Consider the following 1,066,810-nt stretch of genomic DNA (forward strand, 5'->3'; position numbering starts at 1 on the left):
AATAAGTCTCGCAGAGCAGCGCATGCGCACTGCTAGGTGAGACCTAAAATAATGTCTTAGAGGAAGGGACCCCATCTATACTCATCACAGACAATGGTACTCAATTGGTTTCTCAGGACATGGAGTTTTTTCTTAATTCGAATTGTATTACCCATCATTACACTGCATTTTACAATCCACAAGGCAATGGCATTGTGGCAAGGGCTAACAGAATTGTGAAGGGTGTGAATCAAATGGCTGATGTGGCAGGTCAGGATATCAAACGAGCAGTGCAAGATTTAGCTTGTGCCTACCACACTACGGAACAAGAAGCAACATCTAAATCGCATTTTGAGTTAATGAGAGGAAGGGTTCCAGGAACCAAAATGGAACCTTCTTGGATGAAAGAATGGGGAGCTAGAGGTGGTGCGCAGGAAATTGACTTTAGGAAAGCAGATTTGGATTTCAAAGGTGCAGTAATTGGGTGAATATTCCTACTGGACGTGTGATGTCTGTTAAAATTTAAAGGACCATATAAGGTGGTGCGCGCATATACGTTTTATGGGGTCTGAGAGAATGGTGAATGGTGGGATCGCCGTAGCATTGCTTTGTATCAGAGCGATGGAGAGTATGTAGTGAAAAGAGTGAAGTGCAGTGGTTACATGTTGATAAAAGATGATGAGTTTGAGTCTTGTTCATCAGAAGATAAGGTTAAAGAAGTTTAAACATCCTCGGTTCTCACGGAATAGACCACTGTTGGAGAGGAGTGCAGGTCGAGAGGTCCGAGGAGTGTAAGAGATTGCAGGTCGCCTATATACTTTAAAGATTTTGTAGGTTAATGATCTTTTCAGCATCTTGGTGTGAATAGAATTCATATTAAAGTTTTTGTTTAATTCTTCCAGCATTGTATATTGCTAGATATGTCTATCACCTGTTTGTTATTAGGTACCTTGTCGTATAATTATTCTTTTCTTTGCTGGTTTTATTCTTTCTTTCATTTCCTTACTTTCGAGTAGTTTCCCCTTCCTTTAGAGTCATAAAGCATTTTCTAGTTTTTGTTGAAAGTTTGTGTTTTTGCAGAACAGAAGGAGGTGTGTTATGTAGAGCTTGCACTCTTTGTGCCTCGTACATAACTGGTTTATTGCCATGGTATAAGAAGCACCCTGTGACTGCGGGGTTCTAGAGTGGTTTTAACGGGGGGAACGTCAGAAGTGGGCAGTTGGTGACTGTCCGGCCTGGGGAAGTCCGCTCTTACCTGTGTCTCGGATTAAAGCCACTTCATTGTTTCATTCACTGCGTCCGTGTCATCATTTCACAAGTCTGTAAGGGGTGTAGGCTGAATCCGCAGACCCCTTTACCCTTCCCAGACAGACATTGAAGTGGAGCTGGTGAGAGAGTCGCGAGGAGCAGGTCACACAGACTCAAAAGCAGCTATAGATAAAAATAAAATAAAAAATCACAAGGAATAATCATATCAGCATTCCGATGAGGTCAAATTCTACTTCTGGGCAAAAAAAAAATCAAAAATCAAAGGGACGATCATTGATTCACGTTTGTAGCACCATGAAGTTGCTAACATGGTTGCTGATAGAGCACGTGGACTACAGCTCTACTGTATGTGACTGATCATGAAAACAAATGATTGTTTATTTGGGGCTTGAAAAGATTGTGTGACTTCTGGGTGAAGTAGTCAGTCTCCTTATACCCTGCTTTGTTAGCGTATGAAATAAAAACAAATACTAAATGTATTGTAAGGGGAGAGAATAGGGTGAACAACAAAGACTACCTTAGGAGCAGGCCTGAATTAGAATCCCATGATTGGCACCTAGAAGCGATCATTTAATTCTGAAGAAATCACTCCATCTGTTAACCATATTCTGAATATATAGAAATTGTCCCTTTAAAGAGACAGTAGAGGAAACAGGGTGCCTGACATGGTGGTATCTTGATGTAACTGATGTGTGTAATGGCCTAAAATCAGCACCTTGTCAAATCCCTCCCCAAAAGGAGCATCACCTCTGCCTGTACGTGTCAGAGTCCTAAAAAGAGAGGAAGGTCTACAATGGCAAGAAGTTTTGCATAATTCTTTTTTGCTCTACAGCCACTGAAATTCCAAGATGATAAAGCCATTTGTATAAAGCACATCAATAGCCACCTTTCAGTGTGGGTCTAAGACTGCAGCAAACAGGAGCAGGCTGCAGACCACACACACAAAGGCAGGATTCAGTAAACTGCACCAGTACAGACCAGACAAGCGGCCGTTCGGCCGCGAAAGTGAAAGTAATCGCGGTAAAGCGCGGCGCGCGCGCCTGCGAACATGCACTGTAGCTCTAGGCTGGTCTGGTAGCACTTTTTGGAGCCCTCTCAATAAGTCTCGCCAGACCAGCGCATGCGCTGGGTCAGGCGAGACCTAAAAGGAACCCACCTCGCCTAGAAATAATGAAAGACATATTATCTAGTCACTTTATACTAGAACCTGGTTATTACCATAGACATGTTTAATTTGGAGTAAACTGACATTGTCAAAATATATTTATTAAGACACAATACCATTTTTTTCATATTAAACATTTGACTTATACATTGTTAAGTCATAACATGCACAATTTATTTTTCACAGCTGATTAAATCTACAACAACAAAATCACTTAAGTCCAATCACATCATATACAATCACTCCCTCATAAACATCATAACAAGATTCAGTTTTTTATACAGGCTACCAACACTATAATTGTCATGTTTCTGTTCAGGCTTACAGATTAACATCACCTCACCAAGTCCGATCCATTTCCTGTTAAAATGTTTTGGTGTAACGCGGCAGGCACCGTACACCTTCTTTAGGGCATCAACAACCACCTCACTAAAACCAAGTGATGGTAACTGGGAGGTGACCCAGTTACCTACAATAATTATAAATTCAGAATAAACAAAAGCAGAAGACTCCAAAATACCTCCACAAAACCAGGAATAATAACCTCTACCTACACCAATTGCGTATTTATCCCGTTCACCATATCACCTCAACCATGATTATACAAACATGAACTAAGTGTACACCATTATGTGCGCAATTACCAGAGTTTATGTGCAGATATGTATAAAACCCCCCTAATACCAAACACCAAGAGTGCACCAATATCTCACCTAATCATAAAACAGTCTCACTTCATCAAAAACTTTCTACACCTCTCATTACTTCCTCAAACACCAGGACTGATATGTATATATCTTCCCTCCTTCTCTGGAGGTCTACAGCAAAAGGGAACACGATCCAATTTAACTTATATCCATCTGAACCCAATAGAGGTAGACCTTATGGCATAAACTAATTACCTCCAGTATTTATTCTTCGTAATTTGGCATATAACACAAGCGCTTTTACACCCCAATCCGGTTGTTCTCAGTGAAATACACAACTGCATATAGGCAAGCTACTATTCCTACAAAAGAAAAGGCACAGACATAAGTACAACATTCTTCATTCACCTAACAAGTGGGGAGGACCTCGGAGAAACTTTAACCGTGCTGAGTACATCTAACTCAAACTGATCACCTGAACTTAAAAATGGTAAAACCTATCCAACCATGATACATCTACTTGACAGTCCCAGTAATACTAACCTGTATAAGATTCAGCACAGGGCCATGTAACAAGGATTAACCTCAGTGGTAAACAGAGGAATTGACTTTCCCTAATGTTGCAGTTAAATATCCATCAGAACTCTGACATCACTAAGGATGAGCCCTTAAGCCATTGCTGATTCTAACGTCACTCTGGCGGCCATCTTAACGTTAGTGCACTGAGTCCAAAGAACTGGGATTTTCTTCCTGCTCCCATTGTAGGCACTGTCCATCGTGCAACACCTTATGCCATCTAGTCCTGGTATCAGTCAAAAATGTAAATGCATCAATTATAGATATTTCATAACATTAGAGAGTCAACATGAGTAAAGAGTATATAAAAAGCAGGTCAATCAAATAACAAAGCCAAAAAAGTAATTCCTTTGTCTTTATATATCTTTTTATTCTTGATCTTCGTCAGTGTATGCGAAAGCATAGACAATGCATTTCGCCCTACTACGGGCTTCCTCAAGCATGTTCCAATAGAAATGACATGAAAAAACGACTAAATTCATAAGTTTCCACAAAACCACCAAGCATCCAGGGTACACTTATTCAAGGTATAAGGTCTTGAATAAGAATAGGAGTATTGTCAAAGTGCGCAAGATTAGTGGCACAAACGTAGGGACAGTAGTTCAATCGTCCAAGCCATTTAAAAAGTAGGACATGAGTTTTTAAGTTTTATATGTGCTGGTAGTGAAACGCTCCTTAATTTTTTATAACTGTTGTAAGGTCTACCTATCCCATAGGATATTATTAGGTTACCTTATTACATTTAAAAAGTGCTAATCTTTGATTGGGAGCTGGTGGAGCTGTCACGTTTGGATTAAAATGAATTGTAATTTAAAATCCTCTTTAATGATAATGTTGGATTTTAGATTACAATTCTGAAAATGCCACTTTTACAAAGTTGGTATTTTCCTGCCTTAAACCTTCTGAGACCTTCTGGGAGTTCCCAGTTGCCTGGGCCTGTCAATTACTTCCACTTGAGCAATGCATACTGGGACCAGACAGTGAACAATAGGACCTGGTTGCCGCTGGGAGACGACCATCCTGCCAGGATGGGAGTAGAGGAGCTGTACTTGTCCCACTTTATTTCAAAGGGTTGCCTCCAGAAAACACACAAAGGAACTTAACACCAGCCTATTGTCACCTTAGACCACTTGGAGCCTGGACAGGGGAAGAAAGGGGAAGGAAGGAACTTTCCAAAACTAGATGTGGAATGGACTAGAAGTTTCCACACTTAAAAGAATGGCAGCAGTCATAAATACTGGACCTCCTGAGCCACTCATCAGTACACTCCTGGACCTGTAGACATTACGGAAGAAGGGCTACTTTGTTCCCCAGCGGACTGCCCTGCTGCTTTAGGCCTGCCTTGTTCCCCAGAGAACTGTGCTGCTGCTTGAGGCCTACCTTGTTATTCAGAGGACTGCCCTACTGCTACCAGAGGACTGCCCTGCTGTTTTAGGCCTGCCTTGCTCCCCAGAGGACTGCCCTGCTGCATGAGGTCTGCCTTGTTCTTCAGATGCTGCCCTGATGCTTGAGGCCTGCCCTGCTCTCTGAGTAGGAACATTGGACCTTCTCCCTTCATTCCAGGCTAACCTGAGGGACTCCAAGGGTCAATTGCTGAACTCCTGTTTTGAGAGACGGGGAGACAACAAGCTCCAGAGGTCTCCCTTCAACTGGCCAGATGACCTTCGACAACTGGTTCTGCCTGGACCTGCAACTAGACCTCTCTAGGTCCTGGACCCTTGGCTGGCATCAGTTGAGCTCCTCCTGCCAAATCCTGACTTTTAGAACTCAGCACACCGGACTCTGAGAAGGTAACTTTTTCAGCAGGACTAACGTGGTCCCTATATCTGGCCTACACACCGTCACGGTCGGCCTGAACTTGTGACTTTGTCCCGGTCTAGTGCGACCAGATATCCACAGGTAGCGCTTTCTGCATCTTGACACTATTTTTACTTGTACCTAGAATATTGCCCATCTCGGGTTCTCCTGATTGGATTTTTGTTGATTTGGTCTACTTTTATTTATTAAATTTGACTCTATTTTTCTAAGTTGGCGTGGAATATCTCGTATGTTTTGTTTTTCATTTATTACTGTTTAGGTTTTACATAAATAATTAATACAGTGTCTCTAAGTTAAGCCTGACTGCTATTGTGCTAAGCTATCAAATGGTAAAGTACATCTTAATTTAGTGACTTTTTTTCTGGTTCATCCTGACACGGATTGTGGTTGTTGCTTGAGAAGAGTTTTCGACCCTCAATAACAATTTCTTACATTAAGGCCTACCCTCATATTCTTATATGGTGGAAGTTCACCAAAGGGTCCTCCTAGTGCCAAAATGAGTTTTCTGCAAAAGTGTAACGTATGATGTAGAAGAAATAAAATCTTAAGAGGATACTATGAGAGAAATGATTCCACCGCTGTTCTTCCTTAAAATAATTATTTGATGAATTAATCAATCGTTGTACAAAGCATGGTGACAGTCCCGTCAGGTCTACAGCAATCTTTCATCATTGTTTGGTGCCCAGCACATCTCACAAGATTGCATAAACTGAATGCCAATCTTGTTACCCCAGCTCCTTATGCTTAAAAAGGGTACACCTATTTTGTTGTTCTAACCTTTCTTTAACCCAAGTCATGTCCTGTGTCCTTCAAAGGATTAGGAAATGTTTTAAAATAAAAGCTGGCGTCAGTGAATGACATCAGGGGAGCATACTTTGGTTGTCTGGAACACTGCTACCCTGGATGCCAGCAGCTTGTATTCACAAAGAGGAAGCAGTCTGTCACGGCCAGCTTCACTCTGACTCCGCTTTGAAAGGCTGGTCATTCAGTAATGATGTGTGATCACAACTGCATTCACAAACCATTGATAGATACCTGCTCTTTTCATGACCCCCTCCGCCTTTCGGTTTGCAATCAATCATAAATGACATTTTCCAAGTTTTTAATCAATTTCTATTCAGAAATGTTCCCTTTTAATCTGCATATTATTTTTGGTCGTTGCAAAAACTGTGATTGTGCAAGTTGCTTGCTTTGTGACCTCCAGGAAAAGGCCTGGTACATAGACCCATCGCTGAAATCTAACTCTTATCATTCACAAAATGCTCCTTGATGGATAAAGATGAATGGCTTAGAATTTCCCACGCAATATTTCAAACTGAAAAAACTGAAGCAGAGCCCTCCAGTTCACTCCTTCGTATGCCTCCCCCCAACACCCCACCTTAAAACCTGTGAAAAGATAGCTGTTTCATGTCCCTGTTTTCACGACTAATGGATGTGGGTCAAAGGTTATCTCATGCACTCTCTGTGTCAAGTCTCTACGCTGCATATTCATAGAAGCATGCCAAATACCTTGTATAATTTATCTATATTCTTAACACCGGGTATGAAAAGCAGGTGTATTTATCTTCTCACATATTCTTTAGATTTCATAGTTCTGGAATCATTTTGAAACTGGATCTGAAAGATAAGTCAAAATGACTGGGAGCTGGGTGAGAAATGAAGTGCTATCGGACATTCAAGTTAGCTACAACCACCTCAAATAGCCAAGAGGTCATGTCACACTTGGAAGGGCGCCATAGGTTTTACTGTAATATGTTTTGTCACCTGCGCGCGTGCGGGTACGCATACAGCACAGCATTCCACTGCTACCGATTAAACTCCGTGCATGGAAAATATTGCACCTATTTACTAGACCGTTGCTCAATGCCGTGATTTACAGCACGCACACACCCCGGGAGAATTAGAGTTCACATATTTATGGTATAGTGTTCCTTAGGTCTGCTAGTGTTTGTAGATTACAGCATTAACGAATGCAGTTAATGCCACTTCTCTGCATGTGAAAACCAAGCCCGAAAAAAAAAACAAAGACGAAAATGTCCCCTCTATGCAAGCGGGAAATTATGAGCAAACTCTAATTCTCCCTTTATATCTAAATGTACGGTAATTTCACAATTGCGGGTTGTTTCATCACAAATATTGGGCTCTGGAAATTACCACACTCTGTCCAACGCACTATAAATGAGAATGTAGGTGTTGAATATTTTTTCCACAAGAATGAATTCAAGAGCAAATATCTGATGAGAACAACTGTTCAAGGCACTGATGGATTCCAAGATAGCATGGAGCATAGGAACCCTCATGATGTCATAATGCTGCCTATGCCCCACGATCCAGATGCCACGCTCACCCTCCCTGCGGGGCCAGTGGCAGACGGTGTGATGATCTCATAGGATGGCTTTACCTCCTTCCCAGATGTTTGAAGAAGGTCAAGTTCACAGTAGTGCATTTATTGGGGAGTTTCTTCAAACTTTATTCATTATAGCGGAATACTCATGGCACCACTGAGCCAAATAAAAAAAATTAAACTATAAAAATATCAATTTAAAATATTTGCCAGTCAATTGCTGCGAGCGAATGGCCTGGGCTCATTTACCCACCGAACAGTAATATCCAATCAGGTTTTCACCATGACCTTATGTGTAAAATGTCCTCATGCATATTGATAGTTGAAATCCTTGCACTAGAATTTATTATTCTGTAGCTGACAAGTTCCTCTGTACATTGAAGAAGGCAGGCGTGTGTACCAAATGAATAACTGAATGAATAATGGTACTTGTAGTCCTGCTTTAGGATAACCCGTATCTAGACGGGGGGACTACTGCTTGCAGTCCTAAAATAAAATGACACAAATAATTTACTTTGAGGTAAATAAAAACACACATTTTAAACATTTAAGCATATTTTTGGTGATATGGTTCCCAGTAGAGAGCAACAAACATTGATTACTATTATTGTGCCCCAGGGAAACGACTTTACCCCTCACAATGAAGAAATCCTGATGGGACTGGGATGAACCTGGGACATTAATACCCAGAGGGAAGTCAGGATTTTTTTTATTGCAGAAGTAACCAGTCCAATATTAATGAGATAGACTATGCTAGCTGTTTCTGGCTTCAGTGGTAAGTTCCCCTTTATGGAAACCGCATGTCAGATGGGCTTTCTGTGTCACTATCAGTGTGTGAATATGCTAATTCACCATACCTACTGTAAGAAATGTGGTTGTTGGTTGACTGGAGTGTGAGCTCTGATCAAGCAGCAACCACAGTCCTTGTCAGGTTGAGGCACAAGACAACCCTAAATTAACCTGTGCTCAACACTCTGGTACCTTGGCACAGAGCAGTCAGGCTTAACTAAGAGGCAAGGATAAAGTATTTGTGCAACACTTCAAACAGTAATAAAGTGAAAACCATCACTCAAAAAAGATCCACATTAAATTATATAGTTATTTTTAATAAATAAAACGCAACCAAAACAACAAAAATCCAATTAATAGAAATGGAGATATTCAACAAATGCCAACTGTGGATATATGGTCCCACTGGACTGGCACAAAGTCACAAGTTCATACCAACTGCGATGGAGAGCACCAGGCTAGTGGGACCTACTTAGGCCCGCGAACAAAGAACCTTCAATCCTGCTTTGCAGAGCGCTGTGTGGATTTGTGTTGAATATGAGTTACGCAGCCAAAGCAAAGCATCGGCTCTGGGGTGTGGTGAGTCTGTAATGCGAGGTCCTGCAACGTCATCGAGGATCCTGTTGACAAGGGCTTGCAATGCAAAGTCCAGCATTGAGGATGCGTAGCGTAGCTGGGGTGATGCGTCAGTTCTAAGGAGCTGCGTTACTGAGTCCGGCATAATTGAAGAGACTGCCGTCGATGAGGGAGGTGAGGGCCTGTGCGGAAGATGTGTCACGCAGCGGCAGTTCCAAAGAGGATGCAGGGTGATGTGGGTCTTTGCAGTGGGTTCAATCCACACAGCAACAGCGATGTGTAGGTTCTGCTCAGGGTTGCGCTGCACAGCAGAGGAGATGCATTGGTTTGGCTGGACCCACAGAGGCTGGCAGAACACCTTAGGCCTACTTCCAAGAGTCCAGGCCAAGGGTGGCATCACTTGGCATGGAAGACTCAAAGATGGCAGAATCCAGGTGCTGGGGTCAAAGTTGTTGGAGTCTTCTCTACCTGAAGTTCAAGTCATAAGGCCAGCAGACCAGTCCTTGGAGTCAATCTGGTGTTCCTGAGTTCAATATATGCAGGTCCATTCCTTCTCACCCAGGCAAGAGGGCAGCTCGCAGTAGGTCAGCACAACAGGGCACCAGTCCTTTGGAGAAAAGGTTTAGCAGAGTGGCAGTCCTTTCAGCAGCAAAGCTGTCCTTCTTCCTGGCAGAGTATCCACAGGTCCAGAATATACTGAAGAGTTGGTGTATGAGGTCCAATGTTTAAATCCAGTTGTGCCTGTTTAGTTAGTGGGGAGAAGCTTCTAGCGGCATGCCTGTGAAGTGCACAGATGCCCTGACTTTTTTGCCCTGACTCCAGACTAACTATTGGCGTATGCAGCCTTTTTGTGTGGAGGCAGGAAACATCCTATTTAAGTGTAAGTGGGGCTGTGCCCAGCTCCTCCCTCCCATCCTGTTAGTGATGGCCTATCCAGGCACACCTAAGCTCGCCATTGTGTGTGGCTGTCTAGGAGGGATACACAAAGCCCAACCGTCAACTACAGCCAGTCATGTAACCCTGAGACAGACTGTAGGCACCAAATGGCTAAGGCAAGAAAATGGCTACTTTCTACAAGTGAAGTATAAAAAAAAAAGCGATGGATGGAATGCTTGAATTAATCTCAACTACTGGTAATTACTCAAGGTTGTATCCCAATCCATAATTATTTTGCACACCATGTCACCTTTGTTTACACGTAACTATATCCAAATGAGTCTTGACCCTGCTCCAATCAGATCAGTCCAACCCAAACTACCAAGCCAGGTCCTACCTGAACCAGAACACAAGCAACTCAAGACTGGTATCGCCCTAGTTATGAGCTCATCAGCCGGGTACAGCTTGGTTCCAGTGACACAGTGTGCATGGGGCCCACATTTTGGCATACTCTTGCCTCTTAGGCCGACACACTAAGGTATACAAAAAAGTGATGGAAGGAATGCTTGAATTAATCTCAACCACAGGCAATAGCTCGGGCCGCATCCCAGTCCATCGCTATTTTGCACAGCATGTCACCTCAATTTGGACCCAGCTAGATGCAAATCATTCTTGCGGAACAATCTAGCTGAACTGCTAAGCAAGGATGCAGCCTATAATAGTGAAACTGTGCCTGGACAGTATGATTGTCATGCTGCACGCTTACCTGCTCCCAACTACGGAGCACTCATACACCATGCTAGATGAGTAACCTCACTCTTTGCCATCTCATGATACTCCATTCGGGCCCTGATGTCACCTAACAGACTCTGCTCAGCCATCTCTTTATGGGCCCATCCTAGAAACCTATTCCACAGTCCCTATATTAGATGTGGAATATTCATAAATAGCCTACACCGTCTCTTCAGGGAACACAGTATCCAGAAGGGAGCACTGTGGAAAACACTAGGAAAATGCAGGAGGCCGTGGACTGTCCAGCTGCAGCACTAGGAGCACTGGGGAGTGATTGGAATACTTGGGTAGTAAATGCTCACATCTCCAAACACAAGACACCAGGCTATGGGACATTAAACACTAGTCAATGCACGAGTGGATATCATGTACTGTGAAGTAATGAGTGTAACCTGCACCCATGGGAGACTTATACCCCAAAACATCCGGCAGACCACACTGTTCCGCTACATCATTGAGGGCTGTGGCTGATGGCCACTGCGGTGGTCCTCAGAGTGAGAAGGGCACACGACACAATTAAAAGCACCTCCCCATATCAGGGGTAGATCACTACATTGCATGCAGCACACAATAGAACTGCGGGTCGTCTTAGTTGGGATCATATACCCCATCATAAGAGAAGCCAAACTATCCTTATGACAGCACACCACTATGTATCAGCCACCCTGGTCTGCACATAGTTTCTGTATCCTCATACCAGGGTTTCACCAAACCCAAATCAGTATGCCCCTGGCCTGCGCTGTGAAACCCACTGCATGGCAGGTGCCTCTCTCGTGTCGCTGCATGAGGAGTCCCTTTCTAGGTAACAACTGCATCTCCTGCAGTATAGCAATATCAATATCATGTCGCTGTAAGTATGCCACCACCTTGCACATTTTTCTACAGTCATTCAGACCCCTTACATTCCAAGTAAAGAATCTTAACAGCAATGGACTGCTAGTGTTCACCTCATCTACAGCCACGCCATCAGTCCTCGCCATGCCTCACAAACATCTTCTACCAAACTGAGTGTGGACTCCAAAGCAGTCAGTACACACCAGGGGCTGTATTTCAATAAGAGCCCGAGGGCACAACGGGCGTTTGCACCCGCTTTGCTCGCCCCCGGGGCACTATAGAAGGGACTGCAGATGCTTGTATGTCCCCTTCTATAATACAGCTGGCGCACTTAAAGCGCCAGCGCTATCAACAGAGGGTGTTCCCTCATTTGCATATGGTGTGCCCTATGCAAATGAGGGGATTCCTTTGACTCTGTGCCCGCGCCATATTACAGACGTGGGTGCAGAGGCAAAGAAGCCCGCAGGAGGTGCACAGAGCAGCCCTCTGCAGGGGGTAAAAGGGGTCCCAAGGACCCCCCAGACATCCTCTTGCACAGTCACTGACTGCACCCTCCTGCAAGAGAATCTCTAATCCCCTTTGAAAGTACAAGCGGGTGCTCCGTGTTTTCACATGAATGCGCTGCCCTAGGAGCAGCACGAGTTCACGGCTGCCCTGGGGACAGCACATACAACATAATAGGGCGCATTGTGATTGTATGCGCCCGGTGCACCTTTTAAAAGGTGCACTGGGCTCAAACAATCACAATGCATAATACAGCCCCAGAGCGCAGTAAATAGTTGCATTGAACATGACCCACCCACATTGTGGTCCCCAGCAAACACAGTGATACATATACCACCCCAGATCCACCCTGTACTTAACCAACATAACCCCAATCAAAGCATGTGGAGCACACAAGGGGACAGATGTCACCCTGCTAGTCTCTGCCGCTACATAAAGGCACAGGGGGCCGCGTCAATGCATAGTGTGTGCTGAATCACATATAACAAATACAAAACACTGGGAACCCCAGCCACCGCCACATGTTGATCTGGCAGTCGGAACCCACTCAGCGTCAGTGAAAGTATGTGTCCCACAACCAGACTACTGAAAAATACAACCTTTCAGGCATAGGTGCTATCATAGTAGAACCTTTGCAAACAAACCCCAGAGCTAACATTACTGATGCTGAATGTTGACTATAAGATATTATCCTAGATGCGGGTGACTAGGCTCTTTCCTAGGATAAGTCGCTTGATTCATCAGGATCGGACTGGATTTATCCCCATGCAAAGTGCAATGCCCAGGAGTGCTCGCTGATGATATTGAAAAGGTCTTTGATGCTCTCAAGTGGGAGAACCACTATGCTGTAATGATAGAAATGAGTCTAGGTTACAGATTCCTCAGATGATCCAGACTGTTGTACACTACTCCACTAGCCAGAATCAGACCATTGTGAATGGCACGAGGCAATGGTGCCTCCATTCCCCTGTCCTGTTTGCCATTGCATTGGAGCCCCTGACTCCCACTATTTGAAAAGGCAGGTGTTATCAGTGCGTCTGTGCCAAGAAGGACATGCTATACATGTCGCTAAATGCCGCCGATATGCTCCTGTACACACAGGGTGTGGAGAGGGATGTACAGGGAGCATCACCCCCCCTAGACTCCTTTGGGAAATTGTTGGGGCTGAGTAAATTGGAACAAATGAAGTGGGTATCTGGTGCATGAACCCCTTGTGGATCATAGATCTCAGGAATTGGGAGACAGACTACAGTAGAAATCTACCACCTATAAATACTTGGGGATTCAAAATTATCGTACTGAGGAGTGCCACCCAGAGGGCAAAATATGGACCCCGCTGGCTTCCCTTAAATAGGATCACTAGGTTCTGGTTAGCTCTCCCCCTCTTGGTTATAGGGTGCATACCACTTTCCAAAATGGTTATACCCCCTGAAAGCTGTAATTCTTTTCAGTACTTCCCATACGATTATCCCAGATGATGTGCTGGGAGTTGGATGGGATGCTGACAGGGTTGATATTGGTGGCAAAAGGTGCAGTATATCACTTACTAAATTGAGACTCCCAACAGATGGAGTGGGCTTTGCTGTTCCCGATTTCGAGTTATACAGCCTGGCCGCAGAACTGCCGTGGGTGGCCAGATGGAGGATAGAAGTCCTGGGCGCTGCCAGTACTAGAGGCCCGCAGCAGCCCCAGTGGGAGGTGCTTACTAGCTTGCTGTTGAATACTGTCCTGCAGCAGCTAACATTTTCTGAAGCTATACTAATCGGCACAGCACACTATGAGTGGGAAAGTGCTCTACAAAGAACTCGGAGCAGACTCCCCATACAACATATGATTCTGCACCATGGTAATTGGGCTGGCCTGCAGGAGTGAGAGGAGATGATGCTTGCCTTAGTCGGAAGCCTATATACGTGTGCACTCTAGCTGACGACGCAAGAATTAGGAATCAGGAAGGAGGAGACCTGCCGGAGCCGCCGGAGGAGTTGGAGTGGGAGTGGGGAAGCTGGGGAAACAGCGGAACCGCAGAAGCCGTGCCTCTCCCGAGGCTTTGCTAAACCTCGGCTGTGCTGCCCCCCGCCGGAGCCGCCGGAGGAGTTGGCGTGGGAGTGGGGAAGCTGAGGAACAGCGAAACCGTGGAATCACGGAGCCGCGGAAGCCGTGCCTTTCCTGAGGCTTCGCTAAACCTCGGCTGTGCTGCCCCCGCAAGGTACTGTTATTTCCTCCCCGCAGTCTCCCGTCAAGTACTGCTGCCAGCTGAGGGACTCAGCACCAACTTTACCGTGGGAAATCCACCACGAGGACCAACAGCTTGGGCCATCTTTGATCTATGACGGAGAGTGCCTGGGCGCTTGGATTGCAACGTGAGTGTGAGTGCGGCTGCCGTTAGACAGCGGCTGCAGAGAGCGTGCCCCAGCAGTCGCGGAGGTGGCCCGGTTAGTTCCTGTAGTGTCCGTGCATGGACACGTTCTAGTGTTCTAACTCCTAGTGATACACTATACACCCACCCACCACAGAACTCACTGTGTCAGGTGACGCGGTTAATAAAAAGGCCGAGCGCACGTGCTCGTGGCCATTCTCACTACCCCTAACTGTGTGTCCTGTGTCAGTCATTGCGCACAGCATGCGGGCCTGGTGCCCATCATTACACTGGCGACGAGGTGGCTGTGCCCTGGCATGCAGCAGCCCAGCTATAAGAAAAGGGGGAGAGAGCTGCCTGCGTGAAGGCCCCCCAGCAGGCGAGAAGCGCCTAATTGCCTGCGGGCATGCGAAGAGCCTCAGGCACAAAAACAAATGGTGACTGGGAGCCCACCCCGCACCACGGCGACGGCCTGCGGGCGAGCAACGCGCCCCAGGGGGGCGACAGCGAGGGAGTCGGGTGCCCACCCCGACCCTGTCGCGCTGGCCACCGTGACCCCGGCAGGGACTCGCCCGAAACGAAGAGCGGACCGATCGGAGCCCACCCGCATCGGCTGCGACCCGGCAAGTGGCAGTGAGCCACGCGGAGCCCACACCGGCCGGCCGGAGGTGGGGAGCCGCGCGAGGGAAGCCAGCGGGAGCCCACACCGCGCCTTCATTCCCTGCAACTAAGCGCGGCCTGCCCGGAGCGCGTCAAGGTCTGCGGGAGCCCACCCCGCGTCCGAAGGTGAATGGGGTGCCCCTGAGAGATAGGCGGAGCGGGTGCCCACCCCGCATCGACGGAGCCCACCTGGAGGGGAACACCTGCAGCGAGAAGAATAAAGGAAGCACCCGGAGGAGAGCAGCCAGGCGGTATGGTGACCCACATGTGAAGAGACTGAGCAGGCCGACCGGCCGACGTGCGAGAGGAGGCCCACAGCATGTGTAGAGCTGCCGAGGCCTGGCGGACCAATGTCGAGAGCAGGGCAGCGCAGGCGGCCCTCAATGACATGGACTGCCAGTGATGAATAAATAAAGCGGAGCCCACCCGCAGTGACAAGAGTCCCCCACACCGCCTGGAAAGAAAGAGGGTCTGCTGCCAGGAGCCGTGTACACGAAAGGACTGTGTGCGGCCGAGAGGTGAGCTGCGCTGGCGGGAGGGGGACGAGGTTTCCCTCTCCACGCACTAAACGTGCATTGTGCCCCACTGCACGGCCTCAAATAAAGTAAAGGCACTCACCGTGGTGAAGCGGAGTACCCCGGTGGTGTCAGACTACCGGCGTGGGCCCTAAGAAGCGTGTGTGCGGCCGTTGAGAGAGCCGCCGGCTGTATGTGCACAGGAAATGAGCCGGCGGTGTCTGAGCCCAGCCGGTGGAAGAATAAGGCACAAAACCGACGGTGGTTGGAAATATGTGCTACCCTGCCATCTAGTGGCCGCTTCGTGCTACTGCCGGTAGCTAAAGGGATAGCATAAAAGGAAAGCACACGTCTAGAATAAGAATCCCAGAGTTGCAGAAAACTGTTTGTGGCTACTGTGACCGCAGGGGGGTTGACTGAAGGAGAGCCACCCTGCTGGACAAGGAGGAAGTAAAAGGGGTCAAGCCACATCCACCCCAGCGAGGATCTCGCTGTCGCCGCATCAAGTGGAGTGAACCCTCGAGAGAGCTAAAGGACTCAGCGCAGATGTACCCTGGACGCGGAAGGTACACAACAGCGCCTACAAGAGAGGAACTCACTGAAGAAGATGTGCGCAGCAAGTATCCAACGACACTGAAGGGTAAGGAGACAGAGGGCACACCCAGGGGCGCCAAGAAGCCACCACAACCAGAGATCACACGGTGCAAGGAGCAACGCTACACTGAAGATGTACCACGAAAGCGCCAAGAAGCCACCACAACCAGAGATCACACGGTGCAAGGAGCAACGCTACACTGAAGATGTACCACGAAGGTACGAAGAGAAGCACGCACCAGCGCCCACAAGGCAGAAGACACAGGTAGTCACACCACGTGACGCACCTCGTGAAGCCGACCAGCCAAATGGTCAACACACAGAAGCCAACCCACCAGGGGTTGCGAAAGGAGGTGACTGACGCAAGGGTCAGAGTGAACATCACACCAACAAGTGACCAGACAGGTGGTCAACACACACAAGCCAACCCACCAAGGGTTGCAAAAGGAGGTGACCAACGCAAGGGTCAGTGAAACTACGGAACAAGAGGTCTGACTAAAAGGCCGAAGGTATCCTGCCAGAGATCGGCAGAGTGGACCGTCAAGTGGTCCAAGAAGATCAAGAACGAAGAGGACCAAGAGGATGGCCCCACGAACTTCGACAAAGTAGCCGGTGAAAGGAGAAGACGAAGAGAAGGTCACGACCCTAACTCGGGATGCTGAGGAAGATGGAGAGAGTGTCCTCGGACGAGGACAAGACCAGGGGGAACACGTGCAGAGTGCGCGCGCTGCATGGAGAAGCCTGGCCAGACAAAGGAGAACTGAAACGTTCCAGATTACGGCGTGAAGCGAAGGGATGAAGATATCGGAGTGGCACGTTTGCCACTACAAGAAAAAGAAGATGAAGATATCGGAGTGGCACGTTTGCCACTACAAGAAAAAGAAGAAAGAAGATATCAGAGTGGCACGTTTGCCAATACAAGAAAAAGAAGAAAGAAGATATCGGAGTGGCACGTTTGCCACTACAAGAAAAAGAAGAAAGAAGATATCGGAGTGGCACGTTTGCCACTACAAGAAAAAGAAGATGAAGATATCGGAGTGGCACGTTTGCCACTACAAGAAAAAGAAGAAAGAAGATATCGGATTGGCACGTTTGCCACTACAAGAAAAAGAAGAAAGAAGAGATCGGAATGGCACGATTGCCACTACAAGAAAAGAAGAAAGAAGAGATCTGAGTGGCACGGTTGCCACTGCAAGAAGAGGAGAAGAAGTCAGAGTGACACGACATCCTCACGGAGAAAAGAACCGAGGAAAAGAGAGAAGAGTGCGGCAAGACTACTCACACCCCGAAGAGAAGGAAGGCGACAAGTGTCCGAACACGTAGCGCAAGTCCTGAAAACACCCGTGGCACGGAGAGAAGACTATCTGCTTTACGATGCTTTCAGCACACCTGGGATCTGCAGAGGTGAGCAGGCTGGACCATTCGGAACATCCACCTTTGGGGTCACACGGACACTGGACAACGCCAGCCGTGGTGACTCAGGGGCAGAGGCCTCAGGGATGCCAGTGAGAGAGCATCCCCGCGACGAGAGATGGTCATCAGCCGCCCTTCAGCAAAGGTCCCGGGAGGATGAAGACATCGCGCGCAAAGACAGGAGCCAACAGCTACCCTCCAGGTGCGACTGTGGAATCTGAGGTGAGACTTGTCATCTCCTCCGCACCCACACTGATCGGCGTGGGAGTAACACAATACAGTACACTCAGCCCAGGACAAATCTGATGAAGAGGGCCTCAGGGATATCCCGTGGCAGGGGAACACCCGCGAGAGGGGCATCATGGTGAGAGGGGTGTCTTGCAAACAATCCGTCTTTTGCTAAGCAAAACACACGCTACCGATGAAGAAAAGGACAGGACTGAAAGATGAACGGCAACATCTAGTGGTGAACCACAAGAACTCCAACTGCGTTTGTCGCCACTGAAGTAAGGTGAAGAAAAGACTGTGAGGATAACTTCAAGGCAGAGTCATCAACAGACTGGATCCATCGAGCACCCATGGCTGGTGCCACAGTAAACTGGTGGTTTCCGCGACAGGAAGAACATCGTCTGTGACCCCAAGCAGTGGAGGTGTAAGAGACTCTACAGAAGTTTTGGTCACTGTATTACATATGTATAGTTCTTTCTTTCTCCCACAGGTTGAACTTTGACTTTGGGTTTTGTCATAAAAAATTGGGAGGGATGTAGTGTCCATGCATGGACACGTTCTAGTGTTCTAACTCCTAGTGATACACTATACACCCACCCACCACAGACGTCACTGTGTCAGGTGACGCGGTTAATAAAAAGGCTGAGCGTACGTGCTCGTGGCCATTCTCACTACCCCTAACTGTGTGTCCTGTGTCAGTCATTGCGCACAGCATGCGGGCCTAGTGCCCATCATTACAGTTCCGGGTGCAGCCTGAGCCTGCCTGTTGATCCCCACTCGCCCCGGCAGCATTTTACCCACTGTTGTAACTTGAAGAGAGTCGCCAGTGGCAGAGTTAACAGTGGCAGAATTAACATCGGCTGTATCACACAGACGGAAGCAGAGGTAAGCCGGCACCGGCCCCTTGGACCCCTTCCCCTCCCTGATCCTTGTCCCCACGGTATTCCCAGTGGTTGGAGCTAAGGCAGGAGAGGGATAGGGGAGAGGAGGGGTGGGATCGGGCTGGAGAGTGCGAGTAAAAGGAAGGGAAGGGGAGACAGCAACAACCGTTGGAGACAAGTAGCCTTCTCCATCCACGCCGGATTCTTGCTCGGCACTCTTTTATCAAAGAGGCCAAATCCTTCTGTAAACCTAACACAGCCAACGAAAGAACGGCATACTTTAGGCATAAAATTGGTAAATCGTCGTAACATCAAAGTCCAAGTAAAAGACATTAAGACGTCCAACAGTACTCCTCGATACCTTTTCCTCATAATGGCCTATAAAAAAATAAGATCACGTACGATTCATATGAAAAGACTGGGTACACAACAATCAATACGAATGAGCTTTGTTAAGGCGGCACCAATAGGACTCTTTCCCGGGAATGCTGAAATAACCACATTTTTTTAAAAAATCACCTAAAATAGACCAAGCGAAATCACAAATCGAACAATAAAAAGTGCAGAACACAGGAGAAGACAAAGTAGTGGATGTCAGCACTTCTACACAAAATAATAAAGGACGTTCCGACCCATCCCCCTATCAAGTCGATCATAAGATCCAACAAATCTCCAAAACAGATTTCACTTTACCAGACATAAATATAAACAACACTCTCTTTCGCCAGGTACCCAAAGTAACAATGGAGTGACCGATATTATATAACAGTACTCCACAAAAAACACCTGTCTCAGTAGGGAACCTTTCTCACTCACCGGAATTTCCATCTCTAAATAATATGCAATCTCTCAATGGACACACTTCGGTGTCCAACTCTTTATTCACTCTTCAAAGAACCTTGGCTTCAGTATTATCTCTTTTAGGGAATACAATGGAAAACTCCCACCAGATGTTGGATACCCAAATAGACATGCTGCAATATTTAGTTGACAAGAAAAGGAAACAACAACTCAAACATCAATTATTACTATCAAAAGGAGAAGAAAATGTTGGAAAACTTCATACACCAATAGACACCTCATTAATTGATGATTTACTTCCATTAAAGTAACAAATGGCAACCCAAACAGGTCGGATTATACAAAAAGGAAAAAAGACAAAGTTTGAGAACGAAAAAATAAATTCCCTTCAAACTTTATTTAAAGAACAAAACAATGATAAAGACCAACATAATGTCATTCCTTACTATCCAATATTTAACCAGCATAGGCCTATTGCATCACTTGAATCACTTAATAATCATCTGACAAGCAAAAAATAAATAATAAAAATCGAAACCTCAGTCTCAGACCTGCCTGATCCAGCCTCACCAAAAAAGGAAAAGAGAGATAACAAGAACAAGCAGACAAAGATTAAGAAAAGAGCAATAAGAAGATTTGCAAAATGGAAGGCCCAGAAGTTAAATTTCCGAATCTCCCGAACATAAAACCCCAGAAAAAAGAGCAAACTTCAAAATCTGTAACAAACTCACATGATAATGGTCATCGTCACTTAACATCTAAAGCAAGAGTGAATACTAAACAACTAAATCCCCTGGCTCAAAGTTTTTCCATGGCTGCCAACGGCATTGAGCTGCCTGTACTATCTTTAGTACAACCGATGGAGCAGATCTCTGGGGTCACAAGTCTCCAGGAACAGCAGGCCCAAACATGTTCCTTAGAAATTACCGACTTATTCCCCTCGGGTAACGATCCATTAAACCGAGGGAGAATAACGAACCTGATCCGAAAGATCCATCCGTTACAGTCACAAACAAGCTCGGAAATAAAATTAGTGGCTTTCCCGATCAGGTCTGAAACCACGGTGGCCACTGTCGAATTTTGGTCTAATGTGATACCGGCAATAATTTTAAAAGAAAATTAGATCCTCCATAAAAACGGATAATAACAAAAATAAAAATCTGCATTTTGAACAAACATTCAGCGGCATTAAAAATCCTATCTGCACTCCCAATGAAAATATAACCATCTTGATTAAGAATGGAGAGAGAAGGATCTGGAATAAAAATGCAGCCAAAAGGGAGATTACTATACCCAAATAAAATCACTGATCCTGGAACGCTGAGAACAGCCACAAAAAGGGAAGGGGAAACAAACTCCCTTTTTAACAGAAGCTTGAGTATTGCATCCTGGAATATAGCAGGGAAAAATCTGGAGAAACTTGCACTGATTCTGGAAGATAATCCGGCGATGGTGGCTTTACAAGAAACCTAGATAACAAAATACTTGATCAAAATGAGTACTTTATTTTTCTTAAAATCTTTATTTTCCAATTTTCTCTCACAGCAATAACGTACAATGAGTGGTACACCGTCTTAGAACACATCATACAATAATGACCAGTTACACAATAGAGCATGTGGAACTTAGCATAACAATTGGCATGAAAATATTGCCCTCAGATTGTCTCTGTCTGTTCTTCAAACTGCAACAGTCAATCGCCTCTTCATCCGATCCTGCGCTTTCCAACACATAAAAACAATCAATTTAATTTTGGGGCATTACCATGGATGTATGTTCAATAAGAAGGTAGTTTCTAACCCGAGGGATATGCCCCGTCACCCCACACATTCCGGGACTATACCGCTTTCTAGTTGTGAGTTCGAGGACTGTCGCATGGTTGTAAAATGCGCCCTATATGAGCCCCATATGTCCTTAGGGCGCGATGAACTAGGCATGAGGTTAGCATAGACCTCGCTGTTGATATTGCAGTATGCCAAACTACGTAGCCATCCCTGTAGGGTAGGGGCAGCCCGTCGGCCCCACATTAGAGCTATCTCCCGGCAGCAATAATCCAAGGGCTGCAAATCTCCTGAATTTTTTAGGGAAATTAACCGTGTACCCTCATAGTGCCACTTCTGGTGAGAACAAGCGTCAGGTCAGTCATGACAGCCAGTGCGCTATGTATTTCCTCTCAATAATTCTGTAACTTGGGGCAGGTCCATGTGAGGTGCGCAAAGGCATAGGGCGCGGAGCATTTCTGGCAGTTGTGAGGTCTGGATGGGTCTATTTTGTGTGCTTTGTCGGGGTTGTAGTAAATTTGGCGTAGGAATTTGAAATGTATGAGCTTATGCCTACTAATAAGGGAGACTTCCTTCGTCACCGCGCAGCACTTTGCCCATTGTTCATCCATGATTGGTCGACCGAGGTCACGCTCCCATGCATTGAGAACCTCGTCGTCTTTCACCGGTCTCATACTAGCGCATGATTTGTATAACTTGGAAATGAGATGAGTACCCGCCTCACTTTCAATGATCAATGTGAGTGGAGCAAAAGATTCGGGTTCAACTGGGTAAGTAGTCAGTGTGGCGCGTAGAGCAGAAAGGATCCGCCCCAGTACGAAATTATCCATAAAGGAGATGTTTTGGAACCGGGTGACTTTAGACACCGAGAAGATATGCTCCTCTGGATACAGATCCCCTATTTTTGTAATGTTGAATTTGGCTAATGTGCGGTGCACCAGCCTTTCCCCTGTAATTGGCAGCCAGGTGGGGTTGGGGAGGGGTAGGGCTGAAGAATATAATGTGGTGATGCCGACTAGTCTCCGCAGTTTATCCCATGCCCAACTGATAGTGGGAACAGTCTGTATGTCGTGTGGGTCTCTAGGAACACCTTTCGGTAGTACAGTGGACAATTGTTAGGGTGATATGAAATCTGCTTCCGGTCACAGGAATGGAATTCTTGCGTCTGGGTGAAACCAAGCATACGCATAGCAACTTTGGGCCACTAGATAATATAACTGGGGATCAGGAACTCCATAACCCCCCCTGTCGCAAGGAAGAGTAAGCACTTGCCAGTGGACGCGCACCTTCTACCCCCCCATACCAATCTGATGAGGTGCGTACGTAGTGTTAAAAAGAAACCATTGGTGAGGGGTATGAGGATATTATTAAAAAGATACAAAAATGTGGGGAGCACTACCATTTTAAGTATCGCGACTCTACCCGCTATAGATAACGGCAGACGTAGCCAGCGTTCCACTTGGGCTTCTAAGGCGCTAACTTCTCGTCCATAATTCATTCTGATGATGTGTGCAGTGTCTAGGTGGATATGTATGCCTAAATATTTCACCGACTCGTGGCACCATTCGAGGGGGGTCCGCAATCCCAAGGAGCCGTGCTCGTTGTCAACGGAAAGATCACTGACTTGTGCCAATTAATGTTCAATCCAGAAAAACGGCCAAACCTGAGTATTTCTCTGATAATTGGTTCTAAGTTTCCCTGAGGGCGCCGTACATGGAGAACAGTGTCATCAGCATATAACGAGACCAATAAGGGGCCAGTGTTAAATTGTAAGCCTCTATCTAAATGTCGTTCCTGAAAATGACGGATCAGAGGGTCCATAGCCAATATAAATAGAAGGGGCGACAGCGGGCAGCCCTGCCGCGTGCCATTCGTCAACGAAAAGGGTTGGGATAGCGTGCCGTTCAGTCGGAGTCTCGCCATGGGTCGACTGTATAATAGTGCTGTAGCGTCAATAAAGCCCACTGGCATTCCCATACGGCGCATAACCGAGAGAAAGAAAGGCCATTCCAATGAATCGAAAGCTTTTTCCGCATCCAGCAGAATAGCTGCAGCCGGCACTATCGGGTCTATTCTATGTATTACAGCGTATAGTGTTCTAAGATTTGGCGAAGTGGAGCGATGCGGAACGAAGCCAGACTGTCCTGGGGAGATGATAAATTCCATTAATTGAGATAGACGGTTAGCAATAATCTTAGTTAGTATTTTATAGTCTATGTTTAATAGCGAAAGGGGAGCTGCAAAGGGACAGGTCTTTGCCTGGTTTGGGGAGGAGAAGAATGACTGCTTCTCAGAGTGTGGGGGGCAATATCTGTCTCTCAAGTGCTTCAATTGCGGCGCCAGGATATCTTTGTAAGCCTTATAGAAGTCCCCGGTAAAGCCATCTAGTCCAGGGGCCGAGGAGCCTCGGCATCAATCGTGCCAAGGATATCAGCTTCGGATATGGGTTCAGCTAAAAAATCCTGCATGCCTTTTTCCAAGTATACCAGTGCGATCTCTGACAAATAGTCTTCCTGGGCTGTAAGGTCGCTGCCTATTTTAGAACTGTACAAGGCCTTGCAGTAATCTAAGCATGTATCACGAATTTCTGGGGTAGAAGAGAACAGCTGATTAGTGGGTGAGCGCAGCTCGGTGATGTATAACCTGCTATATGGGGGACAAAGCATCTGTGCCAGCACCCTACCAGGTCGCTCACCTTCTCCATACCGTCTGGCAGACTGGTACTTGCACAAATACAGTAGCTCTCCGTCTGAAGTCTCGCAAAATTCGACAAGTAGGGTCAACCGTCGTCCCTCAGAATCCGGGTCAAGGGTGTGGAGCATTTCAGCCTCTAAAGCCATTAGGTCACGTTCGATACGTGCAAGTGTGTTACGCAGGTCTTTCAGCACTCCGGAGTGTTTGGCAATGCAAACGCCCTGTATGTATGCCTTAAATCCCTCCCATAGGACTGCCCATGTGTCTACCGATCCGGTGTTAATGGAGAAATAGTCTTCAATGGCCTCGCGCACCTCTGCATTAAAAAGCTCATCACGAACCGTAACCGATAACCGATAACATAGCGGTGTTACAAACAGTAATAGACAAATATGTGGTGTCAAAATCGCAGGTCGTCTACTCTGTTTTTGTTGATTTTACAACAGCATTCAACAGAGTGGGCAAACCTACACTCTGGAAGAAGCTAAGAAAACTGGGAATTCCTAACAATCTTCTTCATATCATTACATCATTATATTCGGAAACATGGATTCAAGTACAAATGGGGAAAGAGAAGGGACTCACTCACCCAATACTCACGCCAAACGGTCTTAGGCAAGGTTGCCTTTTAGCTCCCCTCCTTTTCTCTCTATACCTCAGTGATCTTCTGGATTGTTTTACACAGAGCACCAACTTACCCCCAAAAATATCATTCTGTAAAATTTTAATTATGATGTACGCCGACAATGCGGTTATTGAAATCCTTACCCCATTCGTCCTACAAAGGAATCTACAAGTACTTACCAAATACACAAAAGAACAATTTTTTGTTCCATATGTAACTAAAACAAAAATTGGTCCGTTCAGAGGAAGAAAACAATACATAAAATTCAACTGGACTTTAGGGGGAAAACCGCTAGAAGTGGTTAAGGAATACACCTATTTAGGGCGCATATTTACGCAAACATTACAAAATTCCCCGCATTTGGGCCATAAAGCAGACGTACATGTCGGAGCTCTCCAATGTTTATATTCCTCCTCCGGGCACAGGCACTTTCTTCCTCTTTTACAGGTTTTTAGCTCCAAAATTCCTCCCATTTAATTGTACGCTTTGGAATACATTCCAACAAGACAGTGGCAACAGATATAAACTAAAGAAGGGAAAATACTTTGTAATTTGACTAAAGTTCACCAAGATGTTCCTGCACAAGCTCTGCGCCTTGAGCTTACTTTAGTCAGCTCATATGCCAGAGCCATTACCAACATCTTAAGATGGGCTTATAACCTCATACATGCAGAACAAGGCACCTTAAGATTTTAATTCAAAATGGAGACTTTTGAACTCGAATTATCGAAGTATAATTTTAGTCAAAATGAAATTACAGCTTGAAAATTATCGAACTGTACAACTTCACCTTGAAATCTTGGACCCCTGCGCACTTGAAGCTCTTCTTAAAACATTTAGGGCCTCATGTAGGTGGCATACACTTTACCGATTCTAAAATACCGAATCATACCGATTCGGTATTTAAGAATCGGTAAAGTGTATGTAGGTAAAAATTCAGTAAATGTTACCGAATCGGAGTGAGTCGGTAATTACCGAATCGGTATTTACTGATTCGGTAATGAGGCATACCTTCCCATTGATGGGAAGGTATGCCTCATTACCGAATCGGTAAATACCGATTCGGTAATGGGGGAGCACATGCAAGGGTGGCAGGGTGTCACATTGACACCCTGTTGCACCCCTGATTCGGCCATGTGTGCACATGTGGCACACATACATGCCCTAAGGGCATGTATGTCTGCCACATTGCACACTTCTAAGCGCTATAAAATGCTTTTACACATCCATACTTTATTTACCACCAACTATTAGTTGGTGGTAAATACCGACTCCAAACAACACCCACACACTCCCCCTACATCTCATTTCTGTATTCGGAATTTACCGAATCAGTAAAATTACCGATTCGGTAATTTTACCGATTCGGTAAATTACCGAATACAGAAATGAGCCCCCTACATGTCACAAGCCTAAATACCGGTCGGTAATGGCCGATTTTCGGTAATTTACCGAAAATCGGCCGATACCGACCGGTATTCGGCTACGTACATGAGGCCCTTAATGCAGAGGATAAGCTATGATCTTGATATTAAACATTGTTCCAATTTGTATCATTATGAACTTTATGCAGAGTCAATAGATTATAAACATCTGCAACAGTACATTTGTTTCACCTTAAGGCATGGAGTCCTACGATGCATTATGTTAATACGGCTTGGGATTCTCCCCTTGAAATCTTTTACTTCTAAGTGGAACCATAACGAAAATGCCACTAGCATATGTGATCTCTGCAATGGAGGAGTGCAAGACTTGAAGCATGTTCTGTTTGTATGCCCTAATCCGACATTAGTTGAGACCAGAAAGCAGTACTTAAAATTAATTAAAACTAGATGCAATAGTACATCAGTACAGAGTTTGATTTCGCTTCTTAAATCACCGCCTGATGAATTTGTGTGTTATAATCTGTTCAAATTTTTTAAAAAACGTTTTTAAAATTGTACTGAAATTATGATTTTATTAATATTTAATAGCAAATGTATTTTTAAATATTTGTTGTTCTCAGCAGAGTACTAAACCAAATAAATTTAAACTTAAAACCTATATATGGGGGTAGCATCACAAATTCTTCGGAGCTGAGGGATGCCTACAAGATTTCGGATTACCACTTTTTTCTCCATGGAGCAGTGGCTGCCACTATATGTAAATAGTAGTGCACTTAAACATTGAAACCCATGCAACATGATTGTCTAGGCAGATTATACTCCATTGATGGCAGACATAGGATCATAACATCAGTGTACCAATCCCTCATATTAGAATCTAAAACAGCCCTGGATTCACTGCATAAAAAAAGGGAGGATGACATTTGCTCCCCGCTAAGCGATGAGGGCTGGTTTAAGGCATTACGATTAGTCCCCAAAATATCCTAAACCCCATGGTCCAAACTCATACAGTATTCTCACCTTCATAGCTTTTATATAACTCCCAAAAGGATTAATTGTATGAACCCTGAGGCACAGGCAAAATATGTTAGATGCCACTCACTTGGGGCTGACTTCTTTCATATTGTGTGGAGTTTTCAAGCGCTTACCACTCACTGGAGAGTTGTGTTGCATTTCATTATGGAAGCTACTCATAGGCTTATCCAGAATATCCCAACGGCATATCTGCTGGGCCTCTACCCGAAGATCAATGTTAGCAAAGTAACAAGTAGATTTGTTGATCTATCGCTCATCCTTGCCAAATGACATATCTATGAGCTGGAAGAGCATGAACAGCCCTAGAATCTTTAAATGGCGTAATGAAGTAAAAAAAAAGGGCAGAAAGTGAGGAAAGTGTATAAGCTTTGGTTTCTGCTTGCAGAGTTTAGTCCAGGTAAAATCTAATCTCCTGTAGTCAGGGTTCCTACTTTATACCCAAGGAACAGGTCCAGGTCCTTTGTCCAGTTTCACGCCAGAGCAGGAGCAAATGGCTCCTGCAACCGGTTTGAGCTGGACTATGCACAGGGACACCAAATGTGCCCCCAGTGCAGACTTTCAGGCACTCTCAGAGTGCACCTACCCAGCCCCAATACACTAAATGCTGTTTGGAAGGTGGTCACACCTCCCTGTGACAGGAAACCTATAGCCAGGCCTTCCCCTGCTCGAGCTCAGCCCAGCAGCAGGAGGTCAGACTCGTGTCTGTGGTTGGCAGCATCCATTTTGTGATGCCTAGGTCGAGAAAGCTGGTACCTGGTGTACCAGTGTTTCACATGAATCCCTCTAGACGGGTGGAATCATACCGCCCCCACCAGTTACTGGCGGGGAGGTATGATTCCAAGGTGCTTGACACCAAACACGACATGTTTCTAAGCAGTCGTTTTAAACTTAGCATTTACCACAAGGTTATAATGCACTTAAATATATATGGTTGGCTGCATCACAAACAACCCCAGGAAATAGGTTCCAAAGGCTACAGAGGGGCTCTGCTCATGCAGGGGCACCCTCTCACATAAAACCCAGCACCCTGCCTTCAGGATTGATAAGGCCTGCCATAGGGGTGACTGATAGGTCGATATGTGCAGTGATTTAGAATAGATATAGGGAACCTATATCTAAGTAAGGGGTGCATTCACCACCTTACACAGGCTGCAGTAGCAGACCTGTGGTGCCATTTTGAATGGTCTCTCAGGGGTGGCATAATACATGCTGCAGCCCCTGGGAGGCCTCTGGGGTACCTATGCCCTGGGTACATTACAATATTACCATATACTAGGGACTGATAAGGGTACCCCAGTATCCAATCTGGAGTACACCTAAAGTACGTGCAATCCAATTTAGAGGAGAAAGCAGATAGACTGGGGTCCTCAATAGCAGGATCCCAGTCAGTCTAAGTCGAAAACAGGGATACATCAGCAAAAAGTGGGGGTAACCATAAGAAGCAAATTCTACTCTCCTACATTTTCTCTCCCTCTTGGTGACATTTTCTTTGTTAGCTTTGTAACCTGTATGCAATGAGCATTAATTTTACACATTATTTTGAGATAAACGTTATTAATCTTATCGAGAGTCTGTGAGTATTTAGCTAACTAAGTAGATAGTTAGATAGTTCTATTTTACCATCAACTTCTCAACTAATGGTCCATCAACCAGAGGAAAGAGAGTTGATATGAAGGTTCAAGTTATGTACTTAGAAGTGTCAGATATGAGCCTGTATAAAGAAAACAGCTGAACATCGTCATTAAAACTCGGCCCCCCGGGCATCAGGGATGTGGCTGAATGTGTATGGGCCAATTGTATGTGTTGTTATTGAGTATTGATCCCTGATTAGGTGTCGCGCTGGAATAGTTTTCTTGTAGCAGAGGACGGTTTAATTATTGATTAGTTTGGTAATAATTATTGATTATATGTTCTTAACACGAAAGTAAGTGTCCTGTTCTATGTTGTCAAGAAGTACAGGTACGGAGTTACCTGAGAAATCCCAGGATGGAAATTTAGCCTGAAGTAAGCAGAGGAAGAGTGTGGATAAAGAATCACACTGCAGAAGTACCTTTGTTTGTTATTATACTGTACGGCGGAAGGCTGTAGGTGTTATATTTAGGGACTATTTTGTATATTAGTAGAGTGTTTTGTAATACTGAAAGGTCCACTTCCGAAACTCTGGCCTTATCCCCAGAGGAGTACCAAGACCTCTTTTACACCAAAAAGTACTCTTGTGAAACTTTGGCCTTATCCCTAGAGGAGTACTAAGTCCACCTGTAACTTGTTTGAAAGGTAAAATAGCGCTGGTCGTTATTCTGACTTGAAGTGAAAGAATTCTTTTTGAAAAGGTGAATACTATCTCTTTATTTAGTGGAGCAGACAAGGTAGCATTGTTTTATGTTGTTTCTAACAAGAATTTTGATTAAGAGAACTTAGAAATACATTGCTGTATTATTTTTAAAGGGAGGGTCAGTAGCAGGAGTAATACTGACGTCACAAAATGGCCGCGCTGGCATTCATCAGGCAGTGGAAATAAAGTAAGTTTGGATTGGCTGGTTAGTGTGAGCTGCGCTAGTATTGGTCAAGATAGCAGATACGTAGAAAACCATGATTGGACGGTTGGTGCGAGCTGCGCTGCTATAGGACAAACACTGACATGTAGAATTACGGAAGGGTTTCCTTGTTTGTTTTGCTGAGATACCTTTGCGTAAAAGATTCGGAAAAATTAAGCTGCTTAAGAGAAGATAAGATGAAAAGATGGAGTAGAGCTGTGGTAACTGAGGGTTTGTACCCAGCTTTAATTGCTGAAGAACAGACAGGAGCCAAATGTAAGGAGAAAAAAAAAATATAGAGACTTTGAATTTAAGATGTGATCCGAAAGATTCTGATGATGAGTTGTTAGAGGACATTATGACCGAAAGACCTCCACCATATGAAGAAAATTCAGGGAATGTGACTCCAAGTGCACCACAAATGGGAACCCCATTAACTGCACAAGTTATGGAAATAGCTAGAGTAGTACGAGAAAATGAAATGAACTTGTTGAATAAGGCAAGAATAGAGCAGGTCCAGAAAATAAATCAGTTAATCTGAATGTGGAAGCATTGACGGTACCGCTAACAATTGGTCCCGTAGTTCCATTGTATGGAGATAAATAGAATATATCAAAAGTCCATACGTTGGCAGTTCCGAGAAGTAGTGTCAGGAGTGGAATGGTGACGGTAGGGAATGAGGATGGACAGGCTGCCAATAATACTAAATTGTTAGATCTTCCGGTTTGTGAAATGATAAAAGAACCCCCTAAAAGAAGTATACAAATAGACCCAAGGAGAATAGAGCCAGCATTACTCCAATGACAGGGAATTCAGCAGGTCCTTCACCAGAGGAATTAAATGATTGGATAAAGGAAATCGTAAAGCAAAAACCTCAACCAGAGAGTATAAATGTGAGCCAATTGAAAGTAGGTTTGGAAGAGATGATTATTGGTACAATAAGTCCAGACAGATTAGGGACTTACCGAGATGAAGAGCATGCAGTTTTTTTTGTAAAAATATTACTTGGAGAGTGAGAAAACTTCATGAGAAAATAGCAGAGGCTGCTAGTGAGTATGGAATAGACATAGAGAAGTCGAAGGTGCTACAGAAATCATACAGATTGGCTTTTACTGAAAAGAATTTAGAGAGTTTTAACGCATCTGGAAAAAGGTTGCAGATAAAGGAGTTGATCAATATTTTGAAGAAATGGGGATATGTAGAACGGTGGAAAGGTAGATGGACGAAAAAGAAAGAAGAGGCAGCTGTTAAAGGAGCGTCTATGTTTCAGTTGAGAGCGACAGAACAAGTTGAAAGGGCGTGTCCGATGAGAGAAGTTCCAGTTGGTGGATATGTTCATGTCCCTTGGACACGACAGGATATATTATCTTTTACGAACGATTTTCCCAGGTTAAGGGAGAAACCTGTTGAGTGGTACAAACAGGTAGAGAGGTTTGTGAAAGTTTCAAAGGTTTTGTGAAAGGATTTAGATGGTTTGTTTGAGATTGTCGTTCCAGCTGATTTATGGACAGAGTGTAAGATTACTGTTGATTGTCCAAAAGAAGAATATCCCAGAGACCCAAAAACAGTTGCACCATCAGATGAGGTACTGAAAAAGTATAATCAGGTAATCACTTATTTGAAAGGGAAAATTTCCCCTAAGGGAACCGATTGGGTTAAAATAGACCGAACAACCAAGAACCAAAGGAGTCAGTACATGCCTACTATGAATGGTTGTTGCAGGTGTTCAAACAGTACAGTGGATTTGAGAATATTGGAGACAAAGATATGGGACATTTTATGTATTATTTTGTGTTTGGAGTGAAACCAGAGATTAGTAACATGATTTAGCAGTATTTGATCTGCTGGCGGAGCAAAACAATTGATGAAATTTTAAGGTATGCGAAGTATTGTGGTGACGATATTGAATCAAGACATAAAAAGTTAAAAGAGAAAATGATGTGGGTGCAAGTGAAGGTAGCAGAGCAGCAAGAAGAGAACAGTGGTTCTAAAGCAGCTTATCAGATGAATGGTCAAAATCAAAATGGTCAACTACCCAGTGGAGGTAGAAGTAGAGGTAAAATGAGTAGAATGAGAAGAGAGGTGGCTAAGAAGAAATTTCCTTGTCATGCGTGCAGAAAGTATGGACATTGGAAGAACGAGTGTAGAACTGTTCAAAAGAATAATGGGGTAAATCAAAATTTAAATCTACAGATACAGAATGAGGTGGTTGTAAATCAACAGCAGCAGCGGGTAGTTACTCCACAGTTACAGGTGCCACAAGCTCCCATGCCAAAAGATGTGAATGCTTAAGTGCAGAGGTACAGTGCGAACACTGGATTTCACGGAGGTGATCGAGTTGGTAAGAATCAAAATGTGCAAATAGTTCCACAATACTGGTTGCAGTGCAATGAGAGTGATTCAGGCTCATCTCAATGACGGTGCCTGAGTGGGAGGAAAAGTGTTTGCTTGGCGCATCTTTAGCAGTAGATCAGTCAGGTCCATTTGTTGATGGAAAAGTGGAAGGTAATGATATTACATTCCTAGTAGATACTGGTGCTACCCGTTCTTCTGTGAGAGCAGCCGAAATTCCAAACCTACCCCTCTCAGGAGAAACTATCCAAGTTGTAGGAGTCTCGAATTAGCATATTAAAATGCCAGTTACCAATCCAATAGAAGGTCATATTGGCAGTTTCAGAGACATGCATCATTTCATGGTATGTGACTCGAGTCCAGTGAATCTCTTGGGAAGAGATTTATTATGTAAAATGAATTGTACCATCTATTGCACGCCAGATGGTATTGCATTTCAGACACCTGATGAGGCTGTCGCATTTAAGATGATGTTAGCGAAGCAAGGGATAGAAGTGGATGAGTTGTTTTCACTTCTCACAGAAGAAATTGCCCGTAAAGTTGAAAAGTGCAGTAAGATCGGATGTATGGGATTTTACAGGAAAAGAGATTGGTCTAATGACAAATGTAGATCGTATTCAGATTACAATGAAAGAGGGTGTCATATATCCAAACACCCCTCAGTACAAAATGAGTTCGGAAGAAATTGCAGGAGTCACTCCTGTGATTGACCAAATGATTGAGCAGGGAATCCTGAAAGAAATATTAGCCAGTCCTTGCAATTCACCTATCAGGGGAATTAAAAAGCCCAGTGGAAAATACAGAATATTTAGAGACTTGAGGAAGATAAATAAGATTGTAGTGCCCTGTTGTCCAGTAGTGCCAATTCCTGCAGTAATCCTGTATCAGATTCCCTGTAATGCCGAATGGTACACAGTGATTGATTTGTGCCAAGCACTTTTCTCGATTCCTTTACATCCAGAAGGCCCGTATTTATTCACATTTCAGTTCAGAGACCGTGTTTCGGCATGGTGCCGAGTTCCTCAAGAGTACACAGAGAGTCCTTAAATTTTTAGTCAGATCCACAAAAAGTGTTTGGAGACTCTGATTATGCCAGGAAATTCAGTTTTGGTTCACTACATTGATGACCTATTAGTGGCATCAAAGGCATGAGAGGCATGTGTGACAGATACCATTGCCTTACTGAACCATTTGGCAGAAGGTGGACACAAAGTGTATCCAGCAAAATTACAATTTTGTAAACAAGAAGTCCAGTACCAAAAATAATTAGTGTGATTAAGCAAATGACCCCACCCAAAACTCAGAAAGAAGTACAAATGTTTGGATACTGCAGAAATTGGATCAGTGGCTTTTTACTGATTGCAAAACCTCTACAGAGGTTAACACGAATGGATGTGAAAGATACGATTGTTTTGGATGATGAAAGTATGGAAACCTTTACTAAATTGCCAAACAGTTTTTGTCAAGCACCTGCGTTGGGAATGCCAGATTATGCAAAGGATTTTGCGTTGTACTGCTGTGAAAGAGATGGGTGTGCACTTTCAGTCTTAACTCAGAAACATGGAATGGAACGACGTCCAGTAGCATATTTTTCTGCCACTTTAGATTCAGTGGCTGCAGCATTGCCAGGCTGTTTGAAAGCAGTAGCTGCTACTTGAATGAGTCTGAAACAGAGTGAAGCGATTGTGATGGGACATCCAGTCAAGGTATATGTGCCAAATTCAGTTGAGATCCTTTTGACACGAACAAGGACGCAGTATATGACTTATAGTCAGCTGATTAGGTACGAAAGAGTGATTTTGGGTGCTGAAAATGTGACCGTGGTGAGGTGCACAACTGTAAATCCGGCAACCCTGTTGCCGAATTCATATTGTGAGTAAGAGACGAAGCAGATCACGATTGTTTGGATGTGACAGAATTGTGTACGAAACCGAGGCCTGACATTGAGGACACCCCACTAGAAGAATCCGACTGTGTTATGTTTGTTGATGGATCGTGTTTAAGGAATGAGAAAGGTGAATTGTGTTCTGCCTATGCTGTATGCACCATAGTGGGAGTCTTAGAAGCATCCTGTCTAAAAGGGGTAAACTCTGCACAAATTGCTAAATGTATCGCTCTGATTAGAGCATGCAAAATTTTCAAAAGCCTGAGGGTAACCATATTTACTGACAGCCAATATAGGTTCGGGGTTGTCCACGATATTGGGCAGCTGTGGATGCATAGGGGATTTCTGACTTCTTCAGGTTCCCTAATCAGAAACAGCAAAACTGTAAAAGATTTATTGGATGCTTTGCAATTACCAAAAAGGATTGCAGTGGTCAAATGTTCTGCACATAAGTCAGGAGATGATTATGTGACGAAAGGCAACAGATATGCGGATCAGGTAGCATGTTTCTGTGCACGAAATCTAATTGCCTTAAACAGAGGGATGGAAAAAGAAAATTCCAATTGCCATCTAATGTTCTCTTCTTCATTTGAAACTTGGGACAAGATTAGACAGTTGCAGGAAGAGGCAAGTGACGAGGAAAAGGAAATTTGGAGAAATTCGGGATGCAAGAAGAGAGCAGAGGATGAAGTGTGGGTTTATCTAGACAAAAGACCAGTCATGCCAGATTATTTACTTTCCCAGATGGCAAGGGTGTACCATGGAATTGTGCATGTTGGAAGAGAAGCAATGATTAGACTCTTCAAGCAGTCATGGTATAACCCACAGTTCAGGGTCATTGAAGAGAGTCTATGCCAGATGAAAAGATGATGAAAGGAGAAGAGAATACTGAACTTTAACTAAAATTAAGATGACACTTGGTATGATGGGTATTTTGTGATGGCTCAAAAATGCCATCAAAGGGGGATTGATGGAGCAGGCTTTTGCGAAAAATAAAAACCTGCAAGAATTAACACCCCACTAATATTTACTAACAGTGTGCAGTGGTAATTGACATACAAAAACACATATGTAAGTGGGAAAACGCATTGCGCATGCGTACACTAATGTGAAGTAATGCATGAAAGAACTAGGCCGCATTTCACATCTTGCATCGTGCTTTAAAAATAACAAATAATGCTGCTTTTGCTTAAAGCTTTGCTAAGAAAAATATATTAACATGGGATAGTGCAAAGGTAGGTGGTAAACAGTGAAAATTGCATTTCATGTAATTAATAAATGCCTGTGTTTTGTTCGTCATAGTGAAAAGGACGGGCCTGAAATGCCTAAAGTTGACATGATAGTTGAGCTGGAGAGGAAAACATGAAATAATAGAGAAAATAGACAGAAAAGACTGAACATGGCAGAAGAGATGCAAAGGTCCAAGGTCGCTCAGCTGAGAAAGTCATTGTTTGCCTGCCAAGAAACAAGACTGGCCGTGGGACCGAAAGTCAGCGTATGTACTTCTTCCACGGACACAACGGAAAGGGGACTCATGAGAATTATGTAAATGTTACATATAATATGAACAAAATGTATTTGCATTCACTAGTCATGAATTACGTGATGGGAACGTTGGAATGAATAAGAGGTTATAGAATCATGAAGGTGGTCATGGTGGTGTGATGAGCCACCCCTCGGACCATCCAATGAAAAATCGAGTTCTATAAACTGTTTCAAATATTGTGGGTTGGACATGTAGGTTTTAGGGTATAACTGGGGTGCCTTTAGGGGTGTGGCCAGAGCAGGAGGAGAGAGAGAAGTAGAAAGAGATAGATAGATGGGAGATCGTCGCTGTCCATCGGTTTGCAGCGAGGCCTAGTTGCTCCTGTCCCTGTCATGTTCCTGTTTTCTGAAACCTTTGTTCCCTGACTCTGTTCCAGGGGACCCCAACTACCTCCTTGGCCAGGGGGTGGCATTCTTCTGATTCTTTGGGGTAGTATATCTTCATGATTTGTACTTTGCATAATCATTTTGCAAATGTATTTTTGTCTCTGAAACTTGTCTCTCCATCAATCCACTCCTTATGCATTTCGTTCATTGATGAGTGTGACGCTGTTTGTATTTTGTTGATGTTTTTCTCTCCCTCTTGGTGACATTTTCTTTGTTGGCTTTGTAACCTGTATGCAATGATTATTAATTTTACACATTATTTTGAGATACACTTACTTAATCTCATCAAGAGTCTGTGATTATTTAGTTAACTGTATAGATAGTTAGAAAGTTCTATTATTACCATCAACTTCTCAACTAAAGGTCCATCGACCAGAGAAAAGAAAGTTGATAAGCAGGTTCAAGTTATGTATTTAGAAGTGTCAGATATGAGCCTGTATAAAGAAAACAACTGAAACTCGTCATTAAATCTTGACCCCCAGTGCATCAGGGATTTGGGTGAATGTGTATGGGCCAATTGTATGTGATGTTATCAAGTACTGACTTCTGATTAGGTGTCGCGCTGAATCAGTTATTCTTGTGTTCTCGAAAATCTAAAGCATTTAGACAGGTTTTGTGATAGAAGTAGATTACTAGACATTAGGGTGCCGATTCCGATCCGTTAAAAATATTCCCCGTACGAATCGTATCCGGATTTTTTTACGTACGAATCGTACAAGTCCCGTACAAACTGGCAAGTACGATTCGTATGTTAAAAAATCCATACGAATCGCATTGGGAAAATTCCCCGACACGTCCTCGGGTCGGAAAAAGTGTCCGACACGTCCCCGGACATTTTTACGTACGAATCGGGAACATGAAGTCCGAGAGCGCAAGTACGATCCGTCCCGTCCGTCCGAATGCACAACCGTATGGAAAAAACACCGTACGGAGCGAACTCCCATAGCAACCATGGAGACATCCAAACATGTGCCCGCATACGGGCCGAACACCCCCTCAGCCCACCACCCCCGTATGTACAGCACGTACCCCACCCCCGTATGTACGGCACATACCCCCATCCCCACCCCCGTATGTACGGCGCGTACCCCACCCCCGTAAGTATGGCGCATACCCCACCCCGTATGTACGGCACGTACCCCCATCCCCAACCCCGTATGTACGGCACATACCCCACCCCCGTATGTAGGTATGGAGCGTACCCCCACCCCACGTAGGTACGGAGCGTACCCCCACCCCGTGTAGGTACGGAGCGTACCCCCACCCCGTGTAGGTTCGGAGTGTACCCCCACCCCGTGTAGGTACGGAGCGTACCCCCACCCCGTGTAGGTACGGAGCGTACCCCCACCCCGTGTAGGTACGGTGCGTACCCCTCATATGTACGGTGCGTACCCCCACCCCCCATATGTACGGTGCATACCCCCAGCCGTACCTACATGGGGTGGGGTGGGGGTACGCTCCGTACCTACATGGGGTGGGGGTACGCTCCGTACCTACACGGGGTGGGGTGGGGGTATGCTCCGTACCTACATGCGGGGTGGGGTACGCACCATACATACGGGGTGGGGATGAGGGTACGTGCCGTACATACGGGGGTGGGCGACGCGCCGTACATATGGGGGTGGGGATGGGGGTACGGTGCGGACGTGTAGGGATGTGGGTACGGTGCGTACCGGGCCCCCTTTTCGCCGTGCATCATGGCGTACTTAGCTTTTCCGGCACTTTTTGGGTCCCGTAAAAATACTGCCGTGCGAAGTGCTGTGGGTACGAATCGTACTTGCTGGTCCGTAAAACGCTGCCTGACTCCGTGCGAATGTCGCGTACGCGGTGTCCCGGATCGGAATTGCGGGTATATTTTAGCCGGTCGGTGTTTTTTACGATTCGTACGGAAATGGTGTTTCCGTACGAATCGTACTTGCATGTTTGTAAGGTATTTTTCCTGGGTACGAGTCGGACAGAGAAAACGCTCCGTCCGACGATTCGTACCCGGTTTTTCCAGGATCGGAATCGGCCCCTTGATCTGAGATATTAACTGGTAATGAAGAACTTGTGCCAATGTTAGTTGGATGATTAGACAGATTCAGGATAGCTTGAAATGGTGTTATGAAAGTCCTTGGAAGCCTGAAAGGATTATGATGAGTAAGTGAACGGATCGGATAAGTGAACGGATAGTTTGGACCAAGAAACGGGAGTGCATGCAGAAGGGCGAGTGGCAATAAGAATGGGTGATTGTGGAAAGCATTTTGATATGTTATTTACATATTTGCATACACATACATATGCCTTATACCCATAAAAATATATATACATACATATATATTCATACACCCACACATACATATATACATAAACATTTACACAAATGTATTTCTATAGAGGAGACTGTGTACTCTTTCACAAAGCTAAGTCCAGGGTTGTTTGCGGGTGTTAGGGTGGGTGTGCACCTTCTGAGTTTTTGGGGGCCTTTGATGACTAGAGTGCCGCTTCTGGGGTGTGTAGTTTGATAACGGTTCAGCACCTGAAAATAAGACGTTCTGTTTTTGTATTATGTTCTTCCTTTTACTGCAAGTTGTTTTGGCCATTGTATGTGCAGTTGTACTTGGGAGCCTTGTGATCATGTAGGAAAAAAACAGCACTTAGCCACTCTTCTGAGTAATATTATTCTTTGTAACCCTGATCTTTGTTGGTAAAGAGTTTCACAATTTGGCTGCTAGTACAGAGAAAGATGTGCAGCTAATGTGTTTTTTTCTTGTACGCGTGCAGTATTAAATGAGGTGCTAGCCTAAAGCACAGATGCCAGGGTTTAATCTATTTAGTGATTTTCGTCCTTAGAAATAAAGTCCCATTACTATTTTAATGCTTGTGGGTGATACAGAGCAGCTTGATGGTGGATCCTCTAGCAACCGGTAAGCAGTGGCGGGCCTTCAAAGCAGTGGTGATATGGAATCACGCCTTTACCTGTAGGAGTAGTCAGGCAACAGAGTTCTGAATTTTCTGTAATCCTCTCATGGTTGATATAGTTGAGCCATAGTATAGGCCATTAACGTAGTCCAAATTTTGTAGGAGAAACTGCTGCCTGAACCTTATGAGGGACTCCTAGGTGTGGGAAGATGTGTTGCAGTATTTTCATGGTAGGAAAGACTGAATTACATAGGTTATTGACGTGCATCTTCATGTACAATCTGGAGTCCAAGGCAATTCCAAGGTTTTGAAACTCCTCAGATATTTCTGATGGTGGTTCTAGTTGTCTGGCCATACTAACAGAGGTAAAAGACCACGACGTACCACCAAGTACAGGGCACCAGCATGGGGAGCACTTTTGCGCCCAGTCTGGCGGGTCTATATATGTCCCATTTTGAAGCTATCCACAGCTTCACTGACATGAACCCCTTCCACAGGAACCTTGTAACCTGGAAAAGGTACATTGACGACATCTTGATCCTGTGGAGGGGATCAGAGATGGCGGTCAATACATTCCATGAGTGGATCAACAACCAGGATACCCATCCACGGTTTACCATGACAGCCAGTAAGAAGGAGATTCTGTTCCTGGACCTATTGATAAGCCTTGAGGACGGCCTCCTACACACCACAACTTACAGAAAGAGCACGGACTGCAACAGCCTCCTCAGTTTCAAGAGCTATCACCCCAAAGCACTCAGAGGGAATCTACCTTACGGTCAGTTTCTGAGGCTCCGACGCAACTGCAGCAGGCTACATGAATTTGAAGCCCAAGCCAACATACTGGTAAACAACCTCACGGAGAGGCATTACCCTAGAGAGGTGATCTCAAAAGCGAGAAAGCGTGCAAGAAACAACACTCGCCAAGGGCTCCTGGTAACCAGGGAACCAAAAACCAATAAACTGATCACTTGTGTCACCACTTTTACTCCATTATCTAATTGATTAAAAAGGATCATCAACCAAAATGGGAGGATCCTAAACAGCGACTCTCTAGATCTGCTACCACCCTGTTTCGCGTTCAAAAGAACGACGAACCTTATAGATCAACTGATGAACTCACGTCCACGAGGACAGAAAACATCAAAGGAAACCACACTGTGGAACCTCCCTGCGATCACAGGACATAACCCCAACTGCACGTGTGGGGCCTGCTCCTCCACGAGACATACGAAAACACTTGAACTGGGGAACTTTGTGTGGGACCAGCGTAAACACACAAATTGCAACACATCCAACTGTGTGTACCTCATTGCATGCCCATGCTCTCTCAGGTATGTCGGGATGACAACCCGTGCTACCAAGGTTAGGATCAGTGAGCACAAAAGTACCGTGAGACGAGGACGCACAGCCACCAAGCTCACTAACCATTTCATTGAGAAAGGACACCCATGCGAAGCCATACATTGGACCATCCTAGAGGTGAACCCAGGATGGAGCAGCTCCTCACTACTATGACGAAAGCAACGGTGGGTTCATCGCCTTAGCACCCACACACAAGGACTTAATGATGAAATCACCTGGTCAGACCTATGACCCCCTTCCCCCTTCCTGCCAGGGATCTGCCATCTGGCTTCTGTATGTGAAAATGACCCGCCTTCTATTTTATGCAGCTCCATGCATCAACACTCCCCCCACACCCACGAGACTGGCCACCTGGCTCCAGGGTGCAGAAATGAATCCCCTTTTGCAGTGAGGTACATCCATGTACCCACACCCCGTGGGGATATATCTTGGGACATGGACCACGAACCTGGCCGTGGATTAAGAGTGTGGTCAAAAACAATGTCATTTTATATAGATCTTGTTCGTGTAGAAACATCTCACGTTTACACCCCTTTGGCAAGGGCCCGCACACCTGCTCATGCACATTATTTTTTCAGGGGGTAATAGTCAGTAGGGCACTTATTCTGTGCCGCCCGCACTGTACCTGTACACTGCCACCATCTCGCTTTAAAATTAGTCACACGGCTCCCCTCCGCACATGCGCAGCCGACCACAAGCTGCTCTCTGTAGGCATGCATGCGACTGAGACAGCGCACTTTACACACACGCAGACGCGCTGGAATTAGGCATGACGGGGCATACCGGAAATAGGAACCTCCCTCATCGCTGATTGATGTGAGTACATAATCACGGCCAGAAGCCACAGTCCTTCACCTACAGGCTGGCGTCAGGACGGGGCAGGTTTATTGGAGCCGACACCCGAGCATAGACGTGAGTACATCAACGGTCATGATGGAGAATCTACTCTTGAAGTAAGTCAATGTAACTAACTGTCCTCGTGATACACGAGACTTACCTGTGTTCCCCCACGCCTTCACATTACATGTCTCCTCAGCTCAGTAAGATGCTGGCACCCTACGCCTCTAGCCTATGGAGCACTGCTAGCTCCACTTTGGGTAAGCATGGCAGTAATCATTGAAGGCGCACACCTTATTCAGCTTACTAGCTCTGCAGGGGCATACATGAGGCGCAATGGTTGGACCCTCGACTTGGCTGCCTATTGTACAGTGGATCAGAGGTACAGTGGGGTCCAGTATGAGCATGTGAGCCAGCTCTTCTTTTTAACCTGTTTTTAACTGTATATAGCACCCTACACCCTGCATGCACCTGTGACACCCCGGTGGCATCATGGGGGACCCTGGACGGGGAGCCGTCTGGTTCACCCGCATGCCCCTTGCTGTGGGCCTGTGGCTCTCCTCCTTCCCCTCTTTGGTGCTACCACACAGGGCTCACTGCAGATGAAGGGTTTTTTATCTCTCCAATCATGTCTCGCGCTGCACTCTCTTCTGCAAGGGATGCCTCCAGGATACACACCGATTGGAGACATCTTGCAAGCTTCATAAAAGTAATTGAGACTTGCGTTCCTTTTCTTTTTGTGATTGTCTCTCCTTTTATCACATTCTAGGTCACGATCAAGAGGGCATACCGGACTATTCAGCCTCTGCCGTTACCTATAGTACTTAGGGGAATGGCCCCCTCTGATCATTTTGAGAGCTAATGTTACCCCTCTACTTTTTCACTTTCGTGCACAACATCACCGACATAGTCCTTTCTGGTCCTGATGAAAAGCCAGGGATCTTTCTGCCCAAAGAGGCGTGAAACATGTCGACCTTAAAGTTACCCAGGCACATTATGCTTTTGTTGGTAACCCTTAATCTACGGGTTTTTTACTCTGCCAAGGGTAACTCTCCATTAAAATTTATCTTGGTAACTCTTAGACAGTTTTAAATCATTGCAGGCACGATATCACCCTTCACTTAGGACTCAATCCACACGCCCACATGCACCAAACGGCAGTTCTCTTAAAAGATCTCCCCTAAAGTGACCCTTCGGGGGACCCGTAGGGCATTGCACCACTGGCCCGACGAGGAGCAACTGCCCAATGATGAAGCATGACATCCTTCGGGGTGTGTGAGGGCAACAAGAGACAAGATTTGTATTTCCACTGAGTCCCAGACCTAGCACCTTATCCTTTCCCTTCCTCTCTCTCTTTTCTTTCCCCTTCAGTGAGTGCTTGACGTCTGGCATCACTCACTCTGGAACACTGCCCCCCCTTGTGTTGACTTCATACTAATAGACCATCATAGGTTTTCCAATCACCACATGTAAGTTTCGCGATTTTCAAGATGTTTAATTTGAAGTGACTCCATGTCATACACTGGCCTATGTCAATGAGGCAACCAAAAATGTCTGAGATTCCAATATGTCACTCGTGCTTCTTTATACTTTTCACCCTCCCCACATGTGGTGTGCAGCGAATGTACATAGTAGGGTTGTTGCAAACCTGAGTCATAATATTAGTTGTGAGTTAAGGGTCTGAAAATGTTTGTGTATGTGTACGCCTAAGGGATCCCTCAGAGGAAACCCCAGTATTTGTACTATCAAATAGCAGGCAGCACATATTTGTTGTGTACTCACCCCTGTGTAGGAATATTGCTTGCATCAATTAATTGGCCGGTGTTTTGGGCTAATCTCCCATCTCACAAGGCTATCAGGTTATAACAGATTAAAAAACTGCATATATTATCACCGTGAAACTAAAAACGAAGAAGGCATTGGGTGCCTCAGGAAGTGAGTTTTCATCCAGTGCTACTGAACCAGAAAGAAGCAGCAGAAAAGAAGATTGTGCATCTTTTTAACACAGTAAGGTAAATGGCCAATAAGTGGATCATTTACAAACAAGTGAGTGACTGAATAACAATATTTTTATGTCTAAGCTTATTCTGCTTAAGGTTTGTTGAAAAGGGATGTCACTAAAATAGTTTTGTTCTTCATTTTGTTTCCTCCAGTTTTGTGTGCTTGGATCAAAGATGCAGGATTTAGAAGCATGTTTTACTTCTGATTTACTTATTTTATACACTTTAGAAATCACTTTTTTGGAAATGATCACCTTGTTGGCCATTTACTTTATTGTTTTAGATACCTAAGCTCACAAGTTCTCAATGGGTAGCCCATTCTGCTTTTTGTAAATATTTTTAAGGCAATGCTAAATAGTACACAATCAGGATCCTTACAACACCCTTACAACTGAAATGCCAGAACGGGCATAGTGCAGGATATAAACTATACCCAAGGTGAAGTGACCAGTAGCTCTCCAGGAAGCAGCTAGAAATTGCTCTGCTGACAGTGAACAATGTCACCACCAATAACCTGATAGTAAACATATCAAATCAAGCCATAACTTAGCATAAGATCAAATTACTAAACACAGGTTTTAACATTATCTTCCTGGAAAAAAATGTAATAATACTCAAAATAAAATGTTATGTTTCAGTTTGGGCAAACACCTATGACTTAGACATTTTCTCCACCATCAAGTCTCACTTCTTTTAGAGAAATCAATTATTTTATGGTGCAAGAGATGACTAAGAGCTTTATTCATCTGTTTCTCACATAAAAAGGTAACTCAGACAGTACCTATTTCAAGTTCTGCAGACAATAAATGCACAAATGTAACTATAGATTGCAGTTTAAAACCTAAATCAATATTTCTCTCGTGATTAACAAATGCAACAGTATAGATTTGGTAGTATTTAAAGTGACCTAGACTTAGTTGCAAACTATTAATGCCTTACCACATCACATCTTAGTCTCACGATAATGGCACTTAAAGCTTTTAAAAAGAAAAAAAATAAGACGTAAGAGAATCATGTAACTCAGTTTCCTTGTTTTATCATGTTTATGAGGATGATGTATGCTTAGGTTTTGCTATATAATCATGTACTGATTCTGTTATTTGATTTTGTTTATCACATTTCTTTTTGTAGAAACATTATCCCCTAATGAAGAGCATGGAGTTCGAAATGCGTTGGTATTTGGTTAATCATGGATGGTTTAACCACAATGTGGAAAAGAAATTAAGAAACGTTGAATAAAAGATACCAATAAGTCGAACAGTGGTCTAAGAGCTTCATTGACATTTAGTTGAGCATTTGCTAAACGGGAATTAGAGCAACAGAATTGGTGAACGAGTTGAATGAGCATTGGCGGAATTTTACATTAATCTCATCAGGATAAAAAGTAGTGCGAAAAGGGGACGTTGTATGGCCAGATGTCGGTCTGTTATCACTGGTACAGAGGACTCAATATGTGTCTCCCTGATGGAGCCCAATTAGACCAAAAGAAATCTGGGGTTGCTTGTGTTCCTGTTAAGAGAGGACCTGTTGTGGGATTTTGACTGGACTGTTCCTATTGAAGCAGGATCAAGTTACAATTGTTTATGGCTGGTCCATGTCTGGAGTAGCATATTGGGCAAAAACAATGAACTGAAATGTGGCCTGAGTAGTGATTCAGTGCAGAGATTAATTGAGGAATGTAATCAATCACGTTTTTGTTTTTCTAAGTGAGATGCCCTCAGTGCAACAAGTATGTCCACAAATGGATCTTAAGATCACATTGCTATATGATTTAAACTCCACTTCACTAATGAGGCCAAACAAAGCAAAAACTAGTCTGTGTTGCTTTTGTTCCATTCTAGTGGGGACAGGTACTGAGAAGTTAGGTTGGTCCATTCCTATTGGACTAAGTTTTTTTTTTCTCAATATTACTGGCTCTTTTTTGAAGTGGCATTGCAGTCAAAAGACGATGGGCTCGAATATGGCCCAAAGCAATATCACATGGCTGAAATTAATGTAAGCAATCAACCCATCACTTTTGTTTTTCTCAGTGTATGATAGGATTATAAGGTTTCAGATGAACTGTGTTTGATCATTATTCATAGGTGTAGGCAGAACAGATAGAAATAGACTCCAGTAGTTATTAAAGTAGCATGGGCATGTGTGGTTGCTGTGCTTTAAATGGAAATCACTGGGGAAGCATGATGTAATTATTGGTGGTGCTGGTCGCCCAGTTAACTGGGGGCTGTTATCTGGTCCACTGTGGTAACTTGTTATCAGCTTGTCTATTTGTCAGGGCTGGCTTTAGCACTGGTGGCACCCGGTGCAACAATCTTTTTGGCCCCTCCCCAATGACCTCCTGGTCCATGAATTCCCCTTACTGCCACTCTACAGTGCCCCTCAATTCTCCATTGCCCATCTTTGACACACATTTCATTTTTGTTAACGTGCTACACATAGTTTACTAACACTCTGTTCTGTGATCTGCATGGTACACATTTGTTGCAGCAGGCACATTAACACTCTGCGCTACTTTAATATGAGTCAAAATTTTCACTAGACAAAACTCCGATCTCTCTCCAGCAGGCATATTAATCACCAGAGTTATCTTGACGTTTTATTGTTGCTTGAAAACTGTTGGATGCACAATGAACTCTGCAGCACCGGCTTTTAAACCCATAAGTCATTTTTAAACCCAGTGCCCACTGAGGTCAGCGCCAGGCGCGGTTGCACCAGTCACACCATCATAAAGCTGGTTCTTGTAATGGTGCCCTAGATGATATTTGGGTACCAACCGTTTCCAGCATCATTGTAAAGTGAAGCTTCATCCTCAGAGAACTGGTAGCTGACAAGTTCAAGCAGCCTGTAGAGCATAGAAAGTGGGGAGTTAAAAAGCATCAAATTGAAGCTAACAATTCTCTCACTGCCCTGGAGTGAGGATGGCAACATCCTCTTAGCATTTATTATCCAGGTACCACTGTCACACAACCATGCACCTCCCTGTCTATCTTTTAAATAATTGAGCTGCTTTGGTATAATTCTTCTGGAAATAGTAAACGATTCTATTAAAACCTAGCCGCTGTCGCTTCAGGGTATGGTAGGCAGCTCTGCAGAGGCAGGCCTGCAGCACGCAAATCCACCCCATTCCCTCACAATGCCCCCAGGCATGACCAATAACCCAGGGGGGTCGTTTGTAGGTGGATAGAAGATATGCCATTGGGGCCATCCTTCACCACCTAGCTGCCAACTCTAACATAGTGGCTGACATCAGTGCACCACTATAAGGTATCGATGTGCTGGCACTGTGAATGTCATCTGTCATTCATCAGTGTCCCAGGAAGCCATCTTCACTCAGTATATCTCTGTGGGTACACTGCCAACCTACCCCAAAACCAGTCCAAGGATGCTTGTTTCCGGTCAATGGGAAGACCTGGCTTGGCAGTTCAACTGGACTGTTCCCATGAGGAACAGGGTCAAGACTGATTTGCAAATAGCTGGGTCTGAACTGCGGTGGCTAGGTGAGCTAAAGAACGATGATGGATCCAACACAGATCTGTGACTGGGGGGTGAGTGTCTGAAAGGTTTCGGCGCTTTGTCCATCATCTCTTTGTGTTTACACTGCCAGCCTAGTCTTGCCTGTGGCACAGATGAGAAGGAAAATCCACCTCCCAGTTTTAGAATTGTATAAGAGTTTCTGGTACTATACTTTCACACAACCAGGAGTACTAGGCCTTATCAGAGTGTCACCTAGTGGCACCAAGTAATAAGTGTGGACTGCTGCAGTCACTAGAATCACCTTCACAAGGAGGTTACTCTTCAGACTAAGATGAGGAGGAACAGCTGGCAAAATATATGGAAAACCTATTCAGCATGGAGGTACGGCAAAGCAGTACATCATAGCATTATCAGAGTACACCTCCTGCCGTATAATAATTACCGTTAAATAATTGAGCTGTTTTGTATCACTCATCTTTAAATGCTATAATATTACATGAATGTTAAGAGTAGCAGTTCTCGCCGTATACATTTGTCATGCCTTTAATATGCGAAGATATGTGATAATATGTGAAATGAACAGTATGTCAAATTGAGGGACAGCCCGTTTCTCCAGGTTCTGGTGGGTGGCTCTGCCTAGGGAGACCCCGGGCGCCTTACTGCGCCATGTCCCATCAAACCATATGGCTCACTGCACACATTCATTAGGAGAAAAGTAAACGGTGAGTGAATTTGCAGAAAAGTGGTGACGTAGGTGAGATCACTCAGCAAACATGGGAAAGAGAAGTTTGCGGGGAATTTTTTTCCACACCCTTGAAGCGATCATCTTCCTAAATTCTGTGAAAATGAAGGCTTGCTTGCGCTCGGCTTACCTGCCTAAAATGGATACGAGAATGTATTATCCAGGTTGTTTAAACTAACGCACAATGAGTAACCTGTGTGCGGCGTTTGTTATGGCAACCATGCTGTGAAGATTAGGTCTCATTCTTCATGTCAAGCAGGGCTGATGCCATCATAATGAAAAATGTAAGCAAAGTGGAAGGAAACGGGTTTACATATCCTTTGATATACTATTTTAGGAGTTATGGGAGGTCACACTTCTTTCAAAAGGAGAAGAGTTCTACTGAAAACAAGACTTTTTCAAAAACTGAGCTGTGACAATGTACATGCTCACTCAAGTAGAAAAGTGTGGCATTGGCCTAGAATAATTTATGCTGCACACGCGTAACTAAATATGGACACAACCACATAATTGCAAATATTTTGAATAAAAAAGCCAAGGTAATACATGACAGTCACACATATAATGAGGTTGTTTGCCTCAATAGGAAAACGTGACAGAGCTGTATTCTCTATATTTTTGTCTTCGGAGGGTTAATATGCCATTGAAATAACACCTCAAAAAAGGTGGCCTTGTGTCCACTGCCAGCCAGTGTACTAATGTAAAGGCAGCTTTCATGCTGAATATTTTTTGCTCAATGTTCTGTGTGTATACAGTGGGCTTGATTCATGAAGGTCTCTCAAAATGTTTGGGTAAAGTTATTAATTTTGGCTATCCACAAAACCCAAATGGAAGGTGCTCTTAAAAATAAAAAATAAAATACTACTTTTTTTAGGTTTTTCAGATTTAACAACATTATAACAGTGAAGCAGTGACTGCATTATCAAAATCCGAGTAGAAGTACCCACTACAAAAAAAAGAAAAATAGTAGTAAGTCCAACACCAAACATGGCCAACACTGATACTACATCACCAATCCATAGAAAATAATGGAGAAAGGGAAATAAAATAAAATACCATAGGAAATAATGCTCAAAGATTACATTATTTCAATTAATTAAAAATATAAATAAATATAATGTAATGTCAAAAGTACATACAAATAGTACATATTTATTATATAATTAGAACACACTTTAATGCCATAATTTAAATTAAAGAAATCATGTATCTATTGTATTTTCTTTCTTTAAGTGGGAATTTATTTGTTAATTTAGACTTCAGAAAACAAATTGTAATTTACCCTATTTCCATTAATGATGTTTTTCTCAATGAAGTTAATGGAGCTGTAGCACCTTTTTACTTTGATCGAAATTTAAAATGAATATATAAAATGAGTTTACATTAATATTTAATCAACAAATAATGTTTAAATTAATTTTCAGTGTTACATTTTTTTTCCTTATACTTTTCCATAGGGAGACTCCGAATATCCACTAAAAGACACCCTACAGTAGTTGATTTGGCTGAGGTACAAAGTATAGCACTCCCCTGAGAAAAGAGAGAGGAGGGAGGAAATATCCCATTCCTCATTGCCTGAGTCTGGGACAAGTTACTACAATTAATATAAATAAAGATATTTTTACTCTGGTGCACATGGGTCGTTTCTTCTTCTTCTTGATTACTTTCTGCGGTCTGTTAACACGGTGGGTCTGGCACCTGGAGCCCGCATTATGACCATTCGACTGTTGAGCTTACTCCATGGTGGGGACCAAGATGGAAAGCAAGGAATTGGCGATTTAGTGCAAGGAGGTTGCAAGATGACCGATGCAGAGATCATATAAGTTCAGCCATTGGGTCATGCTTTTCTAATAAACAAGCATCTGTGTTCTCACTGAGTACTCTATTGGGAGCCTTCCAAACCCACCTCAGGGGCTACATTATATGCTTTCATTCACAAAAAAGCACCAACACCAACAAAAGGTTGCCCAGTTGGAGATACATGTCCTTGAGCTGGAGAGGGTAAAAATAGGTACTCCATCATGCGCGATCAGACACATACCATAACATTAATTCAACAAATATTAATGGATGAGGCCCATCTAGTTTGGCTAATGGCACAAAGCTGTATTTATCAATGGGGCGATAAAGCTAGTAAAACTTTACATAGCCTGTGTCAAAACGTCACCAAACTTGACCCCATCTCATACATATTTACTGAAGAGGGATGCATAGTTACTGACACCTCTGATCTACACATTTGAAACCTACTACTCCAGGCTATATGCAAGAGGATTCATACCCAATTCTAACACTTTGCTGATTTTGTGGCCGACCTGCCCACGAGACACCTGCTGGGCGCCAAAAGCAATCTAGGGAGCAATTACCACTGAGAAGTTATCTGCAGCTTTTTGCCATCAGAAGTCAGGTAAAACTCCGGAACCCGATGGACTATCAGCATAATTCAATAAAACCTTTGCTGCTAAAACTCTCAACTCTTTAGTGGTGGAACTAATGGAGTCCCTTGAGAAGGGAAATTTACCAAAGAATCTTTGTACAGAAGACATAATACTTATACACACGTGGACAGACCACCTGACCAGTGCCCCTTATAACACCCAATGTCACTCTTTAACATGGGGTCAAAATTCTTGCTAAAGCACTAGCGAACGGGTTATTCACTGTGACCCACTTCCGAATCCAGAGACCACCAATCCAGATCTATGCCTAGGCTGATAGCCCGATACCTTTGGAGTGAGTGCTTTGTAGAGTATTGGTGAAGAACTTAGGCCCTATTTCCGATGAGGATAGGTGGAAAGTGCTGGCATCCCTTAGAGAGTCAACTATCGCTTCTCAATACCGACTCGTCCAATTTAAATACCGACACAGAGTATACTTTGCTAGATATAGGCTGTGGAGAAGAGAAATTATTTGACTGTCTGACATGTTTAAGATGTTAAGGGTATGACGAGGACTTTTTGCACACAATCTGGGGATGTAACAGATGTATTCATTTCTGGAAAGGGGTTTTCGACCCTCTGGGGGCAGTACTGGGTTGGTCAATACATCTGATCATAAACTGGCCATACTTCATATTCATATTGACCTAAACTACAACATATATAAACTAGTGTTACTATGGCTCATCCTCCTAGTTGCAAAAAGGGACATAGCTGAGCATTGGAAAGATCCAGAATCCCATACGCTTGGGGAGTGGAGAAGTGGCTTGGATAGCTGTGTGAACTTGGAGAGGCCGGTATATTAGACTAGAAGTTGCTCCCAGAAATATTACAAAATATGGACTGGCTGAAGCCCCTACATGACACATAAACATGGACAAGGTTGAGGGATGTGGGTGCAGGAGGTGCATAGGAATGGGTCCATTAAGCGACAATATGACATGTGAAATTCCAAATGTGTAGCCCCTGATGGTGTATCTCCACTTATTCTTGGTTATTGACGATATTATGTATGCTAAATTGATGATGTGGTTTGAATCATGCCTCAAACGTCTCATTTCATTGTATAAACTCAAAAAAAGTTTTTATTACAAAAAAGATAAATAAAGATGACAATACCTTGAAAGATACACATAACAAAAATAAAGATGACAAAGCCCACAAGACTTCAACGATTTGCTAACAATGTTTGCCATGTCCCATATGCATTTAACACAGTTACACTAGCCTATGAGCTTCAAGGTCTTATGGGCTCTGCACAATATACCCCACCTGACAGAATAGCATCTGAATGGTTACTCTCACTCCAACCTAGACACAATGGCCCTGATTTAGGTCTTTGTGGGACTACCGTTGTATTTAGATGTTGCAGCAATAGACAGGAGACAGCCACAGCAGCAGTCTTCTCTGCTGGCTAACAGTAATCTGTCGCCGTCAGACCGGCAGGGTTGCGCCGAGCTGATTTAGATGTTCCCCTTTGTGCTGGTGGTGAACTGGTGGCGGTCTGCTGATGGAGTGAGTTCCTGGTGGAGTGGAGCCTGTTAAGTAATTCTTATTATTGTGTCAATTCAAGTGTGATGTTTGCATGAAAAACGTATGTAGGCAATGTGTTATGTCCATTTGTGTCACATATTGCATGCCACTCACACAACAAACACACTACTGAATGTCCACCCACAGGCACCACTAGCACTACACCCACAAAGACCACAAAAACAAATATTTTTTTAAATGTCAATAAAGATGTGTTCAATTTACGTCGATAAGTAGTAAAATGAACAGTACTTTATCACACCTAGGAAAAATATTGCACGTGAGAGCAATCTAGAAATACACAAGGCTAAGGCACTGATCTGGCAGTTTGAAGACTGGCAGACTCGCAGGGCGCAGCGGTGGCAGTCCAACTGCCCTATTAGCCGACCGCCATTGCACCGCCGCAACCGCTAAGAAACCGTATGTTCCTGCTGATTCCGCGGCAGTCTGAGGGCTGCAATATGCTTTGTGGTGCCCTGAGGTACCGGAAAGCATATTACAACTTTCCTCACCACCAGCGGTGTCATGGAGGTTATTCCTAGTAATCTTATGGTGGGCAGGTGGCAGTAAGTTTCTGTGGCCTTGGAGAGGGGCAGGGCATGCCGCCCACTCTGACGCCCACTCCAGGACAGTCGAAACTCGAAATCAGGCCCTTAGGCAATTGTCAACACACGATACATAGTAGTACAATTGTACAAGCAGTTTACCTTAATTTTTGGTAACAACGGAGTTGTTTGCCGTCGTGGTGGAGTTGAAGCAGCAAAGGAGGGACCTGGACGAGAGAGTACAAGATGGAAACGGAAGCAGGAAAAAAGATATGTTTACCAGATTTCCTCTGATTCTGCCAACTCAAAGTTGGAGGGATTCCAGCCACAGTTGCCTCAGCAGAAAGGCACATCGTAATCAGCTCGGTGCGACGCTATCCTGGTGTCCCACTGCCAACCGCTTCTGCATATGGTGCCGTCTCACAGATGAAGATTCATGGTGGCGTCAGCGGGACTGCGACAGTGTACCGCCCATGGACTCGCCTACATCTAGATAGGGTATACTCTAGTGCAACAACTCTTGGGAGTGTCAAGGTGTATAAATTGTTTTTCCGCTTTCAATTTTGTGTATCAAAAATGATTATTAATATGTATTTGTATGCATGATTTAACATCTATAGATTGAATGAACAGAATTACAATTGAAACAAGTTTCATATGATATATAGAAATGAGTTTTGTAATGTCTTTCAGTTATGCCACATTTCCTGTTCAAACACCATTTTAGACAAGATCAATGCTATGCCACACATACCTGTTTCCCTCCTGCACAACCTTTTTTTTTGCAGAGTTGTATATAGCGCGAACTTGACTCGAATCCAATCAGGTATCAGAGCGCTTTACATAGCACCAGTTACGTTACATTAGGACACACATTCATTCTTTGTTAGGCACGGGGAGATTAAGTGATTTGCCCAGCGTCATTATCGAGACTCGAACCCAGTTCCCCAGGTCCGAAGTCGAGCGCCCTAGCCGTTAGGCCAACTCCTCTAACCACTCCCCACAGTCCTTATAGAGCACACAGTCAATAAAATAATTGTATGGTGTTTGGACAAAATGTTGAATACAAAATATCTTTTAACATAAATCGTGTGTCCAGAATATCGTGTTGTCTAAAATATCATCAAAAGAAATATCAAAACTAGCAATATAATTTCAAGTGTTTTTGTGTAATTTAATTGCTATCGTAATTTTTTTTAAAGAGTGAAAATATTTTGTGTAAGTTTGAGTTTGATTTTCGATTATTTTATAAATATTTAAGTTATAGGAGTTTTTAAGGGAAAAGAGTGCGGAGATTATTAAAAGTTCTTCAGAATAATGTATATGTTTATTACATTTTATTTAAATTATAAATTATATTTTGAGTTGTTTAAATCTTTATAAAATATGGCATTAAAAATATTGTAATATGATTAATATGATTTATAAATGTATTTGAATGTTATGTAGTTTATTTTCTTCCTAGATTGTATATTTTTATGTTTCTAATAGAATATTCATTTATTTTTTAGGTATATATTTAGAATTGTAATAAAAAAGTATTTGTAGTCACTGTTACAAATAATTGTTGTTAATTTTTATATAAGATTTTAATTTAAAATGATAAATTGAAATAAAAATTGTTCATCTTTATATATCTTTCCAATTATTTAATGAATAATATTTCATTAAATTGAGCATATTGTTTTAACAAATGTAGAAAATATTAATATATCTGTGTAGAAAGTATTTATTTTTACAATTCTTTTATGATGTATTTTTGCATATGTGTTTTTATATGCTATATTGTTAATTTGCAAATATAATTAATACGTTTTCCAATCATTTCATTTTCAACAACATAATAACACTGAATTTGTTATGTAAAAATTTGCATATGTAATAAAGTATATTCTTATTATCTTTTTCATAATTATTAGTAATATTTGTATATTGTTGTTTGGGTACATACACTTTAAATTGTAATTTTATTAAAATAATTTATAGATGTATATTTTATTTTGCAAGAGGTACATTTTATGATATATTAAATATTTACTAGGTCAGATTTATTTATACTACAATTGAACTTATTTTACTTATACATTATGGGGTCGATTCCGATACTGGATTTTTTTATCCCGTACGACTCGTATCCGTATTTTTTTACGTACGAATCGTACAAGTCCCGTACAAACGGCGAAGTACGATTTGTACGTGAAAAATACATACGAATCGCCTCGGGAAAAATCTACGAGACGTCCCGGGACAGTTTTACATACAAATCGTAAAACTGAAGTCCGAGCACGCAAGTACGATCCGTACCGCCCATCCGAAAACACAAGCGCATGGAAAAGGCCCCGTACGGAGCGAACTTGTATGACCCCTACCCCGAGTACACTTGTGCCTGGGGTACGAGTCACACGGCCCCCCCAGCCTTCCACCCTTCGTGCGTACGTCCCCACCATACCCCCCCACCCCCCATATGTACGCACCATACCCCCCGGTATGTATGACCTGTACCCCCCACCCCCCGTATGTACGCACTGTACCCCCCACCCCCCAATATGTACGGACTGTACCCCCACCCCCAGTACGTCCGCACCGTACCCCCACCCCCCGTATGTACGGACTGTACCCCAGGCGTACCCCGGTCCGAACATACGCGAGGATTGGGGTACACCTGGGGTACGGTGCGGACATACACGGGTGGGGGTATGCCTGGGGTACGGTGCGGACATACGCGTGTGGGGGGATACGCCTGGGGTACGGTCCGTACATTCGGGGAAGGGGGGCACGGTGCAGACATACGGGGGTGGGGGGTACGGTGCGGACATACGGGGGTGGGGGGTACGGTGCAGACATACGGGGGTGGGGGGTACAGTCCGTACATATGGGGGTGGGGGGTACGGTCCGTACATACAGGGGGTGGGGGGTACGGTCCGTACAAACGGGGGGTGGGGGGTACGGTCCATACATATGCAATGTTGAGGTACGCACCGTACGTGATGACACGTACGATGTGGGTGATGGCGTGTACGTCACGTAGCGGGCCCCCTTTTCATCGTGCATCGCAGCGTTTTTAGCTTTTCCGGCACTTTTTGGCTCCCGTAAAAATATAGCCATGCGGAGTGCTGTAGGTACGAATCGTACCTCCTGGTCCATAAAACGCTGCCTGTCCAGGATCAGAATTGTATGTATTTTTTAGCCATACGGTGTTTTTTACGATTCGTACGGAAATGGTATTTCTGTACGAATCGTACTTGCTGGTTTGTAAGGTGGAATTCCCGGGTACGAGTCGTATGGAGAAAACGCTCCGTACGACCAATCGTACCCGGGTTTTACAGGATCGGAATCGGCACCTCAGTGTTTTAAGAATAATAATTTTCACCCTTTTACTGATCAACACCTTGTATAAGATGGAATAGATTGGAGTGGGAATAGTATATGTAACGATTTTATTGTCTAATACCTTACCCAAAGATGGTATAGATTGGAGTGGAAATAGAAAATGTAACCCCATTATTTTTCAACAGCTTCCCCAAATTGATTTAGATTGGAGTAGGAATAGTAAATGTAAACCCTTTAGTGTCCACCACTTTCCCTGAAGTGGTTTTGATTGGAGAGGGAATAGTAATGCCCATTGCCTTCCCCAAAATGGTATTAGCTGGAAGGAAAATACTAAATCGAACCCTTTTTGGTATGTTGTTATATTATGTGCATTGTAAAATATTGTTATGTTACTCTTATGTTTGAGTGCATTGGTTTTTGTAGGTGGGTATTATCTCTTTTTTCCAGGCTTATGGATTTGAAGGTGTCATATGGACCTTTGGATTTTCCGTTACTTTTTCGTTTTTTTAAAGGAAATTATTTTGGTTTCAAGCAAACCAATATTTTTTCTTTTTCATAATTTTCAGGTTTTTATGGTTCTTTATGTTTTTAGATTGCTTTTAATGGATTTAGAGTGGACATTTGTTGTTTTTGCATATTTTTGGCATTCCTTTGCATTTATATTTCCCTTTTTGATGGATTATATTTTAACTACAGTTCTACAGAGGAAGATCTGCAGGGACTAAGGCATTGTCCGATAACCTGTCAAGGAAAGCAGTCAGAGACTCCTGTGGGCCATTTTACATCACAAAGATGTCATCTAAGTAATGGGTCCAAAGCACCAGGCATTTAGTCCTCTCCTCATTAGCCTCTGACCAAACATGCTCTGACTCCCACCATCCCATGAACATACAAACGTAGCTTGGAGGAAAGTAACTTCCCATAGCAGTTCCGGTTAACTGTCTGTACCACTCTTCTTCATTCAGGCAGATGTGCTCCAAGCAAAAACGTAACATTTCAAGTAGTAGCAAGGTATGGTCATACATGGCTCAGGATCTTATTGTATAAACCCTTAGACGTGTATGACCATATCTTGCGGTTTTTACAAAGATGCTACCCACCATCTATTTTAGAAGCAGCCTCAAGAAAAGCAAGCGGGCAAAATAGGCAGAGTGCTCTATTTAACCCTTTGGAAGCTGTTAGGAAAAGGAAGCATTTGAGGAAAGGCAGAACACATAACACACACAGATTCATAACTACATATTGTGGGAAACATATGAAAATTCACCAGATTCTATACAAGCACTGGCATGTATTTAAGGAGGTCCCTATTACAAGTCAGGTAACAACAAAGCAACCTCAGATTACAAACAGAAAATCTAAATTGTTAAAAGTTTATCTGGTGTGAAGTGAATTATCAGCAGATACGCGTCAATCAACCTGGCTTAGGCAAAAGGAAAGCTTTAGGAAATGCCTAAAGTGTAAGACCTGCCAGCATGGGGAGAACATCTTGACATTTACAACAGCTTTTAATAAAACCATTAAAATAAAGGGAATTCTACCATGTAGAACAAGCTTTCTAGTATACATACTCAAATGCCTTTGTGAGAAGTCATGCGTAGGAAGTAGCATGTTACTAGCACACAAAAATGTTACAGTATAGGAGGGCTATTGTGAATAAGGATCGAAGTTATCCAGTGCCAAGGCATTTCGAGAAGGACCATCAGAGCAACCTGGCATTACTGAGATATAGCTGCATTGCACAGGTACCGAAGAGACAATGAGGTGGGGATAGAGAAAAGGAATTGAGGAAATTAGAAACGTCCTTCATCTTAGAGTTAGATAGAAAGGAACAAAATGGTTTTAGTATCGATGAAGAACTGTATACCTGATTATATTGAAAAATCCATCCCATGAAACACACTCCCCAGAGAGAGCAACATTTAATTATTTGGAAAGGGAAAGGAAATTTGGAGGGGAAAGTTTTTTTTAGCACAATGCACTTTATAGAGTATATGCACTTTATGTATGAAGCACTTTACAATGGTTTTGGTTAATTTCAATGAGAACATCATGAAATATATTACATAAGGAACCACGTAAGAGATTAAAATTATATGCTTACATTGTTCTTTTAATATTGAGGATAGCTTTTTTAAGGGAACTTTCCCGATTCAGTACATTTTATTATAAAGGATATAATTATAATGAATATGTTTTTATCTAACATGAAACGTTCATGGAGTTGAAAAAATGGATTATTCATGAAGTTTTATTATTGGGTAGGATTGAAAACTTGAAGGAAAGGGCGAGTTAATATGTAGAAAAGTGCAACTATGCACAGTACAAAATGAAGCTGGTTTCAATCAGCCATGTTGTATGGAGATGTTTATTAGCACTTTGCACTATATAGAGTATATGTACTTTATGTATGAAGCACTTCACAATGGTTTTGGTTAATTGTATTGAGAACTGCCAACAGAAAAGTATTACATATTGAGGATAGCTTTTTTAAGGGAACTTTCCCGGTTGAGTACATTTATTACAAAGGTTATAATTGTAATGATTTGTTTTTTATCCAACATGAAACATTCATGGAGTTTAAATAGATGCATTATTACTAGTTAGAATTGCAAACTTGGATGAAAAAGCCACCTAACATTTAGAAAAGAGCAACCATGCATGCTACAAAATGGCGCTGATTTTGATCTTCTAAAGTGTATGGAGATGTTCCACATTTGTCCTTTCTCTATGTTTAGTGTAAATAAGCTAAAACATGTAAAATGTTATAAAAAAATGTTGCTCTTCGTCCTGAACAAGGCTGCGTCCATAAGACGAAACGTGTAGATGAATATCTCACTTGCGGAATAAACTAGAGTGAAACCCACAGGAGTGCTATCTTAAATTGTATGTAAACGGAAGGTGTTTTTCGATATGTATACGTGAATATAATAAACAAGTTTTATTTATGAGATATATGTTTTTCTAAACATCTGTTGATTTAGGGATGGCCTTGGATTAAATACCAAATGTATTTTTATTGTATTTTACGTTTTTCTGCAAAGTGTTAAAGTATATTGGAGAGGTAATTTTGATGCCTTTTTGAGATGTTTGTGGTTGGTGAATTTTTAAAGTTGGCAGATGATTTATTTAAATTTTTGGCATTGCTAAATTAATTTAAGAATTCTTCTACCGTGCCTCTTTTCTTTGCTGGCCAAGTGGCCATTTTTTTGTGTGGCCAGAATGCATGTGTGTTTGCCGTAGGCCAACATTTTGTCTTTGTGCCATGTGGCAGGGTGATCTTTTCGTTTTATGTAGTCAGTGTGCTTTGCTTTCACCATAGTCCTGCATGTGTTCTTTGTTGTCCATGCTCTTGCCCTTGGTGGCCATGTGGCCGGCGGACATCTTGTACTCATTGTACTTTCATCTTGCCATAGGCCTACTTGTGTTGTTTGTTGCCCATGCTTTTGCTCTTTGGGGCCTTGTGGCCGGCTGCCATTTTGCAGTCAGTGTAGTTAGTGTTTTGCTTTTACCATAGGCCTGCATGTATTCTTTGTTGTCCATGCCTTTGCACTTGGTGGCCATGTGACTGATGGTCATTTTGTAGTCCATGTGCTTTGTTATTGCCATAGGCCTGAATGTGTTCTTTGCTGTCCACGTTTTGTCCTTGGTGGTCAGGTGCACTGGAGCCATTTTGTGCAGACAATGTGTTCCTTTCTTCCACTTCTCAAAGCCATTTTTAGAGATATTAGTTAAAGAGACCTATGCCTTTTTGTTTTTTTGCCAGTGAGTGTAATGTTCTTGAAGATGATTGCTGTATGTATATACAGTGTTGTATATTTTTTTAAGAATGTTTCCATTTTCCACTGTGCATACTTGCCTACTATAGGATTTCTCATAATCCCTACGGAGACACTGGCAATATCATTTTTCTAAATTATTTGATTTTTGCCTGCAACCCCCGCCTGCCATAGGCACACACCAGCAATAAAGTTCTTAAGGATCTTACCATTTTACCCTGGCTTGCCCTGCACCGGCCACCTGCCATATGCCATAGGCGCACACCAGCATTAATTTTTTTAAGGATAATTCAATTTTCCCTCTGTCTGCCACAGGTGTCTCTTAGGCCTTAGAGGCACATGAAGTAAACTTTTCAATCTGTATGTTATTGAAATATTGTGTTATGATTGTTTGTAATAGATACACTATTGTTAAATGTTTGTGATGTGAACTCACTAAATTTGATTTAAACTACAAATGTCACCTTTTAATGAATTTTACTTGTTTGTTTGTTTTTAGGTGCACAAGAGACATCATCATTAGGGCCCAATCATCACACAAAGTAAAGTCAGAAAGAAGCCCTTAGCGACACACACCAGCTTAGTCTTCCTCTGCTTCCACTTGTGCAGCTAAGTGGTAACTTAGAGAGCTAGGAAAGGACTTGAAGATGGCCCCAAAGAAAGGTTTTCCTGCAATAAAATGGCCAGGGAGGAGAAGGAAAAGAATGATATTGGCACCACTGGTGTGCCAGCTCCATATTTTTCAGGAAACATAGGATACCTGCTGCAGGCTCGTCTGGGCAGCAAAAGGCTAAGTGCAACATGCCCTTTTCATCAACAGCACCACCCTAACTTAAGGATAAGCCCAAGCCATTGTCTCTCAGCGATGCAGCCACTGCAGTCTGAAGTGGATTTGTCTCAGCCACAAACTAGGAGCCAATTATCTCAGAAAAGATGACAACAGGTGCCGCAGCCAGCTACAGTTGTTCCTGAAGTAGGAGCAGAGCAGAAGGGTAAGCTTCCTGCTGAGCAAGATGCTGCTCATTGGCTTCACAAACTCCAGCAAAAAAAGAAAGGGTACACCATCATCTTCTCCAAGCCCTCCTTCTGATGATTTGGACATGGATTGGACCTAAGCCGAGTCCAAGACCTGCCCCGAGAGACAAGGGAAATGGAAAGTTCCTGAAAGCCTTAGAATTTTGGAATTTGACAGTGACGAGGGCGAACAAGTAATTGTCAGTATGGATGGCGGCTCAGAGGACATGAGATGACCCTTCATATTGAACCTGCTCAGAGGGATGTGGTTCCACGAGCATCACCACTGGCTTCTACATTTGTCAGACCCCCATTGTAATCTGCATTCACCATTACCACAGTCGAAGTATGCCCTACAGAGAGGCAAAAGACACAGCCACCTACTTCTAGTTCTTCAGGCATTGGCAGTGGCACAGTGGAAAAAGTTCTCTTTCCCAGTTTGGGACTTCTTTACAATTAGCAAGCAGAAGGATAACATTGCAATATGCTACATTTGCCACATGAGTATTCATCACGGTAAGTCAGGCTTGCATTATAGTACTGTAGACCAAGCTTCTTATCTGAGAAAACATCACACAATCTGGTGGGAGGAGCACCTTAAAAAGATAGCTGGTGATGGTGGTAGTGATGAGAGAGGGAAAGCAGGTGAGCGCAGTTATAGAAGAAGAATGTGGTAATGAGAAAGAAGAGGATGACTATATTACACAAAGCAGCCCTGACCCCTGTAGTGTGCCAGCATCACCTGCATCAGCAGCCTCCAATGGAACAAGATTCAGATGCAGACACATTCGCCACATACAGTCATTCCCCCAAAACTCACATTGAGTCTACCACAACCTTCTTCTTTCCAGAAGTCACCTGTGTCAGTGACACCATGAAAGAAAAAAATCCAAGCTATTATTACGGACATGTTTAGGCTATGAACGCAACTACCCAACTGCACATTTGTACAAAAGGAAGCTATCTAAAATGTTAGCACTGGACCTCCTCCTTTTGTGCTGTTCCAGTGCTCCATTATGATGCTGCAATTGGTTGGGCAAGATGTGCAGCAGAGTGCTATTCACACTATCCAACTGACGACAGATATTTGGACCAGCTGTCTAGCTACTGATTACATGTGTATCACTACACACTAGATTTCTTTTGTGATGGGTTAGGCAACATCTATATGCAGGTCTCAGTGCTGAAGAAAGGGTGTTCTGTGGCATGCAACAGTAGCGATGTTTGCCATGGAGAAATCCTATACAGCTACAAACATTTAAGAAGAGTTTAATAGCAAGGTGTTTAAATGGCTTTGAGAATTGGATTTGTTGCCTTGGACAATCGTAATAATATATTAAAGGCCATGGCAGATGGTGGATATTTCAGGGTCCTGTGTTTGGGGCACTGTGCCAACCTGATTGTGCGAGAATTTCTCAAAAAAGAAGACATAGTCAGCAACATACTAGCCACCTGCTGATGAATCTGCACTCATTTCAGTCATTCTTCTAAAGCCTAGAAGCAGTTGAGGATCATTCAGCGTGCTAAGAGAGTAACAGTTAAAGGCCTAATACAGGAGATGACAACACGTTGGAACTCGACATACTACATGTAGCAATGCTTGTTTGAGCAGTACAGACAGATCACCGACTATGTCCTTCAAAGCAGAGGGGATGCAACGGGAAAAGCATGACCAAGGAGATGGACAAATGGGGGTTGGTCAAATACCTGGCACAGATGCTAATTCCTTTTCAGGATTTTGCATGGCAAGTCAGCAAGGAGGGAAGTACGATAAGCCAAGGAAGCCCATTGTTGCATCTGCTACAGGACCAATTACAAAAGTTGTTGCAAATATTTGCTGGTGTGAACGAAGAAGCATATGAGTAGGTTCAAAGCTTAATCCTTCGCTTGGCTGTTAACACAAGGCTGTAAAGAGAGATCCGGTCCTCCATAAGGTACATATGCGCCATAGTACTTGATCCACAGTACAAAAAATACTGGCCACTTTCATTCCATTTTCTGAAGGGGATGTTTCACAATATAGAACTAGTATTGCTGACCAAGCAAGAGGCAAGGAAGAAAAAAGGCTGGAAGTTAGAGGCCTGGGCTGAAGTTCTGCTTCTGGTGTGCAGACGTCAACCGCTAGAGAGGCCAGTGCGGTTGTCTTACAGCCATCACCATCATCACCTGCAACACCGGCAACAGAATAATCTGGCCAGACTTCTGCAAGGGCTTGGTTTCAAGTTGGGGGTTTTAAGCCAAGGGCAGAGGTGATGGCAACAGGTGTCAAGCAAGTGGCAGCACCACTGACCTTTAGAGAATAGTTTAAGACTATCTAGATGACCCAAAAGAGATCTACCTGGATCAAAACCCATTGGTCTATTGATAGGGTAAGATGCGACAATAGCTAGAGCTCAGCAGGCTGGCAATAAAGTATCTGGCTTGTCCAGTAGCCAGTGTTTCTTCGGAGCATGTGTTCAGTGCAGCTGGCACAGTTGTCACTGTCGGAAGGACCAGTCTCTCACCTCAAAATGAGAGACTGACCATGATAAAACTGAACCAACACTTCATTCTTATTCTATTCATGAAACACCACAGGAGGAGGAGGAGGGCAATTGGTCAGACAGGTGTGTTTGCTGATCAAGTCCAGGGCAAACCCCCTGAGTTTGAGATCAAACTCTACTTCAATGACTAAACATGCCACAACAGAACTTTCATATTATCGTCGAACTGCTGTAGAAAACAAAAACAGGGATATTGAAGAACAGATATATTGTCATTCCCTAGCTGAGCTGCCTGCCACAAGCAAAAATCATTATCAATACAAAACTGTTATTGTTTGTCACTTCCATGGGAAAAGAGAAGATACAACAGACAATTGTGCAGTGCACCACATTTGGAACAGGTGACTATGCACCAATGAATGATGTATTTGAGCGACTGATGATTCATGTTATAGCTTGGAGAGTGTTGTAACTAATTTGTAAACTTTATTTGTAATGTTAGGGGCCTGATGGATGATTCTGCCTGAATGATTGCCTTGCTTTCATATTTCACTATAATTATTTGCATGTTCCACTCCCGTCCTTTCCTGTACTTCTCTTCATCAGGATCTTCAGAGACCAGTCTGTTCACAAAACTACACAAAATGCTCGAATTCTTTAGATCTTCTTGTTCATCAAAACAACAGGCAGGTCTATCTCATTTGGGTCGGGTGGGTACTTTGAGTTGGAATGGTCACGGGACTGCACCAAAAGCCAGAAGGAAGCTACAAACAATGTCTATGAGTAACAAGCAAACATGACTTTAAGAGGTCAGCCCCTGTAGACTGGAAAGAGGTGAGTTGATTTGGAAAATGCTGAATAGTGTGCTGGCTCAAATTTCAATCAAACTCTAATTAAGTGGTTGTGGTGGGCTAAAGGACTGTCACTGGACACACGTCACATGATGGACATAAACAATTGACATTTGTAAGATTGATCAGCAAGGTACATGCAGTTACTTGTCTGGAATTGGTGATAAAAGATTGTTCTCACTTAGAGTTAATCGCATATGACTGCACCAGCCTATACTCTGCCCTCTTGATACTCATCCACTATGAAGCTTACCTTCTCCTTGACTCTACAATATTGACACATACTTTTTTGCATATCACAGGCCTTATTATTTTTTCCATGAAAGCTACATAACACTCCTGCCTACCGGGCCGGTTCAGCTCTGCAGTCAAGATGGACATTCCAAGAAGAAGAATGCAGATACACCCTCCATTTTGGCATTTAGAAACACTATAATTTTTCTTTTCTTAACAATAACAATTTGTAGAACTGTGTGGGTCCTCCATATTTTGTATTTTATTAATCCAAGATAATACAACAATAGATAACTTGGGACTCCGGGGCTGAAGGACTGTTTGCAATATATTTGGTAACTGAACTGTGTCATATTCACAAAAGATGTGATGATGTGCCGCTCCTTGACTTGATGAATGTTGTGTTTATCTTTCTCTCACCTTCCCCAACTCCCCCTTCCCATCCATTCAATAAACCCCTAACCTCTCTTCCCCCAGGTTGTGTGATTTATTGAGGTGTAACTTATTAATTTACACCATAAATGGATCACATGCTTGGCAGGAAAGATTTGGTGAATGCAACACAACCTCACTTTTAGGGGATCTCCTTAACTAAACAATAGTCCATGCCAGCCCTACTACCCTACCCACGCATAAAAGTGATATCATCAATCAGCAGAGTGCTGGGTATCAGTTATAACACTTTCTATCCCATTTCTGGGATAGAAAGTTTGAACACTTTCTATCCCAGGTGGTACTAGTGTGCACTATGGCCTGATTCAAGATAGCTAGGTTACACTTTTGGTGTAAGTTTACTCTTGCAGTGAAACTGTACTACCAATACTTTTATGAGTACTAACTTATAGTAATAGAAACTGCTTTTAATATAACAGGAGAGAGGATGTTGCCTTACGGCTAGAGCTGCCGACTTTAGAGCTGGGGAACCAGGTTTGAGCCTCAGCGTCGGCTCGACATCCTGTGATTCTGGGCAATTCACTTAATCTCCCCGTGCCTACCAAAATGAATGTGTCCTTGTGTAACGTAACTGGTGCTCATGTAAAGCACTCCAATACCTTAGGGTTGAGTTTGCGCTTTATAAATCTGCAAAACAAAATAAGCTAGGAGTTACTTACTACTCGCAAAGTTACTACTTGTAAAATTACTGATGGAAAAGTTACTAGTCGTAAAGTTACACTGCAATAGTAAAGTGCCACCAAAAGTGTAACTTACTTTACCTTTCTAAATTATTAGGCCTTGTGTTGCTTACAAAATCTATGCAACATGGAGTAATATTCTCCTGAGTCCTGACTTAGGTTTTTATAATTTGAGTTTATTTTATTTTTAATGACTTGAACAGTTACTAGCTCCCCAGAATGCTTACAAGTTACTACTGAATGAAGAAATGGGTTAGGAGTAGGACGAATCGTTGAATGCTGTCTATGCAGGATGAAAGTGGGAAATAGAAGGCCTACAAGGATCGTTATACTGACGACAAAGCTATGATTGGATAGACTGTTTCTATTTCTTTTTTCCCAGTTGTTCATGGGAAATGTAGTAATATCTATCTAGCTCCCCAGAATGCTTACAAGTTACTACTGAATGAACAAATGGGTTATTTGTAGAGAACAACAGCTACTCAGAAGAGAGCATCCTGGCGCTGTGATTAGAGTACTATGGGTTCCCGACAGAACAGGGAAAAGTTATATTAGATTAATGTGATACAGAAGGATTTGGGGGCCTGAAATAGGCAGGTTTTAAGTTCTTTTTGCTAGTTGTTGTTTGTAATTTGTTCGACTTTTTTGTCATGGTGGTCTCAGTCTTGGCTTACACACTTACTTTGTGTTTTCTTTTCTTTCAGTCTAGTTGCCTGTGATGGATACTCCTTCTGAATAATCCTACAGCTGGAGTTCACCTTGCAAGCATAATTGGAAATAGGTGGGAGTGGGGCCTCAATGTGTGATGTCTTCGCAGTTAGCACTTGCCCATTACTACCACCAGCATTGAAAAGTAGGCCCTTTGGGAAGCCCTGCAATAAGGTTTGGGGAAAATTGAGAAAGTTAGACAATATTGCTTAATCTATTCAGGTAAGAAGTGAACTACTTAAGAACGTAGTACTGAAGCTGTTTTTGGGAAGAAGAGATGGATAAGATTCAAATGTTCTGTATGTTGTTGGCAGACCCCATTACTGATCAATAGTTAGAGAGGGTCTTCGCCTCCTACATTGGGGGAGTGGAAACGGGATCTTGACTGGTGTCAGCGGGCTGAAAAAACTGTGTATAAGAGTAGGGGATGTGCTAAAGAATGGGAGAAGGTATGGGCACCCTGGTGGAGATATAGAGTGACGCAGGTGGGAGAGTGAGATGCAGTAACTTCCACGGGTGGAGTGGTGGTTGGAAGGGAGGACCCGGGCCAAGACACTTGTTGAACGGATATATCATGGTATGAAAGTATACCCAGAGAAGCCTTTAACGATCTATAGTCTCCTGTTTTCTCGTAACTATTATTGCTGTACTGTCTAAACCTCATCATGTACCAACACAAGTGATTCATGTAAAGAATGGTCTTTTGAGCAATGTTAATAAAAAGAGTTTTAAAAAAAAGAAAATAGTTACAGAGGGTAGGAAAAGGGCAGGAACTAACTAGTATGCATATGCATTATCAATGGTAGGTGCCTGGGTGCTGCAAAATCTCATCATGTAAGAAAGTCAAACAGAACTAGTTTTCTCTTCCTACGCGTAGTATACTAGACAGCAGGAAGAGGTAAGTAATCTACTGAAGAATATATATATGTCAAGGAAGGGAAAAAGTAGATGCTCAGTATAATGTGTGACAATTTCAGAGAACAGATCCTTGTCTCCCTCTCGTCAGTAAACCACAATGCTACACTAACTTGCAATGCAAAGACAGATAGTGAGTGCCAGAAAATAAAAACCCATTCATTTTTTTCGATACAATAACAAAACCCACTCACTCCAACCACAACAGGCCCACCTACCTCCTCAAGCAAAAACCTCAAATGTCCCTTGATTCTTCCACAAATTACCTTGCCATCCTCTTCAACAACAGGCCCTCCCACCAAAAAAGTTCCAATAATAAAGGGATTTGGGGCACCCAGTTAATTTCTGATCTAAGCTACCTCCTGGGCCAGGTTCTGCCACCCATGCCTTAGCAGCACCAGCTCATGTAGGGTGCAGTGGAGGAGGCAGCGGACTGATGATGATGCTGACAATGAGGGGTGCCGGTGGTGTTGTGGGCGGCAGTGCCCCCCAGTTGCAGGCAGTGGCAGCGCTGGTATGGCTGGGTTGGATACAAGCCTGGCTGGCAGCCCAAGGAACTGGAGGTCCGTGGCTCCTCCTCTGCTTGCTCCAGATATATATATTTAAAAAGCGATTTTACTTACCTGCAATATACTTACATTTTCTTTATAAAGGTATGCATGGTAAAGGCATATTCGTGGAAAAGACTTGCATGTTAAAAGGCAATGCACATAAAGGCATTGCGTGTTAAAGGTAATGCATGGCAATGACTGCATGGTGAAGGTTGTTTTCCAACCATAGTAGTATATATATTTGTACAAAGGAATGCACATTTCTAAACACACACATATAATCAAATTATACATGTTTACATCCACAGGCAAACGCTGTACATTTGTGTTTGAATATGGTGATCATGTAAAAAACTATTGAGTAGTCTTCTGAAGACAAGATAGTTATCCGTGGCCCTAATGCTTATGCCATAGTTTGGCTGCTTCAACAGCGAAAGATGCGCCACCCATTGTTTTTTTTTGTTGTAAGCTGGGGTTTTGAGGCGAGGTGCTAATCTGGAGTAGAGGTTCCTTTGTTTTATGTATTTGGTGATTTTATTAATGATGAAAAGTATTGCTTGAAGGTGGATCTTCTGGCAAACAGTAGCCAATGTAGGGCACTCAAGGTAGGGGAACTGTGGACTTGTGGCTTTACATGTAGGAGTAGATTGAAAGCAGAGTTCTGAATTTGCTGTAGTCTTTTCATTGTTGATAAAGATGATCCGTGGTAAGAGCCCATTGGCATAATCAAGTTTAGACGGTACAAGAGAGATAGTATTTTGGCCCTTGTGTAGAAATCCTAGGTAGATGCATTGCAGAGTTTTCATAGGAATGAAGCTTGATCTTGCTAACTGGTCCACTTGGGCTTTCATTGATAATTTGGAGTTCATGGTAATTCCAAGGTTTATTACTTTCTTAAATACTTTAGGAGGTGGTCCCAGGCGTGGAGTGAGTCATAATTGCCACATGTGAGTATTTCAGTTTTGGAAATGTTCAATTTGAGATGGCTCCATGTCGTCCACTGATCAATGGCTCTGAGGCAACTGAAGATTTTTGGGTTTCCATTGTCTTTGAGGCTTTCCAGTTTAAGAAGTATTAGTATGTCATCTGCATAGTTATAGCATGTGAGCTGAAAATCCATTGATCGTTGCTGGTAGTGTCTTCATGTAGATGTTGAAAAGAATGGGTGAGATGATGGAGCCTTAAGGGACCTCTGCTTTTGTGAAGTATGGTTTGGATGATAAAGGGGGAGTATTGATGACATTTGTTCTGTTTTGAAGGTAGGATGTGATCCACATGAGAGCAGTCCCCTCTATGCCGGCCTCATAGAGTCTTTAGAATACAGTGTCAAGGTCAACTGTGTCAAAAGCAGTAGAAAGGTCCAAGAGAAGTAGTGCAGTGACTCCATTCCAGTCTAGTGTGTTTCTAAGGTCATTCCAGATTGTAATGAGGGTAGGATCTGTGCCTCTTCCTGAACAGAATCCTGTTAGGAAGTCGGAAAGTATGGCAATATTGTCAATGAATTGTGACACCTGGGTGAAGGCTGCTCTTTCTATCAGTTTGCGGAGGAAAGGTCTGTTTGTAATCGGTTTGTTGTTGTGTGGGTCATGCAGGTCCAGGTTTGTTTTCTTCAATAATGGGCATATGTTTGACCTTTTTAAGTCTTCTGGAAAGATTCCTGTAGTTAAAGAATTACTGATGATTCATCTTACTAGTGTGGCAGCAGAGGTAGATAAAATAATATTCTTGAAGATTTGTGGTGGACAACGGTCACAAGGGCAATTGGCTGGCCTGTCTGCTTTGACAAGATTGATAAATACACTTTGGGATATTTGTTGAAGGAATGCAGAGGCTGGGTGAGCCTACCCTTGGAGTGGATGGTTGGGAATGGGTTGCGCTGGTGGTTTTCCCTTGTTTTAAATAGGAGTCCAACATGTCCGCTTTAGTTGTGTAATGGTTTGACAGTTTGTCAATAATGGGAGGAGTTCGTTCTGTGCATTTAGATTTATAAAATTCAGTAAGAACTTCATAAAATTCTTTATTTGCACATGTAGCATTTTGACTTCTGTCTGAATAGTACAACTGTTGACCTTTATATTTTAAGTTTTTTTAGGTGAAGCTTGTCTTGATTGCTATTTGTTTTGATGTCTATTATCCTATCAACTATGTCAACAGGAAGCCTCACGTGTGTTCCTTGACATAAAAAATGCCCCTGCCAAGACACTAACACATTCCGCAGATATCGTTCAGGCCTGCCGGTCATTTTTACAAAACACGCTACCGGCAGTGTAGGAAAGTGCCCCATTTTTGCATGGTTGCCCTCCACTTTCTGCCTGATGTTGATGTTATGTTACAAGATTTTATTAAGCTCTCATTTCACCCAAGGGTCTCACAGTGCTAGCCAAAACTATAGAAGGGAGGTGGAAAACAACAGCGGGGAAGGAAAAGTGATCAGAATAAGCAGGTTTTTAGCATTTTTTTAAACTGGCAATGGTCAGTGACCATGCGTAAATGCAAGGGGAGAGCGTTCCACAGAATTGGTGCAAGATGTGAGAAAGATTTCCCACAATACCTGGCAGTGCGTATCCTAAGTGGAGTTAGGAGATACTTGGTTCTTGAGCTAAGAGTTCTACTGGGCTGGTAATAGTTGAGTTCTTTTGATAAATAACTAGGCCCATTCCCAAAGATGGTTTTATGTACCAGGGTGATGATCTTAAAACAAATCAGTTTCCTGATGGGAAGCCAGTGGAGGGCTCTCAGACTTGGGTCCGACGGAGATCGAGACGGTAGATTTAGAACAAGTCTGGCAGCTGTGTTTTGTAGCACCTGAAGTTTGGTGAGGAGCTCTTCATTAATGGAAGCCATAAGAGCATTCCCGTAATCAAGCACACTGATTAGTAGGCCCTGAACAAGCGTTTTTCTTGATTCAGGTGCAATCCATTGGAAAACCTTGCATAGGCTCTGCATTAATCCATAGCAGGTGCCTGCTACCTAATTAACATGGTCTCTCATGGACAATTTGTTGTCAATTATCATTCCCGATTGTGAACTACATGTTTGGGGGATGGACGCTGTTTGACTAAGTGTGCCCTGGGTTCATGCTAAACAGGCACCCAGGGCCTGTGTTCTTTGCCTAGAAACTGTACCTTTGTACCCCCAATTGGCACCTCTCTGGCCACATGTAAGTCCCTCGTAAAAGTTACCATGGGCACTAAGGGCACTGTGACAAGGGAAGACCTCTAAGGACTGCAGTACATATTGTGCCACTCTTAGAGGCCCTATCCCTTTACACACACAAACACTGCCCTTGCAGGCTGCGTGTTTTGGCACAGAGAAAAGTGAAGACTCGACATGGCACACATACCTGTGTGCCATGCCTACCACCCACTGCCAGTTGTATAGGTAAAACACCCCTCTAGCTGGTTGCACTATTTCACTGGTGAGGGTACAGGCGCATGAGCCCTGTACTCGTACAGTGTCTAAGTCCATTCTTAGACATTGTAAGTGCAGTAAAGCCATAAAGAGTATATGGTCTGGGAGTTTATCATTGAGAACTCCACAGCACCATAATGGATTTACTAAATTCTGGTATGTTTGGTATCAATCTTCTCAGCCCATTAAACCCACACTGATGCCCGTGTAAGATTTATTGAAAATGCATTCCGACATAACTCTAGTGCCCTGGCTGAGTGGCTGCTCACCAGCTGCCACCGCAGACATGTTTCTGGACCCCTGGGTCGAGAGCCTATCGCTCTCAGAGTCCTGAAACAAAGCACATCCTGGGCTGAGGTGCCAAGCCTCCTCCCCAGGATGGGCAGGGTCATGAAGGGTAAGCTTCAAAGGCTTGCCGTCTTTGTGAGCTGACCCAGTCATTTGCTGCTCCCAGCAACTGGCCCCCACGCGTTCTAACCCCCACTTTGGGAGGGAGAATCGGCAGGAAAACCAAGATAGGTGTAGAGGCGTGCCCACCTTTGCCAACTCCACCACTCAGGTGTAGGAGGTGAGGCGCCAATCTCAATCCCTGCCATCTTGAAGATGGGGGTAACCAGCCAACCAGAGAGAGGCTTATGCCCCCCTCCCACTGGAGGGTGAAATAATAGGGGGTGTACCCACCCCAAGGAAGGGACCCATTGGTCCCAACCTGTACCTACATGAAACGCCCCTAAATTTTATATTTAGGGGCAACCCGGAACCTTGCCTCCACAGACAAGCAAGAAGAAGAAGGACCGAAGAGCTGTGCTGAAGAAAGAAGAGGAGGACAACAACTGCCTTGGCCCCAGCCCTACCGGCCTTCCCCAACCATTACTTGCTCCAGCTGAATCCTGGTGTGTTCTGCAGCCAGCGGCCCTCCAGAACCCATAGGACCTGCCTTCCCTACAAATACTTTGTCTCCTGTAAGCATCGGACTTGCTTAGGAACGAGACTCTCAGCCGAATCCGTGAGTCTGTACCACTCTGAACCCCACGCCCGTGGCCTGAGTTCGAGTGGCCCAACACCACAAGGAGGTACCCCCAGCGATCCTGACCTGGGCCGTGGTGATTCCTGACCTACCTAAAAGCCTCCCGATGACACCTGCAGCCTCTATCTGGATGGCCTACCTGACCGCAACCGGAGCTGGTAAGGCAACCGAAAGCCTACCTGGCCTGGGTGGCCCAACCAACAGTGTGCAGGCAACCCCCTGCATCCCAACTAACCTCTCCAACCAGTGGTTGCCTCCAGGAAGCCTCCCTAGTCCCTACCCGTACCTGCAGTGCTTATTCCGACCGGAGATCTGCCATTGAGACCAGCAGGGTACCCAACGTCAAACCAGCACCCTGCATCCGGCTGCCCCTGTGCCGCTCTGGGTGCACCTTGTGTGCTAACTCAGAACCCCGTTTGCCCTGAGCTAAACCCTAGGAGCTTTGCCCCCTCAACCCTGAGGCTTGCCTGAGAGAAGCCACCAACTGACGGCCCTCTAGCTCCATCGGCAAACATTGGGCCTCAGCCCGGCTACCCTAGTGCCACTGAGGGTGCTTTTTGAGTACATCCTTGACCCTGGGGGAACCCTTGTTCTAACCCCAGAAGCTCAACCCCAAAGACCGATTGCTTACCTGCAAACCGATAACCTAATTTTACTCCATAGGATTGTATTGACTGTTTTCCTCTGAAAAAGTTCTGTGTTGAGTTGAGGTTGTATGGAAACCTAAGCAACTGTGTTTTAATGAAAATACTTTGTCTGGGAAATGCCCCATTGTGATATCTAGGCATATCACACTGAGTAGAAAAAGTACTCTAAAGAATAATCTGAAAAGTAATCACAAAGTAATTACAAATACCTATTGTCTTTAAATATTTTTCAAAGCTGTAACAAAGTCAATTTCATCCAGCTTGCTTGCTTTGATCAATCTGTCGTGAAAAGTACAATTCTAATTACCTGTACCAATTCCGGCTTGGTTCTAAAAATAAAACACAACTAAAGAAATATTTTTGATACAAACAAATGGACTGAGTTCAGTCTTTGAGTGTGTGACATCATTTCTAGCCTGATTGTGTAAAATAAATGCTTAAAACTACACTCCGATAAAGCGTTACTGCTCGCCCACACTACCACAAATAGAGAGTAAGGTATTATCTACTTTTACCTCTGTTAGCCTTTGGAGATCCTCTGGACTCTGTGCACACTATACCTTACTTTGGTATAGTATATACAGAGCCAGATTCCTACAGGAAGATGGTGCCAATATGTGGTGTGACGAGGAGCACTTACTCTCCGATATCTCTCTGCCTAAATTAGCATTAGTGGGGTCAAGCACACATGCAGAGGATATCATGGGGGATGAGGTAAGGCAGGTTATTGATAGCCTCCCCATCTCTATGTCCCTGGGGATAGATGGTTATCCTACAGAATTATCAACATAAGCAAACACAATGCTACCACCCTCTTCTGTGCCAGATGTTTAATTCTATACATGACGGATCTTCACCACTTACTGAGGCTAATAAGACTAGAATTGTTATGTTGTTGAAAACAGGCAAAGTGCAGCTTTGATTGTGCCTGCTCCTGGCTAATTATGCTGATTAATACTGTTCTTATGTTTGAAGTAAAAGTGCTAGCAAATCGATTGCAGGGCTCCTACCATCACTAATACACTCCAACCAGATGGGCTTCATTCCGCATGGGTCTTCGGCTGTACACTTTGAACACTGATGCATGACCACTGGCAGGAATAGAATGATAAGAAAGAGAAATTGATTGTATCACTGGATGCCAAAAAGGCATTTGATAGGGAGGAGGGGACAACTGTTCTGGCTCTTGGAGTCCATGGGTTTTGGCCCAGGGTTCCTAACCAAGATCAAATGGTTATACATAAACCCCACTGCAGTGGTCTCCTGTAATGGGCACATCTCCTGACCCTTTCTGATCTTAAGGGGAAAGTTAGGGATGCCCACTTTCACCATTGTTATTCGTGCTGGCACTAGAGCCACTGGTGATAGCAGTATGTCAGCATCCAATGTATTTGAGGCATACCTACCTCTGCTTGGAAACTTAAGGTGTTATTATACACCAATAACATCTGGTTGACATTGTCAGTTTCCTCTACCTTCCTATCACACCCTACTTCATTGATCTCTGTCTTTGCAGCCGTCTCACCCTAATGGCATTAACTGTGGAAATGTAAGGCAAAGCCTTTGACTGGCACCACCTGATAGCTGTGCTAGGGCTGCACCCTTTTTATTGGCAACAATGGAAACTCAAATAATTAAGCATATTCTTTAATTCTGGATTATCTAACGTAGTAGAGAATAAAATGAGTACTTTGTTAACTAGGATCCGTCTGGATCTGAAAAGATGGACAGCCTTAAATCTCGCCCGATTGGAAAAGATTCAAGTGATTAAATGAATGTGACACCACGGACCCACTGTATATTCACTATGCTCTCATATTGTTGCCCAAATCATTCCTCACAAATCTTTCCTGTTTAATGAAACTGTTTCCTTGGAGGGGTGGAAGAATGACTTGAGAAACTCTACGCTAGTATGAAATGCAGAGGCATCGGGTTACACAACAATAAAATGTATTGGCTGTTGTTTCAACTTCCACATCTTAAACACTTCTTTCATGCCACCCGTGGAACACCAAGATTGGACTCCATTGAAATATCCTTGATGGGCAAAACAGGATGCTTAGGGGTGCTTCACTCTAAGGAGAAAGATCAGATGATCAAAGCCCACCCTGTCCTCAGGGCCACCTCATATACGTAGCATAAAGCCCACATCTTAATGAGAGTAGGTGGGGGACTATATACAGTGGGGCCTTTGTGGGGCAACTGCAGATGTAAGATAGGCTACTGGGACCCAATGTACACGGTCTTTATTAATAGAGGGATACTCCTCATTGACCATTTACTAAAGGATAGTACTGTCGTTTGAGGGCATCCAGACTACTAACCAACTTTCACTACGAGAGTCATGGAGATACCATTGGTTGTCACACTGCTTACTTTGCCCCACTAACTATTCCCCTACAATCCTACCTTTAACAATGGGGAACTTACAAGGGAGTTGTCTCCAGAGCATATGGACTTCTGATAAACTAAACCTCCTATGTCCCAGTACAAAACATTCTCAAGGATTGTTGGTTGACACGTCTTTCCATGGATTACACAGAAAAAGTCTAGTCCACCCTCCTCATGCATTACAAAATATATTTCTGTGGGACCAAATTAAAATTAGCATACTTCAAGATCTTTCAAAAGTGGCCCTGGCCCCCACATATAGTACACATATGGCAAGAATCTTCGGTGATTTCTCTTGCTGCAGATGCAAGGCAACAGACGGTGACACTGTGAACATAATCTGGGAGTGTCTGTCACTGGGGACCTACTGGGAGAAGGTTTTTAAAGGAGATGTGTGCACACAAGGATTACAAGGGGCCCAGACAGATGCAACTGTGATGCTTCATAATTTCTCCCCTTACTGAGAACTCTTCTGCAATTTGGCTGATGGTCCCTCCAGCACTGGCGATCAACAAACAATGCCCTCTCTGACACTGGAAGACAACCACACTCCCTATAATTGAATCTTGGCTAGGGCAAATGTTCCTTATTGTCTCCTATGACCATATGATATATGAATTAGAGGACGCCTCCTTCTGGGATAGGATCTGGGGTAATTGCCTATGACCTCGACGCTGAATGCCTGTAGTTTTACTATGGTGTTCTATGCCAGGTTCCGGGGTGTGGTACAGCTTAGTAGGTGGGGGGTAGGAATGGACTGCCCCTAAGAGGACCAACCACGGCTCACACTGAGATGGGTCCATGGAAAATAGGATTTGATGAATGCTTGGGCTTGCGATCCTCTTTATGCTTCCAAAAAACTGTTCTCTTAAAAGTACTGCAATAACACGTAAAAGGGGACCAAGGGGAAAGCTTACTTAAAAAGGGAGCAGAAGAAATATACAGAGAGGAGAAAGTCATTGAGTAAATGGGAAATATAGAAAGCATAGGGAAATGCACAGATAACAAATATTAGATAGGGGAGTGGAAGCAGTTGCTTTCCAAGGGTGTTGTCTTGTCATAGGGGGCATTCGAAAGGAATAAAGATTCAAAATACATTGATTAATGGTCCTCTCCACAAAAAAAAGCTTTTAACAGGCAGAACATTGTAATTTTTAAATTAGATAGCCTATTCCTAGTTTCCTAACTAAAATTAGGAATGGTCTTTGCTTATCTGCCCTCTTTTGATGGCTCAAGTTGGTCTGCCTTTGCATACTGAACATCAGGGAGATTGGGACTGTCTGAGCAACATAAATCCACAGAGAGAAAAACGCTAACACCTATGATATACTGTCTGAATAGTACCGCCCCTTACATCAGCCAATCAAGCAAGCACCTGGCTGTCTCACACTGGAACAGATTCCTGGAAGTAGCATTCACATTCACTTGATGTCCACTCCACTCCCATGATCCTACTCCCTCCCTGTCAGGCTGGCACTATGAACCACTACTCTGGGACCAGGGCCCACGTTTATCAAGGGTTTTTGTTGCTCTTGCACCATACAAGGCAGTGCAGGGGCAACTCAAACCCTTAAGTGATACTTATTTACCAAATCACGCAAAGCCATCTTGCGTTGCCCTGCTTGGCTTGGTTAAACTGGAGTAGCATAACAATGCAGACCAAGTTGCTGCCTTATGTTACTCTGTGCCGGGAAGGCGTTCTGCGTTATATGGGTGGAGGCTGAGAGTTCCTGTGCCCCTGTTTCCATGCATCCACCCCTGACTACAATTTTGGCGCATTCACAGAATTTACATCACGGGTAAACCTGAGAATGTGTCAAAGTTCTATGCCTACCTAGTAGAAGTGCTTGCAACAAGGGGAAATATGTTAATTTCTTATTTTTCCTCGTGTTTTCCTCTAAGTGTGCTGCATTCTTCTGCAGCACACTTAGAAAGAGGAAAAGCCTCTAAAGATTGTTTTTCTGCTGGGAGGTGTCCCTTCCTGCACAAAAACAATCCGTGGTACTGTGTCACTAACGTGGCACCTTTGCACCATGGGTCTGGGTGATCGCATTGGTGCAACACTCAGTGCACCAGTACAGGTAGTGAGCAAGAATGTGACACATCTTGATAAATATCTTGGACTACTGTCCTCTCCCTTTGAAGCAGCACAGGAAAGTCTGTAATTGCTGCCCTGCATTAAATTTGTATAACTCTGACCCACTATGTACTCTGCAAAGTGCTGATAAACCCAGGTATATTAATTTACATGCCCACTCCTTCTGATCCAAAGACAGTGTACTGTACACAAGCACTCTCTGATACAAAAAGTTTATTTATCTATATGAGTGGCACACACCAAAATTAACAATCCTCTTTAATGAACAAGGATGTTATACTTAGGAAATAGAATTTAAAAAAAACGTATACATTCATTGACCAAAACAAAGGCTACAGAGATGTTATAGTTAGATTCACATTTTGCACACTCAAACCGATTGAAATACAGCTGTTATAGTTACCCCAGCTAGCTGTAACTTATGCCTCCCGCAATGCATTGCTTGTGAACTCACATATTACATCACTCATTACATGGTCAGTGACATCACTGATGACATCGGAAATGACATCACTAATGGCATCATCCAGTGAGTGTGATTATATACTGAGCTAGTACACCAGTTAAATGACTATTCTTTCTGTACTACTAATGAGTGTTAGTATTTCTAACATATATCACCTGAACTATAATTTGTTTTTTGAGTCGGTTTACTATTTATAACTTAACTAGCCTCTACCCTGATACATCTCCTCTACCGATGTATGTGTATAGGTATTGCTTTGTGACAGTCTAAGCTGTTCATCTTTAAAATCACTCCACAGTAATGGCTTAGTATAGTTGTGTTTTACGACATACTATCACTTTGCTTAGACCTCTCTCATTTGTGATGAATGAGTGTAGTATTAGTTTGCAATACATTCATCTGTTCACTAAGACCTCTCTTTAGGGTGATGGCTCAGTGTGGCAGTGGTTTGCAACAGACTGACCTCTCTGCTGACATTTTTCCCCAGGTTGAAGAATAATTTTACTAGTAGTTTGTGACACAGTGGCCTGTCTGCTGAGACCTATCTACTGGGTTGTGATGTAGTGGTTTGTGTAAAACTGACGTCTGCACTAAAACTTCTTTCCAGGTTGACGAATGGTGTTTTTGTGGTTTGTGATAGACTAGCCTGTACAGTTATACATCTTACTTTAAGTCATTAGTGTTTAAAGTAGTGGTTTAGGAGCAACAGGACTATCCGCTGAGAACTTTCTCCTGTTTTATGAGTGTAGTAGTTGATAAGGTTACTGTGAGATACCTGCTGTATGTCTCACACCTGTCTCCTTTTCTTTAAAAAAGAAAATTCATTCAATTGTATTTTATGAAGTATATTGAAGTTTACCTAGTTGGATGATGTCATCAGTGATGTCCTCTGAGATGTCATCAGTGATATCACTGACAATGTCACGGGTGATGTAATATGAGAGGTCATAAGCAATTTAACTTATGCAGCACCTCAGTGTCTATCACACTCACTAGATGACGCCATCAATGATGTCATCAGTGATGTCACTGACTATGTCATGAGTGATGTAATATGTGAGGCCATAAGCAATGCTAGCGGGGGCATAAGATATAGTTAGCTCAGGTAAAAAAACCTGTAACCTTTGTTTTTTTCAGTGAATTTCTAAGTTTAAAAATATTCTATTTCCTAACTATAACGTCCCTGTAATCTTAGGATTTTTCAGTGAATTTACTAGAAGTGGTGCAGCATTTGCTATGGCTTGGCGGAAGCAGTGCTGTCGCCAAGCCACAGCAAACAGCAATGTCCCTGGGGTGGGCCCCCCAGCACATAAAGGACCTGGCCCTGCGGGGGTGGCAGTCCTCTGGGCCATCTAGTGCTCCATGAGGGGGCTGTGCAGCCCCCCTCTTATCTTCTAATTTGCCCCGGGGAGGTGGTGGTCCCCAGGGCTGCTGGGGGCAGAAGGCCCCCGCTTTTTTGTTGTTTTTTTTAAATAAAAGCCTCAGGGAGGTGGGGGGATCCATGCAGCCCCCATATCAAAATACAATAAAGTCCCAGTGAGGTGGTAGTCCCTAGGACTGGGAGGGAGTCGCAGGAGCCCCCGAATTTAAAATGAAATAAGCCCCGTGGAGGTGGTGGTCACCGGGGCAGCAGGGGAAGCCATATGGGCCTGCCCCCGCATTAATACTTTGAGAAGCCCCAGGGAGGTGGTTGTCCCCGAGGCAGAATAAGATCTAAAAGGTGGAGCCACTGCGCCCCCCTACCTTATTGAATCAATGCCCACCAGGACCTGGCCCACCCAGGGCCAATCATAAATGAAGCACGGGAGCCACGCTCTGTTTTTTTAAAACGTTTCGGCCGCATCTGGTGATCCTGCCAAAAAAGTTTTAAAAAAGAGGCCTAGGGGGCCAGGGTGCTTTTACCATGCCCCTTTTCCTTTACTTTACATTTGTTGAGGGACTCAGTTCAACGAAGTCCTAAGGTGACTGCCAACACTGCCTGGTTAAAGTGCTGGCAGTCAATTCAATTTCAGTAGGCAGATAGGATCCAAGCTATCTATTTTTTTAAACTTAAATATCTCTGAAACTACTGAATGGATTTACACCAAATAACACATCTAGCTTGTTGCGAAATTTGGTGTAATTCCGTTTAGAAGTTCACGCTGTAGTCATGCTCAAAAAATGAAAAATCCCCATAGAAATAACATAGGGGAAACGTGTTTCGAGACCCCCCTTTTTCTCGACCACCGCTTGACGGATCACCCTGAAACTTTCAACACAGCCGCTGCACCACCAAAAAGGGGACATTCTGTGAACATTTTGTGAAAATTAATCAAGCAGTGGAGTCAGCATAGTGCCCGCCCAAAGTATTTCACTGATGTGGGTGTCGCGGGTTGGAACTGGGACACCTATCAAAAACAAAAAGTAGCTGGATCCTGCCAACACCCACAATGGGTGCTGGTCAGGGAGGCTATCAGGGCTGCAATGGCCCTGGAGCTCCTCAGATGGCCCCAACATACTTTAATGATGTGGGTACCCACCAAAATCAAAAGGTTGACTGCTCCCACCAGCACTCACAATGTGTGCTGGCCACAGAGTTGGCAGGGAAACAGGAGCCCTGGAGCTCACTCTGAGTCCCCCAACAAAAAAAGATGCGGGTGTCTCAGGTGGGGCTGGGACACCCACAAATAAAAATTTAAACAAACTGGGGAAAGTACAATAAATGAGCAACTGGAGCTGATCGTTTATTATTCACTGCTCCCGGAAAGGAATGCCCCATAATGCCTTTCATGGGCTAATTTAAGTATATATTGGTGCACGGTGGTGCACCACCAGCATATATCTAAGTGTTGTGGGGGGCTGCAGGGAGTACATTGCCCACCCAGAAATACTTTGAAAAAATTAAGTTTATATTTCCTATAAAACATGACACCAGGAAAATGTTATACATTCTTAAGTTTTCACAGAATTTTAGCTTTGCTCTTCTGCCTGAAAATATGTGGTTCTGTTTTTGGCTGCATTATGTAGCTTGAGGAAAAAAAAAGAAATTCTCCAACACTTGTTTAATGTTGTTCTGATTTATTTAATTTTTTTTAATTTATGTTTATTTTTATTGTATATAGCCAACAACCAATTGTGCATACAATACAATATTTGACAAATACACTGCCCAAGAATGGCCGGATTGGTGGGATAAGCAGTAGTTGCGTACCAATAACAAAACATAAACAACATAGGAGCTTAGCTGACTAATCATTCAGTAAATATCACAGTACAGGTATGATCAAATAGCGTGTGAAGTGAAGGCAATAGGGCCGTAAATACACATTGCATAGTGCACATCATCCGGGAGCTGTTTAATAATAGCATGTGGCCAAGACAGAAAGCACAGCGGGCATGGTATCTCCAATAGTTTGCATGGAGTTCAGTCCAGCGTCTCAACAAATTGATGAAGCTGTAGGTAATCTTTAAGCGGCTGCCATATGACCCAAGGCCTAGAGGTCAGAGGCAGCAGTGTGGCATAATCATCGCTCGTTGTGTTACAATAGATGAGATCTCGATGCCATGCTTTTATTGTCAGAGAGTGTGCTCTATCCCAGTGCAAGGAAACTTGATGCTTAGCTAAGAGCAGGGCTATGGCAGTGAACCGTCTGATGCTCCTATTAATAGATTTGACATATCCCAACAATGCCAGAAGCGGTGAGGGGGACAGTGCTTGCTCGACCATGAGTGACAGGTGGTGAAATACCTCACCCCAATATGCCTGAATGTTTATACAATTCCATGCTAGATGTCCAAAGTCAGCATCCAGCATCGCGCATTTGGCACATGCACTAGAAGTATCGGGGTGCATCCTGGATACTAACCTAGGGGTGATGTATATTCTATGGAGGTATTTATAATGTAGTAGTTTGTGCCTATAGTTGGATGATATATATCGCGTCTGTGTGCAGCAATATGTCTAGACTACGTCCATCAGCGGAACCCCCAGATCCTGTTCCCAAGCTGCTCTGGCCTCAAGGCCCAATTCAGGCCTCAATGTCTGCAATAAGTGGTATAGTCGTGAAACTAGGTGAGTGCAGTCCGGGGAGTTAATGACCAAAGTGAGTGGAGGAAATTCCTCCGGTTCAGTAGCCGTTTCCGGCAAAGTGCTCAATAGTGCACCTCGTACTCTATGGAGGAAGAAACTATCCATATATGTCGTGCCCACCCCCGATGTCAATTCAGCAATCGTGCGCGGGCAAGAGCCACAGAACAAAACCCCAACAGTGGCAGTCTGTGTCTGTCTAACTTTTTTTGGTGAGTGCCTCAGTGGTGGGAGGTAGCGATAAATTGTCAACTAAAGGTATGTGGGGGAGTATAGGATGTTGCGGCGCAACTAACGTCGCAATTTAGTCCAGGCCCAGCATGTCGTTGCCATTGTTTCTATCTCACCAGGGTGGCAAGGGAGGCCCAGTGGCAGGACCGTCTGGGAGCGCTCGGGCCAAAGGTATTGTATACGGGCATCTGGGTGGTACCAAAAGTATGTGAAATGTGTCTGCGTCACAAGATAGTATAAATAAAAGTCGGGGACATCAAAACCCTCCCCGCTCAAATGGTAATGTCAGAGTAGCGAGAACTATACGTGGTTGTTTACCCCACCCAAATCAGTCGAGTCAGAAGGGAGCAAAGGGTAGCAAAAAAAGACGTGGTCAAGGCAATTGGAATGTTTAGAAATAAATATAACAACCGTAGTAAAATTACCATTTTAATGATAGCGATCCTCCCAGCTATTGAGAGAGGGAGTTTGATCCATCTATCAATTTGTTCCGTTAACCGGTCCATTACAGGCCCGTAGTTGAGGCGAATAACCTCTGCAGGGCTGCAACGTAGATAGATGCCCAAATATTTTAGAGGGTCTGAGCACCATTTCAGTGGGAATTCTATATCCGCGTGGGTAGTGGCAGAGGTAAGCGGAAATATTTCCGACTTCGCCCAGTTTATGACCAATCCTGAGTGTACCCCAAAGCGGACCACCTCCCTCAAAAGCCAGGGTAAATTCTCAGCCGGGTGTCGAACAAACAGCATGATATCGTCTGCATAGAAGGACGCAGCAAGCGGTCCAGTGTGGAGTTGCAACCCCCTATGGAGATGACGCTCCTGAACATGGAGGGCGAGGGGATCAATTGCGACAATAAACAATAGGGGTACAGTGTGTCGTGACTGTCCCGTTTACTCGGAGTCGGGCAATGGGTTGAGAATAGAAGCAGTTGGATCCACGATTAATATCCGATGGGTAGCCCCAGTTTGTGCATCACTGCGTTCAAGAAAAACCACTCCAATTAATCGAATGCCTTCTTGGCATCTAGCAAAACAGCCGCCGCTGGTAGTGACGGTTCCATCTGATTCAACACTGAAAACACCGCACGCAAATAGAGTGCAGTCGATCGGCCGGGTATGAACTCCGCCTGAAAAGCATAGTGTCGACAAGCAGAGCTAAACGCGTGGCCAGTATTTTGGCTAAGATTTTATAGTAATGGTTAAGGAGTGACAACGGTCGATATGACTGGCACTGAGTGGGGGGCTTACCTGGTTTAAGTAACAATGTTATGATGGCCTCTCGCATGGTCGGTGACAAGGAGCCGCTCTCTATAGCCTCAGCATATACCTCAAGCAGGCGTGGGGCAAGCATATCTTGGTATGCTTTATAAAAATCCCTGGTAAGGCCGTCGGATCCTGGGGCGCAACTACTCACCAAAGCCATTATGGCCTGCTTGACTGCCTCAGCATCTATTGGTGACGCTAGAATTTCGCGCTGCCCATCCTCAAACCACACCATGGCTATTTCTTGCAGATATTCCCTCAAGGCCTGCCCTCCCGGGGGTTCCTGGGTTTCATAGAGACGTGTGTAATAGGCTAACAGAGCAGCAGTTACATCTGCATTAGAGGTCAATGTCACTCCCGTATCTGACTCTAATCGAGTTATATATGTCGATTGATATTGTGGTCGAAGGAGCCTGGCTAGCGTCCTCCCGGATCTGTCTCCCTCCCCATACACACGAGCTTTGGCATATTTACCCAGGTAGTTGATCTCCCTGGCAGCAGCATCGTTAAATTCCACCATCAGGGAGGCCCGAGCACGGAAGGCTGCCGACGATGGGTCCGTGAGCGTTTTAGCGTCTGATTCTTTAAGTTTCTGTTCAAGATTACTGAGTTCAATACGAATAGAACGAAGCACACCAGCATGCTTGAAGATGCATACCCTGCGTATACCCGCCTTGAATGCATCCCAGAACATCAACTGTGACCCAACCGTGCCCTCATTCAAATCAAAATGGTCCCTTATTGCATCTCCCACCTCGCTCCGGAACACCGGATCCAGTAGGGCAGAGGCAGGGAATCTCCATAAGGGCCTCTGTTTAGGAAGTAAGGTATAGTCCAGTTCCAGTAAGACCGGGGAATGGTCCGATAGCATGCCGGGAAAATGCTTGTATTACTTACAGCCAGCAGGAGTTGCGGCGTGAGATATCACTGATCTATACAGGACCACGAATTGTGCAGAGCGGAGTAGAAGGAATACCTAACGACCCCTGGGTGGTGCGAGTGCCAGGGATCAGTTAGCAATGAGTGTTGTAAAAGATTTAACAGGCCTTGGGTTGCATGAGGTTTTGTAACTCGTCTTGGACCGGTAGTGTCTGCGGCAGGGTCAAGTGTGAGGTTGAAGTCCCCCCCATAACTATACTGTCCACGTTCATTCTGTCAATCACAGCGTGCAGCCCGGCAAAAAATGTGGCAAAGTCAATTTTCTGGGCATACACATTTACGAGAAGTATGCTGTCTGTTCCTAGGAGTCTCTGTACCAAGACATATCGTCCTTCGGGGTCCTCTACAACCTCAACCGCCCTGAAGAGGAGCGAGTGATGCACCAAAATGCAGACACCCCGTGAGTATGAGCTGTAACAAGAAAAGAACCGGTTCCCACCCCAGGTGGATGCAAACTTATGCATAGGAAGAGGCAAATAATGTGTTTCCTGCAGAAAAACAATTTGTGTATTATGCCTGGACAATTATGCTAATACCTGCCTACTCTTCTTTGGATTTCCTTGTCCTCGTACATTCCACGAGAGACATCTAAGATGCATCCCGGAGCTATTGTCCCTATTATTCGTCTCAATACTTTCCGTGGGTATAGTGTCGATAACCAGAGGTTAATACTGCAAACATCTTGCACTGTGAATATCAATGATGCTCCAAACCAACATAAAATAACATTTAGAACTATTAAAACCCAAAGTTTTACATTTGATTAATTGGTTTTATCTATTTGCAAGTCTAATTTTGCGGCTATTGATTCCAATTTCTTCACCAAATATTAGGTTTAAATACCCATTGACCCATCACTGTAGTGTGCTGCTACATTGCAATTCGATTTAGGAAAAACTGATGTCAAGCACTAAATATCAAAAATTAAACATTGAATATTAATTATTAAATATTAAATATTAAACAATAAAGGCATGTATACAGATCTTATGATGTGTTAAGTCCCCCTGGGTGTTTGGAATCCATCTCTAAGATATATCTTGTCTCTAGCCTTCTTATTTTAATATCTCTGTTACCCCCTCTTCTACTAGGGGGTACTGCATCAATAAGGCAATACCTGAGATCATGACTGTTGGAATTGTGGTGCTCTTTGAAACTGTGTGCCACTGGATATGTGTTATCTTGATTTACTATCGCTCGCATGTGTTGGAGTACCCCTTTATATGCGTGAAGTTTGGTACTCCCTATATATTGTAGACCACATGGGCAATGTAACACATATATCATGTGGTCAGTTTTGCAGGTTAAAAGTTTTGTTATTTTATGTTCTCTTGTACTGAATGTGGTCTGGTACACCATTTTGTTGACACCCTGTTGGAAGGCCTTACAGGTTTTACATTTATTAAAGGCTTTGTGTGACATCAGCCAGCCAGTTCCATTGATCACTTCAGGGCTTGTTTTCACTAGTTTGTCTCTCATGCAGGGTCCCTACTATGAATAATTGACACTTTTCGCGGTAACAGGGGTCCTATCACTGGGTCACTGAGTACTAAAGGCCAATTACGTTTGATTATTGACCTCAAGCTCCTTTCTTGTTTACTGATTATTATCCAGAATTCCTTAACCTCTTGTTTCTTTTTGCTTTCAATTGAATCCGGGTAACTTGTGTGGTTACTGCTTTTGTCCCTTAGTAAATCCGCTCTCTCATGTGTCATAGATTTAGAGACTGCCCTGTTTATTATTTTGTGGGAGTAGCCTCGTTCTAGAAATCTAGCTTTACTAGCTACTTGGGCAGACTTGAGGTCCTCCATGTTACTGCTGACTCTTCTCAGTCTCAACATTTCCCAATAGGGGATGCTGTTAACCAAATGCCTAGGAAGGGAGCTGCTGGCATGCAAAATTGAATTGCCAGCCGTCTCTTTGCGATAAACCCTTGTCTCAATTCTGTCATTTAATATGTACACTTGAGTATCTAAAAAATCACAGAAGTGTCACAGATGGTAGCAGTGGAATGCAAATTGATATCATTATTGTTAATCATTGTCACAAATTCAGTTGCTTGTTGTTGTGTGCCCGTCTAAATTATAAACAAATCATCAATAAAACTGAGCCAAAGCCTGATGTTGTTACATAAATATTGGCTATGTGTGGTACCTAGAACCAGCTCCTCCCACCAGCCCATGTGAAGACACGCATAGCTGGGGGAGAAGCTGGCTCCAATGGCTACCCCTCTTGTTTGTTGATAAGGGACATTATTAAACATAAAAACATTATTATTAAGACAAACTTCAACCGTCTCCACCAGCAGTTTTACTGTGCTTCAGTAATTGTCCCTGTCTTTTGTTCAAATAATGCTCTAATGCACTCACCCCGTCTGTATGATTTATACTCGTGTACAAGGATGTTACATCGAGTGTTATGAGAAGGTGATCGCTTTTCCATTCAAAATCATTCAGTTTACTTAAAAAATCACTTGTATCTCTTATGTATGATGGAAGAGATTGTACAATTTCTTGCAAAAAGTAGTCAACATACTGCGAGGTATCTTTCCAATAAACTGTCTCTGGCCGAAATAATCGGTCTCCCCGGTGGCTTTACCTGATCTTTATGCACCTTAGGGATGAAATAAATAGAGGGTATAGTGGGGCTTCCCTTTTTAGGAATTTGTACTCCTGCATGCTGATTAAGCCCTTGGTTTTTCATGTCAGTCATTTAGTGTAAAAGTCATTGTATACGGTTTTTAAATTTGATACATTGCTCTTTGTGTAGCATGTTCTGTCTCTTAGTTGAGATAACGCTTCATTAGTATAATCTTCCTTGGCCCAAATCACAATATTTCCTCTTTTATCGGAGTTTCGAATTACAATCTGATTATCGTTCTGTAGTTTTTTCATTAATTCATGATATTAGTGGTTGCACCTGTTGTATTTAGTCTTAGTGTTCTCTACTTTTCTATTAAGTTGATTAATTTGAGATGTTACTTGTTCATTGAAGATATCAATAGAGTCTCTTGGAGTAATGGGGTTAAATGTTGATTTCAATTTGAATGGCGGTGGTTGAGTCATGTTCATATTTATCACCGATGCAGGCATGGCATTTGGATTCCAGTCAACAACTTCGTTCAGTTCCATATTTTGTGAACACGAAATGCCCCCTTCTCTATATAGTTCTTGCATGTCCCTAAGGAGAGGCATGTCTGACATAGATAGATTCATTGTTAATTGTTGCACATTGTATTCCTCTGCTTTTGATGTCATTTGATCTTTATTTAACAATGTGTGGTATTTTTTTAATTTTCTGACACACCAATAGATATCCATCCTTGTCGTCGCATAGTCAAAATTGCTCTCCGGGCAATACGATAGACCCAGACTGAGAAGTTATTCCTCAGCTTTGGAAAGATCAATGTTGGCTAAATTGATGATGGTTTTGTTTGTCCATGCGGTGTTTCTTAGTTCCGTTTCCATCTCCCCATTGTCTGTTTTTTTTGGGTTGGTTGCATTTCCTACTGGCCTTTCTCCTCTGCCTGTTGATTATGTTGGCTGTAATAATGTTATTTTTGGGACAAGAGTTTTGGAGCTAGGCTGGATTGTATGCTGGTACGGGTCGCCTCAAATTCAAATTTCTGTTTTTACCCTGAGCTTCTTAGATGACCTAACTTGAGTCTCATACAGATTTTGTCCTGGAACATTAATGGCCTGCGAACCAGACCGAGAAAGGATAGGATAATACAGTATCTCTAAGATTCACTGGCTCAGGTTCTGATCCTTCAGGAAACACATCTCCTCAAAGAAGAGATATTTTCTCTTCTTAAAAATAAAAGATGGGTGGGCTCATATGTATGCACGACTCAGACAGCTAACATCAGATGAGTTCTTATAATTTTTAAGAAATCAGCCAAAGGGTATGTTATACAACAATTGGTGGACCCAGGTGGCAGATGGGTGATTGTCAAAGTCAAGATAAAGGAGACTCTGTATACTTTGGTCGGTTAATATGGACCGAATCTTGATGACCCCTCTAGTCTTAAGACCATTTTTTCTTATCTATTAGATTTTCCTGAGCCAATAATTCTAGCTGGAGATTTTAATATAGTTTTGAACCCTGTGCTGGACAAAACTCCAAATAATAGAGCCGTGGCCCCATTAAAATCCCGGGACTTCCTCCTGGAGGCAATGGAACAATTCGTGTTCCTAGATATATGGAGGAAAAGATCGGGCTTGCAGCCATTTAGAAATTATAAATATCTGCACCAATCTAGAATAGATTATGTGCTGATAAATTACTCATTGAGAGATAGACTTAACGATATTTCATACCTGGCCAATCATTTCCCAGATCATTCAGGGGTCTTGCTACGTTTGGATGTTCCAGCAGTAGGGCCCGCTCGTACATGGTCGCTTGACCGCTCTTTACTCCTGATGGAGGAAGAAAAGGCTTTTTTATTACAAGAAACTGAATGGTTTCTTGAAATAAATCTGGGGTCAACATCAATAACTAATGTTTGGGACTCTTTTAAGGCCTTCTTGCATGGCCAAATTACCAGCAGGGCGAGCTTAAGAAATAAAAGATATAAGGAGGAGATATCTTCCATTGAGGGAAAGTTGAAAGATGTAGAGGCTGAATTATCCTTTCTAGCCTCCCCTGAAATCCAGCAAGAACGGAAAGCCAAATGGGATAGTTTAAAAGGGCAGTTGGAGAATATTCTCCACTCCAGGCTTATCTGTAGATGGGAGGCTAGTAAAATCGCCCATTTTGAATATGGGGAGGGCGCAGGCAAGCTTCTTGCCTGGAAAGCAAAATCTGATCGGATAAGAAATCATATTAATGAGATCATCAGCGGAAATGAAACCTTCTGTTCAGATGTGGAAATCAGTCAGGCCTTTCAGACCTACTTTCAGGAGATCTATTGTGAGGACAAAAGGCTAGGTATTGCTAGTGTTCAGAATTGGTTGGGGGATATTCCCCTTCCCTCCTTTGGGCCGGACCAACAACAATATTTGGACCAAGCTTTTACCCAAGCTGAGGTAAGAGAAGCCATTCAACGCTGCAAGACCGGGAAAGCGGCAGGCCCCAACGGCCTCCCAGCGGAGATCTATAAGATGCTGGGAGAGAAGATCATCCCCACTCTAACGCAGTTGTTTAACTATGTGTTGGAGACTAGTTTAGGGCTCCCAGCTTCATGGAAAGACACTTTAATAATTCTGATATTGAAACCCGGGAAACCTCCATCAAGCTGTGGGTCATATAGACACATCTCGCTTTTAAATGTAGATTATAAAAGTTTGACCTCCATGTTGGCAGTGAAATTGGGTCTTATGGTGGAAGATGTTTTCCACTTAGATCAGAAAGGCTTTGTTAGGAACCGGCAGCTTTCAGATCTCACCTATGATCTCATTGCCGCCATTGATGATGCCTCTACATATTCCCTCCCATTGGCAGCCATGACATTGAACGCTACCAAGGCCTTCGACAGAGTAAATTGGATTTAACTGTCGAAGGCCTTGAGGAAGTTCAACTTGGTGGAAAGATTCTGTCATATGGTCTAGTTGATTTATCAGAACCCCCCGGCTAGGCTATTGGTTAATGGGAATATCACAGATTCGTTCAGAATTACAAGAGGGACTAGACAGGTCTGCCCACTCTCCCTGCTTCTTTTCGATCTTTACATCGAGCCATTTGCTCAATTGCTTAGGGCAGATTACAACATACAGCCATTTAAGTATGGGGAGTGGGAGAGGAAGGTAGCTCTGTATGCCAACGATATCCTGGTCTTTTCCACTGATTTACAGTCAGTTCTCCCAGTAGTCATCAGCTCAGTCCAGGAGTTTGGCTCCGTCTCTGGATGTGAGATTAATGCCGCATAAACAGAAATTATGACCTGGAATCTGACAGAGACACAGCAGTGTCACCAGCCTAGCTCCAGAATGAGATGTTTGGAAGTTCATGTGGTTCAGGATATCACAAAAATTGCCGAGATCAACTTAGATATAGTGGTAAAGGAATGTAAAAGGCTGATGAAAGCTTGGGCCATACTTCCTTTGTCAATCTTGGGAAGAATTAATCTGATCAAGATGACGATACTCCCAAAGATTGCATTCCTTTTTAATTGTATCCCCCTTTATTTTGAAAAATCCACGATTGATAAGCTTCAGAGTGAAATTAATTCATTTGTCTGGGCATCTAAATCATCTAGGATTGCATGGAAAAAGCTGAGGTGGAGAAGAGAAAATTGGGGCCTGGCTCTACCGGACCTTCAGTTGTATGCCTGGGCCTTCCAACTCTCACACTCACGTATGTTACTGAGAATGCCCGTGAATACTGGTGCTGGAGGGATGTTCTTGGCCATGCTTAGAGGTGCTGAATAGTCAGAGGAGGGCTTTTTGTTTAAATTCGGGGATCCGAAGTTTTTTTAGAAAGTCAATCTGAAGGTTCCCCAGGGGGTAGCCAAAACTTGGGCCAAAGTGAGAGGGGCAGTGGGGCTCGATTATTTTTCCAGCTTGGCTCCTCTTTGGGATTCCTCTGGTACTCCAGAGTGCCTAAAGGATAGACTGGCAAAGCCTTTGAGGGACGTGGGGTTGGCGGTTTGGGGAAACCTCCTCCTTGGAGGCACCCTTATTCCCTGGGAACATCTCCAGGATAGGGTTGGGGAGGATACTCCCGGTTTAAACATTATCAACTGGCAAGTTGGGTTCAATCGCACCCACAAAAAAATTCTGTGGGCAGTGGTAGCGTTTTAGAACACCAGCTTGTGATCAAGCCCCCAGGGAGGAAAGAAGTTTCCTTTCGGTATCAAACCCTGTTGGAAGAAGTAGATGGCGAATTCAAGCTAGCCGAAGAACTGTGGGGGGGGGCCCTTTACCTACACAGGACAGTGCCAAATTATGGCAGAAATCATGTAAGATTTTACATGAAGTTGTGAAACCAGCAGTGCTTAATTTGTGCCGGTGCTTGCCGGTGCTTAGCACCGGCACCTTTTTATCAGGGCCGGGTCTACACTGCCACTGCCAACTTACTTCACCGACACGACTTCACTGCACTGCACTGCAGTCTGCACATCATGGTCGAAGTAAATTAAATATTATTGCCTTACTGCAGTGCTGTTCACTTCACAGACAGTCTCCAGAGTCCTCTCCTTGATGAAGAAGAGACTGTTTCTCTGCCGTGCTGCTGCGAGAGCGAGCCCGATAACTTCATTTCCATAATGCAAATGAATGTGCTTTCAGTTTCAGTGTTGCTGGAGGTGGGCGGGCCACTGATTGGGCTACATTTGGTACTATAGGGCAGGGGGCTGCGGCAACGTGCCGTGCGTAACTTTTCTTAATTCCAGAGACGTGGACAACACCCCAGCACACACGTACTGGACGAGTCACCAGCACCCGTTAACACGACGTCGAGGCGGGAACTTTGAAGCAGCAGCAGCAGGCAGCCTCTTAGTAAGTCAGTGCCACCAGCAGTAACCGAAGTAAGTAAAAAAAACAATGCTGCTCCTTTTACTGGTGCGTGGGGACGGTCACCTGAACCGAGTCAGAGGCCCCAGCAATCATGCCATGAGTACAGTGGTCGAAGTGTGCGGGATCGGCAGGGCGCGGCATGCCGCCACTTTGATTCCAGGGATTCCATTCCTCTACCTATTTATTTTGAAAATGCATCCCAGGACGCAAGCCTATAAGTAAAGCTTGGAGTTCCTTGCGTTCGTGACGCGGCAGAGAACAGTAACAGGACTCTTCCCTCTCTTTCAGTGTAGCAGTTCTGGTCTTACTGAAAACCGTGACTCCAAAACGGGGTTCTCACTCTCTTTCCTCTCCTTTCTTTTATTTGCTCCACTGTGAAATGGATCCAAAAAAGAAAAACACTTTTGCAGGAAATGTCGTATTTTTCTGACATTTTAATTTCAAAGTGCAGCATTGGTAATAAAAGGTTAAACGTATGAAAAATAAGTAAATAAAGTAAGACAGTAGCAAACTAGTGGTAGCAAACTGGCCAGATTGATTTTATTCACATCCAAACACATTAGCGCCACTTTTACAGAGTTTGCCAGTGAAGCGCTATTTTTGCTTTCTTGTCTTTGTTTTCCCTGGGCTTGCAACTAGTGCACCAATCCCGGAGGTACTACAATGTGTGGATTGGAAAACAAGATGTGTACTGCGGCTCTGCTTCCAGGGATGTGGTCTTTTAAGGATATAAGCAATGGATATTGAAATGGGTCCATTCAGACAAAAGAACTCACTGATTTCTGAATAGTGAGTGTAAAAGCGTTAAGGTAACCATGTTGTTCCTGCTTACATTTCACTTGGTTTGCTAAATTTTGCAGTCCTTATGAGTGAGGATGTTGTTACTTTTTCTTTGTAGGTCGCATATTGCTCTTGTCTAATGCGTAATTTAAATTGAGCCACATCCAGGTGTTTATATCTGGCAACAATTGGGTTGTAGTTAAAGGCAGTGTGAGTTTTTCTCAGTGGGGCAGTATGGTTCAGTAGGGGAGAGGATGTGGCACTATGGCCAGAGCTGCTTAATTTGGAACTGGGGAACCAGGTTCTGCCTTAATGACCAGTCCACCAGACCACTCTCCTGAGGGAGCACAATCCCATGCTAGACCTTAGAAGGCCTCGCAAGACCTTAGAAGCTCTCGCAAGTCCTTAGAAGCTCTGGTGTCTTAGCACCAGCAGGTGGAACCTAGCATGGCAAATGTAAGTTAACCTTCAAGGCTTGTCCACCACAAACCTTACAGAGAAGTTCACCTCCAGTCTTGCGGGCAGGCCTATGAAGCAGCACACCCTAGAACAACAGTGACTCTGTCACTAAGGTCACAGGACCCTTGAGAAGGGCCAGCTCTAGAGCAGTGCAACTGGTGTGACCACACCAGGTGCTGACTTTGGGTGGAGGCATTATGTTTGCAAGTATGTTATGGTTTTAAAAGCGTTCATTGCCTCCTTCCTGGCCTCCAGCAATTTTCAGCAACAATAAAAATGTCATGATGACTCTGGTGATTAATGTTCTTCCTAGAGAGAGATCGGAATGTTGTCTAGTGGAAGTTTTGACTCATGGAAAGGTAGCTCAGAGGGTTAATGTGCCTGATGCAAAGAACATGTACCATGCAGATCACACAGTGCACATCATGTGAATAGGTCAGTGGGCTACTGCTTTTGTCAGAGAGATCCTTTTGTGACTTGCAGTTTATAAGTTAAAATCCTAACATAGAACAGTTAGCTATTAACTGCCATCTAAGAGCTGCATGTATAAATTAGTGCAATATGTTTCCCCCCCCCCCCCAGTCTTTGATTATCCTAATGTTGCAAAAAGTGCTCTTTGGACAGATATCAATTCTGATTATTAAAGACAACTCCCAACCATGGTATTACGTTTTAAATTCTTAGTTTGTGTTTCTCCAGACCAATCACTATTAAACTATACGGCCTACTAGTATGGTTGTCATTTGACTCCTTTGCCTTGTAATCCTTAGTCTTATGTAACATTTCCTATACACTGATTTACACACGTATTGATTGTCTCTGTGTAATGTTTGTGATGTAAAGTGCTCTGACACCCTAAAATGGTATGAGTGGCGCTGTAAATCATCAAATTAAATGCATCTGAGATAGAATGTGGTTATGGAGACTTGAGAAGCACTGTTAAAGGGTGTTAGTGAGTGGATCCATGGCAGAGGTGGTCATTGGGGGGCACTAACAAACATTGTTGCACAGAGCGCCACGAGCGCTAAAGCCGTCCCTGCCTTGTTTCAGCAGTAGTAGCTGCAACTCACCAGGGATTGGCAATGCAGAATTTGCATGCACACCAAACTAAGTTCGCAAACTTCACAGTCTCTCTGCTTCATTCACTAGCACTTTTAACATGTGCTGCCTGCTGTGGGGCCACTGGAATTAATTATGCACCAAATAAGGACAAAGTTATGCTGCAGTGTTGACTAAATTATGCATAAAAAAAAAAAGGCTGCAGCGTAATGCAGTATATTTTCTGATATTTTATTATTTTGACATTTGTACACATGCTAACAGTCTCTGGAAAGATTTTGCCTCAATAGTACCAGTGTTACATACAAATGCAGCAGTGAGAAAGGTGATCAGTCAACCTTTGCAATAGGCTATCCACTCCGCAGCAACACAAATCAATTTTTTTTTTACTTTTGATACGTTTGAGTTATAAACAATTTATTAGTTTAAATGGTCAGATCATGCAGCAGATCTTGCATTAGGATGCAAATATGGCAGAGCCATGATTATATAGAAAACATTTGCAAACTAGGATATTTTGCCATTCATGTTTGAACTGCTGTTGTGGAAAAAGGGAGAAGTGCTGATGAAACTCCATGGCTCGGAGACAAATGGCTTGTGCTTCCACATTTTATTGTATTTAGGACATTCTGTGATTGGAAACGTATCCCACTTTGTGAATGTATTTTAATGTCAATAACTCATTATAACCTTAAATAATCATGTGTATCCATTGGTTGATTAAACTGGGCAGTGAAATGCCAAACAAATACAAAACATTGAGATGATTGCGCATTCTGGCCACACCTCTGGCTCCGTCCTCTGACTCTATCCTTGGGTTATTCCCGCCCTCTAATTCTCTGCCCACAGTTCCCCTACTTTTTTCCCCCCACTTCGACCACTGATAGTACTACTGTATATGTTGTTGTTGTGGATGTAGAGAGAGGAGTAGAGAGAAAGCCAAGGCCCTGTCCAGCTTGTACCACAGCCGCTTTGTTGTCCAAACTTGGTGTGCGCAGCAGCCACGGCCACACAGGAATTAGTTTCACAATCACAGCACTTTGTCTCGACTCTTCACTTCTTCTCGGGCCGTTCCCCCCGAAATGCAGTTTGGTTTGGTTTCACTTTCTGGTGGTCTCTCACTTGACTTAAGTCAACAACAAATGGCTGGGTCACCCACTAATACATTCTACAGCAACATTTTCTACATACAATTTCTGTAAAAGCCATTGGTTTCATTGACATGCAAAATAATCTACGTATAACATTTAAGATGTCTCTGCTCATTTTTAGAAAGTTCAAAACATATCCCGTTGTCTTTATTTCTGTTTTCATTCCCTTTGATTTTCCTTATGCACATTCCATGTAAAGTCGGCGTTTATATCAAATGCTTTTAGAACTATTTAGACAGGCAAAGATGTGAAAGCGAGAAGTTACGCCAGAGACATAGGTGGACGAGCTGTCTAAGTATGAACTGATTTTACAGGTTCAGCTAGGCAAGATGGCGGTCACTGACAGTAAAAAACAGCCATCCGACTGCCCACTTTATACAGGGCGGGCGAATGGCTTACCTCCGATGGTACTGAGAGCATAAGATTTACTCCGTCAGCTTTCACCTGATGGTCCGCCCACTTCTAAATCAAGTGGGCGGACTGAGAGTCTGGAGAAGAAGGTACTCTGTGGTCATTGCATGTGCACCATACTCTCATTACCACTCATTTCCAGCAATCCACTCCATCTGATATGAGGAGTAGCTGCAGAGAGAAATTTTAAAAATGCTAAGTGCAGGCATCAGATAACTTGGCCTCACCGAACACCATTGGACGCATTAAAAGCCTTGTGATTAATAATTAAAATAACTGTGACTCCCTAAAACTGTAACGGCAAATTCGAGAGTATTAAGCATGCCTTAAATGCATTGACCTAGCAAATTGTTATCTTTCGCCACACTCTCACGAGCTTTGCTGTAAAGAGACCAAGGCAAAACTTGTCTCTGACATTTCTGGTCTATGTAGTTAGAAAGGTTGAATCTCACCCCAAAGCCTTCAACAAAGCAAATGTTCATTTACTTCCTAAACGAACGGTTACGCGGGAATGTACTGCTAGAAAGCTGATGAAATAGTGCTTTAAACCTGTGCTTTCTACTCATGTTCCCTGGTGGTGCACATATTTTTGATCTAATTCACTAGTGGGTCACTTTATTTGCTACTCTTTCTTTGAAAGAGTACACTGAACGAGATGCGTCTTTCTGGAAGACCCCCCCCCAAAAAAAACATTTTGCCAGCTAAGAGATCAAACACTGAGCTCGATGCTGCATGAGTATCTTTCACCCCCAGTGCCATACACCATTCCAGAATGTCAAAACTCTAATCTTTCATTACTTTAATTTGGATAGTGCTTTTTAGGTGGGTATTTGTAGAAATGCTAAGTTGTTGACAGCAGAGAAAACGTGCTGCTCTCTAGCCCTGGTGTTGTGCAATGACAATACGAGGCAGCTGCTTATGGTACCCACAACAGACTGTAGGGGCAAGTTGCTGCTAGAAGTATCAGTCACCATGTCCCAATTGCCAGGCTAAAAATATGTCACATTCCTAAGTATGCCAAATATTCGTGCATAGTTAACAACAGGTGAGACTTTACATGACTGAGGTAGTCAGTGCAATTTAGGCTTTGTAGGATATGCGATAGCCTATGCCCATGCTGCGGCTCTTTGGCAACAGCCTGTCAGTAAGGCTTGGGAATTCTCTATAATCTGAGCCATTTCACAGTGCTGTGCAAAACAGCTGTAGAACATGGGCCGGGTAAGATGTGGGCAAACACTGTTTACAGATTAAATTAGATGGGGGAACTATAGCACAAGTGACCTGCACAAAACAACTTGAGAAACAAGTTTTCACACCTCAGATGCTAATGAGGAGGCCTAAGGACATAGTGTAGCAACACTCCTCAAGCAGCGATGGACCCAAAGACTTTAATGCAGCTTGGCCCATGGCATTTGCCTGTCAATGGCAGCGAGGTGTGGGACCCCTGCTTTCTTTCTCGTATCTTCATCATGTAGGACAGCCTAGATTCATCTGCACACTTTGTGCAACAGCATAATGTAATTCCCTGATCCTGGGGATCACCTGAAAGGTGGGATTAGCTAGCGGAGTAGGCATGCTGGAACTATATAGGTTTGTTGCACACAGTGTGCAGAAGGTGTGTCTGCAGGGTATGAGTGTCTTCACAGGCTCTGCAAAGAAAGAAATAGATATCTGAGATGAGAGCATGTAAAACATTAATGTTTCTGTGTCACCATATATAAATGATGTAAAGAGTGAGTGGGACAAGTGGAATTTTTAACAGGACATGTAGATTTCTGCACTATTTTGTCCGTTGGACTAGTAGATTATTAAACAAATTCCACACACCTGCAATTCCCATCCCATCCAGTTCACTCCCAGCGCGAAGTGTGTTGCAGGCGGTTGGGCGCTCCTCGCCTGTGAGCCTCAGCCTGACCTGCCCTGGCTGAACCAAGGGGATTCATGAACATGAATCTCTTCAAATGAAATCTCAATATATTCTTTCATTTAATTTTTCTGACTGATATGTTGATCATTGACTGGTGTGGTGTGACTGTACTATGAGGAAGGCAGGCTCCCTTGCTGAAATTCATCTGACTTTTCGCTGTGCCCGTTGAGGATGTGGGTGGAGCTAATAGCGGAAGTGGGTGGAGCCAGTGGAGGAAGTGGGTGGAGCCAACGAAAAAGTAGGCGTGGCCTCCAACAAAGATTTGAGCACCTGCACTTCAAATTTTACAAATTAAGCACTGGAAACCAGCATGGTTAAAAAGAAACCACCTGTTTACAATCCATAGGGCCTACTTCACTCCTCACAAATTGACAAAGATTTCCTATGGGCCACCGGTTAGTTGTAAAAAATGTGGCCAGGTTTCTGCCTTAGATATACATATGTTTATGGAATGTCCTTCTCTTGCCACCTTCTGGGGGGAGGTCGGTGATTTCCTGACAAGTGTTTTGGTCTGTACTATCAACATAGACCTACCCCTAATAATATTTGGCCTTGTAGAAAAAGTTACTGGCCTCGCTGGAATGCTGCTATTCTACTCTATTCTACTAGCTAGGAGACAAATTTGTATAAAATGGACGGAATCAAGCCCTCCCACCTTTGCAGATTGGCAGTCTTCAGCCTTGGCAGTCTCTAAATTGGATCTGGCCAGACAAGGAAGTGACAAGAAGATGGCATTTTGGAAGCCTTTGCAACTTAGATGGAGTGCTCAGATGATGAAGTAAAATCGTGGAGAGAAGGAAGGGAGAAGAAGGGAGAAGGAGCAGAGAAAAAAAGAGAAAAAATAATATATATATTTTTTCCTTGAGTCCCATGATTATGCAAATAAACTCTTTGGACTAAGTCGTGTATTGCCAGATATCAGGGTGGTTTATCGGCGAAAGTTATCTTGCTCTTAGACCTTGGCAGAAGAGGTATCTCAGTGGTTTTCTTCATTGATCCTCAAAGTGTTATGGTACCAGTAGGCGGGGCGCCACTTCTAACAGCCTACATTCCTCAGTTCTTGAGAGAAAGTACAGACACCTAGAGTGTGATTTGAAGAGAGATTGATGGTGAATGAGGACAAAAAAAAGAAAAAAAGAAAATCAACAAAACGGAGCCAAAGCCTGATGTTGTTACATAAATATTGGCTATGTGTGGTACCTAGAACCAGCTCCTCCCACCTGCCCATGTGAAGACATGCATAGCTGGGGGAGAAGCTGGCTCCTATGGCTACCCCTCTTGTTTGTTGATAAAGGACATTATTAAACATAAAAACATTATTATTAAGACAAACTTCAACCATCTCCACCAGCATTGTACTGTGCTGCAGTAATTGTCCCGGTCTTTTGTTCAAATAATGCTCTAATGCATTCACCCCGTCTTTATGATTTATACTCGTGAACAAGGATGTTACATCAAGTGTTATGAGAAGGTGATCGCTTTTCCATTCAAAATCATTCAGTTTACATAAAAATCACTTGATCTCTTATGTATGATGGAAGAGATTGTACAAATTCTTGCAAAAAGTAGTCCACATACTGCGAGGTATCTTTCCAATAAACTGTCTCTGGCCGAAATAATCGGTCTCCCCGGTGGCTTTGCCTGATCTTTATGCACCTTTGGGATGAAATAAATAGAGGGTATAGTGAGGCTTTCCTTTTTTAGGAATTTGTACTCCTGCATGCTGATTAAGCCCTTGGTTTTTCATGTCAGTCATTTAGTGTAAAAGTCATTGTATACGGTTTTTAAATTTGATACATTGCTCTTTGTGTAGCATGCTCTGTCTCTTAGTTGAGATAACGCTTCATTAGTATAATCTTCCTTGGCCCAAATCACAATATTTCCTCTTTTATCGGAGTTTCGAATTACAATCTGATTATCGTTCTGTAGTTTTTTCATTAATTCATGATACTTTTCTATTAAGTTGAATAATTTGAGATGTTACTTGTTCATTGAAGATATCAATAGAGTCTCTTGCAGTAATGGGGTTAACTGTTGATTACAATTTGAATGGCGGTAGTTAGATATTTATCGCCGATGCAGGCATGGCATTTGGATTCCTGTCAACAACTTCGTTCAGATCCATATTTTGTGAACACAAAATGCCCCCTTCTCTCCATAGTTCTTGCTTGTCCCTAAGGAGAGGCATGTCTGACATAGATAGATTCATTGTTAATTGTTGCACATTGTATTCCTCTGCTTTTGATGTCATTTGGTCTTTATTTAACAATGTGTGGTATTTTTTAAATTTTCGGACACACCGATAGATATCCATCCTTGTCGTCGCATAGTCAAAATTGCTCTCCGGGCAATACGATAGACCCAGACTGAGAAGTTGTTCCTCAGCTTTGGAAAGATCAATATTGGCTAAATTGATGATGGTTTTGTTTGTCCATGCGGTGTTTCTTACTTCCGTTTCCATCTCCCCGTTGTCTGTTTTTTTGGGTTGGTTGCATTTCCTACTGGCCTTTCTCCTCTGCCTGCGTTTGAAGTTCCTGCAGGATCTTCTTTCATTCTCTGCGTTCTTGGGTGGAGGGTTTGCCTCCGATCTTGGCATAAAAAAATCAATTATTCTGCAAGCGAGGGTTTCTGAGGTAGTGGACAATCCCTAGGATTTCTTAGGTCAGAATCAGATCCGCTTTCCACCTTTCCACCGTTGAGCTTAGATCTGAATTAGATGTGTTAGTTAAGCGTTCCCTGTTGATTGATGTGCTTGCGACCTGTTCGTCACTCAGTTTGAACTTAGATATTCTGAGTGAGTCATATTTCCTAGACAATGTAAATATTTGTCTAATTCATACTCAGTTTTGTCTCTTTGGAACTTGGAGGTCTTTCTTTCTTTTATTTTGTCTTCCTCTTTCTTCAATCTTGTTATTATCTCATTATGTAATTTGGTTATCTCATCTGATTGTCCCATGCCTTCTAGTTCCTCATTGATTTTATCAATTTGTTCCAATAACTCTGCTAGATCTTCCTACATCACTATACCGTTGCATTTAATTTGCAGAAAATGCATGTGCGTGGATTTTAATTGAAATATACAGTCTGTACATACTTAGTGTATATATATATATATATATATATATATATATATATATATATATATATATATAATCTACTGGCGGTCGCCAGTAGATAGTTATAGTTAGGACCGTGTTTCCATAGGAAATCTCACAATTCTATTTTGAATAACTTTGGCGCCGGTTGACGAATCCCCGCGAAATTTTCAAAACTAATGGGGCGCTCCGTTCAGCTCCTACCCTGAAAGTCTCGGGGTGATTCGTCAAGTGGGGGCCGAGAAAAAAGGGGGGTCCCAAAACGCGTTTTCCCCATGCATTTTTCCATAGGACCTTTAGACACAGCTACAGCCCGAACGGCTGAACAGAATTACTTGAAATTTGGCAGAGAGGTAGCCATAAGGTCAAGGAAGTGCCTCTTGCAGGTCTGGTGTAAATTTGTTCAGTATTTCCTGAGAAAATAGCATTTAAAAGCATATCAATATCTATACGCGCGCAGGGTGCGCGCACCATGCGAGCACCCTAACGTACGCGAGCGTAATTCTGATTGGTGATTACATGTTAGTTAACGTTCGAATCGGTCGAAATCAGGAAGTGTCGGCCGCCATTTTATTTGTTTTCAGTGCGAGAGTGAAAAAGGAAGGTGGCAAACGTGAAAAGGGGGCAGGGTAGAGAGTTCCTGACCCCCTAGCCTTTGTCAGGGGGTCCCTGAAGGACCCCGAAGGCAGAACATTTTTTTTTTTAAATCGCGGGGCGGTGAAACCCCCCCCACAAAAAAAAAAAAATTTAATACGTAGTTTATTGTAAAATAAATATATAAAAAAAATAATAATACATAAATAAATTAGCATTTAAAAAACCATACAAATTCACTGAAAAAAACCATAGGTTTCACACATGTTATAGTTACGAATTAGCATTTTAAAAACCTTGCAAATTCACTTAAAAAACCATAGGTTTCACACATGTTATAGTTAGGTGGATATTTCACTCGTAAAAAACCAATGAAATTCCCCCGTTATAGTTAGTTCAGATAACTATAACTCGCACGACCACCACTCTATCACAAGGATGATGCCATCAGTGATGTCATGAGTGATGCCACTGACCATGTCATGAGTGATGTAATATGTGACGTCATGAGCAGTGGATTGCGGGCGCGTGAGTTATAGTTATCTGAACTAACTATAACGGGGGAATTTCATTGGTTTTTTACGAGTGAAATATCCACCTAACTATAACATGTGTGAAACCTATGGTTTTTTAAGTGAATCTATATATATATATTGCTGCTTCGAAACACCAATCAGGTGCACTCGCAGGCGGGTGCTTCTTCGTGCGGGGGTGTACCCGCATTCAAATATTGCTGCAACTCTCCTTCTCACATTCACCATCCAAAGAGAAAGACAGCACTCGCGGGGGCCGTTTCCAAAGTTTATTCACTGGAAACTGTCACGTAAACAAACAGACGCGTTTCGGTAACAACCTTCATCTATGTTTACCGAAGCGCCCGCCCGCCATGATTTTAAATCGTCATGTAATTCATAAACATCGATGAGGGACCAACGTCAATCACGTAGTCTCCAACATTTCCTCCCCAATGTCAGCGCCATCTTAGAATGTCAGATTACCAACATGCCAGGGTATATACTCGCAAATGCGCGAAAATCTACTTAATACAGGGATTGAAAAATTAATCCATGCACGTTAATAAAGCCCTGAATGGGCATACACCTGGAGGAACTCTCCAACAAAAACCATGGCTAGGGCTGCCTACTACTAAATTCTCTATACATTCATTAATCAATAGGAAAAAATGCTGGCAAAAATGCAGAGTGGGTGAGCAACTACTAAGTCTATACATCTAGAGATACTATATACAATATACAATGTTTCTACTGTGGGGGAAGAAGAGCTTGGACCCAGTTTCAACTACCAACAGCAACCTACTATAGGTCTAATTAATATTGGGAGACACTGCTGCACTCCACTAAGGATTTTATAATTATAGAGACTACAAAGACCATAATGCTCTTAAGCCAAGCCCACCATGGCGAGATTTAAATGAAAGCGCTGCAAGTGTGGCGCGAGACTGTGTAGCCGTATCTCCTGCTGACATCAGTGAACAAGGGCGAAGGAAGCCCGAAACGCGTCTGGTCCATGAATTCAGCGGTTGTGGTGATTCTGCTGTCCTTGCTACCTACAGAATAAACGGGTGACATACGCTTGTGTGTGGCGCCTCAATCTCAGGGCAACTTCATTTGGATATGTTAGCGGCCTGCTCGGGTCACGAGGTGCCCCGCTGCGGACGAGCAGCTCCTGTACGCCGTGAAATGTGGTGGCGTCAATTGGAACAGCGTGACCAATTCTGTGGGGGAAGAAGAGCTTGGACCCAGTTTCAACTACCAATAGCAACCTACTATAGGTCTAATTAATATTGGGAGACACTGCTGCACTCCACTAAGGATTTTATAACTATAGAGACTACAAAGACCATAATGCTCTTAAGCCAAGCCCACCATGGCGAGATTTAAATGAAAGCGCTGCAAGTGTGGCGCGAGACTGTGTAGCCGTATCTCCTGCTGACATCAGTGAACAAGGGCGAAGGAAGCCCGAAATGCGTCTGGTCCATGAATTCAGCGGTTGTGGTGATTCTGCTGTCCTTGCTAACTACAGAATAAACGGGTGACAAACGCTTGTGTGTGGCGCCTCAATCTCAGGGCAACTTCATTTGGAGATATATATATATATATATATATATATATATATATATATATATATATATATCAGCAGAGCACTCTCCTCTCTCGTGTCTGACCAGCCGAGCAGAAGGGAGCACGGACCACGGATTCTTTTCAAATATCGGTTTATTTACAAAACCAAAACAAACCAGGCAGCCATAACGCGTTTCATCCCTCCTGGGGGACTTGATCACATGATAGATATATATATATAGATATATATATATAGATATATCATGTGATCAAGCTCCCTGCGTGGAGCGAAACGCGTCATGGAGGACACTGGTCCATTTATGTCTTCATTTTAAACTGGGTATTAAATTACTTGCTTCACCCGCCCTGGATTGTGGGATTGTTTGATTTCGTTTTGGAGGCGAGAGGTCCGTGCCTATATTTCCGCCGAGTGGAAAGGAGAGCGGAAAGGACTATTTCTATATATAGATATATATAGATAGATAGATATATATATAGATATATATAGATATATATATAGCTAGATAGATATATATAGTCACTGAAAAAAACAAAGGTTACGAGGATGTTATAGTTAGGCTGAGATTTCAGTCATAGAAAACCACTGAAATTCTGCAGTTATAGTTACCTGAGCTAACTATAGCTCATGCCCCAGAATGCACGGCTTATGACCTCACATACTACATCACTCATGGCATGGTCAGTGACATCACTGATGACATCATCCAGCAAGTGAAAGGGTGATAGTAGTTCTAATATATGTCATCTGAGTGGCTGTAATACTATGTGAATATGTTTGTGGGTGGCTGTATAGGTGTGTGCGTGGATGTCTTAGTGGCTGTATGGGTGTGTGAGTGGCTGTATTGAAGTGAGTGGGTGTATTTGGGAGTTAGTGGATATGTGAGTAGCTGTATGGGTGAGTGAGTGACTGCGTGAGTGGCTGTATTGAGAGTAAGCAGGTGAGTAGCTGTATAGGTGAGTAAGGGGCTTTGTGAATGCCTGCATAGGTGTGTGAGTGTATGTGTGATCAGCTGTATGGGTGACTTTGTGGCTATGTGAGTGGCTTTATGGATAAGGCACTGGGTGTGTGAGTGGCTGTATAGATTACTGAGTAGATGTTTGAGTGTGTGTATAGGTGAGTGAATGGATCTGGGCCTGTATTGTAGAGTGAATGTCTATGTGAGTGGATTTATGTGTGAGTGGTTGCATGAATGTGTGAATGGGTACGTAAGTGGTTGTGTGAGTGAGTGAGAAGCTGTATGAGTGTCCGTATCGGTGAGTGTGAGGGTACATGAGTAGCTGTATGGGTGTCTGAATAGGTGTGCAAGTAGGTATATGGGTGTTTAAGTTGGTGTGCAAGTTGCTGTATGGGCGAGTGAGTGGGTGGGTGTGTGACTGGCTGTTTGGGTGACTAAGTGAGTGTGAGAGAGGGTCTATGGGAGAGTATGTGGTTGTCTCAGTTATTTTTTAGGTGACTGAGCCTGTGTTAATATCGGTATGAGTAAACAAGTGGTTGTGGGAGCATCTGTATGGGTGGGTGACTGGTTTTGTGAGTGCCTGTATGAGTGAGTAAGTGGGTGTGTCAGTGGCTCTATAGATGAGTGAGTGGTTGTTTGAGTACGTGTATGGATCTGTGAGTGGATATGTGAGTTGTGTGGGTTTATGAGAGGTTGCATGGGGATGTGAGTGGGTGTGTGAGTTGTTCTGTACATAATGTCATCAGGGATGCCATAATGAGATATCAATGACCATGTCATGAGTGATGTAATATATGAGGTCATAAGCTGTGTATGCTGGGGCATAAGATGTAGTCAGCTCAGGTGACCAAAAATGCTGAATTTCAATGGTTTTGTATGTGTGAATTCTGATTCTAACTATAAAGTCGCTGTAACCTTTGGTTTTTCCAGTAAATTTCTAGATTTTTTAAATTCTATTTCCTAACCATAACATCCCTGTAACCTTTGTTTTTTTTTCGGTGAATTTCAACATTCTCATAAATATTATTTCCAAACTGTAACCTTTGAGAGTGAGTGAGTGAGTGGCTGTATAGGTAGCTGAGTGGGTGTGTGAGTGACTGTAAGGGTCTACGAGTGGGTGTGTAAGGGACTGTATGGATGTGTACACAGCTGTGTAAGTGGGTATAGGATTACTATGCGGATCTGAGTGGGTACGCGAGTGTCTGAGTGGGTCTGTGAGTGGGTGCATGAATGTCTGAGTGGGTCTGTGACTGGATGTGTGTCTGAGTGGGTCTGTGAGTCGCTGTGCGAGTGTCTGAGTGGGTCTGTGAATGGGTGCATGAGTCTGAGTGGGTGTGTAATTCAGTACGTGAGTCTCTGAGTGGGTCTGTGAGCAGGTGTATGAATGTCTGAGTTTGTCTGTGAGTAGGTGCATGAGTGTCTGACTGGGTTGGTGAGTGGGTGCAGGAATGTATGACTGGGTCTGTGAGCAAGGGCATGAGTCTCTGAGTGGGTCTGCAAGTGTCTGAATGCCTCTTCCTGCTCGTTTCTAATCTCTATTTTGCCTCTTTCTGCTTGTTTCTGAACTTTATTTTGCCTCTTTCTGCTTATTTCTGATCTACATTTTGTCTCTTTCTGCTCGTTGCTGACCTTTATTCTTCCGTTTCTGCTCCCTTCTGACCTTTATTTTGACTCTTTCTGATGACCTTTAATTTGCCTCTTTCTTCTTGTTTCTCATGTTTATCTTGCCTCTTTCTGCTCGTTCTGACCTTTATTTTACCTCTTTCTGCTTGTTTCTGACCTCTATTTTGCCTCTTTCTATTCATTTCTAACGTTTATTCAGCCTCTTTCTGCTTGTTTCTCACCTTTTTTGCCTCTTTCTGCTCGTTGCTGACCTTTAGATTGCCTCTTTCTGATCTCTATTTTACCTCTTTCTGCTCGTTTCTCACCTTTATTTTGTCTCTTTCTGCTCATATCTCACTCGTTTCTTACCTCTATTTTGCCTCTTGCTGCTTGTTGCTGACCTTTATTTTGCCTCTTTCTGCTCATTTCTGACCTTCATTCTGCCTCTTTCTGCTCTTTTCTCACCTTTATTTTCCCTCTTTCTGCTGGTTGCTGACCTTTATTCTGCCTCTTTCTGCTTGTTGCTGACCTTTATTCTACCTCTTTCTGCTTGTTGCTCACCTTTATTTTGCCTCTTTCTTCTCTTCTCCCCCGGGACCGCAGAGGGAGCCTCAAGGCCCCTGAGGTCCTTTTTAGCTCCCTGTCTCCTGCAGGAGCAGCCTTTGCTCTCAGACAGGAAGCTGCTAAACATGAGTCTCCCTGACTGTGAGAGTAATTGTTTTGTCTGTTTCCCTGCCCGTTGACAGAGGGCAGGTAAACAGGCGAAACCTCCGCTTCCACAAAGCTTGCTGGAAGCGGAGTGTTTGCTTTGAATTGACGGGAGCTGTCAAAGCTCCAGCTAAGTCACAGCAAACAACTATGTCCAGGCGGTGGACACCCCAAGACATAGCAGGACCATTGGGAACCCCTCCGTTCACTTTCACAGGCCAGCCCTGGAGAAGTGGTGTTACCCAGGGCCAGTGAGCTCCAATCCCCCTTCTTATTTTAAATAATATTTTGATTTTGAAAAGTTAGATTGTTAAATATTGATGTCAGATATTGGTATTCGCAATATTGTTCAAAATATTTTTGTGTGGAATTATATCAATGTCTTGTACTATAAAACTAAAAGCAGTGCTTTTTTTAAAACACGTGGAATGTCTTTTTAGATAGCAGTAAGAGAGGAATATTTTCATAGAGATTTACGTAAGGGTTCGTTTGCATAAGTACAAGTAGTTTCAAACAATCAACTGAATTTACATTTTTTACCATTGAATTGTCTGAGACAATATTACTTAACGGGGAGACATAAGCATATATGTTTTATATTTCTTAGTCGATACTAGAATGGGTTTTTCTTTGATCTAATACTAAAATATTGAATTGTGAGATGTAAATTCCATGGATGCAACTATCAATGTGTAATATCAGGTATGTCATAAAACTGTGATAAAATTTGTTGAAGGGGGAAAGTATTTTCCTTAAGGTTTGAAGTTACAAATATATCCTATTCGTAATATGGGATACAAATATGAAATATTTTGAAATATTCTAAGGATTGAGTTGAATGTCCCGAATGTGAATGTACAGTGTTGGATGATTTCTTAAGACGTATAACATTAATAGGATCAAGTACAACAATAAAATATTTTGAAAGATGTGTAGTTGGTGGTACTAGTGTGACAAGGAATGAAAGTATGAAGACTTATACAAACAAGGTGTTGCCATATCGCCTGTATATGTGTATAAAGATATATCAACTAGTTATCTTATATGTGAAAGGCGTGTGAAATTGGCGGTATTTAAGCTATTAGGGATCAAATAAGAAACAGTTATGTTTATTAGGTGTTGATATCTCTATTTGATTGTATTGATTTTGTTTTTATTTGTCATGAACAAGATAATTGCTTTGGAGCTAAACAAGAAACTCTTCTGAATAATTTTCATTTATGTCTGAATAACTTCTATCTTGCGTTAGACATTTGGAATCGATGTGTTACAAATTTCAATAAACTTTGTCAGGGAATTCGACATATGTATTGTGATTTAAATCTTATTGCATTTTGTGTACTATGTATTGAACTTTGTGTGTTTATGATTTTAACGTACTTATGTCTAATTAACAATTTTTACAGCCCTGAAGAGCGTTATCCCTCAAAACATGTGTTGGTTGGCTGTGCAATAATTTCAAAAGAAGATGAATTTTGTATAAAACCACACAGAAGTGATAATGAGGAGTACGTTTGAATCAAGCAATATCAAATGAAATTATAACAGCTAAGGTACGATTATTGTATACCTCCATAGGTTATACTTTATTTGGCCGTGGGGTTCGGGTCCCCTGGGTCTTGTAAGGTTAGGGGAGGGGGACCATGCGCCTCTCTCCTATACAAATTAAAGTATGGCCCCATGGGATAGGGTCCCTGGGAGGGGGGCAGCATGCTCCCTCCCTCAATAATATATTTTTTTGGCCCCAAGCGATGTAGTCCCTCATGCCAATAGTGGCTTGGGGTTTAGGGCCGTGCACCCCTCCTTTTTTTTTAAAAAAATGAAAAGACTCCAGAGGGTTGGGGACCCTTAGCCCAACAGTGGTTGGGGGACCGGGCCGGCTTTAGGGCAGTACGAAAGGTGCGGTTGCACTGGGCGCTGACCTGTGAAGTGGACGCTGACCTCAGGGGGAGGCGCTGCTTTTACCAATAACTTATTATGAAAGGGATGAGGGGCACTTTTTGAGAGAATCCGAGCAGGCGGTCATGAGGAGTGGGGGTGCCAAAAATAATTGTCGCACCAGGTGCCACCAGCTCTAAAGCCGGCCAAGGGGGGGACGTGCCCCTCTCCCCTTTATCAAAAAAGAAAGCCACAGGGGATGTGGTTCCTAGGGCCATTAGTGGCTACGGGCAGGGCCCCATGACATACTCCCACGGGCGTGGGGTAGACTTTGGCCAGACCCTGCTACCAACCCCACGCTATGCGCAAGTTCTAGCTATCTTAGGGTTTGAGTAGTAGTTACAAGAGATAACTATTATTATCTACTGGCGGTCGCCAGTAGATAGTTATAGTTAGGACCGAGTTCCCATAGGAAATCTGACAATTCTATTTTGAATAACTTTTTCGCCAGTTGACTTATCTTCGTGAAATTTTCAAAACTAATGGGGCGCTCCGCTCAGCTCCTACCCTGAAAGTCTCGGGGTGATTCGTCAAGCGGGGGCTGAGAAAAAAGGGGGTCCCAAAATGCGTTTTCCCCATGCATTTTCCCATAGGACCTTTAGTCGAAGGTACAGCCCGAACGGCTGAACAGAATTACTTGAAATTTGGCAAAAAGGTAGTCCTCAGGTCAGGCATGTGCCTTTTGCTTAAATGGTGTAAATCCGTTCAGTAGTTCCTGAGAAAATCAAAAGTAAAATCACATATATATCTGGGCAGAGCCTAACCACACTACTCATCGTGAGATCTGATTGGCTGTCAGCACTTCATCCAAGAAGTGTTGGCAGACATCTTGGGACAAATATACATGATAGCACCTCATTAAAAAGCATTGCAGTTAATAGAAGGTTTTAAGACTTTAGTTACATTATAAATCATTTGTTGATGTACCATACTCATTTTAGGAATTGTGGTGTGTACTAAGGTGATTTTACCATGTGAAAAAGCCTTCTGCTGTGATATCATGAATCATGTTTGAGAGAAAACTATTTTCTCATGCTTTTCCCACAGAGGTTTGGAAAGTGATCTATAAGCTAACTGCGAGCATATTTTCTGTAAATTCACATTATCTTTCTCAGTCATGTGAGAATGAAGTCTGACATTCTCAGTAAAACATGTACATCCAACAAGGGCAGAGACTGTCAGTTGATTCCTTTGTGTTCTACTGCAGCTTCCCAGAGTGTTCTAAAGAACAACTAGAGCACTAACAGTCCTACATGAGACAAACATATGGCACACCTGAAGCCATCTTGGTTGGAATAAAGTGGTAATTCTTAAAACATTTAATTTAAAAAGGAACAAAATGAGGGGGTTCATTTTGCCATAGAAAGTATGATTAGTGCTGCAGAAAGAAAAATTAGGGCACATTTTGAGTGACTTCTCAAATCCTCTTCTATTTCATTAAAAAATTCTGACATGCAGACTGAAACATGCACTTTCAATACCAGCAGCAGACTTCCCTGGTGAGCTGTAGCTTTACTACAGTGATCTAATAAGCAACTAGAGTGCTAACATTCTGAATTTATGGCAAATTTGTGACACATCTGAATGCCTTCTTGATGGAATCAAAGTAAAAAACTGAAAGTATTTCCTACTGAGGAGACTGTAGTAAATGAGGAAATTAGGAAACATCATAACAAATAAGTCTCCCAAAATGGCCACCAGAGACAAAAGAGCCCAAATGTAGCCCAAATATCACCCAGATGTAGCCCAAGTATAGCCCAATGACAGAATGTCCCAGAGTGTTCTAACGAACAACTAGAGCGCTAACAGTGTTACTTATGACAAAAGTATGGCACACCTGAAGCCATCTTGAATGGAATAAAGTGGTAACACTTAAAACATTTAATTTACAAAGGAACACAATGAGGGGATTCATTTTGCCATAGAAATTATGATTAGTGCTGCAGAAAGAAACATTAGGGCACCTTTTGACTTCTCAAATCCTCTTCTATGTCATAAAAAAATTCTGACATGCAGACTGAAACATGCACTTTGAATACCAGCAGCAGACTTCCATGGTGAGTAGTAGCTTTACTACAGTGATCTAATGAGCAACTAGAGTGCTAACATTCAGAATTTATGGCAAATGTGTGACACATCTGAATGCCTTCTTGATGGAACCAAGTAAAAAACTGAAAGTATTTCCTACTGAGGAGACTGCAGTAAATGAGGAAATTAGGAAACTTCATAACAAATAAATCTCCCAAGATGGCCACCAGAGACAAAAGAGCCCAAATGTAGCCCAAATATCACCCAGGTGTAGCCCAAGTATAGCCCAATGACAGAATGTCCCAGAGTGTTCTAACGAACAACTAGAGCGCTAACAGTCTCACTTATGACAAAAGTATGGCACACCTGAAGCCATCTTGATTGGAATAAAGTGGTAACACTTAAAACATATAATTTACAAAGGAACAAAATGAGGGGGTTCATTTTGCCATAGAAATTATGATTAGTTCTGCAGAAAGAAAAATTAGGGCACATTTTGACTTCTCAAATCCTCTTCTATTTCATAAACAAATTCTGACATGCAGACTGAAACATGCACTTTGAATACCAGCAGCAGACTTCCCTGGTGAGCAGTAGTTTTACTACAGTGATCTAATGAGCAACTAGAGTGCTAACATTCAGAATTTATGGCAAATGTGTGACACATCTGAATGCCTTCTTGATGGAACCAAAATAAAACACTGAAAGTATTCCCACTTAGGAGACTGCAGTAAATGAGGAAATTAGGAAACTTCATAACAAATAAATCTCCCAAGATGGCCACCAGAGACAAAAGAGCCCAAATGTAGCCCAAATATCACCCAGATGTAGCCCAAGTATAGCCTAATGACAGAATGTCCCAGAGTGTTCTTAAGAACAACTAGAGCGCTTACTGTCTTACTTATGACAAAAGTATGGCACACCTGAAGCCATCTTGATTGGAATAAACTGGTAACACTTAAAACATTTAATTTAAAAAGGAACACAATGAGGGGGTTCATTTTGCCATAGAAGTTATGATTAGTTCTGATGAAAGAAAAATTAGGGCACATTTTGAGTGACTTCTCTAATCCTCTTCTATTTCATTAAAAAATTCTGATATGCAGACTGAAACATGCACTTTTAATACCAGCAGCAGACTTCCGTGGTGAGCAGTAGCTTTACTACAGTGATCTAATGAGCAACTAGAGTGCTAACATTCAGAATTTATGGCAAATGTGTGACACATCTGAATACCTTCTTGATGGAATCAAAGTAAAAAACTGAAAGCATTTCCTACTGAGGAGACTGCAGTAAATGAGGAAATTAGGAAACTTCATAACAAATAAATCTCCCAAGATGGCCACCAGAGACAAAAGAGCCCAAATGTAGCCCAAATATCACCCAGATGTAGCCCAAGTATAGCCTAATGACAGAATGTCCCAGAGTGTTCTTAAGAACAACTAGAGCGCTTACTGTCTTACTTATGACAAAAGTATGGCACACCTGAAGCCATCTTGATTGGAATAAACTGGTAACACTTAAAACATTTAATTTAAAAAGGAACACAATGAGGGGGTTCATTTTGCCATAGAAGTTATGATTAGTTCTGATGAAAGAAAAATTAGGGCACATTTTGAGTGACTTCTCTAATCCTCTTCTATTTCATTAAAAAATTCTGATATGCAGACTGAAACATGCACTTTTAATACCAGCAGCAGACTTCCGTGGTGAGCAGTAGCTTTACTACAGTGATCTAATGAGCAACTAGAGTGCTAACATTCAGAATTTATGGCAAATGTGTGACACATCTGAATACCTTCTTGATGGAATCAAAGTAAAAAACTGAAAGCATTTCCTACTGAGGAGACTGCAGTAAATGAGGAAATTAGGAAACTTCATAACAAATAAATCTCCCAAGATGGCCACCAGACACAAAAGAGCCTAAATGCAGCACAAATATCACCCAGATGTAGCCCACATGTAGCCCAATGACAGAAGTGTGCAAAACACTTATTTTTTTGTGTATTTGCAGTTTTATATAGTGCAGACTTGTCAGGTATTGGAATGCTTTACATGAGCATTGGTTACATCACACAAGATCAAATTCATTTTGGTTGTAGACATGGGGAGATTAAGTGGTTTGACCACAATCACAGAATGTTGAGCTGAAGCAGAAACTCCAACCTGGTTCCCCAGTTGCAAAGTCTGCAGCTCTGGAAGTAACACCACATCCTCTCGCCAATGTGCAACATTTAATCAAGTGGTCAACTGGATAAAAAAACATAAAGATTACAAATAATTTAAAAGTTCTTTGTCGCTATTTGAAAACTCAGAAAATATGTCCTCATTTTAGTTTTTTAGAGCACTAACCATAATTTTGATGCAAATAAGACCCTCTCATATATGTAATTTCTAAAGGAAATACTCTAGGTATTACAGTTTTGATTACAGCAAGATGACGTCAGGCGTTCCACACTTTTGTAATAAATATAGAATGTTAGCAATCTAGTTGTTCATTGGGATACTGTTGAGAGGCAGAGGCCAGGGGCACGGACTCTGAAAATTGAAGGCAGGTAGGAGAGTGCAGAGGCAACAATTTGACCACAATGGGCAGGCAGGAAGGGCAGTGGCAGCACAACAGACTATGGAGGGCAGTGGAAAGGGGGGCAGGGGCAACAAACCAACAGTACAGGACTGGCAAGAGAGGCTGTGGCAATATAATAGACCTTTGTGGGCAGAAGGAAGAGGCAGTGGTAGTACAACCATACATGCCAACAGACCCGTTTCAGCCAGGAAACGTCCAATGTTTTTAAGCTCAAATGGGCTTTATTTGATCTGTCTCCTGTCTACAATCTCCTCTTTTTCAATGTAACTCAAAGGGGAAAATCAATACCCCAGTTTTTTTTCAAAATCTCCCTCTTACCAAGTTCAAAATGTTCGCAAGTATGGTACATTGAATCATGGTAGGCAGGAGGAATTGGGGTAGGGACATGGACTTGGATAACAGAGGACAGGAGGGACATGGAGAGACATGGAGAGGTGCACCAAACTGACCCTACAGGGCAGGCATCAGGGTTTGCAGCAGCACAATACACCACACAGCGCATGCGGGACGGGAGTGCAGCACAACATTCCATAGAAAGCAATAGGGAGGGGACAGGACCATGCACATGGACAACAGAGAACAGATGGGAAAGAGGCAATGATAACTAGCTGACCATAATGGACAGACAGGAGAGAAAGCTGCAGCATAACAGACCATAAAGGGCAGGAGAGGCGGATCAGGGGCATTACAATGGAACAGACAAGCCAGGAGGGAGGGAATAGGGGGTCTGCACATGGAAACAGAGGGCTGGGGGCAAGGTAGCAGGGCAGGAGCATCAAGATGACCATGGAGGTCAGGCAGGATGGGCACTAGAAACAAGACACACCATGGAGAGCAACAATGAGACTATGGTGGCATACACACAGACCATGGAGGGAAGGTGGGAGGGGGTCAGGGGCAGCTAGCTGACCACACAGGGAAGGTGGGAGGGGCCATGGCAGCACAGAAGACCATGCATGGCAAGCGGGAGGGTTAGTGGCAGCACAATGGCTATGATGGGCAAGAAGGGGGTGTAGGGGCATGCACAAAGGACCATGGAGGATAGAAGGGAGGGTCAGGACCTGGGCACAGACAAGAGAGTTCAGGGGAAGGGGCCTCACAACAGACCGCGCGGGCCAGGCAGGAGGAGCAGTTGCAGCCCAACAGATCGGGGAGGGCATAAGGGTGTGGCAGTAAAATGGACCATGGAGGACAGGAGGAAGGGGATAGGGGCATGGCATGTGGACAGGCAGGGTGGAGGTGGCAGGGACAGGTTACAGTCATCTGACAATGCTAGGCAGGTGGGAGGGGAGTGGCAGCTCAACAGAACACTCAGAGTAGATAGGAGTGGCAGGTCCATGGAACATAGTGGGCAAAAAGGATGGAGCAGGGGCATGCACAAAGACATCAGAGGGAAGGGGGAAGGAGAATAGGGGCAGCAAGCTAAGCACAAAGGCTAAGCAGGAGGTCAATGATGGGCCATAGAATTGGGCAATGGAGGGCAGGAGGAGTTTACTGGTACATCATGCTAAATGGAGGGCAGTGGCAGCACATCAGACCATGCATGGCAGGAGGGAGGAGGCTAGTCCATGGATTCAGACAACAGAGGATAGGGATGAGGTGGATGGGGCAGCAAGCTAACTGTTCAGAGAAGGTGGGTATTAGGAACTTTATTGTTTTTAAAATGTGTGTCTGTGCGTACTACTTAAAATATGAACAAGTATGCAGCATAATCTCACTTTTATTCAGGAAGAAGAGGACGTTTGTGACTGTGACTCCGGGCTCACTTGGCAGAAACACCCCCTGACCCTCCACCCCCATCGCAAAATGTAATGCCCGTGAAAAGGGTAGGTGGACGCAGTGTTATATAGAACATAGTCCTGAGAGCACGATTGAAAATGAAAACTAGATGTAGTATATGGTATAAACTATGCACCAAAAAGTGTGATATAAGATGAACCGTGGCGTGAAATATAATATGCAATACATTGTGCGCAATGACAGATTCATTGGAGAGCGCGAGATAGCACAGGCCTAGCGCGTGCTATGCGATATGCGCCTTGGAGTGTAATATGCACAGGGCAGTGTTGTGTAACATAACTAGTCTCTAAAGTTGTAATATAAAATATGTGCTGGGGAGTGTAACGTTGCATATGCACTGTGACAAAGATATGGATCCCAGATTGTAATATGTATGGCAGAGCGCTGTGCGTTATAACATACACATCGAGGAAGGCACGTTAGATGGGGCAATATAATTCGTGCGAAGGCAAGTGTGGCATGACATATTCACGGGGTGGTGTTACAGTGCACATGGGCTAGAGAGTGTCATAGCATACGCACTAGCTGGTGGAATACAACACAGAGGAGTGAGGCAATCGGCGGGCACTGGTGGGTGTAACACAGCATTGGGCTCAGCCAGGAGCACGCTGTGACTCTCAAGTGAGGTTTGTCTCCTTTCCAGAGAATAAAATAAAAAGTATTACACATCCGGCGGTAGATGTGTTTTTTATTAACCGTGAGGGGGGTTTCTTGCATAGTTTGGTCGAATTTTTGTCGAATCCCCTTTGAATGGCTTGGTGTGCGTGTATATTGAATGTGCCCGTCAATAGCTACCCATGTTTGTATAAATAAACGACAAGGGTGTCTACTTGGAGAGTACCCACCGGCGGGGGCGCCGGGATTAGGCACGGTAGGGCGTCAGACACGTCAGAGCTTCACTAGCGGTGTAAATACATTCCATGTGGATTAATTCTATGCATAGTCGCCTTTTAATGAATATCACGCAAATCATCATGGTGATAGGTACATGCGGTTTGTCCAGCATATCCTAGGTGTTTCTATAAATATATATATTTTTAAAATAATAAAAAACAAAGGCCGGCCCCGGGGGATGGGGTCCCCGGAGCCATAAGTGGCCTGAGGAGGGGGGCAACGCAGCCCCCTCCTAAACAATTTAAATTAAAAAAAGGCCATGCCCCGGGGGTTGGGGTCCCCGGGGCCGATTAAGGCCTTGAGAAGGCCAAATTTATTTTTTTCAACAAAAAAATGAGGGTGCAGGCCCTGGGGGATGGGGTCCCCAGGGCCAGTAAATTAGAAAAAGATGGGCGGGCCACACAGCCCTCCTTCTTAAAAAATAAAATAAATAAAAGACCAGCATCGCGCTGGAGGCCACGCCCCCTCCTTGCAGCACTCTGCAAACGCGCCCCCTGGCCAGTTGTAAGTTGGGGAATTAATTCCCCTTCAATACTGAGGGTCCCTGAGGGCCAACTGGCCCAACAGGTATCTCCAGTGTGCACCAGGGAGCTGCGTTGCAGACAGGTGTTCTGAGGCCACGCCCCTTTTTTCACCTCTATGCAACGCAGCTCTGTGGCGCTTACTGGAGGTACCTAGTGGGCTAGTTTGACCCTAGGGACCCTTAGGATTCAAGGGGACTTAATCTCTCAACTTAGAACGGCCACAGGGCGCGTTTACACAGTGGTGAAGGGAGGGGACGGGGCCTGAGGTGACGTGTGCAAACACGCCCTATGGCGCGTTTTAAGTTGGGGAAATAATTCCCCTTCAATCCTGAGGGCCCCTGGGGGCTAACTAGCCCACCAGGTGCTTCCAGTAAGCGCCACTGAGCTGCGTTGCAGAGAGGTGGTCCAGGCCGTGCCACTTTTTACACCTCTCTGCAACGCAGCTCTGTGGGGCATACTGGAGGTACCCAGTGGGCTAGTTGGACCCTAGGGACCCTCAGGATTCAAATTAACTTAATCTCCCAACTAAAAACGGCCACAGGGCGGGTTTACACAGTGATGAAGGGAGGGGACGGGGCCCGAGTTAACGTGTGCAAACAAGCCCTGTGGTGCGTTTTAAGTTGGGGAAATAATTCCCCTTCAATCCTGAGGGCCCCTGGGGGCTAACTAGCCCACCAGGTGCTTCCAGTAAGCGCCACTGAGCTGCGTTGCAGAGAGGTGGTCCAGGCCGTGCCACTTTTTACACCTCTCTGCAACGCAGCTCTGTAGCGCATACTGGAGATACCTAGTGGGCTAGTTGGACCCTAGGGACCCTCAGGATTCAAATGAACTTAATCTCCTAACTAAAAACGGCCACAGGGCGTGTTTACACAGTGGTGAAGGGATGGGACGGGGCCTGAGTTAACGTGTGCAAACAAGCCCTGTGGCGCGTTTCAAGTTGGGGAAATAATTCCCCTTCAATCCTGAGGGACCCTGGGGGCCAACTAGCCCACCAGGTGCTTCCAGTAAGCACCACTCCGCTGCGTTGTAGAGAGGTAGTCTAGGCCATGCCCCTTTTTACATCTCTCTACAACGCAGCTCTGTGGCGCTTACTGAAGGTACCTAGTGTTCTAGTTGGACCCTAGGGACCCTCAGGATTCAAGGGGACTTAATCTCCCAACTTAAACAGCCACAGGGCGTGTTTACACAGTGGGGAAGTGAGGGGACAAGGCCTGAGGTGACGTGTGCAAACACGCCCTGTGGCGCGTTTTAAGAGGTAGTTTTAATCCCCTGCTCTATTATATACTAGGGGCTTACAGAGGAGGTCATGCTGATCACAGGGGGACCCCAACGCATAGTGTTCCCTAGTGTATGTAGGTGTTTTCACTGTATTCTGAGTGTCTTTTAACGTAGCACTGGCTCTAGGACTGGTTAGTCAGACTCAGTTACCACCAGTATCCGTCTGAAAAAGTTGAGGGTACAGGATGATTTTGCAACAAGGCTTCTTTCTGCTCTTCTGTTTGTTCTTTCAGCACGTTATCCTTCTTCCTGCACTTTTCTTCGTCTTTGAGGACTTCTGTTGCTTCTTTCTGCATTTCTTTTTTTTCTTTCTGTGCGTTTTTTCTTCTTTCTTCACATGTCCTATCTCTGTAGGCATAGTTAGAAATTAGCATTTAAAAAACCTTTGATACACTTAATCAGTCAGTTATACAATCAATTTTTCAAAAACCAATCATCCATTTAGACACTTATATACCCATTTATTCTTCCATCGACCTTTGAGATATACATATATAAAACATATGTAATTTTCAGAAAAACACACATTCACTGGATGATGTCATTAGTGATGTCATTTGAGATGTCATCAGTGATGTCATGAGTGATGTCACTGACCATGTCATGAGTGATGTAATATGTGACGTCATCAGCAGTGCATTGCGGGCGCGCGAGTTATAGTTAGCTGAACTAACTATAACGGGGGAATTTCAACGGTTTTGTACGAGTGAAAAGTCCAGCTAACTATAACGCCCCTGAAACCTATGGTTTTTTCAGTGAATTTCTAAGGTTTTTTAAATGCTAATTCCTAACTATAACGTGCCTGAAACCTATGGTTTTTTCAGTGAATATATATATATATATATATATATATATATATATATATATATATATTATCTACTGGCGGTCGCCAGTAGATAGTTATAGTTACAACCTAGATTCCCTAGGAAATCTCAAAATTCTATTTTGAATAACTTTGGCGCCGGTTGACGAATCCTCGCGAAATTTTCAAAACTAATGGGGCGCTCCGTTCAGCTCCTACCCTGAAAGTCTCAGGGTGATTCGTCAAGCGGGGGCCGAGAAAAAGGGGGGGTCCCAAAACGCGTTTTCCCCATGCATTTTTCCATAGGACCTTTAGTCGCAGCTACAGCCCGAACGGCTGAACAGAATTACGTGAAATTTGGCAGAGAGGTAGCCATAAGGTCAAGGAAGTGCCTTTTGCAGGTCTGGTGTAAATCTGTTCAGTATTTCCTGAGAAAATAGCATTTAAAAGCATATCAATATCTATATGCGCGCACCGTGCGCGCACTGTGCGCGCACCGTGCGCGCACTGTGCGCGCACCCTACCGTGCGCGAGCGCAATTCTGATTGGTTGTTAGATGTCGGTAAACATTCGAATCGGTCGAAACCAGGAAGTGTCAGCTGCCATTTTGTCTCTCGCAGTCTGAGGAGGTGAAAAAAAAAGGTGGAGAACGTGAAAAGGGGGCAGAGTGGACAGTTCCTGACCCCCTAGCCTTGGTCAGGGGGTCACAGAAGGACCCCCAAGGGAAAAAAAACCAATTTTTGTTTTTTTCAAAAATCGCGAGGTGCGCGCACCGCGCGCGCACGGCACGCAGTGCGTACCGTGGGAGCTCGATGCGCGAAGCGCACCGAGCGCCCACAGCGCGCGCACGGTGAAAAAAACTGGAAAACAAAAAGATTTATAAATACATAACTTAGCATTTAAAAAAACGTACAAATTCACTGAAAAAACCATAGGTTTCACACACGTTATAGTTACGAATTAGCATTTAAAAAACCTTGCAAATTCACTTAAAAAACCATAGGTTTCACACATGTTATAGTTAGCTGGACATTTCACTCGTAAAAAACCAATGAAATTCCCCCGTTTTAATTAGTGCAGGCAACTATAACTCACGCGACCGCAATCCTCTGCTGATGACGTCAGGTATTACATCACTGATGACATATGTGTCTTTATGAAAAATAAATATTTGTAATATATGTATAGCTAAAGATTAATGGAAGAAGACATGGGTAAATAAGTGTCTAAATACAGTGATGTAATATCTGACGTCATCAGCATAGGATTGCGGTCGCGTGAGTTATAGTTGCCTGCACTAACAATAACGGGGGAATTTCATTGGTTTTTTACGAGTGAAATGTCCAGCTAACTATAACATGTGTGAAACCTATGTTTTTTTAAGTGAATTTATATATATATATATATATTACACATGGGCACACAATTCTCAGGAATACCCACTGTAAGTGGGCCCGCCAGTTTTATCTTTGCCCACCTAAAAATCACTTCTAGCGATGCCACTTTTAATTATTTGACAAAAAGAATGAGTGTTTGAGGTTTCAAGCAAACCCTGTATCCCACGCCTCCCCTTAGTTGGCTTACACAAGCGTTCTACTCTTTAAGAGTGAATGAAGCAGCGCGTCCTTTCCTGTAACTGCTGCTTTCCCTTGCACAAAGGGCAGGGAAAATCCATCAAAGTGAAATGTTTGCCGCAAATTGGCCCATCGGTTGTGTGTGCAAAACACACCTTTGTTTATGTCTTGTACGCGAGTGTACATAGACACCCGCCTAAGTACTCGACAAATGTAAGACTGGCGCCGCAGGTATCACTTTTGAAATGCATAAATTTCCACCGCCGCCGGCTACCTTTCCAACTCTTCTCAGGTTTCTTTTCGCTGCTATGCACGAGGAAAACACGCACTTCGGTGAACCCTCTCTGGCAGCCGAGTCCCACTTTTAGGAGCCTGGCTGCAAGAGAGAAATACATTATCGTGTCCGCAGAGTCACGCTCAGAAATGAATTCCTGTAACCATATTGCGAATCAAAGATCGGTTCTAGGCAGTCGCGTTTACAATTAACATTTTACACATTTCCCCAAGTCACAGCAAAAGAACCGAAACAAGGAGATATCGAAGCGAGGCTTGTAGGTACGTGAGCGCACAGTTGCAAATCGCTCAGATTGCGCAGGCTGAAAATGTAAGAGAGTTTGCGGCCCGCTCTTGCTGTCACTGCACGATGGGTCCGTATGTGCTCTGTGGGGATTTACCTGATATCAACAGCAGGTCCCCCTTGTCCCACAGTCACAGGCCCGCACGCGTCCACCTGCGCCCCTCCCACCAAGTTGTGAGTGCTTCCTCGCACCTTTTGAATCCCTGTCCGCGGCACGCAGAACCCACCCGTGGCAGCAGCCCCTGCACTCCGCTGTGGTCAGTAACCTTCACCCCCCACCACACTCCCCTTCTGACTGATCCAGCAGGCTTGTCCTTCCAGCAGCGCTCCCCTCCCCACCGAGCTGCGCACCAATCCCGAGGCACCGGGGCGGGCTTTGCCCGGCTCCTGACTGCCCCTGGGACTCCGGCACTTATAACCTGCTGGACAGGCGCTGGGTGCAGTGCTAGGGGGCTTGAAACGAGCATGGTCACCCGCAGCCAGGATTAGGAGGGGAACACCTCGGAGAGGCGGGGCGTGCTTCACCCGTGCACACAGGTGGAGTCAGCGCCGCTCGCAGGACTTTGGCAAGTTAGTTACTCAACTTCTTGAAGGGACGCGGCGAGCATGGGAAGAAGGACCGCTCAGGGCGCCCGGGCTGAGGCGCTGCTGTCATTGCTGCTTTTGTTGGCTGCAGTTGGCATTGCCCGAGGACAAGCCGTGGCGCAGCGGGACAGTACCCCCTTATCTTACGGAGCCCCGGATGAAGCGGAGGGGGCTAGCCTGATCACCAACAACGGCGTCCGAGTGCCATTCGGCAAGTCCGTCTACCTGGATCCCGTGCAGGACTTGTCTATTACCGTGCACCCGGGCGACCGGTGCCACCTGTCCGTGCTGAACAATGACCCCCTGTCCCAGAGGCCCGGCCGCCTGTCTCCGGCCAGGTTTCCCTGCGACTTCGGCCCCGGCGACGTGAAGTACACGCACCTGGGCTCCCGCAGCCCGTCCACAGACAGGGTGAAGCTGATGCTGCGTTATGACACGCAGACGCGCACAGTGGTGGTGCCCTTCATGCTGGAGGTAGAGGTACTGTTCACCCAGCTGGAGGTGGTGACCAGGAACATGCCTCTGACCGTGGAGAAGCTGCTGGGCACCAGTGGGCCCATCGACAGGAAGACTCTGGAGTTCACTTACGACCGGGCATCGGAGGTGTGTAGGATCAGCCCTGTGTTGGGCCTGGGAGGGCTGCCCAGGTATGGGAGACTAGTTAATTTCGAGCCCAAGAACCCTGGGCAGATGGTTGACTGTGAGGAGTTTCTGAAGGTGGATGTGCGCTACCAGCACACGGCTACCACCCGATCCCCCAACCGGGACTTTGTGCCCATGCTGGTAGAGTTGCAGGACCGCCAGGGCCAGGTGCTGAAGCAGGAGCGCTTCCAGATCCTTGTGCGCGTGCGGGAAGGCCTGGATAACACAGCACCCAGGCCCAGCTTTGTAGCCATGATGATGATGGAGGTGGACCAGTTTGTCATGACTGCCATCACCCCAGACATGCTTGCAGCTGAGGATGCAGAGTCTGACCCTGGGGAGCTCATCTTCAACATCACATCACCCTTTGGGCCTGGCCAGGGAAGCATTGTAAGCACAGACGACCGCAGCATGCCCATCACCTCTTTCCACCAGCGAGATCTGCAGGAGCTGAAGATTGCTTACCGGCCGCCAGCTTCTGACTCTGGCTATGAACGTATCTTCGAGATTGAACTGGAGGTGGTGGACACAGAGGGTGCCTCCTCAGAACCATTCTCCTTTATGATCCTGGTGAGGCCTATGAACACCCTGGCACCCGTGGTGACACACAACACAGGCCAGTTGTTGTATGAGGGTCAGTCTCGCCCCCTTTCCAGCGCCCATAACCTTGAGATCAGTGATGAAGACAACCTGGAGGAGGTGCGGGTGCAGGTGATAGACGGGCTACGACATGGCCAGCTCACTGTGTTGGGCGCCCCACCAGACAGAAAGTTCTTCACCCCTCACGACTTAGATTCTGGGCTTGTGATCTATCAGCATGATGGAAGCGACACTTACAGCGACAACATCATCTTCCGAATGACCGATGGGCAACATGAGGTGGAGTTCCTGTTCCCGATAACTGTTGTGCCCACCGATGATGAGCCTCCAATTGTAAATGCCAACACTGGGCTGGTGCTCTTTGAGAAGCAAGTGGTGCAAATCACACCCTTTGTGCTCAGTGCAACTGACATTGACTCTGAGGACCTGACCCTGGTGTTCACCCTGGAACTGCCATTTCCCAGCCTTGGAGAAGTGGTACTGCGGCAGCAGGAGGCACCTGACGATGACCTTGACTCATGGAGTCACCTGCAGAGTGAAGGCATTTACGAGAAGGAGGTGAAAACCTGGCTACAACAGGACATCCTCGATGGGAAACTCTTCTACAGGCACACTGGGCCCCACAGCACATCCACCGTCATGGACTACCTTGTGTTTAGGGTCCATGATGACAACGATCCTCCAAACCAGTCTGGAGAGAATACACTTATCATCAAGATCCATCCCATTGATGACATCCCCCCTGAATTATACCCAGGCACCTCGCTGCAAATGGTGGTACAGGAGTACCAGCTGACCTACTTCCGGAGAAAGTTTCTCCGTTACACTGACTTAGACTCTGATGACAGGGATCTAAAATACACCATTGTCAAAGCACCCACTGACACTGATGAGAATAACCCTGTGCAGATGGGCTCCATAGTGCTCACGGAAACTCCAGATGTTGTTGTGACTGAGTTCAATCAGGCTCAGATCAACCACCACAAGATCGCATACAAGCCCCCGGATCTGGAGCTGGGAATCACCCCCCATGTGGTGCAGTTTGACTACACAGTGGAGGACACGGCTGGGAATACAGTGAGGGGCGTTTTTACAATCTACCTACAGCCTGTGGACAATAAACCTCCGAACATCATCAACACTGGGTTCACTGTGCTTGAGAGCGGAACTCATGTTATCACAAAGTCAGAACTGGATGCTACTGACACGGACACACATGGGCACCGGATTTTGTTTACACTAACCCAGTCTCCCAGGCATGGGCAGGTGCTGTTGTCACTCAATGTCATGTTGGTGGGAGAGTCTTTTAGCTTAGAAGACATAGCCAAAGGCAGAATATCCTATTTTCACAATGGAGACGAGTCGAGCAGTGATTCGTGTACTTTGGATGTCAGCGATGGTGTGCATGTTGTAACTATTGTGATTAAAATCACAGTGCGACTGGTGGATGATGAAGTCCCTACACTAAAACTACCTCCTGGAACTATTGGTTCTTTTTTAGATGTTCTTGAAAACAGCGCTGCTGTGATCACCGCTAATGTCATCCAGGGCACAGATGAAGATACCGATGACCTAATGTTGACTTTCATTGTTGAGGATCCACCATTGTTGGGGGACATTTTGGTGAATGGGATTCCCGCTGAACGTTTTTCACAGCGAGATATCATTGATGGGGCTGTGGTGTATTCTCACGCCAGTGGTGAGATTGGGCCACTGAAAAAAGAGGACTCATTTAATTTAACTCTGTCTGACATGTCTGAAGAGTGGACAGTTGGGGGGAACACTGTCCAGGGAGTTAGAATCCAGGTGACTATCCTACCTGTTGACAGCCAACCACCAGAAGTTACAGTAGGAGAACAGTTTACTGTTGTCGAAGGGGACAAAGGAGTGATCACACCATTACATGTGAGTGCCAAAGACATAGACACCCCAAATGACGATATTCTTTGTACTATTGTTGTACAGCCCACTGCTGGATATTTGGAAAACATTTCTCCAGCCCCAGGTTCTGAAAAGTCAAGAGCTGGAACAGCTATAAGTGCGTTTACCTTGAAAGACCTTAGACTGGGACATATTTACTATGTTCAAAGTATCCATAAGCATGTAGAGCCTGTGGAAGACCGGTTCAATTTCCGTTGTTCTGATGGAACCAACTTTTCCCAGAGGCACTTCTTTCCCATTGTCATCATTCCAGCCAATGATGAAAAGCCTGAAATTTTTATGAGAGAATTTGTTGTCATGGAAGGCATGCGTTTGGTGATTGATACGCCCATCCTCAATGCAGCGGATGCTGATATCCCAGCTGACGAGCTGACTTTTATCATTACTAAACCACCCAAGCATGGGCATATTGTAAACCAGCTGGTGAATGGCACTGTTTTGGTGGAAAGCTTCAATTTAGAGCAGATTAAGGAGAGCTCTAGTATAATCTATGAACATGATGACTCTGAGACAACGGAGGACAGCTTTGAGGTGAAATTAACTGATGGCAAGTTCAATGTTGAGCAAACAGTGCTCATCATGGTGATACCGGTGGATGATGAGACCCCCAGAATGACTATCAATGATGGACTCGAAATTGAGATTGGAGAAACCAAAATAATCACAAACAGAATACTGAAGGCTACTGATTTAGATTCGGATGATAGCACGCTGACCTTTGTTGTGCGATATGGCCCAGGGCAGGGCCTTTTACAGAGAAGGAGGCCCGCAGGTGGAATTGAGAACATCACTGTGGGAATGAACTTTACTCAGGATGAGATCGACCGAGATCTCATCCTGTATGTGCACTTTGGACAAGAAGGGATTCGCGACCTTATAAAGTTTGATGTGACAGATGGCTTGAATCCCCTTATTGACCGCTACTTTTATGTGACCATTGGAAGCATTGACATGGTCTTCCCAGATGTCATCAATAAAGGAGTGGCATTGAAAGAAGGTGGGAGAGTAACACTCACAACAGACCTCCTGAGCACCAGTGACCTGAACAGCCCAGATGAGCATTTGGTTTTCAGCATCACCCGGGCACCTATCCGGGGCCACTTGGAGTGCACTGATCGCCCAGGAGTGCCAGTGACTTCCTTCACCCAACTCCAATTAGCAGGTAACAAAGTCTACTATATTCACACTTCAGATGATGAAGTGAAAATGGATAGCTTTGAATTTGAAGTCACTGATGGATACAACCCAGTGTTTCGCACCTTCCGGATTTCTATAAGTGATGTTGACAACAAAAAGCCAGTGGTGACAATTCATGGTATGGCAGTCAGTGAGAGTGAACACAAACTAATAACCCCCTTTGAGCTAACAGTGGAAGACAGAGACACCCCTGACCATCTTCTGAAGTTCATTGTGACCCAAGTACCTGTTCATGGCCAGCTCCTGTTCAACAACACAAAATCTGTGACAACCTTTACCAAGCAAGACCTTAATGACAATCTGATCAGTTACAAGCATGATGGAACCGAGTCCGCTGAAGACAGCTTCTCGTTCACAGTAACCGATGGCACTCATACTGACTTCTACGTTTTCCCCGACACTGTCTTCGAAACAAGGAGGCCACAGATGATGAAAATCCAAATCATAGCAGTCGACAATGGGATCCCCCAAATTGTGGTCAACAAAGGAGCCCCGACACTACGTATCTTGCCAACTGGTCACGTGGGATATCTCATAACCAACAAAGCCCTGAGAGCAGAGGACAGGGACAGTGTAACACTCCTTGTGCGCTTCCGGGTCATTGAGGGGCCCCACCATGGCTTCCTGATCAACCTGGATAAAGGCAACCACAGCATCATTCAGTTCACACAAGGTAAAGTGTATGGATCTTCCTGTTCTGTCCCTGTCTTTCCCCTTGCCTTCACCACTGTTTGCAAACCTATTACATGTGACAAGCTCAATCAAAATGAATGTCAACATGTTGTTTAACACTGTTTTCACTGAAATGACATGAGCAGCACGTCAATGTTAATAACACAAGAAAAGTACTGTAAAATGTATAGTGTACACAAGATCGGAAACGCCTGTGCCATTTCACAACATAAATAATGAATAGGCTTGTGTAGTCCTATATACTTCATTAGATATAGTTCAGAGTTCACCATTTTCAAATGTTGGCTTGTGTGGAAAATGCTGACTTGTTGGTGTTGTTCTAAAGAGGTGTTGTGTGCCTCAGAGAAATGACCTGCTCAGAAAACTCTTATACGGGGAAAATATGCTTTAGGCACAACAAAGGCCAGAGTAACTCAGCACTGTTTTCAACTGTATTCAACATACTGTAATCAATAGTGCTTTTAGGTCGAAGCCAAACAGACAGCCCAGCTGTCTGGTTCATTAACCACATCTTGGAGACATTCAGAAAGCTTCCACTCAACTCTGCAACATTCCACTTTACGCCACTCTACTCTGCAACACTGCACTCTCCCCACTGAACTCTCCACCACTCTACTCTGCGCTACGCCACTGCAGTCTGAGCTATGCCACTGCACTCTACGACACTCTACTCTGCAAGACTGCAGTATCCACCACTGAACTCAGCACCACTCTACTCTGCACCACTCCACTCTGTGCCACTTAACTCTGCGCCACTCTACTCTGCAACACTGCACTCTCTGCCACTGAACTCTCCACCGCTCTACTCTGAACCACTGCACTCTATGCCACTGCACTCTACTCTGCACCACTCTATTCTACTCCCCTCAACAGCACTCTACGCCAATTCACTGTATGCCACTACACTCTATGCCAATCCACTTTAGGCCACGCTAATCTACTGTGACACACTGCACTCTACGCTTTTCTACTCTACACCACTCTACTCTTTGCCAGTGCACTATACTCCACTCCACTCTACTATGCACAACTGCACTCTACACCACTCCGGTCTAGGCCACTCCACTCCGCTCTATGCCACTCTACTCTGCGACACTGCACTCTACGCCAATGCACTGTACGCCATTACTCTACTCTGAAACAACCTACTCTACACCACTGCAATCTATGCCACTCTATGCCCCTCTGTCCCACTCCATTCTATGCCTCTGTACTCTACGCTGCGCCCCTCCGCTCCACTCTGCACCACTCTACAGTATGCTACAGCACTCTATGCCAATGCACTCTAAGCCACTTTTACCCAAAACTTGTGCATTCCACACCACTGCACTCTACACCAACTACTCTGCACCACTGCATGTTACACCACTCTACACCGTTGTACTCTATGCCCCTCTAGTTTGCACCACTGCGCTTTATGCCACTGCAGTCTATGCCAATGCATTTACGCCACTACACTGCGCCACTGAACTCTACCCTGCACAGCTCTACCCTACGTCACTTCACGCTACTCTGAAACAATCCACTATACGACACTGCAATCTACACCACAGTAGTCTATGCCACTCCACTGTCCAACATTGCACTCTACGCTGCGCCAACCTGCACCACTCTACTCTACTGCACTCTGTGCCAGTGCACTCTACACCACTTTACTCAAAACTAGTGCACTGTACACCACTGCATTCTATGCCAACTACTCTTCACAACGGCACTCTATGCCGTTATACTGTACTCTGCAACACTCTAAACCACTAAACTCTACGCCACTGCACACTATGCCACTGTAAACCATTGAGTTCTACGCCACTCTACTCTGCACCACTGCTCTCTACCCCACTCTAATCTGCACCACTCTCCTATGCACCACTCCGCTCTGCACCACTGCACTCTGCGCTATGCCACTGCACTGTACGACACTCTACTCTGCAAGACTGCACTCTCCACCACTGAACACAGCGCCACTCTGCTCTGTGCCACTGCACTCTACGCAACTGCATTCTACACTACTGTGCTCTACTGCAGTCTGTGCCACTACCTTCTACATCACTCTACGCCACTCTAATCTATTCTGCACCACTGCACCCCACGTCACTGCACTCTATAGCACTCTACGCCACTGCACCCTATGCTACTGTACACCTCTGCACTCTACCCCACCCCACGCCACTTCACTCTACTCTGAAACATCTACTCTATGCCACTGCACTCGATATCACTGCACTCTGTGCCAGTCTGCTCCACTGTACGTGCCTCCACACTATGCCATTGAACTCTACGTTACTGCATTCTACTCTGCACCACTCTACTCTATGCTTCTCTACGTCACTACACTCTTCATCAATGTAGTCTACACCACTTTTTTCAAAACCAATCCACTCTTCGCCACTTCACTCTGCGCCAATCTGCTCTACACCACTGTACTTTAAGCCACTTCATTCTGAGCCACTCTACTGCTCTTTACAACACTTCACTTTACAACACTTCACTCTAGGACGCTCCACTCTGACACTCTACTTTATTAAACTTTACTCCACTCTATGGCACTCCACTCTATGCCACACTACGACACCACTCCACTCTATGATGCTCTAATCAACTCCCTCTATGCCACTCCATGCCACTATACTCCACTTTATTCTACAATACACTACTCTGCTCTGCTGCACTCCATTACTCCACCCTCTGCCCCTCCCATCTATGACACTCTATGCCACTCCACTTTACACCACTCATCTCTACAATACTCTACTCCACTCTATGCCATTCCACTCTCGTACACTTCTCCACTCTGTGCCAATTCACTCAACAACAATCTACTTTGCTCTACTCCACTTTACTCTACTACACTATACTCCACTTTGCACAACACCTCCTATGCCACTCCGCTCTATTCTACACCATTCCATGTACAGTGCTACTCCACTCTGCAACACTCTACTCCACTCTACGGCACTCAACTCTACTCTACACCCTTCCACTCTGACATTCTACTCCCTTCACGACACTCCACAACATTTTACATCCCTCCCCTCTACACCACTCCATGACACGCCACTTAACTCCACACCACTCAACTCTATTCTATGCCAGTCCATGACTCTCTATGTCACTCCGTAACACTCATCTCTACTCTGCTTTACGAAACCCCACTCCATGCCACTCTACTTTAACTCACTAACTTATGGCCATGCTGAACAGCAGCAATGCTGGTGTACAAAATGGGTAAAAAATATTAGCAAAGCCAATAGCTCTTGCACAGGCAAGTCTGATTTGCTTTGCCAATGCTTACTTACGAGCCAATAGACAGTATAGTGCATTGTATTTCAACAAAGCAATCACTTTCGTGTGTCTGTGTCAAGTAAGGCCCTGATGTATCACTTCTCCCATGGTGGACCTGATTCATAAACTTCACTTTGTAGTACGTTTTAAGGTATTACAGTAGTACTAAAAAACGTACTATAGTGCTATTCACAAGCTGCACATTTGTAGTTCCTTACACTTTTTAGTAAGTTTACTACTTTGCGGTATTCGCAAACTGCACTTTTGTGGTAATGAACACCTTTGTAGTAAATCCCTACCTCCATCTATTTTCTAGTTGAGGGTGTCGCATAACCAGTGGTTTGCCATGTGTTGTGCTGGACTTTCTACAAAAGTGTAAGTTACCTTTGTGAATCAGGTCTTATGTGTCTGTGGGAAAATACTTTGATACATGAGCCCAGGGTCCTCCACCTCTCCAAGTAACTTGTGTGAACTGAAAGTGCAGTGTGCATCTGCTACACATGCTACTGTTCACACGTGTCAGAGCACTGCTGGTAATATGGGTATCCTGGCACTTTACAAACATGGGTCGTTTTATAACGTTGTGCCAAAGCTAATCCTACACATACCATTCGAAAACAAGCGACGCCCCTCTTGGTTCAGGTTGTCTTCCTTCGTTATGAACTGTGCTCTGCTCCCCCCGCGTGCCAAACACTTGTTTTGCCCTCACATACAGTTGTAAACACAAGACCCCGAGTTCATTGGTGTAACCAGTGATTTTGAACAGTTTGAGCGGGAAGCTTTTCTTGTGGGTGAACTCTGCAGATTCAGTCAGTGGCAGGTGAGCGTTTCTGCAGGATTTAGTAGCAGCGTCGCTGAATTCCATGGCCCCGGGCGCCAGGGCGCACACACTCCATTCAGGGGTGTTATTGTGAACTTGCCGTAATGAACCGGGCTGGCCACATTTCTTACATTTTGGGCCTAACAAGCTCAAACTGTACGTGCTCGCATGTCCAGTGTAGTATGACGCAGCTTGCAATCGGCAGGTGAGGAGAGGAGATTCTTAATTCGGGCGACTGTACCTTTGTTATTGCCACTGAGATAAATACAGCGGCGAGCACACTGTTCATAACTCCTTCTTTGCTTTTTTTTTTTTTTAAGTTTAAAGCTCATTTATTTTTAAGGTAGACATAAGCAGAAATTCATGACTGATGTAAATTCAAACATGTTCGCATTCATTCTCAGTAACCTGATAACTGTTGATAAATGAATGTTCACTGGTTTTCAGTTTATCCATCCTTATGATGTTCCTAGGGGTTACAGAGCGGCATCGTATAAGTCTCTATTCTCTGCACGACGTATTAATACAGTTTACTATGGAAAATACCTGTGAAAAGTCTGCTGTAGACACGAAACACACGGAGAACCTTCATGTATGTGTGCTTTGTAGGTGTCCTGAAAAACATTGACCTTTATACGCTGTATCAGCCCTCAGTAATGTTATCATTTTCAACACTACAAGTATCTCTCTCTCTCTAACTCTCCAACTCCCTCCCTCTCTCCATCTCTCTCTCTCTCTATATATATATATATATATATATCTATACATATATATATCACTGAAAAAACCATAGGTTTCACACAAGTTATAGTTAGCTGCAGGCAGGCAACTAGAGCCAAATTTCGGGGGGGGCTGAAAAATATTTCGGGGGGGGCTAAGTCTTCCAGCCATAGGCAGAATGGCTGTAAGAAGGGGTGAAGACACAACAAAAGCCTCATTAACGAGTAAATGGTCTTTAAAGACCCGTGAAGTACTCTGGTGCGGCTGCAATTAGACGGACGCCAGCCCGCGAGGCTGTCTCGGCCGGGCTGTCACACACGACGGGGGGGGCTGAAGCCCGGTGAGCCCAATGGGTGTTGCGCGCCTGGTTAGCTGTACATTTCACTCGTAAAAAACCAATGAAATTCCCCCGTTATAGTTAGTGCAGGCAACTATAACTCACGCGACCGCAATCCTCTGCTGATGCTAATACTGTATTTAGACACTTATTTGCCCATGTCTTCTTCCATTAAATTTTAGCTATACATATATTACAAATATTTTTTTTTCATAAAGACACATATGTCATCAGCAGAGGATTGCGGTCGCGTGAGTTATAGTTGCCTGCACTAACTATAACGGGGGAATTTCATTGGTTTTTTACGAGTGAAATGTACAGCTAACTATAACTTGTGTGAAACCTATGGTTTTTTCAGTGAATTTGCAAGGTTTTTTAAATGCTAATTCCTAACTATATCGTGTGTGAAACCTATGGTTTTTTCAGTGAATTTGTACGGTTTTTTAAATGCTAAGTTACTTTACGCCATTGGTGGCGTGCGCGCCCAGTTAACGCAGTTCGTTCCGTGCGCGCACGGTGCGCTTCGCGCACCGTGCGCGCACAGTGAGCACGCTTTGCGCACCGCGCGCCCACTTTACGCAGTTAGTGCAGCGCACCGCGTGCCCACGTTATGCGGGATGGGCCATGTACGCACGATGCGCTTCGCGCACCGTGCGCACATGGGGGACATATTATGCGCTTCGTTGTGAAAAGGTATTCATTTGTACTATTTCGTGATGATATAAGCCGTGCACAAATTGTGCCCTTCGGGCACCATTTGCACACGGGGTGTGGAGAGTGTGGATAATTTTTTTTTTTTAAATAATTTTAACCGTACGCGTACGGTAAGCGTAATCGGCGATTTTTCGAAAAAAAATAAAATAGTTTTTTTGGCCTTGGGGGTTGTTTGGGGACACCTATATCGATGCTGGGTGGTTAAGAACTGAATATACTGCCCCTTTAGATGGTTTTTGTCTTTGTTTTTGCTGCCCCCCTCAGAGTGCGAGAGAGAAAATGGCGGCCGCCGTTTCCTGGTTTCGACCGATTCGAATGTTTACTTAGATCGAACAGCCAATCAGAATCGCGCTCGCGCACGTCACCGTACGCGTACGGTAAGCGCACCGTAAGCGCACCGTAAGCTGGCTCAGATATATATATTGATTTAAAGGCTATTTTCTCAGAATCTACTGAACAGATTTACACCAAACCTACAAAAGGCACTTCCTTGACCTGTAGACTACCTCTCTGCCAAATTTCAAGGAACTCTGTTCAGCCGTTCGGGCTGTAGCTGTGTCTAAAGGTCCTATGGAAAAATGCATGGGAAAAACGCGTTTTGGGACCCCCCTTTTATCTCAGCCCCCGCATGACGAATCCCCCCGAGACTTTCAGGGTAGGAGCGGAGCGCAGCGCCCCACCTATTTTGAAAATTTCACGAGGATTCGTCGACCGGCGCCAAAGTTATTCAAAATAGAATGTTGCGGTTTTCCTATGGAAACAGGGTCCTAACTATAACTACCTACTGGCGACCGCCAGTAGGTAATATATAGCATAGCGAGTTAACCATTCGCTGTTGATATATGTAGTGATCTTCAGGGCACAAAGTTGACACTCGGTAAGGGTAGCTTAGCCTTTCATTCTTCCGAGGTCCTTAAATGAAGTGCCAACAAATAGGGTTAATTGCACTTGTTATTTACAGCACTTAGAAACAATGGAAGTGTGCAGTATAAAGAGATATATATATTTTTAATATCTCGCTGATGATCTCTTTCCTCGTTCCAAGCGCCCTGAAGTCATTAGTTAGTGGTTTGCTGTGCTGTATAACAAGTCCCTAACATACCCACGCAGTGCAGAATAGATCGCTTAGCCCTTCAGGGCCATATGCTGGCCTTCTTCTAACAGTTTCTGGTCTCTACCTTTAATGCGCCAATCTATTTAAAGTTCATTGCCCATTAGTGGCACTTGCTCACCAACTGGGGATGCTAGATTTTACTTCTCCTAGGAGCCAGAGAATGAGTAATTACTAGAGCAGAAGAAATGAGCATGAGGGAACAGAACATGTAAAGAGCAACTTACAAACTTAATTTCCCAAGGCCATGCTCAGCATGGAACCTTAAAGCACAGTTTGCACTGTTATACTTAGGTGACGTTAATCTAAGAACCGACAAAATATATTATTATAAACAGTACTCTCCTGCTTAACTTGACCATTCTTTCTTGCCTCTGTGGTCCATTTACTGTATTGTGACAAGCCTGTCTACAGGGCTACCTCTCCCCTCTCAGATCTTAGTAAAACACTGAAAAACTAAGCAATTCGACATCTCTAGGAGCATGAGGAGCACGACATCCTACTTTACAGCTACCACCCAGGACTCCGCTCCATAACAGAATGCAAACTAGTGAACGTCAGAGAGGACATCCTTCTCGCTGTCTCTGGCTGAAGGCCTAAACTAGGCCTTGACAGTTCACGACCTTCCTGCAAGCTATGATGCAGTTGATCGTGTCATAGTACTAATAACTAAGGGTGTATAATGTAGATTGAAATCTCGGCGCAGAATGGATTTAATCATACCTTCAGGGCCACAGAAAACAAACCATGGGTGGTTCACTAAAATCCTCTACGCTACGTGGTTTCTGGAGGTGTATCTGAGGATTCCCGTGTTACCTTGCTCTTAATATTAATATGTACCGACCAACGCAGGTAATCAAACAGTACCATTTGCACTTGATGATGTACGTGATGAAACATCAAATCCACCTCTGTCTAAAAAATGAAACAGGTTGTCATGTCTACTTCAAACATTGCCTTGGCTGTGTTTACTACAGGATGAATGACAAACGCCACACTCTTGATAGCTTCAAAATGGACATTCTGGCACGCTGTGCTGTTGTGGTAGGCCATGCTATTTTTTTAGCCCTAAACTATGGCAGAACCCTTGGCCAGACCCTGGAATAATCTGAGCACAGTCCTGACATGGGACTTTCCTCATCTACCCAAATAGTCACACTAGTGACGACTAGTGACTCCCGGCTATCATGTTTCATGGCAAACTACCATTCTTACAAACGAACCATAACAAGGTTACCAACAGATCGTAGTGCTTCTTCCCAAAACATTTCATCAACACGCTTCGACAAGTACAAAATCAGAACATCAGAAAACCCAAATACACTACACATGCCTTAAAAGGTCTGTTAAGGCAGAGAGTGGAGTCCAGGAGTAACTTTGCAGTCTTATGCGACAAGCATAAGGTCTAGTGAAACAAATTCCCAGAGTTCCTGCAGCAACAAGCTCCCCATGATACCACGCGGGCTGGTCTGCTGGACCGCTGTCGATTCAGTCATAACATAGGGCATATCCCTTGGACTACAGAAACCCAGGCTGCCCAATACTTTTAGTCCATCCCACAGAAAACAGCCAATCACCTGTTCTTCAGGACTTCCATGAAGAGTGATCATTGCAGCAAGCCTTTGACAGATGAGATGATTGACATAACAACAGACTTATGTTTGACCAAGAGCCTACTTTGTTTTCTGGCTCAACCCGTATAGCCCTTAACTCTTATAAACAAAGACCCTCACTTCATTAAGTGCCACCTCCCCTTCATCCTGATTCACAATCCAAACTGAAATTTGCTATACAGCAGACACATATAGGGAACTTGTTTGCTCTTCAGTGCTGTGAAGCCACAGTGTCATGCACGGCTTGCGCCATTTCTTACCATTTCCCGGTGTGCACTTCGTCACCCACTAGTCTAACATTCACGCACAAGTGCAACAAAGTGATATGTTCGATGCACTGAAAAAACCCTGAAAAATCCTTGTAAATACTGTTGATCTCTGGTAAGGTATAAACAAGAAAACCTCACAGACGTATCGTCCTGCGAGACCTTCCTAACTTTAACGAAGACAAGTTAGAGGGTTCGTGCCTGAAAATTGAAGGAAATGTGTAATTGGAAGTGATTTAATACATCACCTGTCTAAATTGCAGGTGTGTCATTCAAAGTATAAATTACTTGTAATTTGGACCTCCTTGTTCAAAGAAATTCTAAGTCAAAACGTGCTTTAGCAGAACAGCACCTCACTTACTCTGTCAAGCCCAGACTGGAATCTGTTCTCGGAAATGATTCTTTATCAGAATGAACCCTCTCAACCCTTTGTTGAATGTGCCTGCTGAATGTGAGCTGAGCTGAACCCATTCACACACAGAGGGTAGACATTGGGGCTTTCATTTTAGTACTTCATGTATGTAGCCTTTCATTAAATTCAACATCACAGAGCGCAAAGGACACAGACAATGTGCTTAGGCATGCTAGATAGATGAGGCTTGTAAATTAAGTTGCAACATTGCTTGATTCCCATTAACTGTGACATTGCATTGTTTGGTAGACTTCTACAGTGCTTTGTACCCGTGACGAAGCCATAGAGTACTCCAGTTTGCATCAGGTTCCTCGCGTCCTTTCAGAGAGCACGGTTCATTGGAAGTTGCATGTAGTTTAGCCTAAATGGAAGGTGTTGGGTGAGGTGCATGAGGTTCAAAGACGGGTATCTTATATGCTGCAGCCATGGTGTTGCGGAGATTGTGAGAGTTGGTGCAGCTGTAATCCCTACCTTTTTAGGGATAGTCACTATCCAGCGGTTGAGAGGACAATAGCAGAATAACGTAGGGATAGGTGAAGCACACTAGGATGTCTCTAATATGGAGAACTTCCCAAAGCAGCAGAGATGCAGTCCCAGGAAGAACCACTAAACAACCATACATCATGCGTGGTCCACCAAGCATGAGAGAGAGGCACTGTTACATAATACGGCTATACCAGACTTCAGGAAATGGCACTATGTAAACACCCTTGATTATTACTCTTAAAAGAACTGTGGTCTTGGTGGCCCTTTGGAACTTTTTGGCAAAATTAAACTATCCCTATTACTTCAAGAGTTTTTGCATTGCCTATGGATATCCCCCCTGATGATGGGACACATGGTTAAATGTTCAAATCAAATCACCATACGATATAACAAAAAATGCATCCCACTTGATCTATTGGAGACTTGTCATAGATGAATATGAGAATGCAATTGGCTTTACCGAGGCCTCACCAGTCTCAGCGCTCACACTGGTTTGACTGCTCTGTACCTGCAAAGCTGAAGTGCAAACTGCTATTTAAAATGAGGACTTAGGAGGTGTTTTGCTAAAGTTGTGAAAGAAAATCAAAATCTATCTTTCAAAGCTGACATATAGGTAAAAGCTATAGCAGTTACGCGTTAGTCTTTGATTATTTCAGTTCATATCGTGCACTTGCAGCTGCTTGGTTTTTTTTAATTTTCAACCAGGGACAGCTTAAGGATTTTGGGGGCCCTGAGACGTACGTACTTTGGGGGCCCCTGTTCCCAACTGTTTTGAATTTATGATCCAATTTCAGCTCTTTGATGCTCTTTTCGGCCAGGTCACTGACGCCTTCAAATTCTAAATGTGTTTACATTTACAATTCAGGGCTAGGGGTGTATGCTTTCAACATTGTAACACAACAGAAGCTCACTAATATTACTGCAAATAAATAATTTCTGTGACACCCTTCCATTTTACTTAGTGAGGGCTCTTTTTAAATCTAATTAAACTTTTTATGGATGTTGCATGAAACGTAAATTGCATCGGACAGTAAAATATCTAAAATAGACTCTCACACATCGCCCATATTAAAAATAAATGAAAGGGAAATGGTAATTAAAACAATCTGTTTAAGAATTATTCAAGGACATCAGGACATGACTCTGCAGAACAGAGCTGGCTCCATCAGGGGACCGATTGAAAACCTAGGTCCCTGGGCTAGTGCCTACTTTGCCTTAAAAAAAAGTATCTGTTTAGAACCCTTACTTGATGTGGTTGCTCATTTTGGAAAATGGTGAACAATCGCAGTAGCAAAGCTGCTTTCTGATCTGCAAACAGATGTGAGCACTGCAATTTACTCTCAATCATCAATAAAGCGATCATCCTTATTTTAGATATCGTCTGAGCCTCCCGTACGTGAGGGACTTCTCTCTCCCCACTGAAAACAGGTCACATATAACCCCTGCACAAGAAACCTAACTGCAAACCCAAGGACCTCAGCAAACATCTCCCTTCATTCATCTACTCTCGAGTAATGTCCTGAGATGACATGCCACGCAACCAAACCCCCCCTGCTGCAGATAGAAGAACCTCACTTCCGATCCTGCTGCACCACAGAAACCGCGAGTATACAAGTGACTTCACAAACCTTAAAAGTAGAGTCATCCTCCAAGCAGTACTCCTAAAACCCACGCAAAAATTCACACTTCTAATGTCTAGTCTCTACTCAACATCATCAACTCTCACATGAACATGGAGAAGAAAGAGAATGGTTCACTTCCTCCTTGGCCAACTGACTTCAGAGTGTTCCTCTGCCTCTCGCCTTGTTTCCTCTCCCTCAATGCACACATCACATGTTGAGTCTCCAGTGTTCCATCCTCTCAACAATGGCGTTTGAATCTCTGCATGTAACTTTTGATGCGACTGGAAAGGCACGGTGACAATGCACAAGACGATTATGAAAAGACACTTGTATAGAATGCTGTTACCCCAAAGAGTGTCCTGGAGCTCTGCACACTGAACATCACTGCCAAGTATAGTCCAGTCAATTTATCCTAATTAAAGACATCAGAGCGTAGAGGTATTTTCCAGCAATATGTCTAGTCACATGTCACTCCTCACCCAGTTCAAATGTGGAAGATCAGCACGTACTCAAAATTACACCACATAAATATAGATAATATACCCTAATATCCAGTCTTGAATAACAACTGTTTTCCTTGAACACTACACTCTGATCATGACGTCCTGTGAAAATGCCCTGCCTTCCATATTGACTGCCACCTCTGCTTCAAGGCACGCATAGCACAGTAAACCCACACTGCTTGTCCTCAGCTATTGCTAATGCATGGCATCAAACTGTACCTCATTGAAACCAGCTTTAAAGCCCTCGCCCAAGCTATGATTTTATACCACCTACAGGAGAGCGATGCACTCTGTACTGGCATATTTGAGACATTTTCTTTACTTTGAAAGTCATTCTGCCTACATTTCCAAACCTCATAAACGGCCCGTTTGGGTTCAGCCACATTGCCCTATTTCTTGTCACCCTCCATGGGCATCTTGTGCAACTTGAAGGATTTTACTTCAGTTAATCTGTAAAAGGCAGTAATGACTACAAAATGGGCATGCTTTGCCAACGAAACAATCTGCAAATGGCCTATGATCCTTGTGTTTCCACGTAGGGGGTGCATGACCCGGGAGGTCAGGCTGGACTGTGCTCTTAGAGCAGTGACGAGGCTGATTTGCTTGAGGTTGTTTTGTGCCTGGAGTAGTAAACTGAGCAAAAATGCAACAGACTTGAATGTGGCCCAGAGTAATAACCACTAGCTAAGATTAACTCAAATATTCCAGCCATCACTTTTCCCCCTAAATGAGGTCTCATCAGGACAAGGGTGGTTTGGGACACTTGTACAAATAATTACAAATAGGCTGAGTACCGTATTGTTTATGTGAGAGCTAGAACCATGTTGAATATTGATAAATAGTTACTATTGCTTATAATGAAATGAATAGTGAGGGGAACCTGCCAGGATAACCAACAGATCAAAGTATCAATTGCCTTGATCTGCACAAAGAGGGATATGTGGAAATTGTTTAAAATTGAATGAGTATAGAAAAAGGTAAGCATCCACGTGGGTACCAATCCATGAATTACTTGCATGTTACTCAGGAAACGAGGGGCCATAAGCAGTGGGCAAATCACTTGTCTTGGTTGCAATAAAACAGATATAAATCTTTATTTATTGACGAGGATTTTTCAAAAAGTGATGCTCTTACATCTGCTCTATTAAAGGTGCATTGATGCCTGTGGGTCTCTTAGTAGGGATATGGAACATCTACCACTTTTTGGTTGATATCCTGCTCTGCAAAACTCTAATTAAGTTCCAGGGGCCTTATATCAGAGCCCCCAACAACACTGAGGTCTGGCCAGTGTGACCTCCCAGCCCTTACTTGATAAGAACAGCGAATGAGTTGAAGAAGTCGTGACATGCATAACCCTCAGCATGGCAGTGAGGCTTGTACTGTGGGCTACCAACTGCTTCTGAAAAGTCTGCCATTTGGTCTTTTCTAGGGAGCCAAAGATTGTCCTACACATTTGTGTGGCATGAAAGGTAATGGGCTCCCACCGTTCACCATGCACACTGAGAGCAAATGGCATGGATAACAGATGCACCCTTTGGCCTCGCACAGTACCCATACAAGGCAAACAGTGCTGCTCTCTTTACGCATATGAGAAGGAACATTAAGAATGTGAAAAAATCAAAATCTTTTACCCTAGCACTCAGTCAAAACACTATATTTGACTGGCACACATATTTCCTGTCAAGCCTGATCATACGATTGAATAGAGGGCAGCTCTCTTCTGCAGACTAAACAAATAAGCAGTTTCTAGACTCTTCTAACAATAATAAAACGTGTTGTGGACACTAGACCACACTAGAGTGTATGTCCATGTTTTGCTCCTCATTCAAAAGTCCAAGAAGTCCAGGTTGACACCGGCATGTGGATTACAGAACAGGAGATGCGCCCGGGTAGCAGCGTTGCAGTTCTCCACCTCTCTTCTGGCATGGGACCTTCTAACTGTGACGCTACCACTGCCTACATCTCACCTCTTTTCTGTGCTTGGCTGCAGATGACCTCTATCCAGCATGGTTGTTCACTTGTGTTCAGCCTCAGCCAGCGTTCTTTCTTTGTCTGCTGCAGATCGTATTTCAGGGGTGTCCAATGTCTCCAGGCAGAGTTGGCTCACACCATTTTCCAGTTTCTTGCTTGTTCCTTGTAGTACAGGTAGATGCATTCCACAGATCACCTCCAGTCTCTCATTTTTCCTCATCACCAGTGTAACATTAAAGCCAGGATCCTCAGAGTGGTGATGGAAGCCAGACAGATATCCTGAAGCGCAGTTGTCTCTAGTTACACACATGAAAAGCAGTAGATATCAAAGCATTAATGTAGTGCTTCCTACCCCGTTCGAGGCACTGAAGCACACTGACGAATAAGTGGCACACTGCACTGAGGAGGATTGCTTGATGTGTTGAACTGCAGCGTGTCTTATGTGTGAAATGTTTTGGTGTTGTGCATGATAATGGTGTTCTTACCTGAATTAGGTCACAGTGTCTAAACATGCAGGGGATGGAAGACAAACGAGGGAGGAAAGCAAGTGCTCCACATTGATTTAACGTAGAGAAAAGGGTTCTAGCCCTAAATGTACTGATTAAACTAGGACTGGTATTCACGCACACATCAAAAGGTCCTTTGTACAGCTATGAATTCATTATTTTTAGTATTTAGACAAAACATGGACTCCATTCTAATTCTGACATGACTCAATCCACGTTTATTAATCAAGTTCATAGTACAAATTGTCATTCCCAACAATTTGATATGTCAATTATTCACTATTACTTCTGTAAATTCTGTTAGTGACCAAGTGAAAAAACACAGAAATATGTTACACTCAACCAAATCGTCCCATCTGTTTAAATACATCAGTGTTAAGCATTCATTAACTAATAGTCATAAATGCTAGTTATAATCAGTGAATGCTGTCCCACTGAGGGGCACAGGACGAAATCTACTTCACGTAGAGTGTTTCACTCCAGTACTATATGTCCTTTCAGACTAATGGCAGCGCAAACATTATAGCTTGCTCCTCAGCATCAAACCAACATAGTGCGTTTAGACCTCTTGGCGGGGGCCGGTCACTATATATGATGATTTCTTTAACATGACTGTTCTTCTGTAATTGAAGGCCCAGTCATCACATGATATATAGCAACTTCTTGATGCTTCCTCATGGAACTTTAACTGGTGGCTGCAGCTCCTCTTCTATTGGCTCCACGGTTGGTTACAGCAGTATCTCAACTCGAGTTCCCTAGTTGAATCGGGCTTGCACAGATTTATTTTTATTTTTCATGCATTTTTACTCCCTCTATATGCTCCGAGCTGTGAAGCATCTTACGGGTTCACGCCTGTTTGGGAAGCCAGATTACATTAATTTAAAGCTGCATCTGGCTGAAAGGGTGTGAGATGAGTGTGGTCTGTGTGGGAGGTATTGTTCTGCCATGTGGAATGTACTATTCCTATCACTGCCATCATGTAGTCCTTCTTCCTAATGAAGCAGAATGGAGTTCTGTGAGAGACCGATGTGTACATGCCACCCATCCTAGGCCTTCCTAGACAGGACAAATGATGTTCTTGATTGGAATTAGGCTGCAGAGGCTCAACCAAGAGGAATACAGGCTAACAGTTAGAAAAAGTAAAAGCTCTTTGGAGTCTGCCAAGAATTGATGGAGTGTAATACCCAGGCATGCACTGGATGCAGAACCATGGCAATGATCTGGAGAGTCTGCCTAGGAGTGACAAAAGGGCAAGCCACGAGCATGCATTGGAAGCAAACAGCCATGACTTATTATATATTAAGTACTCCCAAGAGTGGAAGAGGAATGACCCACAGGCCTGCTGTTAGTACAGGTGACCATGGCCCGAAGTCACAATTAGCTGGGCAAGGCTTGGAACATGTGAGACTAGATAACATGTGAAAGAAGCATTACAAGTGCTAATTCGAGAAGGCTGTGGTCTAAAACCCAGGTCCTACAAGTCAGATGTATTCCTTTGCCATAGACTATTAACAGTGCCAGGCCAATTTCAGTATCTGCTTGCTGGAGTAAGTGCTCTCTAGAGTGCAGCCTAGGAAGAAATAAGGTCAACCTAAAGGAATGTTCCTACACTCAGCCAGGGTAAGCATGTTCTGTATGGGCACTGCTTGCAGTGGTTACATGTAGCCACAGCAGATGCTCTCTGCAGTCCACCAAGTAGCGAGAGGGGGCCTGCCATGGCTAGTTATACTAAGTGTTTTGAAAAGTCCGCCCATGAGTGGTAGATAAGCAACTCCCAGGCATGCACTGGATATAGGTAGTGGTGGCTGAAACTCCCAAGATTAATGCATGAATACACCCTTAACCTCTCCATCTTTTCCCCGGATGCTGGGGAAGGCGAAGTTAAGAAGTCATATCGACGGTCCTCAACGAGTGATGCGCCTGAGGTACAGTGTCCGAGAGCTTGGTGGGAAGAGAGGGGAAGGGCAAAACTTCTCTCCAGGAAGTGGGCCTGGCCCGCATTTGGTTGGCTCTGGGAGCCCAGAAAAAAATAATAACGAGCAATGTCAGGGTCAGCCTGGCTTGTAGGGCAATCAGGCAGTGCCCGCAGGGCTGGTTTGACATGGTCAGTTTGGGGGCCGTTTTTGGCTGTTTGTGGGCTGTTTTGTGGACTGGTGAGATGGCTTTTACTGGTAGTTTCTTTCATACTACCTCAAACATTTCCTTCAGCAAGCACAAATGCATATAGTCTCCCATACCCTGCAAAACGTCTATACAGCACGTCTTTACAAATTGAAAACCACCGCGGTTTCAAAATGTGGGCCTCTTTTTTAGCAATGTGATTCGCTGAAGGGATACACTTTTATTTTGGTCCCCGCACCTATTTCCTGTCCTTGTACGACCCTGTGCTATGTGTGGAAGAAGAAACCACACTGTAATATTTAGTAACAGTTGCTAGTCCATCAAACTTGTATCGATTCAATACAGAACTACCTGTTCAAGTGAGGCTGCTTGCCTGTGAGGTGGTGTAAGCATAGACTCCAAGCTAATCAAGGGCAGAAGGTCGGCAGGGTTGGATGCACCCAGATGTCCCCCCCCCCACCTCCATGCGACCTTCACAACAAAAGGAGTTATGATTATTTATATTTGTGTGTTTGCGAACATCACGATAATTATACCAGTTAAAGTGTGATAAAAGGCATCAAATGCAGCCGAGTGGTACATTCCGCTAAATGGAGTCACTTAAGTTCAGCTGACCTTACTGGTTACTTTTTGAATCCTTACTGTACCTTTTCACCCTTTACCATTCTGCATCAAAGTCGGCAAAAAAATGAAGTATAAATACTGCATTTTTGTTTTTGATAGTTTGGTGCAGATTGGTATGGATGTGGCTGTATGGTGGCGGGGTTATAAACTGAGCAAAACAAGCCTTTCCTGGGGAGCTTATATTCGAACAATAACTTCAGAGGCATGTGTACTGGCACTTTAGGGTCTAATTCCGACTGCCAGACTCTTGGTGGAGGTGCTGTGGCGGTCGGGAACCTCTGCACCAGTGGTCCGACCACCGTATTACGAGTACCGTGGTCAGACTGGGAGAGGACCGCCGCAGCTGCCAAAGATCCGCAATCCCTAGCTCTGGGGTGCCGGTCTTGAGGCCGCAATATGCTTGACGGTGCCGCTGTGGCACGGCCATGCATATTAAGAGTTTCCTCACTGCAACTCCTCACTGCAACTCTAACCACAGCAATGGGACTGCATTGGAAAGGGTGGTGGCGAGGAAGTGGCCCCCTCTTTCTTCAGGCTCATGGGATACATCCAGGAGTGCCCCCTTGTGTGCATGAACCCCATTCATGCATGGCATGAACTGAACAGTTCAAGCCATGCAGGAACGTGCTTTGACATTACCATTGCAGTGCCTTTTTGAAAGGTACCACCGTGGGAACACCAAAGGACCGCTCGTCAGACTACGAGGAAACTTGTAATCTGACAGGCATGCCGCGGCCCTTTTTGGTGGTGTGGGAGTGGGGCGGCGGCGTGGCAGCCCATTCCCACACCGCCAAACTTGTGAACGGGCCCTGAGTATTTGAGAATCAAAAACATATTTGTTGAATTTTGCAGGTATAGAACATGGAAACAAAGGGCCAGATGTACGACCAATTTTGCATGCGCAAACAGGTTTGCAAACCCATTTGCGCGTGAAAAATGGCATGGGGTATGTACAAACCCTATTTTGCGAGACACAATTTTTTGCGACTCACAAAATAGGGTTTTGTGACTCGCTATTAGGAAGGGGTGTTCCCTTTCTAATAGCGAGTGCAACCCTATGTACAAATGTTTTGTGACCGCAATTGCAAAACTATCGCAAATTACCACTCTCTTTAAGAGGGTCGTAATGGGGTCGCAAAGGGGAAGGGGTCCCCAGGGAACCCCTTCCCCTTTCCAAACGCAGGGGAAATATTTTTAAAGGGCAGGCAGTGGTCTCAGGGACCACTGCCTGCCCTTAAAAAATGAAACAAAAACGTTTCTTTTTATTTTTTTTAAAATGCAGCCTGCATTAAAAAAAAAAAACTGCTTTATTTAAAAGCAGTCCCAGACATGGTGGTCTTCTGAGCCCAGCAGGCCACCATACCTAGGAGGTCCTGCCATTCCCAATGGGGTTGCAACTTGCGAGAGGCTAATTAATATTCATGAGCCTCTCTATTTACGACCACATTGTGAATCGCTAACAGTGAGTAAAACACTGTTGTACATAGTAAATTGCGCCTTGCAAATTGCAACTCGCAAAAGAGTCGCAACTTGCGAGGCGCAATTTACTTGGTCGTACATCTGGCCCAAAGTCAGTACAGCCTAGCATATTTACCTTTCACAATGCACTTTTGAGCAGTATATTATATGGCTAGTATTTTGATAAATGCACATCAGTACTCCGTATGAGTCTCATTACCAGTTTCAGTGGGTCGTCCGTGAGCTTTTACAGTCCCCCCCTTTATTTCCGTGTTTGTGTTGTTTGTAGACGGATACTGGAAGGTGCACATGCACCTGTTCCTTTCTGGCTTGTATAGTGTTGTTACATTGTGCTTGCAGCTGTTACTTATTCCCCGTGCCTGCAATTGATTAAAAAGATCTTTCTTTCCCTTTTTTCAGCTGATATCGATGACATGAAGATCTGCTACGTGTTAAGGGATGGGGTGAATGCAACGAATGATCTCTTTCACTTCACAATCGAAGATAGCGGTAAGAACCTCCCTCGTTGAAGAAGTTGGCTGCAGGCAACACATTTCCTGCAGCTGTTCTCAGATAATTACAGGATGCTTCAAAACCCTATTTGTGTACAGTCATTACTCTGATTCAACACAAACATTAGATTCATGAATGTCAGGACTGATCTGCTAGCATTTGTTTAGTTTGGAACTCTAACAAGGAAACATAGCCATTATAATAATTAATGGAATACTTCTCACAGTGGGTTAGTCTTTTTTCTCTCCATTTATTTGTATCTTTGCTTTGTATATATTCCTGAAATCAAGTTGATGTTGTTTCCCTGCTGACAGTGTTACAAAGAGTGGAAAACCTAAGGATACAGGAATTTGCATGATTTAGGAGAGAGGTGTGTGGATCCATGAGGTGTGGAGCTATTCTGCTTCTTTTCAGTAGTGTACTAGGTCTTGTGGCTGTAGGTAGTAGCCGTTGGTAGGACGCTGAGAAGGAAAGATGTGCTTTCAGCTTGTTGCTGGACTGACAGACTTTGTGTTGTGCTTTTGATCCATGGGGTAGAGAGTTTGAGAGTCAGAGGATAACTATTATGAAAGAAAGCCTCATTGTTTGGGTAGCTCTACTTGAGTGCTTTCTACAGAATGTGGTCAATTTGTGCGCTCTATGTATAATGTGCTTGTGTTTCTCTGCAAAAGATGTACGTACAGGTTTTTCCTTAAGGATTGAACCATGATTTCTCTCTTGAAGCCAAGATCTTTTGATCTTCAGTGACACAAGAAAAATTGAAAGACTGACAAATTCCACTTGCTTCACTATTGTTGGATACTCTATGAGTCAAAGGTAGTTTACGGTGCTGGTAGTGGAGGAAACAGTAATGCATGAGCATCACATAAGAGATGAAAAGTCATGGTTACCAAAAGTTTCACGAATTTATTTGTATCAGTTGATAATGCAAGTTAAAGAGGGAATGTGACAATATAGAAGCGTGAATTTTGCTCTGTGGTGAAGGGACAGAATGGGAAGTAACTGTCCTCAGCAAGAGACTTTTGAGAAGTCTTCACACATGCACACAAACACACACACACACACATACACACGCACATGCACGCACACACACAGACACACACACACACTGTGTCTGGTGGGCACTAGAATTCATTCAAGACATATCAATGAAATAGTGATGTGCTTCTATTGGTAAAAACAACGAGTTCTCGTTTGGACCAGCTCACTGCAACAGATAGTCATGAAGTGGAAATAAAATTCTAAAATTTGAACAATTAGAAACATGACTATTGGAAAATGAGTAGCAGGTCTAAATGATCACCTGTGCAAACTGTCCTTACCAGTTTTGGAAAAGCACTTGGTCCTTCAGGACTCTGTATATGTGCAAAACAAATCATTAACTTTCTAATGTAGATATACATTGTCTCCCACCTTTTTAACAGTGAAGACATACATTAGTTTGACCAGATATTTCAATGGGGGTAATGATTCTGTCTCCCATTGCCAATTATTACTCCCTTGGAGTGTGTCTTTGTGCCAAAAGGTGAATGTCTTCATTAATTGCATCTAAGTTCTATTTGGATAAGCTTACCATGCTCCCCCCCCAAAAACATAACTCGCGTCAGAATTAGTGATTTCAGGTACAATTCCTACACAATGTCACCTTCATTTTTCATGATAATAATTACGCAGTTTTTTGCATTGAGTATATTTTCATCATGTTTTCACATTTGTCTTTTAAGAACACAGCCTCCTCTTCATTACGTTTGACAATATGCAAATGCAGCAGAAGAGCAGCTGTTCTTTTTAGGCATCAGTCTTTTTGTCATGAGTCCTTTTTATTCACAGACGCTAATTATTTTGATTAACTACAGGATTACAGTCTTTTTATTTACAAGTAAATGTCAATGACTATACAAAAGCATTCACATTTATCTTAACAATTCAACTTCTTAAGGCTACCATTTGATGTTCATTTTTACTTTGAGCTATAAAAAATACAGATATATTTCAGTCAAAGTATTACTTTTAACATTCGCCTTTTTCTTATTAGCAACACAATGGCAGCCTCCTTAATACTTTTGAAGGCTTATGCATACCTAGAGCTGTCATTTTGTTAGAGAGCGAATCATAGAAGAGAAAGGAGGAAATTGACTAGTCACAGTGTTCTTGGCATGCCAAGGGAGCTTGGGCAGTGGAGTAGCCAAAAATGTATAGCTAGTATCGCCAATCTGCTGTAAAAGGAAAGGTCAGGGTGTGTAGGTGTAGAATTTCCACAGTGTGTGAGCAGCTGGGGTGAGAGTTATCATCAATGTTTGGTTCGGAAATGTCCCCTGCATGGTTTTGCTGTCTGGGCACTGGAAATAAATAGCAGTGGTTCTATTAACAATGTAGAAGAGTTTTACAATGAAGTAAACAAAATTTGCTTCAAGTACTACGTACACATATCTATGCAGCTTAAAAGAAAAAAGTTAGAATTTTGTAGGTGAATCGATTTTTTTCTTTTTTTTTATAAATTGTGTCAGTTGGATTGACATTTAATATTCGAAGTTCCCGTCTCAGGATGCATAATTTAAGATTTTGTAAATATGAATAACAGTTATTATGAATATTAATAAATGTAAATGTATGAATATATACAATGTCTATTTTAAATGCATAAAACTCACCTCCAAAAGTAACTATAACATCCTCACATAGTAGTATATTCAACCGTCACACTAAGCTATGACACTGCTGCTTAAATCCTTAAATATTGTCTTACCCTTTGCCTATTGTTAGTCCAGAGCCCTTATAAGACAGAGAAACATGTATGTGAACCCTTCATCCAGCTTGGCAGGGATCTCAGGATACGTTTTCATTATCTTGGACAGCAACTTGAATCTGATTGGGGTTGGGGCGACTCCATCCCCTTAATTATTTATTGTTTTCCAATAACATTATGCACCAATTACAATCAATTGAGCAATGTCATCATATACAACGCATACAGTTTGCATCATCTTGACATTCAGACCGTTCTACCAGATCCCGCTCACTCCTTACATATTCTTCAGTATTATGGCAAAGGTAGTATAGACATCAACAAATGCACTGGTCCCACTATATCTAATAATAATGGTGCTAACGTTTCCTACACTCCTCATGAATTGGAACATCACCTCATCCGTATCCAGATAGTCCTGACTGTGCATTTAAAATTTCTGTGTCTTGGGTTTACTCTTGTCCCATAACTTCTCTTATCAATTCCGCCTATATATTCAAGCCTCGCACCTGACCATCCGCAATCTGAGTTCTTCCACCAGAGCCTATTCAGCAAGATCCTTTTCCCAATGGACTATGTCAGGGGCCCTCCAGTTTTGCCATTTAATTGCTATCTGTCGTCTGCACAAAACTAAGAGCAGAAAGCAAATTTGTGTTCGATTTTCCTATTAGTACATTTTGGAACAATCCACATGAGATAGCACTGCCTCATAGAGCAATCTGAGGTGACTCGTAACTTTGGTCAGCTTGGTTTTAATCCCACCTCAATAAGTTTGTAACTTTGTGCATGTCTGGGTCACATGAAGGAACGCTACGTCTCTTGACCTGCACCTTGGACAGGTACAAGACATATGCAGATATATCTTGTTTAGCTCCATCGGTGTTTAGTAGGTATGATGCAAGTAATTACAATTTATTAATTTAAAATGTGCATTATTGACATTTCCTGGGCCTGAGAACATGCTATCTTCCATTCGCTATCTGCCAAAGGGGTGCCTAAGTCTGGGTCCCAGCATAGCTTAGTCATCAACAGTTTGTCTCGTGTATCTTGTTTAAGGACTTTATAGGTATGAAACTAGAAGCCGATATTGACCCATTTCCAACAATCCTGTTAAGGTGGTAGATGCATCCAGCATTCTCAGGAACCCCAACCAAATTTCCATATCACTTCTAAGCGATTTCACATTTTGCAGAGTCGACCCCTGCCTAGCCCTGAATGCCTCCAGAGCCTCATCAAACATTATGAATTCCTCATTGGGGTACAAATCCCCAAGGGTGTGACATCCCCCTTCCTTTCAACTCACCACCGACATATCTTAGAACTTTCACCAAACGGCTGCAGCCATCAAATATTTAAGACCCTAGGAAAAGGAGAACATGTCAGGATACTTTTAACCACTGCTTCCCATTCAATCATTGTTTGGCATACTACATGTGGCACTCATCCTGTGCTTTGCATGAGTATGAGTTTCTCGGAATGATCAATCCCTCCGCACCATTTTGCAACGTGTTGCATCTGCGCTGCCATGTAGTACAGTTCGAGATCTGGTAATCCCAGGCCACATTGAGGTCCTTGTTTTTTAAGTATTTTCAGACTCCCGCTTCTTCCCTTTCCTGCCTATACAAGTGAGACCAGGAGACTGTCAAATTCTTTGAATGTAGAGCATGGTATGGTGCAAAGAGTATTCTGTAAGGTATATAGGCATCTAGGGAATAAAACTACTGCTACTTGGTCCACTATGGATAATGAAAGAGTATTCCACAATTGAGCCAGTTCATGAAGTCCTCACTTAACTCTGCTCATATACTGCCTTTTTTGAAGTGTGTGCTATATGGACCCCAGGTATCTGAATCTTTTTGTCTCCCACTGTATTCCCAGTTTTGGGAGCTCCTCCCATGCCACCCTGTATAGAGATCTCAGAAGAAACACGTCAACACTGTTTTATCCTTATTAACCTTTAGTCCTGATCACTCTGCAGAGCTGTCCAGCTCTCTTGTCAGTATCGGCAGCTGCCTATCTGGCTATTGGCGGTACACCAAAGTGTTGTCTGCGTATAATGACACCGTATGCATGACCTTACCTCTCATAAGACCCCATCCATGTAGCACCTTTCGCAGTCTGATCACTAATGGATCAATCGCCAGGGCAAACAGTATCGGAGAGATGGGACAGCTCTGCCTGGCTCACCTCTCTATATTCCATTGTGCAGACACATTACTGCTAGACCTCACCCTGGGCACTGGGTCAGTGTATAATAACCTAATCCATCTCCTAAAGACCGGGCCAATTCCCTTGTGTCAAAGAATTGCAAACATGTACTCCCAATGGAGCATATTGATTGCTTTCTCAATAGCGAGCATGCCCAGTGCCCCAACCACCCCTGACTCCATTGTGTCAATTAAGACAGGACTCCGTTGTCTTAGGTTAAGTAATGTGCGGTTACGTAGAATAAATCAGCACAGGTCCTCATGCACCAAGTCAGTCGTGATGCATGTTAATCTGTTTGCTAGGGATTTTGCTAGTTTTTTTGTGCCAGTATTTATCATGAAGAGCAGCCTGCATGCCTCTATTCTGAACAAATCCTTATCAGGTATAGGTACCATCACTGCGATGGCTTCTTTCATGGTTTGTAGAAACTTGCCCACCCCTCTACCTTCATTGTATACCTCGAGCAATTCCCTGCAGGTAAACCAGCATTCCTTTGTGGTCAAAAGGAACCTACCCAAATACTGAGTCAACTTTATTCTGATAACCGCATCGCCTGTGACCAGCACTCTGTCAAGCCTGTTATGTGTTGTGAGTAGCAGAATAGCAGGTGAATTTATGGGCAATCGGATGCATCTCTCTCCACACATCTATGCATTCTAACCTGCACATACCATTCTGAAGTGCTCATATCATTGTAGGTTGTGTGTGTTTCTTAGGAGGGTATTTATCCATTCTCCCATCAGTTGTGCAATTGAAGTCCCCAGCCCATATAAATGGGATGTCTAAGTATGGTGTACACAATTTAAACAATGTCCGAAAAAAGGTTTTATCACCAATATTTGGTACATAAGCATTAATAAGACATAATTTCCGTACCATCCAGTAGTCCGTAGACCACCCGAAATATACTCTTCACATCTGCACTAATAGCCCGATACAGAAATGGGACACCCAGGATCATTCAAATCGACACCACTCTTGGTATGTGGAAAAGTACAGTTGTCCTTGCCATTTCTTTCAGACCCTCCCCTTTACCTCATCAGCCAAGTGGGTCTTGTGAAGAAAATTGATTTTGATAGCCTGTTGTTCAAGATATGTATGCATCTTTGCACCGTTTCCCATAATCATTTAGGCACTAGACATTCCGAATGAGTATCTTAATTTCTCTACCTATCTCGCATCCGTCTGCTAAGCTTCAGGTGCGAGATCCTTTTCCTTCGGATCCTCATCAGTTATTATGCAGTATTCCATTGCAGTTATTATTTGTTCAGGGGATTCCGCCGTGTAGAGCCAGTCTTCTCAAATCAGTTAAACTAAGTCTTGTTGCACCGCGGTCCCTAGCCTCCACATGGGTGAGGCCTTTTGCTGAACTCTCTCACTTTACTCCTCTGGCTTTCACCACCATGATAGTTAAGACAGGAGGCTGTTACTTATCCCGTACGAGTCCACTCCAGGAGTGACGTACACCCATGATAATATAAGGCTATTGGAACAGTAAACAAACTGGTGGGCCTGCTTATTAAAATTTTGGAGGTCTCACCATCACACATTTAATTGTTGCAGTCAATTTCATTGTTACAGTCAGTGCAAGAAGCGCCAATCCAAACTTCACTCATGCAGTCTGGACAGAGCACCCGGGAGGCCAGACCACATGCCAAATCTGCTCCACCCTGAAGGTCAGCTCCTGCTGCCGCTGCAGTCGCAGGCTCAGGTCCTCTCCAAGAGGCACCACTCAGTGCTGGACCGTTGGCCGCACTCTCTTTCCTCTGGGTCCAGAAGTACTGCATCTATTCCAAGCGTCTCACAGTGTGAGTGCCAGAAAAGCCCAGTAAAGGCAACTCACACTTGGCCATTTCCTCTGCCCATAGGTAGAAGGCTTCCTTGTCACAGTGTCATGCCTGCACTCTCCCACAGGAGCTCCGCACAGCCACCGAACACAGACAACCATGCTCTCTGCCTCTGGGAGGCCCCTTGGTATGTCCGATCAACAGTGCCACTTAGGCCAAGCTGCCCCGTCCTCCTTTACACAATGTGTGCAGCAGGGCTGCAACTGCCATTTTTACAGAAGGCTGGGCCATGTCTCGCTTCTCGTTAAGAGTCTCCCTCTATGTCTCCTTTCACCACCAGGACAGTTTTAGGCATTTCTTCCATTTATTTACTGGTCAGGCGCTGAGAAGGCAGTCATTTTCACCTCAACCGGGGCCAGAATGTTGCAGGATACTGATGGAGTGCCAGTTGCACCGACTTGCAGTGTCTTGTCTGCCATTTTGTTCAGCCATGTCTGCCCACCTGTATCCCCTTCTCTAACCCACCTGGGGTATCTTAGGCCAGATCCTTCTCTATTCCTGTCGGTGATTGTGCTACTTCCACCTTTGCCTTGTGCAGTGCCCCATTATAGGACTAATACAAATTGTTTGTTCCTTGTCATGTGACCCAATTGCCATTACCCGCAAATCACCAAGAATTCAGTTTTGTACAATTTAGCATATAAACCAAGACCTTTATGAACTGTGCGGTTGGGTTTTTCAGTGCTATGTACTGTAACTGCAAGTCCAAGATTATTTCCCCATGCCGTGCTTCTATCGTCTTTCACCGTTGCCTTAGCAATATATCCTAGACTCAAAACGCTTGTGCTTTCATGAAGATATACTTAATTTGTTCAAGCCTTACTCCAGGTATTTCTTGTAATAGGATTTTTACCTTATGAATGAACATTTCTCTGGTATAAACAGTCATTTGGTGTTTTCACCAGCCACTTTACGTTTTTTACATCCTACCTTGTATATCACTTTCCCATGGTGGTTAAGTTTACCTCCACAATTGTATGTTTTGAACAGCTTCTTTTCATTTGACTGCAAATATACAGACCACAAAGCCTTCATGGTCCTCTTCTGTGATCTCCATGGAAGTGCCTACCGGTATATACATCAGTCTTATGTTCAACCAACTGTCCCCACTGCCCATGACTATTTTCCTACCTTGTACTTCTCACTCACGCACATCCTGCCCCACACAACACCAGTGCTTCTGTGCCTCTCCTGTGATGCACCTCAATCATAGCTCTCCTCAATGTGGCCATGACTCTCTCATTTGACTCTGCTGGCCCTCTGGCGCTTGATATCAATTGACTGACTACTTGCGCTTCCTTTCAATCACTGCAGTCACTTATGAGCCCATTTACTCTGACTTTGTGAAGTCCCTTGGATGTTTTCTCTGCTTTGCTGGCTTCAGGTCTTCCACATTATATTGGGATTGACTTCCCTAATGCTTACCCACTGCAGTGACACCTTTTGCCTGCCACGAACAGTTACTTTTCACGGTCTTGATCTGACACCTATATTCATCACAGGCGATAGCCAGAGTGTTTCCTTCGAAAATTCTGTCAGTGCTTATACCTTCATACATTAATTCCTCCTTCTTTACTTGAACCATCCTATACCTAGTGAACAGGGCATTTCAAATCTCTTCCATTTATCCATCTCCTTTGGGACCACCTTCCACTGAAGCTCTGAGTTACCCCATTCAGAGACTGGCAATGATCTGTAGTATCCTCTGACCATAAGCTGTCAGCTTGCCCTGTGACCTTTGTCCTCTGGCTAGTCCTCTTAACAGTGGCACCTTCTGATGATTCCGGCCCTTTCTGCAAATCTGAGGACCGGCTGAAAAAATTAATTTGATGAAGTTTCTACTCTTTAGATAAAAAGTTTGCACAGATTAGCCCACTTCCCGCATATAGTGAAAGGATTTTCACACTTATCCTGTGCTTTTCTTCAGTGAAGGGTGTCATTTGAGGTTATGGCATGCCTCATCAGTACAGAGATAGAGATGTCTATCTTTATGGTTATTCCAGGCATTCTAGTCTCCACCCTTTGTTTTTGCCTGAACAAGCTTGCTTCTTGGATGACTTCCAAGTGGTTGACGTACACCACTCTACTGGCGCTGACATTGTTGGCAAAAATTGAACACATGGATAAATCAATAAAAATTCTCCCCTTTGTCAGAAGTCATATATCAACGAGTTCAAATCACGCTATTTTTTAATTTCCAGGGTTTTTTTTATTAATGGCAATGATATTTAGATCGCTAACGAGAATGATTCTTGGTTCACTTACTTAGAGATTGTCAGATACTGACATTCTCTGTTTTACATTTTCTATATACACAGCGATTTTGATATTAACTTTTGTTGTCATAACACATAGTGATGTAAGCTAAGCAACTATTTGTTGATTTTAAGGAACACCAATTGCTCATTCTTATATTTAACGTATACACGCTGCTAAAATATATTATGGACTTTCTTGTTTTTTAAATCATAAGCTCCTCATAACATTCTTTAGAAATTAGTTGTCTTTTCCAAACAGTATTTATTTGGTGTAAGTCCATACCTCTCTCTTTTTCCTAATATTATATTTTTTAAATAAAATTGACATACCTGCCGGTTAAAACACCTGCTGTAGATTAACTTGAACGTACAGGTGCTAATCCTAGCAAGATTGTCTCCGTCCTGAATTGGTAATAAATCCTTAAAATCATTCATAACGTGTGGTGTGTAGGTATTAGATAAGAGTACTTGTTGTATTGCAATTTCTCTACGTTATAGGAGTATGTGACATACAACCCATTATGTTTTCCTGCGACACCCTTTACTCCATTTTGATTTATTTTTTCTCACTGCAGCTGTTCCTGCTTCATAAACTACCATAATTGTTTAATTCTTTGTCTTCTTCTTCAACAGCCGTTTAACTATTTGGGTAACGTTGGTCATCTCTTTTATCTACTTCAGAATTAAAATTCTTAATTTTCCAGTGAATTGGACTGCTAGAGTTAACACCGTAAAGGAGATATAGTATTGTGTTTAAAAAGTTTTATTTAGGATTCGGCAACCTGAAAAAAGTATTTTCCTTTGCTCAAAGATCAACTTAATATGCAATATTTAAAACATAACCTATAGAACCCAAGCAAAGTCAACCCAGACACTGTAGTGTGGAATGTGTTTATTCATTATTGTGTGTCATTTCGAGTTTGATTTAGTAGTAGCATGGTTTAAACCACATACCCTTTTATTTAGCATAACATGGTCAGGTTTTTAAACCTACTTCCTATTTTCCTGCGTTTAGCAAACCAAAGGGAAAATGTATATGTTACACCTGACACCTGCAGAAAATAGACTCCTGATAGCCACATCAATTGGAATCCCATTTGTTAGTGACAAGAAAAGATTTTAAATGATCATTCATTACATATGAGCACAAAAATGTTTATCCGTTTTTTCTGAAAACATGCCCCCGACCAGTCCATGTCTTTGGCAGAGAAAATAAATGTGGGATGGGGAGGATACTGGTCGATTTTTATTTTAAACCAGTTGGTTTGCCTTCAATAATAACTTAATCTTTGCTGGGTCTGGTGGTTTAGTGGACTAGTGCATCCTGTTTTCGACCTCATGGTCACAGGTTAAAATTCCTGCGGATCCACTCAGCCGTTCATCCTTCTGAGGTCTATCAAATGAGCACTATTGAGTTGGGTTATGATTAGGCCTGGGCGAAAATTTTGTTCCGTTCGCGGAAATTGCGATAATTTGACATTTTCGCGTTCCGCGGAGAGCGCGAAAATGTCAAAAATTCCGGTTTCCGCAGCTTGGCGATAATTTGTTTCTTGCTCGCGCTGTAAAATAATACATTCTCGCGCGCGCGCGATCGCCTTACTTGAATCCCTGCGTTCGCCAACAAGTTTTCTTGATCCGGTCGCGTTCTCCATGAGATGTTGTATTGTTTTTAGCCATTTGCGCTGTCTCGCGACCGTTCGCGCCCGCAGTGACGTCATGCGTCGCGCGATCACGTCTTTCTTCTCGCGATCATGCACCGCGAAACAACTCAAAACAAGATGGCCGCGCCCGCAAGCAACCACATGGGTAAGTTGGCGACTCGTAACCATGCAGAAAATCTCGCGAACATGCCGGAAAAAAACTTCCGCATCTTCGCGATATTTCCGCTTGTTTGCGATAATTTTAAACATTTTCGCGATAATTTGCGAAAGTTAATTTCGCAAATTCCACCCACCCCTAGTTATGATAAACATCTGTTATTCAGCACCAAGATACCCTTGGGTGAATGTGTGCTTTACAAATACAATAGTTATGTTGGGGGCAAGAGATGCTTGAATTAAGGGTGAACTCCAAATATGGAGCTAGGTAAACATAACTAGATCTCACGTCTTGCCAGTACATAACCAGTGCTTTTATCTTAAGGGTGCAGAAGGTGAGGAATGATAGTGAGTGAATGAGAATATGATAGATTAAGATAATTAATAGAGATTTTCATCATCAAGGTGGACTTTCTTATGGGCCATCCCAACAATCAAGATTCAGAGTCTCTGAAACATTTGCTTGCACATCTGACGGTTCTCTTAAGTGCAATGCCTCCTCACCAGTGTCTTACTGTGTCACATGAACTAGCCATTGCTCATAACGTGGACCTCGGGATACAAGAAATACCCAGACAACTGACCTATTATCACTAAGGAACGTTTGCTAGTGGTTTTCTTCCTAGGCTGCAAGAATCTACAAAATGCTCAAGAAGCTTTGAAAGAAGATGTGGTGGTGATGTAGCTTAGAGGCCAAGAGCTGACCAACTATTAAAACAACACATCCCTCAACTTTTTCTTTTCTGTTTTTCTTTGTTGTTGTTTCAAGCTACATAAATGAACTGAGGCGACTTAACTCAATATTAACAGAATACATTTTATCTTAAAATGTATATACAATATCATAAACTTAGGCCCTCATATAGAAAGCAATTTTATGTTCGCAAAGGGTCAGATTCGTAAAATTAGGCAATTTACGATTGCAAATGGCACGCTACCAAATTTCATTTTGGGTTTGAGAATACATACTGGATTGGTATTTAGAAGGGGCGTGTTAAGGTTTTCCCTTCCCGATACCAATTGTTCAAGGTATGTATTGATGTTTTGCGACTAAAATTTAGTCGCAAACATTCATATTTTACCACCTCCTCAATGGAGGTGATAAACTATTTGCAAACAGGAAGGGGTCCCCGGGCCCCATTCCTCTCTTTTTGAATCCTGACAGAAATTAGTTTTAGAAGTCGGCAATGGTCTGTGCGACCACTGGCTACTCCTACAAAAGGTTTGTGTAATTTTTCTTTTTCTTGTGCATCCCTTTTTCCTTTGAGCAAAACAGGCTACATTTGAAAAAAAATGGATTGCTTTATTTAAAAGCAATCACAGACATGATGTTATGCTGCTGACCCTGGCAGGCCTCTATGCCTGTGACTCTAGCCAATGGTAGTAGGTCACAATTTGCAACCTACCTCATGCATATTAGTGAGGTAGGTTGAACTGCAACCCTCTACGATTCGGTATGTTGTGACCTGTTAATACAAAGCTTGGTTCGCAACATACTAATGCATTCGGTAGAAATGTGAGTGCAAACTCCAACCACTTCTACTGAATCCATGTTAATACATTCCCCATAAAAAATCACAACTTGCAATTCGTGATTGGTCGCAATTTACAGTTTGTTATTTGGAAATTTACTACAAGAGGGCCTACATTCTTGAAACCACTCGCAAATTCTTTCTTTTCATTTCCTTGGTAACTTGATATTTGCGGTTTCGCCCCAACCTGCTTTAAATGTGATTAAATATTGTTTCTAATTGATTCTCCAGATGAAGGAATGATTTACCTCAAGAGGTGTTTTGAAGCAGGCCCTCTCAGTCAGACGCTCCATTATTTGCACATTCCTTTGCTGGGTGGTAAGGAACTGCCTGTGCGAATGTCTTAGTGTTTATTCAGACTCTGGAAGACATTGCATAGGATTGTGTTTCAAAATATTTTGTTGAAAATGCCTGGCACAAAGCAAAATATCTTTGTTTTCATTTGATGGAAATGTGTTTGTGGAATGGCGTTCTTTGTTTGAAGTAATAACTAAATTATATAGGCAGGCACTTTGTGATCTATAATTTCATGTGAGTAAAAAAATAAAGCCCACCTTTCTCTAATGATTCCCTTCCCCCAACGGATATCAAAGCTCTGTGCTCTGAGGCTCAGGTGCGTTCTGGCAGAATGTCAACAGCGCAGGGAGACATTTGTTTCCATGTTCCTGGTTCGAGGCCAATTTTTTTTTCTGGGCCAAAAAAATACTGCACTGATGGAATGAAAGATTCGGAGTGAAAAACCAATGTGGGGAGAGCTTAGCCTCTTGCTGCTTGCTGTTCTGTGTTCAATCATAAAAGCCTCGCATCAGGAAAAAGTCACGCCGAATTGTAGCAGGCGGTTTAATTAAAAGAATTGTGAGTAGTAATCAGCGTGAAATTGTGATGCGTGAAGGTGTTGCTGCTGGAACTGTATCTTGTCTTATACCTTTTTTGTTGGCCTTTATTTCATCTTCTATTTTTTTTTTTTATAGCACAATCACTTTTTGATTGTTCGCATAACAGTAAGAGTAGCAATCGTTATTAGCCCATTTATGGCAGGACTTATACACTCAGAGGGTCTGTTTCTCTTATTCTCGTCTATGGTCCCTCCATAGCTGTAAACCTATTGTCGCCGTTGTCATTTAGAACTTGTAAAGCACAACAAAAGCTCACATTTGAATGATACATTACCAAATGCAGTGAAGAATTAAATTATACAAAATGCATTGAGGTAATGACAAAACTAAGATGACGGGGAAAAAATAAATTTGCCAAAAGAGTGAAACAAAGAAGCAGCATAAAAAGCAAAACAATTGAGACATACAAAAAATGAGATATTGTAATTTAAAGAGTAATGTGAACCTTGGTTTGAGCTGCTTCAGTGTAGTAGGAAAATGCCTCTTTTTGGGTCAAACCTGATTTGGAATCAATCTCTCCGGGCTTTGTTTGATATAAACGTCTTTTCACAGAAGTGGCGCTTGCTCTTACAACTGTGTCGGACAACTCTGACCAGCAAAGACTTTGATCACAGACGGGTCACACTCAGGATTACAAGGTGACCTGCTAATAGTTCCACCTGCTCTCCTCTGAAGGTTCCATGCCAGCCAGGGTGCCCTAAAACCAGTCCCTTTGTTAATGAGCACCCACCCACCCACAACATGTTAATTACTGTGGATGATAACACTTAGACCTATTGAAAAGCACAGACTCCAACACATGATTGATTAATTCATTTAACACATTGGCAAATGTAAAACTAGGTTTTCGTGATAATGTAAGAATATAGACTAAAGTCCACTAGCCCACTGGGTAGCACTTCTTTGACGGGGGAAAGGGAAAAACGTAAGAGTACTTACTACGGCATAGTGAATGATTCTCTCCTACATGAACTCTCTAGCAGATCCTTTGCATATCTTTACTTCATCTAGCAAGCTGTGATACAAGCGAAGGTACCACGCTGCTATCTCTGTTCATCTGGTGCACATTTATATCAAGAAACATGAACATATTAATAACTCACCAAGTGGTAGAACTTCCATCATTCCAATCCAGTTGGTAACTGAATGTATGTGGCTTTTGTGCATCATTGCATCAGTAAACTACTGACTGCGATAAATGTCCACATTAAATTAATCCATAAATTAACAGAACACTCAACATAATCTACATTTGACCAATTTTGGCATGTTGTTCAACAAAGACAAAAAGAAAAGCCTTGAAGTAAACTGAATTCAGCACAATAAAGGGAAAAAATCTATTTTAATATCCAGTTGCAATCTTAATATGGAAACGCATTATCCATATTTATTGTAATAATAATGGTTAACTCCGCTTACAGTTGCATATTATTCAACCAGACTGCACTTCAACTCCGTTAATTCAATTAGTGCATTGCAAAGTATATTAGAGCTTTTTGACTTCTTTATGGCTGCTGACAGTGCTGAGAGTATAATCATTATAAGTAACTACAGGATTGGGCAATGAGTGTTTCAGATTAGAGTAGTCAATTCTTAATATTTGCTATTCTTAGACTCTTTCACAGGTTGGAGGATGACAAAGATGCACCTAAAGGGCCCTCCACTGTAAAGAAAAACATTTCACTTTGCCCAGTTTTGCATCTCATCTCTACCAATAAAAGTAATTAAAGTTTTTATTTGTTTGATGGTGTCTACAGGGGGTTACCGGATGGCTCTTTGAAAGTTAACAATGGCTACTCGAAGTGTAACTTTCATAGTGCTGGGTTATTTCGCATGCTTGATACCAGCCATGCTGCGTGTTTTCCGATGATGACATTAACCCCTTCTGTGCCCCGCCCTTTCCCCGCCCTGTGCCGGGCTTTTTATTAGCGGGCGGAGTTCATGACGAGATGGTCTCGTCATGGGCACAGCGCAACCGCGGCCCATGACGAGACCATCTCGTCATGGGCACTGAAGGGGTTAAAGCAATAACTGCCCTTCAAAGTTTTGGAAAATGTTAGCTCCATCTCTGATTGAGGGACTTCGCCATATTTGGAACACCTCCTTAGAGACAGGTATCTTTCCCGACTCCTGGAAACACGCAACTCTCCTCCCTCTGAGGAAGAAAGTTAATGGTGACCCGGGTGACCTTAGCAATCTGAGGCCCATTTCCCTGCTTCCTGCCCCGGGTAAGATGTTAGAGAAAATGGTTCAACGCCAACTGACCCCTTTCTTAGAGCAGAACCGAGCTCTTCATGACACTCAATCGGGTTTTCGGGCAGGTTTCAGTACCGAGACCGCTCTTCTTGAGGTCGCAGAATCGATAAAATGGACATTGGATTCAGGAGCATCGGCATTGCTGGTGCTCCTGGACATGTCCGCGGCCTTTGATACGGTAGACCATGGCATCCTGGTCCAGAGACTACAAGATGCGGGTCTTGGTGGGATGGTGCTAGCCTGGGTACAATCTTACCTAAGTGGGCGTTCCCAGAAAGTTGCTCAACAATCATTTGCTTCTAGACCTAAGCCAATTAAACGTGGTGTCCCCCAGGGCTCAGCCCTAAGCCCCCTGTTGTTTAATGTCTACCTAGCTCCGCTTTTTACTCTTATTGCCAACTGGGGTGTCAAGGCGATTTCGTACACTGATGACACCCAGTTGGTTTTTCCATTTAAGGAGCGGTCGGCAGATACTTTCAAGAATTTTAAGGGCTGCCTTCAAGATATAGCATGCTGGATGAATGCTAATAAATTAAAGCTGAATGCCGGAAAAACTGAAGTCTTGTTCTTTGGCAAGGGCTCAGCTCCAGATCCAGCACTGTGGTGGCCATCAGAGATGGGGATACCACCAATACCGGGTTCATGCACTAGGAATTTGGGCGTGAAATGGGAGGCAAATCTCTCCTTCTCTGCTCAAATTAAGCAGGTGTCTGCTAGATGTTTTAGCACCTTGAAAAATTTGCGGAAAATTCTGCACTTTTTACCGGAGGACTGCCGAAAATCTATAGTACACGCTACAGTCACGTCCAGGTTAGACTATGCCAATAGTCTTTATCTAGGCCTACCCAAATATGCCATAGGACGTCTCCAGATGATTCAGAATGCGGCTGCGAGACTGGTGTTACGAATACCTTTTAAACATCATGTCTCTCCGTATTTACAGAAGCTCCATTGGTTGAAAGTGGAGAAGCGAATCCAATTTAAGGCCATGATTCTGGCGTATCGGGCCCTAAAGGGAAACTGTCCTAAATATCTGAAGCAAAGATTGAGCATATATAAACAAAATCGGGTGTTACGTTCAAACTCTCAAACGCTGCTGCAAGCCCCTCGCTTTGCGAAGGCTCGTTTGGGAGGGAGGACTTTCACAGTGGGTGCTGCATCACTGTGGAACAACCCTCCAGAGCCCCTGCGGAAGGTAAACACTGAATCTAGCTTCAGAAAAATATTGAAAACATGGCTCTTTTAGGTCTTTGGGCTTTTTCTGGTCGCCACTCAGCTATCTCTAGCGCCGGGACACCCCTATTTGGGGTAGCCGCGCGCTTTATAAATTGCACTAATAATAATAATAATAATAATAATAACTGAGATATCTATAGTGACAGTTTATTCTTCCCATAGAATCGTACGGTTAGGGATCAAAGAAAGGGCTAGACAGACGATGAGCTTATTTGTCAGTTCAACCATAGTGCTGGTTAGGTTTGTGTGGCTTGGCTTGGACTTTGGAAACTGATCTCAGAGTCAATAAGTGGTTCAGAGAGTTGCTACAAGCCAATCAACATGAAATGATTGTTCTATCCATTGATGCTGAACCCACTTTAGGTATTTAAAACACATTTAATGGGGACAGATAAGTAAGAAAGTAAATGTATTCTAATCTGGAAAGGCTGCACATTCTTCCTATCATAACTTTATATTGCACTTGTTTGTATTTTACCATTCTGCACTGTATCCCTTGAATGAAATAAAGAAATTAAAAGTATTTAAATTGTGGAGGGCGCAAACAACTAAATGGAGTTTATGCATCTGAGGCCAAAGAAGATGATGGCTAACCTCCACCGATGATAAGTCTTAACATTAACTCTGTTCTAGTGAGGAAGTCGTGAACTATGTCGTTTTTGCAGGCAGGTGGTTTGTTTCACACAAAGAATTAGCAGTGGTAAAGCCAATAGGTTTGGCATTGTCTATCATACTTTTGATTTTGTCAGTGCTTGTTTTGTGATGGTTTTGTGGATCTTCATTATTAAGGGAGTAGCTAGGCCCTCAACAGTACCAAAAATATTGGTCAAAGCATAAATATTGTTTTCAGTCTCAAAAACCACACATTGCCGTAGAGGTCCCTGGCCCTGAAAGGTGTTGCTTTGTATGGATATGGTCCTTTTGTAAGAGGAGAATGCTGTCACTTGGAGTAAAGTAAGCCAGTGACTCAAGTGGGCTGGCCCACTGCCCTATGCTGTAGTGGGCAGAGAAATAATTCGAATGACACAATAGCAAACCAGTTGATAAAGAGGGCTGCCTGAAAGGCCTTATAAATAAGTATTTTATATACGTATAATTTTAGTAAAATCAAAGGGTCTTGGCTGAGGCCAAACCTAATAACTCTAGAATGAAGCAGAAATTGACTGCTTGCATGAGAACAATGTATTGAGTGATTTCAAGAGAGAGATAAATTGCATGCAAGATAATAATATATTGAGTGAATTCAAGAGATGGTTCAACTCTAGAATTAAGCAGAAATTGACTTTATGCATGATAACAATATATTGAGTGATTTCAAGAGAGGGTTCAAGTGCCAGTTGAATTTATGAACAAATGATTCCTGCTAACTGTCCATCAGTCACATTTTATTAAAAATAACATCTTTGAAGCCGTCCTTCACCAAAAGTAACATAAAATCTCTCCAGAACCATGAGAAAACAACCACATTTTAGAATATTTGAATGTTACACTCCTATGCATCTCAGCCTTGTGTTCCTGTATCTTCACTAATACCAAATGAAACAACATCCCGTCATTTGATTTCAGAAAATTAGATTTTTGACATGTGCTGATGGTATCTAAAGGACTTGTTATTTAAGCAATAAAATTAATTTTTGTTTTAAATGGTGAGTCCCTAAACATAGCAAGTGAAAAAAACATACTTTAAATATGCATGCTTTAGATATAAAAAATGAAACAGTTGAACAGAATCAAGTGAATTCCTGTTGGGTTGTTTAATATTCATTGTCATTTAGTGCACTGCATGAATCACCTGAACCCAAACAACTGCAAGGCTGCCTATTGTACAAGGTCCGGTTGAATATACCATAAAGTTGTGAAGTGCATACCTTCACTCCTGACATGATGCAGTTATTATGGAGATTAGAAAATGTGTGTGTTCTTATATTCTCATTCCAAGTTCCTTTCATAAATTGGCTACATTTGATCACATAAGGAAAAAACGTTTAAGAATGATATAGTCCATTTAAGTTAATGTGTCTTACACCAACTCCAAAACACAAAAATGTGCAATCCTGTTTCAGCTGATTGGTGTTCACATGAGCAGAAGCCATAACTTGAGCTTTACCTAGAAATTTAATAATTAAAAGGTAGAATGTTAAAACTTAATTTGGTCAGCAGGTTATAGACAGTAAGGCAAATAGTCATTTTAAGATACGACCCAAAGTTCAGGTTAAATGTAATTGTTAAATATTTTAGAATTGAACTTTTGAATTCATTAATCATTATTTCCAAAAGGTTTTCTGCCAGATATGACTTACAAACAACACCATATACATTTTAGTCAAAAACGCAAGAACATTACAATAGGTTCCCAAGTCCAAAGATGGTAATATAAACCACAGGAACTTAAGTGCAAGGTCGGACCATACCACGTGAGACATGCTTTACAGTATCAATTTTACAGAACAATTTCTTTACAGAAATCCGTAGCACAGCTTAGTGAGTTAGTGGTTCCAATATAAAGAACTTTGTGTAACCAAAAGGACAGGCATTGGTACCCTGGTGTCATTTGCCTCATTTTGTAACTCCCTAACAGTTCATAATATAATTCTCATTAAATTGAATGGTGATATGGAGATTAACATATGACCACATATACATAATAGTTTAACTCTAGAACTACTTATGTACTATGTTTATATTAGATTTTAACTATATATTGTTAGTGCCAATAGACAATTTATGAATAATCTGTAAATTCACTACCTAAAGAATTCATCCTTGAAGCTGTAATCTGTAATTAAGCTCCTGATTATTATTAGCAGGTATATAATCTGAACCATGGTCATTAGTTCTCTTAAGTGTTGCACCTAGCCATTAATTCAAAATTGAACTAGATATGTGCTTGTCTTTGCTAATCATTATCACCCAACTGGTACAATTAATCTGCACTTGAACTGTTATTTCTCCAAACTATGTTATCCTCCTCACTCTTCTTCTTCTTCTAATTATTGACTTTGCTGTTATATCACATCTTTGATTTAAATGTTTTTGTTGCTATATACATAAATCAAATGACCTTGACAATTGCTACATCTCAGAATAACTACGCTTATCCCAAGTAAATAGAGAAAAGCCACAGCATCTTCCTTTTCGCCTCTTAGTCAGTGTCTTCCTTTCACTCTTTATTACAACCAGAGGTGGATTTGTGTACATGAAGGTAATTCATAATTGTATTGTTGTTCACACATTAATTCATCATACATTTATAGGGGTCTAGTGTCTCAAAAGTCATAATGCACACTCATTGTACCTTTTTAGGTGTGCCTTGGCAGCACAGCTGTCTCTCAACCAAATACTGCTCGAATGTGAATATGCCTTGAAAAAAGCTAAGACAAGAGGTGTTAAGCAACACAGAAACAGTTGGTTTAATTAAACCCTACCGCCAGAAGCACAGGCACTGTAGTGGGTCTGAGGACTGTCTCAAAGTACAGATCCTTTTTATGGTGAGGAATGTGGACCTCGTCATGGCATTATAAATTACTCCCACCTGATAAATGCAGTTTGTTCTCGACCTTGCATGGACACTATGGGGCCCAGTGGGTAATGGGTCCAGATGACCGGCATGGGGACCACATGATCAGTGAATGTGCTGTGTGTGCTGTATCCTGATTGGCTGAGTGTTCCTAAGTTCATGTGGCATCTCACTTTTTGGTGTTTTGGGAATGCACACCCCTTCGGCTTAGTGCTTTTTTATTGGGGCCAATCTCCCCTGACCATTGTGGTGTTGTTGCCTATCTGTGTGATTAATGTGGGTTTTTCCTGTTCACGTGTTTGTTCTGCTGGTTACGTGCCACCCCATCTGTGATCTATCAATCAGTTGCCTCAAGCCTAGGTTGCAGGGCCTGTCTGACCATGTATTTCTGATATGGGGTTGAGGTCACATCCTGTGATTTCGTCAACAATGATTCCATTTCATTTTCATGCACACATGTATCATTGCAAACCTCAGTATCAAATATTAAAATTTCCCCCTGTAGTTGAATTTTCAACTTTATCATTCACCTCTTACTTCATGACAGTCACATTATTAGGGGCTTGTTGTGTTTCGGTTTTAACTATTACTACTTCCCTAGTTACTTGTATTCTACCCAATTTGAGGACTGCTTTTTTATAGCAGGAAACCCCCACTTGTAGGAAACCACACAAGAACAATATGAAGATGAGAACAGACAGCAATGATGTACACAATCCAGTCAACCACTGTGGGTGCCAGGAAAAACAATTGTTAAAGCATTCCTGCTCAGGGGCAGCTCCCTCCTCATGCATGTCTTTGTAAAGGGTGCAGATCTTGGATGGCAAGAGTCAAAGTCCTGTTGCCCATGTCTTTGTCTGGAATAAACATGCAATATTGGCACACACCCCTCCCTCAGCTGCAATCATTAAGTCCAACACATATCGATGTTTCATCACCTTGAGGTGGACGGCTCTTAGTTCTACCTTGATTGCATTAAGGTAGAGATGAGTACTGTTCATCATTTTCAACATTTCCCATCTGGTTATTTGCAGTCAGTGGGCATCTGCTTACTGTTGCACAGTGAAAAGGGTGTGGACCCTCCTGCATTTACTTGTGTGTCAGAAAAAAGTCTGAATTCTTCTGGAATGTCCTTGAACTGAGCCCAGCCAAAATAATCAGCAGTTCTTTTTACTCAAGCCTGATGCAAAAGTTTTCTTCTGTATTGGATGATGGTACAACTCTGATAGATCTTCTCCAGGAATGACCTGGATTGGGTGTGTATGGTGACGAGAGAGCACAGGTCCTGCCATCCAGGGACCAGCTAGATGTAGACAAATTCACTGCACTGCCAGTAGGTATCCATCAGCGTGGGAGTGCACCATTGATTGTCTGGTATGTGTAGTCCTGTAAAAAATCAAATGGGGGGAGGTAGAAGCATGTGGAAAGTTCACTCAGCTTCCACAGATGCAACATAACTTAATCAAAGGAGGGTGAACTAGGAGCTTTTCTGGCGTCTAGGTGTACCAATTGTTGACCCGAAACCCTCAAACAATATTTGCTACTGGTGGTGTAAGCAATCACCACCATGGTGTTATATCGGGCAGCGACATCATTGGGTTTTGCACCTGGGTATTCACTTCCCTAGGAGAGTACTGTCTCCTTACGAAGGAAAGTACTAGTGGGGTCCATGTAGTGGTGTGTAAAATGACCTCCTATATCTAAAAAGTTATGTTTAATATAGTTGAAATATATAATGATAAGGTTAAAAGGTGAAATGGTGATCTTGTTTGGACGTGTTAGTTGCCCTTAGCTTCACAGGAGTGGTCAATATACAGGTGCGGCTCCTCCACTGGAATGGAGGAGCATTGCCCCACTGCTTTCTCGCAGTGCGAGAAGCAGAAACATAAAATGTTAATAACTACCATTTTATGTTTCTTCTTCTCGCACTGCGAGAAAGCAGAAGGGTTTGGTTGGGTGGCTTCTGCTCTACAGCAGTGGAGGAGTGGTTTGCCCACTGCTGAGGGTGCTGACTGTTTGGTCGGCTCTCTGGGGCCGCTCAAACCAGTCATGCGCACTCTATAGTTCTCCATGCAGGCTGCAATGCAGCCTACATGGAGAACATGGCCTCCCCGTAAGCCTCTTCCTGGGCGGCGGCCCGACCAATCACAATGCTCCACTGGAACATTGTGATTGGTTTAGGGGAGGGGAGGGAGGCTGCCTGCTTCCTGAAGACGTGGGACCTGGCCAGCGAAAATTTAATTTTCAATATTTTTTTATTAATAATTAAATTAACACCCCCTGCGTGACATTGAAATCCTTCAGATTTTATTTTTGATAATCAATTTGTGAAAACATGGTACAAACGGTACAGCATGAATCTCAGCACCACAACGTGTGACATCCTGTAAGCAAACACATTTGTGACATTATACATTTTTACTTCTTTGGGGACACAAGGGCGATAATCAATTCAACATACCTAGCCATTAACCCCACACCCTGCGAGGCTTGGCTGGGCAGTCCCTGGCTTCATATATCCTTCCGATTTTTTTATCAACCTTGTGAGTGTATAAATGTCCCTTGGCCATAAAGAAGTGTTTATGCTGCAGGTAGCAAGATATATAATTTTTTACAGAGAGGGTAATACTTGTTTTATTATGTTCTCGTTTTCTTCAATCTGCCTCATAGGTGACGGGTGAGGGCTTTGTGACAATCTAGAATATGAGCATAACGATGGATGCCACGTTCTGGACAGTGTAATGGTAAAAAACAATTCACAAGTTTTAGGGTGCTGATCAGAGCAAAGGTCTTACTCTATACGTATTATCATACATTGGGTGTCTGATCTATTGCGCTCAATTCTGCTCTAATTTCAAAATTCCGAATTTTCCAACATTTTGTTAAAGAGGAGTGGTGTGTGTCTATCGATCACAAAGTGTTCCAGCTATTTGCGCCCCTAAAGAAAGTGGTGGAACTGAGTCATAGTCCTTCTATACTGGTTATCGCTCTTATCCTATAGAGCGGCGGCCGTTGTGTGTGTCAATAATGTGCATATTCCCCTTGCTATATTCGATCGCCTGATTCAAGCAGTGTATTACTAAAAATTCAGGGCAGTTTTTTTATGGTTATTGCTCTTACTAAATAGAAACGCAGCCATTTGTGTGCGTAAACAAAATCGTCAACAATGTGTAAATTCCCTTGTTCGATCTGAGCGCCTGATTCAAGCAGTGTGTTACTATTCAGTTTTTTTTTTAAAAAAAGGAACCTTATGCGTCTGTTATTCAGAGTGTGTTCCCATTATTCGTTCTAGGCAGCCCTAAAAAAGGTCGTGATACACTGTCACAGTCCCTCTATGTTGATTGTCGATCTGGATTTTTTGAGCGGTGGCTGTTGTGTGTGACAAAATAATATAAAATGCCTGTTATACTTAGGCGCCTGATTCAAGCAGTATATTGCTGTGGAGTATAGCGTTAAAAGTTGCAATAACTCGCTGGAACAGAGTCCCTTTTAGATTGTTATCTCTCATATTCAATGGAGCGGCGAACGTAGTGTGCCTCAAGATCGTGTAACAACACCACTCATCGCCTTAAGTGCATACATGGCAATACCATGTACAGGGGAATTGAATTGATGGCTTATTCTCTACCCATTAGCTGTAGGCATTCACCGCATGGCCAGTAGGTACTCATCAGCATGGAGGTGCCCCATTGCTTGTCTGGTATGTGTAGTATTGTTCTAACATTTCTCATTTGTACTGAGTGGAATCATTCCTTTACCTCCGAAACTCATGGAATACAGCGTAAGTTTCAGTACAATTAGAGATTGCCCCTCACCTTCCAACCATGTGCATTTTTCTATCTCAGTGTCCCATATTTCCTGATAGGGGTTATCTATGCTGGTGTTTAACCCTTCCCTACGAGACCAATTTACCTTTGCATCATCATGCCTTATGGGAACAGTCCAGCCCGAACTGCCAAGCCAGTTCCTCCCTGGACCGGAAACAAGCATCCTGCTAAGGGCCCACCCTGGGACCACAGACCGAAGCGGTAGTGGATGTGTTTGTGCACTGGTGCAGTGGCTTCCTACCTCCAAGAATCTCTTTTCTGGAAGTCTCAGGGCCAAATAGTATCCTCCCCTATGGTGCCCCGCCTGTGCATCCTATATAGCCCTGGTTGAATATCGTTAGGCTCGGTGAAAAGGTACAGTGCTGTGGGATTGGCCTCGTAGCAGGTCAGATTTACCACTACTTTATGGGGTGCTTCTCTGTTGGGTTGGTGGAGAAGGTATTTCACTTTTTGGGGGGGGTATCTCTTGGAACAAGTAAAGCCTGTCGGTGCCAACTCCATGTGGTATCAGTGAACAGACGTAACATGATCTGACTGATATTTGGGCGCCCACAGGGTTTATGTGCTGATACCATGTGTTGTGTAAGTGCGCTGTGTAATGCATGTGGGGTGCTAGTGTTGGGTTCAGTGTAAATATAAGTGACATGGCAGAGGTCCCTACGCATGTGCTGTGCAAATGTCTGGGTGGACGCTATTTGGCTAGGCAGATCTTTGTCAGAGTATGGATGAGGCCACACCCACAGTAAACAGAGGGTATACAATTGTACAACAATACATAACTTATTGAACATTTCAGGTCTTGGTGATGGATCCAGGGATGATGTCAGTAATCCTCTGGTGATCGGGGTTTCTTTACTTTTGGAAGAATTTTAAAGGGTTGTGGAGAAAGTTCGTGGAAAAAGCTTGTGATCTTTGACTTGTGCACTTGGGTCTTGTTAGGATTATGGAAGTGGTCGCCGAAGAGATGGTAGGCCGCTGTAAAATTGGTGCACTTTGGTGGCTTGATGGCAGACCTGTTGGATAAAAGCTGTTGTTCATTGGATAAGATTAGAAAACATATGCATCCTTACTTATATCATCAATCATTCTGAGGGATTTCTGTGCCTTTCTTTTTTATTTAGGTGTATGCTTTTACATTCATACACGCAGTTTTGGTGGGGCACCAGAAGGTGGCCCCAATCGGGGTGTTTACCTTTTTTGAGTGTTTATTCATGGGTCACATTAATTCCTACTTTTGGGTCATTGGTCCTCACCATGATAGAATAGAGTGTTCGTTAAGGAGTGGTCTTCATGCTGATGTGGATGATCTAGGCTTTTTAGCTAATATATTATGGGTGTCGCATGGAGCGATCTGTAAACAGGCGACGTGCTGCAATTAGGTGTTGTTGGCAATTGCAATGTGCTCTGGGGTCATGTGTATACCCCTCCAGTCCCAGAACGCGTCTTGCATTGGGACCCTCCCTAACGGCATCAGGTGTCTGGACTATGCCCTTTTTAAGTCTCGCCTGACCCGGCGCATGCGCTGGTCTGGCGAGACATTTAGTAGGTGGGTTTTGAAAGTGCTACCCACATTTTTGTGCTAGCGACAAGCTACAGTCCACGATGGCGTGGACGCACACAGCTGCTCCCCGCATTCCCCCCACCCTTCTCGGCCAGCCATCTGCCTTTCCTGCGCCAGCCTTCAGCACCATGCCCCTTCCCCCGCTGCTGCGCGCGCATCCCTACAACAGATGTCACGGCCGCGCTTGTTAAAAGTAAAGGTGTGTGCTTCTGCATCCAATGGGTGATCAGCACAGAGTAGAGTTGTATTTGTCAATACTTAAATGGCTCGAGGAGGCAGACGAAATCACCTAAGATGTGCTGCTAAAAGCACCTTTAGCGATGCGAACAAGGAAGAAATTAATAACGAAAGTGAAGCCGCCCTATGGTTACCGGTATCAACAACACCCAAAAAGTTGAGATAATGCATTTGCATTTAGCGCTAACGAAAATTCTTTCAACTTCCCTGTGAATAGGGGGTTGCGTGCCTTTGACTGGTTTTCAAAATTTCTCCCTACTTTATTTACAATGGCGCTGACGCTTTTAATTATAAGACATTCCTTAATTTTCCGTTTTTGTTTTTTTATTTGACATTTTCAAAAGAACTTGTTTCTGCTTCCTGCAAAACAGGTATATGTTATGATTGAGCTCCTGTGATAGTTAACTTGTTCTCATTAAAAGTTAATAAACTTAAACAACAACTTATAGGTGGCCATTTGGCAACCCTGATATATGTCAGCTCAATGAAGCTGCAGCAGGCACCAAGTCTCCATTTTCTACATGCAGATAAGGTCTCACTTTGTGCCCGCAGGTCTGGAGCAGTCAGGTTTGTTCCGCAAACCTTTGAAAATGCCTGTATAAGGCATTGCGCTTTTCTCAAAGAAACTGTGCTGGGAAATCCACCATTTACTCCATTTAAAACAAGCATTGGCATGGCCAATAGGTCTCGCTTTTGGGACCTTATAAGTGTTTAGCCATGCAACAGTTGCATAACTAAATACTTATAAGGTCCCAAAAGCGAGACCTATTGGCTATGCCAATGCTTGTTCTAGAGGGTTCTTTTTGGGCTAGTTTTGGGTTTGTTTTTTCTGGTACCTTTGGTGTTTTCCTAGGTTCTCATGTGTTTGGTTATTTCTATTGTCATGTACTGCAGGGGGTCAGAGAAGTCCCGTGGCCCTCATGTGTTTCTGATGTGGTGGCGTCTGAGATTGGGATATGTACTTCCCTAGAGTATGTGTGTGTCAGCTGACCTCTAGTCCAGATATGGTGGGGAGCATATTTCTGGGTATGTTGCATGGGGCTGTGATGGAATTTTGTGGATAATCTCCCTCTGTACACCTCCTCTCCCTTCAACTACGTCTTGTTCAGGATGTTTGGGATTGCTGTCCCCGGCTGTAGTCAGGGACTTTTAGCTGGCGACATGCTACTTTTGTTTGTTTTGGAGAGACATGACCCGAGGAGCAGGCTTTGGAGGCTTCAAAACTTTATGGGAAAGGAGGAGGTAGAATATTGCTGGATGGAAAGTCTGGTGTGAGGCCAGAATTTATTGAAATTTGCCCGACACTGGTACCGGACTGGGATGAACGATTGCCCTGCTGGACTGACTCTGAGCCATGCGGTACTTTGCAACCGGTTGGAGTTTGTGCGTGTGCTAAGAATGTCATGGGGTTTTCGGCATCCCAAGTATGCAGGAAACCTGTCTCCCCACACTGGAACATTGCTTCATTTTGGAACTGAAAAGTGGCCTCCATTGGCTTGGAGGTGGCTGGCTGTGCTGGGACCACACGCCATGAGGGAATTTTGGTCCCAGTCCGGGAGCCTGAGGATGGGGTCATTTCAACTTGGTCATTGGCACCCGTCCCAATTGAACTTGGGTGAGGGGACCTGGGTGCCTGCTTTTATGATGGGGAGCCACCCTTCCCCCCTCTTCAGACTGCCCTCACCCGGGGTGTGGCCAGCCAACCCCACCCTGGGGGATCAGTAGCAGAGTGGGGCCCAGGCCAGTGCTGGCACCTGAATAGCGGACTCTAGTGCCGACTTCCGATTGACAGACCGTACATCAGCCCTAAGTTTCCCAAATGCCAGTAAAGGCTTGAGTTCCTAATGTTGCCTTACTAGTCTTTTTTTTTTGTAACAAGTTTTGAAGTTTGCATGGAGTGGAGGTTTTGCATTGGTAGTTTGAACTTACTGCGTAGGTGGGTTTTGCGATTGTGTAAATTACTTGCCTCACCAGACAGTTACTCCTCCCTGCTGTGCTCCTTGTTGAGCTGAGGTCCCTGTCTGTTGCTGATGTGGCCACGTATTTGACCAACCACCTGATCCCTGCTACTGTGGCACAGAGGCTGTCTAACCTCCCTGCGGCTGAGCGTAAGGGGCATTCAGATTACCTTGGGCTACGTTTTGAGGGTGTGGATTTTGCACAAACTGGCCCAGATTTATCGATCTCTGTTTGTGATATGCTTTTGAGCGGTATCGGTCAGCCATGTGGCCCATTCAGTGGCAAAAATAGCATTCTCTGAGGTCCGGCTGCTGCCAACCTCCCTGACCTTTGCCATTAAAACTGGGTTGAAACCCTTTTGGGTTCTGCAGTGGAGCTCCCTTTAAGACTGGTGCCATTGGTGCATTTACGACCAATGGCGGTCTTTTTCAATTTGTGTTGGACCAACTTGGTGGTGTCTCTCTGGGCTTGCTCCGGTCTCTTCTCCGTGGCTGCTGTATGGGGGGCACACATGGCCACCTGCCGATCCCATGCTCAGGGTCTCTCCCCATGTGGTCGTGGGGACTCTTTCTTGGGTTGGTTTTCTATTTGCACTACATGCTGAATTTCCTAAGGTGGTTACGTGCTTGGGTACTGTATTCGGCAGAAGAAAGGGAGCTGCAGGCATGGGGAACATACCACATAGTGCCAGGCAACTACGTGCGGAGGTGCCAAGGTGGTGGTAGGGGCTGAGTTGAGTGACCGCAGGTGTATGTGTGCACTGGCTGCTTCCCCCATTGCCCCAACACATCTTGGCCCTGCTTCTCACCCAGTCTCAGATGTCCCAGTAGGCATGTGGGCTGAAGTCCCAATTCTCTTCCTCCTTGCATACCCTGCTAGCTATCAAGCTTCTCTTTCTTTTGGCTACTTCTACTAGGAGAAAATCCCCTGCATATTCCAGGACTGGCACAGTGAAGGGTGTCTGATTGGTTGGGACTGTCCTTGCCTGTGTAAATGCAATGCAGGAGGGCTGTCCTGGACCAGGTTGTAGGGAAGAAGCTCCAGGGGAAGAGCAGGCTACAGTTCCATTGTCTGCAAACTGGATTGACATTTTTAGCTTGGTCATTGAATTTCGCCTTTATATATTAGTCAGGGATGAGGGAAAATATAACTGTTACTTCATCCTATTCCCCCCTATCTTCAGCTCTAGGGGTTCTGTGTTGGGGATCCCGGCCACTGAACTCGAGACCACTTGTATAGTTGCAGTGTGTTTTGATGAGGAGACTGTCCCATCCCAGAGGCATGATATTGTCGCCCCAATGTCTACCAGAAAATTGTATGGTATCTTGTTCACCAGCACCGTGACCATAGACTCTTCCTCTGTTCGGCCTGGGGTGGACAGTAAGATATGTGTGTTTTGGGGTGTTTTGTCAGTTTTGGGCATAGGTTCCCTATTTTCCCCCTGGGTCTGCTAGGCCAACCTTGTAGCTTTGCTCTCTTGGTCGGATCTCAGGAGACTGGGGCCCTCCTCCTCACTTTCGCTAGTTATATCGCTGTCCAGACCCGCTATGAATTTCTCACTTACCGTAATGTGTTCACCCGGATGGATGGGAGTACATGTTCTCCGTGCTGCTGGTATTCGGTGGGTTGAACTCGATGGATGGGGGGTCAAGCTTCAGGGAGCTTCTAGCACTGGATTGGGGTGATACTGGGATTGCCTGGGCTTGCTGGCCTCCCATTGGCTAGATCTAGTGGTTCGTTGTTCAGTACGGGGCCCTTCGGCTCCTTTTACCGGTGGATTGGTATAACCTAGTCCGGGGACGGGAGGCAATGGACAGAGCACCTCCATACCTACATATGGTGGGGGAGGTGCATACCCCTTATTTTCTGGTTCTGGGATAGGAACAAAGATGGCCCACAGTTCTAACAGTGCCTCTCTTCTGACCTTCTTTTGCCCTATGTACTTGGTCCGAATGTGTGCTCTAGTGTGTTTGATTATGTTAGTGTTGAAGGACCCCTCTGGCCAAGGGAACTCTTGTATCTTAGTGCATGTGCGCTGTTCGGTTTTTGGACCAGGCGAGACCTTGATGAATGTGTGACAACAGGCTCACCTCATCTTGGGACCTATGCAGCATTATTAGTGTTTTTCTTACTGCAGAACAAAACACAAAGTATGTGTATTGTTTCTTTTTGTATGCAGAATGTGTGATGTAATAACAGTGTGCACTAATAAAATTAGGAGTGAGATTTATGGTTCTGATGAAAGCCACAGGGAAGGGTGGCAGAAACACGTAGATTGAGTTTAAAGAAAGTAGGGTCATTAAACCAGAGATTACTTTCTACTTTTTCTTCCCATATTTTAATCATACTGCCTGGAGGACAGAATAAAACACAGTTTTTTCTACCAGACAGGAATTTTTAACTTTACTTTACAAACCCCTCCTACTCCTGTCCTCCATCATTCGGGCGGATTAAATATGACACAGGTTGCAGCACGCCTCGTTCCGCAGTGGAACAGGAAGAACCTAATGATGAACTATGCCACCAAGGGGTAATCCTGGTGGGTGAGGGTTGCATTGTAAAAAGGTTTTTGCTTTTTGTCTCATGGGAGGATTAGCCCACATGTACGAGTAGGGCTTCTGGTTTTTGATGTTTGTTTGTCTCTGGCAGCAGCACAAATGGGAGGAGGACCATCATGAGAAATGTATTGCGGTTTTCCACTCCCAGCAGCCTCCCCTTCCTTTTCCTTTATTAGCTCTAGATTTCAGAGCGCAGTTGTGTGTTTGAAAGCAGTATGGGATGCCCAGGGCTGGACTAATCTACGTGCATTTTTAGGTCTCTCTTGACAGCACAACCATTTCCGTAAAATAAATCAACCAAAAAAAGGCTTCCAGAGTACTACTGAGAGAGGGACTAAAGCTCCACACATCTGTCAGGATTTGAGAGGAACAACCACGTGAGCTTCCACTGAAAAGAGTGCTTGTATTTCACTTTTTGACTTGTGGCAAAACTTAAACTCAGTACAGCAGAACTGAGTTGGATGTGGTGGCAAGCAAATGACCATGGCTAGCAGCATGATCAGCTTCTTATGAAATGTTATGATAAAGACAGTAGGCCTAGTGTATTTATTGTGAAAAGCATATGTTAATATCAATCCATTTGTGGGTTGATTGTTATTACTCTGTATGAAAGCCTGTAGAGAGGGATATTGTTGCATGGAATTGTTATAGTAGGTGTTGATTGCCCCCGTGGCAAACTGTGGATATAGAAGATTTGCTTTGTTAGAATCCTAGGGCCCGATTCACAGAACTAACTTAAGACAAAATTCTAAACTTACTACCATTTTGATATTCACAGAAGCCACTTACTCATTTTGGTATTCACAGAAGGCACTTACTCATTTCGGTATTCACAGAAGTTAGGAGTCCTAACTTTAGGACTCCTAAATGCCTTCTGTGAATACCGAAAGTCTTAAAATTAGGATTTTTCTCAGTTTAATAGTAGTATAGTTAGGACTCCTAACTTTAGGACTCCTAAATGCCTTCTGTGAATACCGAAAGTCTTAAAATTAGGATTTGTCTCAATTTAGTAGTAGTAAAGTTAGGACTCATAGCTTTAGGACACCTAAATGCCTTCTGTGAATACCGAAAGCCTTAAAATTAGGATTTTTCTCAGTTTTGTAGTAGTATAGTTAGGAGTCCTAACTTTAGGACTCCTAAATGCCTTCTGTGAATACCGAAAGCCTTAAAATTAGGATTTTTCTCAGTTTAGTAGTAGTAAAGTTAGGAGTCCTAACTTTAGGACTCCTAAACTGAGAAAAATCCTAATTTTAAGGCTTTCGGTATTCACAGAAGGCATTTAGGAGTCCTAAAGTTAGGACTCCTAACTTCTGTGAATACCAAAGTGAGTAAGTGTCTTCTGTGAATACCAAAATGAGTAAGTGCCTTCTGTGATTATGAAAATGGTAGTAAGTTTAGGATTTTGTCTTAAGTTAGTTCTGTGAATCGGGCCCCTAGTTAGGCCTTCTTAGGGGAGACAGTATTTTGCTTAGCGAGCTGTAATTGTGAATACCTTTGTCAATTTATGTCTGTTGATCTGACGTTTGCCATGTGGAAAACCTTATGTTCGAAACAGTAGGCTTGAGCTGGTTATGGCGACAAGGTATGAGCCTGATTAGTGCAGTGTGAAAAGGTATGTCCCATGTCTTAGGTCTGATCTGCTTATTATGAAAACTTATGACAAATGCAGCAAGTCTAGCTTAGTTACTGTGTAAAGAATTTGTTAAAGCCAGTAGGATTTTAACAGTCGGTTGTTATCACATTGTGTTACAGGCTATGGACAGTTATTTTATGACAAGTAAACTCACAGATTAAAGTAGTAGGCAAGAGGTTTGGTATTGGCTACCCATCCTCGGAAACCCTGGAGATTTTCAGTGTGATCATTCTCGTTAGGCCCTCTTGAGAGCGGTTGTATGTTGTTTTGCATACTGTATCTTCCTACATATTTGTAATTTTATAACTGTATGCATGATGGCTGCCAGTTAATGTTCACATGAATAAGCCTGTTTTTGGTTAAGGTGTTAAGCGAATGGCAAAGGCTATATGTCTCATTGGCACAAGTTATGCCGGATTTCATTGGTTTGATCTGAATATTATGAAACGTTATTACAAAGCCTCTTGGCCTGACTAATATATTGTGAAAAACATGTTTAAGTTAAAAGGCTTTTAAGGATGGATTGTTTTTACACTGTGCTAAAGACTCAGCCATGGAATCTCACAGTAGTTGGCAAGGTTTTTGGTGTTGGTGCCCTCCGTATAAACCCTCTTAGGAGGGATTTTTTATTGGTTTCAAAACTCTCATGTTGTACATTTTTGTATTTTTAATATGGTATTCCTAATGGTTGGGTTGTTGGAATGCCTATGGCTAACAGAGTTGGTCTGAGTTGGTTATGGCGACAAGCCATTGATAAAAGCTATAGTCATATGAAATGCTACGATAAAGGCAGTAGACCTGATTTTTTTGTGAAAAGCATATGTTAAAGTCACTAGGCATTTAAGAGTGAGTTAGTGCCCACTATCAAAACAAACCCACATAGGTATTTTCCTATATGGAATCACACAGATTAACAGGCAAGGTTGCTTTGGATAGCCTCCCTACAAACCATGGCTATAGAATACTTGCACTGTGAGAACCCTTGAAAGGCCCTCTTAAGAGAGTTAGTATTTGTTTTGCCAAGTATAATTTTGTATACATTTGTATTTTTATGACTGTATGCCTGATGGTAGCATTGTGGGAAAGCTTACGCTCAGTACAGTAGCCTGAGTAGGTTGTGGTGACAAGCCAGTACTGACAGCTATAGGCCTAATTAGTGCACTGCAAAGCAGTATGCCACATGCCATTGTTCTGGTCTGTTTATTATGAAATATAATAGGCCTGGATTCTTTATTGTGAAAATCATTTGTTAAAGCCAATAGGTCTCTAACAGTGGATTGTTATCACTATATGGTACAGGTTGTAGATTTGTATTTTGTTATATGTAAACTCACAGATTACCATAGCAGGCACGGATTTTGGTTTTGCTCACCTACTCTGAAAAAATTTGGGTATAGAAGACTTTCATTGTAAGAATCCTTGTTAGACCCTCTTTGGAGACATAGAATTTTACTTTTTCAAATGTAATTTTGCATGCTTTTGTGATTTGTATAACTGTATGCCTGATGGTTGTCTTGTGGGAAAGATTAGGCTCAATACATGAGGCATAAATTGTTTCACAAGGAAAAGGTATTTCAGATGCCATAGATTTGGTCTGTTTATTATGAAAAGTTACGACAAAGAGTTGATTTATTTACTATGTAACACATATGTTAAAGCCAATAGGCCTTTAAGGGAAAATAGTTTTTGCATGGTGTTAAAGCCTGTAGTTGGGTATTTTGTTACATGAAATCTCATAGATGGCCTCTGTGTGGAAGGATTTTGGTGTTGGTTCCCCCTTCAACAAACCACAGTGGGTGAGATTTACACTTTAATAAATCTTGCTAGAATCTCTTTGAAAGGTCTGAAAGGCTAAGCTGTTTGCCAGGACCTTTGATAAAAACTCATTGAATAATGCATATATCCATATTAGGAAATATATATTCATCTAGATGTATAGAGCTGCTTTGAGTCTCACCTCTGCTGCCATTGGTATGTCTGAGTGTCATTTAAACTCGGCTTACATCCATGCCAGCGTACTGCATGGGATAATGGTTCAGTCCACATCAGTCACTGGCTCTTTTGCCCTGTGAATGACAGCATTTTCTGATCACATGTGTACATCCACCTTAAAAGGAGCCCCCTTCGATGTCAGGGTTGGTTCGCCAGTCCTTTATTTTTCAATCTCCTTTTTTATAATTTTTCTTTCATTTCTGTGCTTCTCTTTTTATTTGAATTTTTCTTAAGCAGAAACTATAGCCTCTCAGGCAGTGCTAACTGGCTGCTGGCATGCTGCTTATTTCATAGTTAATGTGCAGCATTCTGCATGGCCATTTCCTCTAAACCAGGCAACCATTATTGAATGCTGTTGTCTATTGTGTATTGTTTCCATATTCTAAAATTATCAACACTTTGGTTCTAAACACAGCAGCAATACTGGAACTTTAAAACAACTATAGATATGTACAATGCCACTGGAAGATGGAAGATGGTGTGTAATTTGGGAACCCTGTTGCCTTGCCCATGAATGGAGAAATATTTGCCTCTCCCCTTTTCGCCTTGCCAGTGGAAATTACAAAAAGAAAAGAAAAAAAACAGCACAGGCAGCTAACATGCTCCTGTGCCTTTTTTCTAATTTGGGAAGAGGAGATAAAAAATAGAACCGCCCTCAACTTTGGCAAGGTGAGGGTAAGGGGAAATAAGAGCTCAAGAATCTTCCTGCTCATGCACAAGGAACAGAGCTGAATTAATATACCCCCACCCTACCGCAAGGCGGGGGTGAACATACACCACTATATTTCCTTAGAAATGTATGATGGGGAAACATATGTCCATCATTCTTGTGCAGAGTGGTGGTGTGTGTAAAAGGAAAGGTGGAAAATACAAAATGCCCACCCTTGGTCAAGGCGGGGGACGGGGGTTAAAGCCAGCAAATTGCCCAAATGCGTGGAAAAGGTTGCGGGGAATTAAAAAATAACATAACCATCCCTTTTTATATCCCATGTTATTCAGGAGCACTGAGAGAAATTCGGCCAGCTCTCACCATCCCTAGGGAAAGGTGAAGGTGGGACAGGTGTGGCCCGTGCAGGTAAGAGCGGTGGGGCGGAGTGGGGTCGAGGGGACTCGACAGATGACAACGAGGGAATTTTAAATACATACCTAATTTTCCCTTGAAGTCGTCTGTTGAGTCTCCCCCTCCCCCCCCACTCCACCGCTCTTACCTGCGCGGGCCGCCCCTGAGATGGGAAATTGTCCCCCCTCCTGTGGCAAATGTCGAGGTCCTTTTGTTTTAAATTCAATTGCAATTTTGAAACAAAATGGCAGGTTTTCTTGACAAAGTTGTACTTTTATTTTTTAAAAGCGTCTATAGCTTACCGCTTGCTATGTACTAGGATAGTTTTTGCTGAGCTGAAATTATCCCTTGTCGCCGCTTCCTGAAGTGCCACAATCCAGCATTGCAGAGTTGTACATTTTTAGACCAATTTTAAACCTCCCAGGAAGAAGTGAGAGCCCATTTTTATACAAAAATAAGTCTAATTTTATTTCAAATGAGCATCAAGCAGGTTAGGTTAGTGGATGAAAGCAGTGTTGGAGCTCTAATTTGATAGCTCAATCTTTGGCTTTGAGTGGACTCCGCCTTGCTATCATTCTCTGTGTGCTGGCTGACTGTGAGATCTGTTTACTGCCAGATAGCATCCATCCATAGCATCCATCCATAGCATCCATCCATAGCATCCATCCATAGCATCCATCCATAGCATCCATCCATAGCATCCATCCATAGCATCTGTCCATAGCATCCATCCATAGCATCCATCCATAGCATCTGTCCATAGCATCTGTCCATAGCATCCATCCATAGCATCCATCCATAGCATCCATCCATAGCATCCATCCATAGCATCCGTCCATAGCATCCGTCCATAGCATCCATCCATAGCATCCATCCATAGCATCCATCCATAGCATCCATCCATAGCATCCATCCATAGCATCTGTCCATAGCATCCATCCATAGCATCCGTCCATAGCATCCATCCATAGCATCCATCCATAGCATCCATCCATAGCATCCATCCATAGCATCCATCCATAGCATCCATCCATAGCATCCATCCATAGCATCCATCCATAGCATCCATCCTTGGCATCCATCCATAGCATCCGTCCATTGTTAATACATCTGAAAGCATAGCTTCCAAAGTGTAGAGTGCTCTATTGAAATGGATTTATTGCATTGTTCCTGCAAAAAGCAACATTTAATTTTCTATGTTTTGGACACATATCCTAAAGATATCTAACAGTTATCAAAACTTCTTAAGTACATATTCAATAGTGACACTAAGCAAATGTGATGAGAGTGGTTAACACTTTACCCCAACCCCGTAATCCTATTCCCAAAACCCTTAATCTGATATCCTTAACCATTTGACCTAAACTTTAAACCTATATCTAAATCCCTGTTCCCATAACCATATACAATAAACATATATCCTGTCCCTTACCAATAGCACCTGTACCCGAAGCCCCAACTCCTAGCCCCATAACCTAACCCATACTCTTGATCTATTACCCTTTACCCTGCAACATAAAACCTATATCTTTTTAGCCTTAAACCCAACCCTTAACCCATTATCAGAGAAAAATGCATACTGCGCTCTCAAGGCATTGGCATTCAGTTGACCAATACATTATTACAAAGCAACATTAGCAGCGGCACTCCTGCCTCATACCTATTAACCGAATGCCTACAACCCTATGCCCTTAATCTCTAACACCATTTTCTCAATCCCTATTCCCCTAAACCTTCGCCCTCTACCCAAAATCCTTAACGGCACAGTCACAGATCTTAGGCATATACATGGAACCTATATTGCTAGCCCCAAAACCTAACCTCATACCCATTATCCCTATAACATTAACTGTAAACTCCTTTATCGCGTTCGCACTGTCCTTTCTTCAATATATTTTGAGGGTAAATACTAGGGGAAGTATTCCTTTTTGTGATATTTATTTTTATAACTAATAATTGTGAAAAGTTAGTTTAAAAGTATTATTTTTGAAGTTTTGAGGCATTACCTGGAGTTTACTAGTCTGTAGCATCCCCCAAATAGTTACAGTGTCACTGCTCCTTTTTACATTTTGCCTAGAGAAAGTTTTGGTCAGCTCTTTCCAATTATTGATTGGCCTTACTGAAACTTGTCCTTTGCTGCTTCTCCCTCCCTGACCTTCTTGCCCCTTGCTACATTGAGCATTTCAAATATTATTTTTTACATTTCTTTCAGAAGAGCAGTTATAGACTTTTACCGGACCCTTAGTTTTGAGGCTCATCTGTTACTCAGTACATGCTTATTTATACATGCTCACACGTGGTGCCATGTGGTGGCCAACTTGGAATTAATTTTTCAAGTATGACAAAAATAATTCCAAGATGTCCGCTGGTGCATGAACAGTCATGCTCGCTCACTGGCTGCTCATTTGAATCGGTTTTTACCTTAACCCCTTCAGTGCCCGCCCCTTTCCCCGCCCTGTGCCGGCGCTTTCATTAGCGGGCGGGGTTTATGACGAGCTGGTCTCGTCATGGGCACAGCGCAACCGCGGCCCATGACGAGACCAGCTCGTCATAGGCATTGAAGAGGTTAAACAATGCCAAAATAAACAAGACTTGGCACAACCTGTAACTTTGCACCTACATTTAAAAGGCACAACCTATTGGCTTTGCCAATGCTTGCTGTTATTGTGTCTGAAAAATTAGACCATCTTTTACTATAATTATGCTAATGACTCTCAGTGTAGTATTAAAATGATCCCGTGTACATCAAAGAAAAGTTGACCTTTTAGAGCTCATGGTCCTGTTGTTGATAGCCAGATGTATAAAACATTATTAAAATGTACTCCAAGCAAAAAGGAGATCATGTTAGTGGGCGGTCCCCCCCCCCCCAATCTGGCCGCAGCAGTAGGCACTAGTCCAACACCCACTCCTAAAGTGAAGAGCCATGGAATTCTGATAGATAATGAGCTTTTCAAGAAACATCAAACCTCAGTTACAAATGTAAGCATAAGGAATTTATTAATGCACTTTGGCATTCCTAAAATGGTTCAGCAATCCAGGCTCTTGTTCACACATAGTTTGTACTAGCAGAAAGCATGGCAAAATATTGCCAAACGATTGCACACACCAATGCTATACTCCCCCAAAGATGGGAATACAACATCATCCAGGCCTCCCGGTTACACATGAGGCGAGCTGTCGACAAATGCTGTGAAAGACAGGGAAGCTAACATGGGGAGACCAATATGAAAACGGGACCTTCTGTACTCGGGAAGCTTTTTTTCGGAGCGCGCCAGCCCACCCCAATGGAACTGTTCCTATACGTCCGCCTACGCAAGGGTGTAAAAACTGCCACCCCTGACGTCCCTGGTGAACCTGCGACGTTGGCCCCACTACACGCATTGCTGCAAAGCTCTGCACCTACACATGTGGTATCTATGCTATACCGCGCCACCCAGGCAAACAGCCCCGACCCGGGAAATAATTCGAGGGCCCACTGAGTTGAGGACCTAGGGACCCCTCTTAGCGAAGACCAATGGACATATTGCTGTCAGCAAACTGGGAAAGTGTCAGAAAGTAGTAGGCTGCGAATCATACACTTAAAATTTTTAAATCGAATATGCTATACCCCGGCTAAACTCCATCAATTCCAGCTCCGAGATAATGATCGCTGTGACAGATGAAGCAGAGAAGGAGCAAGATTCTGGCATCTGGCATGGGAGTGCGAACCCATTCAGAGATACTGGCGAACGGTGTTGGAGGCCCTGGGACAGATGATAGGCTACCCAATCCCGGACACCCCACTGATAGCACTGCTCGGCTACACAGCGGATATAGAAGCCTCAGTTAGGAAATATGTGTCGCTGGGATTGCTGTTGGCCAAACGTAGAATAGCCTGCAAATGGGGAAGAGGGAGGCCACCGAAGATTAAGGAATGGATGCGCTGCATAACTAAATACTTAGAAGGTCCCAAAAGCGAGACCTATTGGCTATGCCAATGCTTGTTTAAGAGTGCTTGGTCTAGCACAAACTCAGGATTCAGAACATAACACAGGGGTTAGTCTTGACTTTAATAATAATGATTTATGTCTACCAAAACAAACCTTTGAAGCAGCATTGGAATAATGAAAGACTGGGAAAAAGCATAACTTACTAACTTGTACCATGCAGTTTGCATGCAGCTGTTTGATGGCAGTTCATAGCTCATTGTGCTAGATTACGATTGGATCTTGTGAACTGCACAATAACAAAATAATCTCTATGGCAAAAGTAGGAACCCACTGAGCTATGCACAAAACAAAATACTGCTTTAAAAAAAATGCATGGTAGACATTCTTCGCAGCAGGCATATTCACCATCTGTGCTTCCTTAGATGAGTCAAAGCTGCCACTGGACAAAACCCCTATCTCTTTCCAGCAGGTACATTAATCACCGGAGTTATCTTGACACTTTTATTGCTGCCCAAAAACTGATGATTATACAAGGAACTATGCAGTGCTTTTAAAACTCTTGCCTGCGGACCCCCTCGGAATGTGTCATGGACCCCTGGGGGTCCACGGACCCCAGTTTGGGAACCACTGCTCTAGGGTGTGTTGCTTCGTAGGCCTGTCCACAAGACATGAGATGAATTTCAGTATTGATTGTGGTGGACAAGCCTTCAAGGTTAACCCACACTTGCCACCACGAAGGTCCACTTGCTGGTGCTAAGACACCAGGGCTTCTAAGGTCTAGCATGGGAATGTGCTACTTCAGGACAGTGGTCTGGTGGACTGGTCATGAAGGGTGAGCCTGGGTCCCCAGTTCCAAATTCAGCAGCTCTGGCCATAGTGCCACATTCTCTCCCCCACTGAACACCGTACTGCCCCACTGAGAGAAACTCGCACTGCCTTCAGCTACAACCTAATTGTGCCCCGCTATAAACACCTGGATATGGCTCAATTCAAATTACGCACTAGACAAGAGTAATATGCTGCCTAAAAAAAAGAAAACATCCCGGAAAAAGCAAACATTCATAGGGAATGCAAGATTAAGTAAAGCATGTGAAATGTAAGCAGAAACAACATGGTTACCTTAACGATTTCTCACTCACTATTTAGAAATCTGTGAGTGCTTTTACCTGAAAAGATAAGGGCATGACTACAGGGCCCAGGAAGGACCTATTTCAATGTTCATTGCTTATATCCTACCAAACGTGAGCAGTCTGGGTTTAAAAGACCTCTTTTATAAACACAGAGCCATGGTACACATTTTGTTTTCCAATCCACCCATCAACCAGGTATTGCAGCACCTCCAGTAATGGTGCACTTCCCCACCCGGGGAAAACAATGTTTTTCAAAGAAAGACAAGAAAACAAAAGTAGGTCTTCACTGGCAAGCTCTTAAAAGTGTGGCTGATGTCTTTGGGTGTGAATAAAATTAATCTGGCCACTTTGCAACCACTCTGTCTTGATTTCTTTAGTTTTGTATTTATTTTCATATTTTAAACCTTTTATTTCTCTCCGTCCCAAGGCTGCACTTTGGAATAGTAAAATGTGAGAAAAAGAGGGCATTTCCATCAAACGTGTTTTTTTCTTTCTGGGATCCATTTCACAGGGAGGCAACTAAATGAAAGGAAAGAGAGGTTGTGAGCCGTTTCTTCAAGTCAAGGTTTTCAGTAAGTGAAGAGGGGCTGCTAGACAAAAAGAGAGGGATAAGAGGAAGAGAGATGGGGAGGAGGGCAGCTGCCAGCGCAGACCAGAAAGTGGATATTGTCAGTGTCTTCTCTGGGCAGGAAGGAGACAGAGTGCTTTTACTTCTCTGCCAGTCCTGCCCGTCCCCGAACGGCCACAAAAGCAGAGCCTTATCTGAAGGCCTTGTCTATTACTGCCGTCCTGGGACACGGTTTTGAAAAGAAAAAGTAGGGGAACAGAATCTTTTCAATATAAGTCGTAGGGGCACGCCATGGCCTGCCGATCCCGCCCACTTCGACCACTGCATACAGGTAGTGAGAGCCTGTGCATTACAGCTGGGTGGAGAACATGCTAAGTAGGTATGTCTGTTTGGCCGGCCCAAGACGGCTGGCCAAACACTTAGAAAGTGCCCACCACTCCCCCCCGTTCTGTGTTCAGCCGAGCCCCGCCCGTACTGAAAAAGAAAATGAGAATAACATGGTGTTGCTATCATTTTTATTTTTCCTGTGGGCGATGCTTCTCCTTAGTGGAGGAGCTGTTGCTGCAAAGATTACAGATCCCATAAAGTAATTATTTGTTCATTGATAATCTCCCAAGAATTCGAAAAATGGTGCCCCAGGTCACACTGAGCAGCACGGTCTTCCAATGGTTTTTATCACTTTTTAGGTTGAGATTTTATAATTGTCTTTTTTTTAACCTAAGGTCACTACCTTTCGAGGAAGGGTTCGTTTTAAATTGGGGTCTGACTATTGTTGCTGCCTCACTCTGCTACTTGCCAACTCGAGGTTAGAGCAGTGTGTCTCTGGAGAGACTGTGGTGGCACACCTGCTGACCACGTGATGATCGTGCACATTAACAGCCGCACAACGGTTCGGCTTTGCACGGTATAAATAAACCAAATAACGGTGATATTCAATCTCACTGCACTTGTGAAAGACCCTCCTTCATTGCACAATCTGTCTCATTTTAGGAAACGGATATTTCCTCTGTCGGAATCCGACAAGTACTCCATGCTTAGCCTGTTTGTGTTGACATGCAAGTATTTCTGGGCCCCCAATGAATCGTTTTCCCTGAACACACGTGACATGCTGTGTTTAGCTATCCCTGAGCTAAGTTTGCTTCTCTGCAAACTTGGCATATTTGTCTCAAAATAGATGGAGCGAAACCAAAATATGTTCCCTCCTGTGACGGGGTCATGAATGAGGCATGGCTGTCTCAGCCCGGCAGGCACTGAAGCGTCCTTCGGACACTCAGACACTGCTAAGAAAACAAAATAAAACATTCACTCGGAGGAGTGCACTGACTGGTGCGTGACTCACTCCCTTCACTGATTCTTTTATTTTTACAATAGAATAATCGACCTCCCCTTCTACATTATCATTTTCCTTCAACCAAATATGTATCTGCTTTTGTTCACATGACACAAATACTGTTTCTTTCTTTCTTTTCTTAACATGAAACATTTTTATGTGTAAATTTTAAAACTACACACGCATTAATTTATCACTTATGAACTTGAAAACCTTGGAGAGTGTGTCCATCATCATGAGTGGTGTGGGAACCCTGCATCGGTACTAGCCAGTGCAATGGGGTACCGTAAGAGCAGCATCATGAGTGGTGGGGGAACCCTGCATCGGTACTAGCCAGTGCAATGGGGTACCGTAAGAGCAGCATCATGAGTGGTGGGGGAACCCTGCATCGGTACTAGCCTGTGCAATGGGGTACCGTAAGAGCAGCATCATGAGTGGTGTGGGAACCCTGTATCGGTACTAGCCAGTGCAATGGGGTACCGTAAGAGCAGCTTCATGAGTGGTGGGGGAACCCTGCATCGGTACTAGCCAGTGCAATGGGGTACCATAAGAGCAGCATCATGAGTGGTGTGGGAACCCTGCATCGGTACTAGCCAGTGCAATGGGGTACCGTAAGAGCAGCATCATGAGTGGTGTGGGAACCGTGCATCGGTACTAGCCAGTGCAATGGGGTACCGTAAGAGCAGCATCATTAGTGGTGTGGGAACCCTGCATCGTTACTAGCCAGTGCAATGGGGTACCGTAAGAGCAGCATCATGAGTGGTGTGGGAACCCTGCATCGGTACTAGCCAGTGCAATGGGGTACCGTAAGAGCAGCATCATGAGTGGTGGGGGAACCCTGCATCGGTACTAGCCAGTGCAATGGGGTACCGTAAGAGCAGCATCATGAGTGGTGTGGGAACCCTGCATCGGTACTAGCCAGTGCAATGGGGTACCGTAAGAGCAGCATCATGAGTGGTGTGGGAACCCTGCATCGGTACTAGCCAGTGCAATGGGGTACCATAAGAGCAGCATCATGAGTGGTGTGGGAACCCTGCATCGGTACTAGCCAGTGCAATGGGGTACCATAAGAGCAGCATCATGAGTGGTGTGGGAACCGTGCATCGGTACTAGCCAGTGCAATGGGGTACCGTAAGAGCAGCATCATGAGTGGTGGGGGAACCCTGCATCGGTACTAGCCAGTGCAATGGGGTACCGTAAGAGCAGCATCATGAGTGGTGGGGGAACCCTGCATCGGTACTAGCCAGTGCAATGGGGTACCGTAAGAGCAGCATCATGAGTGGTGTGGGAACCCTGCATCGGTACTAGCCAGTGCAATGGGGTACCGTAAGAGCAGCATCATGAGTGGTGTGGGAACCCTGCATCGGTACTAGCCAGTGCAATGGGGTACCATAAGAGCAGCATCATGAGTGGTGTGGGAACCCTGCATCGGTACTAGCCAGTTCAATGGGGTACCGTAAGAGCAGCATTATGAGTGGTGTGGGAACCCTGCATCGGTACTAGCCAGTGCAATGGGGTACCGTAAGAGCAGCATCATGAGTGGTGTGGGAACCCTGTATCGGTACTAGCCAGTGCAATGGGGTACCGTAAGAGCAGCTTCATGAGTGGTGGGGGAACCCTGCATCGGTACTAGCCAGTGCAATGGGGTACCATAAGAGCAGCATCATGAGTGGGATTGGAACCCTGCATCGGTACTAGCCTGTGCAATGGGGTACCGTAAGAGCAGCATCATGAGTGGTGTGGGAACCCTGCATCGGTACTAGCCAGTTCAATGGGGTACCATAAGAGCAGCATCATGAGTGGGATTGGAACCCTGCATCGGTACTATCCAGTGCAATGGGGTACCGTAAGAGCAGCATCATGAGTGGTGTGGGAACCCTGCATCGGTACTAGCCAGTGCAATGGGGTACCGTAAGAGCAGCATCATGAGTGGTGTGGGAACCCTGCATCGGTACTAGCCAGTGCAATGGGGTACCGTAAGAGCAGCATCATGAGTGGTGTGGGAACCCTGCATCGGTACTAGCCAGTGCAATGGGGTACCATAGGAGCAGCATCATGAGTGGTGTGGGAACCCTGCATCGGTAATAGCCAGTGCAATGGGGTACCGTAAGAGCAGCATCATGAGTGGTGTGGGAACCCTGTATCGGTACTAGCCAGTGCAATGGGGTACCGTAAGAGCAGCTTCATGAGTGGTGGGGGAACCCTGCATCGGTACTAGCCAGTGCAATGGGGTACCGTAAGAGCAGCATCATGAGTGGTGTGGGAACCCTGCATCGGTACTAGCCAGTGCAATGGGGTACCGTAAGAGCAGCATCATGAGTGGTGTGGGAACCCTGCATCGGTACTAGCCAGTGCAATGGGGTACCGTAAGAGCAGCATCATGAGTGGTGTGGGAACCCTGCATCGGTAATAGCCAGTGCAATGGGGTACCATAAGAGCAGCATCATGAGTGGTGTGGGAACCCTGCATCGGTAATAGCCAGTGCAATGGGGTACCGTAAGAGCAGCATCATGAGTGGTGTGGGAACCCTGCATCGGTACTAGCCTGTGCAATGGGGTACCGTAAGAGCAGCATCATGAGTGGTGTGGGAACCCTGCATCGGTACTAGCCAGTGCAATGGGGTACCATAAGAGCAGCATCATGAGTGGGATTGGAACCCTGCATCGGTACTAGCCTGTGCAATGGGGTACCAAAATACAGGGCCGGCTTTAGCGCTGGTGGCCCCCGGTACGACAATCACTTTTGGCGCCCCCACTTCCCATGAACGCTTCCTCGGATTCTCTCCCTACCACCTGCAAAAGTGCCCCTCATCTCTCCTATCCTAAAGTATTGCTAAACACAGCGCCCCCCTGAGGTCACAGTGCCCCCTCCATAGGTCAGCGCTCAGTGCGGCCGCACCAGTCGCACTGCCCTAAAGCCGGCCCTGCCGTAATAGCAGGATGCGGGATTGCTAGGCAAATTTAGGAATGGGGAATTACAATGGGGATTGGAATATGCAACCAGTTAGCTTTTTTCTGCCTTCAGGACCCTTTTCCCCACAGACATTTCACTAGGTTTTCCCGGTGAAATGTGGGCAGGGGAAGGATGTCCTGTGTTCCCGCGCACCTCATAATCCCGGTTTCGTTGCAAACAAGAGTTTACCCACGAATCAATGTTACTGCACGTCTCCTCACACGTATTTCAGTCAAATGGGCTTCAAAGAGAACATGTAACGTTTAAAGGTTTTTACAGGCTTTATAAAGAATAATGTGCTTCCTGATTAAAGGGAGCGTTTGCAGCTCAAAGAATTACAGTCAGAAAGTTCACCATACATTTAATCACGGAGACGAACAGCCGTGCTTTTGTGTACACTTCGGACTTTTGTTGAATTCTTAGTTAAATCCAGACATACGACTCGAAATTTGTGATTGTCAAAAACTCCCAGGATTGCTCGCCTGCAGAAGCTTTTATGAAAATGAAACTGTACAGGCGCACATTTCAGCTTGTGTAAATTGGTGTAAAAGTAAATGTGAACGTTTTATTTCCACAAGGAGATATTTCTCTCAATGGAGAAACCTTTCCCTGTAACCCTATGCTTTTTTTGTGGTGTGCTCTGCGAACACCCACCGTTAAATCTGCCATCCTTTACAGAATTGATCGGCAAATGCCTTCTGTGTGAGAAGCTCTCTGCAAACATTTTGTGAACCCATCCTGGAGCACCCAGAATCCAGCCCACGTCACAGATCTGCTCACATGGAGATTCCCAAATAAAAACTATCTGTAAGCAACATCCCCTTTTAAAACTGCAAAATCCTACCCATTCTTGATTGTGTGAATCATGAGTTCACTTTTCGCCTGGTAAATTCCTGGGTCTGTGAACTTCATCTACATTTCACTTTGATGCCTGCACAAATACATTGAATCCGGCCTATTGAAGGGCATTCAAAGTTCTGAAATTTAACTCTACGTAAATAATTTGGGAAATGGTCGTCCTCAAAAAGATAACTGCTTCACAGTATAAAATCAAAACTGGCAATGTCCCGATGGGAAAGAGGATAGAACAGCTCTAATACTTTGCTGACATATTGGTCTATTGTGTCTCAAGGACTACACTTGCTACTACCACCTTATAATGAGGCCCTGCATGGAGTGCGGCTATACAACAATTTAACTGTAAGTAAGTGAAACATTGTGCCCTACTACATTCAAAAATAAAATATAAATGACAATTATGCACCAGAGAACATTTAAAGCCATCTACTTACCTGTACTGAACGATTCATCAGGGTTTTTTCTAACCAAAAAATGAACAGTAACCACTTGATTGTTCACCTCCAGTTGCATGTATGTATTGTCTTCTCATTGAAACCTGTTGTTAGCTATTTGCCAACTAATAGTTTGTATCTCAATGTTAGGGAGTGTCTTCCTGATACTCTGCGTTTTCCTTCTCTTAACAACTGGTTGCCCTACGAGAGAGGCCTCCTGCTTTGGGGACACAGCCTTGAAACTCATATTCTGTTTCCATTCACCAAATTTCCTGATGGTAGTCCTGCCACTTTTATTCCCATCCTTGCAGTGCTTTCACTCTCTTTCTAGCAGATGGAAGTCTCTTCTACAATTCGTATGTTGTCTGCTCTGTGCAACCCTTTACTTGTCTCAAGTCATTTATTACAACTTTCAAGCCCTCATCTTGCCACAGTGATGAAACCTCTGGGACTCTGGTGCAACCAGTAATTTCAAGTCATTCATCCTGCAGTCGTCATGATGGTGAAGGGCGCAGACTTTTGGATGTTAATATTTGGTCTTTCTGTAAACAAGTCACCTTTTCATCCAAATGGGCATGTGGTATCTTCCGTTTATTGTCTTGTCCTTTATTTTCACTTCCACCTTTTCTACTCTCTGATCTACTTTCTCCACTTTCTTATCTATTGTCGCCATGAGGATATTAACTCGTTTCACCATTTGTAAGTCCTGACATGGTTCATTACTCTGAGGGTTTCTTCTAGGATTTTGCTTCTGCTGCCTTAGGATGAAAATATATGTAGTTCTGTATATTTCTACCAGTGACCAAGTAGTTTTCTCCTTTCTTTAGACATGAGCATCCCATTTTTCGTAATACCCCATAACATTGACAATGACAATGACCTTTGCTCCCTGTATATTGCCTTCAGGGTTGGACTGAGACTGAAAATAGGCCTGGGCACCAGAATAAAAGTGGCCCTCATTAGTGAATTAAGCAGGTATAAAGTGATCCATCTTTTCAATTCGGGGCACTTTTAAACGTGTACAGATATGCTGTATGGAAGATTTAGGTTTCTGGACCAACATCCTTTATTTCTACTGAAGTGCCAAATTTGTCATCATAGTGCTTACACAGATCTTAAGAGACCAATTCATCTGAATCCTTCCCACACAGAATTTTCCACCGTATTCCTTTTTTGTTTCTTACTTTGCAGAGGAGATGTTCCTCATGTGACCCACCACAACTCTTTGGGCTTTCACAAAGTTCTGCCTTATTCTTTATTATTATTTTTTTTTTTTTTGCGGTGTACTCGATCAACATGCCACAGTATGTGCTTCTTGCTACCCCTGAGTTCAAGTTGCATCACCTCTGGCTGCATTACGTCACCTGCTTGTCTCCCTTTCTGCATGCACATCTTTGGTTTGTGATAGATAAGGCAACTTCTCCTGTGGATCCCTGCATCTCCCTGCTGCCATAACTAAAGTGCCCATGGTGCACCAAAAGCAGGGTATTCACGTGTGTGGAATTGTCTGTGGCACAACTGCTGCATGTGGGGTAAAATACATATTATTCAAGTATCTATAGGCCTTTCAGTTTGTAAGGCCCTCTATGCAATTAGCCATCTCTTTGGCTTTTCCTCTATCTCTGTCGGCGTCTACGTTCAACCTGAGAAATTGTCCAAAGGTCGACATGTGTATGCATAGCTTCTAGTAGCACTTAGCACCCACAATTCACCTCTACATTAAAGCATTAATGTACAGAGGTGGTTGTGTATTTGCTAAGCATAAAATGGATTAATAGCTCATGCATGAGATGCTTCCATGTATGAGGGGTCTGCAGCGGTAGCATCACATAGGTGCCAGGGTCATAGGTGCAAGCAAGGAAATGGACCATGTCCACTTCATGCATAGTAAAATGCAACGATAAGTGATGTTCAATGGACCCCCATGTCACACGTGCCCCGGTGCCACTGCACCTGCTGCATTGTTGATAGAAAATGAGGCTCTAAACGATAGACCACCATTCATATGAATGTAGGTCTTAGTAAGGGACGCAGATTTAGTGGTGCAAATGGGATTTAAATCTATTTGGAAAAATAAAACATCTTAAGGAGTAACACACCTATGTTGTGATACTCTTTTGTGTCATGTAATAGTACTCTACAATGTAAAGCAACCAATGCCACCCAAGATGCTGTAAATCACAAATTCTGAGGAGGCGGAGTGTTAGCATTTCAGCTATGCGACTTGGCAGTGGTCCGCTGGGAAGGAAAGTAAACACGTCAGTTAGCACCGGTGTCGAGACCTGGGTCTCTGCGAGGAAATGCGACAGAGTTCTGTAAAGCCCATTCCCAGGGACCTTTAAACTCAAAACTTGGAAAAGTGCCACAACAAAGTCACGGCTGAAAGGCAAGCCTTTGAACAAAAAGGCACTTGTATGTCAGCATGTCTTCTGCCTTGGGCTACTGTTGTAATTGCAGAGTGATTGTCTGCTGGTGGCTGCAGCAAATGGGCCTGTGTTTCCTTCTGTTTTAACAGCTAAGAAGTGGTTTATAACTTTGCCAAAGAACAGAAGGCCATTTTTATAATTAAAACGTGCAGAGATGACAGATTTGGCTTTGACGGTAAACCGTTCACAAGTAGGCAATGCACTTTCACCAGAGTATGGAGGGCGCCAAGCAATTTCAGACATTGCCATGCATTAGCATATTTATGTTCATGCCATCAATTTTGAGCTGATTCTTAAAAATAGTTTGAGATATACTCCTGTCGGACTCCTGCTAGGTTCGGATTGCATTTCTGTCTGCCATGAAATTCAGAAACGCACCCACTTTGGGAACTGCAGGTTCTACAAGTAGCTGAGGAGCTGTTTTGTAAGGTTAATGTTACTCAAATGAGCTACAATTCAATTCTATAAATGCACATTGTGTACATTTACAAATGTGTAAGTATAATGCCAAAGTGTAAATGCACTGCAAAGGTGCAGTTTCAATTTAAAACGAACTTTCTCCCCTTGGAGAATCTCTAACCCCCAACTAATTTTGGGGGCGTTTCCTTTTCTCGCTGAATACATATTTTTACTCCTGCCCTTGACGGGAGGAAATATCCGATGTGTCCACGGTGGCAATATACATTTCAAAAGTTTGTGAATACCCAGAGACGCACACACGTTTATGGGTATTCGCCAATTTTCCACAGCATCTTAGCCCTGGAACAGAAACTTCCCAGCACTGTGAGCAGATATGTTAATAATATATAACATAACCGTACCCCAATATTTTACTTCATACGAGTCTCCCATGGAAGAAAATTGCATAAAAAGGCACCCTACCCAACATCATGTTAACAGTGTATCAGAAATAAGTAACTGGGAACACTCAATGGCAGAGTTCAAGATCAAGGAAAAGTTGAAGGTTTTATTATAGAAATCTCAAATTTAAGTGGTACAGGATAAATGTCATGTAGGCTGAATGCAAAATTAATATAGAGAAGCCCAAAAAATCAGCAGCAAAATCAATAAAGAATCTGGTAGCATCCCTATTAGCATCTCTGAAAATCTAAAAATCTTCCAGCTAACCCCCCAAATCAAGGGGTTCTTATACACAATTATTCCATAGAAAATTAGCCAAATTCACATCTTCATCACGGCTTGAGCCTTTGTAACAATTCTTTGGCAAATCAGCATAATGCGTGTCAACAACATTACAGGTTAGCACTCTCCCATTTCTAAGATAGCATCCTACCTTTCCATGTCACTTTCATTCGGGGAGGATTTGAACAAAATATGGAACTCTTAACACAGGCGGTTCACATATGAGCAAGACTGAGCTGAGCTATGGAAACACAGCGAGAGGGACCTTGAACTTTGCAAACTTTAGTACACTAAACGTTTCATTAATATGTCTTCGGATTCATAACCGTTAGGAAAACTTTACATCAGCTGTCTTCGCTCTAGCAGAGCCTGAGAGGAGAAAAGATGCGCAGGGAGACCTGATGGGAGGGTGAATACAGGACTGGAAACAGAAACAGCAGCAGCCATTTTATCCAACATGGAGTGTTCACTAACTAAATAATGCTAATAAATACACTGCTTAATCCCATATTAAACTTGTTTCAACTGCATCCATCTTAATTAATTCTTTGCTTATAGGATCCAACATAAAAACATTAATACTCAACACTATTTGTGGCACCAACATATGAACTTTTAAAACGCGCTATGGTATTTCACCACTATTGTATATCAAATGAGTAAATCTCTGTAAGTATTTTTTGATGTTTTGTGAATACAAAACATGAATTTACACTCGTAACACGTCTTTTATCACCCAAGTCCAACTCATGTGTAAACATGGCTTTGTGAATTTAGCCCTTTCAGTGGAATGATGAGTGCAAAAAAGGAAAAATCATCTACCGAAATATACTTACATTAGAAAATAAAGACTTCTCGTGTCCATTAAAATGTTACACTGCACTTTCCATTTGTTTAGCTGTCATTCCCCCCATGGACCAGAGTAAAAGCAGTCGCTCATAGTTTCCTGTTGTTAAGGCAAGATTACTTTATTCATTTAATTATACGTAATTATGTAAACTGTGTCTAGGTTCAAAGCTTGCAACTTCTTTGGTCAGATATTATAGACACCGATCGTCCCCACATGTAGAATGAATGAACCAAATGTAATCTGCAAAAGAGACCTGTTTTTGCCAAAATGTAATCCTCATAACCATCTGTTGTATAATTTGATATTTAACTTTATACTACTATTTCTCTCTTAAACATGAGCTTGCCCCATGTGAAAGGAACATTGCTGGAGTTGCGTCACGCTTCCGACACAACTCCAACAATGATGCACTTTTGCGCCGACAGTAATACTGATGTATCTGACTTATCTGTCATTCCTTGCGACATGATGCGTCATACAGTAAATATGACGCATCATTCGTGTCGCAAGGAGGGCGCACTGAGAAGTGTTGCATTTCTGCTTTCACGCAGCGATGCGACTCTCATAAACGAGGCCCTTACTCTCTACGCCACGTGTCTTAGTCATGGATCCAGGCACTATGGATGCTTGCTTGCATAAACCAGAGGATGGAAAACCCCTGTAGATGCTCCGTCCTAATGTAGAGCATCTCCCTCTGAGCCCACACATGCTCTTTCGTGATGAGTCACAATGGATAAACCCCGCAGTGACGACACAGGTGCGCGCCATTCTTTGAACAATTATGCCCTTAATGTAGGTTAAAGCCAGGCAAACCCCTGTCTATTGAAATTGTATATTTACTAAACCACTTGTAAACCAAGCACAACACCTTCCCCGAGACTGCTTAATGCATCTGTCTCGCCCTTGGTGTAAATCCAATGAACAGGTAGGAACGTTTTGAAGAAGAGTCTTTCATTCTTCGCTTTGGGTTGGAATTCTGGGAACTAGTTTATGTGTAGGAATTATTTTTGATCATAGTGTTTGTTCTTCTGCTCTGTGTAATCCTGCACTTACTGCCGTCTGTGAATCACTTTTGCTTAGCTTTCACAAATCCTGTTAATTTGCTTTTCCAATATGGTATAGTCATTTAGTTAAATGTAGAATTTGTGTACACCTTGTAGTATATTTTAATTGTGGAAATAAGGTGTTTCTGTTCCCAAAAATATATGAATCTACACAAAAATAAATGCAACACCAAGGAACATGAATGTAAAACAGTAGCCAAATGTTCTTCTTATTCTTATGGAATAGTTTGAATAGGCACTCAGAGTATACATCTGCGATACATCCTACGGGGTGGAGTCTAAAACTTGGGGGTGAAGGGGAGTGGTTGGGGAACAGTGGCAGGTGGATCCGTGCGATGGAGGAGCATTAGGGTGCGTTCAGGAGAGTGGCTGCCAAGGAGGTAGAGGTGCCGTATGGAGGTGGGACACCAGATCCTCATGCCTCCATCGGTATGGGGGTGACAGGGAGACCGTGGGTGCAGAGGGGAAGGCGGAAGATTGGGAGAGGTGATGATGTAAAGCAGGGTGGAAATTCTCACAGAGAAGGCACTCTGGTTTTAGGGGGGCGTCAGTTAAAGCCAGTATAGTTCAGTCGGCATTCACTGTAAGATGTGAGGACTGGGTGAGAGGAGTATTCCACTTGGGAGAGATAGGCCACCTATGAAAGTGTCAGACTATCATGGAACCATAAAGCCTCCTCCTCCGCCCTCCCCCATTTTCGCATTGCTCTATGCCATGCACGATTGGAGGCGCCGACGTAGCCCTCCACTGGAGGGAAAGTTCCCTTTTGACCAGTAGAAGTGGCATGCCTGCAAAGCACGTCCATACCTTATGATGTTTCCTATGCTTAAAGATACCTAAAATGCATGCCTTCCATGTGTAAATGTCAAGGAGTTCTGTGACCTCTCATAATATGTCATATATAGACTGCCAGCAACCTTGAAGGGTCGGGCAGGACCACAGCATTTGGCAAAGGCCTTCAGCCGGCGAGCGGCAACGGAAGCAGCAGAGATGTGCTGTGGGAAAATAGCAATTGAGTAGTTCAGGGGTCAGATAGGCACAGTGGAGTATGAGAATTGTATGTTTTTAAAGCAGTAGTTCCTGGAATCAAGGTGTGGAAATGTTAAGGCCTGCTCCCATACTGCGTCATGAAGTGTCCTCCCACTTGCCTAGCAAAGCAATTAGGGAACTCCGGTGAGTTCCCTAATGTCTTTATATATCCAAACTAATCAGATGACCGTAGGTGAGGAATTGCCCCGGTGGGATACCATAATCTGTAATAAGTTCATCAAATGTAAGGAGTTGTCTATCGGAGAAGAGATCTATTGTGGCTAGAGACCGTTCCCTCCAGCTCCGTAGTTTCTGGGTCAAGTAGAAGCCAGGAAATCATTAGAAGCCTACCAAAGGGAGTGCTAGAGTATATCCAGGGGTTTGACGCACCAGGAAGTAAGTTTCAAAGGAGGGGACACTCAAGCCAACCTGACCAACCGGTAGCTGCAGTTTTTCAAGGGCAATTTAACAGCGTTTGTTTCCCCAGATGAGGTCGCTTAGCAATGTGTCAAGTTTGCCGATAAAATATTGAAGGCTGTAGAATGGGGAGTTTTGCAAAATAATAAAGAAGTCGGGGAAGGATTACTATCTTACTCACAGGGGCCAGGGATAAAGTCTTCCAGAATAGCACCTGTGATTTTATGGCAGTGAGAATAGTCCACAGGTTGCCCTTATGCAGATCATTGGAGGTGTGATAAAGTCGGACTCTAGGATAGCGGACTGAAGCCTCATGCCTTTAAGGGTGGGGGGGTATCTCTGAGACGTATCTCCCACAGTGTCAAGCCAGTGGATAGACGATGATTTTGCTCAGTTAACCCGGAGCCATGCTGCTTGGGCAAAATTGTGTAGTGGGGAGAGGTCAGCATCAACTTCCTGTAAATTCATCGGCGTAGAAGGAAACCGCATGCATCCTATTGGTAAAGGGGGCTCTCCAAGCCTGACCCTCCTTCTGCTGTCTGATAGCGAGGGGCTCCATGGCCATCGCGAAAAGCAGAGGGGACAATGGGCATCCCTGTCTGGTTCTGCCACCCACTGGAACGAGGGGTGAAATGAGATGGTCTAAGTAAATCCGGGAAGTGGGATTGGTGTTTAGCTGCTTTGTGTATGGTAGCAATCCCTTGCCTGTTTACATTCGGGCGAGGACGTAGAAGAGTTAATTCCATGTTAAAGAACCAAATGCCTTACCGAGATATAATATGAAACAGGCCGATGCAGGAAATTCGTCTGATCTTGTATATGAAATGGGCACTTGATGTTTTGAGAGGTGCTGCATCCTAGAAAGAAGCCATTCTGATCTGGATGAACGAGCTTGGAAAGAACCTGGGCATACCTACCGGAGAGAATCTTCCCTAAGATCTAGTATACCGCTCCCAGGATAGCAGTTGGTCTTTATGATGTCAGAGTCCCTATCAGGTTTGAGAATGGAGACCAAGATGGATTCCCGGCGTGACTGAAGTACTTCTCCAGTAAGTACTCAGTGTATCATTGAACATCTCTGACAGGTGAGGTGCCAGGCTGTCAGAAAAGATACTATAGTTTTCTATTCGCAGTCCATCAAGGCCTGAGGTTTTATGTCTAGCAATATCACGGATAGCCTGTTTAATATCAGCTGCGGAGATCATGGCATCTAAGGAGTCTCTGGGGATTTGTGGGAGGATGAGGCCCGATAGAAAGGTGCCCACCTCGCAGGCAGACGTGTTGGTGGTTGCCTCGTACATGATTGAGTAATATCTGAGAAATGTGAATGGAGGGTAGTTATGAGGGTTTGCCAATATCCAAGATAGTACTATTGGGGGTGTCTTGTTGTATCAGCCTAGCGAGAAAGCAACCCAATTTGTCACTCTCTCTCTGCTTTTTGGCAGCTTGCGTGGCAAAGTTTAAGCATCGTAAGCACTCCAAGGGGGCCGCATATTGTGTCTTGGCTTTTGAGAGCAGTGGCATCGTGGTCGGCGTCTTTTTCCAATTGAGACAGGAGCCGCTCCATCTCTGTACTCTCCCTGTCAAGTGTCCTGCAGACTTTCACTATCTCCTGCAGGCAAGCCCCCTTGTGACTACTTTAAAAGCCCCAATCATTTTCCTAGTGAATGCAGTGTTGTGATTTTCAGAGAAATATCACAGAATGTGGGTCTCCTGTGTTTTGCAAAAAACTAGATCTTCTAGACAGTCTTGTTTGAGCCACCATGTAGGTGTTGGGGGATGTTGGGCATTCCACTGCAAGTCTATATTATGTGTATTGTGGTCAGAGATGATACGACCGAGATAGTCGGTGTGACGGACTGAAGGAAGCAAGGGATCAGAGAAGAGAATGCAGTCAAAGTGCACATATAGGTTGTAGGGTGCGGAGTAGAAGGAGTAGAGTCTAGAGTGTGGGTGTACGGCCATCCACGCATTTGCCAGCATCCAGTGATGGACTCAACCCATGAAACGCTTCAATTGCATGTGGGTGAGAAGCTCAATAATGGAGGGTGGGACCTGTCCAAGGGAAGATTAGGTACGCAGTTGTAGTCTCTACTTAGCACCCATGGCATTCGAGTCTTATGAGCTAGAGCACTGGAGAGCGTGGGCCAGCAGGCTCTGTGATCAGTTTTCAAAGCATATATACTCTGTAAGAGAATGCGCAAGCCATCTAGCCAGCTCTGGAGTAGAACGTATCTTCACTCCCTGTCTATTACATTGTCAGGTGCCTAAAAAGGAACTCCCAGTCTGATCCAGACCATGTCCCCCGTGCATACGCTGGGGAGGCATTAGCATGTATCATAGCCCTCCACCATTTTCGAAGTCGTTCTAATTACCCTTGGTAGTTTGTGTTTCCTGGAAGAATATTATGTGCGCATGTTGGCAGTTAATATATGATTAGATGAAGTACCTCTTCCTCGCTGCATGCATGCCTCGTACATTTATGGTGAGGAATCTGGTGTTATTGGGTGGAGCCATATCGAATATGAGGCTGGGAGCATGGCTCGTGTGGGGGAGATGTTCCTGGGACTACCTCCACTTTCTGGGGCCAGGTCACCATAGCCGAGTGATGTGCGGGAGCGCCTGCCTGCCCAGGTGGGGAGTGTGTGACAACATACTGGGCCTATCGCAAACAACAGTATGCCCAAACAATTCAGAATTTGCAACCTTTTAGTAGTGTGGGGGTGATAGCTTAACAATTAGTAGCAAGGAGAGAGGAGTTGGCCTAACGGCTAGGGCGGTCGACCTCGAACCTGGGTAACTGGGTTCGAGTCTCGGCAATGACGCTGAACATCCTGTGATTGTAGGCAAATCACTTAATCTCCCCGTGCCTAACAAAAACTTAATATGTCCCAATGTAACGCAACTGATGCTATGCAAAGCGCTCTGATACCCGATTTGGGTCCAGTTCGTGCTTAATAAAACTCTATATAAAAAAAAAAGGTCTGGAGGCATAAGCGCCCTATTTGACTGTAACTGGGATGGGCCGTGCCGGTGATAGTTGCCTGAGGTGTAAGACAGCGGGATCTTCCTGGCAAAGCGTGGATCCATGGGCTCTACTGGGTGTGATAGTGGTGGACTGATTAGTGGCACAGGATGAACATAGGGCAGAAATAGGAACAAGCAACGTAACAGACCATGTCCAGACACGAAGGAGCAAGACTATATTATAGTGTCTGCTGTTTTAGGAGTCACCAGTGGCGGGGACTGTGAACCCCTGCAAGAGTCTCCGGATGAGTCGGATTCCTCATCTGAAGTGAAGATGCGTGGGCCCTCTCATTGTCCGAGATCCCAGCATCGGTCCCCAGAGACGCAGCTGCCCTGATGGCCCGATGGCGATCCGCTATGATTTGTTCCAGTGCTGGGGTATTTCGGCGAGTGGAAAGCCCTCAGGACGATCTGTTCCTCCACTTCTGCTGCAGCCTTTTTGGGGGGTTGGGGGGGTGACCCCGCGGCTTCCATTGTGGAGGCACGCAGTGATGTGGGTCTGTCCAGACCCAGGAGTCTTTGGGATTGGTATAGAAGAGGGATTTGCCATCTACAATGATCCTGTGGTGGGTTGAAACAACAAGGATTATTGAGCCCCCAGCTGTCAGAGCCATATTTTGACCTCTAGCAAAGAAGAGTGATGCCGTCATACTGCCTGGGTGTAGTCTGGGAATAGCATGATCATCTTGTCTTCAAGCATTAAGGGCCGGCCTACCTGGAAGCTCTCAAGATGGCATCACGGTCCTTGAAATGAAGAAGTTTAGCCAGCATGGGGCATGGTGGTGCCCCTATGGGAGAACGATGGGCTGACACTCGATGAGCCCTCTCCAAGGAGAAACAAGCGTTGGCATAGCCAATAGGTCTCGCCTTTGGGACCTTATAAGTGTTTAGTTTTCAAGCACAATATCCTTGGTGCAACAACATCAAGTGTTGCAAGCCTAAACACTTATAAGGTCCCAAAGGCGAGACCTATTGGCTATACCAATGCTTGTTTTAAAAGTCATGACTAATGCCAGATCTAAAAACAGAGGTGCTATAAGGAGAGACTCAGAAACAGAAATTAATATTAACTGTACACCACAAAACACAAGTATCCTTGGGGGTAAAATTGCACTTAGTACCAAGGTTAACAATTTGTGATGGTACGTGGCAGAACTGGGGGTAAAAATAGAAAATATTATTTAATATATAGAGTCTTGATTTCACTGAGCAACTAGAAGCATAAGAGGTCGAGTCTAAACTAAAAACTGGGGTGTCAAATGGTCATAGATTGGACATACCTGCACTAAATACATTTCGACTTTCCTGGAACAGTTAGAGTGGAATAATAAAAGTAACTGTATAGCTGTGGTAAAGTGGAGGCATGCAGTCTGAAAGTTACACTTACCAAGAAAATAGACCGACTGCTTGCCTTTACGTGGAGCTGACACTACTTCCGCGAGGAAGAGGCCTGCTGCCGAGTTTATGTTGCTACTCTGAGTGGTACTACCCTGTGGTATGGCTGGCATCAATCTAAGACGAGTGGGAATCAAGTTAACACTGTATCCCCACATACACACACAAAAGAAGCAAAAGGCGGCAGTCTGTTCAATTCTAAGCTAGGGAATGGAAGCCCCTTTGAATCCTGTGAACTCTAGACCCGATAGGCAGGTCTGTTTACAAAAAGTCCTGGGCCTGTTCTATCTGTCTCAGCAGCTCATATTTACTGCTTGGAAATACTGCGCAGAGGTATGAAACTTCCAGTGAGTGGGCTGTGGGTCGGCGGTATTCACAGAAGACTGAGGGCCGCTTGGAAAAACAATGCGCCAGTCAACGACAGGCCTCATCTATTAGTGCGCTGTGCCAAGACCTACGCTGTGCTGGGTGCCGAGATGAAGGATAGGGCATTGGGACGCTTGTTTCTCAGCTACACAAGTGGTGACCACGCTGACGTGGCGTGGCCTGCATCGGCATCTGGTGACCAGAGCAGTTGTCTATCAGGCCATACCCCGGGCAAAACAACAACAAGCAGGAAGTGGGATAAGGGAGGGGGTAGGGGAGAGAGGCACGCAGGCTGGCAAATGGTGAGCACTTTCGCGGCCGCTTAGATGTTCTCAGTGGCCGCGCGGCTCACTGAGAACATCAAAGCGCCCGTGAAATGATCACGCAGGCTGCCAAATGGTGCGCGTGCCCGGCGCACATGCACTGTATTTGGAGGCCTGAAAGCACTAGTTTGCACTTCCAAATCCCCCATTTACTAAAGCTCTCGCCAGAGCAGCGCTAAAGCGCTGGCTCAGGCGAGACCTAAAAAGGGGTAAAATCCGATGTAAAGACGAGGGACCTACACCAGGTCTCTAGCTATGTCAATGGATCACGTCCCCCAATTTTCTCCAGCAGGCCCAGGTTTTGTACATTGCTGCTACGTGAGTGTCCCTCAGCATCCTCCGCCTTTCCTTCGAGTAGGCACACCCGAACTTGGAAGTCTTGAATTGTACTGTGAATATCTGTGCTCAGTGCTTGCAATGAGGCCAATGTCTTTTCCCTTTCGGTGACTCTTATCAGCGAGTTTTCGATGGTCGTTGAGTAGGGAGCTTAGCTCTGTCAGCAGAGAGCCAAGTCTGGTTTCCATAGATATTTGGGATCTCTCTATTGGACTGAGCAACTTGTCAAGGTTGTCAGATGGCAGGGGTTGCGGTGTGTCTCCAGACATAGGGTTATCCGGAATGGTGGACGGAGCGTCGACTGTCATGTACATTTGTGTGTCTAGAGCTGACCTCGACCTGCCCATGCTGGCTTGTGCTGGGGCTCCGGGGACAGAAGCAAGGCAAGGCACGACAATGGTAACCGGGAGTGTGGTGTGAAGATTGTGCCCCCAATCAGTATAGGGTTTGCCCTCATGAACATCCAGTGGCCTGGGTAGGTAGCAGCGGTGAATCTCCTGGTGTCATCCAACAGGCGGGCCCCCATGGGGTTGGAACTCTTGCCTGTACTTAAGATGGTGTAGTCTATGCAAAGTTGCAGTTACTGGGTCCTCTGTGGGCCCCCTTTGGGGTATGTGATGGGGGCCAAGGTCAGCCATTGCTGGAGGGGCTAGTAGCAACAGGAGTTTGCTGTCGGGAATGCCAGCAGTAGTGCTGATTCCAGGAGGAGTGGGCACCCTAAACAGCTGCTGGCCTACATTGGCCCAGTCTGTGTTCTATTTCAGTTCCGAAGGGGCCCCATTTTGCAGTGCGGGCCCCTCTCTGCCCCACCAGTAGTCCCCAGCCACTAGCGTGCCCTTGGGCAAGGAGGGCTGCGATCAAAGGGAATCAGTGAATATAATTTCCTTGTAGGTCTTGTCGGCCATATTGGGAGATGCCTGGCTCCCACTAGTTTTTAAAGCGCCGCATTAGGCACACTGTGCCTTTTTATTCTGTTTATGCTTTTGTATGCTATTTATAAGTGTGACTGTAACAATACCTTCTCGTTTAATGGTCTCCTGATCTATCTGCCCTCAAGGCCCCAAGGAACAATTTATCCAATTGATGTTAGGCTTTATGGAAATATATATCCACTATCCAAATTTCATGTTTCTAGGTGATTTTAATTTTCACCTAGAATGCACCAGTGATAAACATTCAGAGCTACTAATCAATAATTTTTTGATCTTTGGCCTTATCCAACAAGTCAAAGCAGCCACGCACGAGGCAAACCATACTCTTGATGGGATTTTCTGAAATAACATAGAGCTTTCGGTGGTAATCAGTACACCGCTGGTTGGGACGGACCATAAGGCGATTATATTCAACCTGTCTGCACCATTCAACAGTTTCTCTCCGTCCACAGTTTCCTCTAAAGTAAAATACAGGGAAAACATTGATAACCTGGCTCTAGTCAACTTACTTTCTAGCTCAAAACCTATACTGAAAAATAAAATCGAACATTTGGTAGTTGAATACGAGGCCTTGGTATAGGCTGAGGTAACCCAGGTAGCACCACTTAAAAGCAAAATAATTCAGTGGTCCGCTCCCTTCGCCCTTGGTACTCGCAAGAACTTAGAGACTTCAAAAAGAAATGTAGATGCCAAAAACAGATCAGGAGAAAATCATATGACTCCAAAGAAAAAATAAAGGATAAAAATATGCAAAAAATCCACAAACTGTTGGGTCGGACGACCAAAGTTACTTTTTTTACTGAAAAAAATCAGAGCGGCCAAAAACTCCCTGAGAGGACTGTTTAAAACAGTGAGATCACTTTCTTCCTGGGGCAACACCAAGGCAGCAGCCCCTACTCAAAAGTTATGTAATGAACTAGCTGAATTATTTTTTTAAAACTAAATTCTATTTACAAGGATTTTTCGTCAGCCCCCAACAGTCCTCATCCTGCTTCAAGGGCTGCTGAAGAGGACGAGAACCAGGGTCCTTAAGTTGACCCTCCCTCTTCCACGCTTAGATCCTTTTCCACTCTCTCTCAGGAAAAGGTTTCCAACCTGATTATCGCCACCAAGTCAGGAGCCCCCGGAGACCCTTGTCCTCCGCAAGGGCTGCGTCCTTTTTCAGCTACCATCTCCACCGACCTCATGCCATTACTCAATATAGCACTGGAGTCAGGCACCTTTCCTGAGGTCTGGAAAAAGGCATCCATCTAGCCTCTACTAAAAACCATTCCTAAACCCAGCAGTTGTAAAAACACAAAAGATCTATTTCGCGCCTGCCACTCGCCACCACAATTTTAGAAACAAACATGAATCCCAACATCACCTCATTCCTTGAGAATTCTAACAGTCTGGATCCTGCTCAGTACAGCTTTAGGTTATATCATTGCATGAAATCTACCCTACTAGTTGCAACTGAAGCCATCAGAGACAAAGTTGAGAAAGAAGATAACGCGGCCCTGAACCTACTGGATCTCTCCACTGATTTTGATGCGGTTGAACACGCTTCTCTGGTACACCATTTAGAAAGCATTAATATCAGCTTAATGGCTCTTCTATTGTTAAAATAATTTCTGTTGCATCGACAACAAGTAGTGGAAGTGAACAGCTGTATATCAAACCCCTTTTCAGTACCATGTGGGGTCCCTCAGGAATCTTCGCTCTGTTCCACCTTGTTTAATGCTTACATCATCGCTTTGATCAGATTGGTGCGTTCTTTTGGGTTCTCGGTCGTATCCTACGCCAATGACACCCAAATAGTGGTATCCGTGTCCAACAGCCCTAGTAAGGCGGCTAATGATTTTAGATCCTGTATGTTGCTGATCATTTCCTGGATGTGAAAGATTTTCCTAAAAATCAATTCCGGCACGACGAAAGTCATATTTGGCAGAGACCACTCTTTTAGGAACTCTTCCTGGTGGCCGTCACATCTGGGATCCCTGCCTTGTCCAGTTTAAAAGGCCAAAAATCTGTGACCACTCCAAACAGGTTATCTCCTCATTCGTTTTGATGCTAAAAATGTTGAAGAAAATCCTACCTCACATTTCCACGGTTCTCAGGAAAACAGTGATCCTTGCTCCTGTCATGTCCAAATTGGACTGCTGTAACGCCCTGTATGTTGGTGCCCAAGCTTGCATTCTCAACAAACTGCAAATCATTCAGAATGTGGCAACCAGAGTCCTTAATAATCTCTCCAACTTTTAATCAGCATGCAAAACTATCAGAGACCTACACTGGATGCCCGTCAGGGCAAGAGTCAAGTTTAAAGCACTTTGCTGGGTCCACAAGGCACTGCACAACTCTGGTCTGGGTTTTCTACAGGCTACCCTCAACTGGTGCATGCCTTCATGCTCCCTTCGTTCTAGTACCGCCAGGCAGCTCTGTGTACCTAGAATTAAAAGATCACACTGGGGAGGTAGAAGTTTCTTTCACTACTCCGCTAATTGGTGGAATGCCCTCCCTGTACCTCTCAGGGAGCAACACAATCTTTTAAGATTTAGAAAAGACTTGAAAACATATCTTTCAGCCAAACTCTCTAATAGTCATCCGGATCAAACTTATTACGTGCTGACCTTCTTCGGAATGGCTCCAGATAGGGACAGTGACACTAGCATCAAGACGCCCCATGGTAATCATGCGCTTTAAAAAACACATTAACAAGCAAGGCACACAATTTCCCCCCAGTAGCCCAGGTCCTATCAGTCCGTATTGAGGTGTAGAGTAGGCCACCTCACCTCGTAGGCCTCTCTGCGTCACTGGTATTGGAGTTTGTGACTCTGGGGGCTGCTGGTTGTTGCTGTCACTGCGGCTGGCCGGCAAGGCTCCGGTGTCGTCTCCGCACTCCTACCTAAGTGCTGATATGGGCTGCAGAGGTATCAGAGTAAGCGGTGGCCCCAGTGTAATGAGGGACAGCAGCTTGTCACATCCCAGTGAGCCAGAGTCCAGGCGATCACAAGTCAGTCTCTGTGGGGTCGCAACCCTGCCCAAACCATCGTGTACTGGGGTCCAGAGACGTCACAGGCAGAATGTCTGCCCTATCTGGCTGCAGAGGGGGGGGGGGGCGTCAGGCGAGAAAGATCGTCGTTGGAGCAGGGCCTTGGGGTTGGATTATGGAGGATGGCAGGGCGGATGGCTCGGAGCTCTAGGGATGTGCATCCACCATCTTAGCAGGTCAAGCCACCTGAACATCTGCAATCATTTTAGTTTGTGGGTATTCAGTCTTGGCACTGTCCCACCCTCAATATGGTTGGATATTTACTACCATCAAGGGTAGAAGTGAAAATCCCTGTAAACCTTGTAAATTGCGATTTCTTCTGTTCTTTGCTTTAAATGCTTTTTTGCTGTATTTTAACGATAAATGTATCAAAAATATTGCATTCTTAAGAGGTCATAAACACTGCAGACAGTCGAAGCTATATATAAAACGAATGTGCAGTTTATGATGAAACCAAACCCATATTAACAATTTGCAGACATTTCACCATGTAACTAACACCGACTCGCTGTTATATGAATTTGTTTTGGTTGTTGTTTTGTAAGTATCTATGCAGTGTTTATTCATTCATTCAGGTACCCTGGATATGACCGAATAATTAATTATATATTAATTCTTTTATGGATCAGTCTGATTGTATTCTCCCCTGTGATGCAGCATCTCTGCTTTAATGTGCTCAGTCTAAATTCTCCTTGTCCTGATGATGGCCCTCCAATGAGATGTGATTTGAAATGCCTTTGACAACTACCTGACTGTGAGAGGGTTTAATTGAATGACTCCTGTGTACAGAAAACCTTTGTTTACTCTTAGACTTTATTTCCTTCAATCTTGCTGAATCCGCAGATGCAATTGAGTTCTTGCAGCCGGTTTGTGTGTTTATTGTGTTTCCCCTCTTTTTGCACCACCTGCACAATTATTGAGCACCGTGTTCACGTTGCACTGAGCACTCATTGCACTGGTTTTCATGTTGTGTACTCTGCATAAAAATACACATGGTCAAGAGAAATCTTGATGTATATATTTGATTATTTGGCTCTATCTTTTTTGTTGAAGTTTTTAAGCCGTACAGCACATTTTGTGGTATTGAATAAATGTTGAATTGTGACTTGTAATGATACCTGTCCTTTAGGGTCTATGGGTGGCAGTGATGTGTCCTTAATTATCCGATGGAAAGTCTTGTTTAACTTTCCTTAGGAGGTAAAATTAGTGCTTGACAGTTGCTTTCAGTTGTGTTTTTTTTAAAATCCCCATGGAGTTCTACATGGCTCTCATGAACATTAGTCAGAAAGAAATTAAGTCACTCTTGATCAGGGCCAAACTGGCCATCCTGCCCCTCTGGCATTTTGCTAGTGGGGTGAAGATAGGGGCAGTTTACAATGCTGGATGGGTTGCCATGAACCAGCCCTGGAAGCCCCCATGAACCCATTGAGCTTGTGGAAGCAGATGTCACAGCCCATAATTCCGTGCATTTTTAATCCACACTAGAGAGATGAAATGCAATGCTTATATTGTATTAAATATTGCGAAGTGCTTAAGTGGACTTGAGGTGTCCTGGCCACTCTTCAGTTTCCCATTCAAAATGTGTGGGAGGTGAAGTGCTCACTCATTCTCTGCCTCTGTGCCTAGGAGCCTCAAATGTGACATTCAGTTTTCCATTCAATATACAAAATGCAGTTATCTCTAAGGTCCTGCTTGCATTCTAACATTATAAAATGCATTATTTTCTGTTCATGTGGTTCCTGAAGGAAGAACAATGTCAATTGAAGGGCGTTTCCTTTGGCCAAGCCACAAGTGGTGTTCATATTTTTTAATAAGCTTTACTTTTCTGTTGGAGGGCATAACACAGGACTATTCAATAGAGGTAAAGCAACACTCATTTTACTATCTGATATGTTTCTTGATTTTATCACTGGATATCTCAATGTAACTTATACACCGTGCCACTGCCCCCACGATTTCTCTGTATAAAAATGTATAAAAAGTCTTCATTGGGGAGAGGATGTAGCCTTACGGCTAGAGCGGTCGACTTCGAAGCTGGGGAACCGGGTTCGAGTGGCAACAACCTCAACATCATGTGATTCGGGGCAAATCAATTAACCTCCCTGTGCCTAACAAAAAAAATTAATGTGTCCTTCTGTAACGAAACTGGTGCTCATGTAAAGCGCTCTGATACCCGATGTCTCGGGTCTAGTTCGCGCTATACAAAACTCTATAAAAAAAATAAGCCAGATTACTTCTTGGTCCTCTTAGAAAGCAGACTCCACGTTAGTCTGTTTACTGATTAGTACTTGGAATATTTTTCATGTTCCTTCTGTCCTATCAAACTGAGCAGTCTATGACAGAAAGCTCTTTGACTCATTATTTGCTTTGTGCTTGTATGTGGCTCTGGCTGTTGACGAGCATTTTTAATTGGTTTACTAGCCATTATGTAATGATTCTTAAAATGTAGGTAAACCTTCCTTGTTTATACTTTGAACTTTGTTTCATGTGGATTTCGTTATGTGAATTCTCCGGGTTTACATCAAATACTTGGGCTCTCATCGTTAAAGACTCACACGTAGCCTGATGCATCAATCAGTCCATTTAATGCTGGAAGCGCTGACAAGCATGATGCTTTTTTGAACATTTTTGCCGGGACTGGTTTTATTTTCTGATCTGGCCCCCTCTCACACAACAAGCTCCCACTCCTACAGCCCAGCAAAATGATGTTTTTTTGGGGAGCAGACTACCTGGAGCTCTTTCTTGGTGGAGTTGTGTGTGAGTACAAACAGTTTATGACTTTTGTTCTTTCATGCACCACACAAGATGCGTCAGTTACAACTATTGTTGGACCAATGTGCCTTGCTGTTTAAACCACCCCATGAAGAATAATCTAGGCCAGTATTGTTTATTGGTTTAGATTCATTCTAGGATTTCATGATAACCTGTGACTAATGGCCTGATTACAATGGCGGCAAGACTGCCACCGACAGGTTGTCGGTAGAGGTCTCACCGCCATCGGAACCATATTCACCACCCGCCACATAATGATGGCGGGTGGTGTGATGACAGTCAGAAACACCGACCGCCACACATTCGACGGGCTCCTTGAGCCCGCCTGTGCGGCGGAGGGCCTCACAGTCCCTTCAATGGTGGCGGTGCCTACCAGGCACCACCATAAGAATCACGATGTCCCTCCTCGTTAGCTGTTTCATGGCGCTTCACCCGCCATGGAATGGCTGGCAAAAAAGGACACGGGCCCGTAGCTGGCCCCCCTTCTCCCGGGCTCTTGATGGTGCCTGCCATGTTGTGCAGGGATATGTTCCCTGTCTATTTCTTGCACTGTGGCGTGTGCTGCAGCATGCAGCACCCGCCGCAATACAGGAGATAGGCAGTGTGACTGCCTTGGAGGTGGTCATAATGAGGTTGACAGGACCGCCGACAGCATGTCGGGCAGTCCCGTTGTCCGATAGGGTGCGCCATCCTAATCAGGCTCTAGGTTAACTCACATTTATTTGCAGGATACTTTGCCACACATCCTGCCCCCCATGTTTCAGCTTTCGTTGCCCGTAGTCGAAAGCCTTTCTCTGGCGCCTTTTGTAATTATAAGGCCACTTTCTTTCCTAAATGACAGCTTCTAAGATCCTTTTGGATACTTTTATGCTGCCATTAGACTGCTGGAAGACTTGGCGAGAAGCCTTTACATATCTCTGAAGTTAATACTGCACTTAGATTAATTAGCCTTAATCTGTTTCCTATGCATGTTCATTACTGTATGCAAACATAATCTAATGTGAGGACGGGCTAGCGAATTTGTTTTTTATTGTTTACTTTAGTGTTCTCAGTCACTTAGTATATTTAAAAAAGTGTTCTTCCTGCAGTGGCCTGCTTTTTTTAAACTTGGCTAAGCACCCCAATAAGGCAACCATCTGTAGTATCCAGCATCTAAAGATGAGCTGAGTGTGTAGTTAAGCTGCGCCCACATTCTGAGTAATAACAGGAATAATTGATGAAATGTGTGACTAATCTAGAATGGATAAAAGGAAATAAATTCAAAGATCTGCTTTCCCTCTTGCAGAAATGTTCCCACCTCCCCCACGCTCACTCCAGGTCTTCAGAAGCAGCCCACACATCAGCTGCTAAATGTTTTCCACTAATCCCATTTTCGAGGTAGCCTGCATTGTAGAGTTAAGTTTCAGTAGAAGAAAAAAAACACTCTATGCTATTTTTGCAGTTTTCCATCAGAAACAGGGAACGCGGACCTCTTTGCGCTTTATTGCTGGAGTTTTACATGTCATTGCACCTCAGCTTGTTTAAGTGAACTTTCACTATTCGGGTGGAATGCACTGTTCTAGAATAATGCTTGTATTTTTCCACATGCTTTGTGTGGGTGGTGCCATGGCCCCTCCATGCAGAGACGTTTTAAGGCATGGGCAAAGTGGGCTCTGACCCAGGGCCTCAGCATTTCAGGGGACCCCCTGGCAGACCCAGATCTGTTCTGCAGAGTCTTGCCCTGTTGACTTTAAATCATTCTTACTCAGATTTTTTTTAAATGCAGTTTCCTTTATTTTTAATGTGGGTGATTTGTGAGAGTCTACAACAGACATGTTGCAGAGAAATATGTTTGTTTCATGCAACATCCATAAAAAACAGGACCTCACATATGAGAAATGGAGAGTGTCACCGAGATAATATGCAGTAATATTAGTGAGCTGCTGCTGTATTATAATATTGAAAACATATGTCACTATCCATGAATATTAGATGTAAATACATTTAGAATTTGGACCAGTGTGCCTGTGCAGTGTCATGTGACCTGGCCAAAGGAAGCACGAAAGAGCTGAAACTGGATTATAAATTCAAAGCTGGTACGAACAAGGGCCCCCAAAACACGTTTGGTCCTGGGCCCCCAAAATCCTTAAGATGTCCCTGCCTCCATGTAGGTTCTGTATTTAAGATTATTCATTCTAAGTGGAAAGTGCTTTTTCATTGTAATTCCGAAGGCTAGTACTCATGACTTATAAGGCTGGCCAGTTTCACATAGCTACATGAGTACATTTATTTTAGACCAAGAACGAACGTCTTGCAATGTTACTGCTTCCTCATTTACCCCTCTCTATCACCACAAATAAAAAATTCATACATCTGTTGTGTGATTAAACACCCACCACCCAAACTCACAATGTGTATTTTTTCCATGTGTAAGTCAGGCATGCAAAGAGATGTTTCAAACTTTGCATGCAAATAAAACACTGCATTAATTCACAAATACATGCAGAGCTGTCCCTTAACAGTGTGGGCGTTCTTCAAGGTAAGCAGAAACTTCTGAGTTGGTAATGTGCTTAGATCCCCCCACTTTCCCAGCTTGTGCGAGGTTTAAGGACCTCTTAGCAAGGTAAGAGAGCCTCTAATGGCCTGTATAGCCCGAACAGAATGTCTGTAAAGTTAATAAAACATTTAACCGACTGAGCCTAGAATGTTGTAAGTTAAACGCGGAGAAACAATAGGCCAATTGTGATGATGGTACAAAAGTGTGTCGCAACCGTCATTGGCCGATGTCCCTCCACTGACTCCAGTGGATCTCTCAATATTTTAATCTGGCATGTTGCCCTGACCTGTGACTTTTAATTACCTGCCCCTGCAAATGTGGGCCTGAACCATAGGAGTGGGCTAATAATGAGGGTTGGGGCCAGTAAATACCAGCTGGTATCGACCTACGGGTGAGGCTATTAGCACCTCACACCTCCTTCCTCATCCCATGCCTGGGAGCCCCATCCCTTATGAAGACTGCCATGGTGATCTGGATTCAGCCCTCTAGCTGGCAGGCAACAAAGACCTGGCTTAGGAGTGGAAGGTGCAATAAATGAGTGCGGCCATAAAAAAGTAAAATGGCATGACATCCTGGAGGAACAGGGAGCTAGAAGCCACAGATTGCTTCCTGAGCTAGTCTTTAGCAGCAGCTGGACCCACAGATTTACCGTCCTGCTCCCATCATTCTATTTCTTTTGCTAGTGAAGGAAACAAAGCTGATTATCCTCAGTTTAAAAGATGTGTTGCATGGTACCAATGCCACTGTACTGTCTGGTGTCTTATTGCCAATACAACAGTACAGCATGAGGCTTGAGTGGAGAGTGTGACATTGCCCCTCTTCTCTAACCAGGTCTCATTTGGCAGTCATGCCTTGCACCATTCAGTATAGCTATCCACTGTAGACAATGTACACTTAATTTTCTGATTCTGCTCATCATGTTGTTTGAAGCCATTTTTTTAACCACAGCATTTTTAGCATTTTATTTAAGTATAACATCCGCACAACAGTGCGGGCAATCTGAAATGTTATTGTCCTTTCTTCAGCCAGTAGAATAGAAGCAAATGTGAAGCGAACTGCACTGATTTGTAGTCCTATAGTGCCATCCGTGTTCCCAATGATGATGTTAGGCTGCTGGAAATTTAGTCCTGCAGGTCAGCTCCCTTTTGGGGTACTTGATTGCTGCAACTTCAAGAAACCACAGACTTCGAAAGGGTATTTTCAAATTAAAAAAAGTTGCAGGAAGCGTGGCTTGATGCATAGACTAATCTACACGGAGACAGATCTGGAAAAGATGTTCACGTGAGATCTCAGTAATACTTCTCTAAAAGCAGGGTTGGTGAAGTCACTGGTTCTTTTGTGGTCTTTTTTCTTTGACAGCCTAGAGATCACAGATCAGATATTATTCTCATCTCTACCTACTTGCTGTCATGTATCTCACCACACCATCAGGAACTCCAGGATTTGCTTTACATTTTCCATTTTTTCAAGCCACAACGCCTGCTGAGACGAAACTTTATAGTTTACACAATGAGTCCCATAGCACTATAATACCCTTTGAGGACTCTTTGTCCTGAACGGACTCCATGCTGCCATTCAGCGCTACTAGTGAATCTCCATTTTTGGGCTGATTCGAACCCAGTGTAGGAATTTGGAACTCAACCTTGAGGTCCAGCTCACCATCGTGCTTCCCACGGGAGACTGATTGAAGCCCCATATGGGTATCCAGCATATTTCCAGCTCAGGGCATTTCCAGACACCCTGTTCCTTAGGCTTGTCACCAGGGACCCCCTCCTTTAGCAACTGCATTACCTTTCATAATCTCTCTCTCTGGCTCGCTGTAGCCCCCTGAGTCCTGATGATGATCCCACCATTTTTATTGGGATCGAAACGCCGTCGACTTTATAAACACAGACCCTATATGATTGTTGAGAATTTACTGTAAAGGGCCATGCTGTTTCTTTTGTTCGTTGATACAAGTTGATTTTTTTAATCACAATTCATCACATGAGTGTATCACCTCTAAAGAGAGCACAGAGCACGTTTATATTGCACCAATGTTCACTGCGCTATGTGTCTTGAAATTGTTTTTATAAACTTCTTTGAATACATTTTATTCACCATTTGCTTCTTTGTATCTAAAGTATTGTTACTATGGACCAGTGTGTTTTTTGTTATAGTTATCACTCGAGGTTCCCAGTGATTATTGGGTTTCTCTTGTTGAAATATTATCTCTCAGTAGGTGATAGATAGCCTGTTTCTCGTGCTTTCCATGCCAGATTTTCACTCGGCAGCTGGAGCTACCTGGAATCCCATCAGCCATACGGGCCACTTGGCCACACGCCCTGTCTAAAGCAGAATAAAGTACTTTCTTAATGGACCTTATCTTTAATGACTTTAAAGAAATACATATTCCTATCAGGGTGATGAGATAAACAGGTCTGTGAGCACGATCTGAACCACCACTCTGTGAGCCTGACCACCACTGTTCCCAGTCCCTCTCTGTAGCCTATCAATCTAGTCATTGCCTCTAGTAGTTATGGTAATATGATTGTTGTGATATGAACAGCAGCGGTCTGTGGAGGGAGTTCCGTGGGGCGGAAAGGCGGGGCGGGGGTACTAAACACCGGAAAATGGATAATTGGAGGTAAGTAAACAATTAAATAAATAAAACAAATTATGTAGCGCGCACTGCACCGCATTTTGTGATGCAGGGCGCGCTGCGAAATTCGTTTTATTTATTTAATTGTTTACTTACCTCCAATTATCCATGTTCCGGTGTTTAGTACCCCCCACCTTGCCCCTTCCCCGCCCCGCCTTTCAGCCCCACGGAACTCCCTCCACGGACCACTGCTGGATATGAATCAATATGATTTGCTACATAATCGTGCTATCTGGTAAGGCACTACGGATTATTTTCAATCCATCCCACTTAAGTTTGGATTTCCTCCCAGAGTGGGATGAATCCTTTATATGGGCAATAATACGCAAACAGTTTTGTCAGGGCAGTGTAGGAATTGGTGGCGGTACAGGTCGAACCCAGTAAACATATTTGCATCAGCAGTATTTGAATATGTTGCTAGTATTTGAATTTGCCAGCAGCAAATTGCAGAGAGCTTGGTGTTAGCAATCTATTGCATTATGTGCTGTGTTGTTCGTTATCGCCACAGGTTGCCAAATAAATATTGCTTTGCACAATAACTAAAAATAGCCCTCCACTCTACTGTTGACTTCCTCTCCAGAACAAGGACAATTGACCACATTCCTCCAGTACTGTCATCGCCAAATTGGCTACATCTAGAGGTGCTGCCAACAAAGTTAAGTGCCTCAGACATAAAACTGTTTTCAGGATATGTAGGGCAAAATATTATCAGAATGGTCTATATGTGCGAACTTTAAATAGACTCTTTTTCTTTAATCATATATATATATATTTTTTTCATTTCATTTTGTAGTAATATCTTTATGATTAATTGTTAGAATTAATTCATTACACAAAGAAAATGATAAACTACTACTTTTACCCCGATTACATTTACTACTGCCTTAGGCACATATTCAGCATTCACGCTAGTGAGAAACTCCTCTGTGGACTTCAAGCATTGGCCAGTGTACTTGACACCATGACATCTAGCAAAGTGCTGGTTGGTGGCTTCCACCCACCTTCCATCTGACCCGTACATGGTTTAGTTGTTCAGCGTGTGTTATGCGTCATTTCAACACATCATTTGGTGTGGTTTATAGGGTGTGCGTTTCATTACCCTGTCAGTAGGTCGTTTACTTTTAACTTGATGGCTTGGTTTGCATATAGATTGTCATGTCATAGTAAAAACATCTGTTAGAGATGGAAAGAATGCCTGCAGGACTGCCTTACAGAAGAAAGTGACATTTACCACAGCTCCACAGGCCAGCTACTGTGTTTGCCAAAACGTTTTATTGTTTTTGAATGAATCTCCAAGTGGTCTGCAGTTTCAACAGTATTTTAGTGGTTTGTGCTTTTTGGATCATGATTTGCATTAGTTATTTTATAGACTTTATACATACAGTTATTTACTGGGAAGTTTGCTGAAAGCCGTTATTGTGTTCTCAGTTCTAAGCACCAGAGGAACCATTTACTCAAGGTTTTTGTAAGCTGCCTGTGAGCGCCATGCAAGGGGTGCAGGAAACATATACAGACAAGGCGTGTTTACGTATAGGAACAGAGCATAGTGGGGAAACAGAAGTCTGTACATTTGTGTTTAAGGGTAAAATCTTAGTGGGAATGATTATGTAAACCTGAGGTCCTTTGGCATTCATCACTAGAAATGGACAAGAGGAATGCGTTTAGACAAAAGATTTCAACATTCAAAGAAAGGTAAGGCGAAGAAGCAACTGGGATGAAACACCACCAAACAAGATGGGACCAAATTCCTATTTAAAAACAAAATGAAAGAGTGGAAACTCAAACTCACATTGAAGTATTATCGATTTTGCCTTTAATATAACTTGATTTGGGAGGGCATTCAATTGTGGAGAACTGTATGTTTAGGGCAGTGCTTTCCAAATGTTTTAGAACCACAAACTATTTTTTAGATTGACAAACTTTTGCAACCAACCTACTTTAAAGGACATAAGGCAGGCACGTTTTAAATGTAACTAAAGCAATGAGTGGTAGCACATTGTCACATATAGACAGCAGTTTTTCATTGAGATGCCCACTAAATTTGTGAAGGCATACAGTTATACTGATAAAACTGTATTGCACACAAATGATAATGGGTTTCAGTGAATATTTATTTGTGCATCACCAAGTAAAGTGGCTTGATTTGTTCTGATCCTATTAAGATCTTTGTTTCAATCACACTTCCTTCAGAATGACAAAAAGTGCTTCATTTTTGCATTTTTAAGTGCTGAATCTGTACAGTTCATTTACAGGTATTAACATTTGTTGTGTTTTATGAAATATTACATCCTTCAGCCTTTCCTTTAACACTTGTGTACCCCATCAAGATTGTCACATAATTGACTTTTCTTCCTCAGACCACAAAGTGAAATGTGTTTGTAAACATCAGTCCACATTTAAAAAATATAAGCAGCAATTTGTCAGAAGACATAGCCTGACATTTGACCTCTGCCTTTGAAGCACAGCAAATGTGACACGATAAATGCAGGATTTAAAGGCATCCTTCTGTATTGCTTGCACTTATGTGATGCAATAAAATTTGGCTCATGACCCACCTGTGAGTGTGATCCACAGTTCGGGAAGCATTGTTTTGGAAACATTTCCCATTTGTCCCATGTATGTATTTGGGTGAGTAGCTGGGAAGGTTAAGGTGATTGATAAGATGTACCATGGTTGGAAGACTCTGCTCAGTGAACTAGGGTTCAAATAGTGTAATGACGTTTGAACAAGCCATGGAGTCATGAATTAAGCGTTCTCTTTAATTGGAAACCCAAGTAATACCTTCACATCAGTATCATAGAAATATGTTTGAATCCCGGAAGTCTGACTATTAGCCTGCTGGCTTACTTATTGGGTACTTTGATGTTATGATTTTTCTTTAACAGACAAGTGTACAGTACATTACAGTAACCTAACAAGAATAAGAGCAACACAGTCACTAATACTATCTTGTGGTGGACATACAAATTGCACTAGGCACTAAAAGTAGAGCACTTTCGTAAGGCCTCAATATGACTGTCCCGGTGATCTCAATGGGGCCAGAAAAAGGAACTACCAGCCGCTTGGGATATCAAGGTGTGCGCATTGGAAGTTGGTTTAGTAGTAGCTGCAGGTAGGTACCCACACATAGTAATAACACTATTAGAAATAGGGTTTCTGGTTGGCTAGGTTATGCACCTAAGCCAGGCAGAACCCACCACTCTAGTCAGGAAAAGGGAGTTACACACCCAAGATAACCCCTGCTCAACCTCTTGGTAGCTTGGCCCGAGCAGTCAGGCTTATCCCAGAGGCAACGTGTAAAGCTTTTGCGCAACACACACACACACCAGTGACACAATAAATACATCACAAAAGAGACACCACACAGTAGTATTTATAAAAATACGTATCTGTATTGCATATAAACATAGACCGAAACTACATAAAACAATGATCACTTTGGCGACTATGCTGTTGTCAAACCATCACAGTTTGTGCAATAAGATAAAGACTTATATGTTGCTCACGTCATAAAAACACCATCACTGTACATATTGTGCAGATCCTGAAATGATACTCATTATCCTGTCGTTGCAAGGCATAAAACATAACACTTACAGAGAGAAATACATTGGATCAGACTACTAGACACCCTAAGTCCAAACGGGCTGAATGATTGAATGAAATATAACTGCTTTCTTTAATCAGACACTTCACTATCTGTTGAAACCATTGTGAATTCACTACAATTGTCACAAGGATGTACATTTAACCAGGACATTGTCCATTCCCCATGGGCTTCCATGATACCTTTCTCCAATTTGTCAACCCTTGATGAATTGTTTGTATACTTCACATTTTTTATTTTTTTTATTTTTATAATTTATACACATTTAGCAAGGATATTGTTCATTTCCCATATGCTTCCATGATACCTTCATCCATTTGCCAACCCATGGCGAATTGTTTGCACATTTCACATTTTTTTTAACTCTTCACCTTTTTTGCAATGCCCTGCGAACTTTTCCTGAGCATGTTTTCATGGTCTTTACATATCACTTTTACATTGCCCCCAACATCACGCGATATCCTTTAGCCTTTTTACTTTCATCAGGCCACCGCAGGTTTCTCACCCTTTGAAAACACACATATTTACAGCCACTGTTCTAGATTTCTCGACGTTGCATATTAGCCTAGCCGTAAAAGATACACATCCACTGCAAGATGGCGGCTACGGTCACCCAACTTCAGTCACTTTTTTCACGTGAGTCCGTTTGTGATTTTTGGTCACTTTGTTTCCAAATACACACACCGGCTTGTTTTAAACTTCCTCAAACTCGACTCGGATGAACCGTTTGGTGTGGTCCAGTTTGTGAATTTCACGATCCGACCGATATCGGTAAGAAATGTTTTAGTGTTCCGTTCCACTGCGGTTCATAGTTTTACTGCCCTTCACTAGAGCACTGTTTGTTTGTTTCTTTTCCCCTTTGAGGGTCTTTTTCAAATTCTGCATGACCCAATGTTAATACGTTTTACACTTTATCACAGATCTAGTTCAATTCACATGGATATTCCCACATGTAACTGCTCACCTTTTCAAAACACGGCCGCACTTCCACGGTTCTTTCAACGCGTGTTTCAATTTGAACACACCGATTCCAGTAAGGAATTCAAGCACCGCGATTTGAGTTTGCGTCTTAACATGACTTAAGTCAGCATGTTTTCATTTGGTTACCTTTGTTTATCACTCTTTTACTCTTTTTATTTATCCGCTGCACCATGGTCCACGCTCATCACAAGGGTTGCTAACAGGTTCTTTTCATGGGAATTTTTCTGCAAACACCGATTCATACTTTTAAGTTCGGTGAAATTTTTTCATATCTTTACCATCAGTGCATTTGCACAATTGATGTTAAGGAAATCACCACAGCCACCCAGTGAGCCAGACCCTTTTTTGCTTCATTTGTTTAGGTGTTTAATATTCCCCTGATGAAGAACTCCCAAACGCCCGAAATGCATCGGGATCAATACGTTGGAGCATAACCTCTTGTTTCATCCGAAGATGTACATTTTTGACATTTTTGATACCATGTGAACAAAATACACATGAAGAGGAATTTATGGAAATTGAATAAATTCAATCATTGTATACAGATTAACCTGCCTCACGTTGGATTAAATGTGGATTGCTCCAGTCACTGGATACAACGCTGTGCACTGAGGGGACACCACCCCTGGGGTGGTGCTTACCACAAGGCATAAAACAACACATATCATAACATCAGGGATGGAAATGCAGCAGTTAGGTTAGAGGGAAGAACTACAAAAATCACCATATCTCACCAGTTCTACAGAAATCACAAAATATCACCAAAACACAGCCACAGCAATAAGTCCACGTAGGCAAATGAACTCTTGTGCTCCTATTACACATTATATGGTCATTCCAATATACTAAATGGGGCAAAGAAGCATCTGCTCCCCTACTATGGGGAATATGGTAATCCAGTGCCTCTAAATGTGGCTAGCTTCTAGTAGCGGTTCCACGCCACGGTGGGGGGGCCTCAGTCGAGGCCCCCTCAGAAGGTAGACAAAGAACAGTATTTCCACCAGGTGAGTCTGGAGCCCTTCATGACTTCCCAGACTCGTAACTATGCTCAAAAATAAGTTGCTTGGATGCACTCCCAATAGATCAAGTGCCCCCAAAAGCAGTAGGCTTCTTCAAGTAGGAGCCCTCTACTGGGACGGGGAGTAAATCTGCATCCCAGGAGGGGACCCCACTCAGGGCAGATGAAATGCCGACCGAGTCTCTAAGTGGCTGAGCAGAAGCGCGAAGGGCAGCTGCCTGCGAACACAAGGTGCAGCTGCGGCGAACACCAGGCGCCCCTAGTACCTTTCTCAGGGATGGTTCAGTGCCCACTAGTACTTTCTTCTGGTCTGGTCCAGATAGCCACTGCTGTTTCTCCCAAGCAAGGTGGTAGGAACTAGTGTAGCCCAGAGCGAAGTCTCTGGCGAACACAGTACTGCCACTCAGAGTTCCGTTTATCGGCTCGGCCTCGCCCACGACTCACATCAGCCTCGGCGTTGCTAGGCTTCCGAAGCTGAGGCTTCCCTCGGCGCAGACAGCTGGCTGGAGTGCAGACACACATGCTGACTCTCAGGCACAGACAGAGCGCTTCAACCCACGCCAACGGATAGAATCCATAAACAGTGCTTCACCATGCGCTGGGTTGGGCAAAGCAGGAGCGCTGCACATGCACAGAGCAGATGAGTAATCCCCCCACCACATACACTGGGGACAGAGGTCACTGAGCAATTAGCCTGCTATTGAAGTGAAAAAAAAGCGCTCGCCATGCGCTAACACTGGTGGGTGCACACAGGCAGGAAGGTAGGCAACAGGCCAGCACACAGGGTACTTGCAAGCAAAAAGGCAGTCCTTCCAGCAGGTCAGCACAACAAAGCCAAGTCCAAGGAGTGGTTTTCCTGATAGCGCAGCAATTCTCTGGTGCAGTATGTAGAGCCAGCAGCATCTGGTTACAAGACCCACGCAGAGTCTAAAATCATGGGGTCAGAGCCTCTGTGCTTATACTCAAAATGTCTTTGATGTGGAGGCAACTTCAAACAAACTTTAGAAGTCCACAACACCTCCATTCAATCACAGCCCTGGCTCCAAACACACTACAGGGGTGGGAAGACAGCATTGTGAGGTGACAGGCCCAGCCCAATTCAGGTGTCAGTGACAACTCTTCCCATCACTCTAGCTCAGGAAGACCCATCAGCCCGGTGATGGGTCATCAGGATTTGCGGGGTACACCTCAGATCCCTTTGTGTGACTGTCTCGAGTGAATCCACAAACAGCCCCTGTCAGTCTAAAGCATGTGTTGATTGGAGTCAGGCTGCAAAACACAGAGTCATAAGCACATAGAAATGCCCACTTTCTAAAAGTGGCATTTCTAAAATAGTAATGAAAACTCCACCTTCACCAATAAGCAGGATTCATCATCACTATTCAAAACATACCAAACTTGGCAACGCTACTCCTTTCAGATCAGAAATTACCATAGAACACCCATCAGGGAATTCCCAATGCAAACCTATGAGATGAGCTGCACTCACAGCAGTGAGAAACCGAATAGGCTGTTTGTCAATGCCAGGACACGTCACACAACAAAGGCAAAGCTCTCACCCCGGCGTTGACAGGCAATACAGAGACAGATTCACGTTTACTCCAGTCCTCGCTATCTAACGTTTGCAGGACTCTTTCTCCTTTGGAGAAGGGGAACAGGCCAAAAAAACTTAAGACCTTAAATACTCCTTGGTTCACGCCCCAACTGGCCCAAGCGCGTTTGCATTGCAAGCAACTTGAGCGACAGTGGAGAAAGGGATACAACGAAGAACAAAAAGCAGTGTTTAAAGAAGGTAGGAAAGTTTATTTTCTCCAGATTAAACTGGCAAAAAAAGAATTTTTTACTAATAAAATAAACACAGCTAAGGATGATCAGAAAACGATTTTTCTGATTGTGAAGTCGTTCACAAAACCCATGGCGGAACAGCGGGAACTTCCGCCTTCACAGACACTGTGTGATAACATCTCCCTGTATTATGAGGAGAAAATTCATAAAATTCAAAGAGATTTTCCAGTGTGTAATCTTGACTTTGTCTCCGATTCTCTCTTGGTGGAAAGCTTGGTCTCCATTTCCACTTTTGAACTTGTCCCATTAGATAGGACACTTATGGCTATTGAAAGGTGCAAATCAGGCTCGCCGCTGGATGCCTGCCCTCCGTCGATTCTTCATAAAATGCTTGAGGTAGTGAATCCCATTGTTAATCATATAGTCCATTCCTCCCTTAGGACTGGTAATGTTCCAGCTGAGTGGAAGCTTGCATTGGTTAAACCATTGAAAAATAAACAATATATTGACTCGGCCGTTCTTTAAAATCTCCGTCCAGTTTCGCTTCTCCCTCTGCTAGGCAAAATAACGGAGACTTTTGTCCATAAAGAGCTAACTAAATATCTGGAAGATCAACAAATCTTTCACCCGCTTCAATCCGGATTTCGGCCTAAACATTCTACGGAGTCAGCCCTCCTTGAAATTTCTGACTCCCTTAAAATGATTGCCGATAGGGGCAAGAAAGCGGTTTTGATTCTTTTAGACTTGTCGGCTGCATTCAACACTATTTCTCATGACATCCTTTTGAAACGTCTCGAGTGCAGCGGCATTACTGGTATGGTGCTAAAGTGGATCAAATCTTTCCTTGCCAATCGGAGACAGGCAGTCACTTTAGGTGCGTTCTTGTCCCCAGAACTCTCCATTACGGCAGGAGTCCCACAGGGATCTTCTTTAAGTCCGTTGTTGTTTGATGTATATATGGCCCCTCTTATCGCTTTGATTAGATCATTTGGGATAGAGGTTATGTCATATGCAGATGACACTCAAATGATGCTCTCTATAGAGAATGATTCCGGGGCGGCTGAAACAAACTTCAAACAATGTTTGACCGCGGTTCTTCAATGGATGATGAACAACCAGTTACAATGCAACACGGATAAAACAGAGATTCTCCCGATAGGGGCTGACGTCCTTTTCCAACCGTCCAAATGGTGGCCTGAAGGAGCTATTCCACCACCGGAGGTAGTGAAGGTTGCTAGAAATCTGGGAGTACAATTTGATAATTCCCTCCTTCCTACCGCACACTAAAGCGGTGGCGGGCATGTGTTTTAGCTTAATAAAAACTTTTAAAAAAATGTTAAAGTTTATCCCTCTGCCAGCAAGAAAATCTGTGGCGGTGGCTTTAATACTCTCACGCATTGATTATTGCAATGGCCTCCTGGCTGGAGTCAACAAGGCTGTTTTAAAGAAGCTGCAGGTGGTACAACATGCAGCAGCACGTTTGGTGCTCAAACTCCCGAGAAGATCCTCTGCCTCTGCAGCTCTGAACAGCCTTCATTGGCTCCCGGTTCACAAGAGAATTCTTTTTAAGATTCTCCTGATCACTTTTAGAGCAAAAATGAATATGGGTCCAAAATTCTTGTCGGTACGTTTTGCTCCATATACAACCACTAGACTGCTTAGGTCCTCTTCAGCGAATCTCCTTAAACTGCCTAATTTCAGATACAAACTAAAAGGTGCTAAAACTCTGGCTTATCTGGGTGCCAGAGCCTGGAACAAGCTCCCTGCACAGATGAAATCATGTAACACTGAACTTTTATTCAGGAAAGCCCTAAAAACATGGATTTACGGCATCACTGATGAATGTTATTTTGCTCTGATTTAATTTCCTGGTTTGGTTACCTTTTTTTCTCACCTCGTGACGCTAGCGCCAAGATACTCCTCACGGAGTGATAGCTGCGCTTTACAAATGAATTCTCAAATCAAAATCGAATCAAATGTCCTACCTTTTACCTACACATCACCCTGCCCAAAGAGCTACCTAGGGGTGACCAATATGTAGTAAAAGGGGAGTTCCCGACTTGGCAAGTAACTTTAAATGTCGCTGCAGACCCACAAGTACCATTTAATTTGCAGGTCCGGGGTATATAGGATACCACTACACAAGGGACTTACAGGTAAATTAAATATGCCAAACAGGTGTAGACCAATCATACCAAGTTTACAGGAGAGAGCACATGCACTTTAGCACTGATCAGCAGTGGTTAAGTGCCCAGAGTCCTATACCAAACACAACAGGTCAGAAAAAACACAGGAGGAAGGCAAAATGTGGGCTAACCCTGCAAAAAGAGCCAGGTCCAACAAACACTATAATCACAAATAAGGTCTGGTCAAGTCTCAATAAATTAATCCTTGCTCAACCCTTGGTAGCTTGGCAGACAAGCAGTCAGGCTTAATTTAGGAGACAGTTGTGTGAAGTATTTAATATCACCAAAAGATTAAATAAGTAAAAGACACAACACAAAAAAATCCAACTCCAATGTAGGGAACCGGAGATATGAATTTTAAAAGTTTAAATAAAAAAATTGCTTTCTAGTGCCCAAAAGTATAAAGTGTCAACCTCAGCTATCTGGTAGCACTGGACCGTGACAAAGTCAAAGTTTCAGGCCGACTGCGATGGAGCATGGGTTTGATACGATGAGCATGTTGAAACAGGTTCTGACTATCAGAAAGGAGAACAGCGAGGCTTGGCCATGAGGAACATTTTAAGTTTAATTATACAATAACGGCTGGGAATAGCAGCCAAATCTCTTACAGTTGCGTGTTGGAATTCAACTTGCATTAGGTACATGGCATGCTTTATACTGTACAGCGGGTGCAATAAAGAGAAGCTCATCCCCCTTCGGGCAGGATATACTGGTACAGTGGGCCATAAATTGCATGTTCGAGATGCATGATTCCACCCTGATAGAAGGGGCCATAACTACCAACTGGAGGTCACATTCTGAGGTTGTCCATGTTGTCAGGTGTGTCATGTGGGTAATCTAGGTGACACCTACTATTGGACATTGTTTGGGGCTTATTTGATGAATGCAACTGACTGGCTGTTCTGGTTTCACGTCCTTAGGCCGAATGCAGACCCTCTGCTGTGCATTTGTTTGTGTTTGAGTGTTCGCATCTGACTCATTTCTTTAGGTATTACATCCTGGGGCCATATGTGATTTATTGCTGCAGTCTTCCATGTGTGTTTAAGGCTTGTTCCATTTCTGTTTTTTCTATCACAGGAAGCGCTAGGGGTGCACAGAGGGCAGCTGGGTTATGTTGATCTGATAGAGGGTCACTCTGACACTGTAACAAGTGTTTTATTGTGAATTTGGGTAGCACAGGCAAAAGTTGCTCTGCAGTGTGCTGGACTCCTAAAAGTGGGACCTTTTTATAAATCGATCTGATGCTAACATTCCCCCTCTATGTGAGTTATCAACTGCTTCCCTGACTGTTTGTGTCCTGGTCTTATGTACGGAGGTTTCCTGTTTCCAGCTTGTGGTGTGCTTTTTTCCCTTGGCATTAGGTGTCTTAACCAGATGTATTCCCCCCTATTTTCAGAGTAGCCTTTTTCATGCAGGGCATATCAGTAGCAGGGGGCAGCACAGCAAGAGCAAGATTATAACACTGGTAACAAGGCCTTGCATTGGCCTGCGATCCACCCTGGTACTGAGGCAAACATACCTGTGAACCATTCTATGTTTGTGGCACCTCTTTATTTACTCATGACCTGCTGTAGGTTGTGCAGTGCTTGGATGGCGATTGACAGTGTGCCATTGTCCAGGTCGTTCATGGGGATGAAGGCATGCTGTATCTATCTTGGTGCATATGCCCCCTTCCTGTGTGGCCATTAATTCCAACACCTACCGATGCTGCATCACCATGAGGCGGATGGTGAGCATTTCTTCTTTGATTGTGGTGAGGCCATATTCGGTAGAGTTTCTCATTTTCGGCAGTTCCCACCTGGTAATCTGCAGCCACAAAGCGTTGCCTTGGTTTGCATGGTGAAGAAGGGGATTGAACCTCCTAGACCTATGTGCACATTGGTGAAGAGCTGGAACTCTTCATGAATGTCCTTGAATCTGTTCCAACCTAAGCACTCAGCTTATCTTCTTTTGCGTTTTTGGTGTAGAAGCGCAGTGCCTTTGCTCATGGGTGGTGATGAAGGGTGGAAAGATCTCTGGGTATGACCAAGGTGGGTGTGTAGAGGCTGACCAGTGAGCAAACCGCTCTCCAGTCAGGGATGAGCTGAGTGTAGGCGTGCTGGCCGCACTGACAGTAATAGTCCATCAAGGTGAAGGTGCTCCACTGCATAACATTATTACAGGTTATACTCTTGCAGTTGCTGTTTACCCCAACGGGTATTGCTCCCCTTCTGCCTAAAACACAAGGGATATATGGGTATCTTCCTGACTACTATGTGTTTCTCCTTATCCTCTATCCATGCGTTCTCTCCTGCCCTGAGTCTTTTGGCATTGTGTCAGTGGGGTATCATTCAACTTGCCCCATGTTGTTACTTTTGTTCCCCAAATTGATGGCTCTGCGTGTGAACTGAACGTTGGGGTTCCACTTGTTCATGAATTCGGCTCCAGTTACACTAAGGGCTTGCCTTGGTCCACAGGTTGGTACTTGTGTGGACATGTTCTTGCACTGGGCTGAGGCCTTGGTGAGCTCCAAGAAACCCTAATGGGGGCTGGTTTTATGCCGTGTGTTCCAATACCTTGTTTGCCCCATTTTCCTGAGTTTGTCTAGCTCGCATTAGATCTCATCCTGCTCTGTCAGGATGTAAAGGATTTTGGGTATGATGATGTATTTGGTTAGGATCACTATGATTTCCTGTGATGCATAGTGTTGGGCTGGAGGTTGTCTCTTATTTGGCATAGGTATGCGTTTATGAAGCACAAGATCATGTTGGGCAGTACCTCCTGGGACATGTATAGTCTACCTGAACCTACTGCATGGGGTATCAATGAGCAAACATAGCAAGAGTTGATAGATACTTGGCTCCTTACTGAGGTCATGTGCCGATACCAGGTGTTGGGTAATAGTGCACTGATTAATGCATGTGGGATGCCCGTCATTGTGTGTGGTGAAGTTGTATGTTAAATGTGTTAGATCCTGGGAATCACACCAGGCCACTTTACCTGGTGATTTCAGCTGAAACTTACCCTTTTCCTATATGGTGACACATAGCTGAAAAAACATCAAAGTACATAGGGCAAAAGACAATACGTACGTGAATGTTTTTAGTCGGGGTATGAGATAGTTGACGTAAAGTCCGAGGGAGCTATGTGGGCTCTCCCAGCTGCAAAGTGTTTGCAAAGTCCGGGAGAAGCCGTATGGGCGCTTCTGTTCCCAAAGTGCTCCTAATTCATGTTGGAAAAGTCTGTGATGGTGATTCCTTTGGTGGTGGTAGTAGTGATGGGTCCAAGCTAATGTCGGATAGGTGGTTTCATGACTCTTTCCCTTCGACGTGGACAGCTTTAGGAATTGCAAATATTACTTTGGAGGCCCCTTCAAGCTTGCTGTCTCTCCATTGGTGATGGAAGTTTCGTATCAGGACTTGGTTGCCGGGCTGCGGGATGATGTAGGGCAAGTTCACGGAGGTGCGCACCGCCTTCCTTTGAATAACCTTTTTAGAGAGGAATCGGCAAGCTTTGGTTAATTCAGATCTGAGGTGTTGGCATCTGAATTGACCTACCAGTGACTAGCTGATAGGGGAGTCAAGTGGTGGTCTCTGCTTGGAGTTTTCCTTAGAGCAAGCAGGGCTAGGGGCAAGCAATGCAGCAATTTCTTACCCATGGTGGAGCACAGTTTGCTGAGCTTGGCTTTTTAGCAGGCCATTGAGGCGTTCCACTATGCCATTGCTTTGGGAGCAGTATGCTGACATCAGTTTGTGTGTTATGCCCATCAGGGTACAGATGTTTTTGAACATTTTTTGTGTGAAATGTCACCCATTGTCTGATCGGATTACTTTTGGTAACCCCCACCTGCATATGACTTCTCGAACCAGAAAGGTAGATGCTGCTTTAGCGTCGCAGTGTGTGCTGGGTCCTGCTTCTATGGACCTAAGGAAGGGGCAGTCCACCACGATTAGATATTGGTAAGTGGAAATATCAATGAAATCTATGTTACTGCCTGGAATGGCCCAGAGGGTCTTGGGATCGATGAGGCTATGACTTTCAGTGTGGGTTTAGGTGAGTGCTGCTGCCATACTGTGCACTCTTTTAGGTACATAGAGATCATTTCTGCCACATAGGGAATAAACCAGTCTAGCTGTTGGTTGGTCAGCATGCTCTCTTTAGGGGTGTGTGCCGGGAGGTGGAGCTCGTTCAGGGCTGTATAGAGCGCTTTTGGGGCATGACAGGTCTCCCTGTAAACATGTCCCTGGACATAAGATCATGGGGGTCTGCATGCATTCCCTAGACTCCCAGAGTTCTTGCTCATGTGGGAGAGTCGCTTCCTGTATTTCCCTAATGTATAGCCTAGCTGTCTCAGTTTATGGTAGTTCGGACGATGGTGACTAGTCCTCTGATGGTTGCTTCTTAGCCTCCTGTATAGGGAACTTGTGGATTGCTTCCATGGTCCCGTAGGCCGCCTCCTTTGCGACCCAGTCCTGGCCTCCTGCATGTGCGGTGCACTTGATGACTATTACTCACTTTGGCAACATCATTACGTTGATGAGGAACTCTAACAGATCGCTGTGCGTTACTGGTGTGCTGTCAGATTTGAGGAAGTCTCTTCTCTATCATCTGCTAATACTGGAATGTACAGTAGTTGTAGCATAGACTGAGTTGGAATATATCGCAATGGTGTCCCCTGTGCCTTGTGTGAGGGCCTCAATGAGTGCCACCAACTTGGCTTCTTTTGCAGAGATGCGCAGGAACAATGTCAGCTGTGCTATGATTTGCAGGGAATCTGAGTACGTCTGACTATCTCCTGTGACCACTGCTGCCCCTGTGTGCCTAACACTGGTTCCTTGATGTATGACAGAGGAGCTATCTACAAACATGACTTTGCTGTTGGGGATCGGGTCTTCTGCTCTGGCAGATATGTCTAGTGCCAGCACTGGGCAGTTGTGGACTTCCTATCCTTCTTGTACTCCATTGGCAATAAAGGTGGCTGGGTTGACGATATGGCCCCCACTATAGTGAGCGCTGGTCTGGATAGCATAGGCTCATATCCTAAGACTCTTTGGGTGGCCAGGGTGCCTTTCCCTTTCTGTATGATTGCGAACACTGTGTGTTCGGTGTACAGTGTGAGTGGTGCCCCAATGACAATGGAGGTGCTTTTGTCCACTGCGAAGGCTGCGACGGCCAGGGCCTACTCGCAAAGGAAATGTCCCTGCATTTCAGAGCAGAGTTGACTACTGTAATGCGGATGAGCTCACCCTCTGTGAACATCTTTGAATGTATTTGTAGTGTTTTAACAAACACTTTTTAAAGATTGTTGATGCTTGGGCATCAGTCGCAACCATCTTTGAATTAAGTTTGTTTTATTTTAAAGATGGCCTCCATGAATGCACATGAATTGACAATGTGCCATCTTTCAATCCGATTTGTTTTAATAGAAGAAAAACATTCAAAGGTGCATGTCTTGCATGCACATGCATGCATGCAGACAGCAATGTTGGCGGGGTCCAAGATCATTTAAAGGTAACTTTTCTGCATTCAGAAAAAGTGTTAAAAAAACATGAGGGCAAGGGGGCAAGAGGATGCTGGGTGGAGGATATGGTTAAGAGATCTGATGGAGAGGTTGTGGAAGTGGGAGAGAAAATAGTCCCTCCAGAGCACTGCAGTGAAAGGTCTGTGAGACTGAAATTCTTGTAGGCATGACAAACACAAAAATAATGAGTAAAGCTAAAGAATCAGGATTGGGGACATGAGATAGGCCACAAACCCAGCCATTCATGAGTAAGGGACTAACCTAAGGCCCACTGTAAGTATACGCAGTGAGTTACAAACAATATATCTTGCCAGCAGACCGCTTTAGTAACAGATAGTACAGGCACTAGGTCTACTGGTGGAAAATGGGTCATAACATAACATTATGAAAACTAGGTTCATGGATCAGCCATTTCAGTGCCTCAGACCCACCAAGATAGAATATTGCTAAGAAGCTAAACTTCTTAGTGTTGTCTGCTTTAAGTATACCGAGCAGAGAGAGTTTCATGACTTCTTTTCTAGTGCACGTTTGAAGAAATTACACAATCAAGAAGTGCTCTCATCTGGCATGTAACTCTATTGAAAGTCACTGGATGAAAAATCTTTACCATCTCACCATCTGCAATTTTATCATGAATATGTTTGTACCAGCATTTTCCTGCACTGAGGATTACTTCATAAATTTTACAATGTCCCTGTCTGTTCTGGCTCTGCAGGAACCAAGTGGTCGACCACATTGTATAATAAAGGCCAGTGTGGTCCACTAGTACTTTTTCTGGGTCAGACAAAGGATCATACTTTGTAGCTGGACTTGGGACTTCCTCTATAAAAGCGACACATGTGTGCAATGCCAGTATATACAGTTCGGAGGCGAGGCCACACAGAGTTAACCTCAGAAGTGGAGGATCCTCTGTTATTGCAGTTTTCAGAGCAATAAGAAATGCGTAATGTTAACAGGTTAGGTGTCCCTGACCAGAGAAGCTTTTCACCTAAGACTACATCCCATCTATATCTCAAAAACACTCGTGCATTGTCAAAAATACAAAGATGTATGGCTGTTAAAGGGACCAATGTGTAAAACTACTAACAAAAAAATGGGCTATCTTACATAAGAAGCCAGCCAACTCAAATTGGATCTCAGGAATTTTGCCCAGAGGTATCAATGTGAGACCTTTCTTACTGCCGTCCTTCAAAAGAGCCATGAAGACAAGACCTTTTCAATGAGCTTCTCTCATCCAATCTAGACAGTGTTGGAATAACCTCATAACTGAAACAATGGAACTGTCCCCTTTTGCAAGTCTTGGAGGTTCAAAATGTACCTTTGTCAGTAGATTAGATATAACAGACTTGCTACATGACTAGTCTAACACCTTCAGATCAAACAGATCATCCATTTGCTGTCATTCAAGTTCTGCAAAGTCATCGAAACACATAATCTACGAAATAATTGTGAACGACTAAACTTTACTCTCTACTTTCCTCTTCTTTTTTCTGAAACAGCAGCACTTCTGTTCCAAGACTTTTAGTGTTTTCTGATGCTATCAGAACTGAAGGGTTTTGCCGAATTTCTACATAGCTGCCAAATGGCCTCCATTACATGGGTGACAACTTCAGCCAGTCCTTATATTTTTGTATACTTATTGTGACACCCTAAGTGGGATGGGTATGTGCACTGCAACAAAGCCCATATCTAGGGCAAAACCGGTCCTGGGTTTCTTGTTTTCTGATTCAGGGAGGTTCTGGCTTGGCAGTTTGGGCTGGACTTTTTCCTCTTGGAGCTGGGTCAAGACTGATTTGCATATAGCTGGGTCTGAACTAAGGTGGCATGGTTTGCAAAATAACGATGGATTAGGATGCTGCCCGGGTGATTACCAGTGGCTGAGATTCATACAAGCATTTCATTCATCACTGTTTTGCATACTTATTGTGTCACCCTAAGTGGGATGGGTATGTTGAGATGTGTGTCCCGTGCACACTGTGTCAATGGAACAAAGCTGTACCTGGCTGATGGGCCCATAAATAGTGCAGAACTGGCCTGCAGTTGCTTGTGTTCCGGTTCATGGAGATCCAGGCTTGGCAATTCGGTCTGGACTCCTATTGGAGCAGAGTCAAGCCTGATTTGTATATAGCTGGGTCCAACCTGAGGTGGCATGGTGTGCTAAAATACAATGGTTTGGGATGCGCCCCCCCAGTGATTAGCAGTGGCTGAGATTACTTCAAGCATTCCATCCATCACTGTTTTGTGTACCTATTTTGTCACCTTAAGTGGGACGGGTTTGCCCCGACGTGGATCCCGTGCACACTGTGCCATTGGAACCAAGCTGTACCTGTCAGATGAGCCCATAACTAGGGTGAAACCGGTCCTGGGTTGCTTGTGTTCTGTTTCAGGGAGGATCTGGCTTGGCAGTTCTGGCTGGACTGTTCCCATTGGAGCATTGCATACAGCTGGGTTCAAACTGAGGTGCTGTGGTGTGCAAAATAACGATGGATTGGGATGCGGCCCGAGTGCTTACCAGAGACTGACATTAATTAATTCAAGCTTTCCAACCATCACTGTTTTGAAGTCCTTGCCTTTTAGCCAACAGCACGAGCATACTGGGACTTTTGAACCCATACCTACAATGTTAACATCTTTTCGGGTTTTCTCAGTGCTATAAATAAGTGATAAATAAACATATAAATTAACTACAAGTCCCAGAATGCACAGTGATATTGAATACAAAGTCAGAAGTGGATGCAGGTGTCACACGTGACATGCAGCCATTTGGGAGCATGTTTCTAACTTGGAATTGTAGGTACCATAGTACTTTATGGCTTTATGGTTTCTGATACACATCTCAATGACGCCTTTCAGTAAAGTTTAGGGTATTATTTTTTTTTGTAAATGCTTTTGTGATAATGATTAAAATGGTTTACAGAATTCAAATGCAGGGTAAAGCATAGTCTTCTCATTTTGAAAGACATTGTTTAGTAAGGTTTGTAATGCTTTCAGCAAACCTGTCAACAGAACACCTTTGCTGATGATGTTGGAGTGAAGCGCTAGACACTTCCTTTTAGTGCATAGGTTTTGGAGCAGATGACGCCGCTGCTCCTGTAAGTTGTGGCTGTTTTAGTCGAAAGCAGGCGATGCTTTGATCTCTCGACCTTTGAACTCCTGACGTGCCAGCGCGGGTATTCTACCTGTTCAAATGCCAATCTCGTGCCTTCGGTTCCCAGGTTTGCATAATTAGCCCCCGTGCCTTGACCTTTGTTTACACACATCGTTTGCCAAAACAGCATCACAATCCACAGCTCGTTGTATTTCTTCGTGTGCTGCTCAGGTGAAGGCAACCCAGTTAATAAATAATGAAATAGATTTCACAAGATATTTTGGCGTGTTCGACCAGCTTCTATTTTCAAAGTCTTGCAGAAAAGGCCGTGAACAGTTTAGTTTCTCAAATTCAATATATTTCACGTCAAATAGTGGAATAGAATAACGTTGGTGTCTATTACATTTACGTTTAATGAAAATAAACTAACAAAAGGTATTTCATAAGTCTATGAATGTCTGAACTGTACTAAACTCGTTGGAGGTCTGATGCACGCTTTACGCTGCACTCTGGACTTTTCACCAGTGCTCACTTCTTGAAGCTGGGAGCTAAGTTGCCATTAGATGTCTCCTCTGCTGATTTTCTCTTTAAGTTGACTAAGGCAGAGGGGTTATTCTCACAAGCGTTCATATTCAGAAACTGCAACTGTGGGCCATAAAGTGTCTGGAGAGCAATGCACGTCATATTCTGAAATATCACACATTGCTGAAGATCCATCAGGTTGTTTCTGGACCTTAGCATTCTGCGAAAATGTGCCCTGTATTTAGTCTGCATTGTTGCCTCCTTCAGTCTAGACCATGGGTACTCACAAACATTTTGCCAAGTGCCTCAAAGCTTGGTCTGTTATGTGACGGAGTGCCGCATGGATCAACAGTAGGGTGGTGATCCGGTGGGAGGGGAGGGTTCAGGAGGGGGGGGGGGCAAGGAGGCTGGGTGAAGCACACTGTAAGGTAGGTATGGGGGAAGCGAATCGTATAAATCTAGTAGCTTAATTGCACAATGTGAAACCAGAAAACCTGAGATTAATCCCAGCTTCCCCACTTTACCAAACTGTGTGATCCTAGGCAAATGTTTCATTGCACTTTCCCTCCTTTCTGTTTTATTATCTCATATAAGAGGACCTCGAAAAACATGATTTCAGGATGTGCTTTGTACAAAACTATCTCCTGTGTTTGAGTTAATAAACTATAATGTTCATATATAGTAGGAGGCCACCCTAAGAGTGCACATAACTACTGACATACCGCTTAGTTCACAATTGGCATTGTTGTCATTGTGGGAGAAGAATGTATGTTTCTAAATTCATATTTGAAAGCTATCACTTAAAAAAAAAATTCTCAATGTACCAATAGAAACTGATATACTAAGGTGAAATGGTTCTGCTCGTCGATAAAATACACTTTTTGAATTTTTGAAGAGACCTTATTATATTTTTACACTTTTGCTGCAAGATGGCTTTGAAAATGAAGGTGTTCCTAATGTTAATTGGTGCAGGCCAACCTAGTTACTTCCTTTTATTAACCCTTACCTAAAGGCTTGCCTGTGTATTTAACATCGTTATAATGTTAGTGTAGAGTTGAGTGAACTGCGGCCCAGTGCTGCGGTCAATCAGGGAGCCACATGTAAACATCAGGAGGGCCGCATTCGGCCCGGACCATACTTAAAGTATCACTGTTCTAAATTGTTAATTAGAAAACAATTTGTTTAGCCTGCCTCCTTGATTCTCTGACCACTTAATGTGAGACCTCTGATTGGCCCGTTAGCCATTCACCATTTGGCCCTCAACCTGCACACCTTTCGCTGTCGCACAGTAATCCAGTTTTAACGTGGTCTGTAATCAGGTCAGCGCTCTGGTTTGGAAATTGACGCCTGACCATGTGTTGGACGAAGATCTGTCCAATATTTTCAGCCACCAACTGAGAATGGTTCTTAATGTTTCACTAGCTTGAGGTTGTGACTCCTTAAATATGCTGTTGTCACGTGATTCCTCAAAATACCTTTACTAGGGTCATTCAATCTTGCAAAGTTCAGTCAAATTGGCTGTTTATGACTGACAAGCACAGCACTGCAACACTGATCACATGTATGACTTTTTTCAGTTCAGGTACCTGCTGCAAGTTCTTAGGCCCCATTTACAAGTAATGAATATTTATGTATGGGGATACAGTGTTGCCTGTCTTACCCTGTCTGGCCAGTATCCCCCCCACATATTTCAACTGGCTTTGTGTGTACCCATTTCTGGAAATGTATTTGTCATTGTGCGGTCTACTATTAGCACAATATTTGGGCAATACATTTCAGAATTGTTACGAATTTTCCCCCCAAAATATGTCTTTGTCTTGCCCAGGGCCCCAAATCTTTTTAAGACTACACTGATTGCTACTTCTCTTCATTTTATTTGTATGGATTTCAGAAAAGCCACTATGCAAAGTCATTTAGGCGCTTTACAGTGAGCGATCAGGCAACGAAGAGTCAAGAAGGAGTGTGAGAGGGAGGAGGCGTGTGAAGATTGGCTGGTGGTGTTAGTGGGCTCGCCACACCTTCAATAGCTGGAGAACTTCAGATGTCGACGCTGCAACGCATTCCATGCCTCCGCTTTGTCTGTCTGCCACCTCCCTTGCTGCTGATAGCTCGGCCTTGCCTGTTTTTTATTCTCTTCTTTAATTAGCATCAGTATAATCTCCCTGGCAATGCAGAGCCGCAGCAAACGCATCTGTCGCGTCCTTCAAAGAGCTGGCAGCCTCATACACCGCTGTTGGAGAAGTGTGGAAGAATTGAAGATGATAGCCCAATATGTCAATTCAATGCCCCTGGCTAAACCAGCTATGGTGTCTAGTGGTGGGCTCAGGACTCAAAAGGGAAATTCTCACACTGAGATATATAAGGTGGTGCAAGGTGCTGGTAAACACTAGTATTTTGAATTCAGTTCTGCTTTTGTGCTAGTGCCTAAAGTTAGAAATATACTGACCGTACATGCAGGGAGGACAAGCAATCCTCCCTTTTGCACCTTTCATTGCACCACACAGTGTGCGACAGGTTCACGACCTCACATGGGTTCTGATTTAATACCCGCAAACATGTACGTCTCAGTATGTGCACAAACCTTCTAGTCAACCCGAGCTCTCAGACAACCCCTTCCAACCAGAAGGAGATTTACTCACACATAAAACTCTGGAACCTGACCCCTCAGATGCAAGAACAGAATGTGTCCATGTGCAAAGTTTATTTGAACCCTCGCATAATGTGACTAGACGATAGGAACCTATGCATAACCTTCCTAGATGATAGGAAGCTACATACACCCTGAGTAGACATTATGTAGCAATGCAAAACATGCCTTGGTGTTAGGAACCTTCTCAAAACCGGTCTAGATGATAAGCACCTATCCATGACCTGAATAGGTGATAGGAAACTATGCATAACCTGCCTAGACAAAAGGAAACTATGCATAGCCTGCTTAGACCATTGAATTTGTGGATAAACTGCCGAGACAATATGACCTTGCGCACAAGATGCTACATAAATTGAATCTATTCATAATCTGACTACATAGTATGAAACTTTCCTGAATGATAGGAATCTATAGACATCCTTTTGAGGCATTATGAACATAGGCATAACTGCCTAGATGAAAATAATCTATGCATAACATTCCTGGATGGCATAATTTTAGGCACAACATCCCTAGACAATATGAACTTATACATTACTTGTTTAGAGGATAAGAGGCCACGCATAACATGCCTCGACAACATGAACCAATGACCAACATGCCTAGACGATATGAACGCACACGTGACCTGTCTAGACTGTAGGAAGGTACACGTAACCTGCCTAGATACCATCAACCTAGGAGTAAGCTGCCTAAAGTATATGGGTCTACCCATAACCTATCTCATTGTAAACGTTGAAGATCTGTATCAGAGGGCTCACGCCTGCTGTTGAGCACTCTATCGCTAGCCATTAGGGCTGCACTATAAATACATTCATAGGTGCTTCAAAGAATCATGCGACTATGGACTGTTTCCAGTTTGTAAATAGACTTCATCTAAGCTGCCAGTGGACCTCCCAAGAACTGCTGGGCCTGCTGCTGTGTGCCAAGTGCCCTGACCAGACTCGAGAGAATGATTACACCCAGCTGGCCATGACTGACAGGTACTTTCATCCCTCATGTCCAAATACAGTCATTTTGCAATATCAGTCAAACGCCGGCCTTGGACGCAGGCCTTGCATTGGCACCAAACAAATCCTGCAGGGCGTCCAGAGTTGATTCTCTGCAGTGTAATATTGCGGGTGTCAGTGACCTTTGGCCCCTCCCTTGCTCGAGGGGATCTTTTCAGCCTTACAGTAAGGAGTGGTAAGTGGCCATGGCGGCTCGAGTACCAGCTGTTCGGCGTCAGAGTGTCGGAGATCAGCTGAGCTGCAAGTGCATGCCGCCCTTTAAACCCATTCACAGCAGGGGGTAGCAGGAGGGCCACACATGTGCACCATTTCACTGGCACCGCTGGGGTGCGGGGCATTTCTTACCTACGAGAAGGACGCTGCAGGAATGCAGCCTGCCCAGATTATGGGATCCTTAATGGGAGTTTGCCCAAACACTCAGATTAGCACCCGTGCTCGCTTCATTCAGGAGTGCCCTGGGAGCATGTGGTTGCATTCACGAGCGTGCACGAGGGCACTTTCTTTACTGCCCTTTAACCTTAATATGCAAACCCACCAAAAGCAGGACTGTCAACAAAGGATTGCCAAACCAAGGATGTCGCATTCAGGAACTGCGGGCTGGAGTTTCCTAGAGGCAAAAAGAAGGCCCGTTTTCAACGTTACATACAGTTCAGAGTAACTAAACAGAGGGCGCGCTTTCTGTATTTTGACGCATAATTTGTAGAAACACAGGCGTAGTCAACAGTGTCCTCGTTTAAAATAGAGAGTCATTTTGCTACTCATCCTTCCACCCTGCTCTTCAAGGTTGGAACTTGCAAGGTTGCACAGGGTCATGCTGCCTATTTTACTGGTTCTCTGTACCTGCAACCCTTAGCCCAAATGAACTTGTCTTTGATTGTGGGATGAACTGCACACACACCTGGGGGCCTATTACATATAGGGCACACTTTCCTTGTTTGCGCCACTGTGCACCTTCAAACAAGTGTGCCTTTCCCAATCAGGGAAAGTGTGCTCTATTATTTTTGATGTGCTGCCCTCAGGGCAGCCACAAACTCTTGCTCCCTGGGGGCAGCGCATTCAAGTGAAATACAGAGCAGCTTTGAAGCAGTGGCTCCGTGTTTCACTGTGCAGCCAGCAATCCACCTGCACTTTTAAGAGGGGAGAGAGATCTCCTTCTAGACAGGTGCAGTGAGTGACTGCACCCTCCTGCAAGCGGATGCCTCCTTGCCCCCCTCCAGTGGGTTGCCATCAGGCGGCGAACTGACAGCGTGCCACGTTCTTGTGGAGCACTGTCAGTGCGCCTCCTGACAGCTTCTTTGCCTTTGCGCCCTATCCATAATACAGCGTGGGCGCAGCGGTAAAGAGATTCCCTCATTTGCATGGATCCACACCCCTATGCAAAATGGGGAATGCCCACTTGAGATAGCGCTAGCGGTACATGAGCACCAGGGCTACAGAATGGACTGCACAAGCATCTGCAGCCCTTTCTGTAATACCAAAGTCCCCCTGGTATGTGCATACCAGTTGCGTCCCGGGGCACTTTCTATAATACGGCCCCAGTAGAGTATTGGGATCCTCCTAGATGTGAAGTGTGGGGGTATTTGTGAGTTTGTGGCTATTCTGAACCTATACATGTAGGCAACCGACTGTTCATGTGTAGTAGCGACCGGCATGGATCAGGGGTGGTGGGGTGGGGAGAATTAAGGGGATATTTAAAAAAGAAAAGAAACGTACCTTCCCGCCGCATTTCTCCATTGTCTCGCCTCGCTTCGGGAATGGAACAGGAAGCAGCCAGGCTCCCCTGACCAATCACAGCACTGTAACGCAGCGTTGTGATTGGCAAACACCCAGGCTCCCCTGACCGATCACAATGCTGCAATGCAGTGTTGTGATTGGTCTGAGCACTATGGTTCGGCACTCAGCCATGGACTGGGGGCCTTGGCATGTTCTCCACGCAGACTGTAATGCAGCCTGCATGGAGGACATGCAAAGTGCGCATGAATGTTTGGCCGGCCCGAGAGGGCCAGCCAAACAGTCATTGCGCCCTTAGGAGGGTGCTACCACTCCTCCGCTTCCCTGCTCTGTGACTTCCCTGCCCCGTCACGCAAAGCTGCAGCAGCAGGACAAACTAAAATGATAATAACATTACGTTATTATCATTTTTTTCCCCTTTCTTTCACTGCTTCAAAGTGGGGCGAAGATCCTCTGCCTTAGAGGAGGAGCCGCCACTGCTCATGTGCATTCATTGGCTTGCACAGCCAAACCGAGTATAGGAACAATGATTATGTGACGGGTCACTGGAGCAACAACTCTAATGCCCTGTTGATGGGAAACATTCCACCTCCTTGTAGAGAGAAACTTAGAGGGTTTTTGTAGCCACAAAACGTTTTCACACAGCCCAGATTCGCAACATGGCCCAGACTTATTTTCGTTTCATTCTGAAGTATTGACCCATATGCTTCCACTGCTGGAGAGCACTCAAAATATCTTCAAGACCAATAGATTATCTATGAGTTTATCTACCTCTTTAACACATAAATTCGTCCACAACATGGCAGCCTGACTTCTAGTGGAAATGCCCCTATGCGTCATTTTTATTTTTTTTAAATAATTTTTAATTACGAAAACAGCACCATGTTTAGTGACAGTTTGCAGTTATAGTAAATATTAAGAACAGTAAGATGCATAATTGCTACGCTGGCATAGTGAGGAGACGTGTTACACATTATGTCCGAATCAGGATCTGAGAATAGTGCCCAACTGGCACACCTGACATTTATTACCATAGAGTGAGTCAGTCTACTGCGACCTCGGTGGATCTAGAGGGAAGGGAAACATCATAGTGCAAAATGCAAACAAACAGTTACAGCATTTGCAATGTGTACTTGACATGGAGGCGTGAGCCCTGGGGAATCAATCCTGTGAGGCAGTGGCGTAACAAAAGTTCAAGGGGGCCCCCTGCAATATACACGGAGGGGCCCCCGCTCCGTATTTATTCCGGAGAGCTCAGGCATAAGTACTGTGCCGAGGGGGGCCCCTGCAGCTCGAGGGCTCCCCCACACCACGGGGGATGCGGGGGCCTGTGTTACGCCCCTTCTGTGAGGATGTCCCAAGTGCTGCAGGTAAGTGTGGAGGGGTGTCCAGATATTATGTGGGCGAGATGTGGTGGGTTGTATCAAGGCATATAGCTCATTTGTAGAGTCACAAAATGAGACTTTTAAGCCACTGCGCAGCAGTGGGGTGACAACTGCTCCCCCAACGCAGTGCAATCTCCCTCTTCACCAACAAAAGTGGAATTGCAGTGAAGCACCGGAACTCCTTTGGATGCCATGCAAATATCCCAGTACCGCCATCAGGGGCACCGGCATCAGCGGTGCCTCCAACATCTGAGAAAGCTGTGTAATGAAGTCAAACCAGTAACTGCTGATGTGTGGGCACGTGCATGCTAAGTGAAAAAAGTCTGCATCATAGGCAGTACATTTTGGACATGTCGAGGGGCGGGTGGGGTCAATCTTGGCCATAAGACTAGTGGTGCATCGGAGGAATTTAAAATGAAGCAGTTTATGTTTATGATTGGGGAAGACTAATTTGGTTTTGAGGCTACAGTAATACAGGACCTCCCTCCATGCCTCGTGCACTCTGTCGTCTGCTGTACGTAACATGTCTAGACATGTGCGGTACAGGCTAGAGACAAAGTGTTCACCGTTGTCATCCTCTAGAAGAAGATTGAGGGGGTGAAGTTGTCGGGGCAATGGGGTATGAGGGTTTCTGGGCAAATGAGGCACTTTGAATATGATGCAAAATGAACCTGTTGAGTAGCGCTGCAGTGGTGAAGCGTGTGTCCTCTGTCCAGAAGAGAGTATGCCCCCCCCCTAGGAACAGATCTCCAGCAGTGTGCAGTGGATATCAATTCAGGGTATGCTTGACAATAACTTCTGCTATTGGGGGAAGCCAGTGGCTGTTTGCAAGCAGTAGGGCAGAGCAGTATAGCCGCACCAATTCCCAGAAGGCACATCATGTTATGCTATGTCAGAAGCATGTAAAGCTCCTGGTTACTCCAAATCGGAGTGTCCACTCGCTAGCCTTCTCCTTTAAGCATCAGTGAGCCAGCCAAGCCGTTAATTTGTCATAGATTGCCTGAAAAACCAGGTCTTTAATTTTTTGCGAAACAAGACTTCAGAAGGTTACATTCTAAGGTCCACATGTAGGAGGTTCCACATCTTAGCCGCAAGGAAGCTGAAAGAGCCACCACCCAGACGAACTCGGGAAGACAGAGAAGTTTGGCAAGGGCAGAACCAATAGAGGAACGTCTTGGGATAATCAGAAGTATCCTCACCGCAGTGTTCTGAACCCTCTGCAACATTCTTGTCCTGCCATTGGAGACACCAAGGTAGAGTACATTACAATAATCCAAGTGCGACAAACAAGCGCCTGGATGACCTTTTTCCTTGCCGAGTCCGGCAGGAGCTCTAGGATTTTGCAAAGCATCTTCAGGATGCCAAAGCAAGTACTGGCTTGAGTAGAAATCTGATGATCGAGGGTCAGCAAGGAGTCAAGCCAAATCCCAAGGTTTTCTTATCTTAGATCTGGGAGCAGGCACCAGACCCAATTCATATGGCCACCATGTAGTGGACCATATAGACGGTTGCTTGCCTACCACAAGCACCTTGGTCTTACCTGCATTAAGTCTAAGGCAGCTGGAATCCATCCATTTTGCCAGGTCAACTAGACATGCTTTGAATTTGGAAGCAGCTTCACGTTCATCCTGTGCCAAGGTAATAATCAGCTGAGTGTCATCAGCATATGACACTATATATACACTGTGATACATTAAACAGGGTTGGCCAAACCCTGAGGCACCCTTTGCTGCAGGGAGAAATCTCAGAGGAGTGTGACTGCTGGAAAACCTGCAAGGTGTGATCCTGTAGAAAATCCATAATCTAGCCAAGTGTGCAACCCCCTTGCCGAGATTCCAGAGTAGTTCAAGTAGTAGACCATGGGACATGGTGTCAAAGGCTGTACTTAGGTCCAGAATAATCAAGGCTGTTGTCTTGCCGTCATCTGCGCTAAGTGTAAAGGATTCATAAGCCAGGAGATGTGCAGATTCAGTGCTGAACGCTAGACAGCGCCATGCCCAACGAGTGGCGGAGAGTCTGCTGCATGTCTGTGTGGTCGTATAGTAGCCCCGTCCCGTGGGAAGGATGGCATTCAGTGGTGTATTTCCCGCCAAATCCTGGTCAATACGGTCATAAGAAAGTCAAGCGTCTCTATGGTACCAATGGTACGAGTATTGACACTGAGCCGACCAAGTAATAAAGGTGAAAGTGTGGCACATCGAAGCCGCTTCTTGCATGGGGAAGAACTAGTGCTCGTACACTGACCAGCAGTTTGGGGCCCGCCAATATTAATCGCAACAGAAGACCTCGCAATGTGGCAACAAAAGCACTAGTGAGGGGAATGGGAATATTGTGAAATAAATAAAGAAATCAGGGAAGGACGACCATTTTAATGATGGCCACGCGGCCAGCCAACGACAACGGCAAATGTATCCATCTCTCGATTAGTGTTTTTAATTTACTCACGGCTGGACCATAGTTCAGGCGAAGGACCTGTTCCTTATCGCAATGGATATGGATACCGAGATATTTGACGATGTTGTCCCCCCACAGCCATAGACGATAGCTTTGAAACTGCTATGTGGTTGCTGTGAGCGGAAGGAGCTCAGATTTGCTCCAGTTGATTAGGAGACCCGAAAAACGACCAACTCTCTGGAATAATGGGATGTAAATTTGCGGAGGGGTGTCGAAGTAAAATCAATGTGTCACCCGCGTAAAATGATAGAAGCAGAATGCGCTGAACTGTAGCTCATGCCCAAGACATTTCTCCTGTAGATGTCACACTAACAAGTCCATGGCAATAATGAATAGGAGTGGGGAGAGTGAGCACCCTTGTTTGGTGTGAACGCGAACATCAAAGAACCGTTGGCACGAATACGAGCTGTAGGCTGAACTTATAGGAGCTTGATCAGGTTTGAGAACCCACGCGGCAGACTAGGTTTCTGCAATGTTACAAAAAGAAAAGGCCACTCCAGAGAATCAAAGGCTTTCTCTGCATCGAGTAAAGCCACTGCTGCAGGGACCTCTGGAGATATTCTCTTCAAAATGGAGGACAACGTACGCAAATTTATGGATTTGGATTGAGGCAGAATGAAGCCTGTTTGGAGAGGGGAGATGATGGTTTCAAGAGGGAGAGACTGTCTAGTGGCAAGAACCTTAGCGAGATTCTTTTTGTCAAAATTCATTTAAGACAGCAGTCTAAAGGATTGGCATTGGAGGGTTCCATCCCTGGTTAAAATAGTAGTATAATAAGATTGCTTTGCGAAGCCTGGAGAGTAGTATACCTGTCTCAAGTGAGTCAGTGTAAAGCTCTAAAAGGCGGGGAGCAAGAAGATATTTATACGTTTTGTAAAATAATCCAGTGAGACCATCTGAACCAGGGACCTTGGACCTATCCATGGAGTCTATTGCAGAGAAGAATTCCTCAACCGCTATTGGTTCACTCAAAAATTGTTGCTGTGGAGGAGACTGGCAGACCATAGACACCTCAGAGAGGTAATCTGCCAGGGCGCTGCCATCCTCCGCATATATTTAGAGGTGTATAGCTGGGTGTAAAAACGTTGCAATTCTACTAGTACCCTACGATTATCTAAGGCCCGGCTCCCCTCCTTAGGTGCGAGCTACGGTATGTAATTGGACCCCCTATGCGGGCAGAGTATTCTTGCCAACATATGGCCTGGGCACTCACCCTTACCATAGTGATGGGCCCTTGCATATTTACATAAGAATTGCACTTCACGGTCAGCCAATTTGCAGAGTTCCTCCATCGCCTTAGCACTGAGGTGGTGTTGGTCATCATCAAAACTCCCAGGGGCATCAGCATCTATACGCTGAAGAGTGGCTTCCCCCAGTTCCATGGAATGGTGTATATCGCTTAGTATACTGCACTGCTTGGTTATAACTACTCCATGGTTGTAGGCCTTGAAGGCTTCCCAGAGGGTGGCCACCGAGCCTTCGTTGAGTTCAAAATAGTGGTAGACGACAGTACAAAGTTCTTCGCGGAAGGCCGAATTGAGTGAAGCTTGATAAGGAAAATGCCAGTTTTGGCCCTGCTGCCCGGAGGCGGAACATTTTAATCCATACACACTGGAGCATGGTCCAACAACGTGTGGGAGGGACATTTCACCTCGCCAGCCAGGGGAGGAGTGAAAAAGAGAGGAACCAGTAATCAACTCACGACCAAGTGCCATGGGGTGCAGAATAAAAAGTGTGGCCCTGAAGCTGAGCATGTCGGTGTCGCCATACATCCCTGAGGGACTATGAATCACAAATGTCATGCACTATGTGTGTTGCACGAGGCTTACTGCTTGAGCCTTCCGCCGTGGAGTCCACCACAGGGTTGAAGCATAAATTAAAGATCCCCACAACTATGATATGATCTGTATCCACTTTCTCAAGAAGTTTCATTCTCATGAAAAAAATTAGGAGAGTCAATGTTGGGGGCATGGATATTTAAGAGCAGCATATTTGACCCGCCAGTCGGCCGATAACCGCCACGTATCTCCCCTCTGTGTCTATATTACTGTCTATAAAGGAAAACAGGACACAGCTGTAGATTAGGATACATAGCCCATGGGAATAGGAACTGTAGTTGGAGAAGTATCTATGTGGACCCCAAGCCTAGGTGTAAGTTCTGGTGGAGCTAGGAGACAGGTGCATTTCCTACAAGAACGCATTTTTTACTGCATGCCTAACCAGGTACTGCAGCATCTGTTTACCCTTGCGAAAGTTGTTAATGCTTTTAATATTCTAGGTCACAAATGGGATCTCTCATCCTCAGAACATGGTGTGTAATTCTAAACACAAAAACCAACCCGATCCCAACTGCCTTCCCCCCAACCAGCCCAGGCAAAACAGTGACCAGCAATTACCCGTATGAGAATATAAACGAAAAAATACCCAATACAAATAAATAAACATGATGGTGTACACCACAGGCCCACTGTGTTGCCCTGGCAGGATCTTCCACACCACAGCTCCGGAATCGATATTGCAACCAGGGAGGGCATCAGTCAGGTTGTGGGTGAACTGGACGGCTCCAAGGCCGATGGAAATGGGCTCGAATATGTATTTATCCCGGCATAAGGAGGACTTGCAGGCAGAGCTTCAGCACCGTGCGGCCATTTTGTTCGCCGGCCTGGCATTGCATCCCTTGACCAAATAACTTAATATTACAATGAGGATATATTATAAGTTGTTTTCCATTTCTTAAGATTCACCAGTGCTATTACCTCATGCCAACTGTGGTCAGTAAACCAACATCTGTTTCACACATCAAATGGTCACATAACATGTTAGGGAGGCCAAGCTTTGCCTGTTTACATTGCACTGCCCCTCAAGCCACTGAGCACCACGTTTTGTTTTGCAGGCAATTATAGGCAGAGCTCACTCATTTGTGGAATAATTGTTGTATATCAGGTTATTTGCATTCTAAGATGGCTATTCCTGGAATGCTTTTTAACAGCAAAAATGGTGCCAAAAGATATTACATGTTTCTTACAATGGCTATGTTTGTCAAATACCACAGCGGCTAATGAAATCATGATTAGCTTTGTCCTTAGTGAAATATTGATTTAGTTTATCTACAGTTCTAGTTGACACGACTTGAGCAATGTGTATGATGTTTACTTTGTTATATTCAATATTCTGAAGATTGGTAAAAGTTCCATTCATATTCGGCACGCGGAGCACTGGGAATGCAGATGGATAATGTGGGCAAGTGCATTACCTTGCAGTATGAATTATAATATTCGTACTTCGTCGCTCTGCAGTCTCCAGATTTTCAGTATTTGTCTGGGACATTCCACCAGGGAGGCATGCGGATTTGCCTCATGTTGATCCACCATACCCTACAAGGAGGGCAAACGCGGTGAGAGAATAAGATGGCAAGATATGAGCCAATCAGAACTCGAACACAGAAGTGAAACACAGCAGTTTAGAAGATGCAACAAAATGTAACATTTGTAAGCTCATTAATTGCACAGACATTTAAAAGTACCGAAAAGCTCCTAATCCTGCTGCCATTAGGGCATGCTCTCGTGAACTCTGTGACCCTCCATCACAGGTATTCAAAGCCTGTGTGGCTGTAACCTGTCCCGACTTGGGCAATCACAGCCAGACACAGCCTCTGTTTCGAGGTGGGGCTCCACCTGTAATTATTCCTGAGCATGGAAATAAAACATGCTGCAATGTCAAAAGCAGGCCGACACAGGGCAAGCAAGTCTGGTTCTGTCTGGTCACTCTGCACGCTATTCTGAAGAAATGCTTTGCCTTCATCCTCTGAGGGTCACAGAGAAAGGAGCTGTTAGAAATGGAGCCTGGGACCAGAGGGAGTGTGGGACACTGCAGGACAGCCAGAAGGAGAATTCGGGAAATTAGTCATCTCTAACCTAGAAACAGCTGAGAGATCAGTGATTTTATTCCGCAAAAAGAAATGTAGATTCTATTAACGATGCTCAAATAAGGTTTTAAATGTGCTTGCAGCTCAGCAGGGGCTGTGCTACTAGCCTAACCACAACACAAAAGACATATGAGACACCCTGAAGGACATTAGACTGGGCTGGACATACAACCATCTTAGGTGTCGTCGTTTCTACCAGTGCCTAACAAATAGTTTTTGTGGCCTTTTCTGTAGGGGAGCTGCTGGAAGGTGGCGAGACGCTTGCCAGGAGGGCAGGAAGGGCGGTGCGCTCAAGGTATTTCCTACTTCAGCATGGACTATTCATAACTCTATATCTCTCTGCTGCATTGAACACCAACCAACTTTGTAACTTCACTTTTAGTCTGAAGAGCTGGCTACCAATCTTATGAAACAGAATCCTGTTTACCGTCAGAGGCAACTTAGATCTTCATTTGTGTAGTTGAAAGCTGCTGTTTAAGACACTTCTTGCCATGTTCAGTTGTCATGCAGAATACCCACCATGGGACAATGGTCATTATATGGCTATTTCTTTCTATGTGATGTGCTTTCAACTCGTTCAAGTTTCAGACTGCGCGGTGATGGGCATCCTATTTTTATAGTTAAGTTTTTTTTTCCATCTGGCGCTCAACCCACTAGCTTTTACCAGCATATCAGCGAGTGACTCATTGGTCCAAAGCAGTTATCTGGAAGTAGTGTTGTGGTCCTAGTCACTGGGCAGGATTTGGTCCACCCCGTATGTTTTAGTACTGTATAGCACGAGTAATCTATATGCCAAGCTGGTGGACCTGATAAGCTTAAATCAGGTGAACAGTATGGACTAAGTACAGTCAATTCTTTTTGATAGCTGCCCTTATTTTCACAGCTTCTTATTCTCTGACATTGAATGCCCACTCACTGATGTTAAAGATAACATCCTTCTTCTTTGTTAACATGATAATTCAGGAAGATAAGTCAAAGGATGATTAGGAATGGCAATTGAAATTTATGAAGGTCTGTGTAGATAAAACCATCTCAAATTAGGTCACTGGTCTCTTCAAATATTCCTCTGCAGTCTGTGAGAGAGCCCTGGGATTAGCATGCGACTTTATTCCTTCCTGATCATATCCTGTCAGATCATGACTGCTTGTTCCCAGCAGGATTTTTCAGGAAACTTTAGTTTATGATGTCACACTAAGTTTAAGCAGTGTTGTGGGATCAGAACGGTGTTCATCTGGGAATTGGCAATTTCGAATTAGCTGTAGAGTGGTGGAGAGGAGGGTAAAGCGGTGAGAATTTGGTCTTTTCACTCCAGCCCTGAAGGTAGCGCCAGAAACAGCATTGCAAAAAGAAACCTTGATCTACAGGCACAACCTGTTTTGCATTGTTTTGCAACTTCTCTGGACATATATGAGACCCTAGTGGCCATCCACAATTCAAGTGTTTCGAGAAGTAGGGAAAGCCGTGAGCAGAGTGATTCTCATTGGTATGCTTTCCTATTGGCTTGAAAATGGCAGTGCCACATTTGAGTAAGAAACAATACCTTGAGGGGGGTACATACATTACTCCTGAATTTCGGAGACGATTTCTATATGTCCCCAGAGGTGTACGCTCGTGGTAGCATGAAAGGCCAAAACGGAAAAAACATAAAATATTGTTGGTGTGTTAAAGATAGATGGATCCTTTTCAGTTCCTTGTTTGGGTGAGACCACAAAAATGAAGTCAGAAATTCTGCCTCATACGCAGTCTGTTGTTTCTGACAGGACCCTCCTTTTACGTCTGCATAGACCTAGCATATTAATATATGTGACACTCCTCATTTTATCATCCAATTAGACAGTTTTGGGCTTTTGGTTCTGGGGCCTTAATGGTTAATAACATGGACAAGTAATCATACCAAAAGACTCCTTTGGGTAGCTCTTTACAAATGCTGTCAGCCAGTTAGACGGTTAGAGCACCCTCCAGAACTCCTCACTAGTGTACCACTTCATCTTTCAAAAGCATTAATTTCTTATTTTGCTCACAGATTATTATCCATCCTATAAAAACGTGGAGGACTTGAAATATCTCTCCACAATATGTCATTAAACCTTGATCTTTTCCTTCTTTGATAACCTACTCTTTTGGAACGGTGTCCACCATGTCAAGAGGCAGGCTTGGTGGAGACGGATGCCTTTTTGACTTCTTTAATATTTGTAGTTTGGCAGTGGTGGGAGTCAAACATTGAACGCTGTGCCAGCTGAAGCAAGGCTTGGGAATTTATTGGGGGTATTAGAAATCCACTCAGGTGACATTGTACACTCTTTTGTGCTGTAAACACCCTGCATGAGTGTAGTTAGGAAAGTAACACAGCATCAGAGGAATAGTTTGCAAGAGGTAAACCTTAGCTCTTTCATTGCGCCACTTGTTTCTTTAGGATTTGCAGCTTTAATTGGGTTCACTGAGATATGTTCTTGCATTGTGGCCACCTTGATGGCTCGCTATAAAAGGGTGCAGTGTTGACCACACCAAGCTTCAGAACCAGATTTCCATGCAGGAAAGAGCTCTGGGCTCTGAGGATGTCCAACAGAAAACAGAGGACCAGAGTAGGCAAGAGGATTGCAATTCTCCCTACTGCAGCAGCTGTCTGCTGAAGCCAACAAATGGAGGCCTGCAGTTCCTGCAGTTGCCTACCATCTCACTGTGAACTATATGCTTATTTATCATTTCATATGGTATTATGTTATCGAAGAAGCGCAAAAATATATAGTAAACTAAATGTAAGCATGGTTAAAATAGTATTTGTGTTAAAATCATCCTGCTGACATTATGTTGTTATAAGCAATTAAAAAGGGGACACTAGGAAGGAACCACCTAGGAATCACTTGACTCGGAGGCAGCGCATTCATGTGAAAAACAGAGTGGTTGCTTTAAAGCCGCTCCGTGTTTTCACAGTAGAGACGGCAACCCGCCTGCACTTTGAGGGGATTAGAGATGCACATGGTCAATGACTGCACCCGCCTGCTAGGGGATGTCTGGGCGGTCCATGGAACCCCTTTTCCCCCCGCCAGAGTACTGCAATCAGGGGAAGCCTCCTGGGAGCTTCTTTGCCTCTGTGCCTTTGTGTGTAATACAACGCAGAGGCAAAGGGATTCCCTTATTTGCATGGGGCACGCCCCCATGCAGATGAGGGAATGCCCTCTGAAGATAGCGCTTTAAGTGCGCCAGCACTATTGGTATTACAGAATGGGCTGCACAAGCGTCTGTAATACCAAAGTGCCCCAGGGCGCGCAAAGCGGACGCAAACGCCCGGTGCACCCCCGGGGCACCTTGTGTAATATGCCCCTGGTTACCAAACATATCCACTTTTAAATCTAGTACCGACATGTAGCTTTCATAATGACAGCCTGTCTTTAGTCTACCTTTTGACTTTGCCCTGGTAAAACCTTGTCAAACCACATGGCACATTATTTCTTTGTTTCATGTAAAACTGTCAAAGATTGCTTGAAATGTGCGAGATCGTCTGAAATGTGTTTCCTTCATCTATCTGTGATTCTGTGAAGCCTGTTTACTGCTGCTGCTGCATGCATAGTTCAGTACATCCCGGCAGTCCACACATTTAGGCCAGAGTATACTTACATATTTCCATAACTCCGCGTTTTTATTATAGTAAAAGCACAGCTGAACCAGAAGGTGTGTCTTATAGAATAGAGTGTGAGCTGCATTACAGTCAGAATACAGGAAACCCAGGGTGCGAGGGAAGGAAGCCGGGTGCGTGGGGTAGTACTAGACCGCACACTACACGGTAGAGTCTTGCATAGATTAATAAATTTATTTTTTTCAGAATCACAGGATTTTAGGCAGTTCCTTAAGTCAGATGTTGTACCCAATCACGACTAGGCCTCAGTGGGAGGCTGCACTAATCAGCTGTAGACTTTCCCTTCGTTTTGTGGTGGCATTGAACGAGGTGAATTACACCTGGAAAGAGCATATGTTCAGGTGAACAATAACACAAACTCTTCAATGTGTGCAGCTCAGCAGATAGTTGGGTAATTCCTTTTCCACTCCCAACTCTCCCCCGTCTTGTAAGATCAAAAAGAATGTTAGACAACTCATGTAATTAAATTGCAGGACAGCATAACACAGGAAAGCATCTATCCATCCTCCCCTTCACTCCCTCTGTGCGCTTCTTTCATCACACAAAGGAATGGAAGTCGCTAAGTCAACTGGAATACAAAAGCTACATTCAGACATATAACAGTAAAAGCAATAATCAACAGCAGCTGTGGCTAGACATTTCATGAAAAGTAGCATCATATTAATCAGCTGTTGTAAGCGCTATAAATTGTACAAACAGGTGAAAGGGGAGGGAACAAGAATGAGACGATGGCAGAACCTGAAATGTTTGTATAATCGTCTTGACAAAATGCATACGAGTGGTTTGAATAAATAATTTAGATTTAAGTTGTTATTCGTGACAACAAGCAATATGGAACTACAAATGAGATAATGAAGACCTACAAGAAGTCTTGGGATTTTATAAACTCTCCGCATTATGGGAAAAAACAAAAGCAAGAGTAGTAAGTTATTACAGTTGAGTTCTGTCCTCATTTCTTTATAATCGGGGGCTAGGCACATCTTAAATTGCCGATTTTAAATTAATTAGAGACGGGTGTTTATATAGGAATTGCAGATTTCGATGTATCATACTGCAGTTATGCTTTGATGCCCACAAACTCGGTTATTAAACTTACTACCAGCCCATCAGCCTGGGCTTAGTCTGTTTTCATATTAGTGCATTCGTATTCAGTCACCATTACATTTGAGCCAGGCAGCACAACAAAGGCAGGTACGGTCACAGAGCATAATTAAAGCAACTTTCTAAACCATGAAAAGGAAGATGTTGCTTTTCTTCTGCTTTGTTTTCTAAGGAGATATTTATGGCAACATGTTTATTTTTTGCACACCTTTGGTAATTATAGAGAAGCTAGATTTTTTTCTGCATGTTTCTACTGTGCCTTTTGTAAAAAAAACGCACTTGAATTAAACTGCTTCTAATATATTTTTGCAATAAATATCTAGCAGCTTTTTTGATGTATTTAATTTTGCACGAGAGATTCTTTTTTTAGTCTTCATTTGCAAACATGCTGCCTCTTTTATATGAAAGAGCTATGCACCAAAGATTTAAGTGGTTTGAGGGAAAGGTGATAGTCTGACCATTTATTTATAAGGAAAAAAAGATCCCCTTGTTGTACATGAGAAGGATACTGCAAGTTCCCTCACAGTTACATAACCTTATTCCTCTATAAAATAATGGAACTCCTTGGTGACTTGCAACATCCTTATAGTGTACAACAGGGAGTACCTTATCATATATGTTTGCCAATGAAACAGACGCGCAATTGAAGCAGAGTGTTTTGGATATATATATATATATATCTTTATATATATATATATATATATATATATATATATATATATATATATATATATATATGCTTCCAATACGAGGCGAAGATAGGGACACGGACTTCAGGTTGGTGCGTGATTTCTTTTATTCAAGTAAGCAGACACTTTGGCATGGTGCATGACGCGTTTCGCCCAACAGGTGGGCTTGTTCACAATATATGTATTCGCTGAAAAAACCATAGGTTTCAGGCACGTTATAGTTAGAAATTAGCATTTAAAAAACCTTTGAAATTCACTGAAAAAAACCTAGGTTTTAGGGAAAGTTATAGTTAGTTGGACATTTCACTCGTACAAAACCATTGAAATTACCCCGTTATAGTTAGTTCAGCTAACTATAACTCGCGCCCCGTAATGCACTGCTGATGACGTCACATATTACATCACTCATGATATGGTCAGTGACATCACTGATGACATCACTGATGACATCTCAAATGATATCACTGAGGACATCACTGATGACATCATCCATGTGATAATTTGATGCTTCTTGTCACACCCTAATATAACCTTTTTTACACCCACTCTAAATTACAGACTGCCATTCTCAAAACCATAGACACTCCAGCACCAATAACTACATACCCAATCACTGATTCTTAGGTTTACACACACATCCACTCACTCCCCCGTACAGTCACTCATACGTATGGTCACTCAGTTCAGGACTATCATATGCACTCATACACCTATATAGAAACTCACACACCGCCACTCATCCATAGAGGTACACACACACCTAGTCAGTCATGCAAATAATTAATCACACTGCCATTTACTCACCTATACAGTTATACACACTCCAGCTCACTTACTCATACAAATACTAGCACATATTTACGCTCTTATACAGTCACTGATACAAGCACAGACAAGCAGCTCCCTGGCACATACTAGAGGTACCTGGAGGGCTAGTTGGCCCCCAGGGATCCTCAGTATTTAAGGGGAATTAATTCCCCAACTTACAACTCACCAGGGGGCGCTTTTGCACAGTGGTGAAGGAAGGGGGCGGGGCCTGAGGTGACATGTGTGCAAACACGCCCTGTGGCACGTTTTAAGTTGGGGAATTAATTCCTCTTCAATCCTGAGGGTCCCGGGGGGCCAACTAGCCCACCAGGTACCTTCAGTATGCGCCAGGGAGCTACGTTGCAGAGAGGTGTTCAGAGGCCACGCCCCTTTTTACACCACTCTGCAACGGAGCTCTGTGGCACTTACTGGAGGTAAGTGGCGGGCTAGTTAGCCCCCGGGAACCCTCAGGACTCGAGGGGACTTAATGCCCCAATTTACAACGCACCAGGGGGTGCGTTTGCGCAGTGGTGCAGGGAGGGGGCGTGGCCTGATGTCACAAGTGTGGAAATGCGCCCCCTGGCGAGTTGTAAGTTTGGGAATTAATTCCCCTTGAATACTGAGGGTTCCTGGGAGCCAACTAGCCCACCAGGTACCTCCAGTGTGTGCCAAGGAGCTGCGTTGCAGAGAGGTGTAAAAAGGAGCGTGGCCTCTGAACACCTCTCTGCAACACAGCTCTCTGGTGCATACTGGAGGTTCCTGGTGGGCTAGTTGGCCCTCAGGGACACCCAGTATTCAATGGGAATTAGTTACCCATCTTACAACGCACCAGGGGGCGCGTTTGCAGAGTGCTGCTGGGAGGGGGCGGGGCCTCCTGTGCGATGCCGGTCTTTTTTTAAAATTTATTTTTTTTAAGAAGGGGGGCTGTGTGGCCCCTCTTCCTTTCCTATTTTATTGGCCCTGGGCACCCCATCCCCCAGGGCCTGACCCCTATTTTTTTTTTAAATTGGAAGGGGGCCGTGTGACCCCCCTCCCGAGGACATATTCGACCCCGGGGACCCCATTACCCGGGGCATGGCCAGGTTTTTTTTTTCATTTAATTATTGGAGGGGGCTGCGTGGCCCCCTTCCTCAGGCCATTTATGGCCCCGGGGACCCCATCCCCCGGGGCCAGCCTTTCTGTGTTTTAAAAAAATATATATATATTTCATAATAGGGGAGGGGGGCCGCGTGACCCCCCTCCTGGGCCACTTATGGCCCCGGGGACCACATCGCCCGGGGCCTGGCCTCTCGTTGAGGACCATGGGGGTCTCCAATTCCCCCATGGTCCTGCTGGCTCCCCGCCTCCTGCGGGAGCCAGCATTGCTTTTTCACACGGGGAGCTGCTAAGATGCAGCTCCCCGTGTGGAAAAGGAATGTGGTTTGGATTTTGAAAGCGAGAACAGGTTTCCTGCTCTCGCTTTCAAAACCCAAACCATAGTTTGCAATGACAGGGCGGGAGCCGCGAGGCTCCTGCCCTGTCATTGCAACAGCAGTGTCCCGGAAGACACAGCAGGAGCCGGCCCTGGTGGGGGTGGCAGTCCCCAGGGCCATCACTGGCTCCAGAAGGGAGGCCACGCTGCCCCCTTCCCAATATTAGCAAAGCCCCAGGGAGGTGGTGGTCCCCGGGACTCGGGGGTCCGTAACGGACCCCCAAATTTGCATAGTTAGTGCCCCGGCTTGGTGGTGGTCCCCGGGGCATGTGGGGGGACTCGAGCCCCCCCACACAGGTAGTTTTTTTTAAAAAACAAGGCCCTGGGGGGTGGCGGTCCCTGGGGCTGCAGGGGGGCAGTGTGCCCCCCACGCAAATGTTTATACAAAGCCCGGGGTGGCGGTCCCCGGGGCTGAGGGGTTCCCTCTGGGCCCCCCACAAATACATTTTTGACATGCCCCGGGACTTGGCCCAGCCAGGGGCTAATTAATAACGAAGCGCGAGAGCCCACGCTTCGTTTTTTTTATTTTCGCGGCCGGATTCGCGGATCCTCCGCGCATCTTGCGGGTTTTGTTTTTTAAATAAATGCTTTTTTTGGCCCTGGGGGTCCTTGTGGGACTCCCTGAGCAGGCCTAGGGGGTCAGGGCCCCCCTTTTCTTTTTTTTCGCATTTGTTTTACTGATTTCCTGGGCCTCGGTTCTACCGAGGCACAATATGGCTACAAACACTTCCTGGTTTGAAGTGTTGACAGCCAATTAGAATGCAGCTCATGATCGGGAGGGTGCACGGTCCACCACGCCTCTAAATATCGAAACTTTTATTTTTGATTTGCACCTTTTTTTTTAAAGGTCGCTTTCTGAGCCAAGCAGTACCTTTTTGCCAAATTTGGGGTAAATCCGTTCAGTAGTTTCAGCTGTAGCCTTGCATAAAGTTTCCTATGGGAAATTGATTTTTTGACTCTTATTTTTTGAATTTCTCAGCAACTACTGAGCGGATTCACACCATTTAAAAAAAAGGTCACTTTCTGAACCATGGGCTACATTTTTGCCACATTTGGTGTAATTCTGTTCAGGCTGTAGTTGTGTCTAAAGTTTCCTATGTGAAATAACATGGAGAAAACGCATTTTAGGACCCCCCTTTTATCTCTGCCGCCGCTTGGCAAATCACCCCGAAACTTTCAGGATTGGAGCTGACCGGAGCGGGCCATAAGTTTTGAAAATTTCGCGAAGATTCGTCTACTGGCGCCAAAGTTATCGGGAAAATAAAAAACGCATTGTGATTAGAAACAAGGTCCTAACTATAACTACCTACTGGCGACCGCCAGTAGGTAATATATATAGATATAATAGTTGTCGATTGTTGAATATGGTTTGGTTTGCTTCTGTTTTTCTTAGAGAATTGATGTTTTGAAAAGATACAAACCTGAAATGCAGTGAGGAATCAATTCACTGGGACTGTCAGGAATTTGACTAGTATGCGAAATTAGCATTCAATAGCAATGAAACTAAAATACTGTGTTTCGAATTTTGATTATTTATAGAAGAAATCGAACTACGAACTAATTGACTAAAGATCAACATTGGGATGTAGATGGGGCGTGGCTAGCAGCCACCGAAATGGCCACCGCCTAAAGGAGCTCCGGACCCCCTCAAGTGACTCCGAAGATCTGCACAAGAATCCGTCCACGTCCGCTGCCACCGACAGGTGCAATAGACGTTGGAGAGCCCCGTGCACCCAGCGGCCGGGCAGCATCAGAAAATGAAAGATCAAGGTGGCAACAACACAGAGTGAAGTATTTGCGGCCTGCACGAGGGGAAAAGCCAGGACCTTGAGTGAGCCACAGATCCAAAGGAGAATGAATGCGTGCCTGATGAGCCCCAGACTGCGTGCCAGATGAGCCCCGCCACGGACGCAGCATCACATAACGCTTCCCACTGCTCCTGGGTGCCAATGAACAGGGTCGGTCAGTGTGCTAGCGGCGACCGGGATGGTTAACCGTTAGACTGCCAGACCCCCCACCTGACTCGGCATCTGCGGTCCGTGACGCGGTGATGCCGCACTGAGAAAGAGCACAAATAGGGGAAGCCACTCACTTTAAGCAGCCAACTTGGGTCACAGAAACCCACAGGATGTAGTTGGAAGAGGGCCCCACCCCACAAAAAAGAATAAACAACCCCCATCCCACACCACCGCGCTTACTTAAGGGCCGAAGCTCCAACGAATGCCGCACCAGCCATAGCGTGCAAACACCCATGGAAAGCAGCGGTGATAATCAGCACGGGTCCAAACGGCAAGAAGTCCAGCCCACAACAGCGTGAGACACATAGGAGGGGGCAAAATAACAGAGGCGTGGCGAGGTTTGCGGGCGACATGAGCTGAAACTCCTGGGCTGGGATTCAAGCTCCACAGTAAAAACTGCGGCAAGGTGCGACAGTCAACATCGTGGAAGGGGAAACAAAGCAGTGAAGCCACCTGGGTGTAGGAAACCCGAAAGGCCGCAGGTAACAGGGTATTGCCTAGGCAGGCAGCGGTGAGTACTGCCGCCCGCGTGTTTAACTGGAGGGCAACACGAACCAGACGAGCAATGATGGGGGCCGAGAGCGGCACACAACGCAACAGAATAAACTAGAAAAATATGCCTACACTAAAGCTCAGCAGGACACAATAGAGCAGTCAACTCTGCAAACATCGGGCGCGGCTCTGTGGAAGGGTCTGAGGTCACACTACAAGACATCCTCACCACCCTAAATAATGTGTACACAGCTCTTGACTCCCGAATCGGCACAATATCAGTTGAACTCTCCCTGCTTCGAGCGGACTTTAAGAACATGAGCGCAAGAGTCAAGGATGTCGAGACCACCACAGAGACCCTTTGTGGTGAGACTAAAGAATTTAAACGTCAGGTGCACCTACTGGAAGTGGAAACAAAAGTAATGGCTGAGAAACTAGATGACTATGAAGGTCGGTCCCGGCGCAACAAAGTTAGAATAATTGGAGTGCTGGAAGGGGCGGGAAGGCAAGCAATGGACCGCTTCAAAGAGGATCTCATCAAAGCAATACCTACAACCCAGAGGCCTATCGAGTTATTTCTCGGTGGAGAGGGCGCACCAGGTTCCTGGTGGCAGACCGAAACCGGGCGCGCCGCCCAGACCAATCGTAGTCCGCATTTTCAATTTCAGGGACCGTGACCTAATTCTACAAACAGCGAGAACCGCCCCACCAGTCCGCTTCGAGAGCAAAACGATCACTTTCTTTCCCGATTATACGGCAGCAGTGACCAAGCAAAGATGCAGTTTTCTGGAGGTCAAATAAGAACTGAGAAATTGGCAACTGAAATACTCCATGCTGTTTCCGGCAAGGTTGAGGGTCGAAGCGAAAGGAAAGGTATGGTTCTTTGCCAAACCAGAGGAGGCACAGGAATGGCTTGAAGGATGGCATCAAGTGGGACCTTCCGGGAAGAAGAACAAAAAGTTGCGCCACCTACCGAATGCAATGATCCAACCTGTGACAGAAAAAACAACAGCAGCACAGGCAGAATCGCCGGAAAGACCCTGAAAAAGGGCAACAATACCACCGGGAGATTAGAATCAGGGGCAAAACAGAATCCGCCATTCAATGGACTGAGAAGCCTCCGTAACTAATAACACACTTACAGGACTGGAAACGCCTGTATGGGGCGGCAATCAACGAAGTGAATGATACCTCGTGTAAACAAGTAATGTCAATGCACACTCGCCTATCTGTATATGCTTAATAATTGTTGTTGTGATAAACAACTGTCAAAGAGACGATCTGGGGGGGCTGATGAAGAGACTTTCCCCTGTAAAGGTAACGGGGAATGGGACATAAGCACTCTGCACTGTTGGGGTGGCGGGAAGTTCTAAGTCCGTTATGCAGGGAGGCAGGGAGGGGGGAGGGACGTCTTACAGGGAATGTTCAAATTTTCTTGCATTGTTTTTCGTTGTTTATTTTGTTTTTTCTCAAGACTTCCACACGATCATGTACAGATTCCACGAGTCTCACTAGCGGCACCACATCACAGACCCGGGCCAAATATCACTGTAGTCTTTACCCACTACCTCTGACAATCCCATGACACACCGCACACAAGCACCACCACTATCGCTCATCTCCTGGAATGTCAACGGTCTAAGGGATAAGGTAAGGGATAAGGTAAAGAGAGGGCTAGTGTTGCAATATCTTAAACGTAGGGCAGCAGCAGTAACAATGCTATAGGAAACACACCTAATGGGATCGACAGGCAAGGCGTTAGATCGATGGGGGTTTAAATTAATGGTACACTCAGAATTCACTTCGGGTTCCCGTGAGGTTGGGATCCTGATTAAAAAACAATTTCCGTTCATTGTTAACCACACCTTCAGGGACGATCAGGGACGATTTGCAGCGATCTCTGCCAAATGGGAAGGCCGCACAATCAACTTAGTAACTGTTTACATCCCCCCGCATTACACTCACTGGCCTTTCCAGCATTAGGTACATTTCTACTTGTACTGCCAGAGGGAGAACTGATAATTGGGGGTGACCTTAATACAACACTAGATGACACTCCGAACCCCCTCCCCCTGAGGCCTCAACACCGCACACGCTCCAGCTTAGCGGATTTCCTAGATGCATATGGCCTGATAGACACATGGTGGTTTAAATTTCTGCAGTCACAACAATTTACTTACAACTCTGGGGCCCACAATAGTCTCCCACGAATAGATTATATACTCACGGGCACAGATAGTGTAGGAAGGTTCAGGGAAGGGCCGCATTTACCCATAGTAATCTCCGGCCACTCCCCGGTGTCGGCGAACTACGCCCTACAGATTCACACACGACATCGTATGTACCCAATATATCCAGGTTATCTACATAATCCCAAGATCAGAAAAGGATTGCTTACCACTACATCACACTAGATCACTGAAAATGCACCATCAGTCTCCTCACCACTGACCCTTTGGGAAACATACAAGCTGGTCCTGCGGAGACAAGCCATATTATTCATTTCAGGTCACAAAAAACAGCAGAAGAAAGTAGTAGAGGCCCTAGAACAGGAGGTGCACCAATTGGAGCTACTACACGCTCAAGATCAATCAGACACTACCACCCATAGGTTACCCACAAAACAACAAGAATATAAAGAACACTTATGGGCAGACGCTAGAGCCCGACTAACAGCAGTCCAACACAGGGTCTACAAAGCAGGCAAACTTCTCAACTGGCTCGACAAACGAGTACTGGCGGACAGATGGATGGCAGAGCTCCGAATAGGAGATGGCAACTCCACGTCAGATCCGCAAGAGATAGTAGACGCATTAGCGACACACTTTGAATACATGTATGAGCCCACGACTGTAGAGCAGGATGCATTGGCATTCCTAAGAGACATACGCTTGCCAACACTCACAAAGGACGAGGTCCAAATACTGGAAGCTGACTTAACAGTGGACAAACTAATACTGGCCATTAACAAGATACAGTCGGGGAAAGCTGTGGGTCCAAACGGCATACCAATAGAACTATGCAAGCGAGCAGCTGGTAAATCGACCCCACATCTATTAAAGATGTATGTGGTGAGCCTGGCCCAGGGGGAACACCCCACAGACCAACACATTGCTACTATAGTAGCCATCCATGAACCGGGCAAACCCCCTTCTGAGTGCTCCTCCTACCGTCCCATCTCGCTGATTAACGCGGAAGCCAAAATACTAGCCAAAACGATAGCTCTCCAACTAGTCCACCCGGATCAATCGGGATTTATGCGGAATGAAAGCCACGTTAGCTCTCCGACTGACCCCCTACCTTTCTAAACTAGTCCACCCGGATCAATCGGGACGAAAGACAGCCCTAAATATCAGATGCTGCAGACACACCATAAGGGAGGATGCCGCCATACTGTCCCTTGACGCAAGGATGGCATTCGATTCTGTCGAATGGCCATTCCTCTTTGCAGCTCTTCAACTTCGGGGGTTCGGGCCTTTAAATTCTGCTCCTGGGTCCGCCTACTATACGCTAACCCTCTTGCACATGTGGTAGCTAACGGACATATATCACATGAATTCTCCTTGGGACGCGGAACGCCGCAAGGCTGCCCGCTGTCGTCACTCCTTTTTGAGCTAGTCCTAGAACCATTGGCTCCTTGGATAAGAGGAGACCCAATAATCTGTGGCCTTCGCTGGACGGAGAGATGGGAAGACCGCATATCTCTCCACGCAGATGACATTCTGGTATATATAGCATCCCCTACGTCCTCCATTCAAGACTACTAAACATATGTGAAGTGTACGGGAAAATCTCTGGGTACACTATCAACTGGGGGAAGTCTGTACTGTATATTTTGTATGGGCCCTATCCAGTGTTGCCAAAGAACTGCACAGTGAAAGTAGTAACGGACATCTTCAAATACTTAGGGATTGATTTTACGTCCAACCCGAGTGACTTCCTAGCGCACAACCTTAAGGAGCTGCTGCAGAGACTGAGGCGTGATGCTAAACATTGGAAATCGTTGCCGCTCACCCTACTGGGTAGAGCACCACTTCTTAAAATGACGGCGCTACCCAGATTTCTCTATGCCCTCCATAACACACCGTTTCGGGTCCCTACGTCATATTTCAAAGCGATAGATTCAGAGGTCAATAATCTCCTATGGAATGGAAAGCCTGCCAGGATAGCTGTGGCTAAACTGGTTAAGAGTTGGTATGATGGCGGTATCGCACTTCCCAACATCCAGAAGTACTACTGGGCCGCACAATTAGTCGGAATTAATCAATGGGTCCACTCACCCCATACCAACCCGCGTATCAACTAGATGGACATGCCTTGGAAGCGGGAGGGATTAATCGAGTGCACTATAATAACAAGCGAAAATCAGACCTTCTGGGGCCGACTGCACATACGGTCCACGTGTGGCATACAGTGACAAGACACCTGGGAAGGCCAGACAAACTGACACAACAAACCCCACTATGGGATACTGGCAAACTAGGCACATTGAGCAAGAGTAAAGGGTTCCAAAAATGGGATGTACTAGGGATCTCTCGACTGGACGACCTCTGAAGGGGGGTGTAAAGTCGTCACCTTTGCCCACCTGCAGGAACAATATGAAATGGCCCCCACTGAGATGTTCCACTACATGCAGGACAAACACGTACTAGTGGCGGCCATTCCACTAGAGGACACCCTTCCCGAGACCTCTTCCTTAGAAGACAGACTACTAACGAACTACATGGACAAAAGAGCAATCTCCCTCACATACCGGACAATCATCAACAATCAGCTAGACCCTATACAAAAGCTCCGGGTAAAATGGCAGAATGAGGTGGGTGAGCTGGACGACACTGACTGGCAGGAGGCGATGGAATTTCCCAGGGTGGTGGCGGTTTCCTCTAGGTTACGCCTTATACAACTTAAAGTACTACATAGGACTTACTTTACTAGAGTGACGTTATGCAAGATAGGAAAAATTACCGTTTAGCACTGCATACGTCAATGTGTTGACATAGACACCTTTTATCACACACTTTGGGAATGTCCGGTTACACAACTTTACTGGACAGTAGTAATGAATACCATCACTGAGGTTAGCACCAACCCGGTCCACCTGGGCCCAAACGATATCTCCTGAATATTTGGGAACCAACAGACATGAACCACACAGCCCAGGCTTGGGCAACACTTGGTATGATGATAGCAAAACGAAATATAGCCAGACATTGGGGGGCGGCGGGTGCCCCAGTTCTTGAAGAATGGTGTAGAGATATGGACATGACCATGGTGGCCGAAAAAGCTACATACGTCCACAGAGGATGCCCCAAAAAATGGGAGAGAATTTGGGGTAAATGGAACACCTTTAGAGGAGGGATATGCACCCCCCCCCCCCAGCAATGGCTCCGATCTCAGACGAGAACATGTAACGCAAAACTGTTTATGTATTGCACAATATGGAATATCTACTGAATGTTTGATATGTCTACGCTGTTGAGTAAAGTATTGGAAAGTATTGGAAACTGTAATAATACCACTGTACCTAAGATACTGCAATTCTTATCTTTAATAAAAAGTGTTTAAAAAAAAAAAAACATTGGGATGTAGAAATGATTTGGGTGTGTACCCGTTATACAGCCAATGTTTGCTTGGCTGCAGCAACAAGCTTAAACGTTTGGGTCATGTCTACTCTGCACAACACGAGAAGTCACCCAAGATTCTGAAGCAGCATAGTTCAAAGGGTAGTCAGCCATAGCTAGGTTGCCAAATAACAAACAAAAACAACACACAGAAAATATCCCAAACTCCCAAGTCATCATATATGGGCAGTGCATTCTCTCCATCATTTGTCAAGCTGCAGGAGAAACTCTAGATATGCCCCAAGTGCTTCAAGCTGCTGGCCCTGGGCACTGTCTGGGTTGGACTGGCCTGCTGAGCAATCTGGCGATGCCAAAAGGGCTGGTTTAACAGGTCCGTGTGTGGGCTTTTTGTTTGGCTGTTTGTGGGTCTGTTTTATGGTCTAGTGGGCCAGTTTCTACTGTTAATTTAGTTGATATTACCACAAACATTCCCCGATGGAAGTACGAATGCATGCAGCCACTGAGACCTTACAAACCACATATACAAGTTCAAAACTGTCCAGACCTGCAAACGTGGGATACATTTTAGCTATCTAATTCGCTAACGAGGCCATTTTTATTTTGGTTCCCAGGCCTATTTTCTGTTGCAGGCCCACCATAGATACTGGAGTACTACACACGTATTTAGGGTTGATTGTAGTTAAGCGTGATCAGTCTGTTTGTTGACTGTTGCACACCCCAGAGAGAAAGCACCTTCTTACTTTTGAGAAATGCAGTTACATTTGTGGTTGGCGAAACATAGAGTGAAAACTTGAAGAGTGGTTGGCAAGTAGAACATAAGTACAGAGACGGGAGCATGTCAGATACTGTGAACTTGCACTTTTTTTCTAGAGGAAGAGTGCCAGTACTTCTCAGCAGAGATTCATTTCTTTTAACTGAAGAGCACTGGCACTTCCCGGCAGTGGTGCTGGAACAATTTTCAGAGTAGAGGTGCTGCCATCAATATTACATCACTGAACCGATAGGGACTGTGAAAACTCCAAGCATCACCCAAAGAACAATTGGAGCAAATGAGCCACGTCCATTTAGCAATTGAGCAGAAAGGGTGTAGTACGTAGCTGATGGTGAATTTTGGAGCACACAGTCCCCAATATATATCTAAAGCATAGTATGGTAGCTCACAGTCATTTATCAGGATTTCCATTGGAATGACCACTAACTTTGCACAAACATAGTTTTACTAAAAACAATATATAGCACAAACAATAATGTGTGGAAATGGGCATTCAGTGAATATTTGTCTTGATTTGGGATTTCCTAGCTTCTGATATATTTTGAAATATTTGCAGGGTTCAATAATGGGTATTTAAACAACATCCTACTGCCTTTCTTTTCACAACAGCAAGATCACCACGTTGCACTCAGATGAAGAAAAGTAAACCACAATCCCCAAGTTAAAAGAATAAGCAGCAGTTTGTCAGAAGACATAGCTTACCAATTGACATCTGTCTTCGAATGCACAGCAATAGGACAAGATAAAACCAAAATGTAAAGACATCCTTATTGCTCTTTCACCTTCAGTACTCCAGCATTGGTATTTTGGGGTGCTGCAGCACCGGTCTCGGCTGGCATCTACGGGGACGAAGGGCGGGGGGGGGTGCATACGGAAAATATTATAAAAAAACATTAAAAAATCAACTTACCTGACGCGACGTCCTCGCTCTGGACCTCTTCTTTCCTGGAACTGGATGCTGGAACACATTTGCCCAATCCTGACACTGCTCACATGCAGCATGTGAGAAGTGCCATGATTGGTGGGAGCGGCCTCACACTGTGCTCCACAGTGCTCTGGAGGCTTACACTTACTCCCAACCCAGCTGTCTTAAGACAGCTGGTTTGAGAGGCTTAAAGTGTGCATGTGTGGCTGGCCATCGCAAGACAGCCAGTCAAAAAGACATGCGCACTTTAAACAGCGCATAAGCCAGCCCAGCCTCCTCCCTGCTGCCACTCAGTTGTGGCCCTGCCCCCGTCCTGACACTCGGCTTGGGGTGGGGGATAAAAAAATAAAATGGTAATAAATTACCATTTTTTTTATCTCTGAGGCTTCGGGGGGAATTTTAAGTGGGGCGACGCTCCTCCGCTCCAGCGGAGGAGCTAGCCCTGTGCAGCACCCCTCCTTCCAGCGTCTGTGCTTCCCAAAATCAAACATGTAGCCCGTCATAAGATGCCTGCACTTATTTTCCCATCTCAAGCACAGATGTAAAGATCAGTTTATGGAAGTACACAGTAGGACACTGTATTATAGGTGATTTGAGTTTCACTTATGCCACCCCTAAAAGAGGTGAGTTTGTGGCACAGTCTGATTTGTATTCTTGTTAGGTAAAGATGCCTCCAGTTGCAGAAAGGGCTACTTCCCCTCCAGCAGTGTCTGCATGAGAGCATTACTTAGTAAATTAAACGTTTGCTTCTTTGTTGATGGACGGGTAGACTTTGTATGAATGTGCAAGTACAATTCAAACTGTAAATTGGCCCGAGGGGATACCTTTTGCTGCCCTCTTAGTGTATTTGCTCACATTCTTCAGTGGTTTTTCCACACTGCATTAGCAGCTGTCATCTTGTTAGGCATTTCTGAGAGTCTAGATGATGGCAGGACAGGAAGGTGTGAGCTCACATTCCATTTCCTCGGGCTCATTTACTAAGAACAAGGGCTTGAAAATCAGCTGTCAGCCTTTAAGGGTCAGCAAGTGGGAAAAGTTTTTATTCCACAAGTTTTTATTTTGATAATACCCGTTTTAAACAGAAATGTCACCCAGGAAACACTTACGTAGAGTTTCATGTTGTAATGCACGGGCCATGTTGCCATGGTGTCCCCCTGTTATCGCTGTAGGGAACAACCCTCCAAAATGTAAGAATTTGGGTAACAGTAGGGTAAAGATGATTTAATAACACATACTGTGTTGTAGAGTAGTGGAATTTACACAGGGCTTCTCCTACCCTTAAGAGCTTTTCTTGGTGCCCAGTGACATTTATTGAGCGGTTCACACCATTGGTGTGGTCATAAAACTCTACCTGAGCACTCTGCCACATGCATGGTTGAAAGTTTTTATTTTCATTTAGCCTATATGGGTCATGTTAGGTGAAGTGCATGATGTTTAAAGATGTGCGTGGGCACAGCACATGGAGTGTTGATGCCCAGAAGCATAAGATAGTGTATTTAGAGACGCAACTGCTCATTCAAGTACTTAGAATATGTTTCATTGTTCAGTATCATATGTAGAAACCACCATTGACTGTAGAGTCTACTGCGGTATTGGAGATTACAGAGTAACATCAAAAGAGCCAAACCATTCAAGGCACTGTGAGAGCACCAGGGTGTATTTCAAACCTCCCCTGCTCCCAACAATAGCAACTCACAACTTCCCCTTTTCTAATTCATTCCCATCATTCTGTTCCTACTAAAAACACATTCTAAACACATAAGAACTCAAGAGCACTTACCACAACGAATCCACAAGGGGGAAAAATGCATATTACTTATCTGCTAACTATTTAACTCTAATCTTTGATTCCGGAGTAGCGGGCTACTGGCAGCAAAGACCTTCAACACATCGTGAGGGGGTAGTAAGACATATATAAATGTAATTTCCAAATACTATTACTTTTACAATCACATGAGGTCTTCTTATGAATGATAGGGGAGCAGCAGTTGAGAAACTCATTAGGGGCACTGTTGAGTTATCACCAGAGTGATGCATGGTGTTCGCACCGGAACAATAGAGAAGCAGTCCATCGGAAGCGCTGTTAGGCTGCCAAGCAATAGCATGTGAAATCTACCCAGCAGCAATTGAATAGCAACACATTGGAGGTACTTTTAAAATATCAGGATGCAGATATTTGGAATTCCTATGGAGCTGCAGTGGAGCAACAGATGAGCAGCCCCTTGGAGGCACTGTTAAAATACTAGGGTATTCTGCATAGGGTCTTCTTAGAAGTGACATGGGAACAAGAGGTGTGCAACCCATTGGGGTCGCGGTTACACCACGGAGGAGTAATGTATGCTGTGCACCTAAGGTTGTGTGAGGAAGCGTTAATTGAAAGATATGAGAGGATAGAAAGACATGGGTTCTGGCCCTAGCCCTTGTACCTTAAGTTCCCCTAACAGTTGCAAACAGGAAATATACCTTAGGAATGACAGATTTGTTCTTAAGAATAACACACACACACACAACACTCAATCATTAAACATAGATTTAAGGTATGGTAAAAAAGAGGGTTAGGTAAAGAGAGATTTTACATTTAGAATGCAAATTTGTTTTTATTTTATACTTCAAGGAATGCTTATGGGAGGGGGTGTTTTCATATGAATGTAATTCAAACAGCAATTTATGGCAGCATATTATAAAATGCACTGCCTAAAGATAGAAAACAACTTTTACTTAAATTAGATCAGACAAGTAATTTCAGAAGGAGATTCTAATCCAAAATTATCGAATAAAAAGTTTGGAAAAATCATTGATACAAGAGTGTGACTGAATATTGTCTTGGCCGCCGCTTCACAGAGCTTTTTCCCATAAATGCGCGTGGCATACATTCCTTTCCTTTAAATTGAGAAAGAATCCTGGAATTAGTCAGACCGATTCACAGGAAACGTTTGGTGAGCGACTGCTGGTATTTGGCGCTCTTTTGTGTCTCAGTACACACCATGGCTGTTCTGCGACCAGTAGCGGCGCATTGTGATGGGAACAGCCCCAGGAAGTTGCCTCTGTGCTCACTGGGCTGCTGAATAGCCCCCATTAGATAATAGACCGGGCGCAGCTCTTGACATTTTGCCAGAACGAAAGGCAGTCTTTGTAGGTAGTGTGAGCCCTCTGCACTGCGGGGGAAAAGTATATTTTATAGGGACAAATGATTGTGAGGTATAGAGTTGAGACCACCATTTCACGGTGTATATTTTTTGAGTTTTATATAGCGCTAACTCGACCCAAAGAGTATCAAAGCACTTTCCATGAATGAGCTCCAGTTTCCTTACAAACGGACACATTCATTTTGTGAGAATAAGTGATTTGCCCAGATGTTGAGCGTCATTGCCGAGACTCGAACCCTCGTCCCCAGATTTGAGGTCGTCCATTCTAGCCGTTGGGCCATATCCTCTCTCCTCTCTCTTCCTGTCCTCTGGGGTTGGCTACAATATTATATCATACAATAGTGCCGGTTCTTTATTTAAACATCACACGTCTGCATAAATATAGATTTTGTAAAACACCGTAGATTTCTCAGGTTGTTCTATGATATTAGTCCAACCTCCCACGGGGAAACGTTCCCAAAAGCTTTTCAGTATCTTGCAAACGTCATGACGCATTTGCATTCTCGTGAGTTATAGTGACAAGAAAGAGACGTTTGGAAAGGAAAACAACATGGCTTAACTCGAAGGGCATTCAATGATGTCTATTGTACGCCTGCTCTCCGTGTAAAGGCACGTTCGACCTTTACATTCGTTGTAGATATAGATCTCATATGTCCTTGTATTTCTTTGAATAAAGCCTGCCACAAAGAGCTGGCAGGATGGGTTTAGGAAACACACTTTTTTGTCCAGACACGCTCTCAATGCTATCGAGACCGATCTCCTTTCAGATTTAATTAGGGTGGTTGCTTTTCGTAATGAACAGATTCCAGCCTCTGGCAGCCTTCTGCAGAGCAGCATCCCTTCCGAAGACAGGGCCGGAGATAAGAGCAGCACACGTCCCAGTTACCCCCAGGATGATCTGACAACGCGCCTTCTTATTTGGGCTGTAATCCTGCAGTTGGGGCCTGCACATTCTGAGCTGTTCTATATTCATTGCATACAGTGGAGCATGGGGCTCTCTGAACTCATAGCGATTATGGGTCCAGGCCCCACTTCATGCATTAGAATGTTTTGGGACTTATCTGTAGAAACATGCATCATCGTCTAAACACTAAATGACTTTTGGTTTTCTTTAAAGGAGAATGTGTCACCCGTCATATTTTAACAGAGGATAGAAATAGGAAGATTGAAAAAAAAATTGTGGCCACCTGAGACTGTACCCCCAGCCAATATATATAATCAAGTGACTTTGGAGCTGACAGCTATGTTGGATATAGCTGTACTTTAGAGGGATTACAGAAGGTAATCTCTATTCCAGGGCAGGCGGTATATAAATATTTTCAACATCGTTGGGAGCGTCCCCAACATATGCCGTGCAAACTGTTGATGGTGTAATACAGGCCCCTGCAGCCACCGCGGTGCAAGGTAGCCCTAGCCCTTCAGGGGTGTCTCAACCCTTCAGGGGAGAGCATTTAGCCCAAGACCAAAATGTATGTGTAAATTATTGGAGACTAAGGGGACCCTCTTCACATTCTGCAGGGAGACCCCATGATTTTGTGTTATGCCACTGGCTGATGGGGTTATGTGTGGGTTTGTCCCAGTGGAGATTAACATTAATAGTCTATATTATCCAGAGCCTTAGAAGTGCCACCAGTCTACACCACCAAAATCAAGACAAGCAAATGGACAGCCTTATTTTTCTTTACAAAATGTCAACTTCTCTGCCAGTTATTTGATCTGGTGGAGCAGAGTGAGCACCAAGGCTACCTGTGTAAGGGTACATTTTTGCAAGATTCCTCCACTGTTGATGCCAAACTATAGTGGTGTGTACTTCAGTTTACAGGAGAAGCAAATGTTGCACTCCAGGGCACTTACTACCCCTGGACAAATGGGCTTTGAATTACATTGCCGCCTATTGTTAACCCACAACCCTTTTCTAATGAGTTCCCTGTTTTAATGCCCTTTTATGCCTTTACCACCCATGTCCTTACACACCTGTAAACTTTAAAGCACTTGACACTATTGATGCAAGTGGGGAATACTACTTGAAGAATACTTACATCTTGTATCTGAGAAAGAGATGAGAGAAAATGGTCTACTGGATAATTTATTGTAATATTCTTTGTTTACCTTGCTTTTAGAATACATCCTAAAACTATTAAAGATTTCCATAACAACAATTTCACATTTAAATGCAACATTTTATCAGGATCTTTCCTGTTGTGATTTACCCAGATTGTTTGATTGTAAGGATTCTTCTCAGTTTCAACAAGTTTAGTTGCTCCACGTGTGTACAGTGATGAGGAACATTAACTGCAGCTGTACACTGCATAATAGAGGTTCCTACAGATAATGATATGAACTTATGTTGAGATGCCTCCTATTGCCAAACATTTCATGCATCCCACTTGGCTTGTTTAATGTCATCACAAGAATGGGTCAAATTTGGCTTCTAAAATGTATATTTTAGCACCAACAGTTTCCCCCTTGTAACTTCATCCTATATCAAGATATCCTTTTTATACAGTTCTTTCTCTGCATTTTCTGTCAAGATCTGAAATAGTATACCTAGTCATTCTATACAAAATCATTCATTTGTCTGTTTCGAAAACAATCTGAAGGAACATCTCATACTCAAACGACTAAGAACCAGCTGAGGATTACATCTGTGTTCCTGATACCCAGATGTTTGGTGTTGTATCACTCTTCCAACTCGCTTATGGGATGACCTTGCTGACCCTGAACCCTTGGATGGCAATCTAGATATCATCAGTTTTCGAGGACAACTGTTCTCCACCTTATAGTCTTTCCTCCTCTTCATTCTGTCTTCTTCACAAATTTACATCCTATTTGGTCCCTGTTGTAGGTCTTGTAGCTACTAAAAATGTCTTTAAACTTTGTTGCCCCTCTTTTGAGCACAGTTCCATGAACCTTTCCTTTACTGCACTGAAAAAGTGTACAACGTAAATGATGTTTTAGTGGTAATGTAACAGTTTTTATATATATTTTTCACGATAAGCAAGTTGAGTTAAGGTTACTTTCAAGGTACCACCACCAATTGCTGTGTAATATGTTTTTATTCTTACACTTATCACCCATCGATATCGATGTGCAAAGCCTGTTTGTAAGTCTCTTTAACTGCCTTCCAGACTATGTCCATGCTACTAAGGGTCTGATTATGAGTTTAGCGGTGTGGGAGCAAGGCAGCATGCCACCGCCCACCAACCAGCTCCCACACTGCCATTACAAGTTGTTATCCATGCGGGCAGTCATTCGGTGATTGGCCTACGGCGCTGCCTTCCAAAAGCTCATAGGAGAGCCTTAGAAAGGCTGGCCGTGGGTCAGCCACAGGGCATTGCAGCACGGCATGGACTGTAAAGTCCATGCCATGCTGGAACTGGGGGTGCATACAGGCAGGGGGGCACACTATGTGCCCCCTTGCATGCATGCATGCACCCCCCTGCAGCGAGGCATCAGGAGGTCCTCTAGGGCCCCCTAAGTTTCCTCACTGCTAGCAGTTTCATGGTGGGCTCACCGCCATGAGACAGCTGACAGTGAGGAAACTTGTAATATACTTGGCAGGGCCACAGCGGCCCTGCCAAGCATATTGCGGCCTCACACCACCGCACCACCACCAGAGATCATGCATCCCTGGTGGTTGCGGCGGTGCAATTGCAGTCCAACCACCCAACTTGAAATAGGGGGGGTGTCGGACCGCCGGTGCGGCAGTGGCTGGACCACCATCGCCATGCCGCCATGAGTCTGGCGGTCCGTGAACCACAAGACTCATAATCAGGCCCTAAGTAAACAAATTAATGTCTTGGTTACCCATTCATACAGTTTACTCAAATCGGCTCTACATGTAGATTTTTTTAATCAACTTGACCTGATGTTCTGTCAGTGCAAGCTTGCCATTGTAAGCCTAGAAGAATGAATGCTTTTTTCAGTGTAACTGATATTATAGTTATTTTCAGGATTCTTGACTATGATCCTGGAGAACTACTACTTTCTCACTAAACCCAGTGTGTGAAGGTTGCTAGTAAAGTCCTAAGTCTTGAGGCTTTTAACTCACTACTACCTCAGTGGAAACTGACCTATATAAAGTGGTGTTAAGGTCAGTAAGACCTGCAAGCTACCCGTCCTACTAAATATTGTCTCAGCTTTTCTTCCTTCCAATTCGACGGAATGCGACAACGTCTACAATGGTATTTTATTGTAGCTTTTTTACAGTGCATTCTACTCGTGACGATTCAAGCACCTTGAGATTATTCAACACTGCCTCCCACCCGATCCTCATCCAATGCCTCCGCGAGACTAAAATACATGGAATGTTTAAGCTACTCATGTACACATACAAATCACTACACAAGGTAGGACCTGAATACCTGAACGACCGCAGCAGCGTCTACACCTTCACTATACATCTTCACTCCACCAGCCTACTGCTTTCTCATGTCCTCTGCCTCGAAAGAGCCATAGCAGGTGGCCGCGTCTTCTTGAACTTGCCTTCTAAACCCTGGAACGACCTTCCCCATCACATCAAAGCGGACTGCTTTCCTAAGCTTCTGAAAGAAAGTGCCAGGATACCCACCTGGGTGATATGCGCACAGTACAAATACCCATAACATAACATTCACAATGCAAGTAGTCCTCTTTATCAGGTAATGCAGTGGTGTTTTGAGTACCAAGAGTTGGCTCTTAGCCAATATAATTTCTTCACAAATCTTGCTGAACTTTGTGAATTAAAACAAATGCCTTGTTGTGTCTAAGATTATCCCTAAATCATTTGTACAAAATTAAGTGCCAGGGCCCTCATCAAGAGGCCTCTGCAGCCTACACCACCCACTGCCCCTGCCAGCACTGCCAGTGACAGTACCAAACCAGCTACTAACCATCACAGTCCTACAAGTGTGACAGTTCATCCAGGGCCCGCAGCTATAAGATTAGCATGGGCAGAAGGTTATAGTAATTTTAGACTATATTGAATTAGTAAACAACTGTTTTTGTACTCACTCTAAATCAGACAAACGGCCCACCCTGTGACAGACTGTCATAAGTGCCGGTGCTGCCAATTAAGTGCCGGTGCCGAGCGCCGGAAACCACCGGTTCAAATTAAGCACTGGTGTGAATACATTTGAGCCAGATGTATGATCTATTTCTTACTCCTTGTTACTTGAAGGGAGCGGACACTGGCCCTCTTCTCTCATATAACTGCTGTTGTGGCTATATGTAGCAAATATGTTGTCTCTTAAGTCCCATGTGTACGTTTTCATCCTCTTGAAGGATGCAAAGTCCTTTCCTTACATGCTTTTTTAAATCTTTTTAGGAGTTCTTCCGGGGCTCCCATACTTTATATAACTCTCAATATTTGGGCTTCACTTTTGTAATGTTGCCAGTCTGGTGGATACATTTCTTCTCACTGACTGGGCCTTTGCCAACCCATCTTCAGTGATGCTGTCACTTTCTCATACCATTTATTTATTTGTGTGAATGTGTTCCAGGTTGTATATCTGTGGATCAGGAAGAGCTATCAAAATACTTAATCTGTTAGGTTGATTCTGGTGCTTTTTTTGTATCATTCAATTGGTTTGACAATACTATTTTTGGCGCACTCATTAAAAAGGCTTTCAGTTTGTCGTCTACATATCACCATATTTTCGTAATGACGTTGAGTGAAAAGTGTTGGTGAGATAAAGGTAGAAGACAAGATACAGCCTGCTGTGACCGGGCAACTGGTACAGCTTTTCATAAAAATTAAAACCTATCCAAAACCCCTCTAAATATCCACTTATCAGTAAATCGGCTGGTTTAAAAAGGAGCTAATTGAATAGAAATCAAGTTAATTGTTAAATTGCATCCCATCACATTATTTTTAGGGACCCCTACACTTTTTGGATAGTGTTTTTCAAAATGGTTCGATCTGTATTATGGAGGCTGTGTTTGGGGCCAGACCAGCGTGCAAGAAGACCTGGTTAAGGTACAGAGGATGTTTGTCTCATATTAAAAGGTACCTTGATTTTAACAATGGTTTATAGATACGTATTACCCTACGGGGAGCATCTTGCATTTAAAATCTGAAGTGGGATCTACATTCTCAGATCAGGTCGAAGAGAGCTCACCGTGAAGCCATTTTGAGGGGAAACACATGATCCAGGAGGATGATGGTTCTGGTAGGACCAAAGCCGTACACCAAAACAACTGTCTCTCCAGTGGATTTAAGAATTTTCCTTCCTGGGAGCAGGCTGAAGATTGTATCTAAAAGTGTTCTACAAGCTGGATCAGATCAGTGGATGTTCAAACAAAAGGGCTTTAAAGGGAAAATATTCTAGGTAGGAGCGTGTCATGTAGAGGGCTAAAACAGAATTCAAGGGCTTTGGTGGTCTATCTCGGCCTGTTTTTTTCCGGGGTGGTAGTAGTTCTGGAGTGGGTTGACCGCAGAGGTTACCAGAGATGTTTTGCTGTTTTAGGCTGGCATGTTCAAGTTTCCCTCATTTGCACTGATAGATGATGCATCCAGTTGCTGTTCAGGACTCGTTCTAAGCACAACTGCTTTGATGCCAACCTACAGCACCATCTCTAGTTCAGTTGCAGCCAGTAGGCAACATCATTGGCATGACATGGGCTGTTTTCCACACTTCATTTGAAACCTTTTGGGTCAAAGTGGTAAATCTTCATTCAGTGCTAGAGGAGGGGTGCCATACATACCTAGCACTGATTACAGGATGGATTATCCTACCAGTCCTGGGGAGTTTTCAGAGTACTCCTGTCCTAGAAGCAGTCTTCAGTACTTCAGTGTCTCTTTTCAATCAGAGAGTACATTGGACTATCCCCCCACTAGCAAAAGCAAATTCGGTATGGATCATCTTACATTCCTCAGAGATCTTACTAAAATATCTTATGACTTGAAAATATGACTATCTGAAAATCAGGCAAAATAAATAGTGTGAATTTTTGTGTTCTCATTTATGGTAATATATAACTAATTTCAATGCATGTGTGGCAGGACTGAGTCAGCCGCTCCATTTATTTTGCATACTATTTAAACCGGTCCTAGGATGCTTGGTTCCAGTCCAGGGAGGACCTGGCCTGGCAAGTTCGGGTTGGACTGTTCCCATAGGGCACTGGGTCAAGACTGATTTGCATATGGTTGGGTCTAAACTGGAATGGCATGGTGAGCAAAAAAACGATGGATTTAGGCCCAGATCTCTGTACTGGGGTGAATGTGTGACATTGTTCTGCATTCTGTCCATCAATAGTTCTTTTTGCATTTGTCACCCAGAGTGGGATGGGTATGCACAGACGTGAGTCCCGTGCTCTCCATGCCACTGGAATCAAGCTAGCCTGGCTGAAGAGGGGTGAAACCCCAAAACCGGTCCTAGGATGCTTGTTTCCAGTACAGGGAGGACCTGGCATGGCAGTTCGGGCTGGACTGTTCCCATAGGGCACAGGGTCAAGACTGATTTGCATATGGCTGGGTCCAAATTGGAATGGCATGGTGAGCGAAAAAACGATGGATTTAGGCCCAGATCTCTGTATTGAGGTGAATGTATGACATTGTTCTGCATTCTGTCCATCAATAGTTCTTTTTACTGTTTAATGTGGCAAAATGGATCCAGGCTGTAGCATTTTGTTTCCAAATTTTAAATTAAATTGCTCCTCCCCTAGGCCTTCTCCACCTTATTGATCACCTCTCATAAGCAAACCCTTAACTGTTTGACCAACTATCTCAGTAGAGTCAATGAGGATTTGGAGATCCAGCTTTCCATCGCAGAATCTATACACCGTAACCCAGTCACTAGGGAACACCAACAGCCTCACCTTAGATATTTCTAGGTGGTCCCTCCAGCACTAAAGGTTTGCAAAAGGTTCCGATTACCCCATCCGATAACATCTTTTGTTAAGAAATCTTAATCAAGGGAAAAATATGTGCATATTTTAAAGATCATTAAATAGAAGTCTGCATGGACGATATATATATATATTTTTTAATATGTTATATTGCTTTGATTTTTCGATAGTGCCACATACCTGTTAGTGGCTTCCTGTCCCTAAGGATATGGCTAACAACAATGATGTCAGCATGGTTGAGTAAACTAATCAGCAAAGACGTGTTCTACTTTTTACTAAGGCGATTTTCTTCCATACTTTTTCTTTCTAGAGGTGGGCATACCAGGCCTTCTGCTTATGCACAGCAAAGACTCTTACTCCCAATTTTACTTTCTTGGACCAGTGTACTGTAGCTAGAAATGATCTGTCTGATCTTGAGTTCTGTTACTATCTAAATGTATTATGTAGAATTCAGTGCCCAACGACACCCGCTTCTGCCCTCTGACGAAAATCTCCCCAAATGGAAATTATTACTGACTCTGCACTATCAGACAGTCTCAAGTGTATTTGAACAGCATCATTTTGTTTCAGTGGTGGCCAATATTTGGACTCGGCTGTTTGTTCAGAATGCATCTATTTAAAAGTGGACCACCACTCGTTGTTGCAACTTGTAGTCCCCCTAACATTAAAGAGTGGTGATTACTACTTCTAAAAGATCGTAACCGGGTAGCAGTAACATTCTTTTTTTAGAGTTTTATATAGCGCTAACTAGACCCGAAGACGTCTGGTATCAGAGCGCTTTACTCTTGTTGGTGTGTGGAGACTTTTTTCAGGAAGGATCGCAAACTTATCAGGGTTTTGCTTCCTTCATCGAGCATTGGTATGGATGATACTCATGGTCCTCACATTGAAACTGGATGTGATCTAGCTAAATAAGACATCTATAAAGGGTTGTGGAGAAGTGTGGCTCAATGGTTAGAGCGGCAGAGGTCTGGCCCGGGACCAGGGTTCAATTCCCGCCTCAGCGGGTCTTGGGCTCATAATTCCTCTGACCTGACTTCTCGCCTCGGTGCCTATTCTAATCATGGGTCCCAAGCTGTAACTCTGGGCAATAGCTTGCTTAATCTCCACAATGGCCCCAACAGCGCTTGGATGCCTGGCTTCATCCTGGGGATGCCCAGGAGTGGACATTTCCCAGGGAAAAACCAGGAAGGGTTCCCTAGCAGTATGAGTACAGCGCCGGGAAACCCCGAAATGGGGTAGCTGTGCGCTATATAAGTACAAACACATTTACATTTACATTTTAGCGGGTTGTGCGCTTTAAGACGGAATTCTACACTTACTATCGTTACTCACGTTATTTCGCAATTTATTTCAACTGCCCGGTTTAAATACACGTTTATTTGCTTTGAAGCGCGCCAGCAGACGTTGGCCTTTGAAGCATCCATTTCAGACTGCGTATTGCCCATAGCGCCTTGAAAAAGTCTAAGAATAGACGAAACACGTGTCGGCAAAATCATGTGCTGGGAATTTATGAAAAAATAATAAAGAGTAAATGAAAACCAACAGATGATGTCTTTGGACTGCTTGCATGTTCTGTACACCTGTTGTCTCATTAGATTGTTCTTGTGAACTCCTGTTAAGGATTACATTTGAAATCAGACCTTGTTCATTACCTATCCAATACTGTATTTGGATCATCATACGTAATAATGGGTGTGTTGTAACAGCTTTTTTCTTTGGTTTACTTCTAAAAGATGTTACACTGGGGTTTATGTCTTTTTAAAAAAAAAGAATGATTAAAAACATTTTAACTGACTCCCTTGTAAAGTGTTCTTTGAAGGTCCAGATGGCTTGTTGCTGTTAACCAGTTCAAAGAGCTTTACAGGCTAATCATGAATGAAATAAAGTTTCATTCATATAAATATATTTTTGCAATGGGTATATTGATTTTTTTCCTGGTAAGTTAAACTTATAATAAAAAAATATATATTTGATGAACACGCTTTACTATCCTTTAGGATATGTGAGACAATTAAAAAAAAATTGATTAGCTGAAGACCAAAGACTGTACAGGATTGTTTGTAAAATATTCATGTAACATTAGCACCTGAAAAATAAGAACAACATTATTTTTAAAGCTAGACAATCTGTGATGATGGCTATAATAAATCACACTTCCATCAGACAGGTCAGGAATCTACTATACATTAGTAAAGAAGACATTTAACAAATCTTTACTAATCATGTACATCTATTCAACCATAGCTAACTAATCAACGGTAATCACAGAACTTGAAGAAAATGGCGCCCAAATTAGGAAAGCCCTTCAGTGCCATATTAGTGATTGAAAGTGCTTTCAGCACTGCTGGTAACTCATCATAACATGAGCTTGTGGACTGCACTTAGCTGGTGTACCAATTTTTGTTCTCTCTCCCACTTTATGGCGTATGCCGGCTTCCTTTTGCATGGCCGTAAGGGCTCAGCCTTTTCTCCAGTTATATTTGATGAATTCAGAATACGTCAGGCCTCTTGATTTCCTCAATAAACCACTTGATTTCATATTTTTACCTGTATTTAATGCACTCTTCTTATCAGGAACCTTGACCAGAACTTGAGCCACATCAGCACATACGTGGTTGCCAATCTTGTATCCATTTATCACTAAAGAATTCAACATTTTCTCAAACTCCTTGCGAACAAGAGAGAGATTGTACACGTAACTGGTGACCTGATTCAATAGAATGGAACTCTCTAGCCGCCCTCTGTCACACTCCTCCACTCCCACTCAACAAAGAGAAATCTCTCACTCCTCGTGATCACATCCTACTTTCACCCACTATTGCTGCTTAGAAAACCCTTGCTTTTGTTCCTCTAGACGAGTAATACTCAAAGTATGGCCTGGGGGCCGCATGCGGCCCTCCTGACCTGTACATGTGGCCCCCTGGGCAACAGCAGCACTGGGCTGCTCTTTACTGAACTCAGCAATGATATTAAAAAAAATGTTAAATAAACAGCAAGAATTTATTTAAAGGTTGGTTCATTTCAGTTCAAAAAAGGAAGTAACAAGGGTGTACTGCACCCCAGATTGTCCAGTTCCACATTGTGCAATTCAGGTCAGCCATTAGATGTACATGCTTCGCTTCCCCTACACCCACTTCACACCCTCACCCCCTCTTCACAACCCTCCCCTCTCTTCACACCCCTCACCCCCTATTCACAACCCTCCGCCCTCTTCACACCCCCACCCCCTCTTCGCAACCCTCCCCCCCCTCTTCACACCCCAGCCCCTCTTCCACCACCATGCTCTCATTAGTGCGGCCCTCTGTCACACCAAAGACCAAACATTTCGGCCCGTGGGAAAATATTTGCAAGCACCCATGCTCTAGACTAAAATTCAGGTGTAGCTAATGCCTGTATTTCTTTCTGACTAGACTACAGAATTGCATTAAGCAGAGGACTTCCTTCCTGTCGCTTAAGCAACTTCAGCAGATTCAAAGTGGTTGGGATAGTTTGCGGACTCTGCAAATTTGATCACATCTCCGAGGAGACTATAACTCTTCACTGGCTCCCTATACCTCTTCGGATCCTATTTCAAGTACTCTGCGCCACTCACCGTGCCATCTAGGGCATGGTCTATTTTTCTTTCATGAGAAATCCTCTGTCAACCAAGCCAAGTAGAGAGTGCTCCTTGTGGGGGTTGGGTCATGTCTATACTATGCTCTAAGCCCTTTGGCCATGCCTCATTTCTAACCATCTTACTTTTACGAAACCTTGGAACACTTATGTATTCTGCTAATGATGTTGCTTTTAGCGCAGTTTCTTCTCGTTGAGGTCCTAGCGCCATGAAGCCCATGGGTGTAAGTGTGCACTCCAGGTACCGATTAGATCAACTAGAATTAAATTGAACCACATTTGCTTTATGTTATTTTGAAAAACGACAATGTGACAAATGATAATAATGCTACATCTAAGCCTAGAGGTTAGATGTGACATTATTATTATTTCGGTAAATGCTGTGTTCGTGTTAATGTTGGGTTTAATGTAATCAGTGTTAGGATTAAGGAGATTGCCATGAACTCATCATCATGACATAATCATTGTAGTCACATTGATGTTAACTAAAAAAAAACATAACGATTCTTTGCTTTGGATTCGTTATTAGTGAGTTTCATTATTTTGATATAGATACCCTACAATCTGCAAAGCATGCTAAGGACATGCCTAAAAAGTACCTGCTATTGTTCAGTAAACATGTAACCCTTAACATTTTAGCTATGGTAAATCTGAAATATCCATTTGGATTGGTAGAAGGTAAATATGTGTTGTTGAGCATATGACCTTGGTATGTCAAATTACCATATGGACAAAGGTTTGGAGTTATTCTAACGTGAACAGGAAACTAGTGCACAGCAACCATTCACATTTAACATAGGTTGAGCCAGTGGTTACCAGTTGTCAACACCAGTAGTTACTGGGACTCTGGCAAATTAGTTCCACTTAAAGCAGTCTGGTCACCTGTGCGCCCAGCAGTAGAAATCTATCAAGCTCAGGCTGGGGGAGGGCGGCTGCTTTGTATGGGGTGGAACTAGGGGGCTATTGCAACACCAGTGCCCTGTGCATAGCAGAAAACTATTTCATTAGAATCCTTCTGGGCCTCGGTAAGGAACTTCATTGGTGCCGCTCCGGCTGAATCTTGGGATCCATGAGATATCATCAAGGTTGGCCCTGACACCCTTACTGTACTGGAGCACCAATGAATTGTGCCATCTCAGGGTGGGCTTACAGGACGGTATTGTGCCTAATGGAGCAGGGAAAATTAGATGGTTATGGGTGCTGAAGAAGGGACGGATCGACCTGGACCTGGGCCTGGGAACATTTTGTAGTGAGCCACAATCCACCCGTGTAGGGAATGTTGCCCTAGTTTGAAAAAACGGTGAATGAGAAAAGATATTAGGTGCAGGGACCATTCACCCTCACTTGGGACCCTAACAAGCGTGTTTCTCATACACAATCGCTGTGCAAGCCTGAGGAATTTATTCATTGTAAATAAGACATTCACCCCCAGTCACAGATCAGAGTTTAATCCATTGTTTTTTTCCTCACCACACCACCCCAGTTTAGACCAATGGATTTAACCCAGATCTGTGACTGGGGGTGAATGTTCGATTTGTTCAGCCCTAAGTGGAAAGGGTATGCCCAGACGTGGGTCCCTTGCTCACTGTGCCACTGGATTCAGGCTAACCTGGCTGTGAGGGGTGATACCCCAAAACTGGTCCTAGGATGCTTGTTTCCGGTCTGGGGAGGACCTGGCCTGGCAGTTTGGGCTGGACTGTTCCCATGGGGAGGAGGTCCAAGACTGATTTGTATATGGCTGGGTTCAAACTGGTATGGCATGGCGAGCAACAAAACGATGGATTCCATCCACCGTCTGTTCTTTTTGCTTTGTTCTCACTCGCAGCAGAGTGAAGCTTGCTGGTGCTAAATGAGGAAGATGCAAAGGAGGATTGGTAGGCCCCAATAGCCCATAGGAAGGTAGGGCTTGCCTGGCACATCACAAAACTTTGGAATATGCCATTGCTATCTCTTTAGGGTCTCTGAATTTGTGCTCAATTTATGAGAAAATTGAGCTACAAAATTCGTCACTTAGGCCCTACTTTTTGAAAAATGTTCACAGAACAGAAATAGAAACCCCTTAAATTAAAAGTGTCCTCACCAGCTTCATCGTAGTTCCCATGCTCGTATCCCCTTGATGGGGAGAGGAGTTGGCCTAACGGGAAGGGTGGTTGTCCTCAAATCTGGGAACTGGGTTCGAGCTGGCAACGACGCTGAACATCCTGTGATTCTGGGCAAATCACATAATCTGCCCCTGCCGAACAAAAAATTAAAGTGTCCTCATGTAATGCAGCAACTGGTGCTAGGTAAAGCGATCGGTCAAGTTCCCGCTATATAAAACTCCGTAAAAAAAAAAGATGTAGGTGGCTTATTCAGTGGCAGTGGACACCAGCCTCCTAAGAAATATTTTGGACCATTACTTTTTGTTTTTTTTATATTGACTTCTGCATTTGCAATGTACCATTTCCAGTGAGCACCGTTTAAATAAAGAAACAGTATAGATTAAAAAAGGACAACGGGGACTAGTCTGCAAAATTATTTTTAAAGCGATCCTCCATAATGAAATTAATAAATAGGCATAGGGTGTTCCTTTGTGCCAAAGTGTGTGCCTTCTTGAAGCACCATTGAAATAGAGCGAATCTGAGCGTTGCTGGTTTGGTGTGGCCAACGTGTGTTTTTTAATCGTAAACGTTGTTTCGTTTTACACCCAAAGGGTCTTTTGAGGTTTCTTGCAGCCTGACCCTGCTAACAGTGTTCAAAATGTAATTGCATTCATGCTCAAACTTGAACTCAACGCGAGAGAAACATGTTCTAGTTGTGCTGAATTCGCATTTTTCATTGACATTCAAGATCTTAAATCGATTTAGAAAATACACATGTAATATGTCAGAGAACACCTGTAACAGGGGCAGCAGCAACATTGGTGGTCAGGTGGAGGCTCCTCGCATTTTTATGATTATTATTTTTCCTGCATTTTTATATAGCACGAACTCGACCAAGAGGTATTGCAACAATTACATTACACATGGACACGTTCATTTTAGTTTTTTTTTTTTTAAAGGCACGGGGAGGTTGAGTGATTTGCCCACAATCACAGGATGTTGAGCAGACGCCGAGACTCGAGCCTGGATCCCCAATTCCAAAGTCGCCAGTTCTGGGTGTAACGCCACATCCTTTTACGACATTCGATCTCTCCCTAGTATCCGTGCACAATAAACTGTCAAGGCTGCCCGGGGGGCCACGTAGTGGCCCCTCAACAGGGCGGCCGCCTTAGTGCCACAGGAAGGCACTGGAGTCGGCCTCCTAGGCTCCCTGGGCGTGGGGTAGTGGGACAGGGGTACATATACTGTCCCCCGCCCACTGGGCAGTCTCTTGTCTCGCCCGTAAGATAACCATGTTGGCATATTTGTTAAGCACATAAACCTGCAGCAATTTTCTCCACTAACAAGGTGTCATGTGGTTTATTGATCTATTTTGCTGCATGATAATTGTTGCTGATCTTGGCACTATATCACAAGTGACCAAACATGTTCGATATTCACGCTGGTAGAATAATAAAGACGATGCAAGTAGAAACATTATTTAAAGACTTGCTGTTTGCAGTAAAAAGTATTTTAAAAGTAAGATATTTGTTTTTAGCGCAAGGAGCACAATTGTACCCCTTTGATGTGTCGTTAACTTAAGTGTCATGAGAGGTGACGACGGAGGGCAGACGTCGCAGGATCTTTGTGTTTTTAAGGGGCACTTTCCTAGTACTAGCATACTAGCAGCATAGAACGGCCATGCCACTACGGCTTATGTAAACCCAGCATTGTTCGCTTTAGTTGCAAAGTCCAAGGTAGCAGGCAGTTTTGGCTTCCATCTTTTTCTGCTGCTCCAAATATATGATAAGGGTTTGATGGCTTCTTTTCTGGTGGCCAAACAGCGTTGGTTTGTTGCGGACTATGCTTTGATGTCTCCAGAACAGAGTCAACAGGTATGTCTGCATCTGGGGCAGTTCCATCAAGAATTGATTGATGTGGAAATGCTGGGTTGGAAGTTTCAAACTCTTTAATTTTTACCAAGTTGGGAATTTTGTCCAGCTTGTTGAGAGTATAAATTAGATTGTGGAGGAGAGTTTAAGTGCACCCTTGTGTTGTAAATTACACGAGTCCTAAAGAAGTTACTGGAGATTAAAGGAAGGACTTCTGGAAAAGCAGCTGTTTGGCTACATAAATCTTTTTTAAAATGCAGTATTTGAAGATCCCCTTGCAGAGTGGCATGATGATGTTTTTATTTCATGCCAGTGCTACAGTTGTTAACATTTGTTATTGTAAAGGGCGGCTTCTTTTACCTGTTGACATGCATTCGTTCAGCAGAAACTATGTGTGGAAATGTTCCATTACAGCTCAAGTACAGGTCAACAAAGGAGATGCATACATGAGCAATGCATGGAATGTGTAAAGCAAGACTGCTCAGAGCCCAGGGAGGTGCACATCTAAGGGCTGTGCCTTGAAGCCTGGCGGTGCTGCACCTCTCGTAGTGCTTGAATTGTTCTTACCCGGTGGACTCAATAACAAGGAGGAAGGCACTTATGGAGGTCATGGAGGCAACAGGCTTCCTAAAGTACACTCCAGTTTATACCGCAGAACGTTTCAGCAACTACCGTCAAGGACCAGGCGGCTGCTCCACTAAGGCGGACGAGCGTCACCCATCTGCCTGGAGCAGCAAAGGAAGGAAAAAATAAAATTATAATACGGAATGTTAACATCATTTAATTTTTTCCTCCTGCTGCAGCGCTGCGTGAGGAGACGGGGTGGAACTGCAGGGGAGGAGTGGTAGAACACTCCTGTGCGCAGTGACTGTTTGGTTGGCCCTCTCAGGCCACCCAAAACAGTCATGCGTACATCCCTGTTCTCCATGCAGGTTGCATTACAACCTGCATGGAGAATATGCCCACCCTTCCAGCCCCTGGCTGAGCGTTGTGTCACGGCGCTCAGACCAATCACAACTCTGCACTGCAGCGTTGTGATTGGCTTAGGGGTGAGAGCCTGGCTGCCTGCTTCCTGTTCCGACCGGGAGTCGGACACAGACGAGCAGGGGAGAAGACGCAGGACCTGGCGGTGGTGGCGGCGAGGTACTTTTTTTTTTTTTTTTTAAAAGCCGCCCTCACCCGCCACCCCACCCGCAAGCCTTGCAAGCTGCCACAATCACAAATCTCTTTTATTTTGCTAATGAACTGTCATTGCCATGACATTTGAGTGCTGAGTCAAAAATCTACCTTCGCTGCATATTGTAAGTCTTAGCAAAGGTCAAAAGGGGTCTCTTTTCAATCAGAAAACCTGAAAAAGCACAAATTAGATGTTTTATACCCTGTTTGTCTGATTTGTTCTTGCAAGAGCTGTTTACTATTGACTTTAAAGGCAGCTCCTGCTCTTAGCCTGTGTGGCTGATGTTTTCAGCCTTCATGTGCAGTAGATTAAGCATACAAAAACATGTGACAACCATTGGGACAACGTGTGAGTGAGCCATGAAAATTAAGGCCTGTGCACTTCTCAGGCCTGGTCAGTTCCACCGTGAAAGTGCAAACTGCATCCTGAAGGCAGCTGTGGTAGATTGTACTGATATTGACACCCATCTCCCCAAAAATAAAAGTAATATTGAATCATCTTTAGGATAGGCACATGAATATAGACATTTTATTGACAACTAAAAAATCCATCTGTCTGCAAGTTAATCACTTCTTCTGGACTTTTCAATGCTGTGCCCCATGGTGCCATTTTCCTTGTTATTTGTGCACTTTACAAAGTACCAAATCAAATCAAAGAGAAACCAAATCTAGGAACTGGTTTGCACAAAATAGCCCCACATTAAGAGAAACAGTGTCTGCTTGCCTGAAGCAGCCAAAATCTATCCACCATTTTGATTGAATTGAATACGGTTAATATTAAAGAGGACCATAACATGTGTGCCTAACTAGAGATGCTCTGGAAAATCTGCTGAAGGTCTTCATCGAAACAAATATGGATATTGGAAATTAAATATTGTCCCCTTATAATGATAAGAATGGTAACTTATTCATGGAAAGTATTGATCTTTGAGTGTCAATGTTAAAGCATATCATTAAGACAAAGCTCGCTGTTGTCCTCTGTAGATGTTTACACACACCTCTATGAAGACAGAAGCAGCGCTTTGATTTGTTATTTACTTTTACTAATATATTCTGCTTCCTTTCAGTAATTCTCAAATGTATGTGAAGGCACGCAGACACTAGGAAGTATTGCCGCTGCATCCATGTAGCTTTTATAAGACAGGCAGCTGTCTTACATGCGACTGAAACTTGTCTCTGTTGAGCATCTGCCTATAAGGCCCACCCATGGGCAGCTCCAAGAGATTCTTATTGAAATCCATATGGAATCCAGTGTATCTCAGCCAAGGAAGTCCATAAAGATGCATTTCCTTACAACCCAGGACTTATGGTTCTTGAACCAGACACATTTCGCGAATGCTCTAAGGAGTCATGGAAGTTGTCAACCCAAAGCAATGTAAATTATGTTTATCATCTCAAAGACCTTTCAACTTTCTGAGTTGTCCAGCATTTACCCATTTGGCCCAAACCCTGCCAAGATCTCCATTAAACATCACTGGCTATGTAAATGATTCCTATTTATATGTATTTGTCTCATGTGGATGTTCTAAAATGTGAATTTGACCCTCCTGGACCAGCATAAGAAATCATGGATGAATATGAAACGCATTGGGAGTGCACCCACTGAATTAGCCTGCTGAACTAGAACGCCCTCCGTTTTATCAGCTTGGATTCAACTGTACAGCCCGATTTGGGGAGCAGGCAAGAAACAAATCCCTTGTCATAGTTTTCACTGTTTTTCAAAACTTTAGCAGAACGTGCCTTGGAGTTTTGTATCTGGATCACAATCATTTGGAATTTAGTAGATTTGACCATGTGGCTTGAAATATACTTTCTTCTCAGTAAGCCCTTATTGTGGGTCTTCCATTAGATCAAAGACTCATCGAAACTGGGCAGAAGATGTCCTTTTTTTCTGATATTCAATATTCATAATAAATTAAACTTAATTCTCTATTGTTAACTCCTCTCCATGTGAGTTTCTAGATTCGATTGACTATGATAAGTGCCGAAAGAGAGAGTCTGGAGGGTGAATAATCCACCATAGGTATAGTCAATTCTATATCACATTTGCACCAGTATCCTGTATGAACACTTCACCTACCCTATGTCCGCCACCCTATTCGTTTAAACATTGGTCATGATTAAAAACTTTCCATGAACTGAATAAGCAACTTAATGATGACATTGACCTCTAAGATGACCTGGCCATCATTCTCCAAACATAGAGAGCTAAACCTTTGGACATGCACCCTCTATCCTTGCCTCTAATCGAATTCCTCTCTACCTGGACATCATCAACCCGTCTCTACACAGCAGCATTTTCTGTTCAACCCTGAAGATTGGATGAATCGTCCTTCTGGACCAGATCCTATCTCCATCAAAGTTCAGTCACCTACAATTCGATATCACTCAAAGTGGAACTAAACCACAAATGTGCAAAAGCAGCCTAATTTTCTAAGCATATCCTAGAATGCTAGGTTTTTAATCTCAAAGCAGCTGCCATCACTCTGTTGCCCATGCTTAGATGAAGCTTGGTGGGTTTAGAGACTGCGGCGACTACAGTTAGGATGAAAGCAGGAGTGCGCACTTTCTAAGACATGACTCAAGAATCTGAGCAGTGCCGAGTGCGAATGGGTAAGACTATGGGGTTTTCTCAGGTCATTTAAGACCTAGTTGGGTTTTTTTGTAGTTAATATAGCATTTTGTATAAACAAAAACATTCCATTAAGCCATTTCTGTAACCTGTTTAAAAAAAAAAATATATATATATATATATATATAAATTCTATTTTATTCCACATCTACTTTTGTTATAGACTAACTAAATTGGATGTAGCTTGAAAAACATCTACTTTACAGGTCTTGCAAGACATTAATCCGGATGTTGCTTGAAAAACATCTGCTTTACAGGTCTTGCAAGACATTTTGTTTACTTACAAAGGGCTTAGTGACTGTCTATTGCTTATTATTCATTGGCCTCATCATCACTCTAATTTATTTGCTTCTCTTTAGTCAATGCATGCTGGTATCATGTGTTTGTCCCTCCCCTGAAGAATGGCCCCAGTACCTTGTTCTTGCCTAGTGTGTGTCCTTCCACTGCTCGTGCTATACCACTGAGGTACTATTTTTCCATTTGCATTTTACAGCACGCCATAAGCATGCATGTGTTTGCAAGACATCTCTCCCCCCGCTTCCTGTCCCCCTTTGTTGCTTGGCCCATCGCTGTTGCTTGCCCTGTCCTTGTTGCTTGCCCTGTCCCCCTCCACATTGTTTGCTAGCCGTGCCCCTACTACGAGCACGGGCAGGGTCATTGCCCTTTTCTACCTAACTTTTAGCCATGCTGCACAGCAGCCACTCTGCTGTACAACATTGCTTTACGACATTGACAAAGCAAATAGCTCTTGCACAGCAAGACGTATTGGCTTTGCCGCTGCTTGTTTTTAGGTTTGCCATGTATACATCGGGTATTATTCACGGTGAAGATTTTGAATTCTGCACTTACTGATAGGGTATTTGGGTCCGCCTCTTCTTTTGTCTTGGAACTTTCAGCCGGTCACATCCTGCACTATTTTGGTGTGCGCCATTTTTCTACGACCCGCGTAGATTGGAATGTATGAGAGGGTGTTTTCTGCGAGCCTCCCACTAGCACTGGGGTGTGAGGGCAGAAAAAAAGGCATCTGATACTTTGGCCTGCGCTTACCCCCAGTCCACAGACATGCGCTGGCAAAGTCAATAGGTCGCAGTGCAAGCATCACACCTATCGGCTTTGCTATTGCTCGCTTCTGGCAGCCGCTTCTGGGCGCTTGGAAATAGCTGATTGTAAGACACGAGGGGGCTGGTTGCCAAAAGTGTCAGAAATTACAGCTCACTGGCGCCTCTGACTATTTGCTATACTGAACAGGAGGACGGTTTGGGCTTTTTGGGACGGTTTGGAAACAGTTGCCTGACTTTCAAAGTGAGTGGGCGTATCTAGGCCAGGCGAGCCCACGAACAGAGCCATGAAATGCCTTTGCAGGTATTTAGATTACACTGTCAAAGGTCATTTTCTTTCCAGGCATTTAAAGATTAAAATTAAAAGCGTTAACCATTTTTCCTCTGGGCACAACTCCCTTAGAAGCTGTTTTGTTTTCAGAATCAAATTTAATTGGCTGTAAAGGTTCAACTAGGCCAAATCCGCACGTCCATTGAGGGCGCCTCACGTAAGTGTTTCCCAGCCATCACAATGCAGCTTCCTGGACTTCTTTAAGTGTTGTCATGGAGACGGACAAGAATGCGGGAGCTGCGCTAATCCCACCCAGTCAACGGCAGAACCAGGCAGCGATTTACAGGTGAGCTTTTTATTAGGTCCACTCCAGAGCATTCTCTTGGCATTTTTACAAGAGCGCCAGCAGTGTATTCCGCTTGTCATTGGGTTCTCCAGGTAACCACTCGTGTGTTGGTTTAGTTGCGTTTTTGCCCGGTGCCCAAACACGTCTTTCTCTTTCTTTTTAAGAAAGCACATTTCAGGGAGAGCGCTATTTCCGAATCTGATGTCACACCATGAAAACGCATGCCACCCAGTCATGCCACCCAGTCTCCGCTGCCTGCCTCGATCTGCAGTGGCCTTGCTGGGTGGTGCGCAGCCCTGCTCAGAGTCCCTCCGGCATGCTACCCTGACACTCCTCTGTCAACATATTAAAGGCTGGTTATTAAGTGCAACATTCTTGATGAGCATACACGATGCGTGATTCACAAAAGTGTAATTGTGTGAGTGGGACTAGAGCATGCACACTGTTTGCAAGATGTGAGTATATTGCAATGGTGTAGGTATCAATAGTGCAGCAGGTGCAGTGGCACCAGAGCCCATGAAAGTTGGAGCCCACTGCATCCCAGTTATAGCTGTTTTTTGTGACTTCCAAAATGGAGGATGCAAACACATTTTTCTTGCTTGTATTAGGAACCATTGCTATTTTACTACACCACTGATTACCTGTATGTAAGGGTAAGGTAGAAAGTGGGTGTGTCCCATGAAGCGTATTGTATTGTCTGGGAAGCTTCATTCAATTTAGTTCACTAGGCACAGCATTGCTTTTTGGCTTCCCACAAAGCTGTAGGAATGCATCAGCCAACACCTGTGTACCGAATTTACATCCACATGGAGTGGGCATAAGTAGTCAAAAACATACCTGTTTCCTCCGTGTCCACAGATATGTGTGGTCAAGGATGTATGTTTTGGATTAATTTATTTCAGAGTTTTTTAGTTCTCGCCTGACCCAGCGCATGCGCGGGTCTGGCGAGACTTATTGAGAGGGCTCCAAAAAGTGCTACCAGGCCAGCCTAGAGCTACAGAGCATGTGCGCGCGCGCGCTGCGCTTTACCGCGATTACTTTCACTTTCGCGGCCGCTTTGATGTTTGATCGCGATCACTTTCACTTTCACGCCCGCTTTGCATAGCCAATAGGTCTCGCTTTTGGGACCTTATAAGTATTTAGTTATGCAACTGTTGCATGGCTAAACACTTATAAGGTCCCAAAGGCGAGACCTATTGGCTATGCCAATGCTTGTTTTATATGTTGGTACCAGTGCTTACTTTGAGCTAATGGTTTCCAAGACACAGCACTCAATCGTCAACACCGGTACTCATGATAGTCTGCCAGATGGCGGCGCTCTCTGTCTAATTTTGAGATGAGCACAACAACATTTTATTATGTCTACATACATTAAAAACGACTTATTCCTGTCACTCAAGCCATTGTTATTGCTTTGGGAGCCTAGAACATTCTGAATTGTCACAATTGTAACAGTGTGATGGTTAGTGGTTGTCATTGGCATAGCTGGCAGAAGCAACGAGTGTGGCAAGCTGCAGTGATCTCCTGATGAGGGCCTTGGCAATATTTTTTTGCGAATGTAGCACTGGATGGTACTCTTCGCCTCATGGTTTCTTCAGATCGCTCTATCTGAACTGAAAGTCCTTTATTGTAAATTAGAGGGACTGTAGTTGTATGCAGGTCATGACTCTTTGTCATGTGGTCACATTTAGGCCCTAGTAGGTACACCACCATTGTACATGCTCGCATTTTAAAGTTGCAATCTTTCTTAAATGTTGCCTCCAATCGACGTAAGTCACAGTTTGTGACCAACCTCATTCATATTCATGAGGTGGGTCGGAGTATGACCCACTCCAAATCAGAATTTTATGAACAGACCTAATAATACATAGGTTGATTAGTAAAATTCTTTACTGGTTGCAAAAATATTTGTCGCAAATGAATTTTTTTTTGCAGCCAGTAAATAGTACACATGCCCCTATGTTCCTCATATTCCATGTCTCTGGTTATAACTGATGGCCACTCCCTTGCAACTGTAACTGTGCAAAGTCATTCTTTTGTATGCTGTCTCCATTTTAGATCAACCACCACCATAGTCTACATTTTAGGACTGCTTGAACAGTACTTTCCATCTGAACTGCTTCTCCAGGCCGACTAATTTCCTTGGCCATGATGTTCATTGTACATCTTCTACTTCTGATTATTTAATTTCCTACATTTGGGATTCCCTGGCAACATTTTATGGTTGTAGAGCCTAGGGATTGCTGTTGAATTTCTGGTGTATATGTTCAATAATTACGTCAGTTGGGCTTTTGTTTCACCTTAAATCAGTTTAGTGGTTGCTTCATCAGAAGACTCTAAACTTTTTTGTAATAAGAGCTACTTTTGTTCAATGAAAATCATCTCGAGCTACTAATACTATTAGTGTTGAAATAGTGATGACATCAGATAAGATTACGTTAGTGACCGCCATATGCAGCATTACCAGCAGTGATCACCTCAGTGCATCCTGCACAGTTGCCATCAGTATCGTAAAAAGGCTTGTCAATGTAGAATGCATTTAACTGATCAATATATAACATATATGCAATGTCTTTGGCTTCAAGGTAATAATATCACTAGTACACCTTCCTAAGGCTATATGATTTAGCACTCAAATACTAACTTTAAATATAATTTGAACCTTCAGTCACATCTTTTCTAAACATCAGCTTACGAGTTCTGAAAATATACACACAGTCATCTCAAATACACTCTTTAGGTCTTGCCTGAGCCAGCGCGCATGCGCAGCCCTGCTAGGCTTATTGTAAGGACTTCCAACTCAGACCACACGCTCGTGCGCGTGTTTTTTTTGTTGCTCACACACTATTGACCTTTGCGTGCGTCTTTCTAAGAAAGACAGCACGCAATTGGGCAAAGGCGGGTGCATGTCCCACCTTTGCATTCGCCCAGGGCCTAGGGCTTGCGAGAGTGAGCATCAGCGCCATCTGTTTCCAATTATCACGCCCGCGTCTTGCATTTGCGTTAATTGGAAACAGATGGCGCTCGCGCTGGCCCTGGCTTTTTTTCCCTTTCAGAGCGATTAAGGCCACGCTTGTTTTGAATTAGATCTTGGCTTGGAATAGGACGGGCAGATATCAGTCTTAGCACACACACATGCTTGTATCACAATTCGTTTAATGACGGAAGGAACAGTAGTTAGTGCCGACGCTCTTGTGTCTCTGCTGTGATGTGGATGCTAGTGGCCGCCTCCCCACACAGCCTTCACGGGGCTGTAATGCTGCGGGTGACGCAATACTAAGTGGTGTTGGGCCTCTGTTTCTGCTGCTTTAAGTGCTGTCACCGACTTTGATGGATTGCTATAAGCAGAGTCAAATGCAGTCTGCATTGCCCCGGTAACTTAATACACTGATCATCAGCTTCTGTTGCGTGATTACTGGGTCCAGCAGGAATTCACTTAACTGCTAGGCCGCTGGAGTGCTCTTCAGCATTGGCTCTCTGTTAGGAACACACAAACACGCCACAGCGTCTTCTCGCCATTGATGGGTTTCCAGTTCGTTCTTGGGGGATGTTTTTCCCATAAAGTTGGGAGATATTGTAACATGGTAATGTAGCAATTGCAGCTATGTCGCCTGCTGCAGACATGAATCCCAGGTGGCAATGCCAGCAAATAGGAATTGAAGGCTCACATTTAGGATCAGAGCTATTTCTTTTTTTCCATGCACACTAAAGTGGCAAAGGCTCTGTGTGACGCTTTATAAAATTCTATCTAAATAAATACATAAATAAAATTAAGAAAGAAACTTGGATGCCAAAGGATGCAAGGTGCGCTTCACTTCCAGGATTTTGCAGCATTACTGCGGCACCACTTGATTTTACTTGCAGTCTTTCATTTTCAACCTTAAATCAATGGAAACTGTTCACTCAGACTGTTCCACCTTGATATAGATATGTTTTAGCAAACGGAGTGTTTATTTGCTATTGTCATTCATTTATCGACATCAGAAGGTTGAAAGCCTGAACTGATTGTGCCAGGATCTTAACTTGTAACCTACGAGTTATACTGCAGCACAGAATTGTGAGACTACAGGCCTGGTGTTGTAATTTGGTCCTGTCTCCCTCCTCCCCTTTTCCCCCCTCCTCTCCCTCGCCTTATGGGCTTGCCCATCCTTAGAATGTTGGAGCTGGAGCTCCTCTTAGAATGTTGGCATCTCGAGTGAGAGGCCGTAGGATCCACACGAATAAACTGGAACTTCTTCGCTATCTGTTTCCTGAGTGTTATTTACAACATCAAATTTTGGCGACGAGATACCTTACCGTGCTGGGGACGGTCTGGATCCTTCCCCCAGTGCCTTCTGCCTCTCATTGATCCTTCCTGGCGGTGCTCTCTCCCCCTTACCTCCTTCAAAGGGGGATTGGTTCCTGCATACGCTGCTGATCCCATGCTGGAGAGTTGCCTGTCAGCCTCTAGGCGCTGCTCTCCTAGTTGGCGGTTGCTGTCGCTGGTTGCTGGGACATTGCCTGGGATTGTTTTCCGTGGCGACTCCTCGCTGGTGGGTCCCTGGCAGCTGTGGTGATCGGCGCTCCTGGGTTCGCTGCCTGCCGTCGCTGAATGCTGTGGCGCGACCTGTGCTCCTTCTGACGAGCGGCTCCTGAGTGGTGAGTCCCTGGGTGCATGAGGTGATCGGCGCTGTGCCAGTTGAAGCGGAGCCCGGAGGCACGTTAGCTGCTCCCGGGATTGACACAGGGGCCGAAGCGTGCTGTCCGCTGGTTGTTTCTTTTTGGGATCAGCGCTGCGTGTGATAGAAGCTGTGTACCGAAGCTTGCGGGCTGCTCTTCCTCAGCGGTGGTGTCTCGAAGCTGCGCGCCGGAACCTGTGGGCTGTTTTTCCTCAGCGGTGGTGTCTCTGCCTTCAGGGTCCCTATCTCGTCAGCGTCGACGTCGTTCCTCGTTTCCTCTCTGGAGATACTTCCTTCGCCAGCGTTTCCGCCCCTCCTCTGACTGAACGCCTCGAAGGCCGCTCCGTGACAAGACACTGCTCTCTTTTTCTCCGGTACTGCTCCCTCTGCTGGGGGAAACATTAACTGAACACTCCAACCTTTCCTACATCATCCAGCCTGTTTCGAGTTTATCGCTGACAGGCTCACCTCACGCAAGTTATGGATTTTTGTATTTGATTCCTCTATTTCATTGCACATAGGGTGGTATCACAGGTATTTTGTGACTAGTTCTACTCATTCTTCTATCGCCTCCCTGCTCTATACTTGCTATCCGTTTCCTTCCATTCCTCACCCCGTCTTTTCTCATTCTTTTTCCTTCGTCCTTTTCTTCAAACTTTTTTTCTATATTTTCTTCTTTCCCGTTCTTCATAATGTCCGCATTTGCAATGTCTCAACCCCCTCCATTCCTGGATGAGTGTGAGGATCCTGTTATCCCTTGGAAAAAGTGGGTAAACCTGTTCGAATCCTAACTTATTGCCATCGGGGGGGATAGGTTTTCTGCTGTGCGTAAACAACATGTCCTGCTGCACAATCTGGGAAAGCATGGGAGGGATATTTTTGATGACTTGCCTGATGCTATTGTTGAAAATGCTAATGAGGGTGTGGGAGGCGAGGGGGATGTCCATAATGATGTATATCAGTTAACATTGTTGAAACTGGAAGCTCAATTTGGAGACAAGATTAATATTGTGTTGGAACGCCACAATTTTGTTTTGCGAATTCAGGGAAAAAATGAAAAGGTGATAAATTGCATTGCTTTTCTGAGGGGTTTAGCCTCTACATGTGAGTTTGGTACGTTAACTGAGTCACTAATTAGAGATCAGCTTGTAAGGTGTACCTGTAACAAGAAGATCCAAGAAAGACTTCTTGCAGAAGCCCCGGACTTAAAACGTGTTATTGATATTGCTAAGAGCATAGAGCATACAGCATATTGTATGAACGAAATGAAGGAAGCTGTGGAGGTAAAACAAGTGGCGGAGAGCAGTGTACACAAGATCTCCAATAAAGACTACAAACAGAAACCTTCCCCTTCCAGTCCTGAAGTACATACTGCATCGGGGAACAAGCCGAAATGTTACAGGTGCGGAAATCCCAATCATCTAGCCAACAGTGTAAGTTGTCCTGCAAAGGAGGTTGTATGCAGCAAGTGTAAGAAAAGAGGCCATTTCTCAAAAGTATGCCACAATGCAAAAACCAGTGTCACCCACATGATAGGCAGTGAGCACGATCCACAACTACCTAGCGAGGATATAGTTTTCCAGGTTTCCAATTTTTCAGAATGCAACAGCACTTCCTACCCAAAGTGTGAAATATTTTTGGACAATGTTAAGTATGAGGTCTACGCTGACTCCTGTTCCCCATATACACTCGTAAATGAAGCCACGTTTCTGGCTAATTCTGGAACAAGTGTGTATAGTCTCTCACCTCCAGACATCAAACCAGGGGGTTATAATCAAGATCCCATACCACTGGTTGGAATGCGACTCATGAACATCAACTTTAAGGACAGATCAACCATGGGAAAAGTCTACATCACAAGGAATGGTTCCAACCTACTAGGGTGGAAACACCAAAAGGATTTAGGAATCAAATTAGACCCCAATGCGCCGGAACCTGTGTACCTGATCGACAGGGCCTGTGTTGGAATGGAAATCTGCAATCGTTTCCCAGAGGTGTTCACGGACAAACTCGGACTCCTAAAAGGTTTCCTCCACAAAATCAAGCTTAAAGCCAATGCCAGACCTATCATCCACAAACCTAGGTCTATCCCGCTGCTGACGAGGGAACCGCTTAAGAAGGAGCTGGACAGGTTGGAAGAGTGCAAGATCATAGAGAGGATTGAGAGCTCTGAATGGTTGGCGCCCATCGTGGTAGCAGCCAAAGGTGGTAACAAAGGGATTCGTCTGTGTGTTGACCTCAGGGACTTGAACTCCAACATTTGGGTTGACCGACATCCCCTCCCCAACATCAATGAAATGCTGTCTGCCATCCATGGAGCCAAAGTTTTTACAGTGCTAGACCTATCATCGGCGTACCACCAAGTCGCTCTCCACCCGGATTCTAAGCCCCTCACCTCTTTCATAACCCCGCATGGAGCTTATCAATTTTCCAGACTGCCTTTCGGCCTGGCATCTGCGGCAGCAGTGTTTCAACGTGTCATGCAACACATTCTGCAAGGTCTGGGAAAAGTGCTCTGTTTCCAGGACAACATCCTGATTCACGGTTCGTCAGCAGAAGAACACAATAAAACCCTGGAAGCAGTGTTGACCAGACTTAGTAAGGCAGGTTTCACCACTCAGAAGGACAAATGTAAAATTGGGGTGGAATCTGTAGTTTATCTAGGTCACACCATCTCAAGTGAAGGAATCAAACCCAAATCCAGTCTGGTGGACTCCGTTAAACTAGCCCCTGCACTCACCAACAAGGAGGAACTCAAATCATTCCTGGGGTTGGCGGAATACATGTCAAAGCTCGTCAAAAACTTCGCGGATCAGGTGCGTCCCCTCAGAGAGTTGCTGAAGAAAGTGTCCGAATTTGATTGGAAGCAAGATCACCAATCAGCTTTCCAACTCATCAAGGAGGCCATTGTTGATGCACCTATTCTGAGTGCTTTCAATCCCAATACTAGAACAACTCTCACCACAGACGCCAGCGCGAAGGGTTTGGGAGCTTCTCTTACGCAGAGGATTAACGGTCAAGAGACAGTGATCGCCTTTGCTTCTAGAACTTTGAGAGATGCCGAGCTGAACTACTCAACTATAGAAAAAGAAGCATTGGCATGCTACTGGGCCATAAACCATTTCAAGTATTTCTTATGGGGCATCCCGTTCGTGTTGAGGACGGACCACAAACCCTTAATACCGTTATTCTCCACTAAACGCTTGGAAAATACCACTCCACGCATATCGAAATGGGTGCTGAGTCTACAAGGGTTCAACTACACCATGATATACGTCCCAGGAAGTGAAAATAGGGTAGCGGACTGTCTCTCCAGACTACCAATGACCAATGGGAACCCGATGCAAAACCCACCTGAGGAGACAATTCTGTTGGTTGAAATTCCAGCCATCAATCGGGAGGAGTGGGAGAAATCCATAAGAGATGACAGTGATTTCGCTACACTGAGAAACTTGATTAGAAAGGGTTGGCCTGTCGACAAGCAGGAGGTGCCGGAGTCTATGCGCCATTTTTGGCCGGTGCAAGATGAATTATCTATTGTTGAGAACCAAATTTGCAGAGGAAGTAAGATCATTCCTCCGAAGAACATGTATGGAAGAATAATACAGATTGCCCATGAGGGCCACCCAGGGAGGAGCATGACGAAAAGCAAAATCAGGCAACACTATTGGTTCCCCGGGATGGATTCGATAGTGGAAGATCAAGTAAAGAATTGCGCAGCCTGCGGTTATTGTAACAAAACCAAAGTTGTCCGCAAAGCACCGTTAATCCCTGTGGAGGTGCCCTCCGTACCATGGGAAAAGTTGGGATTGGACATAATTGGTCCCTTAAACCTACTGAACCAATTTCATAGGTTCATGTTTGTTCTTATAGACTACCACTCTCATTGGATTGTGACGAGAATGGTATCTTCCATCACCACAGCGTCGCTATTGAATTTTTGGAGGGACACCTTTTCCAAGGAAGGCACACCTGGTGTCATAATAACGGACAACGGATTTCAATTCGCTTCAGAGGAAATAAAGCAGTTCATGTCCACGCTGTCCATTTCACACATCAAGGCCCCACTCTACTGTCCCAAAGCCAATGGACTGGTGGAAAGGGTGAACAGGATGTTAAAGGACACCATCCAACTAGCACTGAGCTCCCAGGTTCCGGTGGAGGAAGCCATTAGGAAAATGCTGTGGTCATATCATACATCGCCCAATGTTGTCTCTGGAGTGTCACTGTTTGTTTCTCTCAAAGGCAGGAACCCGGGTTCCAAATTCACTCCTAACTGGCTAAATGGAGGAACTCCGGTGTGGGTGGATAGAGACACTGTGTTGGAGAAAACTCACAAACATCAACGAGAATACAAGCTCAGGTTCGACAGTCATTGGGGAGTCTCACAAAAGAAGTGGAGTGAAGGCCAGTGGGTGGTCGTTAAGAGGCCGTCCCTGTCTAAATCCAAGATCTCTTCATTTTCCAAACCACTGAGGATAACAAGGGTTAACAACAATTCAGTTGTGCTGGAAGACGGAGGCACGTGGAGTATGGACAACATAGCTAGTTGTCCAAACACTACTGGTTCCAAACACACTGATGAGAATGAGCATAGTCCTGAAGCGTCCAATAGTGGTGAACTCAAAGTGGCAAGGTTACGTAAACCTCCAAGTTGGCAATCAGACTACAAAACGGGTCATTAAATTTCCCACGTCCCAGCCTCCCATTCCGCATGGGTTAGATAGCCTTCAGGTGCGGGGGGAAATTGTTGTGGGATTGCATTCTGTACTTCTCTACCCAACCGTATCTTGGGGGAACGGTACTCCAGGTGCTCTAGTCTTTGGAAAAATGAACTGTTATATAATTCCCCCCTTCTGCCCTTTTTGGCTATGGGGTACTTCCATCTGTAAATGTAAAGTCATGTTTATTTTCTCTGCTTTGCAGGGAGATGTGTTGTAATTTGGTCCTGTCTCCCTCCTCCCCTTTTCCCCCCCTCCTCTCCCTCGCCTTATGGGCTTGCCCATCCTTAGAATGTTGGAGCTGGAGCTCCTCTTAGAATGTTGGCATCTCTAGTGAGAGGCCGTAGGATCCACACGAATAAACTGGAACTTCTTCGCTATCTGTTTCCTGAGTGTTATTTACAACACCTGGCTTTCTGTGAAGGTTGTTACAGGCTTTCCTCAAAGTGCAGGGACCTCTCCGTTTTCCATAGTTTTTATGTTGGTTCGACTTCTAAGGTAGGAACCGTTGTTTTTAAAAAAAAGAATAATGAGAGCACTGTTTGGGTCAGCTGTTAGGCCCCGAATGTTGCATAGGCCAGGTTTCCATCTCCTGACGGCGTTTTCAGTTTGCTTTTACTTTACGTCATGCAGTGCAGAGGGGCGGGCCATGTGTTATGTGTATTTTAAGCAGTAGTTGCAGCCAGTGCTGGGACCGCTTACTTCTGTTTTGGTGGTTCCACCTTCGAGTGAGAAGGACATGGGAATCAGCCCTTTTAACTACGACCATGTGCTGTGCAGGTGCTGTGTTTTCACAAATAAAAACCACGTCTGCCAAATTCCTTGTGTGTCCAGGAGTTATCTGGCAACAATTAAAATCATGCCAACATAACTCTCCTGTATAATGTTCATGCTGGACCAAGATCAGTGTTTTGTAGAGTGGCAGTTTTCACCCAGCCTGAAGCAGCACAGAGGGTTAATGTGCCTGCTGTAAAGAAAGTGTACATGCAGATCACTAAAGTGCATTTTATGTGGTTAGCTCAGTGGGTTACTGCTTTTGTCACAGAGATCCTTTTGTTACCTAAAGTTCATAAGTTACAATCCTAATATAACACAATTACTTATGAACTACAGTGAAGGGCCTGTATTCAAACTGCGTTTTATAGGTTAGAGCGCTATTTCCCCCCCAGACTTTCATTATCCTAATGTTGCTAAAAGGTTTTCTCTCGATTTAAGAAATCTGGATATTTCACCGTCCAGATGGCAGCCGTGGTAACAAAAGGTAATCTTATGTGTCTGGTGTTGTGTGTGAAGTGTCCATGGAATAATTAAAACTGTTCTGTGCTTACAAGCAAATATTATAAAACATATTGTGCGTGCAATGCTTTAATCCATGGCGGCACAGCACACTGGATAATGTGCTGCATGACTAACCACTTATAAGGTCCCAAAGGCGAGACCTATTGGCTATGCCAATGCTTGTTTTATTTTTGGTATACTATTATTAATTTAACCAAGCAAAATCTAACTTATTAAGCTGGGCTGTACAAAGAAGAGTTACTTACAGGTAGCCCAATAGTTGAAAGGCTACTCATTGCAGAAATCTGCTTTTGATTGTTTTACTGTTTTAATGCACGTTGAGCACATTTCACAGAGAAGGAGCTTTTTAGGTCTCGCCTACGCAGTGCGCATGCGCTGCATAGGAGACCTTTAGCCGTCGTGCAGCTCTTTTTCAAAGCACATACTCATGCTTGTGGTGGCATACGCCTTGCGAGAGTGCGCAGCGGCGCGCCACAAGCACGAGTATGTGCTTTGAAAAAGAGCAGACTGCTCTCCCAAGCGCGCACCTCTTTACTTGCCCACACGTTCCGTCGCGCACACCGCTCCTAATCGGCAACAATGGCGGCTGCACTTTTCTTGTTGTTTCTTTCTTATTCTTCCATCCTTAGTTATCTTTGGAGTTTCTTTCCTTGTTCTCCCATTTCCGTGTTCCTTACTCTTTCTTATCTTGCTTTCTTTTCTTGGAGGGTTTGTTTCCTTGTTTTTTTTAAAACCGCTTTTGTGCTACGTTTTAAAATGGCTCTTTCACAATAATAGTATTTTTTTCATTTATCATTCACTCTCAGATCGGTAAATAAAAACAAAAGTCTGTGCCTTTTTGTCAACGCACATGCGTGCCTCTATAGAATGACCTGGTAGCCGTGCCATTGTGTGTGGCCTTTTTAAAATTTTATAACCATGTCGCACAGCAGCCTCGACTATTGTTTGTAGATGTAAGTGACTGGTCTCTCAAGTTCCTTCTTTCAAGACTGCTTTACGCGCAGCTGTCTGTGTACAACTAGTTCTCTGGGTAAAATATGACTGCTAAATTTCAAGGACAGGGCAGTTTTGCATGTATGGCAGGCACAGATCCCTTCTAATGTGTGGTGAGCTATAATTCATCATAGTCTAGCAGCAGAGCAGCACCGACCATGCCATTTCATTAGCAATGACGCATGAAGACCCTTTCATCGACTCCGCATTACATTTCAGCACTGAGCTCAATATATGCATTAGAACTGTCAGCATTTCAGTCTGTGCTTCCTCATTACAACTTTGACTGAGAGAGTGCCGTGAAGTGAGGCTAAGATATTCATGCCTGTGCAACAGTTTCCATAAGTGCTTAGAAAGGTCACATGTGATTGCCTGTCTTTTTTATGTTGGCAAAGGCAGAGCATATTTACCTTTGTTTTTTTGTCATAGACTCAGTTGTCTTGGCGCTCCTTATTGCAAGGAGAGATCTGGCTGCTTACCCTTTAAATCATAATGACCCACAGAGCTTGCATCAGTCCTTCATGGATGGCCCACAGTGTCACGCATTTCACTCTTGGGTCGATGTAGAATGAGCAGTTTCCTCATGTGACTCCTCAACGCATTAGACCAGTGTGGCCGCCAGATGTGTTTCAAGGTTTCCAGGTTTATCAAGGTCAAAGAAGAGCGCTTACATCATTCTCATTAGCTGCAATTACTGCCTATTAAGATGTCTTCTGCTGACTGCAGGCGCACATGATGGATCTGACAGCACAGTCTTTGTGCTTACCGGAAGCTGCCCCCTCAGTCGTACATCTTAAGCGATCTTTATGTGGACGGCTTGAATCCACACCTTTACTCACTCCAGCTAGTGCCCCCAGTTCAGAAGCAGCAGCTCAGCGGTAGAGTGGCAGCAATTGGTGAATTTATCAACGGAGCAAGGAGGGGTTTCTATTGCTTCCGTTTCAGTGTCTCAGCCTTTGTGTTCTTTGCTGTGCTGTGTTCTGCTTACCTCTGTGTGTGGCAGCATGGGGGAGACATGTCCCTGTTTATACTGACCAGTGAACTCAAAAGGGACACCCTGCTTCCTCGTTTAATTCACTACATTCAGCAAGGGCCCCACATTTGTCGTCGCCCACGCCCAGGGCCCTATTTCAGCAAAGGCCGGCCCAGCCAACACATAACCAATTGGCAGTGTGTGGCCTTAAGTTCACATTAAAGAACCTCTAGTTCTACTTGTGTAGTTTGGTGTGAAGGAATACTGCTGGGCCCTAATCTGATCTGAAAAGCGCTTTTTTTGTTGAGATGCAGTTTGCAGATTATAAGTGGAAGAATCCTGAAAAGCACACAGTGCTTGTAAGATTTGTTGCCAGGTAGAGTGATGTAGGTGTTCCAAAAGTAAAATCTTTTAGAGTTTGAAAGTTCTCCTGGGTCAGTAACACACAAGCCTGCAATGACTATTAAGATACAACAAGCATTAGCATAGCCAATAGGTCTCGCTTTTGGGACATTATTAGTGTTTAGCCATGCAACAGTTGATGTTGCACCAAGGATATTGTGCTGCAGAATTAAATACTTATAAGGTCCCAAAGGCGAGACCTATTGGCTATGCCAATGCTTGTTCAAGATTGTTGTGATCAGTAATAGTTCATCTGACAATAGATGTTTTGCTGAACCTATTTTCACTGCCAGCCTTTTATTTTGCAGATCTGATTCTTTGTGTTGTTCACCTTTTAGGTCCTGCCTAGAGACAGCTTTATTTGTTTTGCTAACCTCTTCAAAAATTCATCTATTGATCTCTTCATGTGTCATTCACATGTTGCTTCCCCCCAGCATGGCATGGCAAAGAGCAAGACATTTGCTGTTCTAAAATGTGACATATATTCTTGATCGCATTTGCAAAGCCACCTGAAAAGGAGTGTACCACTGCTTTTTTATATTTTTTGCTTTTTTTATGTTTGCGCAAAAATAATGTAAGCAAAAATCATGGAACTCTTATTAAGAGCAGACCTATTGGCTTTGCCAATGTTTGTTTATTTTTTAGTGACCCGGGTGAAGAACAGCTCTCTTTCTTAATTGCATTGCGCTTGAAGCTTTTAGCAAAGCCATGCCTTCTTATGTTTGCCAAGTAAATCAGGCAGATGCGGTCTGTGCCTTTCAGCACTTGACACCTTATATGTTTGGTCTTTGTTCAACAGGCCAGTAAAGTAAATTGATTTTAGGTAAGAAAATATATTATTACCGGTCAGTTTCCTGCCTCTGGCTTAGCGCGCAGTGCATGCACAGACTATGAAAGGTAATTGTTAACTTGCAAGTTATCCATTCATCATTGATGCTGGAAGGCAGGATGTGCAGACTAGTTATTTCCTGCTTTCTTCAAACTGCTGCAATAATAAAGGCTTAGATCTCTGTCGGATAATTGGATTTATCTTAATGGAAGCATAGGTAAAAGGTATGTATATGTTATTAGAGTGATAACTCAGTGGTGTCTGTGGTTGAATGTACTGTATTTTACCCAAAGATCTTCTACATTCTAGGGGCTGAGGAAAAACATGTCGGATGTGTTTTTTTCTCTGTGTGGATCGAGTACAAAATTTAGCAGAAAAAGCTTTATTAAGAATGGCTAGATTTCTTGAACATTTTTACACACAGAAAGTGAAATTAAAAGTGCAAAAAAATGTTTCGGATTGCAAAATCCCCTTCCTGATTTGTAGAACTTAGATTGGGAAATGCTACTTAAAAATAGTAGACAGTCCAGTAGTTTAGTGAATTTGTTTAAGGTTAGTGGTATGCTGTGGCCATTACTGGGTGGACCAAAATTCAAATGTAGGTGAATAGTCACAGGGTCGTCCACTTGAGGGTATTCACCTTATCACATACCTCTTTTAGTTTTGCTTCCTGAAATGAATGTTTACCTGATAGAGGGAATGTGGACGGGGTAACACCACATTTAAGGGGGGGGTGTAAGGGAAAGGTTTCCTCCAAAGGGAAATGCGAAAAGAAAAGTAACATGCTAATTCACATTAATATCACATTTTTGCAAGCGGTTTGTGACACCTAATGGAAAATCTGTTTTAAAAAAATGTTATGCATTGGAGTATTAAAAACAAATCTACAATTATTACAGATTTCCTCAAGTACTGTTAGGATTTTTTGTTAGCCCCTGAAAAGTGACAACTTTACTCAAAACGCAGAAGTAAATGAATGAAAGCAAATTTAGAATTTTCTACAGTGGGGCGCATGAATAGAATAAACGGGCTAATATGTGCATTCTTTGTGCCTGGTATACAGACATCCTTACCTGCTGTCAGACTAGAGCCTGTTTTCCAAACTTTGTCATTTAGTATTTACCAGGCTAGCTTATGTGAACCTGGACTTGCATTGCCAACATTTAGTGGCCCTCCAAGTTCCAGAAACACATCTAACAAGAATCTCTTTATAGCCACTTCTTTTTACTAACCTTTTTCTTTTCAGGTCATGCCAAGTGAATTCAAGCTGGATATGTCGAAAACGTGTAGTGATAATAGTAAAGGCATTCATAATAAATCTGTTTTATTTTCGACATAGTTTAGATCCATACAAATCATTGCATAAGGATTGCCGGACGCTTAACGTTTAGATCTTGCATCTATGGCGCCCTATTAAGTATAAGGGCTATATAGTAGTAATTATGTAAATGTCCCAGTTGGGTATATAAGTGAGAAGCAGGGGCCAATTTCTGATTCATGGTTCTTTCTTCTTCTGTCTTTAATTCAGGGCCAGAAATGCCTACAAATTCCACCAAATCTGCATGCCAAGTAACTTAATAAATGTACTAAACCAACAGTCTCCACTCGACCTTACTTTATTTAGGAGTAAAATTTGTGATTTTAATTTGCCCAAATGATTGCATCTAGCCAGAACTGGTGGCTCAATGGACTATAGGATCTTTGCAGGGATCTGTGATTGCCCTGATGGCCGTAGGCTGAAATCCAGAAGGTTCACTCAGCCTTTTCTCTTTCTGAGACTGATCAAATTGGAGCCATTTTGTTAGGTAGCAAAAACATGTTGTACTTTTTATTTTAATCACAGCAAGACTTCCCTTGGGTATGTGGGATCTCTAGAAATGTGCCTGGTGTGCGGTTAGCTCTTTATCTTGTTTATCTTATTGACCTGATGTAAAGCGATAGTGCTGGGATGGCATCTCAAATACATATAAAGTTACCAGTGGCGGCTGGCATGGCTTGCGGGTTAGAGTTTCCAATCCTTTCAGAATCAAATGCCATGTTGCTGACCCATGCACTCTCCTACTAGCATTTTTTATGTGATCCAGACGTGTTTGTGACAATGTATGTTTATCCGTTTTGTAAAGCACATCTTTCACTCTTACTGGGGCATCATGGAGCTAACACAGGGTCATAAACCAAGTTGTTCTACTTCACATCAGTTCTCCTGATGAGGCCTAACGGCCTGACGGACAAGCCAAATATTCAGGTTTCTTCTCAATCTCAAGTGGTCTGTATATCTTCAGTATATATCAGGGAGCGTGTTCAAAGCTCTGCCGCCCATTGTCTAGCGTTTTACTTTTGCAACTACAAGATTCAATTTGAAGGCTGATATTAAAGTGCGGAAGGGACAATATAACTCAAAACAAGATCTCAGAGGTGTAAGACTCGGTTGATGTACCACCTAATGCACCAAGCAGAGCGATGTTAACAAAATGTTCTCTTTTAATGCCAACCGAGACAGTTTTGCAAACATAGGAGTCCTCAGTCTTGTCTTATGGCGATACTACCATGTTTGAGACTAGGAGCTTCCTTGCCTTTCAGAGGTGATTCTGTTGTGGCTGCAGCACCTTTAACATGCCTTCATCATGTGTGACACATTCAGACTGAAGAGAAGTTTTTAACCAGCAGCACACTGCTTTCTGGGACGTATGCTCTTTTTTCTTTATCTTTATAAGTGTGGGATTCTGTGTCTCAACATATGGAGTGCTGTTTGCTAACAAGTCATAAGTGGCTAGGTGTTTAGCTCTTAGCATGGGGACACTAAGCAGGTAGCTGACCAACTGCTTTCCCGTCATATCAATCTTCCAGACAGAGGTTGGTTAAGGTCAGTAAGTTGTGCATGCAGCAGGGCTTTAAGTGGGCTAGGTCCTGCTGGTGCTCAGCACCGGCAGTTCTTACAAGCAGGTGCTGAGACGGGTCCCTATCAGGGTCTCCATTTTTGCCCTCACCCTCAGGATAAAAAAAGAAATCTTAACTAACCAGCAGTCCCGTCACTGCCTTTGATTTAATTTCAAAGAGACTCATTGCAGGTCTTTTGCAGTCTCATCATTTCAGAACTGAAACATTTTCAATGTTATATACAACAAAGCTGTAGTTGTTTATTTATTTATTTTATGCAGCTAACAACCATTGACAAAGTCATTAGCGCTGGCTGTAATGTAACTTGTTGTTTTATATATCTGGATGCAATGACACTACGCTAAGCACAGATTTTGAGCTTACTGTGTTTTTAAGCCACGCCCTTAATTACATAGGCCACACCCCTTTGGGAGACACTTCGGTTTTTTCATCCCACTTTAAGCTCTGGCGTGCAGTAAAATACAAATTTAGATGCAAGACAAGAAAGAAGTGGATTACCTAAGTATCCCGAAGGCTTATTAAAATTATGCATAAATGGCAACTTTGAGCACAGCATTTCCATGCTTAGATCAACAGAGTGGTTTGACTCTGCTTAATACATGCAAAAACAAGCACGTGCTGGGAATGTCATATCCCAGTCACTGGCAACTATCTCTCAAAGGTGTCAGGCTTCCAGATTATTGGCAAATTAATTTCCTGGCTGCTTGGGCTGAGTAGTAAGGTGAATGTAGAATGCCTCAAAATATCTTTATTGCCACTGCGGTTGGGCGAGGAGATATTTGGAAGCATGTAGTAATGAGTCAGGTGATTGTCAAAGCATAGAATAAACACAAGGTTTCTCCAAAGGAGTGGCTTATGAAATGATGTGCAAAAGGAATATTTTTTGATCAGAAATACATCATCTGTTTGTATTCACGGAAAAAAACACCCCAGTGAGATGGTAAAATATTTCTCGGTTCAGGTCAACTAGTCCCCTTGACTAATGTGAAACTGAAACATTTACATTTTAAATGTTTGATACCAAAAGAACGAGGGTAGGATGTTTACAGAGTTCGAATATAAGAAGAGGGGGTGAAAATAAACCGATCCTCAGCCATTTTGGATTTCATGGGAATATGAGGAACTAATAGTGTCAAAAGTAAAGTTACCTTGTGGCATTATCAGAGAGTAAATTAGGCACACTAAGTAGGAAGGAAACAGTGAAAGCAAAAACGCAAAACAAAGAAAGTGGTGGTGTGGTACTGTAAAATTGGGAAAAATGGCACATCAAAAAATTGGGCACTTGAAACAAAGGGCTTGACTACTTGTCCCTGCATGGGTTATGTAACCCTTTGAATGACTTTACAGCTCTAGAAAAAAGTTGTGATTATTTGATTGTGGTACTTGTTTTTCCTCTGAATTCAAAATCCTTTCGAGCTAAATAAGAAATGTGGGCCAAATTATGAGAAAATGCGCGATCATCCATATATCTATATTTTGTATGTTGTCACCTTGCTTATTTCAATGCAGCCAGGTTAGTCCAGAGACAGACAGCCTTGGTAAGCATTTTTTTGGGACATATTTCCATCTGTAGAGATATTCCAGAGGACACTACGCCTTTGTGTACGTATGTACAAATTGTGGTCAGATGGTGTGAGCTACCTTGGCCGCCTGCGTTGAGTGTTACTTCGCATGAAATTGATTTCTGATCATTTGGGTCTGGTCTGTTCATGAATACCCTTCCTTTTTCATCTTACTCATGACACCTCCAGTGGCGCAGACTCATTTTGACAAATCAGCGGTAGTGTCCAGGCTGTTGAGAAGAATCTTTGCATTACTTTTTTTTGTTGAAAATTTTTATGAAGAGTTTATATCATCCAGAATCCTAAAAACAGTACAGTTATAGCAGAATCACAGTTCAATGTGATCATTAAGAATCACAATACAATGTACACATAACAGTTTTCACATATGTTAAATAATCTCAATTGAATGGTAAACGTTAAAAGAAACTATACAATCCCGTCCAGAAAAGAATATGTTCACAGCTGAGATCTGCTCTAATACTCCTCGCACTGTGTTTGGGTTCGAACAGGAGATTCTCAGGAAAACAAATTGTAACAATGAATTCTTCAACTTAATCCACCCTGCCCCCTCTCGGGTGACATACGTATAAATTCTCCTTCTCCGCCATGTATCGCTTTGCCTGACTACATCTCATAACAGGTGAACTACACTGTTTTGGAGCTGATATTGCCCTCCCATTGTACCTCTACTTCCGATCAATCTTGGTCAGCTTGTGTTCCCTTCAACATTTGCGTGGTGGGGGCCTCTCTTATGGGGATTTCTGAAATCAAGACATACCAAGTTCTTGCATCCTCTTATAACTTTTCATCTTTCCTGACTTGCTTCATTCGAATTAGCTCTGCTGTCGCCCATTCCCTTAAGTCTTTGGCCCAATTTTCCACCTTGGGAGGCTGCAAACCCATCCAGTTAATTGCTATCCTCCTCTTGGCCAGCACTAGCCCCAGTTGGAGGAACCTACGTGTAGGTTTCTTCCCATTGGGGCTGAGGAGACGACCCAAAAGTATCTCCCAAATGGATTTGGGCAGCGTCCGTCCCGTTGCCTGCCTTAAGCGCTCCAGTATCGACCCCCAAAAGAGTCGCAGCTCCGGGCTTTCCCATATCATATGTAAGAATGGGGCCTCATAATAACCACATTTGGGGCAGCGGGCTGGACAATCTGGGTATATTTTATGAAGTACTCGTGGAGTCAGAGGGGCCTGATGGACAAAATTAAATTGGGTAAATTTAAATCTGGTATTGGAGCTGATCTGCTGAATCTTTGCATCACTTGCACATAAAAGGCAACGTACATGACAGAAATAAGCAAAAACCTGCAGAAACGTAATTGTTCTATATAAATAGAGCTGTCCCGTCTGCTGTTTCTAGTTGAACAATGCCTCTCTCACCTGCATTTATGTAAAGTGGTTTTCGCTTGTAAATCACAATTTAGGAGACTATGTAATGCTCCACCAGCGCTCCTACCTATCTCCAGATATTTGTTTTCATGTGCACGGGCTTCACCGTAAAAATCTCTTCTTATTCGTCTTTATTTTCATGTCTCGTCTGTACTGTTTCTTGCTCCAGATTACCCCCACCCCCCATTTCATGCATTTAATTGCAAGTTTGGTGTCTCTTCCTGGTGCCTTCCAACAGCTAGCTCTGCGGCCCATGCTATCTGACCCTTCCAACAGCTAGCTCTGCGGCCCATGCTATCTGACCCTTCCAACAGCTAGCTCTGCGGCCCATGCTATCTGACCCTTCCAACAGCTAGCTCTGCGGCCCATGCTATCTGACCCTTCCAACAGCTAGCTCTGCGGCCCATGCTATCTGACCCTTCCAACAGCTAGCTCTGCGGCCCATGCTATCTGACCCTTCCAACAGCTAGCTCTGCGGCCCATGCTATCTGACCCTTCCAACAGCTAGCTCTGCGGCCCATGCTATCGGACCCTTCCAATAGCTAGCTCTGCGGCCCATGCTATCTGACCCTTCCAACAGCTAGCTCTGCGGCCCATGCTATCTGACCCTTCCAACAGCTAGCTCTGTTGCCCATGCTATCTGACCCTTCCAACAGCTAGCTCTGCGGCCCATGCTATCTGACCCTTCCAACAGCTAGCTCTGCGGCCCATGCTATCTGACCCTTCCAACAGCTAGCTCTGCTGCCCATGCTATCTGACCCTTCCAACAGCTAGCTCTGCGGCCCATGCTATCTGACCCTTCCAACAGCTAGCTCTGTGGCCCATGCTATCTGACCCTTCCAACAGCTAGCTCTGCGGCCCATGCTATCTGACCCTTCCAACAGCTAGCTCTGCGGCCCATGCTATCTGAACCTTCCAACAGCTAGCTCTGCGGCCCATGCTATCTGACCCTTCCAACAGCTAGCTCTGTTGGCCATGCTATCTGACCCTTCCATTAGCTAGCTCTGCGGCCCATGCTATCTGACCCTTCCAACAGCTAGCTCTGCGGCCCATGCTATCTGACCCTTCCAACAGCTAGCTCTGCGGCCCATGCTATCTGACCCTTCCAACAGCTAGCTCTGCGGCCCATGCTATCTGACCCTTCCAACAGCTAGCTCTGCGGCCCATGCTATCTGACCCTTCCAACAGCTAGCTCTGCGGCCCATGCTATCTGACCCTTCCAACAGCTAGCTCTGTTGCCCATGCTATCTGACCCTTCCAACAGCTAGCTCTGCTGCCCATGCTATCTGACCCTTCCAACAGCTAGCTCTGCGGCCCATGCTATCTGACCCTTCCAACAGCTAGCTCTGTTGCCCATGCTATCTGACCCTTCCAACAGCTAGCTCTGTGGCCCATGCTATCTGACCCTTCCAACAGCTAGCTCTGCGGCCCATGCTATCTGACCCTTCCAACAGCTAGCTCTGTGGCCCATGCTATCTGACCCTTCCAACAGCTAGCTCTGTGGCCCATGCTATCTGACCCTTCCAACAGCTAGCTCTGCTGCCCATGCTATCTGACCCTTCCAACAGCTAGCTCTGTGGCCCATGCCATCTGACCTTCTCCCTGCATACCTTATACTGCACATTCTATTTTTCTCCATGCCTCTTTATATCTTTTATCAGGAAGCAGCAAAATCCACTACTAATGTTAATTTCCAAAAAGGTCAAGGATATATGTGTCAAGACACGCGGCTCACTGTTGCACAGATAGGCGTTTACAAAAGGGTTGGGTAAACAGGACGTAAACGGGCACGCGGGATTGATGGGAGTGGTCGACCTTCTATAAGAGAAGGGTAATGAGTAGTAGTAGCGATCTGAATATTTTTTTATAAAGTGAAAACTGTGTTCCAGTGGCTAAAATGCAGACTTTAGAATTTGGAGACTGAATTCTAATGCCGGTTTAGGCACTTGACTGAAAATCACGTGATCCTGTGTAAACACTTCATCTTCTGGTGCTTAATCAAATGTAAAAATATGTGAAATGTGCTCTTGTGTGTAATGCTGGTATATAAAAATTCCACTTGAGTACACCGTCTCTAATCCTCGTCCAGCCTCTGTTGATGCACACTGTTCTTTCGCTCCCAGCTAAGTCTGTGATATTTACATTCCAGCACATATATGCTTAATCGACAGAGATAATCTCACACGTTCACCCATGTATCTGTGAATTTCTAGGAATGATCTGAGAAAATCATTGCCATAAATTAGACTTTACATTTTTAAGTCTTTTTAAGGAATCTAATTAATGCTGCCTTCAGTAGTTCAAAGATGTTAAAGGCATTGTTCAATGTGTCTCTATGCTAAGCAGCAATGAAACAATAATCTATCGTTTGTGCACTGATGTTATTTGGAATTAATAAACAGTCATTGTTTCAGGTGACTGCCTTTATAAACAGTAATACATTTCCTTTCGTATTCGAATATATTTTGAATCTTTAAATTAACATTGATCAATGAATATATTAATTCAATTTATATATAAATAAGAAAATTGTAGAATAACTATTGAAACTAACATGCCAACTAATTCTGACTGGTGCATTTAGAAGCACATGGTTAACCACAGTGACACTGTGTGAAAGAGAAGTGTGTTAGGCACTCACACTTGGGGTAAATAGGTTTCTGGGTCATTGCCGCTGTTTGGTTGTATTAGTAAATATTTCTTCCTCCTAACTGTATGTGCACCTTTTCAATATTTAATTGCAAAGCGGTGAATGTACAATTGCCCATACCACTTTTAATCTCACTTTTAATCTGACAGCAAAGTGTAAACACGTGTCTCTACTCTGCACATTACTGGTATATGGAACAACACAACACAACACTTAAACACAGGACCTTACATTTCTGAGACAATACTTATAAATAAACACTGTTTATGCTTAAAGAAACTAATACCAACACGACCTGAAATTATGCCATTGTGTGTCACAAATTGTGATAAAGGCTAGAATTGGAACAGTCAAGCACAGACTTTGCATAGGATCTAAAACGTTTACTTAAAGTGCTGTACTGATTGTAGGAGGAGAGGATGTGGCATAACGACCAGAGCTGCTGACATTGAAACTGGGGATCGAGATTCGAGTTTCGGCATCAGCTCAACACCCTGTGATTCTGGGCAAATCACTTAAACACCCTGTGTCTAGGAACAGTGCCTAAAGACGGTCACAGCTACAAATCTTAGTATTATTACTGTTATTAATATTATAGGCGAGCCCTTTCCATAAACCTTGCCTTAGGAATTGCCTTACCTGAGTATCTGAAGCACTACTACACAGTAACCGTACATGTAGATTATTCATAGTTAAAGTGTTTGATATGAGCCCTTGTTAAAGGTCTTGCTAGAAACTATGATGTGTTTTGTGTATAAAAAGCAAAGAAAGGAGGCTAAAATGCTCATTTCAGTAGTTAATGGTTCCATCAGTATGGGAAGATAAAAGAAAATACTTTTATGCCAAAATTCTCTTCAACCGAATTTCAACTCCAGGGACAGACCGCGGTAGACTAGCCCAAGCACCAAACAAAAGTAAAAAAGGTTTGTGTAATAATATTCAGTGAAAAACTGGTCTGGCTACGTTATTTCACTGAATTTTCAAATATAACATTTTTAGGTCAAAGCCTACCAGACAGCATAGCTATAGCTGTCTGGTTTGCTCACGAATTCTTGGGGATATTCTGAAACCTTCCCTCAGACTGCATTCTTCCCATTTCTTACTATTGGCTTTGTGTTTTGTAACTCACATTTGTTTGCTTTCTATTGGCTAACTTTATTTGTTTTAGGCTGTCCAACTTGAGATCATTACTCCTTACCGTATTCTTCCTCGAGTGCTCGCTTTCTGTAAACAGGACTTTAAATATTGTTCTTAACCTGTCACATTTGCTGTGCATTCAAAGACAGAACTCAAATGTCAGGCTCTGTCTTCCAAGGAGCTTGGTGTGTACATTTCTTGCTTTCACTTAAAAGTGAGTAGATTTATGTGACAATCTTGCTGGGAAAGGAAAGGATTTTTTTGTAGCACACAACAACATTTAAATGCCTGTAAGGGAACTGTGTCGATATTTCAAGCACAAATGAAGAACTCTGCACCTCCACTCTTCGCCTCCACTCTGCCCCTCCACTATATGCCCCTCTACTCTCCGGTACTCCACTCTGTGACACTCCACTGTGCGACACTCCACTCTACGACACTGCTCCAATGTACGCCGCTGAACTCTGAAACTTTACTCCACTCTATCCTACACCACTCCACCCTATGTCACTTTGCTACACTGTACAACACTCTTCTTCACTCTACACCACTCCACTCAACTCCACTCTACAACGCTCTACTGTACAACAGTCTATGCCCCTCCACTCTGCAACACTCTACTTGACTCAATGCCACTTTACAACACTCTACTCCATTCAACAACACGCAAATCCGTCTACGCCACTCCACATAACTTTACTCCATGCTACTCTATGACACACTACTCCACTCTACTGTACTACGCCACTGTTAGAAATAGGGTCTCTAGTTGGCAGTGGTTTGCACCGTGTCCAAGTATGGACCCTCACTCTAGTCAAGGTAACGGAGACACAGCTAAAATAATCCCTGTTTATCCTCTTAGCAGCTTGGCATGAGCAGTCAGGCATATCTCAGAGGCAATGTGTAAAGCATTTGTACATACACACACAGTAACATGGTGAAAACACTACAAACTCAGTCCAAGTCAGTTGAGGAAAATAGGCAATATTTATCTGAATAAAACAAGACCAAAATGACATAATTCCAACATAAACAAGTAAAGATATCACTTTTCACAGGTTTAATAAGTTCAGTCCATAGAAATCTATGAATGCTTTTCTTTTAGCACAAAGTACCTTGGATGCTTGAAAATTCAAGGTCGAAATATGCGCAGGGGAGATGAGACACCGTAAAAGCAAAGTGATGCCTCGGTTCCTTAATACCAGGGGAGGTGATGCTTCAGTTTCTTACAGCCAGGGAGGCGTCGAGGGGCGATGCGTAAAAAATCCAGACACACATTGTCGGTTTCACAGCTGCAAGCTGGCAATGTGTTGATTATTTAGCTGTGAAGCAGGGGCTGCATCGGAGTCGGAGTGGGTGCCATGGACGTCGGTAACACAGTACACGGGACTCAGGCTGCTGTGATTTTTTTCAGCCACTAAGGTGGCGATGCATCGATTCTTTAGCCGCATAGCAGTGTTGCGTCGAGAAAATGTGTGCTGAGAGTCGATGTGTAGATCTTCTATTCAGATCACCAAACTCTACTTCCAAGGGCCCTGGAACTGGATTTGGCAAAATCCAGACACGCATTGTCGGTTTCACAGCTGCAAGTAGGCAATGCATTGATTATTTAGCTGTGAAGCAGGGGCTGCATCCGAGTGGGTGCCATGGATGTCGGTAACACAGTACACAGGACTCAGGCTGCTGTGATTTTTTTCAGCCACAAAGGCGGCGACGCATCGATTCTTTAGCCGCATAGCAGTGTTGCGTCGAGAAAATGTGTGCTGAGAGTCGATGTGTAGATTTTCTTTTCAGATCACCAAACTCTACTTCCAAGGGCCCTGGAACTGGATTTGGCAGCACTTGGCAACTCAGGCTTCTCAGCAGAAGAGCCCAGGCACTTATGGTGAAGTCTTTGATGGCCCTGAAACGTGTTTACTGGAGTACTCACATGTCCTTGGAGAACCTTGGAAGCAGGATACGGAAAGCAAAGTTCAGTCCTTTCACTCCCAGGACAGAAGCAGCAAACAGTAGGCCAGCACAACAAAGCAACAGGCAGAGTGGCAGTGCCTCCTACAGCATCCAGCTCTTCTTCCTGGCAGAATGTCCTTTAATCCAGAAGAGTTCCGATTTTGGGGTGTCAGAGGGACAATACTTATACCCCTTTCTGCCTTTGTAGTATGCAAACTTCAAAGGAAAACCTTTGTAGGGCACAAGAACTTGCCTTTCCCTGACCTGTCTCCAGACACACTACAGAGGGGGTGGAGACAGCTTTGTGTGAGGACAGGTACAGCCCTATTTAGGTGTCAGTGATAACTCCTCCCACCACTCTAGCTCAGGAAGGCCATCAGCCTGGTGATGGCCCATCAAGATATGCAAGGCACATCTCAGCTCCCTTTTTGTGACTGTCTAGAGTGAATGCAAAAGAGCCCAACCGTTAGCTAACCCAGCCATGGATTTTACAGGCAGGCAGAGGTACATAATGATTAAGCAAGAAAATGCCCACTTTCTAAAAGTGCCATTTTCAAACAACCAACTTCACCAAAAGTTGTACTTCTAAATTGTGAGTTCAGAGACCCCAAACTCCAAATCCCTATCAGCTCCCAATGGGAAATTACACCTTAGAAGATATTTCAAAGCAATCCCCATATTACCCTGATGGTGAGAGCGTCCTTGCAGTAGTGAAAAACTAAATTAGCAGTATTTCACTATTAGGACATTTAAATCACACCAGTACATGTCCTACCTTTTAAATACACTGCACCTTGCCCATAGGCCTGCCCTGGGCCTACCTTAGGGGTGACTTACATATAGTAAAAGGGAAGGTTTGGCCTGGCCAGTGGATGCATTTGCCAGGTCGAAAGGGCTGTTTAAAACTGCACACACTGACACTGCAGTGGCATGTCTAAGACATTTTGCAGGGCTACTCATGTGGGTGGCACAATCAGTGCTGCAGGCCCACTAGTAGCATTTGATTTACAGGCCCTGGGCACACCTTGTATACTTTGCTTGGGATTCACTAGTAAATCAAATATGCCAATCATGGATAAACCAATCACCAATACAATTTAGACAGAAAGCATATGCACTTCGCACTGGTTAGCAGTGGTAAAGTGCCCAGTGTCCTAAACCCAACATAAACAGGTCAAAGGAAATAGGAGGGAGAAGGCAAAAGGTTTGTGGATAACCCTGCAAAAAGGCCCAGGTCCAACTGCCACTCTACACCACTCTCTATGCCACTCCACTCTACGATACTCCTTGCCACTCCATGCCAGTCCACTCTACGACACTCATACCACTCCAGTCTATGCAAATCCACTCTACAACACTCCACTTTACGACACTCCACTCTATGACACTCTCCTCCACTCTATGACACTCTACTTCACTCTATGCCATTCTACTCAACAACACACTATTCCATTCTATGATGCTCTACTCTACAACAGTTACTCCATTCCACGCAACTCATTCTACACCACTTCATGTGACTATACTTCACTGTATGCCATTTCACTCTGCTCCACTCTGACACTCTACTCCACTCTATGCCCCTGTACTCTACATCCCTCCACTCTGTGACATGCTATGCTACTCTACGCCACTCCACTCAATGCCACGACAGAACATTCCACTCTACAGCACTTTACTCCACTCTACAACACTTCATTCTACGCCACTCCACTCTATGCCACTCCACTCTGCTCTGCTACACTCTACGTCCTCCACTCTACGACATTCTATGCCACTCCACACTACAACACTCTACTCCACTTTGTGCCACTCTACAACACTCTACTCCACTCACCTCCCTCTAAGCCACTCCACGCCACTTTACTCTGACACTATTCCACTGTACTGTACTACGCTACTCAATGCCACACCACTCTACTCCACTCTGTGCAACTCCATCTACACCACTCTGTGCCGCTCCACTCTATGCCATTCCACTCTCCAACACTCTACTCCACTTGACTCTGCGACACTCCACTCTATGACAGTCCATGACACTGTACTCCACTCTATGACACTCTACTCTATAACACGCTGCTCTACTGTACTCTACAACAAGCTACTCCACTTTACACAACTCCTTTTACACCACTCCATGGCACTTTACTCCACTCTACACCACTCCACAACACTCTACTCCCCTCCACTCTACACCCCTCCACTCCACTCTACGACACGTTGCTCATTCCATGCAAATCCACACCACTCCATTCCACTCTACACCACTCCACTATACACCTCTCCATTCCACTCTACACCACTCCATGACAATCCACTCTACTCCACCCTGTACCACTCCATGAAAATCTGTGTCACTCCATTCTTTGACACTCTTCTTCACTCTATGCCACCACACTGTATTACACTGTATGCAACTCCACACCACTTTACTCCACTCTGCGTCACTCCAGTCTATAACAATCTACTCCACTGTACCCACCTCCACTCTGACACTCTACGCCACTCTACTCCATGCCACTCCACTGTATGACACTCTACTCCACTCGATGCCCCTCCACACTATGCCCTTGCACTCTACTCCATTCTACTCCCTCCACGACACTCTACTCTACTCCACTCTATGCCACTCCACAACACTCCACTTTACTCAATTCTACTCTACGTCACTCCACAAAACTCTACGCTACTCCATGACTCTATATGAACTCCATGTAACTCCACGACACCCTACGCCACTCCACGCCATTCCACGCAGCACTCCTCTACGCCACTAACTTTTAGTCATGCTGAACAGCAGTCACACTGATGTACAACATGTCTAAAACACATTGACAAAGCCAATAGCTCTTGCATAGCCGAGACCTATTGGCTTTGATACAATTGTACTCCCCTCTTCTTACCTTTGCTCACAGGTTCACTCTGTGATTTTCTAATGTTTATTTTTTTTTACATTTAATAAAATCATGCACCTATTCTTATATTCTCCATCAGAACAGCAATGCATAGGCAGCCAATACAACATACATCTATTTTAACTTTTTTTCTAGTTAATTGCCCACCCTCTTTTTCAAGTAAATATAAGAAATACTCTTAAATCATATGAAAATTTGTGGGCAGCTTAAATGTATTAACAGTGCAGATTAATGTGTGTAGTGCTGAAAGAAAGAATCAGAACCACATGTTCTGTGGAATTTCATTTCATAATTTTGTTTCAGAAGGTTGATTTATTGACAGGAGCCATAAAATGTATCACGTTTGATGTGATAGCAAAACTCTTTTGCCCGCTCCCAAGATTTATGCCCACAGCATAGGATCCGCTTGTGTGACAAGATAAATTTACAGGGCCACCCGGGCGCCGGCTCGCTAGGAATGCCCCAAGGTGACGGGGTCTGTGCCACAGGACAGTTGTGAGGCATTTATATCTGTCTGGTGTAAAGGAAGAGCGGCTCTTAAAAGTTCTATATACATTGCGGTCCTCATCATAGACAGTGTGTGTGTGTGACAGAGAGCGTTCTCTTGAAGAGGCGTACGATTGGCTGACAAGAGCAAGAACAGAAGAAATTTCACTTTTTTAAAAAGGATAATTGGGTGTATGTAGACGTTTTATGCAAAAAGACTGCTCTTATTTTTTGGTGAATTCAATAAAATTGAAACTGCAAGAACACGTGTTTATGGCACAACTAGAATGTATTCATTTTCCAATTAATGATGTAGATACATTTAGATACATTTCAACAGCATATTTAGAAATGATGGGCTTGATTCCTCAGATGTGCATTTTTTTCCTGGAATTCCGAATGTAAGTTGTAGTTTTATATGGGTAGCATTTTGCAGATATCAACCTTCTCCCTCGCTGGGATCTCCAAACATCTCCTCGAATATGGTATTAACAGTAGGGGTGGGCAGAATTTGCATAGTTGCCCTACGCAAATTATCACAAAATTGCTCTAAATCTCTGTGAGCACGCGGAACTTTCGCGAAGATGCGGAGATTGCTTTTCCCGCCCGTTCGCGATGTGTTTTTGCGTGCTCATGGGGAAATATATCTCTAACGTGCCCATGCGGTCGCTAATGGGCGCAGCCATCTTGCTTGCGATGCTTATTTCCTGTTCCGGGTCGAATGACGTGTTCGCAAACTCTTGCGGGATAGCGCGACCGGCTACCAACAATCCAACATCTCGTGGCGCACGCGAACAGATAGGAAAACTTGTCGGCGAACGCAGGGATCCGGTAAGTCGCTACCTCGCGCGCGAGAACGCATTTTTAAAGCGCGAACAAGAAAATACTTCCGCTTTCGCAGCGGATCGCGGAAGTTTCGACATCTCTGCGTTCTCCGCGGAACGTGGAAATGCCAAAACTTCGCAACTTCCGCGAGCGGAACGGAAATTTTCACCCAGGCCTAATTAACAGTACCTCATAGTCATTTTATGTTTTTATTCCTTTCAATCCATTTAAATGTTCATGTATAGTCCATAAACGTAGATCATTTGAGATGTAAGTTAGTGTAATAACACAGGGAGATACTTTACTGATACATTCAAATAGGTTTTAAAAAGGATTGAATGTAAATAAAATGATTGGGCAGAGTCGCCCAGGCACCAGGAAGGATGTTTCCCTCTTAGCTCCTGTGCTGGCTCCACAAATTTGGCTGCTGGAACAGACTAAGGCACCAAGGACATCCCACTAATTCTAAATCCATTTAGGGGAACTGGTGGACGTGACAAGGAATTTCCTCCCCATCAGACAAAAGCTAACGGTATTTGTCAAATTGGAAGTGGAAGTCCTTGCTTACACGCCTGACTGCAGTGGTGTGATGGAATTTGCAGCTTGGCTTCTGAAGCGAAGGGCTGATGGGCTTCTGAGCCTTGTGCAAGCCTGCAGGGTACATCCAGAGAGTGCAAAAGTACAGGACAGCTCTGTTAGGCAAAGAGTGTAAAACTAGACTTTTCCAGCTTGATCCTTTCTGCTGTGGTGGTGTTGATGGTCAGCACCAAGGGAGAGTCTGCACAAAGTGAAGACTGTGACCAGGTGCCTGAGAGACCTGTAGCTGCAGGTCATCCAAGAACTGTTCTATGAAGGGTACCCCAAACAATTATTTAGCAGCGCAGGGATAACAAATCAATATATACTCAAGAACCTGCTAGCCAATTAATTTAAATAAATAAAAAAAAATTTTTTTAAATAATAGTGGGTTAGCAATGATTACATTGATTGAGTCATTGTAAATTAATCGGGTAGAGGGTTCTTGAGTATGTATTGAGTTACAGAGAGATCATCCATGCAGTGGAAAGGGGTGGACGTGAAGAAAAACAAGACCGTGTGACTTGTTGCAACTTAACTCCATGCCACTGTCAGAGGAAAGGGCTTTGACATCAGACATTGAGGCACTGACGTGCATCTTCCAGGAAAATCATTTCTGAAAGAGGGAAGTAAATGGAGCATCTAAAGATGGCTCTGCCAGTCGAAGAGCTCCAAAACGGGCGAGTGCCTCCTCCTGCAAAAGCTTCTGCACAGTCAACAGTTTGAATAGTGAGGACTTCCAGGTTCATGCCTCGGAGTGGGTATGTGCCGGATATATGGTAACTTGCAAGGAGCACCTCTCAGATGATTTCATGAGCCAAGCGAGAAATGTCAATGTAAAGAAGAGAAACCTGGGGATGATTTCCAAGTGGTTTCTGCTCCAGTGGCAGTGGTTGGATTGGAGAGATGCCGGGGGAGCTTAGTAACATCAGTGAGGTCCACAATTTAATGTGCCATAGCGGGCAAAGACAGTGACATTCTGGCAGGCCATGTGGAGCTCAAGAGGACTGATGATGACAATGTGAAGCTATGATTGCGCTGCTCGTTTGTCCTCTCTGCACCTCCCATGCCCTCACCTTTGTGAGTTTCCTTCCCTTGTTTTGGTGAGTGTAGATGCTTGATAACCTTCAATGAGTGAATAACAGAAGTACTGCAATCTCTAAAACAAGCAATTAAAGAATTTTGTATTTAACGATTGAAGACCGCTCATGTAAGGATTATACCACAATAGTCTTCATACTTCTGATTGTCTCTCTTAATTTTTTGAGAAGAAGATTTTGATTAAATCAAGAAAGGCTATAAACGATTGATCAAGAAACATATTCATGTATGTTTATACTTTGTAGTGGCATTCATTCCTGATAGAGACTCGGGGGATTATTACTCTGAGTTTGTAATCATGAATCAAAGCCCCCCCCACCCCACTGTTTTTTCACGTCAAGGGCCAGGTCCTCAAAGTGTTTGTGCTGATGCAAAGCAGGGACAGCAAAATACTGTAGAGCTTTTGCTGGTGCATTTTCCTTTTGCTATATACAGAGACTGTTTATGGTTTCCTGAGTACTGACCAAACTGCAAACGCGTGTAGTGCTTCATAAGGTCCTAATAGTCAGTGAATCCCGTCTCCTTGCATAGGACAGGTTGTTTTTCAAACCCTTCAGATAGTTTCCATGGCGGTTTCGTCCAGATGTAACCCTCATTTTATTATCTTAATAGTGTCACTTGCTTCTTGGGTTGCATTTACTGGAGGTTTGGTGCACTATTATTCCATCTTGGCATCTTATAGAGAGGTTGGTCATTGACCATGCACGGTTGCTTGTATAGAGAACGATAGAATATTTTACACCACTGTGGAATCACAATCTCTCATCGGCTCTTGGCTAACCTGTGGAATTTCTCATCTCTCATTGGCTCTTGGTGATCCTTTTTTTGGTAGTTAGCTGCCCAAACTCTTTTTGCATTAAACATAAGAAATGATCTTAAATCCAGAGTCTGAATCCTACATATCTAGTTCCACGTTGCATGACTGCACAGTGGAACACGTTTAGCAAGGGTACCAGCAGTGCGCCAAACTACAAGCCAATCTGGGCCCTTCAGCATCGCTAAGGGCCCAACACCATCTTAGGCATACCGCACTCCTCTTTCCCCAGGTTAAAGGCCCACTTCTTCTTAGTGGAGCAGACAAAGCTGTAGAAGCTTACCGGCGCTACTGACCCTGCAATGATCAGTCATGCTTGACATTAAACAAGCAGATCTCATGTGGCTATTGAGAAATCGTCCAGTTGACATAGGATGCAGACTGTCTGTTATCACTAGGGAACATCTCGTGATAAAGAAACTAACCATGACACACAATCTGAAAGCTGAAACTATACTAGTTCAAAGAACTGTTTCAGTGAATACTTTCTTTCAGCCTGGAGCTCACATTCCACTGTTTGTCTTTACCCAAAATGTTAACAGACTTAACCTCAATAATTATGGGACATAGCTATCACACCATATCAGGGAATTTTAATCTATAGATGGATCATGCACTTCCTGGCACCCCTGAATGGCCTCACTAACACTGCAGAGCTTCATTACTTTTACCTTCTGTTTAAACCAATTTGCACAACAGAACATGCCATAGATACTGTATGTTGTTTTTGCAGAGAAAAAAATAACAAGCTATCCTTTATGTCACAGATGTAATTTGATCATTGTACTGTCCTATGCTGACATTTGCTTCTAATTTAAGTCCCAGTAGGGCAGCAAACCTGGCAGAAAAACCTAAATGTGAGTTATTAGCCAGGAACATCCTCCACAACAGCTTCAATTAGCCGCATATTCACCTGTAAATCTGCAAACTTGTTTTGAGGAATTCTGTGAATGGGTGACAGGAGAGTTTGACTGCCCCAGATTAGGGCAGAAATGAGGCTGTAATCAGAATATGGGGTGCATGGTGGTTATTTTATGGTACAACCATTTTAGAGATACATTAAGCCAAATGGTTCCACTCAACCTTTTCCTGTTGAGAGTCTGAAGGAGGAAGTCTCTAACCCCTTCTGTGCCACGCCCTTTCCCCCTCCTGTGCCGGGCGTTACATTAGTGGGCGGGTTTCATGACGAGATAGTCTCGTCATGGGCACAGCGCGACCGTGCTCCATGACGAGACTATCTCGTCATGGGCATAGAAGAGGTTAATGATAAGGTAGGTCTTAGAGGTTCAGGAATATGCCAGTTAGTCTTGAGGGCTAGATACATAGGAGTCCTGGAGAAGACAAGGTAGAACCCATCAGTGTCCCTGTAGCGGTCATGGCATCATTTCCCTCCATTCCCTTGCCCAAAACCACCCGGTGTAATCACAGGGACCCCACAGTCCTTCATGGTCCCATCTGCCTGGAGAACAAACGAGAGAGCCCATCATTGTTCATGATGTCTTTTTGATGACAGTCAGGCAGCCCTGGTTTAAATATTGCAGGAAGGGGAAGGTAACTTCCCTGTAATGGCCATCACTCATCCTCATTGGCCCTCCTGGTGAGAAGAGGGATAATTCTGTGCTGCTCCTCTGGTGAGTGGTTCTGTCCCCTATAAATGTTCGCCCTTCCATTTCCTGCACTGAGTGTTTGGAGACTCAAGACCAGTTGTTTACTCCAGGAACCCCTCTCAGTTTCAGTATCTCTGTGACTTGGGAAGTGTTGAGTATATGCCAGTAAATACATCACTGTGGTCCAGCCTTTGAGTCTGAAAGAGTTCTGTGTGAAACATTGAGTCAGCAGGTCTGGCTCCCTTACCCACCGATGCCCCAATCGGAGGAGGTGGTGACACCAAGTCAACAGGGCTGCCCAAAGCATTAACATATCCAGGATTGCGGCTTGCTCTCGGTGCATGGTCAGTTACTTACAGTGCATGCTGCACTTCGTACTACATTTAAGAATGCTGAAGTATTGTCCATTCTTAAATACTGCTGGTTGATCCTAAAGATATGGTAAACTGTTGGCTAATTTGAAATCTACCCTATTCTGCTATGGCGATGGAGCGGATATTGAGTGAACAGTTGAAGGAAAAAAATCATCACACAGCTTGGTTGACCTTAAGACTGGTACACGTTACAGAATTCATTATCACTGCATTCTGAGATGACTTGAGAATGGACGTGGGTGGAGGTAGAGTGCTCGTTGTATTTCATCTGTCCACAGCCTTCAATGCTTCCAACCATGCTACCCTTTTTAATACGCTTTTGGAGTAGAGTCTCTAAGGCTCACTCCTAGAATGAGTCACATCTGTCCTCTTTGGAAGATCAAGGATGAGGACCAGCCCCTTTTTTAGGTCTTGCCTCTGTCTGGTTGAAAATAACCTGTTCGGAACTTTCATTGGACTTACAGCCCACCCATTGCTTACCATTATTTCGCTTTATTGTCATTCTCATTTGCTTGCTTCTTATTCGATAGACTGCCTTCTCTTCTTGTCCCTTCCTGGAAGCACAGCCTCGTTACCATACTTTTGATTGGCTGACTTGTATTTTTCACTGTTCACTTTTAGGGAACTAATATTTTTCTTTTTGATTAAGCATTCTATGAAAGTCCAAGTATTTTCCAACTCACTCCCTCGTGCTTTTCTCCCCAAATACCCGCCATGTGGTTGGTGTACTCTCTCCCTCTTGTGTGCTGCTGGGTCTTGTGTGCTTCACCCTCCTAACCCCCCTGCGCTCTGTGTTGCTCTTTCCCTTTGTGTTTCTTCCCTTGTCTCTCTGTGTTGCTTGCTCCCTAGTGTGCTGCTTGCTTTCTCTCTTGAATGTGTCTCCCTCTGCCAAGCTCCTGCACTCTGTGTTGTTCTCTCCATCCTGTGTTTCTATCCCCACCCACTTTTGCTCTCTCCCTCGTGTCATTCTCCATTCCACCCCGCTCCCCGCTCTCCATCCACTCCTCCATCCATGGTCTTTTTTTATATTTTTTAGTGCTTTCACACTAGAACAATTTCATTTTTTTTACTGATCCAAGTGTCGTCTGCCATCACGGATCAAAAATGAAAAAAGGGAAAATGGTACCAGCGTTATTCTGTAGGCATGCACGTGCATGGTGAAGCACGCATGTGCTTACAGGTTAACGGAACAGGCAACAGGCAGAGCATAATCACGCCTTTTTTTCTTCTTTTTCATTTGCACATTGCTGTGCAGGATTGGCAAAAAGCAAGGTCCTTTTTGTTGATAAAGAACATCACCGCCAAACTGCATTTGTAAAGCTAATCGATGGGAAAGGTGTGGCCTTTTGACTTTACCAGTGTGTGTTCAGTCTTCTCTCCATTCGTTGACTCTTGATGTACCCCAAGACTTAGCCCTCGCCCGCATTTTTAATATCTACATGATTTCACTCATTACTTCAGTACACTTCATTGAAGTTCATATGTTTAAGTATACAAATGGCGTGCAGGGTATGCTGAATATTCTGTCCTTCTCCCCTGAAGGAAACAAAAAATGCCATCTGTCGTTGTCACTGACCAGTGAGTATCAACTACTTAACAATGGACCCGAGTGAAATGGGAATTTGTCGCTCTGTGGCGGATGGCCATCTCAGCCTTAGAACTGGAGACTTCCCTAACTCAGCGATTGGGGTAAGAGGGCCTGGAATGTAGACAATCCACACGGGCTCCTCAAATTTCACAAGTTAGAAATGGATTCATTCACTTGGGAATTGTCAAGAAAATCTTCAAATACCGAGCTCTCCTTACCAGGTCAAGGCAGCATCAATGGCCTTGGTGCTATCATGACTACATGATGCTCATATTGCCTGTTTGGTCACCACAAAATACATCATGCAAAGCCTACAGAGGCTGAAAAACGAAGCAGAGCCAGCTATAGTGTGCTTGAGACTTCGGGATCCTGTATCTCCAGCTTTTCAAGAGGGTTAATTCTAAAGTACTGTCCTGCATCCATAAGACAATGCGCCATCGAAGGCTGGGTACCAACATGTGATTGCTCAAATCCGATAAGATTTGGGAAAGAGAGTAGGTCTCCAACAGAAAACTATTTGCCAGTGCTTTTTTTCTTTTCTTAGCCATCCACCGTACCTGTGCAGTGTCCATGGGCGCAGAGACAGCCTTTGCTAAGGTAGCGCCCTGGGCGTGGGCAGAGAGAAATGTGTCGATCTTGCTAATGGTAGTACATTACATGAGGTAGAAGGAGTCCCTTTTGTGTTCAGGGGTCAGTACCTGGATGAGCAGGGACTGGCCCCTGAACACAAACTCAGCAGACCCCCGACACCCCCCCCCCCCTCCCTCCCCCAGCTCACCTAAATCACTGATAGCTTGGCTGCCTCAAGCAGATGATGGTTTTGTTGATGTGTGCCTGCAGGGGTCAGAGGGTGAAGGGCAGGCAAGGAAGGGGGATAAAGGGGTGTTAAAAACATTGCCCATCATATGATAATAAACTGGCAAATCATACAGAAACGAACAGGCAGGGGTTGGACAGGGTTGGAGGAAGATGAGAAGGATGCTGCTGTTCCCATAACCTTAATGCATCAGCTCCATGCACGCGGCCCTCAGAAAATAGGAACCCTGGGCCTAGCTCGCCAATGCTAAAGGCAAGCCCGGCATGGGTGCTCCAGAAAATAAGATGCTGCTCTGAAACAGTGAAGATTGGAGTCATTACGCTTGCGACTGGCGAGATAAATTGAACTCAGCAGCACCACACCCTACTCATCCCAACCCTGCGCGCTATGATTCGACCTCAGAGTTTAGTGACGTTATACATACCTCATGCAGTGATCTCATACCTCATTTCGAGTCTGAAATCTCGCTGGCGACAGTAATTCCTTTGTAAGTTCACTCAGTTTCCCACAAATCATCATTCTAAACGCAGAACAAGTCTTCTTATAAACAAAAGAGGAATTTCCATCGGCGAGAGTTGGTTTGCCAACACCCCCCCCCCCCCCACCTCCCGCTCCCCGCACACATCTGCCTTATGCCCAGTGCTTTAAATGGAAAAAAATAAGTGCAGGTACTCATTAAATTTAGTTAGGGGCGTGACTACTGGGCGGGGTTGGAGGCGGGGTGAGACATGATGATAGAAAGCACTTCTATTGCTTATTCATTTTGCCCTTGACAGTTGTCTCAAACTTTCCATATGTGCAGATTAACAGGTGCATATGCTAAGGATGGTGTGAAGTACTTGTGGAAACAGTGCAAGGAGCTTCTAAACCCTGAATGCAGCCGAGCCATCAACAGCACTATTAGCCCTTTCAGGCTAAGAATCAATGTGCACCAGGACGAGAGAGACTGACAAAGCATCATTAATAACAACCATTAGACGCATTTCTTTTCAAATACCTCCTGGCTGTCCTGATTTTCTTCCTCTCTGATTTAGTTTTTCTCTCACTCACAAACATACACACAACCAGGCAAACACAAACAAACAAGCAGACAGATACTCTCTGTCAATCTTCACATCTCTAATCTCTCGATCCCTCCCCCACTCACTTCTCTCCCATTTGTATCCATTTCTCTCACTGCCCCACTCTCTTTACCCCAAAGGTATCCCTTAATCCTCTACTATCACTCTTTCTATTTCTAATCTGCCATCTCCGTGCCTCTCTTACTCTTTCCATAGCTGTCTCAATATCTTCCCCATCTCTGTCTGTCTCAGTGGGAGGCCAAACGGTTAAAAAGTCATGGTCACTTATGCAGGCTCTCTTCCCTCCCACCCATTCAGGCTGCACACATCACTGTGCCCCTGGAAGCCAATGTGCAATTCACTAACGACCCAGTATGGAGGCCCGGCAGGGGGGCGGTTGAGGACAATGAGAGCTTCCATCTAGGAGCAGAGGCCCACTTGCCCCAGCAGCAGGCCGTTCGGCTGAATGTTACAGACAGACGCGAAAACGGCCAAAAGCTGCCAAATAAACGGGCCACAGCTGGCCCTCAGGCATCGGCCCAGTGCCCACCTTATGAATCCGAGCACCGGTACTCTCCTTGGCACTGGAGAAGTGCCGGTACTCAACTTGGTAGAAACAAGAAGTGCCGGTACTAAGTACCTGTGAGTACCAGCCCATTTAAAGCACTGCTTGTGCCTGTCATTCCTGTGTGCTTACCATTAATCTGATGCCTTTCGGTCAAGTTCGCAATATACAAACCTTGATAAATTAAATAAATAAATACATGAATTAAGTGGACAAGTTGCACAGGCATTTTCAAAATGTTACGCGCAAACAGTTGCGATACATGCTCGCAGGAAGTACTTCCTTTCAGGGGGCCTTCAAGTTTTGTAATAATTGAATTTTACTTTTTCTCCACAACACTCACTCAGTTTATCGTCATCGAGTGAGTGCCCTGTGGTAATTTATTTCAGCCATAAGCACCGAGGAGCTTTTGCCAGTTACTGTATGTAGACCCAGCACAGTTTCACTCCGACTGGCACCAGCGCGCCCCTCCGGAAAGCGGCTCGAATGGTTCCGTCTTTATCAAGATGTAAACTTACCTTGATCTTTTGCAAACAGAGACTTGAAACGTGGCCATGGCCCGTCACTTGAGCGTGTTTACGTCGGGCCTTTCTAACGGGCGACAGCCTTGGCCCCTCTCTTTTGTACAGTGTGTCAAGGCGCGTGTTTAATAACACGTGCGTGTGGCCTTTACTTTTACACAATGCAGCCATTGTGGCGTACAGTACAGCAGTTTATATCCCTGTAAGATTGGTGACCTGGAGCAGCCAGAAGCCAGTCGGCGCCTCTCCGTCAATGTGTGGAGCACAATACAAAATTATGGAAAGCCGTGACCTTCAATCCGGCTCTCTCCTTGCCAGCCAAAGGCCCCGATTAAGACTTTGAGAATGTATTTGATTTCTTGTAGTTCCTGGGAAGTATTGTGCGGTTGGAACCCCAGTGACCCGCGGCGCAGCCCCCCAATGGTTTCCACAGCAACTTGTGGCCTCACGGAAGAATCGCTTTTCGTGTCGTGGCATTAAGTGCGGTGTAGGCCAGTAGCTCCGCGCGCCTTAGTAACCCACTGCTCCAGGCACTAGAAAAGGGGAAATGGAAATGGACCCGCTTCTTAATTAGGGCTTTAGAAAAGGCATCTATGGGCACACTGGCTGTTTTGTTCAGCTTAGTTCCCTAATTGGAATTTGGCTAGTGCTGAAGACAGAAACCACTTACAAAATGTAGACTTTAAGAAACTTCTGTTTGTTTAATTAAATAGTCAAGGAAGTTCTTAACAACAGTGAACTGGAACTCTATCCACTCTAGATTCGTTTGTTTTCGTCCTCGCTGAGTTGTTTTCTATGTGTGTATACACAAATGCATCTTTAGCTTTCATTGTCTTTTAGTCTGGGCAATTGTAAATGTACTCTGGTAGTGCTGTCCCCACCCAAACTAATATAGGATCTGTGGACGCTTTAGGATTTTTCCTTTCTATAGCCTATGATAGCCTTGTGTTTAAATATTCAACATTTGAAAAGTTGCACAGTTTCTTAGTGTAATAGGAACATAATAGGAACATACTGTGCAAAAAGACCAATTAAAAAAATAGTTCCCTGTTGTCAGCAGTGGAAGGCTACAACGCATTCAGTTAAAATAATGGTAAAGCGCTAAGTTCAGAGGGTGGGACGAAAACAATAATAGAGAGTAAGGCAATCAATTCAGGAACTTTGACGATAAAACTATTAAGACACGAGCAAGTGGCTGACCCAAAGCCTGCTCTGTTTCATTGTGTTGTAGACAAAGATCTTTGACCAGCTAAAATTCGTGGACAAGACCTTAAATATGGGAGAATAGGGCAAAACATGTATTTACTTATAAGTAGATTATCGGATTGTGTTTAAGTGTATTCCAATATGGCTGTGAGTGAATTCCCATAAGGATACTACTTCGGGAGTGGTAAATGTGCTCTTAATTTTCCTGGAAACATCTCTGACATGCCCCTGTGTATTCCTACTTTTCTGACTCCTCTACGAAGTTCCATGCGTGCCATTCATGCTTGTCATTGTATCACTCTTACGTCTTAAGCTTTTGTGTCTCACTTGTATAGCACTATCAGGATAAAGTTGCGACAGATTTCTGATTATTATGTGTGAGTGTGTAAGAGCTTGGCAACTTTGGATAATGGGCAGTGTAGATTGCAAGCACACAAACACTTAATCATACAACAGAGTTTGGCAGTTGCGTGCTCATTCCTGGGTAGCGGGTTTACTTCTGGGGCATAGTGGTTACAACTGCTATTAGAGCCAATTCAAAATGGGTCAGATGACTGGCCCTTGTTGGTTGTTTGACTGTCTGCCTCGTATCCGTTTCCCTATGGCATTTGCTTTCCAAAACATGTTTTGTTTTATACCTTTCTGGTTCCCTCATGGTTAGCATTCTCCTTTGCATCCCTTCATTGTTTGTATTGTTGTTTGTGTTTGGAACCTTCGAGTGTTCTATCTACCACTTACATCGTCAGCTCTGGTCTCGTAAGTCTTTGTGGTGTCCTTGAGGTCTTGGCTGGTATGCTGGTCTGTCGGATGTTTGCCACACAATTTCCATTTCTAAGGCCTGATAAGCTTGATTCCACTTTTTACACTGCTGTTCTATTCCAGAAAGTACTTTATGTTTAGGTTTATCTTACTACTTGCTTTGTAGCTGGTCAGGTATTTATGGGTAACCTAGGGGCTGATTAGGGCCATCCTCGTGGTGCTGGGACCGGCCGCCATACGTGCGGCGGTCCCGCTCCACTAATTAGGATGTGACTGCCACCCTGACGGTCGCATTCTGCATATTTGACATTGCGACGGGTGCTGCTGTAAGCAGCACCCGCCGCAATGCCAAAGTGCCTTGTTGTGCATTGTCATGCACAACGCAGCAGACACCGCGCGGTGCCTGCCACCTTGTCTATGGCAATGCACCCCCCGAGTGCAGCCCACCCCCCCGGGGACCAGCAACGGGCCCCCAAAAAATTCCCCGCCAGCCTGCATCCTAATATGGATGGCAGTGCCTGCTAGGCACCACCACCATATTGAGGGCCAAGTCCGCCTGGCCGGCAATCGGAATTATTGCCGACCGGTGGAAAAGCGGCGGGCGCACTTTGCGTCTGCCGCATTACCCCCGCCATCATAATATGGTTGAGGTAAATCGGGTTGGGATGGCGGGCGGATTGCCAAAGTGCCTTGTTGTGCATTGCCATGCACAACGTGGCAGGCACCGCGCGGTGCCTGCCACCTTGTGCATGGCAATGTAGGGGTGTACCATAGGTACCCCCGAGTGCAGCCCCACCGCCCCACTTCCCCGGGGGCCCGCAATGGGCCCCAAAGCAATTCCACGCCAGCCTTAACATGGCGGCAAAGCCGCCATGGAAAGGTCTGCGACACCCTGCATACTAATATGGATGGCGGTGCCTGCTAGGCACCGCCACCATATTGAGGGCCAAGTCCGCCTGGCCGTAAATCGGAACGATTGCCAAATGGTGGAAAAGTGGCGGACGCACTTTGTGTCTGCCGCGTTACCCCCACCATCATAATATGATGGGGGTAAATCGGGTTGGGATGGCGGACGAATCGCCACTGCCGGGCCGGCGGTGGCGATCCACCCGCCATCCTAATCACCCCCCCCTAGTGTCTCCTCACATTAGAGACAAACCAAGTTACTCCCTCAAAGATAAAATGGATCCATCTAGACGGCACAGTCCTGTCTGGTGTTTCTCTCTCACCTCTTTGCCTCTTTTCCCCTAGCTTCCGCTATGGGCATTTTGTTATTTTGATACATCATGTAGGAATTCATGGACACCACAGGCTTTCCGCAAGCCTTCTCTCTACAAAATTGACACATCCCTATGCTTATGTTGGGATAACATTATATCTGCATAAAACATTTTAAACCATGCCCAAAAAGTCAACTTTACTGGCACAAAATATCTCTACAATGCGAGAATAGTGCATAAATATTTACAGCAGGTCATTGGGTGCTGTTAAAAATGTTTTGCGTTCCTTTTCCTACACTTATACCCATGTACACGGGCACTTTCAGGTCTATTTAGGACAACTTGTGAGAATCATTTAATCATCTTTAGAAAGAAGAAAGCTCTTTGTAGTTTCAAATAAATCACAAATGCGTGAGTAGGAAGTATTTGTAAGGAACACATCTCCAGAAAAATGCAAATTCACTCCTTTTTAGAGGTCAGAGTGTTTTTCAGGCTTTATGCATGTCCTGCTCATCGATTGAGAGACCTGCTTGCCTGAATAAAAGAATGGTATTGTATTGTATTGTAATTGCATTTATATAGCGCATACTACCCCTGACAAGGTGTCGAAACGCTTTTTCGGTGAGTAGCACGCTATTCCGGGACCCCTAAAGGATTAGTGTTGAATTAGTATAATGAAATATGAAAGTAATTAAAGTGGTGGATAGGTTAGTCAGTTAGTTGGATTCGGAAGGATAGCGGAAGTATATAAGAGGAAAAAAGGTTTATATTTATATAGTGCTTGTTACCCCTGAAGGGGTGTTGAAGCGCTTTTCTGGTGAGTAGCACACTACTCCGGAACCCATAAATGATTAGTGTTGAAAATTAGTATAGTGAAATATGAAGTAATTTGAGTGGTGGATATGTTATTCAGTTATTTGGATAGAGAAGGGTTGGTGACGGGATAGAAGAGGGAAAGAGGTTTGCATTTATATTGCACTCGCTACCCCTGATGGGGTTTGAAGTGCTTTTTTTGGCGAGTAGCACGCTACTCTGGAACCCATTAGGATTAGTGTTAAATTAGTATAGTGAAATATGAAAGTAATTTGAGTGATGGATATGTTAGTCAGTTATTTGGATTGAGAAGGGTTGGAGAGGGGTAGAAAAGGGAAAAGGTTTGCATTTATATAGCGCTTGTAACCCTGATGGGGTGTAGAAGCGCTTTATTGGCGAGTAGCACGCTACTCCGGAACCCATAAAGGATTAGTGTTGAAAATTAGTATAGTGAAATATGAAAGTAGTTTGAGTGGTGGATGTGTTATTCATTTGGCTAGAGAAAGGTAGCAGAGGGATAGAAGAGGGAAAAAGGTTTGCATTTATATAATGCTTGTAACCCTGATGAGGTGTTGAAGCACTTTTTTGGAGAGTAGCACGCTAATCTGGGACCCATAAAGGATTAGTGGTGAATTAGTATAGTGGAATATGAAATTTGAGAAGTGAACATGTTAGTCTGTTATTTTGATTGAAAAGGATAGTGGAGGGATAGGAGAGTGAAGAATTTTGATTTTGGGGGGGGGGGGGTCATGGCAGTAGGAGGAGGCTTTTGGATGAGTAAAAAGGGGTTGTGGAGGGAAAGAGGCAGAGGGAAGAGTTTAGAAAGGTTTGTTCTGGGGATCGGTATAGTAAAAGAGGTGTCAGATGATGCAAGGAGGGGTAGAGTAAGGGAGAGTCTATAAAGGGTTACTTTGGGGATCATACTAGTGGTATGGGGTTTGGGATAAATGAGAGAGTGGGTGTAGAGGATATATTGATAGATGTATAGGGTGAGAAATAGGGCAGTGCATTGGAAAGAGTAGTAGAAAGTAGTTTGAGATGAGTCAGAAAGTTGGGTTAGAAGATATATTAAGAGAAGTATAGGGTGAGAAATAGGGTAGTGCATTGGATATGCTGAATTAGAAGAAAGTGATGAATATATGGATCCATAAGTACATTGAAAGTATATAGATGCATAAAGGAGGTAGGTATATGTAGATTAAAGATATTGATAGAGGTACAATGAGAAATAGGGTAGTGCATGGGATCTGCTTTCCAGGAGGAAAGTAACAAACACACAGATCCAAGTACATGGAAGGTACATAGATGCACAATGGAAGAAGTACATGTAGACCAAAAATGCACCAGATAAACTCCGGTTTTCAAGTGTTACTGTACTTTAACATTTTTTTTAAAAACAATTATTTTACATGTTTATACAAAGCAATACACAAAGACAGGTACAAATCTATAGTAACAAGCATTTGCAATGCTTGTTACTCATTTGATGTAACTACTTTGCTGGCACACCTTCATTTTAATTGCTGATTTATAGACATTTTGTTTAGGGGTAGTGTGTTATTTGAACTCCGAAGCCTATCATAAGGACACAGTGTTACTCACTCATTGCCCTTGAGTGTTTATTTGTTTGACTTTGCTGTCAGCAAAACATGTTGGGGCTATATTTTGTTGTTCACACACAGGCTTGCTTCAAAATGCAACAAAATACTTGCATTTTGTCTACGTTCCTCTGCTATTACCAAATTGTTATTAAATATCACATATGTGTATGCAAAACACTTTGCACGTACACATAATTTTTCTCCACTAATACTAACATTAAAACGCACTAAACAACTATGGTTTGCTATTACAATAAACGTTTCCTGTACTACTTTATACATGCTAAATATATACTACATTTAAAATGTAAAAAAAGCTCCTGTATAGATATATAAATATATTTGTCTAAATATTGTATTTTTTTTTTTTTTTCATTTATTTTATTGGTTTTCTTAGTACAAACAACCACAAGACACAGCAATGCATCATGACAATACGCTCACTTTTCAATGTGAACAGTTGCCACTTTAACATCAGCGCGCTTCTAGATGGACATTATGATACACAGGTAAACACACAAGAGTACCCGGGTGCTCTTGGGTATAGGAAATGTCAATAAGTATACAAGAACCCTGAGGTGAATGACACCAAAATGCATGATAAACGTAATTTAAACAGTAGGACTGTCATGTACAGAACTGTCGGTGGGCTCAATGCAACCCTGGTCTTGGGACTCGTCGTCAGCAGCAGCAGCGGTTAGCAGGTAAGTAGTGTATAATTCCCAAAAATTCTTTGGCCTGTTACGTGGAGGGAGTCGTTCACTATAGAGTTCCGTCTGCGTGCTACAGTATGTCACGTCCTCTTTCCACTTCACGATTGTCGGTAAAGGGCCCCTAAACCAATGAATCGCAACCCTGCGTTTAGCTATCAGTAGACCCATGTCTATCAAACGTCTCACCCCCTTGGGTAGTGGTTTGGACTAACCCAACAGTGCTAGTGCTGGGTCAGGCTCAAGGACCAGCTTTGTGGTATGACTCAATTCTTTAAACACCTCCACCCAGAACAACGAAATGCCTGGGCATCCCCAAGCCAAATGGAGGAGGTCAGCTACCTGCGCCCTACAGCGGTTACATGCGCCACTATCCCGTAACCCATATCTGTGCAGCCTCTTCGGGGTATGGGATTCTTAACACTGGTCATTTGGAGTTACAGGCCCCCAGATTTGCATTCAAGCGCACCAGCAATCTTAAGGATCTACTGATCCATACCAGACCAAAGAAACCGACCACAAGTTCACAAAGAATGCTATGGGATCTTCCTCCAGTTAAGGGGCATTATCCCTGCGGGTCATGCTCCATGTGCCCCCAAACACGCGCCAGTAAAGAACTGACATTCCCTAATGGTTTAACGTGGAACATTTCCAAACACACAAACTGTAACTCGTCTAACTGCGTCTATATGATGACATGTCCCTGTGGTCTACCCTATATAGGCATGACGACCCGTCCAGTCAAGACACGCATGTTAGAACATAAGAGTAGTTTTTGATGCGCTAAAACCAATACAAAAATGACTACTCACTATCAGCTTGAACATCACGCCCCTAACTCCTTCCAATGGATTGTCCTTGAAGCACATCCTCAAATGTCAAAAAGAACCCTCTTTAGACTTGAACAGCGGTGGGTCATGAGACTGGCTGCTGATACCACTGGCCTCAACGAGGAAATTCCCTGGAGTATGCTGACTTGAGTTCATCATAACTGTCTTTCACACACTTTGACACTCCTCTAGTTGCCGTACCCACTGTGTGTAACTCCTAAGTATTGCCATGCCTGCAACTATCTATGAGTGTTATCTGGGGTTAACTTCCATTATGAACTCCCCAGTTTACTTGTGACATTGCAGTTTATCGCTTTTGGTCTTCCACCGCGACCCCGATGGATTTCATTCCATTTCGTTACTCGAGTGCCCTCCTAGCAACATCGCTATGTTATTGTGACCTTGCGCGCTGTTTCAATCACTGACTATGGCTTGCCTGCTCGTATCCTTGCTGCCATGACAACGAGTATCGCGCTCTGCCCCTCACTTCCGGCTAGTTAGCGCCCTAGCGTTTCCCACATTAGCACGCTCACTTCCGGCGGAACCCGCCTCTCGCGTTAGCACGCCGGTGGGTGGATTTATACAGGATTGGCCTGGACATACACACACTAGTCTACAGCGGCTGGTGAGATACTAGGTGGACGGCGTTTCCTCTAATACGGAATCGTGAGTACAGAGATACGATGCTGTTAGCGTTCTCACTCCTGATAGCGCCTTTCTCCAATCACGCAGTGTCTCAAATTATTGCACCGCGCTGTTCCCACTATTCTTCTTTTTACCTCGCGGCCAGCCGCCGTCTCTTTGCATTCCCCTGTCCTTCCCCCTAGCGCTTAGGAGGGGGGCCTTTGGAGCTCTTGGACGCGTGGTGGCGTTCACATGTGGTGTAATAGTTTTCGATTGCCTCATGCTCCCTCTGAGCTAAGTTGCCATGGTCACCTCTGCACTGTGGTTTGGCGGTCTACACGGAGTTAATTGCCGCTCCTCCTGCAACATGCTAAACAGTAGAGGCGCTATAAATCCGCTTTCCTGAACGCATTCAACTGTTATAGATGCATTTGCTAATATTTTGCTATTGTCCGGTATCCCCTTTGTTTCCCTCACTATAGGACACTAAAATGTAGTGTTTACTCACCCCGGCCTTGTATGCAGCACAGCCCAGGAGGGTGAGTTCGTTAGTTGTCTTGTCTCCTTAAATCCTAATGTTCCTGGTATCATTTACTGGATGTTGTGCTTCTTTCTGCATTGCCCTGAGTTCTTTACAAGTCCTCCATACATTGCTCAATAGCTTTGCATGTCACGGTTGTCTTGACACCACCTATTGTTCTGAATTAACTGTTGTTATAATCAAATTGTTGTTTTTTATGCTTTTTACTTGTTGTTATCTTCTTTCTCTGCAGGTGTGCTTTTTAGCTACGGTACCACACTTTGTTAGGGTGCTGTATGCGTGCCCACCATTGTAATCTCTTAGAGACGTTGGGCACCACCAAAGAGGTGTAGGTAGCCGCAATATTTTCCCCGGTCCTGATGAATTGCCATTTATTATATGCTAAGGCAAGAAACATGTCGACCTATTGATCACCCCAGCACATACACTCACATAACTAACGGTGATAAATGTGCGGATTATACATTTTTGTTTTAACCAGGATGGTGACCATACTGTATTAAAATTATTTAGTGGATCACCTACCCTTGTTTTAATCTATTCACTTTTACCTCATATGCAGCTACACTCACTTATATCATCAAAAACATTTCCCCCCCCCCACACACACCTCACTCATCGGCGTTGGAATAAAGATCTCCGCTAGGAAGGCCCTATTAGGTGCCTGATCAGGCATTGCACCTGCCGGCCCGATAAGGAGCAAAGACCCGGTGATGAAGCAAGACACCCGCTTGTTGGGTGTGTGAGGGTCTTCTTTTCCAAATAAGGAGTCACCTTTTCTCCTGTTTTTCACTTCAGTTCCCTGTTACCACCTTGGTACCCTTTAGTTATTCTGTCACACCTTGCATTCACCCTAGGAACTGCATACCTTTTGTTTTCACGTATTCATGGGCATGTATGCTGGACCTGTGATAATAATAAGACTGATTAATATTATTTACAGCCCTCCTTTCCCTCCATTTGTTTGATATTGATTGTACGGGTGACCCCCGCGGGAATCTCAGGATACCAAGTGGTTAGACAATGTCTCCTTGGACCATGAACCTTTAGCATTTGTCAAATTCTGATTCATTCTATTCTGTATAAACCTTTATACTTTGTGAACAACCCCCCTTTTTTTCATCTCATGGAGGACTTTCAAGGACTAAGCTTTGATGATGAAGCTGCAGCAGCAATACTCAGAACACCATCACTGCTGGCCGCCGACGGCACTTCGGCCTCTGGGAGCCATGCAGAAGATTGGACGTCTTTATCTAATCTAAAACATGAGTGGCTTAAAGTGACACTCCATGGGGCCATGATGACCGAATATTTAAGAGCGAACATAGCACCCAACGGGCTGATTGTGAATAACTTTCCTCGCCTATTCTTAGAGGATGCCCTATTCAAAAAAGAGTGGTCCCTGGTAGCATGGAAATGCACCAGGGACTGGCTCATTCTAATCATTAACACCGCAAAAAGAATAGCGGATGCCCTGTTAATCAAGATCCAGACAGCAGAGGGGGCTATCAAGGTCATCATTCAAACTACTGCATACAAAACCAAATTAGCAGAAATCAATGCTGAACTTGCCGAGAATAGGGAATACCTGATGAAGCAAAAGATATCTAAGCTTCAGAAAGATATTAAGAAGTTCTCTAGAGAAAAGGTATATCCCTATCTTAAAGCAGAATACACTTCAACAGTCACAGGGTATTCGTCAGATGAAGGCTCAGGACCCTCTAGACGGAACTCCTCAACGAACAGCGATTCTAGCACAGGGAGCTGGAACAGCAACAACAGGAAAGCAAGACCTTTCCAGACACCAGGGTTTCCGGCATTCAACATGCCCCCATACCAGGGACCACCTATGTGGCAGTATCCTATTTACCACCAAGGCCCCCCACCGCCCTTTTTTCCACCTGGCATGCAACAACCTTTTTTAGACAGAGGCTGGGGCAGAGGAAGAGGGCGCAGAAGAGGGCGACAACAAAAAAGAGTACAGTGGCAGGAACAACCCCCCAGGACAATGGAAACCAGGAGCCAAACCAGGGACATGAGAGATTGATTGTCAATCTCTCCCCTCGAGTTCTCACTCCGGTGGAAGAAATAGTACTCCAGAAAGGGCTGGGCTATGTTCCAACACCCAAAATTGACAGGTTTCGCGATACATGTGAGGTTCAGAAGCTATTTCGCAAAGTTAGGCTTCAAGCATTCTTCCAGGATCGCCCCCCACCCACTTATGATGATTCAGGGCTACATAGACCATCTACCTTCACACCCACTAGAAGCATGGTCCCTCCGGAAGTACTAACTTTTGAACAGGCAGTCCTAAAGGACCTGAACTCGGAAACCAATCGCGTTCCCTTCAATAACCTGTCCAACAATGAGTCATTGGCCATAAAAACTCTGGCCAATGATAAATCGATCGTAATAAAGCAAGCGGACAAAGGTGGTGCCACTGTTATCTGGTCTGCAGATGAATACGATACTGAATGCCGGAGGCAACTCAACAATACTAGATACTACGTTCCTATCAAGGAAGACCCTACCCCTAGGTTGACCAGAACCATTTGCTCAATGGTCTCGACTGCTGAGCTAGAAGGCTGGATTTCGAAAAAAGAGGCCATCTTCCTGACAGCGAAAGAACCGGTAACCCCCTTTTTCTATTGTCTCCCTAAAATGCACAAAGGGACCATACCGGTACCCGGCCGACCTATCGTGTCGGGCATAGGGTCCATCTTGGAACCATTGTCACAATTTGTTGACCATTTCATTCAACCCTTAGTGACCACTACACCCTCCTACATACGCGACACGACTGATGTCCTGCGCCTCCTTGAAGGGTTTCAAAACCCACAGGAAATAGACCTACTGCTGACCCTTGATGTTGAGTCGTTATACACCAACATACCCCAACAAGCGACTCTCGGGGTCATTGAGGATGCTTTAATGAACAGCGAACATTCATCTAACACCCCTGTACCATTCATAATGGATTGTGCAAGTCTTGCTCTTACTCAGAATTTTTTTGAGTATAATACCCAGTTATACCATCAAATCCAGGGGACTTCCACGGGCAGTACATTCGCGCCGAGTCTAGCATGTATGTACATGTCGGTCTTCGAAGCTAGGGACATACACCACCCTTCTAACCCCTACTCCGCGAATGTACTGCTCTGGAAAAGGTTCATTGATGATATCCTTGTCCTTTGGAAAGGAGATTACACCAAATGCATAGAATTTTGCACTTGGATAAATACATTGAACCCCTACTTGAGATTCTCGCACACCATCTCTGACTCAGAAGTTCCCTTCTTGGATCTCTGTATTCGTCTCGGTGACCACACGATCACCACGAGTCTATACCGCAAACCCACTGACAGGAATAGCCTGCTCCTTTTCAGCAGTTTTCATCCGAAGGCATTGAGGGAAAACTTGCCATTCGGGCAATTCTTGCGCATCAGGAGAAACTGCAGTTCGGTGATAGACTACCAGAAAGAATCAGGCACTCTCATGAATGATCTGCTCAAACGAGACTATCCTCGACATGTGGTAGCGAAGGCTCGTAAACGAGCCAGGAATAACAACAGGGAGAGTTTGTTGGACATCAACATCAAGGTACCTGACAAATCCATTACATGTGTCACTACCTTCACTCCTGATTCCAACAGGATAAAATCCATCATAAAAAAACATTGGGGGATTCTTAACACTGGTCATTTGGAGTTACAGGCCCCCAGATTTGCATTCAAGCGCACCAGCAATCTTAAGGATCTACTGATCCATACCAGACCAAAGAAACCGACCACAAGTTCACAAAGAATGCTATGGGATCTTCCTCCAGTTAAGGGGCATTATCCCTGCGGGTCATGCTCCATGTGCCCCCAAACACGCACCAGTAAAGAACTGACATTCCCTAATGGTTTAACGTGGAACATTTCCAAACACACAAACTGTAACTCGTCTAACTGCGTCTATATGATGACATGTCCCTGTGGTCTACCCTATATAGGCATGACGACCCGTCCAGTCAAGACACGCATGTTAGAACATAAGAGTAGTTTTCGATGCGCTAAAACCAATAAAAAATGACTACTCACTATCAGCTTGAACATCACGCCCCTAACTCCTTCCAATGGATTGTCCTTGAAGCACATCCTCAAATGTCAAAAAGAACCCTCTTTAGACTTGAACAGCGGTGGGTCATGAGACTGGCTGCTGATACCACTGGCCTCAACGAGGAAATTCCCTGGAGTGTGCTGACTTGAGTTCATCATAACTGTCTTTCACACACTTTGACACTCCTCTAGTTGCCGTACCCACTGTGTGTAACTCCTAAGTATTGCCATGCCTGCAACTATCTATGAGTGTTATCTGGGGTTAACTTCCATTATGAACTCCCCAGTTTCCTTGTGACATTGCAGTTTATCGCTTTTGGTCTTCCACCGCGACCCCGATGGATTTCATTCCATTTCGTTACCCGAGTGCCCTCCTAGCAACATCGCTATGTTATTGTGACCTTGCGCGCTGTTTCAATCACTGACTATGGCTTGCCTGCTCGTATCCTTGCTGCCATGACAACGAGTATCGCGCTCTGCCCCTCACTTCCGGCTAGTTAGCGCCCTAGCGTTTCCCACGTTAGCACGCTCACTTCCGGCGGAACCCGCCTCTCGCGTTAGCACGCCGGTGGGTGGATTTATACAGGATTGGCCTGGACATACACACACTAGTCTACAGCGGCTGGTGAGATACTAGGTGTACGGCGTTTCCTCTAATACGGAATCGTGAGTACAGAGATACGATGCTGTTAGCGTTCTCACTCCTGATAGCGCCTTTCTCCAATCACGCAGTGTCTCAAATTATTGCACCGCGCTGTTCCCACTATTCTTCTTTTTACCTCGCGGCCAGCCGCCGTCTCTTTGCATTCCCCTGTCCTTCCCCCTAGCGCTTAGGAGGGGGGCCTTTGGAGCTCTTGGACGCGTGGTGGCGTTCACATGTGGTGTAATAGTTTTCGATTGCCTCATGCTCCCTCTGAGCTAAGTTGCCATGGTCACCTCTGCACTGTGTTTTGGCGGTCTACACAGAGTTAATTGCCGCTCCTCCTGCAACATGCTAAACAGTAGTGGCGCTAGAAATCCGCTTTCCTGAACGCATTCAACTGTTATAGATGCATTTGCTAATATTTTGCTATTGTCCGGTATCCCCTTTGTTTCCCTCACTATAGGACACTAAAATGTAGTGTTTACTCACCCCGGCCTTGTATGCAGCACAGCCCAGGAGGGTGAGTTCGTTAGTTGTCTTGTCTCCTTAAATCCTAATGTTCCTGGTATCATTTACTGGATGTTGTGCTTCTTTCTGCATTGCCCTGAGTTCTTTACAAGTCCTCCATACATTGCTCAATAGCTTTGCATGTCACGGTTGTCTTGACACCACCTATTGTTCTGAATTAACTGTTGTTATAATCAAATTGTTGTTTTTTATGCTTTTTACTTGTTGTTATCTTCTTTCTCTGCAGGTGTGCTTTTTAGCTACGGTACCACACTTTTTTAGGGTGCTGTATGCGTGCCCACCATTGTAATCTCTTAGAGACGTTGGGCACCACCAAAGAGGTGTGGGTAGCCGCAATATTTTCCCCGGTCCTGATGAATTGCCATTTATTATATGCTAAGGCAAGAAACATGTCGACCTATTGATCACCCCAGCACATACACTCACATAACTAACGGTGATAAATGTGCGGATTATACATTTTTGTTTTAACCAGGATGGTGACTATACTGTATTAAAATTATTTAGTGGATCACCTACCCCTGTTTTAATCTATTCACTTTTACCTCATATGCACCTACACTCACTTATATCATCAAAAAAAAAATCCCCCCCCCACACACACCTCACTCATCGGCGTTAGAATAAAGATCTCCGCTAGGAAGGCCCTATTAGGTGCCTGATCGGGCATTGCACCTGCCGGCCCGATAAGGAGCAAAGACCCGGTGATGAAGCAAGACACCCGCTTGTTGGGTGTGTGAGGGTCTTCTTTTCCAAATAAGGAGTCACCTTTTCTCCTGTTTTTCACTTCAGTTCCCTGTTACCACCTTGGTACCCTTTAGTTATTCTGTCACACCTTGCATTCACCCTAGGAACTGCATACCTTTTGTTTTCACGTATTCATGGGCATGTATGCTGGACCTGTGATAATAATAAGACTGATTGTTATTATTTAAAGCCCTCCTTTCCCTCCATTTGTTTGATATAGTATACCCTGTTCAGGTATTTAAATTGCACCAGTCGGTGTTGGCTGTTGAGAGAAAATTGCTTCGTGCTTGTACAGCAATAGGTCCACATGTCATCATCTATTGCTATCTCTAAATCATGCTGCCACGCAAGACGAGCCTTTGTATACTGGTGCGCTCTGTGTGCCATGGTTATGCTGTATAGTCTGGCAACCACACGTTTCGGGGATGTAGTACCTATAATGTACGTAAAGGCTGACACATCCGGGGGCTCAAGGTATTCATCCCCTAGCAAATCTCTCAGAGCTAAACGGGTTGTGTGAAATTGGAATCTGGTCAGGGCGGGGGGTGGTGGTCAATGTTACTAAAGTCGTCCCATACCTTGCAGACCCCCCCTATAAACAAGTCCCCGACCACGTGGACTCCCAACGTACCCAGTGCCCTTGTGACCCCCTTTTCTTTACAAGGGGCTATCCAGGTGTACCAGTCCAGAGGAGTTTTCGGTGAGTATAATATAGCACCCGCCTGCAACTGTAGTAGCTGGTGCCAGGGATTTGCTGTGTAGTTAATTGAGTCTAGGATACATGCCCTTCGATCTACATTCTGGAACAGCATTGCAGGCAGTGGCAGTGGTTCTGTCACCTCTGTTTCTATCCTAAGATGCGGTATGTCAGGGGAGCCATGTATCCAGTAGTGAGCATGCGCACATTGTGCAGTTCTATAATACAATTCAAAATCTGGGGCTCCCAGCCCGCCCATAGAATAAGGCAAAAATTAGTATTTGCCACCTGACTCGCGGCTGCTTGCCTGCCCACGCTAACCGGACCATCAAAGTGGTAAGGCGGTGATAAAAGGCCTTCGGGAGCACCATGGGGATATTCGTAAATAAGAATTTTTCATAATAGATATTCTACCCAGCAATGACAGGGATAGCTTAATCCATCTCTCCACGTCATCTTCTAACTTACTAAAGGTTGTCCCGTAATTTTACCGGAAGACTGTCTTGGAGTCCGTGTGGATCCAAATGCCCAAATATCGCACTGCATCCGTGGTCCATACGAGGGGGTAGTCTAATTCAAATTGAGAAGTATTCAGCGTAAGAGGAAAGATAATTGACTTGGAACAGTTAACATGGAGTATCGACAGTCCGCCAAAGCGCACCACCTCCTGGAGTACGGCTGAGAGGTTAGTGTCAGGGTGTCTAACGTACAATAGTGTGTCGTCAGCGTAAATTGAGACTATGATTTTATAGTGTGGAAAATGTATTCCTCTGTGTTGGTGATATTCGCTTAACGCACACGCCAGAGGTTCCGCCACCAAGGCATACAATAATGGTGACAGGGGGCAACCTTGACGCGTGCCCCTGGTAATGTGTATAGGTTTACTGTACAAGGCGTCCAACAACTGGAGAAAGACAGGGCCCACTCCCATCCTGGATAAGACATGTGTCATGAATGGCCATTCAACGGAGTCGAATGCCTTTTCTATGTCTAAAAAGACCGCCACTGCTGGTCTGTCTGGGTTAATATGTTGCAGGGCACCAAACAAAGTGCGTAGGTTATAGGTGAGGTTCCTACCAGGGACAAATCCCGCCTGCTCCAGGGCAACTAAGAGTGGGACCAGTGGAACTAACCTGTTAGCAAGGATTTTAGCAAACAATTTAGTGTCCACATTGAGCAGGGACAGTGGACGGTACGAGGCACAGTCGTCCGAGTCCTTGCCGAGTTTGAGAAGCGCGATTATCACAGCCTCCGACATGGTGGGCGGCATAGTACCTGCGACACATATGTCATCGAAAAGCGTAGCAGATCGATAAAAGTTCTATAGAATGTGACTGTGAGGCCATCAGAGCCCGGTGCACTGCCTGCACGCATGGAAGATAAAGCCAAATAATATTTCGTCCCTCTCTATAGGTCTCATAAGAAATTCCCTGTGCATGTTAGACAGCCAAGGCCGTTTGATATGCGCTAAATAGTCAATAATATCCGCATCGGCAGCGCGGGAGGCGTATAGTGCTGTGTAATATTGATGAAATCTATCCGCAACCTCTTTGGCATCTGACAATATTGAGCCCTCCACAGACTTAATCTCTACAGTCTGCATTGTTTCCCGACGATTCTTCAGCAGCTGTGCCAAAACCCCTCCTGGCCTTTCCCTCTCTCCATACGTCCTAGCTGCGGCATATTTGCCCAGATGTTTAATCTCATCATCAGCCATCTGATTGTAGTCTCCCAGTACCTCTGAAAGTTCCCCTTCCACCTCCTCGTCAGAACATTGCAGCAGTCAGCTCTCTAGATCTTTGATCTTCCCCTCCAGGTCATGCAACTGGTTGCGTATGGACTGGAGAACCCCCGAGTGCTTTGCTATAGTGATCCCCCGGATATATACCTTAAAGGTTTCCCAAACGATTTGGTAGTCTTCTACCGAATCCACATTCTTTTCGAAGAAGAGCTCTATAGCCTCTAAAACCTCTTCCTTAAACACCGCATCTAAAAGAGAGTAAGGAGGGAACCGCTAGGAGAACCGGAGAGTGGTCGGATAGCATGCGTGGTAGTACCTGACAAGTGTGGATTTTATCGCATAGTGAGCTAGAGGCAAGCCAATAATCTATACAAGTGTGGATGTTATGATATGCGGAATAGTGTGTGTAACCCCCTGCGTGTAGGTGCTTCCAACGCCATACATCACATAGGTCAAACCTAACCAGAATACTATTCAACTCCCTGGCCGCCGCTGTTGTGCACTGTGTAGGGTCCCCCATCTGTCCAAGCAGGGATCGCGGACCAGGTTGAGGTCTCCATCCCACAGTTGGGAAATACCACCATGACAACCAACCACACGTGCCAGCTCTGAGAAAAAATATGGATTGTCAAAATTAGGGCCATATATGTTGACCAGCAACAGATCCATGTTCTTCCCTCTACATCTAGTAAGTGCATATTTCCCGGCAGTGTCAGTGACTAGTGGTGTGATGGTGAGGGCTGACTTAGGATTGACCCATGTAAGGACCCCACGCGCATGCGTGGTAAATCCCGCTGCATGTATGTTCCCCAGTAGGCCCTTACAACGTAACATAGAGGAATTGAGCAGGAGATGCGTTTCTTGCAAAAATGCTACATCTATGTAGTGCCTCTTCTAGTCGGCAAGAACTTTACGCACTTTTCTATAGTCGTTTAGTCCACGGACATTCCATGTTAGTGTTTTAAGCGTGTCCACCCCCGGGACCTGCCCTTCTTCAGGCACCTGTGTCATAAATTCGTACAAAGTTACCATCACTGAAGATTATGCAACTGAATAGAACTGTGCTGTAGGCGTAATCAATTAAAGCGAGCATACAACATTGCTTGTGTCCCATACCCCAACCTCCCACCACCCACATCAAGGCCCCCTCAACCAGGACCTGAAGGAAAGAACACCCGAAGTGCCCCAGGAACATAACATACATTCTGCAAAACTTAAACAAAATGACCCCCCCCCCACTCCCCTCTGCTTCCCTCTCTAAGGTGCAGCAACAACAAACTCCCCTGTGTGTGATTCACTCGTGGGCGGAGGTTACCACCTATGCGCTAGTAAACCAACCATTGGGAAGGTGCATGCTAGTCCGCACATCAACTTAATAACATTACCCATTGGTGTGCGAAATAGTGAACTTACTTACAGTCCAGATAGAGACTCCAATCAGTTGCCCACCCCCGCACTTCAAAACTGCACAAGAATGTTCAGCCCGAAGAGCTACCAAATAATTCAGAAAAGTCCGTACCCCTTCGTAGTTAATACAAATTCCAATTAGTCCCACATCCCATGCCCTGGCCAAGAAAACTCATTAACTCTGTATTGCAATACCCAAACCCATAGTCACAAGATCCTTATCTGAGTGGTGTTCAATCTCGTGGTCAGTCCTGCTCTTCAAACGACCCTCCTGCGGCCTTAGCTCCTGCGGACTTTTCCAGGCTGCCCCTTTGCTCCCTGGACCAGCCTTTGATCGCTTTCTGCACTGCCTTTGGGTCCGTGAAAATGAGTGATCTGCCTTGCCAGTTGATCCGGAGTCGGGCCGGGTACAGCATTGCGTAGTCGATGTTCTTTTCTCTCAGCTGTTTTTTGAGTGGAACAAACTGGTGACGCGCCTCCTGCACCCTCGCTGTAAAATCAGGAAACAAGGCGAGCACCGATCCCTCATAGTGTAGTGTCTGCTTCTTCCTGGTGACTCCCAGCGCTGCGTCCCGATCGCGGTAATTAAGCAATTTAGCAATGATGGGGCCACGGTGGTGCGCCTGGTGCCGGCCTTGGACCTAAGGATCGAAGCGCCTGCTCAACCACGAACATGGGCGAGAATGTGTCGCTGCCCAGCAGCTGTGTCAGCAGTTTCTCCACGAATTGTTCCATGTTTCCGGTGGGTGTTGATTCCGGCAGGACCGTGATTCGTAGGTTGCTCCTCCGCGACCTCGCTTCTAAGTTTTCTGCCTTGTCCTGTAGTGACTGTATCACCGTTTCCATGTGCTTACGACTTATCTCCACGTCCGTCTGTGCTTCCTCCACTTCGGTGATCCGACTTTCAGCCATGTCGAGACGTTCCACATGTTTGTCCACTCTTTCGGTCATCCTCTCCATGCGAGTTTTGTAGTCCATATTCCATCGAGGTCAGCATGGCCTTAATGTCGCTGTTCGGTAGTTCCAAGGACCGCTCCTCACTTGCACCTCGATCGCCTGACGAGAGCTCACGATCCCTGGGCCAGCGCTGGTCAAAGGTTAGTTTCTGCTGCGTTTTGTCTGTCCGGCCCATAGTAGCTGTCAGCTATAGCAAGCTTCCAGGCAGTGATGGCACGCTGCAGACCAGTAAATATTGCTACAAGGGACCATAGGGCAAGGCGTGCACAGGGGAACCGTCAGGAACCCAAGCCCGTTGTTAGGCCTCCGATGTCAGCAGAGCAGTGCAGGGTTGCACCACACGTAGCTCCAATTCCGCCAGTCAAATCGATGCAATGGAGCTTACTACTCGGCACTTCCCAATCACCGGCACCGATGCAGTCCAAATTTGGGCTATGCACCTCGTAGCGCCCAAGCGCGATTGCAGGCAGGCATTCCGGCCGATACTGACCCAATTGGCCGCGATGCACAAAGAAGGATTTTGTATAAGCCGGGATTCTGCCCAGAGCCGTCGAGCAAAGACTGTCCTCACCAATTCACCAGTGTTCAAAAATAGCGGGGGAGTGCCAGGAGTCGCAGAGGCATCAGGTGCGCCCAGCGCACAAGGGCTATAGCAGGACTCCCTCCGCGCAGCAAGGGTCGTGCCCAATGTAGAGCTGTCCACGGGCCCCACCAGTGTATCACCTTTGGGGCGGGCCGACAGGAGAGGTCAACAGCGTGTGTGAGAGAGTCCACCAGACCGGAGCGCCCTGCCGGAGCCCGTCCCCACGCAGCTCTCACCGCCTCCGTTCAGGTGCAGCAAGGAGCGGGACGCAGCAGCCGTACCTGGATTCCGCTCGCTGCCCCGCCTGTCCCGCTAACCGGCTAGATACTTCCCTCTCCAAAGCTGGGGGCACGCAGTCATACGGTATCCTGCGATGTCGGCGGAGTATGCACTCCTCTGTGCTCCAGCCGTCTCTTCCAGGCACGCGCGCCCAGCCAGCTTCAACTTCCGGTCGGCCTGATAGATACAAGAGGTCGGGGATGCGTGGCCTTTTGCACGCGTCACAGCGTCTCTGCCGGCGCGGCCCTCGCGCAACACCAAGGCAGGAGCTAAAGGGCTTCACAGGTACCGGGTGCTTCCTCCTTTTCGGGGCTGCTCATTTCGGGGTAAATAGTGTACGCCAATGTCGGATAATTGCTGAATCGTTAATTTTAGCGCAGAGCTCTTCTGTTAGGCAGCCATCATCAGCGCCAGCAAGCTCCGCCCCACATATTGTATTTATTGGTAGTATATCTAACTGCCCTTTCTTTCACAACACCATTCTATTACCTTTCAAAAATCTGCCTTCCTTTTGTATTTTCTTTCTACTCATGAAGCAATGTACGCTAATTTGTATACAAGTTAGAACAGTGTCAAAATAATCAAACATGCTTCCTATAAAACAAACTTTTATCAAGAGCTAAAGCATTGATTTGATTTCTTTGTGATGCTTCAGAAACTACTTTGCTGCCGTCGCCACTGTACTTGCTATCTACAAAAACACAGCACCTCCATTCATCCAAATGTGATTCAAAATTATTGCTTAGTGTATTTATGTAACCTTGTAGAATTTCTGGTGGTGGTCAGTCATTTTGCATGTGATATATTGCGTATCAATAATATTATATCCACTATTTCGACCTTCTTCTACATTGTAAGACAAATATATCTTTACTATTCTTAATGTAATTTCTACTTACTTCACAAAACAAACTTGGGTGGGGTTAAGACAAGCAAATATACATTTACCTTAGAGTATAATGATAGGTTTGTGTATTGAATGCAACATGATTTAGGTAGGTAGTAAGATCCTTGATATAATGTCATACACCCACATTTTTTAATATTAAATGTCTTAGGGATGCAGTCTCGCTCTCCAGTATTTTTATGCCAAATGTGCAATCACACCAGATTTTCCTTTCCCTTTAGCTATAGAACTATAGAGGAATATGAAGGGGCCTTGACTTTGCACCTAATTTAACCTTATTTGCTTGCTTCCACTTCCATTTGATTGTTTACAAGTTTCTCCATTTTACCACCTATAACCAGCACAACCATTCTCTGTCCAGTCACATTCTGCTGGAAGGTCACTTTCTATTCAGTCTTTCCAAAATACAAAAAAGCACTTGGGATGCACAGACTTGTATATGAAGTTAACTTACTTGCACTGGTGTAAGTGCCAGATACAGAGACACTGGGAGGGATCCAGCCCTGATCCAATCGCCAGCATCCTGCACATAGCTATTAACACACTTTGTCATTCACAGTCATTGTTTCATTAACAATACAAGATTCCTTTTATTACTGGTACGTTTTCTTAGATAGGAGTCACATTGGATTGGATATCTTCTATTCTATATTTTGCTGTGTATGCCTTTATGATCTTCACTTGCAACATAAACCTCAACCTCTGACTCCTTTCCATACCATAATTCTGCTAGGGTACTTCTTTCCTCTGATAATTCAGTCTGTTTAGCAAAGATGCATTACTGCCATCTTTGTTACTGTTGTAGCCCAAGATCTTGCCTCATTACATTATATTCTTTCTAGGACAACTGTGGGCACCACCCCCACATGCACAGTTGCCTAACTATTAGAAAACATCATAACACATGTCTACACATTTACTTAATCTACCAAGTTATCTTCCAGGCATACTTATTCAGATATGAAATATGTTCTAAGAACCATTTTAATTAGCTAGTTAAGAATGGTGGTTTCTAGGGGAAAAGCGGCTTTGCTTTGTTAAAATCAAATTGTGTCTGTTAATGGAGATACTTTTTAAGCTTCTGCCAGGAGGTTCAACTAACAATGGGGCCTGATTGCAGTTAGGTTTTACTTAGGTTTCATAAAGTGGCTTCTGATTAAACAATAGGTTATTATGAAGCCATTTAAAGTGGTCTAGGGCTGTTATCTAAATGTTGTGTCAGGCTTAGTGGTTAATTAACTAGCGGAAATTAAAACAAGGCTGGGTTTAGGAGTCCCCCTTGGATGACATCCGTACGTCACATCTAAAAATAACACCCTGTCACTGACATATGGGTGTCCAAACCCCTGCTTTGTGTACAATATACCCCAAATATATATAGTATGTATGCAGTTATGCAGAGAGTAATTTAGAATTTCTTACCAAATATTGGTTTGGACCATGATATGGCATGTAACCATAGATGCCTTTATGATTTAGTAAATGTGTTCATGTGAATTAGTTAGAAACATAGCTTTTTAGTAGAACGAGAGCACAGTCTGGTTTCATAGACCAACAGTGTGAGTAGTGAAGATAACGAGGAGGAACTACACTGTGGAACTAGTATGAGATTTGATCTTTGCACTGTAGTAATACATGGCTGAATCTGTGCTAATTACTTTACTATCTCCAAATTATATGCTTTGGTTTGTAAATGGCACCAGAAGTCAGAGGTGACAATATAGGAACATATTAAAAATTATCCATTTTGTATTTTCATGTTGCATGTCTTTTTTCAGGTAGTTCGGTTTTAAAAGCTCTTCTCCTCAATGTGCGCACTCATGCCATGCAAACCATAACTTGGGCCCCAAATCATTCAATCAATCAGGGAATTTTGAAGCTCACTACTCACCCGTGAGGGACTCAAGGTGCTGTGGGGGGAGCAGCTCCAGTCAGTCGAAGAGCCAGGTCTTGAGGGTCTTCTTGAAGATGTGCAGGGTGCGGGCGCGTCTGATGTCGATCAGGAGCTCGTTCCAGGTCTTAGCCACGATGTAGGAGAAGGTTCTCCCACCCGTTCTTGCTCTGCAGATTCACGGGGGTTTGGTGAGGTCAGCGGATCGGAGGTTTCTCTTGGGTACGTGGAAGGAGATTCTATTGTTAAGATATTGTGTTCCGGTGTTGTGGAGGCATTTGTAGGCGTGGGTGGGTATCTTGAAAGTTACTCTCTTCTCAACGGGGAGCCATTGGAGGTTTCACAGGTGTTGGGTGACATGTTCGTGTCGAGGGATGCCGAGGACGAGTCTGGCTGAGGTGTTCTGTATGGTCTGGAGTTTGCAGAGCAGAGACTTGTTGATCCCGGCTTAATTGGGGGGGGATCCATTTGAAGGTTTTCCGAAGGATGTGGAGGGTGTTGAAACAGGTGGAGACGATGGCGTTGACCTGTTGGGTCATGGAGAGGGAGGAGTCGAGTACGATGCCGAGGTTCCGGATGTGATCCATGGTGGTGGGGGTCTTCCGAGGGCGGTGGACCACCAGGTGTTGTCCCATGCGGAGGGGTTGGGTCCGAGGACGAGGACCTCTGCCTTCTCCGATTTGAGCTTCTGGCAGCTGCTGCTCATCCAGGATGCAACGTCCTTCATTCCTTCCTGGAATTTGAGTCTGGTGGTGATGGGGTCCTTGGTGAGGGAGAGGTTGAGCTGGGTGTCGTCGGCCTAGGATACTATGCTGAGTCCGTGATGTTTAACGAAGGTGGCGAGAGGGGCCATGTAGATGTTGAAGAGCATGGGGCTGAGCGATGATGCTTGGGGTATTCCGCAGTTGATTTCCGTGGGTTTGGAGAGGAAGGGAGGAAGTCTAATTCTTTGGGTTCTGCTGGTGAGGAAGGAGCGGAGCTAGTCGAGGGCGGTTCCCTGTATGCCGGCGTCATGGAGTCTTGCGGTGAGTGTGCGGTGGGAGATGGTGTCAAAGGCTACAGAGAGGTCGAGTAGGATCAGGGCCGCGGTGTGTCCTTGGTCTAGGAGGGTGTGGATGTCGTCTATAGCTGCGAGTAGAGTGGTCTTAGTGCTGTGGTTGCTGCGGAATCCGGATTGGGAGGGGTCGAGGATGGAGTTCTCTTCGATGAATTTCGTTAGTTGGACGTTAACGTTTTGGCTGCAAAGGGGAGGAAGGAGATGAGTCGGTAGTTCTTGAGGTCCATAGGATCTGATGAGGGCTTCTTGAGTAGGAGCCTGACTTCTGTCCATTTCCAGTCATCATGGAAAGTGCCGGTTTTGAAGATGGCGTTGATGGTACTCGTAGTTCCAGTGCCATGGCGGCTCTGTGGAAGATGTGCGGAGGGCAGCGGTCCATGGGGACTCCTGAGTCAATGCCTTTCATGGTCGATGCAGTGGTGACGGGGTCCAGGAGGAGATGGTGGGGTGGCTGGCGTTGCTGGAGGAGGGAGTGGTTTCTGAGTCAGGTGTCTGGTCGTTGAAGTAGTCATAGAGGCACTTGATTTTCAGATGGAAGTAGGAGCAGAGCTTGTTGCTGAGGTCCTAGGAGGAGGTGATGTCCATGGTTTCGCTGGGGGGTTTGGTGAAATCTTGGATGATTCTGAAGAGTTCCTTTGAGTTGCTGGAGTTGGTGAAGATCTTGTTCTGGATGAAGGTCCTTTTGGTGGATCTGATGCGTTGGTGGTATTCTGCAATGGCGTTCTTGTAGGTGGTGCGGTCTTCCGAGGAGTTGCTGGTTCTCCAATTCTTCTCAAGATGTCTGCTGGTTCGTCTGGATTCTTGGAGGTTGGCAGTTAACCAGGTGGCCTTTCTGGGGCGCTGTCTGTCGTGATTACGTAGGGGTGCGAACTAGTCTGCACAGTTGGTGATCCATCTGTGAAGTTCCTTTGCTGCGAGGTTGGCGTTGGTCGAGGTGTGGGGCATCGCGGCTGAGGATGGTGTTGAGCTGCTCCTCTGTGACCTTGCTCCAGTTCCCTCGCGGAGGGCGAGGTGCAGGTTTGGGGGTGGTGGGTTTGTCGACGTGGAAGTGTATGCAGTGGTGGTCCGTCCAGGGGGGTTGCGTGGTGGGGGGTTGCATGGTGTGGCTGGAGTGGTTGCAATGCTCATAACCTCACCCTTGATGTAGTAGAGGACTCCACAAGTGACATAAATTATCTCACTAGTGGCACTGCATATTTGCTTACCATTAACATTATGAATGACATGACTATGGATACAATATGATCTCTTTGTGTATATGTTTAAGTTTAACTATGTGGTGTGAAGTCCTTATTGTTATGAATATTGTATTGTCATTGCCATTGAATTTAGTGTGTGCGTTAGGATTTCCATACCAGGTCTCCGAGCTATAGTTTACTGAACTATTCATAACTGGGGAATTGCAAGAGTGTTTCAGTTTTATTTTATAAGCGATCTTTAACTTTGATTTTTTTTAAAGTAAATTTTAGAGTGTTTTAACCCGTTCCGTGCTCACGTCGGTACCTGCCCAGTGCTGCTCGCGACCGTTGGCCGACGCAGCTCCACCCACTCTTTAGAACTCCCGCACTATGGCGAGATTCGCACAGCAGTTAAGGGGTTAAACATTCTCAAAGGAGTTGAACCATAGCCAGTCATTATTTCGTAGTATTTGTGTGTGTTTCAGATGGAAATGTAAACGTGTTTTACTGGTGGTTGTTGTGTGGTGTGTGTAGTGGTCAGTGATAATGTCTCTGTATCATGTTGCAAGGTTGACTGCAGGGCCAGACCACAGACCATGTGCCATGCAAACCCAACTTGCAGCTAGCTATTGTTTCATGAAGCCTTCAGACATGTTCAGCAGTAGTTTGCCATGGACAACCGAGCCCCCATGTTGCCACTTTCAAGCTGGACATGAAATTTGCAAGTTAAACCAATTCTGGTATCACCACTTTCGTGCAAATCCATCAAATGGTGCCAAGATTAGCAAATTGCAGTAACAGTGGTTGGCTGTATGCAATACTGACCTTAATACAAAAGTGTAAGTTACTACAAAAGTGCAGTTTGTTGATATTGCAAAGTAGTAAACTTACTCAAAAGTGTAAACTTGCTTAAAAGTGTAAGTTACCTTTGTGAATCAGGCCCTGTAAACGTACTGTTTTGCACATTTTCTTTCCTGTAAGATAAGTTAAACAATGGTGGGAAGGGAGTGAGCAACAGCAAGGCTGGCTGAAAAGAAGGCAAATCTTCCTGCAATTTTTAACACTTTAGTCAGGAATTTGGAAAAAATCCAGCGTACAGAATTGCTAAATTGTGAATTTCGATCAATTTAACCAGATAAATGATAATTTCACATACCTTAACAGAACACAGCATATTCCCACTCAACATAGAAATCTGCTTGTGAACGCATGTTGTTTGATACATTCAGAAACCAGTGGATCCAGCTATCCATCAATCGCCTCTGGCCCACAACTGGTTATCAACATTCCTTCTAAGAGCCGGTGCTTAAATGAGCTGCATTTTTCTTGAAAGGGTTCTGCATACTGCACTCGAGATCTTACAAATACCTGTGACTCCAGGAGCCTTTGTCATTCATCAAACTGTGCTCTGTGTTGCTACAGTTAGATGACCTCAATTGAAGTATGAATTGGTCTGGCACAGCTATAAAGGGATACCAATCAGTCACAAAGCGCTTTGCCTGAATAAATAATATTAAAAGTTAAGCCTTAAAGTTTGTAAAGCGCAATTAATCTGAAATAAATTAAAGTTGATGTGGAAGAAACGTTCGCGGCATTTTCTTTAATTATATACCGACTTACTATTTTTGTGTTGTCCTGCCAGAACTGTGAGAAAAGCAAAATTAAAATCTAATAAAAGGGCAATTTACTAAGTGCATTGTTCAGGCTCTATCACCACAAGTGTTTATTCTTTCAGCAAGTGTTGCCTATAATTCTATAGCAAAACGACATGAGACTGCAAGCAAAGGTTTAATGCCAGCAGATTGCACTGTCCACAGTCAGTTTTAGGTTCATGGTACTTGCAAATCGTGGCATTTTATTGTTGACTTCTTTTTTGCCGTCAGCATGTGATTGAATTGGTCAAGGTGCTGTTGAGTCTATTTGTCAAAGTAGCCTATTCAATTCAGAAGCAGCTTCCCAAATGTAGATGACGAGTATGCCCTGCTGAAAGGGTGGTTTCAATCATTACAAGACAATAATATTTCTCTCCCTTTCCTAGTTTTAGTGGGATACATTATGGCAATTAGTTGTGATTAAGGTCCCAGTGTGGGTAGTGGATCTCGCATCACACCTACCTCTTACCCGAAATGCAGTTATTTCTCTCGAATGTAACTTTTCAAGAACAGGGGCGGTGTGGTCACGTGCACCAGTGCCACGTGCCGTTGGATGTAAGGGAACATTGGTTGACTATTGGTCATGGTGAATAAGGGCCTAACAAAGCTATTTGAGGGTGGACACTGTGAGGATGCAGGGAGGGGCATTGTGATAGTGCAGGACTAAAGGTCAAGAGCTTAGCTACTGTTGCTCTAATATGAATTTACCTTGAAAAAACAAAGACAAGAGGCGTTTGGCAAAACAGGAACAGTTGGTTTAATCAGACACTATGGCCAGGAGTGCAGCATACAGAAACGTGTCTGAAGACGACAAAAGTATAATCGTTTTGAATGTTTTTTTATACATTTCTTGAAGCATCATAAAACAATTCATAGATCCTGTTCTGGGAGTAGAATGTGGGCCTTGTCACAGAGCCATAAATTACTCCCACCTGATGACAAATGCAAGTGGGTCTCGACCTTGCATGGACACAATGAGGGCCAGTGGGTAACATGTCCAGATGTCCATCATGGGGAGCACATGATCACTGCGTGTGTAGTGTGTCCTGTGTGTTGATTGGCCGAGTGTTCCTAACTTCATGTGGCATCTAAGTTTATGGTGTTTTGAAAACGCTCACCCCATCCGGCCATGTGGGTTTTATTGGGATAAAACTTCCAGGACCATTGAGGTGTCGCTGCCGGTGGGACTATCTGTATTTTTCCTGTTCACGCGTTTGTCCTGCTAGTTACATGCCAACCCACCTGTGACCTGTCAATCAGTAGTATCAGACCTATGGCACAGGGCCTACCTGACCATGTATTTCTGACTCGGGGTTGATGGAGAGGTCTTGTCGGGTGATTTCGACAACACTGGTTCAATTTGGTTTTTGTACATACACGTATCATTGAGTACATCGACATTGCATTATGGCCCATCTCACTAGGCTAAAGAGAAGGGAGTGGGGGTGGTAGACTGGTCATTATTCCTCAGGCCCTCAGCCTGTGCTGCAACATTATTTGTAGATTTTAAAGCATGCCTACTCTATTTATTATTTACATGGCATCTGATTGCTAGTACCAGTAGATGGCACCATATGATGTGAGTTTCATGACCCAGGACCTGCAATAACTTCTGACATGCCTGCTTCACACCCATGCTCCACCACTTCCAAAGATTTTAAAATTGTGCATTGTCTGATAATGGAAGTGGGTGCCCAATTGACATTAATCGAAAAAAGTAACAGGGGCAATTTTTTCACACGTAGAACCTAGTCAAAGCAAGATGATGCACAGTTGCACTTTGGAACAAATGCCCTGATTCGTATTTAAATGGTGAGCAAGCCTTGTTGTATGCCCTTTGTGTACGTTCCCTGGAATGCGCTGTCCCTGGGAAGCTTTTTATCAAGATGTGATCTATAGCAATCAATCAATCAATCAGAGTCTTATAAAGTGTGACTACTCACCCGTGATAGTCTCAAGGCGCTAAGTGGGGGGTCTGCGATTCAGTCGTAGAGCTAGGTCATGAGGTCCTTCATGAATTGCTGCAGCAATGGTGATGGTCTGAGGTGCAGAGGCAGGGAATTCCTGGTCTTTGCAGCAAGGTAGGAGAGGGATCTTCCTCCAGCAGTGGTCTTGCCAGTTGGGTGGAGCAGAGATGTCTGGCGGGAGTGTAGAAGGAGAGGCAGTGGTTGAAGTACGCAGGTGCGGTGTTGTGGAGGGCTTTGTAGGCACCTGTGAGCAGGATGATAAGGATGAGTCTGGCGTAGGTGTTTTGGATGGTCTGCAGTTCTTTTGGGAGTTTCAGGATGGTGCCGGCGTAGAGTGCATTGCTGTAGTAGAATCTGCAGCTAACTAGTGCATGCATGACCGATTTCCTGGACTCTCTGGGGAGCTACTTGAAGAGTTTATGAAGGAAGGGGTGCGTGTGGAAGCAGGAGGACGAGATGGCTTTGGTTTGGTGGTAGCAAACATAAGCACCTTCTTTGCTGGGTCTAAACTTGTGAGAGGGGCTCCATGGAGGTCATGTTTCGCATCATCTCAGCTGCCTAGCAGAGCCGGTGTCCATCCGCAATTGGCCTGCCATCTAAGTGGAAAGTGTACCAACACTCTAAAATAGTATTTCAAAAAGGTTAGTGTCTTCTTGAGTTTAGATAACCCCACTTTAGGATTCTGTAATGCATTTTCCCCTTCCCATTGACACAGAAGCAGGTCTACTGAGGTGGTATAGACAGTTGTGGTTAGACCGTCTCTGGATGAAGTGTTTTCTTTGTAACTGTGCTGCCTCCTGTTGGAGGAGAGCTAAAATGTGAATGTAAATTATTGCCTTTCAACAGCACCTAGAACGTTTGTAAGGTTTCTTTAGTGAAGTTAACATGTTGGAGTTGTCAATATACGATTGCTATTCTCTTCTCTTTGCATGAAACTGGTTCCTCCACAATTTTACACAGGCAAATCTTTCTTTGACTGCACTCGTGGCACGACTGCCTTTTCAGTGAGTATTAGGCCATCAGCACACCAGGCGTGAGGCTTCACATACCTGGAGACTGCGAGATTGATTTGACGAATGCATTGTCAGAGTGCTAATACGTGTGCCACATTCTGAAGGCTGTGTACTCTGCTTAAGCCACGTGCTGTTCATCTGGAGAGTGAGGGTGTGGATCTCACTGGAAGTTTGTTCAAGAAACATTTTAGACACTAGCAAAAATAAATGGAACTACACAGTTGCTGTAGCATTTAATAGAAATCCCGGTAAGTCACACTGGTTTTATAAATGGTAGAGCCGCGGCCCCGGAAAGGGATGTGTTTGTCATAAAAAATCCGTACTGTTGGAAATGGCCCTTTTTGCTGGATTACCCCAACTTTTTGCATTCTGACCTCCTGTTTTGACCATGTGCTAAACTTCATTTTGCTGGTTTTATGACTCTGGGCACTTTTTCACTGCTGACCATTGCTAAAGTGCACATGATCTGCGTCTAAAATCTACTGGCATTTGCTTTCTTCATGTTATGTATATTTGGTTTACTAATAAGTCCCTAGTACAGTGCACTACATGTGCCCAGGGCTTGTAAATCAAATGCTACTAGTGGGCCTGCAGCACTGCTTGTGCCACCCAAATGAGTAGCCCATCAAACCTGTCTCAGGCCTGCCGCTGCAGAGCCTGTGTGTGCAGTTTTAAACTGCCATGTCGACCTGGCATTTTCACCTACTTGCCAGGCCCAAACCTTCCTTTTTATTGCATTCAAGGCTCCCCTAAAGTAGGCCCCGGGTAGTCCCATGGGCAGTGTGCAGAGAACTTAAAAGGTAGGGCATGTGCTGTTCTGTTTTACATGTCCTAGTCGTGAAAAACTGCTAAATTTGTTTTTCACTACAGCAATGCCTATCTCTTCCATAGGTTAGAATTGGAGCTGCCTTGTAACACTTTACAAGTGTAACTTCGAATTGGGAAAAGATACGAAGAGTAAGTTTGGTGTCTCTGGGATCACAATCTAAAAACATATTTTTTTAGCGAAGTTGATTTTTAAATTACAGGTCTGAAAATGCCACTTTTAGAAAGCTGGCATTTACTTACTTTAACCATTCTGTGCCTATGCCTGTTCCTAGAATACACGTCTGGGTTGGATGACAGCTGGACTTTCTGCTTTACCTTTAGACATTCACACACAAAGGAGCTGAGGTGAGCCCTGCATATCTTGATGGCCCATCACCAGGATGGTGGGTCTTTCTGAGCTATAATGAGAGGAAGGGGCAGACACTTATACTGAATAGGGCTGTGCACTGTCCCCACACAAAGATCTGCATACCCCCCTGTAGTGTGTCTGGAGCCAGGGCCAGGAAGGGCAGGGTCTTGTGCACTACAAAGACCTTTTTCTGAAGTCTCCTTACTTCAAAGACTGAAATTGGAATAAGTACTGGACCTCTGACACCCTATAATCAGGACGCTTCTGGACTGCCAGGATGAAGAGTTGCTGTGCTGCCAGGAGGGACTTCCACTTTGCTGCTTGCTTTGCTATTTTGGCCTGCTGCTTCTTGCCTGAGAGTGAGAGAACTGGACTTTACCCTCTGCATCCTGCATCTAAAGGTTCTCCAAGAGCTTGTTTGGGCTTGCCTCCTGTTACTGAAGTCTCAGAGATATCAAAGACTTCACCTGTGTCTTGCTACCAGCACTTGGGTTCCTCTGCTGTGAGCCCTGCTCTGCCAAGTTGTGCCAAATCCAGTCCTGGGCCCTTGGAAGTGAGTGTTTGGTGCTGAAACCCAAGAAAGTGATGCATCAACTCTAAAGCCTTATTCGAAACTGGTGCATTCCCTGCTAAACAGATGCATTGCTGCTGCTTGCACTGAAGCCATGGGCAGCACTCGCCGAGTGTGTAACGCAACAACCTCGACTTAGAACACAGCTCCAACTTTGCCAGCACAGCGCCTCAAAATCACTGCTGCTGCTTGAGTCTCGGACAGTGTATCGCCAACGTCTGCGTTGTCCCATCCGCACCTCTGATGCATTCCCGGCCTGGCATGGCTTCTACATGATGCATCACCTTCAGGTCAGCTGTTCAACATCGATGCCTCAGAACTGACACACAGAGCTTTTGACATCAATGCATCAACAACTTTGTTCGACTTTGGAACTGACACATCGCCTACAATAAAAAAGCATCACCTCTGGATTTTAACGCATCATCGACAAGCATCGACTCATCCAAGGTATTAGCAGCAGGTCTGGGTGACTCCTGTATCCAAACCATGCTCCATCATGTTTGGACGTAATTTTTGGATTTGCCCCGATCAAGCTCGACCAGATAGCCCTAGTTGTAGCTACTGACTTCTAAGCGCTGCATTTTGATTTAATCCTGTAAAATTCATATCTTGACTTGTGTTTGTTGGTTGGATTTTTGTTGTTTTGGTCTTGTTTTACTCAGATAAATATTGGCTATTTTTCTAAACTTGTGTGGAGCACTTTTGTGGTGTTTTCACTGTGTAACTGTGTGTGAGTATACAAATACTTTACACATTGCCTCTTTAGTTTAGCATGAATGCTCTGTGCCAAGGTAACAGAGGGTGAGAATAGGTAAACTTTTAGTATGTACTACACTTACCCTGACTTGGATTGTGATTCCTGCTTGGACAGGGTACATACCTCTGTCAACCAGAAACCCAATTTCTAACACCTACATAGTTTTTACATAAGAATTCCAGTCAATCAAACCATCTTGGGGAGAATTGCTGAGTTATTGCTATGATCCTGGTGTATTATGTTTAATTTAAATCCCCAGCGCCCATGCATTCCCAGAACTTGCATGAATACCTTAAAGATCACAACCTTTTAGGCTTGGCATTAGCCAAGGCCTTTTGATTTGATTTGATATGATTTTAATAAAATTGTACCTATATATTATACTTACTTGTACAGGATTTTGACCGCCTCTTTTCATTCATTGGTCTGTCGTTCGCTTTTTTGCTCCCCCCACCACAGCATACAGCATGGTGTACAGGATCGGTCCACTTCATTTATTGGCTTGTCTCTCTGTGAGTGAGGCATTCAGCTCTTTCATGATGTGCACTTACACACAAAAAGTAGTCCAGTTTTACAAAACTACAGACCTGCTTGTTTTAAATGTTCCTGTGGTATATTTGAACACATAATTGGACAGTATGGTTGGGTACAGAAGAACAATGTAGACTTTCATAAGATGTAGAATTTGAATATGTTGCCACAATTGATAGTGAGTGCCTAAGATATCTACTGGATATAAAGCGATACACTCTCTTTTCTATGGCCAAGAACACTAACAGACTTAATTTGTGTTTTAAAAAAAATATTTTCTTGTGCCCAAAACACAAGCATACGCCCATACCACCTCTTTAATAAAATGATGTCCATGCATGTTGTTCACTGTCTATATTTCACTGCTAGAATGTACTATGAGGTAGTCACCTAGAAGTAATGCAGGCAGGGCCACCACAATTATGTGTATCTGGATTATTTTCTATATAATTATTGATTTGCCACACTTGTCATGTAGTCCATCATTTACTGTAGCCTTTCAATAGCAGAAATGTTTCTAACTGACAAGGATTAAAAGCTACTCTGAAGCTGAACATGGATTGCTGTTCTGTGCTGTATAATTTCATCTATTAATTGCCCTTTTCAGGCACTAATGAGGTGAGAATTTGTCCACTTGATGGTATTGGCCAAAGGCGTTTGATTACAGTAGGAATCAGTCTTTCCTTGGCAGAAGGAAGCACACCTCCTATGGGTGTAAATGTAGTTCTGGTTGGAAATAATGTTTTTGTTGTTGCTACAAAAATATTTTGTTGTATTGGTCAATCAAATTGATGTATAAGCAAATCTTCCTGAAGCAGCAGCTACTTCAGTAGGGCACTGTGATGTCGGAGCCTTAAAGTGTATACTTCTGAAACAATTGCATAACAGATATGTGAGGTGCAATACTGCTATCGTGGGCAGTTTCTTGTTGAAAATCGAGGCTTCGGCAGACCCTGTAGTGTGAGTGCAGTCTGAAACAAAACAGGAGATGTTTTAGATGTTTCTAAACACAGCTGAGAAGTGCAGTCTGAAAGAAGCACACCTTTAATTATACAAAGCGCATACATTTAGACTTGCTTTCACCGTTCATTGCAGCATTGAATATTTTGCAGACAAGCTATTTTACTCTGAGAGGTAGAAAGGATCATGTTAGTGCTGTGGCATTGTGATGCTTTCCTGCCAGACAAAGTGACTCATTGTTGGTGAAAAACCAATGCTTAATTAGTAAAAACAAAATAAGTTCTGGTCAGGAGGCCACTGCAGCTCGCACCACACACTGCCCCTGCCATGCTGCCAATGATAGTAATAACACAACTACTAACCATCACAAACAAGTGTGACAATTCAGACTATTCCAGGCACCCAAAGAAGGGCTAGGGTTGCAGGTAAGATACATTTTTAATGCATATTACATTAATAATTAACTGTAGCTGGGGTCAACTCTAAATTGGCCAGGCAGCACCACCTTGTGGCAGACTGTCATAAGTGCTGGTCTTGACAATTAAGTGCTGGTGCCGAACCACCGGCTCAAATTAAGCACTGTGAAAAACATTGAATAGAGGCTTCTAAAGGTGTTTAGTTGTCTTTTTAAGGACACTTCTGTTTTTTATAGTATTGGGATCCCATTGTATCAAAATATGTTCAAATGTCAAGAATAGCTCATTATAATGCCACTAACTTCACCAGGTAATTTTAATTTCAATGGATATTGTGCCGTATAACTTCCTTTCCTTGTCATGGAATTTATGTTTACATTTTGCATAATTTGGCTTACCTTGCCACATAGTACAGCCAACTCTGCCACACAATTTGGTCCACTTTTGCCATCTAATTAGAGCAATCCTTAGCTAGAGCTGCAACACTACCTTGGTTGATGGTGTCACTAGTCAGCTATTCCAAAAGTGAGAGCTGTTCTGCCTATGATGACCATAGCACAGCACAGTACACGCTTTGCTGCTTTTTACTCATGCTCCATACATGGTGATACATTTTTTTGTCAAATAGTAGTTATCCCTGTTTATCTATCAGTAGTAGTCAGCAAAGGATGACCATATTTTGACCATGTTTCTGACCACGCATTTGACCAGTATAGGAATCAAGAGGTGCAAATCTTACTATTAAGACTTGCACTGAGTAACTACAGGTGCTTCACTTGGCACTCATACTTAAAGCATGTGTTCTTGGGTCATGTGGTGAAGACAATTTCTTAGCTTTCCCAACTGAAACTGCAGTGATTTATTACATGAAGCATACTACATATTTTTTGCAATCACAATTGACCATGTAGTACAAAATTGGATGTGTTGGTTTCTTTATTTTTCAGCAGTAGCCTCCCTGTCGCTAAAACATGTTGCAATAACTCTGCTATGCAGCATGACGTCATCCAGCAGTGTGGAAGGAGGGGAACATTTTGACATTTACGATGCAACCATCTCTCTGGCAGGCATGGCAGATCTCTTGGAAAGAATATGCAGTTTTCTTTCCAGAAGCTCATGATTCATTTTAATCCTGGCATCTTCCTTTGATTTGTATCTCTTGTAAACATTACTTTCACAACTTCCCTACAAGCTTATGACATTGGTAGCTCATCGATAAATTAATGTAAATACAGATGGTCCTTTTAGTTCAGTCTTAGTCAAAGTACCTGAGTAGAGCTTGGGGGTGTTTGGCATTCCAGCCATCATTCCAACACTTTGTTTTCTTTTAATTACATTGCTTTTTGAAATGCCTCCCACCAAGCAGCACTTTCGTAATACTTCATACGAAAACACACGCAGCACCCAAATGAAGTAAAGTTATTGTGTAAACATGTCTGTTTTACCAGTGGCGGCTGGCACGGATCTGGGGTGCGGGTGATGAGGGGGTCTAAAAAAAAGAAAAAACCGTACCTGATTGCCGCGTCCCTCCTCATCTCTCCTCCGTCGTCTCTTCAAGCCGGAATAGGGAAGCAGGAAGCACCCGGCTCCCAGACTCCCCATAGCCAATCTCAATGCTGCAATGCATCATTGTGATTGGTCTGAGCACCGTGGTTTAACGCTTAGCCAGGGACTGAGATGGGCATGTTCTCCACCCAGACTGCCTGGAGAACATGCAAAGTGCGCATGAATGTTTGACCAGCCGGAGACTGAGCATTCATGCGCACTTGGAGTGGGCAAAGCACTTCCCTCTTCCCTGCCCTGCTCTGAGAGCAGAGCAGCCCCGCCCACAGTTCTGCAGCAGCAGGGAAATATAAAATAATAATAACAACCAGTTATTATCATTTTATGTTTCCTTTATTTACACTTCTAAAAAGGAGTGGGGCGACGCTCTTGGGCCTTAGCGGAGGAGCTGCCACTGTGTTTTGCACAGCTTCGACATCACTGCATAAGGGCTATGCAAATATAAAGGCATTGGCCTAAACCATGACAAGGTTGACCCACAACTGAATACCTTTTCTTGAGGAACACGGAACAGAATTCTTTGGTCAACCAAAATTGGCTAACCTAAATTAAACCGACTAGAACCCTTATGTGTGTTCTCAAACATTGGCAATGCATTTGTGACCCTAACAGCACTTTAAAACACAAGCCTAATAGAAGTGGGTGTGTATGAGCACTGCATACAGTGGTCAAGTTACAACACAATTTGGGCGCATGGAGAGTAGGACTATAGAAGTATTCTTTTACATACTCTTAGGTGCCTTTGTGAGTTGGCTTCGAAATGTCCAACTCCCTATTAGCAAAAGTGCAAAGAGGGCACCACCCTTTATATCTGTGCTCGCTGTATATAAACATTCACATTTTATATATATAGGGCCAAATCACCAAGGCACTTAAGAGCATTTTAAATAATACTACAGGAGTGCTACTGACGTACTCCAAAATGTCTTTGTGAAGACGCTTTTTGGTGTGGTAATGTACCCCAAACACCCACATATTTTTAAGGGGCATAGGTAATGGGATTTCTTTACGTGGTAAAAAGAGGGGATGATATGTGCAAATCTACATTGCACACTAACCATACTCCCGCACATAGCTCATCCTGATGGAATGTAAGTCTAGGAGAAACAGGCCTAGGGTATTAATCTATGGAATATGCAAACTTCTAGGTGTAAGTACAGGTGCTTTTATGATTCCAGAAATAAAGGCATCTGCACATTTCGCAGGTTTAAGTCTATAACTCTGTGGTTTTCCTCAGTTTTTAAAAAATCTGGTCCATTATGGTTTTCTCTTTCCAAAACTCCAGCAGAATGCCAATGTCCTTCAAACAGGTGGAAATGATACCAAGTATGCCCTAAGTCCATGGGTAGCCAGTGGTCCAGCAGGCGCTCTCTTTGCTGAGGCCTGCTATGAGTTGCTGATAGAGGTTCTGTGCGCGTCACCTGACCCGGGCAGCTGTGAAAGATCAAAGTAAACAGCAATAATCTGATAATCAGCCTCCCCCAGTTACACGCCTCAGTGGTTTCCACCTTCGAGAGATCACACGCCTCATGTTGGCCCGATAGGCCCCCAGCCAGACCCAGCCAAAATAGACCCGCCTGCCCGGCATTATCTTGCGAGCAGAGGGGAAGCAATTAAAATTCGATTTGCTGCGAGGAAACCAGTGAAAACATATTTCAAGCCTTCCCCTTAATACAGGGTGTTCTGGAAATAGGTTTGGGGACAACATGTTGTTAAGCACTTTGAATGTAGAAATGTTCAGAGCAGAATTGATTTGTTCTTTTTTTGTAGAACTTACTTACTATTGGGTATACGTAACGCATTTACAGTTGTCCAAGTGGCCGCTGATACATTAGATTGCATTCTATTGTTCTGGGATTTTGGTGGTATTTCTGTACACGGAAAGCATTGCAGAAACGTTAATAAAATGTATGTCGCAAAAACTGCAGGGGGCAGTAGGTGTGGAAAACGAAAGAATTGGGCATGTTGTGGGACAGGTTATTTGCACTATTTAAGATTTACATTTAGTTTTTCTGCACTTTCGCAAATCTGTATCTCTCTAGTCTGAAGGGACAGGGCGGAAGAAGTCTAGCGTCCTCATTCTGCTGTGATTTCAAATTAGTCGCAAAGGTGTTTTTCCGATTAGAGGATGAGGCCTAACGGTCAGAGGAGCAGCCCTTTCACCGGTTCGAGCCCCGGCGTTGAGTCAACATCTTCTGCAGGGGCGTCGCTTGGTCAGCGAGATTGGGGGGGGGGGGGGGGGGGAGGGGAGTTAGCATCCCATTTCTCGACCATCACGCTGGCATATAATGTTAAAATACATTATATGAAAACCCCAGGGCATGAGAAGGGATTAAGATGAAGTGGAAATGGACAGGAATACTGATCACTAGAAGTACTAGATGGGAGAAACACTATATTTAGTAAAAGAAACATTTTTTAGGGCTTTCAAAACAGAGAGGAGAGAGTGTGTGTGCGTTTTTGTCTGTGTGTTTATGCAAATCTCATAGGTAAATTCAACAGACACTTTACCATGTCCGAACGAAAGGACCTGTACCCAAATATTAATCTGAAAATACATTTATTAAGGGGGGTGTAACACCCCCCAAACCTACGCCCCTGATCTTCTGATTCTGGAAAAAACACCTACTCTCCCGTGCCTGAAAAAATAATTATAAAAAATAAAATTACTCTGACCTCGTGTAAGGTAATCTGGTGTTTATTTAAATCTCTCCAATGCCCATGAGGCGAGATCACTCTATATACAACTGCAAAAAACATTTGCTTTGCTTGAAATGGGTCTTTGTTCACTCAGATTCCTCCAGGCAATACCACTAGGAACTTGCATGGGCAAAACTGTGCAGAACATCTTGTGTGACCCTGCAGAAACTTGACTTTGTACCTTATTTTACCTCCCCGCTTGAAATGAGGCTATCATTATTGCCCATACATGCAACTGTCAGAGACTTTGGGCCCGATTCACACAGGTAAACTGAGACAAAAGTTTGACTTTATGAATCTCGGTATTCACAAAGCACATTTACAAGTAGTAAAGTTAGACTTTAGTCTCAGTTAAACTTAAGTTTTGGTCTTAAGTTTAACTGAGATCAAAACTGAGACAATAGTCCAACTTTACTACTCGTAAATGCTCTTTGTGAATACTGAAAGTCGTAAAGTAAAACTTTCATCTATGTTTACATTTGTGAATCGGACCCTTTGAGTTTGAAGGCGCTCATAGAGTGTTTGCTATTAAATATAATCTGTAAAATAAGGAAGAATGTGACATGTTTACATGGAGTGCATTTTGGTTTAAGTTGATCTCGTAAAGTAAGCGAAGGGTCTACCATTACTAAAACAAGCTAGTCCTATCAGTACCTTTCCCTCAAGGAGTTGGAGAGACAGACTCGCCACAAGTGGCCGCTAGCGATGACTTGGAGATCTATCTCTATCTTCTAAGTCTATGTTCTTTTTGTTTTGGCCATTCGACCACAAAGGTAACATTTGATAATCTTTTCAAAAAGCACAGTATGATGCACGAGGAACACGAATTATAATGAGAATGTGTATTAACTCGCCAAGCGTGCAGGACCAAGCCGCACTGCATTGGGGTGACTGATGCAGAAGTGCTGCTTGCATTGTTTCTCCTACCATTAGTTACTAAGGTGATCATGGTATTTTATGTGCAAGGCACACCTTCCTAGTACTTGAGTGGTGGTATTAGTTTGCTTATTTAAAAAGCAAACTATAGCAACCTTGCCCTCAGGGCCGGCTCCCCCGCTAAGGTAGAGGAGCGTCGCCTCATAGGAAAAATAAAATGATAATAGCACCATGTTATTGTCATTTTATTTTCCCATGCTAGATCAGTTTAGTTGCGGGTGTGGCTGGGCTGCCCACAGAGCAAGGGGAGGAGTGGTGGGAACTTTCTAAGTGTGCATGACTATTTGGTCAGCCATCGTAGGCCAAACAATCATGCACGCTTAGCATTTCTCCACCCGGCTGTATTGCACAGCCTGGTAGAGAACAAGCACAGCCTCCCTCTCCCTGTCTGAGTGCGGAACCAGGCCGCTCAGACCAAGCACAATGCTACTGTCATGCTCATGACAGCAGCGTCGTGATTCCCTTAGGGAAGTCTGGGAGCCTGTAAGCGTCCTGTTTCCTGTATCGGATGGAGGAGAGGTGGCAGCCAGCAGGTAAGTGGATTTTTCTTTATTCTTTTTAACCCCCGCTCTCCGCCCCACCACTATTGCCCCGTAGCAGCCACTACTGCTTGCCCTGTTATCTTCTTAGTAGTTTTTATTTTACCCATTTGAATAAGATGCTCTTGTGAGCATAGCCCATACTGTCTCTCTATAGATTTAGAGAAAATGATTCACAACTAACAGTGATATCATATTTGCTAGATAGAAAGCATCTTTAAGCAAATGCTTAAGTGACCAAAAGTATATAAGATAACAGAAGTAAAGCCAGTGCTGGGCAGAATTGCAGTACCTGTGAGATTATCAGACAAAGGACTGAGACACAAGAAAACAGACTGAGGAAAACATTAGGAATGAACTGCTTCTTTCTTTTTACCTTCATTCATACACATGTGATGCCATATAGCATTGTTTTTAGGTTTCACCTGTAAAATCTCTTGTATTTAATATATCTCAAAAGGGAGCTCCTATCAGTTCCCTTAGCCGAATTACTGTGTTTATTCGCTTTTGTGCAGAATTTTTTTTTCGTTAACTTCCCCTGGCTGTACGCATTTACGATACTTCTACTAAAGCTGTTCTCACTGTTTAAGCCCAATTCACTGTCAAGATAAGATCTTTTCCCATGGAAAAGGCAGACAGCTTCTAACAGTATGCTGGAATGCTTGCTTTTTATTACTTAGTTTTGTAAAGCAGATGCTTTAGCCTTAGAACGTTTGTGACATTTCCTATCCATGCCTCAGTACCTCTCTTTGCACTTTGTAGGCATTATCAGATAGATTTTTTCAACATAATGTATTTGGTCAATATGATCAAATTCTAAGATGTTGTAATAAACATTGCGCATTAAAAATAAAGTTAATATACAAGAGCAATGCTATATTTTACTAGTAAACTGGCAGCCACAAGTGCAGTTACCTTACGGTCATGATTTTTATGGTGCAGCAGGTGCAGGAGCACTGGGCCCAAAAGTTGTCAGAACTCCTCTAAACACATAATATTGCTATATTTAACTACTAAACAGGCCGTCACAATTGCAGTTATCTAGCATGCGCTAGGGTCATGATTTCAATAGTGCAGCACATACAGTGGCACCGGGACCAAAAGTTCCAGGCAACCCACTAAACACCAATTATTGATATATTTTACTACTAAACAGGCAGTCACAGCGCAGTTATCTTTCATGCACCAGGGTCATGGTTTGAACGGTGCGGCAGGTGCAGTGGCACCAGTCCAAAAAGTTGTTAGACCTTGTCTAAACACCTAATATAACTATATTGTTCTACTAAATAGGCAATCACAGTTGCAGTTGCCTTGCAGTTGAAAGGGGCTTGATTTAAATGATGCAGCAGGTGCAGTGGCACCGGGCCCAAAAGTTGTCATAACTCCACTAAACACCAAATATTACTACTGAACAGGCAGTCACAAGTGCAGTTATCCTTTAGGCACCAGGGCCATGATTTGAATGCTGCTGCAGGTGCAGTGGCACCGGGCAAACATTTCCTCAGACCTCCTCTAAACACCTAATATTGCTATATTTTACAACTAAACAGGCAGTCACAAGTGCAGTTATCTAGAAATCACTAGGGTCATGATTTCAATAGTGCAGCAGATGCAGTGGCACCAGGAATTAAACCTCCAGTCACCCCACTAAACACCAATTATTGCTATATCATACAACTAAACAGGCAGTCACAAGTGCAGCGCTAGGGTCATAATATGAACGGTGCAGCAAGTGTAGTGGCACCGGGCAAAAAATATTGTCAGAACTCCTCTAAATACCTACTAAACAGGCGGTCACAATTTCAGTTACCTTGCAGTTGAAAGGGACTTAATTTAAATGGTGTAGCCGGTGCACTGGCACCGGGGCCAAACGTTGTCATAACTTAACAAAACACTAAATATTTCTATATTTTACTACTAAACAGGCAGTCATAATTGCATTTACCTTGCAATTAAAAGGGGCTTGATTTAAATGGTGCAGGAGGTGCAGTGGCACCAGGGCCAAAAGTTGTCATAATTCCACTAAGCACCATTGCCACCAATAACATGATTACCATTACCACCAGTACCATTACCCGCACCACTGCTGCCATTATCACCACCACTGTTACCATTGTCACCAGGAGAGGTGTGGCACAGTGGCCAGGGCTCAAAATTCGATCCCCAGCGCCGGAGGCAGATCAGCTCAGCATCATGTGACTCTGGGCAATAGCTCACTTAATCTCCCCGACGGCCCCCAGCGCCATGAGACCCTTAGGGGTCACACTTTACAAATACCGGATTATTATTACTACCACCATTAGGACCACAGTCAACATCACCAGTCCACCACTACCATTAGCACAACATTCATGTGCGTTTACTTGTGTAAGTCCATTGCATGTTTCATCATGTTGCGCGCGTGTGTAAGAGTGAGTGATGTGTGTGAAAAACATTGGGCCCGAGTCACAGAACTAACTTAAGACAAAATACTAAACTTACTACCATTTTGGTATTCACAGAAGGCACTTACTCATTTTGGTATTCACAGAAGGCACCTACTCATTTCGTTATTCACAGAAGTTAGGAGTCCTAACTTTAGGACTCCTAAATGCCTTCTGTGAATACCGAAAGTCTTAAAGTTAGAATTTTTCTCAGTTTAGGAGTCCTGAAGTTACGAGTCGCGCCCCTTTCTTTACACAAACCGCATCTAAAGAAAGATACGCGGCTGACATTGGAGTGAAAGCGCGGCTTGGGCGCTTTTACCCCCCCCAAAAAATCTGTTTATCAACTTGACAAACAGATGCTTTTTTTGTGAAAGCCCCCATTCCGCGGTTTCACTTTACTGTAGGATACGCCCTTCATGAACGTGAAAGCGCTGCATGGGCTCTAGTAAAAAAAAAAACAACAAATATTTGCAATGCAATAGGTCTCGCATTTGTGAGAGTTTAAACTATGCATTGCCAGTAGCTTAAACTCTCGTTAATGCGTGACCTATTGCATTGCAAATGCTTGTTTATTACTGGAAACTAGTGATCTACCTAATTTGGAATTCTGCAGGATGTTGCAACTAATTGCAAAGCTGTGTTTTGTTGTTAAATTCATATAGTACATTTTAATAATGTGCAGCTTAACCACAAAATCAATTTGATCCCTCAATGTTCATGAGTTAAGCATGGTGGAAGGTATTAGAATTAAAAAAATTATGCAAGTATTTAAACTCCAAACTTGCACGTAGAGCAAGACTCTTCAAACTGATGCTGAACAATATGCCTATAGGTATGTACATAATGATATTTGCTTTGTATTTCTTGGACCAAGATAGCAGAAATATGGGAGCCTTTTGTAATATGTAATTCTGCTCTGCCACAGGCATGAATGTGAAATTATTCAAATATGAATTTTTGGCATCTATCAGTTCTAGAGTTGTCTTGGTGCACACCTGTGCCTTGAGCCTCGTTAGTTACATGAAACTATTAATGTGCAGTTAGTCTCATTTGGAAAGAGCTTCATGTTTCCATAGCTTTGAAGTTTTAATGAGCAACAGTTAATGCAGGCTTCAGGTTATGAATTTGTGTGCCAGGAAAGGTCATCTCATGGGTAGAAAATACTTTACCTAATTGCCTTTATTGGAATTTACGAAGTTTTACATTAAAAAGTGAAAAAGTTATTCGCTCCAACAGCTGCACTGTGTATTTCAGAAACGCACATTTCTGTCCAAATTACTTTTGTGTTTGTAGACAGTGTATTTCTCTGTATCATTTGATTCTATGTATTTACGTCAAAATGTTCTGGTGTAAATATTTCAGATGCATTTTTTCTGTAATGACCGTGTCTTCTCGTTGTAATTAAAACTGTAATCTCGAAGCAAATTCATAGGTACTTTCACTTCCTTTTCAGGAGGCAATAAACTGAAGAATCAAAATTTTCGATTGAATTGGGCATGGATATCCCTAGAGCGGGAGCACTACCTGGTCAATGAAGACGCCAAATACCTAGAGATCTTCCTGAAACGCCGCGGATACTTGGGTGAAACCTCGTTTATAAGTAAGTGGATTCCAAATGTACAAATCTGGTTAACTATTAAGGGACAACTATTTTTGACACAGTTTCTTAGTAATCAGAAGAGAAGTTTTTGCCCAGGTACAGAATAGGAGTTTCAGAGTCAAGATGGCATTAACGTTCGGCTAGTCTGAGGTTCTCGTTTTATGTAGCATACCTACATGCGATCTTTGCTTTAACATATGTGTTCTTGAATTGTGCTACCAGACAAGTTTTTGTAAGAAATTCAAATTGGATGCCACACTAAAACAAGTATAAGGTTGTACCAGTGATCTTGGCATTTTGTAGTCCAAGGTTTCCCTAAAATAGCCAGAAGTGAATAGGCAAAGAACAGAGATTAGATTTCCCAGTGCTTTGCAAATGGCGAAAGCTGACTCTGTATACACCGTAACCTTGATCGGATACAAAGTGTTTGAAAACCTAGGTTGATCACTTCCATATAAAGCTTTGTTACCCATGTGAGACTGGTCCTCAGCTGTGTCACATTTGCCATTCATGGGAATTTTACATCACCCACAATCAAACATCGGTTCTAAATTTTTTTTAATTTTATTTGGGGTGAGCCACTGCCCACCCTAAGGTGTAATTACAACTCTTGTCTGCCTGCTAGGAGATATCAGCCTTGCGGTACTTCCTGAACACGGGGCTCATATCCCCTGGCATTATCTCTACATGATTTTAGCTAAGTGTGTAACACACACATTTCCAAATGTACAATCATGAAATCTTGCACCATCGCTTATTCAAATGGATCCAAGAACCTTGGCAGCATGAGCCTCTGTTCTAGGCAAAAGAGAAGTACCCGTGCCTGACTGGAGCCAAAACCAGTATCCTGGCGCTGAGAGCCGTACATAGGAACATTATACCTTTTGGCTTGCCATAGATTGTGGAAGCTGACCCAGACAAGGTATAGAATCTTAATGCAATAATTAATCCTGCAGATAAATACAATCATCAAGAGCATGCACCTTTAACTTCTGGTAATAAAGAAGGCCCGCCCACCGTTGGAGTTCACTTTTTGGGTGGAACTCACAAGAGGTATTTTCAGCCTCACTTATGTGTGTTCACCCAGCAAGAAGCAACTGGCACTCTAATGTATCTAAACAGTATCCAGACTCGGTATGTGCTATAAGGCACAGAGGGTCAATGACCACAATTTCGGGAAAACCAGACATTCTATTGAAGACACTTCACTGTAGACAAGAAGAGCAAAGGCTTATACCAGAACAACAGTTCAAAAGCCTGTCACTTACTGTCATTCAAAAATGTTTGCTTATGCTGCCCGGATCTTACTTTCCACCTTGGAAGTCTTTAACTTTCGTTCGTACTACTCAATGTTTCTTCAAAATCCCAGTTGAATGTGGTTGCTGTACATGCCTGAAATCCATAGTGGTGGGCAACGTTATGACACTATTCACAAATCAATTGATCTAGGACAAACATTAGTGCTCTGGAGAAATTAGTGTTGAGCACAAAATGTGCACTTTTGTTTGGGAAGGCTCCACATCCTTAGAATTTTCTTCAAATATATATTCCTTCAGTACTTACTGAAGCAGAGATCCGATGTTATCAGAATGTAAGGAGCTCATCCTCTGGCTTGGCCTACTGTTACTTGTAGTTATGGTTTAGCATTGGTGAAAGGAAATCTGCATCTTACTTGTAAGCAAATATACTCACACTGACTCTGGCCACTTTCAGATGTTCCATTCTATTACTGTCTCTCCCTTTTAAGAAAATTTACCATTCAAAAGTGCCTGTTGTAAAGGACCAGTAGAACATTATTTTTCCTTTATGTATTTAAATTGCACCACCAACAAAACTTACCTGCAGTGCATGAGTATGAGCGTTCAAGCTAAAGATATCCAGTCAGAGTAGAATTATTGCATGGTACTCTTAATGGTGTTGACTTTATGCTCCTGAATTCCAGATGTTAATAAGTTACATGTAGTTGTTATCAATGACAACAATTTAATATATGAGGATAGCAGTTTCACTTTCATGTAAAGTATAGCCCAATGTATGTTTTTCAGTGGAGTGCAGTAAAAGGAACTACATTTTAATGTAACGTTCTCATATTTTTTAAATTTTCGTTTCCTGACAGAAAATCAGCTTTTTAGAGTAGGAAATGTCCAATACAGATTAGTGTGGACATTTTTTAAGGGATAGGTAAGAAGAAAAGCCAGAGTCAAATATATTGTTGAATTACTAGGGGTTCAACCTCTACTTTTTTCCTGACCATTCCTTTCATAACCATAATCTAATATTTTAATTCCCCTGCTCTTTGGTCTGGTATTATATTGGCATTTGTCTGTAGGCTGTGGATGGACCTGAACACTAAAAATACCAGCTGAATGTTAACATTTGTTGCAGTGGTCAGAGAACCTTAACTACCACAACAGATACTCTACCACGCCTACTGAAATAATGTTAGTGGTGGGTATTAGTGGAAATACTATCTCTCTTTGTCCAAGTTTCAGTGACTACTGTACTGCCATTACCAAAAGCATTACTACCCACAGCAGGTACCGGATTACATAACTATAACACTTTGCTCCTGACAATTTCGAAAACAGAGCTAATACTACTTTGGGATCAATGGGGGAGAAATCTGCCAGCTGGTCTTCCTCCTTTTCCCCAGTCGCTTTCCCTTGATGGCTTGTTAGTTCATGAAGAGTACATGTTTCAGCCAATTTCACGATTGTTATCAGTATCCTGCTCATGTTCCATGCCTCCTGCTGCAGTCCCTCTCTAGTTAAATCATATACATGGCTACCCAGTACCCCCTCATTGTTGCCACCCGCATGTCTTTGGGTGTGATTCTGCAACAATTATTCCCAATGCCTCAGCTTTACTTTGATGTAACAGTTTTTGGTTCCAACGTTCCTCCTCGTCCATCCCCTCCCTCCTCAAGGCAACCCCCACCCCACAGCATCTTACGGTGCATATCACACTACCCACCACCCAAGTGCGTAGAATAACTGCTTCCCTACCATCTGAACAAATATTGATTAGATAAGAAGACTAGTGTTCAGAATATAGAAGTAACACTAACAAGTTAGGATGGTCTCGAAAGGTGGGTTTCTGACCAGGACCCATAAAGTCTCATAGTCAACAAGGAGTTTCCGACCTAGGGGGCAAAAGTGAAAATGCTTTTTTAAACTATTGACTGTCCAAGCACAGTCAACCACTTAGCCAGTTATAAAAAAAACACCAACCCGCAATGATACTGGGTGCATGAAAAGGAAGGCATCCAGAACCCTTGTGCACTGCTCTTCAGGTGTCTCCTCACTTTCTTTGTCTGAAACCCTTGGCACCAGTGCCTCAGCTCCTTCAGTTCTTTTACCAGCCCTGAGCATTTGCTTTCAAGTCAGCAAAGTTCCAGGTGTTTGTTTATTGCTCATCTCAGCGCTTGTTATTCTTTGGGTGGCTTGCCGGCCTTCAATTTCATCCCTCTGTCCGCGATTCACCAAGCCAGTCAAAGTGGTCTTGCAGTCATGGAACTCCATAATTTATCTTCCATAGCTACTCATCACTTGACCAGAAAAACCATAATGTATTTTAAGCTCAGTCGTCTTTTGACTTCATCAGAAAATGTCATCTGTCACTTGATCACCCGAGGAAACGTGAGAAAAGCAGTTCTTAGGTATTTTTTTTATGGGGTGCTTGATGTGTAGTTGGAAAACTAGCCTTGTTGTCCTGATCCTTGTATTTGAGAAATCTGATTATTATGGCCTGTGGTGTGGTCTAATGAGGGGAGAGTCGTGGTGTGACGCAGTGTCCTTATTTAACAAGCATTTGATTCCCCCAAGGATAGTTTCTCAACCCTACCCTGTTCAACATCTGAATGATTCCGTTTCCCAACATCATCCACTCACACTATCACCCTCATCTCTCTCATGTCCTATGCCAACAACACCCACCTCCTCCACCCCCTGATAAACAAGACAACAACTCCCATAGCCAACTTCCCCAATTGCATGTTCGTGGTAGTAGAATGAATGAGAACCAACTACTTTATTTCAACTCCGTGAATGGCTCTATGGGTGAGTGAGTGACTGTGTGAGTGGCTGCATGGATGGCTGAGAGGATGCGTGAGTAGCTGTATGGGAAAGTGAGTGGCTGTATGAGTGAGTGGGTGTGTAAGTGGCTGTAAGAGTGAGTGGATGTGTGGTTGGCTGTATGGGTGAGTGAGGGGTTGTGAGTAGCTGTATGGGAGAGTGAGTGGCTGTGCCAGTGGATTCACTAGTGAGTGAGTGGCTGTATGAGTGAGTGTGTGGTTGTGTGAGTGTTTGTATGGGTGAGTGAGTAGCTGTGTGACTGTATCAATGTGTGAGTGGCTGTATGAGTGAGTGTGTGTGTGAGTGGCTCTATGAGTGGGTGGGTGTGTGAGTGACTCTATGGGTGAGTGACTGAGTGATTGGGTGAGTAGCTGTATGGGAGAGTGAGTGGGTGTGTAAGTGGCTTTATGAATGAGTGTGTGGGTTTGTGAGTAGTTGTATGGGTCTGTGAATGGGTATTTGAGTGGTGGTGTGGGTGTGGGTATATGAGAGGTTGTATGGGGATGTGAGTTGGTGTGTGAGTGCTCCTGTGGATGATGTAATCAGTGATGTCATCTGAAATGTCATGAGTGATGTCACTGATCATGTCATGAGTGATGTAAAAAGGAAGGCCATAAGCAGTGCATTGCAGGGGCATAAGTTATAAATAATTCAGGTAACTATACCTACTCAATTTCTGTAGTTTTGTATGAGTGAAATATGAGCCTAACTATAATGTCCCTGTTACCTTTGGCTTTTTCAGTGAATTTCTAAGGGCTTTTTAATGACCTATGTTTTTTTCAGTACATTTTAAAGGTTTTTCAAATTCCATTTCTAAAGTATTATGTCCCTTTAATGTTTAGATTTTTAGTTCATTTTTGGGTTTATTTTAAATGCTACATATATTACAATTTAATTAGATTTTTAATTAAGTTTTAGTTGCACTGTAGACATTCTTTTTTTATAAATATAGTCTTTATATGTTTAAAAATATAAAATTCGCATATGTAATTATTGTAAAGTATATAACGTTTTTTAATGTAATTAAACAAATGATATTTTTACAATTTTTGTGGGGAGTTTCTTTGTACGTTTGCGGGTCCGTAAACATAGACAGACTACAACTCTACGTATTTTACTTCCGGTCGGCATTAATGATATCAGTGTATACATATTTAAAAGTATAAATAAATCACCTTATATCAGTTTTTCAACTAAATTACCCATTTTACAAGTTTTACGTATAGGCAAAATTACAGACCAGATTTGCAAATTCACTGGAAATCACACCCAGATCTTGTCTTCTGATTGGATATATTAAGACTCCTCCCTTGCACGTGGAAAACCACACCTAAAAGAAGTTACTTCTCTAGTGAAGTCTCTAGAAGGAGGATTGAGTACCATTGATGCTCTGCTTTTACACTATGGCTGAAGCTACGTAGTCCGTCCAAGATGAGCATCTACAACCTATTGAGGCTGAGGAGGATGAGGAGGAAGACTCACCACCTCGCAGAAAAGAAAGTGATGTGTGGAAGTGCTTTACTATAACTTCTGGGGGGAAGAAGGTAACACCAAATATGTGCAGTGCAATATTTGCAAAAAGAACAATTGATGGTAGGAATGCTGAACAATGTCAAACTTTCACCCCAAGTATACAGATCTGGGCCTAAATACATCGTTGTTTTGCTCACCATGCCATTCCAGTTAAGACTCAGCCATATGCCATTCAGTCTGGACCCTTCTTCTCAGGGGAACAGTCCATCCCAAACTGCCAGGCCAGATCCTCCCTGGACTGGAAACAAGCATCCTGGGACCAGATTATTGATAAATATATTTATAATTTTACAAGTATATTTTATTAACATATTAGAAAACAATTTAAACCTAACAATGAACAAACAAACCTTATTTACCTTATTTACCTATTTACAAATACAGAAACACACTGAAACTTGAACTTTTGATTAACTACTGTAGGAGCCCACCCATGTACTTACAGTGCTGCTGTCTATTCACTTTACCTCATCAAATTTGTAACGGAGATAGAGTAAATGAGATTAAAAGTAAAAAATTTTTACAAAAACACATAATTTGACAAGGAGGCAGAAACAACTTAAAGAAATGTGAAAGCAGAATGTTTTGATGTAAAGTAATGCAGAATGTGGTGAGAAAAATGAGGGACACTAAGATGAGAAGAGCAGCACACAAATAAAAATAATATATTGAGAGTGTGGTTGATAAATTGCTTGCTCTGAGGCGCAAACTATTTATTTAGAATGAAAATACTGGATAAAACAGTGCAGTGTTGTCTATGAATAAAAAAAGCCAAAAAAAGGCTTATTAATAAAAGTAACTTTTACAAATTTTTCAAATTGAAAATGAAAGCATGCGTCTAGTACCGACCCTTTCTTTAATGAAGAAAACTAATTACAAGATAGTTAATTAGTGTATGCAGTTGAAACAACTGACCGATGTGATGAAGTAAAATACAGCAGTCCCATTGCAAAAGAGGAGATGGTTCCTAGAAATGTGGAGGAAGAGATTTGTGAAGAGGCACAAGGAAGACGTAGACATACTCCTGTGCATAAATAGGAGTGCAGTAGTATGTGTAGTATTCGCCAGGAATCAATTGATACAGTAGGATCCCACCCATATACTTGCAGTTCTGCTTTCTATTTGCTTTACCTCTGCAAATTTGGAACGATTGAATACTGGTATAGTCGTCATGATGAGCTTAAGTGCATGTTGCGAAATTTAGGAACACAAACTTGGTTTCTAACCCTGAGCTGTACAGAATATGCATGGGATCACTTACATTACTTTCTGAGAGAAGCAAACTCTAACATTAAAGGTATCATCCACTGAGCTTCAGAAAGAACCTAAAGGTAGAGTTGTGTATTTACCTTTAGATGTTAAAAACAATATTGAAACTGTGGGTGTAGAGAAATATTTGGAAGAAGCGCTTATTATTCTAGTAAACAGTGTTACCACGAAAACCAAAAGAATTCTGGCAGGAACTAGTGGATGTAAATAAGGTGAAGAAATCTACATTATATCTTAAAAAACATTAATATGTTCTAAAAGACGTAGATGTTATCTAACAGGGAAGTTGCACTGAGAATAAATTTTACTTTCAAGTGGACAGTTTGAAAAAGTGGATAAAAGTAGAATTGAAGAAATATATGAGCATTAATTACAGTACCCACCCACTATATTCAAAAGAGGATATTGGGGATGCTATTGGACTATATCTGATGAAACAAACTAAAAGAACTCCAATGAGTGTCTGGAGAAAAGTTTAGAGGCTCAATGTTTTCCTCAACTATTTTGAACTGGAGTAGGCGACTGTATGATGACCGCCCTCTGTAAATACCTGGGGCAGAGTACAGGTAAACTAGATTATATTCTGAGGATCTTAGATTTCATATTCCATATAAATTCGATCTGTTGTTTGAAATAGGTTGCTTCTTCTCAGGTCTCTTTGAAAAAAAAGAAAAAGTATAAAACTATTCGAAACATCTTCTTAAGAAACAACAGTACTTTTAACAAACATTTCAAAAGTACCCCACAAAATCATCCTAGCTGTAGAGACAGTTTCTCACTAACCCTGAATTTCAACCTGCACTCCTCTGGGGTTAATTCATACTTATTGACAAGGTTCTCCTTCATAGTGGGATACCTTAAACTCTACCCCTTCTCTGGAGCAAGTACGTTGTCCCTCCCATCACCACGAATATGACTCCCAAGGCACCCTCCTAAGATATCCTCTGTACCTCTACAGCTACTTCTTATGCCAGAAATAACCTGCCTATATCAACCCCCTCCTTAAAGTCAGGCACCAAGCCTCTGAATAAATTAATTATTCATTCTGCTCGGCACAGTAGTGGTGCTCCCACCATTTTTGCTAAACTCTAACAGCTATTTGGCCTGTAAGTGGACCTCCTTGGCACATCGCCATCAAAATGCCTTTTTTCTTCCGAGGCTCTCTTAGCCACAGCTTTTCTCTCCTCTGCATGCAGCTGGGATAGATGCAGCTTCAGGTCCCACCCAGCCTGTCTGTCCTTGAGGACCTCAGGGGACTGGGTTTGAAATGATACAGTACTTCCTGCACCGTATCAAATAGAGAATTCTCTCTCTGGGGAGGTGGGGCGTCCCTCTCTCCTCTGGATATTTTACCCACTTATTTCTCCACTCCTCCCCCTCCTTCTGAAACCCACTACCCTTTGGGGCCCTGTTGGACTTGGCCCTTTTTGCAGGGTCATCCCAGAACTTTTTGCCTTCATCCTGTATTTTTTCTGACCTGTTGTTGGTGGTTTTATGACTCTGGGCACTTTATCACTGCTGTTCATTGCTAAAGTGCACGTGCTCTCTTTTTTAAACTTGGTAATATTGGTCTACACCTGTTTGGGATATTTAATTTACCTTGTACAGTGGTAACCATATACCCAGGGCCTGGAAATTAAATGCTACGGGTGGGCTTGCAACACTGCTTGTGTCACCCACCGAAGTAGCCTTTCAAACCTGTCTCAGGCCTCTGCCACTGCAGGGCATGTGCGCGCAGTTCACTGCCGCCATGACATGACATGGAAAGTAGTGGTTACATCTGTACCTCCCCTTTTACTACATATAAGTCCCTAGCTAGCCCTATGGGCAGGGTGCTGTGTATAGTAAAGGTAGCACATGTGCTTAAACTATGTGACGTGTCCTGGTAGTGAAAACCAACCCATTTGGTTTCTCACTGCTATGAGTCGGCCCTCTCATAACAGTTGCAACGGGAATTCCCTGATATGTGCTTCAGTGGTAATTTCTGATCGGAGAGGGGTAACGTGACCATGTTTGGTATGTTTTGAAAAGTAGTGATAAGGAGTGCTTATTGGTGAAAGCAGATTTATTATTACTATTTTAGAAAGGCCTCTTTCAGAAGTGGGCATTTCTGTGTGCTTTGTGTCTTTGTGCCCTGCCTGGATGTGTATTGACCGTCTGGTTTTGGCTGACAGGAAAGAGGGGATATGCACTCTAGACAGTCACAAGGGGGGTTGAGGTGTGTTCTGACTTTCCTGTGTGACTCAGCACCAGGCTGAATAGACCTTGGCTGAATTTAGAGTAGTGGGAGGAGTTTCCCTTACACCTGAATAGGCCTGGTCTGCATTTGGAGTAGTGGGAGGAATTGCACCTGCACCTAAATAGGGCTGTGCCTGCCTTCTACAATGCTATCTGTCTGGGGCCAGGACTTGCAATGAGAATAGGGGTGTTGTGCACTTCTAAAATGTGTTTGAAGTGCCCCCAAAAGTAATACTTATGTACTATAAAGACATGGGCTGTGACCCCATGAAGAGGAGAAGACACTGTGTGACACTTGTAGCCAGATTCTGATGGCTCTGCATATTACCAGAGGTCTGCTGGATGGTCAGGAGAAACAGCCTTGGGACTTGATTCCTCTGGGGGGCTGACCTGCTGTCTTTGGGTTGAAACAAGGACTGTCGTTTTGCCCTAAGTACCCTCGTGCTGGCCTGTCTACCTGCACCCTGCTGGTGTTCCAGTTTGTCCTAGTGAACTCAAGCGTATGGTTAGCGCGTGATCTCCGTTCCATTTCAGTGCCCATGAGTGCCTGTTGAGGGCTGTGACATGCTTTCCAGGAGTGGATGTGCATGGAGGGCTGCTCCCTACCTTTAACTGTGCTCAGCGTGAGAAGAAGCAGAGAAGTTGCTGTATGGCCGCTCCAAATGCTGCTGGGGCACTAGGTATTGCCTAGAAACCTGCAAGAAGTCGGGGGAAAAAAGACCACAGCTCACCGTAGCACCGCCCAGCAAGATGCCGCGTCAAGCCACAGAGAAGCAAGGACATGCTCCGGCGGTCAGGAGCTTCACCGCCAACCCCCAGTGCTGGAAATCCTCTTGTGCCTCCCGCTCGGTGCCGCAAAGGCACCATCTCCACAAGCAGCCACCAGGGCCGGACTGGCCATAACAGGCACCGGGCATTTCCCCGGTAGGTCGCCAGGGTGTGGGCTGGTTTCAGACCCGTGGGGGCCGTTTTTGTTACAGGGTCCGGTTTTGCAGCATAGCTGCAATATCGGCTCCCAGCAACAAAAGCAGCACAAAGCTATAAGCTTTCCCCTAGCACCCCCTCCACCTCCCCCCCCGGGCCGACCGAGCTCTTTGCCAGGGCCGGTTTCGGTTCTCAGTCCGGCCCAGGCAGCCACCGCATGGGAAGTGCACTATTGGAGCCTGGGGTCAAGGGCGAACGTGGCCCAGTTTGATTGAAAGGCCCCACTTCAGGACCTGGCCGGGGGCCCGCTGACAAGGGCGAGACCCAGCCCAGTTTTGATTGAAAGGCCTGCTTCAGGGCCTGGTCGGATACCCGCGGGCAAGGGTGAGAAAAGTGGCATTAGTGCTTCCTGGAGAGTGAATCTGTGTCTCGCCACAGTGCCTGGGGCTCACATTTACGCCCACTACTGCTAATGCTTCCCTTGCAGGGCAGCTGTGTCTGCCTATACGGCAGTATGATGTAGGTACAATGTAGATGCTTTGGAGCACCGCTAGTGTTCGTAGTGCGCGCCTAGTGGCATAGTGACTTATGAGATGGTGGCCTAAATGAGCTTACATATTGCAAGGTGATGTCCTCATCATATGTTGGTGATGTGTGCAATCTAAGAGTATTTACCCTATTGCCCTGTTTATGATTTCTGTGTCATATCTTGCAGTTTATGCCCTGATGTGAATATGTATGTGGTGTTGCATTGCCAGGGTAGGCACCACGGGTACAGTGATGTGATGATGGTATGTACAATGTCAGTAACAATATTTCTATGGTGTGTGCACTCTACAATTATTTACTTTAGTGCACTGATGGTGTGGTTATGACAATTGCCCAATTGGCAAAGTGATTTGTGTAATCTATGTGACGTCATGACAAGTGCTTAGTGGCACAGTGTTTCATGTGATTGTGGTCTAAAGTGTTTATATCTAATACAAAGGATATTTTTTATATAACCTTGTGAGGAGTCTCTTTTGTGGTGTGCCTGGTGTGCGTGTGTGTGTGTGTTGCGCAAAGCATTTACACATTGCCTCTGGGATAAGCCTGACTGCTCTGCCAAGCTACCAAGGAGGTGAGCAGGGGTTATCTTGGGTGTGTAACTCCATTACCCTGACAAGAGTGGTGGGTTCTGCTTCACTTAGGTGCATACTCTAGCCAACCAGAAACCCCATTTCTAACAGTCCCTGATTCTGAAGTAAGCTACAATCAGGGTTCTCCCTTTTCAAGAGTGCTGAAGTAGTCCTGTTCAAACTCTTCCTGTGGAGCAGATTGCATTCGGTGTATGTCCCCACAGGCTCTAAGGGTAAACTAGTACTCGAACTTGGGCGTACACATGAGTAAATGGGTGTGTGAATGGTCTGATGGGTGTGTAAGCGAGTGTGGCAGTCACTGTCTGGCTATATGAGTGATGGGTATATAACTGCTTATATGAGAGTGTAACTGGGTCTGTAAGTGCCTCCCTGATTGTGTGAGCATGAGCAAATTATATACTATTAAATTGCATACTATAAGCACCTCTAATTTCAAATACATTAATTCATACCAGCATAATAAAATTAATATACATTCAGTATAGCAATTCTACTTTCTCCTTTCCTGCTCACTGTATTTTTAGTAAATATTCTCATCTAAGCACCCTTTTGTTTTCCCTTCTCGTATACAGTCTAGAAGCTACACATTTTCTTTCACCTTTCTTTCACCTTACATACACTCACTATTTTTTTCTTAATATAGGATAACATAATTAACATACATGTAAAAGCTGTTTACTGTTCTCTTGTTTATTTCTATGTCTGGTAACATCTGTTTTCATTCCAAATCTCCAGCCACAACTCCTGCATACCACCTCCTCTGTAGAAAAGCAGCTAAAATGGCTACCCCTTATGCTGCTCTAGTTAACATATCATTGGCTTCAGTTTTCAGATACATAAGCGGGTGGCCACAACTTTTCTGTGAAGGTGCGGCCAGCCAATCAGAAAACTGCTTTTGTGCGTGGAGCCGCTGTGTCACTGCGGGTGCATCCGCGGAGGGTCTGCGTCCCGAGATATACAAATTTGGTTTTCAGTTCATTTCTCTAAACCTATTGAACAGATTAACACCAAATGACAAAAGGGACACTTTCTGAACTAAGAGCTAGCTTTCTGCCAAATTTGGTGTAATTCTGTCCAGCAGTTCAGGCTGTAGTCCTGTCAAAACCCCTATGGGAAATTGCATGGGGAACGCATGTCACACCATATGAGAAGAGTGGGAGCAATAGGAAAGGAAAAAGAAAGGACCCAGATAGACTCCTAGTTTTTGCAGAAACAGATCCTCACATGTGGGGCATGGTCTCCCACACTGCTTTGTAGCCTGTCACTGGCCAAGCAGCGACCATAACCATCAGTTGGAACACACGAAGGTCCTTTTCTAGTACTTCAATTCCTCTGAGAGAGCAGAGTGAGATCTATTCACTGCCCTCCACAAGCAGCCTATAAGCACCGCAGTCTCCCGACCAAGCTTGCCACCACTCAGTATGATTCGGGGAGCATACCAGCACTCAGAGATACTCAAGGTGTGCCCCTCATTCCTCACCACAGGCCACCATTCTCTACAGACACTGCGCCTGTTTACAGAGAATGTCTCACAGATACCATGGGGTGGTTATGAGCTTGCTCAACCTCTCCGGCAGCAGAGCCAAGCAACTAATCCATATAAGGTCTTAGCTCTCCACTGTTACTCACCAAGAAAAATTATTCCAAGACGGCCAACCACACGAGTCTGCACCGTCGGCTATTTTGGATTTTTTGGGCAAAACCAATAGCTCAGGAATCACCTTTCTGATGCAAAACTGATTGGCTTTGCGAGTGCTTGTTTTCAAAGTGGATTTGTTCCAAAACGTGCAATGGTTAATCTCAATTCAACATCTTCATCTGAGTCGTTATCTGATCCCGTGGAGTAAAAATAATGCTGACTCAACTTACTTCAAATGATTGCTTATCCAAAAGACATGTTGTTTTCAATTGAACTCATACTTTATCAAAGGCCTTTGCCAGAATAGATGAAAGAGCATTTAAAAGAAAATGGGATGTAACTGCAGTGTTGAAGATATACCCCCCAAAGGAAAGCTGTTTGATTCTAGCAGCTGATTAAGACTATGTAGGCGTTTGGCTGGACGAGTAGCTTTACAGTTGTGCTTTCGGATCTCAGCAGTTACTGTAAAACTTTACTTTCCGAAATACCCCTTGACGCTGTCACATTGTTTCCTTCAGGGAGCGTTGATCCATTTATGAAGTATTGTTAACCTTCCCGATTTACCCAGTTGAGATTGAATTTAGTGTTCAATACCGCTGTCGAATGAACCCTTTAGCAACCTTCCTAGCTGCCCACCACGCACCCCACAGCCACAGAATCCACAGAAAATACAAATGTGAGAAATCCGGATTCCAAATTAGGAACAATAGTGTAACACAAATGTAAAAACTTCGTATTCTTCCAAACAACTTTCCCAAATAAGGTCATAAAATGTGAAAACGTAAATTCAACTTGTATTTCTGTTGTCTAGCACCACTAGGACCTTTTCTGGGTAGCTGTCCTTAATATGTTACAATGTCTTAAAAAACGAAGTTGTGTCTTTTTATGGAAAACAGACCAATTTAAAAAAAGGGTGATCCCCCAAAGTCACGTTATGTTTCTGCAGCAATTACCAGAATACTTCAACATGTTTCAAAACTGTAATTATCTCCATCGGGGAAAAAGAGGATCAACTCATATCTGCTTATTTCATAACGAGCATTAGAAGTGTTGCTATGCAGACTACCATGCTGCCATCTTAACTTAGAATCACTGGTCAAATGGTCTCATTGGAATTAAATCGACAATATGATTTTCTTTCATAAGATTCATTAAGACCCCATTTTTGGAGGTAATATGTAGTTTTATAAAGTCTCTGGTGGCTGGGACTGATTTTGGATTCGTGGGTCATACTTTTCTAATGTAACATAGATTTTTGATATGATTAATTAGTAGCCATACTCATATTTGTACAAATAAAACCAAACTTATTAGATTCAAAATGTAATAAAGAAAAATAAGTATTAATATTCTGATCTATCTATTAAATATTGAAAAATACATGTATGTAGTAATTTTGTATGTCCCAAACTAACACCATGGGCTGATTATGATTCGAGGTGTTCTTCATCACACCTAATAAATAACGATACAACGTGGTATGTTATTTATCGATTGTGATAAAGAACACCTATTACAAACTTTGGGGAATAATATGCGGATTTTGATGTTTAACGCACCGAAATCCGTACGATACAGTAAACACTGTATGTTTTTACCCAGTGCTTAATTTGTAAAAGGATAAGTGCCGGGGCTCTCATAGGGAGGCCACTGCAGCTTACATAAGTCCTGCCAGCGCTGCCTATGGCAGTACATGCACAGCTACTAACCTTCACACCCCTACAAGTGTGACAAGTCAGACAATTCCAGGCCCCCAAAGCCAGAAGAATGGCTTGGGAGGCAGGGGTTAGTCATTATTAATGTAGATTGAACCAATAAACCGTTGTTGTTGTGTTCATACTGAAATTAGCAAGACAGCGCCACCATGTGGCAGACTGTCATAGCCCGGTGCTGACAATAAGGTGCCCGTGTGGAGTACCGGAAAGCACTGGTTCAAATTAAGCACTTTTTTTTACCCCAGTTCATTTTCTGAAGGTTTGGACTGCCGAAATGTAATGGAGGTTGAGCTATTCAATGCATTTGATAAATACCGGATGCGTTAAATACCTTCAAACTCATAATTCGACCCATGGGTAAACAGGGTTTAATGAATGGGTCGTAATATTATGACCTACTCATAATCGGGCCCTAAGAAAGAGCTTTAGCATGGCCCCTTCTTACACAACATGTGATCCGTAATGGCTCTTCCTAAAAACCAAATGACGCACTTGTGGTCTAGGGATCTGGGCACCAGCTGTCAAGCCACATATCAAAGGAGTGCTTCCCATCATGCCAGTGTGAACTGATTTGATGGAGTCGAGACTAGCATGAGCTGCTTGCAGGAGTCCTAGGGAGCCGGCTGGTGTAGTTCACCCCACATTGGCAGTCGGCTAGAGGTGATGCAAGAGACGATGAAAGCTTCCCACTGAGTGCGAAAAGCCAAGAGGCAGAGTTGGCCGTGATCTGCAATGCGCCCATGCAGCGGCTGTGTCTGCGGGGTGGGATGTTTTCATTATTTCATAGCCTGACAGAGAAAAATAATTGGCATAATTGGATTAAAAGGATCCGTTTAATAGATAGAAAAGAGAGTTGTTAAAATCTACTCAGTAGTTTGTGCGACCAACATGCCCATTGTACTTGGCCCCTCGTGAAGCAACTCGGGACCCTTTGGAAACTACAAGAAAGTTAGCAATGAGGAATTGTGTAAAAAAATAAAATAGAAGTAGATAAGTAACTGTCAAGCTTAAAATTATGAAATAGTTCATTTGTAATGTTCAAGTCATCACACACAGGACTTTCCCACTCATCGCTTTGTTCGATCAACTTGCACCAGAAGCATTTCCCAAATCAAAAACTTCAAGCTGTGTTGTAGCTTTTGTTTCTAGGTCGAAGGCTTCAGTGGATGCTGTGAGGCTGACTTTTTCTTTGATTTGTGTAACCTGACAGGGACATTAACATCTCAGGCTGAAGGTGGCTTCTAGTTTTTTTAAGCAAATGAAGGGCGGATTTGTATTTTAAGTGCCAGGCCTATTCATATTCCACTGCGGGTGTAGCAGAATATTTCCAGGAAAAGTAGTATAGCTTCAAGCAACAGTGTTAGCTTGTACATTTTTAGATCTGGCTTGACAGTGCAGCTGTCGCCAGACATAATGTGATCAACAGGGGCATAACCAGACCTGCTTCCAGCATTCTGGATCTAGAAGGGCCATAAGGGGGCATGAATGGGGCATGAAGAAGAATGCAGAAGGCAGGTTGCGTGCTCATTTCCCTGAGCCATGCAGAGACTTTCCATTCTCTTGCATTGGCAATATTGGATGCTTGCCCCATCACTCGTGTCAAGATCTCGCTCCCAATGTGTCAACCCATCGGTGACTATTTTGTCATGGCCGTGGTCCCACAATCTGTTAGGACAGCTGGCTGTAGTGAAATCAAATTGGTAAAGGATCAAACAAATGAGGTAGATAACGAGTCCACCTCCTCATTTTAACCATTAGTTCTTACACTTTTGGATAAAGCTCAATCAGTGCAAACTTTTTTTACCTTGTATCTCTGAGCCATGCAGAATTTTACTGTTCTCTTCCACCCAACTCCAGAGATGCCACCCAACTAATCAAGTGTTACGAGGGATCAGAAATCTCAGTGGTGATGTAGTTCACCCTCTTATGTATAGCACTAGTGAATTACACATTTTATCCATATTGCATTCTTTTTAATTCTAACAAAAGTTCTTGAAAATCTGAGAATTCATACCACAATCTTTCTCTGTATAAAGTCTCACTCTAATGGCCTCCTAATTCTTACACACTATCTTCTGTGTCCTCTCCCGCTTACAATTTTAGAGATATGTTTGAGATCAGTGGCAAAACACCACCTGCACATTGCTGATCTATGGGAATCTCAAAATCTTGACCTCTGTTGTGTATCTGGGATTTGGGTGGAGATAAATTCAGATCACACTCTGCATGAACTATTACCCGCAACTATTAGATCATGAGAGTTACTCAAGCTAATAAAGCCAGAGGCAGGCTAGCCATTATTTATAAAATGAACATAGATATTAAACCAAACATTTTCAAAAAACATTTCACGGAGAATATCCTGCCTGCAAACATACATATCAATAAATATTTTTTAATTTATCGCCTTCCCCAACCCCACACAATGTTCTTTTTTAGTCTCCATTTCCTATAGAGAAGGTATAGGATGTTTCACCCTCCATAAAGATTGCACCACTGTTCTTGTCAGCTTCAACTACTGTCTAAAATTCCTGGGTGGGGTAGACTATTGCATCTTGAAAGAGCTTAAGATTTCCAATCTAACGCTAATGAACACTTAACCCACTCATCTTTCAGGACATCTAGATGCAATTGTTGCCTCACTTGATCTACTGTACCCCATAGACCCATGTGTATTGTCACCACAGTGAGACCAACACAGAGTCTTTTTTCACTATGAAAGCATCCAAAATAATGGAGGTCAAAAACACAGACAAATTTTGAAAATGCTTCTCTTTCCATAGAGCAAGGCAATTAATTACATCCATCTTTCCCTCCAACCCCATTACGGTCAACTCAAATAGGCTAAATTGTGCTTAAGCCACTTTTAATCAGAATCTAACAAATTATTTTAACAAGACATTATCTATTGAGTTCAGCAGATGTATCAAAAAGCTTTCTCACAAGAACAACTATTGTTTACACCGGAACTATACACGTATTCATTCAGAGCCAGGACCGCAGAACACGGTGGTCATGGTGGTCAAATTGCACTGATGAGGCAAAACAACTTTATATCATGGCAATAGCCTCATACAAACAACAAATTATTTTGGTTAAAGTAATCTATTATTCCACCCACATTATGCTAGCAATCAACACATCAAAAGAGACCTTCAGGGTTATTGTAAAATTGGTGTCCTCTCTAACACATGATAACCAATCTGAGCTTTGGCAAGCACTGTGTAACAGACTGTCACAGTTTCTTGCCAACAAGATCATTAATATTGGATCCCAGATTGAGAACTACCACTGTTTCACTTTCCCGTCTAAGAGTGAAACCAAAAGAAACTCCCCCACTTTGCAGATACTTCAGCTATGTAAGTAGTTAAGATTTACTCTGCCACAAGACTGTCAGGGTCCTCGCCTGATACCTTTGCAGCTTCCATAATGAAACAACTGGGTTCGTCCCTCATTTCAAGTTTAGTCAGTCTTTATAATCACTGCCTAAATTAGGATATCATCCAGTTAGAGCAAAAGCCAGCAATGGTTTAAACTCTGTGAAAAAGCCTCAGTTTCAGTAGAGAACTCCAACAACTTCTTTCCAATATCCAATGTTACCATACCTAGGGAAAGATGGCATTTACACAGTTGCACACTGTAAGAAGTTGGATTATTGGTTGACTGGGGTGTGAGCCCTGGTCAAGCAACAGCCACAATCCTAGTCAGGTTAAGGCACACAGAAAACCTATATTAACCTGTTTTTAACCCCTGGTAGCTTGGCACAGAGCACTCAGGCTTAACATAGAGGCAATGTGTCAAGTATTTGTGCAACACTTCAAACAATAAAAGACTGAAAACACCACACAAAAAGATTCCATATTAGGTTAGAAAAATAGAGCGGAATTTAATAAATAAAATAAGACCAAAACAACAAATCTCCAATCAGTAGAACCGAGTTATGATTTTTAAAACTATAAAGTGAAAAATAGTGCCTCTAATCATAAAGTTCCAACCAGATATATCGGGTCACGCGGGACCAGGTCAAAGTCAAAAGTTCAGTTTGGCGGCAATGGAGCGTGGATATGATACAGTCCCAGATTAGTCCCGGGTGAGGCAAAGAGAGCGTCACTGGCTGTGGTCAGCATGGCTCGAACGGTGTGCTGGGCGTCATGGACAGGCGGGCTAGTGCTTCGCATTAGCTGTCCTCCATGGGTGATCGATGCTTGCTGTGCGAAGAGATGGACTGATGGTGGCTCGCCGGTGTGAACGCCTGTTTGCGATCGCAAAGAGCCCATAAGCTTGATTTCAAGAGCCTGTGAGCCACACCAAGGGACCAGGACCTGAGAGCCACCACTTTGGGATCAGAAACTTACTTCAGCTGGGTCCAGGAGCTGGATGGGGAGTCTTTTATGCCCCTGAGCCTCAGATCAGGAGGCCAGCAGACTAGCCCTTTGAGTCACTCTGGGGTCCTGGGTTCAAGATGAAGTTGCAGGTCCAGGGCTTGTTCCCCAGGCAAGAGGACAGCAGGTAGCAGGTCAGCACAGAAGGGCAGCAGTTCCTGTAGAGCAGCAGTCCAGCAGAGTAGCTATCCTTGTAGCAGCAGAGCAGTCCTTCTTCTTGGTAGAGTATCCACAGGTCCAGAAGTCTACTGAAGAGTTGGTGTCTGAGGTCTTTCTTTTATTCACAGTTGTGCCTTTGAAGTGGGGAGAAGCTCCTAGAGTGCCTTTGAAGTGCACAGATGCCCTGCCTTCTTGGCCCTGGCTCCAGACTAACTACAGGGAGTATGCAGCTCTTTGTGTGGAGACAGGGCACAGCCTATTCACGTACAAGTGGGGCTGGGCCCAGCTCCTTTCTCCCATCCTGCAAGTGATGGCCTATCCAGTCACACCTAAGCTCCCGATTGTTTGTTGCTGTCTAGGAGGAATACACAAAGCTCAACTGTTGCCCATGTCCAGTCATGTGAGCCTGAGACAGGCTACAGGCACCAAATGGCTAAGGCAAGAAAATACCAACTTCTAAAAGTGGCATTTTCAGATTTGAAAATCCAACTTCACCATCAGGTATGATTATAAATTGTAGTTCCAGAGACACCAAACATGAACTGATTATCTCTTCTCATTTGGAAATGACACTTATAAAATGCAATAAGGTAACTCCAATGTTATCCGATGGGAGAGATAGGTCTTGCAGTAGTGAAAAACGAGTTGAAGACTTTTTCACTACCAGGACATGTAAAACTTAAAAATACATGTCCAACTTTTTTACATAAATTGCACTCTGCCCTCTGTGCTGTCCAGGTTCTACCCTAGTGGTGACTTATATGTAGCAAGAAGGAAGGTTTGGGCCTGACAAAGGGTTTATTTTGCCAGGTCGAAATTACATTTTAAAACTGCACACACTGGCTCTGTGGTGGCAAGCCTGAGACACAGATATGTTTAAAAAGGCTACTTAAGTGGCTGGCACAACCATTACTGCAGGTCCACTAGTAGCATTTAATTTGCAGGCCCTGGGCACAGGTAGTGCCACTTTACTAGAGACTTACAAGTAAATTAAATATGCCAGTTGGGTATAAGCCAATGTTACCATGTTTTAGGGAAAGAGCACAAGCACTGTAGCACCGTTTAGCAGTAGTAAAGTGCGCAGAGTCCTAAGGCCAGCAAAAATGACGTCGACAAGAACAGGAGGTCTGAAGGCAAAAGGTTAGGAAGAAGGCACGGCAAGGATACCAGGTCTAACACACACCATTATCAAGACCAATAATATTTAGCAACATATTCAAGCAGGCATACCACAAACCTGGTACATACTTTGGCCCTGGATGATCTCCGGTGATTGGTGGACCATGGTTTAGAAGGGACTGTTGTGTCATTCCTACCACTAGACCATGATTATATTAAATATACTTTAATTCCATTTTCGTGAAACCTAACCTTCTGCATGTTTCCATCCGTCAGGGTAGGTGACATATGTGTTGAAATTAGAGGTGAGTTACCTACTGATTTCTTTGCTCCTTTGGTCCTGACATGGAAGAATTGGTGGGTGCAGGTGTCCATGGGTGCTACAGGGTGGAATGATTTCATGATGGCTGTTGTGTTCTGAGTGGTGAGCTGCCCCCATGTGGTGAGCAGGTGGTTGTGGGTGGCTTCAGTTGGTGTGAGGAGGTTGTGGAAGTCGGTGGGTTGGGTTTGAAAGTTACTGCAGATGGTGGAAATCTTGTTGTGGAAGTAGTCCGCCAAGGTGTCTCAGAGTTCCAGGGAAGGGGAGATCGTGTTCTCAGTGGCTGATGTGCAGGAAAACTCTAACGATGCTGAAGAGTTCCTTGCTGTGGTTGGAGCTTGCTTCAGTGCTGTTGGCGGGGTGCCTCTTTTCGTGTCTTTTAGGCATAGTTGGTATTTGTTGAGGGCTGACTTGAAGGTAGCTCTGTCTGTGGGATCTCTTCTGGTGTGCCAACTTCTTTTGAGCCATTTGCATTTCCATTTCTGTGTCCTGAGTTCTGGTGTATACCAGCTGGCCCGTTTGGTGGATCAGCTGGTCGTGGCTGGCTTGATGGGGCGACTCTGTCAGCGCTGTTGGTTATCCAGGCAGAGAAGTTCTGGAAGTCCTGTTTAAGGTTGGTTGCGGTGTAAGGCTGGGTTGTGTTGAAGGCATCCATCTATTGGATCTCTGTTACTTTGTTCCAGTGGGAGGAGCTGGGAGGCCTGGTAGTGGTGCATGGGGATCCTGTGATGGTGAAGTGGATGATGATATGGTCACTCCAAGTGAGTACAGTGACATGATTGTACTTGCCTCTGTCACTCACAGTGAAGATTGGGTCAAGCGTGTGTCTTGCGCTGTGTGTGATGTTGGTTACTAGTTGGGTGAGGCCGATGTTACTAATGCTTGCTAGGAGTTTGGCGGAGCTTGCATCTTTGGGGTAGTCGAGGTGGAAGTTGAGGTCACCAAGGAAGATGTAGTGTTTGGAGTCAATGGCGAGTGTGTCTATGAATTCGGGGATGGTGTTGCAGAAGCCGCAGCGTTATCTTGGGAGTCTGTATCCTAGGATGCTTCTGATGGTAGTTTTGCATTCGGTTTGCAGGTGGCAGTTGAAGTGTTCCGTGATCGGTCTGGTGTTGTCTATAGTGGTGGTGCAACATATGGTTTCTTTGTGGATGGTGGTGATGCCTCCTCCTGGTTTGTTGGTTCAGTCCCTGAATATCATCTTGTAGCCGCTGGGTGTCGTGCTATTGCTGCCGTGGGCGAAGTAGAGGTTGAGCCAGGTCTCTGTGATGAGAATAACGTCAGGGGTAAGGATGGTGATGGTGTCTCAGATTTTGGTGGTGTATTTGCAGAGTGAACGGGCGTTGAGCAGGAGGCAGTGGAGTAGTTCCGGGGTGATCATGGTCAGTGAGGTGGGTGTGGCGAGGGTGTGAGGGCCGGAGGTCCTGAGTTGCAGGCGAATAGGCGACGACGGCAGGTAAAATATCTTATCGTTGATCGAGGAGATGCAATGTAGCAGTTGTTGTTGCACCGTCTGGGGTCCAGGGCACTGAGCTCTGCAGAGGAGTATCTGTGGGTGGCTGTAGGGACAGGGTTGCTGGTGCTGGGCACGGTCCAGGCACAGGCGAGCACAGATCTGCTTGCCTTTGGCGTGCCTGCGGTCACGCTGCAACCTCCATTAAGTGGGTCCTGGGAGGTGGGTAAGGACGTAAGGTAGGAGAAAAAAGGCAGGAAGTGAGCTGTGGGAGACAGAAACAGCAAATAAACAAAATGAATTAGGCAAAGTAGACACAAGAACAGACAACACAAAAGCAATATGGGCAAAGGACAAATAACCAGAAACAAATATGGTACAACCAATAGGCATTTAATCGTGGATTGTGCCATGTTTATTTTCTTACAAGAAATTGCAAAGACTACTTTTGTAGAAAAGGACTTTGATGTTGGTTACCAACCATTAACAAACTCTTGGTGTCAAAGATTTGCACTGTAATAATTCTTGCTAAAATCTCTTTGAAAGTTTTAGCTGTCTGCCAGTATCTTGTAATTTAAAAAATCATTAAATAATGCATATATATATATATATCACGCTCACTCTCCGTCTTGTTTTCCTTGCACTCGCGATCGGGTGCTTTAATGAGCGGTGACGTTCCTGTGAGTGCTGGTGCATCTTTGAGTACCGCGAGCTGTGGATATATATATATATATATATATATATAAATAAATAAATAAATGCATAGAGGGTCTTTGAGTCAGCCTTCTTTTGCCGTTGGGCTGTCTGAGTGCCATTTACACTCTGCTTCCATCCGTGGCAGCTTACTGCATGGAGTAATGGTTCAGTTCATCAATCATCAGCACTTTTGCCCAGTGACAGATGCCATTATGTTTATCACATTAATAAATCCATCTGAAAATGATTGTCCTTCAGTGTCAGGGCTGGTTGGCTAGTCTTTAAGTTTTCAGTTGTCTCCTTTTATAGTTCTGCTTTCATTTCTTTGCTTGTCTTCTTTTTATTTCAATGTTTCTCAGGATACTACAGCTTCCAGGCAGTGCTAATGGGTCACTTGCTTGTCATTCATTTCATATGCAGTGCGCCGCATCCCACATGGCCACTTCCTCTAAACCAGGCCACCGTGACTGAATGCTACTGTCCAAGTGTATCATATCATTGCTTTACCGTTCCGAGATGTCAAACATGTTGAGTCTAAATGTGGCGGCCATGGTGGAACTTTAACACAGTAATAGACTATGTACAATACCTCTGCAAGATGGACACCTTGATTAGTTTCTCATTGCAAGCATATGCTCGCTGTGTTTAGACTGCAGCATGTTTTATTTTATCTACCTGTACTCTTTTAATTTAGCTTGGGTATGTTGTTCAGTTTGTGTGTGTGTTATTGTGGCTGTGTCTGATGGTAAATGCAGGGATGATTCAGTGAATGGATGTGAATACATGTGTGCAAAGATGAGCGACAGAGGGCTTGCATGATGACTTATCGAGTTCAGAAACCTTTCAGTGTCACAAAGGGCACATTCATTCATAAGCCAGAACTATTAGCATTGGTAGTGTGTGTTAGGTTTCTCAATGATAACACGTGAAAAAAGCATTTCTTGTAATTACTGTTTTAACTCTTATCACTTTAAGGAGCAGAAGTTTAGCAACCTAAGTCATTGATGCTCATTGAGGTTCTAGGAAAACACGCCGGAATAAAAATAATGTTCATGACATCGATGCATCCTTAGGAAAACGTCAATACATTTCTGCATTTGTCGGATTTCTTCATTTTGAAAGGGCTCTAAGACATTCCCCAGCTCTCTGTCCAGTCCCGATTCCACTTCACATAGGTATCACAACTGTTTCACTTGATACAGTTTGTGTGAGTGCCTACTGACAGACTTTTGTCACGTGATGTATGTTGTAAAGTTCATTGAATACGTTGAAGGAGCTGTTTCCAATCACTACATAAACACTACTCTGCTGGTGGCAGGCTTACACACCTGTTCACTATGTTAGTACTGCCCTGAGTCTGAGCGGGCCTAAACCGCAGGATTTGACTCTAGTATGGCACTTAACCAGTATCAATCAGTCTGTGACCTAGAGGAATACATTGAAGCCTGCTCCTCTTAGATTTATATGTGTTCTTAGCTTGACACCTTTATTATTATTATTATTGTTAATAATAATAATAATAATAATAATAACAATAGTAATAATATTATTATTATTATTATTATTATTATTATTGTTACAGTATTGCTGTTTTGTGTGATTACAACTACAATAACAGTAACAATCTCAATTATTATTAGTATTACTGTTTTTATTAACACTACTATTGGCATTATTTGTCTTGGTATTATTTAGATTTATATTTTGTTATCATTATTACTATTGTTATTTGTATTGGATTTATAAAGTGTGTACCTCACCGCTTGGGTAGTGGAGCGCTTCACATAGAACAAGTTGCATAAAACTAGCTAGCAACACAGACAGGGCGAGTCTGTGTTAGTAGAGGAGAGCAACCAGTTGACAAGAACAAGTAACAGTTTTAAACTGTGAAATCCTGGCCTTTAGACAGCACCAGGCTAGACCCTACTATCACTTTGTCCTTCCTGGATAAGGGAGTTTCTTATTCTAAATACACCACTCATTTGACATCCCAAGTGCTCCTGAAGAAATGAAAACATTTATTGGAGGACTTGTAACCCTGAGGAACATGCATTTTTGGTGAGTGTTCTGTCCTGTACTTATTCGCTGAGTTGCCCTTTGGAAATCCTCGCCTGACCGGTGTTTGCCTTGTGACTTTTACTTTGACCTCTCGGTGACTTTGCTCATTGACCCGTTCTGCAGTTTGGTCAGTTATTTTCCCATGCCTTATGCCGTGATTTGTTCTGCACTTACTAAAGTATTGCACTTTGTGAAGTGTATGATGGGTGCTCTGTGACTTCTCACTTGATTTACCTTCTTGCTTAGTAGCAGTGTTCCAAGTGGCAGGACCTGCTGTCTGCTCTGTGAGTTTTCTTATGATATATCTGGAGACCTGTCCAGCTGTCTGCACGGAAGCTTGGTCATTGACGTATTTTGTGACCTGCACTGTGGTTTGTCCAGTGACGTTGTCTTGCCTGTGGATGATTGCACTTTCTTGGAGCACCTGCAACATCTATACTGTACCTGAACCTCTAAGTTCAAACCTAAACGGAGAACATGAGCGCCCATGGAGCCTGGTGCGTTGAACAATGTGGCGTGCTCCGGTATTATTGTAGGAACCTCTGGAGTTCTTGCTCGGGGTCATTCTGTTCTGCCACTGCGATGCGAATCGATTTGTTTATCGTCCGCATGAACCGTTCAATCTCCCCGTTTGCTTGTGGCCATCGGGGGGTGATGCGCCAGTGTTGGATGCCGTGGTGGTGTATGAATTCACGAAATTCGTGTCCTTGGAATGGGGGTCCGTTGTCGCTGCGGAGTTTCATTGGACATCCGAACATTCCAAATATCTTCTCCAATGCGGGGCCGACATGCAGAAAAGCTGTTGAAGTCACTACCTCTACTATTGGGTATTTGGAGCAACTGTCAATGAGGGCTAACTTGACTCGCCTATCAGGGAAACTCCCGAAATCCACACTCACTTTCCCCCAGGGGCTCTGCCCATGCTCTTCTGTGTGGACGGGTGCTGGTCTCTCGGGTCCACTTGTGATTTGGCATGACGGTCACTTGCAGACTAGTACTTCGATCCGGTCATCCATTTCTGGAAACCAGACCTTCTCTCTCATGCGGGCTTTCATCCGTTCTGTCCCCTGGTGACCTCCATGGGCCAGTTGTGTTGCCCGCAGTTGCAGGGATGCTGGGATGACGATCCGAGTCCCTTGGAGGAGGAGTCCCCCGTGGGTGAGGCTCAGTTCATTCCTTACTCGCCACATGTGCACCAGGCTTTCCTTTTCTGGACTAGACCACGTGTTCGCTGACTGAAGGAATTGTCTCCATAGCCCTCCTTGGACGATGTTCTGGACATAGGTCATCAGCGGGTCATCCTTGGCCGCAGCGGTTATTTCTTCCAGTGTCAGCACCCGGGGGCATGTCAGGGCTGCTAGCATGTCCAGGTGTGCTTCTGTGTCATCGCTGTTCTATTCTTCCTTCTCTTCTTTGGTCATGTCTGGGTGCATTGATAGGAAGTCAGCCGGGTTCTTGGCACCTGGCCAGTAGACCACCTCCATGTCTTATTGCTGGAGCCCGATAGCCCACCTCTCGATGCGTGGGGGAGGGTGGGGCGCCGACCCTTTGAAAAGCGGCCCAGAGGTTGATGGTCTGTGACAACGGTAAAGGGGTGTCTGCAGACGTTTAAGTGGAAGTGTCTGCATCCCCATCGGATCTCCAGGGCTTCCCTTTCAATCTGCGAGTATCGCTTCTCCGTTGGCGTGAGCGCTTTGCTGGCGTAGGCTAGGGCAGCCCATCTCCCTGGTTTTTGTTCTTGTGTGAGGACTGTCCCTAGGCCCACAGGGCTGGCATCTAAAAGTATCTCAGTCCTCTTGGCGGGGTCAAAGTACACCAGCGTGGTGTGGTCGAGGAGCGCTTTTTTGACTGCTTGGAATGGTGTCTCTTCAGCCTGACCCCATCTCCACATGGCGTCAGCTTGGGTGAGGCTCCTGAAGGGCTCCGCAAAGGGTGGTCAGGTCGGGGATGAAGCGGCCGCAGTACGTGGCCATTCCCAAGAAGCTACGGACCTCGGCGACTGTGAACGGTGCGGCAGCGGTCTTGATCGCTTGAGATTTCTGTGGGTCAACTTGTATGCCCTCTTGTGTGAAGGTGTATCCAAATAATTCAATTGTCTGTTGGAAGAGTAGGCACTTCTCCTTGTGCAAGGTGACTCTGTGTTCTGACAGTCGCTTCAGTGTCGCTCTCACGCGTTGGTAGTGCTCTTTGACCATCTTTGAGTGAATAAGGATGTCATCACTCATGTTCAAAACACCAGGGAGTCCAAACAGGATTTCTTTCACTGTGTTTTGGAAGATCTCTGCGGCGGATGATATGCCGAAATTCAGTCTTTTATACCTCCTGAGGCCTAGGTGGGTGCTGAATGTGGTTATATACCGGCTGTCTTTGGCAAGTGTCAGTTGGTGGTATCCAGCATTTAGATCGAGTTTTGAGAACCACCTGGAGCCATTTAGATCAGTCACAATGTCATCCATGGTTGGTGTTAGGTGACGTTCACGCCGAATTGCCTTGTTTGGGAGGTGCATATCTATGCACAGCCTGATCTTTCCCGGTTGACGGGGCTTTTCGGCTATTACCATGTGCGACACCCATGATGTGGGTCCCGACACCTTCTCGATGACTCCCTGGTCTTCGAGCTTTTGTAGCTCCTCCTCTACCAACGGCCGGAGGTGAAATGGGATCCTCCTGTGTCTCAGCGCTGTCGGTGGGACGGAGGTGTCTATATGTAGCTTGAGTGGAGCCCTCTTTATCTTATCTAACTCCTTGAATAGGTCTTTGAACTGGCTCAGCAGTTCTGCTGTCTGGTCTAGTTGTACTTTCCTGGCGAACATTATCAGTCCCAGGTCTTCGGCTGCGTGGCTGCTGAGTAGCGTGTCCACCTCTTGGTCGATCACGTGGATATCGATAGTGATTTCGAGACTTCCTGACTGTACTGGCACAGTCATCTTGCCTTTAAGCGGTAGCAGCGTGTCACTGCCATATGCAAATATTTTGGCTTTTGACAGTCTGAGTGCTGGTTTGGGCCTCAGCTTGTTGTACTGCTGGATTCCCATTACTGTTACCGAGGCGCCTGTGTCGATCACTGCATTGACATCCGACCCAGCAACTTGGACTGTGCAGCGAGGTTGGGGCCGCCTTCTGCTCTTCAGGGCTCTGGTGAATGAGACTAGATATGTTTCTCCTTCGTCCTCTAACATGGACACATCCTCTTGGTAGGTGGGTTGTTCTCTCTTCTTGTTCCTAGGTCGAGATGTCAGCGAGACCTGCGACTACTGGCAGACTATTCGTCTTATCGATTTCGGTCGGGTCCCTTGTTTACGCTGCGTCTTCCTCCTGCACACGGATGCAAAATGATTTGCAATTCCACAGTTGGTGCATGTCTTCCCTTGTGCTGGGCATGACTGCGAGGGGTGTTCCTCGTACCCACAGTAACCGTAGTGGGTCTTCGGGGTCTGTGGCTGACACTCTCGTTGCCTGTAGGACCTGTCTTTTGTCCTGACTGCATCCACCTTTTCCGTCTTTACCGTGGCGCTCTTCTCTGGCCCTCTCATCAAAGCTACATTCATCTCTTCTGCCCGTGCGGCCGACAAGTCATGGGACCGTGCTAGCACTAGGATGTTGTTCATTAGTATGTTCGGTTGCCTTAAGATGAGGCCACGTAGGGTCTTACTGCGTATCCCTAGGATCAGCTGGGCTATGATTTCTTCAGCTGCTCGATTGCCCACGAGGTGCGTTGCGGCCAGCTCCCTTAGTCGTGCGTAAAAAGCGTTGACGGATTCGCATTCCCTTTGCTTTGCTTTGCTTGTCTCAGCTTAAAGTGTTCGAAATCCAGGTTCATTTGGGGGTCAAAATGAGCGTTCAGTGCAGTGACCGCTGCGGCATAGTCATTCGGGGGGGGCCTGTGTCCGGTAGGTACTTGAACAGGAGGTAGATCTCCTCTCCTGCGTAGTGAAGTAGAAGTGAGCGCTTCACTGCCCCATCCTTTTTCCGTGTCGCAATGAAGTAGTTCTCTAAACGGCCAAGCCACATTCGCCATCGTGGTGCGGCTGTGGTGGGGTCCGCAGACTCACGGAAAGGAGGCAAGACGCCAGATGGAGGGTAGTGTGGTACCGCCGGTGCTGGGGCTTGGGCAGCGCCGTCCTGATCTCCCATCTCGCGTGGCGTGGGCGCAGTTTGATGGCTTATTGTGGGGGGGGGATGCTGCTGACGGGTGGCTTGCGGGAGTCGGTGCCACTGCACTTAGCGTGGTGCAGGCTTGCGTGCAGGCCAGTGCGCGGTACTCACTCAGACTGGTGTACCAGAGTGTCTCTTTGGCTCTCTTCTGGTGTGTCCACACGTGGTATTGGTGGCCTGCCAGGCGAGTGTGGCAGGGAGCAGCTGGGTGTGCTGCTTTGGTTGCTGGAGCACTGTTTCCACGGTCGTGATCACGCTGGGTGGGGCCCACTTGGTAGGCCTGCAGATGTCTGGAAGAGCCTTGTGGCTCTAATTTCACCAGTGCTGCTTGGTGCTGCTAATTTTCCTTCTCCGGTTATTTCCATTATGCTTGGGCATCCCGCTTTCGTCGCCAGTGTTACATGGGGGGGTCTGCCCTCCTGCTGCCCGCCGCAGCAGTGCCAGGAGGCATGCGGTAAATAATACACACCCACACGCTTGTGATGCTTAGCGCAGACTGCCATCGCAGCTCCACTTTCTTTATTTTATTCATTACACGTTCACGCCAGCCGGCGTGAACGCAGAGGCGGGGCTACTGAACGCGCACCAGCGGAGAAAAGCTGGTGCGCCAACTGTTACAGTAGGTTCTATGTAGAGAATATGTTCACAAGAGACCTTCCCTGAGCCTATGACCTGTTTAATTATAGAATCATCGCTTGCGAGTATAGCACATTGATCCTTGAGCATTATTGAATACGTTTTTCAGGCTGTACTGTATAGAAAACTGAACAGGGGTCTGAGAGCAGCAGGATGGATCGAAACCTGTAGTTCACAGGAAGGGGATTCTACTACTGAGCATGTTAAACACTGACCACTAGAGATATTCTTCATTCTTTTGCTGGAGTTGTGAGATGTGCAGTTGTAAAAACCTGTATATTGAGATCTCATTAATTGACAAAATAGATTTTTTTGGGATTCACATGCAGATGTACAAAGCTTTTTTGTGTTTGCAAATGTGTTAATTCACAGTTTACTTTGACAAAAGTGTTTTTTGCAATGTACTAAACTAATGTTAGGGGCCTATAACTTTTTTCCAACTCCTAAAATAGGTTTAAGTGAGGAATTGCTAGGCACGATTCACAAAGGTAAACTGAGATGAAAGTGTAACTTTACGACTTTTGGTATTCACTAAGGGTATTTACGAGTAGTAAAGTTTGAATTTTGTTTCAGTTAAACTTATGTTTTGGTCTTAAGTTTAACTGAGACCACAGCTGAGACAAAAGTTCAACTACTCGTTAATCCCCTTTGTGAATACTGAAAGTCGTAAAGTTAGACTTTTATCTCAGTTTACATTTGTGAATCGAGCCCGCTGTTTGGAAGGGTCAAGTTGTAGCCGTCCCTACCAAATACAGATTCCTATCCATCTGTGTTATTGGCTTATGACTGAAAAAGCAGCTGTAGCCATTGAAAGTTACCGACCCCCATTGTTAAAAAAAACCAAATCTTGGGGGGGGGCGAAGGTTAACAAACCTTTAAAACGTTTTAAACTTTTTTTTTAATCACAGTCCTATGTTCTTTGATGAAAGTGAGCTGTGTGAAAAAAAATGCAATATAATCACATACATGGTGGTCTGCTAATTCCTTCAGTTTGAGACTCACCTCATGCATATCGATGAGTTAGGTTGGATTGCACCCCACTACGATTCAGAATTTCCTGAACCAACATAGGTCGGTTTGCTTAATTCCGCACTGATCACAAAAATATTGCTTGCTATTTATGATCATTATTTTACAACCAGTGTTTTGTTCGTCTGGCCCTTAGTGTTTTATTCAATTTGTTTTCAATACTGGCACTCAGAAATCACAGCATCAGGAAAATGCAATGATTGTAGTCATAGTAATTTAAGTGGTGGAGAGAAGGTCCTTTTAGTGATATCTAGGAATGTCCGGAAACGTTGCCAGTGGTGAAATTCAATGTAGTTACGCTACTGCAAAAAAAAAGATCACCTCTCGCATTCTGTTCTAAATTGCTTAAGTTGAACATACCATATTTAATTAAATAATGTTGAAACATCTGATTATACCGTAAGCTTTTCAATTAACTGCTAATTGACCCTGATTTTATTTCTCTTGAAAGGTATTGGTACCATTGATGGTACAGCTGAGAAGGACAAAGATTTCAGAGGGAAAGCTCAGAAGCAGGTACAGTTCAATCCAGGCCAAACCATAGCCAGTTGGAAAGTGCGGATTTTGACGGATGGGGAATATGAGCAGTCCGAAACATTTCAGATTGCTCTTTCCGACCCGGTAATGGCAGTCCTGGAGTTCCCAGAGGTGGCCACTGTGGAGATCATTGATCCCGGCGATGGTAAGGACACTTCTTGTTTTCTGTGATTAATCATGTACATATGAACAGTCACAGTAACATATGGCCATAAAAATGTGCACTGATTAATAATTTCGCAAAAACATAAATTCCCTAAATTTGGCAACCTTTATGCTCATGCCTCTACGTTTCAGTATTACTTATCTTCATGAACTCTTTTGTCTTATTTCGTTTCTTTCTCTGCATGCCAACTAACATGTTTTATAAAATTTTCTTCATTTTCCATTTGGGAATTTTCTATTCTCAAATAGAAAAAAACTCTTGGATATGACCCGCAATCTATATTTTGTGTGGTGAATGCCTGCTTTGAATTATTTTCAACTCTTCTACAAATTATCTGGGCACCCATATTTCTTCCCTTTATTTTTATTCATTATTCATTTGTATTGACTTTTCATTTCTAATATTCATAATTTTCTGTAACCTGAAACTCATCCGATCAAATCCCATTATTTTTTTCATAAACTTGATGATTATGTCACTGACCATACTTTCAAGAATGTGGTCATGCTACATGTAACTTTATACTGAAACAATTGTTTTGTATCCATTCATAATGTATAGTCTTCGGCAGCAGTCAATGGGTCAGACTCCCTCCCTGCCTCTGGGACTGCACACTGACCACCTGATAAGTCCCTCAAGGATACTCCATCAGCCCCACCCTGTTTAATGTCTACATGGCTCTACTTGCATCCATCGTCAGATCACACGGACTAAACATCGTATCGTACGCAGACTACACCCAACTCATCCTCTCTCAATCCAACAAACACAACATCTCCAAACACAACTTTCAAGAAGGAATGGAAGCAGTCGCCAGGTGGATGAAGAACAGATGTCTAAAACTCAACACAGACAAAACCAAAGTACTCCTCGTGGGCCCACACCCCGATGCCTGAAATGACACCTGGTGGCCCCCTGCCCTCGGGAACCCTCCCGTCCCCACGTACCACGCACACAACATCGGAATCATCCTGGACTCTGAACGTAAAATGGACCGCCAAATCAATGCTGTCACCTCCTCCTGCTACTACACCCTCTTCTACTCCAAAAGACCTTCAACTGGATTCCCCTCGAACACAGGAAAACCATCACCCACGCCCTCAACAGCAGACTGGACTACAGCAACGCACTCTACACTGGGATCAACAAAAACCTCACCTGCAAACTCCAGAACGTCCAGAACTCTGCCGCCAGACTAGTCCTCAACCTACCACTCCACTGCCAAATCAGCCAACACTTATGGACACTACACTGGCTCCCCGTCAAGAAGAGAGTCACCTTCAAGCTCCTCACCCACGTCCACAAGACCCTTCACAACACCGGACCCTACTACATGAACCACCGCCTCTCTTTCCACGCACCCCAAAGATCCCTCCACTCAGTCCAGCTCTTCCTTGCAATGGTACCACCATTGCATCAAGAAGACCAGAACAGGAGGACACTACTTCTCCCTCCGCGTGGCCAAGGATTGGAACTCCCTCCACCTCAGACAGACACCAACTCTCCCCAAGTTCCTGAAGGACCACAAAACCTGGCTTTTCGAAGAATCACCATGAACATCCAGGAGCTGCGCTCCTCCTTCAGCGCTTTGAGACCCTTTGGGTGTTTAGCTGCACTTTATAAACCCCTGATTGATTGATTGATAGTATATCCTGTACAAGTTGTAGCATCTGCATCATTGTGGTACATGGTAAAATGTTCTGCCTATTATCTGCAGTGTCCCTTTCACCTTTACTCTCAACACCCAACAATAAAAATGTTTTCTGTAGGTCAGCAAAATGCTTTTTCATGTAAAATCTATCCATTACACCCAAAACTGTCCTAACCCTCCATTAAGTCTTCAGTGTGAATGTCCTAAGTATTGATGTACTTTTGGTGTGTGTCTGCCAACCTGTTTTATATGTCTTATAAAGTCCAGCTCGGGCTATTGCACACGCTTTTTTAGGAGTAGTAAAATCAAATCTTGGGAATATTTTTAGAAAATCCCAAATTACACAGCTCAAGTGTTTGCTATCGTGATTCACCAGGAGCTGGTTATATATACCTTCCATAAGCTTCACTGGCTCCCGGTTGTCATCCATGTTTTAGTATTAGTATTGATACACCAGACCACCTACCACAGTGGCATAGAACAGAGAATGACAAGAATAAATTCAATAAATCCCTACTGCCTGGGACAGATCTTGCTATCTTTGGGTATGGGGTTTCCATCTTTTGGACTAAGATCCTGGCATGTAAGGTTTTGCAGGTCACAGGATTTAAATCACAGAAGGCGATTCCAGTTGAGCTAAACTTAGATAAGTCTATGGCTGCCTCTGTTTTGTCCTTGCCAGCGACCTTATGCCTTAGTGTTGCAAAGCATTAAAAATATGACTTCACTTGACCGTGGCACTAAGCATGTTGAGACGAAACCCCATGCCAAGAAACTTATATAATTTAAATATGGTCCTTTTCCTGGTCCCGAAATTTAGGTTTGAATGTGATCAGGTTTATCAATGTGGTTTGATTATACATCTGAGGCACTTCTCAACCTTAATAGATTGGAAAATACACCATGAAACTTGTGTGCACACAGACTGGGAAGTTTGGCAAACAGCCCCATACAAACTAAAATAAAGTCAATCAGGAATCTGGTATTAGTGTGTTACAGAATGAGGGGCCTTGAGCCAGATGTTCGAAGCATTTTAGCAGTCGCAAACAGCCCATCAGTCCGTTTGTGACTGATAAAATGCTTTTTGTGATGTACCAACCCTATTTTGCGAGTCGGTAACCTCTTACAGACTCTCAACATAGGGTTTGCGAGTCCCTGTTAGGAAGGGGTGGGTTAAGGGCACCCCTTCCTAATAGCGAGTCGCACTGGTATGTACAAATGATTTGCAACCGAGAATGCATTCGCAAAACATTAGCAGCTATCACCAACTTCAAGTTAGTGGTTACCCATTCACAAATGGGAAGGGGTCACCAAGTGACCCCTTTCCATTTGTTAATGTGAATGTGGGCACCAACATTTTTTAAGAGCAGGCAGAGGTCCCACAGAAAATGGTCTGCATTACAAAAACAAATTGCTTTATTTAAAAATCATCCACAGACAAGAATAAAGGAAACTTAAAGGACAGCCGTATTTGATTTTGGACTTCTTTCCTGGTGCACTTTCCATTGTTTTAGAATTTCTTGTCTGGATCCCAGTGGAACCCTACTGCGGCGGACTCTGGTAGTTTTGTGCACAGGACTCTTACATGTATTGAATAGGGATAGAGGGGCTGAACTAAGGTCAGCCGCAGTTTTTGGATTTTGTATAGCATCCACAGACATGGGTGCCGATCACGATCCGTTAAAAACCGCGTACGAACCGTCGGTCGGAGCGAATTCCCCGTCCGACTCGTACCCGGTTGTAAAACTTTACAAACATGGAATTACGATTCGCACGGAAACACCATTTCCGTACGAATCGTAAAAAACACCGACCGACGAAAATATACATACGAATGTGATCCGGGAATGCTGCGACGTGACGTCGGGACGCTTTCAGGCAGCGTTTCACGAACCAGGAATTACGATTCGAACCGACAGCAGTCCGGACGGCAATATTTTCACGGCACCCAAAAAGTGCCGCAAAAGCGAAGTACGGCGCGAATCGACCAGAGTAGGTGGCCCGGTACGCGCCGACCCCCCCCCCAGCCCCCGTAGGTACGCGCCGACCCCCCCCCCAGCCCCCATAGGTACGCGCCGACCCCCCCCCCGCCCCCGTAGGTACGCGCCGACCCCCCCCCCGCCCCCGTAGGTACGCGCCGACCCCCCCCGCCCCCGTAGGTACGTGCCGACCCCCCCTGTGTGTACACCCGTGTACGGTGCGTACCCCCCCGTGTACGCTCGAGTCGAACCCCCCCCCATGTATGTACGGTGCGTACCCCCCCGTGTGCGCTCGAGTCGAACCCCCCCGTGTACGCTCGAGTCGAACCCCCCCGTGTATGTACGGTGCGTACCCCCCCGTGTACGCTCGACTCGGACCCCCCCCGTGTACGTTCGAGTCGTACCCCCACCCGTGTATGTACGATGCGTACCCCCCCGTGTACGCTCGAGTCGAACCCCCCCGTGTACGCTCGAGTCGAACCCCCCCCCGTGTATGTACGGTGCGTACCCCCCCGTGTACGCTCGAGTCGAACCCCCCCGTGTACGCTCGAGTCGGACCCCCCCGTGTACGTTCGAGTCGTACCCCCACCCGTGTATGTACGGTGCGTACCCCCAGCGCTACGCTGGGGCTACGCGCTGGGGGTACGCACCGTACATACACGGGTGGGGGTACGACTCGAACGTACACGGGGGGGTCCGACTCGAGCGTACACGGGGGGTTCGACTCGAGCGTACACGGGGGGTTCGACTCGAGCGTACACGGGGGGGTTCGACTCGAGCGTACACGGGGGGGTTCGACTCGAGCGTACACGGGGGGTTCGACTCGAGCGTACACGGGGGGGTCCGACTCGAGCGTACACGGGAGGTTCGACTCGAGCGTACACGGGGGTTCGACTCGAGCGTACACGGGGGGGTTCGACTCGAGCGTACACGGGGGGTTCGACTCGAGCGTACACGGGGGGGTTCGACTCGAGCGTACACGGGGGGTTCGACTCGAGCGTACACGGGGGGTTCGACTCGAGCGTACACGGGGGGGTTCGACTCGAGCGTACACGGGGGGGTTCGACTCGAGCGTACACGGGGGGTTCGACTCGAGCGTACACAGGGGGGTCCGACTCGAGCGTACACGGGAGGTTCGACTCGAGCGTACACGGGGGGTTCGACTCGAGCGTACATGGGGGGGTTCGACTCGAGCGTACACGGGGGGTTCGACTCGAGCGTACACGGGGGGGTTCGACTCGAGCGTACACGGGGGGTTCGACTCGAGCGTACACGGGGGGGTTCGACTCGAACGTACACGGGGGGTACGCACCGTACACGGGTGTACACACAGGGGGGGTCGGCACGTACCTACGGGGGCTGGGGGGGGGGGGTCGGCGCGTACCTACGGGGGCTGGGGGGGGGGTCGGCGCGTACCTACGGGGGCTGGGGGGGGGTCGGCGCGTACCTACGGGGGCTGGGGGGGGGGGGCGGCGCGTACCTACGGGGGCTGGGGGGGTCGGCGCGTACCTACGGGGGCTGGGGGGGGGTCGGCGCGTACCTATGGGGGCTGGGGGGGGTACGGCACGTACCGGGCACCTGTTTGGACGTCTCCATGGTTGTTATGGGAGTTCGGTGCGGACGGTCTTTTCACCATACGGTTGTACATTCGGACGCCCGGGATGGATCGTGATTCCCCGGTCGGAGTTCACCTTTCACGTTTGTACGGTGAATCGTACGAGGACGTGTCGGACACATTTTCCGACCCGAGGACGTGTGGGGAAATATTCCCAGTGCGGTTCGTATGGACTTTTTACCATGCGAATCGTGATTGCCAGTTCGTACGGCACTTGTACGATTCGTACGGTAAAAAGACCCGATACGAGTCGTACGGGGACATTTTTTACCGGATCGTGATCGGCACCATGGTGTTCTGTTGACCCCAGAAGCCCACCATCCCTGTGAGTGCAGGCCATTCCCAAAGGGTCTCAAAGCGAGACATACATCATGAATATTAATGAGGTAGGTCTATTTGCGACCCACTGGGAATCGCAAAATGTGTCTCAGACACATTTGTACATGGGTGTTTGCAATTTCCTAATTGCAAATCGCAAAAATATGCAATTAGGAAATCGCAAACTCACTTTTTTGTACATCTGGCTCCATATGTATCATTATTAGACATTGTGATTACATAATTGCGATTCTCTGCGAGTCGCAATTAGGTATTCGCTATTTGAATGTATGAAACTCCATGAGTTTCATTTAGAGTTTCCTAGTGGGTCACAAATAGATCTACCTCATTAATATTCATGAGGTAGGTCGCAATTTTCAACCCATTAGGAAACACAAAATTCACAGGGTTGGCAGCCTGCTGGGGTAATCAGACAACCATGTCTGTGATTGCTTTTAAATAAAGCAGTATTTGTTTTTTTAAATGCAGCCCGTTTTCCTTAAAGGTACACCGGATGCGTTTAAAAAAAGAAAAATGAAAAGTATTCTATTCATTTTTTAAGAGAAGGCAGTGGTCCCCTGAAAAAACGTTTTCGCTAACATTCACAAAATGGAACGGAGTCCTTGGGGAACCCTTCCCTTTTGTGAATGGGTTACCACCTGCTTGAAGTAGGTGATAAAATGCGAATGTTTTGGACCGCATTTTGGTCACAAAAAGTTCTACATACTGCTGCGATTTGGTATTAGGAAGGGACGCCCTGTACACGCCCTTTCCTAATTCAGTACTGGGATGTTACCGAATCGCAAATTGGAATTCAATCATACCAAAATGCATTTCTGCGGTCGGTCTGTTTGCGACCGCAAAAATGCATTATACATATGAACCAACATTCCACAACCACGCATTGTGAGTAGCGGGCCCACTGTATTCAACGTAGTTCATATGCTAGCTAGATCATGAACCTTTCTGAGATGATGAAAATTCTCCTCATGAGCAGAAGGCACAAATGACGCTTTCTCACAGACACTTTCATGGAATTTACACCTGCCCTTTGGATAAAAGACTTTCAGCGGGTGTCAATATCAGAAATACCGTCTCTGAGAGCATTGGCAGGGAAGAAGGACATGGAATGTAGTGTGTGGAATCCTGGCAAGTCCTCTTTCAATAGCTGTGCGCGCCCTGTGTTGTGTTTGAAGGCCGGCGTGCAACACATCGATAACATGACAGCAGAGTGTAGCTAAGAGGAGAGGAGATAAAGAAGGCATGTGCCAGAGCTGCGGATCCCACTAGCATCTTCTCTTTGTATTTGGCTCCTCGCCAGGAGCTTGAAGTAAAGTCTAATTGCCAAATAGGGCTGCTTTTAAAAGAAAACATAAAAGAAAAAATAACATGAATGGTAGAATAAAGCTGTAATCTAAAACTGACACCTAGAGAAAGCTAATCACAAAATTGTGTCAAGGGGATATTATCAAATATTATTAAAATTCAAAACATCCCATGCCACTGCTTTTTTTTAAAAAGCTTCAGTGTTTGGTCTTTAAAACGTGTGCTGACCCTGTCACCAACTAAAGATATCCTTGCGCTGGTTTACTAAGTTGTAGGCTTAGATGACTCTGTGGTAAGCTTAGATGACTCGGTGGCAAGCAAGAGAGGATGTGCCAAGTAATCCTGCTTTTCTGATAATCCCAGAAATGTGAAGTCAAATTTGTCTCCGAGGATTACCTTCGCTAAGTCTCACATTCTTACAAGCCTCTCTATTGACGTTGGCTTTGTCATTTGAGTGAATGCCTTTACTTTGGCGGACTGAATGGGCTTTCCTGCACTTTTCTTGTTTTATTTTTACGCTAGCAGTTTGGAATTTCTAGCTTCACACGAGACTGGTTTTCTTCCTGCCAACTATCAGTGTCATTTATTCCTTCATGAAAAATCTTTCCATATTCTAACATGTTCTCATTCCCAAATGAGAATGAATTGTGGAATAAGCAGGAAATATGATCAGCTGTATGTAAGATTAGACTACACTATTCATGCCTGTGCCTTCCTTAGTGTCTGTGGTATAAACAAACATTCATAGCTCTGCAATTCAGTATTTGCATAAATCTCGGACTAACATATGTCGTATTTATATTCTCTTTATTGCTCCATTTAATGTAATATACTTGTGTCCAGTCATGGCCTTTTATCCTACACATCAGTGTTATCAACTGTACTTGTCAATTTGTGTCACATGCAGACATTGAAGACTACTCCTCCCACAAAGCACCGCTTAGGTAAATAGATTCTTGGGAATTGTAACATTTAACGTACTTGGAGGCATCTATCAGTGTGTGTGAGAATGCAAGACAACAAGCCTTGCTAACAACTACTCTATCAGAAATTATCAATGCTGATGGAAATCTCCAACTCCCCCTATCTACAGATCATGCATACAAGGAGTTGAAAGGTGGATTCATTCTGTTGTTGTAAAGTATTTTTTTTTTTACCTCCTAAGGTTAATGCACGTGTATAGATTTGCTCACGTGTATACTTACTATTACTCCTAGTAGTAACGTCACTCTTTTCTGCTGTTCACCATTTCTGATTGTACAGTTACTCCTAATTATGGATTTATCAGCCTCCTCCTTTGCTGGAGTCTCTTTCCCCTGGATTCACAAGTGTTAAGTTACTACTCGTAGCGTTTCATATGTATGCGGAGAGACACGCCACTGTGGTAGAGGTCTCTCTATGGGAAAGTATAGGAAAAATGAAAACTATATTCGATTTTCCGCGGATATCGTTTGCAGTCATTCTCATGTACCTCCTAAATCATTCTGACATCCATTGAGGTTAAGAAGTGCTATAATACCTGTAGCAAATACATTTTTTATAAAATGTGCTGCTATAGTGATAAAAACTCTATAAGATATGCAAATCAAGTTCACAAAGAAACTGAGATTTAGAATTTGATGGTAAGAGCCAGGTACAAGGTTCCCTGGTCAGCATTGTTGTGATTTCCTTTCGGGTCCTGCCTGCCTCGTTGCTGTGGCTAGTTACCATCGGTGTGAGGACAATCGCTCTGTGGCTGCTGGGCGGCATCTTACTAAAGATGAGCTCAATGCACAGGGTCGGACTGGGACAGAAAAATAGGCCCTGGGCACCACAATTAACAAGCATTGGCATAGCCAATAGGTCTCGCCTTTGGGACCTTATAAGTGTTTAGCCATGCAACAGTGCCATAACTAAATACTTATAAGGTCCCAAAAGCGAGACCTATTGGCTATGCCAAGCGGCCGTGCGGCCGTGAAAGTTAAAATGATCGCAATCAAACATCAAAGCGGCCGCGAAAGTGAAAGTAATTGCGGTAAAGCGCGCACATGCACTGTAGCTCTAGGCTGGCCTGGTAGCACTTTTTGGAGCCCTCTCAATAAGTCTCACCAGACCAGCACATGCGCTGGGTCAGGCGAGACCTAAAAGTGGCCCCATTAGAGAATTGGATAGGGAAAAGAGTGGTCAATGTTTGCAAATAATGTTGGGCAATTTTTAACTTGTGAAGACACGCTGTATAAGTGTTTTGCGAGCTACAAACGCCTGCATGAATTTCAGCTCGTGTAGTCAGTGTTTGTAAAAATATCTTGGAAATGAACAGTAGAAACCGGCCCACCAGACCATGAATCAGGAACACAAACAGCCAAAATCCGGCCCACACACTGACCTGTCAGACCAGCCCGACGGGCACAGCCTTATTGCCCTACAGGCCAGTCCGACTCTGGCAAAAAGTGTTCAAACCCGTTTGAAAAATTCCCTGTGCCATTTAATTCGTCTCTGGATGGCACCGGACGATCACGAGCCTCAATTAAAAGAGCCATTCACAGCCAAGTGAGGGGAAAGCTGCTCACAAAAGATGCGCCAGGATTCAGCATTCAGATAAGAAAAGGGATTCCACAGAACATGAAAGAGAAGTCCATTCTTTGTGAGCCTGGAGAGATAGCGAGCTGACTGTGTGCCAAGGGCTTTGAACACCGGCTTGGAAGGAGTGGGAGGGCCCAGCTGCCTGAAACAAGACGGGGCTCTTGTTTAAAAGAAATGCGAAAAAAAGCAGTTCAAAGCATGAGATGGCTCACATGTAATGGACTTTAGAAAAGTCGATGGAAAGTGGATGACCCCTATCTGCTACTTGTAATGTTAACAATTTTAGTAACAACACAATCTCCAATTTTCCAATTTAGATCTCAGTAACACCATCTACATTTCCTTTGTGCTGTAAAAAAAACCTAAAAATTGGGCTTAATACAGTATTGCCTTCCTGGCCTCTCTGTTTCACGTTTTTACAGGTGACCAGCTGCAATTCAAACCTGTGTCGTGCATCAGTAAGATGCTATTTTTGCAACAGGTGCAGTAACCCACTGAGCTTTCTTAGCAGCATAGAAACCATTGAGGTTTATAGTATTGGAAGTTTTTTTTTTTCTAACTCTCCCTCTGTGCTTACTGTAGTAATGCAGAAACTCTGTGCCATGGATGTCTTCTTCTTGCACGCGTGCTATTTATCGCAAGCAGAGTTACAGCACCATTGTTCTGTGTGTTTTCTCAATAGAGTCGACAGTCTTTATTCCTCAATCGATCTACAACATCGAAGAAGACACCGGCGAGCTGTTCATCCCAGTGAGACGCAGCGGGGATGTGAGCCAGGAGCTGATGGTCATCTGCTTCACTCAACAAGGTAAGGAAACCAAGAGTACGTAAATACTGTTACGTGGACTTTGCCATCCATTTGCGCGACAATCGTTTACATGTAACGGGAAGCAACACACCTATATGTGACTCACAATTTGGCATTATTTAAGTTTTGAAATATATTTGTTTAGCTGTCTTTTTATTTCAATTCATAACTTTTGCAAAAATGGACTCTAAAGGCCCTATTAAGACCCTGGCCTCCATTCCACCAGAGCACTGGGAGATGTGCTCTACTGCCCTGGTGGACTACAGCATGCCGTATTTAGAGATCTCCACTTGCCTGATGATGATCTCTGTGCCTGCAGAGGAGCCTCCACCATGGAAGCCCTCCTGAAGGCGCTGTAGCGTTGCTCTGTGGGTGCCATGTTCGAAACGCAAGCAGAGCAAGGCTGTTTGTTTTACAGACTAAAACTTCCAAAGCAAGAGTTTGTTTTTGTAAACAAAGAAAAACACTTTTCAATGTCCACATGGCCCTCACTAATATTAACATCTCATTGGCTGCTTTGATGTCGTTAATAGGGACCATAATTTCTTAGAAACAAAATTAGCTGATCCAAATTTGAAGCATTACCAGTCCTCTGAGTGACCACCAAAGCTTGCCAATGATACCGCCACATGAGATGGTTACCCAAAGGCATAAAATATTTGGAGATTTTTCTCATTCACAGGCAACACTTAAACCTATCCCCATGGGGCAGAGTTCCAATAATCAAAATCACAGTGGTGCCCACTTCAATTATTTATTTTACTTGCTTTTGTTACAAATGCACAGAGAACTGTGAACCACATAGATCATGATAGAAAATCATTTATATAGGGTATTACGGAGACCTGACTGAAAGCAGCCAAATTACATGCCCACACCAAAGCTGCAGGTTTAAGGCTACCGCATTTGAGGAGTTATTACTTGGTGCTTCAATGATTACTATATTATTTCACATGCCAGGTGAAACACCCCCAGCGTGGGTCCAATAGGAAAGGAAACTGATAGACAACCAAAACAAATTGCACCCTGTATATACATTTAAGAAGATCCCTCAAAACACAACTCAACTCGATACTGGCTGCTATGCACACCAATTCCAACCATGCTTGCGATCTATTAGGTGCCCATTCCATGCCACTTGCTCACAATACATTGTGGCATAATGTAGAAATATGAATTAAGATTAATATGATACACTGGAGGTCGTGGAAGAGAAAGGGCATAGAGAGGGTGGAGTAACATTTTGTTGACGAGGTGATTGAAATCTTCCTAATGCTCAAAGTTTGATCACTAGATGATTCACACAAATTGCAATTTACACAACTTACTCATTACATATGCCAAAGGCCTGTTACTGCAAGAAACTTAATTGATTAAAATGGTGGGGTAACTACGGTGGAGTCAGTCAGTCAAAATTACTTTATTCGGCTCGTATCAAGAACCATAAAAGTGCAAAACATCACGTATATATACAATAAATAACATTTAAAATAAGCATTTACAGATGGTTTTAAAACAATACTAAAAATAAGACTTGGTCAAATTTAATCAAAATTCACAATTAATTATAAACAACACTATGTCCACTTGATTTTTTCCCTTAATCTCATCGCAATAGCCAAAAAATGTGCTATGTTAAAAATCTCCCAAGTAGTACCTAGCAGCTGGAGATTCAAAAGAGCAGGTTTGACTTGTCTAAATCCTTTGTTCTTGATAAGTGGGATGATGAACTTTTTACGGAGAGGGGACAAATGTTTACAAAAAAAGAGAAAGTGAGCAGTATCCTTAAGGGAGAATCTGTCACAAGAACAGATCTCCAAGTCCCTGTCCTTCATCCAACCAACAGAATCAGTAAGCAAAAGATGGTATTTGTTCAGTCTAAACCTGGTCAATAAAAAGCGATGATTCATGTTATTCACTATGGTCAAGTAGGGTTCTATGCTGCCTGTTGTTATTAATAACTGATGGGCCTTTACTGAAGGTTTTGTTAACTCCTTTTCTTCTCTAGCTAAGGTTGTTCTATGTTTATGTGTATCTTTTACCCATTTTATGTCTCCCTTTGATAAATTATTAGGGTTATCAAATATGTCTGGGCGACCTATTTCGTCACTTAGGTTCTTAACATAGCGCAGCCAAGGAATACCCTTTCCGAACTCGAGCGATAAACAATCTTTTATAATTACACGATTTAACTCAAGTTCCGGATTTAGCCAGATTGATAACCATTTTAATAGGGGGGCTAATGCTATCCGATCAGTTAAATAACCAACCCCACATTCTTGATGGACAATGTAACCGGAGGTTGCCTGGGGAAGTGATAGAATAGATTTAAGGAACTTGTCCTCTACCACCTGAAGTTCCTTTACATTTTTAAATCCCCACAGGTCCGCACCATACATGGCTATAGAGATACATTTGGCTGCATAAATATTCAATATAGCTTGCATGGGTTTCACCCCCAGTTTACGAGCAAAGTCCAACACGCCTATGATTGATCTGGCAAAGGCATTTCGTTTTGCAGCTAATTGAGGGGCCCATGATGACTTATCATCAAAAATGACCCCCAAGTATGGAAAACTGGTGATTCTGGATAAGACATGGCCCTCACAAAACATAGTCTTGGTTTTGTTGGGTTTACAACCTACAGTCATAACATGAGATTTGGCGAAATTCACGCTTAAATCAAGTCTTTTCATAAAATCAGCAAATGTATCTAAAAGACTTTGAAGCCCTACTGCCGTACGCGCTAACAGTGCAGCATCGTCTGCATATAATAATGCAGGAATGTGGTACTTCCCTGCCCTAGGAATATCCTTACATGTCTCAGTTAAGGCAGTGGCTAGGTCGTTAATGTAAAGTGTAAAAAGCAGGGGAGCTAAGATACAGCCGTGCCTGACACCATTAGAGATTCCGATCTTGCCAGTACAGTTGCCCAAACGGTCGAATCTAACAGTAGCAGAAAGATCTCTGTGAAGATCAGCTAAGAAATAGACAAGGTTTTCATCTACTCCATACTTGAGAAGAAGTTCCCACAATTTCGACCAATTTACTCGGTCGAAGGCCGAGGATAAGTCCATAAAGGCAAGATATAACGTCCCTTTCTTAGCTATGGTATATTTACCTATTAAAAGGTAAAGATTCAGGCTTTGGTCTATGGTGCCCCGATCCTTTCGGAACCCATATTGTAGGCACGAAAGGGTGTTGGTATCCTCCAACCATTCTGTTTATTTTGCCCAAGACTACTCGCCCCAGGACTTTTACTGCGGAATCAATAAGGGAGATAGGGCGGTAACAACAAGGGTCCCCTCTATTACCCTTTTTAAAAATAGGTATGATCACAGACTCGGACCAAGTGTCCGGAATGCCTGCGACACAGACCCTGTTAAAAATATTCGTTAAAACTGTGGACCAGGTCTCCATATCTGATTTAAAAAGGTCCGATGGGACGCCATCGGGTCCTGGAGCCTTGTTACTCGTCATCTTGCCGATGGCCTCAACCACCTCGCCCTTGGTTACCAATAAAGTATATTGTTTCACAGTGGGAAGGGGGGAATTCGATCCACCATTCATACCCACTTCGTAGACTGACTTGAAGTGAGAGTACCACTGGTGTACCCCAATACCGCAATCTAATTTGTTATTACAGGGATCACGAAAAAAAGGTTTATTAACAACGGACCAGAACTTTGCACTATTACGAAGGACGTCAACGGAAGAAAGTTCTTCCCACGCGTCCTCCCGGATCTCCTTTTTCCTGGTTTCCAAGGTTTTAGTATATTCTTTCCTAAGTTGGGCTATGTTAGACCGATTCAAAGGGTTGCTGCTCAAGGCCGCCCTCAGCTTTCTGTTGGCCAATGAACAGTTTTTGTCAAACCATCCCAACTCAGCCTTGTCCATTGTTTTAACAGGACACCGAAGTTCTGCTGAGATCTGAGAGCAGATTACGGAATACGCCCCTAGTACTTCCACGTTCCCTGCTTCTAAGTCAAGGCACATGGTCAACTCTGGGCCAACCTTCCTTTTTAAGTTAGCAAAAAAATCAGCAGGAATAACTTTGTTCCATCTGATCCTGCGATCCTGATCTGTGGGGCGAATATGAGATTTGTCCGTTTTATCAGGGGTCATATCAGGTTGTAAGAGGAGATCAGACAAGGTGAGGACCACAGGATTATGGTCACTAAAATGTGTCCAAGCTGCTGAATATCCGATAGTCCTGTTCCCCAGTGCTGTACTGATAAAGATATAATCAATCACAGAGTATTTCCCGTTCCCTTTAAACGTTGGGATGTTCTCATCCACCATGGGTGGGAGTAACAGGCCATAGTCAGCAAGGATTATTTCCAAAAGGACACCCTGAGGTGAGTGCTCAAAATGAGCCTCCCGTGACTCTGTTGGCCCTAGAGGATCCGTCAGAAGACATTTCTCAGGACATCTGTGGATATTAAAATCACCCATGATAATAATAGGACAATTTATCTCGTTTTCCTCCTTAAATTTTACCAAGAAAGAATTTAATGCGGTGAGATGATCAACCGTGGTATCTCTATAATAAGAATTATAAAAATTAACAATTAAAAAGTTACTGCCCCCATTAAGGGAAATTTGAACTGCCAAACAATTGCATGAGCCTGTGTCGAGTTGAGTCAGCGAGCCTGAGATGTTTGCTGAAATCAAAGTAACCAACCCCCCCTTAGCCCTCCCCATATTAGACGGTACAGCAGACACAAAAAAGCTTTTATAGCCATCTATACACAGGGTGTTATCAGTATCCCAAGTTTCTTGGAAACAGATTACTTCACCTGAACAGATAAAATCTCTCCAGGCTGGGTCATCTGTTTTGTTTCTCAGCCCGGCTATGTTCCAGGTGACCAATTTAGTTAAAGGACCCATGGATCCATAACTGGGGCCGTTGACTGTCAATGGCACTATATCAGGAACCGCAGGCTGAATATCTGGCACTATAGTTAATTCTTGTAGCCCTAGTCACTCATTCTCGTCTAGGGTGGATAGGGCAGAATATCTGTTAGAGACAGGGACAGCATGATCATGGGGGGCACAACTCTTTGGGAAGTTATTGGTCGTCCTCCTGTCAAAAGCTGGGGGATAAAAGAAACCCAAAGGGAGGACATTAACATAATCATGATGAATTCTAGCTGAACCAGCCTGCCTCAAGATGTCCTCAACCAACCTGGGGGATCTAAAACTTATGACAACACAGTCACCATCAAAACACGTATTAATCTTGCCCACCCAAGGAACTCTTCTTATCATCGGTGGAGTCATTCCTGGCATCTATAAGTTGATCATGAAACATACTTTACCTGACCATACAAGAAATGGCACCAAGAGACGCTAGGAAAACCAGCAAGGTATGGAATATACACCAGATGATTGTTGTAGAACACGCATGATAAATATCTCATAACGACCAGATTTGAAATTCTTAAATTTCAAGATATTACATGACTGGCCTCTATCCGTATTATGACTCTGTAGAACAGGAGAGGTGTAATAATGTTATATATTATAACAATGTCCCGGATTTCAAACATTTTGGGACAACATAAAGAACTGAATAATGAGCACGCTTGAATAGAGTGGTTCTTAATCTGTGGTCCGGGGACCCCTGCGGGTCCGGGAAGCCTACTCATGGGGCCTGAAACTGCTTAGAAAATTAATTAATATGAACAGATTATTATGGTTGATTAGGTGTATACAAATAAAGAAGCAAAATGTGAAACTGAACTTGTAAAACATTCCGTTTATGTAAAAGAACTTGAAGTTGGAGGGGAAAAAATTGTTAGTATCCTCAGAAAGATCTGTGGGAGCAGTGCAAGTGCATGAAACATTATATAGTATGGAGAATGAGTGGCTACAATAGAATTTAGAAAAGCTGCAAGCTATCCATTAAAATTATAACGTAAATTTTTTTATATATATTGTTGTGAGTTATTGTTTGATGAATTTGTGTTTCTGCATTGTCTGTGGATTGTTTTTGTGTTCAAATTATTGAAAATGTTTCGAACGACCAAGTACGAGTTGAAGATCTCGTCCGCGCGGACCGTATCGTTTCCAAACCCGATCCTGTAAGTCCGAGTCGATGCCCGATTCTGACAGCTGTGCGAACTCAGTTTTGGCAAGATGAAAAGGCTTTGGGAATCGGAGTTCGGGGGGCCATAGCAGCCCCCCCTTCACCCTGGGCCATCCGAATTGGTCACAGGGGGTGCCCATGGTTCCCCCCCGATCCAAGCATGCACAGTGTGTCGGACACCATTTGATGCCGCCACAAGGTGCACGCTTTTCCCCACCCACCCCTTTTTGCAATGGGAGCCTGTGTACGTGTTCGGTACACTGGCTCCAATAGAGTTCAATGGGAGTCCGAGCGAACCGAGTTCGTCAATATACGGATGCATTGGAATTGGTTGCATGGACTCCTGGAGCGCTATTGGCTTGGAAAGCTCTCCGGAACTGAGTTGTTCGGGGGGCTTGCCTAATGGGATCGGAATTGGGCCCTATGTTACTTGACATGGTGGATATTCCAGGTCTGACCAACCATAGCCACAGGTGGCGGCACAGGTGGCGGGCAACAGCACTAGCAACAATCAAGATCTCTATTTTGTGCTCTTAGAGAGCTTCCCCTAAAGCTTGGCAGAAATTGGTAGAATTGCCTTTTGTCAGATGGTGATTTACATTATCAACTATCAAATAATTGGACCTCATAAGAATTCTTTATCTAGAATTGTTGGGTCTGCCCTCTTCAGGGTCACCCCCAAATGTTTTGCCTTGTTGCCTCCACTTTTTGCTGAATTCGTTTTTTGTTGGCCTTAGGACTCTACACACTTTACCATTGCTATCCAGTTCTAAAGTGCTTGTGCTCTTTCCCTAAAACATGGCAACATTGACTATACCCAATTGGTGTATTTCATGTACTTGTAAGTTCCTAGTAAAGTGGTGCTGCATGTTGCCTGTAATTTAAATGCTACTAGAGGGCCTGCAGCACTGATTGTGCCACCTAAGGAGCACTTTAAACATATCTTAGGTCTGCCATTTCAGCCCGTGTGCAGTTGTAAGCTGCCATGTCCTGTCCACCTTGGAAAAATAAACCTTTTGCCAGGCCCAAACCTTCCTTTTTAATATATCTAGGTCACCCCTTGAGTGGGCCATAGACTGCCCAGAAGGCAGTTTTCTATGTATATAAAAACAGGACATGCACTTTTAAGTTTTGCATGTATTGTTAGTAAAAAAAATCATACATTATTTTTTACCTACTGCAAGGCCTCCCTCTACCATACAATAACATTGGAGTTACCTTATTACATTTAATAAGCTCTAATTTCCAAGTGGGAGCAGGTAAACGCAGGACCTCCCAATGCCCGCAACAAGGGTCTAAGCTGCTCTTGTTCAGAGGGCCTAACTGGGTCCCTGTCGCCAGCCTGCACTCCATTGCGGTCAGCCTGAACTTGTGACTTTGTCCCGGTCTGCCGCGACCAGATACTCACCATTGTCGCTTTTTGCTTTTTGCCACTATTTTCACCTAAATACTTTAAATCTGCATAGCGCCTGTTCTGCTGAATGGCTTATTGTCATTATGGTCTTGTTTTATTTATGAAAATATACTCTGTTTTTCTAAATTGGTGTGGATTTTGCTTGTGTTGTGTTGTCAATGTACTACTGTTTGAAGTGCTGCATAAACACTTTTTACACATTACCTCTAGGTTAAGCCTGACTGCTTTGTGCCAAGCTACCGGAGGGATAGGGACAGGTTAATTTTACTTGTGCCTCACCATGACAAGGATTGTGGTTGCTGCTTGAGAAGGGTTTCACCTCTCTCAACTAGTAACCCAAGTGCTCACACTCCTCCTCAACATACGCCCTCAAGTACTCAATTTATAATACTGCAGTAGGTGCAGGGGATGAGGTTAAATCTAATCTTGCTACCAGATGTTTATATTATTTTACTATAGGCTTCAATCCTGACTACGAGCACCCTCCATCCGGATTATATTCCAGGTTAGACTGGAGAGGACAGTGGGCAGTGGTCTGCTCCTGTTTCCCAGTCAAAGACAAGTGGATGCCTACACCAAATGAATGCTGAAGATTGTGATCTGCAGAATTCCATCAAATGTGTCTCTATTCATCTAATTCAAGATTGCTCATGCATCAGTGACTGTAAAACAAGTTGACATTTTGAGGCAGTTCAAGATGGAACTACAACATCCCTTTGGGCTAAAGGGATGATTGTCCTTATTCACATCGTAATTTTTTTCTGGCCCCTTCTTGGTCCTGAACCCATTTGACAAGTTTGGCCTAAAATTGATTTTAAGCAGTTCCAAGACATTCTGCGTGAAATCCTTACAGCCTGATATCCCCCTGCTCCTCTGGAGTGATGGCTTCTCCTCTGTAGATCTGCTAAACACCTTTTTCCACAGGCCTATTTTAACCCCTCAACATTGTTTCCTTAATTGTAATTTTCTCAATAGCAGTTCTAGTTGAGCAATCTGCTCTTCATGCTAATGTTTGCCCCAAGGGCACTTACAAAAGTGTTGTCCTTCCTAGTAGGTGTTTTGCACACACATCTCTTACGTGTCACACCTTTCTGATGGACACTTGTAACTTCAGATAGCTCACCTTTTAATATCCCCTAGGTGCCAGACTGGATCTGGAGAATTTTGGAGCAGTACTTCTACATGCCGACAGACGATGTCATGCGGCTCTGCGTCGATCTGATTTCCTTTCTTTCCACACCAATTGACTTGGATTTAGGGCTCTTGTCTCAACTTTGTCGTCTTATGATGACTCCAAAACCTTTCCACAACGTGCTAGTGAAAAATGTCCCACCAGAAACAAAAGGATTCAAGCTAGGATGCAACTGCAGGAAGCAGATGTCGATAATACCCTCACATGAGGTGTGCCTTTGGTGCATGGGCTCCAGACACAACTCTAAGTTGTGTGATAAATGAGCCCTAGAGGACCTGCAGGTGATTCAAGACTCAGAGGTGAAGTTGTTTGTTGCCAAACAGTCACATCTTCGCGCAGAGCCCAATCCTGATCCAAGTTGCAGGACTGGTCTTGAACACAGGGCTTTTCCTATAACATCTCTACTTCCTGCTCAAAGTCCACAGGTAGTCAAAGTCCCAAGCGCAAGCACAAGAATGTGAAGCAGGACTCAGCATTACTGCCCTCGAACTCCAAAGAGAATGCTTGAGGTTATTGAGATGTATATCACACACTCTCTAAGTCATTGGCTACATCACCGGTTCCTTAGGGCTATTTATAACCTCTCAGCAGATCTGAGACTTTCAAAGAGGCCATGCTGCAAATTTTCAGTGAGGTTCAGCATCCTTTCGGGGGGTGCTCACCCGGCCCCATGGAACCTACAGCCCTCCATTTGGGTTACCCCTAGTGGGTTCCAACCTAGCACAATCTTTCACCTCAGGGTCCATTACCAGGCCATATCTGAATCCAATACAGACTTCCAATTTGGGCCGATATCCACGTCAGTTCTGGAAACTAGGCACTGCTGGTGCTGATGCTACTGGTGTCAGTGGATGATTCGGTGCCGACACAGATGTTGATTTCTGAACTGAGGTCAGCTCGGCCTTGACGATGTTGCACTACAAAATCCTAAAACTGCAATCAGTTGTCATGCAGCCTGACTTTAATGTAGTGCCTCCACCACATCACAGCTATCAGCAGAGCCTTCATAATGTTTTTTGTTCCAACTTGAATCCTGTGCCAGAACAGGATGACCCTCAGGATACTGATCATGACCCTCCGCCCTCATTATACTGATGATGCCTTTTACATTGATCTACAAAACACCAGTGGCTTGATACCTCCCCAGAGACAAACCTTCATTCTCCAAATGGGCCACCAATGGAAGAAAGTGCCTCATTTGCAGTGGTAGTTCTATGGGCAGCTGAGTTACTAAAATGTCAGTTGCCCTCCATTGAGACTTACATGACTGTCTTGACAAAAAGTTTACAACAGGGACTAGCAACATCTGACCCCTTGCTCCCATTTAATGATGTTCTCACAGATAATTTGATTGCTACCTGTCGAAACCATATTATTGCCCGCCTATGTGCTGGCAGATGGCCAAGTGACATAGACTAGCACCCGGTGACGCAGGTTTTCACACCACACACCCTGCTCCATAGAGTCTAATTGTACAGGCCTTGGCCAGCAAGGTGAACCCTAATTCATTTCCAACCAATCCCCCAGATATATGATGCCTTTGGCAAACCTATGTTATCGTTTGCCAGCTTGGCACTGGGATCTGTAAATGCAGTCTGTCTATTAGGCTGATATACACATGACCTTTGGGACATGTCCAGCTAGATCTTGCTGCCTTTAGGGCTTCCTTGTCTGCCGTGCACTGCTGTGTAACCAGAACCTACACAACCCACTCTTTCTGTTCCATGCAAGCTCAGGAGGCATAGAGTGTGCACATTTAAGTAGACAAATTAAACTGTAAATTAAAACGAATATTGCAGCACCAGCATTTAATTATAGGATCTCAGAAAGGCAGTATAACTTGGGGCGTCAGTCTCTTTTTGGCTGCAGAACGTCCTGTGACTTCCTTATAATTAGGGCTCCCAGATTTATGGTATTTATTTTTTGACATTTCCGTATGTATTTATCCATATTTATTTTTTGCTCATCTTTCCTGCATGTAACCATTTTTATTTCGTATTTTCTGTATAAATGAAGCTGCAATGGGTATTTTCAACATTTATTTGACTGATAAATGTATACTCGCATTCAAATGTCCAAAAGGTTTCAGCAGTACACAGTGCAACAGCGTTATCTGGAAACACTTACATTGAAAAATAGAATAAATAACTGTAGATCTGCACTTAATTAAGCTTAATTAGAAAATCTGTTGTCTTTTTTCATCTCCACTATCTCTCAATCTGTTCACCTACTGCCCTGGCACTCATGACTGACAGTAGAAACAAATCATCCAATGAAGACCTATTTTCCATATTTTTCTGTATTTAATAATAAATCCAGACAGGAAAAGAAATAGTTTTCTGTCTGTATTTATCTTTAAAAATCAGCAAAAACAGAAAACTGGGAGCCCTACTTATAATGTACTGTTGAGTGTCCGTCCCCTGATATTGCTGCTCATTTTAAATTGCTTCTTCTCCTAGATGGCAGAATATGCTGCAGTTAAGATTGAACAAGAAGGACAACTTTTCAGCTATTCCGTGGCAGGGTAGTAACAAATGAGCAATTAGAGACTTTGGGATGTTCTTTAGATGAATTTCCACAGAACTCCTGTAAGGCATTCTTCATAGATGCAGGCCAAAAGTCTCCTTTAAGTACCCTTACTCAGCTCATAATTTGCATGAGATCATAAGGGGCGCATAACATCACCAGTTCAAAAAGAATACTGTTAAGAGAATAAAGAATCTAAGAAAAAAATCCAAGTTTGCATGAAAAGATTAAAAGTGCATTAACTAATCAGGCCTAAAAAGTTGGAAAAAGTAAGATGGAGAAAACTGGCTAAAAATAAGCTAAACAATCATCAAAGCAGGGAGCTAAACCAGTATAATAGAAGTCATTAGCACCTCATGTATGCCTTTAAGAAATTAGAAAATATCTGGAAATTGAAAGTGTAAATTTGAGACGTTTTAGTTTTTACCAGGATCAAGTGACAGAGAGGTGCTACTAGACTGCCCTAGTGTTGGGGAAGGACCCAGGTGAAAAAACATCAGGTCTCTCCAGTGACAGATATCTTGATTAAATTCAGCAATGACCACGTTGCTTAAGAAGAGCTTGTGAGAAGATTGAGGTATAGAGCCCGGCAGTCGGAAAAAAGTTCAGGGTGAAATAATGGCACTTTTGGGAGTCAAAGGGAGGACATGTGGTCAACGGATACATTTGATAGGTTCCCTCGCGCCTCTTATGAATATGGGGCCTGTTTAGAGAGTGACGGTCAGAGAAGGAAATTAACTATGATTCCACAGCCTTGGATCAAGGTACTCGTAGCCTTCTGTGCATCAGCGCCCACCTTTTGGACCCACATGAAGAGTGTCTGTTAGACTGTGCAAGTGTCAGCCTGACAGGCACTCTTTATGGTCAGGTCAGGCAGCCAGGTGTTGTACATGCTCTGAAGGGGCAGGCACCTGGCGGACTGGGCTGAACTTTGCTGGGCTGAAGATGTTATATCCCAGTGGCCGCGACCACCTAAGCCTGGCAAAGCACTTGGAGGACTCCCCCACATGATGAGGGGGAGCAACACTGATAAGCTTTGAGCCTGGGCACTTCAGTTCTAAGTCCCGAAGTGCCCAGGGCTGTGTATTAATGTAAATGTCAAGGTACTTATAGAGCGCACTGTCACCAGACGGCCACCTTGCGGTGTCGCCTTTGCGGTTTCCTGGCGCTGATACTCATACCGCTGTGGAACCCCTCCTGGCTTTCCCTGTGAAGTGTCCACTCCTGGGCACCCCCAGGGTGAAGCCAGGCATCCTTAGCGCTGTTAGGGCCGGTGTGGAGGCTAAGCAAGCTATTGCCCAGAGTTGCAGCGTGGGGCCCTTGATTAGAATAGGCACCGAGGCGAGAATAGACAGGTCCGAGGAAATTGAGCCCGAGCCCCGCCGAGGCGGGAATCGAACCCTGGTCCCTGGCCAGAACTCTGCTTCAGGGTCTGCCGCTCTAACCATTGAGCCACACTCCTCATGGCTCCTCGTCACAGTGTGGGGTGAGGTCAGCTGTCAGTTGCCTCCTGTCAATGGCTGACGTCAGGGTTAATTCTCCAGGAACCTCGGAAGCTGCGATCACTGCTGCAGCCTGTAAGTTTGATGTGGGTGTGCATGTGTGTAAGTAAGAATGTATGTGTAGTTCAGGTGAATGGGTTTGCGTGCAAGTGCTTGTGAACGGTGCATGTATCTATGTTCCCTTGTGAATGCATGTAGTTTGAGTGTGCATGTATATTGATGTGTGTGTTGTGAGTGAGTGTGCATGTGAATGGAAGAGTCAGTGTGTCACAAAAAATAGATTAACTATATCTTCAATTATTTTATGAAGCTTAAAGGTAGAATCCCAAATGTTCCTTTGTTCTAATTGTGCTGGGTGTCGCAGCACAATGGCAAGTCGTGATAGTTTGTGAAAATCTTAAATATTTTCCTTGTGCTCTTCAAAATGATGTTTAGTGACAAGCAGAGTTAACTGCCAAAAAATGACTATGTATGGGCTTGGCGTCCACTTTTTAATAAACATGTACTACACATCTATGGTACAGATGGTCTTGAAGACAAGCCACGATGCTCTGGTTTTATCGTGGTGACTGCACTGGTGCTGAAGGTGTCATCCATTGCACAGAATCACACAGGGGCTTAGGCAGAAACATACAGACAGAGAAGTCACAAGCAGTGTACTGTGCCTTTATATCAAGTGTTTGCCTAAAGATGTCCACCTTGTTCAAGATGTCATTTGCCAGTAAACAAAAGAGGTATCTCAGGTATAAAAACTGCTTTTTGTGTCTTTAACAGGAACAGCCGTCGGGACAGTCCCAACATCGGTGCTGTCTTACTCTGACTACATATCCAGGGCTGAGGACCACAATAGCGTTCTGCGCTTTGACCGGGGTGAACAGGAGAAAATGTGTCGCGTGGTCATCATCGACGACTCTCTGTATGAGGAAGCGGAATCATTCAACATCACCTTGAGCATGCCAATGGGTGGAAGGATTGGCCCAGAATTCCCATCTGCTCAGATAACAATTCTCCCCGACACTCATGATGGTAAGAAGGCAATGATTTATGTTTTATACCTTACTCCCCCATTAGCGCTACACCCATCCCTCTCTCCAGTGCTCCCTCCGCCCGTGTGTCCTATCATTTGCAATCCGCAGTAGTCTTTGGAAGAGGCACAGGTTCATATGTGCCATCAGTTCATTTCTTCTTACCCCCAGTGTTTATGTGGAAAGAACCAGTCTCAAGTCCTCGTGCTGGAGTCAGCTCATTGTAATTTCCCTGTTCCAACTCCAGGCGGAGAACTCTAGTACTCACAGTTAAAGGGATGAGTGCAGGGTTTGGATGTCCCATAACAGCGAAGCTTAACACAAGATGGTCAGTAGACCCTGCCCTCACATTGACACAGATGGAAAGTTTTTTTGGTCAATTATAAGATCACAAAACACTGTGTGCTGCTACCACTGCTTTAGGTGCTAAACTCAGGATTGGGGTAGTAAGTCCTCTGGCCACTTTGAGGGCATGCTTGGTTCGCCCGTCCAGGCCTCAGGGGAGGTACTGAAGCTCGCTTTCTCTGGTACAGTCCTAGGGCTCTGCACACTGCTAGATTAGCATGAAGTTTGGGCCAAAATTAAAATAAGGATACCAGTTTCATGTACAGTTGGGCACTCCGGGAAGGCATACATACTTGTTCGCCACACAGGGAACATTCCTGACCCAACACCATCCCGTTGTGAATCATTTTATTACAGTCAACTCTGAGCCATACCTCTCACATCACATTGAACTGGGTCAATAGTATCCGTAAAGTGTTTTCGAACTCCGCTATAAGAATATTATTTTTCTCTGTAAGTGTTCTGTGCAGCTTAGTGGGTCTATATAAACTCCTAAATTGTATACAAATTAAATACGAATAGACGCCCAGCCACAAAGACAGGTCATGAGCATCTTTTAGTGGTTGGTTATGCGGTAAGTGCTCAAAGCAGTGGTGTCCAGGCACAGGTAAGAGCGGTGGGGCGGGGTGGAGGGGAAGTCGACAGACAATGGGATAGGTAATATGAAATAAAAAAATTAAGTGGTTTTATTTATTTTTGTTTAATTTTCCTATACCGTTGTCTGTCGACTCCCCCCATCACCCAGCCCCGGCCCACTGCCCTTACCTCTGCCAGTCGCCACTGGTTCTAAGTTGCTTCAAATATCAGTGAGTTATTTGGACTTTTCAAATGTGAATGAGTTTGTCAACCCCTTGTTTACGAACCAGAAAAATAACCATACCACAGATGCTAACGTATGTATTTCTTGTTGAAAAATACAAATGTTTCAGTTAATTCCATCGTTATGGCATATGTAGGCTGTATAATGGGTGATTTGCATCTACTGATGCTACCATCATGGATAAAATATTTCCAAATGGACACTGGTTATAGTAAGTTAAAATGTACGGTCTTCACTTTGCATGGTGTCATTACTTTGTTCTCAGTCTATTACAATATTGGGTCTAATAAAAAAAATATTCCTACCCTATGGTAAAATAGCGACAGGTAATGAAGCCAAAGGATGATAACCTAATGATAAATACCAAAGGCTTCTTGGATTTATAGCCGGGAATGATTTGCACATGTGTAACAGAGTGGAATCGAAAGCAAAGTTTTGGCTCTTATCTGCATGTAGTGATTGGAAGTTAAGCACTTTAACAATATCTTGCACATGATTAACCTCGAACTACTGCATATGTATGATTTAAATGTTCCTTTTTTCCTGTCTTAACTGCAATGATTTTAATGATCAAAAATCATTTTAGCATTAGGCAGAATTATTTGGTTATAAGTCATTTATATTCGTATAGTGTTTTAAATAGTTATTTAATTTACTTGTCCTACCTATAATTACCAGATAGGAGTTTTAGCATTCTGTAGAATTAATTGGTTTAAAGTCAAGCCCTGTAGTTACCTTGCGCAGATTTTTTACTATGATTGACATACGTTTATTTAGGCGAATACTTTACCTACTTGACATAATTGCAATGATTGTGTGATCAGATAGGAATTTTTAGCGTTGTGCCGAATTAATTAGTTTAAAGCTAAGCACTTTAGCATTACCTTGCACATATTAATTGGTGTAAGTCAAATTTGCAAAATATGTATAGCTGCTAAGATGCAGATTTTTATAATTTTGTTTTAATTGTAATGATTTTTATTATTCAGACAATAAACCATTGTATGCTTACTAGTAACAATAATGGTTGTATTACGTAAACCACTGTGGATCTTTGTTTTTGACATTGTGAGATATGCGACCATGCTTGCTTTTTTTTACACGTCAAAGATATATATGAAAAAATGTATAAATGTTCTGCAGTATTATGATGTGCAAACTTTTTGACCTAAAGGTGAATTTTTATACTCTTCGGGTGGATCAAATCGAAGGAAAAAAGTGCATATTACATAGTTGGCACTGAACTGAAAGAGATTTGTGGGTGAGGGGATGTTTCAACAAAGCAGAAGAGCATACAAATAGCAGTTGTTGAGTGATTGAAGGCAAAAATGTGGAGATTCATCCAAACCCAGAAAGCTGACAAATATGAATGGAGATGACATTGAATTAAAGGGATCATAGGAATAGCAGGGATACAGACCAGTGTGCCATATTCATACATATCAAAGATAAATTGAAATGTGCATAAGATGGTGGACAAAGGAATCCTCCAGGTATAAAAAGCCTGCTGTTGAGGTCAAAGTTAGGAGAATATGATATTAAAGGGACAGGATGTGCAATAATAACAGAACAGACTTTAGCACTCGAACTAAAATGGGAAAGAAACCAGTTTAAGGATAAGATCAACATTCTATGAGAAAAGAGATTGTGCAATGGGCAAGGTGAACAGCAGCATGAAAGCCCCAGAGAGTGTGACATGGAAAAGATGCAAAGCTGACTTCACATTTCATGGAATGATTTGGAGACACCAGCAAGGATTGCATTTTGCAAGTGATTTGAATGAATGAATGAATAAAATTGGGGACCGTTCAACTGCCCTGACATTATTTAGCAAGAAGACCTCATCAAGAAGTTAGTTGGCCTGGAAAAGCCCGGTCTGTAGCTGTGTTTTAAAACTTTCTGATTCACAGCTCCGAATGGCCAATGAAAGTCTGTTCCATCACTTTGGAGCCGGAGCAGAGCAGAAGCCTCCACCAGTTCGAATGCTTCTCCTGATGGGCATTTGTAGTAGACGTTGGTGAGAGGATCCAAGAGATCTAGTCGCTTGACCAGGGATAATCGCTGAAGGATCATCAGCAGGCATTTGAAGAGAATGTGTTTGCATTTTGGAAGCCAATGTAGGGCCTTTTTTTTTATTTTGAGACCTAGTTAGAGAGTGATTGTTTGAATGAAGGAGGGAAACCATACATAGAAAGAGAAGAGATCAGCTGAGAACATATATGGGCTCAAGGAAGGAATAAGGGATGCTGAGATACAGGCAAATGGGGAAGTAACACATTGTATTCAATAAAAAAAATTCAACATTTCTGATCAGGTATGTGAGAAATTCTGAAAGGAATATGCAGACCAGCATTTATTTGTAGCATGGTGTAATTCATAGTTTAAAGACGCAGAGTGTATTGACTCTAGCCTTGGGAAGGAAAGAATAATTATTGGGTCTCTAATAGATAATGCAAAAAGGCTTTTCCTGGGGTGACACGGTACATTTTATGAGAGGAAAGGGTGTGGGTAGGCACTTAATAGAAAAGCTTTGCCAGCGTGCATACAATGGAGTACCAGTAGAAGGCAGGACTATATCCAAATAAGTTAGATGTCATTATGAGTTTTCCTGTAATGTTTAGCATACATGTGTGTGGCTATGTGCCTTAAGCACAGTGAAATAGTTGGGGCCCTCTCAGCATTACTGCTACTCTGATTGAATTTGAAGTTCCTGCAGCAGGGATTTCCAAATATTCATGTTTGGCATAAAGAGGCAGGCTTGCCTCAAAATGCCATTCCTTTAGGCATTCACCTGCAGTTTGTGGTGGGAAGCTGATCAATCAATCAATCAATCAATCAATAAATTTGTAAAGCGCACTACATACCCGCAAGGGTTTCAAGGCGCTGAAGGGAGGGGAGGAAGGGGGTGCTGTTGCTACTGGTCGAACAGCCAGGTCTTGAGTTGTCTCCTAAAGGTTAGAAGGTCTTCGGTTTGTCGTAGGATGAGGGGGAGGGTGTTCCAGGTCTTGGCGGGGTGCGATGGGAGAAGGATTTGCCTCCGGCTGTGGTTCTACGGATGCGTGGGACGGTAGCCAGGGAGAGGTCTGCGGAGCGGAGGTTCCTGTTGGGTACATAGAAGGAGAGTTGGCTGTTGAGATAGGCTAGGCCGGTCTTGTGGAGTGCCTTGTGTGTGTGGATCAGGAGCTTGAAGGAGATTCTTTTGTCGACGGGGAGCCAGTGCACGTTCCTCAGGATCATAGATGTCAGAATGGCTGGTTGAAAGGGCACATCCTGAAGAAATATCCACGGGCATAGCCATGCACTGCCACATGCACTCAGTAAAGAAGCCACTGCAGAGCCTTTAGGACAAAGTTGTATCAAACATGAAGTGGCTTTTATAGTTTTAAGCTGTCTGTGGTTTCAACATTATTTTAGTGCCAGTTGCCTGTGCTGGGTGTTACTGCTGTGAGGAAGAGCATTATCCAGTGTATTTAAAGTAACAGAGGGAGGACTCTGCAATTTAATTGCGGTGTCTAGAATGTGCTTTTTAGTATGGTGCTCAGACTGTGTTGGGAGTAACACTCAAGATCTGAGTCTTCTATTAAAAGAGATGCGAGGATCCCATAGTGTGTGGCTAGCCAATTGGAATCAGGTGAATTGTTTCCTAAGGGGCCAGTAGCAAGATGCCAAAAGGTGGATTATTAATGTTTGAAGAAGGACTCCTTCCAAGTTATAAAAGCACAGCCTGGTTAGGTCACAGCACAGCGAATCTCTGCTCAACCCCTGGTAGTAATTTGGCACACCAGCAGTACTAAATACTTTTGAAGAAGGAAAATAACACAATTAAGGGCCAGATGTACACAGCATTTTATCAGTTGCAAACGCCCTGATTCACAAAATCAGGCCACTTGCAACCAGAAAAATGCTTTTGCAAATGTACAAAATTCAAAATGTGATTCACATTGTGAGTCAGTATCTGGAAGCTGCGTTTTTAGGGCGTCCCTTCCAAATAGTAAATCGGTATGGTATGTACTATTGTTTTGTGACCAAATTATGGTCGCATAACAGTTATACTTTACCAGCAGGTTAAAACTGGTGGTAACTCATTCGCTTTGGGTCACCCTTCCCCTAAGAGAATGTACATTAAAATATTTTTAAGAGCAGGCGGGAGTCCCACGGACAACTGCCTACTCCTAAAAAATGAAACTTCAAGGTTAATTTCTTGTTTTTTAAACGCATCATGTTTTCCATTAAGGAAAACGGGCTGCATTAAAAAAAAAAGATTGCTTTATTAAAAAGCAATCACTGATATGGTTGGCTGACCTAAGCAGGCCACCATCCCTGTGATGGCTGTGATTTCAAACGGGTCACAAATGGCAACCTACCTCATTAACATTCATGAGGTAGGTGGAGTTGCGACCCACTTGGATTCCCTAAATGAAACTCAATGAGTTTCATGCATTAGAAATTAAATGAAATAAAGATTTATAAAGTGCACTGCTGCCCGGAGGAGTCTAGGCGCTAGCCAATAAAGAGGTAACCTAAAAAGTTGTACTAAAAATATGAATAGGATCAGACTATTGATTGAAAAGCTATGGTTTCAGACCTTTCCTGAAGGGCAACAGTCCTGCCATTTTCTTGAGATCAGGGGGAAGTTTATTCCAAAGCTTGGAAGTACAGATAATGAAGCTTCTGCCTCCCCAGTTTGATCTTCTGACTTTGGGAACAATTACATCAAAAGCTGAAGGTGTGCGTAAGGACCTGGCGGGAGTGTACCATTGGAAGCTTTGCTTCAAATAATCAGGGCCAGACTCATGCAGGGCCTTCAAAGCAATACAGAGTGCGGTAAAATCAATGCCTTTCTTTATAGGGAGACAATGAAGTTTGGTCAGGGCTGGAGAGCCAGATTGATGCTTGGGGATCCTGTGCAACAAGCGAGCTGCCACATTCAATATGATCTGCAGCCTGTTTAATAGTCTTTTCTGCAAATTCATAAAAAAAACATAGCAGTAGTCCAGTCTGGACAGCAGGAGGGCAGAGGCCACAGTTTTATGCAACTCCTGCAGAATGAAAGTAAAGACTTTCCTTAGAAGTTTTAAAGTGAAGAAGGCAGAGGATCTGACATCATGAATCTGACTTTCAAATGAAAGTTCGCTGTCGAAAAAAGATCCTCAGGTTTGTAACTTGTGTCACTGGAGTGGGCAGGTTGCCTAGTTCCTGTGTCCACCAGCTCGGGGACCAAAAAGAGGTATTCCTTCTGAATAGCAAAACCACAGTTTTACCTGAATTCAAGTTCAAGCAATTTTTGTTCATCCACCTTCTAATCTGTTGCATACAGTTATGGAACCTAATAGTGGTATCCTCAGGATTACTGGCCACTAGAACCACAATCTGAGTGTCATCGGCATAGGATACCACTGAAAATCCAAACAATTTAATGTGACTTGCCAGAGGGGTAACATAAAGGTTGAAAAAGGTTGGACTTAAAGAGGAGCCTTGAGGCACACCACATGGTAGAGAAAACAAAGAGATGTAAATTCATCCAAGGTGAGGAATTGCTCACATTTCATAGAAAAGACTTTAAAAGAGCAAGGGATTCTCCTCTAATTCCAATGGAGTAGAGGGGATTAATTACACATGTCATGGTTGACCATGTCAAATGCCGCCAAGCGGTCTAATAGGATCAAGGCATCATTACCTCCATTATCAAGCGTCTGTCTGATATCTTCCGAGGAAGCAATCAAGGCCAGTTGGTTACTGTGTTCCCCTCTGATGCCGAACTGAGTCGGTCCAGAAGCTGATTATTGTTTATAAAGGTCGTAAATTCCTGTTTGATAGCCTTCTCTACCACCTTAGCCGGTAAAGGTAGATGTGAGATTGACCTGTAGTGAGTTTGACCTGAAGCATCAAGATTTGGCTTCTTGAGGAAGAGCAACAATTAGGCTTTTTTCCAAGCTTTAGGAAAGTAACCATTGAGTTAAAGATTTCAGTTAGATGAGTCGAAACAGTTTGTGGCAGCATATGCATTATTTTTAGAGGACAAGGGCCTGGGGGGAACCTGAGTGAATATAACTGAGTAGGTCCTGGACCTGATCGACCATTAGTGGGGAGAAGAAGAACAAAGTCATGGAGTCAAGGGCTGAATTGGGGGCGTTAGAAGACCCTGAGGGTGGATCAGTAAAGTCTAAACCTCTGGCTAAGTGATTTTCAGCTGACAGGCAAGAAGGTTGCTTGTGATTGGCAGAAAATATGTTATATACATCTTTAACCTTAGCTTGAAAGGCATAAGCTAGCAAATTGCAGAAGGCTTGTTTGGCCATGTTTTTTTTATTTTCTAAGAGGTTGGTTATTTTTTTTTATAGTGGTGAACAATTCTTTTGAAGAGTTTTGTAATGACTAAATTTTGTGATTAAAATAACAGGCTTTTTCCTGTGAGATCAATTGTTTATAAGCTCGGGGAGAGATGCAATTAGGAAATCAGTATTCCTAATGTTTCTACATCTGGCCCTAAATTCCTTAGACAATTTAGACACATCCACAAAAAATAATGAGTGAACAGATACCAAAATAATCAAAACCAATTGAATTTTGAGGTTTTGAGGTGAAAAAGAAACTATAAAGTGCCATTTGAAATCACTGTACTCTGTTGACAGGGGTGTATGCATGATATTAGGCTGACTGTGATGAAACTGGGTTCACATAGGCCAGGCAGGTCACGCTGATCAGAGATTTTACCTTATGACTTAGAGCCCCAAGTCCTGCAGGAGTAGAATGCAAGAAGCTGAAGCTGGGGACGGTCTTTTGAAGCACAATATGTCGTGGTTGAGGTCTTGCTGAAGCATCAGTTTTGATGCCAGCAGCTCTGAGATGTAAAGTCATGATCCCATAGCCAATAAGATTCTTTCACCAGCCCTCCAAAAGTGGAAAAATTACTATGCCCCAATCAATTCTTGGTGCTGGAAAAACACTCCTGCACTCAGGTCCTGGGGGCTGACTTCTAGGTATGAGGTTTGTCTCCAGCCAGGATTCCTACAGGGAACAGCTGGGACTTCTTGAAGTCAGAATTCCTATATCCCCGTAGCAGATTACAGAAAGCCAATCACTTGAAACATGGAAAGCAGTTCAGTCTATGGATGTCAGCAGTAGTCAGGTGCTTTGTTCCTTTGTCCTTTGGTCTTCTTTTTTCCAGCAACTAGCCAGTCTCTCTTTTTTCAAGATGTTTCCTTCCAGGTTCAGAACATTTCCAAGGAGGCTGTTGAGAGGCACTCGTCTTATCCTGTGTATTAGCCTGTGATTGGAGAATTTCCCACACCCATTCCTGACAACTTTCTTGCAGGATCCCCAATACACAAACTTGTTTTATAGGAAAAGCGCATGCACTTTGACACTGTTTAGCAGTGAGATAGGGCACGGATTCCATAGTCCAGTAAAACAAGACAGCTAAAAGTGGATGACCGGCACAAAAAAAATGTGTCCTTATATACTCAAGACATCTGAGTTTCCCAGTATTCAGGGGTACAATGTTTTATTGAGGCACAGGATTTTGAAGCTTAGCCTAAAAGGAACTGTAAAGACTCCCAATATAGCTTGTGAGGTGAAGGTGGTCTCTGATTAGCCCCTTTCATTATCTTGCAGTGTTGTAAATATATTTAATGTTGTAGTGGAAGTGATGGTTGAATAAGAGAGGACAAATTTCCATGTTCCAAGTGTCACTAATCTGATGGAGGACGATCAGTAATGGACGAATGTCCCTTCTTATGCAGAGGCGTAAAACAGTAGATCTGTAGTCATATCACATTTTACTTGGTTGCGATAGCAGTCAGCAATTAAAGTCTCAGGGTGCATGGGTGAGATTGTTTGACTTGTATTTCTTTTTGCCGTGTTTGGAGGTAGTTGAAGAAGGATCTCAAATCTTGATGGTCCGTTGGGCATAGGGCACATATAGAGATAAGTGAGGGGGTGTCATGGTGCTAGATTTATGATCATGATGACGATGCAGATGAGCATATTAGCTAAACCAATGAATCCGTCATGGCAGTTGATGTAAGAGGCAGAGGAGCTCTGTCTTCAAAGGTTGCTTGAAGTGATAATAGTGGTTGATCTGACAGTGCCCAAACTGATGAGTCCGTGCATGTGGAGCTCTATACAGAAGAGACTCTCATATCAGATGGCTGCTAGGTGCATGCAACACATTGGACCGGCGAGAAGAAACTTGAATACCGTACAGGGGCCTAATGTTTTTGACATGAATGTGACCGCATCTAAGATGTATATTAATATATGTTTATCCTAGAACAAGTGATAGGCAGTAAATATCTTTAAACAATTTTAAATTTGACCTAAGTTGTTCAGAGTCTGAATTTTAAGTGGAGGTTCTCTTCGTGTTTTTCTTCCAGTATGGGCTGTTTGCTATGTGAGGCAATACATTATTTGAATCAAGCCATTTTACTGTTCAAACTCAGTTAAACTCTCTGTGAAGTTTCTGCAGTGGTTTTGAAGAAATGCATGAGTGTGTGCATGCTTAACTGCACTGCTATAAAGGGCATTGAAAAGCTGGTGCTAACATCTTGTGGACTTTTGCTGTAAGATCCTGGTGAGCCGAATCAGTGAAATAGCACTCGGTGGCCAGCTGTAGTGATCTGAATTACTAGCAAGAGCCACTCAGCCTTCCATCCTTAATTGTTCGGGAAAACTCAGTAATTGCAATGCCTTTATTTACAGCGCTTAGAAACAGCCGTTGTGCGGCATATAGAGCTATACAAATTAGTAACTATTACATTATGAACATGTTTGTCAGATTCGTTAACAGAGGAGCACAACCGTAGCCTCTTGCACTCGCACTCAGGCGGGGCAAATGTTGGTTTCTTTCCTTCTTAAGAATATAAAAAGAGTAATGAGTTAAGTTTACTTTGCTTACTAAGATCTCGGTGCATCTGTCAGTCTGACGTGGATCATCGGGCATACTTGGGATGTCTCGAGGCATATCCCACTCACAGAGTCAGTGGGGGGGGAGGGAGTGCTTCCTGGGTTCTTGCTAGATCCTCCATGGACAAAGTCAACACTTGCACACAGTCGCTGACAATGCACTCATCACGGTCTTCTGGAACTCAACATATTAGTGCTTTGCACGGATAAATGATAGACTCAAGGCATTCAAGATGTTTTGTTCAGTTCCATGAGCATTCACGAGCAGGGATTAGTGTGGAGACTGTAAGCAGCGGTGCAGTTTCCTGAATATAAGGCTTCTTTTGGACACAGGTGAGGAACTGAAACTATTTCAGCCAGTGGTACACAAAATATGCAAAACAATAGAAACAGCACTAAAATACCAGAGGATAACGCCTTTTATGTTTCAATTGTTCTGCTACTAGGGTAGGAATTTTTAGAATTGTAGAAATGGGCAGTGATCAGAACTGACTACCTCCCCAGAAACGAACCATAGCTTATGTTAAAGGGCACTTTATGCTTATTTTCTGAATGCCATAAAATACCTTTTGGGTACCACATCTTTCCTGCATTGATGTCGCTTCACTTGTCCCTAGCAAACAAAAAGATTACCATTGCCTTGTGCACCAGACCCTTGACCGGTGGACACCTGAATATGTCAAATGGTAGCGCCCCACCAGCTGCCCAGACATCTAATGTTGGCTACCCCGAAAAGATTTCAGTTCATCCTGTGAGCCTCAAAGGTTTTTAAGCCAGAAGACTACGTGCATTAGGAAATACTTCCTTTAGTCCTTCACACCAACATATATTTCATCAGACCCGACTCTGGTGGGAGACTCCCGATGTTTTAAGCCAAAATTTGCTTTCTTTTCCCTGTCTCCTGCCTAAAATTGTCTATATTTCAATATGTGTCAATGGGAAAAATGCATTCCCCAGTTTTGTTTCGAAATCTCCCACTACCCAGCTGTAAATTGTTGGCATGGACCTTCAGGAACGATTCACATATGGGGTACAAGGTTACTCATGTTTAGAGGTAATCAAGGATGATTATGAACAAGCACTATCTCAATATCCGCAGGAGAAATACACAACTCAGATAAAGTAGAATATTGTGTTGGCCATAGGTCTTAGTTATATTGTCCTAATGGTTGCAACATGACCTGGATGGCCTTGCCAACGATATTGTCCTACTGGCGTTGACACTCCCTTAGATTGGATTTCTAGGCTGTGTCATAAACTGTTGTATCTAAAGAACACAGAATCAGTCTTTTGGTTTTTATTGTTAATTGTCATTGATATATTGATGACTTTACAAACTGTTCTCCATAGAAATAACTGGGATACCATGCAAGGCATAGTGGCTGGTATGTACCATACACAATTATATCAGGAAGTTCAGTTGAAGTGATTGAACCTAATGCACTGTGAGAGAGAAGAAAAGTATTAAGGAGGTCCATTTTTCTATCACCTTGCATGGGTTAGCATATGGATTCCAGGAATTACAGCTAAGTCAGTATAGTGGCCTGATCATACATTTACAACACGTGCAGCCATGTGGAAATGTTGATGTTGTGATGAAGATTCACATAATTGTGGTTCGGAAGTTTGGGGAAACTAGATGGAATACAATGTTTTGGCACCTTATTCCTTTCTTCAGGGATCTGGAGTGATAAATCCAATATAATCTCTACATTTATTGCTCCAAGAAGGCCATTCGGTTCTTCTTCAATTTGTTGTATGAGGATTGTTCTACTGATAAAGTGATCTTAAATTATATAACAAGGCCTCACTATTATCTCCAGTATTTGCCTTATTCTGCATGTTGCTTGTGGTTTAAAGGGATGAAGCATGCGAGTGACACTTGCATATCTCATACTTAATCAAATCGAAAAAACACGCAGACACCCAATGCCTCACTTACGCTCACTTAAGACATGCAAGAGTACGGAAAGGAGTATTACTGTAGTAGCTTTTCATACCCTTACATGCCTTTGTGAATTGGCTTCAAAACATCTGAAATGGCAATATTCGGGGAATGTTTGTGTATGGTTAGTATAAATAGAAAGGACAGTGCTATCTTTGCAATTTTACTAAAAGGGAGTTGGATGTGTTGGGGCTGATTCATAAAGGCATATAAGAGTACTTAAATGATTACTTCTGTAGTACTACTACTTGTACTCCTAAAGGCGTTTTTGAAAGGATGTGGAGAGAGTGTGAGTGTGTGTTTGCACACGTGTGTGTGTGTTCCAGTAGCGGCTGGTGTTGTGTAGGAGTGGCATCGGGGGCATGGGGGGGTACGGGCCAAAATAAAATAAAAAAACACTTTTAAACAGGCTCCCAGCCTCCCCTGCAGCCAATCCCGATGCTGCATTCATGTCATGAGAGCAGCGTCGTGATTGGCCTGATTGCTCTGAATTTGCGTTCCCATGGAGACTGGGGGCCTGTCCCTGTTCTCTCTAACCCAGCAATGCAGCTGGGCTTGGAGAGAGCTTCAGTGATTAGCCGGCCAAACCCTCATGTGCACTGACAAAAGTGCACTACCACTCCCCCTGTGCCTGTCTTTGACCTGACCCCACCCCAAGACTCGCCAGGAATGGAAAACAAACAAGCATTGGCATAGCCAATAGGTCTCGCTTTTGGGACCTTATAAGTGTTTAGCCATGCAACAGTTGATGTTGTTGCACCAAGGATATTGTGCTGATAACTAAATGCTTATAAGGTCCCAAAGGCGAGACCTATTGGCTATGCCAATGCTTGTTTCGAGAGGTGTGGGAGCTTAGTGGGCCTAGCAGCAAATGCAGATATCTGAGCATAGTCTGCATGTGATGACCCTAGCAAGACCATCTTAGCCTTTCTCCTATCGGAGGCTGACAAAAAGAGCAGCAAGGAGATAGGCAATAGGAACACCTTTTAAGTAGTAATCATGCATTTATCCATGCACCAAATCGGTCACCCATTCGAAAAACAACTAACCTTTCGTCCATCCATGTATTCACCCATTAATTCATAGGTTCACTCATCCATCAATTCATTAGTGAATGAATTGATGGATGAGTGAACTTATGAATTAATGGCCTATTCTCAGAATCAAACTCTCACCATCACACTATGACATACAAAATAGCCAAATAATATTTTTATTAAAAAAAGAGGCTGATTGATGAAGTTAGCAAAAGAAGAATGGCGCAAGCAAGCTGAAATAAGAAGGGGCCATGTGCAGCAGCTGGAAATCTGCCAGCGATGTAGGGGGCTCCACCGAGCAACACGGACATAAATAACCACTAAACAACAAGGTTGATAACTCCACCACCGTGCTGTACGCCTCTCTAAGCAGGCTGCATAAAAATTAATGATGTAAAAGTATCGAGTAACCAATAAGGAATTACTAAATACGCAAGGAGAATTTTTATTTTATTTTAACAAACTGCCCGTGGTTTAAGAAGGTACTGAGGACGGACTACAAATCCTATGATGCCCAGAGTCGGTTTCCATGCCTGCACCATTCCTTACCCCAGTTTCATACACCATACCCCTCGTAAGTGAACACTCTGAGCCTTTCCTCACCGTATCCCTCTCGACCGGTATGCTCCTGCACTCTGTTTATTGTGCAGGGGCGGGGGCTGGGGGGTGGCGGGAGCTGAACGATCCTCATTGGTATGTCAGTGGCACGTGAAAAGGGGAGGGTGCGACGCTGTATAGAAATATGACACCACCCCAAATACATACACACATCACTACCATTACTTTCCTGTTCACATGGTACTCACTACCCGAATCAGGTAACGATACGGCGCTCCTACAAAAACAGCTCATTTCTACATAAAAAAAAAAAAATACAAGTCAATGGCTTGTTCTTTTTTGTTTGCTTTTATTAAAGACAAATTATTATGCAGTATTCAATAGGCATGCACGTTGCTTTATTACGTCTGGCTCTAACCAAAGCACCTCTCTGACCCGTGGGATTGGAAAGAGCCCTGCCCGCGGCTGCAGTCAAGTTTATGATGCCCAATTAAGGGTAATTTACATGCAGATGATAAATTAACAGCGAAAGATTGGCTCGCCTTCCCTGCCCATAGCCTCTCGGTGCCAACGCAACTTATACAACAAGGAGGGCAGCTTTGCGCCCTCGAGGTCAAGCGATGATTGTAAACACCAGAAAACAAAGCGCTGTGAAAGTTTAAAACACCCAAAAAGTACCTGGTTGATGAACAAGCATTTACAATGCAATGGTAAAGTTAGAGCTATTGGCATTGCTCATGACATTATTTTTGTTGATGTTTTTGTTATTAAAACATTTAAAGAAACGGCATTGTTATTTACAATGTCAATAGGTTAATCACTCTCAAATGCGAGACCTATTGCATTTGCACCCACACACAGAGCCACCTACACACACACGAAACCCAATTACGATGACATAATCCCATACATAAATTATGAACGTTTGACGTAATCTTCATGCTGGTAGCTGGTTTTGAATTTAGAAACAGTAACTGTATGCAATGCAACCCCAGATTATATTTATAGCATCCAACAAGCTCACACACCAATTCGTTGTCAATCAGAGAGACCAGACTAGAATTTAAGAGACCCGATAAACAAACGGGTGAATAAATGCACGGCATTTTCAGATATTGTGTTCTAATAATATCGTTGTTTATAACACCATCTGAGCCAATTTATATATCTACCTATCTGCCATTACTAGTTTAAAACATCCTGCGCTTCGGACGGGTACCATGCTGCATTGGTTACGGCATATTGATCAACAAAACGCCAACGACAGTCTAGAAGAAACGGCTGCTTCGCCTATAATATTTCTAGCTTCTTCTGTAAAGGTTCTGGATTTTGGTCCTTCTTCCGTTTCTCTCCCCCCTCACGCATGCGCTCTTGTTGTTCAAGGGGGTGTGCGGGGGGGGGCATCGAGGGTTTCGCTCGGTGGTCTCCATTTCAGGGCAGCAGACATAAAAGAAAGCCAGTATGTTTGCTTTTCCAACGGCTTTTGTGTGATCCGCGCAGGTGACACAGTATCCGAAACGCAAGAGCCGTCGAAGCATTAAGAACTAAGCAGCAGTTTTAACGTATACGAAGAGCACTTGCAGTGTTAACCATCAAACAGTACGGTTTATGTTATATTATGAAAGAATTATGGTATTAATTTATACGACACCCCCTGGGCCAACTACATTTTGCAGTGCTTGAAAACTTCTTAGCCTTATAATAAAAATTGTATTTCATGAGTATAACGAAGGTTGCAAGCTCTTTGTGACTCCGCTCGTGCGAAGGGTTCACCGGTAGTCTATTTCCCAACATGGTGCCTGCGCTCTAGCGCTAGAGCCCACCTCTTTCCATTCCCACTAACTCCCCTTGCTCAGGCTCCGGTTTCCGACCGCGCTCTACCGCTTCCTTAAAGTGACTTTGAGGGCAGCTGCAGCGGACTCTGATCGGGCGGTGCAGGAAGAGAACAATACTGTAAGTGCAGGCTTGTGCCGGGGCACACGTACGCAGGGCCCAGGGGAGAGGCCCGGGGAGCGGTGCGCGTGACTAGGGGGAGGCGCTGCGGCGGGGGGATGTGAGGCTGCCAAATGAAATTAGTGACTGCTTCTTTTCAGTGTCTCCTGCAGCCGAGTGGTGGAGGGTTGAAAGAATAGTATTGCGACCGCATGCAAGACGGCTACCTAGCACACCACCGCCTTTCTCCGAGGTCAGCCAGAAATGCCTCGGAGAAAGGCAGCGGCGTTTCCGGATTCGGGGGCGTGTTTTTCTGTTATCTCCTCTTGCCATTGGCTGGAGGAGATAATTAGACTTCTTGAAAAAAACACGCCCCCGAATCCGAAAAGGACGGGGCCTAATCGGAATGACGGACCTCTTCTCCAATGGCTGGCCAGCATTCAAGAGGCCAGCCAATGGAGAACAGGGGAGAAGAGGGGCGGGTTCAAGCCCCTCTTATCCAAGTCATTAAATCTCGGATCGAGACTGCGCAAGCGCAGCCTTTGAGCCGAGACCTAAAAAGGGAAAGGGGGTGCAGGGCCTGTACTTATAAGTGTGATTTAATGGGGAATTAAGGTCCCTGGTGACGGGGCACTGGCCGGAGCAGCAGTGAAATAAGCAGTTTAATAGGGAAAAGTAGCTGCTAATTCTGTGAGCCCCAGCTTTTTGTGTGTGAAGCAGAGAGCTTGCAGCAAGCGAGCCAGCTAGTGTATGTGGCCTGGACGTATACAGTTGGTTCTGCAGAATATGCGGTCATAAGTAGAGGAGAGTGAGGGAGCAAATGCCTAGAATAGAAAGATGCAGAAATGTGTTATTGAGAATAAGACACTGCCAATTGGTTGGACTTTGATTCTGTGATGGTGAGATTAGTCTGGGACTTGGTATGGGGCATGTAGATGGAGCAAGGTTTCTGAGTCGGCTTTTGACATGGGATGACTTTGACACTGTGAAGGTTGAAAGGGAAAGGACTTGGACGTATGTGTTTTTGGTAGGAGTTGAGGAATGTAGTTTTGAAGATTAGGTGACCGTCTGGTATCTGCGGCCTTATGGGCAAGAATTAGGTACTCCGACGAGCGGGAGAGAAGTGCTGGCCAGAGTAGTAAGACAGGTTGGACAGAGGACCGAGAGAAACCCCTGACAATGGGGAAGGAGTCACGGCCCGCCTGCCCGCCATGATTGAGCGGGTTCAGGTGTGAGGTCCAGAGAAGGCTGAGAGGGCTATGGGCGCTTGTAGAGTGCGCAGAGCGCTGTACAAGAGACATGGCTGGAAGAATAGAAACCAATGGGGGAGGGGATTGGAATAACCCAGGCTTTTGTACAGTGGGAGGAGAGAGGTATTCATTGATCGGCTCTGAAATGCATCTGACCTTAGCTCAGGTTTCTCCTGTGACTGGCAGGTGGCGCCAGCAGTTCGAGTGGCGGCTCTACTCAGTTAATGTTATTCCATCAGCAGTTGTATGGGGCTGTAAACCACAGCATCAAAGCACACACGGTTGCACGGAAGCCAGATGTGACCATCAACAGATGTATCCCAAGCCCGCCATAGGACCTCATGGAAGCAATGAGCCAGGAGGCAGGCATGAAAGAAGATCACAGGCAGGAGAGGTTAGGGGTAGACACCCAGTGAAAACCCACAGAAGAGGCGCGTGCTGGCATCAGTGAAACACTGAGGGCTGTCGAAGTGTGGATTGGGAAAGACAACTGTTAACAGGGAAGCCTTTAGCATCAAATTCACTCATATCGATTTTTGAAACGTGTCCAGGGCGCACTCCCGATGTTGTACAATGGTGCCTCTCACTGAAAAGAAACGTCTCTCTTGTGAAACACGCACCAAAGGAGCCTTGACGCCTGATGTGCGGCGCTGGAAGTGTTTGCCAACACTGCCCGAAAGTACAGCGCATACAAACAGAAACAAGAAAAACAAGCCCGGCGGAGCGTGGCGCGCGCGCTTGGCGGGGACGGGGGAGCGGACCCTTTGAAGTGCTCCCAAAAGCGGAGTGCATAGCGGCACGATGCGCGTGATTGTGCGTGTGCTAGCCATGCAATCCGCTTTTGGGAGCACTTTGAAAAGCCCATTTACAATAGTCTCGCTTTCGATCGCTTATGCGATAGCAAGGCGAGACCTAAAAATGATGGTATAACATGTTTTCCTTTCCTGCTGTTTTGAGGCGGAGGCGGCACTCCTCTCCCATGGCGGAGGAGCCGCCGCAGTGTCCTATCAACCAGTGAGTGCAGGTTTTGCACTCATAGACAGACCATTTAGAAAGACTGTCTTTGGCAGGCGTGCTCAACAATTAGCCCTCCTCTGTGTTTATTGCACACAAGTGCATGGTTTGTTTGTGTAGAAAAAGAATACAGTTTTCTCTATGATCTTGCACTCTCTTGCAAGACAACACTATTCAATGAAACAATGACACCACAGGTTTGTACAATGATAGAGGAATGGCGCTGCACTGCAGGCCACTGGCCTACTTTACATAATTGAGTTTAGTAATTAAAGCGCACTGCCACCCGAGGTCTCCTCCTGGCGCTAGCAGTAACGGAGAAGATCAAACGCAGGACCGCAGTTAGTTAAAAAAACAGGTGTTTGAAAGCTTTCCTGAAAGCAGGATGGTAAATATGTCGATGTAAAATGCACTGCACCTGGAGCCTTCCACTCCTTCAGGATTGGATTAAAAATGTTGCATTTTTAAATTCGATTGTGGATCACCTACTGGAGACCTGGCGTTCCTCAGAGGGCAAAAGGAGGAAATCCATTTTCACTGCCATGTTTTTTAACCCTGCTCACTCACTGCCAACTAAAAATGACATAAGATATCTGGAATAAGACGACTCTTTGGGGCATATGAGTTGGCACTGAGAGCGTATGATGAGACATTTGGCCAAGGCTAGAGTTTGGGTGCAGATGAAAACACCAAATGGGCGCATGATGCAGCTTAAAGGTTGTAAAATTGCATATTAGGGGCAATTAAAAATAATATCTGAAAGAGACACGTTAGTGATAGATTCCTTACCTTAGAATATCCCCAGGCGTCAGACTGGATCCGGAAAGTTTTTGTAGCAGTACCCCTGCGCGCCAGTAGGTGGCGTCGTGCGGCTCCGCGTGCGTCTCTGGCGTCGTAAGCGCCGAGATGACGTCACGGAGACTACTTAGGCGCCACCCATGCGCGCTGACGTCAGTTCTTTCTTTTTCCGCGCCAGCAAGCGCAGATCCGGATAGAGCACGTACCTTAGTCACTTTTTGACTACTCTTTTGAGACTTTTTGTCTCCCCCTTTTTTCTCCTGGTGCACGTAGGGGTGCCTGGATTTAAGTCTTGTGGAGCCTGCCGTCGCAATATGTCGGTGGCGGACCCCCACGATTTTTGCCTCTACTGCCTGGAGACTGACCACGACTCCCGGTCTTGCCGGGAATGTCGGGACATGGCCCCGAAGGCCTTGAGGGAGCGGCGCCGGAAGCTGCTGGAGGTCCCAGCGCCCCTCCAGGTCCAGGGACCGTTCCTTGGACCGCTTGCGGGGCCGCAGTCATCGATCCTCGGGCTCCAGGTCTTCGCCCTTGGATTCCGGTAAGCGACGACATAAAAAAAAATCGAAGAAGCGAGTTCACTCTCCAACGTCCCCCCGTCGGTCCTCGGATGCGGACTAGGGGGACAGGGGTTCTGCCCCTGCGGCTCCTTTGAAGCCTGGGAGTCCCGCGGCCTACCCGCCTTACCCGGATCCGGCCCCAGCGCCACAAGGTCCAGCGCTGCCGACTCCGGCCCCAGCACCACCCTTGGCTCCGCCTCCGGCACCGCAGTGAGTGCCATTTGTCCCGCCCTTGCCCCGGTTCCAGGACCATTTGGTTCCTACCTGGGACCCGCATTGGGACGTGGCACCGGCTCGTCTCCGTTTCCGATGCCGTATGTTCCTTCTCCGGCTCCAGCTCTGCCGCCACGGTCTGTTCCCCATGCGACAGAGGTAGAGGATGACTGGGAGGGGTCCGAGGAAATTCTTGCCCGTCAGTGTGACTCCGAGCAGGACTGGGTGGATGACTTGGAGGATGCCGGTGACCTCGATGTCTCTTCTGACCCGGGGTTTGCCTCTCCCCCGCCTACCATGGAGGAGGGTGCCTCCTACACGATGGTGCTCCGTCGGGCGGCTGAGGTCCTCAACCTCGATCTTCCTACAGTGGCCCTCAAAATTAATCTCCTCACTGAGGTGCTCCAGATGGCTCCACTTCGTCGGAGCCCCTGCTCCCCTTTAACGACGCCCTCACTGACGTCTTGTTGGGCACTTGGTCGCGGCCAGCCACAGGGGCCCCTGCGGATAAGAATGTCGCCAGGCGTCATCGTCCGGCGCCTGGTGACTCTGCATTTATGACCACTCATCCTACGCCTGAGAGCCTGGTCATCCAAGCCTTGATGTCACAGAGTGCCTTTCCCATGGCTCCACCGGATAAGGACTCTAAGAAGCTGGACAGTTCGGTAAGCGGTTGTTCTCCTCGGCCAGCTTGGGGCTGCGGTCGGTGCACACCGCCTGCTTATTGGGCTGCTATTCCCACGCGGTGTGGGATACGGTTGCTCAGGTGTTGCCTCAGTGTCCTGAGGAGGTCCATGCTGTGCTTTCCAAGGCGTTTGCTGAGGGTAAGGATGCAGCTAAGTTCGCCATTCAGTGTGGTTTGGACACCGCTGACTCATTGGGGAGGGCCATTTCTATGACTGTGGCGCTGTGACGTCACGACTGGTTGCGCTCTACTGGGTTCTCGCCCGACGTCCAGAGCTCGCTCATGGATATGCCTTTTGACGGCACTCGCCTATTTGGTGATAAGGCCGTCAGTGCGCTGGAACGTTCTAAGTACTCACGAGCCACGTCCAAGTCCTTGGGTCTTTCCGCGAAGAGCCCAGCCGCTCCTGCTTTTCGTTCCTTTCGTGGCCAAGGCAGGGGCGCCCAGGCATGTTCCTTCAGCAAGCATGTGCAAAACCAGCCTCAGCGCGGCCGCGGGCGCGGCTTCTGCAGGGGCGGCTCTTGAAATCACCGTGGGGGGCAGTACACCTGCGCCCCCGCTGCTTCTGCCTCCAAACCTTCCTAATCCGAGCTTTGGGGAGCACCCCACGCCAGTAGGTGGCAGGATTCGCCATCACCTCCCCCACTGGTGTGCTATCACATCGGACAAGTGGGTGTTGCAGATCATCTGAAAGGGTTACTCCCTTCCCTTTCAGTCCACCCCTCCAGCCATACCACCTCGGTACCACCACATGTCGTGGGAACACTTGGCGACTCTCCAGCAGGAAGTTGCGGCCCTCTTGGCCAAGGGGGCCATCGAGTGCGTTCCTGGGCCAGAAGTAGGGAGTGGTTGTTATTCCCACTACTTTCTGGTCCCCAAGAAGGAAAAAAAGGGGGTCTACGTCCCATCTTGGACCTCCGGGACGTCAACCGTTTCCTCCGGAAGGAGAAGTTCAAAATGGCTCAGGTCTTGGCTGCCCTCGACCCTGGAGACTGGATGGTAGCGTTGGACTTGCAGGACGCATATTTTACATCCCCGTCCTGCCGGCCCACAGGCGTTATCTGCGGTTCTCGGTAGGCCAGGAGCATTTTCAGTTTGCCGTGCTCCCCTTCGGCCTTACCAGCGCCCCTCGGGTGTTCATGAAAGTGATGGCGGTGGATGCAGCTCACCTGCGCAGGTCAGGGGTGTCAGTCTTCCCTTACCTAGACGACTGGTTGTTGAAGGCGGGCTCGCCCCAGGCAGTCGTCAACCACCTTCAGACTACGGCCGACCTCCTGCATTTGCTGGGGTTCTCCATCAACGTGCCGAAGTTGCACCTGAGTCCCTCTCAGAAACTCCCCTTCATCGGAGCGGTTCTGGATTCAACACTGTTTCGGGTTTATCCTCCCGAGCAGCGAGCCCGGGATATTCAGGCTATGATTCCGATCTTTCTGCCTCTGTGCCGGGTTTCAGTCAGGATTGCCCTCCGGCTTCTGGGCCTGATGGCCTCCTGCATCCTGCTGGTGACACATGCCAGATGGCATATGCGGGCTCTGCAGTGGGACCTGAAGTTCCAGTGGGCGCAACCTCAGGGCAACCTGTCCGATCATGTCCAGATCTCGGAGGGCACTGCACGGCAGTTGCAGTGGTGGCTCACGAATCGCGATTGGGTCGATGGCAGATCCCTCTCCCTTCCCCAACCGGAGCACACAGTGGTGACGGATGCGTCCCTCCTGGGATGGGGAGGCCACCTGGGAGAGGCGGAGATCAGAGGCATCTGGTCTCTGGCGGAGTCCCGGCTCCATATCAATTTTTTGGGGCTTCGGGCGATCCGACTTGCACTGAAGGCACACCACTGCCATGTGGTATTGCAATAAACAGGGCGGTATGGGGTCCTGGACCCTATGTCAGGAGGCTCTGCGCCTTTGGACATGGCTGGAACATCAAGGCATTACCTTGGTGGTTCAACACCTGGCAGGTTCTCTGAAAGCCAGGGCGGATGAACTCAGCCGCCAGAGCTTGATGGATCACGAGTGGTGTCTGAACTCGGACGTGGTGCAAGGTTTCTTTCAGCAGTGGGGAGAGCCTTGGTTATATCTATTCGCCACCGAAGAGAACGCGCAATGTCATCAGTTCTGCGCGTTGGAATTTCCAAGGCGGCACTCGCTCAGCGACGCTTTTGGCCGCGAGTGGAGTTGCGGTCTATTGTACGCCTTTCCACCTATTCCACTTCTGCCCAGAGTGCTGAAGAAGATTCGGCGCGACCGGGCCGAAGTCATCCTTGTGGCTCCGGATTGGGCATGAAGATCCCGAGCTCCTCAGCATGGCGATCGATCTGCCGATCCGTCTGCCTCTGGAGGATCTTCTGTCGCAGCAGCAGGGGACGGTCCTACACCCGAACCTGCCCAGCCTCCACCTCTATGTGTGGAGATTGAGCAGCGACAGTTGAAAGCTTTCGATCTTCCTCCCGAAGTCTGTGATATCATTCTGGCAGTCAGGCGTCCCTCCACTAAAACGGTATAGCCCTGCAGGTGGAACAAGTTTGTGGCATGGTGCACAGCGAAGGCTGTGGATCCCCTTTCTGCCCCTCTTTCTGAAGTCATTCTGTTCCTTCTTTCTTTGGCCCAGCAGGGCTCTGCTCTGGGCACTATCAAAGGTTATCTTTCGGCCATCTCTGCCTTTTTACGGCTTCCAGATCAGCCTTCTCTTGTTAACCGTTTCCTGAAAGGTATTACGCACACGTTTCCTCCCGTGCCGTTCATAATGCCTCAATGGGACTTAAACCTTGTCTTGACATATCTGATGTGCCCTCCCTTCGAGCCCCTTCATACCTGTCCTTTGCGTCTTCTCACTCTCAAGACAGCTTTCCTGGTAGCTATCACCTCTGCCAGAAGAGTGAGTGAGCTCCAGGCTCTTTCTTCCAAACCTCCTTTTCTTTCTGTTCATCCGGACAAGGTGGTTTTACGGACCCGTCCTTCTTTCTTGCCAAAGGTTGTCATGCCCTTCCACATCGGGCAGTCCATCACTTTGCCCACCTTCTGTCCGCCTCCGCATCCTTCAAGGGAGGAGGAGAGGCTCCACTGTCTGGACCCAAAACGTGCACTCGCATTCTATCTGAAGCGTACACAGCAGTTCCGGGTGGATGACCAGCTCTTTGTTGGCTATGTGGGTGCCAAAAAAGGTCGGGCAGTGCACAAACTGACCATCTCTTGGTGGGTCGTTCTGTGCATCAAAACATGTTACTCCTTAGCTAAGAAGGAGCCTCCTGTGGGGCTGCGTGTCCATTCTACCAGGGCAACTGCAGCCACTACTGCCTTGGGACGCGGCGTTCCTTTGCAGGACATTTGTCAGGCAGCTACGTGGGCCTCACTGCACACGTTTACCAAGCATTACTGCCTTGATAGTCAGGTCCGGAGAGATGGCTTCTTTGGCCGTTCTGTTCTCCGTGACTTTCTGGTGTAATCTTGTTCGCAGACCCACCACCAGGGTTGGTATTGCTGGGGTATCTATTCTAAGGTAAGCAATCTATCACTAACGTGTCTCTTTCAGATGCACAAGTTACTACTTGTGTAACGATATATCTGTAAGGGACATTAGTTAGTGATAGATTCCTTACCGCCCCACCCATCCTCCCCGTTCTGCGACCTGATTTCTAGGGTTACGGTCATCCCTTTCAGTGCCCTAGTTTCATGGCACCAGCGGTCAGTTTCTTGCATGGCTCTGCGTTCCTGGCGCGGAAAGTCATGTACAGAACTGACGTCAGCGCGCATGGATGGCGCCTTAGTAGTCTCTGTGACGTCATCTCGGTGCTTACGACGCCAGTGACGAACGCGGAGCCGCAAGACGCCATCTACTGATGTGCAGGGGTACTGCTAAAAAAACTTTCCGGATCCAGTCTGACGCCTGGGGATATTCTAAGGTGAGGAATCTATCACTACCTAATGTCTCTCACAGATATATCGTTACACAAGTAGTAACTTGTGCTTCAGGAACCAAAAAACGCAGTTTCAGTGCACATGACAATTAGGACGTTTGAGGCATCCTTTTCGTGATACAAAGTGTGTATGTGAAGCATGTTCTATGGTCATCTCCTGGGTGTATTATGCACTGGACACAGCCGGTGTCGGGGCCCCTGTAACTATTGCAAGATGTAGTTAAAGGGCATAACTGTGTGTCATGTTGTATGTTTATAAGGCACTTACGCTGCCCATGAACTACATATCCTGCAAACTAGGAATGGCTGCAGGTGTGCACTGTGCAAACTGCCCTGAGGGCTTGGCCATGGGCAGTGTCCCAGGCTGTAGGAAATATAAGGCATAACTACACACCATGTCTTGTATGTATTCCATTCAGGCATAACATGACACCGGCAAAGTCCATGCTCTACACAAACTGTAGTCGACGGTGATGATTAAAAGCTTTGTCCTCTGCACTGTTGCCAAGGTGTGGCCACAGACTAGTATTTATGTGTGTTGACCTATAGAGTGGGAGCCACTGTACACAGCGACAAGTCATGCATTGTGCATATAACTCTGATGCAGAAGAAATGGACAGTAGCTGTTGGTTGCAACACCTGTGTGCTACAGCAGTGAATGACCTACAGCTTCACTCTTGGTGTAAATCACAGATGCAGCTGACGTTGCAAAGGTTGTAGAGCATGTTGATATTTTGTGCGTGGTACAAACAGTGCACGCCAGCAGCTCATGCACTCTGTCCACCACTTCCACACGTTTTACAAAGTGGTGGGAATTCCAGTAAAGTACTTATGAGGCAGTGACTTTAATTAAGCATGTACTCTAGTATATCCAGGGAAAATGTTGGACTCGAAAATATTTAGCCGGTTACATTTTGGACTCAGAAGCATTTAGCAGTATTAATACAATCTTGCGTAGTTCACTGAAAAATAACTCAATTTGATTTGACATTGGCTTCACAAAATATTTGTAAAAAATCGTGAAATTCACCAGTTAATGTAGCTTTGCAGCCTTGACTTCATCTACCATTTCCTCCTCCTGGCCTCATATCACTGATGGCATTTCAAATGTGTCCATAAATCCGTATACTGCGTTACCAGTGACACAATTAATGACATTACTTACAACATTTATAAGAAAGTTTCATTCTTAGAGACCAATAAACTGTTTGGAAGGAAGCCAGGCTTTAACAATAATTTTCTGGGCTTTACACGGGTTGAAATATGTTATTCACCTCAATTATACTCAGTAACTCTTGAGCACAGTATCATCTTCATTGTGGGTGGAACTCCAAATGATTACAACATTAATATTTGTGTAACATTTGGTTGTGGTATATCCAGTTGATGTGGCCTGAAGGGGTGTTGTGTGGTGTGATTCAGGGGGTAACCAGTGGAAGTAGCAGACTTGGCAGTTCCTCTTTGGGTCCTGGTAACCAGCAGTGGATGGAGCGAGAGAGGAGCAGCTGGTGGGTGCCAAGTTCTTGTAGGTGGTTTAGTTGAGGGTGGATGACACTGAAGAGTGAACAGAGAATATAAGCAGTTGATTACTTGGTAGTGGCATCATTCAATCCTAATTTTCAGGCAATAGTATTATAGAGAAGTGTGACTTCAGGAGTGCTGCCATGGATGGTGTGAGCTTGTCCCAGTATCTAGAGTGCTCGAGGGAGCCACGCCTGTCCTTTATTCTCCACAGCCTCTGTTGGATGGTCACTGTAGTCGCCCAGGTGCACCGTGATGGTGATGCTGAGGGGGATTAAACATCTGCAGATATCGGGGAGCCTTGCTCCACTATACCTTTTTATGGTGCGTGTTAATTGAAATGTCTAGTTTCCGCTTCAGGTCATTGGGGTTTGGTCTGGCAGCTTCATTCTGCACTCCCTCTGCCGAGGTGTTTTTTGGAGTCCCGGTGTAGTTTACATTGCTAAACTGTGTCCAGATGTTTAAACTACTATTAGAAGGTGTTAGGGCTGATTTGATGTAGGTCACAGGTGAGGCGAGCATTCCTTCCCGTAATTAATAACAATCCGGTATGGCATCATACATTGACCAACATTCTTGTGATCTCTTTCAGTGTCACAAGTATCCCCAAAAGTTCTGAGCAATAAGTATTCTTCAGAAACTATATAACTCTTGTGGAGTTGATAAATTCAGTGTTACCACGTCTTAATCCAACCCCCCTTATTCACATTCCTTTCACAATATTGACAGCTACAAGGTGTACTTTGTGTGTTTGCCTAAGAGATTTGAGGTAGGATCAGCCGTGTTATCTTTGCAAATTGTGAATCCCCCGCATGTTGTGTTCATTTGCTGAGTTGTGAAAGGGGTTTCTTCTGCTTTAGACTGCAGGTCAGCGCGCGCAAACAGAAAGGTCAGAGTTTAATAACACGGCAGTGGGTTCAGTGTGGCTATGTGGGCAGCTCAGCCGGTGCTCGAGCACATCTCCTCTGGTGGCCAGTGCAAGTAGACTAGAAACCATTCAGGGCCTTAAGTCTCTAACAATTCAATGTTTTATGAAGAGGGCACGGAGTTGCTTAGCATCTAAGGCCTTCATTGTGGTGGACAGTCAACATGGCGTTCCTAAAGCGAGAGCAGAATAAGCTTCACGTGTCCGGTACATTTGAATGCGGAGTAAGGGCCTTTCAGCAGCTGGGACACTGAAAGACAGTCAACTGGTGCTACGGCAAAGCATAGGCTATTTATTTTTAATATGTCACTTGTACAGATTTATATTTCTTCACAGACATCAACAAAAACGCATCCGCTTTATATTCCAAGTGGAGCATGGGCTAGGGTGTTGCTAGAGTGTTCATCCTGATGCTAAAATAGATGATACTTTTCAAACTTTGTTTTCCCACCCTCTCTTTCACAGGCTGTCCAGTAGTTGAACTGAGTGTGTCATCTTGCAAAGTGTTTTAATACCACAGTACAGTATGAGCATCCTCATTAATTTTAATTGCTGAAAGACTCATACTCTATTTCCCACGTCACGCCACAACCCACATCCCACGGCACTTCAGGAAGCTTCTCTGGCTCCCCATTCACAAGCACAGCCATTTCAAACTTCTCACGCACACATACGAAGCCCTACACAACACAGGATCAGAATACCTGAGCAGCTGCATACACTTTCACAACCAATGCTCTGACTCACTCTCACTCGCACACACCTCCCACATTCGCAAAAGCAAAACTGGAGGTCGCTCCTCCTCCTACATCGCACCCAAGACATGGAACGCCCTCCCTCAACACATCAGAGCCTCCTCATTTATTGAGTTCCGCAAAAAGCTGAAGACCGAGATCTTCATATAAACAACTTGGGACCACACACCTTACCCAAGTACTTGTACCCCCTCTCGGGTGATTAGTGTACTATACAAATCAACATTACATAACAAATATTCTCAAAGCTACTCACAATAGTTGTTTGGGTCTCAAAATGTGTAGAACGGATGACACAGGCAATCTTGTCATAACATCAACGGTTAAAATGTAATAAATATGATCAGTTCCAGTCCAGTGGACACTCGGTGATGTTTACTTCACATGTAGGACGGAAGCAGAGTTTCTGACCGAAGTGGAGATTACAAGACATGCAGTTGTACTGCAATCCTGCTGTCCAACCCTGATGTCCCACTAGCTAAGAGCTAGTGAAAGTTCCATGCACACGACAAAGGGATTCCGTCTCCTGGAAACCCTGCAGGTGCCTGGTGTATCAGGAGCGGGAATCCTGCACTGGTATTCCTGCAAGTGAGGAATTACTGTGCTATTGTTGTGTTCATTTCTGTTCCCTTATACTGATGCTGTGGCATTTAAAGGGATGGGTAACCTGCTGGTTTGGATGCTGCTTGCTGGAAGTGTCTTTCTTTTAAACATTACATATACAGTGAGCATCAACAACCCATACTGTAGGATTGCTGTGGCTGGAGGTTTTGTGCGCTGAGGTAAATTGCCTCTGATGTGTCATTTGGTCCAAAGTTTATTTAATAATTACATTTGGAACACAGTTGACCTGTTATTTCTCCGTGGTGAATATTAACTTTTTTCCTGTAAGATGAGTGTAAATTCATCGTAAATTTAAGAAAAGACAATGTAAAAAAAGCCCATCTCAACCATCCATATACTGAAGTCCATAAACTAAATAGAATTATGGCTCCTGAGCATTTCGCGGAGACTAATTGTATTTGTAAACTCTAAGACCTACCTGGCAAGCAGGAAAACTCACTCCCATCGCTGGTAGATAACCCTCATGCAGAGGACTCGGCATCATCAGTGCCAGGTTATGAGGGCGTGTGCGACTTGGGGCCCAACAATAATTTAAGGGAACTCCAGGGTCAGGCAAGGACTTTTCACACTGGTTACTTGAAGTGCAATGTCTCAAATCGCGTCATCACCCGGTCTAAAGGGGCAGGGAGGCGTCGGAGACTCGAGGCTGCAAAGGCAACCCATTTCACACTTGCAAGACACTCTTCTCACATAAGTATTAAAAACATTTTACTTTTGGGTAAATATCTAGTCTTTGTTGTTTAGAAAATTATTCAGACGATGGGGAGGTCTCTTCAGGGCGCTAATTAAGATCACAAACCTCTGCGATCTCTGCATGTAGCTTATGTATCAACATAAATATTGGAAACAATATGTTAAATGCACAAGTAATATACATTGCAAAGGTTTTATCTGAGCTATGACAGCAAAAAGAGGTTGCGACTACCCTTCCCATGATGGATTTATTTTGTTGCACCTTGTCTATGATTCTTATTCCTGCATCTATTTTACCTTTTCCCAACATCTAAAAGTCGATTATTTTGTCCTCACAAGAGCAGGAATAAATCTCTTTCCATACTTTTCTTGATCAAATCTGACTTTCATATTTACTGTAACACTCAGAAAAATCCCTTTCTAAGTGAAAATGGACTAAAGCCGCTCTAGCTCCAAAAATGGGTGGGGTGTAAATGAAGTTATATTTCCACGTGGGGAAAATACATTCCCCAAAGGGAAGAAAGGAAGGTAGTAAGAATATGGGTCATGTGTCTTTAGTAAATTTACTATAATATTTACTATAGTATCCCTCAAAACATGCCTCAATTTTTTCATGCACCCATCCAAATAATGTAAATAATAAAACAATGTTTTACGCCTGCGAGGTTCTCCCTACAGTTATATTCTGTGTTCCTAAATGAATCTCTAACCATACTTTTACCCAGTTTTCTTTTGTTGACCCTTGATATGGTGTTTCTTCAGGAATGCCTTTATTAATTACCAGTAATCTCATTACTGTGGTTCCATCATCCTCACCCCAGTAGGTGTGCACCTCAAGTAACTAAGGGCTTGGAGGAAGATGATGACGAAGAGGTACTTCCATTCTGTATATAAGCCCCCATTTCATAACGTCCACGCTGAACACAAAAACATGTTCTTCCCCTTTATTATAGAATAAACCAGAATTCCCTGCAAGATACACAGATGCACCATTGCATGATCGAAAATACTCCGAAATACAAGCATGAGTGGCTGGAATTGACAAATAAATCATATCTCCCCGGACGAGCAAACATTGGTCGAATGGATAGCTTTAAAGTGTATAGATTGCTTGAGTTTAAGGAACACGTGATTTCTTCGGCCCCGTTTTGCAGTGTTGCATTTTTCAGTGGGCATTGTTTCTGAAAACGTGTTTGACTTTTTGGTTTTTTACATATCGTAAGTCGGGATGTATGGAGACTGCTCATTAATTATGACTCATATCTGAGTGGCGAAGGGGGCCTGCTTGAGTGCATGCGAAGCGTCTTTGAAAGTAGTGGTCGTCACTCCGGTTAAGTGCACATAAATCACTGACGGGAAGATGAAACACCCCGACTGTTATTGCCTGCGGATTAGTACCGTGATGCAGAACTAACTCCCACGGATCATCGTCTTTCGGACAGTGAGGTGGAGAAGGAAAGAGCCATGACTTCTTTCTTTTTTAACAATATTTTCTCTTTCTGAATCATTTAACGAGAAGACAGCCCGGGTCTTAAAAGGCACGCGCTTCCTCCTCTTGCATTTAATAATAAAGACCGATTTCTGTGGCTCAAAAAAAAAAAGAAACTCTGGACCGGGGATGTATTGTTAAAGTGGTTCAAAACTACTGCAAGACATTCTTTATGTCTCACTAAGGAAAAGCCTTTTTTATTTAAAAACATGTTGAAATATTTCAAGTAGGCGTGACATATTGTGAATACAATTCTGATTCGCCAAAGCATTCTACACATGACCTGACTTCTGCTGAAAGACGTTCATTTAGGGGTACAGGCCCATCACACATTTGACAGTTAGCAACCAGCTGAAGTACACTTTGAAGAAGTGTGTCTTTGTCGTGTAAATATATGCAGGTCAATCCCCCTCCACATCATGAATTGTGGTCAAATGCATTGGACTGAATTATTTCTTTCAGTGTTTATATAGAAATTAATGTCTGCGTCAATGGTGTGACCATGACCTATTACACACCTGCATAGTCACAGAGTGAACAACCAGCAGATGTACATAATTACAGTATTTAATTTTTTCTCAGAGAGATCTTGGGTGAGTGTGCGCGTGCGCACACACAAATACACAAACATACAACCCTCCATATGACCCCATCTGCATGCTTGATGCACTGTCCACAGAGCAGCATGGTGGTCAGTCTCCAGATGTTCTTTAGCAGAGTGGATCAGACACACTTTTTCAGATTTAATGTGTCTTGGCCAAGGAGAGCTTTACAAAAGACCAAAATTACCTCTCAGTGGGATTGCAATTTATAATTGTTAGATTCTTGATACAGTGGTGCCACCCATACAGTAATCCTGGCTATGGCATCCATACCATCCTAGTACGAACTTGTGGCATCATGCTAGTAGTTTTTGGCATATTCTGGGCATCTGTTGTCTTTCACTACCAGGCATACGCAAGTAAAGCGTGATGATGACAAGAGACTGTCCCAGGCTCTGTGAACCTTTTAAAATGTACCATTTATTAATCCATGGACTCTACCATCGCCCAATCTATTCATCCATCAGTTCATCCATGTGTTCACACTCCAGGTGATCCATCTATGCACTCATCCATCGACATACATGAATTCATATACTCAATCACTCACCCATCCATTCCTGAACTCCCTTATCTGCTTTTTGGTCAAATCATTGGCTTCATTCTTGTATTAGCCATTCGCCCATCCATAAAGCCAAACGTACAGGAATTCGCAAATCATGAAGAAGCCTTTTTATTTAAAAAGCCAGACCTGGTGCTTATTTGAACGTGGAGTTGTATAAATGCTTTTAATTTCTATAAAGCAGCATGATAAATTCTTCTGAGAGCCTCAGTTATACATTAATGACGAAAAGTAATCATCTCCTTATTTTATGTTACTTTGGATTAAATATTTAAATGCATGCAAATGCTATTAAAAATATGTATTACAACATGTCTAGAAAACATAGTGGACTAAAATGTTGGAGCAGCGGTTTTTACCCTGGGGTATTGCAGAACCCTTGGGAGCCCACAACACTTACCCAGTGAGACCACTACTGTTCAGAAAATAAATATTGGCAAATAAATAATGTATATGTATTACTGTTGGAAAACGAGGCAGCATCTGTGAGGCCTGCACAAATAACATGACTACATTTGTCCTTCACTGGGAACCAAACACTCAATTGTAGCGACTGACTCTCAGAGGGTAGTGTTGCAGAGCAGTCTGAGGCTTACTCAAGGGAGGTGGTGTGGGCTAGTAATCGCCATTCGCAGGAGCACAAAAATAACCCTCAATAATTGATTGTCCAGTCTGTACTTTGCTTTATAAAAGTAAGAGTACATTTATTAAACACACACACTTCTCAATCCATACATAAGTTGTTGGAATTACTTTGTGACATTGCATAAAATCTTCACCCCTCCCGTAGGGGGGGTTGGGTCTAGTACCACCACTCCCATGTATGCACATCAACTTGCCCCCAATGCAGATAGTTGAACATAACCTGGAGCGAGGGCCCTGCGCACTGGCACCATCCCAGTGGCGACCCACCCCATTACCTCAACAAGCATTAAAAAGGGGTAAACCTGCCTTGGTGACACATGACCCTGACTGAGCATCTCCTATTGACCATAAAGTATGCACCTCTATATCTTAAGTGCTAGCAGGCTGGGGCCTTCACCTAAGCGTAGCAGCAAGAATCCATGTTTATGCACACTTTAGAATGACAGTACTCATCACCTTGGTTGATCATTTGAATGCATTGCAATTACAGCCCCTAAAGGCATCGCCGATGAAATCACAGGATTACGCATATACAGCCAGACACCCTAGCAGGACTGTCTGGCAACATAACCCCACTTGGTTTATGACATCCCCTTATACATGTGACTTACAGTCCCTTCAAAAGAAGTACTCCTGGCAACTACACTTCTCCTGCAGTGCGCCTCTTCACTTTAAAAGGAATCACAGGTAAAAGCATGGGATTACGTAAATACAGCCAGACCCCCTAGCAGGAAGGTCCAGCAACATAACTCCATTTAGCTTAACATCACCTTACACAGGTACTTCACTTTACACATGTGACTTTCAGTCCACCTGAAAAGAAATAACCACTAGTAAATGCATTTCGGTGCAATTACACCACTTCACCTCCAGGGGATGCACTTCTCCACACATCTCCAACTCAGCCCTTCACTTCATGATGCACTTCTCCACACACCCTCAGCTGTAGAACAAAAGTTCCAGCCTAGAAGGTGTTTAAATGCTAGCTGAGCCCTTGAGGGGTAGTGTCAGAACCACCTTCTAACACATGCCGTGCCCAGCTGATTCCTACAGGGAAGAAGTAGCCACTCTACATGGGTACACTTCCCGTAGTCAGCGATAACTAGTTATAAGGGGTTCTGACCAGACTCCCCTTACTGACCAGTTATTCGCTCAGACCATCTACTCCTCCCATCCATGAAATTTCCATTCATGACAGGGATCCCAGACTACCCTAAGAACCCTCCGGGCTCTAGGTTAGATACCTCTAGGTCACTCATGGTCTACATGGACTCAGCCTAACTAGGCTCACCTTTGCCCTTGGGCATGCAACACTATGCCTACCACTTCTCTGGACAAGGGTCCAGTGCCTCAGCACCGATGCGGTCTTCTGGGATAGGTCTAAATCCCATTCCCTGGGTCACTAGCTGGTCTCCCTTCCAGAGTTTGTTCCAACCAGTACCCTCTCTCCGTTTGGTCCTAGCACCCCAAAGATGCAACCTCTCTGGACCCTCACCCTCAGCCTGCCGCTGAGGTCATTCTGCTGCCACCACCCTTTCGGGATGACTGTCTTACCTGAAGAAAGCACAGCCACTCATGCATTTCCTACACAGAAAATCACCCTTTGGCCACTGGCCTGGCTCCCTGATAGGAGCTCAGACCGGCCTCACCACCACACTGGCAGTGCCAGGGAGGAACACTGAGGATGCCTCATCAGACATCCTACAGCTCATTCCCCCCGTCAGTAGCTCCACACGGAAACTACCCCGGGAACCTAGACCCCTTCCTTGTTCTCCGCTGCGAGAACAGGGCCTATGTACCCTTCCCTCTGAGAGGTGCGCTCTCTTTCTGGAGTACCCTTAGAGAGCCTGTGGGTCCCGAGTTAGCTAGACCCAGGCCCACCTCTCATGGCTCTCCATGGTCTCCCTGCAGCGCCTTGGGAGACCGCCCAGGGACCTACATGGTCCCTGGATGGCCTGCACTACTCCTTCTGAAGAGCAGGGTCCCTTCACTTAAGATAGGCCCCACCTGCCTTCAGTGTAGTACTACCACTCTCAGCCAGGGACCCTAAAGATCCTGGCTAGACCTGCACCACCCCTTCACGAAACACAGGGTCCCTTCACTTAAGATAGGCCCCACCTGTGTTCAGGGTGGTACTACCTGGCAGAAGTCCACCTCCTGCCTCGAGCTAGGGAAACACCCCCATGCTCCTGGTCTTTTGGTCCAAGTCCCACAGGACCTACCTGACTGGTTACCGGCTAGGCCTCGCCCCAGCCACCACTTCAGGTTCCCTCCACCAGCTCCTGGTCCTGGGGTTCAAGTCCCGCCGGACCTACCGGACTGGTCACAGGCCACCCGACCCCGACACCTCAGGGTCCACCACTAACCCTTCCCCTGGAAGCTAGGGAGCACATCGCCCCCACTCAGAGCTCCACTGGGTCAGTTACCTAGCCCACCTAGGGTACCTAGGGGCTTCCACTACACACCATCACTCAAGAACTACCCTCCTTGGGGGCCACCCACTACCGGGGACCACCCCTGGGTTGCTCACCTCCCCACCAGTTAACCTGGGGGACCTGCCGGACACTCAACTCTACCACACCCTCCTCCCACCGTGGTAAAAGTTTCTTGGGGTCCCCCACCATGGGAACCCCTGGGGTGCTACTACCCGGGGTAAAGAAACCTCCTGCCCCACCTTTCCAGTGGTTTTGGCCTGCGCCATTAGCAAGAAACTTCCAGTGGGGGAAGGATATCTGAGGCCCTTCCTGTGGAAACCAGCCCTGCCCTTAAAAAGCACGGGAACCTCCCAGGACCCCTACTTCTCCTGTCCCCCTTGAAGGTCAATCCACCCCTACACCCCCACCTGTGATGTAGGTATCCGTTGCTGTCCCTATCTCTTGAGGAGATACCCTCCTCATGCAGGTGTAGTGTATGTAGTGTTAGGGTTCAAAGGTGTACAATATGGCTTAGAACATTTGTATGCAATCATTTCCTGGAAAGCACCATCCCGCTAGCACATTATAATCAACATAGCGCGGTCATATCAATAGAGCTTACATTTAAACCATAATAACTTCACATGACACATATGGGCGGGGGGCTTTCCTTTCCCATACCTTTAGTTCACATAACCAAAACTTTGAACCTTTCTCAGAGCCTTGCGCTCTTCCATTTGCTCATTACTGCATAGGTAATGTGTGGCAAAACTGGACAAATGCTTAAATGCGCACCAGAATGGCATACTATGTATCCCACCGCTGCCACCAAGGTTGGAAAACGAGGCAGCATCTGTGAGGCCTGACACAAATAACATGACTACATTTGTCCTTCACTGGGAACCAAACACCCAATTGTAGCGCCTGACTCTCAGAGGGTAGCGTTGCAGAGCAGTCTGAGGCTTACTCAAGGGAGGTGGTGTGGGCTTGTAATCGCCAATTACAGGTGCACAAAAATAACACTCAATAATTGATTGTCCAGTCTGTACTTTGCTTTATAAAAGTAAGAGTACATTTATTAAACACACACACTACTCAATACTATGCACCAATTTACAAATATACATAAGCTGTTGAAATTACTTTGTGACATTGCATAACATCTTCACCCCTCCCGCAGGGTGGGTGGGGTCTTGTACCACCACTCCCATGTAGACACATCAACTTGCCCCCAATGCAGATAGTTGAACATAACCTGGAGCGAGGGCCCTGCGCACTGGCACCATCCCAGTGGCGACGCACCCCATTACCTCAACAAGCATTAAAAAGGGGTAAACCTTCCTTGGTGACACATGAACCTGACTGAGCATCTCCTATTGACCATAAAGTATGCACCTCTATATCTTAAGGGCTAGCAGGCTGGGGCCTTCACCTAAGCGCAGCAGCAAGAATCCATGTTTACGCGCACTTTAGAATGACAGTACTCATCACCTTGATTGATCCTTTGAATGCATTGCAATTACAGCCCCTAAAGGCATCACCGATGAAATCACAGGATTACACATATACAGACAGACACCCTAGCAGGACTGTCTGGCAACATAACCCCACTTGGCTTATGACATCTCCTTACACATGTGACTTACAGTCCCTTCAAAAGAAGTACTCCTGGCAACTACACTTCTCCTGCAGTGCACCTCTTCACTTAAAAAGGAATCACAGGTAAAAGCATGGGATTACGTACATACAGCCAGACCCCGTAGCAGGAAGGTCCAGCAACATAACTCCATTTAGCTTAACATCATCTTACACAGGTACTTCACTTTACACATGTGACTTTCAGTCTACCTGAAAAGAAATACCCACTAGTAAATGCATTTCGGTGCAATTACACCACATCCCCAACTCAGCCCTTTACTTCATGATGCACTTCTCCACACACCCTCAGCTGTAGAACAAAAGATCCAGCCTAGAAGGTTTTTAAATGCTAGCTGAGCCCTTGAGGGGTAGTTTCCTTTAGGTCCCCATGACACTGAGGGTGGGACTTTTCTTTGTGCTGGGGGGAGGGGAAGACTGCGCTTCTCCAGCCGCTCCCCCCCAGCACCTTTTCACAAGTGAGGGTGACCCCCTCCTCTGGGGGCCACAAAGCACCAAAACGGCAGTTTTCCAAATGCCTGGCGAGGCATTATGGGGCGCTTCATGCTCCTCTTTACCAGCCCCAGCCACTGGGAACACTCTCCTCTGCCCTCGGGGTCTCTGAGAGGGTGGATTAAGCAGGGAGCGGTCTTCACTGGCTCTCTGCGCCAGCCTTTCGCCTGGCTCTCCTCCTTGGCCTCTCTTCTCCCTGCGCAGAGGCCACTGCTCCTGCGCACCGGTCCTGGGCTCTTCTTCTCCTCCGCCCTCGGGGTCTCTGAGAGGGTGGATTCTGCAGGGAGCTGTCTTCACTGGCTCCCTGCGCCAACCTTTCGCCTGGCTCTCCTCCATGGCCTCTCTTCTCCCTGCGCAGAGGCCACTGCTCCTGCACACCGGTCCTGGGCTCTTCTTCTCCTCCGCCCTCGGGGTCTCTGAGAGGGTAGATTCAGCAGGGAGCTGTCTTCACTGGCTCCCTGCGCCAGCCTTTCGGCTGGCTCTCCTCCTTGTCCTCGCTTCTCCCTGCGCAGAGGACACTGCTCCTGCGCACCGGTCCTGGGCTTTTCTTATGGTGCTGTTAGGGTCCTGGGGGCAGTCAGGGGAACTCTCCTTCCAACTGCCCATTGCGCCAGGCTCCAGCACCTTCAGCCTCAGCAGACCACACCCCAGAGAGAGCTTCATTTCCTGTGCAAGCACTTTTTAAAAGCTGAGTAGGGGGCTGGCAGGAAGTCTCTGTTGGTCCTATCAAACAGCGACACCTCACGTCCCTGCCCCTGCTCCCTCCTTCATGTCCAGCCTCTGGGCTTGTTCAAAATGGCGTCGTCCAGGGTCTCTGGTCACATGTCTCTGAAGCCTCTTCCCCCACGCTGCCTTCCCTCCTTGGTGCAGCCTGGTGCCTGGCACCCAGTGACAGCTGCTAATGGATGAGCCTCGCTTGTGGAAGAAAGATTATCAATCCATCCAGCTGAGGTCAGCCCTCAGCCTGGGTCTGGTCATGGCTGTCTCAGAGAAATATGACAGTTCTGGATGACCCCAAAGCAGTACAAATATGACTTTGGACTCTGCAGAATACTTATTTTCACATCCTCTACCGTGGACTTAAGCACATGTCTGGAATCTGTAGGCCTAATGGAAGTTAATCTAGCCCATGGCTACACATTCCCATAGGGGAATAATGAAGTAAAAAAACAGTAAGACACACTGACTTTCCCTGGCATGTTTCTTTCCAGTGTATAAAGCCTATTCCATGTCACCACCCAATACGTCATAAGTACTGCCACACCATTCACTTTGTAGCTGCTCCTGGACTGCGCACGCTAGGAATCTTCCCTGCGCAGCCCATACACGTGTGCACACGCATGTACACATGTGTCTGCATGTAACCAGCCCGGGGTCCCTTACTCCAGCTGCTGGGCAGTGGCCTGCTCAAGCCAGGGGAACACCAGTAAAATCCCCATGCAGTCTCTTACATCCTGAGTTCACTGTGGGTGAGTCCCAACTTATGAGGCTCCCCCACAGTAAAAGCTCTACAATTAGGTGCTCAAAAAGTGAAAAATCCGGGCGGCCCATAGTGTCAGAACCACCTTTTAACAATTACATAAAAGAGCAAAAGTTAAAATTTAAAATTTTCAAATACTTTATAAATATGGAGGAATTTGAAATTGTAGTCTAAAAATTAAGTTGGTATCCTTAGCTTGATCTGTGGGAGTAGAGCAAGTACAGTAAAGAGGACTTAGGTTGAAAGATTGGTGATCTCAACTGAAGCACTGGTATGCGTCAACAAAAAGATGGCATGCATTAGAACAAAAAAAAGACAAAGTGATATGCTACAGTTTAGTGTATTAGTTATTCTTTAGAAAAGCTTCGACCTTCCATGTAAAACAAAAATTCTGAGCTTTGTATATTTTTTTGGGGCGTATAAAATAAGATATTTAGTAATTTGTGCATTTGATTAATAGAGACTTGCTTCTGTTGTTGACGCCATCTCGTACTATCATTTTCCGTGACTATTATCTCCACATCTCACAATGACCACAGCGTGATGTTTCCACTAAATCTTAGACTAACTTTTTACATTGTCCTCTGAATGGTCAGCCATAAGTTCTGACAAACTTTAACAAACAGCTCATCATCATAGCCATTTCTTGAATTTATAGCATACAGGTCTTTGAGCAAAGTTTGTCTTGCTGTTCCTATTGTTGCTCTGCATGAAATATGTAGGACCAGATTCAAGTATACTTCGCTGTAGGTAGGTGTGGCTTATGTTTGCATTGACAGGAATACTGCTGACTTTTTTCCTAAGAGTAAGCCGGCTTTTTCTGAAAGTAAGCCTCAGAAAATCCTTGTGGGACGGGCCCACAGTCTATAGCAGAGCTAATTTAGCGCTGCTCTGAGAACACGCTATCCCACTACAGTGAAGGTGTAAACATAATACCCTGACCTGTCGCGACGGCTGTAACATCATCCCATTCCCCACTAGGTGGGCCCTAAACAGGTATGTTCCACATTACATTCATCATGGCTTTTTGACTATTCAAAATGTCATAATTGTCAAAGGTCACAGGCTGATCAGAGGAACAGGCAGATCCGCTTGTGGCAGATTTGGAAAGTCCCCGCTCACACTCCATTTTGGCAGCACCTTCAAAACTGATCCTGTGGTGGGAGAGAAACTTGATAGGACAGACCTTGAGGTGACAGCTGTGCTAGCCAACTGTAGCAGCTGTTATATTTGATAAGAACAAAATTAAACACCTCTGTGCAGAAGTGAAGCTGACATGTTGTGCAGCCTATGCCTGCCTCACAAGTTTTATGTATCTTACAACTTCTCAGCAGTCTGACTTACCATTAGAAAGAGCGCAAACATATCTGATACTGGTATATTCTCATTTTGGGTACTATTGATAAGGAGTGAGAATCAATTAGTTAATCATAGTTTAACTGAGTCTGGTTTGTCGGGTATGGTCAGGTCAGAGTTCTGATAAAACATGTTGTATGTTGTTTCCTAAGACTCAAGCAATGAATCTGAGTCCTCCTGTTACCAGGGAAGTACATTTTAAAGTCAAGAACTGGCAGTTACATTGTTAACTCTCCAAGGAAGGGAAAACTCTCCATAGAATCTCAAACACAGTGGGGCCTATTCACAACCATATTTAAGAGCACTCAAAGTAGTCCTCCTGTACTTCTCTTATATGAACTCTTACGTGTCTTTTTGAATTGGTCCCAAAACATCTAAAAGGTGAATAAAACGGGTGTATTGAAAGAATATTCATATAAGGCTAATAGAAATCAAAAGGACTGTGCCCTCTATGCACTCTTTGCACTCTTACTGATATAGAGTTGGACATTTAGGACTGATTCACAGAAGCATGTCAGAGTACATAAGAGTACTCCAGTAATATTACTATCCATAGTCTTAAATCCTTTTGTGACTTAGCCCCGGTGTAAGCTATTCATCTGAAAGACATGCAAAAAACAAAGGAAGTGAGTGACACTTAAAAATGCTGTGCCTGTACGAAGCACCCAGTTCCCTACAGGACCCGTCAATCATGTCTGGCTTGTGATGGTGGGTTACGAAATGTGCAGGGAGACTATTGCGTCTGGTCATGGGAACAAGGGAATTGAAGTAACTGCAGAATTTGCTGGTTACGCAATGCATCAATACGAACAAACACCTTTCCTGGTGGAACGTTCAGTGATCAGTTTCAAATGGTTTCTACCCAACTCAGTCAGGGCAGAGTTGTTTTCAAACATTGGACTCCATCGGGTATTAAAAAAAGCTGACTAGGGAGATGGAACTGGTTAAAAAATATCAACTGGAGCCAGTAGTCAACATTAAAGACCTATATTCTTTTCCAGGATATGAGTGGATGTAACTGGAAATGTCTCTATGCCCTGAAGAACATATTTGTAACATGTCTACCGCAGTTTACAAGAGGACTAGCAAGAGCCCTTCTGAACATAATAATTATTCCATTGCCCCCTAAAAAGTTGTTCTTTTTACATTCAATCATCATACATTTTCTAAAAACTGGAGTCGGAACGTGTTTCTTTTTGGCAGTATTATTAACCTGTTATATTATTTCAGTTCAGTTCATTACTAAGACACATCCCTAACCTACTAGTATATGTACAGAAGACACTTTTTCCTAAAAATATATATTTTAAAACCTTTATTCACAGATATTTTCAAGCTTATATAAATATCTGCGTCTTAAATTAATCCACTCTTAAAACCATTTCTGCTTCGGAGTCATAACTAGTTAGCATGGATAATGATTTATAGCCACTTTGGTAACCTCCTTTTTTCCATGTGCCCATAATTTCATAGTGCCAAGTCACCATGCTAATGAGGTAACGACCAGTTGCTATTTCACATGAACAAAAAAGGCACCTGCGCAAAGTGTATCACAGAAGTGCCCTGCGCCGACATTTCTGACCTGATACTGAAAAGTGCAAGTGACTCAAAAAGCAGGAACCCCTGGGGCGTTTAAGTCATCCAGACCCGGAGGAGTGGCTTTCTTTCATATTCATTATCTACTCTATATATTAGTCAGTGGGACTGTGAAACTGGATTCTTTAGCAGCAAATACCTGTGTGTCACTTTTATAAACATTTCCCCTGTGACAAAAGCCATCATGCGTGAGGCACCAATTCCCAGAACCTGGGCGGGAGCTGAAATTATACCTATTTATAAGAAGGGTTCCTCTCTCGCCTGTCAACTGTAGGCTGATCAGCTCCTTCCTGACTCTGCAGCCACAACGAGGCAAAGACGGATAGAGCGGGGCCTCCTAGTCCTGAGCTAGGATCCAGGCGAGGTGAGGTCCGTTCCTCGATCATTACGGATGCACGCCGCATCCTTTTGAAGCGGAGGATCAACTTAAGGTTGTACAAAGTGCCACCTTTAAATGATAGTGAGACAAATTTTCTCTTTTCCTTTTTCTTCACTATACATTATGTTTTACACACCTTTGCAGTAGCGAAAATTTAATAACAAGGGTCCTGAAGAAAGCCGCAGGGAGAAATGGATCCCACTGGGCTGAAACATGTCGACCTCTCTATATAGCAGTTATTTGTTTAACACTGCTTTTTGCACTGTTGTTTTATTTAGAATGTGAGACACATATTAAATCAGTAGTGTTTTCTCACAATTATATTTTAACACACCACTCTAGTTTTCTTTTGTTAGCACTGCACTCCTTTCAATTGTTCTATCATCTTATAACTGTTGGTCTTCTCGCTCCAATCCTTTGACGATCTTGGGCCATCCTTGAGTGAAATCACTCCTAATTAGATGCTCTCTATGATCAAGAGAAGCATCCTATCCTGGATTGGATGACCAGATGATAAGATTGATCACTCAGACAATTGATGGGTATCCAAACTTCACTCTGAGGTCCTCATAGATTGCATTTGGATGTCTCTTTCTTCTTCTTTTACTCCCTCCTCTGGTATGTGGGACTAATTAGCCCTCTATCTACATTTCTGCTCACTCTGCAGGATTTTGTTAGACCCCCAGTTCCTTTCATTTGTTTTTGATCAGCTTCATTGACAGTGCACAAAAGCTGTTTTGCAGATTTATTCCAGATACCCTATAAGATTGGATGAAGGCCAATAACATTCTTGCCCCATCACAAGCAGGCTTACACGACAGTAATTCCACTATTGATCTGGTGTTTTGGCTGCAACTATTATTCTGGAAGACGTAGCCCTTAAGGGTGAATGATTATAGGTGGTGTTTGTGGATTTGCGATCCGTCTTTGACCTGGTGCCCAGGAACATGTTGTGGCGAGTGCTAGCCAACATGGGGATACCCAACTACCTCCTCATGATGATTATCAGGCTATACGACTGCAACTTTGACTAGGTCAGATGTGGTAGGTTGGGCGAAGTTGCCGAGCCATTCACTATCAAGAGGGGGGTGAGGCAGGACTGTGTCATTGCTCAAACCCTCCTCACCTTGTATGTAAATGGTCTATTATGTAAATGGTCTATTAGCCCACTTACATGCATGTGAGAGTTACTCTTCCAGACTGGCTAAAATGAAGGTTCCTGCCAGTTATCTAAATCCCCGATGGGACTACAAAACATTCTAGAATAGATTTAGTAGCTTTTGCAGGCAGAGGGGCCTGGACATCAATGTAACAAAGACTAAACGCATGGTGTTAAATCCTTGCTCGAACACTAGATCCAACCCTTCTTTGAAGGGGGTTCCTCTTGAATGGGTGATAAAATTAATACCATGGGATCTTCCTCACTGAGCAGTTGGAGTGGGCCACCCATAACTCTAGACGTAGACTTAAACTGGAGCATTATATTGGGGGGCTGTTAAAAGTGCAATGGAGTTCTTACTCAAGACCCATCTCCCCGTTGATTCAAGTCTATAAATATCAAGCTGCAGGGGCTGCGCTTTGCGGAGCTTAGTTGTGGGGGCACAAGGATGTAAATGCCCTTGTGATTGCAGAGAATCGATTCTTGAGGCAGATGTTGGGCCTCCCGGTCAGCACCCCTCTTCTACCGCTTAGGTTGGAGGTGGGGCTCAGACCAATCTCCGATGGACCTGGCATTAGGCCAATCCTGTACTGGAGAAGGATCTGGGCCACTCCTGAATTGCATTCCTACCGACAAGAGTTGGAAGAAATACCCAGTGGGTCAGGGACTAGAAATCTTCTCTGGATCAAGAAAAATTGGGAATTAAAAATTCTGGGAGGGCCCAAGGGGGTCATCTGTCCTAACCCCCAAATCAGCCCTAAAGAGAAATTATGCACAGTTTATAATAAGCACCTCACTATCGATGAACACGTTGTGCTCCCTGACCATCTCCCTCCAGTTGAAGGATGATTATAAAGTTGAACAGTTTCTCGATGAGATACAATCCGCCCTGGCAAGGAAGCTGTTTATCTAGTTTATGCTCAGGACCTCGTCCCTAAAGTCTTTCACTGTTAGTTAGACTGGCAAACACACAAACCACTGGGAAGGCTTGTCTGTCCTGCAAAGCATCCGCTGAATCTGTGGAACAAACTCTTTTCTTCTGTCCTTCATACAAGAAGGCCAGGCTTAAATGGTTGATTCAGTATGCTGCAACATAGGTGTTAGGTGGTACCTGGAAGATTATAGGATTTTGCAATCTGATACAAGTCAACATATAGTATTTGCAGTTTCTAGGTTCCTATATTGCATTTGACTCATGAGGGACACCTAGTAACGACTAGTGGAACTGCAACTTCATGAAAGGGTTTTAATGCTTTTGCATTTGACTCGTGAGGGACACCTAGTAACGACTAGTTGAACTGCAGCTCTTTGTAGAATTATTTTGATATTGGATACTATAATATTCACTGCCCACTGCTAATATCGTCTCATAATGCTTTGCAAGGCCTTTGGTAGGGATTGTATTTTTGCCCATAACTGTGCTTGGAGTGGTTCTAAGAGGATGAGACCACCACCGAATCGTTCAGAAAGATGTGCTCTTTGTTTTTAAAGCGTCTGCTTGGTTCTCTCCCTAGGTTAGGGAGGATCCTAAAATCATCACTTCTCTCACTGCTTGCTAAATTTTCATTTTCACTTTTGTGAAATGACTATATGCATTTTAGCATCTAAAAACAGAGATACTTGTTATTTTACCAAAAGTATATGAGGTTTCTGTTTAATTGGGAGTCCAACTGTTCGGAGTTTTACTTCAACTTTGTGAAATTCCAAGTAGTAGTACTCTGCCAATTACGCCCACCCTTAACCGTCTCCCAGCCAGACATTTTGCGTGCAGGGGTTTAAGACTGTGAGGAGACCCTTTGGTTAGAGATAATTTGCAACAATAGATATTGCCAGCAGATTGTACATGCACTTTGGGTTATTTTAGCTGGGATTATATGTGACTAAGAATTGAATGCCGTTTGAATAAATGAATGAATAATTTTTAAAAAAATGTATAAAGCACAAAGTACCACTCTAAATGGAACATCCTGGCGTTAAGCGGCAAGTCCTAAAGTTCATCGAGGACTGAGTAAACATGAACATGACCAAAGTTCCCTATATCTGAAAATGACATAAAGAATCAGGGGCTGCAAAAAATCCAAATTTTGTAGTGGTTATGAATGTCTTTTAAGGGTGGTCGTGCTAATATCTTTGAAATTGTGAGGGAAATGACCATGTGTGACCCTTAAAATAGTGTGTCAATATGTCCAATAACGAACAACTTTTATAGCCTTATTGTCAGTGTGTTGATGGAGAGGGGTAACATATTGTCAGAACAATAAATATAGTTTTATGATTCTCTGAAATTTAAGTGCAATTACTTATAACTTCTCCATTCATACTTGCTGTCTTTTATACCTACCTCACTGCTACGTTTTGCTCTGCGTTTACTTTTTGTATATTTATGATTAAGATACTGGCCTAAGTGTCATTCCTCCAGTTTTGTGACTGCATTGAGGTTTGCAGTTTGGTTTGTACCCTTTTTCTCTTCTGGTAGTAATGACTTCTGATTGATTTTTTTCCCCCTTGTACAACATAGTTCTTTAATAAGACATTACTAGAGGTTGTAAATGTGGTTAAGGCCATGCTGATTTATTTTTTGCAACTAGAAAGGGCTTTCAGTAAGAGCAAGTCTTACTAAGGACTGCAGTGTCCCAGTCAACCATAGTAGAGGCAAACGATTCTGCAGTGACTGTATAAAGTAGCTCAAACGCATGTAGTAACAGGGCTTCCTTAAGATATGAAGATGTGCACATTTTTTAAAGGAAATATACTTTCTTTGGTACGCTTCACAATGCAGTGTGTGTAAGGGGTGTTTTAGTTAGGTGAGAAAGTCAGCTAAAAATAAATATGTTAAACTATGTTAAACCAACAAAATCACCTAAATTCAACATTTATAGTTCTCTGAAGTTGCCTGCCCAATCAATATGGATGGGTCCGATCAAGGCCCTGTCCTGCCCCCATCTCACCTGTGCAAGTGCATTGGCATGAAGCCTCACGAACGACCAATCAAATTTACACCAAATGACAAAAACACGCTTTCTGGGAAAACATCTAGCTTTATGCCAAATTTGGTGTAATTCAAGCCGTTTTGGCTGTAACTGTGTATCTGAGACACTCTCTCATATATAGTAGTAATTTATTTTACTTATTAATTTTTAAACACTTTATACACATTCAGATATACAAATTTACTAGCCTATCATAGCCAAAGCCAAGTTCAGTGACTTGGACTTTGAGAAAAGAAGCATTGGTAAACCCAATACATTTTAATGCAGAGGCCTTTTGGCTTTGCCAGTGGTTGTTTAGTTTAGGTGTGGACCCCTGTGTTTAAAATCATATAACGTTTTTATGTAGAAGTTGTCTTCTCAGCCATTGCATCTGTGCAAGGATCTTGTAATACTTCTCTAATTCTTTAAACCATACGCTCTGTGTTGTACAATGAGCAACAGATTGTAAAATAGCAATTGTTTCCACTACGTCCAATAGTTATGAGATGGGGCCATGGTTCAAACAGAGGTAATTTCTAATCCATATAGATCCAGTTTGATTTCAAATTTAGCACAAGTTTATCGTGCAATGCATGAAATGTGAGTGTGAGGTGCTGCCTGTTTTGTTATTGGAGACGTGAGATATACCAAGCCATTCCTTTCATTAATGGTGCGTGATTTTATCTGTAATCTTCATACCCCACTGACACAGTAGCTCTCCAGGTTTCAGGCTGGCTACAGAAGGTGGCAGTCAAAATAAAGTGTGCATGTTTTCTCAGAGGTCAGCCCTGATTGTTGAGCATAGTTCGCTGTGAAGTACAGATACATGATAAAATGTTCAAAGCCCTAAACTTGGCTGGTGGTAATGTAGCTGTTTTCAAAAACCCGCACTGGTGTATATTGAGTGATATGGCACCGTTCCACGTAGGTACAATGTAAACATTTTGCAGTTGTGCCCGAGCCTGGCTTTCCCACACACAAGGTGAGCTTGCTTTCAGCCGTGTGTTGGGCAGTGTACAGTTTCAAGGAGATTGCATCGCCAGTGAGAAAACATGAATGGACTGAATTTTTATCTCGGACTAATTATGTAGAACCTGCCATGTCTAGAGATAATACTTGAAAGAGGCGCCGTATGGGCTTATCAGAGGGTATGGAGGTAAAGCAAACGTTTGGTCACGTAACTGAGTTTTGATATTTTCAGACTTGGCCCCTTCTCAAGAACATGAAAAGGTCTCCTGCGAACACAGTACTGGCAGTGAAAGAAAAGAATGAAGAGTCAATTGTGTTTTTCTATATCAGTCCTACTTTCTGGGAAACTGGATATTTAGCAATCAGTGATAATTTGAGGGCCAGACATTCTTGGTCCAAACTGTATGGCCTCCTCTATCAAATGAGTCCTCAGACACCACCACAGCTTAGTGCCACCACAATTCACACGACTGCCACATCATTGGAAATACTTTGGCTCCTAGCCCTTCCTTGCGTGGCCATTTTTGTCTTTGTTATGCTATTGTATTTGATTTGCACCAGCTATCATTACGTGGCATCATAGTGTTTTCTTAATCTAAGTAGGATTGTTTAACTGTTCTGGGATTTTCCTCAAACAGTTGTATAAGGTTGTTTGGTTGTCTCTTTAGTAGGAACATATGACATTTCTTATTTACCAATAGTCGTGTTAATTCATGTGAAAGTAAGATTTGAAAGAGACAGTTAGTTATAGATTCATTACCTTCGAATTACCCCTAGGTGTCAGACTGGATCCGGAGAATTTGTTCTTAGCAGTACCGCTGCGCGTCGGTAGGTGGCGTCGGTCAACTCCGCGTTCGTCGTCGGCGCCTTGGGCGCGGGGATGATGTCGCGGTGCATAGTTAGATGCTGCCCCTGCATTCTGACGTCAGTTCTTTCTTTTTCCGCGCCAGCCTAGCGCAGATCCGGAGAGAGCTACCCTTTAGTCACTTTTTGACTAAACTTTTTCAACATTTTGTCAACCTCTTTTTCGAGTCTTCGACTCTTGGTGTGTGAGGGATATCCCATTGTTGAACCGGCTTCAAGCCTTGCGGGGCCTGTCACATGCTGATGTTGGTGACAAACACGAACCTTGTGTGCCTTTGGTATCTGGAGCGCGATCACGACCCGAGGCTCCGACTGCCGGGCCATGAATCCTAAGTCTTTGCGGGAGCGGGCCCAAAAGCTCTTGGAGGTCCGGCGGTCGGCTCTGTATCGCTCCCTGTCTTGTTCGAGGGGAAGGTCTCAAGACCGGTCACAGAGCTACCACACCTCTGCGCACTCTAAGTCCTCAAAGTCTTTGGATAAGTCAAAGCACAAGAAGAAGGCGAAGAAGCACCGTCGCCCTTTGCCTTCTCCCAGTCTGTCGACTGACGTCATCCCCGAGATAGACACGGAGCCGGACCAACGTCTGCTCAACCCTGGGGTTCCCTATCTCCAAGAGGGTGGTGATGAGGACTGGGAGGGGTCATCTGACTCTTTAGCAGACCAGCTTGAAGAGCCGGACTGGAGAGAGGAGCTGGGTGATGCCAGTGGTTTGGACACTGTCCCAGATTTTGGCATGCTTTCTCCCCCTCCCATGGTTACGGAGGAGGGAGCATCCTACGCTGTGTGGTGCGAAGGGCAGCCGAGGCCCTGGGCCTCGAGCTTCCTTCAGTGGTGGTCAGGACTAACCTCCTGAGAGAAGTGCTTCAGCCTGTGGCAACCTCCTCTGAACTGCTCTTGCACTTCAACGATGCCCTCACTGACGTCCTTCTGGGCACCTGGTCCAAGCCCAGCACAGGGGCTCCTGTGGAAGGGATAATTGCCCGCCACCACTGTCTGGCATCGGGCGACCCTATTTTCCTCACCCAACACCCTTCCCCCGACAGCTTGGTGGTCCAAGCCTCTTCCTCCAGGGGCACATTCCCTTCTGCTCCCACAGATAGGGAATCCAAGAAGCTGGATCATCTTGGGAAATGTATGTTCTGTTCCTCCAGCTTGGCACTGCAATCCGTGAATACCGCGTGCCTCTTGGGCCGATACTCTCAAACAATCTGGGATATTGTTGCGCAAGTGCTGCCTCAGTGCCCGGAGGAGGCCCGGGCCGTTCTCTCCCAAGCGGTGGCAGATGGAAGAGACGCAGTAAAATTCACGATTCGATGTGGACTGGGTACCACCGACTCACTGGGCAGAACGATTGCCACGTCAGTAGCCCTTCGGCGCTATGCCTGGTTGAGAAAGTCTGGCTTTTCGGGCGATGCCCACGCAACCTTCATGGACATGCCCTTCGATGGCCGTCGCCTTTTTGGTGACAAGGCAGACTCGGCACTGGAGTGCTTCAAGTATTCTCGTGCTACGGCAAGATCCTTGGGCCTCGCTACGTCTTCCCGTCCACTGCAGTCTGCCTTTTGCCTTTCGTGGCCTACGAGAGGGGCACCCCACCACGTCTGGCCCAGTCTAGCTACTGGCTAACTCAAGCTGTGCAGCCTCTGCGTGGCGGCAGACGTGGGACCCAGCGATCTTGCGTTTCTGGCCGCTGGCCAGTCTACCCTTTCCCCCCCAGCAGCAGCCTCCAATCCCTCCTAGCCTGGGGTTTCAGGCCCATCAATGGCCAGTGGGCGGCATGATCCGCCATCAGCTCCCCCACTGGCTTTCCATCACGTCAGTTTTGCAAATAGTCAGTTTTGCAAATAGTCCAAAGGGGCTACTCCCTCCCCTTCGAAACTACTCCTCCTTTCCTCCCACCGTCTCTCGACCGCATGTTGGAGGATCATTTGGCGTGTCTCCACCAGGAAGTTTTACGCTTTTTGGTTAAAGGAACAATAGACAGGGTACCGACGCCAGAAGTAGGTTGTGGCTCCTACTCATGCTACTTTCTGGTGCCCAAGAAGGACAAAGGCCTGCGTCCTATCTTAGACCCCCAGGCCCTCAACTGCTTCCTCCGGAAGGAGAAGTTCAAAATGCTCACGTTGGCTCAGGTCCTGTCTGCCCTCGACCCTGGAGACTGGATGGTGGTGCTCGATTTGCAGAACGCCTATTTTCATACTCCTGTTCTACCATCCCACAGGCGCTACCTATGGTTCACGGTAGGCCACGAGCATTTTCAGTTCACCATGCTCCCCTTTGGCCTTACAAGTGCCCCTCCGGTGTTCACAAAGGTGATGGCGGTAGTTGCTGCTCATCTGCGCAAATCAGGGGTTCCAGTCTTCCCCTATCTCGATGACTGGCTGTTGAAGGTGGGCTTGCCCCAGGCTGTCGTCTCCCACCTCCAAACTATGGCGAACTTCCTGCACTCTCTGGGGTTCTCTATAAACATGCTGAAGTCACACCTGACTCCCTCTCAGACGCTCCCTTTCATTGGAGCTGTTCTGGGCCCAGTGCAGTTTCGGACCTATCCTCTTGAGCAGCGAGTCATGGATATTCGGGCTATGATACCGATGTTTCAGCCTCTATCCCGGATTTTGGTGAGATTGACCCTGAGACTGCTGGGCCTTATGGCTGCCTCCATCCTGCTGGTGGATCATGCCAGGTGGCATATGCGGGCTCCGCAGTGGGACCTGAAGTTCCAGTGGGTGCCTCAAAGAAATCTTTCCGACTACGTCCAGATCTCGGAGGGAACTGCACAACAACTGCAGTGGTAGTTAACAAACCAGGATTGGGTCAGCGGCAGATCTCTCTCCCTTACCCAACCAGAGCTAACGGTGGTGACCAATATGTCATTTCTGGGGTGGGGCGGCCATCTGGGAGAGGCGGAGATCAGAGGAGTCTGGTCTCCGGTGGAGTCCTGGCTCCATATCAACCTGTTGGAGCTTCGGGCGAGCCGCCTGGCACTGAAGGCTTTCCTTCCCTCCCTCAAGTGAAAAGTAGTGCAGGTGTTCACAGACAACACCACCGCCATGTGGTACTGCAACAAACAGGGCGGGTGGGGTCGTGGACCGTATGTCAAGAGGATATTCACCTCTGGACATGGCCGGAACATCAGGGCATGACCCCGATGGTTCAACACCTGGAAGGTTCGCTGAACACCAGGGCGGACGAACTCAGCCGTCGGTGCCTGTTGGATCACGAATGGTGTCTTCACTCCAAGGTGGTGCAAGGTCTCTTTCAGCGGTGGGGAGAGCCTTGGTTAGATCTGTTCGCCACCGAAAAGAACGAACAATGTCAGCAGTTCTACGCGTTGGAGTCTTCAAGGTGGCACTCGCTCAGCAAAGCTTTTCATCGCGAGTGGAACTGCGGCCTCCTGTACGTCTTTCCGCCTGTACCACTTCTGCCCCAAGTGATGAAGAAGATCCAGTGCGACCGGGCCCAAGTCATTCTTGTGGCTCCAGACTGGGTACGAAGAGTCTGGTACCCTGAGCTCCTGAGCATGGCCATCGATCCTCCGATCAGACTTCCCCTTCAGGAGGATCTTCTGTCGCTGCACCAAGGGACGGTTCTCTACCCAAACCTGTCCAGCCTCCATCTCCTTGCTTGGAGATTGAGCGGCGACAGTTGACAACTTTTGACCTTCCGCCCAAAGTCTGTAATGTCATCCTGGCAGTCAGGCTTTCTTCCACTAAGATGGTATACGCCCATCAATGGAACAAGTTTGTGGCATGGTGCACAGCAAAGGCTGTGGATCCCCTCTCTGCTCCTATTTCTTGGGTTCTCTTGTTCATTCTTTCTTTGGCCCAGCAGGGCTCTGCTCTGGACACTCTCAAAGGCTATCTAGCAGCCATTTCTGCTTTCCTTCGTCTGCCATATCAGACCTCTTTATTCAAGTCCCCTATTGTAAATAGATTCTTTAAGGGCATTATTAATCTTTTTCCTCCATCTCCATTCATGATGGCCTAGTGGGATTGAATCTTGCCTTGACTTACCTTGTGTGTGCTCCTTTCGAGCCTCTTCACAAATGTCCTCTCAGGATCCTCACACTAAAAACTGCTTTTCTTGTTGCCATCACCTCTGCTCGCAGAGTAAGTGAGCTTCAAGCTCTTTCTTCTAAGACCCCTTTCTTCTTTGTGCATCCAGACAAAGTGGTGCTTAGGACGAGAGCCTCATTCCTTCCTAAAGTAGTTACACCTTTTCACATAGGACAAACTATTACTCTGCCCACCTTTTTCCCACTTCCACAGCCTTCCAAGGAGGAGGAGAGACTCCACCGTCTGGACCCAAAACGTGCGCTGTCCTTCTATCTCGAACGCACTAAATATTTCCGGGTGGACAATTAACTCTTCGTTGGCTATGTGGGTGCCAAGAAAGGCTGGTCTGTCCAAAAACGTACCATCTCTCGATGGGATGTCCTTTCTATAACAATTTGTTACGTTTTAGCGAAAAGCAGCCTCAAGTGGGGATGCGTGCTCATTCCACTAGGGCTACAGCAGCAACATCTGCATTGTCACGCATAGTTCCACTCATTGGCATCTGCCAGGCGGCAATGTCACCCTCTATGCACACGTTCCCCAGACATTACTGCCTGGACAGTCAAGTCCTCCAGGACGGCTATTTTGCCTGTTCTGTCCTCCAGGACTTTCTGATATGAACTTGGTTCGCAGACCCTCCTCCTGGGTTGCTATTGTTGGGGTATCTATTCTAAGGTAAGGAATCTATAACTAACTGTCTCTTTCAGATGCAAAAATTACTTACCTTCGGTAACGATGTATCTGTAAAAGACATAGGTTAGTTATAGATTCCTTACCTCCCCGCCCATCCTCCCTGCTCTGCGAACTGATTTCTAGGTATAGGGACTCACTTACAGGGCCCTAGTTGTGGCGGACCAGTGGTCAGTGTCTTTCATGGCTCTGCGCTTCTTGCGTGGAAAGTCATATCAGAACTGACGTCAGCACACAGGGGCGGTGTCTAAGTAGGCACCACAACGTCATCCCAACGACCATGATGCCGACGATGGTCGCGGAGTCGACTGATGACACCTACCGACGCGCAGGTGTACTGCTAAGAAAAAATTCTCTGGATCCTGTTTGACGCCTGGAGGTAATTCTAAGGTAAAGAATCTATAACTAACCTATGTCTCTTACAGATACATCGTTACCGAAGATAAGTAACTTTTAATTCAGTCCTGTTCTTGCAAAACCCTACTAACAAGGTAACCTCGAAGCACTTTTGGATCATATACAGCTGTAAGACAGAGCATTGACAGATGTGACAGATAAGAAGATCAAATAAACATGTACATTGGTAAATGATAATACTGTCTTAGAAATAAGGTAGTCATGGAGTTGATTCAGGAAGTTGGCATAAGCTTGATTTTAGCCATTTAACCAGCAGGTCAAGGTGGGGAATCGAGGAGGCAGACACAGGGAAGCATAACCATATCACTATTTGAATACGTTAGTTTTTATCCATCTTCTGAATTTGAAGTTGGATTCAAGTCTTGAATGAAGTCAAAGGGAGTTATACATGAAGGGTCCTAACTAAAAAGTTTTAGAGCGGTATGGCCGAATGGAAATAAGTTGTTAGTAGCAGACCTTAGTTTTCTAGATGGAAAGAAAGATATGAACAACTAGACTGGCTGGTGTCCGTAGAGAGCTTTGTGGACAAAGTATAGGAATTGAATTGGGTGCTTTCCTTCAGAGGGAGCCTATGCTGGGAGGAGAGTACATGTGAGATATGGTTGAAGCAATTCAGATCGAACTAAAGGAAGCAAGAGTGATTCAGAACCCTTTAGACTTTGGAGATTGATTTGTTATGGAATCCTATGTAAATGCGGTTCAATTGGTATTAGGGGTTTTCACCATCCTGAAGTGGATAGCATTTTCGTGTGTGAGGTATAGCACACCTCTGAGCAGATAAAGTATTGAAAAGCTGATTTGGAGATAGAATTTATTTGGCATGTAAAGAAGAAAATCTTTGATGAACATCATGCCTAGGCTGTGGACTTTTATCACTGGGCGAGGGGGAGAGAACTGAGATTCAGGTCAGAGAAAAGAAGAAAGGTTGGTGAGGCCACTCCCAATAGCATGATTTTTGTTCTGTCACTATTCAGTAAAATAGTGTGAAACTTTCAGTGAGTTCCCAGAATTATCATCAAGCTTAAGACGTAGCTGAGTTTCACCAGCATATGTGTGTTTTCCTTTATCAGAGATGCCTGTAATCCTGGTGTTGAACATCATTGTTTATAGTGTTGGACCCTGAAGAATACCACAGGTGATGGAACTGACTTTGTTGTGTTTTTATATTTTCGCCAGTACAACTGTTGGCCATAGATTGTCCTGATGCTAAAAAGACTGCATTCAAGGATAACGTGCCAGAATGAAATCACTGTTACTGTTACTGAGAAGAGCTGTCTTGAGAGATTTCCTCAAAGCCAGAAGATTTGCGTCCAGTTTTAGCTGACAAGGAAGTGCATTCCATTCCTCGGCAGCCTGTCCCAAGCATGAACGCCCACTGGATCTTTCCCTTTTATAAGGAGTGATCAAAGGCCCAGCTGTTCTAGATGATCAAAGAGATCTATGATATATTGGTTTGGAATTTAGCTTGGATATACAGCGGCCAAAGCTGATGAAATGCCTGATGGGTCAGACTTGGCCTTTTCATAAAAGATTCTTTTACCATTAGGCAGCCAGGATAGCTCAGACAAAAAAGCATAATGTGAGTGCGTCACTGAAGAGCTAGTGTTGTGTGTGCTGCCAAAGTCTGTACCACATGTAAGTAAAGTAGTAGGCCTTTTTTGCAGAGCTATTGCAGTAATATATCATAAACAGAACTGTTGTATAGAAAGCAATTTTCGCAACAAAGCAGTGAAAAAAACTTTATCTTATAGTAAGATGTGATTGTATCCAATTGAGGTGTAGGTAAAAGGGTGATGTTCTTCATCACTCCTGTATCTGTAACAGAAGGGACAGAAGCAGCAGGAGGAAATAAATTTAAGGCCTCCAGGTTTTGGATCAGTCCTCCTCATAGCCTTCCAGGATAAGGATCTCTGAAGGGCCTTTTCTCTTATCTATAAGGCAGCTGCGGAAAGGCTGTATAACAGGGTGACAATTGCATGTCTTCTGCATGGATCATTCTTGTAAAGCCAGCGGACTGAATTCTGTGTGCCAGAGGAACCGCATAGATACTGAATAATGTAGGGTTCAGAGAAGAACACTGTGGCATACCCTGCTTGCTGGTTTATATACTGAAGTAGTACGATTACATTTTTCATCACCTGGCTTCTTGTTTATAATAAGAGAGACAGGAAGCTAAGGGGCTGATTTAAAGTTTGACAGAAAGGGTACTCCTTTGCTCTCTGCCAAACTGAAGGTCCGTTTGCCTTATTTTAATTCAGGCACTTTAAATATATTAAGACGGAGCCTACTGTCTCTCGCTACATGATCTTCTGACAGCCAGATGGAGTATATGCCATCAGAGATTTGGCCGTAAGACTGCCCGTCCAATTTAGAGTGGGCGGTCGAATGGGTAGTTTTTATTATCCCGTACTGCTGTGGAAAACCAGGCGAAAAGGCAGAATGCAGAATAAAAAAGTTTAAATGACCTCCACGCCATTGAAGAATCTTCCAGGATGTGGGGAAATCGGGGGGGCGGGGCGGGGGGGGAAGGAATTCGAAAACAACACCTTTGGGATTTTGTTTTTGAATTAACAAAACAATTTAAAAGTTAGACAGGCAATAACATCCTCTGACATCTTAACCAGTCCCTAAGGCTTTATCTTGTTCACCAATATGGAGATGAGTGAACAGAATACGATGGGAAATTGCATTACTGGTGGCTGAGAGATCAATAAAAATCAATGCCACCAGTTTAGGGGTTATTATTTTTTGTTTTTTCAACAAAAAAAATCCCACTTTGGAACTTTGTTTTTGAAGAAACGAAAACATGTTAAAGTTTGACATGCAGCTGTCATGTTTGAGACAGCAGCTGTCAAACGTTTGACTCATTAACAGGTCTTGCAGGACCCACCATGACCGTAGTTCATGTCAATAACTTGCATTGTCCACTGGACCAGTGGACAACTGTAAATTCGGAGAATGGCTACTTCGTCAGGGGAACAGAGTATTTTACTCCGTCTCCCTGGTGGAGTAAATGCTGACCCGCAAACTCTAGATCAGGCCCTAATGCTCTATCTTCTTTACCAATATGAAGATGAAATAACAGAATACATGAGAGATCAAAAAAAATAAATGCCTCTCTGCCACCTTCGTCAAGCCTCCATCTTTGCTCACTGACAACAGCCACCAGGGCATATTCTGTACTATAGAGAGGCTTGAAGCCCAATTGAGCAGAGCCTGGTGTGTATATCTAATCTAGAAAAGTAGGAATAAGCCTATTTGCATGGTTTACTTTGGAACTGGCAGCTGTAAAATAGGGTGATGTTGCTCGAAAGCTAGGATCTGCTGTTTATTTTTGCAATAAGGGTGTCATCAAGGCTTGTTGCCATGCAGACAATACCAGGGGTTCAGTGAAGAAAAACTATTACACAGGGAAAGGAATGGCGCTAGTTGGACCTGGTAAGTCCAGTTTAGCATTGGAAGCTGATTTCTTGTTCCACATCATTCGATCATGGGAAAGTGGGGAGAAAATGAGGTGATTGTCAACGATAACTCTTAGATTCCTCCCATCTTGCGCTAGGATTGCGCCTGTTCCCACAACTGGTTGCCAACAAATGGGCATGTGTCACTTCCGTTGTCCATGAACTAGACTTTCATACTCTCTGCGATGAAGGTAGGTTGAGCACTGCCTCATCTGCTGAGTGGTAAAACTTACGCACACTGCAATGCTGGCTTGCCTTCCAGGTTGAATATGCAATCTGCAGTGGATCGGAGTATCATCTTAACACGGACCAGTGTCTGCAACACCTTGGACTGTCACTGCCAATATTCCTTTGTTCCTGAAAGCTCCCCTGTGACTTTGGTTTTGGCAACTGTTTTCTGTGTTCTGTTGACTAGCATTTGTATAATACACAACTACCACTAGTGTGGCATTGAAGCGCTCTTCCCCTTCTTGAGCCATTGCAGTTGGATCCTGGTGTTTGGTTGGAGAGATGTGTCATTGCAACAAGACTTCTGGGAAGAGCTGAGTGACGTGAGGGAGGTCCTGACACATGCTTCGATTTTAATGTACTGAATGTTCAGATTTTGTAAAGGGGCATAAATGGGGTATATGTGTCTATATATATATATATATTTTCATTTATGGATGATATTCGGACGGAGGCTGGGGAAGTGAGTAGGAGAGTGGAAATCATTCAAACGAAAACCTGTTAAATTAGAACTGTTCTAGGAAGTATCCAGCTCACAAGAGACTAACACTTTTCCCCAGTAGAATACCTTGTCTCCTTTCATTAATATCCCATGCCAAATGTGCAGATCCCCATGTAATAAGTGACAGAGCATAGTTTTATAAATCCTAAATAGTAGAAATGTGTGTGCCAGGAACTCCACAGTTGCATCGGATTATTTCATCTGAACAGTAATTGGAATTGGATAAGACATCCGTCCTGATCTGTTGCATTTTTTTATTCACATGGCGTAAAGTCCGAACAATTGATAACACTCATGATTCAACATGTAACTGAGCAGCAGGCGGAAAACCTGTCTTCTCTGTCAGCAGTTTATATGATTATGAAATTTGCTGTGGAATTGTTGCAATTAAACAAATCTTAATTGGTTGTTTGTAGGAGAGGAAGAGCGAGACAGATTGCGGTGAAGAAGGCTGGTTAACTCCAGTCCAGGCCTTTTGTCAGTTTGTAAAGGACTTGTAGCTCAAATATCATTTCATTTCATTGTGTCTTTATTTCGATTAAAATAATCATAAAAGACAGTACATGCAATCTCAAGTTAAAAATACTTAGACGAAAAACACAGTACTGTATATAACAATCAGATCAGTGAAACTGGTAACAATACTTAGTGCAAAATATTGATCATATAAAATGGCTCAGTCGCCAGAGACCACATTAAAAACCATAAAATTACAATGATGCTATATAAAACCAAATAATGGTCACTACTATAGATTAAGTAACAATGCCTCACTGAAGTGACACAGCAGCTATGTAGTTATGACTAGGCTTGGGTTGGTCTTAGTTTTTTACAGCGAATAATCCAGGTCTCAAATATCAGATATCACCAGCGCTGCAGTGATTAACTCTCAAGGGACCAGACTTCATTGTGTTCAGATGTGACTGCAGTTATTCCATTGACTGTTAGGCCGCGAATAGCAAATATTGCTCATATTGTTAATTAGAAAGTAATTACCAATCTTTCAGTATCTAGTTATTAACCATTACAAATGAGCCTGGTGGATGCATTTCAGTGCAAACTGTCGGAGGTAATGCCAGCCCTGTAGAGACGTTTGTTGCCTCTTCATAAGTGAAGCATTATCCTGTCATATCAAGAAACCACTGAAGCCATATCAGCACCACCTTAAATAGATTAATGTGATAAAACTTCATTCAAACCACTAGGGGCTTACTTTATGAGGAATGGTCTTCTTGCTGTGCTGACCGACACCAATGTGATAGAGCAGGAATGGACGGGATTGATGAAATACGGTGCATTCCTGCACTTTCCCTCTGCATTGATGCACAATTTGCTGCCTAGCGCCAGCGTAGGCACCCTTGGACCAGGGCGCAAGGGTGCCTCGTGCAAGGGTGCCTCCGTAACAGACAGGATTGTTTTGTGCAGGAAGGGTCACCTTCCTGCACAAAAACAATCTCAATAGGAGTTTTCTTTCTTTGTGTGCTGCAGCACACACGGAAAGAGGAACAAACAAGGAGAAATAAAAATATTTCTCCTCGTTATGCCTGCTTTGTGGAGGTGGAAGGTTTTGGCGCTGACCAAGTTTAACATAAAGGTACGTTCAGGTGAAGATTTAAATCTCCAACCATACTTTTATGTGTTTTTTTTTTTTTGTGACTAGACCCCACTGTGATTACTCTATTCAATGTTTTTGGAAAGCATATCAACTTGCAATGAGAAATATTATCTTTTTAGACCACATTGTACTAATCAATTCTATGTAGTCTATGAAAGTATGCTTATATGGAACATGGGATCTTTTTTAAAGTTTGGGGGACAAGATACCCTTTCAGAAACGAGGTAGATGCCCTGTCCACTGTTTTACAAGTGCATTATAAACTATGGCACTTGTCATAAGGCGGACGGGATATCCTATACGTATTCTCGGAGTATCCCAGCCACCAGACTCTAAGGCCCTTTGTCCTGAATAAAATGTCAAGGATTTAAGTCTCTGTTTTACCTCCAGACAATGGGAAAGGGATATGGGAACAAAAGACAGATTTGCCTCCTTTATCCCTGTCGGTTGAAATTAGCTGTCTAGTCCACTAATTAGAATTACTGTATGTGAACCCAGCCTCTGCATCTTTCTTATTAATATGTTTGAACTGTCTGACAAAGGTTGTTCTTTCTCGTTTCTTGTAAAGAAATCATAATGTTATGCTTGCATGCATCCACACAGATTACCAATGGATTAAAAGATCTTCTGTCTCTGAGGTCACAGTCATTGTACCGAGCGCTCGGCTCGACCCAGGAAACACAATGCCTTTCTGTCCTTAGCACAGCTTTTTATTTCCTGGCAGAACCATTAAATGAGTTTACAGGAAATTAGCTGAACAACATAAGCAAGGATTTAGCTCTGAGTGAACTCTTGGGATGAGTAGACACTAAGAATGCTTCTTTAAGTACTTGATTCCTGTCCAGGAGTGAATAAAATAAATCCAGGTGGCACGGCTAATTATTTGCCATATTATTTTTGCCATCAGTGTGTCTGCATATGTGCCTAGAAAGCTCATTTTAGTGTAAAAAAGCCAAATCATTCTTGACAGTCACAACAGTAGTTTTCGCCTTGATGTGCAAATTTGGGAGCCACACACAATGATGAGGATTTGTATGGCTAATTGGAGTTAGCTTTCCTTGAACACTAATGGCGGAACAGAAAAGTGATTTTCCTGTGGAGAACAATGTCGCTCCTGACCCATTCATAAGACACACAAGTATAAAACGCCTTGGAAGAATTTCTGTCTGCTGTGTTGAATTCGCAGAGACACCGGCGGTGCCACGTTATAAACAGTTATAATAGGTGATTGCCCCTCTCTTACCCTCAAAAGTGGTTCATGCTTCACACATTTTATAACTGGCTTTTTTCTTCAATTTTGAGATTGTGCCTCTTGAATGTGGTTTATTGTGTTTGTTGATTCATGAGGTGTCCAGCACTTCTTGAAAGGGTATGTCTTTGAACTTAGGAATGAGTCTTATCTAATGCGCAATACGCTAGAATGCATTAGAGCGCGGTCTACAAGGGTACCTTGAAGAACCTTTGTCCAGTTTCTGTGATTAATTGCAGTGATATTCAATCTCCAAAATTGCAGGTGTAGCCGGAGTCACGCCCTGTGACTCAAAATGACTTCACTTGATGTGACTATTGAAAATAGTGTCCTAATGGACTGGGCCAATATATACTGTGCATTAAAAGCATCCAGTGTAATGTGTGGCTAATGGGCACACTCCTGGTGATTTGGTCTAGTAGCGGTTAGTTGTTCTATGTGTTGTTTGTTGTACCTACTGAAATATTAAGTGATGATCCCCCATCACTCGGATATCATAGCTGCTCAGCCTGTCGATGCTAGTATCGCGATAGAGGTGCACTGATTTAGACAGCGTCTCTTTGTCTCAAGGCTACAATGTGAATTAATAGAGACTGTTGGCCAGATCATGAAAGATTTTTGACTGATGGCACTTGTCATAAGGCGGACGGAATATCCTTTTCGTATTCTCGGAGTATCCCAGCCTCCAGAGTCTAAATAAGGCCCTTTGTCCTGAATAAAATGTCAAGGTTTTAAGTCTCTGTTTTACCTCCAGACAAACAGGTAGGTTACTGCGGTGGTTGGTGCAAACACCTTTTACCACCACATAATGAAAGCAGTATTCTAGTGCTGGTAGCATGTGACAAACACTTCTTGTTTGGCATTTTGGTTGTCGTGATCAATGTATTCTGATTTTGTTATGCTTGTGTGCTGCGTAATTGCAATGTGATGTTGTGTTGTACTGTGGTTGTGTTTAATTAATTGTGATTGTTTTGCTGTGTTGTACTTGGTTTTGTTGTAATTGTGTTATGTTGCTTTGTCTGTGCTACTGTGTGTTCTGCTTTTTAATTAAGATATTTCTGCAAATTCTGTTACAATTCAAGCCAAAAGCAGCACATGAGTTTGAAGTTCCCCTGACAAGAAACCACTTACCACTGGGTAAGTTGGTAAATAGCGCTGCTCCAGGTCTTCCACTATTTAAGACATCAGTCAGGCCAAAACTGAGGCAAAAAACGCGTTTTCAAAGTCGCACTTTTAATGCTCACTTTAGGTGATAAAGCCCATGCAGTGCTGCAGTCAGTTTATATCACAAGCTTCTGGAATATTTCCCCAAATCCATTGCATATTCATGAATTATCGAACCCGTATCTTAAACATGATATTCTGTTGAAGAGTTACAAATGCATACTCTGTATCTGCGAGTTTTGTCATCATCAGACTATTTAGGTTTGAAAAAAGGCATGTTTCAGATATCTCCTGGCCTTCCTGGTACAAGCAATCGTGGTGGTGTGGGCCTGCTCTGAGTTTGGGACGTTTGGCCTTGGATTATATTGGTTGCAACATGGTGGATTTGTGGAATGGTGAACAGAGACTTGTTGGATGTGATTTCTGGATTGTTACTGATGATGTTCATTAGTATTTGAATCATATTTACATGTAGTTTTTATATACTTTACGAATTAATAAGCCAGTTTTGGGATATTGTACTGGCTGAGTATGATACTGTCAAATAAATTAATTTAAACCGTGTCAATTGAGTAACGAACCAGCAGGGAAAGTGGCTCACTGTGTGAGAATTGTGGTCTCTGGCTTTGAGCTTGGAGAGACATTTCTTTGCATCCTCAGTTATGGTGAAATATTTTATAAGATTGCTTTAAATTTGCATTTATACATTAGAAAATCTGCATCCTGGTTGATCTATCCTATAGCATTGTGCTGGTGCATTAATATTGTACGTGTGCTCATCGTACAATTTTTTTGTAGGACTTTACACCCCTCCCCCAATGCTGTTCCTCTCTAGGTTGCTCCCATTTCAGTCTCCTAATTATAGGATAAGCAGGTTACCTTCCCTATCTGTACCCTTCCTGGCGTTCTTATGAAATGATCCTGGCAGAGTTTATCCCCTCTGTTCCTCACAGGTGAGACAGCACAGAGCTCAACACCATCACTGAACAAAAGACCCTAAGGTGGGAGATCATGACATTCAGAACCTTTCCACTTACTAAATCCCATAACGAGTAGTTGCCTCCATACTCGGTAGGTGGGCGAAAAGGTAAAAAGAGATCAAAAGACAGACCAAGGGAAAGTAACTGTTGCTACAACCAACACAAATAAGGCTTTGTGCGAAACAAAATGAAACAGACGAAGAACAATATCAAACCATAAACCACAGAAGTGCTTGGGTTGGGTGAAGTTGGGAGCTGGCCCTGATATTACAATGTCTCAGCGTTGTACTGGAGCAGCATGCGTTTATGTTTTGGTCACAGAAATGTTTTCTGTGTTTGGCTTTTACTGGATACAACTCTCGTTCTACAATATTGTGGCTTCCTTAGGCTCTACTTAACCACACATTAGCACCTTTAGTGTGTTATCAAGGCATGGAATTCGCCCTTGGGTTTCCTTTAGTGTGTCATATATATTAACTTTTTTTTCTTAAGGATGACTGACCAGGGTGAATCAACATTCAAACAAATACAGAATCCAACAACATTTAAATGTTTTGTATAGTTTATGAAAACTTGGCTTGTAAGGAGCACGTCCCATGAATAACCTCTTCAATGAGGCAATAAAACATAGAGAAAAGGCTACATGTTTAACAGTAGGTAACGCGTGTGGCACATATGTCCATGTCTATTTACTGAAAGTAGTATGAGTAAGTAAGCTGTGGCACATTAGATTCAATTTTATCAGGTGACAGTTAAACTTCGGAGTTAGGTTGGTATCATATTTTTGAAGCATGAATGTAGCGTTAAATTTGCCATCGACCACACTATTTGCCTTTCACATTTTATGTCATAGGTATAGCCATGTATACTTGTGGATCGTTTTGGTTATGGGAGGGTAACACAGAACCGAGCTCACCCATTGGACAGAGACTGAGCCTATTGTGAAATATGGTCTGCTGTGTGCGAGTGGGGGCCAAGGCGGTCCTAAGTATTGTCTACTTTAAAGTTTGTGACAGGATAGGAAAGTTGGCAAATGGTTTATAGGTTGAAGTGTGAGGAGTGTGATGGTTTTGGGCTGGAGTTGTGTGCATGAAGGGTATTTCTGCAATGCTTCAAAAGTTAGATGGTTATGTTCTGCCCTACAGACAGTCAGGGTTGTGTATTATCTTTTGGTGTGTGATTGTGTGCTTGCATGGGATATGAGGCTTATCGGTATGGGGTTTGTTGTACATGACATTCATACTTTTGAGTGTGTTGTGTCTTCTTGATATATTGGGATGTGGATAACATTCGATGAGCGGAGGAGTTGCGTGTGCTGTGAAGCATGCTGCTTGAATGGTGGTTGCGGACCATATTTGATAAGTGCAGGATTATGGTATCTCTGATACAGCACAGTAAGCGAAGGGTGGGCATTGTTTTTGATGTGTGAATATGAGTTTATGTGATATGGCAAGATGAGCAGTATGTAATTTGTTGCAAGCACCCATGCATACTGGTGAGTTTGTGGTGTGTTTTGGTTATGCATTGGGTTGTGGTTCCGGATGCCTGGTGTGTGATATGTAGGAAGGTTAGTTATATATTGTGTGTGTTCTGTGAAGCCTGCAGTTTAAGAAGTGGCGGAGCATATGTGGTTATACAAAAAATTGCAATTTCTCTGTTAGATTTACGGTATAAAGTCATGTTTTACCCACTTAACAATGGTTAGATGGTGGTGGCATTAAGATCAGGACTAAAAGCCTGCTTTGAGCAGAACTGATATGCTCATGATGAAGGTCCAGTGATAGATTCTTATTTAGGAACAATAATATGCATTTTAACATACAATGCAGTATTTGTAAGAAAGTGATAGTCTGGGCAGATATAAAGGAAGCATTTTTGCTTACTCATCACATAAATAGGGTAGAATACAATCAAGAACTTGTAAAAAAACGAGAAGTTTATCCCTACCATTTTTAGGCTTTGCCTATAGCATACATGCATACATGCGCTGTCAGCAAAATCTATTGTTAACAAAAAAAGGTTAAGAAACAGGCTTAGAGCCCACCCATTACTTACCATTGCTTACCTTCCACGTCCATCTTGTGTCCTTGCTTCCGACTGGTCAGGTTCTCCTGCTCCTTCCTGCTTCCTCCATGCCCTCCAGTGTCAGTTCCTGCTGTGGAGCAATGACCTAGTACAGCTTCTTGTCTATGACCAGTGTCCTTGTACTGGCACCAGACTCATGCAGGTACTTGTTTTTTTCTTTTGGACATGCACTCTCGAAGCGTGCATGTCTGCAGTCCATCTCCTCCTACCCCTCCCCCCCTTCACCTACCTCATGTTGCATCCTCCCCCTCCCCTTTTTCATTACAATGTACAAAAACTCATTTAAGAGTTGGAAAAGTATGTCCAACTTTTAAGAGGGCTTTACCAATCCTGTCTGATTGCAAACAGGAGGGATGCAAAAGGTGCACCACGCTTCTCTTTGTGTTTCCGAAAAGGGTGTAAGAATGGTTTGTCACCTTAAGTGTGGTCTCAAACCATTACCTTCATGAAGTGCTTAAACCGATCTATATTTGGGCAATTGCAGTGCACAAGTGAACGGCTAGTTCCAAGCCTCCCTTCAGCAATGGTTGTTATTGTGTTAAACCCAATTTGTTCAACTGAACACTCAAACTAAGATTACAACTACCAGAAGGCATTGACGTCTTAAATAAAAGCACAGGACTGGAGACATTATTCCCTGGCATGATCGCATGGTACCCTACCACTCCACGCTGAGGTGATGGGAGTGCTAGTCAGGGATAGAACGTGCTAGACATGGGGCAACTGCAAAACCATGGAATGGAATGTATTGTTGAGGCACACCAATGTGGAGATTTACCTGCTCTCTTGAAAGGGAGACCAGGAATTGTAAAGTTGTATTTTTTACCTGGTGTTAGTGCTGGTGGCACATTGCAGTGGTAAAGACCTAGGCACAAACCACTCTGAATTCCTTTAAAACAGCCCTCTGTAATAAATCAGTATGCAAGGAAAGAGAGGTGGGCAAACGTATTAACAACAGGCTGAACCAATCCTTTCTATGTTGACTCCCCTCCATCGGTATTGTAATGCCCACTAGAAGTACGCCTACTATTTTTTTTTTCATTTATAGCTCTAGTTTCACACACAGACAAGCCTGCCCTGTGTTATTAACGTCTGCACCTTTTCAATACGTCCGAATCACTCCTGTCTCCCCCACACTAACCGCAGCACACATGCCGCTCACACCTACCAGCACAGCCTCAAGGAGCTAGCTGGATGTGTAGTCCTTCCCTGCAGCTTCCCTCCCACCCGCACGCCCTCCTCGCACTGTTGGTTGTTTCTATTCCATACCTTCTCCCCCTCACCTCCATTGTGTTACTTTCCCCCAGCACTTTTGTTTGACAACTTGCACTGCAAAATGGACTGCTGTGAAACATGGCTTAAAATTAAACGAAAAAAGCGATATGGCAGGGAAAATCTGGCAGCTTTATAGCACCTGTATCATTTACTTTAAGCCATGTTGCACAGCAGCCTGCACTTCCGTGCAACATGTCTAAAACAAAAAACAATGACAAAGCAAGTAGATCTCGCATAGGCGAAACCTATTGGCTTTGCCATTGCTTGTTTTAATTATAACTCCACGAAAGTACAGCACACTTTCTGGTTTCACCCTTAATGCTTGGATTTATGATTCAAAAACTGTTCTGTATTTTTCCTGTATTCCCACTATCAATGTTTCCCAAATATTTATGATGAATTAGCAAACATATTTTAACATCTGATAGCCCAGTCTTGCACGCTCTTACGTTTATTGCATTTATACAAATGTTTACAGGTGACTTAAAGTATATTTTGTATTCTGTTTTCTTTCTGAAAAACCTTTCCTTCAATCACTACTCTTGTTAACAATCGGATTATCCCACCCTTCATGTGTCTGCACCTGTATGCATAGCATTGAGAAAATAGAGACATTTTAAAAATATCTTTTTTTCTGTTCCCGGAAAATGCATTTCATGAAAAGCATTTACTTTTCCTGATACTCCTCTAGAAATGTTAAATATCGGACCATTTTCGCGCCCTTACTGCATAAACAATGAGAGCCATCATTCTGGGAAATTAGAGCAGTGTTTTAGAAAAACTTCTTAGTTCTTTATTTATTTTAACGAGAAAGATTGTTCCATGAAAATAGTATTCGCTCTATATCGCATGTCAAGGTATAAACAGTGGTTTCACCCTCCCACACAAGTTACACCATAACAAGTTACACCATAACAAGTTACACCATATCTCCACGCCTCTGGTAGAGAAACAATCAAATCAAATCAAATCAAAATAAGCTTTATTCGGAAAGTTAATTTCAATCCATAAAAGCATATACAATATTACAATTCATTTTATACAATTAAAAGTAAAGTTTTAAAATGTGTATAGAAAATATGTAGCAAGAGAATCTCATTTAGATAGTTCCAATTGATATATGTGCAAAAGTAGCAGCATGTGGGCGTGGAAAAACAGCATTTCATTTTAACAAATTCATAGATTTGGCGTACAATTTAAAAATTAAACGGTTAAAAATAATGTGTAGACAGTGCCAGTGCTACAGTTAGCAAGTATACTAGACGTTGATTCCAGGTTGGACTATCAAATTGTTAATGTGTCGAGAGTAATAAAATTAGATTACGTCTTTAGTGCAAGAAAGAAGGAATAATAGCCCCCTACTGCGTTATTAGGATGCATTGGAGGATAAATCCAAAACATCGTTTGGTATCTATTAATCGCATTTCTTCATTTCAGTAGCTCTATATATTTTTTTTCTTTGTTTGTTTTTTTGTTGCTCTATTCACAATGAACCTGGATCAATACTATTGCGGCATTTGATCAAATTTTTTAGAAAAGCAGCAACGTTATATTTTATACAGTCATTGTCAAGACATTGGAGAGCCAAGAATGCTGGGCGACATTGGCGAATGCCCCAAATTTTAAGAATTGGTAAGATCCATTTCCTTCTCAATTCTTTGTAAAATTTACAGAAAACTATAACATGAATAGTTGATTGTTCGGAAACAGAATCACATGGGCAGTTTGGTAATTTGTTTGACCAATTGTTAACGGTTGGAAATGTCACCAGCCTATGAAAAATATTCAATCGAAAACGGGTGAGAACAAATCTGTCATATCTTTTGTCCGTTTTTTGTAGGTATGATTGCATGCCCAATGAAGTTAATATCATAAGGTTGTGACTCACGGACAGTTTGGTAGCTTCACTCGTAAATCTCAGTCTCTCCATGTGGTTCATACAGCGTTTCTTAAAGTCCTTTCTTGTGATGGCTGACATAGAAAAAGGGTTGTTAAAATATTCAGGATTACCAATGTCTATCATAAGTCTCTCACATATTTGATCCATTTTATGTCAAGGCAATAGTCCAATTTAAGAGCGTCCAGAAGCACTAGCTGGTTAAAACGGTTTGTGTCTGACTTCCAAATACGATGCCATAATATTTACGGGTTGAATTTTTATAAGATCCGTTATGTATGGGACTCCCAACTCCGCATGGCAGACATATGTAGATGTAGAAGCCGGAACCGCCAATAGATATCTAAAAAAAAGCATTTTGCACTTTCTGCAGTTCGGAAACATTACAATGTCCCCAAATCCCTGCCCCATAAGTTGCTACACTCATACATTTTGCATTATATATTTTGATCAGTTCCAGAGGGGGACTTTTTCCTAATTTTTGGGAGAAATTAACAAGAGCAGTGGTGGCTCTTATAAAAAGGAGTTTTCTTGACGTGATTGCTTGGCCCCAAGAGCCCTTATCGTCTATAAGAATCCCCAAATATGAATAGGTAGGGGTGGTAGCCAATTTACTCCCATTTAAATAAATGTCCTTTCCCTTTTTGTTACCTTTACCACAATTCATCACAAAGGTTTTTGAGGTATTTATCCTCAAATCAATGCCTTGCATGTAGTTATTGTATGATACCAATGCCTGTTGAAGAGCTAAAGGCGTCCTGGCTAAAATAACAGCGTCGTCCGCGTAAAGCAGTGCTGGTATGCGTCTGGGGGCCAAATCTTTTTGTACTTGGGGGACATCCTGACTTCCTTCCAGTAAGGCCTTCTCAAGACCATTTGTATATAAAGTAAAAAGCAACGGGGCCAGGACGCGCCCCTGTCTTACCCCTCTGAGCACCCTAAATGATGAGGTGCATTCTCCTGCTCTACCAAACCGGACACGCGCTGAGGCATTGCTGTAAAGAGCCTTCAAAAAGTCTATTAGGGGTTCCTCTACTTGCATTTCTTTTAGAATGTGCCATAGTTTCCCATGGGAAACGCAATCGAAGGCCGAGGAGAGGTCGACAAACGCTAGGTAAAGTTTTCCTCTTTTCGCCCTCGTATATTTACCCAGCAGAATAGCAAGATTAAGGCCCTGGTCCATTGTCCCCAGACCTTCCCTAAAACCAAACTGTAGATCAGACAGTATGTTCTTTTCTGTGGCCCAGATTTGCAACCTCGTGAGAAGGATCCTTCCTGCTACTTTTCCTAGTGAGTCTAGGAGTGAAATTGGTCTGTAGCAGGAAGGATCCTGTCTATTACCCTTTTTATAAATGGGGACCATGATGGATTCCGTCCAGCTGTTAATTAGGCCCTGCGAAGATGTTGCGTTAAGAACGCGTGTCAAAATTGGGGCCCAGAGGTCTGTGTTGTGTTTATAAATATCTACAGGGACCCCGTCAGGTCCAGGGGGCTTAGAACCTTTGCTTTCATTTAATGCTACTAAGACTTCGTCAAGTGAAAAAGATATCTCAAGTGGGAAGGCCATAGTATGTTCAGGTGAAGATGATGGTGATATATCTGCTGTAACTATCAGCTCCGAGGGGCCAAAGATTTTTGTAAAGTGATTCACCCATTGGGCCTCGTCTATCGTAGCCTCTATAGAGGGAGAATTATCAGAAAGAAGAAACGGAGACCTAACTACTTTCCAGAATGCTTTACTGTCATTCTGAGTACTGGCCCTATGTAGGTCTTCCCACAAGGAGTTTTTCATTGTCTTTTTCCTGGTCGAAATAGCCTGATTATATAGTTTTCTTGCTTGCTGGACGGCTTGTCTATCTCTATCCCTATTATGGATCGCTTTTTTTAATGTACGGTAAGCGTTCGTGCAATTAGTATCAAACCATCTTGATTTCTTACAGTCACCCTTTTTTCTCTCTACAAACAGGCAGCTTTTTATTATGGCCGTGATGTGGTTAAAACTTTCTAGGACCAGCGAGGGAGAGGAATTCTCATTCAAAGAAGTCAAAATGTAGGGTAAAGCCTTGACCACCACCGAAGATGTGGTGGTATCGGGATCTACTAGTTCCCATTTCAAAGAGTAGCCATTCATACTATCAATAGCCAGGTTAGGACAGTTATGGTATATTCTATTCGTTTTGCTTTTGTTATAAGAGATAGGGCTTTTTTTCTTAATTATTACAGTTTGTGGAAAGTGATCGCTAATGGCGATCTTATGGGTAATGAATTGCTTTACCCTATTCCCGAAGTTATTGGATACCAGAATATAGTCTATTACCGAACCTGTCCCTCTCCCATTATATGTTGGTGTAAAAGGAGTTGGGGGAATTACTGTTTCATTTGCAAAACTCAAATTCAACATAAATATGGTCTCGTTCAAAGCACTCCCCAGGATATTATGGGGGAAGTGGGTTAGATTGCGGTTTTCCTCATCATTCAGGCCGCAAATCTGGTTATTACTGTTGGGGCACAGATTGGCATTAAAATCCCCTCCCCATACAATCTGGGTGTTTCCTGAACTGACCATCTGGATTTTATATACAACTTGTCTCAATTGGTCTATAACTTCAAGTTCATTCTCTTTAGGGATGTTATTATAGAAATTCACAAGTATTAATGTGTCATTCCTATCTGTTGTAAGAGTGAGAATTTGATAATAAGAGTTTAGAGAAACAATCCTTAAAGTGCACCATAACAAGTTACACCATATCTCCACGCCTCTGGTAGAGAAACAATCCTTAAAGTGCACCACAACAAGTTACACCATATCTCCACGCCTCTGGTAGAGAAACAATCCTTAAAGTGCACCACAACAAGTTACACCATATCTCCACGCCTCTGGTAGAGAAACAATCCTTAAAGTGCACCACAACAAGTTACACCATATCTCCACGCCTCTGGTAGAGAAACAATCCTTAAAGTGCACCACAACAAGTTACACCATATCTCCACGCCTCTGGTAGAGAAACAATCCTTAAAGTGCACCACAACAAGTTACACCATATCTCCACGCCTCTGGTAGAGAAACAATCCTTAAAGTGCACCACAACAAGTTACACCATATCTCCACGCCTCTGGTAGAGAAACAATCCTTAAAGTGCACCATAACAAGTTACTCCATATCTCCACGCCTCTGGTAGAGAAACAATCCTTAAAGTGCACCATAACAAGTTACTCCATATCTCCTCGCCTCTGGTAGAGAAACAATCCTTAAAGTGACGCAGAAACATAGCATTTGGACTCAGACCCCAGCTGTCCCTCAGGTGACCCCAAATCTAAATTATTTGCCACTTGGCTACAGAACTGTCTCTTAGGCTACACATGATTTACAGATTTAGACATCCGAAGTCAGAGTTATCCCCAATATGTAACGTAAAAGCTCAGACAGCACAGTTCTGTCATAGATTACTTGGACTTGTCCATCTCAGGCTATGCAGACGAACAGGCTCTTGCTTTCGGTTCCAGAGTTTTCACTCGAGAAACACGGGAATCACATGCTGGGGCCTCTCACAGCAGGGGACATGCAGACCGCTGCCGTGAGAGTGCCGACTGTCAGGGCCGGCCAGGCCAAGCAGGCCCCGAGTATTTCCCCGGTGGGCCCAAAGTGTGGGGGCCAGTTTTGGACTGGTGGATGCTGTTTTTGTTACTGTGAAACGGTTTTGCAGCAGCAGTGTTCCCGCCAGCCCCTTGTAACAAAAGTGCAGCAGCAGTGTTCCCGCCAGCCCCTTGTAACAATAGTGCAGCAGCAGTGTTCCCGCCAGCCCCTTGTAACAAAAGTGCAGCAGCAGTGTTCCCGCCAGCAACCCCCTGCCGACCCCTTCATCCCTCGCCCACGGGGTCGGTCTTACATAATTGCCAGGGCTGGTTTGTGATCCCAGTCCGGCACTGGCAACTGCACATTCCTGCTCGCTGTGGCATGCCCAGTGGTATGCATGCCACACCGTGCCGGAACAGGGGTGCAGTTCCCCCTGCATGCAACCCCAGGAGCGGCAGGATTTGCCTCTCTGCCACCCTTTTTATGGCAGGCTCACCTTCATGAAATGAGCGGTGGACAGGCAACTCATAATACGCTTGGCAGTGTCGCAGCCACACCACCAGCATATTACTGCTCCTGACCACTGTGCCACCTCCGCGGGGTCCTGGATCCTGGTGGAGGTGGCAGTTTTGTGCAGTCCGACAACCACACTCAGAATACTGCCGGTGGGCTGGCAGTGGTGGCACTGGTTTGAACGCCACCGTGAGTACGCTGGTCCTGTGGACCGCCATACATGTAATAAGGCCCTTAGTGCCAGCAAAAAGCAGTACTTGAAGCCCAGCCCATTTGAGTTAGCACCACTTGCACACTTAATTTCACAGAAAATTACCACAAGGAGTTCCCTGACCATATAGAGGAACAAGGCCAAAGACTAAGTGGCTGATTACGATGGCAGGCAGACTTCAGTCCATCCTCCATCGTTTCGGATTTTGGACTGCCCACCTTCAAGGCGGCAGTCCCACAGTACAAATTACAATGCGGCCACCACCGAGGCAGTCGCATTGCCTATGTTTTGCCTTGTAGCCCGTGCTGGTGGCTGCAGCACTCGCCACAATGCAAAAAATTGACATTTACATATCCATGCACTACGTGGCAGGCACCATGCTGTGCCTGCCCCATGGTGCAGGGATATGTAGGGGGGGCACCATAGGTGCCCCCTGGTCCCGTGTCTGGGGGCCTGGAGATGAGGGGGGCACGCTACAGGCCCCAAAGTCCCTTTCCACCTGCCTGTTCATGGCGGGTTAACCGCCATGAACAGGCAGGTGGAAAGGGACATCGTAATCCCTACGGCGGTGCCTGGTAGGCACAGCCACCATTGTAGAGTCTTTGAACCCCTCCGCGCACTGGTGGGCTTGAGGAGCTTGAGTGTGTTTACGATCGCCACACATCCGCCCACCATCATAATATCGCGGGCGGTGAAGTTGGTTCCGATGGTGGTGAGACCACCACCGACAGCCTGTCAGTGGCGGTCTCATAATCAGGCCTTTAGTTCTTTTATTAAGTTGTGGAACCCTCAAGATAACTAATGAGAAAATGAGGAACCCCTTCAAGCCAAAGGAATAGGGTACTATACAGTAGTGAAGAAACAGACAAATTCAAGTGTAACCTGGATAGATCGTAGGAGGCAACGACCCCTCACATTTGAAATTGACTTGTCCAGCATACCTGGAATGGCTTTCCTCACCAATAATAGGTGTTTTTAACTGTTCGAGCCTAAGTTCTATGTTAAAGAGAGTCAAATTCTCTGTCTTGAAAAAGATGGTGGTATAAGATATCCATCGAAACGCATCGACGCTTTGAGAACACAATCCGTGCAAGGGCTGCGGCCAACGAGTACTAAACAAATTAAAAAGTACCAGGCTCCATGCCCATGAATCTGGTCTATCACGGATGTGTATTCTGCTAATGACATGGTGTGTGTGTCTAGGTTATGTACTCTCTTTTCTTTAACTGAACTGTAACTTTTTTAACATTGCTTTATGATAGCGCAATTTCTAATAGAATGTTGTTGGATTATGTCAATCAACTCTTTTAATATTATGTTTTTATGAAATATTTTTTAAATCAATAAATCGATTTCTATTTTTCTAGAACTGCGGGTGTTCAGATTGTCTGTGCGCGATATATGGTCAAAACTTCTTGAGTATGTACCGTGTGTAATGGAATGAGAGAATTGAGGGTTGAATGAGAAATATATGGAATAGATGATGTCTAAATGACATAATACTGCCCACAGGATACTGTTTCTTCACTACCCTCAAGATCACTTCAAATATCCTCATCTTGTACGGCAGGGGGTACGTTTTATTTATAATACATGGTCAAGCCATCACCCTTCCCACAAACCTCTTAAATCCTTGGTATGTTTCTCTTTCAAATGAAAATGATAGGTTGTTTGGAAACTGAAGAATAAAAGAATAATCTCTAGTGAAAAATTAAACACAAAACTGCAGTTAGATACTTGTTGCATAAAGGTATTATAATCAATTTAATACATCACATTTAAAAAAACGCTAAAGCTGAGTATGTGTAGAAACATGCACAGAGATTCTGTCCTGACTATAATTACCTAAAGAATGCAAAATAGACATATCTACTTACTGTTTATCATTGTTCATCCAGGAAACAGGGCAGAAGGTAATGTTTTTGTGTTTTTTACACTGCAGTTGTATTATGTTTCGTGACCTGCCTTTCACCCTGCCGCTGCCTCTGGAATTTGGCATAATGACATCAGAACTCAACTGCAATAATGCATACAGTTGAGCGGCTACCTTGTTTTTTTGCCTGTACTAAAGAAATTAGAGACAAGCTTTAATACAGGGATTGCAGACTCCCACATAATATTAAGGTATGATATTTTCAGGTTATCTTCATTAAAACTGGTTTCTTGCTGGGCTAAGAACACTAAACATTTAAAGTAAATGTAAATGTCCAGTATTTGTAAAGCGCGAACAATTACCCGAAGGTGTCAAGGCGCTGGGGGCCCTCGGGAAGATTAAGCAAGCTATTGCCCAGAGTCACATGGTGCTGGGCTGATCTGCCGCCGGCACCGGGGATCAAACCGTGAGCCCCGGGTTCTGCGTCAATTGCCCTGGCCGCTGCGCTACACCTCTTCCACAAGTGAACTGTAAGTAATTGGGACACGATTATAAAATGTTAGGTGTAAACTAGACCTACGGACACTTTCTGTTAGCGCCTCTTCATCTCACATATTATCATACCGCCTCCCTTCTATAAATCGGCTAAAGAGAAAGAAAAGCTTGGATGCCTGCTTTAATCCTCTCCACAGGTAGTATTATAACAGTCTACAGTGCATTTACATGCTGAACTTTAAGTTAGCATAAAATGGCCACCATGTTCTATTCTCCAGATGCAAAGCAGTCGCAGTGTTTGCACAGGCACTGGTTTGTCACATGAGATTGTTTTTGCACTGCAAAAGTTGCAATCATCCTTCCATGTTCAAAAACTGATGTTAGGTAGGATTTACCAAAATGCTGCCTCATGCATATTGATAATGAAGGAGTCCCACTGCGAATCCTACCGAATGGCTTCAAATGCAGGAATGGAGGCCTGTGAGTCACCGTGGCCCTCTAGTCCTGCATTAGCATCCACAAAATGTCAACACTGCAGCAGCTGCATACAATTTTGTGCTCTGGACCACTGCACACCACTGGACCACTGCGTGCTACCCTTAATGCCCACAGATCACATTCACAAAGCAGAGGATGACCCTCATCGACAGCTTCCACTTTGCAAAAGGAGAGCACAAAATGCCAGTATGCTGGTATTCAATCAATTGTTTGCGCCTACAAATGTGGACACAAACCATTGATACATCTCGTTGCAAACGCCCAGGAGATGCGAGGGCACTCATTTCATGCTCCTTCTTCTGCTGGTGCATAAGGAATCACAATGTTTACATTTCAAGTCGCAAACACACTTGTGACTTGTGATATACCTTTTGTACCTTTCGAACTAGGTCCTTGAAGTCACAAGCCTTCTGTTTTGCAAATAAATGGCTGAGAGACCAGAAAATCGGCCCAATGTTATTCTATTATGTAAAGGAAACTGTGTGCAAGTAGCAACGAAAAACACTGACATTATACCAACTTAGAAGTTTATAAACCCAGAAATGCAGCGCTCACATGCATCTAGCAGAGGATCAAGGAGCTAGCTTTATAGCCAGTATGTTGCGTTCAAGATCCGTTACTAGTGGTTGCGAGAGAGAGGCTTTCTGTGGGAAACGTGATCCAGGGACACCTGTTGAGACCGGTTGCTCAGTGTTTGGAGGTGAACCATTGGCTTCTCAAGTTGTGCATTTGGTTTCAGAGAAAGCTTATAGTTTAACCATTAGTGCACAGCAAGTCAAAAATGGCAGGAATGCAGTGTTTACTCGAGAAGGAATAGTTTTGGGCTCCTCTGTACAATCTTCCGTATTTTGCACTGTACAAGTGCAATCTACAAAGTCATTTTCTGACCTTAGCACATTCCCTCGCCTTCATGATGAAATATGTTTAACTAAATGTTCAGCTGTTGTTTACTTTTCAGATACATATTAAAGGGGATGTTCCACCCAATAGGTTTTTGGCATTGAATGGTCCACAATGCAAAATCCGACTCATCCAGCCATTTACATTTTTTTTTTACTTTTGTACACTTCTGTCACTTTCTCGGACTAGCTTTGAAGCGCCGACTGTGCTAGTTTATTTTGTCAACAGAAAAAAGCGCTATGAAGCAGAAACAGAGGGGCTTTGACTCCACCCACATGTTGATAGCCTTCACTACAGCATTTGATTGGGCAGAAGAGTGCTTTTACTGCACTTTCTGTCACATAGAAAACTCATGTTAATTCCAGTAGGACTAACTTGGTTATGATGACAAACCAATGATCTTTTTATTATAAAGAGTTATGACAAGGGCAATAGGCGTGACATTTATGGTGAAATCATATGTTAAAGCGAAGAGGCGTTCCAGGATGAATTGTTATTACTTTGAATTAAAGACAGGTGCTGTATTAGATGAAATCTCACATATTACTGTAGATTGACACTTTGACAGGTCTTGTTACCCCTTCTTACGTGAGGTCTGTTTTGTTTTTCCTATTCTATTATTATACATATGTGCAGTTTTATGACAGTATTCTCAATTACGGCCATGTGGGAAAGTGTAAGTGCAATACAGTAGGTCTGTGTTAAGCCAGTGCAAAAGGCTATGGGTGTTGTTGATTCACTGGAAAACGTTATGCCAGACACCATAATCCTGCTCTGTTTATTGTGAAAAGCTACAACAAAAACAGTAGGGCTGACATATTTATTGTGAAAAGCATTTGTCAAAGCCAATAGGCATTTATGCGTGGATTGTTATTCGTTGGACTTGGCCTTCTCTCTAAGGTTACCCCCAAACTTTTTGCCTTCACCCCTCCTGATTTCTGAACCTGTTTTGTTGACTTTTAGGTGTCTGCACACTTATTCACTACTAACCAATGTAAAGTGCTTGTGCTGTCTCCTCTGAATGTTTTTAAACTGGCCCCCCCATTGGCCCACTTAATTTATTTGCAAGTCCTTCGTAAAAGGGTACTACCAGAGCCTGTAAATTAAATGCTAATAGGGGGCCTGTAGCACTGATTGTGCCACCCGCTTAGGTAGCTCTTTTAAACATGCCTCTGGTCTGCCTTTGCAGCCTGGGTGTGCAGTTATAAACTGCCATCTCATCTTGGAAAAATAAACCTTTTGCCAAGCCTAAACTTTTTTTATACATGTAAGTCACCCCAGGGTAGGCCCTAAACAGTCCATAGGGCAGGGTGCAGGGCATTAAAATTTGGACATGTACTTTTTAACTTGCACATGTCCTTCCAGTGAAAAATTCTTACATTTATTTTTCACTACTGCAAGGCCTGCCTCTCTAATGCGATATCATTGGGTTACCTGATTACATCTATTAAGCGATAACTTTCAGTTGGCAGGTAGGGATGTAAAGTTTGGTCTCTAAACAACTGTAAATTAAAACCATCTTTAATGGTAAAGTCGAATTTTAAGTCACAATTCTGAAAATGCCAGTTTTAGAAAGTTGACATTTTTTGTCCCAACCATTTGAGGCATGTATCCTGGGTCACATGACTATGTATAGCTAGCAGTTGACCTTTGTGTATTACTGCCAGAAAGGGAGACCAAGGGGGAATAGGTGTTGGCAGGATGGGCCATCTCTGAGGTGATACGGTGGGGATCTGTCCCTTACCACATTTTCACATCACAATGACTCAGCCTGAGCACACATACAAAGCGTTTCACACTAGTCTTTTATTCCCCCAGACAAGCAGGGGCCAGGGCAGGGTGGAAGGAAATTCCAGGCACTTCTGTAGCAGGAGGACTCTAGAAGCTTCTCCCACTTCAAAGTGGGCAAGAGGTATAAGTAGTGTACTCTCAGACCCAACACTTCAGATCCCTTTTGGACCTGTGGACTCTGCCAGGAAGAAGGACTGCCCAGCTGTAAAATCTATCCGGCTGCCCTACTGCTGAACAAAGACTGATTTGCTGCCCAAGGCCGGCTGATGCTGTACCAGGAATCTTTTTGTGCTATGAACTGCCCTGCTGATTCCTGTGGTAAATAAAAATACCGGACTGAATTTCATACGGAATCCTAAAATAAAGTAAAATAGCTCAAAATAACAAGAGGCAGAATCCGTGGTATAAGAGGTTTTCTAAATGGGCTTTATTCCATTCAAAATGGCCGACTCGAGTCGCGGCCTTCAGGTTCCGTCACCACGAGGGTTCAGGAAGTGAAGTACAATAATTTATTGACAGACATGTATTTTTATAATAAGTGCATTACAATGAAACGAATGTAGAAGGCGTAACATTTGATAAGAAGAGTGACAAAACAGGTACGTAATCGAAACTAGGCGTAATAAGGAATAAAAGAAACATGATTGGTTTGCATTATCAGACATAGGTGGATCTATAAGATAATACTTGGCATAGATGCGCGCGCAGCAGCATGACGTGTAATTGACGTGCAACTAGGGGGTGAAGGGGACTTGACATTTAGCTCTACATGTGGAGACGAGAAGTCTGGGGGGTCAAGTCAACCTAATCCCAAATCATATCTACCATCCTATGTTTGGAGAACTATGTTATCCACAAGGAAGGACTCTCGGACAGAATCTAGTCTATACTGACTGTGTGTGCGTGTACAAGCGTCTAAGTGTCTATATGAGATGCGAGGGGCAGAAAACTTTCCATGGCAGCAGGGCTATGAATCACTTGCAGGAGGACGGAAAGGCTGAGTCCTTGCTTGTGAGCTAAAGGAAATGTTTACCTAAATCACTTGACAGGAATGCATCGGCTGAAGAGCAAAATAGATAATTCGAAGGTGAAATACAACTTCTTGGCAGGCAGGCGAAAACTGGCCGAGGCAGACATTGTTAGCTGCACAGGGAGTAGGACAAAGTTCATGGATACAGATGCGAGCTCAAGCTGAAGCTGTCAGAGACAGAGAGCAGGGAAAGGCTTTGAGGACAGAATCGGGCCTACTTGCCTGAACTGTAAAAATGGAGTAACTTAGCCATATAAAGTCGGTGGCCTTTCATACTTAGGAATCGAATATCCAGCCCATTGATGGCGGATCTGACAGAGAACATGTCGACGGAAGACACACATATGTTTGCGTCTTAGAAACTGGAACTGGAGGGAACATACATGTACTTGTAACATGCATATAGAACCGTTGGGGTCCAAGATAGGGGACATAACTGATCAGGAAAATCCACATTTCCACATTCCCTCCTTGTCCCCTTCTTGCCCTTCAAGAGACATCAATCTTCATCATTCCATCGATTTGCTCATGGAGCATCATTTCTTCTTCCTTCTTCTTCCGGTATTTTGAACGAGAACATTTCGATAATAATCAGGGGGAGCTAGGAAAACAGGTGGCAAAAGGAATGCTATATAACAGGTACCATCCCAATCTAGAGGCAGACGCATATATGCCGTCTGACCACATATGAAGTAAGAATGGCGAGAAGCTCTAAATGAAGATTTACCTTGATCACTATATTCTATTGTAGTAACACATTTACTGTGGCCCATATGTATGGAACCAACTTTTCTCACACATAATTCACCCTTAACTGGAAATACAGACATAGTGGGCAGAATTAGTTCAACTTCGGATTTGACATTCAAAATCATAAGATTAGGCGTAAGATTACCTAATTTATACACTTCATTTTCTAAATCAGTTCCTGTTCTACTGGGGTGACCCTCCTTATTGGGGTGACAGACTTTGAATAAAACTATATTCAGATTTCCCCATATCCAGTGTTGTTGATAAACTGCTGTGTCTGGGTCTATGGAATTTAATAAACTAAACCATGCTCCACAGGAGCCATTGTGTGTGAACGGATGTGGAAAGAAAGGCAGAACTCCTTTGGTATTCTGATAGGGAGGGAGTCGGCCACACACCCAACAATTGGTGGCATTACTAGTCTGATGGAAATGATGTAACATACTAATGAATGTGTTATTACGCAGCGCAAGTCTATAGGACAACTCATGTGGGGGTAAGTCACTAAAAGAATGTTCATCAGTTATATTGAAAGCACGTTTAGAAACAGGATAATACATATGCAACAATATACTTGCAGTAACTATTAAAAAACTCAAGAAAAACAAAATTAATAAAGTCACAATACAGTGGCTACGCAGTGATTTACAATAAGCATGTCGTTTCATTATGATTCTGGACTCTACATGATTCAGACCTAAGGGATACATGTCGGGACAGATTCAACCGCTTCACCTTGGAGAGGACTTAAACAATCAAATCGTCCGACAGTTTAGATCTGGACCTGAGTTTCTGTTTATAGAGTTCGGTGCTACTGGCCTCAGCCAAAGGTAGCTTTGAGTCAATGGGGGAAGACACACGGGGAGTACTGTTTGTGTCAGGAGGAAGTCCATGAAATTTTTTTATATGGCTGGAGTGCACCCAGCCTTTCCTCCCTTCGATCTTCACAGCTGTTCTGGTCGTCAGCAGGACCAACTTAGGAAGCCTCCACCTTGGCTCCAGTTGGGTTTTCCGATCAAAATTCCTGACGAGAACATAATCGCCGGGAATTACGTCATGAGGTTTCACCTCGGTGTTGTCAGGAAAAGCTGCGACTACCTGTGAACGACAAGATTGTAGTGCAGACATCAAGGAAGCCAGGTAATCTGTCAGCATATTACAGTCAACATCAGTTATTTTACGGGGTATAGGCGTCCCCCACATATTCGGTGGCCTACCAAAGATCACCTCATAAGGCGATAGCCCTGTTCGAGAGTGTGCTACCATCCTCATGTAAAATAGCGCAACTGGTAGGGCTACTATCCAGTCCACACCCTTTTCCTGACATATTTTAGACAATCTGATTTTTAAAAGTTGATTATGTCGTTCCACGAGACCTGCTGCCTCGGGGTGTCGGACACAGTGGAATTTCCACTGATATCCCAACAAGAGTGAGACATGTTTCATTAATTCGGATGAGAAAGGCTGACCGTTATCTGAATATACAACACGTGGTAAACCGTACCGTGGGAAGAATTCTCGAACTAGCTGCTTGGCAGTAGTCGGGGCAGTGTAATCTGATACGGGATACGCCTCTGTCCAACGGGAGAGAGCGCAGACAACTACGAGAACATATTTGAATCCTCGACAACGTTCCATCTGAATATAATCCATCTGGAGGACTTCAAAAGGATGGTCAGGAGGCTGAAATCCACCCTGCTCTACGGGAACACTCTTTCCTGGATTAAACTGACAACATATCATACAGGTACGAACTTTTTGTTTAGCTGCTGCTCGTAAATGTTTATTGAACCAAATGTGCTGAATGCTGTCTAGCATAGCCTTCTCTCCTAAATGTGCTGGACTGTGAACTGTAGCTATAATGACTTGAACCATGGAATCAGGGAGAAACCATACAGATTTCTCCTTCGTCATCCATCCTTGATCTGTCTGGATCCCTCCTAGTTCAGTCCACTTCTTTATTTCTTCTGCTGTGGCATGTGTCTGTATGTCAATTACGTCAAGTGCGGGGTCCTTAATTGTCATACACTGTGTTGGTGTCTGAACTATTGGCTTTGTCATGTCTAATGTGCGATTCTGAGCAGTCTGTTTAGCTGTTTTGTCAGCTAAATCATTGCCTTGAGAAATGGTATCAGTAACCTTCGTGTGTGCTTTACATTTCATAATCGATATAGCAGTGGGTAGATGTATTGCGTCTAACAAAGCATGAATGAGGGGTCCGTGCTGAATGTGGGCACCATGGGAGGTTAAATAACCTCTCTCTCGCCACAGCACGCCGAAGTCGTGTACAACTCCGAATGCATAACGTGAGTCAGTGTATACATTAACTTTCTTATTTGTGGCTTGAATACAGGCTTGCGTTAGAGCAATAAGTTCTGCTGCTTGGGCTGACAAAGTATCTATACAATTTGTTTCAATAACTTCAGTGTCTGTTGTGACTGCATACGCGGCCACTAAATCTCCTGTACTTGTTCTCATGCACGATCCGTCTACATACAACGTCAGGTCTGGATCTAACAATGGAACGTCTGTCAAGTCTTGTCTAGGTTTCGTCTTTATTTCAATGATTTCAACACAATCATGAGCTAGTGGGTCTGTTCCAATTACAGGTAATAGTGTAGCAGGATTCAATGTATTACACCGTCGGATCTCTATGTGTGGTTGAAACAATGTCAGTTCATAACCGGTAAGTCTTGCTATGGTCAAGTGTTGGGTTTGTGTTCGGTTCACAAGAACCTCTACTGCATGTGGTACTTGTACTGTCAATGGGTGTCCTAATACTATGGCATCGCTTTGTCTGATTGCTAAAGCTGTCGCTGCCACTGATTTCAGGCATGCAGGCAAAGCCTGAGCTACGGGATCTAATGTACTGGAAAAATAAGCACATGGCTTGCGTGATCCTGCTTGATCCTGAGTGAGTACTGACAAGGCAGTACCTTCGCGTTCTGTAACAAAAAGTGTAAAATGTTTGCTATAACATGGCGTTGCTAAAACAGGTGCTTGACATAAAGCTTCCTTTAGGCTTTCAAAAGCTTGTGTATGTTCCTGAGTCCAAGGGAGAACAGTCGATGTGGCTGCCTCCTGTGTGGTTAACTGAATGAGTGGTTTTGCTAGAAATGCGTACTGAGGGATCCACTGCCTACAATATGAAGTGAGGCCTATGAAAGCTCGCACCTCCTTTTGTGTCTGGGGTATTGACATGTTAGCAATTAACTGGATGCGATCTGGTGTAAGCTGCCTTCCCTCCTTGGACAGCGAGTGACCAAGATAAATAACTCGCTGAACACAGAATTGCAGCTTAGAAGGGGACACCTTGTGCCCCTTGTCGGCTAGGAAATGTAAAACTGTCAGAGAAGCCTTTTCACATTCTGGCTCGCTTCTTGCGGTGATCAGCAGATCATCGACATATTGAAGCAGTGCAGTATTGACTGGCATGTGGATACTGTCAAGTTCTCGTTTCAGTGCTTGGCTATAGATGCTGGGGCTTTCTGTAAATCCTTGGGGAGCGCGTGAGAATTTAAAGCTGCGCCCATTTAAACTGAATCCGAACAAGTATTGGCTTTCCGGATCTATTGGGACGCTGAAAAAAGCATTCTTGAGATCAATTACAGTAAAAAATGTTGCTTCGGAATCAATTGCTGTCAACAATGATGATATATCAGGGACCACAGGGAATTGTGGTACAATACACTTGTTTAATTCACGCAAATCAATAACCAATCGGTATACTGGTGGGGCAGTAGGGTCAGTTCGTTTAAGAATCGGAATTATCGGTGAATTACATATATTGGAGTCTGTTTCTATAACTACTCCCTGGGCAATCAGCTCATCAATTATTTTCAGCAAAGCCACTACAGCATCATGCGGTAACTTGTATTGTCGCATTCGTGGTAGTACCACTCCTGCTTTCAATGTAACTCGATAGGGTGTAATGTTCATGCAGCCAACATCCGTAGGGCCTTGTGCCCATAGATGTACTGGTAAAGTCTGTAGTCGGGGATCCATGTCTCTAGACACATAGTGACCTTTAAAATCACGTAAAAACAACCTTACTCCTTCTGGAGAACAACATATTATGGCTCCTAGTGCTTTCAGAGTTTTAATTCCTAACAGATTTTCTGGGCATGATTTAGTAAGCAATAAATCTGTAGTTCGTGTCAAAGGTCCTATCGTAAGTGGTAGAGGCTGTGATACTTCATTAACAATAGGTTTTCCTGAAAAACCAAGGGAAACATTTTGAGAGCCTGAGAGGGGTGCCCCTGGAACTTCACTACGTTTTATAGTTGTTCGACTTGCCCCTGTATCGAGTAAGAATTTTCTATCTTGACCTAATAATTCACTATGTACATAAGGTCCTTCTTGATCTACAGGAATCTCGATAAGCGGTAAGTCAACTTCCCTCTCTAGGCTGGTTCATGCGTAATGCTGATATTCAGGGTATTCATACTGTGCAGTCTGATACATTTGTCGTGTTGTGGTTTGTGTGGCAGTAGCAGGCAACGGTGGTGCAGCTGGCACAAACTGTATGGGTTGCTGTGAGGCTGGCATGGACTGTTGCTGAACTGGCATGGACTGTCCATGCTGCATAGCTCCTTGTTCATTCTGATCTTGTCTAACTAATCGTGGTCTCTCTTTTGCAATACCCGTAGCTATATTACGTTTCAGGACTGAACAATCATGTACATAATGGCCTAGTTGTTTACAGTAATTGCAGGTTCCTTTTACAGGAACTGCAGAATCACCAGAATGTGTCACACCCTTTTTGTGACCATCTGCTGGTACTGTCTGAGAAACTAGCATTTTCATTTTTGTATCCTTCATGCGTCTATGCTCGTGTTCTTGTTCATCCCTAATTCTATTGTGATGATACTGTAACATTTGTAGCATTTGCGACGGAGTGTTACTTTGCCAGGTACTCTCGAATTTCAATATTCTATTCTTTACTGGAGGCAATGCATTTTCCATCAATTTTGTCACAAATAAATGTGGATATGAGTCACTACTTGCTTTTATACCACTATTTATACCAAAACATTTTTCAAATCGAGCATAATAATCGCTTGTGTCTTCATCTTGCTTTTGTTTGCAGGCTGTGATTGCACCCCAATCTTCCTTTTTTGTAGTTAATAAACGTGGCAGTACCTGTACTAGTAAACCTGGTAACAGTTTAACTTTATCCCCGAGCCCCGAACCTGCAGTTCGGCCCCTTTCTTCCTCTGCTAATGCTGTCCAGTCTATCTTTTGGTCTCCTACTTCCCACTCTTTTTCTTTCAGTTTTTCATAAATGCCAGCAGGCAAAAGCACCTTTAATATCGTCATAATATCAGGAAAGGTGTACTCTCCCATCAGTAACATGTCTTTAATTTCTCGGTGGAAACCCGCTGGGTCTTTGTCATGACTAGGTACTACTTTCTTCATTTCTAATAATTCCATTTTTGATATGGGTGTGTAAACAAATACACGGTGAAACTCATTGTCTTCGCCTTTTATTGGGTGCACTTCTCGTAAAGGATTTTGTCTATCCATATAGTACGGCGTTCTTTCTCTGTGGGGCAGCGAGAGAGAATCCGGACTTACAAAAAGGACATACTGTTTACGTGATACTAATATCTCTTTAATTAGCTTATTACTAGAACCTCTCCATCTGTTTGTGAGTAGTTCCGTTAATATATCAGGTAAAGGACCAGGGTCAGCATGTTGGCACTTATATAATATGAGGAGTTGCTGAATCATATAGATTCCAGCTAAGCGTTGTTCATCTGTACTGAGATTGAGAAACGTGTGTGCTACGGTCTCATCACCGTATTTTTCAGGACTGTCAATCCAGTGAACGGCTGATCTGGCTAATTCTTGCTCATCCATGGAATCGAGGAGGTGGTAACCCCTTCGTTCTCGTAGTATCTTATCTGCGGCTTGAAACGAATGTTCAGGAGACTTCAGATTTATTACAGGCGTCGGATACGTTCTGCTGTTTTTTGGGCATACAGGATGTATTGGATCAGGAAAACATCTAGTATTTTCACAGGATCTTCCTCTGCCTACATAGGCTATGGTCTCTGACTGTCTTGCGGAATTCCCTGATTCGGACACTTCATCTTGCTCAAACTCGTCTGTTCCCAATCTTTCTTCATGAATACGCTCTATTTCTTTACGTATTTTTCGGCACATGGCTATTATACAATTTTGCTTATCGTGTCTCCCTTCTGATATATTCTGACTCCATCTTGTAAGAATAAGCATTGCATTCGGGTCTACCCCCGAACGATCTTGATTTCTGATCATACAGTTTATGAGGAAACGTAACAGTTCCCCCTGTATCTCTACTTTCTGGAATTCCATAGCTCTGTTAATACATCCTGGATCTCGTCCTGTTTGAACAAAATGATATATGTTATCCAGATGCGTAGTCATCCCTGGTAACCTCGCTAAATACTCTGCGGCTCGCCTGATACGTAATGATGCCAGGACCATTTCGTCCTCTTTACCAACCACCGGGTCATATCTACAATTTACAAGGAGTTCCTTAAGCGTACGTTCACTTACGAATTTAGGTGTACGTGAATGTGCTGACTCTTGAAAGACAAGTTTATTTATTCTAGGTGGTGTGAAGGTATTGCTAGCCCCTCCCGTGGCCCCATCTGGGGCGTCGGGTGTGAATGGGTTCGTTGAACGTGACACAGCAACTATGGGTGTCGATACCCCTGTAGAGTCGACTGCGGAGACAGATGCGGAAACAGATGTGCTTGCCGAAGCTTGTGTCGGGACTTGCTGTTGCACGGGGACAGATACCTGATCCTGACGTTGAACCCCTCCGCCAGACGGTCTATGTGGTGTGGCGTTAGCATACTCGGGAGCTGCGTCATCTAGATATGAGGAAAGAAAAACATCTTCTGCGGTTCTGGGAAGCCCCTTTGGATGTACCTTAATTGGAAATAATGGGGGTGGCAAGTCTTTTGGTATTTCTGTAACAGTTTTAGGTAGTCCTTCGGCTAGAAGGGGATACATACCATTCATAAGAGCATTTCTTTGTCTATTTACTTGTTCTGATCTCACTCGGATACCTTCCTCAATTAATAGATTTTCTTGAACTTTATTTGAACTTTCTTTACTCCTCTCTTCTTGTCTACGTGCTTTTTCTGTTCGTCTATGAGATTCTTTACGCCATAACTCAACAGCGTCTTTCTGTGACTGTCTGACCTTTCTTTTCCATAACTCTTCCTCCACTTTCATGATGCACTCTGCATCCCAGGTTCCCGCTATGGGCCACCTTTGACTTTCCGGTAATCCCTTGGTATAATCTACCCATAGATCAAGAAATAATATGGCATCTAAGCCATGTTTATGGTACATAAAATGCCCTGGAGTGTCCCTAGGAGGAATAGGAACTGCTTCTTCAAGCACCCCTTTTCTGGTAGTAATCTGTCTTAACTTCGAGAAGAGCGGCATATTTACAACTGATCTGATACTTACTCTTGAATTTTCTTAATACGAAAAACACAATAAATGAACAGTGAACAATGAACAGTCATTCATACTACAATATTTTGAACACTTTAAACATTAAACATTAAACATTGTAACAATGATCGACAATGATGACAGTCTGCCTAACTAATCACCACGCTGAATTCTTGATAATGACTGAATTCTTCGGAATACTTGATATACTGCTAAACAGTACATATACACTGCTAAACAGTGCAGACCGGATTTGTGTACCCAAATCCGTCTTGACCGGCACAACCTATGTGCGCGTCAACACGCCTCCCCGGCGATGGTACTCACCGAGTAGCTCCTTGAAACGGAAGGCCTCAGAGAATGGACAGGACTCGATGACTGCGGACAGCGGACCCTCTGGACATCGGGATTTCGGAAAACCTGGTGGGCCTCTGTATACCTCGGATCTTGCTCTCTCAGCTAGGCTCTGGTCGGGATACTTCGCACTTCTCACCGCCTCGTCTGGGTTGATCGCAGCCTCAGTCGCCCCCGCTTGACCGGAGGGAGCTTACAGGAAATCCTGCTGGTACGCGTTTATGGTCCGTCCAGCTGTGGCAGGAGACCGGGCCTGCAACGCACCGCCGGCGCGTGAGATGAGAAAGTGTCCCTGTTCGGGCGCCATTATGTGGTAAATAAAAATACCGGACTGAATTTCATACGGAATCCTAAAATAAAGTAAAATAGCTCAAAATAACAAGAGGCAGAATCCGTGGTATAAGAGGTTTTCTAAATGGGCTTTATTCCATTCAAAATGGCCGACTCGAGTCGCGGCCTTCAGGTTCCGTCACCACGAGGGTTCAGGAAGTGAAGTACAATAATTTATTGACAGACATGTATTTTTATAATAAGTGCATTACAATGAAACGAATGTAGAAGGCGTAACATTTGATAAGAAGAGTGACAAAACAGGTACGTAATCGAAACTAGGCGTAATAAGGAATAAAAGAAACATGATTGGTTTGCATTATCAGACATAGGTGGATCTATAAGATAATACTTGGCATAGATGCGCGCGCAGCAGCATGACGTGTAATTGACGTGCAACTAGGGGGTGAAGGGGACTTGACATTTAGCTCTACATGTGGAGACGAGAAGTCTGGGGGGTCAAGTCAACCTAATCCCAAATCATATCTACCATCCTATGTTTGGAGAACTATGTTATCCACAAGGAAGGACTCTCGGACAGAATCTAGTCTATACTGACTGTGTGTGCGTGTACAAGCGTCTAAGTGTCTATATGAGATGCGAGGGGCAGAAAACTTTCCATGGCAGCAGGGCTATGAATCACTTGCAGGAGGACGGAAAGGCTGAGTCCTTGCTTGTGAGCTAAAGGAAATGTTTACCTAAATCACTTGACAGGAATGCATCGGCTGAAGAGCAAAATAGATAATTCGAAGGTGAAATACAACTTCTTGGCAGGCAGGCGAAAACTGGCCGAGGCAGACATTGTTAGCTGCACAGGGAGTAGGACAAAGTTCATGGATACAGATGCGAGCTCAAGCTGAAGCTGTCAGAGACAGAGAGCAGGGAAAGGCTTTGAGGACAGAATCGGGCCTACTTGCCTGAACTGTAAAAATGGAGTAACTTAGCCATATAAAGTCGGTGGCCTTTCATACTTAGGAATCGAATATCCAGCCCATTGATGGCGGATCTGACAGAGAACATGTCGACGGAAGACACACATATGTTTGCGTCTTAGAAACTGGAACTGGAGGGAACATACATGTACTTGTAACATGCATATAGAACCGTTGGGGTCCAAGATAGGGGACATAACTGATCAGGAAAATCCACATTTCCACATTCCCTCCTTGTCCCCTTCTTGCCCTTCAAGAGACATCAATCTTCATCATTCCATCGATTTGCTCATGGAGCATCATTTCTTCTTCCTTCTTCTTCCGGTATTTTGAACGAGAACATTTCGATAATAATCAGGGGGAGCTAGGAAAACAGGTGGCAAAAGGAATGCTATATAACAGGTACCATCCCAATCTAGAGGCAGACGCATATATGCCGTCTGACCACATATGAAGTAAGAATGGCGAGAAGCTCTAAATGAAGATTTACCTTGATCACTATATTCTATTGTAGTAACACATTTACTGTGGCCCATATGTATGGAACCAACTTTTCTCACACATAATTCACCCTTAACTGGAAATACAGACATAGTGGGCAGAATTAGTTCAACTTCGGATTTGACATTCAAAATCATAAGATTAGGCGTAAGATTACCTAATTTATACACTTCATTTTCTAAATCAGTTCCTGTTCTACTGGGGTGACCCTCCTTATTGGGGTGACAGACTTTGAATAAAACTATATTCAGATTTCCCCATATCCAGTGTTGTTGATAAACTGCTGTGTCTGGGTCTATGGAATTTAATAAACTAAACCATGCTCCACAGGAGCCATTGTGTGTGAACGGATGTGGAAAGAAAGGCAGAACTCCTTTGGTATTCTGATAGGGAGGGAGTCGGCCACACACCCAACAATTGGTGGCATTACTAGTCTGATGGAAATGATGTAACATACTAATGAATGTGTTATTACGCAGCGCAAGTCTATAGGACAACTCATGTGGGGGTAAGTCACTAAAAGAATGTTCATCAGTTATATTGAAAGCACGTTTAGAAACAGGATAATACATATGCAACAATATACTTGCAGTAACTATTAAAAAACTCAAGAAAAACAAAATTAATAAAGTCACAATACAGTGGCTACGCAGTGATTTACAATAAGCATGTCGTTTCATTATGATTCTGGACTCTACATGATTCAGACCTAAGGGATACATGTCGGGACAGATTCAACCGCTTCACCTTGGAGAGGACTTAAACAATCAAATCGTCCGACAGTTTAGATCTGGACCTGAGTTTCTGTTTATAGAGTTCGGTGCTACTGGCCTCAGCCAAAGGTAGCTTTGAGTCAATGGGGGAAGACACACGGGGAGTACTGTTTGTGTCAGGAGGAAGTCCATGAAATTTTTTTATATGGCTGGAGTGCACCCAGCCTTTCCTCCCTTCGATCTTCACAGCTGTTCTGGTCGTCAGCAGGACCAACTTAGGAAGCCTCCACCTTGGCTCCAGTTGGGTTTTCCGATCAAAATTCCTGACGAGAACATAATCGCCGGGAATTACGTCATGAGGTTTCACCTCGGTGTTGTCAGGAAAAGCTGCGACTACCTGTGAACGACAAGATTGTAGTGCAGACATCAAGGAAGCCAGGTAATCTGTCAGCATATTACAGTCAACATCAGTTATTTTACGGGGTATAGGCGTCCCCCACATATTCGGTGGCCTACCAAAGATCACCTCATAAGGCGATAGCCCTGTTCGAGAGTGTGCTACCATCCTCATGTAAAATAGCGCAACTGGTAGGGCTACTATCCAGTCCACACCCTTTTCCTGACATATTTTAGACAATCTGATTTTTAAAAGTTGATTATGTCGTTCCACGAGACCTGCTGCCTCGGGGTGTCGGACACAGTGGAATTTCCACTGATATCCCAACAAGAGTGAGACATGTTTCATTAATTCGGATGAGAAAGGCTGACCGTTATCTGAATATACAACACGTGGTAAACCGTACCGTGGGAAGAATTCTCGAACTAGCTGCTTGGCAGTAGTCGGGGCAGTGTAATCTGATACGGGATACGCCTCTGTCCAACGGGAGAGAGCGCAGACAACTACGAGAACATATTTGAATCCTCGACAACGTTCCATCTGAATATAATCCATCTGGAGGACTTCAAAAGGATGGTCAGGAGGCTGAAATCCACCCTGCTCTACGGGAACACTCTTTCCTGGATTAAACTGACAACATATCATACAGGTACGAACTTTTTGTTTAGCTGCTGCTCGTAAATGTTTATTGAACCAAATGTGCTGAATGCTGTCTAGCATAGCCTTCTCTCCTAAATGTGCTGGACTGTGAACTGTAGCTATAATGACTTGAACCATGGAATCAGGGAGAAACCATACAGATTTCTCCTTCGTCATCCATCCTTGATCTGTCTGGATCCCTCCTAGTTCAGTCCACTTCTTTATTTCTTCTGCTGTGGCATGTGTCTGTATGTCAATTACGTCAAGTGCGGGGTCCTTAATTGTCATACACTGTGTTGGTGTCTGAACTATTGGCTTTGTCATGTCTAATGTGCGATTCTGAGCAGTCTGTTTAGCTGTTTTGTCAGCTAAATCATTGCCTTGAGAAATGGTATCAGTAACCTTCGTGTGTGCTTTACATTTCATAATCGATATAGCAGTGGGTAGATGTATTGCGTCTAACAAAGCATGAATGAGGGGTCCGTGCTGAATGTGGGCACCATGGGAGGTTAAATAACCTCTCTCTCGCCACAGCACGCCGAAGTCGTGTACAACTCCGAATGCATAACGTGAGTCAGTGTATACATTAACTTTCTTATTTGTGGCTTGAATACAGGCTTGCGTTAGAGCAATAAGTTCTGCTGCTTGGGCTGACAAAGTATCTATACAATTTGTTTCAATAACTTCAGTGTCTGTTGTGACTGCATACGCGGCCACTAAATCTCCTGTACTTGTTCTCATGCACGATCCGTCTACATACAACGTCAGGTCTGGATCTAACAATGGAACGTCTGTCAAGTCTTGTCTAGGTTTCGTCTTTATTTCAATGATTTCAACACAATCATGAGCTAGTGGGTCTGTTCCAATTACAGGTAATAGTGTAGCAGGATTCAATGTATTACACCGTCGGATCTCTATGTGTGGTTGAAACAATGTCAGTTCATAACCGGTAAGTCTTGCTATGGTCAAGTGTTGTGTTTGTGTTCGGTTCACAAGAACCTCTACTGCATGTGGTACTTGTACTGTCAATGGGTGTCCTAATACTATGGCATCGCTTTGTCTGATTGCTAAAGCTGTCGCTGCCACTGATTTCAGGCATGCAGGCAAAGCCTGAGCTACGGGATCTAATGTACTGGAAAAATAAGCACATGGCTTGCGTGATCCTGCTTGATCCTGAGTGAGTACTGACAAGGCAGTACCTTCGCGTTCTGTAACAAAAAGTGTAAAATGTTTGCTATAACATGGCGTTGCTAAAACAGGTGCTTGACATAAAGCTTCCTTTAGGCTTTCAAAAGCTTGTGTATGTTCCTGAGTCCAAGGGAGAACAGTCGATGTGGCTGCCTCCTGTGTGGTTAACTGAATGAGTGGTTTTGCTAGAAATGCGTACTGAGGGATCCACTGCCTACAATATGAAGTGAGGCCTATGAAAGCTCGCACCTCCTTTTGTGTCTGGGGTATTGACATGTTAGCAATTAACTGGATGCGATCTGGTGTAAGCTGCCTTCCCTCCTTGGACAGCGAGTGACCAAGATAAATAACTCGCTGAACACAGAATTGCAGCTTAGAAGGGGACACCTTGTGCCCCTTGTCGGCTAGGAAATGTAAAACTGTCAGAGAAGCCTTTTCACATTCTGGCTCGCTTCTTGCGGTGATCAGCAGATCATCGACATATTGAAGCAGTGCAGTATTGACTGGCATGTGGATACTGTCAAGTTCTCGTTTCAGTGCTTGGCTATAGATGCTGGGGCTTTCTGTAAATCCTTGGGGAGCGCGTGAGAATTTAAAGCTGCGCCCATTTAAACTGAATCCGAACAAGTATTGGCTTTCCGGATCTATTGGGACGCTGAAAAAAGCATTCTTGAGATCAATTACAGTAAAAAATGTTGCTTCGGAATCAATTGCTGTCAACAATGATGATATATCAGGGACCACAGGGAATTGTGGTACAATACACTTGTTTAATTCACGCAAATCAATAACCAATCGGTATACTGGTGGGGCAGTAGGGTCAGTTCGTTTAAGAATCGGAATTATCGGTGAATTACATATATTGGAGTCTGTTTCTATAACTACTCCCTGGGCAATCAGCTCATCAATTATTTTCAGCAAAGCCACTACAGCATCATGCGGTAACTTGTATTGTCGCATTCGTGGTAGTACCACTCCTGCTTTCAATGTAACTCGATAGGGTGTAATGTTCATGCAGCCAACATCCGTAGGGCCTTGTGCCCATAGATGTACTGGTAAAGTCTGTAGTCGGGGATCCATGTCTCTAGACACATAGTGACCTTTAAAATCACGTAAAAACAACCTTACTCCTTCTGGAGAACAACATATTATAGCTCCTAGTGCTTTCAGAGTTTTAATTCCTAACAGATTTTCTGGGCATGATTTAGTAAGCAATAAATCTGTAGTTCGTGTCAAAGGTCCTATCGTAAGTGGTAGAGGCTGTGATACTTCATTAACAATAGGTTTTCCTGAAAAACCAAGGGAAACATTTTGAGAGCCTGAGAGGGGTGCCCCTGGAACTTCACTACGTTTTATAGTTGTTCGACTTGCCCCTGTATCGAGTAAGAATTTTCTATCTTGACCTAATAATTCACTATGTACATAAGGTCCTTCTTGATCTACAGGAATCTCGATAAGCGGTAAGTCAACTTCCCTCTCTAGGCTGGTTCATGCGTAATGCTGATATTCAGGGTATTCTCACATATTACTGTAGATTGACACTTTGACAGGTCTTGTTACCCCTTCTTACGTGAGGTCTGTTTTGTTTTTCCTATTCTATTATTATACATATGTGCAGTTTTATGACAGTATTCTCAATTACGGCCATGTGGGAAAGTGTAAGTGCAATACAGTAGGTCTGTGTTAAGCCAGTGCAAAAGGCTATGGGTGTTGTTGATTCACTGGAAAACGTTATGCCAGACACCATAATCCTGCTCTGTTTATTGTGAAAAGCTACAACAAAAACAGTAGGGCTGACATATTTATTGTGAAAAGCATTTGTCAAAGCCAATAGGCATTTATGCGTGGATTGTTATTCGTTGGACTTGGCCTTCTCTCTAAGGTTACCCCCAAACTTTTTGCCTTCACCCCTCCTGATTTCTGAACCTGTTTTGTTGACTTTTAGGTGTCTGCACACTTATTCACTACTAACCAATGTAAAGTGCTTGTGCTGTCTCCTCTGAATGTTTTTAAACTGGCCCCCCCATTGGCCCACTTAATTTATTTGCAAGTCCTTCGTAAAAGGGTACTACCAGAGCCTGTAAATTAAATGCTAATAGGGGGCCTGTAGCACTGATTGTGCCACCCGCTTAGGTAGCTCTTTTAAACATGCCTCTGGTCTGCCTTTGCAGCCTGGGTGTGCAGTTATAAACTGCCATCTCATCTTGGAAAAATAAACCTTTTGCCAAGCCTAAACTTTTTTTATACATGTAAGTCACCCCAGGGTAGGCCCTAAACAGTCCATAGGGCAGGGTGCAGGGCATTAAAATTTGGACATGTACTTTTTAACTTGCACATGTCCTTCCAGTGAAAAATTCTTACATTTATTTTTCACTACTGCAAGGCCTGCCTCTCTAATGCGATATCATTGGGTTACCTGATTACATCTATTAAGCGATAACTTTCAGTTGGCAGGTAGGGATGTAAAGTTTGGTCTCTAAACAACTGTAAATTAAAACCATCTTTAATGGTAAAGTCGAATTTTAAGTCACAATTCTGAAAATGCCAGTTTTAGAAAGTTGACATTTTTTGTCCCAACCATTTGAGGCATGTATCCTGGGTCACATGACTATGTATAGCTAGCAGTTGACCTTTGTGTATTACTGCCAGAAAGGGAGACCAAGGGGGAATAGGTGTTGGCAGGATGGGCCATCTCTGAGGTGATACGGTGGGGATCTGTCCCTTACCACATTTTCACATCACAATGACTCAGCCTGAGCACACATACAAAGCGTTTCACACTAGTCTTTTATTCCCCCAGACAAGCAGGGGCCAGGGCAGGGTGGAAGGAAATTCCAGGCACTTCTGTAGCAGGAGGACTCTAGAAGCTTCTCCCACTTCAAAGTGGGCAAGAGGTATAAGTAGTGTACTCTCAGACCCAACACTTCAGATCCCTTTTGGACCTGTGGACTCTGCCAGGAAGAAGGACTGCCCAGCTGTAAAATCTATCCGGCTGCCCTACTGCTGAACAAAGACTGATTTGCTGCCCAAGGCCGGCTGATGCTGTACCAGGAATCTTTTTGTGCTATGAACTGCCCTGCTGATTCCAACCTGCCTGTGTGGACCAAAAACTCCAGGAAACCTCCAAAAGTCAGTTGGCTTCTTTGACGCAGATACATCTCCACGCAGCGTGACACAGCCCTCAATCGACCGGTCCAGCGTGTCCCAGTTCATCCCTGACACTGATGCATCTCATCTCAAATCCTCGGAAGCACCATTGGCTTCTTCGACCCCAATACCTTCCAGTGCGATGCATCTCGTCCCCTGTGCCGATGCACCACACCACAATTCTCCGCAAGCCCCACCAGCTTCCTCAGTGATGATGCAGGAGCTCAATCGCAGCACCCTTTGTCGGACATCGACTCTGCATGATGCATGTCAATGCCAGACCTTGAATTGCGAGCTTCTCAACACCAGCCCGCGCATCTCGAAACAAGGACTTAGCATCTTGATGCCCAGGTCACAAGGTACTTTGTCAGCAGACTGAACCTAGCCCTTTGTCCAAGTAATGCTCAATTGCAGTCTGCCTGAATTTGTGATTTGGACCCATCAACTGCGACCAGATTGGCGCCTTTTGCTTCTTAGGGCTTGATTTACACAAAACCTTCAAAATTGCATAACTCAATTTATACGGATTGGATTTATGTTGTTTTGATGTCAAATACTTTATTAAATTTTACTCTTTTTTTTCAAACTGATGTGGGATTTTTCTTGTATTGTGTTTTCACTTTATTATTGTTTGACGCGCTGCACAAATACTTTACACATAGCCTCTAAGTTAAGCCTGACTGCTTTTACGCCAAGCTGCCAGAGGGTTGAGCACAGGTTAATTGGGGGTTTGCTTGTGCTTCACCCTGACAAGAATTATGGTTATTGCTTGAGTAGGAATTCACCATCCTCAACCAGTAACCCAATTTGCTATCTTATAGTACTGTGTTAAAGTCTGTAGAGATTTATTTTGTTACGTGGAGTCTCACAGATACTAAAGCCAATAATACCAGACAGGCATTTTGTTACATGAAATCTCTCAAATTAGCATAATATGGAAGTGTTTTGGTATTGGGCCCTCCCTCTAACAAGCCATAGGGGTAGGCAATTTGCAATTTGACAGTGCGTATTAACCCCTTCTAAGATGAGGTTATATATTGTTTGGCAACTGTAATATTATTAATTGGTGAAGTGTGATGGCTGCATCTATGATGGGTGTATTGTGGGAAAGCTTTTCTCGATCCAGTAGGTCTGAGTTGGTTATGGTGACAAACCAATGATGAAGGCTGTCAACCACATTCGTTTATAGAGAAAAGTTATGTCCGATAACATAGATCTGATTGGTATATTATAAAAAGTTATCATGGCAATAGGCCTGAATTATTTATTGTCAAAATCATATGTTAAAGTTAGTAGGCATTCAAGAGTAGATTTGTATTACAGAACATTAAAGCCAGGAGCGTTATTGTGTGAGATGCACTTGCGCAGATTATTGTACTATGCAAGGGCTGTAGTGTTCAGCACCAACACCCAACAGATCCTGGGGTAAGAAGATTTCCACTTTGACACCACAGGTTAACTAGCCCCTTTCAGACAGGGTTGATTATTGTTTTGCCAACTCTAATTTTGTATAGATTTGTAATTTTTTTACAGTATCCCTGATGATTGCTTTGTGGCAATGCTTAAACACATTAGAGTATGAAGGAGTTGATCATGCTGACACACCAATGATAACGGCCGCAGGCCTGATTGGTTCATTGGGAAAAGTTATGCCAGACACCCAAGTCTTATCTGTTTTTACAACAAAGGCAGTAGGGCCTATTTATTATGAAAAATATATGACAAAGCCATTGGAGGGTGGCTATTTAAAGACAGTAGAACGCTATTTTGTAACATGAAAATTCACAGATTATCCCAGTAGGCAACAGGTTTGGTTCCTTTATCTGAGAAACCCTCAGAGTAGAGGATTGTTTGTGTGGTAATCCTTGTTAGGCTCTCTCAAATAAAATCAAAAATATTTATTTGCTTACTTAATTAAAACTATTGCAATACAAGTGACCCTAAGTACAAAGAAATTCATCAAATACAACGGTTAAACATCTATAATCTATTATTTACCCATTATTGAGTTAAAACATTAATAATAAAACAGTGGGTAAGTCTCCAGATAAAAGTTCAATTATTGTAAAACAAAGTAACCCAAATCTCTGAGTAAGTCAGAGCCGAGTATTCTGCGGCCAGTACCTTTTTTCCACGATCCTAAGAAATTATAGCAGTGCACAGTTCAATCTTAAGTCCATAGGGTTGAAACAAGCAATAGCTGCCTCTCTGCATGATCTTGTCTCTCTTTTCATGAAGTCTTTGCGTAGGATTTTCCAACGAACATTAAAAGTGGCTTTGCAAAGTCATAGCACATCAATGATGTCCTCTTGTGCTTGTCCGCAAGGCCTCCAAAGTTTCCTTTCTTCTCAAGGCAGATAATGTTTCGATACAGGTAGGATCCCAAGTCAATTTGTTATCCTCTCTGAAAATGGTTACTATATTTAGCCAGAGGAAAAAGCACTAGGCCTTCTTGCTTCTTTGGCATTCAGAAGACATTGGTCTAATTTCTCTTTACAGCAAAAGCAGTAGACCGGACATATTTATTATAAAAAGCATATGGCAAATGTAATGGACATTGAAGGGTGGATTTTTATTAAATTGTGTTAAACCCTATATATTCCAACCATTTCTGTAATAAGACCTACTTAAGGACATTGAAAATTATCCTTAGCCACTAATATTACTAGTGTTTTCATAGTGACCATGTCAAACATAATTGTTTGAAAAACTATTGTGAGGCCCAGATAGTGTGGCAAAAATATTGAAGACCAAAATATCGAGAATGTATGTTCATATAGGTAAGTATAGATTTCAGGCCTCGAGAAGTGCACTCGCCCAGAGTCAGATTTTATCAGGACGAGCTATTTTTAGGGCCTACTGGCCCGTTCTGATGAGGTGATAAAGAACAGGTGTTCTGTTCTCTCCAAAAGTGAGTGACCAATAAAGAAGCTGTTTTACTCTTGTCACATTTGCTCTGTGTGCAGAGGCAACAGTCAAACACCAGCTTATGTCTTACAATTTGCAGTCAAAGAAAGAAAAGTAAACAAAACCTCCAGGATTAAATAAGCAGCAAAGTAAGAGGATTTTGTAAAGTGAACTGTTTGACAAGTGTGCTGTACAAAGAGTGGGAAATGAAAGGTTGTAGGGTTCCAGTTTCTTTTCTAACACACAAAATATATTTTTGTAGTTATGAAAGCACTTTTTTAGTGATTCTGTGTGATGACAAAAAGTTTTAACACGATAAAATAAAGCAGAGCACTTTACTCTGTGAGGTGCAAATAATTTTTAAAAAAATTGCAGAATGCCTATTTCAACAGATTATTGTTTATATTCTATATATTCAAAAAACAGAAAAAACTCAGCCGGGGGAAGAATGCATAAATTACCTGGGAAGTTCCACCGTGATTGTTTAGGAAAAATTAGTTTTTCCTAGCGAACCCTCGCCCACCAGGGTTGCCCCTTGGTGGCATGCTTCATCATTGGGGTTCATCCCAATCTGCTGCGGATCGAGGCGTGCTACGACCAAACGGTTACGGGGGAGCACTTGAGGATGGAATCTGTGATTTTCTTCTTGGTTTTTGTATTTAGCATTTTTGATTTATTTTTTTTAAATGTTTTTTATTGACATTTTTCACATTCTAATCATACACCATTAACAATGCATATGCAACATGTATATTTGCTTGCAAATGCTACGATATCCAGTACAAAACTATATAAAGATAGGTGAGTTGTTCAACAGGATACTGAGAGAAGACTCGTGACAGCTTCTGTATAAAGGGCATATCAATGCCCGAGAGTCTTACCACTGGACAGTTTTTAGGCGTTTCAGACATGGTGTATTTTAGGCCAAACTGTGGACATAGGGTACAACAAAATGAGGACAACTTAATCAAAGGAGGGGTAAGGGAGTCGCATGAGACCTGCTGCCGTATATGGTATAACAGAGTGGACCAGCCCTATCAGGGCCCAGTGACAGCGGCATTATGAAGCGGGCCATACATTTCTGGAAGTCGGCACTACTCTAATGGATGGAATCTGTGATAAAGGCAATGTAGGTTAGGGGGAGTGGAAAGTAAATGGTGGAAACTAAATGGTGAAATGTTAAAAATGCCTGCCTAGTAGGACTCTCGTTTGTATGTTATGAATGTTCAAGGTATGTATTTGGAAAGTTAAGAATGGTACATCTATCCTTGCTTATATACACTTATTTTCACAATATTTTGGTCCTTGATATTTTTGCGACAATATTTTACGATATTTTTTAGTTGATACTTGGTGGAATATCGACAAGATTACCTTATTGGCCAACTGAAGCAAGATACGAGCAGTGATCACTTGTGTTCATCAGGCATGGTTTCAAGCTGTACTGTGAAAAAGACTTTGTCAATGTAGAAATCCTCCAAATGGGTGATACATAAAATAAGTAGCTGCAATGCCACGGAATAAAAATAATACTATTAGTTAAAAGTCTCTCCAACACGGCGTGATTTATCACAAAGCTTTAAACTTTCATTGTTTAAATTCCAGCATTTTTCTCCAAATATCCTATGTGTTCTAATAGTGCACACATTTTTATCTCAAAAAAACGCTTTTCGATTTTGTTGCAAATATATTAATGATCCAAGCCAAAGCATTTAATTTAGTAGGCTGGGCTATATACAGGAGAGCTACTTGCAGGCAGCTGGAGATCTACCGGTAGCTAACAAGCTCCACATTGCCTGGTATAGATAGTTATTTTGTTACTTGTAATCTCGCAGTGTACCTTAGTAGGCAATGGTTTCAGTGTTTTTTACCCCCTCTGAGAAATCCAGGAGTTAGAGGATTTGCACTCATAGAATTATTATTATGCCCCCATTAGAGGGGTTGTTTTTTGTTTCCTAGCTGTTATTTAGTACATATTTATAATTGGATGTTTGGCTTGTTGGTAAACTTTTGCTTTGCAAAGCAAGCCTGGATTGCAGGCAGGCATGGAATCAAGCCAATTTTAAAGGCTGTAGGACTGAATGGTTCATTGTGAAATGCTATGTCTGATGTCACCAGTTTGTTGTGTGTATTATGAAAGTTCTGACAAAGGCAGTAGGCCTGATCTGCTTATTATAACAACAAAAATATGTTAAAACAAATAGTCCTGGAAGGTTGGATTATTATTACACTTTTATAAAGCATGTAGGCAGGTATTTTGTTACCTTTGTAGCCAGTGCCAGAGATGGCGAGCTAGTCCTTCAGTTTTTCATTATTCCACATATAATTGTAGTGCTGTCCTGCTGCTCACGAGACGGTGCTATCAGGTTGCTCGTTTGCCACTTTAGCTGTAGTCACTGCTTTTAAACCGGGCAGCCATCTTGAGATGCATTGTCCATAGTGCATCTTTGCTTTACACTTAGAAAGTGTCCCCCATTGTTAAGAGCATTATCAGCCATCTTGAATGTGCACAATAATGACACCCTGTGCACATTACTTTTCCACGATGGCTGCCTAGTGTGATATTTACTAACTGGTCACTTAGTGGTCATGTTGGATTGGTATTGTGCATACTGTATCAAGGTCTTACTACATCACAGCAGCCAATCAATTGCTTCTAAACCTGGCAGCCAGGTTGAAACTTAAAAACATCAATACGCTATGCACAGTACCATTGCAAGATGTCCACTCACTGCTATATTTAATTGTATTTTTTATTGCAAGGATGTGCAAGCATTGTTTATGTGGCGGCATGTTTTTTTCCCCCCACTGTTATTCTTTCTATTTATATTGTACGTGCTTTTTGAATTTGTGGACTGTGGATGGGCAAGTGGGGGAATGAAAGAATGAGCCACTGGGTGGAGGAATGGATGCGTGACGCCAGAATGATTGACAGAGCGCGTATGATGCTGATAGCTCACCAGATACTGAAGAAGCGGCTTCACTCGTGAGCCCGACCTGTTGTGATTGGCAAATCTTGTTTCAAACTGTAACAGCTGAAAGTTGTCACTTGGCAGACAGAAGCCCTCTCTTGTTTCAATCTTCTGACACATTTCGAATGTGAGAGGCACATGTTACTTTGTTACTATATGCGGAGCACTCGTCGTGGAGAAGCAAAACGCACACAGAAAGTAACAAACTAGCACGACTCTCTTCCACTTGAAACGTGGCGGAGAGATGCAAGGGAGAGAAAGGCGGGGGTTACCACGAGCTAAAGTTGAAAAAAGTGACACAGGATTACATTTAAATAATAAAACGACTGGATAATGCTGTGGAATTGCAAAGTGACCCAATCGGTACCCTCCAAGACGTTTTGGATGGAACTTCCCCTTCAGGCTCAAGTATTTTTTGCTTTGTGACATCGATTTATGAAGCATCATAACCCTTTTGGGGCAGTTTAGAGGAGCTAAGGAAATGATTTAAAAGATGTTCGTTGTGCCTTTTCCAGAACCCGCCTTCTATTTTGGAGACCTCGAGTACTACGTGGAGGAGAACGCTGGCTTTGTGGAAGTGCGCGTCTGGCGAACAGGGACCGACCTCTCGAAGACTGCAACGGTGACCGTCCGGTCACGCAAAACAGAGCCAGTGTCTGCAGAGGGTGAGCCCCCCCTTTCTACCACGTCACCAGAAATTGATAACTTACACACGAAGCAGGCTCATCTTTAAATAGAGCGAGAACCGCGCACCTATTTAAAGAAGTCTACTTTTAACTGTTTGTATTTTCTGTTCTATTTAAGAATTTAATATTGCATTGCATTTTCGATCAATTTCTCATGGGTTAAATTCAAAATTTTATTCATGACATAATTAGGTTGAGTGTCAATAGATCCAATGGACGATTTACTTCTAATATGAAATGAAACAAATGACAGGCAGCCGTTCTGGCTATAAATAGCATCACCAAAGGTAACTTAGTCTTTACTTGTAATGCAGTCTTTGTAATGCAAATGAATTGATGTATTACTGTTCATTGGAATAATCTCTTGCCTAGTTTCTTCTTGCACATAGCCAATGCAAAACTTCTGCATGTTCATTCGTTAACTTTTTTAAAGTCAAAAGAAGAATGATAAACTGTGTTACTAAAAAATCACAGGGATGTCCATCTTCTCCATAAATACAGTAGAAAAATATTTAAATGACGCAGTCTGTTAATATAAAGGTATCCTGTGTTGGGAAAGCTAACTAAGATGTCATCGTAGGCATGGCTAATAGCTGTATATATTTGGAGGCTGAGAGAAAGCTGTTGGACAGTGAATAAAAACACATGGCCCACCAGCCTCCTTCCAGCTTCCGTAGATAAACGTCCCATGAGCAAACTAATGTCTCCAGGAACCCATTAGTAGTGACAGTGAGGGCTGCCTCTCCTGTATCTTAATGCTGCAAGGCAACCGTACCATGATTGGACACGGATAATACAGTGTGAGGTGATAAACTGAACAAGCATTTACAATGCAATAGGTCTCGCAACTGCGAGTTTTTGGAGCTATTGGCATTGTAAATGGCAATGCCTTTTGCCATTGTTATCTACAATACCAAAAGCAACACCTATTGCTTTGTATAGCGCGGTGTCCGTGAAGACGGCGCTGTGCTCATTAAAGAAAAAAAAAGAAAAACAAGTATTCTTTGATGTAACACAGCAGCCACTGCCCACGTGTGAACTGACACTCCGATTTAAGGAAAGCATATAGTCGACGTACAAGACAGACAGAACCCCAGAGTGAGCAGGATGCAGTGACTGAACTTAACAGTGACTGTCAGCGGGAAACACAAGCAGCTTTGGATGTGAAGGAACAGCACTGACAACCCGAGTGTGAGGAGACAGTAGAGGCAGTCGTTAACAGCCCTGTGGTGTGAAGGCAGTAAAAAGAGGCCATGAGTGCAAGTAGAAAGCGGCCAGTTTCCATTTTGTGGGTAGCACAGTAAAGGTGGTGAGACCAGAGCCAGAGTAGACACCCTTGAAAGAACTGAGACAGCACCGTGTTGTGATGGCACCTGTGGGTGGACAGACAGAAGTGACGGTTCTTGAGTGCGTGCGCAGAGCACCAAGAGACTCCCAGCACAGAGAAAAAACACACCCTCTAATGAGAGCAGTGAGTGGTGGCAGCCCACGCAGTGACAGAGTTGTGACGACCCCTGTGATATGACAGTCAGGCTGACAACCGCACTCTACGTGATCATAGACACTGCTTCCAGTCATTACATTTTCGCCCTCAAATCACAGCTATCAAGTGTTCACATCTCATTTCTTCAACACCCTAATGACAGCAGCGCGCGCCTACATTGACTGAGCAAAGGACGACAGCCCCTGGGGGGTGAATAGATATAGGCGTATATATTGATGGTGTGGCAGGTGCAGTGACACCAGGGCCAGAGTCGGGAGCAGCAGGTGCAGTGACACCGAGGACCATGGGTGTGACGGCTCCAATTTACCCCCATTAAAGTGTGTTTTTAACTACCAAATCAGAGGATGTGACCCCATTCCCTTACTTGCTTTAGGGCCCCTGGCACTCTAGGTGTACCACTGAATGAGTACCCTCTGAGTGAGAGCACGCAGCTGATAAACTCACGTTGTTGTTGAGCCAGGCACACGCAGAGATCCAGTTGGAAGGTCAGGACACGCCCGAGGATGCACTTCATGGCGAGGTTGAAGTGATAGGGAAAAGGCCTGCACACAGACCCTGGAGGAACTGCGGAGAGAGACCGCAACAGCACATACAGCCTTGAAGGCACCGCGGTGGGCTTTTCAAAAGTGCAAAAGGGTCAGGTGGTGGAAACAAATTGGAAAAGCTGGATTGCACTGTGACCAGCAGGATGTTACTATCTCATGGTTCCTTACACACTCTTGCACTTACACAGCGACTCTGTGGACATGTTTTGGGACTCGCGGCAGGGGCTGCGAAGGGTGGAGCATGGTGTGTGGCTGGATTCCCTTCGCAATTCTTCACCGCTGTCCGGCAGCACTGCCTGGCCTCCTCTGGAGCTGAGAGCCCATGGGAATGTGATGACGGGCCCGCCAACAACAAAGAAACTGATTATATACTGACCTCCCAAATCAGTGGAATGACATATTTGCATGTGGGTATTATTAGCTCGCCATTTAGGAATGATGCGAAAATATATGCAATTCTTGCCATACTTTAGGTGCGCTGCGTACGGGACTTCTAGTGAAGGGGCATTCATTCAGCAAAGCCAGTAGCCATGGGCTGTGTATGTGGTGATCCTGACACTTCCTCTGACTGACATTCAGGGCAATAGGAGACGGGCTGTAATCCTGCTCTGTGAAATGTGAGGGTGTTGCACTTTAGCGTCTGTATAACTCTCGACTTGCGTGGGCTCCAGTGTTACCTACTGTGTTGTTGTGTCGAGACGCGCAGCCTGGCACATGAACAGTGAGGCAGGGTCACTAACAGCGCACTCGAGCTGTCACGCTGACGGTAATTGTAGTGCTACTGAGGATGCGGGATCCTGACCTATGTGCGAAACATAGGAGTTTAGTGCTCAAGGCCTGCTGCAGCTGTGTGTGCACGGGGACAGCAGGGTGAGGAAGGGACGAGCAGGGGGCCAAAGATGAAGGTAAGTGCAGTCATGGCGAGCAGCTTGTACAGGCCTCGGGCACTTACCAGCTTGAGTGACAGCCTCAATGTGGCACACAAATCGCGTCCGCCATGACGAGCATGTGGGGAGGTGGGAGGGTGGTCACGAGGCTTCTAGATAGCGCAGCAGACATGAAGCAGCTCCAGCACGCAGACAATGACGTAGCAGGAGAGGGGTGGAGGCGGGAGGTCTTCCTCGGGCATGTCTTTTTTGAGGGCGGAAGAGAATAAGGAAGAAGTTAAACGAGTGCAACGTGTCACTGACACAATGATAAAACACAAACACTTACAAGAAATGCTTGTTCTAACTAGCTGCAGGGATTCCGTGCTGCTGCAGATGATGCGGAGCCTGGGCAGTAAGCGCGGCGTCTGTTGCTAAGTTTTCACTTGAGGATCCTGAGCCTTCCCCCATCCGAGCTCCCCCACTGCACACACACCGCACTGCTCAGGCTGGATTTGCCTATGGATAGTACCGTGGCTGCTTTTAAAAAAACAAAGGAGCACGCGCATGGCTTCCCTAAAAGGGACACCACGCAGTTAAAGTGATGCACATGTTGGAAAGACGCCCAAAAATGCAGGAGTCCTACTAAAAGAAGCCCGTTAACTCATGAAGAGCGTTCTCAGAGGGCCCAATCACAGAGCCGGACTGGCGCGTGCAAAGCAGCGGGATGAAGCCTCTGATAAGAAACTTCGTCACAACAGCCGTAATGCAGGCGACCGAGTCCTTGGGGGCCGTCCAAAAAAGCCAAAGGGCAGCAACCGAAAACGCTCCTTTTTCAAAGGGAAGCCAGCGTTTAACATAAATGCTGACACTACCCAATGGAAATGAGGGGCGGGGCTTAGAGACCCTTTTAGAAATTCTCTGTTTACAATATCTCTCGCAGGCGAGGAGCGCATGTGCGCTCCCAACGCCAGGCAAGACCTAAAAACAGCCAGTTAAACATAATGATGGATCTTCCTGTGGCATGATAGTTGGTAATCTGACTGAAATTTGACCTAATGAGGAAGAATACACCCCAAATGTCTTCGAACCACTACTGTAGTATGCAAATCTACTTGGAAAATGTATTTCACTTGAAACTTTAGTGGCTCTATGTTTTATGAGAATTAGTCTGCAGGAGTGTCTTGAAACATCTGAGTCCACTTATGTATTGTTTCCTTTTCCTTCTAGCTGGTGTGGATTATGTAGGCATTAGTCGTAATCTGGATTTCGCCCCTGGTGTGAACATGCAGACCTTCCGAGTAATCATTCTGGATGACCTGGGACAGCCAGTCTTGGAGGGAGTTGAGAAATTTGAATTGATTTTGCGCATGCCCATGAATGCTGTCCTCGGAGAGCCAAGCAAAGCCACGGTTTACATCAACGACTCTGTCTCTGACTGTAAGTAATTGTTCAGCCGACCAGCCATGTTGTTTCTTTTCTTTTTTCCACTGTGTCAGTTTCACCATAATTACTTACTCGCATAGCTGTCTCCATGCCACTGTTGTTAACACTGTTTATCCACCATTATCTCTGTACTGCTGTTGTTAGATAGTTATTATTGTAACCGTTATCTATATCCTTTATCTCTGTACTGCCTATTTTTTTGCTTATTTCTCATTATTGTACCTCATAGCCTGTCATTGTATTATTATTGTGTGCTGTTTTTCCTGCCGTTGCTCCTCCACTGCTGCTTGTTTTGGCCGCCGTTTTACCCGCTCTGCCTTCCCGCTTCCCACCTCCAGTAAGCCAAACCCATTACCCAGGACCTACTTAATGGAGGCAGCAGTGCCACCACACCAAAAGTGTGCAAAAGGCAAACCTGTCTGCACTCGTCGGCACCTGGACCGCGGCCAGCGCAGCAACCCTGGTTTTCCCACCCTGCACAGCTACACTGACGCAGACCTCCGAGCCCTGGATCTCGGGCACAACGACAACTTCCGCTGCACGTCTCCACGCACCATCAGAGAACTGTTCTCCCGTTCTCCTGCCAGCACTGCCTCTTCACCTGTAACACCAAAGCAACCAACAATGACAGAGACACCTCAAACACCTGTGTCCACCGCGACGACTGGGACCGCCGCGGCACAACTCCTGTGCATCCTACTGAATGCACAATCGCTCGGCAAACACTCCACAGAGATCTGGGGCACGATCTTATCCCTCACCCGGATGTCATCTTACTCACGGAGACCTGGCTGAATCCTGTCTCTGCGCTGGACATTGCCATCACCACCCCTGAAGGCTACAAGATGCCACACTGGGACCGAACCAACAATCACAGAGGTGCTAAGGACATCAGAAGCACCCCCGCCTACAGATGCCCAGGACCATGCCCCAGCTTCTGCAATGCCATCCCTACCTCAGTGCCATTGATTCCAAACACTACATTCTCATAGGGGATCTCAACATCCACTTCGACAGCCCCAGCGACACCAGCACAACTGACCTCCAGGAAATCATGAGCAACATTGGTCTCAAGCAATTTGTCACAGACCCTACACACATCGCAGGACACACTCAACCTGATTTTCATATATCACATCTCACAGCTCACCTGAACCAACCCCTACAGCATCCACTACACCATCTCAGGACGTACCAACGCTGGCACCTTGCTCCCCCAGCTCCACGCGCAGAAACTTGGAAAAGAAAGACCAGTGGAACAACACTCACAACTCCCACCTCCCATACTCAGCATCCAACCCAGAACAGGCTGCAAAGAACTTCTCCAAGTGGATCACAGACAGGGCCGGACTGGCCATAGTGGGCACTGGGCGTTTTCCCGGTGGGCCGCTAAGATGGGGGCCGATTCTGGGTCCCTGGGAGCCGTTTTTGTTACAGCACCGTTTTTGCAGCATAGCTGCAAAATCGTCCGAAACCAGCTCGGCCGCACCCCGGGGGGCCAGCCGAGCTCTTTGCCAGGGCCGGTTTTAGTTCCCAGTCCGGCCCTGATCACAGATTGCACCAACACAATCTTTCCCACTAAGCCAGCCAAATCCGAAGGACCTGCCAAAAGAGCCAGCTGGTTCTGAACTGAAATCTGCTAAATGCAACAGATGGCAACTAGAAAGGAAGTGGCGCACCAGCAAAGAGACAAGCTACCATGCCAGCTTCAAGAAAGCACTCAACCAGTACCACGGCCTCCTGAAAGAAACAAAAAAGAATGCCCTAACAGACCACAGAGAAGCCAGCACAAATGGCAGCAAGGAGTTCTTCGGCATCGTGAAGGCGTTCTCCAACTCCGCAGCCACCGAGAACAACATCGCCCCCTCCCAAGGACTGTGTGACACCTGGGTGGACTTCTTCCATGACAAGATCTCAGCCATCTATGAAAACTTCAAACTCCAATCAACTGCCGCCAACAGCATCCGCATGCTCACACCCACGAACACAAACCCTAAACACCTGCTCACCTACTGGGACCCACCCCCAACTCAAGCCACAATCTCCATCATGAGCTCCGTGCACTCAGGAGCACCCACGGACCACTGTTCCCTCCACATCTTCAAGAGCAAGACGAATGACAACAAGCTCAAGAGAGTCCAGAACACCTCCATCAGTTCGGACACCATCCCGGAACACTGGAAGCACGCTGAACTTAGGCCCCTCCTGAAGAAACCATCCACCAGACCTGAACTGAAGAACTCCAGGCCTATCTCACTGCTCCCTTTTCCTCTGAAGGTTCTCAAGAAGGCGGCAATAAACTAGCAACTCACCAAACACCTGGAACACAACAACCTCCTGGACCTTTCTCAATCCAGATTCCGAGCCAACTACCTCACTGAGACAGCCCTGATCGCAGCCACTGACGACATCCAGGCCCTCCTGGACCACGGCGAAACAGCAGCCCTCATCCTCCTGAACCTGGCAGATGCCTTTGACTCCTTCTCCCATCACATCTTTATCAGCAGACTCCACAACATCGGAATCCAAGGAGGTGCCCTCAAATGGATCAACTCATACCTTACCAGAAGAACCCAGAAAGTCTGTCTGCCACTGTCCACCTCAGAACCCAAGAAGATCCTCTGCAGCATCTCCCGAGCATTATCACTCAGCCTGACCCTCTTCAACACAAACATGACCCCCCTGGCCAACACCGCCAGATCACCGGACTGAGCATCATCTTCTACGCCGACGACACCCAGCTCATCCACTTACTGTCAGAAGACCCCTCCACCAACAGAACCAGATTCCACAGATGTATGATGAACATAGCTGACTGGATGAAGGACAAATTTATCAAGCTCAACATGAACAAGACAGAAGTCGTCATCTTTGGTAACAACATCTCACCATGGAACGCTTCAAGGAGGCCTGCTGAGCTCGGCCATCCCCCACTACGACAGATCACGCCCACAACCGTGGCATCATCTTGGACAGCAAGCTATCTATGAAGAAACAGATAAACACAGTCTCATGCGCCTGCTTCCACACCCTACACATTCTCCTCAAGATCTTCAGTTGCCCCTCCAGAATGACTGTCACGCAAGCTCTTGTCACCAGCCGGCTGGCCTGCGGGAACACACTCTACATAGGAGTCACTGCACGCCTCCTCAAGAGATGACAGACAATACAAATCTCAGCAGCAAGACTCATCCTCGACTTCCCCAGACAGACCCACATAACACCCCACCTCAAGACGCTACACTGGCTCCTGATCCATAAAAGATGCCAGTTCAAGAAACTGACCCACATATACAAAGCCCTGCACAACGGGTCAGCATACATCAACATATGCATGACCTTCCACCAACCGACAAGACACCTACGATCTGACTCCCTCTTCCTCGCACCACGCCCCCCCCCCCCAGATTCGCCAGGCCAACAGTGGTGGACGATCCTTTTCACACCTGGCAGCCAAAGCCTGGAATGACCATCCCCTGCACCACAGGACAATCCCATCGCTCCAGAAATTCAGGAAAAATCTCAATTTCTTGCTGTTCAAATGAACAGATCACCACAAAGCAGCCAGCAACCAGTGCTTTGTCATCCTCACGGGTGATATGCCGCACTTTCTAAATCCTTGATTGATTGGTTGATTTTAGTTGTATGAATATATTGTGTTAAGTCTAATGTTGCAGTTGTGCACAATAAATATTCTTTATTGATATATTGTAGCTCTCGGAAGTGGCAGAGAGCTTTGTAGCTGCAGCATAGATTTTCTACTTTTACAGTTTGCATGATTAGCCAAATTTCATCAAAACATTTTACATGTGTTTGACAGACCTTTATTCTCAAGTATGATTTTCGCCCATTAACTTATATGATTACTTAAATTTAGTTTTTATTCATAGTCTTACAGGTCCCCCTAACTTTGAAAGTGTGCCACTGGAAAAGCAATGCACCAATTCATAGTATTACATATATTTGCATACACCCAATATGTAGCTAAGCCATCTCCACTTCAGGTCTTTTTCATCGCACCTTCCAGCTAAGATCTCAAATCAGAAAATGTTTGTTGTATTTGATTAATAAAAACTATTAGACATACCAAATATAATGCAAAATAAAAGTCACGTCTTCATTTAAAAGAGTAAACACATTTAAAAGATAATAACTTTCTTAATAATTGTGGTACCTGAGTGTGCTGCCTAAATTACAAAAACTAAAAAAGTCAATAATCAAATTGATACTCTTTGCACAAGTGTTCCACTTTTTAATAAATTGATAATGCATCTCAGTCAGTGGCGTAGCAAAGGCCCCCGCGGCCCCTCAGTGCAAGAGGAGGGGGGCCGAGCTCCAGGGGCCCCCTCCGCACAGTACCCTGGCCTGAGAGCTCCTGAGTGATTCCAGATGTGGGCCCCTCCATGCACTTTGAAGGGGGGCCCCTCAAGTTTCGTTACGCCACTGATCTCAGTACTATCCTAACGAATCCACAGGAATTATTTAATCATGACAAAGTTCTGCGATCAAAACAATGGGAAAACATATCTAAACTGAGCATTAAACAATGCTGCTGAAATGTAAATGATATGTGAAGAAGATGCTGTAGATCATCTCTCCTAAATCCATAACTGCAACAACATCTGTATGCACTTTTTTCTCAAATACTGTGCTAAAAGTATTCATCGTCATATTAGGGATCTTAGTTTCCTCAGTTTGAACATTTCTGTCCACACCTATCATTCTCTTTTTGGGTTGGATCAAATGCTCCATTTAGCTTGAGCTGTGTTTCAGAAATCAGAAAATGCGTTAGTTGGCTCACATGGATCCCAATTCAACATTTGTATATGAGATTCCAATTAACCAGTCACTGAAGAGACCCTCTTGCATATGTTGAAGCAGATTGAAGTGCCAGCACTTGGATCAGTGATATTGATTGCCGTCTAAAGAAAAGCAAAAAATAAGTAGGAGTCATTCAGTAGTGTAACACAAAATTATGAAAGCCCGCCCGCAAAATTTGGTGTGGGATGTCTTTCAAATTTCACGTAGACTACTCATTCATTGATTATTTCCAAATATCTATGGCCATACGTGGCCTCCTCTGAATCGCAGCGTCCTCTTGCACCACGGACCTACATTGCAGGCCAAAAGTCGTTACGAGTTATAAAGTCGCATGCTTATGTGATATGGATCGAAGAAATGGATTTGGGCTGAACTGGTAGCCCTGATTCTACCTGCAAAAGTGTTTTTGTATTAGAAATTCAAAAGCTCCTGCTTGGTCATTGATCAAACTTCCTTTTGGATGTTTAATCTAAATGCTCAGAGGCTTTTCCCATTTATGACATTCCTGACTGTGTGGTTGGTTTATGATAACTGGACAGATGTCAAACAAAAAGATTTCTGCCATTGAGAAAGTTTACTCTATTATAAGTAAGGGAAAGCTGAATGTATGAAGTTGGTTGTCAAATTTGTAAACTGAAACCTCCTGCAGTAACTAGGAGGTTAATGTATGGTTTCCCTCGAACAGGAAAAATAAAATAAAGAGAATTAAAAAAAAGGTAGCCAGTTTGATCCCTCTTCCTGAGAGACAAATATATTCAGGGTTTTACATTTTTCAAGGCAGTAGTGTCTGACTTTATTTACTCAGACCCGGAATAAAGTTCTTCGTTTTGCAAAGTCTTTGGGTACATACACAATTCACTTATGACTTTATGCAGAAAATGGTCCTATAAAAAAGGCAAAATGTGTGTAAGATACACATAAATCGATTAGTCCTTGTATTATGCTGCAGAATAAATTCCTTTGAAAACTTGACTTCATATTTTTTCTTTTTATGTTTTTAATGAGAAAACCAATCAAAGACCCAAAAGTTAAAAAATATTTTTAGCTCATTCATTGGAATTTCAGGAGTTAGGCAGCTATAAGGCTGCTTTGTATGCAGTCCATAGCACTTGCATTGCTCAAACTAGAGAGCTGATCCTTACAGTAATTGAGAAAGAGAGAGCCAGTAACAATGGGGCACATTAGTGCAAGGTTAGCACTAGTTAACTTGGGGTGAGTTAGTAATATTTCTCATTGTCCTTGCTTTACTTATGAAATATGATCTGCAACCTATATATGAGGTGATGGTCAAAAAAGGTAGTTGTTTACTGACTGCACAGGCATTAATACTATAGTGGTGCCTGATAGCAAACACATAATCAAACTGGAAACAGTAGGTTCAAATCCATGCTGTGGTGCTACAAGCTATTCTAGATGAACTGGATTTGTCACAGTCGAATTCAGCACAGATGTGTCTAATTACACATGCTATTAGGTGAATCTGCCTTTAAATAGCTCCATAAAACCAACACATGGCGACCAAGGACCATAGATAAAGTAGCCAGCTCATGTCTATGTTGTTGTAGACCGCTAAGGTGGGTGGAGGAGCAACGCCGCACTGCTTTCAGCAGTGGAAATAAAGGAGAAATAAAATGATAATAACTCGTTGTTATTATAATTTAATGTGTTCCTACTGCAGGAGCTTTGTAGGGCGGAATGAGGCTGCTTTGCTCTCGGAACAGGGAGGAGGAGTGGTGGGCCTACTGTAAGTGCACAATGACTGATTGGCTGACCCTCTTGATCCGGCCAAACAGTCATGGGTACTTTGCATGTTTTCCAGCCAGGCTGCATTGTAGCCTGGGTGGAGACCATGCCCAGGCTCCCATTCCCTAGCTGAGCCCCAAACCAGGGCGCTCAGACAAATCACAACGCTGCATTGCAGCATTGTGATTGGTCAGGGGAGCCTGGATGTGCTTCCTGTTCCTGGCTGGGAGAGACGCGGCAACAACGGAGGAGAGACTCGGCGAGGAGGAAAGTTTTTTTTCTCTCATATCAAGATAGGTTATGTCTCCCATACAAAGAAGCACTTTTCTAACAGGAAGCTCAGGTGTACAGACTTTAACATGAGTCACTTAAAAATATTTTCTTTCCTCTTTCACATTCTAGTTTTTTGCCCAAATGCTTATGCTTTACCTATAAATGAATCAAATACTAACCAGATAAACAACATTACAAACTTTTTAGTATTTTTATTGTTGAAATGTGCAAACCTCTTTAGAAAGTCTTCAAAAGTTGCCAACCTGGATGTTTCGTGTTTTGCCGAAACTGTAATATGGAAATAGAAATGAAAAAAACAGCTTTTCCTATAGTTCACTATGGGCTTGTACAGAAGTGCCCCCTGTGACGCAACAGAATTTGTGCCTGCTTTTGCAGCCTCAGGGCACTTTGGTATTACACGCGCTTGTGCAGCCTTTTCTGTAGTACAGATAGTGCTGGTGCACATCTGAGGGCGTTCTCTCATCTACATAGGGGCGTGGCCCCATGCAAATGAGAGAATTCCGCTGTGCCTACACCATATTACCGATGTGGGTGCAGATGCAAACATGCCTTTATAGCTCCACAAAAAGGTAGCAATCTTTCGGTGCACCTCCTAAAGGCAGCCCTCTGCAGGGGTGACAGGAGGTACCATGGACCCCCCCAGGCATTCCTTTGCCAGTGGTTGTTGTCACTCACTGCACCTACCTGCAAAGAGATCTCTAGTCTTTCTTAAAAGTGCAGGCGAGATGCTGCCTGCACATATAGACACAGAGCAGCTATTAAACAGCTGCTCCGTATTTCTCTTGAATGCGCTGACCAGCGCGAGTTCGTGGCTGACCTGAAAGCAGCGTATTCAACACAATAGGGAACACTTTCCCTGTTTGCTTTTGGCACAACTTCTTAAAGGTGCGCCATGTTGCAAACGGCACAAGTATGACCTACATGAAATAGGGCACTGTATGTTGATGTTGATGTTCTTTGCCATTGAGAATCCCTTGAGATTATTTTATGTTAGACAAGTGCTGGATGCAAAGCTGTATATTTCAGAAACAGAAGATCAATTTCATGAGTGATTCACATTATCTCTATGGGCCTTAGCTCTGTACCCTGCAGACATTTAAGAAGTACTCAGAGGCAATTCAGTTGAATGTGTGAAGTGTGCGCTACAGAAGGAAACACATTCATTTCCTAAGGCCCCGTTGCCAACCTCCTAAATGTCCTTGAGGCGAGGAATCTGTTGCTGTTCCAAAGACCCTGTAGCTTCGAAACGAAAGGCCGAGGCACCCTTACTTTTCACTGAGCTAGAATTGATAGCAGTGAAGGAAGATATCCTGTCAGCTGTGCTCTTTCCGATGTCCACTTCATGTGATCTGGCATCTTACTGTCATATTGACAGGTATTTCAATCTAGCCCAGCTCTGGGAACTAGTGTAATGGAAAAGGATGTCCTTTCTTGCACAGTGTTGAGAAACAAAGAATGACATCCTTAGCTTCTTCCAGTTTCTGGGAGCCAAATTTTTAATATAGTAAATTTTTAGATCACTGCCACCGTCCAGGGCTATCAGTTTTAATGAAAGTGAGGTGTTACATGCATTAGTTGTAATAATACATCACTTCCTTTTGGCTGCCATTTTGTGGCACTCAGTTGTAATCAGGTGGTCAACGGGGTTCGGAAAATTTCTTGTCACCCCGGTTTAACTTACAAATACAAACAAATAGCATGCATCATAACATTTATGTTACTTAGCAAACTCAATATCATAGAGAAGAGGACGATCACAATGAATCAATGAACTAAGAAATGTAACAAAAATTAATTTAGCACGGCACTTAGAAGCTTCAATAATAATGCACAACTAACTCAACAGAATGACGGGGGGTGATTGACCGTCACGGCAGCGGATAGGATTGGTTGCGGGTTGACTGATGATGAGTCACCGGTTGTTTACGTCTCGCTCGAGTACAAACTGCGGTGACAGACTTCGGTGGAAAGAAACACCCCTTCCCCTTCCTTATCCATACGCTCTCCACTACACAGTCTCGGGTTCAGCCACGTTTCGTTGTTGACTGAACTAAAAAGTTTCAATACGTATTATGTTGACTTGTTTACGTTAACTAATTGTGCTACTAAGTTATTAAACTTGTTTTAAATAATATTATTTTTTCAAAATTAAGTGTCGTGAGCCCCCTAAAAAAGTTTTTATTTTAAAAACACATATTTTTGCCATTTTGTTACCCCCCTCAATGATGACACACGGGGTGGGCTGTACCCACCGCACCCCCCTTGCTACGCCACTGGTTGTAATGGCAGTCAGATTATACCCTCCTTCCAGTGTCTGGAGCCCAGTGGTTGAGCTGCGGGGAGTGGCCTCCATGAGGACATTGCCCTCCTCAACCACAGGGCCTGTGCTATGCCACTGGCTCTGTCAGTTAACAGGTCGACAGGTGAGGAAGCAGAAGTTCATGGATGGGTGAAAAAGTGATTAATACATTAGAAGTATATTTTTGTCAGCAAGTTAGCAGGACTGGAGAGTTCAAAGTTCCCTTTGTATAGAATAAAAGAGAATGTTCCTAGAGCTTGTGTAGTATTGATTGAATCATCATTTAATACTGGATGGCCAAACCTATGTTTATTCATTATCCAGGTATTAGCCAAGTTTTAAAGGGGTCAGTTTGGGGTTATTAATGGTGTTTGTACACAATGCTAGTAGACGTGTCGGTAACACTTGTGTTTCCCATTGCAGTGCCTAAGGTACAGTTCAAAGAACCAGTCTACATAGGTAATGAAAATGATGGACAGATTACAGCAATAGTGTACCGGACTGGGGATATCCGCTACAAATCTACAGTGCGATGCTACTCTAGGCAAGGCTCTGCACAGGTAATGATGGATTTTGAAGAACGTCCGAACACCGACAGTGCCATCATCACGTTTCTTCCAGGTAATTACTGATGTCTTTTCTGTGAGTGATATTCCTTGACAGAGGCTAAGAGTCTACTTATAATGGAGCCTTCAAAAAGGTTTTTTTGCATTCAAGTTCAAGTTGGGTGCCTAGAAAAAATGATTTGGGTACACTGCTATATCCATTCTGTGACATTAGCATATCACATTTAGTAGAATTCATGTAAAATCGAATTTCGGGATAAGACCAGGTTAACAGACAAGTCTTGGCAGGCTTATTTGCAGAACTATGTAAACACGTACCACGACATATGTTGTGAGTACTCAGTTACCTCTTGCAGGTAGTAGCCTACTATGGAAATGTAAGCAAAATTACTCTTGCTAAAGGCACAATTAATTTTGTTTCCATATGGGGAATGAAGGGGAAAAAAGTAAGTAGAGAAAGGTATTCATCCTTTTCAAATACATATTTCTCTGTGGAGAAACAAAACTCTTATATATGGGGGGATACACAAAAAACCACTATCAACACCTCTAGTCAAGCAGCACCCAGTGGACATGATTGCTCAGGCTGTGTCCACTGACAACATCCATGTGTCATTGTTGTCACAAAATCAGAGACAGGAACGTTGTACTGTGCGCGATTGTAGTGCAAATCACAAAGCCCCAAAGCTAGCCTAGTTCCTCAAAAACTTTTGTCTCACTTCCAAACAGTTGGTCTCATCAACTAGACTACAGAAAACAAAGATTCAGTGTTCCATTTGTCCAGGAACTATTCTATAGTCTCTGTGGAGGGGATGAAACATATTAATGGCCAACACAATTGATATCTTGATGTAAGCTTTTCAGGACCTATCTTAAAATACATCATCACCTTCACATCTGACTGCTGGATAAATTAATTCCCTCCACATTTTTCTGTGTGCTTCTTCGCTCAACTTCTCTGCTGTGGCCGTACGTGTTGTTCTCTGTAATCCTTCCCATTGCTTATATTCCAGTGTCCCCACTCTAAAAATACTTCATTAAATCAATAAATTAGATCAAATATCTGGTACTCATGCTTGTGTGTCATTGTTTTAGGTGAGAGGGAGAAGCCCTGCATCCTTGTTTTGGTCGATGATACTATTCACGAGGAAGAAGAAGAGCTCCGCCTGGTTCTTGGTACTCCGAAAAGTGACTCACCTTTTGGAGCTTCTATTGGTGAACAAAACGAAACTCTGATCAAAATCAAAGATGACTCCGACAGTAAGACCGTAATACATTTATTACTTTATGACTGTCTTCAGAGTGACACTGCAGCACATACCTCAAACCATTTTCTCTGAATTAACAGGAGCCATCATCAAATTTGGAGACACCAAGTTTAGTGTCAGTGAACCCCAGGAACCTGGACAAATTGTGATTGTAAAGATTCCTGTCCTTCGCCTTGGAGACACTTCGAAGGTGTCCATTGTGAGGGTGCACACAAAGGACGGCTCGGCCACCTCCGGCGAAGACTATAACCCGGTGTCAGAAGGTATGAGCAAAGCAGTCTATGCTTAATTTCTGTTGTTGCATCATTTTCTTTTCCAGTGTTCTTGTTGTGTGCACGGACACACGCAGCCTAAATCTGTACCGATAACAGCAATGAAATTACCATTCATTTCTACCATCCATTCTACTTGAATCTTATAGTGTATGTGGCTACTTCTCCTTTAGCTCTTCCCTGTGTTGTAAGAAAAATACAGTACCGTACAAGGAGAAGATGCTCAGAACATTTCTTCAATTTTTTGGGAGAATTATTTATGATTTCTTTATGATGTTGACAAGGACTTTGTTTCTGTGATCACACTCTGATGCTTCACACACACTAGGCATTCAGTCTTCCTCTCTTTCCTGTTTGTTAACTAAGCCACTTAATACAAGTTTTTTTGCTGGTGCAAGTTGATGCCATAAGCTTTACAGCCAGAGCTTGGATTTGTGTTTAAGAAAATGTTGCAAAAAATCATAAAATTAAGAGCGTTGTTACTTCTGACTCTGTTTTACATTTTTCTTGGTATTCTCGAAACCTTTTTTTTCTAAGAATATACCCTAGAAATGTACTCATAGTTGCACATTTCCAGGAGTAAGGCTGGAAGCATTAACATATGCCACAGGTGTATTCCAAGATAGAAAATGCACCTCTTAAAGGTTTGCTTATTTTATTTTGATAATTTATAGTCATGTGGAGTGTTAGTGGACTTTAGAAGACAAATGACAAAAACAGAAGAGAGATGATTAAATAAGAGATGGGGAACCGAATTAAATAGTTTGGCAAGTCTTTAAAAAAGAAATCTGTGAGCAGTGTCTGTAACTTGGTAGTGGAGATAATCTTGAGCACCTGGTGCATTTAGATTCAGAGATGTAGACATTGTCTAAAAAGAGCATGCACGTGATTTTTTTTAGTTCATTTCCTTACTTCTGAGGCTAGTGCGTTTCTGTCTGTGGGGATCCCTTGGAGAAAGGTTGCTTCCGTGAAGGGGAGGTTCTGAATTTGGATACCCTTGAAAAGAAAGGCATCTATGATCCTTCCTTAGGTCTCGGGCACCCAGAAGTGGAGAACAGGTCCACTGGATATTAGCTGTTTAGCCATGTAGGCTAGACAGTCAGTGTGTGCACTTTTATGCTGCATCTCCTTTCGCATAACATTTAGAACGCCAAAGGGTGTAATATACTTATTTATACACTGCTGCTCGAAAGCTGTAAACAAATGAGGTTTTCAACTCTTCTCACACATTTAAATTCTTTATTTAAGCATTTCCCATTAATAATGTTCCTTTGAATCATGATTTTCATGAATGTGTTTCAGTGCTTTCCGGGGGCTGCCCTTCATCAGGGCGCTGTTGTCAGGTTTAGAAGATGCCATTCTGTGAATGACTAATCCATTCCAACATGGATGACACAAGAAGAGGGCATATCTATGTGCCCACAAGAACTCTTCTGCTCTGCAACTAGGTTTGTGTTCTACAAATATCAACAGATACATGCATGCAAAGTCAGCTAGCAATAAAAGAGTGAACAGAAATATGCTCCAATGAAAGCACTTGGGCCCTTATTACGTTGTTGGGCGGACCGTTGCGGAATCGGGTCTGACCGAGCTCTCCAGTTCGCGTTCCCGACCGCAGCATTGCAATGTGACTGCACCATGCAGTTGCATACTCCCATTTGTCTATGGGAGCTTATGCTGTGGTCGTAAACCAGCCGTAGCACAAGCTCCTATAGACAAATGGGAGCATCTGTTCATTCCTACACCGCGTGACAGGCACCTCAGGGTGCCTGCCACACAGTGCAGAGATTAACAGGGGGCAATATAGGTGCCCCCCCAGCCCCAACCGGATGCAGCAGGGTGAAGGGGGCCCTGCTAGTTGCCCCTAATGTTGCTTTCCGTCAGCTTTTCCATGTCGGAATGCCCGACATGGAAAGCCTGTCAAAAACCGACATCGTAATCCCTACGGCGGAAACGCCGTCCATAGGGATTATGGGCAGGCCCCCGACAGGCCGACGGGCTTCTTGAGCCTCTCGGAATCCTGTCAGAATGACCATCCGGTTTCACTTTCGACTGCTTGCATTGTAATGCGGAGGTCAGAGGCTTTCCTGGTCTCATCATAATGAGCCCTTAGTGTGCATTTGTGCTGTGAGATTTACCATCAACTTGTGCTCTACTTGTGCCTTGCACATAACATACATAACTTTAGGTGTAGGCCATCAGCCCATTCACCCAGTGTGGTTCACCCTGAAACCACATGTACAGTTTAGAACCAGTTTAAACAAGTCAACACTTTTATAGTATATGGAGAATGGTGAGTATGGATTATTTAAGAAGGTCCTTGTGGTATCACGGATATTTCCAGTTGTGTGGTGCCACAGCGGAACATACCCATCCCTGCAGGAGTCAACAGAAACTCGACATGTGCCAAACTCATATTTATGAGTGGAGGTCCACGCGCACCACGTGACACTGTACTGTGACACAAGCACTAAATAACCTCTCAATAGTAAGTTTGGGATCCTCTCTTGAATTGTGCAATGCTGAACTGTACGTTTGCAGCACTGGTGCAAGCAGCTGTTAGTGATATCTCACTAGCTCTTTTAAGCGAATTTTCTTCTTATTTTCAAAGAGGCAGAGATGTCATTCGAGCCAGACTAATCTCTCGAGCCATGTTACAGAAACTTGGCACCTGTGCAAAATAAAGGATATTGTTTGCCTGACACAGACTGCTCTCACGCTATATCTTCTGGGTTTACATCAGAAGTCATGGATAATGTTTTCTGTTTTTAAATAAAAACGATGACAACTCTGTGGCAAAGTCATTTTATTCAGTTTTTAGTTACAAAATGATCAAAAAGGCTTTTTTAGCTTAAAAAATATCAACAGATTCGATTTTTTGTTGAAATCGCTTTTATGCATCTAAAATAACACAAATAGCAGACAATTTTTTTGTAACCTTTTTCGCTACTTAAGTTTAAGACAATGGTGCAAACAGATTTTACTGATGCCATTAAAATGAGTTATAAACGATGCATTTCTTAGGTGTGACTTTACATTCTTGTTTGCCCTGTTATAAAAAAGCTGTTTTATACTAGGGCAAACATGGAGTAAACAGATTTGAAAGCACTTGTAACACATCCAGTGCTTGTGCAGGATTTCATTTTGACCTTAAAAAATCTATTTGTACAATCCCATATTCCATGGCCGCAAACGTTATGCAAATTAATTTTACCTGTTATTTTTCTTTAGCTCTAAGTTTCTGGATTAGGGCACTGCTCTTCCACTGGAACCACTCTGTATTTTCTACTTGTCACACCTCAAAGAATGCTAGACTGTACAGGAAAGGCAAATAATTTGTTGGAATTTTTCTGCATTATTTGGGGAGCTTTCACCGTTAACAGGTGATAGAATTTAGGCCCACTTGGCATGGCACCCTCACTTTGTAGCCTGGCCAGAAAAGGCCCTCCCTGCCTGGAACTGGCTGGATGCCTTTTGGAATGTGTGCAACTTCTTTAGTCTTTCGGATCAAAGGACTTTCCTGCCATCTCACCTCCCTCTCTTACATCTTGCGCCTCATATCTCTCCCGTGGAAAGCGTAGTGACCTCTGGTTTTATCAGTTATCATTATGATTTGACATCTTAGATTTGCTGAGAAACTCAGTTTGGAGAAAACTTGTTTAGTGTGGAGTTGGCTGGAAGTGTGCAGTGGCTGCAGTTTCTGCACACTCTTTTCTTTTTTCCAGACATTACTTTTCCTACACTATTCGTCTTTCCTTGTATTTCTTTTCTACTGTTGCCAAAGTCATAGCATCGTATGTATATATTAAGAAAAATTCATTTGTTAAAAATACACTAAAAGTGCACTGGTAAATAGTAGCATTCTCCAAGCGGGCATGAAAGTAAATTAGAAAAAAAGTAGCCCTCAAATGCTTAGCCCATTCTATCCTCACATTGTAGCCTTGCACAATGGCCAGTGGTTCATTTACACCCAGTAAATCCACTGAAATGCAACAGCTGGGCAATGAACAATCTAAATGTCTCTTGTGACAAAGGATTACTTAATACGATTACTCTTTTCAGGGACTTACTGCCCAGCAGGGAAAGGTACTGCCCACCCTGCGAACAGTAATACTTCCATTACCAAGCCCCATGTGCTGAACGTATGTCTTCATGAAGCAGAGGCATTATCATACAAGAATATTATTTTTCCCATGCAAATTATTTTAAGGTACCTGAGCGAACCAGAGGTGTTCTCCAAATATGCAAATCTCCCCAGTGAAGTGTTACTTGATGATCTATGAAATAGTTACCGAACTGATACAAATTGTCCAAGTAGTCATACCATATTGAGATATGTGGTATGGCAACACAATAATGTAACCAAAATATTGGTTGACAGAAAAATGGTGTTTTAAATATGATTAACAAAAATACTGTCATATGTTGTCAATAGAAAATCACACCCAGCGGTATGATAAATATACTTATATTGATAATTAGAAAGTTAACTTCTCAAGGACTCTAACATCGTGCATCCCAAGATCTAGAGTGTGATCCCTTCCCAACGGATGACATCATTACATTACTTGTGGAGAGTTTTCTCCATTTGCCATTTTCTTGATCTTCTTTGACCTAGACACTCAGGGTTCAAAGAAGTAAAAACTTCTCCAAGCAGCCTTAAATTTACACAGACAGTAGCTCAGAGGACTTCTTCATTTTGAACTAAATGTATGGGACGTATAAAAACTGTTGTTTGCTTTACATCTTCTACTAGAAAGACAAAATGTTTAAGTTGTGGCTTAAGTGACACATCTCTTGAAGGTATTGAGAGATACAGGGAAGCACTCGTACCAATGTAAACTGAGAGTGGGATCTTTTTGTACTAGCCAAACTGGCCTATTCCTTCCTTCTTGCCCAACAATCAGAGACAGTTTTCACATGACAAAAAAAAACATAAAAATGAGAGTAGTGCATATACTCAACAAATCAGAAAGGTCATGCTCCTAGGTGATCGTGGAACATATCTCCACCGGTCAGAATGCACAGTAGCAATGGCTGCATGTGCACAAAACAGGAAAAGTAACTACCAAAGCATGTTGGGCTTTAATTAGGCAAAAACTGGTAAAATAATTTGGTGTAAATATTTAATTTGGAAAACAACGGCCAAAGGAAACCAGCAGTAGACCATAAAGGGCTGCTCAATCTGAGGAGTTGTGCCCAGCAACTATAAACAAAAGTTACAGTTTGCTAAAAGGAATGAGACGGCACTGCCAGGCAGTGCAACATGAAATAGTGGGCGATGCTAGAGAGTGCTAAGTCATTTGGACAATTCCTCTCATGATGGGGAATACGCTCATTTCAGCAATGACTCTTCCGTTGTTTGAAAATAAAGGGCCTGTTGCTACATAGGTTGGTTTGCAAAATTTCACACTGGTTGCAAATTGTGAATAGGTGTTTTTGGACCGGTGTAGTAGCACATCTGGCCCCTAATTCTCTGGGGCCCCCAACATGAATTCTAGCAAGACGATGGGTACTGGAAAAATATACCTTTTTTGAGTCAGAAAAGGCAAGATGCAAGATTGCTTACAGTATTTCTTGCCAGAACTCCTCCAAGCTCATTTCTGATCATTAACAGGAGTATACTACTATTTTCCTTCCCTCTCTATAGAATTTGTTGGTAAATGTGCTTGGGGACTCTGGTCACCAGATGACTCCAAGGCTACAGGTTCTGGCATGGAACAGCGTGAGCTTGCAGGGTGGATGTTGGTAGTGCGAAACCCCTCCAAGATTGGGCAGATGCTACAGAAGCGCCTTCCAGCATTGCATGCAGCATTATGCAGCACTGAATCTTTACAGTGGGTATTGTCACACTGCACGAAGAATGATCCATGGCGGTTGAAAAAAGGACATTTTGATCTTTAGGTATTTTGGCCTTCTTCAAAAGAAAAGGAGTAGGCTTTGGAGGATCAGAAAGTAACATTGAATGCATGTGAATAATAGAGAGCCAGTGATGCAGGGTGGCCTCCTCCTGAAGAGCGGAGGGGCATCGCCCCGCCTGCTAAAGAGCAGCAGGCACACATAAATATAATGGCATGGCAGTGCCATTTTATTGCCATGCCATTTTATTTCCAAAAGGCATGCGCAAATGTGAGCGCAGAAGGTGGGGCTAAATCCTGCATTGAAGGATTACAGCTGCCCCTGCAGTGCACTTGTCGGGTTGGCCGGCTCTTTTGCTGCAGCCAGCCCGACATGCACACTGTAGACCCAAGCCAGGAGATTGCTGGCACAGGCCCCCAGCCTCAAAATGAGCGCTGGGTACCCTGCTCTCACCAATCCTGGAGCTGCTTTCAGCAAAAGAACGGCTCCAGGATTTGTTGGATTTGCGTTTCACAAGCAGGAAGGAAGTCCTTCCCTTTCCTGCTCGTGGACACAATCAGGGATAGAAGTGCTGCACTGACAGGAGCAGTACTGGGGAGTTTGGGGACTGCTCCCCACCATATTTTTATATTGGTAGCTGCCACTGTAGTGATGGTCCAGTGCAACTCAGGTGACATCCTCAATTCCCCACTTTATTTGCATGCCCTGATGCATCTGGTATGCATTCTACATGATTTCCCACAGATAAACATTTGGATCAAGTGGTATGGGGTTCGTGTTGGTGAAAGGAGTTTCGCAGGGGCTTCCATACTATATATCTATGTGTGTGTAGATTGACTACTGGGCTTCAAGGCTCTGACTACTGATGCTACAGGCTTTCAACTTCCCGTACTTCCTGTGATCGAGACCCACATTAAATGCGCCCAGTGTTGGTGCAGAGTCCCAATTTTACCCCATGGGCCGGTTGCCAAACGGCAACCCCTGAAAGCATCAGCAGTGTGAGAATCTGCTTCAGAATCAGATCATTGTGGTATGCAGAGCATCAAGTGGCTCGTCCCAGCTAAGTGCATGCTCATAGCTGCTGTTCTGTCTCCTAAAGAAATGCCGGGTACGGTCCAAGCAGCTCTACAGACAGCCGCATCCTCAACGCCCCTATCAGTATTCCTACAGCTGGTGGCTCCCTCCATATCTTAAAACATCGGCCTAACTGCATGGCCTTGTGAACGACATCATAAAAGGATGTTTCAGTAGTTATCATCATAATGATGTCAGATGAGCAATGATGGATGGCCCATAAACGCATAGTCGGTCTTTCTGAAATTATATCTTTGTGAATTATTTCTGTTCATTCTGAAAAGCCACTCCACTATTTTTTTTACATATGGAATGGAACATGGTGACAAAAATTGATCTCTCAATAAGGTATTCTTAGTAAAATGCCCTCTTATGAAAACAGATTCCTTTCAGAGGGAATACAGCTTTAGCATTATATATCTAAAGGGCCAGTGACAAAATGTTTCATACTAAAACCATAATAACTCTACCAACATGATACAAGAGGAAACAAATATCAAAAGGCAGAGTACTTTCTAGATTCTGGCCGACGGGATGCTCTGCCGCAAACAACCTGGATGCCTGTTCGCCATATTACAAGTGTTGAAGCCTGTGCATTATAGCTTATAATAAGGCAGACAGGGTGTCTGCCATGTTTTGATGGAGTATCCCAACCACCAAACTCTGAATAAAGCTGACAGTCAGCGAATGATTCTGATTTCCTTTTTAAATCTTGTTCAACTTGGCAACGTGAACCAGCCTGATTTTGGTACCTAGTACAAATGGAGGCATGCCCTCTTCCAGTTGAATACATGAAGAAAATGTAGCCAAGTTTCCTGCTTCATCATTTCTTCTGTCCTCTTTCTGTCGAACTTAAAAGCAGAATGCTAAGGTGTAGATTGCAATATTGAGCCAATGACAAAAGAATTCTGGCCGACATCCAATATGGCTTTAGATGGGGCCTAGGTGAAGTGAATAAGATCCTCCAATCAATAGTGCCACCTTATTTACATATTTAGGAGTGACCTCTGATACCTCAGTGGAATGATCCCAGCTCTTGGTTCAGAAATGTTTGTCTCACCCAGACACAGGGTGCTGTCTTGACTTTTGCTGATAGATTTCGCACTTATGCCCTCCCTGCGCCATATGATCAAAAGAATATTGTGGAATGCAAGGCCAGATCATCCAACGATGTAGGTGTGTGGTGCCATGGGAATGTAATTTCACTACTAACAGAATTAAAAGGATTCTTAAGGTGTCTTTTGGGTCTCCCAGCCTCAGTCTCATCAGTTCGCGAAGAAAGAGCACCCCTCCTGCTGTGTGATGTCGGCTATGGGTCTTAAACCACAGGGAATTTATTTGTGGGCCTTCTTGACAGATATACTATAATCAGAACACTAAGGGAAATTTCCCTTTTGCAAAACGTTTACCAACCCTGTCTTACTTTTTCAATAGTTTGCAACTGGATTTCAGTTGCAAAAAATTGGTCTATCTCATACCATTTTGAGATTGGGCAAAGACGCCTACACCACGCCCTTCCCAAATACCAAATAGATATGGGGCCACAATTCCATTGTAGAAGTTGGTAAATCTTTACTGGCATCTAAAATGGGGCTAGCACATTAGAAGCAGCAAAGATCATAAACTCTGAATCGCAGTGTTTGCTACCATAAAAAGAATTGATACATCTAAATGTTTTATGCTGTGATGGTTTTATGGTTTAGTACAATAGTGCATTTAAAAAAAAGTATTTAAAGAGCAAGCAGCTGGCATAGATAGCCCCATCAGAATAGAGGAAGTTATTGCAGGTATATCCAGACTGAAACCGCATAAATCCCGAGGTTCAGACGGCTTTTCGGACCCTTTTTTAGAAATGTTTTTGTAAAAGTTTGGCTCCTCTCCTCACTAGAGTTTTTAATGAGATCTCAGATGTAGGGACACTCCCATGCTCCATGAAGGAAGCCTTGATAGTAGTAATAGCTAAACCGGGGAAAGACACACGTCTGTGTGCATCATATAGACCGATATCTCTCCTGAACGTGGACACGAAATTATTTACAGGCATCCTCGCCACATGTCTTGCCACTTATATGCCTGGACTGGTGGTTCCAGACCAGGCTGGATTTATTCCAGGCAGGCAGAGTTCAGATAACACCAAGAGAATTCTCCACCTTATAGACAAGGCATCTCGCTTCCAGCGAGACACTATGCTTTTCTCCATAGATGCAGAGAAATCTTTCGACTGAGTCCACTGGCCCTATCTAGAAGTGGTATTGAAACGATTCAGACTTGGAGAACAGTATAGAACCTGGGCATTCAGTGGGTATAGAGGACCATGGGCAACTGTTGGAGTGAATGGTGGGAGATCAGGGAACATCCCCATAGAGCGTGGGACACGACATGGGTGTCCCCTCTCCCCGCTGTTGTTCGCGCTTTATATGGAGCCTTTTGCGCAGCATGTCGGGGACAACCCAAAAATTACCAGCATACGATTCGATGGAGAGGAGCATCTAATTACCTCAAGCGCAGACAATGTCATTGTTTCACTTGATCCGCGGGAGTCATTGCCGGAGTTCCTAAGGGAAGTCAGGAAGTTTGGGAAGGTCTCAGGATTCCAAATTAACTTAGCTAAATCACAAGCATTGAGCTTGTTGATGTTACAGGACCTAAAAGACTCCCTTGTAGACGCTCTCCATCTGTTGAGAGCAAAATATAACATACCTGGGGGTCCTATTGGCATCGATCACCCAGGAAGTGATAGACATAAATTATCGCACACTGGTCATCACTCGGAAGGATCGCAGCCCTAAAAAAAGTCTGTCCTCCCCAGGATCCTGTATATATTCGTGACGTTACCGCTTTGGCCCCCTTCTGGGACACTTCAAACTTTACAAAAAACCCTTCAAAATTATGTATGGGCGGCTAGGCGCTCCCGAATGTGGTGGGAACTAACCTGGCAGGCGCCAGCACGAGGGGGACTGGGTGTGCCATGTATTTTACGATATTTCCAAGCGGCGCAAGTGAGGTATTTGGTGGAATGGGTACGCCCTGAGTCAGAGAAAAGCTGGCGCTTCATGGACAGGGCGCTGGCTGGAAATCCCTGTGGAAGGTCCCCTTTTTAAATAAGACCCACCGCCCTCTAGCCTTTACCTCTCTGACATAACAGGCCCCACCCTTCGAGTCTGGGACTTGGTGGCAGTCAGGGTGGGCTTTTCGATTTTCCCCTCTCTGCTCACCCTGGTGGTGGAGAACCCGGATTTCTCCCCAGGGCTGAACACATTGGCCTTCACGAAATGGACAAAGCCGGGATTTAGATCGATAGGCTACTTCTTTGATCCAGAGGGGGCCTTACAGTTCAACGACCTAAGGCAAGATAATGACGTACCCGAGAGGGAGAGATTCCGATATGTCCAGATTAGGCATTGGCTGATGCAGCCTGAGATGAGACAGGCAGCTCTGCGCCGCTTGACCAGTTTCTACACCCGGTTATTAAGCAAAGACTCAGACATTTAGTGTCGGACCTGTACAGATTGCTCTCTGACAAGCCCCTTGAACCTAGATCTGTGGCGCATCAAAGATGGGTGAGGGAACTGGGGTGGTAGCTTTCCCTTCAGGAGTGGCAGGACCTCTTTCATAGAGTTAGGCACACAGCCACTAATGTTGCTAGCATAGAAACAGCAACAAAGACCGTCACCTATTTGGTACTGAACCCCGGACCGCTTACACAGAGCGAAGCCACAATGCAGTGACGATTGCTGTCGATGTAAAGGCGTGCAGGGAACGCTTGTACTATCCTGTGGAAGTGCCCTTCCCTGACCCAATTTTGGGAAGAAGTGCTGACAGAGATTGACCATCACCTTGGCACCCAACTCCCAGACTATGTACTGCTGGGCCTACCTAATCCACTGACCTTTCTCCTTAAGGCTCGTAGAGGAAGAAACATTGTGCTGGCGCTGGGGGCGGCTCATCAAACGATCCTAGCTTTCTGGGGCACTGACAGGCTCCCAACTAAATTAGGGTGGCTTCACTGCATCTGACAACTCCTAGGGATGGAAAAAATTACAGTGACTTTGAAATTACAATAGGACGCATTTGGGGAGGTCTGGCAGCCATTTATCTCACTTTTATCGAAGGAATTCACAAAACTCACCTGCCCTAGGTATCTAAAATTGCTACACTTGACTAATCCATAACCATGTCTCTATGAAGGAGACCCGCTGAGATCCAAGAACCACAGATACGCAAAAGTTTAGGACTCTATGAACATCCAGGGTGGGAGGGTGTAGGGTGGGCAGGGGTTCGGGGTGTTGAGTTCCTTTTTGTATATTTAAACAAATGTTGCTAACAGCACTGATAGTGGCTGAATGTTGACGCACGTCTGAGATTTTACTGATTGCAGATTTGCTTTATGTTGTAACGAATAAACAAATATAAACATTAAAAAGTTATTTATTCTGGTACAAGTTAAAGTTACACTTCATAATTACTTCATAAAGCTACTAAATGAACTGGAATAACCTCTTAGTTTTTACATTGCCTCCTGTACAGAATCACCATATTCAGATCTGATTTTGCTTAGATTGTTGTTTCTTTAGACCGCACATTTTTTTTTCAAGAGAGGATTATGCCCCATTTCATTGGTCTGCTGCTGCATAAGATTCCTGACTTGTTTTCAAAACTGTAGAGCGCTCTGAAGTAACTGAGTCGAAGCGCACCACTATATAAAACTCACAAATAAATTCTCATTATAATCCTCTAAATTGAACTGAACAACCACTGTCTTTTTTATTAGCCAACACTAAAGCAGCTCTGAATTCCCAGAAAGTAAGAAAGGCTCCTGGCCCTGATAATTATCAACTGAGCTCTGTCTTTTCTAACCCTGATGTGTGGTTGCCATACATTAACATCTTAAGTAACACAGATCTCCTGAGAGGTCTGATCCCAGAGACGTGGAAGGGCGCTGAGATAGTCCCCATTTTTAAGAAGAGATCCCACAATGACCTACCCAACTACTGCTCAATCAGCCTAATAGATAACTTGCAGTAGATCTTTTGTAAACAAGTTTAGGACAAACTTGCGACCTGGATGTCGGAAAATTAAATTTTTACTGAACTCCAGACCGGTTTTCAACAACAAGTTAGCACTGCTGACCAAGTCTTTCTGTTTCAGCTGATCTGGTGGAAAATGGTGCTGTTGGGTAAGGGTAGCCTTTATGTTGCGTTTATAGCATTACGTGCCATGTTTCACCTGGTGCCAAGGACTAAGTTGTGGCAAGTTTTATCTGCTATGGGTATCCTTCCTGATCTGTTATTCATCATTATATGCCTACATGCAGATAATTATGCCAGGGTCTGCAGTGACCCAGAAGGTGAACTTACGGGCAAGATAGAAATAAACAGAGGAATGTGACAGGTGTGTGAGCTAGCTCCCACATTGTTTTTTTTATCATTAATGGGTGCATAGAATTTCTACTCAAGTCAGAAAATGACTCACCCAGCTTGGCAGGGAAGAAAATTCCAGTCTACTTTTCGCTGCCGATACCTTTATGATCTCTAAAACACCCAGAGGCCTACAGACCCTGGGTGCGAAAGACTAAATGTATAACTTTTAATGCCAAGAAGCTGAACAGGCGTATGACCACTGGGGACTCTAAACCTTTAGAAAGAGTTGAAGAGTTTGACTATCTAGGCATTAAATTGTCACAGAAATATAGATGGGGAGAACAAGTCGCTAAAAGTAAGATCTGCTTATAACATTGATCCAGTGCTAATATTAAGTTTGTTGGTGGCTTTAAAAGTGTCCCAGTCTCTCCCGCCTTGCAGGTCTACAGAGCACAGGCAGTTAGCGCTGCTCTGTATGGTGCTGAAATGTGGGGCCATAGTGAAGTTGAAGATCTACTCCCTCCGAGAAATCCTTTATAAGATCCGTGCTAAGGCTACTGCAGAGCTCCCCCTTAATACCCTTGAGCTTGGACCTAAATATGTGTAAGATAAGTGATAGTGCCAGACTGAAACCCATCTTGTACTGGCTCAGGATCTGGTCAACTGAAGAACTGGCCCATTACAAAGTAGCCTTACCTTAAGCCACATAATTAGCAGACTCCAGGCATTAAATATCTCTTGGTTGAAATATATACAGAGTTCGTTAATTAAACTAGGTATGGACACATTCTAGTCTGAACCTAGTACAATCACCTTAAGTGCATTTCTGCCAGTTGAAAAGACCTTCTGGCAAACTGTCCAGAAGACAAGTGGAGGTGCTTCTTGTCTTGGGAGCTTAACTAAATCCTTTCTGTACTGTAAAATGGACTACCATTTTGAGGAATGTCTTGATTTTCTGCCATCTCTGCCTAAAAAGAAGCTTTATATTCAGTTAACGATGGGCATCTTTCCCTTAACCTCTTTTACGGGCATCTGGTCTAACCATACGGCAGGTAATAGTATATGTCCTTTGTGCAATGCAGGCTGTGAAATACTCAGCATGTTAATTTTTTTTCTGCCCAGCATATAAACCCCTTGTGAGTTAAATGGATCAAACCACTCTGTCTAAAAACGGGGACCAGACACTATTGGGAGACTTTGCGAAGCTGCAAAACAGACACCAACCCAATAATAGTGCTCCCTGTGTCTAGTTTCCTACAAGCAGCTTGGTTCATAAGAAGAAAATGTATGAATAAATAATGTCTGAGCTCAGGACTAGATGAAATTCATTATCCCGACTTAGGGAATGCTCGAATTGGGATCAATTATTGTTTGAAACAATCGGAGCTACTGTATAGCTTTTCTAATTAATGCATAGCTTTTCCCTAGTTTTTAGTGGTTGACATATTTTCATATTCCAATTTTTGATAAATTACGCATTTGGCAAATATAGGCTAGAATCATTCTTGAGAAATCTGTTGTCTACTTTACTTATGACCTTATGTAATGCTTTTATTGTTCTTAAAAGATTTTCATTCTTTCATTTTATTCTATGCTTTTATTTCTTGTGCTCTTCTACTCTTGTGGATGAATTTTTGTAAATTCAAAACAATAAATAAGTTAATAAACTAGAAATTATTCTAGTTATTCTTACGAAATTTGCTGGTTCCTTCATATTTGATTAATTCTGTTGTTTTTCAATTGTCTTGGTTTCATCATAAAATCGTAAGTAAATGAAAAAGTATACCTACCACATGGTTCAAATCAGGAGAATAAAGCAAACACAAGGAGATGATGGACGGAGCGCTGAAACTTTTCACTCACCCCCAGTCACAGATCTGGGTTGAATCCATCATCATCCTTTAGCTCACTTCACCACCCCAGTTCAGACCCAGCTATATGCAAATCAGTCTTGACCCTGTGCCTCATGGGAACAGTCCAGCCAGGACTGCCAAGCCAGGTCTTCCCCGGACCGGAAAGACGCATCCTAGGATGGGTTTCAGGGTAACACCCCTGATCAGCCAGGCTAGCTTGAATCCAGTGGCAAAATGAGAAAGGGACCCACGTATGGGTACACCCTTCCATCTTAGGGCGAACAAAGCAAACACAAGGAGATGGTGGACGGAGTGCTGAACACGTTTCCGGCACTCACCTCCAGACACAGATTTGGGTTGAATCCATCATCATTCTTTAGCTCACTTCGCCACCCCAGTTCAGACCCAGCTATATGCAAATCAGTCTTGACCCTATGTCTCATCTCCTTGTGTTTGCTTTGTTCGCACTAAGTTGGCAGGGTATGCCCAGACGTGGCTCCCTTGTTCACTTTGCCACTGGTTTCAAGGTAGCCTGGCTGATGACGGGTGTTACCCCAAAACCAGTCCCAGGATGCTTGTTTCCGGTCCAGGAAAGACCTGGCTTGGCAGTTGGGGCTGGACTGTTCCAGTGAGGCACAGGGTCAAGACTGATTTGCATATAGCTGGGTATGAACTGGGGTGGTGAAGTGAGCTAAAGAACGATGATGGATTCAACCTAGATCTGTGACTGGGGGTGAGTGTCTGAAACGTTTCAGCACTCCGTCCATGATCTCCTTGTGTTTGCTTTGTTCACCCTAAATTGGCAGGATATGCCTAGACGTGGGTCCCTTGCTCACTTTGCCACTGGATTCCAGCTAGCCTGGCTGTTATGGGGTGTTACCCCGTTACCGGTCCCAGGATGCTTGTTTCCAGTCCAGGGAAGTCCTCGCTTGGCATTTCGGGCTGGACGGTTCCCATGAGTCACAGGATCAAGATTGATTTGTATATAGTTGGGTCTGAACTGGGGTGGCGAAGTGAGCTAAAGAACGATGATGAATTCAACCCAGATCTGTGACTGGGGGTGAGTATCTGAAAAGTTTCAGCACTCCATCCATCATCTCCTTGTGTTTGCTTTGTTCGCCCTAAGTTGGCAGGGTATGCCCAGACGTGGGTCCCTTGCACACTTTGCCACTGGATTCAAGCTAGCCTGGCTGATGAGGGGTGTTACCCTGAAACCGGTCCCAGGATACTTGTTTCCAGTCCAGGGAAGACATGGCTTGGCAGTTCAGGCTGGACTGTTCACATGAGGCACTGGGTCAAGACTGATTTGCATATAGCTGGGTCTGAACTGAGGTGGCGAAGTGAGCTAAAGAACAATGAAGGATTCAACCCAGATCTATGACTGGGGGTGAGTGTCTGAAAAGTGTCAGCACTCCGTCCATCATCTCCTTGTGTTTGCTTGAATCAGGAAAAACCAGCCTTAGTAACAGCATACAAATTGTTATTTATGTCATATGTGCCTTTGCAAAGTGAACCTAAAATAGATCTAACTTACCAGTAAGTTGTATTATGGTTACAAACATAAAACATGTTATTATTGTGCACAAATGGGTGACAAAAACCCTGAACCAGGTGTATTGTCTTGTTGAACCAAATCAGAATAGTCAGCCTATATCCTATTCAGTATCCATGGACTTTAACTCAAGTTTCAGGGTTAGATGACACTGTTTTACAGTGTCAGATGTGCAAATGATGTTGTTTCTTACGGACCAGTTAGAAAAATGGCAGGGCTGTCCATCACTTATCTATGAGGTGTGGATCCATGGCAAATTGTAGGCTTCCCATATGGCATACATTCACATGCAAAGCATCTGTATGGGAAATATCTGCATAACTGGTGGTTCATCTGAACATCAGATTTGGATTAGGCTGTTATGGGCCAACATTTGACACTCGTGGCATGCGGTGCGCTGATAGTGAGGTTGTTCTGAAAAAATCGAACTGTATTAATTTACAAAGAAAATAGTAGCCATGGTTTTTCTTCTCACAAAACACATGAAGTGCAAATTCCCATAATGTAAAATGTTTGCATACCATGTACAGCTTAGAAGTAATTTATTATATTTCTGTTTCACCATACTAATTTTTCAACTCCTTAGGTGTGGTATATAAAGATTTGAGCTTTACCATGACTGTTTTTTAAATCTGATTTGACAGTGTAGTTTCTTTAAAATAAACATAGTGGATTTTGGATCCACCCAGAGTAGTATTTCTCCCTCACCTCATAGAGATGACTGATTATTGCATAAGTAGCCTTCATTAATTCTGTATAGATGACTAGCCACGTATTTATGGAATCCTGAATTTGGTAGCTTTTGCTCTTTATGACTGAATGGTTGGTTGGATTCTCTAACCCAATGCATGGACCATGATAATGCTCTTTAATAAAGTTGTGTTGCATTTACAGAAATAGAGTTTAAGGAGGGTGAAACTCAACACATCATCGAAATCGAAGTTCTCTATGATGGAGCGATAGAAATGAGAGAAGCGTTCACTGTTCATTTGAAGCCAGATGAGAACATGGTAGCTGAGATACAGGTAACCTTGAGCTAAAACATGGGCTTTGGCATGAACCACCTGGGTCACTTAATTTTTTAGGAAAATACATTTATTCTATTAGGTGATGTGGAGGCCTTCATGAAGTCCTACACACCTTGTCTTACTCCCTCCACGTCCTATAATCCCTGCCTCCTACATTACCTGCGTGCTTCTTTTATCTCTTTCCAACTGTCTCTCCATTCATGCTTCTATCTCTTCTTATCCTCACTTCTTATCCCTCCCTGTTTTCTATGCTTTGACTTTTCCTTTCATGTCATCCAGTTACCTTCCCTTCATTTGCAGTCGCCGTTTTCACTTTGACTGACCCCTCTTTCCATTTCTGTGTAACCTTCTCTGTGTCCCTATGTTTGGTCTTGGCACAAACAAAGAGTTATTCTAGCTAGAAGTGTCTGATAATGCCTATTGCTATTTGACAGACCTCTTTCAGAATATACACTCAGAGCCTTGATAATGACTATCACTGTCATAACCCAGCCTCAGCATATTTATTTAGGGCATGAACAAGCCAAATGTTAGACTTGCCTAATAAACATGCACATTTATCTGTCAAATCCATACCCTAGCAAGGATCTGGCTGAAAACAAAAGTCCAGTTAAGTTTTATTTTGGCCATTCTTTCTATCCACTTTCAACAAAAGGAGCCATAAAGTAGATCTGCTCTGTACATAATTCTATGGTATCCTAAAAATAAGGGGGCAGTTGCGAATGCCCGTAGGATGTCTAATAACGGTCTTAGGTTCCGCAGCTCCTGCTTACAGCAGGGACTTGTGTCTGACTCGAGGTATCTCTAGTAATGGCCTATGCTACTGAGTCTTGCACCTTGAAAGTGCCAATTGCAACTTTTTCATGACTTCTAGGTTATGCAAATGCCGTATTTTGTGTTTTTATTCAGTACTAATATTGTGTTTTTGGTAGATGCACAGTATGAAAATGTTAATTAGTGGGGATGTTCATGCACTCTGAGAAAGCATTGCCAAAGCTGAAAGAGCTGGGTTGTATTTTGAGTTACAAGTCAGATATAATGCCCTAGGAAATGCTTTTTAGAAAAAGAGACCTATTGACTTTCCTAGTGTTTGTTTGTTTTATCATTAAAATGCATTCACACTGTTTTTTCACTGTAAACGTTTAATTTATTAAAGTCTAGGATTTTATTCTGTTATAATGTGACTTTTCTTTATCTGCCGTTCAGATGAGCAAAGCCATTGTGTACATAGAGGAGATGAACAGCATGGCAGATGTCACCTTCCCTTCAGTCCCACAAGTGGCCTCCCTCTTGATATATGATGATACATCCAAACTAAAAGACAACCCAGGGCCTGTTGCCGGTTATCCAGTTGCTTGTATCACAGTGAGTATAGGAATTTTATGTACAATATAAACTCAAAAATCTATCTATTTTTAGTTTCCAGTATTCCTGATTTGTTTAAAAAAAATAGTACAAGAAAACTATGTTTTTAAATGTACTCTAGATCAGAGCTTGTGTCCTTGTTTCACATCTATTGTATCAATGAAATTCGAAAAGACTCAGTTTTACGGGTGGGAGCAGTGGATTGCACTAACCACACATCCGATTAGTAGAATGGCAGTACTCACAAAGCACACTATTCAGCAATGTAAAAATTTACAAAAATGGGTGCTACATTGGACCACACCCTTACTACCCAAGGGATACTCAACAGAGAGTGGTCAGACACCTCACCCAATGTAACATCAAGATGGTCCAGAGCACACCGTAAAAGTTGATTGACCATTCACACTGGATTTGAGTTTTTGGTATCTGATTCCAGTCTCAATATGAACAAGACATTGCAAAAAATCTTACAATGGGAAGCGGAAAATCCAACTGTGATGGCACCCGAAGAAGTAAATGAACAGGACCAATATTGTGGTGTTGCAGCCGTATGCTGTTAAAAGCTATGCAAGTCATATTTGGCAATGCAATAATGAGGTATTTGTACAGATTGAAGACTTCTTACAGAAGATGCACAGCCGGCAAAACATTGAGAAAGGTATTTGTGCAATGGAAAGATTTCTTAAAAAAGGTACACAAACAACATGTGTTTCGCCAAGCAACTTTTTCAAGGCTGAAGAACTTTATTTTACCAGTCAAAGTGAAGGCAGTTTGTAATGTGAAAAGGTATGCAGTGTAGTCCAGAGTCACAAATGAAAAAGATCTTGTCCGTACTTCGTCCCAGCAGGATGTGTAAAAACGGTGTTCTTATATAACCTATTGAAACCAAGTACGGACGTGGTCTTGTTACTGCAAATCCCTCTCCACCTCCTTCTAATAGCGTATTGTGTCACATACTGTACGAGCATTCCTTTCTCAATTATGATTCTCAACGCCAAACATAGAGATGACAAAACACTACTTCTGCACCTTGTCTACTGGATTCATGATTGAGTACAGTCATTAATGTATAGTCTGTGGTATGAGTCACAGTATGGCTGTGTGATCTTTCAAGAGATAAGCTAAAATAAAATATGTTGTACGGATAGCATTCACAAATGTTTACATCAAACAATGAAAAGTCAAATGCCTCAGGTAATTGGTAGAAGGCAGAATCGGGAAAGTACTAGGAGATTATCTTGAGGCTCAGGAGTACAGAAGAGAGAATCTGGAATGGTAGGATGATAAAGCCAAGTAGTTCTCAGTAACTAAAATAATCAACAGAGTCCTAAAGGGAGGAAATGGTGGGTGAAGTGAGCGAAGCAGGATCCCTATAATGCAGCAAGTCAAGTTACAAGGCAGTGATGATTTCCCGCTGGCTACATTTAGCTGGAAGTAACCACCCTATCATGTTTACGTAGTAGAGCCTCTGATTGGTTCTTTGACACCTATTGTAATCACAGTCCTTACTTCTCAGCACAGGCCTCTATCGACCCTTCTGCCATCTTCTCCAACCCTGCCCAGGTCTGGCTCTCCACATTTTCTTGTTCTGTGCTGTATGCCTCACCATACAGGTCATTTGTCATCTCTTTCTGCTGACCTGAGTATTCTCCTGAACTCTCTTTAAGCGTTTCCTGGCCATATTGTGTGTGTATCACAGGATGCATTTGTATATAAACCAATATTATGCATTATTTTGTATTAAGTACTTTATTGAAAGTAGGAGGAATTGATACCTTCCATCAAACTAAAAGTGGCAGTTGTCCCGCCCCAGAAGTGATGTCACTTTTGTGGCCAGGACTTCTGGGGTCCGTCCCCAGATGTGACATCACATCTGGGTCACATGACTGTGTGGGATATGTGACATGTGGGCTGGTCACGTGGGGTGTCACATCACCTTAGTCACATGACCTGTGGGGTGGTCCCTTGGGCTGTGACATCCCCTTTAGGCATGTGACCTGTGGTGTGATCACATGGATTGTGACATCACCTTAGTCATGTGACCTGCAATGTTGTCACGTGGGATGTCACAAGTAAACCCTGACCCAGAAGGGCACATGACCTTGATTGTGATGTCACCTACGACTACGAACCCATGAAAACCATGTGACTAGGATGTGATGTAGACGCATGCGCCTCCCCTTTTGGTGCCTAAACATGCCCGGGCTTGTTGCACCCCTGCTCAGGAGGGCCGCAACATGCCCGGGCTTGTCACGACCCCTGACCCCCTGAAGACCATGTGGCTAGGATGTGATGTAGAGGAGTACGTCCCGTTTTGCTGTGGGGAATACATATAAGGAGCTCCCTGCGCAGAAGAGGCCAGGCCCCTTCTCTCCTCCTGGAAAGAGACCCAGTCACCATTATGAAGAGGTACAACTACATCGCCAGAAAGACGCTCAATACAAATTACGTGAACACCATCCATAAATATTACAGCAGCATGACACCTACGCCTGTGGCCCAAGCTTTGCCACAGAGCGGTTTTAAAGACACCGGTCACGATGCCACAGGTTTTTCGAGGGGTTGTGCTGGCAGTATGCAGATCGTAGGTTTAACAAGTTGCCGCAGCTGAAATCCCCTGTAAAGGGATCCAACAGCAGCCTGGCCTCCAGGAACTAGGCATCAGCTTGAAGAAATTTATGAAGCAGAAGGAACTATATCAGCTCTTAATTCGCCTGTGTATGAATATATGGTCTCTCTGGCCCGGTCGTCTTCTGAAGTTGTAATCGTGCGAGAGCAGGGGGCAAGCTGGTTTATGAGTCGATGGATCGGAATAACTCGGGGGTGTTTTTGAACAGGCAGCGTGCTCAGAAGTGAGTTAAAGATGTTATTTTGAGTCTTTTAACTGTATGAGCATACATACTGAATTTTAACTAATAGATTGTCTTTCTTTTTTGAACTACAGAAAGTATTATCAAAAAGAACAGAGGTTGAGGGTTAATGCCATTAATTTGAATTGCTTATGCTGTACAAAACAGACCGAAAGTTCCACAAGTCAAAACAGAGAACCGCATAATAAATGTGCCTGTATCCATAATTTTGCTGATTTTTAAAAGGAAGCCCTGGCCCTACCCTTTGAGGATATATGGCTTGTTGGAGGTTTTGCAGCCTGGTGTTGCGAATGCCTGTCTCAAACGTGACTTTTATACTCTCTGTCACGCACATAAAATCAATAACCCTCAGCAGGAGGGTCTACACGCTTTGTACACGTCAGGAACTAATCAGGATATATATGTTTTTTGGTATGCCCCACAAAGTATATAATCTGCTAAAGCTGCTGTATAATTTTTACAGGTGAAAAAAGTGTCCTTCCTGGTATGATCAGGGTTGTGCTGAGTGCATTGAGAGAGATCCAGTGCTCTTGCGAGCTGGGCACAAAACTTGAACACATGCAAGGGCAGCGCCTGTCATTTGTCAGAAGAATGGTTGAAGGAGCTGTAGAAAAACATGTGTGTGATGTATATTTTAAAAATCTGCAGCAAAGGGGATCTTAGTCCTGCGAAAGCTGTTTTAAAATGTTTGATACCTCACTATCGGGGCATTATTGTGTTACTTAACGCAATACTTACTTCTAGGACAAATTACAGAATGACCATCCACAGGCTGACTCTTGTATAAGGCCTGGATAAATAAGCATTGCAGAATTGATATGCGTGTTGCTTAAAGAAAGAATAGCTAAAATGCATCCAGCAGTTCTGTGCTGTTTGAAGGTCTGTATTCCATCAGAGGCACCGAAATGTGATATTCCTATGTGTGTCAAAGCGTGGTTACCTGTGGTGTATGAATATTGGAACGTGTGCAAGTACCATATGAAGGGTTTAATACTACCGCAGAAGGTCAGCTTGCAAAGGGCCATTGATTTTCTGACCAAAGATTATTTCTGTAATAAAAAAGGCTGTGTACTGTATGACGAGTAATTGAATTATCTTTTGAATACTGCTAGCATTGTATGTGTACAAAGTTATAGGAGGGGCGACAGAGAAGTCTAATTTAGAGCAGTTGACTTTGTGACTCTGCGATGTTTCTCCATATATATATATATATATATATATATATATATATATATTGAATATATATATATATATAGTGAATAAACTCATTCTCTACAACAACAGCCTCAATACTTGTATTAATATGCTATAAATTATGCATGTTGATTGGTGCTCAGCACGTTCCTCATTTTTTAACAAAATGACCTGTCGCAAAATGAGTGACTTTCATTTCACAGGCTACAGGGGCTGATAACATGGCTTATGATGTGTTAAGGAAAATTTATTAGGATAAAAGCGGGGTCGGAAATTTTGTAAGTGCAGAACCTTTGTTTAGAAGGGCACGAGTTCAAAAAAAGTTGGTAAATAGAGAGCTGGTGAAGGAGTTTCTGTCTGGGGAATCCATAAGCCCACTAGGAAGAGTGTCAAGAGGAGGCCGACCATCGTTAATTCATAAATAGATTATCAGTGACAGGCAGACATCATCAGTCTTCAAGTTCTATCCAGACACAATAACGGAGCGCATTAAGTATCAACAGTCATAGATGTATTGTCCAAGTACGCCTTTGCAGAAGAGCAACCCGAAAAGACGGGAACTAGCTTCACATCGGCCTTTTAAGCCATATTCAGCAAAGGTGAACGCCTCCAAAAATTGCAGACAGATGCGGGGAAAGAATTTTTAAACAAACCGTTTCAGAACTTATTAAAAAAACACTTGATTCATCATTTTATAATGCACACAGAGGTCATAGCAACGGTGATAGAACGTTTTAACAGAATTTTAAAATCTAAGATGTGGAAATATTTCACAGCTTAATACACATGTGGACATATTCCAGACTTTTATAGATGTTTATAATGCCAGCTACCACAGAACCATCAGAACAGCGCCAATAGCAGTAACGTAGCAGACGCAGCTCCAGCAAGGCTCGGGGGTGCCCTACCTTTAAAATGCTGCGTCAATCCTTACGCCTGCTTCAAGCAGGCGCAGGGTTTTGACGCAGCATGGCCTTAAAAGTGGCTGAGTGAAATCTTGTAGATTTCACTCAGCCACTTTTAGGAGGCGTTCCTGCGCTGGAACGGCCCCCCCCTGCTCCGGAACGCCTACATGTGGCGCAGGGCTTTACAACGTGATGCATCTCCCAGATGCGTCACGTTGTAAGTACCCCGCACCATGGCGCTGGCTTTGCACAGCCGCTGCGTCACAAAAGTGACGCAACGGTGGCGTAAAAGAGGCCCAAGGGGCATGTAAATCTGCCCCTCAGTGTCTTCGTCAATAGACTCGCAACTGGGCACCTCATAATACGAGTCACAAAGATATTTATACAGTTCATGAGGATCTGTGATGATCGTAGTGTTTGGCGAGTTTGTCCATTGGGCGAATTTTCCCCATAGAGAATTGAGTCAAAGTTTAGCTAACTGCCGCTTGGTGGTATTGACTTTAACGAGTTCTGGTCTTAACTGTATACCCTTGTGAGAATAGTAATCGTTGATATATTTTTGCTTTGTGGCCCCATTAATACACCAGTCTGGAAAGCCAGATGCTTCTTGCTTATCACTGAGAAATACACTAATATTCTCTGAAAAGAGCTTGGTTGTAGTCTGTTCAAAGTGCCATATTTCATGCATTGTTCCAAGTCTGTAGCATTTCTCCAGGGCAGCTTGAACCTCAATGCTACACCAGGTATCCGTTATGGGCCTTTCTTCATCAAAGTGTTTGCACACGCTAGTCTATTTATACCTCTTACCTTCGACTGTGTGCAGCAGAATAGGGAAATAAAGACGCCTGGGAGGATAGACTTGGCATTTAATCATCCCAAAGTACTGGTTGATGTCTTTAAAGTCCTTATATATGATGCATGGGTGCCCTAGTGGGTACAGCTTCATGTAATACAGACTATGCTCCCAAGACTGCTCTTCATGAGTTTTAACAAGTTATTTAGCCTTGAAAAGTCCAACGGATGAAACACGTGTCGACTGCTTCTGTCTTTTTACTTTCCTTTCTGTCTTTTTACTTTCCTTTCCTTTCCAAGTATTTTCACTTCAGGTTACCTATTCTGATTTATCTTAACTATACAAACTTCTTTTTTGTGCTTTGGTACTATTCTTTGTTAATTCTTTGAGACATTCACATCAACAAAGCATTTTATCACACTTATAATACATTCATACATAATAATACACGTGCAGTGCGACATTGTTTTCGTAAACACCTTTATAAAAAAGCAACACATCAGAAGCTTAATGTTATAGTGCTTGAAAGGATGAAGGTTTGCTAGGCCCTGCTTGAATTTGAATCTAGAACTGTAAGTTCAAGCTCCGGGCCCCTGCCTGGTTAGACCTCCTAGAATCCTCAGTCCCCCAACCCCTTCACAGCACACAAAACAATATCAGTGTTGCACAAAATATCCAATTTGCCTTCTTTAACCCCTTCGATGCGGTGGGAATTCCGCCGTAGCGCTGGGGGGTGCGGGGGGGCAGCGCGGTGGCGCTGTGCTCATGACGGAGCCGCTCCGTCATGAGCCACGGTTGAGCTGTGCTCATGACGGAACGTTTCCGTCATGACTCCGCCCAGTTGCGTTGTCCCCCCGCACAGGTGGGGAAACAGCGCCGCGTGGGCGGAGCGGCCGCCAATCGTCGTGGCATGACGGAACCGCTCCGTCATGAGCACACGGCAACCGTGGCTCATGACGGAGCGGTTCCGTCATGAGCGGGGAAGGGGTTAACCTCACACCATAGAAAACAATTTCAGGATTTAACAACATATTCAGTTTGCCATGTATGTTTAACAATTCAGCATACAAAACAATGTCAGGATTCAACAGCATATTGCACTAGTAAACATAACAGGCCTCATCAGCCTCTGACATAATAGAACTCTGCTCCCGTCAGACTGCGTTCTCCCCTCACTTAAGAAGCATCCTTACGCCTCACCATGTGTGCTAATCCTACTAACCAAGCTTTTTGCCTCATTCTCTATATCTGTAAGGACCTATTGTTTGAAAGTGGAGGACTGCAGAGCCATTGTTTTGAAACCAGCATTTCAAAGTGATAAGCATTGTATTACACTTGAAATTTACAGCACGCAAAAACAGCATTCTAGGGACTTTTTTTCACCACCATTTGCACATTGTATAGTGTACAGAATCCCTGGCCTTTAAACCATGTTTAAAGCGCACTGACACTTGTAGCAACAAGCTAATCTTCGAACAGAAGGCCCTGTTACATGTAAATAGTCAGACAACAGTCACAGCCGATCATTCTGAGCCCGCGTGGCCAAAGGCCCTAGAATCAATTTAAATAAACAACGTCCATGCTTAGAATAAATTTACTGCTGCTCCACGATACCCAGCTCATTGCTATAAATACAGTAAACTCCCATTAAAAAAAAGCTGTGTATTCTACAATTTTTTATGTTCAGCCGATAATTTTTTTACTTTTTGCTTTCAGTCACATACAAATGTAAAACAAATACACATTTTTTAACATTTGTGAATATAACAAACAGAGACCTTCAACTTAACCGGTTAGTTCAAGGGTATAGTAGCTTTTCAAACAAGCTTGTTCTGCTTACAAACAAACTTATCAGGTCAATACAGATGACATTTGAAGATGTCATAAAGCTATAATATATAAAAGTTTTATAAGTCCAGAAAAGGTTATTGACAGGGCTCGAGTCGGGTGTACACGCAGGTACACGGCGTCCCCCCACTCTTTTCACAGGGTGGACACCGTCCCCCCCCTGCCAAGAAGTTGGGCCCCACAGAAATATGCTGAACTTGTCCCGGTGTAATTTTCAGACACCGGGACAAGTTCAGCAGCACCTGCTTGTTACCTGCTTTCCATTCCCAGCAGCAAGGTGCGGGAAGCGAGGGAGCCTTTTTTCACCTCCCGCTGGGCCAAAGTTAAGGAGCCATCCGTCCTCCTTTTGTTTGTATATGCTGACTGGGGGTCTCCTGGAACCTTACTTTTAAATGTAAATGCCACAGAGGGAAACAAAGGCACACAGCTTGCCTTCTCTTCACAGGTACTTAAGAGAGGCAGGCTTTTGCCTTTGTTCTGTCCCTGTATATAAATGCAGACCCTGTAAGACTGTCAGATGGGTTAGTCTGCCCCAGTATTTGCACAAACAATTTAAGTAGCACCATTTTATTTCTTTCATAGTGCTACGTTGTGACGTCATGAGGTCATTTGCATATTCTCTTACTTGGTCAGTCTCCCCAGTTCTTTTTATAGGACTTGTGCCCTGGTCATTGGGTGTCTGCGTCTTGAGGCCCTTCATGGTCTGCGTAGCTGTGATAGCCGGGGCCAAACTCAGCCATGTCAGGAGAATCCACGGGTCAGTTGTCTCCAAAAATGTGTGTTTTCCAGCTGCAAACAGGATAGACAGGGATCTCCCAGGGTGGTGTTACATACTACAAGGTCTTAATTATGAACTCTTTTTTCAACAAAAGAACCGTGGGACCCTAACTCCTAATTTATGCTTGTGTTTTTTAACAGTAGGGGATTCCAATACACTGAAACTTGCTGCATACATAACGAGGCCCTGTGGGTTTTGGGAAAGACGGGAGGAGACCTGAGTTCTGAGCCTCCGGCTTGTCTTTGCAGATCGTGACTATAGCTTTACTCAGTTTCTTTCTGTCTCTCTCTCTCACTTTCTCTCTCCCTCTATATCTCTCGCCCTTTTCCTTTCTGCTTCTCTCTCTTTCTTATTCTCGTTCCCTCTTTTTCTCTCACTCTGCCTCTCTCTCTCTCTCCCTCCCCCGCTCTTTCTCTCTCCCTCTATCTCTTTCTCTTTCTCTCTTTTTCTTTCCCTCTCCATAGGCCTCTGTCTCTCTCTTTCTCACTGCCTCACTTTCTCTCTCCCTCTGCCTTTGTCTCTCTCTCTCTCTCTCTGTCTTTCTCTATGCCTCTCTATCTCTCTTTCTCTCTCGCTCACTGTCTCTCCCTCGCTCTCTCTGTATCTCAACACCACACAAGCTGAAGCAACCAAGTTTGCATTTATGTCACAAGTATCAGGCACAGTTTGTTCCCATCTGAAAACAAATCTCACCTACCAAAACCTTGCATAATAGCAGGGTGTCCTGCAAGCAGAACATGGACAGCTTGTTGCACCCCCTGCTCAGGAGGATTGTAATGAAGACCTCTGAGGTGTACCATGTCACGACCCTAATAGTGTTGTAGGACAGTATGTTGCCATAGGCCTCAAGGTGGGATTTTCTGTCTACAGGGGCATACATCAACATTATGCCACACTTGCTCATATAGGTCTGATATAAAACCACATAGGATGCACTCCTATGGCGTTGTATATTGTAAGGGTTGCATTTCAGCATGCGGTTGCTACAACCTCTTGGGGCCACGTGACCGGGCAGCCTGACTATGGTATTGTCACACCCCACGCGACCACCACACAGGTCACGTGAGGTGTGATATCACCTTAGTCACGTGACCACCCCACTGGTCATGTGATGAAGAGGATATCGCACCCCACGTGACCACCCAATTGGTCACGTGACTAAGGTGATGTCACACCCCACGTGACCACCCCACAGGTCTCATGAACACAGTCATGTGACTCGGATGTGACTTCACATCTGGAGGAGGCACCCAGGGGCCTGTAGTGCCAGCCACGGAAGTGACATCATTTTGGGGGTGGGACAGCTGTCACTTTTAGTTTGATTTCAGGGACAATTCAATTCAATTCTTTCTTTATTCATCCTTCCGAAGCCAGGTCATAAAAGATACACATATTAAAAACATTGTTAGAATCCGGGTTCTCTGGTTGGCACAGGTAGGTACTTGTGACAAGCAGGGAACCTTTCCTCTAGTCAGGATAAGGGGGTACACTCCTAAAATAACCCCTGCTCACCCTCTAGGTAGCTTGGCGCGAGCAGACAAGGCTTATCGCAGAGCGTTATAGGTTAAGCATTTGTGAACACATACAGTAACCCAGTGACAACACTACAAATGGACACCACACAGGTTTTTATATTAAAAATAAGGATTCTTTATATAGAGTTACCACAAGACCATTAAACGACAAAAATACACAATACTGTTACTTCTAGATGGTAGAATTTTGCTTAGTTCTTTTAAGTTCTTAAATGCGACACTTTAAGTCAATGTACCTTTTAGATGCGACACGCAGGGCAATGAAAGTGTTGCAACGTTGTTGATGCGATGAAGTTTTTGGTGCAAAGAAATAAAGACGTGAAGATCTTCCAGATGCCGCACGCTTCTCCGATGTTGCGAGAAGACTCGACTCGATGCGCCAGCTGCAGCGGCGACACCCTTTACGCGATGCGACAACAGCGGCCTTGGCAGCGGCACTCTTCTCCGACATTTGCGAGACGCTTCCGCTCGATGCGATGTTGCAGCGGCGACACCCCTTTACGCGATGCGACGACAGCAGCTCTGATGGTGGTACGCTTCTCCGTGGATGCGAGGCGCTTTTCTTAATGAGGTGCAATGCGACAGCTACGATGGCGACACGCTTCTTCCTCGATGCGAGACTCTTCTCTTGATGCGGTGCGATGTGTCAGCTACGATGGCTGCGATGGCGACACGCTTCTTCGGCGTTGCGAGACACTTCTTGGATGATGCGAGACGCTTCCGCTCGATGCGATGCTGCAGCAGCGACACACTATACGAGATGCAACGACAGCAGCTCCGACGACAGCACGCTTCTCCTCCTTGAGTCGCGCTTCCATCGTCTTGCGACACGCAGTCCCTCAGAAGGCCCAACAACAGTAGCAGGCACTTCCAAAGAACTCTGGGAGATCTTTTTAAGCACAAGTTGAAATAAAGTCTTTGTAGTCTTTCTCCTCTCCTTCAGCAGCAAGGCAACCACTGCTTGCCAATCCCCCAGGTCAGTGACAGTACTCCTCCTTACAGCTTTCACAGTTCCTTCTCCTCAGGCAGAGGTTCTTCTTGTCAAGCAGGATCTAATTTCTTGGGAGCAGGGTCCCAATACTTATACCCCTAATTCCTTTGTTCCTCTGGGGCAGAGGGGCCTTTGTCCAGTCCAAACCAGTTCCTGAGCACTTTGTTGACATGACTCTGACTTTCTATTCAGGGTGCAGGGCAGAGACATCAGCCGCTCCACAGGGGGTGGAGCCAGCATTGTGGTGGCAGAGCACAGCCCTATTCAGAGTCCAGTTGCACTCCTCCCACACATCTGGATTTCAATCTCTCTATTCACCACCAGGCTACCTAGCCCTGCCCCTCTGGGTTTCCCCAGCCCTGTCACTCACACAAACCAGACAGGCAATTACACATAATAGCAGAGGTGGGCTGAAATGGTTAGGCAAGCAAATACCAACTTTCTAAAAGTGGTATTTGCAAACACAGAATATTAAAATAAACTTTACTAAAAGATGTATTTTATATTCGGAGTTCAGGCATACTAAACTCGAATTTCTACCATATTCTCTGGGTCTGTTAGGATCATAGGATGTAACAATTCTGACAGCCCATTCTGGCTTATGGGAACAGGTAGCCTTGCAATAGTAAAAAACGAAAATGGCTGAAATTCACTATTAGGACATGCCACACCCATCAGGGCTTGTCCTACCTTATGCTTACAATGCACCCTGCCCTTGGGCCTGCCATAGGGGTGACTAATATGAAGTTAAGGGAAGGTTTTAGGGACTGGGAAGTGGGTGCACTTGCCCAGTCAGCATGACAGTACCAGACTGCACGCAGGTTCTGCAATGGCAGACCTTAGACACATTTTACTAGGCTGCTTCTGTGGGTGGCACAACCAGTGCTGCAAGCCCACCAGCAGCATTTGTATTTACAAGCCCTGGGCACTCCTGGTGCACTTTACTGGGGTCTGACAGTAAACAAAATAAGCCAATCATGGAATCCAACCAACATATACATTTTAAATAGGGAGCACTTGCACTCTGGCACTGGTTGGCAGTGGCACAGTGCCCTGAGCAGCTAACACCAGCAAAACACATGAGGCACAGCGACAAAAAGTGGAAGGGAGACTCACGCCAAGGTGCCAGGTCTAACAAACATCATAAAATTTAAGGTACTATTTCCTATTACTATTGAACATCTTCCATGAAAGCACCAATCTTAGACTGCATCACTAAATATGCAGAAGAGATTTTTCTGTATAAAAAAGCAGAGGGTGTGATAGACTGAGCATACAGACCTTGTATCCAAACCAGTGTAAATTAGTTGATTTGTGAGTGGTTGAGTACCACATCTTTTATTGCAGAAGAAAGACCTTGTAAAAAATACAAGCAATGAAATGTTACATTTTGTGACCACTTATTCCTTTAAATTATGCCTAAGAAATAAAGTCATTGGTGTTCTCTTATTTGCTTTTCAGTGTCCATTTTGTAGCACATCACATATGCTTAAAGTGTTCTAATATATTGATGGATAATTTTCTGCAGGCTTGCAACCCAAAATATCTGGATTATGACAAGACTGGCTCCATATGTGCTAGTGAAAATATTAATGATACACTTACAAGATATCGCTGGCTGGTCAGTGCTCCCACAGGCCCTGATGGGGTGACCACTCCCATGAGAGAGGTGGACTTCAACACATTCTTCACGTCTTCCAAGATGATCACGCTGGATTCCATCTACTTCCACGCTGGCTCTCGAGTGCAGTGTGCAGCACGGGCTGTGAATTCCAATGGAAATCAAGGCCTGGAGTTGATGAGCCCCATCGTAATTGTGAGCACTGAACAAGGTAAATGTCCTTTTTTATATGTTTACTATTAATTATTTTTCTTGAAACAAGAAAATGAAGGCAGTTGTGGTGCCTGTGGTGCTATAATGTTTGTTAAAATTAGTGTTGAAATTAGGCATCATCAGTACATGAATAGTAATAGAAGGTGACGGCACACAAGAAACAGCACACTTGCATTTCAGCTTGGTTGAAAGAAATGTTTGCTGGTACTGATGTCCAACACACAGGGGATGTTGTAGGAATGGCTCTTACCTCTATATGTTGTGGACATGTGAGTACATTAGAGGCTTCTGGAAAGAGGTAATGCCCCTGATTAATGATATCACTGGCATACATTTACCCCCGAGCTGGTCATTGTTCTACTGAGGAATGTGGACAAATAAGGTTTGTACACATGGTCCTCCCCAACTAATAAACTAGATGCCACTTATTCCTGGCAGTTAAATTGATGATAGTTGAAAAATGTAATGCTCCAGTGCCAGGCACCAACTTAATATCAGCTTGTACACATTGCCTGTAAACTTTGTACAGATAGACAGTTGCCCACACCAAGATAAGGATCCAAGAACTTTTTGCTTTAGGTTGATCTAGCTCTCACGACGGTACAATTGGAATACAGTTTTCAATGTGGAACCTTCATTAAATAAATCTTCTATAAGTGCTGTGTCTCTGTTTGCCAAGTGTTGTTCAGTGTCTTGGCTAGCCCAGTGAAATATTTGTGTTAGTTTGTACATGTCTCTCAGGCCTAACTGGAATTTTTGATCAGATGGGGGAAGTCTGCATTGTTTACTATCGGTATTAGAGGGGATAGGAAGCTGATAACTTGGCTAGTCCTCACTGCTTTATTCCAGTGGTGTATAGTGATCTGAGTGGACTGTTATAGGAGCTCCCAGTTTATGTATTTTAGGAATGCATTCATAGGGGGTCAAGCAGGTGTGCCTTACACAGTTCTTGCTCCAGTTTTCACCAGGGCCTGAATCAGGCTGGCCTTACCCAAGACCTGGCTGGAGCCAATTTTGTGAATAAAATATATCTGCTGAATTCAGGGACATCTAAATGTCTCTCATGAGAAGACTGAAAGGTGATTGATCTAGCCACTCTTAGGTTTCGGTACTCCATATAAAAGGCCAAAGTTTCTTTAATATTGGGGTTAGGAATTTGAGAGGGAGAACTGAAGCCACATGAAGCAATGTAAGCATAAAATTCTTCTTGATGTAATTAACCCTGACTTCCGGCAAGCTCTCTATTTCTCCTCATTTATGGAGGCCTTGGAACAGGGTATCCAACAATGATGGTATGTTGTTATACTTTGTCTTGGAAACACTCAACGTAGAGAACCAGTCCTAAATACTCTATGCCTGATTGAGACTACTCAAACCCATGTTGTTGCAATATCTCTTGGCTGTTTTCTTTCTCGATGGCTACTCGCATTCCACTGGACTTTTGGTGGCTAAATATAAATCCATATACCTCAATGAATTTCTGGAATTTCGCTACTAGAGTCAGAACCAATGATATTGTATCTGTCAAAAACACAAACTATCATCCATGAATAGGGGCATTTTTTATGTAGCCAGGTCACATGTTCAGAGCCTTGATACCTGGGTGAATTTTACCTAAAGGGCTTCCTTAGATAAGACAAAAACTAAAGAGGACACATGGCAACCCTGTCTCATTCCCCTGGATAGGATTATTGGCTCTGCCCTTTGTGATCTGACTTTTATCTTAGTTAAGGGGCTTTTGAAATTGGCCTGTATGAGACAGGTCATTCTTACTCCCAAGCCAATTTCTCTAGAACAGTAAAAGTGAATTCCCAAATTACTGTGTCAAACGCCTTTCCTGCATCATGTGAGAAAAAGAGCAGTTGAGCGTCATTGCAAGGTAATCTATTGTTGCCCCCTGTTTGCCTCTTTTAATGATTCCTGCTTTTTTAGGGCAGTACCATAAACCTCCAAGCTTGTTCATGTGGATCTTGGTGAAAATCTTGACATTGCAAATTAATAAAGCTATCAGTCGGAGCTATACAGATGGGGATCTTGCCCTGTCGATGGGATCAGAGTCAGTGTGCATTCCTTTATACTGAGTGTTACCAAGAATGAGTTAAAGACCTTTGGCAGTTGTGGGCCTGAGATGTCACAGAATGCCTCGTAGTAGGAAGGCAATAAACTATCTGTTTCCAGAGCCTTACTGTTCATAAGGTTCTTTATAGCTTCTCAAACCTCGTCTTTATTATTAGGGTCTTCAAGCCCTTCTTAAAGATCCGACAGAATTTCTGGAAGATAAAGCCTCTTGGTATGGTTTTTAGAGAGATGAATCACAAGGTTTGTTTGCAATAGAGATTAGAATAGTATTGATTCAAGGCATGCAGCACTGCCTTATCAGAGGTATGTTTTTACCCATTAACCTCTCTTATGGTTCGCATATAATTATGGCCTCTGTCCATTTTGATTGTATTGGCCAATAATCTGCTTCCTCCCCTTTTTCATAATATTTTGTTCAGTATTTAGTAGCTTTCGGGCTGCTTCATTAGGAAGGAAAGCCTCAATGCCACCCCTTGCCTTATCTACATGCCTATACACCCTTCTAGAACAAATGTTTTTATGTTTCAAGTCCAATTTGGATATCTCTGTCTTTAGTTCTGTCTTTATGTGTTTCTCCAATTTCATGAAGTTAGTCATATGGACAATATGCTCCCCACTCAAGGCTCCCTCAGCTGTGTCCCAGATTGTAGCCCAAGGCATCCCTTCTGTTATTTTTTCAGCTATATAGCTCTCAAAGGTCTTGTGTTTATTACTATTAAAAAGGAGGTCTTCATAAATGCCAATAAAGTTAATAAAAAGATTTTTTTTTGTTTTTAAAGAAGGAGGTCAAGGAGCAAAATTTAATTCATTTTCCACAGTCCATTGCCTGGTTAATCTTAGTTGCAGCTGTGCCATGTTGTGATGTAATCCTGCCTGTATCCACCATCTATCTGAGCCCAAAGTACAGTAGGCTCAGGAAATTACAGATCCATGAATTGGGATCTATGAGCATTTGAGTAAAATGTATAGTCTCTTTCACCCGGGTGTGTAGCCACCACACCTCTATAAGATTAAGATTGTCTATTCCAGTCCATAACGACTGTGAAATAGCCATGTCATCGAAAACCTGTCAAGGAACAGATCTAGAGCCACCTTGAAATTGACACTTATAATTGCCTCACCCTTTGCTAAACCTCTGACCATGCAAAAGAAGTCAACATAGAATGTGTCTTTATTGGCATTGTGGCCATAGACCAGAGGATCTTGCCAACTTTATTATAGAAATAACCACAACTTCCCACTGTTCGCTCTTCCTTGTCTTTATGGGTGGACTCCAACATGAAACAAGACCCATCTCTGAACAAAATTGCTACCCCTTCGGTTTTGGATTGTCCTATGGAGAAGAATTGCATAAAATAATAATTTTGATCTTAGTCTAGGGATGTCGGACATTTGTAATTGCTCCTTCCCTGTTTAGTGACTGTACCACCTGGTATACATTGATTTTCTAAGTAACAATAGCATTCTTTTATCCGCCATATAGTGCATGAGTGTGAAAATAAGTCTCTTATTCATAAGTGGGTTTGTGAGTAACTATGAAAAGTGGTGGAGAGTGGTCCTTACAGAGCCCTATGAGTGTCTTAACACCCAGAAATGTATACAATTGAGAATATTTCAAAACATCTCTGCAACTCAATTTTCCCATAGAAATAGCGAGAAATGTACTCTGTCAAGGCATGAGTGCTGTATTTTCCAGCATTGGAAACGGAAGGTAACACTCCCAAAATCAGTGGTGTTGTAACTGAAGGGCTTTCTTTGCCAGAAAAAATGATTTCCATGTGGTAGGGAAAAAAAAGGAAAACAAATTATTTTTCCAACAAGGCATTCCACTCTCCAGAATTAGACACCATGTGCAGTTGTGCATGTGAAAAGCTTCCACGTGTGAGGAAATAGAAGGGTGTGTATTAGAACCTTTTTGTCTCAATCCTTTGCATGCATTCACCCCAGTTATGATTTGAATTATGGATCTGAGTAGAACATTTTAAAATGTCAGTTGACTTTCTAGTTACTAAGTATTTTATCTCACCCACTTAGTGAAACTAAGGTAAAAATAAAATATGGAATTCCACCTCAATGGCTTAAAGATAACCCAAACTTACAATTGGGGGAACATTTTTCTTACGTGCTGAAATTGCTATTACATCATATCACTAGAATTAGGATGGCCAATTAAAAATAATTAGATTACACCACTATGCCTACGATATATGGGTCTAAAAGACGTCTCGTACGTAAACCCCCAGGATGGGTTTTAAAACTGAACAGGAAAACCCAGAATATTTAGTTGATTGTACTGAAACATAATACTTTACTGGCACTCAGTCTAAAACCTCCACCTTTGTATCATCCAGATATGTTAGATTATGATTATTCTGCTGCTACGTGACCTATCATTTTATGGCAAAGAGGGATGTTCTGTTATGTTAATTTAACTTTTATAGTATGCAAATCACTCTGGGAGGGATATCTCGGAGTACAGAAAGATTGCAAGCAAAGGAAGCATCAATCAAAACAATTCTGTCTTGAGCATTTTCCTGAATTTCAGGTGGTCAGAGCATGTGCGCATGTGGTAAGGTAATGTGCTCCAGTCCAGAGGGGCTAAATAGGAAAAAGACTGACCTCCCGTTTGGGACTTTATGATACGCAGGACAGCGAGCAAAGCTTTGTCACCTGATCTAAGGTGCTTAGCCGGACTGTAAAGATTTACCTTTGAAATTAGGTAGGTAGGGCCTTTGCCCCTGGAATGCCTTGTGGGTAAGACAACAAATTTAAAAAATAGTTATTTTCTTGACAGGCAGCCAGTGTAAAAATCTTAGTAATAGTGGGGAAGCGAAGCCTGATGGGAGGTTGGGCATGAGACGGCCAGCCATATTCTGGACAACTTGTAATTTGGCAAATAACATCTCATTGGCAGAGGCAAGTAACACGTTGCCGTAATCCAATCTGCTCTTTATAAGTGCTTGTACCATGGTCTTCCATGCTGAGAGCGGAAAGAAAGTAAGAGCTTTCCTCAGCAGATGCATAATATGGTAACAGGCACATGTAGTGGCAAGCACCTGCTCTTTCATGGGCAAGGCTTGGTTCAAACGAATGCCCAAGTTCTTCACAACCTGTTTCGGTATAGGGGCAGAACCTAGTTCTGAAGGCCACCAGTCCGAAGACCAGAGTTGTTGGGCTTTCCTGAACAGCATGATTTCAGTTTTTTCTGCTTTCAACTGAAGGCAGTTATTGCTCATCCAGGTAGCGATCGCAGTCATCCCAGTTAAGAACTGTTCTTTTACTTTGGCCGGAGCTTTGTCAAAGGAGATGACTAACTGTGCACCACCTGCATAGGACAGCAGCTCAAATCCAAATGATTTGACAACTTTAACCAGGGGCACTACGTAAGTGTTGAACAGCATGTGGTTCAAACATGAGCCCTGTGGAACTCCCTTGTCAATTAACATGGTACATGATCTATTGATGTCCAGAGAGATGGTTTGAGTTCTATTAGTTAAGAAATCGGTGAGCCATTTCAGGTCTTTACCATGGATACCAATCTTCGATAGCCTTTGGAGCAGCCTGGGGTGGGACACCTTATCGAAGCTGTGGGTAAATCCAGCAGCACTAGCATAGATGGAGTGTCAGAATCCAAAGAGTCTTATGCAGTCCGTGACCGCCACTAGCGCTGTCTCTGTACTGTGTCCTGAACCCCAATAGAGATGGGGCCAGGATGTTGTTGTCTTCGAGGTACTCTATGATTTGTGTGTTTATTTATCCCTCCAACAAATTGCCAAGTAGTGGTAGTAGAGAGATGGGACGATAGTTTGTAAGGTTGGTGGGTGCCATATTGGCCTTCTATTGAATGGGCATTATCTGAGTAGCTTTCCATACCAGGTGGATTTCCCCCATGTTAACTGATAGGTTAAACAAGAAACATATTGTAGGAGTAATCTGTTTGGAAAGTTGTGCTGCAATCCTAGGAGGACAGATCCTCAGTGGGGAGTCTGATTTGGCTATTTCCAACACCGTCTGAATGCTCTCAGACGAGAAAGCCATGAACTCTACCAAACTGTGTGCTCTCTTGGGGGAGGACAGGTGGGGTTGGTGATTGGCTCCACATTTGTCTTACTGGAAGGATCAGGCAAGTTGCGAAATACTGTACAGATTTTGTCTTCGAAAGAATTTGCAAGAGACACATTATTCTCGCGAAACCTTAATGTCGTGGGAGCAGGTGCGAGGATTAATAAAAGTCTTAAGTGTTTTGAATAGGTCCTTCGACGAGTTGTCAGACTGGTCAATTTGGTTGGTAATATATGTTTTCTGGGCAACTTTAATAGTTGATGGATAACTAGCGAGAGCAGATCTGTAAGCCTGTTTATCAGTTGAATTATGGGTTGCGCACAAATGTCTCTCTAGCTTTTTACAAAAACCTTCTCTTTGCGTAGGATGGTGGTACACCAAGTTTGAGAGGGGTAATGCTATCAAAGGTGGTATTTAAGGTTGCATGATACTCCGCTAGCGCTGAGTCGGCTCCCAAGTCCATAGTGGTCGTTGAGAACACAAACTGTTTATCAAAGGAGTCAGGGGGGACTCTCTGCCATTGTCTAGACCTCCTTTTATTTGCTATAGTTGATTTTCTGGACTCTTCAGTCTTGGGAATGAGGAAATTGACCAAAGAATGACCAGTCCAGACCAGAGGAAGAGGGGGTTGACAGATCAGGGTTTCTGAGTTAGTGAAAAGTAAGTCAAACGTATTTCCCGCTATATGAGTTGGACCCTTGATTTTTTGGCGCAGACCAAGTGTTTCTACATCAGCAAAGAGTTGAGAAACGTCAGAATCAAGTGTATGCATGCCAGAGATAGTGTATACATGATAGAAAAGCCAGTATTACATCCTTGACTTTTGTGAATGTTTCTGTTATCTTCAGGTACTTGAAATTCACATTTCTAGTCTACTGTCAAGTAATCTAAATAAAAATGAGAACTGAAGTCCAAATGAACATTCCTGGGCAAAACGGTTAATGCATTTTACATTATAACTTTAAGATTTATGATGAACCTGATTAGACATCAGTTTAAGTTACCTTATGCTTTTGATAATAATTGCTTTTTGTAATAACTTTTTTCAAAAGCACACCAATTTGGATCACCGGAATTGTTTTTAAAATACTACATTTCTTTTCTAGAACTTAACGATGAGCTATTGTTCTTTTGCATTAGGTCTTTGCCAACCCAGGGTACCAGGTGTTGTGGGCGCTGAACCCTTCTCCGCCAAGTTGCGCTACACGGGTCCAGAAGATGCCGACTACCCTAACCTCATCAAGCTGACCGTCACCCTACCACACATTGATGGTGAGTCCAGATCTCCAAGAGGGCTTAGAAGGAGTGCTTGACAATCACTGCTGTGTGAGGTCTGCAAAAGCAAGACAAACTGATATGGACAGGGGCAAAGCTTTCAGAAGTACTTGATGCAGGGATCTTGTGGTCTGAGTGCCCTCTGCATCCCAATTATCACTCCCCATTTAACTTAATAACCGGGGTGTGGGGGCATTTTACTTTGTTCTATTAAGGTCCATTTCATCCCTGCAACTCCACAGGGTATGGAGTACAATAGAGACTCAAAGGGGTATGTTGACTATTTCTATATCAGACAATACAGTTCCTACTGTTACAATTACCCAAATCAATGCTGCTTTTGGACCTCTGAAATATATACACGACGTGATGGACTTTTGACAAGCAGGCTGTTCACGAGGGTAATAGTGAATACAAATTCATTTATCACTAATCAAATAATGCAAATATCGTCATACTTTGTTATTCTCATTTATATAGTGCTTACTCGGCTTGGCGAGGAATTGATGCGCTTTACAGCAGGCATCACCCTGCTCTGGAACTGTGCAATTTGGTTTGAAGCTCATACGGGGTTCAATTATGCCTGGGCCATTAACCAGTGTAGTAACTGGGATCACTTATAGTTTTTCTATTATATGTTTAGTAGCCTCTGCAGCTGCACTATTGAGACTATGCAGGAAGTTAGAGTTTAAGAAGTAAAGATATGGGGGCAATTTGCAATCGGTTTTTTGACCGTAGATGCATGTATACAGCCAAAAATGCCTTCCTTCATGCGTGCCATGAACTCATAAAAGCAGTCTCGACAGGCGTGAATGGATTTACTAATGAGGATTACTGATTATTTCTCTGCCATGACTGCTGAGAAATACGCAGTAGTAACTCGCGTGGAATGGGTGAGAACTGGGCAGAACAAGCATGGTTTGCCCTCTAAGTTTGTGACCACCCACCCCAAACTTGTACATTTGTGGGCATTCACAAACTCCAATCCAACCCTTTTCCCCTCTCAAACTGCTCAGAGACGTACTGTAGTCTATGGCTGGAGTATCCCCCTTCCAGGATAGGAAGGCGATGGAAACCTTCAATTTTAAAGGAGGTGTAGAGGAAGGATTTTCTCCACTACAACCCATGTTTTGCTCGTGGAGTAAAAAAAGGAAAAGAAAAAAGTGCATTTTCACATTTAACTCCGTTTCTCCCGTGCCTAATTGGATGGTATCTAGAGATTACACATTGGAGAAATTGAAGCCTAGGGAATATGTCACAAGACACTCCCAATTTTACACCTTGAAACCTGCACCGGGCTTAGCTTTCCAGGTGTATTCCCTGAAATGTTTGTTAATTCCCAAAACTAGTAGATCTGCACCATTCGTAGGAGTACTTTATGGAGGGCAGGTGTACTGATATTTGTGTGAATTACCCTCATTGTATGTAAACCATATTTATTAAAATGTCAGTTGTTAAATAAGTGGCTATTCTGGGGTTTCCAGATCAGCAATAATAATGTGCTGTGTGTTTTTCGTACAGGCATGATGCCAGTGGTGTCCACGAGGGAACTGTCCAACTTTGAGCTCACCCTGAGCTCCGACGGGACAAGGGTTGGAAACCACAAGTGCTCCAACTTGTTAGATTACAACGAAGTGAAAACCCGTCATGGTTTCTTATCCGATGCAACCAAGAACCCTGATGTGATTGGGGAGACCTCCCCCTACCAGTACAGTACGGCGCTTCGGGGAGCCAGTACCTTGCGTTTCTATCGCAATCTGAACCTCGAAGCCTGCCTCTGGGAGTTCACCAGCTACTATGACATGTCAGAGCTGCTCACGGACTGTGGAGGCACCATTGGTACAGATGGACAGGTAACGTGTCAAAGAAATATTGTTTTTACTATGTTTCTCATTCACTCCTTTACTTTATTATGGCAAATTTCCATCAAAGATATTCTTATAGATGAATGTAAGGCATTGTTGTTATTAGAGTCCTGTCTAAAGATCCCTTATAGGCATTATAGTAGTATATAGATCAGTGTAAACACTGCTTCTTTCTTTAGTTTTTTTCTATAGCACCACACATTGCCTTATAGCCACTTCTCAGCATTATGCAGAATTGGTGGAAAGTATAATTTCCTTCATAACACAGCGTACGATCATGGTTTTATCTTGTGATGGGCTCTCAGGCATTGGAGCTGGGAAATTGAAAAACAGAATGTGGTCATGTAAACACACTTTCATTGAGAAATACCCACGTAAACCTTTGAAACTCCACTCTGATAACCTACTGTTTGAAGTTAATACCTTGAAGCTGGAGGAAGAATTTGCTAAAAGGCTGGGGCAGCATTAGCAGATAAGTTACACTCTTTGGCAACTTATCTGTGTGAAATGTTTGGGGGAATGTTAAATAGATTCAAAGCATATTCCAAACATGAGTACATCTTTGGCACGTGTGTAAGTAGGACAACCCACCCCCTATTTAAAGTGCAGCCGGAATAAAGCCTTCCCTTTAATCATTCACGCGTACAAACTCGACCACGTCTTTTCTAGAAAGGTAATCATTCTTTAGAACATCAGTCTAGAGGCATGGCATTAACATTCACATTTTTGATTGAGGAAAGAAGTTTTTGCTTCACCCGTCATTTTGTTGAGACAGGTTTTTTTAAAGCATTGACACTATACCCACAGACTTGCAGCTTGGTTTGGATTGGTTTTAGTGCAGTAAAAGAAGTTGTTTTCCCACTCTTTTTAGTGTTTAGAAGCATACCTGCTAAAAGGGAAACTGTTTTATTTTACGTTATATTACAAACTTCGCTAGGAGTAGTTTTTATAACCTTTACTTTTTGTGAATTGTTGTGTGGCATGTCTGCAGCAGCACGAGATGATGTGTTTTGTGCAGGGCAAATTGCACTGTGTGTGGTAAATGCTGGCGTGGGACACACACACACACACACACACACACTTGTGCTATTGCACCTTACCTCACACACTTCCTTCATTGTGCTGTTGTACCTTGGACAGCTAAGCAGAAGGAGTAACAGTTTCATTAGTCTCTCAGCTTGTGCACGTGATAACCAGGTCTTTTGAGGGTGTTGAGATAATCCACATGGGCAGGTCCAGTTAACGGATCACTGACAAAATATCGAGAAGGAGAATATCGAACTACAAAAATATAGAGGAAAAAATATAGAATGCCAAAATATCGAATCCCTATCTCCAAACAGGTAAGTACAAAAATATAGAATCCAAAATATCGTTGTAAAAAATATAGTTAGTCAAAATATCGAATTTTTTAAATGTCTTAAAAGTAATGTAAAATGAATGAAATAATACATATAATTAACTGAAACATACTTAAAAATACTTAAATAACTTTAATATTAATAAATAATTAATGTAAGTAAAAAAAATACATATATATTAACATAATATTAATTAAACATATTCAATATTTTTTGCGTACGATAGCGGCCGGGTAAAATTTACTATTACCACTCCTGTAAGTGCAATAGTAGGGAAAGCGTTGGATAGCGGGAGGGTAAAAATTACTATTCCCACTCCAGAGAGTGCAACAGTCGGGAAAGCGTTGGATAGCATAGGGGTAAAAATTACTATTCCCACTCCAGAGAGTGCACCAGTAGGGAAAGCGTTGGATAGCGTAGGGGTAAAAATTACTATTCCCACTCCAGAGAGTGCAACAGTAGGGAAAGCGTTGGATAGCGGGAGGGTTAAATTAACTATTCCCACTCCAGTGAGTGCAACTGTAGGGAAAGCGTTGGATAGCATAGGGGTAAAAATTACTATTCCCACTCCAGTGAGTGCAATAGTAGGGAAAGCGTAGGATAGCGTAGGGGTAAAAATTACTATTCCCACTCCAGTGAGTGCAATAGTAGAGAAAATAATTATTTAATATTTTATCAAAAATAAATTAATTATTAATACCCAAAAAAGTATTAAAATTAATTTCCAATCACACAATATCTAATAATTAATTACTTATAAATACCAATACATTATTTTTTAATTAATTACCTATTAATAATTAATTACCAACCAATTAATTTTCAATACCAAAAATTATTAAATAATAATAATACCAATTAAGAATTAATTAATAATAAGTTAATTAGCAATATACAAAAAATATTTCTATAATTAATTAGTTACAATTAAATTACTTCCCACCATATTCAATCAATCAATCAATCAAAGCATTTATAAAGCGCACTACTCACCCAGAGGGTCTCAAGGCGCTGGGGGAGGGGGGTCCGCTACTGCTCGAACAGCCAGGTCTTGAGTTGCTTCCTGAAGGCGAGGTGGTCCTGGGTCAGGCGGAGGTGGGTCGGGAGGGAGTTCCATGTCTTGGCGGCGAGGTAGGAGAAGGACCGTCCCCCTGTGGTGGCTCTTCGGATGCGGGGGACGGCGGCGAGGGCGTGGCCGGTCGATCGAAGCTGGCGTTTGGGAGCGTAGAAGTTGAGGCGGCTGTTGAGGTATCCTGGGCCTTGGTTGTGTAGGGCTTTGTGTGCGTGGGTGAGGAGTCGGAAGGTGATTCTCTTGTTGACCGGGAGCCAGTGCAGGTCTCTCAGGTGTCCGGAGATGTGGCTGCGACGGAGGATGTCCAGGATGAGTCGTGCTGAGGCGCTCTGGATCCGCTGGAGTCTCTTCTGGAGTTTGGTGGTGGTTCCGGCGTAGAGGGAGTTGCCGTAGTCCAGACGGCTGGTGACGAGGTCCTGGGTGACCGTCTTCCTGGTCTCGGTGGGGATCCACCAGAAGATCTTACGTAGCATGCGCAGGATGTTGAAGCACGACGAGGAGACGGCGTTGACTTGTCTGGTCATGGAGAGGGAGGAGTCCAGGATGAAGCCCAGGTTGCGTGCGTGGTCTGTTGGTTTGGGTGCGCTGCCTAGGGCGGGGGGCCACCAGGAGTCGTCCCAGGCGGAGGGTGAGGATCCCAGGATGAGGACTTCCGTCTTGTCCGAGTTCAGTTTCAGGCGGCTGTTCTTCATCCATTCGGCTACCTCTTTCATCCCTTCGTGAAGGTTGGCTCTGGCGGTGGCGGGGTCATTGGTGAGGGAGAGAATCAGCTGGGTGTCGTCAGCGTAGGAGATGATGTTGAGGTTGTGCTGGCGTGCGATGTCTGCGAGGGGGCTCATGTAGACGTTGAAGAGGGTTGGACTGAGCGAGGAGCCTTGAGGAACGCCGCAGATGACTTCGGTGGCTTCAGATCTGAACGGGGGGAGGAGGACTCTCTGTGTCCTTCCGGCGAGGAAGGAGATGATCCACTTCAGTGCCTTCTCCTGGATTCCGACGTTGCTGAGTCGCTGCACTAGTGTACGGTGGCAGACAGTGTCGAAGGCCGCGGAGAGGTCTAGGAGGATGAGGGCTGCTGTTTCTCCGTTGTCAAGCAGTGCTCGGATGTCATCGGTGGCTGCGATCAGGGCGGTCTCGGTGCTGTGGTTGGCCCGGAAGCCAGACTGCGAGAGGTCGAGGGAACCGTTCGTCTCGAGGAAGGCGGCCAGCTGCTTGTTGACGGTCTTCTCGATGACTTTTGCAGGAAACGGGAGCAGCGAGATGGGGCGGTAGTTCTTGAGGTCGGTGGGGTCGGCTGATGGCTTCTTTAGTAGAGCGCTGAGTTCGGCGTGCTTCCAGCTCTCCGGGAAGGTAGCGGTGTCGAAGGAGGTGTTGATGATGTCCCGCAGGTGGGCTGCGATGACAGCGTCGGCCTTGTTGAAGACGTGGTGAGGGCAGGGTCAGTAGGAGATCCGGAGTGGATGGAGTTCATCGTGCGGACGGTGTCTTCGGTGCTGATCGGGGTCCAGGCGCGGAGGGTGGTGGTGGGGGGTGGTGGTTCGGTCATGGCGTGCGTCGGTTGAGTGCTGAAGCTGTTGTGTATGTCCGCGATCTTGTTGTAGAAGTAGGAGGCGAGGGAGTTGCAGAGGTCTTGCGAAGGGGTGATGTTGTTGTTTCCGGCGTTGGGGTTGGAGAGCTCTTTAACGATGTTGAAGAGTTCCTTGCTGTTGTGTGCGTTGTTGTCCAGTCGTTCCTTGAATGCGGTTTTCTTGGTGGCGTGGATGAGTTGGTGGTGTTTTCGGGTGGCGAGCTTGAGGGCAGTCATGTTGTCCGGTGTTGGGTCTCTGCGCCATGTTCTCTCGAGGGCTCGGCAGTTCTTCTTGGAGCTCTTGAGTTCGTCGGTGAACCATGGGGCTTTCTTGCTACCGGGTCTGCTAGGCGGGGTCTTCAGAGGGGCGAGGTCGTCTGCGCAGTTGCTGATCCACTTCGCAGGTTGCCGCCTGGCTTGGGTTCGTTGCGCTGGTGGGAGGGTTCATGCTCAGGGAGGTCGCGAGCTGGTCGGCTGTGATCTTGTTCCAGCTTCTGCGTGCAACCTGTTGCTGGTGGTGGTGGATCGTGGTCCTTCTGAAGCTGAAGTGGACGCAGCTGTGGTCCGTCCAGTGGAGTCCGGTGGCGTGGCTGAAGGCGATGTCCTTGCTGGATGAGAAGACGGGGTCGAGTGTGTGTCCGGCGTAGTGGGTGGGGGTGGTGACCAGCTGCTTGAGTCCCAGGTTTGCGAGGTTGTCCGGCAGGGTGGTAGTGTTGCGGTCGTTGTTGTTCTCCAGGTGGAAGTTGAGGTCCCCGAGGAGGATGTAGTCAGCGGAGAGGAGGGCGTGCGGGCTGATGAAGTCGGCGATGTCTTCGCTGAATTGTGTGCGTGGTCCCGGGGGTCTGTAGATGAGGGTGCCTCTGAGGGTGGTCTTGGGGTTGATGTGGACCTGGAAGTGCAGGTGCTCGGCGGGTGCGAGGGTGTCGGCGGTGTTGGTCGTGATGCGGATGGTGTTCCTGTGGATGATGGCGAGCCCTCCTCCGGTCTGGTTGATGCGGTCCCTTCGGATGATCTTGTAGCCATCTGGGATGGCGATGGCGATGTCGGGCGCTGAAGAGGCGTTCATCCAGGTTTCCGTGAGGAAGGCGACGTCTGGTGAGGTTGTGTCGAGCAGGTTCCAGAGCTCGATGGCGTGTCTGTGGACGGAGCGGGTGTTGAGCAGGATGCATTTCAGGTGGCTGCTGCTGTTGCTCGTCTTGGTCTTGGTTGGTGCTGGAGTAGTGCTGGTCCGGATGCAGGTGAACTTGCAGGCGTTGCAGCAGAAGGGTCCGTGGGTGCGTCTCGGGGTGGCTCGGTAGCATCCTGGGATTCGGCCGGCGTTGAGTGCGTTGAGGGTGGCGGCGTCGTACGTCCGGCGGGTGGGCTGGGGTCTGCGGGGGCCAGGGGTCCTGGCGCTGGGCGCGGGCCAGACGCGGACGGGCGCAGACGGGCTTACCTTTGGCGCACAATCGGCGCTCAGTCGGCGCTCCCGCTGCGCGCGTCCGCTGCACGGTCGCTCTGGGGGCGTCATAAGAAGGGGGATGAGAGGGCGGGTCAGCTGGGCGGCGGGAGCGGCTCGGCCAATGGGCCGGTGGTGAGCGGGGCCTGTGGCGAGCTGCGGCGGGAAACTGGCGAGCGGGCGGCTCTGCTGAGGCTGGGCCGCTCGGGGGGCCAGGGGGGCGTCTGCATCGGAGAAAGGCGGCAAGGCTGGCAGGCAGGAGCAGAAGGCGGCAGGAGGAGCAAGGGGGTGACCCGGCCTGGTGAGAGGCGCAGCGGTCACTTTCCCCTATAAACCCACAACCCGCTACAAATAATAACTTAATACAATTAACATAATTATCAATTAAACAATTAATACAAATTAATTACCAATTAATACAAATTATTTGCCAATTAATAATTAATCAGCAAACCAATTAATTTTCAATACCAATTATTAATTACCTAATAACAATTAAATTACTTCCCACCCTAATCCCCTATAAACCCACAACCCGCTACAGAAGTAAAACGCAAAATTAAATTAAAAATGATTAATAATTCCTAAAAATTATTATTTAATGTACTATAATTAAATTACTTCCCACCCTAATCCCCTATAAACCCACAACCCGCTACGGAATTAAATTGCACAAAAATTAAATAACATAAAATTCATTACTTTAAAAATATTCAAACATACATTCTAAAATGAATACATACTTTTAACACATATACTAACACTTAAAACACTATAAAATGGAATGTCCGGGGGCTAGGGGATAAGATTAAAAGAGGTCTGGTCTTACAGTATCTGAAAAGATGTGCGCCGGCGGTGGCCATCCTACAGGAGACACATTTAACGGGAGCAACCTGTAAGGCGCTGGACCGGTGGGGTTTTAAAATGATTGTGCACTCCGAGTTCTCTTCTGGATCGCGCGGGTGGGTATCTTGGTGAAGAAGCAGTTTCCGCTGATAGTTAATCAGAAATGGACAGATGACCAGGGCCGCTTTGCGGCTATATCATGTCAGTGGGAGGGAAGATCCTTCAGTGTGGTATCGGTATATATCCCTCCTGCTCTCCATGCAGTGGCCCTCCCGGCCTTCAGCAGGTTCCTACTCGATCTCCCAGAGGGGTAATGATAATTGGGGGGGACTTCAATGTCGCAATCAGCGGCACTCTTGACCGATATCCTCCTAAACCTCCCACTAACACAGTATCCCACATAGAGAGTTTCATGGACGCCCTGGGTCTTATAGATGTCTGGAGATGCCGTCACCCCACGACACGCCAGTTCACTTACCAGTCGGGAGTACATAATAGTCTATCCAGGATAGATTATTTTTTGGCAACTGCAGATAACTACCAGAACGTGGGGGACATAGACATCAGGCCTAGGGGGATATCAGATCATTCTCCGGTGCTGCTGACATACACGTGCCGCCACGCAGTTAGACGGCGCATTTACCCCATACACCCAGGTTATTTGCACCACCCCAAAATCCTCAAAAACCTCCACACTACAACACAACACTATTTTAAAGAAAATGCAAAGTCGGTCCAATCCCCAACCACCCTTTGGGAGGCCTATAAAACTGTTCTTCGTGGACAAGCTGTTACCTCCATAATAGGTCATAAACGCGAAAAGCAACAGGAGGTACTTGACATGGAATCGAGGCTACGTCAGGCCGAAGAGCAACATGCCGAAAACCCGACGGCGGACACATCCCACTCCCTGTGTATTAAGCAGCGAGAATATAGGGAACACTTAAAGGAGATGACAAAGTCCAGACTGAAGGCTACACTCCATACGATATATGAAATTGGGGATAAGGTGGGTAAACTTTTGGCCTGGCTCGACAAAAAGGAGCGAGCGCGGAGCTGGATGGCGCTGATAAAAACTCGAGAAGGAGTGACGGTCTCGGACCCTCAAGCTATTGTAAAGGAGTTAGCCAATTACTTCACCCAGGTCTATGCGTCCTCCACTACCAATAGGATTGAGGATGCGCAGGCTTACCTTAAAGACATCAAGATGACCACGTTAACACCAGAGGCAAACCGCATGCTGGAAGCTGACATCACGACAGAAGAATTACAATTAGCAATCAGATCTCTGCAGTCTGGGAAGGCGATGGGGCCAAGTGGCATACCCATCGAACACTATAAAAAATGGCAGCTGTGCTCTCCCCCCACCTGTTAAATATGTATCTGAAAAGTCTAGAAGTGGGAGAACTCCCGCGGGACCAAAGCACGGCCACCATAGTAGCGATTCCTAAACCTGGAAAACCTCCTGAGGAATGTATCTCGTATCGCCCAATATCCTTGCTTAACGCTGAAGCGAAAATACTCGCTAAACTTTTGGCGACTCGATTAACCCCGCACATGACTACCCTAATACACCCAGATCAATCGGTATTCATGCCAGGTCGTAACACGGCTCTTAATCTGCGGCGCCTTCAGGGGGTGATAGCCCGTGTACCCTATATTCAAGAACCAGCTGTGATTCTCTCATTGGATGCACGTATGGCATTCGATATGGTAGAGTGGCCCTTCCTTTTTGCGGTCCTTAGACATCTGGACTTTGGCCGTAAATTCTGTGCTTGGGTGCACCTACTATACTCGAAACCTTTAGCACATGTCACAGCAAATGGTCATGTGTCGGAGGACTTCCCGCTGGGGCGCGGAACCCGTCAGGGCTGTCCCCTATCCCCGCTGCTATTCGCACTTGTGTTGGAGCCACTGGCGGCGGTGATTCGGTGGGAACCGACTATTCGGGGGCTTCGATGGACTGCGGGATGGGAGGACCGCATATCCTTATATGCTGACGACATTTTGCTTTACCTGGCCTCCCCCAGGCGGTCCATCTTGGTGCTACTGAATGTCTGTGAAAATTATGGGCGAGTGTCTGGCTACACTATTTATTGGTCCAAATCGGTCTTGTTTGTGCTCTCTGGCTCGACACCATACCTTCCTAAAGATTGCGATCTTCTAATCACGACAGAGGGCTTCAAGTATTTGGGTATTTATGTTACGCCTAGGCCCAATGAATTCCTTAAAAAAAATCTTGTGCCCCCCCTGGAATGTCTAAAACGAGATACAGCACACTGGCGCACTTTGCCTTTAACGCTGCTTGGCAAGGCAGCGCTCTTTAAAATGATGGCGCTGCCACGGTTTCTATATGCCTTAGAGAACTCCCCATTCCCGGTACCAACGAGCTATTTTAAGACAATAGCAGCAGAGATCTCTAGTTTGCTATGGGAAAACAAACCAGCGCGCATTGCAATGGACAAACTGGTTAGGGGTTGGTATGATGGAGGTATAGCACTCCCAAACATACAATTGTACTATTGGGCGGCACAGTTAAAAATAATAAATCAATGGCTTCACGCCCCACACACGGACCCGGCATTCCAGGCAGACAGATGCAGGTTGGGAGACAGGGGAGTCATGGCGGCCCTCTACAACAAAAAACGAGCTAACCCATTGATAGGACCGACGGCACACACAGTGGCCATATGGAACTTTGCGAATAGGAAACTGGGATGGCAGGGGGTCATAACACAACTCACTCCACTCTGGGATACACAGCGACTGGGGCGACTTAGGAAAAGTAAGGGATTCAATAGTTGGGACGCAATAGGCATCTCCACGGTAGGCGACCTCTGGGTCAAACAGGGGGTGGTCACGTTCGAGCACCTACAGGAGCAATACGAACTGGCACCCTCTGAGCAATTCAGATACATGCAGATTAAACATGCCTTACAGGCGGTTATACCACCGAACACCGCACTGCCGGAGGCCTCACCCCTAGAGGATAGGCTGCTGACCGACTATATGCCAAAAAAGGCCACCTCTTTTACTTACCATAAATTGGTTAATAACCTACCTGACCCAACGCAAGCACTGAGGGACAAGTGGTCTTCAGACCTTGGGGATCTTGACGAGACAGATTGGCAGATGGCACTCTCATCACCACGGGAAGTTGCAATAACCTCGAGATTAAGATTAGTACAGTTAAAGATATTACACCGTGTATATTACACAAGGTTAACTTTACACAAAATGGGGAGTGCACACCATCAGTATTGCTTGCGAGAGTGTGGGGAATAGGGTACGTTTTACCACACTATATGGCACTGTCCGAAAATCATGCCGTACTGGACGGCAGTGATGAGAACCATATCTCAGACGGAGGGGGAGTCGGTGGTACCGGAGCCTAAAAGATGTTTATTAAATATATGGGAACCCAATGACCTGAATCATCCAGCACAGGACTAGGCAACTTTGGGAATGAAGGTCGCAAAGCGAAACATAGCCAGACTGTGGGGTTCCAGATGCTCGCCGACACTGGCAGAATGGTGTATGGACATGGATGAGGCCATGGTCGCAGAAAAAGCTGCGTATGTAAATCGAGGCTGTCCCCAGAAATGGGGGAGAGTATGGGGAGCCTGGAACAAGTATAGGGGATTTATATGTGACCCACCTGAATTGACAAATGAGGACGTTTCGGATTGAAGTGGGGAGGGAATGTAAAGATCTGTGTGGAATGATTAATGTGATCCATTATGTACTGTTTGTAACAAGGATATGCGTACTATCTAAGAGTACTGAGCCAGCCAAATGCAATAACTGTTTCATATATATGACTTTGCTATGCCCGAGCTTTAACAAAATAAAAAAAAGATTTTCCACAAAAAAACACTATAATTTTTTTTTATATTTTTAACAACTATATTATGACTGTTGATATTACTAACTTCTATATTATTTAAATCGATATTTCTTACCTGATTTATGATATTCGTCACCTCTATATTTTGGCAATTCGATATTCTGTCCATTCTATATTAAAAACTCAATATTCTCTCCTGTCAATATTTTTTATTCGATATTATGTCGGTTTACCCCAGTGAACATCTCATCTGGTCCTTGTGTCTGCCCTGCTCCTTTGCCTCTAGTCCCATGCTGTTGGCCAGAAGTACCAATGCAAACACCATCCAGGTTCTAGGTGTCAGGCATGCTACCCTCCTCTAGGGAGAAACTGCATCCTCACTATGTTCCCTACAGGGAATATACATTTAGATAATGAAGATTTCTTTGAAAATGAGAAAAGGCTCTTCATTTCATTCCATGGTAAATCTACTGGTGGGGATGGCTGGCAGTGCATTTTGCAGGGTCTATAAGTAAGGGGCTACAAGACATCCACAGGGTAGTTTGAGCAGAAGAGTGTCATTTATATATGTTATTTTTAATCTCCCACAATACACCGATCAGGTTAATCCCACAGAGGCAACCAAGTTCTTCCCAAAATGTCCTGGCTCATGGTTTGATGGATATGCCAAGCACAACTCCTTCAGAGATTTGAAAAGTTGTGAGAGTGCAAGGCAACAATATTTCAAACAACAATGCAGTTAAGAGAAGATAAAGTATAAGCAGAGGTTTTCACTGGAAACCATAAAAATTACAAAAATTAAAAGCAAGAGTTAAAAGGTAAAAATTAGGTTCAAGCATTTTCCAATAATTGCCATTGTGGCCACCCAATAAAATGTCTATCAAAGGACCAAATGTTAACCTTCAATATGGATTAGAAGTCAGTTAGGTTTGTCAAAGCTGTTTTTTAGCCTAAAAAAGCTTTGTTATCTTCAGGTAGACAGAAAAGAATCCGTAGAGCTCTCACTCAAGAGTGAAATCTTGAAAACAAATGTTTAGGCAGGAAAAGATGCCTTTCCGCAGCTGGCAACTCGATGTGCAGTCAACTCATGCTCCTGATTCTTATTCGGTGTCTATCTTTGCAAATTGTATACACCTCATAAAGTTCCAGTGCTTAATGCTGAGGTAGAATATGTGGTATCAAAAAAAAAGGTATCCCACTGATGACTGGCTAAGACTCAATTATAAACAAAATGTCCCTTAGGTCTAATCAGGTCGACATGTTTCAAGTCTGTGTGGTCCCTAGTGGATTCTTTGGCGTTTCGTCAGGACCGTGGGTGTTTTTTTTATCTTGAAAAAATAGTGATGGGACAGGGGCTTGGAAAAGAAGCACACAATACACCCTGTAATATTACCCTGATTCCGGTATGTGGTCAGGGCGGCCCTGCTCCCTATCCGTATCGACCACCTTAGTATCTGAATCTAACCCCAAGTATTGTTCCGGCGCGGCCTCCGCGGCAGTGGAAGCGGCTCAAGAGGTTACATTGACCTCCTGGGATTACACATTCATACCTGCCCATAGCCTAATTCACCACATATCACCTCTATTTCCCATGGAAATTACAAAAAAGGAACACACCCTCCTCAATGACAGCAGGGTTTACTGTTCCTTTTTACCTGTTTTTAACTATACGTACGGACCCAAGAATCTATACATTGGCAGGTACCAGCACGGTATTTTCAACCCACTTGCACCAATCCCCACACACCCACACTCACCACTGCGGCGTTTCTCCTAAAAGATCTCTGCCAAAGAGCCCTCTCATGGGGCCCGTGGGGGACTGCAGCGCCACCCCACGAGGAGCAAACACCCAATGATGAAGCATGACACCCGCAAGAGTATGTGAGGCCAACTCTCCAAATAGGAGGAATTCCCCTTCTGTATCCAACCTTTAACCTCTCATGTAGATAGGTACCTCGTCACCTATACCTCAAGCTGCTGATTGGGCTGGCATTCTTTATTAGGAACAGTGACCCTCCAGTGATTTACACATCAATGACACTTACCCATTACTGGCCGCACCAGGTTGCTGGTGAATTGCTGAGGGCCCTGGGGGTGCTTCTTGGAGACTATGTGTGGCTGCGGGCTGACTGCCCGGGGCAACCCTGTTCACTAGCACGGGTGCAGAGGCCTCGGCGCGGTCCTGCCTTGGGAGGATGCCAGCAGCAAGAAGCCCCGATCGACTGGAACGGCAGGGCTTCACAGCAGAGATTTCAGTGGGTTTGCCGCTCATGGCAACTGTGCACCACATAGGCCGACTCCCCCTGAGGGCCCAGTTACGGGAGCCATCGGCATCCGGTGAGTGGGGCTTGGACTTCAACTGGGCCTGCGCCGGTGTGTTGCCTTGTGACGTGGACCGCGGGCCAGAAGATTGCCTCTGGGTGGCCTGAGGCACTGTGTTGGCCGATGCTGCAGAGGAGACTGAGCAGTCTGCGTCTGGGGGCACAGTCATACCCTAGCAGTGGGCTTGAGAGACCGTAACAGGAACACATCCTGCGCCCGCGATTTATGAAAGGCTGCACTGCAAGTGAGCGTGAGGTATAAAGCCAAGAAACAATGCCCTTGCTCCCCCACAGCCCGCATAGGAGGCATATGCTGTACTGCTACGACGGTGCTGGCCCGGAAGACTGGGCTAAACTGACCTAATGGTTATGCAGCATCATTATGATAATGGCGACATGGAGGACCAGACAGTACCTGCAGCGAGGAGACGGTGGATGTGCTGGGGCCACTGCCGGGATCACTCCTACCGAACAGCCTAAACTGTTGATTTCTGAGTACACTCTGCTGTACCTACGGCTGCCATGCAGACTATGCATAGACCACAAACCTGGCCTTTCGGGACCCTCAGAGCCTTGAGGGTGCCTGTTGCCTGGACAATTAGAATACAGGAGTGGGGGGTAGAGGGCTTGTATGAGGCCCTGGACATAGGGACTGCAGTTGCTGGCCGAGGGCGGCAGATCCCAACTGTGCAATTCTCCTGTGTACCCTTGAAAATTGTGGGTGAATAGGAAGCATCACCGCACAATGAGATGAGACAGCGCTGACTGATGCAGGTCCACATGTGAACAGATGAGACATATCTACGCAGATAGGGACTGGTAATACTGCACCATCGACAATATGAAAAGACAAGGAGGTGAAACCGGCTCCAGCCAATGAAATTGATGGACGCACTCGCCTGGCGCCCAATCCACAGATGAGCCAATTCAGGGACCCACGGCTGCGAAACTCCTAGCGGCGATGTAGTGCTCTCATATTTCACTGGCAGTAAAGATGGACAAAATGGCTATGGACATAAACCATCTGCGTCAGGACCTGTGGAAGGTCGCGGACCGTACCACGGCATGGAAGATGAAGTGGTGCTTGCAAAATGGAGGTCACGTCACTGAGAGCTGCGGTGGAGAGGCTGAATGCAGCACTATGCATGTGGAGGAGCGCCTGGAAAATGTTGAGGGCCGGTTGCAGCAAAATAATCTCTGCTTTGCTGGATTTCCAGAATGGGTAGAGGGCCCCTCGGCAGAACTCTTTTGGGAACAATAGATAACTAAGACTCTTCGCCCCATGAGGCTGTCTCATTTTTTACAGTGGAGATGGCCTACAGGGCGTTGGCGCCGGCACTGCGCCATAGAGTGCCGCTGCAAGCCCTGATTGCTTGTCTTGTACCACAACTGCATGGCTATCATGCAACATGTGCACTCACACAGTCCTCCCACATAGGAGGACAAGCATATCTTTATTTATCCTGATTACACTCGCGGGGTTCAGACTATGCGCAATAACTTTATGTCAGTGGAAAGGAGACTGAGAGACCATAATATCAAGTAGAGCCTGCTGTTCCCTGCTAAACTGGCATCCAACACAACAGCCAAGTGTACTTTTATGAGTCCCCCAAAAAGGTGACAGTCTGGTTGGACACACCGAGATGGAACAATCCTGTTGATACCCAGAGAAGATGCGAAACATGTGTGAGCGCAGTTTGGTGTTCAACCCATACGTGGTAAGTAGGGGGGATACAGTTATGGAACACATTCTTGGTTGTCCGAATGGCACTTTGAGATCGGAGGCCCTGTGATCACTGGATCAGGGGGCTTTCTCGCAGATTCAGTCAGTACCAGATACGCTGAGTGACAGCACTGATGCTATCTAGAGTGCTAAGCTGCCGGGGATGCCTGGTGCGATACTATTTGGGAAGGACATATCTTTACCCCCTTGTTGATGACGAACTCTATCCTGATGTCTGAGATGCTGCAGAGACCAGAGGCACCTTATTGCGGATGGTGCTACAAATACGGAACTGTAACATTGACTTTTTATATTTGATAGTATTGTGTAACACCAGAAATTGCTCTCTCGTGGATGGGGTTGGGCACTGGGGGGTAATCTGTCTGCTCGATGCTAGTTGCTGGAAGTGCTTGAGATTTGTTGGGTTTGACAGTTCCGTGGCAGGAGGCGGCTGGGGCCCTGTCATCTTCCGGCCTCCTGAGTGCGTGTTCGGGGCTTGTGGATCAGAGGTGCCACGGCTGCTTGGCCTGTATAACACTTACTACCTACTACTTGCCATAGTGGATTAAAGAGAGAGTGGGAGAGGAGCTGTGAAGCAATGATCAGCACCCTTCTGGCCACTAGTTGTGCTGGGGGGAGTACTGTATATTCTGCAAGTGGGTGGGAGGTGGCGTGGAATGGCTGTGGTGTTGTTAATCACTGTTTTAGGTGTTTTCGTTTGGGGAAGACTGCTCTTGACGCTCATATACCATGGGCACTACTGCTAGTGCTGTTAAGGTCCAGTGGGAGGGCCATGTGCAATGGTTCGCTAAGTCATGCCGGGTATGGGAGGTTTACAAGATCAAGCGGAATGTTGGGGGGATGAACAATCCTGCATAATGCCATAAGATTCTATTGTACCTTAAGTGCTATGGGATATCAATTGTCTTCCTGCAGGAGACCCGCCTGTGGGTGACTGTATCACTGCACTCCCCTGGAGATGGAGGGGTCAAATATATGCCGCCTCGTATTCTGGCTTTGCCAGAGGGACCCTTATATGGTCAGCTCTCTGTGTCCCTTACCAAAACCAGTGTGTGTGTGCGTGCAGACCATGACTGGTGATACGTTATCCTGCATGGTACCCTGGATACACACGACTTCTGCCTAGTTAATGTATACGCCCTCAATATTAATAGTGGGACCTTTTATGGGAAGGTCTTGACAGCGACATAGGGGTTTCTACCGGCAAAACTAGTGGTTGCTGGGGACAGTAATTGTGTTCTGCATGGGGACATGGATAGTTTCGTGTCAAGGCACTAAGCTTCACCTTACCAATGTCCTGAAACAAATGATGAGGAGAGTGGTGTTGGTGGATGTTTGGAGGGCTCAACACCCGCGGAAGCATATATATTCCTATTACACGCCTGCAGGGAATACCCACACCAGACTGGACTATTTCCTTACACAAGCAGAAGCCACACACAGGGAATTAGATACAACCTACTTGGCCAGATATATTTCAGACCACTCACCTCTGCTTTTAACTTACTTTCGAACCGGGTGGGCACCCCGAGTCCCACTGTGGAGAATGTGGGCCGAGTCCCTCACTCACCTGATCTATAGGGAAGTGATAGTAGACACCCTAATTGACCATATTACCCTTAACTGGGAGAGTACCCAATACAGAACGAATGAGTGGGATGCTGTGATTGTGGTACTTGGGGATGTGGGCATTGCGACCTCCTTAGGTATCAGGCACACACTGGAGAGGTACTTAACACTGCAGGACAGTAAGCTAGCGGTCTTTGAGAGTGCATTGCCACATGCCCAATGGTGCATCTGGCATGGGTAGACGCTAAGAGACAGGTGTTTTCCCTCTGGGACAGCCTTGGAAAACACACACATGTTTTACCCGTAGGCACCGTCTCCATATGGAAGGAGATAAGACAGGCAGGTTATTAGCTAGAATGGTCCAGCGGGAATGCCACACTGAGCCCATACTGTGGGTCATGGACCTCACCAGACGAGAAGTTTACACACAACCAGCTATCAATGAGACCCTGGCACACCATTTACAAGGGGTGTATGAGTCTCCCAGTGCTACCCCAGTTTCCAAGGTGACGGCCTATTTTGATCTGCCGCCATTGTCATGGCTGGAGGGTCCTGAATGGGCAGAGCTGGAGAGGCCACTCAACAAACAAGAGATCTTGCAGAATATAGGCTCCCTTCAAACAGCAAAGGCCCGGGGTTGGGATGGATTGTCAGAAGAACTCTACTGGATACTACTGGAGACAATGGCAGACAGATTACTTCCAGTATATCAGGAGACCCTGGAACGAGGAGTGCTCCCTGACTCCATGCGAGAGGCGCTGATTGTGCTTCTACTCAAACTGGGGAAGGGCGCTTTAGATATAGCCTCCTACCCGTCCTCTGTCCCTATTGAACGTGGATCAGAAAATAATGGTACATATCTTGATGAGCTGTCTACTCTGTCTCCTACCGAAATTGGTTCATCCCGACCAGTCTGGATTTACTACCCGCAGGAACACTCTGTGCAACCTGCAAAGGATAGCTCATGTCCTCCATGCTCCCTGTCTAAACCAAGACCAATATGCTCTTGCCTTCCTTGATATAGAAAATGCATTAGACTCGGTGGGAATGTGTATGACTGGTCCTGGAAAAGGCGGGGCTGTGTCAGATTAAAGAGGGGAACCAGACAGAGCTGCCCTCTATCCCTCTTACTATTCACCATAGTAATGGAGGCGGTGGCGTGCAGGTTGCGTCGAGTGTTGCATAGATGGGGTATACAGGTGGGACAGGTGGGTTTCTGTGTGGCAGCAGAACGCCTGCATCGCAACCACATGACTTGAGACTGGTGTGCAGATTATAGGAGCGGTAGGTGCAGGTGGCGAAACGCAGAGTGCCATTTGCCCCAGAACTGCAAGTGTGGTGCCATCAGCCCTTCCCACATATTGTCCACACCCTGGCTGTAGCCAGCTGGCGTGAGGGGGGCTGTGCCACCTTAGGTGATCTTTACCCATCCACCCAATTCATTATACTTCAGGAGGCAGCAGCGATTTATAACCTGGGACCAGGTCAGTTTCTCCAATATGCTAAAATTGCGGCTACCGCTCGGGAGATTTGATCTAGGTTCCCAGCTGCCCCTGATGCTACTCAGACAATTGTTATATTGCTGACTATGGTGGATGGTCATCACCTCATCACTCATATTTTCCGGGCCCTACAAACTGACAGACCCAAATATCCCCTTATAGTGGAAGATACATGGCAATGGCTTTGTGAGTTCCCTATCATGACCAAGGAATTGGTGAAAATACACCAGGGGGTTGAGAGGTCTCTGCCAACACAAGCTTTAAACGTACTCAATATAATATCATACAAATTACATACCTGTTGCCAAAAACTCTACACACAATATATCTTACTAGAGCTTAGGCCTGGGCGGTAAATTCCGTTCCGCTCACAGAATTTGCACACTTTGGGTAATTTTGCGTTCCACGGAGAACGCGGAATCGCCAAAAATTCAGCGATCCGCGGAATTTTTTGCTTGTTCGCGCTTTCCAAATGCGTGTTTGCGAGATATTGCCCCCCGAGCACACAAATAGCGTTCGCGAACAGGAAAAAAGCATCGCAAACTGGGGGAACAAGCAATTCTGCGTGTTCGCTGAACTCTGCTCGCTCGCTGAGATTTTTTACTGTTTCGCGGAGCTTTGCGTAGCACGACTACGCAAATTCCACCCACCCCTACTAGAGATGCGAGGTGCACACGTTGCAGACACACATCGGCATACTTCCTTCATTTGGTGTGGAGCTGTCCCCAGATCGTTAGTTATTGGAACTCTGTTTGGTACATCTACACACTGCTGTGGGTTGGCTGATTCCCAGGGACTTGAAGCCTGTTGGAACTAGTCCCTATTAGTAAGAGGAGTAAATTTAGCAGAAAGTTTGTGATACTCGGATTGACCTTGGCCAAACACCAAATAGCTATTGGGTGGCTCAGCTAAACACCCCCCCTGAAGGCTGATTACGAGATGTGACTGAGTGGGCGGGCACGGAAGAGGCACATATGAAGAAAGTGAGGCATGACGATAGACTGCAGGATGACCTGTTAGCGTGAGGAGCTATGATGCATGACATTACTGGTAGAGATTTCTCTGTCCTTGCGACAGTGGTGAGTACTGGAGCCAAGAATGCTACAAAGACATAGTCACTATGGTGATTGGGCTATGAGAATGAAGACGATTCAACCCAGATCTGTGACTGGGGGTGAGTGTCTGAAAAGTTTCAGCGCTCCATCCATCATCTCCTTGTGTTTGCTTTCTTCGTCCTAATTTGGCAGGGTATGCCCAGACGTGGGTCCCCTGCTCACTTTGCCACTGGATTCAAGCTAGTCTGGCTGATGAAGGGTGTTACCCAGAAACTGGTCCCAGGATGCTTGTTTCCGGTCCAGGGAAGACATGGCTTGGCAGTTCGGGCTTGACTGCTCCCATGAGGCACATGGTTAAGACTGATTTGCATATAGCTGGGTCTGAACTGAGGTGGCAAAGTGAGCTAAAGAACGATGATGGATTCAACCCAGATCTGTGACTGGGGGTGAGTGTCTGAAAAGTTTCAGCGCTCCGTCCATCATCTCCTTGTAATTGCTTTATTCGCCCAAAATTGACAGGGTATGCCGAGACGTGGGTCCCTTGCTCACTTTGCCACTGGATTCAAGCCAGCCTGGCTGATGAGGGCTGTTAGCCCGAAACTGGTCCCAGGATGCTTGTTTCCAATCCAGGGAAGACATGGCTTGGCAGATCGGGCTGGACTGTTCCCATGAGGCACAGGGTCAAGACTTATTTGCAAATAGCTGTGTCTGAACTGGGGTGGCGAAGGGAGCTAAAGAACGATGATGGAGTGAACCAAGATCTGTGTCTGGGAGTGAGTGTCTGAAGAGTTTCAGTGCTTCGTCCATCATCTCCTTGTGTTTGATTTAAACCATCCTGCATTAATTAATATTGGCGGTATGGCCTTTGACTAACTCAGCAAGGAGTACACAATAAATGTTGGTTTGGATGAAGATGGAGTTTGTGAAAACTTTAAAGGTACTGTAATTAGGAGGAGCAAAGTTCTGGGATAAGGCAATTCTCAGGGACACAAGTATTTCAGGAGTTCTCCTGAGTTCCCCATAGGCCTATGTACCTCTAGCTTCGTTTTATGTTTGGGCCACCACTGACTTTCACCACTGTTGTTTTCAGATCAGTCACTTGTTCCTCTCCACTCTTTTTTTGGGGGGGGGGGGGGGGGGATATATATATATATATATTTATTTTTTTAAACAAAACAAACAGCGCAGAACAGGTGTGCACAGGGTCTCCACAGGAAGGTAGTCACAAATCAATGCATATATTTTCTTGTTAACACCAGATCTTGTCTCCCTCCCTCCCCTGGGTTCTCGTAAAGTTTCTCTCCTCTCTTAAATCTGCTGTATCACTTGTTAAAAGAAAGTTAATGTGCTTTGCCTGAATGGAGTAAAAACTGAGGGCTGGGTGCCATGGAATCCAGTTCTGTCCTTTTTGAATGGACCTATAGTCTTGGTTTTTCCACAAAGAACCATACAGGAAGTACAAACTTGGGAGTTATATCCAATTATGAGTAGCCTTTTATTCTACAATTCAATGCTGTGCACAAGGGCCAAAGTTATCATATCAGCCTTCCTGTTTCTCAGTACCGACCACTGAGTAAAGATAGAATAATCCTTATTGATGCCATCTCAATGACAGGATGCCCAGATTCCTCATTAAACACAAGTTGGAGTTTGCTATTCTTTTAGCAAACCTGGAACCTGATTGGGTCCTCATTACTGAAACCTGGGCTAACAATGCATCTGGGCCGAAACTAGCAGATGCAATCCCGGTTAATTACTCTATCCAGAGGGTAGACGGGGTGGGACGTATGGGCGGTGGCCGGACGTTATTTTTAAATCTCATTTTAAATGTCTGATAGAATCAGACTTCAACCTACAAACCTGTGAAGTCCTACATTTCAAACTCATTACCTCAGCCACTTGTTAGTTTGGTGGGCTGCTGATCTATAGGCCCCCAGGCCTCAGACCTCCGTTCCTCATGTAACTTAATCGCTTGCTAGAACCTTTTTTAGCAGAGAGATTGCTGACCGTCCTGGGTGATTTTAATTTTCACTTAGAAGAGGCTAACAACCAAGACATAAGCACCCAGCTAGAAACCCTTGCTAATTGTGGTATGTCAAAATTAGTATTAGCCCCCACCCATAAGGCAGGTCACACTTTGGATGGGATTTTTACTAATTGTACCAGAGTAGTTTATCAAAAAATCATCCCTATTTGTTGGTCAGATCACAGCGCAGTTGCCTTTGAGTTTGCACCCCTCCCGGCAACCAGAAAGAACAGAATTCCCTGCTCTATGGCTAAATCCATAAACTGGAAAGAAGTCTCGGCCGAGACTCTACCCAGAATGTAAAACAGCGTACCCTGCGTAATCCAAGATGATTCTGATAGCGGGGCAGAGGCCCTCGCTGCATGGCTGGGGACTGCAGCCAATAAACTTGCTCCTCTGGAGACAATCGTTCATAAAAGACGCTTCCCTCTGGCACCTTGGTATATTGATAGACTCAGGGTGCTTAAACAAGCATGTCGTCGTCAAGAACGAGCATGGAGAAAATCCCTAGATGAACAGGAAAGAATGGCATATAAAAGGGATATTAAAGAATATAAGCTCACACTAATGGAAGAAAAATCCAAGTATTGCACCCACAAAATCGGAATTACCCCCTCCTCCAAAGAACTCTTCAGGCTAGTGCAATTGCTCTCAGCCTCACATCACAATACGGAGTCAGAGAGCTCCCAAGTCTTTTGTAACCAACTAGCAACTTTCTTCCATTCCAAAATTATGGACATTTACGCAGATTTTGGTCTAACTACTACTACACCTACGCAGCCAATCACTACCAGTCGGCCCTTGCTCACATCTAAAGGGCCGTTGTCAGATTTAAACCAAGAGACTAAAGGTCTCTCGGTGTTCCCCTTACTCTCTCCTGAGCTGGCTAAACAATACCTTCTGAAAACATTCTCAGAATCACCCCTAGATGCCTGCCCTCCGGCAGTCCTTCTTCACATAGTAGCAAATACTATAGCAAACCCACTCTGTAAAGTAATGAACAATGCGATCCTATCTGGGTCCTATCCTCGCAGCTGGAAACAAGCTATCATCAGGCATCTTTTAAGAAAAACGAATCTGGATAGTACGGATTGTAAGAACTACCGCCCAATCTCTCTGCTTCCTATCCCAGCAAAGATCTTGGAAATGCACCTTAATACCCACTTGATGCATACTGAGGAAATGCAACACTGGTTTGATGACTCCCAGTTTGGTTTCAGGATATACTATGGGACAGTGACTGCTCTAATTTCCGCCATGGACTGTATTAGGTGTTGAGTTGACGAGGGACAAGGGGTAGCGCTGATACCCCTGGACCTATCAGCAGCATTTGATACCATCTCCCCCACCCTGTTGCTGAATAGGCTCCAAAGCCTTGGCATTTCTTATCAAGTGTTAGCTCTCTTGTCCTCTTTCCTCAAGGATAGATCCCAAAGGGTGCAAAACATCAGCATTTCTACTCCAAGGCCTTCTCCCTGCCCTGTGGTATGCCACAGGGCTCATCTCCTAGCCATATGCTCTTTTAACTTTATGCAGCACCCTTAGCGGATCTAATCCATTCTTTTGGAATGGAGGTAGTGTCATATGCAGATGACACTCAGATCATGGTCTCAATCCCCAAAATGTTTTGCTCAATAGCAGAGAATGTCACTAGCTGCATGACCAAAGTGGTAGAATGGATTTCATGTACTTTTTAAAAACTTAATGGGGAGAAGACGGAAGTAATGATCTTCGGCTCAGGGACATTAAGCTGGAACAGCAATTGCTGGCCACACTCCTTGGGAACATGCCCCATCCGGGTAAAAAAGGCCAAGAATCTTGGAATATTGATGGAAACAGAACTTAATTTCAATGCCCAAATAAATCGTACCACAACACCCTGCACATGGATTATTAGGATGCTCAAGAAAATCTTCCCATTCTTGCAACAGTTTTCTCCCAAGCGAATTGCCCTTGCCCTGGTAATGTCCAGACTCGACTATTGTAACTCACTGTATCTGGGCTCAAATAAGAACACGCAGTACAGACTCCAGGTTATGCAGAATGCATTGGCAAGACTGGTCCTGTGCATACCCAAGGAGCAGTCCGCTGAAAAGAGACTGGAGTCCCTAAATTGGCTCACAATTAATGAACGCATTAGATTTAAATATCTCTGCATGGTCCATAAGACCCTTCACCTCCCATACCCTGCAAGATTGAAAACTATGTTTAGCCAGTATCTCACAGCTAGACCCTTTCATTCTTCGCTTCAACTACAGCTCACGGTACCAAGAACTAAAAGAAATAAATGGGGCAACGGAGCATTTTCTACGGCTGCTAGCAAACTCTGGTACACCCTTCCACTAAACATAAGAGCCATTCCCCATCTCCTGCCCTTCAGGAAGGCTCTTAAGACATGCTTATTCTCCTGATAGATATCTTCTTTTGGACTATGAGCTGGTGTTTCCAGATGACGATCTATAGCGCCTTGACGCCTTTTGGTAATTGCTGCGCTTTATAAATTTAAAATCAGATCAAAATCAAAATAAAGTACCCAGATTGTACCTAAATTTGCAAATGTGAAAAAAATCAAACCACCCTTGAAAGCACTATGTTGTTGCCATTGGACACGAGACCCAGTTCAAACTCATCTAAGTCGACTGAACAAAAGGACTAGGATACCTTGAAAAGCTTGCAGCAACCAGATTACACTTCATCAACAGCCAACATCATCACCTCAGGATCATGCAAAGATAAAACTTGGAATTAGATCAGCGGAAACCCAGCACCCAATGCTATGCATGCGCTGCATGTGAGAGGCAGGGCGGGACCACCGTAGACACGTTTGAGAAAAGGTCTGAAGATAAAACTGCACCAGACAGATCCATTCGAAATCTTCCTTAATGAGAGAAACAACTGAAGAATATCTGACTGATCCCCAACCCAGATTGTGGTCTAAATCCCACCATCAAGTCAACATCCAGACTCTTGCTCAGTTGTATCACTCTGACACCACAATACCACTCCAAAACAAACAAGTAATGAATAAATACTTCCAAGAGCCAACAACTCCCCCATTGATGTCAGTTCATTCAGTGTACAGCTTATGACATCATTGCTTTGGATAAAAGTGCTATGGGGGTAGCAAGCGCTATATAAATTCAAACCCTTTCTTTATTGTATCCCACCACTACTATTCTTCTCAATCCAAATAACAGACTAACATGTCCACCACTCAAATTAATTTAATATTTCACTATACTAATTCACCACTAATCCGTTATGGGTTCCGGAGTAGCGTGCTACTCGCCGAAAAAGCGTTTTGACGCCTCGTCAGGGGTAGTAAGCGCTATATAAATGAAATTACAATACAATAAACAAAGCAGATTTTATTTATAGATATACAAATGCATTTCTTATGAGGCATGTGTGAGCGTGGGCCTCAGCCCCATCCCTGCGCCTCCGCTATGTCTCTTGCCCTTTCGCTGATCTAAGGAGTTGTATATTTTATTTCAAGTAACATGCCCTAATCCTGAAATAAGTGACCTGAACGAATGTTAAACAGAATCTAATAACTTTAAGTTGACTTTTTCTGGGCGCAGAATGTATTAAGCACCCTGCACCTGCCTTGAATTTCCATAGCAACAAAGCCAGCTCAGGTTGGACGGTGGCCAGGCTGTCTGCTGTTTTCACGGGTTGCACTTCATGTTTCATTACACACGCGGGCAGCTGGCCTCTCTCTTAACTCTGCAAATAGCGCTGAAATGCAAAGGCCTGACACTGCCCCCTCATCTCGAGAGCAGTACCCCTTGACTCCATTTGAAAACGTGTTTCATGCTTATAGTCCCCGGGCCGTGCCCAGAGATTGCTAAAGTGTGTGCTTAGACTCATTGGTGGTCGCAGATTCACGATCGCCTGAGCCAAGCTCGGGAACGCTCTACCTGAACCCCTGTGACACGAAAAGACGCATTTTCCTTAAGCGTTGCCTTAAGGCTTAAGGTCAATCTCCACCGCCCCCCAACCTTTTTTTTCTTTCTCTCCATTCCTCCCCTTTATAAAAAGTACGAAAATCATAAAATGTTAGTTCTGCCTCATTGCAACATTGCCTTTATGATTTCTTCTGAGATCTGTCCTATTTTGTATAATAGTTATAATTGCATTTTTTTCTCTCTTTCTTCCAAAATAAGGAAATTGCTCTCTCATGACATGTTTGTAAATTGAGTTTACTTACTTATGTTGTTGCAATTTCTCTTGTTTATTTTTTAATAAAGCACATTAAACTAAAAAAATAAATAAAAAGACTTATGGTCAGGTCACCTCTTTGCATGCTGCATGCCCTAATGTTTGGCTAGTCTGCTCTCTCTTTCTATGCGCTGTTTCAGCTCATACTATCCAGCACCAAGAAAGACGGTGTTCGTGTGCTCTATAAATAAATTTAACATATCATAATAGACTATTCACATGATCAGAACATCTCCTCTGTCTGAACGAGGCAGTTCCCTGCCATATAATAAGGTAGGACACCCCTCGTCCCGTAATCCCACTCCAGATGACACCGAATCATCATCAACAAACTGTGCCACTCACTTTAAAGATCCCTTTTCTTCCAAAATGTACTCAAGAGCCTATGGAATGACACCTTGGATGCGCCCCTGTCTAGCCTGCTGCATCATAGCTCTGAGTATAGCGACACCCGAAGAAAATATATAATTTTAAAATGGATTTCGCTGAAAAGGATAAGTGATGTCATATTGACTGCACTATACTGTTTCATTGAAAGCATATTGGGTTTTTTTTTAAATGACTTTCGCCATGGCCCAAGCTTGTGAATTTGTTGTCAAAAATTGCTACCACTGTATCCATTTGCTTTCTCTTGAACTCCTCCTCTTAACTTTAGAAAATTAGGCATTTTGCAGCATTTTCAGCTGAAAATGCACCAGTACATTTTAAGCCTTTGGCAGAAAGAATGTCGTCCTAAATTCTGCAGCTACACAAAAGTGGCACAAATGTCTAAATTGAGTAAATACTGTAACATCAGCTTGGTGTAGGGCCATCTTCTGTTAAATGCAGGGTTGGTAGTTCCTCCACTCAAACTCTGAATCGGTCCCACTGTGTTCAGTGGTAATGAGTAGCTAGGGTAAAGTGAGAATATATGACGTTACAACGCAAACAATTACAACGCATGCCTTTACAACATGGTTTTTACATAGCAACTACCATTACATCGCATGATTTTACAAAGCATGCCATTGCAACACATTTTTAAAAACTACCATTATAACGTACAATACTTCTAGGGTAACAGTGGGGTAAGTGTTGGATAGTGTAGGGGTAAACATTACTATTCCCACTCCAGTGAGTGCAACAGTAGGGTAAGTGTTGGATAGTGTAGGGGTTAAAATTACTATTCCCATGTACCTCAAACCCATACCCACCCTAAAACAAAAAAATCTCCATTACTTACCTTATAATGCGTTGTAATGGCATGCGTTGTAATTGTATGCATTGTAATGGCATGCGTTGTAGTGACATGCATTGTAATGGTGTGTGTTGTAATGGCATGTGTTGTAATGGCATGTGATGTAAAGGCAGCTGCGTTGTAACAGCTGCATTGTAAAGGTAGTGCGTTGTAATGACTGCGTTGTAATGGTTGTTTCCCGTAAAGTGAATCAGAAAAGGTATTTCTTCAGTTTTTTTGTACTATAACTGAGTGTTTAGCATAAAGTTGCCTTTGCATGAAAATGATTGTCTCTCTCAATGTGTCTGGCAGCGTTTTTTACCAGTTACCAGCTCTATTGGAACAAAAGGGCCCCTCGGAATGAAGTCCTGGAGGGGAAAGAGTACAGCAAGCACAGTTATGTCTGTAGCACCAGAGTCATTTTAAGGCATGGGCAAAGTGAGCTCTGACCCAGGGCCCCAGCCTTTCAGGGGGGCCCTGATAGAGCCAGCTCTGTTCTGCAGAGAGTCTTGCCCTGGTGACCTTGAATATTTCGAAACAGATTGTTATAAATACCATTTCCCTTTAATCTATTTTAATGTGAGTGAAGTGTGAGAGTTTATTACAGATATTTTGCAGAGAAATGTTGTGTTTATGTTTCATACAACCTTCATAAAAAAGTTCTTTTAGATCAAAACAAGACCTCACATATGAGAAATGGGAGGGTGTCACAGAGATTATTTGAAGTAAGTAATATTAGTGAGCTACTGCTGTGTTACAATATTGAAACACACACATCACTGTCTGTAAACACATTTAGAATTTGGAGGAGTGTGCCTGTGCACTGTCAGTGACCTGGCCAAGGAGGGCATGAAAGAGCTTAAATTGGATCATACATTGGAGCATAAATCTGTTCCCCACAGGGCTCCCAGAATACGTTTGGCCCAGAGCCCCCAACATCCTTAAGATCTGTCTAGCACATTGTGTACCCCAACACAAATTATAGTAAATACTTAAAGACTTTAATTAAATCCATCTTTTTATCAAAATTCCACTGAAACATTTCGATGTTTGGACTTTGGACAACTAGTAGTTTTGACTTCTGAGCAATATTGGCCTGCATGTTCACGGAGTCCAACATGGGAATCATTATACACGTAAATTTGGATGTTTGACTTTTCCGTAAACCAGCAGTAATGTGTATACAGATAGTGCAAGCTGCTTGTGTAATGTCAAATTACAAATTTGAGACTACAGTGAAAGATGTAATTCTCATGGTGGTCCAGACAGATCGCAAACCATTCACTTGATGGCAGTGAAGGGTGAAAATTCCAGGTTGCTAGGATGGTCTATCGCATTGCAAGATCAAGATTCACAGTGGAGCACAAAGCCAGAATGAACCTCTAGAATACATTTGGACTTTCACGTCGGTTTTGACGATCTGATGGCTGGGATTTTCTAATGGTGAAGTGAGGTTCTGAGTAGTCTGATCTGAGAGAGGTGTCTGTTGGAATTGGAATGTCCCCTGCTTGGTGTACAGTCATGTACCCATACCCTAAGCATACAACTGTAAGTATCTGGCAACCTGAGTTTTATGCCCAGATCTCTGTACTGGGGTGAATGTATGACATTGTTCTGCATTCTGTCCATCAGTTGTTCTTTTTGCATTCAATCTGAGTTTTGTCCATTTTGGCCTGGCCTCACTGTAATCTAGTATTTGTACAGAGGCTTGGGCCTGTCCTGTGACCTGGAGCTGCATACCAAGCACGCCCTCATGTACAAACAAGTGGACTGTGATGTCCCTGACATGGGTTTAGCTTGTAGAGCAGTGGTGGCAGCATACAGTGTTTTCTGAACTTACAGTTGTGATAAGACCTTTTATATACCTGTGTCACTGGAGTTTAAGATTACTGGCCCAATCGTGTAAAGTCCTTCATCTGTGCGGCATACCCAATTCTAGCGCTAACATCCCAGGTGTATGTTGTGTGTGTGTGTATGTCTGTGTGTGGTGTGGCATGTGTTGTACATGATTTATGTGCACAAGTCAGCTAGAAAAATGGATGCCTGTGGGTTCAGTTTTGGAAGCCCCTGTCCTGCTCCAGTGCAAAAGATGGAGGTAAGGTAGTTTTCCCAGATACACAGGGCCCGATTACGATATCGTTAGGAAAGGCTCCAAACGGGATTCGGAAGAAGCAAATTTTATTCGGGCCTATGTTTCCGACCGAATCGTCCTCTGTCCCGAACGACCAAGTACGATGCAAAAATGTCGTCCGCGTCGACAGAATCGATTACGAATCCAATCCTGTCAGTCTGACTCATTCGGGGCCAAATTGTGGCACGCAATGGGGCCAGCCTCCGAATGAGTGAGTACGATGCCCGATTCTGACAGCCGTACTGACTCGGTTTTGGTGAGACAATCGGACTTTGGGGGGCTTTAGCAGTCCCCCCCTTCACCCGGGGCCCTCCGAATCGGTCCCGCGGGGGTACCCATGGGCCCCCCCTTTCCATGCATGCACAGTGTGGCGGGCACCATGTGGTGCCTGCCACAGGATGCATGCTTTTCCCCCGCCCATCCCTTTTTGCAATGGGAGCCTGTGTACGCGTTCGGTACACAAGCAGAGCAACATACATCTTAGAGCTTGAAGACTTTCAGAAAAGCTCTGAATCACAGTAAGTTAAACTTCAGCAGGAAATTTCAGAAATGCAGCTGAAGCTCGAAGAGTTTGAAAATGGGTCCAGATGCTTGAAACTCCATGTTACAGGTATTCCAGAAGGACTGAAGTCTGGCCAAGATCCTATCAAATTAATCTCTGATTTGATTCAAAGCTACATCAACCCTGAGAGCTCGCCTAAGTTGGAATTGGTCTCAGTTATGTGGGTTCATCGGGTGCCATCTTTCCAGCCAGCAAATGCTGAGTAACCCCATACATTTATGGTTAATTTTGGTGATTTTCATATGAAAGAGTCAGTTCTAAGCTATCAAAAAAAAGGTACTCTAGATCCCAGATAAGTTCTTATTTAATATCTTCACTGATATGTCTGTGGCTGCAGCACGGTATCGCTGAGAGTTTAAATCCATGTTGGAACTTTTTAAGACACTATGGACCTTGTTCCGTATACCGGTGCGGAAAGGGAACTGCCCACCCTTAGGTCAGCGGTCGCAAGCCTCCATTTTTCAATGGAAGCTTGTGCGGCGGGTGGAGAAGGCACGCAGCACAAGCTTCCATTTGCAAACGGAGGCTTTGAAACATCTCTCCACCATGTGGCAGGCACCATGTGGTGCCTGCCACACGGTGCAGGGATGTTGAGTGCCCCCAGGCCCCAGAACGGAGGCCACGGAGAGATGGGGGCCCTACCAGGGGCCCCCAAAGACACTTTCCAACAGCAGTTCCATGTCAGAAAGGCCAACATGGAACTGCTGTCTGAAAGTGTCATAATCCTGATGGCCGTCATTGTGGATTATGGACGGCTTCTGATGCACCGACGAGCTCTTTGAGCCAGTCGAAGCACCACGGACGGTCCCTCCGTCCACCGCATCATAATACGGCAGACAGACCGCTGTGTGAGATGTCGGTGTGTCCAACACCGACATGGTGTCAATGTCGGACCCACCGACATCTTAATCAGGCTCAAGGTGTACAAGCTGCCCTAGTGCAGCTAGTCAAAGGACAGTTTCAGATATTGAAGATGGTAAAGCAGGAAAAATGAACTTTTTCACCAGTTGCACAGCGATAAGTGGTCTGAGCATACTGGAAATTTTGTGAAATCCTTAATGAACTTGCTGCTGGGATTGGGTATCCAGCAGGCTCCTAGTTATCACTTTGGTGTTAGTCACACAGTGTTAGTAATCTAAACATATGTGTGTGTATATACTTTTGTGTGATTTTGATTCAGGTGGAGGTACTAATGGATCCATTCTGTGTATTTCGCTTCCCTTATGTGTGTGGGTGGGGGTGATTCAAGCCTATTGAAGGCTGTTTATTCTTGTATAACTTTGTGAATTTTCAAGGGAATTCATGGAAAGGTCATCGAGTGGCAGTGGTCACTGTCGGAAGGCAGGCTCTAATTGACATACCTAGGCACTCTTTAATATGTGTGGGTGGGGGATAGGATTGGCAAATCCCCCCCACTGGGTAGGGAGGCTCACAGGGTCACAGGGCTATCTAAGGGTGGGCGTCAAGGAGGGGAGGGAGCATATTCTGGAAAAAAAGAGCATAAATAATATGAGCGAGAAGCAGTCATTGCTGCTGAGAATATGCAGTGGAGGGGGGTGGCAGGGAAACAGCAGTGGAGGTGGAGTTAGGGTTGAATTCATAAAAAAATTCTTTTAATGTACCTGATCCTGCCAACCGCCTCGTGCTTCGATGCTCCTCAGTTCTCCTGCTGCTCTTGACAGTCCCTGGGACAGACTCCCCATCCAATCCAGACACTGCTTACATACTATGAGAGAAGCTCTGTGATTGTCCTGAGCAGGCAGGTTTGATGCTCCACTCAGGCACAGGGAGCCTGTGACGTTTCTCCACCCGGCTGTAGAATACAGCCGGGTGGAGAAACCTAAATGTGCATGTCTGTTTGACCGGCTTAAGACGGCCAGGCAAACCGACATGCGCACTAAGAAGTGCACATAGCACTTCATCCCTCCTCTCTCCCTTGGCCCAGCCCCGCCCCTCCCTACATAAGAATTGCTGAGCAAGTGCCTGAAAAACAAAATGATAATAAAAATCATTTTATTTTTGAGCTGCTGGCTCTGAGCCATGAGGCGACACTCCTCTGCCAATGCAGAGGAGCTGCCGCAGGCAGGAAGGAATCTCCTTGAGGGATATGAAGACTATGGGTAGCATGGTAAAATTCTTTAATGGTGGGATGCAAAGTGTTGAGGTCTTACTTACAGTAAAAGAGAGTAGGATTAAAGCAGGATGTGCAGCAATGATCGATCCCAATAGGCTCAGTAGAGAGGGCATGATTATCCATTTTTCAATGATACAGAAGGTTAGGATTCTACATTGTACTGCCAACAGCATTATCAATAAATGCAAATATGGGAGTTTAATTAGATGGCTCAAGTCTTTTTCACCTGGGGTGATTTTTTTTACAAGAGACTCACCTCAAGAGTAATACTCCGAAGATTTTTGTTCCCCAAAAATATTATCTGGCATTTTTTGCCTCCGCTCAAGCAGCGGTAAAGGGTGTAGCAATTTACATAGGTAGGGGCATTGACTGGGTTGTTCAGGAAGTGATTTGAGATCCCTGAGGTAGCTAGTTATGGTTAAAAGTCTCAGCTAATGGTCTTCCTTAGAATTTGGTTAATTATTATGACCCTGTTAGCGATGATGTTGACGCACTATCTCAGATTCATAATATTGCAATGGGGCCGATGGCCCTTTGATTCTTGGGGGTGATTTTAATTATATTCAAGATCTAGCATTAGATATATCAAATACAGTGATGAAACAGCTCAAATCTATCTTGAAAAAGGTTGTGTGGGGTCATGCTAGACCAGGGTGAATCCAAATTTCAGGTCAACCTCAATGGAGGGCAGGCCGGCTATAGGCCTCAGACAGGTCCCGCTATCAAAGTACCTTGGATGGAGCAAAGTGTCAATGTCGAGGATTCGAGGCAAGGAGTTGAGGAGGCGACGCACCCATCCCATTGATGGGAGGCGAGCATCGGCACAGATTCACACAGTTGATGGAAGCTTCGTCGAGGAACCCCTGTACGATGCAGGCACTGTGTCATCATCAAGCCATGCTGTCTCCCTTCGTCGAGCTGTGCCGACTGTAGAATCACTGTTGTCAAGTGGGGCGGCTGCTTCAGCGTTGTAGGCAATGTGTCAGTTCCAATATTGGCACAGTCACAGCTGCATCAACGTTGATGTAGGAAAAGCTGCAAGAACCCACTTCTGAAGCCCAGGACTAGAGGGGTACCTCGGACAAGGGTCGGACTCGCAGATGGCAGAGTTTAGCACAACCAGCTGAATTGTAGGAAGTATTTGATGATCCTGAGATTTCAGAAAACAGGAGGCAAGCCAGCAAGCCCTTCAAATCACGTTGGGTTCAAGTGAGATGGGTTCAGTCCTTGTCCTCAGCAGGCAGCAGGGGCAGCTCAGCACAGCAGGGAAACAGGTCCTCAGAAAAGTCAGTCAAGCAGAGTGGTAATCCTTGTAGCACAACAGTCCTTACTCCTGGCAGTGTACTTTACAGGTCAAGTAGTGTACTAATTTGGTATGGCCAGAGCCCCAGTAGTAATAGCCAAGTGTGCCTTTGAAGTGGGGGTGACTTTTGGTATGGTCCGAGCCCCAGTAGTAATAGCCATGTGTACCTTTGAAGTGGGGGTGACTTCAAAGTAGCTCCTTGAAGTGCACAGGCCCCCTTTCATCCCAGATCTGGATGAACTTCCAATGTTAGCCTATAAGAGAAGTTGGCCTCACAGTAGTGAAACACTAATTTAGCTGCTTGTTACTACCAGGACATGTGAATCTTAAAAGTACTTGTCCTACCTTTTAGTTACACAGCACCCTGCTCATAGGGCTACTTAGGGCCTACCTTAGGGGTGACCTATATATATTAATAGGGGAGTTTAAGGTTTGGCAAGTGGTTTTAAATGCCAAGTCGAAGTGGCAGTAAACCACACACACAGGCTCTGCAATGGCAGGCCTGAGACAGGTTTGAAAGGCTACTTGTGTGGGTGGCACAACCTATGCCTCAGGCCCACTAGTAGCATTTAGATTAAATGCCCTGTGTAGATGGTACATCACTTTACAAGGGACATAGAGGTAAACTAAATATGACAATCAGGTATACACCAATGTCACCATGTTTTAGGGGAGAAGCACATGCCCTTTAGCACTGGTTAGCAGTGGTAAAGTGCTCAGAGTCCTAAGGCCAATAAAACGACACAGCATAAAGTGCAGGTAAGCAGGCGAAAAGTTGGGAGAAGACCACCCTAAGGGTGCCAAGTCTAACACTACCTGTTAGAATCCGGGTTCTCTGGTTGGCACATGTAGGTACTTGTGACAAGCAGGGAACCTTTCCTCTAGTCAGGGTAAGGGGTTGCACTCCTAAAATAACCCCTGCTCACCCTCTAGGTAGATTGGCGCGAGCAGACAAGGCTTATCTCAGAGCGTTATAGGTTAAGCATTTGTGAACACATACAGTAACCAAGTGACAACACTACAGATGGACACCACACAGGTTTTTATATTAAAAATAAGGATTCTTTATATAGAGTTACCACAAGGACCATTAAACGACAAAAATACACAATACTGTTACTTTAGATGGTAGAAGTTTGCTTAGTTCTCTTAAGTTCTTAAATGCGACACTTTAAGTCAATGTACCTTAGATGCGACATGCAGGGCAACGAAAGTGCTGCAACGATGCTGATGCGATGAAGTTTTTGGTGCATAGAAATAAAGACGTGAAGTTCTTCCAGATGTGTTACGCTTCTCCGTTGTTGCGAGAAGACTCGACTCGATGCGTCAGCTACAGCGGCGTCACCCCTTTACGCGATGCGACGACAGCGGCCTTGGCAGCGGCACTCTTCTCCGACGTTTGCGAGACGCTTCCGCTCAATGCAATGCTGCAGCGGCGTCACCCCTTTACGCGATGCGACGACAGCAGCTCCTACGGCGGCACGCTTCTCCATGGATGCGAGGTGCTTTTCTTGATGTGGTGCGATGCGACAACAACGATGGCTGATGGCGACACGCTTCTTCCTCGATGCGAGACTCTTCTCTTGATGCGGTGCAATGCGTCAGCTACGATGGCTGCGATGGCGACACGCTTCTTCGGCGTTGCGAGACACTTCCGGCATGATGCGAGACGCTTCCGCTCGATGCGATGCTGCAGCGGCGACACCCTTTGCGAGATGCGACGACAACAGCTCCGACGGCGGCACGCTTCTCCTTCTTGAGTCACGCTTCCAGCTCCTTGCGACACGCAGTCCCTCAGAAGGCCCAACAGCAGCAGTAGGCACTTCCAAAGAACTCTGGGGAGCTGGGGGGTGAAGTCCACTGGTCCTGGGATTTTGTTCAGGGGGCAAGCTCAGCACAAGCCCTTGGAGATCTTTTAAGCACAAGTTGAAATAAAGTCTTTGTAGTCTTTCTCCTCTCCTTCCAGCAGCAAGGCAACCACTGCAGGCCAATCCCCCAGGTCAGGGACAGTACTCCTCCTTACAGCTTTCCCAGTTCCTTCTCCTCAGGCAGAGGTTCTTCTTGTCAAGCAGGATCTAATTTCTTGGGAGCAGGGTCTCAATTCTTATACCCCTAATTCCTTTGTTCCTCTGGGGTAGAGGGGTCTTTGCCCAGTCCAAACCAGTTCTTGAGCACTTTGTTGACATGACTCTGCCTTTCTATTCAGGGTGCAGGGCAGAGACATCAGCTGCTCCACAGGAGGTGGAGCCAGCATTATGGTGGCAGAGCACAGCCCTATTCAGAGCCCAGGTGCACTCCCCCCACCCATTTGGATGTCAATCTCTCTATTCACCACCAGGCTACCTAGCCCTGCCCCTCTGGGTTTCCCCAGCCCTGTCACTCACACAAACCAGACAGGCAGATACACATCATAGCAGAGGCGGGCTGAAATGGTTAGGCAAGCAAATACCAACTTTCTAAAAGTGGTATTTGCAAACACAGAATATTAAAATCAACTTTACTAAAAGATGTATTTTATTATTCTGAGTTCAGGCATACTAAACTCGATTTTCTACCATGTTCCCTGGGTCTGTTAGGATCATAGGATGTAACAATTCTAACAGCCCATTCTGGCCTATGGAGAACAGGTAGCCTTACAATAGTGAAAAACGAAAATGGCTGTAATTCACTATTAGGACATGCCACACACATCAGGGCTTGTCCTACCGTATGCTTACAATGCACCCTGCCCTTGGGCCTACCATAGGGGTCACTAATATGAAGTTAAGGGAAGGTTTAGGGACTGGGAAGTGGGTGCACTTGCCCAGTCAGCATGACAGTACCAGACTGCACGCAGGTTCTGCAATGGCAGACCTTAGACACATTTTACTAGGCCGCTTCTGTGGGTGGCACAACCAGTGCTGCAAGCCCACCAGCAGCATTTGTATTTACAAGCCCTGGGCACTCCTGGTGCACTTTACTGGGGTCTGACAGTAAACCAAATAAGCCAATCATGGAATCCAACCAACATATACATTTTAAATAGGGAGCACTTGCACTGTGGCACTGGTTGGCAGTGGCACAGTGCTCTGAGCAGCTAACACCAGCAAAACACATGAGGCACAGCGACAAAAAGTGGAAGGGAGACTCACGCCAAGGTGCCAGGTCTAACACTACCTTACTTGAGAAAGATAGAAAAGGAAACATTATTGTTACGGTTTTTATTTGGAAGAAGCAGGATTTGATTTTAGCTACAGGTTATGTTTTAGAGACATATATAAGTGCTGTGTTCCAAGTAAGATGATGCTACCAAACTGTAAGCTTTTAACCTTATGTAACTTTGCTAAAACTAATTTTTCACATATGCCAGTTGGACAATAGATATAAAAAACATTTTATTGGTCTATAACTCATTTCAAAAGTAAAAATCATTAGTCAGCTTGGATTTTATTTTTCATGCTGCAAGTGTGACTTTTAAAAGGCTGTAATTTTCCTTCCTTTTAATTAAACAGTCCTTGCCAGTGGCTTTTACCCGACTCTTACAACTAAGTCACTGGCTGCTCTCTTATAGTTAAAGTTATCCATGCCTACTCCCCTCCTGTTAGAGGAGACCTTCTGCCACTGATCACAGTTCTCCAGACAAAGCACTGTTATAGACATTTTGACATATGTAATTTGGGATATGGACCATGCTCAAGCGCATTGTAAAGACTGACTGACACTTGTACTGTATGTTTGTTATTTGACATGGAAAACCAATAAATAAAGAGATTAAAAAGTCAGGAGGTTAGTACAAAATGCAAGGAGAATTGTGATGCTTTGGAGGACTTACAAAATGAGGACAAAGAGTTGGAAACCTCTGGAGAGGAGTTATCTGACTTTCAGATCTCAGAGAGTAGTGAGACGCTAAGTTGTCATTTTCTCTGTGGTGTTGAACCGTTTGCTGTGATGCTGACAGATATTCAAGTGGTAAAGATAAAATCAGGCAGAAATTCACAAAAGCATTGTCTCTATGAACAGTAAGCTCATTGCAAAAACAGTAAGGACCATGAATACAATACTCAAAGTAAGTACAGCCTAGCTTGTAAGATATACAAAAGCTGTCATTAAAAACCTCCCTCTAAAAGCAAAGAATCTACAAACCATCAAAGGAACTCTAACCTGTCTTTGCTAGGGATACCCCAGGGAGCAAGAGGGGAGAGACAAAGTTAATTCTATACAGATCATATTTGCCATTTCTCAGCTGTGTCCCACTGATTTTTAAGAGACTGCCAGAAAACATCCAGCTGCTTGACGTCATATGGATTATTTTAAAAACCAAGAGAAGGTTTTTGCAGAACTTTCTAGTTAAGGAGCAGATGTTACAAAATGCCAGGGCTGTACTTGCTCTATGCTCATAGGTCTAGTTCTCCCTTTGAGTGTTACCAAATCTCTGCTATTAGACCTCACAGAGACCACTGCAGAGCAGAACTAGATACCTGAATTAAAGAGACTGGGGACACAAGGCCAGGTCATCCACCTGTCAACAATAAGGATCTTCTGGCAGATGAAAGCTGTGATTATCGACTGTTGTGTATTTGTAACTGGTGGATAAGTTTATAAGAAGCTGAACATCTCTCGTATTTAAGAACATGGTATAAACAATGAATAGTTTGGTTTTTTTTTCAACATCTTTTTATTCAAGACAATACAACAGTGAATACACGCTTTCACTGTCTCATACATCATGTGTGCATCAATGAAAATATTTGCCTTTCTGATCTTCATCCTCCCACATCTGACCTCCCCTAGTGTCCTGACTCGTCACTTTCCACAGTTATATTCCGGAGAGTGTCCCATTCGCACCAGATTTTCTCCAATTTTTTGGGTCAGCCCCTACTTTCATATATCACTTTTTCAGCGAGCATGCACCAATCCATATCTTTTTTTCCAGGTTTCAACATCCGGTAAAACCAAAGCAAGGAATAGTTGGCAACATGACCCTTCAAGGTTAAGAGTCTGGTATTCAAAATGTCCTAAGTTATTGAAAGATACTTCCATTTACTATAAAATCCTCAGATTACATGAGTTGACTCCTTGTTAGTGTGTCACTGGTCATGGATGAGCTATCTCTATTTAGGCTGAAATTTGAAATTTACGGCATACTACAGACTTTGGCAAAGTTACGACCTACAACGCCCGGTAATTATTGTGTTGACGCTGTACTAAGAGAGTTTTTACAAATACCTTCAATTTATGAGTGTGATTGCATGGGGAAGAGCAAAGTGGTGTTTGTTACTCACACACCCACTTATTCACCCATACAGCTACTCATACACCCACTTATTCACCCATACAACCACTCACACACCCAAACAGTTACTCACACACCCACTCACACATGGATACACAGAGTCACAGAGCCACTTACATAATATATGTTAGAAATAGTATCACTCATTAGTATTACACAAAGTATACTAATTTAACTTCTGTTGTACCTTAGTACATATGTTTAACACTCATAAACGTTTGGAAAACACTCACAATCACTGGATGATGTCATCAGTGATGTTATTTGAGATGTCATCAGTGATTTTATCAGTGATGTCACTGCCCATGTCATCAATGATGACATATGTGAGGTCATAAGCAGTGCATTGCGGGGGCGTAAGTGATAGTTATCTCCAGTAACTATAACTGCAAAATTTCACTGGTTTTGTATGAGTGAAATCTGAGCTTAATTATAACGTCCCTGTAACCGTTGCTTTTTTTCAGTGAATTTCTAAGGTTTTTTTTAAATTCTATTTCCTAACTATAACTACCCTGTAACCTGTGTTTTTTTGGTGAATTTCTAAAAACAACTTAATGTTATTTCCTAACTATAATGCCCCTGTAACCTAATGCACAATAGCACATTTAACATTTGTCACTGCGGGTGCGTTAGTGTTTAAGTGGGTCTATGAATGGGTGCGTCAGTGTCTGAGTGGGTATGTTAGTGAGTGCATGAGTCTCCGAGTGGGTTTGTGAGTGGGTGTGTGAGTGAGTGTCTGAGTGGGTCTGTGAGTGTCTAAGAGGGTCTGTTAGTGGGTACATGAGTGGCTGTGTGAGTAAATATATAAGTGTCTGAGTGGGTGTGTAAGAGTCTGAGTGGGTTTGTGAATTGGTGCATGCATGTGTGAGTGGGTACATGAGTGTCTGAGTGGATCTGTGAGTGGGTGCGTGAGTCTCTGAGCGGGTCTGATAGTGGGTGGGTCTGTGTGTAACTGGATCTATGAGCGAGTGCATGACTGTCTCTTGGGTTTGTGAGTGGTTACATGAGTCTGTTAATGGGTCTGTGAGTAGTTGCATGATTGTCTGAGTGGGACAGTGAGTGGGCATGTGAGTCTCTCAGTGGGTCTGTGAGTGGATGTGTCAGTCTCTGAGTGTGTCTGTGGTTGAAGCATGAGTCAGTGGGTACATAAGTGGGTGAGTGAGTTTCCGAGTGGGTCTGTGAGTAGATGCATGAGTGTCTGGGTGGGTCTCTCAGTGGGTCTGTGAGTGGGTGCATGAGTGTCAGAGTAGGTCTCTGAGTGAGTGCATGAGTGTCTGAGTGGAGCTCTAAATGGGCACATGTGTGTCTGAGTGGGTCTATGAGTTGGTGCATAAGTGTCTGTGTGGGTTTGTGAGTGGGTGCATGAGTGGGAGTGGGTCTGAGAGTGGGTGCATGAGTCTGAGTGGGTCTGTAAGTGGGTGTGTGAGTGTCCCAAGTAGGTCTGTGAGTGGGGATCTGAGTGTCTGAGGGGGACTGTGAGTGGATGTGTGTGTATATGAGTGGGTCTGTGAGTGGGTGTGTCAGTCTCTCACTGGGTCTCTGAGTGGGAGTGGGAGTGTCTGAGCAGGTCTCTGAGTGAGTGCATGAGAGTGAGTGGGTCTGTGAGTGGGTGTCTGAGTGGGTCTGTGACTGTGTGTATGAGTATCTGAGTGGTTGTGTGAGTAAGTGCATGAGTGTCTGAGTGGAGCTATAAATGGATGCATGCATGCCTGAGTGGGTCTTTGAGTTAGTGCATGAGTGTCTGTGTGGGTCTGTGAGTGGGTTCATGAGTCTGAGAGTGGGTGCGTCAGTGTGTAACTGGATCTGTGAGTTGGTTCATAAGTGTCTGTGGGACTGTGAGTGGGTATGTGAGTCTATAAGTGGGTCTGTGAGTGAGTACATGAGTGTCTGAGTAGGGCTTGAGTGGGTGTGTGAGTGTCTGAGTGGGACTGTAAGTAGGTGTGTGAGTCTTTCAGTGGGTCTGTGTGTGGGTGTGTCAGTCTGTGAGTGGGTGCGTGAGTGTTTGAGTCAGTCAATCAGTGGATGCATGAGTGTCTGAGTGGGTCTGAGAGAGGGGCATCAGTGTCTAACTGGATCTATGAGTGAGTATGTGGGTGTCTGTGTGGGCCTGTGAGTGGGAGTGTAAGTGTTGGTGTGGGTCTGTGAGAGAGTGCATGAGTGTTTTAGTGGGTCTATGAGAGGGTGTATGATTGTCCAAGTGGGTCTTGAGTGGGTGCCTATGTGTCTGACTGGGTTTGTCAGTGAGGGCATGAGGATCTAAGTGAGTGTTGTTAATGTTTTTCGTTGTAATGTTTTTTTTCAGGATTCGCAACCCTGTCACGAAGTTGCACAGGGGGCAGCACTGAGCGTCGCCACTCCAAGCACATCAGAGAAAAAACGTTCAAGGGTATTTACTAGCCCATAGGGGGTCCCTCACAGACCCCTATGTTGACCCCTCGGGGGTCAGGGTACCTCTTCCCTGCCCCCTTCTACTACATTTGTTCTTTTTTTTTTTGGACCGTTCTCCGATGTCTGACATGGCGGCACAACTTTCTACTCAGGTTGCGGCCAGCCAATCATGACATCGCTGTTGGTGCGCGGATCGAAGAAGTCTCAGAACCTCCACATCCCTATGTATTCAAATTCTTTTCCCTTTAATATCTCAAAAACTACTGAATGGATTTGCACCAATTCACAAAAATGTTGCTTTCTGGACCAAAGCTACCTTTCTGCCAAATTTGGTGTAATTCCGTTCAGCGGTCCGGGCTGTAGTCGTCTCTAAAATCTCTAAGGGAATTAACATGGCTAGGGAGGTCGACCTCGAATCTGGGGAACCGGGATCGAGTCTCGGCAATGACGCTGAACATCCTGTGATTCTGGGCAAATCACTTAATCTCACCTGTGCCTAACAAAAATGAATGTGTCCTCATGTAACGCAACTGGTGCTATGTAAAGCGCTCTGATACACGAAACCTTCGGGTCAAGTTCGTGCTATATGGAACTCCATAAAAAAAAAACAATGGGAACACACTTTTTCTGCCCCCCCCCCCCCTTTTCTTGGCCTCCGCTTGAAGGATCACTCCGAAACTTTCCATGCACAACAAGACCCAACTTGATACTTTTTTGGGAAATTTTTCTGAAGATTCGTCAAATGACACCAAAGATATAGGCAAGTCAAAAAATGCTTTCCCTAGGGTAACTAGGTCCTAACTATAAATACCTACTGACAACCACCAGTAGGTAATATATACATATGTACAGGCTCCCAGGTTTTGGCTCTCTTGGTCTCCATTATTGATCAGCACTCAGGTGGGAGGCGAATAGTTGTAGCTGGGGACTTCAATATCACCTTCGAACCGCTCCTAGACCCTGACTCTGGGTGGGGCAACGAAGCTGTGGAAGACCAATTGTGGGGGGTACCTGCGCTTGACCTCAGTCCAATTAAAAGGTGGACTGAGATTATTGTCCAGACTAATGCTCTCTGTTTTGAGCATGGTTTGAGGGCCCTGAACGGGAGGACGCCAGGTGATAAACAAGGGGCGAAGACTTTTGACAATGGTCGACATTCTAGCAGGATTGAATATGTCTTATGTAGCTTGCAACTATGGCAACCAGTTTTAGATATGGTTGTTGAGGTTAGAGTTGAGAGCGACCATAACCCTATCTGTGTTGCGCACAGATGGTGGTTTAGTAATCGCTTAATAGCTGGTGGAATGGTTCCGTGCCTGCCTGAGGTAACTCTAACAAATAACATGCGTAGACTCAAGTGGGGGGAGCTCGAGCATAACATCCTGGCCATTGCCGATATAGATAACAAATTAGTTGATTCTATTGTTGAGCTTGAGGGTATGCTATTCCAAGACCCAGGCAATATTGAAGTCGCTGCATGCCATGAGAAGTTGTTTGCTGAAATAGGTTCCTACTTTACGAAGCCCTTGAGGAACACGAATAAGGCTCCACCTAAGAAAAATAGATGGTATGACGGTGCTTGTAGAGAATCTAGGTCCAACCTAGTGAAAGCCCTGTCTAATGGTGGACAGGAGTGTATCCGCTCCGCCAGACTAGCATACAAAAAAGCTGTAAGGATGGCCAAAAAAAACTGGGATGAGCAACACTGGCTTGATTTAAAAAGCGCCTGCCATACCCGAGATTCCCGGCTATTTTGGAACATTCTTAAGTGGGGCTGTGGTGGGCGTTCTGATAGCCCCTCCAACTACGTTTCACAGGCAGAGTGGGTACAATATTTCAAACCTCAATATGCTTGTAACATTTTGTTCAACTTCGCATGGGTGCCAAATTATGTTTTCTACTCCCAAGGTCCCTTTTGCATCCAAGATGCCAGTAGGGCTCTATGCTCAGTTACCAGTGGACGTGCCCCCGGCCAGGACAGGGTTCCTTCGGACGTCTTTCTCCACAATAAGGATAACTGGAGCAAGTATATAACCCTATTGGCTAACGCTGTGGCTGCAGGCGCGCCAGTCCCAAAATCTTGGAGGGGGGCAGTTATTATACCTGTATTCAAGAAAGGCGACAGGACGCTCCCGGGAAACTATAGGCCAATTAGCCTCATCGATTCCATTCAGAAGGTGGTAGGGAGGATGGTCCTGAACCAAATACAAGAATGGATGGATGATAATAACATTTTGTCACCCTTCCAAGCTGGCTTTCGGAAACTAACCAGCACGGTGGACCAAGTCTTTTACTTTGTCCAGCTCCTTTGGAAGGTGGTGACATTGGGGAATGGCAGTCTTTATGTAGCTTTTGTTGACTTAAGGGCTGCCTTCGATCTTGTACCACGACACCGGCTGTGGGCAGTCCTAGAGAGGCTAGGTCTCCCCAAAGAAATCCTGACTATGGTGATGCGTCTGCACGAGTCTAACTATGCTAGGATACAGTGGGGTGGAGCGGGAGAAGACACATCTGAGTTCCCGGTTGAGCGTGGTGTGAGACAAGGTTGTACTATGGCACCCACGCTCTTCTCACTTTATATCAATGGGATAGTTGAACTTATGCTCTCTGCTAATACCGACGCTCCAAGGTTGGCTGGTGTTTCCATCCCCATATTATTGTTTGCAGATGATACGCTTATCGTATCCAGAACATCTAATGGTCTGCAAAAAGCCCTTCGCCTGTTTGATGAGTTTTGCCTTGATCATGGTTTAGAGGTTAATGTGGCAAAAACGAAGTTTATGGCCTTTAACCCTCATAGCAGCTTCCAATGGAAAAGAGTGTTCATGAATGGGCAACCCTTAGAATTAGTGACCAATTTTACGTATCTTGGATTGCAAATTTCAAATAATAATAATTGGCGCAGACATCTTGAAATGGCCTCCCTACGATTTAAGCAGACAACTGGTGCTTTGACCAGGGAATTTAGTAGGTCATTCACAAAACCAATAAGCCCGGTTTTGCAAGTTTACGAAGCAAAGGCCCTAAACTCTGTCCTCTATGGGGCGGAACTTTGGGGCTTTGATCAGCTAGCGACTTTGATAAATGTGGAGCACAAATTCCTGCGTAGGATTACTGGTCTTCCCCAGAGCACCCCTTTGATCCCACTTAGGTATGATCTGGGCAGGAGGTCCATTAAGGATATTGCAAGACTCCGTCCGGTTTTATACTGGCGGAGGCTTTGGACTACTCCTGAACTTTCCCACTATGCCAAGGGCCTGAATGACATTATAAAATCTGATGTTTTTCACAAAATTGAGTGGCTGAAGAACTTACATGCGTCTTTAAAAGACATGGGTATGGAAGGGATGTGGACCGACCCAGCTTCTGCCCAGTTTCCATCAAAAAGTTCTCTTAAAATAGCATACTGGGAAAGAATAGATTCCCAGGTACTGAGTAAAGCAACAGGGATGTCTGGGAACTTTTTGGAGTTCAAAGATTCCCCCAATCTTGAACAATACTGGGATGGGGTGACTAATGTGGGCGACAGGAAACTCTATTTCCAGTTTAGAGCTGGTTCTTTGCCTCTTAGATTTTTGACTGGAAGGTGGGCCATGAACTCGGAACTGCAGTGCCCTGCATGTGGGGCTGCGATCGAAACATCTCCCCACTTTCTGTTTGTCTGCCCGGCATTTGCTATTCCAAGGCATGTTTGGCTTACACCAATGTGTAGATCCCTCGGCACAAGGAGCAGCGCTGTAGCTTTACGCATTTTGCGCACTAGCTCTTTGACATTAGTCTCTGTCGCATTGGCAAAATACCTGGGCTGGGCATGGGCATTGCGGAGAAAATCAATTAAGCGCACCCTTGATGGTCCCTAATGAATTCAGTGTTTGGGTTTTCCCTACTTCTAAGTTGCACCAGGGACAATTTTAATCCAAAAATCTTTTTATTACTATACGTCAGTCCATTGAAGTGTTTAATGTTTTTTTTAACAAGGCTCTTTTAATAAGGTATTTTAATGTATTTATTGAAATGTATGTTTTTAGGTATTATGTTTGTGTCTTTTATGATTGTATTTTTAAATCGAATAAAGACTGATTGATTGATTGATTGACATATGTATATGTCCCCTTTAAAACCACTGTTGAAGTGCAGTTATGGCTACAAATCAAAATGGAAAGCCCACTGATATTTGCACTTTATGGTTAGGACCACTTTCCAAACTTGCATAGCAGCAATGCACACCAAAACTCACACACCAAATGTAATGCTCATGACCTCACCCTTAATACGACAGATACTATTACATATATTGTAAATAGTTTGACAGATGACATTACATATCACATTAACCTTATCCTGTGAAAGAGACTTCTGTGAATGTGGTATTATTTATTGGTTTGAGTTTTTTGAGTATCGGTTTGAAGATTTTGCTGTTCAATGTTCTTATTTGTTGGTATACATTTTGTGATGTCTTAAGCATTGTATTTGGTGTGTGAGTTATGGTTTGCATGACTGTTGTGTGTGTTAGATTGTCTTCTCATGGGTAAATTGCAAATTTCTGTGGTTTTTCTGTTTTAATTTGTAGCCATGACTGCACTTTAACTATACTTCTAAGTGAATTTCCGAGGGTTTTATAAACAATATTTGATGTGGTATTACCAAAGCCAACATAACTTCCGTTAAACCTTTGGTTTTTGAGTGATTTTGTGACCACATACCACATCCAAGAGTTTCCTGTGGCCAACCCATTTGTTGGTGGCCAACACCAGCTGCGCCCAACTGACTGTGGGCAGCCAACTCCCACAACACACAACTGATGGCCACTGTTGTCGCGGGTTGCAGCATACATCACCTCATCACTGCCATAATCGCTGACATCACTGTGTACATTCTTTTGCTGTACTGCGGGGAAAGTGATACAGATACCGAAGTCTATTCTGGTCAGAGAAATGGTCCCAGTGCACACAAAGGGGCTTAACCCTAGCTCTGTTTTGACTAAGTCATTCAGTGAATATATGTAAGCACAAGGGAGACATGCTTTGGTATCCAGTGCACTGTAACTGTTCAGATCAAGGCTGGAAAAGGGGAACTAGTTAGGTAAAAATTCTAAAGTCATGGCTAGCGTCAGCTTAGCTGGCACAATAACTAGATTTAGGTTCAGCATTGCTCATCTATTGGTCTCCTATCCCAGGAAAGTATATTGTGACTCCCTCCTTGACTCACGTCCATGTGACTCCAACTCACCTCAGATAATGCTGCATTTTCTTTTGAACTGTCAGTTATGCTCTGAACCATGGAAAGAAATCATTATTCCATTATTAAGGGCTCTGAATATCCGAAAATGCAGGCCGGCTTTGTATTCTCTCCAGCTTCTCAAAACAGAATATATATGTCTAATGATATACAAATTCATTTCTGCTGCAATGCGATTAAGGAATCTAGTAGGGAAATGACTTTTAAAATATATCACATAGCGTTTCATGATAATAGCTACATAAAGCCTGCGTAACAAAGGTCACATGTAAGATGCACAGTTTTGGCAGCATGACATTTTGTGAGGATGTTACTAAGATTGCACTCTCAGGTCGCACATTGGCACTTTATTTTTAATGTTTAATAATTTTTAATATGATTTTCTCTGCATATATGTACTGCTTTACTCAGCCCTCATTTGCTATTCTGTGTAGTTTTAACGCAATGTACATGAATTTACATCCTGTATTATTGATTGAAATCTGTAATCCTGCACTGCTATGATTATCTTTGTTCATCTTGAATGTTTCTAATGATTTTTAGATTGTTTTATATGGCCAGTACATAGCTGGTGTTAAATATGTAATGTCTTTCCTATTCCTGTTTGATTTTATTTCATGCATTTGTAAACAACTTTTATGGTCGTATAAACCGAATAAAGAATATTTGACTGACTGACACAACAGGCATAGGAAACACGCCCACAGTAAACACGTTCTGTGATAAAAAGGATGATAAATACGGACACTTGTCTCATGAAATTATATCTGCATTAAACTTGAATTCACCTGTGAGTCATTCCTTTGCATGTTGCTGCAGTCAGTGTTTTATCTCTCACATGCTTCTTGCAAGGGGCATGCTCGCTCCCGCAGATAATCTTCGAGAAGTGCTGTTCTTTCTGGGCAGTTGCTGAGGCAGCATTTCTGACACAGGCACTGTTTATGCTTGTGTTCCTCCGATTAAAGACATTCCTTTTCTGTTTGTAGGTCCTAAACCTTGTGCAATCCTACGTGACCCTGCGGGTTCCCTTGTACGTATCATACGTTTTCCACTCCCCGGTCGGTGTGGGCGGCTGGCAGCACTTTGACCTGCAGTCTGAGCTTCGGTTGACTTTTGTGTACGACACTGCCATCTTGTGGAAGGATGGGATCGGCAGCCCTCCAGAGGCAGAGATGCAAGGTTAGTCTGTCGGAATTAAGAGGTTGCTTTGTATGGTTTTATTTTAGTCATTATTAATTACTATGTTATTTTATCACTACTTATTTTTATATTTCAGACACCTTTAAAAAAAACTACCTTAAGCAGCGTAAGCCCTCTTTCATTGCCAAAAACAAAGTTATATATAAATTATTAACTTGTTGGTGGAGGTTGTCATTGCCCATTGATTGCTCTCCAGATCAAAGGGTTCTGTGTTGAACCGGGTGATCGCTGGTCTGCCAGGCCTGGTGGCATCTTTAGTCAATTGCTGGTTAGTTTTTCCTTTGACTACAGATAAAGTTGATAGAGCTATTTTCAATAATTTTTGGGACATTTTTCGAAATACTGCCAAACAGTATTGCAGTGTAACCAGCATGGGACCTGTATGAGTAGTGTGTGATGTTTGACTGTTAGATTTTTGATCACGCATATACACGTAAAATAGCAGATTTCACTATGGAGTGTATTTGTAGGACAAAAGACAGCTGATAATTAAAGGGGCACCCGGCTTTTTGTGCCACTGCGACTAGGGTGCGTGGTTGACCTTGTTGGGTGGGCAATTAAACACCCAGTGAGATATTAGGAGCTTTCATCTGCAGCTAAGATCTCGCTTGTATCACAGCAATGTTTGCTTACATGCAGTGGTTGATTGCCAAAAGACAGAAAGACAGGCTATTTTGCTTAGGTGAATCTGGAGGCCGTCGGCAAACATCTACCAGAGTACCCCCTTTCCTTGATCAGATGGGCTAGAGGTAACATACATGGGTTAAGGTTAGGGGACACCCTGGAAGAGTGGAGTGGTGTGGTGGTTGGCTTTGAGAAGTAGGTCCTTCACTTCTTTCCTTTAACAGTCAGACTTTTCTCATCTCCCTTTTTACTTAGGGGTTGCCCAGGGTCACACACACTAACCCTGGTTCACCCTTTGGTACTACTAGCACCGACTGCAACTGCGGTCTTTGGTTAAAAGATCAAAGAGGCAACACGAGTGTCCGAACGGAAGGCCACAGGACGAGCCACGTTTAATGTCTGCAGTTGGCAGCACTTGTCCTTCCCTCGCCCTTGGAGGCCTTGGAGTCTTTGCTCGTTGCATGTCGAGGCAAATAGATCTGTAATGGATTTGGCCAAAGTACAAGAGCTTTATTTATTTATTTATTTGTGAGGTTTTTAATAGGCTGATCTAGACCTGAAGGTATCAGAGCACTTTACAGAGTAAGCACAACAACAATAACATGAGGTACATCGAGAAAAGATAAAAAAAATATATAGTAGCTGTAAAAAGGGAAACCGACATACAATGGGATATGTAGGCAAAGTAGCAGCAAGTGCCCGGGTTATATATGAAGTATAAATAAAAATATATATCAACATTATATATAAGTAGAATCCGATAGACAGAGAGATGTGAGGATGTAAAGTTCTGAGGTAGATATAATAGGGAGTAGCAAGGGTAGGGAGAGTAGGTGTACAGTATTTCCCCAAGGTAGTGAACAAGCATGGCAACATAGCACTTAAGATCATAAAACTAGCACTTTACAGAGTAGGCACAATGGCAGAAACTTGAGGAACATAGAGAGCAAATAAAAATAAGTGCAACTGTAAGAAAGGAGTAGACGAAATACAGTGTGTTACGTAAGTAAGAAGCAGCCAGCACCAGAGTTACACAAAATGTGTGTGAAAGTGCATAGCGACAGTAAGTCCAAGAAAAATACGAATGATAGAGAACATAAAAGCTCTGAGGTAGTTGAGGAAGGGAGACGTAAGGATGGGGAGAGTCAAAAAGCACAGTTTTCCAGAGGTAGTTTCGTATAGATTACATGAGGAGTGCAGTGTAACGTAAATCCAGGGCTCAGGCAAATTACGGAGTGGCAGGAGGCAGCGTACAGATGATAATAATAATCCACATTTGTAAAGCGCAAACAATCACCCGTAAGGGTTTCTAGGCGCTGGAGGCCGTCGGGAAGATTAAGCAAGCTGTTGCCCAGAGTTACATGGTGCGGTGCTGGGCTAATCTACTGCCGGCGCCGGGGATCGAACCGTGCTCCCCAGATTTCGGAGTCAGTAGCTCTGGCCGCGGTGCCACACCTCCTCCATGGAGGGCAGAGTCTAAACAGAGAGAAGGCCGTGGTCAAGTCCTCAGTGAGAGAGGAATTTGTTGGAGAGAAATTTGTTTGCTTCTTTCCTGAAGGGGATGTGGATGGGTTGCATCTGATCTCAGTAGGGAGAGAGTTCCAAATGTTTGGGGCCATTTCAGAGAAGGATCGGTTGTAGGTTTTCTTTTTCTTATATATTTGTTGCTTGAGAAGTAAGTTGCTTGTACTTGTGGGGAATCTGTTTCCACTTGAAAGGGTCTGTTTCTGGGACAGGTAGGAAGGAGTATTATGGTGTAGGACTTCATGTGTCATGCAAGCAATTTTGAAATGCATCCTGGCCATCTTAGTCAGCGTGAATTGTATGAAAGAACCTTACTGATGTAAGTGCATAAACTCAAAGAATTAAAGAATGAATGCTTTGCAATAGATGAATCTTTCTTTATCAATCAAGGTAGACAGTCCTCATATGAAGCAATGAGTGTTTTAAACAGAATGACATTGATCGATTCAAAGAGGATCTCAATTTACAGAAATGTGCACAGCCTAAAAAGTAGTAAAGCAGATAAGCTGTCTTTTTCTCTACTCCCATGAATCACAATTAATTAATAGGTTTGGGTCATTTAAAAACCAGTGATTTTCATAACATTCCAACACAAATTGGAAATGTTTCATAAGTTTGAAACCTCAGTGAATTTTTTGCATCACAATCATTGCTTTCGGTGCACCTGAATTGTGCTTCAGCGTGTTCTACTCAAGTAATTTTTAAACGTCTTCCAATTAGTTTGACAGTAATAAGAGCCTTTTTTGCTCCATGTGAACCTGTGAGTAAGATATATATAAAACAAATACTTTTGGGGCTGCAGACCGTCGTCATGCTAGTTTGTTTCCCCCATTCAATCTGACGAAGGTGGAAGCCATGGCTAATCCAGGCAAGGAAAGCAAACAAACAGTGGCCCAATCCGCACCAGGTCTGTTTCTGAGAAGCAAAATAAAGTGCTATGTGTGCCAAAAACATGGGACCCACTTACCACAGATCGGTGACAAAGAGTGGTTGCACCAGTGCAACGGAGCAACTTTTATCAAAGAGATCCCCACCAGGCAGGCCTCATCTCTAAATGTGATGGATGGACATCTGCCTTGAGGCAGTGGCCTCTACCAATGTTGCAGGCTGCCCTGTGGCCTCTAAACCTCTCCTTTGTGTTTTAATGGAGTTCTGCTGCTACCAAGGGACCACGCTATGTCAATCCGATAATGAACATAGTTGGACTCAAGTTTATGTTTTGCCTGTTCACAGTTTTTAGGTTTGAGCTTAAAATCTTTTTTGGGAAACAATAATTCTTCGAGCAGGACCACCAATGTGGAAGGTATATCTCAAGGGGCCTACAAGACTCTGGATTTATCTGTACTAGAGCCCTATGTGATCTCTGGGCATATGGTGCAAAAAGCTCAGTGTTGGATTCAGGCCCCTTCAATGGCTGATGCACAGCGCATTGATGCTTGATGTGAGATCTACCTTCTCTTGATCTCATCATTAGGTCTCGCCTACGCAGCGCGCATGTGCTGCATAGGAAGAGACCTTTAGCCATCGGTCTCCTTTTTCACCCACAACCGTGCACTCGTTCCATTGCCTTCAATGGCAACGCGTGCACGTGTGGAGATTCACTTGCGGGAGCGAGCGCCACCATATGGTAGCAATTATCGCTCCCGCAAGTGAATCGCGCAGGCCCCCCTCCTCTCCCCTGCTGCCACGCAAGCTTGTTTTATTGAGCCAGGCCGACCTCCTTGCCTCCCCTCATGCACACTCCCTTCCGAGGGGGTCTGTGCCGTACAAAGAGTCTTCCCCAAGCCCTATGCCCAGGTGCACCTCTGAGCCACGCGAGCAGGGGGTTCGAGTGTGTGTGGGGCTCAGCCTCACCCGGTGCCCCCACTGACACACTGGTGGGTGTACAAATGCCGCATGCTGGTTACAGCGCAGGGGGTCAATGCTCCGAGCACACCCCGCTCCCCAGTCTTCTGTCCTGTATTATCAGCCCATCTTATTCTAGCCTCGCGCCTCCTCCTCACGCGAGTAAACATTTGGATAAAGGCCTGGGCTCAACCTGAATGGCGGGGGTGGCCTCGTGTAGTGCCTTGCGCGCCCCCGATCGCTGATGGTTTTGTGCTGAAGTCCACAGCTGATAACAAGCCTGTGACCCCGGCGGCGGCTGTGCTGCTAGAATTACAGGGTAACCAGGCAAAAGCTGGCTGCAATGCACATATATCATAGGTGTTGGGAATCTTTGAGCCGCTGACTATCTGTCAGGTCTTACAAATTTGCACGAGCATACATTGCTGACACAGGTGCTTTTGTGCTACCAATACAGTTCTAGGTGGGATTTCGTGGTGATGAAGGGCGGGTAGATGTGCCCAGGGGTCACTTCTTCTGCTTTTCGTTCGATTAATGTGTTTATACACCCCTTACAACCAACAGGCACTTTCAATGAGATTCATCTCGGGCAGCGCTGCGAGGTCATTTTAGTGCAATGCAACGCTGCACAGATCTCTATCATAACATTCTAGTCACCTATTCTGTCATGGGGTACAAATCAACATCAGGGCTTTCTATCTTTTAAAATCCGCGCGCCAAGCACCCCTGCCTGCCCCCGGCCCGTTCCCTACAGAAACACATGGGCTGAGAGCTGACGACGCACATCCCATGCACGCGACAGGCCAGGGTGCACAGGGAAGCGTGTGGCGCCGCTTGAAGTGCTTTGCATAATGATACAGTTACAAACAAGACCCGCATCTACTTCTCAATCGGTGCCCGCACGTTGCATATTTGCCTCGAGAGACAGATGTTTTTCCAAGGGACAATATGGAAATTACCCTCTGAAGAACATCCCGGCGGCCGATGGGCCTCGGGTCCCAGTAATGAAGCCTGTATATATCCAAGTTACAATAAATGTATGTTGACTTTTGGGTACTCTTGTGTAGCCAGAGAAAAAAGTGAACTTTAAAGCTGTTCATCGTATGATGAACTAGCCGGGCATACTCCAGAAGGGCACGTGGATGAAGAGAAAAGGTGCAATTTTGCAAGGCTAATGTCTGGTAGGACAGGGCCGGTGGCAGCCTGACAAAAACAGATGTTTCAAGTCACTGAAATCCTCTTTCCATCAGGCCTTGACGCTTCCATATGGAGGGTGCATGTCAATTGTCTCTGACCCAGATCACATTCCAGCAGTGGAGTAGCTAGATCTTTTGCTGCCCATGGTGGTCCCTGCGTTTGCTGCCCTGCGATGGCAGTAGGTAAGAGCGGGATGGGGGTTGGTTGCTGATGCTCCCTGTTTTTGCCACTCCGCGACCGCCGCAGGTAAGAGCAGGTGGTAGGCCGCTGCACCAAGAACTCATGCTGCCAGGGGTGGACCGCCCACCCCCTCCTTGCTATGCCACTGATCCCAGCCCCTTTTGAACCTGCTACATTAAATGACAGCCTGAGACCCAATTTGTTGTTTTTGGTTACTGAGTATTATCCCAAGTCGTATTTATTAACATAAACATATCTCATCAGATTCTTAGCATCACATAGCACACTTATGACCTGATTACGAGTTTGGCAGTGTGAGAGTGGGCTGCTACACCGGCACCCCACTTCCACACCACCAAACTCGACCACCGGCTGCCCGCCACATTAGGAGTTTTCTCCTGGTCTGGCGGGTGGTGCCTATTAGAAAGTCACCCAATGGGAGTGCCAAAGCCCGTTCCTGCATGGCATGGTCTGTGAGGTCCATGCCGTGCAGGAACAGGGGGTGCATGTACCCAGGGGGGCACACCATGTGCCCCCCTGCTTTTATCCCTAGGCCTGGAGGCAACAGGGGGCATTGTCAGATACACATGAGGATCTCTACAATTTGATCGGTAGGATCAAATTTGTAGAAAACTTCATGTCTAGCTGATAATGTATTCGGGAAATCAAATTGTGTAACAAACTTGTAAATAAGTGTGATGTTAAGAAGTTGATTAAATATTTTTATGTTAATAAATACAGCCTGAGATGATATTCTCTACCCCAAAACTACAAATTGGGCCTCAAAAGTTTTTGGGGAACTCATAAGTGCTTATTAACAAGCCCCCTTGCGCCTCCAGTGCATCAATTTTAACATGGGAAAAAATGACGAACCAGCAGCGCAAGGGGCTTGTAAATTAGCCCCATAGTTGCCCTTTCTACCAGGTCCCCCTGGCACTCCCAATCCTTCCGGACCTAATATGAGCCCCACCTCTGAGCAAAAGAATTCCGCCAGGGAGATGCTCTGGGCAACCAGGCCATAACTTGGGCCCCTGGCGCAGACTGCAGCCTCTATGACCCCAAAGGCACACCGACCAGTAGAGTAAAGAGCTGACATGGAAGGTTGGTAATGGCCACGTAAGTCACTGGCTCAACCCCCAGCAAAAGAACACGCTTTTTGAAATGCTGCAAATGCCCTCTTTTAGATCTATGTGAAACTGGTATTCTCTGTGCCTTATTCCTTGCGAGTTGCTAAGGTGACCAGAAATGTCCCGGTCAAGCATGAAACCACCCTGCCCAGGCTATAAATAAATACCCCACCACAAGCCAGCCTGGTTGACCTATCATCTGATCCAAGCAAGCTGCATGATAAATTGAGAAGCAAATAAAAACAAAGTAAATCATAAAGATGTTATGATCCACGGGGTAAAGCTGCACCTCATCAAGGATTAAGACACTTGCTCTCCTGATGTATCCTTGTGGGATTCACCTGAGTCTAGGTGTCTTTAGAAGCCTCAGCTCATTACTAGCCTCAACAAAAATACAGCCACGCCACACCTGCCTTAGAAGCATGTGTGAGCATGTTATTACTGCATCAGGAAAAGGTCTACATTTTTAAAAAAATCATATTTTATTGAGTTTTCAAACTAAAAGAACGAAAGGAACATTCCGACAGATCATAAATGATACAGTAGCAGTAAAATAAATATGCTTTTAGCAGTTCAGCAAGTTATTTTCAATACAGTTACATTACTGCATTTTCAGAAGTACCTGCCTCATCGTCAAGTAATCCCACCCACTCCCAATGTCAATTGACTACAGAAATCCCAGACTCACTGCTGTGCAAACTTAGCTTCAGGAACGGCAGACAAGACATGTACCGGCACATAATTCCAAGCACTCAGCCTACAAAGTTACATATTACAGTTCCGTAGGAATTGTGTGGGGTCTGTTGGTTATAGAGTCTATAATTATACTATACAGCCTTGAAGTGATGTAGAATCTCAATGCAACAAAGATTCAGTAGTTACAAACAACTCCAAAATCGCGTCCCATTCCAACACAATCAGATTCTTTCACAAGCCTCTGTTTTCCTCCCTCCTGATTTCCTTACTTTCAGCCCTCCCCCAACGAACAACCTCACCATGCCAAGCCAAAGCCGTTGGGGGTAATGCAGACTTCCAACGCATCGCAATTGGTCGTTTCGCCAGAAGTATCATCAGATTGGCAAACCTAGCCTGCACTCCCTGTTTCTTGCGCTTTTTGCATAACCCGAGTAAGCAGTATTTGATTGTATTCCCTCCTGTAACCAACGCTACCTCACTAAGAATGTTGAGTACCGTTGTCCAAAACGGGGTTAGTTGAGGGCATGCCCATGTCATGTGAAGTAAGCTGGTTGTGGTGACATCTGGGATATATATCTGCTGTGCCCGGGAACATCTTGCTCAACCTGTGCAGAGTCAAGTGCGCTCTATGTAAGAACATGTATTGGATTAATTTAAACTTGGAATTACAAAATATTTTCTTAGGGTGTTCTAGTATTCGCTCCCATTCCTTATCTGACAGTACACATCCAATATCATCAGGCCACTTGTCTCTTAGCTCATGGAGCAGGATTGCCGCATGTGTATGAATACCTCTATACAACCATCTAGTTAAGTGTCCCCCATTGCCCATGAGATATAGCATGTTTACTAAATCATGTGTCTTATGTTCCGTACCATCCGGTGACCAGGTATTTTTAACATATCGGCTTATGCTAGCATGGAGGAGATATAGCAAATTTGCAACCCCTTGCTCCCTGACAAAATCTTCATGGTCCATTAAAGTGTTATCTACAAACAACATCCCAATTGTGGTAACTCCCTCTTCCGGCCATTTGGTCAGACTTCTGGAAGTAACTATTCTGGATGGTGTAGGGATCCCCAGTAGAGGGATATTAGGAGCATAGGGAGGCAGGCTATTAGTGTAGTGAATATCTTTCAACCAGTAGGCAACAGCCACCTTTACTAGCAGCGGAGCTGTCCACAAGGGCTTCCCTTTGGCCAACAGCAGGGTATGGCGCGTGCCACTTTCCCATGTTTTCTGTGATATCCCTATTTCCTGCAAGTGTCGTCCTGCTATCGAGTGCGATAGCCATTGGAGTTGGCACACATAGCAATATGCCTTGAAGTCGGCGACCCCCAGTCCTCCCCAATCTGTGGCCAGCTGAAGTTTCACCAGTCCCACCCTCATACGCCCTTTACCCCACATTAGTTCCAATAGGAGCATGTTTAGTGATTTAAAAATGTGTGATGGGATTATTATCGGTAAATTTGTAAAAAAGTAAAGCAGTCTTGGGAGTATAACCATTTTTAGGTCTCGCTGAGCTAGCGCATGCGCTGCTCTGCGAGACATTTAGTTAGTGGCTTTTCAAAGTGCTACCACAATCTTTACCTGGCCTCAAGCTTGCGTTCACGAGTGCGTGCACGCACGCAGCCGCCATGTGGCTTTCATGGCTCATTAAGCCTTGCTCTCCCAAACGCCTCGCTCTGCCCCTCCCCCGCCAAAATGAAAACATTGATTACGGGTACCCACATTGCTTCGAATAAACCTATAACCTTTCGAAGTAAAGGAATGCATATTTATATTTTCTCTCTGCGTGTGTTACCAAGATTTTCTTAGAGCTAACACTGACCTCCAGTGTTCATTTTGTGAATTGCCTTTCTGTTATTGTAAAATTAATTGCCAGCCACGGGAAGTCCGAGAATTCTAGTCCACACACAGTTTAAGAAGTACGAAGTGAATGAAAGTGTCAGAAAACCATCCCCACCTAGCAAGAAATGAACAGAGGTGGCTTATTTCTGCATACCTTTTTTATTAGAATGCCCCTCCTGGACGAGATTTAAATAGTCAAGGTACTGGTGAATAGCTAGCTTGTAAATAAAATACTTAGATTTCCGCTTTGTTTTTTTCTCTTTTTAATGTCATTTATATTAGGGATTCCTTTACAATCCGTATTTGAGGCGCATGTCCACCAGTTACCCTTTTAAAGAAAGGATTTGTGTGCATAACTATGTTGTACGGTCTTCGAATACCTGAAACAAGCATACACGAACACCTAGCTTCGGTTTTCTCGTTACAGACTATTTCTGACATTACGAATCAACTGTAATAAGAAAATGTGGCATTCCATTTCGCTGCATTCTGCTATTCCTTGCTGTGCCATTTAAGATGACGCATGCTTGTTTAAACAGAGGAGTCATTTACAAATGTCTACACTTGGCATTGTCTTCCTTGTGCTCAAGTTCCCAGATAGGTTGAGCCATATATGAAGCTCTGGGCCCAGAGACTGCCCTTTATTCGCATAGACGTTGCAGCACTCAGGTGGTCAGTTCAACAGGTGCTGCTCACTCAGACGGAAGGACCTGTCAAGGAGCTTTCACGTCGGCTGTTCCCTGAATAGCATGAGTTCTCAGCGACCTAAGACGCGTTATGAGTCAGCGTGAAAATATTAAACTTAAATTTGTTTTTGTTTAGGTAGCTAGTGGAAAATCCAAATGTTGGCTATGCTGGCTGGATGTGTGCCTTGGGGTTTAGATGGGAGCGTCTCTCTTGTGCCTTTTTTATGCAGTTGCTGCAATTTCTTGGTGATTTTTGGCACCTCGGTGTACTGCGGACTGTAATTATTTATGTGGACAGCATCACTGTGGGATTCCGTTCAGCTTGTTGTATTTGATTTAACGTTGTGCATTTCTAACACTGGTGCCGGAAGTCTGTGAAATGCTTTCAATTTGAGATTCCTGTATTCGTATTCAATCAGTGACACTTATAAAGCGCGCTACATACCCGTAGGGTCTCAAGGCGCTGGGGGGGGGGAGGGGTGCCGCTACTGCTCGAATAGCCAGGTCTTCAGCTTCTTCCTGAAGGAGAGGTGGTCTTGGGTCAGGCGCAGGTCGGTCGGGAGGGAGTTCCAGGTCTTGGCGGCCAGGTAGGAGAAGGACCTTCCTCCTGTAGTCGCTCTTCGGATGCGGGGGACGGCGGCGAGGGCGTGGTTGGCTGATCGGAGGTGGCGTGTGGGAGCGTAGAAGTTGACTCGGCTGTTGAGGTAGCTCGGGCCTTGGTCGTGTAGGGCTTTGTGTGCGTGGGTGAGGAGGCGGAAGGTGATTCTCTTGTTGACGGGGAGCCAGTGAAGGTCTCTCAGATGTCCGGAGATGTGGCTGGATCGTGGGATGTCGAGGATGAGTCTGGCTGAGGCGTTCTGGATCCGCTGGAGTCTCTTCTGGAGCTTGGCGGTGGTACCGGCGTAGAGGGCGTTACCGTAGTCCAGTCGGCTGGTGACGAGGGCCTGGGTGACGGTCTTCCTGGTCTCTGTGGGGATCCACCAGAAGATCTTCCGTAGTATGCGTAGGATGTTGAAGCACGTCAAGGATGTTGAATGGTATTAACCATTATCAAGGGAGTAATAACACCACACCCATTAGAATATTTAGTTTTCTTTTATTTTATCAACGTAAAAAACTTGTATTATATAATCATAATGCATAATGTTCTTATAGAGTAATTTAAAGATTGGCACTGTGCTGGCTCCTTTGTCCATAGTGGTATTAGCTTCGGGAGAAATAAGCAATGGCATAGCCAATAGGGCTCACCTTCGGGACCGTATAAGTGTTTAGCCATGCAACACTTGATGTTGTTGCACCAAGGATATTGTGCTGCATAACTCAAAACTTATTAGGTCCCAAAGGCGAGACCTATTGGCTATGCCAATGCTTGTTTTTCTAGAGCTACTGGCGTTAGAAACAAGTCTTCATGGCAGATGTATATAATATGAGCCCTCTTTTGGATACCTCTGACTTAATGTCTTTATCACCAGACATTATGGAGTAAAAAAGTCTCAGAGCAAAACATGTGATATCTGAGACCAATCAGAAGCACCTTGGTCCACTAAGTCCTCGTCAGTGTTCACTTATGGTACTTTTTCCTTAAATGGTTCCAGTGACCATCATCTAATTGAAACCCGACTTCCCACAACTAGTAAAGGTGCATTTTCAGCAATCCACCAATTAATCATAAAGTGTCCGACAGGGTTCCCTCTGATTTCAGTATCTTTTATCTTTCATGCATGTGTGTTTCCAGGAGCCTTGTGCACCAGCAGGCAGTGCAGTTTGTGCACATCAGACTGCAACCAAATATTTCTCTTTGTTTGTTCAGGGAGCTATTTCCCTCCATTTTTAGAGCAAGCCCTACAGCTAGGTTTCGGGCTGAAATTGTAGCTGTTCTGTATTTCCTCCAGTAGGTAAATATGTTTTTGTTCTTACCATCAGAAAAAAAGTCTTTCTGTTCTCTTCAAGTCTTGTTTCCTTCTGCATGAGTTATTAGGTGGTGCCACCAACTTTGTCATTGCTAAAGATGCTGTGTTGAGTGGCAATAAAGAGGTATGCATAATTTTGGCCTCTGTGCCTTGACATAAAATTGTACGTAAATTGTCCCACTCAGTGCTTAATTTGTGCCGGCGCTTTCTGGTGCTCATCACCGGCACTTATTTCACCGGGCCAGGTCTATATTATTTTTCTCCTCCGGCAGATCGATGGCCCGGTATTTATTAAAATTAATTTCTGCTCTCCTCTTGTGGCTGCTGCCTGGTACGTCCTCAAAGTAAGTCCCACCCTGGTCCACGAATACTGAAAGAGCGTCATCATCACGTTAGGGATGTCACGCCAGCTGCTTGCGTATGCCTTTCATGGAACATTGTTTAATTTCTGTTGAAGAATGGCCGAGGGCGGGCTTTTGGCTGAGCTGGGGCACGGCATGCTGGAAGTGTGCAGGATTGCCAATAAACGTGTTACAATATTATATAACATCCAGCAGAAGTGAATATATATGAGCACCAGTGCCCGCAAATAATACAGGTATAATTTTTATATATTGGATTTACTTGCTTCTTAAAAGTAACAAGAGCCACAGTGCTACTCTGAGTTCCACCACGTCACCACGCTCGACGAGAAAGAGAGCACCATGATGGCCTTTCCTGCTATCACTATCTGCAACCACAACCGGTTCCGCAAGTCGGCCATCACCAAAATAGACGTGCTGTGGGCTGACCAGCTCCTGGGCTTAGAGGATGAGGAGAGGTACGGTGACTACTTGAAGGCCCTGGGCATTGCCAACAACTCCCCCGGATCACTCCACAACAAATCCTTCAGCATGTGGGACTTCTTCCAGCGCACCGGACACAACATGGAGGACATGCTGCTCCGCTGCCAGTACCGCAATGACGACTGCGGCATTGTGAACTTCACCACAATGAGTAGCCATGTAGCGCCAGAAAACAAGAGGGTGCCTCAGAAGTGCCAGGAAGAGACTCAACATGTGACGCAGTGCTTGGTAAACTAGATTGTCATTATCGTTGTACTTGTGTTTATTATTACCATCATTACTAGCTCTATTAGATTCCTTGTGTTTTTATTGTTATACGTGCCATTATGTGGTGCATCTTAGTATTGTCACAGAGAAGCAGGAGGCTGTGTAGGTCTGAGGGTAGAAAATACATTGAGTTTCGACGTTGTTCGCTTATTTCCAGTCACAGTAAGACACATTCACCAGCCTTAAGCACTAGTATGCCCCAGTTGTCAACAATCAATAAGTCACAGTTATAAAAAAAAGTCAGTAAGCACGATTGTTCAGCCAGAGGCATATTCTTTGTAAAGAAAATAGCTTTTTAAACGAGCAAGACGCCTAAAGTGTGCAGGCAATAAAATAGATTGCAGAAAACGCAGTGTTTCTAGCATTAAATATTCAGAATTTATGATCTGAAACGGTAGAGTGAAGCTGGCGACCCTACAGTGCGGGAAATCATGAGAATGCTGTTATTCTCTGTGTGCAGTGCCCTTCAATGGCAGTTCGGCAGAGGGAACAGAAGGGGGTGTTCTGATTTTTACCACGGTGGGCAGGACAGCATCAAGGTGCGCACTGACAATGTGCATATTGAGAGAAAGCCTTTGGTAATTGCTTAATTTGAGCTGGTGGTTTTCGGTGATCAGCACCGGTTTTTTTCATGAGCACCAATTAAGGACATTTATGCACGAGGAGATAGTCATTTGCCCAGAACGAGGATGTTGAGCCGACCAGAGACTCAAACCCCCACTACAAAGTCGGCATCTCTGGCCATTACGCCACATACTTTCCCCACGTTCATGGTGGTTCTATTTTAGGCAGCGCTAACATGAGAAATGGGCTGGCGCAAGCTACCTCCTGGCGAGAGCCCCGGCACTTATATTTTTACAAATTAACCACTGCCCCCACTCCACTACCCCAGAAGTACAATGCAAACCACATAAGTGAGGGGAGAAGGTAAACTCCACTAGTAAATATAGCTTACAATAGGATCCTTATTAATATTTGGCACTTTCCGTAATATCCGATTAACCTGTCAACGTGGGAATCCAGCTTCATGTTAACATGGACTGCACTGAAGGGAGAGTCTAACACAGTTTTAACTGAGCACAAATATGCGACGGCCTGGACAGCTGGCCACAGCAGAGGCCTAAACTCCAAAAGTCCATTCAGGAAAAAATATGGGGCAAAACTGTAGACAGACGGAATGCCTCTGTGATCTTAGTCAGACTATCCGAGATCCATTTTAAAGGCGCGGTGACATTAAATGAGCCTGTAATATCGGCTGACGCGGACACAGACATCATCTGACGCCTTGTGCAGTGTTCTGCAGCTCTTCGAGCAAGGTTTAGCTCCGCCCTGATGCGGAAGCGTGCGACTTTTTCTCCAGCCTAAATACGTACATTTCATAGCCCTCCATAAGAACGATGAGCCCATAGCCTACGAAGCATTAATACAGTGTTCAGGAATACTCATGTCACGTTCATTGCCTCGCTCATTTTGTCTGGAAACACTTTGTGGTAATGAAATTCCACACACTACTCTTTGGAAGCCAGCTTTAACAAAACACCCTTTCCCGTCTTTTCCTGCATTGTATGAACTCCCCGCATTGCGTCTTCTAAACAATGGCTACAGTTTATCCTTTGTATATACATTTCACATTTTGGTTTCAGCATGTGTGTTGCTGATTTTCAGGCGCCATCTTTACATTTTGCTTTTCAGAAACTGTGGGGTTTATTTAAACTTTGGTTTACGGAATACTCCATCACAAACATGGCGAATGTCCCATCCACTGCATTGCAAGGGCATCACAGCCTGTGCCACTTGTAATGTGGCAGACGGGAGATCCGCCCCCATCTTGAGGCGTGTCCCTCCCGCCAAACTGTTTAAGTATACCCTATGTTACTTACAAGCCCATGCTCGTCCATGTTTCCCCTGACTCCGCCCAGTTGATCCATCATGGCGGTGGTCGCTCCGAAGTGATGGATCGAAAGCTAAGGGAGAAGGTGGCCGCAGGATGTGCAGATTCCACCTGCATTCTTTCCTGACGCGGGCTCCATTTGATAGTTTAAAGTGCCCTCTCCACTGTGTCTGATCAAAGAATAACGAAGACATCTACATTTCAGGAAAGGAAATAGCTTTTTAAAGATAACAGATCCCAGTACATTTTTGTATGGCGCGGCAGACTGTAAACCACGACAAAAACAAAACAAAGTGTGCCCTGTTTTTATATCAACATCTTTAGAAAATGTGATAAATAACTTTATGTACAATTACCATTTTTTACAGAAGACTGTAGACTTCACGTCTTGTTTTTCAATGATATGTCCACGTGATTGGGATTAGCTGCGTCATTTTTAGGATTTGGCAATGTTTATGCATTTATGAAGTGATTGAAAGCATCTGAAAGTGGTATACTCGTGATATCAGTCTACTGGTGTCCAGGTGCCAGTTTGTAGTTGAGTGTATGTCTGTGAGCATAAAAAGATTGTTATTCTGTATTTTACACACTAATTCACCGCTAGACTCTGACAAGGATACTTATTCAGTTAGTTCTTCCCTATATGTATTTACTTGGATGGTAAAAGTGTGTGTGTGTGTATGTGTGTGCCCGCATGCCCACCCGCCCCCCTTCATGCATGGTGTAATTGCATGAGGACTAAAATGCACCTCACCGATGAACCCCCAGAAGGATGGTCTAGGGTTGTTTGTATTCTCATTCAAAGAGTGTCCCTCTGGCTGGATTGCCCCCTATAGGGTGTGGCAAAGACTTAAGACTGCTATTTATATAGATGGTTGTTTTCCATCATGGCACAGTGAGCAAATGAAAGCGGTGTAGATCAATTCATGCATTCCATCCATTACATTTGTGTCCTTTGTATGGGAGTGGTCTTTCTCTCAACCAGAATGTACCTCATTTTCAAGGGTGTTAACCTTGTGTTTGCCCATTGATGTGTTATCACTGCTGTCTCTTAGTTAGCTTTCATTTGTTTGTTTATATTATTGTGGTTACAGTGGTCTCCTCTTTTAATTGCTCTCAGTTGCAGGTTGATGGCAGTTTTGAATTTTTGTATTATTTGACAACGCCCATCATTTTGTGCACTAAATTGGATGCATTTAACGTACAGTAACATTTTATTTTGGATGATTGTACTTGATAATTGTTCCTTCCACTTGTTGCTAATATTTCAATTTATTTTATTGAATAATTGAGTGTCTTGCCTTCTGCTCACAGGCTCCCTCTATCCGACAAGCATGCGTATCAGTGATGAAGGCCGCCTAGTTGTCAATTTTAAGACAGAGTCTCGGTTCCATGGTCTGTTTGTGATGTCCCATTCAGGTAAGGAAGACTCAAATTTAGTATTAGCTCTATTTTCTCAATATTGTATTTCGTTATCTGCTTCCAAAATTGACTGAGTGATATATTTGAAAGAAATATATCTTTTTATGCAAGATCACTATAAACATTTGCATGAATGCAATGTCGAAGAGACAAAAATTACTCAAGACTACAAACGCCATGACATTTCTTGACGACTGTACATTTTTGCTGGGAGAGATTCAAATTAATTGTACAACCGTGGTTCGTATGTTTTACACAGAAAATGAGCAGGTTATTTCCATATCAAAGCGGAGCAAGTTATTCATAGAATGGAAAAAGGAAATGGAATGGAATGGAAAGAGAAGGTCACGAAATGGCTTTATTGACATACAGGCCATGCCCCTCTTTTCACCACTCTGCAAACCCGCCTCTCTGCGCACTGCTGGTGGGGTGATGAGTTCCCCTTGCCTCTTGAGGGTCTCGGGAGTAAAGTAGACTTCAAACCCCAAGCAGCAGTGCACAAGGAGGCATGTTTGCAGAGTGGTGGAGAAAGGGTGTGTGGCCTGTGACCAGCTCTCAGCAATCCTACTTTGTGGGGCTTACTGGAGGTAACAGGTAGGCTATTTGGCCCCTAAGGACTACCAGGAGGAAAGAAGACTACATCTCCCAACCAAGAGCACGACAGGAGGCGCGTTTGCAGAGTGCTGGACAAAGTGGGCGTGGCTTATCAGAACTTAGCAATACTGCTGTGTGGGACTTACTGGAGGTAATAGGAGGGGTAGTTTTACGTCCTTGGGGACTAACTACCCCTCCTGTTACCTCCAGTAAGTACCACACAGTGGGATTGCTGAGAGGTCTTTGGTAGCCATGCCCCACTTTCTCCAGCACTCTGCAAATAGGCATCCTGGCACACTACTGGTTGGGGAATTATGTCCACTTTACTCCTGAGGGCCCATAGGGGCCAAGAAGCCCTCCTGGCACCTCCTGTAAGTCCTACGCTGCTGAATTCCTGAGCGCTTGTTGGAGGCCCAGCCCCCTTTCACTACCACTCTGCAGACGTGACTGCTAGTTAAAAAAAAATAGAAATTCACTGAAAAAAACACAGATTTTTGGGACATTATAGTTAGAAATTAGCATATAAAAACCTTAGAAATTCACTGAAAAAAACACAGGTTTCGGGGAAGTTATAGTTAGGAATTAGCATTTCAAAAAACCTCAGAAAATCACAGAAAAATCCAAAGGTTACACAGACTTTACATGTAGGCTAACTTTTCACTCGTACAAAACCAGAGAAATTCAGCCGTTACCATGTCATGAGTGATGTAATATGCGATGTCATCAGCAGTGCATTGCAGTGCCTGAGGTATAGTTAGTTCAGCTAACTATAACGGCTGAATTTCCATGGTTTTGTATTAGTGAAATGTCAGCCTAACTATAACGTCTGTGTAACCTTTGTTTTTTTCCATGAAAAAAAACTCTCTATATATATACATATATATATATATTCACAAATAAAGTAGCGGGTCTCTCTGCCTCTCTCAGCGGCGGGCTCAAGTGAGGTTATGAACCTTTAATAATTGTCCAAAGTACTTTTGTCGATAAACATAAAGTGAGCTAGAGCCCAAATCCATAAAGCGTGGTTTATTCAAACATGTGGCTTCTTCCACTGTGGTTTCCCAGCCTCTTCTTCAGAAGTTGGATGGCACCTTGTTATCCGGGGTCCTCCCTTGCGTTTGCTCAGATGGAAGCACAATCAGCCAAAAAAAGAGAGAAACGTAAACATATGTTATTTGGCCCACTTGGGAGCTCAGTTACTGATTTTTAAGCAAGGCACCTTGCTTCACCTCACTCTGTACTCTTCTCTTTAGCTATCCCAGGTCCCATTGTTTGCCAAACCTTGTAGCCACCTCAAGAGTTCTATCTAGGGCATGTGCTGGTTCACACGCTGCTTGGCGATCTCATTGCTATCGTCTTTGATGTGTCTCAGAGGCTTTTTGTATATTTAGCTTATTGATGCTTTGCGCACTAGGATCCTGGTGGTTCTAGGTGGACTCTGAACAGGAACTACTTGATTTGTGTTAGGCTGTGGTTCTGGGAAGTATGACATGATGTGCAGTTTGTGAATGAGCATTGGAGAATAAGGATATACTCAACCGCAGCTCCCATGTGTGGCATAATCTATTTGCATACTCCAGGACTGAGGAAGATGCTACACTTGGTAGGGTGCTCAAATTGTTATGGCTTGTATTGAAAAACCCACAGCTATATTAAATGTCATGCAGTTGTGCAGATCTTTTCTCTTGTGCACACATTTTGCAGGGTGCTGGGCAACATTCCCAGTATTATCACAGAGCTAGAAGCATTTTTCTTGTTGCTGTGTTAACCCCATAATATTACTGTTTTCAACTATCCAACACAGTGTAATATATTTGAGTGGATAACAAATTGCACATGGTACCAGTAGCAAAATGTCGTTTTAACGCTATAATCAAAAGTATAAGCATAGAAGGAAGTGGGTGTTGTGAATTGCATATCTCTGGCCCTTGAGGCTTGGGGACGTCTAGCACAATGTAGCTTGATATACCCTCATTAGGAACTGCCCACCTGACAACATGTTGCAGTGCTTCTGATATCGCCGAATTCTACTATAAAACCTCACTAAGAATCCTCAGTCGACTGGATCTTTATTACCTGCTGAAAAGTGTAAAGGGGAGAAAACCAATCCATTTACAACTAACTAACATGAACCAATCAAGTAAGACTCGGAAAGGGTCACTGACTCCGAATTCCAGTTTAGGGGTTTTATTACAAAGCCAAAAATAACTGAACATACAAGCACCTCATGATGAGGTTGAAAGAATACATAGACACTAATACAAAGTTCATCCTACAAATTAGTCTAATTCGATGCAATATAAAAAGAATGAGCAACCCCAAAAATACTAAACAGGCAATAACTGCTCTGATATCTATATTAGTCTTCATTAGCAGCTGTAAAAGAAATCCATTAATCTGTCCCTACACTACCACTAAAATGGCATCACTACTTAGCATTTCCCAGGCAAGACCAAGAAAAGGTGTCAGCTCTGAAGACTTCATAAGAAGTACACTCGCTCCGGAAGGGTCAGTAGCCAAAGCTACAGAGTTCGTTCTAAGCCTTCCTTCTAAGAATCGATCCCTTCCCTCTAATGGCTCTCTGCTAACTCATCCCTCAGGGCACTGTCCCTAAAACAAAAGGCACAATTGATAGAACACGCCCCTGAAACACCTCCTCTGGCCATGCACCTCTCGTAGGTAATTTTCCACCAAATCTTGTACTCGGTCCAGCAACGGTTGATATGTCCTTGGGTCTCAGGCTTCTTCAGCGACAAAGAATATCGGCTCCCAATTATCGGCATTCCTAGATACTTTGTAGCAGGTCTTCTCCATACCTAAACTCCTAAAACAAATGGCGTTAGTCTAACTAACGAGGACGGTGTCCTTGCACCTGCAACAGAAGCATGAGAACAGAACAACCTTGCACGCACATACATTTCGCTGACTGCCTCCAAATGAGAGCTTTACCAGGGAAAATGCATTTCAGGCCTACACAAACCAGCTAACATAAGAAAACTAATAGGCCTTTCATTGCAAAACGTGAACATTCATTTAGGCCTTTACGCTTTGGGAATTACACGCATTAATAAATGTTGCATCTGCAAGCGCCACATTTCATCACATTTAAAGCACAATTAATCATTTCTTCATGTGCAGACCTTAATATGGTGCACGTTAAAATCTAATGCATTACATTACTTGTGAACTACCTTGTTAAGCATTTGCAATGAACATCGAGAATTACATAATTCCATCTAAATGCAATTTTACTTCTCTCTAATGGCACGACTCATTCTAACACTTCATTTTCCATCGATTATTACAACACAAATTACTAACTAATATTAACACACACAAGATTATATGCGGGTAGGGACTATTTATAAATATAATGTACCCCTACAATTTTCAAAATATCACAACGCTCTATTACTTCTGTGCAGCATGTAAAACACCATCAGAGAGAGAGAGGGTGAGAGTGTGTGTGTGTCTGTGTGTCCCCTCACAGTATTAATAAACCCAGACAAACAAAGGTTTTTGTGAGGACCAGCATGGTATGGGCCTTGGTCCCTGTAGTGCGTTTAGGTAATTTCAAACCTTATCAAAAAACTAAAAGCACGGTTTTATTTCCCTGAATCCTCTGTATTATTTACCACAGTATCAAGGTCCACGTGGAGTTACAATATGACTGTTTTGCCTCTTGGTTATTCTAGCGGCCGAAGGCTTGTTTACTTCAGTGTAATCCAAAACCTTAAGTGCCTCATTTATGAGTTTTTGCCGTAGGGCAGCGCCACAGTCCTTCCTGCAGCACTGCCCTGCGGCAAAAGAAAAGGGCAGGAAAGCGCTACATCTATCAGATGCGGCGCATTCCTGTCCTTTTCTTCTGCGCTGGTGCACAGTGGGCTGCCGTGCACCAATGCAGACACCTTTGCAAGAGAGCCTGCATTCCGGGGATGATTGTTTTCGTGCCGGAAGGGAAACCTTCCTGCACAAAAATAATCACAAAATCACAAAAGGTGCTTTCCTCTATGTGTACTGCAGAATTAAACGCACATAGAAAATGGAAAATGAGGAGAAATAAAGATATTTCGCCTCGTTGGGGAGGTGTACGTTTTTGGCGCTGCCTCAGATTTACGATCTCTCGTAAATCTTGGGCAGTGTCAAAAATACATGGATGTTGCTGGGAACGCCCCCAGCAACACCCAGCGCACTACGCTTTAACGCAGAAAACTGCGTTAAAGGGAACGATATTTACAAGGCAGCATTAAGCCCCAAAAAATTGCTTGGTGCTGCCTGGTAAATATGGAGCAGGCTCCTGCCCCACCGGAGCGTCACAAAAAGTGACGCACCAGCTGCGCAAATGTATTGTGGCAGCGTAGTAACACATTTCTCTGTTGATAAGCTCCTCAAAAATGGTATAGTCCAAGGGTAGAGTCCACCTCTTGCAATAGGAAGGCAGGTGAAGGTTTTTTGGGGGGAGGAAGTGTTTATACACAGGTGGAGATGATGTGGAAAATCTCTTTTGCCTTTGTTAGTAGCCATTAATCACATAACTTTTTTTTTGCTTACATCTTTCATACCTATTTCCTGCAAACGGCATATTTACATTTCCAATTTGAAGGCACCATTTTAAACATCATTGTCGAGTCTCTCGTCTATCACGGAATTTACTTTGCAATAGGAGGACACACATTTTCTGAATTCTTATTGGCAGACGTTGAGTGACAGTATTTGAAAGGTGGTGATATGTAATTTCAACTCACAGGATAAAACAGTCTATTATCCTCCCATTATGCGGGTGCAATTAGTAGAGGTGGGCTACTCCAGCTCTCTGAAAATGTAGCTCAATATGTCCTTCATTCTAGTGCTCAGTGTTTCCTTGAAGGTCAAGCCATTCACCCTAATTCAGAACAACAATGGTGTAATAAAAAAATATTCTTACACGTGGCCTATCTGTTCATATGGAAGATATGATTCTTTCAAGTAAAGCTTTGATTGCATTGTGTAAACACTGGTGGTTAAACTTTTCCAAAATAGTGTGTTATTTGCTACATTATCTCTGCAAGTGAAAATACATAGCATATAAGATGTAATATGCTATTTATTATCATTTCTGTGTGTGGGGGTTGGCCTTGATCCATGGGATGAGAAGCGTTGAGTGGGTCATGATGCTCCTTCTCTCCTCCCTCAACTAAAGTCATAAATCATTATTTTCTCACCTCAGTTATGTTCTGCTTTGTTGGTAACATCTTTGCACTGCAGTAATAAATGTCTCAATCTGTGTATATTAGTACACATTGTTCCAAATCAGTTGTAGTGGTGTAAGGCCACACGTATTTTCACCAATATGTCATAAATATGTTTCTGTATTATGTGATCTGCTATTTATTTTTTCTGTCTAATACTGAAAAGAATATCCATAGACATCATTAACCCCTTCGCCGCGGCAGGAATTCCGCCGCGGCGCTGGGGGGGGGGGGGGGTTTGGGAGCAGCGCGGTGGCGCTGTGCTCGTGACGGAACCGCTCCGTCACGAGCCACAGTTGAGCTGTGCTCATGACGGAGTGGTTCCATCACGTCTCCGCCCACTGCGCTAATCGCCCGCACAGGCGGGGAATTAGAGCCGCGTGGGCGGAGCAGCATGACGGAACCACTCCGTCATGAGCACAGCGCAACCGTGGCTCATGACGGAGTGGTTCCATCATGAGCAGGGAAGGGGTAATTGTTTGCACTTGGATGTTCCGAAATCCTGTTGGCAAACTAATTAGGTTCCTTGTTGCGCATGTGTTCAGGATTGATATTTCCAGCCTAGGAAGACATAAATAAATCAAATGAATGAGTGCATGTTCTGTTTTTCAGCCACCGCCCTGAGTTCGATGATCATGTGTGTTGACCATCCTGGGCTCACCTTTACCCTCAGCCTGGTGCGCAGTGAGCCGACCTACAACCAGCCCATACAGCAGTGGAGCTTTGTTTCCGACTTTGCGGTAAACTAAGACCTCAGTGTTTTCTTACATGAGCGGTGGTCCTGAATTCTCAAAAAGTATTAAGGACATTCGTGTATGTTTGTTTGCAAGTTCAATGTATCTGTGGGGAAAAAAGAGGGTCTGTCACTTGTCAATTACCATACATATAGCAGCCAAACATCAAGGGCGTAAGGGCAGAATAAGCATCATTTACAATGAAGACCCAGAAATTCACAGAATACGAATGTATATTCATAAATTGATTTACTCACAGATTGTGTAAAAAGCACTGGTGGGTAAATCTGCTCCCATGGGTGGATCCTGCATGTTAAAGGGAATGAATGCCACGAAAATTTGGTAATCGCCCACAAACTCATACATTTTTGTTCATTTACAGACCTTTCTAGGACACAATCACATGTTGGATATTTTAAGAGGTGCAAACCTGTCAAGGGCAGGTGTAAATCCCTGTCCAGAGTGGAAATAGGCCACAACCATCCTCAGAATTAGTGGGAGTGCATGGAAAGGGGGAAATAGTTGCATTTGAGTGTACACCATTACTAAACATTGTCCCTCGTGTCTTTGTTCACCATTAAAATGTGACTATCTCGGTTTTCCACAAGCACTCTTGGAATTTTAAGGATAATTGTAATGATGGTACATTTTCTTCAAATGTAGATGTAAAACGACGGTGCTAGATTTATACTTAGTTCGCATCGGGGTCTAAGGTGGTCTGTGGGCCGTGGCATACTGATATTTTCCAACACAGAGTGCCCATGCCCGAAAAATATGTCTGACTTTTATCATCAGCTTTGATCCCCTCAGTGGCTGCTCCGCTTCCGCGCGCCACAGTGTTGTTAACAGGATCAGCTGTCGCGCGCGTGACGAGATGACCTTTCAACTCCGAGCGCCCGCAGCAAGGCTGTTTCCCTGTACAGTCCGAAAATACTAGATGTTGACGTTATGTGATAGTCGGGGGCATGTGGACTGTAATGGAGGTGGACAGGTTCCCGTGGTCTCAATTATTCAGCCGATGAAAGGTGTTAAAATGGCCCTCTGAAGAGGGCCTCTAAGCGCCCTCCTCACCGAGTGTGTCAGCCTCCGCTACTTGTTCACATCCTATGTTTACACATACCGGGAAATGGGCCGTGAAACCGAAGCTTCCTGACTATTTTTTTAGAAAGCTGCAAAGTTCGCAGGTTCTGATTTTTCTTGTTATCGTTAAAAGATAAGGTTTTCATTGAATATTATTTTAAAACCAGCAGCATGGCGTGATATGTGAACAAAATGTGTCTTTGTAATGATCATTTCCTCTTGCTTTCCATGTCACAAGTGCAGAACTATAAAATAAAGTATTTGTGTCGCAAGCTATTAGGTAGCTCAGTGGGTACGTGTGCGTGGTGTGTGTAACCAAATTTGAGATCTCATTGTAAACTCGGGCCTTTATTGTTGCATAGTTAACACAGTGCATATTCTGCAACAACAAGGGAACCCAGGAGAAGTCGACCAGGGACCTTGGGAGACCTTGGGAGACAATTGTTTTCAACAACAGTGGTCCCCAGAAAGGGAATATAGACTCAATCGTAGCTATGTTTAGTGGACTTGTCCAGCCGGACAGAGGTCTGGTATTTACTTGTAAGTTTAGGATATAATCATACAAAACAATACATAAAATGGGACACAATCCTGTGTCCTACTTAGCCAGTAGAGTAGATAAACAAGGGAAAAAACGAACAACTGTTAACAATAGTTAACAGTGCGTAGCATTTTGCTGAGCAACACCAGATGTTTACTGTGCTGTGCAATGTCAGCCATACTGTAGCAGGCCCAGTGCCTAATTTGTACACTAAGGAGTGCAGGTGCCCAAAACTCACCTCAGAAGCCCGCGGCAGGTGCTATTATATATCAGCGCACCAAATGCCAAGGTTGTGTTGTCTTCAGTGCACCTCGGGCCTCTATAATCCATGACTAGACACTCCCTGCCTCTTTAGCTGACTCCTGCAGGTTTCTACTTTCTCCATGTGTGATGGCTTCCTCCTTCTTTTCTCTTTGTGTCTTTTTCCCTCTCTTGTTCTCAGAAAGGTCTGATGAGGTAAAATAAGTGCCAGTCCCCAAAAACGAGTGCCCCCACCAGCAACCATCGGTGGGGGCACTCGTCAGGTTAAGCACTGAGCAGGCCCAATAGAAAAAACATGCAACATTATTAATATTAAAGCTTTATACATCTTCCAAACATGCTCTATGGAGCTCCTTGGTGTCTTTGAAATCTTAGAACAGAAATGCATTTTAAATCTATCTGTCATCACTTTTACCATAACATAGCATGCATTTGTCAAGCGCAGGTTCGCCCATGTCTCGGATCTCTTGGCTCTGAAATAACAGATGTTTATTGTTACCCAATCAGTGATACTTGTTTTATTGACTTCAGAAGGATGAAAGGCTGAGTGGACGCACAGGAATTCTAATCTGTGACCATGAGGTCACACAGATCCCTGGAGTGGATGCATTTGTCCACTGAGCCACCGACCCACATTTTTGTTCACTAGTTGATGATGATGCAGCTCTGTCACAAGCATTCATAGAGCACGGGGCAAAACATATTCCAAGGTCTAACTAACTCAGGAATGTTTATCAACCTTGCAAGAATGGAAAGCTGAGTGGATCTTCCAGGATTTAAATCTGTGCTTTACAAGTTGGAAATAGACACCTATAACAGACACACTAAGGGGCCGATTCCGTTCCTGTATTTTTTTTTCCCATCCGACTCGTATCGGTAAATTTCTCCATACAAATCATACAAGTCCCGTCCGACCCGCGAAGTACGATTCGTATGGGAAAAATAAAACTTTTCCCGATCCGATTTGTACAAATCGGATCGGGAAAAGTTGTACGAGATGGACCGGACACTTTTCCATACAAATTGTAAAAATGCATTCCGACCGTACTAGTACGATCCGGACCGACTTTCCGATTTACGATTTGTATGGAAAACGTCCCGTACACGGGGAATGCCATTACCTGCTACGAAGCGGACTTTGTACGACTCGTATCTGTTATGAATACCAGGAGGTTCCGCAGGAGCGTCAGGAATCTGGAGAGAATACCACAGCCTTCCCCCGTGGCCTTCCGACTCTATCAGACTCTAGAGTAACGGATGGCACACCCAGGGAAAACAGGGAAACAAAACAAGGGAAGGCGGGAATACTTCAGGAAGGATAAGGGTTCCACGTCTGGGACAGGTGAGGCTGAAGACAGCATTCTACTGCTAATTCCGTACGGATAAGACAGCATCCTACTGCTGGTTCCAGGCGAACAGTAAATACATAGGACAGCGTCAAAGAAGAGAATCCCCCACTATGCTACGGTAGAACAGAGTTCGTATATGGTTTATATCTGCTGCAGATTTTGTACCGTAGCTCTGTTGAGGAGATTCAATATTACCAAGTGGTTCACGCAAGTCTTCCCAAGTATTCTCCAAATTGTAGCAGCACAGTGGAGAAACCCCCACAAGGCCCAGCAAGAAACACTCTTATGGGACCCCGCACGCAGCGAGGAAGGGATCAGACCAACAAGAGTAGGTAGGGTAGGACACGGTCAAAGAAAGTAAAAACAAAGGAAATAAAACAAAAGGGGATTGGGAGCGAGGCTAAGATGCAAATGCCTCCTTTCTTTTTGATGCAGAGCGTAGGGTCTGAGCTCTCCTCGGCTGGGTGATGGCGCCGAGATCCCGGGTGAAACACCCGGTGGACGGAGTTGCGAAAAAACTCCGAAATCGATATCCCTGCGAACTTCCCGATGGAGGGGGAAGGTTGCTGGAGTGGATATCAGCGACGATCGGGACTTAAAAGTCCTGCGGGGATATAGGCCAGCGTTTACAGAACGCTAGCGAAACAGACTCGTCCTCCTGCGAAGAGAACGCACAGAGGAATCCGGAAGCAATGGAATCGGAAGTCAGGTTCAGCAATACGGACGGAAATGGGGCCAAGAGCTAGAACGCAAAGCGCGTTCGTGAGCGTTTACGCTCCTTTTATACTCTCGCTATCGCTAGGCAGGGCTCCGGGGCATGACAGTATCCCGGGAAAAGTTGTTCCTGGGGTGCAAGTCGTACAGGGGTACGAGTCGTACAGGCATACACCCCGTGCGTTGTTTATGTACAGTGCGTACCCACTTGTGGTGACCCACTTGTGGGACACCCCCGCGCCGCACGGCCACCTGCTGCTGCGTGTGCCCCTTGCTTCCTTGTGCCTCGCTGCTGCCTCGTTCCGGACTGCCGCCGCTGCGGTTGTTTTGACCTTTGTTTAACGCGAATTTGTGCCTGATTGTCTTTAACCCGTTTTTCCCTTGTTTTGACCAATCTTTGTGCCTGTTTCGCTGTATTCCGTTTCCCCGTGTTTTGCCTCCTTCCCTGGTTGCCCGCCGCCCTCCGCCCTCCCTTCCCGCCAAACGCCGCTTTTTCCCGCCCTTTCTTGTATTCTGTACCCTCCCCGCTCCCGCCTCCCAGCTGCTCCGCCCACCCGCGCACTTGGCCTCAAAAGGCGACCGTGCGACGCAGGTGAGTGTGACCCACTTGTGGGACACCCCCGCGCCGCACGGCCACCTGCTGCTGCGTGTGCCCCTTGCTTCCTTGTGCCTCGCTGCTGCCTCGTTCCGGACTGCCGCCGCTGCGGTTGTTTTGACCTTTGTTTAACGCGAATTTGTGCCTGATTGTCTTTAACCCGTTTTTCCCTTGTTTTGACCAATCTTTGTGCCTGTTTCGCTGTATTCCGTTTCCCCGTGTTTTGCCTCCTTCCCTGGTTGCCCGCCGCCCTCCGCCCTCCCTTCCCGCCAAACGCCGCTTTTCCCCGCCCTTTCTTGTATTCTGTACCCTCCCCGCTCCCGCCTCCCAGCTGCTCCGCCCACCCGCGCACTTCGCCTCAAATGGCGACCGTGCGAACGCGCAGCGGTCACGCGCAGCGGGCGCGCCGATTGTGCGCCGAAGGCGCGCCAAAGGTAAGCCCGTCTGCGCCCGTCCGCGACCGGATCGCGACCAGCGCCAGGACCCCTGGCCCACGAGGACCCCGACCGACCCGCCTGACGTACTCCGCCGCCACCCTCACCGCACTCAACACCGGCCGACTCCCTGATTGCCACCAAGCCACTCCAAAACGCACCCACGGACCCTTCAGCTGCCACGCCTGCAAGTTCTCCAGCATCCGGACCAGCCCCGTACCAGCACCCGCCAAGTCGAATACCAGCAGCACCCACCTCAAGTGCATCCTGCTCAACACCCGCTCCGTCCACAGACACGCCATCGAACTCTGGAACCTCCTAGACGCCACAGCCCCTGACGTTGCCTTCCTCACGGAGACCTGGATGAACGCCTCTTCAGCTCCCGACATCGCCATCGCTATCCCAGAGGGCTACAAGATCGTCCGGAGGGACCGAAACGCCAACCAGATGGGAGGAGGCATCGCCATCATCCACAGGAACACCATCCGTCTCACGACCAGCACCGACAACACCCTGACCACCGCCGAACACCTGCATTTCCAGATCCACACCGACCCGAAGACCACCCTCAGAGGCACCCTGATCTACCGACCCCCTGGACCACGCACGCAATTCAGCGAGGACATCGCCGACTTCGTCAGCCCGCATGCCCTCCCCTCCGCTGACTACATCCTCCTGGGAGACCTCAACTTCCATCTGGAGAACAACAACGACCACAACACCAGCGCCCTGCTCGACAACCTCGCCAACCTGGGACTCAAGCAACTGGTGTCCACCCCCACCCACCTCGCCGGACACACACTCGACGCCGTCTTCTCATCCAGCACAGACATCGACTTCAGCCACGCCACAGAGCTTCATTGGACGGACCACAGCTGCGTCCACTTCACCTTCAAGAGAACGACGACCCACCAACACCAGCAACACACCGCCCGCAGAAGCTGGAACAAGATCACAGCAGACCAGCTCGCAACCTCCCTGAGCCAACACCCTCCGGCCAGCTCAGCGAACCCCAGCCAGGCCGCCGATAACATCACGAAGTGGATCAGCAACTGCGCGGACGAGCTCGCCCCGCTGAGGACCCCGCCCAACAGACCCGGCAGCAAGAAGGCCCCATGGTTCACCGACGAACTCAAGAGCTCCAAGAAGAACTGCCGAGCCCTCGAGAAAGTCTGGAAAAGGGACCCAACACCGGACAACAGGACCTCCTACAAACTGGCCACCCGGAAACACCACCAGCTGATCCGCGCCGCCAAAAGAACAGCATTCAAGGACCGGCTGGACAACAACGCACACAACAGCAAGGAACTCTTCAACATCGTGAAAGAGCTCTCCAACCCCAACGCAGGAAACAACGACATCACCCCATCACAAGACCTCTGCAACTCCCTCGCCTCATACTTCCACAACAAGATCACGGACATACACAGCAGTTTCAACAACCAACCAACGCACACCACGGCCGACCAGCCACCCCCCCCCACCACCACCCTCCACGCCTGGACCCCGATCAGCACAGAAGACACCATCCGCACGATGAACTCCATCCACTCCGGATCACCAACCGACCCCTGCCCTCACCACGTCTTCAACAAGGCCGACGCTGTCATCGCACCCCACCTGAGAGACATCATCAACACATCCTTCGACACCGCCATCTTCCCTGAAAGCTGGAAACACGCCGAACTCAGCGCTCTACTCAAGAAACCAACAGCGGACCCCACCGACCTCAAGAACTACCGCCCCATCTCGCTTCTCCCGTTTCCAGCCAAAGTCATCGAGAAGACCGTCAACAAGCAGATGGCCGCCTTCCTCGAGACGAACGGATCCCTCGACCCCTCACAGTCCGGCTTCCGAGCCAAACACAGCACCGAGACCGCCCTCATCGCCGCCACAGATGACATCCGAGCCCTGATGGACAACGGAGAAACAGCGGCCCTCATCCTCCTAGACCTCTCCGCGGCATTCGACACGGTCTGCCACCGCACCCTAATACGGCGCCTCAGCAACATCGGAATCCAGGACAAGGCGCTGGAATGGATCATCTCCTTCCTCAACGGAAGAACACAGCGAGTCCGCCTACCACCGTACAAGTCAGAGGCCTCCGAAGTCATCTGCGGCGTCCCCCAAGGATCATCCCTGAGCCCCACCCTCTTCAACGTCTACATGAGCCCCCTCGCGGCCATCGTACGCAAACACCACCTCAGCATCATCTCCTACGCCGACGACACACAGCTGATCCTCTCCCTGACCAACGACCCCGCCGCCGCCAGAGCCAACCTGCACGAAGGGATGAAAGAGGTAGCCGAGTGGATGACGACCAGCCGCCTGAAACTGAACTCGGACAAGACGGAAGTCCTCATCCTGGGCCCTTCACCCTCCGCCTGGGACGACTCCTGGTGGCCCCCCGCCCTGGGCACCGCACCCAAACCAACTGACCATGCACGAAACCTGGGCTTCATCCTGGACTCCTCCCTCTCCATGACCAGACAAGTCAACAGCGTCTCCTCGGCGTGCTTCAACATCCTACGCATGCTACGGAAGATCTTCTGGTGGATCCCCACAGAGACCAGGAAGACCGTCACCCAGGCCCTCGTCACCAGCCGACTGGACTACGGCAACGCCCTCTACGCCGGGACCACCGCCAAGCTCCAGAAGAGACTCCAGCGGATCCAAAACGCCTCAGCCAGACTCATCCTCGACATCCCACGATCCAGCCACATCTCCGGACATCTGAGAGGCCTTCACTGGCTCCCCGTCAACAAGAGAATCACATTCCGCCTCCTCACCCACGCACACAAAGCCCTACACGACCAAGGCCCGAGCTACCTCAACAGCCGAGTCAACTTCTACGCTCCCAAACGCCACCTCCGATCAGCTAACCACGCCCTCGCCGCTGTCCCCCGCATCCGAAGAGCGACTACAGGAGGAAGATCCTTCTCCTACCTGGCCGCCAAGACCTGGAACTCCCTCCCGTCCGACCTGCGCCTGACCCAAGACCACCTCTCCTTCAGGAAGAAGCTGAAGACCTGGCTGTTCGAGCAGTAGCGGCACCACCCCTCCCCAGCGCCTTGAGACCCTACGGGTATGTAGCGCGCTCTATAAGTGTCACTGATTGATTGATTGATTGCGTAACCCAACATCATGTATGTACGGTGCGTACCCCCAACATTGTTTACCCCAACATCGCGTACCCCAACATCATGTATGTACGGTGCATACATACGCGATGTTGGGGTACGTCATATTGGGGTACGCGATGTTGGGGGTACGCACAGTACATACGCGATGTTGGGGTACGCGATGTTGGGGGTATGCACAGTACATACGCGATGTTGGGGTACGCGATGTTGGGGTACGCGATGTTGGGGGTATGCACAGTACATACGCGATGTTGGGGTATGCACCGTACATACACAACACACGGGGGTGTATGCCTGTACGACTCGTACCCCTGGTGACTCTGCTTTTACAGCTGTTTTTGGCTCCTGTAAGAAAAGAGCCGTACGGAGTGCCGTAGGGACGATTCGTACTTGCTGGGCTGGAAACCGCTGCTTAAATACATAAAGACGTCGCGTGCAAGCTGTTCCGGATCAGAATCGTTGGTTTATTTTAGCTGTATGGTCTTTTGTACGATTTGTATGGAAAGAAGCTTTCTGTACGAATCGTACTTCCTAGGTTGTAAGAAAAGTTTACCGGGTACGAGTTGTACGGGAAAAACGCTCCATACAACGATTTGTACAGCCTTTTTCCAGGATTGGAATCGGCCCCCTAGGTCTTTACCCTTTATCAATTTTACACACAAATATTTTGAGTCCAGAGAAACCCGTGCAACACTAGAAAGAAGTCACCAGCCTCATGTTTTCCCCGAAACTCATACTAAAAATAGATATTTAGACAGACTTTTTGGTTAGCCCTCTTCAGCCATTAGTCGGTTCCTGTTTCATTCACATTTTGCTATGCCAATAAAGTGAGGTAGTGCGCCAGTCCATTTTAGCTTGTAGGCTAATTTCTGCAGAATTTTGTCATGGGTCATTTTTTATTTACCCTTTTTGAAAAAGTATGCATGCCACTGTTAGACATTTGGAATTGTAATTGCTGTATTACTTTTACACTTTTAGGGGCTTATTTACAAGCCCCTTGCACCGCTGGTGTGTCACTTTTAATATGGGGAAAAAGTGACGTAATGGCAGCGCAAGGAGCTTGTAAATAAGCCCCTCATTGTCTAATGCAAATGTTTACAATTAAGAAAAAGAAAGAAAAATCGCAATCTTGCCAAGGCCACCCCTTATAGCTATTCCAATGCTGGTTTTAATTTATTTGTGGCATCGAACGTCACAATTAGACCTTGGTATCTTCTTTTTGCAACAAACCATTAATTATCTTCTCATATTTTGCCAACTAAGTGCCGGGTCTTCCCTAGCCAGGCCCCTAACGGCGCATCTTGTGTGACAGTTCTGAGTGGCTGTCACCCCCACATACTTACCTATGGGGGAAACCAATCTTGAACCTTATATTCTGGGTAACTAGTCGCCAGATCACTCTGGTTTGAATCCCTGAATCTTCCGCCTTTCGTCATTCAACCCCAAAAATCAGTTCTAAATTTGAGCCAGTGGTTTACGGTGCTCGGTGCAGGCACTCAATTGTTAACACCGCACTTATGACAGTCTGCCACATAGTGGCGCTGCTCATCTAATTTAGAGAGGAGCAAAACAATGCTTGTTTATGACTACAGCATACATACAGCAAAAACCAAAGGAAATGATGGACGGAGTGTTGAACATTGCAAGCACTCACCCCCAGTCAACTCATCTGGGTTTAATCCATCACCGTTTTTTAGCCCACTCTGCCACCCCAGTTCAGACATGGCCATATGGAAATCAGTCTGACTCTGTGCCTCATGGGAACAGTCCAGCCCGAACTGCCAAGCCATGTCTTCCCTGGACCGGAAACAAGCTTCCTAGGACCGGTTTCTGGCATTTCAGCCGTATTCAGCCAGGCTTGCTTGAATCCAGTGGCAAAGTGAGCAAAGGACTCACGTCTGAGCATACCCTGCCAACTTATGGCGAACAAAGCAAAAACCAAAGGAAATGATGGATGGACTGTTGAACATTCCAAGCACTCACCCCCAGTCAACTGATCTGGGTTTAATCCATCACCGTTCTTTAGCCCACTCTGCCACCCCAGTTCAGACATGGCCATATGCAAATCAGTCTGACCCTGTGCCTCATGGGAACAGTCCAGCCCGAACTGCCAAGCCATGTCTTCCCTGGACCGGAAACAAGCTTCCTAGGACCGGTTTCTGGCATTTCAGCCGTCTTCAGCCAGGCCTGCTTGAATCCAGTGGCAAGGTAAGCAAGGGACTCACGTCTGAGCATACCCTGCCAACTTATGGCAAACAAAGCAAAACCCAAAGGAAATGATGGACGGAGTGTTGAACATTGCAAGCACTCACCCCCAGTCAACTGATCTGGGTTTAATCCATCACCGTTCTTTAGCCCACTCTGCCACCCCAGTTCAGACATGGCCATATGCAAATCAGTCTTACCCTGTGCCTCATGGGAACAGTCCAGCCCGAACTGCCAAGCCATGTCTTCCCTGGACCGGAAACAAGCTACCTAGGACCGGTTTCTGGCATTTGAGCCGTCTTCAGCCAGTCTTGCTTGAATCCAGTGGCAAAGTGAGCAAGGGACTCACGTCTGAGCATACCCTGCCAACTTATGGCGAACAAAGCAAACACCAAAGGAAATGATGGACGGAGTGTTGAACATTGCAAGCAATCACCCCCAATCAACTGATCTGGGTTTAATCCATCACCGTTCTTTAGCCCACTCTGCCACCCCAGTTCAGACATGGCCATATGCAAATCAGTCTGACCCTGTGCCTCATGGGAACAGTCCAGCCCGAACTGCCAAGCCATGTCTTCCCTGGACCGGAAACAAGCTTCCTAGGACCGGTTTCTGGCCTTTCAGCCGTCTTCAGCCAGGCTTGCTTGAATCCAGTGGCAAAGTGAGCAAGGGACTCACTTCTGAGCATACCCTGCCAACTTATGGCGAACAAAGCAAAAACCAAAGGAAATGATGGACGGAGTGTTGAACATTGAAAGCACTCACCCCTATGTAGTGTCCTGAGAAATGAGGCACTAGGACCCCGAGGAGGGCAGAGGGCAGGAGAGGTCACCGGACACCAGTTCCGGTCAAGGGGTGAGGGGCAGGATATACACAGGAAGCGGGGGACGAGGCAGGACGTGCAGCATGCTGGCTGCAGATACATATGCATGCAATAAATAATAGAAACTGACCTGGCTGCGTGGTGGTGATTGCTGAGACGCGACGCGACAACTGGCGACGAGGCGGGATCGAAATCCACGCGTCGCGGCGACTGTCGGAGCCCACCCGGTCGCGGAACAAAATTCGGAGCCAGGAGCCCACCCTGGTCCGAAGCGCCAGCAGAAGAAAACATCGTTGCGGGAGCCCACCCCGGCGCTGCTAACAGAAGTAAGAGCAGCGCGATAGTGAAACTGAAGGAAAGATTAAGATCCCTCCCGTGCGTGAGCTTCAACGAACTCTCGCGAGAGGAGGCGGCCATCTTAAAGTCAGGCGAATTGAGCCAATCAGCGCCCAAGATAGACGGCGGCCATTTTAAAAGGTCAGGCAAAGTCCCGAACAGCGCGAAATCGCGCGAGAGTGCGGCGGCCATCTTGGAGTCAGGCAATTTGGGCCAATAGGAGCACAGGAAGGCCGGGAGGCCATTTTAGAGTCAGGCAAAAAAGGAAAATAGACGAAAAAGGTCCAAATAAGGAGAAAACGACAAGAAAAAGGTGCCAAAGAAAGGAAATAGCACCAGAGGAACAAGAAGGAAGGAGAAAGAAGGCAAGAAGTACATAAATAAAACAAAGAAAGGAAGAATATGGGTGACGAAGAAACAAGGAGCACACAAGCTGTGTTCCGCAGGCCGCTGCCATTCAACATGTCGGAACCGCAAGCAGGCATCAGATGGGAGAGATGGCTACGACAATTTGAACGATACATGCGCGCGACGGACGTCGCAGAGAGCAAACAATTAGATCTGCTGGTCAACCTTGCCGGAGACGAAATAGAAGACTTAATGATGACACTACCAAGTGAAAAGACGGCGGATTACAAAGGCGCGAAAGCGTGCCTCACAGAGAAGTTCGACCCCCAACGCAACATCGATTTTGAAAGGTACACGTTCCACACAGCATGCCAGCAACCAGAAGAAAGCATGGATGACTTCGCGACAAGGTTGCGGAAGTTGGTGACATACTGCGAATTTGATAAATTTGACAACGAAGAAGCAATACGAACGCGCCTCATCGTAGGGTGTTTATCAGTAGAGTTCAGAGCACGCATCCTAAAAGAACCAACAACACTTGAGAAAATACTGACGATGGCCCGCACAGAAGCACGGGCCACGCAGCATGCCAAACAAATACAAATTGGAAAAGAAAAGGGAGAAGCGATGGCACATCGGATGACGGAACATTTCAAAAAGAACGACAACAGGGAGCAACAACATCACAGGAAACAAGCGGTCCCATGCTACAGATGCGGCTTTGACTTCCCACACGTTGGCACCTGCCCAGCAATGGGCCAGAAATGCAGAAAATGCAATAGGGACAATCACTTCGCAAGCACCTGCATGAGCAGGCAATTTAGGAACGAGAGGGGACGAACAGCAAGACAAGGGACAACAGGCACCAGACACGCCAGACATATGGAGACAGCAGAGAGAGGCTCGTCGGAAGAGTCGGATGAACAGACGACGGCTGGGAGAGAAGCACGGCTATACCTCATGTCCGACACACCCAAAGAAGGAAGACAGCAGGAACACATCCAGCTGGTGGAGAAACAGCAAATAAAAAAGACGGCCACAGTAGACATCGACGTCGGGCGACACAGAACAACGTTTGTGCTAGACAGTGGTGCCACATGCAACATAATGTGCATGTCCGAGTACATGAAAATGAGAACAAGGCCAACGCTATCGCCATCAACAGTAGATGTGTTCACGTGGGGATCAAAGACACCAGTAGAAAACATGGGCAAGTTCACTGAGACGCTAACATATCAGGACGTGACGCGTCAGGAAGAAATACATGTGCTGAAAGGGGACATCCCAGCGCCCTGCCTGCTGAGTAACGTCACGGCACAAGTCATGGGGCTGTTGGCGATGACGTACCACATGACAGAAAAAGAAAACATACTGCAAGAATATCAAGAAATACTGCAGGGACTGGGGAAGCTAAAAGACAAACAGGTCACCCTACACATAAATGAAGCGGTGAGACCAGTGGCACAGCATCACAGGAGAGTGCCGATCCACCTACAACCGCAAGTGGAGGAAGAAATAAATAACTTACTGCAGCAAGACATAATTGAGCCTGCAGACGGGCCAACACCGTGGGTATCACCGATTGTGGCAGTCCCGAAGAAAAATACGTCCAAAATAAGGATCTGTGTGGACATGAGACTACCGAACACTGCAATATCGAGGGAACGTCATCCAGGACCTCATCTGAACGACATGATCAGCAGGCTGACAGGGGCGTGCCGATTCTCAAAGCTAGATCTATACAAAGGGTATCACCAACTAGAGCTGGACCCACAGTCGAGGTACATAACAACATTTTCCACACACCTAGGACTATTCAGATACAAACGGCTCAGTTTTGGTATCTCGTCAGCGGCCGAAATATTTCAGGAGACAATAAGACAGGTGATACGACCAGTACACAACAGTTTCAATTACAGTGACGACATCCTAGTGTTTGGGAAATCAGACGGAGAACATGACAGCGCCTTAAGGCAAGTGTGCAAACATCTAAAGCAGGCTGGACTAACACTAAATGGAGAGAAGTGCGAGCTAGGGAGAACAGAACTGATTTTCTTCGGACACATATTCTCGGAAAAAGGGATGAGGCCTGATCCCAGCAAAGTGGAAACGCTAAAGAAGACAAAGCCACCGTCAGATGTGGCAGAAATAAGGTCATTCCTAGGCCTGGCAAGCTACTGTGCCCGATACATACAAGACTTTGCCACAGTGAGCACGCCGCTGAGAGAGCTAACAAAACAGGGCCAGAAATTTGTCTGGTCTCAAGAGTGCAATGAGTCGTTCGAAGAGATCAGGAAGGCTGTGATGACGGCGGAGCACCTCGCATACTTCGACCCTCGGCTCTGCACCGAGCTGACGGTTGACGCCAGCCCAGTGGGGTTAGGTGCAATATTAGCACAACACCTGCCGGGAAAGGAGTCACCAAGGAAGATTGTCTCATATGCCAGCAAAAAGCTTGACAGACATTGAGAAGGCGTACTCCCAGCCGGAGAAAGAAAGCTTGGCGGTGGTATGGGCATGCGAGCATTACCACATGTTTGTGTACGGAAAGCCGTTCACCATCATCACGGACCACCAAGCACTAGTAACAATTTACGGCAACCCAGCAGCAAAGATGCCGCCCCGCATTGAGTGCTGGGGCATCAGACTAATGGACTACGACTTCAAAATTGTCCACAAACCTGGGAAAGAGCATAATCCAGCCGACTACATGTCACGGCATCCGCTGCCACATGCAGAAAAAAAGGCCTCAATGGCCGAAGAATACTTAAACTTCGTGCTAAAGCAAAGCACGCCGGCACCAGTAACTCTAACAGAGATAGAGAGAGAAACGGAAAAAGATGACACACTGCGAGCGGCCCGAGAAACGACGAGACAGCAAAGATGGAGACATATAAACAACAACTGCACATGGAAGGGAGGAGTACAAAAGGAGGAGATGCTGGCTCTACAGAAAATAAGTGGGGAACTCTCGGAGACAAACAGCGGAATAGTAATGAGGGGCACCAGGATAGTCATTCCACGTTCGCTACGACGCCAAGTGGTCAGCATTGCACACGAGTCACACAGGGGCATTGTGGCGACAAAAAAACTGCTGAGAGAAAAGGTTTGGTTCCCGGGGTTAGATCGTCTAGTCGAAGATACGATAGCGGCCTGTCACCTCTGTCAAACGACGGGTCCGCCTGCAAGACAAGAACCACTGCAAATGTCGGAACTACCAAGAGCAGTATGGACAACAATGGCCGCTGATTTCTTTGGACCTCTAGACGCGGGAACTTACCTACTGGTCATAATAGATGAATACTCCAGATTCCCGATTGTGCGATCAGTCTCCTCAACGTCAGCAGCCGCAACGCTACCTGTTCTGGACGACATATTCGCAGCATGGGGCTCCCCGGAGACGTTGAAAACGGATAATGGCCCTCCGTTCTCAGGAGAGGAGTTCCGAAGGTTCATGGCTTACCTCGGAATACAGCACAGAAAGGTAACACCACTATGGCCGCAAGCAAACGGCATGGTCGAAAGATTTATGGGAAACATCAAGAAGGCAGTTCAGAGGGCGAAACTGTCGCAGATTTCCCTAGGACAAGCACTATGCCAAATGCTGAGGGATTACAGAAACACGCCTCATGGATCTACAGGGAAATGCCCGGCGGAGCTAGTACTAGGGAGGACAAGCAGAACAAGGCTGCCGCAGATAGAAGGACTGGCCGCGCCGGGGCACGAAGGCGTGGCAGCAAAAGATGAGGCAGCCAAGAAGAGAATGAAGGAATATGCTGATGGAAGACGACATGCCACCAAATCACACCTCCATGAAGGAGACACTGTCATTGTACGACAGAGACAACAACGGAAGTCGGACAGTGCATTCGCCCACGACCCATTGACGATAACACAAGTGAAAGGAACAATGATAACAGCAGAATCAGACAGCAGGCGAATCACAAGGAACAGCTCACACTTCAAAGGCTTGAAAGAAGAAAAAGAGGAAGAACACGTGACAGGCACCGAAGGGATAACAACAACGAAGGAATGCAATGGAGCAGGTGTCGCAGAAGCAACAAGGCCAAAGGAGGGCCAAGGACAGGTGGAGAGGCCAAGAAGAGACATTGTGAGACCGAAGAGACTAATAGAGGAAATGTGAAATGCCGCTCTAGGCAGCATCTCACGGGTCACATCAGTCGACAGTTCACATCCTGCAACTGACTACAAAAGAGACTGTCCCATTTTACTACCAACGAATGCTACTGTCGTAATGCCTTTGTGACAAAGGGGGGAGATGTAGTGTCCTGAGAAATGAGGCACTAGGACCCCGAGGAGGGCAGAGGGCAGGAGAGGTCACCGGACACCAGTTCCGGTCAAGGGGTGAGGGGCAGGATATACACAGGAAGCGGGGGACGAGGCAGGACGTGCAGCATGCTGGCTGCAGATACATATGCATGCAATAAATAATAGAAACTGACCTGGCTGCGTGGTGGTGATTGCTGAGACGCGACGCGACACCCTAGTCAACTGATCTGGGTTTTATCCATCACCGTTCTTTAGCCCACTCTGCCACCCCAGTTCAGACATGGCCATATGCAAATCAGTCTGACCCTGTGCCTCATGGGAACAGTCCAGCCCGAACTGCCAAGCCATGTCTTCCCTGGACCGGAAACAAGCTTCCTAGGACCGGTTTCTGGCATTTCAGCCGTCTTCAGCCAGGCTTGCTTGAATCCAGTGGCAAAGTGAGCAAGGGACTCACGTCTGAGCATACCCTGCCAACTTATGGCAAACAAAGCAAAAACCAAAGGAAATGATGGACGGAGTGTTGAACATTGCAAGCACTCACCCCCAGTCAACTGATCTGGGTTTCATCCATCACCGTTCTTTAGCCCACTCTGCCTGGACTGTTCCCATGAGGCACAGGGTCAGACTGATTTGCATATGGCCATGTCTGAACTGGGGTGGCAGAGTGGGCTAAAGAACGGTGATGGATTAAACCCAGATCAGTTGACTGCGGGTGAGTGCTTGCAATGTTCAACACTCCGTCCATCATTCCCTTTGGTTCTACAGCATACATACAAACATTATTAATACCTGCCTCATGAGCCATTCCTTAAATTTAGGGACCTGGAATAATCTGAACTGCTGTACTTGCAGCCGAGAGAGATGTTTAGTAGTTGTTTTGGTACTGTCATTGGCAGCAGTGACGGGGGAATGGGTGGTGCAAGCAGCATTGGCCTCCTGGTCAGGGCCCTGGCACTTATTATTTCACAAATTAGGCACTGCCAAAGACTCATAGGCCAAGTTTGAAGACTTTACTAAGCAGAATTCATTCTATTCTAGGACAAGGGTGGCCGGCATGCCTTGCGGTTGGAGCGGCAGGCGCAGGGGTTGCGAGGTTGGGCCCTGGGAGTGGGAGTCATGGGCGGTGTCATGTGGGGGGGGGGCAGGGGTGAAGGTTGAATTAAACAAAATTGTAAACTTACCTTGAGGCCGGGTCCCGCTTCTTCTCTGCTCCCGCTCTCCTGCGTTCGACAGGAAGCAGGCAGCCAGGCTCCCTCCCTAAGCCAATCACAATGCTGCAATGCAGCGTTGTGATTGGTCTGAGCGCCGTGACTCAGTGCTCAGCCAGGGGCTGGAGGGGTGGGCATGTTCTCCATGCAGGCTGTATTGCAGCCTGCATGGAGAACAGGGAAGTGCGCATGTGGGTTTTGGGTGGCCGAGAGGGCCGACCAAACTGTCATTGCGCACTTAGGAGTGAGCAAACCACTCCTCCCCTGCTTCCAGAGCAGAGTAGCACTGCCCACCTGCAACGCAGATGGACACAAAGCATAAAATGATAATAACCAAGTTATCATTTTATGTTTCTAAAGTTGGCACTGCTGTGAAGCAGTGGGGCGACGCTCCTCCGCCATAGCGGAAGAGCCGCCACTGTTCTAGGACTGTTAGTAATGGTCGGAACAGCCCCCTGAAAAGCTGTTGGGTGGTGATAAATTAATTTCTGGCAACAGTGAGCATTTCTGAATACTTAAACTGCCTCTGATTTAGAGGGCAGACAATGTGTAGTAATACCATGATTCTTGGTTACCACAACTAATAATTGTTATAATTCTTATATTACGATGATGGTGAATTAAATATCGGAATGACATGCAGGCACAGTGTTTCCCCCTGTGTTCCCTACATTTAAAAGTCCAACATTCGTACCAGCTTTTTGCTTATGGAGTAATTTTTGCGAAAAAGGATCCAGTATCACCACTTTTCTCTAAAAGCAAAGTTGGTATTAAAAGTGCAGAAAACAATTTTGCACTTCCCAATATTCTCTAAATGAAGGCTTAAGCGCACACTTTGCTATGAAACATTTAGTTTAATTTCTAATGTATATGGAGCATTGCATTTAGACAGTCTCACTGAGACATGAATGGATAATGCATCTGATATATCACTGAAATGAATTTACTAATACAGTGCTTGTTTGGATGCATCCTGGAAGCAGGACTAAAGCTCTTTAGCAGAGGCGCTGTACTAGCTCGATGTTTTATGGCTCAGGATTGAGTCGCTTTGGGAGCGGGATGTGTTGATGGTGGAAGTCTCGTTAAAGCGATTTTGGACTCACCATGTCACGTATAAAGCTATAGAACTTAACTACGACTTAAAAGTAGATCACCTAATAAGCTGACTCATTTGACTGTTTCATGGACCTGGTTTGACACCAGGATGATATTTCCAGTCGCCATTTACAGACAAAGCCAAAAAACCTTATTTGCTGTTAATGGCAGGTCTGTATTGGCGGAAAGGACCAAACACACGGTAAATGGTAGAATCACTCAGCTTTATATCAGCTCTTCCTCTAGATTTCATATAAGGTAATGACTCTTGAAGTGTACATAGTTGGGAGGGTCCTTAATTCGACAGCAAGCCAGGGCTCTACATATTAAACAGAATAACATCTTCCATTAAATCCTAATGTTTGGGTTGATGGGGGTCCAACAACAGAATCCACCTTGATATTGATTGCTGTGTTGCACCAGATTTTTATACAAAATATTCAAAAATATGATCTTCTGAAGAATAAACATTTGAAATCGCCCTAAGAATAAATGCAAATCAAACATAATTGTGTAATCTTTTAATTTTAACTAATTTTTATTAGGAAGCCACAGTTGTACAATAAAGGAAACAAAGGCTCTGTCCCTGCAAGTACGTCAGATAATATCCACCTCACCAAGGGAAGGAATTGAAACAAAACCCTTTTAAAGTGATGCACTACTTACATTAAGCCAATTCTAATCAATTAATTAGTCAATCAGTTTGGATTTGTAGCGCACAGGTTGTCACCCATGAGTTTATCCAGGTGCTGGGTTCCTGCTGGGATCAGTCAAAGAGCCAGGTCTTGAGTCCCTTTCTGAATTCATGGAGAGAGGATGATGTTCTGAGGTGCAGGGGAAGGTCGTTTCAGGACTTGGCAGCAAGGTAGGAGAAGGAACGCCCTCCACTGTTTCTTCAGCTGATGTGGGGCATATGAGCGAGGGTGAAGGAGGCGGAAAGCAGATGTCTGGAGGGCTGGTGGAAGTTTAGGCAGTGAGTTATGTATGCTGGTTCTTGGTCATGGAGAACTTGTAGGCATATGTCAGCATCTTGGATTGACATGTTTTCTGGATAGGGAGCCAGTGGAGGTTCCTGAGGTTGGGGGTGATGTGTGTCCATTTGGGGAGGATGAGTTTGGCAACTGAGTTCTGTATCGTCTGGAGTCTCTTTAGGAGTTAGGTGGTGAGTGCTTTGCTGTAGTCCAGCCAGCTGGTGAGTAGGGCTTGAGTGATGGCTTTCCTGGTGTCGACGGGGAGCCATCTGTAAATCTTTCAGAGCCTGTGGGGGTGTGAAATCAGGCATAGGCGACTGCATTGATCTGGCGTTTCATGGTGAGTTTGCTGTCCAATATGATGCCAAGGTTGCAGGCGTGGTCTTTCGGTGCGGGTCTGAGTTCGGAGTGCCACCAGGAGTCATTTCAAGGGGAGGTGTTGTTCCCAGAAACCAGCACCACTGTCTTGTCTGTGTTGAGTTTCAGGCAGTTGGTCTTCCTTCAGTCGGTGATGCTCGTCATGCTGTTGTGGAAGTTGGTCCTACAGTTGGAGGTGTCTTCTGAGAGCTGGACGAGGAACTGGGTGTCGTCTGTGTAGGATATGATGATGAGGTTGTGGGGTCTGATGATGTTGGCCAGGGGCGTCATGTACATGTTGAACAGGGTGTGGCTCAGAACGAGCCTTGAGGGACGCCGCAGGTGATGCTCTAGGAATCCAGAGTAAAGGGAGGTAGGCAGATTCTCTGGGTTCATCCTTTGAGGATGGATGTGATCCACTTGAGGGCCTCTCCCTGGATCATGATGTGGCAGAGTCTCTTGATAGGGGTCTGGTGGTATATGATTTCAAACGCTGCTGATTGGTCAAGCAGGATCAGAGCCGTTTTCTCTCCCCAGTCGAAGAGAGTTGAGATGTCATCGGGAGCAGCGATCAGGGTCGTCTCTGTGCTGTGGTTGTTGTGGAAGCTGGTTTGGGAGGTGTCCAGCAGGTTGTCACCCTCCAGGTGTTCGATGAGGTGGTGGTTGGGGGCCTTCTCAAGGACTTTGGTGGGGAACAAGAGCAGAGCGATGGGGTGCTAGTTCTTGAGTTTTTTATGGGGTTGGCAGAGGGTTTCTTTAGGAGGGGTTTGACTTCTGATTGTTTCCATGGATCGGGAAATGTTACTGTGGCGATTGATGCATGGAGAATGGAGATGAGTTTGCTGCTGATTTCCTTGCTCACGAGGTTGGAGAGGTGATGGAGGCAGGGGTCCGTGGGGGCTCCAGAGTGGATGGAGTTCATAATGGCTGTGAAGCTGTTTACAAGCGGTAAGCGGGTGGTTGTGGGTGGCATCCATTGGGGTGAGGAGGCTGTCGAGGTTGGTGTGTTGGTGTTCGAATTTTCTGAAGATGCTGGCTATCTTGTTGTGGAAGTAGTCCGCCAGGGTGTTGCAGTGTTCCTGGGAAGGGGTGATCATGTTCTCGGTGGCAGACTGGTTGGAGAACTCTCTGACAGCGTTAAAAAGTTCAGTGCTGTGGTTGGAGCTGACTTTGATATGGTCCATCACAGTGCCTCTTTTCGTGTCTTTCAGGCGTTGAAGGTTTATGTTGAGGCTGACTTGAAGGTGGTTCGGTCTGTGGGTGTCTTTGCTGGTGCACCATCGCCTTTCTAGGTGTTTGCAGTTGTTTCATGGTCCTGAGTTCTGATGTATACCAGCTGGCTTGTTTGGGGGGTCTCCTGGTCTTAGCAGGCTTGGTAGGAGTGACTCTGTTGGCGCAGTTGGTGCTCCAGGCAGAGAAGTTCTTGGCGGCCTATTCCAGGTTGGTTCCAGAGTCAGGATTGGTTATGTTGAGTGTGTTCGTCCATTGGATCTCTGTCACTTTGTTCCAGCTGCAGGAGGGAGAGCTTGGAGGCATGGTCGTGGTGCATGGGGATCCATTGATGGTGAAGTGGACGATGGCATGGTCAGTCTAGGTGAGTTTGGTGACGTGACAGTACTTGACTGTCTTGGCAGAGAAGTTCAGATCAAGCTGCGTGTCCCGACCTGTGTGTGGTGTTGGTGACCAGTTGGGTGAGGTTAATGTTGCTCATGCTTTTAAGGAGGTTTGCGGTGTTTGTGTCTTTAAGGTCCTCGAGGTGGAATTTGAAGTCCCCAAGGAAAATGTAGTGCTTGGAGTCGATGGCGAGTGGGGAAATGAATTGGGAAATGGCATTGCAGAAGCCAATCTGTAGGCGAGGGTGCCTCTGATAGTCTTTCTGCCTTTGGTTTGGTGTTAGAAGTTGAGGTGTTCCATGATCTGATTAATGTCATCTTCGGTGGTCGTGCAATGGTATGATGGTGATGCTGCCTCTGTGTTTATTGGTGGGGTCCCAGTGTCTCATCTTGTAGCCGCTGGGCTTTGCAGTGGCAATGTCCGGGGTAGAGGCATGGTTAAGCCAGTTCTCTGTGATGAAGATAACATCAAGGGAGGGTGGTGATGGTGTCCCCGATTTTGGTGGTATGTGTGCAGAGTGATAGGGTGTTGAGCAGGAGACAGTGGAGTAGTTATGGGCTGGTTGTGGTCTGTGGGGTGGGTATGGTTATGGTTTCCATGAGGGCTGGAGGTCCAGAGTTGCAGGTGGAACAACAGTGGCAGCAGGTGAAGGGTACCACAGTTAATCGAGGAGATGCAAGGCAGCAGTTGTTGTTGTGGCATCCCCGGTCCAGGACTCGATGTTCTGTGGAGGAGTATCTGTGGGTTGCCGGATGGCCCGGGTTCCTTGCACTGGACGCGGTGTAGGCGTGGACGGATGCAGATGGGCTTGCCTTTGGCACGTCTTCAGTGGGCAGGTGGTCACCCACTGGGCGCGGCCGTGCTGCGGCCTCTATTACGTAGGGAGTGGGACAGGGCGCTGGGTGAGTTAAGCTGGAGAGCGAGCCGGCAGGAAAGGAACAAGCTTCTCCTGTAAACAGTGCGTTACGATGGCCGAAAAAAAAAATAACAGTAAGTTGGGCAAATAAGGCATCAAAAGGAAAAGAAACAGCTAACAGGTAGCACAATCACTTATGAACATGTGAAAACAGGTAGACATAAGGCCGGACACAAGGCAACAGCCATAAACGTAAGTGGGCCAGTAAGGCTAAAAAGAACTGGCAAACAGAAAAAAGTGAACAGGCGGCACAATCACTGATTAACACCGGCAAGTACAAGGCAGGACATGAGGCAAGAGTGACCATGGCAGAGTCAGGGAGACCTGCAGCAAGTGGAGCTAATCAGGGATATGACATCCTGCTGGCTAAATTTCCAGAGGAAACAAAAGAGAGAACACAGGAACAAATTAAGTCAAACTGGGAAAAGCTTTAACCACTCAAAGACTGAGTGTCCAGCAAATGACTCGCTCTCCCCAGAGAACCGATGTCAGCAGGTGACATCCACCACTTGAACTTCCAACCACTCACCACTATCTCCCTGACATAAAGGCAACTCAATAGAAAGGATAAAAAAATCTAAATTCTTAACAACCCATATTTGATCACTCCAAACCCTTCACTGTTAGATGAAATGCCTTAGCAGACTGGTTTTATGACGAAATGTTGAGGGAAACAAATATTGTGGAGGCAAATATCAAGGCTAAACTCTGAGGACCAAAATATGAAGAAGGTAAGTGTTTATAGCTAAGTATCAATTTCCCATTCTTAACTCTACATCTACATAATATGAAGATATATGTATATTGACAAGGTATAAATATGTAGAGTTAAGTATATTAAACCTATGCTTGCCTTTATGAATCTACCTTCCTGACACTTTGGCCCTGAATATTTTGACCTCATGATATTCTGTAGTTGATATTCTGGTGGAATACCAGCAGCCTCAGCCTGTTGAAAGGGCTATTTCTGTCTCTGTTGATCTATCTGTGAGGAAACTGGATACACAAGGAAGACTTAGATGTTAAGAGCATTCAGTTCACTGTTTTTTAAGCCAAAAGTGTCTTTTATCTCTGGAAGCAAAAGCACACTGCAGTGTTCAATCATTGAGCAAAGAATCATGTTAAATTGTCACCATTTTCAGCACAATCATAATAGTACCTACTGTTACCTCATTAGGCAGTGCTCCCTTCCCAAGAAGCCTATATATTCACTCAACAGTTGGCTACCACATTCACCTTTGTGGTCACTGAGAGGTCTAAGTAGGTCTTCTATCTCTCTCTGGAGTCTATGATCTGGAATCTCAGGTGGAACCCCTAACACTCTGAGCACATATCCCCTTTGTTTTTCGGTTGTCCATCTCTTTCATCTTGGGTTTCATCTTGATCATATTTGTCTCCAAACAACTCTTGACATATTACAGCATCCTCTATAAGGGATGCAAGTCAGTCTCACTGAGCTGTGGGGATCTTAACCCTGCTACCACTTTCCCTTGGAATCTTTCGACCTCTCTTTGGACAAGCCCTGTAACTTAGCTTCAATAGATCAGATTACATCTGAAATAGTCTGCATTTTTGATCTGAGATTTGCATGGAGCATTCTAAAAGACTTCAGTATCCCACTTTCTTCAATAGTGAACTCATCCTCGCCTTGGCCCACATTCCCCGCATCCGATGCAGCCAATGTGGAGGTCGCTTATTTTCCTACCTCGCCGCAAAATCCTTGACTGACCTCCCCCTAACCTTCACACTGCCCAATCCCTGAAGGACTTCAGGAAACAGCTCAAGACTTGGATCTTGGACCACCACCCCTCCGAACGAGGCTTGTACCTCCACCCAGCACCTGGAGACCCCGCTGGGTGACAAGCGGGGCTCCACAAGAACCTCTGTTTGATTGATTGAATGTATACTTCAACTGTATGTGCAAGGTGGCTACTATTAGTGGTGCCCATTGTCCCTTTCCTTTTAGAACTAATACCAAAAAGGTCATGATGGCTGTGCACTGATAGAATATGTCACTAGTCATACTTACACAGAGGTACAAGGGAGGGAACGTCCTTTGGGCCATTCATCTGAAGGAAAAAGTCAACTTTGGACGCACGGCTTCTCGTGTAAAACAAAGTAACAATAAATTCGTAAGGAAGAGAATGCATAGCTAACCCTGATTTCTAGGAACACAATAGGGCCATAGTCATTGAAGAAAACTGTCTCTTGGATAACTGGCTTTATAGCTAATACAGAAGCGATCTGGTTCTGCTACGAAGATTTCCTAGTCAAGTAGTGAAGCAGCAAATATCGAGAGCAGAAATATAAACAAAAGAATTCTAGAAAAAACACAATGTGGCAATAAAAGAACAATGGGCCAAATTCACCAAGGTAAACTTAAACTTTTGTGTAAGTTTACGATTGTTTGCTATTCACAAAGGTATTTAACTTGTATCTTTACGTCTGCGGAGTCTCAGCACATCAAACGATAGGACAGTCGTGTCTTATGTGCGGAGACTCTGCAGTCGTAAAGATACTACTAGTAAAATACCTTTGTAAATAGTAAATCATAAACGTACACAGAAGTGTAAGTTTACCTTTGTGAATATGGACCAACGTTCCTAGCAGGAACTGAGTGTGAAAAGCCAAGATCTAAGTCTAAGGATTCACTCCAGATATTCAGACATTGTCTTTTTCCAATAACTTTAGAATCTTAGCACTTTGCTGAAAAATGCTATATGTACTCTAACAAATTTGTTAAAACCTGATCTTCAAAAGCAAATGCTGACATCACCGTGGATAGTATGAGCCACCTGGAATTATGTTGCTAGATAAATCGGTTTTACTGACATACGTGTACAACAGAGAACACGGTAGCGATTTTAGAAGAACAAAAGCAGCAGGTTGCGCGTCAGACTCCCGTGCCTCGGTGGTATCGTAACGCAGCCGACACGTGTTGGCTGCTCCCCTATTGGGTTGTTGCATTGCTTTCTTGAGGAAAAAAATTCATACTCAAGCCTGCAAAAACATGGGTGATGCCATAATTGAAAAGTCGCATCCAAACTCCAGCTGGGTTGTTGAATCTACACCTGAAGCCAGTATCACCTTCTTCTACAAAGCTGCGCGTTGTCTGCTGTTTAACAGACACAGGAACAAGTGGTCAACCCGTAGGTCTCACACTCAACCTGAGAATGTTTTTTTCCCCCGTCACAGGAAAGAGAAAGTCTTTTTGCAGCAATAAATGACACTCAAGAGGAATTGGACCAGTATTTTTGTCAGGGATGTTAGATGGGTTTCACCCCGTGGACTTTTATTTTTTGTTGGACTGCTCTATATTTGTTGTCAAAGTGCCTGTAAATGTATGTATGGTTGATGTATACCGCAGGGACACCATGAACTGCCCCCCAAGGCTTGGTGTTACCCCTAAACTTACATATTGCTGACATGTGTCCTCTGTTTATTTTCCAACCCTGAAGTGTCATATAACACTCTAGGTGCAAAATAATACTTTTCTTCTTCTACCACGGGACACCCGGACACAGTGAGCCTGTGGTGGATGGGGCAGTGTCTTCAAATCTAGATTGTAGAAATTCCTTGTATTCGTGCCTCCCCAAACATCAGCTCTAAATCTCCTGACTCTCCAACTGCACACATAATGTGTGTGCCTGTCTCAGGTCATGGCTGCAGTGAAGAGATTTGGTTTCAACTCACCTTAAGTTGCCTTCTGGTGGCAAAGAGCCACTTTGAAAGCTCTTTGAATCCAGCGGCGGCTTTCTGTTAAGGCGGAGGAGCGTCACTCCACTGCTTTTAAGCATTGAAAGATGACAAATAAAATTATAACAAAGGTTTCCTCGCGTACTTCCTGCAGTGAGCCAAGGGCGGGGCTGTCAATTCTCGTCAAAACAGCTGCAGGAAGGAGGAGGAGTGGTGACACTGCTTAAAGTGCGCATGACAGTTTGGCCCACCTTCTAAGGCCGGCCAAACAGTCATGCACACTTCGATCTCTCCACCCGAGCTGTGCTTTACAGCCGGGTGGAGAACAAGCAGAGGGTCATAGTACCTTGATGAGCGCCTAACTAGGGCGCTCATGCCAATCACAGCACTGCTCTCATGCTGGCTAATACCAGCATGAGAGCCACGTCTGGATTGGTGTAGGGGACCCTGTGGCATGATGGGAGTGAAGGAGAAGAAAAGCAGCGATGCTGCAGACTGCAGGTAAGCATTATTTTTTCAATTATTTTCGCGGCGCTGCCCCCCACCCCCAAACCGCTGTCCTCCCCCGTGTTGCATCACCGCTTAAATGCCACCGAAGCCGCCACTATTTGAATCATATTTTAGGCGTCCAGTCAGTCTGGACCGCAGTTTCTTTAGCAGAAACTGCAGAAACATTGTCGTATGGACTTTTGCACTCCTCATCTCGTGGCATCTTGGCAGTGCCTCGACTCACATGGGCCAGACCTGAAAAGAGGGTTCTCCCTTTCTTTCTTTGTTACCAGGTATAGTCAACTTGGCTGTCAAAAGATTGACTCCATTTTAAAAAAGTATTGAAAACCGAGATTTTCTCTGCCAGTCGGACCCGACTAGTTATTTGTCTTCCTAAAATTCTCTTCTTATTTTGCGGTTTTAGGCTGTAGCACCAGTTCACATTTCAGTTCAATTAAAATCACAACGGAATATCGCTGCTCCACCTACACATAGAAAAAATGAAGTTGTTGACATCTGACCCCGCATTTTCATGTTATCCGCTGATAAACAGTGAAAATCCAGTATGTTTGAAAAGGAATGATCCATGGAGGTACATGGGTATTCAGTCTTGCACCCTGGTTTGTTTGCATTGTAAGGCATTAGGACAGTGGCGTAACATTAGCCCGCAGCGGTGCAGGGGGGGAGGGGGGGGGGGAGCTCCAGGGGGACCCTCAGCACAGAACACAGACTGAGTCTGGGACCAAAGTGGTGGGTGGTGGCCAAGAGGGGGGCTCCATGTACTTTGCAGGGGAGGGGGGGGGGGGCTAAAGTTTCGTTACCCCTCTGCTTTAGGAAGGTAATAAACTTTTTTTCTTTAGCCCAAGAGTTCTATTCAGCACTTTTAATTAAAGGGCCCGATTCACAAAAGGCATTTTGCAGTATGTAAAGTATTCCAATAGTGCTGCTTAACGCACTACGAAATGCAACTCACAACCCCACAGCCGGAGAACTCCACCTCCGCCTCTGCCTCGCCTCTCTTTTCTGTGCGGAGAGCTCTGCCCGGGTGGGAGACATCTCCACACACTTAGGTATGCGTTTTAGTAGTAAATGTGGGAGGGGACAAGAGAGGGTGGTGGTGAAACGGGTGAAATAATTATATCTAAGTGGCAGGGTGGTTAAAGAAATGTGAGAAGCGGCTTTGTGACCAACATGCTAATACAAAACTCACACCCAAATTAGAGTAAGACAATTGATATTCTCAAAATACACTTCTAATTCTACTAAGACCTAATAGTGAAAAAACAGGCTGCTCATAGAAAACAGTAGAGGGAGGCAAAAACACTAACACAAATTCATATTCAATGAATTATGAATGTACATAAATTAACATTCTTCATTAATTATATGTTTCATTTAATTATATTTATATATTATATTTACGTATACACTCATATATATGTATAATTTAAAAGTTAATTATAATAATTATCCATTTTCTTTTTTAAATTGTAATAGTACATCCACTACTTTTAATAATACATTATTAATACATTTACATTAAATATTAATTAAATAAGATTTTAAACTTAGTTTAAAAAAGTATCAAAATTATTAGAAATTCTTAAAAACATAACTTAAAACAATGTTTATTACAATGTAAATACAAATAAAAACATTAGTGAGGGTGATGATTTTTAAATGTAATATATATAAAAAAGTAATATTTAAAAATAATTCATATATTTAAATTGATTTACAACTTCATACAAAGTTAGTTTTAGGATATGGTGTGTTGTACATTTTTCTGAAAGTAGACCTAGGTTAAAATTATTTTGTATTTCGGTTTTAAATCATTGTATGTATTTTTTTATTTTAATAATAAATTTAATAAAATGTCTTTATATAGAGATCCTCTTCAGTGGTGGAGAGCTCCATAAACAGATAGAAATACCAAGGTAACGTTACACCCATAAATACAGCTGTAGGAGACCAAACCCTCTCACTTGAGGCAATTGTTACCCTTAGTCTACATCTAGGTGAAAATCTCCATTCTGAAATGGTGGATAGCAAACAAGTGGAGAATTACGCCTAGGCATAGGAGTAGGTCTACACTTGAATAGATCTACACATACAAACTTATGTTTGTGGATCAGGCCCATAGAGGCTCAAATTATTTGCCTAACTAGAAATAGTAATGTTCTTACTGTACGTAAATTGCCTTGTGAAGCTTTTTCGAGAGCACAAGGAATTTGCTGTCAAACAGTGCCACCTACAGCCTTAAGAAAGAAATACATGAAAAGTGTTCTTTCAAAGCAGAAGGAAACAAATAATGGAGCGACTCCTAAAAAAGCTGTTATTTTCGGAATGTTTTCATTTAATGTATCGTCTGAGATGTTCTCAACCTTAGCAAAAGGGTGAGAGAGTGTGAAAAGGGACAACGACAAAGTGAAAATAATGAGATGAGTAAGGCAAAGGTGAAAGACAGTTAAAGCCAGGAAACTTAAAGAGACAAATGATACAGAGAGGAGAGGAAACGGGGAGGCATATATTAAAGAGAGAGGGAGAAGGGTTGGTGAGAAAATCATTTAGAAGGGTCAACAACTGTGGGACAAGCTGTAGAGTACATGCCATTTAAAGAGTATTGGGGAAAAATGAGAATTCCGACATTGGAGTAAGGGGTTTCTCTTGTCGGTGTTCTGGATTTTTATAGTTGGAATAGGTGATGTACGATGCAATTGAATGCCCCTGTGTCATAAACTATTATGTTTTACACATACTTCTACACATCTGGGTTTTCTGTGCCCTTTTGCTGCATATAGTTAATTCCACTCTCCCACCCACAAGATTCTCCATGTAATGCCAGGATGAGATGTATGGAAACTGTGATTCAACTGCAGCCTCCTTCCCTATGTCTACAAAGGGAGGAGGGATTGGTGAATTGGGATGGATGACGGCTGAGTTCACATTCGGTTCAGTGCTAGTCTATATGTTATGGTGGGTTGTGTCAGACAGCCAGGAAGTAATCAAATTATCGATGGTGTGATCTAGCCATAAAAACGTTTTTTTTAAATCCAGATGGACATATTCGCACAGCTGTAGTAAACGTGTGCAGAGATCAGTATTTGTGTATTTGTCAAACACTTGCATGCCTTCCTCTTTGATAATGCATATACATGAATGTAGCTCTCTGTGTAGGTACTGATCAGAAATACACACATATGCACACTTGGAATTATATCATTTCTTAAGGTGCGTAGAAGGTTATCTATGAGCATGTCATCAGATAATTCCATAAAAGAAGACCGGGGCCTGATATATCATAGATTTACGCCGCCTTTGCACCGTGCAAGGCAAAGCAGGGCAACGCAAAACTTAGATTCAGAATTACCAAGCCATGCAAAGCTGCTCTGCGTGGCCTGCTGCATCTGGTGTAATGCAAAGCTGCACAAGTCGCCTCCTAAATCTGCTACTTTGGCTCAAGGCAGCTCATTGTGTGCCTGCACAGTCCGAGAGCAGGAAAGCTCCATATATTGGTAACTATGGTGCATTCTGGCCCTTTCACGCAGTGCAGCAAGTTATCGTGCTACGGTGTGTTGCTTGAAACTATCATAAATATGCCTCCATGTGTGAACAGATACAAAGCCATCTCATGCAAACTTCTATGCTACTTTATTCTATTTGGAGCTCTTATAAAGTGCCACATACCATGTTGCAGTGGCCTGAGAGTGCTCCATGTAGGTGTAATTAAGTGGGGGTGAGAGTCATTTAGACAGTGAAAGGATATTGCTCGCTGGCCTTATGCCTTGTCTGGTTGTACTGTGGAAAACTTTTAAAGCCTTAGGAACTGATTTAGAGTTTGGAGGACGGGATACTCCGTCGCAGGTATGACCGGTATCCTGTACACCATACTACAAGTGTATTATCTCCTATGGCATTTCGAATAGGGTAAACTGTATATTGTCATTTTTGTGACGGAGTATCCTGTCCGCCGAAGTCTAAATCAGGCCGTAAGTCAGTAAGCATTATTCTTAGTTATTTAGACTAAAAAATGGTGGGCAATTTAGTAGTCTTGAAGAGAAGACTAGTCATCAGCCAGATTGAAAGGGCGTGTTTTGGGAAATTTCTGAAAGATTTATTCTTGCCTGAGGTATAACTGTAGAGAGTTGCACAGGAAGATGCCCTGACCATGGCGGGATCTTCCATTGAATTTCTTGTTGCAGGTCGGCTGTACGATAAGCTGGTACAATGTTAGCTTCTGGTTGAAGAGTAGCAAAGTACCCTGGTGTGTGTCCATTGATGGCTTTGTGGACAAAGCAAAGGGGTTCTGGAGCTTGATCTTTCAATAACCAGGAACCTATTTATGGATTGCACTTGACATGCGTAGTATGTTTGTGGCACTTCAAGCCAAAGAGGGATGAGGTCACCCGAGTCTCTACACTGAATTTTGCAAGCAACACAGAGATCACAATTTGTTTTCAAAGTTATCTTTATTTCGCCATCACTGCCATAACGCGCTTTGGTCAACAAAGTGACCATGTTCCTTGACCTTGTATATGTATATAGAGGTGAACAACCTTTACAACGCAACTTTTACACCGCACTACCATTACAACGAAACTATTACAACGCGAAATCTGTTACAACGCATGCCATTACAACGCATGCCATTACAACGAAATGCACTAGATGGCGTGCTAACATTAGAAATAGTGTAGTTTTACTATCCAAACACCTTCCCTACTGCAACGTGGACTGGAGTTAGAATAGTAAATTATACATTTCTAATGTCAGCACTCCATCTAGTGTACGTCGTTGTAAAAGCATGCGTTGTAAAGGCTGCCGTTGTAACAGATCTTGCGGTGTAAAAAATGCGTTGTAACGGCATGCGGTGTAAAAGCATGCGTTGTAACGTCATACATCCGTATATAGATATAGATATATGTGTATGTGTGTGTATATATATATATATATATATATATATATATATATATACATATATATATATATATATATATATATATTTCCAAACAGTTCGCTGATTTCCCTGCCGCTTTTGTGGCGCTTGTTTGCCATTTCATAAATGAAGAATCACGCATAAGGATTTGGGCTCAAGATTGCTTTTGCACCAAGAAAAAGCTGTGGTTGAAAATATATATATATATATATATAATGTATGTGTGTATATATTTACATATATATATGCATGTATGTGTGTGTATATCTATCTATCTATCTATCTATCTATCTATCTATCTATCTATCTATCTATCTATCTATCTATCTATCTATCTATCTATCTATCTATCTATCTATCTATCTATCTATCTATCTATCTATCCATCCATCCATTCATCCATCCATCCATCCATCTATCTATATCTTTTGCAGTAGTGTAGGCGGGACATGCACACAGGAATAAAGAGTGACATTCTGTTGCAGTAGTTCAGGCATGAGCATGGGAAGGATGGGTGATTTCTGAGATATTTTGAAGGATGGTGAACACCTCAAAGAAGGCATGTGTGATAAAAGGCTGATATAGGATCAACAATCATTTAGGGATTGAGGCTGGGGTCATTATCGAAAGGCATCCACAGGTTGCCTACTTTTTCCAAGGGATGACACAGTCCAGGAATTAGGTAGTAGTGCTTGAATGTCCGGGCCCGTGAGCAGAATTTTAATTGACCTACATGTGTTGTAAACGTCTGCGTCTCTGGTACCTGCAGCTATACTCTCAAGCGTTTATGCTTTTAGTTATATTTTCATTGGGCAAAGTACATATTTATGACACTGAGGAAATGTAGTCAAAAAAGACTTCCTTTCCCTGGGAGGGATAAGTTCTTTATGGTTTGCAACAGATTTTTAAATTACAATTGTTTTTCGCCATGCCATTGAACTTCTTCCTACCAGTCTGACTGCTAAATGGTAGCGTTTCTGTGAGGTAAACAGGTTTTCTCTTTCTTTCCAGGTGAGGGATTATTCTGGGACGTACACCGTGAAGTTGATACCCTGCTCCACGGCCCCTTATCAAGAGTACAGCCTGCCCGTGGTCTGCAATCCCAGAGAGCCAATCACGTTCGACCTTGATATCCGCTTTCAGCAGGTACCTCAGTCGCAACTGAAGCATTGTAATGGTCTGTTCACTTTTCAGGACTGACCAAGTGATGCTCTGCTCACAAAAATACAAATGTATCCGGGTACCATTGTTTCTCTTATTGGTGAATTGTGAAAACATTTATCCCTCTTGGAATCTCTGTGGCCAATTCGCAAACACGTGTACGTCGACGTGAAGTAGTTCTGCTGCAGTACTACTCCCTGTACTCTTAAATGCTTTCCTGAGCTGCCACCTGAACATTTAAAACCGGAATACTGTAGGAATTTTCATAGAGAAAGGAGTATGTCCTCCCTGACCTTTTAGTAACAGAGCGTTTAACTACTCAGGAACAATTCACAAATGCATGTACAAAGGAGTCCTCATGTAGTGATAATATGTATTTATGATGCATTCTATTATTCTAATGATTTCTACCTTTGTATCATGCAACCTTACTCTAGTAAGTGGACCTTGTATTTAGTTTGGTAAACAATGGACCCGATTCACAAAGGTAAACTGAGACGAAAGTCTAACTTTAAGACTTTCGGTATTCTCAAAGAGCATTTATGAGTAGTAAAGGTAGACTTTTGTTTCAGTTAATCTTAAGTTTTGGTCTTAAGTTTAACTGAGACAAAAGTCTAACTTTGCCCTTTGTGAACACCCAAGGTCGTAAAGTCAGACTTTCGTCTCAGTTTACCTTTGTGAATCGGGCCCGATGTGTTTGCAACAAAAACCTCCCATTTGGGTAAACAATTCGTAGACAAACCGCAATTCAAGGTGGCAGTAATGAAGGCTATAAAAAGTAAAAACATCTCTTGATGTTATGACCATGTATCGATATTGGAGTGATAGTACCTTTGTTAGAATTCTCAGTAGGTCATTGCATGCCCTTACCAATAAGCCCTAGGGAAGGGGATACCTATGTTGGTGCCATTCTGGTGGGATCAGATCAGAAGGTAAAGCTGAGGGAACAGGAGTCTGGAATGGTGCCGCATTGTACACTAGCCTCAGGTATTTCTGAGTGAGGCAGTGCCTCCCTGCATGTTTCTTGGGGTATGCAGCGATATACCAGACTCGCATCGGTAGAGGGTTTGGAGAGCACCTATGAGGGCAGTGCTGTGCAAGGTGGCACATGCTGTGCCCAGCTGTGTGCATACGTATTTGTCATCTTTGTACACTGTTCAGAGCAGCGCTTTGAAGGAGACTGTACTCAGAGGAACAATTGGCACTGCGATTGAGCCAATAGGGGTGGATTGCTTTAGGAAGGGACTGTTCCTGCTTGGCATCATATGGCAGCCTTGCTCTTACTGTTGTTGTCACTCCATGAGTACATCTGAAGTGCTTTTTGTAGGTGAGTGACCCAGTGGCTGCAGAGTTCAGCTTGAATACTCAACTGTTCCTGCTGTCGAAGAAGGCGCTGTGGTTGTCCGATGGATCCATGGGGTTTGGACAAGAAAGTGACATTTCATTTTCAGAAGGTGAGATTATGTTTACACATATGCAAATCTGCCGTGCTGCATTAATACAGCGTAAATTTTCTTCTGTGGGGGAATTTCGATGGACAAGCGTTATATGGAAGCAAGCAGTAGAAAGGGACACATTCGACTTGGATGGAGACAGCTGTGGGATGGGAGCTATTTCCAGAATGTCGAACATTGCCTGTTACCCAGAACTCCATTAATAACTTTTGCCTTTATGTAACTTGAATAGTCCCAACCCTGAACTCTTCTGTCACAGTGTTTTATTCTTCACAAAAACAAAGAGTGAGGGTCTTGCAAGTTATCGATTATTCTGAATAAAAATGTATGTTTATAATTCCAAACTAATCAGAATATTTCCTCTGGTTGTAATTGTTTGATCTGCATTCTAGGGGAATGATGAGGGATTTTGTGCAAACTGCAGTGTACGGCAGTATACTCTTAGGTGTGTGGGCATTCACGAATGATTTCTACGTAGGTCCCCATCCTGGAACTGCAAATAATGTGACTCTTCTCAAAGGCAGAAAGACCATCTTCTGACCCTAGTTGCCGAATCACTACCTCAAACAGATGCATAGCGCTCTGGAGCAGATACAGACAGCAAGAGGAAATGCCACTTGGGGGTTTATTTACAAACCCATTGCCCGGCGGTGTGTCACTTTTTTTGACACACCAGTGGCGCAGTGTGCCTGCTCATATTTACAAGGCCACGTAAATCCACCCTAAGTGGCTTTTCATGTCCTTGTAAAGATGGCCCCCTTTCACGCATTACTCTGCCTCAAAGGGGTTTTACAGGGGTGTTGCTGTGGCTGTTCTGATGCAACATCTATGGAACCTGACACATTCCAAGATTTACAAGGTTTCGTAAACCTGGGAATTCGTCAGATTCCTTCACCTCCCCAGGGGAGGCGTGAGCGAGGTGTAACGAGGAGAAATACCTTTATTTTCTCATTGGTTTTCCATTTTCTATGTGTGATGCAATCTGCAGCACACACAGAAAGAGGAAAACACCTCTTGTGATTGTTTTAGTGCAGGAAGGTGTCCCTTCCTGCACATAAACACAGGAAGGTGTCACTTCTTGAACAAAAAACAATCACCCCTGCAACACAGGTGCCTGCGTTGGCGCTTGCCAGCCCATTGTGCGCCAATGCAGGGAAGTACAGGAATGCATCGTATCTTGTAGGTATGGCGCATTCCTGCTCTTTTCTTTTGATATAAGGCAGTGCAGCAGGAAGGCTTGCTGTGCTGTCATGCATCAAAACATTATAAATGAGGCCCTTGATCCTTATGGGGATTGGGGAATTTTCGAGCTCACATCAATTTTTCCGTAAGTAAGTTCACACACACAGAAACGTAATTCTGGTTGTGTATAATCATCCTAGTCACATCAAACATCACTGCTAGATTTAATAGAAAAGGGGTCCACACCAGAGTGTATTGGTCTACTTCAATACCGAGCAGGCTCATTGTTTTTATTTCAGTCATATTTAAAAATGTAACATGGTCACCTTCAGAAGACATGTTGCTATATTATTTGCCCTTCGAAATTGCTATAGACTGACATTTAAGCTGTATCGTGTATTCATGATTTGTTTGTTGTTAAGTTCAACCTATAAAACAAAAATAAAAACATTTTAAAAAAAATGTAATATGTAGAAGCCTCTCATGAAATATGTCTGTGTTTCAGGTGAACCAATATTTGGACGTGTGATGGTGGATCCAGTGCAGAACCTGGGTGACTCGTTTCATTGCACTATTGAGAAAGTTTTTCTATGCACCGGGTCTGATGGCTATGTACCCAAATACAACCCAGTCGATGCTGAATATGGCTGCCTGGCTGATTCCCCATCTCTTTTGTACCAGTTTAAGATTCTGGTAGGTTCTCAACACTGGAATGAGTGAGTACATCACATGATCGCACTAAATCTTAGACACTCCTAGTGCAGGATTGATATCCCCAAGTAGGATCCCTCTGCCCTATACAAGACGTGTCACAACACGGTGCTCACACCGAGCTTAAACCTCAGCTCTGACTTTGCACTCACCCATATTTATGTCATTTTGTTTCATTTTAGAGTGTCATATGGAGGTCGGTGAACTCTGATTCACCAACGATTACAGTTCGTAGGTAATATATTTATACAGTGTTACTTGTATAGCACTAACCTAGCAATGGGGTGAACGCATATAGCCGTATGATTTCATGGGCCGCATTACACATGAGGTGCATTTCCCTTCATTTCCTGGTGCAATGAAGGAAAATGCGCCGCATTATGGGGAACTCGCTGCCCCCAGGGCAGTCACAAACTCGTACTGCCCTGGGGGCAGTGTATTCACGTGAAATACTGAGCGGCTGCTTTACAGGTACTCTATGTTTCACTGTGCAGGCGGCAACCCACCTGCACTTTTAAAGGGGAATAGAGATTCCCTTGAAGGCAGGTGCAGTCAGTGGCTGCACCCTCCTGCAAGGGGATGTCTGGGGGGTCCATAGGACCCTGTTTACCTCCTGCAGAGGGCTGCTCTCAGGAGGTGCACTGACAGTACGCCTCCTGAGGGCTTCTTTGCCTCTGCACCCACATCGGTAATACGGTGCGGGTGCAGCGGCAAAGGAATTCCCTCATTTGCATGGGGCACATCCCCATGCAAATGAGAGAATGCCCCCTTGAAGATAGTGCTGGTGCTTTATGTGCTCCAGTGCTATTGGTATTACAGAACTGGCCGCATAAGTGTCTGCGGCCCCTTCTGTAATACCAAAGTGCCCCGGAGGGGCCCAAAGCGGACGCAAACGACCGTTGTGCCCCTGTACCACTTTATGTAATATGGACCCATATCTGGGTTAGCAGTCCGCACCGAAGCAATAGGCAAAGTACAACGCCACACTGAGTCAATTCTTCCAGTAGATTATATGTTGTACTTGGCCCTTTTTGCAGGGTCATCCCTGAACTTTTTGCCTTCCTCCTGTATTTTGTCTGACCTGTTGTTGGTGGTTTTTTGACTCTGGGCACTTTTTCACTGCTGATCACTGCCAAAGTGCAAGTGCTCCCTATTGTAAAATAATGTAATGGAATAGTGATTCCATGATTGTTTATTTGATTTACTTGTCAGCCCCTAGTACAGTGCACCATGTGTGCCCAGGTCCTGTAAATCAAATGCTGCTAGTGGGCTGCAGCACTGATTGTGCCACCCACAGAAGCAGCTTGTAAAATATGTCTCAGGCCTGCCATTGCAGAGCCTGTGTGCAGTCTGGGACTGCCATGTTGACTTGGTAAGTGCACCCACTTACCAGTCCCTAAACCTTCCCTTTTCTACATGTTAGCCACCCGACGGTGGGCCCTAGGGCACGGTGCATTGTGTGTGAAAGGTAGGACATGCCCTGATGTGTGTGGCACGTTTTTCACTATTGCAAGGCTACCTGTTCCCATAGGCCAGAATGGGCAGTTTGATTATAACATCTTATAATCCTAACTGACCCAGGGAACAAGGTAAAAAAACAAATTTAGTATGCCTGAACTCAGAATGATAAAATACATCTTTTAGTGAAGTTGGTTTTAACATTCTGTGTTTGAAAATACCACTTTTAGAAAGTAGGTATTTTCTTGCCTAACCATCCAGCCTGCCTCTGCTAGGTTGTGTATTGCATGTCTGGTTTGTGAATGACAGGGGCTGGGGTGGCTCCAGGAGACAGGGTGAGTCAGCACTAGGCTGAATAGACCTATCTGCATTGGGAGTGGTGGGAGGAGTCAATCAATCAATCAATCGGGGTTGGTAAAGCGCGCTACTCACCCGTGAGGGTCTCAAGGATCTGGGGGAGGGAAAGGTAGGGCTGCTCCGGTCAGTCGAAAAGCCAGGTCTTGAGAGCCCGTCTGAAGGTGTGCAGGGTTGGCGAGCGTCTTATTTCTACTGGGAGAGTGTTCCAAGCTGTGGCTGCGATGTATGAGAAAGCTCTCCCTCCAGCTCTCCTCCGGTGGATGTGTGGGACCTCTGCTAGCGCGAGGTCGGCTGAACGGAGGTTCCGCTTGGGTGCGTGGAAGCTCATTCGGTTGTTGAGGTATTTGGGTCCGATGTTGTTGAGGGATTTGTAGGCATGCGTGAGTAGTTTGTAGGTGACCCTCTTCTCGACGGGGAGCCAGTGGAGTTCTCACAGGTGTGGAGTCATGTGTTCGTGGCACGGTGTCCCTAGGATGAGCCTGACGGCCGCGTTTTGGATGGTTTGGAGTTTGCATATTACGGATTTGGTGATTCCGGCATAGAGGACGTTGCCATAGTCGAGCCTGCTGGTGATGAGTGCGTGGGTGACGGTCGTTCTGCAGTCTGGGGGGATCCACTTGAAGGTCTTACGTAGGATCCGGAGGCAGTTGAAACTGGTGGAGGAGATAGCGTTGATTTGGCGGTTCATGGAGAGGGAGGAGTCGAGGATTATGCTGAGGTTCCGAGCGCGGTCCATCAGGGTGGGTGGGGGTCCCAGGGCGGGAGGCCACCAGGAGTCGCTCCAGGTGGAGGGGCAGGGTCCGAAGGAGTAGCACCTGGGCCTGAATAGGGCTGTGCCTGCTTTCCACAATGCTGGCTCCACCTCCTGTGGTGCGTCTGATGACCCTGGCCCACATTGACAAAGGAAGAAATTGTGCACTGGCAGAATGCACCTAGAACTGGTTTGGACTAGGTACAGACACTCTCTGCCTTCAGGGACAAAGGATTTGTGTGTATAAAAAGGGGGACCCAGACCCCAGAACTTTAGATCGCTTCTGGGAAATCAAGAGGAATCTTTGCCAAGGAGAAGAAACCTGAGAAGCTGAAAGAGGATTACTGCCCCTGTGCTGTTTGCTGTCTGGGGTTGGCCTGCAGTGGTTACTTGTTGCCAAGGAAAGGAGAAAAGGACTTTGCTGTTTGCTTTGTCATCTTGAGGAAGATCTCCAAGGGCTTGAACTGAGCTTTCCTCCTGTCTGAAGTCTCAGGGACCCAAAGACTTCACCACTAGCTCCCCCTGAATTTCCATGATGGGAATTCTAACCTACAGAGAGGTGCCTGCAACTATTCAGGACCTCTGGAGACTGTTTGTTGCTGGGAGCTGGAAGCGCGACGCAACAAGAAGAAGTGTGTTGCTGCCACAGCAGTTGCCGTCGCAACGCCAAAGAGGCGTGCGCAGCTGTTTGCCATCGCAGACGAAGCGTGATGCATCACCTGAGAAGCGTGCAGCCGCCACAGAGGTCACCGTCGCATCACCAGAGAAGCACGTCGCAGGGCCTGTTGCGGCTCCAAAGATCATCGATTTCGCCGCACGGCCGGCGGGTGTGCATGCATCGCATCCACGTTGTCGCATCGCATCCAAGACGCCATTTTGTCGCATCGCACCGGATCGTCGCATCGCATTGAGACGCCATTTTGCCGCATCACACCGAGTCACAGTAAGAAACTGATGCATCACCTCCTCTCCGGTAAGGAACTGACGCATCACCTCCCCTGCGCTGCAGTATGGAACCGATGCACCACCTCCCCCGAAGCAAGGAACTGACGCATCAGTTTCCCAGTGACCCTTTTGTTTATTTTGTGTGACGCATCCAAGGTAATTGGAGAGTAAAGTGTTGCATTAACCATCTACATTGAACTAAGCTATTTCTACCATTCTAAAGTTATATTTGTATTACAGTATTGTGGATTTTTGTCATTTGGCCTTGTGTTAAGTCTAGTAAAGATTACTTATTGTTCTAAACTGGTGTGGTGTCCATTTGTAGTGTTTTCACTGTATTACTGTATGTGTTCACAAATGCTTTACACACTGTCTCTGAGATAAGCCTGTCTGCTCGTGCCAAGCTACTAAGGGGGTGAGCAGGGTTTATTCAGGAGTGTATCCCCCTTTCCCTGACTAGAAGCAAGGGTTCCTATTTGGCCAAAGGTGTATACCATTGCCAACTAGAGACCCCCATTTCTAACAGTATAGTATTAAAGAGTGAGGATATGTACAGCAGAATTAACAAATTCATTTTTATGTAATTCCATTCCATAAGTACAAAAGTAAACTCAGGCACTTTAGTTACTTTCATCAAATAATCGCAAAATAGATGCCGGAGATGATAGGTCTTTATTTCTTCATTCATCGCATCATAGGACAGGCAGTCATCGGAAAGAGAAACAGCCAACACATGCTTTGCCCCGTCGTGGCATGCAAGCCTGGGTCTTTTCATGGGCTTTGTACAATAAATCTAGCTGCTCTAGTTGAGTCCAAATAGGGTTCGTCATCTAATGGACTAAAGTTACCGGATTGCTAAAAGGCTGTACTTGTAGCAGTCTGTGTAGGCATTGTGTGACATGGTGTCTGCATGATCCCAGCGGACGGGTCAAGTCTGGTCTCTATAGTTGGGAAGAAGCAGATGCTACTTCCAGGCTATAGGTAGACTGCATGAGACTAGACTTGACTCGACCACGGAGATCTTACAGGCACCATGCATCTGAGCAGTGACAGAGTCGCCTGGCATCGAGGAATGTAAAGTGGCATCCTAAAACCACTTCTGTGGAGAATAATTCAGAAGTAGGAACCTGTAACCTGAATGTCCAGCTGCTTGACCACAAGTGAACCTGCATCCTAGCTGCCACAGGCTAGTTCTCCATCACCGATCGGAGCCCCCTGGTGTTCTTTGGGCTCCTACAGTTCCAGTGCTACAACAAATGTTCTGTGAGGATCAGACCAGATTCATGAAAGACAGGAATTCTTGTGTTCTCCAGAATCTAGTACAATGCTTTTGAACACAACTTGGCTTTTTAACACGTAAATTCCGAAAATGATTGGTGCATGTTTCAAGACTTTCAGGCACAGATAATTGCATCCTAAATCATGTGTCATTTGGTGTGGGAAAGACCCAGTACTCGTGTTGCACTTACTTCGAGTTCAAGATGGGTCCTATCTTCCTATCAAGGACCCTATCTTATGGTTGTCCAGTTCAGATGTCTAGCATAACTAAGAGTCTCGTAAAATGGCCAGATCCAACCATAGTGCTCCTCCCAGAGGTTTTCTGCTTGTTTTAAAACAACAGAACCTACACATTATGGCGTAATTGAACACTTGAATCATCTTCCCATGGTCTCCGGGAATGGAGTTTCACAGTGGATGAATCACCTGTATTCTGTTCGGGTAATGAATGTGTATTGACAGAGATGTAGTCATTAGCCTATTTTGATCCCCGTGCCGGGTCTATAGGACAGAAATGGGTAGAGGCACTTGGCGAGAATGGTAAATTTTTATTTAGTTCTTTGTAACAAGTGACACAGTAACAGTTAACGTCCACAGATCACCAGTAGTCACTCTCTTGTGCATGTTTTGTAAAATCAACATACATTTGGTGAGTAGTTCTGGAGAGATGAGTCCTAACCCATTCTACTAGTATAGATGCAAATGGGGTGAATGTGTATTTCATTAACATGGAGCCGTATTATGGAAGTGCCCGGGAGGAGGTGCAACAGGCACTTGCGCCCACTTTCCACACCCCTGGGGTACTTTGGTATTACAGAAAGGGTCATTTATTTCTCTCGAATGAGTTTTGTGGGAGGAATACATGTCTGAGCTAAATGTATGCAACTGATCACTCCCCAACAACTCCAGTACTCCTCCTGTGAGATACTGGCAACTTGCACTGATTGCGTAATGGAAAATAGGGCTACGAGAAGCGAAACTAACAAACCCTATCAGTGACTGGCTGTTATTGGTTTGCAGGTGAATTAACCTCACAAAGGTAGGGTGACCCACATTAACACCAAATAATTACTCAAGTTCCTCAATTGAATAAATCTACGTTACCAACTGCAGCCTAGCTTCTTTACCATACTTACGGATGGCTTGTATCCTTCCACTGCTACATTCAGGAAACTGATTGTTTGTTACGGTACTCCATAGGAGTGCAAATGTTTTCTTGCTATCTCACAGTCTACCTGTTATGCTGCTTTTCCCTCCCCCTCTGCCCACTTACTCATTTTCAAGATCACTTATTCATTAACTGAATCGCAAACACAGATCAAAAACAAGTAAAAAATATAACTTCTCAATAAACAAACTTATTGAATTTACCAATGCTTATTTTTTGTTATTATTATTTTGCTTTTTGCTGATGCTGAATAGAATCCGAAAAAGCCATTGTCATAGTCAGTAGGGAGGCATTGGCACAGCCAAAAGGCAAGACCTATTGGTGTTGCCAGTGCTTGTTTCGTAACGCTTTGTGGTTCTTGAAGCGGTCTTGAAATTCCACAATATGAGTATGCACAATTACATTTTTTGTGTTTCTATGTGTATTGGTGTTTTCAAATGTTTTTTTTCCATTTTCTTCATTGTACCTCACCCTGAATCTCAAGAGCCCATTCACTTTTGTCCTTTTATCAATATGCAATGTAATCATTTATTTCAGACAAGAGTTTACAAATCAACTTGTCTCATTCACCTTTGTTATCTAGGACAAAGCACAACCAGAGACACAGGCCACCACCTTTGGAGCTGTTCCATTCAATGCAAAACTGGCAGTGGATGAACCTGATGGATTGCCTCTAGTTAGACAACCTGGATCTGATGGTTTTAAAGTGGACTCCACTCCTCTGTTTCAGGTGAGCAGAAGCACCAAGCCCGTCCTAAGAGCAGAGGGTGGCTTCCCAACCGGATGCATACAGTGGTGACAGAAAATATTAGACGTATTGAAAACTGAGGCAGATGGATGATGCTTGCATCCAGCTCTAAAATGATCAGAGCTTTGAAACATATGAAGAAGCATCACAGGATAATAAGCTGATAAGGGGAAACATCTGCAAGATTGATTTAGACTGGCTACAGGATACAGGGTCCACACTTACAACACCACAACAAGAATGCAGATGTTAAAGCATGTTTGATTCCTGTGCCCTACTTGTTATACGTTTACATTTCCTGCAGGGAATGAGGTTGTGTATGTCAACTTCATTTTTTGAAGATGAAGCACTAAAAACATGTTCAGGTCTTTGGACATGCAGGGCATCATTTACAAGAAACTGGCGCATCGCAGCATGAAAGCAGTGATGCGTCAGTTTACTTGTACCTACAGAAGAAACCCTTGCGGCACCATGGATGTGCTGTATTTATTATGCATTGCTGGAGTGAAAACTGACGCAACTCCAGCAATGCGTCAAAATACAGAGGTGATGCGTCAGTTTTGAGTGACGCATCGCCTACTGTATGGTGACCATTATAATAGCGCTTGAAAAGGTGGAAAACTCACCTTGCACTCTATTACATTGGTCCACGCATACAAGTGGGTAGAGTGTACTTATGTGCCGTCGTTGTGTAAAAAAAAAAAGTGACGCAATAGTGGGGCAAGGTGACGCAAGGAGCTTGTAAATAAGCCCCCCAGTATCGAGAATGTTAAAATGCAGAGTTCAGACACTAAATTATTGCTATAATTAGTATGGGTAAGCAATTAGCAGTGGAATAGTCAAAATAGCCATTTTCGAATTTGAAGTTATGAATGACTTAGTCTATTTGTTTCCAGATGTCATGATTTGTGGACGGTCCTGTGTGCCAGAAAGATAAAACGAAGGGCTTACCCTGGGAGAGTAGATATCTGCCGCCCTCATCTCATGCCATCGTATTATGATGCCAAGCCCTAAAGCGCTATTCCCATGTTATTGCTGCTATACAGTGTAAGCATGGAAATGAAATGAGGCGGGCCAGTATGTGAATGGACAATGGGATTGGTAGGAGACATGACAGCTGATTTTGAGTTTGAGGGTAAAGACTAATCTGTCTCCTCCCAGCAAGTAAATGATGCCCCACTCATTCAGAGATGGGTACAGGAGAGGTCACTAGTACATGGCAGCAGTAACTCCACTTACCCTGGCTCTGCCATGTTCTTTCATTACCGCTAGATCTCTCTGACAAAGTACCCACCTGATAAACAGGTGCCTGATTGTGCCCTTGGGTAATCGTAAGGTGACTAGTATCCTCACCACCACTGGCTGCCTTTAGCCTCTCCCCTCTTCGAGCTTGGATACTTTACACGAAATTCCATAAAAAACAGTAATAGAAAGCATTATGCATACACTGAATGTACATGTGTGGCACAAGGATTATTTTTGCTGGATCCAATTCACAATAATAGTTGTGCACATAAATTGCATTTTAGCTAGGCCACTCTTTGAATTCACAAGACTATGATTTGCACTTGTAATATGATTACACATAAACGAAGATGTTTTGTGTGAGTAAACATTCAATTGTCGCAGGATTCCATGTGCACTTATGGAAAATTTAGGGGGCTAATTTACAAGCCCATTGCGATGCTTGTGCATCACTTTTATTAACGTGCCGGCAGCGCAATGGGCTTCCGTTTATTTACAAAGTCTTGTAAAATCACCGTGTGACTTTTCATGGTCTTGTAAATATGTTTTCTTTTCACGCGTAACTCTGCGTGAAAGGGGTGTACCATGGGTGTTGCGGGTGTTCCCAAGCAATATCCATGGAACTTGATGCATTTGCATGTAAGGAGGCGCAATGAGGAAAAATACTTTAATTTCTCTTCATTTTTTCCTCTTTTTAGAAAGAGGAAAGTGACTTTAATGATTGTTTTTGTGCAGGAAGGGACACCTTCCTGCTCATAAAAAATCATCCCCTCAGCACAGGCATCCGTGCAAAATGATGCAAAGGTGTCTGCACTGGTGCCCAGCTCCTGTTTGTGCGCCGGTGCACGGGAGAAAGACAGGAATGAACCGTATCTTGTAGATACCGTGCATTCCTGCCCTTTTATATTGACACACGGCAACGCAGCTAGAAGGCTTGCTGCGCTTCCATGCGTCAAAATATTATAAACTAAACCCTTAGTGCGTTTTGCAGCATAGACGTCTTCTAGAGTCCCATACTGTGCATATTCCGCCATCTAGTGGTTGGAGTTGGAAATTGCTGGACAGACTACAACCCCCTTTATGTGTGTGCAAACTCTCAGATTAGTTTTTTCCGCCATGGAGATCAGAGGTGCACGGAAGACGTCTGATGCGTTCCTAAAGTTTGTTAATATGTACCCATGCAGGATTGTAGCACGTGGGTGCAGATTATAGATACCCGACTTTTTTTAGGACTAACGGGTCACAGAGACTGCACAAACCTCATCAGAATGAATACTCAGAAATCTGCCTTCAAGGGGAGGTTTACAAAAATGCAGCATATGTTTATTGTTTATTGTCATTAATCGGATGATGAATTTCAGCTCTCAGGAGGCCTTGAATCCAATCTTTAGACCTCACTCGAAGGCCAGTTTCCTCAAATGTGCCTATATGTACCAGATTTGTTTCTTATACAACAGGCCAGGAGGCAGTTGTGTTCACTTGATTCAGAACGTCACCCACAAAGGCAAACTGGGGTAACTGATCACCATTTGTGGAGATGTCTTGTAACGAAACTCCTCTTCTGGAAGAATACGAGTGATACCGAAGCCAGAACCAATAATTCCCTGTAGTGCATTTAGCTGAAGAGTTTAATAACCCTTTAAGAACAATGGGCCCGATTCACAGAACTAACTTAAGACAAAGAAGGCACTTACTCATTTTGGTATTCACAGAAGACACTTACTCACTTCGGTATTCACAGAAGTTAGGAGTCCTAACTTTAGGACTCCTAAATGCCTTCTGTGAATACCGAAAGTCTTAAAATTAGGATTTTTCTCAGTTTAGGAGTCCTAAAGTTAGGACTCCTAACTTTACTACTACTAAACTGAGAAAAATACTAATTTTAAGGCTTTCGGTATTCACAGAAGGCATTTAGGAGTCCTAAAGTTAGGACTCCTAACTTCTGTGAATACCGAAATGAGTAAGTGCCTTCTGTGAATACCAAAATGAGTAAGTGCCTTCTGTGAATACCAAAATGGTAGTAAGTTTAGGATTTTGTCTTAAGTTAGTTCTGTGAATCGGGCCCCAAGTCAGGAAAAAAAGATAAATGTTTGGGTTCACAAGGGACAACCTCAAATCCAAGTGTTTAGAACATGGTTCGCACTCCAAACTGTTTTGTATTTTTACGTCTGTTTAACAAAATATAACACTGATTTGTGTTACTGAGACAGTGTAATAGAAGGGTAGAATATCTGCCATTTTCCAAAATATGTTTGTGAAAAGGGTTTGTAGTTTTGTATTATTACATTATCCTTCTCAACTTAAGCGAGGGGAGAATTCATAGTTATAAAGGTTCATCTTTTTACTTTACTCTACTCTGCAGAAAATGTGAGTGAGTAAAGAAATAAAAAAACAATTTAAATAGTTCATAAACATTGAGCTGTAAGTCTCTCTGGTGTGGACCAGGTGATTTTACCTTTGATATTCTTGTACATATGTTTGGTTTCTTTCACAGTGATATCCACTTTCAATCTATACTGGTAGCAACAATAGTTCAGGAGTGGGTGCCAAAATCCAGGCATGTTGGAGTATTGGACTTCAACCCCAGTTCTGTTACAAAAGCCACCGTCTTCATCAAAACTATGCATCGTACTCGGTCACCATAAGACAAATGCTCACGTAAAAACCTTTAAAATAAAACCTAGTACCGACCCTCTTGCAACCTCCTTGATTATTGCATCCTTGAATGCAGAGGTGTTACCAGAACCCATCAAAAGATGACTTGTCACATTATTGAAAGCATTGAAACAATTACAGGATCTAATTTATCCGATTTAACTTAACTTAAGGAGGGAGTTGTTTTGGGGTATCAACAACCATATTTGAAGAGTAACAACCTAATGCATGCTCTCAAGAAATCTGCGCTGACAGTGTATCACAAAAATCAGAATCACTCTGAAAGTGGATCACCATCAAATAGTTGGCCAAAGCACAGAAGGGCATATTATCAAGGCGGCGCTATGAAATTATCACCGCTTTTGCGTCCATTTTTGGGCGAAAAGCAGCGATAATTTAATTGCCTTACCAGCAAAGACACGCTATCGCTTGTTTTGCTGACTTAGCGCCCGTTTCCAGCACGCCTAACTTTGCATCGCTAATGAGATGCAAAGTAGGTGTGGCTGTGAAACCAACCAGGGAAAATATCGCGAAGTCAGCTTCGTGATATTAACAAGGAAGGGTAGCGATTTTTTAAATCGCGTTAAGGATGCCTTAACGCAGGAATTTAACATCTGTTAAATTCCTGACTAAGGCATACTTAACATGGGGGGGGTGGATTCTGTGTCTAAGACCACAGGCCCTATCATCTAGAATATAGCCGTTTTCCACGATGGAAAACGGCAATATCCACACTATCTCTGGAATTTTTATCGCCTCAGCGATGCACATTGTTGATAACGCGCTAACCGGGTGATAAATTCCAGAGATAGCCGGCGATAAATATGCAAGCGCTAAGCGCACTTTGCGATATTTATCGCCGGCCCTTGGTAATATGCCCCATAGTGAGGCTCTACATTCTCCTTTTCCTTTGCTGTGGTTCTTACCTAGCTCTTTCTCATCAGGTATGGTTACAATGACTACAGAATGTCACTTTATGTACAGCCACCGCAGGGCGCAAGTATAGCACACCTAGGCAGCAGCAATGGCTACATTGGTTGCTGAAAGATATCCCTTCCCTTTTAAAGGATGCAATGTACTCCCAAGAGCCCTTTTAGAAGTAGGATAATCTTTTAAAACTCGCATTGCCAAGCTGTGTACTCTATTTAATTCACATAATTCTAGTAGAAGTCTAATGTTTGCAAATATGGCATGTCATTTGCAGTGCAGGTTGCCCATATCTTGAATTGCCACACACTGCTCTTTCACTAAGAAAGTACCCTGCAGACAGTTGCAAAAGAAACCCACAACTTAGTTGTTCAAACAGTAAATTCTCCAGCCTCTGTGCCTCCACTTGTCATCAGCCATTGCCAGTAGGAAACCCGGTGACTGTGTGCTTTAGAATTAAAGAAAATAAAGTAAATACATCAGAAGGAATGTATTCAGAAGAGCAGACGGTTTATGCCTAGGATACAAAGACCAAATTTAGAATTCAGTTAGTTTCTAATACAGCCAATGCTGACACATCTTTGACTGCAAGCATTATTCACTGTGGCGATAAGTAAAGGTGGGAATGTGTGGTGCCAGTTGACTTGGTATGTTGTGCACGCTTCCTGTTTTGTTTAAAGTCGGCATGTCGGCCTTTTAAATCTTTGTAGAAAATAATTATTTTACAACATTGTTATTTAACAAACAATTATATATGAAGGATTTTACTGATTGGGTTTGGAAAGTATGTAAGAGTGCCAATTTAGGGACAGATATACTAAGCATTTTGACAGTTGCAAAGGCTCTGATTCAGCGTTTGTGACCAGTAAACAGCACATATCACCTTTAGTTACTGCTATCCTGAGGATGAGAACTTGGTTTGAGATTAAAAAGATATGTGAAACCCTTATGTGCTTATCATGGGTAAAACGTTGTTTTTTTACACTTGTTTCAGTTTTAAATGGGCATTGAAATGTATTCCAAGCTGCACGTTTATAATAACTAAAATCTTTTGTTCCTAGGTTTCCTTAGGTCGAGAATGGTACATCCACACAATCTATACTGTTAGATCAAAGGAAAATGCAAACAGAGGTATCGGTAAAAGAAGCATAGAAGAACATCATGCGATCTTTCATGGAGTTCACCATAAAACGTCACTAAAGAATCACCAGAAAAGATCTGTTAGAGAAGCTCCACCCCTTGCAGCAGAGATTGGCGTTGAAAACAGCAGGGGAACTAATATCCAACACATTGCCCTCGACCGAACAAACAAAAAACAGATTCCTCAAAGAGAGGTTATTCTTGATGGGATCACACCGAGGGAAGTGAATAACAGGGATACCGAGGTCAATATTGTCTCAGTTGTTGGAGGAGTTTCTGCTATGCTACTGGCAATCTGTTTAGTAGCAATTATTATTTTGTTGGTAAGGCGTAAACAGCAGTCTAAGAAGACAGAAGTACAGACTGGTTCAGGCAGCAGCGAGCCCATGATGCCACCACCTGGTTATAACAATGACAGCTCTGAAGTGTGAGCCAACATTCAGTGGCATGGACCCACCTCTGTTAGTGCCTCAAACCTTTTCAAATACTGTATTTAGCAATGGTGTGCTGTTTTGACAAAAGTACAGGTTGTGTGGCTCCAGTTGTACTTGAACTCTTCGATTTGAAGTTGTACGGAATAGATAGAATCCAAACCAACTATTCTAATTTGCACAGAAAACAGTTGTGTCGGACTAATGCAATGCACTACACACTAGGAGCTAATGAGAGAACACCATCAATGGGAAATATTTTCCACTGTTTAAGAAAAAAAAGATATCTAACGGTGCTGAAGACCTTTTTTTCCAAAGGAAAGATAAAATATATTACATATACCGAAGTGCCAACTTTGGAGATGCAATGATTACATTGATGAATTACATTTTTTTAGCATTTTCATCTGAAGACATTAGTCTGTGAGAACTTTGGCATTGATTTGGAAGAAAACTTGCCAGTGAAAATAAATTTTACTAGACAATGTAATGTTACTATCAAACAGAAAGTTTATTTTTCCTGTTTTTCACACTGTTACTTCCTCATTTCTCTTTGCTCATATAAGTTCTTATTAAACCAAAGATTGTTTTTGAACTCAAAGAATGCTTAATGGAGTGATAAGGCACTTTCCTTGAATGCTTGTCATTGGTTTAAAAGTATATTTTGTAAGACTGTGCAGTAAATTATTTTTTAGTGTGCACAGTATGGATAAAAATACCAGAGATGTTACAACATATAATCTCTATAAAAGGTAATACGATTTCAACATTATTGACAAGGTTCTATAAGAACTAAGCAATAGCTGTGTTAGAGTTTTTAATAGTGAGTATTTTCTTTCTTAATTTGCAATTGAATTACATGTGTTAACAATATACTGAAAATATCAAATTGATGGGAACAAGCATTTATTTAATGTACAATCATTGTGCCTCTTGAGAAACACCCTCTTCTGCTACTATATATTCTTTACTTTAGCATAGGAGAACTAGAATATTAGCATTGTTTAGCTGAGGTAAAGTTCTGTTGCACAGTATAACTCAAATACACATAACTGTTTTCCTCAAAGAAGGTGTTTTTTGTTAATATTCAGTTTTTACTGTACGCTTTATTCAGGTGTTTATAGCTGTCTGTTCTTCTGTGGTGCAGCACTCTCTAAAATATGCATGCAAGCATTTGTGGTAATGCTCAACCACTAGCACTTGTGTAAAATGAATTTTCCATCCCGCTGAGAATCCTATAAGGATTTTTTTTTTACCATCTGGCCAAAGCAATATAATGATGTAATGAAACCAAAAAGTTAAACATGATCTTTATATCCAAATCTTAGACAAAACTCAGTTTTAGCAAGTCATAACACATATTTATAAATATATAAAGGGTAGGAGGCCAGTTAATTGTTATTATGTTTGTACATACTCCTAACCCTTCAATATTTACGATATGGGTGACGCTCGTAATGGGAAAGGATGAGTTTAAATGTGATTTAATTCTCTGAAAACTTTTCATATTGTAAAATAAGAAAAACATTCTTGTGCATTATCTGTCAAGGAGAATGTATTTACTTTATATTGCATAGGGCTACCATGTGTAAATTGAAAACAAAAACTGTTTTTTTGACATATATATTCATTTTCTTGATCTTGAACTAAGGTTTAAAAATAGTTGTATTTTTCAGTTTCCTCTTCAAGTACAATTTGAAGTACATATAACATAATCTACCATATTATGAAAGGGCACAAATGCCCTGCAACCACTCCCTTAATGTCAATATTCAATTGTGGTGCATGGTACGGATTTGATAACAACAGATCAGCCCCCACTAAGGAAGTACATGTTTACACATATACCATTTTCAATATTGCTTTTTGACCAACCGGACAGTGATATTTATATGACATAGGTTATAGTCTTCTTAATTGCCCATCAACCTAATAAGAATGGGTTTAGCATCAAAACATTAAAGCATGCATGTACAATTACTATATTTCTGTATTGTGCAGGCTCTGCCTTAAATATAGTATGGGTCATTTATCTCTTTTTCTTAAAACACGTTCAGTGTTTGTGGCTGCTGACGACAGGTGAAGAGTACCTGATGCTACACAGCAATCCACCTTGTTACATGACACTCTTTTATGCAGCTGCAGGCGCAAAAGAGCATCAGTTCGTTTTGAACATTATTAGATGTTTGTGGTAAAAAATGTTTATCATTTTAGTTTTTTATTTTTACTCAGGAAATACGCTTTTTTATGGGAATTCATACACCATTAATATTTTCTTTCAAAATATGGACAACGTAGTTCATAGTAGGTATTGTGATCCATTGATGCCACAACCAACAACATAGGTGGCTTGCTGTATACAAAGATACTAGAACTGTATAAGCAAATGTAAATCATTTGGTATATGGCTGAGTTGAGATCAGGTGTACGATGTAGCTGATTAAATTAACCTGGTGCTGAGATACTCTCTCTGTCTCTCACACGCACACACTGCGGTGAATCTATTTTATGTTGAATTATTTTTTTATTGCATTGTAGTACTAGCGGAGACTTGTCTGTTTGACATGCAATCACATTTCACTTGCAATTCAGATGCAGAAAACAGTAATATTTATATATGCCATGAAAACATGTAGATTATTTTGAAACTATTTGCTTATTAAAACTCATTTGGTATTATTTTATAAGTGTATCCTTCTGGAATAGGGATGTGAAACACAGACTATTGTGGAAGGAGAGCCTTTGAAGTGGAAATGACAAAATAAAATATACCCATGACTGCTGAAATGAAGCAGGTCCTTAAAAATGATAACATACAACAAATCAATAGTAGTTCATTTAACAAAGCTCTATACAATGTCAAAATAAGCACGTGTAGGTCAGAAAGATTCACATTATCTGCACCTTCAACATCAGTTAATGTAGCAATCTCTTGCTGATCCATCTTCACATTCTGTGTGAATATCACAACATATTATTGCAAGGAGTTCTGCACTGAGATCCTGTACTACACGGTCATGAATACTCTTCATTGAGAATGTTGAACAACTTTCTTCTTGTTGCTAATATTAAGACATGCCATTAAAGTATCACCTTTTCTTTAAAACTGTCCAATTTAAGGAAAGCCAGTACTGTAATTTGCAACATGGACCTCAAAGTGCAATCTGGTCTGCAATAAATGTCACTTTTTCACTCTGGTGTCACTGCGTTCTTTTTATAAGTGTTGTATTGTCCAATCACACAGTGCATAGATCTTGTTTTATGGTGTAACATTACTAAATAAATTGTAAGCAAATTAATGTATTTTAATCATTTGTTTGAAAAGCTTTTCAATTAGTCTCCCTTTGATTTCTATATTTTCATCCTGCTATTCTCACCAACTGTTATCCACAAAATTGAATCTTTTTTTGAGATAAGCATCTATCTCACTATATTTTTCAAAGTAAAACAAAAAATGACACTTAATCAGTGCTTTGGTATGCACATACTCTTGTGTTCTGTTCTAGCGGAGAAAAATGATTTATATACCTTTAACTTAATACCATTTTATCATCATTATGTGCCACACAGATTGTGGCTTTGTTCCCTTCATGAACCAGGAATAGGAAACAACACTTTACATTGCAAGTGGCAAATTCATATATTAAATCTGAAAATGTGTCTGAACTTCTGACCAGTGCTAACCATTGCAAAGGGACTCTTTGGTCAGGCAGTGCAGGCCCACAGTGCAAGGAAAAGCATAGCCTGATAATAGGAATGGTCACGAGTCAGATCTTTAAACTGATGTGGCATCCTAGCTCATGTTCTTAGTTCCTAGTAGTTGGAATCCAATATAGTATACAAAAAAGTGATGGATGGAATGCTTGAATTAATCCCAGCCACTGGTGATCACTAGGGCAGGATTCCAATCCATGGTTATTTTGCACACCATACCACCTCAATTTGGACCCAGCAAAATGCAAATCCGACTTGACCATGCTCTGCTTGGAACAGTCCAGCCCAAACTGCCAGGCCAGGACTTCCCTAAGTGGCACAGGTATGCCCTGACGAGGGTCCCTGTGCAAGCCACTTCTATTTTGATGCCCAGGCCTATTTTCTGTCCCAATCTGATCCTGGTTGCAGACAAACTAAACTGCTTAACGTTAACATTACAGTATTCTAAATTAGAGAAAAATTATTAGACATGAGAAAAGGACAACAATTGTATGTGAAAAGAGGTGAAACCACCGAAGAACACTAGTATCTTCCCATTTCTGTTGCAGTTTTACCTAGGGGACAGTACGTTGCACTGAAACAGTTTTTTTAAATGCGACTCTGTTTGCAGTCCTGTATTCAGACCAAACGAATGGCAAATCTACGGACTAACCAGAAAGCTCCAGTGGGTAGGTGAAACGCAGGAAGAGGGGAAAGCAAGAAATAGATGCAAGGCATGTGCAACTGATACAAAACCCATCCAGTCTTGAGCAAGGATTGCCACTCTGGAGTATTGTATCTAATTTTGTTTCTTGACAGTCTATAGTGAGACTGAAAAAAGGGTACAGGAAAGGTTAGTTTTGGATAGCGTTGTGAGTACCCTTGATAGGGGGCACACCCAGATATATTTCCATAAGCCTAAGGGGTATTTGCGTATCAATTCCTAATACTATAAATCAATCAAACATTTGTAAAGCGTGCTACTCACCCGCGAGGGTCTCAAGGCGCTGGGGGGGAGCAGCTACTGTTCAAACAGCCAGGTCTTGAGGAGTCTCCTGAAGGTCAGCAGGTCCTATACTATAATAGGTAAGGCTCATCTGTCAAAGATGCTCTTATTTACAGGGGTTATTTGTACTTGCAGACACTTTTACCCTGATCTCTATAAGTAGTAAAACACACACAGCAATTGGTGTTTATCATGATTAGTTATATATTATGTACAATCAGCCCACAAACCATGTTTATAAAAATTATAAGAACTATTTCAAATATTAGGAAAACCCAAAGCATTTTATATCACACATTTCTACTGTCTAAACTAGAAGGCTAACTAAATAGTATTAAGCTTTAAGAGAATAAGTACAGTGCACAAGCTCGTGGAGCATCAGGTAAACAGGGCCCTACTACTGACACTGGTACGTTTGGTGCTTTGACTGGAACTCTGATGCCCTCTGTGTGTGTCAGTAAATGCAACTTTTAGAAATATCACAAGCGCTCGAGAGATGCTCATGAAGATTGAATAAAACTGGGCATTTGGCCTTCTATTTTTTAGAGTACCTGCATGTTCTTTTAAATGTTAGATGTTTTGGTTTACACGCTTTGCTTGAATGTTAATTGTACTACCTCCCGTCAGGTCTAAGGAGTTTCCTGCTTAGGGTCTGGGGACAGTCAGCACCTGCTCCTGTTCATAGAAGCAGGCATTTTTGCTGGAAAACAACAACAGACAATGCTCGGCACCCGGATCCACATGAGAGCACTGCCATGACGACGTGGTATGCACGATTTCAGTGGAGTGATTGACTAATTATTGATATTATGCAAACATGAGCCTATATCCTGATGTTTTTTGTATCCACAGCCCTGAGAAAGAATTTCAGACGAAACACGTGTTGGCTGTGCTGATCTCATCTAAACCAATTATTTCATCCAAGTGAATTACATAATGTGTAAAAAGGATTGTGATCAATAATTTTTGTTGAATGTCAAAGCTCCAAAAACAATCATGATATTGTTAGAAATCAAAGCATCTTACCAATATTAAGAATAAATATGTTTTCCTTCTTTCCTTAAATTACAAATTACTGCATTTCATTTAAAATGTTTGTGTGTTCCATGCATTAGTGGCGTGTTGTAGAAGTCACTGCTTTTTCAGATTACTTATTTACACCTCATAGCAGCAGGGGTGTAGTCTTGTAGTCTGTGGTAGCACTGTGTAATATTGCCTTTCTTGTACTGACCACGTCAATAGGGAGATAATTGTCTTGTTGCATCTTTTCCACTACTGTCTTTTCTGTAATAGTGGTTTTAGATTGAAAGCAATTGGATTTTGTCCATAGGGGGGCATTATTGTAAATACAGTTAGCTGTTTCTAATATTCTAATTGGAACAGTGCTGTCTCAGGTATATCAGTGTGAGTGTTAACATCCAGTGGCTGACCTGACTTCTAAAAAGGTGCAATGTAGCAAGGCACAACAATACACTTTAAAATAAAAAAACTATTAGCTGTTTAAAAAAAACATCCTCTTCCCATGAGGAGCATGTTGAACATTCTTTGGTATTAAGGCCTGGTCGGATACGAGATGCCATATGTGACACAATAACAAGCGGAGGAGGTGTGGGCTTTGGGTCAGTTTTTAGGTGATAAGCTACTTCTACAATCGCCTTATAGATTTCTTCTATGAAACTTGTGATTGATTAATAGGGTCATTAAAGACAATATGGTTATGAAAATAATTTGCAATCCTGAAGAGTTAGCGTTGTAGGTTAGGACCTTCACTGATTCTGAAGGAAAATTCTGTTTTGCTTCTGGAAACATTTTTAAGTCATGTGCCTAGCAGTCACAAACTTCAGTGTTCAAATTCTTTTTAGATTTAGCTTTGTAATGATAAAAATCTGCAGTAAAGCAGCGAGATGTATAATCATAGTAGTTATATATATTTTTTTTTCTTAAGTTCAAGCACGGTATTGATTGCCTGTTTTTCTCAATTAAAGCTTATGGTTTATAAAAAAAAGATATAAACTATCCATATTTTAATTAATTTATTCATTATTATATATTTGTTAATTTTGTATGTCATGAACAAGGCCCATTGGGTGACACAGCGCATTTCATAAGAAAAGGTTTTGTACGTAAAAAGAGCTTTTTTATTTCATTACATAAGAATAGTTTTGTTTGGTTAGGACCAGCTGTATGAAGCTGGCTCTGTGTATACTATACCAAAGTAGGGTATAGTGTGCACAGAGTCCAGTGGAAACCCAAAGGTAGGCAAAGGTAAAAGTAGATAATACCTTACTCTCTATTTGTGGTTGTGTATGCGAGCATTAAGGCTTTATCAGAGGGTAGTGTTAAGCTTTTATTGTACACACCCAGGAAAGGAATGATGTCACACACTCAAAGACTGAACTCAGACCTATTTTGTTTGTATAAAAACATAATTTTAGTTATATTTTATTGTATAGAACCAAGCCAGGCCTAGTACAGATAGTATAATAATACTTTGCAATATTTATGCAGTAAATTACAGTTGAATGCAGGTTCAATGCAGTTGGTTGATTTACAGGTAAATCAACAGTCAAAATTACTTTTCAGTTACTTTGTAGATTACAGTGTTCGTTACTTCGTGTATTACTTTTTAAGATACTTTTGCTAATCAGTGTGATGTGCCTAGATATCACACTGGAACATTTCCTAGATAAGAGGTAAGTAATTCAGTTTTTACACATTTGCAGTTTCTTAGGGTTTTCACACAAACCAACTCCACACTTAAAAGATTTTTCACAGAAATGCAGTCAAAGATGTCCTATTGAAGAGAAAACAGTTTTATCGGTTTACGGGTAAGTACTTGGTTAGAAGCAAGTTTCACCCAGGGTCAAGGATGCAATCTCAAAGCACCCTCAGCGGCACTAGGGTGGCCGGGTGCAGAGTGCTGAGGCCCAATGTTATCCAATGAGAGATAGGGGGCCTCCGGTTGGTGGCTGCTCATGAGCATGCCGCAAGGTTGTTGGAGCAAAGCTCCTGGGGTTTAGCTCAGGGCAACGGGGGAATCAGAGTTAGCACACAAGGTGCACCCACAGCGGCACAGGGGTGGTCCGGTGCAGAGTGCTGATTTGGCATTAGGTGCCCTGTTGTTTTCAGTGGGAGTTGCCGGTTTTGTATTTTGGCTGCAGGCGCGGTCTAGGAAGACTTCTGGGAGGAACTAACAGCTGGGCAGGTAACTTGGATGGGCCAGTGACGAGGTGCACCTCGGGTTCTTTCCTTCAGGGCGCAGGGCGGCTGGATGCAGGGGTGTCTTTTGAGGTCGGATTTCACCTTACCGGGCTACTCCCATTTGGGGCGGGTCTCCATGCAGAAGGCTGCAGGTGACGTCGGGGAGTCCTGAAGGGGTCAACCCACGGTGGACTCAGACTCTAGAGCACTGGGGGACTTCGCTGGGACCGATGGGCCACTCGGGCCATAGACGTCGGGTGCAGTGGTCGTTCCAGGTGTTGGGTTTCTTTGTCCTCAGCCGGCTTGGAGTCTTTCTTGCCTGTTTCTTTTGCCAGAGCTGCTGTTCACAGGAGATACAGTCTTTGTTGAAGGCAGTCAGTCCTCCCAGGGGTTCTGGAGGTTGCTGGCTGCAGGACAAGGTGACTTTTGGTGCAGGATCTCTGGAAGCTGTAGACGGGCCGGTAGGGCTGGGGCCAAGTCAGATCCTCTCTGTAGTTTCCTATTCTGGGCGTCTTCTTGCATCCTTCTTCTTTGTAGGTTGCGGTAATCTGTCTTCTTGGTTCAGGGATGTCCCCTAAATACTGTATTTAGGGGGTGTTTTAGGGGTCTTGAGGTCAGTAGCCAATGGGCAGGGGTGGGGGTGGAGCTCTGGGTCAGCCGAAAAGCCAGGTCTTGAGGTTTGCAGAGTGGGGGAGCATCTGATGTTGACTGGGAGCTCGTTCCAGGCCTTAGCTACAACGCAGGAGAAGGCCCTTCCACCTGGTCTGGTTCTGTGGGTGCGCGGGGTTCCTGATAGGGCGAGGTAGGCGAAGCGGAGGTTTCTTTCGGTACGTGGAAAGAGACTCTTTCATTGAGGTATTTGGGTCGAATGTTGTGGAAGGATTTGTAGGCGTGGGTGAGCTGCTTGAAGGTTACTCTCTTCTCGACATGGAGCCAGGTCTTGCAGGTGTTTGGTCATGTGCTCACGTTAGGGGGTGCCTAGGATGAGTCAGGCCACGGTGTTCAGGATGGTCTGGAGTTTGTGTAGCAGGGATTTGTTGATTCCAGCGTAGAGGGCATTTCCGTAGTCTAGTCTGCTAGTTATGAGTGCATGGGTGACGTCTTCCTGGCTTCGGAGGGAATCCATGTGAAAGTCTTGCGAAGGAAGCAGAGGGCGTTGAAGCAGGTGGAAGTGACGGCGTTGATCTGGTGAGTCATGGTGAGGGAGGAGTCGAGAATGATGCTGAGGTTTTGAGCGTGGTCCATAGGGGTGGGTGGGTTTTCAGAGGGTAGAGGGGGACCAGGTGACAGGGGAGGGTCCGAGGACGAGGACCTCTGTGCGCCGGGGCAAGGGAAAAGGACAGGAATGCACTGTTTCTAATAAATACGGTGCATTCCTGCCCTTTTCTTTTGCCATAGGGGAGCGCAGAAGGAAGGCCTGCGGCACTGCCCTATGACAAAACCTCATAAATGAGGCCCTGTGTATTTTAAACCTTCCTACATACACATTCCTGGAACTATCCATGATGAAACATCATTGTATTCACAACTACTTGTTGGCTCCTACTGCTTAAACACGTCAGAGATACTGGTTCCCTGGAAAAAGATTGATAACCTGTTCTAGCATAATGCCTACCTAAAAAAACGTGCCTAACTTTGTTGTGTAGTTGCTATAAATCTATATAGGATCTGCGCGTTTAGACAGCATAAACTGTGGGATCGGTGTCCAGACTGATTCCAGACACCCCTACCGGATATGTTTGCCTGTATACCAGCTAGCTCACAGTGCCACTATGAACCCCTCTTTCCAAGGAGAGAATAGTTTCTGGCAACTATCAAACATGACAACCTTGACCCCTCAGGGATCATGGAAGCAGTACAGTACTTTTCGCTCAGCCACTCGTGCTCCCTTTATCTCAGAGAGATACACAGAATAAATGGTGGGGACGTTTTCAATAAGCATTTTATTGAACCAGAGTCATTCAAGTAAAACATATGTATGCTGCAACAGCCATAAAACAGAAACAGATATAAATGATTATAAGCACCAACAGATTAAAAGGATGGTAGATTTCTACCATAGTGCTTAAACAATGAGTATATGCAGGCATGTAAATACAAGACAGTAACAATGCATACTCCTATGATTCTACCCTAACTAGATGTACCTAGCATGTATGTAGGTTTATAGCCAAGAATCCTCCTATGATTTGCGCGACCCCACCATTCGTGCTGATTTGATCAAATCCCTACAGCGATATTTCGATGAGAATGTGGGGTCGGTCTCTTCGGCCATCTCCCTGTGGGAGGCTTTCAAGGTAGTCCTTAGAGGGGAGGCCCTCTCCTTTATCTCCCATGCCCGGCGGCGCGAGCGGGAGGAGGTGACCCGGGTAGAGGCCGAGATTGCAGAACTGGAGGGTGACCTGGGAAGCGGGGTAACAGACGAAAGGTTGCATGTTCTACACCTAAAGCAGGCGGCCTATCGGGCCCTCGTCACGGAGGCGGCCAGGGGCCTCAGTAGAGAGCAGCAGGGGCGATTGTATGATGTGGGTGATAAGGCTGGCAAATTGATTGCGTGGTTGGATAAGAGGGAGAGAGCGAGCCGTGTGGTGCCTTTGATTGAGAGTGTTGATGGTGCGTGTGTCACTGAGCCGGAAGCCATTGTCTCCTGCTTCGCGGATTATTTCCGCGAAGTCTACTCCCCGGTTTCCCCCTGCTCGGAGGCAGACTCCCATGCCCTGCTTCGGGACATCGCACTGCCCTCCCTAACGGTGGAGGACAGGGATTCGCTGGACGCCCCTCCCACCTCGGACGAAATTGCCTTGGCTATTCGCTCGGTTGCATCCGGCAAGGCCATGGGCCCCAATGGTATTCCCATCGAGCTCTACAAGCTACGCCCGGATGTGTTGGCGCCCCACCTGCGCGCGATGTTCCTGGCGGCCCACTCGCGGGGTTCCCTCCCGCCGGACCAGCGTCTAGCCACAATTGTGGTGATCCACAAGGAGGGGAGGCCCCGTGAACGGGTCACATCCTATAGGCCGATTTCGCTTTTGAACGCGGAGCCCAAAATCCTCGCCAAGGTGTTGGCCAACAGGTTGGTTGGCGTGGTGGGCGATTTGGTCCACCAAGACCAATCTGGCTTTATACCGCACCGCAACACGGCGCTCAATCTGCGGCGCTTGCACGGGGTGCTCGCGCGTGTCCCATTTGTGCGGGAGCCGGCCATCTTGGCGTCCTTGGACGCCTCCATGGCGTTTGATACGCTTGAATGGCCATACATCTGGGCGATGCTGGCAAAATTCGGGTTTGGCCCGGGTTTCATTAGCTGGGTCAAATTGCTATATTCGGGCCCATTGGCGCAGGTGGTAGTGAATGGGCGAGTCTCGGCCCCATTCGCGCTGGGGAGGGGTACGCGACAGGGCTGCCCCCTGTCGCCTCTCCTGTTTGCCCTGGCCCTGGAGCCCCTGGCGGAGTGGCTGCGGTGGCACCCTTCTATCCGTGGTCTCCGCTGGACCCCCGAGCATGAGGACCGTGTGTCCCTCTATGCTGACGATATCCTTCTGTATCTCGCCTCCCCGCGTAAATCACTGATCGTCCTGGTTGATGTTTTGCGTTCATTCGGTCGCAACTCAGGCCTGGTCATCAACTGGGCGAAATCCTGTGTATATGTGCTTTCCGGGGAGGCTCCGGCCCTACCACGGGACTGTCCGATCCAGATTGCCTCCCAAGGTTTTCGGTACCTGGGTATCTATATCACTCTTGACCCGGAGGCCCGCTATGAGCGGAATTTGTTACCCCCCCTCCGGCGTTTGAGGGAGGACGTGGTGCGCTGGCGGCGTCTGCCGCTCTCGCCGCTCGGCCGAGCGGCCTTGTTTAAAATGATGTCCCTGCCACGCTTCCTCTACGCCCTCCAGAATACTATGGACTTGGTCCCGGCACGCTATTTCCGTGAGGTGGAGGGCCTCCAGCGGCGCCTGTTCTGGGACGGGAGGCCGCGCATTGCTCTGGCTAAATTGACGCTCCCGTGGTACGATGGGGGGGTCGCCCTCCCTGACATTAAACGGTATTACTGGGCCTACCAACTAGCTGCAATTAATCATGGCCTTTACGGGCCCGCCTTGAACCCGGCATTCGAGATGGATAAGATGCTCCTGCCCGGTGGCGATTACAATCGAGCGCTCTACGCTGGCGCGCCCGACTCCCGTTTGACGGGACCGACGCGTGTCATGGTGCGTGTCTGGCACGCGGCTAATGCAGCTATGGGGTGGAAGGACCGTTTGACCCGGGCGTCACCGCTGTATGCGTCTGAGAGGTTGGGCTCCCTGTGGACGTCGAAGGGCTTCGAGAAGTGGGACACGATCGGAATCAGCACGGTGGGAGATCTCTGGACGAGGGGGGGATTCAAAACTTTTGAGACGCTGCAGGCGGAGTTCCAGCTGCAGGGCAGTGAGTACTTTCGGTACCTACAGGTCCGCCATGCGCTGGGCTCCGTCTTCCCGGATGTCGCATCCATTCCGGAGTCTTCCCCCCTGGAGGACAGAGTCCTAGATGGCCATGTCCCGGACAGCACGATCTCCCTCATATACAAAAAACTGATCAACGATAGATCGTGCCTGCTGACTAGTCTCCGCGAGGCTTGGGTTGCCGACGGGCTGGAGCTGGACGATGAGGATTGGATTTCCGCGGTGGCCTCTCCGAAAGAGGTGGCCATCCCGGCTCGCCTTCGTTTCGTCCAGCTCAAGATCCTTCACCGGGTTTACGTGACGGGGCCAAGGCTTCTGCGTATGGGTTTTGCTGGTGACGGAATGTGTAAGCGTGGCTGTGGTGCGTTGGCGACTTTCATGCATATACTGTGGGAGTGCCCGAAGGTGGAGCGATTCTGGCATGGTGTGCATGAGGTCCTGCGTGTGGTGACGCGTGTTGCGCTGCTGCCTGAAGCGAGGAGATGCTTGCTGAATTTATGGGAACCGAATGACTATTCGGTCCCGCAGACGCGGTGGGTGACTCTGGGATACATGATAGCCAAGCGCGACATTGCTCAATTGTGGGGATCCCAGAGGCCCCCTGCGGTGTCGGCCTGGAAAGAGCATATGGATTGGTGTATGTTTCGTGAAAAGGTGGTGTATGTGGCGAGAGGTAAGCCTGGGGCGTGGGTGAAACTCTGGGGCCCCTGGAACGCCTACCGCGGGGGTATTTGTGAGCCACCACTGCTACCGGCTGCCTCGCCTGCTCCGTCTCCCTAGACGGCCCCCCTCCCTCAGCCGCGGGCGCGCGGTCCCCCAGTCCCTGATCTATTCCCATTCCCCTCTCCAGAGTTCTGCTGCTGGTTTGGATCCCCCACTTATGGAGCACGTGCTGTTATTTTGGATCGCGGGTTGCCTTGCGGGTGTGGTTTTTTGGTGTTGTTTTGTTTCAAGAAAAGGGAACCGTACTGTGGGCTTGGAGCTGTGTGGCCTGCACCATTGATTACTCCTGTTTCACTGCTCTGCACTGCCTAGAGACTTTTACTGTATGTGTGCAATATGTTTTTGTCATTCTAGCGGCCGGCCGGATGGTTGTAGGCCCATACCTGTAACTTTTACGAACTGCAATAAACGGTTTCAAAAAAAAAAAAAAGAATCCTCCTATGATATAACCAACCCCATTACCTGGTGTGAGAGAATGAAGGACCCCATCTTGGTCTTGAGATGGACACACCGCAAGGGTTGTCAGACCACTTCGTGCTCGCTTGTCTGTGTGCAGGAACCTCAGCATCTCACGTCAGCGTGTCAACATGGAAGTCTTTCTTCTCTGCCTGTCCCATTTAAGATATGGTGCTTATATACCAAAAAGGTACCCTAAGGCGTTCTACCCATTCTGTGTCATGTTGGCTGAAGATGACGAAGGGATGACCCTTATACATAGTTAGTTATTATGCAGTAGATGCAGGGGATGGTAGTCCCGCTGTGAATCTGAGAATCCTCATGCATAATAAATTAGGCTAGTTTTCGGGGAAAACCAAACGACATTTATGCAGTACCTAACGAGGTAAAATGTCAGCACAAACCCGTTAGGTAGTATAATGGCATGGTAAATGTAGGTGAAAGGTTAGGAGACTACCCAAGCCTATATTGGGGTACATTACGAATCATAACAACGTGAAACGGCAGTGACCTATATGTCAAAGTTCAAATGAAAATAAACCATTAATCCAGACTAAATGGATAACAAAATATTACATGGCATCTTACATCCAGCATGTTAAAGTCAAGTAAGTGCCCATTGAATGGCTTACCTATGAGCAAACTAGTAAAAAGAATATGATTATCATGCTTTCACCGCCAATTAATTAATGCCAACCACTCACATAGCCAGAGTGCAAATCAACTCCATCTACAGAGGATGTACTGCATCTTGGCTTAGTAATCGTGAAATTTTCTGTTTGATACATAATGTGATTTGTGTTTTTGCATATCTTTAATGAATTAATAGACTGACTATCAGGTGATGATCTAATAAATCAAGATATTTTGTAAGCATTTTGTGTAGGAAAGTAGGATCTGCTTTTATGGTAACCCTCACTTTTTTCCTGGTGCTGTGCTGTTTCTGACTAGTCTGACTGGGATCCTACTAATCAGGACCCCAGTCTCTCTGCTTTTTATCCTAAATTGGTATGATAAGTACTTAGGTACATCCCAGATTGGACACTGGTGTTTCCTTATCAGTCCCTAGAATAGGGTATTAAGGTACCCAGGGCATTATTACACCAGGGGTCCCCCATGGGCTAAAATATGCATTATTCCACCCATTAGGGACCACTCAAACTGTAACTACAGGCCTACCATTGCAGCCTGTGTAAGCTGTTGCTAGCACCACCCACGAAAAAGAAATAGGTTCCCTATATCTAAGGTCACTGCCCTTAAAACCTATGTCACCCCTAAAGCAGGCCTTTCATTCCTGAAGGCAGGGTGCTCGGTTCTAAGTGTGAGGGTGCCCCTGCATGAGCAGGACACCCCTACAGCCTTCAGAGTCCATTCTCCCAGGCTGTAATTGAGAAAGCCATATAACATATAGCGGGGCACCGCATCATTACGCGATGACCATCTTGAAAGTGGCTGTAACAAACCCGATCATGTTTCGTATCAAACATGTTTGAATCATACCTCCCACACCATTTAGGTTGCACTGTATAGCTCCTTCTGGAGGCCCCCAGTGCTCCCAATACCAGTCTTCTAGACCCGAACAGCACAACATGGCTGCTGCCGACCAGAGACACGATTCTGCTCTCCTGCTACTGAGCCAAGCTTGAGCAGCGGAAGGCAGAACAATAGGTAGCCTGTCACAGAGAGGTGTGACCACCTCCCACACAAGGTTTAGTGTATTGGGGCCGGGTGTGAGTGCTTGCCAGCACCATTTAGTCTGCTTGAAGGGCACATTTGGTGCCCTCTTTGTATAGTCCAGTTCAAACCAGCTCAGGGAGCCGTTGGCTCCCGCTCTGGCACAAAACTGGTCAAAGGACATGGGAGTATGCTCCCCACTGTCCGACCCCTCCCCTGGGAAGGAACCATTAATCGTTCCAACCCTTTCCTTAGAGTACTTAAGGTCTTATCTGAGGGTGGGTCCCTAGATTCCTTTCAAGACACCACTTCTACTTCGACCGTCTTGGCACTCTGGACTTCCCTCTGGGCATCAAGGCTGCAACCGGGAAGACTCCTGCTGCTCCTGATCTCGATGCCTTGCTCGTCTGCTGCAACGTCCATGCCTGTGCTCCATACAGGAACCTTCCAAGGCCTGAGGGCATCCAAGACACCTGAAGGAATCTCCCTTGAAATGAAGGAGTCACTTCCCTGCATTGGCAGGCACTGCAACTAAGCTGACTGGTCTGCTGATCCAGGGTCCACTGTGAATGGTCCTTCTTTAAAATTGCAACTGCGACTTACCCATTGATTTGTACGGAGAACGCGGTTGTGTTCCCACACTGCACATGACCTCCTTGGGGCTCCTAGATACTCACCTTGGGTCCCCGGTACTTCTACATCCTCTGGGTATTGTTTTCACTCAAGTCGCAGTTCGCATACCACTGTTTTAGTATATGGTTTGGTCTCCCCTGGTGACCACTGTGTATTTCATGCTACTTACCTGTTTCTACTGAAAAGTTTTGTGTGCATTGTGTATATCTCCGGCTAGGAGATATCTGTATTTATTAGTGAGTGTCTTATAATAAATACATATTTTTATAAATTCACTGTTTGTTTTCTATTCCTCTTAATCTATACCAATAAGATTATCTTCTGGTAAAACAAGCTGCTTTACATTCCTTCTGGACTAAGCCTGAAGGCTGCTCTCCACAGCTACCACTCAGAGAGCTTTCTAAAGTTGTCTAAGACCACTAAAACCACCATAAGAGTTGCCTGGATGGGTGCAGGGAACCCACTTACATAAGTGTGAATCATATTCCAAGCCAGGCTCTCACATTTTGTTTATGGGTAATTTAATGAATGGGTTTGGAAGAGTTGTTGGTGGTGACATACATAATGCATAAACCTCTCCATTGCTGGATGATGCTGGAAGGGTGTTGGTATCTAAAGTTCACAGAGACATTAACAAATTGGTGCAAGAGTACTACAGTATTACTAAGTTGCACAAAAATACAATTCAGAAAGGTACACTTGTAGATTATCTCTTGTGCATAGTTCTCTGCTCAGAGCGCCTAAAATGACTCCAGACTTAGGGGTCAATTACGATGCCATCTTGAAAGGCTCTGAACATCATCCGATTTGGTCGAATCTGAATCGGAAGCCTTGTTTCTGACCGCTCGAACACATTTCCGGACGACCGATCATGATGTCCCGACAGCGTCCGAACTGTCCGACTCGGTTCTGAAAGGCATTCAGAGTAACGGTGCCATTCGGAGCCGACTCATACAGGTCTATGGGCCGCATTTCCAGAGGAGCAATTAGGATGTTGGATTTGGACTGCCTTTCCAAGTCGTTTGTTCCAACATGAATGGACAGCCACAATTTGACTTTTGGGCCCATAGGAGGCCCCCCTTCACCCGGGGCCCGTGGGGTTACCCATGGGTGCCCCCTTTGCCTGCCACAGGGTGCAAGGTTTTCCCCGACTAACCTTTTTCTCAATGGAAGCCTGTGTTCTCGTTCGGAAAACAGGCTCCCATTGAAGTCAATGGGAGTCCGACCGAACGGTGTTCGGACACACCCTAATTGGTCGGTTGGACTATCCAAACCCGAGTATTTCGGAAAGCATTCCTAAACCGATTCGGTAGGACTGTTTTCAGGACCATATCGTAATCGGGCCCTTAATGTGGGAGTGGATGGAAAATGATGATTATCTACTAGAAACTATGAGAGAGAAAAGAAAAGTCAAGGAGGGGCAAATGGAGGAATATTCAAATAGAAAACCTATTAGCAAAGCCAGTAGTCCTTGCTCGTGACACTGCGATGTAGCCCTATTAGCTTTCCCAACAGTACTCTTGTTAATCTTCATCTTAAAACAAAAGATAAATCATTTGAACATGGCTACAGTGTGCGTGCACACATGCTTGCTAGCCTTTTTTGCAATGTTTGTTTTGTTGCTTTAAGAATAATCTTTCCAAGATAGCCACCATGCATGCCTACACATGCATGGTGGCAGCTTAGAATTCATTTTCTTAAAGCTTGAGAAAAGCTTTTCAATGATGGAATCCTGGCACGTGCACATTTTCAATCGTTTAACAACCATCTACAGATGTTCATCCACTGATACAGTGGTGGAGGGAGAGTAGAGCATGACTCATCTTGGCAGGCAAGCAGGTGCTGGATATTCCAGTAATCTAGTGTTTTTCTTCAAAACTGTTATCGAGTCCCAGAACCTGTTGTGACTCCACGATGCACCAGGTCAAAGACTCCACCTCAGCCATCCGGTTTGGACATCCCATTACTTTTTCAATGTCTGTTGAATCTTTCACTGGATACTTCAAGTCCAGCCACTGGAACTTTGAGTTTAGCAACCGGAAAACAATTTCTGACTTTTCCGGCACCAGCTGCTAGGACTCTTAATTGGCAACCAAGCACTGAACCATCTGACTTTGACCTGACCACGACCAGAGACCCGCACCTTCGACCTACATTGATTGTAGATGCACATTCTTGCAGCTTGGCTCTGTATTTCAAACTTCCAGCCAAAAATGCAGCAACACCTACTAAATGTTTCCTTTGATGGGGAACCTCTTTTCAGCCCACAGGTCAACCAGTTGTTAAGAAAAAATAAAAAATGACATGGAAATGGCCAGAAAAATATGTGACCTCGACACCCAGCCCTTTTTTTCATAAGCACCAGCCAAGAGGACATGCCAAAACATCTTTATCTGCCCATACGCAAGGCTCCTAACACCAACAGAGATCCTTTCAGGACAAATTACCCTCCAACCCATTTGGCTGAAGTGGTTATACAGAAAATGGACAAGGCAAAGGGGAAGGTGGCTCCAACCAGGGTGCCTCTGTTGCAAAACAGGAAACAGCGTTTACAACGCAGTCTCCACAACGCAGTACCATTACAACGCGGTTGTTACAACGCCCGCTTTGTTACCACGCTGCCATTACATCACAAGTCGTTTCTATGACTTGCTGTAGGGGGCGTGCTGGTGTTGGATTTAGAATCCAACACCTTTCCTGCTGTTGCACAAACTGGAGTAGGAATAGTAAATAATACTATTCCTAAGTCCAGCGCGCCCCCTACAGCAAGTCATTGAAACTACTTGCAATGTAATGGTTCGTGTGGTAACAACGTGGTCATTGTAACGACCACGTTCTAAAGGAATGCATGAACAATGCATTCGTTGTAAACTGCTATATTCTTGCAAAACAGTGACTCTGACTCCATTTCCCCCAACCACACAACATCTGTAAGGCTGAGGTTTTTCCTCCCCCAGTGGAATAGAGGTACTTCCAACAATTAAGTGCTCATTGTACAGCAGGGGTACTGCTTAAAGTTCCACACCACCAAACATTCCTCTTTGGTGCCATGTTCAAAGCCGCAAACTTTTCTGCATGCTCAAGGACATGCTGGAACTCCTGGTCAAAGGTGCCTTCAAGCTGATGCCATCTTGGCCAAGGAGTGTACTCCCTCTACTTCTTAATCCAAAGGACGGGTCCCTACACCTGAGTTTCATCTCTTGGACGCTAAATCACTACATACTTTCGGAGCATTTCCATATGAAAGCCCTGCAGGACATCTTCCATTGCTCTGACAAGGGAACTTCATGGTGGTGATTGATTTAAAAGACACCCTCTTCCACAACCCCATACATACATCGCACCACCAGTAATAACAGTTCTTGATAAGTGGACAGCCCTACCAGTTCAAAGTTCTGACCTTCTGAGTCACAAGGATTCCAAGGGTTTTCACAAAGTGTTTAGTGGTAGTGGTGGTGGCACACCTGCACAGGAACAACGGTCACGTATTTCCATACCTAGACAACTGATTGATCAAGAACAGCAGCAGCGAGCAATGCCTAGCACACATTTAAACAGTATTGTCCCTGCTCCACAGTCTAGAATTCACCATCAATTCAAGGAAAAATACCAGCAGATCCAACTCTTCTTAAAGGTTATCACATGCAAGGCATACCCCAACTAAGAGAGGGTGATGGCATTCCAAAAGTTGCTATCTATATTTCAAACAAAACGTCCTCTTACTTTAAGAACAGTATTGAGATTATTGGGGATGATGACTTCATGTATCACAGAAGAACCAAATGCCAGACTGCCCAAGTGCCCACAGCCAGGGTGCTCCATGAGGCAATGATCACAAGTGGAGAGTCACTGGGCTTTTCTAGTGTTAATGAAGGCCAGAACTAAGCAAGCTCTTCTGTGGTGGAACAGCAACAACATGTTGCTAGGCAGGCCTTTCCTCAACCCACTTCTGCAGATGATCATTACCACAGGTGCCTCACTTTTAGGGTGAGGAGCTTATCTCAACCACAGTAATTTTTAGGGTTGAGCCTGTGAGAGCATTTGCTAGCTCATGCGTCTCACTTGCAAGACACTGTTGTATACACAAAGGACTTGGAGCCCACCTGTGTCTTACCACCTGTGTGCTTCTACGTCACTCTTCTTTGCAGCTCTCACCTACGTGGACGACGTCAGGGCGGGGTTGTGTGGTGCTGTCCCCTGACGCTCAGAGGTGCTGCTGCAAAGTTTTTTCCGGATCCAGTCTGATGCCTGGGGATATTTATGTTAAGGAATCTGCGGCTAGACAACATCTCTACCAGATACATAGTTACCGAAGGTAAGTAACTCGTACTTCGATGCTTGCTGTAGAGCAGGGACCAAGCCCAGATTGATTAAGCTTAATGAGTGCTCGTCCACTGCTTTCAATGGAATTGAGTTACTATTTCTTGCCGCCTCCCACTCTCCCTCCCTGATGCTCCATCCATAGCTATTGCATGCTTTTTAAAATGCACTCCGCTTTCCCCCACTCCGCATTCTTGCTTCTCCCGCGCTCCAATCACCCTCCTCCCACTGTCATGTGCTCCCACATTCATCCATTCTTTGATCCTTCACCCTCTTCTTTCTTTATTCCAACAACCCGTTGCAATGCCTTCCATCCTTCGGTCCACTCATTCATGCATCTATTCATTTATTCATCTTTCATTTTACATTCCCAACCACCTATCCATATATCGTTTCATCACTCCAGCCATCCAGTGACCATTCCTTTCACACATCGATCATCCATCTTTTTGCTCTTCCATCTATTTGTGCTAACAGATTTCGTCCATCCTTCCTTCCAACCATCTTTTTGCCCTTCCTTCCAACTTTTCATGAATTGATCCTTCCACCCCTTCAGCCAACCTTTTATACTTCCAGCCATTCATCCTTGCACTCTCCCTTCGTTTTTTTCTACCTTTCTTCCACTTTCCCTTTGATCTTTCCTTCCTTTCATAGTTCCTTCATTGCTTATTTACTTCCATTCCCCTTTCCATTCGCCCTTTACGCCTTCCTTTACGCTTGGAATCACATGACGTTTGGACAAGTGCTAAAGGTGAGATTGGAATCAAAGGACCATATCACAAATAATTTGCAGTGTTGGCCATATATGGGAGTGTTGGGTAAGTGTGACTGGGTACTACAAGCAGCAGAAAGTGGTGAATTGTCGGAGAATGTCCTGGAAGAAGAATGTGCCCTTTAAGGAGAGGAATGTTTATGCTGGTGTGTTTTTGTGCACAACTGTGTGCATATACATATCAACATACATTTAAGTATGTGTACACCTAAGTATATCTGTATGTGGGTACTCTTATGTTCCTCTGTGCGCATCACTGTATCTGTGTACCTTACGTGTGCCCTTGATATGCATGCTGGTGTGTCTTTGTGCACAACTGTCTGTATATACATATCAACATACAGTTAAGTATGTGTACACCTAAGTATATCTGGTTGTGGGTACTCTTATGTTCCACTGTTCACATCACTGTGTCTGTGTACCTTACGTGTCCCCTTGATATACATCCATGTGGGTTTCAGTGCATTTGTTTTCTGATATGTGTACAGGTAGCTGTGTATGTATGCATGTTTGAACTGTGTGCCCGTCTATATAAGTTTATTTTTGTATGTGTGCAAATATGTATCTGTCTCTCTGTATGCACATGCATGTGTTTTCTGCATCTCTGTTTGATGTACATTTGTGGTACTCATGCGTATACCTGTGTGCAGCAATGGGTGCCTCTGTGCGTGTGTGTATTCTTGTATGTATCTTAGTATGTGTACCCTGTGCATATGTGTGTGTAAGAATCTTTGTTTTAACAAACACTCACCAGAACTATTGACACAATCTTCAAATCCGTTTCAACGACTGACCACAGTCAATTCTAATTCCTGTTCTTGCTACATTAATGCACTCCACAACTTGTAAGGTTCTCTCCGCAATGTAAAACGTCGAACATCAACTTTTGCCTTATCAACGTTAGGCACACAGCTAAGCATGCGCATAATTGATGACCCCTTCTTAGATAATTGTTAGACCTGGCATCCTTGGTGCGGTTTTCCCTGACTTTTTGCCTCTACCTCCTGTATTTTTGATGCTGTGCCGGATTTCGTTTTTGCTGGCTTAGATGCTTTGGGCACTTTGCCACTGCTGATCAGTGTCAATGTGCAAGTGCTCCCTGTGTAAATTGATATTGTGATTGGTTTTCCCTGATTGGCACATGTGTTTTACCAGTAGGTCCCTAGTAAAGTGCACAAAGCGTGCCAGGGCTGTTAAATCAAATGCTACTAATGGGCTTGCATTGCTGATTGCGCCCCCCACATGAGTAGCCCTGAAAAGACATCTCAGGCCTGCCACCGCGGTGCCTGTGCGCAGTTTGTTAACTGCCATATCAACTTGGCAAGTGCACCCACTTGCCAGGCCCTACCCTTCCCTTTTCTTACACATAGGACACCCCTATGGTAGGCCCGAGGTACCCCCCTGGGCAGGGTGCAGTGTGTGTAAAAGGCAGGGCATGTACTGGAGTGTGTAACATGTCCTGATAGAGAAATACTGTCAATTTTGTTTTTCACTATTGAAAGGCTATCTTGGCCATAGGACAGAATGGGGAATGCTTTGTAAAATTTTACAAGCATATCTTCCCATAGGGATAAGATGGAAAAATTGAGTTTAGTATCCCTGAACTCAGGATTTAATAACACATCTTTTAGTAAAGATGGTTTTTATATAGTGTGTTTGAAAATACCACTTTTAGAAAGTGGCTAAAGAGTAGAGCATGACTGATCTTGGCAGGCAAGCGAGTGCCGGCTACTCCAGTCATCTAGTGTTTTTCTACAAAACTGTTATCGAGTTCCAAAACCTATTGCGACTCCACGATGCACCAGGTCAAAGACTCCACCTCAGCCATTGGGTTTGGACATTCCATTACTTTTTCAACGTCTGTTGAATCTTTCACTGCATACTTCAAGGCCAGCCACTGGAATTTTGAGTCCGCATTTCTGACTTTTGCGGCACCAGCTGCTAGGACCTTTAATTGACAACCAAGCACTGAACTATCTGACTTTGACCTCACCACTACCAGAGACCTGCCCCTTCGACCTACATTGACTGGACATTGAAAATACTTTAGGACATTTTAAAGAGAATAACTGTCGAGGTGTTATGGAAAGAATACCTTTCCATTAAAGCCCTAGGTGCAACACCAATTACCCGTGTTCAGATCTGTACCCTCTGCTTATGTCCCAAACATGATAAGGCTACCTGCACCGCCTGCAAGGCTTTCTACCGCAAGGTGTCTCTTCAGCACCAAAGGGAGAGGTGCTGGGCACATCTGAAAATGCTGAACCAACCGTCACTCTAAACCTCCAACATCCTTTGACAGGAGGCACCTACAGCACTGAGGGGGAGGAAGCAGGCCTATGGGGCCTTCAAGCCACATAGGGAAAACAGAGCACAGAGGTGTTGTTCTCTGAAACCTTGGAGTCACAGCACAAGGAAGCAGAGCCTCTGGTTCCTAAGCCCTCAGGCATGAAAACCAGAACCACACCTAGGGCCACCCCTTGTCAGAAGCAAAAGGGTTAATCCCAGCTAGGCCAACCCTGAAAGCATCAGCAAGCCAAAGCAGGTTATTGCTCCCGAGGGAGTAGGGCATTGAGTCCAGCTTTAAGAGGCAATCAGTGCAAGTATTTTCCTATGCTTAAGGCATGCTAAAATTTGCCACTGAAAGTTTTAAAGAACCAGTAAAAGCGAGAGTAGCTACTCTACAAATGGAGAAAAAGTTCAGGCCATTCCCTGATGGCCCAGTGTACATAAGAGGCAAACTACCACCTGACATCCTCTAGTCCACACAGCAAGGAACTGTGACATAGCACAAGCAAATGGAGATGCCCTCAACTCCAGACAAGGAAAGCAGAAGAATTGACACAACTTTAAAACATGTGGCGATGGAGGCTGCTACACATTGACATGTTTCCACCTCCGTTGACTTGCTCACCCGGTACAACCGTCACCACTGAGAGTAAATGGAAGAGCTCATTAAACCCTTCCCTGATGCCTACAGAAATAGGGGCCAGAATCAGTGGTCATGGGCAAAGTGATCTCAAACGTGAACAGAAGATGGACATTCGTGCACCTTGGCTCTGTATTTCAAACTTCCAGCCAGAAATGCAGCAACACCAACTAATTGTGCCCTTTGATGGGGAACCTCTTTTCAGCCCACAGGTCAACCAGTTGTTAAGAAAAAATACAAATAAAGACATGGAAATGGCCAGAAAATATGTGACCTCCACGCCCAGGTCTAATTTTCAAAAGCACCAGCCAAGAGGGCATGCCAAAAACATCTTTATCTGCCCAGACGCAAGGCTCCCAACACCAACAGAAATCCTTTCAGGACACATTACCCTCCAAAGTATTTGACTGAGGTGGTTATACAGAAAATGGACAAGGCAAAGGGGAAGGTCGCTCCAACCATGGGTGCCTCTGTTGCAAAACAGTGACTCTGACTCCATTTCCCCCAAAAACACAACACCTGTCAGGCGGAGGTTTTTCCTCCCCCAGTGGAATAGAGGTACCTCCAACAATTAAGTACTCTTTGTACAGCAGGGGTACTGCTTAAATTTCCACACCACCAAACATTCCTCTTTGGTACCACATTCTAAGCCGCAACCATCTCTGCATGCTCAAGGACGTGCTGGCACTCCTGGCCAAAGGTGCCTTCAAGCTGATGCCATCTTGGTCAAGGAGGGTACTCCCTCTACTTCATAATCCAAAGGACGGGTCCCTACACCTGAGTTTCATCTTCTGGACACTAAATCACTACATCCTTTCAGATTATTCCATATGAAAGCCCTGCAGGACATCTCTCATTGCTCTGACAAGGGAACTTCATGGTGGTGAGTGATTTAAAAGATACCTTCTTCCACAACCCCATACATACATCACACCATCAATTATAACAGTTCTTGGTAAGTGGACAGAAGTACCAGTTCAAAGGTCTGCCCTTCTGAGTCACAAGGATTCTAAGGGTTTTTGCAAAGTGGTTAGTGGTGGTGGTTGCGCACCTGCACAGGAACAACGTTCATGTCTTTCCATACCTAGACAACTTATTGATCAAGAGCAGCAGCAGCGAGCAATGCCTAGCACACATTCAAACAGCATTGTCCCTGTTCCACAGTCTAGGATTCACCCTCAACACCAGGAAAAATACCAGCAGATCCAACTCTTCTTAAATGTTATCACATGCAAGGCATACCCGAACTAAGAGAGGGTGATAGCATTCCAAAAGTTGCTATCTCTATTTCAAACAAGACGTCCTCCTACTTTAAGAACAGTATTGAGATTATTGGGGATGACGGCTTCATGTATCACAGAAGTGCCAAAAGCCAGACTGCCATTTGCCCGCAGCCAGGGTGCTCCATGAGGCAATGATCACAAGTGGAGGGTCACTGGGATTTTCTAGTGTTGGTGAAGGCCAGAACTCAGCAAGCTCCTCTGTTGTGGAACAGCAACAACATGTTTCTAGGCAGGCCTTTCCTCAACCAACTTCTGTAGATTATCATTACCACATATGCCTAGATTTTAGGGTGGGGAGCTTATCTCAACCATAGCCGTCTTTAGTGTCGAGCCTGCGAGAGCATGTGCTAGCTCATGCGTCTCGCTTGCGAGACACTGTTGTATACACAAAGGGCTTGGAGCCCACCTGTGTCTTACCATTTGTGTGCTTCTATGTCACTCTTCTTTGCAGCCCTCTTCATTGGCCTGTGCAGCCTAAACATCACTTTCGATGCTCGCTGTAGAGCAGGGACCAAGCACAGATTGATTAAGCTTATCAGTGCTCGTCCACTGCTCCGGACGGGATTGAGTTACTATTTCTTGCCACCTCCCACTCTTGCTCCCTGATGCTCCATCCACAGAGCTTGCATGCTTTTTAAATCGCACTCTGCATTCTCCCACTCCGCATTATTGCTTCTCCTGCCCCATAATCACTCTCCTCCCACTGTCACTTGCTCCCTCCCGTGCCTGCTTGCCAGTACCTCGCCCATTTATCCTCCCACCCTTCATCATCCATCCATTCTTTGATCTTTCACCCCCTTCTTTCATTATTCCAACCCGTTGTAATTCCTTTCATCCATCTGTCCACTCATTCATGCATCCATTCATTTATTCATCTTTCATTTTACCTTCCCAACCACCTATCCATATATATTTTCATCACTCCAGCCAACCAGTGACCATTCCTTTCACACATTGATCATCCGTCTTTTCGCTCTTCCATCCATTTGTGCTAACAGATTTTGTCCATCCTTCCTTCCAACCATCCTTTTGCCCTTCCTTCTAACTTTTCCTGAATTGATCCTTCCACCCCTTCATCCAACCTTTTATACTTACAACATTAATCTTTGCACTCTCCCTTTATGTTTTTTTCTACCTTTCTTCCACTTCCCCTTTGATCTTTCCTTCCTTTCATAGTTCCTTCCTTGATTATTTCCTTCCATTCCCCTTTCCTTTCGCCCTTTACGCCTTCCTTTATGCTCAGAATCACATGATTTTTGGACAAGTGCTAAAGGTGGGATCGGAAGCAAAGGGCCATATCACAAATAATTTGCAGTCTTGGCCATATATGGGAGCGTTGGGTAAGTGTGACTGGGTACTACAAGCAGCAGAAAGTGGGGAATGGTCGGGAAATGTCCTTTAAGACGAATGTGCCCTTTAAGGAAAGGAATGTTTATGCTGGTGTGTCTTTGTGCACAACTGTGTGCATATACATATCAACATACATTTAAAGTATGTGTACACCTAAGTATATCTGTATGTGGGTACTCTTATGTTCCTCTGTGCGCATCACTGTATCTGTGTCCCTTACGTGTGCCCTTGATATGCATCTGTGTGTATCCACGTGGGTTTCAGTGCATTTGTTTTCTAACATGTGTACAGGTAGCTGTGTATGTATGCATTTTTTAACTGTGTGCCCATCTATATAAGTTTATTTTTGTATGTGTGCAAATCTATATCTGTGTCTCCAAGTCTATATGCACATGCTTGTGTTTTCTGCATCTCTGTTTAATGTACATTTGTAGTACTCATGCGTATACCTGTGTGCAGCAATGGGTGCTTCTGTGCGTGTGTGTATTCTTGTATGCTTCTTGGTATGTGTACCCTATGCATATGTGTGTGTAAGAATCTTTCTTTTAACAAACCCTCACCAGAACTATTGGCACAATCTTCAAATCCCTTTCAACAAGTGACCACATTCAACTCTAATTCCTGTTCTTGTTACATTAATGCACCCCACACCTTGTAAGGTTCTCTCTGCAACGTCAAACCTCGAACATCAATGTTTGCCTTATCAACGTTAGGCCCACAGCTAAGCATGCGCATAATTGATGACCCCTTTTTAGTTAATTGTTAGACCTGGCATCCTAGGTGTGATTTTCCCTGACTTTTTACCTTTACCGCCTGTATTTTTGATACTGTGCTGGATTTCGTTTTTGCTGCCTTAGGTGCTTTGGGCACTTTGCCACTGCTGATCAGTGCCAATGTGCAAGTGCTCCCTGTGTAAATTGATGTTGTGATTGGTTCTCCCAGATTGGCATATTTATTGTAACAGTAGGTCTCTAGTAAAGTGCACTGAGCGTGCCAGGGCTGGTAAATCAAATGCTACTAATGGGCTTGCAGCACTGATTGTGCCACCCACATGAGTAGCCCTGAAAAGAGGTCTCAGGCCTGCCACCACGGTGCCTGTGCGCAGTTTATTAACTGCCATGTCAACTTGGCAAGTGCACCCACTTGCCAGGCCCTACACTTCCCTTTTCTTACGCATAGTGAGGAAATATGAATTTTGTGATCAGTTATGTCCCCTATCGTAGACCCCAACGGCTCCATGTGCATGCTACAAGTACATGTATGTTCCCTCCAGTTCCAGTTTTGAAGACGCAAATATATGTGCGTCCACCGTCAACATGTCCTCTTTCAGATCCGCCATGAATGGGTCAGATATTCCATTCCTAAGTATGAAAGGCCACCGACTTTATGTGGTTCACTTTCCACATTTTACAGATTCAGGCGAGTAGGCCCAGAATTCTGTCATCAAGCCTTTTCCTGCCTTCTGCCTCTGAAAGCTCCAGTCTGAGCCTGCATCTGTATCCATGAACTTTGTCCTACTCCCTGCGTGGCTAACGGTGCCTGATCCAGCATATTGCCTGCCAAAAACTGTATTTCACCTTCAAGATTATCTACTCCGCTCCTCATCCGATGCATTCCTGTCTAGCAGTTTAGGTAAACATTCCTCCAGCTACCGTGCAAAGGGGCCAGGCCTCGCTGTCCTCATGCAAGTAATTCATAAGCTCCGTTACCATGGAATATTCCTGCCCCCTCGCATCTCATGTAGACACTTAGACGCTTGTACACGCACTAACAGTCAGTATAGAGTAGATTCTATCCTAGAGACCTTTCCTTTTGGATAACACAGTTCTTTAAACATAGGATATTAGATATGATTTGGGATTAGGTTGACATGACCCCCAGACTTCTGTCTCCACATGTATAGCTAAATGTCAAGTCCCCTTCACCCTCTAGTTGCACGTCAATCACACGTCATGCGGCTGCGCGCGCATCTCTGCCAGATATTTCTGCTGACATTGCAGGATTCTTTTATGGATCCACCCACTTGTGACATCATGTTTAATGACGTATTTTAGTTACACCCATGTATACGCCTTTTTGTTAGTTACGTATGCACAGTTTATCTGTATTATCAGCTGTTACGCCTCTTGCATCTGTCTCACTGTAATGTATTTTCTATAAAACTGCTTATCTGTCAATAATGTATGCCCTTCCTTCCTGAACTCTCGTGGTGATGGAATAGAAAGCCTACAATTCGAATTGTATTCCTTTGTATAGGAATAAAGCCTTTTAAAACCTCTAATACCACGGATTCTGCCTCTTATATTTACTGAGTTATTCTTAATAGACTTTACCGCATAAAAAATAGTACCAGTAACGAAATATTTACCACATAAATTGGCGCCCGAATAGGGACACTTTCTCATCTCACGCGCCGGCGGTGCGTTGCAGGCCCGGTCTCCTGCTACAGCTGAACGGACAAAAACGCGTACCTGCAGGATTTCCTGTATCTCCCTCCGGCCAAGCGGGAGCGACTGAGGCTGCGATCAACACCCAGACGAGGCGGTGAGAAGTGCGAAGTATCCCGACCAGAGCCTAGCTGAGAGAGCAAGATCCGAGGTATACAGAGTCCCACCAGGTTCCGAAGTTCCGAGTCTAGTCGAGTCGAGTCCAATCCGGTCCAGTTTCAGTTCCGTTCCGAGGCCTTCCGTTCCGAGCTACCCGGTGAGTACCATTACCGGGGAGGCATTTTACGTGCACATAGTCTGTGCCGGTCAAGACGGGTTTGGGTACACAAATCCGGTCTGCACTGTTTCAGCAGTGTATCTGTACTGTTTAGCAGTATATATAGTATGTCTTGCATATAAATAAGTATTATCTAGTATCAGTATTATGTCAGTAACTAGTTTTCTATTAGTTATCATTGTTCGTTAAAACTGTTAAATGTTAAATGTTTTAATATGTTCTATACATTGTGGTGCGAATGACTGTTCATTATTGTGTTTTATAAAGTGTGTTCTAGTAACCAGATCTAAAAATGCCGCTCTTTTCGAAATTAAGACAGATCAAAACTAGAAAAGGGGTACTCGAAGAAGCTGTTCCCATTCCACCTAGGGACACTCCAGGATACTTTATGTATCATAAGCATGGCCTAGATGCCGTATTATTTCTTGATTTATGGGTGGACTACACCAAAGAATTACCAGAGAGTCAGAGATGGCCCGCAGCGGGGACCTGGGATGCAGATTGCATCATGAGAGTAGAAGAAGAATTATGGAAAAAGAAAGCCAGACAGTCACAGAAAGATGCCATTGAATTATGGCGTAAAGAATCATACAGACGTACAGAAAAAGCACTCAGACAGGAAGAGAAAGGTAGAGAGAATTCAAATAAAACTCGAGAAAATCTATTACTTGAGGAAGGTACCCGAGTAAACTCAGAACAAATAGATAGACAAAGAAACACTCTTATGAATGGTATGTATCCTCTTTTGGCCGAAGGGTTACCTAAGGCTACCCCGGAAATACCAAAAGATTTAACTCCTCCATTACTCCCGATAAAAGCACATCCCAAAGCACATCCCAAAACAGCAAAGGACGTTTTCCTTTCTTCCTATTTAGATGACGTAGCTCCCGAGTATGCTAATGCCATGCCACACGCACCGCTTGCCGATGGTGTTCAACACCAAGAGCATCCGTCTGTACCCCCGCAACTACAAACTCCTACACAAGTTCCCACAGGTCCGGCCGTTTCTACAGTTTTTCCCACATCCACAATCTCTATTCTGCGTCCAACGAATCCTTTCGTGCCTAGCACCTCAGACGGTACTACAGGAGGTACGACAGACATGTTTGCCACCCCGCCGCGAAATAAACAGACCCTTAGAGATTTAGCACTCCAACGTACACCCCAATTAACGACATCCGACATGTTTAAAGAACAGCTTGTGGATTGTAGATACGATCCAGTACCAGGTAGACAGGATAAATTGCTCATATCATCACTACGTATAAGACGAGCTACATTATATTTAATGACAATACCAGGAATGGGTGAGCACCTAGACGAAATATATCGCTTTGTCCAAACAGGGCGAGGTCCAGAAAGTATTAACGAAGCTATGGAATACCAGAAAGTGGATGTACAAAGACAACTACTACGTTTTTTCATAAATTGTGTAATTAGGAATCAAGACAGGCCCGGGGCAGATCACGATACCATGCAAAGACTTGTCAAATGGGGTCAGAACATATCAGAAGAGAAACATGATAGACAGGCGTGTATAATCGCCATGTGTCGAAAGATCCGCAAGGAAGTAGAACGAATACATAAAGAAAGACGAGAAACAGACAGAGTAGAATCAGAAGAGGAGGAGGAGCAAGAATCAGAACAATTAGAAACGATAGCCTATGTAGGTAGAGGAAGACCCCATAATAATACTAGAGGCTTTAATGATCAGATACGTCCAATACGTCCAGAATATAATAGACATTTTCCAAACCCTATGTTAAATACAAAGTCCCCCGAACACTTATTCCAAGCCGCTGATAAATTACTCCGAGATCGAAGGGGGTACCATATGCTCGATTCCATGGACGAACAAGAATTAGCTAGGTCAGCAGTACAATGGGCTGACAGTCCCAGCGAATACAATGATGATGTACTTGCACACACGTTTCTGAATCTTGACCCCTACGAACAGCGTTTAGCTAGTATATACATGATTCAACACCTCCTTATATTATATAAAAGTCAACACTCCGATCCAGGACCCTTACCTGACATATTGACAGAACTACTCACGAATATATGGAGAGGATCAGGTACTGATTTGATTAGGGAAATTCTAGAATTCCGAAACCAATATTTAAATTTCGTATGCCCAGAACACGTTCCAGTTCCCATCATAGGAAGAAAAATGTATCACATAGATAGACAGAACCCGTTACGCGAAGTACACCCAATCAGAGGTGACGGTAATAACTTTACACGCGTGTTTGTGTACACGCCTATAACTAAACTGGAATTATTAGAAATGAAGAAAGTAGTACCCAGCCATGACAAGGACCCAGCAGGTTTCCACCGCGAGATAAAAGACATGTTACTCATGGGAGAGTATACCTACCCCGACATTATGAAAATATTAAAAGTCCTATTACCCGCCGGTGTTTACGAGAAACTCAAAGAAAAGGAATGGGAGGTGGGAGACCAAAAGATAGATTGGACAGCATTAGAAAACGAAGAAAGGGCCCGAGCTGCAGGAGCAGGCCTTGGGGAAAAGACTACAGCACTAGCAGGACTACTAGTGCAGGTACTGCCACGTTTATTAACTACGAAAAAGGAAGACTGGGGTGCAATATCAGCCTGTAAACAAAAGCCAGATGAAGACACTAGTGATTTCTATTCCCGATTTGAAAAATGTTTTGGTATAAATAGTGGTATAAAAGCCAGTAGTGAGTCATATCCACATCTGTTTGTGACAAAATTAGTTGAAAATTCTCTGCTGCAAGTCAAGAATAGAGTATTAAAATTCGAAAGTACCTGGCAAGGTAATACCCCATCACAGATGTTACAGATGTTACAATATCATCACAATAGAATTAGAGAAGAACAAGAACACGAACAAAGACGTATGAAAGATACAAAAATGAAAATGCTTGTTGCTCAGTCAGTCCCAGCCGATGGTCATCAAAAGGGTAATTCCGCAGGTCCTACGAAAGGGACATGTAACTATTGTAAACAGCCAGGTCATTATATACACGATTGTCCAGTCCTGAAACATAATATTGCTACAGGTAGAACTCAGGAGAGACCACGTCCACCTAGACAGGATCAGAATCAACAACAAATCCCTCAGCATGCACAACCTAGGATAGCTCCGCAACAACTAGCTCCGCAACAGGGAGCTCCACAACAGACCATAGCACCACCACAAACGCAGCCTATTGCTGCAACACAAGCAACAACACAACAGATGTATCAGTATGCACAAGCAGATTATCCCGATTATCAGCGATATACATGACATAGCCTAGAGAGGGAAGTTGGCTTACCCCTTATAGAGGTTCCTGTAGACCAAGAGGGACCTTACGTACATAGTGAACTATTAGGGGAAGACAGAAAGTTTTTACTTGATACAGGGGCAAGCAGAACGACTATACGACGCAGTGAAGTTCCAGGGGCACCCCTCTCAGGCTCACAAAATATTTCCCTTGGATTCTCAGGAAAACCCATAATTAATGACGTAACACAACCTCTTCCACTCACGATCGGTCCATTGACACGTACTACAGATTTATTGCTTACTAAATCATGTCCAGAAAACTTGTTAGGTATAAAAACATTGAAAGCTCTAGGAGCTATAATATGTTGTTCTCCGGAAGGAGTACGACTATTTCTACGTGACTTCAAAGGTCACTACGTGTCCAGAGACATGGATCACCGACTGCAGAATTTACCTACACATTTATGGGCACAAGGCCCCACTGATGTTGGTTGCATGAATATTACACCATATCGAGTTACACTAAAAACAGGAGTAATACTACCACGAATACGACAATACAAGTTACCACCCGATGCTGTTGTGGCTTTGCTGCAAATAATTGACGAGCTCACTGCACAAGGAGTGGTTGTCGAAACAGACTCCAATGTATGTAATTCCCCGATAATTCCGATTCTTAAAAGAACGGATCCAAAAGCACCATCAGTATACCGATTAGTTATTGATCTGCGCGAATTAAATAAATGTATTGTACCACAATACCCTGTGGTCCCAGATATCTCTTCATTACTCACAGCTATTGACTCAGAAGCAACGTTCTTCACTGTAATTGACCTCAAGAATGCTTTCTTTAGTGTCCCAATCGATCCGGAAAGTCAATACTTGTTCGGATTCAGTTTAAATGGACGAAGTTTTAAATTCACACGCGCACCTCAAGGATTTACAGAAAGCCCCAGCATCTATAGCCAAGCACTGAAACGAGAACTTGACAGTATCCACATGCCAGTTAACACTGCCTTGCTTCAATATGTCGATGATCTGCTGATCACCGCCCGAAGCGAACCTGAATGTGAAACAGCGTCACTGACGGTTTTAAAATTTTTGGCTAACAAGGGACACAAGGTGTCCCCTTCTAAGCTGCAATTCTGTGTCCAGCGAGTTGTTTACCTTGGGCACTCGCTGTCCAAGGAGGGAAGGCAGCTTACACCCGACCGCATCCAGTTAATCGCTAACATGCCACCACCCAAGACACAAAAGGAGGTGCGGGCTTTTATAGGCCTCACTTCATACTGTAGGCAGTGGATCCCTCAATATGCATTTCTAGCAAAACCACTCATCCAGTTGACAACACAGGAGGCAGCCACATCGACTGTCCTCCCTTGGACTCAAGAACATACACACGCCTTTGAAAGCTTAAAGAAAGCTTTATGCCAAGCACCTGTCTTAGCAACACCATGTTACAGTAAACAGTTTACACTCTTTGTTACAGAACGCGAAGGTACTGCCTTGTCAGTACTCACTCAGGAACAAGCAGGATCACACAAACCATGTGCTTATTTCTCTAGTACATTAGATCCAGTAGCTCAGGCTCTTCCTGCGTGCCTGAAATCGGTGGCAGCAACAGCTTTAGCTATCAGACAAAGCGATGTCATAGTGTTAGGACACCAATTGACAGTACAAGTACCACATGCAGTGGAGGTTCTCTTGAACCGCACACAAACACAACACTTGACTATAGCGAGACTCACCGGTTACGAACTGACATTATTTCAGCCACACATAGAAATCAGACGTTGTAATACGTTAAATCCTGCCACACTGTTACCAGTGGGCGGAACAGATCCATTGGCACATGATTGTGTCGAAATTATTACTATCACGACGAAACCCAGACAAGACTTGACAGATATCCCTTTGTCAGATCCAGACTTGACATTGTATGTAGATGGGTCATGTATGAGAACAAGTACAGGAGAGTTAGTGGCCGCTTACGCAGTCACAACAGACACTGAAGTCATTGAAACAAATTGTATTAACACTTTGTCAGCTCAAGCAGCAGAGCTCATCGCTCTGACACAAGCCTGTATTCAAGCCACAAATAAGAAAGTCAATATATACACAGATTCACGTTATGCATTCGGAGTCGTCCATGACTTCGGCGTACTGTGGCGAGAGAGAGGTTATTTAACTTCTCACGGTGCCCACATCCAACACGGACCCCTCATTCAAACCCTATTAGACGCGATTCATCTACCCACTGCAATATCGATTATGAAATGCAAAGCCCATACAAAAGTTACCGATATCATTTCCCAGGGTAATGACCTAGCTGACAGAACAGCTAAACAGACTGCTCAGAATCAGACTCACACAACTGACATGACAAAGACAATAGTTCAGACACTAACACATTGCATGACAGTTAAGGATCCCGCCCTTGATGTAATTGACATACAGACACATGCTACACCAGAAGAAATAAAGAAATGGACTGAATTAGGAGGGATCCAAACGGATCAAGGATGGATGACGAAGGAAAAATCTATATGGTTTCTTCCCGACTCTATGGTTCAAGTCATCATTAACACAATACATAGTCCAGCGCACCTAGGAGAAAAAGCTATGCTAGACAGCATTCAACACATTTGGTTCAACAAACACTTGCGAGCAGCAGCTAAACAAAAAGTTCGTACCTGTATGATATGTTGTCAGTTTAATCCAGGTAAAAGCATCCCCGTAGAGCAGGGTGGATTTCAACCTCCCGATCATGCTTTTGAAGTCCTCCAGATGGATTATATCCAGATGGAACGATGTCGAGGATTCAAATATGTTCTCGTAGTTGTCTGTGCTCTTTCCCGTTGGACAGAAGCATACCCGGTTTCAGATTACACCGCCCCGACTACTGCCAAACAGTTAGTTCGAGAATTCTTCCCACGGTACGGTTTGCCACGTGTTGTCTACTCAGATAACGGCCAGCCGTTCTCATCCGAACTAATGAAACACGTTTCCCTTTTGTTAGGCTACCAATGGAAATTCCACTGTGTCCGGCATCCCGAGGCCGCAGGTCTCGTGGAACGCCATAATCAAACCCTGAAAATTAGATTGTCTAAAATATGTAGAGAAAAAGGAGTCGATTGGATAGTAGCCTTACCAGTTGCACTCTTTTACATGAGAATGGTAGCACATTCTCGAACAGGGCTATCCCCGTACGAGGTGATCTTCGGTAGACCACCAAATATGTGGGGGATGCCTATACCTCGCAAAATCACTGATGTTGACTGTAATATGCTGACAGATTACCTGGCTTCCTTGATGTCTGCACTACAATCTTGTCGTTCACAGGTAACCGCAGCTTTTCCCGATAATACTGAGGTGAAGCCCCATGACGTGGTTCCTGGTGACCTGGTTTTGGTCAGGAATTTCGACCGGAAGACCCAACTAGATCCTAGGTGGAAGTCGCCTAAGTTGGTTCTACTGACTACAAAGACTGCCGTGAAGATTGAGGGTCGCAAAGGGTGGTTGCACTCGAGTCATATCAAGAAATTTTATGGACTACCATCCAGTGTGAATACTCAACCCTGTATTCCCTCACAGACAGACTCAAAGCTCCCCTTGGTTGAGCAATCAAAATCAGAACTGTACAAACTGAAATTGAGGTCTAGCAAGTCAGACAATTTTATTGTTTAAGTCCTCTCCAAGGTGAATCGGTTGAATTTGTCTCTGACATGTATCCTCTAGACCGGAATAGAGAAAGAAATCAACAGATACAGCTGAAAAAGCATGCGTATTGTAAATCACTTCGTAGTCACTGCATAGTAACATTATTAATTTTGTTTTTTCTAAGTCTTCTGATCATTATTTTCAGCATACTATTGCATATGTATTACCCTATTCATAAGCATGTTTACAATATAACTGCAGAACATTCTTTTAGCGAATTACCTCCGCATGAGTTGTCCTATAGATTTGCGCTGCGCAACAACACATTCATTAGTATGTTACATCATTCCCATCAGACCAGCAATGCCACGAATTGTTGGATATGTGGCCGACTCCCTCCCTATCAGAATTATAAGGGAGTTTTGCCCCTCTTTCCCTATCCATTCACACACAATGGCTCCTGTGGAGCATGGTTTAGTTTGATTAATTCCCTAGATTCAAATTCCGCAATTTATCAAGACAACTGGGTATGGGGAAACCTGAACCTAGTTTTACTTAAAGTCTGCTACCCTAACAAGGAGGGACTTCCTAAAAGAACAGGAACTGATCTAGAAAATGAAGTATATGGATTAGGTAATTTTACACTTAACCTCATGATCCTGAACGTTGAATCTGAAGCTACACCAATCTTGCCCGCCATGTCAGTATTCCCAGTAAAAGGGGAATTATGTGTAAGAAAGAATGGTTCCATACACATGGGCCATAGTAAATGCAACACTGTAATAAAATTCAGTGATCAAGGCAAGTCTACATTTAGAGCTTCCCATCATTCCTACTTCATATGTGGCCAGACCGCATATATATGTCTACCTTTAGATTGGGATGGTACCTGTTACATAGCCTTCCTTCTGCCACCTGTTTTCCTAGCCCCTCCTGATTATCACAGAAATACCCATTTAGTACACAATAGACAACAGAGAGATCTCCCAATTGTCGATTACACTGAAACAGCATGGGAAAAATACACAGATTTCAATAAAGGTTTCTTTCCATATATAGGTACAGTCACTAATAGTAAGCTGATACGTAGATTAACCAGAACCCTTGAAGCAGTAGTGAACGAGACTATTTCCGCCTTAGGCAATTTAACAGAAGAGCAGTCTGCTATGCGGATTGTTGTGCTTCAAAATCGTCTTGTCCTTGACGTCATCCTGGCCGATAGGGGCGGAGCTTGTAGGGTCATCGGATCAAGTTGCTGCATTTTCATACCAGAAAATTCGCCGTCAGTATATAAAGCCATAACCCGCCTTCATAAGATTATAAGCCAGATACACCAGAGTCCAGGCACCTGGACTTGGTCCGGTTGGTTCTGGGGCGTGTTGTCAGCCTGGGGATGGAGAATTCTATCCTTCCTAGGTATTGGCTTTCTCATACTATTCAGTTGCTGCTTATGTCTACAATGTGGGCCAGCGATTTGTGGTCTGTGTGCCACATCGTGTATCCCACATCCAAGTTTTCGTTCAAGATCCCGGAAGAAGAAAGAAGAACAAATGATGCTATATGAACAGATCGATGGATTGATGAAGATCGATATCTCCTGAGGGTCCGTAGGGGACAAGGGGGGAATGAGGAAATATAAATTTTGTGATCAGTTATGTCCCCTATCGTAGACCCCAACGGCTCCATGTGCATGCTACAAGTACATGTATGTTCCCTCCAGTTCCAGTTTTGAAGACGCAAATATATGTGCGTCCACCGTCAACATGTCCTCTTTCAGATCCGCCATGAATGGGTCAGATATTCCATTCCTAAGTATGAAAGGCCACCGACTTTATGTGGTTCACTTTCCACATTTTACAGATTCAGGCGAGTAGGCCCAGAATTCTGTCATCAAGCCTTTTCCTGCCTTCTGCCTCTGAAAGCTCCAGTCTGAGCCTGCATCTGTATCCATGAACTTTGTCCTACTCCCTGCGCGGCTAACGGTGCCTGATCCAGCATATTGCCTGCCAAAAACTGTATTTCACCTTCAAGATTATCTACTCCGCTCCTCATCCGATGCATTCCTGTCTAGCAGTTTAGGTAAACATTCCTCCAGCTACCGTGCAAAGGGGCCAGGCCTCGCTGTCCTCATGCAAGTAATTCATAAGCTCCGTTACCATGGAATATTCCTACCCCCTCGCATCTCATGTAGACACTTAGACGCTTGTACACGCACTAACAGTCAGTATAGAATAGATTCTATCCTAGAGACCTTTCCTTTTGGATAACACAGTTCTTTAAACATAGGATATTAGATATGATTTGGGATTAGGTTGACATGACCCCCAGACTTCTGTCTCCACATGTAGAGCTAAATGTCAAGTCCCCTTCACCCTCTAGTTGCACGTCAATCACACGTCATGCGGCTGCACGCGCATCTCTGCCAGATATTTCTGCTGACATTGCAGGATTCTTTTATGGATCCACCCACTTGTGACATCATGTTTAATGACGTATTTTAGTTACACCCATGTATACGCCTTTTTGTTAGTTACGTATGCACAGTTTATCTGTATTATCAGCTGTTACGCCTCTTGCATCTGTCTCACTGTAATGTATTTTCTATAAAACTGCTTATCTGTCAATAATGTATGCCCTTCCTTCCTGAACTCTCGTGGTGATGGAATAGAAAGCCTACAATTCGAATTGTATTCCTTTGTATAGGAATAAAGCCTTTTAAAACCTCTAATACCACGGATTCTGCCTCTTATATTTACTGAGTTATTCTTAATAGACTTTACCGCATAAAAAATAGTACCGGTAACGAAATATTTACCACAATAGGACACCCCTGTGGTAGGCCCAAGGTACCCCCCTGGGCAGGGTGCAGTGTGTGTAAAAGGTATGGCATGTACTGGTGTGTGTAACATGTCCTGATAGTGAAATACTGCCAATTTTGTTTTTCACTATTGAATGGCTATTTTGCCCATAGGACAGAATGGGAAATGCTTTGTAACATTTTACTAGCATATCTTCCCATAGGGAAAAGGTGGAAAAATGGAGTTTAGTATCCCTGAACTCAGGATTTAATAACACATTGTTTAGTAAAGATGGTTTTTAAATTGTGTGTTTGAAAATACCCCTTTTGGAAAGTGGCTATTTTCTTGTTCAACCTTCCTGTGTGCCTCTGCCTGTTTGTGGATTGACTGTCTGGCTTTGGAGTGACAGTTGCTGGGGAGGTGCAGTGGCTCCAGGAGTCTGGATGAGTCAGAAATAGGCTGAATAGGCCTGATCTGCATTTGGAGTGGTGGGAGGAGTAGCACCTGTACTTCAATAGGGCTGTGCCTTCCTTCCACAATGCTGACTCCGCCCCCCTGTGGTGTGTCTGGAGCCATGGCTCACACTGACAATAGATGTTGTTGTTCACTTGCAGAGTGGCCCCCAGAACTGGTTGGAACTAGGCTCAGAGCCCATTGCACAAAGAGGACAAAGACATTGTGGGGTATAAGTGTCAGACCCAAAACCCCAGACTTTAGATCATTCTTGGAATTAAAGAGAAACCTTTGCCAAGGAGAAGAGCTGGAGCGACTGAGGAGAAGTACTGCCCTTGCTGTGTGTCTGGGGTGGGCCTGCAGTTGCTGTTTCTGCCAAAGAAGGGAGAAGGACTTTGCTGTGTGCTGTGCCCCTGCTTGAAGGAGATCTCCAAGGGCCTGAAGTGAGCTGGCTTCCTGTTTTGAAGTCTCAGGGACACAAAGACTTCACCCCCAGCTCCCCTGAACTCTGCTGCTGTGAGTTCTGGCCTGCCAAGAGGTGCCTGTGCCAGTTTTGGGCCTCTGGAGGTTGTTGCTGCTGTTTGGCAGCTTCAAGAAAGAAGAAACGTGAAGAACTGCTAAAATCAATGCATCGCTCTTCTTGCTTCTGTTTTCTCGATGCATCCCCATGGTGCGAGAAGAATTTCCTCGCATCGCCGTGCCACTGCGAAAACCGTTGCAGCACCTGTCGCCGCTGCAAGAATCATTGTCAATGCATATAAGAATGGCATATGCACACCTTGTTTTGCTGATTTTTTTCGTTTATAAAGTTTCTCATATTTATCCAATTTGCGTGCTGACTGGGACCGTGCCTGCCCTCAAGGCTCGCGTGTAAGTAGAGACAATAATTACAGCAACACTTCGCTGTCTCACCAATCGCACAGCTTTAGTCGAAATGACTCACAGGTTTTTGGAAAGTTCAAATCCATTTTTATTCTTTAGTTTTGACAATTCATCCAGTTCATCTTGCTTTTTTTACGATAAGACTGTGCAAGAATCGACACATCGAGGGATCGTGGCTGAAGAGGACCGACGCAGCGCCGCTCTATGCCGTCGCATCGCTCGCCGACGCATCCCGGATTTCCACGCATTGTATCTGTGCGGCACGCTTTCCAGACGCATCACCAGCAAACCGGAACCATCACAAAGAATCGACGCATCACTCCCCATACAGTATTTGATGCAACTCGCCCTCTGTGTGTCGCAGAACTGTTGCATCGCCTCCCCAAGGTCTCAGGAGTGTCCCATCTCTTTGTTTTCCAACCTTGCGGCTGTTTGGCTTTGGAACTTTGACTCATCTACAGGTACTTTGGTGAAAAGTCACGCATCCATAGTTTTCCATGGTACAAGTTCTTGAAGCCTTTTGAAAGTCATATTTTTAACTGTGTATGTTGGATTGTTGTCGTTTTGGTCTTGTTTCGTTTAGATAAAGATATTTGATTTTTCTAAACTGGTGCGGTGTCCATTTGTGGAATTTTCACTGTGTTACTGTGAGTGTTGGTACAAATACTTTACACATTTCCTTTGGGATAAGCCTGTCTGCTCATGCCGCGCTACCAAGGGGGGTGAGCAGGGGTTATCTAAAGTGTCTATCCCCCTTACCCTGACTAGAAGCAAGGGTCCCTATTTGGACAAAGGTACCTACCTCTGCCGACTAGAGACCCCCATTTCTAACAATAATGCTCTTGACTTCCTTGTCTTCACTTTAACATGGCTCACCAAACCCTCTCAGCCTATTATGAAGCACCTAGATCACAACTACATTGCTATGCACTTCAACAGTTCCCACGAAAAAGAAGGCCTAACTAAAATACACAAGAGAGAACATGCCATCACTAAACTAACTTTCCCATTCATCAACTCCTAACTCCTTTGAAGCCTTAAGAATATTCTTCAATTAATTCACACATGTAACAACCTCCTGTCTGAGCTCTCAATTTCTTCGAAGACTTCTTTTTACTTCTGATTAACCACTTCTTCACATCCAACCTCATCTTGATATCTGGAGATTAAAATCGAATGTCTCCTCTAAAGTACTCATTGATACATACAGCCTTAGCCTGAAAATTGCAACCACCGTGCCCGCACACCAAAGGTCATTGCCTAGACACCATTACTCTCCATGGGGCATATTATCAAGCATGGCGTTAAAATTATCGACGCTTTAGCGGCAGAAAACTGCTGCTAAAGCGCCGATAATGGGCTTTGATAATATGCCCTGGAGAATTCCCATAGAAGCCCATGTTGACATCAGAACATGGGCTTCTATGGGAATTCTCTGCGGCATACTATCAAGCCCATTATCGCCGCTTTTGCGACAGCTTTCTGCCGCTAAAGCGGCGATAATTTTTATGCCGTTTCTTGATAATATGCCCCCATGTTCGATAGATCTCTATTCTCAGCACACCCGTTATCTGGTCGGAGCACTTCACCATTGCATTCACATTAGAACTTCTCCAGCCCCACACAATAACTCACAAACATCTCTTTCCTGCTTCCGCTCAAAGGAAAATTTTTATTCTAATCCATTCTAAGCAACACTATAAGAAAATCTCACTTTAGCTTCCTGGACAATATGCTTAACTCCCTGCTCCGAGCTACATCATTTACATTTTAAATCTGTGCGCTCCCTTCAAAAAGGCCGCACATAACCTAGGCCCAACTTCTGGACTCTCTGGGAACTCTTTAAAAAACAGATGGTACACATTAGAATCTTCGTGGCGCACATCTCTATTCCAGCACTACTGAACTGCCCTGAAATAACTCTAGGACAATTGACCATATAGCAATTAGGCAATCTAAATAGGGCAACTCTTTTAAGCATGTTCAGAACGCCATCAGTTGTCTCCGAGCACTGTTCAAAGCTGTTAAAACCAAAATACACAACAGCCAAAGCACCCACCACCCAGGAGCTAGGTAGCACCTTAAGTTCCTCCTTCAACAATAATGTACTTAAGGGCTCATTTACTATATTTTGTGGCACGGCAGCACAGCAAGCCTTCCTGCTGCGCTGCTGTGCATCAAAATAAAAGGGCAGGAATGCACCAAATCTACAAGATAAGGCGCATTCCTGTCCTTCTACCCTGCGCCGGTGCACAAACAGCAGTCATGCACCCACGTAGACACCCTTGCATCACGTCACAAGGGTGCCTGTGTTGCGGGGATGAATGTTTTTGTGCAGGAAGGGACACCTTCCAGCACAAAAACAATAATTTATAGCATTTTCTTCTTTCAATGCATGCTGCAAAAAACAAGGAGAAATAAAAGTATTTCACATTGTTGCGCCCCTCCTATGCCTCCCCTGGGAAAGTGTGGGATTCTGATGCATTTCCAGCTTTACAAAGCTTTGTAAATCTGAGAATGTGTCAAGTTCCATGGATATTGCGTTGGAAGACTCACAGCAACACCCATGGAACACCCCTTTCATGCAGAGTAATGTGTGAAAGGGGCCCATATTTACAAGGCCATGAAAATCACGCAGGGTGACTTTACGTGGCCTTGTAAATATGGGCAAGTCCATTGTGCTGCTGGTGTGTCAATAAAAGTGACTCACCGGCAGCGCAATGGGCTTGTGAATGAGGCACTAAATATCTCCAAAAACATTCCTTCCCTACCCCCCCAGACCGACCTTCACTGGCAGCAAAAGCCTAGAATCACCAACCCTTCCACTTTTGTGACTCTAACGGTGACTACAGCATCTCCTTCCTCAAAAATCTAAGATTAAGTAACAGCTCAGGAGACCCCAATCCTGCTGAGAGTGTTGCCTACCACTCTACTTCACTTGCTCCCACATTGACAGTCTTCATTAGTAAAAGTCCCCAATCTAGAGCAAGTCCCCTTCCCCCAAACTCAACCAATCCTTGATGACAACCCTCCTGAAAAAGCCCTCCCTTTCCCCTGAGGACTCTAACAAATACTGACTTATTTTTGGTCTACTCTGGACATTTAACATATTTGAAAAAGTAGTCACCTCTCAGCTCCTAACCCACCTTGAATCTAACTCCATAAAAGACGCCTTTCAAACAGGCTTCCACCTCAAACATGGCACTGAAACTAGCATCCTGAATGTTTGAGATGATATTGTCTTTTTGGCTGGTGAGGGATCTCTCTTTAAATACTGACCCATATTGAATATTCTGCTTCCTTTTATACGATGGATCACAACATCCTACTGAATCATCTCCAAGTAGAAGGCAAGGTACCTGACCAATCTCTATTCGGGTTTCAATCATTCCCCAAGGATTATTCTCAAGCAGTGAGACTCCGAGAGTTCACTTTCCCAGTTGGTCCTGTCGCTTGCTGAGTCTCTCCGGGCTCTCCATTGTCACCTCTCCTCTTTAAAATCTATGTTAAGCCTCTGAAGGACATTATCTACTTATTCAGTCTCTAGTTCAACTCCTATGCTGATGACACTCAGCTCTGCCTGAGGGTAAAAGGAGATGTAAACCAGCTCAACTGTGTTTCCAATGGCCTCAAAGGCATGCAACATGGATGGATGAGACAATACAGCCTTAAGCCCAATGGTTCCAAGATTGAAATTCTGGTCTTCAGGCTCCCCACCTTCTGGAGAAATTAGAATTCCTATGCCCTCGCTTGCATTCTTCAGGGAGACTGTTCCCATTAAAACCAGTGCCAGAAACATAGGCACCCACTGGGATGTTCCTTGTAACTGTGGTCAAGTCAACCTTCACCAGCCCAAACGTATCTTGCCCAAACCTCATCTTGCTGCTGAAATAGGCTTCCTTGTGGACTAGAACACTGCAATTCCCTCTACATTCGCCCTGCCTTCCTACCAAACTAACATACTTCACAAAACCCAGAATACCAGTATATGCCTCTTCCCTGGACAGAAAAATACACATCACCCTAGATGAAGAAACCTCCATTAACTATCAGACAGTACCAATTTCAAAACCCTCTGTCTGTCCTTCCTATGCCTCAAGGGATTTACAATCATCTAACTTCAAAACAAAATGAAACAAATACACCTCAACCTGACCCTTACGATCCTGCATTCAAAATCCTTTATAAACACGTGAGAAAGCAAATTATTAGTTAGGGTGGATGGTAGTCCACCAAAGGTAATAATGTCACTATTCTTGTTAGGTCCACTAAAGGTTCCAGTAATTTAAACCTGAGCTCAACCTCTGATAGCTATGGCTTAAGATATTATGGGAAGCATTTTGAAGAACCAAACAGTTAAAAAGTCTTCAACACAACACAATAAAAATCCCACTTGAATTTATAACAAAAGAGAACAATATAATAAACAGAATGACACCAAAATGGCAAAAATCTAATAGGAGGAATTGTAGATGCAATTTTTTAAAAATCTTTACAGAAAATAGCGTGAAAAAATGTCATGTGCCATCTGCGGTCATCTGTTTGTGCTTGACCGATACCTTGGTGCAATTTAAGGCAGACAGTGATGCAGCATGAGTCTGATACAGAAACCAGGGTCATCCCAAGTGGAAGTTTTACCTTCTGACTATTCTCTGAAATGGAAGTCAAAAATCTTAACCAATGTAAGGCAGTACTCTGTGACAGAGAAGGGGTTCACAAGGCCGAATGGCCATCGGACAAGGTCCTGGTAAATCCTCTGGCTTTTGGCGAGAACGTTTGGAGCGGGAGAAATAAAAAATGTGTTCCTATGGAAGGTGCCTTATTAGCCAGATACTTTTGGTGCCTTCACCCAGTGAAGATTTCTGCAATTGGACACAGTTATGTTTTTTAAAGCTCGAATTCCTCCAGCGGGGAAAGCTGAAAGGTGCGGCCGAACACCGATAGAGAAGTTTGCAGAGACAGATAGAGAGATAGACTTGCAGAGATAGATAGATAGATAGATAGATAGATAGATAGATAGATAGATAGATAGATAGATAGATAGATAGATAGATAGATAGATAGATAGATAGATAGATAGATAGATAGATAGATAGATAGATAGATAGATAGATAGATTGATAGAACAACACCTAAGATCACTGAATGTAAACTAGGAATCCAGGACAAGCAGGATATACAGACTAAATTGGTTTGCATGTATAACTGTAGTCCTCAATTAAAATGCATACCAGCATGACATACAAGAGTGCAGTTATACATTATCTTAATTGCATGCACACTAAAAAGATGATACATTTATAAAGAAGAGTTTCAAATGAAAACAATCTGGTATGCACTAAAATATAACCAGTTAGATAAACAAAGGCCAGTACAACAGGAATCTAGAACATCATTAGCATGAGACAGGGACAGATTAAGGTGGAATGTGCCCTGTGCTCATATCTAGTAGAAAGCACCCTACTATCACATCAGGCTCTACACAGAAAGGCAATCCTAAATTAATAATCAAGTAAAAACGAAAACACTGGCACTGAAGGGAACTACCTTGTGTGTAGATGTGCTCCTTGTCAAAGAGCAAAATGCACTCGTTCAAACTGAAGGTAGCCAGTGGCTGAAGTAGTCTGACCCTTTGCCCCATGATGTATGCTGTAGTGGGTGGAAGCAAAATGTGACTGGCCCAACAACAGACCAATGGGTGAAGAGAGTTTTCTAAAAGCTCATTTAAATAAGTACATATTCCATATAATTCTAGTCAAATTAAATGATCTTGGCTAGGGTCAGACCTTAAAAGCAATTATTAAGGAATCTTAGGAAAATATGACATTTTTATGCCATTGGCCCTTCCTATGATAGTTAAAGGGATCATATTCCACTTGACAGGTAATTAGAACCAAAAAAGATTTTACACTTGTCTCTATCTACTTTGTAGTCTGAATACTGGCTGAATTTCTCAATTTATTGTTGAACTACAGGGAATAATTGGGCATGGTTTTAGGTGTAGAGAAGAGGATCATCTGCATATAAATGATTTACCTGCACTAGTCATTGAAACTGGACAGGTGATCTTTACCTCCTGAGTACGTATGAGAGAAAGATTCAATGCACAGAAAACAAAGTGCAGGGGAAATGGACCAGCTCTGTCTGTCCTTGTATACACAGCTTTTCTGTGGGAGTCCCATTAATAAATATTCTAGCTGAGGAAAGGCATATAATTGTTGCACTTATGAATTAAATTTTATCATAACTCAAAGTATTTTAGCACTTGCTGTAAATAATACCATAGTATATGATCAAATTCTTTGGAAGCATTGATGACCAGCACTGACAAAGACAAATTGTCTGTATGGCTGACATGCAAAGCTCCAATCACGTTATGAGTTAAGGTGGATAAATCTTTCCCAGATGCAATATCATTGTGGTTCCTTATACTAGGTCATAAAGAACACTTTTCAAACTATCCACCAACATTTTAGCAAACACCTACAATCTATATTAAGGGTAGTTGTTGAATAGAAATGAGACCATTTTACTGGGTTTGAAGATAAGTGAAATAGCTACCTCTGTCCATATTTCCTGGAATGGAGCTTTCACCCAAAATTATAATAAAATATTTTAAAATAAGCTAAATGATGATGGGGGATAATATGTGATGACATTCATTGGGTATATGTCAGGTCCAGCGGCTCGCCCTTAGCCATTTGGATGCAAGCTTCTACTTCAAGTGTTAGGGCAGTTCTATCATAATATCAGCTTCCTCCTATTGGTTTTACCTAAGTCTAGAGGAGAGAGTCACATTTCTATCTGCTCTTGCTTTGAAATGTTTTCCTTGTACATCTGTTGAAAAAATTATGTTTGAACAATTTTTGAACTAGACCCTATTTATGTTTCGCTAATTGGATACCATGCTTGATTGATAACCAATAAAGGGGCATATTATCAAGCACGGCGTTAAAATTATCGCCACTTTAGCGGCAGAAAACTGCCGCCGAGAATGGGCTTGATAATATGCCGCAGAGAATCCCAATAGAAGCCCATGTTGACACCAGAACATGGGCTTCTATGGGAATTCTCTGCAGCATATTATCAAGCCCATGATCGCCGCTCTAGCGGCAGTTTTCTGCCGCTAAAGCGGCGATAATTTTAACGCCGTTTCTTGATAATATGCCCCAAAGTTCTTATTCTAGAGTGTCTTTACCTTCCATGGAAAAGTCTACCCAATTTTCTCCCCCTGTTCATCTCATTGAGAGCACCACCTCCACTCTTTAGGCTAAACCCGCTCTAAATTTAACACCAGATGCAACCTTCGGCTCCGGGAGTTTATTATGTAGCCGGACTATGGAATGACTACTTAATGGGCAATTCCAATTCCATTATAAACAGCAACCAAGGCAGGGCAGGGCTGTCTTGTATGGAATTAACTATGTGGATTTTCTTGTATGTCAATGCCTAAGAGCTCGTTCTTTGGGACTCACATGGCCCGATCCACCTTGTTGTCCCTTTTTGTTCTAGAGACTCATCCAATGGTTGTATACATTCATCCTGTAACAAAATATGACAGTAATAGCTAGTTGTAGTTCTTCGTCCAGCAAAATAATATAACAGTAGTAGCTGAGACTTGCTTCGTGGAATGTGATGCCACTTTTCCACTTTACTAGGGACCTAAAGGTAAATTAAATATGCCAATTTGAGATGAACCAATATTACCGCGTTTAGGGGAGAGAATGCATGCACTTTAGCACTGGTAAGCTGTGGTAGAGTGAGCAGAGTCCTAATACCTGCAAAAACGAGGTCAGAGAAGTGGAGGAAGAAGGCAGAAAGTTGGGGAGAAGAGCACCCAATGGCTATCAGGTCTAACACACTGCATCTAATGTCTATTAATTGATCAAGAATCCCCATGATTTTGTGTGCGCTTCAGAGTGGTGTACCATTCTCTTGGGTGTGGGGAGGAGGGCAATTCACAATTCCTGCTGCTCTCTTTAGAACTGGTTGTTACGTCATCCATGTCTTTATCGATATTGTTAGATCTGGGGGTCTCTAGTGGCAGAGGTTGGTACATCTGTCCAAATAGGGACCCTTGCTTCTAGTCAGGGTAAGGCGGATACACTCTTTAGATAGCCCCTACTCACCCCCTTGGTGGCTTGGCACGAGCAGACAGGCTTATCAAAGGCAATGTGTAAAGTATTTGTGCCAACACTCACAGTAACACAGTGAAAACACCACAAATGGACTCCACACCAGTCTAGAAAAATAAACGTATTTAATCTAAACTAAACAAGACCAAAACAACAAAAATCCAACATACACCGTTCAAGAATATGATTTTTAAAGAGTTCTAGGGTTTGCGTCAAAATAATCCACAGTTGCTTCACTTTTAGCCCAAAGTACCTGTAGATGCAACAAAAGTTCCAAATGGAAGCTGCAGCGTTGAAAAACAAGCGATGCATCACTCCTGAGACCCTGGGGAGGCGATGCGACAGCCCCGCTGCACGCAACAGGCATGTTGCGACGAATCCAGTCTGTATGGGGAGGGAGGCGATACCTTGTATGGATTCCGGTGCGCAGGTTCGGTAGGAAACTTTTCGCACAAGCACGATGCGACGATCTTCGGGGCGGTGATGATCTCAGGTGCGGCGACGATGCGTGGCGTAGCGTCGATCTTCTCCTCTCGCGGCCCCTCGATGCGATGGCTCTGCGACAATGTTCGCAGCGACGTGATGCGGTCTACAAGCAAGCGGTGCGACGATCTCATCCAGCGATGACAGGCTCTGCGACGATACTCGCAGTGGCAGGAATCTTCCCGCACCGGGGCGATACGCTCCGCAAGCGAATGATGCGTCGGTTCTTGCAGCGGCAACAGGCGCTGCAACGATCTTCGCGGCGGCGGAAATTTTCCACACTGTCGACAATGCGCTCCGCAAGCGAGCCATGCTTGACAATTTACAGATCTTCTTCTTTTTTTCTTGTCCAGCTCCCCAAACAGCAGGTACAACTTCCAGAGGCCCCACAATTGGATCAAGCACTCTAGGAAGGGCAGAACTCACTCAGCAGAGTTCAGGGGGGAAGCTGGGGGTGAAGTCCTTTTGTTCCTGGGACTTCTTAACAGGAGGCCAGCTCTCCTCAGGCCCTTAGAGATCTCTTCAAGCAAGGGGACACAGCAACAGCAAAGTCCTTCCCCTCTCCTTGGCAGCAAAGCAACTGCAGGTCAGCCCACAAACACACAGCAGGACAGTCCTTCCTCTTCAGTCTTCCAGCTTTCTCCTTGGCAGAGGTTCCTTCTTGATTCCAGGATGATCCAAATTCTTGGTATCAGGGTCCCACTACTTATACCCCAAAATCCTTTGTCCTCTGAGGGCAGAGGGGCCTTTGCCTAGTCCAAACCAGTTCTGGTCAGTCCTGGAGCACTTTGTTTACATGACTCCTTCTTTCATTTCAGAGTGCAGGGTAGCGACATCAGACGTCCCACAGGAGGTGGAGCCAGCATTGTGGAGGAAAGGCACAGTCCTATTCAGGTCCCAGGTGCAACTCCTCCCTCCCATCTAGATGCAGATCTCTCTATTCACCACTGGGCGGACTCACCCTGTCTCCTGGAATTCCCCAGCCCTGTCACTCAAACTCCAGACAGGGATTACACAACCTAGCAGAGGCAGGTTTGGATGGTCAGGCAAGAAAATACCTACTTTCTAAAAGTGGTATTTTCAAACTCAGAATGTTAAAACCAACTTCACTAAAATATGTATTTTATCATTCTGAGATCAGGCATACTAAACTTGAATTGCTACCATGTTCCCTGGGTCAGTTAGGATTATAGGATGGAATAATCCAACTGCCCATTCTGGCCTATGGAGAACAGGTAGCCTTGCAATAGTGAAAAACGAAGTAGGCTGTAATTCACTATCAGGACATGCCACACACACCAGGGCATGTCCTACCTTTCACATACAATGCACCCTGCCCACAGGGTTACCTTGGGCCTACCTTAGGGGTGACTAACATGTAGAAAAGGGAAGGTTTAGGGACTTGCACGTGTGTGCACCTGCCAAGTCGACATGGCAGCCCCAGGCAGCACACAGACTCTGCAATGGCAGGCCTTAGACACACTTTACAGGCTGTTTGCGTGGGTGGCATAATCCAGTGCTGCAGCCCACCAACAGCATTTGATTTATAGGCCCTGGCACTCGCAGTGCACTTTACTAGGGACTGACACATAAATCAAATAGCTAATCATGGAAACACCAATCAAAACACAGTTTATACAGAGAGCATATGCACTTTAGCACTGATCAGCAGTGGTAAAGTGCCCAGAGTCCTATTGCCAACAACCACGGGTCAGGAAAAATAAAGGAGGAAGAAGCAAAAAGTTTGGGGATAACCCTGCAAAAAGGGCCATTTCCAACAGATATGTGTGATGCTGAGCCTTTTTTTTATTTTTTATAAATTCTTTTTATTGAACTTGGTAACAGTCATGTACATCATACCTTGCCAATACAGTTGCTGACCATAATACATATAGGTAGGGGACAATGGGTTACAGTTACAATTGCAGCACATCCCTGAGCTCGTTTCTTCGCATTTTTAATTCCACAACTGGTGATATGCATATATTTCCCTGATAGCTATTCCATGCCTTCCATTTCTTATCCCACTTTTTGGGGCAGCCACGTGTTATTAATACTTCCTTTTCCGCCACCATACACCTATCAAGTTCCCTCACCCATGTTCGAACAGATGGTATGTCTGCAGCCCCCCAATTTCGTGCTATCTCACGCTTAATCAGGGTATATCCTAGTGTCGTCATCTGTTGCTCAATTTCCGTGAGGTCTGTACCCGCCCACATATTAAGTAAACCCAGCTGAGGTGTGAGGAGTAACTTTTTCCCCAGTGCAGTCTGAATTCTGGTTGTGGCTCCCTCCCATAGCGGCTTCACAGCAGGGCATTCCCAGATCATGTGGAAAAAGGTGGCCGTTTGTTTGCACCCCCTAAGACAGAGCGCGTCCGCCCTAGCACCTATTTTGGCCAGGACGAACCCCGTCATATAGGACCTATGTAGGATTCTGAGTTGAATCAGTCGGAAGCAGAGGGTGATAGCCGCCTCTCTAGGGGACATCAATGCCTCCTGCCATTTTTCCTCCTCAATGTGCCCCAAGTCGCTTTGCCACTTCTCTCTAAGTTTCTCGAAAGTGTCGGGCAAGTTATTACATAATTTTTTATATGTTAGGTATATGGCCTTCGAGTGCAGTGGCCCATCTAACAACCGATCCTCTAAGGGTGACGCTTCTGGTATGTGTTTGAGGTTTGTGAAAGCCGTCAGGAGGGCGTGTCTGATCTGCAAATAGCGGAACAGTTCCCCTTGTGCCATGTGGTAGCTCTCCTTAAATTCCTCGAAGCTAAGGATGGAACCCTTTTTGATCAAATCCCCCACTACTGAGATTCCGATGGTGTCCCACTTGTCGATCCCCGGTTGGTGACACAGGGTACCCAGTCCCTGGGCTTGCCACAATGGTGTCGCTTTTGTAAGTGTATTTGCCCAACCCAGACGGGAGTTCGCCTGGTGCCAGATATCTATCGTGTGAGAAGTGGGCCCAATAAACCTCTGCTTCTTGACTTTGGAGTACAGTGCACCCAGGTAGCCGGCGCGTCCAGTTTGGTAGCTGTCCAGCCCATATGCCGGGTCATTGGGAGAGTGGTATTTCCAGTGATTTACCACCACCAGTTGCGAAGCCCAGTAGTATAGTTTAAGGTCTGGAAGGGCTATGCCACCATCATACCACCCCCTGGTTAACTTTTTCAGTGACACACGTGGGGTCCTGCCATCCCACAGCAGTGTACGGACCTCACTCTCCACCGCTGCGAAATATGCATCTGGAACACGGTTCGGGCAGTTCTGAAGAATATATAAGAACCGCGGGAGAGCCAACATCCCACTAGTGACAGCGGCAAGGACCTCCAGTGCTTTACATCCACTCGCAGCCGTGCCAACGGAGGGGCCAGGTTATGACTATGAAACAGGGCCGGATCCGTCGTGACATAGATCCTAGGTATCGGAACCCATCTCTAGCCACCTCTATCATGCAGTTTGCCGGAAGACGGGGAGCCTGTCCTCGAAGCATGAACAGTACAGATTTGCTCCAGTTAATGGCATAGCCGGAGTATTTCCCAAAGTTTGTAAATATGTTCAGGACAGCATGGATGGATGTATAGGGGGAGGCAAGATGTAGCAGTATATCATCGGCGTATAACGATATTCTGTCTTCGTGGTCCATTGTCCATTTAGGCCCTCTTATCATTGCGTCCCGCCGTATGCACGCCGTGAGCGGCTCCAGCACGAGGGAAAATATCAGTGGCGAGAGTGGACAACCCTGTCGGGTGCCCCTTCGCAACGTAAAGGCACGGGATGTGTAGTTATTGACTCGTACTTGACCCTGTATATCGGTATAAAGCAACCGCACCCAGCCTAGAAATTTCGGACCAAATCCCAACCTCTCCAGGACCGCGAACATGTATGGCCATTCAATAGAGTCAAATGCCATGGACACATCCAACAAAAGGACCACAGCATCCTCCTTGATATAGTCTCTACGTGCAAGAACGTTATGGAGACGCCGGATGTTAAGTGCCGTATTTCTACCGGGCATAAAGCCCGATTGATCCGGGTGCACTAAGGAGGAGATGACTGCAACTAATCTAGTGGCAAGCACCTTCGCCAATATCTTAGCCTCCACGTTAATCAATGAGATCGGTCTATATGAACCACATCTATCCGCGGGCTTCCCTGGCTTACGGATAACTACTATGGTAGCAAGACGCTGGTCATTTGGCAATTTTCCGGTCTCAAAACTCTCGTTATACATAGCTCGCAGATGTGGGGCCACCTGGGAGGTCACTACCTTCAAGAACTCAATGGGAGTGCCATTAGGCCCCATCGCTTTCCCGGACCGAATTTGAGCAATAGCTTTCTGAATTTCATCATCCGTGAATTCACCATCAAGAATGTCTCTCTCCAATTCGGAGAGTGTAGGTAGGACACTGTCAGCGAGAAGTTGGCGGGAGTCTTCTGTAGTGTAGGTGGTGGAGGGAGAATAGATTTCCTCGAAGTGATCTGCGAATGCCTCTGCTATATCTCTGGGACGTGTAATTTTCACGCCATCAGGTAATGTGAGCATCGGCACCTCTAACCATGCCAATGTTTTCCCAGCCCTATCACCTAATTCATATAGTCTATGCTGAGTATGGAGATGCTTGGTCATCATATGTTCCCTAGCTTTGAGTTTATATTCTTCCTGTTTAAGTAGGAGACGGTGTTGCGTGTCGTCCGTTGGCCCATTTGTGTGATCTAATTCAAGTTGCTGGAGCTCGTCTTCCAGCTGGAGTAGTATCCGTTGTTTGTTCTGTATGTAGCCTGTTTTTAGAGACAGAGCCTGCCCCTTCAAAACCACTTTAAATGCTTCCCAGATAGTAAGCGCCGAACTAACCGACCCCAGATTGTCCTCAAAGTAGATCCCAGTTTGTGTGCATAGTTCCTCCTTGATATCAGGGATTTTTAGCAACCATGGGTTTAACACAATAGTGGTACGTGGCTGGTGCTCCCAGTGTGTGAATTCGATATGAACCGGGGAGTGATCCGAGATCCCTCTCGGCAGAACCCAGGGGTGCCTAAAATTACCTATCGATGTTGTGTGTGTCAGGAAATAATCAATACGGGATGAACTCTTATGCACGTTAGAGAAATATGTGAATTGCGGCGTGGTTGGATGAAGTGCGCGTCCTACATCTATCAGGCCCATAGCCCTTATAAATTCCGCCATAAGCACGTTTGGTCATGCCCCTAGTCGTTGGGGGTGTCTATCGATTGTGTCGTCTATGGTTAGGTTATAGTCACCCCCATGAGGAGTGTGCCCACAGGAAGGTCAGTAAGTATTTTACCAAGGTCCGTTAGGGCTTCTTTACCGAGTGCTGGTGGCAGGTATAGTGAAATTATTTTAAGCGCTCTCCCTTCCCACTGGGCCTTCAAGACAGCAAAGCGTCCCCCAGGATCTGACCATGTACGGCGCGCAGTCAGGGCCAAGTTTTTTTTAACTAATATACCTGTTCCTCGCGAGCCTGTGGTGTAGTCTGCATGTACTAGGAGTCAATATCCCCACCGCGTGAGGGATTTACTCTTGTTTCCCACTAGATGCGTCTCCTGTAGCAGCACCACGTCCGGAGACTGACGTTTCAAGGATGCTGAGCCTTTTGAAATACAAAACACTGCTTGCGAAAGCACGCTATCCATTTGTGATAACGACCATTCATCTTTCAATGTTGATTAGACCACAGTTAGGAAAAACCTTTGCACTCTGATTTTTTGTTAACCTCAGTTACATAGTCAAAATAAAAAGTGGCTCATCGTACTGGTTTTCCTGTTAGGCTGCTTTCTGGAAGCCCACCACACCTGCCAGCACATGTACTCAGATGATATCAACATCTCCCTTAAGTTAAAAGAAGGATCTAGGGACCCATGCGGACTGCCAAACTATTTAAAAGTACAACAAGATGAAGTTCACATGGCTCAAGTTTAATGTAGGAAAGGCCAATTTCCTTTTCTCTTGGACCCATTGTAATTAAAACCCCCTTTACTTGAATGCTCCTGTAATTTCCTAATGAAGAGAAGGTTTCTGCTAGAAATAATATGTATTGCTGAAGAGCATGGAGATGAGATAGCCTATGTTCCAGTACTGGGTTACTGATTTGAGAGGAGGGTATCCCTACTGCCTCAATAAACTCACTTTGGTTAGGTTAAAACACACTTCTGAGAAAATCTTTATTCAGCCCCCTGATAGTAAAAGGAAGTATTATTGTATTGAAAGCTGACTTTAGCTGTGTGGTTGAATTTTATGCTACATGAATACACTAACAGTTGGAGGGTTTGTATGCTAGTGTCTCGTCTCCTACACTGTCACTCCATACCTTCATAAGAGGCAGGTCTGCAACCAAATGAGCTGGATGCAGAAGCCTGCACAAGGCGGGAGGCACAGATTTCAGAATATGTTGCTAGATATTGTCCATCCATACCCCTGATCTGCCCAGACTAAGCTGACATGCAATGTAGAAGTGTTGTCTGACACCAGCTTCCTCTTCATATCCCAAATCCATTCAGTCATGAATGATGCATGAAAAAACTGTGTAATTCTTCCTGTGATGCCCATTTCTCATAAAAGTCCCTGTTTCCAGCTATGGTTATTTCCCAAGTAGACTATCGAAAGACCATCAACACAGAGCTTCCAGAAACGGACATTTCCAAACTCTCGGGAATTCAGAACCAGTCAGCCCAGCTCATATTCTACCTAAAATGCTAAGATCATATCAAGTCTTCCATCAAAATGCTAAAATGACTCCTTGTAAAAGAAAGATTACATTTCAAATGCTAGGCTTTTTCACAATTGTTGCATGGACAGCTACATAGATACCTTTATCAGGTCTTAAATCTATTCTAGCTTGTCATAAGCCTGAAGTCAGTTATCCAAAACCTGCTTGCCAATAATGAGTCAGATTACTAAAGCATTTGGGGGTAAATTGCTTCATGCACACAATTATTTATCTGAGAAAAGCTCTTTAGACACTTAGGAACCAACAAAGAGGTGCCAAGTCCAACCGAGGCCTGAAAACCCCCCTCCTTTTGACTAATAGCACAGTAGTGTCTCTCAGTCTTTTTTTACACTTCACTTGCTACCTAAAAGCATATTGTGCCTGGCATACACCTACAACTGGAACCAGGTCAGAAGATAGGGGGTAATGGGTCCGACCCTCAGCAATCCTGCGATATTAGAGCCTAATAATTATGGTTCACTTGTTCATGGCAATGGGAGACCCCTTCCCCATTATTAGTACCAAGCATAACGGTGTGCCAGAACAAGTCAGAATCGTTACTCTTTTCACAGGAAAAAAAATACAATTTAATGCTCTTGTGATGAGATATGTGACGCTTGACTCTTTCCAGAATTCTGAGTCATGCACAGCAGCAATGGATCATAGATCCATAAAGCAAAGAACATTTTACATAAACAGCCAACACGTGTTTTGCCCCCTTACATCGGCCGTCTGGCCATGGGGCTTCCTCAGAGCGTAATTATTACTGCTATTGAGATGGAATCCTTTTGGCGCTGCGAAAGTGTAAAGTTTGAAGCTAAAGATTTTTTTAAAATAGGAGTGGGGGTCATTGTGTTGAAGATTTAAAATACCTGACTTGTAGAAAAAATTATTTTATTTGTACCTCTCGCCGGTATGATTAAAAAATGGGGAGAAAGTGAAACTCAATAGAATTATGTTCCTGAGTTTCAGAGGTCTATATATTTGGAGCCCTACCCCAAGGCTTTTCATCAGAACCAAGGATTACTACTCCCTGATTCCACTCCTGTTGCCGGAAACTACGAAGCCAAAGGTAGGCTATCCCTATGATATTCGGCAAGGGAGTAGCCTTGTAATAAGTGTAACTACAGGTCCCTTCCCCCCATTTGGATTCATGATGCCAGATTTAGGCATCCTACAAATCTCCTAGATATAACACCAAAACGGTGCTGTATGTATATTTTACTTTTTCAGCATGCAGTTGCCTGACAACTAGAGTGTTGACAGGAGTGGAATTAGGGAGCAGTAATCCTTGGTCCTGATGAAAAGCCTTGGGGTAGGGCTTAAAACATGTAGACCTCTGAAACTCAACTGAAGTCAAGTCCAACATTGATGGACGGGCTCTCATTGTTTTTTGCTAATTGCACGATAGACATGAACGTACTTATCCTTTAGAGAACGCATATTATTTAATAAATGGGTTGACATTAGTTGCGCTAACAGAAAAAACAAAAATGCAGCAAAAATAAAATCTTTCATCCTGCTGTTTAGGAAGCTATGTTGAGTAGAGCTAATGTGGAAGGGAGCATGTCTGTAACTGAGCCATTGTTCACATAGTAATGTGTGTGCAAGGAGCTGCACACACCACTCGCCTCCCTCCACAGACAATCATTGGGGAAATAGAGACCTCAGAATTAAAGAAGGGCAGACACGAAGATTGGTTGCTTTGATGAGAACACTGGAGAACAGAGATTGGGCATTCTTTGAGGTATTCAGGGATAATACATGGGTTGGCATAACATCGCGAGAAAAGGTGCTAATCGTTAAAACTATTCCATAAGTGGGAGGCTGGAGATAATATAGGTATAAAGGGGCATGTTAGCAAGGGCTGGCGATATAATTATCGCCGCTTTAGCATCCGTTTTTGGGCAAAAAGCGGCGATAATTATATCGCAATATTATCAAGGACACGCTAGCGCGTATTTCCTTGATGTAGAGCCCGTTTTTTCGCAGCCTCGCCTGGCATCGCTAATGAGATTCAAAAGAGGCGTGGCTGTGAAAACAACACATGTTAATATCGTGAAGGCAGATTTGCGATATTAACAAGGAGGTGCAGCGATAAAAAAAATCGCGCTACCTCAGCCTTTACTCAGGAATTTAACAGGTGTTAAATTCCTGACTAAGGCATACTTTTAATGGGATATGGATTATGCTGATGGGACCACAGGGTCCTATCAGCAATGGTATCGCTGTTTTCAATGGAACATCGCTGGAAAACCAGCGATGTTCCATTGAAAACACCGCTATCGCTGAAATATTATCGCCAAAGCGCTATGCGTTGTAAATGTAGCGTAATCATGGCGATAATATTCAGCAATAGCTGGCGATAATTTCTCTATCGCTATGAACGGCCAGCGATAATTATCGCTGGCCGTTGATAATATGCCCCAAAGTTAGGTAGAGTTTAGATCAATTACTAGTAGGGATGCATGATACAAGGTTCTCATCATTTTTACACACAGAGGTTCTGTGCAGATTGTACATAAAAAATGACTAATTATTATAAGTACCACTTACTGTGTGTGTGTCTACTGCTTTCAGCGATCAGATTAATGGTCCACAAAACTGCAAACATCCCTTGTAGAGAAGAGTACCAATGACAGAGTTGTCTGACCCACAACACTCTAACTCTGGATGAGTCTAAGTCGTAATAGAGAAGAATGAGACACCTGCTGTATGCCTTTTCTCCGGAGGAGGCAGCGATAAGCAAATATTCTTTGGGGCTAAGAAAATCTGCCCGAGTGTACCCCACGTCTAGGGGGGTTCATGAGAAGCTGTACAGAGTTAGGTTCCACGGTTTGCAGTGAGCAACATCTGTCATTTTATTGTATGTTATAGTCTACTAATTTCTATTGTACACTTAATACAGAGGTCTTCAGATGCAATAGAGTAAAGACAACTCCTCTATATGCATAGACTGTTATTCATGTCAGTATCACTTGTCCTGCTTATATTTTACAGGAACTTTACACCAGTAACAAAACATCTGCTGTGACTATTACGTGCAGTCGGCATTATTATGTTTGTGTAAGCACGGATGAATGAGAGTTCTCTAAATCAATGGGGATCATGGTCCTGAAGAAAGCCTTGGACCTCTGAGGAGCCCCAGAGAGGCTGAAACATGTTGACCTACGAAATAGCGTATCTTATCACTTTGTTTTTAATATCCCTCCAGGGACCCCACAATAAATTCCGATAAAGGGTCCATAGCGAGTGAGATTTCTAGTATTCTAGGATCCCTCACCTCAATAGTGTTGTGCTTTCGGAGCAAAAAATGAAAACAGAAATCCATATGAAAACAATCCATCGGGGTTGGGATGGGTCGGCTCCAAGATGACCACCTTTCTTTGGAGCTCTATCGATGATCCTATTCAGGCCCATGAAGTGCTACTAGGAAACAGAGATGAGGCTCTAGGTGGCGCAAGCAACACACTGAAGAGGTGGGCCGGTGGGTCTTGTGCCCCTGCTGATGCCAGGGCTGAAACCAAAGAGGAACTTCTCCTGATTACGAGATGATGGCACAGGCCAGGACTGGTCCGAACCTTGGAGACCAATTGTGAAGCTGGTGCGGAATTTCAAAGCCGTTCAAGGAAGACAAAACATGATTGATATCACGTAAAACTATCACAAAGGGGAATCAGAGTTAACACCATTGCATATTCTCCAAAAATGCCCCTAAGAATTTTGCACCCCGGGCAACCATCCCTAAGTCACTGCCTCACGGGACACCATATTAAAGGCAGCGCTTAAATCTACCAGAATAAGAGCTGCAGACTCTCTTTCATCGATATTTTGTCGAAGGGCCTCTGTCACTTTAAGAAGGGAAGATTTGGTGCTATGGGCAGGTCTAAAGCCTTCCGTCTAAGGGTCCAGCAGCAGATGCTTTTCTAAGAAATCCACAAGGAGACTGTTCAGATGTTTCTCTGCCACTTTCCACAGAAAGGGAAGGAGAGAAATGGGTCGATAATTTTCAGGCAGGGAGGGGTCTGGAATAGATTTTTCATAAAAACTGGGGCCATATTATCAAGAAACAGCGATAACATTATCGCCGCTTTAACGGCAGGAAACTGCCGCTAAAGCGGCGATAATGTCTTGATAATATGCCCTTGTGAATTCCCAAAGAAGCCCAGGTTCTGGTGTGAACCTGGGCTTCTATGGGAATTCACAAGGGCATATTATCAAGCCCATTATCGCCGCTTTAGCGGCAATTCCTGACGCTAAAACGGCGATAATGTTATCGCTGTTCCTTGATAATATGGCCCTGGATGACTTTAGCATGGTTCCCCACAGCACGCACCACCACAGTGGACAAAGAAAGGTTAGTTAGGCTCACAAAGATGGGGATAGGAATCTCCTCAGCTTTATGTATCAGATCTGATTCAATTGGATCATCGGGGGAGCCCCACTTTACTTTACACATAAGAGCTTTGAAGAAAGCGTCATTAAGCTCTTCAAATTCCTCCATCTTGCCCCACTTTGACAAGTCTTTGATGTCAGGCATCCAGAACTGGAACTGGGGTTGTCACTTAAAAAGTGTGTATTAATGTCTTTAACTTTTTTTAATCAAATGATCTGCATGCGTGGTGTGAACAAAACAAACAACAACAAAATAAATAAACTTTGGTCAAGTCTACAGGTCTGGAGTTGGCTGCCAGTCCTTTACCTTTTTCAATGCTTAGTTTGCTTTGCCATGACTTTTCTAAAACATTATTACTGAGGGAGCTGCCAGGCCCATACTAATACAAACAAATCGCCTAAAAGGAAAAATCATTTTTGTTTTTACAAAGACATCACAGTAGTGCCTGACAATGACGATAACTACTTTGGGCCAGACTCATGGGGGCACGGTCGTGGAAGTCGTTCTACTGCCCTATTACAAGTAGGGTGGTCGGACCGCCATTGCACCCACCAGGGATCAGAGATCCCTGGTGGTGGTGCGACAGTCTTGAGGCCACAATATGGTTGGTGAGACCGCTGCAGCTCGCCAAGCATATTACAAGTTTCCTCTCCGCCAAGGTTTTATAGTGGTTCCTCCCCCATGAAAACCATGGCAGAGAGGAAACAAATGGGGCCATATATGGTCCCCTGTTGGCACATGTTGCCCCCCCTCCTGTGTGCATGCACCAAAGTGCCTGCATGGCATGAGCTGCACCAGTCCATGCCGTGCAGGTACTGCCTTGACATTCCCATTGCGGTGCCTGTTTCATAGGCACCGCCTTGAGAACGTGAGAACCCTAAATGACCGCCCTCCAGTGACTACAAAAGTCATAATATGGCTGCCGGTGCGAACACAGGTTTGGCAGTGCCGGGGTGGGCGGTCCCGCTCCCGTGCTGCCAGACTCGTAATCAGACCCTTTATCTGTGCATGTGCTCCCTGTGAGAGAGCAGAATGCCATCAGTCACAGATAACTTAGCAAGTGGTGGAAGTGTGCCTCATGTTGTATGCTGTAGTGGATAGAAGACTATATGAATGGCATTACAAGAGACCAATGGGCGAGAAGGGCTGACTGAAAGACCCTATAATTAAGAATGTTATAAATATACCTTTCATAAAATCAAAAGGCCTTGGATAATCAGACTTAACACTAATAAAAACAAGAAAATTTACTTTTCGTTGCCCAGTCATTCATCACAGTACAGTGCCAGGCTGCTAGTGGTGCAAGGGAGCCACAACCCACGTGACCCCTACATTTCCCGCGTTCCAGTGGTGATGGAAATGATATAAATGGCGGAGACCAGAACAGCTTTCAATTGTTAACAATTAGACCGACAGAAACAACATCTACAGACGCACTAAGGACGACTTGACAGCGGCCAGCATCGCACAGGGTTCGAACTACAGGTCTCCTGAGGCGAGACCCAAAATCTGGCTCCTTCTGTTCACTATAATATTCACCGTTTGAGCACAATTACGTTTGTATTGATAATTGCATTTCTTAAAAGGGATGACGCGGTTTACTGGACAATACTCGAGGGGAGAAACTGGATGGACAGAGATGCGGATGTGTCCCAGGAAAAATCATTTAACGTGTACAATATAAGGGGTACTGTGCAAGCAAGTTGTGAGAATAAGACGCTTAATGTAAATGTAATTTATTACAAATGAAGACTAAAAAAAAACCACATTTTACATTCACGTGAAAGGTGCGTGCCTTCCCAGCTGCACCAGAAGCAGAATCCTGTGAATGGGATGCTTATAATGTAACAGGCCCTCCAATGTGATGTCACGAGGTCCAGGGAACCTGCAGAGGGGGAGGCCTCCACCGCAGCATAGAGAAAAGGAGAGACCACTGTTGGGGAAGTGTGTCAGGTAGGATGGTTTCTTCTTTCAGGTTCATCACAGGATCATTTTGTGACTAAATAGTTTGATTGTCTCAGTAAATTGCATAAGTCCCGTGCCTTGCCTGCTCCCCCTGTTAAACTGAAACACATGGTATCACCCACAAAGTTGTGATGTATGATGACACGCTGAAAAGCCTCCATTGTGAAGTGTCCTTGGTATAAGAGACTGGTAACCTAACCAGGCAGCTGGAGCATAGTGCCAATATCGGCAACACTCCTCAGTTCTCATACAGCAACATACATAAATAAACCGCAAGACACCTTGTTAGTGGAGAAAATTGCTGCAGGTTTATTTGCATAACAAATATGCCAACATGGTGGGTTATCTTATGGGCGATCCAAGGGCAGGCCTGCCCCTATGCCGCCTGCCCACCTGATGAGCCAAAATACACCGTGGCCGTCGCCAATCAGTGGTTACCAATATTGGGAGGGGCCACCCCTCCCATCAGTGGCCCACCAGTCCACACCCTTACTCACGCCCTCCAAAAGGTGGGCGGAGCGTTCTAGGCAGCCCCCAGTTGCTCAGACCCACAACCGCCCGTAGGACTACAGGGCGCCGTCGTTTTTCCAGGGGACAACGCTAAGACATCCCTGGGTATCTTTGGCTTAGCACCCTTGTTGTGCTGCTGCATATAGTACCCTTCTGTACCTTGCAGACTCTGGATCGCCCTGTAACTCCTCCTGCAACACAAAGCAATAAGTTAGATTCTTCCCCTCCCCCTACCACCCTTTGGCTGTCCTCAGGGTAAGCGGTAGGGTGGGAAACAGCGAGACGGCAAGCGGTCAAGAGGCTGCACAGTGGGCGGGGGAAGGCATTTGTACCCTTGCCCCCCCCCCATGGCCGTAAGTGACATGGCCAGCTGACCCCCTGGTCCCTAGACCAGGGAGCCTAGTCTGCTGACTCCTGTGCCTTCCTGTGGCACTAAGGCAGCCACCCTGTTGGAGGGTCCCCTACGTGGCCCCCCGGGCAGCCTTGGCATAGTGCCAATATCGGCAACACTCCTCAGTTCTCATACAGCAACATACATAAATTAACCACAAGACACCTTGTTAGTGGAGAAAATTGCTGCAGGTTTATTTGCATAACAAATATGCCAACATGGTGGGTTATCTTACGGGCGATCCAAGGGCAGGCCTGCCCCTATGCCGCCTGCCCACCTGATTAGCCAAATTACACCGTGGCCATCGCCAATCGGTGGTTACCAATATTGGGAGGGGCCACCCCTCTCATCAGTGGACCGCCAGTCCACGCCCTTACTCACACCCCCCAAAAGGTGGGCGGAGCGTTCCAGGCAGCCCCCGGTTGCTCAGACCCACAACCGCCCGTAGGACTAACGGGGCGCCATCAATCTTCCAGGGGACAATGCTAAGACATCCCTGGGTATCCTTAGCTTAGCACCCTTATTGTGCTGCTGCATATAGTACCCTTCTGTACCTTGCAGACTCTGGATTGCCCTGTAACTCCTCCACAGCTCTGGGGGTTGCCACCGTCACAACCAGGGCACCCCACCAAGGTAGGCATCCTACCTACATCCTGCTGATTCCCGGTACTCTCCCAGGACAAGCCAAAACAAGTCCAAGCCCATACTGGACAGGAGGACTGCCTGCCCCTTCTTGACAGGTACCTCCATCCTTTCTCAACTCCCTGTGGATTTCAGACTGATAAAACCAAAACCCCTCTGTTCAGGGATGGATGCTTAACTTACACCAGGGGAAATTCAATTCTGGCAGCAGGACCCTCCTACCCTGGAAAGTCAAATCCTTGCCTCCTAGCTTTCAGACCTCAGTGATGAGAGGGGAGACACCCCCCCCCCGCCTGGGCCGCTGCTTCTGCAGAAGCTGTTCCAGTGCCTGCACAATTTCACCACCCCTCCCAGGGTGGCTTACGGCCGGCTGTCCCCTTAAATGCCTTGGGATTCCCACCGCCCAACCTGTTAGCATGTCCTGCTGAGTCTGCAACTCGGAGGTGGACCAGTATCCGTGGGACCGGCCTCGCCCAGCCCTTCATGTATATGTGCCCAGGATGACCTAAAACAATTAGTTTGGTGTTGGTTCAATGTTAACATTGCCTGGCTGAAGAGCAATACCTTTGACAAGCCACTCCTGACAAGAACTGCCAATGCGGGTGGAAGTAACAGTTGTCAAGCCCGCCTACATTCCTCTCCCCCAGTTATTTGTGTATAGCACTTGTCGGAGAATATCCATGACATTACGCCAGTCACCACCCCAGGTGACGCCTTTTCCTCCCAAACGTCTGTTAGTATACCAGGGAGCAGACAGGACAGTGTGGACCGGAGGGAAACAAATGTATAAATACCTGCCCTTTCTTTAATACTGGGAATGCCAAGTGTCCTTTAATACTTTGTAGCCTATTTGTGCTTTAACCAGGGGATTCCCAAAATTGTTGGATGACAGCTTCCACAACCTGCATTGCTGCCAGCCAAGGCTAAACGGCGGGAGCCATTGCCCATGTTATTGTTACTCAACTCAATGGTACCCGTTACATCGACCTCAGAAGGACGAGATACTAAGTGGACATACCAGGATCTGAACCTGTAACCAGAAATCGAACCCAAGCCCCTTTCAGTTCTGCCGCTCCACATGCCTGTGAACATGTATCCCAGGGCAGACTTCAGGCACCTAACTCATACTTGGAGATGCTAAAAACACACATCTAAAAGGCCTGACAACCGGCGAACCACCAACATTGCAGTCTGAATGTTCGCTGACAACTCCCAAGGAAAATTCGCTTAACTGAAGCAGCTGGTAACATGCCATCAATTAATCAATTTAACCTTCTATGACTGCATAATGTGCTCTCGTGGTTGTCCGTATTAGTGCTCCCTCCCATCCCTATCAGCCCTAACCAGGCAACCCGCACCCTCTTGGGACTGGCACACTCCGCCCCAGCTGACATAAAGTGCCTATTCGTGTGTAGCCCATACCTTACGTTAATCACTGACGGTATACCAGGGTATGTAGAAACTCAGCTAGCTCTACTGCTGAGTGCGCTTTGCACCATCACTGGTATGTCTTTGCCTATTCAGTGTCTGGCTGCAAAGTTTGATGACATTGCCAACCCCAATCCCGGGCGAAATAGAAAGAAGCTTTACTGCTACCCCTGTGAGCTGCTGCTGGTGCTAATGATTGTACAAATAGCCTGTTGAAACTAAATGTAATTCCCTTACTACTGTTGTGCAAGAACCCACAACCGTTGGCTCTCCATCGTTCAATTCCTTCCTGCTAATAATGGTTTCCTTGAAGAATGTTGACAATTCTTATGTTCTACAATGGAGGGACTGCAAGATCTAATGAGTTTCTTGTAAGGTACAGCCTAGTTCAACATCCACAAAATTACCACTTTATCGCTGTGTTGCATGAGTAAGGGCAACCTGTCAAAGTATCCAAACCCAACCAAGAATTCAAACCTTACCCTGAACAGTAACCATAACTGGCCCTGAAGCGAGGCAAACAATGCAAGGGCAACTCAGCAGCCTCCATCCTACTTTCATGCTGGTTATATGCTCAAAAGACTGGCAGCTGATAGCTCGTTCCCCCTTGTGACCCCTGCTTGCCATCCTTGCAAGGGGGGTGGGCCTTCAGGAATACTTAGCATGCACCATTCTACCAGTGCCTTAAAGATCTTTGTTGTGCTGCAGTCGCCAAATGATTCTGACCCTGCACTAGAGGCTCTCACTTCGGCCTTGGGTCAAAACAATTCACCAGGAACATTGGTTAGCAGAGTGTGCTGCAAGGTTCTGCCTCCTCAGTCATCGCATCCAGTTATGTAATCAACACGCATCATTCCACGTACAGCAAGCAGGACTATGGACTCAAAAGAGTCCCATCAGGAGTCACAGCCACTACGCCGGGAATGGGCGTGCTCATCCCAACCTACTGATGCTCAGACTGCTTGCTTAACACTCACATACTCACAGTATGGCAGAGACAAGGGAGGCTGTAAATATAAAGCCCTTTGAGACGATCGTTAGATAGACCCAACAGGGAGAATCCTGTGAAATGAGGTAGGGACCACCACAACCCGCCTGTGAATCAGTCCCGGTTTACTTAGCAATGTGCAGTAGTGTAGCCACAATTCGCCGGCATCTAAGTTGTGCAGTGTCCTGTTCTCTGCAATCCCCCTCATGCTTCCACTGCACCTCTTCCTGATGTGCATGACCTAGGTACATAGTCCCCTTGCATGGCGGCCTGCCAGTGAAACAATACATCACATAGCCCATAAGTACCGCTATTAGCCTTTGCTAGAATCTAGCCTGGCATCCCTTCATGCCCAGATATACCAAGTGATAATGGCTCTACTCGGTCAAATGACCCGACCACACATCAAACCCACAGAGACCAGATGCGGCCCGCTAACCTGCCCCGCTAATCTGTGTATAAAAGCATGACAGTCATCAATGTATCTCACACTGTTGGAACGTAGCCACAGCTCCCTGATATTACTGCAAAGAATATCTGACACCCCCCCATTTCTTCATAATTGCTGGCTTTACTGCTAAGTGGGGCTAGTTCCTACACCGCTATTCCTTTACAATTCTTTTCTTTCTATAACTGCAAAATGCAAGGAGATTGTAGGCCCCAGTTCCAATATTGAAACAACTACCATGCAAGCCGAACTTGTCAGGAGACATTCAACCTGTCTTTGAAGCGCAGCAACATGGCAAGTCCAATACAGAGTTAGCAAGCCCCTCTAATTACTCTGAACTTAGATGCCCCGGACTGCTGGTCCTATTACCTGGAAAAGTGGGGTGCTTCCCCCCGCTGGTAACATGTGTGTGCCCACTGACACCTGCATCATCTAACATGTGAGGCCCAAGCTGTTTTAGCTGTTTTAGCAGTCCACTCCACATTTGCCGGCTATACTTTTACTCAAAGTGTCAGGCTCTTCTCATTAGAGCGGCTGCGTATTCCCTTCAAGCATGCCAAGGTTGTTGAAATGCTTGTAATAATCCCGGCCACTGGATGCCACCTCTCAGTCTATCCTTACTTTACACACCGTGTCACCTGATGTGTACTTGCACACCGTATCCTCATGTGTGCTTGCAAACGGTGTCTCTTATCCAGTACTTGCACCTCGTGTGTAACTGCACCATGTCACCTCATGCGTAACTGCACCGTGTCAACTCATGTGTAATTGCACCATGACAACTCATGTGTAACTGCACAGTGTCCTCATGCATAACTGCACACAGTGTCACCTCATGTGTAACTGCAGACATCGTCATCTCATGTGTACTTGCACACAGTGTCACCTCCTGTGTAACTGCACATCGCGCGTCACCTCCTGTGTAACTGCACACAGCGCCATCTCGTGTGTAACTGCACACAGCGCCATCTCGTGTGTAGCTGCACACCGCGCCACCTCATGTGTGACAGCACACAGCGTCACCTCATGTGTAAATGCAGTGTCACCTCAAGCGTAAACGCACACAGTGTCACCTCACGTGTAAATGCACAGTGTCACCTCATGCGTAAATGCACACAGCGTCACCTCATGCGTAAGTGCACACATCGTCACCTCATGCGTAAGTGCACATAACGTCACCTCATGCGTAAGTGCACACATCGTCACCTCATGCGTAAGTGCACATAACGTCACCTCATGTGTAAATGCACACAGCGTCACCTCATGCGTAAGTGCACACATCGTCACCTCATGCGTAAGTGCACACATCGTCACCTCATGTTTACCCGAGGGAGCGTTTATTTTAAGACAGGGAGATAGAGGCAGGTGCACCCTGTTGTCCTCGCCGTAGAGCACACTCTACATTCTAAACATAGTAACACGGGTAGCTGGGAGCTCTACCCAGTCTGAGCAGCAGCATAATTACTCCAAGTATACAGGGTGCTAGATGAAATGCTTGAAATATTCTCGGTCCCTTGAGGTCCGTTCCCAGACTGTCCTCGTTGCGAACCGAGTCACCTTGTGTGTGCTTGCACCGTCTAAACGTGTACTTGCAATGGGGTCCTCTACTGAATCTACCACATGGTTTACTTGCATATCCCCTCCGCAGATAGCGAGGAGTGGAGGGCGGGAAAAAACAGATACCACAATATTAGACTGCATGATTAGCATGCACCTTTTCAAATGTGCCACCTGCAGGTTTAGAATTATTCTGTCAGGCCACCCTGTGGCCTAATGATTCAGGCCTGAACAGTTTTTCTGTCTTGGTCATATTGTGAAAACGGGTGTCTTTGTGTACTGGAAACATGATTAGCCACGGAACGAACCATGGACATACCCTTAAACGCGAGTCACCAGCTCATCAATGAAATAGTGATAGATTTGAGATGTAGGCGCCAATCAAAACTATTGAATTAAAATAAGCGAAAATAGTCCTGTGAAAGAAAAGCATGGAACGAATCGCTCAAAGTCAAAGGACAAGACTTCCTACATCATATTGCACACTAGGCAGTCTCACACTGCCCCATGCAGCCGTTGCCCAGGCTGCCTCCGCTCAATCTCCTCTTACAGTACAGTGCACACAAGGCAGTCTCGCATTGCCCCATGCAGCCATTGCACCGGCTGTCTCCGCTCAATCACCTCTTACAGTACAGTGCACACAAGGCAGTCTCGCATTGCCCCATGCAGCCATTGCACCGGCTGTTTCCAATCAATCACCTCTTACAGCGCAGTGCACACAAGGCAGTCTTGCATTGCACCATGCAGCCATCGCACCGGCTGTCTCCGCTCAATCACCTCTTACAGCACAGTGCACCCTAGGCAGTCTCGCACTGCATCTTGCAGCCAACGCACCGCCTCATTGATAGGCTGGCTTGCTCCCTTCACCGCTGGCTGGCGCGGAATAAGTGTACCTGAACAGGGAGAGAGTTTCCCACTTTCCATAACAGGAAGCCTCGTCCTGATTTAGATCAGTTTCCGTGTTACACCTTTCAGCAAGGAGATGACCATTGCATATTGGATGAAGCTGTGTTCCCGGGCTGAACCTTTGACATAATTTGTATTCCTGCTAAACCAAGATTAAATTATATATATACCTTCCCTTATGTTGCCAACTTGGGACACATTACTTCGTCACTTCATATCTACAGGCATGGAAATACTGCCAAAGATATCCCCACCTTAGTACCCGTTTACCCTAAATAAATACTGGATACCGGAACAAAAGATTACCAGTTAACCTTTGAAAAGGGTCTTCCACATGCATGTAATGGTCATCATTGAACATCACAATTTTAATCCCATTAAGGAACAGACTGGCGAGGTTGTATTTTATACCTACATTCTAATGATCGTTGACTCTCCCTTTAGTTTTTTCCCTCACTACACACCTTTGTGTGGACCTTCACACGAGTGAGACGCTCACCGTCCCTTGCACACGATATAATGGTAGGCGGTGGGAAGTGTAGGGTTTCTGCTAACAGCCTGTAAAATGATATGCGAGCTCTTGAAAGAGAGCAGACCACTCCTGCCCTGTGCCCCAACCCCGCTGATCTTTAATCCCAGGGTCACGGTTGCATGTACATTTCCTTTCTGCTGCAGATGTTCTGTGCTGGAACTCTGTTCATGTTGGACAAACAGGCACCACAACAATTTGTGTGATATGGGAGATTTGGGAGCCCCACAATATGTCCTTGCGAGAAGTAGGGGAGGGGGCATTTAATGGGAAACTTTGCTGAGGCATGGTGCAGTAGCGTAATGTCTTGGCTTCTGGTATCTAGCCACCAGGCCTAACCCAAAGTCCCCTTCTCTACCTGCCATGTCACAGTTGCTTCTTACTGCTGTACCTCGGTGAGGGCTCTCCGCTCACCTGGCCTTTAACGTGCCTTGGCCATATTCTCTGAAAACACTGTACCGCAGTGTTCTTTCAGGCCTAGTAATGGTAAAACGGTGCTGCAGCGCCGCTCGGTGTCCTACCTAGCTCGAGGCGCCAATACTGTGCTCGACCCTTTTGGAGGAGAATAAACTTGTGAGTTGTTCATCCTGCTGAGCTGATAAGTACTGAAGCACGAATATAGGGGAAAAGAGGTTAATCCCCCTGCTTGAGGTCTTTCTTGCAACAATAAATACCCTCGAACCGAGTCCAACCTATCGACGTGTCGAGGAACGGTAACTCGCTGGGATAGATTTGCCCACCCAGCACTCAGCTGCCCCTCCTAACATTAAAAAGTGATTCTACCTGCCACCGCCCTGATGGCCACAGCCGGCCCAGGCTTTATTCATTATCATTATGATTATTTACCCTTATTAATGAAAAGGGGGGCCTGCACAGTGCCGATGACCGTACCCCCGGACTGTAAATGGGACAAACGAAAATTAATCGGGAGGGCAGGGGTGCCTTTTCTCCTAGGAGCATGGATGATGAAATATGGCGAGGCAAAGACATGCAAGCCTGTGCTGCCCGCAAAATCGCTCGCTTTTGCTCTCAAAAGCAATCCAGGTGCCTTGTGTAAAACCAACTGTAAAGTGCGCTGTTCTGCCTGGAATATGTGAAATGTATATAGCGTGAGCCTCACCGCTGTCCGCACAGATCTGTTCCCAGGGGACTGTGACTGCAGGCTGGTCTCGCCTTAGTAGTATTGCCCCTAACCAAATCAGGGGACCTATTTAATTTGGGCCTGCCCCGCAGTACCGCAGGCCAGGATCATGCGCCTTGCCTACGGCCATCACAAGAGGGGGATAGACCATCCTCTCTACTAAATCACGGGGCCTAGTTGACGCGGACCTGCACCACAGTACACCTGGCCAGTATTATGCGCCATGCCTACGGCCTAACGGGAGGGTTGGGGGACCCGCCTCGCAGCCCCCACCCCTCTTCCCAATGCCAGCAGGCCACGACAGAGCTGGGATGCCAGTAGCCCACACCCCTCCTCCAATGCTGGATACCTGGCTCCACCTGTAGAAAGGCCCATCACCCTTGCCTCCGGCCTTCCCGCCCTGAATCCCACCGCACAACGTAACCGGGAAGCTGCCCAGGTAATAACCATAATTGGCCGCGGTGCCCCCCATATGGCCAGCAAACCCTCTAACCGAGCCTGCCTCCCCGCTCTGCTCGTAGGGGGGCAATCGTGAAAAGGGGGACCAGGCCGTGCCGGTGAAGGCAGACCCCTGTGACAAGGCCGCGAACTCGACCTCGTTGGGCCAACCGCCGGACCCCCCTCCCACTCACATTCCAGGATATTGGCTGTGGTGCCCCCTTACAGCGAAAAACACCGCTACGCGAGCCAGCCTCCCCCACTCTGCCCGAAGACAAAAGGGGGGAGGTGATGACAGGGAGATAATGCCGTGCTGGTTAACAAGGCCGTGCTGATAAGGCAGGCCCCGCCAGCAGCCCCTGCTCCCACAGACCCCCACGGGGCCGGGGCAGCCCGGCGGAGACGCCCGTGACACCCGGGAGCTGACTAAACCCCTCCCCAAGGCAGCCAGCAACCATGGCCAGACCGCCCTGCCCTGGACACCACCCCAAATGGGGAGATCGAGCTGGGGAAGGGCAATGGTATGCACTTACCGATCACGATGTGCAGCAGCTCCCAGGAGATGCCCAAACAGCGAGACGGGCAGCGGTCAAGAGGCTGCACAGTGGGCGGGGGAAGGCATTTGTATCCTTGCCCCCCCAACGGCCGGAAGTGACACGGCCAGCTGACCCCCTGGTCCCTAGAGCAGGGAGCCTAGTCTGCTGACTCCTGTGCCTTCCTGTGGCACTAAGGCGGCCGCCCTGTTGGCATTGCACTCGGGACGCCATATGGAGAGAACAGCTGTAGGCGGATGGAGCTCGGGGCAGGGAGAGGCCGAAGCTGCAGGGGCTGAGCAGGCTCGGAAAAGGGCAGGTGTAGGGAGAAGGGTGGGGTGGATTAAGGTGACAAGGTGAGTGACTAAACCAAACGAAAAGTGAACTGAAAACTGAACTTGAGACCAAACTGAAAACTGATTTGAAATTCAAATTCCCTTCCCTTCTCTGAAAACCAAACTGAACTGAAAATTGAACTCAAAGTTGAAACCAAACTGAAACCTAACTTGAAATTCAAATTCCCATCCCTGTCTCATATCCTCTCTCCTTACCTCCTCTCCCTTGCCTCCCCTCCTCTGTTCCCGAATATACCCTCTTTTCCCTTTCCTTTCATTCCCTTCCCTTTCCCATCCTTCTCTATCTCTCCTCTTCTCTACCCTTACCTCCACACCACACCACTTCCCTCTCATTCCCTTCTCTTCTCTAAAAACCAAACTGAACTGAAAATTGAACTTGAAGTTGAAACCAAACTGAAACCTAACTTGAAACTGACTTGAAATTCAAATTTCCTTCCCTTTCTCATATCCTCTCTCCTTACCTCGTCTCCCTTGCCTCTCCTCCTCTGTTCCCTAATTTACCCTCCTTTCCCTTTCCTTTCGTTCCCTTTCCCATCATTCTCTATCTCTCATCTTCTCTACCCTTCCCTCCACACCACACCACCCCCTCTCCTGTCATCACCTCCCCTCCCATTCAGCTATAATCCCCTTCCCTTCCTGATTACCCTATCTCTGTATACTTTCCACTTCCCTCGCCCTCCCTTCCCCTTCCCTCTCCTATCGCCCCACCTCACCTTCAATTTCCTTCCTCTGCCTTTCCATATTCTTTCCTGTCCTCCCCATTTCGCACCCCTCCCCTCCATTCCATTCCTATCTCTTCTATTCCCTCTCCTCTCCTTCCATTTAATTCCCTTTCCAATCTCTTCCTTACTTCCCTATCCCTCCTTCCTCTACCATGCTTTCCCCTTCTTTCCTTCCCCTCACTTTCTTCCTTCCATATTGCTCCTCTCCCCTTTACTTCTTTTGCCTCTCTCTATTCTCTCCTCCCCTCCCCTCCTTTCCATTCCTATCTCTTCTATTCCCTCTCCTTCCCTTCCCTCTTACTTCCATCCATTTTCATCTCCCCTTCCATTTAATTCCCTTTCCAATCTCTTCCTTACTTCCCTATCCCTCCTTCCTCTACCATGCTTTCTAGGGGTGGGCGGAATTTGCGAAAGTAACTTTCGCAAATTATCGCGAAAATGTTAAAAAATCTCCGTAAACACGCGAAAATATCGCGAAGATGCGGAAGTTTTTTTCCCGCCCGTTCGCGGTATTTTCTGCGTGGTCGCGGCTCGCCAACTTACCCATGCGGTTGCTCGCGGGCGCGGCCATCTTCTTTTCACTCTTCTCGTGGTGCATGATCGTGAGAAGAAAGACGTGATCGCGCGACCAATGACATTACTGCGGGCGCGAACTGTCGCGAGACAGCGCAAATGGCTACCAACAATCCAACATCTCATGGAGAACGCGACCGGATCGGGAAAACTTGTCGGCGAACGCGAGGATTCAGGTAAGGCGATCGCGCGCGCGCGAGAATGTATTATTTTACAGCGCAAGCAAGAAACAAATCATCGCTAAGCTGCGGAATGCGGAAATTTTGACATTTTCGCGCGCTCCGCGTAACGCGAAAATGTTAAATTATCACAATTTCCGCGAGCGGAACAGAAATTTAGCCCAGGCCTAATGCTTTCCCCTTCTTTCCTCCCCCTCACTTTCTTACTTCCATATTGCTCCTCTCCCCTTTACTTCTCTTGCCTGTCTCTTTTCTCTCCTCCTCTCCACTCCATTCCTTTCATTTACCTCCCCATTACCCTTGACTGTGTATCTCTCCCCTCACCTCTCATCTCCTCCTCTTTAGTTCCTTCGTTCCCTATTACTCCTATTCCCTCCACTATGTTGTGCTTCCCTCCTTTACATTTCTCTTCTATCCTCTGCCCTTCCATTCTTTCCCCACCCATTCTCTCTCTTCAGTATCTCTCCCTTAAACTTCCTTTCCCTCTCCTGATCTCTGACCTCACCTCCCCACCAAACCAGTGCTCTTTCCTTCCCTTACTTCCGATCTTATCTCGTTTATCATTTCACCTTCCTTTCATTCCCCTCCCTTCCCTTTCATTTCCTCCATATCCCTTCCCTATCTCTTCTCGCCCTTCCCTTGCCTATCTCTTCTCTTTTCTTTCCCTTCCCTTCCCTACCCTATCTCCACTCAGATCCCCTTCTCTTCCTTTACTTTCCATTCCCTTCACTTCTTTCCCTTCACTATCTCTCTTCTCCTCCTTTTCTTCCCTTTCCCTTCCCATACCATTGCCTTGCTCTCTCCTCTACCCGTCCCTTCTCTCCTTCCCTTCCCTACTTCCCTAACTCAAGCCATCCTACTCTTCCCTTCCTTCATTCCTTATCTCTTAAATCCTCTCTGATCCCCTCCCACCCCTTCCCTCACTTTCCTAATTCTCCCTTCCCATTTCATTTTCCTCTCTTCTATTTCTCTCCTCTACCCTTCCCTCCCCTTTTCTTCACTCCCATCATCACCTTCCCATCCTCTCCCTTTGCCCCTCTTGCCCTCCAGTGTCCTTCCCTTCTTTCCTATCCTATCCTATCTCTTCTATCCTTTCCCTTCCCCTTCATCTCCTCCATATCCCTTCTATATTTCTCCTCTCCTCCCTTACCTTGCCTATCTCTCCTCCCCTTCCCTACCCTTAACTTCTCTTTCTCTCATCTCCCCTCCTCTTCTTTCCTTCCTTTCCTGTCTCTTGTATCCCATTCCCTTTTCCATTCCCTTTGTTTCGCTTCCAATCCCCTTACCCTTCCTTCTCTATCTCTCCTATGCACGCAAATTCCTTCCTACTCTCTTTTGTCCTCCCCTATGATTCTACCCCCTTTGCTTCCCTTTCCCTTTCCATTTGTCTACCATTCAAACCTTGCCTTTTGGACGACCAGAGCACTGTGTGGAGGCTCTTACCCTTCTTAACTTCGTCGCTGGATTTCTTCGCGGAAAACTCTACACCTTGCAGGACCCGCTGCGCGGGTCCCGCTGCGCCTGCACCTACTGAGAGGTTCGTGTCGGGAGCTGGAAACTTCCTGGACCATCTGCACTCCGGCAGGGCTGCGAGCAGCCTAGCAGGGACTCCATTGCCCAGGAGTCCCTGCGTGTCACACCTGTGGCCGCTCTCCCTGCCGGCCACGCCCCATGGCTGATTAAAAGTGCACAAGATCCACTAGCCTGTGGGAAACCTTGCCTTTTGGACGACCAGAGCACTGTGTGGAGGCTCTTACCCTTCTTAACTTCGTCGCTGGATTTCTTCGCGGAAAACTCTACACCTTGCAGGACCCGCTGCGCGGGTCCCGCTGTGCCTGCACCTACTGAGAGGCTCGTGTGGGGAGCTGGAAACTTCCTGGACCATCTGCACTCCGGCAGGGCTGCGAGCAGCCTAGCAGGGACTCCATTGCCCAGGAGTCCCTGCGTGTCACACCTGTGGCCGCTCTCCCTGCCGGCCACGCCCCCTGGCTGAATAAAAGTGCACAAGATCCACTAGCCTGTGGGAAACCTTGCCTTTTGGACGACCAGAGCACTGTGTGGAGGCTCTTACCCTTCTTAACTTCGTCGCTGGATTTCTTCGCGGAAAACTCTACACCTTGCAGGACCCGCTGCGCGGGTCCCGCTGCGCCTGCACCTACTGAGAGGCTCGTGTGGGGAGCTGGAAACTTCCTGGACCATCTGCACACCGGCAGGGCTGCGAGCAGCCTAGCAGGGACTCCATTGCCCAGGAGTCCCTGCGTGTCACACCTGTGGCCGCTCTCCCTGCCGGCCACGCCCCCTGGCTGAATAAAAGTGCACAAGATCCACTAGCCTGTGGGAAACCTTGCCTTTTGGACGACCAGAGCACTGTGTGGAGGCTCTTACCCTTCTTAACTTCGTCGCTGGATTTCTTCGCGGAAAACTCTACACCTTGCAGGACCCGCTGCGCGGGTCCCGCTGCGCCTGCACCTACTGAGAGGCTCGTGTGGGGAGCTGGACACTTCCTGGACCATCTGCACTCCGGCAGGGCTGCGAGCAGCCTAGCAGGGACTCCATTGCCCAGGAGTCCCTGCGTGTCACACCTGTGGCCGCTCTCCCTGCCGGCCACGCCCCCGCCCTACCCCAGCTCTATATTAAAGATAGGAGTTACCGCTGCGCGGTAGCGAGCGGGAGCGACCGGGGCGAAGACCGGGCAAAGAGCGGGCCGTTTGAGGCCGTTCGAGTACGTGAGAGTCCGGTCCGGGCCCCTCCTCTTTCATGTTCACATTTAGGCCGCTCAACCACCAGCGAAATGAGCACCAGGGAAACCAGAAGTAAAACATCTTCCCTAGCCGCGGCCGGAGCTGTCAAAGGACCTATTGACACCAACTTTGCTAAAGCTGGCTCTCTTCTGATCGAGGAAATCGAGGTGCTGGAGCGAAGAATCTCCCAAGAAATAGACTGGGTAAGGAGATCTTCAATGGGCCCAATGGCCCAAGCCAGAACCCCAGAAGTTAGATCCTGCCTATCAACTAGTGGTAGAATTGATCAAGCACCATGCTCACTCCCTGGCACCTCAACTACTAATCCAGAGTTCAATATTGAGGTGCTGAGTGACCTTGAGGACATGAGCCTAATGGCCCTACCTAGCACCCAAATTACCCTACCAACACTAACTGAGAACACTGAGGCAGTTAAAGCTATAGAACCTAACACAGATAGAGATAGGGGGGTGAGAGAAGGGGCAATACAAAAAAAGAAGAGGGGGGCCCAAAACAAAGAAAATAATAGGACAAAATCCCCCAAATCCAAACAATCGAGAGGCAAAGGGGGGAAAGGAGCCACCTCTGTCTCTATGCTAGAGAAGTCAGGAATGACAACTCCCCCTAGAATTAATAATACAATTCCATTACCACAGTCCACCAATACCGCGCCAGTGGATATTACCTCTGATGATATCACACTGGAGGACATAGGCACACTCTTAAGGTCCCTATTGAGTCCCCTTGAAGCTAGACTGATTAAAATCGAAGCTAGATTAGTTAGCATTGAGAATGCCACTGTACAACTTGTTGACGCAAGGAAACTTGACAATAGTGGAATTAAAACTACAATAGAGGGTTTAGGACCAAAGCCCACTAAGTGGAATGGACCACCTATTGCCACAAATAACAAGCCTCCACTCACAAACCCCAAAACTCCACAAGTTGTACTAAATAAGACCTTGCAACCCTTAAATGATAACAAGGACCCAACTCCAACCCAGCCTATAGTAATTGTCACTCCGAAAATAACCCCCCCCCGCTTAAAGCTACTGCTATACCCGCAACCAATAACAAGGGTGATTCGCCACCTATTGGCGAGAAACCATACCCTAACCGCAGACAAAAGCCTGTAAACCTCCCCCCAGAAGCAGCACCCTACACCTTAGTTCTGGTAGTGGTCCCGGAATTAAAATCCTCAACATTCGAATCCACTACCTCTCTTAGGAATAAAGTTATCAACTGGCTCTCTATTAATAGACCCCTTCCGAGAGGAACAACCAGTGATATCTCCATGGCCAGGAGGGCAACGTGGGTGGGTTACACCAGGAAATCTATTAGTGGGGACTGCATTCTGGTCACCTTTAGAGACCCGAATACAGTCGCATATATCTGCACGTGGGTTTCTGACGAGGACTTTGGCAGTAACATTCAATCACTTCCTCTTTCATTTTTCTACCCTTCGAGCCTCTATAATTCAGAGGACCAGAGATGGGGGCACCATCAAGAGTTGCTGGAGGATTGGGAAAACTGCCCCAGGGAGAGCAATGTGCCCCAATACCATAGGGGAAGACCTATACATCATTTCCACCAGTATGGGGGGGAGGCTGGTTGGGAAACTGTTACACGGAGGCGGGGGTGGAGGATATAGGAGAGGAATCCCAGGGCCACACAGAACACATTATCCAGCCTATTTACCCACCCACAATAGATACAGCAGTCTGGAAATGTTAGACTGACAGGTGGATGAAGTGGGGAGTTCTCTAATAGTATCTCCCAGGATGGAGATTAGTATAACCCCAGTCCCGGATATACATACTAGGGCAATTGACATAGTTGAACACAAGCCGGCTCTCGTATTAGGCATGACGGATCTCATCCTGTCTCCCATTAATATAACCTCTATCACAAATTATTCCCCCACTAGCCAAATGGCGCCCATTGAGCTTAACTCTAATAACTTTGTCTCCGCAGGCCTAGACACCACCCAATCGGCGCATATAACTGTGATCTCTTGGAACGTGGCAGGCCTAGCCAATAAAATAGACTCCATGGAGTGGGGCTCGTACATTAGCTCCAAAAATATACTTCTTTTCCAGGAGACTTGGGCACGTGAGGAAATATTATTTCCGGGCTTTGCCTCCTTCTCTAAACCCGCAAAGTGGGGGGAAGGGGCAGGCCGTCGGGGGGACTTACGACCTGGGTAGCAACTGACCTAGGTTGTCACGCCACTTGCCTAGAGACCGCCTCGGATGACATATTGGCTGTCTTACTCGAGTGGTCAGACTCCACTAAGCTGTTAGTCATTAACATATATTCAAGGCCTGTTCCTATGCTAAAAGAATCTTGCACTATAGATGAATTATCCGGGTTCCTAGAAGGCATTCCTTGCGAACTTGCCTGCTTGGTGGGAGGTGACTTTAATTCACAGTACGAACCACTTTCTGGACTACGTGACGGCCCTTCCTATGAGGAAGATTCATGTTGGTTTGTTCCAGAAACGGTGGCCCCACCACTTAGGGCCTGGACTCCCTTGGCCTTGCAGATTACTGCCCTCACTCTTAATCAATGCCTAAGGGCTTGCAATGGCCGCTGCAAATCGGACATCCGTAGCATGTATACCTATAATAAAACAGGTAGCGAATCCAGACTGGACTATATTTTGGTCAAATTGTTCATGTGGCCATTAATAGTCGATTTCAAAGTCACTGAAAGAATGGACAGTGACCATAACGCTTTGGAATTGACTTATTCCCTGCCAGGGGGCGAGGACACATCCTACGGACCGGATAAAGATAAAGCAGGGCTCTTACTTGAAAACAATCGGCGGAGAGTCAAGTGGGAGAAATTGGTCAATAGTCCAGATAGAATACCGCAGTTATATGCAAGGATCATCCCATTGCTGGAGAGGGCCTTTCAGATTGGAAAGGAGGTGCAAGATGATCCCAATAGAGGAAAGCTTGCACAAATTCATGCAGACATAATCATCACCTTAGAGCAGGATCTGTTTTCATCCTCAGGGAAAAGGAAAGGCCCCCTGTCCAAAACATCCTGGTATAACGCCACTTGCAGGGAATCCAAGGCCCATCTGTTACTTGCTATAAAAGGACGCTATGGCAAGGAAGAAATCCAAGCTAGGAGAAGATCCTACAAAAGGCTCCTGGAAAATGCGCGGGCGGAATGGGACCAGGATTATTGGGAAAACCTTGTTAAAACACTAACTAACAGAGACTCGCGCACATTTTGGCGCATAGTCGCCAATGGTACTGAGGATTTATCCTCGGCAATAGAGCCCAACATAGCGCCCATGATATGGCAGCGCCACTTTGAGATGCTTTATGCTGAGGTAGGGGGGGAACAAAATACAGTTGGTGGCATAAAGACATCTAGTCATACGGGAGCTCCCTTTACTGAAAAAGAGGTGAGGGAGGCCATCAAGGGTCTAGCTGCGGGAAAAGCCCCGGGACTCGATGGGGTGCCTGGGGACTTGTTCAAACAGGAACCAGGGATATGGGTCCCATATCTTACACTAATATTTAATGCCATTCTGGGGGGAATGGAGGTCCCCGATAATTGGCTGGGAGCAGAGGTGGTTCCAATTTTCAAAAAGGGTTCCCCTCTGCTCCCAGCCAACTATCGTCCTATCAGTCTCATCGACATACCCCAAAAACTTTTCGGAAGACTGATTTTGGACAGGCTTCTGGCCTGGATAGAGGAGATGGACATCCTGTCCCCCTATCAGGCGGGCTTCAGACAGGGTGTATCAACAGTAGATCAAATTTTCCGGCTGAATCTCCTTTACTGGAGAACAGCCGTAATCGAGGGCGGTACTTTGTATACTATTTTTGTAGACTTACGTGCCGCCTTCGATTTGGTACCTAGGGCACCGATGCCCCCAAGTTGACAGGCAGCAGGGTGCCTGCAATCATGTTTGCAGATGACACCCTGCTGTTGTCTAAATCCCCTATGGGGATCCAACGCATCCTAGACGGTTTTTTAGAGTTCTGCTCTGAGCGTGGATTGGAAATTAATCCTCAAAAAACTAAATTTATGATTTTGAATCCTAATACCCATAACCGAGCTCCACCTAGGTTAGGCAAAGTCCAATTAGAACGTGTGCATAACATCGAATACTTGGGGATTACTATAAACGAACATCTAACGTGGACGTCACACCAGACTAAAGTGACTATCAAACTGGCTCAGTTGGCGGGTGGCACTATGCGTCTGGCGAACAAATCTTCCTATCGCCCACTAACCCCAATCATTCATATTTACAAAACTCAAGCCCGCGCGGGTGTCACATACGGGGGTGAGCTGTGGGGACACACCAATCTGTCTAAACTACAGTCAACGGAAAATAAATTTCTGAGACAGATCGTTGCCCTACCGCAGAGCACTCCACTACTGCCCCTAAGATTGGACATGGGAGTTCGATCGATAACTGAGGAGCTAGGTCTTAAACCCTTGACATTTTGGAGACGCTTGTGGTGCAGCCCAGATCTCATAAACTACAGAGAGGAGTTACAGGAATTCCTGCACCTACGGAACGCCAAGCAAATTCCATGGATGATTTATGTTAAGGGAATGCTAGAGGAGATTGGTTATCCGGAACTATGGACGGATCCTACAAACGCCTGTTTAAAGACTCCAAAAAAGGTTCTTGTGAGAGCATACCAAGAACTATTGCTCACCAGAGCTATCGATGCCACACGAGAAGGATCTTTGACCCATTTGTTCCTAAAAGTAAAAGATTCTTACCATCTTGAAAGTACTCTAGATGCCATGTCTCCTGTACTAACGAGGAAATTATTCTTACAATGGAGATACGGAACACTTCCCTTAGCATCGTTCACAGTGTCCTGGACATGCCGCTCCTCCATAGAAACTTGCCCAGTGTGCGCACATCCAAAGGAGAATGGCGTTCACGTTGTTTTCTTCTGCAAGGGCTATGAGAGGAGCAGGAAATATTGGTTAGTCCCCCTACTTAAGAACTTGGGTTTTAGATCCTTTCAATCTGCTTATAGAGTTTTAAAGACAGACCTCTCCCCCACTGTAGTCTTTGCCCTCTCGAAATTTTTAACTTCCATGTGGTACACCCGAAGCCGATGGGTAAAAAGACTCGTATAAAAAGTCTCCTTGATAGCTACAGACTGAATTTTATGCACCCTCTTTTTAACACTGTTTTAACTACTGGATCACACTGTTTAATTCGTTTTTAAAAATGTTTGTACTAATGTTATGCATCTTTTATGATCTGTGATCGAAATAAAGATTTCTGAAATGAAATGAAATGAAATGAATTCTATACCCTTCCCTTACTTTCCATCTCTAGCTCTCTTTAGCCCTATACTATTACCTCCCCTCCCAACTCCCCTTCCTTCTCTTCCTCCCCCTCCTCCTCTCCCCTTCCCATCCATACCCAATTTCTTCTCTCCCATCCCCTTAAATTCCTTCCCTATCTCGCTTCTCCCCCTCCTTTCCTATCCCTTCCCCAGTCCCCTCCACATTTCTTCACTTACATCCTTAGCTCGCTTCTTCCCTTAAATCCCTATCTTTTATATTCTCTCCTCTCTTCTCCCCTTCCCTTCCCTTGATTTCCATTCCCATTTCCTTTCCCTTCCTTCTCTATATCTCTTCATCTCTACCCTTCATTCTTCTCCCCTTCCTTCTCTCGTCCCCGCCTCCCATCCAATGCCCTTCCCTTCCTCTCTACCCTATCTCTTTTATCCTTTCCCCTTCCCTCCCATCACCATCCTTCACTTTCATTTATTTTCCTCCATATCCCTTTGCTTTTTCTCATCACTTCCCTTGCCGATCTTCTCTTCAGTTCCCTAACTCTCCTCTCATCTCTCATTCTTTTCCCTTCCTCGATTCCTTCCTGTCTAATTTCTTCTATCCCCTTCTGTTCTCCTTTCCTTCAAATTTCCTTCCCCTTCCTTCTCTACATCACCTCTCCCCTACCTTTCTTTCCTCTACCTTCCTCTCCCCTTCATTCGCCTTCCTTACTACCCGTACTCTTTTATCCTTTCCACTCCATCCACATCCCCTCCTTCTCTTCTCTTCTATTTGCTTCCCTTCCCTTTCCATTTCCCTTCAATTCCCTACCTTTTCCTTCCCTTTCTTCTCTCTCTCTTCTCCACTCCCCCTCCCTTCCTCTTGACCCTCCTTTTCATTGCCTTCCCTCTTACTTCCATCCATTTCCATCTCCCCATCCATTGAGTTCCCTTTCCTATCTCTTCCTTACTTCCCTATCCCTTCTTCCTCTGCCATTCCCTCACCTTCTTTCTTTCCCCTCATTTTCTTGCCTCCCCTCCCCCCTTACCTATGTCTCCTGTCTTCTCCCATTTACTTTCCCCTGCATCCCTTCTCTCCTCCTCTCCCATCGGCTCTCCCCACCTTCCCTCATTTTTCTTCACTGCCCTTCCTCTTTCTACTCTATCTCTTCCCTATCTTTCCTCCCACCCCATGCTTCCCCATCTCTCCTCTCCCTTTCCCTTCTTCCTGTTGCTTCATTTTTGTTTCCTGACTGTCTTCCTTTTCTGTCTCTTCTATACTCTCTCATTCCCATCCCCTAGCTTCCATTCCTTTCCTTGACTATCTGTCCTCACCTCTCGCCTTCCCTCATGTACCCTCCCCTCCCCTTTCCCTACCTCTTGCCTAGCCCTTCTTTTTGCCACCCTTCCCTTTTGTTGCATATCTCTGCATACCTCCTTTTCTTTCCTTTTTTCATTTCTTTCCCCTCTCCATACCCGTTCCTTCCCTTCCCTCCTTCTCATTCTCCCATTTTCCTCCATTCCCTATTTCTCCTCTCAAACCCCATTATTTCTCTTCCTTCCCTATCTATTCTCTCCCCTTCCCTCTATATACACCCTACCCCTCCTTTCCCTCCCATTCTGTTCCTTTATTTCTTCTATTGCCTCGCCTTTCCTTCCCCTTCCCTTTCTCTACTTTCCTTTTTCACTTCCTTTCTTTGCCCATTCCTTTCCCCATCTACCCTTCCTAGCCCTTTTTAACTATCCTTCCACCCTTCCCCCTTCACTTTCCCTTATATTTCATTCGCTGGTATCTCCTCTGCTCTTCTCTCTTCTCTTCTCTTCTCTCCTCTCCTCTTCCCTTATCTTCCCTTCCCTCCCCTCCCTTTCTTCTCCATCTGTACACTCGTCTTTCTCCCAAACCTTCCCTTTTCTGCCACTCCCTCTCCTCTCCTCTCCTTTCTCTTCCCTTCTCCTCCTCCATTTTCCTCCTCTTCCCTTTCCTTCCTCTTCCCTTCCATTCGTTTCCCCTTCATTTCTCTTCCTTACTTCCCTATATCTTCACTTTCCTTTCATTCCTATTTCCTATCTCTCCGCTCTCCTCATCTCCTCAGCGTCCCTTCCCCCTTTCCAAACACTTTTCTTGCCTTTGCCCCTTTCCCTCACCTTCTTTTCCTTTCACTTCATTCCTTCTCTACCTCTCCTCTACCTTCCTTCCATTTCCTTACCTCTTATCATATCATTCACTTCCCTTGCCTGTATCCTCTCCAAACCTCTCCTCTTCCCTCTCCTTCCTTTTCTTTCATCTTTCCCTATCACCTCTAGTATTACCCTCCATTCCATTCTCTTCCTTTCCCTTCTCTCTGCTTCCCTTCTTTGCCTCTCCCCCCGAATATATGAAGATATGTCTCATGCCATTACAACGTATGGCGTTACAACGCAAGTGTTGTTGCAACGCGTTGCCATTACAATGCAAACTTTTACCACGCATATGCCTTTTTAAGCATGCCATTACAACGCAAATGCATGCGTGGTAAAGGCATATTCTTGGTAAAACTGGCTAAGGTAAGTAAATGTGTATATGTATATATATATATATATATATATATTCACTGAAAAAACCATAGGTTTCAGGGGCGTTATAGTTAGCTGGACATTTCCCTCATACAAAACCCTGGAAATTCCCCTGTTATAGTTAGTTCAGCTAACTATAACTCGCGCCCCCGCAATGCACTGCTGATGACGTCACATATTACATCACTCATGATATGGTCAGTGACATCACTGATGACATCACTGATGACATCTGAAATGAGCCCCCCCTCTGGGCCCCCCGTTATAAAGCCATATTGCCCCTGGTACTTGGGAGCCCGCGCTTTGGTTTTTTTTTTCGTTAGCGGGATGCGCGGAACCTACACGCATCCCGCGATTTTTAAAAACATTTTTTTTAAAAATTTGGCCTTGGGGGTCCTTGTGGGACCCCCTGAGCAGGCCTAGGGGGTCAGGGTGTTTCTACCTTGCCCCCTTGTTGCATTTTGCGTCTTTGTTTTTGTTCTACCGAGGCACAAGATGGCTGCCAACACTTCCTGATTCAGAGTGTTGGCAGCCAATTAGCTCGTGCTCGGGAGGGTTCGGGGAGGGTGCGTGGAGGATCCGCGGATCCTCCGCGGCCATAGATATCACTACATTTTTTACCTTCATTTTCTTAGGAACTACTGAACAGATTCACACCATTTATGCAAAAAGGCACGAGTCTGAACTGAGGACTACCTCTTTGCCAAATTTCGTGTCATTCCGTTCAGTGGTTCGGGCTGTAGCTGCGACAACAGATCCTATGGGAAATTGCATGGGTAAAACGCGTTTTGGGACCCCCCTTTTTTCTCGGCCCCCGCTTGACGAATCAATGCGAACCTTTCAGGGTAGGAGCGGAGCGGAGCTGGCCAAAAGTTTGGAAAATTTTGCGAAGATTCGTCAATCGGCGCCAAAGATATTCCCAATAGAATGTTGCGGATTTCCTATGGAAAATAGGTCCTAACTATAACTATCTACTGGCGACCGCCAGTAGATAATATCTATATATATACACACACACATATAAATATATATATTTTTTGACCACCCCAAAATCCCTTAAATTACCCTTACTACCCCAGTACCCATACCCCCTAAACTATGAAAGTACCCTTGGCAACCGAAAACCCAAACACACCCTAAACCCTAAAATTACCCCTTGCAATCCAAGACCCCAAACCCTCCCTGCACCCTACGATTACCCCTGACACTCCAAAACCCATACCTACCATGAACCCCAAAATTAACTTTAGCACCCCAAATTCCAAAAACCGCCTTAACCCTAAAATTACCCCTGGCACCCCAAAATACAAACCCAACTTGAACACTAAAAATACCCCTTGCACACCAAAACCCATACCCACCTTGAACCCTAAATTTACTCTTGGCACCCCAAAACTCAAACCCATCCGGAATCCTAAAATTACCCCTGGTACCCCAAAACCCATACCCACCCTGAATCCCAAAGTTACCCCTGGCTCCCCAAAACCGAAACACACCCGGAATCCTAAAATTGACCTTGGCACACTAAAACCCAAATCCATCTTGAACCCTAAAATTACTATTAGCACCCCAAAACCCATACCCAAGCTGAACCCTAAAATTACCCTTGGCACCTTGGTGGGTATGGGTTGCAAAGGGTAATTTTAGGGTTCAGCTTGGGTATGAGCGTTGGGGTGCTTAGTTTAATTTTAGGTATGGGGTTTGGTGTGCAAAGGGTAATTTTAGGGTTCAATGTGGGTACGGGTTTTGGGGTGCCATGGTTATTTTAGGGTTCAGGCTTGGTATGGGTTTTGGGGTGCCAATGGTTATTTTAGGGTTCAGGGTGGGTGTGGGTTTTGTGGTCTCAAGGGTAATTTTAGGATTCAAGGTGGGTATGTGTTTGGTTTTGGGGGCTAAGGGTAATTTTGGGTATGTAAGTAAGTAAGTTTATTTTATGCATAAGATTAATTAAAATCATTGCACATGTTGATCGTACAAAGAAAGAATAATTACATGATGATTTGGATTATATACAATGTAAAAGGCAATGTTCTAAAATTAACCAATACAAGAAGAAAAAGTTAAAAAGTCTTAAAATATTCAAGCGAGAGAAGATTGTCCGTCGACAAAGGGCAAAACTCTACTTTCCTTGATCATTAGGGAATCTAATCCAAATGAGCATTTCTTGGACCATGTATTATTTTCGATGTCTGAAATCTTCTACTGGTTGCCAATAACTTAATCTAAGATATTTAATCTTTTCTCTGCAATGTCCAAGAATTTTATAAGGCGGCAATTTAATTGAGAGACGGTCGGATTGAAACATAGAAGTACTGCTTGTCTGCAGGTCCTCACGCCGCTCTGATTAAATAAAGGCTTTAGTAGTGATTTCCTTATATCTTTCAGTTTGTCGCATATACAGATGATGTGGGTAATGTTCTCATCGTCCTGACCACATAATCTACACTTGTAGTCTAGTTCACTTCTTTTCCATGGAGGTAATAAAGTTTTAATAGGTCCGACCCCCAGTCTTAACTTCAGGAATTTTTGTTTTGTATGGATCTTTATTCCTTGATTTAGGTAGGATTGGGGTTTGTCGTTCTTGTAATTGTTAAGAACTGTCCATCCATGTGATCGTTTTGATAGTGTTTCCTTGTCTACTGTGAGGGAGATACTTCTTGTCACTTTTGTTGGTAGCTTTTTAAAAGCTACGTGTGTTGCTGAGGTGTTCCATAAGTTCTCTAGACCTAATTTCGCAATTGAGTCTTTGAGGTAATTATTAGTTGGAGATTTACTCGTTCGTGTTATCTCTATCCATAGAAGATTATTTAAAGTGCCTTTTTCCGCTAATCTGATTTTATGCCAGGTTTTTACAAAGGCTCCCATTCTCTCCACTAATTGATTTTGTACTCCAAATTCTAATCGAAGTTGGGCGGGGGAGACATATCGAGGGAGTTGGAATATTGAGCGATATGAGGTTGTTATTATATTGTTTAATGTTATGGCGTCCCTTCCTCTCATTTGTTCGCTCCCATATGTGATTGTGGGTTGAAGTTTAGCTCTCAATACTTTTAGGAAGGGCTCCAGAGAGAGGTCTGGTAACAGATTCTTTAGAGGTTTGAGAGCCAGATAAGTCGTCATCCCTTTCCTTCTTAAGGACTCCAACTGTGGTTTGCCTGAGGCATTGTGGTCCAGGAGAATCCCCAGATACTTATAGGAAGTTACTTGCTGTAGTCTTTGCCCATCAAGGTACCACCTTGGCACTGACTTTTTATGATAGTTAACTGCCATGGTCTTTGATTTTGTATAATTTATTTTTAAAAGGTTCTTTTCTGAGAAATCGTTAGTTGTATCCAAAAGGCGTTGTAGCCCAATAGGGGTGCGACTGAGTAGGACTAAATCGTCGGCATAGAGCAGGTTTGTCAAGATTTTCCCTCCTAACGATGGCCCATGAGATGAACATTTGTTCAATTCTTCAGGCAAGTCACCCATAAACAGATTAAACAACACTGGAGAAAGGACACAACCTTGTTTGAGGCCTTTATTTGTTGGGATTCTTCTGGATAATCGAGAGCCATCTCCCAGTTTTATCCTGATCCACGTATCTGTATACAGGTACCTGATTTGATTTAGGAGTATGGGAGGGATTCCCCACCTTGCCAGTTTGTTCCAGAGTATATTACGGTCCACATGATCGAATGCTGCTGCATAGTCTATGAAACAAAGGTACAATGGACATTTCTTCTCTCTTGCAGCATCCATAATTATGGACAGGGCCATGATATTCGTTGTCGTTCCTTGGCCTTTTTGAAATCCAGTCTGTGTTATTGGGATGATGTTGTTTTCTGCTGCCCAGTTTAATTCCTCCAAAAGGATTCCTGCATAGTATTTAGCCTCAATGTCTATCAGGGCAATCAGCCGATAGTTGTTTGGTTTATCGCGCCCTCCTTGTTTGTATATCGGGCTTACAATTGCTCCCCTCCAAGAGTCTGGTAATTTTGTAGATGTTAGGGCAAACGTATACACTGGTTCCAGAACTTTGCTCCAGAAATCGGGGTCTTGTTTAAATAGCATTGGTGGTATTCCGTTAGGACCGGATGCTCCTGTTCGCCTGCCTTTAGCTATTAGTTTCTTGATTAGTTGTAGTTTTTTATCAGTGTTCCCCATCGTTGATATCAATGTGTTTGTTTTAGTCAACTGGTCTTTATTTTGTTCTAAAGGATAGTAGTTTCCAAACTTTACCTCACTTTTCTTATTTTGAATATTAGCTGCTGCTGTTATATACGATGGATTGCTACTTGATGTGCTTGTTATCTGAGCTCCCACGTCAAGTTCTAGATCATTAAAGTGCTTAAATAAAAAATTATTCCATACTGCTTCCGTGACATTGGAGCTAATTCCATGGTGTCCTGGTCTCTGCAACTTTCTGACTTTCTGCCAGAAATTAGCGCTGTTTTTTTGCTTCGCGTCATAAAAAAGTGATGCCCAGGCTTTGTGATCTTTCTCTCGCTTTAGGGCCCATCTCTTTTGTTTTAATGTTTTCCTTGTTTGGCGCAAGGTGTTTTGCAACTGGCAGTTATTTGGTTGTTTACGTAGTTTTTTCAATGTTTGGTTTATAAGTCGTTTCGTTCTCTTGATCTCCGGGCAGCATGCTGTTTTATTGTTGGTGTGTGTAGCGGGTTTTTCCTTTTTGTTTGAGTTATTTGTCATTGTTTCGCCAAGAGTTTTAGTGAAGTTGGACCAGCGTTCTAAAGGATTCCCAGGTTCCTCTTGGAATTGTTCATAAAGTTGTTTCGCAGTAACCGCAATTACGTCTATATTTTCCGAATTGCACCTTATTCGCTTGCAGTTAATGGTGGTAATTTGAGTAATTGCTGTTGTTAATGAAAATTTCTCGGCATGGGTTTTGGGGTGCAAAGGGTAATTTTAGGGTTCAGGGTGGGTATGGGTTTTTGGGTGCAAAAGATAATTTTAGGGTTTAGGGTGGGAATGGGTTTTGGAGTGACAAGTGCAATTTTAGAGTTCAGGGTGGAAAAAGTTTTTGGGGTGCCAAGGGTAGTTTTAGGGTTCAGAGTGGGTATGGGTTTTTGGGTACCGAGGGTAATTTTAGGGTTCAGGGTGGATATGTATTTTGTGGCCCTAAGGGTAATTTTAGGGTTCAGGGTGGGTATGGGTTTTGGTGTGGCAAGGGTAATTTTAGGGTTCTGGGTGGGTATGGATTTTGGGGTGCCAAGGGTAGTTTTAGGATTTAGGGTGGGTATGGGTTTTGGAGTACCAAGGGTATTTTTAGGGTTCAGGGTGGGTATATGTTTTGGTGTGCCAGAGTTAATTTTAGGGTTCAGGGTGGTTATGGGTTTTGGGGTGCTAAGGGTAACTTTATGTATGAGTTTTGGGGTGAAAATTGTAGTTTTAGGGTTCAGGATGGGTATGGGTTTTGGGGTGCCAAGGGTCATTTTAGGGTTTAGGGTGGATATGGATTTTGGGGTGCCAAGGATAATTTTAAGGTTAAGGGTGGGTATGGGTTTTGAGGTGCTAAGGGTAATTTTAGGGTTCATCATGGGTATGGGTTTGGGGTGCCAAGGGTAATTTTAGGGTTCAGGGTGGGTGTGGGTTTTTGGATTCCATGGGTAAATTCAGGTTTCAGTGTGGGTACGGGTTTTTGGATGCCAAGCTTAATTTTAGGGTTCAGGGAGGCTAAGGGTTATGGGGTACCAAGGGTAACTTTAGGGTTCAGGGTGGGTGGGTGTTTTGGTGAGCAAATGTAATTTTAGGGTTCAGGAGGGTATTGGTTTTGAGGTGCTAAGGGTTATTTTAGGTATGGGTTTTGGGATGCTAAGCGTAATTTTAGGGTTCAGGGTGGGTATGGGTTTTGGGGTGCCAAGCGTAATTTTAGGGTTCAGGGTGGGTATGGGTTTTGGGGTGTCAAGGGTAATTTTAGGGTTCAGGGTCGGTGTGGGTTTTGGAATTCCATGGTTAAATTTAGGTGTCAGCGTGGGTATGGGTTTGGAGATGCCAAGCTTAATTTTAGGGTTCAGGGTGGCTAAGGGTTTTGGGGTACCAGGGGTAATTTTAGGGTTCAGGGTGGGTATTGGTTTTGGGGTACCGAGGGTAACTTTAGGGTTCAGGGTGGGTATGTGTTTTGGTGAGCCAAAGGTAATTTTAGGGTTCAGGAGGGTATGGGTTTTGGGGTGCTAAGGGTAATTTTAGGTATGGGTTGCTAATGGTAATTTTAGGGTTCAGGGTCGGTATGGGTTTTGAAGTGACAAGTGAAAGTTTACTGTTCAGAGCTGATATGGGTTTTGGGGTGCCAAACGTAATTTTAAGGTTTAGGGTGGGTATGGATTTTGGGGAGCCAAGGGTAATTTTAGGATTCTCTGTGGGTATGGGTTCGGGGGGCCAAGGGTAATTTTAGGGCTCAGGGTGGGTAGGGTTTTTGGGGAGCCAAGGCAAATTTTCTGGTTCAGGGTGGGTATGGGTGTTGGGGTGCCAAGGATAATTTTATTTATGGGTTTTGGGGTGCCAAGAGTAATTTTAGGGTTCAGAGTGGGTATGGGTTTTGTGGTGTGCTAATGGTAAGTATGGGTTTTTGGATGCCAAGGTTAATTTTAGGCTTATGGGGGTATGGGTTTTGGGGTGCCAAGTGTAATTTAAGGGTTCCTGGAGGGTGTGGGGTTTGGGGTGCAAAGGGTAAATTTAGGGTTCAGGATGGGTATGGGTTTTAGGTTGACAAGGGGAATTTTAGGGTTCAGGGTGCGTATGCGTTTTGGGGTGCCAAGGGTAATTTTATGTTCCAGGGTGGGTATGGGGTTTGTGGTGCCAAGGGTAATTTTAGGGTTCAGGGTGCGTATGGTTTTTGGGGAGCCATGGCTAATTTTAGGGTTCAGGATGGGTTTTTTTGGGAGCTAAGGGTAATTTTATTTATGGGTTTTAGGGGTGCACATGGTAATTTTAGGGTTCAGGGTGTGTATGGGTTTTGTGGTGCCAAGGGCAATTTTAGGGTACACAGTGGGTATGGGTTTTGTGGTCAGCTAGGGGTAATTTTGGGCCTCAATGTAGGTATGGGTTTTGGGGGGCCAAGGTTAATTTTAGGGTTATGGGGGGTACGGGTTTTGGGGTGCTCAGAGTAATTTTATGGTTTAGGGTGTGAATGGGTTTTGAGGTGCTAAGGGACATTTTAGGATTCAGGGTAGGTATGGGTTTTGGGATGCCAAGGTTAATTTTAGGGTTCAAATTGGGTAAGGGTTTTGGGGTGCCAGAGGTAATTTTGGGGTTAAGATGGGTATGGGTTTTGGTTTGCCTACCATAATTGTGGGTTTCAGGTTGATTACAGGTTTTGGGATGTCAAAGGATATGTTAGGGTCCAGGATGGGTGTGGGTTTTGGGGTGCCAAGGGTTATTTTAGGGATCAGTGTGGATATGGGGTTTGGGGTGTCTAGGGTAATTTTGGGGTTCAGGATGTGTTTTGGGGAGCCAAGGGTAATTTTAGGGTTAGGGGTAGGTATGGGTTTTGGCTGACAATGGTTATTTTAAGTATGGGTTTTGGGTGCAAAGGGTCATTTTAGGGTTCAGGGTGGGTATGGATTTTGGGGTGCTAAGTGTAATTTTAGGGTTCAGTGTGGGTGTGGGTTTTGGGATGCAATGAGTAATTTTAGGGTTCAGGGTGGGTATGAGTCTTGGGGTTCCAAGGGTAATTTTAGGGATCAGGGTGGGTAAGGGTTTTGGGGTTTCAAGTGTAATTTTAGGGTTCAGGGTGGGTATGGTTTTTGGGGAGCCAAGGCTGATTTTAGGGTTCAGGGTGGGTATGGGTTTTGGGGTGCTAAGGTTAATTTTATTTATGGGTTTTGGGGCGTAACGGGTAATTTCAGGGTTCAGGGTGCTTATGGGGTTTGGGGTGCCAAGGGTAATTTTAGGGCTGAGGGTGGGTATGGGTTTTATTGTGTGCTAAGGGTAATTTTTGGGTTCAGGGTAGGTATGGGTTTTGGGGTGCCAAGGGTAATTTTAGGGTTCAGGGTGGGAGTGGGTTTTGGGGTGCCAATGGTAATTTTAGGGTTTACGGTGGGCATGAGTTTTGGGGTGCAATGGGTAATTTTAGAGTTCAGTGTGGGTGTGGGTTTTGGGGTGCCAGGGGTAATTTTTGGGTTCAGGGTGGATATGGGTTTTGGGTGATAAGCGTAATTTTAAGTATGGGTTTTGGGGTGCAAAGGGTAATTTTAGGGTTCAGGGTGGGTATGGGTTTTGGGGTGCTATGGGTAATTTTAGGGTTCTGGTTAGGTGTGGGTTTTGGGATGCTCGTGTTAATTTTTGAGTTCAGGGTGAGTGTGAGTTTTGGGGTGCCATGAGTAATTTTAGGGTTCAGGGTGGGTGTGGGTTTAAGGTTGCCAATGATCATTTTAGGGAACAGGGTGTGTATGGGTTTTGGGGTTCCAAGGGTAATTTTAGGTTTCAGGGTGGGTATGGGTTTTGGGGTTCCAAGGTTCATTTTAGGGTTCAAGGTGGGTATGGTTTTTGGGGAGCCAAGGTGCATTTTAGGGTTGGGGTGCTAGCGGTAATTTTATATATGGGTTTTGGGTGTGCAAAGGGCAATTTTAGGGTTTAGGGTGGGCATGGGTTTTGTGGTGCCAAGGGTAATTTTAGGGTTCACAGTGGGTATGGGTTTTCGTGTTCAGGTAGTGTGTGGGTGTTGGGGTGCAAAGGGTAATTTCAGGGTTCAGGGTGGGTATGGGTTTTGGGGTGCCAAGGGTACTTTTAGGGCTCAGAGTGGGTATGGGTTTTATGGTGTGCTAAGTGTAATTTTTGGATTCAGGGTTGGTATAGATTTTCGGGTACCAAGGTTAATTTTAGGGTTATGGTGGTATGGGGATTGGGGTGCCAAGGGTAATTTTAGGGTTCAGGGTGGATATGGGTTTTGGGGTGCTGCGGGTAATTTTAGGGTTCAGAGTAGGTATGGGTTTGAGGTGCCAAGGTTAAATTTAGGGTTCATATTGGGTATGGGTTCTGGGGTGGCAAATATAATTTTGGGGTTCAGGTGGGTATGTGTTTTGGGGGGCCTAGCGTAATTTTGGGATTCAGGTTGGGTACAGGTTTTGGTATGTCAAAGGATATTTAGGGCCATATGTAGGTAGCCTAACATTAACCGCTTCATAAATACCGAATTTTACCGATTCGGTATTTATGAAGCGGTAAATGATATGTAGGTAATCTATCGGTAATATTTACCGATTCGGAATGGGTCGGTAATTTAGAATCGGTATTTACCGATTCGGTAATGGTAACTGGCTTCCCATTGATTCCTATGGGCCAGGAGGCCCATAGGAATCAATGGGAAGCCAGTTACCATTACCGAATCGGTAAATACCGATTCGGTAATGGGGGGAGCACAATCAAGGGTGGCAGGGTGTCACAGTGACACCCTGTTGCACCCCTGATTCCTGCATGTGTGCACATGTGGCGCACATACATGTCTGCCACATTGCACACTTCAAAGTACACTAAGGGCCTCATGTAGGTAGCGAAATACCGGTCGGTAACGGCCGATTTTCGGTAAATATGCCGTTACCGACCGGTATTCAGACAAGTGAGATGTAGGAGTCCAAAAACCACTTTTCGGTAAATATGAGGCGGTAAATACCGATTCATAGTTACCGAATTCCAAAATACCGATTCATGTTTACCGAATACATAATTAACGAATCGGTAAATACGAAGTGGTAAATATGAAGTGGTAAAAATTTAAAATGACATGTAGGAGCAGGCGGTAATTAAGAAATCCAGGAAAATCGGTAAATAAGAGTCGGTAATTAACACGGATTGAAAGCAGGTGGTAACCATCAACAATGCACATAAGCAATCCCAAAATGCAACAGCGTGGACAACATGGCCGCCATGTACGTCATTGCAAGGCGCCTACGTCTACAGGCAGCAGGACTGAGGGTGTGGCGACGGGAGGAACAAATCTACAGACAGCGCATCACACTATTACAGCTGACTGATGCAGAGATACATGAGAGGTACAGGCTACACCCCGAAACCATCATGGACCTGATAAGGGACCTGCACCCACTCCTGGACCAGCCAACAAGAAGGGCGCACGCCATACCACCACATGTGCAGGTGCTCTGCAGCCTACATCTACTGGCATCCGGCAGTTATCAGGTGGTGATAGCTGCGGTGGGTGGTGTATCCCAGAGTTGCCTGTCCCGTTTCTTCAGGAAGTTCCTGGATGCCATGATGCAGAGAATGCACCACTACATAAGCTTCCCAAACACACAGGCTGCACTGCAGAAAACAAAAACAGACTTTTATCACATGGCACAGTTCCCCCATGTCATCGGCTGTATTGATGGTACACACATCCCAATCTGTCCACCAGCTGATACAGAGCACATCTACAGGAACAGGAAGTCCACCCACTCCATCAATGTGCAGGTGATCTGTGATGCAGGGAACATCATCACAGATATTGTTGCAAAGTTTCCTGGGAGCACCCACGACTCATACATCTTCCAGAATAGTGGGATCTACACACGACTGAGTGCCGGCGAATTCGGAGAGGGATACCTGCTGGGTAAGTAACAGTGACGCCCCTTGAAACCTGCAAATCAGAGTGTATAGAGGCATGTAACTGATGGTTCCCTCTTACTCATCCAGGCGACAGTGCATATGCATGCCGTTCATTCATCCTCACTCCCTACCTACACCCAGCAACCCAGAGTGAGAGACGATACAACGTGGCCCACAAAACAACACGCAATGTGGTGGAGCGCACGTTTGGACTACTGAAGAACAGGTTCCGCTGCCTCCACAAGAGCGGAGGCGCACGCCAGTACAAACCCATCACCTGCTGCAAGATTATTGCCACTTGTGCAATGCTGCACAACCTTGCCACGAAAAAAGGTACAGATGTGGAACTAACATATGTTGAGGACAACGAGGATGAGTCAGGCCAGCCAGAGGGCAGCGCAGCTAGAGTGCCAACTGCAATCGATGGGAGAGAGAGACGGGCAGAGATCACATGCAACTATTTCTGAGTAAGTGAGGGGACACAGCGAGTTGTGAGAAGTCATGACGTAGTTTAATGTGGCACCACGCCATGAACACATGAACAGGCCAATCTGGCAATATACCATCTATACAAGGAGTATGTCCAGGGTTACGTCACCCAATGGGAAGTGGCTAAGCAGGGCCACATCAATGTTTGCGCATACGCGCTGCAGTGGTGGATTGCACGGCCTGTGCATCCTCACTAGAGCCAACCCCAAGCCGCCTGCTGCTCCTGCGTGCTTCTGGGACGGGGGGTGTGATGCTGCTGCTGGTGTCGATGCGCTCCGCAGCATCCCCTGCAGCAGTTGTCGACGCCTGACTAGTCAATAGCACCCCTAGTGCACTTGTCACCTGCACCATCCCCCGAGACAGGTCGCTGCAGCACTGTGTTAGGCCCTCCTGCATCGTCACAGAGCGCCGGCAAAGTAGGGAAGTCGCAGTTCCCAGACGGTTGAGTGCCCTGCTGGTAGTGTCCCTTCTCTGGCGTTCCCGGCGCCGTGCTTCGATGTCAGCATCTAATTTGCTGCACAACTGCTGGATTGACTGGGACATGTCCCGAATGCCCGCAGCCATGCCGCCAATGTTTGTGTCCATGTTGACTAAGCTTGTCTTCATCACCCGCATGTGCCTCTGGACTGACATAACTGCCTTTGATTGCAGGCGCTGTTGCTTCAACATTTGGCCCTCGAGCCCCAAGAAGACACCATGGCCGTCAGTGGGTGCTGGTGGACTCTGGACACGCGACCTGCGGCGCCCTCTTGCTCCCGTCTGTGCTGCCTGTGAGGTGTGGGGCACAGTGGGATGGCTCCCTTCCTGGTGCCCGGTGCGGTCTTCTGGGCCCATGCTGTCGTCTGACGAGGTGTCGAAGGCCCGTAGCCTGGCTGCTGGACGCCTCCTCATTCTCACACCTGCAAGCGGAGATGTGGCCGGTGAATCGAACATGAGTGGCGATGCTGGCTGTGGTTGTGGTGATGCTGGCTCTCGGTGAGGTGATGCTGGCTCTGTGTGCGGCGAGGCTGGCTGTGTTGGTGGTGCGGCTGCCAGTGGGCCTGCTCCCTGGTCTGAACTCGTGCTGGCTAGAGGTGATTTTTGTGGCAGGTGTGCCGTCTCCCCTGCAGCATGCCCTGTACTGCATGATGTCACATCTGTGGACAGAAAAACAACATTGGCTCAGTGTCCCCGAAGGGCTGCATTGCAAGCGTCACAATAAATCATTTCACATTCCAATCTGTCCTCTGTCTCCTTGTGCCTCGAGTGCGTGACATGCCCTGTTGCCCTGTGACATTTACGTCATGGTTAGTGTTGCCCTGACTACATCTCCCGGAATGCATTGCCTGTCTGCACTGACACGTGTGGACTGCAGTGTGATTCTCGTTTCACAATGGGGGATGTGGGATAGGGGTAGGGGGGGCTACATTGCTGTGCTTTCGTCTTACCTTGGTGTGTTGCGGCTCTGGCAGAGCTGTCGGCGTCCCCAAGACCCACAACGCTCTCTTGCTCGATTGTGGCCGCCACCAGCTCCTCCAGTTCGGTGAGGGCAGGTGCCCTGTTGGTTCCACCTCCGGTCTGGCTGGCCTCCTTCTGGATGTCGCCCATCTTCCTCTTGGTCACAATCCTCAGGTCATACCAGCGCTTTTTGAGGACCTCAATGTCCCTGTGGGTCACTCCCACAGCATTGACCTGCGCCTGGATGGCCAGCCATATGTTGCGCTTTTCAGCCTCAGGCACTTGCAGGGATTGCCTCCCAAACAGCTTCTGGTGCTGCTTCACCACCTCCTCCACCAGCACCTGGAGTTCCTTGGGGCTGAATTTGAGCTTCCTCCTCCTTTCCCCTCCGTCTTTCTGTGTTCTCTGGCTGGACATGCTGTTCGTTTCCCGCTCGCACATGCAACTGCTCCCTGCCTCTCCTCTGCACTCCAAGCCTCTCCAGGGTCGGCTAATTATGTACACCTGCCTGGGTGTGGCCACGTCGGCTAATTGTGTACACCTGCCTGGGTGTGGGCAGTTCCTGGTTGGGTGGGCTGTCGTTGCACAGGATTAGCTGTTTCGTCAAGTCATGTGATGTTATTTACCGAATCCGTACATACCGATTCGGTATTTTCCGATTCGGTGGATACCACCTCGGTATTTTCCGAATCAGTAGATACCACCTCGGTATTTTCCGAATCGGTAATTATCACCTCGGTATTTACCGATTCGGTGAATTCCGATTCGTATTTACCGAATGTTACCGAATCGGTAACTGTTACCGAATTTTTACCTACATATAACTTACCGATTCTAATTTACCGATTCGGTACGGCTCGGTATTTAAGAACCGGTAAAATTTATTTACCTACATGAGGCCCTAAAATGCTTTTTTACAGATTTTCTTCATTTACCACCAACTTTTAGTTGGTGGTAAATAACGAATCCCCACACCAACGACACACTCCCCCTACATCTCATTTCAGGATTCGGTATTTACCGAATCGGTAAAATTACCGATTCGGTAATTTTACCGATTCGGTAAATTACCAAATCCTGAAATGTGCCCCCTACATACCAAAAGCCTAAATACCGGTCGGTAACGGGATATTTACCGAAAATCGGCCGTTACCGACCGGTATTGGGCTTCCTACATATGGCCCTTAGTGTCCAGGGTGGGTATGGGTTTTGTGGTGCCAAGGGTAATTTTATGGTTCAGGTAGGGTGTGGGTGTTGGGGTGCCAAGGTTAATTTTAGGGTTCAGGGTGGGTGGGGGTTTTGGGGTGCCAAGGGTAATTTTGGGGTTCAGGTTGGGTATGGGTTTTGGGGTGCCACGGTAATTTTTAGGGTTTAGGGTGGGTGTGGGTTTTGGGGTGCAAGGGTAATTTTTGGGTTCAGGGTGGGTATGGGTTTTGGGGTGCCATGGTAATTTTTAGGGTTCTGGGTGGGTGTGGGTTTTTGGGTGCAAGGGTAATTTTTGGATTCATGGTGTGTATGGGTTTTGGAGTGCCAAAGATAATTTTAGGGTTCACAGTGAGCATGGGTTTTGGGGTGCCATGGGTAATTTAAGGGTTCAGGGTGGGTGTGGGTTTTGGGGTGAGAAGGGTGATTTTAGGGTTCAGAGTGGGTATTGGTTTTGGGCTGCTAAGGGTACTTTTAGGGTTCAGGGTGGGTATGGGTTTTGCAGAGACAAGGGTCATTTTAGGGTTCAGTGTGTGTATGGGTTTTGGGGTGCTAAGGTTAATTTTAGTTATGGGTTTTGCGGTCCTCAGGGTAATTGTAGGGTTCAGGGTAGGTATGGGTTTTGGGGTGCCAAGGGTAATTTTTAAGTTCATGGTGTTTATGGGTTTTGGGGTGCAAATGGTAATTTTAGGGTTCACGGTGGGTATGAGTTTTGGGCTGCCAAGGGTAATTTTAGTGTTCAGGGCTGGTATGGGTTTTGGGGTGCTAAGGGTAATTTTAGGGTACAACATGGTTATGGTTTTTGGGGGGTCCAATTTGTCATTTTAGGGTCCAGGGTGGGTATGGTTTTGGGCTGAAAAGGGTAATTTTAGGGTTCAGGGTGGTATTTCTTTGGGGGAGCCAAGGGTAATTTTAGATTTCAGGGTGGTTGAGGAGGGGTGAGTTGAGAGGAGGTGAGGGGAGGAGAAGTGAGCGGAAGGAAGGGAGGGAGGGAGGGAAGGAGAGAATGGGAAGGGGAAAAGGAAAAAGAGGAAGGGAGAGGGGGAAGAGGCAAGAGGAGATACAGAGAAGGGGGGAGGAGAGAGAGGAGAGGAGAGGAGAGGGGAGGAAAGGAGAGGAGAGGAGAGGAGAGGAGAGGAGAGGAGAGGAGAGGAGAGGAGAGGAGAGGAGAGGAGAGGAGAGGAGAGGAGAGACAGGGAAGGGCACAGGACAGTGAAAGGGGATGGGTGGAGTTAGAAGGGTATAGGACAGAAAATAGGTAAGAAGGTGGAAGGGAAGTGTATAGGAGGAGACATAGGGAAAGAATGGAAAGGAATGGAAAGAGGAGAGGAGGGGAGGGAAGGGAAGAGAAGGGGGAAAGGGGGAAAAGGAAGGGGAAAGAAAGAGATGCGGAAGCATGGGAAAGGGGAAGGAAAAGGAAGGAAAGGAGAGGAAAGGGAAGGGAAGGGAGGGAAAGGGAAGAAGGTATAGGGAAGGGAAAGACGTGAAAGAGACGGAGGGTTGGAAGGGGATAGGGCAGGGAAAGGACGGGAAAGGACAGGAAAGGAAAGGAAAGGAATGGAAAGGAAAGGAAAGGAAAGGAAAGTGGGCGTTGGAAGGGTAAAGGCAGAGACAGGGAAGGGACAGGAAGGCAGGAAAGGGAATGGAAGATGACTGGGAAAGGGAAAAGGAAAGGGGGAAAGGGCAAAGGAAAGGGCAAAGTAAAGGGGGAAGGGGAAAGGAAACGGGAAGGTGGAACGGAAAGGAGAGGGGGAAGAGAAAGAAAAGTGGGGAAGGAAATGGGAGGAGAATGGGAACGGAAGTGGAATGTAAGGGAAGAGGGAAGGGAAGGGAGAAGAGAAGGGTAGGGAAGCAGGGGAGGGGGTAAAGTAGGAGACAGGGAAGGGGTATAGGAGGTGACAGTAGCAGAGGGAAGGGATATAGGAGGAGAGAGGGAAGGGCTAGGCTTTAAAAGGAGACAGTGAAGGGAAGGGCTATAGGAGGAGGAGACAGGGAAGGGGTATATATAGGAGGAGTGAGGGAAGGGAAGGGAAGGGGTGTAGGAGGAGGGGGAGAGAAAGGGTAAAGGAGGAGACAGTGGAAGGTAGAGGAAGAGTCAGAGAAGGGAAGGGGTATAGGAGACAGGGAAAGGAATGGAAGGGAAGGGAAGGGGTATAGGAGAAGACAGGGAGGAGAAGGGATATACAAGGAGACTGGGAAGGGAAGGGATAAAGGAGGAGACAGGGAAGGGAATGGGGAGGGGAAGCGGAGGAGGGAGGGAAGGGGTATAGGAGACAGGAATGGATGGGTATAGGAGGAAAAATGGAACGGTTAAGGGGAAAAGGGAAGGGAAGTGAAGAGAGGGGTAAAGGAGGAGACAGGGAAGTGAAGGGAAAGTATATATGAGGAGACAGGGAAGGGGTATAGGAGACAGGAAGGGACACAGTACAGGAGGAAAAATGGAAGGGGTATAGGAGAAGACAGGGAAGGGGTATAGAAGGAGACTGGGAAGTGAAGGTAAAGTTTATAGGAGACAGGGAAGGGGTATAAGAGGAGACAGGGAAGGGAAGGGTAATAGGTTGAGACAGTGAAGGGAAAAGAAAGGAAGAAGGAAAGGGAGGGAAAGTGGGGGTTGTAAGGGTATAGGCGGTGACAGGGAAGAGGAAGGAAGGGCAGGGAAGGGAAGGGGAAAATAAAAAGGAGAAAGAAAGAAGAAAAGGGCAAAGGAAAGGGGAAAGGGCAAAGGAAAGGGAGGAGGGGAAAGGAAAGGGAGATGGGAAGGGAATAGGAAAGGGGAGGGGAAGGGAAGGGAAGGGATGAAATGAAGGAAAGGTAAAGGTAAAGGAAAGGGGGAAGAGAAAAGAAGGGGGAAGGTAAAAAGGAATGGGGAAGGGGTATAGGAGGAGACAGGGAAGGGGTATAGGAGGAGACCGGGAGGGGAAGGGGTATAGTAGTGGTATAGGAGGAGACATGAGGGTAGAGAATGGGTATAGAAGGAGACAGGGAAGGGGTATAGGAGGAGATAAGGAATGGAAGGGGTATAGGAGGAGACAGGGAAGGGGTGTAGGAGGCAGGGAAGGGAAGGGGTATAGGAAGAGTCAGAGAAGGGAAGGGGTATAGGAAGAGACAGGGAAAGAAATGGAAGGGAAGGGGTATAGGAGAAGACAGGGAAGAAAAGAGGAATACAAGGAGACTGGGTAGGGAAGGGAAGAAGATGGAGACAGGGAAGGGAATTTGAAGGGAGGGGTATAGGAGGAGGCAGGGAAGGGGGTATAGAGGACTGGAAGGGACAGGATGTAGGAGGTAAAAAGGGAAGGGGTATAGGAGAAGACAGGGAAGGGGTTTAGGAGGAGACTGGGAAGGGAAAGGAAAAAGGAGGAGACAGGGAAGGGAATGGGGAGGGGAATAGGAGGAGGCAAGGAATAGGTATAGGAGACAAGAAAGGAAGGGTATAGGAGAAAAAAGGGAACAGATAGGGGGAAAGGGAAGGGAAGAGAGGGGTATAGAAGGAGACAGGGAAGTGAAGGGAAAGTGTATAGGAGGAGACAGGGAATGGGTATAGGAGGAGACAGGGAAGGGAAGGGTAATAGGAGTAGATATGTAAGGAATGGAAAGGAATGAAAGGGAAGGGATATAGGAGAAGACAGGGAAGAGAAGGGGTATACAAGGAGACGGAAGGGATAAAGGAGGAGACATGAAAGGGAATTGGAGGGCAGGGGTATAGGAGGAAGAAGGGAAGGGGTGTAGGAGACAGGAAGGGACAGGGTATAGGAGGGAAGGGCTAAAGGAGAAGACTGGGAAGGGGTATAGGAGGAGGTGGAGATGGGAAGGGAAAAAGGAGGAGACAGGGAAGGGAATGGGGAGGGTTATAGGTGGAGGCAGGGAAGGGGTATAGGAGACAGGAAGGGACAGGTATAGGAGGAAAAAGGGAACGGGTATGGGGAAAAGGGAAGGGAAGAGAGGGGTATAGGAGGAGACAGGGAAGTGAAGGGAAAGTGTATAGGAGGAGAAAGGTAAGGGGTATAGGAGGAGACAGTGAAGGGAAGTGTAACAGGAGGAGACAGGGAAGGGAAAAGAAAGGTTGAAGGAAAGGGAGGGAAAGTGGGGGTTGGAAGGGTATAGGTGGAGACAGGAAAGAGAAAGGAAGGGCAGGGAAGGGGTTAATAAAAAGGGGAAAAGAAAGAGGAAATGGGCAAAGGAACAGGGAAAGGGCAAAGGAAAGGGAGTTGGGGAAGGGAAAGTGAGAAGTGAAGGGGAGGAGAAAGGGAAGGTGAAGGGAGGGGAAGGGACGAGATGAAGGGAAGGAAAGGTAAAGGAAAGGGGGAGAAAATAGAAGAGAAGAGAAGGGGGAAGGGAAAAGGGAAAAGGGAAGGGGAAGGGAAGGGGCATAGGAGAAGACAGGGAAGGGAAGGGGTATAGGAGGAGACCGGGAAGGGAATGGGCATAGGAGGAGAAAGGGGAGTGGTATAGGAGGAGACGGAAGGGTAGGGAAGGGGTACCGGAGGAGACAGGGAATGGAAAGGGTATAGGAGGAGGCAGGGAAGGGAAGGGGTATAGGAGGAGATAGAGAAAGGAATGGAAGGGAATGGTATAGGAGAAGACAGGGAAGAGAAGGGGTATACAAGGAGACAGGGGAGGAATAAAGGAGGAGACAGGGAAGGGAATGGGAGGGGAGGTGTATAGGAGGAGGAAGGGAAGGGGTATAGGAGACAGGAAGGGACAGGGTATAGGAGGAAAAAGGGAAGGGTTATAGGAGAAGACAGGGAAGGGGTATAGGAGGAGGCTGGGAAGGGGTATAGGAGGAGGCTGGGAGGGGAAGGGTAATAGGAGGAGACATGGAAGGGAAAAGAAAGGAAGAAGGAAAGGGAGGGAAAGTGGGGGTTGGAAGTGTATAGGCGGAGTCAGAGAAGAGAAAAGAAGGGTAGGGAAAGAGAAAGGGAAAATGAAAAGGAGAAAAGAAAGAGGAAAAGGGCAAAGGAATGGGGAAAGGGCAAAATAGAGGGAGACGGAGAAAGGAACGGGAGAAGGGAAGGGGAGGGGAAGGGAAGGGGAGCGGAAGGGAGGGATTAAGGGAAGGGGAAGGTAAAGGAAAGGGGAAAGGGAAGGGAGGTATGAAGGAAAGGGGAAGGTAAAGGAAAGGGGGAAGGGAAGAGGGAAGGGAAAAGGGAAGGGGAATGGAAGGGGTATAGGAGGAGACCGGGAAGGGGTATAGGAGAAGAAAGGGGAGTGGTATAGGAGGAGAAAGGAAGGGAAAGGGCAGAGGAGTAGACAGGGAAGGCAGGGGTATAGGCGGAGATATGGAAGGAATGGGAAATGGTATAGGAGGAGACAGGGAAGGGGTATAGGAGAAGTCAGCGAAGGGAAGGTCTTTAGGAGGAGACAGGGAAGAGAAGGGGTATAGGAGGAGACAGGGAAGGCAATGGAAGAGGAAGGGGAAAATTAAAAGGGCAAAGGAAAGGGGAAAGGGGAAAGGAAATGGGAAGGGGAAAGGGAAACTGAAAGGGAAAGCAAAGGGGGAAGGGGAAGAAAATGGGAAGAAAAGGGGAGGGGGAAGGGAGCGGAAGGAGAATGGAAGGGAAGGGAAGGGGGAAGGGAGAGGGCAGAAGGGAAGGGGAGGGGAGGGAAGAAGGGATGGGGAGGGGTACATTAAGAGACAGGCAGGGGAATAGGAGGAGACAGAAGGGGAGAGAATGGGTAAAGGAGGAGACAGGGAAGGTAAGGGGTATGGAAGGAGACAGAGAAGGGAAGGGGCATAGGAGGAAGAGCTAGGGAAGGGAAGGTGTAATGAAGGAGAAAGGGAAGGGGTATAGGAGGAGACAGAGAAAGGGTATAGGAGGAGGCAGGGAAGGGAAGGGGTATAGGAGGATACAGGGAATATAAGGTGTAAAGGAAGAGGTATAGGAGACAAGAAAGGAATGGAAGGGAAGGGGTATAGGAGAAGACAGGGAAGGGAATGGGTATAGGAGGAGACAGGGAAGGGAATGGGTATAGGAGGGGAGGGAATGGAAGGTGAGGTGAGGGGTGGGGTATGGGGGAGGCAGTGAAGGGGTATAGGAGCGAGGGAAGGGACTGGGTACAGGAGAAAAAGGAGAAGGGGTATGGGGAAAAAGGGAATTGAAGAGAGGGGTATAAGAAGAGACAGGGAAGGGAAAGGGTATAGACAGAAAGGGAAGGTGGGTATAGGAGGAAACAGGGAATTGAAGGGTAATAGGAGGAGACAGGGAAGGTAAGAGAAGGGAAGGGAAGGAGGAAAGGGAGGGTAAGTGGGGGTTGGAATGTTATAGGCTGAGACAAGGAAAGGGAAAGGAACGTCAGGGAAGGCAAATGAAGAGAAGGGGAATATGAAAAGGGGAAAAGAAAAGGTAAAAGGGGAAAGGAAAGGGGAAAGGGCAAAGGAAAGGGAGAAGGGGATAGGAAAGGGAAAAGGGAAGGGGAGGGGAAAGGGAAGGGAAAGGGGAGTGGAGGGGACAGGATGACGGAAAGGTAATGGAAAGGAGGAAGGGAAGAGAAGAGAAGGGAATGGGGAGGGAAAGGAGACAGGAAAGGGGTATAGGAGGAGACATAAAAGGGGAAGGAAAGGGGAGGGGAAGAGAACAGAAGGGGAAGGGAAGGGAAGAGAGACAGGGAAGGGGTTTAGGGGGGACAGGGGAGGGTAAAGTAAGACACAGGGAAGGGGTATAGGAGGAGACAGAAGGGGGAAGGGCTATAGGAGGAGACATGGAAGGGAAAGGGTATAAAAGGAGACAGCGAAGGGAAAGGGTATAGAAGGAGACAGGGAAGGGAAGGGGTATAGAAGGAGACAGGGAAGGTAAGGGGTATAGAAGGAGACAGGGAAGAGGTATAGGAGGAGACGGAGAAGGGGTATAGGAGGAAGCAGGGAAGGGGTATAGGAAGAGACAGGGTAGGGAAGGGAAGGTGTATAGAAAGAGGCAGAGAAGGTAAGGGTATAGGAGGAGACAGGGGAAAGGAAGGGAAGTGTTATAGGAGCAGACAGGGAAGGGAGGGGGTATAGGAGGCGACTGGGAAGGGAAAGGATAAAGGAGGGGACAGGGAAGGTGAGGGGAGGGGTATAGGAGGAGGCAGGGAAGGGGTATAGGAGACAGGTAAGTGACGGAGTATAGGAGAAAAAAGCGAAGGGGTATGGGGAAAAAGGAAAGGGAAGAGAGGGGTATAGGAGGAGACAGGGAAGGGAATGGGTATAGGAGGAGACAGGGAAGGGAATGGGTATAGGAGGGGAGGGAATGGAAGGTGAGGTGAGGTGAGGGGTGGGGTATGGGGGAGGCAGTGAAGGGGTATAGGAGCGAGGGAAGGGACTGGGTACAGGAGAAAAATGAGAAGGGGTATGGGGTAAAAGGGAATTGAAGAGGGGGTATAGGAAGAGACAGGGAAGGGAAAGGGTATAGACAGACAGGGAAGGTGGGTATAGGAGGAAACAGGGAATTGAAGGGTAATAGGAGGAGACAGGGAAGGTAAGAGAAGGGAAGGGAAGGAGGAAAGGGAGGGTAAGTGGGGGTTGGAATGGTATAGGCTGAGACAAGGAAAGGAATGTCAGGGAAGGCAAATGAAGAGAAGGGGAATATGAAAAGGGGAAAAGAAAAGGTAGAAGGGCAAAGGAAAGGGGAAAGGGCAAAGGAAAGGGAGAAGGGGATAGGAAAGGGAAAAGGGAAGGGGAGGGGAAAGGGAAGGGGGAGGGGAGTGGAGGGGACAGGATGAAGGAAATGTAATGGAAAGGAGGAAGGGAAGAGAAGAGAAGGGAATGGGGAGGGAAAGGAGACAGGAAAAGGGTATAGGAGGAGACATAAAAGGGGAAGGAAAGGGGAGGGGAAGAGAACAGAAGGGGAAGGGAAGGGAAGGGGAAGGGAAGGGAAGGGAAGAGAGACAGGGAAGGGGTTTAGGGGTGACAGGGGAGGGTAAAGTAAGACACAGGGAAGGGGTATAGGAGGAGACAGAAGAGGGAAGGGATATAGGAGAAGACAGGGAAGGGAAAGGGTATAAAAGGAGACAGCGAAGGGAAAGGGTATAGGAGGAGACAGGGAAGGGAAGGGGTATAGAAGGAGACAGGGAAGAGGTATAGGAGGAGACAGAGAAGGGGTATAGGAGGAAGCAGGGAAGGGGTATAGGAAGAGACAGGGTAGGGAAGGGAAGGTGTATAGAAAGAGGCAGGGAAGGGAATCGTATAGGAGGAGACAGAGGAAAGGAAGGGAAGGGTTATAGGAGCAGATAGGGAAGGGAAGGGGTATAGGAGGCAACTGGGAAGGGAAAGGATAAAGGAGGGGACAGGGAAGGTGAGGGGAGGGGTATAGGAGGAGGCAGGGAAGGGGTATAGGAGACAGGTAAGTGACGGAGTATAGGAGAAAAAAGTGAAGGGGTATGGGGAAAAAGGAAAGGGAAGAGAGGGGTATAGGAGGAGACAGGGAAGGAATGGAAAGGGTATAGACAGAGTCAGAGAAGGGGTATAGGTGAAGACAGGGAATGGAAGGGGAAAAGGAGGAGACAGGGAAGGGAAGAGAAGGGAAGGGAATAAGGAAAGGGAGGGGAAGTGGGGATTGGAAGAGTATAGGCAGAGACAAGGAAAGGGAAAGGAAGGGCAGGGAAGGCAGATGAAGGGAAGGCAAATTTAAAAATGGGAAAAGAAATGGGAAAAGGGAAAAGGAAAAGGGATAGGGCAAAGGAAAGGGAGAAGGGAAAAGGAAAGGGAGAAGGGAGAAGGGGAGGAGAAGGGGAGGAGAAGGGGAGGGGAAGGGAAGGGAAGGGGAAGGGGACGGGAAGGGATAGAAAGGGAAAAGGGAAAGGGAGGGGAAAGGGAAGGGGGAGGGGAGTGGAGGGGACAGGATGATGGAAAGGTAATGGAAAGGAGGAAGGGAAGAGAAGAGAAGGGAAGGGGAGGGAAAGGAGACAGGTAAGGGTTATAGAAGGAGACATAAAAGGGGAAGGAAAGGGGAGGGGAAGAGAACAGAAGGGGAAGGGAAGGGAAGGGAAGGGAAGGGAAGAGAGACAGGGAAGGGGTATAGGAGGGGACAAGGGAGGGTTAAGTAAGATACAGGGAAGGGGCATAGGAGGAGACAGAAGGGGGAAGGGATATAGGAGCAGACAGGGAAGGGAAAGGGTATAAAAGGAGACAGCGAAGGGAAAGGGTATAGGAGGAGACAGGGAAGGGGTATAGAAGGAGACAGGGAAGAGGTATAGGAAGAGACAGAGAAGTGATATTGGAGGAAGCAGGGAAGGGGTATAGGAAGACACAGGGTAGGGAAGGGAAGGTGTATAGAAAGAGGCAGGGAAGGGAAGGGGTATAGGAGGCGACTGGGAAGGGAAAGGATAAAGGAGGGGACAGGGAAGGGGAGGGGAGGGGTATAGGAGTAGGCAGGGAAGGGGTATAGGAGACAGGTAAGTGATGGAGTATAGGAGAAAAAAGCGAAGGGGTATGGGGAAAAGGAAAGGGAAGAGTGGGGTATAGGAGGAAGGGAAGAGAAGGGAAGGGGGGGGAAAGGAGACAGGTAAGGGGTATAGGAGGAGACAGGGAAGGGAAGAAGTAAAGGGAGGGAAATTGGGGATTGGAAGAGTATAGGCAGAGACAAGGAAAGGGAAAGGAAGGGAAGGGAAGGCAGATGAAGGGAAGGCGAATTTAAAAATGGAAAAAGAAAGGGGAAAAGTGCAAAGGAAAAGGGATAGGGCAAAGGGAAGGGACAAGGGAAAAGGAAAGGGATAAGGGGAGGGGAAGGGGATGGGAAGGGATAGAAAGGGGAAGGGAAGAGAGAGAATGGGAAGGGAAGGGGTATAGGAGGAGACAGAGAAGGGGGGGGAAGGTGTGTGAGACAGGGAAGGGAAGGGGTTTAGGAGGAGGAGACAGGGAAGGGGTATGTGAAGAGTGAGGGAAGGGAAGGGGTGTAGGGGAGGGGGAGAGAAAGGGTAAAGGAGGAGACAGTGGAAGGTAGAGGAAGAGTCTGAGAAGGGAAGGGGTATAGGAGGGGAGGGAATGGAAGTTGAGGTGAGGGGTGGGGTATGGGGGAGGCAGTGAAGGGGTATAGGAGCGAGGGAAGGGACTGGGTGCAGGAGAAAAAGGAGAAGGGGTATGAGGAAAAAGGGAATTGAAGAGAGGGGTATAGGAAGAGACAGGGAAGGGAAAGGGTATAGACAGACAGGGAAGGTGGGTATAGGAGGAAACAGGGAATTGAAGGGTAATAGGAGGAGACAGGGAAGATAAGAGAAGGGAAGGGAAGGAGGAAAGGGAGGGTAAGTGGGGGTTGGAATGGTATAGGCTGAGACATCAGGGAAGGCAAATGAAGAGAAGGGGAATATGAAAAGGGGAAAAGAAAAGGTAAAAGGGCAAAGGAAAGGGGAAAGGGCAAAGGAAAGGGAGAAGTGGATAGGAAAGGGAAAAGGGAAGGGGAGGGGAAAGGGAAGGGGAGGGGAGTGGAGGGGACAGGATGAAGGAAATGTAATGGAAAGGAGGAATGGAAGAGAAGAGAAGGGGATGGGGAGGGAAAGGGAAAGGAGACAGGAAAGGGGTGTAGGAGGAGACATAAAAGGGGAAGTAAAGAGGAGGGGAAGAGAACAGAAGGGGAAGGGAAGGGAAGGGAAGAGAGACAGGGAAGGGGTGTAGGGGGACAGGGGAGGGTAAAGTAAGACAAAGGGAAGGGGTATAGGGGGAGAAAGAAGGGGGAAGGGATATAGGAGGAGACAGGGAAGGGAAAGGGTATAAAAGGAGACAGCAAAGGGAAAGGGTATAGGAGGAGACAAGGAAGGGAAGGGGTATAGAAGGAGACAGGGAAGAGGTATAGGAGGAGACAGAGAAGGGGTATAGGAGAAGACAGGGAAGGGAAAGGGTATAAAAGGAGACAGCGAAGGGAAAGGGTATAGGAGGAGACAGGGAAGGGAAGGTGTATAGAAAGAGGCAGGGAAGGGAAGGGTATAGGAGGAGACAGGGGAAAGGAAGGGAAGGGTTATAGGAGCAGACAGGGAAGGGAAGGGGTATAGGAGGCGACTGGGAAGGGAAAGGATAAAGGAGGGGACAGGGAAGGTGAGGGGAGGGGTATAGGAGGAGGCAGGGAAGGGGTATAGGAGACAGGTAAGTGACGGAGTATAGGAGAAAAAAGCGAAGGGTATGGGGAAAAAGGAAAGGGAAGAGAGGGGTATAGGAGGAGACAGGGAAGGAATGGAAAGGGTATAGACAGAGTCAGAGAAGGGGTATAGGTGAAGACAGGGAATGGAAGGGGAAAAGAAGGAGACAGGGAAGGGAAGAGAAGGGAAGGGAATAAGGAAAGGGAGGGAAAGTGGGGATTGGAGGAGTATAGGCAGAGACAAGGAAAGGGAAAGGAAGGGCAGGGAAGGCAGATGAAGGCAAGGTGAATTTAAAAATGGGAAAAGAAAGGGGAAAAGAAAGGGGAAAAGGAAAAGGGATAGGGAAAAGGAAAGGGAGAAGGGAAAAGGAAAGGGAGAAGGGGAGGGGAAGGGAAGGGAAAGGGGGCGGGAAGGGATAGAAAGGGAAAAGGGAAGGGGAGGGGAAAGGGAAGGGGGAGGGGAGTGGAGGGGAGGGGACAGGATGAAGGAAAGGTAATGGAAAGGAGGAAGGGAAGAGAAGGGAAGGGGAGGGAAAGGAGACAGGTAAGGGGTATAGAAGGAGACATAAAAGGGGAAGGAAAGGGGAGGTGAAGAGAACAGAAGGGGAAGGGAAGAGAAGGGAAGAGAGACAGGGAAGGGGTTTAGGAGGGGACAAGTGAGGGTAAAGTAAGATACAGGGAAGGGGTATAGGAGGAGACAGAAGGGGGAAGGGATATAGGAGGAGACAGGGAAGGGAAAGGGTATAAAAGGAGACAGCGAAGGGAAAGGGTATAGGAGGAGAGAAGGAAGGGAAGGGGTATAAAAGGAGACAGGGAAGAGGTATAAGAAGAGACAGAGAAGGGTTATTGGAGGAAGCAGGGAAGGGGTATAGGAAGACACGGGGTAGGGAAGGGAAGGTGTATAGAAAGAGGCAGGGAAGGGAAAGGTATCGGAGGACACAGGGGAAAGGAAGGGAATGGTTATAGGAGCAGACAGGGAAGGGAAGGGGTATAGGAGGCGACTGGGAAGGGAAAGGATGAAGGAGGGGACAGGGAACGGGAGGGGAGGGGTATAGGAGGCGGCAGGGAAGGGGTATAGGAGACAGGTAAGTGATGGAGTATAGGAGAAAAAAGTGAAGGGGTATGGGGGGAAAGTAAAGGGAAGAGAGGGGTATAGGAGGAAGGGAAGAGAAGAGAAGGGAAGGGGGAGGGAAAGGAGACAGGTAAGGGGTAAAGGAGGAGACAGGGAAGGGAAGAGCAGGGAAGAAGGAAAGGGAGGGAAAGTGGGGATTGGAAGAGTATAGGCATAGACAAGGAAAGGGAAAGGAAGGGAAGGGAAGGCAGATGAAGGGAAGGCGAATTTAAAAATGGGAAAAGAAAGGGGAAAAGGGCAAAGGAAAAGGGATAGGGCAAAGGAAAGGTACAAGGGAAAAGGGAAGGGAGAAGGGGAGGGGAAGGGAAGGGGATGGGAAGGGATAGAAAGGGGAAGGGAAGAGAGAGAATGGGAAGGGAAGGGGTATAGGAGGAGACAGAGAAGGGGAGGGAAGGTGTGTGAGACAGGGAAGGGAAGGGGTTTAGGAGGAGGAGACAGGGAAGGGGTATAGGAGGAGTGAGGGAAGGGAAGTGGTGTAGGAGGAGGGGGTGAGAAAGGGTAAAGGAGGAGACAATGGAAGGTAGAGGAAGAGTCTGAGAAGGGAAGGGGTATAGGAGACAGGGAAAGGAATGGAAGGGAAGGGGTATAGGAGAAGACTGGGAAGAGAAGGGATACACGAGGAGACTGGGAAGGGAAGGGATAAAGGAGGAGACAGGGAAGGGAATGGGGAGGGGAAGTGGAGGAGGCAGGGAAGGGGTATAGGAGACAGGAATGGATGGGTATAGGAGGAGACAGGGAAGTGAAGGGAAAGTATATATGAGGAGACAGGGAAGGGGTATAGGAGACAGGAAGGGACACAGTATAGGAGGAAAAATGGAAGGGGTATAGGAGAAGACAGGGAAGGGGTATAGGAGGAGACTGGGCAGGGAAGGGAAAAAGGAGGAGACAGGGAAGGGAATCGGGGAGGGGTATAGGAGGAGGCAGGGAAGGGGTATAGGAGACAGGAAGGGACAGGCATAGGAGGAAAAAGGGAATGGGTATGGGGGAAAGGGAAGGGAGAGAGGGGTATAGGAGGAGACTGGAAAGTGAAGGTAAAGTTTATAGGAGACAGGGAAGGGGTATAAGAGGAGACAGGGAAGGGAAGGGTAATAGGATGATGCAGTGAAGGGAAAGAAAGGAAGAAGGAAAGGGAGGGAAAGTGGGGGCTGTAAGGGTATAGGCGGTGACAGGGAAGATGAAGGAAGGGCAGGGAAGGGAAGGGGAAAATTAAAAGGAGAAAAGAAAGAAGAAAAGGGCAAAGTAAAGGGGAAAGGGCAAAGGAAAGGGAGAAGGGGAAAGGAAAGGGAGAAGGGAAGGGAAGTGAATGGGAAAGGGGAGGGGAAGGGAAGGGATGAAGTGAAGCAAAGGTAAAGGAAATGGGGAAGAGAAGAGAAGGGGGAAGGGAAAAAGGAAGGGGGAAGGGGTATAGGAGGAGACAGGGAAGGGGTATAGGAGGAGACCGGGAGGGGAAGGGGTATAGGAGTGGTATAGGAGGAGACAGGAGGGTAGAGAATGGGTATAGAAGGAGACAGGGAAGGGGTATAGGAGGAGATAGGGAATGGAAGGGGTATAGGAGGAGACAGGGAAGGGGTATAGGAGGCAGGGAAGGGAAGGGATATAGGAAGAGTCAGCAAAGGGAGGGGGTATAGGAAGAGACAGGGAAAGGAATGGAAGGGAAGGGGTATAGGAGAAGACAGGGAAGAAAAGAGGTATACAAGGAGACTGGGTAGGGAAAGGAAAAAGATGGAGACAGGGAAGGGAATTTGAAGAGAGGGGTATAGGAGGAGGCAGGGAAGGGGTATGGAGGACAAGAAGGGAAGGGTATAGGGGAAAAAAGGGAACAGATAGGGGGAAAGGGAAGGGAAAAGAGGGGTATAGAAGGAGACAGGGAAGTGAAGGGAAAGTGTATAGGAGGAGACAGGGAAGGGGTATAGGAGGAGACAGGGAAGGGTAATAGAAGGAGGCATGTAAGGAATGGAAAGGAATGAAAGGGAAGGGATATAGGAGAAGACAGGGAAGAGAAGGGGTATACAAGGAGACGGAAGGGATAAAGGAGGAGACATGGAAGGGAATTGGAGGGCAGGGGTATAGGAGGAAGAAGGGAAAGGGTATAGGAGACAGGAAGGGACAGGGTATAGGAGGGAAGAGGGAAGGGCTAAAGGAGAACACAGGGAAGGGGTATAGGAGGAGGTGAAGAAGGGAAGGGAAAAAGGAGGAGACAGGGAAGGGAATGGGGAGGGTTATAGGTGGAGGCAGGGAAGGGGTATAGGAGACAGGAAGGGATGGGTATAGGAGGAAAAAGGGAAGTGAAGGGAAAGTGTATAGGAGGAGAAAGGTAAGGGGTATAGGGGGAGACAGTGAAGGGAAGTGTAACAGGAGGAGACAGCGAAGGGAAAAAAACGGAAAAAGGAAAGGGAGGTAAAGTGGGGGTTGGAAGGGTATAGGTGGAGACAGGAAAGAGAAAGGAAGGGCAGGGAAGGGGTTAATAAAAAGGGTAAAAGAAAGAGGAAATGGGCAAAGGAACGTGGAAAGGGAAAAGGAAGGGAAAGTGAGAAGGGAAGGGGAGGAGAAAGGGAAGGGAGGGGAAGGGAAGGGATGAAGGGAAAGAAAGATAAAGGAAAGGGGGAGAAAATAGAAGAGAAGAGAAGGGGGAAGGAAAAAGGGAAGGGGAAGGGAAGGGGCATAAGAGGAGACCGGGAAGGGAATGGGCATAGGAGGAGAAAGGGGAGTGGTATAGGAGGAGACGGAGGGGTAGGGAAGGGGTACAGGAGAAGACAGGGAAGGGAAGGGGTATAAGAGGAGACCGGGAAGGGAATGGGCATAGGAGGAGAAAGGGGAGTGGTATAGGAGGAGACGGAGGGGTAGGGAAGGGGTACAGGAGGAGACAGGGAATGGAAGGGGTATAGGAGTAGGTAGGGAAGGGAAGGGGTATAGGAGTAGATAGGGAAAGGAATGGAATGGAATGGTATAGGAGAAGACAGGAGAAGGGGTATACAAGGAGACAGGGGAGGGATAAAGGAGGAGACAGGGAAGGGAATGGGAGGGGAGGTGTATAGGAGGAGGAAGGGAAGGGGTATAGGAGACAGGAAGGGACAGGGTATAGGAGGGAAAAGGGAAGGGTTATAGGAGAAGACAGGGAAGGGGTATAGGAGGAGGCTGGGAAGGGGTATAGGAGAAGGCTGGGAGGGGAAGGGTAATAGGAGGAGACATGGAAGGGAAAAGAAAGGAAGAAGGAAAGGGAGGGAAAGTGGGGGTTGGAAGTGTATAGGCGGAGTCAGAGAAGAGAAAAGAGGGGCAGGGAAAGAGAAAGAGAAAATGAAAAGGGGAAAAGAAAGAGGAAAAGGGCAAAGGAATGGGGAAAGGGCAAAATAGAGGGAGACGGAGAAAGGAACGGGAGAAGGGAAAGGGGGGAAGGGAAGGTGAGTGGAAGGGAGGGATGAAGGGAAGGGGAAGGTAAAGGAAAGGGGGAAGGGAAGAGAAGAGAAGAGAAGAGAAGAGAAGAGAAGAGAAGAGAAGAGAAGAGAAGGAAAAAGGGAAGGGGAATGGAAGGGGTATAGGAGGAGACCGGGAAGGGGTATAGGAGGAGAAAGGGGAGTGGTATAGGAGGAGACAGGGAAGGGAAAGGGCAGAGGAGTAGATAGGGAAGGCAGGGGTATAGGAAGAGATATGGAAGGGATGAGAAATGGTATAGGAGGAGACAGGGAAGGGGTATAGGAGAAGTCAGGGAAGGGAAGGTCTTTAGGAGGAGACAGGGAAGAGAAGGGGTATAGAAGGAGACAGGGAAGGCAATGGAAGAGGAAGGGGAAAATTAAAAGGGCAAAGGAAAGGGGAAAGGGGAAAGGGAAACTGAAAGGGAAAGGAAAGGGGGAAGGGAAAGAAAAGTGGAAGGAAAGGGGAGGGGGAAGGGAGCGGAAGGAGAATGGAAGGGAAGGGAAGGGGGAAGGGAAGGGAGAGGGAAGAAGGGAAGGGGAGAGGAGAGGAGGGAAGAAGGGATGGGGAGGAGTAAATTAAGAGACAGGAAGGGGAATAGGAGGAGACAGAAGGGGAGAGAATGGGTAAAGGAGGAGACAGGGAAGGTAAGGGGTATGGAAGGAAACAGAGAAGGGAAAGGGGCATAGGAGGAAGAGCTAGGAAAGGGAAGGTGTAAAGAAGGAGAAAGGGAAGGGGTATAGGAGGAGACAGAGAAGGGGTATAGGAGGAGGCAGGTAAGGGGTATAGGAGGAGACAGGGAATATAAGGTGGATAGGAAGAGGTATAGGAGACAAGAAAGGAATGGAAGGGAAGGGGTATAGGAGAAGACAGGGAAGGGAATGGGTATAGGAGGAGACAGGGAAGGGAATGGGTATAGGAGGGGAAGGAATGGAAGGTGAGGTGAGGGGTGGGGTATGGGGGAGGCAGTGAAGGGGTATAGGAGCGAGGGAAGGGACTGGGTACAGGAGAAAAAAGAGAAGGGGTATGGGGAAAAAGGGAATTGAAGAGAGGGGTATAGGAAGAGACAGGGAAGGGAAAGGGTATAGACAGACAGGGAAGGTGGGTATAGGAGGAAACAGGGAATTGAAGGGTAATAGTAGGAGACAGGGAAGGTAAGAGAAGGGAAGGGAAGGAGGAAAGGGAGGGTAAGTGGGGGTTGGAATGGTATAGGCTGAGACAAGGAAAGGGAAAGGAAGATCAGGGAAGGCAAATGAAGAGAAGGGGAATATGAAAAGGGGAAAAGAAAAGGTAAAAGGGGAAAGGGCAAAGGAAAGGGAGAAGGGGATAGGAAAGGGAAAGAGAAGGGGAGGGGAAAAGGAAGGGGGAGGGGAGTGGAGGGGATAGGATGAAGGAAAGGTAATGGAAAGGAGGAAGGAAAGAGAAGAGAAGGGAATGGGAAGGGACAGGAGACAGGAAAAGGGTGTAGGAGGAGACATAAAAGGTGAAGGGGAGGGGAAGAGAACAGAAGGGGAAGGGAAGAGATACAGGGAAGGGGTTTAGGGGGGACAGGGGAGGGTAAAGTAAGACACAGGGAAGGGGTATATGAGGAGACAGAAGGGGGAAGGGATATAGGAGGAGAAAGGGAAGGAAAAGGGTATAAAAGGAGACAGCGAAGGGAAAGGGTATAGGAGGAGACAAGGAAGGGAAGGGGTATAGAAGGAGACAGGGAAGAGGTATAGGAGGAGACAGAGAAGGGGTATAGGAGGAAGCAGGGAAGGGGTATAGGAAGAGACAGGGTAGGGAAGGTGTATAGGAGGAGACAGGGGAAAGGAAGGGAAGGGTTATAGGAGCAGACAGGGAAGGGCAGGGGTATAGGAGGCGACTGGGAAGGGAAAGGATAAAGGAGGGGACAGGGAAGGTGAGGGGAGGGGTATAGGAGGAGGCAGGGAAGGGGTAAAGGAGACAGGTAAGTGACGGAGTATAGGAGAAAAAAGCGAAGGGGTATGGGGAAAAAGGAAAGGGAAGAGAGGGGTATAGGAGGAGACAGGGAAGGAATGGAAAGGGCATAGACAGAGTCAGAGAAGGGGTATAGGTGAAGACAGGGAATGGAAGGGGAAAAGGAGAAGACAGGGAAGGGAAGAGAAGGGAATAAGGAAAGGGAGGGAAAGTGGGGATTGGAAGAGTATAGGCAGAGACAAGGAAATGGAAAGGAAGGGCAGGGAAGGCAGATGAAGAGAAGGTGAATTTAAAAATGGGAAAAGAAAGGGGAAAAGGGAAGAGGAAAAGGGATAGGGCAAAGGAAAGGAAAGGGAGAAGGGAAAAGGAAAGGGAGAAGGGGAGGGAAGGGAAGGGGACGGGAAGGGATAGAAATGGAAAAGGGAAGGGGAGGGGAAAGGGAAAGGGAAGGGGGAGGGGAGTGGAAGTGACAGGATGAAGGAAAGGTAATGGAAAGGAGGATGGGAAGAGAAGGGAAGGGGAGGTAAAGGAGACGGGTAAGGGGTATAGAAGGAGACATAAAAGGGGAAGGAAAGGGGAGGGGAAGAGAACAGAAGGGGAAGGGAAGGGAAGTGAAGAGAGACAGGGAAGGGGCTTAGGAGGGGACAGGGGAGGGTAAAGTAAGATACAGGGAAGGGGTATAGGAGGAGACAGGGAAGGGAAAGGGTATAAAAGGAGACAGCAAAGGGAAAGGGTATAGGAGGAGACAGGGAAGGGGTATAGAAGGAGACAGGGCAGGGAAGAGGTATAGGAAGAGACAGAGAAGGGGTATTGGAGGAAGGAGGGAAGGGGTATAGGAAGACACATGGTAGCGAAGGGAAGGTGTATAGAAAGAGGCAGGGAAGGGAAGGGTATAGGAGGATACAGGGGAAAGGAAGGGAAGGGTTATAGGAGGCGACTGGGAAGGGAAAGGATAAAGGAGGGGACAGGGAAGGTGAGGGGAGGGGTATATGAGGAGGCAGGGAAGGGGTATAGGAGACAGGTAAGTGATGGAGTATAGGAGAAAAAAGCGAAGGGGTATGGGGAAAAAGGAAAGGGAAGAGAGGGGTATAGGAGGAAGGGAAGAGAAGAGAAGGGAAGGGGGAGGGAAAGGAGACAGGTAAGGGGTATAGGAGGAGACAGGGAAGGGAAGAGAAGGGAAGAAGGAAAGGGAGGGAAAGTGGGGATTGGAAGAGTATAGGCAGAGACAAGGAAAGGGAAAGGAAAGGAAGGGAAGGGAAGGCAGATGAAGGGAAGGCGGATTTAAAAATGGGAAAAGAAAGGGGAAAAGGGCAAAGGAAAAGGGATAGGGCAAAGGAAAGGGAGAAGGGAAAAGGAAAGGGAGAAGGGAAAAGGAAAGGGAGAAGGGGAAGGGAAGGGGATGCGAAGGGATAGAAAGGGGAAGGGAAGAGAGAGAATGGGAAGGGAAGGGGTATAGGAGGAGACCGAGAAGGGGAGGGAAGGTGTGTGAGACAGGGAAGGGAAGGGGTTTAGGAGGAGACAGGGAAGGGGTTTAGGAGACAGGGTAGTGGTATAGGAGGAGACAGTGAAGGGAAGGGGTAGAGGAGGAGACAGGGAAGGCAAGGGTATAGGAGTAGACATGGAAGGGAAGGGATATACAAGAAGACAGGGAAGGGGTATAGGAGGACACTGGGAAAGGAAGGGGTGTAGAAGGACCCAGGGAAAGGAAGGGGTATAGGAGGAAACAGGGAAGGGAAGGGTTATAGGAGGAGACAGGGAAGGGGTTTGGGAGAAGACAGGGAAGGAAAGGAAGGGGTATAGGTGACATGAAAGAAAAGGGCATGGGTATAGGAGGAGACAGGGAAGGGAAGAGAAGGGGTATAGGAAGAGGCAGGAAAGTGAAGGGAAGGGAAAGGGTACAGGAGGAGACAGGTAAGAGGCATAGGAGGGGACAGGGAAGGGAAGAGGTATAGGAGGGGACAGGGGAGGGAAGGCAAGGGAAGAGGTATAGGAGGAGACAGGGAAAGGAATAGGTTGAGGAAGAGACAGGAAAGAGGAGGAAATGGAAATGGTATTGGATGAGACACGGAAGGGAAAGTGTATAGGAGGAGACAAGGAAGGGAAAGGGTATAGAGGAGACAGGGAAGGCAGTGGAAGGGGAAGGGAAAGATTGGGCATGGCAAGAGAGCAGAGCATGGCGGGGCAGAGCACGGCAGGATGGCAAGGCAGAACAGGGCAGCAGGGCAGGATGGGAGGGCAGGTGGGCAGGGCAGGAGGGCCAGAGGGCAGGGCAGGAGGGCAGTGAAGTGGAGTAGGGCAGAAGGGAAGGGCAGTGGGGCAGGGTGGGAGGTAAAGAAGGCAAGGCAGGAGGGCAGGGTAGGGGGCAGGGCAGGGGAATAGGCTGGGCAGGAGGGCAGTACAGGTGGCACAGCAGAGGGGCAGGGCAGGAGGTCTGGGCAGGGGGGCCGACATGAGGACAGGGTAGGACAGGAGGGCACAGCTGGAGGGAAAGGCAGGGCAGGAGGGTAAGGAAGGGATGGAGGGCAAGGAAGAACAGGAGGGCAAGAAAGGGCAGGAGGGAAAGGAAGGCCAGGAGGGAAATGAAGGGCAGAAAGGAAAAGAGAAAATAAAATAAAATTAAAATAAATGAAATGGACAGAAAAAGAGAAGATAAAAAGCGGGAAGGGAATTTGAATTTCAAGTCAGTTTCAAGTTTGGTTTCAAGTTCAGTTTTGTTTTCAGGGAAGGGTATTGGAATTTCAAGTCAGTTTCAAGTTTGGTTTCAAGTTCAGTTTGGTTTTCAGGGAAGGGTATTGGAATTTCAAGTCAGTTTCAAGTCAGTTTCAAGTTAGTTTTCAGTTGGATTTCACGTTCAGCTTTCAGTTTGGTTTATTTACTCACCTTGTCTCCTTATTCCGTCCCACCCCATTCTCTGCCCCCTTCCTTTTCGGAGCCCTGCTCAGCGCATGCAGCTTCGGCCTCTCCCTGCCCCGAGCTCCTGCCGCCAGCACCGGTCCTCTCTATCCAGTGTCCCCGAGTGCAATGATGCAGCTGCCTGGTTACCAGACTCTTATACCTAGCACACGTCACAATGGAGGCTTTTCGACGTGTCATCATACATCACAACTTTATGGGTGATACCATGTGTTTTAAGATTAACAGGGGAGCAGGCAAGGCACGGAAATTGCGGAATTTGTTAAGGAAATCCAATAATTTCATGACTAAAAGATCCTGCGATGAACCTGAAAGAAGATCCCCTCCTACCCACACACTCCCTTAACAGTGGTCTCTTCTTTCCTGTCTACCGTGGTGACGGCCTCCCCCCTGCATTTACCCTGCGCCTCGTGTCATCAGAGTGATGTTACCTCATACGCGTTCCATTCTCAGGATTCTGCTTCTGGTGCCGCTGGGAAGGCAAGCGCCTTTCAAATCAATATACAATGCAGGGTTTTCTCAGTCTTCATTTAAAATGAATGAAACTTTTTGTCATAGGCCGCATTCTCAATACTTGCTCAAAGAGCGCGTCTTCATTGTAAAAAATAAATGATTTTTACTGGGCCAAATCACCACCTCCCATACGGGAGAGGATGTTGTTTAACGACTAGAGCGGCCGACCATGAAGCTCGGGGACGAGGTTCGGATCTGTCAGGAGGCTCAAATGCCCTGTGATTTTGGGCAAATCTCCCCCTGCCTTAATAATTAATGTGTTCCTCTGACATGTAAATAGTGCTCAAGTGTAGCACTCTGATACCTTCGGGTCGATGTAGCGCTATAAAACTGCAACAACAACAAAATCTCCCTGTCTCCCCTGCTCCTCCCCTCAAGTACCGTCCAGTAATCCACTCCTTCTTGTGTCACGACAGCTGTTTAACAATGTGGAGACATTACCTATTTCAATTTTATGAATTGCTCGAAGAATACTTGCAATTTACACTGACTACTGTTTCAAATCCGTTGTACAGAAATGTAACGAGATTAAAAAAACCATTCCACTCGCTAACAAGTAGAAGCACTTCCCGTCCTACTGCCCGTCCCGGCACATTAATACATTGATTTCCGCACCTCCCCAGGGATGGACCTCCCGAAATCCCCCTCAGTTCACAGCCTCCAGGCATGACTTCCCTCCAAGCCCTTCTCACTGACCCCCCCTCGCTGTGACATCTCCCGGTCCCCAACCCGAGGCGTGACATCATCATCAGACACGGAAGTCCTCGAACTTCCCTCATGAATACAAACTCCCTCACCTGTTCGGAATGCAGCCTCAGACCCTGGTACCTATCTAGCAGCAGCGGTAATTTCTGTGCGGAAAGCCTCATTGCACTCGAGGTGATTGGTGTTACTCCAGTCATTTCACTATTTATGATTTCAGTGAACCCGTGCCTGAATGTGTAATGTAAATACGGTGCTCATGTAAAGCGCTCATACCTTCGGATCGAGTTCGCGCTATATAAATATGCAACAAAAACATTGGGAAACAAGTCTTTCTCCTTCCCTGATAACATGATTAGCAAGTGAGTGGTGAATGCGTGAAAAAGTCAAAGTTTGGATGAATGATTGAGTGCGCTGATGGATGGATGAATGAATGAATGCTTGTATAGATGAAGCAATGGGCGCACAAGTGCACCGAGTGACTCAGTGCATGAATAGATGGCCCGATAGGTGTAAGGATGGATGGCTGGTAAAGGCCAAGGGGCGAGTGAGTGAACGGCTAAATGAACGAGTGAGTGTATCGACGGATAATTTGGTGGAGTGGTGGTGAATGGAAGGCTCCGTTAGCAGTCATTCCTTAAATGGGTCACAGGACTCTGGTGGTGGTGCCGTGCTAGCACTTGTTAAATGATTCCATGCCCCTGACAGACTGTTTCAAATCATGCAGTGTCATTTAACAAAGCAGTGCATTCTGGGAGCTATTCCCGTGGAACTGGACGAACACATAGAAATAAAACAAGAGATCCCAGAAAAGCCCAGAACTGGAGAAGTTATTTGTGGACACACAAAGTCACACTTATTCTTCCCCGCCCCTGCTTTGCTGTGTCCATTAAGGCAGCCGGAAGTGTCACACACCTCGCTCTGGCTCTAGTTTGTCACGGCTGCTGTTGTCAGAGAGGCCGTGAATGGCCTGGCATCCTAATCCTCCGAAAACCAGGTCACAAGTGCCAAACGAATCCCTGCAATATACTCTAGGGGTTAAAGGGTGCCATTAGTCTTTGCATATAGACAGTGCTTAATTTGTGTAAAATATGAAGTGCAGGTGCTCAAATGTTTGTCGGAGTCCACACCTACTTTTCTCTGGCTCCACCCACTTTCCCCACTGGCTTCACCCACTTACTCTATTAGCTCCACCCACATCCTCAACTGTCACTGCTAAAAGCCAGATGTGAGCATGATGAAAGCATGGAAATGTCACATATATGCACCCAAGACAGAAAGCATGGAAACTTCACACAAAGGCACCCAGGCCAGAAAGCATGGAAATGTCACACAAAGGCACCAAAGCCACTGACGCTGGAACAATTGTCAGAGTGTTGGTGCGGCCCTCAATGTTACATCACTGAAGAAGTTATAAGATTGTGAAAAATCCAAACACCACACTAAAGGACAAACATAGTAAACAAGTGATCAGCAATATAAACACGGTCATGTATAATACATGTGTGCTTTTTAAAAACATAATTCTGTTCCTATTCAATTTATGAATTTGAAACTGAAAGTAATTCAGAAAACTATTAACTGGAATATTACAGCAATACATCAATTAGGTTGGCTCCAGTTAGGATAACTTTTCCGTAATGTAACCCGCTCGCCCGTTCCTTAATATGACAGCCCCAGAAATGTGCTCTTCACTGAGCAAACACTGCTTGACTGACAAGATCATTTTTTGGGATTCGTCAGGGATCCCAGACAGCATTCCTTAATCCTTCCCCATGACAGCTAATCCTAAATCACTGCGTGACAAAACTATATGAAAGGCAAACAGCGCAGCACCTTTTGCGTCCCATCTCATAGTTTGCATCACATACTTTATAGGTCACGGTGGGGCCCCATGCACCGCAGAGGCTGCAGAGCCAGAGGTCTCCATCGCGCCCCTGTAACACAGATCACACTGCAATAAAGCAGCACACTGTAGCACAATAAAACAGAGCCATCCTTAGCACAAAAAACGTGCAACACATTACACACACTGCCTCCAGAATCTTGTTTCCATAAGAAGGTGGTAAAAGAAGTGTGCACGCACCAAACGCAGCCTCAGTAATCATGTAGTATCACACGGTTATAACAGTGCATCCCAACCCTGCCCTACAGCACTGCGAGCGCTGCCAGTCTTGGGGCATTGAAAGGCGCTGCCAGGGCACCTCAGTTCTGTTCTAGAGCAGCAACGTCTCTGCCATTTCTTTAGTGGGACCCACATGCTGCTGTGCCGTTACTTTCTAATACAAGCCTGTCCCAGTACTTCGACACCCACACATCTCTGCACGTGCACCCCAGGCCTGGCCTGCAAGGGCTTAGAACTCCACACAGACACACTAACATTTCCTTTTTCATCCACACCGCCTTCTATTATTTGACGATTGTAAACTCAGACATGGTTCTGCCAATGTACTGGAGTCGCTACCTGTAACAGTGCTGTTCTGCCCCTAGTCAGTCCACGCTGCCCCCTCTGGCTTCTCAAACTACAGCGCATCTTCCGCGTCACTTTCTTGATCGAGTCACTGAGAAATGTCTGCCAGGCGCGTAGCTAGGGGGGGGCGGTGGGGGCGGACCGCCCCAGGCGGCACTATATTTAGGGCGGCGGCGGCCTTTTAATTTATTTAGGGACACAGTGTCACTAAATAAATTATAAAGTCCGCCGCGGCCGGGAAAGCAGCGCGCACTAACCTGTAGTGCTATGAGTGCCATGATGACCGTTAATCTCTCTGCCCGCGGCGCCGCCCATTCCAGCCTGCTCCAGGGCCGTCAATCATGGAGAGCGCGCGCCAGCGCTACCAATGACGGCCCTGGGCTACATTTTTGCCCGGCCCTCGCGATGAGAACGTAGCGGTGACGCGTCACGCGCTTCACCACTACGCACTCTCGTGAGGACCTTGTGGCCTGGGGCAGTCTGCTGAGCCTGCTGCGTGGATAATTCGTTTTAGTGCAGACTGCAGTAGTAGGTAAGAGAATGTGTTTCATTTCTTTTTTTAAATATGCGCAGGTCCAGCAGGACACGTACTTCGTGTGCGCTTCATTTAAACAGTTTTTATCATTATAATTGCCGATGCAGGACAACAATAAGACAATAAAAGGTGCCCCAATAACGCTGGTGATTAATGATTCGCTTGAGACCAATTATTTGTCTGTCAGTAGTTTTTAAATGCAGATGAACTGTATTTTGTGTGGATGCTCAGTGGGTTGCTGCCTTTGCCACAGAGATCCTTGTGTTACTTGCAGTTCAGAAGGTTTCCTTGAGGATTGTGAAGGATTCCGTGTATAAAGTGAAATTGACCATAACTAAAATCTCGCTCGAGCCTACTCTTGGGTAGGATGCGTTGTTCCCTATAGTCCTTCTTTCAAGCAGTGATTACCTGGCTCAGCATGCCCTGGTATTAAAATACTTTTGTGTGTTACAGAGTAAACACAAGGCAAGGGTTCAAACTTTACTATGGCAATGACGTGGTGCCTGGGTCTATGTGCTCTGAACCTCGAACCCTGTCAATGAGGTTGCAGATGTACGTCATGTCTGTATTTTTCCTGCGGGGTTCCTGCCAGTTCTAGGTTTAGTGTAAAGCTCTGTGTCCAGCCACATTACTATTTCCAGGATGCCAGTGTGCAGTGTCACAAAGACCTGCTGTCATTGACCTGGCACTGGAAAAGCGGCCGGGATGCATGCATGATCGGCTGAAGGCCATGAGAAAAGGAGGCGTCAGGTAATTATATGTTTTTGTAGGACGACCCTGCAAACACCTGCCTCAGATGGGATGGCTGCCTCTAGGCGCTTTCAGCATCTTGATGAGCAGCTTGTGTCTCGCATCACATTTCACATGAAAGACACAGTTGACCACTTTATCCTTATATGCCTGTCTGGCTAGGAATCTCCATTCTCTATCACGGGGGGGGGGTACTGTTTATTTTATACTCCTTGTGAACAAAGAATGGATACCATCTCATGGAGCGAAAAGAGGGGGGCAACAAGTCATATAGTTGATACTGAAGTTTTTATCATTATCATGGCCGATGCAGGACAACAATAAGACAATAAAAGATGCCCCAATAACGCTGGTGATTAATGATTCGCTTGAGAGCAATCATTTGTCTGTTAGTAGTTTTTAAATGCAGATGAACTGTATTTTGTGTCGAAGCTCAGTGGGTTGTTGCCTTTGCCACAGAGATCCTTGTGTTACTTGCAGTTCAGAAGTTACAATCCTAACATAGGACAGTGACCAATGAACTGAGTCTGTCACCAAAGAGCTGCATACAAACGTGAATGGTATAGATATGTTTTGTGATATAGTTAGAACTTCCTCAGTCTTTCATCATTCTAATGTTGCTAAAATGAGTATGTTTGGGCAGCGATACATTTTTATCAGTAAAGCTGACCCCCATGGAATACTCTTTTAAATCCTAAGGTTGTGTTTCCCCAGACCAAACCCTCTCAAAATATACTGGCCACCAGTATGGATGACACGGACCTACTTTGAAATACAGTGTAGCAAAGGCTACCGGTAATGCTATTAGGTTTTTGCAGCAAGCAGGAGTGTGTGCAAATGAAATAGCATACACATAAAGCAACACTTGGAGTGTTTTGCTGCGAATAATCTTTTATTGGGGAGGTTTTTAGAGACCTTTCATAACAAATCACACTTTTGCTTCCCTCCTCGGCATGTTTAATTCCATTTTGCTAACATTACAACGAAATCATTGTATCTGTAGCAATGAAACAAGATGAAAGAGGGTGTGGATGAATTCAAATGTGAGCGCTTTGCAGAGACAAGAAAAGACAAACAGGGGCATATTTATCAAGGTTTTGCGTCGTCGCAAGGGCACAAAACGGCGTCACAAAACCTAAATGAGATTTATCTAGTCCCGCAAGGCCACCTTGGTTTGAGGAATCTAGAGTAACACAAGGCAGCGCAATCGCTGCCTTGCGTTAATCTGCAGCAGGGAGGCATGCCTCAGGTGGAGTGTAGGTGTTCCAGCACATTTAACCATGGATTCTGACACATTCCCAGATTCACCAACATTAGTAGACCTGGGAATGTATCAGAGTTGTACGCCTCCCCACCAGAGGCACAACGGGGAGAAATATCTTTATTTATGGTTGTTGTGTCCTCTTTCTAAGTATGCAGCAGATTCCTACACCTTGTAATCCTCATTGGCTTATGTGACATTCCCTGTAGACTGATTTACATACTTGTATGATTCATTGTCTCTGTATAATGTGTTCGTGGTGTAAAGTGCAGACACACTACACTGATATGAGTAGCGCTAAACAACAAATGCATATGAGAGAGGGGCTACGGAGCGATGAGGGGCACAGGTGGAGGGTGGCAGTGAGGTAATCTGAGGAGGAGGTAGTTGGAGGGGCTGTGGAGCGATGAGGGGCACTGGTGGAGGGTGACTGCAGGGCTCGAGTCGGGGTACCAGGCGGGTGGATGGCGTCCCCTCACTTATTTTCGCGGGAGCTCGATTACTGGAGCCACACATTTACTCTTTGGCCTCTCTGGGGCGAGATCGGAGCTCATTCAGAACGCTGCTCACGCGCTGGCTTTTCTGATGCAATGGCATCTAAGGGGTGAGCGAGGGGAGGCAATGAGTCTGATGGTGCAAGCCACCTTTCGTGACATCACTTGCTGTTGTGACGTCAGCGTCCCCCCACTTCTTTTTTTAGGACTTGTGCCCTGGGTGACAGTGAGGGAATCCGAGGAAGAGGTCATGGTGTGGAGGGGGAGCTAGGGTGAGATGAGGAGCACTGGTGGAGGGTGGAAGTGAGGGAGTCTGAGGAGGAGGTCATGAGGGGGAGAGGCTACAGAGAGATAAGGGGCACTGGTGGATGGTGGCAGTGAGGGAGTCCAAGGAGGAGGTCATGAGGGGGAGGGGCTATGGGGAGAAGAGGGGCACTTGTGGCGTGAGGGAGTGAGGGAATCTGAGGAGGAGATCACTAGGGGGGCCATAGAGGGATGAGGGGCACTGTTGGAAGGTGGTAGTAAAGGTATTTATGGAGAAAGAGGTTATTAGTGTGGCGCCAAAAAAGACTTTCGCATCAGCGCTAAAGCCGGCCCTGTTATGGCCTTTCTGTTTTTGTTTATTTAATTAGCAGTCGGGTCATAAGGGCTACTGTGGAACATACTTTAAAGTGCATGCTAATTATATTTACTGCTATATTCAATGTTTTAAGTTTGAAGGTGATTTTACTAATGTTTTTACCGGGAAAAAGCAAAGTGGAGCCCGATGGGGCCTGATATGGGGCTGGGGGCCCAAGGTCAGCTGTGAGATAAGGTGCACTGGAGGGAGGAGTAGTGGATAATCAAGCCTGTAAGGGAGAGCGTTGCCGAGTCCGGGGTCAGGTGGAGGTAGTAATGAAGAGGGATTCTCCCTGAAGGCTCGCACAGAGGGAGCCCGTAAGGGAGTGCGTTGCAGAGTCCGTGGTCAGGTGGAGGTAGTAATGAAGAGGGATCCTCCATGAAGGCTCGAACAGATGGAGCCCGAGTAGTATCACTTGCCTGATACTCCCACCTCAGAAACCTCCTCTTCCCATCAAAGGAACATTACATGGAAAGTGATAATATTTAGAAAGAGATTTGGAAAAGAGTGAGTTTTACTGGTCCTATTTTTCTGGTTTCTTCTGAATATTCAAGGAGTGCCGCAGCGCCGGAACAGTTGGTCCCGGGTCTTGGATAGAGTTGAACAAGTTCCCATGGCCCCCCACAACTGTGTTTAAGGATTGTGATCATAATGTGTCGCCCCTCCCTGTATTTTAGCTTTGGGCCCCCAGGCAGGCTGTGCACCATGTGTGTGCTGAGGCTGCTGTGAAGAAGAGATGCACTATTACAAGCTGGTTTTGGGAACCAAGAGCACATGTCTTTTCATTCCCAGGGAGTTGGTTGCTGCTGCTTGGAAGTAATGACAGGGAGTGACCCCTGGTTGTTGCCTTTGGGCCACCAGAGTGGGCTTTGTATCCGGTCTGTGTTGGCAAGGTGGAGCGGACTGACCCCTTTGTGCTGCGTTTAGTTTTAAGGGCACACAGTGAGTCATTCCCTGTGAATAATTAATTTGCTGTTTTTGAAAGATAAAGAATCACAGGCTTCGATACTGTTAAGTTGGTTTTGGGTCCACAGAGCACATCACGTTTGTGCAGGTCCCCACTGCTTTAATGGGGGGGGGACCATGATGAATGGTCATTTAATGTAAGCTGTAGATGAAGGTTACATGAACAGTGTCATGAATGTGCATGTTTGCATTGTGTTGAGGGGATTACCAGGTAATTGTTCACGCAGCTCTCTGATGGATGTCACATGCAGTTTTTCTGAGTCCCCAGATAGATCATGCAGTCTGTGTGTTCTCTTTTGTACTGCCAGTCACCGGTGTTTTCAACTGTGTAGCCTTGGACCGTGTCATGTATGTGCATGTAACTTGCATGATAAAGGTAACTATTAGCGGCCATACTACGTGTCTCTCGGACCTCTTTGAAGTGCATGCCCTCCCCCAGGGGGGGGGGGGGCGGCAATCTGAGGGATAGCCCCGGGCGCCACAAGCTCTAGCTACGCCACTGATGTCTGCCCTGCTCCAGAACCATCTTAATAAGGAAACCTGCCGGGACAGTACCATTGCACTCAGGCGTCCTCTAGCGCAGTAAAGTGCTTTCGGCAGACATGGAAGCAGGGAGTGGCGTCAGCACAACAAATGTGCAACATATTACACACACTGTGTCCACAATCTTGTTTCTATCAGAAGGTGGTAAAAGATGTGCACACACACTAAAAGCAGCCTCAGTAATGATGCAGTCAGTACATGAACTAGCGCCAGCAAATAATGTTTGTGCACTGGGCCGCAGTCAATAAAATCCTAATTTCTTTTCAACACATACACTGGTGCAGTGTCACACCAAAGAGGCTCGTTTGGCAGCCCAAGCAAGCTACGCCACAGGCTGGGGGATGGGGCAGACAGTAATAACCAGTTTATGGCTACCGCCATTTAGTACTTAGTTGCGGTCAGTCACGTGGTGGGCACACTCTGCTTTTATAAACTTCTACCCCGATATAAATAAACTTGGCCTGGTGCTGCTGCCTGTCATCAACGTCGTCGTCGGGCTGCCTTGCAGGACTGCAGGCGTGCCGGGGTGTGGCCATCTGAATAAAATCTGCGCACGCTGCCGCATAGCCCCTAGCCCGACAGAACCAAATCCAAGCCCAATGATCAGTGTCCCGCCCACCACACCAATGCCATAATAGCTGAATATTTAATCTTGACTCAGGCTCTCACAGCCAGCCGCAACAGTCTGCGGGAGACGTTGAGAACATACTCTGCGCTGAGTCAGTGTGAGTCGGAGCCAGGTAATCAATATCATGTGCACCAGCACAAATTAAGCATTACAAATAGCCTAGAACCGCCAGATGTTCCGCAGAATTGTTTTACGGCAGGTGGGAGATTGGCAACTCTCTCCTACCTATATAGCCTTCTAGCCAGGCTCGACTGGCGCTGAGCATTGATGAAACCAATGAGCCAGCATCCAAGTTGCATGTTACCAGGATGAGGTAAGAGTACACGAAGGAGGTCAGGGGTGGATGTTGGAAATTTGCCCTTTCTTCAGGGTTACCCCGAATTTTTGGCCTTTTTGCTGAACCCTATTTTTGCTGCTTATGTAACTCTGTGCACTTTACCCCTGCTAACAAGTGGTAACATGCTTGTTGTGCTTCTCTTTTCAACATGGCAACATTCATATACTCCTGATTGGCATATTTAACATAGCTATAAGTCCCTAGCATTTAGTACCCAAAGTGTACCCAGGGCCTGTAAGTAAAATGTCACCAGTGGGCTGCGGCACTCACTGTGTCAGCCACTGCAGTGATGGAGTAAAGCATGTCTCCATGGCTACCACTGTAGCCTGGCCGTGCAGTTTTAACCTGACAATTCAACCTTTCAAAATAAACCCTTTTGACAGGCCCAAACCTTCCTTTTAAATATTAATAAGTCACCCTTAATGTAGGCCCTTTTGTCCATTGGGCAGGATGACAGCTATTTGAAAGCAGGATGTGTAGAAGTTTAATATTCTGCATGTTCCAACAGTAAAAAAGCATAAAAGCTATTTTCACTGTGGTGAGGCTGGCTGCCTCCATAGGGAACTGCAGGATTACATTAAAACACCTTATAATGCAAATTTCAAATTGGTAACAGCTAGCAAAATAATTCAAGGACTCTTTAATAGTTAAACAAAATCCAATGTAATGGTAAAAGCTAGTTTTATCCAACTATTACAGGAAAGACACTTTGGGAAAGTTACTTTTTATCTGTCTAATGACTCTGGAGGCCTTTTTGTAAGCATTCAGTTGTCACCAGGAAACTTGATGGCTCCCCTTTGGTGAGGTGTGAACTGCTCCCTGGACATGGACAATGGGCCATGGGTGTATGGAGATGTTGTCCTCACCTTGACGGGATAGCCTCCGGCTGTGCCCGGATCCGTGGTGCATTTCAAAGGGGCCTCCCCTGTCACAAGTAGGTGTATCTTGCACCTGGGCCTGCCATTACTTTTGTCCTTTTAGTCAGCCAGGCACCAACCCCAGTGGGAGGGAGAGCTGCTCCAGAACTGGTTTAGGGGTTGTGAGCACCTGCTTTGACATTAGAATGACAAACTCTGCTTGAATGTCACATCCTGCTTGACAGGTCTGCTGGAGTTTTACATATAACATTCGGGGCACACTCCAAAGGAGGAAAAGAGAATGCCAGAACACTTTATGTGTATCCACTGTCTGGTTGCCAAAAGCTCGGCTTTGATTTTAACAGAATTCTGTCTCTGAGTTTGTTGGGGGTACAGGAACTGTCTAGAGCTGGAGTTTAGTGATAAATGTGAGAGGGAAGTTGGATTACCATAATATACTCCACACTTACCCCCAGCCCTCAGAGTCCAGGTTTAGTGTGGCTTTAGACTTCAGCCATTTTGGAAATGTTCAAAGTGGGTAGGGTTAGCCATGAGAACCTGTCTCCTCTTACTTAGGGCGCCCTCAGGGGTCATTCCCACCCACTAGCTCATGCTAGTATTATATGTGGCATCGATAGGGACCAACTTCAGGACACTCCTGGACCTGTGGAAGAGCAAAAGAGCACTACATCTGCTGTCTGAGACCTGAGAAGAGCCTAGAAGACGACCCACTTTTATGAACAACAAACTTCCAAGACCCACCTACCTTTAATGGACATGAGACAGGCAATTTTTTAAATTTACCTAATGCATTGTGTGGTACCGCATTGTCATTTAAAGTGGCTTCCAACTTTGCACAGACATACTGTTTACTGATAAAACTATATAGCGCACACATGATAATGTGTGAAAATTGGGTTTCTGTGAATATTTATCATTTGTGCATAACGAAAGTACAGTGTCTTGATTTGTTTTGGTCCTATTAAAATCTCTGTTTTCAGCACTCTGCAGAATTACAAAAAAAAGTGCTTACGTTTTGCTTCTCCTAACAGCTGAATGTGTACAGTCCATTTACAGGTATTTACATTTTGTTGTGTGGTACAAAAAAACAACATCACACTTTTCTTTGCTCCAGCAAGATTGTCACATAATTCACTTTAAAAACTCCTCTCACTATGCATTCAGAGAAAGAAAAGTAAATACCAATTACATGTTAAAAGAATCAGCAGCAATTGGTCAGAAGACATAGCCTGACATTTGATATTTGTCTTTGAAGCACCAGCAAATGTGACATGACAAACACAGAATTTAAAGGCCTCTTTATTTATTGCTTGGACTTTCCCAACACACCAAAAATCGGTGAGTCTCGACTCGCCGTTTGGGAAATGCTGCTCTAAGTGCCTCCACTGAGGTCCTGGTGAGCTTTAAAAGTCTACTTGTGTGGTGGACTGGGACTTAAAGGACTAAAGTAAGAAGATAATATGATTGACCAGGACAAACTTTGTTAGTGTCTGGCCTGCACTCCATTGGGGTCAGTGTCAAATTGCACCTAGGACCTTTTCTGCCGTGACCATTAACTATTATTGTCACTTTGGGCTTCTTGGTGCAATTACTACTTAAAACTTTGAAAATTCATATCTCCCGTTTCCCTTATTGGATGTTTGCCATGAGTCATTTTGTTTATTAAATTGTACTCTGTTTTACTAATTTGTTTTGGAATTTTGTATTGTTTTGCATTTTGACTTTGATACTGTGTTAATACTTCATAAATACTTGCACATTGTCCCTAAGTTAAGCCTGTTTGCTCTGTGTCATAGCTACCAGGCGATTGAGCTGGGGTTTAATTAGTGACTTTATTGGTTCACCCTGACCAGGATTCTGATTATTACTTGAGATGGGTACTTACCTCCCTCATACCTCAATTTCTTACAGTGGTGAAAATGAAGTAAATTGACAAGTGAAAACGATATAGATCCAGCTTGGGTGCTGGGGTGTGACATATTTTTAAAAGCGCAGAGTAAATATTTGGAAAGAGGATGCCAGCAGAGAGAGAAGGAGCAATCATCAATGAGGAGTGAATGGGTGGATACCACCAACTTCAAGATAGGTTTGGCACTGCAGATTATTGACCAGTTGCCCTTGTTCCAGTGAGGCAAGGGAGGTAAGGGATACCAGAGGGGCATTATTTGCATCTAGGTCACTTCAATGCAGGTTGCAGGGTATAGTGACAGGCTCACCTATGGAGGTGGCAAGTGGAAAAGGCAGAGGGAAGAAGTGATAGTGAACTATTCAGGAGGAACACTACACCTAGATAATTATCAGTCAGGTAGTTAAATGGTCATCAGTGATGATAAGGATGGCTTGAGTGGTGTGAAGTCATTTATGGACAAAACAGTGGCTGCACTTACTGCCCAGGGTAAAGCTAAGCGTTACAACAAACAAATGATGGACGGAATGCTGACAATGCAGACATTCTCCCCCAGTCAAGAGATCTGGGTTAAATCCATCGTTCTTTTGCCCACTACGCCACCCCAGTTTAGACAAGGCCATATGCAAATCAGTCTTGACCCTGTGCCTCATGGGAACAGTCCAGCCCGAACTGCCAAGCCATGTCTTCCCTGGACCGGAATCAAGCATCCTAGGACCGGTTTCTGGCTATCAGCCGTCATCAGCCAGGATAGCTTGACTCCAGTGGCGTAGTGAGCACGGGTCCCACGTCTGGGAATACCCATCCCACTTAGGGCGAAAAGCGTTACAACAAACAATTGATGGACGGAATGCTGACAATGCAGACATTCTCCCCCAGTCAAGAGATCTGGGTTAAATCCATCGTTCTTTTGCCCACTACGCCACCCCAGTTTAGACAAGGCCATATGCAAATCAGTCTTGACCCTGTGCCTCATGGGAACAGTCCAGCCCGAACTGCCAAGCCATGTCTTCCCTGGACCGGAATCAAGCATCCTAGGACCGGTTTCTGGCTATCAGCCGTCATCAGCCAGGATAGCTTGACTCCAGTGGCGTAGTGAGCACAGAGTAAATATTTGAAAAGGGGATGCCAGCAGAGAGAGAAGGAGCAATCATCAATGAGGAGTGAATGGGTGGATACCACCAACTTCAAGATAGGTTTGGCACTGCAGATTATTGACCAGTTGCCCTTGTTCCAGTGAGGCAAGGGAGGTAAGGGATACCAGAGGGGCATTATTTGCATCTAGGTCACTTCAATGCAGGTTGCAGGGTATAGTGACAGGCTCACCTATGGAGGTGGCAAGTGGAAAAGGCAGAGGGAAGAAGTGATAGTGAACTATTCAGGAGGAACACTACACCTAGATAATTATCAGTCAGGTAGTTAAATGGTCATCAGTGATGATAAGGATGGCTTGAGTGGTGTGAAGTCATTTATGGACAAAACAGTGGCTGCACTTACTGCCCAGGGTAAAGCTAAGGCTTACGGTCCCTTGTTTTGGAGGGGATTAGCTGTGACAACAGGTTGCAGTGACTCGATGGTAAGCAAGAGTTGGATCCAAAGCATGGACAGCCCAGTAAAAGGCACCAGCATGGGGCGGGGGGGGTCCAAGCTCAGTCATTTACAGGTGCCATTTGCAGCAAGGTTGAAGGCAGGGAGTAACCCTTTTAAACAGTGCAACTTTGATAAAAGTTCCATTTCAATATCTGGAGGGAACTGAGAAATTAGTGCAGACCTGGAGCTACCAACAACGGGTGCTGCTGTAGATGAGTGGCGGCAGGCATGGCTCACGGGTGGCAGGGCAGGGGGGCAGCGGGGTGGGGGCACGGGGCACAATGTAAAATGAAAAAAAAATACTCTTACCTTGCTGCCAGGTCCCACGTCTCCGCTACTGCTCTCCTCCGTCTCAGACTGTAGGAAGCACAGCCAGGTTCCCCTAACCAATGCAACGTTGCAATGCAGCGTTGTGATTGGTCTGAGCGCAGCACTGAGTGTTTTGCCTTTGTGATTAATCAACAGTTGCCCCTTCGTTTTGTGGAGCTGATTCAGTTGTATGGTGAAGGAAATCTGGCGAGGGAAGGAAGTCATCTAGGAACATAGCCCAAGGCAGATCCCGCAGATGCCATTTCGGAAATTGCCTGCATGAATATTGAGTGAATGCAGTTGAAAAGTGCAAAAAAAGAGTGAATACAGTTGAAAAGTTCACGGACGTTCTCCTCTGCTGGTGAACTGAACTACACAAGACGTGTTTCCACTGCACAGTGGAACTTTGTGTGCTCACCATTTGCTTAATCGCACAGACATCCTTGCACCATCTCTTCTCCTGGCATGATGCCATCTTGAGGCCACAGAGCAAATCCTGGGTTCAAAGGAAGTGTTAATTTCAAGTAACAGCTGTTTCTGGCGCGTGCCACTGTTTGGAGACTGCAATCAACCCCACAAGCACTGTAGACACATACATCGCAAATAGGTCCCTTCTACAGTGTGCATTGGCAGGCGGACACAGCAGCGGCAGCTCCTCCGCAATGGTAGAGGAGCGTCGCCACACCTGCCAGCAGCTGGAAAAAATAAAACAATAATAAACCTTTGTTTGCTATTGTTTAACTTTTTTCTCGGAGCTGAGGCTTGGGGGCGGGGACAGGGTGATGACAGGCTGGAGAGGGTGTATTGGGCACTGCTACTCAGTGTGCATGGCATCATCTGCATTGGTTGCCCCTTGAACAAAGAGTTCGTTTTAAAGCGCTCTGTATCACGCTTAAGATTCTTACAGGCATCAGCCCAGGAATCCAGAGTGATCTATGCACCCATTACTTACCCTCACGAGCACTGTGCTCAGCGGATCTGCATCTTACAAGAATTCCATGAATACGAAGGACCAGATTGGGTGGTCGATCTTTTAAACGGCTGGCTCCCGCTTTATGGAACTCCCTCTTTCTACATAACCGTAGCAATCCTGATCCCCTGGCCTTCCGAAGGCTGGTAAAGACCTGGCTTTTCTCCCACTGCTAGTTCTCCGTCTTGCTTCTTTACTCTGTGCTCTGCTTCTGCGCTGGGACACCATGTTGCTGGGGCAGCCATGCTCTATACAAGTATTTTAATCTAATCTAATCACGGCATGCGCACTGAAGCTCTCTTCAACCCCAGGTGCGTTGCCGGGATGGAGAGAAGGCACAGGCTCCCAGTCTAACTGAGAGCACAAATCATCAGCACTCAGGCCAATTATGACGCTGCTTTCAGCAACATGAAAGCAGCAACAAGATTGGCCGCAGTGCACTCTGGGAGTTTGTTCCTGAAAAAGCGAGGGGTGCGATGTGGCGAGCAGGTAGGTTTAAAAAAAAAATATTATTTGTCTCCCCCTATGTCCGTTGTCGCCCCCTGCCCCCACCTGTTCTCCACCTCCTCCCTGCCCTGCAACTCTGTTAACACCCAGGCAGCCACTGGGACACAGATGAGCTGTGCAGGGAACTCCGGGTAACCTTTAGGGGGCGCAGGGCATGTGACAGAAACCAAACCCAACATGGTTTGCATACTACACTCTAGGCGTGGTGCACATGAGCGTTTGGTAAAATAACGGAGATATCATTTTTTTTTAGGCGAGCAACGCTCAATGGGCTGTAAGGGCTTCAGCCCTCCTCCCCTATGTGTTCCATAGCCTGGGCTGCAGGCCTGCAGCTGTGTGGGTGTCTGTCCCAGGGAAAGTCTGGGCAAACTACAGCTGAAGAAGAGAGTGTTTGAACAAACATTTCCTCCAACAGACACATTCAGCTTATCTTGCTTCTGCAGTGTCCTTAAAGGAGGTGATAGGGGTCACAGATGAACCACAACACCTAGGACAAAAACCTCACAGTGGGGGATCAAATGTGTAAGGAAGTGTGCTTTACTGATCACCATTGTTTTGAAGAGAGACAATGCGTTCTCTTTAACGCTCTATTTAAGGGACTGCGTCTACACTTCAAAAGCAATTTCTGCGTCTTCCTCTGCTCTCAAGCAAACAAGGCAGAAATAGCAAACTGGCTTGCTTTGGAATTGCATTTATATAGTGCTTACTACCCATGTATGATGAGTAAGAAGCAAGACATAAATGCTGAAAAGGTAAAGAAAGACATTTTGTTTTTTAAAATGCAGCGACCAGACTCTTCTGCCAATAGCGCTTTCATGATGGGGGGGGGGGGGGCTCAAAGGCATCATGGCGCTTTACACAAGCACCAGATTAAATAACACACAATCATATTTTTTTTCAAGCACAAGGAGAATAAGTGATCTGCCCAGGATCACAGGATACTAAGCTGACGCTGGGATTCAAACTACCCAGTTCCAGAGTCAGCAGCTCAGTCTGTTAGGCCACATCTCACCAATTGGTATTGGCGTGAGTGGCTGCTGATCTTTGAAAGTGGTGGGGTGCAATACTCCCCAGGAGTTCAGCCCATCTTTTTCAAAATTTGCCTCACTCATACTTACTCCCTCTCACATTTAGAGCAAGATTAAAAAACATTTTGGGCTGGGTTTGCATCTCAAAAGGGACGCACACCTACTCAAAATGTGTTTTTTAATTTACTATCCAGCACAAAACCTGTTTTGCTCTGGAAAGTTGCCTGAAAGTAATGCACAGCAGTGCAAAGAGCTGCTTTGCTTTATTCTGTCAAGGGGGCGTTCTATGGGTGGGACATGGGCGTTCCCGTGCAACCACCTATGGTTTTTGAAGCAAACCCCTATCTACTAACAACAATTGACAGGGTTTTGCAGCAAAATATAAACACCACTTGAAAACAGGCATTAAAAAGGAGAAACACTTTTATTTCTCATAACTTTTCCCGTTTTGAAACTGTACTACACTATACAGCACACATCCAAAGCAGGAAAAGTTTTATTGTTAGACAAAGCATAGTATTTAGTGCTGGAAGGGCACCCTTCCAGTACAGAAGCTATGCTACAACTCAAACAGGCATCTTTGCACTACGGTGCAAAGGTGTCTGTATGACGCTTGGCAGCCTAATTGTACACCAGTGATGCGGAGAGGGCAGGATAGTATCACATCTTTGCAGCTATGGTGCTTTCCTGCTCTCTCATGCAACACAGCAATGTTGGGTGCTGTTCTGCATTGTGCGAAAGTATTGATAATCTGTGCCTTAGTCTCTTCCCCTCACTCACTCCAACTCACATTCTCTCACTTGCTCATTTCTTCCCACTCAACGTTACTTATACACAAACATACTCCTAATCAATGGTTCTCATTCTCACTTGCTAACACACTTATACACACTCCACACACAGGTCGTCATACCCAGTGGTGGCTGGACAGAGTGCAACCCGAACCCCCTGCCAAAAAAATAATCTTTACCCTCTCTGTCTCAGTAATCCTTGTTACCTGGAGTCTACAAACTCTTAGAAAAACATGTTAATAAAATCTCTCCCCTGTCCTCGAATCCAAGGAAGTGCTTCATCCAACTCAAATGGACCAGGAACTGAGACGTCTCCTTGATCAAGCAAGATCTACAGCCATTATCGTCTAAGATCTCAGTGCTGCCTTTGACACCGTGGACCTTCTAACTCTCCCTCAGAGAATTTCAAAGGCCGGTGTCAAGGGCCGGGCACTAGAATGGCTTGACTCTTTTCTGGAGAACCAAACTTTTCAGGTCTCGGATTAGTCCTATAACTCAGCCAGACTCCCCCTTAGCTGTGGGGTTCCTTAGTGCTCCTCCCTGAGCCCTAGCCTTTTTAATCATTATATGGTCCTCCTTACCGACATCGTGCGCTCACTTGGGCTGTCATTGGTCTCAAATGCCGATGACACCCAGTTGGTCATGTCAGTTTCCCCCGACCCCAACTCCAGACACCTGTCTTTGATTTCATGTCTCCAGGAAGCAGCCAGTTAGATGGCTGCTTGTAAATTTAAACTCAATGAGGAAGAAGTGAAACGGGATGTTGAGGAAATAGGCGACCGTGTAGCGACCCTTGAAGAGCATGGAAACAGAAGGGATGAGGAACTGAATATGATGCCGCAAGAAATCCTCCGGCTCAAAGAGCAGAATATTGAGCAACAGGGACACACTGATGATTTGGAAAACCACTCCTGCTGCAACTATGTGTGCATCAGAGGTGTGAAATCAGGTGAACGCCATCTGTATCATGGGAATCTGGAGGATCACTCGAGAAATTAACTGCACTTACTTTGAATGTGGCCACGGTGTAAATGATCCGTATCTGTGGACTTCATTGATTGCACTGTTACCGGCAATAATGTATATATGTTATTATGTGTCAAAATTCCTCATGCCTCGTTTGCCTTCTGTATAGAAATTACGCCATTTCCAATTAGTTTCGACGAATGTACATTGTGCTATATGTATAATTATTCACTGCACAGCCCTAATGTTCATTATCATAATCTTCCGCCACCAGTTTTGCTCTTTCTAAATTAGATATTTCAAATTGTCTATTTTGCATCACTTAATAGAGAGCACTATGAACTATACATTTAAATGATTGTGATGTTTTATTCAGGGACTAGACTACGATTTGCTTATACCTACCTTTGAATCCTTTGTTTTATTTTAGATTCTAGCTGCTCACATTTTGTCCTGAAGATGAACTCGAATAACTGAGTTCGAAACGTCGTCGACCTTTCACAACATGAACCCTTTATATTAAGCTAAAAAGAAAGTGGTTCAACAATTGTTGTTAATGCGATGTCCTTTTTAAGTTCACCCTCACCTTTCACGTCACGCTTATTGTCACTGAATATGTGAGCACATGAATTCTATTTATGTATAATAAATATCTGTCATACTTTGACCTTCGTGTCCCTTTCTCTATATTAATTATTGCTCTCTTCTAAGACTTAAGTTCTAAATACCTTTATTAAACTCATTGCCCTCTCAAGGGTATTTTTCTGTCCTGGACCTTTTTAGGCCATCAAGAACCATTGTCTCTCTCCACATTGTATAACCCCTGGTTCGCATATTGGGGTACCCTTGTTCCTAAAAACAAATGGGTATGGAGAGAACTGGAGAACAAAACGTCTCCTCCTAAATTGCCTAGACCTGGATAGGGTGGAGTACGCCCTACTCCGTCTCTGCCATAAGTTCTACCTGTGCAGCGACAAATGCGGGAGGTTGCTTGCTCCGAGGCTTAGAGCTAAAACTCTGGCAGCAGCTATACCGTCGATTAAGAAGCCCTCAGGCGAGGAGGTGTACTCGGACTCTCAGATAACGGCGACCTTTCGTCAATTCGACCAGTCTCTCTATAACGAGGAGGAGGCAGGGCAGCCGGTAGCCCATGCTTACCTGGAGGCAAGTAATTTCACGCGACTACCCAGGGCCCTGGCCAGCCAACTGGACGAGCCCATACGCCCGGAAGAAATGATCTCAGCCATCGCTAGGCTGAAATTAAATGAAGCCCCTGGACCCGACGAGTTTCCCGCTCTGTTTTATAAAACCTTCTGCGTGGAACTGGCGCCTTTGCTGATGTGGCTTTTCAACTCCTTTTTGGAGAGTGGTGCGGTGACTGACTCCATGGCAGAAGCTGCAATCTCAGTAATCCACAAACCTCACAAGGATCACAGTGTATGCGGCTCCTACCTGCCAATATCACTGCTTAACTTGGACGCAAAACTCTTGCGGGAATACTGGCGGTCCGTCTAAACCCATTGATGGCGGGCCTGATCGACCCAGACCAGGCGGAGTTCATCCCCACACGACAGGGGAGTGATAATACAAAGCGACTCCTACACCTTCTGGATAAAATACATAGATCACGTAAGGAAGCCTTACTTCTGTCAATAGATGCGGAGAAAGCATTTGACAGAGTGCGATGGAACTACTTGTTTGACACACTCCATTGCTTTGGTGTCGGCGAGTGTTTTATAAAATGGGTTTGATGTATCTATCAGGCCCCCCGGGCATTTTTCAGGGTGAATGGGGTGTCTTCGGAATGCTTCCCAATAGTAGGGGGCACGAGGCATGGGTGTCCACTTTCGCCCCTCCTCTTCGCTCTGTACATGGAGCCCCTTGCCCAACAGATTCAGGCCCACCCACAGAAACAGGGACTACGATTTGGAGGCAATGTCCATAAGATAAGCCTTTATGTGGACAACATAATTCTATCCCTGGTGGAGCCACTCACCTCTCTGCCCGTCCTCGTGGCCGAGCTGGAGGCCTTTGGGAAAGTGTCGGGATTTAAAGTGAACCTAAGGAAGTCACAGATTCTTAACCTTTCCTCCCCCCAGGCACATGAAGAGATTTTAAAGGGAGAGATTTCCCCTACAATGGGTCAAACAGCTAATAACTTCACCGGGCATCCTCCTGGCTCCAACGATAGCGAAAACCCTGGGGATGAACTACTCAGCAAGGGTGGAACAAACGACGAAGGCCCTGGATGGGTGGTCGAGACTAAAACTAGCCTGGTTTGAGAGAATAGTGTCAAACCTACCTTGAGGCTGCTGGTATCCACCCATTCACTCCTTAATGAGGATTGCACCTTCTCTCTCTGCTGGCATTCCCTTTTGAAATATTTACTCAGTACTTTGGAAAATATGTCACACCCCAAAACCCAAGCTGGAGCTATTTCGTTTTCACTTGTCAACTACATTATCACCACTGTAAGAAATGGAATTATTAGTTGAGGGAGGTAAGTACCCATCTAATGTAATAATCAGAATCCTGGTCAGGGTGAACCACTAAAGTCACTTATTAAACCCCAGCTCAATCGCCTGGTAGCTATGGCACAGACCAAACGGGCTTAACTAAGGGGCAATGTGTAAGTATTTATGCAGTATTAACACAGTATCAAAGTCAAAATGCAAAACAATACAAAATTCCAAAACAAATTAGAAAAACAGAGTACAATTTGATAAACAAAATTTATTTATTTATTTATTTATTTAGCTTGTATAGCGCACAGATACCCCAACGGGGTGTCCCGGCGCTTGTGTGAGAACGTGTACAATGCTAGCTGTAAAGTGAAAATTTAGCAGAATAGAAAAGTTTTCAGGGCTCTCCGAAAGGGAGGTTCGTCTCGAATGCTCCTAATGTACAAGGGTAGGTTGTTCCAGTGGGAGGCAGTGCAAACTTGGAACGTTTTCCCCCCAGATCGAGCCTTTTTAGCCCTCGGGGTAAAAAGAAGATGTTGAGAGCTCGATCGGAGTGAGCGAGCGTTACTGTAAGGGCGGAGACATGAGGACAGATGAGCAGAACCCTTCCCGTTGATAGCACGGTGGGCAAGGGTGAGGGCCTTAAATTCCGACCTTTTATGTACTGGGAGCCAATGCAGCCTGAGGCGGTGGGGGGTAATGTGTTCTCTAAGGGGGAGACCACAAACCAGACGGACTGCGGCATTTTGAACTGTTTGCAAACGCCTCTGGAGACCTTTGGATAGTCCCAGATAGAGGCCATTGGCATAGTCAAGATGGGAGGTGATTAGCGCCTGCACAATTGTTTTTCTGGTTTGGTTAGGGATGAAGTTGATGAATTTTTTCATCATCCTCATTTTAGAAATGACACCAACATGACAAACGGCAAACATCCAATAAGGGAAACAGGAGATAAGTTTTAAGAAAGAATAGAACCAAGAAGCCCAAACAGGGGTGGCTCCTCCATGTGGGCGGAGAAGCGTCATCCCACTGCTTTCTCGCAGTGCGAGAAGCAGAAACATAAAATGGTTTTATAAATACCATTTTATGTTTCTGCTTCTCACTCTGCGAGAAAGGAGAAGGGTTTGGTTGGGAGTGGGCGGGTTGGCGGGCCTGCTCCAGGGCAGGGGAGGAGTGGCTTGCCCACTATTGTGGCGCTGACCGTTTGGTCAGCCCTTTAGGGCCGACCAAACCAGTCATGTGCACTCTCCATTTTCTCCATGTAGGCTGCCGGCGAAGGTAAGTTTTCTATTTTAAATTAACCCCCCCCCCGGGAGCAAACCCCCTGCCCCCCCCCCCCCCGGGTCATACCGGCTGCGACTGAGCCCAAAGTGACAATAATAGTTAATGGTCACGGTAGAACGGGTCCTAGGTGTAATTTGACACTGACCACGATAGAGTGCGGGTCAGACACACTAACAAAGTCTGTCCTGGTCAAACATTTTCTCTTCTGACTTTAGTCCTTTTAGTCCCAGTCCCCCACAGGAGTGCACTTCTAAAGCCCACCAGGACCTCAGGGAGACACTTAGAGCAGCATTTCCCAAACTGTGGCTCGGGACCCACCGATTTTTGGTGGGTTGGGAAAGTCCAAGCAATAAATAAAGATGCCTTTAAATTCTGTGTTTATCATGTCACATTTGCTGTGCTTCAAACACAAAGATCAAATGTCAGGCTATGTCTTCCGACAAATTGCTGCTGATTCTTTTAACGTGGAATTGGTGTGTATTTTTCTTTCTCTGACTGCAAAGAGAGAGGAGTTTTTAAAGTGAATTATGTGACAATCTTGCTGGAGTACAGCAAAGTGTGATATTGTTTTTTTTGCACCACACACCAAAATATAACTACCTGTAAATGGACTGTATACATTCAGCTGTTAGGAAAAGCAAAAAGTAAGCACATTATTTTGTAATTCTGCAGTGTGCTGGAAACAGCGATTTTAAAAGGGTCAAAACAAATCAAGACATTGCGATGCACAAATGATGAATAATACCAGAAACCCGATTTCCACACACATTATCATCATAGAACTTCATTTTGATCGCAGTGGATCATAAAAGTATAGACACACAAGACAACCACAGTACACATTCCACACATTACCACGTGTGCGCTACATAGTTTTATTAGTAAACAGTATGTCTGTGCAAAGTTAGAGGCCATTTCAATGGGAAAATGTGCCATCTGTAAATGAAAATGTGATACTACACAATGCTTTAGGCACATCAAAAAAATGACCACGTCTCAAGTCCATTAAAGGTAAGTGGGTCTTGAACGTTTGTTGATTTACAAAGTGGGTCGTGGTTCTAAAAAGTTTGGGAACCACTGACTTAGAGACTCACAGCGTGGCAGGTGGAGACAAGCCCTGATCTAGTTGCTACTGATCAGCTGCGCAGTTGCAGGAAAGGCTTCTTGGAGCTTGTTGTATCCCTGTAGATTGAACAGGAGGTCAGCCTTATGACCCTTAGAGTCCACTTCCTTATCGTGGGTACAAGAGGAAGGGCAGGTCCCAGTCTTCTAGGCTCTTCTCAGGTCCCAGACAGCAGATTTAGTCCTCTTTTGATCTTCCACAGGTCCAGGAGGGTCCTCAAGTCGGTGCCTATCAATACCACATGTATTACTGGCATGAGCTAGTGGGTGGGAATGACCCCTGAGGGCTCCCTAAGCCATAGGAGACAGGTTCCCACGGCTAACCCTACAAATATGAACATTTTCAAAACGGGTGAACTCTTCAGCCACGCTAAACTTGGATTCCGTGGGCTGGGTGTAAGTGTGGAGTATACTATGGTAATCCTAGTGCCCTCCCACATCTATCACTAAAATCCAGTTCTAAACAGCCCCTGTACCCCCAACAAACTCAGAGGCAGAATTGTGATAAAATCAAAGTTGAGCTTTTGGCAACCAGACAGTGGACACACATAAAGTCTTATGCCATTCTTTTTTCCTCATTTGAAGTGCGTCCAGAATGTTATATGTAAAACTCCAGCAGACCTGTTAAGCAGGATGTGACATTCAAGCAGAATTTGACATTCTAATTTCAAAGGGCGTGCCCACAGCCTCTAAACCAGTTCTGGGGGAGCTCCTCCTCCCACTGGGGTTGGTGCCTGGAAACTAGAAGGACAAAATGAGTAGCAGGCCCTGGTGCGAGATGCATCTGCTTGTGACAGGGGAGGCCCCTATGAAGTGCACCACCGAGGCCTTAGGCAGGTAAACAGTAACTTTGCCAAACTGTCTTTCCTGTGATAGTTGCACAAAAATTCGAATTATTTTTCAAGCTGTTACCAATTTGAAATTAGCATTATAAGGTATTTTAATGTATTCCAGCACTTCCCTATGGAAGCAGCCAGCCTCGCTACAGTGAAAATAGCTTTTATGCTTTTTCACTGTAAGAACATGCAGAATATTAAACTTCTACACATACTGCTTTTAAATAGCTGGCATCCTGCCCAATGGACAAAAGGGCCAACATTAAGGGTGACTTATTAATATTTAAAAGGAAGGTTTGGGCCTGTCAAAAGGGTTTATTTTGAAAGGTTGAATTGTCAGGTTAAAACTGCACGGCCAGGCTACAGTGGTAGCCATGGAGATATGCGTTACTCCATCACTCTTGTGGTTGACACAATGAGTGCCGCAGCCCACTGGTGGCATTTAACTTACAGGCCCTGGGTACACTTTGGGTGCTATATGCTAGGGACTTATAGCCATGTTAAATATGCCAATCAGGAGTATATGAATTTTGCCATGTTGAAAAGAACAGCACAACAAACATGTTACCACCGGTTAGCAGAGGTAAAGTGCGCAGAGTTACATAACCAGCAAAAATAGGGTTCAGCAAAAAAAGCCAATAAATCGGGGTGACCCTGAAGAGAGGGCACATTTCCAACAACCACTCCTTACCTCATCCAGGTAACATGCAGCTCGGATGCTGGCTCACTGGTTTCATCAATGCTCAGCGCCAGTCGGGCCTGGCTGGAAGGCTATATAGGTAGGAGGGAGTTGCCAATCTCCCACCTGCCGTACAACAATGCTGCTGAACATCTGGCGGTTCTAGGCTATGTGCAAAGACTAAAGACACCCTTTAACCCCTAGAGTACATTGCGAGGAACCGTGTGTCACTTGTTACCTGGTTTTTCGGAGGATTAAGATGCCTGGCCATTCACGGCCTCTCTCACAACGGCAGCCGTGACAAACTGGAGCCAGAGCGAGGTGTGCGTCATTTCCGGCTGCCTTAATGGACACAGCAAAGCAGGGGCGGGGAATAATACGTGTAACTCTGTGTGACCAGATATAACTTCTCCAGTCCTGGGCTTTTCTGGGATCTCTTGTTTTATTTCTGTGTGTTCGTCCAGTTCAACGGGAATAGCTCCCAGAATGCACTGCTTTGTTAAATGACACTGCATGATTTGAAACAGACTGTCACGGGGCATGGCATCATTTAACAAGTGCTGGCACGGCACTACCACCAGAGCCCGGTAACCCTTTTAAGGAATGATTCCTAAAGGATTTTCCAGTTCTCCACCAAATTATCCATCGATGCACTCACTCCTTCATTTACCCGTTCACTCACTCGCCCCTTTACCAGCCATCCATCCTTACACCTATCGGGCCCTCTACTAATGCACTGAGTCACTCGGTGCACGTGTGCGCCCATTGATTCATCTATACAAGCATTCATTCATTCATCCATCAGCGCACTCAATCATTCATCCAAACATCGACTTTTTCACGCATTCACCACTCACTTGCTAATCATGTTGTCAGGGAAGGAGAAAGACTTGTTTCCCAAAGACATTCTCATGACGTCAGTGCTCGTTTTCCTATCACATTCCCTGAAATCATAAATAGTGAAATGACTGGAGTAACACCAATCGCCTCGAGTGCAATGAGGCTTTCCGCACAGAACTTACCGCTGCTGCTAGATAGGTACCAGGGGTCTGAGGCTCCATTCCCAGTGTACTCATGAGTGAAGCTCGAGGACTTCCGTGTCTGACGATGATGTCACGCCTCGGGTTGGGGCCCGGGAGATGTCTGAGCGACGGGGTATCAGTGAGAAGGGCTTGGAGGGAAGTCATGCCTGGAGGCTGTGGTCGGAGGGGGATTTCGGGAGGTCCATCCCTGGGGAGGTGCAGGAATCAATGTATTAATGTGCCGGGACGGGCAGTGGGACGGGAAGTGCTTTTACTTGTTAACGAGTGGAATGGCTTTTTTAATCCGTTGCATTTCTGTACAACGGATTTAAAACAGTAGAAAGTGTCCAATGTAAGTATTCTTCGAACAATTCATAAAATGGAAATAGGTAATTTCTCCGAAGTGTCTAACAGCTGTCGTAACTCGTAACACAGGAAGGAGTTGATTACTGGACAGCACTCGAGGGGGGGAGCAGGGCAGACGCCAGACGGGGAGATTTTGTTGTTGCAGTTTTTTATAGCGCTAAATCGACCCGAAGCTATCAGAGCGCTTTACTTGAACACCAGTTACATGACAGAGGAACACATTAATTATTAAGGCACGGGGAGATTTGCCCAAAACTTTCAGGGCGAATGTATTAATGTGCTGGGACATGCAGGGGGACGGGAAGTGCTTCTCTACGTGTTAATGAGTGGAATGGCTTTTTAATCCCGTTCAATTTGTATACAACGGATTTAAAACAGTAGAAAGTGTCAAATGTAAGTATTCTTCAAACAATTCATAAAATGGAAATAGGTAATTTCTCAGAAGTGTCTAACAGCTGTAGTAACTCGTAACACAGGAAAGAGTGCATTACTGGACAGTATTCGAGGGGGGGGGGGGGAGCAGGCCAGACGGGGAGATTTTGTTGTTGCAGTTTTTTATAGCGCTAAATCGACCCGAAGCTATCAGAGCGCTTTACTTGAACACCAGTTACATGACAGAGGAACACATTAATTATTAAGGCAGGGGGAGATTTGCCGAAAACTTACAGGGCGTTTGAGCCCCCTGTCAGACCTGAACCTCGTCCCGAACTTCAAGGTCGGCCACTCTAGCCGTTAAACCACATCCTCTCCCCTCTTGGAGACGGTGATGTGGCCCAGTAAAAATCATTTAATTTGTACAATGAAGGAGCGCTGTTTGAGCAAGGGATGGTAATGAGGCCTATGATAAAAAGTTTAATTTATTTAAAATGAAGACTTAGAAAAACCTGCATTTTATATTGATTTGAAAGGCGCGGGCCGTCCCAGCGGCACCAGAAGCAGAATCCTGTGAATGGAACGCTTATGATGTAACATCACTGTGATGGCACGAGGCGCAGGGCAAATGCAGGGGGGAGGCCGTCACCGCAGTAAAGAGGAAAGGAGAGATCACTGTTGAGGAAGTGTGTTGGGTAGGAGTGGATCTTCTTTCAGGTCCATCGCAGGAGCTTTTGTCCTTAAATAGTTTGATTTACTTAACGAATTCCGCAATACCAGTGCCTTGCCTGCTCCCCCGTTAATCTTAAAACACATGGTATCACCCACGAAGTTGTGCTGTGTGATGACACGCTGAAAAGCCTCCATTGTGACGTGTCCTTGGTATAAGAGGCTGGTAACCAGGCAGCTGCAGCATTGCACTCGGGGACACTGGACAGAGAGGACCGCTGCTGGCGGATGGAGCCCGGAGCAGGGAGAGGCCAAAGCTGCAGGGGCTGGGCAGGCTCCGAAAAGGAAGGGGGCAGAGAGAGAGGAGGGGCAGAATAAGGAGACAAGGTGAGTGAATAAACCAAACTGAAAGCTGAGCTTGAAATCGAACTTGAAACTGACTTGAAACTGACTTGAAATTCCAATACCCTTCCCTGAAAACCAAACTGAACTTGAAACCAAACTTGAAACTGACTTGAAATTCCAATTCCCTTCCCCCTTTTCATCTTCTCTTTTTCCGTCCATTTCATTTCATGTCCTTTTCTTTTCTTCTTTTCTCTTTTCCTTTCATTCATTTCCATTACCTTCCTCCCCCCACACCACCCCTCTCTCTCTTTCTCTCCTCTCCTCTCCCCTTCTCTTCCTTTCTTTTCTGCCCTTCCTTTCCCTCCTGGCCTTCCTTTCCCTCCTGCCATTCCCTACCCTCCTGCCATCCTGCCGTTCCTTGCCCTCCTGTCCTTTCTTTCCCTCCTGCCCTGCCTTTCCCTCCTGCTCTGCCCTCCTTTCCTACCCTGTACTCAAGGAGCCCAGACCCCTGTCTTGCCTCCCTCACTTTCCGCCTGCCCTGACCTCCTGCCCTGTCCCCCTGACCTGCCCTCCTGCCTTGCCCCTCTGCCCTACCACCCATACTACCCTCCTACCCTGCCTTGCCCCCTGCCCTGCTCTCTGTCCTGCCCTCCTCCCCTGCCCTCCTGCCTTGCACTCTGCCCTCTTGGCCTCCCACCCTGCTCCGCTGCCCCGGCCTTCTGCCCTACCCCCTGCACTGCCCTCCTGCCCAGCCCTCTTGCCTCCCTACCCACCTGCCCTCCTGCCCTGTTCTGCCTTGCCATCCTGCCCTGCTCCGCCATGCTCTGCCCTCTTGCCCAGCCCTTTCCTTTCCTTTCCTTTCCTTTCCTTTCCTTTCCTTTCCTTTCCTTTCCTTTCATTTCCTTTCCTTTCCTTTCATTTCCTTTCATTTCCTTTCATTTCCTTCCCTTCCCTTCCCTTCCCTTTACCCCTTCCCTTCTTCCTCCCATATCCTTTCCCTTCCTCCTGCTATATTTTCCCCTTTCTCCTCCTATACCACTTCCCTTCCCTGTCTCCTCCTATACTCATTCCATTCCCTTCCCTTCCCTGTCTCCTCCTATACCCCTCCCCTTCCCTATCTCCTCCTACACCCCTTCCCTTTCCTCCTCTTTCCTGTCCTCTCCTATACCCATTCCTTTCCCTGTCCCTCCTGTACCCCTTTCCTTCCCTTCCCTGTTTCCTCCCATACATCTTCACTGTCTCCTCCTGTACCCTTTCCTTTCCCTTCACTTCCCTGTCTCCACCTATACCCATGCCCTGTCTTTTCCTAAACCCCTTCCCTATCTCCTTCTATACCTGCTCCTGTCTTCTCCTGTAACCCTTCCCTTTCTCCCCCTATACCCATTTCATTCCCTTCCTCTATACCCCTTCCCTTCCTCCTCCCATATCCTTTCCCTTCCTCCTGCTATACTTTTCCCTTTCTACTCCTATACCCCTGTCCTCCCTCCTCCTACATACCTACCCATCCTCCTCCTCTACCATTTCCCTTCCCTTTCTCCTCCTATAGTCATTCCATTCCTTCCCTTCCCTGTCTCCTCCTGTACCCCTTCCTTTCCCTATCTCCTCCTACACTCCCCACTCCTCTCCTCTCCTCTCCTCTCCTCTCCTCTCCTCTCCTCTCCTCTCCTCTCCTCTCCTCTCCTCTCCTCTCCTCTCCTCTCCTCTCCTCTCCTCTCCTCTCCTCTCCTCTCCTCTCCTCTCCTCTCCTCTCCTCTCCTCTCCTCTCCTCTCCTCTCCTCTCCTCTCCTCTCCTCTCCTCTCCTCTCCTCTCCTCTCTTCTCTCTCTCTTCTCTTCTCTTCTCTTCTCTTCTCTTCTCTTCTCTTCTCTTCTCTTCTCTTCTCTTCTCCTTTCTCTTCTCTTCCTCTTCTCTTCTCTTCTCTTCTCTTCTCTTCTCTCTCTCTTCTCTTCTCTTCTCTTCTCTCTCTTCTCTTCTCTTCTCTTCTCTTCTCTTCTCTTCTCTTCTCTTCTCTTCTCTTCTCTTCTCTTCTCTTCTCTTCTCTTCTCTTCTCTTCTCTTCTCTTCTCTTCTCTTCTCTTCTCTCTCCTCTCTCTTCTCTTCTCTTCTCTTCTCTTCTCTTCTCTTCTCTTCTCTTCTCTTCTCTTCTCTTCTCTTCTCTTCTCTTCTCTTCTCTTCTCTTCTCCTCTCTTCTCCTCTCCTCTCCTCTCCTCTCCTCTCCTCTCCTCTCCTCTCCTCTCCCTCCCCTCTTCTCCTCCACTTCACTTCCCACCCCCCTTTCCATTTACCTTTCCTTTCCTTCCCTTCCCATACCCTTCCATGTACCCTCCCCTCCCCTTCCCATCTCCCTTTCCTTTCTCCTCCCTTTCCTCTGCCTTTCCCCCTTTCATGTTCCCCTTCCCTTCATTTGCCTTCCCTGCCCTTCCTTTCCCCTTCCTTGTCTGCCTATACCCTTCCAACCCTCACTTTACCTCCCGTTCCTTCTTCCCTTCCCAGTCTCCTCCTATTACCCTTCCATTCCATGTCTCCTCCTATACGCCTTCCCTATCTCTGTCTATACCCTTTCCCTACCCTTTCTCCTCCTATACCCCACTCTTCCCTTCCTTTTTCCTCATACCCCTTCCCTTTTTTCTCCTATACTCATTCCCTTCCCTGTCTCCTCCTATTCCCCTGCCTTCCCTGTCTCCTCCTCTATCCCTTCCCTTCCTTGTCTCCTCCCATTCCACTTCCCTGTCTCCACCTATACCCTTCCCTGTCTCCTCTTATACCCCTTCCCTGTCTCCTCTTATACCCCTTCCCTGTTTCCTCCTATACCCTTCCCTTCCGTTCCCTTCATTCCCTTCCCTGTCTATACCCCTTCCCTTTCTCCTCCTATACCCTTCCCCATCTCCTTCTATACCCCTTCCCTTCCATGCTTCCTCCTATACCGCTTCCCTTCCCTGTCTCCTATGTCTTTCCTCCCCTTACCTGTCTCCTATACCCCTCCCCTTCCTTTTTCCCTTCCCCCTTCCCTTCTCTTCTCCCTTCCTTTATCTTTCCTTCAATGTATCCCTCCCCTTTCCTCCCATCCCCCTCCCCCTTCCCTTTCCCCTCTCCCTTTCCTTTCGCCTTCTCCCTTTGCTTTGCGACTTTTCATTTTCCCCTTCCCTGCCCTTCCCTGTCTCCGCCTATACCCTTCCAACCCCCACTTTCCATCTCCTTCCTTCTTCCTTTATCTTCCCTGTCTCCTCATATTACCTATCCCTGTCTTCTCCTATACTCCTCTCTTTTTCCCCATACTCCTTATCTTTTTCCACCTTTACCCCATCTCTTCCCTGTCTCCTATACCCCTTCCCTGCCTCCTCCAATACACCACTCCTCTCTTACCTGTCTCCTCCTTTATCCCTACCCTTCCCAGTCTCCTCCTATACCCCTTCACTTCCATTCCTTTCCCTGTCTGCTCCTATACCCCTTCCCTGCCTCTTCCTATACCCCTTCCCTGTCTCTTCCTATACCCCTTCCCTTCACTGTCTCCTATACCCCTTTCCTGTTTCCTCCTATGCCCGTCCCTTCTGTTCCCTTCATTCCCTTCTCTGTCTATACCCCTTCCCTTTCTCCTACTATACCCCTTCCCCATCTCCTCCTATACCCCTTCCCTTCCATGCTTCCTCCTATACCCCTTCCCTGTCTCGTACGCCTTTCCACCCCTTACCTGTCTCCTACACCCCTCCCCCTTTTCCCCTTTCCCCTTCCCTTCTCTTCTCCCTTCCTTTATCTTTCCTTCCATGTATCCCTCCCCTCTCCTCCCATCCCCTTCCCCCTTCCCTTCCCTTTCCCCTCCCCTTTCCTTTCTCCTTCTTCCTTTGCCTTGCCCTTTTCATTTTCCCCTTCCCTGCCCTTCCCTGTCTCCGCCTATACCCTTCCAACCCCCACTTTCCATCTCTTTCCTTCTTCCTTTATCTTCCCTGTCTCCTCATATTACCTATCCCTCGTCTTCTCCTATACTCCTCTCCTTTTCCCCATACTCCTTATCTTTTTCCCCCTATACCCCATCTCTTCCCTGTCTCCTATACCCCTTCCCTGCCTCCTCCAATACACTACCCCTCTCTTACCAGTCTCCTCCTTTATCCCTACCCTTCCCAGTCTCCTCCTATACCCCTTCCCTTCCATTCCTTTCCCTGTCTGCTCCTATACTCCTTCCCTTCCCTGCCTCTTCCTATACCTCTTCCCTGTCTCCTCCTATACCCCTTCCCTTCACTGTCTCCTATACCCCTTCCCTTCCCTGTTCCACCTACACCCTTTCCTTCCATTACCTTCATTCCCTTCCCTGTCTATACCCCTTCCCTTTCTCCTACTATACTCCTTCCCCGTCTCCTCCTATACCCCTTCCCTTCCATGCTTCCTCCTATACCCCTTCCCTGTCTCCTACGCCTTTCCTCCCCTTACCTGTCTCCTATACCCCTTCCCTTCCTTTTTCCCTTCCCCTTCCCTTCGCTTCTCTTCTCCCTTCCTTTATCTTTCCTTCCATTTATCCCTCTCCCCTCCCTTTCCCCTCCCCTCCCCCTTTCCTTTCCTTTCTCCTTCTCCCTTTGCTTCGCCCTTCCCCTTTCCTTTGCCAATTTCCCCTTTTCATTTTCCCCCTTCCCTTCATTTCCCTTCCCTGCCCTTCCCTTTCTCCGCCTACACCGTTCCAACCCCCACTTACCCTCTTTCCTTTTTCCTTTCTCTTCCCTGTCTCCTCATATTACTCCTCCCTGTCTCCTCCGATACTCCTCTCTTTGCCCCATACTCCTTATCTTTTTCCTCCTATACCCCATCGCTTCCCTGTCTCCTATACCTCTATACCCATTCCCTCTCTTACCTGTCTCCTCCTTTATCCCTACCCTTTCCAGTCACCTCCTATACTCCTTCCCTTCCAGTCCTTTCCCTGTCTGCTCTTATACCCCTTCCCTGCCTCTTCCTATACCCCTTCCCTGTCTCCTCCTATGCCCCTTCCCTTCACTGCCTCCTATACCCCTTCCCTGTCTCCTTCTACACCCTTTCACTTTCCCATCTCCTTCAATACCCCTTCCCTTCACTGTCTCCTCCTCCTATGCCCCTTCCTTTCCCTGTCTTCTTTTTTGTACCCCTCCACTTCCCTTCTTCCCTCCCCTTCTTCGCTTCTCCCTTCTTTTCCCTTCCGTTCCCTTTCCCCTCCCTCCCCATTTCCTTCCCCCTTCCCCTTGCCCTTTCCCCTTTCCTTTGCCCTTTAGCCCTTTCCTTTTCTGCTTCTCCTTCCTCTTCCCTTCCCTGCCTCCTCTTATACCCCTTCTCTTCCCTTCCCTGTCTCCTCATATACCACTGCCCTTTCCTTCCCTGTCTCCTACACCCCTTTCCTTTCATTCCGTCTCCTCCTATACCCCTTTCTTGTCTCCTCCTAAACCCCTTCCCTGCCTCCTCCTATACCCCTTCCCTTCCCAATCTCCTCCTATACTCCTTCCCTGTCTCCTCCTATACCCCTGCCCTTCCCTTCCATGTCTCCTCCTATAATACCCCTTCCCTTCCCTGTCTCATACGCCTTTCCTCCCCTTACCTGTATCCTCCTATACCCCTTCCCCCTTTCCTTTTCTCTTCCCCCTTCCCTTCTCCCATCCTTTACCTTTCCTTCCCTTCATCCCCCTCCCCTCCACTCCCCTTCCCTTTTCCCTTCCCTTTCCTTTCTCCTTCTCCTTTTGCTTTGCCCTTTCCTTTTCCCTTTCCCCCTTTTTTATTTTCCCCTTCTCTTCATTTCCCTTCCTTGCCCTTCCCTGTCTCTGCCTATACCCTTCCAACCCCCACGTTCCCTCTCTTTCCTTCTTCCTTTCTGTTCCCTTCCCTGTCTCCTCATATTACCATTCCCTTCCCTTCCCTGTCTACTCCTATACCCCTCTCTTTTTCCCCATACTCCTTATCTTTTTCCCCCTACACCCCATCCCTTCCCTGTCTCCTATACCCCTTCCCTCTCGTACCTGTCTCCTATACCCCTTCTCTGCCTCCTCCAATGCACCACCACTCTTACCTGCCTCCTCCTTTATCCCTTCCCTTCCCAGTCTCCTCCTATACCCCTTCCCTTCCATTCTTTTCCCTGTCTGCTCCTATACCCCTTCCCTTCTCTGCTTCTTCCTATACCTCTTCCCTGTCTCAGCCTGTACACCTTCCCTTCACTGTCTCCTATACCCTTTCCCTGTCTCCATCTATACCCCTTCACTTCCCTGTCTCCTTCTTTACCCCTTCACTGTCTCCTCCTCCTATACCCCTTCCTTTCCCTGTCTCCTTTATACCCCTTCCCTCTCTCCTCCTATATCCCTTCCCTCCCCTTCTGTCTCCAACTACATCCCTTCCCTGTCTCCTACTTTACCCCTCCTCTTCCCTTCTCTCTTCTCTTCCTTTCCCCTTCAGTTCCGTTTCCCTATCCCCTCTACTTCCCAATCTCCTTTCCCGTTCTCCCTTTCCTTTGCCCTTTCCCCTTTCCCTTTTGCCCTTTTCCTTTTCCGCTTCTCCTTCCTCTTCCTCTTCCCTTCCCTGCCTCTTAAACCCCTTCTCTTCCCTTCCTTGTCTTCTCCTATACCCAAGCCTTTTCCTTCTCTGTCTCCTATACCACTTCACTTTCATTCCCTGTCTCCTCCTATTCCCCTGCCTTCCCTGTCTCCTCCTCTATCCCTTCCCTTCCCTGTGTCCTCCCATACAACTCCCCTGTCCCCACCTATACCCTTCCCTTTCTCCTCCTATACCCCTTTCCTTCCTCCCTTCCCTTTCTCCTCCTATACCCCTTCCCGGTTTCCTCCTATACCCCTTCCCTTCCATCCCCTTCCCTGTCTCCTCCTATACGCCTTCCCCCTTCCCTTATCGCTTCCCCCTTCCCTTCTCTTCAGACTTCCTTTACCTTTCCTTTCCTTTATCTCACCCTCCACTCCCCTTCCCCCTCCCCTTTCCCCTCCCCTTTTCTTTCTCCTCCCTTTGCCCTTTCCCATTTCCTTTGCACTTTTTCTCTTTTCATTTACCCGTTCCCTTCCCTTCATTTCCCTTCCCTGCCCTTCTTTGTTTCCGCCTATACCCTTCAAACCCCCACTTTCCCCTCTTTCCTTCTTCCTTTCTCTTCCCTTCCCTGTCTCCTCATATTACCATTCCCTTCCCTCCCCTGTCTACTCCTATACCCCTTTCTTTTTCCCCACACTCCTTATCTTTTTCCTCTTACACACCATCCCTTCCCTGTCTCCTATACCCCTTCCCTGACACCTCCTATACCTCTTCCCTCTCTTACCTGTCTCCTATACCCCTTCCCTGCCTCCTCAAATACACCTCCCCTCTTACCTGTCTCCTCCTTTATCTGTTCCCTTCCCAGTCTCCTCCTATACCCCTTCCCTTCCATTCCTTTCCCTGTCTGCTCCTATACCCCTTCCCTTCCATTCTTTTTCCCTGTCTGCTCCTATACCCCTTCCCTTCTCTGCTTCTTCCTATACCTCTTCCCTGTCTCAGCCTGTACACCTTCCCTTCACTGTCTCCTATACCCTTTCCCTGTCTCCTTCTATACCCCTTCACTTCCCTGTCTCCTTCTATACCCCTTCACTGTCTCCTCCTCCTATACCCCTTCTTTTCCCTGTCTCCTTTATACCCCTTCCCTCTCTCCTCCTATATCGCATTCCTCCCCTTCTGTCTCCAACTATACCCCTTCCCTGTCTCCTACTTTACCCCTCCCCTTCCCTTCTTCCCTTCTCTTCTCTTCCCCTTTTGTTCCCTTTCCCTCTCCCCTCCCCTATACTTCCCAATTTCCTTTCCTGTTCCCCCTTTCCTTTGCCCTTTCCCCTTTCTTTTTCCCTTTTGCCCTTTTCCGCTTCTCCTTCCTCTTCCCTTCCCTGCCTCCTCTTAAACCCCTTCTCTTCCCTTCCTTGTCTTCTCCTATACCCAAGCCCTTTCCTTATCTGTCTCCTATGCCACTTCCCTTTCATTCCCTGTCTCCTCCTATTCCCCTGCCTTCCCTGTCTCCTCCTCTTTCCCTTCCCTTCCCTGTCTCATCTCCCCTGGTTCCACCTATACCCTTCCCTTTCTCCTCCTATACCCCTTCCCTTCCTATCTTCCCTTTCTCCCCCTATACCGCTTCCCTTCCCATTTCCTCCTATACCCTTCCATTCCCTTCCTTCCCTTCCCTGTCTATACCCCTTCCCTGTCTCCTCCTATACCCCTTCCCTGTCTCCTCCTATACCCCCCTTCCTTTTTCCCTTCCCCCTTCCCTTCTCCACACTTCCTTTACCATTCCTTTCCTTTATCCCACCCTTCCCTCCACTCCCATTCCCTTTCCCTTCCCCTTTTCTTTCTCCTTCTCCTTTTGCCCTTTCCCATTTCCTTTGCCCTTTTTCTCTTTTCATTTTCCCCTACCCTACCCTTCCCTTAATTTCCCTTCCCTGCCCTTGTCTCTGCCTATACCCTTCTAACTGTCACTTTCCTCCTCTTTCCTTCTTCTTTTCTCTTCCCTTCCCTATCTCCTCATATTACCCTTCCCTTCCCTGTCTCCTCCTATACCCCTCTCTTTTTCCCTATACCCCTTATCTTTTTCCTAGTATACCCCATCCCTTCCCTGTCTTCTATATCCCTTCCCTGCCTCCTCCTATACCCCCTCCCTCTCTTACCTGTGTTCTATACCCCTTCCCTGCCTCCTCCAATACACCTCCCCTCTCTTACCTGTCTCCTCCTTTATCCCTACCCTTCCCAGTCTCCTATACCCCTTCCCTTCCGGTCCTTTTCCTGTCGGCTCCTATATCCCTTCCCTGCCTCTTTCTATACCCCTTCCCTGTCTCCTCCTATACCCCTTCCCTTCACTGTCTCCTATAACCCTTCCCCTTCTCCTTCGATACCCCTTCACTTACCCGTTTCCTTCTATACCCCTTCCCTTCACTGTCTCCTTTTATACCCCTCCCCTTCCCTTCTTCCCTCCCCCTCCCTTTCTTCCCTTCTCCCCTCTTTTCCCTTTCCCTTCCGTTCCCTTTCCCCTCCCTCCCCATTTCCTTTCTCCTTTCCCCTGCCCCCTTTACTTTGCCCTTTCCCCTTTACATTGCCCTTTTGCCATTTTCCTTTTCTGCTTCTCTTTCCTCTTCCCTTCCCTGCCTCCTCTTATACCCCTTCTCTTCCCTTCCCTGTCTCCTCCTATAACCTTGCCCTTTCCTTCCCTGTGTCCTATACCCCTTCCCTTTCATTCTGTCTCCTCCGTCTCCTCCTATACCCCTTCCCTGTCTCCTCCTATACACCTTCCCTGTCTCCTCCTTTACCCCTGCCCTTCCATTCCCTTCTATGTCTCCTCATATACCCCTTCCCTGTCTCATATGCCTTTCCTCCCCTTTCCTGTCTCCTCGTATACCCCTTCCCTTTTCCCTTCTCCCTTCCTTTACCTTTCCTTCCCTTCATCCCTCCCCCTCCCCTCCACTCCCCTCCCCCTTCCCTTCCCTTTCCCTTTCCCCTCCCCCTTTCCTTTCTCCTTCACCCTTTCCTTTGCCCTTTTCCCCTTTTCATTTACCCCTTCTCTTCATTTCCCTTCCTTGCCTTTCCCTGTCTCTGCCTAAACCTTTCCAACCCCCACTTTCCCTCTTTCCTTCTTCCTTTCTCTTCCCTTCCCTGTCTCCTCATATTACCATTCCCTTCCATTCCCTGTCTACTACTATACCCCTCTCTTCCCCATACTCCTTATCCTTTTCCTCCTATACCCCAACCCTTCCTGTCTCCTATACCCCTTCCCTGCATCCTTCTATACCCCTTCCCTGCCTCCTCCAATACACCTCCCCTTTTACCTGTCTCCTCCATTATCCCTTCTCTTCCCAGTCTCCTCCTATACCCCTTCCCTTCCATTCCTTTCCCTGCCTGCTCCTATACCCCTTCCCTGCTTCTTCCTATACCCAGTCCCTGTCTCCTCCTATGCCCCTTCCCTTTCTCCTCCCCTTTCCTTCCCTCTTTTCTTTCCCTTCCCCCTTTCCTATCCCTTCCTCCTTCCCATTTCCTTTCCCCTTTCCCCTTCCCCCTTTCCCCTTTCCTTTGCCTATTCCCCTTTTCCTTTGCCCTTTTGCCCTTCCCCTTCCTCTTCCATTCCCTTCCCTGCCCTTCCTATCCCTTCTCTGTTTCCGCCTTTACCCTTCCAACCCCATCTTTCCATCCCTTTTCTTCTTCCCTTCCCTTCCCCTCCGTTCCTTTTCCTTTCCTTTCCGTCCCTTCCCTTCCCTGTGCTCTGTCCTATCCCCTTCCAACCCCTCCCATCCTCTTCCCTTTCATGTCTTTCCCTATGCCTTCTTCCCTTTCCTTTCCTTCCCTACCCTTCCCTTTTCTATCCTTTCCTTTCCTTCCCCTTCCCTCCCCTTCTGCTTCTCTTTCTTTGCCCTCCCTTTCCCCCTTCCCCCTTCCTTTTCCCCCTTCACCCTCCCCCTTCCCTTCTGCCCCCTTCCCTTTTCTTTCCTTCCCTTCTCTTTCCATTCCTTTCCATTCTTTCTCTGTCTCCACTAGTACCCTTCCGTTCCATCTTACCTATCTCTATCTTCTGTCCTATACACTTCTAACTCCACCCATCCCCTTCTATCCTTCCCTGTCTCTCCTCTCCCTATATATATATATATATATATATATATATATATATATATATATATATATATATTACGACCACTGCCTTCTTCCAGGTAAGAAAAGGGCTCGACACACTCCGGGGACTTTCAAAGGCTTTATTTTGAAAAATTCAATGCGTGCTGCTGACAGTCCCTGAAACGCTAGGCAGACGCGTTTCAGCCATGGTTAGCTTTCCTCAGTGCCTGTTCCACGGACTTCATGGTTTCTCTGGGGGTCTGGAATGATACAGCTGATAAGGTGACCGCTCCCAGTCAGGTGACGCTCGACTCCTCCTTCAATTAAAGGTGCAGCAGTGTAACGCAGACGTCCTCCCAGGCAGGTGCATGCTGGATAATGCAGTTCAAGTGAAGGTCTGCGCAGTGGCAGAATCACTTCAAACACCTGGTGATGCAACAAACTCGTACCTGTGCCACAGTCCAGCTTGAGTGCCCAGTAGAACGAAGCAAAGCCTTCTGCCATCCCCTTACTCAGGCATTTAGGTAATGCCTCCTCTCTCCCCAGTGCAGCAAATACGCCCAAATGGTAATACCAGCTGCCGGGGGGGCTCCGCGTAATTGCATTACAATGCAAATGTCCAGGGTTGCTGGTCTTCCGCGGTGCTCCTGACCGAGAGGGTGTGCCGTATGTCAGCGACCTGCTTGCTGACCAAACACTACGACCACTGCCTTCTTCCAGGTAAGAAAAGGGCTCGACACACTCCGGGGACTTTCAAAGGCTTTATTTTGAAAAATTCAATGCGTGCTGCTGACAGTCCCTGAAACGCTAGGCAGACGCGTTTCAGCCATGGTTAGCTTTCCTCAGTGCCTGTTCCACGGACTTCATGGTTTCTCTGGGGGTCTGGAATGATACAGCTGATAAGGTGACCGCTCCCAGTCAGGTGACGCTCGACTCCTCCTTCAATTAAAGGTGCAGCAGTGTAACGCAGACGTCCTCCCAGGCAGGTGCATGCTGGATAATGCAGTTCAAGTGAAGGTCTGCGCAGTGGCAGAATCACTTCAAACACCTGGTGATGCAACAAACTCGTTGTACCTGTGCCACAGTCCAGCTTGAGTGCCCAGTAGAACGAAGCAAAGCCTTCTGCCATCCCCTTACTCAGGCATTTAGGTAATGCCTCCTCTCTCCCCAGTGCAGCAAATACGCCCAAATGGTAATACCAGCTGCCGGGGGGGGCTCCGCGTAATTGCATTACAATGCAAATGTCCAGGGTTGCTGGTCTTCCGCGGTGCTCCTGACCGAGAGGGTGTGCCGTATGTCAGCGACCTGCTTGCTGACCAAACACTACGACCACTGCCTTCTTCCAGGTAAGAAAAGGGCTCGACACACTCCGGGGACTTTCAAAGGCTTTATTTTGAAAAATTCAATGCGTGCTGCTGACAGTCCCTGAAACGCTAGGCAGACGCGTTTCAGCCATGGTTAGCTTTCCTCAGTGCCTGTTCCACGGACTTCATGGTTTCTCTGGGGGTCTGGAATGATACAGCTGATAAGGTGACCACTCCCAGTCAGGTGACGCTCGACTCCTCCTTCAATTAAAGGTGCAGCAGTGTAACGCAGACGTCCTCCCAGGCTGGTGCATGCTGGATAATGCAGTTCAAGTGAAGGTCTGCGCAGTGGCAGAATCACTTCAAACACCTGGTGATGCAACAATGCAAATGTCCAGGGTTGCTTTAATTGAAGGAGGAGTCGAGCGTCACCTGACTGGGAGCGGTCACCTTATCAGCTGTATCATTCCAGACCCCCAGAGAAACCATGAAGTCCGTGGACTAACCATGGCTGAAACGCGTCTGCCTAGCGTTTCAGGGACTGTCAGCAGCACGCATTGAATTTTTCAAAATAAAGCCTTTGAAAGTCCCCGGAGTGTGTCGAGCCCTTTTCTTACCTGGAAGAAGGCAGTGGTCGTAGTGTTTGGTCAGCAAGCAGGTCGCTGACATACGGCACACCCTCTCGGTCAGGAGCACCGCGGAAGACCAGCAACCCTGGACATTTGCATTGTAATGCAATTACGCGGAGCCCCCCCGGCAGCTGGTATTACCATTTGGGCGTATTTGCTGCACTGGGGAGAGAGGAGGCATTACCTAAATGCCTGAGTAAGGGGATGGCAGAAGGCTTTGCTTCGTTCTACTGGGCACTCAAGCTGGACTGTGGCACAGGTACAACGAGTTTGTTGCATCACCAGGTGTTTGAAGTGATTCTGCCACTGCGCAGACCTTCACTTGAACTGCATTATCCAGCATGCACCTGCCTGGGAGGACGTCTGCGTTACACTGCTGCACCTTTAATTGAAGGAGGAGTCGAGCGTCACCTGACTGGGAGCGGTCACCTTATCAGCTGTATCATTCCAGACCCCCAGAGAAACCATGAAGTCCGTGGAACAGGCACTGAGGAAAGCTAACCATGGCTGAAACGCGTCTGCCTAGCGTTTCAGGGACTGTCAGCAGCACGCATTGAATTTTTCAAAATAAAGCCTTTGAAAGTCCCCGGAGTGTGTCGAGCCCTTTTCTTACCTGGAAGAAGGCAGTGGTCGTAGTGTTTGGTCAGCAAGCAGGTCGCTGACATACGGCACACCCTCTCGGTCAGGAGCACCGCGGAAGACCAGCAACCCTGGACATTTGCATTGTAATGCAATTACGCGGAGCCCCCCCGGCAGCTGGTATTACCATTTGGGCGTATTTGCTGCACTGGGGAGAGAGGAGGCATTACCTAAATGCCTGAGTAAGGGGATGGCAGAAGGCTTTGCTTCGTTCTACTGGGCACTCAAGCTGGACTGTGGCACAGGTACAACGAGTTTGTTGCATCACCAGGTGTTTGAAGTGATTCTGCCACTGCGCAGACCTTCACTTGAACTGCATTATCCAGCATGCACCTGCCTGGGAGGACGTCTGCGTTACACTGCTGCACCTTTATTTGAAGGAGGAGTCGAGCGTCACCTGACTGGGAGCGGTCACCTTATCAGCTGTATCATTCCAGACCCCCAGAGAAACCATGAAGTCCGTGGAACAGGCACTGAGGAAAGCTAACCATGGCTGAAACGCGTCTGCCTAGCGTTTCAGGGACTGTCAGCAGCACGCATTGAATTTTTCAAAATAAAGCCTTTGAAAGTCCCCGGAGTGTGTCGAGCCCTTTTCTTACCTGGAAGAAGGCAGTGGTCGTAGTGTTTGGTCAGCAAGCAGGTCGCTGACATACGGCACACCCTCTCGGTCAGGAGCACCGCGGAAGACCAGCAACCCTGGACATTTGCATTGTAATGCAATTACGCGGAGCCCCCCCGGCAGCTGGTATTACCATTTGGGCGTATTTGCTGCACTGGGGAGAGAGGAGGCATTACCTAAATGCCTGAGTAAGGGGATGGCAGAAGGCTTTGCTTCGTTCTACTGGGCACTCAAGCTGGACTGTGGCACAGGTACAACGAGTTTGTTGCATCACCAGGTGTTTGAAGTGATTCTGCCACTGCGCAGACCTTCACTTGAACTGCATTATCCAGCATGCACCTGCCTGGGAGGACGTCTGCGTTACACTGCTGCACCTTTAATTGAAGGAGGAGTCGAGCGTCACCTGACTGGGAGCGGTCACCTTATCAGCTGTATCATTCCAGACCCCCAGAGAAACTATGAAGTCCGTGGAACAGGCACTGAGGAAAGCTAACCATGGCTGAAACGCGTCTGCCTAGCGTTTCAGGGACTGTCAGCAGCACGCATTGAATTTTTCAAAATAAAGCCTTTGAAAGTCCCCGGAGTGTGTCGAGCCCTTTTCTTACCTGGAAGAAGGCAGTGGTCGTAGTGTTTGGTCAGCAAGCAGGTCGCTGACATACGGCACACCCTCTCGGTCAGGAGCACCGCGGAAGACCAGCAACCCTGGACATTTGCATTGTAATGCAATTACGCGGAGCCCCCCCGGCAGCTGGTATTACCATTTGGGCGTATTTGCTGCACTGGGGAGAGAGGAGGCATTACCTAAATGCCTGAGTAAGGGGATGGCAGAAGGCTTTGCTTCGTTCTACTGGGCACTCAAGCTGGACTGTGGCACAGGTACAACGAGTTTGTTGCATCACCAGGTGTTTGAAGTGATTCTGCCACTGCGCAGACCTTCACTTGAACTGCATTATCCAGCATGCACCTGCCTGGGAGGACGTCTGCGTTACACTGCTGCACCTTTAATTGAAGGAGGAGTCGAGCGTCACCTGACTGGGAGCGGTCACCTTATCAGCTGTATCATTCCAGACCCCCAGAGAAACCATGAAGTCCGTGGAACAGGCACTGAGGAAAGCTAACCATGGCTGAAACGCGTCTGCCTAGCGTTTCAGGGACTGTCAGCAGCACGCATTGAATTTTTCAAAATAAAGCCTTTGAAAGTCCCCGGAGTGTGTCGAGCCCTTTTCTTACCTGGAAGAAGGCAGTGGTCGTAGTGTTTGGTCAGCAAGCAGGTCGCTGACATACGGCACACCCTCTCGGTCAGGAGCACCGCGGAAGACCAGCAACCCTGGACATTTGCATTGTAATGCAATTACGCGGAGCCCCCCCCGGCAGCTGGTATTACCATTTGGGCGTATTTGCTGCACTGGGGAGAGAGGAGGCATATATATATATATATATAATGTTTTTGTCAACCTAAATCCCTAGGATTACCCTTACTACCCCAATACCCATACCCCATCGTAAATTACCCTTAGCACTCCAAACTCCATACCCATCCTGCACCCCTAAATTACCCTTGACACCCCAAAACCCATACCCCCTGAACTTTAAAATTACCCCAGGCACCCCAAAACCCATAGCTACCTAGACTTACCCTGAACACTAAAATTACCATTGGCACCCCAAAGCCTATACACCCCATAACCCTAAAAATAAACTTGGCACCCCAAAACCCATACCAACCCTGAACCCTAAAATTACCCTTAGCACCCCAAAACCCACACCCCCATACCCTCCAAAATAACATTGGCACCTCATGCCTACAATGTAGCCTAAAATTACCCTTAGCAGCCCTAACCCATACCCACCCAGAAACCTTAAATTAACCTTGGCACCCCAAAACCCATAACCACCCTGAACTTTAAGATTGCACCCCAAAACCAATACCTAAATTACCCGTGGCACCCCAAAACCCATACCCCCATAACCCCAAAAATAACCTTGGCACCCCAAATCCTATACCTACAATGAACCCTAAAATTACCTTTAGCACCTCAAAACCCATACTCACTCTGAACCCTAAAACTACCCTTGGCTCTCCAAAACCCATACTCACCCTGAACATTAAAATGACCCTTGGTACCCCAAAACCCATACCCACCCTGAACCCCAAAATTACCCTTGGCACCCCAAAACCTTACAGTCTCAACCCTAAAATACCCTTAGCACCCCAAAACCCATACCTACCATGAACCCTAAATTTACCCATAACACCCAAAACCCATACCTACCCTGAACCCTTCAATTACCCTTGGCACCCCAAAGCCCCTAACCCCCCAAAAGGCACCGCATACCTACAATTTACCCTAAAATGACCCGTATCACCCCAAAACCCATACCCACCTTAAAACCTAAAATTACCCTTGGCACCCCAAAACCCATAACCACCGTGAACCCTAAAACTACCCTTTGCACCCCAAAACCAATACCTAAAATTACCCATGGCACCCCAAAAACATATCCCCTATACCCCAAGAAAACCTTGACACCCCAAAACCCATACCTAAAATGAACACTAAAATTACCCTTAACACCCACCCTGAACCCCAAAATTACCCTTGGCACCCCAAAACGCATACCCAGGCTCAACCCTAAAATGACCCTTCACACTCCAAAACCCATACCCACCGTGAACCCTAAAATTAATCTTGGCAGCCAAAAATCCATACCCACCCTGAACCCTAAAATTACCATTGACACCCCAAACCCATACCTACCTTGAACCCTAAAATTACCATAGGCACCCCAAAACCCATACCCAACCTGAACCCCAAAATTACCCTTGGCACACCAAAACCCATACCCAAGCTCAACCCTAAAATTACCATTGGCACCCCAAAACCCATATCCACCCTGAACCCCAAAATGACCGTTGGCACCCAAAAACTGATACTCACTCTGAACCCTAAAACTACCCTTGGCTCCCCAAAACCCATACCAACCCTAAACCCCAAAATGACCGTTGGCACCCAAAAACTTGTACTCACTCTGAACCCTAAAACTAACCTTGGCACACCAAAACCCATACCCAGGCTCAACCCTAAAATTACCCTTGGCACCCAAAAAACCCATACCCTCCCTGAACCCTAAGGTTAACCTTGGCACCCCAAAACCCACCCCCACCCTGAACCCCAAAATTACCCTTGGTACCCCAAAACCCATACCCACCCTGGATCCCAAATTACCCTTAGCACCCCAAAACCCATATCCACCCTGAACCCCAAAATGACCGTTGGCACCCAAAAACTGGTACTCACTCTGAACCCTAAAACTACCCTTGGCTCCCCAAAACCCATACCAACCCTGAAATTTAAAATGACCCTTGGCATCCCAAAACCCATATCCATCCTGAGCCCTAAAATTACTCTTGGCACCCCAAAACCCACACCCAGCCTGAGCCCTATAATTACCATTGGCACCCTAAAATCCATACCCGACCTGAATATTAGAATTACCCTTGGCACCCCAAAACCCACACCCACCCTCAACTTTAAAATTACCATTTGCACCCCAAAACCAATACCTATAATTACCCGTGTCACCCCAAAACCCATAACCCCCATAACCCCAAAAATAGCCTTTGCACCCCAAATCCCATACCTACAATGAACCCTAAAATAACCTTTAGCACCCCAAAACCCATACTCACTCTGAGCCCTAAAATTACCCTTGGCACCCCAAAACCCACATCCACCCTGAACCCTAAAATTATCCTCGACGCCCCAAAACCCACACCCACCCTGAACCCTAAAATTGCCCTTGGCACCCCAAAACCCACACCCACCCTGAACCCCAAAATTACCCTTGGCACCCCAAAACCTATACCCACCCTGATACCCAAAATTACCATTGGCACCCCAAAATCCATACCCAGGCTCAACCCTAAAATGACCCTTAACACTCCAAAACCCATACCCACAGTGAACCCTAAAATTAATCTTGGCAGCCAAAAATCCATACCCACCCTGAGCCCTAAAATTACCATTGACACCCCAAACCCATACCTAACCAGAACCCTAAAATGACCCTTAGCACCCCAAAACAAATACCTAAAATTACCCTTGGCACCCCAAAACCATACCTCCCATAACCCCAAAATAACCTTGGCACCCCAAAACCAATCTCTACAATAAACCCAAAAATTACACTTAGCACCCCAAAACCCATACCGACCCTGAAACCTAAAAATTCCCTTGGCATCCCAAACCCATACCCACCCAGAACTTTAAAATGACCCTTAGTATCCGAAGACCCATACCCACCCTGAGCCCTAAAATTACCCTTGGCACCCCAAAACCCACACCCACCCTGAACCCTTAAATTATCCTTGGCACCCCAAAACCCACACCTATCCTGAACCCTAAAATTACCCTTGGCACCCCAAAACCCATACCCACCCTGAGCCCTAAATTACCATTGGCACCCTAAAACCCCTTCCCACCCCGAACCCTAAAATTACCCTTGGCACCCCAAAACCCACACCAACCCTAAACCCCAAATTTTCCCATGGCACCCCAAAAGTCATACCTTCTCAACCCTAACATGACCCTTAGCACCCCAAAACCCATACCCACCCTGAACCCTACAATTGACCTTGGCAGCCCAAAATCCATACCCACTCTGAACCCTAAAATTACCATTGGCACCCCAAAACCCATACCCAATCTGAACCCTAAAATTACCCTTTGCACCCCAAAATCAATACATAAAATTACCCTTGGCACCCCAAAACCCACAAGTCCCATAACCCCAAATAAACTTTACACCCCAAAACCCATACTCTGAACCCTAAAACTACCCTAGGCTCCCCAATACCCATGCCCACCCTAAATTCCAAAATTACCCTTGGCTCGCCAAACCCATCTCATACTGAACCCTAAAATTACCCTTAGAGCCCCAAAACCCATACCCACCCTGAACCCTAAAATTACACTTTGTACCCCAAAACCAATACCTAAAATTACCCTTGGCACCCCAAAACCCATATCTCCCATAACACCACAATAACCTTGGCACCCCAAAACCCATACCTACAATAAACCCAAAAATTACACTTAGCACCCCAAAACCCATACTCTGAACCATAACACTACCCTTGGCTCCCCAAAACCCATACCCACCCTGAACTTTAAAATGACCCTTGGCACCCTGAAACCCATACCGACCATGAACCCTAAAATTACCTTTGGCACCCCAAAACCCACACCCACCCCGAACCATTAAATTATCCTTGGCACCCCAAAACCCACACCCATCCTGAACCCTCAAATTACCCTTGGCACCCAAAAACCCATACCCACCCTGAGCCCTAAAATGACCATTGGCACCCTAAAACCCATACCCACAATAAACCCTAGAATTACCATAGGCACCCCAAAACCCACACCCACCCTGAACCCCAAAATTTCCTTTGGCACCCCAAAACCCATCCCCACCCTGAACCCCTATATTACTCATGGCACCCCAAAACCTTACAGCCTCAACCCTAAAATACCCTTAGCACCCCAAAACCCATACCTACCATGAACCTTAAAATTACCCATAGCACCCAAAACCCATACCCACCCTGAACCCTTCAATTACCCTTGGCACCCCAAAGCCCCTAACCCCCCCCAAAAGGCACCCCATACCTACATTGTACCCTAAAATGACCCGTATTACCCCAAAACCCATACCCACCATGAAACCTAAAATTACCCTTGGCACTCCAAAACCCATAACCACTGTGAACCCTAAAATTACCCTTTGCACCCCAAAACCAATACCTAAAATTACCCATGGCACCCCAAAAACATATCCCCTATACCCCCCAAAAAAATTCTTGACACCCCAAAACCCATACCTAAAATGAACACTACAATTACCCTTAGCACCCCAAAACCCATACTCACTCTGAACCCTTAAATTATCGACGCCCCAAAAATCACACCCACCCTTAACCCTAACATTACCCTTGGCACCCCAAAACCCATACCCACCCTGAACCCTAAAATTACCATTGGCACCCTATAACCCATACCTACCCTGAACCCTAAAATTACCCTTAGAACCCCAAAACCCATACTCACTCTGATCCCTTAAATTATCCTCGACACCGCAAAACCCACACCCACCCTGAACCCAAAATTTACCATTGGCACCCCAAAACCCATACCCACCCTGAACCCCAAAATTACCCTTGGCACACCAAAACCCATACCCAGGCTCAACCCTAAAATGACCCTTAGCACCCCAAAACCCATACCCACCCTGGACCCTAAAATGAACCTTAGCACCCCAAAACCCATACTCACTCTGAACCCTAAAACTACCCTTGGCTCCCCAAAACCCATGCCCACCCTGAACCCTAAAATTACCCTTGGCACCCCAAAACCCATACCTACCCTGAACCCTAAAATTACCCTAAGCATCCCAAAACCCATAGTCACTCTGATCCCTTAAATTACCCTTGGCACCCCAAAACCCATACCCACCCTGAACCCCAAAATTACCCTTGACACACCAAAACCCATACCCAGGCTCAACCCTAAAATGACCCTTAGCACCCCAAAACCCATACCCACCCTGAACACTTAAATTACATGTGACACCCCAAAACCTGTACCTACCCTGAACCCCAAAATTACCCTTGACACCCCAAAAACTTACAGTCTCAACCCTAAAATACCCTTAGCACCCCAAAACCCATACCTACCATGAACCCTAAAATTACCCATAGCACCCAAAACCCATACCCTCCCTGAACCCTTCAATTACCCTTGGCACCCCAAAGCCCCTAACCCCCCAAGAGGCACCCCATACCTACAATGTACCCTAAAATGACCCGTATCACCCCAAAACCCATACCCACCCTGAACACTAAAATTACATGTGACACCCCAAAACCCAGACCCACCCTGAACCCTAAAATTACCCTTGGCATCCCAAAACCTGCACCCACCCTGGACCTTAAATAACCTTTTACATCCCGAAACCCATACCCACCCTGAACCCCAAAATGATCCTTGGCACCTCAAGACGCATACCCACCTTGAACCCCAAAACTACCCTTGGCACCCCAAAACCCATACCCACCCTGAACCCTAAAACTAACCCTGGCACCATAAAGGCCCATACCCCCCATAACCCTAAAACTTCCCTTGGCACACAAAAACCCATACCTACCTGAACCCTATAATTACCCTTAGCACCCCAAATCCCATACCCACTATGAACCCTAAATTAACACTTGTCACTCCAAAATCCATACCCTCCTTCAATTCTAAAATTACCCTTTGCACCCCAAAACGCATAAATAAAATTACCATTAGCACCCCAAAACCCATCCCCACCCTGAACCCTAAAATTACCCTTGGCTTCCCAAGACCCATAATCACCCTGAATTCTACAATTACTGTTGGCACCCCAAAACCCACACCCACCCCATACCTTAAAACTACCCTTGGCTCCCCAAAACCCATACCCACTCTGAACTTTAAAATGACCCTTGGTACCCCAAAACCCATACCCACCCTGAGCCCTAAAATTACCCTTAACACCCCAAAACCCACACCCACCCTGAACCTTTAAATTATCCTCGATACCCCAAAGCCCACACCCAACCTGAACCCTAAAATTACCCTTGGCACCCCAAAATCAATACCCACCCTTCTAACTGGAAAAATGCTACATTGCTTTCAGTTAATGCGTGGTGGGAATCGATTATTTTTCTTAGACGTGAGCAATGCTCCTTTCCACGTACTCCTAATGATTCATCTCCTTCCAGGTCTAACATGTGGTCAAGTCTTGATTCTTATATTATTGAATGTTCCTCAATTTAAAGCATGTATTTTAGTCTTCACCAGTCAATATACAGTCAATATAGCCCCTTTTTTGTTTTTATTTTAATTTATCTCTTTTTTATGCAATAGTTTTGTTATAAGTATTATATTTAGATGCAACTAGATGTTTATATTCCTTCTTTTGAAATGCTTTTTTGAAATTCACAGTTCGGTAATATTCTCTGTATTGTGTTTAATATTTATGAAAAATACTTTTAATAAAAAAATTTGAACACAAAAAAAGGAATGTCTTTCTTGTTCAACTTTTCTTGTTAAAGGGTGAGACGTTTTGTGTTTTTCATGCTCAGTTCAGTTTGCTCTCCAATCTGCTGCATCTTTGAGCTAGTGGAAATGGGAATGGAAGAGATGGAAAAGTAGAATTAGGGGTGGAAGGGAAGGGGAAAGGAGGGAAGGTCAGGGGATATAAAAGAAAGTCGAGAGGAGAGCCAGGGAACTAAGGACGACAAGGGAAGTGAAAAGAAGGGCAAGGAGGGGAATGGGAGATAGTGAAGGTGGGAAGGAGAGAGGGGAGACAGGCAAGAGAAGAGAAGGTATTAGAAAGGGGAAGGAGAGGTGGGGAGAGGAAAGACCGAAGAAAGGAAGAGGGTGGGGAAGGAGATAGGCAATGGAAGGGAAGGGGTGAGAAGGAGAGGGAGGGATTGAAGGAAAGTGCACGGAAAGGGGAAAGCTGAGGAGAGTGGATATGAGAAGAGAAGAGTGGAGAGATAGGTAAGGAAAGTGAAAGGGGGAGCCAAAATAGGGAAGGAATGTAGGGGAAGTGAAAGGAGAGGGGGGAAGGAGAGCTAGATAAGTAAGGAAGAGAACCAAAGGGAATGGAAGGGAAGGGAATAGAAGTGGAGAGGGAGTGTAAGGGAGAGTTAGACAGGAAAGTAGAAATAGGGAAGGGAACGGAAAGGAGTGTAAGGGAAATAGGAAGTGAAGTAGAGAAGGGGAGGGAGAAGAGGGAAGGAGAAACAATGGAAGGAATAGGTAGAAATGTTGGGGAGTGGAGGGTAACAAGGGGGAGAGAAATTAAGGGTGGAAGTGAGGAAAAGAAAATGGGAAGAGGCAAGGGAAGGGATTAGAAGAGATAAAGGGGGAGCAGGAGAGAAGGCATGAGGAGGGAAGGAAAAGGGAGAGAAGAGATGGGGTGGAACGTCAAGAAACGTATATGTAAAGGGGAAGAGACGGTGAGGAGATGAGAAGAGTGGAGGGATAGGGAAGGAAAGTAAAGGGTAGAGAGCAACTAGGAAAGGGAAGGGAAGAGTTAGGGAAGTAAGGAAGAGAAATGAAGGAATGGAAGGGAAGAGTAAAGGAAAGGGGAAAGGAGAGGAGAGAGGAAAGGACAAGGAGTAGCAGAGAAGGAAAGGATTGGGAGAAAGAGGAGTGTACAGATAGAGAAGAAAGGGAAGGGAGGGAAGGGGATGGAAGAGAAGAGAAGGGAAAGGAAATGGGAAAGGGTGGAAGGATAGCTAAAAAGGCTGGGAAGGGTAAATGGGCAAAGAAAGGAAGGGAAGGGAAAGAAGAGGAGAAAGGGAAGGGGGAGAAAGGGGGAGGGGATAGAAGAGATAAAGAAACTAATGGGAAGGGAAAGGAAAGCAAGGGAAGGGGTGTATCGGGAGGGAAGGGGAGAGAATAGATAGGGAAGGAAGTGAAGTAAGGGGGTGGGAGAGGAGAGATAGGGAATGGAGGGGAATGGGAGAATTAGAAGGAGGGTAGGGACGGAAAGAGTATGGAGAGGGGAAAGGAATGGGAAAAAAGAAAAGGAAAGTGAAGGGAAAGGGAACGGAGGTATGACAAGATGGGGAAGGGGAGGGAAGGGGAGAGAAAAGAAGAGCTAGGGAAGAGGGAGTGAAATGAGAGGGGAGGGTACTTGAGGGAAGGCTAGAGTAGAGGAGAGATAGTCGAGGGAGGTAATGGAAGTTAGGGGAAGGGAACAGTAGGGGAGAGAAGAGACAGAAAAGGAAGTCAGGGATGGAAAATTAAGCAATGGGAAGGTAAAGGAAGGGAATGGGGCAGGAGTGATAGGGAAGCAAAGGAGGGAGGCAAGGGAAGGGAGGAAAGATATGGAAGGGGTAGGGTAGAAAGAAAAGAAAGGGCAGGGAAGAAAAATGAGGGAAGGTGAGGAGAGCCGAGAGAAGAGCAGGAGAGAAGGGATGCAGGGGAAAGTAACCGGGAGAAGACAGGAGACATAGGTAAGGGAAGAGGGAAGGCAAGCCAGGGAAGGAGAGATATAGGGACGAGAAACAGGAAAGATAGAGAAGAGAAGAGGATAGTGGACGGGAAGGTGAGGAGAGCAGATGGGAGAGGAGAGGCAATGAGGGAAGTAGATAAAAGGGAAGAGGAAAGCAATGGAAGAGAAGGAAAGGTATAGAAGGCAGATGAGCCATACGGAAGGGACAGGAAAGGAAAGGAGAGATAGGCAATGGGGAGGGGAAGAGGGATGGAAAGGAATGGGAAGCGTAGGGGAGGCAAGGAAGTGGAAGTTGCAGAGGGGATAGTGATTAAGAAATGGAGAGGGAGGTGAAGGGAAGGGGAGAGTTGAGACAGCGAAGGTAGGGGGTGGGAAAGAGAGCGGAAGAAGGTTAGAGAATGGGAAATGATACAAAAATTAGGGTAGTAAGGAAGGAAAGGGGAATGGTGGGGAGGCGAGGGGAGAAAAGGGAAGGTGCAAGGAAAGCAGAGACAGAAGGAAGGGAAAGGATATGGGAAGGAAGGGAAAGGGAATGTTAAGGGAGAGATATTGAAGGGAGGGATGGGGTGGGGATGAAATGGAAGAGACAGAAGGGATAGAGAAGCAAATAATGCATGGGAAAGGGAGAGGAGAGCAAGGTAAAGGCATACAGGGAAGGGGAGAGGAGAGGAGAGATAGGGAAGGAAGGAACAGAAGGGAAGGAGGGGGAAGTGAGGGGAGAGATAAGCTAGAGAAGGGTAGGGGAAGGGTAAAGGAAATGAATGGAGGGGAGAGGGGAGGAGAGATGGGAAGGAGAGGCAAGAGAAGATAAGCCAAGAGATAGGGAATGGAGAGGCCGGGGGGAAGGGGAAGGAAAAGATATGGAACAGGGGAAGGGACGGAAATTGAAGGTGAGAGAAGAGAGATAGGCAAGAGGCCTAAAGGGGAGACGAGCCATATGGAAGGAAGAAAGTGAGGGGAAGGAAAGAGGGGGAGGGAATGGTAGAGGAAGGAGAGATAGGGAAGGGAATGGAATGGAAGGGGAAATGGAAATGGATGGAAGTAAGAGGGAAGGCAATGAAATGGAGGGACAAGAGGAAGGGGAGGGGGGGTGGAGGAGAGAGGGAGAAGAAAGGGAAGGAAGGGAATTGAAGGGAAATTGAAAGGGAAGTGAAGCAAATGGAGGAGAAGCGAAGGAGAGGAAGAGGATGGAAGGGGAAAGGATAAAAGAGAAAGGAAGGCGAGTGGAGGGGAGAGGAAGGATGGGGAAGAAAGGTAGGGTAGAGGCGATGTAGAGAAGGAAGGGGAAGGACATTTGAAGGGAAATGAGAAGGAAAAGAGAACAGAAGGGGATGGAAGAAATTGGAAAGGAAGGGAAGGGGAGATGATAGGAGAGTTAGGGTAGGGAAGCGAAGTGAAGAGGAGATAGTCAAGGGAAGTGATGAGAAATAGCAAAGTGATATGGAGGAAAAGGAATGAAAGGGAAGGAAGGAGATGGGAGGGAAGGGGAAAGGCTATAAGAGATAGGGTAGAGAGAAGGGAAGGGCATTGGATGGGAGGCGGGGACAGGAGAGGGAAGGGGAGAAGAATGAAGGGTAGAAGAGAAGATACCTAGAGAAGGAAGATAAAGGAATAGGAAGGGAGGTAAAGGGAAAGGAAGGGAGAGGGAGGGAGGGGCCCCCTTCCTTTTCGGAGCGAGGGGCCCCCTTTCTTTTCGGAGCCTGCTCAGCCCCTGCATCTTCGGCCTCTCCCTGCCCCGAGCTCCAGCCGCCAGCAGCGGTCCTCTCCGTCCGGTGTCCCCAAGTGCAATGCTGCAGCTGCCTGGTTACCAGCCTCTTATACCAAGGACACGTCACAATGGAGGCTTTTCAGCGTGTCATCATACATCACTGCTGTGTGGGTTATGCTATGTGTTTCAGTTTAACAGGGGGAGCAGGCAAGGCACGGGTATTTTGCAATTTATTGAGAAAATAACATTTTTAGTTACAAAATGTCCCTGTGATGAACCTGAAAGAAGATCCTATCCTACCCGATATACTTTCGCAACAGTGGTCTCTCCTTTTCTCTCCGCTGCGGGGACGGCCTCCCCTCTCCAATTACCCTGCGCCTCGTGACATCACATTGGAGGACCTGTTACATCATAAGCGTTCCATTCACAGGATTCTGCTTCTGGTGCCGCTAGGAAGGCACGGGCCATTCAAGCTTATATCAAATGTGGTTGTTTTTAGTCTTCGTTTAAAATAAATTACATTTTAATTGTACGTCTTATTCTCACAACTTGCTTGCGCGGCGCCCCTTACATTGTACAAGTTAAATGATTTTCACTGGGACACATCCGCATCTCTGTCTGTCCAGTTTCTCCCCTCGAGTATTGTCCAGTAAACCGCGTCATCCCTTTTAAGAAATGTATGTATTGATAAATATAAACGTAATTGTGCTCAAACGGTGAATATTATAGTGAACAGAAGGGGCCAGACTATGAGTCTCGCCTCAGGAGACCTGTAGTTCGAACCCTGTGCGATGCTGGCCGCTCGGTCAGGTCGTCCTTTGTGCGTCTGTAGATGTGGTTTCTGTCGGTCTAATTGATAACAACTAAAGCTGTTCTGGTCTCCTGCAGGAAGCACACCTTTGCGGAAGGGCGAATGTGTAAGTCTCAGATTGAAATGTACAGGCCCAGCTCTTTACAACCTGTGCCGGAAAGGGGCGCTAATGTCTCGTTTATACGCATGGCTGAATAAACGTGAACATTTTGCCACCTCGAAAACCAAGAGATAAGACCAGGGAATGACTGACATGTCTGGAGTGCGCGTCAAAGAGGAATGATTATGGTGACCAGCTGGCAGGGGTACATATTCAGGATGGTGGGTGTGAAAATTCAGGATAACGGGGCAAAATTCAGTACAAAAATTCAGGACAGAAGGTCAAAATTCATGACAAAAATTTGGGACAAAAAGGTACGATTTACAGACAAATCAGAGGAGGTCGCGCAATAGTATATGAGTAAGTAAATTGACCACCAAAATAAGTACAAGTCAAAAAAAGTTAATATTAGATTGAGAGGATCGTGCACATTGCGGTTTATCAGTATGCGCGCATTTTTGATCAACTGTACAGTTCTTTTTGTGGCAATTCATTTGATCATAATCTATTTTATATAATTATTTTCTCTCTATTCTTTAAATTCATATTTCATTTTCTTTTCATTTTTCTCTATTTCATATTCCCATTAATTTTTTTGTTCCTTTTTTCATTTGATCATCCTCTTGTACTTCCTTTATTGTGAAATCTGTCTTATATCTCATTCTCAGTTTCTTCCTTTGTTTTCTCATTCCATTTGTGTCATACATCATTTTGATTTACCATTTTAATAATTTATCTTTCTGTCCCCACTTTTGCCAACTTCGGCATCCATTGGGCCCCTCCCCATGGCTGCATCACGGTGATTATTCTTGTTTTGTTTATTAGGGGGCATATCTACAACATACTGCGATAAACATCTCAGTGCGTGCTTAGCGCGAATTTAACGCCGGCTATTGCTGGATATAATCGCTGAGATAACGCGTTATTATCAACGCACATCTCAACAGCGATAAAAAATCCGCCGATAGCGGGCAAATGTGCAATTATCGCTGGTAATCCAGCGATAAAAGCACAGCGCTATGGCAAGCCTTGTTGATAGGGCAGGGTGTGCTTAGCCAAAGTATCCCCCTCCCATAGGACACAATGGCTAGGTAAGATTAAAAGCAGGCGTAATGAAACCTGCGATAAGCGCGGTTAGCGCGGTTAGCGCTACTTTTATTATCGCTACGCAGATTAGCGAGCAGATTGCTGATAGAAATGTCTGTTAGCGACATTTCCAACGTTATTTTGGTGAGGAACACCCACTTTGCACATCATTAGCGATGCAAATCTGGGCGTTAAGGGAAAAGGCACAGAGGCATGGAAACACGCGCTAGCGTGTCCATGCTGATAGTGCGATACAATTATCGCCGCATTTCACCCAAAACTGGACGCCAAAGCGGCGATAATTGTATTGCGGCCCCTTGCTGATATGACCCTAGGTCCTTATCCTGTCTTGTGCTGACCTGGGAGCCATGGATTACAGTTAGGGCTCCCGGTTTTCAGTTTTTACGGATTTGTACATATAAATACAGACAAAAAACAAGTTTTCCTTTATCTGTATTTATATATAAAAACGGGAAAATACTAGTACATTTTGCTGTGCTGCCATCTGGTGTCTCCCCCTCCTTAGAGGGTTAAGAGGTGTGAGCCCGGGATGAGACACCTTCGTGTGAACACACAGAGCTGCCAGCCGCACCCGAGTACTTCACAGGTCTTTGAAAGACCATTTACTTGTTAATGAGGCTTTGTTGTTATTTCAGCCCTTTTAGAGCCCCTGCCAGAGTCAGATTAGGAGCCTCTATTCACAACGTTGTTGCGCACCTGCTTTCCCAGTGGGTCGGCGAGTCCGTTCGAGACTGGACAAATGCAGCTTGCTCTGGGAAGTGTTTTGGAGGGAGGGTGTTAAACCCTGGGGCACCTGGGACTGGGTTCCGAAGACATATGAATGCCCTGATGGTTGCGGCGTTAAAAGCCTGAGACCACTGCGGTGGAGGATAAAGAGCCGACAACCAACATGCGTTTCCCTTGCAGAATCGCCATCTGTACTGCAGTCAATACTTTCTCGACGGTGGTAAAGCGCATTTCAGCCGAAGTGTACAACTGTGACTTGTAAGCAATAGGGACCGTGTCCCCCTCATTAAATGTCAAGTACGTGAAACCCACTGCACCATGCACAATCCTGATTATGAGGTTTGTGTGATTATCACGTGTCAATAGGTCTTCAGAAGCAAGAAGATCAGCCTGCAAAGAGTACAGTATGGCTGAATGTTCTGGCAGCCACCAAGATGTGGTAAAAGTATGTTGTACCAAGGCATATAGCGGCTTGATACGTTGGGCATAATCGGGAATGTAAGTATGCCCGAAATTCAAAAAATCCAGCAAAGATTGTAGTTTTTTCAGAGTTGTTAGATCGCGCAAACATGCGCATTTCTCCAGGAAGTGAGGTGCTAAACCTCGTCCTTCGTTGTTGAGTTCATAGTCCAAAAACAACACTATATACTCTGCAATGTGTGATTTTGCAAAGTTAAATTTGTAACCGAAGTCCGCAAACATGACAATGATGCGGTCAACGTGACACAGATGCGAACATAATTCGCTGTCTTTGAGATAAATATCATCAACATACGAGTACATCAGGGTCAATGCTCTCTAACAGAGAAAAGAGGATTATTCATGGGTGACACACATGTTTCAATTACACCTTGATATTCCAATTGTTCAAGGATTTCTGCGACGTGAGATTTAGCTTCTCGGCGCATGGGATATTGGAGTTGTGGCTGTGGCATAGACCGTAAAGGAATCTCATGGCTTGGCGACAATTTATCCCAGCCAACCTGAGTACGGTGCAACGCTGGTGCAAGCACCTGTGCCCATTCCTCTGCAAAGTTCTGAGCGTGCTCCTTCGGCACTGTGTGCGTGAAAGATGGGAGGATTACTTCATCCACTCTTGGAGCGGCCAAAACGAAAGCTGGGGGCCAGACCGCCTCTGCTAACAAAATGTCATATGTAGAGGTCAGATTTTCCCCAAAAATCCCTTTTATTGTACGTTTTATGTCACCCTCAATTAAAAGGACTATGTCATATAGTCTGTCAGGGAGAGCCACTCTAGTGTCACAGTAATGAATGTGTCAGTTGTTGTCGCCTTCAGATTTGGACACAGTGCTAGCCACACTTTTGTAACCTCTGCTGCGCTGTCTAGCAGCGTTAGAGCCCATGTCAGGTTCCGAAGCTGTGTTCTCACTATCTGTGGCATACCTCGCTGTTAGTGCAGCAACTTTCTTTTTCTGAAACTGTGGTCGTTGACGTGAAAAGTCGTCCTGCTTGCCTTTACCATCAGCCGGGAAGGGCTGCTCACGTCCTTGAGGGGCACCCCGACCTCCACCGGCTTGCGAGACCGATGTTTCCTGTGAAGAACGAGGAGAACTTGGATCAGGAACCTGAAATCTATCAGGAGACCTAATTCTTGTGCGATCGCGCAATTCATATGTGCGTTCAGTAGTCACCGGTATTGGTGATGCTCGACGTGACCCCAGTTTCTGTTGCTGCTTTCCCTGCTTTTACCTTTCCAATTTTGTTTAGGGAAAACAGGACGGTCGTCTTTTGTAGACTTAACCGTCTGAGTTTGCGGTTGCGTTGTCATTTTAGCATAAGGCTTAACACCCAAAATATTGCGGCCAATGGTCTTATATGCCTCCGCAATAATTCTTGGTAACTGCAGGGGTTTATCGACGTCGGCGACGAGGCTCAGCTCATTCGAAACATGAAAGTTAACTGCATCTCCCTTGACGTTAGCAAGGATGAGATCAGCAACTCCCAATTTGACTGCCGCCTCCGGACCGTGCTCATCCTGAACACGCTTAATCATGGAGGGCAATACAGTCATAGACGGTGTGCCGAAGCACTTCGCGTAGACCGCTGCAAATACTTTACCCCAGTTCTCACAATCTGTTACCTCGGGACTAAGTCTTTCTGCAAACTAATTGTAAGAATCCTGTGTTTCTCCACAGGAGCTGAATTAGGAAATACTGCTTCCAGCTGGTCAAATTTCTCAGCAAGCCAATAAGGCATATTGTCCTTATTCAGGGGGTGCTTGCCCATTACCAAACTAACCATGACGGGACTAATCGTGATCCCGTCCGGTCCAACTGGTTGCGTCGCAACCCCAGGTGCCCCCACCTGGAGATTGCGCGAGATGTATTGCACCAAAGCCCTATACACCGCAATCAAGGCGGTATGTAGTTGACCTAAGTCATCCACCGGGGCTTGCAAATATCGTGGATAAGGTGTAAACCCGGCCAAGACTGGCCAAGTGGCCCCAGGAATGGACAAGGGACCTAACCAAACCGGAGTTACGGTGTGGGGGAGGGCGCCATTGAACCAAATACGATGCTGCCAAGCGGAAATTGGAGTTTCCTGCATCCTATATGGTGTGTAATTCGCTGGAACTGCCGTAGGAGTGTATGGGTGGAACGTCTTATCATCCGCATTCACCTCCGGAAAGTTAACCTAGGAGTAGAAAAGCTCATAGGGGAACGATGCATCGGCACTCACTACAAAGATAACCTACATTCCATCGTCCGGCACCCCGAACTGCGTCAAATGACACCGGAGAGGTGCGCGACTATGCGCTGCAATAGCAACTTCAGCCATATGGACACAGAGAAGAAAAACAACCTATATTAAAAAATAGCACAAAAAGGGTCAGTAATCCAAAATGAAACCTTTTTAATTGTGAAGCTTGAATGAACCTATAATTAAACTAGAAAGGTAGGTTTAAACCGCCACTCCCGTCAACCGGGAACAAGAGTGAGGGTGTTGTGGACAAATATAAGCACTACTAAGGCGTCTCAAATATAAGACCAAAACGTTAGGTGCACCATGTTGCAGGGATTCTACTCATGCACAGAACAATGCGCAGGAAACCAGGACCTCAGAGAATTGTGGTGTACCAAAAAACTCACCTTAGTACCCAGAACCCCTATCGGACTAGCATCAGTGTCTCATTTGTTCTCCGTACTACAGCAAAGCTACCAATGATTAGACAACCCAGAACAAGCGACTTAGGCTACTCTCAGGAATGGTGGGAATCAAGAACACCTCTTCATTTTTATTCTCATATCAGTCCACACAAGGTGAGTAATCAGAGACACGGAAAAGTTTAAAATGTTTATTTTTAACAACGTGCTCTAAGATGCAGTATTTTGGCTAACATAAGAGAACAAATGATTAGAAATAAAACCATCAGCATTGTTACAATTCCATAAAACGCAAAGGGAGAAATCATATTATAATGATAGTGGAAACAGGTCCTATAGTACCTTGTGTACCACCCTCCCCTGGCTATAAGCTAGTTTTATAATAATAATAGAAGGTCTCTAGGCTTGAATGGGGAACCCCATACCTCCAAGATCAGCTTAGGTGAATCACATCACAGGATCAGCACTGCTCTCTGTGTCTAGGAAGGTTGTCTCCAAAAGTGCCAGCATCATGGATGCAATGCAATATTAAAGGCACACGAGTTTCAGATATTTGCAGCTGTGTGCTTGTTGTGTCTAGAGTGTGGGCCGATCAACATGTATTCAACAGCATACATTGTTATTTGACCTTGATGGTTTCTGCACACAGTGTTCAGACTAAGGTCGCGGTGCAAGTCTAGGTATGTGAAAAACAGATCGTTCTCATGTGAAGAAAAAGCAAGCAAGTAGTTTTACTTATAATAACAGTTGCGTGAAGTGTCGTGTGCAAAACCGGCAAAGTGGCAAGATGATGTTTAACTTCTAAAACGCTTATGCTAACATAGCAATGTGTGTAGGCAAAACCCTGTCCTCACTACATAACCTTTGGTTTTTTCAGTGAATTTCAAAGGTTTTTTAAATGCTAATTTCTAACTATAACATCCCTGAAACCTAGGGCTTTTTCAGTGAATTTCAAAGGTTTTTTAAATGAACATTTCTAACTATAACGTCCCTGAAGCCTGTGTTTTTTTCAGTGAATGAATATATATATTCGCCAGTAGGTAGTTATAGTTAGGACTATGTTTCCATAGGAAAATCTTTTTTTGACTTGCCTAGATCTTTGGCGCCATTAGATGAATCTTCATGAAATTTTCCAAAACAATTCAACGCTCACTTCAGCTGTTCTCTGGAAAGTTCTGTTAATTTCCCATGGGCATTTAGAACACGACTACAGCCCAGACTGCTGGATGGAATTACAGCAAATTTGGCAGAAAGGTAGCTGTTGGGCCACAAAGCACGCTTTTGGTGATTTGGTGTAAATTTGTTCCGTAGTTTGAGATATTAACCGTAATCCAAATTTGTATACCTTGGGGCACAGATGCTCCGTGAATCTGACAGTGTCCGTGCTAAAATCTGATTGGCTGCCATCACTTCCAGGAAGAGTTAACAGCCATTTTGGGAAACGGCTTCAGCTGAGTCCTACAAAAAACATTTAAAATAAAGAAAAGGAGGGAGGGTAGCAATACCGTAACACCCTAGATGTGGTGGTGGGTTTTGCTGCAAAATTGCGGATGGATCCACAAATTTGTGGCAACATTGAAAAAAATAAAACAAGCTCAGTCTCCTGCACTTGTTTTTATTTAAACCCACGGGTGGGCCATGTCCCAGGGCATACCTCCTTTACTAAAGTTAATGAGGGGGCGTGCGTGGCCCCCCCTGTATGGGCAGGTTTATGCCCTGGGGACCACCACCTCCCCAGTGCTAATGTTAAATTTGATAGAGGGACCACAGGGACTACCACCTCCCCGGGGCTATAAAATAAAATGAATAGGGGGGGGGGCATGTGGATCCCCCGTAGCCCCAGGGACCACCACTTCCCCGGGGCTTATGGTAAATGGAATGCGGTGACTGCACGGACCCCAAAACAACAGTCTAGAAAGATCCGAGCTGCCTGAAAAGTGATACAAAAGTGCTAACAAAGTCACTGATACTATAAAACATTGCTATACAAACAGACAAATTCCCCCAAGCGAATAAGCAAAAAGAAATAGAGAAAATATATATGTTTTTATTATTTATATTATTTTATCAAAATTCATAAGAAAAACTAATGATATCATATCATATCAAACAAACATGAATATATATATAAGGTCCCACATTTACACACTCAATACAAACCAGCAACCACAAATACATACAGACTCATACGTTCTCCACACTCAAGAAAGATTCACGCTTGGTGATATAATCAGAGTTCAAATTTGTTCACATTCATCATCAAAATACAGCATAGACACAACATAGTCAATAGTCATTAATTTGTCTTACAGAAGGTGGAAACAAATGGAGGCACAAGGTTCTCCAGCACCAACGCACGTTTCGGTGTCTAACCCAATGTGGGTCACACCTTCATCAGGGCGGTCAAATCAAATGTGGGACCCAAAAATAGATGCATCTGGAAGGATAATAAAATGAAATAAGCAATAGATACAACAAAGATAGTGTTAACATCGCTCAGGGAGGGTACAGTTCCTGGGTATGATACATGTCAGAGGGGGAATTAGTCATTTGAAGCATGATTGTGAAGGTCATTAGCCTAGAATAGACCCGTTAAAATTCAAGGGGAGAGGTGTGCACGGGAAGATTAGGCAAAGGTAAATCAGAGACATACACAGAAAGTCCCACAAGTGAGGGACTTACAGATTAACAAGAAATCACCAAATGTTCCCATAATGTGAAGAAGACCTGAATATGGTGAACATTAAAGAGAATTACATAATGTAAATGCAAGACATACCTGAATTGGGGGCATCTAGACATACCAATAGAAGTAAAAGGGTCGATTGGCAAAAGGCTCAACATACACGATCTGAAGGAATAAGGGATATGCACGCCCCCCCCCCCCCCCCCCCGGGCCATCGGGACCACCACCTCCCCTGGGCTACTGTTAACATTAAAGAGGGAGGGCATGCGCCCCCTCCAAAAGCTAATAATGGCCCTGGGGACCACCAACCCACAGGGTCAACTCCTGCTATGTCCCTGGGTGCCCACTCAAGGGATATTGCTGTTTGGTTTTGCTTGGCAGGAGATTTGACAGTTCCCGCCAAGCCAAAGCAACCGGTCTGGTTCCAGTGGGCAGGAGCAGTGAAAGTGCTTAAACCTGCTATAAGCAGCTATTTCATCTCTTTCCCTGCCTGCAGGCGTGCAGGCAGGGTAAGGGAGGATGGTTTATATTGAACCTGTGAAAATAGTACAAGATTCCTTTCTCAAGTAAGTAGGGTTGAGAAGTTTGTCCACCTTATGGAATGGGTATAGGAGGGATACTTCCACCCAGGTTACTGTATATAAACAAACAAAGTATCCCACCTCATTTCATGTCTAACCTGTGGGGCACACATTTGATCAGGTGGAGCTCCGCCTTGCTAAAAGCAGGAAAAGAAAGGGTTCCTTTTCCTTAAATAACCCTCACACTTTCTAATAGTGTCATGCTTAATCATCTGGTTTACCCTGACTAAAGGTCAGGGTGGGCTCAACCATGCTCCAGGGAGAACTTGCAATAAAAAGACCAGGGGGCATAAAGATTAAAAAAATCCTCCAGCCCGCTCCAAGGTATCTCTTTATTGTTGGAGCAGTTGGGGATGTTAAAAATTAAATTGAATGTGTGGGGTGTTAAGGATGCACTGGTCCTATGACCCTAAACCAACATGTTTCAGCCCTACTCTATGGCCCCTTTGCCTGTGGGGCTTTCATCAGGATGGTTAATCTCACCTTCCTGGTGTGTCAGCTTAATCGGCTGTCAACATTCGTGCAGACTAGATGCAAGTATCTAACTGCAACAACCTATTTTATGTCTTGTTCTTTTTCCTAGGTCCAACCTGTAATTAAAAATGTCAGAAGTAGTGACTGTTCTCACATAACCTTATATCACATTTTGACTGGTCAGTGCATCACATTGAATCCCAATGTGAGATTCTCTATTCTGGCAGGCAACACCCAGTTCGTGCTCATATTGTAAAAGCTAGTTTAGCCATTCAACAGTTTATTCAAAGTGTGCATAAGAATACACCTCATCCGTCTCTCTCTCGTCGAGATGCACCAAAGCAAAATCACGGACTCTTCACCCGCTTTAGTGAAAGCCCAAGCTGTAGCAATCATATATCCCTACAGATCAAAAATTAAAGTTCATCCAGTAGATGTTACTTCGTTGATGAAGTAATTCGTCCATTATTAATTGGAGAGATAGAAAAGAATATCCCTCATAAAACATTCTGTGCGATATGTAAATTGCATCTCTGGTGTATCACAAAATCATACACACCCACATATATACCTTGTTCACTTACACTCACCCGTTAGTAGTGGTGGGCCTCTTGTTTCACAGGATATTGTAGCTGCGGGGGTCGCCCTGTAGTCACAATCTTAATTGGTTATGAGAAAATACTCAATAATGCCAAGGAAGAATCAGAGGGTAATCCTTAGGGAAGCTGTCGGGTAATGCCAAGCTCAGCTGACCTCATATACTGCCCAGCACACACTCTCTTGTAGGGAATTACTTCATCAAGGTTCCCACCCCTCCGGTACACCTCTTTGTTCACACAACTCCTGGCTTTGTGTTTACCAAATGCCGGTGACCGTGACTTCCTATTTCCATTTTTCCAGCAGCTGTGGCTGATCGGGTGTCCAACAACACCCTCATCGGGTGCTGTTATGTCACAGTGAAACACTCAATGGTGTGCCTAGTATGTCAAGAACTACACATTCCCCAGGGATTCACGGGGCTTGTAGTTCTTTTTTGTCCTCATCGGACGTGATGATGTCGCTATGGCGTGCATATGGTATGAAAAACAACTCTAAAGGATCATGGGGCTTGTCGTGCAAAATTGTAATTTTTTGTTTATACATTCAAAAAGACATATGCATGGTAGAATAATATTTATACCACAGCTAGATTTACAATCTATGGTTTTGGAAATATTCACATACAGTTCGCTTGTGTGTGCGAGGTATCTGCAGTTACAATGGATGGCTCGAACGTTGAGATATACCAGAATCCTCTGGTTTTAGATCTTTGTAAACCCACGAAATGATTTAGGCATTCATTTCAGGAGGTTTGGTTTGAATAATTATTATGCTATGTTTGGGGGCCAGTAACAATTATGTGCCAAAAAGATGGTGGTTGAATGATTAATTAAATCCATCTTTCAGAGCAGATAAAGGACCAATCTGATGCCCAATTATGATTGGCTCGCATCTTTTTTAGTCTGTTACTTGACTCCTGTTAAACCAAAGGATGGTTAAGTAACCATTACAGGGTATGTGGTTCTATAACAATCACTGTGACATGTTCTTATATCATTAAATATGATTTCCATTTCCCGCACTATGTTGTGTAGTTGGCAGCCTAAGATTGTCTTTTAGGTGCGGGTCAGCTGGCCCCAATGTGTTTCATTGTTGAGTCCCAATCCATGTGTATTAAGTTTGTATACCCAACGTTGTTCATTTTCTAGTAATCTCTGTGCCAGTCCAGTGCAATGTTTAACCTTTTCAATCACTGTCCACTTCAAATCCTGATCTGTTTGTCCCTTTTCTACATAGTGTGCCTTTAGTTTAGTGGCTGACCTTGCACACTGTACCATGCTTCTATGTTCTCATATACATATTTTTACTTTTCTTGTGGTCATGACTATACATCGTTGGCCACCGGGGCATGTGATCTGATAAATGACGATGTTAGTGTTGCAATTAGTGTGATCCCTCTGCTCCCATGGTGTGGAGAGGCCTAAGTTGATGAAGCTTGATTGTGTAGTGAATGGGCATACCGTGCAGGAGCCACAAGGGAAGTTTCCTTTCACAGGTTGTTGGTTCCCTAGGGTGGTTTGAGTCTCTTGTGGGGCTCTCCAGCTATTGCTGCTTTCCAATATATCCCTAATGCTCCTATTTCGTTTGAATGAGAACAAGGATTTGTTGTTGGCCAATTGATTAGAAATAAGAATGTGCCATTTCTTTTTTTATTATTTTTTTTATGGTGTTTGATGACAAATTATAGGTGGTGACACATATCAGTGACTTGGTTTCTTCCTTCCTATTGGTTTCAAGTAATGCCGACCGAGGACTATTACAGGCTTGTTTCTGTGCTTTTTCAAATATCCATTTTGGGCATGCCTTTTTCTATAGCCTTTTAGTAAGTTTCTCTGATTCTTCTCTGTAGCTCTGTAGGTCCACACAATTTTTTCTGATCCTAAGGAATTGTCCAACTGGGATATTTTCTCATAGAGAACGTGGGTGGGTGCTATTGAAATGGAGTAAACTATTGTGGTCCTTGGGTTTTGTCTATAGGATAATCTCAAGTTTGCTATTTTTTGCTATAATGTTCACATCCAGAAAAGAAACCAAAGTTGCATGGGTGGTAATAGTAAAACTCAAGTATGGGTGGAGTTGGTTGAGCCATCTTTTGAGTGCTTCCGTACTTTTCTCCCTGCCATGCCATATGACCGGGATGTCGTCTATATAGCTGGTACCACAGGCGTATCTCATCCTTGAAGGAGTTGTTCGTCCAGATGTTCTCTTCCTCTAGCTGGCTCATATAGTGACAAGCAATGCTCCCTGGAACATGGTTGAGCCCACCCTGACCTTTAGGAGTCAGCGTGAAAGCGATGATGAAGCATTACACTATTAGTGTGTGTGAGGGTTATTTAAAGAAAAGGAACCCTTCTCTTCCCCGCTTTTAGTAAGGTGGAGCTCCACCTCATAACATTTGTGCCACGCAGGTTAGACATGAAATGAGGTGGGATACTTTGTTTGTTTATATAGGGAAAGATATTAAACAGATTGCCCTTGCATGCAGGGAGCTGCATTTCCAGAAGCTCCCATCATGTGAAAGCAATGCCGGACCACAGGAGGCGATGTTTCAGCTCCGAACGAGGAAGCTTTGAGGCTCCCCCCACGGTCCAGGGGGAAACTAGCAGAAAGACACAGAATAAAGGTGAGAAACGAGCAGAAAGAGGCAGAATAAAGGTGAGAAACTAGCAGAAAGAGGCAAGATAAAAGTCAACAATGAGCAGAAAGAGGCAAAATAAAGGTCATCAACGATCAGTAGGAGGCAAAATAGGGGTCAGAAATAAACAGCAAGAGGCAGAATAACGGTCAGGTGCAAGCAGAACGAGGCAGAATATAGATCAGGAGTTAACAAGAAGAGGCAGACTAAAGGTCAGAAATCAGCAGCAAGGGACAAAATAGGGGTCAGAAGCAAGAGGCAGAATATAGGTCAGGTGCACGCAGAAAGAGGCAGAATATGGATCAGGAGTTAACAGAAAGAGGCAGACTAAAGGTCAGAAACCCGCAGCAAGGGACAAAATAGGGGTCAGAAGCAAGAGGCAGAATAAATGTCAGGAAGGAGCAGAAAGACGCATAATAATGGGTGCAGAATGAGCAGAAAGAGGCAGAATAGAGGGCAGGAGTGAGGAGTGAACAGTCAGAAAAATGAGCAGAAGAGGAATACTCATGCACCCCCTCACCACCCCACTTATGCACTCATGTTCATTTACAGACCCACTCAGAGACTCATGCACTCACTCACAGATCCATTCAGAGACTAACACCCACTCCCAGACCCACTCAGACACTGACAGTCCTACTCACAGACCCACTCTGAGACTCAAACAACCCCTCACAGACTCAGACACTCACGCAGCCACTCACTCACCCACTCAGAGACTCAAACACCCACTCTCAAAGGGAGGAAATAAAAAGAAATCAAACGTTGACACTCACTAAAAAAAAACAAAGGTTACAGGGAAGTTATAGTTAGGAAATAGAATTTAAAAAAAGTAGAAGTTCACTGAAAAAACAAAGATTAAAGGGACATTACAGTTAAGTAATAGTCTTAAAAAGCGTTAGTAATTCACTGAAAAAAAACAAAGGTTACAGGGACATTATAGTTAGGCTCAGATTTCACTCGTACAAAACCATAGAAATTCAGCAGTTATAGTTAACTGAGCCAACTATAACTTACACCTCCCGAATGCACTGCTTATGACCTTACATATTACATCACTCATGACATGGTCAGTGACATCACTGATGACATCTCAAATGACATCACTGATGACATCATCCACAGAACCACTCACACATGCACTAACACTCCCATTCAATCTCTCATACGTCCACTCACATATGCACACAACCCCTCATATACCCTTTCACATACCCATACAACTACTGATACACACACACACTCACTCATACAGTCACTCATACAGCCACTCACTCACTCATATAGCCACTCACACAGACACTCAAAGATCTATAGTGCCACTCACACAGCCACAAAACTACTCAAACACCCATTCACAGACCCATACGGCCACTTAATACCAACTCACGTGCCCACACAGCCACTCACACAACCACTCACTCACCCATACAGCTACTCACACAGCTTTACTCATACAGCTACTAATAGAGCTACTCACTCACAAAAGCAGTGATTACACATCCATTAACTTATTCACAAAACCACTTACATACCCATTCACACATCAATATAAGTACTCCCGTGCCCACACAGTCAACTATACAGCCACTTCCATTGATATCTATTGTGGAAAATATCCAGTCACACATCCACTCACATACCCATACACCCACTAAAACAGCCACTCACTTACCCATATATCCACATACACACCCAGTCGCTTACCCTTAGAACCATTCACACAGCCACTTAGTCACACATGCCACCGCTGATAAAAACACTCACCCACCGATAGAGCCACTCAGCCACTGATATAGCCACTTACACACTCACTCATCACTACAGCCACTCACACAGTCACTAACTCACTCATACAGCCACTCACACATGCAACCATACTCGTACATGCACCCACTGAGACACCCTATAGTACACTGATACAGACAGTCACAGTGCCACTCACATCACATATATGCAAACGGTATCACTCATTAGTAGTACAAAAAGAATAGTAATTAAACTTTTGCAATAGCTTAGTATATATCTTTAACTCTCTGAAACATTTACGAAACACTTACACTCACTGGATGATGTAATCAGTGATGCTATTTGAGATGTCATCAGTGATGTCATTGACCATGTCATGAGGGATGTAATATGTAAGGTCTTAAGCAGTGCATTGTGGGGGCGTAAGTTATAGTTAGCTTAGGTAACTGTAACTGCTTAATGTCTATGGTTTTGTACAATGGAAATATGAGCCCAACTATAACATGCCTGTAACCTTTGGGTTTTTTCAGTGTATATATATATATATATTCACTGAAAAAACCATAGGTTTCAGGGGTGTTATAGTTAGCTGGACTTTTCACTTGTACAAAACCATTGAAATTCCCCCGTTATAGTTAGTTCAGCTAACTATAACTCGCGCGCCCGCAATGCACTGCTGATGACGTCACATATTACATCACTCATGACATGGTCAGTGACATCACTCATGACATCACTGATGACATCTCAAATGACATCACTGATGACATCATCCAGTGAATGTGTGTTATTCTGAAAATTAAATATGTTTTATATATGTATATCTCAAGGTCGATGGAAGAATACATGGGTATATAAGTGTCTAAATGGATGATTTGTTTTTGAAAAATTGATTGTGTAACTGACTGATTAAGTGTATCATAGTGAATACATGGCTTAGTGAGTAATTTTTAAATATTTAAATATCTGTATCAGTCTCTCACTTTGTGTATAAGTGGCTGCATGGGTTGGTGAGTAGCTACATGGGTGTCTATATAGGTTATTAGTTGGTTTTTTGAGTATCAGTCTGAGTGTCTGCATGGTTCGGTGGGGGGTATTACGTAGTGCATAGGTGCATGAATGAGTGACTCACTGTTTGTATGTGTTGAACACAGTATGTGTGCAGGACTGTATGGGTGGATGAGTGTGTGTATGGGTGTGTTAGTGAGTGAATGACTGTCTCAATAGTGTCTTTATGAGTAACTACATATGTTTTAAACTAGTATATGTGACTATTGGTGTATATATGTGAGTATATGTGAGAGTGAGAGATTGAAAGAGTTCCTGTATGAATAAGTATGTGTTTCTATAAGTGATTGTTTAAAAGACTAAGTATGTGTAAGTTTCCGTAGAAGTAAGTGTGGTGGTGTGTGTATAACTGTATATGCAAGTAAATGTATGTTTGATTCTTTATTAGCATGAGTGACTATGTGTGTGAGTAACTCTATGGATGAGTGGCATTGTGTAACAGGATGTATAGGTGTATGAGTACATATGATGAGTGAGTACATGTATGAGTGACTGTATTGGACTGTTGGTGAATGAGTGGATGTGTATGTGGATCTTAGAATTACTGAAGAGGTTGTTGTAACTGGTATTGGTATGTCCATTGTTTTGAAAATTTTAGTCTCTATTTTTGAATGTGTGTATCAAAGGTTATATTAGGGTGAGAGGAGGTCTGCCACTCTATCACAAGGATGATGTCATCAGTGATGTCATCAGTGATGTCATTTGAGATGTCATCAGTGATGTCATGAGTGATGTCACTGACCATGTCATGAGTGATGTAATATGTGACGTCATCAGCAGTGCATTGCGGGCGCGCGAGTTATAGTTAGCTGAACTAACTATAACGGGGGAATTTCAATGGTTTTGTACAAGTGAAAAGTCCAGCTAACTATAACACCCCTGAAACCTATGGTTTTTTCAGTGAATTTCTGAGGTTTTTTAAATGCTAATTCCTAACTATAACGTGCCTGAAACCTATGGTTTTTTCTGTTAATTTCAAAGGTTTTTTAAATGCTAATTTCTAACTATGCCTACAGAGCTAGGACATGTGAAGAAAGAAGAAAAAATGCACAGAAAGAAACAAAAGAAGTGCAGAAAGAAGCAACAGAAGTCCTCAAATACGAAGATAAGTGCAGGAAGAAGGATAACGTGCAGAAAGAACAAAAAGAAGAGCAGAAAGAAGCCTTGTTGCAAAATCATCCTGTACCCTCAACTTTTTCAGACGGATACTGGTGGTAACTGAGTCTGACTAACCAGTCCTAGAGCCAGTGCTATGTTAAAAGACACTTAGAATACAGCGAAAACACCTACATACACTAGGGAACATTATGCGTTGGGGTCCCCCTGTGATTAGCCTTACCTCCTCTATAAGCCCCTAGTATATAATAGGGCATGGGGATTAAAACTACCTCTTAAAACAGGCCACGGGGCGTTTTTGCACACGTTAACTCAGGCCCCGTCCCCTCCTTTCACCATTGTGTAAACACGCCCTGTGTCCGTTTTTAGTTGGGAGATTAAGTTCATTTGAATCCTGAGGGTCCCTAGGGTCCAACTAGCCCACTAGGTACCTCCAGTAAGTGCCACAGAGCTGCGTTGCAGAGAGGTGTAAAAAGTGGCACAGCCTGGACCACCTCTCTGCAATGCAGCTCAGTGGCGCTTACTGGAAGCACTTGGTGGGCTAGTTAGCCCCCAGGGGCCCTCAGTATTGAAGGGAAATTATATCCCCAATTTAAAACGTGCCATGGTGCGTGTTTGCACACGTCACCTCAGGCCCCGTCCCCTCCCTTCACCACTGTGTAAACGCGCCCTGTGGCTGTTCTAAGTTGAGAGATTAAGTCCCCTTGAATCCTAAGGGTCCCTAGGGTCACACTAGACCACTAGGTACCTCCAGTAAGCGCCACAGAGCTGCGTTGCAGAGAGGTGTAAAAAGGGGCTTGGCCTCAGAACACCTGTCTGCAGCGCAGCTCCCTGGCCTGGCGTATACTGGAGATGCCTGTTGGGGGCGCGTTTGCAGAGTGCTGCACGGAGGGGGCATGGCCTCCGGCACAATGCCAGTCTTTTATTTATCTTATTTTTTTAAGAAGGGGGGCTGTGTGGTTCCCCTTCTTATTCTAATTTATTGGCCCTGATGACCCCATCCCCCAGATCCTGTCTCCTAATTATATTTTTTTGACCCCAATCCCCAGGGCCGGCCACTGTTTTTTATTATTTTTAAAAAATATATATTTATAGACACACCTAGGACATGCTGGACAAACCGTACGTACCTATCACCATGACGATTTGCGTGATATTCATTAAAAGGCGACTATGCATGCAATTAATCCACGTGGAATGTATTTACACCACTAGTGAAGCTCTGACATGTCTGATGCTCTACCGTGCCTAATCCCGGTAGACACCCTTGTCGTTTATTTATACAAACATGGGTAGCTATTGACGGGCACATTTAATACACATACACACCAAGCCATTCAAAGGGGATTCGACAAAAATTCGACCAAAACTATGCAAGAAACCCCCCTCACGGTTAATAAAACACACATCCACTGCCGGATGTGTAATACTTTTTATTTTACTCTCTGGAAAGGGGACGAACATCACTTGCGAGTCACAGCGCGCTCCTGACAGAGCCCAATGCTGTGTTACACCCACCATTGCCTGCCGAGTGCCACACACCTCTGTGTTGTATTCCACTAGCTAGTGCATATGCTATGACACTCTCTAGCCCATGTGCACTGTAACACCACCCCGTGAATATGTCATGCCACACTTGTCTTCGCACGGGTTATATTGCCCCATCAAACGTGCCTTCCTCGATGCCTATGTTATAACGCACAGTGCTATGCCATACATATTACAATTTGGGATCCATATCTTTGTCACAGTGCATGTGCAACGTTACACTCCCCAGCACATATTTTATATTACAACTTTAGAGACTAGTTAGGTTACACAACACTGCCCTGTGCATATTACACTCCAAGGCGCATATCGCATAGCACGCGCTAGTGCCTGTGCTATCTCGCGCTCTCCAATGAATCTGTCATTGCGCACAATGTATTGCATATTATATTTCACGCCTGGTTCATCTTATATCACACTTTTTGGTGCATAGTTTATACCATACACTATATCTAGTTTTCATTTTCAATCGTGCTCTCAGGACTATGTTCTATATAACACTGTGTTCACCTACCCTTTTCACGGGCATTACATTTTGCGATAGGGGGTGGAGGGTCAGGGGGTGTTTTTGCCAAGTGAGCCCGGAGTCACAGTCACTAACGTCTTCTTCTTCCTGAATAAAAGTGAGATTATGCTGCATACTTGTTCATATTTTAAGTAGTTTGCACAGACAAAATGTTTTAAAAACAATAACGTTTCTAATACCCGCCTTCTCTGAACAGTTAGCTTGCTGCCCCATCCCCCTCCTCCCTATCCTCTGTTGTGTGAATCCATGGACTAGCCTCCTCCCTCCTGCCATGCATGGTCTGATGTGCTGCCACTGCCCTCAATTTAGTATGATGTACCAGTCCACTCCTCCTGCCCTCCATTGCCCAATTCTATGCCCCATCATTGACCTCCTGCTTAAACTCTGTGCTTAGCTTGCTGCCCCTATTCTCCTTCCCCCTGCCCTCCGATGTCTTTGTGCATGCCCCTGCTCCATCCTTTTTGCCCACCATGTCCCATGGACCTGCCACTCCTATCTACTCTGAGTGTTCTGTTGAGCTGCCACTCCCCTCCCACCTGCCTAGCATTGTCAGATGACCTCTAACACCCTGCGGTCCTTGCACTGGCTCCCAATATGCAAGCGTATCCAATTCAAGGCTCTCTGCCTGGTTTTTAAAATTCTGAGAGAGTTGGCACCCGGAATACTCAATACACTGATCTCTCCCTATGTTCCTACCCGCTCACTACGATCCCTTGGACAGTCCTTGGTGGTCGTCCCCCGTTTCAGACTTAGTCGGATGGGGGGTCGCTCCTTCCGCGTGAAAGCCGCAACCCTCTGGAATACGCTCCCCTTGGAAATCCGCCTTTCGAATGACCTAATGTCTTTCCGTAGGGCCCTGAAAACCTTCCTGTTTTAATTGTTTCTAGCTTTTATTTGTTTGCTTTTGTTACCGGACCTAGTGTTGTGTTGTGTCTACCTTTCCCTGCGCCAGGACGCTCCTTCGCTGGAGCAGCTGTGCGCATTAAAATGCAACTAACTAACATAACATAACTGTAACCTGTCCCTGCCACCTCCACCCTGCCTGTCCACATGCCATGCCTCTATCCTCTTCCTCCTGTCCTACATGGTCCATTGTACTGCCACACCCTTCTGCCCTCCCTGGTCTGTTGTGCTGCAACTGCTCCTCCTGCCTGCCCCGTGTGGTCTGTTGTGAGGCCCCTTCCCCTGAACTTTCTTGTCTGTGCACAGGTCCTAACCCTCCCTTCTATCCTCCATCGTCCTTTGTGCATGCCCCTGCACCCTCCTCCTTGCCCATCATAGCCATTGTGCTGCCACTAACCCTCCCACTTGCCATGCATGGTCTTCTGTGCTGCCATGGCCCCTCCCACCTTCCCTGTGTGGTCAGTTAGCTGCCCCTGACCCCCTCCCACCTTCCCTCCATGGTCTGTGTGTATGCCATCACAGTCTCACTGTTGCTCTTCATGTTGTGTCTTGCTTCTAGTGCCCATCCTGCCTGACCTCCATGGCTATCTTGCTGCTCCTGCCCTGCCCCCTTGCCCCCAGCCCTCTGTTTACATGTGCAGACCCCTACTCCCTCCCTCCTGGCTTGTCTGTTCCATTGTAATGCCCCTGATCCGTCCCTCCTGCCCTTTATGGTCTGTTATGCTGCAGCCTTCTCTCCTGTCTGTCCATTATGGTCAGCTAGCTACCATTGCCTCTTGCCCCTCTGTTCTCTGTTGTCCATGTGCATGGTCCTGTCCCCTCCCTCTTGCTTTCTATGGATTGTTGTGCTGCACTCCCGTCCTGCATGCCCTGTGTGGTGTATTGTGCTGCTGCAAACCCTGATGCCTGCCCTGCAGGGTCAGTTTGGTGCACCTCTCCATGTCTCTCCTGTCCTCTGTTATCCAAGTCCATGTCCCTATCCCATTTCCTTCCATGATCCAATGTACCATACTTGCGAACATTTTGAACTTGGTAAGAGGGAGATTTTGAAAAAAAACTGGGGTACTGATTTTCCCCTTTGAGTTACATTGAAAAAGAGGATATTGTAGACAGGAGACAGATCAAATAAAGCCCATTTGAGCTTAAAAACATTGGACGTTTCCTGGCTGAATCGGGTCTGTTGGCATGTATGGTTGTACTACCATTGCCTCTTCCTTCTGCCCACAATGGTCTATTACATTGCCACAGCCTTGAAGGAGGGTAGATTTTGTATCACAGGGGGCCCCTGGCCCGTTCTGTCCACACCTGAAGTATGAGACCCTTGTCCTTGCCCTGCCAGCCGCATTTGTAGGCCGTTTTAAATTGACCAGCGGGTCCTGTGTTGCTATATAATTATCCTGAGACATCCTTACCACTCAGCCAGCATAAAACCCCTGTGTAGGCCCTTCTGTTCAATATGTAGGCCTCTTTGTTAAATTGACCATAGCTCTGCAATTTTAGTGTATAGCAGTCTGAAGGCATGTCTGCGAGGCCTTCTGCTCCAAACTAGTAGCCCCCACCCTACCCGAGTGCTCCGTGCTCGGTATCAAAGTTCAACATCCCCCTGAAGCTGTCGACATACAGTAGGCTGCATCCTGGACTGGTACTTGCTTCCTGGGCAGGTTTCCCGCTTTTAAGGAAGTGGCAACCGCAGAGCATCAAGTTAGGAGAACTGAGGAGATTTTATACATGAATATATTGAATTCCTGTACAATACCCATTATTTTCTGCTTGCTCTATGGAACTTACGATAAGCGATTGGCCTGAGAGACTGACCTTTTCACCCAGTCCATTGTCAGCATTAAGTGGGTAAATGACGAAATGTCTGGTAAAATCTGCAGACAAAGCTTTTGGGTAGCATACGTAGGTAGATGTAGCGTGCAAAGGAGCCCACAAAATGATATAAAAAGGGATCACCCACAGATATCAACGGACAACCTCGCCGTCTGTATGTAGGTTAACAGGCTGTGCAGGTTTTCCCCAAGAACTGGGAGCTCTTGTCTTCCTTTGCTTAAAATGTCTTGCTCTGCTTTGCTTGAAGTATCTTATTCTATTTTACCTATATGAAATGTCATGTTATGTTTAACCATTGTTCTCTTTACTTTTGCATTTAAAAGATGTTGTATTGTAATTGCAGGAATGCTTGCTTTAAGAGTAAATGTGAGTGTTCCTAGGTAACATTTTCCTTGGTGTAACTTGTTTCTCATGATGCATTTATAGATGTGTTTTCTCTCTCTCTCTGTCAGTCCATTAATTGAGATACAGAGAATATCATGACAGCTGTATGATTATCTGGATTCTGTATTTTGTACTTTATGTCTCTATTCTGCGGTTTCTTTGAAGTTGCATCTTCTCATTAAACTGCCATTGTATTCTGCCTCCAATTCCATGTCTCATATGTCTGTTTTCTTCATTTTTGGAGCAAGCGTTCCTAGGCACCCCGGCTCAAATTAAGGTGCCCCTTTTGTCCCTGACTCACTCTCCTGCTCAGTTCTGTGGTGGCTCCCGGGGCTCTGGGGACCGCCCCTAGCTTCCTTGACCCATAATAGATCTTCCCTCCAACAGCCTCTCTTGCAAGTCCTGTATTGTTGGTTTGTTGCCCCTGCCCCCCTTTCCACTGCCCTCCATAGTCTGTTGTGCTTCCACGGCCCTTCCTGCCTGCTCAGTGTGGTTAAATTGTTGCCTTTGCACCCTCCTACCTGGCTTCAATTTTCAGAGTCCGTGCCCCTGGCCTCTGCCTCTCAACAGTATCCTAATGAACAACTAGATTGCTAACATTCTATATTTATTACAAAAGTGTGGAACGCCTGACATCATCTTGATGTAATCAAAACTGTAATACCTAGAGCATTCCTTTAGAAATTACATATATGAGAGGGTCTTATTGGCATCAAAATTATGGTTAGTGCTCTAAAAGACTAAAATAAGGACATATTTTCTGAGTTTTCAAATAGCGACAAAGCACTTTTAAATTATTTGTTATCTTTATGTTTTTTTATCTAGTTGACAACTTGATTAAATGTTGCACTTAGGGGAGAGGATGTGGTGTTACTTCCAGAACTGCAGACTTTGCAACTGGGGAACCAGGTTGAAGTTTCTGCTTCAGCTCGACATTCTGTGATTCTGGTCAAATCACTTAGTCTCCCCATGTCTACAACCAAAATGAATTTGTTCTTGTGTGATGTAACCAATGCTCATGTAAAGCACTCCAATACCTGACAAGTCTGCACTATATAACACTGCAAAAACACAAAATAATAAGTGTTTTGCACACTTCTGTCATTGGGCTATATTTGGGCTATATCTGGGTGATTTTGGGCTACATTTGGGCTCTTTTGTCTCCGGTGGCCATCTTGGGAGATTTATTTGTTATGAAGTTTCCTAATTTCCTCATGTACTGCAGTCTCCTCAGTCGGAAATGCTTTCAGTTTTTTACTTTGATTCCATCATGAAGGTATTCAGATGTGTCACACATTTGCCATAAATTCTGAATGTTAGCACTCTAGTTGCTCATTAGATCACTGTAGTAAAACTACTGTTCACCATGGAAGTCTGCTCCTGGTATTAAAAGTGCATGTTTCAGTCTGCATGTCAGAATTTTTTAATGAAATAGAAGAGGATTTGAGAAGTCACTCAAAATGTGCCCTCATTTTCTTTCTTCAGCATTAATCATAATTTCTATGGCAAAATGAACCCCCTCATTGTGTTCCTTTTTAAATTAAATGTTTTAAGTGTTACCAGTTTATTCCAATCAAGATGGTTTCAGGTGTGCCATACTTTTGTCATAATGAAGACAGTAAGTGCTCTAGTTGTTTTTAAGAACATTCTTGGACATTCTGTCATTGGGCTATACTTGGGCTACATCTGGGTGATATTTGGGCTACATTTGGGCTCTTTTGTCTCTGGTGGCCATCTTGGGAGACTTATTTGTTATGAAGTTTCCTAATTTCCTCATTTACTGCAGTCTCCTCAGTAGGAAATACTTTCAGTTTTTTACTTTGATTCCATCAAGAAGGCATTCAAATGTGTCACACATTTGCCATAAAATCAGAATGTTAGCACTCTTTTTGCTCATTAGATCACTGTAGTAAAGCTACTGCTCACCAGGGAAAACTGCTGCTGGTATTGAAAGTGCATGTTTCAGTCTGCATGTCAGAATTTTTTAATGAAATAGAAGAGGATTTGAGAAGTCACTCAAAATGTGCCCTTATTTTTCTTTCTGCAGCACTAATCATACTTTTTATGGAAAAATGAACCCCCTCATTTTGTTCCTTTTTAAATTAAATGTTTTAAGAGTTACCACTTTAATCCAAGCAAGATGGCTTCAGGTGTGCCATACATTTATCATAAGTAGGACGGTTAGCGCTCTAGTAGTTCTTTGGAACACTCTGGAAAGCTGCAGTAGAACACAAAGGAATCAACTGACAGTCTCTGTCCTTGTTGGATGTACATGTTTTACTGAGAATGTCAGACTTCATTCTCACATGACTGAGAAAGATAATGTGAATTTACAGAAAATAAGCTCTCAGTTTAGCTTATAGATCACCTTCCAAACCTCTGTGGTAAAAGCATGAGAAAATATTTTTCTCTCAATCATGATATCCCAGCAGAAGGCTTTTTCACATGGTGAAATCACCTTAGAACATACCACAATTCCTAAAATGAGTATGGTACCATCAACAAATGATTTATAATGTAACTAAAGTCTTAAAACCTTCTATTAACTGCAATGCTTTTTAATGAGGTGCTATCATGTATATTGGTCCCAAGATGGCTGCCAACACTTCTTGGATGAAGTGCTTACAGCCAATCAGATCTCAGGATGAGATGTGTGGTTAGGCTCCGCCCACATATATATATTGATTTAAATGCTATTTTCTCAGGAACTACTGAACAGATTTACACCAGACCTACAAAAGGCACTTCCTTGACCTGAGGACTACCGCTCTGCCAAATTTCAAGTAACTCTGTTCAGCCGTTCGGGCTGTAGCTGTGTCTAAAGGTCCTATGGAAAAATGCATGGGAAAAACGCGTTTTGGGACCCCCCTTTTTTCTCAGCCCCCGCTTGACGAATCCCCCCGAGACTTTCAGGGTAGGAGCGGAGCGTAGCGCCCCACCTATTTTGAAAATTTCGCGAGGATTCATCGACCGGCGCCAAAGTTATTCCAAATAGAATGTTGCGGATTTCCTATGGAAACAGGGTCCTAACTATAACTATCTACTGGCGACCGCCAGTAGATAATATATATATATATATATATATATATATATATATATATATAATACACTGAAAAAAAACATGTAGGCATGCACACACACATACATACATTTAAAAGTCACAATTAGTTAATTTAACATTCTTTCCTGTTGGGGTTCTATTTTAAGTACTGGCCTCCATTCATTTCTATAGGAGGGTGGTGCACTATTAGTAGTTGGCCATGTATAGTGCTTGGTTTAATACTGCTCCTTTTTTACAGTAGTAACTTATGCTTGTAAATTTGGCTCCATCCCGTTTCAGTCCCCACTTTTGAGCAACTTTACACTTGTAAATGGTGAATAGCCAGAAGTACTAAATTTAGTCTAAATTGTAAGAATAAATTTACAAATGTAACTTACTCACAGGTGCAAGTTACCTTTGCGAACAGCACTGAAAGAGCTCATCATACACTTTTTGGGTCTTCGTACAATCGATATAAAAACCAAAAGTCTTTCTGGAATCCAACTGATGGAGCTTCTGTTCTTCTTTTCTAGTGGGTGGAGGGGGAGCAAAGAAAGCTGGTAAAGTGATTGCCGGTCCAATGTGGGAGTCACAGCCTTTGGCAAAAAGGCGTCCAGACTCCTCCACATCAATTTGTATGGGAAGAAGGTGGTGTAGGCCGCAATGAGGAAAACAGTTTTCAAGGTCAAGAGACGTACTGATCAACTAAACATAAGCATGAACGGTGTGCCAACAAGAAATTTCAAATTCAAGTTAAGGTCCCACTGGGGCATCTCAAACGGTTTGAAAATGAACACGTGTCAAACCTTTAATAAACTACAACACAACTAGTGATTTAAACAAGGACAGTTGGTCTGGCAAATGCAGAAAGGCCCATAGGGCTCCCAAATATATTTTAAAGTGGCTTTGGCCCGCTCATTCTTGAACTTTTTCAAAACTCAGGGCAGGAGAGGCGTATAGGAGTCCTTCGTTCTAATCCCACTGAATGCATCTTCTAACTAGAGCTCTAGCAGAAATTCCAATGTGAAATTATTAAAAGAAAACAATCTACCAGTTCTCGATAGTGGTGAATAAATCCAGTGAGAGCTCTCAGCACTGATCGAATAGACCCTGTACCACTTTGGGATGCAAAAGTCGCTCATGATTTTCCAGGTGATATCTGCTCAAGTCGTCTACTCTGGAACTTGGGAACCCTGCCAGGATTTATGACTACTAAAAAGGTGTTCTGCTTGTCCCGCCACCTCACATTGCCCTGCTTGTTGCAGTGCCACATGGCAGTAGTGTTGCCAGTGTGGACCACAGGAAAGTCTACAGACTTCAGAAGGTTAATGTGGAGTTGGAATCCAGAGGTCCGAGTTTCACCTCCTCTAAATCATCCCCAACTAAGGGGCATATTATCAAGGACGGCGTTAAAATTATCGCCGCTTTAACGGCAGTTGGCGAAAATGGGCTTGATAATATGCCTGATCACATGGGCTTCTATTGGAATTCTCTGCGGCATATTATCAAGCCCATTATCGCCGTCCTTGATAATACGTTTTTGATGTATCCGTCACCACTGTGAGTTTGAGTGTAGAAGGGAGGACAGTGTGCTAGCGGACAAATTGGGATTGGTCAACCACTACTGACGATTCCACTGCATACTTGGCCATTTCCTTTGAGACCTAGATGGAGTAGGAGAGGTAACCTTGAAGCTCAGCCCACTGAGATTTTTGATTCCAATGAAGGGCCCTCATGTGCGCTCTAACAATGCTGACAAGGAAGATGCACAATGTCAAGATAACAAGAAGTCTTAGAGCCATCCTCAACGAGATCCAGGACTGAACTTGAAACCTAATCATAGACCGAATATCTCGGACTCACTGCAGTGGAGAAAATGCCTTGAACATCATCGTATCAAGTACCCCAATAAACGGACTCCTCAGTGAGGGATTCAGGCTAGTTTATGATGAAATCCTCCTATGTTAAGAGTTCCACTATAATCTGGAGGTAATCTACGAATGACTACAGCAAATTCATCTTCAGCAGCCAGTAGTCAATGTATGGTAATACAGCACCTACCCATCTCCGAAGAAGGGCAACAATTAATGCCATCACTTTTACGAACACCCAAGGGGCCAAGGTGAAGCTGAAGGAGAGCACAGAAATTGAAGCTGTTCTGGGCTTACCTTGAGCAACAGATAAGCATCCATCAAGTGCAGAGGCACCATTTTGTCTCCAGGAACACGGGCAGGTACAATTTGAGCCATTGTGAATTTCTCCTTCCACTGCAAAACATTTTTTCAGAACTAGAAAGTAGTGTGAATAACAACCCTCTCCTCTCTTTGAGTCTGGTAATCATTGAATGGCACCAATGGAGAGAAAAGTATGTACCTTCTGCAATAGGATGGACAGATTCTCCTTTGACACGTCTTCTACGGCAGGAGGAAAGTGGGATGGGGAGGAAACAAAAGGCTCAACAATCTGAACAATCTGTGAAACCCCTCTGTCAGACATGATAGATTGCCAGCATGGACTGAAATAATGAATTCTGCCTCCCACTGGTTGGATAGGAGTTGTTGAGGATAAACTAATGTTGCTTGGTAGCCATTGCAGCAGAGGGCAAGAAGTTAGAGAACTGCTGCCCTTGCTGTCCTGTACGATGTCTGGTGCCGCAAAGTATGCAGCATCAAAATGGCTGAATGATCTGCAACATCACTTGCTGTAAAGGTTGCCATTGTCTATAGGCGAATCCCCTGGAATACTAGCTAAAGTTATGGAACTGAGTTGGAAAATTGTTTCACATGAGTCACTAGCTCCAAGGCACACACTGTGGCCCTACTTTTCCTAATCCTTTCGAGCGAGGAGTCTACCTTCTCTCCAAAGAGTCTAAACTTATCAAAGTGTATGTCCATCAGGAATGCTTGCACGTTGACAGAAAATCCAGCCTACCTCAACCAGGCATGCCTCTGAAGAATGACACTTGTACCAACTGCTCTGACAATGCAGTCCGTGGCGTCTAGGCCTGTGTGGATAACATATTTCAACCCATCCTGCTCATCATGGACTGTCTTAGCCCAGGATTCCTTAAGGTCTTCTGGGACCAACTGCAATATCTTGCTGGCCATGTACCACAAAGCATGTGTAGATCAGTCCTATAGGCAGACTGTATTTATGGACCACAGTGCCACGCATGCAGAAGAAAACATGTTTGCCAAAAGGATCAATCAGGTTGAACTATATATCTAGCAGATTGGTTGGAAAGGAGTTAGAATTAACCTTAGTGTTTGAAATCCTGAACAATAAGTGATTCTGGGGTAGGGTGACTGGTAAGGAAATCCAGATCTTTGGGCACAAGCCTGTGTCATCTGGCTACTTGTCAACTAATGGGCAGACAAGCACATGGCTTCCAACAAATAGCCGTCAAAGTATCTGTGAGGGCATCATTAAGCGGGAATAATGGCTCCAATGTCACCAGCTCTGGTTGAAGATTCTCCATCAGAACATTTGCCTTAATGTTAATGGAGGGCAACTCCAATTCTAGGACCTCAGCTGCCCCTGTTAACCACCACTGCAAATGAGGCAGTTTGCTCAGTTATTGGCCATGTGGTGAGTTCAGCTCTGTTTCAGCAGAGGTGTTAAGGCTATTGGCATTGGCATTTTGTAAGTCAAGGTACAAGGTATCATCAGTTTAATGTCAGGGAAACAGGCCATCCTCCTACCCAACCTCATCAGTATCCTGGAGTGCTTCCTGTTCTGGTACAGGATTAGAATCAGAGCCAAATAGAAAATGGAGCCTCTGCCATTAGTGGCGTTTTGTGAGAGCCGTCAAGTTAGAATCAGGGGGTGCATCACAACTGGTTGTAAATCAGTTATTTTATGGCCCAACAGCAGAGGCCTCAGGTTGAAGTCTGCCATGGGCCTCGGCACTGGGGCATTGATTGGTGCCAGTAAAGCCAGCAGTGGCATCAATGAGGTAGGAACAAACATGAACGCTTGTTCCAGCATTGTTAAAGGTTCATTAACAGATTCCAAGAGGACAGACAGCAACGGGGTGATTTGTGTCTCCTGTGGCTCTGCAGGGCCCAAAGGCACACCAGAGGTAGCCAGAAGCACACTAAAGATTTGTAGTCTAGCTTTATTGAAGTCCTCTATCTGCAGTAGGGTCAACAACGGTCCTGGAAACTCTAGCTCGTTAGAGCCAGTTGAGGTTTTGGTTCTGTAGCCAGAGACCTTGAAGAAGGTCGGCTTAGATTTTGACACCCTCATGCTTTCCATTTGAAACTAGAGTGGCAGGATGGTGTTGAATCCTGCTTCACTTTCTTGTGCTTGCTTTTTGATTTAAGACTACAACTTTCCTGAAGATTTTGTACAGCAACTGGAGCGGTCATGACTGGGCCTGCAACTTGGATCAGGAACGGGATGCAAGGAATGTCTGCAATTTCCATTTAAGCTCAGCAATGTACGGCTTCGCCTCCTGGTCTCTGATCACTTTTGGGTGCATTAGGGGACACTTATCATTCGACTTGGAGACATGATCAGAGCCAAGGCACCAAAGACAGACCCAGTGGGAGTCGAAGACTAACATATGCTTGCAGGAGTCTCAGCATAGCTTAAAGCCTGTCGTTTGTGGTGGGGTAATCCTTTCCTAGCACAATGTCTTGAGAATATTGAGATGGTCAGAAGACTAACAAGTAAGGAGCATAGCTTCAGGATCTGCATTGGAAAGGCACAGAAAGACAGGCATTAACATCAGTACTTGGGGGTGGTGCTGATACACAGCCACACCACGCCACCTACCAGTGCGCAGGCGCACTACTGAAGAATTCTCCAAATCCAGTCTGGCACCTGGGGGATATTCCAAAGGTGAGGAATCTGTGGTTAGAAGTATCCATCAGAATATTTCATTCAAACAGATGAGTTTCAAGTGAATTGCTCCTAGTGCAAGTTTCTGGATGAATCTGTAGTGTATCAGAGGAAAGTTCCGTCCCCAGAGACTCAAATGACAAACGCACAGTTAAATTACATACACTCCAATCACACAAAGACTTTAAGGCGGAGAATCTGGAACACATGCTTCTCTGTGGTATGCATGGAACTTTCCACCCACCTACAGAGGTTATTGGCTGACCACAATCTAATGCATGGTAGTCTGGGAAATAAAAAGTTGTTGGGCGAAAATGCTTAAACCAACCCTGCTCCCTCATCTCCATGTGCAATCTCTGTTTTTCCATCCATCCATTCTGTCTCTCTCTTTTCTCTCTCCAATCACTTTCTTGTTACTTTCCCTCTCTCTCCCTCTCTTTCTCACTCTCCTGAAGCCTTCCTGTCCCTGCTGCAATTAACCCCCAGGAGAGGGGGAAAGTAGCAGAGGCACCAGGAGCAGACGTAGGCTTTAAAAGCCAGCCTCCAACTACTCCAGCCAACCAGGGAAATGCCTACTGAAGTAAAGGCCTCCTGGAGTTTTCTCTTTGATTTACAGTGACTTGGTGATATGGAGGCTCACCAGTGAGAACGTTGATTCTTCATTTTTCAAGTCTTGCACTCTCTCTCTTCTTTTTAGTGAGGTTTGCATTCTTTGTGCTGGTTTGGAAGCAGGTGGGGGCGGACTGTTCCACATGGAGGTTTGATTAGAGCACAGTGTTGTGTCCCAATGGGTCTTGGCTACACGGATTGATTAATCTGATTTTCGCCTGCAGCAACTTTCACCTTGTATCTACATGGTGTGTTGAGATTTGCCACAAGATGATTCACGCTGCAGAGTGGGCATTGTTTTCTTTGTAGTTGTACAGCATGTTGTGCATGGTGGTTTATGACATCTGGTTGATGGATGATATAGCGCATGGCTACACGACTGAGTTAGCGTATGTTACATGCCTACAGCACATGGACGATGTGGTGAAACGTCCCAGGTTGATGGGTTTTACTTAGCAGCATTCCACCAGGCATTTGTTTTGATGTGCTTATATGGGTATGGCATATTCAGCAGCATGCCGCTCTTTCCCACTTGTCTTCCTGTGCACCCACAACTAGTGTGTGTCACACTTTCCAGGATGCCTCGCTGTTGGACCGACTTTATCCATTGTTGATTTATTCTTGACATTGACCTGCATATGGGCCTTCTCCTCTTCTCATTTAGAGATTGGTATATGCATTCAATGTTTCATTTGGATCCAGATTGGTCTGGTTAGGTAAGATAGCTTTTGTCTTCAGTGTATTTCAACTTGGGAGATCCTCCACTTTGTTGGGAGGACGCTCTGCAGGATCGGTGATATTACACGGTGGCATATGTGTTTTATATTTTATCTCTAGAGTGGTGCAACACTTTACACTCCGGAGAAGACAATGTGCTGAGTTATCTGCTTGTGCATTTTAGGTACTATTCTTTTTATGCAGCAAGATCAGCAAATGATTTGGATTGATCTGCTTATCAAGGGGTCTTTGTTCTTCATATGAATATTATGTCCAGAAGATGGTCTGGTAGATGGATAGCATCAAAGACTGAAACGTCAACGTATCAACCCATTTTCTGTCTAGCTAATGTTAAAAAAGCTTTGTTAGAGGAATTTTAGGTCTAATATATAGGCCAGTTTCCCTCACAGTTATTATATGAAATGGGTTATAGTACATTGTTGGTTAGGACAAATTATTTGATGTGAATTTGGTTTTCTGTGGTCAATGTACATGAGATACGCTTGAACCCTTAACTACCTATTGTGGATCATAAATACACAATACAAGAAATATACCCGGTTTTGTTGAGATGAATTCCTTGTTGACTTTATTGAATATAGGATAATTAATTTCTGACGTCCCAATTAGGGCATCCAACAGTAGTAATGAAATATCATGAAATTGCTCTTTAAGTAAAATCCCTTGAAGCTCTCTTTACCTGATAATTTCTGTTACCCAAGCCCACAAGGGTAGATTAGGTTGCCCACATTTTGATAATAATATGATTCGGACAACAGGCATATATTTTTTACTCTTTAGGGGACTCCTGGATTCCAACATAGGCATCCGCACCAGGACCGGCTCTAGGGCGGTGCAATCGGTGCCATAGCACCGGGCGCTGACTTGGGGTGGAGGGCGTTATTTTTACAAGTATATTATCATCTTAGAAGCACCTGCTGCAGCGTTCCTGGCCTCTAGCATTTTTCAGGCATCAATTAAAATGTCAAGATCACTCCGGTGATTAATCGTCTTCCTGGAAAGAGACTGGAGTTTTGTCTAGTGGAAGTTTGACTCGTCCTAAGGTAGAGCAGAGGGTTAAAATGCCTGCTGCTAAGAACGTGTAACATGCAGATAAAAAAAACTGCATATAATGTATATAGGTCAGTGGGTTACTGCTTCAGTAAGAGAACTCCTTTTGTTACTTGTCGTTTGTAAGTCAAAATCCTGATATAGAACATTGAGCTATTAATCCTACGCTACACCTTGTAGTCCTGTCTGATGAAACATTTCCTGTAGACTGATTTACACACATATGATTGTCTCTGTGCAACGTGTGTGTGATGTAAAGTGCTCTGACACCTTAAACTGGTATGAGTGGCGCTATAAAACTAAATGATTCTGAGAGGCAGTGGTTATGGAGACTTGAGGGGCACTGTTAAAGGGTGAAAGCGAGGGAATCCGTGGCAGAGGTGGTCATTGGGTAAAAAACGACTTGGGTCTTTCATCACATTGATGATAGACACCTATATGTGCTTACCCTCTTGAACTACACACACCTTTCTGCAGACTGAATGGTGCAGGGTTCTAGAACAGTTTTGCAGGATGTAGCTTTGCAGTTTGTACAGCCGTGCTTCAAGATTGCCATGGACCTCATGGAAGGCAACGAGAATGGTTCACGGCTGTATCAAAATGAAGCGGTAATTCAGGATCAGGGGACCTCCAGGTTACTTTCGTGTGTTCACACTGACAGTGATTGTGGTTATGAACCCCCTCAAACAATGACCAAATTGCTTACATTCGAGTACACATATTCTACAAACAGTACATTAAACAGCTCCACTTCGAGTGAGACTATGCACGATCTCCTGCAGGGTATGTTGTATCTTTATGCTATCCTTGAAGCACATTGACATTTTGTATTGATTTCAGAGTCTTTTATTTCAATATTTACAGGTCACGTTAAGTAAGGCTTGTTAATAACACAGGCAGAATAATAGAGCACAAAATCCATACACTACATCTTTGGTGGACAATCATAGGTCTTGCATAAGAGTTAGGAAGTAACACCAAAACCTCTGATTTACAGACAATTTGGTAAATCTGAAAGATATTGGAATGCCCTCTATAATGAATTCTGCTCCATATTGTGCCCTTCATAAGGATATCAAAGGATCTTCTACCACAACCCAATTCTGAAACAGGGCAATAATCTTTAATTAGGACTGCTATTAGTTATGCCTTCAGCAGCGTTCTTTTAATCCAAGTGCATTAACATATGTTAAAATCCATAGTTTTTATTGCTAGCAGCATTTTATATATATATATAAAACATTTGTATTAATAAATGTCTTCCCATTTTCAGTCACTTTTCCATATTCATTGAGAACAAATTGTACAGCTTGTGGTTGTACTAAAAACGGGCACAACAAAATTATAAAAAAACTTCTGGCATCTGAAAAGAATGCGGTGAACTCTATTTTTGGTCAATTTCACTTTAAGTAAAATAATTCATTGAACCATCATTTATTCCAGAACATAATGTCATTCTGCATAAATAACATTACATCTTTAGCCATCCATCCATAACCATCCCAAGTCGGAAGTACTACATAAGATATAAAATTGATATTTATATTGTGAATTTATAACTCAAATATATAATATATATGCATGCATTCATATATATAGCATACATGCAGATAGGCAGAGTGTGATATTCTATTTATTTACCACTATTGAGTTTGCGAGGGGCCATGAGGTGAAGCCTCGAGAGGGTCGTGATCCCGTTCCCTCTACTGAACAAGGTAAATTTAGCTTCAGTGCATCTGCAAACGTTTTATGCAAATACATTGTTTCATGTGTACGTGTAATAAAAAAGATATTTAACAAAAAACATTATGCAAATGTTAAATATGTGTAGTGAGGTAAAATGACATTGGCCTTGTGACCATTAGGAGAATTGTTTGTGTGTGAAAAGTAAGTGTAATATTCAATCTGTAATCAGGACACAGTGTTCATCTCATGTCAAGCTTGCTCTATTGTGTTTAAATGGAGCTTCATCTTTGCGCGGTCATAAATCTTGTGACTGTGCGTTTCATACTACAGTTGCTCTAACTACCATGCGTTATTAGAGCACATGGATTTTCACTGCCATGGCATAAATACAAATCTTTATAGAGAGTGACTGTACTACGAAATCGATTTTTGCAACAGTTAGTCGTTGACACTCTGAAATAAATTGGGGAAGATTTTGCATAATTGGACTCCTTCGACCTGTTATGAGAAATTATATGACGAGATACTAAGACACCCATATTGGACAAAAAAAATATTTAAATCTCTTGTTCACAGTATTTGCAAATGAACGGCCCTTCTACACTACTTCTTAAAAATCTCCCAGAGTATTCAATCCCTGCATACAAACGTCCAGCCACACAAACATATTTGCTTTACCATTCTCACAGCATCAGTACCAAAACACAAGCTGCATCTACAAAAGGCTAGGCCTAATCAAGGCCTCTGGTGGCTTCTTTTGGGACTATGCCTGCTTCCTCGCTTGGGCAAAGCCCTGCAACATATCAATAGGAAGAGGGAAAATGATGGTGGAATTGTTTTCTGTGGCTACTGTCGCCAGGGTTTGCAGGTAGCGTAGCTGCAGAGCCGCGGGGGACTCGCTGATCACGAGGGACGCCTCCTTGAGCGCGCGGGAGGCGTTCATCTCTCCTTCTGCTGAGATGACCTGAAACAGAGATGTCACAATCAGCCACTAGTCAGCCGAGATTGCCCAACTTCACCGCTTGCATATGAAAGACAACGCATATACAGTAGGCACAAAGCAGAATTGGGACGTTTTTACAGAAATACTACAGTATAATTTCAGTGTTTTTCAAAGAACTACATTTTGTGTCTTCAATGGATGTTTTCAATAGTACAGTGCAATAAATCCAGTTTTTTGCTTGAATTCTTAAATACTCCAACTTCCACTGAGCAGAAATAACAATCAGAACGAAGAAACGTTGCAAGCAATTGCTGAAACAGGCTGCAAAGATACATTTCCAATATTTATTTAGGGACAGAATAGGCTAAAGGGAAATAACATGATGCGAGGGTGTTGCATCTCACACCTGTGTTGATTTCACTGGGTGTCAGAACAGTGATTGCTCCCCAACTCGAGTAGCGAAATATTATCAAATTACTAAGGAATTTTAGGTCTGGCCTAATAACAGCTTTACTTGTGGGCCAGCCTCATGTAATAAAAATGTTGAATAAAACAATATATCTATCTTTATAATTTTCTTCCTCTCTCTATCTCTCTATATATATATATATATATATATATATATATATATATATATATATATATATATATATATACACACACACATACATATACACACACATACATATACCCACACATATATATTTGGGATTGTGTTTCCATAGCAAATGCATTTTGTGTGTTGCTAATAACTTTGGTGCCGCTTTAACGACTCTCCTGAGACTTTCCCCCAAATGTGCCACTTTTTTTACTAGTTTGCGCATGAGAAGTCTGAGGGTGATCCATCAAGTGGGGGGCGAGAAAAAGGATGGGGGGGGGTCCCAAAACGTGTTTTCCCCCATTAAAATTTCCATAGGAACCTTAGACAATGGATTTACACCAACTTTGGCAAAAAAGCTAGACCTTGGTCCAGAAAGAGTGTTTTTTTTGTTATTTAGGGTCAATCCGTTCAGTAGTTTTTGAGCAAATAATGCTAAAAAAAATTGTATATCTAGGGACACGGAGCCTCCATGGATCCAAGAGATCACGTGGCCCCCTACTCGAGCCTAATAAGGCCCAGGGGATTTCATCCCCTCGGGACACCATTTTAATATAGGGGTGGGGCTGCGTACGGCCCCACTACCCAAGCCTAAAAAGGGGCCGATTGAGCTTAATTAGGCCCGGTGTCTCCCTCATCCAGGGAAAAAATTTGAGTGGGAGGGGGGCTGCATGGCCCCCCTCGCCAAGCCTTAAAAAGGTCCTGGAGAAACCATCCCCCAGGGCGTTACTTTAATTAATAGGGAGAGCACAGAGCAGCCGCCCTCCCTGAGCCTTTAAAGGCCCCAGGGATCCCATCCCCTGGGGCCGGCTCACTTACTGTGACATGGGAAGCCCGCCCCTGAGTCACAGTAGGTTCTTGTGCTTTCTCCCATCTGGTGGGAGCATTTTTAAATCTATAAAGGCTCTTGTACAGGGGCCCCTTTCCTTTTTATTTACATTTCAGCACCAGGGGGTGGGGTTCCATGGACCTAATTAGGCTCAGGGAGGGACGCTGTGTGCCCCCCTCTCTTTATTAATTACTGGGCTTTTTCTAGGCTCGGGAGGGGGCAACGCAGCCCTCCTCTCCTTTTTTATTATATTTTGCACCAGAGGACGTGATGGCGAGTAGCAAGAAAGCTTAGAGGGGGGGGGGCACACGCCCCTTCACTTGTTTAATTGTATCTGACCCCAAGGAATGGAGTCCCCGGGGTCTAAAGAGGCTTGGGGAGGTGGGCCATGTTGCCCCCGCCTCATTTTTCCTTTTTTTTTTTGGCCAGAGTGGATGGGGTTCCCAGAGCATATTGAGGCTTGGAGAGGGGGGCTGCATCCTCTCCTTTTTTAATATATATATGTTTTGTCCCCAGGAGTGGGGGTCCCTGAGGCCCAAAGGCCCGACTTACACCATGACTCCAAAGGCTGTGCATTACATGGGATTGGCAGTCAGGGGTGGTGGGGAGGGGGGCTAGTTGGATGCCTTTAGGTGAGTTTCCCACAGGGCCTGGACGCAGTAATTATAACTCGTGCCCTAAGGTAACTATAACTCGCGCCCTCGCAACTCACTGCTAATTATTCCACATATTATACCACTCATAGCATCGTCTATGACATCACTGAAAATATCACTGCATCATTTGCAGTGAAAAAATTGATGAGAAAACTGTGCATGGCGGGGGTGCGAGTTATAGTTACCCAAGGGCACACAAGCCAAGGAGAGAGCACCAGGAGACCAGGCAGAGGACAGGTCTGGGAAAGGAGCAGCAAAACCAAGCTCCCCACCACAACAATCATTTAGAGGCCCGGAAGAAATGCTTCTGGTGGTTAAGTTTGCCACCAGAAGCAAAACAAGACCAATACTTTAGAAACTGTGTCTATGAGGCTGGAGAAAAGAGCCCTTAAAGCCTGGTCCTCTGGTGAACCAAATGGAGAACAAAGCATGTGGCACTCTGCCGTGAATGATCAAGCTCCCTGGAATTGGTGAATTTTTAGAGAGAATCATCCTTGGCACCAGGGATCCAATCCATTAGGGCCCAACGCAAGCATCCCCCAGGACTCACAGATGTTGCCCACCCCTGTGCCTGTATCTCGGTGCATCAGATCAAATAACAACAAGGTGATGGATGGAATGCTTGAATTAATCTCACATTACAGTCTATGGTGTTTCGCCTACCATGCTACTCTAGACAAAGGCTGGCCTTATGCAAATCCGTACTGACCCAGCTCCTCATGGAAACATTCCAAACTGCCTGGCGAGGCCTCTTCCAGAAAGGACCACAAGCAACCCTGCTTAGGGTTTATAGTAGGTGTAACTGGAGTCCTATGGCACAGTGAGCAAAGTAGCAAAGTCTGGGCATTTCCTAGAACGTAGACTGTCAACTGCAACAACGATGTGCTAGATGGAATGCTTGGATTACTCTCAGCCACTAGGAATTGCTCAGGCCGCATTCCAGTCCATCTTTTTTCACCCACCATGCCACTCTTGACAAATGCCTCTATTAGGGGGCACAAGGCACTCTGGCCCACTGCCCCCTACTCGATCAGACAGGAGGGACTAGAGCTGTTCCTGCCTGCAGGCTGGAGCCGAAAAGAACATTGCTGGCTCCCGCTTATGGCAGGAGTACAAACGAATGTTGCCAGCTCCTGCAATGGCTGAGTACAGATGTGGGGAGCCAGCAGGGGCTGCGGGCTGTTGGGCTCCCGCCCAATTCCACATACAAAATTTGCACCGTGTTGGAAAGGGTATCCAGTCATGTAAAGGAAAGTGCAGTTTGAGGCAGCTGATTTAAAAGTAGTGGTGAATCCCATTAATCAAATATTCAAACTCCGGGGCCGAGGAACACTTCCATAAGCCCACACAATGGCTCATTATTATGCATTTCTTTGCTCGTGGTGTCCCAGGAATGGCAGGAACACCACCAATGGTTCTGTTTGGATGCTGTAGGTGTGCCAGGAACATGGCAGTCCCCAAAAGGGTTCCTCAAATGTTTTTGGCCAAATCACCCTATGTCTCCTGGGGGTCTGTGTTCATGATTTCTGGGAGAGGTTTGGCATTAATTTAAGCACTCTTGGAGCTGTTGGTTGGCCCCAAAGCTGCAGTAACAACATTGTTATATAAAGCCTCTGGGACATGTTTATTAGTTTTGAAGCCCATTATATTGTGACATTGCATCTAGTATAGGTGAGGGCATTGTGGTTTAAGGTTTCAGGACCCACTAGGGGTGTAACGAGTTATAAGGGCATCACCAAAGGCATTTCCATCGACCTGATTGTATATATTTGTAATTAATGCATGCTATTTAGTAGTGTGTGTGTGTAAAAAAATAACTTTTCCTTTGAGAAGAAAAGCAGTGACTGGATAATGACATTTTAGGTGTAGTTGCTGTGTACCAGAAAGTTGGGGTTACTATTCCACACCCCTCCCCTGAGTAGGTCTTGTACTGCTCTGCTTAAGTATACTGAGAGAGTCAAGTGCTACAATGGGGAACTGGCTTGCCAGTATAAAGAATCTTGTGGACTTATTACTCGTGAAAGACTCATATTCTTCTCAACTAATAACCTATTTTCTTATAATGACCTTCAGTGCTTTATATACGTCAAGCAAAGTTTGAAGAGAGGCCTCAAAAATATGATTGTTGTGTGTCTCTAGGCAAGACATTTGTTAATCATAAGCTCAAAGGATAGTAAACGTCTCTGTTTAAAATACAAGTATCTCGCAAAAACATATAAAAATGTAAGCCTGCATAATTCATTTAACTCAGTGCTAATTCCTCACTTATCAATCGAAATATCTGTGGTAATGTGAAAGCAGTTCTCAAAATCTACCTTCAGCAGTAGTCAACATAGTACTTTGTTGTGCAACACAAATTTGTGACCAAGCACAAATTGTGGAATGACCTCCCAGTAAAAGGCTTTTAGTGCCCAGGAAAGAAGGAACTCCACAATCGTAATAAAACTTTAGTTTGGTATTCATTGTAGCCTAAGCATTGCAGCTAATATTGTATAGAAGACTCAACCCCAAGACTACAGGAGAGATTTTGTACTCCAAATATGTTAATTCCTGAACAGGCTTTAACTCTACATCATTTATCATCCAATGTAGATCTTTGGAGACCAATCAAATGTAAACATTTTGTTTGCTACAATTTATCAAACTTTATTTTCTTGCACGAAAAGGATTACATGTACACCTGCCTACATCTAAAGGCTGAGGGGAAAGCTGCAAAATAATATCAACAATCCAAACTCAAAACTACTACCTAATGCTTACCCCCACTCCATATTCACAGGAGAAAAAAGAAACACTATGTTAACTCATTTTAATTAAAGCACACAGAACCTTATGCAGACTCCAGATGATCCAGAATGCAGCAGCCAGACTGATCCTCCACTTACCCAAAAGGACCCACATCTCCCAGCAGCTGAGAGACCTCTACTGGCTCCTCATCTAGAAGAGATGCCATTTCAGGCTTATGACCCACGCCTACAAAGCCCTCCACGACCAAGGACCAGCATACATGAACCACTGCCCAAACTGTCACCAGCCATCCAGAAACCTGAGCTCCGCTCACCTCACCCTTGCACAGACACAGCGCATCTGCTGCTGCAGCAACGGAGGATATTCCTTCTCCCACCTCGCTGCCGCATCCTGGAACACTCTTACCCTCCTCCTTCAAACTTCACCCTCATTTGCGGACCTCAGGAAGGGACTCAAGACCTGGCTCTTCGACTGAGACCCTCAGCCCAGCGCCTGTATACCCTCACGGGTGATAAGTCGCGCTATATAAGAAAGGTTTGATTGGTTGATTCATTGAGAAGAAGACCTTGACAAAGGAACATGGAGAGCCAGAGCGTTAACTGAAGAGTCTTATTCAGCAAAGTTACAGCATGGCTTGCTTGAGCAAGGACGATCCCATGTTCAGAGTGGAACATTTCGTAAATGGTGCAGCTTAAAACGTGAGAATAGAACCGGACAATTGTCCCCCTAATGATGTGAACCAAGGGGTGGTACCAGGCGGATTTTGGTGCAAATAACTGGAAATTGCAGGGTCTGAGAGTAATGACACTTTTCCTTGGACATTGAGAGAGTTAGGCCTCTATTCCCTTTGATTCATGCCGAGTGTGTCTTAGGATAATACTCAAAATTCCCTTGACCCAAGAAGACTCTTGACTGGGCTTCAGAAATGCTGACACCTTCTCTCACATCTCATACTTTCCCATATTTCCCTATGTTTTGCATTTTCTTGAAGTTTGAGATCTGTTAGGGTTTAAACCATCCTCATTCATTTGGACTTTAACTTAGACAATTCTAGATTTTTCTCATGTATAGAAGAGAGGACCAGAAACTCTTCTCTGAGCAACAGATCTTGCTATTGATCTTTTGTATTACTGTGATCGAACATGTTTGTCTAATACTGGTATGCCTAAACTTCTTTACTAGAGTTCCCAGTTGTTAGTCTGTATCTTTATAGTATGATGTGGAGATTTGTGGACCTTAAATTGATTGCTACGTTGTAATAAAGCACCTTAGCTATAGTTACTGATTCCTGGTCTTTATTGTGTAGCCAAATGGGTTACAAGGTTAATTGAAACTGATTGATGTAATGTTAACTCTCATCAGCTCTCAGTGAGGAAAGAAAAGGTTCATCAGAGAACAAATGGTATGAGGTTCGGCACAGAGGGCTAGCACAACTTGGTAGCACATCTGATGGTTTTTCACGGACGTGAGGGAGCTAGGTTGCCCTGTTTAGAAATTGCCCAAGCCCAGTCCAAACGCCCAAAATTCCATGGTTCAGTCGAAGGATTAATGGGGATTCAGCAGTTTGGAAAGTTATCCTTGGTGTGTATTTTACCTTCAGGAGATGCTTTAATCTTAACCTTGCAAACTTTCTTGCCAATACCTGAAAACAATGTTATGAAAGGTGAAGTTGAACATGACTGTATTGATGTTACTGAACTATGCACTAAGCCGATACCGGATATGCCACTACCTGAATCAGATTATGTGATGTTTGTTGATGGCTCCGGCTTACGAGACCATGAAGGAACCCCGAGAACTGCCTACGTAATCTGCCCTCAGGGGTGGTTAAAGCCTCCTGGCTTCAAGGAGTATTTTCTGCACACTTGGCCAAAATGATTGCTCTTACTAAGTCATGCTGTGTTTAAGAAAACTATTCATTGAATGCTAACTCTAAATTGCTTTATGAGTATGTTCACTCTATGGATACTAGGGATTGATACGTCAGCATGCAATTACCTGCATTGGTTGCTGAGGGGATAACATATCATCATCTCCCCTTGACATATGGAGTTACCTGTAGTTTATTGCTGAGCTTATTTTATCGAAAGTGTCTGCAATATTATTACTCAAACCATGACTTAGTGTTTTCAAAAGTTCCTGTGTTGAAGCATTTGAATCGGCAGCCTGATGCTCGAACCTCAGAGGTAGTAGGACATTTCTTTAGACCCACCATGATGTTAGACACAGCTTACCTGCTTAGACTAAACTTAACTTGTTCCTTAACAGGTATAGAAACAAAATACATATATTCAGTAGAAGACAGATGGAGAACTATACTGGCTAAAGCAGCTAATAATGTAAAAGTACCTCAATGGGCCAAAGAGGAACGTGAGCATTATGTTAGTGGGACATTTAACAGCATTAGCTCTAGATTGGCAATATAACAGGAAATTATGCATATTCATTAGAAAGTCCCCAACAGACACAAATTATGTGGGAAACAGCAAATGTTATCATACATTTGGAGTGCGTGGAAATTGGGGATAATATTTGGATTGAGCAGATCCTGTTTTTCATGGAGTTTATTACATTTGTGGAAAAATGCATTTTACAAGTTACTCAAGAGATGATATGGAACATTTTACATAGGGATAGTTTTTCCAAAAACGTATAATGTGGGACAACTTGATGACCCAATATGGTGAGAACATTTGCAGACCAAGAGAGGTGCTAATGAAATCATAGGCGATATCTTTGTTGCTCTAATACCATCTGTAGGAATGATAATGAATTTACATGAGATTATCTTCTAAAACAGCCGTAGGTTTTTTGGTTATAGATAATAAAATGGTTGGAATCAGATCAATGCTTTTACTAAATCGACTTGCATTAGACATCCATCTCGCGGAGGAGGGTGGCGTCCGTCGAATGTTAAAGGTTCAACAATGTTGTACTTACATTCCAGACAAAAGTAAATACTTGAAGAAATACATTAAGAACATTACTGATTAAAAAGAGAGATTTGAAAGGGTTAGAAGCAACAGGTGTTTCGGAAGCAATAGGGAATGGATTTTCTGCTATTGGTAGATGTTTGAAAGCTTAGACAGGGGAATTGTTGAAAGCATCTTGAAAACTTTAGTGATAATTGCTCTTTGCGAATTATTCTTGTTTGTAATGTATAAGGGATGCAAATGTGCACAAGTGAAAAAGGGATTGAAGAGTAAGAGAGCAGACGCAGAACTAGAAAATAAGCAAATCAAATCCTATGATGGAATGACGTTTCTGGAGGAATCCAGAAGAAAGATGATGAAAACAACTAGATTATCATTTGTCTATCTGGCAAAAGATTATTGTTTTAAATTTGATCATTTGATTCAAAATTAGAGGGGAGATTGGAGCAGCATCATTTGACTCCACCTTTACACGTCACAAATGCACCATTCATTTAATATTCTAGAATTGCCCTTCCTAGGCTTGTTTTCCTTTCTGCATAAAATACTGTTTTCCATTTCTGCTTGCATGATGCTTCCCTTGCAGGTATATTTACATACATTGTTCATTTGGGTATAGATACAACACTGTATTAGTGATAGGGAGTTAGCCTAAGAAGAAGGCCTTGACATAGAAACATGGAAAGCCAGAGTATTAACTGAAGCGTCCTATTCAGCAATGTTACAACATGGCTTGGTAGAGCAAGGACGATGTTGTTCCTATGTTGTGTGAGACATTTCGTAAATGTTGAAGTTTAGAACGTGAGAATGGAAAAGGACAATGGAAACTATTATAAAGAGGATTCACACGAATACTCTTTGAAGTGTTTATTTCCAACACCCACCAAATACACAGCAATGACAGCAGGCTTCAGCTCCAACTGTCCCTTAAGTCCCTTGTACACTCTAACCCATGTCATCACATTCTATGACAGAACTACCACTTAAAGGAGAAGCTACAACACATCTTCCCTTTATAGAAATGTAAAAGAACACAAAAGAAGGAATAAAAAGAAGAAAGATAAAATAAGACAGCTTAAGCAAATACATAAGACTTGCAGATACAAAGATAAAAACAACTTATTACCATTAGTACTTTACACAGTAGTCTTGAAGATACAATGGTGGTCTCCTGATTCTGGAACCATAAGTAGATGGAACAGATCGAGTACAATTTCCATTACATTTTGGAACTTTGGGCTGAGACAGGGAATCTCTGTGTCCATTGCCAGAATGGGCACATTTTGACAAACGGGACATACTCCACACATCACCCCCATCAAGCATAACTACATTCCTCATGACTTTAATGATACGCCTTGGACCAAAATACTTTGTACCACCTTTGGGAGACCAAACTGCTTTCTTCACAAACACAAGATCACCAATTTTCCAAGTAGATTCACATACTCCATTTTTCATATCAAACCTACGCTTGTAATTCTCTTGATATTTGTTAAGTCTCCAATTCTTCACAATACAGCCCCTATCTTTCACATTCAACCAAAGAGGATTTACCTTAGAACCAGCTGTTCTTCCCTTTAATTTTTCAAATGGGGAACAACCAGTAACACTATTAGGTGTATTCCTATGTGCCCACAATTTTTATCTAAGGATGGGCTTGAGTGGGGCTCTTCTCTCTAAGGCACTCTGAGCAGAAGCTCTAATTAATCTATTCATACTTTCAACTAACCCATTTGCCTGAGGGGCATAGAGAGCAGTTCTGTGATGTGTGATTGAAAGTTCTTTAAAAAAATCTGTCATTTCTTGAGAGGTAAACTGCACCCCATTATCTGAAACAAGAACATCGGGTATACCTTCACAAGTAAAGGCATCTTTAAGAAATTCAATAATGTTCTTAGTTACCACTGAACCCATACAAGAAGCAGACACCCACTTGGATGTATAATCAACTAGTACGAACACAAACCTTTCAGAGGGAGACAAAGTGTCAAAAGGACCCACAATGTCAACAGCAAGCTTTGACCAAGGACGTTCAGGTATTGCAACAGGAGAAAGAGGAGCAGTCCTAACTTTCCTCGACTTGTCATTTCCTGAACACATCACACAATCCTTGACCACCTCTTCCACTTGACGATCTACTTCAGGCCACCAATAAGACTCTCTAACTCTCGCCTTAGTCAAACTGCGCCCAAGATGACCCTCATGAGCAAGATTGACAATTTTCTCTCTCATACCAACAGGAGGTATAAGTCTATCCCCCCGCAAAAGTTCTCCTTGAAGAATATTCAATTCTTCACGCACATTCCTGAAACCTATTACACAATTCGGAACCAAATTCAAAGAAGGCCAACCATTGACAATGAAATTCATGATGATACTTCTATCTTCATCACCCTCACAACCAGCTTTCCATTCTTCCTTGTCGATAGCTGACTCTTTCACCCAACAAACAGTGCTGTCGAGGCTATTAATCAAACTTTTCTCCAAAGGCATTCTAGATAGGAAATCTGCTGGAATATTCCTTAGACCAGGTCAATATTCCACCGTAAAATTGTATTCCCATAGTCCCTCAACCCACCTTTTAATTCTTGGTGTAGTGCTTTCAACATTCCTACACGAAAACATATGTACAAGTGGTTTGTGATCTGTTCTAACAAGAAAAGGTATACCCCACAAATAAAATCTGAAATGATTGATAGCCCAGTAACAAGCTAAAGCTTCACGCTCTATCACCGAATAGCGCTCTTCCCACCCTTCAAAGGGCGAGAAGCAAAAACAAGCACCTTCTCACTACCATCCACCACCTGTGATAGCACCGCACCCAAACCACGCACACTGGCATCAGTGGTTAAGATGGTCTTTTTTTGAACATCAAAATGTCCCAAGCTTGGCATACCTGCAATTTCTTTTTTTACTTTTTTAAAAGCATCTTCACACTCATCAGACCAATTAAATTCCACTCCTTTTTTAAGAAGAACTCTTAATGGTTGCATAACACACACAAAATGATACACACATTTTGAATAATACTCAGATAATCCTAAAAAGGATTTTACTTGATCTTTGTTCAAAGGAGATGGTGCCTGCAATATTGCTTCTGCTAGATCAACTTTAGGGCTGATGCCCTCCCCAGAAATTGAATGTCCCAGATAGGAAACAGAAGTAACCCTAAATTTACATTTTTCACTTTTCAACGTGAGTCCCCGTTCCTTCAACCTAGACAGAACACGGAACAAAACTTCATCATGTTTATCCCTATCCTGACCATGGACAAGAATATCGTCCTGAAAAAATAAGACAGAATCAATGCCATTCAAAACATTCTTCATCACTCTTTGAAAACAAGCTGCAGCACTTGCTAACCCGAAAGGCATACGAATAAATCTATATGCACCTAAAGGGGTTACAAATGATGTAAGATGTCTGGATTCTTCATTTAACAAAATCTGATGGTATGCCGCAGATAAATCCATTACACTGAATAAACTGGCACCTCCCAATTTTGATAATGCCTCATTGATATTAGGTAAGGGTTGTCTGTCTGCCCAGATGCAGTTGTTTAAGCTTCTCAAGTCCACACACATCCTGATCTTTTTTCCATTATCTTTCGGGACCAAAACTTTGGGAGCCAACCATTCAGACGACTATCTCCTCAATTACCTGCAGGCCTAGAAGCCTATCAATTTCCTCCTGTAAGGGTTCCAACATAAGGTTGGGAACCTTCCTTACTTTGTATACAATCGGTGTTGAATTTTATTTTTAAATTATTTTATGGTTAAAACCATTGAGACACCCAAGCTTTTCACTAAAAACTTCAGGAAACTTCCCCAAAATATCTTGAACATCACTCTGTTGTGAAACTAGCATAACTTGGTTTGGTGCATTGGGGTTCAGAATGATGCCAAGGTCCCTTTGATGACGCCAACCCAACAAGTTATCTCCTTGTTTTGCAACATAAATCTTTCCTACTGTTTCTCTACCTTTAAACACAATAGGATGAATTGAATAACCAATTAAATCAATTTTCTGCCCACCATAACCCACCGGATTGATGTCAAGTGACAAAAGTTTTACATCACAAGAGCCAAAAGTGGAATACCAGAACTTATCGCTCAAAAGAGTATAAAGTGAACCAGAATCGGCTAATACAGGAACACATTTAACCCCAATGTACACATCACATAAAGGCATGTTAACATCTCCAATGTCTACTGTTTTCTCATTATTCACAGATTCAACCTTACTATCTGTGATACAATATATTGCTAATTGAGAGAATTGATCAGCATCACTTAACATATTCACTTTGGTATTCCTACACATACGAGCATAGTGACCTTTTTTCCCACAGCTTCTGCAAATGGTACTTCTAGCAAAACAATTTGGATAATTCTGTCCATGGTTCTGACTGCCACATCTGGGACATTTAAACTTATTCTCTTTATTAAAACTGAAATTAGACTTCTGTTTGTCCAATTTAATGGCAGGCTTATCTTGATTGGTATTTGCTTTACCAACCAGTGCAACAGGTGTTTCGCATGACGCGCCTTCTTGGTCCACTTTATTGACACTGGACATAGGAACAGAGGAAGATGTGCCACTTCGCATCTCTTTGACCCAAAAAGAAGTGTGTTCAATACTTTCCACAATCATAATGGCGTCTTTAAGATTGGGGTTTTTTTATAGTAATTTTTCCTGGACTTTTGGATCATTGGTGCATCGTACCAGTTGATCACGGATGAGAGAGTCAGATAATTGTTCAAACTCGCAAGTCTGTGCCAAAGACTTTAACGCTGCAACATAGTTCCCTACCCTCTCTCCTTTGGCTTGCACACACATGAAAAATTTGTGTCTTTCTATAACCACATTTATACGAGGTCCAAAATGACTCTGCAATTGCAATAGAGTCATTTCATACACATCATTAGGTTCACCTGCACCTCTGCCTATTGGTATAGGATCTAGACTGTCGTAAATATTCCTTCCTTCTGTACCCAGGTTGTGAAGTAGTATGGCTTGTTTCCTAATTGCAGAAAACTTTTCAACACCAATTGCCAATAAATATCGAGTCAAAACGTGGTTTCCATTTTTTCCAGGGAAGTACAGGTTCACCTCGTTCACTTAAGAACTGTGGTGGTTGACTCATGCCGCTTGCCGACGCCATGTCTGGATGTTTTGGAACTGAGGTTCTTTGTTCCCCGAACTATATAATCTCTGTTGAAAGTAATAGGTTTGAAATATTTTTTTTCATGCAGGACTTCTGTGGTATAACTAAACTTGTCGACAAATTCCCCTTTTTTTTTTTTGGGTGAATTTCCTCAACTAGCACTTTCTAGACATGAAATGATGAGATTGTGAAAAGATTTATGTTTAAAGTTACTTGCACTCTCGTAATCTCATCACCAATAATTTAAATGAAGAGAGAAAAAAAAAAACAAGAATGGTGCCAATTTCAATCCTTCCTGAATTCCACAGAATTTGCATCAGGAACCAACATTATATAATGTACTCTTCACGCTCCATTATTTCCTTGTGAAACGCTTTTAAACGTTGAGCCAGCACACAATCCTTTGATGAATAAAGGCTTCACACTATATTTCCTCTGTCTCTGTTTACGATGACTTCCAGCACTGAAACACTCTAAAACATTAAACGAGTGTATGAGTCATCCGCATTCTTTGCACAGCTGCTCATTATCATAATGGCCACACGCGCGGACTTCTTCACCTTGTTTGTTCAGATTCCAAATTCCAAGCTGACTCGGCCCATTAACATTTTCTGGCTCACAGGCCTCACGCGCTGACTTCCTTCGCCTTTGTTTGCTAATGCTTCACGAGCAAGCTGCTGTCATCTCGCGCTCTACTAACGCGTGTGTATTTCACCTCGCGCTTCTGTTTAAACAATGCGTGTTTATAAAACGATGAGGCTAATTTCTAAAAAAAAAATGAATCCAGCCTCACAAAATATATATTTGCCAATCTTAATTCTTTTCTCAAGAAGAAAAAAAAATAACGCAGGCAGCCCTCCAACTCCGAAAAGGATTAAAGACAGACCTTTCTCTTTTCCTTCTCACGCTCTTCAGGGGCACGCTGGGTTCCTTGGTGGGTGTTTCCTCTAAATCGTCGCCAGTATTATAAAGAGGATTCACACGAAGACTCTTTGAAGTGTTTATTTCCAACACCCACCAAATACACAGCGATGACAGCAGGCTTCAGCTCCAACTGTCCCTTCAGTCCCTTATACACTCTAACCCATGTCATCACATTCTATGACAGAACTACCACTTAAAGGAGAAGCTACAACAGAAACCCTGATGATGTGATCTGAGGGGCGGTACCCGAGTGATTTTGGTGCAAATAATTGGAGTGGTGAACAACCTTTACAACGCAACTGTTACAACGCACTACACTTACAACTAAATTTTTACAACGCAACATCCACTACAACGCATTCCATTACATAGCATGACACTACAACGCATGTTTAAAAACTACCTTTACAACGCATTCCATTACATCGCATACTACCTTTACAACGCATACCATTACAACGCAATCCAACACTTACCCTACTGTTGCACCCCCTGGAGTTAGAATAGTAATTTTTACCCCTATACTATGCGTTGTAATGGTATGCGTTGTAAAGGTAGTATGCGATGTAATGGAATGCGTTGTAAAGGTAGTTTTTAAACATGCGTTGTAGTGTCATGCTATGTAATGGAATGCGTTGTAGTGGATGTTGCGTTGTAAAAAATGCGTTGTAAGTGCATGCATTGTAAAAGTGTGCGTTGTAACGACATACATCCAATTGGAGTCCATACTGTCTGAGAGTAATGTTATGTTAAAATATTTGTAAAGTGCATGGCTGCCCTAGCAACTGGGCACCCCAGCCCTAGTCCACGGAGATGAAACAGCGAAAGGAGCAGAGGACTAGATCGAGAACAACCAAGTCTTCATGCCCCTTTTGAAAGCCCTAATAGACAGAGGTAGCGTAATCCATAGGGCGAAGGGCTTTTGCAGAGATAGAGCAGCCTCCTGCCCTCACTCTTCTCACCCGAGGGACATGAGCTAAATGTAGCTTAGCAGACCCCAAGGCTGGGGGGGGGACATAAGGATTGAGCAGATTGGCTGAACTGGGGGACCCTGATGAGTTAGATTTTTGTGGGTGATACATATGGTTTTAAAATGAATTTTTTGCTCCACTGGGAGCCAGTGCAACCTATGGATAAAGCCAGAGATAGAACTTGATTTAGGAAGGGTGAATAAAAGCTGAGCTGCAGCATTCTGGGCTATCTGAAGTCTTTTTATCGCTGTCTTATTGGAACCCGAAAACCGCACATTGCAGTAATCCAGCCTAGAGAGTATGGTAGACTGGACAATCATCTGGAGAGTGTGTGAGTCAAAGAATACCAGAATGGGTTTTAAACCACATAGGAGTCCAAAGCAAAAGCCTACCACCAATTTTGCTTGGGCTTCAAAAGACAGAGCATTGTTGACCCAGACACCAAGATTCCATACTGCTATTTTGGGCTGCGGGGGTAAACCTAGTACGCAAGGCCACCAGTGCTCGCTCCACATATGGGAATCTCTCCCTAAGAGAGGGATTTTAGATTTCCTGGAACTGAGCTAAAGGCAATTTGCAGTCATCCACTGGGCAATGGCCTTCATGTCCTCTTGGAATTTGACTAAGTACTGCGTAGAGTTATTAGCAAAGGAGACCATCAATTTGTATCGCCAGCATAGGATACTAACGTGGTATTACGTGATTTTGATGTCTGGGCTAAAGGGAGAATATAAATATTGAATAAGGTAGGACTCAAAGCGGAGCCCTGGGGGACCCCATAGTATAGCTTTTGCATCTGAGACTGATAGGGAACGGAAATAATCTGAAAACATCTATCCACTAAAAAAAAAGAGGTGAACCAAGTCAGTGCCGCTTCCCCAATGCCGATTTCCTGAAGACGATGCAGCAGTATCTCATGTGAAACAGTGTCAAACGCGACACTCAGATCAAGCATAATCAAGGAGGAGGATTCTCCCTTGTCCAAGGTGTCGCACAGGTGCTCTGTGACCGCTAGCAGTGCGGATTCGGTGCGGTGTTGAGCACTGAAGCCATTTTGAGAAGAGGCCAAGATCTGATTAGCCCCCAGAAAATTAGCTAGAATAGCATCAATATGTGATTCAGTGATTTTGGCCAGAAAAGGTAGAAGAGGGATGGGGTGGAAATTTTCAGGCTTGGAAGCATCCAATATGGGCTTTTTTAGTAAAGGAATAACTTTAGCATGTTTCACATAGCTGGTACTGAGGCTGACGATCGTGACAGATTAATCAATCCCAGGCAGGGAGCAGACAATCCTGAAACTTAAGAAAAAGGTTGAGCCTATGTGGGTCATCAGGAGAACCGGATTTTACTTTTATTGCAGAGAATCAGAAGGTCTTCAAAGGACAGAATGGGTAAGGCATGTAGGAGTGTGGGAGGATGGCTAATAGGCAGCTCCGAGGGGCAGTGCTTAATGTCCGACCCAAAATTCTCATAGATCTGTTCTATTTTCCTAATAAAATATTTGGCTAATTCATCAAGCCCTTCAGGAGGGAGAAAATAATTTTAGAGGGGTTATTACTGTTTTTTATTTTGTCCGCAAAATATTCAGCTCTTGACTTCCAAATTTGTTTGTTGCATGACTTGATAGGCTCTCTGTATCACATTTTAGCTGTGGGCTCATAGGAGCATCTCCAAGCACGTTCTAGGACCTTGCAGTTTTTCTTAACTAAGGTCAAAGATTTACTGAACCAAGGGTTGGCCTGAGTTCTATTACTTTGTGTTTGCTTTGCTGGCATACAGCTGTCTAAGGCGTGTGTGATCCAACCATGGAGGAGGCTGTTAGCTGCCTCCATATTGGTGGGCAGTTTGCCACTTTTCCTTGGACTTTAAGAGGTTTAGACCTCTATGCCTATTCCCTTTGAGTCATACTGAGTGTGGCTTAGGCTAATACTCAAAATTCCCGTGACTCAAGAAGACTCTTGTAAGAGCTTCTGCAATGCTGACACCTTCTCTAACTTCACATACTTTTCCATAATTTTTCTATTTTTTGCATTTCTCCGAAGTTTGAGATCTGTTAGGGTTTAAACCATCCTCCTTAGTTTGGACTTTGACATAGACATTTCTAGATTTTACTTATGTATACAAGAGAGGACCAGAATCCCTTCTCTGAGGACCAGATCTTGCTATTGATCTTTTGTATTGCTGTGACTGAACTTGTTTGTCTAATACGGTTACGCCTACAAAAGGTCCATCTGAGGATGAATGGTAAGAGGGTTGGCCCAGAGCGCTGGAACACTGTCCAGCCTTGTTGAGAAAATAGTAGTTACAAAACTTTCACCGATATCTTTAAACAAATAATATCCTTTTCACACCGGAAAAGGTTTGAAAAATACTCCTGGAAAGGGCAGGAGTAAAACCTTTTCCAGGGTGGGAGGGACCTCCCAAACAAGATGCGGGGTAGAGAATGGAGAAAGGGGAATTATTTTGCTTCTGAAGAAAAGGAAACTAGATTAAAGTTTAAATAAATTAATTTGTAATTTTGCAGCAGATTTTACATGACAAAAACTACGTTTGTATATTTGCTCCAGCAGAAACTGAATTCACAACAGTTTGGTAGGAGTATGCTTGGAAACCTGAAAATGTTGCTGATTTCCAGGCCTACTTCTGCTAATTTTTGTGAATTCCTTAAAGTCATAACTTTTTACCCATGCAAGCTTACAGACTAACAGGGACAGTTTTCTGACTTTATTAAGAATAGCCATCCTAATCTAATTTTTCAAATGCTTTTCAGAATGATTTTATGCTGATACTCCTTTTTTATTATTATTATCTTAAATATTGGCATGCATCTTTCGAACGATGCCTTAGAGTAAGACTAATTAATTTTATCCTTAAAACTTGCACACTAATTTAGCAGAACTTTCTGTAACCTTCATCTGCTTCTTGTCAAGTTGCATTTTTTTTATACCTTCTATTCTGAAAGCAAAAAATCAAAACCATCTGCAACCTTTGTCCTTTTTTTTTAAATTACAAACATTTTTGAGCACATTACTTTCAAAATAAAATCACCAATCTTGTTTATATTTTGGTAGCATTATAACTAGCCACATAATTGTTATATTTAATAAACTTGTAATTTTCTATATTGAAACAACTGCCAGCAGAGCAAGGTCAGTTTACAAGCTCACTTCATTTCCTATATAGCTTTCCTAACAGTAAAGGATTTCCATGAATGTACTCTATATACCATTTTGAATGCCACAGAAATGACTGCATATTTCGTCTTAGCAGCATACCCACACTCATTTCGATATCCACACTGTGGCACTTTAAACTAGAGGTGAAAGGGCAGCATGGTGAAAATGCCTGCTGTTGCATTTTAGTGAGCACTGCGTGGTCTGCCCAGTTTAATATCCTGTAGCTGTAGCTCTTCCCTCCCCTCTAGCTCCTGTGAGGGTGTGCGAGTGCCAACCTGGATGGGGGGAGGTTGAAGTGGAAGAGATTTGGAGACATGAGCAGACCCGAAATGGTGGGAGAGCAGCAGGTGCGACAAGGCAAGTCTGAGACCTGCAGTCTGGATTATCCCTGCCCGGCTGGTGGTGTGCAGTTCCCCTGTGCTTCAAATCAGGATGGGGGCCAGGGGCAGGAATGAGCGGTGCAGAGATGGCAACACCCCACAAGAAGACTAGCGGTGAATTGTCTGAGTAGAAGCCCATCCCAGGGCACATCTGGAGAGATTAATGGTGGGTGCTCCTCCGCCCCCCATCTTCAGACAATGCATAATGGAGGTGAAGACTTCTGGCAGATCTCCCCTCTTCAGGCAGTGGAAAGGAGTGAGTACTGACATTGGTGTGAGTGGGTGCCTCCACACCCTGGGAAAAAAGCCTAGAGGGCCCTGCATCAGCCTAACTGCGGCTACTTGCAGAATACAGAGAGGAATGCCCCTGCTATACCATGAAGGACATGAAGTGTTGGTGTCCTGGTGATGCTGTGCGACCGACAGAGAAAATATGTGCAGTGAAACAAGTGGTTACTGGTGTCCCCACTTTTTGAGGGAATGAATGATCGGATTCTGCACTGATCCACCCGAATATAAACAAAGGATACCGATCAGTTGAGGTGTGATGATCCCATCCGGAGCCTCTTGAGGTCTGAGCTGGTTCGTGGGAGCCCATAGGATGTCATTATCCTCCTGACAAAGGATGATAGAGGCTAAGTAAAACGAGTCCTGAATGGTGCATCATACTTGGTAGTGACACTCTGGGGCCCAAATGATTACACAGGATTCGGATGGTAGTACTCGGGCATCCTATGCCTACAAGTGTGAATGCTGGGTCTTTATAATTGTAATTGATATTGGGCTCTTTCCACTTTGTGTGGCTGTGACTGGGCATTCTGGGTAGTACAGACTTAGCCCTCATAAAAGATGGAGCCAAAAAATCACTAGAACAGTCCGGTGACCTGGAGGTTCCAGAATAACTATGACCTGGAGAGTGAGACTGTTACTATGGAGGAACCTTTGCTTGAACACACAGTCAAGTTTGCTGAGATCCTTAATGGACATCAAAAATGCACTGAAGCCAAAAATGAACGGGTTGGGGTAGACATCGGCTTACTGAGAGCCAACCATAAAAAGCTGAAGGAGAGAGTTGAGAATAACTGGTCCACTCTGGCGATGGTGCGCCCCACAATAACAGAGATATAAGCACAGCTTAAAGTGATTCCTTAGAATGAAGGTACATGACACAGAAGGAAGATCCCACCACAACAAATTCCGAATAGTAGGGTTGCCAAAGCGCACTGAGGGGCAGAGTATGGAACACGTTTTGGAAGAATGGATCTCCGCTACAGTACTGAGGAGAAAACATTTGACGTTCTTTTCAGTAGAGTGTGCACTTAAGGTTCCCAATAGACCCCCTCCACCAGGCGCCCCTCCCAGGTCACGTGTGGTGAGGCTGTTTATCATGACAGGGATCACATATTACAAGTGGCAAGCAAAAGGATCCCTGGATGCTGGAAAAAGTAAAGTAAATATATACCCTGACTATGCTAATGACACAGAGAGGAAGGAGATTATTTTTCACAGTAAAAAACACAACTCCCTCAACTAAATATTTGCTACGCCCTGATGTTTTCAGTTAAGCTTGTTTTCGTAATTGATGACAGTGCCTTTTTTCTATGCACACCACATGAGGCATGGTCAGGGCTGGAGGACAGAGGGAAAGCTAGACTTGTAAACCGATTAGCATCTGAAGACGGTTGGAGAACTCACAGGAGGCAGAATAACAGAAGAATGCACATCACACCATCTACAGAATATTTGGCACAAGAAAGGGCACTTCTGCTAGTGGAGGTGAAATAGCACAGGAGCCACAAACCAAGATCCCCCAGAACTGAACCAGAGACTATGGAAGAATCAGAGATGGATATACCCGAGGAAATCGAAATAGAATTGAGGCGGGGTCCCGAACTCACCCTGATGACTTCTGATCTGGCACTATTATGGTTTTTCTGTTTGTGACCTCTGATGGGACTAGGGGTGCCTGGCAAAATATTGGGGTGGAGGTAGGACCGGGGGTGGGCAGTGGCAGAGGGCTGCAGGCTGAGAAGTGTTTATTATCAATTTATGGATTCCTTGCATCATGTACCCCGCACTCCTGTTGGAATGTTTTTGCAAGTTTTGTTGTTGTGTTGTTGGTTAGCATATTTTGCTGCCTCTGCTAGGGATGTGGAGCTTGGAAGTTATTTAAAGGTCATTCGGACAGTTGGTGCATATACCGCAATCCAGCCGAAGGTGAATAACTGATTTGAGGGTGTTTGGGGAAAAGATTTGGCTACTGTTTTGCAAAGGTAAGGGATTTGGGTTGAAAACTGAATAGGTACATGTTGAACTGGCACACCTGAAGCATGGCCACTCATGTTAAAAGGTATTGTCACTATGGCTACATCAAGCATCAGCAGGTTAACTTTGCTAGCTTACAAGAAATACACTTCACACAAGGGAAGTTCCCAAAACTCCAAACGCATTGGAGAGGAACAGCTGTGGGGACTACATATTCAGGATTTTCTAGAAGTTTGCAGATCTGTGTGGCTCTGGGGACTCGTTTGTTTTTAAGCAGTCCACCATAGAGATATATGTGGTGGTTGAGGGGGAACTGGATGGAGGAGCTCCGACACTAGTTAGATCTTACGCTCCCAAGCTACATTCCACAGGCCACACCGGCTCTAATCAGAAATACTCAAGCTCCCTGAATTCGGGGTAGGGATTTTAATGTTGTACTAGAGTGTGAAATAGATAGATCCACAGTAAAACTGAGATGGGCAAAATCAATCACAATTTCTAAACAGTTACAGCAATGAGCGACTAATAATCAGGCAACGGACATATGGAGGGTTAAACACAGGGGCTTCGGAAGACTCTTTATTCTGGGGTCCATGAGTTACATACCAAGATTGCTATGTTCTTTTACACTGCTGAGGTGGCCATTACGGTGTAGGTCACAAAATATATAGGCTCCACGCTATCTAATCACAACCCACTGTCACCATTACTTTAAAGAGGCTATAGCAACATGTGGAACAGTTCAGTGGGATGCATTCAAGGTGGTGAAATGAGGCCACCACATCAAAATGGTGTATGGGGTTAAATAGACCCATATGAAGGAAGAAGTTATCTGAGAGCTAGAAATTAGGGTGAAATTAGAACAGTGGCTGACACCGGCTTGAAGCTCTGTGTAGCATATTAAGGCTTGACTATACAGTGACTGTGACGGGGCAGGGTAGGTTTGACTATAGAACCTATGTGTCCCTGCAGCATGCAGAGGGGGCTAGAGCCGGAACAACACTGGCATGACTGTATTTGGGTGTCTGTGCATACTGAACAATTGATGTATACTGTTAGTACCCAATGGGCACATTCATGACTGTTATTGTAACAATGCTAAGGCCAAATATATAAAACTGTACTAATAAAAGAAATTGGAAACAAAAACTGGAAGTCAAAGGGTGTGTGCAACATTGATTTGAACCTACTTGTTCAGTGGACAAAATTAACATGAATACTTGACATTGTATGCAAACAATATGTCCTGGGCATTGGACAATAGAAATTCCACACCTCTGGTAACCAAAATATTTAAACTGGCTTCAGCGTACAGTACCTCGGCCACTAAATGATACATTAGCCTCATGCTATGATGCTATAACATTTACCTTGGCTCGAGCCTCACGAGTAGCTTCTGCTTCCGCGGCCATAGCCCTCTGCATCTGCATGGGGAGGCGAACATCTCTGATTTCCACACGATCCACTTTGACTCCCCAATCATGTGTGGCATGGTCAAGTATAGACTAGAAACGAAAATCAGACTGTGTAAGGAATTAGATCACACTACAAAAACAATAATTAAGACTCGTGCACACTTTTTATTTGAGCTTGGTTTATTTATACACGTTTCCAGCACTTTCTGTTGAATGATTAAATCCATTATGAAGCTCACATTTATTCTTTAATTAATACTTTTCCCCCTTCTTCCTCAACTTCCATTTCACCCTAGATTTCTGTTCCATTAACCGCCCTTTAGATTTTATCTGCTCCCTTTCTGGACACACTAATGTACCCCTGAAGCCTGTATACATCTTAGTTTACCAACATCTCTATGTACTCTTGTCTCATGGCACCTGTTCGCTCCTTCCTCCCTCTCTTTCCACCCTAATCTTCCCTATTCTATTCCACTGACTTCTTACTTTGGTTCTCCCTGGTCATACTATGACACTGTCTTCCTTCTCCTGCTTCAAAGTTCCTTCTGTTCCATGATGCTATATAACCTAGATAATTGTCTGTTGTTCACACGTATTTATCACCTATGTTTTTGTTACTTGTAATGATGCCAATCATGTCTGCTGTTCATAAGTACAACACATTGATCTCTTGTGCTGGAGTGCACTTTACAAGAATGCAAAAATAAATACCTTCCTAAATGTACAATGTTAAGTTAGTTTCGCTAAAATTATGTCATTTGAATTGAACTGCTATGTTTCTCTTGCTCAGACCACCAACTACCATTGTATTACACCAGATAATTATTCTGTTTTTCATGTCCTTGGAAATATAATCTATTATTTTCTTGTGAGAGCCTCCAGAGTCACAGTACGTTTCTACACTACTTCTCTCTGAGAGCATTTTGAAAGAATCATCAACCAATGTGTCATTTAAGGTAAAGAGCTAATTTGGGCTTTAAATTTGTAAAGAACAATTTTCAAGTTCGCTAGGTTTACGTTCCTAATTTAAGGTCTAAATTTACTGAATGTGGGCCAGAGTAGTTTCCAATATGTGGAAGATTGTGGCCATTCGTGGGCTAGTCAAAATGCAAAAGTAAGTTCGTTGGTAATATATATCCTTCTTTGCAGTTTACCCCACATTTTATTTCAAGTATTAAATACAAAAATATTGATTGGCAACAATAAAGACTGCAAGATACTAACCCGCGCACTATCGTCAAGGTAAGCATATGTAGTAAAGTGTAGAATTACTACTTTAACTCCAAGTCTACTTACTTTGACAATATTGTGCAATCGATATATTTGACTCAATATTGTTGCACAGCCATACTGAGGTACCTCACTTTTATGCCGGCAGAATTCCCACCCTATATATTCTTTTGATTCTCTGTGAATGGCTAGGATGTCAGCTGCAAATGTAGACAGCATACTTGTTACTTTAAAAAATCTCATTGTTAACTAGTCCTCAGTCTTAAGCAGTTGAACAAAGGGAAACAGTGAATGTTGGCTTACTTATTGACATCAGATTTCATTACAAAACTGGAGCCTACCATTACAATTGGAGATCATTAATTTGAGCACTTCGATAATTTGTGCCGCTGAGGACACCTTTAAAAGTCGTGCCGCCAAGGACACCCGATGTGTTTGAGGTGCAAGGACCTCCTATGAAAGTTGAGGTGCTGGGACCTCCCATAGTGCTCTTGGGGATACAATCGATATTTTTAATCTTTTTAATTCTCTTTCCCCTTCCTTCAATGAGATCATCATCAGGTAGGGTATGTTGGACTTCAACAATATCATCCTCCTCAGAAGGGAGTGATCTCTTTGATGCCATAACCTTAGATAATGTTGTCAACATACAGGATCTCATTTCATTACGAATCATGCTTTTGATTGCCTCATTCTCCATATTAGGGATGGGGGCGCTAGCCTCATCCGAGTCTATATCCGACATGGAAGTCTAAGGGATAGATATTAAGGTAATAAGTTTAAGTTTATCTCTTCCTTTTTTTTAATATATTTTTTGTGTGTTTTTGATAAGTAGATCTACTAAATCTTTTTTTTTATTTTTTGTAGATATTAATAATGAAATTAGGTATTGTAAAAGATGTGGGGAGGACAACTGCGCCAAGGAGTTAGTGGGAGAGAGCACCAAATGAAGCAAAAGTCAGTGGGAGTGAGACACGAAAAAGGAACTAGGCCAAAATGTCAATTAATGTGTAAACGAGCCTTGGAGTAGTCAAAATCTGTGAAATAGCAGGCGTCCGATGCACAGTCAGCTGATCGTGGAGCCGAGCAACTGTGTGTTCTCAAGAGTGATCAACTCCGGCTCGTTGCTAGGAGGCGGGCATTGGATACTCGAGAAAAGCGTCTTGGAAACGCGGCGACACTGCGAGCGCTCCGCCAAGGTCCTTTCCTCAAATTTTGTTCAGAAAAAAAGGAGGCATCTGAGGGGAGGGTGTTGAGCTTCGCAGTGCGATCCCCAGAGAAGGGAAATCGGGCGCCTCGCAACACGATCCCAAGGAAAGGGAATCGGGCGGGTAGACGGTAAGACTGGAGCCAGTATGAGTGCTCGCTCGATTCGAGGTGCGCGAGGTCAGCGCGAGAACGTGTGCGATAAGGCAAACAATTAGAAATAAAAAACGGAGGAATAATGAGTGGGAAAAAACAGGCAAGGTCGGAAGCCAATCACCATAAATTGGAGATCGGTTGACCGAGTTAGGGAAGGAGGGTGGGGAGGGAGTAAATCTGTGCATAAAACAAGTTAAGGCATATTAAGGCACAAGTAAAAAAACCAATAAGAAAAGGCATTAGCCAACAAGACAAGTTAAAGACATAATTAAGACAACCAGTAAGAGACGAGTAAAAAATAAGGAACTTATCTGCTTGGAGCCGCATGAGGCTGATTGTTATGTGCTCATGCCTTTTATATGTTTCTTAATGTTCTATTCTGGAACCTTTTTGCTTTATGATGCATGCGGCTGCTTGGACTGCATTAAGAGTAATATGCATAATGTTAGCCTCCGTGTCTTTAATGAAATCCAGATTCTCTAGTCATGGTAATAGGAGAATCGCAATTTACCACCAGAGAGCTGCTGTCAGTGATGGGTCATTTCATGTAATTTTACCTTGTCAGTAATGCAGTAAAACTGTACACAACCTTCAGGTTTCCAAAAAAAGTTTCAAAGTGTGCAACAGCTAAAATGAGTGGGAATCGAGTTTGCATTCATTTTCTATTGTTTGCAGCATGCTAGTTTAAATGCACCCTCTAGCATGGACATTATTGATAAAACATTAGTTGGCTACAGTGAAAATATATGATTGTAATCCACCCACCACGTATCTTTACCCTCTCATCTTTTTCAAAACTATGAGAAAACTGAAGGCACAATCTACAACTTAAAACACAACGTATATCTCATATTGAATGTTAGGCTTTGAGCGAAAAAAATTCTGGGCAAATAGTATCCAAAACCTGGACTTTATCTCTGTGGTTACAGTAGCTTATACTGTACCAACAGTATTTGCCCTCAGAAAGAATTATTTGATAATACCTAGGCATGAAAAATCATTAGAAAACTAAGGACAATAACACACAAGAAAGTTTCTTCTTTCTGAAAAATCCTAAAAAGTAGTGGGAAGAATAACGATTGATTATTTTCTATTACACTACCGAAGCAAGGTTTAGGGTCCTGCTTAGACTTTGGACAACAATACAATATGTGCCTAAATTAACAGAATGGTAATTAATTACCATGAGAAAATGAGTCACTGTGACTGTGTACAAGAGAGTCAGGGAAAGAAACAGAATTTAGAGAAACTGGAAAGATCTGTTAGGCCTGATTGTTAGAGAAGTCCTTAGGGAAAGGAGCGAGTGTTGAAACTAGAGGACTTTGAAACCTAAGAATTGCCTTTAGACTATAATGAGGATGCTGTTGTGGAGTCTTTGCCTACTGTTTTTTACATAGTTAATATCATGATATATTATTAATTGTTTCCTTTTGATTTTGCAGTTACACTGTGGATTGTTTTGTGTGTTTTTGACATTCCACAATTTATTTGTGTAATGTCTGTATTCTTTTTGAAACAAGTAAATAACTTTTAAAATACTGGACATAGTTTGTTGAACATATTCCAATGCATCCATAACTCACAGCAGTTAGCTGATCCCACAGGAGGAGAAGGGATACAATTTAATTGGGTTCAGGGAGCAACGCAGGTAAAGAAGTACCCTTCCTCTGGGAGTACTTCATTTCAACTAGGAGGGGCTCATCAGAAGGGGTGGACAGACAAAAAAGGGCATACGAAAGGATTATGATGAAGATTAAATACAGACTTGAAATCCGACCTAATTTGTGGCATCCTTGCAAGCAAAAATCCATCTATAAGCAAATAAATATGTTCTTGTTAATCACATCCCTAAAGTTAAGTCATATTGTATGGCATTTTTCTATTGAACCAAGGGAATAATTATGATCTATTATACAAGTGTTCTCCCCTCCGCTTCTAGGCTTCGACACTATAATGGGTCCCTAGAGCAAGTCTTATTCCCTGCCAGTTCTCTTTATTATTGTCATGAAACCATGATGCAATGTTTATATTCGCACACAGCAATTTTGTGTTTCCACCTTCCTCCCGTCTTTTTATTCTACTTATTCTACTATGTGTTACACATAAGTAAACAGTATTTTCAATGGACAAAATAGTTTATTCTACTGCAAATTACAAAGTATTTATATTGAACACTTAGTAAGACCTACAGTCATAAATCTGTAGCATCTCTAAGTTTACATTATATTGACTGTCAATTCGCTTTAGTGGTATTAACACTTTGGTTGCTCTCATGCTGCCTTATTATGGCTTGATTTTGGGGCGTTTAAGTGGCAAAGGGCTTTTGGGCTTTATGGGACTGGGTGAGGTTAGATATTTTTAAAACATTAGGCCCAGATTTATTATGATATTGGGTCAGGGTTGCATCATTTTTGTAGCGCAGCCCTGACGTAAAGTCATTTTGGGCATTTTCAAAGGCATGCAAAGCCACTTTCTGCGGTTTAATAAATACAAAGTAACGCAAGGCAGCACAAAGAACTGGTTTGTATTATTTTGCTTTAGGTACGCGTTACATGAGTGGCGCATGGGCATTCCCATGCATTCACCCTTGTATTTTGACACTATCCCTGATTTACAGAGACCTGTAAAATTGCATCTGCGCCACAATGGTGCACGTACCCAAGATAGGCGTAACTAGGAGGAATATCTTTATTTCTCCTTGTTACTTCCTTTTTCCATGTTGCTGCATTATGCAACACAGAAAGAAGAATATGCCTCTAAGGATTATTTTAGTGCAGGAAGGTGTCCCTTCCTGTACAAAAACAATCCTTCTGAATGGATTATGTAAAGGATTTTCCTAGGGACCTAGGAACAACAGCCACATCATAAAAAAGAAATAAACAAAAATGATAAACCTTCAGGTTCCACCTGAATTCAGATAGATAACCGTACAGAACACCACATCTACTGATTTTGGAAAGTTGCATTACTTGACACCAGCAATATGTCCTTTATTCAAAGCACTCCAGTCAAGGCATTCTGGGGACATGAAAGTCTTGTTATGGAATTCTCTTAGCTCTTAAAGAAATCTAAGACACACAGAAGGTTTACTTTCCATGCACCAAAACTGGAATATGTAAATGAGGCAATGAAATATGACACCCTCCTCTGATATGGAATTTCAAATGAGTATTATTCCTGATATTGGGATCTAGCGAGGGATTAGATTGGTTTGCATGCTTACTGACCATCTGCATTATCCAGCCTAACTTTTCTGAATCCCAGTGTGCAAAGCTATCAATATTGATGAAACTAGCTCATGTCTTCAAAGCTGCTTCTGCTAGGTATTGAGAAACCAACTCTAATAATTCGAGTCCCTGGGGAAAATCCAAGTGATAACGCAACTCATTCAAGGACAAAAGCATAAAATAACACTGCCAAAACAGCTTGAATTTATCCATTCAGCTTTAAAACACTTCTCCACCTGTATGCTTATAAACAAAAACAGCATTTTGGGCATGTTGTGGAAGAAAAGTTCCTTGCATGGTAATGGACGCGCACCTCCACCCTGATTTTTGTGGTCATGGGCGAACATAGATCATGCCTGTGTCCCATGGTACAGGCCTTTCGCATAGACTGCTGTATTTTTAGATCCAGGAGAGGCACCCAAAGCACTACCCTCATAGTGGTGAAAAGCTAATGCCTTTACCAGGTGTTAAGCAGCACAAGCACAGTGGTGGTAGCGTACCGTGTTGTGATCAATAGGAGTGAACAGATCAATTTTCCCTGTGTCAATGGAGTGAGTTCTACTGGCTCACACATTTTGACATTTCCACTGCTGTCTGCTTAATTCACCCTTGGCCTACATTGGATTGGAGTGTAGTGCTATGCAGTGGGTGTGTGGTCTACCTGTGCTGGGTGTATGTTTGCCTGTGAATGGTACAATACAGGGATAATGCAGAGGTGCAATACATGAAGGATGTTGTGCTGTGCAGTGTGTGTATGCTGTATACATGTGCTGGGCACCTGTGAATGGTACAATACGTGGAAGACTTTGAGTTCCATGTTTGTGACACCTAGGGCTAACTGGAGGAACAACAGAACAACATGAGGTGGTAGAGGAATCCCTCAGACACATTTGTTAATCAAGCAATCAATCAATCAAGTGTCTTGTAGAGCGTGACTACTCACTCGTAAGGATATCAAGGCACTGGCAGGGGGGCTGCTGATCCATTGAAGGAACTGTGGTTCAGGCGAAGAGTCAGGTCCTGAGTTCCTTTCTGAATTAAAGCAGTGACGGTGATTGCCTGAGGTTGAGAGGCAGGGTATTCCAGGTCTTTGCTGCGAGGTAGAAGGATCCTCCTCCAGCCGTGGTCTTGTGGATGCGTGGGATGGTGGCCAGGGTCAGCTGGGCAGAGCAGAGATCTCTGGTGGGTGCGTGGAATGCAAGGCAGTGTTGAGGTACGCAGGTCCTGTGTCGGTGGAAGGCTCTCTGGTGGCCGGTATTGTGGCTGTGGTGGGAGATGTTGAGGATGAGTCTGGTGGAGGCGTTCTAAATGTTCTATAGTTTCTTGAGGAGCTTCTGGGTGATGCCAGCATAGGGTGGGTTGCAGTAGTCATCTGCTGCTGATGAGTGCGTGGGTGACCATCTTTTTGGACTCAGTGGGGATCCACTTGAAGATCTTTAAGAGCAGGCATAGCGTGTGGAAGCAGGCTGATGAGATGGCATTGATCTCCCGCATCATAGTGAGCGAGGAGTCCAGGATGATGCCAAAGTTGTGTGTGTGGTCTGTGGGTGGGGGGAGTTCCAAGTGCTGCGGGCCACCAGGAGTCGTCCCAGGCAGAGGGGTGGGGCCCAGGACGAGGACTTTGGTCTCCTCGGAGTTGAGCTTAAGGCAGCTAACCTCCCTCCAGGTAGCGACAGCCTTCAACCTGTTGTGGAAGCTGGTCTTGGTGAATGTGGGTTCGTTGATGATGAAGAGAATAAGCTGGGTGTCATCGGCATAGGAGACAATGTTGAGTCCGTGGTTCCTGACGATGGCTGCAGGCAGGGCAATGTAGATATTGAAGAGGGTGGGGCTCAGGGAAAAGCCCTGTGGCACTTCGCAGTTGAGCTCCATGGGTTAAGAATGGAACTGCGATAGTCTGACTTTGTATTCTGTCAGTGAGGAAGGAGCGGATCCATTCCAATTTGTTGATTGCTGCATTCTTGTAAGCTGGGTGGGCCACACTGGAGTAAGGGAGAGCCAGGCTCTTCAGTACATTTCAAAGGCTGCTCTTTGATTAGAGGGAGGTCACTGGGAAGGGGCCGGGGCACATCTCAGGAAGGAGATCCGGCTTATAAGAGAATAATAGACAGTAGGGCTGAGGCCCTGAGGTAACCTTTTGATGCACATATCACTGTGACTAACTGTGCCACACCCATGGCCTGTATTGTGGGGCTTTTTAGATGTGAAGTCACTCCTGCTTTGACAGTCTGCTTTCTGGAGGAAGGGAAGGGGAGAGTCGAGTGCACTTCAAAAGGAAGCAGACCCCTACCATAAACGTCATAGACTCAGACTCAAAATCTCATTTGGTGTCTGGAAATGGACTACAAGAAGAGGAGCTTGAGGCCCCCAAAATGATCAACTGTCAAGCAGCCAATCAGGCCGTGTGAGGAGGAAAAGATCTACAAGACTTCTGCCTGTGACCAGGACTGGGGGTGAAGGGATATCGCCCAGGGACTTCATGACGATCTGCCCCTGGAGCCTGGAGCACCAGTGCCTGCCTATTTGCCAAGACCAGTGGGCCCTGTGAGGAAGAAGAGAGAACTGAAAGGAGCGACGTTCAATGGGGGATCCTGTTAATTGGATTTGTGTAGCAAGGTGTGAGAGGCAGCTGCTGCACTAATTGGGTCATTGCCCATGTGCTGGGAAAAGTCGACGACCTTCGTATGTCAGAGGAAGGCTGCTGTGAAGTGAAAAGTGAACATTACTGCACTGATCAGTCATTGCCCATGTGCAGGTTGTAAGTTTGCGAGCCATTTGCCCTGTGGGGCTGCAGTGAAGATTGCTGCTGTGCCTATCAGGCCCTAGCCCATGTACAGAGTGAGGATGGTGACCCCGTATGCCAAGGTGTCCACTGGGACCAGGCAAGGAGAGTGGTTTGGTCAAGCAAGTCATTGGAAGGCGGATGCAGAAGTAGTGACCCATCGGACCCAAGTCATGTTTAAAGAACAGCACTAAGAGCGTTGCACCCCCTTTCACTTGTGGGGAGGATCCCAAGATGCTTACCAGCATTGAAGGAGCATCGACGACCCCTGGCCGCTGTTGGTTGGCTGAATGTGAGGGACTCAATGACACCCCACCACTGCCACTCCCGGGCCGCATGTGAGGAACTTACCCAAGATAGCTGCTGCAGCTTAGGTGCCCGTGAAGTTGTACACTTGGAGACTATGGTCCCTTGGAGCCTGTAAGACTGAGTCTTGGCAGTTCGGGCTGAACTGTTCCCATTGGGAGCAGGGTCAAGACTGATTTGTATATGTCTGGGTCCAAACTGGAATGGCATGGTGAGCAAAATAACTATGGATTTAGGCCCAGATCTCTGTACTGGGGTGAATGTTTTGACATTGTTCTGCATTCCGTCTATCAATTGTACTTTTCTGTATTTGTCACCCCGGGTGGGTTGGACATGTCTAGACGTGGGTCCCGTGCTCATCATGCCACTGGAGTCAAGTTAGCCTGGCTGATGAGGGGTCATACCCCAAAGCTGGTCCCAGGATGCTTGTTACAGGTCCAGGGAAGATCTGGCCTGGCAGTTTGGGCTGGACTGTTCCCATGGGGTGCAGGGTCAAGAATGATTTGCATATGACTGGGTCCAAACTGGAATGGCATGGGGAGTTAAGAACTTATGGCTTTAGGCCCAGATCTATGAACTAGGGTTGAATGCTGGACATTGTTCAGCATCCTGTTCATCAATTGTTCTATTTGCTTTTGTCACCTGAGTGGGACGGGCATGCCCAGTCATGGGTCCCGTGCTCACCATGCCAATAAAGTCAAGCTATCCTGGCTGATGAGGGATGAGACCCTGAAACAGGTCCAGTGATGCTTGTCTCCAGTCCAAGGAGGACCTGGCCTGGCAGTTTGGGCTTGATTGTTCCTATGAGGAGCAGGGTCAAGACTAATTTGCATATGGCTGGGTCTAAACTGGAATGGCATGGTGAACAAAAAAACGATGGATTTAGGCCCAGATCTCTGTAGTGGGGTGAGTGTTTGACATTGTTCAGCATTCCGTCCATCAATAGTTCTTTTTGCATTTGACTTCACAGCAGTGGCTGGTGGTGAGTTTGTCAGCAGCCCAGTTCAAGGTGGCAACAGAGGACTCTAAGAAGTGCATGCTAGAGCCCCAACCATATGCAGAATACAGCTTGCAATTAATAATGCAGTCTGATGTATTTAGAGGCAGCAAAAATCAGTAACTGGCGATGGGGAGTTGGATTGTCAGATGTTGGTTCTCAAGGCTCAGAAATCTCTGCAACTGAAACTCAGGAAATCTCATAGTATCTGCTGTTATCAAGTTTGAAAAGTCACTATTTTCCACTAGGTTCTTTTTTAAATAAAATTATGTTCCAAGCTCTTTTCATTTATTTTTTAGCTATGACTGTTGTTTCGATATTTGGCAACTGACTACTAATCACAACCGAGCCACAATCAGAACATGAGCACTATACACGGCAACAACATACATAGTCAACATGTGAGGACAGTATAGAATGTATTAAGGATGGGGAACCTACCTGCAAATGTTTTGTGAAATACTCACTGACTTCCAAGTTTGTGGATGTTTAACAGTTTTTGCAGGGAAAGCCAACTTCAAATGCCCACAAATACACCTTTAAAAATAAGCTAACTCGGGAAGGAAGCTCTGCCAGTTATTGTGTAAGAAAACATACATTTACCAAGGGAAAATCCTACCATTCTTGACTGTGTTCCACTTAAGTGCCCATACAGCTCTGGGAATCGGGCGTGCTGTTTAAGAAAAGGTTTGTTTGTACACTAGTTCAGGTTGGTGCCCTTTTTTGTGGAAAAAGACAGCAGAAATAAAGAGTATATGGAATAGTTTTCATTGTAGTGCAGAGGAGCAAAATGCAAAGTTAGACTCAGTGTTATGGAGGCCTAATAGTATTATCCAGATCGTTTGTCAATATTTGTTAACTGGAAGGGCTTTAGAAATCTTTTGGAATATACTAACTTATAATGTCAATAGATGAGCCACAAACATTTGTCTAAAACATTTCACATGTATTCCATCTATACCGAGAGCCCCAATCATTATCCTATGAGAGGCCAACAAATCATTTGTTTGAAATGCCTGTAGGCGGAAATTTTTGGTTTTACGTCACCAGAGATAGCCATGGTTGCTGTTGAAGCTACAGCATCATGCTGCCAAAAGAGGTTGGTTAATTGCTGATTAAGTTTTTCTTAAGACAACAGTATGGACCAGCTTTGAAAATACAGAAACACAGCTCCCACAAAAGTCAAGAGTGAAAAACAATTTGATTATACACAATAATGATTTTGTTGTGATATGAGCGGTTTTATTCATTGGTTTACCTGAATGCTATGAGCAATCTCCTCTCGATTGGATAGGATGTTGGACAGGTTCTGTGTACCAAGCACATTTCTCAAAGTGGTCTGGGACAGTTGATGTGTGGCCATGTATACATTAGAAATATTGGCCACTGCACTTATTGCACTAAAGATATTATAAAATACAACTCCATCCACATGAACGGTGACTGAATCTTTGGTGAGGATCTAGAGGAAAAAAACAATAAATAAAAATATTCAGATGCTAAAATGCTTCATTAAGCACATGCTGAGAACGGTAAGCGTAATTAGAACACTCACTTCAATAAAAGAGAACAACAATACCCAAAATACCTTCAGTAAACTAAATTTAGTAGAAAGCATTTTTTAATCCCACTAAATTAAAACTAATTGTGAAAATGGTTTGCAATTTCCTCCATCTTACAATGCTTTCATAGATTGTGATTTTTGCCATGACCAACCCGCATCCCGCCATTAGCCTTCTACAGCGCCTCCTGCCCATATGTATCCACCGTTATGCTCTATGAGCACTACTAGGTGCAAGAACCACAAGTTACTTAACTTTGCTAAGACTCTTTCCGGTTGATACTCTATCTAGGCACACATTCCTCACTTGGTAGCCGGTGTACCAGGGGAGGAGGAATTAGAGGACTGTTGACCCTCTTAGTTTAAACAGCTTTCCCTAATGCCACATTTTTGACCTTGGAAGGACTGATTGTTGTTTTAGAGGTTAGTAGAGCGTGTGCTGTCTGTAAGCTAGCCCATCTTGAATGGCCTTAGAATTTTCACTATTAGTGAGGAAACTGCTTAGCTGGTGTCAGCTGTTCTAACGATCACGCTGTGGTGTGACTATCTTTGAATCGTTCTAGTGCCAAAACAGCATTTTCCCCCAATACCCTGGAGCCGTCAAAGGGTTTGTTGATTAACCCCTTGTGTGCCACGCCCTTTCCCCGCCCTGTGCCGGCCGTTACATTAGCGGGCGGGGTTCATGACGAGCTGGACTCGTCATGGGCACAGCGCAACCGCGGCCCATGACGAGTCCAGCTCGTCATGGGCGCACAAGGGGTTAAGGACACTTGCACATCTTCAGAAAATTTAGTTGATCGAATCCAGGCATGTCTTCAAAGCAAGACACATTATATCTGGCCAATTCCTGCATGAACAAGCCAAAGACTACAGCAACCGCTTCAGGTAAGTCTCCTGAAAGGGAATAAACTCTACCCACAAAAAAATGAAAAAGCAACAAAGAATAGAGAAATGCTCTTCCTTCTTGAGAAAATAATCCTGTTCCTGTGATTTTTCAGAGCTATGGCACCATTCTCCAATATTGGGCCCTTCCTCGTACTCACGAACTGATTCTGAAGCAGTAAAAGATTTGGCTTTAAACATTAGCATCATCCACTGACCTTGTGCAAATAAATGCCTTCTGACTGGTTATGTTTGATATCTTTAGGATGGCTCCAGTACCCTCCGAACCACTCCCAAAGGGCAGACACCCTCCTTCAGGCTTCATACCTCTAGCAGCTACTACCCCTCCCGACTGAGTGTCTACACACACTCTGTCCTTAGTGTCTAGAAAGAAATCAAAGACCATGGCACCATCCCAATCTGTCCACCGCAGTCCATGACACCGCCCCCAGAGCCAATCATGGCAGCACACTCGGAGGCAGCTACAAAAATCTACATTGGAAAAGAGAATGTCACAGCTTGCCTTGATGAACAGACTCTTCCTAGGGTCAAGAAACTTTAAGAAGGATTAATTTGGATCAGACTCCAGGCCATAACCATATCTGATAGAGATTATTGTTAATACAAAAGATGATGATGATTCCGAGCCCAACCATCTGTTTCCTCCTTCTTACTCCAATGAAAGCCTTTATCTTCAAAAGCTTCAGCGGTCACCAGAAAGAGACCTTCCTCAGATTCTCCTACAGAGAAATTGTCTGCATTTACCACCTTGGAGCAAAAGGCATGCAGACATTCAAGAGCGGACACTGCCCTCTGTATAGCCAAGTCCAACACTCCTCAAGTCCAACATTTTCACAGATATTTGCAGCCCGCTGCTTTGACTACCAAGCCCTTGCTTCCTTTTTACAAGACACTTTGTAAACCGGTCTTGGATACCTGGAAGAAGCCCTTCTCAGGACCAGTAGTCTACAACAAACGCCTGGTGATGCAACATTTTTACTTTTGTCTGGAGGTTTAAGATTCATCCTTAAAGCTGAACACCAATGCCTTCCCTATGGTTCCTCCAGACACAGTCTCAACAGTTGTATGCAATGAGCCAGATCGTATTCACGTCAGGCAGTCTCACACTGTACAGCAAATGCTCTATGTCTACAGGGAAGTTTTGTCCATGTTTTGTGGGAATTGGAAAAGCTGACAATGTTAAGACTAGTGGAACACATGAAAAAGCCCTTTTCTGACTTGGTTAATGATGGCTTGGATACTTCAGAGCAGATTCTGAAGAGCAACCTGGGTTTAACAGATATGGTGGCCTGGCCTGATACATGGGCACCGCTGTCACACTACAATGCCATGCTGAATGTACTGTCTTTTTGGGAGATGTACACACCACTTGCATGGAAATGCCTTTGGATGACATGCTGCTTTTCAGTGGAAAGTGTGGCTCCTCCCTGGAATGCTTCAGGAACATCAGAACTATAGCTCTCTCGCTGATTCTGGCCTCATCATTGAGACAGTTGTATCACCAGTACAGGGAATTCTGTGGTTATTCTACTGCTCAACTGTTGCAATAAAGGCTAGTTTAGATGCCCCACAAAATGCACTGCTATGTTCAGGGCAGATGTTGATCTAGAGGTCATCATCAGTGGCAGTAGTAGCAGCAGCAGGTCCAGTCTCCTCCATTTTCCATCATTGTTACTGCCTCAAAATCTCTCTATCTTTCCCTCCCCCTTCAGCCATCATCTTCCACAATTTGAGAGATGATCACGAAGGATCAGTGGATCATTCAGCTAATCTGCAAGAACAATGCTGTACCCGTACTGTTCCTCCGTCTGGAGAGTCTTCCATACACCAGGACATGCTCTCCAGGAAAAGCCTCAATTTTAGAGGCAGAAGTCATTGCCCTGCTGAGCAAAGGGGCCAAAGTGGTGGTATCTCCAGAAGAAAGAGGCACATAATTATGCTCCCTTTACTCCTTGGTCACCAAGAAGGATGGAAATGGGAGACCCACTCATGGTCTTTGCGTTCTAAACATATTTGTTCACAAGTACAAGTTAAAGATGTTGTGCCTGAAACAAATCTTACTAGCTCTGAATGCGGGCGATTGGTTACAATCCTTGGATTTCCAGGATGCAGATTTTCATATTTCAATTCTTCCTACTCACAGACGTTACTTGAGGTTAACTGTGGTATCCCAGTACTGTCAGTTCACAGTTCTTCTGTTTGGACTGATGACTGCTCCATGCATGTTTAGGAAAGTGTTGGTGGTGGTGATGGCAGCTTCACTGCAATGGTCAGGAGTCTATGCTTGAAGGACTGGCTAGTGAAAATGGAGTTCATTGTTCTAGCCAGGGAACCCCTTCAGCAGACTCCTCCATGACTTGAAGTTTGCCATCAATGTTCATCAATCTCACTTATCTCCTAGACTGCAGCTGCAGTTAATAGTGGTGGTACTGAACACTTCCTACGTTATAGTGGCTATTGAGAGATGACCGTGAGATTTCTGATTCCAACTCGAATTCCAGTTCTGCAGATCTTGCATCTGCTTTGCCTCATGGCTCGGTGCCTTCTGTCGGTGCCATGTGCAGGATGGCGGATATGGAACCTTCAGTGGAGCCTAGGGCACAGTGGTTTCAGCAGCAGAAGAGACTTGTGGCTCAGGTGCAGCTGACTCATTCTGTTTATCAGGATCTGAACTGGTGGATGGACCTCCAACTGCCTGGTGGATCTTCCGCTGAGCCTACTGCAGAAGAAGGCTATTGTTTTCATGGATCACAGGACAGCCTCCTTGTTGTACTGGGGTGTCTCATCTGGGTAACATAACGGCACAGGTTTGCATCGGAGCAGCACCTACACAAAAATATGCTAAAGCTGCCAGCAGTCTGTCTTGCAATTAGGACATTTCTCCCTTCCATCTCAGATCGAAACATTCAGATCTTTTGGACAGCACCTCTACTGTCCGTTATATAAAAAGATAGGGTTGTGTGAGGTTGTGGACTCTAGGTTGGGAAGGGATTCATCCGTGGAAGTAGGTGCCGTCATGCTAAATCTTCCCATATGCGGCTCACCTCTCAGGCTCCCTCAATTTGAGAGCAGATGCTTTCAGAACCATGAGTGCAAACTGCACCCCAAAGTGAAATAAACAGCCCATTGGAATGTGTTCAGTGGTGGAGGTTGGGGGCCTCAACACATTGAGACCTTAAATTTTTGACGTCCTGCAATTCGCATTGTCCCTTGCACAGTGGGGGTTGGCAGAAGCTACTGTTTATGGAACTCTGCAGGCCCTGTCTCCAATCATGTGTCCTTATGATCAACTTTCCCGGTTTAGATCGTTACTAGTGAGATTGGACCTGCTACTACCACTGCTGCTGATGATGATGACTGCTGGATCAACCCCTACCCTGAAAATAGTAGTACATTGGCCAAAGCTTTTCAATTGGCTGACAACATTGTATTTGTTGGGACAGTTTTCTAAAAGGATTGTTCTATTTCATTTTTCCCACTCCATTTATTGTTCCACAGTGGAAGTTGAATCTTGTATTGAGTATCTTGATGGGATTCCCATTTAGGTTGAGGCACAGTTGCCTGGTTCGGCATTTCTGTTCTGTTTGTGACAATAACATCTGCAGATAGCGTTGGAAACTTTAAGCTCTCTCAGTTCGCCCACCTTTCAGCTTTTACACAAATAAGTTGGTCTTTTAAACCTGCCAATTCTTATTACCCAAAATGCTTTTGCGTTTTATACGACACAGTCTATTACCCTTCCATCTTCCTTCCCTACTACACAACCAATCAAGGAGGAGGGGCAACTGCACAGATTGGACCTCCTAGGTGCAGTGTGCCTTTCTAGATTGCCCACACTCATCAGGATAGAAAAGAATGGGCTCTTTATGTTCTTCCCTGTAGCTAAGAAGGGCAATGGGGTGATTATGTCTGAATGTAGAATTAGAGCTAGTACCACTTGGTGCCACTGGAGAGCTATTGCTGCAAAACAAAACTTCTCCAGACCAGTCTGAAGACTGGAATGATTGTTCACATGGTGATGAATCTGTGGGAAAATTATGTAAGCAGCAGAAATATTGTTACTGTGAGTAATTACCTTTTTCTTCCATGGTGTAATATACATCATGATCCTTTAGATGAATGTCACCATTTCACTATTCTGCTTGTGAAATTAAACACAATTTAGTTCCTCAAAAGACTGTACTACCAGCCAGCCTCACGTTTTGGAAAAATTCTTGTTTGAAGAATGTATAATGGAGACCATATAGTTATGAGAGAATAAGTGAATGAGAATAACTTTAAACCAGTATAATTGTCTAGCAGCCATCAGAAGATATTAACTTTCTGCAAATGAAAGATTGCTATTTTATTTGTATAGAAGACAGACATAATTACAAATCGTTACCTCTTGAGCAGGAATGGCAAAGGAAATTGTTCTGAGGTCGACTTTGACGAATGTATCTGTACAAGGCAGGATCAAGATCAGTCCTGCAATAAAAAACAAACAAAAAAAAAAAAAAGAAATGTGCTTAAATATTTACCACAAAAATAGACCTGATCTTTCAAATTCTGGACATTTGCTGGACTTCAAGGTGGACACCAAGGCAAACAGCTTCCTAGCTGAGAGGACCAGTTTACATCCAACGTAAGGAGGAACTGACTATGTTGGGTACAGATTAAAGAAGACTTTTTTCTATAAAAAAAACTTTGCTTTTATTATGCTTTACATTAGAAGGCTAATTATAAAATCAATGTAACCCTATTCTATAAAACAAGATTTCTGCCAGGCCAAAGTAATTTGAAAATATTAATGTCAGACCACCACATTCGTTATGTAATTTCTTAGTTTTGTGAAAGTGATTGTTATTTTTTTTTTTAAGAGAAGTGTTCATATTGTCTCCGTTAATTAGTAATTAAATGAAAACGCTCACCTGGACCCCTGGCTTTTCCAGAAACTATACGGCCAAGCCGAAATACGACAGCTCGCTCATACTCTTTCACAACCTACAAAATTTATATAAAAAAGGCAAACATGATTTACAGAACATTTGTTAAGACTTAAAAAGATGAACACTCATAATGTTAAATTACCTTTATGCAAAACCAGACTGAGAATGGAAAGGTAATAAATACGAGCAGGCCAGACAGGATAAGCAGAATCCAACCGCAAACTCCAATCCCTTCCTTAACAGCTTCTGAAGAATAACATGGAAAGGATATAAGATTCATATTTTAAGCATTCCGTTCAGATCAAGTCTTTTGGAAATTGAAACCACTTTACAGATCATGGCTTTATTATACAGCTGTGAACCCTGTACTCTAATAACATACTGCTGAACTACGCAAAGGGTATCGGCCACTCTACAAGGGCACTAAATGGGCTACATTTAGCATAAACAAATTGTCAGGACTACAACTGCTCAAAATATTAGTAGATGTTCACTTACATATTGTTAAATCAATTTTGAAGCATAGCTAATGCTGGAAGAGCATGTTTTGGAGTGGGTATTCTACACAGTGTATTTATCAGATGGACGCCATCAATATGGTACCAAAATATATCTTCAGAGAATTGTGTTCTGCAGATTTCTGCATAATAGATGCCCCTCTGTCTGCAACCCAGACAGAACTGTCATAAAAGGTGTTCTTTGACTGTTATTCAACAGCTAAAATGTGCCATCTACACCAGCTTCTACTTGCTGATTTGGTACCATCCTGCCCCTTCTAAGTAGAAGATATAATTTGTTTTGAGGTGCATGAATACCATAGTAATAGAACTAGGCAAACAAAAAATAAATCAGTTCGATGTGCTAGGAACTATAAGTAGTGGTGGGTTGATTATAAGAAGATGTGCAATCGGATTCTAGAGAAGGTTAGCTGTAAAGACGAGCGAAACTGCATAGTATGGGAAAGCTTGTTACCTAGCACAGGGCACTGGTCAGAAAGTTTAATTCATCACAGTTCTGTACAACAAGATAAAACCTGCATCCAACTTTGCCGTCCATGGAAGCGGAAAGCCATGACAGGACTATGCAATCGTGCTGGTCAGATAGATTGGCTCAAGGTCATTAAGACTTTTATAGTTTAAGTAGATATTCTTTAATATTTTCTTCTCTGTAGCACAAACAGCAAAAAGAGAGATTGTCTTAAACTTAGAAATACGATCACACTTTGAAAGATCGAAAAACAAATTACATGGATGCGTTCCAGACAATCTTCTGGCAGATCAATTGGTGTTTTGGCACACAGTAATAAATTGCATTCCCATAATCTAGTTTGTGGTTGATCAGTCTTGATGACCACATCACATTTGTAAGAAGAAACCCATTTCAAGCCCCGCCATAAAATGTGGGTGGTGGAATTTTCTAGAAGAGGTGTAGTCTAGGCTGAACAGTCTTAGTGAGGCTGCCGGAGCTTACCAAGGCTTTACCCCAATTGAACTTATGTCATTTGAAATTGGTGGATACAAAATGGCTTCTTAGGTAGAGAGGAAAGATTTCATCTTTGTGCTTTAGAGCTTTTGTAGGACATCAAGAGCTAAACCTTTTACTGATGGGGCTGCAAATCACTTTGCAGCCACAAGAGGAAAGGAATGAACCCGAGATAGGTCCAATACAGGGTCTTGTAACAAGACATAATTGAAATGCTGCTGACGGGCCGCTTGGAAACAAAACACTATGTAAGAATGCACTACTTCAGTGAAGACTGTTAAAAGATGATGTTGGTTATTTTCATTTCCTATGGAATATTGGATAACAATGCCTTAATGTATGAAAAATAATCAGTGAGTGTGTTATAGCTATCCTGCTAGGGTGCGACTCAAGGTTTTCAGAAGGATGATTAAAAAACAATATTGTATAATATCTAGGCTGGCTATTTTGCTACACTTTTATCGTTTTTTGTTGGCTTTTTTATCAAGATGGTCAGTTTCTAAAAGTGATTTTTACCGCTAGATTTGTGAAAGGGAGAAATTCATTTTAGAATTGTTATAACTTCTGAGTACCAGGGCGCATAGGGTCTAAACATTTCTTAACTAGTACTATAACATTAGAAATGCAATATGTCCAGACACCTATGTAGAAGGGGCAGGTTATCAATGCCACAATTTCAAGCCTTAGACAGCTGAATAATCCCCTAGGTCAGAGAGCTCTGCCATGCTCAGCCTGCAGAGCAAACTTACAGGGACCCTACAGGTTGATGACTGATCTACTGATGTAGCTCATAAAATAATTTTAAATTAGTCATAATATAACTACAACTGCTATAATAAGTGACCTCTGGAACCCTGGAAACTAGGATATAAGATGAGTAAAATGTATCTGCAAACAATTATGAAATTTTACTCAACTATGCCAGTCAGTCAGTCAATAAACTTTATTCGGTTTTTGTTTACAAAACCATAAAAGTTACACAAATACAATACATAAAAACAGAAGTTATTGACAGGATTTTTTTTTTAAAAAGACTCCGTTACCACACAATATGTCTTCTAAAATATGTCTAAATGAACAGACATTACATGTCCATACAGTGCCTAGATTTCATAGATGCTTTTAAAATCCCTACAATAAAAATAATGCAATCATCCTTCAACAATTGAAAATACACAAGGGCTGGTCTGACTTGATTAAAATTATTTTTTTTAAAAATAGGAACTAAAAAGTGCCTCCTGGGGACTGCATACAGTTTACAAAAGAACACAAAGTGCAGCAAATCCCGAGGAGACTTTCCGTCGCAGCCACAGGAAGCTAGCACTTGGCCTCTGGTAGCCCCCTTGGGTCTTGCTAACAGGAGATGGAAGAGGTTCATCCGGAATCTGGTTAAAAGAAATTGTTCATGTGATGTCAGGGACCCCATTAGATATGGTTCTGGCAGTGGCATTGTTTTAAGCAATAAATATGATCAGACGCTGGGTTTACATATCTCTTCTGCTTCCCGGTCTGCACGCCTTCTGCTCAGAAAAGCTATCTTAGTTAATTCCACATCCTTTCTTACAATAACATGTGGATTGGAGAATAAAACACCCCACCCAATCCATTCAAACCCTCTTTTTATATAATTAAACCAGGGGATGCATGCCACATTATCTAGGGACAGGCATTCTCTTACAATCAAATGGTTGAAGATTAGATCTTCATTTAGCCAACACTTTAACCAAAAGATCAGGGGACGCAAAGCAAGAGGATCACTTAGGCAGGAAACCCCCAGTTCCTCGTGTACCTCTAAGTTCGAGGTTCCTCTCGGTACACATAATAGATGTTTTAGAAACTCTTTTTCCACCAGCTGGAGGGGTTCTATAACCGCGTATCCCCAGATCTCACTACCATAAGTTGCTATGACTAAGCTTTTTGCTTGATACACTTGTAACATAGCTCCTGTCGGTTTCTTACCCACTTTAGAGGCAAAATTAAAAATTGCTGCATTGAGCCGAACCAGCTCCCCTTTTTTCCTCTGAATTAAGGGGGCCCATTTAAGTTGATCGTCAAATAAAACACCTAAATAAGAGATTACATTCGTGCGGGGAATCTGGTCATTGCCGGTACTGAACTGAAAGCTCTTTTTCATTTGTTTCTCCACTTTCATAAGATAAGACTTGTTGTTGTTAATGGCCAGGTCCCGCTCTGTCATAAATCCCCATAATGCAGTAAGAAGGGTTTGTAAGCCCAGTTCGGTTCTGGATATAAGGACGGCGTCATCCGCATAAAGCAGAACTGGAATGCCCCCGCCGTCCTACATAAGGAAAATCAGCTCCGGTTGCCCCCAGTACACTATCTAGTTCATTAATATAAAAATTAAATAAAAAAGGGGCCAAAATACAGCCTTGGCAGACTCCCTTCTTGATCTCAAAGTCCATTGTGACCCGCAGATCTTGAGAGAACCTGTCATTGGCTTTGGTCGATGAGTGCAGGTCCTCAAGAAAGTTGACGATACTGTTATCCACCCCTATTGCCCTCATGGATTGCCATAGCTTATCCCTATTTACATAGTCAAAAGCAGATGCCAAATCCATGAATGCAAGGTGGATGGTTCCTGGGTGCGCGACAGTATATTTGTTCAGTATCAAAAATAAATTAAGGCACTAAGCAACAGTGGAGCGCCCCGGCCGGAAGCCATACTGAACATCTGAAAATATCTTGTTCTCATCTGCCCAGGTTGTTAATTTCTGTAAAAGGACACGTTTCACCACTTTGACTACTGAATCGATGAGCGAGATTGGTCTATAGCAGTGGGTGCTGTTTCTATTGCCCTTTTTAAAAACTGGGACTATAGCTGAAGAAGCCCAAGACTGAGGACAGCCATTTTTTGCTGCCGCGTTAAATAATGACTTTAAAAATCGGAGCCCAAAACGAAGGGTCTGACTTAAATAGATCCGGGGGGATCCCATCTGGGTCTGGGGCCTTATTGATGGTTAGCCCTAAAATACCATCCCTAATCTCACCCCTATCGAAGTTTATCACAGCATCCTTCCTATCCTGGGGATCTCTACAAATAGGCTCAAGCGAACAGTCAAACATAGATTTAAAATGGAGAACTCACTCCTCTTCTGTAATGTGAGCAGCAAGACCCCCCCCCCCCCTTCCTTGTCAAACAGGGGCCCATTCACAACACTCCAGAACCTCGAGCTATTCGTCAGGGTGCTGGAGTCAATCAACTCCTTCCAGGCATCATCCTTCAGTGCTCCCTTACGTTTAGCCAGGGCTAACTTATATTCCTTACGACAAAACACAGACGTGAGATTGGATTCTGGGTTTAGCTGCCAAAGCTTCTCTCAGCCGCTTAGCTGCTTTGGAGCAGTGCGAGTCAAACCATTTGGGGCCATGTGAGACGATTCCTCTGGCCGGGCACTTAGCAATTCACCCACTGTATGCTCTATTGCCTCATAGGCACTAAGGATCTCATAAGGAGTGGACCTCTCCGATGTACATAATGACAATTCATGGGCACAAGATGTTTTCACCTTATAGAAGCTGTCAGGGGACACCTGGGACCATTTTAATCTACGCTTTCCATCCGTCGGCCGCAGAGTACCCCTGTTTGATGCCTCCTCAATTTTTACCGAAAGTGGGCCCGTCATGTAGGCTGTCAAAGGGTTATGGTCGCTCAATTCGCTTTCTACTATATTAAAACTGTTAAATGAAGATTGCAACGAGGATGAAATTAAGATAAAATCAATAAATGATCCTCTTCCATGTCCTTTAAACGTTCGCACAAGAAACTTGGTAGCTTATAAAAATAACCCAAAGGTAAAACCTTGATGACAGATCCAGTTAAGGGAGTGAGACTAATGTCTCTGGATAGGATACGCCCAGCAGTGAAAGGGTTATCAAAATTTATGATAATGCAGTCACCCTTGTCCAATTTACGAGAACTCCCTATCTAACTAACCCTGCGTGCCATAATGATATTTTTGGATACACGTGGGCCCAGGGTTGTATTGTGTGTAAACCAATAATTCAATTTATTTATCAACTGCCCATAGTCTTCCTTTACCCCGTTGGGGAGTGGGGGTACACTTCCCAGTACCACTACATATGGGGTAGATTCAGGCGGGAGATCTATAATCGGGAGACTCTACAACTGGAGATCCCTACCCTCTAGCCTCCTTTCCCTATGTGACACGGGAGACCCTGCTCTACTGCGGGGCTGGCGTATAGTTGCCGGGGTATCTACACTTCTGGGCCTTGTGCTATTGAGACTATTCTTGTGTTGTGCCTCACCATTTGCTGCAGTTCTTTCAGTAGGCCCACCCCCTGCTCCCTCCCGCACATCACTTTTGCCCCCCGTGGCTGCGTTGTCTATGTTTTTGAGTGTACTAACTGTTGGCGTAGCTAGTGGGTTGCAACTGATAATCCCTCTAGTTTAGCCAACCTAGCTTATACCGCACTTATTTTTTTAAACATAGGGTCTAGTAGGGTGGATAACATTGCTTCAAGCCTTCTCCAGAAATTCCCCTCCTCGGTGCTGTCAATTAGCTGCCCTAACGTGGTCTGGATCATGGGGGTAGAATTACCCTCTGTACCGGCCCTTGTGGGAAGGGCAGATAGTGATACTATCCCTCCAGAAGTTCTCTGTACTGGTTTATTCAATTTCGCACACCCCGGCCCCTTTCTTTTTATAGGGGAGGATTTATTATTACAATCTGATTTAAGCTTTGCTTTCTGCCCTCTAGTTGAAACCTTAATTTTCGCAGGAATAGGTTCATGCCCCGTGAAAGAGCAAGAACCAGAATTTATCACTGTGAGTGGGGCAGCAGATGGGGACGGGCTCAGCCGGGATGGGGATGCAACCTGATTGAGGGCCGGCAGAGAAACGGGAAGTGTAGGGGTTAAGGAAAGTCTACCTTTCGGGGAGTATGGATCGAGACATAACCTTCGGTCAGTCAATTGTATTTCATGTATGAGGGCGGATTCTGTCCTTGATAAGAAGGCATCTAATGTACCAACCACGTTTTTACCCATATTTGGTTTCCGCTTACTCATAATTAACAGCCTCTAGTCACACTGTATTAAAAACACAAATCACAAATAAAGTGCAAATCTGCTAATAATGGCAGATTGCCTAGTGCAATGTGCAAAATACAATGTGCAAAAATCAGGCCGAAGCGAGAGCACGAATTGCTAGAATAACAAGCAGCAAGGCTCCTCGGTACCTTAATTGTAATACTCAAGGGTGCTAGATGCTTAAACACGGTTTAGCAGCATCATCGGTAAGCCAGTTAATAAATATGGCGGCACTAAAATGCAAAGTGCAAAGCAAATCCTGGCACATGACACAGAGTCTTACTCAACTATGCAATAACTGTGCCCCCAAAATAGCACCATACCTTGGTCAGTAAATAGGCAAATATTTATATCAGCTTAAACATGGACATGGGATAATGATTTTATTTAAACGAGGTCATTGCCCTCCAAATGCCAGCTCACATTTTTAGAAAATGAACTAATTTTGCAGCCAAACAAGCTTATAATATTTAGGGAATAAGCTAAATTTGGCCCCAAATATTCACTTACCATCTTCAGTAAATTCACTTATTGGGTTCACAAATGCCACCCTCATATTTGCGTGCTATTATCTTCCCAGATTGCCATTATATGTCTATCAATGCCCTGATGAGCCTCATCTATCTCATATATGTCAGCAAATGCCATAATGTGCCTACTGTCAGATTTCCCTTTAGAGCTGTTTAGACAATTTCAACTAGGTGACACACCTACATGCTTTGATTCCAGAAAAAAAGACCAACCATTTCATGAAAGAAACTTACGGCAAACCTCGTGAAAGGCAGTCGGGTAGATAGGTGTTGTTTATAATCTAATATCTGCTTATTGGTGTAGTGTGAGGAGAGCACCATCTGACTGCAATACAACCCTGGAACCATCTCTGCTTTTGATAAGTTTCCAAATAGGTTATTTGAGTTCAAAATGGCACCATCTCATGCAATCCTCATTACCACACTACCAAAACAACTTTAACTATGGACACCAGGAGTGCACAATTTGAGAGGATGACAGTGCACAATGAGCCATACACAACCACAATAAAAGGCTTGTCTCTTCACCAATAGAGTACATATGTTTTATTCTATTTTGTAAGCTACAGGACTGTATATCAACAATACATTTCTATTTATAGGGGGCCCGAGTTCCATTTGAAACAATGTCTCCCCTTCTGGTACTTTGCAAAAAAACACATTAATTGAGACACTAAATTTAGCCTCTGTGATATCTCCATGCATGGGTAAGGCCACTCATCATCTTTGCCATTCACCATAGTGACACAAAATTTCTCTTTCATCTACTCGCCAATAAAGTGTTTCAACACCCCATCAGGCTTCCAAGCGCTATATAAATGCAGACTTTTTTTCCCTTTTCTACGCCTCCCCAACTCTTCTCAATCCAAATAACTGACTAACATATCCACCACTCAAATTAATTTTATGTTTCACCATACTAATTCAACACTAATCCTCATGGGTTCCAGAGTAGCGTGCTACTCGCCAAAAAAACGATTTCAAAACCCCATCAAGGGTAGCAAGCGCTATATAAATACAAACCTCTTTCCCTCTTCTATCCCGCCACCTACCCTTCTCTATCCAAATAATTGAATAACATATCCACCACTCAAATTACTTCATATTTCACTATACTAATTTTCAACACTAATCCTTTATGGGTTCCGGAGTAGCTTGCTACTCGCCAGAAAAGCGCTTCAACACCCCATCAGGGATAACAGGTGCTATATGAAAGCAAACCTTTCTTCCCCGTCTATCCCTCCGCTATCCTGCTCACTCCAAAACTGACAAATATCCACCACTCAAATTACTTTCATAATTCAACATACTAATTCACCACTGGGTTTCCGGAGTAGCGTGCTTCAACACCCCATCAGTGGTAACAAGCGCTATATAAATACAAACCTTTTTTCCTCTTCTATCCTTCTGCTATCCTTCCGAATCCAAATAACTTACTAACCTATTCACCACTTGAAATTTACTTGCATGTTTCACCATACTAATTCAACACTAATCCTCTACGGGTCCCGGAGTAGCGTGCTACTCGCCGAAAAAAGCGTTTCGACGCCTCGTCAGGGGTAGTAAGCACTATACAAATGCAATTACAATACAATACAATGTGTGGCAAAGATCAATTAGATATGTCACCTAACCCTCTCAAAGTGGAAGACTAGTAAGGCACTGAGATATAAAGCAACACTCTGCAATTGCACACCGAATCTTCACCTCTCACATACAACTATCAAATATAAAAGTAAGCAATGGACACAGGGAGAAGCAGGCTGCATAATTTACACACCTACACGTAGAATTGGCAAACAAGAGGAGATGCCAGATACACAGTGTCAGAATGGTAAGCTGCACAGTCAGTATACTTGTGATCAATTGAATTTTAAGAGATGACTATCTAAAGACTATTACAAAGTTTCAAGGAACAGCACATGTGGTGGAGGGGCAGATTGCATAATAAAAGAAGTCCACAAGAGTAAGTATTAGTGTGGGGTACTTAAGTCGATGATGTAGCTGAACTAGTTATAACAATTTGTATATCAATGGTTGATTGATCATGAGGGTAGATCAACTTTAGGAGGAAATGCCAAACATCTCTTACTGATTGTCCACATAGAGTAACTACTAGGACTCCGGTCAGGGTTAATTAATAATGAATATTCTGGGCGTCCTTCAGAATGATAACTAAACCGTTCATATCAGAGTTTGTTTGGTTCAAAGAAAGCTGCTAGCTTATGCTGACAGATCTCCCCAAAGCTGCCTCCTCACACGGCCTCTCCTTCTTAAGACCTCTATCACACTCACTGCTCCTGCCAGAAACATGCCTCCAACTGTCATTCCCAATCCAGTCCAAACTGGATTTATAATTACTCACTCACAAAAATTCCAAGATGGAGGCTCCAATCAGTCCATGTAGGACACTGCAACTTTACATCAATATTAGTTTGGGTTAGATATGTTAGATGTCTGTAGTAATAAACTGATTTGCTGCATATGGCATAATACTTTGATCCTTCAAAAAATTAGGACCCGTGAAAGATATTTACCAAGGTTCAAGGAAGTACCAACAAACACATTGTTTTATAACGGTCTCTGCCATTATCTGTGCACGACATAACTGGTAACCACAAAAAGCCACATAAATATCTTTATACGATTGTGAATCTACATGCACCATGAACATCTCAACATGCAGTGCAGCAGGCTTTTACTGGACCATGAGCGGACCACAGAGGAGCCGCATGGTGTTAAGCACGGCCAATCACTTGTCAACATTTCTGGTATCTTTAGATCAGGGCTCCTAAAAATTGAATGAGGACACAAATACTGCTCCGGTGAGTCTTATTATCCCTAACCTAATCACAAAAGGTCTACTAGTGGTCAAACCTTGGCTCTGACCATGCCTCTTCGCTGATGCCCATAGGAGCAGAGGCCCCTAACCCAATTACACATCCTTTCTGGTCCTCAGGCCATGAACTCTTTGTCTCTGCTTTTGAGTCTACTGGTCACCCTGCAGCAAGGAGGAACATTAGCAAGTCGTGAATTCATGAACTTAAATGGCAATTTCCATTGTACATTTCATATGGAACCCAACTTCATCGGCTCATACGCGTTTAGTACCTGGTTGGCTATTGCTTTGAAGAACAGAAAAGACATTGCAAAGTGCAGAAGATTGCATTTCTCCGTTATCCGTGCAGTGAGTCAACGACAAAGGTTAAACCTCGAGATTATATCCAGTGCTGACCAAGCAGCATGCCAGCCAGTCACCCCGGCTTAACTGCATGCAGGGCTGTAATAGCAGTCTTAGGAAACAACTGGATAATGGATGAGTTATGACAAGTAAGAGGTGTTGTCATTTCAACCAAAAACGATAGCTACAAGAAGGGGCGTTTTTAATGTAAGCTGACAACAAGCAAAACTGTTTAGCATCGCCGTGCAAAGCAAGCACGAATCACACATTTACTTAATGATAAAAATACAGATAAGGTAGGTCACGCGCTGATATTTTTAAACATTAAGACTGCAGAACATTTTGAGTTGCGACAGATCACTTCTGTAAAACAACAGCATACTCTTGTTCCACATGAAGGAAATCTACGCCTTCACAGCTCTCAGCTGGCAAATAACCAGTCTACTCGTATTCTGTACTGCCCGCACATTTCCTTAGATGGGAGTAGGCAGACCAAACGTAAATGATCACAGGAAATTGAATTAATGTATGTCTGGGAATTAGACAGCTGGGAGGGCTTCTGTTCAAATTTACACAATGGTTAAAAGGTTTGGCCAACAGGTTCTGTCTGCCTCATGAGAGGAGGATGCGATATGCGGAAGATGCGGAAGTGTGTGTGGAGGATGTGATGTCAAGTCATTTGAGGAGGATGTGAAGTGGGTATGGTGCGAGGAAGACTTGATGTGGATGTGATGTGAGGTGGATGTGATGGTAGGAGGATGTGAAGTCGATGATATGTGAGATGTATGTGAGGAGGATGGTGATGTGAATTTGTATAGGGCGCTATCACCCTTGAAGGTATCCTGGTGCTTAGGGAGGTGTGTGAGGTTGGCCTGGGGGGATTTATTCAAATAGCCAGGTCTTTCACTTCTTGCGAACATCAGGCCTCTTCAGAGGACATACACTGTGGGCAATGGGAGGTTACAGTCAAAATGTAAAGTAAAAGTTCCTATGTTCCAGAAGTGAGAAAATGTGTGAAGGGCAATGAAATGAGCAGATGTCATATTAGGATGTCTCATTTGCAGGATGAGGATTGAGATTTGATGATCTTCCCTAAAATGTCCAGTACAACTCTATCTATGAATCTTGCTCAGCCTTTTTTACCCGATTCTCAAAAGGCTGTGCCAATCAAAGCCAACTTAATTTTCATTTCTCGTTTTTAAATTCCAGGACCTAATTCACAGAATCAGGAATTAAGGAATTTTCAACGCCCAAACTGCATTTGCAAATGTGAAAACTGTTCCAGTATGGTGACATTTCTACATTCACAAATGTAGCTACAGAAGCAGGTTTTACGTATTCCCATGAGTCTCAGTGGATAAGTTTATAAAAATATACAAACTTATAATTTTGTGGTTACTGACCAATACTTTGCAAGTAGTCACTTGCCCCTTGAACGACCACAAATCAACTCCTGTTAAGGGCAGGATGTTTATTGCTACAGTTAAAAATGGGAGAATAACACCCCAATATTTCAAGTGGATGTTGGAAATAATAAAAATAGGTTTTTATATTGCGAATTATACCCCACTTCAACTCTTTCTAGGCGCCGCAAATAACTGGTGTCATATTACACAAATAGGGGGACTGAGACTGTCCTCAGAAAACACAAAGCTCACTGTATCTGCAATGGGTTAGCACAACCACCAGAAAACTCACAAGTTTGAACCAGCATTTTATAATAAATACATTTTAATTAACACAGTTTGGCTTTCCCTATGTAACACTGCTTAGATTAAATCAGGTAGCGCTGACATCGTATCAATTTGAGGCTTAAGAGTACAACTAACCACATAGTCAGTTTTTATTTAAAAAATGCACTATGAGCCATCTTCTGGGGTACACAAGACCTGCGCCAGGCAAAAGTGTGCCTGCCTAATCGTCATTTTCAGAGTCAATAGATTCCAGATGCAATTCATTGGGAGCAGTGAAAGACTTGCCTCGCCGCTGGGTTTGCTGACCTGATATAAGCACTTAAAACCACGCACCTAAAATGTATTGTTGACCCTAACCCTTTCTGCAGGGTTAGCCCAAATGGTTGCCTTCATTAGCTGAACCCGTTTCCGGTGGCTTTTAGGACTCTCTACACTTTTTTCCTGCTGACCAGTGGTAGAGGGATTGTGCCCTTTCTCTAATACATGGTAAAATGGTCCTACACCTGAATGGTACTTCTAATTTACTTGTAAGTTCCTAGTATCTGGCACTACGTGTAGCCAGGGCCTATAAACTAAATGCTGCTAGCTGCTGAACTCCTTGTGCCACACACTAAAGTAGCCTTTTAAAACATCTCAAGCCCGCCACTGCTGCCATTTCGACTGGCAAAGCAAACCTTTTACCAGGCCTAAACCTTCCTTTTTAATACCTATAAGTCACCCCTAAACTAAGCCCTAGTCACTCATGGGGCAGGGTGCATGCTATTTAAAAAGTATGATGTGTGTTTACATTTTACATGTCCTGGCAGGAAAAACTCTTGAAATATTTTTTCACTGCTGTAAGGCTATCTTTCCCATCGACTAACAGTGGGCTATCTTATTACAGTTTGGGACTGGATATAGAAATGCTGTTTACACTCAAATGAGTTGTAATTTTTGATCCTCTTTAATGATAAAGTCAGATTGCAAGTTACTATTCTGAAAATGCCACTTTTAGAAAATTGATGCTTTTCTACCTAAACCAACTCTGCTTTCTGCCTGTGTCCAGGGTCACATGACTGTGAATGACTCTCCTGTGGTGTTTTGTGTATTGCTTTCATACATTGAGACAAGAGGCATAGGTGTGAGGGAAGAGGATCTTCCTGACAGGATGGCTAGGGAGGAGTTTTTCCCGGGCCTGATTACACCTCAAAGGGCCCTTTCTGGAGCATCCACAAAGGAACCGGACACCAGATCTGCTCTTGCCTTTGTCACCCTAGGCAGTTTGAAGCCAAACCCAGGAAAAGGGGAAGAACTGATAAGAACCAGTTTTTGGGGGTGGGGGGGCAAGGAATTCCCCCACACTAAGGCTGGCACCGGGTCTAAATGTGGCATCTTCAGAATCCCTCCTGAGAACACTTCTGGACCTGAGGAAGATGCAGACGAAGGACTGCCCTGCTGTCTAAAGAAGGAGGAATGGACCTACTTGCTTTGAACCCAAGCTATCCAGAATGGACTCCAAAAGTCAGCTTGCTGACCTCCTATTTGAGCAACAGGGCCACAACAAGCTGACAGAGGCCTCCCTGATGCATTACAGAGGACCAGAACCAATTTAACCTGCCTGAGCCCTGCTGCTGGACTCTGCCGGACTGAGTTCTGATTCCCAAAAGGCCCCCCTAGGTCCGGGATATTTGGCTTGCATCAGTGTGTACTCCACCTGAAGAAAGGGTGAAGATACAGATGTTTTGGGTTCCTCCCAATCGCAAAGTGGCCTCTTTGCGGCGAGAGTCAACCGCCTGTGAATACCGCCAATGCAAAGCTTGAGCAGGACCAGCTCTTCATGCCAACAGGTCACAAGTGTAACAATAGCCAATGTGAGACCTGCACTTCACGCCGTTAGAGACAGTCCATGAAGATTGCCCATGTGAAGTACTAGCAATGACTGGCTCCTCATACTACAGCGAAGACGGTCTATGCCGCCTGACCTGCTCCTCATGAAGACAACGACCTCCTTTTGGCCCCTGCCAATGCAAACAGCAGTTCTTTACACAGACTTGAGAAGGTAACTCTTCAACAGGGCGAGCCTGGTTCCTGTATCTGATCCATGCTCTACTGCAGTTGGCCTGAACTTGTGACTTTTCTCGGGTAGTGCATGAGCAGATAACTGCAAGTGTCCCTTTGCCCTTTTTGGCACTATTTTCACCAAAAACTTTGTAAACCAATATCTCTGGTTTTACTGGTGGAATTTGTCATTTTGGTGTCATTTAATGTATTAAATGTTACCGTATTTTTCTAAATTGGTTTAGGGTTTTCCTTGTGTTGGGTTTTCAATTTACTACTGTTTGAGTGCTGCATAACTACTTTACACATTGTCTTTAAGTTAAGCCTGCCTGCTTTCGTGCCACGCTACCAGAGGGTTAACCACAAGTTTAATTAGTGCCTTTTGTGATTCACCCTGACAAGGACTGTGTTTATTATTTTGAATGGGACATCCACCCCTTTCAACTAATAACCAAATTTGTTACATATAAGAGAAGCAGTGCCTTAGAATACACATTCTATCCTATTGCTTCTTTGGGTTCCAACACTGTTGTATTAAAACTCTGTATGCACTGTCAACCCAAAGCGTGGATACCTGCCTCAATTTGAGTCCCTGTAAACAGCCATTTAAGATCTCAAAATCATCTGATCCAAGGATCTCCATTTCCAAAAAGTGTTCCTCCTACAATCTGGTTCAGCTTCTAACTTGTGTTCAAATCATATATGGTATGAAGTCTAAGATTTCTCAGGACGTTCACCTCTGTCCTACTTCTGTCCCTCTGACCAATGATAAACATTGACCAGATCCCCATGAAACCCCAAGATCCCCCAGCACACTGTTCCATCTGCTCAGCTTTCTCCATTGTCCACTCTTCCCTGCCTGCTCCTCTAAGGCACCTCTGTCACTGGCAGATTAAACTCTTTTTGGATCCTTGCATTCCACACTTTTGTCCACACCAGCCAGCCATTATTATTTTACAGTGCCCGTTAGTGTCCATACCTGCATTGTGGAGACCCCAGCAAGCCCTTCCAGTCCTCCTTGGTCACCACTACTAAACCTGCTCTACTTGCCTGTTTACTGGTTCTGTCTCTGGTCACTTCGCTCTTACTTACCACAGTCAAGGCTCTGAAAAGCCTTACTTAGCACAGCGTTGCAATATCTCTCTATCTATCTATCTATCTATCGATCTACTGAGGCTTTTAATAAATCAATTTAGATAAAAGAGCGTACCAAATGTGTGACCTTATATATGAACACATTTACCCAAAGACACAAAATGGGTAAAACCCTTCCACATATCATGCCTGTGGAGCTTAGTGCAGGAACCTATGCAGCATATCTTTTCTAATGCGCAGTCAGTGGTCACCCAGTCATGGTACTTATTTAAAACTTATAGTAAGGATGCTGAGCGAACACGAGTAGATGTGAACCCTTTTATTGTGTTAAATGTAATTGCAATTCTGTTTATGAATTTATAGGTCATTTGCATGAATGACCTGGGATGATTGAATACTCAAGTCAGGCATATACGTCAGTCTTATAGAAAAGATTTTGAAAGTGTGTGAGTGTGCGCTAAGCACTATTCTGACCAGCACTGAACAGAGAGAGCAGTTAGTGTTCAGAGGGGCAGGCAGCAGATGGGACAGATTGTGTGCAGAGAGGGCATTGAGTTTTCAAAGGGGCAGTGGGCAGATTGTGAGATGAAGGAGCAGTGAGCAGAGGGGGCAGTGAGCGTTCAGAGGGGCAGGGAGCAGTTGGGACGGACTGTGAGCTGAATGAGTAGTGAGCAGAATGTGAGCAGTGACCACAGAGGGCAATGAGTGTTCAGAGGTTGCAGGTAGAGGTTGGGGTAGTGTGAGAGCGCAGGGAGAGCAGTGCACTAAGTGAATGTGCAAAGGAGGCAGGAATAGAGATTTGCAAGTTACATTACAGACAAGTTGAGACTTAAAAAATAGAGCAAATTCTATACATATCACAACAGAAGGATTAGCCTGCCACAGCACATTCCATCTGCAAATCTTCCAAGTTTCTACTCAAATTTGGATCAGGTGAATCAGGCCCCACCAATAATTTTATCAACTTGGCGTCCATGCTGCCTAACCCATTCAGCGTTATCACGACAGTCATAATGTTTTATTAGCAAGAAAGTCTATCGTGACACCCACTCTCCCTTTCTGTGCTCCAGAGTAATCATAATAATAAGACTAACATGCATTAACAGACCATTAGTGTAGAGGCTAGAAGCTTCCCATCGGTGCAACCCCCTAAGGAAGCATAGCTCCAGCAAATAACTTTTGCATGGTTTCTGGCTCTCCACCCGCCCATTAATGCTCAGTGGACCTTGGTTTATGTAGACAGCTTGAGTATTATTGAGAATCTGAGGAGTTAAGGGGTTGGGTATGGTGTTTTTTTTGCACGTTTGTTGTTTCTTAATGGCACAGTAATGGTCTTAGAAGAATAGCCTCTACAAGGCAACAGAAGACATTATACGTATGGCAGTGATATCTGACCAACAACTACATGGGTTGATCCATCCAGTCAGGGAGTGTTTCTCTTCTCCTCTCTTCTTTTTTTTTAGGGGTCACCCAACACAAGCCAATTGAACTTAATCAAGCACACAGGGGTGAGGTCTGTGAACACAAGGCACCTTTTGATACTCATGGTGTGAGATCACTTATAACTATATAATCTAGAAAGCACTGTTGCAGCTTCTTACATATCAAACCCTATAGAACAAAATTACTGAATGTTACCCATATGTCACCTGAAGAGTCTGACTTATGTAATCTTTGCATCCATAATGAACTCCATCGTAGTGTGAAGTATCCCTAAAAACTCAATGAACATGTTATAACCGTCATATCCATGGAATTGCATAATAAACCTGATTCATAACTTAATAAACTATTGGATATCATGCAGAAGTGTGCTACGCCTCTGATAGACACTTCAGGGTAGACCATGCTCATCACAGATGGAGACTGGGGGGATGTTTGACGCAAGTGGATCTCTATCTGGCAAATAGGGGCTGTCCTTTGTGGAGGCACAGGAGACGTGTTTTGGTGCACATGCACCTTGGTCATGATGTAGATCTACATCGTGACCAAGGTGTATGTGCACTGAAACGCGTAGATGCTTCATCAGTGAATAAAAGGAATTTTGACTACACCAACACTGGAGAGCTGTGATTTATTTAGAACTGGAAACAAGAAAACAGCTTTTTGATATATACATGCATATATATACGCACACAAGTACATATTATCTACTGGCGGTCGCCAGTAGATAGTTATAGTTAGGACCGTGTTTCCATAGGAAATCCGCAACATTCTATTTGGAATAACTTTGGCGCCGGTCGATGAATCCTCGCGAAATTTTCAAAACTAATGGGGCGCTACGCTCCGCTCTTACCCTGAAAGTCTCGGGGGGATTCGTCAAGCGGGGCTGAGAAAAAAGGGGGGTCCCAAAACGCGTTTTCCCCATGCATTTTTCCATAGGACCTTTAGACACAGCTACAGCCCGAACGGCTGAACAGAATTACTTGAAATTTGGCAGAGAGGTAGTCCTCAGGTCAAGGATGTGCCTTTTGTAGGTCTGGTGTAAATCTGTTCAGTAGGTCCTGATAAAATAGCATTTAAATCAATATATATATCTGTAAGCGCGCTCTGTGCGCTTACCGTAAGCTTACCGTACGCGTACGGTACCGTGCGCGAGCTCAATTCTGATTGGTGGTTACATGACTGTAAACATTTGAATCGGTCAAAATCAGGAAGTGTCGGCCGCCATTTTCTGTCTCTCGCACTGAGAAACAAAGGTGGGGAACGTGAAACGGGGGCAACGAAGAGAGTTGCAGACCCCCTAGTGTTTGTCAGGGGGTCCAAGAAGGACCCAAAAGTACGAAAAATAAATTTAATAATTTTTTTAAAAAATCGCGGGGTACGCGTACGGTACGCTTACCGTACGCGCACGGCAAAAAAAAAATTAAAAAAAACAATCACATTTATTAAATAAATTAAAGGACCCACAAGGGAGAAAAAAACAAATGTTAATGGCTAAAAAAAGGCGAGGCGCGCACGGCATGGACTGCGGAACGTGGGCTCTCAGTGCGCGAAGGGCACCGAGCGCCCACAGCGCGCGAACGGTGCGCGTAGCGCACCGTGCGCGCAGGGTGTGCGCACAGTGAAAAACCAGAAAAAAAAATGAAAAATAAATACATAACTTAGCATTTAAAAAACCGTACAAATTCACTGAAAAAACCATAGGTTTCACACACGTTATAGTTAGGAATTATCATTTAAAAAACCTTGCAAATTCACTTAAAAAACCATAGGTTTTACACATGTTATAGTTAGCTGTACATTTCACTCGTAAAAAACCAATGAAATTCCACGTTATAGTTAGATCAGGTACCTATAACTTGCGCGACCGCAATCCACAATGTGTAATTTCAGATGTCATCATTGATGTCATGAGTGATGTCACTGACCATGTCATGAGTGATGTAATATGTGATGTCATCAGCAGTTTATTGTGGGCGCGCGAGTTATAGTTACCTGATCTAACTATAACGTGGAATTTCATTGGTTTTTTACGAGTGAAATGTACAGCTAACTATAACGTGTGAAACCTATGGTTTTTTAAGTGAATATATATATTTGCCACAATGTGATCCAAAAAGATCCTGCGCGCTCGTTCGCGGGTGCTCTGCGTAGGGGTCGGATCCAGACCTGAATTTATTAATTTTTCTCCAAGTAAAGCGGCACTCATCAGTTTTAGCTATTTTATTTTGAAAACAGCACTCAGACCAATGCGTTTCAGCCTTCCTGGCTTTGTTCACAAAGTCAGGAAGGCTGAAACGCGTTGGTCGGAGTGCTGTTTTCAAAATAAAATAGCTAAAACTGATGTTTCTGAGTGCCGCGTTACTTGGAGAAAAACAAATATATATATCAGTCAGTCATTATACTTTATTTGGCTAAATCGCCATAAAAGTAGTAAATCACGTAATAACATAATACAGTGCATTAAAAATACTAATTCACGAACTAAGATTAAACTTATTTTCCTACATTCAAAATACGAGTCTATGTACTCAGAAAAGAAAAGAATCAAGATCTTAACTGCACTTTATACCCGTCATGCAAATAAAGGTCATAAACTAACAGACATTGGTAAATCAACATGGTATTTCACAAAACACTTAAAACAATTAAATACATTACAAGATAAAAACATGAAGTTTGACTCCACAGAATATAAAGTGGAGAAAGGAATACAAATTAAAATTATACCATCTTTTAAATTGGGACACTTTTAAAGAGCAATTTATAAAACTGATCTCTACCCTGCACACTTCTGGAGAGCTTAGCTGCTGTAGACATGGAATGATAATCTTATAAATTCTAATATTGGCGGATCTAAAATAGAGTCATGAACAATGTGCATAATAACATAAAGTGAGTGGTGCTTTGGCGGAGCAGTTATTACATGGGTAGTATGGGAGGGGTGAAAACCACGCACCCTGTTGTGGAAATGCTAAAAGAAAATGTAGTGTGCAGGTTCGGTCTATGCTGCGAGTTTTGTGTAAAAAAATAGATAATATTCCAAACTATATTTGGGGGACAATGCAGAATGTTTCTCCACTGATTCGAATCATTGTGCATTGGCATGTCTTTCTCTATGCAGATATTTTTTTTAAACAACCTACGTCATGCTTTAGTAATTCCATTGACTAACTCGGGGTTGGAGCAAAAGTCAGGAACACCCAGGCTTACGAAAACACCTTTGACATAGGCAAGACAAGGGACACTAACTATATTATCCAGGGCCAGGCAATCTTTTAAGAATAATCATAAAAGCCTGCCTCCAGAATTTGCCAGATCTTAAACCAGACCAACAAAGGGGCAAGGCTTGTGGTGTCCACCAAATAATTCAGCCCAACCCCAGCATGGTAAATATATGTGGCAGTGCCTGGGGGAAACAGCGAGAAGTCTCTGTAGGAAGCGGTTTTCTACCTTTTGGATGATCTCGGAGTTAGAATAGCCCGAGATTCCGGGCCCATAAGGACTCACCAGAATGCATTTGGTCTCATAAAGGAACAGCAACTCTCTAAAAGGCTTGTGTCGCAACTTGGAATCAAACCTGGAAATGTGCTTCCACCGCTCTGGGAGGTTGCAGCGATCAGCTGCAGTTTCTTCATGAGGGTGGAGAAGTGTCCCATCCCCTGCTGCGAGCCACACATAAATGTGAAAAATAAAATGGCGGTGAAATTATTTAATTGCCATTTTATTTTTCATTGACATGCGCTGTAGCCGCCAGCCTGCCACCGAGCCGGGAGTAAAGCTGGGTGTGTCCTCTCCTGCTGATTGACAGCTTGGACGACTGGAGCAGTGGCTGGCCAGATACTCCAAAGTGTGCATGCCAGTTTGGCCGCCTGCCTTACGATGGTCAGCCTGGCATGTGCACTTTGAAGCTCTCCATGCCGAGATGTCTTAGACAGCTGGGTAGAATGCAAACACAGACCTCCAAGACCTGAAGGAGCATCCAGACAACCTGCTCCATCTAATCCTGGCGCTTCGCTCATGCTGGTTAATAGCATGAGAGCAGTGTCTGGATTGGTTAGAGGAGCTCTTCATGCCACAGACTGAAGAAGAACACAGAGACGGACGCGCATCTCGTGTGAACCATTTTATTTTCTTAAATACAAATGTTCGTGTAATGCATGTCAGTCTAGTGATTTAGTTTGTGTTTATGTTGCATGATGCTTGTTCTTTTATTTTGGGCTTTTGGCGGGAGGGGTTGTTTAATTTTGTTTTTTTGGACGCAGTGGGCACTTCACTCGCCCAACCACTTTCAAAGTTTATCAACCGCCCTTGGCTGCAATCTCAAGTTCAATACGGAACCCAATTATGGTCTGAATCAAAAGAAATTCCTAAATAATTAAAATGTACCTCTTTAGCAACTAGCACTCCTGCAATTAACGTACTTGGGTCCGCTAATCATGGTGAAGGATTAGTGTGGTTTACCATCAGATCTAGATACTTCATGAAAACAGACAAAGCGTCCATCACGTTTGCATGCATCATCCAAATATAATAATAAGTGGATAGGGCGATTACCTACTTTGGGTTCGTCCTTACCTTTTCACCATAAATCTCAGACCCATCAATATAAATTAGAAACAAAAACCAGGCCAAAATACAACCCTGTTGTACATCCCGATTAAAGCTTATCAACTGAAACACTTTCTATTAGGACCATATTGAATCCTCACCGAGGTGGCCCAATGCAAGTGCCTCAAGAAAGTGACCAGTGCCTTTTCTACTCCCATAACTTCCAACACAGCCATAGTTTGAATCAATTTACAGTACTCAATGCTCTTGAAAGGTCTATGAACCCTAGATGTAAAGTACCTTTCTTTGCATACTTCCTTATCAAGAGGCACAAGTTTAAAGATTGCTTCACTGGACCAATACCTGGCCTGAAACCAAATTATGTGTCTAACAAAATACTGTTACCCTGTGCCCATGCCTTCCATCCAGATAGGACCCGAGTCCATTTTTTTTTTATAGAAGAATACAATAAAGATATTGGACAGTAGCAACTTGGCTGATTCTTATCTCCTTTCTTAAAAATAGGTACGATAGATGCCCTTTGCCACAATGGAATTAGTGGGCCCAAAATCCTGCATCAAGTTTGTAAGTAAAGGGGCCCAAAACTCGGTGCTCTCTTTAAGAATATCCACAGGGACGCCATCTGGCCCGGTGCCTTTCCCCATTCAATTCATTTTGTGACTATTACAATTTCCTCTACACCAATTGAGCAGATTAACTCAGAGGCAGCCTTGAGATCAACAATTAAGTTCCCGACTTCTCTTAGTGATGGGTGAGAAAGGGAAAACAAATAGAATTCCTTAGAGAAGTGTGAGACCCATGCGTCTGCTGGAATTAGAATTATGCCTGGGCTAAAATTCCGTTCCGCTCGCGGAAAATGTGATAATTTGACATTTTCGTGTTCCGCAGAGAGCGCGAAAATGTCAAAATTTCCGCAATCCGCATCTTACCGATAATTTTTTTCTTGCTCGCGCTGTAAAGAAATACATTCTCGCGTGCGCGCGATCGACTTACCTGAATCCCCGCGTTCACCGCCAAGTTTTCTCAATCCGGTCGCGTTCTCCACGAGATGTTGGACAGTTCGCGCCCGCATTAACGTCATTTGTCACACGATCACGTCAATCGTCGCGCGATCACGTCTTTCTTCTCTCGATCATGCACCGCGAGAGTATGAGATGATTGAGATCTCGCGCCCATGAGCAACCGCATGGGTAAGTTGGCGAGCCGAAATCACACAGAAACTACCGTGAACGTGCGGGAGAAAAACTTCTGCATCTTCGCGATATTTCCGCGTGTTTGCTGAGATTAACATTTTCGCGATAGTTTGCTTAAGAGAATTTTGCAAATTCCACCCACCCCTAATTAGAATTCGACCTTTGGGTGGAATTTGTGGTAAAAAAAGGGCAATGCACAGTCTCCCAAAACAGCCTACTGTTTCTAGCACTACCTGCGGCTACTAAATGATTGCATGCTGATCTTCTGATTTTCTCTTTTTGGGGCCTTCCAGACTGCCTCATAAGTTTCAAGGGCTAGTATAACACTCTCACTATTTGACAGGGAACAGTTGAGAGCAATCTTAAGATGTATGTGGGCGGCAGAGCAGGCGAAATTAAACCATTGATAAAATAAAGTCTTGATTGGCCCTGAGTTAGTCACTAAGTCTTTGAGAGATAGACTGACATAACACTCCAAAACTATGTATTATGGTGCTTGTAGGGGAACCTATCGACAAATAGTCAGCTAGCGCTTCCTTATTTTCTAATGTGAAGTTTTCAATAAATGTGGCCAGATCAACAGTATCCCATTTAATTCTAATGCCTTTATTAGAGGAATAATCAATAGCTCCCACCTCATTTATTTTGCTCCCACTCTCCCAATTTTTATGTATACACAGGGTAAAGGGATGTTGATCACTGGGACAATTTACAATTACTTTAAAATCAGCTGTAAGTGGGCAAAACTCTTTTCTTAACAACATCAGATCAATAGCACTAAAGTGGCCCATGCTGGTGTCGGAAGGTATCTCAGGGTCAGGTACTGGGGCGATATCTCTTGCAAAAATCATATCATTTTTGACAATCAGCCTATTTAGTACATCCCCATATAAAGCATGCTTAGAATAAGTGAACCCAACACCGTCAGTATCCTCTAACATATATATATATATATTCATGTCCCATCGTGCCTTCTAAACATCGCACTGAGCACACGCCCCCTGTGGCTGAAATACCAATAAATAAGAAGCCGGAAATTGAGCACTGCGAGCTTCAGCTGTCTTTTTTAAGCCCAGGAAGAAAGGGTTTGAACACCCTGAAACGCGTTGGCAGCATTAATTTGAAAACAGAGCAAGAAGGCAAGCTGCATTGAATAGCCGCATGGCAGAGCGCCGTCGTGTGCCATCCCGATGCTTCAGGGCACTTTTGAATGAAAATACAAGACACGGCAGCCTGGCCGTGGGGGTAGAGCACCATCGTCAGCTGAAAAAGGAAGGAAAAACCAGCTTGGTGAGGCTTTGGTTCTGCACTGCTCAGGACTTACAGCACGACGTTCTATATGCTAATTAAGCATGCCAAACTGCTTTGCAACCTACTATAGGATATAATGAAACTTTTGAATGTAAAAAGGACATCTGAACTTACTTAAAGGTGTATCAATACTCGCTAGGACTTCATGTCCCATCGTGCCTTCTAAACATCGCACTGAGCACACGCCCCCTGTGGCTGAAATACCAATAAATAAGAAGCCGGAAATTGAGCACTGCGAGCTTCAGCTGTCTTTTTTAAGCCCAGGAAGAAAGGGTTTGAACACCCTGAAACGCGTTGGCAGCATTAATTTGAAAACAGAGCAAGAAGGCAAGCTGCATTGAATAGCCGCATGGCAGAGCGCCGTCGTGTGCCATCCCGATGCTTCAGGGCACTTTTGAATGAAATATATATATATATATATATATATATATATATATATATATATATATATATATATATATATATCGACAGACAGGTAGACAGATACTTTGTGCATAAATAAATACTTTTATGCTGTCTGGAGGTGTCCCGCTGTGTTCATTCTTGGAGTGCCAGGGAGTGCCAAAAGGATATCATATACACAAACATATGCACAAGTGGGATCTCCCCAGTTCATGGCAAGAATGTTCAGCCACTGGTACTGCAGCTAGTAATCGAAATTGTATTGGCAAACGAAGATAACGCGTTTCAACTCCAAGGGGTCTTGGTCACATATAGATATGCAGTTGTTACTTCAGGTCCTTATCAGCGTAGTGACATACAGCTAAATACCGCTGTTGTAGACGTTGCCACTCCTTGAGAGCAGAAACGTTGGTTGGCAAACATGAAACTGCTTTCACAGCGTATCCATGCTAAATACACTCTTTGAATGGGTTGTGTTAAAGGTTTGTCAACAGACATTTCAAGGGCATTAACACAGCATTGAATGTTTCATTTCAGGGGGTCAAGCGTTGATATTTATGTAAGATATTTATCTAATCACCTTTCCATAACCTCAAATAGAATTTTCTGTGTCTCATCAGGTCTGAACATGTATTCTTTATCTCTTTTATGAGTGTGTCATAGTCGAGGAAAGCCTGCTGTGACAATGAACACCGCACCACGCGCTACTGGCACGGAGTTAGGAAAGAAGGGAGGTGTTGTGTAACAAAGTCATGTGGGACTTCATGTTGTCTTGGGAATCTCCTGAGTTACACAAGACACAGTGAAGTCATTCAGTCACCCACACCCTCGTGTTGTAAAGCATAAATTCACAAAATATTTTGAGATATCGGCTTCCGGCTTTAGGAGAAAAGGTATATATAGACACGTCAAGACATGGAGACTGATTCACAAAGGTAAACTTACACTTTGGTGAAAGTTTACTATTTTTTTGGGCATTCACAAACTATTAATGTCTAATTTTACTAAGAGTAATTTTACCACTTCGGAGACTCCATAGTTGTGGCAGAGAACTCTGCACATAAAAAGATAAGACAGGTGTAGCTTTTTATATGTAGAGTCTCCGCAAGTAGTGCACAGTGTCTGCAGCCATACATTTACTATTACCAAAATTAAACTAGTAGTTTGTGAATACCAACAAAAAAAGTTAAACTTACTCAAAAGTGAAAGTTTTTCCGTTGTGAATCAGGCCCTGTGCATTCACCAATATTACTGTATTATTTTAAAAACTGGAAAACAAAACCTGCGTTGTTTTCGATTCAATTGGAAATGCTTTTTCGCATGTTTCTGAGAAAATGAAGCTTACTGTTTAGGTGTAAAAGGACATTAAATCACAACCTTCAACCAGAACCAATAAATACCATTATCGTAGGGTGAGGTGTCTATGGTTAATTCCTCCTATTCCATCTCTATCAATTGGAAATGAGGCATAACAAGCAGAATCAGTATCCACAGATCTTTTCTGCGGGTACTTTCCTTGCTGAATTTCGGCAGGTTTCCCATGACGCAATCTGTAAAAGTGTGTGTGTGGGGGGGGGGGGGGGGGGTTATTCGCCCAGCTCGGCATTGCGAGGTCTGTGCAAACTCTCGCTTGCACAAGGACAGAATGTAAATGCCAGCTTGTAATTATTGCCTTTGTCTGTAATGGGTCATGTGATGGTGCTTGTGTATGGCATTTGCTGTGAGTCTAATTAACCATTCTCTGAGGGAGGTATGAATCTCTGAACCGGAATGAGACAACAGTGGGATTACGTTAATATCAGAAAACAATAAAATGGTGACAAATGATCTGCTAAGAACCAACACTGCACATAAGTGGATACATGATATGTACACATATGTTCGAAATAAAATATAGCATAAATATGAGTTTGGTGACTAGTCACAGCATTTGAAATTGTTACTGCCATTATTTAGGGAGTCATTTTATCTTTTAGGGGTTAGTGCAGCATTCCAAACTCCGCAACCACAAATCTAGAACAAAATTCCAACGTACGAAAGCAATCCTGGGCTTACAATAAACAAAACTCACCATTAGAATAAAATACCAGAAAGAATGAATAAATGGCGTGCACTTAATTACTTAAACCTTTTTATGAAGCACACCAGGGTTCTAATTGCTGTCAATTGAAGCACTATTGACTTCTTTTAAACATGCAGCTATAACACTCTCTGCGGAGCATGCTATCGGCTGTCACTTGCGCACCTTGCAACCATGAGCTCATACGCAGGGGGCACAATGAGGGGAATAACAATGAACAGTTCTTATAACTGGGCTTCAAGTGGGTAATAATAGTAATTTTGCCCCTGTTCAGGCGGTTAACAGTTGCCTAAAACCTGTGCACTGGGCATTAATCATTCCTAATGCCTGCTCCACCATTATAGGACAGTGCAGATGGCTATGGGTGGCCGTGGAGAACTTGGTGATCTTGCTCTTGCTTCGCGTTGTTATCGCAGATAATAAAGTTTAATTGTTTTATATTCGATGTATCTGTAAGTTCATATAGTTCTCTTATGGAATGTAGAATGAACAAGGTGGTGTGTTCCATTTGACCGGTGGGAGTTATCTGCTGTCGGGATCTTGTGCACTAGGACGTTCTTCCTACTTAACTACAATGAATAATATCCACCATTTCTGGAGCAAGTGCCTTCATCTCACATTTCACGGTTGAACTGAGTCCCACTGGTTGCAGCCAGAGGGGCAGGGAAGGACAGAACTAGGAGGGATGAACTGACCTTGCCCAAGGGTCTGCAAACCATTTTTATCGCAGAGTCAACAGCTAACTCCTTTAATTCCAACCCTAAAATTGACTCAACCTCCCTACTTTCTCCATGTGCCTCCTCTAAATCAAAATTGCTTTGCGGCCTGTTACATCTCCTTTGTGACATGACTGGTACCACACAAAATAACTAAAAAAAACACCTTTAGTCACCGCCTCTGAACTCAGTGAACCTTTCTCTCAACAACATCATCCTTCTCTCGGCTCCCAAGTCCAATACTGAGTCTATCGTGAACACGCCTGTGGCCCTGACCTATAATGTCTGACGTAACTGCGGTCATAAACTTACAATGTCTCCTAGGGAGGCCCAACTTAGCCCTGATGAAAGTCCAGGACCTTTACGGCCATTATAGGACTGAAACATGTTGGCACTAGGGTCTTAGGACCATAAAATTCCTTAAAAGACCCAATATTTGTTTTTTAGTTACCCAGACAGACCCAAGAATAAAGGGATACCGGGGATCTGTTTGAGGTATTTTAACTTATTTCAGCCCCCCAGGTCAACAACTTCTATCAAGAGCTCCCAACACTGTGGTTGAGCCCACCCCGACTTGTAGGCGTCGGGGTGACCCGATGATGAAGCATGACACCACTAGGGTGTGTGAGGGTAAATAAACAAAAAGGAAGATTTTCCTTGCTCACCTTTTGGTGAAGACGTACGAATTTACCCCATCTAGATCCTTCACAACCTTCCCCACTGAAGTGCACCTATATCAACCACGGTTGATTTGTTAGAGTAATTAAAGTGATTAGTCAATAACAACCCCCTCTCACAAACACTTGTTTTCATACTCAACCCAGAACCAAGTTGCCAAGCTCCGGTGTTCTATGTGTTCTGCAGGTCATTTCTGTTAAATATATATAGAAGATAAAATACTAAGAATAGAATCTAGTTCTACAGATCTTTGAAGTGTCCCACATGGATGGTGCATGTGCTGTAGATATTTGCCATTTTTGTTTTTGTTCCATAAGCGTGAAGGATCCTTTGATTGCCTGGCGAGATCTGTTTACTGCCAACGCACTAATGTATATCAGCCATAGGGCATATCCGAAACGGATTCTTAACCGGTATATTCTTTTGGAACTCAGCAGTGCTGCTGCAGAGTAATTTGCCTGTTCAGTGGCTTAAGTACTGCGAGCTTTGAGTATTGCAGAGGTCTCACTAGGGCTGTTTATATGTTGTGATGCGCTCTTACATGTGAAGTAAGATGTGCTGTTGAGGAGGCTTTCTTCAGCCAACTTTATAGTTTCGGTGTGGTGTGCTGCATATGAAGGTTTTGCGTGGTCTGGCTGATATGCAGCTATGTGGGAGGAAGTTCATTAAATAGTAATGCTTTGCTGACTACAAATATTAATTTGGGACAGTGGTTGCCAGTCTTGGGCACTGGCAATTGTTTTGGAGGCAAAGATGTATTTTTAATCAACAGACACTGTCACAAAAGAAGGCAGAAAAAGGAGAAAGTCAATTGAGGAGAAAGATAGGAAAAAAAATGAGACGGGGCAAAGCAGGGAAGAAAAAGATCCTGCAATATTGAGATAAGGAGAGAGAGGAAGTGTATTGTGGTAGAAACATGAGCCTTAAGGTGGAATCAAGGTTGAGCAGACTAGGTATGCGCCTATGCGGCAACCTCAAAATACATGGCAACGTTGGCACCCTGCACTTTATTTAGTAGTTTCGACAAATTAATCAAGGCACTGGCTTTAGTGCTGTATTGTACTAGTGAGCATGTTGTATACTCTGTCTAACGTTCTGAATTGGCCTTGTCAAAGATGATTGTTAAATCAACAGAATGTTCCCCTTTTTTGTACTACACAATAGGTAGCCTGAGTAACTATCATCAGGACTTAGCGTACACCAGTTCGTTCGACAACTCTTTAAAAAAAAAGTCTACAAAGGCACGAGAAATCTTGATATTTGATGATCACCATAATGCCTTTTCTACAACCTTCCAGAATGCTGCATGTGGTTTCTGAATTTAAAAGGCTCGCATTTATTTATAATCGTTTTAAATGCATTTGCTTTGGTGAGTTCTGGCTTCAGAAAAAGTTATATTTGGGAGACTTTATTAAGGGAGATACCGCTTCATTTTAATTTGTAAATGGAGTGTCATTTTGCAGCATTTCGCCCACGTGATTCCATTCCCTCTGTGTTTTTCTGCAGGGGAAGAATGGTCCGCTTGTGCTCGTTCGGAGGAGGGATGAATGGGCCCTTTCACAAGTCTTACAAGAGGGCTCTGGTGCCGTTTCGTAACTCAAGATGGGTTTCAGTTGGTGTGAGCTGCAAGGTTCATGGGGAAGGGACTCCTCTAGGGAGACACACAGAAATCTCACAAAGTGATGGCTAGAAACTGGGAGTTAAGGAAGTGACAATCATGCAAATATAGAAGCAACTATTCAAAGTGATACGATATTTGATGGCGAATAAATATAATGTGTTTTAGAAAACAGGAAGAGGGTGACACATTTGCAAGCATGAGGGCATTTTTGACACTGTGGTTGGATGTATTCCTATGTAAAGGTTAGATTTCCTATGTAAAGGTTAGAAAGTTACATGACTTGAGAAGGAGTATTTGGAATACTAATTAAGCCTAAAAAATGTAAAAATTGGGGCTATCAGGAATAGTCCATATTAAAGGATGCTTTGCGCACAGACCTTGATGGCAAACTATTGTTTTGAGCACCTATTTTGGTGACAATTTGTTGCTTTTAGCAAATGATTTTGATTGTACATTTGGACCTCTCCCATTTGATATATGTTGGTGCTGGGAATTTACTTAGAAGTTACGAGGACGGGCTCTGATTGTATACATTTCCAAGCCCTGATGAAGTGGCAACAATACAAGGCCTCATGAAACACATGCTGGTTAGTTTGGTTGGAATCAAGAAAACAATAAATGAAAAACTACTGAGAACTAATACAAGAAGGATTTGTTGTTGCTTTGGTGTGCTGTACAATTGGGGTTCTCCCCGAAATCGCAGAGCATGGAGTGGCTGCTCACTCTTCTTGCTCAAGCACCCAAGAACAATTCTGTGCACTAGTATTGGAAGAGTGTGGAATCAAGAGGGCATCTACGCTACTCTGGACACCCAACGTGTTGTATCTGCGCAAGTGCTGACTCAGACAATTTGCTCCGCAAGGAGGTGGTTTTTAGAAATCAGATCCGAGACCTTTTTTTCTTTTCATCAGAATCCATCTCCTTGCAACCACACTCAGATCTTCAAGTGTTCACACTCAACAAATGCTGCTATTAGGCTTAGCTTATTGGACCTTTTACCATGACTAAAGGGCTACTATACTTTATCAGGAGTGCCACTAGAATCTGGACGGCAAGTCGCAAGCTGGTTCATCACCTAAAGACTTGGCTTTCAAGGTTCTCCTTCTTATGTCCCTGTACTATACTACTGTACATTGGAGGGGGATATGAAGTGACACAGTGAGACGAGTGACTGTGTGCTATGTGTCCAGTCATACGAAGTCTTGAATTGGCTGCTGGTACACTTCCGTAGCCCACTTGAGTATACTATTGAACAATGCTAAGTGGCATGTGGAGGAAGGAAAACAAAGGCGTGTCAGTTTGTTTGGTTTTTCTGTAGGTAGTGGTCATGGGACAGTGAAGCAGCAACAGATGTACATTTTAGCTCAACCCTTTCCTCCTCTATACTACATGCTTCCTCAATGACATAGCAGTCGCCCTCTCACACTTTAGATTGCATTTTAGGGTTGCTTTGTTTTGCACCCTGGTGATTCATTCCTCATCCATCACTTGCAAGCCATATTTTCAGACCTCTTGCTTGGGGTGCCTGTTGTTTATTACTTACCACTCTTTCTACACTGGGTAAGCTTTTACATTACTGAACTAGGTGCCCCGTTGACCCACTATTTCCAATTCCCTTCAACCCTTCAACCCCAAGAGCATACATTTGGGTTGCGTGCCTTGGTGTCCTTGTAACTCGCAACTTCTCTCTCTAAAATCCCCCATACATTTTTTAGCCACAGGGTGTGGTGCCTAGTTGAGCCAGTACTTTTTCGATTCAGCCACTCACCATGCTACAATTTTGTGTCAATAAACATAGGATTCTGGTGCCCCTCTATTTTCTGGCTCATGCTGCATTTCATGGTCAATAGAGAGGATTGAAGTGATGTGTTACTTGGGCTCCAGGTGTAACCACCCAAACAGCTAGGCTGGGGGAGGTGTTGGGGTGGAGCTGGGTGAGTGGCTAGTTGCTGGTGAACCCAGTGTTTGCTTCCACGCACAAGTTCCTGAGTTACCATACACATGGACAGCGGCCTGGTTACAGACCCAGTGTGTGTAATGCATGCTCAAGCAGAGAAACGCAACAGTTTGCGTGCACATCTTTTGAAAACACTTTTAACTTTCAGGTTACTTAGAAACTGTGCCACAGAAACTAAAAATACTCTTCAAGTGGCAAGTTACAAAACTCTCATTAAGTCACAAGGCAGCAAATCTGTCTCAACTTACAGAACTCTCGATAATGCCCGAAACAGCAGAACTAAACCTTAAGTCAAACATCACAGTCTCAGAGATGAAACAGCAAAGCTATTCCTCGGGTTCTCTGGCTCAAGATCTAGAATGGAGGGCTATTTCACTAAACTACACCTGAAAAATGTGCCACTTACTTTTAGGTCTCAGATGTAGTCTGCAAGCTCCTGAAGCCAATAGATCCTTAATTTGCATTGAATTAAAGCATAGGAAGAATGCTGATGCATTCATGTCAACTTCCTCACTTTTTATCACTGTATACTGTGGTAATATTTACTGAACAACTGATGATCACTTCTATATGCTCTGTGGAAGCAATGAGTTGCTCCTGCATAAACCAATGTTGCATGATTGCATGTATACCTTTGCTTCACACTGTTCCCAGACTAAGTTTTGCCGTGTGAGAGTATCTGTCCTTGGATGGAGGTCCTCTCACAAACAGAGAGTGTGTACTGTTCCGAAGGTCCATCTCTTAACAATGCATTTAGACAAAGAAGCACTACATGGATAGAACATTTACTGCTGCCAGGGACTGGAATACATTTTCAAGATCAATACACAAAAGCGTTTACTTTTAAACACAACTAAGCCTACTGGCCTTGTTAATATTTGTCTTCTGAATGGTTCAAGTCTGTGAACCCAATACTGCTGCAATTATATGGTCAGAGACTGGGCTGGGCCATGTTAAGTCAGAGCAGCCATTTTATCATCCCTATTCTCGAATGACTCACCTAATATTTACAGTTGCTGTATCTTTGCATTACCTAATTTTCTTAGCTTCTACAGACTTCAGTCTTAGCTCAAATCCTTCATCATGGGGGTAGAATTTGCTGGGGGCATGGCCAGACGCCGATGTAGGAGGACGGGGATCTCGGAGCTCCTCCGCGGCCTCCCTCGGTTTCATGTATCCTGAGTCGCTGGGGGAGATCCCTTCTTCCTCACCCTTGCAGGAAAGACCTGGTGGCCGTGTGGGCGCTCCTGCGGCAGCAGAGACGCCCTGGGCAGGCTGCGGGGCCGATTGTGGATCGCGCTGAGTTGGTGACCGGGGCGGCCCAAGATAGCGGCTGCGAGTCGCCGTCCCCATCTGCGAATCGGAGACGGAGCAGTGGCTGGCCCAGTGGCGAGGAGTCTGGGGGTCTGATCGGCAGCGGCGGCTGCTGGAAGGTGTGCCTGAGGAGCCTGGTGAGAGCGGCGAACAGCGGGCAAGTGGGGCTGCTGCCTGGCCCTAAGATGGCGGCCCAGAGTGACTGGCGAGGAGCGGGCCGCCGAGAACAGTGGTGAGCGGTGCGGAGCGCACGTGTGGACAGAGGAGGGAGCTGTGGCTGGCCACCTGGTGAGGACCGGAGCGTTCGTGAGGCCTGCTGGGGCTCGAGTGCGGCCACTGGAGGTCTCCTATGCCCTGGAGGTGTGTGGAGGTGCGGCTTGGAGGCCCCCATTGTAACTGGCACATGCTGGAGGGGAAGCGGACTGGCTGAGAGCTCGGTGAAGAGAGGCTGTGTGGTGCTGATCGGCGGTTGCCCCCTCCCAGGGACTGGCCGGTGAAAGTCTGGGGCTTCAGCGTGGGGGTTGCTAGGCCCGGAAGGCAATAACACTCGAGGACCAGGGAATGGTGGGGCCCATCTGAGGTGATCTGCAGTCGCTGCGGGTGAACGGGAGCTCCATGAGTGGGAGTGCGACCTCTGGGGCCTGTGGACAGTGAGCTTTGGAGGCCCTGGCTGCATGGAGGGTGGCCTGTGGAGTACCGTGGACGTGGCTGGTTGGCGTGCCCTGGTGCTGCGGAGGAGGCGCGACGGTGGTCCCCTCTTCGTCACCCTGAACTGGACAAGTGGAGGTGTGGGAGTCGGGGCCTAGCCCCATCAGGATTGGCGGACGCCGGCGGGGAGGTTCAGCCCAACGGGGCGCCGAGGGAACTTGACCTGCTGTAGCGACCTCGCCGGCTGGATAGACTGCTCTGTCTCGACCCTGCTGGGGTGGTCACACTTGGGGGTCCCCTGGGGTAGCGCCCGAGATGGGTCGGTTGTCGAGGCGAAAGGGATTTGCGGTCCTTCAAGACGAGGAGGGGGAGCACCGGTCGGACGCTAAGGGGGTCGCGGCGCGAGCCCCTGGTGCGGAGGTTCCGAGTGGCCCCTCCTTTGCGGATATCATGCAGGCCATCACAGCCTCCCGAGAGGCCCTCGAAACGAAGATCGATAATATAGGAGTGGACCTGGCATTGTTGAAGGACGATCATAAAAAATTGAAGGATCGGGTAAAAGCGACCGAGAAGACCCTGGAGGAGGTGCCGGATAGGATGACTGCCTTGCACAGATCTATGGCGCAGATGGAGAGCAGAGTACGAACACTGGAGCTGCGTGCTGAGGATAGTGAAGGGCGTGCTCGAAGGAACAACCTCCGCATAGTGGGGGTTCCGGAGCGAGAGGAGGGGGCTGATGCAGTCCGATACTTGGATGAATGGCTTCGGTCTGAGGTGGCCCCGGAGGGGCTGTCCCCGTTCTTTGACCTCGAGAGAGCTCACAGGGTTCCGGCGCGGCCTCCCAAACCGGGTGCGCCCCCAAGACCGATGGTGGTGCGACTGCTGCACTATAGAGACAGAGATCATCTCCTGCAGAATGCGCGGGAGAGGCAGCGATTGCAGATTGGCAACTCTAGGGTGATGATATTCCCGGATTTCACGCGAGAGGTTCAGAAGCAGCGCACCTCCTTTGTGGGAATTAAGAGGAAACTGAGGCAACTTCATATTCCTTACGCGATGCTCTTCCCGGCGAGGCTGAGGGTGGCGGATGGCCCCCACATACTCTTCTTCACCGCCCCGCAGGATGTGTGGAGTTGGTTGGAAACTCGCCCGACGAGTCCGGGCCGGAAGTCGCCGGTGGCCGATGGGTAGAGCGGATCTCCTGTCACTGCGAGTCCGACAAGGGCGCCCACATTGCCGGATCCTCGCCTAGAACGGGACAGAGCTGTGCGGGCAGTGGTGGAGATAAGTAGGGGTAGCGGCAGTCCGGCCTCTGCTTCTTCTGATCGAGCGAGGGGAGGTTCGGAGGTATCCCCGGATGGCAGTATGAACGGGGATTCTGAATCTGAGCTCCCGGTGGTGACCCCGCAGACGGTGGACTTGTTTGGCTGAGTGGAGACTGGAGGGCGAGGATGGTCGCTCTGTGCTGCTACCCGGGACTGATGAGTGGGGGGGCCATGACCCATTGCGGGTGGGGGACTTGGCCCTTAGTGACTGTCTTCATTGGGGCTCCCACGGGGCTGTTGATGGTCCTGGTGCATGTAGCTGGGGAGGGCTGGCGGGGGGCTCTGGGTCCCACTTTGGGTCGGCGCACGTCTCACTTTCCAAGCTGACAAGGTTGTTGGTGTTCTTAGTTTGGATGGGGACTAGTTTTAGGGAACCTATCCTGGGGTGTGGGAGTTGGGAGAGTTGGGGGGTTGGGGACGGGGAGGGTGGGACCAAGCATGTCGCAGAGGGGAGTTGGATGCATGGGGCCAGCACTATCATGTCATGGATTTCGCCGTAGGTATTAAATGTTTATCTTGGAACATTAGGGGGATGCACAGCATGTCTCGCCGCCATAAGATCCATGCTTACCTTCGTCGGCGAGGAGTGCAGATAGCACTGCTACAGGAAACGCATTTCAACAAGCAAGAGGGGTTGGCACTGCAGCGGAGGTGGCGGGGGCAGGTGTTCTATACCACGTATTCAGCCTATGCCAGAGGTGTGTTGATCTGGGTGCGGGCGGGGGTGCCGTTTCAAACCACTGGGCAAGTGATTGACCCGGAAGGCAGGTATGTGATAGTGACGGGGCGGCTGGATGGTAAGGACATAGTTTTAGGGAGTGTCTATGCCCCCAACACGGACCAGGCTTCTTCTTTGCGCGTCTCTCTGGGGCTTTGGCCCCCTTTCTGACTGGCTCGGTGCTCCTGGGGGGTGACTTTCATTGCATCACGGATGTCTGCATGGATCGCTCCCATCCCCCCCTTGCTGACTCCCCTGTGCATAGGTTGGCACTAGTCCGGAAGGATTGGCAGAGGCAGTGGGGACTGACTGATACCTGGAGGGCGCATCATCCGTAGGAGAGGGATTATTCTTACTTTTCATCATTACACGACCTCCATGTTCGCTTAGATTCGATCCTTAGCTCCCCTGACGTACATGGGGCGATGGGGCACAGTGAGTACCTAGCTAGGACAACCTCGGATCACAATCCTTTGCTGACAGTTTTACACTGGATGCGAGCTCGGCCAGCTATTCCCACATGGCGGCTTCGGCCAGACACGCTGGAGGATCCGGTGTTTCGTGCTAACATTGGGTTAGCCATAGAGGACTATTTTCGAATTAACGCCAGTACGGCATCATCCCTGGTGGTGGAATGGGACGCCTTTAAAGCTGTAGTTCGGGGGTGCTGTATTGGCGAGGTAGTGGGAGTGCGCAGAGTGCTGTTGCAGGACGTCCAGTCGGCGGAATGACGGGTGCGCGATAGGGAGAGAGAGAGGCCGGAGCGCCCGGACGGACAGGCAAGGCTGCTTGAGGCTCGGGAGGCGTTAGCCGTCCAAACCGAGAAATTGCGTTGTTTTGACTATAAAGCCTACATGGATAGGGCGCATGTGGAACGCAATAAGGTGGGGGCATTGCTGGCCTGGCTGGCCAATCCGGCCCGCAGGGGGACCCCGATAGTGGAACTGAGGGGGCAGGGTACGGAGGTGTTTTGCACCCAAAAAGACATCAATGATCACTTCCTACAGTAATACGCCGAGTTGTATCGGAGTGGGGCGGGCCCTGGTTGCCCGGAGGATGCAGAATTCTTGCCAGGGGCGGGGCTCCCAAAGCTTGTGGCTGCAGATGCTGAGGCGCTAGGTCGGGATGTAGAAGCGGGCGAAGTACGTAGTGCCATAAAGCACATGGCTAGGAACAAAACCCCAGGCACCGATGGGCTCCCCATTGAGTTTTATGCAGCTTATGCAGATTTTCTAATACCCTGCTTGGTGGCGCTGTATAACGGGGCGCGCAGAGAAGGGACCCTCCCTGCTACCACGCGAGAAGCCCTCATAGTTCCCCTTCTTAAACCGGGTAAACCTGCATGGGAACGTTCCTCGTATAGACCTCTGGCGATGCTCAACCTCGACTACAAGATTTTGATTCGTATTCTGGCTGGTCGGTTGATGCCCCATATGTTGAAACTGATCCATGAGGATCAGGCTGGGTTCATTCCAACCCGCAATACTGCAATGAATGTACGCAGACTGATGCGTATCTTGGGGTCCGACTCTTATGACAAGGAGGAGGCCTGCATATTTGCGGTCGACATTGAAAAAGCCTTTGATAGCCTGGAGTGTCCTTATCTTTTTGACATCTTGCGGGCTTTCGGGATGGGGGAACGTTTTGTCCAGTGGACGGCGCTTCTTTATAGTGCTTCCACTGCTAGGGTGCGGACGGGGGGCTTGATATCTGGTGCCTGCGCGGTCGCTCGGGGAATGAGGCAGTGGTGCCCGCTGTCCCCCTTGTTATTTGCACTGGCAATGGAGCCCATGGCCGTTCACGCTAGGTCAGGTCGGTATTTTCCAGGGTTATTAGTCGAGGGACGAGTGCAGCACATAGCATTATATGCGGATGACCTACTTCTTTTCTTGCCGGATGCTGGGGAGGCCTTGCAGGGGGCGCGGGCTTTGCTGGAGACTCTAGGGAGGGTGGCGGGACTCCGGGTGAATTGGACCAAGTCTTGTCTGTTTCCCACGGGACCGGACGGGATGATTCGCCAGGGGGATGTCCCGTGGGAATCCCGGTGTTTGCCTTACTTGGGGACCAGGATTTATCACGCTCCCGCTGATTTGTTAGAGGGCAACGTGGGGCGAGCAGTACGAGGGGCGAAAACCTGCTTTGAGTTCTGGGGGACTCTCCCATTGTCGGTGGCCGGCAGGGTCACCTTGGGGAAAATGGTCATTTTGCCCAGATTTCTTTATTACTTTGGGACTCTCCCAGTCTGGATCCCGGGAAAGCTCTTTGCACAGTTGAACACTTTGATCACAGGGTTCATCTGGGGTGCGGGGATGCGGAGGGTAGCGCTGCTTACTCTACAGCGACCCAGGAGTGAGGGAGGCCTTGCGTTGCCGGACCTGGAGTCCTATTACCACGCTGCGCAGCTCCAGTGGTTCACAAAGTGGGTGGCGGGTGACATCAGGCGCCCAGAAGAACAAAAGGGGTCGGATCCGAGCTGGTCCCAATTATCTTGTGTGTTGCTCCGGGTGCCGGTGAGAGAAGCCTCACTGCCTCCGGACTTGAGGGTGGTTCGGCAGTGTTGGGCGCGGTTGGCTAGGAGGGCGCATGTTGTCATTCCCTACGCGCCCGAGATCCCTCTACGAATGTGTGAGGCGTTACCCCACGGGGGAGACTGGAGCCGGTTGTTGGCCTGGGAGGAGGCGGGAGTTATGACACTGGGCGACCTATATGAGGATGGTAATCTGCTCCCCTTTGACGACTTTAGGGAGCGGCATGATCTCCCGCGGGGGGACTTCCTCTTATATGCAGCCTTGACTGCGGCCGTCAGGAAGCACTGGCGGAAGGGGATGGTAGAGCCGGACACCTCTCTTGCCTGTCAGTATGTAGTGATGGCGGTGGGTACCTTTAAGGCGGTGACTTGTCTCTACAGGCGGATTACTGGAGATATGCGGCAACCACTGACTCCGCTGCGCGTCAAGTGGGAGGCGGACCTGGGGGCGCCTATTGAGGACAAAAACTGGGAAGAAATCACGGAGCGCCCTTGGAAGTGTACACGAAATGCACGTTTCCAGCTCATTCAGTTTTATGTTTTCCATAGGGCATATCTTACACCTAGCAAAATAGCTGAGTACTTTGGGGGGCCGGATGCTTGCCCCCGATGTGGCCATGTTGGGGCGACTTTTCTGCACATGTTCTGGGACTGTTCGCAGGTGACTGGATTTTGGCAAGAAGTGGAGACGTTACTCCTGGCGGTGACAGAGAGGGATTTGGAGGTGGGCCCGGGGGTATGTTTGCTACATGGGTTTCCGCATACTGCAAAGACTAAGGTCACCAGTAGGTTTATTGACTTGGGGCTGGTCCTGGCCAAGCGGGAGATTACTTCCCATTTGAAGGCGAGGCAGGGACCTAATTTCTTGTGGTGGTATAGGGAAATGGAGAAATGGGCGGGAAGTGAGGGGACTTACAGATTGTGTCTGGCTAGACGTAGTAAAAATGAAAGATCGCATGAATGGGCCCGGGCATGGTTGGCGCCCCTGGAATTGTTCAAGCGCTCGGCTGTGGGAGATGGGGGAGATCCGGTGGAGGATGATGGGGCCCCGGTTCCGTGAGCACCCTGTAACAGGCTTCCCCATATGCTCTTGAGGCACTCTCTGCTGGGATAGCTGGGAGGCGGTTCCGACGAGTGGTAGGTGAGGCTTTGATGCACATGTAATTATGATAGATACTGGCGACATGCTTGGGTGGGTGGATGGGGGGGGGTTACGTTGGGGGGGTTGCTGGGGGATGGGGCGGGGGGCATATTGGTTTTATCGCACATTCATTGTGGATTACTCTTGTGGATGACCTACCTCGTAGCATAGACGCTGTTGGGGTGAATGTTGTACAGTTGTGATCAGTTTGGTGGACTGGTCACTGCACCACGTTCTGATTTGGCTGGAGGGCGGAGTACGGGGGAAGGGGATTGACTGCATTTTGTTTTGTGACCTAATAAAGTCTGTTTAAAAAAATAAAATGGGGGTAGAATTTGCTGAGCTTCACAGTGGTGTTGGGTGCATCTTTTCTTTAGGGCTCTGGAGCTTCTCTTGAGAAGTATAGAGTATAAAAGCTCAGCTCAAACTTTAAAAGATGAAAAATGTAGAAGTGACCTGGAATAGTGTTTACCCCTCCCTTCTTCCAGGGTCAAAAAAAGTTGGCCTCCGGCCATTTACTAAACTAGTAAACCATTTGTCTAGCTTAGATTACCAAATTTCAAATGGAGGGGAGGCACACGAACAGGTAGATTAGTGAGCTAATGTGAAAGGTGGGGCGATTCAACCAGGACTTGCAGCTATGCTCAAAGTACTGGTTGCAAGCTGCAGCAAGGAGGCTTTGAGGAGTAACGGCGACAAAAGAGATGGCAATCCAACAGATGTCCATGGAGCATGGGAGATATTAGGCGGATAAGTGAGATGATGCGATATGGACCATGGGCATCAAACAGAGGAATCTTGTAACAAGAAAGATCTATAAGCCTCTTGCTTGAGCAGGAGGCTAAAAGAGTAATCTCTATTACACTGGAGTTTTGAAGGGGAAAGAAGATCAATGTAGGAGTGAAACATTGCTAAGTTTGAGAAATAAAAGCCTTTAGAGAATGTCACTATTATTTAAGATGCTGCTCAACTGGGCAATAAAACGTCTGTGGCTAAGGAATGACTTCACTTTGATCTTGAGAATCTCTGATCACGAGCTGTGGTATTTAACTCCACATTTCAAAGTTCTGGTAAATTTGAAGCTGAATCATAAATATTTTTCATTAATGCATATAACCAACTTGAGGAATGACTCCTTATCAGGTGAATACAGTAAGCAGTAAAGTCAGTCTAGTAGTCCTGGGAGTCAGGAGGACGTATATGGCTTTAGGCCAGTGGAAATATCTATGGAGGCCTAAAATGCAGAGTGATCTCACCGGAGGAGGGCATGGGGCTACTATGGTGATATATTATAGGTTGGACGAAGACAAGCAAATAACCTGATGGGTTTGAATTTATATATGTCTTAGATACAATGATGACTTCAGAGACGAGCTGCCCTCCAAAGTACATGAGTCATGGTCTAATAGCTATCTAGCTGACTGAGTTCTACTCTTAGTTTTACCATTTTAACAGAAGTCTGCTGCTGGGGAAATGGCTTCTTCACTCTTTGCACTATTTCCCTTGTGTGTCAAAATTAGGAATACTTAGCCAAGGTTAGCAACAGTATGTCATGTTTCTTATTAACCATTCGATTAGTTCAAATCATTACAGTGAAATGTGCTATGCTGTACTGTAGCAACAGTAGTATGAACCACTATATAAACAACTGGACCCTACCTTTACGTTTTCTAAGATTATTAATATAATGCTGTTATTTGCACTTACCAACTAGGTGTTCTTCACTCTGTTTGCCTTGTTTAGCACGCCCAGATTCCATCGGATCAGCTTAAGGCACGATAGGAGAAGAAAATCCACCTGAAAAGCAAATACAGAGCAAAAGCGTGATGACCAACGCCAACCATCACTAGGCTTTCAAGAGGAAGTTATTGTTCTGGGAAATGGAGACAGGCCACAACAAACATTTAACAGAACACACTAGACAAAATATCTCTACATAGAGATTCAACAGAGCACAGAGGTGCAGTATAGTTATCTACTAGAGTGCACCCAACATAACTTGCCAACACAAAATGTCACAAACATCGCACACAGTACAGTTGGCTCAAAATCTTACATAACGTAATGCAGCACAAACATACAATTTTGTTGATTTCTTCTCAGTCCCCAACAGCAATAAAAGAGGCCTCAGAGAAACACAACATAGCAGGGAGTTTGCGTATATATGGGTCCTGGTACAGGCTCTATATGGCAGAATAAGGTATGATGTTCTGTATTCTAGTGTAGATGGTAGTGTAGGGTGCATGGTGTTGAAAGTACAGGAGGTGTTGTAGAGAATAGGTGGAGCTATACCTGGTTGTATAGTGATTCCGCATGCAGGTGTAGGGAACAGATGTAGACATGGAAATGTGTGGTACATGAGGGGTGTATAATTGACTGGAGAAGATAGTGTAAGTTGTAGTGCAGTTTTAATAAATGTGCTATTGCATTATATTTAAAATTATTGTGTAGGATGTACACATATTAACTTTAAGATGACAGTGTGGGCTGTGTAGTGTGCAGGTGGTGACATCGGTGGTAAAGATGGCACAGAGAGGGGACGTTTTGGTAGAATTATTGAGTACAGTGAGGAGCTCTACGGTATATGTTGCGGTATAGGTGATGATGCACCGAGTAGTGGGTTTATGATGTAGGTTGTGTAATGTGTAGGTTCTGGTGTAGGCTGAATAGCTTAGGTGGCGGTGCAGCGGGTAGTGTATGATATAGTGAGTTCTGATTGCAAAAAGTGTAGGTGAAGTATTGCTCAGGTGATTCTGTATGATGTAGGCAGCTGTGTAGGGTGTAGATGGTGGTGTGGGGTGATGTATGGTTTGGGGTGCATGATGTAGTTGTAGGGAGGGTTGGTTGTGCATTTAGTGTAGAGTGTAGGTTGTGGTGTAGTGCATAAAAGTTGATTATTTGCGTGTGAGGTATTCATTTGGGGTGTAGTTAGTGTGTAGGTATTAAACTCTAGTGTGTAGAAGGTTGTGTAGGTATAGGTGGGTGAAGAGGTATTAGTGATGGTGTCGGTATGGATTATATTGCAAACATACAGTGTTATGTTATGTCCATGTGTATAGCAAGATATCAACAGTGAGGATATCCTGGTGCTGAGCAGGTGTGTGTGCCTAGCCCTGCCTATGGTAGGTTGGTTAATTGAAAGCCAGGTCTTCAACTTATTGCAGAATTCAAGAAGAGAGGAGGAGGCTCTTATGTGGAGTGGGAGGGCATTCCACGCTTCAGGAGAATGTAAGAACACCTGTCCTGCTGATCTGGTTCTGTGTATGTGAGTAGGAGCCCTGCAGAGCAGAGGTGGCTGGGTGGGTGGTTGAAGGAGATGTGACTGTACAGGTAGCGGGGCTTAAGTTGTGTAGTGCCTTGACTGTGTGAGGAGCCTGAAAAGAGCATGCTTGTGTATGGGGAGACAGTGGAGCTCCCTGAGGTGTGGTGTGACGTGAGGCTGAGGATGAGTCTGGCTGCCGAGTTCTGAATGGTTTGTAGTCTTCTAGTGAGTTGCTTGGTGATCCCGGCAGAGAGGGTGTTCCTGTAGTCCAACTTGCTGGTGACTAGTGCAAGAGTAACAGCTTTTTCTAGAGTTGCTCAGGAGCGATTTGAAGATCTCCCTCACCAACTCCAGGGTGTGGAAGCATGATGCAGTGACAGCATTGAGTAGTTTGGTCGCATCCAGTTTTCTGTTGATGATTATTCTGAGGTTCCTGGCATGAGTGCTGGGTGCGGGTCTTGTCAGAGTTGAGTTTGAAACAGTTGACTTTCATCCAGTTAGCGACATCGGTCGCGCAGGTCGTGAACTTTTTTCTTTTGTTGGGGGTCTTATCTGAGAAGAAGAGTGTGAGTTGAGTGTCTCCTGCATGGGAGAGGATGTTGTTTTTTGTGTGTTATGATAGCGTTGGCCAGAGGGATCATGTGTCAGTTGAAGTGGGAGGGCAGAGCGATGGACCTTGAGGCACTCCACAGATGAGCTTGGACTTTTGAGGAGGAAGGTGCCAGGCTGACAGCTTGTGTTCTATCTTTTAAGAAGGAGCAAATGCTGCGGAGTGTGGGTCCTTAGATGCCAATCTTGTGCAGGTGACTGATGAGGGTCTGTTGTGAGACCATTTCAAATGCTGCAGAGAGGTCCAGGAGAATTAGGGCCACCGTGTTTCATCTGACAAGGATCATGCGGATATCATGTGTGGCAGATGTGAGTGCTTTTTCTGACTGTGGTTGAGCGTGAATTCAGATTGTGTGCGTTCATGGAGGTGGTGGTTTCTGTGGTGGTCGGTGAGGCGTCAGTTAATTATTTTCTCCAAGACCTTTGCTGAGTATGGCAGGAGGGAGATTGACTGTAGTTGGAAAGTGTAGCTGGGTCAGCAGATGGTGTCTTGAGCAGGGGCATGACGATGCCATGTTTCCAGGTATCCATGAATCTGGCTCAGTCTATGGAGGTATTGAGGATGGGTGTTAGTGCTTTGCTGATCGGTAAAAGCCCTTTGGGGAAGGCATGGTGGGAGCAAGGGTCCGATTGGTGGACTTCATGGTAGCATTGATTTTGATGGTGGTGACGGTAGGCCACGGGCCAGGGTTTATTCTTCAGACATAATGGAAAGTTGATCTGCATTAGTGACAGAGTCCAGTTGAGGATCGAAGAGGTTGTATACAGAAGGTTATTATGTTACAGAAGAATTCTAAGAGCCTACTGCAAAGGTCTTGTGAGGAAGTGTTGCTGTTGGAGGTGGCAGGAGGTGCGCCATAATCTTTGATGGCGGCAAATATTTCCTTGCTACTGTTAGTGCTGGCTTTGATGCAATCTGCAAGGACTGTGTGCTTGGTTTCCCGTATCTGCTTGTGGTAGCAACAGTGAGGATGACTGCTGGGGGCATGAAGTGCGAAAGTAGTGTGCACTATTGACAACTGGGTAGGTAGCAGGAAAGTGATTTTGCGTGTAAGTGGTTGTGTAAATAGGGTGTAGATGTAGTACAGGGTGTAGGGGCGCTGGTCTTGTAGGTGTTATTTGATGTTTAAAGCAGCTTAGGTGATGATGTGTTGCGTAGTGTGTGCACAGTTTGGAGTGTAGGTTGTGACAGTATGTAAAGAGTAGCCGACTGTGTTTTGTGTAGGTTAGAGTGAATTGTGAAGAGGCACTCTTTAAAGGGGGTAGGTGGCACAGCTGGTTTTGTAAAAAGTAGGGGGTTATTTGAGAAGTGTAGAGTGCATGTGGGTAAATAGTGTTAGGGTGCAGTTGTGGGCAGCAGTGTATTGTGCTGTATTGTGTAGATCATAGTCTAGTGGTGCAGGGTGCAAATGGCAGTGTAGCATGTAGGCTGTGGTGTAGATTGCAGGCTTGGTGTAGAGTAATATTCAAGGTGTAAAGCGTAGGTGTTGGCTGGTGTAGGATATTGGAGTAGGAGGGTAAATACAATAGTGTGTTGATGGTGGGGCATGGTGAAAGTGGTATAAGGTAGAGCAGGGGGTGTGGATACTAAATATGGGTGCAAGTCAGAAGTGTCCAGACTATATCCAAGAATACCGGATCACGAACAGAGTATCTTGAATTTTTATTAGGGTAAACTTACATATAAGAGATCTAAATTAAGTAATTTCCTTAGTCAGTGGTTGCCTTGAAAATCTCACATGGGTCTCGATTTCCTGTGCTTATGGGTTGTATGACGTGACAACGCATTGCGTTGCAACGCATGCCTTCACCACGCATGCGTTACAACGCGAATGCCATCACCACGCATATCCTGTACCACGAAAATGCCTTTAACACGCAGGGCCCGATTCACAGAACTAACTTAAGACAAAATCCTAAACTTACTACCATTTTGGTATTCACAGAAGGCACTTACTCATTTTGGTATTCACAGAAGGCACTTACTCATTTCGGTATTCACAGAAGTTAGGAGTCCTAACTTTAGGACTCCTAAATGCCTTCTGTGAATACCGAAAGTCTTAAAATTTTGATTTTTCTCAGTTTAGTAGTAGTATAGTTAGGACTCCTAACTTTAGGACTCCTAAATGCCTTCTGTGAATACCGAAAGTCTTAAAATTAGGATTTTTCTCAATTTAGTAGTCCTAAATTTAGGACTCCTAACTTTAGGACTCCTAAATGCCTTCTGTGAATACCGAAAGCCTTAAAATTAGGATTTTTCTCAGTTTAGTAGTTTTAAAGTTAGGAGTCCTAACCTTAGGACTCCTAAACTGAGAAAAATCCTAATTTTAAGGCTTTCGGTATTCACAGAAGGCATTTAAGAGTCCTAAAGTTAGGAGTCCTAAAGTTAGGAGTCCTAAATTTAGGACTACTAAATTGAGAAAAATCCTATTTTTAAGACTTTCGGTATTCACAGAAGGCATTTAGGAGTCCTAAACGTAGGAGTCCTAAATTTAGGACTACTAAATTGAGAAAAATCCTATTTTTAAGACTTTCGGTATTCACAGAAGGCATTTAGGAGTCCTAAAGTTAGGAGTCCTAACTATACTACTACTAAACTGAGAAAAATCCTAATTTTAAGACTTTCGGTATTCACAGAAGGCATTTAGGAGTCCTAAAGTTAGGACTCCTAACTTCTGTGAATACCGAAATGAGTAAGTGCCTTCTGTGAATACCAAAATGAGTAAGTGCCTTCTGTGAATACCAAAATGGTAGTAAGTTTAGGATTTTGTCTTAAGTTAGTTCTGTGAATCGGGCCCGCATACTTTTACAACGTTTTTTGTTGTTAAACTATGCATGTTAATGGCATTTTCATGTTAAAGGATATCTCCAATCCCTACAAATGAACCCTAAAAATGTACACTTAAAATTTATGACTGCGCGACATCACCTCCTCATTCCCCCTTACCTCGCCACTCCAAGCACTTCCAATTTGCATTTGATGTCGTTAAGAGGAAGCGGAAGTGTCTTTCCGTTTCCTCTAACAACTCCAATTGCCTCCGCTTCTTTTTTCTTCTTTAACTGTAAACTCCTGAAACAGGTGCGTTTATTTTTCTTTTTTGGGGGGGGGGGGGGGGAGACCCCCAAAGCTCCCTTTTTTAAACCCATGCTTTTTTGGGGTGGGGAGACCCCCAATCACCCCTTTTTTAAAATTATTTCTTTACCTTTATCACACATGCCTTTACTACATATCTCATAGTAAAGGTATGCGTGGTAAAGACTATTTGTGGTAACCACGCATGCGTTGTAATGCATGCGTGGTTATGCGTGGAAACGGCCGCGTTGTAGTGGCCGTTTCCCGTGCTTTTGATGGATGCCCTGGTGTAAGTGGTGGTGCAAGTGTAATGTGGAGAAGGAGGCCTGGAGTAGTGACGGTGGAAAGGTAATACGCACTAGGGTAACTGGGTAAATGGTAGAAGGGGAGGCTGCCTACTCCTGGCTCCACCAGGGATTCTAACGATTGGAGGAGCAGGCAGTTTAGGGTTTAGGTGGAGTTGTAGGTGGTGGTGTATAGTGTTGATGGTGTTTTTGTATATATTTTTTTACAAAGGATGTAGTGTTGGGATTAGAATGCAATACAGAGGCAGCTGTACTAGCTTTTGATAAAAGCGTAAGGTATTGGTGGTTTACAGGTTGCATACAGTTGCAAATGATGTAGACGGTGACATAGGGTCACTGAGTAGGTAGTGGTGCAAATGGATTAAGGCGTATGGTGTGACATGAAATGTCATGTCGGTGGTGGTGTATTAAGTAGATGGTGCTGTAATGCATATGTTTTCGTATCTAGAAGGTAGAGTAGGGTGTTGATGTGGTCTAAAGGAGTAAGCTGGTGTTGTGGGGTGTGTGTGGAGACGCATAGTGTAGGATGCAAATGATTGTATAGCTGCTTCCATAGGAGTACATAATATATGTGGTGGAAGTTTATAGCGCAGAACGCACATTGCATAGATGCAGGATGCAGCTGTGTGCATGGGCTTTGGATAGAGTGCGCCTGTTCAACACAAAGGCTGATGCAAACTGCTGCAGTGTGTGTCTTCCTTTGAAGGCCTAATATCCCACTCTGGAGGAAGCTATGTGTGACTGCACCCCCTGCCCCTCCTTAAGTGGCTGTCCCTAGAATCCTTTTCGTTTCCTTCAAAAGAACTCCCTGGAGGAGGAAAGGCTCTCTGCATACTTGCTAACGCTACCAGTTTAGGCGCTATGTACAGCACCTCGAGTACTCCTTGTGCCTCTGATTTCAGCCTTTGGCCCTACAGCTTTTCGGGAGGCTTCGGCTGCCCCTGCAACTCCTGCAGTGAACCTAATAAATGCAATGCTCGGGGAAGGCACCCACGGATTAAATGCAAAAGCTTCCCTGGAAAGTAAACTAGAAGGGTCTTCAGATCTGAGAGGGAAGCAGGGCAGTAATGGAAGGAGCAGTGGAGGGTGAGACCCTTTAGAGGGAAAGCTCACTCTTTTATCCATGTTTGTTTATAATACATCCCATAGAATACTCTGATCGAAAGACACCATGGCTGTGTCTGTAAAGTGCTATGGATGTAATCTGAGGCGGGCACTGCCTTTGTCAGAACCTGTGTCGGAGTAACAGGCTATGCTGATTGCTAACCCCATGAACGGGAGCACAGTAAGACATGGAGCTATTACCTGTCCGTTCCCATCTCAAAGGCCTTTTGTCGCAACGGTTTACACCTAGACGCAGGTCCGCGACCTCACTGCCTCGCGTCAGTCTGCAATACGAGGTTCCATGCCTTTCTCTTTCCCTTCTTTATACTTTAATCTTTTTGAAATTTTTGCGAGTTTAAACTATGTCTTTAGGTTACAGTAATTGAGAACCCAGACAGTTTCCTTGTGCCAAAAAGAATCAGATGTTCCTGCCGTGGTCTGCAAAACTAAAAGTGTTTATGTACTGTACTATTAAAATGGTATGATTTTTAATTTAAAATGTGTATTTCTAACATTAGGCCGCCATGATTAGATGGTGTAATGGTTTTTTTCTTTTCCTTTTTGTGGCACAGGCTTAAAAAATAAAAATAAAGAGAAATGCAACTATTGCACCTGCTTGACAAGGCCATATACCTGTTGTCTTTGCCGAAGCTGGTTTTAACTGGTGTGTGGCCAGAACAACTGTCACTGCCCTTAGCGTCACGTGTCTGGCCATGCTGGTTCCTTCCAGATTGTATGGATGTAATTTACACTGATGCAATCACTGTGAGCAGGTTTTCTGGTGATGTCATCATTAATCTAACTCAAGCCCATATGAACATTTGTTGTTACTTGCTTAAAGACATCAGACATTTTGCTGTATCTACTTAAACCTTTGAGAGCTGACTCTTTTTTTTTTTTTAGAGTTTTATATAGCGAGGCATCGGGTATCAGAGCGCTTTACACGAGCACCAGTTTTGTTACAGATGAACACATTCATTTTTGTTAGGCACGGGGAGATTAAGTGATTTGCTCAGAATCACAGGATGTTGAGCCTCATTGCCGAGACTCGAACCCGGTTCCCCAGGTCCGAGGTCAGCCGCTCTAGCCCTCTAGCCGTAAGGATACATCCTCTCCCCTGGATATGAAAACAGTTGAATATTACTTGCAAATCACTACAATCAAATTAATTGAGCCATGTCTGGGAGGGATTGAGAAAGCAAATCACTGGCTCCTTTTAACATACTTTAGGTTCAATTTAATTCACTTCAAAGTGGCTTTTCCATTACAATGCACTTGGCAGCGGGAATTACCCGAAGGTCATTGTGATATCACCACCAAAGTAAGCACATGTCACTTTGTCCACCTTATGCAGGCCCAAGAAGTACCTTTCGGTCTCCTGTGTTGCGCCAGGTAGAGATCAGACCATACCGGCCTGCAAGGGAAGTTTTGCAGAAACGAACCACGATAGACACGTGCTATGCAGTGCTACATTGTATTAGGCATGCGATCCGGATTAGAAACCGTTACGAGCCTGTACATTGTAACTAACGCCTTGCTTTAAGCCAAAAATAAACTTTTCTGAATTTGAGAGGGATCATTTATTGCAATATTTTATTTGTTTTATTGATCATAACTGTTTTTATATTGAATTGTATTCATGTTATGTGTTCCATGCTTTAAATGGCATTATGCCGAATTAAAGATGCACTGATTGTGTTTGTATCATAATAGTGGGTCAAGAGGTCAAGTTCAGCCAACCCCTAGTACAGCAGATTATTGCATGGTTTATAATAAATGCTGAACATGCCCCAGGCATCTGATAAAACTTGTGTGGAATGAGTGTCTATCAATTGAGAACAGAACCAGTCTTCCAAAATATCTTGAAGCTTAAGCATGTGAGAAGACATGCAACAGAAAAGTAAACCGAGTACCCTAGTTAAAGTTCTACACAGTTACTGGGGCGACGCTCTGTTCACTGCATCAGGGGACACGGATAAATAAAACAGAATAATGACTTGAACGGGTCCAGACAAGTCCCTTGCGAGACAAATAACAGGTATTATCCATTCTCGAGGTCCGACAGAGAGCCTTATTGGCGAACAATATCAACGTCTGGTGCCAGTATTATAGACTAGAGGTGGGCAAGCTAGCGAATTAATAGAGAGCGCCAGAGCCGATCCAAAGAACTGGCTTGATTCTAAGACAGGGCTTAATTTGAAATAGGATGAATGCCGGTGCCCTGAAGCTCTGCTCAGAAGTCTGCGGTCTGCGCTATTAAATGTCAGCGGGCCGAATGCCAATCCATCTCATGCCTCTAAATCCACTTCCTCATTATCTCACTATTGCGGGTTCCTGCTTTCTCCCTTTGTGACCCGTCTTTCTATCCTCCTAAGTTCTCCTTTGTGTGTTTTTACCTCCCTTGTTCTCGGAGAAAGTCTGATGAGGAAAAATAAGTGCCATTCACAAAAAATAAGTGCCGGTGGCCCCCACTGGCCCATATTAAGCACCATACTGAGAGCCACAGCACAACCCAGGCAATCAACACATTTGGCATGCAAGTAGACCACGAAAATCATGTAAAATGTGATAAACATTTCAAAATTTAAAAGTAGATTTCTTTAACATGTTGAAGTTTTTCAACTTAGTACATTAAATTGTATCAAGGCGCAGAGTGGCAATTATTCGAAACAATAATTTTTAAACATATACTTGGAAACATTCATGCGCCCGATCCACTCTGATGCCAATAGTGAACCAACAGGGATATCGGAAGCAATGTGCCCCTTATATGTGGCTTGGAATGTTATTATTGATGGAGAAAAATACAATTATTAGTCAACGTACAAAAGAGGTGTTTGTAAAGCGTATTTCAAGTTTTATTTCACAAACACAAAAAAACATGTAATGCAAAGCCAATGTCTCCCCTTTAAAAAAAAAAAAATTAAAAAAAAAAAAAAACAGTGCGACGGTTCTTCATTAAGATTTTTCGAGTTTGTGCGGGTGGGTGACTGGATGGATTGATCAGTCACACATGGCCCCATAGGTTTATTCATTCGTCCATGTATCTCAATTCATGTACTTACCTTGTCCATGATTGCACTCATTCATACAAACAAAATGTTATATAGTATTGGCAATGAGAAACATGGACAAAGCAGAGATTGCTCACATTTTTCGGACGGGCAGAGAGCTTTTCTTAAGAACGTATGTGATCAGAGTTCCTCTATAGTGGTTCAGTCAAGTACATAGTTAAAGTGAACACTGAAAAAGATCACCGTTTTGGATTTTATGAAGTAATATGGAATTTCCAAGGTTCATTCAAACATCACAAGTACTGCATAGCAGAGGAGGGCAAGGCCCATAACAACAATTAACAAGCACAGGTTAGTTGCAGGAGCTGCAATGCAAAGTTCCCTCACACACAAACAGAAGAGGTACAACGCCAGTAGCAATAGCGCACGCTTCCATGCATCCATGAAACATGTATATTAGCGGTGCAAACTAACTTCGCATTCATAGGTTGGTTACAGTAGTAGGACGTGTGTGTGTGTGTGTGGTTGTGTGCACTTGACCACATGCACAAGAGAGATTGTGTGTATGTGGTTTTGTACAAATGTATTTGTAAGGTGTATGGGTGAGAGCGCATATAAAATGGGTAAGTGGTGTCTCATTTTGATAAGATAAAACCGTGCTCATTGTCTTATTATTTATGCCACACCAATTGAAAGGAGAACAAGGTTTTAAATGGACCAACTAAAAGACTTCAAAACTTGAGGTACAATAATACTCACAAAAGTTAGAGAAATGCTTGCATGTTGAAACAGTTGAGAACCCCTCTGTGGTAATACACAAAAAATGCAATAAACATCTATGAGAAAGCCAAAATAGATCCCGGTTGCCACACTCTGCATTGGGACAAAGGGGGGACTCAGCACAGACCACAATCACGCTCCTTATGTGTGAAAAAGGCTGCTTTATTAAAGACAGGTGCACCTCACAATGTCTGCCTTACAAAAATACACCTCACTATACATTTATTCACTTACCTTGCCTCCCCTCCCCCCACCTCTAAGATTGCCACCCTTATCCTTTCCTTGCAACTATTTAAAACCCCTACTCGGTCATTAACTGTTGAACTTTAACCCCTGCAACCTTTTACCGACTCTCTAAACATCAACCCATCTAAGTGTCTCCTATCTTAACTTCTCCATATTGCTTGCTCCCGGAGTTACTTGTTCACAACCTGTAACCATGTAAAAACTAGCTGCCAACCGCCACTCAGAAAAGTTTTCTGACCCCACCCCTTCCCCCAGGAAGATTTCGGGTACCTCCTTATGTCCAGTGCCCTGTCCAGCTCCTCTTTTATCTGAATCAGATATAGTTCCTGCCTGAAGCGAGACAAGTGTACTCCATCTCCCCTGAAGAAATACATTGCTGCATTCTTTAGCTCGGGGTGCTCCACTCTACCGAAACCACCCTCCCTACAAAATACTCATATCCCTGTTGATTTTCCTCCTTGCTTTGTCAATTGCGGTGAGTCGCTCCGGTTTACTAATTTAACTTTACTCTCCCCAGGCCAGCTGCCGTGTCACCTTACTCAAATGGTGACACACAGCTTGAAATGGCCGACTAAATACCCCTGATCCCACTAGCCCAAAAATAGCTCAATTAGGCCCGAGCTGCACTATTGGCCCAAAAAACCCTGGGGATGCAAGCCTCCCTAGTGGTCGGCTGCCCAAGCCCCATTGTAGAAGGTGAGACAAACCATATAATCTTAACCTGTGCAGAAAAAACAGTATATCCCCCTGAGCAAACTTTGCATCTGTCTCTTAAACACTCCTGCTTCACCCACTCATGGCATTAGTATCATACAACAGGGTCAGAGACAGCTTATCATAGGAGCTTCTCCAGATGTTGTAACAAAAATTCAGCAGTCACATTATGGCCAGTCTGTGGCTAAAATGGGCTGAACCACTACCCCTTGTATGTTATGGGCTGACTGAAAATGTGGATGGCAGTTGAACCGACCAATGACCAAAAACCCCTTTAGGTATGGATAATATATATGAATAGATTTTTTTTAAACCATGGTGAGACAGCTAAAGCGGTCTAAAAGGACAAACCTGATAATGCTTTTATGCTAAATTAGAGAAATGCCTGATTAGTGTGACTGGTATGGAGTCGTTCATGTGCATCTTATGTTCTCTTAGCACGAACATGTAGACTCCAGAAACTGGATGGGTCACCATGAATTGTCGATGCAGAGAGGCTTGTGTGAGACTAGACTGAGTATCTTCACAGCCCTCTTTTCTGGATTGCTATTCCGAATGCTGGGTCATGGTATAATCCCTGAACTGCAATGTTTAAGAACAGACCAATGACTCCTATCTTCTTCAGCTGAACTTCTGTGTCCCCCATGAACCCGTGTGTCCTGTGACACTCTTGTGCATTGAGGATATTATTATTTTGTGGGTGGTATTGAAAATATGAAATAATATATTTCAATCAGGTGACGAGAAAAGCATACTTGTGAACCGCTGGTCTATTACCATTCCTTTTCTTTTTACCGAATTAGAATGGACAACCAAGTTACAGCCAGACCTTTTTAATTCGAAGAATTCATACCTTTATGAAAACAAAAAACAAAAATCAAGGATTGCAAAGGGAAATATTTTTACGTGTCAATCAAAAAATAGGAATAAATAAAATGATTATCCATTTGGAGAGTACCAGTTTTCAATCTCTTATAATTGGCACTGTGAGGTCGCTTCGAAACATGATTTAGACCAGAGGGCTGAGCAGTTGTATTGTAACAAACAACAGGATGAGGGACACACAGGTACAGGTAGGTGCCATCAACAGATCTTTTAAGTCACTGCCTCTGGATCATTGGAGAAGATGCCAATAGGATACACTGAGCTAACAAAAACAAGCTACATTTGATATCATATAGTACAGTGATACTCAAAGTACGGTTCCGGGGCCACTTGCGGCACTCTTGACCCTTTACATGCAGCCCCCTGGTGAACAGCAGCATCAGATGCCGAGCACTAATATTCAGAAAAAAAAATGTTAAATCAATGGACAAGCATTTATTAACTTGCAAATAAATGATTGCCTGTTTATTTACCATGTTTTAGGCCTCCTTACACAATTTCAGACCCACCCAGACCCCCTACCGCCACCCTGATGGCATCAGTGCGGCCCTCGGTCACACCACAGACCGTACTTTGTGGACCCTGGGCAAAAGTTTGTGAGTACCGATGATATAATACCTACTTGTTTGCCATCCTCTCTAGCACTCCGAAGTGGCATGCACTGATGTTACACACACACACCCAGGCGCGTAGCTAGGGGGGGGCGGTGGGGGCGGACCGCCCCAGGCGGCACTGTTTTGCGGGCGGCAGCGGCCGCGCGGCACTGGCCCGTTGTGGCGGCCTTTATAATTTATTTGGAGACACTGACAGTCAGTGTACCCAAATAAATTATAAAGGCCGCCGCAACGGGCCTGTGCCGCGCGGCCGCCGTTTCACATACAAGCACTGCTCATGTGCTTGCAAAAAAGGAAAAGCAACAAATTGTCGCATGCAGAACACGCACCACGTTGCCAGATTAGGCTATTTGGGCGCGCGGTGAAACGAGCTCCGCCTCCAGCGCGTGCACCACGACGTCGAGCAGCCCACAACGCTGGTGCAGCCAGGGAGAGCGCGTGCAGGGGTTGGGATGGATTCCTGCACCCCACCACCATTCCCCGATGACGTGGATGAATCGGCTATGGTGCCTGACACCCCTGGATGGGACCCGTTTACCAATATGTACTTTTACTTTAAAGGTAGGAGAGCACAGTGTGCGTCTGCGTCTGAATGGGCAGTTTTTTAAACTGGAGTGTAGTGCAAGCCCGGTTCTAGGGGGTGGGCCTGGGCAATGGCAATGAATCTGCAACCGATGTACAACAATAAAAAAAAAATGTTCAGATAACTGGTGATTTATGATCTTGCTAGAGAGCAATCATTTGTCTGTTAGTTTTTAAATGCAGATAAACTGTATTTTATGTGGGTAGCTCGGTGGGTTACTGCCTTTGTCACAGAGATCCTTGTGTTACTTGCCGTTCAGAAGTTACAATCCTAAAATAGGACAGTGAACTCAGAACTGTCATCAAAGAGCTGCATACAAACTTCACCTTTTTTTGTGTTGTGATATAGTTAGAACTTCTCCAGTCTTTCATTATTCTGATGTCGCTAAAAAGAGTTTGTTTGGGAAGTCATACATTTTTATCAGTAAAGCCAACCCCCAACCACTGGAGTACTCTTTAAATCCTGAGTTTGTGCTTCTCCAGACCAAAGCCTAGTAAAATATATTGCCCACCAGCATGGATGACATGTGACTCCTACACTTGTAATCCTCATTGGCCTATGTGACATTCCCCGTAGACTGATTCATTCTCTCTGTATAATGTGTGCTGTTATGTAAAGTACTGTGACACCTTACACTGATATGAGTAGCGCTATACAACAAATGGAATGCATATGAGAGAGGGGCAACAGAGATGAGGGGCACTGGTTAAGGGTGGCAGTGAGGGAATACGAGGAGCTGGTCATGGGGTGGGGCAACTACCGAGAGATGAGGGGTACTAGTAGAGGGTGGCAGTGAGGGAAGCCAAGAAGGAGGTCATGGGGTGGGGGGGGGGGGACTACAGAGAGATGAGCGGCACTAGTGTAGGGTGGCAGTGAGGTAAGCGAGGAGGAGGTCATGGGGTACGGGGGCTACGCAGCGATGAGGGGCACTGGTGGAGGGTGGCAGTGATGGAGTCTGAGGAGGAGGTCATGAGGGGGAGGGGCTGCGGAGAGATGAAGGACACTGTTGGAGGGTGGTAGTAAAGGTATCCACGGAGAAAGAGGTCATTGTTAGGGCCCCAAAAAAGACTTTTGCACCAGCACTAAATCCAACCCTGTCATGGCCTTTCTGTTTTCGTATATTTAATTAACAGTCGGGTGATTAGGAAAACTGTAAAGTGCATGCTAATTACATTTACTGCTATATTCAATGCTTCAAGTTTGAAGGTGATTTTACTAATGTTTTTTTTACCAGGAATAATGAAAATGCAACTGGATGGTGGCTCATATGGGGCTGGGGCCCAAGGTCAGCTGTGAGATAAGATGCACTGAAGAGGGGTGGTAGAAAAGTGGATAAGCAAGCCTGTAAGAGAGCACGCTGCAGAGTCTGGGGTCAGGTGGAGGTAGTAATGAAGAGGGATTCTTCCTGAAGGTCACACGGAGGGAGCCTGAGTAGTGTCACTTGCCTGATACTCCCACCTTAGAAATCTCCTCTTCCCATCAAAGGGACATATCATGGAGAAAAAAAACACTTTTTGAGAGTAATAACATTTATAAAGAGATTTGGAAAAGAGTGTGTTTTACTGGGCCTTGGTAGACTAAGAAGAGCTAAAGGAGGGTTGGAAGCAGGTCTGGCTAGACATATAAGCGACAAATCGGGCCTGTAGTGGCCCACCCGAATGCACCCTTGGCCCACCCAAATAAAAGTTCCTGGAGCCGGGCCTGGTGTAGTGTGTGAGTTTTGGTGATATAATGTGAGGGTAGAAGGAGTAATTTAAAGGTTGGATAGTTTAAATATAGGATGGGTTAATAAAAGGCAGAGGTAGTAGGAGTATGGAGTAGTTTGGGTGTTGAAGGGGTCATTATGTTTGTGTGCATTTACTGATCTAGCACGTTCTAAATTCAGTACACTTGTGAGCAGATTTACCAAGATTCACACTATGCAACTATGTGCAATAGTCTCCCTTGCACAACCAAAATTAGCATTGCATTGTATTTACTGCGCATTGTGCCACAATGATGGCATCAGCCACGCACATGCAAATAACTCTGTTATTTGTGACAAATATGATTTTTAATTTATGCAAAGACAGAGAAACAATACTTTGTATGAGTTTTGTGTTTTGAGTAAACCCTCGAATGTAATTCTTTTGTGCAGACAGACTCCTAAAGGTAAATTAGGCACTGTGTGTAATTTTAGCAAATATCACACCTAATATGCTTTGAAATATTTTGGCATTTCCCATTGTCTGTTGTTTGTACTGGGCTACGCTAGTTTGTATGGCTTTAGTTAGGTTGATATGGCTTTGTTTGGAGTTCTAGGCCTGTTGGTGTGGTTCCTACCCCATTACACCCACTTTACAAGAACTCTAAGGGGTTTTGTGCTACGCGACTAGAATTAGATTACTCAACATTATGTTGTTACATATATATTATAATTTATGGAATAATAAAATGTAAGAGGAGAGAGGGAGAATTTCAATATCAGTAAATAAGCCCAGTTCTAGAAATCCTTGGTATAGTGAAAGGGAAGGGGCATGGGGTATTGAGGCTGACTTTGTGACATCGAAGATTTGCTCAGGTAAAATGGGTCATGCTGAGTGCGCAGGGTAAGTTGATACTGGGAGACTGAGTATAGGAGTAGTAGGAAGTGGGGACAGTTTGAAAGTTGGAAGTATTTAGAGGTCAGGAGGGATGTGACAAAATATAGGGTAGCTTCGGTGCTGGGGAGGAAGTTGGAAGGGAATACTTTACAACTGGAGGTAGTTTCAGCATTGGAGGGGTAGTTTGAAGGTGGAGTTCGCATGAAGGTAGGTGTAGTTTGTTTGAAGGGGTGACATTGTTCTAGAAGGTAGTAAGTGGAGATACTCTGACTGTAGGCAGAGTTCTTTGACAATAGAAAGTAGTTTGAGTGGAGAGGTAGTCTAAAAGTATGGGGTAGCGAGAAGATGGGGTAGTTTTGTTTTTGGAGAGGTTGTTTTGGTGCAGTTTGGGTGAAGGAGGTTAGGTTGAAAGGGAGGGATCATTTGAGTATAGAAGTGCTAGATTGAAGGTAGAAGGGGACAGTGTGAGGGAAGATTGGGATATCTGATGGTTGGGATAGTTTAAGGGGAAGTATCGGGTAAAAGTGCATTAGCCCTGGCTGTGTATTAGTGCCATTTAAAATTAGTTTTAGCCACACTGCAAAGCATCTGCAATGCTGTACAGCATGGCTACAAAGCATTGCCAAATCAATAGCTCTCAGAAGCAAGACCTTTTGGCTTTGCCAGTGCTTGTTTTTGATTACAGCGTCAGCTCAGCAAAGTAAGTCTGTGCTGAAGTGGACATTTACAGCTGAAGAGTGAATGTGGCAAGCAACACCTGCGTGTTCTTAGTAACACACACAAAAAGAGCGCGGGCGATATGAAAGTGCAGAGACCTTGGCATTACTCATGTGCTAACAAGAGATGTTTGTGAGGACTGGCACATACCATGATATCAGGACTCACATTCAATTACTTTCCTTTCTAAACTTTCAGGAATATTGAAACGAGGCACCTTGGGTGCAATTCATTTTAATATTACATTGGGAAACTAAACTGTTATTAGTATACATTGCCACGGTTCCTTCTGCAGATTCCGTGGGTTGTCTCCTCCTAGTATACCCTTTTCCCCCCACAAAAATAGGAAAATATTTCTATAGATTTTTACATCTTTTTTGCGGGCATGGGGCTGTCTGTAGTGACAGGTGCAGGGTCAAGGCTGTCTCTACGCTGGGCCACGGGTCAGATCCCCCTTCTGGCCTGGTAAAAACGGAATTTTACACATTCTACTGCATTCCCTGGCCTGACACTCCAGCTTATTGAAATTCTTTCGGAGCACTGACAGTCTTTAAAAACTCACATTACTATACTGTAGTGACCGTAGGCGACCCTGAGTTGGTGTTGAATGCTCTCTGTTTGGCGGGAGGGAGGAGTAGAATGGTTACACTGCTCTCTCCTGGGATGGGTGGGGTCAGGGTATGTAGTTCTTCTGCGGCTGGGGCAGTGGATGGCTCCACTGCTCTCTCCTGGGAGGGGCATGTGGGATGGCGTCTACTGAGCTCTCATGGGGGGCTTGGGTGGAGTGAGAAGGCTTTCACTGCAGGGCTGGTACTGCCCCAACTACAGAACTCAAGTTAGTCTAGTGATCAGGTGCATTGGACTCACCTGTAGTATCCTGAAGGTCCTGCCAGGGGAATCGTGGTCAAACCCAGTTTGGTGGACCGGTCTGCAGACATTGCTGAGGTCACGGACGGGGTAGATAGGGGACAGGGGGACAGGGGACAAGGGTCCTGCACAAGCTGTGATTTTATGAGTGAGATGTCACAAGCAGAGTAGGTAGAACTGATGTAAGTTTTGGGTTTCCTTCTGCTTTTCCTTCAGCGGCGTAGCTAGGTGGGGGCCGTCCGCCCCAGGCGGCAATATTTTGGGGACAGGGGCTGTCTAGCCCTGGACCATGTCATGTATGTGCATGTAACTTGCATGATCGAGGTAACTATTAGCGGCGATACTACGTGTGTCTCTGACCTCTTTCAGGTGCTCGCCATCCTTTTTCTCCAGCACCCCCCCAGGGGGGCGGCAATCTGAAGGATAGCCCCGGGCGCCACAAGCTCTAGCTACGCCACTGCACACACCTCCTACATAAACAAAAACGGTGCAGTTGAAGAGCGTCATCATAGGTGCAGTAGATACATTCTTCATGGCGGGATACAGGGGAACTTGCTCATGGGTATAATTAGCGTCGGTGTTGGGAGGACTGGCAGAACAGGTTTCCACTCAGATTTTTGTAATGTTCAAAAGATTGCTTAGAGTGCAAAAGGAAGTTTCTGAAGAATAGAAGGGGTTCCAATACCTTTTGTGGTTTACTGTGAGATAAACATAATAACAGTACAACCGCAAACCCTTTTTCTGGAAATACCAGGAGTGCTGGGACGGGTGGGTCATCGTCGCGATGCTGCAGAAGTCGAAGAAAAACGAAAGGAAACGCGGGTTCTGAACTTGATGTGGGCTCTTTGAATTCTGCTGAAGGACCTTGTGTAATGTATACGGAAATTCAACAATTTTGAGGACTATATATGTATGATACGTCATTATTGTTGTCCATCATTATGATATTCTTGTTTACACCCCTTTGGTACGAATCACGGGTTGACGTTGTAACAAAAGTGCTGCGCAAGCATGAGCAGAGAAATGTTCGTTTTAAAGCATCGTCACCCAATTTTCTGGTCACCTCTTACCTTCTTATAGCACTGACGTGGATGCTTGAAATAGTAACGCAGTCATTGTATTGCCCACTCCAATCACTATAAAATAACTTCATTGAATCAGGTTTGTCGACCTACCCTTGTTTTATTTTTCGTTATTTAAATAACTGCAGTGTCAAGTAGCATATCAGGGTTTAGTGTTAGCCAATCGTGAGCCTGCACTGTTGATTCGAACTGTTCATGAATTCAAGGGAAATAGCAACCATCATCAAACACCACATGTTGAAGTGGAAGCAGGTACGAACTCTAGCGCATGACATGAGAAAAAGAGGCAGTGTCGTTCATTCGCGAAGTGGAGCTCTGGCATTGAGGAGACCCAGATAAAACTTTTATAAAAGTTAGAATTGTGTCCTATGTCTCGTTTGCTGTCACGCAATACAAGCTACAGCAGATGAGTGTGACACCACAGCACAGTGAAAGCTGACAGCGCAGAGGCCACAGGAGCACTTGTTGCCCTGGCTTTGAAAGGAAAGGCCTTTAAAGAGGCTTTGCACATTGGACAGGACCAAAGTGCTGTCACTAAAATTGAGGCAACTACCAGCTGAAGTGGGCTGACCCAGTGCCTAATGCTGTAGTGGGAGGAAGCAAAATGTGAATGACAAATTAACACACCAATGGAAAAAGGCTGCTGGCTAAAAGCTCTATAGGTGGTTTAAATGAGCAGGCACTGTCCGGTACTGAGTACCTGCACTTCTTTTATTTTGAAGGCAGAGTACATGGATTTCTTGGCACTGCTGCAATATATTCAATGGGAGAGTACCAGCCCTCCTCAGGAGCCAAGAGGTACTCTAACTAGTGAGTACGTGCACCTCTCAATTTCCATTTAAAGGACTGCTTATAGGTATGAATGATATACATTTATATACTTTAAAAACAATAGACTGACAAGACAAATAAAGTGGTCTCAAAGGTCACACCTGATAATATATAGAGAGGGGCTGGGTTGGTTTTGATCAGCCCACTTCAAAAACTTCTTAAAGAAAGCGACTCCGACAGACAAATGTTGTGTATGTCCTGTATATGTATAAAAATACCTAATAAAAATACTATTTAAAAAAAAAAAAAGAAAGCGCTACTCCATTTCGCATCATCTTATTATTATTATTATTAGTTCAATTTGTAACGCACATGACTGCCCCAGCAACGGGGCGTCCCATCGCTACCCTGACCGAGGCCAATCACCCAGTGACAGACACAGCAGGCCGCTCAGTCTATAAAGACTTAGCAGGACCAGAGAACAACCAAGTCTTTATGGCTTTACGAAAAGGCAGATGCTGTTGAATCGATCTGATAGAAATCGGTAAAGAGTTCTAAAGTTTGGCGTCTAGGTTCCGAAAGGAGCGACCGCCAGCTCTAGCCTTTTCAACGCGGGGGACACAAACCAAGGCGCAGCCCGCCGATCTTAGAGGGCGGCTAGGAGTGTAGGGCATAAGTAGATTAGCCAGGCCCAGAGGGGCCAGACCCGATAACATTTTGTGAGCTATACAAAGAGCCTTAAACTGAACACGTTTTTCCACAGGGAGCCAGTGCAATTTGGGAAGCAAAGCAGTCACTGAGCTTGACCTAGGGAGCCCTACCAGAAGTCGCGCAGCGGCGTTCTGGACCCGCTGCAGACGTATAATGCTGGTTCTATAAGCGCCCAGATAGAGTACTTTGATTATTACAAGTATGTTCCCGTAGTCCAGCCTAGACAGAATTAGGGCCTGGACTATGGTTTGACGTACTTTGGGGGGGAAAAAGCCAATCACGGGTCTAAGGCCACGAAGAAGCCCAAAACACACCCCAGCCACAGTCTTGGACTGTGCATCAAACGTCAAACCTTGGTCGAACCATATCCCAAGGTTTTTTACGACTATCTTACGGGAGGGTGCAGGTTTAAGACGTTCCGGCCAGCATTGTTCGGACCATATATCTTGGTCCTTCCTGAGTAATAAAATCTCAGATTTGCTGGCGTTGAGCTGCAGAAAATTACCCGCCATCCAGTCCGCCACTGCTAAAAGATCCTCCTTAAATTTCTTCAAGTTGTCATTGCAGTTCTTAGAGAAGGAGATCAGCAACTGGGTGTCATCAGCATATGACAACAATGCAAGACCTTTACTCTTAGCTACCGCAGCCAGGGGGCGAACATAGAGATTGAACAAGAGCGGACTAAGAACTGAGCCCTGCGGTACGCCTTGAAGCAGGGCATACTCCTGGGAGTGAAACGGAGGCATAGGGACTTGAAAAGACCGGTCATTCAGGAAGGAGCGAAACCAGCCCAAGGCCTCACCTTCAACACCAATTTCCTGCAAACGAGTTAGTAAGATTGCATGTGAAATGGTGTCGAAGGCGGCACTAAGGTCCAGTAGGACCAGAGCCACGGAATCACCTCTATCCAGACTGTCCCTAATGGCTTCTGACACTGCCAACAGTGCAGACTCAGTGCCATGACGCTCACGGAAACCATGTTGAGAAGGGTCAAGGATGGCATTGTGATCTATATACTCCGAGAGAACAGCATTGACGTGGGACTCTGTCACCTTGGCCAGAAAGGGAAGCAGGGAAATGGGTCGATAATTAGCCGGTTCCCCGGGGTCCAGGGAAGGCTTCTTAAGCAGTGGCATAACTTTAGCATGTTTCCACGCTCTAAGAACCACTGCAGAAGAAAGACATAAGTTCACTAACCCCAGAGCCCACAGGGAAATCACAGAGTGGAGTTGGCAAAATAAAGCGGGAGTAAGGGGGATCAACTGGGGATCCGGAGTTAATCTTCCGACAGAGAACAACGAACTCGTCGGGAGATAGAGATGGAAAAGATGCCAAGCTGCGAACCACCAAGGGGCCAGAAGTGATGGAAACCTCACTCCCCACGCACTGATCCACCAGAGGCAGGTTGGAGTAGATCTGCTCAACCTTAGCCAGGAAGTGACCGGCCAACTCACTACACTGCTGGTTGGAGACAATCGGGGAAGAGACCACAGATCCAGCGTTTTTCATACTCTTAAGTAAGGCAAATACCGATTTGGAAGGATTAGTACTGGCCAAGGTTTCCCTTGCCACATACTCAGTCCGAGCCTTTCTTAATAAGACGGTGATATTGTTTTATGGCAGCCCGATATTCCCGCTTAGCCGAGTCGTCACAAAAACGTCTCCAGACACGTTCCAGATGCTTACAGCCCTTTTTAGCTAAAACAAGAGAAGCGCCAAACCAGGAGTTCGAGAACCCTCTGCTTTTTACTCCCAGACGAGCTGGGATACAGGTGTCCAAGCTATGGACAACCCATTCGTGGAAGCAAGAAATTGAAGCCTCCACGTCACAAGGCATTGGGGGCCTACTATCCGCCAGACAGGCCGAAAGTTGGACAAGATCTAATTTGTGCCAAGGACGCTTTAGTACAGGGGCTGGGCGAGGGGGAACTACTTTCCCCTGCAGTTGCAGGGTAAAAGAGACCAGATGATGATCCGACCATGCCAGTAGAACTGGAGAAGCGACTTGTATAGACTGCAGATTCGAGAAAATAGGGTCTAACAAATGCCCTGCCTCATGAGTGCTCTCAACGACACATTGAGCCAGCTGGAATGCCTCCATATCAGCCAAAAAATTAGAAATCTCCGCTTTCTCGTGCAACTCAAGGTGGAGATTGAGATCCCCTACAATGGTAAAGTTTGCTGCCCTACCAGCGTAGAGAGCAATTCTATTAAGAAAATCCTCCCTGAAGCAAGTCGCGGGACCTGGAGGGCGGTAAACTAAAAGACCTGACATGGTGAAATTGGGAGTCAACATAACTTTAAACACAGCACTTTCACAGTCCACAATCAAATCTAATATAAAGCTGTAGCTATAGACATCTTTAATAATTATAGCGATGCCACCGCCACGACCCCCCTCTCTGTTGACTGTCTTCCACACATAACCCTGAGGAAGGGCAAGCCAAGGTACAGCCACTGAGTCCTGTGAGAGCCAGGTCTCAGCTAGGAATACGGCGTCAGGGGCCTCCTCATAAAGTAAGTCAAACACCTCCGCATGGTGTTTCATAAGGGACCTGCAGTTTAGGCTGAAAAACTTAAATTCAGTGTCCTCAGGTACAGAAGGCACTCTATCCAAACCAGCTAACTGGAACATACAGGAATTACATTTAAAAGGAGCAGCCTGGGGCATCCAACGGAACGTAGAGCACTGTACCTCCAGCCCCAACAGCTCCGCACGCAAGTAACTAATATGCTCGGCGGAAATTTGAGCAGGGTGCCTGGCGACTAGCGACGGACGAGTGCGGACGGGCGCAGACGGGCTTGCCTTAGGCGCGCCTTCGGCGCGCCCACTGCGCTGCCGCCGTAGTGCTGGCATATGAAGGGCGCAAAACAAAATGTCTGGTGCACCAACACACACCCACCCAAGATGGCGCCTAAGTTCCTCCACACCCCTCCTCCACTATCAGTGTCAGCTCACCTCACTGCCCCCCTCTAATGCCAGGCGTAACAGAAACAATAAGGTAAGAGCAAAGATTGAATAAAAAGGCGATTTAATAAAAAGCTTTTACGGAACACAGTAAATTAAAAGCGACTACCAAAGCACTCTGCAGTGCGGCAGAAATAGCAGCAACGTTATGTTACGCAGCGCACAGCTACGAACTGTCTCCCGGCTCAAGCCTCAGGAGTCAGAGGAGTATTTCTTTCTCACAATCAAACAATTGGCGATTAAGTGTATTAGTCCACTTAAGGAGTGCCATTGCTGTGCTTGAACAGTGAAGAGCCATGCACCACAAAGGAGCCATATTATCTTTAGAAACAGCAGCAGCCTGGAGAGTGGGCAAGATAGAGGCACCCTGCTTTTTCCTGTGGCTGCAGCAACCCCAGGACTTGGGTCTCACGTCGCAGATGGGGTGACCAAGAGAGAGAACAGCAGAGGCTGGAGATAAGGCAGCTGGGTGACGGCCATTAGACGTTGTTTGGGAGCAAGGTTGTGCAGGGGGCAAAGGCATATAAGGAGCCCTCGTGGTTGCCAGCTTGTAGCATTCACACTTAGGATCTGCCCATGGCCATAAAACAGGATCCAAACAGCTGTGCCTACCGAGTGCTGCTTGCTATGGTTCCTCCTCGGCAGGGAAGGCAGCAGATCCAGGCTTGCATGAAGCAAGGAGCAGCGGGTAAGTGAAGCAAATCAGGGTGATGTTAAACAGTGCACTTTTCACAAAATCCTATCATCAAAACACACATGTACAGATCCTTCTTTTTCTGTATGGATTTGAGAGAAGTGTCTGCTCTTCCTGCAGCACTATCGGTATCACTCCCACCCTCTGTACCTGGACCAATACTGATGTGAGAGAGGCACAGACCCTCCAGCTTCCCACCAGGGGCCCCTATAGCAATTCACTCTCACTCGCTATTTATCAACACCGTTTTGGTGGATGGTGGACAATTCCAAACACTTTACCTTTTACTCTGTGGGCAGATACTGCATTTTGGTCCCTCACTAATTCCACAATAGAACCTGTTCCTCATTATTCGATGGCCATAAGTCAAGTGCTGCATTTTTCCCCTTTTCGGATCCTTTCCCCTTTGTAAAGGTTTCAAAGAGAAAAGGGACGTGGTCCTATTGACCATTGTCAACCCCCAGAAAAAATCTCAAACGCTTCTTCTAGGAAAAATGGGGCTGCTTTTTAAAATAAAAATAAAAAACTTTTCTTTATTTGCAATCCGTCACTGGAATGGGGATCTGCTGATCATTGTAGGCCACCACCCCTGTGATCCTGTCTACTCAGAGTGAGTTGCAATGTATGACCTACATCATGAATATTAATAAAGTAAGCCAGACTGTAATTCACTTCAATTCAGAATTTTACAAGCAGACCTTTTACTACATAAGTAAATTGACTGGTTGCAAATTGAGATTGCTTTTTGTCACCAGTCCAATCTTAAATCAGGCCCTTATTTATGATCAATAATTCTTTTGATCGCCAATATTTAATCCGATTTCTAATGATACCTGAGAAGACAGAATAAATGACTGTGGAACCTCACCCAATCTAGTTCTAAATGAGGAAATCAATAATTTTCCTTGAATATGTCAACAATCATCTTCTAATGCATTATGTGCAAAATATTTTTGCCACATCGTATTACTGGAAATGGTTTTGCACCTCCAATTAAAGTATATGTATGTATTGCATTTATAAAAGCACACCTCGAGATACAAAGCCAGAGATTGCTCCGCATTGGAACAGTCATTATACCGTGGGTGCTAGAAGGTTAGCCTGGGGTGAGAGGGCATGGTTCTTAAAAAAGATGACTGCATTTGCAAACATCACATCTTTAGGGAAATGCTCCATACCGATACCATGCTCACTGCACAGAAGTTTAATCTATGTAGCCATTTAACCTATCCTTGTGTGGTGTACCCATGAGCTTACAGCATTTTCCTGTATTCAAGCAGGATCCATGAAAATCCGAAAAGTCCAATTTTGGTACATTTTAAATTATTTTCTGGCTTGGAAATTATTAATTAAAAACGATACGTTGACATTTTAACTCAAAAACACTGCATTTTGAATCATTTACAGTTTTGACCAGTGTAACTTTCTAGTTTGCTCTTAAATGTTCAACTTTCAATTAAAGGAATCCAGCGTTACTTCTGTCAGTCATACTGGGAAAGCCAGTGGAAATTATTTTTAGCACATAATCAGAATGCAAAAAAAACACTCAACTAACACTTTAAAACTGCAACGTTATGTTGGCTAAAAAAAAGTTAGCATTGGCTTGGAGAGAATTTTTTATCCTTTAACCCACCACCCCTTGTAGTGTTACTTTAAAATGGTGTGTAGCTATTGCCAGGGTTAAAGTCATAATGTGATTTAAAATGCATAATTGGCCATATTGGATCCCAGAAATTTCCTGCTGTAGATTCCCAAATCCCACTGTAAAATGTGCATTTAAAATGTATTATGCTTTGACTCATACTATTGGCAAAAGTGTGCATTAAAAAGTTCAGATTGCCACTAAGATTCACAAATAAATTCCGTGGGGGGAACCCCTAATACCTCTGCAAAACTGTCTCAAAACCTTTCTGAGTTTTGATCTATTCAGTTGGTCCAAATTTTTTTTAAATTCCTATTTGCAAACATTGTCCCAGACGTCTTGGATAAGCCTGAAATTACCCTGTAAAGTCACGTTTTCATTGCCTACGGTTTGGCTCATCATGATTAAAATACGCTCCTTACAGCAATTTTCCACAAAAGCTCTTAAAAAGCTCTTGGAGAATAATATTACATTTCCCTGTTCCCATGTGTACCTTTACAACTTGTCCAGTTTTAACATGGTCCTGCCCTAGAGCGCCTATCATGCAGCAGTCACTACAAGTTTTACTGCAGCAATCCTTCAACCAAAGTCCCTTATCGGGTGTGAAAATAAAATTCTTTTATGTTCTGTGCAGCCCAAAAAACTATGCGCACGCATCAGGAGAGGATGAAAGAGAGCTTCTCTTGCACGATTTATTTTATCTAAAAACTGACAGATTATAAGCATATAAATGGATCTCAAACAAGGTCGCTACCGAGAGCTGGGTAAGTTTAAAATAAAAAATAAAGCAACAGCATGCCCAAGATCTTGCTTGCGAGTCACCCCTTACCCATAGAATTCTGCACAACTTCCCTTGGTAAGAATCGACAGACTTGTCTAAATTGTGATGTCTTTCATAGGGTTGAGTGTACCAACTCAGGGCTAGCTTTGTCGATCTAATTTATAGAGGCACTAATTAGAAGTGCAGATTTCCAATTTGTGCGCGTGGTATAAGGCAAGGCGGGATTTTGTAGACAGCTCTTCAGTGAGCCATTGGGTAACAGAGTCTCCCCATGGCTGCCTGTAAAGCACACACCATTTCGATTACATGGTCTTTGTAGAACATGCAAAGGTACCAAGTGGGGTTCTACATTGCCTGCCATAAAAAGAGCAAACAGCTGGGTAACAGTAAGGCTCAACAAACTTGACTATACTGCAAGGACATTCACAGAGTTACACGTATCATCTTTGGTCTCAGAGTGACAGGGTAACTTAAGGAGACATTAAACACGTGAAAAACTTCCACTTTGTGGCAGTGGATTGAGTCAAACAGGTAATTGGAGAATAATATGTGAACCACTGTGGTAACTCAAGGTCATCTGAATACCAAAGTCACTGGTGAATTCCTAGATGTGTGTAACCACCAAAGGAAAGGATGAAAAATATAAGCACAGCCTCTTTATCCAGAAAACTCAACACAAAACGTGCTTAGGATGACAAGGGAGGAAAATTGATAGTTCTTCCAAACTGGTCAGCAGATATCTTTTAAAATAAGGATAGGTCACCTCACCCACTTATTGCGGCATGTTTCATCATGAGTGATCTATTCACACCAAGGTAGGTGAATACCACATTGGTGAACTCAACCACTATTTGGGAGTACATCGAAAGGGAACTGGATGAATGCAAGGATCAAAATCTTATTATATAAAAAATAACAGGATATACCACACGAAGACAATTTCACTTTATTAGTGGGGTGCCGGAAATATGATTAAAATCATCCCTGGTAGATTTAAAAGGAAGTATAATGATGCATTAATCCACTATAGCCTAGGCAACATGTTTCCATTCCAATACAGTTCCTCGGCCTTCATCAGGGTTCGAATGAATTCAGTATCTGTCCATCTTGCACACATACCATGCATCACACTAAGGAATGCCAACATGTATATACAACCTGATCGGTTATGCATGAAAATGATAAGTCTCACACAGGGCTGATCAAGGGGCAGTAGGTTGCCAGTGTCTCCAATATCCTTGACAGGTGTGTGACTACAGGGCGGAGCCCACTCTTCTTGTCCCTGATAAAATAAAAACCCACCGTAAGGGTTTGAGTCTAACTAAGCAGATTGTACAAACATGTTTACATTAGAGGGCCCAATTCCTTGAGTCGTCCACAAAGTGTGATTCTTTCATTTTTACTTGGCAGGAAGTTTCTCTTTGAAGTTCAAAATGATCTTCTAATTCTGATCATCAAGGCCGCCTTGGGGAGCACAGACGTGCCTAAAATTACTAAAACCACATACGGTGGGCCTCAGGTGTGAGATGCAATTCCTGGGACTTGGTGGAGTTACTGGGCAATCTGACAGCTTCATGGCAAGGGCCACCAGTCAGCGTATCTTGAAGGGACAAACATAACTCCTTAGGGCAGAGGAATCCCTGTGGCAGGGCCCAGAGATGCACGGACGGCACTCTTTTACTCTCATCAGAAAGTTGGAATACTAAGCAAATGTGGAACTGGGCTTGGAAAGCTTCGTCGTATGCGGAATCATTATCGACTATAATGTTGGAATGGTTTTAACCTTTACATTTTAAAGGGAAGTAAGAGGAGTAGTATATACTGGTTTCCATAGGCTCTTGCTTTCTCAGGATAGGTGTCAGCTGCAGCGGCGTAACCTAAAAGGAAGGCGCCCCCCCTGCGGAATGTGAAGAGGGGCCTTTGAGTCTCCCACATCTCACAATTATTCATTGGATTGGGCGGGATGGGACCCCTCTGAGGGTTTGTGGTCACTCCGCGCCGCGAGGGCCCCCTCTGAGGGTTTGTGGTCACTCCGCGCCGCGAGGGCCCCCTCTGAGGGTTTGTGGCCACTCCGCGCCGCGGGGGCCGCAGGTTTACGCCCCTCGTCAGTTATTTACTCTACGCCACTGACGTGCAGATCACCCCGTTTATTGAACAAGGATGCAAAAACCAGGGCTGGTCAGGCATATAGGGCAATCAGGCACAGCTTGATGGGCTGGTCTGACAGATCAGTATGTGGGACGTTTTTTTTAAACAGATTTTTGGCCGGTTTTAGGGTTAGGTGGGTCCGTTTTACTGTTTATTTCCCTTATACTAAAACAAACATTGCCTGCAGCGAGCACAAACACATGCAGTCACTCATACCCTGTAAAAAACACATATACAACTTGTTTTTACAAGTTCAATAGAGGCCTGATTTGGAAAAGTGTGCCACTGTTTAGCTATCTGATTAGCTAACAGGGCACCTTTTAATCTGGTGCCCGAGACTATTTTTGGTGCCAGTCCGACACTGGCGACAACCACTTTCCATAACAATGTTGTACTCCGTCACTGCACTGCAAAACAAACATGCAACCCGATGCGGCCAGGGCCAGTATGTTATGTATGCAATGTGCATGTGACTCCGGAATCTGATAAAACCAGCGTAGCAGAAACTGACGCACGGGATCAGCCTTTTGTATTTTGCAGAAGCAGAAAAATGTGTTCAGTCTCGCAGTATAAAATTAAACCATGGGCTCGCTTTTAGAGTTCAGTGGTTGCGTCCGTACAGCAGTGAACCGGGAGAAGCGCGTTGTGTGACTTTAACGTGAACAGAGAGGAGCGCTTAACACCTGACCCCTCCAAGCCTTCTTTGCCAGGCGACTGACTGACCGGCAACCACCACAACATTCAAAGGTTGATATTTTTGCAGCGTTCGCCGTTCCCTAAACATTGGTCAGTTTGCTTGGCACAGACATAAGCATACGCTTGCTGCTGCTGGTTAGAAGCTGTTCTCATCACTGCACTGCGACCTGTGGACGTTCATTAAGATTCTATGTAGGTGAAAATGCTCGGCCCATAAGAATGAGCATTTACGATTAATTGCGGCGGTCACAGTGTTTGTTACTATCCGACTAAAAGAAAACCGAGCATCAGCGGCTGAAATATTACACAAGATCGCATCTCACGCTCGGGGACGCGCAATAAAAAACATGGCGTTAAAAAAAATAGAACCTAGACGCTAAAAAATTGCATTTTAAGAACCTTTGTGCAATCATGTATGCGCATACCAGTTCGTACCAAGTGACATGAAAGGGACCAGCTTTGATGCACTGACGTGGACTTAAAAACCAAATACCGCGAACCTTGGTCACTATAAAGCGCTCTGATATCGTCTTTAGATTCTGGCGGCGCTACACAAAATCAGAAATCGATAAACTGTAGAATGTACTAGTGTAGATTCTGGATGAATTAAATCTCAGAGGCTTCACTGATATATTTGCATTAAAAACAACAATCAACACCATCGAAGCACAACAGTTACACTGTAAACAACACGAGGTTATAGGGTACACTTGAATCGCATGGACTGCCTGAGCAACAGGTGGCTTCTGCACATTAAAGGGGTCGTGAATGCACACAACGCGCCGCCCAGGTGAGATACAATCACCATGAAACAACCAGCGAGGATTGGCAGGAAAATCCCGCTGTTCACTGAGGCAATACATCGGATCTGTTTTTTGCAGCGCTGTCAGACTGTCCGTGCTCTGGTCGGTTCATCAGATTTCCCCTACCCTCCTCTGTTTGGACATTTCGGGCCCCTTTCTTTCAGGAAACGGTAGAAATAAAGCACACTCACCGGGGTCGGCAGTCGGCAGTCGGCAGTCCCTACTTCCTCCTCCTCCTCCTCCTCCTCTCCGAGAGAGTGCCAGGAGTAAGTTGCAGTTGCCCTGCGGCAGGGCTGTGGCTGTCTTAAGACGTGGCCACGCCCCTGCTGCAGCCGTCATTGAACACAGAGGGGAGTGTCGCACAGTGACACACCCAGAGGGCGCCGAGCGAAAGCAGTTAATTCCTATAGAAACAACATAGCAGGACAGTGCCTTCTGCTAAACAAAGCAAAACGGGGAAAGGACACAATTGGTCCTGCCGTCCCTCATTGGAACAAGCATTGGCATAGCCAATAGGTCTCGCCTTTGGGACCTTATAAGTATTTAGTTATGCAGCACAATATCCTTGGTCAGTGGCGTAGCTAGAGCTTGTGGCGCCCGGGGCTATCCCTCAGATTGCCGCCCCCCCCCGGGGGGGGGGAGGGCATGCACATCAAAGAGGTCCGAGAGACACGTAGTATCGCCGCTAATAGTTACCTTGATCATGCAAGTTACATGCACATACATGACACGGTACAAGGCTACACAGTTGAATACACCGGTGACTGGCAGTACAAAAGAGAACACACAGCTATGCTGCCACTCTGCCACTCACTAAATATCCCCTCTGAAAACGTTTAGCTCTTACCTCACTCAGCCTCCAGCAGCACTCCACAGGGGTGGCAGCCAGAGCCAGGGTCTCTATGGCAGGGGTTGGTTCACGTCTGGGGACGGAGGGCATGAAAGAACCTGGGAGGACAATGCACAGCAAGACACACTCCGGACAGGGAGGGGACCTCATGGAAGAGGACGCGATGCAGGAAGAAAAAAGAACGTGCAATAACATGGTCAGGCTTGTGTCAGAGAGCAGCGGTTGGTAATGAAGGAGTAGACGCAGGCAAATTGGTAGACGGACTGTAGATGCACATACTTAGGGGGGCGACCAACAGGCGAGACAGGAAGAGAATGAGGAGGGCCAGTGTGAGGGAGAGAGGCCAGGGAGTGATGAAGAGAATGGGGAGTGTGTGAGGGAGAGAGGCCAGGGAGTGATAAAGAGAATGAGGAGGGTTTCCAGAAAACGGCATTAGCCGCTCGGGCAACCGGAGAGAGGGCTTCATTTTCCTAATGGGCTGGAAGGGCAGCCAATGGTGGGAAGCTGAGAGCCGCCTGTCCTGTGGGCTGAGCCTGTAACCTACCCCCAAGTCGACCCAGGGCACGGGAAGGGAGCCACTGCCGAGAGAGACACGGGCTGGGAGGCAGTGCCAGGGCAGGGCTGCTCTGTGGAGTGCCATGCTGTCAGCTTCAGACATCCATTGTTTGAATGTAAATGGTCGAGGATCAATCAAGCCCCTGGGTCCAAGCTGTTACATTCTTCCTCAATGTGGAGTGGGATTTTAATATGTGTAATAGGTCTTTATTTTGGAAGTACTGCTCAGATGCTGGAACTACAAGATTTGTCTGTTAACATTATTATACACCCAGTCATTGATCGCTTATGGAATGCTTTCTGAAGCCCCATGCCTCTTCTCTGTGGAGAGCCATGCTTTCAGCTTCAAACCGTTTAGAGCTGTGCTCACCCATTATTTGAACGTAAAGGGTTGAGGATCTTTAACACTGTGTGACCATTCAACCCTTACCATACATATCACGTCACCGCTACGTTCTCATCGAGAGGGCCGGGAAAAAATGTAGCCCAGGGCCATCATTGGTAGAGCTGGCGCGCGCTCTCCAAGATTGACGGCCCTGGAGCAGGCTGGGATGGGACCAACAAGTTACAACAGTTTTAAACTGGGCCACCCGGCCGCGCGCGCCGTTGCGGCCGCGATGGACTTTATAATTTATTTGTGACACTGTGTCCCTAAATAAATTATAAAGGCCGCCGCAGCCGTAACGGGCACCAGTGCCAAGCGGCCGCCCGAAATATAGTGCCGCCTGGGGTGGTCCGCCCCCACCGCCCCCCCCAGCTACGCACCTGCATTTCCTTGTGACAGTGATCGGATGCAGTGTACTGGTAGGTGTGACATGCACCTATTTGTTAGCGCACTGTCACTTGTGTAAGAAGAGGTACACCGCACAAATAGTGCACAGCTGAGGTAGTGTGCGGTATGAATAATAGTACAGAGTTGTGCTGGCGCACAGTTGCTGGTGTCAGTGCACTGGTGCAATAGCGTCCAGTTAGAGCACTGCATAGTGTTCGTGCCAGAGGAGCTGTCAGCATGGCCGATGCTCAGATGTGGGCCCGGCTCCGACCAGGTGGCTGCACATGACCCCATTCCCCATTAGTTCCATGCGCAGCTGTTCTTCACCCCTGTCTTGCACGATTCCTTTCCTGGCACCATCCCCCCAGGCTCGGACGTCTCTAGTCTGCCTCTGATGGGACCTGCTGCAGGATGGCTTAGATCAGTCTCCTACTGACTTCGGCCAGCTCACCTAACCAGCCCCGGCCGATGACTCAGGGGGAATACGCAGGGAGGGGGGCAGGCGTTTAATTAAATGAATAAATAAAATAAAAACAAACTTACCAGGCATCTCCTCCACCGGTCCTGCGTCGCATGTCATCACGTCTCCTCTCACAGACGTGGAACTAACTTCTCCCCACTCTTTTGCTTGACTGGCAAGTGGCAAATCAGAAGACTGGATGCAACTGGGGACGGCTACTCGGCTGTATCCTTGCATTTTACAGGGCATGGAGCGACTGTACTTCACCGCCCAAGCAGGAGCCTATCTTCAGACTCCTGCACTACACTAGGCATGCGCAGCATACCTAATGTAATGTCAAAGGAGTGGGGTGCTAAAATAAAAAGCGCTCTTCTCGCAGATGCGCAGTCGGAGTCTGGACTCCTGCTGCTCAACTCACCTGCGTGCGTTGTTTGTTTGTTGTTGACTCATGTGCACTTGAGGCTGTGATGCAGCTGCCAGCACAGGTCAGGCCGGAAATGTAAACAGACAAATTGTCAAAGCTGTCAATTCGTCTGCTTACATTTCTTGCTGCACAATTGCCTAGTGGGGCGATGCTCCGGCGCCCCTATGGACCAGCCACCACTGACAGTAACAGCGAGAGTTACAAGGGATTGCATTGCAGGTTGAATACTGATGCTCCCGTGAAACTTAGGAATTACCCCGGATTCAGTCATTTCTGTAACTGCATTTTTCCCCGCTTTAAAAAGTAAAAGACCTCATAATGATCCCCATAATGTATATTGACTACCGAAAAAAGAGGTGGGTTTTGCACAGATTTGACATGATTCCAGTTGGAATGAAAAATGTTCAATGATTAGCCAGATGCTTCAAATGAAAATTTAAAAATAACATAAAAAAGGGAATGTTACACATCTTTACATTAGAGCAAATTAAAACAAGCATTTGCAATGCAATAGGTCTCACATTTGCAAGAGTTTGAGCTATTGTCATTGTAAATGGCAATGCCTTTTATTTATGTGTTGGTTTTAAAAACACATAAATAAAAGGTATTGTCATTTACAATGCCAATAGCTTAAACTCTCGCAAATGCGAGACCTACTGCATTGCAAATGCGTGTTTGTAAAAACATCCCCTGCACTGCTTTCACTTTAATGGCGGCAGTGCCCGTTTATTTAGTTGAGCTACATCTAAAGAAAGGTGTGAGAGCGCTATTAAAGTGAAAGTATGGGACGTTTTTACTGAAAAAAAGCATTTTTTTGTCAAGGTGACAGGCAAATAATTTTTTGGGTAAAAGTGTCCCATGCTGCTGTCTCTTTAATGGCGGCCACGCCCCTTTCTTTAGACGCAGCTTCTCTAAAGAAAGGTGAGCAGCCGTCATTAAATTGAAAGCGCAGTATTGGGCGCTTTTACAAAAAAAAGTATTGTTGTTGTGTCAAGTTGACAAACTTTTTTTTTTTGTAAAAGCACCCCATTCCGCACTTTCACTTTAATAGCTGCTGCATCCCTTTCTTTAGACAAGCCGCGCCTAAAGAAAGAGGCTAGGCTGCCATTAAAATGAAAGTGCGGAATGGGGCACATGAAGACAAAAAAGTGACAAGTAGGAAGAAAAAAACCATGTGCCTCGTTCGGCTCCACAAACAACAAACCAAAGGCACGGCCGCCATTATATCAGCTGAGGCGTGGTGTGCTATGAAAAACAGAAACTGAATGCGTTGCGAGAGAGCATGTCCTGCCTGCAACAGCAGGCAGGAGAAAACCATTTAACCAAATAGTGCTTAGAGGCTCAGTGGCATCCGCCACATGCAAAGAGAGGGGGGAGTGCAAGGGGGGTGGGAGAGTGGGGGGGCGCAGGACGACGAGGGAGTGTTTACAGTAATGAAACAAAAAGTTACGCTTACCTGCTGCAGGTCGCCTCCTGCGTCACATTTCGGTGCTGGAACTTCCTTGTCCCAGCAGACACTGTGGCTCAGTTTCACACGGACGTGCTAGACAGAAAGCCCTGATTGCATAATTTGCTTACTTTACGTTCACAGAATTGAGGAATAATATGCATGTATTGGGAATTTGTGAAAGCAGAACTTCTTTCAATATGCTGAAATTTCGCAATTTAAACAAGCATTGGCAATGCAATAGGACTCGCATTTACGCGAGACCTATTGCATTGAAAACGGGAGTGCGAGCGGGCGCGAGAAGGCACGAGCATGACTGGGAGTGCGTGGGAGGGGGGCGGGGGTCCTCAAAAAGTCACAGACTGCAGGAGGGGGGTAGGGAGTGACGGGAAGAAAGTAGTCTGTTCAGTAAAGGAGCCAGTAGCCACGGAAGGATACAAATGACTGTCATGGCTGTCATGGGGAGGGACTAACAAGCTTAAAACCAATCAGAAGGCAGCTTTTATAACCTAAGCCAATGAAGAAGATGGGCCGGAGAGTGGGCGGAGCTTCCACGATGCTTCCACACTATAGTGTATACTGCATGCCTCGCATAGCGATGGCAGCGCATTCACGCTGCAACGCTAGCCGAGAACTAACAAAATGAACACAAATAATCTTCACTATGTACCTTCTGGAAATCGTTTATTACATCCTGTTTAACCTTTGTGACGTGTGGGTTGTATTGGATTGCACCCTCAATAGCCCATTGGGCAGTATGCCGAAGCTAACTTTGTGAGAATTTGGATAGTAAATAACTAGAAATGCTCCAAGGTAATTAGAAACGTTTAATTTAAAGATATATTCCTGTTGTTCATTGATTGTCAACAAGGTTCAATCTGTCTTTTATTTTAGGTGCTTTATCATCAGGACTGGTGACGGGCCCATGCTAAGAAGAGTTAGTGGCCTATGTTGAAGGATGTGGGGTTGTAGAATTAATATTAGATTATTTTTTATGCTTTTTTGAGAACTGAATTTGAGAACAGTTCCAGAACTTTCCATCTGAGAACGAATTTTGATCTGGAAAATAAATCTGATTTTGTAAATTAGCTGTATTTTCTGTGCTGTCTGCAATTCTTGAACCACCATGATCTGATTGGCTGTCATTGATTGAAAGTTTTGCTCTGACCACCATTATGAATGCAAGATGTTTACAAACGGATTCTGATCCTGCATTGTGGGGACAAAATCTCATGAGGGCAAGTGTGCGCTGGAGGGCACATCTAACCATAGGTTGGAAAGCGCCCTTGTTGGCAATTAAAACTAGTAACTATTGGTATGCAGTGTTTCAGAGCCAAACCAGCAGTTCTGGAACCTGTTTGAGAATCATTCTCAAACAGCAATCATCATCATCATGTAAAACAATGCAAATATAACAGAACCAAACTGTCTTTGAATTCAAATGTGATGTTAGAGGCTTTTTGGACACCAGGACCTACCATGCGCAGCTGGAGGCTGTGTGGCTATGAGCAGTGGGTTCATGCGCATATGGGCTGAATGCAGGCATGGGCACAGGGGACATCCAGCACCTAAGCTTACTGTGAACAGCCAAGGAAGGCAGTATGCAGCAAGTTCAGAGAATACAGGAGCTTGATGAATGGCATAGCCAGAGACCACAACATGCACCAAGAAATGCACAAACAAAAGCAAAGAACAGGGGTGCCTGGGGGCACAGCGATGTGCATAGGGGTGGCAGGAATCTACACCCTGTGGCTAGAAGCCATAATATATAACAAAAGGTAGTATACTGCTGTACCAGGAGCGGTTTGTGGCCCAGGCTCATGCTCTACAACAACATCTTCCTCTGTTCAGCTGAAGACAATGTGCATGAAGGTTAGTGTTGCAGGAGCTGGGGGTAGCATGTGCTGGTAGCCATGCCGTTTGCCCAACTAGTTCAGATTCAAGGGGGGCTGGTTGCAGAATTCAGCCAGAAATCTCACCCTACACCTAAAACCCATGGTGCACATCAGGGGACCTAGTGAATCATATTATGTGGCCGTAGGATGGGTGCAAGGTGTGGTGAGAGGCCGAACAATGTGGACACAGCTCTGAATGTGTAGCCAAATGTCTTGCACAGTGGTTTCTGGAGGACTTGGAAGCTGAGTTTAGGGCATGGTAGATGATCCTCTCCTTCAATCAGTGGACAATGTGCATGATGGATTATGTGCAGCAGGTTAAGCAGAAATAAATGAGGCACCACATTCTGAATGTAGTTGGACCAAATTTCCGACATGATCTTGTACTAATGCATTTAATATTACAAAGTGGAGAGGTAGACACAGTTGTGACTGGAGGCTACCCTTCTCCTCCAGATCTCACTGCATATGATCAAGACAATTACACAATAGTTATTGTGATATGGGTACTGGGCGCCAATCACCTATGCACAAGACTTGCATTTAGAGACAACTGCAGACAATTAGCATGCTGAGCAGAGCAAAAGGTTGCAGTCTATTTTGCCACAAGATCAGAGCCTGCACCCAGAGCCTATTAGACAAAGTTCATGTGCAACACAATGGATTCAGGCACCAAGGATGCAGGATGCATGCTATTACATAAGGCAATAACCTTTACCCAGAGCCCAATGTGCACCAACAAATACTTTATACATTTCTGGATCTTGTGCCTTGGACACAGCGAGTACACCATTTTTGAAGGCCACATTATTTTCCCAGAACTTGAGGTACAAGGTCTATGTAGGGTACCCTAATCATTTTATCTCCATTCTGGCCCCCAGCCACGCCTTTTCTCCCTTTCTCTACTCTCCACACACTTCTGTACCTCTCCTCGACTTCGTTCTCTTCTTTCCTTCCTTCATTTCTCTCTCCACTCACCTCCACTCCCTGCTTCCCCCTGCTATTTCATCCACCTTTTCTCTCTCTCTTCCTCCTCCCCTTCTCCTTTTTCATTACTTCTCCTCCTATGTCTGTATCTATACTACCCCTTCCTCTATCCCTCTATCCTTCACCACCAACAACCATCTCCTTCTAAGTTTCCACATATGTTCCCTCTATATTGCAGATTCTCATCTTCATTCACTTTTCTCCTCCTCTCCTCCACTTTCTTTTCCTGTCCTAGCTGACCATCCCTGCTGCTTAGCCTTGCCTACCTTTCCCTTTCCTTATCCCTATCTGCAACTGCCCCTCACCCACTACCTCTTCTTCCCTGTCTCCACAATACCCGTTCAATCTACCCCTCACAACCACTACTGGCACTCCCACTACCTTCCTCCCCCTCTTCCCATCACCATTCTCTCATTCTATATTCATTGCCTTTAACAAATACCTTTCACAACATTCCACAACTCTCTTTCATTAGCACCTCCTGCCATCCACCCCACTCACCACTGGCTCCTTATCCCCAATCGCATCCTCCATAACCCTATCCTTATTTCTTCCACACTCAATCTTCACACTTTCTATCTACTTTCCCCTGCTTATTTGCCATCACCTCCTGGCCCTTCTATTCCAAACACCTTTGTCAAACTTTGCCTTTTCTATAACTTAATTTCCCTCAGAACTTCTACCTCACTATAACCCCCATATCACCCTACATACAACCATACCTGTCACTGAATGATAAATGATGAATCAGAACATCAGACAATGTAATTACGTAGATGTGGAGTTCGGAATAGTTAATATACACTTACTTATTACCATTTAATATTTTGTCCCGCGGTATACGAGTACCGCAAAAGCATTCAGCAGTACAATCCAAACAAGCCTATCTTTTGCAAGACCTGACCATGTTTATTCCATAATTATGCAGATAACATGTGCATTGTTTTAAACCTATCCTCCTCTTCTAGAGTCGACCTGCCCCAATTTCATCCCACCTACCTTCCAATTCACTATTCAAATAGCTTAGCCTTGATTAGACCTCAATCAAAAACACAATAGGGATTTTTTTTTATTTTTTTTTAAAAGAACACATTTGGCACGCTTTATTTCGCATTTTAAATTAAAGGGAAAAGTACAGGGGGACATTTTTTGCCCGACTCTAAACATGGACATACATATAAATAGTAAATACTGGGCTAGCTTCCTCCAGTTATTAAAACAAGTTGGTATACAGTATTAGCCATTTTCGGGAATTAAGCTTTAGTGGTTACATAGAAAAAAACACATTTGGTGGTACAACAACAAGAGCTATAATTGTGCTAAATCTGGAATATTGCAATACTAATTAAACGTTAACACCAAAACAAACTGTCTGTCTGTTGTAGCGAAAGAATTGTAAACAACTGAAACATCATTCACCCCAAAATGTGTTATTTTAATAAAGTTGTTAGCTTTTCATGTTCACAGATCTAACGGTCACAACCTACAAGATCACACGGAAAAAAGCAAAAACAACAGGAACAATGTACCTGGTATCCGGCAAAGAGAGAAGGCAGCACCTAGGATTTAAACTGTGTGCATATGGGAACCGTGGCATAACGTCTGCCTTTTCGTGGAGAGTTTTTGAATATTGATTCCCTTAAACAATGATGTCCCACTACCCAGAGCCACTAAAGCCTCAGGGTCGATGGCTTCTCAAATAGGGGGAACCGACCTCAGTGTCAACTTCTGCCTCCCTTTTCCTGCCGCCTCTTCCCCCATTTTTCTGCAAAGTGTACTTCACCCACAAACACAAATTCTCTTACCTACTACTGCAGAACTGCACTGTCTACTCTAAAACGAATTATCGGTGACGCAGCAGAGAATGCCACTGCCCGTGCCCCAGGCCACAAGGTCGTCAGGAGAGTGCGTAGCGGTGAAGCGCGTGACGCGTCACCGCTACGTTCTCATCGCGAGGGCCGGGCAAAAATGTAGCCCAGGGCCGTCATTGGTAGCGCTGGCGCGCTCTCCAAGATTGACGGCCCTGGAGCAGGCAGGCTGGGATGGGCCAGTCAACGTATGCGCGTCGGGGCGGCGCCGCGGCCGCGGGCAGAAATTAACTTTACATAACGGTCATCATCTTGATTCATTTGGTAAATTCAGTCCTGGGCAAATTGCAGGCAGCGCCAGCCGCCCTAAATATAGTGCCGCCTGGGGCGGTCCGCCCCCACCGCCCCCCCCTAGCTACGCGCCTGTCCTTGGTGCAACAACCTTAACTGTTGCATGGCTAAACACTTATAAGGTCCTAAAGGCGAGACCTATTGGCTATGCCAATGCTTGTTTTCTGTAGTTTTAGATAGTGCGAACTCGGCCCTAATGTATTGAAGCGCTTTAAATTAGCGCCAATTATATTACACAAGGGCATATTCATTGTTGGTTGGCGAGGGGACATTGATTTGCCCAGAATCACAGTATGTTGAGCGGGTGCTGAGACTCAAACCTGCTTCTCCAGCTAAAAAGTTGGCAGATCTGGCCGTTACGCCACATCCTCTCCCCTCATGGAAGGAATAGCACTTATACCGACAAAATGACACTTCGAAGCACCGACAGGCAGCAGGTGTTGAAGAAGGGAACATGAACAAGGAGACGGAGGAGCAAGGAATGAACTGTAGAGGTTAGAAGCGGAGGGAAGAAAAAACGGGAAAGGGAAGAAGGGAACAGGAGAGGGAGAAGAAAGAGAAGGAAGAAACTGTTGATGGGGAAAGGGGTATGTGAGTGTGAAAACGGGAGAATGTGAGACGAAAAGAGAGACCAGGACATGTATAAAGGGAATCGGAGGCACATGAGAGAGGAAAGGAGGCAATGTTAGAGCCAAGGAAGGAGGACAGAAGGCATGAGGGATCAAGAGAGTCTAGGGAGGAACAGAAGATAGAGCAATGGACGAAAGATGCAAGATGGAATAGGACAGGCAATGAGGGAACAGAACAGAAAGAGAGAACAGTGGCGGAACAGAGGAACAAGAGAACAAAAGGAATGACCAGTAGAGGAAATAAAGGAGGAGGAAATAGGATAGTCAGGGACTCTGGACAGGGAAGGAATTAACTGGAGTGGGAAAGATGGCAGGAGGGTAGAAGGGAACAGGAGAGGGATTGATGGAACAGATGAGGGGGCTGGGGAACTGGAGAGAAGTAGGAGGGATCAGGAAAGAGGATAGGAGGGAAGAGTATTGGTATGGTCATGGCAGATGGGAGGGAATAAGAAACATAATGGAAGTACGCGTGAAGGAGGGAACATGAAACAGAAGGAGGTAGATAAACGAGGGAACAAGTGAGCCAGGGAGGGCAAAATTATCCAAATCTGGTGTTCAGGTGAATGATTACTTTTCTAGGCATTGCCCATCCTTCAGATGTGGTAACGTGTTTCCATGCTGTCATGTTTTTATTGCCACCTAACACAGCGAGGAAGGTACGCCTTACATGCAGAGCCAGTTGCACAAAATCTGCAGTGAAAGAGACCCTTTCAAAAGCTGCATCCTGCACGCTGCTTAGTAAAGCAGTCACAGGCTCTTCTACTGAAATATGGCTGCATTTCGGAGATCCAGAAACAGCTCCGGGAGTTAGCCCTTCCGACGCAGTACCGAATAAAAAGGGCAACACGAAGGGCATAGGTTGGGGAGATGGAGAATAATGGCACCTCGGAGCACGTTACCTTAATGGCATAAAAAAAACAAACATCTTCCTGCCCAGAGTACTTGCTGTTCATTCATCCAGTGGCGTCAATGCTGATGGCGTAGGCATTGTTGCGCTGTGGTCCACGATTCTCTGAAATAACTTGAGACTTCTGAAATGTGAAGCAATGGAGTTCGTGAAAACCTTTTGAAAATACCACTTTGAGGACTTTGCTGTGAATTTTCATTCAAGACGTGGGATCAAGAGGAACAGTCTAAACCTGTGTCCTTTGATGACGGTTGATGGTGCTTCTTTGTTGTATCTTGAGGCTTACTTCCAGACTGTTGATCTAAACAGATTGAACAGTAGTGGAATCAGGAGATGAAAACCATACGAAGTGCAGTCATAGCTTCCTGAAATGTGAGTGGATCTGCTGCAATTTGTGTTGTGTGTACCGAGCGGCGCAACCTCTACCGGCCGACTCGAGCGGCCGTGAAAGTGAAACCAATCGCGCTAAGGACATGATAATTTAAAACACATATGGCCCCTGCGCCTGTAGACGCTGAGGGCATGTCTGGCGTTTCCCTTGCAGGAGCGAGCAGCAGGGTGCGATAATTTCTGACAGATGCCGCCCCTGCTCGCTCCCGCAAGGGAAACGCCAAACGTGCACGTGTTGCAATAGAATGCAATGCAAAACGTGCACGCTTTTTGCCAAAATGCTGATCGATTCCAAAAGGTCCCCTCCTATGCAGTGCATGCGCGCTGCGTAGGCAAGACCTAAAAACCAGAGTCTGTGACTCTTGAAATTAATTAGATGAGTCACTGAGAAGGTTTCACATAATCGTTACACAAGAGAGGAATGAATACTCTTTAAAATACACCAGAGAGAAAGACAAAATAACTGAATTATAGAGACAAAGTCTTCTTTATATTCTTTTGTTATGAAAATAGCATTATCAAATAAAACATATGAAGGTATATCAATAGGCGTTCACTCTAGGAAGGAGTGCAGGAAAACGTGCTCATGTGCAAGGTGAGTGAAAGAAGGGAAAATCAAAAAAGAGACAGTTGAAGAACATAGTATCATAATTTTTCACAGAAGGCACTGGTTGCAATGATGCTAGGAAAAGTACACCAGTATGCTTGGGACCGTCTACAAAACAATTGTATTGTATTCTTTCACGTCCGCTTTACAGAATGATGCTACTATACTTAGAACGCATCATTTAATTTCAGGGCGGACTAGTATAGCGTAATCCAGGCCATAGGCTGAGAGGTGTCGACGTTTCGACCTGACTTAAGCGTTGAGGGTAAATTTAGAGACCTCCGCGTGCGGGTCTTCAACAGGACAATGAGAATTAAAGAGACAACCGTTGCAGGCGCCCAGCAAGGCAGACCAGGTCAGTCCACAGCTTCTGGTAAATGGGTGGTCACTGCACTGATGCGGAGTAGTATGGATCATTTGGATGTTCCAAAGGTTAGGGTGATGAGTTAACATACAATGTGCATCCAGCAAAGTTAAATGTCAATACGTAATGTGGCAAAAAAAATCGGCAGGATTATCTCGATTGCCGGCCGTGCAGCAGAATGCAGAAGCTCCTATCCAGACGGTCCTTACCACATTGTGCCCAGGTCCTTTGACATATTTTGGGTTACCCCATAAGTTTGTAATGGAAATGAAGCAAAACAGCATGGCTTTTTGAAAACAAAATGATCAAAATCTATGAACAAGTTACTGTAGAGGATTGAAAGAATAGCGTGTCTCTGGCTTACAAAGGCTCTCCCATTCTTTCCTCTGTGTAATTGTATTGTAATTGCATTTGTTTAGCTCTTACTACCCCGGACGAATCGTCGAAGTGCTTGTTCGGCGAGTAGCACGCAACTCCAGAATCCATAAATGATTACTGGTGAATTAGTATAGTGAAATATGAAAGTAATTTGAGTGGTGGATATGTTACTCAGTTATTTGGATTGAGAAGGATAGTGGAGGGATAGATGGAAAAAGGTTTGCATTTATAAAGCACTTGCTAACCCTGATGAGGTGTTGAAGCGCTTTTTCAGCGAGTAGCACACTACTCCGGAACCCATAAAGTATTAGTGGTGAATTAGTATAGTAAAATATGAAAGAAATTTGAGTGGTGGTTATTTGGATTGAAAAGGATAGTGAAGGGATAGAAGAGGGAAGGATATACAATTATTTGTTTAGTTTTTTTTGGAGCTCATAGCAGTAGGAGGAGGCTTGGGATGAGTAAAAGGGAGGTGGAGGGGGAAGAGTCACAGGGAAGGGTTTAGAAAGGCTTGTCTGGGAGATCTGAATGGTAAAAGAGGTATGAGATGATGCAAGGAGGTAGAGTAGAGAAGAGTCAAGAAAGGGTGATTTTGGGGATCATAGACGTGGTATAGGGTTCGGAATGAATGAGAGAGTGCAAGTAGGGGATATATTGAGAGAGGTATAGGGTAAGAAATAGGGTAGTGCTTTGGAAAGAGTAGTAGAATGAGGTTTGAGATGAGTCAGAGAGTTGAAGTAGAGGATATATTGAGAGTGGTATAGGGTGAGAAATAGGGTAGTGCAGTGGATATGCTGAATTAGAAGACAAGTAATAAATCTATAGATACATAAGTATATGGAAGGTATATATATTCATATGAAAGGTAGTATATGCAGATTAAAGATGCATTTAATAAACTCTGGCTTTTAAGTGTTGTACTTTAAAAAACATTTTTTTTAATTCAGTAGTGAAGTAATTGTAGATAAATGTTTATGATAAAAGATTTACTTATTTATGCAGTCACTTATTTATATGTTGAAAACATTGAATAATGTAACTATGAGTAATATGTACATTTGTTAAGCAGAACTAACGAATATCTATAATATAAAACATTTAATTAATATACACATTTATACAAAGCAACACACATATATAGGTACATATCTGTAGTCCAAATAAATGCTTAAATACAGAGGGATATACTCGTTATTTCTGTTTGCGTTTGGTGGTTATGTGGGGGGAAGAGCCAATTCTTGAGTAGTATTCTGAAGATAAGCTGGTTATCTGTGGATCTTATGTGGGGGGTAAAGAGTTCCAGAGAAGGATGTGCCACCCATGGACTTTTCTTGTATGTTGGGATTTTGAGGCGAGGTGCCACTCTAGAGGGGAGGTTCCTTTGTTGTATATGTTCTGTGATTTTATTCCTGAATATGAGCTGGCTTGTTACATGTATCGCTTTGTGGGTGATACAAAGCATCTTGAACGTGGATCTTCTGGCAACTGGTAACTAATGCAGGGCTTTCAATGCAGGGGAGATGTGGTCTTGCGGCTTTATATGTATGAGTAGTCTGGCAGCCGAGTTCTGAATCTGTTGAAGTCTTTTCATAATCGTTAAAGGTGATCCATGGTAGAGGCTATTGGCGTAATCGAGTTTAGACAGAACAAGTGAGATGGTAGCCTAGACCTTGTGTGGAAATCCCAGATGGGGAAGATTTGTTGCAGAGTTTTTATAGTAACAAAGCTTGATCTTGCTAGTTCGTCCACTTGGGCATTCATTGATTGCTTGGAGTCCATGGTCATTCCGAGGTTTCTTACTTCCTTCAATACTTTAGGAGGTGTTCCCAGATTATACCCAGATTTATCAGTGAGCCGCAATTTTTCAAATTGCCACACATGAGTATTTCTATTTTGGAAGCATTCAATTTGAAATGGCTCCACGTCATCCATTGATCAACGGCTCTGAAACAACTGAAAATTGGCGAGTTTCCTTTTTAAAAAAAAAAGATTATTTATTTGATATTTTTCCAAACACTCCAAACAACCCCACCTCCCCCTTCCCTCCTCTCACAGCTGGTAAAATTCCATAAATACATAGAAATTTCAAACACAACAACCAAATTCATAACAATATAAATATGCATTTCAAATCCTTTACATATCTATAAAAAAGAAAAAAGGTCCAGGGCCAGACCATCCCCCACCGCCTAAAGTGTCAAGTGCAAAATACATCACATATGGGACTAATAACATATCCAAATCATTGGCCCTCATGTGGGCCGTGATCGCTCTCCCACTCAGATATAGGGGCCCAGATTCTCAAGCCTTTTCGTCGTGCACGGCTCCCTTTCTCCATATATATATATATCTTATTCCAGGTTATAAACCGCTAAAAACCTGGCCATCCATTGTTGAAAACCAGGAAACCAGTCAGGCTGGAGACCAGCCAAACTGAGGAGATGCAGAGCCTTAAATTTGCTATAGCGATAAAAACCAGTTCATGCCCGTTTCCCAACTGGTTCCTCTCGGATTCTCCTAATAAAATTAACTCTGGTGTTAAAATAACCTCTACTTTTAGCACCTCTGAAAGAAATCCGGATATCTCTTCACCCAAATTTTCGAGCTCAGTACAGGTAGCAAAAATGTGTACAATATCAGCCTTATGTAGAGCACATCGAGGACAAAATGTATCTTTGCCCACCCCCCATTTAGCAATCATATCCGGTGTATAATATAAAAGAAAACAGGTCTTATAGAACTGTGCCTACAATTGTGATGACATTAAAATGGATTGTGCAAGGTCAAACGCCTGAAAGAATGTGTTGTCAGATATCCCCACCTACTCTTGCCATTTTAGAGAGTCTTTATCCATATCATTGGACATGGCAGAGTTAAGGGAGTCATAGGTTTCCCCAATTGATATCGCTCTTACTTTTAACATTTTTTCAATAACTTCTATTCTATTAAATCCAGCCGACTCACCCTCTCTCCATAAAAGAAAATCCCTCACTTGAATGAACTTAAAAAAGTCTCTCCATCCATGGTTAAATTAATTTTTCATCTTGTCAAAAGATCGAAGCCCAGAGGAAGAAAAAATACAACCCCACCAAGGGCCAACTTCTGTATAGGAGAGTTTTGTAAAATATCTACGGTAGGTTAAGGTTATTAAATAAGGGTGACAAATGTATAATCTACCGATCCCTAAAATTCTATGTGTTGCACTCCAGCCCTTAAATACGCTATGGCGAGTCTTAAAGCGAACTTTTTTTGTAAAAACTATCATTCAATTGTCACCAGAGACATCCCCAAGCCTCTTTCCCCATCAAGAGCTTGAATGGCGAGGGAACTGGCCTAGTCCCCACCCAATCACTGTTTTCACACAACAATATTCGGCTGTGTATCAGAGTAGTGGCCCAATAATATAGCTTTGAATTAAGTAGAGCCCACCCACCTCAGTCCCTTGGTAGGAAACAAAATCTGAAGGCTTATTTAGGTCTGGAGTACGCCCAAATAAACCTGAAGAATAGATTTTCCATTGTTTTAAACTATTGTGGTGAGAATTCTAAAGAGATAGCCCGAAAGAGAGAACATTTTAGGGAGAAAAAGCATTTTGATCACATTACATCTGCCACCTATAGATAGTTGTAAATTGTTTAATCTAGCGAGATCTTGCTTAGTTTTACCCAAAAGAGGTTCCAAATTATCCCTAACCACATTATCTAATCGAGCAGACAGGCTGGCACCCAGATAAGTTACCTTCTCCACTACCCGGCTATCTATCATCTCAGTTCTTTCATTAATAATAATCTGGGTCTCATCTTTATTCGGAGCGTAGACAGAAACACAACCAAAGCGCCCAGCTTCCTCCTTTATTACCTTCATAGCTGAGATTGGGTCTTGTGTTGCAAGAGCAATGTCATCGGCATAGGCAAGGGTCTTAGTCACCCAATTTTGAGTCTATATGGACGGGATTCGATCATTGCCTTCCAATATATGGATAAAGGGTCAATAAAAATCGCAGATAAAAGAGGGGAGCAGGGACAGCCTTGCCTAGTCCCTCATGATGTTAAAAAAAGTCTCAGATAACACACCACTCACCACAACCCTAGTTGGATTAACATATAGCATTTTGACCGCCTGAATAATGTCTCGGTCAAGCGCGATTCTTGACATTGCCATCCAGAGATACTGCCAGGAGACCTGGTCAAAGGCTTTTTCTGCATCGAGCAGAATAAGAGCCATCGGGTCCCCTGCTACATTGGTAGAATCGAGTAGTGATATAACACTCCGGATATGATCGATCGTAGATCTGCCGGGAAACAACCCAGGTTGTCGGTCCAAAATAATTTTAAGAATAATAAGTGCAAGCCTAATAGCCAAGACTTTAGAATAAATCTTTGAGTCACCATTTATCAAGGTTATTGGGCGATAGGAGCCCAAATTAAAAGGAGACTTATTTTTCTTTTTAAGAAAACTGCTATTTTAGCAGAAGACCATGGGCACAGTTGCCTCCCCCCATTAAAAACATGTACAAATAGACTGCTCGTAATCTCCATAATTTGGGTGGCAAATACCTGATAAACTTCTGTCGGGATGCAATCTGTCCCGGTAACTTTCCCCTTTGCTAGGTCATTTATAGACAGGAGAATCTTGGTCCCTTGAGGGGGCTTATCTAATTTTTCCTGATCCTCACTGGCAAACTGTACATATGGGGCTGAATCAAGATACTCCTCAATAAATCTCTGTTCCCTCCCGTTGTTTACCAAATATAGATTTTGATAGTATGGCCTAAAAGCTTTCCTGATCATATCTGGGTCTGTAACTCGACCTAAGACGGGGTCTCTGGAATGCTATGCCTAATCACCTGCGTAAAGCAGAATCAGAGCCCACTTTTAGGAAGGCATTGAAAACATGGCTGTTTGACTTGCCCTAGTGCGTCCCTTCTCCCCCTTTCTGACCACTTAGCGCCGGGACACCGCAGTTGGTGGTAGCCGAACGCTCTATAAATTGCTTGGTATGGTATGGTCAAACAAGCTATGAGCTTCGCACATGCCCCTCAAGGCCTGGAACACTTTTGGTTTCCTTCCAGAATACCGCCATCCCTCTTCCATAGACCAATCACTTGGCAAATTATTATTACAATCTCCACAAACAATAATAGGAAGAGGCCAGAGTGTTAATTCCTTAGAAACAACATCAAACACACCAGGATCATCAACATTGCTCCTATACATTGTACGTAATGTCAGTTTTCCCCTGAACTTAACTGACATTCTGCAATGACCCAGCGGCCAAACTTGTCGGACCGTATCCGTGTTAATTGACGCCTCCCCCCTCGGGCCAAAATGGCCACTCCCTGTATCCTCACGCTTTGTGTTGTTGCGCAAATAAGATTATACCCAAGTGCTTTCCATAAATGTTGTTGTGCCCCTTCAATGTGGGTTTCCTGCAAGCAGATAATATCTGCTGCAAGCATTTGTGACCCATCAGCGACTTTCTGTCCTTTCTTAACGTTGTTAAGCCCACAAATGTTTTGTAGCCACCTGTAATTTCCCCATAGTTGATTTGTACCTTAACCCACATTATAAATAACACATATTTCATTGCCACCCGAATAAAGAAAACCCCACATCCCACCCAGAAAACACCAGTGAAAAAGATGATTAATCTACTTTCCTTCTTTACCAGCTTGTGATCCCTCCCACCCTCTTGTCACCCCCTGCCGACCATCAAAACCATGGCAATTAGGCTCACCCATGAGCCCAAATGATGGTATCTGTAGTTACTACATGCCAACCCTTAACCACTCTCCCCTTCCTTCCCACCTCCACAGCCAATCAGAGCACCTGATAGGTACATCTAAACAGCCTTACTCTTAGCATGTATCACCTCTTATTTACTATTGGATCCCCCAATTGAGATATCCTCCAAAAATTTCTGAGCCTGTATTTCTGAGATAAAGCTATGATTCTGACACCAAAACACAACTTTCAGCCTAGCTGGATTCTGTAGATACACAATTGCTCCCACTTTCTGAAGAGGGGCAATAAGTTGTCTTAGTTCCCATCTTCTCTCCACAGTTGCATGAGCAAAATCAGGCTTAGAGAAGAAAGATGTTCACTTTCCATATCCCCTGTACCAGATTCAGGTGCATTTTTCTTTTATGCCTCTTGCTTCATGTCCTAGGGGTAACAACTGTGTAGCCGAGTAATCCCAGCCAAGTTCCTCTGAGGTTTCTCTCTCATATACTACCAAGGGGGATGACTCTTCCCCCAGGTTCTTCTTCCTCCCCTTTTCCCCTGGCAGCTGCTTCTGTTTCACAGAGCCAGATATCTCTTCCTCTGGGCTACTACTGCTTGACTGTGAAGTCCCCCCCTTCACTTGATGCTGATATACTAGCATCAGCCTTCGTCGCAGCGGGGGGCACCGAGCGTTGCTTTTCCCCTTTACCACGGGTAGCCATAGCCTTGTTAGCCGAGTGGGGCAGCGCTTCCTGGCTCAGACCTGAGGCCGAGAGGTAACACAGGTGTTGTGCGGCTGTGACTGCCACATACACCGTCAGTAACAGCCGACCAAGAGCATCCCAGCGTGCAAAGCAGTTTCCAGTTTTCCGGTAGCGGAAGCGGCCCAGTGTTCCACTTCCAGCACCCTTGCGCCTAGATGATCAGAGTGCCTCATATTCCTCACCACATCCTTCGGGAGCCTTGAGGAGTGAGTCATAAGGAGAGAGAGGTGAGCAGCGGCCTCACACAGGCGCCATCTTGCCGATCGCCCAGAATCTCTCAATCCTGGAAATCTGCATAGTTATAGCACATTAGGGGAAATTGATTGATCAGTGCTGGTAACGACTTCATGTAGATGTTGAAAAGCATGGGCGAGATGATAGAGCCTTGAAGGACCCCTGCTTTTGTGAAGGACGGCTTGGACGAGAAAGGGGAGGAATGGATGACATTAGTTCAGTTGCGAAGGTAGGATGTGATCCAGTCTAGAGCAGTTCTGTCTATGTCGACTTCGTAGAGTCTATGTATCAGAGTGTCATGGTCAAGCGTGTCAAAGGCAGACGAGAGGCCCAAGAGAAGTAGTGCAGCAACCCTGTTACGGTCAACTGTGTTTTTCAGGCCATCCCAGATGGCAACAAGGGCAGATTCTGTGCCTCTTCTGACGGAATCCTGTTTGGAAGTATGAAAGTATGGTATTATCTTCAATGAATTGTGACTTCTGGGTGAATGCTGCTCTTTCTATCAGTTTTCCAAGAAAGGTCCATATATATATATATCGGTCTGTAGTTGTCAGGGTTCAGCAGGTCCAAGGTTGTTTCCTCAGTAATTGGCATATGTATGACTTTTTGAGTTCTTCTGGAAATATTCTGGTGTTTAAGGAATTGTTGCAGATTCTTCTTACTGGTGTGGCAGCAGAGATTGTTAGAAGAATTGTCTTGAAGGTTTGCAGTGGACATGGGTCAGAAGGTCTGCCGGCAGGCTTGCGCACTTTTACCAAGTCCATAAACTCATAGTGTGAAATGTGCTGGAACGAACAGAGAGGCTGGGTTAGAGTATTCTTTGCTTGTTGTTTTGGAAAAGGGTCGATGCTGGTGCTTTGTCTTTGTTTTAAACAAGAGTCGAACGTGTCTGTTTTGGCCATGTAATGATTTTCCAGTTTGTCTATGAAATCTTGATTAATGGGATGAGCTCCTTCTAGGCGATTTGTGTTGTGTAGTTCCGATAAGAAGTATACAGGATCTGCACGTTTAGACAACATTCACTGTAGGATTGGTGTCAGATGAACTCTGATAACCCCCACCGGGTATGTTTGCCCTTTTGTACCAACTAGCTCACAGGGCCACTAGAATCACCTCTTACCAAGGAAAGACTAGTTCCTGGTAGCCATCGAACATGACAACCCTGATCCCTCAGGACCGTGGAAACAACATACTACTTTTCGCACATTCACTCGTGCTTATTTAGTCTGTCTCAATAAGCATTTATCGAACAGTTGTTATTCTGGTGTAGAATAGATGTGCTGCAACAACCGTTAGACAGTATAAGATATAAATGATTAACAGTACTATAAAGGTAAATGGATGGTATAGTTCTACCACCTTACTATAATCATAAATACATTCAATTATATAAAACACATGATAAAAGATGCATACCCCTATGATGCCTCCTTAACTTGATGTACCTAAGTGTACCTAGCATGGGTGTAGGTGTTAAGCCAAGAATCCCTCTAGGATTTAGTCAACCCCATTACCTGAAGTGAGAGACTATGGGACCCTGTCCTAGTCTTGAGTTGGACACCCTGCGAGGGATGTTAGACCATTGCGAGCTGGAGCATCTGCATGCAGGAACCTCAGCGTCTCTGATCAGTGTGTCGGCCGGGAAGTCTCGGTCTCCTCTGTCTTATCTTATTTTTTTTAATTTTTTTTTTATACATACTTTATTGGTGACCTTGACAACATATCCAGTGCAGTGAATACAATAGAAAGGTGGTCTTTTATACTTAAAACAGATACAGCATATACATCGCATGAATCTACCATACCCTATTCATATTAGTTGGTAGAAAATGAAAGGCAAATAGTCCTGATGACAACATAAGTTCGGTATCCTTGCAACTGTGTCACTAAAATTACAGTATAAAGCATATACATTTCAAAGTATTAATAAGAACAACAATCCCAACCATAACCCTTCCCTCCCCCCATTCCTGGTCGTTCTGTGTCTAGGAACCATAGTAATCGGAGGAAGATGCTAGTAGTATAATTCTGAGGGGTCTACGACGCCCATAGGTCGTAGTGTATGGGTACGAGTCTCTCAACTTAATGTTAGATAGTCATAAAGCGGCTTTGTAGGTTACGGGGGTGGGGTACCCTGTGGGGGTAGTAACTCAAGTAATTCAAACTCATGTAGCATGATCTCCCACTCCATCGAAATGGGTTGCTTCCACAGGCCTCTCTCTTTTTCCCTCCTGAGAGCAGCACCCTCAGCTTTACCCCACTGAATCATGTCCTCTTGCCAAATGGATACAGCTGGGTACCTGAGGGATTTCCACCTCCTGGTGTGGGCTCTTACTGCCAAGATAAGGGCTAGGTCTAGGAATCTCAGTCGTACCTTCTGTACTCTTGCATGTCTACGACAGCCTATGAGACAGTATAGGGCGTCGTCCGGGACAGGAATTTGTGTAACTTCACCCAGACACTGTCAGACTCCCCTCCAGTAGTCCTGGAGACGGGGGCAGGACCACAGCATATGAAGGAAGTCTGCCTCGTCTCCCTTACAACAGGGGCAGCAGTGTGGAGCGTCCGGGAACATGCGATGAATCCTTCGGGGGGTGAGGTACAACCTATGAAGGACCATTGTCTGAATAAACTTCAGTTTTGCATTATGGGACACTTTTTTCGGGTGTTCGAGCATGCATTTCCAAGCCTTGTCAGTAAGTTCCTCCGTGGAATCCTCGGACCATTGTGTTCTAAAAGACGTAAGTGTGTATAGAAGTAGACAGTAAGCTTAGTACGAACCTAGGGGAACAAGGGGCCAACAATCAAAAGCGGGCAGCGGGTTTCCCCACAGGGAGTTCGTCCTTATCAGTGCTACCTCAATGTACCTTAAGAACGAGTGTTGCCGCCCGGCCTCCGGGATGTGGGCAGTACGGCTGTGTACGAGGCACAAATTAATGCTTATGGGGGGGACGGAGAACCCGCGCTGCTGATATGCGCCCTGGTTGCTGTACTTTATACTTGGTCCTGCAATAAAAACGGTTTGACAAAAAAAAAAAAAAGACGTAAGTGTGGTAGCGGCGTGAGCACGTATCCCCGTGTAGAGCCATCGGACCAAGTGTCCCCCATTTCCCATGTAGTATAAGAGATGTACCAAATTATGTGCGTGATGGTTCACTGCGTTGTGGGGCCCATGTGGCCTTTATGTAATGGGATACAGTAGCGTGCAGTAGGTATAGGCGTGTTGGTGCTCCTGTAGCCTGAATAAAGGAATCGTGATCGTGCAAGCTGCCATCCCCAAAGAACGCTCCGACGTCTTCCACCCCTACCTTCGCCCAATCATGTATTCTGGCCCTCGTAAGCTTACCCTGCGGTGTAGGAATGCCCAAAAGGGGGATGTTTGTCGAGTAGGGAGCCGTCGAAAAGGTATACGACAGCGCTCTCCTCCAGCAGTGTAGAGCCGTCCTCAATAGGGGAGGGCTGTTGATGGGGAGTTTGGCCTTGGGTAAGAGCAGGGAGTGTAGTGTGTCCCGGTTCAAGTCCCTGAGTGTATAACCAATTTCCTGTAAATTTCTCGCAGCTGTCCAGTAAGATAACCACTGGAGCAGATTAGCTTAGTAGTAGGCCTTGAAGTCAGGGACTGCCAAGCCGCCACTCTGGGTCTCTAGTTGAAGTTTCCGTACGCTCACCCTTCTGCGGCCCGCACCACATATGAGGTCCACCAGCATCGTATTCAATGTGTTAAAAATAGACTGTGGGACTATGACAGGTAAATCTTATCTTAGCAAAATTTGATGTATATATACTCATAGGTCTCCCCAGGGGTCCTACCTTGCTGTGTTACTTTGTCGGCCTAAGGATGACGTTGGGCATGAACTTTGTACATAGATATTATACAGGAGATGGTAGTCCTGCTGTGCTTTCAAGAATCCTCATACATAATGCATGAGATTTTGAACTAGGGAAAACCCGCGTTCAGAATGCTGTGTCGTATCTAGGTAAAAGGTCAGTCCCTGTACACCGTAACAAGTGTAATGTAGGGAGAGAATATAAGTGAAGGGTAATGAGATTACCGAGGCCTATATTATGGTACCTATATGGAATATAACTGCGACCCCTCTTCCGAATAGACGACATAGTTAAATTCTAAAAGCACTACTAGGTTGACTAGATACTTGTACGCAAATAGATAAAACATTAGTTTCTCATTGTGTTAAAAACATTGTTTTAAAACGTTAAAAAAGGTCTAAAAAATGTTAAAAGAAAGAAAATATTAGAGACTGACATTCAAGCTACAGCTCTAATATGTCCGTAGGTATAGTCCAAACTACTACAAGCATTTTGAGAGCCATACAATGCTCAAAAGAAATGTCAATTTTGAAATGGAGTTCTAATTGTTCTGATTGTTTTTCAACAGCCAAATTTTTTCCCAGCTCACGATGGGTTACATGAGTCAAATGTTTATGTGTCCTGGCTGGTAGACACAACATTCTCGATGCTTGCCTTCGCAGTCAACGGTCCCAGTAATCCCTCGCAGATTATGTCAATTGAGCACAGATGATCTTCCGTATTGTCCACAGCCGGTGCTGGGGTAGCCTGTGCACCATCCAAGGCCTGGGTGTCAGAGCCGGTGTCTATACCAACAGGAGCTGATGCTACCTGTGGTGGCTCTAGGAATGCCGCCATCAACATGGGAATATGTTGGGGACTGTGAAGAACATGGGCCGTTATCGGGTCCAGTAAAGCATCAACGTCCGGTTGCGCACATGATGGGAGTGTCAGACAGAGATCCAACACGCATTCTTCTCCACAAAACAGGCATCGGAGGACAGGTAAGATGCAGTCTATCCAGACTGGTCTAAATGACAAGAACCAAGAAGCACTTAGTTCCCTTAGGCAAGGTGTGCCTAGAAGTTGTACCATGCGATTACGGTATTTTCGTTCCAGGAGTACGGTCTCCATTTCCTTGGTGACTGGAACGTCCATTGTGTAGCAGAAAAACGATAATCAGGATACCTGCTATTAGAAACAGGATCAGCGGCAGCCCTCCAAATATGCCTCCAAATATGGGGTGTATAAAGTTTGGTATAACTCCGAGGACTGTCTGAAAGGTGCCTAATAGTCCAGAACCTATGGTCTTAAATAGGTGGACAATGCCTGTTGTATCAGACATGATAAAGTTATGATTTACCATTTCTGCGAAATGGAAAAGGCAGTTTGTACGTATAAGTGTCTGTATCTCTGCTGAAGACCTTGCTACTTGAAGATCAAAAGTCTTCCGAGCGGAGGCAGAGGGCACGGATTTCTGTATAAGCATGGCTTGCATTCTGCTAAAAGTATCAAACCGTATTAATGAAATATTTAATGAAGGCCAAAGCGGCACCTCCCTGACTGTAGGTGTTGGGGGAAACAATACTTGCATACAGCAAGTAACCCTGGAACTCACGGTTACCAGTATTGCGATGCCCGAAAGCATCCCACAGCAACTTTGATCATTCAGCATCAAGTAACTCCCATATGAGAATAGTCTGAATACTGGAGTGATCACGGTAGCTGAGGCACCTTTTAAGTGACAGGACAAGTTTGCTACCGAACCGTTACAGGCCCCATGAAGCATTATATCCTGGCATATAAGTGATCCACTTAAAGTATTCTCGCAGTTAGTACCGCTTAGAAACACGTCTTTTTCCCCACTCCGACATCGAAATTTGTACAGTAAATCCCAAGATTCCTTGATGAATTCCCTACCCATTTCTTCATATCTGCCTGCCTGCATTTGTTCTAGGCAATATTGGAATTTAAAGGTTGTGACCAGAAGAGTTATGTGGCCATGGATTAACCATTCTGTGGACGGTGACTCTGCCACTGTGAAGGCTAATCTGTCCAGTTTTTCAATGAGCAGTATTGTATACTTTGCTCCACCCTTTGCCATTTCTATCTGTTTTACTGTCAGATTGTACGAAGAAAACAGAGACATGCGGTTTATGAAACGCCAAGGCACATAGCTTGCACGCAAAGATTGTAGCGTCCAGCTTAATAACATAATAGAACGCAATTACGATTGCCTGAGTTGTAATATAGATAAAACTTGTTCTAGTACATCGATAGCAGAAGACACAATATTGCCCAGTGAATATATCCTGGAAGTTAGTGTTGTTAACTCATTATCGACCACTGCTAGAGCTTTCTCTAGATTACTACGATCTATTTCTCGTAATCTTTCCGCGGCCTCCTGTTGTGATATTTTCCAAATCTCATTATAGACAGCATAATAGAAACATTTGTGACGTGGTTTCCTAGGACCTAATAAAAAATCCCGTAGGTCCACATCCTCTGTAATTAAGGATAAGTGTTGTTTCACCTGTGTGAGTGTTGAGGTCTTTAGCCAATCGAGGCATAACTTCCCAAAACTGTATGATGTCACTACCCCTGGGTGTTTTCTCTGTACATAGCGTGGATCTGGCCTATTGATACTAAATCCTTTAGTTTTACCCAAGAATCTTTCTTGACAGTTATTGGTGTCTACGGGCCAAATCACCCATCCATTTAAATCGGAGTCTGATCTGTTGTATTGCATGATGTCATCTAGGGTAACCTCTTCTTGTGATGTTATGTTACCCTCAGGATGTGATGGTGTGGGCAACTGAGGTGTATTCAAATCTTTATTCCTGGCTAATCCAAGACAGGTCGTTTGTTGCACTGCTTCTTTCAAATACATTATTTGTTGAGGAATAAGGCATGCTCTAAATAGTGCCTCTATTCCCTGGACCTGCCAGTCTCTAGTACCCCAGGCAGATTTTAAGTCTATGGTGTCTTTCCTTAAGTCGAAATCTTGTTCAGACAATTGGGCAATAAAGGAAGCAGAATAAATCTGTTTGGTGTTGGACAACATATTTTTCTGTGCTTGTGTTGGTGCAAGCTGATAATAATATGAGGCTGGGTCTGATGTGCTAAACCTTAAAAAAATATTGAAATTTTTGTGCAAATGTCTTTGAACTGCTTTTCGGCGGCGTCGGGCAATGCTCCCATTGGTGGAATGTGAAAACATTTCTAGGACTATCAGATTTATGTAGAAAGTGATGACCATAATGTCGATAGCAATACATTGTTTCAAAGTCTAAAGTGTCTTCTAACATTTCATTATTAGAAAAGGCAGCAGATTTTTCTAAATCAGACAGCATATTATTTACAGTTTCATAATCCCAATCATCGGAAAATGTACTGGAGGTAATGATATCACTCAATGATATTTTAAATAAATGTGGTATTTTTAAAAGTTCGGTCGGGCCAAATGTATCGTAATCAACCTTGTACCATACTATACCGTCAGGTATAGGAGCTGCTGTAATGTTCACTGATGATAGGTCCCTCCTTTCATGATGTGATGATAGATGTGGTTTCAGAATCATATTCACTTTTTGTGCCGCAGAGCTTTCTCGAAGATAAGTTCCATTAATAAGCATAATAAAAACAGATACTAGGCCTATCCAGAAAAGAAAGAAAAGTATTCCGGTAGATACCCAGAGTTCCACCTAAGGTGATGCCAGGTAAGTCTTTTTAAGAAAGTTCAGAAACATTTTAAATCGCTGTAGACAGGTTTTTTTGGGTTGGTGTTGTTTCAGGTTCGCTTGGATCTAATGAAAAATTGTCAAAGTCAATGAAATAGCCAGATGCAGTTGGATCAATTTTCAATTGTTCCGCATGTTTTGTGGAAACTGTAGCTTACTATTGTTGGGGCATGTTGACGTAGGTATCCGTGTTTGGTCGGATTGAAATTTGTTTTTCAGTGGTGTTCTCATTTTGAACTTCAGTGTCAAGAGGAATGAATGAGTTCCATTGCATTGTTGCTTAGTCCTTCATTCCGTGCAGGTGACCCTTCAAACGTGATGAGTCTTTCTGTTTGAACTTTTAGTAAAGTTGTGAGAGGAGGGTTGCTGTTACTCCAGAGTCCGCACGGCCTACTACTCCGTATCGGCCACATATTGTGGTTTGATTAGGTCAATTGAGATGAATCTTTTCTTCTTTTTTACAAGCAAGAGGTGGCAGAAGTGCTGTTCTTGTTCCTTCAACTACCAGGACAGGTAAAGGCTTTCTGTATGATGGCCCTAATTCTTTTTTGTCCGCTATTTTCTCTCTGACCAGATCCCCAACTTTAGGGATCCAGGCGGGTCTTGCTGTGACACTTTTTACTTCCCCAGTGGCAGACCTTTTCACCTGGACATTACTCTTTAGTGCCCTGGATTCATTCAGGTCCTGTAAAACAGTCAAACATTTATGGATGTCAAAAGGTTTTTCATCCGCTACTGTGCCTTCACAATCAAGATCAGGTACCCACATTCTCGTCCGAAATAGGACCTCATAAGGAGTGACACACCCTAGAGAGCTTCTTGGCTGATTGTTTAATGCCCTTTGGACTCCATACAGATGTTTTACCCAATTTCCACCCAAGCCTAATTCTCTAGCTGTTGAAGACTGCTTTAAGTCCCGATTTTCCTCTCCATGACTGAACTTCCCTAGGGAGGGCACGGAGTGGAATACCGCAATGCTACACCCAGACTTCCCATGACTTCCTTGTAAGCCCTAGAGCTAAACGTGGGGCCACGGTCAGAATTTAGTGTGCTGATTGCGTATGAACCTATAAAGACTCACAAATCTTTTATAACAGTTCGAGCATCAGCTGAGTGCTGGGGCCACACCCAGAGGAACCTAGAGTAGGGATCCACTGCAACCATGATATACTTGTAAGCCCCATCAGATTGTAAGGGGTCGCAGTGGTCCAAATAAACACACACGAGTGGTTTGTCCGATATCAGTAATGGTGTTTGCACTGGACTTACTACTGTTGAGTCTTTCATCCGCTGACAGATGTCGCATTTCAAAACGCAGTCCTTAGTCTGCTTTCTCAGTCCTGGCCACCAGTAGCACTGTTTCAAAAGTGAAACAGTTGCTGAAACTCCTGCATGTGCAGAACCTATACCCTTGTGTGCTGCTAAGATAAATCCTAACCTACAATCCATATTTGGTATTACTCTATCCCCCACTCCAGGAATTTGAGCAAATGGAACATTGTTTGCATCTAACTTGTAGGAGTACTTGAGTGGAAATCTTTTTGGTGCTGCTGAGTTATTGCGTGTGGCATTAATTGCAACCATTATCTCACTGTCTAATCTCGGTTTTGAATGAGTGATTGCAGCTATGGAAGCGGTGCGTACAACCCCCTTTGTGGCCTCGTCGGCCAATTAATTCCCTTCAACGTGAACACCATCACGTTGATGACTCAGTGTATCACGTGAGCCCTTGGTACTTCGTTTTTCAACTCCACTACCTGTTCCCAAAGTGTTTTATGCCGAATTGTGCCACCTTTTCTATCTTTAAACCCATTCTGTCCCCAGTGATGGAAATATTAATTGTATGACTTTACACAGTAAAAGGAATCACATACGATTAGTGTGGGGAATTCTCGATCAGTATTTACCAGTGCCAGTATTAGTGCTTTTAATTCTGCCAGCTGAGCCGTGCAGTTTCCAAGAGACTGTGTTTGTGTGCAATTCGGATGAAACTTTCCATCCTGCATATGTTCTCCAACGGTAGCACATGCGGCACTGTATTGCGGTTTACTTCCTATGGCCGGTTGAGCTGATCCATCAGTGTAAATAATGTATTTATATTGATCCAGAGGCATTATTTCATTTGTTAGAGGATTTTCTTGTTCGTATTGCAGGAATGCTTGTGTTTTTAGATTTGGGTCGTACCTGTATTCTACATCTGTTGCAGTGAGAGAATTAGCCCATTTTATCTATCTTGGTTGTAAGGGTGTCGTTGGGAACGCTTGCCTTTGTCGCAGCCTCTAAGGCTGGACTTGGGGAACAACTATTATATGTTTTCCTTGAGCCAGGGCTCTTTCTCTAACTACAGCAGTCTGTACTGCTGTTAGAATTTTTTCAGTTGATGCAAAACGCATCTCATCATTTGTGTTCTTTCACAACCGCTCCCAAAGGATAAAAATCAAAACCTTCACATCCGACTCACACCCTGTCAACAGAGGTGTCCCCCAAGGATCAGTGCTCTCCCATCAACTATTCAAAATGTATATGGAACTCCTCAACTCCATACTCAAAAAAGCCAACATCACCTTTCACCTCTATGCAGACGACACCCAGATCTATCTGGAAACCTCCTCCTTTGAAGAAATTCAGAGACTAAACAAAACTCTTAAAGAAGTCCAGCATTGGCTATCCATGAACCACCTCAAACTCAACCAAGACAAAACTGAAATTCTACTCATCTCCAACAAAGAAGAAAACCCCCAAATCATGGAATGGCTTGAAGAAATCGATGCTCTCAACTGTGCCAGCTTCAGAACTGCCTGCCTCACGCACAAAGCCCTCCACACAGGGAAACCTGAATACCTGGCCTCCAAACTCAAAAAGGCCAGCCAGGCTAGGAACCTCAGGAGTTCCAACTCCCTTCTGCTCATTCCCATGAAAACACGCAAACAGAAAACCGCTGCATGATCCTTCACCGGAAACGCACCCAAAATCTCGAACTCCATCCCAGCAGACATTAGGACTATCCCGTCCTTTGTAAAATTTAAAAAACTAAAAGACCTCTACCTCAACCGTGCCTTTCCGGACAGGTAACCAGCGCTGAAAGTCTCATACCTGCATTCCGCAGCACCATGACATTTTGTCACCATAATCTACCTCCTCCTAGCAACCTTTCGCCCCTCCACGCTCCTCCACCTCCCTGAAAATGGTTATGGACAAGACAATCGTGCACTCTGCGAGGCTCTTCAGGACTGCCCTGCCTCTATGTTGCACTACACGCCAGGACTTCCGAACCAATTTGTATTCCTATGATTATTTGAGATTCCTGTACTATAACTGCTGTAAAGCGCTCCGATACCCTCGGGTCTTTTTCTAGCGCTATATAAAACTCCTAAATAAATAAATAAATAAGGTGGGCTATTTTTGATTTTTTTAAATTGAATTTGTAACCCTCAGAGGAAAATACCAAAATTATGGTATTCACTCTGTTCCCCCTGGTCATCGTCCATTAGATTAATATCATCCACATAGGACAATGCCTATTCATCCAAATTTTGAAGTAATTCAGTTACTCTGGCTGAAAATAACCCCGGGCTGTTCCTATACTCCTGGGGGAGTTGACAAAATTGCCGCTGGGACCCTAGTGCTGAGAAAGCTGTCAAATATCTGCTCTCAGGCGCTATATTTTGGCAAAAAATCCATTTGAGATATCTATTGTTGTTTTGTATTTTTTCCACACAATGTTATCATTAATGCGGCACTGTGTGCATTTTGAACTGCAAACGTCTTCGTGCAATTGTTTAAATGCCTATAATCTAAAACTAAACGATATGAATGGTCTGATTTTGATACTGGAAACAAAGGGTTATTTATTTGAGAGGTGCAAGTTTCAATGACCCCTTGATATTCAAGTATATCTAAGATCTCCCTGACTTGTTTTTTTAGCTTCTTGCTTTATTGGATACTGTCTTTGTGCAGTTGGAGTATTTTTTAATGGAATTTTGTGGTGGGTTGAATCCTCATCCCATCCAACATGGTTTTTGTATAATGCTGGGGCTTCGGCTACCGCCCACTCCTGCACATATGTATATTTTAAATTTTTGGGAACATGGTCGGAGAATGCTGGTAAAATTACTGTTGCTCCCCTTGGGCAATCCATGACAAATGCTGGTGGCCAATCTTGCTCAGCTAACAAAATGTCATAACCAAACGTTAGGTTCTCCCAAAAGAGACCTCCAACTGTCCTGCATTTGTCCCTCTCCATTTGGAGTGTTATTTCATATAATTTATGTGGGACACTTACCCTAGTATCAGGTGTTTCCACCTTGATATAATCATTCAAGTCCGCTGTCACCAGAAATTCCACCAGTTTCTGGCGAGCTATTGTTACTTCTGCCGCACTGTCTAGCATCGTCAGAGCCCATTTCCTGTTCAGTAGTCGAGTCCTCAGAATTCTGGGCTTGTCTGATCTTTGGACCTGCAACCTTCCTTTTTTTTAAACTCTGGTTTTGGTTTTGCTTTATCTTCTTTTTTGGAAGTATAGTCTTGAGCGTTATGCTTGTCTCTGGACTTTGTACGCTCTTCTTGTCTGTCTGACCGTCCTTCTCTGAGTTTTTCATTGAACCCTGAAAGGAACGAGAGGAACATGTATCAGTATCCTGATACCTGTCAGGTTTCCTAATATTATCCCTATTCCTAAGGTTATACCTCCTTTCGTAGGGCTCCTGTGGAGATCTACCTCTGGATTGAGATCTGTTTCCTTTAACTTTTTGTTTTTTGTTATTATCCCACTTCTTTTTAGAAGAAGTGGGTGTCTGCTTGAATGTCTCCTTCTCGGGACGACCCATAAGTTGTGGTTTTAATTCTTTTCCACCCAAACTGTCCCTTCCTAATTCTGCATACGCAGTTTCAATTATTTTGAGTAGTTCGTGCTTCTGTTGTAAAGAAATGAACTACCTTAGGCGTTGGCGGATAGCCACTGATGCTGCCTCCCCTTTAATATTTGCCAATATTATTGCTGATGCCTGGGCATAGTTACATAGTAACTTGATCCCTAAGTTCAGAGCTGGTTCTGCTCCGTACTCTTTATTATTCTATATTTTTCCTAATACGTCTTGTTTTACTGCTATTGACGGGATACCATGTGTTCTGGTATATATGGCAGCAAAAACTGTACCCCATGAGGTACAGTCCTCTACTAGTGGTGTTATCCCCATGGGCAAGCAGATTGTAAGCATTCTGTGTTTTTCCTAAGGGCTAGTATTTGTGAATACTTCTTCTAGCTGTGTTATTTTCTGAGCTACTGAGAATGGCATTTGTTCACGTTTTGCGGGCATCTTACCCATTACTGCATGTAATGTTTGTGGTGTAATTTTAGTTGCTGTGTTTTGAACGTGAGCTGTATTTGTTGTTACCATCGCTGGCTGAACTCCAAGTGTCCTCATGACGAATTGCGTCATGTTTCTGTAAAGTTTTATTAATTCTTTGTGAAGTATGAGTAAGTCTGGTCCTGGCATTGTTTCGATGTCAGGATGTGGTGTGTAAGCTGCTAATATTGGCCATGTTGCTCCTTCTCTTCCGAATGGACCGAGTCTTACTCTGCCTCTTAAATGGGGTAGAGTGACTTTAAAACAGTATAAGTGTTCCTGGTACGTGAGTAGAACCTCAATGTCCTCAAACGGACAGTATTCCGCTGGTGCTTCACCTTCTGTGTAGAAGTGAAATGTTTTTGTTCTTGTATTTGCTGCAGGTAAAGTAACCCACAAATAAAATACCTCTTTTCTGTATGATTCGTGTGCCTCAATCAAGAAAGCTACTCTGCCACACCTAGGTGTTAGACCCTGCGTAAGCAGTTTCAGGGTGACTGCATTTCTAATATTTTCTTCAATGTGTATTGCATCTGCATTTTCTTCTTCATCTGAGAGGTGCAAGTTTTGCACAACTATTTCCGCGTTGTCCGCGTCTTTAGTCATTGTTTTAGAGAGGAAGAATTTTTCAAGGAAACTAAGATAAGGTGTTTTGCACAATTTGTAGGAACACTGTGTCTTGATTAACCACCAGCCAATAAATAGGATTTTTCGCCTACTCAGCTGTGGTGGAGTTTTGCCCACCCACTCCAGATGTCTCTGGTGTTTTGTGAATAGGGATTTCTGAGAATAGCACGACTGAACTACTCAGATTCTACTGTTAAATAAGTACCCAACCAAAGTTGGTGGCGCCATGTTGTGTAGTTCCTATAAGAAGTATACAGGATCTGCACATTTAGACAACATACACTAGGATTGGTGTCAGAGGAACTCTGATCACCCCCACCGGGTATGTTGGCCCTTTTGTACCAATTAGCTGACAGTGCCAATAGAATCTCCTCTTACCAAGGAGAGACTAGTTCCTGGAAACCATCGAACATGATAACCCTGATCCCTCAGGACCGTGAAAACAATATACTACCTTTCGCTCAGTCACTTGTGCTTACTTAATCTGTCTCAGAGATATACACCGAATAAACAAGCTGGGCATTTTCAACAAGCATTTATTGAACAGTTGTTATTCTGGTGTAGAACAGATGTGCTGCAACAACTGTTAGACAGTATAAGATATAAATGATTAACAGTACTAGAAAGGTAATTGGATCGCATAGTTCTACCACCTCACTATAATCATGAATGCATTCAATTATATAAAACACATGATAAAAGATGCGTACCCCTACGATGCCTTCCTAACTAGATGTTCCTAAGTGTACCTAGCATGGGTGTAGATGTCAAGCCAAGAATCCCTCTAGGATTTAGTCAACCCCATTACCTGAAGTGAGAGACTATAGGACCCCGTCCTTGTCTCGAGTTGGACACCCTGCGAGGGATGTTAGACCAGTGCGAGCTGGAGCATCTGCATGCAGGAACCTCAGCGTATCTGGTGAGTGTGTCGCCAGGAAGTCTCGGTCTCCTGTCTTATCTTAGCAAGTTGTGATGTATATATACACCCATAGGTCTCCCAGGGGTCCTACCTTGCTGTGTTACTGTGTCGGCCTAAGGATGACGTTGGGCATGAACTTTGTACATAGATATTATACAGGAGATGGTAGTCCCGCTGGGCTTCCAAGAATCCTCATACATAATGCATGAGAATTCGAACTAGGGAAAACCCGTGTTCTGAATGCAGTATTGTATCTAGGTAAAAGGTCAGTCCCTGTAAACCATGACAAGTGTAATGTAGGGAGAGAATATAGGTAAAGGGTAATGAGATTACCGAGGCCTATATTATGGTACCTAAATGGAATATAACATTCGGTTTATGAAATTAATTGAGAATTTTAAAGAATTCTTTATTTGCACATTTAGCATTTTGAATTCTGTCTGAATAGTACCTTTTCTTAGCTTTTTTGATAGCGGACTGGTATAATCTGTTAATTTTCTATAGGCGACGTTTGTCTTGATTGGTGTTTGTTTTGAGCCAGGCACGTTGCAGCTTTCTAATTTGTTGTTTTATCTCTTTTATCTCTGTATTTCTCCAAAGTGCTTGTTTACTTTTGTTCTGTGGTGTTGTTTTTAGAGGTATTATGATATCAAAAGCTTCCTGTAGCCATTCATATAGTTTAACAGAACATATTGCGTCTAGATCTGTACTGGATGTTAGTTGTGTTTATAAGTGTTGCAAATTGAGTTTGTTCCACGGTCGATAGGTGTATGCATGTAAGATGGTTTTAGGTGCGTCACTTTGTTTTGTTTATGTTGGAAAGCAAGCAAATGGTGGCCTGACCATGTGACTGGAGTCACTGCTTGAAAGATAACTAGTTCTGTATTTGCAAAAATGACATCTAGAATGTGTCCAGCAATGTGTGTGGGTTTGTGGACGATCTGATGCAGGTTCACTGTGACTATGCCAGTGATGATTGTTTTCAGATGGGGCATATTGGGTTTGTCAAACTGTAACGCCCTGAACGTCTCAGGATCGTTTAACAGACACGACAATGAGGACGCAACCACTTGTGAAGGGTTAGTTCTTTTAATGAAGGCAAATAAAATACAAAGAACAAACAAAAGTTATAGTCACTGGAATCCTCCAGGCTAAGTACGTTACCAGCCCACAGCACGGATGGTCCTAACCGTCCTCTGCATATACGCCGATCCCGGCGTATGCCAACAGAGGGCAGAAATGAAATGGCCGACAATGCCAATCGGTAGGCTGTGAGGGGCACGAAGAGTGTTGGGGAGAATCGAGGAGTCAGGGAAACACCCAGCCGGGGTCTCTACCTGAAGGGAGCAGCCGCTCAACCTCTTCCTCAGACTGCACCGGGACGCGGAGTCACCTCCTGGTGATGCGTCACCGATACCCCAATCACAAGCAAGAAGACTGAACCGAGAGCAGCCGCTCGATCGATCCTGTGGACTTCCGAGTCTGTAACGCGGCAAACACCTCCTGGTGTGCGTTACAGCTGGCAGTCCCTGTGTCTCTGGTCGGGCTGGGAGTTACGACTCCAACCAGCAAAAGCGCCACTGCGCTTGGACTCAGCCGAGTCAAAAAGCGAAGCTCAATGGTTGACCGGTAGAGCTTCCGGGTCCTTCACAGGTGACGATGGGGCAAGACACGGCCCAGGGAGTAACGACTCGACCTACCTCCGTTCTTGCCTTACTGGAGCACCACTCCGGAACACTGCTCTTCACGAAGCAGGTACGTCGGTGTAAACACAATATCCGACAGCCTTGTACCTCCCGGTTCCTCCCTTTATAGGGCGTGTTTTCCTTGAGTTATGTAACAGCTCTCCTGTTTACATAAGGGCGTGTTTCCCTTGAGTTATGTAACAGCTCTCCTGTTTACATAAGGGCGTGTTTCCCTTGAGTTATGTAACAGCTCTCCTGTTTACATAAGGGCGTGTTTCCCTTGAGTTATGTAACAGCTCTCCTGTTTACATAAGGGCGTGTTTCCCTTGTATGACAGGAATTCTTGACACAAACCAAATGTTGAGGTCACCCAGAAAGCATAGGTTAGAGCGTAGCGTTATCAGGTTAGAAACCGTGTCTAGAAGAGTGTCTGAGAATATCGCTTTGCTAGGTGGAGGCCTTTAAAGGAGCACAAAGTTACAGGAGGAAGATGGTGTAGGATTACATCTAGTGAAAAGGGCCTCACAATCTCTTATGGAGATATCGTCCGCTTAAGTGATATGTAATGTTTGTCTGAACACAACAGCTAGACCACCTCCTCTTTTGCCTATATGATTTTGGGTGATAGTTTGATAGCCTAAAGGAATGGCTTCACGTAGGACTGGAGCCATATCATCTCTCAACCATATTTCAGTTATGAATAGCATGTCAGGTTTTGCGTCAGTTAGAAGGTCATAGATGTGATTTTTGTTTTTAGAGAGCAATCAAGCATTTATTAGTATTTAGTTTAGAGAACGTGCTTTGGCAATAGTGTGACTTTGTTTTGTAGCCGAGTGAGCAGTATTTTGTGGGCTTGTAGCAGGTGTGTTGTTAGTGTTGGTATTACCTGTATGAGGATAGCAATTGTGTAGCTGTTCTGTATTGTGTTCCTAGTCCAGCAGGCTAAGAAGTCATTTTGATGGGTCTGCGTGTTTAGGTGGTGGAGATGGTGGTTTGTGTGCTGTGTTGTTTTTGTAGTGTAACCTTGTTGTGCAGTAGACATGGAGAAGCGAAGTTGTGAGGTGTGGCATGTTGCCTTTTTTGTTTGCATCTGTTTAGGGTGGAAGGTGTATGAGTTAGGGGTGGTGGTGCTCCACGTGGGTCATGTAGTAAGGTTCTAAATTGTCCAGTGGATCAGAGACGGTTATAAGAGAGTTGCAGTATGTGTGTTAGGTGTGATGGAAGAGAGAAAGCTTGGCACTGGAGTTTGTTAATTTGTGTAGTCTGAAAGGTGGATGTATGTTTGTAGTTTGGGATGGAAATTATTATGAGGTGTTGCGCTTGAGAGATTTTGTTGTGCTGGTGTGCATGTTAAGTTTTGTTTTTGAGGAGTAGTGAAATGAGGTGCTGATATATATATATTTTTTAGATGGATTTGTTTGTATAGTATTGTTTGTGAGTGGAAGTTGTAAGGTAAAGAGGGTGGTGATGTGTTTGTGAGTAGAGTGTATGTTGTGTGTAAGAGGGGATGAAGTCGAGTTGAGTGTTTGTCTTAGACTTGATTGCTGCAAGAGGTAATATGAGTGGTGCAGTGGAGTGTAAGGGCTGTGTGGTTGTGTTATTGTGGTAGTAAGAAGAGGAGGGTGTTGGTTGGAGAAATGATGGAAGGCTGAGTATAGATTTGTTAGTAACAAAAAGGGGTCTGTGAGGAGTAACTAGAGCGGGGAGTGTGTCTGGATGGGATTGGTTAGAGCATAGATTTGTGTACTGTTTTTAGGTGATGGTGGAAATGTGGTAGCTGGGATAGAGGGGTGTATAGGTTTGATTTCTGGAGTCGAAGGTGGATGCGCAGATCAGTAGGGATGTATTTATTTATTTTCCTGCCAACCTCAGGTATTTCTCGTAAGAACTACAAAAATATGTAAATGTTGCGAAGTTTCAAGAGCATAAATTATGAAATTTGGGAATACTTTGAAAGGGTGTCTTAATTACGTTCAGTCAATCACAAGAAAAAACTAAGCAAGGTTGGCACTAGTATAAAGATGCGTATTACTAGCTATCATCTAGGGAAAAAACAAAAGGCTTGATTTAGAGTTTGGCAGATGGGATACTTCATCACAAAGCTGACTGATATTCTATCAGAATAGTTATCATATTATAATTGCATTATATCCAATGGCACATGTAAAACAGCAGACAGAATATCCATTACGCTTGTGATGGAATATCCCATCCACAAATCTCGAAATCAGGCCCTCAGCCTGGTATGTGCTGGCATGCAAAGTCTCTGCAAGCTACAGGGGCCACCAAACACCATAGGCAGAAAAATTATTGAGGCGGCAAACTAAGAGTAGGTCAATAATTGGAAACTTTGCAAAACTTAAAGCATCTACTAAACACACTGCACACAGTAGCGTCCGGTGTGCCATTGGAGTGGAAAGGGCGGAGACAGATGAAGAAAACAGCAAAATAAAAAGTACAAAAAAACGTACTTGTCGCATTGCACCCGCTGAAATGCCGCTCTTCTGTTTCTTCCTTGCTGCAGCACAGGCTCCCAGCCTCCCCTGCGTCTAATCAGGACACTGCTCTCATACATGAGAGCAGCATCAGGATTTGCCTGAGCGCCCCTTGATTTGTGCTTCCAGGGAGACTAGGAGCCTGTGACTGCTGTCTCCAACCAAACAATGCAGCTGGGGTTGGAGAGAGCTTCACTGCGCATGACGATTTGGACGGCCTGAGATGGCTGGCCAAACCGTCATGCTAACCGAATCACAGTGCTCACCCCTCTCCCTATTTGCCTTGCCATGCGATGGCCCCGTCCCAAAGCCTTATTCACTGGAATAAAAAGAAAAATATAATAAACACATTTTTTATTATCGTTTTATTTTTCGAATTTTGAGACTGGCGGGGAGGGGGTGGGAGGGATCGACGCTCCTCTGCCATAGAAGAGGAGCCGCCCCAGATTGCACACTACCTGGTAACTGTCAAAAAAGGGGGGATGCCAACAGCCCATAAGAAAAACATGTGAGGAAGAGTCTCTTGAAATAGTGCATTAGAGGCTGATGTAGAATTGCTTGATTATAGGTTTTCAACTGAGACCAGTGGCACAGAGACCAGATTGCCCATCTCCTAACAGTGGGTTCTCTTTCCCTTGCATCACCTATGTAGAAATATCCACTATTTGGACATTTGCTTCCTCCTTGGCCAATCTGTTCTTTCCTAGATTATGTTCCCCATGTCACCTACATTAGTCTTATTTTACCTACTGTCCACTCAAATGGTGGTTCTGCTCGTAAGTTGTAACAGTTCATTTAAAATATTATTCTTTTTGAACAACCAAGAGTCTTTGGGCTCCAGTCCAAAGTCCTACGAACACTTCATATTCAGTATACGCCAAGTAACCACATCTTTTTGTATGTGACCAAAAAAGGACCTATCATACTTTTCTGCCATGGCCAGTCTATTCTTGGACTAGGTTAGAACTAAGTTCATCAATGCTGTAATTTCCTTTTCCTTTCTTCTGGGTTTTAGACTCGACAAACATGACATTGATTATGGCAGTTTAGTGAGTATATATTGCCACTGTGGTATGTTAAGCCTTCCTTCAAACTGGACAAACAGTAGTCATTTAAATAAAAACCCATCGTGTTCCCACATTGTGGTGATCTCTATGGCAGAGAGAAGGGGCATTTTAGGAATAGCTACTCTGAGAATAAGAGATGTTGACTGCGACCAACTGCGTGGGTCCATCTAGACTTAACAGATGGAACACATATTCACATGTACGTTTGAAAAAGAATAAAACAGGCCAAAAGTTGGGTGAAGGCCCACTTTTATTTCAATTCGGACTGAATGTTGGGGGTTGTCCTGTTCCCTGAAATTATTTGGGTTACATTCAGTAGATTTCCTAAGCCTCTAAAGGAGACTGTGACCTTTTCTGAGAAACTGAAAACTGGCAGGTGTCTTTCACTCCCCGCAGGGGGTTATGCTCATTTGGCTAGGAGTGTTAGGAGTCAAATGGACCTGCTAGAGAGTTCGCATTTGCAAGTTCTCTCATCTGCAGAGCCCTGATCCGAACTCCAACATTTTTAAAGCTTTTTTTAAATATATGGATGCCTACAGAGGAGGGACTCCAAGCTCAGCTCCTGCACTCGTTACACTGGATAGTTAAACAATGCCTCAGTTTTAGTTTCAGGACAAAGCTGAAGTTGTTGGCGGTTGTATCTTTACTTCCGTATCAGAGTAACAACACAGAGTCATGTTTAGGACAGGCTGCTCCTGGTGGGGCTGTTGATGATGACTTTTAGGCTGCCCTATAGCACCCATACACCTGCTGATGAATATTTATGCTACCTGTTAATTTACCGGAATAAACCTACTTGGATTACAATTTACCAGAGAGCACATACGTAACATTGTTGTCCCTTGTTTAAGCTGGGGACAGGACATTGGGTTTCAGTCCCTTTAGTCCACACGACTTATCTCCCTACATGGAGAGCACTTACTTAACATTGTTGTCCCCTGTTTAAGTTGGGGGCAGGATATTGGGTTTTAGTCCCTTTGGTCCACATGACTAGTCTTCTTACATGGAGAACTTACATCTTGACCTTTATTTTTCCTTATTAGAGGAGGGGGATGGGTATTCTGTATCCATCTTTCCTTCTTGTCTTTAGTTCCTTACCCTCTCGTGATGCGGTGTTCCCGTTATCCCTGGGTTTGGGCTTTTGACTCCGATTTAAATAGTTCATTTCCACTTTATGATGCGGGCGGTGTTTCCTTCATCTCTGGGTTGTGGACTATTTACTATTGCTGTACTTTTATGTTTATAGTTTAATGCATTGGTTTTGTTATTCTTCTGTTCAATGGGGAAGAGGTAATGTAGTATTCTGATGTTATGGTTTTTCTCCTATGTTATCTCCTATGTTAGTTATCCTGTCCCTAGCTGCTCAGCCTGTGTGAGTGTTCCGAGTGGAATGTTGGTGTGTGGGCTATGAGTAGAATGCTTGAGTGTCTGGATGAGTGATGACAGTTGGTGGATGGGGCTGAGCAGCTAGCAGGCTGCTCCTGGTGGGGCTGTTGATGACTTATAGGCTGCCCTACAGCACCCATACACCTGCTGATGAAGATTTATGCTACCCGTTTACTTACCTGAATAAACCTACTTGGATTACAACTTACCAGCGTGTCCTTATTACTACAAACTGTTCTAGGAACACGCGTGTTCTGCCTTGCAATCTGTATATAAAGTGAAAACTCTTACTTGGCTTGGACTATTTCTGTTAAGTATGGTTGTAAAAAAAAAAAACAAAAAAAAAAAAAAAAAATCATAATCGTTAAGATGTTTGTAATGCACTCTGTGAATCTATTAAACTTAGTTTTACGCTGTGACGGATAATGTTTTTTAGGTCTCGCCTGAGCCAGCGCATGCGCTGCTCTGGTGAGACATTTAGTGAGTGGGCTTTAAAAAGCCCGACCACAGCTTTTTGGGTGGCATAGAGCTTGCGGTTACGCGCACAATGACGAGCAGAGGCGCCATCTGGCTTTCCTCTCTCTTCATGGTGCGCGCACATCGCACACCACTCGCCAGACGTGCCTCCTTTTTTTTTTTAAACTCTCCCAAGTGCGCGCTTCAACGCTCCTCCCCCACCACAGAGCGCATCCCGCTCCTCCCGCTGGCTGCTGCTGCTCCCGGCGCAATCTGGTGATCGCGATCACTTTCACTGCCGCACGGCCAATGCTTGTTCTCAAAACAGTCTGCTTGCACTTACATGACTTGTTCTCTCTTGCTATCGTACCCGTCCGTTTGAACGCCCTTCCAACCGGCGAGTTTCTGTTCATTTGAATCACGTTTATGTCACCTGCTTCAGTGGTATATTGAGAGTTTGAGGCCAGGTCCAATTGTGCCCTGTTTTAACTCTCCACCAAGGCATGCCTCGCGTGTGCTGCAGAGGAGTCGCAGGGAGTACGCGCCGTGGCCGCTCGGCACCCCACCCCTTGCTCAGCGTCTCATTACAGAGCCCACATGTCACTTGATGCACAGCAAGATTCGAGTCCATGAAACTGGAATTACATCAAGGCAGAGTCAATAAAAAAGGCAGGTGTATGCTAGTGGCAGAGTTTATAGCCTCTCCTTTGTACTGAAATCATATCAGATGGCGCACGGACGAATTTACATAGAAGAGGGGCGAGAAAAGCGCAGATATGCGAGGCATTCTATGGAGGCCGTTCATTAATACAGATGGACACTGCTTTCAAGACTTACCAAACGTAATCATCAAATGGGCCAACAATGCGAGATATGCTGCTAACAGTAGCAGCATTGTGTGTGACAGTGCTAAGGCAGGGGGGCACTAATTACAATAGCTGCCTTTCTCTCGCCCTGTTTACTACCAGGAGCACAGAGCTACTTCCAAGGGAGGCACTCATTTGAGAGACTGGTATGAAAGCTTCCACCCGCTCTCTGATGTCTGCAAAAAGTTTGCTTCCTATTTTCTTCAAATGCTGCTTCCCTTCTTTTCGTCTTTCATGTTCTCCTAATCCCAGCCGAGCTGCAGCTATCACACACGTGCACCAGCTAGACCCTATCTGAGCTGCTGTACCCTACGCTTATGCAGAATCTCTCATTTTTATTGATTTAGTTTCTGGGACAAAGGGAATTGGAGAAACAAGCAATTAATTTTGTGTATATTTTGGAGCATGCAGGGGGACCTCATTATACCAGCTATCCCCCATAGCTTGACTGAGCTGAAGCACAGCTCCTAATTCCATCCCCTAGAAGCTAGCGGAGGGGATGGTGAGCAGTGAGGGCCTTCATCTTGCACTATCTGCAGGCTCCAGGACCACCCCACCTGGTCCATTAACTGCAAGGAAAGGAGCATGTCCTAATTTGCATGGAGAGGGTCACATGGCAAACAGCTGCTAGGTACATCGAGCACTGCTGCAGTTGGGGTTCCAGCCACAGTGCTGCCAAGGATGAACTGAGCAGTATCACCAAAAGCACCAACAGTAATTTACAGCGGTTACCGGTACTATTACATGAGCCTTTCTATCATTGTAGCCTCATTGCAGTTTCTTTCTGGGGGGGTTATTGAGAATAGGACATGTTTGGCACTTCATGAGCACTGGTTAAATGCACAAAAATCCATGCGTATGTACACACACACTGACCCAGTGACACACAGACACTCACTAACACAGAGAAATAACACACACAAATACAAACACAAATATGCACATACTGACATTCTCACATACACAATAACAGACGGACTAATACACATCACATACACATTGGCACACACATATGTATACAGTACACACTCGTAAACTTGCATACACATGCGCTTGCACGCATGTACGCGCACTTCTATCTAGTGCTGAGGAGAATAAAATAGCAAAATAAAAATACATTTTGAGAATATTTATCCGACTTTCTCCATTATTCACCCTCATTGAACTGAACAGTTTAGTTTAATTGTAAAATGTGTGTTATCTAAATGCCCCGTGGGATTAAGATAAAGACGGAACCTATTAAACTGAAAAGCTAAGAAATGGAAGAAAGCCTGGAGGCTGGCAAAGCCAATATTTCTCAACTTTCCTGCCGTTAGGTTTTGTCAGTTCTTGTTGCTGACGTTGGACAGCAAAAAAACAAGCATTGGCATAACTATAGGTTTTGCCTTTGGGACCTGCTGCATAACTAAATACTTATAAGGTCCCAAAGGCGAGACCTATCGGCTATGCCAATGCTGGTTTACATTGCCTTTTGTGTCTATTGTACAAAGATAGATTTCTTCATTTGGATTCAAAAAAGAAATCCAATATAACACTACAATAAGAATATTGCAGAAAGAGTTTACATTTGCACAAATTCTTGTTGAAACTTTCTTGAAGAATTTGCAAAGTATAAAAACATGCAGTCACTCCTATTAAACTACAGAACAATAAATGAGCGCATGAAAAACACGAGGCAAATAGTTATTAAATATCAACAGTTAATTAGCTCAAGTAGGTAATAAAGTGAAGCAAAAATAGAATTTGTTGAAAAGAAAACACAGGCACATGGTATTTCAACAGATACTCTTTATATTGTGAGAGGTAAATAACAGTGCAAAACCAAGATAAGATAGCCTCTACCTTTGGTTCATAGGTCAATGTGTTGATTATGTTATACTCTCTGCAAGGGTGGAGTTTGAAACACATGATATATGGGGACTGGGATTCTGCGATGGGGGCTGATAGGAGAAAGTAGCGAGATGTGGTGGTTTTGTAGATTAAAAAGCATTTCCACAACTGGTGTTTTCTATGGGGATATAACAACAGAAACAGTGGTTATGAGGGTTGGTTAACTCCCACACAGTACTAAGACAAAAAAACTACCATTGAAATGTAGTGTGCATAGATTGCGATTTATTGAGCCTTTAAAATGGTTCACAAAAGCTTTTTTCTAATTTTATCAGAACGATTTAAAAAGTCTGTGTAATATATTTGATTTCTTCAGCAGAATACATTTTTTAGAACCCTGATAAGCGTGTTTACACCTTATTGATAGTAGGGATTGAAACATGAAGTCAGCTTGCTCCTTGAAGGACAGGGAAGTCTATTAAAGAGCTCAGATAGACCAGGGTGACATTTTAATTCTGGTAACAAAATGTAAGAAAATCCTGAATTTTACATTACATGGAAGTCGGGAAATTTCTTTAAATTATGCATTACACAACTTTGCATAGCTTTTTTTTAATTGAACTCACACGTGTTAAAAAAGTCTTGTGAGATACTGAAAACATTTTCAACTCAAGCTAGTCTCCTGCCTATCTCTTTTAAAGCATGGTTTCTGCTATCTTAAAAAATAAAGTCACTCCTGACACCAGCAAAACATATTCCACCATTATAGTTTAACTTGCAAAAGTTTTATGGCATCTGAAAAGTAAAAACATTTTTAACCCGATGGCTTTCCTTAATGGAATCAAGGAGGAAAAGACAGAGTTGAGTGTACTTTTTTTTTCTTCATAGGAAGAGCCGCTCTGTTTAAGATGATTTGTATCCTTACATTTCTGTATGTCTACAGAACAAGCAATACCACATGTTTGAGACATATTTCGATAGTGTAGATGCAGCATTTTGTATCCTGATGTGTGCTAAACTTTGCTCCCCACTCGCCAGTGCAATCTGCCCACACACATTGGCCCACGTATTGCTTTAAGTAAATAGAGTACGGCGGGCAGTCACAGAGGTTTTGGGGGCATTCACAGTGGCATGGATTGGAGATATTGCATGCATTAATTCAGAGCCACATCAAGAAGTAGCACATTATAGTGATTTCACTCCACACTTAGAGTAAAATCTAAAGTCCTGCCCCACATCATACTGTAGAAAAGATGATTAAACCGTCAATTAATTTCTGAAAGCTAGGATGGTTGTGCCTTGTTCTGGAAGAATTGCACAGCTTTTTTTCTTTCTAGAAATAATCATAACACAGATTGTTCTTTGTACGAATCTCTAACTCTTCCTTCGTCCATGCAATTTCCTCATTTGCCCGCACTCCAAACCACATATTGCCTGAGAAAGGCAAATCCCAAATCTTCTGTTGCACCTCAAGCCAGTCAGTTATAAACAATGGCATACAGATCTCAAAACACCCTGTCCCTTGATGTCAAACCTGCTAGATCAACTAATGGTTAAGGACACCTGATCTGCTCAAAAACCTTCAAATACATATTGTCTCACTTCATAGAGAAGATGCAGAAAAAACCCTTCCATTTCATCCACAGACACTAGTCATTTTGGCAGAGGTGGTGTTGGAGTTAGCAACAATCAAAAGCAAGGCACATACTTTTTACCCAGTTACGCCATCCTGTTACTTTCCTTTTTCAGAGGTCATGATGAAAATAAACCTTTCCTATTAGAAACATGGCACGATCAATGAATACACTTGCACATGAATCCTTATGCAATATAGGATTTCAGTTGTGAGCCTCACATTTACATTCAAGTCTCCTAGGATAAGTATGTTGGAGCCGCAATCAAGAACACTATCATCAACGCCAAGATCCCTAGTACTGATTGAACATTGTAATTTTCGAGCACTGTGGCTTACATCTTCTCCAAAGAAAAGAGGTCATAGATTCATTAGAGAACACCCAAATGTTAAGCATTGTTGATGCTTTTCTGGAAAACTCTGAAAAATAAATTAATTAGTCTTGAGAAAGTGGCTTTACGGGCCTTTCTGTGAAGTCATGGAATAAGAGGGTGAACAAATCTCCCTATTCGTATCACGAAAAAAAGGCCATTAAAGGGAGATGCCAGAACGAGTAAGCATCATTCATGGAACCATAAGCTTGTGCTCTCTCCGAGGCCATGTACTTCCTTTCCCACTTAATTGAGAAGCTGACTTACTCTGATGACCTATGATTGCTGACAATCTAGTTGCAGGAGACAAGAGCTCTATTGATGTTTGCAAGATCTCTAGCAATTGTGGAGCTGCAAATCCTTTAGTAGGATGCAAGAATGGTAATCCCAGCACAGTGTTCTATTGCTACCCATCAAGAGTTCAATAAACAAGAATTCCTCATAACATAAAACATCTAGCTGCAGAAAGCTATATTGAAAGGAGACACACTTTTAGTCAACGACCCACTTGATGCTTTTAAAGATCATCAAATTTAATCTGAGGTTGAAGCTAGGGTTGTTACAGAAAGACCGAGCTGCAAAAACACAGCCAATTTTGATCCAGTTGAAGGGGGGCAGGTTATCTCTGTACAAAGGGGTCTCAAGCAAAATCAACTCTAGGGATACGCCATTCCTTTTTAGGTCTCGCGCCTATCGTTGCAGTGCGTAGCATTGCTCGCGCAGCGCGAGACATTTAGTAGGGAAAAACGGGGTTTCGCAGACTGACCTAGGAATGCTCCGCCCATGGCCTATTGGTGTCTATTATGCGCTTGGTGCGCGTAATAGACACCAATAGGCCATGTGGTTTCAATTATCATGCCCAGACACGGGCGCGATAATTGAAAGCACATGGCTCGCAGTGGCGCGCGCGCGCACCACTCGCAGGCTTCTTTTTTTTTTCAGCTGCCACGACCATGAAATGATACCTGTCCATCATCTATTTACAGGGACTCTAGTGTCTTTTTTCTTCGTTACTTTACTATAGAATAGTTTAAAATGCTCCTTTCAATGGAGTTGGAGAGAAGCTTTGTAGTTAAAACTGAAGATAATCTACAAGTATTTCCCCCAGTTCTGTGATGTAACTGACAGTGTTTTTCGCACTGCTGCTTCAGAAAAAGTGCACAACATAAAGGGGAGGGTTAACAGGAAACACCCTGGTCTTGCTCACTCAAAAACGAAAAGTTTCTTACCTGTCGGTGTAGTTTTGCAGCTTGAAGATCTTTCTGGATTCACTATGCTGTGCATTATTCCGCGATCTTGTGGTTGGGTCCGGATTCGTAGTCTTTTCTTTGTTTTTTTTTTTTTTTTTGTAGCCCAGGTGGGCGTCGACGTCCACCATTTGGTGCACCTCCCGTGACGTCGTCGTGCTTCCTGCGGAAGTCCCACCTTTGGGGCGCCATCTTCGGGTTCTTTTTTCCCTGTTTTCTTTTTTTTTTTTTTTTTTTAACCCTAGGCGATTGATTAATCCTTTTGTCCAGATTTCTGTACGTATCCACTTATTTGATCCTATCCATTTCACCCCCTCTTCCTCCAGCCTCATCTTCCTGGCGGAGGTGGGTGGGTTCGCTAGTGAATCCAGAAAGATCTTCAAGCTGCAAAACTACACCGACAGGTAAGAAACTTTTCGTTTTGCAGCGTGAATCTTTCTGGATTCACTATGCTGTGCATAGACTTTGTAGCGGTTTTCCTATTTTTGTGGTGGCTGGGTGGAAGATGATCGCTGGTCGTTGAAAATGTGTTGTAGCACCTTCTGTCCGACCTGTGCTTCCTTATTCATTTGAATGTCCACGCAGTAGTGCTTTGTGAACGTGTGCACAGATGCCCAAGTTGCTGCGAGACAAATGTCTTGGATGGGCGTGTTTGCCAGGAAGGCAACTGTGGCCCCCTTCTTCCTTGTGGAGTGAGCTTGGGGCCCCTCCGTTAGCTCCTGTCCAGCCTGTTTGTGACAGAATTGAATAGTGAGGGCAATCCACCTAGCGATGGTGCCCTTGGTCACTGGTCTACCCATGAAGCTAGTAGCAAAGGACACAAACAGCTGCTTCGACTTCCTGAGTTCCTTGGTTCTTTCAATGTAGTGCATCACCGCTCTTCTGGCATCGAGGGTGTGCAGGGCCTTTTCTGCGTTTGTAGTCGGGTTTTGGAAGAAACTCGGTATCTGGATACTCTGATTCATGTGGAACGCCGACACTACCTTGGGCATGAAGTGTGGGTCCGTCCTCAGGACTACCCTGTCCTTGTGAATTTGAATGTAGGGCTCCTGTAGCGTTAGTGCTTGAAGCTCGCTCACCCTGCGCAGTGAGGTTATGGCCACTAGAAAGGCAGTTTTCATCGTCAACATTTGTAGATTGGCCTTGTGAATGGGTTCAAACGGCGCCTTCATGAGCTCCGTCAGAACCACGTTTAAATTCCATGCCGGCGGCGGCAACCTTTTCGGGGGTGCCATTCTTTTGGCTCCCTCCATGAATCTCTTCACCACCTGCGAGCTGAAGAAACTTCCACCCTTCTCACCTCTGGTGTAGGCAACGATCGCTGCTAGGTGCACCCTTAGGGAGCTCGAGCAGAGGTTACTCTTTAGAAGGTGTGTGAGGTACCTCAGCACAGTTGAGTCTCTTGTCATTCTGTTTTGCAGGCCCTTTTTCCTGCACCACACCGTGAATCTCTTCCACTTTGCGCTGTAGCACTTTCTTGTAGTAGGTTTCCTTGCCTCCCGTAGCACTCGCATAGTGCTCTGAGGTAATCTTAGGTGTGCGAACTCTAGGTCTTCAGGAGCCACGCTGCTAGGTTGAGGGTCTCTGGCTCTGGGTGCAGGACCTCCCCGTTTTGCATTGAGAGCAGGTCTCTTCTCCTCTCGAACCTGTACGGATTGCCTTGCGCCATTTCTTGAATCTGTGAGAACCATGTCTGCCTCGCCCACTGAGGGGCCACCAGGATCAGAGTCATGTTGCTGGTTCTGCACTTGTCGAGCACTCTGTGCAACAGGGGTATCGGTGGAAAGGCGTAGGCAAATGTCCTCCACCAGCTTATCCATAGGGCATTTCCCTTGGATTGCTGATCTGGTTGCCTGGACGCGAAGCTTTGGCATTTTGCATTGTGGCGTGTTGCAAATAGGTCTATTGTGGGAGTCCCCCATCTCCGGAAGATTTTCTCCGTTTCCTGGCCATTGAGCTCCCACTCGTGCGATGCTGACGTCTGCCTGCTCAGCCAGTCTGCCTCCACATTGTCCTTCCCTGGTAGGTGAATTGCCAGTAGATCTATCTTGAGAGGTATGGCCCATCTCCAAATCTCCTGAGCTAGGGATGAGAGGGGAAACGACTGTGTCCCCCCCTGTTTGTTGATGTAGAACATCGCCGTGGTGTTGTCTGTCTGTACCAACACCCTCTGGCCGCACAGGTGTCTCTGGAATGCCTTCAGGGCTAGCAGTATCGTTTTCAACTCGAGGTAGTTGATGTGGCGGACCGCGTCTGCTGGAGCCCATAGACCCCTCACTCTGAGGTTGTCCATGTGCGCTCCCCATCCCTTCTGCGATGCGTCCGTGGTAATGGTCACTGTTGGGCTTGGTGGTGTCAGGCTTCTCCCCGTTGTTATGTTGTGTCTGTTCCACCAAGTTATCTCCTCCTGCACTGCGTGCGTAACAACCACTAGATCCTCCCAACTTCCGTTTGCTTGTGACCATTGCTGTTGCAGCCATTCCTGGAATGGTCTCATGTGCAGGCGTACGTTCGGCACCAGCTGGATACAGGACGCCATCATCCCCATCATCTTGCTCACCGCCCTCACTGTCAGAGCTCGCCCCTTCTGGTAGAGCTGCGTCTCCTTCAGTAGGGCATCTGTCCTCCTGTCGCTGGGCACTACTGTACTGTTGAGGGAGTTGATCTTTGCCCCCAGGAAAATCTTTACCTGTTCCGGTTCCAGCGATGATTTTCCCCAGTGGATGGAAAATCCCAGATTTGTGAGTGTGTCTGTTACGCGTTTTGCGTGCCTTTCGCACTTCTCGCGTGAGTTTGCCTTGACCAGCCAGTCGTCCAAGTATGGGTATACGTGTATGCCCTGCTTTCGTAGGTGTGCCGCTACCGCCGACAGGCATTTTGTAAAGACCCTTGGCGCTGATTTTAATCCGAAGGCCAGGGTTGTGAACTGGTAGTGTTCCTGTTCGATGTTGAATCTTAGAAGGCCCTTGTGCCTTCTGTTTATTGGGATGTGAAGGTAGGCATCCTTGAGGTCCACGGTGACCATGAAGTCCCCTTCTCTTATCTGTGGCAGTACCTCCTGCAGTGAAGTCATTTTGAACCTTTGCGTTCTTATGAACTTGTTTAGGTAACGGAGGTCCAGTATGGGTCTGAGGTCTCCGTCTACCTTCGGAACCACGAAGTAGTTTGAGTAGACCCCTTTGTTGCGTTCCCCGAACGGCACTGCCTCTATGGCTCCCTTTTGTAGGAGTTTCCGCGTTTCTTCTCTGAGTATTGCCAGTTCTTGGGCCGATCTCTGTCTTCCCTTCGGTTTCCTGTTTGGAGGTCTTTTCTCCAAGTCTACGCAGTATCCGTACTGCACGATGTTCCGTATCCACTTGTCTGTGGTTATACGCCGCCACTCCTGAAGGTAGAACCTCAGCCTTCCGCCTACTGGTGACGTATGCTCGTAGGCTCTTGAATCTTCTCTTCCCCCTGATGACACTTCTTTGCGCCTCACCCTTGGGGACCTGACGAGGGTAGGCGTCTTCTTGCGTGCTGAGTCACTTCGAGGAGGGCTGATCGCCCCCTCTCCTCCTTTGGCCACGTCCGTTCCCTCTCCCGCGAAAGGACTGGCCCCGAGGTTGATATTGCCAGCTTTGCTTCTGCTGACTTTGTCCGTGACCTTCGCCCTGCTGACCTTGTTGGAACGCCTGGTGCGATGTCCCTTGTTGGCTTGCACCCCTACCGTAGGGTCTCCTCGAGGGATTACCTCGTCTCATTCCC

At 44.8% G+C, this 1,066,810-nt stretch overlaps 2 protein-coding genes across 2 annotated transcripts; one reads left to right on the forward strand and one right to left on the reverse strand.

The window, feature by feature from the left end:
- The first annotated feature begins 119,952 nt into the window (after nt 1–119,952).
- Nucleotides 119,953–703,221, forward strand: FREM2 (FRAS1 related extracellular matrix 2). The gene is made up of 24 exons (XM_085621760.1): nt 119,953–125,152; nt 144,159–144,248; nt 370,643–370,789; nt 401,777–402,007; nt 412,162–412,287; nt 425,787–426,038; nt 526,468–526,617; nt 530,784–530,993; nt 540,580–540,777; nt 541,818–541,982; nt 542,071–542,253; nt 558,855–558,985; nt 560,195–560,353; nt 572,799–573,102; nt 580,386–580,517; nt 582,042–582,373; nt 628,182–628,374; nt 644,354–644,458; nt 650,896–651,023; nt 683,430–683,564; nt 684,907–685,033; nt 686,721–686,908; nt 693,467–693,613; nt 699,520–703,221. Exons 1-24 carry the CDS (start codon nt 120,121–120,123, stop codon nt 700,027–700,029), a joined length of 9,375 nt encoding a protein of 3,124 aa, XP_085477886.1. The 5' UTR covers nt 119,953–120,120; the 3' UTR covers nt 700,030–703,221.
- Nucleotides 703,222–904,494: 201,273 nt separating this feature from the next.
- On the reverse strand, nt 904,495–1,016,491 carry STOML3 (stomatin like 3). Its single transcript, XM_085621761.1, has 8 exons — nt 1,016,239–1,016,491; nt 986,104–986,193; nt 945,804–945,907; nt 945,644–945,716; nt 945,118–945,200; nt 939,528–939,731; nt 928,321–928,455; nt 904,495–906,321 (listed from the first exon to the last, which is right to left on the reverse strand). Exons 2-8 carry the CDS (start codon nt 986,153–986,155, stop codon nt 906,121–906,123), a joined length of 852 nt encoding a protein of 283 aa, XP_085477887.1. The 5' UTR covers nt 986,156–986,193; nt 1,016,239–1,016,491; the 3' UTR covers nt 904,495–906,120.
- Between the last annotated feature and the right edge of the window lie 50,319 nt (nt 1,016,492–1,066,810).

The sequence above is a fragment of the Triturus cristatus genome, chromosome 8 (assembly GCF_964204655.1).
Source record: "Triturus cristatus chromosome 8, aTriCri1.1, whole genome shotgun sequence".
In the NCBI taxonomy this organism is placed as follows: domain Eukaryota; kingdom Metazoa; phylum Chordata; class Amphibia; order Caudata; family Salamandridae; genus Triturus; species Triturus cristatus.

Coding starts and splice junctions, on each gene's coding strand:
- FREM2 (XM_085621760.1), top strand. CDS start 120,121: ATGGGAAGAAGGACCGCTCAGGGCGCCCGGGCTGAGGCGCTGCTGTCA. Junction 685,034..686,720: donor TGACATTTCATTTTCAGAAG/GTGAGATTATGT, acceptor TCTGTGTTTCAG/GTGAACCAATATTTGGACGT. Junction 686,909..693,466: donor TGTACCAGTTTAAGATTCTG/GTAGGTTCTCAA, acceptor TTTGTTATCTAG/GACAAAGCACAACCAGAGAC.
- STOML3 (XM_085621761.1), bottom strand. CDS start 986,155: ATGGAATCTGGGCGTGCTAAACAAGGCAAACAGAGTGAAGAACACCTA. Junction 939,732..945,117: donor TTGCCATTCCTGCTCAAGAG/GTAACGATTTGT, acceptor TTTTTCCTCTAG/ATCCTCACCAAAGATTCAGT. Junction 928,456..939,527: donor AGATTGCTCATAGCATTCAG/GTAAACCAATGA, acceptor TTTCGTTTCTAG/TCTATACTTGACCATGCCAC.